Raw genomic sequence first — 1,150,548 nt, 5'->3', positions numbered from 1 at the left:
TATGCTAAATATATCAAGAAAATGCCACTTAAGACCTGGAGTGTCTCAAATTCAGAGTATTCTAACTTTTTTAACATTGTTCATATTGGTAAACTTCTCAATGATGCAAAGGCTGGTAAAGCTCCTGTATCCAATGGAATTTATCCTATATTCCTACACAATTGTACAAGAAATATGCACTTGTGACCAAGCTGGTTTACCACCAATATTTTTTCAAAGTAGTAAGCTACCTCACCTATCTAAACAAACAAGCGTTACTGCATATAGCAGTTGAGGTTTTTGCGGCCGGCGTTACAGATCATGCCAGTGTTTTCTGGGCTTGTAGGCCATGGTTCAGGAACATGTGATGGTCCCAACGTTTCACCAAAGACTGCCTTTGGCATTATCAAGGGTTCCGACTGACTTCGATAGCAGCGAAGTTCACAGTGGAATGGATCGGTGTTGCAATTCCACCTCATTATATAGTGCAGTCTACGGCACGCTGCTCGCCTATTGGTCCGCCATGCTGGAGGTGCGGTTGCTGATTGGCTGTTCTTCGGCTAATGATAGAAGCATTAAAGAGCCTAATGTACGCCGACCTGCCTTGACGGAGACAGGCAACTGATCACCCGTTGCTTTTTCTAGTCTGCTGCGGTTATTGTGTCCTCCAGGATTTAAGGTTTGCAGGACTGGAAACCAGGCTTTGTGTACTTGTTCAAATTCCTCCTTACGGTTCAAGCTGTTTGTGTGCTTCAGGATTTCAGTGGCTTCCCTTTGTAGCAGGACGTGATACGATACAGTAGTTGACAGTACTTTGGTGTTGCTGTATTGTAGGTCATGGCTTGCTAGCAGCGAGTGTTCAACAATTGATTACCTTTCTGCTTGTCCCAGCCGGCTATGTCTGTTATGTTCCTTCAGTCGTGGCGATGCTGGGTTTGATAGTTTCTATGTATACCTGGCCGCAGCTGCATGGGATCTTGTAGACACCTGCTGTGGAGAGAGGATGGCGCTTGTCTTTAGCAGACCTTAGTAGTTCCTGGATTTTCTTTGTTGGCCTGTAGATGGTTTTTACCTCATGGGACTCCAGTAGCCTCCCTATTCTGTCAGTTATCTTTTCAATATATGGCAGAAAGGCTTTAGCTGCCAGCCGCTCCTCTTCTTCCTCCCTGATTGTGGGACGTCTGGGATGGAGTGCTCGCTGGATATCTTTGTGGCTGTACCTGTTAGCGAGTAGGATCATATTGAGGTGGCTGAGCTCCTCGTTTAAGTGCTGACGTTGACAAATTCTCCTCGCACGGTCCGCTAGTATCTTATTCACTTTGTAATTTTGTCGTAGGTAGTGGTTGGACCCGTTAGCAAGCAGGGCTATATTGAGGTGGCTGAGCTCCTCATTTAAGTGCTGAGTTTGACAAATTCTCCGTGCACAGTTGGCTAATATCTTAATCACTTTGTATTTTTGTTGTGGGTGGTGGTTGGACATTTTCTGAAGATAGCGGTATGTGTGGGTTGGCTTGCGGTACACTGTGTGTCCCAAGTTTAAATCGGCCATCTTCATTATCAGAACATTGAGGAAAGGGAATTTTCCTTTGTTTTCTGTCTCCATAGTGAACTAAATATTGGTGGAAAACAATGGAAAACCACTTGTAAGATGGCCAAGAGTGGAATTTTAGCCCTCTTCTCTTCCCAGTTGTATTATCTGAAACCAGGTGCACTCTATTTGTTTCCCTCAGTCTAATCCTATATTCATGCCAGGGCCAGTAATGGAACATAGACCAACATATTATGATTGCACAGCAGTAAATCACATATGTATTTATTTATTTATTTATTTATTTATTTATTTATTTATTTTTTTTTTTTTTTTTTTTTTTTTTTTTTTGTGATATATGTATGACTTTTCAACGGTGCTTCACCATTGGAACTCTACATGTGTTATGAGAAGGGTAGCTGTACTGATATAGTTTAATCATATTATATTACTTCAGTGACTTATTTTCAGAAATTTATGTATTAAAATGTGCAACGTAAATTCCGGAGTGGATATTTGATTAAATACTTTAGTTATGACTACTGATTTATATTAATCTTCAAATAGTCATCTTTTAATGGACATATGTTAATGCCAGGTATGGAAGCATTCAAAAAATTTCTGATTTTTTTTTTTTTTTTTTAACAAAAGGAAAAGACAGGTATGGGGTCACCGAATTTGTTCATACTTTGGGAGGTAGATCTACTTAAAAAAAAAAAAAAAACAAGTATCAGTCAAGGACAATAGTATATGTGTTTATGATACAGTTTATGTTTAATCTGCACATTTTCTAAAATAAATATTTTTGGACAAAGGAAAATACCAATAAAAGAAACAGTAAAAATGAGGTGCTGGTGTACCTTGAATACAAGATGTCCAAGTATAAATCAGGGACACAGCCTACACCAGCTGTGCTACAAACACTCACAACCAAATTGCCAACGGGTATGCAGGCCATTTAACTAAGTGGTCATTTTTTCATTAAATGAGGGCCAATGGAACAAATCCTTGGACGTGTCTTTATTTTGGACGTAGAGCAATCTCCTGAAGTTTGAACAAAATCAGTGACCCATAGCTATGACCTTCCTTGTAATTGTAAATAAAAATGCATAAAGGCAAGTGAATTGAATGGAAATACATTAATAAACGTATATATCCTCTGTTTTTGGAAGTTCTGTGGTTTACTAGTTTTATCATGTTGCTAAGTTTTGTATGGTGTTGTCTTGTTTTTAATTATTATTATTATTATTATTATTATTATTATTATTATTATTATTATTATTATTATTGTTAGAGCTGCAAAAATATTAATACAGTAGAACCTCGATTAACTATTCCTTGGATTATCCTAATGTCTTTCCATTTTTAAAATACAGTACTACCCCTCTTTTACACTTTTCAAGGGACCCAAAGAATATTGATGTAAACAGGGGGAGGGTTGAGGGGGGAGGGGTGTAAATCATGAGAAACAATTTTATATTAAAAATACTTTGGAATGGGAGGGAAATGTTTCAAAACTGCATATTATTAATTTATGGAGTAGTTAAATCTTAATCCTATTACTTACCTCAAATAAAGGTCAAGTGTAAATTAACTGCTGAGATTACGCTGTCTTTGTAATTCTGCTCATCCACTGATCAGAAGGGTACCGGTAGGTGGTTAAAATATTGTGTAATACAGTATATTGTTTAATCTGGTTGTTTTTTTCTTAGAATAACTTAAAATGCAGTAAATTTTCTTTCTTCGGATGGAACATTTTAATTACTGCTCTTGTGCTTATTTACAACATTAACACTCATTTATTCCAGATGGAAAACTACACAATCACTGCTGGCTACAAAAATAGTTCAGTGTCTGTTTACACTTATTTCTAATGTCCTCTATTGGTTTTCAAGTTCATAAAGGTTGAAAAATTATTTTTCACCCCCACCCCTCCCTCTACAGATGACAGATTTCTACGTAGAATGTCCTCTGTTGCACTTGCCTCAGCATTGGTATGCTCATCTTCATTGTTACTGGTTACTGTTTTATTCCACAACCAACTCCTACACACTTCTTTCCTTTGCAGTTATCAAAGCATCGTCCATCCAAAGAAAGTCTTCAATAGTGCAGTTGACTGCAACATTCTCCATACATCAGGAAGCAGGCCGCCTTCTTCTTCTAGCAGCGGGGAGTTGGGATCATTCTTGAAGAATCCTGCTCTCAAGAAACAATTCGAGATGATAGTCTGCTAAAAGCCTTCCAAGACTTCACAGTGAAGAAGTGAAGCGCATCCAGGATTGAAACTTGAAATGATGGATCATTTACAGCATCTATTCTCTGCACCAGGCTCTTCCTATAAAGTGACTTAAAGGAGTGTATAGCCCCTAAGTTCATAGGCTGTAGCTTGTTTGTGCAGTTACCAGGCAGAAATTCTAACTGCATGTTCCTCAAATAAAGAACATGGGATGTGTAGGACAATGGTTGATAATGATCTTCCTATTTTGCACGTCTATTTTTGCATCCAGAGCAATCTACTACTTGCAAAAAAAAATCTGAGGTCATCCAAGTTTTACAATTGGCCTCATAGGTAGTTGCTAATGATCGCACATGCTTGAAACAATGAAGCTTTCTAGATTTCTCTCTCACGAAGGTGTAGAGCTTCTCAGAGCCATCATCAGCATTAGCTCCCAACATAACTGTAAGCCCCGTTTTGGCATGTTTCCCTCCATGGCATTAACCCCCTTTCAGTGGCAAAGTCCTGCTGGGCAACACACTGAAAAACAGTCCAGTTTCATGTTGGTTAAAAATGTTCCTGGGTGTGTATTTGTCAGTTAGATCCTGCTATTATCCATTTATCCACTCTTCCACAGTTTCATCAGTAATTGCATTCAGTTCCCCCAAAACAGTATTATAGGTTATGTTATGCCTTTTCGTAAATTGGTCGATCCAGCCATTAGACGCACTGAAATTTACAATGCCAAGAATGTTTGCCACATTACGCTCATATTTCCTTTAAGAGTACACCAGTTGCAATGCCTGCAGCTCTCAAAGGTTCAAACCAACCTTTTAAAACTATATTTTCCAATTCCTCGTATTTGTAATATGGCTCATATTTCCTTTTTACGTTTTTTTGTCTGCATTCTGAAACACTTGATGATATACTTCGTCTGTTTTTCGCCATTGTATTCAATGTGGATACAAAGAGCTCCAACTCACGTGCCAGTGCAATAAGTGGTCTGCAGAACGAATCAACTTTTTCCAAGATTTGAACATTCTCTTCCATAGTGAAAGTTTTCCTTTCTTCTTTTTTCACCCATTATTAGCCATAAAAGCAAACACCAACACCAACAATAAAGAAATTACATAGAAGGATAAATAAACAACACCAGAAGAAGATCACGGCAACTGACTTCGGCCGCTCGATTCGTATAAGAACAAAAACCGTAACAAATAACAAAAATACTGTATACATGCAAATAATACGTGCCATTGAATAATCCGTGCACCTTAATTTAAACAAAAAATTGGCTTTACTTTGTGTTTTATTTACAAGAAATTAATCCTATATAATTGATTAAAATATAAATTTGCTGGTTGGGCAACCTGCTTGTCAGAATTGTCGTGCGGTTTGTATAGCTCCTCCTGATCTTTTTAATCTGCTAGTTTCGCCCATGTTTTGTCCGGTTTGGTCATGCTGTGATTACTCAAAGCATTATAGGTTAGTTACAATGCAATTTTACTTTGATTTTTCCCATCTCGAACAGCCCAGGCAGGAAGCATAAAATGCCGCAAACATAAATTTGAGGATTTGAATATATTGAGAGCACAGGAAATCTGAGGGGACCAACAAAAAATATTGTAAACACTAGGAAAACGTTAAGTACGGGAACGTAAAAGTGAGGTAATACTGTAATCAATAACCCCTGGTAAAATTATATGTGCCTGCAAGAATATAATAAAGCGCAGCACTTCGTATAAAAGTAATGTATAAAGCGTCCAAGAAGAGAGCCTGTGCAACGCTACAGTTGCAATTCACGTGTGGTATTTCCATTTGTCAACTTTGTGGGAACCTTATTGCACTGCTGTTGAGATCAGCATACAAAACAAACCATCACTAATCGCCCACAAAAGTTTTAAAAGTTCAGTCACAATTTTGTATCTCATCAATTATTGTAGGTTTACTTTCACATCTCACTTCAAGTATAAAAGTTTTGTGTGACACAAAGTCTTCAAAACAAGTTGATCAGAGAAATCACAAAGTGGGCATTGAAACAAAAGTTGGAATTATTGAAAGATTCAAAATTGGTGGGTGTCATCCATTTTATGGAGCAAGATGGTGACACTTCATTCTCGGGCACTATTTTACTCCAGACAATAGAATGGACATCAGAAAAGAAATTGCTTGTCTTAAACTTCAGATTAAACTTGCAGACATTTTTTAAAGAATATAAAAATACGGTAAGATAAGACTAATAGATTATCAGTCTTTTCCGATCAGCCATTCCTCGCCTCACCTCCCCCACCCCTCCCCACCCCACCCATTTCACTGTTACGGATAATTAAGTTTCTACTGTATTTTATAAGAGATGGTGTGTTCTAGAACTTGCTTTACTCATTTTAGATAATTCTTCAAGTATTCAAAATGGTTAATAAACCCTACTAATGTGGAATGTTTAAATTTTAAGAGATTGTATTTTAAAAAATGATGTTGCTTATGCATGAGAAGTGATTGGTAGTTTTCTGAATGAACATGAAATTTTGAGATGGCTGGTTTTTACATATAGGAATAACATCTGCACATAGGAGAAGGTAACCATTGGTTTATGCTAGAATTGTTGACATATTATGAATGCGATATTTTCAGTCAATCCAATTGCACCAATTACACTAATTAAAAAATGCAAGTTTTGGAGTGGATCACCTTATATTTGAAGCATTGTGCCATATAGAACCTTTTTCTACAGTATTATTACATGATTTTCACACCAGTTCTGGGACAGAAGGAGTTTTGTATTTGTGATTTTTTATTTATAATTGATTGGATGTTTTGAATATGCATGTTCATTTTCTTTCTTCATATGCAGGAAGATGTATAGTGTATAATAGTTATTGTAGAGCATCGTTGGTTAGATTAAATAGATTGCAGAATTTTGTTTAAAATTGTAATAAGTAGCATTCATTTATTTATTAATTTGTATTTATGTATATTTATTTATTTATTTATATACGTATTTATTTCATTCATTCATTTAGTGCTGAAAACAAGGTCATCTGAAAGCATTGTGTGGATTGGACATTGACAAGCATGTGTTGTATCTGTAAGACATAGGTCAATAATTATGCAGGTTGACTCCATAACCCATTCAGGTGCAATTTTTCAGAGAAGAAACTGGCCATGCATTGCAATATAAATTTACATTGAAAACTATCACTACACTTGTAACAAGTTATCTCAACAATGTATGGAACTGCAGATGACAATAGTTCAACACAGTGTGGTAGAGTTTAAGCCAGTCATCAGTATGCGATGTCACCTTGCACTTATCACATTCACAGTGGGATTCACCCCATTCCTTCCCTCAGGATTTTTCGGCAACTATAGCAAATCTTGCACCTTCTGGATGGGCTCTGCTTGTTTGCAGTGGGTTCTATCTTCACAGGGAAGTTCCCCCAATGTTTAGCTTGCAATCTTAGGGATGTGCTTGCAGTACTTGGCCTACCCATGATCTGGTATACAGACAGAACAACCTGTTCCAAAAGTTGCTCTGCAATGTCAGTCTTGAAGCTTTAAAAAACTTCTCTTCTTGCTGGGATTCAGCATGTGATAAATAACACTAGCATTCAACATTGCCATATCAAGCACATAGAAATATATATTTTTATACCCTGTGGCATACAGTCTCATTTGTGGGTATGAAGCAAGGCGTTGATCATGTGCATCAACACCACCCATTCCAAAATTGTAATCCACAGCCGTATTTGGTTTTAGGACAAGTTACCCTCTTTTGTTTGTGGTCTCACCAAAATCTGGTTTTTCATGCACTGTTGACAGGAAATGGACATCCCTTTTATCAACCCATTTTGTGGCCAGAATTCTATTTGCTGAAGCAAAAGTCATTTCCCCTCTCTTTAGTTTTGTTGTTGTAAAGTGTGGTGGCATGAATTTTCTCTTTTTGCATACAGTTCCAACAGCATTAGTGTCATGCACAAGTAGTTCACTGAAAAGCATTGGAGAACTGTACCAATTGTCCATGTAAATGGTACGTCCTGATCTAAGCAGCTCGTTAGAAATTTCAAGCACAACGTTCTCACTACATGGCAATTTCTGGGCATTGCTTGCTCCAACAACATTCTCACCTTCCTTTCTAAAATACAACTTGAACTTTCAGCAGTATCCAGTTTCAGAACAACAAACTTTATAGAATTTTATGCCAAAACGTGCCTGATTTGAAAGATTGAATTGAACGAAGGACAACTGCCCTCGAAACTTAATTACACTTTCATCGGTACTGATTTCTTTTTCTTTCCCAGGTACAAACACCCTTTGAAATGTGTCCACCAATATTTGTAATACTGGCCCGACTTTCCTAAGTTTACCACTGGTGTTCTGTGGAGAATCTGGAGTAAAATGTAAAAATCTAGATATGCTCTTGAACCTTCTATCAGGCATCACTTCAGAAAAAATTGGCAATTGTTGAACCTGCCTCTTGGTCTAGTTTTCTTGAACTGAAAGCTTTTAGTCTGGGACATCAAAATACACAAAGGCACATAAGCCTTTAATTCGTCATTTGTAACAGGAAACCACTTTTCTTCACTATGAGTTTTGGTTTTATTAGGGTTATTATTGATTTCCTTAGCAGCATAAACTTTTGTTTCATTTGTAACAAGTTCCCAGAATTCTTGAGGTATAAATTCACCCAAAATGTCAACCTTCCCTGGATTCTTACCCTGTCTTTCTTATGCAAGCATTCAGTTCACCATTTGTATTGTAGAATATATTTTTTGTTAGATCACTGACCAGTTCCACTTTTGGGGGTTAGGCTCATTACCAACTGATGCAAATTGTCTAATATCACTCTCTAATTCACTTGAAGAACTTTCCCTAACATTTGCTGAAGATAATTCACCATTTAGCTCGGAGAAAGTGTCACTGTAGTTTCTGTCCTCTTAAAAAAGTACTATTTTATCACGTTCAACATCAGGCGAGTTAGTCATGATGTTTTGTTTACGTTCTCGCGCCAAGTGACATGACAAACTTTTGTAACTTATTTAAATAATGAAATAACAATCAAGCAGGCTGTGAACAAGTAGGAATGGAAGCATACAACAATCAGCATCTCTAAGGTACATTGTGAACATTATTGAAAGATAACATGTATCCATGTCAACCATGAAGAAGAATTTCTTCAGCATGACTGATATTTCCATCATATAAACACGGACCGAAGACCCATGATCGAAATTTCCGTCATTGCACTGGAATAGGTTAAATAATAATCATCACCATAATAAACTTTAGATTTTCTCTGACAGTTTATATCATAATGCAGGGCTGAGTAGCTTAGTCCAGTTGTATTTGAAGGTGCTCAAATACGTCAGCCTCATGTTGGTAGATTTACCGTCACATAAAATAACTCCCGTGGGACAAAATTCCAGCACATCGATGTCTCCAAAAATTGTAAAAGTAGTACAGTAAAAAAACAATACACTGTGCTGTGGCATGGCATTTTTTTTTAAATCATTCTGAGTTGCAAAATGACCTCTTAAGGGTAGATGATGGAGGACAAAGGTCTTAAATGGAATAAAATAAATTACATTAGAAATGTCAAGGTCACAGAATTTATGCCATTGGTGACAGTGGAAAAGTAAAATTAGGAGTGATTGTCTGGAGAAATTTAGGGCTTGAATATTACTACTAAGATTCTCTCCAAATATTCATAACAGAACTAGTCCCCTTGAAATAATAATTAAAAAATTATTATTATTGTTGTGATTAATAATACATATGTGCAAGTGGCCAAACTATGGTTAAAAGGACTAAGATTCAAGGTACAGTAAGCGAGAAGTATTAAACTCCCTGCATAGGTAGTATTGATCTGGAAATTTTCAGTCTCTGAAATTTTCAAGCACTTTCTCAGTTATAATATTACTGGCATTTTGCACTTGTGTGGTATTGTGTTCATTGCTTGGATTGCCACGCCTCTCTCGGAAGCTTGTGACTAGTGCGCTGTTGAGACACTATCACAAGTCTCTTTCTGAATCACATGTAGAGACAGCGCATTAGAGGAGATATTTCCCTTCACCTTTATAAATGCCTGCCTTTGGTTTTTTCCAAACACACTTGTCTCACTCCGCATATGGAAATTGTGTACTGCGACTATAGTTCCTTTGAAACGGTTACTTCACTGCTTCATAATATAAATAACAGCATTGAAATGTTTTGAAGATTTTCTTCCCCCATATAGTATTAGCTTGCTGAAAAAAACTGTGTCACATGCTAAATTAGGGACCCCATACATCCATATAATAAGTTGTTGGTGATATTGAAAATGCATTTGAATTGTAAAAGTGAACTCTCATGCAATTGTGTAGTTATGTCGTTCAGAATTGTTATATTTTCTGATTATAAGAAATAAATTAAGTGCAAATAACTTAAATACTGTATTTGATTTGAAATGTGAAGATATATTTTTAATTAATTTTGTATAAGTAATAATACTAAATCCTAACTGTACATAAATATTGTTTACCTATTTGCTGAATGTTTGTCACTATGAGTTGACTTTATTCATTTTAAGAAATCGTAAATATGTGGAAAGTTAGAAACAAATTTTTAGGCTTCCAAGGCTGCTACTGAGAACTGTTGAATAAGCTGACCATAATAATTCCAATCAGTGTCCCATGTAACTACTTTCTGTAAATAACCCTCAAGAAAAATTGTTCTGGTGTACTATAGGGGTGCAAAAATCAAAACACTTCTTAAAATTTATTGTCTAAGACTAGGTAAAGGTATTCCTTACCTAGACCCTGCCACATATACATAAATAATTTAATATGTAACATTCGCTTAATACTACAGAGTGTAACTGAACCATTTGTAACAAATGTCAGGGGAGGGAGAGGGGTGGCTGATTCCTGGGATCAAAACAAGGAAAAAGTGTGCTATAATGTGTTGTTTCTGAGTTACATTATACATTAGCCACATCACAAGAGATGCTCAAATTGTCCACTATGAGCTGCTTCAGCATGGACTGGCAAAGCCAGTCAAAGATACCTGGGCCCTGTCGAACAGCTGCGCATGCATTGCTGGTACGCTGTTCCAAGTTCTCAATCTCATTAAGTAGAGTAGCATATACCACACTTTTTGTATATCCCCACAGGTAAAAGTTTACTGGATTAAGGTCAGGAACCAGGCAGGCCAATGCACTGGACCTCACTGCCCAGTCCACTGTGGTGGGAAAGTGGTGTCTTAAAAACTGGCATACATGCAAAGTGAAGTGAGCTGGAGCCCCATCATGCATGAACCACAGAGTGTGGCAAACTGCAAGGGGGCACATTTTGGAGTAGTACATGTAGCATGCCCTGAAGGAGGTCAGATACGCTGGTTCATTCAGTCGTCAGTGTAGCATGTATGAGCTGGTCAGTTGATTGTGGGAAATAGCACACAATACATTGTGTCCAAAGCACTGCTGATGATCAGCAACAACCATATCCTGGGGATTTTCAACCGACTGTGTGTGTGTGTGTGTGTGGGGGGGGAAATGATCCAAGTTTATGATGCCATCTCTTCCAAATATACCCTTGTCAGTGAAGAAAACGGATAACAGATGACAAAGATGTCGGTGTGGTAGTGGCCATAAAAAATGCCTGTACCGCCAGTACAGATGCACCATAGGATATATGTTTGTAGGAACATTTTTTCTTGTTTTGAGCCCAGAAATCATCCCCTGACATTTGTAGGAACATTTTTTCTTGTTTTGACCCCAGAAATCATCCCCTGACATTTGTTACAAATGTTCAGATACACCCTGTACATTGTAATGCAAATTTAAAGACTTACATAGTACAGATTTACATAAAAACACTTTGTTTTTATCATGCTGCTCCCAGTTTAGCAACTAGTGAACACAATTGTTATTCTATCTAATTGTATGAATGCTTTAAATAAACTGCTTTGATTTTAGCTTGCTGAGACTTCAATAAACTCTCGTACACTGGCCATCTTTCTTTCCAAATGTCATTGGGATAGGTTACAGTGTAACATGTTGTTCATGTCAGGCACAATTCAACAATGTGGCTTCCAGTGTGGCAGAGATTGCATTGGTGAAATTTTGTTGGTTCGACAGATCCTACAAGAGTGGACAAGTTGCAGCAAAAGAACTGTTGCAGTATTTGTAGATTTCAAAAGAGCTTTGGATAGCGTTTACAGGAACTTGATGTAGAAGGTTGTGCTTGCAGTTTGCATACCAAACAAGATTGTAATTATCATCCGTGCCCACTATGAATGTACAGCCCTGGTATTTGCAGTGTCAAAGCTAACGGAAGCACATCAGAGCTTTATTCAATCCATACAGGAGTGTGATAAGGATCTGCTCTTTGACATTGTGATAGATTGTGTTATTTATTTATTTAGGATCAGCAACAGTATAGCGCCAAATTACAAAAAATACGTAATATATACAATACTTAATAATCTAAAATCAGAAATATACAAACATTTATGAATGGCACAAATATACACAAAATAAACTGTACAACCCCATATTTTACATATTTACATAAGTAATTATGAGAAAAAGCACAGAAGATAAAACAGGAGCAGCATGTGGCAGTAATGAGCTGTGGTTCAAAGATTTGAATTGTGCCGATGACATAGTTGTAATGAAATAATCAGAGTCATTAGTTCAGACCTAAAGGATATTAGCAACAAAGCACAAAATTTGGGCTTAATAATTGATACACAAAAGACCCAGTGCAGTTGTGGAGATGAGAGTAAGGTACAAGTGACTTTCAGTGGTGAACCTGTTGTACAAGTAGATGGTTTCAGATATCTGGGCCCTGAACTCTTAACTTACCAGCTTAAAGTGGTACTTGTGAAAAGAAAAGGAATCAGCCTGGAGATCCAAAATGAAGGTTTATTATGATGCTATTAATACAACTCTTCTATATGATTTCAAAACTTGGATATTGTTAGCTGCAGACATGCATAAGCTGGAAGTATTTCAAATGTGGTGGCATCTCACTTTTAGACCATTGGCAGAACTTGCAGATTAGAAAGACATGTTTTAATCAACCAACCATCAAAGATAAAATTAGTCTCCCGACTCGAATGGTTTGGACCCTCAGTAAAATGGAGCAACCTCCACTTCCAAAGCAACTATTGGACCATTGTCCACCTGGTTGGAAAATTGCACAGAGTGCTCCAAAGAAAACTTGGCAGCCAAATAGAAGCAGAAGCCAAGCAACTGAGGTCGGTGATGAAACAGTTGGAGGAAGCAACCCAAAATAGATTGAATTGGAAGAAGACCATCAAGGACGTGTTTGCAATGACCACCACAGAAACAGTGATTGGGGACTACCAGTTTAAGTCAAGATTTCCTGCTGGATTTAGAATTAATGACTGACTGACTGACTGACCGACCAACCATTCAACTATGAACTGCGTCATATAGCCTAGTGCTCTGGAGGTTATTTTTCCCCATGAGAATTTCTCCTAATTAGGGTGTGTGCAAATATCTACAGTCCTGTCCACATCTTAACTATCAAGTGAAACGTTCAGATCTCTGGGAATGAGAAAATGGTTATGACCACCTAGATCAACTCTATTTTCCTATTGAAGTTGAGTCTGATAGCTGTTAGACAGCTTTTTTCAACAGAAGATAATGAACGTTTAATACCTGAGCCTTATACATACAATGGGTCATATGAACTGCTCTTTACAAGCTGATTTGAATCATTACTTGCACAAAGAGAAGGTATGCTCCACTCTTCACCAAATGAGCTTAAATTTGTAAACTGGAAAAGTTAATACTTAGTAATCTTATGAAGATGTGCATCCTTAACGACTAACTCAAATTATCACACTGGGAGCATATGAGAGTAACAACATACCTCCCAGCACATGCACCGAATAAAAGCTATGTTTATTTCTAATGATCCACATAATAGCTCAAGCAAATGTAAACCATTCTCTGTACTTTGTAGGGTGTAGAAAAGTGTTTCTGAGAGTATTTTATGCAATCAGTCTGCTATGACCAATTAAGTAGCATTAAGTATTAAGCATTAAGTAGCCCACTTCAACTTACAAGACAGTTCTGCAAAGGCAAATCATATTACTTCCTTGAGACTTAGTGCCAATTGTCACTAGCTTCTTACCACTGTGGCCATATTTTGAGTCCCAGCAAATGCATGTGGGATTTTTAAAGTAAATGGGCATGTCCTTGTGGTTCGTCTTCCATGTAAAAGTACAAACTTGCTTGATTTTTACTGAAACCAATTGTGAAGATTATGCACACAAAGCAAACTCTATCTAGGTTTGAAAGGGAAAAAATGAACTGTAAAAAGGTCATGATTTTGTGAGTAGAGATTTGGCTATCAACTTTCGAGGCTACTATGAAGTGAGTGAATACCAAGAGGTAGTTCTCCTCATATCATTCTACAGTTTTCTTTTTCTCCTCATAACATCAACTGTTTTCTTATGTCCTCACTGAAATTTTAATTAACTTTTTTTTCCCCCCCAGAACTTAGTTCAGTTTAAAGCACACAAATATAACATTGACTAGTGGACGTTTTACCTGTATTCAGTCTTAGAGCCAAAGTAACTGCTCTGAATAAAATGCTTTTGATTTGTTCATTATGCAGCAATACATACACCATAAATCTGTAGCCTACCATTTCTGGCATTACAGGCCTTGAAAGTCTCAAAAGGTTTGTTCAAATTTTGGTCTGATATATGAATATTTTCGGTGAAGTATCTGCATGGGGAGTTGATGTTTCTCATTAAATATGTTGAAACCAATGCATGATTTTCTGATTTATTTTTCAGAATAAAAAAATATTGACCTCTTTGTCAAATCAGCATAGTGTACATGGTGCTATTAGGAAATAATTAATATTAGACTAGTAGATATAAGTGAATTGATGAGGTGAGAGAATTGTGGTAGGTTCTGATGTATTTTAAAGCACCTACTGTATATATTAATGTTGAGGATTTGCACTTATAGACTAAGGTTGGAACATGTTATGACACAGCCTGTGATTTTACATGTTGCTCATCTCATGACCGGTCTGTACTGAAATGTACATTAATTCTACAATGATACAAAAGTTTATGGAGATCCACCTATTCAATACACATTGGGTTCTTAAAAATTAAGATTTACATCTTGTCATTCTAATTTAATGGGACATGTTTCACCCATTGTATGGGCATCATAGCCGTAATCTCATGCCTAAAAGATAAAGATCAGGATCCTGATTACTCTAGTCAAAGTGTTACATAAAGAAATATATCTGTTATAAAAATGAGGAAAACTTGTTATAAATTCCCAAAATACAATTTACACAATTAAAACATGTTTAAAATATGTACGAGAAAAATGAGTAATGTTGGTGTAATTGTACAGTGAAATCCTTAAAACATTTTTAAAATAGCCAAACTGTCCTTATTTACTTAAACAATAAGAAAGTCTATGGCTAAAATTATGGCCTTGAGGTACAAAATCAAAATGAATGGAATCTGATTAAAGGCAACCCAAATTTGAAGTCGTAGAATGGTAACAATGATCCTTAAGTGCCTTAATCATTTAAAAAAGACATTAAATATTTTTGTAGGCCTATTATCATAGAAATAAAATAAAAAATACCTTATACGAGATTTTGCCCAATTTGTTACAATCACTAAATTTAAATCAAGATAAAATTCTTTAAAATCTTAAAATAACATCCACAAAAGCTCCCACCATTCCATTAAAGGTAAGTCCCTCCGTGTCCGCTCCTACTAACCTCCCACAGCCAACAGCGCATAAGCTTAACGCTCCGCCATCTCCTCCCCTGCACCATACCCCCTCCCTCAATTCCACACAGATACAATACAAGAAATGCAAGTGTCGCTCGTTCTGACGCTGCAAAATCAACTAGTTCATACCACAAAAATCGAGAGGGTAAGTAAATGTACAGACGTTTCCTGCCATAGCTAAAGCCAACATCAAGCATGAGCGTTCCCATTTGACTATTAGCACAACAAAGAAACAATCGTATCAGCTAGCAAAAAGACACAGCAACACTCAGTCGTGAACCTTTTATCATTTTTTTCAACAAAAAAGAAGACTGTGGACTCACCTCACAAATTTGGGTCTAATAACAATAACTCCATCAATCACACAGCTGTATACTCCATGATAATAGGCCCTACTATTAACTTTCTACAAAAATATTTAATGTCTTTTTTAAATGATTAAGCCACCATTCTAAGACTTCAAAATTGGGTTGCTTTTTTTGATTTTGTACCTCAAGGCCATAATTTTAGCTGTAGACTTTGTTATCGTTTATGTAAATAAGGAGAGTTTGGCTGTTTTAAAAATGTTTTAAGGATTTCAATGTAAGATTGCGCCAACATTACTCATTTTTCTCTTATATACTTTTAAACATGTTTTAATTGTGTAAATTGTATTTTGGGAACTTATAACAAGTTGTCCTCATTTTTATAACACATATATTTCTTTATGTAACACTGACTAGAGTAATCAGGATCCTGATCTTTATCTTTTAGGCATGAGATTACAGCTGATGATGTTACATACAATGGGCGAAACATGTCCCGTTAAATTAGAATGACACGATGTAAATCTTAATTTTTAAGAACCCAATGTGTATTGAATAGGTGGATCTCAAACTTTTGTATCATTGTTGAAATAACAGCCTTTGATGTCTAGTTCAGGTGGGATGTTGTGCCAAGAGAGTACAGAGATGGGTTTTTCAAATAATATTTTGCAAAAATATTCATAAATCTGAAAAAAATGCCACTTTATTTTCGTACTTTACTCCTTACTGTGTCCGTACTTTGTACATATGTTTATTTCCATGTATGACATCTGCATTGTTCTTATGACGGTTTTACCATGAACATGATACCGTAGAACCCCAGTCATCTGAAAGAAAGGGGTAGATGAATCTCGGGTTAATAAAATTTTATATGATACAAGAACCTTCAGTCGGAATAAAAATTGAACAACATGTAAAAAATTGCAATATATCACTATAAAATACAGTTTTGAAACAGTTTTATCCTATATCAGTTGGTTTAGCTGACATTGGGAAACAGTGTAAAATAAATATTTAATCCTGCAAAGAAAGATACACAATTTGCAGTTGTCAATGTGGATAAAATCATCACCACTGATACACAGTTGTAAGCTATTCTTCAAACCATTTAATGCTGTGGTTCTGGCCTATAGCATATTCTGTTTCTTTCCTGAAAGTTATGATGAAGCTACAGCATAATCTTGCTTTAAAAAGACAAAATTCATATTAATTGCATTGCAGAAATTGTATATCCAGTATTCCTCTTAATATTGCAGTACATGCAATGTACCAAATCTTGGAAGTGCAGACAAAATTTGGATAATCAGGGCTCTACTGTAATTGATTTTGTTAATTTTGTATGTCATATATACTGAGCATATTTTCTGCTTATTTCTTCCCTTAAAACTAATCAAAATAAAGTTTGAGAGTTTCATGGAATCATAATTTTTTCAGCTCTTATGATGATAATGACCAACACCCAGTAAACTTTTTGAATTATATATTTTAAGGGTCTTTTCAATGCAACAGATGTTTTAATTTATTTCTGTACAAAAATAAATGAAAGGCCACTGCTAATAGTGACAAGTGATATATGGAATATTTTAAATGTTTTTTTAAATATTTTAGTGATTTTCTCCATGAATATGTATTTATGAATGAAAAATAAAATCAGTTACATCCTATATATTTATGAGTTGTAGTATTGCTTAGTATAAAGTTGGAACTGAGAACGTATCCCCAGGCGGCGGCTTCTGATCCCAAAACATGGCCCGCCCTAGTAATAATGAAGGTTGTCTGTCACTTTCTTCCCTCTGGACACATTTGGCACGTGTCATATAAAAGGCAAGTGAGCATTCTCAAGATGGTTGTCATATTTTGCGTTGATTATTTAAACATGTTAGCATTTAATTTATTCTTAGACAAAATATAAATATTAAGAACTGATCATGAACTACAGCACAAACGAATATCACGGAATATTTTGTTTCATGCATAACTCGTGCAGTGGTTGCAGATCTTAAAAGGAAGGAAGAAAGACAGACAGAAGGAATTGGCAAATAAACTCAATAAAGAACTTTCAGATAGCCATAAATGATCGCCATGAGCTATTTGTACATACAAATAGCTGGTCTCCCAAAATACTAAACTGAAATTCATATCAAGATAGGCTTATTAAAATATTACTTCTATGTCGCTAGTATGTGTATTGTTCTCAGTAAAAGTAAAATCAGGAACTAGGGACTATGATGATGATGATGATGATGATGGTGATACTGTTATGGGTTGTACATCCCTTTTAACTAACTAATGCAGCTTGGACCAATGGCCAGCCATAAAGCTAGACATCATAATAATAATAATACCCATGTGGGGATTTACCGGTTACCTCCATCGGGCGCATCCCATTGGAATTGGGGAAGCTCGCTGGCTCTGCCGCCAGCAGAGTCAGAGGGTAGTAGGGAAATAAAATACCACCGTGAAAAAAAAATGGTCCCTTGCCAGGGTTACAGCGAAGACTGGTAAATGACCAGAAGCCAGAAAACATCTTGAGGCAACCTCTAGGGCTAACAACCCTAGTTGTAAAAGGATGGGTACCCGTCCAAAGCAAAGTCAAGTCAAAAAGCATGATGGCACAACATTTCAAGAAACATACCCCAGGGGGTAAATCTTCGGATAAATCCCTCGTCGTGAACGCCACGGTGCACGAGTCTCGTTCGGATTCTGGGGGAGACATGACATCATGCAAGAGACGAGTCTGAGCGTCTCGGTGTACCCCGAAGAGTCAAAAACTCAGGCCAAAATCTAAAACCTTTCTAGCAACTTTCAACATAAATTCACTTACACAAACTGGCAAGCTGAAAACCCTCACCAAAGCTCTTCACGAAAATCAGATATCCATAATGGCCCTACAGGAAACAAGGTACCCAGATGAAGAGATTTTTGAATCCGAAGGCTACCGATTTTCAAGAGCAAAGCCCAAAGAGGAATCCTCAATGGAGCTGTGATGCTTGGAACCGCGTTTGCTGTTAGAACCAAGATCCTTAAATCGGTTGCAAATTTCGAACCTGTGAATGACAGATTGTCTATACTCACAATTAAATGCGCGAACAAAACCTACGCCCTAGTTAACGCACATGCTCCTACAAACAAGTCTGATCCAGACGAAGTTGATAATTTCTGGGACCTACTGGATGAAAAATTAAACAAAATCCCCAAACACCATGTCAATCTTCTTTTGGGTGACTTCAATGCCCAACTAGGTCGTGAACAGAAGTACAAGAAAGTTATAGGAAATTACCCTGCTCACAAAAGAACCAATCCCAACGGCAAAAGACTGGTGTCCATTTGCGAAAATCACAACCTGCAGGTCATGTCGACCCACTTTCGCCATCTACCCAGAAAAAAAATGACTTAGCGTTCTCCCGTCCAAGCTCTCGGAGAGTTCCAAATTGATCATGTTGCAATCTCCAGGAGAAACAGCCCTGAGATAATGAATGTCAAGGTAAAGAAAGGCATCAGTGTGGCCTCAGATCATTATATGTCTCTTATCAAATTCAAACCAATTCCCGCAAACACAAGGAAGACAACCAAACAGATCACACGCTTCGACAATGATAAACTTCGGCAAAGGGTCGAGGAGTTCCAGGAGAAGGCTAGACCAAATGACTGTGACTTTAACAACGCCAAAAGTCTCCTTGTTGAGGCCGCCAAAGACGTTGCAGAAATCAAGAGAAGCAAAAAGCATGCCTGGTGGAATAGTACCTGCGAATCAATCCTCCGAGAAAGACTCAATGCGTGGAAACAGTACTACTCTACGAAATCAGAAAATGATTGAGAAACCTACAAAACCCAACGTGCCCAAGCAGCTAGGGTGTTCAGAACTGAGAAACGTAAATACACTGACTGACAGAGCAAATGCAACACCAAGAAGGAGTGGTCAGAACTTTATGCCAATTGCAGGGTAGACTGACGTCACTGAGGTATGCTCATGGTGTGAAATGCGCCGCTGTGCTGCGCACGTAGCGAACGATAAATGGGACACGGCGTTGGCGAATGGCCCACTTCGTACCGTGATTTCTTAGCCGACAGTCATTGTAGAACGTGTTGTCGTGTGCCACAGGACACGTGTATAGCTAAGAATGCCAGGCCGCCGTTAACGGAGGCATTTCCAGCAGACAGACGACTTTACGAGGGGTATGGTGATCGGGCTGAGAAAGGCAGGTTGGTCGCTTCGTCAAATCGCAGCCGATACCCATAGGGATGTGTCCACGGTGCAGCGCCTGTGGCGAAGATGGTTGGCGCAGGGACATGTGGCACGTGCGAGGGGTCCAGGCGCAGCCCGAGTGGCGTCAGCACGCGAGGATCGGCGCATCCGCCGCCAAGCGGTGGCAGCCCCGCACGCCACGTCAACCGCCATTCTTCAGCATGTGCAAGACACCCTGGCTGTTCCAATATCGACCAGAACAATTTCCCGTCGATTGGTTGAAGGAGGCCTGCACTCCCGGCGTCCGCTCAGAAGACTACCATTGACTCCACAGCATAGACGTGCACGCCTGGCATGGTGCCGGGCTAGAGCGACTTGGATGAGGGAATGGCGGAACGTCGTGTTCTCCGATGAGTCACGCTTCTGTTCTGTCAGTGATAGTCACCGCAGACGAGTGTGGCATCGGCGTGGAGAAAGGTCAAATCCGGCAGTAACTGTGGAGCGCCCTACCGCTAGACAACGCGGCATCATGGTTTGGGGCGCTATTGCGTATGATTCCACGTCACCTCTAGTGCGTATTCAAGGCACGTTAAATGCCCACCGCTACGTGCAGCATGTGCTGCGGCCGGTGGCACTCCCGTACCTTCAGGGGCTGCCCAATGCTCTGTTTCAGCAGGATAATGCCCGCCCACACACTGCTCGCATCTCCCAACAGGCTCTACGAGGTGTACAGATGCTTCCGTGGCCAGCGTACTCTCCGGATCTCTCACCAATCGAACACGTGTGGGATCTCATTGGACGCCGTTTGCAAACTCTGCCCCAGCCTCGTACGGACGACCAACTGTGGCAAATGGTTGACAGAGAATGGAGAACCATCCCTCAGGACACCATCCGCACTCTTATTGACTCTGTACCTCGACGTGTTTCTGCGTGCATCGCCGCTCGCGGTGGTCCTACATCCTACTGAGCCGATGCCGTGCGCATTGTGTAACCTGCATATCGGTTTGAAATAAACATCAATTATTCGTCCGTGCCGTCTCTGTTTTTTCCCCAACTTTCATCCCTTTCGAACCACTCCTTCTTGGTGTTGCATTTGCTCTGTCAGTCAATGTACGAAAAATCTCTTACTGAAAAGATAGAACAAAACTTTAGGAAGAATGAAAGCAGAGAGTACTACAGAGCCTTCAATCGCAAACTCACTGGCTATAAACCACCATCTCTATGCTTTGAGCGAAAGGACGGCACACTGGCGACGTCAAATGAAGAAAATTGCAGCATTCTGGCAGATTACTTCAAGAATTTACTTAATTGCTTTAAACCGCAAAGCCCCATCGAGACCATGGAACCCTTACTCAGGTACCCAGATTCCAGACCACCCGACAGAGACGAAATCAAGCGCCACATTGCCCGTCTCAAAAATAACAAAGCGCCGGGGGAAGACTCAGTAGTAGCAGAACTATGGAAATATGCCCCAGAGGAATCACTTGATATCTTGCAAAAGCAAATAGAAGAAATTTGGAACAAGGAGACCCTACCCGAAAATTGGAAAATAGCTTTGATCCATCCATTACACAAAAAAAGGCAGCATGAAGAACATCAACAACTACAGAGGAATATCTTTGCTACCCGTGACTTACAAAATTCTATCACTTGCCATCCTGGAGCGTTTGGAAGCACAAGTCGAACATCAAATATGTGAATACCAAGGAGGGTTCAGAAAAGGTCGCTCAACAGCTGAACAGATCCAAAATCTCAAAACGATCATCAGATATTGTACACCAAGGTCCAAGCAGGATGTGTCTGTCTTTGTGGACTTTAAGAGAGCGTACGACTCCATTGACCGTGAAGTCCTGCTAAACATCTTAAATGAACTTGGAATTGATTTGAAACTGCTGGCATTAATTAAAGCCACCCTGACCGATACAAAATCCAAGGTGAAGTTCCACGGACGTCTCTGGCATTCCTTTGACATCAAAACAGGAGTCCGACAAGGTGATGGGCTATCTCCGATACTCTTCAACTGTGTTCTTGAAAAGATCATCAGAACCTGGCGGGTGAGATTACAGGAAACAAACTACAGTCCATTGAGAATAGGAACCAAATCCAAGGGGATCGCAACAGACTGCGTAGCATTTGCCGATGATATTGCTGTTCTCTCAAACGACATAGAAACCGCTAGAGCTCAAGTTGAAATTTTAAAGGAAATTGCCGAACAAACTGGTTTGCAGGTATCATTTGAGAAAACCGAAGTAATGACTAACATCAAAGAGGCTCCACCCAAACTCCATACAAAATACGGGGACATCACCCGAGTAGACAAATTCAAATACCTGGGTGAGATGATCATGAAAAATGGACTGGATAAAGAAGCACTTATGACAGTCCACAAGTTGCTATACATGCCGTGTTTCATGTATATTTCTCCTCTATTTTAATGATGTCTCTTAAGAGGTGCATTGGCAACAGAGCTGTGAGGATTTCTGTTGCCCTCTACTGTCATAGGCTATTTGTTGGAAATAGCCTACCAAACATCCCGCACAATCTACAACAAAAAAAATGCCTTTCCCAAAACACCAAGATACGTCACTATGAAACAGTTCTGAAGCCAGTAGTTCTATATGCAGCCGAAACCCTGTCTCTAAATGCCAACAAAGGACTTGAACTGGAGAAAAGAGAACGCAAAATTGTGAGAGGAATCTTGGGATCAAAGTACAGAAATGGAATCCAACAAGGAAGTCTACAGCAAAATAGAGAATATTACCGACACAATCAGAAAAAGACGGGCACGATTTTACGGTCATCTGAAAAGAATGGACGGATGAAAGTTAACTAAAGAAATCTTTCACTTTTTTAATTCAAAGCACAATTCCCTGGTTTAGAAATACCAAAGAAGACCTGCAAATGTTACATATCTCAGCTGAAGACACCCTTAACAGAGATCTCTTCCGCAAGAAAATATTGACGAACGGGCTAAACCGAGACGAGCAACCGAAGAGAAGACACGGTGCTCCTTGGACAGAGGAGCGTAAGCAGGCCCACTCACAAAGAATGAGGGAAATTCGGGCTCTAAAGAAGGCCAAGTTCAGTGTCAAATGCAACAAGACTTAATGTGGTCCTTGATGGCCCCAGCGAATTATATCTATATATATAAAATAAGAGTTTTGTCTGTACATTGCTCAGGATTTGAAAAGAATGGCACTTCTGTATCGGCCATGTCCACAGTAACAAGGAAATGCACTTTTTACTTTTCCGTAATTTCTGTCTGTCTGTCTGTCTGTCTGTCTGTCTGTCTGTCTGTCTGTCTGTATGTATGTATGTATGTATGTATGTATGTATGTATGTATGTATGTATGTATGTATGTATGTATGTATGTATGTACACGCATCACTAGAAAACGGCTAAAGAGAATTTAATACAAATCGGTATGCAAAGTCGGGGAATAAGTCGCTACAATCTAAGCCATAAATAATTTTATTCACGCTGATAGAAATGGAAGTTTAGGGGAAGTCCTAAAATTTAATTTTCAAATATTTATGTTATTAGTGGTCCTATCTTAATAAAAATTGGTATGCAAAGTCGCAGAATAAGTCGCTACAATCTGGGTTATAAATAATTTTATATTTACGCTGAGTGAAATGGTAGTTTAGGGGAAGGCCTGAAATGCAATTCTTAAATATGTACGTCATTAGTAGTCCTATCTCAAAGAAAACTGGTATACAAAGACGGAGAATGAGCCACTACAATATAGGCTGTACATCATTTTATTCATGCTGAATTAAATGGTAGTTTAGGGGAAGGCCTGAAATTTAATTCTCAAATATTTGTGTTATTAGTGGTCCTATCGATAAATACTACATAACCAAAGTTATACAGAATGACATTTCCGGCCATTTATGTCTTATACATTTTTACCGTACCGGATATGATAACACAGATATTCATGAATTTGTATTTTAGTTGCTAAGTCCACATCGACGCCGAGCCACGAGAAAATAGGGTAACAGAATTTAATGAAAATCGGTAAATAGAGTCGGGGAATAAGAAACTACAGTTTAAGCTATAAACAATTTTATTCACCCTGGATGAAAATGTAGCTTACCGGGCGAGTTGGCCGTGCGGTTAGAGGCGCACGACTGCGAGCTTGCATTCGGGAGAGAGTGGGTTCGAATCCCACTGTCGGCAGCCCTGAAGATGGTTTTACGTGGTTTCCCATTTTCACACCAGTCAAATGCTGGGACTGTACCTTAATTAAGGCCACGGCCGCTTCCTTCCAACTCCAAGGCCTTTCCTATTACATCGCCGCCATAAGACCTCTCTGTGTCGGTGTGACGTAAAGCCACCAGCAAAAAAAAAAAGCAAGAAATTGTCATTTAGGGGAAGGCGCCTAAATTTTAATACCTATCTTTTTGGTCCTATCGAAAAGTACTACATAACAAAAGTTACAGAGAATACAATTTCCGATCATTTATGTTTTATTCAGGTTTACCGTACTGACTATGATGAGTGGTATTTCAGATTCGGAAGAAAACTAGATGTGAGGGCCTACAATATCGAAAGCGCATAACATTGATCAACAATAACATTTCATTGTGATGATATTTGTTTCTTATGCTGTGTCTCAACTCCGATAGATGGGATTACTGCTGCGTACCGAGGATAACAGCCTGACTGAATGTTGGCGGGAAATAGAAGGGGAGTTAGAAAACTTTCTTCTTTAGCATGTCATTTCTCTGGTCCATACATTTTCTGATACAGCTGGTACGTAACACACTGGTTCTTCATAGTATTCCAGTTATTCGATCCCTACTCTGACGCGCTGTTTTGAATGAGCAGTATGCATACTTAGGGCAGAGGCTGACTTAGTAGTAGTAGTATGGCCTGGTCTAGAATAACAATTTAGGCATATTCCGAATTATAAGCACCACAATCTATATATATAAAATAGGAGTTTTGTCTGTACATTGCTCAGAATTTAAAAAGGATGGTATTTCTGTATCAGTCGTGCCCACTGTAACAAGGAAATGCACTTTCTACTTCTCTGTAATTTCCGTCTGTCTGTCTTCTGTCTGTATGTATGTACACGCATCACGAGGAAACGGCTGAAGAGAATATTAAGTCGGGTAATAAGTCACTACTATCTAGGCCATAAATAATTTTATTCACGCTGACTGAAATGGTAGCTTAGGGGAGGGCCTAAAATTTAATTCTCAAATATTTGATATTAATAGTCGTATCTTAACGAAAATCGGTAGGGGGAGTCGAGGAATAAGTCGCTACAATCTAGGCCGTAATTAATTGTATTCACGCTGAGAAAAATTATAGTTTAGGGAAAGGCCTACAAAGGAATTCTCAAATATTTATGTTATTAGTGGTCCTATCTTAATGAAAATCGGTATGCAAAGTCGAGGAATAAGTCGCTATAATCTAGGCCATAAGTAATGTTATACACACTGAATGAAATGGTAGTTTAGGGGTAGGCCTAAAATTTTATTCCGAAATAATTGTTATTAGTGGTCGTATCGATAAAGACTACATAATATTTCAGTTATGTAGTATTGTATTTCCGATCATTTATGTATTATACATTGTTACCATAGCGGCTATGATCAGAGATATTCATGAATTTGGATTTTCGTTACCAAGTCCGTATCAGCGCCGAGTCACGAGAAAATGGGTAAACAGGATTTAATGAAAATCGGTATGTAAAGTCGGAGAATGAGGGATTACAGTCCACACTACAAATCATTTTATAAGACGCCCTAATATCACACAGTCGAAAGAAAACTAAGTGTGAAGGCCTACAATATAGAAAGCTCATAAAATTGATCAACAATAACATTACATTGACCATTGTTTGTTGTGATGTGCTTTGTTTTCTGTTGCCACTCATCTCCGATAGATAGGGTTACTGCTGCGTACCGAGTTTTTTTTTAATTTGCCTTACGTCGCACCGATACAGTTAGGTCTCAAGGCGATGATGGGATAGGAAAGAGCTATGAAAGTGAAGGAAGCGGCCTTGGCAGCATTTGCCAGGTGTGAAAATGGGAATCCACGGAATAACATCTTCAGGGCTACCGAGAGTGGGGTTCGAATCCACTATCTCCCGGATGCAAGCTCACAGCTGCGCGCCCCTAACCACACGGCCAACTCGCCCAGTCGTACGAGTGTAACAGTCTGCCTAAATATTGGCGAGAAGTAGTTGTGGAATTAGGTAACTTTCTTCTTTAGCATGCCATTCCTGTTTCGTAAATTTCCCGATACTACTGGCACGTAACACACTGGTTCATCATAGCATTAGAGCTATTCAATCCCTACTCTGAGGCACTGACTGGAATGAGAAGTGTGCATATGTAACGGAATATTGGCAGAGGAGTGTTTACGGCTGTCTGTGGCCTGGTCATTCCAGCACTGGAACTTTGGACTGTTAGATCGGCACCGTAGTACGGTTCGTTAAAAGTGAGAAAATGTGTAGTTTTTCATTTGATCGAGTATTTTATGTGATAACATTGCTTTTAATCGCTACATTCCTACTGACGTTTTTGTAATGACATATGTTGACTTCAGTTAGGAAAACCACAAAGTCAGTCTTTCTGAGAATCCCGTAGCGAAGCACGGGTACATCAGCTAGTATATATAGATATAATAATAATAAATGTCAGAAATGGGTAAAAAATAGCCAAGAAACTTAACTATTTTAAAAAATAAAATGCAGTGTTTGCCTTACCTCTATTCGTCATCCTCTTCATTTTCTGCTTGGTGAATCACAAATCTATCTTGGTTGCTACACATGCCGTGTTTCATGTATATTTCTCCTCTATTTTAATGATGTCTCTTAAGAGGTGCATTGGCAACAGAGCTGTGAGGATTTCTGTTGCCCTCTACTGTCATAAATCACCCTGTGCTGGGTAGGTGAAGGGCCAGGAGATCAAACATATGCCATTTTCTTTGCTGCCAATGGAGAATCAGTTGCCCATCCAAACTATAGGTACTATTCTCTTTATTGATACTAAAAAAATTCATGTTTCATTGCTGTCTCTGATGGCTACTTTCAAGAAAATTGCCTTCACACAAGAAGAAAGAGTTCATGTATACATGCATTTATATTATAATCATCATACTTTTCAGCATCAAGGTATCCAATGTGAACAAAGCAGATGTTTCGGTTATTTGTAAATGCATATACAGTAATTCAGTGAACCTTCACCCAATGTCCTAACTATGTGTGTAGGAGGGGAGTGTAAGGATGTTTTCGTCCCCATCTCTCGTTGGTCTGTATTTTTCAAGAAGCAATTGCATTCCCTTTGTGGCTAGGATAATAACTGTTCCAACATAATACTCTTTCCTCAGTAACTTTCTGATAAAAGATTTGCCACGAAAATGCTCTCGCAGAAGACAATGAAACATTAATTTTCTAATTAACAGTATGCAAGATATCAATGAGGATGAGAAGGTCCACCTATTCAATACTGAATATAACATGTTAATGTTATTTATTACATCGGGACTAGATTCAACCCTTGTATTGGGTCATCTTCAGCCTTAAATTATAAATGGAAAAGAACATTAAATGTAACTTGAAAACACCAACACCTAGGATAACACTATTGACATGTCTTGAAGCAGTGATGAAATATGTTGTGGTTATACATGCGTCCATTAAAATTGATGTCTCTTGCACATATGTGCAACACTTTTGTTTCACTTCTTCTTGTAAGGAAATCGTACTCTAAATATAAAACAGTATAATCATGGACATATGTCCAACACATTTGTGTCACTTTTTCTATTTTAATGAAATTATACTCTTAATATAAAACAGTACATTATGATGTCCATTTGGTGTAACCTTTATGTTGAATTATTGTTGGAGTTAAAAAGATGGTCTCTATGTGCTGGATGTCTTTGGTCTCCAGATCTAACTATTGCTAAGAGTGCATGAGGAGAAAGAGCCCTTACCATTCCATTATCCAAAAATGATCTAAGAATAGAATTAGACATCTTCAATCAATCACTACTGATCTGCATTTAAGGCAGTCGCCCAAGTGGCAGATTCCCTATCTGTTGTTTTCCTAGCCTTTTCTCAAATCTCCCTTGGTAAGTTATTCCAATCCCTGACTCCCCTTCCTATAACAAGTCATCATCATCATTATCCTAAACCATCTCCAGTTTCCCGGGTGTGGTACCTATAACAAGTATTTGCCCCAATTTGTCCTCTTGAATTCCAACTTTATCTTCATATTGTGATCTTGTGTATTTGCCCCAATTTGTCCTCTTGAATTCCAACTTTATCTTCATATTGTGATCTTTCCTATTTATAAAGACACCACTCAAACTTATTCATCTGCTGATGTCATTCCACGCCATTTCAGCACTGACAGCTCGGAACATACCCTTTCAGGTTCCATATGGGGGGAAGCAGTCTTTCGGTAGTTGCAAGGGCAGCAGTCTAGATGACTGACTGATACGGCCTTGTAATAATACTCAGCATGGCTTAGCTGTGTTGATACTGCTACACGGCTGAAAGCAACGGGAAACTACAGCCGTAACTACCTCCCGAGGACATGCAGCTCTCTCTGTATGAATGATGTACTGATGATGGCTTCCTCCCGGGTAAAATATTCTGGAGGTAAACTAGTCCCCCATTCGGATCTCCGGGTGGGGACTACACGAGATGGGGCGATCATCAGGAAGATGGATACTGACATTCTGCGAGTCGGAGCGTGGAATGTTAGAAGTTTGAATCGTTGTGGTAGGTTAGAGAATCTGAAAAGGGAGATGGATAGGCTAAAGTTAGATGTAGTTGGTATAAGTGAAGTACGTTGGTAGGAAGAACAAGATTTTTGGTCAGGCGACTACCGAATTATCAACACAAAATCAAACAAGGGAAATGCAGGAGTTGGTTTAATAATGAATAAGAAAATAGGGCAGCGGGTAAGCTACTACAACCAACATAGTGAAAGAATTATTGTCGTCAAGATAGACACCAAACCAATGCCCACCATAATAGTGCAGGTCTATATGCCGACTAACTCAGCGGATGATGAAAAAATTGAAAGAATATATGAGGAGATAGAAGATTTAATACAATATGTAAAAGGTGACGAGAATCTAATTGTGATGGGAGATTGGAATGCAGTCGCAGGCCAAGGAAGAGAAGGTAGTACAGTAGGAGAATTCGGATTGGGACAAAGGAACGAAAGAGGAAGTCGGCTGGTTGAATTCTGCACTGATCATAATTTAGTCCTTGCCAATACTTGGTTCAAACACCACAAATGACGGCTGTATACGTGGACGAGACCGGGAGACACTGGAATGTATTAAATAGACTTCATTATGATTAGGCAGAGATTCAGAAACCAGATGTTGGATTGCAAAACTTTCCCAGGAGCAGACGTGGACTCTGACCACAACTTGTTGGTCATGAAATGCCATTTGAAGTTGAAGAAATTGAAGAATGGAAAAGAACATTAAATGTAACTTGAAAACACCAACACCTAATATAACACTATCGGCGTGTCTTGAAGCATTGATTACATTATGGTTACATATGAGTCCATTAAAATTGATGCCTCTTGCACATACAGTATGTCCAACACTTTTGTGTCACTTTTACTTTTAAGATAATCGTAGTCTTAATATATAACAGTATATTGCACATATGTGCAACACTTTTGTGTCACTTTTTCTGTTTTAGGGCAATCGTACTCTTAATATAAAACAGTACATTATTATGATGTCCATTTGGAGTAACTTTTATCTTGCATTATTGTTGGATTTAAAAAGATGGTCTCTATGTGCTGGATGTCTTCAGATTTAACTATTGCTAAGAGTATGTAAACTGCCATTTTTATGGTATTAATAGGGACATTCACAGTATGAATCTGTGACCTGCTCTGGTAGAGTGATCTTTCAAATAAAGTGAATGTTGAGAAAATAAAAGTAAAGGAAAATTAAATGGGAAATGAAACAATATAAAGAAAATATATGATATACATATTTAGGTGCTTTATGAACTAGTGTGTAGATACATATTACCTACACTAGGCAGATTGGCTAGTGGGGTATAGAGGAACAGCTTATGGTGTTTGTGGGTGGGGAGGGTCAGGTGGTGGTGGATTGTGTATAGGTATAGAAATTGGAGGATTTAATGCTGTACTTTTATTTGGTTTTCTTTTGATATAAATAGAAAGAATTATGTCAAAAAGAATGTTAGGTTTCTCATTAATTTCATTGATATTGTAATTTGGATTGATGTACTGTTCAAGGGGTTTTCCAAAATGTTAAGCATCAGACCTTTCTTTTCTGGTTTTAGAACGCTTAGATCATGGTTAATAGACGTAAAATTTTGATTGGAGTCTGTCATATCTTGTCCTATTGCTGAAAACCGATTATACCTGACAGCATTAACATGTTCCATATATCTTATTGAGAAACTGCAATCTGTTGGACCAACATATGAAGTTTGGCATTCAAGACATCATAATTTATAGACTCCTGATTGAGAAGATTTGTTGCTTTGACTGACTGTGTGTATATTGTACAAAATAGAGGAACTATTATTATTATTAGTTTTAAAGGCTATTTTTGACGTGGAAAGGGCGCCTTTCAAAGCTGACCAATGAAAACGATTGTTCGTCCATTTCTAGGATCGTAGTATGTAAGTGCAAATGGTTTCTAGAGGACCCACTGCAATCGCTATTGATGATTAAGATGTCAGATACCATACCACCTGGACTACATTTAAGAAATAAAAAACATACGCCTCAACCCAGGATCGACCACTTGACCTCCTGCATGCTAAACCAAAACTCTATCCACTGCACCAACTGTACAGTACGACTAACGTCTGCTGACAGAGGTAGTGACCCTACATGTGGTTACAGTGTTGCCAGATTGCTACTCTCAACATCGTTTTTCTTCCGGATATACTCGCAAGACGAAAATTTGTAAGAGACATTTTTTTATTGCCGGCATGTGAGGAGTCGAGCTGCATCAAACCAATCTATGGACTGATGACTCAAACAAACAACAATTTCTTCAAGACCATTTCTCGATTTATTGGAACAATCCCACAAGCCTTGAAACCAGAAAGAATATTTGAGCTGTTGTTTGAGGTATGTCACTGTATATCTGTTTTTCTGTAGTTTTCAACTTTTGAATCTTACTGTAAATATCATTTTTGATATAGGTAAATTTCAAAACTTCTTTAGTATTAGTTACCTCCTCTATTTGGACATTATCCTTGTAACCTACAATCTTTGCATACTGCTGACTGAATACTTCTGCCTTTTGAAGATACTTGCATACACACTTCCCTTGTTCACTAATGATTCCTGGAATATCCTTCTTCGAACCTGTTTCTGCCTTAAAGTACCTATACATACTCTTCCATTTTTCGCTAAAATTTGTATGGCCGCCAATTATGCTTGCCATCATGTTATCCTTAAGGCCGGTCTCCACTGATTAACATTTAACAACAACATGTTAAATGTTAAAAGTTTTAAATGTTAACTGGTGACACCATCAACATGTTAAATGTTGAATACTGTTTCATTTAACATTGTGTCCACACCTAATAAACATGTTAAACTTAACTTTCTTTGTTTATATGTAGGTAGTTCATCATATCAGTTTGCGGTAAGAAATTTAGGTGGTGTCTAGTATTTTCAAACAAGGACAAAGGACTCAGATGAAAAAGATGTGGCCTTTGTTATTGCCACTGTTGCTTCTTGCTATGATTTACAAATGCAGTTTTATTAGACACACTTCCTCCCCTCATCCTGCTCATTGCTTCAAAAGCAAGACACTATGAAGTAGGTATAAACTTCGTCCGTTCCCGCCCCCCGCCCCACGACTTCAGACTTTTTCTGATCTTTTGCAATACTCGACTGTACTGGGAGCGGAGGTACGCTAGGTTTTTTCGATGCAATCGCGGGAATAATTATAATATAGAGTTCCTGGAAATTGTCGGCTTTCTTCGCTTTATCTCTGTATTCCTTTGATGGGACATCACACAAACAAGGCCTTTCTATTATATCATTAACTAAGTCCAAAGGAATCTTGCTCCACTCCATTTCTGACTATAAATTTTAGTATAGGCTAGTGCAGACAGAACGACACGCGTACGCGTACCGGTACTGGTACTGTATTTGTAGCTTATAACAAAGAGAATGAGTGTTGCGGAGTGTTGTAACTATAATCCTACTTCACGAGAAGCACGTCGTTTGCGCCGATTGGCTATCTGTTGACATGGAAACGGCAAGGAAGTTGCCGAAGCTGTGCCAACATCTCACGAAGAACGAATTGACTTGACATGTTTTCCACTTGGAGCGGAAAACACGCCAACATGTTAAAAGTATTAACCTCAACATTCTGAGTTAACATGCAAAGTCAATTGGAAGACACAAACACAATATACATGTCAATTGTAACATGTTAAATTTAACATGTTGGTGTTAAATGTTAATCAGTGGAGACCGGCCTTTAGCTGACTTCTTTGCTAGTTTCAGTTTCCTAGTAAGTTCCTTCAATTTCTCCTTGATTTGGATTTGATTTGATTTGATTTGATTTGATTTGATTTGATTTGATTTGATTTGATGTTATCCTTAGCTGACTTCTTTGCTAGATTCAGTTTCCTAGTAAGTTCCTTCAATTTCTCCTTGATTTGACTTGACTTGACTTGACTTGACTTGACTTGACTTGACTTGACTTGACTTGACAGACATCTATATATAAATATAAAATAAGAGTTTTGTCTGTACATTGCTCAGAATTTTAAAAGAATAGTTTTTCTTTATCAGTAGTGTCCATAGTAGCACGGAAATGCACTTTTCAATTTTCCGTAATTTCTGTATGTATGTATGTATATATGTATGTATGTATGTATGTATGTATGTATGTATGTATGTATGTATGTATGTATGTATGTATGTATGTATGTATGTATGTATGTACACGCATCACGAGAAAGCGGCTGAAGAGAATTTAATGAAAATCGGTACGTAAAGTAGGGAAATAAGTCGCTACAATCTAGGCCATAAATAATCTTATTCACGATGAGAGAAATGGTAGTTTAGGGGAACGCCTAAAATTTAATTCTCAAATATTTATGTTATTAGTGGTCCTATCTTAATGAAAATCAGTATGCAAAGTCGGGAAATAAGTCGCTACAATCTAGCCCATAAATATTATTCATGCTGAAAGAAATGGTAGTTTAGGGGAAAGGCTAAATTTAAATTCTCAAATTTTTATGTTAATAGTGTTCCTTTCAAAATCAGTATGCAAAATCAGAAAATAAGTTGCTATAATCTAGGCTTTAAATAAATAATTTTATTCACGCTGAGTAGAATGGTAGTTTAGGGGAAGTCCTAAAATTTAATTCTCAAATATTTGTGTTATTAGTGATCCTATCGACAAATACTACATTACTAAAGTTATATAGTATTAAATTTCCGATCATTTATGTCTTATGCATTTTTACCGTACCAGCTATGATAACAGAGATATTCATGAATTTAAATTTTTGTTGCTAAGTCCATATCAGCGCCAGGTGACAAGAAAATGGGTAGACAGAATTTAATGAAAATCGTTTCGTAAAGTCGGGGAATAGGGAACTAATGTCTACGCTATAATAATTTTGTATGATGCCCTAATATTACAGTCGAAAGAAAACTAAATGTGAAGGCCTACAATACAGAAAGCTCATAACATTGTACAACAATAACATTACATTGATCATTGTTTGTTGTGATGTGCTTTGTGTCTTCTGTTGCCAGTCATGTCCAATAGGTGTGATTACTGCTGTATACCGAGTATTTTTTAAAATTTGTTTTACGTCGCGCCGACACAGATAGGTATTATGGCGACGATAGGATAGGAAAGGGCTAGGATTGAAAAGGAAGCGGCCCTGGCATTAATTATGGTACAGTCCCAGCACTTGCCTGGTGTGAAAATGTGAGACCACAGGAAACCACCTTCAGGGCTGTCGACAGTGGTTTTCGAACCCACTACTTCCCGAATGCAAACTCACAGCTGCACGCCCCTAACCACACGGCCAACTCACCCGGTCATACCAAGTATAACAGCCTGCCTGAATATTGGCGGGAAGTAGCTGGGGAGTTAGGTAACTTTCTTCTTAAGCGTGCCATTCCTCTGGTTCATACATTTTCTGATATTACTGGTACGTAACAAACTGGTTCATCATAGCATTCGAGCTATTCAGTCCTTACCCTGAGGCACTGATTGGAATGAGCAGTGTGTATATTTAACAGAACAATGGCAGAGGAGTGTTCACGGCTGTCTGCGGCCTGGTCACACCAGCACTGGAACTTTAGACTGTCGTAGTACTGTATGTTAAAAGTGAGAAAACATACGGTTTTTCATTTGAGCGGGTCTTTTATATGATAACATTGCTTTTAATCCCTACGTTCCTACTGACGTTTTTGTAATGGCCTAAGTTAACTAACTGTAGTTAGGAAAACCACAAAGACAGTCTTTCTTAGAATACCGTAGCGAAACACGGGTACATCAGCTAGTTGTCTTATATGACAGGACTCTAAGCGTACACTCTAACCATACATTCACCCGTATTGTAACATGATACAAGCAACTTATTCTACTTTCAATTAAAACTACAACTAATTGATTTTTTAGCGTATGTCTTTTAGTGATAGGAGTGTCCAAGGGTATGTTCGGCTTGCCTGGTGGAGGTCTTCCTATATGACGCTCGTGGACATCTGGGTGTGAGATGAGGGAGAGGGTGAAATCTGGTGTCAGCACATAGCCTACTCCTGTCAAATAACACCAAAGGGTTTACTCAAGGCTTATACTTCCTGAATGAGCCATAGGTCACTCCTGACCAAACTCTAACCTAACCCTGTCATTAACAGTGCTTCCAGGATACCAGAATTTAACCAGTCACGGTTAGCAATTTTGTCACTAAGCATAATCTAACACTCTCCCCATCAATAATTTTTGACTCTGACAGTAATAATTTTTAGGTTGCTGTGTGGCCTAAATGAACTCAAATATAAACCTGTCAATAACAGTGCTTTCCAGTGAACAAGAATCTAACTTATCGCTAGCTCTTACCATAGGGAGTCTTAGGGAGGCCTACGGTGCTCCGTGGAGATGCATGCGTTTTATTTGCAGGCATGTACAACCTTTGTCCATCAGTGTACTGGGCAGAGAACAGTAAAGTGAGGGAAGATGGCATGACATCAATGATGTTACAACTGCCAACAATTTCAACATGGTTCATAATGTAATTTTTAAATAACTCTAGGGCTGAAGACTGAACATACACACACATTCTATATTAATTTACTGCTTAATTGCTAATGCACATCTATTCCACTACTAGCCATTGTACTTACAAACATCCATTTCCTTCATTGCTTCTTAAAATTTGATACAGTTGACATGCTCCTAATTTCAGCAGTTAGAAAATTCTAAGTGCAGTTTGCAGAGACGACAAATAACTTGCTGAAGCCAGCTGATCGGTGAATGGGCATACTTGGTATAGACCGAGATAAGGATCTTCTTTCAAGGCTGGTTGAAGTTGACAGGTAATGGAACTGTGAATCAAGGTATAATACTGTAGGATGTTAAGGGTCAGGATGCACGTAACACAGTGACAATGAAATTTCCAACGCTCCGCTTGTTTGGGGAGCATTAGGGGAGTATGGCAGACCAATGGTACACCAAAGATAAATGAAGAGTGGAAATGCTAAAGGATCTAGTGCCAAAAGTAAAATTTTTCAGGAAGTAAATAATACTGCACATCTTTGTGAGAAATGAATATTTATAAGCAATTAAACACAAATTAACTCTTTACATGATTATAAACATGTTGACAAAGGTTTGTTCGATTATTTTCAAACATGAAAAGAGATGTGTGGCCTTTTGAGCAGAAAGATCTAAGTACAAAAAATTTTGACACAGCTAATAGATCTAAGTGCCACGAGACAGCACTGACTTTATTGAGTTAACAGCTGTTGGAAAAAGTCCTTGTTCTTTTCATCCATGTAATCAATAATGGTGGAAAGATCTTTTTGCTTGTTTGGTGCCAACGGAACTGTAACTGGAAGTTTTTCCAATTCAACAGCTGCAATGTCTTTCATTGTCTTGCCTTTCCTCAGTACATGAAAATTCTCCCAGTCACACAGATCGGAAAAGGTTGTTTTGCAGGACACACTACCAGGCTGTTGTTTGCTCATTTTCAGCAAATAAACCTGAGTAGTGACACCAAGTTTTTTTGTATCAATGCACTCAGAAGCCTTTTTCTCAAAGTCGAAGAAGCTGTCACACGTGTTCAACACTCGGAAAGGTTTTGTAGGCCAAGCTTGCTTGATCACATTTTCAAGATCTTCCATTACTTGCATTTTTGCTGTCTTGCTGGGTTTCTCCATAAGAGCAAAATCGTGATCGGCAACTGAAAAACTGTGCCCACACAATAGAAATTTATGTTCTACTCACTTGAAAATAGCCCGTTCTACTATGTACATGTACAAAACTATTAACATTCGATTTTTTATTTGGCCTGAGCAATTGTCACTCCATACAACAATATTCGTTTTTCTGTTTGAAAGTAAACCAGAGTTTAGAGCCTGCAAAATACAAGAGGTCATCTCATTCCCTCCTCTACCTCCGTGCCCCCTCGTGCCACAACAACATTATGCCATCATTTGTATCGGTAATGTGAATGTTAAAGTTATAGCATGAGAGTTGACGCAAATAATACTTTTTCTAAATCCACAACAACGGTGCAATGTTGGCTGCGAGGTAATGTGCTTGATACTGTGTCATTTTTCAATACAGAAAGGACACTCAGATTTTCTATGGTGTAACTCGAGCGCCCTCCTCTGCGAACCATGTGACCTTGCCGCGGTGGGGAGGCTTGCGTGTCCCAATGATGCAGATAGCCGAGCCGCAGGTGCAACCATATCGGATGGGTATCTGTTGAGAGACCAGACTAACGAATGGTTCATCGAAAGGGGGGTAGCAGGCTTTCGGTAGTTACAAGGGCGGCAGTCTAGATGATTGACTGATACGGCCTTGTAATAATACTCAACATGGCTTAGCTGTGTTGATACTGCTACACGGCTGAAAGCAACGGGAAACTACAGCCGTAACTACCTCCCGAGGACATGCAGCTCTCTCTGTATGAATGATGTGCTGATGATGGCTTCCTCCCGGGTAAAATATTCCGGAAGTAAACTAGTCCCCCATTCTGATCTCCGGGTGGACACTACACGAGAGGGGGCGATCATCAGGAAGATGGATACTGACATTCTGTGAGTTGGAGCGTGGAATGTTAGAAGTTTGAATCGTTGTGGAAGGTTAGAGAATCTGAAAAGGGAGATGGATAGGCTAAAGTTAGATGTAGTTGGTATAAGTGAAGTACGTTGGCAGGAAGAACAAGATTTTTGGTCAGGCGACTACCGAATTATCAACATAAAATCAAACAGGGGAAATGCAGGAGTTGGTTTAATAATGAATAAGAAAATAGGGCAGCGGGTAAGCTACTACGACCAGCATAGTGAAAGAATTATTGTCGTCGAGATAGACACCAAACCAATTCTCACCACAATAGTGCAGGTCTATATGCCTACTAGTTCAGCGGATGATGAACAAATCGAAATAATACATGAGGAGATAGAAGACTTAATACAATATGTAAAAGGTGACGATAATCTGGAATGCAGTGGTAGGCCAAGGGAGAGAAGGTAGTACAGTAGGAGAATTTGGATTGGGACAAAGGAACGAAAGAGGAAGTCGGCTGGTTGAATTCTGCACTGATCATAATTTAGTCCTTGCCAATACTTGGTTGAAGCACCACAAATGACGGCTGTATACGTGGACGAGACCTGGAGACACTGGAAGGTATCAAATAGACTTCATTATGATTACGCAGGGATTCAGAAACCAGGTGTTGGTTTGCAAAACTTTCCCAGGAGCAGACGTGGACTCTGACCACAACTTGTTGGTCATGAAATGCCATTTGAAGTTGAAGAAATTGAAGAAAGGAAAGAATGCAAAAAGATGGGATCTAGACAAGTTGAAAGAAAAGAGTGTGAGGGATTGTTTCAAGGAACATGTTGCAAAAGGACTAAATGAAAAGGCTGAAGGAAACACTATAGAGGAAGAGTGGAGAGTCATGAAAAATGAAGTCAGTAGGGCTGCTGAAGAAATGTTAGGAAGGAAGAAACGATCAACTAAGAATCAGTGGATAACTCAGGAGATACTAGACCTGATTGATGAATGACGAAAATACAAGAATGCTAGAAATGAAGAGGGAAGAAAAGAATACAGGCGATTAAAGAATCAAGTGGATAGAAAGTGCAAAGTAGCTAAGGAAGAATGGCTGAAGGAGAAGTGCAAGGATGTCGAAGGCTGTATGGTTCTGGGAAAGGTAGATGCTGCATACAGGAAAATCAAGGAAACCTCTGGAGAAAGGAAATCTAGGTGTATGAATATTAAGAGTTCAGATGGAAAGCCACTTCTAGGGAAAGAAGACAAAGCAGAAAGATGGCAGGAGCATATCCAACAGTTGTATCAAGGTAAAGATGTAGATAATTTGGTTCTGGAACATGAAGAGGCTGTTGATGCTGATGAAATGGGAGACCCAATTTTGACGTCAGAGTTTGACAGAGCTGTGAGTGACCTAAATAGGAACAAGGCACCTGGAATTGATGACATTCCTTCTGAATTACTGACTGTCTTAGGAGAAACCAGCATGGCAAGGTTATTTCACTTAGTGTGCAAGATGTATGAGACAGGAGAAGTCCCATTCGATTTTTGGCAGAATGTTGTTATACCTATTCCCAAGAAAGCCGGTGCTGACAGGTGTGAAAACTACCGCACCACTAGTTTAGTATCTCATGCCTGCAAAATTTTAACATGTATTATTTACAGAAGAATGGAAAAAAAAAGTTGAAGCTCAGTTGGGAGAAGATCAATTTGGCTTCAACAGAAATGTAGGAACACGTGAAGCAATCCTGACTTGACGTCTGATCTTAGAGGATCGAATCAAGAAGGACAAGCCCATGTACATGGCATTCGTAGATCTAGAAAAGGCATTCGATAATGTTGATTGGACCAAGCTATTTATGATTCTGAATATGATAGGGATCAGATAGCGAGAACAAAGAATTATCTACAATCTGTATAAAAATCAGTCTGCAGTGATAAGAATCGAGGGCTTTGAAAAAGAAGCAGCAATCCAGAAAGGGGTGAGGCAAGGCTGCAGTTTGTCCCCTCTCCTTTTCAATGTTTACATAGAACAGGCAGTAAAGGAAATCAAAGAGAAATTTGGAAAGGGAATCACAGTCCAAGGAGAGGAAATCCAAACCTTGAGATTAGCCAATGATATTGTTATTTTATCTGAGACTGCAGAAGATCTCGAGAAGCTGCTGAATGGTACGGATGAAGTCTTGGGTAAGGAGTACAAGATGAAAATAAATAAGTCCAAAACAAAAGTAATGGAGTGCAGTCGAACGGAGGCAGGTGATGTAGGAAATATTAGATTAGGAAATGAAGTCTTAAAGGAAGTAGATGAATATTGTTACTTGGGTAGTAAAATAACTAAGGATGGCAGAAGTAAGGAGGACATAAAATGCAGACTAGCACAAGCAAGGAAGAGCTTTCTTAAGAAAAGAAATTTGCTCACTTCAAACATTGATATAGGAATTTATTATAAAAATGTTTTTGAAGACTTTCGTGTGGAGCGTGGCATTTCATGGAAGTGAAACATGGACGATAACTAGCTCAGAAAGAAAGAGAATAGAAGCTTTTGAAATGTGGTGTTACAGAATAATGCTGAAGGTGAGATGGATAGATCGAATCACGAATGAAGAGATACTGAATCGAATTGGTGAGAGGAGATCGATTTGGCTAAATTTGACGAGAAGAAGAGATAGGATGATAGGGCACATCTTAAGACACCCAGGACTTGTTCAGTTGGTTTTTGAAGGAAGTGTATGTGGTAAGAACGGTAGGGGTAGACCAAGGTATGAATATGACAAGCAGAGTAGAGCAGATGTAGGATGCAATAGTTACGTAGAAATGAAAAGTCTAGCACAGGATAGGGTGACATGGAGGGCTGCATCAAACCAGTCTATGGACTGATGACTCAAACAACAACAACAACTCAAGCGCGAGCTCGGCTAGCGGCAGGCGGCTGTGGCTCATAGATCCACTAGCACGGCAAGCCTGTGTGAACATACGACTAGCATTCTGTTAGGGACTGTAGCAACTCAAAGGAGCAAATGTAGCACATAAATCCCTTAGCACAGCACTGGCGCGAAGACATAGATTGGTTAGCAGTGAAAAAACCCGAAAGTTAAAACATGGCACTTAGATCTTTTAGCATTTCCACTCCTCAAATCTTAACAGATGCATTTATGAGGCCAACTTTGGGCTAAGAAGACTTGGAATTAAGGAGGTGATATACTCAACTAAGCAGCATATTCCAAGCTCAGTCGAGAGATGGCATGGAATGACATTAGCGATGACAATTATTATCAATCAAAGATCATTGATCTGCATTTAGGGATTGTCACATAGGTAGCTACAATGAATTTTAATGCACTGCTACCATAAATGTGACTTTTACTGTTTAGCATCAGTGTAACGTAATCGTTACCATAAGTATCATGTCCACAGTTCGCGATCAGTACAACAAGGTACACGAAGGGTGAACCTAACCTTGCCAGATTAAGCCTAAAGAGACTAGTTACATTATAATATAAAATCAATCTATTAAGAAAATCATCCAACTAACGGTTGACACAGATTAACAAAGATAATTAAGCAAAGCACGATGAAAGTCTATACATACTGAAACCTCCCAAAAGGTGAAATCCATGGAGTACCCAATGATAAGGAATTTAGGACAGAAATAGAAACAAAATGAGTGAAATGGACATGGGGGTGACTAGTATATTTAAGTTGAATATCTTGTTATAGTTACAAAATTCAACAAAATTATGGGATGGATAATTATTTGCCCAATTTAAATACAATATATATTGATAAAAACAGTCACTCGGTGACAGGGATTTTAAACTTTGGTATACCGTACGAGCTTTTACATAAACAATATTGAGAATATAACAAAAGTAATTAGATTAACTAAGGTTCAAATTTACACACAACGTCGAACTTTGTTCATGGTCCAGTGCATGGAGGAAAGTTAGTCTATTACAAACTGCTCTGAAAATACAAAACTTCAACAACTATAATTCATTCGTAAGATTTACAAACACGAGAAGTGAGATTAAGGTGGAGGAATATGAGAATTCTGGCTCGAAAATTTATAATTTGAAAGTAATGCACATAGACGTCATGCATCAAAACAAAACTTTCCCTCAACATTACACATATGTAAAATCAGAAAAGGCAACCCGGGGTGATAAAAAAAATTGGTAACGGGAGACAGAAAAGGCAACAAAAGAAATGCATAACATAGTGACAACATTGAAAAGAAGAAACAGTTAATTTCAACTGGAAAGTTTATGAGCCATTTGGTCTTCAAAACAAGCTGTAGCAACCTAGGAATAACTGCAGAGAATTCATTCTACTAGGCGTGAAACAAATGTGAGACAAAACTACAAGGCATAACAACTGGCCCAACCGAGTCCCGTTGAAGTTAAGGTAAGAGAAGATGGCTCTAAGGGCCAGGAAGATAAGTTCTATCAGGAAAGAGTCTGTTGCTCTCTCTCACCTCATATTGTAGAGTGCTGAAGCACGGAGGAGAACCAGCTCACTCGATATGCAGCATAATGCCCAAATCTGTAGGAACTGCCAGTCCTCTATGGGTAAGCGGCTTATATCAGGCAAAACAAAATTTTCCCTCAATATTATACATATGTAAGTAGTGTAAGTGGATGGTTCTAGCGCCTCCTCCTCCTCCCGCGGAAAATTTGAATTTTGGCGGGAGATTTGAATTTTTCCGCGAGATTTGAAATTGTAAACAAAGCCATGTGCTTTTGACAGCTATCATCCACCATCTTTAAACAACAACGCATCGCTAACCTCATTGCTGCCATCTTGACGGGGCTAAACCTCAGTGCTGCCATCTTTACGGCAATGGGCGGGAAATTTGAATCTTGGTGCGAGATTTGAATTTGTAAACAAAGTTGACAGCCACATGATTTTTTTGACAGCTGCCATCTTGCATCGCTAACCTCAGTGCTGTCATCTTAATGGCACAAAACCTCAACAACAATGCATCGCTAACCTCGGTGCTGCCATCTTATAGGCACGTGGTGGCGGGCAATTTGAAAAATTCTACTTGTTTTTTTGACAGCTGTCATCCGCCATCTTGCATCGCAAACCTCAGTGCTGCCCTCTTTATGGTACTACATTTGAAATGTTGTGGCGGTAATTTCCACATGCTTTTTTGACAAACGGCCATCTTTAATTAACAGAGCACCGTGCTGCCATCCTTAGGTACTACCTTTGAAATGTGGTGGCGGCAATTGCCACGTGATTTTTTGACAGCTGCCATCCGCCATCTTGCATCGCTTACCTTAGTGCTGCTATCTTTACGGTACTAAACTTTACAAGTTGATAATTTAACATGACGTGCTTTTTGACAGCTGTCATCCTCCATCTTGCATCGCAAACCTCAGTGCTGCCCTCTTTAGCTACTACCTTTGAAATGTGGTGGTGGGTAATTTGAAATCCACATGCTTTTTTGACAGCTGACATCGCCATCTTTAATCAAGAGAGCATCGTGCTGCTATCTTTATGGCACTGTGGGCAATTTACAAAATTCCACATGCTTTATTAACAGCTGTCATCCGCAATCTTTAATCAACAGAGCACCGTGCTACTATCTTTACAACACTGCGGGCAGTTCGAAAAATTCCGTCAGCTGTCTTCCGCCATCTTTAATTAACAGAGCATCGTACTGCTATCTTTATCGTAGTAGCCGGCAATTTAAAAAATTCTACATGCAGCTGCGACCATCTTTATTCAACAAAGCATCGTGCTGCTATCTTTAGCTACATACCTTCAACATGTGGTGGCGGCAATTTGAAATTCTATGTGCTTCTTTTTACAAGCTGCCATCTTTAATCAACAGAGCACCTTGCTGCTATCTTTAGCTACATACCTTTGAAATGTGGTGGCAGGTAATTTGAAAAATTCCGTTAGCTATCATCATTAAATAGTAAAACTTTAGTGCATACACGAACCTAACCTCTCATCTACCATCTTGAAGGAGACAATCGTTAGTTTATGACAAGATGTCCTTCCCGACGCTAATTAGCGCTTAGAGGCTACTACACAAGATGGCGGCGGCTGTTACAGCCTCCGCCTCCTCTGTCAAGGCATAGCTTTATCGAGCATGCATCGCCAAGGAATGAGTGTGCATGTTTAGACTTGCGGATTACAAAAGAAGTGGTTGAAACATAACAAGACTAAAATCGAACACTACTCTATGTTGTTAACTTCAACATGTGATTAGAACATTGATTGATGTGTTCAGAACACTAAATAAGTGATCAAAACTAGAATCGAACACTGTACTCAATACAACATGTGTTTAGAACATGTCAAGGAACACCTTTGTTCTAAGAAGATCAGATTAAAAAAGAAGTGATTAAAACATAAGAAGACTAGAATCGAACACTGCACTCGATGTCGTTAACTTCAACATAGGATCAGAACATTGATTGATGTGTTCAGAACACTAAATAAGTGATCAAGACTAGAATAGAACACGATACACGATAAAACATGTCTGGGGATACCTTTGTTCTCAGCGAAAAAAATAATAAGACTAGAATTCTGAACAGCTTGCGCGAGATAGCGACTGTTATAACTTCCTCTTCCTGTTCTGTCAAGGCATAGCTCTGTCAAACATACAACGCGATTTTATGCATAAGGCAGTGCACATATCGCGTAGCTAACTCGCTCAGTGAACGATAATATGTATATATATAGCAAAAGTACAACTTCAATGATTTCCCTAGTGCGAAAATAAAAAACTATGGAAACACACTGTGCACTTATCGCGTAGCTAAATCGCTCAATAAACGATAATATGAATATAGCAAAAAAGTACACCAATGATTTGCCTATTGTGAAAATCAAAAACTACAGAAACACACTGCACATATCGCGAAGCTAAATCGCTCAGTAAACGATAATATGAATATAGCAAAAGTACAACTTCAATGATTTTCTAGTGCGAAAATCAAAAACTACGGAAACACACTGAGCACATCTCGCGTAGCTATCTCGCTCAGTAAACGATAATATGTATATAGCAAAAGTACAACTTCAATGATTTACCTAGTGTAAAAATAAAATACTATAGAAACACACTGTGCACATATCGCGTAGCTAAATCGCTCAGTAAACGATAATATGAATATAGCAAACATACAACTTCAAATGATTTGCCTTGTCTTGTGCGAAAATTAAAAACTAGAAAAACTATACTGCGTGGCTATCTCGCTCGGTTATACATACCGCACTGCTAAGATGCTCAGTGATGGCGAATACACCGGTTATTGACTAGAACACTGATATACGTATACACGTCATGTGAAAATCAGAAAACCGTACTGCGTAGCTAACTAGCTCAGTCACACATACCACACAGCTAACACGCTTAGTAATTGCAAATACACGGGTTATCGTCCAGAACACTGATATACGTATACAGGTCACTCTTTTTCGAAACACATGGACAAGAATGTTGTGAGATACTACACCTAAGATACTTACATGTAAAAAAAAGGGAGAAGAGAAAGAATAAATCATACATTTTTTGTATGCATGATGTCTCTTCCAAGTTGTAACTGGGAGCAGCACTGGGAGTTTCTGCTACCGCTTGCGAAAACGTGAACGGAAGTGACATGTTATCTCAGCAAAAATACACATGACCTAGTTCCTGCATACACGCAAGTCAGACACTTACAGAAATAAAATAATAGATACTGCGATTTAAATCCTGGTACTAGCGTCAAGAAGGGCATCCGGCTATAAAACAGACCCTTAAGTTTCTTGTAATTGCACGTTGTCAGAAAGACTGACGATCGCGCAGGAAAGGGCTAGGAGCGGCTAACCACCCCCTAGCATTTGCTATTTTCAAGGCTGTTCAGAATTCTACATACATACATACATTATCATTATAGACTGTTATGCCTTTCAGCGTTCAATCTGCAAGCCTCTGAGAATTTACTAAACGTCGCCACAATCCTCGATTTGCAACTAGTGTTGTGGCCTCATTTAGCTCTATACCTCTTATCTTTAAATCGTTAGAAACCGAGTCTAACCATCGTCGTCTTGGTCTCCCTCTACTTCTCTTACCCTCCATAACAGAGTCCATTATTCTCCTAGGTAACCTATCCTCCTCCATTCGTCTCACATGACCCCACCACCGAAGCCGGTTTATGCGTACAGCTTCATCCATCGAGTTCATTCCTAAATTAGCCTTTATCTCCTCATTTCGAGTACCCTCCTGCCATTGTTCCCACCTGTTTGTACCAGCAATCATTCTTGCTACTGTCATGTCTGTTACTTCTAACTTATGAATAAGATATCCTGAGTCCACCCAGCTTTCGCTCCCGTAAAGCAAAGTTGGTCTGAAAACAGACCGATGTAAAGATAGTTTCGTCTGGGAGCTGACTTCCTTCTTACAGAATACTGCTGATCGCAACTGCGAGCTCACTGCATTAGCTTTACTACACCTAGATTCAATCTCACTTATTATATTACCATCCTGGGAGAACACACAACCTAAATACTTGAAATTATCGACCTGTTCTAGCTTTGTATCACCAATCTGACATTCAATTCTGTTGAATTTCTTACCTACTGACATCAATTTAGTCTTCGAGAGGCTAATTTTCATACCATACTCCTTGCACCTATTTTCAAGTTCCAAGATATTAGCCTGCAGGCTTTCGGCACAGTCTGCCATTAAGACCAAGTCATCAGCATAGGCCAAACTGCTTACTACATTTCCACCTAACTGAATCCCTCCCTGCCATTTTATACCTTTCAGCAGATGATCCATGTAAACTATGAACAGCAAAGGTGAAAGATTACAGCCTTGTCTAACTCCTGTAAGTACCCTGAACCAAGAACTCATTCTACCATCAATTCGCACTGAAGCCCAATTGTCAGCATAAATGCCTTTGATTGATTTTAATAATCTACCTTTAATTCCATAGTCCCCCAGTATGGCGAACATCTTTTCCCTCGGTACCCTGTCATATGCTTTCTCTAGATCTACGAAACATAAACACAACTGCCTATTCCTCTCGTAGCATTTTTCAATTACCTGGCGCATACTGAAAATCTGATCCTGACAGCCTCTCTGTGGTCTGAAACCACACTGATTTTCATCCAACTTCCTCTCAACGTCTGATCGTACCCTCCCTTCCAAGATGCCAGTGAATACTTTGCCTGGTATACTAATCAATGAGATACCTCGATAGTTGTTGCAATCCTTCCTGTTTCCTTGCTTGTAGATAGGTGCAACTACTGCTTTTGTCCAATCTGAAGGTACCTTACCAACACTCCACGCTAATTTTACTAGTCTATGAAGCCATTTCATCCCTGCCTTCCCACTATACTTCACCATTTCAGGTCTAATTTCATCTATTCCTGCTGCCTTATGACAATGGAGTTTTTTTTACTATCCTTTCCACTTCCTCAAGTATAATTTCACCAACATCATTTTCCTCCTCCCCATGAGCTTGGCTGTTTGCAACACCACCATGATGATTTCCTTTTACATTGAGAAGATGTTCAAAATATTCCCTCCACCTCTCCAGTGATTCCCTGGAGTCTATTATGAGTTCACCTGAATTACTCAAAACACTGTTCATTTCCTTTTTCCCACCCTTCCTAAGATTTTTTATTACTGTCCAGAAAGGTTTCCCTGCTGCTTGACCTAGCCTTTCCAGGTTATTACCAAAATCTTCCCATGACTTCTTTTTGGATTCAACAACTATTTGTTTCGCTCTGTTTCTTTCATCTACGTACAAATCCCTGTCTGCCTCAGCCCTTGTTTGGAGCCATTTCTGATAAGCCTTCTTTTTACGTTTACAGGCTGCTCTCACTTCATCATTTCACCAAGATGTTCGCCTTTTCCCATCTTTACACACAGTTGTTCCTAGGCATTCCCTTGCTGTTTCTATTACAGCATCCCTGTATGCCACCCATTCACTTTCTATATCCTGAACCTGCTTATTGTCTACTGTTCGAAACTTCTCACTAGTCATATCCATGAACTTCTGTCTAATTTCCTCGTCTTGGAGATTTTCTACCCTTATTCGTTTGCAGACAGATTTCACTTTCTCTACCCTAGGCCTAGAGATACTTAGTTCACTACAGATCAGATAGTGGTCTGTATCATCGAAAAATCACCGAAAAACTCGTACATTCCTAGAAGATTTCCTGAATTCAAAGTCTGTTAAGATATAGTCTATTATGGATCTGGTACCCCTAGCCTCCCATGTGTAGCGGTGAATAGCCTTATGCTTGAAGAATGTATTCGTAACAGCTAAACCCATACTAGCACAGAGTCCATCAAACGCTTCCCATTCCCATTAGCTTCCATATCTTCCCCACATTTACCAATCACCCTTTTGTATCCTTCAGTTCTATTCCCAACTCTCGCATTGAAATCGCCCATTAGCACTATTCTATCCTTGCTGTTGACCCTGACCACGATGTCACTCAATGCTTCATGAAACTTGTCAACTTCATCCTTATCTGCACCCTCACATGGTGAATACACGGACACAATTCTTGTCTTAATTCCTCCCACTGACAAATCTACCCACATCATTCGCTCATTTACGTGCCTAACAGAAACTATGTTGCGTGCAATGGTATTCCTGATAAGGAGCCCTACCCCAGACTCTGCCCTTCCCTTTCTAACACCCGTCAAGTACACCTTATAATCTCCTATCTCTTCCTCCTTATCTCCCCTTACCCGAATGTCACTTACTCCTAGCACATCCAGATGCATCCTCTTTGCTGACTCAGCCAGTTCTACCTTCTTTCTTCCATAAGCCCCATTAACATTGATAGTTCCCCATCGAATTCCATTTCGTTCGCCAAGTTGTTTCCAAGGTGTCCCTCGCCTGTCAAATGGGAGTGGGACTCCATTACTCCCATAGGTCCGAGGCTTGCTTAAAATGTTCTGAGCTCGGTAAATTCATGAAGCAGGATGCTGCCCTACTTGCACATAGTCCAAGTGAGTATCTCTCCTCTAACGGCTTATGGACCACCGGTGAATTGTATAGTCCTAGCCGCCTGAGCACAAGGAGGGCCACGACTCAGAATATGTCCAAGATGCCCACTCCCATTCCATAGCAACTGGTATCCCGACTCTCAGGACCACTTACTAGGCCACTCAGCCGTTGCCCATGGTTCACGAACTAGGACGTGACTACAGTAACCCACAAACATGAACCATTCAGAATTCTAGTCTTATTATTTTTTTCTCTGAGAATAAAGTATCCCCAGACATGTTTTATCGTGTATCGTGTTCTATTCTAGTCTTGATCACTTATTTAGTGTTCTGATCACATGTTGAAGTTAACGATAACGAGTACAGTGTTCGATTCTAGTCTTGTTATGTTACAATCACTTTTTTTGAAATCTGATCTTCTTAGAACAAAGATGTTCCTTGACATGTTCTAAACACATATTGTATCGAGTACAGTGTTCGATTCTAGTTTTGATCACTTATTTAGTTTTCTGAACACATCAATCAATGTGCTAATCACATGTTGAAGTTAACAACATCGAGTAGTGTTCGATTTTAGTCTTGTTATATTTCAACCACTTCTTTTGTAATCCGCAAGTCTAAACATGCACAATGATGTTATCGCATGCACACTCATTCCTTGGTGATGCATGCTCGATAAAGCTATGCCTTGACAGAGGAGGCGGAGGCTGTAACAGCCGCCGCCATCTTGTGTAGTAGCCTCTAAACGCTAATTAGCGTCGGGAAGGACATCTTGTCGTAAACTAAGGATTGTCTCCTTCAAGTTGGCAGATGAGAGGTTAGGTTTGCGTATGCACTAAAGTTTTACTGTTTAATGATGGTAGCTAATGGAATTTTTCAAATTACCCGCCACCACATTTCTGCTACTTGCTTTACGTCGCACCGACACAGATAGGTCTTATGGCGATGATTGGACAGGGAAGGGCTAGGAGTGGGAAGGAAGCGGCCGTGGCCTTAATTAAGGCACAGCCCCAGCATTTGCCTGGTGTGAAAATGGGAAACCACAGAAAACCATCTTCAGGGCTGCCGACAGTGGGATTCGAACCTGCTATCTCCTGAATACTGGATACTGGCCGCACTTAAGTGACTGCAGCTATTGAGCTTGGTCCACCACATTTCAAAGGTATGTAGCTAAAGATAGCAGCACGGTGCTCTGTTGATTAAAGATGGCAGCTTATAAAAACAGCACATAGGATTTCAAATTGCCGCCACCACATATTAAAGGTATGTAGCTAAAGATAGCAGCACGATGCTTTGTTGAATAAAGATGGTTGCAGCTGCACGTAGAATTTTTTTAATTGCCCGCTACTACGATAAAGATAGCAGCACGATGCTCTGTTAATTAAGGATGGCGGATGACAGCTGACGGAATTTTTCAAACTGCTCGCAGTGTCATAAAGATAGCAGCACGGTGCTCTGTTGATTAAAGATTGCGGATGACAGCTGTTAAAAAAGCACGTGGAATTTTTCAAATTGCCCGCAGGGCCATAAAGATAACAGCACGATACTCTGTTATTAAGAATGGAGGATATCAGCTGCCAAAAAAGCATGTGGATTTCAAATTACCCACCACCACATTCAAAGGTAGTAGCTAAAGAGGGCAGCACTGAGGTTTGCAATGCAAGATGGAGGATGACAGCTATCAAAAAGCACGTGGATTTTAAATTACCCGCTTGTAAAGTTTAGTACCGTAAAGATAGCAGCACTAAGGTAAGCGATGCAAGATGGCGGATGACAGCTGTCAAAAAAGTCATGTGGAAATTGCCGCCACCACATTTCAAAGGTAGTAGCTAAAGATGGCAGCACGGTGCTCTGTTAATTAAAGATGGTCACTTGTCAAGAAAGCACGTTGAAATTACCGCCACCACATTTCAAAGGTAGTACCATAAAGAGTGCAGCACTGAGGTTTGTGATGCAAGATGGCAGATGACAGCTGTCAAAAAAGCAGGTAGAATTTTTTAAATTGCCCGCCACCATGTGCCTATAAGGTTTAGTGCCGTTAAGATGGCAGCACTGAGGTTAGTGAAGCGTTGTTGTTGTTGTTGAGGTTTTGTGCCATTAAGATGTAAGCACTGAGGTTAGCGATGCAAGATGGCAGCTGTCAAAATAGCACGTGGCTTTGTTTACAAATTCAAATCTCATGCTAAGATTCAAATTTCCCACCCGTTGGCATAAAGATGCCAGCACCGAGGTTTAGCCCCGTCAAGATGGCAGCAATGAGGTTAGCGATGCGTTGTTGTTTGAAGATGGCGGATTACAGCTGTCAAAAAGCACGTGGCTTTGTTTACAAATTCAAATCTCGCGCCAAAATTAAAATTCCCCGCGGGAGGAGGAGGCCTCTGAGGAGGGCCTGAGGAGGTGCTAGAACCATCCACGTATACTACTCATATAAAATCAGAATAGGCAACCCGGGGTGATAAAAGATTGGTAACGGGAGACAGGAGAGGCAATAAAAGAAATGCATAACATAGAGACAAAAATGAAAAAGAGAAAGAGTTAGTTTCAACTGGAAAGTTTATGAGCCATTCGGTCTTCAAAACAAGCTGTAGGGACCTAGGAATAACTGCAGGAGTAGGAGTAGCACCAACAGACATGCTAACACTACTGTAATGGGAGGACGTGTATAACGTATAGATTTACATGTAAGTACCAGTTTTATTCCAGCCTTTAGCTCTTCCATGGGTTAAATTTTTTTCCTTTTCATTTCATTCCAGAGAAATGATGGTCCATTCAACCATCAAATGTTTTCTACAAAGGGCCTTACGTCCAATGTGACTGCATCATTACCTACAGTTCACCTTTATGATATTCTTAGCAGCAGTTCCAGCTAACGTCTTATTTTATAACTGTCTCTATTTACAAACATTACACATTCACCCATTATATTATTTACGACAGCACCAACTACGTATTTCACAACTCATGCAAAATTTTATATTCTTGGACAAATGTAATCATCTTTACTCAGTTTGAAGACACAAACTTTAACTTTGGGCAAGATCTTTTGTGACAATCTTGGAATTACATATTCGAGAATATACAAGTTCCACACGTTCTAGAAAGATGAAGATCTAGTTTTAGTATCAGATGCATGGTTTTAGACTTACGTTGAAATAGTTTTAAATCTATTATGTTCTCACAGATTTAATTTAGTGTTATCCATATTTTAAATGACTTTGTATACTAGTTTTAGCTTTACAATGTTAAATATCTAGCTTCTTGTTTCACATTTTTCTAGAAAGGGCGAAACATGTACCATGAAACTCTACAGCTGTATGTAGATGTAACCACATAACAGTGGATAGTATTGAATAGGTGGACCAATAAAATACCTTTGTTATTTTCTTGTATTATATCAGGCAGCCGAGAGTTTGAGAAATACCAGTATGCTAGATGAAGCAGCTGATTGGTGTTATGTCAAAATGATGGCAGAAAGACACGAGAATGGAGATAGAGAGAGGGTTTTGGGTTTTTTTTTTTTTTTTTTTTTTTTTTTTTTTGCTAGTGGCTTTAAATCGCACCGACACAGATAGGTCTTATGGTAATGGTGAGATAGGTAGTAGAATACAGGTTGTGTAGAAGATGGGAGTTGAGGATAGAAACTCGAGCACATTTTAACTGTAATGTTGTGGTGAAGACGGTCAAATATCCCAGTTAAGATAAAGTGCACATATACAATATCCCACTATCTAAAGAGCATTTTTAGCCTTTAGTCAATCTTAAAATGTTGAAATTAAATAAAAATGTGAAACAAGAAGCTAGATAATTAACATTGTAATGCTAAAACTAGTATACAAAGTCATTTAAAATATGGACAACACTAAATTAAAGTCTGACAGAACTTTCAACAGAACAGTCTTGGTATTCCAGTGGAGAAGATGGGCTTCATTCTTCGATCTAGCTTCTTCCTTGTTGATGATAGTAGGAGTGAGTGGAAGAGCAGCAACATGGATCTCATCGAGTCATGGTGATGCATCACAAGTGGTGCCAAACCAAGGATGACAGCACAGGGATCAAAAAAAAAAATTTAAAAAATGCGGCAATGGAAAAGAAGACTGAATGGAAAAACTTCATTGAAGACATCTTCCTTTCCCCCTGTGGGTGGGGGATTAGGGGGATGAAATCGAAGAATACACCCACGGTGTAAGAGGCGAATAAAAGGGGCGGCCAAGGGATGATCGAATTAGAACCACAAGACTAGTTGTAATTATTACCATCACACGGGGAACACCATGGGTCACCTTTACTTGCGAGTAGTACCACTATATTAGGTACACAATAGGTTTGTGATTAGTAGCAACAGAGTGTGAATAAGGATGGGGTTTACAGTACCCGTGATTAGTACCACTACATGGGAAACACCATGGGCTTACGTTGCCTGTAATTAGTACCATTATGTGAGAAACACCACGGGTCTGGGCATTGCCTGTGATTAGTACCACTGTATGAGCAACACCGTCGGTCTGCATTGTCTGTGATTAGTACCCACTATGTGAGGAACATCACGGGATAGTGCAAGTCCCTAAGATTAGTACAGCTATGTGAGGAACACCATAGGTTTGCGTTGCCTGTAAGTGGCACCGCAATGTGAGAAACACCATAGGTCTGCGTTACATGTGCATATTACATTACCTGTGAGTAGTGCCATAATGTGTGGAATACCGCTAGTCTACGCTACTGTTGATTAGTACCGCAACATAACAAATACCATGGTTCTACTTTACTAGCAATAAGTACCATTATGAGGGGCCGATGATCTGGATTTTGGACCCCTTTAGACAACAAGCATCATCGATTCAGGATTGTGCTTTAGAAGCAGTCCCTTGATCAGTTCTACTATTGTTTTAGTTTCTTGTTGTTTCTGGGAACGTGGGACACTGCGGATCGGATCCACTGTTTTAAATTCATATTCATCCATTCTTCATCATCACATTTTGAATTCTGGTCAGTGGATAATTTTGGACTTTCAAATTGTCAGTATATTTCGTCTCATTTCATACCATTAGGGGCTGATGACCTAGATGTTAGGTCCCTTTAAACAACAAGCATCATCATCATTATTATATCTTCCTTCTTAAATTATTCCACTACCTAATTCCTCTTCCTATAAATGAATATTTGCCCCAGTTTGTACTTTTGAATTGTCTCTTTATTTTCATATTATGATCTTTCTTCATTTTAAAAACTCCCACTTAAGCTTATTCACCTACTAACGTCACACAATCTATTCACTAACAGCTCTGAACATACAACTTACTCGAGAAGCTTGTCTTCTTACTCCGAAGTCTTCCCATCTCAAGATTTGCAATGTTTTCGAACACTACTCTTTCATTAGAAATTGTCCAGAATAAATCATGCTGCTTTTGTTTGGATCTTCTCATGTTTATTAACTCAACCATTGTGGTTTGATTTTGCTTCTCAAGTTCTCGAATCATGTCATCCTGGTGGGGGTCCCATATGCTGGAACCGTACTCTAATTGTGGTCTTTTCCAGTGACTTAATAGCCCTATTCTTTAAATTCTTACTACAATCCCTAAATACTCTCATAACCATATGAAGAGATCTGTAACCTTTATTTACAACCTCGTTCATGTGATTTCCTTATATTAATATGTAGGTATCACGGCGATACCTATGAGGTACTTACATTCCATCAACATAGTAATTAAAACTGAGAAGACATTACCTCTTGGTGAAACTTATAACCTGACTTTTCACCCCATTTACCATTATACCATTGTCTGCTGTCCATTTCACAACATTGTTGAGGTCCTTCCACATTTGTTTAAACATCTGTAACTTACGTATTACTCTACACAGTGTAATGACATCTGCAAAAAGTCTCATCTCTGCTTCTAGTTCTAAAATTCATTTAATTTATTTGTATATACACATAAGAGAATATTAATTTCCAATAATACTGTGTTGTAGAACCTCCTCTTAATCATTTTATTTTATTATTAGGTATTTACTTTATGTCACACCGATACAGATAGGTGTTATGGTGATGATAGGATAGGAAGGGCCTAGGAGTGGAAAGGAAGTGGCCATAGCCTTAATTAAGGTATAGCCCCAGCATTTGCCTGGTGTGAAAATGGGAAACCACAGAAAACATCTTCAGAGCTGCTGAAACTAGGGTTCAAACCCACTATCCACTGGATGCAAGCTCACAGCTGTGCGTCCCTTACTGCGCGGCTACTCGCCCGGTTTCTTAATCATTACAGGATTAGATAATGGTTCATCTATTCTATTTTTCTGATTTCTGTTTTCCAGAATAGAATTTATTGTCAGTAAACATTGTACATTGTAATAGACAAAAGTTCAACAATCCATGAAAAATATGTTCTTAAAAATCTTGGCTGTACTATTAAACATTGTTCATTCCCTTGGAATATATATACTGTACTAACTACACTCATCAATAAAAGTTTTGCATATTGCTGGCCAAGGCTGGCCAAGAGTAGTAATGGTCTTAAACTCAGTATTAGTTCTTGCGTGCATGTATATCTGCTGTGTATACAAGCCTGTTTCGATAAGGATAGCACAACATGGTTTTGCAACAGGCTACCAGGGGCGCTGTATGCTTGAGCACACTGTCAACTGGGTAAAGCCTGTATGTAGTGTGCTCAGTGTGCATCAGAATGCCAAGGATAACAGTAACTGTGCATGATCGCAATAGTATAGTGATACTGATGCAACATGGGATGCGGCAGATTGATGTTGCTGTTATCGTTCATCTGAACCAAAGTGACGTTTCCCAGATGAGGAACAAGTGCAGAGTAATCCATTCTGTCGCAGATATCCCTATTACCAACACAGGACGGGTAGGCCAAGAGGAATAACACAACAAGGTCAATATGTATGCTTAACGGCTCGGAGATATCCCTATTACCCAGCTAGTCAACAGAGGCAAGAACTCTGAACAGCAACGGGTGCCAATGTATCGACCCAGACTACAGTATCGGTAATTGTCTCCCTGAGGTAGGGTTACACTCCAGATTGCCCATTTGAGCGCCTTCACTTATACAACATCACAGAAACATCAGACTGCAATGGGCAAGACAGCAGCAGCCAAGGATCAGGGAGCAATGGGACCAAACATTGTTTACAGATGAGACCCGCATCTGTTTACAGTTCGGCGATAGATCTGTGCGAGTGAACGAATGCACGACCAATACATCAGAGAGGGAGACCAACAGGGAGGAGGTGGTGCAATGTTTTGGAGTGGCATCATGTATGGTCGCCGTACCCCTCTTGCGTACATCACTGGGTGTATGACAGGAATACTATCCCAGCACCTGTAGTGAAATGCTATGCTGACAATTTAGGCCCACCTTTCACGTTCGTGATAAATAACGCTTGTCTACACAGAGCTGGCGTTGTCAATGTCTTTCTTCAGGAATAGTATTCAAAGAATGGACTGGCCTGTCTAATCTCCCGATCTTAACTGTATAAAACAGGCGTCGGTACTGGTTAAAAGAGCAATCTGGAACTGCCCTCAAACTCCAGTGACTATTCCTGCCCTCATTGAGGCAGCGATTGTTGAATGGGACAATCTTTCTCAAGAAGTATTGAATGGCATAGTGAGAAGCATGCCAAACTGCATTAACAAATGTATTGGTGCCCATGGAGGTCATGTCAGGTATTGATTAACTCATGGCAAAATTTTGGAGTTTCATGTTTTTCTGTCAATATGCAAAAATGCTTTCAGTTTCATTGTACGTTGTTATATATAGCCAAAAACATCTTAATGTGTAGTTTTTCAGCTGCCCTATTGAATTATAAGTAATTACATCCTCATTTTCACCCCAACTGTGCTGCATAGCAAAATGCAAAACTTCTTTTGGTGTGTGTATTTTATGCTATACCTACAGTAATATGTTTACACATCTTTACCAATTTATATGGAGGTGCACCAGTTTTTCTTCAAATTCCTGTATACTGCAAATGGTTTTTCCATCAGTCAGCTTTTTAGAGTCTTTTGGAAGGATTTCACTGATATATGTCTCAATTCCCATGGGAGCTTTTTGTTCCTGTGTAGTTATATTTTTGCTTTTCCTTTAATCTAACATTAGGAGAGTCGATATCATTTTTTCTTCCTGTATTATGTTGATGTACCTCCTTCCTTAATGGGTAGTTAATCAGACTTTCTTTGATGTCCATTATGTGTTGGTAAGTACAGTATATATTGTTGGAAAGTCTCATTATTCCAGTTCTTGGAAAATGGCCCTACATATTGCTTGTCTGAAATTTTCTGTATGCACCTGATTGCTTTCTTTTGCCATATAATAAACATCCTGAGCCCTTGTGGAATTCCCCCACATTATTTGAGGTTTTGCTAACACATTTCTTCAATTTTTGCAATAAAAATATCACTTGGGACAGTTTCTTACATAGTTATGTATGAACATTGCAGCTCAGTTTTGAATCTAAATGGAATCCTAACACTGACTTGTTGCTGTCCTCCCTAGTTGTATTACTTAGTTAAAATTTAAAAAAATGCCATTAATTTAAGACCCTTTAACCATGCCAATGACTTCTGAAACCTCTCCCTGTTTTTTTTTTTTTTTTTAGTAACTACATTTTCTAATTCTTTTTCTGCTGTTGTGAGAGTAATGCCATCTGCATAGAGTACAGACTTGCCTGATAAGTTCCCATGAAAGTCATTAAAATATATAAGAAAAAGGAATGGCCCGACTACTGACCCTTGATCTACTCCTGTTGTTACTTGTAGTAGCTGTGTGTGTTGATTGTCAACCATTACCTTTTGTCTTCTATTTGTGAGGAAAGATTTAATTAATGATATTTCAATATCCTTAACACCATGGTGCTTGAATTTAGAAATTAGTGTCTCATGTGATACTGTATCAAAAGCTTTGCTAAGATCAATTGTGTGGTACTCAAAATTATTTATTATTTCAGAGATAACACATTCTACAGCTTTAGTGGTTGATTTTCCAGCCCAGAAACCATACTGGGAAGAATTCATTAAGTTGTTGTTCTCAAAGTAATTTGTACGTTGTATTTTCATACAATCTTCTATTATTATTTTTAAGATTGAAACAAGTGCTAGGGGCTGCCTGGCCGAGGCGCTAAGGGTGTGCTCAGTTTACCTGGAAAGGTGTGGGTTTAATTTCCTTTCAGGAGTCAAAAAAATTAAGAATCAAGATTTCCACTTCTGGAGGTGCATATGGTCCTGAGGTTCATTCAGCCTACACCATAAATTAGTACCAAGTTAATTCCTGGCGGCAAAGGCAGTTGGGAGTAGAGCCGGGGTTACGGATAGTGGAAGCTTTCATCTTCCACTCTTCCAAGGGACTTCATGGATTGTACAGAGAATATTTTGCTTTGCTTTGCTTTGCTTTGTTTTTGAAACAACAGGTCGGTAACTGTCATTCACTACTAATCTGCATTTAAGGGAGTCGCCCAGGTGGCAGATTCCCTATCTGTTGTTTTCCTAGCTTTCTCTTAAATGATTGCAAAGAAATTGAAAATTTATTGAACATCTCCCTTGGTAAGTTATTCCAATCCCTACCTCCCCTTCCTAAAAATGAATATTTGTCCCAATTTTGATGCCTTCACAGACAGATTTTACACTAGGTATGAGCTAGCGTCTAAAATGTTGAAACTGAAAGCCACATTAGAGGCAATGTAATGGTAAGCAGGAAAGGCTTACCTTCCCATGAGAAAAAAGAAGCAACAAAGGAAATGAAATGACATGGTTGCAGTAAGAAAGGATGACGTCTTGTGTGTGTGGTTATAATCAGTACGGGGGGGGGGTATGTTTCTGACAACTACATGAGCTCATAACATTTTAGGTATAAAACAATTTTTTTTTTTAATTTTTTTTTTTTTTGCTTCTGGACGTACCCATCGTGAATGCCTACCTACTCTTTCAGAAATTCAGCCCTAAAATGTTGCATCTGAAAAAAACTAGTAACCAACTTGTTGGGAACATATCCATAACACTCAGAATCAGAAAAGAGGCAAGACCACTAAAGACGACAAAGTGAGACTACATGGCAAACTGCATCTGCTTTATCCCCATCCCCATGGGAAAGTGAAAGACTGCAAGGTTTGGAGCAATAGGAAAATTGCACATGTGGGGGGGCCAAAAACGATCCATTTCTGCAAAAGCAGACAGAAGCAACCAGGACTGTGCTTTGAACAGCATCATACCCTCCAGAAATTCCGATTCCCTCCCCCCCACACATCCTATCTGTGTCTCTTTTTATGGCTTTGTGTACTATATTTTTGCATTTTGAACCAGTATGAAGTTGTTCTGCCTGGGCTATTTCCATCCCCCTTCTTAGGAACTGGAACTATCATTGTAATCTTCAGACAGTCTGGAAAAACCCCTTCCTTGAATACCCAGTTTATGAGTGCAATTACCAGGCGAGTTGGCCGTGCACGTAGAGGCACGCGGCTGTGAGCTTGCATTCGGGAGATCGTGGGTTTGAATCCCACTGTCGGCAGCCCTGAAGATGGTTTTTCCGTGGTTTCCCATTTTTTTTGCTAGTTGACGTCGCACCGACACAGATAGGTCTTATGGCGACGATGGGACAGGAAAGGGCTAGGAGTGGGAAGGAAGCGACCGTGGCCTTAATTAAGGTACAGCCCCAGCATTTGCCTGGTGTGAAAATGGGAAACCACGGAAAACCATTTTCAGGGCTGCCGACAGTGGGATTCAAACCTACTATCTCCCGAATACTGGATACTTGCCGCAATTAAGCGACTGCAGCTATCGAGCTCGGTATTTCCCATTTTCACACCAGGCAAATGCTGGGGCTGTACCTTAATTAAGGCTACGGCCACCTCCTTCCAACTCCTAGGCCTTTCCTATCCCATCGTCGCCATAAGACCTATCTGTGTCGGTGCGACGTAAAGCCCCTAGCAAAAAAAAAAAGAAAGAGTGTAGTTAGCGGGAGCACTATTAAATCAATAATTTTTTTAAAAGGGAGTTGGAGAAACCATAATAGTCTTCTGTTTTAGAATTACTAAGTTCTCTGTCTATTTTTTTAATATCACCGGGTGTAACTTCTTCCCATGTGAACTTTGATCTGTTAGTTAAATTACCTCTTTTTTTTTTTTTATTTTTTTTTTTTGCTAGTTGCTTAACGTCGCACCGACACAGATAGGTCTTATGGCGATGATGGGACAGGGAAGGGCTAGGAGTGGGAAGGAAGTGGCCATGGCCTTAATGAAGGTACAGCCCCAGCATTTGCCAGGTGTGAAAATGGGAAACCACGAAAAACCATTTTCACGGCTGCCGACAGTGGGGTTCGAACCTACTATCTCCTGAACACTGGATACTGGCTGGACTTAAGCGACTGCAGCTATCGAGCTCGGTTTAAATTACCTCATTGGTGCTGCGGGTTACCTAACATGTCCATGACTGTAGGCATAGTTGTAGGTTGAGTCTTGTCTCTGCCTATAGAATGATTACCAGGATAGGCAATATTTTATACCGAGTGTCCGGTGCCTGGCTCCATGACTAAATGGTTAGCGTGCTGGCCTTTGGTCACAGGGGTCCCGGGTTCGATTCCCGGCAGGGTCGGGAATTTTAACCATCATTGGTTAGTTTTGCTGGCATGGGGGCTGGGTGTATGTGTCGTCTTCATCATCCCACTGTCGGCAGCCCTGAAGATGGTTTTCCATGGTTTCCCATTTTCACAGCAGGCAAATGCTGGAGCTGTACCTTAATTAAGGCCACGGCCACTTCCTTCCCAGTCCTAGCCCTTTCATGTCCCATCATCGCCATAAGACCTATCTGTGTCGGTGCGACGTAAAGCCAATAGCAAAAAAAAAAAAAAAAATCATAATTTCATCCTCATCATGACGCGTAGGTCGCCTGCGGGCATAAAATCAAAAGACCTGCACCTGGCAAGCCGAATGTGTCCTCAGACACTCCCGGCACTAAAAGCCATATGCCATTTCAATCAATCAATACTGATCTGCATTTAGGGCAGTCGCCCAGGTGGCAGATTCCCTATCTGTTGTTTTCCTAGCCTTTTCCGAAATGATTTCAAAGAAATTGGAAATTTTTGTGTACTATATTTTTGCATTTTGAACCAGTATGAAGTTGTTCTGCCTGGGCTATTTCTATCCCCCATCTTAGGAACTGGAACTATCATTGTAATCTTCAGACAGTCTGGAAAAACCCCTTCCTTGAATACCCTTGAATACTCCCCTTCCTATAAATGAATATTTGCCCCAGTTTGTCCTCTTGAATTCCAACTTTATCTTCATATTGTGATCTTTCCTACTTTTATAAATGCCATTCAAACCTATTCGTCTACTAATGTCATTCCACGCCATCTCTCCGCTGACAGCTCGGAACATACCACTTAGTCGAGCACCTCTTCTTCTTTCTCTCAATTTTTCCCAACACAAACATTGCAACATTTTTGTAACGCTACTCTTTTGTCGGAAATCACCCAGAACAAATTGAGCTGCTCTTCTTTGGATTTTTTCCAATTCTTGAATCAGGTAATCCTGGTGAGGGTCCCATACACTGGAACCATACTCTAGTTGGGGTCTTACCAGAGACTTATATGCACTCTCCTTTACATCCTTACTACAACCCCTAAACACCCTCATAACCATGTGCAGAGATTGGTACCCTTTATTTACAATCCCATTTATGTGATTACCCCAGTGAAGATCTTTCCTTATATTAACACCTAGATACTTACAATGATCCCCAAAAGGAACTTTCACCCCATCAACGCAGTAATTAAAACTGAGAGGACTTTTCCTATTTGTGAAACTCACAACCTGACTTTTAGCCCCGTTTATCAACATACCATTGCCTGCTGTCCATCTCACAACATTTTCGAGGTCACGTTGCAGTTGCTCACAATCTTGTAACTTATTTATCACTCTATAGAGAATAACATCATCCGCAAAAAGCCTTACCTCCGATTCCACTCCTTTACTCATATTATTTATATATATAAGAAAACATAAAGGTCCGATAACACTGCCCTGAGGAACTCCCCTCTCAACTATTACAGGGTCAGACAAAGCTTCACCTACTCTAACTCTCTGAGATCTATTTTCTAGAAATATAGCAAACCCATTCAGTCACTCTTTTGTCTAGTCCAATTGCACTCATTTTTGCCAGTAGTCTCCCATGATCCACCCTATCAAATGCTTTAGACATGTCAATCGCGATACAGTCCATTTGACCTCCAGAATCCAAGATATCTGCTATATCTTGCTGGAATCCTACAAGTTGAGCTTCAGTGGAATAACCTTTCCTAAAACCGAATTGCCTTCTATCAAACCAGTTATTAATTTCACAAACATGTCTAATATAATCAGAAAGAATACCTTCCCAAAGCTTACATACAATGCATGTCAAACTGACTGGCCTGTAATTTTCAGCTTTATGTCTATCACCCTTTCCTTTATACACAGGGGCTACTATAGCAACTCTCCATTCATCTGGTATAGCTCCTTCGACCAAACAATAATCAAATAAGTACTTCAGATATGGTACTATATTCCAACCCATTGTCTTTAGTATATCCCCAGAAATCTGATCAATTCCAGCCGCTTTTCTAGTTTTCAACTTTTGTATCTTATTGTAAATGTCATTGTTATCATATGTAAATTTTATTACTTCTTTGGCCTTAGTCTCTTCCTCTATCTCGACATTATCCTTGTAACCAACAATCTTTACATACTGCTGACTGAATACTTCTGCCTTTTGAAGATCCTCACATACACACTCCCCTTGTTCATTAATTATTCCTGGAATGTCCTTCTTGGAACCTGTTTCTGCCTTAACCCTTTCAGACCGAGTACGCACAATTGTGCGGGTTCGTATTTTGTTTATCCCTGACCGTATTTGATGATTTTTCGGCGCCAGACCAGACTGCAGTGATTGTGCGGGACACGTGGCGTCTATTTCAATTGTTTTTAGTATGCGCTTGACCGCCAGGGCGAAGGAAGAAGAGTTTAAAAAGCCCAGTTGATCGGCGAGATGGTGAGAAGCAGTAGTGCCAAAAGTAAGTATTTATTTATTGCGTTTATATTAATCTAGAAGCTTTACTGAATACCAGAATATATTCAATGAAGTGTGTACATTGGTTAGTGCACGTAAATTTTTAAGATACATCATCGTATGTGATACAACGAGGTTTTGAATTTTGATACGCACAATTGTGTGGATCCTTTTTTTCGGATGTTAGTTTTTATTTTGTAAATTAAACTATCAATATGTGTATTGAGGAGCATTTTAGTCAGTTTTTACATACAAACAAAAATTCACGCCTCCAGTTTTCTTTCAGGTCTGAAAGGGTTAAAATACCTATACATACCCTTCCATTTTTCACTAAAATTTTTATGACTGCCAATTATGCTTGCCATCATGTTATCCTTAGCTGCCTTCTTTGCTAGATTCAATTTTCTAGTAAGTTCCTTCAATTTCACCTTACTTCCACAGCCATTTCTAACTCTATTTCTTTCCAGTCTGCACCTCCTTCTTAGTCTCTTTATTTCTCTATTATAATAAGGTGGGTCTTTACCATTCCTTACCACCCTTAAAGGTACAAACCTGTTTTCGCATTCCTCAACAATTTCTTTAAACCCATCCCAGAGTCTGTTTACATTTTTATTTACCGTTTTCTACCGATCATAGTTACTTTTTAGAAACTGCCTCATACCTGCTTTATCAGCCATATGGTACTGCCTAACAGTCCTACTTTTAAGACCTTCCTTTCTATCGCATTTATTTTTAACTACCACAAAAACAGCTTCATGATCACTAATACCATCCATTACTTCAGTTTCCCTATAGAGCTCATCTGGTTTTATCAGCACCACACCCAGGATATTTTTCCCTCTGGTTGGTTCCATCACTTTCTGAATCAGCTGTCCTTCCCATATTAACTTATTTGCCATTTGTTGGTCATGCTTCCTGTCGTTCGCATTTCCTTCCCAATTTACATCTGGCAAATTCAGATCTCCCGCTACAATCACATTTCTTTCCATGTCGTTTCCCACATAGATGACCAGGGTGTCCACCCGTATGGAAAACCTGGGAAACAGGGAAATGTCAGGGAATTTGATAAATAACTGGAAAACCTGGAAATGTCAGGGAATTCATGAAAAATTCTGGAAATTCATTCTTCTGCCAGATCCATGTAATATAAACACATTTTTCAGTTTTTATAACATTACTCTAGGGCATGTCTTTTATGCCAGGAATAAATCATAATGAAAAGTTAATAAAGTGTGATCTCGAATGTGAAGTAACCAATAATATCAATAGCTATATGATAGATTGATTGAATTTTCAATGTTTTGATCTGCTTACTATTGAATATTCTGTGTTGTTGAGGAATGGCGAGCTTGATGAATTTGGCCTTTTCTAATCTCTTAAATGCATGGCTTCCACAACAATACAATATGCATATAGACAAAATTCCACAACCCAACGTATGACTGTGTTTGTTTACTATGTAATGACTTGTGCGATAGGTATTTACCTCGTAAAATGTAAAAACAGACACAAAACACTGACTGAATGCAGAAAAGTGTGAAATTCTGTTAAACTTAATACTCATTCGAGTGCTCATGATCATTATTATTAAATGCGCTGACGTAGGTAAGCCTTATGTAAATGTGTAGTGCATCGCAACACCATTTGGGCTGCGCCACGTTGAGTTTCCAACCTGTCTTTCGTGTGAGAGGTTCGGAAGTTTTGAGGCACGACTAGTAGTAATATCATGTGTAATTCTGTGAATACAGAACAAGATTTAAAATAGTGACATCACATTGTGAGATGAAGGTTACCGGGCAAGTTGGCCGTACGGTTAGGAGCGCGCAGCTGTGAGCTCGCATTCAGGAGATAGTGGGTTGGAATCCCACTGTTGGCAGCCCTGAAGATGGTTTTCCGTGGTTTCTCATTTTCACTCCAGGCAAATGCGGGGGCTGTACCTTAATTAAGACCACAGCTGCTTCCTTCCCATTCCTAGGACTTTCCTGTCCCATCGTCGCCATAAGACCTATCTGTGTCGGTGCGACGTAAAAAAGAAAGGATGAAGGTTGTTTGTTGGTTAAGAGATTTTGAGTTTGTGAAGTATGTTTGGATGTATTTGGTCTTGATCCAGCCAATCCCAAGCTGCCATTCATATCGATTTATATTGGTTGAGTGCAATTTCGAAACCTAGCTGACAATTGTATTGTCTACATCACCATGCGGTTAAACTACCTCACTCTGTGTGTGTGGTATAGGTTTAATAGTGTTCATTGTAGATGGAATTGTATTTACACCCGTGTGTTGGTTAGTATATAGTTAGTCTGTGTATTATACCTCAGTATAGTTCATGAAAGCCAAGTGGCAAGAATGTGACTCGGCAAAAATTGGCACTGTGGTCTCGATCAGCCATATACCTATTCTTGTTTGTGTCGGATATTGTTAGGAAGTGCATGCACTATCTTAGAAGGATTTGCGAAGTTTTCACTTGTGATTCGCGTGTGATTTTTGTAGTACGGTATTACATTTTACGAGGGCTGTGTGCCGCAGTTATATTGCATCAGCTGTTATTGAAGCAGTAGAGTGCTGGCAGCATAGATAAGGCAATGCTCACAGGTTTTACGAACTGTCAATTTAGAAGAATGCTGTGCGGAATTTAGGACTATTTAAAAGATTTTTACAATATCCTTATCTTCTTTTTTCAGCTAACAATATCTTCATCAAAGCTAAGGAAAACTTTGTTTAATGAAAGGTGGCTGCTTGATGGTACTTTCAGAACATGGTTGAAACCCATGCCTCAAGACAAATTTTCAGCATATTGCATAATATTGTAATCTGCATAATATGTAAAACATCATTTACTGTTAGCAACATGGGGAACCAGGCATTAAAAAGTCACATGGCAGGAAAGATCATGCCAGTAGTGTCAAGTTCAGCCAGTTCTCATCATCCCTTTCAAGTTATTTTAAAAAGGAACATTCGAATAGTGAAGTAACAAGAGACAAACTCAGTAGAGAATACCTGGCTGCGCACAAGTTGCCTTCTGCCTGCCACGGCTACCACAACAAACTTTATCACATATGACTCCACTTCTTCTTCTTCCATTAAAGGAGGTTAACCAGAGACGAGATGTCTACAGAATTATCTTTCAAGAGAGCAAGTAACCAAAGCTAAGATTATATGGTGCATGCATACTGTCATGCAACACCATTCTTTACGTGCCAGTGAAGCTAGTGTACGTTTGTTTCCAGTAATGTTTCCAGACTCTGAAACAACTTCGAAAGTTCAACTGCACAGAACAAAAGTTGCGTATAGAATCACTCATGGTTTAGCTATTTCCATAAACAAGTTCTTGAGTAAGTGCACACATTTCACCGTTGGGTTTGACGAGTCACTGAATAAAGTTTCTCAGATGGATCAAATGGATCCTGTAGTTCATAGTTTCAATCCTGATACTAATGAAGTATGCACTTCTTATTTTGATTACATGTTTCTTGGTCACTCTACCTCCTCAGATTTGTTAAATGGTTTTTTTGCAAGCACAGCAAGGACTCTATCTAAAAAAACTTACAAATTTCAATGGATGGTCCAAATGTTAATAAAAAGTTCCTTCAGAATTTTGGTAATTTATTAAATGATGATCTAGATGCTCCTATTTTGTTGAACATTGGATCTTGTGGCTTGCATCTGTGCACAATTCATATAAAATGGCAGTAAAAGAAATCCTAAAAGTTTCAGACAGATCTTCCATTTGCATCACTCCTTTATGAATCTTTTATTGATGATAAATGTCATGACAAGGTTTGTTAAGTCTGAGTTGCTGCAGTCTTCAGAAAATGTCCTAAAACGAATTTAGACAGTAAAGAAAATCTTCTGCCTGCACCTAAAATTGACATAGGTTCTGCTGCTAAAGCAGCACTTCATGGCACTCCTGGATTGAATGATAGAGATATGTTAGTGTTTCGCACAGATTGTCTAAGAGGAATGGTAGCTTTATGCCAGAAGTTACTGGAAAGGTCACCGCTGGCATATAAACTGACTAAATTGATTTCTTGTTTCGATCTAAGTGTAGCCAAGAAGCCTGTAAGCAACAGGCTGCTAAGGATAGCTTTAAATGCCTTTGTTGAAAACAAATGGATCTCGGGTAATGAAGCCGATCATGTACATAGGGGGTTCACTTCTGTTTGTGAGAATGATACTTTGAAAGAAGAAGTGAATTCTTTGACTTCTAAAGACGAGAGGTTAGTTCGCTTTTGGCTTCACTGTTTTTCCAACAGTAAATTTGAAAACAGTAAAGTGGGCTTCATTTCTCAAAATGATACTAATATTGATTCATGAAAATGCTTCACTTGAACGTGGTTTTACTTTTATTTTAGTTATAAATCTTGCAAATGACCTAGATCCTATTGTCCCTCTGTTATACTAGAATTTTAATTATTATCTAAATGTTCATCAAGATTATTTAAACTGTGCTCCTTTACTACTGTTCGATTTATGGGCTTGGACTCCTTGATGCATTTCCTTGAGTTGCTAATTGATAAATAATTATCTACACCCTTGGATGGTTTTACCTTTCCCCTACAAAAATTGTTACCTGAGAGGTTATCTCTAAATTTGATCACCCATCGATCTAGCAATGTTGGTTTGCCCCATATCTGATTATGATTCTCTCTAATTCTTAGTGGCATATTCAAATTCTCAATCAACTTTCCTAGCCTGTCACACACTTAATTTTTCCCATGCCTGTTCATGTGAAGACCATGCCTTTTACAGAAGGTCATTCAGGATCACTGGTGATGAGTGTGAAGGCCACTGGCGGTGCTGTCGTCGACTTGAGCTCATCAAAACAGGGAGTGATGATTCATGTCAATACTGAAAATATGTGTGTAGAGTTTCATGACATTAGCTGTAACGATGCCGAAGCGGACTGACCCTTACTGGGAAGGTTACATAACAGCCCTTTCCGATGCTAAATACAAAGGGCACTAGGAAAGTTTTGCAATACGCAAAAACGGTTGGCTGGACACGCCCCTTATGATGAGGGATGAAAACCGGTCTAGAAGACAGCAAGACGCGACCTTCACACCAGTTGTTACCAAGCATAGGATTGAAAGCAAGTTACGATGTCAGTGCGGTGCAATTATCCGCTACATTTTTGCTCGTGGATTAACTGTTAACCAGTGCCTGGAGGAAATTACTCCTGTGCTGGGGAAAGACTGTCCATATCGGACAACAATTTTCCGCTGGTACAAAGAGTTCCAGAAGGGAAATTTTGGGGTTGAAGACGATCCTTGTTCCGATGCTTGATTGATGCTTTTTGTTTAAAGGGGCCTAACATCTAGGTATTCAGCCCATAATGGTATGAAATGAGACAAAATGAAATGACAAATTAAAAACCCAAAATCCTCCACTGACCACAATTCAAAATGTGAGGACGAAGAATGAATGGATGGATGGATATGAATTTAAAACGATCAGTGGAACCGACCCACAGTGCCTCACATGCACAAAAGCTGGCGTAAAACAATAGTATTACTGACCAAGGGACTGCTTCTATAGCACAATACTGTTTGTAGTCGAAAGGAGTCCAAAATCCAAGTCATCAGCCCCTCATAATCGTACTTATCACTATAAAAATAGAATCAAGGTATTTGTCATGTTGCGGTACTAATCAAGAGTAGCGTAGACTTGCAGTATTCCACACATTATGGTACTACTCACAGGTAATGAAATTCGCACATGTATTACAGACCTACTGTGTTTCGCACATTGCGGTGCCATTGACAGGCAACGCAAACCTATGGTGTTCATCACCTAAGTGTAATAACCACAGGGACTCATACTACTCCTGGTGTTCATCATACAGTGGGTACTAATCATAGGCAAGCCAGAACCATGGGTTCCGTCATCCCATGGTGTCGCTCATATAGTGCTACTAATCACAGGTGCTGTAAAACCTGTTGCACTCTTTTGCTACTAATCACAAACCTATTTGGTACCTAACATAGTGGTACTACGCACAAGTAAAAGCGACCCATGGTATTCCCCGTGTGGTGGTACTAATCAAAAGTAGTTTCATGGTTCTAATACAATCATCCCTTGGTCGCCCCTTTTAGTCGCCTCTCATGACAGGCAGGGGATACCGTGGGTGTATTTTTCGTTTGCATCCTCCACCCACAGGGGGTAGACAGAGAGAAAAAGAAGGGATCCGTCACTTCGTAAAATGAAGTAACAGACGAAGAAAGGCAAGGGCCACGAAGGGCGTGAAAATGAAAAGACTCCCAAGGCCTCGAATGCTCTAATACCACTGGGGTCAGAAAAGAACAAGAGTTGACCAAGGGAGGTTGGACAGGATAGACGAAAGTGAGAAGCCTGGCACAAGTAAGTGGAAGCAATGCCAGGATTCAGCTAAGGGCCCCGTAGTCGCCAAACCACACTCCCAAGGAGCCCCTTGGGCCCCTTTTAGTCACCTCTTACAACAGGCAGGGGATACCGTGGATGTATTCTTCATCTGTGTCCCCCACCCACAGGGTGGGCGATCGTTTGAATCAGTGACTGATGAAAACATTGAAGCTGTGAGGAAAATGTTGCAGCAAGAGAGGCAGTTGACATATTGGCAGGTAGAAGAGACCCTCCACACCCCTGCACCAGCTATTCATTCAATTCTTCATGACCATCTCCTTGTTAGAAAGCTTTGTTCCCTTTGGGTGCCCCATTCACTTTCAGAGGAATAAAGGGCACATCGAGTGAAATGGTGCCAAAAAATGCTAAAACAGTTTGAAAATGGGACTTCGCATAATGTCAGTAGCATCATTACAGGTGACAAAACTTGGCTTTATTATTACAATGTCCCAACAAAATCCCAGAACAAGGTATGGCTGTTTGAAGATGAGGGTACTCCTGTGACTGTGCGAAAGTCAAGGTCAGTGAAGAAAAGGATGATTGCAGTATTCTTCACTAAACAGGGCATCCTGACTTGGATAGTGCTAGAAACACAAAGGACAGTTACTGTGAAGTGGTACAGTGAGACCTGTCTGCCTCAGGTCATCCGGGCTTTGAAGCAGCTCCATCCAAGGTCACGGCTCTAACACTTGGCTCTTGCATCACGACAATGCTCCAGCACATCGTGCTAATGTAACAAGGGATTTTCTTGCCAGATCAGGGTCGACTGTGCTTGATTACTCTCCATACAGTCCTGATCTTGCCCCAAGTGACTTCGCACTCTTCCCAGAAGTGAAGATGAAGCTGAAAGGGCGGCATTTTGCATCCGACGAGGAGCTTCTGGCAGCATGGGATCAAGAGTGTGAAAATGTAACCGAAGAAAAGTGGCAGAGTTTGGTTCAGTGACTGGTTTCGATGCATGAAGTGTTATTGAGTTTGGTGGAAATTATTTTGAAAAAGTCTAAAACGTTCACTCACATTGCAAAACTTTCCTAGTGCCCTTTGTAATGTGCAGATTAACTCTACATACTATCAGCATGAGGTTTTAACACCTATTTACAACACAGATATCGCAGCACTGTGTGGGAGGGCAAAAAATCAGGTAATGGGTACATCAAGATAAAGCATCCTGCCACACCTCTTGTTCGACTCGTCTGTTCTTACAGAGAATGAAGATGGAAACTGGAATCAGTGCAGTTCCTTTTACTGACATTCTGTTGAAGGCACCCGATGGGTAACCTATGGACTTCTGTGCATTTGGACTCCTAAAAAGGGCCTTAGGAAATAGGCGTCACGCACTATCAATGGCCTCTGAAAAGCCTGTCAGGAGGAGTGGGATAAGATTGGACATGCTAGCTCTGTGAAAAAGTCTGCTGCGATGGAAATTACATTGTTGGGCTATAGCTGGAAATGCTCGCTTTCGAAATGAGCATGATCATTGGTAGAGACATGGCTTTTCATAACCCCTTCTGTAAAATGATCCCTAGGTAACCTCTCACTTTCAAAATTAATTGCCATTTTTTCCTTGCTTATAATTTCAGTTGCATTAACTAATCCTATCATATGTTTGTTTGCTCTCTCTCTATAACATGATTTAAGTTAGGCATATCATGCCTGTGTGGTATAACATGCAAATTACATTGGTTTTGTGTGTCAATTTTAGCAAATGTCTTATGGCATGGTCCAATTCCTCAGTAATTACATTTTCATTAAGTCCTACATCATTTGTTCCCCCCATTATCACTAGCTCGTCTTTCTCTCTGAAGTTTTCTGTCTTACTTTCAATGTTTTTCACTATTTCCCGTAAAGGTGCATTCAGTTTAACAATAATTCATTACCTGTGCCTAATTTGGAACGAATAATTCTATTACATTGCCGTCCATGATTGTCGCTGATCAGAGAGTTCTTTCTCAACTTGGTTGTATTTCTCACTTCCGTCGGCAGTTCCTTTGGTAGCGTTAATTTCCATCCTTTCGTTGTCAAAGTCGTCATTGTCCCAGTTTTCTTCTTCTTCTTCTCCTCCTCTGAAATGAAATGTCCATTTTCTGTTTCACTAAGGACCCCGAATATGCTCAAAAATGTCACTGTTGCTAGAGTTGTAGGCCTAATTTTCCTGCTCATCCTAGACCTAAATTCATTCTCTCTACAAAGTTCACTAATCTGTTGTGTAAGATTGTTCCAGCCCCATCAAACAAACAAATCAGCCACAGCTTGCACTATATGCAGTAGCATTGTCATGCAAAGTGATGGGTGGTTTCTACAGAAAGTGTTGCCGCTTCATTCTCAAGGCTGGTCGCAGGTTGTGTTCCAAAAATAAACAGTCATACTGCGCATTGACGGTCTGCTGTGGAGGAGGAATGTAATGTGCTAGGATAACACCATCACAGTCGTACATGACAATAACTATAACTTTCACATTGCTAGGGTTCTGACAAACTTACGGTCTTCGTGGTGACCCATAATGACACCATTCGTGAGATTGGCATTTCAATTGTGGCTCATACGATCTGGCCCATATCCCATCGGGTGTAATGACATGGCATAAGAGAACCTCATTTTCTTGGTCCATATTGAGCTGTCATATAATATTTATTCAAAACAATCTTTGAAGGTGTCCACCTTTTCAATACAATTCATTTTTCTTTATAAACAGAATCTTTACATTAACATCGATTCAGTTGTTGGGACATAATATTTCACCCACATTTAGGGCATCATCAGCCAGTTTCTCGACTCAAAATCTTCAATTACAACCAGAATTCTGATTATAATTTTTTTAAAAAATTTAAAACTATTTAGCTTTGCTTATGCATATAAGAGGATGCATCTGGATGTGCTAGGAGTAAGTGATATTCGGGTAAGGGGAGATAAGGAGGAAGAGATAGGAGATTATAAAGTGTACTTGACGGGTGTTAGAAAGGGAAGAGCAGAGTCTGGGGTAGGGCTCTTTATCAGGAATACCATTGCGCGCAACATAGTTTCGGTTAGGCACGTAAATGAGCGAATGATGTGGGTAGATTTGTCAGTGGGAGGAATTAGGACAAGAATTGTGTCTGTGTATTCACCATGTGAGGGTGCAGATGAGGATGAAGTTGACAAGTTTTATGAAGCATTGAGTGACATCGTGGTCAGGGTCAACAGCAAGGATAGAATAGTGCTAATGGGCGATTTCAATGCGAGAGTTGGGAATAGAACTGAAGGATACGAAAGGGTGATTGGTAAATGTGGGGAAGATATGGAAGCTAATGGGAATGGGAAGCGTTTGCTGGACTTCTGTGCTAGTATGGGTTTAGCTGTTATGAATACATTCTTCAAGCATAAGGCTATTCACCGCTACACATGGGAGGCTAGGGGTACCAGATCCATAATAGACTATATCTTAACAGACTTTGAATTCAGGAAATCTTTTAGGAATGTACGAGTTTTTCGGGGATTTTTCGATGATACAAACCACTATCTGATCTGTAGTGAACTAAGTATCTCTAGGCCTAGGGTAGAGAAAGTGAAATCTGTCTGCAAACGAATAAGGGTAGAAAATCTCCAGGACGAGGAAATTAGACAGAAGTACATGGATATGATTAGTGAGAAGTTTCGAACAGTAGACAGTAAGCAGGTTCAGGATATAGAAAGTGCATGGGTGGCGTATAGGGATGCTGTAGTAGAAACAGCAAGGGAATGCCTAGGAACAACTGTGTGTAAAGATGGGAAAAGGCGAACATCTTGGTGGAATGATGAAGTGAGAGCAGCCTGTAAATGTAAAAAGAAGGCTTATCAGAAATGGCTCCAAACAAGGGCCGAGGCAGACAGGGATTTGTACATAGATGAAAGAAACAGAGCGAAACAAATAGTTGTTGAATCCAAAAAGAAGTCATGGGAAGATTTTGGTAATAACCTGGAAAGGCTAGGTCAAGCAGCAGGGAAACCTTTCTGGACAGTAATAAAGAATCTTAGGAAGGGAGGGAAAACGGAAATGAACAGTGTTTTGAGTAATTCAGGTGAACTCATAATAGATCCTAGGGAATCACTGGAGAGGTGGAGGGAATATTTTGAACATCTTCTCAATGTAAAAGGAAATCATCATGGTGGTGTTGCAAACAGCCAAGCTCATGGGGAGGAGAAAAATGATGTTGGTGAAATTATGCTTGAGGAAGTGGAAAGGTTAGTAAATAAACTCCATTGACATAAGGCAGCAGGAATAGATGAAATTAGACCTGAAATGGTGAAGTATAGTGGGAAGGCAGGGATGAAATGGCTTCATAGAGTAGTCAAATTAGCGTGGAGTGTTGGTAAGGTACCTTCAGATTGGACAAAATCAGTAATTGCACCTATCTATAAGCAAGGGAACAGGAAGGATTGCAATAACTATCGAGGTATCTCATTGATTAGTATACCAGGCAAAGTATTCACTGGCATCTTGGAAGGGAGGGTGCAATCAGTCGTTGAGAGGAAGTTGGATGAAAACCAGTGTGGTTTCAGACCACAGAGAGGCTGTCAGGATCAGATTTTCAGTATGCGCCAGGTAACTGAAAAATGCTACGAGAGGAATAGGCAGTTGTGTTTATGTTTCGTAGATCTAGAGAAAGCATATGACAGGGTACCGAGGGAAAAGATGTTCGCTATACTGGGGGACTATGGAATTAAAGGTAGATTATTAAAATCAATCAAAGGAATTTATGTTGACAATTGGGCTTCAGTGCGAATTGATGGTAGAATGAGTTCTTGGTTCAGGGTACTTACAGGAGTTAGACAAGGCTGTAATCTTTCACCTTTGCTGTTTGTAGTTTACATGGATCATATGCTGAAAGATATAAAATGGCAGGGAGGGATTCAGTTAGGTGGAAATGTAGTAAGCAGTTTGGCCTATGCTGACGACTTGGTCTTAATGGCAGACTGTTCCGAAAGCCTGCAGTCTAACATCTTGGAACTTGAAAATAGGTGCAATGAGTATGGTATGAAAATTAGCCTCTCGAAGACTAAATTGATGTCAGTAGGTAAGAAATTCAACAGAATTGAATGTCAGATTGGTGATACAAAGCTAGAACAGGTTGATAATTTCAAGTATTTAGGTTGTGTGTTTTCCCAGGATGGTAATATAGTAAGTGAGATTGAATCAAGGTGTAGTAAAGCTAATGCAGTGAGCTCGCAGTTGCGATCAGCAGTATTCTGTAAGAAGGAAGTCAGCTCCCAGACGAAACTATCTTTACATCAGTCTGTTTTCAGACCAACTTTGCTTTACGGGAGCGAAAGCTGGGTGGACTCAGGATATCTTATTCATAAGTTAGAAGTAACAGACATGAAAGTAGCAAGAATGATTGCTGGTACAAACAGGTGGGAACAATGGCAGGAGGGAACTCGGAATGAGGAGATAAAGGTTAATTTAGGAATGAACTCGATGGATGAAGCTGTACGCATAAACCGGCTTCGGTGTTGGGGTCATGTGAGGCGAATGGAGGAGGATAGGTTACCTAGGAGAATAATGGACTCTGTTATGGAGGGTAAGAGAAGTAGAGGGAGACCAAGACGACGATGGTTAGACTCGGTTTCTAACGATTTAAAGATAAGAGATATAGAACTAAATGAGGCCACAACACTAGTTGCAAATCGAGGATTGTGGCGACGTTTAGTAAATTCTCAGAGGCTTGCAGACTGAACGCTGAAAGGCATAACAGTCTATAATGATAATGTATGTATGTATGTATGTATTTAGCTTATGTTATTTTAAAATTTCTTGTCTAACAATACATAAAAGTACCCATTTGACTAGAATAACTACTTGTGTGAAGAAGAATGCATTGAGACAATGTTAATCCTTAAATAAATGTTCTGGGATACACAAACTGACTATGAATTTAACACTGTTGAATCCCTTGGGTAGTTATTTAAATTCAGTCTTATTGTCTATTAATATGATGGTTCTTCCTTGGACATGTATCTTTGATGATACGCTTTAATGTTTATGTTCGAAAACTTTTTTATTAAGGTGTTCTAACTGCTCCACTTCTGTTAACTCTTATTGAGAGAAGATACTTAAAATGGATATCCTTATATATGCTGTCAGTTTGAATTTGTAAATAGTTGACTAAATTGACCTATTTGATACTGCATTCTCTGTTTAAAAGGGAAAGTTCGTAAGTTTTTTTAAAACCTTAGATTCACTGTTGATTTTAACTGTCATGTTGTTGATCCCATGTTACTTTTGTAAATTCAGATTCATGCAAGTAAAATGAGTACATAAACATTTTTTATCACGTTGTTTATAGATGTTTTGCTGTCAAAGTAGTGAGCCGCTTGTTGTTGGAGAGAGTCGAAAAGGGGACTACTCAATGTGTTCATATAAATGATGAATTCAGGAACTTCAATATGAAGAACGGAGTTGAATTGAGTGTCTGTAACGATAAGAAAGAAAGTATGTTTTACTATTGGGAATGAATGCTGTTAAATTAAAAGTGAATGGCATTGGAATCTATCACTTACCCCCTTGTCTCTCTTGTGGCTTGCTTGTCTCGGTGACACTACCAGATCGACTGGCTGTACTTGACTAAATTTTACAATATTTAAAATTCTTCCTCCGTTTTGATACTTTTTTTGCCTTTTGGCAAATTTATTTGTCAACAGTACATGTTTCGTTCCTTATTTAGGAACATCCTCAGCTGTTATTGTAGCTTAGGTGAATTGCTAAGATTTTAAACACGTTAATTTGCAGGTACATCGATTCACTTAAAAACTACTAAAAATACCAATTAAATTGAATGATATTAAAAACAATGTAGGGGTTAGTGTGTTAATGATATGAGAACGGATGATTACATAGTTGGTCAGCTTAAAAACTATGTCTATTCGTTTGAATAGTTGTTAAAAATCTCATTTTGTTACATTAAAATGTCTGTTTGCAGTTAAAAGTTTTAAAAATGTTTGACTTCGTAACACTGTTCAAATTATTGAATGTTTTATCTTCTGTTCCTTCCAGGTAAGTTGTAATATATTATGAGTTGATTGAGTCTAATGTGGAACTTTGAAGCTGATTGCTGATCAATTTTTGTGAAGGGAGCTTCGTTTCAATTTCTTGCTATTGTTAGACTCCAATTCTACTGTGACCCTGGAGGGACGTTTGTTGTTGCTTTGCGTCTTGTATAGTAATGGTGTGTGCGTTCCGTTGTATGCTCCTCCTTACGGGGAGGGGAGGGGGCGTGTCGGTTTTTTTTTTAGTAACCGACACGCCCCCTCCCCTCTCCGCAACCTTGCCTCCCCATAAGGAGGAGAATACAACGGAACGCACACACCATTACTATACAAGATGCAAAGCAGCAACAAACGTCCCTCCAGGGTCACAGTAGAATTGGAGTCTAACAATAGCAAGAAATTGAAACGAAGCTCCCTTCACAAAAATTGATCAGCAATCAGCTTCAAAGTTCCACATTAGACTCAATCAAAGGCACCATAAGCAAACTCATAATTTATAACAACTTACCTGGAAGGAACAGAAGATAAAACATTCAATAATTTGAACAGTGTTACGAAGTCAAACATTTTTAAAACTTTTAACCGCAAACAGACATTTTAATGTAACAAAATGAGATTTTTAACAACTATTCAAATGAATAGACATAGTTTTTAAGCTGACCAACTATGTAATCATCCGTTCTCATATCATTAACACACTAACCCCTACATTGTTTTTAATATCATTCAATTTAATTGGTATTTTTAGTAGTTTTTAAGTGAATCAATGTACCTGCAAATTAACGTGTTTAAAATCTTAGCAATTCACCTAAGCTACAATAACAGCTGAGGATGTTCCTAAATAAGGAACGAAACATGTACTGTTGACAAATAAATTTGCCAAAAGGCAAAAAAAGTATCAAAACGGTGGAAGAATTTTAAATATTGTAAAATTTAGTGATTAAATTTTGATACGGAAAATGAAGTTGATTACTTGCAATGGCTGTACTAGAGCCTACAATAATATTATTGTAATCCCACTTCAATACGGATCATGAAATTTCTAAATATTAATGTACTTGAGCCTGCTCGCCTTGTGTTGTATCTGTGTACTGTATGCGGGAGAGGGGTGGTAGGGGAAGGGGAAGGGCAGGCAGACGGTGCATTGGCTGGTCTTGGAGGAGTATTAATTGTGGGTGGGACTTTTTTATGAGAAGACTTATTAATGTTTATAAAAGTACTGTCCTTCATTTTCATTATCTTTAGTAATTGTGGAATTAAATCGTATAGAGGGGGTTTTCGTGTCTATTGCATCATTCAAATTAAGGTTTTTATTGAAGTATTGGTCAATAAAAATGTGGATATTTTAATATTCATTCATTAGTTTTCCGTTTCTTAAGTTTTTTAGTATTGTTAAATCCTGTTCTATTGTTGTGTAAGTTTGTCCTGTTTCTTTCATGTATACACTCATAGCTGAATATTTATTATGTTTATTAGCGTTGAAATGTTACAAATATCTTGTTGAAAAACTACGTCCAGTCTGTCTGATGTACGAGGTGAAACAATTAGAGCACGTTAGCTTATATATTCCTGAACCTGAATATTGATCTTTATTCAAATTAACACTGTTGTGGTTTAAAAACAAACTCTGATTGATGTTCTGTGTTTTAAATGCAATTTTTATATCGTGTTTATTAAATTAGTTTGATACCTGATATATATTAGTTATTATATGTAAATGTAGCATATGTAGTCTTTTTACCTTTATCTGGAATAAGATTTGGCATTAGTTTATTTTTTTACCTTACTGCTTATACGATTAACCATTTCCAAATTAAATTCATTAAACTTAGCTATACTCTTGACATATTGTGTTTCTTTGTTACATTCTTTGGGCGTGAGGGGTATTTTAAATGCTCTATAAATTAAGCGGCTTTTCAGGTGAAGTAGGTGAAGTGCCACTTCACCATTTATTTTTACCAGAATGATTTTTTTTTTTAAATTTACTTTTCTTATGACATTTGTTGGTTTTACGGAAAGAAAATGTTTTTTGTACGGCGTTTGGAGCACCAAGAGTTCGCATTACTTCATGAGGACCAGGGAAACTCACGAAAGCGCCGGCTGTTGGCCACCCACAGTACGGCGCGTGAGCTTGTGTGAAGACGAGAGATTCAGCAGCTGGCTTTACCTCCCAAGTGCCGCTTGGCCTTGGCGGTTGCCATGACAACCGTGACGTCACCCGCGTACTCAACTCACTGCGAAATGTACAAGTGAAGTTGCGGGAAGATCGGAATATTTTGTCTTCGCTGCGTCATCCTGTGTGAAGTACGAGTACTTACGCCTCGTGGTTCATTCGTAGTGTTGTGCTGTTTTATTTAAACATGTCTCCTGTTTATGACATAGTGTGTATTTTGTTAGAAACACCATTTTCACGTTGGAGAAACAAAGATCAGAATGAAGTTCTACGTTTTGATCGCCCTACTGAATCACTGCAAATTTGTGCTACAAAAGAAGTGAAACATTCCGGTAAATCTTACAATCTTAGTTTCAAACGATCATGGTTTAAGGAATTTCCATGGTTGTGCTCCTCTCCAGCTCTACAGAAGTTGTTTTGTTGGGCCTGCTTTCCTTTTATCAATAAAAATAACGTTTAGAATAATGACGGATTTTCAGCACTTTTGAACATAACACGTTCTTTACATAAGCACTCAGACTCTGCAGAACATAAAATACGGCAGCTAGATTTCAAGACATTGGAAACAAACCAAAATACGATCTCTGATGTCCTGAAGGGAAATGCCAGACTGTATATTGTAATTGTACAGTTCAGTGAAAATGTACATTTAAATAGGCTTTTCCTTCAGTTGGGAATTGATGCAGTGCTCTATTTAAGTAAGCAAGAACTAGCTTTTCGTGGTCATGACGAAACATTAAATTGAATAAATCGTGGTCACGTGCTGGACCCTCCGCCAGTCACAGGTACGAGATACGAGTACAAAACAACCAAAAACAACACGTAGTTCCTAAATCTTGTCCTCCTCTGTGGTGTAGTGGTTAGTGTGATTAGCTGCCACCCCGGAGGCCGGGGTTCGATTCCCGGCTCTGCCACGAAATTTGAAAACTGGTACGAGGGCTGGAACGGGGTCCACTCAGCCTCGGGAGATCAACTGAGTAGAGGTGGGCTCGATTCCCACCTCAGCCATCCTGGAAGTGGTTTTCCGTGGTTTCCCACTTCTCCTCCAGGCAAATGTCGGGATGGTACCTAACTTAAGGCCATGGCTGCTTCCTTCCCTCTTCCTTGTCTATCCCTTCCAATCTTCCCATCCCCCACCAAGGCTCCTGTTCAGCATAGCAGGTGAGGCCGCCTGGGCGAGGTACTGGTCATCCTCCCCAGTTTTATCCCCCGACCCAGAGTCTGAAGCTCCAGGACACTGTCCTTGAGGCGGTAGAGGTGGAATCCCTCGCTGAGTCCGACGGAAAACCAACCCTGGAGGGTAAGCAGATTAAGAAAGAAAGAAAGAAAGAAGTTCCTAAATCTGTCGCTCGAAACCGAACGGGTAATAGCTCTTCACCATACTTTACAGCCACGAGCCGCCACTGTTATGTTTTGATCTGTGCTGTTCAGGTATTCTAAAATATTGTCACTAATGTTAAGTTCTTGATCTCTTATTGTAAATGTGTCATCCACGTACCGTAACCATAAGTTTTTGCCTTGTATTTTAGATGATATTTTAGTGTGTTCTAGATGATCCATATAAATATCTGTTAAAATACTTGAAATTGGATCCCCCATGGATAATCCCTTCTGTTGATAAAAATTCCCATTAAATGTAAAAAAAAAAATTTGTCTAGCACAAAATTCAATATATTAATAAAGTTGTTTATCTCACGATTACTGAGATTACTATGCTTACTTAGATTTTATTGTTTGGGATGTTTGAGTACATGTTAGTTATATCGAATGAACACATGACATGATTAGGTTGTATTTTAAATTTTTGTAATTGTTCACAAAACTTTATTGAATTTCTTAATGGGGAAGGGTTGTTAAGTTTATAATGTTTTTTAAGGAAACTGTGTATGTATCTTGATGTCTCGTATGTTGGACTATTCTTACTATTGATGAAATGAAATGGCGTATGGCTTTTAGTGCCAGGAGATCCCAGGATGGGTTCGGCTCGCCAGGTGCAGGTCTTTTGATTTGACTCCCATAGGCGACCTGCACGTCATGATGAGGATGAAATGATGATGAAGACAACACATACACCCAGCCCCCGTGCCAGGGAAATTAACCAATGATGGTTAAACTTCCGGACCATGCCGGGAATTGAACCCGGGACCCCTGTGACCAAAGGCCAGCACGCTAACCATTTAGCCATGGAGCCGGACATTACTATTCATAATAGGTCTTTTAGGAATTTCAGCTTCATGAATTTTAGGCAAAGCACTTGCCTTAGGAATGTTCGGGTTCATATTAATTAACTTTTGTGTTTTATGTTCGGATAGTAAACAAGTCGAATTTTTAAGTAACATTTTGAGGTTGCGTTGAACACGCGCTGTTTTATCAATATAATCCTTCTTATTCATTATGACTGTGGCTCCTCCTTTTTTGGCTTTAGTGACTATAATGTAAATCAGTCACTACTGATCTGCATTTAGGGCAGTCGCCCAGGTGGCAGTTTCCCTATCTGTTGTTTTCCTAGCCTTTTCTTAAATGATTGCAAAGAAATTGGAAATTTATTGAACATCTCCCTTGTTAAGTTATTCCAATCCCTAACTCCCCTTCCTATAAATGAATATTTGCCCCAATTTGTCCTCTTGAATTCCAACTTTATCTTCATATTGTGATCTTTCCTACTTTTAAAGACACCATCCAAACTTATTTCGTCTACTGATGTCCTCCCACGCCATCTCTCCACTGACAGCTCGGAATATACCACTTATGTAATATAGATAAGAAAAGGTTCCACCTTATCAATACTAATTTTATTTATATAAGATTAACTTACAGGACCGGTTTCGACTTTTTGAATGGTCATCATCAGCTGTACATTGGTACCTTTACATAAGCCAATATTGGTTGAATTGCCTTTCCAAATGGAGAAGTTGTGGGAAAGCACTATATCCAAGCATTCAAATTGGGCATGTTTAAGAGTAAAAATTGGTTTATGGTACATTCTAGATGGTTGAAAGTGAGTTTGTTTTTTAGGCCTAAAATTTGTGTAAATTAGCTGATTTTTAAAAAGTACAGGTATACTAAACACTCTAAAATGCATGACACATGTTAAAATCACATATTAAAATATACAGTGCGTGTTAAAATCCTTTGTAATGGCTCAGATCACTTCAGTGGAATGGATTTATACGTCTTGCGTATGTCTATATTTTTGTTTGAGTCCAATGTAGATGAAGAATGTCAGTGCTTGCGTTCATGGGCAGTGCTCTCATGGGGGTTCTACTATATATTAAGATATATCCACTTGTATATTTGATAGGTTTATCATATTGTTAATAGCAATTCCAGTATATGAACGGAGGTAGATATGTGCAGCTGTGATTGATACATTGACTTTAAGTATTGAATGTAGTCTCTTCACAAACATTGCAAATGATATGAAAATATTAAATATAAACCACAAGGCCCCTTGCTCAATATAACAGAAGAATTGTACATACTACTAGATTCATACATCAATCCTAATTACAACATAAACAAAATTACAGTAAAAACCAACACCATATTTAATAATTCATCCCCACCTTAAAAAACCACTACTTCAAAATAATCAACAAACAGAGTTCAGCACGCGCTACAGCGCAGATGACCGACACGCCCAGCTCCACCCCTACCCCCACGAAAGTAACTCTCCTCACCCACCCCTCCATCCCCCTTACAGCAGCAGACACAAGCCCAAAGAGAGCGCGATAAAGTCAATGTACCAATCACAGCTGCACATATCTACCTCCGTTCATATACTGGAATTGCTATTAACAATATGATAAACCTATCAAATATACAAGTGGATATATCTTAATATATAGTAGAACCCCCACAAGAGCACTGCCCATGAACGCAAGCACTGACATTCTTCACCTACATTGGACTCAAACAAGAATATAGACATACGCAAGACGTAAAAATCCATTCCAATGAAGTGATCTGAGCCATCATAAAGGATTTTAACATGCACTGTCTATTTTAATATGTGATTTTAACATGTGTTATGCATTTTAGAGTGTTTAATATACCTGTACTTTTTAAAAATCAGCTAATTTACACAAATTTTAGGCCTAAAAAACAAACTCGCTTTCAACCATCTAGAATGTACCATGTAACCAATTTTTACTCTTAAACATGACCAATTTGAATGCTTGGACATAGTGCTTCCCCACAACTTCTCCATTTGGAAAGGCAATTCAACCAATATTTGACTTATGTAAAGGTACCAATGTACAGCTGATGATGACTGTTCAAAAAGTCGAAACCGGTCCTGTAAGTTAATCTTATATAAATAAAATTGGTATTGATAAGGTGGAACCTTTTCTTATCTATATTACATGTTAACTATCAATATGGAAAATGAAACTAATTAATCAAGACATACCACTTAGTCGAGCAGCTCGTCTCCTTTCTCCCAAGTCTTCTCAGCCCAAACATTGCAACATTTTTGTAACGCTACTCTTTTGTAGAAAATCGCCCAGAACAAATCGAGCTGCTTTTCTTTGGATTTTTTCCAGTTCCTGAATTAAGTAATCACGGTACGGGTCCCATACACTGGAACCATACTATAGTTGAGGTCTCACCAGAAACAAATATGCTCTCTCCTTTACATCCTTACACAACCTCTAAATACTCTCATAACCATGTGCAGAGATCTGTACCCTTTATTTACAATCATATTTATGTGATTACCCCAATGAAGATCTTTCCTTATATTAATACCTAGGTATTTACAATGATCCCCAAAGGGAACTTTCACCCCATCAACGCAGTAATTAAAACTGAGAGGACTTTTCCTATTTGTGAAACTCACAACCTAACTTTTATCCCCATTTATCATCATACCATTGCCTACTGTCCATCTCACAACATTATCGAGGTCATTTTGCAGTTGCTCACAATCGTGTGACTTATTTCTCTGTACAGAATAACATCATCTGCGAAAAGCCTTATCTCTGATTCCACTTCTTTACACATAAATACAAAGTCACCTCCGTACAGGCCATGAAGGCCCTTGGAGGGGTGGAAGGTAAAGGCTTCCACCATTGTTAACCTTGGCACGTGATGGGGTAGAGAGGTTAGCTCTATGCCCAGCCGCCTTTGCCCCCAGGAATTAACCTGGTACTCATTTTTGGTGTAGGCTGAGTGAACCTCAGGGCCATATGCACCACCGGAAGTGGACATCTCGTTTCTTAAATTTTATGACTTCCTGAAGGGGATTCGAACCCACGTCCTTCTGGGCAAACCGAGAACGCCTTTACCATCTCGGCCAGGCAGCCCCTCTTTACACATATCATTGATATATATAAGAAAACATAAAGGTCCAATAATACTGCCATCAGGAATTCCCCTCTTAATTTTTACAGGGACAGATAAAGCTTCACCTACTCTAATTCTCTGAGTTCTATTTTCTAGAAACAGAGCCACCCACTCAGTCACTCTTTTGTCTAGTCCAATTGCACTCATTTTTGCCAGTAGTCTCCCATGATCTACCCTATCAAATGCCTTAGACAGGTCAATCGCGATACAGTCCAATTGACCTCCTGAATCCAGGATATCTGCTATATCTTGCTGGAATCCTACAAGTTGGGCTTCAGTGGAATAACCTTTCCTAAACCCAAAGTGCCTTCTATCAAACCAGTTGTTAATTTTTCAAACATGTCTTATATAATCAGAAAGAATGCTTTCCCAAAGCTTACATACAATGCATGTCAAACTGACTGGCCTGTAATTTTCAGCTTTATGTCTATCACCCTTTCCTTTATATACAGGGTAAAGTAAAACTGGTAAAGTTCCTTCATGCAAACAATAATCAAACAAGAACTTCAGATATGGTACTATATCCCAACCCATTGTCTTCAGTATACCCCCCGAAACCTTATCTATTCCAGCTGGTTTTCTAGTTTTCAACTTTTGTATCTTATTGTAAATATCATTGCTGTCATAGGTAAATTTTAATACTTCTTTAGTATTAGTCACCTCCTCTATCTGGACATTATCCTTGTAACCAACAATCTTTACATACTGCTGACTGAATACTTCTGCCTTTTGAAGATCCTTGCATACACACTCCCCTTGTCATTCTGTTTTATTTTAATTTGTAGATCTTTGTTTAATTTGTGGTTCATGAGTTTAGAATGTGTATTTAGTTCATTAGCCAAATTGGTGAGATTTTTCTTTATTTCATGACTTGTGTCGTTTTGCTGTTCTTGTGATAAATTACTTTATTAAAATATTAAATTTTGTGACAATTTTTTCACTTTTAATGGGAAATTTTATCAACAGAAGGGATTATCCATGGGGATCTGATTTCAGGTATTTTAACAGATATTTATATGGATCATTTAGAATGAATTAGCTGGAAAATTTACAATGTCCAATAACGGACCATTAGATTAGTATTATAAATTTACTCATTCAGGACAAATATTTCATGTTCCCTATGGGAATCAACATATATATCATCTGATGGCCAGGCAGGCATCAATTTTTGGAAGTGAGACATAGTCTCCCATAGTGCATTGGCACTGCTGGTGGCTTCAAGTAGCCTATGCAGTGGCCTCTACGGTATGCACTAGCCTTGCGTCTTGGTAGGTGTGCTAAGTACCAACTGATGAACCCAACTTAGCTCACGAGAGCGAAACGCAGGCAACCAAGAATGAGTTAGCTGGAAAATTTATAATGTCCAATAACGGACCATTAGATTGGTATCATTTAGAATACACGAAAATACTGTCTAAAATACAAGGCCAAAATTTATGGTTACTGTACGTGGATGACACATTTGCAAGTCCAGAATTTAACAACATACATACATACATACATACATACATACATACATACATACATACATACATACATACATTATCATTATAGACTGTTATGCCTTTCAGCGTTCAGTCTGCAAGCCTCTGTGAATTTACTAAACGTCGCCACAATCCTCTATTTGCAACTAGCTCTAAACCTCTTATCTTTAATTTTATTATTATTAATTATATACAGTCGTATCAGCACACTCTTTATTGAAACATAACCGGTTTTCGGACACTAAGGTCCATCATCAGTGTTAAAATTTTAAATTTAATTTCACATAAGTGTGTCGTCAAAATTCGTTAAAATGAGTTTAAAATGTAGCCCTGTTGACATGAACTGTAAAAATAAGAAAAAGAAAAAAACAAGTGTAAAAGTATGAAAATAATACATATAAACTTACAATGTTGTTATAAAAGGTATGGATATACCATTGTGCTCAGGCTGTTGGTCGAGTACTTACAAACGTTCAGCTTTAAGTACGGAACCGCACTGCAAGCACATGATGTTACGTCACCTCAAGGTTTCGTTGGAAACGCCTGATGTTGTGTCAACTCAAGATTGTAAACAAAATGTTGTTTGTGACTGTTTCATTTAAAATTTTATCTGGTTCCCTTGTCTGCGCCAAAAATATCTCAATGTTTTCACATTATTTAATTCAAATCCATAATTACCCTTAAAAATTAACTTCATGTCCTTTTTGATCCCTAAAAAGCTGTGGTTATTGTTGTAAATGTGTTCCGCAAAAGCTGAATATTTGTTGTACTTTATTGCCTTGAAATGTTCATGATATCTTTCATTTAAGTTTCGCCCATTTCTTCCTATATAAAACATTTTACAGTCATCACAAGTGAGCCTGAATACTCCCAAGTTGGTATATGTATCTTTTTTATTGACATTATGTGCATTATATATATGTTCTGATATTTTATTTCTGGTTCAAAAAGCTGTTTTAAGTTGAAATTTCTTAAATATATTCGCAATTTTAAAAACTTGACTTCCAAAATATGTAAATGTTACAAATTGATTACGTTCATGGATTTTCTTTCTTTTCTCATAGTTTTTCTTTTTTTCTCCGTTTTCTTTTTTACGTATAATATTGTCTAACATTTCTGGGTTGTAGCCATTTGCTTTAGCAGTTTGTTTTATTATTCTAATTTCTTTCAGTTTGTTTTCATTACTCAGGAGAAGTTTTAATAATCTATTAATATAGCTGTTGTAAGCTGCTTGTTTGTGAGTTCCTGGGTGGTTGGAATTTTTATTGATGGTGGTGATGGCCTGTGTGGGTTTCCTAAAAATATCGAAATCTATCATATTGTTGGTTTTTGTTAATGTGAGCTCCAAGAAATTTAACTTTTTATCGATTTATTTCTCCATAGTGAATTTAATGTTGCTGTCAATCAAATTCAAACAACCCAGAAATGTTACAGGAGTAATGAGGTCTCCATTTAAAAATACTACCGTGTCGTCAACAAAACAGACTCATAATTTTATTTCTTTCTAATATGTGTTCAAGATGGTTTTCTCAAGATTATTTAAATAAATATTGGCTAAGAAACCTGATAGCGGACCCCCCATTGGTAAACCTGTGTTTTGCTGGTAGTGCTTCCCGTTGAATGTAAAGTAATTATTTTCTAATATCAGAGTTAATAAGTTTATCGTTTTGTTAATTTCTATGTGACTTAGTCTGTCTTGATTCTTTAAATTTTCTTCTATTAAGTCTATAGTCTCTTTGATAGGAATGTTGGAATACATGTTGGTTACGTCATATGATACCATTATAGTTTCTTCGTTTATTTCTGTTGATTGTATTTTGGAAACAGCTTCCAAAGAATTCAATATTGAATTGCTATTTTCTAATGTGATGTGGGTTTGTAGGTGTTTAAGTAAAAATTTAGATAATTGAAATGTGGAGCTGTTTCGACAATTAATTATAGGTCTAACAGGGTAATTCTCTTTGTGGATTTTTGGGAGAGACTTTTAAGTTGGGCACCTTGGGTTCATCGGGACTAATTTTTGTTTCTCTTTTTTGTTTATTATGAACTGTGTGTCCTTTAGGGTTTCTTTTATTTTTGTGTTTAAATTCCTGGGGGGTTCCTTCTTTATTCCCTTTATGTTGTTTGTTTCTATGAAATCAATTGTTTTTTCAATGTAGTCATCTTTATTTATGATAACTGTGATGTTACCCTTATCTGCTTTAGTTACAATCAAGTTATTATTTTTGATTTTAGATTAGTTATTGTTGTGTACTACTTTCTTTGTTTTCTTTGATTGGTTTGTTTTTGATGTTTTCCATTTCATTTGCTACTAAGTGTCTTACAGTTTCTTTTTTATTGTCAGGGACTTTTTGGATAGCTGATTCAGTCTCTGTTATTAGTTGTTTTAATGTGGCATTAATAAGGTTGTGCTTGTGACCTAGTTTTAATAGGTTGGTTTCATTTTGGGTTAAAGGTGTGTCCGAAATGTTGACAACAGGTTCACAAAATTTGCGCTCAATCAAATCATTAAAATTATCACATATGTATTTGTTCTTAAGTTTACTTAATTTGTTTTGAATTGTTTTTCGTTTTTTCTCAAGTCTATTTCTTATGTATTTGTGAATGTGTGTTGCGAGACATGTCCATACCAGTTTATTGTATGTGTTCATAAGTTGAAGTTGAAGGTGCAACGCTTCTTCATTTAACTCCTCCTTCTTTGCATGTAGGCTCTTGATTTCACTTTTTAACAATGTTGTCCGTGCTATTTTGACGGCTCGTTGACAAGATATTGATGTGTTGTTGCTTTTCAAATTAACAAAATTAGGTATTAATTTATGTTTTAAGCATTCGTGATTGAACTTAATATCCTCATTGATGGTTAATATTTTCAATTTTGTGTTCCTAAATTAAAAGGCTTTGGATGTTTCTCGACCAATGAATGATGAATTATAATTATTATAAAATATCAAAGCCATTTCTTATTAACAGTGCTGATGTAGTTATTTGATTATTATTAATTATATACAGTCGTATCAGCACACTCTTTATTAAAACATAACCTGTTTTCGGACACTAAGGTCCATCATCAGTGTTAAAATTTTAAATTTAATTTCACATAAGTGTGTCGTAAAAATTTGTTAAAATGAGTTTAATATGTAGCCCTGATGACATGAACTGTAAAAATAAGAAAAAGAAAAAACAAGTGTAAAAGTATGAAAATAATACAGAGAAAGAAAACGGAGAGAAAAAAAAAAAATGAGAAAAGAAAGAAAATCCATGAACGTAATCAATTTGTAACATTTACATACTTTGGAAGTCAAGTTTTTAAAATCGCGAATATATTTAAGAAATTTCAACTTAAAAAAGATTTTTGAAATAAAATATCAGAACGTATATATAATGCACATAGTGTCAATAAAAAGATACATATACCAATTCGGGAGTATAAAGGCTCACTTGTGACGACTGTAAAATGTTTTATATAGGAAGAACTGGGCGAAACTTAAATCAAAGATATCAAGAACATTTCAAGACAATAAAGTACAACAGATATTCAGCTTTTGCGGAACACATTTACAACAATAACCACAGCTTTTTAGGGATCGAAAAGGACATGAAGTTAATTTTTAAGGGTGATTATGGATTTGAATTAAATACACGTGAAAACATTGAGATATTTTTGGCGCAGACAAGGGAACCATATAAAATTTTAAATGAAACAGTCGCAAGCAACATTTTGTTTACAATCTTGAGTTGACGTAACATCAGGTGTTTCCAACGAAACCTTGAGGTGACGTAACATCATGTGCTTGCAGTGCGGTTCCGTACTTAAAGCTGAACGTTTGTCAGTACTCGACCAACAGCCTGAGCACGAGGAAAAGCCAGCCCTTCCTATGGTAACCTTTCACAACAACACTGTAAGTTTATATGTATTATTTTCATACTTTTACACTTGTTTTTTCTTTTTCTTATTTTTACAGTTCATGTCAACAGGGCTACATATTAAACTCATTTTAACGAATTTTGACGACACACTTATGTGAAATAAATTAAAATTTTTTACACTGATGATGGACCTCAGTGTCCGAAAACAGGTTATGTTTTAATAAAGAGTGTGCCGATACGACTGTACTGTATATAATTCATAATAATAAAATAACTACATCAGCACTATTAATAAGAAATGGCTTTGATATTTTATATTTATTATAATTTGTCTTATCTTGAAATCGTTAGAAACTGAGTCTAACAATCGTCGTCTTGGTCTACCTTTACTTCTCCTACCCTCTATAACAGAGTCCATTATTCTCCTAGATAACCCATCCTCCTCCATTCGCCTCACATGACCCCACCACCGAAGCCGGTATATGCATACAGCTTCATTCGAGTTCATTACTAAATGAGCCTTTATCTCCTCATTCTGAGCACTCTCCTGCCACTGTTCCCACCTGTTTGTACCAGCAATCATTCCCGTTACCTTTATGTCTGTTACTTCTAACTGATGAATAAGATATTCTGAGTCCACTCAGCTTTCACTCCCGTAAAGCAATGTTGGTCTGAAAACAGACCGATATAAAGATTATTTCGTCTGGGAGCTGACTTCCTTCTTACAGAATACTGTTGATCGCATTTGCGAGCTCACTGCATTAGCTTTACTACACTTGATTCAATCTCACATACTATATTACCATCCTGGAAGAACACACAACCTAAATACTTGAAATGATCTACCTATTCTAGCTCTGTATCACCAATCTGACATTCAATTCTGTTGAATTTCTTACCTACAGACATCAGTTTAGTCTTTGAAAGGCTAATTTTCATTCCATACTCATTGCACCTATTTTCAAGTTCCAAGATATTAAACTGCAGGCTTTCGGCACAATCTGTCATTATGACCAAGTCGTCAGCATAGGCCAGACCACTTACTACATTTCCACCTAACTGAATCCCTCCCTGCCATTTTATTCCTTTCAGCAGATGATCCATGTTAACTACAAACAGCAAAGGTGAAAGATTACAACCTTGTCTAACCCCTGTAAGTACCCTGAACCAATAACTTATTCTACCGTCAATTCTCAGTGAAGCCCAATAGTCAACATAAATGCCTTTGATTGATTTTAATAATCTACCCTTAATTCCATAGTCCCCCAGTATGGCGAACATCTTTTCTCTTGGTACCCTGTCACATGCTTTCTCTAGATCTATGAAACATAAACACAACTGCCTATTACTCACGTAGCATTTTTCAATTACCTGGCGCATACTGAAAATCTTATCCTGTTAGCCTCTCTGTGGTCTGAAACCACACTGGTTTTCATCCAACTTCCTCTCAACAATTAACCGCACCCTCCCTTCCAAGATGCCAGTGAATACTTTGCCTGGTATACTAATCAATGAGATACCTCGATAGTTATTGCAATCCTTCCTGTTCACTTGCTTATAGATAGGTGCAATTACTGCTTTTGTCCAATCTGAAGGTATCTTACCAACACTCCATGCTAATCTTACTACTCTATGAAGCCATTTTATCCCTGCCTTCCCACTATACTTCACCATTTCAGATCTAATTTCATCTATTCCTGCTGCTTTATGACAATGGATTTTATTTACCATCCTTTCCATTTCCTCAGGCGTGATTTCACCAACATCCTTTTCCTTCTCCTCATGAGCTTGGCTGTTCGCAACACCACCAGAAAGATTTCCTTTTACGTTGAGATGATGTTCAAAATATTCCTTCCACCTCTCCAGTGATTCCCTGGGATCTATTATGAGTTCACCTGAATTACTCAAAACACTGTTCATTTCCTTCTTCCCTCCCTTCCTAAGATTCTTTGTTACTGTCCAGAAAGATTTCCCTGCTGCGTGACCTAGCCTTTCCAGGTTAGTACCAAAATCTTCCCATGACTTCTTTTAAGGATTCACCAACTATTTGTTTCGCTCTGTTTCTTTCATCTACGTACAACTCCCTGTCTGCCTCGGCCCTTGTTTGGAGCCATTTCTGATAGGCCTTCTTTTTACTTTTACAAGCTGCTCTCACTTCATCATTCCACCAAGATGTTCACCTTTTCCCATCTTTACACACAGTTGTTCCTAAGCATTCCGTTGCTGTTTCTACTACAGCATCCCTGTACGCCACCCATTCTCTTTCTATATCCTGAACCTGCTTACAGTCTAATTTTCGAAACTTCTCACTAATCATATCCATGTACTTCTGTCTAATTTCCTCGTTCTGGAGATTTTCTACCCTTATTCGTTCGCAAACAGATTTCACTTTCTCTACCCTAGGCCTAGAGATTCTTAATTCACTACAGATCAGATAGTGGTCTGTATCATCAAAAAATCCCCAGAAAACTCGTACATTCATAACGGATTTCCTGAATTCGAAGTTGGTTAAGATATAATCTATTATAGATCTGGTACCCCTAGCCTCCCATGTGTAGCGGTGAATAGCCTTATGCTTGAAGAATGTATTGGTAACTGCTAAACCCATACTAGCACAGAAGTCCAGCAAACACTTCCCATTCCTATCAGCTTCCATATCTTCCCCACATTTACCAATCACCCTTTCGTATCCTTCAGTTCTATTTTCAACTCTCCCATTGAAATCGCCCATTAGCAATATTCTATCCTTGCTATTGACCCTGACCACGATGTCACTCAATGTTTCATAACACTTGTCAACTTCATCCTCATCTGCACCCTCACATGGTGAATACACTGAGACAATTCTCGTCCTAATTCCTCCAACTGACAAATCCACCCAAATCATTCGCTCATTTACGTGCCTAACAGAAACTATGTTGCGTGCAATGATATTCCTGATAAACAGCCCTACCCCATACTCTGCCCTTCCCTTTCTGACACCCGTCAAGTACACTTTATAATCTGCTATCTCTTCCTCGTTATCTCCCCTTACCCGAACATCACTTACTCCTAGCACATCCAGGTGCATCCTCTTTGCTGACTCAGCCAGTTCTACTTTCTTTCTTCCATAAGCCTCATTAATATTGATGGCTCCCCATTGAATTCCATTTTGTTTGCCAAGTTGTTTCCAAGCAGTCCCTCGCCTGTCAAATGGGAGTGGGACTCCGTTACTCCCATAGGTCTGAGGCTTGCTTAAAATATTCTGAGCTCGGTAAATTTATGAAGCAAGATGCTACATTACTTGTACATAGTCCAAGTGAGAAACTCTCCTCTAACGGGTTATGGACCACCGGTGAATTGTATAGTCCTAGCCGCCTGAGCACAAGGAGGGCCATGACTCAGAATATGTCCGAGATGCCCACTCCCATTCCACAGCAACTTGTATCCCGACTCACAGGACCACTTACTAGGCCATTCAGCCCTTGCCCATGGCTCACGAACTAGGACGTGACTACAGTAACCCACACCATGAGCCACACTTAACAACAGTGACAATATTTTAGAATACCTGAACAACTTAGATCAAATGATAAAGTTTACTAAAGAAGATGAGGTCAATAAATCTATAAACTTTTTAGATATCACTACTACACGTAGGAACAATGAATTTGAATACCAAATATACAGAAAACCAACTATTACAATTTAAAATATTTCATTACACCCTAACTCACACAAACGAGCAGCTTACTATAGCTTAGTTTATAGAGTATTTAAAATACCCCTCACCCCCAAAATATGTAATAAGGAAATCCAATATATCAAGAGCATAGGTAAGTTTAATGGATTTAATTTGGAAATGGTTAAGCGTTTAATCAGTAAAGTAAAAAATAAACCAATGTCAAACCTTATTCCAGATAAACAAAAATTAATACATATCAAGTATCAAACCAATTTAATAAACAAGATATATAAATCACATTTAAAACACAGAACACCAATCAAAGTTTGTTTTTAAACCACAACAGTGTTAATTTGAATACAGTTCAATTTTCAGGTCCAGGAATATATAAGCTAACGTACTCTAATTGTTTCGCCTTGTACATCGGACAGACTGGACGTAGTTTTTCAACAAGATATTTGGAACATTTCAACGCTAATAAACATAGTAAATATTCAGCTATGAGTGTACACATGAACGAAACAGGACACACATACACAACAATAGAACAGGATTTAACAATACTAAAAAACTTAAGAAAAGGAAAACTAATAAATGAATATTAAAATATCCACATTTTTATTGACCAATACTTCAATAAAAACTTTAATTTGAATGAAGCAATAGACACGAAAACCCCCTCTATACGATTTAATTCCACAATTACTAAAGATAATGAAAATAAAGGACAGTACTTTTATAAACATCAATAAGTCATCAATATGTCATCAACACCAACAGACTGTTCTTGTTCAAGAACTCTATCATCTAATTCTCTGGCAGCAAACCAAATCACGTAATATCAATTATTAGCCGGATACTGCCTAGTCGAATTAGTAGACTCTCAAATAATGATAACAAGGGCTCGGATTCTGATGACATGGCATCATTTAAATGTTTCACCAAAGACATTGCGAACTTATATACAAATCCTGTTCGTGGCCCCATATTACAAAAGTGCATATTCATTAAGTCATTTTTCATTATTTTTCTATTTCATTTTTAGGTCATTTTCTTGCTTTTTGCGTCATTACCATGTCATTTTATGGAATTCATTGTAATATTTTATACGTTTTGAGTAATTTTTTCACATTCTTAATGGTTTATGAAGCATTTTTGTGTATAGTACTGGATATTAACAGAACTGAAAGTGAGGATGAATATGAAGACATGAGAATGTTCACAACTTTGTACAACCCTTATTTCTTGGAATATCCACATTATAGGAGAGACACCTGTGCTTGCAGCTAATCCAGAAGCGATGTTTTTTTTTTTTTGCTATTGGCTTTACGTCGCACCAACACAGATATGTCTTATGGCGACGACGGGATAGGAAAGGCCTAGGAATGGGAAGGAAGCGGCCGTGGCCTTAATTAAGGTACAGCCCCGGCATTTGCCTGGTGTGAAAATGGGAAACCACGGAAAACCATCTTCAGGGCTGCCAACAGTGGGGCTCGAACCCACTATCTCCCAATTACTGGATACTGGCCGCACTTAAGCGACTGCAGCTATCGAGCTTGGTGGAAGCGATGTTGAAATCGAGGGGCTAGGAAGACAGACAACAGTAGGCCCATTAATACCAATCTGGTTAAGGACCTCAGTGCAACCATACGTGTGCTAAGTGGATTGTTTTTCAAGTGTATTTAAAATGCCAAAGTTAAAGCCATCTAGGGCTGTTCATTTCAAACAAACAATTTTGGAATTCGACGAGGATATTTTTACCACCGGTGAAATTCTTTTCTGCAAAATATGTGAAGTGAAAGTGGCAGGAGATAGGAGATTTACCATTCAGCAACATATCGGTCGAGAGAAGCACATACGAGGAGTCCAAAATAGTAGCAAACGAAAAGTTTCTCAAATGTCTTACTCTCAGTCATCCTCTGATGGTAGTACTTTCTCTGTGTTTTGTTAAGACTTGTGCGAAGCTTTGGTTTCTTCAAACATTCCACTCTGGAAATTGAACAATATTAAACCGAGAGATTTCTTAGAAATGTAAGCGGGCCGTGTAATTCCGAGGGAGTCTAGCTTGAGAAAGAACTATGTATTCCAATGCTATATCAGAGAAGAAGTCTGCAGAAACAAAATATTAGTTTCAATTGATGAAACCAGTGATGCAGAGGGCTGTTACATTGCCAATGTTATTGTGGGTACGTTAGAAGTAGATAAGCCTGGAAAAATATTTTTGCTCATGACCGAAATTTTGCAATCTGTGAACCTACATGTCGCCTCTTTGATAAATCAATGGGACTACTATGGGCTGAGGGTGTAAGGTATGATGATGTTCTGTTCTTTGCGACTGATGCAGCGCCTTACATAGTTACGGCTATCAATGCAATCAAAGCATTTCACTCAAAAGTTATACATGTAACCTGCCTAGCTCACGCTTTTCACAGAGTGGCCGATGAAGTCAGATAAAATTTCCCTGAAGTTGACAAGCTTGTGTCCCTAACTAAGAAGGTATTTACTAAGGCTCCATTACGCAGGGAATTTTTCAGATCCCAAGCACCCGACATTTCATTACCACCGCAGCCTTGCATCACACAGTGGGCTACGTGGGTCGATGCCTGTACGTAGGTGGTTTGAAAAGTTCTCGGAATGTACTAGAATTAAGTATCTTACCTCGGTGAACTGCTTTTATTTTTCAACATAGTCTCCCTGTAGACTAATGCATTTGGTCCAGCAATGTTCCAATGCCTTGATCCCATCTCGAAAATGAGATTCCTCTAGGCCTGCAAAATACCTCTCCAATTCGGCTGTCAGTTCTTCCCTTGTAGAAAATCTCCGTCCACCGAGGAAAATTTTCAGCTTGGGGAATAGATGAAAGTCTGATGGTGCCAAATCAGGTGAATAAGGTGGATGTGGCAACAATTCGTACCCCAGTTCATGAAGTTTTGCCATGGCAATAACACTTGTGTGCGGCGGAGCGTTGTCCTGATTAAAGATGACCTTTTTCCTTGCCAAACCAGGCCTTGTTTCGCTATCTTTTCCTGTAGTTGGTCTAGGAGTTTTGCATAGTATTGCCCCATAATTGTTTGGCCAGTAGGAAGATAATCTATCAGCAGAATGCCTTTTGCATCCATAAAACTGAGGCCATGACCTTTCCGGCCGAACGCACTGCCTTTGCTTTTTTTGGTGGTGGTGAATCAGCATGTTTCCACTGCTTTGACTGCTGTTTTGTCTCTGGGGTATAGTAGTGGACCCAAGTTTCATCTGTAGTCACAAACCGGCGCAAAACATCTTGTTGGTTGCACTGAAAACAGGCCAGACTTTGTTCGGACATTTCCAATCTGATGCGTTTATTGTGCAATGTCAAGAGCCGCGGCACCCATCTTGCAGAAAATTTTTTCATACCCTATTCTTCGGTTAAAATATAATATACCCATTCAGAAGACATCCCTACAGCTTCAGCAATCTCCCGCACTTTCAGTCGACGATCCTACATGACCATTTTATGCACTTTTGCGATAAATTCTGAGGTCGTAACATTTTTCCACTACACGGATCATCATCCAAGCACTCCCGACCAAATTTAAACTCGCTGGTCCACTTGGCAACAGTTGAAAATGAAGGAGCAGAGTCCCCCAGTGTGTTCTGAAAGTCGGCATGAATTTCCTTTGCTTTCATACCTTTCTTTACAAAGTATTTAATCACTGCTCGAATCTCAGTTTTTTCCATTGTCACAAATCACCACGCGGGAACAACAACAAAGAGTCGTCACTACCACACTCCTGCAGCTAGAGCACTGATGCGCCACATGTTCACTCACAAAGGATGTGTGATTATTGCGTGGGAACCTCGTTGCTCTAGCACTGACATCTAGCGGTGATTCCGAGAACTTTTCAAACCGTCCTCGTATTTACCATTGTGACCACTTTCAGACAGTGAAGCATGTAATAAATTCTTTCGATGTACAAAATGCTAAGGCCATTCAGATGGCTCAAGAATTGTTTACGGATATGCAAATGGAGGGAAAACTAGCGTGCATCAAAGCAAATTTCAGTTCGTCATCAATTATTACATGTCTTCAGGAGAGAGGCGTAGCTCTAGAAAAAATGATCAATTTAGTCAGAACAGCCACAGATGAATTAATGTATTCTTGGCAATTCTGGTGTGGCAGTGTCACACAAACTGAAATGTGTTCTTAACAAGAACTCTGGTTTTAATGTTTTCTGCTCCATCTCTCGGATTTTGGCGAGTGAAGATTTCAGCATTATTGGCATTGAAGAAGGACTTACATCCCATGATTTAGTGCACTCCAAGTATGCTCCAATAGCATCCATCAATACTGAAAGGAGCTTTTCAAAGTACATTATTACCTCTAATCTGATAAAGAATTCGAGTACCTAACGGTGAAATTCTCTCTTTTTTGTTCTTCAGATGTTGCAGCCTTAAAGTTCCACATACCATGAAGTGTAATTTTCCTTGAAGAAAAGAACACAGAACATGGAGTGCCAAACAATAGACTGAAATAATAGCCAGTATTTGTGTGCAAATAATTCGTATTTGTCAAATAATAATTAAATTATATTAGGTACCTATGAAAATCATTTCAACATACAATGACGTCTGTTTGCATTTTTTGTGTGATGAAATTCTTTTGGTTTCATTCAAATTTTTAGGTAATTTTTTTAAAGTTTTTGGGTCATTTTATGGAATATTTGCAGTTATTTTACAGGTCTTTTTTTCTTTAACTTTAGGTCATCAAAATCCGGGCCTTGAAGAGAATTAATGATAACATCAAGAGGATATCATGACAAGTGGACAACAGTGTGCACTGAAGATTTTAAGCCACGACCTTATAAGAGCATAAATTTTTCCTTAATAAAAGTATTTTAACATTCATAACATCATTCTTACTTCAGTTTTAAATGTTTTTAACTACAATATGTAATGTCAATTTTAGCAATCTACTGAAGATGATCCAATTAGGATCAAAACCTGTATAGATGTGATGAACGTGAAATTTAAGTTTTTTAAATTCATATACCATAAGGTATTGAATAAGGAGAATATTGTTCAACAATAAATCATTGTCATAGTCATTAAAAGAATATTTGTTCTGAATACTGTTCAGCAATAAATCATTGTTATAGTCATTTAAAGAATATTTGTTCTTCATCATCTGCTGAACTAGTAGGCATATAGACCTGCACTATTGTGGTGGGCATTGGTTTGGTGTCTTATCTTGACATCAATAATCCTTCACTATGCAGGTTGTAGTAGCTTACCCGCTGCCCTATTTTCTTATTCATTATTAAACCAACTCCTGTATTTCCCCAGTTTGATTTTGTGTTGATAATTCTGTAGTCACCTGACCAAAAATCTTGCTCTTCTTGTCAACATACTTCACTTATACCAACTACATCTAACTTTAGTCTATCCATCTCCCTTTTCAGATTCTCTAACCTACCACAACAATTCAAACTTGTAACATTCCCGCTCCAACTCACAGAATGTCAGCATCCATCTTCCTGTTGATTGCCTCCTCTCCACACCTGGAGATCCAAATGGGCGACTACTTTACCTCCAGAATACTTTACCCGGGAGGAAGGCATTATCAGTACATCATTCATACAGAGAGAGCTGCATGTCCTCGGGAGTTAGTTACAGCTGTATTTTCCTGCTGCTTTCAGCCATGTAGCAGTATCAACACAGCTAAGACATGTTGAGTATGATTACAAGGCTATATCAGTCAATTATCCAGACTGCCGCCCTTGCAACTTCCGAAAGGCTGCTACCCCATTTTGATGAATCATTCGTTAGTCTAATCTCTCGACAGATACCAAAAACGATATAGGAATCAACATCTATCTCATCATACAAATTATGCAAAGCCAGGACAAGGTATGTAACATGATCTGCCTCTGTGTGTATCATAATGAACAGCTATAAAAGACAAAACACTGTGAAGACAATAAATATTACCTGTAGTATAATATAGTCCTATGTGTCACCTATGAACACTAGGTATATAAACTGGATCCCTCAAAAGTGCTAACCAACAAAACAGAAAATTTCATGATTATTATAATTTATTCCATTCTAAATCTTTTAAGTATACGTAAACTTTGTAGATCTACAATTTACATGTACAAAATATGTATTTCCAAGCAGAGACTGAGGAAACGGCTTAAAATATTAAGGTATAAGCTACTGTATAAATGAAAACCAGAGCTTTCCTATTAGGAAGAAACAAGCTCGATATCACAGTGCGAAAGCACTTGGTATGTTCTTACACAAAGTATTGAAAAATTAAAATAACAGGATTTTTCAATTAAATACAATATACTGAAGTAAATGTTTCTTTTAGGGCCCTTCTCTAGTTCATTTTGTTCAAGATTATTTTTAAGCAAGTAATTAAATATTTTCTTCAATCAGGGAATTAGCTCCCCACCTGGGAGTAAGCCGGAGTGTACCAAGCTCCCTGCTTAAGGGGTTAAGCATTCTTCCATAACACCACATTTTTCAGGCCTCTATTATCTTTCTTTCCGCCAGCAGTTATCCAAGTTTCATTCTCATACAGTGCTATGTTCCAGGCAAACACTTTCAGATGTTTGGATCCTATAATTGCAGGAAGTATCTGACAGCCTAATTCAATCTCACATGGAAGGGATGATGATGGAAGGGATACTTATGGTAGTACTTCAGGATGCAAATACACATGCCGGAATATTCATGAGCACTGGGATATATTATGCAAAATTATTGGATCTTTATTATCCTTGCACTCTAAATTTATTATTCAATTATTTTATTAGAAATCAACTAGAATATGCATTACAAGGAAGTATTAACATTTTACATATAAAACCATTCACCATATTACAAAAAGTGCGTAAGCATATTTCAATATTAGTTAACTTGACCTTCTTACATAATTATAGAGTTTTAGCACCACAGAATTTGAGTCAACAGGATTGGATATCTACATTATACTAATTTTATAAATCTCTCTTGAAGAGTCTGGCTCTAATATTAGGTTGATGCATAAGTCCGTAACAATTGGATAGAAGTTGGCACCACTGAGGTAACTAGGAGCTTGGTTATTGTTTGACGATTGCCATTTGTGGTGCCATTGTTATGTTTGTGAATATCCTTTGAATTGTGCTACTCCGAGGAAGGTGAAGTATTAGAAGAACAGTCAGAATGAGTGCACAACAGCAAAATATAAACTTTTCCAACATATTTTTTGTTCGAGTTTAACAGAGGAGAAAAACCTGTTGAGGCAGCTTGAACCATTTGCATTCTGTATGAGAACGATGCTATCAGGGATAATATGACATAAAGATGGTTTAACTGTTTTGAATGGGGTGACTTTGACTTGAAAAACAATCTATTTTCAGGAATACCATCAGCCATTGATGATGGCCTACATCAGTCAACCCAAAAATGAGGAAATGTAATGAACTGTGAACAATTAACCACTGTGCAACATTTATACTCCATGAGAAACATTCAGTGCTGGGGCGGGAGTGGGTAACGTATGATTTAAGCAAAAACAACATACCACAATGTGTAATCACTTGTGCATTTTTGATTCTTATAGGTTAGCTCATGGACAGCATGAAACATTCTTTTCCAGGATTGTTATATGTGATGAGAAATAGTGCCTTTCTGTGAATATTAGAGAACATAAAACAAAAAGAATGGGTGAGCCCTTAAAAAAAAAAAAAAAAAAAGCAAGTCCCATCTGAGACACCTAGTGGTTGCAATGGAAAAAAAAAACAATCAGGACATCAATTGTTGCTATTGTTCAATAACACACGCCTGCATACTGATAAAATGACAAAAGAAGCTTGATTGGGAAGTTTTCCTACAACCTCTTCCACCTTTTCTGTTCTTTTTCTAACAATATGCAAGAATACTCTTTTCATAAAGAAAATAATCTTCAGACTTGGCTTGTCGACTTCTACTGGCATGGGATTGAAAACTTGTCCCAGCACTGGCAGAAATTCATTGATAATCCAAGACATGATATTACTACTGATGATGACATAATGACACTAGCATGTAGTTTGTATTGCCATTGTATCCTCTTACTCCAAATGTGCAACAATTAAATGTGTAATAATATTAATATGCCTTGTCACACCTAAAATGCTATGGACTTATGCATCAACCCAATACTTCGTAACACACAAATTGCACAACAAACTACCCACCATAGAAAATTCTATAGGGCTGCAGCTTTTTCTGAATGTTAACACTAACATTTATAGTAAAAATATTTTTCATTTTAATTTTATTATAAACCAACTTTATCATTTCTCCTTTGGCTATCTTGCTTCCATTATAACTGCATCAAAGCTTGTGAAATTTAAGATTAAGAATCAGATGGCTTGTATTTGTTTTTAACAATGAGCGCCAGTTATATCTGGGGACTGCCAACCCAAGGTAGGGAAATCATACTCACTTCACCTAAAAGGATGTAAGTTCAATTCCCTGCTGGGAAATCTAAAAATTTAGAAACAACTCTTTAACTTCTGGTATTTATTCAGCATACATAAAAATTATTTTTACTTGAGGACAATGGTGGCCAAGCATAGGGCAAACACTCTATCCCACTTAGTGCCATGGTGAAGGATAACTATCAAAGAGAGTCATTAACCTGTTTGCATCCGAAAGTGTACTGATACACGTGCAATACCTGGCCTATAATGGCAAAGCGTACTGGTATGCTAGCTATATGTGCACTCTAAAGGTGGCTTGTAAAGCTGTCTATTGTTTGCTCTGCATAACTAAATCATTCCCTTGCTACCACAGACTTGTGGTGGTATTTAACATTGGTGAATTCCAAACAACTTAATCGTCTTCGAGTAGTAGTAGAATACACTTTGGGCTCACAAAAAAATAACAATTATCACTGTATGGATTGAGCTACAATGATCTGATGCCATTTAGGCTGCCTGTGCATCAATTGCAATGTTCCACTTTATCTACCATATGGTAGAGTAAACTGGATCTCTCTTGGGAGATCTATGGCTGAGTTTTAATTAATTTTGTCATGTAAACATGAAATATCTCACCAAAAAATCTTTTAAATGCCAACATCGTATAACATGGAGTGTCGAATAGACTTCTTTCTGTCCTTCAAAAATCCGACTACCTCTGCCGATTTTGAACCCGCTATCTTGGTATTTTGAGGCCGACACTTTAACAGTGATTCATAGAGACAGCTAAAAGTGTACCTGTTAGGCGCGTAAGCAAAAAATCATCAGGACAGGGAGACACTTTTCCATGAATGTCACACCAACACGTGCCAAAGGAGCTAAGACAGCAAAATTGTGCATAATTTGTTTGGAGAAGATGAGGAAAGAGACGATGCAGCCATGTAACATGACTCTGTGCCTCGAATATTTCAGGCCATATCAGGTACTCGAGAATTATTAGGGGCATACAGCTTCTCCTAACAGTCACAACCATTGGAGGAAAGGAGAAAAACAAATTTTGCACAGTACATAAGTACCAGACATTTAATGTCAAATAAAACTTTTAGATCAATGTAAAATGGCCATTTCTTTTCAATATACTTCAAACCCTTCAAAATTACCATGGAATGTCAAAATTATAGTATTTTTAAGCTCTCAGGTCAGTTCGACGTACAAGCGCGGTTTTTATTTTTTATTAACTGCGTGGGAAGTGTCCATAAGTGTCCATAAGAATTATTTGTACAGTTTAAAACGTAGGGTGTGTCTCCTTGTTATTGTGGTATTGTATTGTTGGGCAGCACATGAAAGAAGTTATTTCATGAGTTCATTTTGCAGTTTATGTTCAGCTGACAGTGACTGTCATGGCAGGCACTTAGTGAAGTTTACACTTGTCTGAGACAAGATTAGTGAAGATATTAGTTGAAAGTATTGATGAGATTGAGACAAGTGATAATGATTGTATTAGTGAGGCTTATTATACACAACCTGGAAGCAGTTGTCTCATGAACAATGAAGACAGTAGTGAGGGTGTTAATAATGAACTTGGTGAATGTGGTCCAACTAAAGTGTCTTATATACTACACAGCACACACAATTCCCAACTGCTCCATCAGCTGGCAGACCGTCCATCAATCCACCACCAAACCAACTTGTGAAGAGGCACTTTATGAAAAAAAAAAAAATCCTTCCTACTGAGAAGACGACTACACCCCAGAAAAGATGTGTTGTTTGCACAAAGAATCAGAAGAGAAAGTAGAGCATCTCTTGGTGTCCATACTGCAACAAGGGCCTGGGTTTTGAAATTTTTTTCAAAACAATCCACACTCAACTGGATTCCTATTCAGTTAGATTGATTCATTTCTTAACCATTAAATATTTATAATATTGTGAATGCTTATTGGCACATTGCAAACACAAGAACTATGCAAAACTTGAACAAAATTGAACGATGTTGTAATGTCTGTGCTAACATGTAAAATTGTGGTAACTTGCTAGAATTAATTACTGCTGTAGGGGTACTACACAGTCATTGAATATTACTGGCTTGAGGGGTTAATAAATTAGTGAAATTGCAAATCATTATTTTTAAATCCCTTGGACATAGTAGCCATTTAAATGCCCAGCAAAGAGATGCAAATGAGTTAAGGATAAGAAGCTAAATAACCACTTACATTTTCAGACAGGTGTATGAGAATGTGACTGGTCAGGTTGTGTATTGTAGTTTTCAGTTAATAAAATAGAGTTATACTTTACCATCAATGTTCTGTTTTAAAATGTGCCTTTTCTGAAAATGAATTTTTTATTTTGGGGGTGGAGATGGACCAAATGACACAATGTTTGATGATGCACATGTCAGTGGCAAAAAATAACCTGAAATGCTGTAGAATAAAATAAGCGTTAGGAAATGTGTAAAAAAAAATTGGTGTAATATTTCAAATGACTTTACAAATAGATACTCAAAAAAACTTCAAAGAACCTGGATTAAAAACTAGGCATTAAATGGATCATTCTCTCACAGAACAGGCTTCAGAAAAGAATAGGTATTTCAAGGAGAAGTGTCCCAAAGATGATCTGGTAATAGAGATGAAATTACTTTTCAAAGTAAAATACCCTTGCAGGGCATCAAAATCCAAGAAAGCATCGCAGAAAAAATAGCTGGTTCCAATCCCATAGACACCAGAATGAGCACTATTAGCAAACAGACTGAATAAGCAACAATTTGTCATATAAGACATTCTTAATTAGACATTGTGACATTTACGTTCCTGGAATGAAATAGGAGATGCAAAGCTTATATGAAACTCACTAGCAGAACATAGCAACAAAACTTCAGGGAAAATAAAACTGTAAGACTTGATCATACTGTAAATCAATCATGGTCTCAGCAAAATAAAGTTTAAAAAATAGAACAGAAGAATCTGAAAATGAAACATTAGCTATGATTTTTAAAAATAGGACTACGATGGCACCAGAGGACTTAGTACAAGCAAAAATTTCAAAATCCTGATCATGAGTATTGCTATGAAAATTCATATAGCCGGGCTGAGTGGGTCAGACGGTTGAGGCGCTGGTCTTCTGACCCCAACTTGACAGGTTCGATCCTGGCTCAGTCCGGTGGTATTTGAAGGTGCTCAAATACGTCAGCCTCGTGTCGGTAGATTTACTGGCACGTTAAAGAACTCCTGCGGGACTAAATTCCGGCACCTCGGCGTCTCCGAAGACCTTAAAATAGTAGTTAGTGGGACGTAAAGCAAATAACATTATTATTATTAAAATTCATATATACTTCTAAGTCATGGGACCGGCCCCGCAGTGTAGGGGTAGCGTGCCTGCCTCTTACCTGGAGGTTCGAGGTTTGATTCCCACTCAGATCAGAGATTTTTATCTGGTTCTGAGGGCTAGTTTGAGGTCCATTCAGCCTATGTGATTACGACTTAACCCGCGAGTGGTCGCTATATGAGATTTTCTCTCACATTATTTTTTATTGTAATATTACTTCACAGTGATGAAAGGGAGGTGGCTGTTCCCTCTTCTAGCTGAGTTCATAACTGCCGCGAGTAGAGCGATTCACATTTGAAGGGTAAGCACCCCCTCCCCTAGTCGGAACAAAGGTTCATATGTGTCCGCGTGCGCTGCGTGAGAGTTTCTCTCATCGTGCGCCCAATGACGTTGGTGTTATTTTGAAGTGGAACGGGAAACTTACTCCTCTTGCACACGTTAGTATTTGTATTATGAGCACTTCTTTTTGAAAATGTTAATATGTTCAGAAACCTTGCTTTGTACGTAAATATTACTAGATATAATACATGTGTGAGATTTTATTTTTCACAACTTCAGGACGGAAGTTATTTTTATGTACATTGCATATGTTATTTTAAGTAGTAATTTGAGTCTTTAATAAACAACTAATCATGTCCAGCTCCATGACTAAATGGTTGGCGTGCTGGCCTTTGGTCACTGAAGTCCCGGGATCGATTCCTGGCGGGGTGGGGAATTTTAACCTTAATTGGTTAATTTCGCTGACACGGGGGCTGGGTGTATGCGTCGTCTTCGTCATCATTTCATCCTCATCATGACGCGCAGGTCGCCTAAGGGTGTCAAATAAAAAGACCTACATCTGGTGAGCCAAACTTTTCCTCGGACACTCCCGGCGCTAAAAGCCATACGCCATCTTTCTCTCTCTCACAGCTAATCATTTCATTTTTATCTAAAATATATAAGGTAGAACTTACGTTTCATTTCAGTAGTAAATTTCAACCTTATGCCCCACAAAACTGTGAAAAATGTCATATTTATTTTAATGTAAGTCTCACGTGCAACCACTCACGTTACATTTCAGTTAGCGACCACTCACGGGTTAAGAGCTATCTGATGGTCAGACGGTGACCCCCGTCTAGAAAGCCAAGAATAACAGCCAAGAGTATTTGTCATGCTGACCACACAACACTCGTAATCTACAGGCCTTCGGGCTAAGCAGTGGTCGCTTGGTAGTCCAATGCCCTTCAGGGCTGTTGTGCCATGGGGTTTGGGTTATAAATCATGAAAAGGAACAAACAAGTGACAAATCAAGTTATACGAGGGCTATTTTTTTTCAAGGTCCGATCGATCGCGACAGTCAAACGCCCGCGAATATATGATGAACCGCTGCGCAGATGTGTTGCGCAACGTCTCTGAAATGACCGTTATGCGCCTCACCTCAGTCCCGTCATAGTGAACGTGCAGCGCGCTCGTAAACATGGCTACAACGATCGCTTCGCCCGCCAAGTGTGAAGTGCGCGGTGTAATTCGATTTCTTCAGGCTGAGGGGTGCAATGCAGCCGAAATTCATCGCCGAATAAGTCGTGTGTATGGTGAAACGTGCATGAGCGACAGCAAAGTGCGACAATGGTGCAGGAACTTTACAGCAGGGCGTACAGACGTCCATGATGCAGGCGGCCAGGGAAGGAAGCGTGTGTCAACCGATGATCTTGTTCAGCGTGTGGATCAGGCAATTCGAGAAAATCGTCGGTTCACAATTTCTGTGTTGAGTGCTTCGTTTCCTGAAATTTCCAGGTCAGCTCTCTACACAATTGTGAGTGAGACACTTCAGTACCGCAAACTTTGTGCGAGATGGGTTCCGAAGATGCTGTCTGACCGTCACAAAACACAGCGAATGGGCGCCGCTTTAGCGTTTCTCCAGCGCTACCATGATGAAGGACCGGATTTTTGAACAAAATTGTCACAGGGGACGAGACATGGGTTCATTTTGAAACGGAAGAAACAAAAGAGCAATCCAAACAGAGGATGCATTCGCACTCCCCGAGTAAGCCAAAGAAATTCAAGCCAACATTCTCCAACAGAAAGTGTATGGCTACTGTGTTCTGGGACCGGAAAGGAGTTCTGTTGGTGGAATTCATGGAACGTGGTTCCACCATCACTGCAGCCGCATACTGTGCGACTATTCAACGTCTACGGCGGGCAATTCAGAATAAGCGGAGAGGGATGTTGTCATCAGCCATTGTCCTCCTCCATGACAATGCTCAGCCGCACACTGCAGCTGCCACCACGAACCTCCTGCAGCGTTTCCAGTGGGACGTTTTCGATCACCCAGCATACAGTCCGGCCCTGGCTCCATCAGATTTTCACCTCTTTGCTCACATGAAACGCTGGCTAGGAGAACAGCGTTTTGACACCGACGAGGCGCTGCAGACCGGCGTATAAAGATGGTTACAGGCGCAGGCGGCGACGTTCTATCAAGAGGGCATTGACAAGTTGGTACCACGCTACGACAAATGTCTCAATTGCGAGGCGACTATGTTGAAAAATAGCTGTGATGTATCAGTAAGTGTTATTAATAGAAAAGTGTCAAATTTGTACTGCTGTTTCATTTCGTGACCAATCGGACCTTGAAAAAAAATAGCCCTCGGATATAACCTCAAATATACAGTATTTCTAGTATCTTTGGTATGATTGCAGGTTTATTGCAAAAGCAATGGTAGGGTAAAATGCAAGGCATTCCTACATAAGGTTTTATAGTCCTGTGAAGTAGCTTTAAGTAAACAAAAATAACATAATTAGACAAATAAATAAAAAATATCATCAAATTTGTCTGGTGAGTTATGTATTCTTATTTTTTAATGGATTAGTTAGTAATTACTTAAACATTTAAAAAAATGACTGTTTCAGTCAGTTAATTCTTATTCTGCCAATAATAATTAATTAAATCATGAATGAAGATCCTATAGCATATATTTATATTAGTTTTGATGATGATGTTGATGCTTGTTGTTTAAAGGGGCCTAACATCGAGGTCATCGGCCCCGATATTAGTTTTAAGAAACAGACAATAAGATTCAGGGAGTAAATATAGGCTTCATTTTTCAACACCTTCTAACCAGCTAGACTTAAATTGTGGCCCACTATGCGAATGGTGCCTGGACAACATATAATAAGCCTTTGACTACAGCTAATAATGGAAGCTAAATTCTATGATACATCGTTATAAAAGTGACTGCTGTATACAGAACAATAATTAGGTACTTCCCCATCTGCTAAGGATGTTACTGAGTATGTTCAGGCATTTATACCACCTGAGTGATGTTTGGTGTTGTAACTGCATTGAATTTAAAAGTCAATTTTGAAAAGGTTTCATTGTTTGTAAATCTGATGACTTCAGTACGGAATACTTTCAGCTAAGGCTAAGATATAGAGGGAAACCAAGAATAGGTTAGACTTTTATTTCAAGGTAGAATGCGTAAAGGCAGAAGGGGCCACATACATGCACCGAGCAGGGGATATTGGAGGTATTTAATTCAATGGTGTACATCCTCTGGAGTTGGAAGTGCTTAGTGCTTGCAAGGATGAACTCTGAAAGGCATATTGATCCATAATGAAAACATTTATACAATACAGGAGGGGAGTGTGCCTGGAAGGCTCAATGCTGTTTACACAGCAGTCAAGATATAGTCATGCCTTGAAAATAATTACATAAGCCTGTTACTACAAACACATGTTCATTAAAAGTCAATTCAGAATTCATGATAACTCTGCCACAGTCATTCCCAAGCCTCTGTTGAGAAAGGATGAAGGTATCTGGCTTGCGCCTGAGGAAGGCAGGGACTATTGCTTGTCTCAGAAACTATCCACGATTAAGAGCTAGGCAGAGAAGAAGCCAAATGGCAAACCTGGAGGGCATACGGGAGCAGCCCTTCCACCAGGCAAGGAATCAGTGAGCCAGTACATGACTATTCCAAAACAAACCAAACTAAAAGTGAAAGTAGAGAGAAAGCCGTATCAATTAATAAGACGACGAACTGGTAAGGTCTATGAACAACGATTCTCAGCACATGGAGAGTTGGAGGTACAAGTGGGAAAGAAATCAAAATGGTGAAAGAAATACAGAAAACCAGTGAACATTACATTACTGTGACAGAAACAAAGGAACAAGGCCTAGGTTTTGAATACTCAGAGGATGGCTTCCTTATCTTTTATTGCAGTGTACCAAAGCATGAAAGAGCTAGCTAACGTTGGAGTAGGTGTGATCATAATCAAAAGTAAAGTTGAAATGAGAAGAGCTAGAAATTCGTAAATGAGAGAACAAAGGTTGTAGATACTGAAGAACAGCACAGGCATAATCACATATGCCCCAGATGACAATTTCCCTCTTTCTCCAGGCTAACCTTATCACTTTAGGGAATACACAAGGACACTCCAAAATTTAAAACAGGGAAGATGTTGCTTAGCATGTTGAAAGACACTTCCAGAAATGCTATGGGTACACAATACTTTTTTTTTTGCTAGTAGCTTTACGTCGCACCAACACGGGTAGGTCTTATGGCGATGATGGGAAAGGAAAGGTCTAGGAGTTGGAAGGAAGTGGCCGTGGCCTTAAGTAAGGTACAGCCCCAGCATTTGCCTGGTGTAAAAATGGGAAACCACGGAAAACCATCTTCAGGGCTGCCGACAGTGGGATTCAAACCCACTATCTCCCGGATGCAAGCTCACAGCTGCACGCCTCTAACCGCACGGAAAACTCACCCGGTGGGGTACACAATATGTGACCAATATTGTGTGATTAACTGAAGACAAATAGTTCAGTCATGAGCATTGTGCCATTAAATTCCACCAAGAATGATCTAGCATGGATGTTCTGATATATCAAAATTAATTTAAAAATACAGTAAAACCTCGTTATTTTGAAGTCGTTGGAATGCAGAAACCGGACTTCAAATTACGTGATCTCAAATTAACCATCAACTCGTAATTCACAAATGCCACCTCTTCATCACGAAATAGACCCGTTATTGCATGCAATTAACCTTGATTCACAGCTTACACCTTTCAAATTTCATGGGGAAAAAAAACTACTTCCAAAATGTATCCAGCAGGGTGCATTTATAGTATTCAAATAATGCACTTGAATAACTCACTGACAAGCATAACCTCATGCAACAAAATATATATAAAGCATGATTCAAAGACAAGGAAAAATCTATGTTTGCTCTAGTGTGCAGGTGCTTTATTTATTGGATAATTGTACTGTATGCATTTTATATGCCCTGTACTTGCAAGGAAAGTACCCGATGCCCTTAAAACATCATGGCTTATCGAACTTTCCTATGATGAAGGGATAGAGTTTCTCGCTTCCGTGTGCAATGCAATACAGTGCACTGACCCCAACCCCTGTACGATATCCCAGCTGGCACTTCTCTCCTTTAAAGTCATAAATCCGTTTGGACTCGGCATTAAAAAAAAAATGCAGTTTCATTGGCATTGACAATATTGTTCAGTGAGTATAAATTTCCGCTAACTGTCGGCATCGCCAGTGTTTGCGGATTCTGCTTCTCCGCACATTGCCTGCTACTTGATATTGCAGCATTCCTTAAAATGCTGAATACAAAATAAGTACGATTTCACTTGAACCTAGGAAATATGAAGCACACTGTAGACACACCGAAGTGAGTGAAAGTGCGGAAAGCTACCCTGCACATTCCGGAAGATGCGTTCTATCATGATGCAAATACATTTTGAATTTAAGTTACTCTGTGAAATATTATTTTTAAAATGCAAAGGCAGTTTTGAATTAAAAGTCTGAATTTCGGTAATGGGGCCGACATTGTTCTTTGAATTACGAATTATCCGTATTTCGAATTAAACAATTGAAATAACATGCAAAACCATACCCCATGTTTCCGGGAATGAGAGCTTCTTCGTATTAGGCAGGATTTAGAATTAACTAATTTTGAATTATCGAGGTTCTACTGTACTATGAAGCAAGCATTCTTCTATATTGACAGATCAAGTTACAACAAGTGTAGATAAAACTAATGAATAGGAAATTTATTTTCCAGCTTTGCCTTTTACATGTGTTTAGTAAAGGAACTTTCTAGTTTCTTTTCTCTTCATAAATGGCAAAACACAATATTTCAAGACAAACGATGTACACTTTTCGTCTTAGCAATATTTTTTGCAGTAAAATACAATGGGAAATACAGTAGTAGTAATAGCAGCAGCAGCAGCAGCAGCAGCAGCAGTAGTAGTAGTAGTAGTAGTAGTAGCAGCAGCAGCAGCAGCAGGAGGAGGAGGAGGAGGAGGAAGAAAAAAGGCAATTTGTACTACATTAATCACACATGGCTGTATGAAGTCATTGCACCAATATCACTCGATCTTCAAAACAAGGAATGGGATCACAACTAAACATGGTTCATTTACATTTAGGAACAAGACATCTCACAGTCTCTTTCTACTTGGAGCTGGAATGCCAGGAAATGTGTCCTGAGATTGTCTATACAACTCTCTACATGACTTGGGATGTTGATCCAGACTTATCACCTATGTTACATATCAACATTATCTGTGTAAAACACACGAAGGGCTTCCCATTGTTTAGATCTCAGTAGAATGTGAGGTCGCTTCCTCCTCATAAAATTCACAGCTTCTTCAGGTTTCCAACCATGTTTCTGGAGAAAGCAAAAGTAAAAGACATTAAACATGATATACTGCTATATTTCAGAAAGCAATTCAATTTAAAGGAATAAACTCAAATTTTACAACACTTAAAGGTAGTACAATGTAACAGTAAGATGACTCTTTCTTAAAGGTTAAGTTAAAAAAATACAAAGACCAATAACATTTCAAACTGCTGAAATAACAGTCGCTACTGTTTATAGGTTCAATCACACCAAACTGCTCCAATAAAAGTGGATATAAGTCCAAACCCGAACGGCCAGTTTCCCTAGTTCCTATTGGTCATTGGTTCCCAACCTTTCTTTGTTCATGGTACGCTATCCTTTGTAGTGAGTTCACACTGTACACTGATGTACAATTTTGCAACAAAGCAGGACACTTGATCGAGTGCACACACAGCTAGTTTTTGAGCAATCAGTAGTTTTTAGGCTTGCAGTCATTATACCATTTCATCTGAGTTCTGGCATGTATTGAGGCTGTTAGTTTGACAAGTGTTATATGCATCAATGTGATAATTTTACTTTTAAAAACTCTCAGTTCTACAGATATTTTCCTGGAGAGATTTTTGTTTTTTAAAATAAATACTGAGTAAAGTTTGTAACTGTACAAGTGTATGATCCCCACTTTTTAGGTTAGGAAATTTTTGTAAAATAATTCGTAATATTGAAGTCATGAAAATCCTGTCATTTTGTTCATTTATAATGTAAAAACATAATATTTTAAGAAGAATTTGTAGTAGGGAATTTTGTATCTGTGTAACTTTAATTTGTGTAAGAGTCTGCACATGGTACGGCAGTGAAGGTTGCTCAAGAATTGTGCAACACGGAAAACAGTGGCTATATCGGGAAAGACGGTTGAAGTCAGTTGGAAGTGTTTCAACATGTGGTTTAGAAACCCGGGCTTAGACCGGGAAGTGGATGCTGAAGATGATAATTCATCAATGTGGACAAACTTACAAGTTCACCATTTGCAGATCGGCAGCTTGGTAACCAATCTGAAAACTCCAATTTCGAATGAGGTTGCATTGACCAAGAGACGCTTGAAGATTTTGGTAGATGCTACTCCACATGGAGCGAGTCTATATATGTGTGCGTGTGCAACGAATTTCTGAGCTTGCTTGTTATGGAGTGATGGACAAAACATAGTGTGCGTGCGAGCTACAAGTTTATTTTTAATGTGCACGAGTTTGCGGTTACTGATCACTGATACTGAGGTTACTGTTGAAGACGATTGCCACTGCGAAGTCTTTGCTGTATGAGTTCTTCACGGATGCATTACTGCACAATTACCGAGTCATGACGAGTGCATTACTTGTTAATTCACATTCCCGGTGAGCGGTTAGTGGAAGATGCTACCTAGTGTTCTTTTGTGAGTAAGACTATGGATTCCTCACTGAGGAAATGCACATTGTGGGCAGCCTTTTATATGTGTAATATGGAGGTATTATGTTGTGCACAGAACTAATTACGACTTGATGGAAACGTAGCCAAAATGTTTATTACTTGCTCATTCTTTGAATAATACGACATGCTTGTCATTATTTATTAATCCCGCAGCAGGCATTTTACATTGTGGATGTGTATGGCTTAGTAACAGAGTATAGTGAGGTGGCTGGGTTTGTTTTTTGTAAAGTTATGACATGTGGTAAGATTCCACGGTGATGATGCCATTGTGCTAATGTGCTAATGTAGGATAATCAATTTGAAGCTTGGCCTGTAGAACTATGTACAGTTGTGGTATATAGTTTGTAGATATGGTTTATGTATGTTTATATTTTCTCATCACATGATGATAATTGTTGGTTTCTGTTTTGTTTTATTTGTTTTTGGGAGTAAATTGATGTAGTGAAACTTGTGGTAAATCTTTTATAAGTGTAGTGAGAAAAAACCTGGCATGCTACCTAAAGTTAATTTCAGGTGTAAATAGCAACAGGTAAGGTTATAAAGCAAGTTTGGAGCCTTGTCAGCCTGATGACCGTCGCCTTGGGAGAGGGAGTTGCTCGTTGCTCTCTGAGTTAATTCTTCCTTTTTTTTTTTTTTTTTTTTGCAGGTGGCGCCCAATTTTGGTTATTTATACTTATCTTAGTCACCATTTATCCATTTAATAATTTCAATAGCTTGTAGATGTAACAATTGGCGCCTCAACGTGAGGTCGAACGATATCCAGACTTGCTATATGACCTCGATAGGCACATTTGGGCCAGTGTTTTAGTGAGCTTGTGTTAGGAGTTGTGTATCGGTGTTGTCATGTTTTGAGTACAATGTTTATCAGTAGAGTATGAATACTAGTGAGAATAACAGTAATGTTATAAATTTGAAAAGGAGAATAGTGCATAAAGGAAGTATGTCTGTTAATAATCAGGAGAGCAGCTCTGACACAGGCACACGAAGTTTTGATGAAAGTCTGAGTGAAAATATGTCTATGGAAAAAGTGTATGGAATTGTAATGGGGGGTGAAGGGGAAGGTAGTGAGCAAAATCAAAGTAACATGGAGGAGTAATAATGAGTTTATGAAGTTAGTATTAGAGCAGTTGGCCAAATTGAGTGATCAAGGGAATAATTTCAACAGCTTGTAGATGTAACAAGTTATATTAATTACTTTTACTAGCAATAAAACAAAGGCTCAGAAGTGTCATGGCAAGGTACTGTAATGCGCTACATTCATTGAGAACCACTGCTCTAGGAAGTTGGTAAGACAGATGTCCCAATAAATAAGTACATACATATCGCTTGTTTTCGGTCATTACAGTATTAGGTTGTTTCTTTTTCCGGCGTAATCTTTTACCATACGTTTCCTCTTTCAGTTAGTTTATGAATTTATTTACTCAAAGGTAGTTTCAGCAGACTGCAGAGCCTAACAGTTATAAACTATAATGAGTACTAACGTTGTCACACATGATGTTGAAAGTGGTGTACTCTTACATTCAAACATTCCTGTTACCTCTCAATGAAATTTCCATCCATGCTCTTTAGTTCTGCTTCCATCATACACCCAATTTCAGTAGTTATATTGTTTTTAAGTTCTTCTACAGTCTGTACACTTTTTAGGTTTTCCACAAATGAAAGTCACACACGGTAAGGTCAGAAATGATACTGACACCAATTTAAAAAATGGTGCAAGTATATTTCTGCAGTTCCTCTCTGAATTTTCCGTATCATTAAAAAATACAGTCCCTATTTTGTGTTGTGCTGTTATAGTGCACCACCAACGTTAGCAACATGCAATGAAAATGAAAATGCACAGCCTGTTTCCAATCATCCGACTCGGTCAGGAATGGAACGAATGGAGCCCCCATCTAGCGGCAAGGATAGGAATTGTGCCGGCTGCCGAAGCCTGTCGCACTCCTCTGCGAACACGCAATTAAATTTGATTAATTAACCTTGAATTTTCTGTGCTCCAATTCTATTGTTTTGTGAAGCACCATGATCATTTAAGTGAAATCATGCTTCATCAGAATTTATTAAATGCGGATCAACAATGCTTTTAAAATTGCAATTACAAAAATGGACTTGTTTACAGTCGTCACGAGGTTATGAAGTTTAGTAGCCATATTGGACTGAGGTTTTTTGTGATGCGCAATATTTTTTTGGTGAGTGCTTGAATGATACGCTAATTTCAGCAAAGTTAGAAACGTCATTTACGTTTAGGAACAAGGCATCTCACAGTCTTCCTACTTGGAGCTAGACTGCCAGGAAATGTGTCCTGAAACTGTCTATAAAACTCACTACTACATGACACGGTTTTTACATATGTGTCACAAAAAACTCTTTACTCAAGCAAGAATATTTGGCTGGCATTTCCATGATCCTAATAATGTAATGTATGTAACATAAACACAGTTTTCAAAATGAACTCATCGCTCTTACATTTTACAAATAGATTGTTATTCAATGCACTACACTCAGTACAGGACATCGGCGGATGAATGCTAATTCAAGAATTGGAGCTAGGTCAACGATCATTTCACTTAGAGGAAAATTATGAAGGATGGTTTTCTAAATGGTGCCAAGTTGAAAGGTGGTCGTTAAGGCCACATATTATTATTATTATTATTATTATTATTATTTGGGTTCATGGTGTGGGTTACTGTAGTCACGTCCTAGTTCGTGAGCCATGGGCAACGGCTGAGTGGCCTAGTAAGTGGTCCTGAGAGTCGGGATACCAATTGCTATGGAATGGGATTGGGCATCTCGGACACATTCTGAGTCATGGCCCACCTCGTGCTCAGGCGGCTATACAATCCACCGTTGGTCCATAACGCGTTAGAAGAGAGATCCTCACCTGGACTATGTGTAAGTAGGCTAGCATCCTGCTTCATGAATTTACCAAGCTCAGAACATTTTAAGCAAGCCTCGGACCTATGGGAGTAACGGAGTCCCACTCCCATTTGACAGGCGAGGGACTCCTTGGAAACAAGTTGGCGAACAAAATGGAATTCCATGGGGAGCTATCAATATTAATGGGGCTTATGGAAGAAAGAAAGTAGAACTGGCTGAGTCAGCAAAGAGGATGCACCTGGATGTGCTAGGAGTAAGTGATGTTCGGGTAAGGGGAGATAACGAGGAAGAGATAGGAGATTATAAAGTGTACTTGACGGGTGTTAGAAAGGGAAGGGCAGAGTATGGGGTAGGGCAGTTTATCAGGAATACCACTGCATGCAACCTAGTTTCTGTTAGGCACGTAAATGAGAGAATGATGTGGGTAGATTTGGCAGCTGGAGGAATTAGGACGAGAATTGTCTCAGTGTATTCACCATGTGAGGGTGCAGATGAGGATGAAGTTGACAAGTTTTATGAAGCATTGAGCGACATCATGGTCAGCGTCAACAGCAAGGATAGAATAGTGCTATTGGGCGATTTCAATGCAAGAGTGGGAAATAGAACTGAAAGATATGAAAGGGTGACTGGAAAATGTGGGGAAGATATGGAAGCTAATGGGAATGGGAAGTGTTTGCTGGACTTCTGTGCTAGGATGGGTTTAGCAGTTACCAATACATTCTTCAAGCATAAGGCTATTCACCGCTACATATGGGAGGCCAGGGGTACCAGATCCATAATAGACTATACTGTATCTAAACTGACTTCGAATTCAGTAAATCTGTAAGGAATGTACAAGTTTTCCAAGGATTTTTCGATGATACAGATCACTATCTGATCTGCAGTGAACTAAGTATCTCTAGGCCTAGGGTGGAGAAAGTGAAATCTGTCTGCAAACGAATAAGGGTAGAAAATCTCCAGGATGAGGAAATTAGACAGAAATACACGGATATGATTAGTGAGAAGTTTCGAACAGTAGATAGTAAGCAGGTTCAAAATATAGAAACTGAATGGGTGGCATACAGGGATGCTGTAGTAGAAACAGTAAGGGAATGCCTAGGAACACCTGTGTGTAAAGATGGGAAAAGGCGAACATCTTGGTGGAGTGATGAAGTGAGAGCAACTTGTAAACGTAAAAAGGAGTCTTATCAGAAATGGCACCAAACAAGGACAGAGGCAGACTGGGATTTGTACGTAGTTGAAAGAAACAGAGTGAAACAAATAGTTGTTGAATCCAAAAAGAAGTCAAAGGAAGATTTTGGTAATAACCTGGAAAGGCTAGGTCAAGCAGCGGGGAAACCTTTCTTCTTTTTTTTTTCTTTCAAAATGGCGCCCGGTAATGACGACGTAGTGTTTTATTCTCCGAGTAAATTAACCGTAAAATGTGACGAAAAGTGCAGAAAATGTCGAAGATTAGTGAAAAATGGAATGTTGTGTGATTCATGTGATCGATAGTGGCATTATAAGTGCGGAAATTGCCCTAGAGACGTAAAAACTAATGAAAATATTGACTGGATTTGTGAGCAGTGTGTTCGGAATGTTGTTGTTGGGGACGGCGTTGACAAAGCACCGAAAACAGTCGATGTGGAATATAAAAGTGCATTAGAAATTATAAACATTCTAAAAAAGGACAATGAGACTCTTAAAGTTGAAAATCAAGAATTAAAAGAAAGACTGCGATCGCTAGAATTTGGGACTGACCATTCTTCGAGTGATATACCGGTACAAGTAACAAACTCGAGCACGTGGTGTCAAGTAGTTCGTGGATGGCCGGCCAAGAAGAAATCTACAACTGAATTTCCGGAAATAAACATCAGAAATAGGTTTTCTGCCCTAAATAATTTAATTCTGGAAGAAAGTGATCGCGCGCGTGAAACCAAATCATCGCGATCCGCTCCGTTGCCGTGCCGAGTTTAAAATTTAGGCCTAGAATTCAGATTCAAGACCCAGTTAGGCCTAAATCAGCGAAGATAGCTGTGTTTGGTGATAGCCAAGGAAGGGGAATAGCGGGAGTGATTAACGACGAGAATATAGCAGCAACCGGAGAAATATATCCAGGAGCTTCTATCAGCAGTGTTGTGGAAAATGTAGAAGCAGCAACTAGGAACTTCGGGAGCGGCGATGCAGTCCTTATCATCGGTGGGACGAACGACGTAGCTCACGACGACGCCAGGAATGTAAGATCACAACTTTAACATACACTAGGGAAGCTGACCCACACTAATGTTTTTGTAGTGAACGTGTCCCACAGGCATGATTTGAGTAGAGACTCATGTGTGAACATTGAAGTGGACAAGGTCAATACAGATATTGTTAAATTTTGTAAACATTTTCGGAATACTCAGGTTATTGAATGCAGCAGTTTTGAGATGTACTGTTATACAAAACATGTCCTCCATCTAAACAATTCAGGTAAATGAAAGATAGCAAATATTGTTCTAGATTTTATTACTCTTAAGATATGTACTGTAAAACAGGCAACTCCCTTGAGTTATAATACTGACCAGGAAAACTAGTAGAAAGAGCCAGCTGTACTTCAAGCTGGCTCAGTCAACTAGAAAAAGAAACTCAGGATAGTAAGGAATTTCAAGTTACCCAATTGCAACAGTCAAGTTTTAGGGAGGAAGGGGGTCTGAGATTGCTCTTGGTAAACTGTCAAAGTGTAGTAAATAAACAATTAAAATTCGGTACATTGATGGAATCTTATGAGACTGATGTGGTGATAGGAGTGGAATCGTGGTTGAAAGAAGGGGTGGGTAATAGAGAAGTATTTCCAGAAGGGTACACAGTCTATCGTAGAGACCGAGGAGATAAAAAGGGAGGGGGGGGGGGGTGTTTATTCTGGTGAAGGAAACTTATTGTTCACATGAATGGTTTACCGATGAAAGGGATGAAATATTAGGGATAAAATTAGTTTGTGATAATATGAAGGAGGTGGGAATTATAGGAACATACAGGCCTGGAAGAGAGGAAAGAGACATGGAAATCTTTGAGAAAATAATAGATTATACTCGTAAAAACAATAATAATGATGTGATAATAATTGGGGGAGATCTAAATTTGCCTGAAGTTGAATGGAATGGAGCTGCAAGTGAAGCCCATGAACAGAAACTGGCAAATAAGTTAATTTGGGAGGGAGGATTTACACAAGTAGTACAAGAACCGACTCGTCTCAATAACTTACTAGATGTATTCTTGGTTAAACCATGGGAAATTGTTGATAAACCTGAGGTAATTGAAGGAATAGGTGACCATAAGGCTGTAATAATGGATGTAGGACTTGTACCAAAAAGGCTTAATAAGAGGGTTACACGAGACAAGAAATTGTACAGAAAAACTGAAGTTGATGAATTTGGGACTTACCTTAAATCACAATTCAGTTGTTGGATAAGTGAAGGGAGTAACATGGATACACTTTGGGCTAAATTTAAAGGAATCATTTGCGAAGGAGAGAAGAGATTTGTACCTGTTAAGAAGGGTAAAATGACCTCAGACCCTGTTTATTATACAAGGGAAATAAGAAAATTAAATAGAAAATGTAGAATAGTAAACAGGAAAATCAAAGAGGGTAGGGAGAGTAGAGAAACTAGAAAACAGCTAATGAGGGAACTGAATAGAGTGAAAAAGGAAGCAAAAGAGAATTATATGAATAGCATACTTCAAGAGGGTAATGACCACAAAGGGAAATGGAAAAAGCTGTATTCATATATCAGGAATCAAAAAGGAAAAGGAATCCAAATTCCTACAATGGTGGGAGAAGGGGGTGAACACTATTTAACAGATACTGAGAAAGCAAACCTATTTAGTAGGGAATTTAGAGATTCAGTAGATGATTGTCAAGAGTTGGAAACCGAAACAGAAGATAGAGAGGGAGAGAGACAGAGGGAAACAAGAAGCTTCTCATTCACAAACGAAGATATTTTCAGAGAAATCCAACTGCTCCAGCAAGGAAAAGCAGCAGGAAGTGATCAAATTACTGGGGAGGTATTAAAGACAATGGGGTGGTACACAGTGCCTTATTTAAAATTTCCGTATGACTATGTCATAAATAATAGTGTAATACTAAAGGAATGGAAGGAATCTATAATAATACCAATTTATAAAGGAAAGGGTGATAAAAGGAAACCAGAGAACTACAGACCAATCAGCCTGACCAGTATAGTTTGTAAAATACTGGAGAGTTTAATATCAAAGTACATCAGAGGGATATGTGATGATAAAAATTGGTTCATGAGGAGCCAGTATGGATTTAGAAAGACATTTTCTTGTGAGGCACAACTGGTGGGATTTCAGCAGGACATATCAGATCAGTTGGATTCAGGAGGTCAGTTAGATTGCATAGCCATAGATCTTTCCAAAGCCTTTGATAGAGTGGAACATGGAATATTATTAAAGAAATTGGAGGGAATAGGATTGGACGTAAGGGTTACACGTTGGACAAAAACATTTCTAAATTCAAGGGTTCAGAAAGTCAAAGTAGGAAATAATGTATCTCAGGAAGAGAAAGTTTGGAAGGGAATTGCACAGGGTAGTATAATCGGTCCGTTACTTTTCTTAATATACGCAAATGATTTAGGGAACATTATAACATCAAAAATAAGATTGTATGCAGATGACATAATTGTTTATAGGGAAATAAACAACACTGAGGACTGTTCAGAATCACAAAGGGACCTTGAAAGTATCCAACAATGGGTTGAAGAAAATAATATGAAGGTTAATGGAGGTAAATCAACTGTTACAACTTTTACAAACAGGAGCTTTAAAACTGAATTTGAATATACTTTGGATGAGGTAGTTATCCCAAAAGATGGCAAGTGCAAATACTTAGGTGTGAGATTTGAAAGTAATTTGCACTGGAAGGGTCATATTGATGACATTGTTGGGAAAGCATACAGATCGTTACATGTCATAATGAGGCTACTTAAAGGATGCAACAAAGAATTAAAAGAAAAAAGTTACTTGAGTATGGTTCGTCCATTATTGGAATATGCAAACAGTGTTTGGGATCCTCACCAAGAATACCTAATAAAAGAAATAGATAGTGTGCAGAGGAAAGCAGCAAGATTTGTAACAGGGGATTTCAGGAGAAGAAGTAGTGTATCAGAAATGTTAAAGGAACTTGGGTGGGAAACTTTAATAAGTAAGAGAAGGGAGAAAACTAGACTTATAGGATTATATAGAGCCTATACAGGAGAAGAAGCATGGGGAGATATCCGTGAGAGGCTTCAGTTGGAAAATAATTATATCGGCAGGACTGACCACAAATATAAAATTAGATGGAATTTTAGCAGAAGCGATTGTGGTAAATTTTCATTCATTGGGAAGGGTGTGAAGGAGTGGAACAGTTTACCAGGGGTAGTGTTTGATCCTTTTCCAAAATCTGTACAGATATTCAAGAAGAGAATAAACAGCAACAGGGAAAATAAATGAAATGTTAGAGGGCATTCGACCAGTGCAGGCTATTGTAACTAAAAAATGTGTTAAAAAAAAAATTCCATCCCCTGGTCCATGGAGTTAGGACAGCCAAAGTAGGGGACTGCCTGTAGGGGTGAAGTACAGTGGGGACTTCGAGGGTCCTGGGACCGCTACGGTAGCTGTGAAGGCCCTTCAGGAACTCTGAAAAGTGGTGGCAAAAGGGGCTCTGGTTAAGACGCAGCAGGTCGTTATGCTACTTAGGATCCAGAACGGGTAAAAAAAAAAAGTAAATAAATAAATGCAATCTAAATATTAATCTTATACCAGTTGTATAGTATCATTTGAAGTAATTCCACATACTGTATATCAGTTGACTATATTTGTAAGTAGTACAGGAGATATTCAAAGTAGAATTTTGTAAACAATATAAATTTATTAAGGATGAGCTGTGTGTTTAATAGAAAACATTGTTAGCGTAAATTGTATAATATTGTATTATAGGAAAATTTTCTTCTCTTGTTAATTTAATATTAAGTGCTTGACAATAATGTATTTTAGTGTACCATTTGCCACCGAGGTAGACACCTCATTTGCAAATAAAGAGATTTTGATTTGATTTTGATAATAAAAAATCTTAGGGAGGGACGGACAAAGGGAATGAACAGTGTTTTGAGTAATTCAGGTGAACTCATAATAGATCCCAGGGAATCACTGAAGAGGTGGAAAGAATATTCTGAAAATCTTCTCAACGTTAAAGGAAATCTTCCTGGTGGTGTTGCGAACAGCCAAGCTCATGGGGAGGAAGATAATGATGTTGGTGAAATTACGCTTGAGGAAGTGGAAAGGATGGTAAATAAACTCCATTGTCATAAAGCAGCAGGAATAGATGAAATTAGACCTGAAATGGTGAAGTATAGTGGGAAGGCAGGGATAAAATGGCTTCATAGAGTAGTAAGATTAGCATGGAGTGTTGGTAAGGTACCTTCAGATTGGACAAAAGCGGTAATTGCACCTATCTATAAGCAAGGGAACAGGAAGAATTGCAACAACTATCGAGGTATTTCATTGATTAGTACACTAGGCAAAGTATTCACTGGCATCTTGGAAGGGAGGGTGCGATCAGTAGTTGAGAGGAAGTTGGATGAAAACCAGTGTGGTTTCAGACCACAGAGGGGCTGTCAGGATCAAATTTTCAGTATGCGACAGGTACCGGTAATTGAGAAATGCTACAAGAGGAATAGGCAGTTGTGTTTATGTTTCGTAGATCTCGAGAAAGCATATGACAGGGTACCAAGAGAAAAGATGTTCGCCATACTGGGGGACTATGGAATTAAGGGTAGATTATTAAAATCAATCAAAGGCATTTATGTTGACAATTGGGCTTCAGTGAGAATTGACGGTAGAATGAGTTATTGGTTCAGAGTACTTACAGGGGTTAGACAAGGCTGTAATCTTTCACCTGTGCTGTTCGTAGTTTACATGGATCATCTGCTGAAAGGTATAAAATGGCAGGGAGGGATTCAGTTAGGTGGAAATGTAGTAAGCAGTCTGGCCTATATCTTGAAACCTGAAAATAGGTGCAATGAGTACGGTATGAAAATTAGCCTTTTGAAGACTAAACTGATGTCAGTACGTAAGAAATTCAACAGAATTGAATGTCAGATTGGTGATACAAAGCTAGAACATGTCGATAATTTCAAGTATTTAGGTTGTGTGTTCTCCCAGGATGGTAATATAGTAAGTGAGACTGAATCAAGGTGTAGTAAAGCTAATGCAGTGAGCTCGTAATTGCGATCAACAGTATTCTGTAAGAAGGAGTCAGCTCCCAGACGAAACTATCTTTACATCGGTCTGTTTTCAGACCAACTTTGCTTTACGGGAGCGAAAGCTGGGTGGACTCAGGATATCTTATTCGTAAGTTAGAAGTAACAGGCATGAATGTAGCGAGAATGATTGCTGCTACAAACAGGTGGGAACAATAGCAGGAGGGTATTCAGAATGAGGAGATAATGACTAATTTGGGAATGAACTCGATGGATGAAGCTGTACGCATAAACCGGCTTCGGTGGTGGTGTCATATGAGGCGAATGGAGGAGGATAGGTTGCCTAGGAAAATAATGGACTCTGTTATGGAGGGTAAGAGAAGTAGAAGGAGACCAAGACGACGATGGTTAGACTCAGTTTCTAATGATTTAAAGATAAGAGGTTTAGAACTAAATGAGGCCACAGCACTAGTACCAAACAGACGATTGTGGCAACGTTTAGTAAATTCACAGAGGCTTGCAGACTGAACGCTGAAAGGCATAACAGTCTTTAATGATAATGTACACTGACTGAGCAAATGTCATGGGATAGCGGAGCACTGATGCGCAGGTGTGTTGTCTGCGCACCACACGCCCCCTGTGCCAGCGGCAGTTGTATAGGAGACCTTGTGAGCAGTGGCTGTGCATGTGACAGGTGTAACATGGAACGTCGTCGTGAGCTGACACCGTTCGAACGGGGTATGGTGGTCGGTGCCCGAAGGATGGGAAGTGCGATTTCGGAAGTGGTGCGGGAATTCGGCTTCACACGATCAACCGTGTCCAGGGTGTATCATGAATGGCTGAATGCGGGTGTCACCGTCCACAACACACGAACGACCGGCCGTCCAGCCACCCTCGATGACCGTGATCGGCGACATCCGAGGCGGATTGTCAATAGTGACAGACGGTCAACCGTGCAACAAATCACGGCTCTATTCAACACAGGCCATGCTTGACACGTCTCCCAGTGGACAATCTGTAGGAACATGGGTTCTATGGGTTATGGGAGCCGGCGCCGCACACGGGTGCCACTGTTAACCCAACATCATCGGGCACAACGACGCGCATTTGTCGCCAGTCACCAGGGATGGGCACTGGAACAATGGCGTAACGTGATATGGCCGGACAAATCACGATTTCAACTGCACCATGCTGATGGGAGGCACCATTTATAGCGCAGAAAACATGAAGCGATGGATCCTGCCTGCCTCGAAAATGTGGTCCAGGTCGCTGGTGTCTCTGTTATGGTCTGGGGTGCATTTTCCTGGTATGGAATGGGCCCCCTAGTTGTTCTGGAAGAGACTTTGAATGGTACGCGGTATGTTGAGCTGTTCGGAGACCACCTCCACCCATTTTTGGCCTTCCAGTGCCCAGATGGTTCTGTGGTGTTTCAAGATGATAACGCGCAGCCACATCGCTCCCATGTCGCCTGGGAATGATTCCAGGAACATGTAGCGGAGGTCCAACGACTGCCATGGCCACCCAGGAGCCCCGATATGAACCCTATCGAGCATATCTGGGATGTCCTGGAAAGCAGGCTCCGTGCCATGGATCCTGCACCCACGAACAGACCAGCATTGGCGGCCACTCTGCAAACGATTTGGTGTCAGCTGCGTTAGAGGACTACCAGGGACTTGTCGACTCACTTCCACGGCCTCTCACTGCAGTTTGCAGGACCGGGGGTTGCCCCACACGCTATTAGGTGACTATCCCATGACATTTGCTATGTCAGTGTATGTATGTTATTATTATTATTATTATTATTATTATTATTATTATTATTATTATTATTATTACTACTACTATTACTACCGGTATGGCACAGAAATTGCAAGTAATCAGCTTCATTTTCCGTCTCAAAATCTAATCACTAAATTTTACACTATTGAGATTCTTCCACCGTTTTGATACTTTATTTTGCCTTTTGGCAAATTTTTTATTTATATGTCAACAGTACATGTTTCGTTCCTTATTTAGGAACATCCTCAGCTGTTATAGTGGCTTAGGTGAATGGTTAAGATTTTAAACACATAGATTTACAAATACATTGATTCACTTAAAAACTAAATACGAATTAAGATAGACGATATTAAAAACAATGTGGGGTTAGTGTGTTACTGGTATGAGAGCAGATGATTACATGGTTGATTGACTTAAAACTATGTCTATTCATTAGAATAGTTGTTTAAAAAAAATTTCACTTTGTTACATAAAAAGTCTGCATGCAATTAAAAAATTTTTAAAAAAATGTTTAACTTCATAACATTGTTCAAATTGTTGAAAGTTTTTCTTCCTTTCCTTCCAGGTAAGTTGTTGTATGTTGTGTGCTTGCTTATAGTGCTTTTGATTGAGTCTGATGTGGAAACTTTGGAGCTGATTGCTGATCTATTAATGTGAAGGGAGCCTCGTTTCAAATTTCTGAAATGAAATAAAATACGGTAGTGGGAATTTGTTCGAAAGCATGTGTCTTTGCGTAATAATTGCATACAGACTTTTTATGTAACAAAGTGAAAAATTTTTTGAACAACTATTCTAATGAATAGACATAGTTTTAAGTCAATCAACCATGTAATCATCTGCTCTCATACCAGTAACACACTAACCCCACATTGTTTTTAATATCGTCTATCTTAATTCGTATTTAGTTTTTAAGTGAATCAATGTATTTGTAAATCTATGTGTTTAAAATCTTAACCATTCACCTAAGCCACTATAACAGCTGAGGATGTTCCTAAATAAGGAACGAAACATGTACTGTTGACATATAAATAAAAAATTTGCCAAAAGGCAAAATAAAGTATCAAAATGGTGGAAGAATCTCAATAGTGTAAAATTTAGTGATGGCACAGAAAGCCTGAGCGATGCCATTTTGTAATAACACTTGAGCGGAGCATGTCAGATCTAGAAAACCAAGAATAACGGCTGAGAGGATTCGTCGTGCTGACCACACGACACCTCAATCTGCAGGCCTTCCGGCTGAGCAGCGGTCACTTGGTAGGCCAAGGCCTTTCAGGGCTGTTGTGCCATGGGGTTTGGTTTTTTTCTTGGAGCATGTCAGCCTGGCTCCAACAGCGGGTGAATTCCTCAGTTGTGCTCCGCACCCTTGCGCCACAACAGACAACCCATCAGAGATGAGCTAATCACTGCTGCCAAGCCATATCCCCCCCCCCCCGGCAGTGCGGAAGAGACAGGAATTCTGAACCCAGATATTTCCGTATCCTGACTTCCAGAAGCCTCTCCTTATATGAAGGGTGTCAAAGGGTCAGCCTCCCTATAGAAGGTGACAGGCAAACTGGAATTCAGTTCAATGGTGGACTCAGCTAGACAGAAATACTGAGTGAAAACAGCAATGTCAGTGAGACAGTGCTGTAAGGTGTGTATGGCTGAATACTCGATCTAATGTGTTGTGTTGTTTGAGTCATGAGTCCATAGACTGGTTTGATACAGCTCTCCATGCCACTCTATCATGTGCTAACCTTTTCATTTCTATATAATTTTTTTTTTTTTTTTTGGCGTCGCACCGACACAGATAGGTCTTATGGACTACATAACTATTGCATCCTACATCTGCCTTAATCTGCTTGTCATATTCATACCTTGGTCTACCCCTACCGTTCTTACCACCTACACTTCCTTCAAAAACCAATTGAACAAATCCTGGGTGTCTTACGACGTGTCCTATCATTCTATCTCTTCTTCTGGTCAAATTTAGCCAAATCGATCTTCTCTCACCAATTCGATTTAGTATCTCTCCATTCGTGATTGAGTCTACCCATCTCACTTTCAGCAATTCTTCTGTAACACCACATTTCAAAAGCTTCTATTCTCTTTCTGAGCTAGTTATCGTCCATGTTTCACTTCCATACAATGACACACTCCAGAAGAAAGTCTTCAGAAACATATTTCTAATTCCTATATCAAGGTTTGAAGTGAGCAAATTTCTTTTGTTAGGAAAGCTCTTCCTTGCTTGTGCTAGTCTGCATTTTATGTCCTCCTTACTTCTGCTATCGTTAGTTATTTAACTACCCAAGAAACAATATCCATCTACTTCCTTTAAGACTTCATTTCCTAATCTAATATTTCCTTCATCGCCTGCCTTCGTTCGACTGCACTCCATTAATTTTGTTTTGGACTTATTTATTTTCATCTTGTACTCTTTACCCAAGATTTTGTCAAATCAAATCAAATCAAATCAAATCAAATCAAATCAAATCAAATCAAATCAAATCAAATCAAATCAAATCAAATCAAATCAAATCAAATCAAATCAAATCAAATCAAATCAAATCAAATCAAATCAAATCAAATCAAATCAAATCAAATCAAATCAAATCAAATCAAATCAAATCAAATCAAATCAAATCAAATCAAATCAAATCAAATCAAATCAAATCAAATCAAATCAAATCAAATCAAATCAAATCAAATCAAATCAAATCAAATCAAATCAAATCAAATCAAATCAAATCAAATCAAATCAAATCAAATCAAATCAAATCAAATCAAATCAAATCAAATCAAATCAAATCAAATCAAATCAAATCAAATCAAATCAAATCAAATCAAATCAAATCAAATCAAATCAAATCAAATCAAATCAAATCAAATCAAATCAAATCAAATCAAATCAAATCAAATCAAATCAAATCAAATCAAATCAAATCAAATCAAATCAAATCAAATCAAATCAAATCAAATCAAATCAAATCAAATCAAATCAAATCAAATCAAATCAAATCAAATCAAATCAAATCAAATCAAATCAAATCAAATCAAATCAAATCAAATCAAATCAAATCAAATCAAATCAAATCAAATCAAATCAAATCAAATCAAATCAAATCAAATCAAATCAAATCAAATCAAATCAAATCAAATCAAATCAAATCAAATCAAATCAAATCAAATCAAATCAAATCAAATCAAATCAAATCAAATCAAATCAAATCAAATCAAATCAAATCAAATCAAATCAAATCAAATCAAATCAAATCAAATCAAATTCAAAATCAAAATCAAAATCAAAATCAAATCAAATCAAATCAAAATCTCTTTATTTGCAAATGAGGTGTCTACCTCGGTGGCAAATGGTACACTAAAATACATTATTGTCGAGCACTAAATATTAAATTAACAAGAAGAAACTTTTCCTATAATACAATATTATACAATCTACGCTAACAATTTTTTCTATTAAACACACAGCTCATCCTTCATAAATTTATATTGTTTACAAAATTCTACTTATAATATCTCCTGTACTACTTAAAAAGATAGTCAACTGATATACAGTATGTGGAATTACTTAAAATTATACTATACAACTGGTATAAGATTAAAATTTACATTGCATTTATTTACCTTCTTTTTTACCCATTCTGGAACCTAAGTAGCATAACGACCTGCTGCGTCCCTTTTGCCACCAATTTTCAGAGTTCCTGAAGGGCCTTCACAGCTACCGTAGCAGTCCCAGGGCCCTCGAAGTCCCCACTGTACTTCACCCCTACAGGCAGTCCCCTACTTTGGCTGTCCTAACTCCATGGACCAGGGGATGGAATTTTTTTTTTAACACATTTTTTATTTACAATAGCCTGCACTGGTCGAATGCCCTCTAACATTTCATTTATTTTCCCTGTTGCTGTTTATTCTCTTCTTGAATATCTGTACAGATTTTGGAAAAGGATCAAACACTACCCCTGGTAAACTGTTCCACTCCTTCACACCCTTCCCAATGAATGAAAATTTACCACAATCGCTTCTGCTAAAATTCCTTCTAATTTTATATTTGTGGTCAGTCCTGCCGATATAATTATTTTCTAACTGAAGCCTCTCACGGATATCTCCCCATGCTTCTTCTCCTGTATAGGCTCTATATAATCCTATAAGTCTACTTTTCTCCCTTCTCTTACTTAAAGTTTCCCACCCAAGTTCCTTTAACATTTTTGATACACTACTTCTTCTCCTGAAATCCCCTGTTACAAATCTTGCTGCTTTCCTCTGCACACTATCTATTTCTTTTATTAGGTATTCTTGGTGAGGATCCCAAACACTGTTTGCATATTCCAATAATGGACGAACCATACTTAAGTAACCTTTCTCTTTTAATTCTTTGTTGCATCTTTTAAGTAGCCTCATTATGACATGTAAGGATCTGCATGCTTTCCTAACAATGTCATCCACACGACCCTTCCAGTGCAAATTACTTTCAAATCTCACACCTAAGTATTTGCACTTGCCATCTTTTGGGATAACTACCTCATCCAAAGTATATTCAAATTCAGTTTTAAAGCTCCTGTTTGTAAATGTTGTAACAGTTGATTTGCCTCCATTAACCTTCATATTATTCTCTTCAACCCATTGTTGGATACTCTCAAGGTCCCTTTGTAATTCTGAACAATCTTCAATGTTATTTATTTCCCTATAAACAATTATGTCATCTGCATACAATCTTATTTTTGTTGTTATGAAAGAAAGCCTACAACCTGTTTTCCAGTCTTTGACTGGGTCAGGGATGTAATGAATGAAACATATATAGGCTGTTATTACAATGGGGTCGCCACTCCCAAGGTGATTTATTAATGAGTGATAAATGCTATGAAATGATAATGGAGAGTGTTGCTGGAATGAAAGATGACAGGGAAAACCGGAGTACCCGGAGAAAAACCTGTCCCGCCTCCTCTTTGTCCAGCACAAATCTCACGTGGAGTCACCGGGATTTTTGATGTTATATTATTCCCTAAATTATTTACGCATATCAAGAAAAGTAACGGACCGATTATACTACCTTGTGCAATTCCCTTACAAACTTTCTCTTCCTGCGATACATTATTTCCTACTTTGACTTTCTGAACCCTTGAATTGATGATGATGATGATGATGATGTTTTAAGGGGCCTAACATCGAAAGTCATCGGCCCCTAATGGTATGAAATGAAATAACAAAAATTTCAAAGGCATCCACTGACCAAAATAAAAATAAAATATGTCATGAAGAATGAATGGATGGACAGGAACCCAACAAAACAAAACACACAAAAAAAAACCAGTGGATCAGACTCAAAACAGATTGAAAATAACATCATTACCGACCAAGGAACCACTCATAAAGCACAATGATGCTTGGTGTCTAGAGGGGTGCAAAATCCACGTTTAAGGCGCCACAGAATGGTACATGTCGCGAGTAAAATAGAACCATGGTATGCGTCATGTTGGGATATTAATCAGAAGTAGCGAAGACTCACGGTGTTCCACAAAAGATGGTACTACTCACAAGTATTGCAATACGTACAAGTAACGCAGACCTATGGTGTGTCTCACACAATGGTGCAACTAATAGCCAACGCAAACCAAGAAGGTTCCCCACCTAGGTGTACTAAACACGGGCGCCGGTATTCCCGTGGTGTTCGTCACATAGTGGGTACTAATCACAGGCAACGCAGACTCACAGTGCTGCTCATATAGTGGTACAACTCATAGGCTACGCCCAGACCCGCGGTGTGGCTCACATGGGTACGACGCACGGGTACTGGAATCCACCAGGCCAGGCTCTTACTGCTGCTAATCACAAACCTATCTCGTACCGAATTTAGTGGTACTACTCGCAAGTACAGGCAACCTATGGTGTTCCCCGCGTGATGGTACGATTCAAAATTAGTTTCATGGTTCTAATTCAGTCAGCCCTTGGTCGCCCCTTTTAGTCGCCTCTTACGACAGGCAGGGGATACCGCGGGTGTATTCTACATGTGCGTCCCCCACCCGTAGGGGGTAGTGTGTTTGGTCCGCGAGAGGTATTTGATTTCCCTCAAGTTCGCCAGCAAGCCAGTTAGGACCCCCCTATCCGCCACCTGGGATGTGCCACGTGGGAGTTTCACCTCTCCCCCTGCTACGCCAGCGTAGCAGGTTCGTGGAACCCTTGAATTTAGAAATGTTTTTATCCAACGTGTAACCCTTACATCCAATCCTATTTCCTCCAATTTCTTTGATAATATTCCATGTTCCACTCTATCAAAGGCTTTGGACAGATCTATGGCTATGCAATCTAACTGGCCTCCTGAATCCAAATGATCTGATATGTCCTGCTGAAATCCCACCAGTTGTGCCTCACAAGAAAATTTCTTTCTAAGTCCATACTGGCTCCTCATGAACCAATTTTTATCATCACATATTCCTCTGATGTACTTTGATATTAAAGTCTCCAGTATTTTACAAACTATACTGGTCAGGCTGATTGGTCTGTAGTTCTCTGGTTTCCTTTTATCACCCTTTCCTTTATAAATTGGTATTATTATAGATTCCTTCCATTCCTTTAGTATTACACTATTATTTATGAAATAGTCAAAGAGAAATTTTAAATAAGGCACTATGTACCACCCCATTGTCTTTAACACCTCCCCAGTAATTTGATCACTTCCTGCTGCTTTTCCTTGCTGAAGCTGTTGGATTTCTCTGAAAATATCTTCATTTGTGAATGTGAAGCTTCTTGCTTCCCTCTGTGTCTCTCCCTCTCTGTCTTCTTTTTCAGTTTCCAACTCCTGACAATCATCTACTGAACCTCTGATTCCCTACTAAATAGATTTGCTTTCTCAGTATCTGTTAAATAGTGTTCACCCCCTTCTCCCACCATTGTAGGAATTTGAATTCCTTTTCCTTTTTGATTCCTGATATATGAATACAGCTTTTTCCATTTCCCTTTGTGGTCATTACCCTCTTGAAGTATGCCATTCATATAATTCTCTTTTGCTTCCTTTTTCACTCTATTCAGTTTCCTCATTAGCTGTTTTCTAGTTTCTCTACTCTCCCTACCCTTTTTGATTTTCCTGTTTACTATTCTACATTTTCTTTTTAATTTTCTTATTTCCCTTGTATAATAAACAGGTTCTGAGGTCATTTTACCCTTCTTAACAGGTACAAATCTCTTCTCTCCTTCCCAAATGATTCCTCTAAATTTAGCCCAAAGTGTATCCACGTTACTCCCTTCACTTATCCAACAACTGAATTGTGATTTAAGGTAAGTCCCAAATTCATCAACTTTAGTTTTTCTGTACAATTTCTTGTCTCGCGTAACCCTCTTATTAAGCATTTTTGGTATGAGTCCTACATCTATTATTACAGCCTTATGGTCTCCTATTCCTTCAATTACCTCAGGTTTATCAACAATTTCCCATGGTTTAACCAAGAATACATCTAGTAAGTTATTGAGACGAGTCGGTTCTTGTACTACTTGTGTAAATCCTCCCTCCCAAATTAACTTATTTGCCAGTTTCTGTTCATGGGCTTCACTTGCAGCTCCATTCCATTCAACTTCAGACAAGTTTAGATCTGCCCCAATTATTACCATCTACCTATCTGTGTTGGTGCGACGTAAAGCAAAAAAAAAAAAATATATATATTACCATATCATGATTATTGTTTTTATGAGTATAATCTATTATTTTCTCAAATATTTCCATGTGTCTTTCCTCTCTTCCAGGCCTGTATGTTCCTATAATTCCCACCTCCTTCATATTATCACAAACTAATTTTATCCCTAATATTTCATCCCTTTCATCGGTAAACCATTCATGTGAACAATAAGTTTCCTTCACCAGAATAACCCCCCCCCCCTCTTTTTATCACCTCGGTCTCTACGATAGACTGTGTACCCTTCTGGAAATACTTCTCTATTACCCACCCCTTCTCTCAACCACGATTCCACTCATATCACCACATCAGTCTCATAAGATTCCATCAATGTACCAAATTTTAATTGTTTATTTACTACACTCTGACAGTTTACCAAGAACAATCTCAGACCCCTTTCTCCCTAAAACTTAACTGTTGCAATTGGGTAACTTGAAATTCCTTACTTTTCTGATTTTCATTTTCTAGTTGACTGAGCCAGCTTGAAGTACTAGTTTTCTACTTTCTACTAGTTTTCCTGGTCAGTATTATAACTCAAGGGAGTTGCCTTTTTTTACAGTACATATCTTAAGATTAATAAAATCTAGAACAATATTTGCTATTTTTTCTTTACCTGAATTGTTTAGATGAAGGTCATGCTTTGTGTAACAGTGTCTCTCGAAACTGCTGCTATCAATTACCTGTGTCTTACGAAAACGTTTAACCATATCTGTATTAACTTTGTCCACTTCAATGTTCACACAAGAGTCTCTTATCAAATCATGCCTGTGGGGCACGTTCACTACAAAGAGTGAGTGAGTCAGCTTACCTAGTGTACATTTAAGTTGAGAAATGACATTCTTAGCGTCGTTGTAAGCTACGTCGTTCGTCCCGCCGATGATCACTACTGCATCACGACTTCCGAGATTTCTTGTTGCCTGTTCGGTGTTTTCCAATACCTTCTTGATTGGGGCTCCAGGATAGATGACGGCTGATGCTGCAATATCTTCATTGTTCATTTTCTCCGCAATTCCCCTCGCCTGGCTATCACCAAATATAAGAATGTTCGAAACTTTCGCCAGTGCACTGTGTGGGATTTTAGGCCAAACTTTGCCGCTTCTCGTAACAGATTTTGCGCTATACGTTTGACTGCTTCCCATACGGATAAGTCCTTGCGTATCGCTTACTTCCCTCAGGGCTGAAAATCTATTTTTGGTGTCAATTACAAAGTTGTCCTTATTTAACTGTACACTTTTCCTCCTAGAATCTGAAGCAACTTGACACCACGCGCTAGAATACACGGAGCCACCTGTGTTCCGAGTGTGGTAACCGGTACTTTCGATTTCAGTAAACGTACCTTCTCCTTTAAAATCTCATTCTCTGCTTTTAATGCTTGTAAATCCTGTTACAATAAAGAGAGAATTACAAGTACATTATCATTACCTCCATCCTCCATACCATTCAGCAATTTCGAGATCTTCTGCAGTCTCAGGTAAAATAACAATATCATCGACAAATAGAAGGTTTTGATTTCCTCTCCTATGATTGTAATTCCCTTTCCAAATTCCTCTGATTTCCTTTACTGCCTGCTCTATGTGAACATTTAAAAGGAGAGGGAACAAACTGCAGCCTTTCCTCACTCTTTTCTGGATTGCTACTTCTTTTTCAAAGCCCTCTATTACGAAAAATTCTTCGTTCTCGGTATCTGATCCCAATCACCTTCGGAATCGTAAATAGCTTGGTCCAATCAACATTATCGAATGCCTTTTCTAGATCTACGAACGCCGTGAACGTGGGCTTGTCCTTCTTAATTCGATCCTCTAAGATCAGACGTAAAGTCAGGATTGCTTCACGTGTTCCTACATTTCTTCTGAAGCCAAATTGATCTTCTCCCAACACAACTTCAACTTGTCTTTCCATTCTTCTGTAAATAATATGTGTTAAAATTTTGCAGGCATGAGATACTAAACTAATGGTGCGGTAGTTTTCACACCTGTCAGCACCGGCTTTCTTGGGAATAGGTATAACAACATTCTGCCAAAAATTGGATGGCACTTCTCCTGTCAAATACATCTTACACACCAGATAGAATAACCTTGCCATGCTGGTTTCTCCTACGGCAGTCAGTAATTCAGAGGGAATGTCATCAATTCCCGGTGCCTTGTTCCTATGTAGGTCTCTCACAGCTCTGTCAAATTCTGACCTCAAAATTGGGTCCTCCATTTCATCAGCATCAACAGCCTCTTCTTGCTCCAGAACAAAATCATCTATATCTTTACCTTGTTACATCTGTTGGATATGTTCCTGCCATCTTTCTGCTTTGTCTTCTTTTCCTAGAGGTGGCTTTCCATCTGAGCTCTTAATATTCATACACCTAGGTTTCCTTTCTCCAAAGGTTTCCTTAATTTTCCTGCATGCAGAACTTACCTTTCCTAAGACCATACACCCTTCAGCATCATTGCATTTCTCCTTCAGCCATTCTTCCTTAGCTACCTTGCACTCTCTATCCACTTCATTCTTTAATTTCCTGTATTCATTTCTGGCCTCTTCATTTGTAGCATTCTTGTATTTTCGTCTTTCATCGATCAGGTCTAGTATCTCCTGAGTTATCCACTGATTCTCAGTTGATATTTTCTTCATTCCTAACATTTCTTCAGCAGCCCTACTGACTTCATTTTTCATGACTATCCACTCTTCCTCTATTGTGTTTCCTTCAGCCTTTTCATTTAGTCCTTGTGCAACATGTTCCTTGAAATAACCCCTCACATTCTTTTCTTTCAACTTATCTAGATCCCATCTCCTTACATTCCTTCCTTTCTTCAATTTCTTCAACTTCAGATGGCATTTCATGACCAACAAGTTGTGGTCAGTGTCCACGTCTGCTCCTGGGAATGTTTTGCAATCCAACACCTGCTTTGTGAATATCTGCCTAATCATAATGAAGTATATTTAATACATTCCAGTGTCTCCAGGTCTCGTCTATGTATACAGCCCTTGCTTGTGGTGTTTGAACCAAATATTGGCAAGGACTAAATTATGATCAGTGCAGAATTCAACCAGCCAACTTCCTCTTTCGTTCCTTTTGTCCCAATCCAAATTCTCCTACTGTATTACCTTCTCTTCCTTGGCCTACCACTGCATTCCAATCTCCCATCACAATTAGATTCTCATCAACTTTTACATATTGTATTAAATCTTCTATCTCTTCATATATTCTTCTAATGGTCCTCAAACTTCGCAATCCACAAAATAAATATTTAATAAGAATAATAATCATAGTATATATATTTTTTTAATGTATAATGATTTGATTTGATTTCCTCATCAGCCATTGAAATAGTAGGCATGGAGGGAATTAGATATTTTTGACATGCTCTATTGGTGAAAAATATCTAATTTCCTCCATGGGAACTCAGAATTTTCCATTTGGAATTGCTAGGCGGGCAATAATTCCATTGTGGAGATTTATCTCCAGTATGCAGTTATCAGACTGTGCCTCTTATAATGGGCTTCTGATAAGTTCACCTGCATACACCCCAGCGTCAGTGGGTAGGGTCTGACACATCCCACTCTGATAAGTCTAGTGTCTGACCTAAGACGAAATGCTGGTTAATAGAGCAAACGCCTGAAAAGCCTTACATCTGATCTGTTAGTGGGCATCCCTCCAGATATGAAGGGCAGCTGCGATATAAGTAGGGAAACCTGACGAATAAGCAGTCCCGAACCAACAGCGGCATTGCTACCAGGATGTGGTGGGACTATGGGTGGCACCAGAGTCTCTAAAAAATACCGCATAAATGCAGTGACGTCAGTGTGATAAGGCGAGTGAGTGCTGCCAGAAAAGCACTCTGCCAATGACAATCAACGGTCTCGAAGGCGGATGAAGGTCATGAGTCCCAACAGCAGAGAAGGCGAAAGAACTATCAATCAACAGCGTGGAGTGGTGGCAGGGGGCGCCTGTTCCCCATGTTAGGGGCCTGGACCTTCTTGGTCCAGCGAACCAAGTTGTAGCAGACAGAAATGCAAATTTCTACAAGCACTAGCTATGAACAAGTTTTTCTTCTTCTTTTCCTACTGTTTCTCCCGCATCTGTGGGGTCGCAGGTGCAAACTGCATTGCACATGTGGATTTGGCCCTGTTGTACGGCCGGATGCCCTTCCTGACACAACCCAATATGGAGGGATGTAATCACTATTGCGTAATACTCTGGTGGTTGGTAGTGTGGTATGTTGTCTAAATATGATGACAGTGTTGGGATGGACACATACACCCAGTTCCCGAGCCAGAAGAATTAATCAGAAGTGATTCAAATCTCCGACCCGGCCGGGAATCGAACCCGGGACCCTCTGAACCGAAGGCCAGGGTGCTGACCATTCAGCCAACGAGTCAGACCACTAGCTATAAACAAGTATCAATCAAGAAAGGTGCAATGATTAACTCAAATCCTTGTGGTGGCAAAGCCACCGAAGCTGGGCATTCGGATCCGGGGGCCCAGCAACACTGCGCAGCTCAAGACCAGTCAGAGTGTCCTGGAATCCCTAAGACAAGTTACGAATGTAGGCACAGAACATTCACAGGGACATTGAATGTAATTCGATGTTGAAAGTAGGAAAGCAATGGATGAACAACAACTGAGAATATTAGCTATACAGAAACAAGATACAGAGACGAGGACACAACACAAACGCACCACTATTGGATATATAAAGGTATACCAGCACAGAAAATACAAAACACTAAAGGTCTTTGGATGTTTGGAACAGCATTTGTAGTACACAATTCACTGGCAGACAAGATAACACACCAAGTCTACCACACCAAGGATGTCAACACTAACTCTCAAAAACAAGAATAAGAAATATACACTGATAAATGAACATGCAGCAATAAATAAGGACAACCAACAAAATACAGAGAAAGTAGAAAAATTCTAGGAAGGTCTGGAAGAAATCATAGAAAATGTTACAGATAAAAATTTAATTTTGCTAGGAGACTTCAATGCTCAAATTGGAAGGAACGAACCATCGAGAACCACAGGAAAATTCACGGCACATAACAAGACAAACATGAATGGTAAGAGGTTGATAGAGTCGTGTGAGAAATTCAACTTGAATATCATATCCACCAAGTTCCAGAAGAAGCCAAAGAAACAAACAACGTGGAGATCGCCTAACAAATTATTTGGTGAATTCCAGACTGCCCATGCTGCGATCAGCTATGACAATTTCAGGAAAATTCAAGATGTACATGTGGCCCGAGTGGCCAACTTCAACTCTTACCACTACCTAACAAAATTTAAGATGAAACTAACACCAGAAAGGAGAAAAAATGGTGGAACAAGAACTGCAAGGTACAGAATAAACAGGATTCAAAACCACAGTTGGTCTCACATGGCAACATCAATACAAGAAGCCACGGAACAAACAATCTTACGAAGTAAAATGAAGAAATATCTGTGGTGGAACGAAGTTTGTGAGGAAGCACTATAAAAAAGAGCTCAAACATGGAAGAAATGGAATGCAACAAAAAAGACAGAAGACTGGGAGGCATCAAAGTACAAAGAAAACAACTTCCAAAATCATAAGAGGCGAAAGGAAATAATACGATACACAACAACTAAAGAAAATACAAGAAAATTTCATGAAAAATAACACACGTAATTTCTACCAAACATTCAGGAGCCAATTAACAAAATACAAACCACCAACTCTATGCTTCAAAGATGACAAAGGAAATCTAATCAATGTAAATGAAAAGAATTATCAACACCGTGCAAATTATTTCCAGAAACTTCTGAACTGTAAAAAATCTGAAGAAACTCTGACATTTGAGAAACCTAAGAACAAAATACTGGACTCAAAACCACCCAACAAAGATGAAATCAGGGGAATAATAAAAGGAATGAAAAACAACAAGACGTCAGGTGATGATTCAACAGTTGCAGAGTTATTGAAGTATGCTGGAGAACACCTAAGGCCGACTGCAGAAACGATGACTAGTTTTAAGCCTTAGAAAACGTCTACCTAAACAACGTCTAAAATGAGCACGATCTTCCATTGTATAAACAATGTTCAGTCAATGTTTAACTAGACATCGCTTAAAGTTTCAATATTGGTTTGAAAATGGAGATAGAAGTATCTTTCATGCAACTCTTTGCTTGTCGCAATCAATGAAATTCGTTGGTGCGTGCACCGAACGTCTGTCAGCTGTTTGTCTTCCTTCCCATTACTCAAATATGGCTAAGCATCTTTCTAGCAGCGCCCCAGAAATTCCTAAGAAGAAGAAGAAGAAGAAGGGCTAAGCATGAGCATGACTTCCCCACAGATAAGAGTATCGCTTTCGGTGGAAATTAAATCTCATAATATTATCGACACTAAGCGACACGCCACCGTACGGGGAAGTGTAGCTTTATTATAGCGTTGTTACAGTGAGTGTAATCTACTCATAAATACGGTAGCTTCGACGAAGGGAAGATGAAGCAATAGTAATGTGTAACCGAGTGTGTTGTACGGGCCATATAGACGTGGCTTGCATTCTGGAGATCGTAGGTTCGAAACACATCATCGGCAGCCCGAAGACTGTTTTCCGTAGCTTCCCTATTTTTACACCAGGCAAATACTTGGGCTGTTATTATGGACACGCCACTGTACGGGGAAGTGTAGCTTTATTACAGCGTTGTTACAGTGAGTGTAATCTACTTATAAATACGGTAGCTTCGATGAAGGGAAGATGAAGCAATAGTAATGTGTAACCGAGTGTGTTGTACGGGCCATATAGACGTGGCTTGCATTCTGGAGATCGTAGGTTCGAAACACATCATCGGCAGCCCTGAAGACTGTTTTCCGTAGCTTCCCTATTTTTACACCAGGCAAATACTAGGGCTGTTATTATGGACACGGCTCTTCTTTCCCAGTCCTCTTTAAACAATAATCACCATAATCACCACCACTTGCCTTTTTTCTATCTGATAGTTGCCGAAAATTTATACACTAGAGTCCCGTTAATCCGAAAGTCTGGTTAATCTGAACTGAAATATTCAATTTTTTAAAAATTCTCTTTCTTGAAATGAAGGAACATATTATAGAATGAAGATTTACTGCATTTTATTAGTCATATTTTACTAGAATAACTTAATGTAAACATAATTACACATAATAAACCATCAATCACTGGTTGTTTACCTATACAAAATCTGTTAGTTTCTTTTGCCGTAGTGATTGGAACCTACTCGAAGATGCAGTGTTAAACCAGCATCTCATAAACATCACATCAGTGGGCGTAGGAGCAGAGTGTTGCTCGACGTAGCGTACAGCAAGTTCTAAGGCGGCCGTGGCATCTGAATGTGACACTAGTTGTTCATTGTGGTCTTCTTCGTCGTCACTCTGTTCTGATTTATAAATTTTATTTTTGTTCCATGTTGATAGCCACCAAATGTCATGAAAGAAAGAAAAGTTCCACCTGATCAATATGTATTTTTTATCACATGTATAATAGGACCGGTTTCGACCTCTTACAAGGTCATCCTCAGCTGCATTAGAATCTTATGTTTGCATTTTTTTGTATCATGCCTCATTCTTGAAAGCTTTATGACATACTCTGAAATTTAACAACATTATGTTGATTACACCTTTGCTAAGAGTTCTGTTACAACATAGCTAAAATTATAACATGTTAAGTACTCTTATTTACATAATATAATAACCTAATGTACACATATAATTATAATAAAATGAGTTCGTCTTTTTCTAATGCATAATGAGTATGTAGGAATAGTTTACCATAGGCGTTTGCCTATTCAGTTAAAATAAGCTCCGTTTAGTCATGTATGAGGCGAGCTTTGTTGATATTTGTGAAGTGATTAATGTTATAGCAGTAAAATAACAGTAAAATACACTGACCAAAGGGAATTATATACTGATAGTTCAATAAAACATATTATATATCTACATTAAAATATTAGCAAATATGGTTAAATGTGCCTGAATGCATTTTTTGAAAGTCTAAAACAGCTGATTACAATAAATCTTGTATTGTTTTGCAGTACGTATTACATTGAAATAATGGTGAAATTTGCCCATTATACAAATATATAAACACATTAAAATATTAAACATTGTACGATATGTTTCGACGCAAATGTCTGTCTGTAGTCTAAATTAACAGGTGATAGCACATTCTTATGTTGTTTTAAAAATAGACTGATGAACATGCGAGTTACAAGCCTGAATTTGTATAAGCTTAGCCAATACACTTTGTATATAACTCAACCACTTTATCTTTCTAATTTTGTTTATGTGACTTGAACATAATCCTGGCTTGTTTGACGTGGCTGATGTTCTGGAAATTGTTCAATTTGAATGACATAGTCGTAATTATTGGTGGCTCTTTCCTTTCTTATGATGTTGGTGTTGATGAATATCTGTAAGTCGAAATGAATGAATTAGAAATTTTTGTTGAATAAAGTTATTGTATGAGTTCTGTGATAATCTACTTACTGTTGTGTTGTGGTTGAGATGTATGCTGCTTGGCTGTCTGTCGCGTATTGTACCTCGTACTTCTGGTGTTGGTGTCGCCTGTTGTGAGGGGGGTGGAGGAGTGAGTGGGGGAAGCTTCGGCGTGTGTATGGGTGGAGCCAAGTATGTCCGCTGTCTGCGCTATAGCTTGCGTATGACATTGTTTGTTGACTAATCTGAGGTAATCATTCTTTATGATAGGGATAATCCTATTAAATAAAATATTAGTTTTCTCAGTTATTTCATTAATATTGTAATTGGGGTTTGTATATTGATCAAATGTTATGTATAATTCTTTGTTTATATTAAGCAAAGGACCTTTGGGATTTGTATTTAATATTATCAAATCATTACCTATATCCGTAAATTTATGCTTGTACTCGTGCATATGCTGACCTATTGCAGAAAAATGATTATGCTTGATGGCATTGACGTGTTCATTATATCCAATCGTGAAATTTCTACCAGTACGCCCTATGTAACGTGTTAAGCAGTTGTTACAACTAATTCGATAAACTCCTGACTGAAGATATTTATTGTTATTGTTGACTGACTAGGTATTATGTATGCTATTATGTGTAGTTCTGAAAGCTATTTTAAGATTATGTTTCTTAAAGATATTAGTTAGAGAATATATACACGTGTTATTAAAAGTGAAAGTTGCATAATCTTTCTTGGGTTGATCTAGTTTCACCAGTGTAGTGTTAGGTCGGGACTTGATCTTTCGAATAATGAAATTAACCATTTCTTTTTATATCCATTTTTTCTGGCTATTTCATGAATTAGTTGTAGCTCTTCGTTAAGGTCTGTTTTGATAACGGTATACTAAATGCTCTATGCATCATGCTATGGTATGCAAATTTTTTATGGGAATTAGGGTGAATGGAGTCCGTTTTTATAGCATTTATTGTATGAGTGGGTTTGCGGTAAATTCTGAAGGTCAGGTGTTTTTCGTGCCTAGTAATCGTCATATCAAGATAGTTTAGCTTACAGTTATTCTTGGATTCTTTAATAAATTGTATATGCGTGTCTATGGCATTTATTTTGTCCAATACAGTGTTATCATTAGCTGTTCTGTTGTCGATGATGACAAACCTGCACCATAAAAAAATTCCGTCTATTTTGCAAAATGAAGTGTATTCTAGGTTATCTATGTATATTTCTGCTAGTATGCCAGACGCGGGAGACCCCATCGGTAAACCTGCTTGCTGATAAATTGTATCATGAAACCTAAAAAAGTTGTTATTAACTACAAATTCGAGTAATGTCATGAATTCTTCAATTTCTAAGGTACTTAACCTGCCGTAAGTTTTGAGATTGGTTCTAATTATATTTAAGGTTTTTTAAGTGGGGATATTTGGATACATATTAGTTATATCGTAAGAGGCTATGGAGTGGTATTGTTCTAACTGTAAATCTTTTGTTTTATTGCAGAAGTCTATTGAGTTACGTATGCTTTTATTAGCTTGAAAAAAATATTGGTTTTTAAGAAATTTTTGAAAATATTTGGAAAGCTTATATGTAGGACTAGATCTGTAATTTATTATGGTTCTCATCGGTGTGTTTTCTTTATGAAAAGAACTCATTTTATTATAATTATATGTGTACATTGGGTTATTATATTATGTAAATATGAGTATTTAACATGTTATAATTTTAGCTATGTTGTAACATTAGAACTCTTAGCAAAGGTGTAATCAACATAATGTTGTTAAATTTCAGAGTATGTCATAAAGCTTTCAAGAATGAGGCATAATACAAAAAAATGCAAACATAAGATTCTAATGCAGCTGAGGATGACCTTGTAAGAGGTCGAAACCGGTCCTATTATACATGTGATATTCTTTCATACATGTGATAATAAATAAGTATTGATCAGGTGGAACTTTTCTTTCTTTCATGTCACTCTGTTCCTCATCAACTCCAGATTTTTCTCCACAATAGCTACAATTTCTTGGTCTGTTTGTAATTGATGACAGTCAGCTTCCATCCACTCGCTAATGGCATTTTCATTGTCGGTTTCTCCTCTACGGGTTTTTAACTACTGGTACCCTCCTGTAATTTATACAGTATTTTATTAATGTAACTGCTAAAGAATGGACATTTCAAGTTATAGTATGTACTGTACTGTATTGTAGAAACTATTTTCCTTAGACGGTTGAGGCGCTGGCCTTCTGACCCCAACTTGGCAGGTTCGATTCTGGCTCAGTCCGGTGGTATTTGAAGGTGCTCAAATACGTCAGCCTCGTGTAAGTAAATTTACTGGCACGTAAAAGAACTCCTGCGGGAGAAAATCCCGGCACCCAGGCGTCTCCGGAAACCGTAAAAGTAGTTAGCGGGATGTAAAAACAATAACATTATTATTAGAAAATATTTTCCGGTTAATCCAAAAATTTCGTAATCCGAACAGACTCCGGTGCCAATTATAGTAAATCCCTCCCGGTTGATGTATGTGACAGCCCTTTGACAATCAGGACACGTAATTCTGATATGTATGTATTCAAAGTGACCTATAATTCCATGGAAATTATCCCATGTATATAATAAAATATATCAGTTGCCAAGAATTGTATTCAAGTTGACAATTACTGGACTGTCCCTTTGTCAGTCTCAAGAAACAAGTCTCTCGAAAAGCAAAACATTATTTTAAGACCTATCTCCCCGTATATGTCAAACGAATTGCTGCGATTTAGCAGCGGGCGGCCCACAGAGAGGCTAACCATTCTTCCCAGAATCGTCTCAACATGATAATACAAATGACATGTTTCATGGTACATAACCTGTGATTGTGATTCAACCCTCTCATTTGAGGTTAAACAGTACTCTGGGCAGTGTTTAAACATAACCGGTTGAACATCGGTTGTAGAGAGTGTCAAAGTGATAAATAATGTCTCTGCAATGTGGCAGCTATACTTAGGCACTGTTTAATCGTAGACATTGTCTAAATACCGTTTCTGCAATCGGCCCCTAGTGACTCAACTAGAAGCACTGTTTGAGGAAATTTGGCGGACAGAGAGTATCCCGAAGAATGGAAAATGGCATTAATAGACACACTGCACAAAAAAAGAGACAGAACAAATGATAATAATTACAGAGGAATATCATTACCACCAGTTGCTTCTAAGATCTTACCTAAGGCATTACAAAATAGGATTGAAGTGATAATCGACAAAGAACTGGGTGAATACCAAGCAGGATTCCGGAAAGGAAGATCCTGCAGTGAATAAATTTTCAATTTGAACTCCTTAATACAACTGCGCGCACTCACAGCCAAGAACTTGGTGAATGAATTTGTTGACTTCAAGAAAGCATATGATTCAGTCGACAGAACAACCTTGATAAGCACTTTGGAGGAATTTGGGGTAGATGAAAAAAACTAAAAATTTAATCAAGAAATCCATCACTGACACTACATCACAAGAAGAGTTTATGGGTATGTTGTCAAAACCGTTTAAAATTGAAACAGGTGTCCGACAAGGGGACGGGATGTCACCACTCCTGTTCAATGTTATACTTGAAAAAGTGGTCAGAGAGTGGAGGAAGAGACCGACAGAATTAGGGGTGAAAAATGGAATAATACTGGGGAGATCAGGAATCAAAACTGACTGTCTAGCATTCGCAGATGATATGGCAATTCTGGCAGAAGATGCAGAAACTGCTGAGGTATAGATTGAAATGCTTCAAGAGATTGCTGTAAAGACAGGACTTCAGATATCGTTTGAAAAAACAGAACTAATGATTCAGAGCAAAAATGACCCGACAAAGACTATTGCCACTAAGTATGGAATAGTTAAAAGAGTGCAGAAGTTTAAATACTTAGGGGAGTGGATAACCCCAACAGGACTTCCAGGAATAGTGTTACAGAACAGGGCAAGAAAGATGGAAACAGCATACCATTTATGTCAAAATGTCTATAACAAAAAGTCAATCTCAATCACTGCGAAACTCAGACATTACAACACTGTGATAAAGCCAGAAAGTTTGTATGCAATCGAATGCATTCCATTGAACAGGAAATGATTACTAGAGAACATTGAGAAAAAAAGAGAGAAAAATCTTGAGGTAGATACTAGGACCTAGGAAAGTGGGACAAGAATTTAGACTACGACCAAATGAGGAACTACACAAAAGGGCCGAGAAAATCACATCATCTTTTAAAGAGAAAAGACTCTGCTTCCATGGACACATTAAAAGGATGCCAACACAGAGAACAGCCAAGAGAATTCTAGAGCACATGGAGAGCAGGAAGACGCAAACTAACTGGCTTAAAGGATTCAAGGAGGACCTGGAAGAAAAGAACATAACACAGGAGGCAATATACAATAGACAAGAATACAGGATGGTTATCAATAAAATTAAGGGATTCCAAGATTGAATGAGCAGAAAACGGACTGACAACACCTGGTCGCTAGAACGCAAAGCAGCCCATTACGAAAGGATGAAGAAGTACTGGGCTGATCGGAGGAAGAAGAACCGGAAATGAACGATGCTTAACGTGGTCCATAGTAGACCTATTTGAAGATAATAATAATAATAATAATAATAATAATAATAATAATAATAATAATAATAATAATAATAATAATAATAATAATAACTTAAAGAATTCAAAGAAAACTTAATAACTAGAGCCAGTAAAGCGAACACAATGGTCATCATGGACAGAAACAAATACATAAACAAAACTCAGCAATTCTTTTCAGATGATACATTACAAGATCCTACTAATAAAGTTCAGAATCTTAAAACAATGCTTAGAAACATTCATTTTCTACTCAACGAACAAGAAATCTCCAAACTAATCACAATGAACCCTAGACTCCTGACAACTAAAGCATACCCCAAGATTCACAAGGCTGACGTATCCATGAGACCCATAATAAACTTTAGACCCAGCCCCACCTAAAAGATTTCAGAGTTTATCCAAAGATTTTTGAAAAAAACACTATGTATTTTTTCTAAAAGAACAATAACAAATTGTGTAATATCACTAAAAGTTTAAAAATCCAACCTTCACATTCATTAATTTCATACAACATTACAAATACAGTATGTATCCCAGCATTCCAGTAAAAATAAACCATAACTTCAATAGAAACCAATTTGAAGCAAAATGGCAAACTATGTCTCATAGAGGTTGAAGAATTTCTAAATATATTAAATTTTGCCCTTAACAACAACTATTTTTGCTCAAAAACAAGATCTATCAATAACATGGACTTCCCATGGGTTCGCTGGCCTTGGGGATCTTAGCAGAGACCTATTTAGACCACTTAGAACACTTCAAAATCGGCAAAATGAACATATATATTTTTGGTCTAGATTTGTAGACGACGTTTTTGCTATAGTAGACAAACATTTCACTAATGGTAATTCTATTTTAGAACAACTGAATACCTTAGATCAACATATAAAATTCACGACAGAAACAGAAAACAAACCGCACATTAAATTACCTCGATATAACAGTTACCAACATGATGATCATTTATCATACAATATTTACAGGAAACCTTCCCAAACATCAAATACTATAAAGAAAGATTGCACCCACCCTAATGATAAAAAAAGAGTCACATCCTACAGTATGGACCATAGAGCTTTTAACATTCCATTATCTTCCGAATACCTCAACAAGGAAATAGATATTCACACAGTAGCTAAGAATATTGGTTACAATAGAATTTTTTAAAAAAATATTTCCGATGTAAAACACAAACCCAAGTCTAACCTAGTTAAAAGAGGACAAATCCAAAAATGGAATATGCCTCTTTCATTTCCAATAATACCAGCACTCACCATATTACCAATTTATTCAAGAAACGTAATCTCAAAATAGCATTTAGTACATCTAACAATAATTCTTTTATTTTTCATAATTACAAGCCAATGATATTGTTATTTTATCTGAGACTGCAGAATATCTCGAGAAACTACTGAATGGTATGAACGAAGTCTTGGGTAAGGAGTACAAGATAAAAATAATAAGTTCAAAACAGAAGTAATGGAGTGCAGTCGAACAAAGGCAGGTGATGCAGGAAATATTAAATTAGGAAATGAAGTCTTAAAGGAAGTAGATGAATATTGTTACTTGGGTAGTAAAATAACTAACGATGCCAGAAGTAAGAAGGACATAAAATGCAGACTAGCACAAGCAAGGAAGAGCTTTCTTAACAAAAGAAATTTGCTCACTTCAAACGTTGATATAAGAATCAGAAAGGTGTTTTTAAAGACTTTTGTGTGGAGCATGGCATTGTATGGAAGTGAAACATGGACGAGAACTAGATGAGAAAGAAAGAGAATAGAAGCTTTTAAAATGTGGTGTTACAGAAGAATACTGAAGGTGAGATGGATAGATCGAATCACAAATGAAGAGATACTGAATCAAATTGGTGAGAGGAGATTGATTTGGCTAAATTTGATGAGAAGGAGAGATAGAATGATAGGACACATCTTAAGACACCCAGGACTTGTTCAGTTGGTTTTTGAAGGAAGTGTAGGTGGTATGAATATGACAAACAGATTACAGCAGATGTAGGATGAAGTAGTTACGTAGAAATGAAAAGGTTAGCATAGGATAGGGTGGCTGCATCAAACCAGTCTATGGACTGATAAACAACAACAACAATTCCAAGTCCGTTAATAAATCCAACAAATATAACCATTCAAGTATTTACAGACTGAAGTGCATCAACTGTGAACACGTTTTCCATGTAGCCCAAAGAGGCAGAAGTTTCAACACACGTTATATTGAACATACAAATGCAATAAAACATCATATTTCCGCAATGGGCAGCATATGGCTGACATTAAATATAATATTTCTAATATTGAACAGGATTTAAAAATGGAAATATTACACCAAAACATACCCTGCTTAATATAATCCAAGAATGTTTTATACATTTAGACCAATATACTAATTCCAATTGTAACCGGAACCAAATAACAGCAAATTATCATCCATAATCTTTCATTTCACATTCGACACAGCATTCTTCAACACTATTCTTTCCTTTTTCAGACATCCAGTTTGCTCTGCCACCCAATCACAATAGATACTGCATGACAATAATTATCCAATACCCATTTCAACAAGCCACAAATAACCATCACCAGGACTATGGTGTTCCCTCCTAGTCAAATTATATACTGCAATAACACCTGCAAGTGGGTTGTCAAATACAACATTATACCACGAGGGTGAATCAAATATAAATAGGAATTTTTTTTTCAAACTTATTGCATCAACCAAAAAAATACACATATAAATATCACTTTTCTACATAGTGTCCTGACTTCGATAAACATTTCCTTCATCGTATTGGTAAGTTTTTGATGCCATCCTGATAAAAAGAAGAGGGATGTGTGTGAAACAATTTGCGCACAAACTTTTCTACACTTGCATCATCATCGAACCACTGTCTTAGATCTTGTTTGAGTGATCCAAACAAACGGTAGTTGCAGGGCACTAAATCTAGACTGTATGGAACGTGTTCAGAAGTGTACAGTGAAATTCCTCCAGTTTTTCCCACTTTATAGCGGCAGTATGCGGCCTTGCATTGTCATGGAGAAGAATGACGTTTTGGATCGGCTGCCGGCATCCCTTGTTGCAATACACAGCTTTTGCTTCATCCAAAAGGCGACAGTAATAGGCTGCATTAACTGTCCTTTGTTCGTGAAGAAAATCCACCAGCCAAACGCCCGTGTAGTCCCACAAAATGGTTGCAAGCACCTTTCCAGCAGATGGGCATGTTTTGGCCTTGACCAGACCAGCTGTCTCTTCGCCGCCACTCTATGCTTGCTTGCTTGCTTGCTTGCTTGATTTGACTCTGAGGTGTTATGATGTACTCAAGTTTCATTACAAGTCACAATACGACACAAGAAATCCTCTCCTTCCTCCTTGTAGCGACGCAGGAGTCTCTGACAAACTTCCTGGCATAAAGTTTTTGTTCCTGGTTGAGAAGACGAGGAAACCACCTGGCAGACAATTTTCTGAAATGGAGTTCATCTCGGATGATGGTTTGAACACTTCTGTAACTTATTCTTACGGCTAAAACAATTTGCAAAATTTTTATATTCACTTATCTTCACCAATAATGTTATGAATGGCAACAATGTTGTCTGCAGTGATGCTTGTCCACGGTCTTCTTACATGAGGTTCATTTTCCACAGCTTCTCTTCCTGCCACAAATATTTTAGCCCACTCATACACTCGAGTCTGTGAGAGTGCTTCTTCCCCAAACTGTGCACAGAACTGTCTCAAAATTTCGGAAGGTCTGGGTGCCCTCTCTTGCGAGAAATCTGATAATGATGCACTGCACAACAGACATGTGCACCTCTTGCTCACTCATGGCGTACTGAAGCAGCCCAGCTCTCCACTATCGTTTGCGGGTGCAAATTTCTTCTCCAGGCACCCCCACCAACATCCTGGCAAAGCCCTGCCTCAGAATTATTACTAACAGCAACGGTACATTCAAAGTCCTGTTTACATTTGATCCGCCTTCGTATATATCAATTCAGGACAACATACTTACATTTTACACGTAGATAACAAGTGCACAAGCCTTTTAAACGACCCCATTTTACCTAGAAAAAATATTTTAAGACAAAACAGTGACATTAAATAACAGTGAACTGTGCCATCTTAGAATTTAGCATTATAATTATATATTTAGGTGAAGATGACCCATAAAAAGGCCGAAACTAGTACTGTAATGTGACTTGAAATATAAATGCATGTTTTTATATGTATAATATATCGATTAGGTGGTATGACATAAAAATGTTAGTGCTCAACTGTAGAAGTATTGTAAACAAAGGAATCAAATTAAGTAATGTAATAGATATATACTTAGCAGATATTGTAACAGGAGTTGAATCATGGCTGAGAAAGGATATAATGGATGCAAAAATATTCTCACGGAACTGGAGTGTGTATCGTAGAGATAGGATAGGCATACTAGGAGGGGGAGTATTTATTCTGGTGAAAGAAGAATTTGTAGGCTAGGAAAAAGTTAAGGATGAAAAACATGAAATTCTAGGTGTAAGGCTCATCTTTTAAGATAATAGGCAACTTGATGTCTTTGGAGTGTACAGACCGAGAAAGAGTAGCGCTGATGCTGATTTAGAATTATTTGATAAGATAATCAGCTACGTTGGAAACGATATGGAAAGGAATGTGATAGTAGCAGGTGATCTCAACTTACCAAATGTCAATTGGGAAGGTAATGCGAATGACAGGAAACATGAACAACAAATGGCAAATAAGTTAATAAGGGATGGGCAGCTGATTCAGAAAGTGATGGAACAAACTAGAGGGAAGAATATTTTGGATGTGGTGCTGGAAAAACCAGATGAACTCTATAGACAAACCAAAGTAATAGATAGTAGTAGTGATCACGAAGCTGTTTTTGTCGTAGTTAAAAATGAATGTGAAAGAAAGGAAGGTATTAAAATTAGGACTTTTTTTTTTTTTTTGCTATTTGCTTTACGTTGCACCGACACAGATATGTCTTATGGCGACGATGGGATAGGAAAGGCCTAGGAAGTGGAAGGAAGCGGCCGTGGCCTTAATCAAGGTACAGCCCCGGCATTTGTCTTTGTGAAAATGGGAAACCACGGAAAACCATCTTCAGGGCTGCCAACAGTGGGGCTCGAACCCACTATCTCCTGATTACTGGATACTGACCGCACTTAAACGACTGCAGCTATCGAGCTCGGCATTAGGACTATTAGCCAGTACCATATGGCTGATAAAACAGGCATGAGAGAGTTTTTAAAATGTAACTATGATCGGTGGAAAACAGTAAATAAAAATGTAAACAGACTCTGGGATAGAATTAAAGCAATTCTTGAGAAATGTGAAAATAGGTTTGTACCTTTAAAGGTGGTAAGGAATGGTAAAGATCCACTATATTATAACAGAGAAGTAAAGAGACTAAGGAGGAGATGCAGGTTGGAAAGAAATAGAGTTAGAAATGGCTATGGAAGTAAGGAGAAATTGAAGGAACTTACCAGGAAATTGAATCTAGAAAAGAAGTCAGCTAAGGATAATATGATGGCAAGCATAATTGGGGGTAATACAAATTTTAGTAAAAAATGGAAGGGTATGTATAGGTACTTTAAGGCAGAAACAGGTTCCAAGAAGGACATTCCAGGAATCATTAATGAACAAGGGGAGTGTGTATGCGAGGTTCTTCAAAAGGCAGAAATATTCAGTCAGCAGTATGTAAAGATTGTTGGTTACAAGGATAATGTCCAGATAAGGGAGGCGAGTAATACTAGAGAAGTATTAAAATTTACCTATGATAACAGTGACATTTACAGTAAGATACAAAAGTTGAAGACTACAAAAGCAGCTGGAACTGATAGGATTTCTGGGGATATACTAAAGGCAATGGGTTGGGATATAGTACAATATCTGAAATACTTATTTGATTATTGTTTGGTTGAAGGAGCTAAACCAAATAAATGGAGAGTTACTATAGCAGCCCCTGTGTATAAATGAAAGGGTGATAGACATAAAGCTGAAAATTCCAGGCCAGTCAGTTTGACATGCTTTGGGAAAGCATTCTTTCCGATTATATTAGACATGTTCGGGAAATTAATAACTGGTTTGATAGAAGGCAGTTTGGGTTTAGGAGAGGTTATTCCACTGAAGCTCAGCTTGTAGGATTCCAGCAAGATATAGCAGATATCCTGGATTCAGGAGGTCAAATGGACTGTACTGCGATTGACCTATCTAAGGCATTTGATAGGGTAGATCATGGGAGACTACTGGCAAAAATGAGTGCTATTGGACTAGATAAAAGAGTGACTGATTGGTGGCTACATATCTAGAAAATAGAACTCAAAGAATTAGAGTAGGCGAAGCTTTATCTGACCCTGTAATACTTAAGAGGGGAATTCCCCAAGGCAGTATTATTGGACCTTTATGCTTTCTTATATATATTAATGATATGTGTAAAGAAGTGGAATCAGAGATAAGGCTGTTTGCAGATGATGTTCTTCTGTATAGAGTAATAAATAAGTTACAAGATTGTGAGCAACTGCAAAATGACCTCGATAATGTTGTGAGATGGACAGTAGGCAATGGTATCAAGATAAACGGGGTTAAAAGTCAGGTTGTGATTATTATTATTTTTTTTTTGCACTGACACAGATAGGTCTTATGGCGACGATGATAGAGGAAAGGTCTAGGAATTGGAAGGAAGCGGTGCTGGCCTTAATTAAGGTACAGCCCCGGCATTTGCCTGGTGTGAAAATGGGAAACCACAGGAAACCATCTTCAGGGCTGCCGATAGTGGGGCTTGAACCCACTATCTCCCGATTACTGGATACTGGCTGCACGTAAGCGACTGCAGCTATCGAGCTCGGTGGTTGTGTGTTTCACAAATAGGAAAAGCCCTCTCAGTTTTAATTGCTGGGTTGTTGGGGTGAAAGTTCCTTTTGGGAATCATTGTAATTACCTAGGTGTTAATATAAGAAAAGTTCTTCATTGGAGTAATCACATAAATATGATTATTAATAAAGGGTACAGATCTCTTCACATGGTTATGAGGGTATTTAGGGGTTGTAGTAAGGATGTAAAGCAGAGGGCATATAAGTCTCTGGTAAGACCCCAACTAGAGTATTGTTCCAGTGTACGGGACCCTCACCAGGATAACCTGATTCAAGAACTGGAAAAAATCCAAAGAATAGTAGTTCGATTTTTTCTGGGTGATTTCCGACAAGAGAGTAGCGTTACAAAAATGTTGCATAGTTTGGGCTGGGAAGACTTGGGAGAAAGGAGACGAGCTGCTTGATTAAGTGGTATGTTCTGAGCTGTCAGCAGAGAGGTGGCGTGGGAGGACATCAGTAGACAAATAAGTTTGAGTGGTGTCTTTAAAAGTAGGAAAGATCACAATATGAAGATAAAGTTGGAATTCAAGAGGACAAATTGGGGCAGATATTTGTTTATAGGAAGGGGAGTTAGGGATTGGAATAACTTACCAAGAGAGATGTTCAATAAATTTCCAATATCTTTGCTATCATTTAAGAAAAGACTAGGAAGACAACAGATACGGAACCTGCCACCTGGGCGACTGCCCTAAATGCAGATCAGTAGTGATCGATTGATTGATTGATTTGAATATCCCATCCTCATATCCTGTGGATTGAACACTGGATCAGCGTGCTACAGTGTCGATGAAACGCTGCAAGTGGACGAGTGTTGAAAAGCGATGAGAGATAACAAAATAAGACTGCCATGGTTGTGCGCGATCTCTGTACCACATACACAGTTGTGTGACCGTGTTGTGCACGTACTTAAACTGTAAATGTGCAGCCACTATAGTGAACTGTGCGGCTTATCGTGAACTCCTCTAGGACTCGAGTGACCATTTAAGAGTGTGCAGAGTGTAGTTGTTTGGATTATAAGTGTCCATGTGAATTAGTGTGACAGAACAATGAGAAGTGAGAGAATGTGCTAACTAATGTAACTGAATTATTTATTTCAGAAACCCACTAGGGGCACTTTTTAAATTTTTCGGTAAACCAAGAAAACCTTTATATCTTTTTCTATGAATGCCAATTATTGCCTAAACAAAATTCACATTAATACAGTACTTTATACATTTTACATACTGTATTAAATCTTGTATCGATTTCATCATCATCTATTGAACTAGCAGGCATATAGACCTGCACTATTGTGGTGGCCATTTGCTTGGTGTCTATCTTGACCACAATAATCCTTTCACTATGCTGATCATAGTAGCTTACCTGCTGCCCTATTTTCTTTTTCATTATTAAATCAACCCTGTATTTCCCCTGTTTGATTTTGTGTTGATAATTCTGTAGCCACCTGACCAGAAATCCTGCTCTTCCTGCCAACGTATTTCACTTATGCCAACTACATCTAACTTTAATCTCTCCATCTCCCTCCTCAGATTCTGTAACCTACCGCAGCGATTCAAACTTCTAACAATCCACACTCCGACTTGCAGAATGTCAGTATCCATCTTCCTGATGATTGCCCCCTCTCGGGTAGTCCCCACCCGGAGATTTGAATGGGGGAATATTTTACCTCCAGAATATTTTATCCAAGAGGAAGCTATCATCAGTACATCAGTACATCATTCATACAGGGAGAGCTGCACGTCCTCTGGAATTAGTTATGGTTGCAGTTTCCCGTTGCTTTCAGCCGTCTAGCAGTATCAAGACAGCTAAGCCATGTTAAGTACTATTACAAGACCATATCATTCAATCATCTAGACTGCCACCCTTGCAACTTCCGAAAGGCCGCTACCCCCCTTTCAATAAACCATTCGTTAGTCTGGTCTCTCGACAGATACCCATCCGATATGGATGCCCCTACGGCTTGGCTAACTGCTTCACTGGGACACGTAAGCCTCCCTACCACGGCAAGGTCACATGGTTCACACGGGAGGTTCTGCTTTTTATGAACATGAATGTACAATTACCAAATCGTCATCATCTTTCTGACAATTCCTACTAATGAACTTGATATTGGTAATGCATTTCAAACTTACTTCTAATTGCTTTCCAAACTTTTCAGTTTTCACAAACTTCACCTTTAAATTCATCAACAATCCATTCATGTATCTGGCCACTTTGTGTATGGAAGGAGAATCTACTTGCAATATGATGATGTACTTCGTGAAAGCAAGGAGTGTGTTGTTCTGAAGTAAGAAGTATAGTTTATTGGCATCATGTTTCATTGCTGCTTTCACTGCAAGAAATTTGCTATTGCTGATTTCTTCTGACTTGACTTTTTCACCAACATGGAAAACAATTTCAAAAGCTCCCACTCTTCTAATACAGTGTTTAATGAATCAGTGGGAGATAACCATCTTGTGCTGACGTTTCAAGATTTTGTGGCTTTTGAACTCAGTTCCGCTCATTTCCTGATACATCCTCAATTGTTTTTTTCTCTTGGAGCTTCTTTTAAGAAAGAAATATATGTCTATTAACAATGTCTGCACATTTGCACTTGCTTCCAATGTTTTAGTAGCCTTCTGGGTAGCTAAGTGACATAGGTGACAGATACAGCCTCGTATAACCACTGAAGGATTCTGCTGTTTCAAAAATGCTGACCTTAAATTTACCTACCAATGTATTTGCATTGTCACAACCAAATGATAGACAGTTTTCCCAATTCAGCATATTGATCTTAACCCAATGAACTGCAATTTTTCTTGAAAATAAATATAAATTTATTGCAATTTAATCTAGCCTAAAAGAGAACACCCTTGCTACATCAAGTTAACACACTGAAACACAGTTCACATTTTAACAATAGTTCAACGCAATGTGGTAGATCTTAAAACACTTGTCGACATGCAGTGCCACCTTATACTTATCACATTCATAACAGGATTCACCCCTGTGCCTTCCCTTGGGAATTTTTCCTCTGCAGTCATAGCAGACCTTGCACCTTCTGGATGGAGATGCCTTGCTTCCTGTTGCTGTTATTTTGACAGAGAAATTACTGCAATGTTTTGCTTGTAACCTCACTGGTGTACTTCCTGCACCGGGCCGGCCTCTGGTTGGATAATCAGACAGAACAATACCACTGGGCGAGTTGGCCGTGCGCGTAGAGGTGCGCGGCTGTGAGCTTGCATCCGGGAGATAGTAGGTTCGAATCCCACTATCGGCAGCCCTGAAGATGGTTTTCAGTGGTTTCCCATTTTTACACCAGGCAAATGCTGGGGCTGTACCTTAATTAAGGCCACAGCCGCTTCCTTCCAACTCCTAGGCCTTTCCTATCCCATCGTCGCCATAAGCCCTACCTGTGTCGGTGCGACGTAAAAGCCCCTAGCAAAAAAAAAAGAACAATACCCTCCAAAAATTGCCCCGCAACATCAACCCTGAAACTGGATTCAGGATTCAGCATGTGATGAATGACGCTAGCATTTTGCATTGCTACGTCGAGTACACAGAAGTATAATTTCTTATACCCTTTGGCATTTCGTCTCATGAGGGGGTATGATGCAATGCGATGGTCATGTGAATCAGCACCACCCATTCCAGAAATGTAGTCCACAACCATGTTTGGTTTCAGAACAATTTACCCCTTTTGTTCCTAGTTTCCACAAAATCTGATCTTTGATGCACTGTTGATGGAAGATGTACGTTCTTTTTATCCACCCATTTTGTGGCAAGGATCCCATTTGCTGAGGCAAAAGTCAGTTCTCCTTTCTTGAGGTTTGTTGCTGCAAAATGGGGTTGCATGAATTTCCGGTTCGGACATAACAGTTCCAATGGCATTGGTATTTTTCATTATCAGGTCCCTGAAAAGAGTAGGTGAACTATACCAATTGTCCATTTAAATAGTCCTGCATGATCCTAGCAATTCGTCACACAACTCAAGAACAATTGCCTCACTACATAGTAGTCTTCTGGCATCACCTGTCCCATCTACACACTGAGGTTCTTTACCAACATATATACGAAACTTCCAGCAATAGCTAGTGCCAGAGCAGCAGACTATAGAATTTTATACCAAAACGTGCTCTTTTTGAAGGGTTGAATTGAACGAATGCCAAACGCCCCCTGAACTTTATCAGACTTTCATCAATACTTATTCTTTTTCCAGGCACGTACACCTTCTGAAATTTGTCCAACAGTAGCTGTAAAACAGGTCTAACTTTCCGGAGCTTATCACACTGGGTTTCTGGAGAATCTGGGGCAAAATGCAAATATCTAGATATGATACTGAAACGTCTATGAAACATGGTTTCTGAAAATATTGGAGTTTCGCTAACCCTTCTCTTAGTCCAGTATTCTTGAACTGAAGACTTTTTAGTCTGAGACATCAACATACATAACGCAAAATGAGCCTTCAGTTCATCCTTTGTCACAGGAAACCAGTTCTCATCATCATAAGTTTTCTCTTTCGTAGGGTTACTTTCAATATCGCGAAGACATTTTGCCGCATTAGCATTAAGTTCATTCTTTACAAGTCGCCAGAATTCGTCAGTCAAAAACGAACCTAGCACTTCAGCCTTCCCTGGATTCTCGCCTAATCTTCTTGTTACCACAGAGTTCAGTTCTCCATCTATAATACACTACATATTATTTGTTTCATGTATTCATCCTGTCTCATTTCATCAACCCATTAACCCTCACATTGTTTTAACATCATTTTAATTTAATTTTATATTCAAATTAGTCTTTAAGAGGAACAACGTACCTGAAAATAATGTATTCAGAAACTTAGCGATTCACCTAAGCTTCGTAATCTATAATCTTCATTTCCGTATTGACGAACTACACAATTAGAAATAGGAAAGGATTTCCACCTATCAATACTTGTTTATTGCACTTATTATGCTACAGGACCAGTTTTGACCCTTTACATAATGTCATCCTCTGCTGAACCATGCATACATATCTATGTGATGAAGCTATGATTAAGATAGTATTGTCAAAGGAATGCCATACGATAATAAACATTAGGTCACATCCAAATGGGGCATGTCGTAACGTGAACTGGCATATATGTCACTATGTACAACAATGCATTGTATGTCTAAAATGTCTAAGGGTTGTGTGTGCTAATTTGAATATGTACTTACTGTTGTTGGTGTGGCTGAGATGTGTTTGATATGTGAGCTTGTTGTGTACTGCTTCATGTTCTTCTTGGGCTCATACTAGCTGCTGTGAGGAGAAGGGAAGGAGGGGTAGGGAGAGTTGCTGTTGTGGGGGTAGGGGTGGAGCTGGGTGTGTTGTTAGAGGTTTTCGTGTCGCGTTCTGTTTATCGATTATCTTAAGAGTTTTTTAGGGCGGGGATAACTGTATTGAAGACGATGTTAGTTTTTTTTCTGTGATTTCATTTATGTTGTAATTTGGATTGGTATACTGATCTAGAGTGATGTAAAATTCTTCTGTTATATTGAGCAGGGGGCCTTTGGGGTTTATGTTCAGGATTTGCATGTCGTTATCGATGTTTGTGAAACTGTGTTTATAGTCAGCGACATATTGTCCTATTGAGGAAAAATGATTGTGTTTTACCGCGTTTATGTGTTCATTATATCGGGTATAATGAATATATAATTCAAGAGGACAAACTGGGGCAAATATTCATTTATAGAAAGGGGAGTTAGGGATTGGAATAACTTACCAAGGGAGATGTTCAATAAATTTCCAATGTCATTGAAATCATATACGAAAAGGCAGAGATCGGGAATCTGCCACCTGGGCGACTGCCCTAAATGCAGATCAGTATCTATTGATTGATTGCATACTTTGTAGCAATTTCTGAGTTAGGAAATATGGTCTAGCATAGTCTGCTGTAGATAAGGGAAAGTTGTGTTCAACCAAAAAACATGTAAAATAGCATTCAGCATATATATCATCATGCCTTTGCTGGTAGGACCTAGTGTTTACAGTGCACTATGCCTTCTGGTATGGGCTAGAGCAATTTTGTTACTTTCATAGATCTGTCTCTGTCTTATCCTTGGCTTTGACAATATGAAGGTGACTGAGGTATGAGCGATGCTAGTAATGCCATTCCCTGTGCAGCGAGTCCCTGTTATGAATGGTGTGAACATGTTGTTCATACGGTCGGTTGGGGCATGCATTTCAGTGGGCTTGGCAGACTGATATGTAATAGCAAATTCTGGCTCGGTGAGGAAAGCAACGGGAAACAACAACACTCCTCATTTCCCCAGTATGCCTCTTCAGTGATGCCTAGGCCACCTTTGACAGCTGATGGCAGAGCTGATGAGGATCCCACAAGCGGCATCGCTGACGGACTGAACATACATACTGAAACAGGAACGCCCGTACTTCAGTTTTGCGGAGAGCATGGATAATGCCAAGGCGTGTACGGTTCATGCTTTAGAGAGTATGAGAAAAGGGTAGTGAAATGAGTTCATATTTAAAGTGGAACTTGCAGTTTATTAAAAAAAATGCATAGAAATTATATCACCTTTTACAGACGAATAGTTTGAATGTCCTTGAAGATGTGGAGAAGGCGTCGTCTCCCGTCGTCTGCGCCGGCGTCGTACCACGTTGTCGGTGCCGACCCACGGCCGTTGTCAGCCCTTGATGTTTAGGAGACTCGAACCTGGGGCGGTCGTCTGATGATAGTGCAGCGTAGAATAGTTGTTGAGTTTTGTATTCCACTAAGTCCCATGAAAGGAGCAGAGAAATGTAAAACTTTCGCACAGAATGTCAATGGAATCTGATACGACACTTCTCTACCGCACTGCACTGCAAATTAAGGTGAGACACTGTTTACTGGCCGAATAGGTTCCACTATAAATAGTGTTGGACGCACATTTGAGAAAAAAAAGAGCTGAATTCAAAGTCACAGTTCTGTGAGAATAATTAATATTGTTTGTGCAATAGTCACTATCGAACTTGAAGTGATAAGGAATGAAAATAATCTGGAACTTTCTGAGATACGATGGTTTACCACTTCACTCAATCTCAGTGCAAAAGAAAATAAATCAAGTCCTTTGGACACAGTCTCTGCACTGTTTGTAATGAGTACATGCAATGTCCTAGCACACACACTCATAGAAATAAATTAAAGTTTCTGCGAAGACAGAAGGAAACAGTTTATGACACAGTCTTGTGAAAGAGAACGAAGTTCTGTTATGACTCAGTCTTAACAAAAAACACGTAATTTCTCAGAGGTAAAATTTTCACTGAGGCACAATATTACATGCAAATTTAGACAGTCTTGATGAGGGGAATTAACATAGTCCCTTGAAAAGAAATAAAGGTACCGTATTCCACAAATCAGCACTGTCCTTGAAAGGGAATATAGGCACAGTTTTATGGAAGTAAATGTTAGCACAGTTCTGTGAAATGGATTGGCACAGTCTTTTAAAAATGAAGGTCGGCACAGTTTTATGAAAAGAAAATGTCGACACTGTCTTTCTCACGGAGTGATTGACACAGTCTTTGAAAGAAAAGTAGGCACTGTCCTTTACGAAACAAAGTGACTCTGTCCATAAAAGAATTGTTCTTTCACTAGGGCACAATTTTTATGAAATAGCCTAACACAGTCTCTTGAAGAGAAAAACAACTAAAGCACAGTCTTTATGCCCTAAGTCCTTTAAGCACAGCTTCAGAATATCAAGCGATTACTGTACAGTCCCTTGAATTACACAATTCACAAAACAAAATGATGTTACTCAGTTCGAAAGAGCGATGTTATCCTTGAATAAGCTTTCGCTTACATGCAAAGTTAGAGTCCACAGAGAAGGCTTTCAACACCAGTGTTACGTACTTTCGAACCCCGGTCCTAAGCCGGACAGAGTAAAAAACCGTATCACATAGCGAGGCGACTGGTTCACGATGATGTACTCGCTCGCACACAAACTGACACATTCAGTGACACACTGACACACTCTAGGCTGGCGACCTCCTCTTATTGCCCAAGGTCGGACAGCGAGACTTAAAATGTGAGCATCTTAAAAAATTCATATCTTGGCCATTCTTCCGCTGATTTTAATGAAACTTTGGGTAGTAGCATTTGTTTCCAGGCCTACAAGGTGACATTCTCAAAATTACGATTCAACCTTCCGTTCGTAATGAAATGCCATGGAATCGAACAGAACTTTCGGTGTGACGTCACTTGGCCTTGGCTGGCACTCTGTAGCAGCGCTTGCTTGCATGCTGTCCCCCCACAATGCCTGCGCGTTCGGCACTTGTTTTGAATCCATACAGCCGGGTGTTAGCGAGTTCTCCTCAAGAAATACATGAACGCGAATGCTCGCAGGGCATTCCCGTTTCAACTCCCCCCTGCTCAGGAAAAAGGAAAATTGCTGGACGATTTTCTTTTTGTTCACGTCCTGGTAAAATATTTCTTGAGGTTGGCATAGTTGAAAATTCCCTCTATATTACCATCTGCGCTTCCTGCCGTTCAATGATGACCCGAGCTTCTTCCAAGTACTTCATGGGTATCCGATAAGGCCGTTTCTTATAAGGTGAAGTGTCAGCAACATCTAAGTGGTGCTCAAAACCCTTGATAACTCCAGATTTATCAGAAAATACATCTGAAAACTTCTTGAAAAGCTCTTGGATCACCTCTGCTACTTCATCATCATCATCATCATCATCATAATCTGGGCTTTCAGCTACACTGGCATAAATCGTGAAGTTGTAGTGGTCCTCGTTGAACTCATCATCGATGATGGATGCCATCTGGTCCTCTACGAGTCCCACTTCTTCGGGTCTCCCCTCTTCGTGGACGCTTTCTTCGACAGGCGGAGCCTCGCTCATCTTGCCTTCTACTATATCCACCGGGGTCTCAAATTCTGGATGCTTCACATCATTACAAGCAACCAACTGTAGCTCTACAGATTCGACATGGAAAAATTTAATCATGTTAGCAGGATAATCAATGATTCCCCCATGTTGAATGAGGAAGTCCGATCCAAGGATTAAATCAAATTTCATTTGAGTTAAAATCAAAAATAGATGTTGGAACTTAACAGCACCAATTTCTAACTCAAGAAACACCTGGAATTTGCATTTGATAGCCTTGTTGGGAACTATGCCTTTAACCTTAACTTGGGCAACAGGCAGGATGGAAATGTTGGTCGTCTCTTGCGCCACGTCTATCAATTTTTGCGAAATTAGTGAGGCTTGTGATCCTGAGTCCACTAAAGAATTGACAATCATATTGCCTAACTTAGTAATAATGATCAGTAAGCCACGCTGTATCTGAGGCCGTCGTGGTGTTGAATCCTCATACAGTAAATCCGCATCCTCTAAATACCAATGGTTGATGACTGTGCTACATATTACTTCTCCTTCCTCCGGGTTTTCAGGCAATCTCTTTATTGCTTCGTCAAAGATTATTTTTTGCACCCGTAGCTTCGGGATCCATTTCTGTTCTCTCATTTCTTCTCTGAACCTCTGCCTGGTATTCCAAAGAAGCTGCTCCAGGTAAGCCTTCTTCCCTGTTCTTATTCTTCACGTATTCTCTAGTCTCTCTCCAACGTTTCTCTAATTCTTCCCGCTGTGAGTTCCTATTGTCATTGGGTTGGTTAGCCGTCTGCCTCCGCGAAAGTCCAGGTTGAAACGTAGCCCTCCCTTCGTAGGGACAATTTCTATATCTTCTATACCGGGACGGAATGTCTCGACGAGTTTCTCTTTATTCTCGCGGTTCTGGATTTACTTGAACCGTAGCCATCCCTTCCGCGGAGTTAGCTGTAGTTTCTTTGGTTCTACCTGCTTTTGTCACGTTCTGAGTGTGCACAGTATCGAGTTACCTCAGGATGTCATCGAGCTGCTCTAAGTCCTGGAAGTTTGCCGCTACCAATATCTCCTGAACATTTGGAGGGAATTGCAGTGTTATGACCTGAATAAGTTCTTGCTCCGACAAAGGAGAGTCAAAAAACTGCATCTTTTTAAGCTGAGATATGAGATCATCTGAGTATCGTGACGAATTGACAGAAGTGTTATACTTTCTGGAGTATAATTGGAGTTTTATCAAGTGCTGAACCTCAGAACTCCAAAATCGTAAAGTAAGGCTTCCTTAAATTCTTGATAAGTGCTGATAATAAATTTGAAAGCAGTGTACCACATTAACGCCCTGCCTTCTAACAATCGAGATGCTATACGTAATCGGCGGTCCATCTTAATGTGATTTTCCTGAAAATACTCTTCGAGGTTAAGGAGAAACTCTTTAGCAGTATACTCCTCCTTCCCCGAAAATTTGGCTGGTTTTTCTTCAGTCATTTTAAAAGCTGTGGAAATATTCAAGGATTCTCCACTAGTATTGTGAAGGCTAGATGATGAAACATCCTGTTCAATTTGGGATACTTTGCTGTTGAGAACTTCCATACCTCCTTGGAGTTCGAGTTTTAGGGTTTTAATTTTCCCCTGTACGGAATTCTCAATTTCCTTTTTTAAGTCGGTCTTAACTTCTGCTGCATCACGACAGATACGAGTAATCTGCGTGTGAGCACTATCTAGTTGTGTCTTGACACGTTTATCGGCCTCCTCTTGCTCAGTTTTCAGCAGAGTAATTTCGTTTCCTAACTGGACAAAATTATTTTTAACAGATTCATGAAGTTTGTCTTGAATAGAAGCCATTTTGGTTTGCACAAGTGATAGTTGAGCATGGGACTCTTCAAATTCTCCCTTTAAGTTTTCTACTTCTTTAAGGACCTCCTGAGAAGAAGGGAGAGCATTTTTTAAGTCCTCCGCTACTTGTGATTTGATGTCTTGTTTAATGGTCTCTATGTCATGTGTTAATTTTTCATTTATTTCCGCAAACTTAGAATCCATTCTTTTGTTAGACTCTTTAAATCTTTTCTCAATTTCAGCACTTGCATTATTGAGCCTACATTCCAAATTATTATTTACTTCTGTAAACTTTTTATCAACACACTCGGTTAATTTTACAATGTTAGCCTCATTAGCCTCCCTAAGCTGAGTGATATTGCGATTAGTTACTTCATTAGCCTCCCTAAGCTGACCTATACTAGCATTAGTGGCCTCATTAGCTTCTCTAAGTTGAGTCATATTGGCACCTAAAGTATTATTAGTGGCATCAATACGAATTCCTAATGCAGCATTAGATTTTGCAATCTTACGCCCTAAATTAGTGTTACTTTCTGTGATCCTGTCATTTAGACTGACTTTTAAAGCCTCAATAGCAGCTAGTATATTCTCCATATTAATGTCGTATTGTCACAAAATGCAGAAAATACAATCATTCAATTTATACTAAAATCACCATTATTGTCCAATGGTAAAGTTCAATAGTTTACTAACACAAATATTAAACACTTATATGAGACTGTGCATAAATCAAATATGGTGCTTGAAATGTTTAAGCACAACGAGAAAAAAAAAATCATCACTTGCGCCATAAAAAGTAGTCAGAGTTCTGTGCCATGAGTTCAAGATTTTATCAAAGTCATTGAACTGAACTTGGTAAAATTTAAAGTATTCACTGAACCGAAGTTAAAGTTTAAAGTATTCACTTCTATTTGAACTTAAAAGTAAAGATATCACTCATTTCATTAAAGTTAATTATTGTCACTTTGTACTCTCTTTAATCGGGCCCCGACGTAATGGGTGCCACTTTACTATTCACTACTTTCTCTCTGAAACATGAACGCCCGTACTTCAGTTTTGCGGAGAGCATGCCGAGGCGTGTACGGTTCATGCTTTAGAGAGTACGAGAGAAGGGTAGTGAAATGAGTTCATGTTTAAAGTAGAACTTGCAGTTTAAAAAAAAACAATGCATAGAAATTATATCACCTTTTACAGACGAATAGTTTGAATGTCCTTGAAGATGTGGAGAAGGCGTCGTTTCCCGTCGTCGGCGTCGTCCCACGTCGTTGAAGTCGTCCCACGTTATCGGTGTCGACCCACGGCTGTTGTCAGCCCTTGATGTTGAAGGAGACTCGAACCTGGGGCAGTTGTCTGATGATAGTGCAGCATGGAATAGTTGTTGAGTTTTGTATTCCACTAAGTCCCATGAAAGGAGCAGAGAAATGTAAAACTATCGCACAGAATGTCAATGGAATCTGATACAACACTTCTCTACCACACTGCACTGCAAATTACGGCGAGACACTGTTTACTGGCCGAATAGGTTCCACTATAAATGGTGTTGGACACACATTTGAGAAAAAAAAGAGATGAATTCAAAGTCACAGTTCTGTGAGAATAATTAATATTGTTTGTGCAATAGTCACTATCGAACTTGAAGTGATAAGGAATGAAAATAATCTGGAACTTTCTGAGATACGATGGTTTACCACTTCATTCAATCTCAGTGCAAAAGAAAATAAATTAAGTCCTTCGGACACAGTCTCTGCACTGTTTGTAATGAGTACATGCAATGTCCTAGCACACACACTCATAGAAATAAATTAAAGTTTCTGCGAAGACAGAAGGAAACAGTTTATGACACAGTCTTGTGAAAGAGAACGAAGTTCTGTTATGACTCAGTCTTAACAAAAAACACGTAATTTCTCAGAGGTAAAATTTTCACTGAGGCACAATATTACACGCAAATTTAGACAGTCTTGATGAGGGGAATTAACATAGTCCCTTGAAAAGAAATAAAGGTACTGTATTCCACGAATCAGCACTGTCCTTGAAAGGGAATATAGGCACAGTTTTATGGAAGTAAATGTTAGCACAGTTCTGTGAAATGGATTGACACAGTCTTTTAAAAATGAAGGTTGGCATAGTTTTATAAACAGAAAATGTCGACACTGTCTTTCTCACGGAGTGATTGACACAGTCTTTGAAAGAAAAGTAGGCACTGTCCTTTACGAAACAAAGTGACTCTGTCCATAAAAGAATTGTTCTTTCACTAGGGCACAATTTTTACGAAATAGCCTAACACAGTCTCTTGAAGAGGAAACAACTAAAGCACAGTCTTTATGCCGTAAGTCCTTTAAGCACAGCTTCAGAATATCAAGTGATTACTGTACAGTCCCTTGAATTACACAATTCACAAAACAAAATGATGTTACTCGGCTCGACAGAGCGATGTTATCCTTGAATAAGCTCACACACACACACACACACACACACACACACACACACACACTGACACATTCAGTGACACACTGACACACTCTAGGCTGGCAACCTCCTTTTATTGCCCAAGGTCGGACGGCGAGACTGAAAATGTGAGCATCTTAAAAAATTCATATCTCGGCAATCCTTCCGCTGATTTTAATGAAATTTTGGCTAGTAACATTTGTTTCCAGGCCTACAAGGTGACATTCTCGAAATTACAATTCAACCTTCCATTCGTGATGAAATGCCATAGAATCGAACAGAACTTTCGGTGTGACGTCACTTGGCCTTGGCTGGCACTCTGTAGCAGTGCTTGCTTGCATGTTGTCCCCCACAATGCCTACGCGCTCGATGCTTGTTTTGAATCCATACAGCCGGGTGTTAGCGAGTTCTCCTCAAGAAATACATGAACGCAAATGCTCGCAGGGCATTCCCGTTTCAATACATACATGTATATCATCATTACTGTCACTTTTTGTAGTAAAAAAAAAAATGAGAGGATCTTGCATCATTCTCTGATGTGCCTGCACTCTTCATTATTGCTCCATCTAATAATGGAGGCAATGGTATGTTGATAAACGGGGTTAAAATTCAGGTTATGAGTTTCACAAATAGGAAAAGTCCTCTCAGCTTTAATTACTGTGTTGATGGGGTGAAAGTTCCTTTTGGGGATCATTGTAAATATCTAGGTGTTAATATAAGGAAAGATCTTCATTGGGGTAATCACATAAATGGGATTGTAAATAAAAGGTACAGATCTCTGCACATGGTTATGAGGATGTTTAGGGGTTGTAGTAGGGATGTAAAGGAGAGGACATAAAAGTCTCTGGTAAGACCCCAACTAGAGTATGGTTCCAGTGTACGGGACCCTCACCAAGATTACCGGATTTAAGAACTGAAAAAAATCCAAAGAAAAGCAGCGAGATTTGTTCTGGGTGATTTCCGACAAAACAGTAGTGTTACAAAAAAGTTGCAAAGTTTGGGCTGGGAAGAATTGAGAGAAAGAAGACGAGCTGTTCGACTAAGTGGTATGTCAATAATTGAAATTAATAGGGGTTCTCCTATTCAATACAAAGACATTTATTAATGTGAATTAATCACATGTCGTTCACATCAGGTACTAGTTTCGGCACTAAACTTGTGCCATCATCAACCAATGAGTCAAATCAGGCAAACACAATACAACTTTAAAACACACTGTAACACCTGCATAGATGAATATTAAATAAAATATGGTACATGATGATATTGCACTTCAGTATAAAATCCTTTTAAAATGACGATGACTCCATTGTCGTATACACATGATGGTGTGCCCAGCTTGTATACATCTTTATTCTTTGATCTTGTTGAAATTACGCTGCAGAGTTTCATGTCATGTGAAATTAACAGTTTGTTTTATCTGTGGTTTGGTTCCAAAAAATAAACGTGCATGTGATTAACTTTCTCGTCATTTCTAGACATTTCTTTTTAGTTTTTCCTTCCAATCTTTTGCCTAATTTGGCTTTTAATTTCTTTTTCAGGTTCCAAAACCCCATATTGAAGTGAGAATTAATTCTTTGGGTCTAACCAAGTTCATCACACGTTTATTTTTCGAAACAACCACAGATCAAACAAAGTGTTAATTTCACATGCATTAAACTCTGCAGCGTAATTTCAACAAGATCAAAGAACTAAAGATATATACAAGCTGTACACACCACCATATGTATACAATGTGTCTTTTTGATGATAATAATAAATAAAATCATGAATAAAAATATATGAATAAAATTACTCAAAAACTTAATAAAATTAATAAGCATAATTAACCGAAATGTCCGTAGTATGGGCGCCAGAGTTCACCAGAATGGATCCCTCGAATTTAGATAAGAGCATGATAAACTGTATATCCCAGGGCGTGTACATAATGCTGCGTACTGGTACATCTGCTGCAGGCCTTACCTAACCTCCTGAAAACGACTAATTACGTAGGAACTGCACCTAGGTTCATCAATAACACTGATTCTAAAATAGCTAACTATATTCTTAACAAATTCCGTGCATGAGCACCTCATCAACATACAACATTATACATATAATACACACATAAAATACTGCTGGAAGACTCCATATTTACAACAACAACAATAATAATGAAAATCGTGGGAAAACGAAAGCGAGAACTAAGCTACCATTTGTAGATAGTCCGATGAACAATGTACATGTATGAAGATAAATACCCTCCACTGTCTCTATATCAATTCGACTTACCGATTCTCATAATCGGCAGTTATCACATCACACAGATACTGTACCTTGTACTACTGTGTTCACATATTTTAACACTTGTTGTAAAGATATATACACACGTCTGTCGATCCTCAACATATAAATTTATGGAAAGTCTGAGATAGCTTTCACCAACATATAATGCTAGGCCGCCACAAGTGCTACAATACTTAATGCGCAAGCACTCTCCACAATCAGCCACTTTCCACGAACATAACAAGACTACGCTCCACGAACGTTTGAAGTCCAGTCCATTGCTGCCGTGTCACTCCAGTACCGTGTATCAGCACTACTTCCTTCCCGTACAGTGCGTCAGTTGTAGTTCTCTTATACCATGTCACTGGTCGTAGTTATCTTCCTTCTCGTTCCTTTACCATCACCTCTACAATCACCCTTACAATGTTCCTGGTTGCCGCCGTATGATCAACCTTTATAGACATCAACATCCCCCTCCTCTCAGATGATACGTCTGGATTGGTGCTTGCCCACCAATCATGAGTGATCTCTAGTCAAGAGCAAGCCCTGAACTACTTCTTCCTCCCAAGACAATAACAAACTCTGGGGTTTGCCTCGGATGAGTCAACGAACTTTCCTAATACAGCAACAAGCTCATCTCATCAGGCTGGGATACATACATGACTCATGAATTTCCCGACACAAGTACATCACAACAAACACTGGGGTAGCCATATGACTCATTCAAATTACCAGAGTTATTAAAGCAATGTTTTCCCACTCGTGCAAAACAAATTACTCATACCTACATATGTGGATATCTTCCAGCTTACCAATATAAATGGCAAAATATACAAATGAAATACTGATAATAATAATGATGATAATAATAATAATAAATCGGACACTGACAATAACATCTCTAACTTCTACATATAATTCGGGGGTGTGATATATGTACTATCACAACAACAGCGGAGTCATCATTATTTTAAAAGGACTTTATATTGAAGTGCAATATCATCATGTACCATATTTTATTTAATATTCATCTATGCAGGTGTTACAGTGTATTTTAAAGTTGTTTTAAAGCTGTATTGTTTTAAAGTTGTATTGTGTTAGCCTGATTTGACTCGTTGGCTGATGACGGCATAAGTTTAGTGCCGAAACTAGTACCTCATGTGAACGACATGTGATTAATTCACATTAATAAATGTCTTTGTATTGAATAGGAGGACCCTTATTAATTTTAATTATTGTAATTCCACTTCAATACGGATCATGAAATTTCTAAATATCAATAAGTGGTATTGTCCGAGCTGTCAGCGGAGAGATGGCGTGGAATGACATTAGTAGACGAATAAGTTTGAGTGGCGTCTTTAAAAGTAGGAAAGATCACAATATGAAGATAAAGCTGGAATTCAAGAGGGCAAATTGGAGCAAATATTCATTTATAGGAAGGGGAGTTAGGAAGTGGAATAACTTACCAAGGGAGATGTTCAATAAATTTCCAATTTCTTTGAAATCATTTATAGGGAATCTGCCACCTGGGAGACTGCAGTAAATGACCATCAGTATTCATTGATTGATTGATTGACTGATTGATTGATTGATCGATTGATTGGAATTATGTTTTGTATTGAATTAGGAGGATACATTTAATTTTTTCCTTCGTAAAGGGTACTCCTCATGTCTTTCAGATTTCACATGGTGTCGGCAGTCATTCTGTCCTCCATGTTTAACCGAAAACTCACACTTGTTTGTTTCACAAAACACATGGTTTGGTGAAAGTTTAGATGATTCTAGGCATGGAAACTTTTCCGTATATTGCTTTTGGTAATATAAACTGTATAAACAAACTACAGGATCAGTGATGGTGCTTCAGACTCTGTCAAAGAAGTTCCACCCAGTATGTGGAGTTAGACAGGGTTATATACTGCCACCTCAACTCTTCAATATATATGGGGGAGGGGGGTGTGTATCATAAGGAACGCTCTGGATGGATGGGAAGGAGTTGTTTCAGTTAATTGTGCTTTGCTAATGATACAGCTTTATTAGCAAACATTCAAGAAAAATTATTTGAACTCATTCAGTTAATTGAAAAGAAGAGCCAAGAACTTGGTTTAGAACTGAGCACCTCGAAAATGAGAATAATGATAGTGGACATGCAGAATAACATCCGTGCAGAAATGAAGTGAGCTGATCGACTTGAAGTTGTCAATGAATACATCTATCTTAGATCTCTGATAAATTCTGGGTCATCAGGAGAAGAAATAAATTGAAGATGCAAACTGGCTAAAGTGGCAATGAAAAAATTAATAAGACTGTGGAAGGACCAACAGATTTCCAGGAACCTGAAAATAAGACTGGTAAACTCTCTAGTATTTCTTATACTAATGTATGGATGCAAGTTGTGGACATTAAGGAAAAAGGAGATGAATCAGATCGATGCAACTGAAATGTTTTGCTGAAGAAGAATGTTAAAAATTTCATGGACTAATCACCACTCAAATAACTCCATCCTAAAAGAGCTTATAATTGAAAGGAGGATCTCAGGCCAGGTTTGGCTTCATCAGTAGAAATACTTTGGCCGTGTAATGGGGAAAAGAATGGAAAATATAGAGAAGTTTATCATTCAGGGAAAAACCAAGTCCACAAGGAAGAGTACCGAAAAGGTGGATTAGCCAGATTACCAATGCATGTGAAGGAACAATACATCATCTAATAAAGAAAGGCAATGACAGTGAATCATGGAGAAAGATTATCAGTGATATCACAATGACAACCACATGTCCTACAGGTCAGGACTGAAGAGAGAGATCGAGTTAAGTCACTCTTGAGTGCAATTTTTTTTGCAAGTTGCTTTACACCGCACTGACACAGATAGGTCTTATGGCGACGATGGGATAGGAAAGGGCTAAGAGTAGAAAGGAAGCAACCGTGGCATTAAGTTACAGCCCCAGCATTTACCTGGTGTGAAAATGGGAAGCCAGGGAAAACCATCTTCAGGGCTGCCGCCGACAGTGGGGTTCGAACCCACTATCTCCTGAATACTGGATACTGTAAAAAGTATTGCAATGGTTGTTTTTAATAAATTTGTTTGAAACTTTTTACATTCTGTTCTCCAATACGTTTATCATAATGAGATTCATAACATGTAATACTGGATACTGGCCGCAGTCAAGCGACTGCAGCTATCGAGCTCGGTACTCTTGAGTGCACTAACAAGGCAACTGTTTAGGTTGGACCAGACAGACTTAAATGAAACTCAGGTGAATGATCAACCAACATATCCTAAATTTAATGGTATTAATCACATTTTGCCATAAAATTAATGCTAGTATTATAATAAATTACTGAAAATAGGTGGGCAGCTTGAAGCAATTAGCTGATGACCTTGCATAGCACACTTTTTTCTGAAATGAGATTTTTGACAACACGAGCAGGATTTCACGTTCAACAAACTTATTTTGCTATTTATTTTATGTTGCACCGATACAGACACGTCTTATGGCGACAATGGGAGGGGGACAGGGCTAGGACCGATAAACAAATGAGCATGACCTTAATTGAGGTACAGCCCTACTATTTGTCTGATGTAAAAGCGGGAAACCATGGAAAAACCATCTTCAAGGTTGCTGACAATGGGATTTGAACCCATTATCTCCCAAATGCAAGGTCACAACTATGTGACCCAAACCGTGTAGCCCACTCTTTTAGTACAAACCTATTATACTAACCTGTTCAGTATATGAATGTGTCAAAATATTAGAGTTTTAATACTTCTGCATCGTTCATAATTGAATCACTTGTAACGATCACTCACCTATTTTCAGCTACCGTCATCTGGAACTCCACCTATTTTCATATACTCGCCGCTACTTTACTCATCTAACCGGCCTTGGACTTTCATTGCTGCTTCGCCGTGCGTCCGTCCTGGTGAAGTGCTCACTACACACCGAGTCTCCACTGGATTACGTCACCCGCTGCGTCACTGTCCGATATTTCTCGACGTTTTGTGTACTTTTTTCCTGAACTTTCTGCAGCGGTATAAAGGCTTCCCCCACATACTCGGTCTTCAGTCCAGCGCTGACACCGAGTGTGGTTGGAGGGTCATCTGAGGACTTCCCAGTATTTTGCTGGGAAGCTCCACTGCTTTTATTTGCTGTATTGTGTGAGCAACAGAGTATTTATTTTATAATTACCACTATTATTCTTCTCCTATGGATTTTGGAGTTATCTTCATTGCTATGGCCAGTTTTCTTTTGAGCTTGATATGAGCGATATTTCTCCTTAACAAATGAACATCTAGTAATATGCAATTCCAAGAGTTAGTGAGTGATTGAACTTGTGGCCTGGATGGTACAACTTATCACATAAAACTGTTCCTGCACTTGGCAACGTTTATACTCAGGCGACTCCCATTATTGTGATCCCCGTCCTTGTTCCTTCCTGTGCCTTTCTTCTCCCTTTGTTCACCTTTTTGGAAATTTGTGTCATATTCTCCGAAGCTTATAGGTTACCATGTTCATTTGATTAGTCACACATTATAACTTGTAAATGGTCTAGGGATTCTATTCTAATGTACGTCATTCACGATGAGCGTTTTCTTTTATGTGCCAGATTACAAAATTTTGAGTTGTAATTTGAGATTGATTTCCTTGTAGAAACAATATACTGTTTTGATTAACCTTTTTCTTATTATTATTATGTCCACCAATCTCCAATTGGTCCCAGCCCTTTTCTCCTTGAACGTCTTGTCAAAGAATCTTAATCAACTACTACGTTGTTGCTTTGTTTTCTACGAATAGATAAATTTGTTTCTTTCTACATCCCCAACACGTAACACACTCATTTTATCCTGCTGTGAACAGCCTATGTAACAGGTGTGCAGTGAGGTATGGATGTTTTAATTTTAACCGAGCATCCTACCAAGTTTCATTGCAATTGTTGCCTTTGATACACCACATTATATTAAAAACAGCAGCAATAAAAGACTACTTATTATGTACATAAATATTATTTTACAGTAGAATGACAACAACCGATGACTAATAAGTTTATGATGTTTTAACGGCTCATTCTACCTACTTTCATTGCAATTGGTCTGGCCCGACCCAAACAGAGACAGTATCATTGCAGTGTTTAAGGTCTTTGGATTCAGTGTTCTTACCTTTTTTTAGACAGGTAATTTGTTAATTGCTTCAGATGGTAGTTACACCTTGGCACAAGAATTTGACATTTGAGACATCTATGTCAGTAGTGTCAGTAGTAAGTATTGAGTAACCCTCCAGTCAATGGAGATTTCATTTTCTTCCCAAATTCTATTTACATTTACAGTAAGATTCAAAAGTTGAAAACTACAAAAGCAGCTGGAATTGATAGGATTTCTGGGGATATACTAAAGGCAATGGGTTGGGATATAGTACAATATCTGAAATACTTATTTGATTATTGTTTGGTTGAAGGAGCTAAACCAAATAAATGGAGAGTTGCTATTGTGACTTTATCGGTCATGTACATATTTATTTATTCATTATTTGGCAGTGAAAAACCATTGTAAAGCTCCCTCGTACTTGTTACAAAAAGTTGCATTAGGTTGCACCTGCTTACACAACCTTTGTAGCCTGCTAAACACCACTCCGTCTTAACTAAAAGAATACACAGATAGAAAGAGAGAGAGAGAGAATGTCAAGCCAGGAAAATCGATAATGATCCCTTCACCCATTGAAAAAATGGCCGAAACACGATGTTGCCAGCTCGCAAGTTGCATTTGTATGATGAGAATTCGAGACATGCATAATATTTAATATGGGAAACCTCGGGATGTTATATGATTTCATTATAGACATCTGCCAAAATTCCAATTCTTTATAATATATTAATGTGTGGAAGAATATGCAATCGTTGCATTATATAACACACTAAGCGTCAGGACGCTTCCTTTGTACGCAGCACCCTCATGGAGGACATTGTAGGGGCATTATTTTGATAATTAATTTTAAATAAATGGCCGAACAATACAGGTTCCGCACATAACCAGACTACTTAAGAATCTGAGTCACATGTTTGAGTGTATTACCGATGTCATACGGCACGTGGAACTACTAATTTAAAAAAGTAGTGGGGATTTGCCACTGTCTCTTGCATGAGTGTGGGAAAGTTTCTTGACGCGAAGGATCCAAGGCAGAACCACGGTTTGATGGTGTTCAGATTTATTTAGTGTTTCAGACTGCAAATATACAGTTTACATCTTCGAGAATATTATATTTGTCTACAAACAATAGTATTTTAAAAAGTTGAAGTTATGTGACCGCAAGAACGGTATAATTGTAAAAAAATTTAAAGTGATGCAACAAGTGTTAATTTCATTAAAGAGTTATAATTGTATTTTTTTTTTGTGTTAAAGTGACGCAACAAGTGTTAATCTCATAAAAGCTGTTACAAGTGTAGAAGATAACCATTGGATTATGAACGCGCTCAGCGGGAGTAGCAATGGACATGAACCCGTGACCAACGTCAACACCATGGAAGTTTAAAAAGGAAAAATGAGGGTCTTTCCCATGACCCGAACCTTGGATTGTTACGACATGATGATAAGCACTAAAATGAAATAATTTTTTTTATAAATGCACGGTTATTCATTATGCAGATCACATAAATTAGGTTAGACATGTAAATTGCATGTATTTTTGAATTAGAGAGAGAACTTCTGAGTGGTCTTCATATTCATTTATGTTCATTTCATGGAATTAATAGTCTACTCCATGGGCTTAAATATATATATAATTAACGTAATGCATGTATTTGATGTGATGATAAAATATTAGTTAGTCTGAGAGTGCTTAGATTAGGGAAAAGTAATAGAATGTAGATTTGTTTTGGCACTGAGCCAAACCGTAATTTTGTATAATTTATTTACGTGATATCCAAGCTTATTATGATAATGCATGGTGATTAAGCTTTCAAAAATGGACTATCGGCTGTTAACATCAGGATAGGAAGGCACTCTTATTTTCACGTAATTTGCATGATAATATTTGTAGATGGCTATATTAATTATTTCCGTAACTTGTGACATGCCTGGACATCGAACAAACGCCCTCCTATTGAGATTAGCATTTTCCTTTAATGTCGAATATTTTCCCTTTCTATATATGAGAATAACATTATGGATATGTTTAAAATCCATATTTGATTTTATTGGTTTGAGTTTAAAATGTAGGAAAAACCTAGGCTGCATTCTGTAATCGGATGGAAGCGAACCTGGTCATTCTAATTCTGAGGATGTGAATATGATAAGATAAAAGGTGGCCTGATATTGAGTTAAAGAATTGTGATAAGGCACTGAACTAATAAGCCAGTGGAGCTTTAGAAATATGATATGAGAATACGTAATGAAATGAGATTATTTAACAAATATGTGTTCCAAGGGAAACGATTTGGTTTCGCCTTGAGATGTTGAAAATATATTTCTGCCACAACAGGCCATTATTTGCTAGGGCATTGACGTCCAGAGATTTACAACCTGAGGGGAGACGGAAAAGGGCTTGCCCCTTGTAGAGAATTACTGTATACTGTATTGTTCGAGCTATTCCACTTAGAATGAAGGCAGCGCGACACCGATTATAGTTTAAAGGATTCTTTTACTTTTCTATGTAAGATTTTACAATAATATTTAACTAACTGGAACGCCAGTATTATTATTTATTTGTTGACCCTATGATTAATTAAGAAAGGGAGTTTTTATAGACCTGTTTGTCGATGCCATCCTGGATATCATCGGTTCGAGTTCTGAGGCAACCATGGGTTTTTGTTGTCACAAAAAAATTTTTAATACAGCCAATTGCATGTGTATATTGTTTATTGTTTCTTTTCATATTATGTGTACATATTTACCTCTTTTATACGTTCTTTTAGTCATGTTTCACTCTTTATGTGGATGACAAATCGAGTTTTATTTTCATAATTTTTGTCAATGGATTCATTGGGATGTGGGTTCGATTTCTGGACCCGACATCAGTCATTTTATTTTGATTAGGATTTTATCGACTAGCATTCACTTATTCTTTGTTTACTTTTTGTAATATAATTAATTTAGTTAGGTGACCACTTCAAGTTATCTTCAATTTTTTTTGTTGTATAAATAATTGCTTCTTCTGATAGTGAAGAAAGTTCTTAATGATAACCGTCGCATTTATAAGGATATTTCTGAATTTTAAAAAAAGTATGTTATACAAATTATAATGTAATATTTATCATCATGTCGGGAAGAAGAAAGAGGTAAAGGAGAAATAAAATTTTGACATTTTACAATTTGTATTTAGTCCATTGGACATTGCATATTCAACTATGATAAACTATAAATATTCAGGGTCAACTTTTAATTAATTTGATTTATCAAGGCTCAATAAATAGGTATTTAAACTTTCGTCTGCCTGTCATTTTGCCAAATAACATTGTATCCCAAGTTTCCTTCCGTTCATTTATGCCTTTAAGCTAATTATGTGTTATTTTCTTTGAACTTTTGCCGCGAACGCACCATGGCCCTGGGAGGTCGGTGATTTTATTCTATGGAACGGAAGGGTGCAGTAGACCCTTGCACGGTCGGAAGAGCTTTTGCTCACCTATCATTCTGAAAAATTTTCTTTTTCGTTCCTTCCTGATGAGGTGGCATTTGACTCTAGACTAAAAAGGTCCCTTTCCATCCAGCGCCTTGGCGTATGGTGCTATATGGCGGTATCCCAACATTTTAGGGATTATCATGCAGTCATTTGGTTCTATGCGGCAAATGGCGTGGGGTGGAAAGGTCGCACTATATATATATGGCTGATATAACAATTATAGCCCAGGTTCACCAAATGTTTTCATCAAGTCCACAATGAGCTTTTGCAGTCCAGCAAACCTGTAGCTTTTCATTTTACATATTTAATATCCACTTCCAGCCAGGTCAAACTTTCTGCATTATTGTTTACAGGGTTTGGAGGATCATCTTGTGGGTCATCATTTGTATTACAGGTAAGTATAGAAAAATCTACTGGACTGCTGTAACATGTCATTTTCATTCATAACTACCTATCCATTTGGAAGCTGTATTGTGTTGATGTTATCATTATCATTTCTTTTATTTTTAACAATGGTATGCAGGAGGTTCTTGTGTTTGTCTTGCCCTATTCTGTGATGATGATGATGATCATGATGATGTTTGTTGTTTAAAGGGGCCTAACAGCTAGGTCATCAGCCCCTAATGGTATGAGGTGGGAAGCAATGGAACCAACTAGAGGGGAAAAAATCCTGGATGTGGTGCTGGTAAAACCAGATGAACTCTATATAGAGAAACCGAAGTAATAGATGGCATTAGTGATCATGAAGCTGTTTTTGTAGTAGTTAAAAATAAATGTGATAGAAAGGAAAGTCTTAAAAGTAGGACTATTAGATAGTACCATATGGCTGATAAAGCAGGCATGAGGCAGTTTTTAAAAAGTAACTACGATCGGTGGAAAACGGTAAATAAAAATGTAAACAGACTCTGGGATGGGTTTAAAGCAATTGTTGAGGAATATGAAAACAGGTTTGTACCTTTAAAGGTGGTAAGGAATGGTAAAGACCCACTATATTATAATAGAGAAATAAAGAGACTAAGAAGGAGGTGCAGATTGGAAAGAAATAGTGCTAGAAATGGCTGTGGAAGTAAAGAGAAATTGAAGGAACTTACTAGGAAATTGAATCTAGCAAAGAAGGCAGCTAAGGACAACATGATGGCAAGCATAATTGGGGGGTGATACAAATTTTAGTGAAAAATGGAAGGGTATGTATAGGTATTTTAAAGCAGAAACAGGTTTCAAGAAGGACATTCCAGGAATCATTAATGAACAAGGGGAGTGTGGATGCGAGGTTCTTCAAAAGACAGAAATATTCAGTCAGCAGTATGTAAAGATTGTTGGTTACAAGGATAATGTCCAGATAGGGGAAGCGAGTATTACTAAAGAAGTATTAAAATTTACCTATGATAACAATGTGGTGCTACAGAAGAATGCTGAAGGCGAGATGGATAGATCGAATCACGAATGAAGAGATACTGAATCAAATTGGTGAGAGGAGATCGATTTGGCTAAATTTGACGAGAAGAAGAGATAGAATGATAGGACACATCTTAAGACACCCAGGACTTGTTCAGTTGGTTTTGGAAGGAAGTGTAGGTGGTAAGAACGGTAGGGGTAGACCAAGGTTTGAATATGACAGGCAGATTAGAACAGATGTAGGATGCAGTAGTTACGTAGAGATGAAAAGCTTAGCACAGGATAGGGTGGCATGGAGGGCTGCATCAAACCAGTCTATGGACTGATGACTCAAACAACAACAATGACATTTACAATAAGATACAAAAGTTGAAAGCTACAAAAGCAGCTGGAATTGATAGGATTTCTGGGGATATACTAAAGGCAATGGGTTGGGATATAGTACAATATATGAAATACTTACTTTATTATTGTTTGGTTGAAGGAGCTAAACCAAATAAATGGAGAGTTGCTATAATAGCCCCTGTGTATAAAGGAAAAGGTGATAGATATAAAGCTGAAAATTACAGGCCAGTCAGTTTGACATGCTTTGGGAAAGCATTCTTTCTGATTATATTAGACATGTTTGGGAAATTAATAACTGGTTTGACAGAAGGCAGTTTGGGTTTAGGAAAGGTTATTCCACTGAAGCTCAACTTGTAGGATTCCAGCAAGATATAGCAGATACCTTGGATTCAGGAGGTCAAATGGACTGTATTGCGATTGACCTGTCTAAAGCATTTGATAGGGTGGACCATGGGAGACTACTGGAAAAAATTAGTGCAACTGGACTAGACAAAAGAGTGACTGAATGGGTTGCTATATTTCTAGAAAATAGATCTCAGAACATTAGAGTAGGCAAAGCTTTATCTGACCCTGTAATAATTAAGAGGGGAATTCCTCAAGGCAGTATTATTGGACCTTTACGTTTTCTTATATATATAAATGATATGAGTAAAGGGGGGTAGCAGCCTTTCGGAAGTTGCAAAGGCGACAGTCTAGATGATTGACTGATAGGGCCTTGTAATAATACTCAACATGGCTTAGCTGTGTTGATACCGCTACACGGCTGAAAGCAACGGGAAACTACAGCTGTAACTAACTCCCGAGGACATGCAGCGCTCTCTGTATGAATGATGTACTGATGATGGCTTCTTCCCGGGTAAAATACTCCGGAGGTAAACTAGTCCCCCATTCGGAACTCCGGGTGGGGACTACACGAGAGGGGGCGATCATCAGGAAGATGGATACTGACATTCTCAGAGTCGGAGTGTGGAATGTTAGAAGTTTGATACGTTCTGGTAGGTTAGAGAATCTGAAAAGAGAGATGGATAGATTAAAGTTAGATGTAGTTGGTATAAGAGAAGTACGTTGGCAGGAAGACAGGATTTTTGGTCAGATGACTACCGAATTATCAACACAAAATCAAACAGGGGTAATGCAGGAGTTGGTTTAATAATGAATTAGAAAATACTGCAGCGGGTAAGCTACTACAACCAGCATTGTGAAAGAATTATTGTTGTGAATATAGACACCAAACCAAAGCCCACCACAATAGTGCAGGACTATATGCCTACTAGTTCAGCGGATGATGAGGAAACTGAAAGAATATATGAGGAGATAAAAGATTTAATACAATATGTAAAAGGTGACGAGAATCTAATTGTGATGGAAGACTGGAATGCAGTGGTAGGCCAAGGAAGAGAAGGTAATACAGTAGGAGAATTCGGATTGTGACAAACGAACGAAAGAGGAAGTCAGCTGGTTGAATTTTGCACGATCATAATTTAGTCCTTGCCAATACTTGGTTCAAACACCACAAACGATGACTGTATACATGGACGAGACCTGGAGACAAGGGAAGGTATCAAATAGACTTCATTATGACTAGCCATAGATTCAGGAACCAGGTGTTGGATTCCAAAACTTCCCCAGGAGCAGACGTGGACTCTGACCACAACTTGTTTGTCATGAAGTGCCATCTGAAGTTGAAGAAATTGAAGAAAGGAAAGAATGCAAAAAGATGGTATCTAGACAAGTTGAAAGAAAAGAGAGTGAGGGATTGTTTCAAGGAACAAGTTGCATAAAGGCTAAATGAAAAGGCTGAAAGAAACACAATAGAAGAAGACTGGATAGTCATGAAAGATGAAGTCAGTAGGGCTGCTGAAGAAATGTTAGGAAGGAAGGAAATATCAACTAAGAATCAGTGGATAACTCAGGAGATACTAGACCTGATTGATGAACATGAAAATACAAAAAAGCTAGAAATGAAGAGTGCAGAAAAGAATACAGGTGATTAAAGAATCAAGTGGACAGAAAGTGCAAGGTAGCTAAGGGAGAATGGTTGAAGGAGAAGTGCAAGGATGTCGAAGGTTGTATGGTCCTGGGAAAGGTAGATGCTGTATACAGGAAAATCAAGGAAACCTTTGCAGAAAGGAAATCCAGGTGTATGAATATTAAGAGCTCAGATGGAAAGCCACTTCTAGGGAAAGAAGACAAAGCAGAAAGATGGCAGGAACATATCCAAAAGTTGTTTTAAGGTAAAGATGTAGATAATTTGGTTCTGGAACAAGAAGAGGATGCTGATGCTAATGAAATGGGAAACCCAATTTCGAGGTCAGAGTTTGACAGAGCTGTGAGTGACCTAAATAGGAACAAGGCACCTGGAATTGATGACATACCCTATGAATTACTGACTGCCTTAGGAGAAACCAGCATGGCAAGGTTATTCCATTTAGTGTGTAAGATGTACGAGACAGGAGAAGTCCCATCCAATTTTTGGCAGAATGTTCTTATAACTATTCCCAAGAAAGCTGGTGCTGACAGGTGTGAAAACTACCGCACCATTAGTTTAGTATCTCATGCCTGCAAAATTTTAACACGTATTATTTACAGAAGAATGGAAAGACAAGTTGAAGCTGAGTTAGGAGGAGATCAACTTGGCTTCAGAAGCAATCCTGACTTTACGTATGATCTTAGAGGATCAAGTCAAGGACAAGCTCACGTACATGGCATTCATAGATCTAGAAAAGGCATTCGATAATGTTGATTGAACCAAGCTATTTAAGATTTTGAAGATGATAGGGATCAGATACCGAGAACGAAGAATTATCTACAATCTGTATTAAAATCAGTCTGCAGTGGTAAGACAACATAAAAACAATTTAGAAGCCTCCACCTTATTAATACAATATTTATTTACTATAAAGCAGTAAATTCAGTCAGTACCGGTTTCGACCCCTATGGGGTCATCCTCAGCTGACACACATTAAATTGGTTTCAAAAACATCATATGTGAAATATTACACCTTCATATAGCTGACTCAATTAAACCAAACATTAAAAAAGATGCTTATTAAAATAGTAAATGGATCTTATTCTTTGGCTTGAAAGTACTTGTTATGTGAGGCATATCACCTCATGTACCTAATCTATTGAACATCAATATAGTTTACACTTATTTACACTAGTGTTTGTAAAATTGTTACATATTTACAGCATTTATCGTCTTCAAGATATATATACATAAAAAGTTTTAGACCCGATGTAACAGGCTGGTTAAAAATAGATGAAATGGTAAAAACAAGTAAAATGGGTCCAATTTTTGTTCTAATTTGTACTGTTTGTTATTGCTGCATTGCACTTGTAAATTGGTAAGTACACGGTGTATATATGCTAAAGTTGAGGTTTATAATTGTTTTCATTTGTTCCAATGTTCCTTAACAACTGCTAGTATGCAGGTGATGAAGTTGTCTTGATATACAGATGTTGTTATGAAAGATTGCGTGTGCCGTTATTAAGTTAAATAGTGCCTGTTATGAGCTGAATTTCATTTGATATGCATACCCAAAAATTCATAAAGATAATATTCCCATGAGGCCTATAATAAACTATAGACCTTGTCCCACCTATAAATTATAACAATTCATTCAAAGATTTCTTAAAAAACATTATGTGTTCCAAGCCAAGAATACCATAAAAAACTCAATAGAATTCTGCAACATTACCAAAAACATAAAAATAGAACAGCACCATAGATTAGCATCCTATGACATAATAAATATGTACCCCAACATACCTACACAAAAAACCATAAAAATCATAGAATCCAATCTTAATAATTATAGCAAGCTCAGTAAGTTAGAAATAGAGGAATTCATAAAATTATTACACTTTGCCATCAACAATAATTACTTTAAATTTCACGATAATATATCCCACCAAAAAGGATTACCCATGGGAACACCAAGAAATCCGAAAACTAGACAACATCCCCTTTTGGTGTAGATTTGTAGACGATGTATTTGTTATAATAGATAACAGGCATACCAACGAAAATAAAATCCTAGAACAACTAAATAAAATAGATCCTCATATAAAATTTACTATGGAAACCGAAAATAACAACACCATAAATTACCTAGATATATCCATAACTAGGCACAATAACCACTTAACATATAAAATATACAGAAAACCTACTCACACATCTAACACAATAAAAATAGACTCCACCCACCCACACACGCACAAGAAAGTCGCATCCTATAGTATGATATACAGAGCATACAATATACCACTCACGAAAAAAGACTTAAATAAAGAATTGAATCTAATCCATGAAATAGCCAGACAGAACGGATATAAACAAGAAATGATCAACAAGATCATTAACAAAATAAAAAAACAATCTAAAACCAAGCTAACTAGAATCGAAAAAGATAAAAAAGACTATGTACTATTCACCTACAATAATAGCCACATACATTCCATAACTAACATTTTTTAAAAACAAGGCCTGAAAATAGCCTACAAAACCACACGTAGCAATACCAACATCTTATATAATTCCAAATCAGTCAACAACATAAATCAATACAACCACTCAGGTGTCTACCGCCTGAAATGTAATGACTGCGAGGCCAGCTATATAGGGCATACCGGGAGAAACTTTCAGATACGATATAACGAACACATAAATGCAGTTAAACATAGACATTTTTCAGCCATGGGACAACATATTAATGACCAAAAACATAGATTCACAAACATTAACAATGACATGCAAATTCTGAATACCAACCCTAAGAGCCCCTTGCTCAGTATATTGGAAGAATTCTACATAAACTTAGACCAATACGTCAACCCAAATTTCAACTTAAATGAGATCACAGATCACAGAAAAAACCAACATTCTTTTCGATAAAGTCATTCCCCTTCTAAAAAATTATTATTTGAAAAGAATTAAGAAACAACAACTCACACATACAAATGAAGCGCTTGAAGACTTCCTCTTCTCTAATCCCGCTCCCTCCACAAGCGCTTCACCCATCCCTTCAAACCTCTCCTCCGCAGCCGCGAACTACAGCCCCAGAATAACACGCAACAGATCTCGACGTGCAGCCGTGCAGCACACACAGTGCCAACACTCAACGTAAGTACTTTAACACACAACTCACTTTTCACAACCTATAACACGCCGTTTCTTATATAAATCATTTCTACTTACAGATATCATATTCTACAACATAAAAGAAGCCCTCACACTTTCACCAGAACAAATGTACATTGACTAGCATCGATATAATTTAAACCTTACTTCAAGATGTACGGCATATCAAATGAAATTCAGCTCATAACAGGCACTATTTAACTTAATAACGGCACACGCAATCTTTCATAACAACATCTGTATATCAAGACAACTCCATCACCTGCATACTAGCAGTTGTTAAGGAACATTGGAACGAATGAAAACAATTATAAACCTCAACTTTAGCATATATACACCGTGTACTTACCAATTTACAAGTGCAATGCAGCAATAACAAACAGTACAAATTAGAACAAAAATTGGACCCATTTTACTTGTTTTTACCATTTCATCTATTTTTAACCAGCCTGTTACATCAGGTCTATAACTTTTTATGTATATATATATCTTGAAGACGATAAATGCTGTAAATATGTAACAATTTTACAAACACTAGTGTAAATAAGTGTAAACTATATTGATGTTCAATAGATTAGGTACATGAGGTGATATGCCTCACATAACAAGTACTTTTCAAGCCAAAGAATAAGATGCAGCAATAACAGTACAAATTAGAACCAAAAAATTGGACCCATTTTACTTGTTTTCACCATTTCATCTATTTTAACCGGCCTGTTACATCGGGTCTAAAACTTTTTATGTATGTATATCTTGAAGACGATAAATGCTGTAAATATGTAACAATTTTACAAACACTAGTGTAAACAAGTGTAAACTTCATTTGATGTTCAATAGATTAGGTACATGAGGTGATATGCCTGACATAACAAGTACTTTCAAGCCAAAGAATAAGATCCATTTACTATTTTAATAAGCATCTTTTTTAATGTTTGGTTTAATTGAGTCAGCTATATGAAGGTGTAATATTTCACATATGATGTTTTTGAAACCAATTTAATGTGTGTCAGCTGAGGATGACCCCAAAGGGGTCGAAACCGGTACTGACTGAATTTACTGCTTTATAGTAAATAAATATTGTATTGATAAGGTGGAGGCTTCTAAATTGTTTTTATGTTGTAATAGCAATCAATACGGAAATGAAGCTAATAGATTATGCAGTGGTAAGAATCGAGGGCTTTGGAAAAGAAGCAGCAATCCAGAAATGAGTGAGGCAAGGCTGCAGTTGGTCCCCCCTCCTTTCCAATGGTTACATAGAACAGGCAGTAAAGGAAATCTAAGAGGAATTTGGAAAGGGAATCATAATCCAAGGAGAGGAAATCAAAACCTTGAGATTTGCTAATGATATTGTTATTTTATCTGAGACTGCAGAATATCTCGAGAAGCTGCTGAATGGTATAGACGAAGTCTTGGGTAAGGAGTATAAGATGAAAATAAGTAAGTCCAAAACAAAAGTAATGGAGTGCAGTCGAACGAAGGCAGGTGATGCAGGAAATATTAGATTAGGAAATGAAGTTTTAAAGGAAGTAGATGAATATTGTTACCTGGGTAGTAAAATAACTAACGATGGCAGAAGTAAGGAGGACATAAGTTGCAGACTAGCACAAGCAAGGAAGAGCTTTCTTAAGAAAAGAAATTTGCTCACTTCAAACATTGATATAGGAATTAGAAAAAAACTTTCGTGTGGAGCGTGGCATTGCATGGATGTGAAACATGGACGATAACTAGCTCAGAAAGAAAGAGAATAGTAGCTTTTGAAATGTGGTGTTGCAGAAGAATGCTGAAGGTGAGATGGATAGATCGAATCACGAATGGAGAGATACTGAAACGAATTGGTGAGAGGAGACTGATTTGCCTAAATTGGATGAGAAGAAGAGATAGAATGATAGGGCACATCTTAAAACACCCAGGACTTGTTCAGTTGGTATTTGAAGGAAGTGTAGGTGGTAAGAATGGTAGGGGTCGAGCAAGATATGAATATAACAAGCAAATTACAGCAGATGTAGGATGCGATAGTTACGTAGAAATGAAAAGGTTAGCACAGTATAGGGTGGCATGGAGGGCTGCATCAAACCAGTCTATAGACTGATGACTCAAACAACAACATGAGTAAACAAGTGGAATCAGAGGTAAGGCTTTTTTCTAATGATGTTATTCTGTATAAAGTAATAAATAAGTTACAAGATTGTGAGCACCTGCAACGTGACCTTGATAATGTTGTGAGATGGGCAGCAGGCAATGGTATGTTGATAAATGGGATTAAAAATGCAGGTTGTGAGATTCACAAATAGGAAAAGTCCTCTCAGTTTTAATTACTCCATTGATGGGGTGAATGTTCCTTTCGGGGATCACTGTAAGTATCTAGGTGTTAATATAAGGAAATATCTTCATTGGGGTAATCACATAAATTAGATTGTAAATAAAGGGTACAGATCTCTGCACATGGTTATGAGGGTGTTTAATGGTTGTAGTAAGGATGTAAAGGAGAGGGCATATAAATCTCCGGTAAGGCCCCAACTAGAGTATGGTGCCAGTGTATGGGACCCTCACCCGGATTACCTGATTCAAGAACCGGAAAAAATTCAAAGAAAAGCAGTTCGAATCGTTCCGGGTGATTTCCGACAAAAGAGTAGCATTATTATTTATAAATTTCATTTTCCGTATTGACAGACTCAAAGTATAGATAAGAAATGTGTTTTTCCACCATTCAATACAAAATTTATTTTAATAGATTAAGCTAGTACCGGTTTCGGCTCTTTAACGGCCATCATCAGCTAGTACATGTTTTGTTTTAGCCATTAGACTATACACAAGTTGTTATTGTATTAGGCATCCGGATGTCTAATGGGGGATGGAATAATAGCATATAATTAAAATATCAGTGGTCAGGTTAAAAAGTTATAAATAGAGCATGAGTATGTAAAACACATTAAAAACACACAGGTCACAATATATAACATTTAAAAAGTTTCAACACATTAAAATTGTACGTATAGGTAGACACTTGTTAAAATGTTCAATTTATGTTATATGGATTCCATTCTTCTGTCTTCTGTGCAGATCCTTCTAAGTAATGTTGATTTTAGTTGCGTAGGGTAATCTTTGAGGACATTTTGAAACTAGTGTACGTCTTATTGATGTGGGCCTTTGTCATGATGAAATTTCGTTATGTTATATATCCCAACTTGTGATATACTATGGCAAGTTTCAATACAGTAAACAGCAGGTCTCGAGCATGTATTTAGAAGTAGTCGGTGGTAACACTTCTCTCGTCTATGTTTGTTCTTGTAGTTATAGTTGTTGTGGAAGTCTTGTGCTGATGTGTTTGAAAGCTTGTTGTGTTCTACTGCAGTAGAACACAACAAGCTTTCAAACACATCAGCACAAGACTTCCACAACAACTATAACTACAAGAACAAACATAGACGAGAGAAGTGTTACCACCGACTACTTCTAAATACATGCTCGAGACCTGCTGTTTACTGTATTGAAACTTGCCATAGTATATCACAAGTTGGGATATATAACATAACGAAATTTCATCATGACAAAGGCCCACATCAATAAGACGTACACTAGTTTCAAAATGTCCTCAAAGATTACCCTACGCAACTAAAATCAACATTACTTAGAAGGATCTGCACAGAAGACAGAAGAATGGAATCCATATAACATAAATTGAACATTTTAACAAGTGTCTACCTATACGTACAATTTTAATGTGTTGAAACTTTTTAAATGTTATATATTGTGACCTGTGTGTTTTTAATGTGTTTTACATACTCATGCTCTATTTATAACTTTTTAACCTGACCACTGATATTTTAATTATATGCTATTATTCCATCCCCCATTAGACATCCGGATGCCTAATACAATAACAACTTGTGTATAGTCTAATGGCTAAAACAAAACATGTACTAGCTGATGATGGCCGTTAAAGAGCCGAAACCGGTACTAGCTTAATCTATTAAAATAAATTTTGTATTGAATGGTGGAAAAACACATTTCTTATCTATACTAAAAGAGTAGCATTACAAAAATGTTGCAAAGTTTGGGCTGGGAAGAATTGGGAGAAAGAGTACGAGCTGCTCGACTAAGTGGTATGTTATAGATGTTGATTCCCATAGGGAACCTGAAATATTTGTCCCAAATGAACAAAAATTTATAATACCAATATAAATGGTCCACGGTATGCACTATGTCTTGGTGGGTGTGCTAGGTACTAACTGATGAGCCCAACCTAGCACATGGGGCGAAACGCTGGCAACCAGGAATGAGTTAGCTGGAAAATTTATAATGTCAATAACGGACCATTTATATCGGTATTATAAGTGGTATGTTCCGAGCTGTCAGCGGAGAGATGGCGTGGAATGACATTAGTAGACGAATAAGTTTGAGTGGCATCTTTAAAATTAGGAAACACAGATCTTTTTTCAATCAATGGTATAAGAAAATGTTTTTGACTGAAGTTCTTAACATTTGCACCATTTACTTCAAGACTCTGTGAATGTTCATCAAGAAGACTTTCATACAAATATTCTCATGAAAAAAAAAAAAAAGAAATATGGTGTTGGACTTTTAGAATAGTGATATATAAGTTATTGTCCTCAGCTCATTCTTAATGTAGTCACATACCATTCAAAATTTTTAAGATTCAGTTAACTCTTGTTAAGAGGACGTTTACACAAAACTTTAACATAATTGGTGCTATATTTTTAGAAGAGTGTACTTATAGGTTAATGTTGCAAGTTTATGTTCACGGCTCATGTTTTGTAATCAAGTCATTCCTCCTATCATTTATAAGATTTGTGTACAGTTATGCATTGTTTTTGCAACCTTAAGGTTTCATTGTACGTTTTTCTAAATTTGTGGCTGAAGATGGTGCACACCAGCATCAAAACCGGTCCCACGAATAATAAAATGTTATAATTCAATTTATAACATTGTTTCGTATTGAATAGGTGGACCCCACTTTTTTGTTCCCATTGGAGACTGGAGTGAGCTCAAGGAATCAGTACACACCACAAAGTGTCGGCGTTCATCAGACACTACGTACCGCAGAGCTTGACAGATAGCATAAAGCTCTGCTGTATACACATTACAGGTTTCTGGGAGAGCAAAAAGAAACCTATCATTACTGACAACGAACGGACAGCCCCCTTTTGTTTCTGCCCTTGAACCACTCGTGTAGATGACGACTGAACCTGGATACCGACCAACAACGGACAGAAAGAACCTCCGATAGGTCGAAGGGTCCGTGTTTTCTTTCGGGGCCAGTGTGCAGATCCGGGATTATTTCAGATTATCCACGGAGGTACCCTACTTGGTTGTCTGACAAGGCAGGGAACCAAAGGTACGTGAAACATTCTGTGACTGCTATCCAAGCGTCTTCCAACCGGCCGCGTTGCTCGAGGATGAGCATCGTACAGCGGACGGTTTCCATTGTGAAATACGCTAGGATAGCTTGGGCGAAGTGGCACCTGTCGCAAATTTGCAGCATAGGACAGAAGCATTTGCTGGCGCCTCAGGCGTAAAGGCGGCACACCAGATTCGGTGAGCAGGCCAGCAATGGGGCTTGTACGAAAAGCTACCGTCACCAACCTAACCCCCCTGTGGTGGATGCTATTCAGGTGCGCAAGGACGCTTTGCTTTGCTGATCCATATGCTGCACTGCCGTAGTTTAATCTGGATAATATATGTGCCCTATAAAGTCATAGGAGCACCGTGCAGTCTGCACCCCAATTAGTGCTGCTAAGAAACTTCATGATATTCAACTTCCTGGTGTATTGTAATTTCAACTGCCGTACATGTGGCTTCCATGATAATATGCTATCGAAAAGGAGCCCAAGAAATCGGTAAGTATCAATTACAGGCAGAGTAACATTCCCTAAGGAAAGCTCAGGATCCGCATGAAGAGTTCGCTTCCGGCAAAAGTGGACAACAGTGGTCTTCTCGCTTGAAAACTGAAAGCCATGTTCTAAAGGCCACCGTTCCACTCTCCTAATAGCTTGCTGTAATTGCCGCTCTGCGACTGCCATATTAAGCAAGCTATAATGCAGAGCAAAATTGTCCACATATAGCGACGGTATTACTGTTGAACCAGCAGCAGCGATAATATCGTTTATGGCAATCGCAAATAGAGTGCCCCTAAGAACCGATCCCTTTGGGACTCCATTTTCTTGAACGTGGTATCGCGAATATGCCCTCCCAACTCGGACAGGGAATAGACAGAGAGACAAAAAATTTGCAATAAATACCGGCAAGTTACCTCGGAATCTCCACTGATGCAGGACTGAAAGGATAGCATATCGCCATGTGGTGTCATAGGCCTTTTCTAAGTCGAAGAAAACAGCCACCAAATGCTGTTTGCGGAGAAATGCATCATGGATAGAACTCTTTAGGCATACCAAGTGGTCAGTGGTCGAGCGAGCGGCTCGAAAACCACATTGATACTCGGACAAAAGTCCTTGTTTTTCCAGACACCACACAAGTCGGCGATTTACCATCCTCTCAAATACCTTACACAAACATTTATTAAGACAAATAGGTCTGTAACTTCCTGCAAACTGAGGATATTTGTCAGACTTGAGGACAGGAATTACTATGCCCTTATGTGTATATGGATAAGAAAGAAACTCCACCTGTCAATACTGTTTATTGTAAATGTGGACTTACATCAGTACCGACAAATCATAGTATTACATCTATTAGGCATTGGTTTGTGTTACTTATCTAAAAATACGTCATCATCCATTAGCACATCCAGATGTCTAATGGGGATATGAGGATATGAGTTGGATATTATCGTCATTTCCTTCGTGATTCCATGAGATTAAAATTGTTTTTGAGATTAAAATATGGTAGTAAAAAACTTAACCTAAGTTTAAAACTAATTGTACGTGCACATTAAACACATTAAAAACACTGAAAACATGTATATAAAACACTTGGTGAATTTAAAAGTTCACCTCTTGCATATTCCTTCTTCAGACTTCCTCGTTAGGGTCTTGTGCGCCTATGTTTATGTTGATTGATTTTGAGCTAGTAACAGAGGTGTAGGTTCTTGAGAATGTCCTATTTGACTAAAAGATATCTTCATGTATGCTTATAATAAAACCCAAGTCATTAAATTGTCCAATATTGTGGATAGAGATAATATGTGGCTTCGCTGTAAACTTGTTTTCAAAAGTTAGAAGCAGATGATGAAGTCTTGGTTCTTGGATATGGTTGAATATAGATTATTGGTGGTAACTTCTTCCTTGTCTATATTTTTGTAGCAGTGCTGTAGTTATCTGTGAAAGATAAGCTGATACGAGTAAACTGTTGTAAGTTTGAAGGAATGCCTGAGGTTGTGTGCGAGAGTGAATTTGTACTTACTGCTGTTGTTGTTGTGGTTGGGTGACGTTCTGTTTGGAAGCTTATTGCGTACTGCTACGTATGCGCCTAGGACTTATGTTCGCTGTAGAGAGTGGTATGGATGGAGGGGTAGGGGGAGTGACCATTGTGGGGGTAGCGGTGGAGCTGGGTTTGTCGTTCGTTGGTTTATTGGAGCGTGCTATGTTCTGTTTATTTACTATTTTGAGGTGATCATTTTTTAGGGCGGGAATAACTTTGTTGAGGATGATATTGGTTTTCTCCTTAATGTCATTTATATTGTAGTTAGGATTAGTGTACTGGTCTAGAGAAATGTAGAAATCTTCAGTTAAAACCACCATTTAAAACCATGCACAACAGCACCAATATTATACATGATGCCAAGACAGTTAACAACAACAACAACAACAATATATACAACCAATCAGGAGTTTACCGTATTAAATGCAACAACTGTGAAACAAGCTATATTGGACGTACAGGCAGAAACTTCATAATCCGCTACAACGAACATTTAAATCGCAATAAAGCATAACCACTTTTCATCAATAGGTCGTCCGGCTCCATTGCTAAATGGTTAGCGTGCTGACCTTTGGTCACATGGGTCCCGGGTTCGATTTCCGGCAGGGTCGGGAATTTTAACCATCATTGGTTAATTTCGCTGGCACGGGGACTGGTTGTATGTGTCGTCTTCATCATCATTTCATCCTCATCACGACGCGCAGGTCACCTACGGGATCAAATCAAAAGACCTGCACATGGCGAGCCGAACTTGTCCTCGGACACTCTCGGCACTAAAAGCCATACGCCATTTCGTCAATAGGTCAGCATATCGAAGAATTCAAACACAGGTTTACGGACATCGAGAATGATATGAAAATATCAAACATAATTTCTAAGGGCCCCCTGCTTAACATAACTGAAGGCAGGCAATAATTCCATTGTGGAGATTTATCTCCTGTATGCAGTTATCAGACTGTGCCTCTTATAATGGGCTCCTGATAAGTTCACCTGCATACACCCCAGTGTTAGTGGGTAGGGTCTGACACATCCCACTCTGATGAGTCTAGTGTTAGACCTAAGATGAAACGCTGGTCAATAGAGCAAACGCCTGAACAGCCTTACATCTGACCTGTTTTTGACACGCTCTATTGGTGAAAAATATCTAATTCCCTTCATGGGAACTTAGAATTTTACATATCTCTCCCTCAAAACTTTCTTACTTTGTCGAATAAGTTTTTTTAAAGTTACCAAGTTGGCCACAGTAGCTGCCTACGACATCGTGTATGAGCACGACAGCGTTCTTTAATAGCTCCTGCAGTTTCTTTGTTCCACCAAGGAACGAGTTTTCGGCGAGGAGTCCCTGAAAAAGGATGGAATGGACTCCTCAGCAGCAGCAAGAATAACTAGTGTTATATAAGTTATTTCGCCGTCTACAGTCCGGCTAGTCATGTTGTTAAAGACAGCTAGTGATGTGAACTTTGACCAATCAGCATGTTTAAGAATCCATCAAAGAAGAGCCTTGACAAATTTTTGTTTCAACAAAGTAAGAATAATGGGAAAATGGTCACTGTCACAGAGATCGTGTGTATTCCACCGAAACAGCGGAACCAGCGTTCGGATGTATAGACTTACATCTATGCGAGGGTATGTGCTGTATTGTACACTGAAATGAGTTGGTTCACCTCTGTTCAAAATACATAAATCCAGCTCTTATACTAATGTTTCTAACTCTCCTCCCCTGGGGCAAAGCGTCTCAGAGCACCATATGGGGTGATGGGCGTTAAAATCTCCCAATAAGAGGAAGGGAGGTGGAAGCTGATCTATAAGATCAGTGACATCAATTATGTTAAGAGGCTGGACTGGTGGAAAATAAACATTACACATTGTTGCTATGACAGGCAGCGGTACCCGCTCCGCAACTGCTTCCAGTGGCGTGCTTAGAGGAACCTCTTCGCTACAGGTATCAGAATGAACAAAAATACCCATGCCACCGGACGCTCGGTGAGCATAATATCGTTCTGTCGAGTATAGTCTGAAATTTCTCAAGACCATATGATGACCTGGTCTGAAGTTTGTTTCCTGAATACAGACTATACTCGCCGCGAACTCACTAATGCGCTGGCGCAGCTCAGCAAGATGCCTATCACAACCGTTACAATTCGACTGTAACAGTGACATAGTGTGGACTAAAAGAGAGTGTGTTAGGTACTGAGCGACAAAATGCTCTTAAATCTAAACACTATCAATATCAACGCCTACATTCGTAGATGTAGACGACAGCTCGACGTCCTCCCCTCATCAGCAGATGGTGTGACTGACGCCCAGAACTTCGATGTATTGTGGGGGTGGGAAGCACGCAGGTTTTGGAGCAGGCGTACCTGCTGGCGCTGACTTTTACCCTCCAGATGGAGGGCATGATTTTCCCTTTGCAGGAGAAGTGCGGGAGCACCTGGTAAGAGCGCTCCATTTCTCCACCTTCGTTTCTTGTTTCGATGGGCTGGGAGATGTTTTCCCAACCCTGGTCGACATAGCCACCTCCGTCGGCGTGGGAGCAGCTTTTGCCGACCTCTTTGGGGGGAGAAGACTTGGGCTTCCCCCCTGCAGCACCGGCTTAGGAGTCCCAGCCAGCACAGACTTCTTTGTGGTCGAAAGTGGGGTGGCCCCCCTTCGAGCTTGAAGACTCTGTGCTATCTTCGTGTAGTCTAACGTCTTGGTGAGTGCACTGATAGAATTGAACTTACGGCGCGCTTCCTGGTAGTAAAAACCATCGTGGGTCTTAATTTCTTGGATCTTCTTCTCACCGAGATAACCAGACAATTCCGATCTTGGGGTGAATGAAGACCAGGGCAGTAAGTGCACAGGTAAGGAATTGTGCATTCTTCCGCACCATGAGCTCCTCTGCCACATGTACCACATTCAGACTGATTCGAGCAACGAGATACCATGTACCCAAACCTCTGGCATCGATAGCAACGCATGGGAGGCGGGATATATGGCCTCACATCACAGCAATAGGTTGTTACCTTGACTTTTTCTGGTAACATTGACAATTTGAAGAAGACAATGAACGCACCCGTGGCAACGTCCTCACCGTTGACGTTGCGTGTAATGTGCTGGCCGTGTGTCACGTCATGGTGCTTCATGTCTTCCAACAACTCATCGTCACTGTTCAAGATAAGATCGCGGTGGAAGACAACTCCACGAACCAGATTCAAGGTCTTGTGCTCTTCCACTTTGACTGGAATATCGCCAAAGTGGTAGTACTTAAGCAACCGATCAGCTTCCACGGCAGTGCACGTCTTTAACAACAAACTACCGTTGCGCATTTTCTTCAGATCTTCCAGTTCGCTGTAGACGCCTGCTATGTGCCTACTAAACAAAATAGACTTTACCAGCTTGAAGTCACTCCCATCAGTTCTGGTAGCAACCAGAAACCTAGGGAAACTGGATCCCATTCCTCCACACTGCGCTTATTCTCAGGGGGTTGAACCCCTCAAGGAATCACAAGCTAAAGACTTCGCTGAGGCACGCTGAAGATGTTTCAAAGCCATGCCCGAAATCATCTTCACCGAATGCCACCACTCCAATCAGGGGCCTCTGTAGCCGAACCAAGCAGCCAAGGCAATCCCACCTGGTCGTAGCCGGTATTGCCCGGGGTCCGATGTTGGACGATGCCTAATACGGCATGACTGACGCAATGGGCACTATGACTCCCTTCCTCCAATCACCTGCAATAGCATGTACCCCATAGCGTGTACAGAGTACTAAATATAGAGAAAAAATTAAAAAAACAATAATAATATGTCCTTCTGGCATTCAGCTGTGTGGAAACCTGTCTCTTCACGTGGATACTACTGCATGGGTACATGACGCTCCCACCCGCAAGATCCCTGGGTGGTCACAAGCAGGCTTCCGGGCGTAATCGCACACGTAAGAGCCCCATCTCTGAGCAGCACGCACATCATGAATTTTGAATCGGTCTACAATTAAACCTAAAAAAAAATAAAAAATAAAGAGGAATCAATGGCCACATGACCCTTTTAGTCACCTTCTAGGACAGGCAGGGATTACCTGAGAATGTATTCAGCCCCTCCCATCCACAAGGGGTCCAACACATTATACCAAACCACAATCCATGTGCACGCCTAGGTCACCCCTTTTAGTCACCTCTTACGACAGGCAGGGGATACTGCGGGTGTATTCCACATCTGCGTCTCCCACCCACAGGGGTGCCCTATTCTGTAATTTAAAAACTTTCCAGTCTGTCAAACACACAATTCGAATATAAATTATAACACTATAACGTATCTGTAAAAAATACATACTATTAAACAAAGAATGACATGTTTTGTTCTGTAAGAATATCCTCATATTCTATCAAATCACATAACTCGTGTGTGTATATATGTACAGTACTATTTACATTGCATAAACTTGTCAATGATTGAGAGTTTGGTGAAAATATGAACAAGTATTAACAAGTAATGATTTTATTAGTATTCAACCGTCACTGTATTAACTTAATGAAATGAAATCTGCAGATTAGTTAAGTACAGAAGTGCTCTTTTGTTTTGGACTTTAGGTGGTGTTCTCTCTGGTGATATTTGCAACTAATCTCCATCCAGATTACCACTAGAGATGACAGCCTATTTTACCAACATCATTTCCATATTTCAACAAGACTGTTCTTAGAGTTTTCTAATTCATAATTCATAATTCACGGAAGATAAAATAAATTAACTGAATGACAATACATACCATCATGAGGTAGCATCCTACAAGTGTTGCGCTGCGTGTCCGACCAGCCTTGCAGTGGACATATACTGAACCACCAGTACCATCAAATTTATTTATAAAAGCGACACCTTGCTTTAATTTCTCTTGACAAGGAGCCTCAAAGATATCCGTGGTGGTAAGTTGCAAAAATTCAACACCGTTTTTCTTCCAGTCCTAAAGGATTCAAACATAATGAAAATCAGATTTCAAAAGAATTTCAAAACCTTCATAAATTCTTATTAAATACTGAAGTTACAGATGAACTTAAGGCTTTAGTTTCATAATTATAACTGTCATTCACAAATACAGAAAGCTACATATGGTGTTTCTGAAGATCAGCACAATTGTTGTAAAGTGTTATTTAAAAACTAAACAAACTATTGAATCTACCTGATTATAGAAAGCCTAAAAGGAAATTTTAAAAATAGAAAGGAAGCCAAGTTGTCATTCTCACATACTAATTGCTAGGACGTCACTTCTGTATGCAACTCTCCTTGTATTAAATAAGTATGTCTAACGATCCCATTTTTACAGCAAACACTGTGCCATCTAAGCTTGATATAATTACATACTGAACATAGACAACAAATGTTACTTGTCAACTATTTCTGCAAGTCTCCTTATTCTTCATTAGTGTTCATATACTACTACTAGTTACTTGGTCATGAACTGTTATCACTGTTGTAGTCCCCCCTTTGGTATTTCGTGGAAGAAATGAGCGAGGCTGGAGAGTTCCTGGCCAGCCTGAGGACATGTGATGGCTTCTGTTTCAACTGTGATTTTTGTCTGACATCTCCAGGTATTTTATGGAAGGCAAAACTAGAGAACTCCTATTCTTGTTGCATCCTGAGGATACTAGATCTTCATCACCAGGTATATAAGAACAGGCGGCAGTTACTGAGTTATGTTATTGATGTGTTATTGCAGTGAATGTTGAGTTATCAGTTACAAGGCATGAGCTAAGAGTTCAATGTGTGGAGAGGTCATATGACATAACTCTGTGGGTTATCGGTCTTGCCTGGAGTTGAGTCAAGTGTACAGCAGTTTTACGTTGTGATAGCCAACACATGTGTATGCGAACCTCACTGTATGGAATGGCCGTGTGAATTAACTGTGCGCACAAAGCGAAGTGAAAAGTAAGACCTGTCAACTAAGATTATTGCTGTTCCAGGTGAACACCTGCTGTGAGGACAAAAGACTTTTGAAAATAACTAGTAATTAGTAAAGTGTGGTTATTCAGTGTCGAGTATAATTGTGTGTGTGCTGATTAGGTCACCTTCAATTAAATTAGTTCAATAAAACAACGTTTTATTTTTAATAAAAGTGGAATAGACCCCATGTGTGACACATCATTGTGACCATTGTGAATCAGTGGATTGGTTACTACAGGTTTCGACCACTATCAGGAGCAATCTGGAATATCTGTGTATAGTAAGAACACACACACAAATCTTTAGGTTTCTTCTTGTGGTAATTGACAGGATACCAATTGAAACTAGAAGCCATAGGAAAAAGGAGACTCAGTTAAACACGCTCTTCAAGATGAAGAAGAAGACTGAAGGTCAGAAGGTGATTGAGAAAAAGATGGAAAAAGTCCAGAATAAGAAGGAAGGAGGCCAGAAGATGATAAAGAGGATGAAAGAAGGCCAGAAGAAGATGGAAGAGGGTCAGAAGAAGAAAGGCAGAAGATGATGATGAAGATGAAAGAAAACATCCAGGAAAACAAGGAAGAAGGCCAGGGAATGATGACAAAGAAGATGGAATGGGGGCAGTAAAAGATGGAAGAAAGCCAGATGATGGAAGATGACCAGAAGATGATTATGAAGAAGGTGAAAGAAGGCCAGAAGATGGAGGTGAAGATAGAAGATCAGAAGAAGGTGGCAGGCGGATAGAGAAAGATCAAGGAGGGCCTCCACGAGATAAAGCATATATTCTGCAGATCAACACTCTGTCCCAAAGACCTTGATCACAAGATTGCAAGTTCTGTTCCAAGAGGGAGGGTGAAAATGAGGTTCTCTGCTGAAGGATCATTGTGGAGTTCAAGAGAGACTTGGAGCTGTGAAGTCTGGGTGGAAGCGCAGTGGGACTGGGATTGTCATCTTTCCCATTCCTCTTAGCATACCAGTCCGCAGTACACGACATCATGGAATGCACACCAGCAAGGATGCTGTTTGGAAGAGAACTGGATTTAGCATTTGGCTGGCCTGAGGACCATCCTGCCCCAACTGACCAGGACTACCTGGATCTGGCAAGGAAACTGCAGGATGTACATGTCTGGAAGAGATTGAGGATAGGAATGAAAAAACAATACGACCAATGAGCATACACAACTGGATATCATGAAAGCAACCTAGTATGGCTGTATAAACCCATAAGGAAGAGAAGCTTGTCTTTCAAGCTCCAGAAGGCATGGGAAGACCCTTACCACATTTTGAAGAGAATAAATATCATCTATTGCATACAACAGATCCAAGATGCAAGATGAAGGTGGTGCATCTGGACCGACTGGCGCTTTAACAAGGAACAGCTGAAGAAGATAACTGATTGGGACAATCAGCTCTAGAGGGGGGCCAATGTATGAGGGGAGTTCAATATATAATGCAACACATTTTATTTCTCGGTCAATTTTGGTTTTTAAAAAATAGAATTTTGTTTGGGACCTCTTTGCATATTCCCACTTCATCCCGTAGAGTTTCATTAATTTCCCATAAGTGGCAGCGCTATAACTAGCTTCCAAAATGACGTCTGAAACGGAGGTGCATACCAAACAAAAAGCTGTTATTGAGTTTCTTTCGGCATAAAACCAGGATATCACAGATATTGATAGGCACTTGCAGAATGTCTAGAGACACCTGGCAATGGACAAAAGCATGGTGAGCCTTCTCCATGACAAAGCAAGACCTCACACAAGTCTGCGCAGCCGACAGGAGCTCACAAAACTTCAGTGGAATGTCCTTCCTCATCCACCCTACAGCCCAGATCTCGCGCCTTCTGACTTCCATCTGTTTGGCCCAATGAAGGATGCATTCAGCGGGAAGCACTACGTGGATGATGGGGAAGTTACCGATGCAGCACGACGTTGGCTCCGACATCAATCAGTCGAGTGGTACCATGCAGGCATACAGGCCCTCACATAACGGTGGTGTAAGGCCGCAGCACTGAATGGACATTATGTTGGAAAATAGGGTATTGTAGCAAAAGGATTGGGGAATAACATGGTGTATTTGAATCCTCAATAAAACCAACCTGCTTTTAGAAAGAAAAAAAAAGTGTTGCATTATATATTGAACTCCCTTTGTACTTGTTGGCCGGCCCCGGGTTCGATTCCTGGCCAGGTCAGGGACTTTTCTCTTGACCTGAGGACTGGTTCGAGGTCCACTCAGCCTATGTGATTAGAATTGAGGAGCTAGCTGATGGTGAGATGGCAGCCCAGGTCTCGAAAGCCCAGAATGACGGCCGAGAGGACGCGTCGTGCTGACCACATGGCCCCTCGTAATCGGCAGGCCTTCGGGCTGAGCAGCGGTCTCTGGGTAGGCCAAAGCCCTTTCAAGGGCGTTAAGTGCCGTGGGGTTGGTTTTAGTTTGTTTTTTGTATTTGTTGATATGACTGCCAGCACTGTTGTAGCCTCACTTCAGTATTTCCTGGAAGGAGTGAGTGAGTCATGCTGGTTAACTCCCAGCTGACCTAAGGGTATGTGAATGTCACTTCTTCTATTGTGCATTTCATCTGGTGTTTCCATGGATTTTCTGGAAGGTGAAACTGGAACGCTCCTATTCTGGCTGCACACAGAAGGTAGTACAACTTCACTGCCAGGTGTATAAAAACAGGCTAGCTCCGAACAGGTGGCAGTTATTAAGTTATTGTTGCTGTTGCTGTGTTACTGTGGTGAGTGTTGAGTAGTCAGTTACGAGTTGTGAAGCAAGAGTTCAGTGTCTGGAAAGATCATGCAAGTTGATTATGCGAGTTATCGGTCTTGTCTGGAGTCAAGCCAAGTGTACAGCAGTTCTTCTATAAGGAGGAGGGCCAGCACACATGTATTCGAACCTGATTGCATGGAGCTGCCGTGTGAAGTGACTGGTGTGTGTGTGAAGCAAGTGAAACATAAGACCTGTCAATCAAGATTACTGCTGGTTGGCATAATTTTGTTTATGTGTGTGTACTGATTGGGTTATCCTCGATTAAATTAGTTCAATAAAACAGACGGTATTTTATTCATAGCATTATTTTTAAAAATACAGCCTCTTTATTCATTACAGTGTAGTCGATCCTAATAAAGGCTTCATCACATTCAGTATACCTTCCTTCCACTGTCCTAATTTGCTACTACAGTAGAGTCCCAGAAACTTGGCATTCCACAAAACTCAACATCCGCCAGAAGTTTCCTTTTTTGTCTACACCGGAAAAATAATGTCATTTATTATTTTATTTCTGCACTTACACTGGTGGAGTGGTATTACTAGGGCCAGTAATGTTTAGAATATGCTGTAATATAAAGGGCAGTCAAATTAAAACCAAACATCCGCCATAACACACATTCCGTGTGAAAGGTGGCAACATCGTTGTTATGTATTGATACTGCCATCGCTGTTGTACAAGAACTGCACAGTGACAACTCAGAGGTGCACGCAATTGTTGGGTTATGTCTTTGATGGTGCACAGACTGGTCCAGTGTGTTTGTTCAGCTGTAGAAATGGAGGCAAGCAAAGAAGAGCAGAGAAGTGTGGTTCGTTTCCTGGTGGCTGAGGGTGCTGGAGTACGCAAAACTCATCATCTCATTTTACAAAGGTAAAAAAATGAGTGTATCCTCCTAATTCAATGCATCATATATTCCATCATTAGACGGAGTAATCAAATTCAAACATGTTTCGGCTCATTTGAGCCATCTTCAGTGAAAATAAGGGGGCGGAGTTGAAATAATTTACATAATACAAGCTAAAAAATAGACATTATAGACATGTCAAACATTGTTAGAAGTTCTCACACTAGTTTTAAAACTATTGATTTTCTATAATGTAAATGCGATTCTTGGGGTACCATATACTACAAGGCCACTAGGTTCGGGGCCCTGACCTAACTTTAGGCTAAGATTTATTTGGGCTGATGATGCTTACGACAGTTAAGCGAAACATGTCTCAACTAACAACACCAGTTGTAATGTTTATATCCTAAATATAAGGAAAGATAAGTATTGGCAAGGTGGTGTAAATGATTATTTCTTATTTTAATGTTTATAATTTGATGGCCTTATCCAGGAAAACCGATGAATCACAGAGGAAGAAAGACATTCGTGGATGTCGGTTTCATTCAGGGCAGGAAGTGGATCTGTCAGTGACCTACCTCTTTCTACAAAACTAGAATTGATCGTCTCGTCTCCCAGTGGGATAAATGTATTAATAGTTTTGGTAATTACTTTGGAATAAAACCATTCCATGGTCACATTGTAGTGGGTGTTCAGTTTTCATTTGACTGCCCCTTATACATAACAGCACTTCTGGCAACAAATGACTTGTATAGAGAAATTCCTACTTTCATTCATTCATTTATTTAGCTTCCATAGACTGTACAATTACATATTTTGAAATATGCCAACAGACTGCAGATTTAGAAGGTAGGTCAGCTTGCATCAATTACTCATCAGTCATCACACACAGCATTCCTTCCTATGTTTTGGCGGTCATTATATGGGATGGATTTTCTATCGAAAAATGAATTGTAAATATTGAATGACATGCAGCACATGCATAAATTTCTCTCAGTTAAACTTTCCATAGATTGGACTTGCCATTGCTAAGTGAATCATTATTTTGAGAAGGAAGGATCATCTGCCACAAACAGGTTATTCCTCTGATGTCTGCATGATGAAGCTATGAAAAAAAAGCAGCAGGTGTGAGAGAAAAACTACCTTCACCAGATTCTTCTACAAAAGAAAGACTAAAACCGGACAAGTAGGCCATGCGATTGGGAGCGCGCAGCTGTGAGCTCGCCTCTGGGAGATAGTGGGTTTGAACCCCACTGTCGGCAGCCCTGAAGATGGTTTTCCGTGGTTTCCCATTTTTACACCAGGCAAATGCTGGGGCCCCAGCCAGTTCCTTCCCATTCCTAAGCCTTTCCTGTCCCATCGTCACCATAAGACCTATCTGTGTCAGTGCAACATAAAGTAATTACCAAAAAAAAAAAAAGGACTAAAAATTTCATGCACACGTAAGTTGTTTTATTATTTTTTTAAAAAACTGTTTTCGATTAGGTTTTATATCTTCTTACAATCTCTATATGTGAAAGGTTTTCAGCATTTTAATACAACCTGAAATGAGTTTTATATAAACCTTCCATGGGTCCATAAGACCTAACATATTCGTACCTCAACACCCGGTCAGTCTACAATGGGTTGAGTTTGTGAGAGACTACTGTATCAGCAATTATTCTCATTACTCTCATGCCTGATTTTTCCAACTTAACAAAATATCCTGATTTCACGTCTGAGTATGCTGAAAACGGGGAGATGTAAGGATTTTAGATCTACCTTCTATCAGAACTGGTGGAGTGGTATTATTAGCGTAAGCCATGTTTAGAACATACTGTAACTCACAGAGAACTGAACAAGACCATTTTAGTTGTTTAGTTGCTATGAAGCACTGGTATGGATTGCACAGGCAGGGGAAGAGGGATGATGGGTATACATATTCTGTCTGCCTTTGATTCTCTGCTAGGGACCGATGACCTAGATGTTAGGCCCCTTTAAACAACAAGCATCAATCAATTAATCATCATCATTGATTCTCTGCTAACTGGAGACAGTAGAGGAGAGTACTCTGCTGTCATTTAGGGTAATCCACTTGTGTTTGCGACGTGAAGGTACTTTTATTTATTATTTCTGATGTACGCTCTTCTTATACAATGGGCAGTAATTGTGAAACTGCTGGTGGATTTCCATGGTGCTTCTGAAGATATGTTATTTTTGAACAAATAAAAGAACAGAATTTTGAAGAAGAAGCTGTCATAAACGAGGTCAGTACACTTGTAACTAACAAGGCGGCATCAGATGATGAAAGTGGTAGTGACTTCGGGAATAAATCAATCTCACCAGTGACTGATACCCAGGAGACTAGCAGTTCTTCTCTATATGAACCATCACCTCCAAGAAAATCTAAAACAAAATTTTTCATAACTTGTCTCATGTTACAAGACCACGGCAAAGCAGCCAAGAAATTGGCAATCTTATATGAAACAAATATAAATGCATGAGGAATACAACTAAGAAATTCATCCATGAAGCATACAAAAACTATGTAAATTAGATAAGTAACAACAACAAAGATATGTGGAAATTCCTGAACAGAAACCATGGCAACTCAGCACCAAGTTCAATCTGCTCTAATGGGACAACAGTTACCTTACCTGAAGCCACTGCCACAGTGTTCACTGAGAAATTTGAAGGGAAATATAATGAGCCTGGGAAAAGTACAAATATATATCCAAACACCACTCTGCCACTACCTCTCTTCCCTCTCCAACCTTTACTACACAAAGATTGAGGTCATTAATAACCTTCAAAAGACTCGACCACATGCTACTCCCGGCCAAGACAACATACCTGCAATTATGTTTTTTAATTTGCCGTATGTCGCACCGACACAGATAGGTCTTATGGCGACGGAGGGATAGAAAAGGCCTAGAAGTGGGAAGGAAGCAGCCGTGGCCTTACTTAAGGTACAGCCCCAGCATCTGCCTGGTGTGAAAATGGGAAACCACGGAAAATCATCTCCAGGGCTGCCGACAGTGGGGTTCGAACCCATTATCTCCCGGATGCAAGCTCACAGCTGTGCACCCCTAACCGCACGGCCAACTCGCCTGGTGCAATTATTTTAGTGCAGTGTGCAGAAGCATTAGCACCCTCCTTGTGTGCCCTGTTCAACTTATCAATTAACAGAGGCTGTGTAACTGGTGAATGGAAATGTGCACACACAGCACCAATTTTCAAAATTGGAGAAAGAAATAAAATTGATAATTATAGTCCAGTGGCAATAAAATCTCTCATTTATAAGTGCATGGCGCAATTAGTAGCAAGGAATGTGTTGGAATTCTTATGAGAGGGAGACCTGCTTGGTTCTACTCAGCATTGATTCCTCCTAGAGAGTTCTTGCACAACCTTCTTAACCAAAGTCGTTGATGAATATCAGTGTTAGTTGGATCAACCAGATGTGATTCACGTGGACTGCCTATCACTTGACTGCAGCAAAGCCTTTGACCAACTGCTGCACGAACAACTTCTGTTCATTCATTCATTTAGCTTCCATAGACTGTACAATTACATATTTTGAAATATGCAAACAGTATAGGAGTTTTTGAAGCTGCAACAGCTCAGTATATGAGGCAGATTATTGACATGGATAAGGTCCTTCCTAGACGATCGAACTCAGTGTGTAGTATATGGAGGGGTTCGGTCACAACCTATCAAAGTGACATCAGGAGTAGTTCATGCTCCCCTGATGTACCTTGTATTTGTGTTCGATCTTCCTGGTTGTGTAACCGCATGCAAGGCACAATGTGGAGATAACGCCATCCTATATAAAAGCATTAAAAATATGGAAGATAGTCGAAAACTGCAATCAGACTTGCAAAATTTTATCTGTGTAATGCTTCATGAATGGTTTAGTCACAGATGTAAATAAATGTATTTGGATAAGTCAATCATGAAAGTGCCTAGAGGACAAGTATGAATTAAAATGAGAATGTAGTCCTGCAATGCTCAAATATTAAACTCTTGGGAATCATAGTTTCTAGCAATTAAAATGTAACCTGCAGACGGAGGAGGCAAGATGAAAAGCAGTGAAAATTATGGGATTTCTTAGCAGCAATCTAACAGGCTTCAAAACAAGGGCCCTACGAACAGCTTATCTCAGTATGACGAGACCCATATCAACCTATGGTTTTCGTGCATGGAGTCCCACTACAGTTAGAAACTTAAACAAGCTTCAGAGCATACAGCATTGTGTGGAAAGGCTAATAACTTACCACTCCCATCTTCATATGGCTTAACTCACCTCAACAGAAACTGTTGCCAAAAGAACTGTCTTGATCTTCCTTCGAAAATCCTTTGCTGGCTCCATTAACCTTGACCCTTTCCATCGCCTTTCTCTACCCTTTCACTCTGTTCGCAGAGAAGTTAATAGAGAGTGTAAGTGCTATCGGGTGAATGAATTACTGTACGAATGTAAATATGTGAATAATGTAATTATCATAAATACTACCTTAGTGGGTGTGTGAAGCATTTTATCCATAAATTCTGTAGGATGTGCAGTTAATAATAATAATAATAATAATAATAATAATAATAATAATAATAATAATAATAATAATAATAATAATAATAATAATAATAATAATAATAACAACAACAGTAATAATATTATGACATATTACTGGCTATCCTCCTGAAAATAATACATTCATCATCATCATCATCATCATAATTTCTTCGCTCCAACAAACCAGGTGTAGTTGTATACGAGCCTCCTCCCGTTTGTCCTGTCCATCCACAGAGGTTGTTCATAAATGCATTGCCAGTTTAGATCTCTGATTTCAAGGTCCTTGAAAAACTGCTTCTCCCTAATATCATGCAGTCTTCCTCTTGGTCTCTTTCCACAAACACTGTGGTCAAAGTATACTTAAAGAGTCCTACGGGGGTCCATTCTTTTCATTGCAATCTCTTCACTCTGAGGCTCTCCAGCAAGCTTATTTCCAATCCAAGCTGTTGTCGGATATCCACATTCCTTATTTTTTCCATTTTTGATTTTTGTACACAAGAATGCAGGAACTTAATTTCCGTTGCCTGAAGACAACTCTCTGTTGATTCAGTAAGTGTTGCTGCTTCCAGACCATACGTCAATGTAGGTACCAGATAGATCTTGTACAAGCTGATCTTGGAAATCAATGAAAATGTATCATCCCAAAGTCTTTGACGTACAGCACAATAAAATGTAGAATCTTTCTGTATTCTGTTGCTAATCTTTTGATGTATGGTATTGTCTGAGGTCAGAACACCACCTAAGTACTGGAAGTTTTCTACAATATCCACCTCATCTATAATTTTTAGATGATAATCCATTAATTTTTTAAAAATCCATGTTTCCTTTATATTGCATCCATTTCCATTCTAACTTTGAAGGCCTGTATGTCCAGTTGTTATGGTCCATAGTGCGACCTTACCACCCACGCCATTGCCCCATAGAACCACATGACAGCATCATTGTCCCCATAATTTCGGGCTACTGCCATATAGAACCATACGCCAAGGCATTCGATGGTATGGGACCTTTTTAGTCTAGAGTCAAATGCCACCTCATCTAGAAAAACGAAGAAAAATAAACTTCAAAATGATGGGTGAGCAAAAGCTCTTTTGACCGTGTAAGGATCGACTGCACTCCTCTGTTCCAAAGAATCAAACCAACAGCCTCCCAGGGGCATGGTGCGTTTGCGACAAAAGACCATAATATAACACTTAACTAACTTAAAGGCATAAATGAACAGAGGGAAATAGGATGCAATGTTTTCCGAAACAATGACAATCAAAGAAAAGTTTGTAAAACCTATTTATTAATCCTTGATAAAATCACGATTAATTGAAATTAACCCTGAATAATTTTAATATAATGGACTAAATACAAATACAAATAAATACAACTAAATACAAATTTGGAGATGTCACTCCTTTCATTGACAAAATTAATGAATTCAATTTTGTTAATATTTATCGATTAAATGTCGAAATTGTTTGTTCCATTCACTTTTTGACATGACAATAAGTATTACATGAAATAATCAGTAAAAAACTTTTTTAAGAACAGAAATATCCTTATAAATGTGACGGTTCTCATTACATTCCTTCTTCACTATTAGAAGAAACAATTATCTATGCGAAAATTGGAGACAACTTGAAGTGGTCACCTAATTAAATAATTATATTACTAAATAAGTAAACAAAAGAATAAGCAAACACTAGTGGATAAAATCATAATCATCAAAATAAAATTTGACTGATGTTGGGTCCAGAAATCGAACCCACATCACAATGAATCCGATGACAAATAACGAGACAGAACTCGTTTTGGAATCAAAAAAAAAAAAATTAAACACAACTCAAGGAGCATATTAAAAAAAATATGTACACATATTTTAAAACAAACTATAAATAATATATGCATGCAACTGACTGTATAACGTAAAAGAAATATTGTGTGACAAAGAAAATCCATGGTCTGCCTTGGAGTTCGAACCGATGATCACCAGGATGACATCGACAGACGGGTCTCTAAAAACTCCCTTTTTCAATTAATCATGAGGTCAACAAATCAATAATAATACTGGCGTTCCAGTTATTTAATTTCTTTATAGAAATAAACATGAAAGCATTAAAAGAATCCTTTAAATGTAATCGGGTTTATGCGAAACTCCCTGCATTCAGTCTTAGTGGACAGGCTTGAACAATACACTTAGCAGTGACCCTTCTCACAAGGGAAGTGCTGAAGTACCCCTTTCTAAGTCATATATCATACAACGTCTAACCACACCAAATAATGGTCGGCAGCAGAATATTTCTTGTCAACAACTCAAGGCGAGTCCAATTGTCTTCCTTAAAATACATCATGGTAAATAATGTCATTTCAACTGATATCCTCATATCATATTCCAAAGCTCCACTGGCTTATTAATTCACTGCCCTGTTACAGTTCTTTAATTCAATATCAAGCCACTATTCATCTTTTCAATTTCACATCCATAGACTTAGAATGTCCAGGTTCACATCCATCTGATTACATAGAATATCTCAGCCTATGTTTTCCTACAGTTTGAACTCAGAAAAAAAAATCAAATATGGATTTAAATGTATCCATAATGTTATTCTCGTATTACTGAAAAGCGAATACTTGACATAAAAGGGAAACACTTATCTAAATAGGAGGGCATTTGTTTGTTGTCCAGGCTTGTCACAAGTTGCGCATATAATTAATACAGCCATCTACATATTTTTATCATGCAAAATTACATCAAAACAAGAGTGCCTTCCTGTCTTCATGATATAAGCCGATAGTGCATTTTGAAGACACTGTCATCATGCATTACCAAAATAGGCTTGAATATCCCATAAAATAAAATATACATATCACGGTTTGAAATAATTAATAATACAAATCTACATTTTTCCCACCTAATCTAAAGCGCTCACAGACTTACTGATATTTTTCCATTAAATCACGTACATGCATTACATTAAATAATTTCAGGCCAGAAATTTTAGCCCATATAATAGAATTTCAATTCCCATCTAGACGAATATATAAACAATATGAAGACCACTCACAAGTTCTCTCTCTCTAATTCAAGAATACATGCAATTTACATTTCTAACCTAATTTATGTGATCTGTTGTGACGGATAATAGATTCAGTTTTTTTATCTCGAAAGTTGCCTTTATTGCTCTTACAGCTCTGTCTTCAATGTTCTTGGAAAAGGCATGTCCTGTCACTTGCAGTGTGAGTCCTAGGTACTTGTAGCTTTTGACTATTTCTAGTACTTCTTCCCCGCAAGTGAATCTATCAGTGTTTGCCAAATTTTCTCCTTTTCTGAATTTCATTATTTGTGTCTTTTCCCTATTTATAACTAGGTCATTTTCTTGGGACCACCCTTCCAATTTGTTTATGGCTTCTTGCAGGGGGGCTCTTCTTTCTGAGAGCAGGATCATGTCATCGGCGTACAACCACATCCTGACTTCTTCTGTTTGGGGCTGTACATTAATTAAGGCCACGGCCGCTTCCTTCACACTCCTAGCTCTTTTCTGTCCCATCGTCGCCACAAAACCTATCTGTGTCAGTGCGACGTAAAGCAAATAGCAAAAAAAAAAAACATACAAGGTGACAAGCCGATAAAAAAAAAAGAACTTTCCAATAAAACACTTTGCTTGTCAATATCAACCTGCAGTGACATATAAACTTAATTTATTTATCTTGCTTATATTGGGCATTGTACTAAAGTTCTTCTTCTGTTAAGTCCAAGTTGAAGCCCTATTAGAATATTCTACATTCTGTTGTGTATATACTCGTGAGGAACAACTTATGGCTGAGTGTTTGTTCAATTCTATTAACATGTCAAACATAGCTACAACGCCTCTTTAAAATTAATCAGACTGATCAACAGATTAACATATGACAGATCAAAAGCTGATCATTATATTTTACTGCAAGAAACCAAAATTTCTTTTAACATGTCATTCTTTTTAAATACACCACTATTGTATTAATGACTATCATCTATCATCTTATATTTGTAAATATTACTTTAGTTTTAATATGTATATTACTAATTTTACTATTATGATATTATTATAGGGTCACAATCAATGTATTTTATTATCTTTGTATAATTTATCCTAAGCTGATGATGACATATAGTTTTGTCAAAACCGGTACCAAAAGTTCATAAACATGATGATTTAACAGAAATGTAAAAAATTTCACGTAATATATAGTATTGAAAAGGTGGATCTTATTATTTGCTTTGTTTATTGTGAATCTTGATTCAATACGGAACCCGAAGAATGAAATTGATGATGATGATGATGATGATGATGATGCTAGTTGTTTAAAAGGGCCTAACACCGAGGTCATTGGCCCCTAATGGTACGAAATGAAATAAGAAAAAATTCAGATTCATCCACTGACCAAAATGAAATAAAAAATATCATGAAGAATGAATGGATGGACATGAACCCTACAAAAAACAAAAACAAACAAACAAGAACAGTGGATCAGACACAAAAAAGATCGTGAATAATAGTATTACTGACCAAGGGACCACTTATAAAGCACAATGATGCTTGATGTCAATAGGGGTGCAAAATCCACGACTAAGGCCCCACAGAATAGTACATGTCGCGAGTAAAGTAGAACCATGGTATCTGTCATTTTGGGGTACTAATCAAAAGTAGCGATGACTCACAGTGTTCCACACAAGATGGTACTACTCGCAAGTATTGTACTTCGTACAGGTAACGCAAACCTATGGTGTTTCGCACACAATGGCGCCACCTACAGCCAACGCAAACCGATGAGTTTCCTCACCTAGGTGTACTAGTCACGGGCGCCGGTCCCAAGGGCCCCATGGTGTTCCTCACATAGTGAGTACTAATCACAGGCAACGCAGATCCACGGTGTCGCTCATATAGTGGTACAACTCACAGGCTACGCCCAGACCCGCGGTGTTGCCCATATGAGTACAACGCATGGGTACTGGAATCCACCAGGCCAGGCTTTTTACTGCAACTAATCACAAACCTATTTCGTACCAAGTTAGTGATACTACTCGCAAGTACATGCAACCCATGGTGTTCCCCGCATGATGGTACGAATCAAGAGTAGTTTCATGGTTCTAATTCAAACATCCCTTGGTCGCCCCTTGTAGTCGCCTCTTACAACAGGCAGGAGATACCGCGGGTGTATTCTACATGTGCGTCCCCCACCCGCAGGGGGTAAGAATGAAATTCTTAACGTTAAATAACATAGCCTACCAGGCCAAAAGTAAAGCTCAGTATTATATGAGCCTAAGAATTAAAATAGGAAAATTAATCAAAGACATAGACTTTATTAAGAAGTGCATTGCTCACAATCTGACTCCTAATTTTTTTTAAAGAACAACAACAAAAGACATGTTTTATCACATCAATATAAAGTCTACCATAAAACTAACAAATTATGGCTTAAAAATGAACTAAAATTTCTACATAAGAAAAAAATCACTTTCAAACAACCGACTATATGAAACTCACCTCGAAGTTGCTACATTGCTATCAGACTCAAAGTGGAACATTTTCCAAGTGAAAGTCTACAGTAAACTATCCACTTTGCTTGCTCAAAAACAGTCCACCCTAAATAATAAGTTTCAAACCCTTCTCAACAAATCTACAACCAACAAACCACCCAATAACTCGATCAGTTCAAATACTGCTGGCCACCACCTAGCTCAATTTCATCCTCCATTCATCAACCTATCTAACGCAACGTTTGATGACGAGGAAATTGCTATTTTGTCAAAGGGCTCTAAGCATAACTGGCCAAACTATAACCCATCAAACGTTGCTAAAAGACTCATAATAGAAACAGAGATCAAGAAAATGCCTTACGACATACAGGATAAGCTCAGACACGAAGCTAATAAACAATTAAAGAAAACCTTCGTATCACCTACTCTGAACATTAACAAATCACAACTTGAAGATAGAAAAAAGATCATTCAACTCAAGAATAAAATTTTTAAAAAACACACCACTGTTACAAAAGCAGATAAAGGAAATACCACTGTAATAATGGATCAAACAGAATACGTATCTAGAACAAAAAATTTCTTCACAGATAACAGCTTTACAATAATCAATAAAGATCCAACCCAAGTTATCCAACGGCAGCTCAAACAGACACTTAAAAATACATCCTTTCTCCTAACTGACAGCAAAAAAAGTAAACTTATTAATATGAATCCAGGATTACCCACCGTCAAAGCATAACCAGAAATTCACAAAACTGATGTCCCGATACGCCCTATTGTAAATTATAGACCAAGTCCTGTAACTGCTCATTGTCAAAATTGAGAAATCACTTACATAATCTCCAAATTTGACTATTACTTTCCTGTGATTACTTGTAATATAACCTGTGTATATATCTGTACATACACTGACTGACAGAGCAAATGCAACACCAAGGAGGAGTGGTTCGAAAGGGATGAAAGTTGGGGAAAAAAACAGAGACGGCACGGACGAATAATTGATGTTTATTTCAAACCGATATGCAGGTTACACAATGCGCACGGCATCGACTCAGTAGGATGTAGGACCACCGCGAGCGGCGATGCACGCAGAAACACGTCGAGGTACAGAGTCAATAAGAGTGCGGATGGTGTCCTGAGGGATGGTTCTCCATTCTCTGTCAACCATTTGCCACAGTTGGTCGTCCGTACGAGGCTGGGGCAGAGTTTGCAAACGGCGTCCAATGAGATCCCACACGTGTTCGATTGGTGAGAGATCCGGAGAGTACGCTGGCCACGGAAGCATCTGTACACCTCGTAGAGCCTGTTGGGAGATGCGAGCAGTGTGTGGGCGGACATTATCCTGCTGAAACAGAGCATTGGGCAGCCCCTGAAGGTACGGGAGTGCCATCGGCCGCAGCACATGCTGCACGTAGCGGTGGGCATTTAACGTGCCTTTTATACGCACTAAAGGTGACGTGGAATCATACACAATAGCGCCCCAAACCATGATGCCGCGTTGTCTAGCGGTAGGGCGCTCCACAGTTACTGCCGGATTTGACCTTTCTCCACGCCGACGCCACACTCGTCTGCGGTGACTATCACTGACAGAACAGAAGCGTGACTCATTGGAGAACACGACGTTCCGCCATTCCCTCATCTAAGTCGCTCTAGCCCGGCACCATGCCAGGCGTGCACGTCTATGCTGTGGAGTCAATGGTAGTCTTCTGAACGGACGCCGGGAGTGCAGGCCTCCTTCAACCAATCGACGGGAAATTGTTCTGGTTGATACTGGAACAGCCAGGGTGTCTTGCACATGTTGAAGAATGGCGGTTGACGTGGCGTGCGGGGCTGCCACCACTTGGCGGCGGATGCTCCGATCCTCGCGTGCTGACGTCACTCGGGCTGCGCCTGGACCCCTCGCACGTGCCACATGTCCCTGCGCCAACCATCTTCGCCACAGGCGCTGCACCGTGGACACATCCCTGTGGGTATCGGCTGTGATTTGACGAAGCGACCAACCTGCCTTTCTCAGCCCGATCACCATACCCCTCGTAAAGTCGTCTGTCTGCTGGAAATGCCTCCGTTGACGGCGGCCTGGCATTCTTAGCTATACACGTGTCCTGTGGCACACGACAACACGTTCTACAATGACTGTCGGCTGAGAAATCATGGTACGAAGTGGGCCATTCGCCAACGCCGTGTCCCATTTATCGTTCGCTACGTGCGCAGCACAGCGGCGCATTTCACATCATGAGCATACCTCAGTGACGTCAGTCTACCCTGCAATTGGCATAAAGTTCTGACCACTCCTTCTTGGTGTTGCATTTGCTCTGTCAGTCAGTGTACATTCATCCTGGTTCAAGGCCAAAAGTCGAGTCCGGCAAGGCAGTGCACTATTCCCATTATTATTTATCACCATCATGGATGACATAATGTTCAATACGGAACCCGAAGAATGAAATTCTTAACGTTAAATACCCTACTCCAAAGAAGAAATTTCCTACTAGATGCTGCCATGTCTGCTCCAACACAACAACTGGCAAAAAGAAGAGGCTAGAAACCCGGTACAAGTGCATCTGGTTTTGATATGTATTATCTATTGACTTAGTACCGTATTGTTTTTACGCTCACAGAGGAACATCATCCACTTCTTTTAACGTATTTAACATTACTGCATCGCACTTAGCATACATTTGTCTACATATTTTGATGCCAATGCTGCACAAAGCATCCAAATCTAAAAATTTTAAGACTGTCAAAGTCTTCAAACTTATTTCTACGAGGCTTGTCAGCTTCCGTGTTTTATTTTATTCGTAACTAACAAGTTGTCAATCTTGTACTAATTACATATTCAAACCTGGACATTTAGCATAAATATGGCTTATATTTTAACTTGTTATAGACAGTTTTAATTATGAGGGTCAATTTTATGTGTTTTAACTTTAATGTGTATCTTTGTATAATGACCCTATTTGGCTGATGATGACGTCCATGGATGTTGAAACCGGTACCATTAAATAAATGATATAATTTTAATCAACAACATATCTTGTATTGAAAAGGTGGATCTTGTACAATTTAACTTATTGTTTTGTAATATGAAAATGACCAAGGTATGAGTGATGGTAGTAATACCATTCCCTATGCAGCCTGTTATGAATAGTGTGAAAATATCACTCATAGGGTCAGTTGGTGCATGCATTTCAGTGGGCTTGGCAGGCTGATATGTAATAGCAACTTCTGGCTCGGTGAGGAAAGCAACGGGAAACTACCTCACTCCTCATTTCCCTAGTACGCCTCGACAGTGATGCCTAGGCTATCTATGACAGCTGTTGTGGAACTGTGGAGGATCAAACCAGCCTTCAGGCTGAATACCCAACACAACATTTTGACAATTTATTATGAGAGTGGACAAATGGTTTTACATGTTTAAAAATATTAATCAATTCATAATTTAATTTAAAAAGTGTGATTTAACAGAATCTGATGATGTTCTTTCAGGAACAAAACATGTCATTCTATTTTAATTAAGTTCTTTCTTTTTCAGGTTTAACTTGTTGCTCAATATTTTCTTTTTCAGGTATTTTCTAAATTTTAAAAAATCATAAATTAGTTTCAACAAACCAAAGAACCTAACAGTTATAGATAAACTGAGTTCAAAGTGAAAAAATAATGGCTTCCACTATAACTAATAATTTCCTTAGCTCTGGAACTGAGTGTCTGTGCTGTACTCAACATTTTTACAACATATACCAGGTATATGCATAAGTTCTTGCCATTCTTTTTTAGTAAAGAAAACAAATAATTTTCAAGGGAAATTCATTTTTCATTTATTCAAAATATTGGCCACTGGCTTCTACACACTTCGCCCATCTTTCAGGTAAGTTATTAATACCATGCCAGAAAAACTGCTTGTCTTTTGTGGCAAACCATTCATCGAGCCATTTTCCACCTTGCTCGAAATTGCTGAAGTGCTGCTGTGTGAGCGCATGCCCCATTGATGCGAAGAGGTGATAGATGGCGCCAGGTTGGGGCAGTATGGCAGGTGCGGAAGGATATGCCATCCAAGCAATTTCAAAGTGTCTTTCATTGGTTTTGCTGTGTGAGACAGCGCATTGTTGTGTAACAAAATTACGTGGCCATGTCCTCTGGCCCATTCCGGTTGTCTTTTGATCAATACGTGATTTAAATTAATCATCTGTTGGAGATAGCGCTGTGCATTAACGGTTTCGCTGGGCAAATGCTTGTCTTCCCACTTTTGTAGTCTACCAGTGCACGTTGTCTTTCACATTGAAATCACCATGTTTAAATTGTCAAAACTATGTCTCACATGTTCTAATCGATGGAGCATGTTCACCATATGTTTCTGCCAGCAATCGATGACTTTCCACAGCCTTTTACTTTTGATTAAATAAGAAAAGCAATGCATGCCGCAAATGTTCTTTTTCAGGCTCAAACGTCGTCATGATCACTGAACGATACAACACAGATGCTAGTGTTTGGCGGACTCAACTTGTGTGTGTTGGTAGATGAACAAACTGACTTACGTGTCAAATTCATACACTGCGTGCTGTTCGCTGGCACCATCTCTTAGTGAAACCGGAAAAGACTTATGCATACACCTGGTATACTACACACAACACTACCCTCCACCACACAAAAAGCAATAGCCTTACAAGGGATGCACCAGGCTAGCAACACCATATGAAATTATTATTATTATTATTATTATTATTATTATTATTATTATTATTATTATTATTATTATTATTATTATTATTATTATTGACTGTTTGAAGATTATATTTTATTTAAGATAGCCCATACAATTTGCAATGAAGATCAACGATACATGAAATGCTGAAAACACGTTAGAAAATCAAATTATGAGGTTACCTTTAATTGTGCTTTACACAGTGGTATAGATTACCCTCTCCCCTGTGAACCTCGTAACCTTGCAGCAGTGAGCAGGCTTGTGTGTTCCAATGAAGAAGATAGTGAAACTGAAGGTGTAATCATACTGAATGGGTATCTGTTTAGAGTCAGACTAACAGATGCTTCATTAAAAACTCTTCAGACATTTCAGAGGCAGCGTTCATGGCAAATGACTTGAAATAAATCTTGTATTATTATTCTTTCCTTAATTAAGGTACAGCCCCAGCATTTGCCTGGTGTGAAAATGGGAAACCACGGAAAATCATCTTCAGGGCTGCCGACAGTGGGGTTCGAACCTACTATCTCCCGAATACTGGATACTGGCCGCACTTAAGCGACTGCAGCTATCGAGCTCAGTGTATTATTATTCAACATGTCTTAGTGATGTTGATACTGCACAGATTAAAGCAATGGGAAAATACAGTACGACCATATCTCTTGAGGACACGCGACTCTCTACAATTGTACAATTCTCCCATGAAGAAATTTGAAGGATAAATTAGTACTGAAGTCTGGATCATAGTGTAGGTTAGAAAATGGAAATGGTTAAGTTTATAGTTTGATGTAATTGGTATAAGTAAGGTATGATTTTATGATGACAGGAAGCAAAGGGTTTCTCGTCAGGTGCACAATTCCTCTTCTATTGCTTTTCCCACACCCTGGTGGGATCGTGCGTGGAAAATGTGACACGTGGATTTGGCCCTGATTTTCAGCTGGATGCCCTTCCTGACACAAACAGTACGTGGGACGTATTTATTATTGTGTATTTCTGTGATGATTGGCAGTGTGGTGTGCTGTGGGTATTTGAAGAGGCAAGTATAGGGGGCAAACACAAACACCTAGTCCCCGAGCCAGAAGAATTGATCAACTTCTTCTTCATTCCCCATTTCCAGTCTTCTGGATCGGGTTGCAAGTCAAGGACCTCCACCAGTCCCTTCCTTCCTTCAATATTTCTTCTACTTTTACTCCTCTCTTCTCTATATATTCTCCTTAACTATATCCATCTACCTCTTTCTGGACCTTCCCTGTTGTCTTCCTCCTATTATTTTCTCCATATATACTTGCTCTGGAACTCTATCCTCTTCCATTCTCATCATGTGTCCAAAACATTTCAGCTTACTGGTCTCTATCTTGTCTTGCAGTTTAGGGAATACAATTCTCTCTCTGATTTCTATGTTTTTGATTTTATCCCTTCGTGCCTTCCCAGTTATTCCTCTAAGGAATTTCATCTCAGCTGCTTGGATTCTGCTTTCATCACCCTTTGTTGCTGTCAATGTGCCCGCCGTGTATGTCAAAAGTGGTGCGTAATACATTGTCCCCTTATAAGTACCATATCGGTAATGCCCCAAGCTGCTCATTCCTAATTTAAATTACACCTCGCATATAAATGATGGGGAAAATATATTCATAATAGTATGGACAAGGCTATTTATTGTAGAGTACTATTATTACCACATGTAAGTTGGTAGACTGTCAATCAATCAATCAATCAATCAATCAATCAATCAATCAATCAATCAATCAATCAATCAATCAACCAACCAATCAATCACGAATGATCTGCATTTAGAGCAGTTGCCCAGGTGGCAGATTCCCTATCTGTTGTTTTCCTAGCCTTCTCTTAAATGATTGCAAAGAAATTGGAAATTTATTGAACATCTCCCTAGGTAAGTTATTCGAATGCTTAGGCCTAACTCCCCTTCCTATAAACAAATATTTGCCCCAATTTGTCCTCTTAAATTCCAACTTTATCTTCATATTGTGATCTTTTCTACTTACACAAGACAAGGACATTAATATTATAAAGGTCGATAGACAGACCAGGATATAGGATTGATAAAATTGTTTATTAACCAAGACATGTCATGAAATGAGCCTTTGAATCATCTCTTGATAAAGTCCTTTTGAAAACAAGCTCTTATGTACCGATACATGCACTTAACATTAAATTAACTGGACTTGAATAATAGTTTTTTACAACTGGCACTTCGTTTACATTACTTTTGACTTTAGAATGAGTGCTCGAGTTCCATATCCGCGCACGACATTGCAGTGGAAAAGGTAGCTTTGAACCTTACCTAATCACTTCGGGGAAAGTCCTACAAGTAAATATACACAACAACCTAAGCAGGGTGGTGAGCACAAATACAACTACAGTTGCAGTAACCAAACAGATATGAATCACTCGTGAATTGAAACTACATACAAAATATCACATATCAATATATCATCACCAGAAATAAACGCACACATATTGTCAAATTTTTCCACACAATAAAACATGCACTTTCACTCCAACAAAGATCTCAAATTTCCGTGGAAAGAAATAGAGTAGAATACAATCCCTGTAATAAAATACATGACACAACCTATATCCCACTGTGGACTTAATTTCAATCATAAACTGAATATCGTTTCCTGAAAGAGATGGCATGAAACATAACTAACATACTACATTCGAATCCTCATTGAAATGGGACGAATTAAAATCATGAATACCGCACGAATGAATTACCAAACAACAACATCTCCGAACATGGGGGAAATAATCGGCTGCTTAAACAAAAATAACTCTCCTTAGTAGACAAATATTACCCTCACCAGACAATTACAGCAGAATAACAGCTTGGAGATCCACTAAATAAATCTGGGATTCCAATCCCCCAGAAGAATAAATGATGCACTGGCCTCCTAGGTACAGCCTCATACAAATATGCTGCAAATCCAAACTCCCCAAGGCAGGTCTATCACAAACAACAATGCATACATTATGCTGGCCTTTAATGAAGAACTATCTTCCCCTTTAGTCACACAATCAAATAAACCCATATCCTGAATTAGTTTGTTTGATAACCAATAGATGATGCCTTACAACGTCCAAGTCTCCTAATAATGTATTTGAATATCTCATAAAGATCATACTCGTGTTTATTAAATATTATATAATCATGTCAATTAATCTTCATTAATTTAATTTAATCTTGATGACTGAAGCTTAACCGTCGTTAACTCAAACTGACATAATAATTATAAAGTCAGGTCCTCCTCTGCGAACCACGTGACCTTGCCGCGGTGGGGAGGCTTGCGTGTCCCAATGATGCAGATAGTCGAGCCGCAGGTGCAACCGTATCGGATGGGTATCTGTTGAGAGACCAGACTAACGAATGGTTCATCGAAAGGGGGGTAGCAGCCTTTCGGTAGTTGCAAGGGCGGCAGTCTAGATGACTGACTGATACGGCCTTGTAATAATACTCAACATGGCTTAGCTGTGTTGATACTACTACACGGCTGAAAGCAACGGGAAACTACAGCCATAACTAACTCCCGAGGACATGCAGCTCTCTCTGTATGAATGATGTACTGATGATGGTTTGCTCTCGGGTAAAATATTCCGGAGGTAAACTAGTCCCCCATTCGGATCTCCGGGTGGAGACTACACGAGAGGGGGCGAATCATCAGGTAGATGGATACTGACATTCTGCGAGTCGGAGCATGGAAAGTTAGAAGTTTGAATCGTTGTGGTAGGTTAGAGAATCTGAAAAGGGAGATGGATAGGCTAAAGTTAGGTGTAGTTGGTATAAGTGAAGTACATTGGCAGGAAGAACAGGATTTTTGGTCAGGCGACTACCGAATTATCAACACAAAATCAAACAGGGGAAATGCAGGAGTTGGTTTAATAATGAATAAGAAAATAGGGCAGCGGGTAAGCTACTACGACCAGCATAGTGAAACAATTATTGTCGTCAAGATAGACACCAAACCAATGCCCACCACAATAGTGCAGGTCTATATGCCTACTATTTCAGCGGATGATGAAGAAATCAAAAGAATATATGAGGAGATAGAAGATTTAATACAATATGTAAAAGGTGACGAGAATCTAATTGTGATGGGAGACTGGAATGCAGTTGTAGGCCAAGGAAGAGAAGGTAGTACAGTAGGAGAATTTGGATTGGGACAAAGGAACGAAAGAGGAAGTCGGCTGGTTGAATTCTGCACTGATCATAATTTAGTCCTTGCCAATACTTGGTTCAAACACCACAAATGACGGCTGTATACGTGGACGAGACCTAGAGACACTGGAAGGTATCAAATAGACTTCATTATAATTAGGCAGAGTTTCAAGAAACCAGGTGTTGGATTGCAAAACTTTCCCAGGAGCAGACGTGGACTCTGAACATAACTTGTTGGTCATGAAATGCCATCTGAAGTCGAAGAAATTGAAGAAAGGAAAGAATGCAAAAAGATGGGATCTAGACCAAGTTGAAAGAAAAGAGTGTGAGGGATTGTTTCAAGGAACATGTTGCACAAGGACTAAATGAAAAGGCTGAAGGAAACACTATAGAGGAAGAGTGGAGAGTCATGAAAATGAAGTCAGTAGGGCTGCTGAAGAAATGTTAGGACGGAAGAAAATATCAACTAAGAATCAGTGGAAAACTCAGGAGATACTAGACCTGACTGATGAACGACAAAAATACAAGAATGCTAGAAATGAAGAGGGCAAAAAGAATACAGGGGATTAAAGAATCAAGTGGATAGAAAGTGCATGGTGTAAGTCGTTCCTAACTCTCTTACTAAATTTACAAACATATAAAACTTCATTTATATTGAAAAATCTGAATATCTGCATTTAAAATGGAAATTATGAAAATTAACATTCATTAAATAAAATACACAATCGTCAAACCCTGGACTCACATTTACTTCTTACCTGCTTACTTACACATACGTTATTTGAAGGGCGCCAGCTACCACTCAGTGCAGCAATAATAGAATGAGAATCTTGACTGTCTCTAGGGTGTGGGGTAATAAGCTTACTTTCGACAACATACCATATAAATTCTGGGAAAAAGAGATTGGCGTTCGGTTTCCCCATTAATTTTGAGGTTAAGATATTTTACTGTCATTGAAATAAAACTACAAATTCGTTTGATAGAACAAAATATATTCTTTAAATAATATATAAAAAATAGTTAGTCTTGTTGCGATAAAACAGATGAGAATATGAAATTAAGACATTGCCACTGAAAGAAAATAGGCATGAATTTGAATTCTTCTTGACCGGACATTTAACAATTTATACAGAATATATCCCTCACTGTTTCACTCGACTGTACCTTCAACACTTTGAGTGTAATTACGACGTATTCCTTTGATCTGGTGTTTACTGTAGATGTGCCACGCCTAACTTGGTGATACATCCTTGTGACTGCTTCTTCTCCATATCAACTGACTTCTTTGTAAGTCAATATGGTATTACCTCATGGCAGGTGGTATCCCTCTCCGACTCCATGGTAAGCCCCTGCGTCCGTGTCTTTAACTAAGTGACCGACTAACTTTGGCCTCACTCTCTCAATGACCAATAATTAATGGCTCACTGAGTCTTCTCCATCTCTCGTTCACACTCATTGACTGACCGACTGAGGCCTCTTCATCTCGTAGACTTCTTCACTGTTCAGCTTCCGTTTAACTAATGACTGACGCTATAATATGCATCCACCTTTTATAGACGTTGGTTGACACAGCTACGTAATCTCCAGAAATAACAATGACATACTCCCACAACACCTCAAACTGTTGCATGCAATGGTGAAATTCCCTGGGGCAGCTGAGTCTCTGAGCGCATTGCTAAAAGCTCACGATGACGTAGCCATGACGTAGCAATGACTTGGCAGAATTGCCAGCAGTATAGCACAATATAACGATGCCATATCCAACATCTGATATAAAACAATTCTCACTGTACATGTACTGAGTGTTATTTTACACACACACATATATATGCATACCTCTAAGTATAATCCTGCAAACGACAAGCATTGCATAATGGAATTGAATAATAATTATAACAAAATAATAGTAATCTCACAGATAAAATAATAATAATACGGATATAATAATAATAATAATAATAATAATAATAATAATAATAATAATAATAATAATAATAATAAAGTAACAATAATAATAATAATAATAATAATAATAATAATATCACAGATGCAATAATAATAATAAAATACAGATATTACCTTGTAACGGGATTTGAACCGTTACAATTCGCCTCCCTCATAAATAAATCGAAGAACAAAGAATCGATTGATTTATGAACAAAATTATATATATAACACTGACACATATGAACACTTTAAATGAGTATACAACAATAATTTTCTTTTTCAACATCCATACATTTTATAAAATATCACAAATATGAGAATTTTTCTCGCACATTGTCATCGTAGATAACTGTCCAGTGTCCCATTCTCTGTCTCTCTCATACAATTCACAAGTGTATAGCACTTGATTTAACACATACAAATAATTCTAATTGATTATACTACATTCTTCTTTTTTTTTACATATCAAAACATTTTGTGAAAATTCACTTATATGAGAAATTTTCTTGCATTTTGTCATCACAGATAACTGTCCAATGTCTTGTTCTCCACTTTGTCACACAGTACATGACAATGTAACACTTATTCTTCCAATACACCAATACGACACTTGGTTCACACGCAAATTCATATATGTTAGTTTTATTTTGCCAGTTTCTCACAAAAATTAATCATCTTAATCTTATCTCAACAAATCTCACGTGAAGTACTTCTTTAAATTCTGAATGTTATAAGCACCGACAATCTTCCCTTCCTGATCTTGTAAAGAATATGCACACTTCCCGATACGGTTCACAATTGTAAAATACCCCTGATACAAGAGAAAGAATTTAGACATATTTCCCGCCTCTGCAGATGATGAAATGGAACGCTGAGTAGCACCTTGTCACTCAAACTGAATTCGTCCAATTTTGACCTTATGAACTTACATATCTCAATAAATCACATCCTTCTTGGCAACAATAATTAAAGGCTCAACACGATGGCTACAAGATGGTTCAATTATTCCGTAATCCAGCATAATGTTTATCTGTTCTTCAACGTCACTAGCATTTTTAAGTTGAATGGAGTACTTACCTCCCACAAATGATGAATGGTCATGTACTACAAATTTATGCTCAAATACGTGTTCTTCCTTACTTACCACTAAATACATCTCGATGCTTACCCAACATCGAACACAATTACTCCTCCTGTAATTCACTCAAATTACCTCACTTCACTGCCTCATACCGACGATCCCTCAGATCCTGGTCGTTATAGACACCTGACACACTTCAACACATTTCCTCTCACTAGGAACACCTTCACTTACCTCTCATATATCTTTAAAGAACACACGTCACCAAACACTTACCTCAGACCATCATAATTAACACGTACTTCTTTGCTAGATTTACTCCCAGAACAAACACACACTACCTAAATTAAAGTCTACTCTACTTCCATGATTTGCAACCAAGTCAGCTCCTAAAACAACTAAATACCCAAGATCTGGTACAACAAGGCATGGCTGAAACTTACAATTATCTTCAATTGACTGGTACCGCTATCATCTTATTTACTTTCTGTGACTTACCCAACGGCTGTTATAAAATCTGATAGTACCTTCGCTTACCTTCCTCGTATCACAATTTCTATTGTCGGAGTTATCACCTCACTACTTACATCACATTCTCAGTATCACAAGTACTTACATCACTTTAACAGAACACTTCTTACGTCGAACTTACTATTAATTACTTCATTATTTACGACTACGTCATTACTTAAATATCTCACTTAACATTACTTAGGTCACAATCACACTGTACTCTTAAATCTACTTTCACTACATAACTACTTATACTACATACCTATTCATCTTCTACCTTCGGCCCGTCCACTTAACTTACCCGATTCCCTGTGAATCTGGAATACTCTGGCTTGATAACGACACCTTGATACCATTCATATTAAGACAATCATAATCCCTCTGATAACTCAAATCCATACGCCTCCCATCTTCAGATTCTCTCTGGTTACTCTTCTGACCTCTATCACCATCAACATAACTCTTAATCCTTTGCTCATCATGATCAGCCCCTCTCTCTACTATACTACTTTCCCCAGACATCATGCGCTCTCTCTCTCTCTCTCTCTCTCTCTCTCTCTCTCTCTCTCTCTCTCTCTCTCTCGTGTGCCCTTGCACACATTCCTCCCTAAGCCTATCAATGAACTTTTCTTTAAATTTTCCTAAATTACACATATTATCCCAGTATACACGAAACCACATTTTACTTTAACCAATAAAAACATTCGACAAGATTTCCAGCACGTATTCCCATTCAATAACATTATTCCTCGACTTACTTGCAAACCTTTTCTCAACTATTTCTACAAATTCTATAGGACTGAACTGTCTTCCAGAAAACTTGGTTAAATCACGATCCCTATAGAACAAACCACTTGCTACTATCACCTCTACCGATGTCTCACCTGTAAATTCCTGCCGTATCACTTCCTGGCAACTCAAAATTTCTTCTTCCGCTCCTCTCTCAGCCTTCTCTTCCTCTATTCTCACGTCTTCCTTCAATTCTTCCTCTCTTTCTCTTACCTGCTGTGATAGCGTTTCCTGTTTGTTCCGTAGTTCAGTGACCTCCACAAGTTTGCTTTCAATTTGTTCATTTCTACTAATCTGCTCCCTCGTATCTTCCCCAACTGCATTGTAAATCTTGTCCAATCTTTCCTCGACTACCTCATGAATTTCTTCCCGATTACTAGATATTTCTGACAACTTAATACTTACCGGTACGATCTTGTTACTGTCCTTTGTACATATTTCTTTGTCTTGCTCAGTCTGAATATTAAGACTGCTCCAATTCAACTTCATTTCACCTTCAATTTCAACACACTCTTCATTTGACTTACTTTCTAACTTATATTCTGACTTAGATGTTTGATTATTTATCTCTAATATCTTAGAATCTATTTTACTAATGGTCACATTAAAATTTTCTTTATAACTGGCAATTAATTCTTCCATCTGTCTATTCCTATTTTCGATACTACTATTAATCATTTCTTCATTATCTTTATTATTATTATTTTCACTACTAGTATCAATCTTTTCTTCCATTTTGCTACAGCTACCAATCACTTATTCCATCTGTTTATTATTATTTTCATTACTAATACCAATCAATTCTTTCATCACTTTCTTATTGTTTTCACTAATGATCTTGGCAAATCTCGCCATCATCAAATTAATAGAATCTTGGTTCATTCCCCCTGCGATTTCCTTTTGAGTTTCAGTATGCTTCTCAATTTCTGCACTTTCCTGAATTACCTCAGAAGCTTCCATCATATTCACCTGCTCCCTATTCTGAATTTCACCTTGGATGTCCGCAGAAGCAATGACCTCGTCGTCACATGACTTGTCATTGTCTTCCTTGTCCATCTTTGGTTCACTAGTGATAGTACGCGATCTCAAATTAATTTCCCTCTTCAAATCCCTTGACATATCCCCAAAATACAAATATATATCACAAATTACACCCCTGACATTTAGCGGTAATACTTCCGTTGGCTTAAATGTGCATACTCTTCCCAAAATGAACCTATGATATGCTGTCATTCAGAACAGATTCTGAATTTATTCGTGCACCACGTTGCGTCGACACATTGTAAGTCATTCCTAACTCTCTTACTAAATTTACAAACATATAAAACTTCATTTATATTGAAAAATCTGAATATCTGCATTTAAAATGGAAATTATGAAAATTAACATTCATTAAATAAAATACACAATCGTCAAACCCTGGACTCACACTTACTTCTTACCTGCTTACTTACACATACATTATTTGAAGGGCGCCAGCTACCACTCAGTGCAGCAATAATAAAATGAGAATCTTGACTGTCTCTAGGGTGTGGGGTAATAAGCTTACTTTTGACAACATACCATATAAATTCTGGGAAAAAGAGATTGGCGTTCGGTTTCCCCATTAATTTTGAGGTTAAGATATTTTACTGTCATTGAAATAAAACTATGAATTCGTTTGATAGAACAAAATATATTCTTTAAATAATATATAAAAAATAGTGAGTCTTGTTGCGATAAAACAGATGAGAATATGAAATTTTGACATTGCCACTGAAAGAAAATAGGCATGAATTTGAATTCTTCTTGACCGGACATTTAACAATTTATACAGAATATATCCCTCACTGTTTCACTCGGCTGTACCTTCAACACTTTGAGTGTAATTATGACGTATTCCTTTGATCTGGTGTTTACTGTAGATGTGTCACGCCTAACTTGGTGATACATCCTTGTGACTGCTTCTTCTCCATATCAACTGACTTCTTTGTAAGTAAATATGGTATTACCTCATGGCAGGTGGTATCCCTCTCCGACTCCATGGTAAGCCCTTGCGTCCGTGTCTTTAACTAAGTGACCGACTAACTTTGGCCTCACTCTCTCAATGACCAATAATTAATGGCTCACTGAGTCTTCTCCATCTCTCATTCACACTCGCTGACTGACCGACTAAGGCCTCTTCATCTCGTAGACTTCTTCACTGTTCAGCTTCCGTTTAACTAATGACTGACGCTATAATATGCATCCACCTTTTATAGACGTTGGTTGACACAGCTACGTAATCTCCAGAAATAACAATGACATACTCCCACAACGCCTCAAACTGTTGCATGCAATGGTGAAATCCCCTGGGGCGGCTGAGTCTCTGAGCGCATTGCTAAAAGCTCACGATGACGTAGCCATGACGTAGCAAGGACTTGGCAGAATTGCCAGCAGTATAGCACAATATAACGATGCCATATCCAACATCTGATATATAACAATTCTCACTGTACATGTATTGAGTGTTATTTTACACACACATATATGCATACTTCTAAGTATAATCCTGCAAGCGACAAGCATTGCATAATGGAACTGAATAATAATTATAACAAAATAATAGTAATCTCACAGATAAAATAATAATAATATGGACATAATAATAATAATAATAAGAAGAAGAAGAAGAAGAAGAAGAAGAAGAAGAAGAAGAAGAATACCACAGATGCAATAATAATCATATTAATAATAATAATAATAATAATAATAATAATAATAATAATAATAATAATAATAATAATAATAATAATAATAAAATACAGATATTACCTTGTAATGGGATTTGAACCATTAAAAAGGTAGCTAAGGAAGAATAGCTGAAGGAGAAGTGCAAGGTTGTCGAAGGCTGTATGGTCCTGGGAAAGGTAAATGCTGCATACAGGAAAATCAAGGAAACCTTTGCAGAAAGGAAATCTAGGTGTATGAATATTAAGAGCTCAGATGGAAAGCCACTTCTAGGGAAAGAAGACAAAGCAGAAAGATGGCAGGAGCATATCCAACAGTTGTATAAAGGAAAAGATGTAGATAATTTGGTACTGGAACATGAAGAGGCTGTTGATGCTGATGAAATGGGAGACCCAATTTTGAGGTCAGAGTTTGACAGAGCTGTGAGTGACCTAAATAGGAACAAGGCACCGGGAATTGATGACATTACCTCTGAATTACTGACTGCCTTAGGAGAAACCAGCATGGCAAGGTTATTTCAATTAGTGTGCAAGATGTATGAGACAGGAGAAGTCCCATCCGATTTTCGGCAGATTGTTGCCATACCTATTCCCAAGAAAGCCGGTGCTGACAGGTGTGAAAACTACCATACCATTAGTTTAGTATCTCATGCATGCAAAATTTTAACACGTATTATTTACAGAAGAATGGAAAAACAAGTTGAAGCTCAGTTGGGAGAAGATCAATTTGGCTTCAGAAGAAATGTAGGAACACGTGAAGCAATCCTGACTTTACGTCTGATCTTAGAGGATCGAATCAAGAAGGGCAAGCCCACGTACATGGCATTCGTAGATCTAGAAAAGGCATTCGATAATGTTGATTGGACCAAGCTATTTATGATTCTGAAGATGATAGGGATCAGATACTAAGAACGAAGAATTATCTACAATCTGTATAAAAATCAGTCTGAAGTGATAAGAATCGAGGGCTTTGAAAAAGAAGCAGCGTTCCAGAAAGGAGTGAGGCAAGGCTGCAGTTTGTCCCCTCTCCTTTTCAATGTTTACATAGAACAGGCAGTAAAGGAAATCAAAGAGAAATTTGGAAAGGGAATCACAGTCCAAGGAGAGGAAATCAAAACCTTGAGATTTGCCGATGATATTGTTATTTTACCTGAGACTGCAGAAGATCTCGAGAAGTTGCTGAATGGTATGGATTAAGTCTTGGGTAAGGAGTACCAGATGAAAATAAGTAAGTCCAAAACAAAAGTAATGGAGTGCAGTCGAATGAAGGCAGGTGATGTAGCAAACATTAGTTTCGGAAATGAAGTCTTAAAGGAAGTAGATGAATATTGTTACTTGGGTAGTAAAATAACTAATGATGGCAGAAGTAAGGAGGACATAAAATGCAGACTAGCACAAGCAAGGAAGAGCTTTCTTAAGAAAAGAAATTTGCTCACTTCAAACATTAATATCGGAATCAGAAAGATGTTTTCGAAGACTTTCGTGTGGAGCATGGCATTGTATGGAAGTGAAACATGGACGATAACTAGCTCAGAAAGAAAGAGAATAGAAGCTTTTGAAATGTGGTGTTACTGAAGAATGTTGAAGGTGAGGTGGATAGATCGAATCACGAATGAAGAGATACTGAAGAATTGGTGAGAGGAGATCGATTTGGCTAAATTTGACGAGAAGAAGGTATAGAATGATAGGACACATCTTAAGACACCCAGGACTTGTTCAGTTGGTTTTTGAAGGAAGTGTAGGTGGTAAGAACGGTAGGGGTAGACCAAGGTATGAATATGACAAGCAGCTTAGAGCAGATGTAGGATGCAATAGTTATGTAGAAATGAAAAGGTTAGCACAGGATAGGGTGGCCTGGAGAGCTGCATCAAACCAGTTTATGGACTGATGACTCAAACACAATGTAAGGTAAGAGTTAAGGGTGTATTCTGCCCAAAGGCAGGTCTGAACCTCCGCAGAGGTGTGCCTGAGCCGGAGTTTACGTACGGTAGGGTGGCCAGTTCGTTTCCGCTCCTACATTCCCTTACCCCCCACCAACAGCGCGTGGCAACCCATCCAAATCTTGACCACACCCAATGTAGCTTAACTTCGGAGATCTCACGGGATCTGGTGTTTCAACACGGCTAGGGTCGTTGGTAATAATAATAATAATAATAATAATAATAATAATAATAATAATAATAATAATAATAATAATAATATCTATCCAACTGATGACTGAAAAATCCTATTTACTTCTGCATAATAATTCACTGTGAAACCAAGATCCTGCCAATTCATAATCTCTTCCTCCACTCAAAATTAACACAACACTATCACTACAATAATACAAAATACATATTTACATATGGAAATTTGGGCAAAGACTCTACCAATTTGTGAATCTTGAATACACACGAAACAAACATGCGTAATCATACAACATATTTACAGCAATCTCGAAAGCCCAGACCTGGTGTTGAACATGAGATCCCCTGAATCTATCACACTCACAAGCATGTATGGTAAAATCTGACCGCATGTTTAATAATAATAATGTTATTTGTTTTACGTCCCACTAACTACTCTTTTACGTTTTTGGAGACGCCGAGGTGCCGGAATTTTGTCCCGCAGGAGTTCTTTTTATGTGCCAGTAAATCTACCGACACAAGGCTGACGTATTTGAGCACCTTCAAATACAACCGGACTGAGCCAGGATCGAACCTGCCAAGTTGGGGTCAGAAGGCCAGCGCCTCATCCGTCTGAGCCACTCAGCCCAGTGACCGCATGTTTGCCCTTATAAGTTCCCTTATTAATGTACTGAATTTAATATAAAAGGGGATTGCTCAAATTATTCCTGTTACATTTACTTTATACCCGAGATGTGCAATGCATCTCTGTGATCAACGAGATAAAACAGAAAGGTAAGCAAAGATGATGAAACAAACGAAAATCACGCCGACCCCCTCAGTTTAAAATACGAAATTACAAACAAAATTACTTCCTGCAATAGTCATTATTTATTGTACAATACTTACAATTAACAGAAAGACAAATTACTCTACATTTTAAGTAAACATCTAGGACATTGTCTTATTAAATTAACCTATTCCCTTGCGATTAAGTAGGTTTCCATATCACAAAAATGTATTACATTGAGTACTCATCTATTTTGCTGCATCGCATCAGACCCGACTACCCTATGGATTTAGTGATTAGCCATCACACAGGTAGTAACGGACCGGGCGAGTTGGCCGTATGATTAGGGGCGCGCAGCTGTGAGCTTGCATCCGGAAGATAGTGGGTTCGAACCCTACTCTTGGCAGCCCTGAAGATCGTTTTCCGTCGTTTCCCATTTTCACACCAGGCAAATGAAGTGGCTGTACCTTAATCAAAGCCACGGCTGCTTCCTTCGCACTCCTACACCTTTCCTATCCCATCGTCGCAATAAGATCTGCCTGTGTCGGTGCGACGTAAAGCAAATTGTTAAAAGGAAAAAAGTATCAACACTTAAAATGACTGAATACTGCTGCAGCTTCATGGCTGCCAGTTGAATCTCCAACTACCATTCCGATGGCTTCTTGCTTGAACGTCTGTTGATGATGATGATGATGCTTGTTGTTTAAAGGGGCCTAACATCTAGGTCAATGGCCCCACCCTAATGGTATGAAATAAGACTAAATGTAATGCCAATTTAGAGGTCCTAAAATTCACCCACTGACCACAATTCAAAACATGATGATGAAGAATGAATGGACGAATATGAATTTAAAATAATCAGCGGATCCAACTCACAATACTAAAAGTTTTAAAAGTTTAAAAAATTAAAAACCCGTGGTATTCCCCACAGAGGTGTACTAATCAAGGGTGTCGGTATTCCCATGGTGTTCCTCACATAGTGGGTACTAATCACAGGCAACGCAGACCCACGGTGTCGCTCATATAGTGCTACTAATCACAGGCAATGCCCAGGCCCTTAGTGTTTCTCACATAATGGTACAAACCACAGGCAACGTAAGACCGCGGTGTTCCACATATAGTGGTACTAATCACGGGTACTGTAAACTCAAACTGATTCACCCTCTGTTGCTACTAATCACAAACCTATTGTGTACCTCACATAGTAGTACTACTTACAAGTAAAGGCGACCGATGGTGTTCCAAGCATGATTGTACTAATCACAAGTAGTTTCACAGTTCTAATTCAATCATCCCTTGGTCACCCCCTTTAGTCACCTCTTTTGGCAAGCAGGGGATACCGTGGGTGTATTCTTCATCTACATCCCCCACCCACAGGGGCTGAACATCTGTTAGCTCACACGAACGTTGGATAAGTTACTCATTCAACAGATAAGAAATTCCCAACCACATTTACTATCTAACCCGCCAATCATTCAACACATAAGAAATTCCCAACCACATTTACTATCTAACCCGCCAATCTTCTCCTGCTGTGCATGTGAAGTTGATCACCTGCTTACTACTCTGCTCCAGCCCTAGTGACCTACCTCATTCTTATCTTTCCAAACAAGTTTATTGTATATTGTGAGTCTAAGCTTCCTGTAAATAACTGTCTCGATGTATCTGGCTTCATTTCCAAGCTCAATGTATACTTGGACTTGACTCGGGCTCTCAGTGATTACAAAGGTCCACATTCATAAGACTATCTCGCTTCTTACTATACTTCCTCCTAAATCCTGGATATGCAAAGTTCGAAATTCTGTTAATCGCTGACTAGCTGCTCTCCTTTTGACAAAGACTTTACATGTGCTGTAATTCTGAACAAAGTTAATAGTTCCTATGTAATTACACTCTCCACTCCCAAGATAAATGTACATTAACTCCCATAATCATAACCTCTCTTGAGAACAAAGTTCCTGCATTTCACTAATGCCTACTGACATGAAGACTTAATATACAATAATAAAGTTTTATTATGAATCAACCTGTTCAATACATTATAATGTTATTACATTTAAAATAACTTCATTAGTTAAAAAGTTATATATGGGACATGTTTCGCTCCCTTATAGAGCATCATCAGCCAAATCTGAATCTCAAATAATTGTTATTTACGTAGATAAAGACTTAAGAACTATTAGAACATTTTTGACAAACTTAAAACTTATTCTATTAGAAAATCATAAAATATAAAATCTTTGTATTCATGGCTTAATTACATGTGCTTAATAGGAAGATACATTAAAATTATGGAAGAGGGAGTACTAAAATATAAAATAAATAATATATATCATGTCCAAAATCCTAGAAAGACGTGAAGATCAATCTTAGGACCTAAATTTGAGGATTTTCTTAGCAATGAGATCTGGTAAAAAAGTTATTTATCCCTTGTGGATAAGAGTCTATAAAGATTCAAATTTATCGTCAATTTGATGATTGAACTTATAACAGGATAAATGTTGGTCTTCAAGAAATTTAAATGCTTGTTGTCATGTGACCTCGGCGAATGCTGTTGAAAAGATATGTTCTTATAGATGTCAATGACCGTTCGTTGAACTAATGGATTTGATAAGGATGATTGAAAGGGACGTAAATCAACGTTTGTATTGAAAGCAGCTGCTTGGTTTATCTTGTTGAATGTCTGTAACAAGAAAGGAATCTTGTAAGTAATCGGAATTTGTGTTGCTAGTTAAGAGTGTGCCTCTCGAAACTTCACTTACCCCTCCAATTGCTGTTTGTCGGTTTGGTGTTGTCCGAGGTTATGTGGTGACTGTCTGTTCTGTGTCTACTCCTTGTGTTGTTAGAGTGAGGTGGTGGGGGTTGAGGGGAGGGAGTAGGGGTAGGAGGAGAAATGTTTGTGGGTGTGGTTTTGGAAGGGGAATATCTAGTAGGAGCGCAGGGAGGGGTTGAGTTCTTTAATGTTGGATGATTATTAGTTGTTTTGGGAATGAAAACTTTGGCAAAATTACTTTTTTCTAGATTAAGCGTCTTTAAGAGTTTCGGTAATTGTTCGTGTAACGGATTTCTTATTTCAATTTTGTCATTTAAATTTTTTTCCCTATTGAAATACTGGTCTAAGTGGATATAAATATTTTCTAATTCTGTCATTAGTTTACGGTACCTTTTTCTATCTTCTTTATAATTTTTAGGTCTTTCTCTATGGTTGTAAATTGGTGGCCTGACTCTCTGATGTGAGCACTCATCGCAGAATGTTTGTTGTGCTTTGTAGCATTAACGTGTTCTAAGTATCTTGTGAGAAAGTTACGGCCAGTTTGGCCAACATATGAACATTTACATTCTACACATGTTAATCTATAGATGCCAGAACTTAGATAAGGGTTCTTGTTGGAATTTATACTATTGTGGTTGAAAAAAAATGTTTCTGTTTGTATTTTGTGTTTTGAACGCTACATTCACATCTGGTTTTTTGATGGGATTAGTTATTTGAAAAATGGCTGGATTGGTGAATGTAAATTTTGCGAATTTGGACTGCTTAGTTTTTTCAGGAGTAAGATTAGTTACTAACTTTTGTTTTACTTTATTGATGATCCGATTGACTATATTTATTTTATATCCATTAATTGAGGCCAGATCTTTTTTAAGTTACTCTCTGAAAGGGGGATTTTGAAAGCTCTATAAACTAAACTGTAAAAAGCCGCCTGTTTATGTGATTTTGGGTGAAGAGAATCATTTTTTATCGTTAGAGGAGCGTATGATGGTTTTCTAAATATTTGAAATTCAAATCTATCTCTTATTCGTGTTACATTAATATCCAGGAAGTTTATTGAGTTGTTAGTTTCATCTTCTTTCGTGAATTTTATATTTGGGTCAATACTATTTAAGAAACTTAGGATTTTTTCACTATCATTTTTTCGGCTATCTATTATGACAAAGGTGTCGTCTACATATCTGATCCAAAGGCAAAGTCCATTTATTTTTGTGTTTATTTTGTTTTGCTCCAAATGATCTATATATATGTCTGCCAGTATGCCCGACGTGGGGTCTCCCATTGCTAGGCATGTTTGATGGTAAATCTTTTTATTAAATGTGAAGTAATTATTGTTTAATACAAATTTCAGTAGGTTTACGAATTCATCTATTTCACATCTACTTAATTTACTGTATGTAAGGAGATTGTGTTTGATGATATTGATGGTTTCTTTAACCGGTATATTTGGATACATGTTGGTTACGTCGAATGAAACCATTTTATGTTGTGGTTGTAAATTGAATGTTCTTAGTTTATTACAAAATTCTATTGAATTTTTGATTGTTGATTTGTTGTTAAATTTGTAATGTCGTTTGAGGAAATAGTGTATAAATTTGGATGTTTTATACGTGGGACTATTTCTACTGTTTATTATAGGACGTATGGGTACGTTGGGTTTATGTAATTTGGGCAATGCCCTAGCTGTTGGTAACTTTGGATTCATATTTATCATTTTTTGGTGTTCTTGTTCATTAAATAAAAAAGTAGAATTCTTGAGGATAATTTTTAGATTCCGTTGAATCTTATTTATGGGATCCTGGTTTACGACAGTGTAGGTTTTGTCTGAAAAGAATTCTTCTGTTTTTTCAATATAGTCATTTTTATTTAAGAGGACTGTGGTTTCACCTTTGTCTGCTTTGGTAACAACTACATTATTTTTTTTTTAGTTTTGTTTTTAGTGTCATTATTTCTGTTATGAGAGTGGGATTAGAACTTTTGTTTATTTCCCTTACGAAAGACGGGAGCTTCTTTTTAACTTCAAATCTGATATCGTTTTGTATATCTGGTGTTAATTTATTCAAGTTTGATTCAACTTCTGCTACTACATTGATTACGTCTTCTACTTTTTGAGAGTTAGGCCAATTAAATTTTGAACCTTTATCTAATAGGTTCATTTCATTATCAGTGAAGTTTGTGTTTGAGAGATTGATAGTGGTGGGAATGTTTTCAAGGTTAGAATTAGGATTATTTGCTCTATTGTTAGATTTGTTATGATTTGGTTTGTTTTCTTTTAAGAGCGTAAGTTTGTTATCTAGGGTTTTTTGTTTCTTGTCAAAAACGTCTGCAAGTTTCTCTGTTATATGATTTTGGATAGAGTTCCATTCTAAAGGAGATAATTCTTGTGCAATTTCCAAGTGTGTACGATATAATTGCAAGTTCAAAAATGATTTCTTCCTATATAGAGCTTTAATTTCACTTTTTAGCCAGATCTCATTTATTTTGTTTTGAGTATCTGCTACCTTTGAATTAGATACGTTTTTTCTTTGTATAGATTTTAAAAACCTAGGTACTAATTTACATTTTAAACATTCTTTCAAGAACCAAATATCTATGGATATCTTACTGATTTTCATTTTGAGATTCAGATATCTATTCTTTTTGTTTGTATTAGCCTGGTTGGCTATTTCATTGCAAGTGACTAATCTCATGTTTTAATCCGTATTGAAATCTGTTGATATACAATAATAAAGTTTTATTATGAATCCACCTGTTCAATACATTATAATGATATTACATTTAAAATAACTTCATTAGTTAAAAAGTTATATATGGGACATGTTTCGCTCCCTTATAGAGCATCATCAGCCAAATCTGAATCTCAAATAATTGTTATTTACGTAAATAAAGACTTAAGAACTATTAGAACATTTTTGACAAACTTAAAACTTATTCTATTAGAAAATCATAAAATATAAAATCTTTGTATTCATGGCTTAATTACATGTGCTTAATAGGGGAGATACATTAAAATTATGGAAGAGGGAGTACTAAAATATAAAATAAATAATATATATATCATGTCCAAAATCCTAGAAAGACGTGAAGATCAATCTTAGGACCTAAATTTGAGGACTTTCTTAGCAATGAGATCTGGTAAAAAAGTTATTTATCCCTTGTGGATAAGAGTCTATAAAGATTCAAATTTATCGTCAATTTGATGATTGAACTTATAACAGGATAAATGCTGGTCTTCAAGAAATTTAAATGCTTGTTGTCATGTGACCTCGGCGAATGCTGTTGAAAAGATATGTTCTTATAGATGTCAATGACCGTTCGTTGAACTAATGGATTTGATAAGGATGATTGAAAGGGACGTAAATCAACGTTTGTATTGAAAGCTGCTGCTTGGTTTATCTTGTTGAATGTCTGTAACAAGAAAGGAATCTTGTAAGTAATCGGAATTTGTGTTGCTAGTTAAGAGTGTGCTTCTAGAAACTTCACTTACCCCTCCAATTGCTGTTTGTCGGTTTGGTGTTGTCCGAGGTTATGTGGTGACTGTCTGTTCTGTGTCTACTCCTTGTGTTGTAAGAGTGAGGTGGTGGGGCTTGAGGGGAGGGAGTAGGGGTAGGAGGAGAAATGTTTGTGGGTGTGGTTTTGGAAGGGGAATATCTAGTAGGAGCGCAGGGAGGGGTTGAGTTCTTTAATGTTGGATGATTATTAGTTGTTTTGCGAATGAAAACTTTGGCAAAATTACTTTTTTCTAGAGTTCCATTATCTAAAAATTATCCTCAAGAATTCTACTTTTTTATTTAATGAACAAGAACACCAAAAAATGATAAATATGAATCCAAAGTTACCAACAGCTAGGGCATTGCCCAAATTACATAAACCCAACGTACCCATACGTCCTATAATAAACAGTAGAAATAGTCCCACGTATAAAACATCCAAATTTATACACTATTTCCTCAAACGACATTACAAATTTAACAACGAATCAACAATCAAAAATTCAATAGAATTTTGTAATAAACTAAGAACATTCAATTTACAACCACAACATAAAATGGTTTCATTCAACGTAACCAACATGTATCCAAATATACCGGTTAAAGAAACCATCAATATCATCAAACACAATCTCCTTACATACAGTAAATTAAGTAGATGTGAAATAGATGAATTCGTAAACCTACTGAAATTTGTATTAAACAATAATTACTTCACATTTAATAAAAAGATTTACCATCAAACATGCCTAGCAATGGGAGACCCCACGTCGGGCATACTGGCAGACATATATATGGATCATTTGGAGCAAAACAAAATAAACACAAAAATAAATGGACTTTGCCTTTGGATCAGGTATGTAGACGACACCTTTGTCATAATAGATAGCCAAAAAAATGATAGTGAAAAAATCCTAAGTTTCTTAAATAATATTGACCCAAATATAAAATTCACGAAATAAGATGAAACTAACAACTCAATAAGCTTCCTGGATATTAATGTAACACGAATAAGATATAGATTTGAATTTCAAATATTTAGAAAACCATCATACGCTCCTCTAACGATAAAAAATGATTCTCTTCACCCAAAATTACATAAACAGGCGGCTTTTTACAGTTTAGTTTATAGAGCTTTCAAAATCCCCCTTTCAGAGAGTAACTTAAAAAAGATCTGGCCTCAATTAATGGATATAAAATAAATATAGTCAATCGGATCATCAATAAAGTAAAACAAAAGTTAGTAACTAATCTTACTCCTGAAAAAACTAAGCAGTCCAAATTCGCAAAATTTACATTCACCAATCCAGCCATTTTTCAAATAACTAATCCCATCAAAAAACGAGATGTGAATGTAGCGTTCAAAACACAAAATACAAACAGAAACATTTTTTTCAACCACAATAGTATAAATTCCAACAAGAACCCTTATCTAAGTTCTGGCATCTATAGATTAACATGTGTAGAATGTAAATGTTCATATGTTGGCCAAACTGGCCGTAACTTTCTCACAAGATACTTAGAACACGTTAATGCTACAAAGCACAACAAACATTCTGCGATGAGTGCTCACATGAGAGAGTCAGGCCACCAATTTACAACCATAGAGAAAGACCTAAAAATTATAAAGAAGATAGAAAAAGGTAAACTAATGACAGAATTAGAAAATATTTATATCCACTTAGACCAGTATTTCAATAGGGAAAAAAATTTAAATGACGAAATTGAAATAAGAAATCCGTTACACGAACAATTACCGAAACTCTTAAAGACGCTTAATCTAGAAAAAAGTAATTTTGCCAAAGTTTTCATTCGCAAAACAACTAATAATCATCCAACATTAAAGAACTCAACCCCTCCCTGCGCTCCTACTAGATATTCCCCTTCCAAAACCACACCCACAAACATTTCTCCTCCTACCCCTACTCCCTCCCCTCAACCCCCACCACCTCACTCTTACAACACAAGGAGTAGACGCAGAACAGACAGTCACCACATAACCTCGGACAACACCAAACCGACAAACAGCAATTGGAGGGGTAAGTGAAGTTTCTAGAAGCACACTCTTAACTAGCAACACAAATTCCGATTACTTACAAGATTCCTTTCTTGTTACAGACATTCAACAAGATAAACCAAGCAGCAGCTTTCAATACAAACGTTGATTTACGTCCCTTTCAATCATCCTTATCAAATCCATTAGTTCAATGAACGGTCATTGACATCTATAAAAACATATCTTTTCAACAGCATTCGCCGAGGTCACATGACAACAAGCATTTAAATTTCTTGAAGACCAACATTTATCCTGTTATAAGTTCAATCATCAAATTGACGATAAATTTGAATCTTTATAGACTCTTATCCACAAGGGATAAATAACTTTTTTACCAGATCTCATTGCTAAGAAAATCCTCAAATTTAGGTCCTAAGATTGATCTTCACGTCTTTCTAGGATTTTGGACATGATATATATATTATTTATTTTATATTTTAGTACTCCCTCTTCCATAATTTTAATGTATCTTCCTATTAAGCACATGTAATTAAGCCATGAATACAAAGATTTTATATTTTATGATTTTCTAATAGAATAAGTTTTAAGTTTGTCAAAAATGTTCTAATAGTTCTTAAGTCTTTATTTACGTAAATAACAATTATTTGAGATTCAGATTTGGCTGATGATGCTCTATAAGGGAGCGAAACATGTCCCATATATAACTTTTTAACTAATGAAGTTATTTTAAATGTAATATCATTATAATGTATTGAACAGGTGGATTCATAATAAAACTTTATTATTGTATATCAACAGATTTCAATACGGATTAAAACATGAGATTAGTCACTTGCAATGAAATAGCCAACCAGGCTAATACAAACAAAAAGAATAGATATCTGAATCTCAAAATGAAAATCAGTAAGATATCCAAAGATATTTGGTTCTTGAAAGAATGTTTGAAATGTAAATTAGTACCTAGGTTTTTAAAATCTATACAAAGAAAAAAGTATCTAATTCAAAGGTAGCAGATACTCAAAACAAAATAAATGAGATCTGGCTAAAAAGTGAAATTAAAGCTCTATATAGGAAGAAATCATTTTTGAACTTGCAATTATATCGTACACACTTGGAAATTGCACAAGAATTATCTCCTTTAGAATGGAAATCTATCCAAAATCATATAACAGAGAAACTTGCAGACGTTTTAGACAAGAAACAAAAAACCCTAGATAACAAACTTACACTCTTAAAAGAAAACAAACCAAATCATAACAAATCTAACAATAGAGCAAATAATCCTAATTCTAACCTTAAAAACATTCCCACCACTATCAATCTCTCAAACACAAACTTCACTGATAATGAAATGAACCTATTAGATAAAGGTTCAAAATTTAATTGGCCTAACTCTCAAAAAGTAGAAGACGTAATCAATGTAGTAGCAGAAGTTGAATCAAACTTGAATAAATTAACACCAGATATACAAAACGATATCAGATTTGAAGTTAAAAAGAAGCTCCCGGCTTTCGCAAGGGAAATGAACAAAAGTTCTAATCCCACTCTCATAACAGAAATAATGACACTAAAAACAAAACTAAACAAAAATAATGTAGTTGTTACCAAAGCAGACAAAGGTGAAACCACAGTCCTCTTAAATAAAAATGACTATATTGAAAAAACAGAAGAATTCTTTTCAGACAAAACCTACACTGTCGTAAACCAGGATCCCATAAATAAGATTCAACGGAATCTAAAAATTATCCTCAAGAATTCTACTTTTTTATTTAATGAACAAGAACACCAAAAAATGATAAATATGAATCCAAAGTTACCAACAGCTAGGGCATTGCCCAAATTACATAAACCCAACGTACCCATACGTCCTATAATAAACAGTAGAAATAGTCCCACGTATAAAACATCCAAATTTATACACTATTTCCTCAAACGACATTACAAATTTAACAACGAATCAACAATCAAAAATTCAATAGAATTTTGTAATAAACTAAGAACATTCAATTTACAACCACAACATAAAATGGTTTCATTCGACGTAACCAACATGTATCCAAATATACCGGTTAAAGAAACCATCAATATCATCAAACACAATCTCCTTACATACAGTAAATTAAGTAGATGTGAAATAGATGAATTCTTAAACCTACTGAAATTTGTATTAAACAATAATTACTTCACATTTAATAAAAAGATTTACCATCAAACATGCCTAGCAATGGGAGACCCCACGTCGGGCATACTGGCAGACATATATATGGATCATTTGGAGCAAAACAAAATAAACATAAAAATAAATGGACTTTGCCTTTGGATCAGATATGTAGACGACACCTTTGTCATAATAGATAGCCAAAAAAATGATAGTGAAAAAATCCTAAGTTTCTTAAATAATATTGACCCAAATATAAAATTCACGAAAGAAGATGAAACTAACAACTCAATAAACTTCCTGGATATTAATGTAACACTAATAAGAGATAGATTTGAATTTCAAATATTTAGAAAACCATCATACGCTCCTCTAATGATACAAAATGATACTCTTCACCCAAAATCACATAAACAGGCGGCTTTTTACAGTTTAGTTTATAGAGCTTTCAAAATCCCCCTTTCAGAGAGTAACTTAAAAAAGATCTGGCCTCAATTAATGGATATAAAATAAATATAGTCAATCGGATCATCAATAAAGTAAAACAAAAGTTAGTAACTAACCTTACTCCTGAAAAACTAAGCAGTCCAAATTCGCAAAATTTACATTCACCAATCCAGCCATTTTTCAAATAACTAATCCCATCAAAAAACCAGATGTGAATGTAGCGTTCAAAACACAAAATACAAACGGAAACATTTTTTTTCAACCACAATAGTATAAATTCCAATAAGAACCCTTATCTAAGTTCTGGCATCTATAGATTAACATGTGTAGAATGTAAATGTTCATATGTTGGCCAAACTGGCCGTAACTTTCTCACAAGATACTTAGAACACGTTAATGCTACAAAGCACAACAAACATTCTGCGATGAGTGCTCACATGAGAGAGTCAGGCCACCAATTTACAACCATAGAGAAAGACCTAAAAATTATAAAGAAGATAGAAAAAGGTAAACTAATGACAGAATTAGAAAATATTTATATCCACTTAGACCAGTATTTCAATAGGGAAAAAAATTTAAATGACGAAATTGAAATAAGAAATCCGTTACACGAACAATTACCGAAACACTTAAAGACGCTTAATCTAGAAAAAAGTAATTTTGCCAAAGTTTTCATTCCCAAAACAACTAATAATCATCCAACATTAAAGAACTCAACCCCTCCCTGCGCTCCTACTAGATATTCCCCTTCCAAAACCACACCCACAAACATTTCTCCTCCTACCCCTACTCCCTCCCCTCAACCCCCACCACCTCACTCTTACAACACAAGGAGTAGACACAGAACAGACAGTCACCACATAACCTCGGACAACACCAAACCGACAAACAGCAATTGGAGGGGTAAGTGAAGTTTCTAGAAGCACACTCTTAACCGCAACACAAATTCCGATTACTTACAAGATTCCTTTCTTGTTACAGACATTCAACAAGATAAACCAAGCAGCAGCTTTCAATACAAACGTTGATTTACGTCCCTTTCAATCATCCTTATCAAATCCATTAGTTCAACGAACGGTCATTGACATCTATAAAAACATATCTTTTCAACAGCATTCGCCGAGGTCACACGACAACAAGCATTTAAATTTCTTGAAGACCAACATTTATCCTGTTATAAGTTCAATCATCAAATTGACGATAAATTTGAATCTTTATAGACTCTTATCCACAAGGGATAAATAACTTTTTTACCAGATCTCATTGCTAAGAAAATCCTCAAATTTAGGTCCTAAGATTGATCTTCACGTCTTTCTAGGATTTTGGACATGATATATATATTATTTATTTTATATTTTAGTACTCCCTCTTCCATAATTTTAATGTATCTCCCCTATTAAGCACATGTAATTAAGCCATGAATACAAAGATTTTATATTTTATGATTTTCTAATAGAATAAGTTTTAAGTTTGTCAAAAATGTTCTAATAGTTCTTAAGTCTTTATTTAAGTAAATAACAATTATTTGAGATTCAGATTTGGCTGATGATGCTCTATAAGGGAGCGAAACATGTCCCATATATAACTTTTTAACTAATGAAGTTATTTTAAATGTAATAACATTATAATGTATTGAACAGGTGGATTCATAATAAAACTTTATTATTGTATATCAACAGATTTCAATACGGATTAAAACATGAGATTAGTCACTTCCAATGAAGACTTAAGTCTTTCTAACACTGAACTGACTCTTACTAAAAGAATCAAGGAATAAAGAACACATATGATCTAAAGACTTATATTTACCATAACCCGTCAATGCAAAAGGTGTAGGACATAAGATGTTGTCTTACCTCATGCCAGAGCTTTTATTAATTCATCCTTGCACATCACCTAATGCTCATTTGAGGCGACAAATCCAACCTGCTCCAATCGTATTTGAACATTAGCATGATGCTATCATATGACTGGTTTCATTTAGAGCATCTGTCTCATTAACTTTGAAAATCTGAAATCCCCTGTCTGCACCAATCACATCAGGTACCTCTAACTGCTACCATCGCACTGGGTGTCATGGTAATCCATCTGTTAACTTCTCTATTGTTTGCTTGGAATCTTCTAGCTTCAAATATAGCTTCGGCAAGGTCACCCTTGATATTTAGAAATTTCATGTTCCGTATTGAAGTGGGATTACAAAAATTGAAATTAAGAGGGTTCCTCCTATTCAATACAAAAACATGTATTAACGTGAATGAATCACATACCGTTCACATAAGGTACTAGTTTCGGCACTAAACTTGTGCCATCATCAGCCAACAAGTCAAATCGGGTAAACGCAATATAACTTTAAAAACAACTTAAAAATACACTATGACACTTGCACAGATGAATATGAAATAAAATATGGTACATGATGATATTGCATTTCAGTTTAAAATCCATTAAAATGACGATGACTTCGTTGTTGTATGCCCATGGCGGTTTGTCCAGCTTGTATATGTCTTTAGTTTAATCCGTTAAAATTATGCTGCGGAGTTTAATATCACATGAAGTTAACACTATGTGTGTTCTGTAGTTTGGTTCCGAAAAGTAAACATGCATATGATGAACTTGGTTAGATCTAAAGAATTATTTCCCACTTCAATATGGGTGCTTTATGAAGTTACCAATTATTTCATTCTCAGTTCAATGCGGACCTGAAATAATATGAATATATTAACCTTCACTTTAACTGAAAAAGTGGAAACTTTACGTCTTATAACATGTGACTCACCTCGTGAGATCGCTGTCCTTGCAAAGCATCGTGTAGCTAAGTGAACATTGTTGTGTCAGCAATCCAGTGTCCAACATTGGTTTTGGGTCAAAGAGGGGAACTAGGGGAAGGAGGCAGGAGCAACTGAGGGGCGGCAACCTGTTGGAGCTCCGGAGGGCGTGATCGTGGAAGGCAGTATGTAAAGCTACTGCGCATAATATGAAAAACCGTCTTATTGTCCGGTATATGTATATTTTTAAAAAACTCAATAAGAAAATCAAAAAGAATATTTGGTTTTTCGGAAATTTCATTTAAATTAAAATTTGGAATAAAATACTGATCTAAATGTATATAACAGCCCTCCGTAACATCCAGCAAATTACCTTTCCCTAAGCTCTCCAAAATTTCAATGTCTTGTTCTATAGAAGTGAATTTATGTTTTAGATCATGTACATGCTTTTGAGTCCGCCTCTTTTCACGATCGCCACATTTCAACATTTTGAGGATTTCACAGAACAATTTGAATATGGTTTTAAAAGATTTTGAAGTGTCAAACAGTGTCAATGTCATTTAAGAAGATTGTTTAACCTTATTCTGCGACATTATGTTCACTACATGGCAATAGCCTGAGGACTTTATTGAATGGATTTTAATATATTTCTACAAAAACAATTTTTAGAAAATGTCAAACAAAGTGAATGTTTTTAAGAAGATGGTGATTTTATTATTAGTTTTGTTTAATTTTCATGATTTTTTAAACCAAATTGCATCAGATTTTAGCAATCCAAAGTTTAATAATTGCAAGTCTTGGACAATATGGAGTCGGAAATAGTATAATTATAATATGGTTTTTAAATCTTTATCATAGTTTTTATAATGTGTGTGACGTAGATAAACTTATATATGTTTGCCAATGTTTCCAGTGTATATCTGCTGATGATGACGCAATATAAAGCGTCAAAACTAGTCCTGATAAAATAAATATACATGTTGTAATTTCATCTTAACAACATTTTTGGTATTGAATAAGGTGGATACGAATTTTAATAAATTGTAATCTTGGTTCAATACGGACGAATAATGAAATTTATATACTTAACCGGATAATTGGTTCACAGACTTGAACCTGATAGTCGACTTGAAGAAGAAATTATCTTATGTCGGCACCATTAGAAAGAAAAAAAGATGTCTGCCAGCTGAGCTTACTAATGTGAAACAAAGGTCAGTAAAGTCATCAACATTCGGTTTCAATGAACATGACACTTTAGTCTCCTATGTTCCTAAGAAAAACAGAATTGTCCTGCTCATTTCCAATCATTTAGATGATGACTCAATTGATGATGAAACTGGAGAAAATGCCAAACCTATAATTATGACATGCTACAACGGGACAAACGATGGAGTAGATGTCATGGATAAAATGTGTGGGAGTTACAACATAGCCCGAAATATAACACGTTGGCCACTAGTTATTTTCATTGCTATGCTCAAGTAGTGGCTATTGGGAACGGAATGAATGTCGGTAGGAGGAGACTGTTTTTGAGAACACTATCTGAGCAGTTGGTGTCAGAAGAGATTTGGCAAAGGAGCATGAATCCAACAGGTCTTCATTTGACACTGTGTTTCCACATTCAAAAGTACCGACCTGTAGAGCAAGACAAAGAAGCAATAGCCACTGGAACTACCCTTCCTCCACTTGCTGAAAAGAAACGATGTGACACTTGCAAGCTTGCTAAACCGAGGAGGATCACTAGAATGACAAGGCACAGCTGCAAGAAGTGTAAGAAACATTTCTGCCTGGAACACGGAAGAATGATTTGTCATGAATGTTTCAAAAATCTGTAGTTGGGAAAATAAAAAGGAAAGGTGAACAGTTCATTCTATTTTTTTCTTTAGTTTTGTAATATATTGCATACTTTTCTGTTTTTACATCATTATTGCTTCAAATTCTGTGAACAAGGTTACGGTATAACATGCTATAGTTCTTTTTGTTGGGAATATTATTGTGTGTGAAATAAAGACTACCTAAGAGATATGACACTGAGTATTCTTGTAATATTTGAAACAAGATAAAACAACCGGCAGGACTTTATTGTTGCTGTTAACAATGGAAATAAGAGTAAAAGGAATGTAAACATTATTTAACTCAATAATATTCAAACATGTCTACAGGAGAAGTATTTTTAAAACGAAGAACACAATGGCGCCTCTTAGATACCGCACGACTTATCCTCCTCTCCATAGAGTAAGCTTCCTGGCACGCTGCGGCAAGGTGAGTTCTCACACTTTAACTTTCTATACCTTTGCCCTTTACAGAACTTCATATTAAAATCAGCTCTCCGCTTCCTCTAGGTTTCACGTTCCACTTGAACTGAGGAACCTTGGTCCTACATATCATCCTAGGACCTACGTGTACACTAAAAACCATCTTCCGACGCACACAGTACAACTTTAAGATAAGAAGACAATGCCACCAACAGTACTCAGATTATTCCTCAGTGCTGTATTCCTCTATGAATAAGATACTTATCAAGATTTTAACGTGTTCATAAAGTTTTATCATACCAAAGCACAACTTTACAGAAAGTGCCTCAACTCATGTACCAAAACAATACAAGACTATTATGCCGCCAACGTGTAGCAATCCTCAGATATTTTATATTTTATATGAACTATTTTAAATGTGTCATTATACGACTTTTGCCTAGTATGTGTGTATTGTTGCTATATGTGAATTTATTCTCTTGCTTGGTTTTACGTAAGGCTGATGATGATATTGAAAACATGTGGAAACCGGTACCTTTTTAATAATAAATAAATAAATAAATAAATAAATAAATGAATGAATAATAATTTTCTGCTTTATGTTTATCACACTTTCCTTTGTACAATGAGGCTACTGCAGCATATTGCAATAGCAATATTGATACAGCTCCTTCATGCAAACAGTAATCAAATCATGTAATCACAAATTCGCACAAAACCAAATATTAGAATACAAATTATTGTCATTAAAGAATGTACACTGCAATAGAAAAGTCAAGCAATCCATAAAAATGTCTTGAAAAATTCCATGAATGGACAAGGTTTCACGTTATACCTAACTATTAACCATGTTGATTTCCCTCTCAAGTAGGCTACAGTAGCGATAACATAATAAACTCATTTACACTTCATCTCCCTTGAAATATATCCTGTACTAAATATTTTATGTTATACCTACTGAACTGCTTCATGCAAAATAGTACTTTTTCGAAAAATATAAAAATAATATTTTGTAATAATAAATCACCTGAATCGCATTTAAAACAAGGGTATTAAGTAGGTTACAGCTCAGTTATGGATTGTGTAAGAACATGTCGAAGTTCAAGTATGTCATTTTCCACTTAGAGGCTGTAAAAGTCATTGGACTGAGGCCCCTTCTGCACAAATCACAAACATTTATAGGCAAACAGTGAAAATATTACAAAAACTGTCAAGGTTAACACAACCATGGAATTTAGAATGTTAATCAGATACATTAAATATGTTTCAGAGTTACTGTTATTAATGTAAGTTCTCAAACTTTTCTGAGTCTCTGGAATGAGGCCCCTTCTACACAAATCATCAACAGATAGCAGCACCTTGGTTTAATGGAGAAGATCCCAGAGTCTGTGAATGAGGGCCATTTTGCTTGAATAGTGTTGATCATCTTGTTTACTGACTACCATAAAGATTCCTTTCCAATATGAATATATGCATTTAGGAGTGGACAACATGCCGATATAAAAATGTCATTTTCGTAAAAAGTGGACTGAGACCCTTTCTGCATGAAGCAATTCATATGCATCTTTACTAATTTATAAGAAGATGCACCATTATATTTCAAATTCCTGTTTACTGTAAATGTTGTTTACCATTGGCCAGTTTCTTAGCCTGTTGAAAGGATTTCACCAACACTTCACATAATTCCAATGGGAGCTTGTTAAACAGTATCACTCCTGGTAATTATATTAATTAAGCAAGATTTCTTTGATGACCTTTATGCACTGGTTGGTGTATATTGAGCGAAGAGTCATTATTCCTAGTTCCTGGAAAATTGCCCTACACGACTTGTTTGAAATTCCCAGTATGCACCTGATTGCTTTATTCTGCCATAAACTGTACAAAAATGTCTTGAGCCTACATGGAATTTCTCCACATTATTGTTCCATACTGAATTAGAACTAAGATATAAGAAATAATAGAGACTCTACAGTAGATTATTAGGTTGTGTTGAACTTTCAAAAGTTACAAACATTTCCCCAGCTAGAGAGACTGTAGAGCTCAGACTGGCTGATCCATTCTTTCTGAATGAGTGATGTATAGCAGAAAAATTCTGATATGTAAAGTCCATGACACTTCCTGAGAAAATTCTAGCACATAAACCCAATGTTACTGTCACCCAACATCCCTTCAGATACAACAGATCACACATTCAGATCATGCCAGGAACACCTGCAGAGGATGTGTTAGTAAAAATTGAAAGAGTAAGATGGTCTAACAAACCAAAAACTCACTCCAGGAATTACATTGGTTGTTGTGAGAGCCTACGTTAGTGTATCAATTTCTTGTACCCTATAGGACTGAGGAACATACTGACTTGGGAGTCTTGTCAGCAAGGAAAGCAGCCATGGCGACCTTCAGCTAGGGATGAGCACAGAGACTGTGATGAAGGACTTAACACCCAGATGCAGGCACGTAAGCCTGGAGGACCTCTGGTGAAAAAAAGAAGGAAAAACAAATGAGGAAGTTTGTGATAGGGAAAGAGTTAACTCACTAGATGAGAGTCCTGCTGAACTGGGAATAACCAGGATTACTAAGAGTAGAATTGGCAGTCAGAGTGAAATGCAGAAAGAAAAGAAAAGAAAAGAAAAGAAAAGAAAAGAAAAGAAAAGAAAAGAAAAGAAAAGAAAAGAACAGAAAAGAAAAGAAGAAAAAACTAGATATGACAATAGATTGTATCAATATGGAAGATTTCATAAGTAAATTAGGGAATGAATCTTTTAAAGAATTGATGGGAAGCTTGCATGCCCTCGCTTGTGTAGAGAACTGGATTGCACTGGGAAGTAAGATACCAGTAGAAGAATTTACAGTCTACTCCACAGCAAAAGAAAGAAGAGTGCATAGAGGGAGATGTGTAAGCGGCGTAATGGCTCTGGTGATGGAGGAGGTGCAGGATAAAATATACCACATTGAATTGGAAATAGAGAAAATTACTTGGTTATCACTCAGATTACTGATGAGGGACATCAACACGAGGGTTGCAGACCAGATATAGTTTTACGACAAAAATGCACAGTTATATTCAAGTAAATCAAGGTATGGCATGTAAAAAGAAAATGGAAAAATATGTTTCAGTTGTGTCTTACTAAAGAAATATATATTTTGAATGTGTAGTGGTATGGGAATGAAATGGGGAACCTGACATATATGACAAAGGCAGGGGGTAGTGTTATAGATTTGGTGTTATGTTCATGGAATGCATTGCCTATGATTAAGAGTATACAGATCGAGGATTGGGGACAGTCGCATCATTTACAGATTATAATTAGAATAGATATAGAGAGAGTAGTACCTCAACAAAGAGCCTGAGGAAATTTAAGCCATTTTTAATGCCTTAAGATCAAGGTTTAGTTTTGCTTATAATTTCATTTCGTAAAAACATTCAAGTGATATATGATCCACTTGACAGACAATTATTCTGTAATCTGATCACAGGACAAGCTTTATAAACATTTGCCTGGTATAAAAGGTATGCAGTGACAATACAGTTAATTTGCTTGCTGGTAAAAAAATCCAATTGATAGCTTCATGTTTCAATAATGACTGATAAGAATAGAAAAATCCATACGTTACTCCATTAACGAAGAAAAAGTATGATAATAAGACAACTTACCTCCTCCTTGTTTGAGAAAAGCAATAATTCATACGACTCATTCATGGAGACAACACCTTTAACATTTTCACTTAGTATCTAGAAAAAGAAAGAATATGAAATAGTAAATTTAATACAAAGACATCATAGCATAAAGGTGTAGAATAACAACAGGTCCAATCTTAAAACATACATGAAGTCAACATATTCCAAAGAGGAAGAATATGTAGACAAAGATATTGAACATGTCATAAGGAAAGAAAGCTGCAAAGAAAAGAACTAATTAGCAAGAAGAATGTAAGACAGGCCTCTTGTTGATCTGCTGTGTTGTAAATTAATTTCTACAAAAGAAAACATGCCTATGCTAGAAGACATCACCTAGTCAGGTAACTAGACATTCAATAGTAAATGCATTGGATAAAGGAGGCTCATTCTAAGTTACGCACTGCTTGAGTGAAACACACCATTATTAAAATACTTGGATAGCACTGCCGAACATTGTTGCTGACAAGGTGTAAGCACACTCCTTTAATGGTGCCTAGAAATTTGATTCATAGGCATTTTGTACACAAGGTAAATTTATCTAATCCTTTACCCCTCACCCAACCTAATGTTTTTATGTCCAAGGACATTTTATCCACCAGTTGGATACGCAGTTTGTGTCATGTAGTAGTGAGCCTGCATTCGGGTGATGGCAGCTTCGAACCCCAGTGTGGGCAACGATGGTTTTTCCATTTTCACCCCAGGCAAATGCTGGGGCTATAGCTTAATTAAGGCTACGGTCGCTTCCTTCCCAGTCCTTCCTCAGCATCACCATAAGATCTGTGTCTGTATGACGTAAAACCCATAGCAAAAGAAGAAAAAAAAAAAAAAATACTGGGTACAATGCATTTCTATCCAAGTAATATAAAGTTCAGTACCTTCTTGTCCAAAATTATATCTCCAATGCAGTCATCATGAATAATCACTACAAAAATGTATGTGCACATGTTTAATTCTTGTTCTCATTTTCACTGTCTTCATCATTATGAAACAATTTCAGTTTAAAGTGTTTTTTGTTTTGTTTTTTACAACTGGCTTTACGTCGCACCGACACAGAAAGGCCTTATGGCGACGATGGGATAGGAAAGGGCTAGGAGTGGGAAGGAAGCAGTCCTAGCATTTTCCTGCTGTGAAAATAAGAACCCACAGAAAACCATCTTCAGGGCTGCCAACAGTGGGGTTCAAACTAACTATATCCCGGATGCGAGCTCACAGCTGCGCGCTCCCAACCGCACGCCCAACTCGCCCAGTCACAAGTCTCTGGTAAGACCGCAAATAGAATATGGTTCCAGTATATGGGACCCTCACCAGGATAACTTGATTCAAGAACTGGAAAAAATCCAAAGAAAAGCAGTTCGATTTGCTCTAGGTGATTTCCGACAAAAGAGTAGTGTTACAAAAATGCTGCAAAGTTTGGGGTGGGAAGACATGAGAGAAAGAAGACGAGCTGCTCGACTATGGGGTATGTTTTCACTTAAAACTTTTATTTGAAATATCCACCTTTTCAATACAACATAGTTTTTATTCTACATTTAAAATACATTGTTACTGTTTTTATTATGGGACATGTTTCGCCCATATTTTGGGCATCATCAACCATGTTTCTTAACTCAATGAATCGAAACATCCAGGATCTCGGGTGTTTTTATTTGAAATATCCATCTTTTCAATACAACACAGTTTTAATTCTACATTTAAAATACATTGTTACTGTTTTTATTATGGGACATGTTTCGCCCACATTTTGGGCATCATCAACCATGTTTCTTAACTCAATGAATCAAAACATCCAGGATCTCGGGTGTTTTTATCCTTCTAAAATCATTGAAAAAATTAAATGGTAACTTGGAAGTTGTTAAAAATATGTTTTGTATAACTTTATGTTTTATGACATCTGACTATTTTTTTTATCATTACGGCTAGTGGCGTATGCAAAACAATGATAATAAATACACTTATTTGTTAAAAATAAGCAAATTGGTATGTTTATAATTTGTTGAAGGACACTGGTTGGTTAAGTGCACAGTCTTTACTGTCCACTGGTGTGTTATTCCTTGGTTGATTGAATATGTAATCTTGAAGTCACAATTTTTGTGCTCCCATTGGAATATTGTCGAGCTTGGGTGTCACAATGAATTATACCTATAATTATTCGGTTAAAATCATAAGTTTACACTTGATAAAACATTAAATAAAACCAATTGTTATGTTTATATCTTATTAAAAGACATTGACTAGTTAAATTCTGCAGTCTTTATGTTCAAAGGGTGTATTATTTCAAAGTTGATTGAATACAAATTCTTGAAATGTCACTATTTTAATTCTCCCAATTAGAAATGTTGTCGAATCTGGGTGTCATCTTCTGAATTTAACTTTAGCAAGCATATTTGTAAAATATTGTTGAGTCTATTGAGTTGCCTATGTTGCTGAAATTATGGAGTAACATGCCGCTTGTCACTGTAGAGGTTCGAATAGGGGACTTGCTCAAGTTGTTAACGATAAATGTTGAAATTCGATGATGATGCTTGTTGTTTAAAGGGGCCTAACATCGAGGTCATCGGCCCCTAATGGTACGAAATGAAAGAACAAAAATTTCAAATTCATCCACTGACCAAAATAAAAAAATAATGTCATGAAGAATGAATGAATGGACATGAACCCAACAAGGAAAAATAATGTAAACAAACAAACAAAATACAATGGATCAGACTCAAACAAAGATCATAAATAATTGATTACTGACCAAGGGACCACTCAGAAAGCACAATGATGCTCGATGTCTAAAGGGGTGAAAAATCCATGTCTAAGGCCCCACAGAATGGTACATGTCGCGAGTAAAGTAGAACCATGGTATTTGTCATGTTGGGGTACTAATCAAAAGTAGTGAAACTCACGGTGTTCCACGCAAGATGGTACTACTCACAAGTATTGTACTTCGTACAGGTAACGCAGACATATGGTGTTTCTCACACAATGGCGCCACTCATAGCCAACGCAAACCAATGAGTTTCCTCACCTAGGTGTACTAGGCATGGGTGCCGGTCCCACGGGCCCTGTGGTGTTCCTCACATAGTGGATACTATTCAAAGGCAACGCAGACCCACGGTGTCGCTCATATAGTGGTACAACTCACAGGCTACGCCCCGACCCGCGGTGTTGCTCACATGGGTACGACGCACGGGTTCTGGAAACCCACAGGGGAACCAACTCTCTGCTGCTACTAATCACAAACCCATTTCGTACCGAACATAGTGGTACAACTCGCAAGTAGAGGCAATCCATGGTGTTCCCTGCGTGATGGCACGAATCAAAAGCAGTTTCATGGTTCCAATTTAAACATCCCTTGATCGCCCCTTTTAGTCGCCTCTCACGACAGGCAGGGGATACCGTGGGTGGATTATTCGTCTACGTCCCCCACCCACAGGGGGTAAAGAGAGAGAGAAAAGAAGAAGAAAGAAGGGATCCGTCACTTCGAACGATGAAGTAACGGACGAAGAAAGGCAAGGGCCACGAAGGGGGTGAAAATGAAAGACTCCCTAGGCCTCGAATACTCTAATACCGTCAGGGTCGGAAAAGAACAAGAGTTGACCCAGGCAGGTCGGACAGGATAGACGAAAGTGAGGAGCCCGGCACAAGTGGAAGCAATGCCAAGACTCAGCTAAGGGCCCCGTGGTCGCCAATCCACACTCCCAAGTTGAGAGCCCCTTGGGCCCCTTTTAGTCACCTCTTACGACAGGCAGGGGATACCGTGGGTGTATTCATCTGCGTCCCCCACCCACAGGGGGTAGTGTGTTTGGTCCGCGAGAGGTATATTATTTCCCTCAAGTCCGCCGGCAAGCCGGCACCTGGGACGCGCCACGTGGGAGTATCACCTCTCCCCCTGCTATGCCAGCGTAGTAGGTTCGTGGAAATGTTGGAATTCTGTGACTTCAATTAGAAGATTGAAGTTAGTTGACTGAACGTCTATAAAGAGAAAAAATGTATGTCTTAGTAATGGCGTGTGTATGAATAGGGAAATCGAGCTGGCTCTTACTCGCCCCCTCGCCTCTCATGCGGCTGGCTTGCCTTGGTGACACTATTGGTTCGACTAGCTATAGCTGACACTGTATGACTTGTATTGTATCTGTGTGTGGTATGCGGAGGGGGATGGGTAGGGGAAGGGCGGGCGGACAATGTATTGGTTGTTCTCGGAGAAGTTTTTCCTGTGGGTGGAGCTTTAATGTGTGGCGAATTGTTAAAGTTTTGAAAGGCAGTCTCTTTTATTTTTAATATTTTTAATAATTGCAGAATTTGATCATACAGAGGGTTTTTGGTATGTCCTGTGTCATTTAAATTAAGATTTTTATTAAAATACTGGTCTATAAAAATGAAGATGTTTTCGTACTCATTCATTAATTTGCCCTCCCTTGTTGTTGTTTGAGTCATCAGTCCATAGACTGGTTTGCTGCAGCTCTCCATGCCACCCTATCCTGTGCTAACCTTTTCATTTCTACGTAAATATTGCATAATACATCTGCTTGTCATATTCATACCTTGGTCTACCCCTACCGTTCTTACCACCTACACTTCCTTCAAAAACCAACTGAACAAGTCCTGGGTGTCTTAAGATGTGTCCTATCATTCTATCTCTTCTTCTCGTCAAATTTAGCCAAATCGATCTCCTCTCACCAATTCGATTCAGCATCTCTTCATTCGTGATTTGATCTATCCATCTCACCTTCAGCATTCTTCTGTAACACCACATTTCAAAAGCTTCTATTCTCTTTCTTTCTGAGCTAGTTATCGTCTATGTTTCACTTCCATACAATGCCATGCTCCACACGAAAGTCTTCAAAAACATCTTTCTAATTCCGATATCAATGTTTGAAGTGAGCAAATTTCTTTTCTTAAAAAAGCTCTTCCTTGCTTGTGCTAGTCTGCATTTTATTTCCTCCTTACTTCTGCCATCGTTAGTTATTTTACTACCCAAGTAACAATATTCATCTACTTCCTTTAAGACTTAATTTCCTAATCTAATATTTCCTACATCACCTGCCTTCGTTTGACTGCAATCCATTACTTTTGTTTTGGACTTATTCATTTTCATCTTGTACTCCTTACTCAAGACTTCATCCATACCATTCAGCAACTTCTCGAGATCTTCTGCAGTCTCAGATAAAACGACAATATCATCGTCAAATCTCAAGGTTTTGATTTCCTCTCCTTGGACTGTGATTCCTTTTCCAAATTTCTCTTTGATTTCCTTTACTGCCTGTTCTATGTAAACAATGAAAAGGTGAGGGGACAAACTGCAGCCTTGCCTCACTCCTTTCTGGATTGCTACTTCTTTTTCGAAGCCCTCGATTCTTATCACTGCAGACTGTTTTTTATACAGATTGTAGATCATTCTTCGTTCTCGGTATCTGATCCCTATCATCTTCAGAATCATAAATAGCTTGGTCCAATCAACATTATCGAATGCCTTTTCTAGATCTACGAATGCCATATACGTGGGCTTGTCCTTCTTGATTCGATCCTCTAAGATCAGACGTAAAGTCAGGATTGCTTCACGTGTTCCTACATTTCTTCTGAAGCCAAACTGATCTTCTCCCAACTCAGCTTCAACTTGCTTTTCCATTCTTCAGCACCGGCTTTCTTGGGAATAGGCATAACAACATTCTGCCGAAAATCGGATGGGACTTCTCCTGTCTCATACATCTTGCACACTAAATGAAATAACATTGCCATGCTGGTTTCTCCTAAGGCAGTCAGTAATTCAGAGGGAATGTCATCAATTCCAGGTGCCTTGTTCCTCTTTAGGTCACTCACAGCTCTGTCAAACTCTGACCTCAAAATTGGGTCTCCCATTTCATCAGCATCAACAGCCTCTTCATGTTGCAGAACCAAATTATCTACATCTTTACCTTGATACAACTGTTAGATATGCTCCTGCCATCTTTCTGTTTTGTCTTTCTTCCCCAGAAATGGCTATCCGTCTCAGCTCTTAATATTCATACACCTAGATTTCCTTTCTCCAAAGGTTTCCTTGATTTTCCTGTATGCAGCATCTACCTTTCCCAGGACCATACAGCCTTCGACATCCTTGCACTTCTCCTTCAGCCATTCTTCCTTAGTTACCTTGCACTTTCTATCCACTTGATTCTTTAATCGCCTGTATTCTTTTCTGCCCTCTTCATTACTAGCATTCTTGTATTTTCGTCATTCATCAATCAGGTCTAGTATCTCCTGAGTTATCCACTGATTCTTAGTTGATATTTTCTACTTTCCTAACATTTCTTCAGCAGCCCTACTGACTTCATTTTTCATGACTCTCCAATCTTCCTCTATAGTGTTTCCTTCAGCCTTTTCATTTAGTCCATGTGCAACATGTTCCTTGAAACAATCCCTCACACTCTCTTCTTTCAACTTGTCTAGATCCCATCTTTTTGCATTCTTTCCTTTCTTCAATTTCTTCAACTTCAGATGGCACTTCATGACCAACAAGTTGTGGTCATAGTCCACGTCTGCTCCTGGGAAAGTTTTGCAATCCAACATCTGGTTTCTGAATCTCTGCCTAATCATAATGAAACCTATTTGATACCTTCCAGTGTCTCCAGGTCTCGTCCATGTATACAGCCGTCGTGTGTGGTGTTTGAACCAAGTATTGGCAAGGACTAAATTATGATCAGTGCAGAATTCAACCAGCTGACTTCCTCTTTCGTTCCTTTGCCCCAATCCAAATTCTCTTTCTTTATTACCTTCTCTTCCTTGGCCTACCACTGCATTCCAGTCTCCCATCACAATTAGATTCTCGTCACCTTTTATATATTGTATTAAATGTTCTATCTCCTCATATATTATTTCGATTTCTTCATCATCCGCTGAACTAGTAGGCATATATACCTGCACTATTGTGGTGGGCACTGGTTTGGTGTCTACCTTGACGACAATAATTCTTTCACTATGCTGGTCGTAGTAGCTTACCCGCTGCCCTATTTTCTTATTCATTATTAAACTAACTCCTGCATTTCCCCTGTTTGATTTTGTGTTGATAATTCGGTAGTCGCCTGATCAAAAATCTTGTTCTTCCTGCCAACGTACTTCACTTATACCAACTACATCTAACTTTAGCCTATCCAACTCCCTTTTTAGATTCTCTAACCTACCACAACGATTCAAACTTCTAACATTCCACGCTCCGACTCACAGAATGTCAGTATCCATCTTCCTGATGATTGCCCCCTCTCGTGTAGTCCCCACCCGGATATCCGAATGGGGGACTAGTTTACCTCCGGAATATTTTACCCGGGGGGAAGCCATCATCAGTACATCATTCATACAGAGAGAGCTGCATGTCCTCAGGAGGTAGTTACGGCTGTAGTTTCCCGTTGCTTTCAGCCGTGTAGCAGTTTCAACACAGCTAAGCCATGATGAGTATTATTACAAGGCCGTATCAGTCAATCATCTAGACTGCCGCCCTTGCAACTACCGAAAGGCTGCTACCCCCCTTTCGATGAACCATTCGTTAGTCTGGTCTCTCAACAGATACCCATCCGATATGGTTGCACCTGCGGCTCGGCTATCTGCATCATTGGGACACGCAAACCTCCCCACCGCGGCAAGGTCACATGGTTCGCAGAGGAGGTGCCCTTTCTTATATTCTTAGAATTGTTAAGTCTTGTTCTTTGGTCATGTATGTGTGTCCAGTTTCCCTCCTATGTATGGTCATGGCTGAAAATTTGTTATGTTTATTTGCATTATAAGTTAGTGTTCTAAATATCTTGCTGAGAAACTTCGTCCTGTTTGTCCAATGTACGAGGCGAAACATTGAGAACACCTGAGCTTGTAAATTCCTAAACCTGAGTATTGGTCTTTAATGGAGTTACAACGTTGTTGTTTAGGAACATACTTTGTTTTCTGTTGTAAGCACGATTTTAAAATCATGTTTTTTGAATGGGTTCGAAACTTGATATATATTGGGATTATTGTATGTAAATGTGGCAAACGCAGACTTTTTTGTTTTTCTGGTATTAAATTTGACATTTGTCTATTCTTGACTTTTCTTATTATATGGTTAACCATATCTATAACAAATCCGTCAAACTTGTCTATATTTCCCATATATTGTGTGAGGGGTATTTTGAAGGCTCTATGTATTAAGCTATAGTACGCTGCCTGTTTTTGAGAGTTAGGGTATAATGAACTGTTTTTCATTGTGTTTGGTGAAAAGGTTGGTTTCCTATACATTTGATATTCGAATCTACCATCCTTACGTGTAATGGTGATGTCTAAAAAGTTTACGGACTTGCTGATTTAGTCTTCTACAGTGAATTTTATATTTCGATCTAGTGTATTAAGGTACTGTAAAATATTATCGCTGCTGTTGCACTTTTGGTCTATGATGGTAAATGTGTCATCGACATAGCGTAACTATAGGCTTAAACCTTGTATTTTGTGTGTTCTAAGTGATCCATGTAAATGTCTGCCAAGATGCCTGAAACATCTGCCATAGATCATCCCTTCTGATAATATATTTTCCCATTGAAGGTGAAGAAGTTAATGTCAAGCACAAAATTTAATATGTTGATAAATTCATCTATTTCCATTCTGCTGAGGTGACTGTGCTTGGTTAAATTGTCCCTAATGATGCTGTTTCTTTTGTTGGAATGTTTGAGTACATATCGGTTATATCGAACGAGCACATCACGTGATATGGTTGTACTTTCAATTTTTGTAACTTTTCACAAAAATCTATCAAATTTTTTAGTGGAGAATTATTATGAAATTTATGTTTTTTTAAGAAAACTGTGATGTCCCATATGTAGGACTATTTTGATTATTAATAATTGATCTTATAGGAATTTCTGTTTTATGTATTTTTGGTAGTGTTCTAGCCATAGGTATGTTCGGGTTCATGTATATTAATTTTTGTCATTCCTGTTCATTTAGTAAAAAAGATGAATTTTTAAGCAAAGTCTTGAGGTTGCATTGGTCTCGGGCTATGTGATCTTTGTTTATTACTTAAAAAGATTTATCCATGAAGGCTTCAGTCTTATTAATGAATTCATTTTTATTCATTATTACTGTGGTTCCTTCTTTGTTGGCCTTTGTGACAATGGCGTCATTCTGTTTTATTTTATCATGTAGCCTATATCTTTATTTAGTTTGTGATTGGTAAGTGCGGAATTTGTGTTTATTTCACACACCAAACTGGCAAGTTTCTTCTTAATTTCGTATCTCATATCATTTAGCTGTTCAATGGGAAGCTTGGATATGTTAGGCTCGACCTCGGCAATTGTCGTTATAATGTCTTTTTCTTTGTGGAAATTAGGCCAGTTAAATTTCAGTCCTTCGTCGAGCAAATTTAATTTGTCATATGAAAATTGTACGCTGGATAGGTTTACAGTAAGTGGAATGCTATTTAAAGGTGGGTTGAATTTGTTTTATATAAGTGTTTGGTTTATTACTTTAGGGTTTGCTTTGCTGAGGCACGTGAGTTTAGTGTCTAGTATTTTTTTTATGCTTAAAGTGGTTTCTAATTTATTTGATACATGCATTTGAAACGAGGCACATTCTATGGGAGCCAGCTGCTGGGAGGCGTTTAAATGCGTTCGGTAAAGTTGTGTGTTGAGGTACATTTTCTTTTTGTATAAAAGTTTTATTTCATTTTTTATCCAAATTTTATTTATTCTATTCTGGGTTTTATTTATGTTTGATGTTGAATTACCTTTGTGTGAATTTTATGAAACAGGGAACCAAATTGTGCTTCAAGCATTCTTTCAAGAAATTAAAGTCTTTTATTATTTTACTTATTTTGATTTTGAGATTAAGAAACTTGTTAGGAATTTTGTTGGCCTGATTGGCTGTAGTATTACAAGTTATGAATCTCATTATTGGTCCGTATTTAGCGACAATATATTATTACTTAAAAATTTCATTTGAAATATCTACCTTTTCAATATAACACAGTTTTTATTCAACATTAAAAAACTTTACAGTGTTACTGTTTTTATTATGGGACATGTTTCGCCCATATTTTGGTCATTATCAACAATGTTTCTTAACTCAAGGAATCAAAATATCCAAGATCCTGGGTGTTTTTATCTTCTAAAATCTTTAAAATTAAATGCTAACTTGGAAGTCGTTTAAAAATATGTTTTGTATAACTTTACGTTTTATGACATCTGACTATTTTTTTATCATTACGGCTGGTGGAGTATGCAAAACAATGATAATAAGTACACTTAACCTGTTAAACCACGAACCTACTATGCTGGCGTAGCAGGGGGAGAGGTGATACTCCCACGTGGCGCGTCCCAGGTGGCGGATAGGGGGGTCCTAACCGGCTTGCCGGCGGACTAGAGGGAAATAAAATACCTCTCGCGGACCAAACACACAACCCCCTGTGGGTGGGGGATGCAGACGAAGAACACAACCACGGTATCCCCTGCCTGTCGTAAGGGGCGACCAAGGGATGATTTAGTACGTTTACATGGGGATTGAGATCGATTTGAGTACAATTACCATATTGAATACGATCCCCGTTTACATGTAGTGTTTGAGTATCGGATTCAATCCGTCAGGCAACATCGACGTATACGAACGATGCACAATTGTAGTAAAATCGATATCACCTACATTCTTCGATCGATATAACTAATCGCGACGTGATCGATTGTAATGTTTATATTTTCCTGCTCACTGAAGTTGTGAAGTATAAAATCAAGGTTAACAATTAAGGATGGATGTAAAAAAAGCACTTCTGTGGATGACAATTTGTCATTTCTTCGTGATCTTAATCAAGTTTCATGAAAAATGGGAAGAAGAGAGAAGGGCACGGGAAAGAGAATCAATGTTTTTCTTTCAGCAATTGCAAGTTCAGAACTGTGCTTACTTGCAATCAACTCTTAAAACTAAAGCACGAAGAAAGAAATGCTGTTGGGTTAAAGAGAGGAGTCATGAGTGGTGGGAACGCGTTGTGAAGTACCACTTCACAGAACAGGACTGGCTGGAAAATTTTAGGATGAGTTGTGGAACATTTAAATATATATGTCAACGTCTTCAACCATACATTAAACCCAGCGAATTTTGTGTAAGGCAACCCATTTCTGTTGAAAAGAAAGTTGCCATTGCCTTATACAAACTTGCATCTTGTGCAGAATATCGTGTGGTTGCAAATCAGTTTGGGACACACAAGTCAGTTGTACACAAATGTGTGTATGATGTATGTGAAGCATTATTCTTAGAATTCAAAGACCGAGCTCGATAGCTGCAGTCGCTTAAGTGCGGCCAGTATCCAGTAATCGGGAGATCGTGGGTTCGAGCCCCACTGTCGGCAGCCCTGAAGATGGTTTTCCGTGGTTTCCCATTTTCACACCAGGCAAATGCCGGGGCTGTACCTTAATTAAGGCCACGGCCGCTTCCTTCCACTTCCTAGGCCTTTCCCATCCCATCGTCGCCATAAGACATCTGTGTCGGTGCGACGTAAAGAAAAAAAAAAAAGGAATTCAAAGACGACTATTTATCTTTACCAAATGCAGTAGAAGCCCAGGAGATAACATTCGGTTTTGAAAATATGTGTGGTATTCCAAACGTAATTGGTGCCATAGATGGAACGCACATTCCAGTTTTACCCCCAACAGAAGGTTATTGTGACTTTGTTAATCACAAGGGCTGGCCATCTTATAATATGATGGCAGTTGTTGATCATTTATACAGGTAAATATATCTACTGGCTTAGTGTATTTGTTATTAAGAAAACTGTAGGCTTAATGCCTTTATGTGCATGTTTCACTCTCAAAACAATCCTGCATTTTAATGTTTAAAAATTTTAAATAGTTTCATATGCACTGACCTAACAGCACCTTCTCTTTAACTTTACAGGTTCAGGTATGCTACCTGCCAACATGCAGGAAGTAGTCATGATGCGTCTGTATTGAAAGATTCGAATTTGTACAAGCATGCAGATACACTTTTACCTCAAAGTAGTATTATGATTGAGGGAACAGAAATACCCTGTATGCTATTAGGCGACCCAGCATATCCATTGTTGCCTTGGTTAATGAAAGGATACAGAAGCAATGCAACCCCATAAGAAGAATCCTTCAATGTTTATTTAAGTCGTGGTAGAGTCGTCGTCGAAAATGCATTTGGCAGACTGAAAGCACGCTTTAGGTGCTTATCGAAACGAGTAGATGTTAATTATAAATTTGTTCCTAATGTTGTTATGGTATGCTTAATATTGCATAATATAATAGAAACTAGAAAGGACAGTTTTATTCATAAATGGCTTGAAACCGTGGAACAAGCAGAATTGGAGTTTCCTCAACCCCGTCACACAGTTGCCAGGGACTATGACGATTTGAATGGATTACGAATTAGAGATGCTCTCAAAAATTATATGTCAATGTATCCACAGAGAAGATCCAGATTATTGTAATTTTTTTGCATTGAACGACCTGTTTTATTTATAATGTACAGTCTAAGTATAATAAGGTACAGTCTTTGACTGTTAGAACTTAATTTTTTTCTATTGTGTGTGGTAGGCCTAATAGAAACAGCATTAGCATATATGTAACATATTCCTTGGAGTGTGAACATTATTATTTAAACTTAAATGAAATATTTTTTTGGTAGAAATTCAGTATGATTTACCACACTTTTATAGCATGATAAGGATGCAATATGTTAGAAATCTTAACTGGAATACCTTGTAGAGGAGAGATGTGTTCACTGCAACAGCCAAGAACCCAACCCCTTCACCAGAAATAATTTTGCTTTTATAACCTAATACAATTTATCACGCGCCATAGTCCATCGCCTAACTACGTACCAGCATTTCCATTGGGTGAGACACAGTGGGATATGTCACTCTCAGCAATGAAGTAAAATGAATTCCGTTATCAACCTGCGCACAAGAAATACACAGCTGCACAATAAAAACACAAGTCCAATGGAGGTGTCACGCGGGACACTAGAGGCCTAGGCTTACGCCCCCAGACCCCCTTTTCTTGATCCAGACCAATGACCTAACCAATCCAGACCAATGGCTTTGTCACTAACCTACCCTAACCAATCCAGACCGATTCAAAAATAGAACCAATGGAGATCTCACGCGGGATACTAGAGGCCTAAGGGCTGCAACCTGGGGGCTTGCTAAATTTACGTTTTTTAACTTTATTTTTAATCAAATCAATATTATCAAGGCCTAAATCAAATTCAGGAAGAGCAAATTGGTTTGGTAACAGGAAGCTTTGGTGTTGTGGAAGGCCACTGTTTTGCTAAATTTAGTTTTTTTTAATGTATTTGTTGGTTATTGCGTACAAACAGCAATGTGCTATAAAAGTGTGGTAAGTTATACTGAATTTCTATGCATATTTTTTTTTAATGTACATTAGGTAATGACATGCCGTTTTAAAATTTATCTCAAAGAACCAGTAATTGACAGTTCATCTTCTCACGTGTTCCTTTAATTGACTTCTGCTGCACCAGTAATTGGCACTAGTATAATATATGTTAAATATAAGACGAATAACATGGTTCATAACTGTTGGTAATTCTGAATGTTAGTAAAATTAATGATTCATAAAATGGTTAATTTACAACCAAATAAATAAACAAAAAATCATAAAATAAGATCAGCAGATGTTCCGATATAATCAAATGTTATTTATAGCCTGACTAGCAATTTTAAACAAATCATGAGGTAGGCCTACCTGTAAACGAACAGTGAAACAAAATATGAGAACTAATACAGTGAGTGGTAACTCTGTCTCCTTTGGCTTGTAGAAAAGAAAAGCATTCTCATCGGAATTAAATATACGTCTGATCATTTGTGATGTGAAGGAGATTATTTTCAGTTGAATAAACCTTTACATGTGACATTTCCCTTTGAAGCAGTGAGATTTTGTGTTCTCTTAGTTCAGGGTGTGTTTTGAGAAAGGAAGAACACCACTTTCAGCCTGGCCTGCTATTGGTAAAAAGGTTAGATCTCTTCAGTTCTTTAATCAGATGTTCTATACTGCCCTGGAAGTTGCTCTTTCGTGACCAGATACTGTAATCTGGCAGTTGACAACAACCCTTCACCATAACTACTTTTTCTTTAGCAGTTAGAATGATGGTTGATCCGATTCTGCATGCTTCTGGGCTCTTACCAGATGTTGTATAGATAAGTGTTGTTCAAGAAACATTGAATTGTTTGGCTGCTGCTGTTACTGGCAAGCCTGCTTTCACTCGTTCAACGGCCTGTGCCATTAGACTGGCTGAGAAATTAAGTTCAGGCTCCTTGTCTGTAATTTCAAACAATGGTACTAATAGGCATGATACTGTATAGGCTATTGGGCTTATGCCGTGTCAAGAAAATAAGGTGAATTTATTTATGTTTCACAGGGAACTGTGCTCTGCGTCATCAGAAGAAAATCTCGACTGTCCACGAGAAAGGCTTCTGAAGTCAGCTGCAGACAGTCGAGATTTCCTTCTGGTGACACAGAGCACAGTTCTCTGCGAAACAAAGAATTTCACCTTATTTTCTTGACACGGCATAAGCTCAAAAGCCTATACAGTATCATGTCTATAAGTATGGGCCGTGGAAGCATCAATGGGAATGGTACTAATAATTGACAGCTGTTTGAGCCAATCATTGACATGGTGTCTAACACTGGAGAGAAATAACACTGAAATGTATTTTCACATATAGATAAAATACAATTAAAAGGCATTTCTGTTCATTGTTATGTCTATATCTTCTTTAAAAAGTCACGTCCCAGTGACTGATGGGGCATGTCAAAGAAGAACACAGTAATATGAATGACCCATTAATTGACACCCCCCTCAAGAAGCTTACAGTGGTTTCGATGTTCAGTTTTGATCATGGTATACTCTACTTGTAACCTTCTGATGCACTAACAATTTTGAACTTCTCAGTGATTCATTGCGATTTTGTCAGTAAAGCTATTTAATAGAAGTGCTTACCTTAACTTTTTTCTTTAGATGTACCGGTGTGCAGAATACTGCTCTTGATGTACCTTTACTATGACAATTTTCCCTCCATTATAAACATTGAAATGAATACATACATCATTGCAGCTGACTTCAGAAAGAATGAAACTTGAAATTTCCCTTGAATTCAATGTGGCCAAGGAGACTCTATGCTTACTATAGCTCAAAATACTAAAAAATGTCAATTTTTTTTTTCTAGTTGGTTTACGTCGCACCGACACAGATAGGTCTTATGGCTACGATGGGACAGGGAAGGGCTAGGAGTGGGAATTAAGCGGCCGTGGCCTTAATTAAGGTACAGCCCCAGCATTTGCCTGGTGTGAAAATGGGAAACCACGGAAAACCATTTTCAGGGCTGCCGACAGTGGGGTTCGAACCTACTATCTCCCGAATACTGGATACTGGCCGCACTTAAGCGACTGCAGCTATCGAGCTCGGTAAAATGTCAATTATTGGTACAGTGAAAAAGGCTGGCGTATATACCTCTTACTGTAGTATAATTTATGCTGTAACTAACTTGTTTAATTCTTTAGTTCTGAAGAAAAATTGAAGATTAAAATGTATGGTCTAATTATAATAATATTTAATGAAGCCAATAGATAAATTACAATGGATTAAGACAGAAAGCATTGAATAAATTTCCTTTCAACCAATACCAGTACATTACTGTATTTTCAGAAAACACGAAATGTTCTCATATATTGTCAGATTTTGTGTTCTCACAGTCTGTTGCTTCCTTGTCATCATGAGTTTGAGATGCGGAGGGGCCTGGATGATGGTCTGGAAAATGAGATGTTCTTGATGTAGAGGGGCCAGGTTGTTGGTCTGGGAAACTGAAGTGGGCAGCCTGTTGTGAAAAGAGAGGGTAGGGGTAGGGATAATGTGGTGGCATGGATGCAACTGAAGTTATTGCAGAGGTGAAAGCAGAAAGAATAGATTGGAGCTCTTCTGCTCTTCTTTTGCTAGCAGCTTCTTCTCTTTCTTCCTGTTTCTTGAAGAATGTTGCTTCTTTATGAACTCATCAATGTTACTTCCAGAGCTTCCAGAGTCCTTTGCCTTCCTTTTCAAAGGGCGGCGAGGCCTATCTTCACACATCTCACGTGATGGTGTTGATGACATGCTGCTTTCAGGAGAGTGAATGAATATATTCAACTCGTCTGGATTAACAGATGGATGTGCCTCAACCTCCACAGGCTGGGGACACTCTTCTTGCAAGAGGCCTAAACTATGATCTGCAGTGTCCGCAGTATCCAACCCCTCCAGAGAAGCACATGGACGGCACCCTAAAATTTCGTCCAGAATGTGAAAAAATTCACATTCCGTCCTGCCCGCACCACTTTTACTTCTGTCTTTCAAGCAGCTATTATAAGCTGACTTCAAGCTTTTCCACTTGTTTTTTTATCTGTTCAGCATTTTTTGTAGTGTAGCCTCTCCTTTCCATTTCTTATATATCTCACTGTTCTTAAACCTCTTACTATCGAAGAATTTATGGATTTCCTTTTCCGTGAAAATCTCCAGCATAACCTGGACTTCTTCAGTCGACCACACATTTCGGCTGATGGACATTTTTGAACGATGTTATTAAATAAAGATCAGAAGGGAATAATGATAATAAGGAGTATTTGAATGAAAATTCACTTTTTCTTCACTTTTAGCGCTCACGAAACTCTGAAACTCTGTTGATCACTAACCTCTGCTTATGACAACAACAACAACAACAACAACAACAACAACAAGAAGTATCGCAAGTGCACGCGCCCTTCAAAAAGAAACAACTGTCGGTCGAAGGCACAGAATCAATTTGAACATAATTTTCGACCGAATAAACATGGAGTGTGTGCGCAGTCGTTTTCAATACGATCTCAGTACGATCCGCGTTCACATGGTACTCAATTCGAACTGAGTAAGATACGATCCCAGATTTTACCGTATCAACCTTGAGACTCAATCCGAACTGAGTCCCCGTTTACATGGCGTTTTCAATACGGGAAGTGTACTCAGATCGATCTGAATCCTGCATGTAAACGCAGTAATTGTCTTAGAACCATGCAACTACCTGTGATTAGTACCACCACACGGAGAACACCATGGGTCGCTTTTACTTGCACATAGTACCATTGTATTAGGTACCAAATAGGTTTGTGATTAGTAGCACACAGGAGCACCGTGCGGTCGGCTTCAGGAGTACCTGTGATTAGTACCACTGTGTGAGCAAGACCATGGGATGATAGCTACCATGGTTCTGCTTTGCCTATGATTAGTACCCACTATATAAGGAACACCACGGGATAGTGCAGGTGCCTGTGGTTAGTACTCTTATGTGATGAACACCATAGGTTTGCGTTGCCTGTAAGTGGCACCGCAATGTGAGAAAAACCATAGGTCTGTATTATATGTGGAATATCATAACCTGTGAGTAGTACCATAATGTGTGGAATACCGTGAGACTCTGCTACTTTTGATTAGTAATGCAACATGACCAATACCATGGTTCTACTTTCCTAGCGATAAGTACCGTTCTGAGGGGCTGATAACTTGGATTTTGGACCTCCTTTAGACTGCAAGCATCATCGATTTAGTGTTATGCTACAGCAGCAGTCTCTTGGTCAGTAATACTATTGTTTTACGTCAGTTTCTGTGAATGGAAGGTATTGCGGGTCGTATCCACTGATTGTTTTAAATTCATATCCATCCATTCATTCGTTGTCCTCATGTTCTGAATTCTGGTCAGTAGAGGATTTTGGACTATTAATTTGTCATTCCATTTAGTCTCATTTCGTACCATTAGGGGCTGATGACCTCGATGTTAGGCCCCTTTAAACAACAAACATCATCATCATCACATGTGGAACACCGTGAGTCTACGCTACATTTGATTAGTATCCCAACATGACAAATACCATGGTTCTACTTTACTAGCGATAAGTACTATTATGAGGGGCCGTTGACTTGTATTATGTACCCCTTTAGACACCAAGCATCCTCGATTCAGGATTGTGCTATAGAAGTGGTCTCTGGTCAGTAATACTATTTTTTATGGGGTGTAACAGTCTTTCGGAAGTTGCAAGGGCGGCAGTCTAGATGACTGACTGATATGACCTTGTAGTAATACTCAACATGGCTTGGCTGTGTTGATACTGCTACATGGCTGAAAGCAACGGGAAACTACAGCTGTAACTAACTCCCGAGGACATGCAGCTCTCTCTGTATGAATGATGTACTGATGATGGCTTCCTCCCGGGTAAAATACTCCGGAGGTAAACTAGTCCCCCATTCAGATCTTCGGGTGGGGACTACACGAGAGGGGGCGATCATCAGGAAGATGGATACAGACATTCTGCGAGTCGAAGCTGGAATGTTAGAAGTTTGAATCGTTGTGGTAGATTAGAGAATCTGAAGATGGATAGACTAAAGTTAGATGTAGTTTGGTATAAGTGAAGAACGTTGGCAGGAAGAACAAGATTTTTGGTCAGGCGACTACCGAATTATCAACACAAAATCACACAGAGGAAATGCAGGAGTTGGTTTAATAATGAATAAAATAGGGCAGCGGGTAAGCTACTATGACCAGCATAGTGAAACAATTATTGCCGTCAAGATAGACACCAAACCAATGCCCACCACAATAGTGCAGGTCTATATGCCGACTAACTCAGCGGTTGATGAGGAAATCGAAAGAACATATGAAGAGACAGAAGATTTAATACAATATGTACAAGGTGACAAGAATCTAATTGTGATGGGAGACTGGAATGCAGTGGTAGGCCAAGGAAGAGAAGGTAATACAGTAGGAGAATTCGGATTGGGACAAAGGAACGAAGGAGGAAGTCGGCTGGTTGAATTCTGCACTGATCATAATTTAGTCCTTGCCAATACTTGGTTCAAACACCACAAACGACGGCTTTATACGTGGACGAGACCTGGAGACACTGGAAGGTATCAAATAGACTTCATTATGATTAGGCAGAGATTCAGAAACCAGGTGTTGGATTGCAACACTTTCCCAGGAGCAGACGTGGACTCTGACCACAACTTACGAAATGCCATATGAAGCTGAAGAAATTGAAGAAAGTAAAGAATGCAAAAAGATGGGATCTAGACAAGTTGAAAGAAAAGAGTGTGAGGGATTGTTTCAAGGAACATGTTGCAAAAGGATTAAATGAAAAGGCTGAAGGAAACACAATAGAGGAAGAGTGGATAGTCATGAAAAATGAAGTCAACAGGGCTGCTAAAGAAACGTTAGGAAGGAAGAAAATATCAACTAAGAATCAGTGGGTAACTCAGGAGATAATAGATCTGATTGATGAACGACAAAAATACAAGAATGCTAGAAATGAAGAGGGCAGAAAAGAATACAGGCGATTAAAGAATCAAGTGGATAGAAAGTGCAAGGTAGCTAAGGAAGAATGACTGAAGGAGAAGCGCAAGGATATCGAAGATTGTATGGTCCTAGGAAAGGTAGATGCTGCATACAGGAAAATCAAGGAAACCTTTGGAGAAAGGAAATCTAGGTGTATGAATATTAAGAGCTCAGATGGAAAGCCTCTTCTAGGGAAAGAAGACAAAACAGAAAGATGGCAGGAACATATCCAAAAGTTATATTAAGGTAAAGATATAGATAATTTGGTTCTGGAACAAGAAGAGGATGTTGATGCTGATGAAATGGGAGACCCAATTTTGAGGTCAGAGTTTGACAGAGCTGTGATAGACTTAAATAGGAACAAGGCACCTGGAATTTACGACACTCTCTGAATTACTGACTACCTTAGGAGAAACCATCATGGCAAGGCTATTCCATTTAGTGTTTAATATGTATAAGACCAGGCGAGTTGGCCGTGTGCGTAGAGGCGCGCGGCTGTGAGCTTGCATCCGGGAGATAGTAGGTTCGAATCCCACTATCGGCAGCCCTGAAGATGGTTTTCCGTGGTTTCCCATTTTCACACCAGGCAAATTCTGGGACTGTACCTTAATTAAGGCCACGGCCTCTTCCTTCCAACTCCTAGGCCTTTCCTATCCCATCGTCGCCATAAGACCTATCTGTGTCGGTGCGACGTAAAGCCCCTAGCAAAAAAAAAATATATATATATGTATAAGACAGGAGAAGTCCCATCCGATTTTTGGCAGAATGTTGTCATACCTATTCCCAAGAAAGCCGGTGCTGACAGGTGTGAAAACTATCGCACAATGCCTGCAAAATTTTTATAACGTATTATTTACAGAAGAATGGAAAAACAAGTTGAAGCTGAGTTGTGAGAAGATCAGTTTGGCTTCAGGAGAAATGTAGGAACACGTGAAGCAATCCTGACTTTACGTCTGCTCTTAGAGGATCGAATCAAGAAGGACAAGCCCACGTACATGGCATTCGTAGATCTAGAAAAGGCATTCGATAATGTTGATTGGACCAAACTATATAAGATTGGGATCAGATACCGAGAACGAAGAATTATCTACAATCTGTATAAAAATCACTTTGCAGTGATAAGAATTGAGGGCTTTGAAAAAGCAGCAGCAATCCAGAAAGGAGTGAGGCAAGGCTGCAGTTTGTCCTCCCTCCTTTTCAATGATTACATAGAACAGGCAGTAAAGGAAATCAAAGAGAAATTTGGAAAGGGAAGCACAATCCAAGGAGAGGAAATCAAAACCTTGAGATTTGCCGATGATATTGTTATTTTATCTGAGACAGCAGAAGATCTCGAGAAGCTGCTGAATGGTATGGACGAAGTCTTGGGTAAGGAGTTCAAGATGAAAATACATAAGTCCAAAACAAAAGTAATGGATTGCAGTCGAACAAAGGAAGGTGATGCAGGATATATTAAATTACGAGATGAAATCTTAAAGGAAGCAGATGAATATTGTTACTTGGGTAGTAAAATAACTAATGATGGCAGAAGTAAGGAGGACATAAAATGCAGATTAGCACAAGCAAGGAAGAGCTTTCTTAAGAAAAGAAATTTGCTCCCTTCAAACACTGATACCGGAATTAGAAAGATGTTTTTGAAGACTTTTGTGTGGAGCATGGCATTGTATGGATGTGAAACATGGATGATAACTAGCTCAGAAAGAAAGAGAATAGAAGCTTTTGAAATGTGGTGTTACAGAAGAATGCTGAAGGTGAGATGATAGATCGAATCACAAATGAAGAGATACTGAATCGAATTGGCAAGAGGAGATCGATTTGGCTAAATTTCACAAAAAGAAGAGATAGAATGATAGGACACATCTTAAGACACCCAGGTCTTGTTCAATTGGTTTTTGAAGGAAGTGTAGGCGGTAAGAACAGTAGGGGTAGACCAAGGTATGAATATGACAAGCAGATTAGAGCAGATGTAGGATGCAGTAGTTAGCACAGGATAGGGTGGCATGGAGAGCTACATCAAACCAGTCTATGGACTGATGACTCAATCAACAACATTCTGTTAAAAATAAGCATATATAAAACCAAACTGCTATGTTTATAATTTGTTAAAAGACTTTAGTTGGCTAATTGTGCAGTCTTTACTGTCCACGGTTGTGTTATACCTTGGTTGACTGAATGTGTAATTTTGAAGTTACAATGATTGTGCTCCCACTGGAATATTGTCGAACTTGGGTGTCACAATGGATTATACCTATAATTATTCTCTTAAAAATGTAAGTTTACACTGATAAAACATTGAATAAAACCAATTGTTATGTTTATTCTTATTAAAGGACATTGACTAGTTTCATTCCGCAGTCTTTAATGTTCAGAGGGTGTATTATTTCAAAGTTGATTGAATACTAATTCTTGAAATGTCACTATTTTAGTGCTCCCAATTAGAAATGTTGTCGAATCTGGGTGTCAGCTTCTGAATTGAACTTTAGCAAGCGTATTTGTAAAATATTGTCGAGTCTATTAAGTTGCCTGTGTTGCTGAAATTATGGAGTAACAAGCCGCTTGCCACTGTAGAGGTTCGAATAGGGAACTTGCTCAAGTTGTTAACGATAAATATTGGAATCCTGTGGCTTCAATTAGATGACTGAAGTTAGTTCATTGAACATCTGTAACGAGAAAAAATGTACGTCTTAGTAATGGAGTGTGTGTTAATTGAAGTATGAATGGGGAATCGAGCCGGCTCTTTAGGCGGAAACACACTGCTGTCACTTCACGTGAACTATCTCTGAGCTGAGTCAGCATGGAAGGGAGGTTGATGATGTCACCGAATGCGACGTGAAGACAGGAAACACACTGCCCTCACATTCACAGATCACAGTATACTTTGTCCGATGCCAAGCTACAATATTACATCCAGTTCATCAAATTCTGATGATCTTTTAATTGCCTGTGATGTATCTTTTGCCATGGGTACTGTGTGTCGCAAACGACTGTGGGTACATGAAAGTAATTTGCGGTGAATACCACAATTTAGTAAGGGAGCTAAATGGGCATCCAGAGAAATTTCAGATATACTTCAGGCTGGAAAAAATTAATTCAACTACTTACATAATCTCATCAAGGATGAAATTGTTGGCCAAAGAACGCTCTACACTTGCAACTTATTCAGAGGAATCCTACACAAGCTTTTCAGATACAAGAAAATTTCAAAAATTACTTCAACTAGCTTGAAGGCTCTGTGCCATGGTAATTATTACCAACAGTTCGTCACGGAAAAAGAAAATGAACAAAGAAGAAAAGAAGTGTGCGGTAGTAAATGAATCATACAATAAATATTTATTCACCGATCTCTAATTCAACAGGACAATTTGTATTTATAATTTGTGTAGGATTTAATTTTTTATTATTATTATGTACGGCTACATAGCTAAATGGTTAGCGTGCTGGTCTTTGGTCACAGGGTTCCCGGGTTCGATTCCCGGCAGGGTCGGGAATTTGAACCATCATTCGTTAATTTCGCTGGCACGGAGGCTGGGTGTATGTGCCTTCATCATAATTTCATCATCATAACGACATGCAGGTCGCCTACGGGGGTCAAATCAAAAGACCTGCACCTGGCGAGCCAAACTGGTCCTCGGACACTCCCGGCACTAAAAGCCATATGCTGTTTCATTTATTATTATTATTATTATTATTATTATTGGGATAATAATCATAAGCACAATTGTGGACTGTTTTCAACAAGTGAATGCCTATTAAAACCAGTACGTGTGATCTTTAATTTCTTTCCTATTTTGTACCATGCCTCATGCCACAATTGCTGATTTCTATAGTAAGTGGAACCTATGTCATAGAGATTCTCATGCTCCCGCACCAATTCAATTAACATTTCTTGAATATTGCTAAAAAAAAACTGCTTCTTTTCACACTTCACGTCGCCAGAATATGTGCTACAGCAGAAGAATGTGCTCCGCGCGAAGAGTGCTGTCACCAGATTCTATGTCACAAGGACATCAGTCGACGTCAACAGCCGTGACATGAGTGCAGTGTGATCACTATACATTTCACACAGTGTGGAAAAGGCACAGGACATCTTTCTTGACAGGTTCGATTGCGTCACGATACGCGCAAACTCACGTGAAGGGACAGTAGTGTTTTTCCGCCTTTACTTGCCCCCTTGCCACTCTTGCAGCTGGCTTGCCTTGGTGACACTATCGGTTCAACTGGCTGTAGCTGACCCTGTGTGTCTCGTATTGTATCTGTGTGTGGTGTGCGGAGGGGGATGGGTATGGGAAGGGCAGGCGGACAATGTATTGGTTGTTCTCGGAGGATTTTTTCCTGTGGGTGGAATTTTCATGTGTGGAGATTTGTTAAAGTTTTGAAAGGTAGTCTCTTTTATTCTTAATATTTTTAATAACTGTGGGATTTGATCATATAGAGGGTTTTTGGTATCTACTGTGTCATTTAAATTGAGGTTTTTAATAATGAGATTCATAACTTGTAATAAGTGGCATATTCCGAGCTGTCAGTGGAGAGATGGCGTAGTATGACATCAGTAGACGAATAAGTTTGAGTGGTGTCATTAAAAGTAGGAAAGATCACAATATGAAGATAAAGCTGGAATTCAAGAGGACATATTGGGGCAAATATTTGTTTATAAAGGGTAGTTAGGGATTGAAATAACTTACCAAGGGAGACGTTCAATAAATTTCCAATTTCTTTGCAATCGTTTAAGAAAAGGCTAGGAAAACAACAGATAAGGTATCTGCCACCTGGGCGACTGCCCTATGTGCAGATCAGTAGTGAATGATTAATTGATCCATATAAACTATGAACAACAAATGTTAATGATTGCAGCCTGGTCTAACCCCTGTAAGTACCTTGAACCAAGAACTCATTCTACCATCAATTCTCACTGCAGCCCAATTGTCAACATAAATGCCTTCGATGGATTTTAATAATCTACCCTTAATCCCATAGTCCTCCAGTAAATCGAACATCTTTTCCCTCGGTACACTGTCATATGCTTTCTCTAGATCCACGAAACAAACATAGCTGCCTATTCCTCTCGTAACATTTTTCAAATACCTGGCACATACTGAAAATCTTATCCTGACAGCCCCTCTGTGGTCTGAAACCACACTGGTTTTCATCCAACTTTCTCTCAACTACTGCTCGCACCCTCCCTACCAAGATGCCAGTATTTATTTATTTACTCCAGTCAGAAGCATACAATAGATATTTTTGATTTGGTTTTACATTACAATTTAGTAACAATATAACAGAAGGAATTTTACACATAAATGCCAAAATGGTATTAAATAGTCTTTGCCCAGAAGCGAGCAACTGCGACTGCATTTCCTTGTGCCTTGAGCAAATCCTCCTCACTGCAAGAATCAGGGCAACACGAACACTGACACAGATGCTTGGTAGTCTGCACCTCTCCGCATTCACATTGTGGTGACACATCCAGATATCTCCATTTCACTAAGTTGTCCTGAGACTTTCCAACACCTGTTCCTAACCTGTTCAGTGATCTCCATGTGATCCAGTCCAAGTTGTGTCCGGTTGGTACGTATTCAGCTGGTTTTGTCCATGTTTGAAGATGACTTGTTGTGGCTGCCCACAATTTTTCTCTGGCTTCCTTCGGAGATGTATTTAGTGGAGATGTTGACTGCAGGATGCCAGTGAACACTTTGCCTGGTATACTGATCAATGAGATACCTCGATAGTTGTTGCAATCCTTCCTGTTCCCTTGCTTATACGAGGCCGTTTTGTTTTAGACACTAGTAGTTCGCGCGCGCCTTGCAACGAGTGCGTGCGTAGTGTGCCGGCGTGCCTCAACAACAATGGTGCTTAGTTTCAGCTCTGTTGCTAACCTGTACGGTTCTGTTCTGTGCTGCTCAAATGTTCAAGATTATCGACTCACCCGCCCCGTTCGAGGTTCGGTCAGTGATACGGTTTTTGTCAGCAAGGAATCTGTCAGCTGCAGTCATTCACCAACATATTTGCAAAGTTTACGATGCTAATGCTATGAATGAAGGCAAAGTGTGTAAGTGGGTACCAGACTTCAAAGATGGCCGTGACAACGTCCATGATGAGGCCCGCTCCGGTCGCCCATCTATGATCAGAGACGATTTGGTGGCTTCAGTTGAAGCGAAGATTCGTGAGGACAGACACTTCACAATAACAGCTCTCTCAAACGCCTTTCCTGACGTGTCTACGTCAGTGCTTTACAAAATTGTTTCTAAAAACCTAAACTTTAGGAAACTGTGCTCCTGTTGGGTCCCTAAAACTCCTATCGGAGGACCACAAAAACAAAAGATTTGAGTGTTTGAGGAAGTTTTTAACTTGTTATGCCAAAGAAGGTGACGGCATGTTGGGTCAGATCGTAACGATAGACAAAACATGGGTTTCGCATATCACGCCCGAATCGAAGCAGCAGAGCATGGAATGGAGACACACACATTCGCCTGTAAAGGTGAAGGAAAAACTGACACTGTCCCAGTGCAAGATCAACTCTTGGTACTATTCATTTCATTTCCCCTCCCTTCCTAAGATTCTTTATTACTGTCCAGAAAGGTTTCCCTGCTGCTTGACCTAGCCTCTCCAGGTCTCCTATCTCTTCCTCCTTATCTCCCCTTACCCAAATATCACTTACTCCTAGCACATCCAGATGCATCCTCTTTGCTGCCTTAGCCAGTTCCACTTTTTTTCCTTCCATAAGCCCCATTAATATTGATAGCTCCCCACTGAATTCCATTTCATTCGCCAAGTTGTTTCCAAGGAGTCTCTCACCTGTCAAATGGGAGTGGGACTCCATTAATCCCATAGATCTGAGGCTTGCGTAAAATGTTCTGAGGGTGCTTGGTGAAAATTCTGTGAAACGGGATGCTATCCTTACTTACACATAGTCCAAGTGAGGACCTCTCCTCTAACGGGTTATGGACCACCGGTGGATTGTACAGTCCTAACCACCTGACCATAAGAAGGGCCATGACTCAGAATATGTCCGAGATGCCCACTCCCATATTATAACAAATGTCATCCTGACTTTCAGGACCCCTTACTAGGCCACTCAGCCGTTGCCCATGGATCACAAACTAGGACATGACTACAGTAACCCACACCATGAACCATGTTTGAACTTTCAAAGAAAAAAAGAAAAACCTGAAAGTAAATGGCTATGAACATAATTAATCTGGAATGAATTTTGGAATTATTTACTGTCTTCCAGGTACTTCTTCTCCTGTAAAGAGAGTGTTTTCTTGGATTCAAAATATTTAGACTCCTGAGAGAAACATGTTTCAGGCGAATAAGGTGAATTTGATCAATCGCTACTTATCTGCATTTAGGAGAGTCGCCCAGGTGGCAGATTCCCTATCTGTTGTTTTCTTAGAGTTTTCTTAAATAATTTCCAATTGGAATAACTTTTCAAGACGTAACAGAAAGTTAAATGCTTTTTTTTTTTGCTTTACATCGCACTGACACAGTATGTCTTATGGCGACGATGGGACAGGAAAGGGCTAGAAGTGGGAAGGAAGCGGCCGTGGCCTTATTTAAGGTACAGCCCCAGCATTTGCCTGGTGTGAAAATGGGAAACCACGGAAAACCATCTTCAGGACTGCTGACAGTGGGGCTCGAACCCACTATCTCCCGAATACTGGATATTGGCTGCACTTAGGCGACTGCAGCTATCGAGCTCGGTAGTTAAATGCCTAACTTGCCAGCTGGACTCATGCCAATTATGGAGTATTACACCACCTTGCATCTTGCATTTTATGTTAGACTGGAGAGAAGTGAGGACTTCATTAATATAAGTTCCAAATTTCAGATATTTAAAGATTTCAATAGAATTTAAACATAAAAGTCTATACATTTCTAAATATTTTCTACTGTGATTTAATAGAATCTGTTGATGTTCTTTGAAGTCCGGCTCCATGGCTACATTGTTAGCATGCTGGCCTTTGGCCACAGGAGTCCCAGGTTCAATTCCCAGCAGGGTCAGAAATTTTAACCATCATTGGTTAATTATTATTTATAAGTTTCATATTCCGTATTGATTGGATTCAATGTAATAGACATGAAAAATGTTCCACCGATCAATACATTTATTGTGAATGAATTATTGCACTAGTACCGGTTTCGACCTATCTTGGCCATCATCAGCTAGCACACAAATTTACAGTCATAGGACAAAACTACAAAAATGTTACGTAAGAGCATCCGGATGTCTAATGAAAAATGGAAGTAAAATATATTGCAGTATGTTGCGTTAAAATATCTCTGATTAAAGGTGGTGATGGTTAGAATAAACTAAAACCTATTGATTGAGCATGGACATGAGTACATAAACACATTAAAATATATATGCCACATCATAAGACACTAAAAAATATAGCACATTAAACACATTAAAACATGGTATATTTTAAAAGCGTCTATTCAAATTTGAGTTCATGTTGCGTTGCATTCATTCTTCAATCCTCTTGTAGTTCTTGTGTTGATTAAGTTATATAGGTGAATATCGAGAATGTTCTATGGCTGATACACTTTGTATTGGTATGTTATAAGAACTCTTGTCATTAAAATTTGAAAATTGAGTACTGTGCAATTCAACTGTTGATGTAGTCAGGTAAGATTTATATATACAGCAAGATAGGGTTTAATTTTAGAGCAGTTGGTGGTGACACTTCTCTCGTCTATGCACGTTATATAATTGTTATTGTTGTTGCTGTGGAGGTTGTGTACCGTTGTGCATAGACGAGAGAAGTGTCACCACCAACTGCTCTAAAATTAAACCCTATCTTGCTGTATATATAAATCTTACCTGACTACATCAACAGTTGAATTACACAGTACTCAATTTTCAAATTTTAATGACAAGAGTTCTTATAACATACCAATACAAAGTATATCAGCCATAGAACATTCTCGATATTCACCTATACAACTTAATCAACACAAGAACTACAAGAGGATTGAAGAATGAATGCAACGCAACATGAACTCAAATTTGAATAGACGTTTTTAAAATATACCATGTTTTAATGTGTTTAATGTGCTATATTTCATAGTGTCTTATGATGTGCCATATATATTTCAATGTGTTTATGTACTCATGTCCATGCTCAATCAATAGGTTTTAGTTCATTCTAACCATCACCACCTTTAATCAGAGATATTTTAACGCAACATACTGCAATATATTTTACTTCCATTTTTCATTAGTCATCCGGATGCTCTTACGTAACATTTTTGTAGTTTTGTCCTATGACTGTAAATTTGTGTGCTAGCTGATGATGGCCAAGATAGGTCGAAACCGGTACTAGTGCAATAATTCATTCACAATAAATGTATTGATCGGTGGAACATTTTTCTTGTCTATTACATCATTGGTTAATTTCGCTGGCACAGGGACTGGATGTATGCGTCATCTTCATCATTTCATACTCATCACGATGCGCAGGTCGCCCAGGGAGTCAAATCAAAAGACCTGCACCTGGCAAGTCGAACATGTCCTCGGACACTCCCGGCACTAAAAAGCCATATGCCATGCCATTTCATTTCATTTTTCATGTTCTTTGAAGAACGAAACATGTCATTCTGTCCTTAATTAAGTTGTTTCTTTTTCCTGGTAAAATTCTGTCCCAACTATGTCGCTGTGTCATTATATGTGAGTGAGTGAGTGAGTGAGAAGAGCAGAAGTGTTTAGTGACCAGTTGAATGAAACACAAAATGGTGCTCACGATAAAACAGCACGCGTTCATTGTCGAGTGTTATGCGGAGCACGATTCGTGGTAAACCTGTGTGGAACTGTTAGTGCTAGAGTTTAAAACTGGAAGTGTTTTGGTAAAACCTTCAACGAAGTCTACAATGCAGAAGTTGGTGCCAAAATGGCACGAAACCGGCTCTGTAGCGAAAAAAACGGAACTATCCGAAAAGAGTTTGAATACCAGAAAACACTGCCTGAGTGAAGGAAAGCCTGGAACAAAGTCCGACGAAATCCCAACGCCATTTATTTGTGCAAGTGGGACCAAAGAGATCATAGTGTTTAAACATTATCAAAAAGAACCTGCATCTTTATCCTTACAAATTTACTGTTTTGCATGCGTTACAACGTCCAAAGGAACCATCACATGCTGAACATCCGGGAGATGCGCATACGCAGACATTTGACAGCAACCGATTGGCACATTAAAATCACAGTTTCCACCATTTCCTTTGATGGGCAGTTCTCCTGTTCATTAACAAAGGTCAATTCCGTGTCAGTCTTACATACAGAGTGGGCCATTTTAATTTATTGGAGCAAACATCTCGAAAACTACACATTGGATCAAAAAGAATGGGTAATAAAAGTTGTTTGTTTCGGCAGGGGACATCCAATGATACCAAACTCCACCCCCTACCCACACCCCCTGTGGCTAGGGGAGGGAGGAGAAGGAAATCTTAAATAGGAACCGCCACTTTTTATTGCAGATTTGGATTCCCCAGAAAAAAATACCCCAATTTGACCTATAATTAAAGTCATTTTGGCTGACATTGGTTAAAAATCATAAAAAATGGGGATATTTAGAGAAAACACACGATATCAGAAAAATAAAAGTAAATGTAAACAATATTTTCAAAATTGATATCCTGGGGCACCATTATTCACCGTCAAAAGTAGTATTTAGTTATTGATAAACAAATAAATGAACTTTTTCATCTAAAAATAAATTTGCATCAATAATAAAATCAAAACGTTCGAATTTGTACTGGAAAACCAAAATTTGATTTAAAAATTGGTATCCCATTGAAGATTTTGAAATAATTTCCCCTCCCATAAGTGGGGATGGGGTGCGTCGGTTTGTCATATCATATAGTTAGTTTTTTGCACATTCATTTTTAATTTGTTTGTTTGAAGCCAAAAGCACAGTGCATTGAGATCTTCCTGCACATCTTTTAACAACCGAGTCTATATTACAACCAGTATAGAACATGTTCATGTCATCAGCATATAGCGTGATACGTCCTTTCAAGTGGCAAGCTTCAATGTCACCGATGTAGAGTAGAAACAGCATCAGACCTAATACAGACCCCTGTGCAACACCATGGGTTACACTAATTGCTGAGCTGCTACAGTTATTCAGCATTACATACTGATTTCTATCAGAAGGATAATTTTCAAACTATTTCAAAGTAACACCATGAACTCCAGTGCTCTCTAATTTAGCTAACAGTCTTTTATGGTCAACTGTATTGAAGGCTTTCTTTAGATCTATAAACAATTCACCAACAAAATTATTAAAATCTACTGTTTCTTGCAGTACATTTTGATACCTTTCTTTAGGTCTATAAACAATCCACCAGTAAAATCATTACAATCTATTGTTTCTTGAAGTCGATTTATATCTACGGTTCCTATTTCAGTGCTAGAGTTCTCAAATAAGTCATACTATGCACTGTAAAAGAAATTTTTTGTTTAAAAATGAGAGAAGTCTCTGTTTAACAATAGTTTCTAATATGGCGGACTTTGAGGTGACTCTGTGAGTGTGCTCCGTGTTTATCCTGCGATAAATGCATTTATAACAGCACATATAGTCCGTAAGTTGTGTAAAAAGTGGTGTTAAGTATTTAGTAACTAGTGTACGTTGGAAGATACCTTAAGTCAAAGGTGCAAACCAAAGACTGACAAATTTTGAAGTGACTCTGAACAGGTTCGAGGCACGCCTAGAAATAAACAGTCTTGAACATAAACTGGAGGAAAATCACGAGCTATTGGATGAAGCAGAGCAGTACAGTAGAAGAAACTGCTAGCTGATACGTCATATTGCCGAGGAGCCAAATGAAGGATGTGTTCTCCAAACACCTAGAGATGGAAGTGCCCATGGAAGGGTTCGACAGAATCCACCGAATTGGAAAGCCTCAGAGGACAGCAGCTGAGGTACTAACAGCGGGAAGCGGCTGATTATCATGAAGTTCGCTCCCTACTGGGAACGTGAACACGTGTGGGGTGCTAAGTGCCAACCCAAAGGCACGAAAATCCTGATCACTGAATCACTGACAAAGACACGTAAGGAAATTTTAAATTCTGCACGGGACCGATTCGGCATGAAAAATGTGTGGACACTGGATGGTAGTATTGTAGTTCTGCTTCCAAACGGCACTAACAGGGGAACATCGGCAATGGTTAAGTCGCCGATCGCGATGAAACTTGCTAAACACTTTGAGGTATACGTAACAAAGTTGTCAGCATCAATTCTGGGTGTCGACATGCATTAAGGCATTAACTAAGGGGCCTAAAATTTGCGACATTAGAGTTCCGTGCAATCAGCAATGAATACCTGCTGGCCATGCTAAGCCGGCACACTGCCTGCCTGGAGACACACCTCTGCACCTCCTCCCCTCCAACTGGTTCGCCTCAGCTCGTTCCCCTTCTACCCGCGTGTGCCGGCTGCTTAGCTGTTGAACGGGACAGGCGCTATATTTTATTTAAATTTTGCTTTCATTCCTGCTAATTCCGGTGAGTTGTCACATTCGTGGGTACAACCCCGATTTAAGCACCATCGGGCGTGGTCAAACGTGGGATGGGGTATCGCGTCCGACCCATGCCTAAATTATTATTAACTTCTAAAATGCCTTAAAGCTGTCGGTAGTTTCTTTAGAGTGGCCATACATATGAAATTAATTCAATTAAATCACGCACCATTAAATAAATCACCCACCTTTAAACAACGTTATATATTTTTATTTAAAGAAATTTCGTGCCCGGGTAGAGGATCTCAATGAATGTAATGAGATTCGGTACCTCGAGATATCAAAACCTGGTTACAGGTCCAGACCTTGTTTTTTTTATGCCCCCCCCCCACACACACACACACATTTTGTGTACGCTATTAGTTGTATCATTGGCCAGGCGAGTTGGCTGTGTGGTTAGGGGTGCGCAGCTGTGAGCTTGCATGCGGGAGATACTGGGTTCGAACCCCACTGTCGGCAGCCCTGAAGATGGTTTTCCGTGGTTTCCTATTTTCACACCAGGCAAATGCTGGGGTTGTATCTTAATTAAGGCCACGGCCGCTTCCTTCCCATTCCTAGACCTTTCCTATCCCATCGTCGCCATAAGACCTATTGGTGTCGGTGCGACGTAAAACAAATAGCAAGAACAACTTGTGTCATAATGAAACGAAATCACGGACAACAACAATTATAAACTCCAAGTTTGAAACTACTGGTATTTTCCGTATTGCGTACTCTGGTATAAGGAATATAGGTAGAATGTTTTTATTTGTGCTTGTAATGAACGATTTATTTATGTTCTGCAGTGACTGACACAACACATTTCAATTCCAGCAATGGTTGTCGAATATAAATCAATTTAATGTATAGACAACTTTGATATGAGTACGACATGGAACGTAGTAAATTTTGACGTAATAAGAAAAGCCTTGAAAAATAAAAAAGATGTGCATTTATATATGCAAAGTGTAGCACCGGTTCTGTCCGACAGCTAAGTAGATGGGCAGGCGCGGGGAGAAGGGAAATGTGCGGTGACAAGCCAGAAGGAGGGGCGGAGGGGAGGAGTTGCAGAGGTGTGGCATACGGCAGACAGTGTGCCGGCTAAGCATTGGCCAGCAGGTATTCATCGCTGTTTGCGCGGAATTTGAAATGTCACAAATTTTAGGCCCCTTAGTTAACTCCCTAATGAATGTCAACACCCAAAATTGATGCTGACATCTTTTTTACGTGTACCTCAATGTGTTTTCCAAGTTTCATCGCTATTGGCGACATAACCATTGCCGATGTTCCCTTGTAAGAAGATTATTACCACTTATGCGGATTTGAAATTTTCAAAGCTTTGGTGGGATAAACGATAACAACTATGTTTCTCGTAATTATTATTGTTGTTATTACTATTATAACAGTGTTCTTAAGTATCTGTGTGTAAGTGCCAGCAAGTGATAGTCAGCTGTGTCATTCTCCAGGAAGTTGAGGTATCTCTAATTCTTTTAAATAACATGTATTATTATCTGATAATCTGCTTGTTCGAATTCTCATAATTCAGCTAGACAGTTATTGTGCTCCTGGACCTGACCTTGGCAGTGGCGGTATCACTAATCCCTCCCTGCTGGGCTCTCCCTTCTCAGCAGGTACTGTGTTGAAACAAGCATTGTTATCCTCTTCTCACAGCCTGCAGTGTTGCCATGTAAATGCTCTTTCTCTTCCGGCGCATTACAACGAAATTCAAGTAATACTATCGGAAAATAATTTACATATACATTGCATTTCTGAAATCTGGCTGACTCGTAGCATTCCGTCCTCTATGGTTGATATCGATTGATATGATCTAACACGTTTCGATTGGTAGGATGGAAGGCGTGGAGGCAGGACAGCGATTTACTGTAGAAATAACCTAAAGAGCCGAGTTATATGTACATCTTCCCAGAGTATACAAACACAGCCGGAATTCACTATCATTGAAGTAAATATTAATAATGCTATTTGCTTTACGTCCCACTAACTACTTTTACGGTCTTCTGGGACGCCGAGGTGCCGGAATTTAGTCCCGCAGGAGTTCTTTTACGTGCCAGTAAATCTACCGACACGGGGCTGTCGTATTTGAGCACCTTCAAACACCACCGGACTGAGCCAGGATCGAACCTGCCAAGTTGGAGTTAGAAGGCCAGCGCCTTAACCGTCTGAGCCACTCAGCCCGGCGAAGTAAATATTAACAGACAATAGGTGATGATTTCTGTCATATACAAACCACCTGGTGTAACAGATATGACTGAATTCAAAACGTATTTACTAGACTTCCAGACTATTTATGAACACACAATCATTATGGGTGACTTTAACCTACTTAATACGACCCATGACAGTAATCGATTAGATTTGTTTACTACTTGTAACATGACTATTCTCCCGTTACAACCTACGAATCACATCTATGCAACTAATCGTTCACCGCACTTACTCGTCGATCTCATTACAACGAACAACCCAGGTAAAGTAATAATCCATCCCTGTACCATCCACTTCAACCCATGACCTTATATATTTATCCTATTCCCTCAAAGTACCTAAATACAAAAATAAGTACTAACTGTCAGAAATACGAAGGACATAAACTTGAATCACTTGAATTATGACACTTATCAACTACCGTGGGACAATATAGGGAGTCTAAATAACACTGACGGTAAAGTTAACTTGTTTAATACGATGGTAAAGAACTTACATGACAGACATGCCCCTAAACGTTGAATAAAGGTTTCTCGCCCTTCTTGCCCATGGCTAGATGATGAAATCAAAAGAATGATGGCCCATCGCAACTTGTTATTTCGACATTATAAACAAACCCTAGATGAGACAAGACTTTGAATCTCGCAGCATCTTAAGAAATCGCACAAAGCAGTTGATCAGACATAAAAAATGCAGACATTTCCGGAATTTAGCTAACAACTTAAATTCTAATCATGCATGGGACCAACTTAGAGCTCTGGGAATAGGAAAAAATCAACAGAGACAGACAAATCCTGACCTTCCACTTGACGAACTGAACGATTACTTTAGTAGAATAAATATTCAACCTACCCCAATTAACTGCGACTCACCTCTCTACCCTCCAGCCAATCCACCATTCACATTTCATAGCATCACAGAAAATCAGGGGAGCCTCTGTGGCTCAGACGGCAGCGCGTCGGCCACTCACCGCTGGATACCGTGGTTCAAATCCCGGTCACTCCATGTGAGATTTGTGCTGGACAAAGCAGAGGCAGGACAGGTTTTTCTCTGGGTACTCCGGTTTTCTCTGTCATCTTTCATTCCAGCAACACTCTCCATTCTCATTTCATGGCATCTATCAGTCATTAATAAAAATCACTTTGGGAGTGGCGATCCCATCGTAATAATAGCTTACATATGATTCATTCATAACATTCCTGACCCGGTCAAAGACTGGAAAACAGGTTCTAGGTTTTCAACAGAAAATTAGGTTAAAAACACTATACTCGATTAAATCAAAGGCTACAGGTTTAGATGATGTTCCTATTATTTTTATACATAACATTATGGGTGCTGTCCATCCTATACTGACGCACATACTTAATTACTGTTTAATAAACGGAACTTTCCCTACTGTCTGGATAACAGTAACAATTTTACAAATACTAGTGTAAACAAGTGTAAATTTCATTTGATGTTTAATAGGTTAGGTACATGAGGTCACATGCCTCACATAACAAGTACTTTTCAAGCCAAAGAATAAGATCCATTTACTATTTTAATAAGCAACTTTTTAATGTTTGGTTTAATTGAGTCAGTTATATGAAGGTGTAATGTTTTACATATGATTTTTTTGAAACCAATTTAATGTGTGTCAGCTGAGGATGACCCCATAGGGGTCGAAACCGGTACTGACCGAATTTACTGCTTTATAGTAAATAAATATTGTATTGATAAGGTGGAGCCAATACAATATCGGTACCTAAGAGTTTAGACCCACAATCACCCTCTGACTATCGTCCTGTGTCCATACTCCCTGCACTTTCTAAAACCTTTGAACGTTTAGTATACGAGCAAGTTCTGGAATATCTAAATAAAAATGTTCTTTTGGACCCTACGCAATCTGGATTTAAGAAGAGTCACAGTACCGCGACGGCACTTTCAAAGGTCACTGAAGACATTAGAAACGCTACAGACAAACGACTGCTCACTATACTTATCCTTGTTGACTCCTGTAGCGCCTTTGACACTATAGAAATTCAGACTATGATAAAGAAAATGGAACTGCTAAATTTCGACCTGGCTGCGCTTAAGTTTTTTAGTTCTTATTTGAGTAACCGTCAACAGCGTGTAACAGTAAATGACAAGGCCTCTAAATGGAGATTGAAAACTAGTGGTGCACCACAGGGCAATATTCTAGGGCCCTTACTTTTCTGTATTTATATCAATGACATACCATCTGTGATAGGAAAAAACACAACCACCTCTATGCTGATGATCTTCAAATTTATCGACACTGCAAGACTTCAGACTTAGGTGAAACAATACAAGATATCAACAATTTATTTATTTATATCGTGTCAGAAGCATACATTTTAAAATTAAATATGAGAAAAGAACATAAAACATAATATAAATTCTTCAGTGACGAAGAGCCACATTAAACTATGTGAGCCAAAACCTTGCAACATCAAGTGCATTTGGCTTTGCATTAACCAGGTCTTGTGTTGTGCAACTGAATGGGCATGAACTACATTGCAGCAAATGGGCTGTGGTCTGCTCTTCTCCACATACACACAAGGTACTGTCCACTTCGAACCCTGCACCACATAACACCAGAGCACAGACTATTCAGTGCTCTCCAATTCACCCAATCTGTAACATGACAGGAGGGAGTTCCTCTTTTGGGGTCATCCATTGACTGATACTCGTATGTTGACTCCTGGCACGCCATTCTTGAATTCTTGCTTGATGCGCTGTTCCTGCAAGTGTTTCAGTTACTCTCAAGATGCTTTTCCTAGACTTAAGGCGCTGGCGTGGTGGCTCATATCCAAACAAAGGTTGGGCTTCAGATGTCAACGTCTTTCTCTTTCCTTTCTTGGCTGACACTTCACGGCGGATATTGGGAGGTGCTATCCCTGCAAGGCAATACACTTTTTCCAAAGGTGTAGGTCTCAAACATCCAGTAATAATGTGGCAGGTCTCGTTGAGTGCTACATCAACTGCTTTTGCATGGCAAGATTTGTACCACACCGGGCATGCGTATTCAGCTGTGGAATAGCAGAGTGAAAGGGTAGATGTTCTCACTGTCTGGTTGTGCTCGCCAAGATGTTCCAGTTAGCTTCCGCACAATATTGTTTCTAGCAACCACTTTCTGCTTGATATTCAAACAATGTTTTCGATTACAATGCGTAAAAATTCAATGTTTTCTGTAGGTTAAAGCATGATCCAGTGTGACTCCAAGGTACTTTGGGGTAGGACAGTGTTGTAATGCTATGCCTTTCCAAATGACTTCCAGAGTTCAGGAAGCTTCTCTGTTGTTTAGATGGAAAACACAGGTTTACGTCTTAGGTGGGTTTGGTGTTAGTCGATTCTTCTTGTAATAGCCAGCAAGAGTGTACAGAGCTTTGGACAATATTTGTTCAATCGTCTCAAAGTTATCCCCCTGAGAAGTGATGACACAATCATCAGCATAGAAAAAACTATTCATCCCGGCGGGAAGAGGCTGATCATTGGTGCCAACGCGCTTCCCTGAGGTAGTCCATTCTGCTGTATACTCCACATGCTTCTTTTTCCCTGAAACTCAACAATGACCTCCGACGACTCAGTATATACACACAACGAAACTCTCTTATATTAAACTCCACAAAATCTCAGGCAATCATAATTTGATCACGTAAATTACTGAGCTGCTCAAACAATGTTGCAATCCCGCCTATCCTACTGAATGGTAACATAATTCCCTACAGTAAAACAAAAGAAACCCGTAAAAAGATTTTTGGAGTGCTTCAACCTCTTAAATGGCAGAGGGATGTATTTCCATTTGAGCTAAAGGCCAAACTAATATAGACGCTGCTTCTTCCTATTCTTGATTATAACCGAGCTCGATAGCTGCAGTCGCTTAAGCGCGGCCAGTATCCAGTATTCGGGAGATCGTGGGTTCGAGCCCCACTGTCGGCAGCCCTGAAGATGGTTTTCCGTGGTTTCCCATTTTCACACCAGGCAAATGCTGGGGCTGTACCTTAATTAAGGCCACGGCCGCTTCCTTCCCAGTCCTAGCCCTTTCCTGACCCATCGTCGCCATAAGACCCATCTGTGTCGGAGCGACATAAAGCCAATAGCAAAAAAAAAAATTCTTGATTATTGTGACGTTGTTTTAGTTGACATGACGAGAGAAGAAACACTTAAACTTCAACGAGAACTGAATTCCTGCCTGCGATTTACTTACAATATTGGGTACGATGTTCATGTTCATATAACTTCATACTATCAAGCTCTCTCATGGCTGAAGCCTGATAAACGTCGGCAGCTACACATTTTATCGATGGTGTTTAGTGTGTTAGCTGAAAATCAGCCACTGTATATTTCTTCTAAATTCACCTTTTTATCATCATTTCACAACTTAAATACGTGTTTGAGATCCTTTCTTTCTATTCCAGTTCACCGCACAAATAAAATTAATAGATCATTTGTAGTGACCAGCACCAGATTATTGAATTCCCTGCCAGCTCAGGTCAGATAAACTAGCTCTTTATCAAGATTTAAGGTCACCTGCCAAGACTACCTGCTGAGGACAGCTGACTGAATGGTTGAAAAAGTATGAATGTGTGCATGCCTGAGGATTAGTCAGTTTTAAGAGTTTTTAATATTAATTAGTTTTAATATTAATTTAGTTAGTAATTTATTCAAATTCATTTTCAATTATATTAATTTATGCAGTTTTAACTATTTTAAGTATTTTAGTACTTTATTTAAGATTTTGATTAGTATGTGGTTAAGTGTAAGAGGGGGCCTTGAGCCCTAACTTCACAAATAAATAAATAAATAAATAAATAAATAAATAAATAAATAAATAAATAAATAAATAAAATAATTTTGGAGATCACGAAAAGAGGTACATTCAGGGAAACAAGGTGGTCTAGGGAGCGGTCATACGGGTACAGGGATCTGGAAGTCAAGTAGGAATGACATAAAAATGTTAGTGCTGAACTGTAGAAGTATTGTAAAGAAAGGAATAGAACACTGATCTCTATACCTGGATGGCTGGTAGCTTGGGTAGCAGTAAGCCGAATAGAAGATGACTGGCGTCGTAAGATGGCAGCGAGCGTATGGTGCAATAGACCACGAGGAGCGCGCTTGCTTTGTTTATGCTTAGTTCAGTGACGCCAGGCCTCTTGATTGTAGTTTCACGAGTGTTCTGTGCTATGTTATTGCAAAGTAAATAGTAGTGTATTTTACGAATTTAGGTTCGTTGCCTTGTAGTATGCTTGTGAATTACAAGATTAAATTTAAATATGTATGTGTTTATCTGAAATATGAATGAAGAAACATTCTACGGGGTATTAACATACCGCAGTATTCAGCTTATGGATGTACAAACAGAACCGATCAGCAGAAGGAGAAATCATTTCATCGGGGAGTTTTAATAATAATGTTATTTGCTTTACGTCCCACTAACTACTTTTTTAAGGTCTTCGGAGACGCCGAGGTGCCGGAATTTAGTCCGCAGGAGTTCTTTTTACGTGCCAGTAAATCTACCGACACGGGGCTGTCGTATTTGAGCACCTTCAAATACCACCGGACTGAGCCAGGATCGAACCTGCCAAGTTGGGGTTAGAAGGCCAGCGCCTTAACCGTCTGAGGCACTCAGCCCGGCTCGGGGAGTTTTATACTGTACATAAGAATCTTCCTAGGGTAGTGTTTTGAGTTTTAGGTTTATTGTATCTTATTTCGCATATTCCGGGAGCAAAATGGCAATTAATTTTTGTAGGTTTCCTTTCTCGTGACCCGGACATCTAAGATCATCGATTAGGAGTATCAGGCGGGAGAATTGGGAGCCTTCTAAAACAGCTGTTCTCTGCTCGGATCACTTAGAGGAAGACTGTTTTGATAGAAATGGACAAACTGTACACCTTAGAAGTGATGTACAGCCAACTGTTTTCAATTTTACTGAACATTAACTGCAAGTAAAGATTTGCTTATTTTTTTTTATTTCTCATAATTAAACTGACGGTTTCGATGAAATAATTGATGTGACCTTATAACAATCTTAGAAAATGAAGTCTGGAGGAATTCTAGACCTTATTTACATCAGTAATAATTATGGGTTTCAGACACTGGAGTGGTGGGAGAAGGGAAAGTGTGGTGGGTGTTTGGGGCTATTCCATTATATTATTCGTGGTATTTGGGACTCTTAACTGGTGTTACATATTTCTGATGATGACTATCAATATCGCTTTGCTAGCTGAATTTAATTAAAGAGGTTTGTAATAGTACATTAAGCTGCAGGCAATGTGATATATTGACTAGTTTTGAATATTTTCTGGTTTTATAAATGTGTACATTTGCTTCAATGATATTTTAATTTGATAATATGCGCGTTATTTCTTGGAAACAGGAAACAGAAATTCATTATCAAGCACCGATTACGATATGTCGAATCTAGGCCTGTATATTGAGCTACATTGAGAATGCATAATTTCGTGGCATGCATGTATACAATTTACAGCAATGTTTCCAGAAACTGGTTTTCACTCGTATTGTGTTACCGATCGCTAATTGCATGTATTCAGCAGCTAAGTTAATATTTGCCGGCCGTTATTATACACTCATGTTTATTGCTATCCCGGAGATTTACTGACCTCGGAATGACGTGTCAGTGATCCCAATGTCCTTATGCTTTGAGTGAACATGTCTCTATATTTTTAATTATTCCAATGCGCCATTAATTGCGACTTAAAATTGACTATATTATCATTGCTTCCCCATAAGGAGAGCTCGAGGTTGGGTACGCCAACATGGCGAACCGCGCGTTCAACTTGGCGTACTTTCTCCTGCAGCGGAGACCTGCCATCAGCGATCCATGTATAGAGATCAGTGGAATAGAATGAAGTAATTTAATAGATATATACTTACCAGATAATGTAATAGGAGTTGAATAATGGCTGAGAAATGACTTAATGGATGCCGAAATATTCTCACGGAACTGGAATGCGATACCGTAGAGATAGAGATAGGAATGGTAGGAGCGGGAGTGTTCATTCTGGTGAAAGAAGAATTTGTAAGCTACGAAAAAGTTAAAGATGACAAACATGAAATTCTAGGGGTAAGGCTCATCTCTAAAGATAATAGGCAACTTGATGTCTTTGGAGTGTACAGACCAGGAAAGGGTGGCACCGACGCTGATTCAGACTTATTTGATAAGATAATCAGCAATGTGGGAAACAATATGGAAAAGAACATGACTGTAGCAGGTATTAGTGGTATTAGTGATCACGAAGCTATATTTGTCATAGTTAAAAATAAATATGATAGGAAGGTATTAAAATAGGACTATTAGACAGTACCATATGGCTAATAAAAGAGGCATGAAGGAGTTTTTAAAAAGTGACTATGATCTGTGGAAAACTGTAAATAAAAATGTAAACAGACTCTGGGATGGGTTTAAAGCAATTGTTGAGGAATGTGAAAATAGGATTGTACCTTTATAGGTGGTAAGGAATGGTAAAGATCCACTATATTATAACAAAGAAGTAAAGAGACTAAGGAGGAGGTGCAGGTTGGAAAGAAATAGACTTAGAAATGGCTGTGGAAGTTAGGAGAAATTGAAGGAACTTACTACAAAATTGAATCTAGCAAAGAAGTCAGCTAAGGATAACATGATGCCAAGCATAACTGGTGGTCATATAAATTTTAGTGAAAAATGGAAGGGTATGTATAGGTACTTTAAGGCAGAAACAGGTTCCAAGGACATTGCAAGAATCATTAATGAACAAGGGCAGTGTGTATGTGAGTTTTATTTATTATTACAGCTTCCCCCATGCGGAGGCTGCCACAAGGACAAAGTATGTCGACTACACAGTATTTTGTCTTCTAAGTTACTGTTGACTTTGCTAGTGTGCCAGGTAGAAAAATCACCACAAGGCTCAGGAATAAATTTGCAATACGGCTCTTCAGATGTTATATAGATGATTGCGGAGTATGGTCACTGAACCTCGTATTGCGGCGATAGCGATGTCGTGAAGTCGTGTCCGGCTGAGACCGAGAGAATCCCATAGCTGTACAATAAATTTAGGGATTGTGCCTCGAGCTCCGATCATGAGTCCATGGACAGAAATATTGCCTAGGTGATATTTATCTTTATAGTAGTTTACAGTTGGCTGGTAAACTGACTTCTTTTCGGCGTCCACCTCTTCGGCCTGGCCAACGTGCAACTCGAAGCGTATTGTGGGATCTAAAATAAGCCCTTGCTTGCTAGCTGGTTGAAAGGCTATCATGTCAATACGCCTGTTACACCCGTCAGTAGCTAGGTCAGAGACCTCTTCGTGCACTGTGAAACCGTGATCCCTCAGCGAGGTTGCAATCATGTGTCGTATTGTATGGGCAAGAGTTTCGTGCTCTCTGTGGCAATACCGACAGAGGGTGTTGTCCTGGGACCTTCCTGGCACGGAGCGAACGGCTCACACATTCGCTGTCATCTTGACGGCCTCTCTCCATTCCGTACAGGATAAGCCTCGGTGATCTCTTATCCATTTGTTCCCTGGCGTGTATTCCTGGAAGAGTCCAACGCCCTTTCCTTTGTGCGGCAACTTCGTCCATGACTGAACTTCTCTGTCTCGTAGTATCTGTCGGACCTTCCTTACATTGGGAAGATGGCTATTTTTGGACATAACTCGATCCTTCATTTCTATGCCTAGATCTTGCAAACAAATTGTACGTTCTTGTTCCAAGTTCCTAGTTGCATTAATGTAGCCGTTATTTGCAAGCGATAATTTATTACAGATGTTAATATGCTGTAGTTTGGCTTCCCAAGTAGCGCGAAACAAACCGAGGCCTTTAAACTCCCTTTCGGTATATATCATGTGCTCCAGAACGTCTGCTGGTAGTTGTAATAATTCTTTAGTTCCACTCTTTAATATTTTATCTGCATCTGATAGAAAAGTTTGAGGTATCTTGTTTACGGGAGTAACTTGGAGTGGGTAAATAAGAGTAGGTGATATTGAACTATTACAAAAGGCAGAAGTATTCAGTCAGCAGTATATAAAGATTGTTGGTTACAAGGATAATGTCCAGATAGAGGAGGTATCTAATATTAAAGAAGTATTAGAATTTACTTATGATAACAATGAACTTTACAGTAAGATACAAAAGTTGAAAACTGGAAAAGCAGCTGGAATTTTAAGGTTTCGGAGTATATACTAAAGACAATGGGTTGGGATATAATATCATATCTGAAGTACTTATTTGATTCTTGTATGTATGAAGGAGCTATACCAAATGAATGGAGAGTTATTAGAGTAGCCCCTGTGTATAAAAGAAAAGGTGACAGACATACAGCTGAAAATTACAGGCCAGTCAGGTTGACATGCATTGCATTCTTTCTGATTACATTAGAAATGTTTGCAAAATTAATAACTGGTTTGATACAGGGCAGTTCGGGTTTAGGAAAGGTTATTCCACTGAAGCTCAACTTGTAGGATTCCAGCAAGATATAGCAGACATCCTGGATTCACGAGGTCAAATAGACTTTATCATGATTGACCTATCTAAGGCAGATCATGGGAGACTACTGGCAAAGATGAGTGCAACTGGACTAGACAAAAGAGTGACTGAATGGGTGGCTATATTTCTAGAAAATAGAACTTGGAGAATTACAGTAGGTGAACCTTTATCTGACCCTGTAATAATTAAGAGGGGAATTCCTCAAGGCAGTATTATTGGTCCTTTATGTTTTCTTATATATCAATGTTATAAGTAAAGAAGTGGAATCAGAGATGAGGCTTTTTGCAGATGATGTTATTCTGTACAGAGTAATAAATAAGTTACAAGATTATGAGCAACTGCAAAATGACCTTGATAATGTTGTGAGTTTCACAAATAGGAAAAGTCCTCTGAGTTTTAATTACTGTGTTGATGGCATGAAAGTTCCTTTTAATAATGTTATTTGTTTTACGTCCCACTAACTACTCTTGTATGGTTTTCGGAGACGCCGAGGTGCCAGAATTTAGTCCCGCAGGAGTTCTTTTACGTGCCAGTAAATCTACCGACACGAGGCTGACGTATTTGAGCACCTTCAAATACCATCGGACTGAGCCAGGATCGAACGTGCCAAGTTGGGGTCAGAAGGCCAGCGCCTTAACCGTCTGAGCCATTCAGCCCGGCAAAGTTCCTTTTGGGGATCACTGTTAAGTACCTAGGTGTTAATATAAGGAAAGATCTTCATTGGGGTTATCACATAAGTATGATTGTAAATAAAGGGTACAGATCTCTGCACATGGTTACGAGGGTATTTAGGGTTGTAGTAAGAATATAAAGGAGAGGACATATAAGTCTCTGGTAGGACCCCAACTACAGTATGGTTTCTAGTGTATGGGACCCTCACCAGGATTACTTGATTCAAGAACTGGAAAATATCCAAAGAAAAGCAGCTCGATTTCTTCTGGGTGTTTTCAGACATAAGAGTAGCATTACAAAAATGTTGCAAAATTTGGGCTGGGAAGACTTGGGAGAAAGGAGACGAGATGCTCGACTAAGTGGTGTGTTGTTACAATTCTTGTTTTATTTTCCGCCTAATTCAATACATAAAAATGTTTATTGTCTCTAGAAGGATATTTTTTTACAATACAACACTAACAGGCACGTCTCGCTCGTTATATCGAGCATCTTCAGCCTCATTTGAACAAATATCTCAAGGTTAAGTCTTTACATTGAACTTTCTTATAATTAATTTGTTAGTTAAAATTGTTTTACACCAATAAAATATTACCACTAGTTAACACATAATTAAAAATAATTAACAAATTAAAATATAGCTGTGATGGACTACACATTGATCACAATTTACTGATGTCCAAGTCATAGTAATGTTCTAAACATCTGTAAGATTTGGCTAAAAATCTCATTAGTTCCCAGTTTTTACTAACACTATTTAGTGCTTAAATGTCCTATTTGAAATTAATGATGTTAGAGGATTAAACTTGCGATGTTTCTCTCCTTCATTGTACTTTCAGTTTAGTTGAGAAACCACTACATTATTAAAAGATTGTGCATTGAAGGTTTGTGGTCTGCTGGAAAGATCATACTAGTAGTCCTCACTGATCCTCACCTATTCTGTGTCAGCCTATTTTTACACTGATCTGTTTGTTATTGAAGCGTGGTTAAAAGGGACACCAATAAATGATCCTTAGTTGCTGGTGTATTGTTTTACTGCAACATTTGTGGATGAATGTGTCTGTAACAAAAGAATATTGTGAGTGTGTTGTTTGTGGTTGTTATGAGAAATTCTTGTGGTTGGAATTTCACTTACCCCTTTATTCACGCTTCAATACCTAGCTGTGCTTTTTGCAGTATTGAGTCTATTTGTTATCGTGTTCCTGCTTCTTGTGTTATATGCATCGGGCGGGTGTGGTGGAGGGCGAGTAGGAGGCGTATGGGAAGGAACTGTGTGCGGGGCATTAGGCACTGCTGTAACATGTGGAGGGCAAGTAGGGGGTGTAGGGGAAAGAACAGTGGGCAGGATGTTGGATACTGATCTAGCTTGTGGTGGGGTGTCTCTATGTGTTTTCGAGGTGGGATCTGTGTTTGTTAATGTGTTGGAACGTTTATAATTGAATATTTTGATGATTAACTATTTTCTGATTTGAGAACTTGTAGCAATTTTGGCAATTGCTCCATTAACGGGCTTTTTATTTTGATTGCATCGTTTAGGTTTTTCCCTTATTGAAATACTGATCCAAATGAATACTCAGTCATTAACTTCCCTTCCTCAATCCTTTTTATTTCTTTGAGATCCCTGTCTATTGTACTGAATTGATAGCCAGCCTGTTTCATGTGCTTGCCCATTGCAGAATACTTATTATGTTTTAATGCATTATAGTGTTGCATGTATCTTGTAATAAAGCTGCGCCCAGTTTGGTCAACATATGAGAAATCACACTGTGTGCATGTCAACCTATATATTCCAGATCCCTGATATTTATCATTATTTAAATTAACTGTATTATGGTGGAGGCCATGGACCATTTATATTGGTATTATAAATTTACTCATTCGGGACAAATATTTCAGGTTCCCTATGGGAATCAACATCTATATCATACATAGACCTAGTCGACAGTTGTGTAATTTGTGCATTTATTTTTTGTGGGTATGTGAGTATGTTTGAGCAATATTATTTCATATTGGTTAATGTACAGTATAGGCCTAATATTTTAACTCCATTATAAATGTGACAGTGATAGCATGTGTGTCAGCATAATGTAATTCTACTAAATTGTAACGTAATGTATCTGCACAAAAGTATTGTAAGTGTGGTTAAGTGTAAGAGAGGACCATGCGCCCAAACTTTGCCATTTGAAAGTAGATAGATAGATAGATATATAGATAGATAGATAGATAGATAGATAAATGAATGAATAAGTAAATAAATAAATAAATAGACAGCAAATTACAGAAAACTATCTTCAGGGTTTTCAAGAGTGGGATTCAAACCTCCAATCTTGTTAATGCAAGTTCACAGCTACATGACCAGTATCGCAGAGCCACCTCGTTTGGGGATCAGAAGCATTTGTAAGAAGTAGAAAATGTTGACAGTCACTGTGTAATATATATTATAATGTTTTAATCACTTTCCAATCAATCACTAATGTTCAAGCAGGTAGGGACCCCTCTTCAGAGGCAGCTCTGCCTATGTGAGTCCCAGAACACACTGGCCCAGTGTGTAGCATCTGGTAAGGGTCCCAGCTCAGGGTTAAAAGTGAAGACCTCAAAGGAATCTACAGTGGAGATCGCAGAAGAGACAGCCCCAGTACTAGGGGAATATGATGAGAACACTATTCATCAGCAGCATTTGTTTCCCATGTTAAGGGTGGCTACAAGGGCAGTACCTATAATATTCCTTTGGAAGTGGCGACCCCATCGTAACAATAGCCTAAAATGAGTGGTGATAATTATCAGCCTCAGAAAATGTTAGGGCATACCCTGTTAAAAGCAACACGCAGCTCTTGTGCTGGGGGAGCAGTGAGAAGTGGGCAACCAACATTTAATATTATGAAGGTGGGAATAATAAATGTTATGACCCTGTTGGGAAAATCAGAAGAGTTGGATGATTTTTTGGAGAGGGAGAATGTTGGAATGATGGGACTGAGTGAGGTCATGTGGAGGAGAAAGGGAGTGAAGAGAATGAGTAGAGGGTCCCCCTATACTGTAGTGGAAGAGGTGAGGTAATTAATGGAATAAGAGTGATTGTTAACAAAATCCTGGGTGAAAATGTGGGTAGGGTATACTATGTTAGTGATAGAATAATCAGAGTACAACTGAGGACGAAAGAAGGAATGAAAGATTTCGGCCAAGTTTATGCACCCCAAATTGGAAACAGTGAGGAAAATATAGAGGAATTCTTGGAGACACTCGAGGAAGTAATCACCGACGTGGAACTCATAGTCATACAGTGAGGGAAATAAAGGTGTAATAATACCCGTATTTAAGAAAGGTGACAGGAAGGTATGAGACAATTATTGAGGAATTCCATTGTTGTCACAACTAGCCAAATTATTGGAGAGAATAATAGAAAGGAGGATGAGAGGAAGGGTGGAAAGAAATTTAGAAGAAGAGCAGTATGCATTTTGACAGGGCAGGTCAATGATAAACCCTATATTTACCATGAGATTACTGATTGAAATACAATGGGAATAAGGAAACGATCTGGTGATGGTATTCTTTGATCTAGAGAAGGCATATGATAGTGTTAATGGAGAAAAGTTGTGGGAAACCCTGTAAAGAAAAGGATATGGAAGGCAATCAAGGGAACTAGTGAAAGCAATGTATAAGAATTGTTCAGTTGTGTCCAGACACCAGTGGGAGGGACAAATTGGTTTACAAAGAAAACTGGACTAAGACAGGGGAAGTGTATTGCCTCTACTCGTGTTTATAATGGTTATGGATGAAATTCTAAAGGAAACAAAGGCAGGATATGGAAGGGACATGAAAATATTGCTGTTTGCGGACGACATAGTGATCTGGGGATTCAACAATACAGAAGTGCAAATCCAACTAGAGGCTTTAAATGACAATATTGAGAAATGTGGTATGAAAATCAGTGTGCTGAAGAGCAAAACAGTGGTGATGACAACAGGAGAAACCAAAGGAAAGGGAGTCAGTAACAGGGGAAAAAACTCTGACGTTGTTGAATACTTCAAATATTTGGGAAGTGAAACAATGCAAGATGCAAGGTTGGATACGAAGGTCAGCAGAAGAGTACAAGCGTGAAATACGTTCTACCAGAATGTAAGTAACCTGGTGTGGAACACATAAGTTCCTATGAAAAGTAAAGAGATAATGTACAAGATGTACTATAGCCCCCAATAAGTTATATAGGAATGCATCACAGACTTGGATTTTGACTGCAAGAAATAAGAGTAAAACTCAGGCCAGTAAGATGAAGTTCCTGAGGAGTATGGTAGGGAAGACAAGGAAAGACAGAGTAAGAAATGTTGAGGTCAGAAAAGAGATAGGGATAGAAACATTGAGTGTTAGGATGGAGAAGAATAAACTGAGATGGTATGGACATGTTATGAGGATGGAGGAAGGAAGGATATCGAAACAAGTGTTTGAGGCTACGATAGAACAAAAGAGGGCAAGAGGGAGGCCCAGAACAAGATGGATGGACTCTGTCAAGAACAGCATAAGAAAAAGAAGACTGGAATGGAATGCAATTACTGAAGAGGAGTGGTGGAAGGAGAGGCAATGGTGGAGAACTGCCATCAACACCCCGACCTGGCAGGAGCTGGACAAGGGGAAATGAAAATGATGATTGTTCAATCAACTCTGTATCCTGTCAGGGAATACTGGTGACGACTGATAGATTGAGACAGTAAAGGTTACATATCAACATACTCTTTGGGATAACACATCCGGGCTGAGTAGCTCGAATGGTAAAGCACTAGCCGTTTGAGCCCAACTTGGCAGGTTCGATCCTGGCTCAGTCCAGTTGTATTTGAAGGTGCTCAAGTACAGCAGCCTTGTGTAGGTAGATTCACAGGCACACAAAAGAACTCCTGTGGGACAAAATTCCAGCACCTCGGCATCTCCGAAAACCGTGAACGTAGTTAATGGGATGTAAAAAACAATAGCATTATGGGATAACACACTAGTCTCAGACTATGAAAACAAGAATATGTACCTAGTTATAAGTTCACATGCTGAATGAACGCAACTTGCATATCCTATTTCGTAGCAGGTACTTCCATTGGCACAAAAATCTTCAGCTCTAATATTGTTTTGTATCAAAGATATCTCATTTCCACTGCATTTACAAATTAGGGAAAACATCCATGTCAATATACATTCATAATGGAAATATTTCTGTCAACAGACACTGTAGACTTATTGCTTTCTATCACGAATCAACTGACATTTCCAGTGATCCATTCTTGGAAATTTTCTGTCCTCGCATACCAGTTCTGGAAATCTTGCAGCCAAGTGGATTATGGATGTACAACGCCTGTGTATATTTCATGACAGGGGCTTAACGAAAGGGGGTAATTAAAGTAGGCTACACATAACTGAATTTTAATTGTATAGCTTTTCAACATTTAAAATTAAAAATTATAATGAATAAGCAAGGGAAGCGGTCAAAATTCTCTGTCCTTTGCCAGATGTTCCCAGGATTCATATCCGAGATGAAGCGACAATAGCATCGCTGCTCCGCTATGGACTTTTTCCAAGTTCCTTATTAATCTCTTTCGAATATCTGACAATTTACTTCAGTATAATTGTGTTGCTTTTATAGAGCAAAAATTTATATTGATACAGAAGTGTATGCATTGGCATGTAAGATATTTCAAGGTGAAGACCTATACAGTTTTATCTTTGGAGTAAGCTCGTTTAGTTCATATGGAGAATATCTGTATATATTTATGTATTATGACAAAAGGCTATTGCACTTGTTGTTTAATGCCAAAATAATGATTCAATGATAAAACCATTCATTAGCACGAATACGCTTGTGGAAACCAAATAAATGAGAATAACCCTAAGATTATTGCATTTAAGTAAAACATAGTTCAACTATTCCAAAAATAATATAACATGAAGAATCCTAACCTATTCGATAACACTGCGAAAAGAATTCTAACCTACCTGGGACGTCATTCCCTTAAAGGGCAATGCGCCTAATATAACCAAATGATCTATACGATCATACCACTGGCGTTTGGTAGCTTTCTCCATGAAAACATTGTACAACAACGTAGGATAAAAAGTAAAACGTGCAAACATGTTTAAAGAACGATCAGAAGTCTGTCCAAATCACCAGTTTCCATACACGACAGCGCTCTATCTTTGGCTCTAAATGACATACTTTCACAACAGTTTGGCTTCCACCACTAGTGAAAGTATCTACGCGTCTTATTTCAAACTGTTGCCATTTTTTCTCCCTGTCAATAACAAATTCAAGAATTCACTGACATTTTCTTTATAATTCACAAATAATGAACACTTAGCTCCGCAATGGACTAAAAGACAGATCGATTATAATAAACTCCGCAACACTAACCATTCCAACGTAATAAGCATTGACAATTAGAGGAGGGTCAACTCAAACAATGGATTTGCTACGAAGAGAATTTTGCATAGTATTAATGACAAGTTATCTCCGAAATTTAGCTTTTTCTTCTTCTTCTACTTTATTTTTGGGCTCTATAAACCTTCTCGGTAATTTATCGGATTTTGCTTTTAGCCAAGGAGTATGCAAGAGATAGCACCAATTTTACAAAGTGTGCTTATTTTATTTTATTATATTCCTACTAAATGAGGAGAGCAAAGAGTAAATGAAGGAGATTAGAAGTACTCGTTGTTTGAGTCATAGACCATAGACTGGTTTGATGCAGCTCTACATGCCACCCTATCATGTACAACCTCATCATTTCTACGTAACTACTGCATCCTACATCTGCTCTAATCTGCTTGTCATATTCATACATTGATCTACCCCTACCGTTCTTACCACATACAGTTCCTTCAAAAATCAACTGAAAAGTCCTCGGTGTCTTAAGATGTGTCCTATCATTCTATCTCTTCTTCTAGTCAAATTTAGCCAAATCGATCTCCTCTCGCCAATTCGATTCAGTATCGATTCATTTGTGATTTGATCTATCCATCTCAAATTCAGCATTCTTCTGTAACACCACATTATGAAGCTTCTATTCTCTTTCTTCTGAGCTACCGTAGTTATCGTCCATGTTTCACTTCCATACAATGCCACGCTCAACACGAAAGTCTTCAAAAACATCTAATTCCTATATCAATGTTTGAAGTGAGCAAATTTCCTTCCTTTAGAAAGCTCTTCCTTGCTTGTGCTAATCTGCATTTTATGTCCTCCTTACTTCGGTCATCGTTAGTTATTTTACTACCAAAAAAACAATATTCATCTACTTCCTTTAAGACTTCATTACCTAATTCAATATTTCCTGCATCACCTGCCTTAGTTCAACTGCACTCCATTACTTTTGTTTTGGACTTATTTAGTTTCATCTGGTACTCCTTACCCAAGACTTCGTCCATACCATTCAGCAGCTTCTCGAGATCTTCTGTAGTCTCAGATAAAATAACAATATCATCGGCAAATTTCAAGGTTTTGATTTTCTCTCCTTGGATTGTGATTCCCTTTCTAAATTTCTCTTTGATTTCCTTTACTGCCTGTTCTATGTAAACATTGAAAAGTATAGGGAACAAACTGCAGCCTTGCCTCAATCCTTTCTGGATTGCTGCTTCTTTTTCAAAGCCCTCGATTCTTATCACTGCAGACTGATTTTTATACAGATTGTAGATAATTCTACGTACTCGGTATCTGATCACAATCACCTTCAGAATCTTAAATACCTAGGTCCAATCAAAAATATCGAATGCTTTTTCTAGATCTATAAATGCCATGTACGTGGGCTTGTCCTTCTTGATTCGATTCTCTAAGATCAGACGCAAAGTCAGGATTGCATCACGTGTTCCTACATTTCTTCAGAAGCCAAATTGATCTTCTCCCAGCTCAGATTCAAATTGTTTTTCCATTCCTCTGTAAACAATACGTGTTAACATTTTGCAGGCATGAGATACTAAACTAATGGTGCGATAGTTTTCACAACTGTCAGCACCGGCTTTCTTGAGAATAGGTATAACAACATTCTACCGAAAATAGAATGCGACTCCTCCTGTCTCATACATCTTCCACACTAAATGGAATAACCGTGCCATCCTGGTTTCTCCTAAGGCAGTCAATAATTCAGAGGGAATGTCATAAGTTCCAGGTGCCTTGTTCCTATTTAGGTCGCTCACAACTCTGTCAAACTCTGACCTCTAAATTGGGTCTCCCATTTCATCAGCATCAACAGCCTCTTCTTGTTCCAGAACCAAATTATTTATATCTTCAACTTGATACAACTTTTGGATATATACCTGCCATCTTTCTGCTTCGCCTTCTTTCCCTAGAAGTGGCTTTCCATCTGAGCTCTTGATATTCATACACCTAGATTTCTTTTGTCCAAAGGTTTCCTTAATTTTCCTGTATGCAGCACCTACCTTTCCTAGAACCATACACCCTTCAGCATCCTTGCAGTTCTCCTTCAGCCATTCTTCCTTAACTACCTTGCAGTTTCTATCCACTTCATAATTTAATCGCCTGTATTCTTTTCTGCCCTCTTCATTTTTAGCATTCTTGTATTTTCGTCGTTCAATCAATGAGGTCTATTATCAACTGAGTTATCCACTGATTTTTAGTTGACCTTTTCTTCCTTCCTAACATTCCTTCAGCAGCCCTGCTGACTTCATTTTTCATGACTAGCCACTCTTCCTCTATGGTGTTTCCTTCAGACATGTTCCTTGAAACAATCCCTCAACTCTTTTCTTTCAACTTGTCTAGATCCCATCATTTTGCATTCTTTCCTTTCTTCAATTTCTTCAGCTTCAGATGGCATTTCATGACCAACAAGTAGTGGTCAGAGTCCACGTCTGCTCCTGGGAAAGTTTTTCAAGCCAACACCTGTTTTCTGAATCTCTGCCTAATCATAATGAAGTCTGTTTGATACCTTCCAGTGTCTCCAGGACTCGTCCACGGATAAAGCCGTCGTTTGTGACGCTGATGATGATGATGCTTGTTGTTTTAAGGGAACTAACATCGAAGGTCATCGGCCTACGTCGTTTGTGGTGTTTGAACGAAGTATTGGCAAGGACTAAATTATGATCAGTGCAGAATTCAACCAGCCGACTTCCTCTTTCTTTCCTTTGTCTTAATTCGAATTCTCCTACTGCATTACCTTCTCTTCCTTGGCCTACCACTGCATTCCAGTCTCCCATCACAATTAGATTCTCGTCACCATCGAAAGGGGGGTGGCAGCCGTTCGGAAGTTGCAAGAGCGGCAGTCTGGATGATTGACCGATATGGCCTTGTAATAATCCTCAACATGGCTTAGCTGTGTTTATATTGCTACACGGCTGAAACCAACCGGAATCTATAGCCGTAACTAACTCCCGAGGACATGCAGCTCTCTCTGTATGAATGATGTACTGATGATGGCTTCCTCCCGGGTAAAATATTCCGGAGGTAAACTAGTCCCCATTCGGATCTCCGAGTGGGGACTACACGAGAGGGGGCGATCATCAGAAAGATGGATACTGACATTCTGCGAGTCGGAGCGTGGAATCTTAGAAGTATGAATCGTTGTAGTAGAATAGAGAATCTGAAAATGAGGATGGATAGACTAAATTTAGATTTAGTTGGTATAAGTGAAGTACGTCGGCAGGAAGAACAGGACTTCTGGTCAGGCGACAACCGAATTATACACACAAATCAAACAGAGGAAATGCAGGAGTTGGTTTAATAATGAATAAGAAAAGAGGGCAGCGGGTAAGCTACTATGACCAGCAAAGTGAAAGAATTGTTGTCGTCAAGATAGACACGAAACCAATGCCCACCACAATAGTGCAGGTATATATGCCTACTAGCTCGGCGGATGATGAGGAAATCGAAAGAATATATGATGAGATAGAAGTACCTATAATGTTCATTTGTGAGGTTATGTACGTATTAAGGTCCTTCAGTCTGGTTCGCTACATCGTGTCGTGCGGTTGAAAGTGTGCGAGGTTTGGTGTATTGTGTCTCTGACGTTTCTAGAATTTGGTTTTAGTTTCGAGTTAACTTTATATGTAAGTAGTGCTGTGGTGTCATGAGTACTGACATTGGAGGCGATGAGGAGTCTAATCCTGCCTCAAATAGTAATGTTGGTCGCGAGTAGTGCATATGGATTTAACTCTGAACAATAGCTCTCTTAATAACTCTTCCTTGCAGAATACACCCCAACGTGATACTAGCCTTGCACCACCTGCTCATACTCCTCACAATGTTGCATGTAATACTTACTCATTTAATCATCAAGGCCCGTATATTGTCTTTGTTTACTCCAAAAGTAGCAATAATATTGAAAACCTTCACTCCATGGCTCTTGGTCGTATAATGTATGAAAGAAAATTTCCTGTCAGATCAATTCAGTATAAAGGTCGTAATAGGATACAGGTAACCTTTCACTCTGCTGCTCATGCTAATGTCACTTTGAAGAACCCGTTTCTTGATACGCACAAGCTACAGGCCTTTATACCCCACTCAAACATCTTTCGAGTCGGTATTATAAGAGGTGTAGATAAAGAGTTATCAGAAGCTGATGTCCTTACTCTCCTTAAGAGTTCACTCTGTTCAAAGATTAAGTCGCAAAACCATTCAGGATTGTCAAGTAGCTTACCTGCCTACCGGTTCGGTAAAGATTGTCTTTTGTTCTAAAATTCTACCCAAATATGGCTCAATATATCAGGTTAGTTTGGAAGTCACACCTTATATTTTCTACCCTATTATCTCAAAATCAAATCAAAACTTCTTTATTTGCAAATGAGGTGTCCACCTCGGTGGCAAATAGTACACTAAAATACATTATTGTCAAGCAGTAAAATTTAAATTAACAAGAGAAGAAGAAAATTTTCCTAGAAGACAATATTATACAATTTATGCTAACAATTTTTTTTATTAAACACACACCTCACTTCCTGTTTCTTTTCCTTCCTGAAGCAGTTGGATTTCTCTGAAAATATCTTCATTTGTGAATGAGAAGCTTCTTGTTTCCTTATGTGTCTCTCCCTCTCTATCTTCAGTTACGGTTTCCAAATCCTGACAATCATCTACTGAATATCTGAATTCCCTACTAAATAGATTTGCTTTCTCAGTATCTGTTAAATAGTGTTCACCCCCTTCTCCCACTCTACTGAATATCTGAATTCCCTACTAAATAGATTTGCTTTCTCAGTATCTGTTAAATAGTGTTCACCCCCTTCTCCCACTTTGTAGGAATTTGGATTCTTTTCCTTCTTGATTCCTAATATATGAATATAGATTTTTCCATTTCCCTTCGTGGTCATTACCCTCTTCAAGTATGCCATTCATATAATTCCCTTTTGCTTCCTTTTTCACTCTATTCAGTTCCCTCATTAGCTGTTTTCTAGTTTCGCAATTCTCCCTACCCTCTTTGATTTTCATATTTACTATTCTACATTTTCTTTTAATTGTCTTATTTCAGTTATATAATAAACAGGGTCTGAGGTCATTTTACCATTCTTAACAGGTACAAATCTTTTCCCGCCTTCCCAAATGATTCCTTTAAATTTAGCCCAAAGTGTATCCACATTACTCCCTTCACTTACCCAACAACTGAATTGTGATTTAAGGTAAGGCCCAAATTCATCAACTTTAGTTTTTCTGTATAATTTCTTGTCTTGTGTGACGCTCTTATTAAGCATTTTTGGTACGAGTCCTACATCCATTATTACAGCCTTATGGTCATTTCAAAATCTCTTTATTTGCAAATGAGGTGTCTACCTCGGTAACAAATGGTTCACTAAAATACGTTATTGTCAAGCACTAAATATTACATTAACAAGGGAAGAAAATTTTCCTATATTACGATATCATACAATTTACGCTAATAATTTTTCTATTAAACACATAGCTCATCCTTAATAAATTTATATTGTTTACAAAATTCTACATATAAGATCGCCTGTACTACTTACAAATATAGTCAACTGGTATACAGTATGTGGAATTACTTCAATTCCTTCAAATACCTCAGTTTCGTCAACAATTTCCCATGGTTTAACCAAGAATACATCTAGCAAGTTATTGAGACAAGTCGGTTCTTGTACTACTTTTGTAAATCCTCCCTCCCAAATTAACTTATTTGCCAGTTTCTTTTCATGGGCTACACTCGCAGCTCCATTCCATTCAACTTCGGGCAAGTTTAGATCACCCCCAATTATTACCATATATTTTTATGAGTATAATCTCAAATATTTCAATGTCTCTTTCCTCTCTTACAGGCCTATATTCCCATAATTCTCACCTCCTCCATATTATCACAAACAAATTTTATCGATAATATTTCATCCCTTTCATCGATAAACCATTCATGTGGACAATATGTTTCCTTCACCAGAATAAACACACCCCCCTCCCGTCTTATCTCCTCGATCTCTACGATTGACTGTATACCCTTTCGGAAATACTTCTCTATTACCCACCCATTCTCACAACCACGATTCCACTCCTATCACCACATGAGTCTCATAAGATTCCATCAATGTACCGAATTTTAATTGTTTATTTACTACATTCTGACAGGATATCAAGAGCAATCTCAGACCCCCTTCCTCCCTAAAACTTGACTGTTGCAATTGGGTAAAATTTGACTCATGAGTTGAGAACTTCCCTTGCTCAAATTGTCAACGTTATGGCCATACGATACGTAACTGTCAGTCTACTAAATTTCGGTGTCAAAACTGTGCCTTAAATCATGCCACCGCAGACTGCCTTGCCAATGTAAAACTATGTTTGCATTGTAATCGGGAGCATGCAACGGGCTCATCTGACTGTGCTGTCCACTAGAGACAGGTTGAAATTAATAAGCTCATGTGCATTGATAATATCTCATTTTCTGAAGCCTCCTCCAGATTATTTCCTCCTATTTATTCTGATTGTAGTAATCTTCAACAAATTTCTTCCCCTTCCCATTCAATCTTCTCCTCCCATGACAGAAACGCCGCGCAAACGTAAATTCACGCAAGTGATCGTAAAGGACTTGCCTTCCACGCCACCTCCCGGCTATGATAGAGCCGGCCATCTTCAGATCGTGCAACCCACTTCTTTGCCAAGTTCCATGCATACTCTGTCTCATCAATACCGCATACCCCCACTTAGCCACCTCCAACCACATCAAAACAAGTAACCCATATGCAACCTGCACAACACCCCGTAACAAGCAGGCAACACGCTAGCATAGCGGGAATACGCTCAACAGTGTGTTTTCAATTTACTAATGCATATTACTCAACTATTTGGAGATCAACCCACTATATTACCAGTGCTTAGTCAAATACGTTAAAGTTTAGAGTTGACCTTTCATAATGGGAATGACCATTCTACAATAGAATAAAAATTCTAATGAATAAAACATTTCCCCAAATAGTAGCCCTTCAAGACACTTGGTTGTCACCAGACACTAACTTCTACTTTCCCGGTTATCATATTGAACGGCTTGACGGACCTGGGTTTGATGGTGTAGCTCTTATGATGCATACCTCGCTATCATACACTCTGTTACAACTGCAGTATCTCATACCCCATACCTACGCACTTGGAATTCTCTATCACAACACATACTGATCAACACATATCTGCACCTATCAGAAAAGATAGGGCTAACCAGTAGGGGAGGGGATCAAATGAGGTGGGTAGGGTTGAAGCTCTGGTCATGGGGGATTCCATCTTTACACATGTGGGGAAAGTGTGTGGAGGTAAGGGAAACAGGGTAGAGTGTTATCCAGGAATTAGGTTGAGGCAGATGTTGAGGAAAGTAGAAGAGAAGGAGGAGGGGAAGGAGAATGTGCTAGTGTTTCACCTTGGTACCACGGTATAAGTACCAACATAGTTGGAGATGTGCGGGATCTGGTAAATGCAGCACGGGTGTAGTTTAAGGAAGCGGAGATTGTTATCAGCGGAATGGAGTGTAGGAGGGATACTGACTGGAAGGTGACTGGGGATTTAAATGAGACTATGGAGTGAGTATATGGGAAACTGGGAGTGAAAATTCTAGATCATAATGGGTGGGTAGGAGATAGGGATCTGCGTTCAGGTGGCCTTCACTTAAACCGCAGTGGTATGTATAAGTTAGGAAACTTTTTTGGAAGGGTTATAGGGAGGTACATTCAGGGAAACGAGGTGGTCAGGGGAGCGGTGATAAGGGTACAGAGGTATGGAAGTCAAGTAGGGATGACATTAAAATGTTAGTGTTGAACTGTAGAAGTATTGTAAAGAAAGGAATAAAATTAAGTAACTTAATACACGTATATATATTTACCAGATATTGTAATATGAGTTGAAACATGGCTGAGAAATGATATAATGGATGCAGAAATTTTCTCACGGAACTGGAGTGTGTATCGTAGAGATAGGATAGGAATGGTGGGAGGGGGAGTGTTCATTCTGGTGAAAGAAGTATTTGTAAGCTACGATGGCAAACAGAAATTCTAGGTGTAATGCTCATTTCTAAAGATAATAGGCAACTTGATATCTTTGGAGTGTACAGACAGGGAAAGGGTAGCGCTGGCACGGATTCAGAATTATTTGATAAGATAATCAGCTATGTGGGAAACGACATGGAAAGGAATGTGATTGTAGCGGGAGATCTGATTTACCAGATGTCAATTGGGAAGGAAAAACCAACGACAGGAAGCATGACCAACAAATGGCAAATAAGCTAATATGGGAAGGACAGCTGAGTCAGAAAGCGATGGAATCAACTAGAGGGAAAATATTCTGGATGTGCTGCTAGTAAAACCAGATAAGCTCTATAGAGAAACCGAAGTAATAGATGGTTTAGTGATCATGAAGCTGTTTTTGTCGTAGTTAAAAATAAATATGATAGAAAGGAAAGTCTTAAAAGTAGGACTATTAGCCAGTACCATAGGTTTGATAAAGCAAGCATGGGGCAGTTTAAAAAAAGTAAATATGATCGGTGAAAACGGTTAATAAAAAGGTAAACAGACTCTGGGATGGGTTTAAAGCAATGGTTGAGGAATGTGAAAACAGGTTCGTACCTTTAAAGGTGGTAGGAAATGGTAAAAACCCACCTTCTTATAATAGAGAATTAAAGAGACTAAGAAGGAGTTGTAGATTGGAAAGAAATGGAGTTAGTGGGTGTGGAAGAAAGGAATAATTGAAGGAACTTACTAGGAAATTGAACCTAGAAAAGAAGGCAGCTAAGGATACCATGATGACAAGCATATTTGGCAGTCATACGAATTTTAGTGAAAAATGGAAGGGTATGTATAGGTACTTTAAGGCAGAAACAGGTTCCATGAAGGACATTCCAGGAATAATTAATGAACAAGGGGAGTGTGTATGTGAGGACCTCCAAAGGCAGAAGTATTCAGTCAGCAGTATGTAAAGATTGTTGGTTACAAGGATAATGTCCAAATAGAGGAGGAGACCAATGCTAAAAAGGTATTAAAATTTACATATGATAACAATGACATTTACAATAAGATACAAAAGTTGAAAACTAGAAAAACAGTTGGAATTGATAAGATTTCTGGGAATATACTAAAGACAATCGGTTGGGATATAGTACCATATCTGAAGTACTTATTTGATTATTGTTTGTTCGAACGAGCTATACCAGTTGAATGGAGAGTTGCTATAGTAGCCCCTGTGTATAAAGGGAAAGGTGATAGACATAAAGCTGAAAATTACAGGCCAGTAAGTTTGACGTGCATTGTATGTAAGCTTTGGAAAGGCATTCTTTCTGATTATATTATACATGTTTGCAAAGTTAATAACTGGTTCGAGAGAAGGCAGTTCGGTTTTAGGATAGGTTATACCACTGAAGCTCAACTTGTAGGATTCCAGAAAGATATAGCAGCTATTTTTGATTCAGGAGGTCAAATGGACTGTATCGCGATTGACCTGTCTAAAGCATTTGATAGGGTAGATCATGGGAGACTACTGGCAAAAATGAGTGCAATTGGACTAGACAAAAGAGTGACTGAATGGGTTGCTATATTTTTAGTAAATAGAAAATTAGAGTAGGCTAAGCTTTATCTGACCCTCTAATAATTAAGAGGGGAATTCCTCAAGGCAGTATTATTGGACCTTTATGCTTTCTTATATATGTAAATGATTTTAGTAAAGGAGTGGAATCAGAGGTAAGGCATATGTTGGATGATGTTATTCTCTATAGAGTGATAAATAAGTTACAAGATTGTGAGCAACTGCAAGGTGACCTCGATAATGTTGTGAGATGGACAGCAGGCAATGGTATGTTGATAAACGGAGTTAAAAGTCAGATTGTGAGTTTCACAAATAGGAAAAGTCCTCTCAGTTTTAATTACTGAGGTGATTGGGCGAAAGTTCCTCATGGGGTTCATTGTAAGTATCAAGGTGTTATTATAAGGAAAGATCTTAATTGGGGTAATCACATAAATGGTATTGTAAATAAAGGGTACAGATCTCTTCACATAGTTATGAGGGCGTTTAGGGGTTGTAGTAAGGATGTAAAGGAGAGGGCATACAATTCTCTGGTAAGACCCCAACTAGAGTATGGTTCCAGTGTATGGGACCCTCACCAGGTTTACCTGATTCAAGAACTGGAAAAAATCCAAAGAAATGCAGCCCGATTTGTTCTGGGTGATTTCCGACAAACGAGTAGCGTTACAAAAATTTTGCAAAGTTTGGGCTGGGAAGAATTGGGAGAAAGAAAACGAGCTGCTCGACTATGTGGTATGTTCCGAGCTGTTCGCGAAGAGATGGCGTGGAATGACATTGGTAGACGAATAAGTTTGAGTGGCGTTTATAAAAGTAGCAAAGATCACAATGTGAAGATAAAGTTGGAAATCAAGAGGACAAACTGGGGCAAATATTCATTTATAGGAGGGGGAGTTAGGGATTGGAATAACTTACCAAGGGAGATGTTCAATAAATTTACAATTTCTTTGAAATCATTTAGGAAAAGGCTAGGAAAACAACAGATAGGGAATCTGCCACCTGGGCGACTGCCCTAAATGCAGATCAGTATGGACTGATTGATTGATTGTCATGGGATAGTCACCTAATAGCGTGTGGGGCCTCCTCTGGCCCTGCGAACTGTAGTGAGACGCCGTGGAAGTGAGTCCACAAATCCCTGGTAGTCCTCTGGACGCAGCTGACATCAAATCGTTTGCAGAGCGGCCGCCACTGCTGGTCTGTTCGTGGGTGCAGTATCCATGGCACGGAGCCTGCTTTCCTGGACATCCCAGATATGTTCGATAGGGTTCATATCGGCTCTCCTGGGTGGCCATGGCAGTCGTTGGACCTCCGCTGCATGTTCCTGGAACCATTCCCGGGCGACGTGGGTGCGATGTGGCGGCGCGTTATCATCTTGCAACAGAACCGTCTGGGCACTGGAAGGTCAAAAAATGGGTGGAGATGGTCTCCGAGCAGCTCAACATACCACGTACCATTCAAAGTCTCTTCCAGAACAACTTTTTTTTTGCTAGTTGCTTTACGTCGCACCGACACAGATAGGTCTTATGGCGACGATGGGACAGGGAAGGGCCAGGAATGGGAAGAAAGCGGCCGTGGCCTTAATTAAGGTACAGCCCCAGCATTTGCCTGGTGTGAAAATGGGAAACCACGGAAAACCATTTTCAGGGCTGCCGACAGTGGGGTTCGAACCTACTATCTCCCGAATACTGGATACTGGCCGCACTTAAGCGACTGCAGCTATCGAGCTCGGTCCCGGAACAACTAGGGGGCCCATTCCATACCAGAAAAATGCACCCCAGACCATAACAGGGACACCAGCCCCCTGGACCACACCTTCGAGGCAGGCGGGATCCATCGCTTCATGTGGTCTGCGCCATACACGGTGCCTCCCATCGGCATAGTGCAGTTGAAATCGTGATTCGTCCGACCATATCACGTTACGCCATTATCCAGTGTCCATTCCTGGTGACTGGCAACAAATGCGGGTCGTTGTGCCCGATGACGTTGGGTTAACAGTAGCACCCGGCGCCGGCTCCCATACCCCACAGAACCCATGTTCTTATGGATTGTCCACTGCGAGACGTGTCTAGCACGGCCTGTTTTGAATTGAGCCGTGATTTGTTGCACGGTTGCCCGTCTGTCACTATTGACAATCCGTCTCAGATGTCGCCGGTCACGGTCATCGAGGGTGGCTGGACGGCCGGTCGTTCGTCTGTTGTGGAAGGTGACACCCGCATTCAACCATTCACGATACTCCCTGGACACGGTTGATCGTGTGAAGCCGAATTCCCACACCTCTTCCGAAATCGCACTTCCCATCCGTCGGGCACCGACCACCATACCCGTTCGAACGGTGTCAGCTCACGGCGAAGCTCCATGTTACACCTGTCACATGCACAGCCACTGCTCACAAGGTGTCCTATACAACTGCCGCTGGCAAAGGGGGCGTGTGGTGCGCAGACAACACATCTGCGCATCAGTGCTCCGCTATCCCACGACATTTGCTCAGTCAGTGTATATTTAACCATTTCAGCTGCTCGTATTTATAATTCTTCATAGCAATACATCTTCGTAAATAACCAATCAGAGATTTATTCTTTCGAAACAACCTTTCATTTTTGCACCAGAAAACATTTTTTTAAATTTATAGGAAAAATTTAATTATTAAATTTCTTACCTTAAAAATACTGCTAGCTTTTCTACAGTTCCGACAGGTCTTGACGCATTACACCCTTCAACATCTCTTGTCTCCTTGGTGAATCTATACAATTCAGAAAGCTGCTCACGGGTTACTATATTTTACAAGAGAAAATTCGTCCTTAAAGATGAATTCTCCGTGGGTCTTCCGTTTCTTTAAATATCTGCTTTTCATGAAATAATGTAGCAGTTATTAGGTCTTCCAAATCATCATCGGAATCAGATTCTTAACTTAGTAAAGATTCACGCACATCATCTTTTATCATATTGATCACGCACATTATCGACACGAAGTCACTCGTTGTCGTGATAGATCTACGACCTCGACTTGCGCTCTCCGTGCGCACAGTTGAGTTCAAAGCGTGCTTCCCAGCGTCACGGTGAGTGAGTCACCTCACCAAACTGCGTTTCAGTGTGCGCCCGGCTTTTCTGTTCGCCGTAAAAGCGGTAGGTTTTTCAAACCCTCCGGCCTAGCATGGCGGAGTCAAATGGTGGTTTGAATGATGATGGAGAGGCTGTGCTGGTAGACAATGAGAGAGGAGAGGAGATTAATGCTAACCATAACCTGATCCCAAGCCCAGTCCAAATGGCCCTTTTTAACCACCTACGGTTTCGAAAGTACCTATACCATATGGCGAGAATCATATCGGGCCGTATTGAATCATTCTGTTCATTCATTCACAAGCGATATTTAACGCAGAACAAATATTGCGCAATATGACGCCAAGTGTAAGGGCACGATGCCGTATAGAATGCGGGAACTTGGAGGTGACTCCCTAGGCAGGGTGTGGCTATGCATGAGTGAAACAGAAGATATGTTGGAGAAGGAAAGAGATATAAGAATTTTGTTTTGGGAAGTACCGTACCACCCTTACAATATTTTAAGTGGGAGTAGTCAGGTTCACCACATTACGGGAATCGAGTGATATCTCCTCTATCTGAAGGTTTTCCAGTATAACAAAATGAAGAAAATTATCTCCAGAATTTTAAGAAGCCAATGATACGTTTAACGCTGTTAATAAGTAACGAGATTAATAACTTCGCAATATACGACCACCGTGGGAAACTGTTTAGTGGCTGCATACCAAACTCAAGAGTGTTTGGAGGGAGTTTCCCTGCCGTCGCTTCGCTTTTTGCTCCCTATAAAAGATGAGAGATGTGGAGGGAGTCTGTTCATCCGGCGATGAAATTGCTGCTAGTGCGTGTCGTGCGTCTGTCTTTATTTTGCGCCAGAAACCTTTGTCGGAACAAAGAGTGTAATTACTTCAATGCGGTCACGCTAATTTTATTCATCGGAGAAGTGATTTGTAAATTAGTTCAATAACTATTTTAACATGTGACTATATTAAGATTTTTTTGTTGCAGCGCAGTCGCGAATTAGCGAGCATTCAACTAAAAACATTGCCACATGTATAAACTTACTCGTAGAAGTGGCAAGGGCGAATGTAGCAATAGACGATCTTCGGCAATAGTATCAAAGTGGCTAACTGAAATTATACAGGCTTTTTTACGAGACACACATGTGTGGTGAAGTTGAGCTAATTGAAGTGACAATATACAATGACTGACAGAGCAAATGCAACACCAAGAAGGAGTGGTCAGAACTTTATGCCAATTGCAGGGTAGACTGACGTCACTGAGGTATGCTCATGGTGTGAAATGCGCCGCTGTGCTGCGCACGTAGCGAACGATAAATGGGACACGGCGTTGGCGAATGGCCCACTTCGTACCGTGATTTCTCAGCCGACAGTCATTGTAGAACGTGTTGTCGTGTGCCACAGGACACGTGTATAGCTAAGAATGCCAGGCCGCCGTCAACGGAGGCATTTCCAGCAGACAGACGACTTTACGAGGGGTATGGTGATCGGGCTGAGAAGGGCAGGTTGGTCGCTTCGTCAAATCGCAGCCAATACCCATAGGGATGTGTCCACGGTGCAGCGCCTGTGGCGAAGATGGTTGGCGCAAGGACATGTGGCACGTGCGAGGGGTCCAGGCGCAGCCCGAGTGACGTCAGCACGCGAGGATCGGCGCATCCGCCGCCAAGCGGTGGCAGCCCCGCACGCCACGTCAACCGCCATTCTTCAGCATGTGCAAGACACCCTGGCTGTTCCAATATCGACCAGAACAATTTCCCGTCGATTGGTTGAAGGAGGCCTGCACTCCCGACGTCCGCTCAGAAGACTACCATTGACTCCACAACATAGACGTGCACGCCTGGCATGGTGCCGGGCTAGAGCGACTTGGATGAGGGAATGGCGGAACGTCGTGTTCTCCGATGAGTCACGCTTCTGTTCTGTCAGTGATAGTCACCGCAGACGAGTGTGGCGTCGGCGTGGAGAAAGGTCAAATCCGGCAGTAACTGTGGAGCGCCCTACCGCTAGACAACGCGGCATCATGGTTTGGGGCGCTATTGCGTATTATTCCACGTCACCTCTAGTGCGTATTCAAGGCACGTTAAATGCCCACCGCTACGTGCAGCATGTGCTGCGGCCGGTGGCACTCCCGTACCTTCAGGGGCTGCCCAACGCTCTGTTTCAGCAGGATAATTCCCGCCCACACACTGCTCGCATCTCCCAACAGGCTCTACGAGGTGTACAGATGCTTCCGTGGCCAGCGTACTCTCCGGATCTCTCACCAATCGAACACGTGTGGGATCTCATTGGACGCCGTTTGCAAACTCTGCCCCAGCCTCGTACGGACGACCAACTGTGGCAAATGGTTGACAGAGAATGGAGAACCATCCCTCAGGACACCATCCGCACTCTTATTGACTCTGTACCTCGACGTGTTTCTGCGTGCATCGCCGCTCGCCGTGGTCCTACATCCTACTGAGTTGATGCCGTGCGCATTGTGTAACCTGCATATCGGTTTGAAATAAACATCAATTATTCGTCCGTGCCGTCTCTGTTTTTTTCCCAACTTTCATCCCTTTCGAACCACTCTTTCTTGTTGTTGCATTTGCTCTGTCAGTCAGTGTAGTTCAGCGGATAAGCCTACTCGTTTTGCATTTAGTAAAGTAGGCTTATACACATGTTAGGACGTAATTCCTTCCATTTACAGGACAATGACGTTAACGTCATGATATACCAGTCATTTATCTTACACCCATGAAAGTCAGTAGGAGAGATGGTAATGTTGTGCGGTTTATTAACTAAACATCTCATTCCAGTAAGTGTCGTAACGAGTTCAAGTCTGAGCGCACGAAGTCTTCAAGGTGGTCTTCGGAAGGATAACTTCAGAATGGAGCCACCTATGCTGCTGGGAGCAAGAGAATCGATCCAGGGTCACGTCGCTACCATGATGGGCTAAGAAGGCACAGCCTAACCCTGAAAGAGGGATAAGGAGGTCACCAAATGTTAGATCAGTGAACCATACTTGTAAGCATGTGATAAGATTGGCGACAGTTACGCAGAAATTTAGTATTAAAGTATGTAAATATTAGAATACGACTTGATCATAGCCCATCAGGCTATTTATTAAGATGGCTTTAAAATCCCTAAAGTTTTAATGTATAAATGTTGATGTTATGACCATACACGAATTACATTTATAATTAAACACGAACACCTTGCTTACAAAAATACTGTATTGAAAAAGTGTCTCGTGATACACTGACATAAAACAACCTCAACAAAGAATAACACAGTTTCTATATAAATGCTGTGGTCGACATGCGCGCATTCTACTGGGATATAACAGTCTCCCACGCTTATTTTGAAGAAGAGAACTTTGTGATCATTTAAGTAACATAGTCCTTAAGGTACTGCGGCGGACGGCGTGTCCTATGTGTTCTGCAGGTTAGGTTTGGGGATGGAGGTCCGTTTTCTTCTGCTTCAAGTCTTCGATTTTGCATGTCTTCTTCTGCCTCGAGTCCTTGATTACTCCCAGGGATTGGCTCATTCATCCGGTCAGTGAAGATAGATAGATAGATATGTATTTCAATAATTAATTCCAACGAGCCAAAGGCAGGTTGTTTATATTCAGGATATTCTTCTTGTTGAATTGGGCCTAATTTCTGATCAGTGATTGTTCCCGCCTTCTTCGGAACCTCCGTCCTAAGTATTTGGTCAATATGTCTTTTGAGGCTATAACCATCGTCTAGCTGAATCTGTTAATGTAAATGACCGAACTTTTCAATGACTACTCCATACTTCCATGATATTTTATTTCCTTCATAGAATTTCACTTGGACTCTGTCTCCCACCCTTAGATTGCGATCTCCATGAGTCTCCTCTTGATTTCCTTCCTGTCTGATTGGGCGAATAACGTCTAGTTTGATCCGTAATAGTCGGTTCAGGTACAGTTCAGCTGGTGATTTTCCACAATCTAGAGAGGTGGCACGATATTTCAGAAGGATCTCTTGCACTTTTCTGGATATAGACAAGGGCTCATTCGACATAGCTTTCAGTCGACGTTTTAGCGCCTGGATGTTTCGTTCAGCCATTCCGTTAGTTGCTGGATGTCCAGGAGCTGTGAATTTTTGGAATATACCGTGTTCCCTACAGAAGGATTTGAATAGGTCACTTACAAATATTGTAGCGTTATCAGAGACTATCGCTATTGGGAATCCATGAAATGAAAATATTTCTCTTAATAGCTCAATTGTCTTCGCAGATGTCGGAGCTTCTCGAATTACTTTGATTTCTGCCCACCTGGATTTTGCATCAACAATTAGAAGGAAGTAGAAACCTTGAAATGGACCTGCATAATCCAAGTGGACGCGGCTCCTGTTGTCTGTAGGGACGTCCCAATGGTGAATCGGTGCTTTCGCTGGGGAAGATCGAATGTCAGCGCAGGCCTGACAAGATGTCACCATTTTCTCAATATCCTTATCGATATTCTTCCAGTGGCAATAACGCCTTGCTAATTGTTTCATTTTTGTCATCCCTATGTGTGTGCAATGTAATTCCTTCAGGACTAATGGCTGGAGTTTTGACGGTATGACGATTCTTTGACCCTTGAATAAGATTCCATCATCTAGTGTGAATTCATTGTCTATGGATGCAGATGACATGAGCTCTGCTTTGATTTTTTTTATAACAATTCATCGTTTTCTGTTGAAACTCTAATACTGTCAGGATTTAATTCCGTGGTTGCTATTTCAGCGATAGTTTAATAACAGAGTTTATGAACTTCTTTATTGAACACTATATCTTTTGAAATCTGTGATTGAATGATTGCTGCTCTTGACAAGCAGTCAACGTTGGCATGTTCTGAATCTTTTTTTATACTCAACTTCATAGTCAATTCCCGAAAGAAATGATGCATATCTTAACAGTCTAACAGAAGTCATAGCTGGTAATCTGGAATTCTGATGGAAGATTCTGGTAAGTGGGCTATTGTCTGCTATCAACTTAAACTTGCGTCCACATAGATACATATAAAAATAGTTGACAGCGAACATAATTGCTAGAGCCTTACGATCCAGCTGGCTGTAGTTACGTTCAGCTGAAGACAAGGACCTTGAAGCAAATAAGATAAGCTTTTCAACATCTTCAACAATGTGTGAAAGGACTCCAGAAATACCTGCTGGACTGGCGTCACATGCTAGAACCAGTGGTAGATCTGCATTATAAGGTGTCAGCACTCGATCACTTGCAATCTCATCCTTGTCGCCAATTGTTATGACCATGCACGAATTACATTTATAACCTCTGTGTGAAATGAGGCAAGTCGTGACCAGGCTTTCAGTTCATGGTTTCCACCACAAGATTTGCTCCCGAAAAGTGTTTCATGATCCAGATGATAATTGCGTGTGTGAACTATGTAACAATACATGCGGAACTTACCACATAACCATGTGCTCAAACCGAACCAGGTCAATAGTAGAATATAGCAAGGAGTGACATGACTGCCCAGAACTAGGAAATACGCTGTATTACTATGTAGGCCAAATTTTAAAAATAATATGACATATATGTATCATTATGGCCATTCGGCCGCAATAAATTCTTTGTTATTAAACACGAACACCTTGCTTACACAAATACTGTATTGAAAAAGTGCCTCATGATACACTGACATAAAACAATCTCAACAAATAATAACACAGTTTCTATATAAATGCTGTGGTCGACATGCGCGCATTCTACTGGGATATAACAGTTTATATGTAGGGAATAGCGACGTGAGTTATTTTATGTGGTAGGGAGAAGAGAGTCAAGTGTTACTTAAGGTTGTTTAGTTGAATATTGGATCAGAATATTCCTTAGTATTTGTCTTCGGATCAAATTTTGTTGTAAGTAAGTAAGGATCCTTATCCTTTTTGTTAGTATATCATTCTCTCTTATTTGGAAGGATAGATAGATCTGCGTAACGTAGTGTTTGCATGCTGCCTGAGTATGATTCATATGCATGTATCTATTTGATCGAAACCTGGTGAGAATTAAAACCACGTCGTGTGCAGTGTCATCAATATCTTTGGCTCCGTTTCACTCTGCCAAACATGGTCTTAAACCTTGGACCTAGAGGTATCGGGCACGTCATATGTATAGACTGTCGTGATTTTATGAGCAATAGTACGATATTAGTACATTGTATGGAATGAATTAGGCCCGAGGTGGTCAGTTATTAGAGCCAGATATATAGAATGAGAATTGGCTCCTTACTTGTTATCAAAAGTTATGTTATGGCTTATAGGTTTGTCAAGAGAAGAAGAAAATGAAAGCCCTCTTGTGATGTTGAGTCCAGAATGCAGAGAAACCAGGTCACTGTCAGCCTTGTTTATGATTTTTCGTGCGATGGGGGAGACTTTACTGGCTAGACAACCAGGTCAATGGCCCAACGCTGCACTAGAGGAAGTCGCAGCCATTTTTAAACGCCGAGGGTTGTAAGGGATTCTTTCTTTCGGGCCGAGAGTTATTTGTGACAACGATTCTTTCTTTTTGTTTCTCTCTTCTTTTCCACTTACTTGTCAATGTTGATGTGTATTTGTATATATGATGTCTTGGTACTAGTGGATTCTGATTATTAGATTATCTAGTATGTATAAAGATCACCCAGAGGACATGAGTTCACATCCCTATGAATTTTTCTTACATGTAGTCGGGTAATATATAACTTCAATGTTTGATTTATTTTAGTCGTCGTTTGTAACATGCGGAGTTGCTGTTTATATGTGGATATTTCCCCAAAATGTGAGGGAACCTTAGTAGTAGCACTATTTCTGCAAAACGTCCCTAAACCTAGCATCATGTTTTTATTTTGTAGGTCCAATTGTGTTGTTCCCTAAAGGGGATGCATGTTTGGTTCACTGATCTACTCCTCCACACCGCATCATCACGTTATTTTATCTTTGTAAATTACAACAACGTCATTTATTTTATTTTTTGTAAATTACATGTGTAAGCTGTTTATGGCATTTATTCTTGCACCATGAGTACATCATATTATAAAATGTTTGTGGCAACAGAAATTCATAAATTGAATATGCTATGTCAACTATATAGTTGAATCATCCTTTAGTTCCTCATTACTGAAGGAGATTATTAGAGTAGTAACCCTATCCAATTATATTCTCGTCATAGAACCCGAAACGCCCATCTGCCGGTTGCAGCTAGGCTGGTTCAATTTATTTTATGGACAGGTAAGGAGGTAAGTATTGTAATCCATTTTCGCTTTAGGTATTTAGGCCCTCTAGGGTATAGTATATCGCTTTTGTTGAATCAACTTTAGAAAACTAAAATGTGTGTAGTATGCACCCGATAGGACTTGGGAAATTATTCCACGAAAGGAAAATTGATGGTATTCAACAAATTTCTAGAAGGGGTCGGAATAGAGTTCAAATAGTATTCATCTCTTGGGAACCAAGACCAAACTTTTCCTTTCCAACCAAATCTCACAGGAATAAAGCTCAAGGCCTTCATTCCATCTTCTTGTACACACAAAATTAGAGTTATTCGAGATGTCGATAGGGACTCCTCAGATGATATAATCCTTATATTTTCGGAATCTTCGGCCCCTATAGTGGCGGTAAAACGTATGAATAGGCGTTCTTATAAGGATGGGAAGGTCACATATTCCTACTGGAACTATCAAAATTACATTCAAATGTCAGAAATTACATTAATATATCTCCTTATTTCGTGTTCGGTTTGAGGTACAGCCCCTTGTCTTCAAAACTACAATCTGCAAAAAATGCCAGAGATACGTTCATTCTATAAACATTGTAGAGCAGTAAGTCCTCGGTGAGCCAATTGCACACAAACTCACGAGTCTAAGGAATGTGCTACCACCCGGTTACAATGCGTAAATTGTTCGGGTGAGCATCAAGTACAGTCAGAACATTGCCCTGAGCACAAAAGTAAACAAGAACTAAAAAGGAAGCTGCCTGTGCTGTTTCTAACATACATCCATTCTTCACCCCATTAGAAAATAGATATCTAACATTAATATCCACACAACTTTTTACCACCTACGCAGGACTACTTTACCAGCCCTGACTAATGACCGACCGAGGAAAAAGAAGTTTACCGCGGTAGTCAACTCCTCCCCACCCAAACGAGATAGAACACCCGGATTCGATTTACGGGGTACAAGAGATTTTGACTATGCATACGCCTATGCCTGGACTTACTCCCAGACCCACGCCCAGTAGCGGCGATTGGGAATTAAAAGTGGCGGGGGCAAACATGTACAGACAAAAAAAGTACATGGGTTAGTGGGATATAGCGGGCGGGAGCGCGGGCTGGGAGGGAGGAAGACGGCGTGGTGTATGCATGTAAACTGAAAAAAAACCCTCCAAAGTGGAAATTATTTATGCTCTCTGAGCTGATTTCCACAGAGAGGTAAATGTTTTACCAACTTAAGTGTGGCAATAATTTGAGATTATGATTCAATACTCGTAATGGACTATACAATAACAATTTCACCAAAGGAACAATATATACGTCAATTACAATTAAATAGAAATACGGCGTGATTATGGAATTAAAATCATTTAGTATTTGACTAGGCATATACACAAAGAAACTAATGGACAGTAAAGAGACTGCTAGACGGACGAATGTGCGCGGCAGTCGGTGAATCATAACTCAGTGTCCATGATCTTGGCAAAAATTATACCCCTGATACCCTTTACCACAGCATATGCAAAGTCCCCACTACTTGCTGTGGAGCTATGCAAATCAGTTAGCCGCGACGAGCGACATTTTGTGCGTATTTCCGCTAATAATTAAAGAAAATAAAGTAAAGAATTAGCTGATAAGAAAACAGGGCTTGTACAAAGTGCTTTTATAAAAAATTACTCCTATATTCCTAGTTTCAGACAGCTAAAATGGAATATTTTTTTCTCCACAAAGTGGTGGTGATTGCCCCCCTCGCCCCCTTTGTCACCACTCTTGCCCACGCCGTCTAAGGATTTACGACAAGACCTACCAACTATCTCTGACAAAGCCGCCCGGCATTTAGGAGAGAGCACATCTACCCCCATTCAGCGAAAAATGTCAAGATTTTTTGGCCAAAATAGCCTCTTATATTCAGGCAACCAAGCATAATTTCACATGGACTACAATGTTAACGAGTATCCAGGAGCAAGTCATGTCAATTCTTCACACTCTAGTACCGACCTTTGATGAGACATGGTTATCCTAGAGTGTAATGCACACAGTATCCTAAACAAGCTACATGACATTTAACTTCTCATCGATTCCCAGAAACCCTCTAATTTTGCTTAGTGAACCGTGGCTCTTCCGTCCATCCATCTCAACATTCCAAACTATAACAGTATCCGACATTATAACTACGGTTATGACGGAGCCTGCATTCTGTTTTCTAATCATTTCAAGTTTCGTTCAATACCCCCTGCCTTACAGAATTCCAGGTTTTCAAGCAGTAGCTATCCTGGATTTTACGTTTTAAACATTTTTATTCACAATATCTTACATATACATACAGAGGTAGAAAAATATATAATGTGAATCCCATATAAGGTAAACTTGTGTGTGGGCTTTAAAAATACAATAGCTATATTATATACATCATTGCATCTAGTGAATATCAGATACTCCATTATCATTTTGGTGATATTTGACTAAAGTAATTTTATGAACTGTTTTTTCTGCAGTTGGTGTAATAAACAGGAAGCTGGAAAGGAGGGACATGGGTTAAGGAGAAGGTTGGTTTCTTTGTAGAGAGGAATAGTGCGCTAGTTGACTTAAATGTTGTCTGTCTGTTAGGTCATCATCCCAGAGGCTGGTTGGATCCTCAAATAGCACCACCAAAGGTTATGCGGTTATAAGGAAACCGCAAAAACCAATGGCAGTACCATAATGAGGCGTACTAGGCAAGACGAGGAGTGAGGTAGTTCGTCATTGCTTTCCTCACTGGGTCAGAAAGTGCTATTGCAGCACGACTGGCCCTATGAGCAACACCTTTCATAACACTCAGATGCACTAGTCGTGTTCTGAACGCCGTTACTCAGCACCACCAATACCCCAGCAGCTTCCATATTGTCACAGCCATGGATGAGTCTGGAACTTCGGTGGAAGCTACACTTTACTCTGGCCTGTGCCAAGAGGTGGATACATAAGTACTGTATCCATCATGAAATGGCAGCAGGCAACATTTAAATGTTATAATGGAAATTTATAAGTTTATCTACATTGTAATAATTGTTAATGAGCCATGTGCATAGCCTTTCTTCAGGGTATTCTGATTGCCACTGATCACGTCCACCGGTAATGCATTGTATATCCGTGGCCCTAGACAACTTAGATTTCTATGTCCAAGTAAAGTGTTCCGGCATGGTATAATTATTCCAGTTCTGTCTTGAAGCCTAGTGCAAATTTTTGACTTGTGTTCTTTGCAGAAGAGCTTTAAATTTTTATGCATGTATAGGGTCAATGACTGCAAAAATAGCTGCTGTATGTTAAGTACCATGCTTTGCTGGAACACTTCATATGTTAGAAACATCAGTAGCTTTTTGTACATGACTTTCAGTATGTAGTTCTGGCATGTATTTACCTGAGACAAGTGTGAATCAAGTATTCCACCCCAACTGTTAATTCCATATTGCAGTTGGGACTGAACTAATGCAAAGCATACGGACTTCAAGGCTTTTGTTGAAATAACATTTCTAATTCTTTAAAATATATAAATAATTTTCTGAAAATTAATGATCAAATTTGATGCATGAAAATTCCATTTCAGATAACTATCTATAATTATCCCTAGGTATGAAACATTTATTGATTTCTGTAAAGTATAACAGTAGCAGCTTTCAGTATTTTTGAAAGTTGGTGTGTGGAGTTTTAGTGTTAGGTTGTCTGAGGTTTGCATTGTTTTATTATGCGAGAAGCGGAAGAATTTCGTTTTATTTTCATTTAAAGTATGTACGTGGTTTTTAAGCCATTTCTGAACAATGACTAGGGTTTCTTGAGTTCTGTTGAAGGTGTCCTCCCAAGTTTCACCAGTGACTGTGACTACCGTGTCATCAGCATATGAGTTAATTTTTGCATTACAGTTTAGCTCAAGCAGATCATTGATATATAACAGAAAACGAATTGGTCCTAACACTGTTACTTGAGGTACTCCGATTTTTACTTGAGCACTTTTACTTAGAGTATCCTTGATTCTTACCTTTTGTATTCTGTCAGAAAAATAGCTATTAATTTGATGTTGAGGAATTCCACGAATGCCTACTTTTCCAAGTTTTCTACGGAGTACATTGTGTTCTACGATGTAAAATGCCTTCGTTAAATCCAAAAATATAGAAATAGACGTTATGGAGCTATCAACTGTTTTATACAAACATTCTGTTAAAGAGAATATTGCATCTTGAGCGCTAATTTTTGGTCTAAAACCAAACTGATTTGGAGACAATATGTTGTACTTATTCAGGTAATTAAGTAGTCCGGTTTTAATGCATTTCTCTAGTAATTTTGAAAGATGGGTTGTGAGAGATATTAGGCGATACTTGTTTAACTCTCTCTCTTATCGCCTGTTTTATGGATTGGGACTATGATAGCAATTTTGAATGTGTCTGAAAATTGTCCCTTCATTGGTGAAAGAGTAAAAATATATTGCAGAGGCTGTAGAATATGTGAACTAATTGTTTTAAATCTTTTACTTGATATATTGCCATAGCCATTGGCTGAGTTATCTTCTAGTGCAGCTATGTGATTCATTATTTCTGTATATCTGTTATGGGAAGAAAAGGATTGATTGTGGTTGAGGTATTGCATGAATGCCATATGTACAGTTGTCATTAAGTTCTTTGCTGGTATTCATTATTTTGCCAGCAAGTTCTAAATGGGGTGTTTCTTGTGAGTCTGTCAGATTCATGCTGTCTATATCTGAATTTATTTCCTCCTTTCTACATGTTATATAATTTAATGCCTTTCTTAAGTTGTGATCTTACATTCTTGGCGTCGTCGTGAGCTACGTCGTTCGTCCCACCGATGATAAGCACTGCATCGCCGCTCCCGAAGTTCCTAGTTGCTGCTTCTACGTTTTCCAGAACACTGCTGATAGAAGCTCCTGGATATATTTCTCCGGTTGCTGCTATATTCTCGTCGTTAATCACTCCCGCAATTCCCCTTCATTGGCTATCACCAAACACAGCTACCTTCGCTGATTTAGGCCTAACTGGGTCTTGAATCTGAATTCTAGGCCTAAATTTTAAACTCGGCACGGCAACGGCAGCGGATCGCGATGATTTGGTTTCACGCGCGCGATCACTTTCTTCCAGAATTAAATTATTTAGGGCAGAAAACCTATTTCTGATGTTTATTTCCGGAAATTCAGTTGTAGATTTCTTCTTAGCCGGCCATCCACGAACTACTTGACACCACGTGCTCGAGTTTGTTACTGGTACCGGTATATCACTCGAAGAATGGTCAGTCCCAAATTCTAGCGATCGCAGTCTTTCTATTAATTCTTGATTTTCAATTTTAAGAGTCTCATTGTCCTTTTTTAGAATGTTTATAATTTCTAATGCACTTTTATATTCCTCATCGATTGTTTTCGGTGCTTCGTCAACGCCGTCGCCAACAACAACATTCCGAACACACTGCTCACAAATCCAGTCAACATTTTCATTAGTTTTTACGCCTCTAGGGCAATTTCCGCACTTATAATGCCACTATCGATCACATGAATCACACAACATTCCATTTTTCACTAATCTTCGACATTTTCCGCACTTTTCGTCACATTTTACAGTTAATTTACTCCGAGGATAAAACACTACGTCGTCATTACCGGGCGCCATTTTGAAAAAAATTCAGTCTGACCCAAGGATTAAAACCTGCATTCCACCAGTAGAGGAAATCTTGAAGGCATTGAAAGAGTTGCATACTGGTAAGACAGCAGGAGTTGACAACATTCCATCAGAAGTCATGAAGAATGATATGGACACCACTGCCAATATATTGCAGCCTCTATTCAAGAAGGTATGGGTTACTAGAGAAATGCCGGCAGACTGGAAATGTGGATTGTTGGTGAAGTTGCCAAACAAGGAGGATATGCCTATTTGTAACAACTGGAGGGGCATTATGCTTCTCTCAATCCCTAGCAAAGTCTTCACCGGGATTCTGTTGAACAGAATTAGAGTATGCCAACTTAAGGCTCCGACGAGAACAGGCAGGCTTTCGTCCGAATCGCTCATGCATCGACCAAATAAACAGCTTGAGGATAATTCTGGAGCAGTGTGCCGAATGGTCATCTCGCCCCTACGCAGTGTTCGTAGATTTTTAAAAACCTTTTGACTCGATCAACAGAAAAGCCATGTGGAAGGAAGTGAAGCGTTACGGAGTGCCAGTAAAAACTGTCAATCTCATTCAGGAAACTTACCGTGATTACACATGTAGAGTCAAATCAAATCAAAATCTCTTTATTTGCAAATGAGGTGTCTACCTCGGTGGCAAATGGTACACTAAAATACATTATTGTCAAGCACTAAATTTTAAATTAACAAGAGAAGAAAAAACAAATTTCTAGAATACAATAATATACAACTTATGCTAACAATTTTTTTCTATTAAACAAACAGATCATCCTTAATAAATTTATATTGTTTACAAAATTCTACTTATAATATCTCCTATACTTACAAACATAGTCAACTCATATACAGTATGTGGAATTACTTCAAATAATACTATGCAACTGGTATAAGATTAAAATTTACATTGCATTTATTTACTTTTTTACCCATTTTGGAACCTAAGTAGCATAACGACCTGCTGCGTCTTAATGGGGGCCGTATATCTCAGCCTACAACTGTACGTTCAGGAGTTTGTCAAGGGTGTATCCTGTCACCAACTATGTTCTTGGTTGTGATTGACGCAGCAATGCGGAACGTGACTCGAAATGTGAAACATGGTATCCAATGGGGATTAGTCAGTAGGCTTGAAGATCTGGACTTCGCTGATAATTTGTGTCTCCTGTCTGAGGCACATGGTGAAATGCAAGCAAAGGTCAAAGATTTGGTAGAGGAAGGGAAAAATGTGGGACTATTGATCAACTCAAAGAAGACCAAGGCCCTAAGGATTAACACCAACAAATCAGACCCATTTGTCTTCAATGGTGAATCTACCGAGGATGTGGATAGCTTCACTTACTTGGACAGTGTAGTTGCCAAAGATTGGGGAGCTGCATAAGATGTCTCGCAGCCCATTCAAAAAGCATACGGTGCCTTTGTTCAGCACTATTTGGTGTGGAAGAACAAGAGAATATCTATCAGGACCAAACTCTGCATCTTCCGGTGTAATGTAAAGTCTGTTCTATTATATGGGTCCGAGTCGTGGAAAGTGACTGGAGTAATTACATTCAAGTTGCAGACCTTTGTTAACTGCTGTTTGTGAAGAATTCTTAACATCTACTGGCCGGAAGTAATCTCCAACCATGAACTCTGGAGCAGGACGGGAGAGGATGAGATGGCCATACAGATAAAGCAGCGGAAATGGAGATGGATCGGGCGTACACTGAGGAAGGGGAACGAAGCAATTGAGAGAGAGGCGCTTGACTGGAACCCGCAGGGTAAAAGGAAGAGAGGGAGACCGAAGCAAACGTGGCGAAGATCTGTTCACATGGAAGCGAAGGAAGAAGGCAAGACCTGGATTGAGGTAAAGAGGCTGGCTATCAACAGGACCAGATGGAGATGCTTTGTTGATGCCCTATGTTTCACGAGGAACGACAGGAATTAAGTCAAGTAAGTCAATTCTTTGGATCAAAAAATAAAATTTACTCTAGAGGTTGAATTTAATGGCTCCATAAATTTTCCATAACACGAAAAGTAGACAGCTTTAGTTACCAAATTTTTATAAAGCTTACGTTTTCACCGGTTACAATAAAAACAATTCCTTTCACCCAGACGCGAAAAATAAAAGAGCGTCAAATTACAGCCTAATATACCGAGCCTTCAAACTCCGCCTTTCATGCAAGGACCGTAATAAAGTGTTCCAATTCATACGAAATATAGCTAAGTTTAACGGCCATAAAGCCATGGTCAACAAAATTATTAATAAAGTAGAACAAAAACAAGTTTCCTTCACTTATAAAAGGCCTAGCATACATCAAATTTCCAATGAATTTAAAAAATACGATTTTAGTGCTTTGTTTACCACTAACAACACAAACCAGAATTAATTTTTAAATTACAACACCGTTAAGCCCGTAAAAGATCGGTTTTCTGGATCAGGGATTTAAAAGCTTACTTATTCTCAGTGCTGAATTTCATATGTTGGACAGACTGGGAGAAGCTTCTCCACCAGATATTTAGAGCACTTTAATAAGTACCAAAGATTTTCGGCAATGAGTATCCACATGAGGGAACCAGGCCATACTTATACTACCATAGAGCAGTATTTAACTCTTTTAACCCTCTAAGCACCAATATCCTTTTTGAAAGCGCCTTTGGTTTTCATCTGAAAAATGCCAACGTCCTTTCAAAAGGACGTTCAGTATTTATTTTATATTATTAAAAGCAACAGTCATTTCCTTTCAGTATTTTCCAATATAGTTAGTTAAAGACTTAATATTTTTGCAATAAACAGCCTCGTTTATTTTCAAGGCCATTCTTTCAGTATATTAGTCCAATCAGCAGTCATATTTATTGGCGCGCTTTACTTGGCATGGCTGTGCACCTTGTCTGCTCTATGTCTAGTTGTTCTCGATCTTTTACTTGTTCATTTATTGCTGTGAAAGTGATTATATATCCATTGTGCTTGACAAAACACAAAACATAAGTGTGTTTGAGGGGTCTTGGAAAATATACTTGTACTGTATTATTATTATTATTATTATTATTATTATTATTATTATTATTATTATTATTATTATTATTATTATTATTATTATTTGTAGTACCGTATGTTATGTAAGTGTTATGTAAAAGATGTTTGTACCGTATTTAGTAAGTACCGATATATAAACAAAACGAGTGTAATTAGACTTGTATTTTTGGCTCATTTGGATATATAAATTATTTTTACTACTGATTTATTTTAGGCACAAAATGAATGAAATTTTCAATATAGCTTCAAAATAGGTTGTACTATTCAATAAATATGTTCGCAATGTATAAAATTTTTTTTGTTCTACCTAAATTTTATTGCTAAAATTTTGTTTTGTTTCATTTTTAATTAATATTTTTGGGTTTTGGCTGCCAAATGTTTACTAATGGTCATAAATGAACTGAGTAAGGCTTTATTCATATAGGCAATCATATTAGTAAAATAATAACAAAAATGTCAAGTTTCTAGCTACAATAACAGCTGAACTGTGAGCGATCAAACAAAAGGTTGCAAAAAACAGAAACTGGCCTTAGCACTCAGCAGTAGGAAAACCGTGATAGCACACGGCGCTCAAAGAGTTAAAGAGATTAAAAAAGGGTAGGTTAATGAATGAATACGAAAATATCTGTATTCACATCGATCGCCACAGCAACCGAGACCTTAACATGAACGATGTCACTGAGTTATGTAGTCCCCTCTACGGGCTGTGTCCACATTTTCTGAATAAATTAAAATTAAGAGGGATTTCTTCTCAAATCGCAGATAAACCCTCTCCGACATCAATCTCGCCCACCGATAGGCCTCCTCCCCCTACTACCATTGTTCCCTCCCTCCCCTTCTTCAGCCTACCTGTCCACATATAGCAGATACAATAATAGACACGCAGCCTTGGCCACGGAAAGATCAACACACTGCAGCACCTAGGCTGTCAGCAGCAAAGTGCAGACAACAAGTGGGTGAGCCTAATGCTAATTCTCAGTCCTCCATCATATTCCCATCCATATATATTCGCCTAGGGCTTATAACTAACGTATTTCCCCCTTTTTTCATTTCAGACTATTCTCCCACCATGTTGTTGAGTCATCAGTCCATAGACTGGTTTGATGCAGCTCTCCATGCCACCCTATCCTGTGCTAACCTTTTCATTTCTACGTAACTATTGCATCCTACATCTGCTCTAACCGATTAAAAAAAACTAAAACATATCCAGCCACAGAAAGAACTTTCTCTTGAAGTCCCCTCTTCTACTCTAGCCATATAAGGCTGCTCCATTTTCAAGATACACACAAGCCAAGCCCAGCTACCATAGCTCATAAGTTTACGATTTTAAATTGCCACAATCACGGCCTTAATCAGCAGAAGCACTTTTATCCTAGGAAGATACAAGTTTTAGGAATACAAATACAAGTGTACCTGAGTGCTTTCAAATATAAAGTGCCATACACGTGCAACGCTATTTTACCCACTCATCATCATCATTTCCCTTTATCCACCTGAGTGCTTTCAAATATAAAGTGCCATACACGACCAACGCTATTTTACCCACTCATCATCATAATTTCCCTTTATCCAGCTGTAGCTGGGTAGAGACAAATATGGTTCCTCTCCACTTTCTTCGGTCTTTCTATCTTTCTACCACTCCTCTTCCAACACTGTGTCCCAGTCCAGGTTTCTTTCTATAATACTGCGTTGGATTGTATCCTTCCATCTCAATCGTAGTCGTCCATGGCCTCTTCTTCCTTGCATTTGCATTTCCATCACCTTTATTGGCATTCTTTCGTCACTCATTCACTTTTATGTCCCCAAACCAGCTTAGTTGGCTCTTCTCTATTCTATCATTCATTTTTTTCTACTCCAATTTCTTCCCGGGTTTTCTCATTCATTATTTTGTCTCTTCTACTCTTCTGTATCATACTCCTCAGGAACTTAATTTCGGCTGCCTATATTCGACTGTCATTGTCCAAGTTTCTGCTCCGTAAGTTGTTATGGGTACGTAATACATCTTGTACATAGTTTCCTTTGCTTCCATTGGCGCATCTTTGTCCCAGAACATGTTTCTTACACTATGATAGAAACAACTTCCAACTTGAATCCTCTTACTAAGCTCAGCATCCAGTTGAACATTCTCCATTAATTCATTCCCCAGGTATCTGAACGTCTCCACTATTTCCAGGGGCTTGTCTGCAAGTCTAATCTGACCTTTCCCTTCTTTCTCCCCTCTAGTCATAACAAAAGTTTTTACTCTTTTCTACACTTATTTTCAATGCACATTCTTCGATCTTCCCATTAACCACATCCAACTGTTCTTGAACCTTCATGTCCTCTTCTCCCCAAATCACAATATCATCTGCAAATAACATGACGTTCATATCTCTTCCTCCATATGTTGCTTTTGCTGTTCTCATGATGTCATCCATTACTATTGTAAACAGGATTGGCGACTGAACCCTCCCCTGTCTCAGCCCACTAGTTATTTTGAACCAACTTGTCCTGCCAGCTTTGCAAATACAACATTTCTTGTACATTGCCACGATCATTTTTATTAATCCTGGTCCAATTCCTATTTACACCAGACTGTCCCAAAATTTAGTTCTGGAGACACTGTCATATGCCTTTTCAGTGTGAACGAATTTCATCACCATATTATTCCCGTACTCCCATTGCTTTTCCATTAGTTATCTCATAATGAAAATGGGTTCTATCGTTGAACTTCCACTTCTGAAACCAAACTGATTTTCCTGTATCTGATTCTCAACCCTCAACCTCATTGTACTTTCCAGTATCCTCTCCATTCTCTTAGCAACATGGGATATTAGAGTAATTCCCCTGTAGTTCTTCAATACTAACTTATTGCCTTTCTTGAAAATGGGGATTATTATTCCTTTTTGCCAATCCTCAGGGACCTCCTTATTCTCCCAGACAATCCTGAGAATTTGATATGTCCACTGCAGGCCTACAGCTCCAGCTGCCTTTATCTTCTCCACTGAAATTTCATCTATTCCAGAAGTTTTTCCATTCTTCATCTTTCTTACTGCCATTTCAATTTCATTCATTGTTATTTCTTTATCCATTTCTTCATCAACTAATTGCCTTTCCTGGTTGTCCATTGAATGACTGTCATCAGTTCTTATGTTCAGCAACATCTGAAATTAATCTCTCCAACTATTTCTTATTTCTTCTGGCTTTGTTAATATTATGCCATCTTCATCCTTAACAAATCTGTTGTTTACTTTATCTCCCTTTTTGTTTCTTAAGATACCATACAGTAATTTCTTGCTGCCCCACATATCATCTCTCAATTTCTGTGTGAATAAGGCTCAGCTTTTCCTATTTCTTCCTTCACTAATTTCTTGGTCAAATTCTTTGCCTGCACATATTTTCTTCTACTTTCTTCAGTCTTAGATGTTTTCCACGCCATTTTCTTTACCTTCACTTTAATCTTTACCCTATCTTTCCACCAGTGTGTCTCTTTGTCTTTCACATTTCCTGATGTTCTACCAAATACCTTTTCTGCACATCCAACCAGTGCTTCCTTAAATCTTTTCCATTCATCTTCAACATTCCCCACCTCTGTCCTGAGTACCAAGGGTATTATTTCCCTTTGAAATTCTTTTTGTATGCTTTTCTCCTTCAAATTCCATACTTTAATTCTTTTCTCTCCTCTTAATGGGGGTTATTCAATCTTTCCCACTTTCAATTTTCCTATCACAACTCTATGATCTCCACCAAAGGCTTCTTCAGGCATGGCTGTAACATCTAAAAGGTTCTTCCGGTGTTCTTTCTCTATGATTATATAATCAATCATGGTCTTTGTTCGTCTGTGGTCCAACCATACTTTGTAATCTTCTGACTGTTCTTCTGTCCGACTCGTTGGCTGAGCGGTCAGCGTGCTGGTCTTCGGTTCAGAGGGTCCTGGGTTCGATTCCCGGCCGGGTCGGGGATTTTAACCTTAATTGGTTAATTCCATTGGCATGGGGGCCGGGTGTATGTGTTGTCCTCATCATTTTCATCCTCATCACGACGTGCAGGTCGCCTACGGGAGTCAAATAGAAAGACCTGCACCTGGCGAGCTGAACCCATCCTGGGATATCCCGGCACTAAAAGCCATATGACATTTCAATTTCAATTTCAACTGTTCTTCTTCCTAAACTGGGTGTTTCCAACAATCAGTTGGTTCCTCATGCAAAAATCCACCAACAACTCACCTTCTGGATTTATATTTCCATATCCAAAGGGCCCTACAACATCTTCCTATCCTTGTCTTTGCAATCCAAATTGTGCATTTAGATCTCCCTTATCTTCTATCTGTCTCTCTACTTCCTCTAAAAAGTCCTCTAGATGTTCATCTGTGCAACCCGTTCGTGGGGCATACAACTGTAATAGATCTTACATGCCATTTTCAAACTGGAGTCTCATCACCATCATCCTATTGCTGACACATTTTGTATATTCTACATATTCTTGGATTTCTTTTCTAAGTGTGATGGCCACTCCATTTTTTTGCTTCAGGTCCACCGCTGTAATACAACCTGTATCCTTCTTTCAGAGGAATCTCTCTTGTACCTCTCCTCTTGGTCTCACACAGTCCAAGTATGGCTATAGCTTTTTCTTTCATGAAGTGAACCAGCTCTTCTGTCTTTCCTGTCAGTGTCAGGACATTTACCATTGCAATCCTGATGTAGTTTGGTGCTGGTTACCCACTTCTCACAGTTCTCCCAGCACCTGAAGAGCTGCACCACACCCAAAGGCATTTTATACCTACTGCCAGGTTCAAAATTAGGTCACCCCTAGCATGGAGACAGACACCTTTCTTAGCCGCTCCTTTGGAGTACAGACGCTACTGGTCTGATCCTTCCGCCATCTCCAAGGTACCGAAGTCCACCTTTTCCACCGTGTAGTAATCGCCACGTAAGGCAATACCACAGAAAGTAAACATCGCCGCCTGATGCTCTTCTTTTCTCTTTTTTGTAATGGCTGATCACTGCTGCCAACCTGCCTGGTTACATATTAAAATCACCAGACATAACCATAACAAAATAACCTCAATGTAAACACCAATAATGAATGTTTCCCTACCCTAGTAAATGATAAAAGTTAAGATGAAATAAATCAAGATATTCATAATTAAGTCGGTTTCCACGCTCAATGAGGAATTACGGAAATAAACACACTTTCTCACTCAAATTAATGTTACATATATCTGTCCTTATTTTGATATACAGTAGGCGTACTATAACCATATTCTTGAAAATAGGGGCGTGTTAAATGATGCAATTTATTTAATAAGTCTTTGCAGTGTGATTTTCGAAAGTTCCAGTCATCCAATGAATTCCCTTTCTTTTGCGCGAACATTTCCTTCTCTCTTCAATACCGGTAACCAGTAAGGAGAGAGATTATTGGGCATATTTTCAGCCTGCAGGCTGGTTATATCTTCAAGCTTATCAGGAAACATATAGGAATACTAATGTGCCAAGCTCCGTGAACGGAAATTAGGTCAGCTTTCAAGTTCACTGCGGATTTGAAAATAATAATGTAATAAGTTCTACTGCCAAAATTTCGTCCCGCAAGTGTTATTTCGTGTACCGGTAGATCTAGACATGAGACTGGCATATTTGAACTCTTTCAAATACCACCGGACTCGAACCCACCATATAGGAACACTAATGTGCCAAGCTACGTGAACGGAAATTAGGTCAGCTTTCAAGCTCACTGTAGAATTGAATATTAGTTCTACTATCTACTATCGTTTTCATATATGCCGAGGTGCCAGTATTTCGTCCCGCGAGAGTTCTTTATGTACTGGTAGATCTAGACATGAGGCTGGTGTATTTGAGCACTTTCAAATACCGCCAAACTCTAATCCGCCAACCTGAGCTAGTCATACATTCTCTCCTTCACTCGCTTAAATTAATTTTAAACATTTCCTGCCTTTATTTTGATGTACGCATTACTATAACTGCATTCTTAAAGGAAGGGGGGAGGGAATATAGATTGTATAATTCATTGCGATTTCTGCAAGTTCAAGGACTTACCACATAAGACATATCTGTCCTTCCTTTTAATAATAATGCTAACAGCTTTACATCCCACTAAGTACTTTTACAGTTTTCGGCATTTGGCATTTTAAACATATTTTCAGCTTACAAGTTGGTGTATCTCAAGCTTACAACATTACGGAAACCAATGTACATGAGCACTATGAGTCAAACAACATTACCAGATTTTTACATATATATTGGCTTAAATCATATGAAGACAGGTTGTGAGGCAAGAATGGGATAGGAAAGAGGGCTAGGATTTACATACATACATTACATTATCATTATAGACTGTTATGCCTTTCAGCGTTCAGTCTGCAAGCCTCAGAGAATTTACTAAACGTCGCCACAATCCTCGATTTGCAACTAGTGTTGTGGCCTCATTTAGTTCTATACCTCTTATCTTTAAATCGTTAGAAACAGAGTCTAACCATCGTCGTCTTGGTCTCCCTCTACTTCTCTTACCCTCCATAACAGAGTCCATTATTCTCCTAGGTAACCTATCCTCCTCCATTCGCCTCACATGACCCCACCACCGAAGCCGGTTTATGCGTACAGCTTCATCCATCGAGTTAATTCCTAAATTAGCCTTTATCTCCTCATTCCGAGTTCCCTCCTGCCATTGTTCCCACCTGTTTGTACCAGCAATCATTCTTGCTACTTTCATGTCTGTTACTTCTAACTTATGAATAAGATATCCTGAGTCCACCCAGCTTTCGCTCCCATAAAGCAAAGTTGGTCTGAAAACAGACCGATGTAAAGATAGTTTTGTCTGGGAGCTGACTTCCTTCTTACAGAATACTGCCGATCGCAACTGCGAGCTCACTGCATTAGCTTTACTACACCTTGATTCAATCTCACTTACTATATTACCATCCTGGGAAAACACACAACCTAAATACTTGAAATTATCGACCTGTTCTAGCTTTGTATCACCAATCTGACATTCAATTCTGTTGGATTTCTTACCTACTGACATCAATTTAGTCTTCGAGAGGCTAATTTTCATACCATACTCATTGCACCTATTTTCAAGTTCCAAGATGTTAGACTGCAGGCTTTCGGCACAGTCTGCCATTAAGACCAAGTCGTCAGCATAGGCCAGGCTGCTTACTACATTTCCACCTAACTGAATCCCTCCCTGCCATTTTATACCTTTCAGCATATGATCCATGTAAACTACAAACAGCAAAGGTGAAAGATTACAGCCTTGTCTAACTCCTGTAAGTACCCTGAACCAAGAACTCATTCTACCATCAATTCTCACTGAAGCCCAATTGTCAACATAAATGCCTTTGATTGATTTTAATAATCTACCTTTAATTCCATAGTCCCCCAGTATAGCGAACATATTTTCCCTCGGTACCCTGTCATATGCTTTCTCTAGATCTACGAAACATAAACACAACTGCCTATTCCTCTCGTAGCATTTTTCAATAACCTGGCGCATACTGAAAATCTGATCCTGACAGCCTCTCTGTGGTCTGAAACCACACTGGTTTTCATCCAACTTCCTCTCGACGACAGATCGCACCCTCCCTTCCAAGATGCCTGTGAATACTTTGCCTGGTATACTAATCAATGAGATACCTCGATAGTTGTTGCAATCCTTCCTGTTCCCTTGCTTATAGATAGGTGCAATTACTGCTTTTGTCCAATCTGAAGGTACCTTACCAACACTCCACGCTAATTTGACTACTCTATGAAGCCATTTCATCCCTGCCTTCCCACTATACTTCACCATTTCAGGTCTAATTTCATCTATTCCTGCTGCCTTATGACAATGGAGTTTATTTACTATCCTTTCCACTTCCTCAAGCATAATTTCACCAACATCATTTTCCTCCTCCCCATGAGCTTGACTGTTTGCAACACCACCATGATGATTTCCTTTTACATTGAGAAGATGTTCAAAATATTCCCTCCACCTCTCCAGTGATTCCCTGGGATCTGTTATGAGTTCACCTGAATTACTCAAAACACTGTTCATTTCCTTTTTCCCTCCCTTCCTAAGATTCTTTATTACTGTCCAGAAAGGTTTCCCTGCTGCTTGACCTAGCCTTTCCAGGTTATTACCAAAATTTTCCCATGACTTCTTTTTGGATTCAACAACTATTTGTTTCGCTCTGTTTCTTTCATCTACGTACAAATCCCTGTCTGCCTCGGCCCTTGTTTGGAGCCATTTCTGATAAGCCTTCTTTTTACGTTTACAGGCTGCTCTCACTTCATCATTCCACCAAGATGTTCGCCCTTTCCCATCTTTACACACAGTTGTTCCTAGGCATTCCCTTGCTGTTTCTACTACAGCATCCCTGTATGCCACCCATTCACTTTCTATATCCTGAACCTGCTTACTGTCTACTGTTCGAAACTTCTCACTAATCATATCCATGTACTTCTGTCTAATTTCCTCATCCTGGAGATTTTCTACCCTTATTCGTTTGCAGACAGATTTCACTTTCTCTACCCTAGGCCTAGAGATACTTAGTTCACTACAGATCAGATAATGGTCTGTATCATCGAAAAATCCCCGAAAAACTCGTACATTCCTAAAAGATTTCCTGAATTCAAAGTCTGTTAAGATATAGTCTATTATGGATCTGGTACCCCTAGCCTCCCATGTGTAGCGGTGAATAGCCTTATGCTTGAAGAATGTATTTGTAACAGCTAAACCCATACTAGCACAGAAGTCCAGCAAACGCTTCCCATTCCCATTAGCTTCCATATCTTCCCCACATTTACCAATCACCCTTTCGTATCCTTCAGTTCTATTCCCAACTCTCGCATTGAATTTAAAATGTTTAAAATGTAAATAAGCGTACAGACACAGCACTAGCCTGAAATGAAAATGACAGGCAAAAAAAACTTCAGACCTGCCGACTGTGGGGTTCGAATCCATCACCATCTCCTGAAACCAAGCTCACAGCAATGTGATCAAACTGCACAGCCAGTTCACTCAGTTTCCTATGACGCGTAATAGGCCTACCACATGGGCGACCCACTTACCTGTATATGGATCTTCAGTTCTTCAATTATACATGTATGCAAAAACATTATGCACCTTAGTAAAAGGAACTTCTCTAGTTGGTTCTCTCATTAGTGCAGGTATAACAAATATGTTTGGGAAGAAATACTTTTATTTTATATTTATTTATATCATAAAGAAGTCATGTTGTCATAGCAAAAAGAATATGCAACGAAAAAATGATTCCAAAGAGATAAGCATTATTTACTGTATTAAATATTAGTTTTATTTACATGTTAAGTGATATGTAGTAGTAAAAATAATAACAACAAACTTGTGCAATAAGGAAAAAGGAAATAAATACAAGTAAATATAAATATAATTTACAACATTTAGAGACATTCCATGGTCACTGAATTACAAAGCAAGGGTATGAATAAACAAACATAATAAACATGAATACTAATACAGTATTTAAAAAGCAAAAAGCAAGTCATCTCCGTACAAACCATGAAAGCCATTAGAAGGGTGGAAGGTGAAGGCTTCCACTATCCATAATGTTGGCACTTGGTGGGGTGGAGTGGTTAGCTTTACGCATGACCGCCTTTGCCCCACAGTAGTTAACCTGGTACTCATTTATCATACGCAAAACATTCCTTCCAAATTATGTTAAACCCCTGTCACTCATTATTATTATAAATAAATTGCAAATGGGAAATATCCCGGTGGCAATGGTCACTTACAGTAATGTAATAATAAAGTAAAGTTAACATAATTAAACAAACAAACAAACAAACAAACAAACAAACAAACAAACAAACAAACAAACAAACAAACAAACAAACAAACAAACACACACACAAACAAACAATCAAACAAACAAACAAACAAACAACAAGAGTACAAGAAGCAGATATATGGAAGGAAAATATAACAAGAATTACTGCTAGTTTAATATTCTAAATCAAGCAACATCATATACAAATTCACACACAACTTAAGTATTTACAGTGCTTAACAATATGGCTTACAACTAGCTTAACATTATAAGTGATAATAAAGTGAAGTTAAACCGTAATTACCCTACAACAACAACAACATTACAACAAGCAAGAAATACTACTAATTTCACTTTCTAAATCCAGTGTCATTATATACATATTCGTACACAATTTAAGTATTTCCAGTACTTAACACTACAAATTACAATACTATAGATTGAACTTACTACTAGCTTAACACTACAAGTGATAATAAAGTTAAAACATACTACCCAACAACTACAACAACTCAAGTACAAAAAGGAATTCCATGGAAAAAAAATATTACAAGAAATACTACTAGTCATTCTAAATCCAGCATCATGTACAGTTTCATACACAATTTAATTATTTCCAATACTTGACACTATGGCTTACAAAACTATAGATTGAGCTTACTACTAGCTTAACGTTACAAGTGATAATAAAATAAAGTTAAAAATATTGTTAATTAACCAAGAACAACAACAATTACAAAAACATAAGTACAGCAAGCAATTGCCTGGAAAGATAATACCACAAGAAAAAACCTCCCAGTTTCACAATCGAAACCCAGCAGAAAATCACAAATTCAGTGCCCGTAATTTACAACTTTTACTTTTCACTTTACACAAACACTAATGGTCTTCTTAAATGACTTCATACCAGAAGGGACTCTATCAAAGACTGCTGCAGGTAATTTATTCCAATCCCTTATGGTCCTGTTGACAAAGGAAAACTTGTCCACATCCGTATGCTGGTTTCTGGCCCTAATTTTATGCTTATGACAATTTCTCGATAAGTATGAGGGAGGTTCCAACCTATTCCTAATACTACTCCAAGCAGCCCTTCGCGTATAGCTCTTATAAAGACCACACAGGCGAGCTCTAGTTCTTCTAGATTCAAGACTTTCCCAATTAATGGAATTCCTCCTATTCCCAGTTACGAAACGCATCGCTCTTCTTTGTACTTTCTGTAGGGAATTTATTAAACCCATCCTGTACGCATACCAGCATGCAGATCCATATTCGAGAATGGGTCTTACGAAGCATTTATAAGGTTTATTTAAACCTACTAGGGTGGTGAACACATAAATAAGAATTCCAATGAAAGTATTTTCCTTCTGGACCTTCATGCCGGACAGATTTTGTTTTTTAAACAATTTTTTTTCACTATAATATGATTTATCTATGGAGCGAAACTGCTATGCGGTGTGCGTCTCATAGCCATCGAGATGGAATTGGTAATGTACTATATATCTGTAGAGCCTATATATAAGACTTTTTACAATTACCTCTAAAGTGACATTTCAGCTGTGTGACAACGCTAAAAAGACTATGGACTTCGAGATTGGCATTCCTGAAGAGGGCTTTCTGCACTTTCCCATTTTCACACACTGATTCAAGAGTCTGTATTGGCTTGTGACAAAACCACTGTATTCTTCCGAAAACCACTGATAGGGACAGGTTTGGTTGTGATCCACCGAAAACAAATTATAATGACCGGTTAGGTTGAATTCCACCGAAAACCACTGATTGTCGCAGGGTTAGCGACTGTTGTCATTGAAAGCAATGTCATGATGACTGAAGGCAATAAACATAAAACTGAATCCATTGGTCTACAAAGTTTTCATTCAGTAGATACGCTAAGAACTGGGGAACCAGCACCGTACATACAAAGTTTACAGGAATCAACAAAACAGGATATTAATTCGTGGTACTCACTGTTCTTTAAAGAGAAGAAATATCCAGTCAACAATAGCTGCAGTGAACATGGTTTTTCACTATTATTGTCCTGCCCCATGGCTAAATGGTTAGCGTGCTGGCCTTTGGTCACAGGGTGCGGGTTCGATTCGCGACAGGGTCGGGAATTTGAACCACCGTTGGTTAATTTCTCTGGCATGGGGGCTGGGTGTATGTTGTCTTCATCAACATTTCACTATTATTGTGTAAAATAGAAACTTACTAGTTTTGACAAGTACAGTATGTTCAACAGCGACTCATGAATGATGACGGGCAGGATGTCCAACCTCACTAATCTATGTTCCAGACTATTTCTACTTAAAAAATTGTATTTGTCCTCTAATGTGATTTTGCAATTTTTGCTGAATATTTATGTGGCTGAAATGAAGGTGGATAAGCTACATGGTCTCCTTTTTATAGGAGGAATGTATTGTGGAAATGAAACTCAATTTCGGTTTCATGTACATTACAGTTTTTCTAAGATATGTTGATAGTAATTCAGTCATGTACGACGACGATGTATTTCATGGTAAAGACAGCTGCCTCTGTGGATCAGTGGTAGAGTGACGGCCTCCGGATCCCAAGATAGCGGGTTCAAACCTGGCAGAGGTAGTCGGATTTTTGAAGGGTGGAAAAAGTCCATTCAACACTCCATGTCTTACGATGTCGGCATGTAAAGGATCTCTGGTGACACATTTGGTGTTTACCCAACAAAATTAATTAAATCTCAGCCATAGACGCCCAAGGGAGTTTCGGTTTATTCGGTCTGCCATCTAGTGGGCCTAGAGTAAAACGGAACGTCAAAATTGACGAGCAGACAGCCAGATGGCGTCAACTTGAAATGTCTGCACACGGTAGCTGAGGCCATATGATTATTATTATTATTATTATTATTATTATTATTATTATTATTATTATCGTAAAGACGAATTACTTCACAATGCTATCTGTCTTAATGGTAATGTACTATGTACCTGTACTAGTGTTGGCTACTGAGTGCATGATTCGAAGCAGTGTATCTATTCATTCAAGTGTCTGAGTGAATCGATTCACAGGAATGGCAAGCTCATAGCACACAAATCATGCACAATCACGGCTCAGTGAGCCACACGACACACACGGCTCCTTATCGGCACACTGGACACTGGTGGGGAGCCGAGCTTCCGCTGCAGCGGGGCACAGTGAATCATAGCACACTGAAAGAATCGTATGCAGTCACGGATCAGTGAGACACAACACACACACGGTTCATTATCAGTACACTGGACATTGGCGGGGAGCCGAACTTCCTCTGAAGCAATACATACAGAGTCATGGTACACTGAAAAAATCGTATGCTATAATGGACTCTCGAGCTCCTGCTCATTTGAAAATAATACCCACTCGCATTCACTGTCCTCTTCTTACAGAGAGTTTTAAATAATAGATGGATTTATTTGCGTGTTAAAAAGATAGTCAGAACATAATTCCAACGTACCTAGCTTGTAAGTAGGTAGGCAATTAGATTATTCTAATTACCGTATTAGTTTAATCAATCAGTATTTTTATAACTAGTTGACGTACGACAATTACTTAAACTCAGCTCTCTAGCCTCCACGCCTGGCTGAGCGGCTCAGACTGTTGAGGCGCTAGCCTTCTGAACCCAACTTGGCAGGGCCGAGCTCAGTGCGATGGTATTTGAAGGTGCTCAGGATCGTGTCAATAGAGTTACTGGCACATAAAAGAGCTCCTGCATAACTAAATTCCAGCATCGCGACGTCTCAAAAATCATAAAAGTTGTTAGTGGGACATAAAGCCAATAACATTATTATTTAGCCTACCCAATGACTATGAGTCATGCTCATGACCACTCGAAATTATCTGTTTTATATTCGGAAGAACCACTCGGTATTCTCTCAGTTTGTATGTCGCATCAGTGCACAATACTTCAATAATCGAATCACGAGGTTACCGGTGTACGTGGAAAGGGAGTATGTAAGTAGACTGATGCAATAGCTTAAATAAATGATGTTTAATCAGAAAACCAGTGGGCTACTGTACATCTCGTGTAGCCTATACAAAATATGACAATTTAAAGAAAGCCTCTGCTGATAGAAAAAGACATTTTCAAAGATGACCGAGTTAGCTGGCCATGCGTTTAGGGTCGCGAAGCTATGAGCTTGCATTCTGGGAATGGTGGGTTCGAATCCTACCGTCGGCAGCCGTTAAAATGGTTTTCGGTGGTTTCCCATTTACACACCAGACATACGCTTGTGCTGTACCTTAGAGACCACGGCCGCTTCCTAACCACTTCTAGCCCTTTACTATCTCTTCTATTCTCTTTGTCGCCATAAGATCTATCTGTGTTGGTGCGACGTAAAGCAAATTATTTGATTTATATTTAATATGTGGGCTATTTACTGTGGACACAGGTATTTTTATAAGTAATTCTCTCTCTATATATACAGTATATGTGAGTTGTGACTTTCAGAGAACTTTGGAAAACCATTAGATAGTGTATAAAATTTGAGTTATGTCAGTAATTATTATTATTATTATTATTATTATTATTATTATTATTAACTAAGTAAGTTTTGTGCTGTAATATAATAAGCAAGTGTAGTACTGAATCTGAAAGTTAGATGATGCATAGGAAAGCAGTTCATAGAATGATGACCAGATAGCAGCAGCAAGCATTGAATGTTCTTGCTGCTGTCTTATCAGTTCACACTACAAAGATGCAATAGGATCGATGACTCTAATGAGCCGGGAAGCGGCTCACTGTATCGATTCAGTAACGTGAACGGAATAAAATGAATCAATTCATTAGCTGAGTGACAATGCTAAAAAGACTATGGACTTAAGAGACTGGTGGTTCAACTCGACCCGTCGCCAGGAATTTATAACCGGTAAGTTAAATTCACGTAAGGTGCAAATACATATGGTGTAAATAAATGTAAGGCAAAAGAAGTATAAATTAATTCCAAGTTTGGTGATTACTGCGTTATGATTTAAAAGAAATGCATACGTATTTTAACAGGTGTACAATGTTTACATGGTGTATTGGTGTCACAGTGCTGTCTCCCTCTCTCTCTCTCTCTCTCCCCCCTCGCCCGCTCCTCCTCACATTGCGCCACAGCAGTTCTAGATAATTTCACTCCGATTGGACACTGATCCCCACTTGCACATCTATACCGCCCTGTAACTCATAGATACACAATTCCCACAATTTTCAAATGTAACTTTGTTATATCTGAAAGGACAGGGCAATCAGAAATGTATTATTTCCCAGCAAAGTTATAACATTCTTAATCTCATGGAATCGCTCTTACAATTGTACAGCTAACTCCTCGGCTTCTCCTCTTCTTTCTTCATCATCATCATCATCATCATCATCATCATCATCCTCTTCCTCCTCTGATTCACTGCTTCCATGATGAATGACTAGTTCCTCCACTTCAGGAAGACCTCTCACCTTATTATTGTAGAACTCGACAATCTTCTTCTCAGTGTGTTTCACTTCATTTCTCCATATCTCTACTGTCACCTATAGGATATATTGAAGTATCACAACCTGACAAGTATATTATAAACTCCACTAGCCTATATCCTATAAATAACATTTCCACTTGGCCTACCTGATCAAGAGATTCTTTCCACACAGCTGTAGCTCTGTCCAATCCGTGACCAGGTCTTGAAGCCACTGTTTTGTTATAATACTGTTTTGCCACAGACCATACAAATTCGATGGCATTGAAAAATGAGTGGTATGGACGAAGTCGTAGGACAGTATGGCCTTCACTGTGCAGCATCTCGTCAACAATGTACCTGGTTTTAAAGAAACAGAGAAATATTGTTATGCATACATGAAAGTCAACTACATGAGTGTAAATAACATTATCTAAACTTATGTTTAGGTGCTTCTGTACCTCTTTAAGTGACTTTGATTCATATTACACAACATTTGCAGCTCATCTTTTGTAGCATTTTCTGGTGGAGAAACTCCATTCTGCCTTAACCATGACTGTAAATTAAAGGAAAAATAAAAAATAATTTCTGTAACATCATTAAATATCATTCAGTAGAAGGAAATATTCAATGAAGTATAATTACCACTAATTGATCCTTCCTCCATTTCGTTGTTGGTTCATGTTCAACAAGCTTACAGTGATACGGTGCATTATCCATTACAATAACACAGGGTCCTATATTTCTTAATCCTATGATTAATTGCGTTTCCACACATATCTGGAATTTCTCACTGTTCATAGCACCATGATAATCTTGATTTCTCTTCAAGTTTGTAGCAAATATCAAATCAGCACCTGTAAGAATTTTAAGTTTTAGTATTGTCCCCGTTAAAATTGGCGATATTACGAAAATTTTAACAAGTGGAAAGTGAAAATTTTATTGTCTGCTCGTAACTGCAGCATATCATTTGGGGAGTTGTGGCGAGCTGAGAACGAGTTTTTTTCGTCGTTCAGAGGGGTGACACACCGGCAAGACTGTGCCAAGGTCAGAGCAAACCACGTGACTGCCTTCGCACGCGCGCAACCCAGCATGTTTCTGGAATAGTCTGAGCCAATTAAATGAGACCATCAGCCAATTACCGTTCTCGCTGAAGATCACACCTCCCTGGCTAATTAGATAAAAGGCCTTGTTTCGAGTAAATCGCTCTCTTGAAGCTCTTACTCTGAATATCCTTCGTCGTGTTGTGCTGCACCACGTTCTCAGACCACGTGGAGAAGTAATTTCAGTTCAAGTCGACGCCGTTCTGCTAGAATTTAGAGAAACCATTAGTGAATTCTATGGAATAAAGACGCCTAGGAACCAAGTTAAGTGTGACAGTGTAGACGAGCTATTTATATTCGGCGTGTGCTTGTGCAAAATACTTAATTTTGTCATCTCAGTTACAGCTTGTGACCGGCATTCTACGGAAGTCGTCTTAGAATTGAACATCTCAAGATGGATAATTCCGCAACCACCGACAACATCATTTCATCGAGGGACACCTGTTGCAGAGCCTCCATGGAGCTGTAAAATGTGAGGCGTATCTGGTAATTGGAAGGAGACTGACCGGAGGAGTATGCTGGAATAACTGACTCTCGACGAGAATCGAACCCCATCAAAAACTTGAGTACCTTTTTAATTTAATTTATCTGTCTTATCTTTTGTACAACTAGAGGTCTTTCTTCTTAAGTCGTAGATCTATTAGTTTGTTGTAGTTAGAAATATTTCATTTTTCCACTTCTTAAGGTGTCGTGGTAGACTAGGTACGTGTGAATGAAATTTTGGAATCTATTAGAGTAGACATGTAGGTTGTCTTTGAATGATTTCCCATGCTTAAGGAACTTTATATTTAATAATCACTGACCACACGATAAATCTACTTTCCTTGTAATGTTGAAAGTTACTGGATGGAAATTTACGTGTACATTTTGAGTGAATAGGGTCGAACCTAGTGTCTTTCAAGATCACTTGTTGCATTTATGATGAAGTCATCTAATTTTACGATATTCCAGGAGGATCAGTAGATGTAATAATCACTTAAATAATAATAATATTTACTAAAGATCGGGTAAAACAGAAGTATACGCTCGTGAGCCATAAAACTACTGTAGAGTCCTTATATGTGAGATTGAATGTGCTCTGTTCATGAAGGGTCTGGAATATGACCAATCCTGAGGGATACTTGTTGTATAATTGTGCAGTTGATGATTTAATGCAGATATTTGACTTATTCTTGTGTATTGGGAGCGCAAGATGGATTATAATTATTGGAGCACGTGTTGCGAGTGTATTTCACAGGTAGGAAATAAAAGTAATACAAGTAAGGCTCACGCTTGCGGTAATTTCAACCTGTAGCCCAAATGATGGTAGTGCTTATGGATTTTACTAGAATCTTCCATTATAATTTCATGAGTTAGATGAACTTACATTGATATGTGAAATGTGTTTCTACCAAGTGATACCCATGACTTCGATCACTAGCCACCATTAATGAAGGATAATTTCAGTACACGGATTATTTCTGCTAGACATTACGCGTCCCGACCACCAATAAAAATCATAAATAAACTTGCCAAAACAGGATTCGGTGTAAATAATGTACATAAAAACGTGTTTCCCTAGTGTGAATGTGTGTGTGTATGTAAATATGTATATTTCTCTTGTGTCATGTTGGTTTCATTTAATTTTGATCTGGTCACGCACTCGCTGTGACGCAGATTACACTCATCGTTGTGTGTTGCCTTAAGAAATAATTTTCATGCCCTTAAGGGAAAGTTTGATTAAGTTAAGTCGAGGAAGACTAGGAAGAATTTATTTTCTTAATTAGCGAGATTTAAAAGGAAAGATCATCTCGTTACTTTATGAAGGCACTCGATTTGTAAATATAATTTATTTAACTAGCTCACACGTTGGTAATGCAACTTTCTAAAATTTGAAATACTTTAAGATTAATTTGAATAGAAATGAAATACAAAGATCAGAGGTAGAAATTTGTTAGCCGCATGATTAATTGGAGTTATAGTGAAAATAAGTCATTAATAATTAATTCAAAATAATTATTCTGAGATGCTAATGACGATCATTAGGTAAATAATGCAGTGGAAAATTAATAAGAACACGATCGTGTGACAATGAAACATGGGCTAATTAAATGATGAGAAATTAATAATAATAATAATAATAATAATAATAATAATAATGAGAATAATAATTAATTAATTTTGAGAATTTTGAAATCAATTTTCATTTTCTACTGAAGTTCATGTTGGGGTCATTGACTATTATTAAATACTGTAAATGACAAATTCAGTTGAGTACATCTTAAGACCACGTGTTGAGACTACTTTGAATTGGTAAAGCTTTGAACACATTTATTGTAAAACCCTCGTTCGTAAGACAGCTGTTAATCATTTTCTTTTTCAAGTTCTATGTTAATTTATTTAATTCTTTCAGTCAAATATTTTGATTTGAAAAGGCAAGAGGCCTAATTTTTCTTTGGTTTCATTACAGCACAGTAAGGCTGGAGATTAAGAACACGTGTCACTCTAAATCGAGGAAGAAATGCAATATTATGAAAGTTCTATTTTTGTAAACACATCAGCAAGAGTATTTCATTTGTTTGTTTGCTTATGTGAATAAATGTCAGAGTGTTGTTTTAACATTTCTTTTTATCCTGCTTGGTCATCAATCCCTAACATCCCTTAAATGCCTCTAGAAAGTGATAGCCAACGATCGAACGGTCCACCTTAGGATCTCTCGCTCGATGGCTGGGCTTAGCTCGGGAAAAATGGGGGCAGTATGAAGTTATTTCTTCTAAAAAAAAGTATTTCCTAAAAATATGAGATCACCCCTCTTCAAAGATAGGCCTATTAATTTATAAAAAATGTGATTTCTCTTGAATGATACAAAAAGATGTCTGATTTTAAGTGAAACCAACTACTATGTAGCAGTCACCTGATTATGAAGTCAATGAATTACTACTTACACTACTTTATCCTAACATCTCTCATGAATGTATTTCCATTAGTAGGCCTATATCTGGATTAAAAGTCCACGATCACTTGCATTAAAGATATAAGTATAAACATCCATTTCAATACCTTAGAACAAATGTAATTGCTGCGAACACTGAACCTATATCAGGCAGTAAGAAATAAGAAGCTTGGAAGGTGTTCAACAGTCAGGTATAAAGCACTGATTCAGGTGGAGATTGCTGAATGCAGAATAAACATAATAAATAGGCCTACAATACAAGTAATTTACTGATACAAATATCCAGTAATATTATATGAAAATACACTGGGGAAGTTTTCATTGAAGTACCTCTCTAAGGTTAATCATTGGCCTAAAGTGAATACCCGCAAGTCTTTTTAATAACCAAGAGATCCCTTAACAGTGGAGAAGTCAAAATCAAAAACCACGTACAGAACCCAATGAGTGGTAAGTTATAATGCCACTTCCGATCTCGTGCCAGTCAATTTCAATCAATCAGTCACCACTGATCTGCACTTAGGACAGTCGCCCAGGTGGAAGATGTAGTTTCAGGGATAGGCCTAGTCTTTTCTTCAATAATTGCAAAGAATTTGGAAATTTATTGAACATTTCCCTTGGTAAATTAGTCCAATCCCTCCCTTCTTAAAAAAAAACAAATATTTGCCCCACTTTTCATCCTCAAATTTATCATTGTACTGTGATCTTACCTACTTTAAAAATACCACTGAAACGTATTCGTCTACCAATGTCATTCCACACCACCTCTCCACCGACAGCTCGGAACATACCACTTAGTCCAGCAACTCGTCTCCTTTCACCCAAGTCTTCCCAGCCCAAACTCGACAAAATTTTTATTACGCTACTCTTTTGTCAGAAATCACCCACAACAAATCGTGCTTCTTTCTTTTGAACTTTTCCAGTTCTCAAATCAAGTAATCCTAGTGAGGGTCTCATACACGGGAACTGTACTCAAGTTGGGGTCTTATCAGAGACTTATGTGCCTTCCCCCTTTACATCTGTACTACAAACCCTAAATACCCTCATAACTATGTAAAGAGAAATCACCTCACTATAATAAAATGAAGTAGAATAAAGTAAGAACATACCAGGTACAAAGCCATCTTTCGTTCCAGCATGAACAATAACCAGTCTTCCTCCCTCAGACACAGGTCGATGAATTACTCCTTGAACATCATGTCCAGATTTGTGTGGTTTATTCCAGGAGTATGTGGGTGACCCTGAAAGAGAAATGCACATTTGAAACCAAAGACACCTGATGAAGATAAATTATTCTAAGATTTTTATATAAAATATAATATATAACATATACATTCACCATTCATAAAAATCCAAGTCTCATCCAAGAAAACAACAGGTTTTGGTTTCTCACTGTCCTTATTATGCATGTATTCCCTCAGAAAACAGGATCTCTTAAAACAAATGTCTTCATTTTCTCTAACATATGCATACTCCACACAAATCCCATGGCCTTCAAAATTCTTCTTAATGATGTTTCTGAGCCCTTGTACAAATAAGTGTCATAATTTGCTTTCATGTGGTCGAAAACCTTTCTTACAGTTACAACTTCTCCTGTGGGAAGAAAAAAGAGAGTTACAAGGAGCTCAAAAGAGCTGTATGTCAATACATGAACAAAACATTTCTGGGAGGTTATCTCACCTGCGTGCCAATTTCTATAAATAATGTTGCGATAGATTCCTTGTGAAGTTACCTTACCTTTATGTAATTTATCATAAATAAACCTTGCTATCGCTTCCTTAGAAAAACTGTCTATGCCGTTCACTGGATGTTCAGGCTTCCGGCGTTTACCTGGTGTAGAAAATTCAACTCCCTTCTTGAAATTTCCTTTTATTTTTTGGACTAAACCAAAACTACACTGTAAGAATACACACACAGAAATATATTGCATACACATATACCGTAAGTCAACAGGAATACACAAAGGTTAAGACTACAAACCGTATTGAAGTCGACACAAGACATGGTATAGGCCTACATGGTTAGGTTAGGTTCAGAATGAAATACTGCTCCATTTCAACTGATTGTCATTATGTCAGAAACTTATCATTGAAACAAGATAAAAACGAACACTTACCCCAGTTAATAATGAAACTCTTGCCATTAGCTTCGTATCACTACGACTGTACCTTCTTCGTCGTCTTCCTGTTTCAATAATTGCTCGTAGCAATGTACAAGCATTTCTTGACCTGATGCTTGTAAAGGACGTAACCTTGCTTTCCTTTTCGGAGGAGTTCTTGCAGATTTTTCTTCCTTCTTAGACATTCCAATCGAATTCTGTTCGTATAAGTATGGGACGAAATAGGAACGTAATTAATAAAATGATGTGCTCATCATTTCACACAAACTATGTTATTAAATGCATTATCCGAACATGCCACAATTCTACTTACCTGGTATTAGTCAAATAGATTTACAATTCCACAGAAAAAGAAAATATGCTTTAAATATTCTCGCAAATGTATCACTAGTGACTTTAACAACAATGCGGAGGCAACACGCAATTCACGCTAGAACAGTGATTGAACGTTGCCAACGTGCCAGATTAACGTTAAATGTAAGACGTTGTATCGGCAAGTAGGGTCCCTAAACTGTATGGTTACCGACACTAAAAAAGACCCAACAGCAAGAAAAGTAACTATAAATCAATACCTTAATATTACAGGGGAGAAAGGGTAAGGTTGCACCCTTAGGGTACGTCCTTACACGGAGACGACTATAGATGCCGTTGAGGTCATTGCTCGTAACCCTGAACTGGGACCCATACCAGATGTTACAGACCGGGTCAGTATGCTCTGGGACTTACACAGGAAGGGGCGCCACTCCCTGGGTAGGGCTGCCTCCGAAGAGGGTCCCAACCTGCTACAACTATGATGTTTTAATGACACAACACAAATGTCAGTCTCACTCAAGTGCTCATTTTATCTAAATAAGTGTGTTCTTGTAATAGTTCTTTTAATGTTATAAGCCACTTTATGTAGCATTGTAAGTTTAGCCCTAAGTCTAGTCTACCACTTTCATTTTAATGTTAAGGACAATACGGCTGAAGATGCCTATTATATTATAGGCGAAACATGTCCCAATGTTTTAACATGTAACTTAGATTTTGAGTTTTAATATATCACAAAGTGTATTGGAAAGATGGACTTCTATGAGACAATTCTTTCATGAGTCAGCAGTATGTAAAGATTGTTGGTTACAAGGATAATGTCCAGATAAAGGAGGTGACTAATATTAAAGAAGTATTAAGATTTACCTATGATATAAATTCCATTAACAATAAGATACAAAAGTTGAAAACTAGAAAAGTGGCTGGAATTGATAAGATTTCTGGGGATATACTAAAGACAATGGGTTGGGATATAGTACCATATCTGAAGTACTTATTTGATTATTGATTGCATGAAGGAGCTATATCAAATGAATGGAGAGTTGCTATAGTAGAAAGGAAAGGGTGATAGACATAAAGCTGAAAATTTCAGGCCAGTCTGTTTGACATGCATTGCATGTAAGCTTCGTGAAAGCATTCTTTCTGATTATATTAGACATGTTTGCGAAATTAATACCTGGTTCGATAGAAGGCAGTTAGGTTTTAGGAAAGGTTATTCCACTGAAGCTCAACTTGTAGGATTCCAGCAAGATATAGCAGATATCATGGATTCAGGAGGTATTGTGATTTACCTTTTTAAGGCATTTCATAGAGTGCATCATGGGAGACTACTGACAGAAATGAGTGCAATTGGACTAGACAAAAGAGTGACTGAATGAGTTGCTATATTTCTAGAAAATAGAACTCAGAGAATTAGAGTAGGCAAAGCTTTATCAGACCCTGTAATAATTAAGAGGGTAATTCCTCAAGGCAGTATTCTTGGTCCCTCATGTTTTCTTATATATATAAATGACATGTGTAAAGAAGTGGAATCAGAGATAAGGCTTTTTGCGGATGATGTTATTCTGTATAGAGTAATAAATAAGCTACAAGATTGTCAGCAACTGCAAAATAATCTTGATAAACAGGGTTAAAAGTCAGGTTGTAAGTTTCAGAAATAGGAAAAGTCCTCTCAGTTTTAATTACTGCGTTGATGGGGTGAATGTTCCTTATGGGAATCACTATAAGGGCCAAGATATTAATATAAGGAAAGTCTGACTTGGTAGCTTAATGGTCAGCGTACTGGCCTTCGGTTCAGAGAGTCTTGAGTTTGATTCCTGGCCGGGTCAGGGATTTTAACCCTCATTGGTTAATTCCAATGGCCTGGGGCTGGGTGTTTGTACTGTCCCCAACATCCCTGGAACTCACACACCACACATAACACTATCCTCCATCACAATAACACGCAGTTACCTATACATGGCAGATGCCGCTCACCCTCATCGGAAGGTAAGGTACAAGGGCTGCACTCGGCTAGAAATAACCACCAAAAAAAAGAAAAAAAATCAGGTAAGGTCTTCATTGCGGTAATCACATAAATGGGATTGTAAATAAAGGGTGAAGATCTCTGCACATGGTTATGAGGGTGTTAGGTGTTGTAGTAAAGATGTAAATGAGAGGGCATATAAGTGCCTGGTAAGACCCCAACTAGGGTATGGTTCCAGTATATGGGACCCTCACCAGGATTACCTGATTCAAGAACTGGAAAAAATCCAAAGAAAAGCAGCTCGATTTGTTCTGGGTGATTTCCGACAAAAGAGTAGCGTTACAAAATTGTTGCAAAGTTTGAGCTGGGAAGATTTGGGAGAAAGGAGACGAGCTGCTCAACTAAGTGGAATGTTCCAAGCTGTCAGTGGAGAGATGGCATGGAATGACATTAGTAGACGAATAAGTTTCAGTAGTGTCTTTAAAAGTAGGAAAGATCACAATATGAAGATAAAGTTGGAATTCAAGAGGACAAATTGGAGCAAATATTCGTTTATAAGAAGGGGAGTTAGGGATTGGAATAACTTACCAAAGGAGATGTTCAATAAATTTCCAATTTCTTTGAAATCATTCAGAAAAAGGCTAGGAAAACAACAGATAGGGAATCTGCCTCCTGGGCGACTGCCCTAAATGCAAATTAGTAGTGATTTATTGAAAGAGCTTAAGTGGAATGTTTCAAGCTGTCAGCAGAGAGATGGCATGGAATGACATTAGTAGACGAATATGCTTGAGTGGACTATTTAAAAGTATTTAAAAGATCATAAAATGAAGATGAAGTTGGCATTGAAGAGAACAAATTGGACAAATACGGTACTCGTTTACAGGAAGAGGAATACATCATGGGAGACATGTGATAATTTTCTATCTTCTTTGTAACCATTTAAGATATTTTTTTGCTAGTTGCTTTACGTCGCACCGACACAGATAGGTCTTATGTCGACGATGGGATAGGGGAGGCCTAGGAGTGGGAAGGAGGCAGCCGTAGCCTTAATTAAGGTACTGGGACCTTTCCCACCGTTCCCCATGACTCATGGGACCATGTGATAACAAACCAACCCTTTCGGGTCACGAACACATGGGACCATGCTCCACGGAAGTCGATAGTCAAGGGATCTTTTCGGTCTGTGCCGATTTCTCCTCATTGGGATTGTATACTTAACCCACTCACATGAAGAGTTATCGACCATTTGACTCAGCTAGATCACAGCCACTCTCCCGTTCCTGAGGTCTGAACACGGACTCCTCAGGGCCGAAGAACGTTCGCGGCATAAAGAGGCTATCAAACATAAGCTATCTTAAAGGCCTACAATGAACGGAAGAGGATTCTGGATGCATGTTTTTCGGTATAGATAGGCATAAAATCGTTTGGAACAATTTACTACTCACTCGGTGAAATATACAAATTTACATACACTCTTGATACTTCTGACACAATTAACATGAGCAAATCACTTATTTTAGCAGCGGAAAAATCCGGGCTGCCATTGAGATCGGCTGTTACCTCCACATTCCACAGACAAAATCTATGTGAAAGGCAACGTTAGCTGTTATTTTCTCTACTCCAATAAATTTTCCTTTTTGACACAGACGTAGATATCCATATCCCTCTCTACCAAAACAGAGAATAACCGAGAGGTTGTTAATATGATTTCACTTTTTCACATACTATCACTTTGAATTGCCTGTGTCATATATTGCTTACATAATTACTACATTAGTTTGGATGTATGCTACACAAATTGTTTGTGTATTATCGCAATTGTTTTGTGCGCGTCATCACCCGGTTTAGCATAAACCACTGAGTACCCTATCATATTCACAAAAACAAACAAAACAAGCCATGTTCCCCCAATGCGAGTATTCCATGGGACTGAATCCCGTATTACACATTAGACTCTATTTACACAAAAGAAAAATATCCGCCTTTGAATGGTCGGCTAACGCTAGGAATCAATGAAGTAAAGATTAAAAAAAACATAATTAATCCGAACATTCCGACCATATCAGAAATCCGTCACTAAAACACGGAGAAGGAAAGAAAAAGGACTCAAGCCTTCCATATAAAATAAACACAGACTTGAACAACGAACTATCATTTGCAATCACTACCAGTGGACTTTCACGAAGTCTAGATTCAAATCGACATCGATTAAAAGTAACCAACAAAAACACATCCTGAAAAAGAAAATATATCAAACACATGTATCAATAAAGACGATGGCTGTAATTTAACCGTTGTAACCCGCTGTCTTAGCGAGCTGTTGATCGCTGCTGTGCCCACATGAGGTTCGAACCTGAGACTCTGGTCGTCTCCATCCAGGGTACTGTAATCAAGCCCTAATTAATCTAATCGTGTATCGAACTGTCATAACAAAAATAAACATCTATATTGCTCTGTAGGTCATGGTCTACGGGGTGGCAATTAAAGCACTTGCTGTCTTTATTCTCAAAGAAACCAGAATGTTGGTTCGGCCAACCTTTCTGCTTGTATATCTTCCTCCCTGTTCCAGATTCTCCCCTCTCAGCCATAAATTCAGCTGACACTTGTCCCACGGTCCGGAGACAAAAAAACACCATTCAGCCTGCTTCCCGCTAGGCCTTTTTTTCTCTCTGTGTCCATCAAATTAATTCATTAGAAAACTGGCACATTTTATTCAATGCTCGGACCAGCCCACATACATTCAGTACACGAGAATCATTTCTCAAATTCGACCGTTAATTCACATTTCATTCTCTCATATCTCTGGAGGTCTGGAGTTCGACTCGTGTCTTCTCTCCTTCCAAAGTGCACCATCCGTTAGCCCCTGACCATAGCAATACTCCTATTTCTCCGCCTCTGAGGCGAGTGTGTGTACCTATCAGATACTACCCTATCTATCGGTATAAATCATCAATCAAAATACCCTAGGTAAAATAATAACAATACTAATAATAATAATAATAATAATAATAATAATAATAATAATAATCTTCTAACCTTTTGCTTGAAATGTATAGTATCAAAACACTGCTCAAGTTACATTAAGAAAATAATAATAATAATAATAATAATAATAATAATAATAATAATAAAATTCAAATTAATTTAAATTATTAAATCCTTCCAAACCACTAACAGACCTTCTACATCTAACCTCAATAGTGTAGTGGAGGACAGGGGTTCAAACCTCGGCACGTCATTCCTTGAACATCACCAGTTACAGCCAAAACTTATACTACCATGCAACAACATGCTATTTCTGACTTTACGAACATAGTGCTGATTCTAGCCCAAGTTTTTCCTTTCTTACGGGCACTTGTTGATGACTCTGTCACCTCGCTAATCCCTACGTAACTTAGGCACTTGCTCAGATGAGATCTACATTATTAATCTACATATCATTCTATTCCTTTTCCCCCCTCAATTCCTTCTCAGCACTAAATAAACAAATTATAATAACATGCAAATATATCCACTAAAAGGGGTCCCCTATTCTATACACTAACACAGGATCACTCCCTTCCCATATCTAATTAATTAATTGAAACAAAAATGAATAAAAGGATTCCCGACCATTCTTGGGCGGATTAAACCTATTTATATATGTTATTTTAACCCTATACTTCATGACTATTATTTACAAAGGGAAATACTAGCATTGGTAATAAACATAACTTGGTACTCAACAGTTGACGTCTTCGGCCCTGTCCGGAGGATCCGGAGGCCTGCCCATGTTGGATTACTCCATGGCGCTGGATCCTGTAGTCCTGGAGTTCAGAAGTTCCATATCTTGTCTCGCGTAATCCATTTTAGTAACACACGGATCACTGAAATTAGATTGTAATTCACACAATTTATCAATTTCTTGCACACGTGTTACCGTTCACTCCTATTACTTCTTTGTCTACCCACTGCCAGTTACAAGGAGATGAATATATCGGCTACTTTCAGCTAGTCTCTTACACTGTTAAACCGGGCGTTCCCTGCATTCGTATGATGCAGAATTTTCTATCCCTATCTTCTGTATGGTTTAATAGTTCAGGAACACTCCTCACTAGATTGTTAATCAGTTAATAATCTGACCTACGCTCTGTTCAGAAACAGCGTGATTTTATACAGTTCTTTGTTCTGCTCGAGAAATTCTACGTACTATCAAGTAGTTGTTATGCAAAATCCTACTTCATCTTTCACGAAGTCTTAGTCTACTTTGCAACCGATATCTTAAGTATATCTCATTACCGTAATCGTCTGTTGCCTATCACAAATTATAATCACAAAAAAAAACTGAAAGATTTTCCCTGCCGCTTTGTTCACATAGTATACCAAGGAGCGGTAATCCGATAGCGAAGCGACCGTCGTTTCCCGTCGAAAGCTCCTCAACGACTACTCCAGTTCCCTGGAACTGCAAAAAACTTATAGCCTACTAGCCCCGGTGGTAGGGGCGGTTTAGTGACTTCATCCCCACTCTTATTTCGACTGCTCCTGGATAAACCAGCCTGTCGAAATTACCAATACGCTAGACTGTGTGACTTGGATATGCACAAGTACGCTATGCCATGCGGAATTGGATATGTTCGGCGGATCTGCCGTAATTAATTTATCATCTTGGAGGGGAAGTAGGGAATCCCCAAAGGCATCTGGCTTCAGCCATCGCGTCCGTACGCTATGGGTATTATGTAAGTTGTTTACCAACGCCTTTCGCTTGGAGAGTATTTTCTACCAGAACTCTTGACTTTATATTTCCACCAAAATTCAGCCCACTACTCTAACGGGTGGAGTATTGTTAATTAAGCCTTATTTATGCCGAAAATGCATTAAATTTTGCCCGATCGCTTTGGCATCGCTGTACGCTGGCAGATGTTTTCCAATATGGAGTCGCTAAATAGTGTTCTTCTCCTGCTTCTTCTATGACGTGTACCTCGTTCGGGGATTCTTTAAGCCACCCAGTGGGCGGATGAAGGCGCCTCTCTGGCGGGCTTCGTATTGCGCAACCTGACGATACCCCCAGCATCCACACAAAGAAAGCTTGCTGCCAGCTTCCTTACCAAGCATATCATTTGAAATAAATACTAATTGTGCCGGTACGGTCACATCTGCCCCTCCGTTGGTTTCAAGAAATTTGAAACGGAGTTGCGAATTTCTTGAAGAATTACTACTCAATCCGTCCTACGATCAATCTTCTTTAGCTGCTCTAAGTTTCTGTGATTCCAACCTCAACTGGGCATTTTCTCTCTGGAGCAAGAAACATACTCGTGCCATAATGTTGCGTCTCTGGTACAATTCTAGGCACTCCTCACAACTCTGGTCAGTCAAATCGTCATGTTTCTCTACCGTCATTACTTGGACTGCTGGATCATCTTCTCCATCTTCTTCTTCGTCCCCTGGATCCTCATCTTCGTCTCTCTCCAGATCCTCTTCCTCTTCTTCGGCGTTCTCGTCCACCTGATTGGCGTCTATTCTGCTGCTTCCTGGAGGATGGTACAATTTCAAATTGGCGGCATTGTACACTGTCTCAGTCGTGCCGTCCATGCTCTGGACCTTGTAGGAATTATTATCCAAATTTTCGATGATCCGATACGGCCCAATGTATAGCTCCGCAAACTTATGATAAATTTTATTTGCGGGATCGGAGATCGCTGGTCGTTTGACAAGGACAAGTTCTCCAACTCGCAGCGGACGATGGTACCTTTTTCCTCGCAATCGCCGTAATCGCTTCTCTGCCTGTTCTTTCAAATACTCCGCCGTCGTTTGTATGCAGAGTTCCACGGATAAGCGGGGGTCTTGAGGAAATTGGATTGCATTCACCCAGGGTCTCTTGGGAACTTCGTCGAAGTGAACGACGCTTGGGATCATCCCAGTTGACTCGTGGACCGTCCCATTCACACATTCCTCAATAATAGGAAGGACGTCCACCCATCGCCAATGTTGACGGGAACAGTAGATCCGGCAAAATTTGCCTATCTCCCGCATGATTCGCTCGGCTGGATTTGATTCGGGGTGGCGAATCGAACTCAGGTGATGCTTCACCCCCAGTCGTTCGATGTCCCTTTTAAAAGCTCCGGACGTGAATTGGGAACCGTGATCTGTCAAAATACACTCCGGTTTACCCATCCTCGGAATGATTTTATTCTTTATCTGATTGATGACAGCTCTGGTATTCGCTTTTTGTACGGGGCAAAGTTGGATAAACTTCGAAAAGACATCGACGCAAACCAAAATATGCTGCATCCCGCGTCGTGCCTTGAGTAAGGGACCGTAAAAATCTAGCGCGAAGAGCTCTTTGGGCTGTTTCGGCAACAAAGGCCGCGGCAGTTGTTTAAGCAAAAAGGTATTGTGCTTCACCCGCTGGCATATATCGCATGTCATCAATACACGGCGGACAATCTTCCTCATATTTGGCCAAATGAAGGTTTCCTTTAACGTTGATACAACCTTGTCGATCCCGGCGTGACCAATGGCTCGGTGTGCCACCCAGATTAAGTCCTCTTGTAAAACGGGCGGCACTACAATCCTGTATCGAGTATGATTATCATCGACAAACGTATGGAGAATCCCATTGAAGTAATTGTACCGTTCTGCCTTCTTCTCTATTTCTGAGTGCTCGGCGGTACCCGGTTGTAATTTCCGCTTGAAGAACTCAATCAATTTCCCTGTTTCCGGATATCTTTCCTGCTCCTCCCCTATAGTTTTCAACTTTTCTAGAGTGGCATGGTCTTCATCTTCCAGCTGGATGTGAAAAATGGAAGTTTCGCTGGAGTCCGGGTTTCGACTTAGGGCATCTGCAATAATGTTGTTTTTTCCCGCACAATGCTCAACCGTTAAGGCAAATTGTTGGACGAAAAGACACCAACGATTGACCCTTTCGCTCGTCATTGTTGACTTGAGCATGAAAGTTAGTGCCTTATGGTCTGTCCGAAGGACAATGGGGAAGCCATAGATATACTTCCGCCAGTGACCTAGGGCTGTGACGATAGCCAACATCTCGAGTTCAGTCACTGTGTATTTGAGCTCGTGAGTTCTCAATTTGCGGCTCATAAATGCCAGATATGTGATTTTTGGTTGTGCCTCCGGGTCTTCTTGGTACAATACAGCACCGACCCCAATTTTCGATGCGTCTGTTTGCACAATGAATTTCTTAGAATAATCTGGGTAACCTAATTTAATGCTGTTGGCGAGGAGTTCCTTCGTCTTATTGAAAGCGGCTTCGCATTCCTCGTCCCACTTCCAACGGTTATTTTTCTTTAGCAAATTTTGGAGGGGTGCTACGACTTCAGTATACCCAGGACAGTGATCAGAGAAGAAATTACAGATCCCTAAAAATTGCCGAACGTGCTTGACCCTAGTTGGTCTTGGAAAGTTTTGAATTGCTTGAATTTTGACGGGGTTTGGGATCACGCCATCGGAGTCAATCACGTGTCCCAAAAATAAAATACTCCTTTGACAGAACTGTGACTTTGGAAGGTTGACTTTAAAGTTGTTTCGATCCAGATCGAGCAAGAGCTTCTTGATCTTTTCGAGATGGTCCTCGACTGTCTCAGATGCCACCAAAATGTCATCGATGTACCTTACCGTAAATGCCTTTACCTCGTCGCTAAGGTTTCTATCGAGAGCTCGGATAAGAGCAGATCCCGCGTTCATAATGCCGAACGGAAGCCGATTGAAGACGTATGTCGTCTGGTCAAACATAAACCCAGTCAAAATTTTGGTCTTCGGGTCTAACTCTACGTGATGAAAAGAGGAAGTTAAGTCGACCCCAGAAAACAACTTCATATGCCGAAATTTCTTCAGGATGTCCTTGATACAAGGGGCTTGATCATACTCGGGGACTAAGCGTTTATTAATAGCCCTCGCGTCAAGGCAAACGCGAAGAGACCCGTTCGCTTTTTCAGCAATTACGAGTGGGTTCAGGAAAGGTGTTGGGGACTTCATAATTAAACCACTAGCCTCCATCTCGCCAATGATTTTACTGACTTTGTCATGATACTTTTCTGGTACCGGATACGGGCGTTGCCTAAAAGGTTCCCAACTGTTGACTACCAAGGTATATTGAAAGTTTGGGATCTTCCCCGGTCGCGAACCGAAAACTTCTTTACATTGTTCTAAAATTTTGAGTAATTGGTCCTTTTCATTTTCCCCAATTTTGGCTTCATGAATTTTCCCTTGAATGGTTGAATCCAACGATGGTTCCTCTTCTGTCTCCAATGCTGCGATTGTCATTCCAGATTCCTCAAAGACTTTGTGGCAGATTCCGTCCAATCCTATCCCGCTTTCTTCTCCCTCCGGGTTTCCTGAACAGATCTGTGTCGTCCAAATTCTTTCTTCGGTTTCTAAGTCCTCAAAATCATTTAACTTCATCTCGGTTTGGGCCGAATCAAATTTTAAACAAATTTCGTTCGTCTCCATATTAATGTGGGCTTTATATTCCCTTAAGAAATCTGAACCGATGATAATATTATATTCAATTTTGGATAAAACGATAAATGGATGGGAAACAATGTCCTTTCCAATCTCCAGGTCCAGATACGCTTGGCTATTGCAGATTGTGGTCCTGTCCGGGATTACTCCACGAACCTTGACATTTGATATTGGGATAACCGGGATATCATTTTTGGATTGAAGTTCTTGTAATAGAATTCTAGAGACAACGCTCACGCTGGCTCCCGTGTCCACAAGACAACGAACTCGAACCCCGTTAACCCTGATGTAAATAACGGGTAGTTCTCTTATGACCTTAATGTCTGTTTTCAACTGTTCCTCCAGTAAATCGTCAGCTTGCACCACCCAGGTGTCTATCGTAATGACCGTCCATGACGTCTCCTGAGGATCGATAGCTTCCGAAAATCCGGCTATCTCCCCGCTTAGTAGTTGGGCTTTTTTTTAAGGCGATTCCCCTCTGTGGCCTCATACTCTGGCGCACAGGGGTTCAACCTCCCTTGATTCGCGTTATGCTGCTGTAACGCAAGACTCTCTGCCCCTTGACACTCATTTGTTTGGGAGAGTTGCCTTATGGGCTGCTCCCATATGTCTCCATTACTTCGCGCCTCGCGCAGTTCTTTAACGTACCGTTGAGATTCTTTCTTGCGGTCGTTCTGGTCTCCCTGACGATAATCTCCCCGTGGTTGCGGATTCCTATCGTTTCTAGGTTGCCATTTCGGATAGGGTCGCCGGTCCTTACGGTAATTATCTCTCGTATAGGATTGCCGACCGTAACTCCGCCTATCCTCCTTCCACGGACGAGGATTCCACCTACTATCCCTTGAATGGTTATTTGTAGCGTACAACTCCCGCGTACTTGTCCCTTGGTCCTTTTGACCGACCGAATTAGCATTTCCTTGGCAGTTCACGATATTTACCATTTCAGTCTGCCTGGTCCGCATGTGTTGGCCACCTGACGTCTGGTCCAGATGCCGTAACACTTGCTCCATCTCAACAGCTGTTTTTACATCTGCCGCTATCAAAATACGCTGCACGTCAGCGGGAAATTGTTTTGTGAGCGCTGCTAATAGTTCGCCTTCTGCCGGAGGGTTGTCCAACTCCCTCATCTTCACTAGCTGTCCTGTGAAATACTCGCAGAAGCGCGTCGGTCCCGTCATCGAATACCGACGTGAGTACAGTTCGAGGCGCAAACCCTGCTGCGTTTGCATTCCCCAATATTTGTCTAGAAATGCCCTCTTAAAGCTTTCGTACCCGTCGAAGCAGTATCGAAATGCTTGGAACCATACAAGGGCCTGGTCCTCTAAAAATTTCTCGACAACCCGTAACTTTCGTTCAGACGAGATCCGGTTATCGCTCATGTAACCGTCCATCTCAATCAAAAATTTCTTTGGCGTCATATTCCCGCCAGGTTTGAAACGTTTTGGTTTGTCGTCCGCCATCTTCACCATGTTATAGATGGGGATAGGTTCGACAGGATGGAATGTTGAGTTATGCCCTGGTGTCCCCGCTATCTGGTCTTGACTCATATTCATTGTCTGGAAGAGTCCTGATCTTTCGGATTCGGGCTTTGTGTCGAACGGATTAAATTGATTTGGTTTCATTGGGCTAAATTCCTTCCCAACTTCCTGAAAATTCTTCCCTACTTTAATTTTCCCAAACTCTTCCTTTAATTCCTGAATTATGGCGTCGTGGATGTCTACTTTGAGCTTGACCTTCTGAGTTCTATGTGACCAATCCTCGATCCTGTCTGAAAGTTTATCGTCCCTCTTGTCGATTTCTTCCCGGATCGCGGTAATGTTTACGGACGTTAGCTCTCTTTCTTCTGCTACACGCAGTTCGATCGTGTCGGTAAACTCCTGTCGTAACGCTTCGGCTTTATGGCGTACGTCATTCAGCTTCATCTGGGTTTGGGATATTTCCCGAGTTATTGCCTCAGTTTCCCTACGCTGATTTTCCTGGTATTCAACTGTCGCCTTCATATGTTGGTCTAACTGCTCCGCGACACTTGTGCTTTGAGCCTCAACACAGTCAATGCGTTCAATTGCCGTATCCATGGTCTTACTGATCTCCTCCTGCTTTGCCTCAACGCTCCCTACTCGCTCTTCTAAACGTTCGGTTATCTTAATGCAGCGTTCCCGATCGACTCTCAATTGTTCGACCAATTCGTCCTGCCGCTCATCGATTCGCTCTAATCGCTGATTTATTTCCTCCCTTCCTACCTTACACTCTGTCTGTACCTGGTCTATCATTTCTTTGATGTTTTCCTGAACGGTTCCAATAGCCTGACTCAGTTTTTCCGTCAAATTACCCTGAATACTTTCACTCGTTTGAATCAATTTTTCCGTTAGATTATCCCGAATATCCTCACTATTCTTATTCAGTTTTGCCTGCATCTCCTCACTCATCTCCCGTAAGAGTTCCTTTAACGCCTCCATATCCATGATAATACAACTGTTTTCATTAAAATGAGACCCCCTTCACCTTCGGACCTTGGACCTCGGGTTGATAGACGCACAAAACAATGTTCATTCAAGAATGCGTTCCCCCCGTTCAACTTCGAAAAATTTTGAAAATCAAAACATTAATTCCAAAACACCGCCTCAAACACGGCTAACTCGAAGTTGCCTAACATGTACACCCCTGATTCACCGAGTGCATAAACAACTTTTAAAAACATAGCCTTTTTCATCAATAATCAATTTTGAATAAATTAATCACGCGCGCATTAAATTACCAACACTGGTGGTATATGCCAATAAAGCAGGTCATCCGTCAAGCATTGAGGCAGATATACCCGATACAATAGGTCATACCGTCCCAAGACTTTCCGTCTGAAACCTAATTTATTGCCATTTCATAATCAGCTCAAGGGCCTGAGGTTACCCTTGCTAAATCACGAGAAATCTACCTTAATATGTAAATAACATTCACTACTAGCAATGAGGCCTACATCAAACAGTACCTTCCGACTCATACCCGCGAATACGATTACCTGAAGGGTATCGATATTCATTTTTCCCCAGATTCTGGAAAATCATTTCATTGTTTCCTGGACTCGATTGAATCCTTATTTACCTTCCCGGTACGTCCATTGCTTTGAATGACCGTCATGGTTATTGCAATGATAATAATAATAATAATAACCACGACATACCGAAAAATTCCTCAAATTAACATTTATTTATGTACTTAGTCATTCAGATTTAACTACTGGTCCAATTACGTGCATCCAAGTATGAACTAAATCAGTTCCTTGTCATAATTGGCCATTCCTATCCATTTTAACTTAGGCATATGTGCCATGCGCCCAATAAAGAAAAAAAATTCAAATCCGAAAATACCTACCGAAAAATGCCGAAAATGCCTACACGCAAATGCCGAAAATGCCGAAAATGCCAACACGTTGGGCGCCATATGGGACCTTTCCCACCGTTCCCCATGACTCATGGGACCATGTGATAACAAACCAACCCTTTCGGGTCACGAACACATGGGACCATGCTCCACGGAAGTCGATAGTCAAGGGATCTTTTCGGTCTGTGCCGATTTCTCCTCATTGGGATTGTATACTTAACCCACTCACATGAAGAGTTATCGACCATTTGACTCAGCTAGATCACAGCCACTCTCCCGTTCCTGAGGTCTGAACACGGACTCCTCAGGGCCGAAGAACGTTCGCGGCATAAAGAGGCTATCAAACATAAGCTATCTTAAAGGCCTACAATGAACGGAAGAGGATTCTGGATGCATGTTTTTCGGTATAGATAGGCATAAAATCGTTTGGAACAATTTACTACTCACTCGGTGAAATATACAAATTTACATACACTCTTGATACTTCTGACACAATTAACATGAGCAAATCACTTATTTTAGCAGCGGAAAAATCCGGGCTGCCATTGAGATCGGCTGTTACCTCCACATTCCACAGACAAAATCTATGTGAAAGGCAACGTTAGCTGTTATTTTCTCTACTCCAATAAATTTTCCTTTTTGACACAGACGTAGATATCCATATCCCTCTCTACCAAAACAGAGAATAACCGAGAGGTTGTTAATATGATTTCACTTTTTCACATACTATCACTTTGAATTGCCTGTGTCATATATTGCTTACATAATTACTACATTAGTTTGGATGTATGCTACACAAATTGTTTGTGTATTATCGCAATTGTTTTGTGCGCGTCATCACCCGGTTTAGCATAAACCACTGAGTACCCTATCATATTCACAAAAACAAACAAAACAAGCCATGTTCCCTCAATGCGAGTATTCCATGGGACTGAATCCCGTATTACACATTAGACTCTATTTACACAAAAGAAAAATGTCCGCCTTTGAATGGTCGGCTAACGCTAGGAATCAATGAAGTAAAGATTTAAAAAAAACATAATTAATCCGAACATTCCGACCATATCAGAAATCCGTCACTAAAACACGGAGAAGGAAAGAAAAAGGACTCAAGCCTTCCATATAAAATAAACACAGACTTGAACAACGAACTATCATTTGCAATCACTACCAGTGGACTTTCACGAAGTCTAGATTCAAATCGACATCGATTAAAAGTAACCAACAAAAACACATCCTGAAAAAGAAAATATATCAAACACATGTATCAATAAAGACGATGGCTGTAATTTAACCGTTGTAACCCGCTGTCTTAGCGAGCTGTTGATCGCTGCTGTGCCCACATGAGGTTCGAACCTGAGACTCTGGTCGTCTCCATCCAGGGTACTGTAATCAAGCCCTAATTAATCTAATCGTGTATCGAACTGTCATAACAAAAATAAACATCTATATTGCTCTGTAGGTCATGGTCTACGGGGTGGCAATTAAAGCACTTGCTGTCTTTATTCTCAAAGAAACCAGAATGTTGGTTCGGCCAACCTTTCTGCTTGTATATCTTCCTCCCTGTTCTAGATTCTCCCCTCTCAGCCATAAATTCAGCTGACACTTGTCCCACGGTCCGGAGACAAAAAAAAACACCATTCAGCCTGCTTCCCGCTAGGCCTTTTTTTCTCTCTGTGTCCATCAAATTAATTCATTAGAAAACTGGCACATTTTATTCAATGCTCGGACCAGCCCACATACATTCAGTACACGAGAATCATTTCTCAAATTCGACCGTTAATTCACATTTCATTCTCTCATATCTCTGGAGGTCTGGAGTTCGACTCGTGTCTTCTCTCCTTCCAAAGTGCACCATCCGTTAGCCCCTGACCATAGCAATACTCCTATTTCTCCGCCTCTGAGGCGAGTGTGTGTACCTATCAGATACTACCCTATCTATCGGTATAAATCATCAATCAAAATACCCTAGGTAAAATAATAACAATACTAATAATAATAATAATAATAATAATAATAATAATCTTCTAACCTTTTGCTTGAAATGTATAGTATCAAAACACTGCTCAAGTTACATTAAGAAAATAATAATAATAATAATAATAATAATAATAATAATAATAATAATAATAATAATAATAATAATAATAATAAAATTCAAATTAATTTAAATTATTAAATCCTTCCAAACCACTAACAGACCTTCTACATCTAACCTCAATAGTGTAGTGGAGGACAGGGGTTCAAACCTCGGCACGTCATTCCTTGAACATCACCAGTTACAGCCAAAACTTATACTACCATGCAACAACATGCTATTTCTGACTTTACGAACATAGTGCTGATTCTAGCCCAAGTTTTTCCTTTCTTACGGGCACTTGTTGATGACTCTGTCACCTCGCTAATCCCTACGTAACTTAGGCACTTGCTCAGATGAGATCTACATTATTAATCTACATATCATTCTATTCCTTTTCCCCCCTCAATTCCTTCTCAGCACTAAATAAACAAATTATAATAACATGCAAATATATCCACTAAAAGGGGTCCCCTATTCTATACACTAACACAGGATCACTCCCTTCCCATATCTAATTAATTAATTGAAACAAAAATGAATAAAAGGATTCCCGACCATTCTTGGGCGGATTAAACCTATTTATATATGTTATTTTAACCCTATACTTCATGACTATTATTTACAAAGGGAAATACTAGCATTGGTAATAAACATAACTTGGTACTCAACAGTTGACGTCTTCGGCCCTGTCCGGAGGATCCGGAGGCCTGCCCATGTTGGATTACTCCATGGCGCTGGATCCTGTAGTCCTGGAGTTCAGAAGTTCCATATCTTGTCTCGCGTAATCCATTTTAGTAACACACGGATCACTGAAATTAGATTGTAATTCACACAATTTATCAATTTCTTGCACACGTGTTACCGTTCACTCCTATTACTTCTTTGTCTACCCACTGCCAGTTACAAGGAGATGAATATATCGGCTACTTTCAGCTAGTCTCTTACACTGTTAAACCGGGCGTTCCCTGCATTCGTATGATGCAGAATTTTCTATCCCTATCTTCTGTATGGTTTAATAGTTCAGGAACACTCCTCACTAGATTGTTAATCAGTTAATAATCTGACCTACGCTCTGTTCAGAAACAGCGTGATTTTATACAGTTCTTTGTTCTGCTCGAGAAATTCTACGTACTATCAAGTAGTTGTTATGCAAAATCCTACTTCATCTTTCACGAAGTCTTAGTCTACTTTGCAACCGATATCTTAAGTATATCTCATTACCGTAATCGTCTGTTGCCTATCACAAATTATAATCACAAAAAAAAAACTGAAAGATTTTCCCTGCCGCTTTGTTCACATAGTATACCAAGGAGCGGTAATCCGATAGCGAAGCGACCGTCGTTTCCCGTCGAAAGCTCCTCAACGACTACTCCAGTTCCCTGGAACTGCAAAAAACTTATAGCCTACTAGCCCCGGTGGTAGGGGCGGTTTAGTGACTTCATCCCCACTCTTATTTCGACTGCTCCTGGATAAACCAGCCTGTCGAAATTACCAATACGCTAGACTGTGTGACTTGGATATGCACAAGTACGCTATGCCATGCGGAATTGGATATGTTCGGCGGATCTGCCGTAATTAATTTATCATCTTGGAGGGGAAGTAGGGAATCCCCAAAGGCATCTGGCTTCAGCCATCGCGTCCGTACGCTATGGGTATTATGTAAGTTGTTTACCAACGCCTTTCGCTTGGAGAGTATTTTCTACCAGAACTCTTGACTTTATATTTCCACCAAAATTCAGCCCACTACTCTAACGGGTGGAGTATTGTTAATTAAGCCTTATTTATGCCGAAAATGCATTAAATTTTGCCCGATCGCTTTGGCATCGCTGTACGCTGGCAGATGTTTTCCAATATGGAGTCGCTAAATAGTGTTCTTCTCCTGCTTCTTCTATGACGTGTACCTCGTTCGGGGATTCTTTAAGCCACCCAGTGGGCGGATGAAGGCGCCTCTCTGGCGGGCTTCGTATTGCGCAACCTGACGATACCCCCAGCATCCACACAAAGAAAGCTTGCTGCCAGCTTCCTTACCAAGCATATCATTTGAAATAAATACTAATTGTGCCGGTACGGTCACAGTACAGCCCCAGCATTTGCTTGGTGTGAAAATGGGGAACCACGGAAAACCATCTTCAGGGCTGCTGACAGTGGGATTCGAACCCACTATCTCCCGTATGCAAGCTCACAGCCGCGCGACTCTAACCGGACGGCCAACTCACCCGGTCCATGTAAGGGAAAACTAGCTAGACAACTGATAGGGAATCTGCCACCTGGGTGACAGCCCCAAATGTAGATCAGTGGTGGAAAATGTATCACACATGCTAAATGTGAGAGTGTTTTAGTCCGTTTTTTCTTCTTCTTACAAGTTGCTTTACATCACATCTACACAGATAGGCTTATGGCAATCATGGGATAGGAAAGGGCTAAGAGTGGGAAGGAAGCAACCTTTGTTTAAATTAAGGTGCAGCCTCAGTATTTGCCTGGTGTGAAAATGGGAAACCATGGAAAACCATCTTCAGGGCTGCCAACAGTGGAGTCCAAACCCACTATCACCCGAATGTAACCTCAAAGCAAATCAGTCTGTAACAGAGTTGTAGTCATATTACAGTTCATAGTAAAATTTTAGGATACTACTGAAAACAAAGTATTTATGAAACTATTTTTCCTGTGTACAAGAAACTAAAACTAGAAGGGAGGAATAATATTTTATAACTTTGATTGTATTTGTGAGGAATAAACTTTGTGGTGACTAAAGCCTTTAGAATGGCTACTGCCTTCTAACTTCAAATTTTACAGCCTGAATTATGGGATCAAGGACAGATTATTGCAGGCAATCAAAGACATTTATGCTGACAGTGAAAATTTAAGGTAGAATGAGTTCTTGAAGCTGCAACCCTCCACTCTTAATTTTTCATAGCTTTCATGGTTCATTTACTGAAAGATGTAAAATAGCACCAAGGGATTCAGCAGGGTGGAGTTGATCATTATGACAAATTGCTAGACAGTGTTTTTGTGTTATGTAGATTAATTTACTAAAGTTCTTACAATGTCACAATCTTAGGACAGGCACATTCTGCAAACCCTCTGCAGATATCTGCTCATTCTATATATCTATGATGCTCAGTACACTGGAGGAATTCTGTCCACGCTGGTCAAGTAGATGTGGTACTTCACCAGATAGTTATGGGCTACTTACGACCTACACCAGTGATTAAGATCTTTCCTGGGCATGGTGCCACCATATATGAAAAGACAAGTAACAGTAGAAACTGAAAAGAAGAAACCCAAGGCATCTGACTACACCATGGAGACATGTCAGAAATATCTACGGGAATAGGACTACAAAAGCTTGAGGATAGATTTTTAAACGTTAAATTTTGAGCAAAATAAGGCCCATTGGCAGAAACACTTGAACAGGTCTAAAATATTCTTTAATGAAGGGCAAATCCTCAAAATTTTAACACTTTTCTAGAAAACCACATGGCAACCTCCCCTTGTTAGTTCTATCTGACCCACAATTTTTGAGTTTGAGGAATTCCTAGATCATAGAAAATGTTGAGCTACCATAAGACTGAAATCATCTATGAATGTATTTCCTATCAGATTGGTCTCTGTGCCCATTCTCCTCACATTATGTGTACCCCTGGTGGGGATGTAGGCTGCGTCATTCAATTGTTTATTAAGGAACATATTAGAGATACGCTAAGCATAAAATATTATACATTGTGCAGGCCAGTCCGTACGGAGTTGGGACATGCATTCAGACTACTGTTGCCACTGGGATTAAGATATGGTCAGGAAACACAATAGCAAGCAGAAATGGTGTACTAAGAAGTCTTATCAAGATGGAATGAGAATACTATACACATTTCCGAACCAAAGGGAAACTTTACATGGCCTCAGGGCTGGGCTATACACAGAACAAGGAAGGCATCACGCAGGAGTTCTTGGAAATGACGTCACGGAAATTCCAACGGTTGGAGACGTGTTTGAAGGCTGCAGTTGGCAACGAGAGGAAATAAAGCGAGATTTCGAATTCCCACCCAGCATTGGGCCAATGACAAAATTTGCCATGATGAGGCAATCATGCCAACGTTACATTATGAGAGGTGATACACAGATCAGCTTCGCAAATAATATTAATAAATGAAGACTGAGTACAGATTCAGAATGAGGTAGAACTTAGAAGCATGACCTGATATTAAAAATTGGTAATTTATGTGGATTTACAGTGGTAACTCTCAGAAATCAGTGAGGTTATTCTCTGATTGGCTAAAAGCAAGGGACACTACAAATGGCACAAACTTGCCCTCCACCAAAACAGGAGCTAAATTTGTGATTATTGTAATTATATGTGATGGATCTGAATTCATATTTCGCACAGAGGCAAGAAATGATTAATCACACATGTGGACCACGAAGTGAACCCACAGGCAGATCTGCGTGTTGCCAAATGGGAAAGTTGGAGTTTCTCACTCTAAGGTAACCTGCCAGGAACCCGGAAAAGGAGTGAAAATATTATAAATAGAGGGGTGCACAGCACAGAAGGACCACTCTGGAAAGTTTATTCGGGTCGTCACTATGCTCGCCAGCACGGTGATCCAGTACAAGAAGTAGGTAGTATGCGTTACGGACTTGAACATTCAACAGTATCATGAGTTTGGATACCGGAGAAAGTTTACTAGTAGTTGCCTACCGACCAAGCAATAGAAATGTATAAACATTTACGGAAGTAATTGAATATAAACCTATGGGTAGGAGTGATTTAGTATATCTTAGGAACAATGCATTTTCACAAGAACTGTCGTGGTTGTTCGGCAGTATTAGACGCCAGTGAACAGTCAATTTCAAACTGATACGTGGTCAGCCAAGTGAACGTAAGCCGGCAGGAATGCGAACATTCACGGAAGTGCCGGGTTCAAAACTCGAGTGTACGCTGAGCCGTTGAAGGTGATACTCTTGTATCACAAGTTCCTTAGTGCCGGGAAGGAATGAAGAATGTATGTTTACATTATGTAGACCAGATAAAAGGCCAGAAGTGTAAAAATTTCCTTGTTAATATTAGAGTGTAAAATTATCCAATTGTTATTTTTTTGACAAATTTAAATGTGTAAAGTTGAAAAGTGTAAAGGATTACCTCCACATGCTGGCATGGAGACCAGCAGGATGACGTGCTAAACTGGACGGGCCATATGCTCCTCGTCTAGTTTAGCAAACTACAGGCAGGCATGAGTATCATATCAATTTAATTATCTAGATTTGCTAACGTTAACAGGGGGAATAATATTCTTTAATTATGGTAACTTAGCGTTAAGCGAGCCGCTTCCTGGCTCGTCCAATTCAAATATAGGTAGACAAAGGGACAAATTAACATGTAAATATATTTTTTTTTTTTTGCTAGGGGCTTTACGTCGCACCGACACAGATAGGTCTTATGGCAACGATGGAATAGGAAAGGCCTAGGAGTTGGAAGGAAGCGGCCGTGGCCTTAATTAAGGTACAGCCCTAGCATTTGCCTGGTGTGAAAATGGGAAACCACGGAAAACCATCTTCAGGGCTGCCGATAGTGGGATTCGAACCTACTATCTCCCGGATGCAAGCTCACAGCCGCGCGCCTCTACGCGCACGGCCAACTCGCCCGGTATGTAAATAATTATATACAGCACTCTCTATATTCTTGTTTGTTTTACTAAAGTCATGTAGGATTTGTTTTGTTTTTCAAGTGCTTGATTTTGTTCACTCATTTATTGGGTTATTGTGAAGGAGCATGATTCATTTAAGATAATTTGAGGTTCAGGTTAGGACTGCTCCAAATATGTTTGACTGACTTATGTCAGGTTCTCATAATTTTATATATATATTAAGGCATGTTGTATGATAATGCAAAGATACCGGGTTGCCAGTAAGTTTTGATGTTGTATAGGATTGCTGTCCAGTTGTGTTAATGTAAATATATCAGCGATTATGTGTGCTGTGAAGTTTTGCCAGTGGATTTCAGTAATAATAATCATTCAAAATATTGTAAATGGACATGGGTTACATCTAAATGAGTGTGTAATAACAATAACTTGTGAAAAAGTCACGGACCTGATTTCTTAGAATGATTTAAAGTAAATTAAATATGGATATAACATGTGACACGTGGAAGCCTTTAATTCATGCAGTAAAATTAATTTAAGTAATGTTTGATTTAATGGTTTTGGATTCGATAATAATCAAACTAATGTGTTCAAAAGTGATAGAGAAATTAGGATATGATGGTCACACCATTTTGAAGGCCCGGAGTGGGTTAAGCCCATTTTTGTTTCTGGAAGTCGTGCGGGACAAAAATCTGGCATGAGAGAAAATGGAGTTGTACTGATTTTGATGAAAAAAATAGATGAATCCCGAGGCCTACATCGATGTTATATGCCGATTCTGGTGTTATGAGCGGCGGAGAAGTCCACACACTGAGGATTAATGAATAAAATAATTTGAAGAGTTCCAGAGAAAGAAGTGGACTTCAAATGAGAAGGAAGGAATAATTTAGCACTTGCAGGGACTGGATGGAGATGCCCAGCTGCGGGGTGCCATGGAATTTGAGGAGAACATGGTGTCCTCATAAATTAATTTCAGTATGAATTGAAGAAAAATTGCGGTTCGATTACCGTTATTGTGTCCCAAACGATGTGAAGTTGGATCTTGGTTGAACATCTGGGATTTTTTTTTTTTTTTTTTTGCTAGTTGCTTTACATCGCACCAACACAGATAGGTCTTATGGCGACGATGGGACAGGGAGGGGCTAGGAGTGGGAAGGAAGTGGCCGTGGCCTTAATTAAGGTACAGCCCCAGCATTTTCCTGGTGTGAAAATGGGAAACCACAGAAAACCATCTTCAGGGCTGCCGACAGTGGGGTTTGAACCTACTATCTCCCGAATACTGGATACTGGCCGCACTTAAGCGACTGCAGCTATTGAGCTCGGTCATCTGGGATTTAACATGTGTGACTAAATTCTATAGATTGAACATTTTCTTGTTACTGAACATGCCAAAATTGATGAGTACAACACATAACCCCATGGCACATCAGCCCTGATTTTATCAGCTGCTGAAGTTAGGCAATCAGATTGCTTTGCAGGTGAATTCAAATGGGCTTTACGAGGCGGCATTGTTAAACTTGCATGTGGCTTAAGACCAGCTTGAGAACCACGCCGAGCAATCAGCATCAAACACAAACACACTATGGGTTTCAGCCAGTGCCTCTGTAACGTACTTGCTGTGGCACAATCCTGTTAGTTGGAAGTTCTATATTCAAATCCCTGCCCTGGTGAAATCATTTCTTCGTTTGGTGTTCTCAAGTCAGACTTAAATCACATGCAGAATTAGCAATACCACCTCGCAAACCCCGTTTGAATCATTTGAAATTTCCCAAGAAGCGATCTGATTGACTAACTTCAGCAGCTGATAAAATGACATCAGTGCAGGATATCGAATATATTTTTTTCAAATTACTTATCAGTATGGCCAATCCTCTAATGCCCATATACCCAGTTCACGTTGTTTCCAACCACGCTGTATATATGTGGTATCCAGAAGATACACGATTTAATAATAATTTGTTTTGCGTACCACTATACATTTTTCTTGTGGTTTCAGACACACAGAGGTGCTCGAATTTCATCCTGCAGAAGTTCTTTTAATTTTTTTCTTGCTTATGGTTTAACATTGCACTAATACTCAAAAGGTTTTCAGCAATGCAATGATGGGAAACGGCTAGGATTGGGAAGGTATCAGGCCTGGTCTTAATTAGGATACAGCCCCAGCATTTGCCTGGTGTGAAAACGAGAAACCACAGAATAACATCTTTAGGGCTGCTGATGGTGGAATTTGAACCCACCATCTCCCGAAAGCAAGTTCACAGCTACGCAATCCTAACTGCATGGCCAACTTCCTCAGTAGTTCTTTTGTGTGTCGATAAATCAACCAACATCAGGCTGATGTATTTGAGCACCTTCAAATAACTCTGGACCAAGCTGGGATCAAACCCACTAACTTGAGCGCAGAAGGCCAACGCACGACTGCTTAGCCCGGCAATACAAGATTTCACAGAATAATAAGGTACATGTGGTTTACTCATTCATAGCTTATTTGGTATATGATACCAAGAAATAGGATGCTGCTATTGGCATGACAGCTTATTGAGGAGTTTCTTATTGGTGGGGAAAGGCCAGATCCATAATGCAATTTCCCAACTGTAGAGTCACCGTCCCTCACAAGTTGGTTGAATTCACTAAATGGCCGACTATAATATCTGCGTCTCACGAGAAGTCGCGGCAGCTTGTAGGTACGGCACAAGTAATGGATACTACACTAAGCTACAAACATTAGTCGTTATAAACAGTACAAGCTCTCTGAAAGTGATGCGTGTTCATTATTAAACTGTTCATTATGTAGTACTTACAGTAAATGTGTATCTAAACTACAGTTGCACTACCAATCTGAAACTTCACAGCAGGACCTTAGTTCACAAGAATCAATGCGGATGGAGCCGATGTTTCTTGTCAGGCCTTGAGACTTGAGACTGGCGCTTGCACAGGAGCCATGCTTACCATACGCACACGACTTCTCGTCAGACGACCATAGTGGATTATAAACTGACTTAAATACCAACAACGGCAAACTATTGTGAAGAAACTTTCACAAATGTGACAGGTATAAATGTAACCAAGTTTTAATCTGACAAAACTATAACAATACTACATGAACAAGTACATGTGTTTGTGTCAGTTTACACACTACAGTTTTTAAAATCAATTGAAATTTACAGCCAAAAACAATGTTTATAATGACATTAAGTGGTAGACGGAGTACTTTTGCAACCACTTATGGGAAATTCCGTGTTACATCAAGGCTGTATTACTGTTACAGACAGCACAAGAACTCTTTGAGAACACAACAGATTATAACACTAATTGAGAAAGCAACACATGTAGAATGTTTAACCCTTATGTCCTGCAAAAGTGGTCTTTTCCTGCACGTAACTTTAGAAATACATGATGAGGTGGCTACAACAAAGAAATTCCAATTTTAAGTAGTTTTAATTATATTTAACATTATTACGTACACAAACATGAGTTAATATGATCATCACAGACATGTCTTAAAATACACCGAGCTTGCAGGTAGAGAAGTGACCTGGCAAACTGAATGATTCATTCTGGCTTTTATTTGCTTCAGAGGTGGCATGTTCTGGTTTACATACAAGGAAACATCCATATCAACATGTTACATAATTTTACATTTCTGTTATTTGGAACCAACTATAATTTTTCAAACAGAAATAAATATGTGAGCAAGAGCTAAAAACAGGAATTACAATGCTTGGCATCACCACAGGATGTTAAAATATAGAGTAAATCATTTAAAACACCACGTTCTCATAAAGTACACTGATGGAAGATGAACAATAGTCCATGCTGCAATCAAATTCTTGGAAGTCTTTCAAAACTTGCAATGAGAACAGCTTCAACTGCTTTCATTATGCAACCCCTGATGTTAAAGAACAGACAAAGCTTGCAAGTGTTCAATTTTATCCTGAGTAAAATTCAGAGCTTGATTTACATAGTCTTGTTTTTTTTAAAAAGGCAAACTTTATGTCACATTTATCTTAACAAAAATCCATTCTTTACTTTAAGAGAAAGTCAGGTGACCATTTTAAGATGAACTGCCTTTATTTACATTGGACATTCTTCTTCTTTCCAAATGGTGTGATACTCATTATCATTTATTCTCACTAGAATCTTTCTTAATTTTACTTTTCTTATCCATTCTCTTCAATTACTTATCATCCTTCCTTGCATTCTAGACTGCAACTTTCCATCCCGTATCTCACAAACTATTCCCTTGACTCTAAGTCGGCAGCTTATGCCCATTCAACAGTGAAAGTGCTGGCTGAATCTATATTAAAGAGAACTATGGAACTTAAGATTAATGAAGAGTAGGATAACCAGATTGTTTTCTTCTCCTTTCAAATATAGGATACTTGTGAATATAGGAGCTAGCTTTAATTCCAGCTTGATATGTGAAGTCTAACCATTAATCTGCATCAACATCCTCCACACAACATTCTTTTCATTGACTATCCCAATTTTGAGTAAACCATGTTTCTTGCTTACTACAGAGAATTAATTACAATAATAATAATATGATCCTTCAATTACGAACTATTTTAAGAGATGCCCGAGTGCCAGAAATCGCACTGAAAAAAAAGCTATTTTTAAGGGGGAGCAATGCTTTCTCGCACTTCAGAATCCTTAAATACCAATCAGCTACCAGGAGACAATAATGCAACCCTGAGCACAGAAAGCAAGTACTTGACCAATCGTTTAGAAGTCAATTTGACAGAAAATTAAGGGAAATAAATGCTTTTCTTATCAACTTCATCGGTCATAAGAAAACATCTGCATTTTAAGGCTAAGCTAGCATATATATCATGCAGATTGAGCACAAAAATCTCTAGGAATAAAGCAGTCGTAAAACAAAATCAGGAAGTCAATAATTTTTAATTTTTTTACAATTTGCTTTACGTCGCACCGACGCATATCGGTCTTATGGCGAAGATGGGATAGGAAGGGCCCAGGAATGGAAAGAAAGCAGTCATGGCCTTAATTAAGGTACACCCTCAGCATTTCACTGGTGTGAAAATGGGAAACCATGGAAAACCATCTTCAGGGCTACTGACAGTGGGGTTTGAACCCACTATCTCCCGGTTGCAAGCTCACAGCTGCATGCCCCTGACCATACAGCCAATTCACCTGATCAAAATATTTTTGTAGACCTTAAACAAAACAAACAAAACAACAAACTGGCAGTGAAACAGCCCATTAGGGCCTTGGCCTGCCAAGATGACTGCACTATCGGTTCGAGTGCACCAAGGCAAACCAGTTGCAAGAGAGGCAAGGGGACGCTCAATCAACTAACTTCAATCTTCAAATTGAAGCTACAGGATTCCAACATTTATTGTTAACAAATTTGAGAAGTCCCCTATTCAAACCTCTACAGTGACAAGCAGCACGTTACTCCACAATTTCAGCAATACAGGCAACTCAATAGACTCAACAATATTGAACTAATACGCTTGCTAAAGTTAAATCCAAAAGGTGACACCCAGATTCGACAACATTACTGATGGGAGTACAAAAAATAGTGACATTTCAAGAATTCGTATTCAATCAACTTTGAAATAATACGACCTTTGAACAATAAAGACTGTAGAATTAAACTTGTCAATGGCTTTTAACAAGATATAAACATAACAATTGGTTTTATTTAATATTTATCATGTGTAAACTTACGTATTTAACAGAATTATTAGGGATTATTCACTGCAACACCCAAGTTCAACAATATTCCAATGAGAGCACAAAAATTGTGACTTCAAGATTACATATTCAATCAACCAAGGAATAACACACCAGTGGACTGTAGAGACTGAGCAATTAAACCTGTCAAAGTCTTTCAACAAATTATAAACATAGCTATTCAGTTCTGACCAATGCTTACTTTTTAACAGAATAAGTGTACTTATTATCATTGTTTTGCATACTCCACCAGTCGTCAAAAAAAAAAAAGTAGTCAGATGTCTACCTTAATCATTTAGTTATACAAAAACATATTTTTTAAACACCTTCCCAGATAGCATTAATTTTTTAAAGATTTTTATAAGGATAAAAATACCCAGGATCCTGGATATTTTGATTCATTGAGTTAAGAAACATGGCTGACGATGCCCAAAATATGAGCGAAACATGCCCTATGATAACACAATAACTAATTTCAAATAGAAGTTTTTAGCAAATAATATACTGTCGCTCAATACAGATCAATAATGAGATTCATAACTTGTAATGAGTGGTATGTTCCGAGTTGTCAGTGGAGAGATGGCGTGGAATGACAGCAGTAGACGAATAAGTCTGAGTGATGTCTTTAAAAGTAGGAAAGATCACAATATGAAGATAAAGCTGGAATTCAAGAGGACGAATTGGGGCAAATACAGTTGAACCTGACTTATACGTATATCAAGGGGAAGAGAAAAAACTACTTGTAACTCAGAATTACTTAGAAATCAGACTTATACAATACAAAACATATTTACTGAAAAACCAATGGAATAGACCTACATGTGCAAATCCTTGCAAATAATAAATACATTAAGACAGAAAATATTATTTTGAACTTGGCCCAGCCTTAAAGAAATCAGATAGTTTGGCTTGTTTCACTTTTCTTGCATTAAGAGTATAAACGTCCTTTAGCAAACTTAGTAATGAATTCAAAGCATTTTCACTACAACTTTTCGCACTGATGTAACGCCTACACATATTGATTGCACTGAACACTTCACTCAGTTCAGGTGTCAATATTTAAGCCATTATCTCCATCTCCAATGTCACTATCGCTTGTAGCTGCTCCATCATACATCAGCAATAATTTCTTCATCCGGTAGTTCTCCACATACAGCGAGATTGTCATCGAAATGCACAAAAGTATCGAACTCTACACCCTCCGGTAGCGTTATCTCATTGCCAGACAAAACTTCGTCCCCATAATCATCATTAGAGGCAGCCGCTTCTATTAAGACACCAGCTTTGTGGAAACAGTTGCTGATTGTGGAGGATGACACCTGCTTCCAGGCAGCCAAAATAAAGTTCATGGCTTGTAGCAAATTAATGGAGAGAGGTTCATTTCCTGCATCACTCAGTGTTATTGAATGCTGAACCAGCATTTTTCTATAATGCACTTTGAAATTTGCAATGATGCCAAAATCAAGCGGTTGTAGAACACTGGTACAGTTAGGAGGGAAAAATTCCACTCGGACATTCTCCAGAACGATTTGAGGTGGATGTGCTGCACATCGATCCATAAGAAGAAGGATCTTCTTCTGTTTCTTTTTCATGTTAATGTCCAGTTTCCTCAACCACTGTTCCATTGGATTCATATTCCTTAGGTTTTGTTTTTGCACCCTTAAAACACCTTGGATTTTTTGATTTTCCTATCACAAGTGGAGGAAGTTTGTCAGATCCATCTGCATTGGTGGCGAGAAGTACTGTTACACGAATTTTACTTTTCTTCCCTCCATGGCATGAGTCACCTTTTCCAGCTAATGTTTTATTAGGAAGGAGATTGTAGAATAGGCCGGTCTCATCACAGTTGTAGATGTTTGGAGGCTGATAATCGCTTACGATACCCGGCAGAACCTCTTCTTTCCAGTGTTGCACCGTGACGTCGTCCGCAGATTTTGAGTCACCACAAATTGTTTTCCCTGTGATTCCATGACAATCTTTAAATACATGCAGCCATCCTGGTGAAGCCTTGAAAGCAGCAGTGATACTCATCATTTTAGCTAAATCTATTGCCTTTGTGTTCAGCATGTCCCCACTAATTGGTAGAGCTGCAGCCCGCTTTTGCTGGAACCATGTGAAAATTGTTTTCTCCAAATCTACATACCTTCCTTCTTGCTGACGGCTGCACTTTGCTGATTTTGAACCCACTTTTAAGAACTCGGTAAAAGCAATCCCTAAGTCTGAAGCAATTTCAGTTTTTGTTTTGTGTGGATTAGCGTTCATTTCTCGTATAACTTTTCCTTTTTCTGTTCTCCATGGCTAATCAAAAGCAACTGAATGACAAAAGTACTGTTCAACAGTAAACACCAGATACTGGCATCGTGGACATTTTACTTCTCCGTTGTTCCCACGAAAGAAATTCTCATATTCAAACAAATTTACTGTATTTTCTTTTGTTTCCGCACCGAAACCGCCCACTTTGCTTATAATGTATCTGAATCTTTGGCGGCATGTCAAAAACGACAAAGGTAGAGGAGGAGCGAAGCGGACTCACCTTTGTTAAGGCACCAGTAAGTAAGGGTCAACAATGTCACTCGGTGAAACTCTGTGTTCTGTTTCAGCACCAAAACCCGATCGCTCTACTTCCGCCTACACCGACAAAGAGAAAACTTCGTAAATACAGCAGTTTCTCTTTAAAAAGCACAACTCAGTTATATTTCACTGGGACTTAATACGTATAACAGCGAATTACATATAAACGGATTATGTATAAATAAGGTTTAATTAACACGCTTTTAAATTATATTTTGCCGGGACCTAAAGGAAATTACGTACAAATATGAATTATGTAGAACAGAGTTACGTATAAAGCAGGTTCAACTTTATTCATTTATAGGAAGGGGAGTTAGGGATTGGAATAACTTACCAAGGGAGATGTTCAATAAATTTCCAATTTCTTTGCAAGCAATCATTTAAGAAAAGGCTACGAAAACAAGAGAAAGGGAATCTGCCACGTGGGCACTGCCTAAATGCAGATCAGTAGTGATTGATTGCATGCTATAATGATTTTAGAGACATGGCTAATTTAGTCTATACCTTCAGCACTAGTTAAAATGAGTGGGTACACTTTAGTTAGGAATGACAAGGAGGGAAAACACGGAGGTGGAATTGGAGTATTCATACATGATGATCTGAAATATAAGCAAATATTAAAATCACCAAGGGAACACTTTCACAGTCTGGAGTTCTTGTTTGCAGAAATTGAAGTTCGTGGTACGAAGTGTTTACTCGGTGTAATATATCGTCCACCAAAGGCTGGAAACATCACAGATCTGTCCGGCTCCATGGCTAAATGGTTAGCGTGCTGGCCTTTGGTCACAGGGTTCCCGGGTTTGATTCCCGGCAGGGTCGAGAATTTTAACCATCACTGGTTAATTTCACTGGCACGGGGGCTGGGTGTAGGTGTTGTCTTCATCATCATCATCATCATCATGATGCGCAGGTCACCTACAGGAGTCAAATCAAGAGACCTGCACCTGGCAAGCTGAACATGTCCTTGGACACTCCCGGCACTAAAAGTCATACGCCATTTCATTTCATCACAGATCTGGATGAAATGCTATAGGATTTAATATAGCAGGTATGGATATATGAAACTTTAATGGGAAACTGAAGTGCCAAATGAAACTACTGAAACTAAGCAACTAATATACATGTTTGAAATCATTAATATGATGGCAATCCTGCCCTTAGAAAAAAAAAAAAAAAAACCTTCATCTAAATCATCATTAACAGATGTCTGTGCCAGGTCTTTCCTGCCATGATATAATTTACGCTGCATACTCTTCAAAGTGTCCAAAATACAAGCCTAAGATTATCACATGCAGGGATATAAAAAATTTGAATGAAGAAGCCTTATTAAGGACGCTCTGAGCACACACAATGGCACACAATTCAGTATGTAAAGGACAATGATGACAAAGTATATCTCATTTTAATGAACTTCTCTTAACTTTATATGACAGACATGCGCCATTACGTACTGCTCCAGTAAAGCGACCCTCAACCCTTGGCTCAATCAAGAAACTTAAGATCAAATAAAAGACAGAGACGCAGCCTATAATTATTATGTGAAACATCCAACACAGGACAATTTTGAGAAATACAAAAGACTCCAAAATTAAACAACTCAGATGATAAGAAACATTAAAATATGCTACTTGTACGAAATTCTAAATACACATTACTTTACTATTGTACAGAAGACTCTCTGCGATATGGGTTTATGTAAAACAAAGGCAAAGGATAGTAACTGTAATGTACCTTTGGACGATCTGAATTATCATTTTAGCTGTCCGGCTCCATGGCTAAATGGTTAGCGTGTTGGCCTTTGGTCACAGGGGCGCGGGTTCGACACCCGGCAGGGTCAGGAATTTTAACCATAATTGCCACTATTGACAGAATATCTTCCAAGGGAAAGCATGGCAGAGAAACATTATACTTCTCTTATGTGACTCCAGGTGATGTAAAGAGCGCCCTCAATGACATAAAATCAGGGTCTACTGGACACAAAGGAATAAACCTGTCCCTTTTAAGAAAAATTCTACACATCATTCTTCCTACAATAACATGCATTATTATCAACACCTCTCTGATGGGAATTGTTCCTGAGAACTGGAGAAATGACATCATCCAACCCCTGCTGAAAAATAGTACCCCGTACTACCCTTGAAAATTACTGCCCTGTTAGTATCCTCCCTGTACTAGGAAAGGTACAGGAGAAACTAGTACACAAACAAATGTCAGACTATCTTCTACATCATAATTTACTTGACAGATATCAATCAGGGTTTAGATCAAATTACATTACTGCAACAGCATTAGTAAAAGTAATGATATTCAGCTAGCAATGGATCACAGAGACAAATTACTATTCTAATTCTTCTCGACCTTAGAAAGGCATTTAATTAGCCAAATTTGAAATGATGAAATTTTCTAATAACGTATTATGCTGGGTACGTTCTTATCTCAGTGAATGTAAAAAGTGTGTGTCAGTGGGAGATAATATTTATGTCTACATGGTGAAATGCTGAGATGGGGGTAGCACAGGATAGGGTTTCATTAACCCCTCTGTTCTCCCTATACATGAATATCTCATCAGAACAACTGATGAACTGTAAATATCACTTACATGCAGGCGACATCCAATCGTACATTCATACCAAGTCGCACGACATACAAGAAGCAAACATGAATTTAAATGAAGACCTATAGAATATTAGCTAATGGACTGGTAGCCACTGCCTGCAGGTAAACCCATTAAAACTGCAAGCCATCATAATAGGATCTAACAAAGCGCATACCAAATTAGAACCAATATACCAGTTATCAAGATCAATAAAACACCTATAACACTGAAAGACTCCGTTAAGAACCTTTTAATAATTTTTGATAAGTATTTAAGTTGGTCAGACCACGTAAGAAAAATTTGTCATTCATTACACTCACTATATGAAATGAGGGACTTACTACCTGCCAACACCAGGAAATTGCTAGTTCAAGGACTAATACTACCAATATTTGAATGGTGATGTAGTCTACAATAACACACGTTGTTCACTTGGTTCTAAAGTTCAACGGGTGCATAATACCTGCATTCGATTCATTCTAAATGTGCCACTCTATTCCCACATCAGCTCATTCCTCCATCAGCTGTCTTGGTTAAAATTATGTGACAGATGTAAGTATCATGCTGTTTCCCTTCTGCACAAAATACTGTGAACAGGTAAACCAGATTACCTCAGAATAGATTTCAACAACCTCTCCTCCTCAGTTAGAACACTCTAAAGGTTATCGACACTATCATTGCAGTTCATCCCCACTCATTACAGGAGTACCTACCTATAGGAACTCATTTGTACCAGGGGGCATACATTCCTGGAATTCTATCTCGGCTGAAATTAAAGATATAAATAGCTTAAAGCTATTCAGAAGAAAGTGGTGGAAATTATACCTACATTGAGATTAATGAAACTAAGAAGCATTCTCAAAAGTGAGATTAATAAACAAATATTATGTATTGTAGGTTTAGTAACATTATAGTTTCATAAGATTCATAGATTCATAAGATTCATAAGATTCATAAATTTTTCAAGATTCAATTTTCAATCATAATAAATACTGTACATTCAATTAATAATTTTAAAATGAGATTTTATAACAATTTAAATTTCAGTTAAATTACATTTTATGTCAACTTTAAATTATATTAAATTTAATTTAAGTAGTTATAATGTTCAAAATTTTATGTTCATGCAGGTGTACAATTATATGGCTTGACATAATAGCAGGCTTCATAGCCTGAACCCTACCATGTAATTAAATAAATAAATAAATAAATAAATAAATAAATAAATAAATAAATAAATAAATAAATAAATAAACAAACAAACAAACAAACAAACAAACTATCCTGCTCACCAGGCAATGTGTGTGGAGAGAAACAGATTGATCATGTAGCAATATCAAGGAGAGCGATTAAGGAAATAATGAACATTAAAGTGCAGGGAGGTGCCCAGTTTGATTCAGATCATTACCTCTCCAAGATCAAAATTAATTTCATTCCTCTCAATAAGGCCCTGAAACCAGGAAACAGAATTTATAAATACGACCTTGGAAAGTTAAAAATCAATCAAAATGTCTTAGAACAATACCACCAGCAACTGACATTTGAATCTCATGAATGGACGAACATCGCCTCCAAGATCCAACAAGCAGCTAATACTGCAATCCTGACAGCTAAGAAGAGAAAGCATAGGTGGTGGAATGAGGTCTGTGATGAAGTGCTGACCCAAAGAACAAATGCCTGGAAAAAGTGGAACTTGACCTGAAGATCTGAAGATTTCAATGTGTTCCGTGAAGCTCGAAAAGAAGCAGCCAGAACTTTCTGAAGGGCCTAGCGACTATATGAGAAACAGCAGTTAGAACAGATCGATCAGGATTTCCGGAAAAAAACAAATCCAGAGACTTCTATCAAACATTCAAGACTAATTTGAGAGGGGTACCAAGCCCCCAGCCTTTGTTTTAGAGATGAAAATGGAAAGCTGGGCATGACCAACAAAGAAAACTGTACGATCTTATCTCGGTATTTTGAAAACCTTCTTAATTGTGATGAACCAAAAGAAAGATTCCCTGTGTGCGACCCAATCAACAAACTACCCAACTCAACCCCTCCTTGTAAAGATGAGATCAAACAGATTATAAACAGCTTAAAGAATAATAAGGCAGCTGGTGAAGATTCGATAGTGGCAGAACTACGGAAGCTGGCAAATGATGAAATTCTAGATGTACTAGTCAACCTTTTTGAAGATATCTGGAGAACTGGGATGATACCAACTGAATGGCTGTCAGCACTAATCCACCCTTTGTACAAGAAAGGTGATAAAAGGAATGTCAACAACTATAGGGGCATCTCATTAGTATCTGTTCCCTATAAGATTTTCTCCAAAGCAGTTCAGAACAGAATAGAAGCTCACCTTGACCAACAGATTGGCGAACATCAGGCTGGCTTCAGAAAAAGCCGTTTGTGCCCAGAACAGGTATTTAACCTGAAGAGCATCATCAGGTACAAGAAGACAGGAGGACAAAGCTACGTGGTTGTGTTTGTTGACTTTCAGAAAGCATATGACTCCATTGACCGCGAGTCAATAATGAATATTTTGGAAGAGTTTGGAGTGGACGATACATCAAGAAATTTGATCAAACAAACTCTAACCAACACAGTGTCGAAAGTAAAATTTATGGGTGAGATCTCAGAACCATTTACAATCAGAACAGGTGTCAGACAGGGAGATGGACTATCCCCACTCCTCTTCAACTGTGTTTTGGAAAAAGTCATTCGAGAGTGGAGGAAGTTGTTAGTCCAAGAGGAAACAAAGGGAGATCAGTTCAGATTTGGTCCTAAGCACAAAGGGGTGTACGCTGACTGCCTGGCCTTTGCGGATGATCTGGCCATTTTTGCTAACAACATAGATTCAGCAGTCAACAAGATCAATAGGCTGTCAGAAGTTGCCAAAAAGGTAGGACTCCAGATTTCCGAAGACAAAATATATGACAAACATCTGTGATGGACCTGAATGGATGATCACTAATTTTGGAAATATAGGTCGTGTCAAGAATTTCAGATATCTTGGTGAAGTCATCCAGCAGAATGGATTAGAGAGGAAGCAATTAATGTCAGGATGAGGAAGTTAGACCAGGCATACCAAATGACAAAGAATATCTATAACAAAATGTCTATGAGTATAGGGGCCAAGTTCCCACACTATAACACAGTTGTAAAACCTGAGGGATTATATGCGTCTGAAACTTTGACCTTAAGTAGTAAAGGTCAAGCTGACCGGCTGGAAAAAAGAGAGCGCAGGATACTAAGAAAAATCCTAGGTAATAGGTGGGTTGATGGACAGTGGCGAATGAGACCAAATGAGGATTTGTACAGCAAGACAGAACCTCTCACAGCGTCAATTAAGAAGAGACGGCTACTATTTTACAGTCATCTCTTGAGGATGACTGATGATCGACTAACGAAAAGAATATGGAATTTCATTCAATCTAAGACAACAAGGCCGAGATGGTTCCAGGAATGCGAAAAAGATCTGAGGCAGATTGGTATTTCAGACCAAGAAATTCATGACAGGAATGCATTCAGAAAATTGGTGAACAACTACCAAGGTTTCCAAATGGCATCAACTTCCAGAAGACGGAAAGGACATTTGTCTGAAGAGCATAAACAGGCACTCGTCGCTGGGCTCAGAAGATACTGGCTGGAAGTCAAAGCCGGAACAAGAACAAGACCTAGACACTGACATGAAGTTGGTTGTTACCACGCAGTCCATAGAGGCTCAACTCGATGTATTAAAAAAATATAAATATAAATAAATGAATAAATAATACAACAGCATGTAGTGCTGACAATGCTAATATGAATTTTGACAGGAAACATACTGTTTATTAATTGTTGCTTCCCAAGAATCCAAACCTGCAGAAAGTCAGTTAAAAACCACATGGTTCATAATGCAATGAAGCATGCCATGGAAGAGCTGGAAATTTATGTAAAGAATCTTGTTTTGAAGATCTGTAATCATTTCTCTGTATCAGCTCACAGGCATCAGGAACTGAAATAGTTTTTTAAATATACGTATTTTGAGTGTTCTGAAATCTTAAGGCATATTTACAGATTGAGTATTGGCCAGCAATAAAAAGCATTCATGCCTGTCCAAAATAACTTGCATCAGTATTTTTCACCGAAGACCCAGAGAAAGAAATTATTCTTGAAATCTATTTGCATCTTGTATTAAATATTGGTGGTCAAATGCAACAAGTATCAAAATACTTGGAAAAAAGGGAGCTTAGTATTATTGAATCACATAACAGTCTGTGCACGATCCATAACAAGATCACACAAAGAAGGAATGATACATTCTATTGGAGTGAAATCAAGAAATTAATGAGAGAGGTTTCATTAACATCCCTTAAGATGATTTCATGTGACCTCGAAATCCATTAAGACTTCTCAGCTTGTAATATGTATGAAAGGTTGGAACCTCTTTCTTTGAATAAAATATTGTGACTTTGAACTTGCAGCTGAAATAATCTAAAAGATCAATTCAACCTGTACCAGCTATACGAAGAATTTTGTGAGGTGAAAGATAATTTTACTGACTGTATCACTAAACATGGTGGGGTTGTGTGTGAAATTCTTCACATTAGTGCCTCAACAAAAAGTGACAAATATCTAACAACTTACACGTTTTAGATGATGATGAACAAGTGGACTGACACAGATAGGTCTTATGGCAACGATGGGATAGGAAAGTGCTAGGAGTGGGAAGGAAGCAGCCGTGGCCTTAATTAAGGTACAGCCCCAGCATTTGCCTGGTGTGAAAATGGGAAACCATGGAAAACCATCTTCAGGGCTGCCGACAGTGGGGTTCAAACCCACTATCTCCCGGATGCAAGCTCACAGCTGCGCATCCCTAACCGCACGGCCAACTCGCCTGGTGACTGATAAAGTAGCAAATACACTGCCTGACAATAAAACAATTAAGCACCCAGAAGGAGTGGTTGAAAGTGAATGAAACTACATATGCTGAAAGACCACGTGAATTTATTCAACTGATTACAATACGGGATGAAAGAGACAAAGCCGTTGGCACTTACAGATGGAATGTTGGTGCCAGGTCAGTAGGGTGTAGCAGCCCCCCGGCCGGAAAGCATGCCCTTATGCGGTTCGGAATGGTGTCAAACAGCCTTTGGATACTCTCTGGAGGCAAGTTCGCCTACAGTTGTTGCAGTGTCCCTCCAGATCACACAGGTTGATGCTGGGGTGGAGTTCTCTTCCAATGTCATCCCACACGTGTTCAAAGATGGAGATGTCTGGGGATCTTGCTGGCCACGGGAGGACCTCAACATATTCTAGGCCAGAGCTGTCCCAGTGCGGCCGGGTTGGCGTGACGTAACTCGGGCAGTTTACATAATATGCAAACGTCACGGTAAAGGAAGGGAGCGAACACACTTTGCAGGAAAGCGAGGGAGCATTGATGTTTGATTGTGATTATGAAGCTCTCCTCCACTACTCAGCAAAGTGCTGATTGGAATACATTATTTAAAATAAAACTCTATAATCGCAACAAAAAACTGACCTTTTCAAGATATTCCGGTTTGATTTATACTGCATTCGATATAAACAGCCAGTTTTATTTTCTTGTATTTATTCATTCAAAGATAACTGACACATTATTATTTTTGTGTTTCTTTCTTTCTTAATCTGTTTACCATCCGGGGTTGGCTTTTACCTCGGACTCAGCGAGGGATCCCACTTCTACCATCTCAAGGGCAGTGTCCTGGAGTGTGAGACTTTGGGTCGGGGGATTAAAATGGGGGGAGGACCAGTACCTCGCCCAGGCGGCCTCACCTGCTGTGCTGAACAAAGGTTTTGTGTGTGTGTGTGGGGGGGGGGGGGGGGCAGGGGGGATTGGAAGGGATAGACAAGGAAGAGGGACGAAGTGGCCATGGCCTTAGTTAGGTACCATTCCGGCATTTGCTTGGAGGAGAAGCGGGAAACCACTTCGAGTGTGGCTGTGGTGGGAATCAAACCCACCTCTACTCAGTTGACCTCCCGAGGCGAAGTGGACCTCGTACCAGCTCTCGGACCACTTTTCAAATTTCATGGCGGAGCCGGGAATCTAACCCGGGTCTCCGGGGATGGCAGCTAATAACGCTAACCACTACACCACAGAGGCGGACATTTTTGTATTACAATGTACAAAAGTACAGGGTTTAAGCGTACAACCTACGAATTACAATTCCTTGAATGGGAATGACAGTATTTTCATAAAATAAAGTGAAATTCCTGTTATTCATTAAGCAAAAAGTAATATATTTACATAATGCAACAATAATTTTGCACAGTATTGTAGTGTTGTGTGACTTTCGCTGTTCACTGAATTTTTGTAAATAGTATTTAAAATTTAACAGGCATCCGGTGATATTAGCTTGCATCTAAATGGCGAGAGGGAGTTTCATTACGAGTGAGGACATAGATATTTACTATACAAGATTAGAGAACAATAACAACAACAACAATGTAAATGTATCTACCAAATAGATATACAATACGCCTTCAAATAAATAACCTCAGTGATTTTATACCCGGTAAGCATGATTGGATTGTTCGTGAGTTTATCAGATAATTTAAACCCAAACAACCACAAGCCACAACTTATCCACCTTAACTCCATATTATATTAGAACTGTTTCTAAACCACCTCTTAAGATGTAATAGTGAAAACTGTAATTTATTACGTACATTATAAGAACATTTGATGTTTTAGGCCTAACTCTTTATTGTATCCGGTCAAAATACATAAACTGCAATGAATGTAGATAACTTATTCCTCACAACATAAACTGAAAATGACATTGAATTCTGCCCTCCTTCATTATTTTCTGCCTCCATTTCAAACTCGGGCATCACAGTAGTGATCGAGAGTGACTGGAGAACTTCGCCCAACCTTCACGGCCTGTGACGTAGCCACAACGTCACTGTGGTTGAATACCATACGCTGTGCTCATCACCTGCCTGCCCGCCCACTTACAATGCTGGGCGCCCGCGGGACAGAATGCCCAGAGTGAGCACCTCTGCACATGCTGTGTGTGGATGTGCATTATCTTCTTGGAACAGTCCGAGAGTGCTGTGCTGTAAGCGCTAGGACGTGCGTAAGCAGAATGTCTGTGACATATCGCTGTGCCGTCAAAGTCTGCTGAAGCAGTATTAGAGGTGACCTGAATGCATATGCTATGGCTCCCCACACAATGATGCCAGGGATTACGCATGTGTGTCTTTCCAAAATATGGGCAGGATCTGCCCTTAACGCTGCTAAACCTGCACACGATGGTCATCAGAGGTATAGAGAAGCGGGACTCATCACTGAACATGATGCGACGCCAGTCGTCCTCTGTCCATGCCTCCCGCACAAGACACCACTCCAAACGCAGGCGTTGGTGTTCTGGTGTCAATGGCAACCGACGCATGGGGTGGCAGGACCCATATCTGGCGGATGTGAGTTGTCGAGACACTGCGGGAACTCGCACGATGTTGTAGAGTCTCCAATACATGTTTACGGATGCGGGTGCCGAGGTTATGGGATCCTGCGATGCTTGGTGCACCATACGACGGTCTTCCCTCAGGGTGGTATTTCTTGGTCGACCTGAACCTGCATGAGGTGACTGAGTGCCATCGTGTACCCAATGAGTCCAACATAAGGCCGCTGTGACATCTGAACGGCCTATATGCCTGACAATTGCACGATACAGCCAACTAGCCTCATGCAGTCCCACAATGTGGCCTCTGTCAAATGCTGTCAATTGGTGATAGGCTGTCTAATGCATCTGTGAGGCATCGCGGGTGCTTCGTACTCTACGTAGTCCTCTCTGCACGTTTTGCTTAACTGCCTGACTCACAGCAGTTGACTGGTAACAACTGATCAACAACAGGACGGTGCCATCACGAATGCACTCTGCTGGGCGTTCTACACATTACAGATCCTTGTCAATCTGATCATTTACTCACACATCAATGGTATGCATGTATACTGAAATGGGATAATACTGGATCACTCCTTCTGTGTGCAACTTTTTTTTGTCAGGCAGTGTATTTAAGAATATTGTATTTAAACGGTCCGCCTAGTCAATATGGATTTTTTAAAAATGAAGCTGATAAAGCTTGTTACTTGTTACAAAGCAACGGGGTTTAAGGCATAAATGTGAAAGAGTTTTGATCGAAAATAGCATTTAATAAAAACTATGAAAGCAAGAGTTATTAAAAAATTTGTCAATGAAAGATCTTCCTTTTTTATTTAAAAAAAGTGGCACTCCTACCCAGGAGTGTGATGAGACACTGAGCAGATTCAAGCATTACCGAAGTTCCAATTGAATAAAATGAAAGTGGAAATATTTCCTTCCATGAGCAATGGAAAATATATTTTAGTCATGGTTTCAAAAGTAAATTTATAGGATTGAAGTATTCCAAGAGAAAAAAAAAAAAGAAAGGCACATAGTTTAATGAACTTTCAAAGAAACGCATAGGTTCAGTAATCACCGACAGAATACAGTGATATTTGCATTTGAATGCTGAAATGATCTTGTATGAGCCTGTGTATATTGAGTGATAAATAAGACTTATAATGTGTGATGAATTAATGCTTAAGCCATTGCATTGCTGCTGTGAACGAAAATGAGACATAATCCAATCGATGTTACAAAATTGCCTCAAGAAGTTTTTGAATCATTAAACACAGACAAATCCAATTAATGAGTATGAAACTGAATTGAAGATATTTTATTACACGTGAAGATGTAAAGGAAAACGTGTATTGGGGACTTTCAAGAATATAATGATGTGGAACTTAGAAGAGTTGCTATTTGCTTTACGTCGCACCGACAGGTAGGTCTTATGGCGACGAAAAGAATAGTTGAAGATGGACCAGAGTAGATACCAAAAGTCCTGGAAATGTTGAAGAAGAAAAAAAAGTACTGTTCAAGAGACAAAGAAGGATTGTCTTATGAATAAGAAGCACAGGCAATAAATTATTGGAAAAATGGAAAGAAAAAGAATTTGAGTGGGGTTACTGAAAGTGGGGTTACCACCAAGGAAACATGCATTAGTGATTACATCCATCCATACAGGGTTGGCAGCAGGAAGGGCATTCGGCCATAAATCAGGGCCAAATCTACATATGCGACGCAATTTGCACCCGCGACCCCACACGTGTGTGAAAAGCAGTAGGAAGAAAAAAGACAAAGTTTGAAGTATAAGTAAAAAAATGGGCACAATTTTAAACAAAGGAAGAATGTAAACTATAAAAGTTGGCATGAATTAAAACATTACATATAAATAAATTTATAACCACATTTGAGATTGTGTTCATTGCTCAATATGTACATCTTCAAGTGGGAAAGTAACCCCAAAAGCCATAGGAAATGGAAGACTTAAAGCATCAAGCGTTGGTTGGTAAAATTTCAATAAACACACAAATAATAATCAGTGTCATCAATATGAACTGATTCCAGTGTTTGATAATTCAAAAACTGCTTGAAGCAATTTTTGAACATTTTCGTTAACAGCAACAACACAATGGGAAGTCAGCCCTCCTCACTTTCTTCTACCCAGATTAACTTCTTCCTCCTGGACCTGCTTCCATTCGAACACCCATGCGTAAAAGCTTTTGTTTCGCTTAGTTCATCCCTTACCCACAAGCTCCTTTTCCAACCACTCATTGGCTGTTCTCCGATTGGCCATCATCTTCACATTAACAATTTTTATCTAGCATCACCTATAATATTTCAGAGAAAGGTTGACTTATTTGCACTTAGTGTCAGGTCACTTCATTTTAGAATTTATATTTTCTATTTTTCTGGACCACTGTTCTCAAAATTCATCTCTAAAGGAGGGGGGGTTATAGCCACGTAGCATAGTCACTGGCTTCTCACCAAGATAAGTGCAGTTCAAATGTCAGTCAATGCATGTGAAAGTTTTGAAATTAAAAATCACATCACTGTGGTTTGGATTCCAAGTAAAACTGGAGGTTCCAGGCTGTGATCACATCAAGTCAGTTAAAGCAACAAGCTTGCTTGATCTCCACAGCTTGGAGGCTAATGACCTAGATGTTAGGCCCCATAAAACAACAATCAACAACAACATTCACAGTTTGGAGCTTACTGATATATCTGTTAGTCAGAGTGCAGATTTCAAGAAAGTTTTAATGCATGCATTTTGATTTTAAGGAGACTTGCTCATCCTAAAAGAGTTTTCTGACTAGGTGAAACTTAGAATAGTTGAAGATGGACCAGAGTAGATACCAAAAGTCCTGGAAATGTTGAAAAAAAAAAAAAAAAAAAGTACTGTTCAAGAGACAAAGAAGGATTGTCTTATGAATGAAAAGCACAGGCAATAAATTATTAGTGAAATGGAAAAAAAAAAAAAAAAAAAGAATTTGAGTGGGGTTACTGAAAGTTCAAAGTATAAGTACAAAAATGGGCACAATTTGTGATTTCAGTAGAGGATTGATTATTTTCTGTTACATGCTACTGAAATACCAAGAATATAATAATAAGTACATTTTATTACCCAAAAAATGTTAGAAAATAGTGATAATTTATGGAAAGGGACTGCAAAGTTTACTTACAAGGTCAAACTGTTAATTTGACTTTTGTGTTTAAATTACTTGTGTATTTCAGATTGAAGTTGTTTGCAGTAAGAAATATATTAACGAGAACTTTTGTAGAAGGGGGCACACACCAAATACTGAAGTCTAATACAATCAGTATCTTATACTACTTCTAGTTATATAACAAACCAACCATATCTGCAGATAAGTCTTCATCTCACCAATGTTTTTTTGCTTTAAAAGAAGCTATGCACAGTTTGGTCCCATAGTGGAATAAAACTTATTTTGTCAGAGAATGTGTGCATCATGACATCTATACTTAAGACAGGCCTTCTCTGTTGGTCATTTCAGAAGTACTGTATGTATTTGCTGCTGCTTCATCATCACAGATTTCCCTTTTCCTGCTCCAACTGAGTTGGCATGTTAATACACCTTTACATCTTCCTTTCTCCAACCACCATTGCTTTTCCTCAACTGTGTTCCAATGCATGATCCTTCTCATTAAGCTGTTCTTGGTCAATTCAGACCACCTTAGACTAGGTCTATCTATTGTTCTCCTTCTTTCAATCTTAGCGTCCATCATCCGCTTAAGTAACCTTCCTTCCTTGATCCTGTTAACATGTTCATACCATGTTAGTTTATTTTTCTCAATTCTGTCAGAGAGCTTATCTGTACAGATTTCCTTCCTGACATAATTTCTCACTCTTGACGTCTTTCACATTATACCAATTGGACATCTGTCTCAAAACATGGTCGAAAGAAGGGTTCTTCCCAACTGCAGGACAAAATAGCTTGTTTATAATACGCTCTTGGGGTGGCTACTGTCCTGCTGCAGTGCTCGATGATAGGTAGACCAAACATTTTACCTCAAGGAACAAGAAGTAGACTATTTCCAACCATTAGAAATAAATAAATAAATAAATAAATAAATAAATAAATAAATAAATAAATAAATAAATAAATAAATAAATAAATAAATAAATAAATAAATCAATCAATCAATCAATCAATCAATCAATCAATACTGTTCTGCATTTAGGGCAGTCGCCCAGGAGGCAGATTCCCTATCTGTTGTTTTCCTAGCCTTTTCTTAAATGATCTCAAAGAAATTAGAAATTTATTGAACATCTCCCTTGGTAAGTTATTCCAATCCCTAACTCCCCTTCCCATAAACAAATATTTGCCCCAATTTGTCCTCTTGAATTCCAACTTTATCTTCATACTGTGATTTTTCCCACTTTTAAAGACACCACTCAAACTTATTCGTCTACTAATGTCATTCCACGCCATCTCTCCACTGACAGTTCGGAACATACCACTCAGGGCCGGTTCTACCACCTACGGGTCCACTCCTGGGTAGCACTATTGGCAGCATAAATCGTAGTTACCCGGCGCGTAATTTATCAGCCACTTCTAGTGTCCGATAAGACTTTACCTGCCGGGCAAGTTTTGGGAGCTGAACATTATTAGCTGTATTTTTGGTGACATACAGCTTAAATTAGCTTAGTATGTTCATAAAAGTATGATACCGTAATAGTGATTGGTATTTTCTTGCAGGATTTTGAACATAAATGCTACCCTTGAGTTGCAACAGTCACACTAGCCTCTCGCATCTATGTCGGGGACACACATCCTATGTCAAGCTTTTGCAAAGAAACTTTACAAGAATACAAAATCAAAACCTAACTGGAATTCATCTCAAACAAGCTTTAATTTTCTAATTTTTATCTGTCAGTTTTCAGACACCAGGTATAAGCTATTATATGTATCCGAGTTACCCCAAGCGTTCTCGTAGTGTAGTGGGTAATGCACTCGCTTCGTATTAGGAGGTACGAAGGTCTGGGTCCTCATTATGCCAATTTTTTCTTTTCCTAATTAGCTGTTGTTTTCATCTGCATGCATCTTTTCGTATGTTCTTGATAATATATTTCAATGAAATGTTTAATCACAATATTACGTAAAGTACTGCGTGAAGGATCGTGGAGGTACTTAATTCACAGAAGCCTGCAGATAGAACGCTACAAGGCAATAAGTCCATAAGGAAGATGTGTGTATTTACATATATCGAAGCACATAAAAGAGAGTTAAGAACAACGGCAGGGAATGAAAATAAATTTGAATTTAAATTACAAAGATAAGGAGAATCTGCATATCTTGTACTTTGGAGCGATTGCTTTGACTACTCTACTACGAGAATACTTTCCAAAATGCAGCCTTACATGACAGCTTATAACTGACATAAGAAAACATTAAAATCTTGAGATTTAAACCCAATTAGGTATTGATTTGAACCTCATAGATTAACCTCACGAAAGCTTGACATAAATCATTGTTCATAACTCTACATACTCTCATTATTATTAATAATATAATTATTTAATAGACTTGGTGATAATTAGCAGATCCAAATAAAGGAAAATAAGACAGTCGAAATGAGCTTCATACATCTAAGATAGATAGTACCACATTCGAAAGCGAGAAGTCGCTGAAAAACAATCTAGCCAACCCACATATTGGTGTCTAGCTCTGGGTAGTACCTGCCATTTAGTTTACCAGTCAAGCAGCTTGTCTCCTTTCTCCCAAGCCTCCCAGCCAAAACTATGCAACATTTTTGTAACGCTACTCTTTTGTCGGAAATCACCCAGAACAAATCGAGCTGCTTTTCTTTGGATTTTTTCCAGTTCTTGAATCAAGTAATCCTGGTGAGGGTCCCATACACTGGAACCATACTCCAGTTGGGGTCTTACCAGAGACTTATATGCCTTCTCCTTTACATCCTTACTACAACCCCTAAATACCCTCATAATCACGTTACACTAAAACATCAATTTTACAATAATGAAAAAAATATAAATTGCCATATTCAAATATCACCCCACAATAATATTCATGGTTCAAAAGAGGATGTACTAATGTGCACCCAGACAAATATGAAAATTCAGAAGAGCTCAGGTTTGGATAGTCATCCTTAACACAGTAGGAAATAGATGAATGCAATAATGTTGCAGTGATTCGCACATCCTGCAAAAAATGGTTTCAGAAACTTGCTCCAGACTTATTGTACTACTCCCAACACAAAAAATACAAGTAAAACAAGAAACTATGTACAGAAAAGAACCCCTTAAATTCATACTGCAGATAGTTATAAGGCTTTAATGTCACATCTTATGTAATATGTATGTCGTATAATGTTACACAGCGTTACAATATTATTTTTTTTACAAAATAACAAAAGTAATCTTCAAGAAAATTCTTTATGTATAAATAGACTGAGTGACTGCCTAAAAAAAAAATCGAGAAGGTAGGTACATACATTTTACTCGGAACGGATCACGGTTAATAATACCAGTATAAATGGTCCGTTATTGGACGTTATAAATTTTCCAGCTAACTCATTCCTGGTTGCCAGCGTTTCGCCCCCGTGTGCTAGGTTGGGCTCATCAGTTGGTACCTAGCACATCTACCAAGATGCATGGTTAGTGCATACCGTAGAGGCCACTGCGTAGGCTACTTGGGGCCACTGGCAGTGCCATTGCACTATGAGAGACTTCGTCTCATTATCAAAAATTGATGCCTGCTTGGCCATCAGATGATACAGATGTAGATTCCCATAGGGAATCTGAAATATTTGTCCCGAATACCAATATAAATGGTCCGTTATTGGACATTATAAATTTTCCAGCTAACTCATTCCTGGTTGCCAGTGTTTCGCCCCCGTGTGCTAGGGTGGGCTCATCAGTTGGTACCTACTACACCTACGAAGACGCATGGCTAGTGCATACCGTGGACCATTTACATTGGAATTATAAATTTACTCATTCGGGACAAATATTTCAGATTCTCTATGGGAATCAAGATCTATATCATCTGATGGCCAAGCAGGCATCAATGTTTGGTAATGAGACAAAGTCTCTCATAATGCATTGGGACTGCTGGTGGCTCCAAGTAGCCTACGCAGTGGCCTCCCACATTCTCTCGGAAATAGATCTACAACCCTTTTATTACAGCTGGGGAACGCCTCAACTCTATTGCCGGACCCCGCCGTGCCAATAAACATAATAGGCCGACACCAAACTAGAAGTCGGCCTCCCACCATGCCCAACTGCATTATCCGCGGCGTAGATCTCGCACATAATGATGGAGAGCTCCTTCCCTACCTCAAGAATAAAGGCGTGCCAGTCCTAAACCTGTCCAGGATATTAGAAAATCTAATTCCTACTGACCGGGTCCTGATCCAACTAACAACAGAAGAGGAAGTACAGTACGCTATGAACTGGGAAATATACATTGACGGATTGCCACACTTAGCTGAACCGTGTCCTCAGCACATGGAAGCAGATTTTTCGCCGAACCCAGGAACCCAGCCACCTCCATACACCCCTTTACAGTCTCCGAAACCCGGAACCAAGCCATCTCCATATACCCCATCACCACAGCCTCCATACTATGTATACACTACCCCCAGTACCACTATTACCACCACCATTGCCATTACCCCCGCCCGCACTCCCATAATCACAACAGTTATGTTCCATCCCTCCCCTATCATGATGTCACCCATTACCCCCACTCCCCCAGCTCACAAAATGCAACACCCCGGTCACCGGCTGAGGAAGAAACCACCAACATGAACAGAGACAGCAAGACTAACGCCACCACCAGCGCCCGAGTCCAACACCAACACTTGGAGCGTCATACGTGGTGTGAACCCCACGATACCAATAGAACTCATCATCCACGAAGTACGACAAACAGGACTACACCTGAAAAGAGCGTCCCGGATCCACAACGCAGCTGTTCAGCGCCTCATCCGCCAGGGGATACAGCTCTTCGGCAGACATCGAATGGAACCATCTTGCTCTCCCCCACAACCTCCCACCCGCCCTACCGCATCTCGTAACCTTGCCCGTCTCTCCCCCCCCAGCACCTACCTAATCCACATAACCACACCCACCTTCTCCACCTGTTACTCACATCCCTGGCCAACATATCTTCCTTCTACCAGCAAGTTCTTCACTTCCTTCTCCCTAGCACCCAAATCTAAATATAGGCAACAGAATTGTAACAATCTAACCCAACTCAAATAATTGTACTTATATACTTGTAACTTGTAACCATGTCTGTAACAAAAGTCAAATAAAAAGCACAAGAGCAGATCTACACCCCTTAGCCAAGAGGCTACATCACCACACCTCCACAATAATATCTCCTTCTTTTTCCATCTCCCAACTCCTTCAAAGCTCCACAACCTCGTCACTTCTCCTGGCCAGAGAGAGGGCATTACCCTCTAGGTGGCCCACCCCTTCCCTTCGGGAAAGGGAATGAAAACATCCAACTAGGTTCTAGGCCTCCACGGTATGCATAGCCATGCGTCTTGGTAGGTGTGCTAGGTACCAACTGATGAGCCCAACATAGCACACGGGGGCGAAACGCTGGCAACCAGGAATGAGTTAGCTGGAAAATTTATAATGTCCGGACCATTTATATTGTTATTATCAATTTACTAATTCGGGACAAATATTTCAGATATCATCTGATGGCCAAGCAGGCATCAATTTTTGGTAATGAGACAAACTCTCTCATAGTGCATTGGCACTGCCGGTGGCTCCAAGTAGCCTACGCAGTGGCCTCCACGGTAAGTTGAAAATGAGAAGCTGGCAACACTGTCACATCCTGCAGCGCATCGGAATGTAATAGAGAAACGTGCATCATTCCGCTCTACTGTACCCTCCGTTGCAGCTCACTGAGTAGACAGATGGGTTATCAAGCCCACATGTACCATGGAGCTACGGCTCGAATCTACGTCAGGTTTTTTTTTTCCTTCTGTGTGTGTGACGTCAGTTCCCTAGTTCCCGTCGTGTAAATGCGTTTGAAAGCATGACATCCTGTTGTCACATGACAATAGTCGAACACATGACTGTGCGATCCATTCAACGGAATGCATGAGTTGACTAACCACGCAGTGCACAACCATAACTGGTCCTTGCAAGTTCATGTAGGGCGGCTTCCTGATGGAGTATGCAAACGGCAAATACGTCAATATGCTTTTAGTGTTGGGTGCATCCAATAACCAAGCTTCTGCTGCTACACGTGAATATGCAGCACAGTACCCTCAAAGGCGCCATCAAATAAGAATGTTTTTCATCGCCTTGAGCAACGCTTGCGGGAAACCGGTAATCTTCGTCCACAAGTAGTGGACAGAGGTTGTACAAGGACTAGATGTACTCCACAAACAGAGGACGACATTCTTGAAGCCATTCACCAATTACCTCGGCGAAGTACTCGTTATATGGCAAGGCGGTTTCAGGTATCTCAAACACTGGTTGTTGAAGTGTTGCACGACAAAAAACTGCATACACGTTAACTCAACACCAGCGGCCAGAAGACCGCATTCAACGAGTACAGTTCTGTGAATGGCTTTTGCAACAAGTTGAAGATGACAAACATTTTATAAAGAATGTGATATGGAGGGAAAGGTATTTTCAACCATTACAACAGCCATTATTGGTCTGACCACAACCCACATCACCCGTAACATGGCTTTCAGGCATGCTTTGGCATAAACCTGTGGGCTGGAATCCTGGGAGGAGTGCTTTTAGGCCCTTACCTATTGCCGGACAAGTTGAATGTGGCCTGCTATCGTACGTTTCTGGGCAATACTTTGCCTGACACTTTAGAAAACCTTCCACTTGGTGTTTGGTGACAGCTATGGTTTCAGCATGATGGTGCACTGCCACACTTTGGAATAATTGTGCGTAACTGGTTAAATGAAGCATTTCCAGAGAAATGGATTGGTTGTGGAGGTCCAATGTTCTGGCCTCCACGTTCCCCGGACCTTAATCCACTAGATTTTTATTTGTGGGGACACTTAAAGGAACATGTTTATAGTACTCCACCCATGGATGTTCAAGACCTAATAGCTCGCGTGCATGCTGCATCGGTAATGGTGGATGCAGTTGTGTTGCATAGGGTCCGGCAAAGTATGCTCCAGCGAGTGGCGAAGTGTTTGCAAATGCAAGGTGGTCACTTTGAACATTGCTGTGAAGTGAACGTTGCTTGTAAGTGTACGTACCGGCTCTGTGAAGATAAAACTGGACGTCACACGTACACTATGGAATTATTGTGCATAGCATAATGGGCAATCCGGTGTAGCCTACCTACTGTACTGTATTGTGTTTCCTTGTACCGCATTGGATAGAGACGATGTTACTGTATCCACTAATATGTTCTATGTATTGGCTTTATCTGTGCCATGGATGAAACATAGTGGTCGTTTACGTCTGTAACAAGTTCATGTTTGAATGTTTAAGTAAAGATAACTGTAACGGTAAGACAGAACATAATGTATTGCATAGTGGAGGTGTACATTGGATAATATTTGATACATTAACTGAAAAAACTTGGCGTGAATGCAACTCGAACATTGGCGCGTCCGCACAACCGGCATTTATGGCATTACTTCATCTCACTGAGCTAATGAGACAGCTCTGGCAGAGCGCCGAGTTCATGCGACCTGTGCTTGGCCACGCTGCACGCCGTTACAGCATTGCCAGAGTCTCGTTTCTTAACTCGCATTTCTATTGAACCTATTGGTGGGACTAGGTTTAGCAAGACAAACTTTTGTTGTGAATTTTGACAAGGAACCACATGCCGACCTCCCGTGTGGCATGTTTTGTTCACCCTGTATACAGCTTTTCACTGTCAATATTGGCACATAGGCAAACAAAATGGCCCAATTCAAAATGCATCCACACGACAACTGACGCCATATTATTATTATTATTATTATTATTATTATTATTATTATGGGGGGTCAGTCCGACTCGATGGCTGAATGGTCAGCGTCCTGACCTTCGGTTCAGAGGGTCCCGGGTTCGATTCCCGGCCGGGTCGGGGATTTTAATCGCTTCTGATTAATTCTTCTGGCTCGGGGACTGGGTGTTTGTGTCCGTCCCAACACTCTCCTCTTCATATTCACACAACACACTACACTACCAACCACCACAGCAACACGCAATAGTGATAACATCCCTCCATATAGGGTTGGCGTCAGGAAGGGCATCCGGCCGTAAAACAGGGCCAAATCCACATGTGCGACACAGATCACACCCGCGACCCCACAGGTGTGGGAAAAGCGGTAGGAAAAGAAAGATTATTATGGGGGGTCAGATAGCGAAGTGTCTGGCTCCATGACTAAATGGTTAGCGTGCTGGGCTTTGATCACAGGGGTCCCAGGTTCGATTCCCGGAAGGGTCGGGAATTTGAACCTTAATTGGTTAATTTCACTGGCAAGGGTGTATGTGTCGACTTCATCATCATTTCATCCTCATCACAACGTGCAGGTTGCCTACGGGAATCAAATAAAAAAACCTGCATCTGGCGAGCCGATCTTGTCCTCTGATACTCCTGGCACTAAAAGCCATACGCCATTTCAATTCAAATAGCCAAGTAATATAGTTGCTGCCTTCTCACCGAGGTGGCTGCAGTTCGATTCCCAGTCAATGCAAGTGGATTTCTTGAAATGACTCACCATGTTCATGTGGTTCGGATTTCACATATAAAACTGGAGATGGACATAGTATACAGCACACAATATTGCTCCGTACGTGGCCTCTCGCCCACCATTTTCAACCTCTGATGTTGGGTGGGACCAGAGCACGTAAGCTATGTGACTTCACCGAGCCAAAGCCGCCTGAGAGAGGGCTGGCACGCATTGGTCAGACACACTGCAAGTGCAGTCATTGGCTGCTATGTCGTCTGAGGCCTCAGAAATGACTAGGCTCACACGCCAAGAGCCTTCTATACCTGGAGGTTTCCACGAGCTTCGAGAGGCCGATATATCTTGAAAGGGCAGCCCCTTATATAAGGCGACGGACAACTATGGGAGATAGTTCAGTGAGTGGACACAGTAAGTTACCGAGGAGCTCAGTTGGAGCTCAGAGAGCGAAGGAGATCTACCGTCACAGAGTCAGTACGAGTAACTTCATTGTGTGGACTCAGTAAATGAACGAAGAGTGCAGTCAGTCTGTGTGTGAGACAGTCGGAGCTGAGGACTCATTCTGACGCCATCATCATGTGTGTGTCTCTTGGACCGGCTGCTATGGGCGAAAATCGCGTGTTACGGTGCAGCACAGAAGAAGACTGGGTGCCGACCTGGGGCTGTGAACTGAGTTCTACCAGAGTATGAACAGTGAACATCTTCCTGAACTGGGAGACTGTCATGCGCAGGCTGCGAACTGTGACAGTGCTAACGACTGTGACTGTGTGAGACTGTAGTGTTAGTGATCATAGTCTGTGTATATTAGTGTACATAAACAGTGAAAACTAAGAGAGGGAGCGCGAACTAATTGTGTAACATGTATAGTACGCAAACTTTTTCTTGAGCCCTGAGCTCCATAGTACTGAATGGGAACTAGGGCTCAAGAAAAGGTTAGTGTACTACTATGAGTTTAAGTTGTGAGCTCAGTGTGCCTGCAAGTGTTATTGTCTAGATTAAGTAATTAGTTAATAAATTGTAGAAGTAGAACACTACCAAGTTCTGTACTCATTTATTTACCCTGCCAACATGTAACAATACATACATCAAAGCAATGCTATAACTGGTAGAAAAACAAAACAAAAGCAGTTCATCTGACAAATTGATAGTGTCCCTCAACATAATAACAGATTGTTTAGCAATAATATTTTTACTGAACAATTTATTGGCATCATACCTAGTGTTTACTAAAAATTACTTTCAGTTTTAAGAATAGCATCCTTTGTACTCTACCATGTGTAGGCATGTATAGTTTTATAAGAACTTAATTTCAGAATATCTTTTAAGGGATGTGAAAGATCTTAGCAACAATATTTTAAAAAATACCCACATACAGTACACATGCATTTTTGTAACTGAAAGGAGCTCAAATACTGTTACAAATATGTGGATCAATTTTACCACCACCATTGATTTCATTCCACTTCTAATTAGCCTTCTTCTGATGCAGGAAATATAAATGGCAACATTTCACCATGTAGGTGATTTAAATAATGTACAAGAAACTTGTAGGGCCATGCTATGCACAGAGGCCAACACTGAAAATATGATGGCTTAAGGACTGCTTACTAACATTGTTTACTGGAATAAATTTTACGAATAAAGGTTAATTCCCTAAATGAACATATTCCATGAGAGATAACTCTTGCTTTGTTGGGAAAGATAAGTGGGGAAATGCAGTTACAGGTGTGCCAACTTTCAAAAGTCAAAAATCAGGAGACATATTACAAAACATAATTAAATATTTGACACATTATAGGCCTACTACTTTATTATGAAATTTCTCTTATTTATTTTGTTCTATAAATATCAATGCTGCATATATCTGAGCTTTAGAACATGACTAACTTCATCGTAACTGCTTTAGACCTTTCCAGAAATTCTGAACTAAATTTATGCTCAAGGCACTTGCCTAACAGAACACATTTCAAAGTTAAAAGTTCATTTACCAGATGTTTTCCCACAAGTATTGATCTGAACTGTATTATTGTCTTTGTAAATATGCTAAAAATATGTTGCCATTGATGCTTTCACGGCCCGTACTTATAGACATGATATAGGCTATTGGGCTTATGCCATGTCAAGAAAATAAGGTGAAATTCTTTACATTTTACAGAGAACTTTGCTCTGGGTCATCAGAAGAAAATCTCGACTGTCCACGAGAAAGGCTTCTATAAACAATGATGTTTGAATTTAGACGTTACCCAATAGAAGTGGAAATGGTACATTCATTTGTCACCAGATGGCTCCTCGGGTGCGGTACAGCACTAGCGTTCGAAGCAGAAGCTGACGGAACCATCAGAATCAGTCCAAGACTGTCACATAAGCACATATGAAGGTATGACATAGACACAAACTTGGAATGAAACATCTCGCGATAAGGAATGTACGAATTTGGAAAACAGCGAAAAGAAATAACAGTAGTGAAGGGACAGGTAAGGCAACTATCTACGTAAATCATTAATGGCTGGCAACTAGGTATTACTTAACTGATAGCCAGTGTCCCAGTTGAAATTGTTAGGATTTCTACGCATTTCCACAGCTTCTCGTATAATCCTGAACCTGTAGTGTCTAGTGTGAGTAAGAGCTCGAGCATCTTGGAACATGACATCATGACCCGGCGATAGAGCGTGCTCAGCTATTGCTGATTTGTCTGGCTAGTTGAGACGAATATTACGTTCATGTTTCTTGATACGACTACCAATGGACCGGCATTTTTGGCCAATGTATACCTTGCCGCAAGTACAGGGAATTTCGTATACCCCAGGATGTAAAAGTGGGGACAATTTGTCCTTAGTTCTACCCAGACTGTGAGCAATTTTAGTGACTGTGCCGAACACGGTTTTTATACTGTGTTTGCGGAGGACCTTGGCAATTCGATCTGTGGTGTTATGAATGTAAGGTAGGTAGGCACATTAATGTATTGAATAAGTGATATTATTAATAAACTAATTAGCATCCTACAGTATAGTATCTTCAATACAGTTCCATAATGATATTTATCACTTGCAAGGTATACATTGGCTAAACATGCTGGTCCATTGGTACTTGTATCAAGGAACATGAACATAATATTTGTCTCAACCAGCCAGACAAATCATCCATAGCTGAGCACGCTCTATTGTCGGGTCATGATGTCATGGTCCATTATGCTCAAGCTCTTACTCACACTAGACACTACAGGTCCAGGATTATACGGGAAGCTGTGGAAATACGTAGAAATCCTAACAATTTCAGCTGGGACACTGGCTATCAATTAAGTAACACCTGGTTGCCAGCCATTAAGGATTTACGTAGGTACAGGGTCTTTTTTATGGCCTACTCCGTGTGTCAGGAGAACACGCACGGAAGGCGATAGCGCGGCCGGGTGACTCATTTGCTGAGAGATATATTGCTTCATGACCGGCTAAGATGATCTAATGCAGTACGGTAGTGATAAACATTGCTTCACACACAGCAATAGTTCAGTTCATCTGCAGCATTGGTAGCGTATTCAGTGTGTTCGCTTTAAAATAGCGTAGTTTCTGTAGGAATACTAATCGTGTGTTTAACGAGTGATTTGTACAGTAGAACAGCGTGTATTCATTGTGTTGTGCTATGTGAAGCATTCTTCTTATACAGAATGCCCCTTTCGATTCATTCGCAAATTTCCCGGAATCCTCCCTCCCCATAGGAGTACGGTACATAGATTAGTAAAGAAGTTCCGCACCACCGGGTCCATTCTTAACAAGAAATCACGCAGGAGACGAACCGTTTTAACAGAGGAAAAGCTTGACGAAATAGGAGCTCTCTTGGAAAGAACTCCAACAAAATCCCTGTTGCGTCTCACCGTACAAGCTAATGTGTCATTATCTTCTGCCCACAAAGCAACAAAACTGTTGAAAGCAAAACTGTACAAACTCACCCCTGCCCAATATTTAAGAGGACCTGATAGTTTCGCTAGGGTTCAGTATTGTAACTGGTTGTTTCAGTCAGTTCACGATGGGCATGTTGACCCAGAACTTTTATTTTATAGTGATGAAGCATGGCTACACTTAAGTGGATATACGATGGGCATGTTGACCCAGAACTTTTATTTTATAGTGATGAAGCATGGCTACACTTAAGTGGATATGTAAATGTGCAGAAAATCCCCACCAGCTGCATGTCCGTCCACTTCATGATGTAAAAATAGGAGTTTGGTGCGCATTAAGTGCTTGCAGAATTATAGGGCCTATATTTTTCTGCAAAACAACAAATGCTGATCGATATATAGACCTCATTCTCAGACCATTCTTTCAAGAGCTGACGGAAGAAGAAAGGAGTAATGGTTACTTTATGCAAGATAATGCGACGGTACACACTGCTATCAATCAATCAATCAATCAATACTGATCTGCATTTAGGGCAGTCGCCCAGGTGGCAGATTCCCTATTTGTTGTTTTCCTAGCCTTTTCCTAAATGATTTCAAAGAAATTGGAAATTTATTGCTAATCGGTCTATGGAGCTAATACGGGAAGTTTTCAAAGATCATGTGGTTAATTATCCCCCTAGATCTCCTGATTTAAATCCCTGTGATTATTACCTGAGGGGGATGCTGAAGGGAAAAGTGTATGTGAACAATCCTCACACAAGAGAAGAACTACAAGAGAACATTACACAAGTTATTTCGAACATCACACGAGCTGAGATTTGTTGAGTGTCTGCAAACCTATTTATGAGGTGTCAGGCGCGTTTGACAGCTGAGGGACAACATTTTGAACATCAAATGTAATGCCAGGTAGGTTTTAGACTAATAGTTTCACTAGAAATGGATTTCTATAAGTGTGAATTGCCGTGAGTAGTGGGGAGGAAAAGCGTGAATTATACAAGCTAGTGAGTGAGTGTCATTGTGCCAGCCATGCCGTGCTTTGAGTGGTGCTGCCAAACATGCTAAAGAAAAGACCCTGTAGTTCCCTTCCCTGTCCCTTCACTACTTTCATTTTGGTGTTTTCCAAATTTTTACGTTCCTCATCGCCAGATGTTTCATTCCAGGCTTGTGTCTATGTCATACCTTCATATGTGCATGTGACACTCTCAGACTAATTCTGATGGTTCCGTCAGTTTCTGCTCGAATGCTAGCGCTGTACCGCGTCCGAGGAGCCATTGGTGATGAATGAATGTACCATTTCCACTTCTATTGGTTAACGTCTAAATTCAAACATCATTGTTTTAGAAGCCTTTCTCGTGGACAGTAGAGATTTTCCCCTGATGACACAGAGCAAAGTTCTCTACAAAACGTAAAGAATTTCATCTTATTTTCTTGACACGGCATAAGCCTATATCATGTCTATGCTAAAAATAGTCTCACAGTCCAAATTGCTATGTGGAAATCATAAAATAAAAAGCATTACATGATATAATCTGTCATATTTAAGATCACCACCAGCTGGTTGTATCTGCCCTGTCAGTGCGCGCTGAACAACTCTCTTCAGGTATTTAAAGAACAAGTAAAAACGTGGGATTTTCAAGTACAGGAATACTAAATCTGCTCTGAAAATTGGGAGATAAGTCTCTGGGATCAGGAGAGAGGGAGGAAGGACCAAAAATCAGGAGTCTTACGCTTAAATCGGGGGACTTGGCACTTCTGCAGTTATATCCAATGGAAGTGCAAATACAGTGAGATGTGGGAATCATCATAAATATTTTCAGTTTCTAGTTTATTCATTTTGACTATTTTTCTCTTGCATATAAATCAACACAGGTTTTTTTTTATGCACAATAATACTGGATTCATGTGATTACGGCACACCTTACATGGATCATTTACTGAAAGGTAAGAAATGGCAGGGAGGGATTCAGCTGGGGAGAAATACAGTTTGGCCTATGCTGATGACCTATTGTTAAAGACAGACTATGATGAAAACCAGCGATCTAATATCTTAGAGTTTGAAAAGAGGTGCAGTGAATACGATATGAAAATCAGCATTTCTAAGACTGAAGTGGTGTTAGTTGCGAAGTAACCGAAGAGGATTGAATGTTAGGCAGGAAATACAAAACTATAGCAGGTGGATTATTTCAAGTACATAGGATGCGATTTTTCTTGGAATGGTGATCCCGCATTTGCGATCAACAGTATTCTGTAAGCTGGAAGTGTGTTCTAGGCCGAAATTATCTGTACATCACACCAACACACATACGTCTTATGGTGACGAAGAGATACGAAAGGGCCAGGAGTGGGAAGAAAGTGACCGTGGCCTTAATAAAAGTATAGCCCCAGCATTTGACTGGTGCGAAAATGGAAAACCACGAAAAAACTGCTTCAGGGCTGCCAACAGTGAGGCCTGAACCCACTATCTCCCGAGTAAAAGCTGATGGCAACATGACCCAAACCATGCAGCCATTCGCTTGGTGTACTCATCTATATATATAAAATAGCTTGTCCTGACTGACTGACTGATTCATCATCGCCGAGCCAAAACTACTGGACATAAAGAAATGAAATTTTGGGCATAGATTCACATTAAGATGTAGGTGCTCGCTAAGAAAGGATTTTTGGATATTCCTTCGCTAAGGGGGTGAAAAGGGGGTTGGAATTTTAAAATGAGTGTATCTATATCTCAAAACTTTGAAAGTTTACAGATGTAAAAATTGGTATTTAGAATCTCCTTTAAAAATAAGGAAATACGTATTTTTTTGTTTTCAGAAAATCCCAATAGGAGGGGTGAAAAACGGTAAAAAAGGGGGTTGGATGCCTTTAATCAGAATACCGGTACTTATATCTCAGTAACTGAAGATATTACAGACCTGAAAATTGGTACTTTTGATCTCTTTTAAAAATAAAGAAACACGTATTTTTTTGTTTTTGAAAAATCCAATTAATGGGAGGGTGAAAAGGGGGGTGAATTTTTAAAAACAGTGCATCTATATCTCAAAACTTTTAAAGTTTACAGATGTAAAAATAGGTATTTAGAATCTTCATTAAAAATAAAGAAACACGTATTTTTTTGTTTTCGGAAAATCCCAATAGGAGGGGTGAAAATGGATTGAATGCCTTTAATGAGGATACTTATATCTCAGAAACTGAAGATATTACAGACCTGAAAATTGGTACCTTTGATCTCTTTTTTAAAATAAAGAAACACGTATTTTTTGTTTTTGGAAAATCCAAATAATGGGGGTGAAAAGGGGGGTGAATTTTAAAAATGAGTGTATCTATATCTCAAAACTTTTAAAGTTTATAGATGTAAAATATGGTATTTAGAATCTCCTTTAAAAATAAAGAAACACGTTTTTTTTGTTTTCGGAAAATCCCGATCAGAAGGGTGGAAAAGGGTGAAAAAGAGGTTGAATGCCTTTAACGAGGCTACTTATATTTCAGAACCTGAAGATATTACAGACCTGAAAATTGGTATTGGGGATCCACTTTAAAAATAAGGAAACACGTATATTTTCGTTTTTGAAAAATCCGGATAATGGGGGGGGGGGGGGTGAAAAGGGGGGTGAATTTTTAAAATGATTGTGTCTATATCTTAAAACTTTAAAAGTTTACAGATGTAAAAATTGGTATTTAGAATCTCCTTTAAAAGTAAAGGAATAAGTATTTTTTCGTTTTCTGTAAATCCCAATAAGAGGGGTGTAAAAGGGTGAATAGTGTGTTGAATGCCTTTAATGAGGATACATATATCTCAGAAACTGAATATATTACAGAACTAAAAATTTGTATATGGGATCTCCTTTAAAAATAAAGAAACGCGTATTCTCGGAAAATCCAATGAAGGGGGGGGGGGGGAAGAATTCTAAAATTAATTGACTTAATTGTATGAGAATACATACATACAGTATAATAAAAACTAAAGTTGTTACGGACGTGAAAATTGGTATTTTGATCTCCTTTAAAAACAAAGAAATACGCGTTTTGTGGGGGAAACCATCTTGGGGGGCGGGAGTGGAAAGGAGTTGAATTCCTTTCATGAGGACACATAAATCAAAAACTGAAGAAGTTAGAGTCGTGATAATTGCTATTTAGAAGATCCTTTACTATTAAAGAAACAAGTATTTTTTGCCAGAAAATTCACTTAAGGGGGGTGGGGAGAAGTGTGAAAGGAAGTAAAAAAAGCGAATTATTTTTATGGGGATACTTATATCTCAAAACTCAAGGTAATAGACGTGAACATTGGGGTTTGGAATCTCCTTTAAACATAAAGAAACACTCCTTCTTTTAATTTTTTTTTTGGGGGGGGGGTAAATAAACTTAACGGCGGTGGGGTGTAAAAGGAGGTGAGACCAATTGATTTTGCTGTTCATAATGTACTTATAAGGAGCCTCCGTTGCTCAGGCGGCAGCGCGCCGGCCTCTCACAGCTGGGTTCCGTGGTTCAAATCCCGGTCACTCCATGTGACATTCGTGCTGGACAAAACGGAGGCGGGACAGGTTTTTCTCCGGATACTTCGCTTTTCCCTGTCATCATTCATTCCAGCAACACTGTCCAATATTTCATTTCATTTGTCATTCATCGATCATTGCCCCAGAGGAGTGCTTCGGCAGCCGGCACAATTCCTACTGTCGCCGCTAGATGGGGCTTTATTCATTCCATTCCTGACCCTGTCGAATGACTGGAAACAGGCTGTATATTTTCGATGTACTTATTCTGATCATAAACCGATCTTTTTAATCTTTCCTGGGTTCGTTTTCAACAGCTAACTTTTCCTTCGGAGAACGTTCTTATATTACAGTAGATTCTCCTGGCATATAAATAAAAATTTAAACACATTTGAAATAAACGATAGGAATGAGATTGACCGTCCAATTGTTCACCTCTATAATAAGGTCAATAATGCACGGAAGTATGTCATTCGTATCGCCAGAAATCCCGCACACTTGCCTACGCGCGACATTGGTGCTGGTCACATTCTCAACAATAACAATGGCAGCAGATGTAATTTACCGCCAAGTAGCGGTCTTGCATCTTGCTGTGGGGTCCAGAACATCTATAATAATAATAATAATAATAATAATAATAATAATAATAATAATAATAATAATAATAGTCTAATAATAATAATGTTCTGGACCGTCGTCAAATGTGCGGACCGCGGTGGAAACGGGTCCTGGACGGGTAATGACTAAGAATGCAGTCTGGCCGCGGGTTCAGTACCGCCAAGGCACCCAAGACGACACCACGCCGGATCTCCTGAAGGATTTGTTCCATATTAAAAATGCTTATAAGAAAAGATGGCAAAGATTTAGGGACCCAACTGACAGGGTGGAATACCTGGACCTAGCCTGGGAAGTACGAAATCGATTGCTGGAAATAAAGATTGAAAAATGGGAGGAAACTTGCCATAATCTATTAGAAAACGAGTCAGATCGCGAATTTTGGCAGATTCTCGCAGAAAACGATTCAGATCGCGAATTTTGGCTGATTATATATCTAAAACAACATTCAATTATACATTTCAGTATAATACCGTAGCGAAGCACGGGTATCTTGCTAGTTTTCCTATAAAGGAGTGAAAGCTAGGTGGACTCAGGATATGTTATTTATATGTCAGAAGTAACCGACTTGAAGGTAGCGAGAGTGAATGCTGCACCAACATGTGGGAACAATGGCAGGTTTATACTTAGAATGAGGAGATAAAAGCTAAATTAGGAATGAACTCAATGGATGAGGCTGTGTGTACAAATCACTTTCAGTGGTGCGGTCTTACGAGGCAAATGGAGGATAGTTTAGTTAGGAGAATAATGGATTTAACTATGGAGGGTAAGAGAAGCTGAGGGAGACCAAGATGACTGTTTTCAATGAGTTAATGATAAGAGGTGTGGAATTAATCAAGACCACAGAGCTAGTTGCAAATAAAGGATTGTGGAGAAGCATAGTTAATTCAGAGATGCTTGCAAACTGAACAATGAAAGGCATTACAAACTGTAACGAAGATATAGATATGCATGTAAAAAAAAAAAAAGAGAGATAGATGTTATTCAAAACAGACCTTAGCTGTTATAGAGATTACATATAACCAAACATTCACGGCACTGCAAAGTGAACAGAATTATTTCTAAGGATGTGAAGATTAGGAATGAAAACAGAAACTCTGCTCGAGAGCTTTCTCTTTAGTAGACATGATCATCTTTTGGGAATTTGCGATATCAAAGAAAACAACGGAAAATTCCTTATGTTTCTCAGAGACTTTGCTCCCTGTCTTCAGACAAGAAACACGTCTGTTTAGTAAACATGATAATCTTTCTATTCTGAAGACATGAAGCAAAATCTCTGAGAAACATGAATAATGTTTGTTTCCTTTGACATGGTAAAATCCCAAGAAAGAGTACCACAGCTATATCAATATGGGCAGTGAAAGAATCAATTTAAAACTTTCTCTTTGTAAACAATAACAGAGTTTACCACAGGATTAAGAAATGGCCACAGATTATCTGCCTCCCATGTGACCTTGCCATGGTGGGGTAGCTTGTGCATCCCAGTGAAGCAGACAGCCACGCCGAAGGTGCAACCACATCGGATGGGTATCTGTTGAGAGACCAGACTAACGAATGGTTCTTCAAAAGTGGGGTACCAAGCTCGATAGCTGCAGTCGCTTAAGTGCGGCCAGCATCCAGTATTCGGGAGATAGTAGGTTCGAACCCCACTGTCGGCAGCCCTGAAAATGGTTTTCCGTGGTTTCCCATTTTCACACCAGGCAAATGCTGGGGCTGTACCTTAATTAAGGCCACGGCCGCTTCCTTCCCACTCCTAGCCCTTTCCTGTCCCATCATCGCCGTAAGACCTATCTGTGTCAGTGCAACGTAAAACAACTAGCAAAAAAAAAAAAAAAAAAAAAAAGTGGGGTAGTAACCATTCGGAAGTTGCAAGGGCGGCAGTCTGGACGATTTGACTGATATGGCCTTTTAATAATATTTAACATGGCCATGTTGATACTGCTACACCCCTGAAAGCAAACTACTGTCATATCTAACTCCCATGCTCTCTCTGTATGAATGATGTAATAATGATGGCTTCCTCCCGGGTAAAATATTCCAAAGGTAAAATAGTCCCCCACTCGGATCACCGGGTGGGGACTTCACGAGAGAGGGCAAGTATCAAGGAAAATGGTTACTCAAATTCTGCGAGCTGAAGGTTGTGGTAGATTAGAGAATTTGAAAAGGGAAATGGATAGACTAAAGTTTGATGCAGTTGGTATAAATTAAGTACGTTGGCAGGAAGACCAGGATTTTTGGTCAGGCGACTACAGATTTATCAACACAAAATCAAACAGGGGAAATCCAGGAGTTGACTTAATAACAATCAAGCAAATAGGGCAGCGAGTGAACTTTTATGACCAGCATCGTGAAAGGATTACTGTTGTTAAGAAACACACTAAGCAAATACCCACTACAATAGTGCAGGTCTATATGCCTAGTTCAGCAGATGGTGAAGAAATCAAAAGAATATATGAAGAGATAGAAGATTTAATAAATTATGTAAAAGGTGACAAGAATCTAATTGTGATGGGAGACTGGAATGCAGAGGTAGATCAAGGAAGACGTAATGCAGTAGGAGATTTTGACTGGGACAAAGGAATGAAATGGGAAGTCGGCTGATTGAATTCTGCACTGACCAATACTTAGTCCTTGCACAAACACCACAAACGATGGCTGTACATGTGGATGAAACCTGGAGACACTAGAAGATAACAAATAGACTTTATTATGATTAGGCAGAGATTCTGAAACCAGGTGTTTAATTGCAAGACTTTTCCACGAGCAGACGTGGACTCTCAAAACAAATTGTTGGTCATGGAAAGCCATCTGAAGTTGAAGAAATTGAAGAAAGGAAGGAATGCAAGGAGACAGGATCTAGACAAGTTAAAATATAATAATAATGATAATGCTATATTATGGTTTTTGGAGACGCCTAGGTGCTGGAATATGGTCCCAAACAAGTTCTTTTAAAAATAATGTGCCAGTAAATCTACCAACATGACGCTGACGTATGTGAGCACCCTGAAATACCACCGGACTGAACCAGGATTGAACCGCCAAATTGGAGTTAGAAGGCCAGTGCCTCAACCAGCTGACCCATTTGGCCCAGCTGAAAGAAAAGAGTGTGAAGGATAGTCTCAAGGAACATGTACATGGTCTAAATGAAACGATGGAAGGAAACACAACAGATGAAGAACAAGATCAGTAGGGCTGCTGAAGAGAGATTAGGAAGAAAGGAGAGATCAAGTAAGAATCAATGGATAACTCAGGACATATTAGAACACATTTTGGAAAACCATCACATTGAGACAGGATGAATGCTGGTGCTGACCTTTGCTCAGAGCATTGCTAGTGAAGATATTCTCTATCTATCTTGAAAGGACTTAGTGGAGTCTGTGCCCGGTGGCACATGTCCAGGGAGAAATAAATGTGGAAGCACAAATCAGGCACAAAAATGTTATACAAATGCTGAAAATATCACCCTAGCTTCAAATTTTAAATCTGACCATTTGGCCGTAGCGGTGCTAGTGAAGATATTCTCCTATCTATCGTGTGAGGAATTAGTGGAGTCTGGGCAGTTAGTCTGCACTTGGTGGAAGCAGGTGTCCTGGGAGAAACAACTATGGAAGTACAACATACACCCTGCAGTGGCCATGAACAATAATGTTTTAAATGCTGAAAATATCACACCAGTTATGAATTTTAAATATGGCATATGTAACCGTAGACATTGATCTCATTCAGTTTATTAGCGTGTCATATCCTAACCTTGAAGAACTTCACATATATTGGGATTCAATTTTCAATAAACCTGATGTTACAATCACCCAACTTCAAAGCCAGTTCAAGATGCAGAGTCTCACCCCATGTTCCAAGCTTGATTTTCTATACCTTGACAGCACTTTCCTAAATTTTAAAAGTCTAAAATTTAATATTGTTCAGCTGAGATATAATAGGAAGAATATTGAGCCTTACCCAGATAAAAAGTAGGATTCTCGGCACAAATTGTATATTTCTTGTTGTACAGCTGATGATAGCTGCCATATATATCTGTGTGCACAAAGTTGAGAAACTTGTCTCTGCACAAGATGTGTGATTCAGTGTTGTTGTATAAAGAAGCCGGATGCTTACTAAATATGTTGCATCTGACACTTAAAATTACGATTGCAGTAATGTGGATGACAGTTCCCAATTTTCTATTCTCACCTTAATATCACGGCACTGGTGCTGGCTACTTGTGAAGCAAATGAAAATGTTTTCTCTATAATTGCCCTAAATGCCTTCAGGTTCAGCAGTCCAAGTTGTCTGACTGTGACTGGACGTTTGTACACATCTATCCATACACCATGTTATAAATCTTACTGATGAAGTCAAATACATCTTCCAGCTTATGCGAAAGTCATATCAACTACTTTTACGGATTTTGGAGATGCCGATGAGAAGGATTTTTGTCCTGAAGGAGTTCTTTTACATGCCAGTAAATCTACGGACATAAGGCTGATGAATTTAACCACCTTCAAATACCACCGGACTAAGCCAGTATCGAACCTACATACTTGGGGTTAGAAGGCCAGTGTCTCAACTGCCTGAACCACTCAGCCGGCTGAAATAAAGGTGTGTGAGGGATTCTTTCAAGGAACATGATTTAAAAGGATTAAATAAAGAGATGGAAAGAAACATAATATTTGAAGAATGAGATGAGTAAGGCTGCTGAAGAGAGATTGAGAGAAAAAAAAAAGTAAAGATCAAGTAACAGTCAATGGGTAGTTAACGAGATACAGGGCCTGACTGATAAATAGCGAAAGTGCAAAAAAATCAAAAACCAAACCCCATGGCATTACGGCCCTCGAAGGAACTTGGTCTACCAAGCAACTGCTGCTCAGCTCGAGGCCCTAGAGATTACGAGGTGTCATATGGTCAGCATGACGAATCCTCCCAGAGGTTATTCTTGGCTTTCTAGAACGGGGCCGCTATCTCACTGTCAGATAGCTCCTCAATTCTAATCACATAGGCTGAGTGGACCTCGAACCAGCAGTCAGGTCCAGGTGAAAATCCATGATCTGGGCACGAATCGTACCCGAGGCCTCCGGGTAAGAGGCACGCACGCTACCCCTACATCACGGGGCTGGCTCTAGCGAAAGTAAAAGCATGCAAAAAATGAGGAGGGCAGAAAAGAATAGAGGTGATTAAAGAGTGAAGTCGATAGAAACTGCAGCGGAGCTAAGGAAGAATGGATGAAAGAGAGATGCAAGGATACTGAAGGTTATATATTTTTAGGAAAGGTATATTCCACATACAGAAAAATAAAGAAAACCTTTGGAGAAAGGAAAACAAGGGTACAATTATAAGAGCATGAATGGAAAACCATCACGATGAGTTAGGATGAACACCGACGCTGGCCATTTGTCCAGAGCACTGCTAGTGAAGATAAATTCCTATCTATCATATGAGGACTTAATGGAGTCTGTGCAGTCATCCTGCACTTGGTGACAGCATGTGTCCTGGGAGAAACAACTATGGAAGTACATGTACAATGCAGGTGCCAGGAACAAAAATGTTACACAAATGGTGAAACGATCACACCCAGTTGCAAATTTAAATCTCATCATTTGCCTATAGAGGTCCAAGTGAAGATACCCTCCTATATATCATGTGAGCACCTTAGTGTAGCCTGTGCAGTCAATTTGCACTTGCTGGAAGCAGGTGTCCTGGGAGAAACAACTACGGAAGTACAACATATACCATGCTAAAAAGATCCCCCCCAGTTGCAAATTTTAAATCTGACAATTTGCCCATAGAGGTGCTATTAAAGATATTCTCCTATCTGTTGTGTGAGGAGTTAGTGGAGTCTGTGCAGTTAGTCTGCACTTTGTTGAAGAAGGTGTCCTGGGAGAAACAACTATGGAAGTACAACATATACCACGCTCAAAAGATCCCCCTAGTTGTATACTATAGATCTGACCATGTGCCCATAGAGGTGGTAGTAAAGATATTCTCCTGTCTGTCGTGTGAGGACTTAGTGGAGTCTGTGCAGTCAGTCTGAACTTGGTGGTAGCAGGTGTCCTGTGAGAAATCCCTCTGAAATTACAATATATACCATGCTAAAACGTTCCCCCTCAGTTGCAAATTTTAAATCTGATCATTTGCTCGTAGAGGTGCTTGTACAGATGTTCTCCTATCTGTCGCGTGAGGATTTAGTGGAGTCTGTGCAGTTAGTCCCGACTTGATGGAAGAAGGTGTACTGGGAAAAAAAAACACTATAGAAATACAACATGTACAATGCAGGTGTCAGGAACAAAAAAGCTACACAAATGCTGAAAATTCCCCCCAGGTTGCAAGTTTTAAAATCTGAACATTTGCCCTTAGATGTTCTGGTAGAAATATTCTCTTGTCTATCGTGTGAGGACTTAGTAGAGTCTGTGCAGTTAGTCTGCACTTGGTGGAAGCAGGTGTCCTGGGAGGAACGTTTTAAATGCTGAAAATATCATCCAATTTATGAATTTTAAATATGACACATGTCACTGTAGACATTGATCTCATCCAGTTTATTAGTCATTCATATCCTAACCTTGAGGAACTTCACTTACATTGGGATTCAATTTTCAATAACACTGATGTTATAATCACCCAACTTCTGAGTCAGTTCAAGATGCCGAATCTGACCCAAAATTTCAAGCTGGATTTTCCATACCTTGACAGTAAATTCCCAAATTTTAAGTCTAAATACTGTTCAGCTGACATATAATAAGAAGGATATTTTGCCTTATCCAGAGAAAAAGTAAGATTCTCTGCATAAATTGAACATTTCTTGTTGTACCGTTGATGATAGCTGCCGTGTTTATCTGTACGCACAAAGTTGATAAACTTGTCTCTGCACAAGATGTGCGATAACGTGTTGTCATGTAAAGAAGTTCGATGCTTACTAAATATTTCACATCTGACACTTTAAATTACGATTGCTGTAATGTGGATGATTGTTCCCCAATGTTCTATTCTTTAATTAATAACACGGCACTGGCTGTTTGTGAAGCAAGTGAAAATGATTTCTCTATAATTGCCCTAAATGCCTTCAGCTTCAGAAGCTCAAGTTTTCTGACTGCGGCTGGACGTTCGTGTTTGTACACGTCTATCCCTACACCATATTACTAATCTTACTGATGAAGTGAAATACATCCTACAGATTATGGCGAAGTCATATCAATTACTTTTACGGATTTTGGAGATGGCGATTAGAAGGAATTTTGTCCCGAATAAGTTCTTTTACATGCCAGTAAATCGACAGATATAAGGTTGACGAATTTAACCACCTTCAAATACGACCAGACCAAGCCAGTATCGAACCTGCAAAGTTGGGTTTAGATGGCCAGCGCCTCAACTGCCTGAGACACTCAGCCAGCTGAAATAAAGGAGTGTGAGGGATTTTTTCAAGGAACATGTTGAACAAGGATTAAAATAAAAGATGGAAGGAAACATAATAGATGAAGAATGAGATGAGTAAGGCTGCTGAAGAGAGATTGAAAAAAAAAAAGATCAAGTAACAGTCTATGGGCAGCTGAGGAGATACTGGGATACTGGACTTGACTGATGAATAGTGAAGGTAAAATACTGCAAAAAATGAGGAGGACAGGAAAGAATAGAGGTGATTATCAAGACTCAAGTAGACAAAAAGTGTAGGTGAGATAAGGAAGAATGGATGAAAAAAGAGATGCAAGGATATTGAAGGGTGCACACTTTTAGGAAAGGTATATTCCACATACAGGAAAATCAAGAGGACTTTTGAATAAAGGAAAACAAGTGTACAAGTATTAAGAGTTCAGATGGAAAACCATCAGGATAAGTTAGGATGAACCCTGATGCTGACCAATTACCCAAAGCATTGCTAGTGAAGATATATTCCTATCTATCATGTGAGGACCTTAGTGTAGCCTGTGCAGTCAGTCTGCACATGGTGGAAGCAGGTGTACTCCGAAAAACTAATACGGAAGTACAACATATAAAATGCTGAAAAGATCCCCCCAGTTGCTCATTCTAAATCTGACCATTTGCCCGTAGAGGTGCTAGTAAAGAAATTCTCCAATCTGTCGTGTGAAGACTTAGTGGAGTCTGTGCAGTTAGTCTGCACTTGGTGGAAGAAGGTGTCCTGGGAAGGACAACTACTGATGTACATGTACCATGCAGGTGCCAGAAACAAGAATGTTATACAAATGCAGAAAGTTCCCCCAGGTTGCAAATTTTAAGTCTGACCATTTGCCCTTAGAGGTGTTGGTAGAAATATTATCTATCATGTAAGGACTTAGTGTAGTATGTGCAGTTAGTCTGCACTTGGTGGAAGCAGGTGTCCTGGGAGAAAAAAATATGCAAGTACAACACGTACCATGCAGGTGCCAGGAACAAGAATGTTAGCCTTTGGTGACAGAATGAGTCCTGGGAGAAATAACTATGGAAGTACAAAATATACCATGCTGAAAAGATCTCCCCCATTTGCAAATTATAAATCTGAACTTTTGCCAGTAGAGGTGGTAGTAAAGATATTTTCCCGTCTGTCGTGTGAGAACTTAGTGGAGTTTGTGCAGTCAGTCCGAACTTGTTGGAAGCAGGTGTCCTGTGAGAAATACCTCTGAAAGTACAACATATACCATGATGAAAAATACCCACTCCCCCAGTTGCAAATTTTAAATCTGACCACTTCCCCATAGAGGTTCAAGTGAAGATATTCTCCTACCTATTGTGTGAACATATAGTGGAGTCTGAGCAGTCAGCCTGCACTTGGTGACAGCATGTGTCCTGGGAGAAACAAGTATGGAAGTACAACTTGTACAGTGCAGGTGCCAGGAATAAACACATTTGCCTATAGAGGTTCAAGTGACGATATTCTCGTACCTATCATGTGAGCACCTTAGTGTAGCCTATGCAGTCAGTCTGCACATTGTGGAAGCAGGTGTCCTCCGAGAAACAACTATGGAAGTACAATGTATACCATGCTGAAAAGATCCCCCCAGTTACAATTTCAAAAATCTCACCATTTGCCCATAGAGGTGCTAGTAAAGATGTTCTCCTATCTGTCGTGTGAGGACGTAGTGTAGTCTGTGCAGTTCGTCTGCACTTGGTGGAAGGTGTCGTCCTGGGAGAAACAACTATGGAAGTACAACATATACCATGCTGAAAAGATCCCCCAGTTGCTAATTCTAAATCTGACCATTTGCCCATAAAGCTGCTAGTAAAGATGTTCTCCTATCTGTCATGTGAAGACTTAGTGGAATCTTTGCATTTAGTCTGCAATTGGTGGAAGAAGATGTCCTGGGAGAGACAACTACTGACGTACATGTACCATGCAGGTGCCAGGAACAAGAATGTTATACAAATGGTGAAACGATCACACCCAGTTGCAAATTTAAATCTCATCATTTGCCTATAGAGGTCCAAGTGAAGATACCCTCCTATATATCATGTGAGCACCTTAGTGTAGCCTGTGCAGTCAATTTGCACTTGCTGGAAGCAGGTGTCCTGGGAGAAACAACTACGGAAGTACAACATATACCATGCTGAAAAGATCCCCCCCAGTTGCAAATTTTAAATCTGACAATTTGCCCATAGAGGTCGTGTGAGGAGTTGTGGAGTCTGTGCAGTTAGTCTGCACTTGGTTGAAGAAGGTGTCCTGGGAGAAACAAATATGGAAGTACAACATATACCATGCTGAAAAGATCCCCCTAGTTGTATACTGTAGATCTGACCATGTGCCCATAGAGGTGCTAGTGAAGATATTCTCCTATCTGTCGTGTGAGGACTGTGCAGTTCGTCTGCACTTGGTGGAAGCAGGTGTCCTGGGAGAAAAAAATATGCAAGTACAACACGTACCATGCAGGTGCCAGGAACAAGAATGTTAGCCTTTGGTGACAGAATGAGTCCTGGGAGAAATAACTATGGAAGTACAAAATATACCATGCTGAAAAGATCTCCCCCATTTGCAAATTATAAATCTGACCATTTGCCAGTAGAGGTGGTAGTAAAGATATTTTCCCGTCTGTCGTGTGAGAACTTAGTGGAGTTTGTGCAGTCAGTCCGAACTTGTTGGAAGCAGGTGTCCTGTGAGAAATACCTCTGAAAGTACAATATATACCATGATGAAAAATACCCACTCCCCCAGTTGCAAATTTTAAATCTGACCATTTCCCCATAGAGGTTCAAGTGAAGATATTCTCCTACCTATTGTTTGAACATATAGTGGAGTCTGAGCAGTCAGCCTGCACTTGGTGACAGCATGTGTCCTGGGAGAAACAAGTATGGAAGTACAACTTGTACAGTGCAGGTGCCAGGAATAAACACATTTTCCCATAGAGGTTAAAGTGACGACATTCTCGTACCTATCATGTGAGCACCTTAGTGTAGCCTATGCAGTCAGCCTGCACATTGTGGAAGCAGGTGTCCTCCGAGAAACAACTATGGAAGTACAATGTATACCGTGCTGAAAAGATCCCCCCAGTTGCTAATTCAAAAATCTCACCATTTGCCCATAGAGGTGCTAGTAAAGATGTTCTCCTATCTGTCGTGTGAGGACGTAGTGTAGTATGTGCAGTTCGTCTGCACTTGCTGGAAGGTGTCGTCCTGGGAGAAACAACTATGGAAGTACAACATATACCAAGCTGAAAAGATCCCCCAGTTGCTAATTCTAAATCTGACCATTTGCCCATAAAGCTGCTAGTAAACTTATTCTCCTATCTATCATGTGAAGACTTAGTGGAATCTTTGCATTTAGTCTGCAATTGGTGGAAGAAGATGTCCTGGGAGAGACAACTACTGACGTACATGTACCATGCAGGTGCCAGGAACAAGAATGTTATACAAATGGTGAAACGATCACACCCAGTTGCAAATTTAAATCTCATCATTTGCCTATAGAGGTCCAAGTGAAGATACCCTCCTATATATCATGTGAGCACCTTAGTGTAGCCTGTGCAGTCAATTTGCACTTGCTGGAAGCAGGTGTCCTGGGAGAAACAACTACGGAAGTACAACATATACCATGCTGAAAAGATCCCCCCCAGTTGCAAATTTTAAATCTGACAACTTGCCCATAGAGGTGCTATTAAAGATATTCTCCTATCTGTCGTGTGAGGAGTTAGTGGAGTCTGTGCAGTTAGTCTGCGCTTGGTTGAAGAAGGTGTCCTGTAGAAACAACTAAGGAATACAACATATACCATGCTGAAAAGATCCCCCTGGTTGTATACTATAGATCTGACCATGTGCCCATAGAGGTGCTAGTGAAGATATTCTCCTATCTGTCGTGTGAGAACTGTGCAGTTCGTCTGCACTTGGTGGAAGAAGGTGTCCTGGGAAGGACAACTATTGACGTACATTTACCATGCAGGTGCTGGGAACAAGAATGTTATACAAATGCTGAAAGTACCCCCAGGTTGCAAATTTTAAATCTGACCATTTGTCCTTAGAGGTGCTGGTAGAAATATTCTCTTATCTATCATGTAAGGACTTAGTGTAATATGTGCAGTTAGTCTGCACTTGATGGAAGCAGGTGCCTTGGGAGAAACAACTATGGAAGTACAACATATACCATGCTGAAAAGATCCCACCAGTTGCAAATTTTATGTATGACTATTTGCCCATAAAGATATTCTCCTATCTATCATGTGAGGACTTAGTGGAATCTGTGCAGTTAGTCAGCATTGGTGGAAGAAGGTGTCCTGGTAGAAACAACCATGGAAGTACATGTAAATTGCAGGTGCCGGGAACAAGAAAGTTGTACAAATGCTTAAAGGATCATCCCAGTTGCAAATTTTAAATTTGACCATTTCCACATAGAGGTTCAAGAGAAGATATTCTCCTACATATTGTGTGAACACTTAGTGGAGTCTGTGCAATCAGCCTGCACTTGGTGACAGCATGTGTCCTGGGAGAAAGAACTATGGAAATACAACGTATACCATGCTCAAAAGATCACCCAGATGCTAAATCTAAATCTGACCATTTGCCCGTAGAGATGCTAGTAAAGATATTCTCCTATCTGTCGAGTGAAGACTTATTGGAGTCTGTGCAGTTTGTCTGCACTTGGTGGAAGAGGTCCTGGGAAGGACAACTATTGACGTACATGTACCATGCAGGTGCCAGGAACAAGAAAGCTATACAAATGCTGGAAGTTCCCCCAGGTTGAAAATTTTAAATCTGACCATTTGCCCTTGGAGGTGCTGGTAGAATTATTCTCGTATCTATCATGTAAGGACTTAGTGTAGTATGTGCAGTTAGTCTGCACATGGTGGAAGGAGGTGTCCTAGGAGAAACAACTATTGACGTACATGTACCATGCAGGTGCCAGAAACAAGATTGTTATACAAATGCTGAAAGTTCCCCAGGTTGCAAATTTTAAATCTGACCATTTGCCCTTAGAGGTGCTAGTGAAGATATTCTCCTATCTGTCGTGTGAAGACTTAGGGGAGTCTGTGCAGTTCGTCTGCACTTGGTCGAAGAAGGAGTCCTGGGAAGGACAATTATTGACGTACATGTACCATGCAGGTGCCAGGAACAAGAATGTTATACAAATGCTGAAAGTTCCCCAGGTTGCGTATTTTAAATCTGACCATTTGCCCTTAGAGGTGCTAGTGAAGATCTTCTCCTATCTGTCGTGTGAAGACTTAGGGGAGTCTGTGCAGTTCGTCTGCACTTCGTGGAAGGTGTCCTGGGAAGGACAACTATTGACGTACATGTACCAAGCACGTGCCAGGAACAAGAATGTTATACAAATGCTAAAGATTCCACTAGTTCTAAATTTTAAATACGATCATTTGCCCGTAGAGGTGCTAGTAAAGATATTCTCCTATCTGTCGTGGGAACACTTAGTGGAGTCTGTGCAGTCAGCCTGCACTTGGTGACAGCATGTGTCGTGGGAGAAAGAACTATGGAAATACAACATATACCCTGCTCAAAAGATCCCCCAGTTGCTAATTCTAAATCTGACCATTTGCTCGTAGAGCTGCTAAAAAAGATATTCTCCTATCTGTCGAGTGAGGACTTATTGGAGTCTGTGCAGTTTGTCTGCACATGGTGGAAGATGTCCTGGGAAGGACAACTATTGACGTACATGTACCATGCAGGTGCCAGGAACAAGAATGTTATACAAATGCTAAAGATTCCGCTAGTTCTAAATTTTAAATCCGATCATTTGCCCACAGAGGTGCTAGTGAAGATATTCTCCTATCTGTCGTGCGAAGACTTACTGGCCTGTGCAGTCAGCCTGCACTTGGTGACAGCATGTGTCCCGGGAGAAAGAACTATGGAAATACAACATATACCATGCTGAAAAGATCCCCCAGTTGTTAATTCTAAATCTGACCATTTGCCCGTAGAGCTGCTAGTAAAGATATTCTCCTATCTGTCGTGCGAAGACTTACTGGAGTCTGTGCAGTCAGCCTGCACTTGGTGGCAGCATGTGTCCTGGGAGAAAGAACTATGGAAAAACAACATATACCATGCTGAAAAGATCCCCCATTTGTTAATTCTAAATCTGACCATTTGCCCGTAGAGCTGCTAGTAAAGATAGTCTCCCATCTGTCGAGTGAGGACTTAGCAGAGTCTGTGCAGTTCGTCTGCACTTGGTGGAAGATGTCCTGGGAAGGACAACCATTGACGTACATGTACCATGCAGGTGCCAGGAACAACAATGTTATACAAATATGCTGAAAGTTCCCCCAGTTTGCAAATTTTAAATCTGACCTTTTGCGCTTAGAGGTGCTAGTGAAGATATTCTCCTATCTGTCATGTGAAGAGTTAGTGGAGTCTGTGCAGTTCGACTGCACTTGGTCGAAGAAGGTGCCCAGGTAGCAACAACCATGGAAGTACATGTACAAGGCAGATGCCAGGAACAAGAATGTTGAACAAATGCTTAAAGGGTCACCCAAGTTGGAAATATTAAGTATGACCAATTGCCCATTAAGGTGCTAGTAAAGATGTTCTGCTATCTGTCGTGTGAAGACTTAGTTGAGTCTGGGCAGTTAGTGTGCACTTGGTGACAGCATGTGTCCTGGGAGAAAGAACTATGGAAATACAACATATACCATGCTGAAAAGATCCCCCAGTTGCTAATTCTAAATCTGACCATTTGCTCATAGAGCTGCTAAAAAAGATATTCTCCTATCTGTCGACTGAGGACTAATTGGAGGTTGTGCAGTTCATCTGCACTTGGTGGAAGATGTCCTGGGAAGGACAACTATTGACGTACATATACCATGCAGGTGCCAGGAACAAGAATGTTATACAAATGCTAAAGATTCCGCTAGTTCTAAATTTTAAATCCGATCATTTGCCCACAGAGGTGCTAGTGAAGATATTCTCCTATCTGTCGTGCGAAGACTTACTGGAGTCTCTACAGTCAGCCTGCACTTGAAGACAGCATGTGTCCTGGGAGAAAGAACTATGGAAATACAACATATACCATGCTGAAAAGATCCCCCAGTTGTTAATTCTAAATCTGACCATTTGCCCGTAGAGCTGCTAGTAAAGATATTCTCCTATCTGTCGTGCGAAGACTTACTGGAGTCTGTGCAGTCAGCCTGAACTTGGTGACAGCATGTGTCGTGGGAGAAAGAACTATGGAAATACAACATATACCATGCTGAAAAGATCCCCCAGTTGCTAATTCTAAATCTGACCATTTGCTCATAGACCTGCTAAAAAAGATATTCTCCTATCTGTCGATTGAGGACTAATTGGAGGTTGTGCAGTTCGTCTGCACTTGGTGGAAGATGTCCTGGGAAGGACAACTATTGACGTACATGTACCGTGCAGGTGCCAGGAACAAGAATGTTATACGAATATTCTGAAAGTTCCCCCCAGGTTGCAAATTTTAAATCTGACCATTTGCCCTTAGAGGTGCTGGTAGAAATATTCTCTTATCTATCATGTAAGGACTTACTGTAGTCTGTGCAGTTAGTCTGCACTTGGTGGAAGAAGGTGTACTGGGAGAAATACCTATGGAAGTACAACATATACCAAGCTGAAAAGATCCCCCAGTTGCTGTTTCTAAATCTGGCCATTTGCCCATAGAAATGCAGTAAAGATATTCTCCTATCTATCGTGTGAGGATTTAGTGGGGTCTGTGCAGTTCGTCTGCACTTGGTGGAAGAAGGTGTCCTGGGAGAAACAACAATGGAAGTACAACATATACCATGCTGAAAAGATCCCCCTAGTTGCATACTATAGATCTGACCATGTGCCCATAGAGGTGCTAGTGAAGATATTCTCCTATCTGTCGAGTGAGGACTTATTGGAGTCTGTGCAGTTTGTCTGCACTTGATGGAAGATGTCCTGGGAAGGACAATTATTGACGTACATGTACCATGCAGGTGCCAGGAACAAGAATGTTATACAAATGCTAAAGATTCCGCTAGTTCTAAATTTTAAATCCGATCATTTGCCCACAGAGGTGCTAGTGAAGATATTTTCCTACCTGTCGTGCGAAGACTTACTGGAGTCTGTGTAGTCAGCCTGCACTTGGTGACAGCATGTGTCCTGGGAGAAAGAACTATGGAAAAACAACATATACCATGCTGAAAAGATCCCCCAGTTGTTAATTCTAAATCTGACCATTTGCCCGTAGAGCTGCTAGTAAAGATAGTCTCCCATCTGTCGAGTGAGGACTTAGCAGAGTCTGTGCAGTTCGTCTGCACTTGGTCGAAGAAGGTGCCCTGGTAGCAACAACCACGGAAGTACATGTAAAAGGCAGATGCCAGGAACAGGAATGTTGAACAAATGCTTAAAGGATCACCCAAGTTGCAAATATTAAGTATGACCAATTGCCCATTAAGGTGCTATCTGTCGTGTGAAGACTTAGTTGAGTCTGGGCAGTTAGTGTGCACTTGGTGACAGCATGTGTCCTGGGAGAAAGAACTATGGAAATACAACATATACCATGCTGAAAAGATCCCCCAGTTGCTAATTCTAAATCTGACCATTTGCTCGTAGAGCTGCTAAAAAAGATATTCTCCTATCTGTCGAGTGAGGACTTATTGGAGTCTGTGCAGTTTGTCTGCACTTGGTGGAAGATGTCCTGGGAAGGACAACTATTGACGTACATGTACCATGCAGGTGCCAGGAACAAGAATGTTATACAAATGCTAAAGATTCCGCTAGTTCTAAATTTTAAATCCGATCATTTGCCCACAGAGGTGCTAGTGAAGATATTCTCCTATCTGTCGTGCGAAGACTTACTGGCCTGTGCAGTCAGCCTGCACTTGGTGACAGCATGTGTCCCGGGAGAAAGAACTATGGAAATACAACATATACCATGCTGAAAAGATCCCCCAGTTGTTAATTCTAAATCTGACCATTTGCCCGTAGAGCTGCTAGTAAAGATATTCTCCTATCTGTCGTGCGAAGACTTACTGGAGTCTGTGCAGTCAGCCTGCACTTGGTGGCAGCATGTGTCCTGGGAGAAAGAACTATGGAAAAACAACATATACCATGCTGAAAAGATCCCCCATTTGTTAATTCTAAATCTGACCATTTGCCCGTAGAGCTGCTAGTAAAGATAGTCTCCCATCTGTCGAGTGAGGACTTAGCAGAGTCTGTGCAGTTCGTCTGCACTTGGTGGAAGATGTCCTGGGAAGGACAACCATTGACGTTCATGTACCATGCAGGTGCCAGGAACAACAATGTTATACAAATATGCTGAAAGTTCCCCCAGTTTGCAAATTTTAAATCTGACCTTTTGCGCTTAGAGGTGCTAGTGAAGATATTCTCCTATCTGTCATGTGAAGAGTTAGTGGAGTCTGTGCAGTTCGACTGCACTTGGTCGAAGAAGGTGCCCAGGTAGCAACAACCATGGAAGTACATGTACAAGGCAGATGCCAGGAACAAGAATGTTGAACAAATGCTTAAAGGGTCACCCAAGTTGGAAATATTAAGTATGACCAATTGCCCATTAAGGTGCTAGTAAAGATGTTCTGCTATCTGTCGTGTGAAGACTTAGTTGAGTCTGGGCAGTTAGTGTGCACTTGGTGACAGCATGTGTCCTGGGAGAAAGAACTATGGAAATACAACATATACCATGCTGAAAAGATCCCCCAGTTGCTAATTCTAAATCTGACCATTTGCTCATAGAGCTGCTAAAAAAGATATTCTCCTATCTGTCGACTGAGGACTAATTGGAGGTTGTGCAGTTCATCTGCACTTGGTGGAAGATGTCCTGGGAAGGACAACTATTGACGTACATATACCATGCAGGTGCCAGGAACAAGAATGTTATACAAATGCTAAAGATTCCGCTAGTTCTAAATTTTAAATCCGATCATTTGCCCACAGAGGTGCTAGTGAAGATATTCTCCTATCTGTCGTGCGAAGACTTACTGGAGTCTCTACAGTCAGCCTGCACTTGAAGACAGCATGTGTCCTGGGAGAAAGAACTATGGAAATACAACATATACCATGCTGAAAAGATCCCCCAGTTGTTAATTCTAAATCTGACCATTTGCCCGTAGAGCTGCTAGTAAAGATATTCTCCTATCTGTCGTGCGAAGACTTACTGGAGTCTGTGCAGTCAGCCTGAACTTGGTGACAGCATGTGACGTGGGAGAAAGAACTATGGAAATACAACATATACCATGCTGAAAAGATCCCCCAGTTGCTAATTCTAAATCTGACCATTTGCTCATAGACCTGCTAAAAAAGATATTCTCCTATCTGTCGATTGAGGACTAATTGGAGGTTGTGCAGTTCGTCTGCACTTGGTGGAAGATGTCCTGGGAAGGACAACTATTGACGTACATGTACCGTGCAGGTGCCAGGAACAAGAATGTTATACGAATATTCTGAAAGTTCCCCCCAGGTTGCAAATTTTAAATCTGACCATTTGCCCTTAGAGGTGCTGGTAGAAATATTCTCTTATCTATCATGTAAGGACTTACTGTAGTCTGTGCAGTTAGTCTGCACTTGGTGGAAGAAGGTGTACTGGGAGAAATACCTATGGAAGTACAACATATACCAAGCTGAAAAGATCCCCCAGTTGCTGTTTCTAAATCTGGCCATTTGCCCATAGAAATGCAGTAAAGATATTCTCCTATCTATCGTGTGAGGATTTAGTGGGGTCTGTGCAGTTCGTCTGCACTTGGTGGAAGAAGGTGTCCTGGGAGAAACAACAATGGAAGTACAACATATACCATGCTGAAAAGATCCCCCTAGTTGCATACTATAGATCTGACCATGTGCCCATAGAGGTGCTAGTGAAGATATTCTCCTATCTGTCGAGTGAGGACTTATTGGAGTCTGTGCAGTTTGTCTGCACTTGATGGAAGATGTCCTGGGAAGGACAATTATTGACGTACATGTACCATGCAGGTGCCAGGAACAAGAATGTTATACAAATGCTAAAGATTCCGCTAGTTCTAAATTTTAAATCCGATCATTTGCCCACAGAGGTGCTAGTGAAGATATTTTCCTACCTGTCGTGCGAAGACTTACTGGAGTCTGTGTAGTCAGCCTGCACTTGGTGACAGCATGTGTCCTGGGAGAAAGAACTATGGAAAAACAACATATACCATGCTGAAAAGATCCCCCAGTTGTTAATTCTAAATCTGACCATTTGCCCGTAGAGCTGCTAGTAAAGATAGTCTCCCATCTGTCGAGTGAGGACTTAGCAGAGTCTGTGCAGTTCGTCTGCACTTGGTCGAAGAAGGTGCCCTGGTAGCAACAACCACGGAAGTACATGTAAAAGGCAGATGCCAGGAACAGGAATGTTGAACAAATGCTTAAAGGATCACCCAAGTTGCAAATATTAAGTATGACCAATTGCCCATTAAGGTGCTATCTGTCGTGTGAAGACTTAGTTGAGTCTGGGCAGTTAGTGTGCACTTGGTGACAGCATGTGTCCTGGGAGAAAGAACTATGGAAATACAACATATACCATGCTGAAAAGATCCCCCAGTTGCTAATTCTAAATCTGACCATTTGCTCGTAGAGCTGCTAAAAAAGATATTCTCCTATCTGTCGAGTGAGGACTTATTGGAGTCTGTGCAGTTTGTCTGCACTTGGTGGAAGATGTCCTGGGAAGGACAACTATTGACGTACATGTACCATGCAGGTGCCAGGAACAAGAATGTTATACAAATGCTAAAGATTCCGCTAGTTCTAAATTTTAAATCCGATCATTTGCCCACAGAGGTGCTAGTGAAGATATTCTCCTATCTGTCGTGCGAAGACTTACTGGCCTGTGCAGTCAGCCTGCACTTGGTGACAGCATGTGTCCCGGGAGAAAGAACTATGGAAATACAACATATACCATGCTGAAAAGATCCCCCAGTTGTTAATTCTAAATCTGACCATTTGCCCGTAGAGCTGCTAGTAAAGATATTCTCCTATCTGTCGTGCGAAGACTTACTGGAGTCTGTGCAGTCAGCCTGCACTTGGTGGCAGCATGTGTCCTGGGAGAAAGAACTATGGAAAAACAACATATACCATGCTGAAAAGATCCCCCATTTGTTAATTCTAAATCTGACCATTTGCCCGTAGAGCTGCTAGTAAAGATAGTCTCCCATCTGTCGAGTGAGGACTTAGCAGAGTCTGTGCAGTTCGTCTGCACTTGGTGGAAGATGTCCTGGGAAGGACAACCATTGACGTACATGTACCATGCAGGTGCCAGGAACAACAATGTTATACAAATATGCTGAAAGTTCCCCCAGTTTGCAAATTTTAAATCTGACCTTTTGCGCTTAGAGGTGCTAGTGAAGATATTCTCCTATCTGTCATGTGAAGAGTTAGTGGAGTCTGTGCAGTTCGACTGCACTTGGTCGAAGAAGGTGCCCAGGTAGCAACAACCATGGAAGTACATGTACAAGGCAGATGCCAGGAACAAGAATGTTGAACAAATGCTTAAAGGGTCACCCAAGTTGGAAACATTAAGTATGACCAATTGCCCATTAAGGTGCTAGTAAAGATGTTCTGCTATCTGTCGTGTGAAGACTTAGTTGAGTCTGGGCAGTTAGTGTGCACTTGGTGACAGCATGTGTCCTGGGAGAAAGAACTATGGAAATACAACATATACCATGCTGAAAAGATCCCCCAGTTGCTAATTCTAAATCTGACCATTTGCTCATAGAGCTGCTAAAAAAGATATTCTCCTATCTGTCGACTGAGGACTAATTGGAGGTTGTGCAGTTCATCTGCACTTGGTGGAAGATGTCCTGGGAAGGACAACTATTGACGTACATATACCATGCAGGTGCCAGGAACAAGAATGTTATACAAATGCTAAAGATTCCGCTAGTTCTAAATTTTAAATCCGATCATTTGCCCACAGAGGTGCTAGTGAAGATATTCTCCTATCTGTCGTGCGAAGACTTACTGGAGTCTCTACAGTCAGCCTGCACTTGAAGACAGCATGTGTCCTGGGAGAAAGAACTATGGAAATACAACATATACCATGCTGAAAAGATCCCCCAGTTGTTAATTCTAAATCTGACCATTTGCCCGTAGCGCTGCTAGTAAAGATATTCTCCTATCTGTCGTGCGAAGACTTACTGGAGTCTGTGCAGTCAGCCTGAACTTGGTGACAGCATGTGTCGTGGGAGAAAGAACTATGGAAATACAACATATACCATGCTGAAAAGATCCCCCAGTTGCTAATTCTAAATCTGACCATTTGCTCATAGACCTGCTAAAAAAGATATTCTCCTATCTGTCGATTGAGGACTAATTGGAGGTTGTGCAGTTCGTCTGCACTTGGTGGAAGATGTCCTGGGAAGGACAACTATTGACGTACATGTACCGTGCAGGTGCCAGGAACAAGAATGTTATACGAATATTCTGAAAGTTCCCCCCAGGTTGCAAATTTTAAATCTGACCATTTGCCCTTAGAGGTGCTGGTAGAAATATTCTCTTATCTATCATGTAAGGACTTACTGTAGTCTGTGCAGTTAGTCTGCACTTGGTGGAAGAAGGTGTCCTGGGAGAAATACCTATGGAAGTACAACATATACCATGCTGAAAAGATCCCCCAGTTGCTGTTTCTAAATCTGGCCATTTGCCCATAGAAATGCAGTAAAGATATTCTCCTATCTATCGTGTGAGGATTTAGTGGGGTCTGTGCAGTTCGTCTGCACTTGGTGGAAGAAGGTGTCCTGGGAGAAACAACAATGGAAGTACAACATATACCATGCTGAAAAGATCCCCCTAGTTGCATACTATAGATCTGACCATGTGCCCATAGAGGTGCTAGTGAAGATATTCTCCTATCTGTCGAGTGAGGACTTATTGGAGTCTGTGCAGTTTGTCTGCACTTGATGGAAGATGTCCTGGGAAGGACAATTATTGACGTACATGTACCATGCAGGTGCCAGGAACAAGAATGTTATACAAATGCTAAAGATTCCGCTAGTTCTAAATTTTAAATCCGATCATTTGCCCACAGAGGTGCTAGTGAAGATATTTTCCTACCTGTCGTGCGAAGACTTACTGGAGTCTGTGTAGTCAGCCTGCACTTGGTGACAGCATGTGTCCTGGGAGAAAGAACTATGGAAAAACAACATATACCATGCTGAAAAGATCCCCCAGTTGTTAATTCTAAATCTGACCATTTGCCCGTAGAGCTGCTAGTAAAGATAGTCTCCCATCTGTCGAGTGAGGACTTAGCAGAGTCTGTGCAGTTCGTCTGCACTTGGTCGAAGAAGGTGCCCTGGTAGCAACAACCACGGAAGTACATGTAAAAGGCAGATGCCAGGAACAGGAATGTTGAACAAATGCTTAAAGGATCACCCAAGTTGCAAATATTAAGTATGACCAATTGCCCATTAAGGTGCTATCTGTCGTGTGAAGACTTAGTTGAGTCTGGGCAGTTAGTGTGCACTTGGTGACAGCATGTGTCCTGGGAGAAAGAACTATGGAAATACAACATATACCATGCTGAAAAGATCCCCCAGTTGCTAATTCTAAATCTGACCATTTGCTCGTAGAGCTGCTAAAAAAGATATTCTCCTATCTGTCGATTGAGGACTAATTGGAGGTTGTGCAGTTCATCTGCACTTGGTGGAAGATGTCCTGGGAAGGACAACTATTGACGTACATGTACCGTGCAGGTGCCAGGAACAAGAATGTTATACAAATATTCTGAAAGTTCCCCCCAGGTTGCAAATTTTAAATCTGACCATTTGCCCTTAGAGGTGCTGGTAGAAATATTCTCTTATCTATCATGTAAGGACTTACTGTAGTCTGTGCAGTTAGTCTGCACTTGGTGGAAGAAGGTGTCCTGGGAGAAATACCTATGGAAGTACAACATATACCATGCTGAAAAGATCCCCCAGTTGCTGTTTCTAAATCTGGCCATTTGCCCATAGAAATGCAGTAAATATATTCTCCTATCTATCGCGTGAGGATTTAGTGGGGTCTGTGCAGTTCGTCTGCACTTGGTGGAAGAAGGTGTCCTGGGAGAAACAACTACGGAAGTACAACATATACCATGCTGAAAAGATCCCCCTAGTTGTATACTATAGATCTGACCATGTGCCCATAGAGGTGCTAGTAAAGATATTCTCCTATCTGTCGTGTGAAGACGTAGTGGAGTCTGTGCAGTCAGCCTGCACTTGGTGACAACATGTGTCCTGGGAGAAAGAACTATGGAAATACAATATATACCATGCTGAAAAGATCCCCCAATTGCTAATTCTAAATCTGACCATTTGCTCGTAGAGCTGCTAAAAAAGATATTCTCCTATCTGTCGAGTGAGGACTAATTGGAGGTTGTGCAGTTCGTCTGCACTTGGTGGAAGATGTCCTGGGAAGGACAACTATTGACGTACATGTACCATGCAGGTCCCAGGAACAAAAATGTTACACAAATGCTAAAGATTCCGCTAGTTCTAAATTTTAAATCCGATCATTTGCCCATAGAGGTACTAGTAAAGATATTCTCCTATCTGTCGTGTGAAGACTTAGTGGAGTCTGTGCAGTCAGCCTGCACTTGGTGACAGCATGTGTCCTTGGAGAAAGAACTATGGAAATACAACATATACCATGCTGAAAAAATCCCCCAGTTGTTAATTCTAAATCTGACCATTTGCCCGTAGAGCTGCTAGTAAAGATATTCTCCTATCTGTCGAGTGAGGACTTAGTAGTCTGTGCAGTTCGTCTGCACTTGGTAGAAGATGTCCTGGGTAGGACAACTATTGACGTACATGTACCACGCAGGTGCCAGGAACAAGAATTTTATACAAATGCTGAAAGTACCCCCAGGTTGCAAATTTTAAATCTGACCATTTGCCCTTAGAGGTGCTGGTAGAAATATTCTCGTATCTATCATGTAAGGACTTAGTGTAGTATGTGCAGTTAGTCTGCACTTGGTGAAAGGAGGTGTCTTGGGAAAAACAACTATGGAAGTACAACATATACCATGCTGAAAAGATCCCACCAGTTGCAAATATTATGTATGACCATTTGCCCATAAAGGTATTCTCCTACCTATCATGTGAGGACTTAGTGGAATCTGAGCAGTTAGTCAGCATTGGTGGAAGAAGGTGTCCTGGTAGAAACAACCATGGAAGTACATGCAAATTGCAGGTGCCAGGAACAAGAATGTTGTACGAATGCTTGAAGGATCACCCAAGTTGGAAATATTAAGTATGACCAATTGCCCATTAAGGTGCTAGTAAAGATATTCTCCTATCTGTCATGTGAAGACTAAGTTGAGTCTGTGCAGTTCGTCTGCACTTGGTGGAAGATGTCCTGGGAAGGACAACTACTGACGTACATGTACCATGCAGATGCCCGGAACAAGAATGTTATACAAATGCTGAAAGTTCCCCCCAGGTTGCAAATTTTTAGTCTGAACATTTGCCCTTAGAGTTGCTGGTAGAAATATTCTCTTGTCTATCATGTGAGGACTGAGTGTAGTCTGTGCAGTTAGTGTGCAATTTGTGAAAGAAGTGTCCTGGGAAGAACAACTATGGAAATATAACGTGTACAATGCAGGTGCCAGGAACAAGAATGTTATACAAATGCTGAAAATTCCCCCCAGGTTGCAAACTTAAAAATCTGATTATTAGCCCTTAGATGTTCTGGTAGAAATATTCTCTTATGTATCATGTGAGGACTTAGTGGAGTCTGTGCAGTTAGTCTGCACTTGTTGGAAGAAAGTGTCCTGGGCCCTGTTTCATAAAACTAACTAATAATATTAGAACTCATTCTGTTTCATAAAGATTTGCACATGACTAATAAAATCTCTTCACTAATAATATTAGTTCATTAGTCAGCAGATACAAATGGAGGTTAGAATCGGTCTGTTGCATATGTTCTTGGTTTGGGTTTGTTCCTAGCAGTAGGCTAATGCTTGACTACAACCGGCTATTAATCCACATGTTCAAAAGGCTCACTTGATATTTTCGTTATTGTGACTTCAATACATATGAAAATGGATAAAAGAAGTGAAAATAATGTGAGAGAAGAAAATTTCTTTGTTGAAAGTGATTGAGTTAAGTGTCAACTATTCGCAGCCTTTTGCACACTATAACCCTCCTTGTTCCTTTTACTTTTTTATTTCATGTGCTCTTAAGTATCTCTGAGATGAACTAGCAAAATCTTTGTTTACTACCCCTGTTGGTGGGGGCGATAAAATAATAGCCACTGTATCCCCTGCCTGTCGTAAGAGGCGACCAAAAAGGGTCCCAGGGCTCTCAACTCGGGAGCGTGTGTTGGCGAACATGGGGCACTGAGATGAGTCCTGCCATTGCTTCAAATTGCTTCTGCCAGGCTCGTTTTCATCTACCCTTCTGACCTCCCTTGTTCTTTTCCGACCCTGACGGTATTAGGTTACGAGGCCGAGAGTCTTTAATTTTCACGCCTTAGTGGCCCTTCTCTTTCTTTAGCCGATACCTTCATTTTTCAAAATGTCGGATCCTTTCCATTTTTCTATCTGATTAGTGTTGTTATAGATGATGGTTGCCTAGTTGTAGCCTACTTCCTCTTAAAACAATAATCATCACCAGCATCATCTTGGTTTACTGGTGATATAAGCCAAGATTTTAAAAGATACTTGGAGTGTCCTAGCAGAACTGCACTGGAGAAACACGATACTGTGTATCACTACCAACCGGTGGAGTGTAATGCGAAGCTGTTAATTTAAGGTTATGCTTCATTCCTTGCAGTGGAATGTTCTATTACCTACAAATCCTATCAAGCAAATACTCAAAAGTTATGTAATCTAACCTAAATCTCCCATTGTACAGGTATTCCCATGTTTGTTACAAGTTTGTTACATGTCGGTACAGACTGTTTTTAACGTAACATTTATTGAACGGTGAATACCTAGACTCGTCCCTTATCACTATTTGAATGAGAGTCGACCATTTCAGTGATCTTCATGATTTTATGCCAAAATATTAAAATACCGCTCACTTTGGTTTCGCTAATAATATGAATTATGAGTCAAAATGTACTCATGGAAATAATCCTAATAATATGAGTAACTTTTATTAGTCATGTTGTCTATGAAACAATTTACTAATATTGTTAGGAACATCTACTAATAATTTTGACTCAAACTAATAACTAATATTATTAACTAATAATTTTATGAAACATAATACAAATATTATTGGTTTCTTACTAATAATATTAGTGAAGGATGTTTTATGAAAAAGGGCCCTGGGAGAAACAACTATGCAAGTTCAACATGCACCATGCAGGTCCCAGGAAAAGGAATGTTATACAAATGCTTAGTAAGAGTCTGAGCAATCAGTCTGCACTTTGTGGCAGCATGTGTCCTGGGAGAAACAACTAGGGAAGTACAACTTATACCCTGCAGGTGCCAGGAACAATAATGTTTTAAATGCTGAAAATATCACCGCAGTGTCTGGCTCCATGGCTAAATGTTTAGCGTGCTGACATTTGGCCCCTGGTCCCTGGTGTGATTCCCAGAAGGGTTGGGATTTTTAACCCTCATTGGTTAATTTCGCTGGCACGAGGGCTGGGTGTTTGTGTCGTCTTCATCATCATTTCACTTCATCACGACACGCAGGTCGCCTACGGGTGTCAAATCAAAAGACCTGCACGTGGCGAGCCGAACATGTCCTCGGACACTCCCGGCACTAAAAGCCATACGCCATTTCATCACCCCAGTTACTTATTTTCAATATGGCATATGTAACCGTAGATATTGATCTCATTCAGTTAATTAGTCATTCATATCCTAAGCTTGAGAATCTTCACATATGTTGGGATTAAATTTTCAATAACACTGATGTTTCAATCACCCAACTTCTGAGTCAGTTCAGAATGCCGAGTCTCACCCCACAATCAAAGCTGGATTTTCGATTCCCTGACAGTAATCAACCAAATTTTACAAGTCAAAATACTGTTCACCTGAGATATAATAGCAATGATCTTGAGCCTTACTCAGAGAAAAAGTAGGATTCTCTGGGCACGTTGAACATTTCTTGTTGTACAGCTGATGACAGCTGCCGTGTTTATCTGTGTGCACAAAGTTGAGAAACTTGTCTCTGCACAAGGTGTGGGTGATAAAGTGTTGTTGTGTAAAGAAGTTCGATGCTTACTAAATATTTCAAATCTGACACTTCAAAATTACGACTGCAGTAATGTGGATGACAGTTCCCTAATGTTCTATTCTTTCTTGAATATCATGGCACTAGCGCTGGCTATTTGTGAAGCAAATGAAAATGTTTTCTCTATAATTGCCCAATTGCCTTCAGCTTCAGAAGCTCAAGTTTTCTGATTGTGACTGGACGTTTGTGCTTGTACATACCTATCCATACACCATATTACAAATCATACTCACAAAGTCAAATACATTCTCCAGCTTATGTCCAAGTCCTATTAACTACTTTTATGGATTTTGGAGATGCCGATGAGAAGGAAATTTTGTCCCGAAGGACTTCTTTTACATGCCAGTAAATCGACAGACATGACGTTGACGTACTTTACAACTTTCAAAAACCACCGGACTGAGCCAGGATCAATCCTGCAAAGCTGGGGTTAGAAGACCAGCGCCTCAACCGCCTGAGCCACTCAGCCCGGCTGAAATAAAGGCGGGTAAGGCATTGTTTCAAGGAGCATGTTGTACAAGGATTAAATGAAAAGGCGGAAGGAAACATAATAGATTTCGAATGAGATCAGTAAGGCTGCTGAAGAGAGAGGTGGGGGAAAAAAAAAAAAAGTAAAAAACAATGGGTAGTTCAGGAGATACTGGACTTGACTGATGAACGGCAAAAGTACAAGAATGCAACACACGAGGAGGGCAGAAAAGAATAGAGGTGATTAAAGGTTGAAGTAGATAGAAAGTGCAGGGCAGTTAAGGAAGAATGGATTAAAGAGAGATGCAAGGATATTGAAGGCTGTATATTTGTAGGAAAGGTATATTCCACATAAAGGAAAATCAAGAAAACCTTTGGAGAAAGGAAAATAAGTGTATAAATTTTAAGAGCTCTGATGGAAAACCATCAGGATGAGTCAGGATGGTGCTGACCATTTGCCCAGAGCACTGCTAGTAAAGATATATTCCAATCTATCATGTGAGGACTAAGTGGAGTCTGTGCAGTCAGCCTGCACTTGGGGACAGCTTGTGTCCTGGGAGAAACAACTATGGAAGCACAAAATGTACAATGCAGGTGCCAGGAACAAAAATGTTACACAAATGCTGAAAGGATTCCCCCCTGTTGCAAATTTTAAATCTCACGATCTGCCCGTAGAGGTTCAAGTGAAGATATTCTCTTATCTTTCATGTCAGCACTTAGTGGAGTCTGTGCAGTCAGCCTGCACTTGGAGGAAGCAGGTGTCCTGCGAGAAACAACTATAGAATTACAACATATAGCATTCTGAAAAGATCCCCCCAGTTGCAAATATTTAACATGACCATTTGCCCGCACAGGTGCTAGTAAAGATTTTCTCCTATCTTGGTGGAAGAAGGTGTCCTGGTAGAAACAACTATGAAAGTACATCTACCACGCAGGTGCCAGGAACAAGTACAAAAGTTATAGAAATAATGAAAATATCACGCCAGTTGCGAATTTTTAGATCCGACACGTGCTACCGTCAACAGTGTATTACTGATTCGTGTCCTAACCGTGAAGTAGTGCACATATCTTGGAACACAACCGTCAATAACACTGGTGTCACAATCACCCGATATCTAAGCCAGATCAAGATGCCGAGTCTCACCCGGCGTTCCAATCTGGATTTTCCATACCGCGACATTACTTTCCCAAATTTTGAAAGTCTAAATACTGTTCATCTGAATTATAATAGGGAGGATCCTGAGGATTGTTCAGAGAAAAAGAATGTTTCTCTGCACACATTGTACATTTCTTGGGGGTACAGCGGATTACAGCTGCCATGCTTATCTGTGTACACAAATTTGAGAAATTTGTCTCTGTACAAGGTGTGTGATAAAGCATTGTCTTGTAAAGAAGTTGGATACTTACTAATTATTTTTCACCTGACACTTCAAAACTACAATTTGAGTAATGTGGATGACAGTTCTCCAACATTCTACTCTTTCCCTAATATCACTGCACTGGTGAAGCAAATTTTTTTTCTGTATAATTGCTCCCAGTTCAGAAGCTTAAGGACGTTTGTGTTTCTACACATTATCCATACACCATATTACAAATCTTACTGACGAAAATGACAAACACATCCTCCAGCTGATACGAGAGTTGATACACCTCAACTCGTATGAGAGTGACGCACTGTCTACAGGATGCCTTAAATTGATTTGTAGATTTAGTAAGTTGGAGGTGTTAAAGTTTGATCTAAGATTCAAGCAGTTCCCAGTTATCTTAAGAGCTAGTGATGTGAAGAATAAAAATCTTTAACTTATGTTCTACAACTGTCAAGTTGTTTCATCTTTGAATTCCCTGAGACAACAACATTTAAGGGTGTGTCTGGCAACGTACAGCAGTTGTGGGTGAAATATGATTGTTTAAGTGAGCGTCGGGCAGCGTATTGCACTTGCTGGATCAAAAATTCAAGCGCGAGGTGTCAAGTTGTTTTGGATTCTAGGAGGAAAAGTGTACAGTTAGACAAAGAAAACTTTTTAATTGATACCAAAAGTAGATTTTCAGCTCTGAGGGAAGTAAGCGAGACGCAAGGACCTATCCGTAGAGGAAACAGCCAAACAGATAGCCCGCTACAAGATGCGGCAAAGTTAGGCCTAAAATCCCACAACAGTGCACTGGCGAATGTGTTGAGCATTCTTATATTTGGTGATAGCCAGGCAAGAGGAATTGTGAAGGAAAAGAAGAATGAAGATATTGCATCATCAGCAGTCATTTATCCTGGGGCCCCAATCAAGAAGGTACTGGAAAACACAGAGCAGGCAGCAAGAAATCTCTGAAGTCATGATGTAGTAGTGATTATTGGCGGGATGAATGACGTAGCTCATGACAACGCCAGGAATGTAAGTTCTCAACTTAATGTATGCTAGGTAAGCTGACTTACACTAACATCCTTGTAGTGGGCATGCCCCACAGACATGATTTGAGTAGACTCTCGTGTGCGAACATTGAAGTGGACAAAGTTAACATAGATATGATTAAAATTCGTAAATATTTTTGTCAGGCAATTGAATGCAGCAGTTTTGAGAGACACTGTTACACAAAACATGGCCTTCATTTGAACAATTCATGTAAACGAAAGATTGCAAATATTGTTCTCGATTTTATTAATCATCAGATATGTACTGTAAAAAAAAGGCAACTCCCTTGTGTTGTAATACCAATCAGGAAATCTAGTAGAAAGAGCAAGCTGTACTTCAAGCTGGCTCAGTCAACTAGAAAATGAAATCAGGAAACAAACCAGGAAAGTAAAAAATTGCAAGTTACACAATCGCAACAGTGTCAAAATGATGATCTTGTGAGTAATGAAACTTCCGTTAAGAGGGTTGAGAGCAACAGTGTTAATAAGTGGGAGCTGATCTGAAAGGTGAGGAAGAGTAACTGTGAGGGAATCTAGTAGTAATGATGGGGATCTCAAAGTGAATCATTGTAGTAATTTCAATAATAGGACAAGTGTCAGTGAGGGAACATGGGAGAAGAGTTGAGCGAAGGAGCTGGTATGCTGGATGAGTGGGCTGTTACTATTTTGTGTGAAAGCCTGTGTGAAGAGTATTACAGGTCACATTGTATGTATAATGGGATTTGTAGGAGGGGTGGTAATTTTATGGGGATTCAGGGTTTTAAGGTTTTTTTGAGGAAAAATTGTGATGGAGATCATTTGGGTATGTAGGTCAAGTTTAAGGAAAGTGAGTGTGGCAATGTGTATGAGATAACAGGAAGTTGATTCAAATGTATGTTTAGTGGAATACCTGATACTGAAAATATGAGATTTGGATGATGTGTGGAACAGTTTTGATGTAAGATGTGAGGTTCGTATGTTTTCACAAGAGGGTTGTTTTGAACATGAAACTTATATATGCTCCGAATGACAGTCTATACAAGTCGTGCATGAATGAATGGGAAGGCAATGTTTGTGTGAGGGATGCAACCATGGTTGGTTTGTCCTCTGCAGAGGAGGGCACCTCTAAGGTGGTCATTCAGTTGATGAACACCAATTCATGTAAGGCGGATGAGATAAAGAGGGAAAACCAGCAGCAGGAAGGGGATACTTTTAAGGTACGGGAGGAGATCCAGTTGTGAGCACCTCATCTATCCTTTGCAGACCAGAGGCAGGTCCACAAGTGCTTCAGGTTCTATGAGGACCCACTTTATTGAAAGCAAGATAGGTGAATGTGCATACTGCCTGGCGAATGATCAGAGGGAGGTGGTTGGCACCTACAATATACTTAATCTCAAACCTTATGTCAGATGATGAGTATTGTGTCGCAGGGAATAAAAGTAATGTGTTGTAAATATTTTTCTTTTTTCTGACAAGGCTGAGTTGTAGGATATGCCTATTATCATTGTGATTTGCTCAATTATCACAAATCAAGGGGAGGTATTGTAACCGTATGATTACGAACCTCTGCGGTGGTGATTCCTTACCCAGTTTGGGGTTCGAAAAAATATAAAAGTTATGTTTTAGAGTACCTGAAGTAGTAGAGAGGAGAGATCTTTCCTCAATGCTTGTGACCATTCCACCCGCCCTATGAAGTGCTAATGGTATGGTACGATTGGTACTGATAGGTGGAGCCTCCTCTACCCTTTGATAGTACTAAAAGTACTTTTACTTAAATAGTAAAATTAAAACCAGGACCACCTAAACCTGGAGATTGCTGCCATTTTCTCTGATCATATTGTCTTCACAAGAGGGATGTTTTGAATATGAAACGTATGTTCTGAAAGACAGTCTGTACAAGTCGTGTGTGAAAGAACGGGAAAATGTTTGTGTGAGGTGTGCAAACATGGTGAACAGCTGTGAAAAGCTTTGGTGAACGCAATGTTCTTATTCTCTCCATAGCCACAGGGTTACCACATTCGGTGAAAGAAAGCAAGAACGATTATCTGAAAATAAACATGGTGTGTGCTGGATGTGATTCTGATGTGTGCTGTACATCGATCATCAGAAATTGAAGGATTTTTATTTATTTAAATATTTCCACCCCCAGGAAGAACAGATCCACCAGTCCTATTCGCAGCCAGCACCTTATAACCCCACGCCAATGAAGGTAAGTGAGCATGCCACGTATCGTTACTTTTTGTTGTTTTATAATTTTTTCAGGGAACTGTCTTGTCACTAGCCAGACCTAACCTATCCACACCAATGCTCTTGCCATTAGCAAGACCTAACCTATCCAGACCAATGGTATTATCACGCAAGATACTAGAGGCCTAAGGGCCGCTTTGCGGCTCTAATCTGGGGCTTACACCCTCGGTTGAACTGTCTTGTCACTAGTCGGACCTAACCTATCGAGACCAATGGTTTTGCCACAAGCCAGACCCAACCTATCCAGACCAATGGTCTTGTCACTAGCTGAATCTAACTTATCCAGACCAATGGTCTTGCCACTAGCTGGACATAACCTAACCAGACCAATGGTTTTGTCACCAGCCAGACCTAAGGATTCAGACCAATAGTCTTGTTACGCAGGATACTGGACGTCCAAGGGCAGCTTCATGGTTCTTTGCTTGCTCCCTATCCAATGGTCTTGCCACTAGCCGGACGTAACCTATCCAGACCAATGGTCTTGTCACGCGGTATACTTGAGGCCTAAGGGCCACTTCATGGCTCTAACCTGGGGGCTTGCTCCCTCAGTTCAATGGTCATGTCACTAGCCAGAACTAACCTTTTCAGATCAATGCTCTTTTCACTAGCCGAACCTAACCTACCTTGCCACTAGCCAGATCTCGCATATCCAGACCAATGGTTTTTTCACTAGCCAGACCTAACCTTTCCAGACCAATGGTCTTGTCACGTTGGATACTAGAGACCTAACGGCCACTTCACAGCACTAACCTGGGGGCTTATGCCCTCAGTTCAATGGTCATGTTACTAGCTGGATCTAACATATTCCGACCAACAGTTTTGTAACGCGGGATACTACATCTCCTAGGTTGGCAGCCTTGTGTAGCTCGCAGTGACACCATCCGAGCTGTGCCAGGTTGTTTACGGGGATCGGTACAGTAAACCACCTTCAAAAATTTGATTTTTCAAAGTATTTTTTAATGTTTAACTGCACTCCTCTAGTTCATTTTGGTGAAAGAATTATTTAAATATCTGCATTAGTTTAGGAGTTACGACTTAAAATGTTAGACATTGCATACTCTATTTAGAGAACTGAAGGTTCTGGGATAACATACGGCGTCCAGTACATAACATATATTGGTGATGGTGACACAGAGTCATTCACAGCTGTGCCAGGTATGCAAGCGTATGGTCCTAGTGTATCAGTCACCAAGCCTGAATGTGTTGGACATGTTCAGAAACGTATGGGCAAACGATTGAGAAATCTTAAGAAAGAATTCCAGGGAAAAAACATTCAGATGGCAAATTTCAGTCTGAAAAAAACAGACTGACAGATTCTGCAATATATACTCTGATGACCTACTGTGGAAATGCCAGAAGAAGTAATTCAACATCAGTAAATGATATGAGAACTGCTGTCTGGACTAGTTGGTACTGTAAAACCTCATCTGATGAAAATCCCTTCATTACTTCTGCCCAAGTGGAGATAACTCCTGGTGCCCGTACCAGCAGTTCAAGAGTACAAACTCTAAAACACCTTACCTTCAGCTGTTATGGATATGATTAAGCCTGTTTTCAAAGATTTAGTTGCTACTGAACTGTTGAAAAGGTGCTTCGGATGTTATACTCATAATGCTAATGAGTCTCTCAATGCTCAGATTTGGAAAGTGTGCCCAAAAACTGGAATCTGTGGAAATACAATTGTGCAGATTGCCACAAATGATGCAGTTATGACATTTAATGGAGTGAAGAGTAGGTTGGCTGTACTGCAAAAAATGGGCATGAATCTTGGTGTCTTTTGTGAACGTGTAATGCTACAAGAGGACATGATGCGTATAAATTCTGCTGAAGAAAGGGTACAAGAACCCACAAAAGAGGTCAGAAAAAGCAGAAGATTAAGACTGGAAAATGAAGCTGAGAAGTCTGCTTTAGAGGGAACATCTTATGCCCCAGGAGCATTTTAGCAGCCACTGGAAGACTGCTGTGTCTTTACAGGCGTCATAACTTTGCAGCTCATTTTCTCAAAACTGTATTTTTCAAAACCATTTCCCTTGTTACTCCTAAATTATATGGTGTATAACAACGCCACTTTTCTCTCATGATCTTAGTGATAGTGTCTACAAAACTGACCAAATTCATGTGCCTAGGGTTGATATTTGTTTGGAAAAAATATATTTACATGCAAGAAAACTGACCAAAATATGCAATATTTAAGTAACACGAAATTAAGAATACTAATTTTGCAAATATAGTTCTGGAAGTGGTCAGTTTTGTAGCTGTAACTTCAATCAGTACATTTAAAAAAGCAGAACACTAATATATTGACAAATGGCCCAGCTGTGAAGGAAACTGTGAGCACAGACTCACAAAGAGCCGCCATTTTGAATAATTAATTGGCAAGTTTGATAATGCCAAAATCGATTCCTAGATGTGTGTTTGCATAGTAAATATGTAGTATGCTTCATTTATAAAGTTTCGTTATTGTACATACAGTAGAAGTTGTTATAAAAATTATTTTAAATATCCAAATTTTGAAGCTTGTTTACTGTACCAATCCCCGTAAGTAACAGCAGTGACATCATCCGAGCCACGCTATGTTGTCCTGCTAATGTTCGTGACATTGTCGGAGCTGTCCCATCTTGGATGTCACGAAACTTGCTTGTAACATTTACAACCTCCGATTATAGGTTAGGTAATGTTTGTAAATAATTTGTAATATAAGATAGTGAAAATCATGTGATTTTGTTGGATTAAGATGTAAAAACATAGTATTATAAGAAGGATTTATAATTAGGTAACATTTTGTATATCTTTTAACTTTGCATAAGAATCTGTACTTACGAAAAGTAGGGTAGATTGCTCAAGATTGTGAAACATGGGAAACTATATAGGGAAAGGCAGTTGAAAGCATTGCGACAAATGCCTTGAAAACCCGGGCTTCAGTCGGGACATACAAGTCGAAGATTGTGAAGTATCAATGTAAATGAACAAGTAATAGCGCTAATTTTATGTATCAGCTGCTCAATAGCCAATACAAAGGTTTTGATTCTGAACAAGATTTTGTTGACTAGTAGATACTAGGAGATATGTCAGGGAGAGCGTTGCTCCCATTCAACTAAAGGTGACGCTATCGCCACGTGGAGTGAGGCTTTATAAACTTGTGCAAGCATAACTGAATTCATTTGCTCATTCTCTCTTCGGTCGAGTAGTCGTTCATTACTGGGTTCATTCCTCTCTGAGATAATGTACGGTTTATTTGTGTAATTTGGAGCTAATGTGGTGTTTGCACTGAACTGATTATTGCTAGATGAAATAGTAGGCTGAGTGTTCATTGCTTGATCATTCTTTGCTTGAAACAACATGACATTTGTAATTCATTGTTTCCACAGTAATTATTTTACATTGTGAAGTTGTACAGAGAGACGACTTATTTTTCACCTCGTACAGTTATAGTACGTGGTAAATCTATTCCATGGTGATGGTGTTATTTTGTTCATGGAAAGGAAGTTAAGAATGGGACAGTAATCTCATCTGTATGAAATCATCAAACTGAGGCTTGGCCTTCAAAATTGTGTACATACGTATCAAATAGGGAGGCAATTCACGTATATTATCGGTAATGTCTTGGAGTGATGCAAGGAGCCAGACCAACCTTTGTAAATAGTTATTGGAACCTAGAATGAATTAAGGCATCATTCTGGAGAGGAAGTATTTGTGTAATTAGGGTTAGGGATGACCTTAGCAAATAAGGGGCATCCAAGTGTAAGGAAGGCCATCACACCTGTCCTTACTAGACAAAAAGTAGAAATCTAGTAGTATCAGGCAGTGCCTAATGGAATATTACCTTCGAGGTATGCAGTTTAATTGTATAAATGTATATCAGAACTGAATGTAACTAATTTGTGGGAATCAAACATCTGTTGTTTGTCAATTTTGGAGACATAATTTTGAGTTGGGTTAAGCAGCATGACTAGTTGGTATCATCAGATGATGATTGTTGTGGTTCTTTTGTTTTATTTCTGGAGTAAATTCATGGTAAATTTATGGTAAATTTTCTTATTGGTGGAGTGAAAACCTGGCATGCTACCCAGATTCATTTTCAGGGCTTAAATAGTGGCAGGTAATATAAGGAAGCAAATTTGAGCCCTCATCAGCCAGCGAGCTTTGCCTCGGGAGGAGTTCTTTCATGCTCAACCAAGAGTTATTTATTTCTGTAAGTATTTTGCAGATGGCACCCAAAAGAGAGCCAATTTATCTATTTATGTCTCGTTTATATTTTATTAACATTACAATTTAACAACCTTACATATTCCCAAAGCTGGGGTAAATAGGCCTACCTTAGGATTCCTCTCCAAAAATGATGAGTAAAGCTTAAAATACCGGAAGCACATAAGTTCAAAATTAATTTGTACATCTGTACAATAACAATGAAACTAAATAAGTTAATAGTAAAATAGATCATTCACTTATCTTTGAAGTCACACTATCAGAGGTGACATTTTAATTTAAAATATACACAGAAAATTACACCTTCTTCCATAACGTAGATGTCAGGTCAGGATCATCCTGCTACAGTATGTGACAGTAGACTGTCCGGCAGAAAGTCAAGCAGCCATTACCAAACTTGACACCCAAAGGAGGAACCAGTGGCTACAGGCGGAAGAGCCCTCCCTTTGGAAGACAGGTGAAGCCTTTGTTTATGAAATGAGACACAAATTCACAAAAAAGAACAATTTCAACGGTTTAGATGGCGCAAGAGGGCTCCAGTCCCAACGGCAGATAAACCAGAAGAACTTTCTCCTATCAGCAACATCTGTACTTCAGTAAAGCGGTTGCAAAAGGCGCCTATACTCTGTGGAGCAGCCTAAAGTTACACCTGGCAGTAGGTATAAATGCCTATGGGTGTGGCGACCCCACTGTAATAATAGCCAATATTTGATACGATACTTCGGAACTTGTCTTGGAAAAGGTTAGAGCATACCCTGCAAGCAATGTGCAGTTCCTTGGGCACTGGAGAAACTGTGAAAAATTGGCGACCAGTAGTCAGCATCATGAAGGTGGGCATAATCAACCTTATGATCCTGACAGGAAAGGCAGAAGAAGTGGCAGATTTTATGGAGAAAAAGGGTATAGAAATAATGGGGTTGGGTGCAGTTAAATGGAAGTGGAAAGGATATATACTATACTGAATTGGTGGTTGAAAGGTGAAAAATGGAGTGGGCCTGATATATTCAAAACAGCTGGAGGAGTACGTGGATATGACAGAGTACATCACTGACAAGATAATGAAAATTAGACGGAGAATGAGGAACATTTTGCTAGGGGCTTTACGTCGCACCGACACAGATAGGTCTTATGGCGACGATGGGATAGGAAAGGCCTAGGAGTTGGAAGGAAGCGGCCGTGGCCTTAATTAAGGTACAGCCCCAGCATTTGTCTGGTGTGAAAATGGGAAACCACGGAAAACCATCTTCAGGGCTGCCGATAGTGGGATTCGAACCTACTATCTCCCGGATGCAAGCTCACAGCCGCGCGCCTCTACGCGCACGGCCAACTCGCCCGGTAGAATGAGGAACAAAGTGACGGACTTCATACAAGTGTATGCACCAGAGACAGGGAACAAAAAGGAGAATATTGAGGAATTCTTGAAAAAACTAGAGAAGTAGATAATGATGTGGAAGTGATTAGAAAAGATAACTGATGTGGAAATGATTAGAATGGGAGACTTTAATGCAGAGGTGGAAAGTGAAAAACAAGGAAAGGAAGTAGTAATCAGACCATATGGATATGGGAAAAGGAATGAAGGAAGAGTAACTACAGGAGTTTTGTGAGAGGAATTGAGTAATTGTAAGCAACATATGGTTTTGGAAGAAAAACAGCAGGAAAATTACACATATGTCTGGGGTGACAGATGAATAAAATCAGAAATTGATTACTTTCTGGTGAGAAGGACAAATTGCAGACAGTTGATGGATGTAACAGCTTTACCAGGAGAAGCATTCGATAGAGATCAGAGAGTTGTGACAGCAAAAAAAGAAAGTGCAGAAAATGGAAAAATTAAAGGAGACAAGAGACAGTAAAATTAAAGTGTGGAAATTAGAAGATAAGAATGTACAGGAAGAATTTCTGGAGAAACTGAAAAGAAAGAAAGAAATCCAGGTAGTGAAGCAAGAAATGTGATAGACGAATAGTCCAATTTCAAAAGGGCATTTTTAAATACAGCAGAGTGTGCCTGTGGCAGAACATCAACAAGAGTGAAAGAAAGGAGACACGGAATGGGAAGGTGAAACTGGCAGATAAAGAAAAGAAGAAAGCATGGCAAGAATGGAATAAAGATAAAAAAGAAGTATCCTGATAACAAAAGGAAATTTAAGAAATTGGGAACAGAAGAAAAGCTGGGTAGAATTTACACAAAAGATGGAAGCAGATGAAGCTGGCAGTAAAAGAATGCTGTATGGAATCATAGAGAATAGGGAATAAAGAGTTTATACAAAGCTGATGAAAGAGGAAGGTGAGAAGTTGATAACATACCCAGAAGAAAATAAAAGGAAGGACATACATACATACATAATCATTATAGACTGTTATGCCTTTCAGCGTTCAGTCTGCAAGCCTCTGAGAATTTACTAAACGTCGCCACAATCCTCGATTTGCAACTAGTGTTGTGGCCTCATTTCATTCTATACCTCTTATCTTTAAATCGTTAGAAACCGAGTCTAACCATCGTCGTCTTGGTCTCCCTCTACTTCTCTTACCCTCCATAACAGAGTCCATTATTCTCCTAGGTAACCTATCCTCCTCCATTCGCCTCACATGACCCCACCACCGAAGCCGGTTTATGCATACAGCTTCATCCATGGAGTTCATTCCTAAACTAGCCTTTATCTCCTCATTCCGAGTACCATCCTGCCATTGTTCCCACCTGTTTGTACCAACAATCATTCTTGCTACTTTCATGTCTGTTACTTCTAACTTATGAATAAGATATCCCGAGTCCACCCAGCTTTCGCTCCCGTAAAGCAAAGTTGGTCTGAAAACAGACCGATGTAAAGATAGTTTTGTCTGGGAGCTGACTTCCTTCTTACGGAATACTGTTGATCGCAACTGTGAGCTCACTGCATTAGCTTTACTACACCTTGATTCAATCTCACTTACTATATTACCATCCTGGGAGAACACACAACCTAAATACTTGAAATTATCGACCTGTTCTAGCTTTGTATTTTGATAAAATGCTGAATGTGAGAAATTGTGCACAGGAGACTGTAGTAATATTGTGTGAGGAGTCAACAGTAGAAGACGATATAATCATGTTAGAAGTGGAATTACCAGTTTGAAAAATAAAAATTGGGAAGGCACTGGGAATGGATGAAATTAGTATGGAAATGAAAGCTGCTGGACCTGTTGTCTACAATGTTAAAGTGCATATGGAAGCAGAAACATGTGCCAGAAGACTGGAGAAAGGGAATAATAATTCCAGTCTCAAAGAAGGGGACAAAAATGTGTATGATAACTATAGAGGAATCACACTGTTATCACAAGTGGCAAAAGTACTGGAAGGAATATTAGAGAGGAGAATAAGAAGAAAGATAGAATGAGAGTTGCAAGAAGATGTACGGTAGACCCAATATGCAGCATGAGGCAATTCTTGGAAAAGAATTGGGAGTATGGAAAGGATCTGGTCATAATATTCACAGATCTAGCAAGGGCATAAGATAGTGTTCCTAGTGAGATGGTTTGGGAAACCATGGTCGAAAACAGACTGGGTACACAAACTGTTGAAATGGTGCAAGCAAGGTACAAAAACTGTCCGCAGTGTGCAGACTCCGTTTGGTAAGACAGAAGGGTTTAGAAATTAAACTGGACTAAGACAGGAGAGTGTGCTGTCGCCTCTTTTGTTTCTTATGGTTATGAACGAAATTGTAAAGGAGACAAAGCAAGCATATGAGAATAGGGAGACAAAGTTATAACTATTTGCAGACTATATTGTGGTCTGGAGAACAACAAAAAAACTACAACAACAATCTGATGCACTGAAGAAGAAAACTGAATAGTATGGTACGAAAGTCAGTGCAGAGAAAAGCAAGACCGTGGTGATATCAAGAACTGATAGACAAGGGAAATGTACTGTGCAAATTGGGGGGTTAAAGTCTTGATATTGTTTACAGCTTCAAATACTCATGTATTGTGCGTCTGTTTTTGCAGTTTGTTCATTTAATATATTAGTTTTGGTACCACATTCAGTTATGTCAGCTTCTAATAGAGTAGCATTTATATTATATCAATTCCAACGAAATATATAGGCCGCACTGAAATTTTCTTTTCCTGATCGGTGGCCTGCTGTGCTCTCTTGGTTAGGTTATATGGCCTGCACACCAGTTTGAGTTTGAAACCCGTATTCTGAACGACTGTTCTCTTTTTCTTAATCTTGAGGTTAGATTCTAGTCACTGTTTGAACTTTAGACAGGAGTACATTTATTACTTCAAGTTTCTAACTAATTTTGTGATAACTTTAACACCAATGGCAATTTTCTTCCTTTCCGCAATGTATCATTTCATAGAAGTAAGAAGTAATCAAAATTGCTTAGCTATTTGGCAAACGACAGCTTTCTACAATGTTGGTTGACAGTTTCTCATATGTAGTGAAAGTCTGCCTGGTGGCCATAATCATTTAAGACATGAAGGCTATATAGTCTGGTCTGACACCATCGTAAGGTGGTTCGACTCCCGTTGGAAGAACCTATCACCATCAGAATGTTAGCCGGCAGGGTAGGAGAAGTGGTGCTATACAATTTCTAATCATTAGATAGCGTGCCAAAAGCCTGGATTCAATCTCCGAGTTGTTCATATGGAGTGAGGGAATAGGACGCTGTTGATGGTGACTTGTCCATCAGATGGCAACGTTAAGCCTTGAACAGACATCTTGGTGATATTCGATAGAAGTAGGTTATGTGCTGACATCAGATTGCACCCTCTCCCTACCTCATTATCGTCATCATCCCACACCACATGTGCAGGTCGCTCATGGGTGTCAAACAGAAAGATCTGCACCATGCGAGCAGAATGTGTCCTCTGACACTACGCTCTAAAAGCCACGCTTAATAAATAATATGTACAAGGGATAGGTTCAACAACAGAAGAAGTATTTGTAAATCTCAGATATTGCCATTCTTGATTTCCATTTTCTGAAGGATGTCACGAGAAAACTATCACCCTATAGGTACTTTAGGTACTTCTTTTTTATTTTCTGTGTCTTTAAAACAAATATGGAATATATTAATAGATTTAATATTAAATACGATTAGTCATAAAAAGCCAGGCACACATATAGGTATTCCATCATCAGCACTCTATTTTTGTTAGATTTCAAACTAAAAATACCCACCACACTATTTCCCACTTTCAGAATTCAATTGGAATGACTTGAACTAGGGTTTCTCCTATCATTCGTGAAGGTAGCCCTTACATGCACGCAAAGGAAGCTGGCCACCCTACCTCAAGAGCATTATTACTTTTAGCTAATTTTTGGCATCCTCAGTGTCTTAAAATGAATTGTTTTTCTAATTCCAGGTCAATAGCCTGAGTCACAGTTTTCAACAAGTCAGATTTTCCTTAATTTTTCCCTTACAATAACACTGAAGAAACCAGCAATATAGCCATAACTCAGAATTCATCTTCAGTTTTGTAATGATCTACTAGTCCTTTTAAAATACAATGAGATCTTAACTAGTTCTTATTAATGCAGAACACACATCCACACATGCAGTAGAAACTTACAATTTTTCACTTGGTTTGTAGTTAAAATTATGGCAATTGAGGGGCTTGTTTCCAAAGTGACGCATCTTCAAGAATAACATTTTTCAGGAGACTCCATTGTTTAATAATCCATTTCCTAATAAGATATAACCTTAATTTCATCTATGTAGCCACATCACACCAAACAAAATTTGTGTCTCATGGTGGCTAAAATCCTAGTAAAGGAATACCATCAAAAGAGGGGGTAGTCTTTGATTTACACCACTTTGCAACTAAAGAGGGGCTCAAACTGCAAATTATGCAGAACGGTGTACGCTAGGTTACCTTCTAGGTGTTCAAACATTCAAATATAATGCTTAATGATATACTTAATACAATTCTTCACATATGCTGTATTTATGCACAATTTACGAATTTCAAAATGCAAATAATATGAATAGAATATAAAAATGCCAACAATGCAAAAGAACAAATTTAATTTAGCAAAACCTATCATATGACTGGAAACAAACAAAGTTTGATTGTCTTGAGTTTCATCACATATTTCTGAACACACATATTTTTTGGGGAAAATGTTTTGGAAGTACCAACTGGTCCATACACTTCTCATGTTCAACTAAAACAAAACAAAAAAAAAACCACATTATTACATTTGAGTTGAAGGATGTGATGTTTTTCTTTGCGGGTTTCAATATGCAGCAGTTGAAATAGAAGGAAGCATTCTATCATAAAATGCCATAGCAAGATGCCCTTCATGTACACCCAGTTTATCGAGGTGGCCGTTAATATCCTTTAATTTGTCTTCTTTCAATAGCTTGCCAAATGGTACTTTTTTCCACTTCAAGAAATCCACAAGCAAAAGAGCCAAGCGCCGCTACAACCGGTAAGTGGTCATATGATATGCGCGTGCTGGGCTATTTGTCATGTGGAGCTGTAGCACTATGGAGATAAAAACAGCTAGGAGTTTCATTACATTGGAAACAAATACAACTTTTGAATGCCATTTTAACCATGATATACTCTGCGTTGGAAATAAATAAGTTTACACATGATAAAAGTACTATTGTGGAAACACATTTGCACGTTCAGTTTGAAATCCGAAAAAAGTGGATTTCATCACTTTTGAAATAAGCCCTTCAATTATGTCATGAAACCAACTGAGGGATTGAAATTTAACACAGAAACATTTTGTACGAAAGAGGTATGTAACTTATACAGAGAAGTACAATTATTTCTGTAAACACTTTACATAAGAAAGGGTTTGTCCATAAGCATATTCCTTATTCTATACATTTCTAACATAATTTAATTAACCTTTATTGCACAAACTTCACAGGGACTCCAAACGAATCTAACCAAATCTTACAAAAAAAGTTAAGGTATTCAACCAATATTTCTCCAGGAACATAGATATGGTCCAAGAAATACGTAAAAAATATAATTTACAAGAAAGGATACAAAGGTAAAATATGGGAAAAAGTCAATAAGTTGGATTACAGGTGTAACAGCTAAGAGATCTAGTATTGCCATAAACAATATTCCTGGGCCGATGACCTAGATATTAGGCCCTCCCCTTTAAACAACAAGCATCATCAAACAATATTCCACCATTGGCTGTATCACTGCAATGTACACAATGTTGCTAATGACAGGATTGTATACCCTGTGTACATTTTGAATAACAAGTGGCTAGGCCACACAGAAATCACAGTAGGATTACATACAATTTAAACACCAACCCTGTCCTTATTTAGTGCAGATTACGTACAAACAACTTTGCATAGACCTGCACCACAGAGCCACTCAAATGTAAGAAAAAGTTATTATGATCACAAAGTCTCTCTCATATAAAGTGTCCCTAACCATTTAGTTTCTATCCCCAACCAACAGTGCTGTAGTATGTCTTGAATCCAGAGGCACACTGTGAAGGCAGGCATGGAACAATCTTGTTCATATTACGATGTAGGACTGGAATTAGGCTTTCTTCCTTTCACCACCAAAGGTTTGTTTTTGATGGACCCTTTCTTGCGTTTATTTGTCTGGAACATTATTAAAAAGGAGGAATAAGACCAAGCGAGCATTTTCACGTCTATTACAAGAACATATCTGACCAGAAACACATAAATTTTACCTTTTTAGAGATGAAGATCTTGCTACGCTTTATTTTTCGTTCAGAAACTGGTATTCTTGGGCGGTTAAATTCATTTGGTTTTTTAACCCTGAAAGATAAAATTTAAGATGATGAGTCAGTCAGACTATGGTAAGCCATAAGTAATCTCCACACAATTGCAAAGAGCTCTTCTTAAAGGATCATTTAAAAATTTTTTTTGCACTGGGAGAAAAAATTAAGAAAATCAGTCACAGTACACTTCAGAACAGTTAATGACATTGATTGTACAGTCTCAAACACTACATCCACAAAGTTACCACAAGCTAAAATAAATTATATATCTAAACATTACATACATTATACATACATTATCATTATAGACTGTTATGCCTTTCAGCGTTCAGTCTGCAAGCCTCTAAGAATTTACTAAACGTCGCCACAATCCTCGATTTGCAACTAGTGTTGTGGCCTAATTTAGTTCTATACCTCTTATCTTTAAATCGTTAGAAACCGAGTCTAACCATCGTCGTCTTGGTCTCCCTCTACTTCTCTTACCCTCCATAACAGAGTCCATTATTCTCCTAGGTAACCTATCCTCCTCCATTCGCCTCACATGACCCCACCACCGAAGCCGGTTTATGCGTACAGCTTCATCCATCGAGTTCATTCCTAAATTAGCCTTTATCTCCTCATTCCGAGTTCCCTCCTGCCATTGCTCCCACCTGTTTGTACCAGCAATCATTCTTGCTACTTTCATGTCTGTTACTTCTAACTTATGAATAAGATATCCTGAGTCCACCCAGCTTTCGCTCCCATAAAGCAAAGTTGGTCTGAAAACAGACCGACGTAAAGACAGTTTCGTCTGGGAGCTGACTTCCTTCTTACAGAATACTGCAGATCGCAACTGCGAGCTCACTGCATTAGCTTTACTACACCTTGATTCAATCTCACTTACTATATTACCATCCTGGGAAAACACACAACCTAAATACTTGAAATTATCGACCTGTTCTAGCTTTGTATCACCAATCTGACATTCAATTCTGTTGGATTTCTTACCTACTGACATCAATTTAGTCTTCGAGAGGCTAATTTTCATACCATACTCATTGCACCTATTTTCAAGTTCCAAGATGTTAGACTGCAGGCTTTCGGAACAGTCTGCCATTAAGACCAAGTCGTCAGCATAGGCCAAACTGCTTACTACATTTCCACCTAACTGAATCCCTCCCTGCCATTTTATACCTTTCAGCAGATGATCCATATAAACTACAAACAGCAAAGGTGAAAGATTACAGCCTTGTCTAACTCCTGTAAGTACCCTGAACCATGAACTCATTCTACCATCAATTCTCACTGAAGCCCAATTGTCAACATAAATGCCTTTGATTGATTTTAATAATCTACCTTTAATTCCATAGTCCCCCAGTATAGCGAACATCTTTTCCCTCGGTACCCTCTCATATGCTTTCTCTAGATCTACGAAACATAAACACAACTGCCTATTCCTCTCGTAGCATTTTTCAATTACTTGGCGCATACTGAAAATCTGATCCTGACAGCCTCTCTGTGGTCTGAAACCACACTGGTTTTCATCCAACTTCCTCTCAACGACTGATCGCACCCTCCCTTCCAAGATGCCTGTGAATACTTTGCCTGGTATACTAATCAATGAGATACCTCGATAGTTGTTGCAATCCTTCCTGTTCCCTTGCTTATAGATAGGTGCAATTACTGCTTTTGTCCAATCTGAAGGTACCTTACCAACACTCCACGCTAATTTGACTACTCTATGAAGCCATTTCATCCCTGCCTTCCCACTGTACTTCACCATTTCAGGTCTAATTTCATCTATTCCTGCTGCCTTATGACAATGGAGTTTATTTACTATCCTTTCCACTTCCTCAAGCATAATTTCACCAACATCATTTTCCTCCTCCCCATGAGCTTGACTGTTTGCAACATCACCATGATGATTTCCTTTTACATTGAGAAGATGTTCAAAATATTCCCTCCACCTCTCCAGTGATTCCCTGGGATCAGTTATGAGTTCACCTGAATTACTCAAAACACTGATCATTTCCTTTTTCCCTCCCTTCCTAAGATTCTTTATTACTGTCCAGAAAGGTTTCCCTGCTGCTTGACCTAGCCTTTCCAGGTTATTACCAAAATCTTCCCATGACTTCTTTTTGGATTCTACAACTATTTGTTTCGCTCTGTTTCTTTCATCTACGTACAAATCCCTGTCTGCCTCGGCCCTTGTTTGGAGCCATTTCTGATAAGCCTTCTTTTTACGTTTACAGGCTGCTCTCACCTCATCATTCCACCAAGATGTTCGCCTTTTCCCATCTTTACACACAGTTGTTCCTAGGCATTCCCTTGCTGTTTCTACTACAGCATCCCTGTATGCCACCCATTCACTTTCTATATCCTGAACCTGCTTACTGTCTACTGTTCAAAACTTCTCACTAATCATATCCATGTACTTCTGTCTAATTTCCTCGTCCTGGAGATTTTCTACCCTTATTCGTTTGCAGACAGATTTCACTTTCTCTACCCTAGGCCTAGAGATACTTAGTTCACTACAGATCAGATAATGGTCTGTGTCATCGAAAAATCCCCGAAAAACTCGTACATTCCTAAACGATTTCCTGAATTCAAAGTCTGTTAAGATATAGTCTATTATGGATCTGGTACCCCTAGCCTCCTATGTGTAGCGGTGAATAGCCTTATGCTTGAAGAATGTATTCGTAACAGCTAAACCCATACTAGCACAGAAGTCAAGCAAACGCTTCCCATTCCCATTAGCTTCCATATCTTCCCCACATTTACCAATCACCCTTTCGTATCCTTCAGTTCTATTCCCAACTCTCGCATTGAAATCGCCCATTAGCACTATTCTATCCTTGCTGCTGTTCCTCACCACGATGTCACTCAATGCTTCATAAAACTTGTCAACTTCATCCTCATCTGCACCCTCACATGGTGAATACACGGACACAATTCTTGTCCTAATTCCTCCCACTGACAAATCTACCCACATCATTCGCTCACTTACGTGCCTAACAGAAACTATGTTGCGTGCAATGGTATTCCTGATAAAGAGCCCTACCCCAGACTCTGCCCTTCCCTTTCTAACACCCGTCAAGTACACTTTATAATCTCCTATCTCTTCCTCCTTATCTCCCCTTACCCGAATATCACTTACTGCTAGCACATCCAGATGCATCCTCTTTGCTGACTCAGCAAGTTCTACCTTCTTTCTTCCATAAGCCCCATTAATATTGATAGCTCCCCATCGAATTCCATTTCGTTCGCCAAGTTGTTTCCAAGGAGTCCCTCGCCTGTCAAATGGGAGTGGGACTCCATTACTCCCATAGGTCCGAGGCTTGCTTAAAGTGTTCTGAGCTCGGCAAATTCATGAAGCAGGATGCTGCTCTACTTGCACATAGTCCAAGTGAGGATCTCTCCTCTAACGGGTTATGGACCACCGGTGAATTGTGTAGTCCTAGCCGCCTGAGCACAAGGAGGGCCAAGACTCAGAATATGTCCGAGATGCCCACTCCCATTCCATAGCAACTGGTATCCCGACTCTCAGGACCACTTACTAGGCCACTCAGCCGTTGCCCATGGTTCACGAACTAGGATGTGACTACAGTAACCCACAAACATGAACTACAAAAATCATTGAACGTCTTTTCCATCATTTTTGCACAGATCATAATCTTCTTAGTGTTTGCCCCGCAATGGAGCAGGGTCTGCTGTTTAGTAAGCCAACCTCCACTGGGCTCTACTGAGTGCATTGTTTTGAACATGAACATAGCGACATAGAGCACGTCATCTTGAAGATGATCAGGCCAGCGTTTCTTGGACAAACCAGTGGTGTGATGCGAAGTGCTGTCTTTACAAGAGATGCACCTTCTCTATGCATTACGCGGCCATACCACCAAAGTCTTGTCTACAACTGAGGCAACTCCCATGTGTAAAGATGTCTATGTTGGTGACATGACCTAGCTGGGTCAGGCAAAGTGACTAGCAAAGGATATGCAACTCCATGACATTAAGGGCTTGTTCATGTTTAACTGTCGCTGGCCACCATTCAGAGCCATTGATCGACAAAAGTCCTGTAAACCTTGGACTTCAAGTGGATTGGTATCTGACAATCGCACAGAACAGCAGCCGATTGCTGCCACTTCATCCAGGCCACATTTAATCATACACGGGCGTCTGGAATAGTGCCACACTCACACAGACAAAGGAACCAAAATACTTAAAATTATTACACTTTAAGATCTTGGCCATCTATCTGAAAGGTTCCATCAGTCTGTGGACCGCAGTCCATGTACTCAGTTTTCTTGGTATTCAGTCGAAGTGCACTTTCTGCTAAGTCTTTCATTCCACTTTTGAACCGGCTCTTGAATCTATTGATGCTCTTCAGCAGCCAGTAGGATATCGTCAGTATACAGGAGTGACTACAGGGGTGATGACTGGATATCAGAGGTGACTTTGTCTATACACAATAATGAAGAGAAATGGTGACAAGTCCGATCTCCAGTGGACACCAATCCGAATGAGGAATGGTGGCAAAATTCTAGCAGAGCATCGGACAGCACTGGTATAGCATTGATAAAATAAATTCATCCAGCAGACATACCCCTCATGGATGCTGTGCGATCTAAGTGCAGGCCAAATCCGTTAATGAGTAACATGGTCAGAGGCCTTTTCCAGGTCCAGGAAGGCAATGTGGAGTGGCCTATCATTCTTTTCCCAGTGTCTCCATAAGCAACCCAGCTGTATGAATGGAATCAATTGTCCCCATATCCTTTCACAAATCCATACTGGTTTGGAGTGACGTTGACAATACTCCGTAGGTGCATCTGCACTTAGTACGGTGTTGGACCACCAAACCTTGCGCGACTGTTACTCTAAATCTGCCGTAGTTGCCGCTGGCTGAAGTTGTCATCAAACCTGGTCCCAAACATTCTCAATGCCTGAGAGGTCTGGAAATATTGCTGGCCAAGCAAGCATGTTGGCATCACAAAGGCAGGCAACAATACTAGTGCTGTGAGAGGCCGGGCATTATCCTGCTGGAAAATGGGGTTGCTGAGCTGCACCAGGAAGGGAAACACACAGTCCCAGAATCTCCTGGATGTATTGTTGTGCTGTGAGAGTTCTGTGAGAGTTCTGCGAGTTCACCATCAATGGGGAGCGAGAATCTTACAAGATAGCACTTGCCCACAATAACACATCTCACTGGGTCTGTGTGCTGTTCTACAATGAAGTGTGAATCATCGCGCTCGCCAGGACGTCTCCAGACTCAAATATGGCGGTTGTCTGTATTCAGACAGAACCGTGATTCTGTCGCTGACCACCACCTGTCGCCAATCTGCAAGCCGCCTTTTTTTTTTTGCACAAGTTCAAATATGCTCGTCAATTCTCAGCTAAGAGTAATAATGGTAGACTTTGTAAGGGAAGCCACGACAACAAATCTTGTTCTGCTAGCCGCCTTGATATGGTACTGGTGGACACAGGTGTATCTCCAGCTGCAGCGTCATGTATTCAGATGGTCTGCAGTGACACCTGTGGAGTGCTCACAGCCTGTCATACGATGAAACGATCCTACCTTCTGGTGGTCTGCCGGGATCGACCTGCGCCTTCTTGGTGCATGTGTACCCTTACATTTCCACTGCTTCCCAAACACAGATGCACAGTTTTATCAGAATGGTCCAACCTGCCTCTCCTTGTTGGATGATGGGGTCTCTCTCAAATTCATCTAGCTGGTCAAACATGCACCCTTGGCCCAAAAGCCGATAATCCACCCCTTTTTACCACTCGGATAAATCGCCCCTTTTACTTGAAACAGCAACAAGTGATTCGAGTACAAACATCAAGCGTTGAGCATCATGTGCAATGTGCTGTCAACTGCAAATGTAGAGTCATAATAATATGATGTGGTTGTGTACTTCCTCTTTACCAGGAGTAAAAATACATTAATACAATGCTTATACACAATCTAGAAAGGCTCTGTGCATAGAATAAAGTTGGTAAAACATTATAGGTACATTTTTTAAAATAGTAGTTGAACGTTACAACGTTGGTGATATAATGATTTGAAAGGGCTAGGTTTGGGACGGCAGTGACTTATGGCCTTATCTAACAAGAAAACTATCGGTAAGTTCGTTTTAAAACCAACAATACAATTTCTCTGCCAGGATGAGATCATAAAATAACTATGTACAAAAAATTAGGTGCCATTTTGAATGGGAAGGTGTTGAAATCTTGGTTCAATATCTGTGTGACAACTCAACTACTGGACAACCCTTGCATCTTGCTGGCTGGTGCAGCACACAGCAGAGTTGCAGTTGTGCTAGAGAGAGAACGAACTGGCAGGTTACCGCACGCCAAGGTCATTTCATATTGTTAGGGAACAAATGTGAAACATAAATGAGGCGCGTTAATTGTATGATAAAAACAGAAGTCCTTTGGCACCATGCACAACAAATATGTACTTAACCCTTTGAGGGTCAGGTTTTGGAAGCACTGACATACCCCACAATTTCGGTTCTTGCATGCTTATAAAGAAACCCCATTATAAATGAATGCATAGGCACATAATACATTATATTTAAAAAATGGCTAAATCATACATTAAAAAAGTGAAAAATCAGAAAATCTTCATGATTAACAAAAATTTTTGCATGGTATTTTACAAAATATGGCGGTGGACACAGAAGTTATTACAATCTGTGCAATAATATATGGTCTTTTGGTTCTCCTTTTGAGCTGATTTTGTCATCTTGAGGTAGGAAACCGTTATCATTGAAATGAAGGAACTATAGAACAGATTTATAATGATTACCGAGCATGAGCCGAGAAAATATAGGAGTGTGGTTGTAACCGTACAGAATTCTAACTCCATGTGAAGAAGTAAATTTTTGTTTTTACGCCAAGTTATAGGTCATGTATTTATTTAAATATTATGAGCAATATTTATTTCATTGTAAGAATACCATATGTATTTATTAATGTATTATTAGCATTATTGATTACATCGTAAGAACACTTTGTCAAATGGGTGGCATGCTGTAGCACCAAAAGTTGGGAATTTTTGTTAAGCAAGAGAACTATATATAAAGAAAGTTTTGTAAAAAGTTGGCTTGTCTAACATGACACATACCCCAAGATTTTTCAGGGCGACTCCAAAACCCCAGAAAGAGTACGGTAGTTAGTGGGTCATAAAACCAACAACATTATTATTATTATTATTATAATTATAATATATAATTCACTGGGGCCATCAAGGACTACGTTAAGTCTTGTTGCATTTGACTCTGAACTTTGCCTTCTTTAGAGCCCAAATTTCCCTCATTCTTTGTGAGTGGGCCTGCTTACGCTCCTCTGTCCAAGGGGCACCGTGTCTTCTCTTCAGTTGCTCGTCTCGGTTTAGCCCGTTCGTCAATATTTTCTTGCGGAAGAGATCTCTGTTAAGGGCGTCTTCAGCTGAGATATGTAGTATTTGCATGTCTTCTTTGGTATTTCTAAACCAGGGAATTGTGGTTTAGGGGTTTGAATCAAAAAGTGAAATATTTCTTTAGTTAACTTTCTTCCGTCCATTCTTTTCAGATGACCGTAAAATCGTGCCCATCTTTTTCTGATTGTGTCGGTAATTTTCTCTATTTCGCTGTAGACTTCCTTGTTGGATCTCTTTTGATGGATTCCATTTCTGTACTTTGATCCCAAGATTCCTCTCACAATTTTGCGTTCTCTTTTCTCCATTTCTTCAAGGAGTCCTTTGTTGGCATTTAGAGACAGGGTTTCGGCTGCATATAGAACTACTGGCTTCAGAACTGTTTCATAGTGACGTATCTTGGTGTTTTGGGAAAGGCATTTATTGTTGTAGATTGTGCGGGATGTTTGGTAGGCTATTTCCAGTTTGCGTACTTGCTCCTGCAGTGCTTCTTTGTCCAATCCATTTTTCATGATGATCTCACCCAGGTATTTGAATCTGTCTACTCGGGTGTGTCCCCGTGTTTTGTATGGAGTTTTGGTGGAGCCTCTTTGATGTTAGTCATTACTTCTGTTTTCTCAAACGATATCTGCAAACCAGTTTGTTCGGCAATTTCCTTTAAAATTTCAACTTGAGCTCTAGCGGTTTCTACGTCGTTTGAGAGAACAGCAATATCATCGGCAAATGCTAAGCAGTCTGTTGCGATCCCCTTGGATTTGGTTCCTATTCTCAATGGACTGTAGTTGGTTTCCTGTAATCTCACCCGCCAGGTTCTGATGATCTTTTCAAGAACACAGTTGAAGAGTATCGGGGATAGCCCATCACCTTGTCGGACTCCTGTTATGATGTCAAAGGAATGCGAGAGACATCCGTGGAACTTCACCTTGGATTTTGTATCGGTCAGGGTGGCTCCAATTAATGCCAGCAGTTTCAAATCTACTCCAAATTTATTTAAGATATTTAGCAGGACTTCCCGGTCAATGGAGTCATACGCTTTCTTAAAGTCCACAAAGACAGACACATACTGCTTGGACCTTAGTGTACAATATCTGATGATCGTTTTGAGATTTTGGATCTGTTCAGCTGTTGAGCGACCTTTTCTGAACCCTCCTTGGTATTCACCTATTTGATGTTCGACTTGTGCTTCCAAACGCTCCAGAATGGCAAGTGATAGAATTTTGTAAGTCACGGGTAGCAAAGATATTCCTCTGTAGTTGTTGATGTTCTTCATGCTGCCTTTTTTGTGTAATGGATGGATCAAAGCTATTTTCCAATCTTCGGGTAGGGTCTCCTTGTTCCAAATTTCTTCTATTTGCTTTTGCAAGATATCAAGTGATTCCTCTGGGGCATATTTCCATAGTTCTGCTACTACTGAGTCTTCCCTCGGCGCTTTGTTATTTTTGAGACGACCGGGCGAGTTGGCCGTGCGCGTAGAGGCGCGCGGCTGTTAGCTTGCATCCGGGAGATAGTAGGTTCGAATCCCACTATTGGCAGCCCTGAAAATGGTTTTCCGTGGTTTCCCATTTTCACACCAGGCAAATGCTGGGGCTGTACCTTAATTAAGGCCACGGCCGCTTCCTTCCAACTCCTAGGCCTTTCCTGTCCCATCGTCGCCATAAGACCTATCTGTGTCGGTGCGACGTAAAACCGCTAGCAAAAAAAAAAAAAAAAAAATTTTTTTTGAGACGGGCAATGTGGCGCTTGATTTCATCTCTGTCGGGTGGTCTGGAATCTGGGTACCTGAGTAAGGGTTCCTTGGTCTCAATAGCGCTTTGCGGTTTAGAGCAATTAAGTAAATTCTTGAAGTAATCTGTCAGAATACTGCAATTTTCATCATTTGACGTCGCCAGTGTGCCGTCCTTTCGCTCAAAGCATAGAGATGGTGGTTTATAGCCAGTGAGTTTGCGTTTGAAGGCTCTGTAGTACTCTCTGCTTTCATTCCTCCTAAAGTTTTGTTCTATCTTTTCAATGAGAGATTTTTCGTATTTACGTTTCTCAGTTCTGAACATCCTAGCTGCTTGGGCACGTTGGGTTTTGTAGGTTTCTCAATCATTTTCTGATTTCGTAGAGTAGTACTGTTTCCACGCATTGAGTCTTTCTTGGAGGACTGATTCGCAGGTACCATTCCACCAGGCATGCTTTTTGCTTCTCTTGATTTCTGCAACGTCATTGGCGGCCTCAACAAGGAGACTTTTGGCGTTGTTAAAGTCACAGTCATTTGGTCTAGCCTTCTCCTGGAACTCCTTGACCCTTTGCTGAAGTTTATCATTGTCGAAGCGTGTGATCTGTTTGGTTGTCTTCCTTGTGTTTGCGGGAATTGGTTTGAATTTGATAAGAGACATATAATGATCTGAGGCCACATTGATGCCTTTCTTTACCTTCACATTCATAATCTCAGGGCTGTTTCTCCTGGAGATTGCAACATGATCAATTTGGAACTCTCCGAGAGCTTGGACAGGAGAACGCCAAGTCATTTGCTTTCTGGGTAAATGGCGAAAGTGGGTCGACATGACCTGCAGGTTGTGATTTTCGCAAATGGATACCAGTCTTTTGCAGTTGGGATTGGTTCTTTTGTGAGCGGGGTAATTTCCTATAACTTTCTTGTACTTCTGTTCACGACCTAGTTGGGCATTGAAGTCACCCAAAAGAAGCTTGACATGGTGTTTGGGGATTTTGTTTAATTTTTCATCCAGTAGGTCCCAGAAATTATCAACTTCGTCTGGATCAGACTTGTTCTTATCGTTTGTAGGAGCATTATTATTATTATTATTATTATTATTATTATTGATATCAACAGTACACTCATTTAGTTTTGGAGTGGTTGTACATTGCTTTTAAAAACCAAAGATTATTTTTTTAGGCGATGGATAATCTGCACGACGGTTAATCAAGGTTTTGCTGTAGTTTGATCACATAAGTTACTGTATTTCACAGGAAGAAGAGAAACCTTTTTCACGGAAACAACATAATTCATACCCTAGAACATTAACCAGATTCATGACTGCTCTCTCAAAGGAACATGTGTTAACTGCCTGGCTCAAGCTAAAAGGCTTGCTTCAGCTGGTCACCAGGGCTGTCTACGTCTAGCAATATGCTTACGCGTCCTATCTTATTTTGTAAAGAAGGCAAATTACGAAGTCAAAAACTCATATCACTTAAAATCAAAATCATGAACATTGACAAATCAATTACATTTAATAAGAAATGTTTAGAATTAAAGCTCGTTCCTAAGTACATAACCCTAATAGCTAAACTCACAACAACTTTGACTAAAAAATCAATATCCCAATCACAATTATTATGGATCAGAAACAAAATTAAATTTACTTATATAAAGAAACAGGAAATCAACAAATTCTACACATCCATTTAAACCTAAGGAACTTCTGGCACCACACTCAATGGAATCCTACTCAAACTTTTACACGATTACATTAAAACCTAATGAATAAACAGAAAAATCTAGAAAACAATAACCATGACAAACTCTCTAATTTTCACCCTAGATTAATTAGCAGATCAGACACTACCTTTTCAAGGAATGAAATAAATCTGCTAAAGAAGGGACTCTAATTCAACTGTGAGGAAAGTCATAACGTAAACAACAAAAAACAGCTCATCACTGACATAGGAATTGCTCGCGACAAAATCCCCTCTCTGCAAAGAGAAATAATGTAGCCATCAACGAAGCCCTAAAAATAATCGCACAAGAAAATTCCACCAAACAACCGAATTGTGCCACTCATTACTCAGTATTAAAAACAAAATGAGAAAACAACAACCTAATAGTCACGAAAGCAGGAAACTGGAACAAAACAGTCATAATGAAGAAAGAAGAGTACATAGATAAAACAATAAGAATTCATCAACAACAACGGAATTCAAGAACTACAACGCGACCCTACAAATAAATTTCAAAAAACATAAAACAAGCTATCAAGGAAATAGACTTTATTCTCACAAAATAAGAAAAAGAAAGCCTCACTATCAAAAATCCCAAACTCTCCACACTAAGAGCCCTCCCCAAAATACATAAAAACTGATGTCCTTTTAGACCAATAGTAAATTTTAAAGATGTGCCAAGTTAAAATTTAAGCAAACAACTCAACAAAACTCTAAAGGAGAAAATCTCACTTAAAGAAGACAGATCAATTAAAAACAGCCTGGAACTAATTAAAGAACTAAATAAACTTAAAAAAACAGAGCACACGTATGATATCCTTGGACATCACTAGGCATTTCGAAAATGTCCAAATGAAGTCATGCCAAATATTGTCCTTCCCGTCAGCAAAGTTGACCATGAAGTTTCACTTCCATATATAAAGAGTACGTATAATATATATCCAAGTACTGCCAATGTCCATACCTCTCAAGATCTTCCAGAATCACAGCATAACTGTACACACATAAAGGTAAAAGTCTCTCCAGCAAAAAATCATGCACTTCCTCTCACAAAACAGACCAGTGGTTCATCTCCCCAGAATGAGTAAAAGCAGGCCAATTTATACATCATTAGAGAGGGGAAAACAAGGGGAGATTAAGTCACAAGAGCACATGAGAGAACGTCAAGAAGATACCGGAATATTGACATAGAGAGTCAACTGGTAGTGACGTCACCCGGCTCAAAGCTCAGATGAATGAAGAGCATTACGTAGAGGGTTGGCATGAGAAGCAGATGATAGCTGAGCAGCATAAAGTGGAGATGCAGCAGAGATAATAAGAAATCCTTTCAGTTGTCATGCAACATGATAGGGCAATCGTCTCACAATAAGCGTGGACGTTTGAACCGCATAGCCGCACGCAGATGCCACCCCAGAAATTGGCAAAAGTAATCACTGTTTACAGTTTGTCCATCAGGCAAAGCATGCGTAAAAATAACACCCTTGTACTTGTATGCCACAATCAGCATAAGCGTCACCCGATTGAGTTCCTGTCAAAATTTCTGTGGACAGGGTGAAACTGGGCGATGCCATTCGTTCGACTGATGCTTTAATTTAAGTTTGTAGGCTCATGCCCACGGCTTATCAATGGCAACAATAAGCTGAAGAAATGTGTCTCCTTTGTTGCGGTATCTGTTCAGGTGGATGCCAGCCAGTGCATACCGGTGCAATTTTTGTACGTCAGCGAGTTGATGTGGAACCCAAGGGAATGCAATTTTCCACAAGACATTTCATCAGTATGTGCCCCACCGTTTGATGACCGAGACCAACTCTATGAATAATTCCCAGAGTGTCCACTGATGGTCTATGGAAATTAGATCATTCACAATGTCAATCTGATCTTGAAGATGGGATGTCCGACCTGTGCAGCGCAAATTCGCAGTCTCATTCCGACTCGCATGAAACGCCTTGACCAATCGTGCAACCGTTATTCTCGCCACAGGCTTCATGTAATCCTCAATAAAATTCTGATGCATTTTTACCACAGGCACCCTTGATTTTAATCGAACCTTTTGAAAACATGCTTTTCAGCAGTGAAATAGACACTCTTCACTTCAAAGCCACACAGCAACAACACTACCAACTGCACGTCCATTAAACGCACACTACACATCGACAAAAGCGCCGCCTGACCCCTCCCATATCCTATCTGTGCATGCCCGATCTCCTGGGAGTGTCTGCTACATTGTTACTGCTTTATTTACAGCCCTCTCATATTGCACTCTCTGTGTAAGGCTCACTTCTAAAGATAATAGGCAACTTGAAGTCTTTGGAGTGTACAGACCGGGAAGGGTAGCGCTGATGCTGATTCAGAATTATTTGATAAGATAATTAGCTATGTGGGAAACAATAAGGAAAGGAACGTGATTGTAGCGGGTGATCTCAATTTACCAAATGTCAATTCGGAAGGTAATGCGAATGACAGGAAGCATGACAAACAAATGGCGAATAAGTTAATATGGGAAGGGCATCCGATTCAGAAAGTGATGGAACCAACTAGAGGGAAGAAAATTCTGGATGTGGTGCTGGTAAAACCAGCCTTGCACCCTTGCTTACCGATTGTCAACGTCTGCCTCTGGCTCTTGTCAATTTGACTCTTCTGGTCTCAGGGGAGTTCCAGGTTCTTCAGTCACTTGTTGACATAGATCGGTGGGTGGCATAAGGAAATCTAATTATTACTTGAAATAATTACTTAAGAAGTGGGCTAAGATGGATTTATTTATCTCACAATGTAACTGAATTTACTAGATGTGAAGCATCGAATAGTTAAAGAAGACTGGCATTAACAAACAGATGACAGAAATTTAACATAAATGTAGGTTAAGATGAAGAATTCATATAATAGTTTATTGTTACTATAAATTTATTTTAATGTAAATTGCCAGTGCTAGAAATAAAAATCTATGAAAGCACTGGAAAAAGGAAAAACCTGAAAATCATTATCAGATTGTAAGTAACACCATTGGTTGATTCACTTTAACTGTGAACATTCAGTTTCTGTGACTGGATTACAATTTTTTCTTAACTAAGGTTATCCACCGATATAAAATACCACACAGGATATCATCAGCCACTCAACGGACCCTTAATTGAACCAAAATAACCTCTGGTTATACTTGAATCGATTAATATATAAATGCATCTATGTCACAGGTTAACTTGCTCTTGGCAAGGCATGGTACTCCAAATTCAATATTAGCATTTCTGATCTCTTAATAAAATAAATGATCGCACCATGTTGTGTCACAACCAGACAACGAACAAATGAAATTACTTTAACAGTTATTTAAATTAATTGTAAGAAAGACTGTTCCACTGAACCACAATATTCATTAATAAAAAAGAATTTACATTTGAGTTAACACACAAAATAACTTTCAGGTTATGTTTATAATAAATAATTTTGAATGAATAAACCAAAAAGCATAGATAGCTGAAATTAATCTTATAAACTCCTTGAATAATTAAATTTATTTAATCCGACCGCTTACGAACAGTACCAACAAAAGAAAATAAACTAAGAACGTAGCGTTGATGACTAGTGTCATAATAAAATATCGCTACACTAACAAAAGCAACTAACATGAAAAGGATTTTAAACAAAGGGTCTTGATTGAAATTGGACAAAACACTGTTCATTACAATAATCATTACTACCACTGTAGTGAGAAACAAATTTAAGACATCTCACTCATATGAAAGATAGATTTGTATATTATGGGCTCAGTGATTATTACCATCATCATGACCACTGGAGAAAAGTGCTACTCGATAACTATGATCAAAACTCTCCTAAACAGAACTTACATCCTGAACACTTAACTTCAATAATAAACACCATAAAAAATTACCTAAAGCACGATCATTGCAGACTGAACTGAATTTGTAACAATTATCAATAAGATTTACCCAAAACACTGTCATTGAAAACTGAACTGAATTTGTAATGATCATTAAAATTTTGCCAAAGCAGTATCAATGTACACTGGGTTTTTAACATAAATACTGCACAAAAACTTCTCACTACTGACCATACGAAAAGCATCTTTGTGCCACACAGCACTTAATATTTACACAAAAGCAAAGAAAAACAGCAAGCTTGGGCCTGAAATTTTGACCCTTATTTACACAGAACATAACAATGCAGAATACACTTTATGCACATAAATCATGTCACCCACCTGGTATTTAATGGAATGATGAAATGCCATAAGACATTCCTACCTGCAGAGTGCTCAATTAATTAATTTTTTAAATTACTTATATTACTTATATTCTAATTTAATAATAATGTTACTTGCTTTACGTCCCACTAACTACTTTTTCGGTTTTTGGAGACGCCACATATTCTACACACTGATATTTTATACTTAATATTACACACGTGTTCTCTCATTCACATTTATAGGATGTCAAAATAACACAGTATACACTTAAAACATATAATTCACTTGTTATTCACATTTTAATATCCACATCATCGGACACATTTAACAGGCACAAAGAACCGAGTTATACCGTTAACTAGCACAATTTTATCGTGGTCAAACACATGACAAATTTACGTTCTCACAAATACATGCATTTTTCACACTCCACAATTTGTTTGCAAAACAGTTTTGGTTTTGACTGGAAGAAATCTGTTAGCCATTGATCAAGAGAAGCTTCGTCAGGAAACACTTGCCCCTGAATAAGGCTAGAAAGAGAGTGGAAAAGATGGAAATCTGAGGGGGAAAGGTCAGGGTGATACGGAGGATAAGGAAGAGGTTCTCAGCCAAGTTCAGCAATCACACATTTCGCCAAAATGCGCTGTATGCGTACGAGCGTTATCATGGAGCAATAATACTGGTTTTTGTCTTTGTCTTTTTTTTTGTCAATAGCAATGGCAAGCCATCTTAGCTGGTCACTATACACAGCAAAGGTAATCGTTACGTTTTTCGGAAGAAGTTCATGGTGAAGAATGCCATTTTTTTGTCCACCAAACACACAACATGATTTTCAGTGGATGGGCACTATCCTTGGCACGGAGAGTTGCTTTTTTTTTGATGGGCTGAGCCACTCTTTCCTCTTCTTCATGTTGACATACAGGCACCATTTCTCATCACCGGCGACACTGTTCGAAAGGAATGCTTCGTGCCTATCACAAGCCAACCGGTGCCGGGCAAGCAATGACGAACAGATGTTTACTCAATTTTTGTTACCGACACTTAGAACACGTGGTACCCATGTAACCAATTTATGTACTTTACCCATCGAATGCGAATTGCGTACAATAGTTGACTGATCACATTAAAAAACTTGCTCCATTTCCCGCGTTGTTTGACAAGGATTCCCATGAAGCAACTCATTCAAGCAATTTTGGTAAAAATTTGAAGGTCTTCCAGAACGTGGATCATTAGACAAGCCAAACCGTCCTGCTCAGAAGCAGAAAAATCATGTTTGTGCTGTTCTTTTAGCAACTGCTTTATTCCTGTACATTTCACGAATTGTTTTCGCAGCTCCTGCTGCACTGGATCCTCGGTTAAACTCAAAGAGTAAAATGTGTTTGAAATGCTCCCTTTTCTCAACTTGACATTCCATATCCGTTTGTCTGAAATATGCAAAAAAATACGTTCACAATCAAGAAAACCTGTGTTTCACAAAACACAAACTCCAAACTCAGTTAAAACAACGGAATAACTATAAGCTATCCCTTCACACCGCATTGTTGCCAACCCAAAAGAATACTGCACGAACTTATGCATCGACCCAATATGTCTATATTGGTATTTGTTCATACTATGACCGATCTTGAGTTAATCAACACAATCCGCACATAAATAATGGACCAAGACAAAACACAGGTCTTCACTCGCGACATGCCAATTTCAAAATGACTTCCTTGCTTCATCCATTCGAGCATATCTTCGTGATTTTGAAGCGACGAACTGATGCAGTTGTTACACCACATTAACCAACTCTGTTATCCCATGGGTCTCATATTATATAACCGATATCCATAACATTCCGAAACATTCGGGTATCACAAATTTTCTGGTCCGGTAATTTTAATTTACCTCTAACACGTCTTAAATACTGTACGTACAAGTGGCTTTACGTCGCACCGACACAGATAGGTCTTATGGTGACGATGGGATAGGATGGGGCTAGGAGTGGGAAGGAAGCGGTCGTGGCTTTAATAAAGGTACAGTCCCAGCATTTGCCTGGTGTGAAAATGGGAAACCACGGAAAACCATTCTCAGGACTGCCGACAGTGGGGTTCACCCACTATTTCCCAAATACTGGCCGTTCTTAAGCGACTGCAGCTATTGAGCTCGGTGTCTTAAATACTAAAGAATGGGTTGAATAGTTAAGTTCTCCCACTCCTGGCAGACATGTGCACTTGGCGTTCTCTGATATGAAATCTTCCCACGGTTTGTCCGGCTCCATGGCTAAATAGTTAGCGTGCTGGCCTTTGGTCACAGGGGTCCTGCATTCGATTCCCAGCAGGGTCAGGAATTTTAACCTTAATTGGTTAATTTCGCTGGCAGGGGAGCTGGGTGTACACGTCATCTTCATCATAATTTCATCTTCATCATAATTTCATCCTCATCACGACGCGCAGGTCGCCTACGAGAGTCAAATCAAACGACCTGCATCTGGCGAGCCGAACTTGTCCTCGGACACTCCCAGCACTAAAAGCCATACGCCATTTCATTCTTTCCCACGGTTCCATGAAATCTATCTTTGGCCTGAAGACAATTGTTAATTTAGTAATTACTTATAATTCAATAGATGTTCCACTTTGCCAATTGACATTTTAATTTCGGCCTAAATTGTCATCGTAATTTGTCTAATGACCATGAATATTTTCTAATACATACGAACTTCTCCCCTAGGATCTTGCAAATCCGGATTCATTACCTGCCCAAAGAGATTGCAATCTTGCCTCAAAGCTCTCGCCTGGTGGATATGAAGAAGACATAGGTGGTTCGTTGAGTGATTATACAAAACGGATGCTCTGTCTCCAATGACATACCTCGCGGCTATGGTGGCTGGTAAGTTTAGGAGTTCTTTGGATGACTATGAATGATGGGTTCAGTACGTACAGTTCCTCTGGTATGCTAGACATTTCTTTCACCGCCCCTTGCCTTACGCCTTAACATTCTCTTACTGAGTGAACACCCTAATTCACCCAGCTGTACAATGCTCGATATGTGAACCCTCTGTGCAGCGTGTATAATTACTTGGCGAACTGTTGTAATTAAGATGAAAATGCATGTGGACATTTTTTGTCAAATTTTTTTCCTTTTCTTATGATACTGACAATAATGTATCTCTTATTTCCATTTTCACAGATTAAAACATTCATAAAAAATATAGAAAAGCATTTTCTTGGAAGAAGTTAGGAAGAAAATACATATAAACATTTTTGCAGGAAATTTAATTCCAAATCCTGTATGTGCACTCTCTCTTTTTTTTTTTTTTTGTGATACAGTGTCTATTATTTTGGATTATATGGGATAAAGCATGCACCAAATCACACAAAGGTATTTTATTTTCCTTGAAAACTGTTAGGAAGGAAATGAACTTCCCCTTGTAGAAAAGTACATGTTCCCCCCCCCTACTTGTTCTATATCTTTTAAAACCTACCAGTTCTCCTGAGAAGATAGCAAAATTATACATAGTTTATAATAATCTGGAAGAAATAAGCTTTCAAATGATGAAATAACAACTGAAAATGGCTCAGTGGCAAGCATAATTGGCAGTCATACAAATTTTAGTGAAAAATGGAAAGGTATGTATAGGTACTTTAAGGCAGAAAGAGGTTCCAAGGAGGACATTCCAGGAATCATTATTGAACAAGGGGAGTGTGTATGTGAGGATCTTCCAAAGGCAGAAGTATTCAGTCAGCAGAATGTAAAGAGTGTTGGTTACAAGGATAATGTCCAGATAGAGGAGGTGATTAATGCTAAAGAAGTACAGTGGAACCTTGGATTGCGAGCATAATTTGTTCCGGCAACATGCTTGTAATCAAAAGCGCTCGTATATCAAAGCAAGTTTTACCATAAGAAACAATTGAATCGCAGATGATTAGTCTTCAACACAAAAATATTTATTCACATGCCATTTCTAAAACAAAATATAACGTAAAATAAATTAAAGTGCACTTTAACCTTACAATAGAATCATTGTTGGTGTGATGCGACGGGAGACGACATGAGAAGAGTTACTGTGTAGCGCGAATTTCACTCACGGAATCTCTGTTATCTGTTGGCTCACTGGAATTTTCTTTTCGTGCAACTTTAATGAGGAACCTGTCCAATGACTTACTTTTGCCTGTTTTGAGGATTTCACAAAAATGTGACATTGCATTGTCATTGAACTGATTCATCGCTCGCAATGCTGCAGCCTTATTCGGGTGGCGTTTTTCTACAAAATTTTGCACCATTTCCCACATTTTGCACTTCTCCCGAATCTCAGTTGAAGTGAGAGATTCCACTGACTTTTCATCCTCCTCTTCCTCGGACGAGACCTCCGTAACTTCCTCCTGTTGTTTGCGATGCAGGTTCATCTGTTCATTGGTGGTCAGTTCCTGGCTATGTTCTTCCACCAGCCCTTGAATGTCCACATCATTCACCTCCAGCCCCATAGTCTTCCCTAAGGACACAATTTCATCGACAATCGGTGGCTCATTGTCACCAACAATCCCCTCAAAGTCACGTCCAAGAACACAGTCAAGCCACAGCTTTCCCCGAGCGGAAGTGAGAATTCTCTTGGTGACTCCATCCCAGGCTTCATCGATGATCTTCAGGCAGTTCACGATGTGGAAATGATTTCTTCCAAACTCACGGAGGGTAACGTTAGTCTCTTCGGTCACTTCGAAGCACCGCTGAATTAGTGCTTTAGTGTATAGCTTCTTTAAGTTCGAAATGACTTGCTGATCCATAGGCTGGAGTAGTGTTGGGAGGAAGGAACTTAACTTTAACGAACTTGAATTCGTCCAGCAAGTCGTCCTCAAGGCCTGGAGGATGAGCAGGAACATTGTCCATAACCAGCAAGACTTCGAGCAGCAGATTATGTTCTGAAAGATATTTCTTCACTACAAGACCAAAGACTACGTTCATCCATTCAAGAAAAGAACAGGGGAGGGGAAAACGTAGGCACACGTGATGCTTGTATTGCGGAATCTCACTCGTTTATCTTGTTAAAAAATTTTAAAAATGTTTGCTCGTCTTGAAAAACACTCGTAGACCAAGTTACTCGCATTCCGAGGTTTCATTGTATTAAAATTTACATATGATAACGACACTTATAAGATACAAAAGTTGAAAACTAGAAAATAGGCTGGAATTGATAACATTTCTGGGGATGTACTAAAGACAATGGGTTGGGATATTGTACCATATCCAAAGTACTTAATTGATTATTGTTTGCATGAAGGAACTATACCAAATGAATGGAGAGTCGCTATAGTAGCCCCTGTGTATTAAGGAAAGGATGATAGACATAAAGCTGAAAATTACAGGCCAGTAAGTTTGACATGCGTTGCATGTAAGCTTTGGGAAAGCATTCTTTCGGATTATATTAGATATGTTTGCGAAATTAATAATTGGTTCGATAGAAGGCAGTTCGGGTTTAGGAAAAGTTATTCCACTGAAGCTCAACTTGTGGGATTCCAGCAGATATAGCAGATATCTTGGATTTAGGTCGAATGTGCTGTATCGCGACTCACCTATCTAAAGCATTTGATAGGGTGGATCATGGGAGACTACTGGCAAAAATGAGTGCAAGTGGACTAGACAAAAGAGTGACTGATGGGTTGCTATATTTCTAGAAAATAGATCTCAGAGAATTAGAATAGGCGAGGCTTTATCTGACCCTGTAATAATTAGGAGGGGAATTCCTCAAGGCAATATTGTTATTGGACCTTTATGTTTTCTTATATACAGTATATATAAATTAAATGGGTAAAAAAAGTAGAATCAGAGATGAGGCTTTCTGTTGATGTTATTCTGTATAGTGTAATAAATAAGTTACAAGATTGTGAGCAACTGCAAAATGACCTCAATAATGTTTTGAGATGGACAGCAGGCAATGGTATGATGATAAACGGGGTTGAAAGTCAGGTTGTGAGTTTCAGAAATAGGAAAAGTCCTCTCTGTTTTAATTACTGCGTTGATGGGGTGAAAAGTTCCTTTTAGGGATCATTGTAAGTATCTAGGTGTTAATATAAGGAAATATCTTCATTGGGGTAATCACATAAATGGGATTGTAAATAAAGGGTACAGATCTCTGCACATGGTTATGAGGGTGTTTAGGGGTTGTAGTAAGGATGTAAAGGAGAGGGCATGTAAGTCTCTGGTAAGACCACAACTAGAGTATGGTTCCAGGATTACTTGATTCATGAACTGGAAAAAACCCAAAGAAAAGCAGCTTGATTTGTTCTAGGTGATATCCGACAAATGAGTAGCGTTACAAAAAAGTTGCAATTTTTGGGCTGGGAAGACTTGGGAGAATTAACTATTTGCAACTTTTTAATATGAGTGGCATGTTTCGAGCTGTCAGCGGAGAGATTGTGTGGGATGACATTAGTAGACGAATAAGTCTGAGTGGTGTCTTTAAAAGTAGGAAAAATCATCATATGAAGATAAAAGTTGGAATTCAAGATGACAAATTGGGGCAAATACTAGTGAAGGGGCGTTAGGGTTTGGAATAACTTTCCAAGGAAGATGTTCAGTAAATTTCCAATTTCTTTGAAAAAAAAAAAAAAAGCTAGGAAACAACAAACAGGGAATCTGCCACCTGGGAGACTGCCTTAAATGTAGATCAAATCAAATCAAAATCAAATCAAAATCTCTTTATTTGCAAATGAGGTGTCTACCTCGGTGGCAAATGGTACACTAAAATACATTATTGTCAAGCACTAAATATTAAATTAACAAGAGAAGAAAATTTTTCCTATAATACAATATTATACAATTTACGCTAACAATGTTTTCTATTAACACACAGCTCATCCTTAATAAATTTATATTGTTTACAAAATTCTAATTATAATATCTCCTGTACTACTTACAAATATAGTCAACTGATATACAGTATGTGCAATTGCTTCAAATGATACTATAAAACTGGTATAACATTAATATTTACATTGCATTTATTTATTTACTATTTTTTTTTTTTTTTACCCGTTCTGGATCCTAAGTAGCATAAAGACCTGCTGCGTCTTAACCAGAGCCCCTTTTGCTACCACTTTTCAGAGTTCCTGAAGGGCCTTCACAGCTACCGTAGCGGTCCCAGGGCCCTCGAAGTCCCCACTGTACTTCACCCCTACAGGCAGTCTCCTACTTTGGCTGTCCAAACTCCTTAGACCAGGGGATGGAATTAATTTATTCACACACATTTTTTTTTATTTACAATAACCTGCACCGGTCGAATGCCTTCTAACACTTCATTTATTTTCTCTGTTGCTGTTTATTCTCTTCTTGAATATCTGTACAGATTTTGGAAAAGGATCAAACACTACCGCTGGTAAACTGTTCCACTCCTTCACACCCTTCCCAATGAATGAAAATTTACCCCAATCGCTTCTGCTAAAATTCCTTCTAATTTTATATTTGTGGTCAGTCCTGCCGATATAATTATTTTCCAACTGAAGCCTCTCACGGATATCTCCCCATACTTCTTCTCCTGTATAGGCTCTATATAATCCTGTAAGTCTAGTTTTCTCCCTTCTCTTACTTAAAGTTTCCCACCCAAGTTCCTTTAACATTTCTGATACACTACTCTTTCTCCTGAAATCCCCTGTTACAAATCTTGCTGCTTTCCTCTGCACACTATCTATTTCTTTTATTAGGTATTCTTGGTGAGGATCCCAAACACTGTTTGCATATTCCAATAATGGACAAACCATACTCAAGTAACTTTTTTCTTTTAATTCTTTGTTGCATCCTTTAAGTAGCCTCATTATGACATGTAATGATCTGTATGCTTTCCCAACAATGTCATCAATATGACCCTTCCAGTGCAAATTACTTTCAAATCTCACACCTAAGTATTTGCACTTGCCTTCTTTTGGGATAACTACCTCATCCAAAGTATATTCAAATTCAGTTTTAAAGCTCCTGTTTGTAAAAGTTGTAACAGTTGATTTGCCTCCATTAACCTTCATATTATTTTCTTCAACCCATTGTTGGATACTTTCAAGGTCCCTTTGTAATTCTGAACAATCCTCAATGTTGTTTATTTCTCTATAAACAATTATGTCATCTGCATACAATCTTATTTTTGATGTTATATTGTTCCCTAAATCATTTGCGTATATTAAGAAAAGTAACGGACCGATTATACTACCCTGTGCAATTCCCTTCCAAACTTTCTCTTCCTGCGATACATTATTTCCTACTTTGACTTTCTGAACCCTTGAATTTAGAAATGCTTTTATCCAACGTGTAACCCTTACGTCCAATCCTATTCCCTCCAATTTCTTTAATAATATTCCATGTTCCACTCTATCAAAGGCTTTGGAAAGATCTATGGCTATGCAATCTAACTGACCTCCTGAATCCAACTGATCTGATATGTCCTGCTGAAATCCCACCAGTTGTGCCTCACAAGAAAATTTCTTTCTAAATCCATACTGGCTCCTCATGAACCAATTTTTATCATCACATATCCCTCTGATGTACTTTGATATTAAACTCTCCAGAATTTTACAAACTATACTGGTCAGGCTGATTGGTCTGTAGTTCTCTGGTTTCCTTTTATCACCCTTTCCTTTATAAATTGGTATTATTATAGATTCCTTCCATTCCTTTGGTATTACACTATTATTTATGACATAGTCAAAGAGAAATTTTAAATAAGGCACTATGTACCACCCCATTGTCTTTAATACCTCCCCAGTAATTTGATCACTTCCTGCAGCTTTTCCTTGCTGAAGCAGTTGGATTTCTCTGAAAATATCTTCGTTTGTGAATGAGAAGCTTCTTGTTTCCCTCTGTCTCTCTCCCTCTCTATCTTCTGTTTCGGTTTCCAACTCTTGACAATCATCTACTGAATCTCTAAATTCCCTACTAAATAGGTTTGCTTTCTCAGTATCTGTTAAATAGTGTTCACCCCCTTCTCCCACCATTGTAGGAATTTGGACTCCTTTTCCTTTTTGATTCCTGATATATGAATACAGCTTTTTCCATTTCCCTTTGTGGTCATTACCCTCTTGAAGTATGCCATTCATATAATTCTCTTTTGCTTCCTTTTTCACTCTATTCAGTTCCCTCATTAGCTGTTTTCTAGTTTCTCTACTCTCCCTACCCTCTTTGATTTTCCTGTTTACTATTCTACATTTTCTTTTTAATTTTCTTATTTCCCTTGTATAATAAACAGGGTCTGAGGTCATTTTACCCTTCTTAACAGGTACAAATCTCTTCTCTCCTTCCCAAATAATTCCTTTAAATTTAGCCCAAAGTGTATCCACGTTACTCCCTTCACTTATCCAACAACTGAATTGTGATTTAAGGTAAGTCCCAAATTCATCAACTTTAGTATTTCTGTACAATTTCTTGTCTTGTGTAACCCTCTTATTAAGCCTTTTTGGTACGAGTCCTACATCCATTATTACAGCCTTATGGTCTCCTATTCCTTCAATTACCTCAGTTTTATCAACAATTTCCCATGGTTTAACCAAGAATACATCTAGTAAGTTATTGAGACGAGTCGGTTCTTGTACTACTTGTGTAAATCCTCCCTCCCAAATTAACTTATTTGCCAGTTTCTGTTCATGGGCTTCACTTGCAGCTCCTTTCCATTCAACTTCAGGCAGATCAGTATTGACTGAATGATTTTTTTTTATTGTGGGTCCTAAGATTATTCCCTAGTTACAAATATTCTAACCTTTTCTCTTTATAATATTTAGATGAATAATTGGCGTCCAAACATTTCTAATTACTTGCATTATTGTTTCAGCACTTACGGAGCATAAACAAGTCAGTGCTAATTACCAAGCGTTTTTCTGTTTTTTAATTTAAGATTTTTACACTTAGTTTTCTTTCAAATTTCCCAATTTCTTGACAACTTTTATTACTTCCACTATTTTTTTTATTACAAATTTAAAGTGAAAGAAGAACTCCTTCAGGAGCATACCGAGCTTGCTGAATCAAGAAAGTAGGTTTTTTAAAGAAGAGATAATTCCATGCATATCTGATGTAATCAGTACATTTAATGGTTTGCTTATTTCAAACAGCAATTAAAACTAGTTTGCACATGCAACTCTTGACTTCACTTATTGGGCATACTGATGGATCACAAGGACAAATAAACAAAAGTGAAATAGTGTCACACACATATGAATCTTGCCCATAATATTTGAACAGTACTGCTTGATTTAATAAATCACAAATTTTAATAAGCACCTGGGTGGGGGTAGATTACTACCTGATGGCACAAACCTGTGTGGAGCCATGAGCTTGGAGGGAAAGGAGGGGAAGGAAGGTAGTGGAGGTGGTATCTACTGCTGTGCTGCTCACTAGAGATCTTAACTCATACTGAGCAAGTGGCGACGTGGTTTGGGTCACGTAGCTATCAATCAATCAATACTGATCTGCATTTAGGGTAGTCGCCCAGGTGGCAGATTCCCTATCTGTTGCTTTCCTAGCCTTTTCCTAAATGATTTCAAAGAAACTGGAAATTTATTTCATTCGGGAGACAGTGGGTTCGAGCCCCAGTTGGCAGCCCTGAAGAAGATTTTCCATGGTTTCCCATTTTCACACCAGGCAAATGCTGGGGATGTACCTTAATTAAGGCTACGGTCGCTTCATTCTCATTCTAACCCCCAACGTCGCCATAAGACCTGTCTGTGTTGGTGCATAAAAAGAAACTTAACCCACAATACAGTTAAAATTACGAGGAGCCAACATGAACATTTCTGTAGCAACTGACAAAGTGAAATATCGTCTCCCCTCTTTCATGCTGCAGCATATGGACTCGTCCACATACAAAACTAATTTTGTGCCATTAGATAGTAATCTACCTCTACATTACAGAGCCACAACCTCTTTAAAAAGACAACTCTTTAAAAAGGATTTGAGCTATGTACTTACTTGTATATCCTAACCAACCAATGTTCTGTTGTGTAGGCTTCTTCCAGGTAAGTTAGTTCAAAATTTTTATTTCCAATAATGGCATTACGAGTTCTGTCGAATCCAGCAGGGCTTCTGTAATCCAGCTATAACAAATGATTTACACAATAAGGAAATCATATTGAACATATTGAACAGTGCCATGGTAACAATTTTAAATATTGAGGAAAGAGGGGACATTTTCTCATAAAAGAAACTGAGCCATGATTAATATGCAGGACATCACCTGTGCTTCAAGGTAATAATATTTCATTCTAAAGCAAGCAGAACTGTAATTGGTTCACAACAAAACATACCTCATTAAATCATTCAGTGAACATCAATGAAAGGAAGTAAGTATACGAGGCTTAAGATCTGAAGACTTACAAGAGGCGAATAGCAAACTACAGTGGAAAGACAGGAATGAAATAGGGGTACTGTATATTATACACAGACATACAGTATAATTCCGGGAAAGTACTCACGGAGAGCATGAATTTACAAAGAAAGCAATGAAGAAAGATTGTAACACTTAAGAGTTCCTCCCTAGTAAGACAAAGTGCTTACAGTCAGAGAAGAAAGACACAATTGTATGATCGCAGTATTTTAATGTGATGTCATCTATGTTGCCTGTATGTCAATTTTGATATTCTATTATACTAAGCCAGATGGCAGAGAAAAGGGACCGCTGTTGGGTGGATCAATAACTGAGTTTTAATTAATTTTGTTGGGTAATACTTCTGTGTGGCTACTATAATCCTGGTGCAGATCTTTCCTCTGAAGAGCGTGGGCAGAATCTGCTGATATTAAAAAAACTGTGTGTTACTGTGGAGAAGAATACAGTCGTTTGTGATGTGTGTGTTGCGAGGGATGATTGGTACAGCACAAACACCCAGTCCCCAAGCAAAGGGAATGAACCACTGAAGTTTAAAATCCCCGACCTGGACAGGAATCGAACCTGGGGCCCTCTGAACTGAAGGCCACTACGCTGACAATTCAGCCAAGGAGCTGGATTTTGTTGGGTAAATACCAAATGTGTCACCAGAGATCTTTTACATGACATACCATATGGAGTGTCAAATGGACATTTTCAACCCTTCAAAAATAAGACTACCTTTACCGGAGTCGAACCTGGAATCTTTGGATCCAGAGGCTGGCACACACTACCACAGACTCGCAGAGCGAGCTAACGATCCAATAAAACAGCTTTCCTCTCTTCAAAACAAATACTAATAGTTAGAATTTTGAATGAAATAGCGACATTTAGGGTTTGTACTATGTCAGATAAACATACAGATACGAAGGCTGCAGTTTTGCAAATTGGAAGTTAAATATTTTCCTGAGGGCCTGTACAACAACAGCCAGATAAAAGTGTGGTTTAAATTTATGTGGCAGTCGGCATATTTATCTGGAATTTCGGTTGAAAATGTGTACTACGACTTTCATTTATGTGCAATCTGGAAGAATATTCTCGAGTTTAGCTATGCCGAAGTTGGAGAGACAGTTAACGTTCTTATCTGGGACATTTCTCCTATCTCCTATCAAGATGGCTACATATTAAGATGAATCTATACCTGCATGAAGTCATGCGAAAAGTAAGTTATTATGTAATATATGTATATATTTATAAAATATCTAGCTTCCTGTCCAGCTATCACAGAATTTTTAATGATTTCCCAAACTAGCAAGTTGTTGCTACTGTCTATATGAGTTGTATGCAAGGAACTCTGTAACAAGCTTCCCAGGAAGCCATAATCGTTACAGCAACATTGTTTGATGCTGCCACACAGTTATTCATGGGTTTGAGTTCCACTACTCCAACATTTTTTTTTTTTACACCTTCTAAATGTTAGTCGGTAGGGTACTAGAGGTGATAGTACACATTTTCTAATCATTAGAGTGTGTGTCAAAAGTTTGGGTTCTAATGTAAATCTATCAGCGAAGCACATATGGAGTAAGAGGTATACGATGTTGTTCATGGTGATTCGTTCGTAGAATGACGTTAAGGAAGTTTTATTTGACTTCATAACAACTTGCTACTAAAGTGAGATAAATGCTTGCCAATTACTATTCCAACATGGTCTTGGAAAAAAGAAACTAACTATTAAATCAGCAACAATAAATTGCATTAATAATCCTACGCCGCATACAGTGGCATCAATTAAGAATATAAACTTTTATTTTGCCGTAATGCACATTCACGCAAATAACATTACATTAAAAAAAAATTACACCATGTGGTAGGAATTATTTAATAAGTTGTTGTTGTTTGAGTCATCAAACCATAGACTGGTTTGATGCTAACCTTTTCATTTCTACGTAACTACTGCATCCTACATCTGCTCTATTCTGCTTGTCATATTCAAACCTTGGTCTACCCCTACTGTTCTTACTGTTCTTACCACCTACACTTCCTTCAAAAACCAAATGCACAAGTCCTGGGTGTCTTAGGATGTGTCCTATCATTCTATCTCTTTCTTGTCAAATTTAGCCAAATCGATCTCCTCTCACCAATTCGATTCAGTATCTCTTCATTCGTGATTCAATCTATCCATCTCGCCTTCAGCATTCTTCTGTAGCACCACATTTCAAAAGCTTCTATTCTCTTTCTTTCTGAGCTAGTTATCATCCATGTTTCACTTCCATACAATGCCACGCTCCACACAAAAGTCTTCAAAAACATCTTTCTAATTCCTATATCAATGTTTGAAGCGAGCAAATTTCTTTTCTTAAGAAAGCTCTTCCTTGCTTGTGCTAGTCTGCATTTTATGTCCTCCTTACTACTGCCATTGTTAGTTATTTTACCACCCAAGTAACAATATTCATCTACTTCCTTTAAGACTTCATTTCCTAATCTAACATTTCCTGCATCACCTTCCTTCGTTAGACTGCACTCCATTACTTTTGTTTTGGACTTATTTATTTTCATTTTGTACTCCTTACCCAAGACTTTGTCCATACCATTCAGCAACTTCTCATGATCTTCTGCATTCTCAGATAAAATAACAGTATCATTGGCAAATCTCAAGGTTTTGATTTCCTCTCCTTGGATTGTGATTCCCTTTCCAAATTCCTCTTTGATTTCCTCTACTCCTTGTTCTATGTGAACAATGAAGAGGAGGGGGGGGGGGAACAAACTGCAGCCTTGCCTCACTCCTTTCTGGATTGCTACTTCTTTTTCAAAACCCTCGATTCTTATCACTGCAGACCGATTTTTATATAGATAGTAGATTATTCTTCGTTCTCTGTATCTGATCCCAATCACCTTCAGAATCTCAAATAGCTTGGTCCAATCAACATTATCGAATGCGTTTTCTAGATCTACGAATGCCATGTATGTGGGTTTGTCCTCCTTGATTCGTGTTCCTACATTTCTCCTGAAGCCAAACTGATCTTCTCCCAACTCAGCTTCAACTTGTTTCTTCATTCTTCTGTAAATAATACGTGTTAAAATTTTGCAGGCATGAGATACTAAACTAATGGTGCGGTAGTTTTCACACCTGTCAGCAACGGCTTTCTGCTGAAAATAGGATGGGACTTCTCCTGTCTCATACATCTTACACACTAAATGGAAAAACCTTGCCATGCTGCTTTCTTCTAAGGCAGTCAGTAATTCAGAAGGAATGTCATCAATTCCAGGTGCCTTGTTCCTATTTAGGTCTGTCACAGCTCTGACAAACTCTGACCTCAAAATTGGGTCTCCCATTTCATCAGCATCAACAGCCTCTTCTTGTTCCAGAACAAAATTATCTACATCTTTACCTTGATACAACTGTTGGATATGTCCTTGCCATCTTTCTGCTTTGTCTTCTTTCCCTAGAAGTTGCTTTCCATCTGAGCTCTTAATATTCATACACCTAGATTTTCTTTCTCCAAGGTTTCCTTGATTTTCCTGTATGCAGAATATACCTTTCCCAGGACCATACAACCTTCAACATCCTTGAACTTGATATAGATGTTGATTCCCAATTGGTATTATCCTTGAACTTGTCAAAAACATATCAGATGTAAGGCTTTTCAGGTGCTTGCTCTATTAACCAGCATTTCGTTTTAGGTCTGACACTAGACTCATCAGAGTGGGATGTGTCAGACCCTACCCATTGATGCTTTGAAATGCTCTATTGGTGAAAAATATCTAATTCCCTCCACGGGAATTTAGAATTTTCCATCCTTGAACTTCTCCTTCAGCCTCTTAGAAGTGAAGCTTCCACGGTGTGAAGAATTATTTAATTTATTTTCCGGGTTGAACCATGTTGTACTTGTACGCATATCACGTACAGTTTGCCGACGTTTCGAATACATTGCAGTATTCTTTGTCAAGGCGACTGAAATACCCACACTCGATCCGAGGTAATCAGTCTCCCAGTGTATCACATTGAATGTAGCTGCGGAGCTTGTTATGTAGGTGAGACAAAACGTCTGATCTCCACCCGCCTAAAAGAACATATCCGTCACACCAAGAACGAAAACACAGATATTTCAGCAGTAGCCAAGCATTCCTACGAAACTAGGCACGGAATATCATTTGACAAGACCAAGATCCTAGCAGCTATCCCTTGGAATCTGGAAAGAAAAATCCGCGAGGCTATCGAAATCAAGAAACATCCGAATAACATAAATTTAGAAGAAGGATACAAAATCAGTACTTCTTGGATGCCCATCATTCATAGTTTAAGACATACAGACCACAACTTAAACACACGGGCCGCAACCCCATTACATAACAGCGCGGGCAAGCCCCCACTACCTGGCTGTGACAAACTTTCCAGAAGCCTCGCGAGACAGCCAGGGCTTACGTCAGCCAGATAGGCTAGGATATAAAAGGCCAAGATCAAGGCCACTCTAGTAGGTAATTCTGCCTGGGAGACTGATTACCTCGGATCGAGTAGGGGTATTTCAGTCGCCTTGACAAAGAATACTGCAATGTATTCGAAACGTCGGCAAACTGTACGTGATATGCGTACAAGTACAACACGGTTCAACCCGGAAAATAAATTAAATAATTCTCCTTCAGCCATTCTTCCTTAGCTACCTTGCACTTTCTATCCACTTGATTCTTTAATGGCCCGTATTCTTTTCTGCCCTCTTCATCTCTAGTATTCTTGTATTTTTGTCGTTCATCAATCACGTCTAATATATCCTGAGTTATCAACTGATTTTTAGGTGATGTTTTCTCCCTTTCTAACATCTCTTCAGCAGCCCTACCGACTTCATTTTTCATGACTATCCACTCTTCCTCTATTGTGTTTCCTTCGGCCTTTTCATTTAGCCCTTGTGCCACATGTTCCTTGAAACAATCCTTAACACTTTTTTTTTTTTCAACTTGTCTAGATCCCAATTTCTTCAACTTCACATGGCGTTTCATGACCAACAAGTTGCGGTCAGAGCCCACGTCAGCTCCTGGGAAAGTTTTGCAATCCAACACCTGGTTTCTGAATCTCTGCCTAATCATAATGAAGTCTATTTGATACCTTCCATTGTCTCCAGGTCTCGTCTACGTATATAGCCGTCGTTTGTGGTGTTTGAATTAAGTATTGGCAAGGACTAAATTCTGATCAGTGTAGAATTCAACCAGCCGACTTCCTCTTTCGTTCCTTTGTCCGAATCCTAATTCTCCTACTGTATTACCTTCTCCTCTTTGGCCTACCACTGCATTCCAGTCTCCCATCACAATTAGATTCTCATCAACTTTTACATATTGTATTATATCTTCTCTCTCTTCATATATTCTTTCCATTTCCTCATTATCCCCTGAAATAGTATGCATATAGACCTGCACTATTGTGGTGGGCACTGGTTTGGTGTCTATCTTGACTACAATAATTCTTTCACTATGCTGGTCGTAGTAGCTTACCCGCTGCCCTATTTTCTTATTCATTATTGATGATGATGCTTGTTGTTCAAAGGGGCCTAACATCGGAGTCATCAGCCCCTAATGGTACAAAATTATATGACAAACAAAAAGTCCAAAATCATCCACTGACCAAAATAAAAAATGTCATGAAGAATGAATGGACATGAACCCCCCCCCAAAAAAAGAAGCCAAAAAAACAACAGTGGACGACTCAAAAAAGATCATGAATAATAGTATTACTGACCAAGGGACCACTCATAAAGCACAATCTTGAATCGAGGATGCTTGATGTCTAAAGGGGTCCAAAATCCAGGTCAAAGACCCCTCAGAATGGTACTTACCCCTAGTAAAGTAGAACCATGGTATTTGTCATGTTGGGGTACTAATCAAAAATAGAGAAGACTCACTGTGTTCCACACGTGATGGTACTACTCACAAGTATTGTACATCGCACAGGTAACGCAGACCCATGGTTTTCTCACACAATGGCGCCACAAATAGCCAATACAAACCAATGGGGTTCCTCACCTAGGTGTACTAATCACGGGCGCCGGTATTCCTGTGGTGTTCCTCACAGAGTGGGTACCAATCACAGGCAACGCAGACTTACGGTGTCGCTCATATAGTATTACTAATCACAGGCAACGCCCAGACCCGTGGTGTTGCTCACGTGGGTACGACTCACGGGTACTGGAAATCACAGTGACCCTCTCTCTGCAGCTACTAAGCACAAACCTATTGTGTACCTAATATAGTGGTACTACTCGCAAGTAAAGGCGACCCACGGTGTTCCCCGCGTGATGGTACTAATCAAAATTAGTTTCATGGTTCTCATACAATACTGTGGGTGTATTCTTCATCTGCGTTCCCCACCCACAGGGGGTAGTGTGTTTGGTCCGCAAGAGGTATTTTATTCCCTCAAGTCCGCAGGCAAGTCGGTTAGGACCCCCCTATCCGCCACCTGGGATGCGCCACGTGAGAGTATCACCTCTCCCCCTGCTACGCCAGCATAGTAGGTTTGTGGTTATTCATTATTAAACCAACCCCTGCATTTCCCCTGTTTGATTTTGTGTTGATAATTCGGTAGTTGCCTGACCAAAAATCCTGTTCTTCCTGCAACGTACTTCACTTATATCAACTTCATCTAACTTTAGTCTAACATCTCCCTTTTCAGATTCTCTAACCTACCACAACGATTCAAACTTCCATGTTCCGACTCGCAGAATGTCAGTATCCATCTTCCCGATGATCGCCCCCTCTCGTGTAGTCCCCACCCGGAGATCCGAACGGGGGACTAGTTTACCTCTGGATTATTTTACCCAGGAGGAAGCCATCATCAGTACATCATTCATACAGAGAGAGCTGCATGTCCTCGGGAGTTAGTTACGGCTGTATTTCCCGTTGCTTTCAGCCGTGTAGCAGTATCAACACAGCTAAGCCATTTTGAGTATTATTACAAGGTCATATCAGTCAATCATCTAGACTGCCGCCCTTGCAACTTCCGAAAGGCTGCTCTACCCCCCTTTCGATGAACCATTTGTTAGTCTGGTCTCTCAACAGATACCGATCAGATACGGTTGCACTTGCGGCTCGGCTATCTGCACCATTGGGACACTTAAACCTCCCGACCGCGGCAAGGTCACATGGTTCACAGAGGAGAATGCAAAAAGATACATAACCTGAATCTTAACTTTTGCGTCCAAGTTACATTTTCAGTCCTTTTATTTTCTACAACAATCAGTTTCGTTGTATAGTTCATTAATTTTAACATTTCTTCGCATGTGTAGATTTCAGTCCTAATTCTGTTTCTAACCTGAACTTCCACATTACAGCTTAAGCATCTGATATTGGGCTCTAGTAATACAATTTCAAAAGGAGTAGTGCTAAACAAACTGAAACACCAGGGAACACAAACCACCGCGCTAAATTTCACTATATTTTCGGTAACCTTATTACCAGCGCAATAAAAATGTTACTACATCTTCCGCATAACAATACAGTCGTTAAAATCCGCTGGTAGTACGCACAAAAATGTTCAACTTCTAGTTTGAAAAACTGCAGCCTACGTATCTGGCTGTTTATCTGACAGTCTTAGTACAGGCCCCGAGTACTACTGATGGATTTTAACTAGGGTATTGTTATGGAGGAGATGTAACATTGTTATTGCGTTGACAATGAAGTGCCTGAAAATGTAGTGAAATTTCGTGCAGTGGAGTATCTATTTCCGTGTGTTTCGTTTGTTCAGCGCCATTTTGTCAGATGATGTGTTTCACAAGTACAAAATAATAATAATAATAATAATAATAATAACAACACATTCACGCCCGTATCCGAGTTACTGCCTATAGCGCGTGACCATGCTGTGGACCGTATCCGAGTTAGCCCGGATAAGCCCAACCTTGAACTGGAGCCATTCCTATGCAGCTGGGATCTATCTATTTTGGTCACAAATATGTGTGAGAGATATGAAAGTAATACCCTTATGAATGCTTCTACTCACCCGAAACCACATGGCCACGGAGATTTTCCCTCCCAATGCAATTACTTTGTTTTGTTTCTGAAGGTAGCCTAGCGCTGGCACAACTAGCTGCGTAGTTGGTTTCTGATTGCACAAGCGTGTATAATCGCGTTCTGAAATGTAACCATGGCAAGTAGGGACAATAGAAATGATGCAAGTGATGCGAATTTACAAAGCACAGTTTTTCAGCTGCTTGAAAATTATCTTTGCCAGGGGTATACAGTCTATATGGACAATTATTACAAATAGCGTTGGACTCACGAAACAATTATGGGAACAGAACACTGCCATATGTGGAACAATACGGTCAAATAGGGGTGTACCAAAAGATCTAAAGGAACACCAGGTAATTCTCATACGAGGGGGGAAAAGTGAACCCAACATACAAGTACAGTCACCTCTCTCTGAAATCTCAGCTCCATCTACTTCATCAGCTCCAAGTCAACGTCCTGCTATTTTGCCACCAAAAAGTGCACCAGCCAAGGATCCATCATTTAGGTTAGATGGGAAGAGAAAAGATCATATTCTCTTAAAGTTTCCACCATCAAATTTAGTCAAGTTCCCCTGAAGAAGGTGCAAAGTGTGCTTCAAAAATAAAATTATTAGTGAAACATGCTATTTTTATGGAAAGTGTGGTGTTCCCATTCACCCAGGAAAGTGTGACATTACTTACCACACCCTACAGAGATACTAGAGGACTTCATTAAGGTATGTGAAAAATGTTGTTTCCATATGTTGTTCAGTTTAGAACTTATTGTGAAAAGAATTTGTTGTTGTTTGCTCTGCCACTCACAGCTGGAATAGCTGGGCCAGCCCTTTAAATAGCCGCTCAGATGATGGGCATGAATGTGATAATAATAATAATAATAATAATAATAATAATAATAATAATAATAATAATATGGAAGTTCCTGCCAAGAAAAGAAGCAGGACGGGAAACTAAAACTTGAAGAAATGTTCAAGTTAACTGAATGTGTATCCAAATATAAAACTATAGTCTAAAATAAGAAGACTGATGGTGTTACGTCAAAGCAAAAGGTAGAATTCAGGTTAAATTTTTTATCAAATAATTCCTACCGCACAAAATGTTGCTTTTTCTCCAAAATAGTTAACTTTGCATTCTGCAAAAAATGAAGTCTGTCTTCGTAATCAGCGCCACCAGTTGTGGTAAGATGTAACAGTAATTGGGAAATTCGGATATCATTAGCAGGCCTAAAAGAATAGCCTGCTGGCATTCATGCACTGGAGAAATGTTAATTTTATTATTAATTTCAGTATTTAATTATTATTGTTCAAATTAATAATGCCATATTTTATTTCTTCCAAGACAATGTTAGAATCTGCAGAGTAAATACTTTTTCCTGTTAGCAATAAGTTTTTTAATGGAATATAACCTTTCATTTCAGTAATGAAGGATAAAGCATGGAACAGCATTGTGAAGGGTTCAACAGTACCAGTATAAATGGGAGGAGTCCTAAATAACTTGGGTGTGTATGAAGCCTTGAAAAAGGAAACTAAGGAAAAGTGTTGCTGCGGAGAGACAGTGCAGGATGCAGACATATTTTAACTTTTACGAAATCAAAAATTTTAACTTACGAGGGTTATCCAACAAATAAAAACATATTTTATAAAAAAATATTATTAAACGCTATTGCTTGTACACAAATACTTAAAAATAAACTATTGTACATTATAATAAATGATTGTACAAAAAACTACATTAAATTACCTACGAAAATCTGTACGTTATTACAGCAACAGCGCCCACCGCACTCGCAGCCTTTTTAATGGTTGTAAAACCAAATCCAATTCTGGACAAAGTCTGTGAAATTATTCAGTTTTCAACAGAGGGTCTTCCCAGTGTCTTTGATTCTAATAATAATAATAATAATAATAATAATAATAATAATAATAATAATAATAATAATAATAATAATTATTATTATTATTATTATTATCTTACATCCCACTAACTACATTTTTACATTTTCTTGGAGATGCAGAGGTACTGGAATTTAGTCCCACTGTAGTTCCTGTACTGCCAGTGAATATACTGACACAAGGCTGACGTATATGAGCACCTTCAAATATGACAGGACTAAGCCAGAATTGAACCTGCCAAGTTCGGGTTAAAAGGTCAGCGCCTCAACTGTCTGAGCCTCTCAGCCCGGCATCTTTGATTCTAATTTGCAAGTTCATTATATAGTATATACTGTACTGGTAATAACATTTTAAAGCTAAGGAATGTGTGTAACTTTGCTGTTATTGACCTGAATTTTTCTCTTTTGTTACAGATGTGGTACGAGTAGTGAATGAAATCCTTGGGGGAATAAATAACATAAATGAGGTCAGTAAGTTGAAATTTTATATTATTTATTTATTTGTCTTTAATAGTGGCGAAGTTATGCGCTTAATGAGAATATTAAACTAGGCTTTTGCTTCAGTGGTTTATAAAACAGTTAGGTACCACATTTATTATTGTATCATTGTACACGAACAGCTAACAGAATTCTTAATCAGTCATTCTCTTTTGGACACATTGCAATCTGTTTTCAGAAAGGGACACAGTACTGTGACTGCCCTTCCTCGGGTAACAGGCGAAACAAGACTAGCAATGGACATGGCATGTGACGTTACTGACACTCCTCAACTTCAGCAGTGCTTTTGACATGGTAAACATAGGCATACTGCTATCCAAGCTCCACTCTCTGCACACCAGATCGCCCTGAACTTTTAAAAGTTGTACCTCACAAATCGTCGCAAGTGCATAATTGTAAAACACAAAGTATTATCATAGGCAACTCTAAATTATTAACATATGAATTATAACACAGTAGAGTTTTCCACCTATTCAATACTAAGATGTATTTGCAATATTTAAATTACACGGGACTAGTTTCAACCCTCCTCGGGGTCATCATCAGACATATTAAAACACACACAATTTATGGAGAAATCCTAAAACATGTTATTTAACGGTAAGAATCTTATGGATATATAATTTACAATGCGAAGTGTGGTTGAAATGTTATAAATGAAAATGAGAGATACAGGTGAGTAATAGTTAATACAAGTAAATAATACATACTAAGAAGTCTGGAACAAAAGTACAAATAAGATGCTCTGTGTTGTAAAAATTATACACTCATGGAATTCAGTAGGTCCTCGTATCTGGGGAGTAAAAGGTGATACTTTTTAGATGCAGAGTCGACTTTACACTGATCAGCTTAAGCAGAGAAATTTGGCAGTTGATGTATTAAGTGACCAAGCCATTTTGATGGGCAGCATTGTTAATTGTTGGAGTTGTGCAGAATGTGAAGTTATTTTTGAATTCTTGTTAAGAAGAAAGTAGACACTGCGCGTGGAGATATTAATTGGTGGAATTCTCAGTTCATAGCGGAATCCAAATTGGACCTCGCGCTGCGGTGTGTGTAGTTTAGCTGATAGTGTGCGACTCTCATTTTCATTTACAACATTTCAACTACACTTCACATTGTAAATTATATATCCATAAGATTCTTACCGTTAAATAACATGTTTTAGGATTTCGCCATAAATTGTGTATGTTTTAATATGTCTAATGATGACCCCGAGGAGGGTTGAAACTAGTCCCATGTAATTTAAATATTGTAAATACATCTTAGTATTGAATAGGTGGAAACCTCTACTGTGTTGTAATTCATGTTATTCTCAGTTCGATACGGACCAACAACATGAAATTCATAACCCTTGATCTAAATTATTACACGTAATAAGCAATATCAATCCTCCTTCAATCATCAATGGCATTGCTGTAATGTATCTTAAGAATGTAATTAATCTTGGAATCATCATCAATGAGAATTTAACCTGAAATAATGAACACGTAACTAACATATACAGAACGGTTCATGCAGCACTATATCCCCTGAAATGTCACAAGAATGTTTTCCTCAAATACTTAAATTACAATTAATCCAAGCACTCCTATTCCCAATTTTAGACTATTGCGATAAGGTACTAGTCAATCTAAGTGCTGAACAAGCTGAGCGACTTCAATGAACACAAAACTCTTGGATATGATATGCCTTGCAACTGCGGCATGACGGTCATGTTACACCATATTTCAAAACAATGGGATGGGTACGCATAAACAAAGGAAGTTTCACACAATGACGCTTGTTTTCCCGCTACTTTCAACAAACGCTCCTACTTGCCTATCTTCTAATTTTAGTTTTCTTTCCTCTTTCAATAAAATTAGTACCCATTCTGGTTCCATACTTGAAATTCCACTAAAGCAAACAAATTCCTACTATCATTATTTTCTAGTTACTGCATCGAGATTCTGGAATGCACTCCCAAAAGGCATTCTGCAATTGACTTTCTCTCATACGTTTAAATCTTCCTGCCAAAAGTTTTCCCTGGGTACATAATAACCGAGTTGTTGAAGTCAGTATGTGTATGTTGTGTGAATGGGTTTTCTTTCAACTGTTATGCACTTCAGTCATTATTATTATTATTATTATTATTATTATTATTATTTGTAGCATTACTACTCTTCTGACCTTACTAATTTGTAACACAATCTTAATTGTTTATAATTTCATCGGTATGTAACTGCTACAACTGTAGTTTAAATTTCTTGCTATCAATTATAAGAATATTATTATAAATTAATTTCACTTGAGGTTTTTGTGCAGGTATTTAGACATTATATATACAGTATTAAGCATTTAATTTTAATTGTATTTATCTTGTATCAAAAGTATTGCGTATCTGTCCCTTGTATTTAGTTTTTGTAGAATTACTATGTTGGAGGGGCCCTCTTCAGAGGCAGCCCTTACCAGGGAGTGGCGCCTATGCGATTCCCAGTGCGTAAGGTCTGGTAAGGGTCCCAGCTCAGGGTTATGAGTAGGGCTCGGAAGTTCATGCATTTGCATGTTTTCTTTTAGGGGTTAAAAATGAATGCTTATATATTATGTGCATGAATTATGGAATTTTCAGTCATTTGAGCAGGCTTTTATGGTGCATATAACTGCATATTTTTGTGATTTTGATAACTGCATCATATTTTAATATTTTAGCATCTATATGGCATATTTTAATCAGTTTACCGGTTTTTATAGTATTTTTAATCAGCTTTTTTTCATCTGGATGATGTTAGCAGTAATGTTGCGCATGATGACGCAACTTGTCATGTGGTGAGGAGTTATGTCATGCAATGAATCCTCTGTTTCATCATCTACCCTCATGTTTTGTGCTTAGCGGTCGACTGGCTGTCCATTGAGTCGTGTAATGGTGTTGTGAACTGGTTGTGACCAAACAACGTTTCGTGTATAAAGTGTCCATTAAAAAGTTCTTTAAATGCAGAAAATAAGAGCAACTTTGAGTTGTAGATTAACTAATTTACAGGGGTAGTTTTCAGGTGACTTAATATCTAGAGATAATACGGTACTGTTCTGTGGAGCGTGTGAGAAAACTATATGGAGTGAGAAAAGATTTCAAATAGTTCAACACATAAACACAGCAAAACATAAGGAGAATTTAACTAGCAAACTCGCAAATAAAGAGCCTGTTCAAAAACAACTATTGGAGTGTTTAGAAAGTAGGATTAGTGAATTTTCTTAAGACTTGTGCCAAGCATTTTTAGATGCTGATATTCTCTCATATAAAATTAATAACCCCACATTTTCTTGCCAAACACACTCGACAACATGTGCCTGAAGCAAGTACATTGCGCAAGGCTTACATAGGACGTTACAATAACGTATTGTCAAATTTACAAATTGAATTAACAGATCAGTTTGTGTCATTGTGTATCCATGAAACCACCGATTCTGAGGGCCGATTTACTGCTAATGTAATTGTGGGCACCTTAAATAAGGAACAAAAGACGATGCCGTATCTTCTTAATGTGTGCGATTTGCCGGCCACTAACAATGTAACTGTAACGCAGTGTGTGATGGACTCACTGAAATTATTACAGCCATTTGGAATCAAATACAACCGGCTACTTTTATTTGTTACAGACGCAGGTACCTATATGGTAAAATTAGGACAAACACTGAAAGGCATTTTTCCTAACCTAATTCATATAACTTGTTTAGCACATGCTCTTAATCGCATTGCTGAGACAATACACAATTCTTACCCATTGGTAGATCGATTTGTGGCCTGTTCAAAGAAAATTTTTGTTAAATCTCCTTCAAGAGTCAAGTTGTTTAGATCAACAGCACCCAATATCCCATTTCCTCCCACACCAGTGTTAACATGATTGGGAACATGGCTGGATGCATCTTTGTATTATGCTCAGCACATAGAAGTATTCAAAGAGGCTGTTAATTCATTGGACTCTAATGAAGCTGCATCAATACAAACAGTACAAAATAATCTGTCAGGCATTGAGTTAGAAGAGAATTTTGTTTTTATAAATGCCCATTTTTCTTTTTTGCCAACCGCCATAACGTCACTGGAAGCTGTAGGATATATCCCTTAATACTTACTGTTTTCGAAAAAACAATATCCAATCTAAATTCTGTTCCTGGTAGTATAGGACAAGAAGTGAAAGAAAAAATAAATTATGTAACTTCAAAAAAGCCTGGTTATAAACAGTTGTGCGATATTCGAGACATTCTCGAAGGAAAACAGTCTGTCACACCAAGAGACTTGCCTCTTTCTGTGGAGCAGTTATCATTTAAATATGCCCCAATAACATCTTGTGGTGTGGAAAGAAGTTTTTCACGTTACAAAAGTGTTTTGCGAGAAAACAGACAGTTTTTCAGTTGAAAATTTGTGCAAAGTGATGGTTGTGAACTGCAATTCATCACTCAGCATTGACAGCGGGACCATTTCTGCTTCAACCTCCAAGGAATAAATGTAAGTTTATTATTATCAATACTAACCTGACTTGTCTACTGCCATTTTTTCATTTTAATAATGCATATTTACTGGCATATTTTCAAGTTTTTAAGAGCATATTTGCATGCATATTTCTTATTTCTTTTACTGCATGAACTTCCGAGCCTTAGTTATGAGTGAAGACCTCAATGGCATCTACGGTAGAGAAGGTGGATTTTGGTACGGTGGAGACAGCGGAAGAGGCAGGCCTGGACTTGGGGATAAATACTAGTACAATCTAAAGAGGCCAATGGCTTTGGGCAGATGAGGCTCTTAGGAGGGCTGATGGTCCGCTGGTGGAGGTAATACCACACAGTCCATCTAGCCGCATCTGCACTCTGTGTTAGGGAAGGCTGCAAACTGCGTGTTTCCCCATGTTAGGAGCGGCCTACAAAAACCTAGCAGTAGGTATAAAATGCCTTTGGATGTGGCAGGCCCACTGTACTAATAGCCTATAAAATGAACGAGAAAGAGTCAAGGCCTTGGAAACGGTAAGGGCTTCCCAGAAACGTGAGAGGCAGTTTCTGGTTTTCTCATCCCGGGGAACTGTGAAAAATAGAAAATTGTGGAGGACCTTGATTCACAACCTGACCCAGAAGACTAGAAATGAAGAAGAGGAAGAAGAAGAAGAAGAAGAAGAAGAAGAAGAAGAAGAAGAAGAAGAAGAAGAAGAAGAAGAAGGAGAATTAGAAGAAGAATGACTATGTCTTGCTTTTATTTGTGTGTTTCAATTTTTAATTATTAGTACTGAAAGTGATTAAGTGTATGAGGGGATTGTGAGCCCTAACTTACATGGGAATGAGTTTCAGTGTAAAATTCTATCTGGTTGAAATTCAGTACACAATATTGTAGTGTTGGTGTTGGCAGTACGGAAAAAGACAAACAAGGATGAAAAAACAAGAAGATGATGGTGATATAGACTCACTGGATGATGTGTTTGTGTCGATTTTGTTAATGTCAATTTGTTATTTTGGTATTATTCTTCTATCCAAATATACCTATGTAATTTCGTACAAACTTTGGGTACTTGCCCAGGATGGATGGAGAATAATGCAAAATACGGAAGACTGAGAAACTTAAAGAGGCTGATTACTGAATATACGACGCAGTTGTAAAGACGCGAACAAAAAGAAGACTAATTACGCCGCAGATATTTCAAGATGTACGGTAAGACATGGATAGTGAAGAAATCTCAAATCGTGAGTACAATATAATTCTCTATGATAAGACGTGAATATTCAAGTCGGATGCATGCTGCTAATTTGTGATGAGGCGCATCATAGCCTATTACAATGTCAACCTTAGGCGAGATAGAAAGGATTACAAGAAATATTTTGACACCATAATTAGGACCCTGCATAAGTTTGTGTATAGAAACGAAGGGGATAGGCAGAATAGACGACGTTTAAGAGCATTTTGAGGTTTTCAGTTCTCGCATGGTGACGCAGAATACAAACAAAAGGTTAGGTTCGTACAGGATAATTTTGGTGAATGCGATTTGATCGCTGTGAGTAATGTTTTGTGCTTAAGCTCTTAAGGAGATAAAAATCAATATCATAAATCATTACCCATCTGAGTGACTTAACAAAGCTTGTGAAGAATGAAGTAGAAGAAGAAAACGATCATGAGGAGGATGACGACGTCTATGATGGCGATAAGTTAGAATGTTTTAAAAACAGACTTGAAACCAAAGAGGCGCACAAACTGACGGAAGAATCACAAGGTTACGTGCATAGATATTCATCTACAGTGAGCGAGAATGACTGCAGTGGACTTGGATGAACCTCTGAGTTTTAGGCCTACCCGATCTTACTTGAGTCAGATGGAGCGTTCCCCTTACAAGATGCTGAAAGCTGCATACACTCATTTAATGGCAGTGGAAGATATCCTGTTGAGAAGTGGATTGCAGAAATTGAAGACACAACCTCACTCTCCAATTGGAACGAGGTCCAGAAGTTTGTATTTGCAAATAAATTCCTATCAGGTCTCGCAAAGCTGTTCGTTCAAGGAGAACTAAAGATATCTTTGTGGGGGAAATTAGCTTCTGCACTCAAGAAGAATTCTCGACTGAAGTTAGAACCAAAGACATCCATGAGATACTCACAAAGAGGATAATGAAGAAGGAAGAGTCATGTCAAGAGTACTTACTAGTGATGAAAGAAATAGCTAGTAGAGGTTCTGTTGAACAGTCGCCGATCCAATATGTGATTGATGGCATACAGGATAAAGTGAACAACAAAGTTATCTTATATGGCTCAAGGAACATAAAGGAATTCAAGGAAAAGCTGAAGATCTACCAGGACATGAAACGAGCAAGAAGCATCATTAAGGAATCCCCTGTAAGAGATGCTCCAACATTGTCATCCAGGAAGACTGAATCGACGCCAAAAAACAAAACAAAACAGACAACAAACATCTGGTGCTATAATGGTGGAACATTACAAAAGGGCATAAATCATCTGAATGCCACTTGAAGAATTTAGGAACAAAATACTTCAAATGTAACAGGTTCAGAGCTTCCTTGGACTAACAAGATATTTCAGAAAATTTGTTCCATTCTATTCACTTATAGCAATACCACCGAGTGATCTACTGAAAGATGAAAGAAACTTCAAGTTTGAAGCAGAAGAGAAAAATGCCTTCATGAAGCTAAAACAGGCCTTGTCGGAGGAACCAGTTCTGAGCATATACAAACAAGGATGCGAAACAGAACTGCATACATATGCCAGCCAGGAGGGATGTGGCGCCATACTACTACAAAGGTCAAGCGAGGATAATCATCTTCACCCTACCTACTATGCCAGCTGAAAAACTACAGATGCTGAGAAGAAATATACAAGTTACGAATTGGAAGTACTGGCGATTATTAAGGCTCCAAAGAAGTTCGATGTGTATGCAAGAGGCAACAAACTAAAAATTGTCACAAACTGCCAGGCTTTCCAGAAGACAATGCAGGAAAAGGACCTCAATACTAGTTGCAAGATGGGCTCTTCTCTCGGAAAACTATGACTACGCAATCGAACATCGCAGGAATTCAAGAATGCGGCATGTGGATGAGCTAAGCCGGTATCCTGTCATGATTGTCATCGCTGACAGTTTGAACCAGCAGCTAAAGAATGCTCAGCATGGAGACAGAAAGCTAGCAGCAATCATGGAAGTACTGAAAAGAAAACCCTATGAAAATTATTTGTTAAAGAATGATCTGTTCTATAAGTTAGATGACAACAATCAAGAACTGTTGGTCATTCCAAGCACAATGCAAGGGGAGATAACACATGAAAGGGACACTTTACTGTAAAGAAACAGAAGAATTACTCAAGAGGGACTACTTCATTGAAGATATGAGGAATAAAACTGAAAGATGCATACAAAACTGTGTGCCCTGTATCCCAGTCAACAGAAAGAGGAAAGAAAGAAAGCTACCTGCATCCTCTACAGAAACAAGATACTCCACTACACAAGTACCACATCGACCATGTGGGTCTTTTAGAGAGTACGTCCAAAAACTATTAACACGTTCTCGTTATTGTAGATGCCTTTACAAAGTTCACAACGCTCTATTCAACAAATCAACCACTTCGAGAGAAGTTATTGGGAAACTCTGAAAGCAGCAGGATATATTTGGAAACCTGACAGTCATTGTGAGCAATAGGGGAACGGCATTTACCTCCTAGGAGTTTGAAGAATTCTGCCAAGAAGAGAAATCAAGCACTTTAAAATAACAACTGGACTACCTAGAGCAAATGGTCTAGTGGGGAGGATAAATTCAGTCATCTTCCCAGTCCTACTGAAGTTATCAGTTGCCAATCCAGCCCAGTGGTACAAACATGTTGGTAAATTACAGCAGATCTTTAATTCCACCTGCCAAAGAGCTTCTGATGGCAGTGAAAGTGAAGACAAAAGAGGAAGCAGAAATCCGAGAATTATTAGAGGAAGAGGTGAGATCTCAGTTCTATGCTTCTTGTGATGATCTACGTCATCAGGCGAAACAGAATATCCTTAAAGTACAACAAGAGAGCAAGAAGAGTTTCAATTCCAACAGACATGAACCACTGAAATACAGGGTCGGTGACCTTGTAGCAGTGAAGATGACGCAGATGGGACCAGGGCTTAAGCTTAAGCATCTTGGACCGTACAAAACTATCAAAGCAAAAGGCAATGACACCTATGATGTTACCAAAGAGGGGTACCATGAGGGACCAGCGCGAACCTCCAGCTGTGCAGAGATGAAGCCGTGGACCAGCTTCAGTAACGATGATTCATCTGGGGCAGATGAATAATAGGATGGCCGAGTGAGTAGTAGTGTTGGTGTTGGCAGCCAGGAAAAAGACAACAGAAAAGCGAGGACAAAAAAAAAGATGGTGATATAGAATCACTGGATGATGTGTTCTGTGTCTGTATTTTGTTAATATTAATTTGTTATTTTTGTATTACTCTCTTATCCAAATATATCTGTATAATTTCCTACAATACTCTTACAAAGTTGTACAATGATGTAGTGAAAACTGTACGGGCCACTTTCAATTTCGAACGCCAATATTGAACGCTGAAAACGTGCCCGGCGACGGCATTAGTGAGGAGGCGAGGAGAGGTAAAGCTGACCTTTAATCCTAGCAGAAAGATGTGATTCACGGCCACCAGACAGCAACCTGCAACGCTGCATTGCATTCCCCACTTTAAACTTTCCCCTCATTCTTCTACCCTCTCGATTAGAGTATACAGCATGCAACATAATTTGACGTTTTGCACTTGGCCATACTGTACATAAATGAACCGACCTTTCTATTCCCCCCCGCCCCCCTTTTACTGTTTGTAATCTTTGCAATAGTGGATGATTACAAAAAACGGGTCATTGCAAAGAGATTACTACTAGCACCACGCCCACCTTGCAACACTTACTTTTGTACTCATATCGCAAGTATTTCGGATAGCACCATCCTTGAAACAAAACTGGACGGGGTTCACAAAGTAAGCGGGTTGTGTTCAACATAATCGGATTTGTAACAACTATACATCCACATGTTACGAAACCGTGGAGAAGATAGTTGGTTGTTGGTCAATGATTGGATTTTTAAAATGTTGTGCAAATGAATGTTCATATGAAAATTGCATAATATAATCAGGTCATAAAAAACCTAGCAAGCTGTTTCCATACCCGGAAACCAAGCACCTCTAATGGCTGTATCATTTTAGTAGTTCCCTGTGGAATAGTTTTAACAATAATAGTTTTGGTGGGTTTTGATGCTAATATATTTACGTAGGCAAGTCAATAAGTATCTGGAATTTTGCTTAAATTGTCTTCAGGTTGGCTCTATGGTATTGTGTGCTCATCAGCCGCTAGATGGCACCGTTGTCTATGTCTGTGGTAGGTTTCAGCGATACCAGATCAGTACAGATTGCGCCGTTGCAACCTAAAGATTGCCGCGCCACTTTCTGTTTGCACCAAGAAAGAACAGCGTTCCGTAATCCGTTTTTTGTGGTCTGATGGTGTACCAGAAGCGGAAATTCATTGAAGACTTTCAGCACAATATGGAGACAATGTTTTGCCACAGCGAAGTGTTTACCAGTGGATTGAACAGTTCAAAAGGGGGTCGCACGAGCGTAAGGATGAGGAAAGATCCAGGCGCCCATCTGCAGCTGTAACTGATGCCAATACTGAACAAGTGCATGATATGATCCTGAATAACAAATGAGTGACTTGATGACATAAACCATAGGCACATTAGCCATGGTTCTGCTGTTAAAAACACAATTTGGAAAGTGAGCGTTTATTAAATCGGATACCTGCGTTCGATGCAAGGTCAAGCTGATCGGCTGTGTGACTTTCCGTTACAAATTTCGTAACCTTCCGGGAACCAATATTGAACTTATTTTTAAACTCTTATACAGAGAATGTTGAGGCGTGGAAGGTATCGTAATGAACATGCCGAGCATTCTTCAGGGCCCATTTTCTAATGAATACATCTTGGACATTTTTGCTGTTGTTCAGCCTCGCTTTTTAAATTCTTCAAATGTTTCTTTGGTGAAAAATTCTGGTTTATCAGCCTTTGTGCCATCTTATTCTACTTGTAGCTTTCATCTAGAAAGGTCCGACTGGTGCCGTAGCTTTTTAAATCAGTGCTGAATGACTTTAAATGACCTTGTTTTCCCCCCTCTTTTGTTCAGCCAATAATCAAAGGCTTTTTTTTGTATGTGATACTTATTGCAGGTGTTGTGGTAGCATCTTTTTTCACTGTCAGTGTCGGATATTGCAAAATAACCGTTTTTAATAACTAGAGCCCGGATTTCCATGCAAATGCATGTTTTTAAATAAGCTAGCTACACTTCTCAAACTTCGCAAATATTCGTTTTACGGCTTAAAAATTCCAAATAACCGTTCTTTTTCCGTGCATGTTTGCATGTTTTGGCATTTTTTGGAGAAAATTCATGCATAATGCATATTTGGCAGATTTTGGATTCAATAGCGCACATTTTGACGTTTAATATTGCATGATATGACTTTTATTCTGACTTTGACGCATATATATTGTTAACTTGCATCATACTGCATTTTCTGAATGTTAGTTTGCAGAATTTGGGACAATTTTTCACGTTGTAGGCTACAGTATGTCTATTACTGAGAGACGGAGAGAATGTATTCCTGGCATCCTATGTGACAACCATAGTTAGTAGCCTACATACGGTACAGGTCCTACAGTATAATGCAGTTAACCAAACACTTTCTTATCTGTTGCTTGAGTAAACAATGACGTAAGTCGGAAGGCCCCACGTCGAAATCTAATTCTTAGGAATAAGGTGTCCCAGTTTTACAGTTGTACATTGCTATAAACTGAACCGTAAATTGTGCATTAATCATTGACGGCTCATTTTTCGTCTGCTAGACGAACAAAAGAAACCTTGTATCGCACTTCTGTGGTGCCGCATTACTGGGACAGCAGCTTACAAATTCTGGTTTTTCATTGAACCCTCTACCATTGTTATCCTCGAATGTCCTACCCGGAACTCTCAATCGTCACATGTCTGTTATCGCAGCAAGCAATCGTTACCACTTATTGAGGACATTCAAATGTGTCTGCAATCATCGCATGGAGAAGCACATGCCGCAGATAAGTTGAACAAACTAATTCGTTCAAATCCTGATTTTGAATTCGTCAAGCTTATAAAAGACATATTGTGGTGAAAATGCAAAAGACGTACAATTTGACCTCACTTTGTCCAAATGTCTTCATTGAATTATGCATCTATCACTTCTCGTGACGTAAAAAGATAATTTTCTGTGCTTAAGTATGTGCTGAATGATAAACGGATGAGCTTAAATCAAGACAATTTGGAGAAATTAGGGTAGTTTTTGTTCATGTTTCAAAAGGAACTGAATTTCGATAGTGCATATTTTCCAGTTTATTGTGCATATTTTGCCATATGATAGAGCATTGATGCATGCATATTTTGCGATTTGATAGTGCATGGAAATCCGGGCTCTATTAATAACGTTATTATCATGCAAAACTAACGTCTCCGCAGTCCGGCCCTGGGGTGTAGGGGCAACGCGTCTGACTGCCACCCGGCGGCTCGGGTTCGATTCCCGGCTGGGTCAGCGGTTTTTTTATTGTAAATGATTAATATCCCTGGCCTGGGGACTGGGTGTTTGTGTCATCCTTAACGTTCCTTTCCTCACATTGAACACTACACTTCCTCCATTCCAATTACGCGCAGGTTCATATTACATGGTGCAAGTAGGGGCAAAAGATCTCTATAGGTCGACACCCTGAACAAATGGCATAAAAAAAAGTCTCCACATGTTCATTGGCAACTTGCACACCACCAACCTTTTCTGCAATAAGGCCTGTAAACAAGGATCATGATTCAGTCTTGGCGCATGTCTACTTTTGCCATGAGAAAAAAGAAACTAAATTTTTACTTACGATACAGTTCAAAACCCAATTCTCTTTCACCAGGTGTTATTTGGCTTTCATAGCTATCACTTTCAGCAAAGCAGCTTTGTAGACAAACTACCCCATTCTAATATTAAAATTTGGAAGGTGCTCCAACTGGACATCTTCATTGTCAACTTCTGACATTTGTAAATAATGTGACTGTAAATTAAAGTTTTTAAAATTAATTTTGTCCGTACCAGAAAAATTAAAAAACAGACAAAATAAAAATAAGGAACGATTTGGGAACTGTTCATCTCAAAAAAGCACATTTGTTTTGCATACCCCTACCAAACTGATAAGAGAGTGAAGGGATGAAGGGAAGGTGGGGAATGAAACGCGGCATGGCAGGTTGCTGCTTGGTGGCCCGCGAGTCATCACGTGCTGCTAGGATTCAAGGTCAGCTTTACAACTCTCCACGTCCTCGCAAATGCTGTCGCCCGGCACGATTTCAGCATTCAAAATTGAAAGTGCCCGTGCGGTTTTCACTTTGTAGGAATATTGTGTACTAAATTTCAACCAGATTAGAATTTTACACCAAAAGTTGTTCCCTTGTTAGCCACAAGTTTAAATCAACAGTTAATAAATAAATCAATTACATTATAATAACTGCTATGTTTGTATTATGTATATATATATATATATGCACATAAACATGCCAAGGAAAAAATCGAGGATGATAATTCTGCCACCTTCGTAGGAGCTGTTAATTCCGGTAAATGATCGATACCTAGAATGATAACTCCAAAGATAACCTCAGAAGAAGGAAAGCTGGCACGTAATTTACAACAAAGAATGTCCAATCACACAAATTCAAGGTAATGTGTAAAGAATCCATATAAGATTGGAAGCAAATACATTCCTAACCATTCTGGGCCCTTACCCAAGAGGAGTCCGTGAATAAAAATGAAACAAATATTCCAAGGAATAATTTATTCTTTAACAGTAATATAGGGGGTTTGATATGAAGTAAAAGTAATAAATTGACTAGCATACCCACACAAGATTAAAGATATACTTTTAACAATTTCGTGTGCTGACAAGAAAAATAACCCCACAGAGAGTATGTAAGCTGTTTGCACATTTCATTATCACAGTACAGAGGAAACATCATTAATATCCGAATACAACATACATTTTAAAAGACAATTCTAAATAGAATATGTTTTAACAAACTAATCACAATTAAAAAAGGGGAGTTACAAAACTAGAACAGAAAAGTTAATTTGGGAGAGACAGATAGAGTACAAATAATTCATAAGGAAATGAGAGCATCAATTTCCTTCTTCGAATTGCAGAGTGACAAAGAATATTAATACTTGCATATTAAAAACATACATATACATCATCATTATAGAAAGTTATGCCTTTCAGCTTTCAGTCTGCAAGCCCCAGGGCATTTACTAAATGTCGCCACAATCCTGTATTTGCAACTAGTGCTGTGGCCTCATTGGGTTCTATACCTCTTATCATTAAATCATTAGAAACTGAGTCTAACCATCATTGTCTTGGTCTTCTCCTACTTTTCTTATTCTCCATAACAGAGTCCATTATTCTCCTAGGTAACCTATCCTCCTCCATTCGCCTCGCATGACCCCTCCATCGAAGCCAGTTTATGGGTACAGCTTCATCTATCAGGTTCATTCCTAACTTAGCCTTTATCTCCTCAATCTGAGTACCCTCCTGCCACTGTTCCCACCTGTTTGTACCAGCAATCGTTCTTGCTATTTTCATGTCTGTCACTTTTAACTTAAGAATAAGATATCCTGAGTCCACCCAGCTTTCACTCCCATAAAGCAAAATTTGTCTGAAAACAGACTGATGTAAAGATAGTTTCGTCCGGGAGCTGACTTCCTTCTTACAGAATACTGTTGATCGCAACTGTGAGCTCACTGCATTAGCTTTACTGCACCTTGATTCAATCTCACTTACTATATTAGTATCCTGGGAGAATACATATGCTACATACTTGAAATTATCTACCTATTCCAGCTTTGTATCACCAAATACAGTAGAGACAATATGCGACACTCAGCGAGATATTGAGGGACAGTTATTAGAGCTCTCTCTAGCGGGTAGACCTGAGAACTACTGATTCTGTCATAAGAGCACGTGTATTTGTGTGTGAAGTTTTTGGTGTTATTTATGCATTTTCAGTGAGCTGACAATTAAATAGTAGCGTGTGTCATTCCTTGATATCTCCTCTAAACATGAGGGGAAAGGTATGTGCTGTGTTTGGCTGCAGTAACTATGAAGTAGAGAAGAATGCACAGTCTTTCTTTTGCTACCCTCTTGAGAAGAAAATGTAAGTAATATTGTGTTTGCATATATTCTTCCAGTGACAAAGAGATTTTTATAGTACTTCATAATCTTCTGACCTGCTCGACCCATATTTTAACTGGCTTAAAATATAATACGCATATTTTATTGTATAGTGTAGCAGTCAGCCTTCAATACCGATGTGCTGTTGTAGGTTTTGAAATGACACAGAAGTGATTTGGATAAGGTGTACAAGAGAGAAGGGATGTTACGCTTGTATAAGAATTATAAGATCAGTTCAGATCATTTCCAGGCCAGCGACTTAAAATCCTCGACTATACAGCCAAGGGTATGTTACATTTTTACTCTAATTGCAGGTAAATATTCCTCAAAGCATCACTATCGACAACATTTTCATACTTCTATTTCTATCATCCCTTTTCTCAGATTAAAGCCGTGATTTTGTAGATTTTCTTTCTGTTAGTAGGTTTCATGTTTAGAGGAAAATTGTCCAGCTTTCAAATGTTAATTCATTGTATCATGTGTGTAAGGAATGTGCTGATATTTTTATTGACAAGTGTCTTAATGTGATGATACAATATACAATGTTTTTTAAATGAGAAAAAAGACAAATCTAACCGTAAAAGTTCTGGCAGGCATGCTAAAGCAAAAAAAGTAATGCATAAATGAAAGATCAAGCCATTTCACATCTTGTTTATATGTCTAATTTCAGTCTTTAAACAATAACCACCGAGCTCGATAGCTGCAGTCGCTTAAGTGCGGCCAGTATCCAGTATTCGGGAGATAGTAGGTTCGAACCCCACTGTCGGCAGCCCTGCAAATGGTTTTCCATGGTTTCCCATTTTCACACCAGGCCAATACTGGGGCTGTACCTTAATTAAGGCCACGGCCGATTCCATTCCACTCCTAGGCCTTTCTTATCCCATCGTCGCCATAAGACCTATTTGTGTCTGTGCGACGTAAAGCCACTAGCAAAAAAAATAAAAATAAACAACCTTTTAAATAATGCTTCACTCATTTATCCAGAGTTGCTTTAGCAACTTCAAAGTTAATATCTCAATAATACTTTCTTTCTAGACGTAATTTATTTATCCATTTTCGTAAATGCATTCCCATCGATATTTGAATTTAGCGCGACTTTTCAGGTCAAGTCACTAGGAGCGCCACCGTCGAATTGTCTCCCATTTTAACAAGGCTAAATCCGTAAGTGTCGCGTATTGTCTCTACTGTATTTGGTATCACCAATCTTTGAGATTCAATTCTGTTGAATTTCTTACCTACTGACATCAATTTAGTCTTCATACCATACTTACTGCACCTATTTTCAAGTTCCAAGATATTAGACTGCAGGCATTCAGCACAATCTGCCATTGAGACCAAGTCGTCAGTATAGATCAGACTGCTTACTACATTTCCACCTAACTGAATTCCTGCCTGCCACTTTATACCTTTCAGCAGATGATCCATGTAAACTACTGAGCCATTCCCTGAATGCCTCAATATATTTAATATGGCAATTATATCAACACATTGATTAATCGCATGCAAGAAGCAGGGTACGAACTCTGAAGTTTTGTTATAGGCAAGCTAGGAGCGGTAGGGAGTGGAATTTTCCAGAGGGTAGCTCTCCAGTTTGAATTCAAAGCGAGTCGTTGCCGTGGTTACTAGGCACGCTACCCGCGCTCAAACTTTCAAATTTAACTGATTTGTGTGTGGGAGTGGTTAGATTCAAACGAAGGGAACTCCACAACAAGATGCCAGGATGACCAACTTCGAATTCGCAGTAACGAATTCACAGTAATGCATCTTGAGGTTTTCAGCGATCGTTTCCTCACTAAGCTAGAATTCCACAGTTCCAAACTAAATATCACCTGTAGTTATAATTATCATTCACTCTTGGATCCCAATAATGTCCTCTTGAGTCTTTATTTAATAATTTCATTTGAATGAAAAGTTGTTGAGAAAGGAGAAAGCCAGTCAACCGTCACCCAGCCGCTGTTAGCCAGGTATGCACCTCGTGATACAAAGAGACAGGCAGTTATTTAAGGAACCCTGGTGGGGAATGTGTCCCCACTCTTCTGAACTTGGTGGTGCTGATAGCACGTAGTGCGCGAACAGGAAACTCTCTTTGTATTAAGAAAGGACCGGTATACGCCTGTGCGCGTTTATATTTAACTTTATATTCATCTCGAGCAAGACAATGTCATGTTCTCTCACTGCTACAGCATTGGATTTGAGACTTTACTTTTCTTCGCCTACCTTACTTGTTTCGTCATCCTGTGCTGCTGCATTCTACGAGCCGCCGGCTGCTATGTGTCGCTTCTGATCAGCTGTGCATCTACTCCTTGCCCAGCCCGGCTCTTCGTCTACTGGGCATGGTATTGCCCCCCCACTCCTCCCTCCGCTCACATCACATCTGCCTTCTCGCATGTTCTGTGTTTGCTACTCTCTGCCTATATAAGCTCATGCTGATCTTCTTTGTGACGAGTTAGGATATGAAATGATTCTAGCGTGGAGGGCTTCATTTGTCCTTGTACAGCTAGTCTGTACTTCTGCTGTTCTACGAACTGGCTTTTCTACGACAAGGGGGGTGAGCAAAGGACATGCACACAAACTTTTAAATATTTCAGCTATTGGTCTTGCCCTTCTGGGTTGACATACTGCACCCGCTCACCTCCTGAGTCCCAGACTAGCCTTAATCTCAGAGGTGATCAGTTCATAAAATATAAAAAATTTAATCCAAAAAAATCAAAATATATATCGGCGCACCAAATGAACACAGGGATGAACGGGGTATGCAAATTAAGGTAACGGGGGACGGCTCATTCATGGATACAAATTTTAGACTCCACAATAGGACTGGGAAGTGACAACTTAAATTCCATGGGCATACTGGACTAACTACAATAAAAAGATATGGAAACTGTTTCCTATTGAAATTGCAATTAGGAGCAATTTATTAACTTATTTTGTAAACTACACATGATGACAATTTTTACATTGGGACACTTCCATCCTGAAAAATAAATGACATACTACTTGGATTTACCTCACTACTCTGGTAGTGTAAAACATTTGGTGAATTCGCCCCAATTGGTTACTGGGGGTCGAATTCACATCCGTATGAGTGGACGTTTCCCTGCTGGAGATCTTTTGGAGACGAAGGCATGACAGTAACTTTTTACTATCATCTCCTCGTTCCGTTTGGACATGAGACACTTCCGGTATGTACATTCTGGTGAGCCGGACACCCACTGTGGAATTGTTATAGTATCGAAAACGGGAATTTATAGTATTGACAAACTCTAGCCTATTATTTCCAGATTCACAAACATGCCAGGTAGAGCTCATTAACTCAAAGCCTATTTCAATATTTACACTTGTCAATACGACAAGACGTACGGAAAGGTTCATTACTACGCTCTGACAACGTAGACGTGCCGTCCGTGGGTTATCGCATTTACCGCTAACAATCTCCCCCGTGAAAACCCAACATCTGGTTCTGAGCAGTTCGACACATGACGACTGTCCCTATCATATCCTCCTATGATTATTAAATAATTATCATTATCATTCTTTACCTATCATCATATTCTGTGATTACCATCAATTATTTTATTATTATCATTAATTTCAATTATAATCCTATATTTGATTATTATCATTTGTCATCTGGGATGATTATATGCCAACCCTTGCCGACGTTTCAAACGAAGGGTCGTTCTTCCTCGTAATTTATCCGCACAATTCAATGATGTTTCCTAATAAAATATTATTATTATTATTATTATTATTCTTACAATGAATCATCGTCCAAAAAAATCTTAATTTCCTTTCATCAATTATTATTATTCTCAAAATACTATTGCAAGTTCTTCATCTTCTGCTTCAACTTTTCATTATTATTATTATTATTATTATTATTATTATTATTATTGTTGTTATGGTAACTTAATTGCACGAGTTACACTACCGTTAGCGATATTTATGGTTAAATGCATAAGCTTTTACAATTTCGGTCTACTTTGGCACTAAGCAATTGATATAAGACAAGATTCACTTGGATTATTATTCTTATTATTAAAATGGGAAGTGTGATATTTTAATCTCCACTCATTAGAATTCAGTCACATATGTTAAATCCCGTTATGAACCATCAAGATCTGCTTTATATCGGTTGGGACAACACGGTATTCGGTACCGCAACCTTCAGTTTCGTACTGCCGTTAATTTTATGGGGACACATGTCCTCCCAAGACACATCTCACAACCTACGGCACGTCGCGGCTGGGCAAATACCTCCAATGCCGGCGATTGCTAACTATTCCTTCCTACTCATTTGAAATCCAACTTTTTTTTATTGGAACTCTTCAAACATTTAATTCGTAAATTAATCCTCGGTGCGTGGATTCTGCCACTCATAACACCGGAATATGCATTTTATATAATCTTAGGCCTTGAGATTCATCTATTTCATCATTACAAACAGTACGGCTCAATTTTATTTCATGCCGGATTCTCGTCCATCATGACTCCATGGGCTCAAACCACTCGGGGCTTTTAACATATCGTGACCATTCTATTCACGTACCTTTATTGCTTTTAAACAAATTTTAATGGTTAAGATAAAGTCCAAAAACGTGAAATCAACAATTTACGCAAAATCAAACTGATTACCCGAATTAAATTCTTTAACGCTACATGTCATCTCCACATTGATTATTATTTGCACTAGCCAACTCATGAAGCGCTGTCATTATTTTACTTTAACTTGCAAACGCACAAAATATTATTATTATTATTATTATTATAATATAACTTGCGAACACCCAAAGCAGATAGAACAGTATCATTATTATTTTTATGACCTTCCATACGCAACACAAATTTTACATACTCTGGCACTTTCATAATCTGGCTGTCTGGTAGCAAATATTCCTAACTAAAATACAAATAATCACCGCAGTGATTGAAAATCAAATAAATGGGTTAGTACAAAAAAATTTAACACTTGAAATGAACTTAAATCAAAGTATTACAAAGAAGCATGCATTAATTGAACGAAATATATCCCATATTTACATTATATACAACAAACAAATACTCAATTAATCTAACCCATTATTACGTTAATATACATTAGTTCGTCCATCTATCTTAAAATTCATGGATTCGTGAGGCAGACCATGTTAAGTAACCATGATTAATCTACACTGAACCCCGTTTAGTCGCGATAACATCCCCAAATATTAAATTTGTGTACTCATTCCTATGTAGAATTCCATTGTCTCATAGCGGATGAGGAGCCTCATGGCCCCATGGTAATTTTACTCGTACTTCATATCGCACTTTATAAATTTAACACAATAAAACACTTCTGGGCGACTACCCATGATTAATACCTTACTAGAGAATTTACACTAATTTATACAAGAATAAAAAAACACTTATACGTGCCTCTAGACCCATTACATTTGCACAATTATTCTTCCTAGAGCCCGAATCACACGTCGTGGCACATTACGACGAAGTGTCGTTTCATTCCAACCGGCGCGTATCGTGTTCTTTATCCCGCACTTCCTGAAGTATACGATGCCGTCTTGTGATCGCCTCGCTCCTACAGTTCCCTGCTACAGTAATTGTTACACCGTCTATCATGAAATATTTATTTCAGGCTCTGAACACTGCCTTCAAAAAGTATTATCGGCGTTCCTGTCGATTCTTTAAATTCCAACACATGAAATGTTGAGAAATGTATTAATTTCACATACAGTGATACTGATCATTTACACTCGATATACTGAATAATTATCACTGTTCGTCTTCACCTTCATGACTACTAACGTACTTTCAACTCTAACAGAATCTATAATGCGTTTTCTGGTACTGAGTTACGGAGTCACCGTGTCAGCGTATCAAATTATTTCAAACGACTGGTTGATGTGAAGCTCGACTGGCAACAACTGGTGATGTGAGGTCCCACTGTTGATTATTTATGGACGATATGGTTTCCCGCCGGGGTCATCCGTGGTCATACCAGGGAGAGGGGGTTGGTTATCCTAAATCGGCATATGCAGGTGGATTTGGATCTCTTAATTTATCCCGCTTATTAAACTGGCGATACACATTCATATGTCGTATTCTGAACTCATATCGTTCGGTGATCATGGAAATATCACTTGATTTCTGTCCTCCACCTTTCGTGCGCTAAGTCGGCGTCCCTGATGGCATGCTCATCTTGACCAATGGCGAGATAGCGTGGGGCATTTCCAACAACTCATTACTTTAATTTATTACAATTACCATTAATCAACATGGGAATGATATTACAAAAATCCCCTCTATTCAAATCTGTGGTTGGAATAATTTAATTATTGTTATCGGAGAAGCTAACTGGAGTTCACTCTGAGTTTCTCTTATGTTGGTTTATCTGCAAGCCTCTGATAAATTTTGCCATTGGTCAACACCGCATCGGTTAGTTTAAAATCTCTTCGTTGCAACTTGACAACACAAAATGCCTCGAGGCGTTGGAAATACTGGTACGTCATATTCTTCGTATCGGTGATGCACCTGGCTTCGCCCTTGTTCAGAAATAAATGCTCTTTCACTTCCTTGTAGTCATTACTTTGTTGTTGTGAGCTCTAGATTTAATCCTCTTAACTTTTGACCAAGAATATTCTCCCCATAATGACAGGCTTAACTGTGGCGACGGATTGTCGTGACCATGTCTGGCAATGTCGAAATTCTTCTTTCCACACTAAACTGACACTGTACATAATGTAATATTCTGCATTTATCTTATAAAATTAAAATCATGAAAACTAGGGCCTATCTCATCCGGGTACAATACCAAACTCCATTTTCAGTCAATCTTCTTTGAAACATGGACTTACTATTTTCAATTTATTTCAAGTCCTGAAAGTTCTATAAAATTTTCAAAGTGTTGCGGAAGTATCTTCAGCTAAGGACATATAATTTGGAATTTGATAATGGGTGTCACGTAGATCGTTGGAATATTGTATCTATTTTCTGGGAACTGTCTAGGACTTTGAGTGTGTGGGCTTTCCTTTCTCCTTCCCCTTCCACTCTGTTTTTCCATTTTTCTGATCCTTAAAGAAAGAAGTGAAGGACCAAAAGTTAGAAATGGATAATGTTTGTTACTGATCTGTCATTGATTAGTCATGTCCTTTTTAACACCGATTTTTATACGATTGAGTAGATTCTAATTGAGATTGTATTATGAGATTCATAAAAAAAAAAAAAAAATTGTGGCTTACAAATCCTCAATTTCTTTTAACTTTTGTCGTTTTACCAATTTTTTAAAAACATTGGTGCTGATCTAGTCGTAGTCTCAAAAAAAAAAAAAAAGTATACAAATGTTCATTTTGCTTCGGTCCCTTCTTTTAATTGGGCGATGTGCACAGTTATTCTATTTTTTTAAATTGTGAGGATCCATATTGTCGTTCCTCAATAATCTTGGTACAATTTTGAGATGATATTTCACACCGTATGTGTACTCCAGGTATTATTGTCAGTGTTCTTCCCTCAAAATAATGTACTTTCCTTAGAGATTCTGATCTTTGATCTATTCGTGCATTTCTCTGGTGTGATGCAGGCATCCATGTATCATGTATACAATTTTATGTTATGTACCCTGCCCACTTTGCGATTTCTAGCTGATGATGACGCCATTAAGCGTCAAAACCGGTACTAGTAATAATAAATAACATGTTGTGAACACCTTGTACAACACACTTTGTATTGAATAGGTTGAACCTTCTTTAATTCTAATTGTGAATCTCAGTTCAATACGGGAAAATGAAGTTCTTAACTTATGTTATTTCCTATCGTGGAGAAAAAAATCGTGATAATAATATAAAGGCTCGTGGAAATTCTAGTCAGGATCACTATTGTGCTTAAACATTAGTTGGAATTCACATTGAACTGGTTTGTTGGTCTTGTATCTTGTACAAAATTTCTGCTTCTTTTGAGTATCACAAAAATTACCTTTATCTTGTCGACAGTTTTGAAAATACATATGTTCAACAACCCTTTGGTTATTTTCAAAAGAAGCGGGGATGTTTTATTTTCCCTGCTCTTTCCAATGTCCATGTACCTACTACGACTTTGCCTTCTGGGTTTGCCTCACAGAACGGCCCGCTGTGCGTGATTAACTCTGCTGTCTTGCTCTATAGTGGAGGGTTGGGCACCTTATTCGGAAAGTAACTGGCATATTAACCACTATTATCGCTTGCTACGAAATAACACACCTGACATGGTAGCAGAACATCTCTCAACATCAGCTATTATATTACTAATTGGTGACTATGGCATGTTTTTCAGATAATTTCCCTTAGGAGATGACCATACCAGTTCCCCTCCTCCATCCTACAGGAATTTTTCCTTGCCCCTTTTACATCCTGTGTACTTAATTTCCTTCTCTAACACACCTACCTCATCTAGTTCTGTTTCATCTTCCCTACAATATCTGATTCATCATCTGGTGATGATGATATTAAACCACCATCTTTTGCTTACCAGCATTCTATGTCTCCACATCCACCACCTCTGCTTAATTCAGTTGATAGCTCCCTGAATGTTCAAATTGTAAAACAATCATTACTTCAGGTTCCTCAGTTGTTAGCTACAGACCCTCGTAACCTTACTATTTGGCTTTTTTTTTGCCCGAAAATTTTTGAATTTAAACATAGCACCTTTTCCTCAGTTGATTGGTCTTTTGTCTTGTAAAACTACATTTTTTTTTTCTTTCTTTCAAAATTTTGGACAGATCATGTCTTATTTCTCTACATGGTATGAATTGCATAATGCAATACATAATTACTTTCTCCCCTATGAAATTCGATACAAGCTTAGTGTCGAGTTCATTCGACGTCACCAACTTCCGAATGAACCAGCACCATGATTACTTGGATTCCATTATTACATACAGTGAAGTGTTTAATATTGCTCACACTACCACTGAATTAATACCTATTGTGCAATTTTATGCCACTCCTTCCTTTCGACAATTACTTAATGTTTTAAATCCCCCCACTACTCTACTCCAGTTATATTCCATGGCACAATCTCATGTAATTTATGCTTTAGGATATGTTTCCTGGCATACCTCTGTCCCACCTCCTCTTTCTTTTCCCTCTCAACCAGCCACATCAGTATTGCCGTCATCCCGTCCTCCTGATGTTATTCGTCCACCTATGATTTGCTTTCGTTGTAAGGGTGTTGGTCACATTTCTCGAAATTGCCCTACTCCTCACTCGGAAAACTCCCGTTACCCTAGTCCTTAGGCAGTGGATGTAATAATAGGGAAAATCTGCCAATTCATAATGAAGTTTCTACCGCTCCTTTGCACAGCGCGTCTTTACCTTCACCAATCTCTCAAATTTCTTCTCCTTTTATCAACTCTTCTCCTAGTGCCTCCCATGTATTGGTAACCATTAATGGACTACCTAATCTTGCTTTATTAGATTTTGGAGCTGTGGTTTCGCTTATTAGTTGAGCTTTTTTTTTGTCTTTAAAAAACATTTTTCCTTATAAAACCTTTTTACCATCTAGAACCCAGCCCTGCTTCTAAACATATGATCCAAGTCCTTGGTTCTATTTCTTTAAATGTGAAAATGCAATTCTTTTCTTGACCATTTTCCTTTTTAGTGGTTTCACATTTGTCTTCCCCTCTCATTTTAGGTTATGATTTCTTTTCTCATGTTGGCCTTGTTTTGGATTCTGCTCATTCTACTGTTTCTTATCATCTTTCTTCTAAATGCTTTCCCTTGGTTAATACAGCTTTCTATCCTTCTTCCGATCATTTCACTTCCTCCAATATTAGTTCTATTCACTCTGATCAAGTACAATCTTTACTTACCGAATTTTCGGATGTTAATACTCCCACTTTAGGAACCATAAAAAAAATTTCTGCTCATACTGATTTGACCGATACTACTCCCGTGCATTCCTCTCCATATTTTTTGAGCCCACCAAGGATGAAAATTCTCAATCAATTGGTTGACAAGATGCTTCTTGATAACACCATCATTCCCTCATCATCTAATTACGCCTCGCCCGCCTTTATTGTTGATAAACCTGATGGTTCATCAAGATTTATTGTGGATTATCGAAAATTAAATTCCCGAATACTATATGATGTCTATCCTATGCCTAAACTACAGTCAGCTTTTCAACATTTTTCTAATTCAAAATTTTTCAGTATTTTGGATTTTAATTCCGCCTATAACCAGATACCTCTTGACAAGATTAGTTCTCGATACACTGCTTTTATTACTCCAAATGGGTTGTATCAGTTCACCAAAATCCAGTTTGGTTTAAACTTGGGTTCGCAAATTATGCAACGTTTTGTTGACTCTTTGTTTTCCGATATTAAATATAAGTTTGTGTTCCCCTTTATTGATGATATTTTGATTTATTCTCCCCATTTTTCTTCTCACATCCAACGTGTTCATGAAGTTCTAACCTGTTTATGCTCCATTGGGTTGACCGTCAATCCCTCCAAGGTTCTAATCGCTCAAACATCTATAAAGTTTTTAGGTCACATTCTCAGTGCTCAGGGTGTTGCTATTGACCCTGACAGAGTATCAGTTATACATAAAATACCTCCACCCAAGAATCTAAAACAACTTTGATCCTTCCTCGGCATGATCGGCTTTTATGGCAAATATATCCCTAAATTTTCACAAATTGCTGAACCTTTACACTTCTTAAAAAGAAAAGGTGTAAAATTTCACTGGGCTGAGCCTCAATAAACCGCATTTTGCACTCTGAAATATAAATTATCCCAGGCCCCTCTCTTAGAGATTCCCGATTTTAATCTCACATTTGAACAGGCTACTGATGCCTCGGATGTTGCAATTTGAGCGGTCTTGCAACAAACCTTTAATGGTCAGACACTCCCGATCGCCTACTTTAGCCGTATTCTATCCCCCGTAGAACGCAAATACTCTGTGTATGAAAAGGAAGCTCTTGCTTTGATCTTATCCACTGAACACTTCTGAGTACCTTGACCATCGTGAATTTTTGGTTAGTTAGTACCGATAATCAGGCTCTTTCGTGGTTACTCAACAACGCCCCTAAAATTGAGCGAACTGGTCGGTGGTTACTTTGCCTTTTTCGCCTTAAATTTATGTTAAAATTAGTTTCTGGATTTCAAAACTCAGTCGCTGATGCCTTATCTTGTCTTTTTGACGATCAACCCTCCCATTATTCTGAAATTTATCAACTTCCCGTAAACTCTGTTGCACCCATTTTGTCTTTGACGAATTTTCCCCTTTCCTTTCAGGCTTGCGCAGATCACCAAAATCGTGACTCCTATTGTCAACACATTATTAAAGATCTTTCTACCCATGGTTATTCCGGTCCCTTTCGTCTACAAAATCAATTACTTATTTTTAAACCTACTCCTAAGGCTACGCCTCGCCTGGTTCTTCCTTCTGATTTACAATCTAGGGTCTTTAAATACTTTCATAATTCACCTGTCGGGGGGCATTTAGGGATAGCAAAAACCTATTCCCGCTTGGCTTCTCAATTTTTTTTGCCTTGTATGAGGAGAGATGTAACACCTGAGCACGCTCTTGTGAGCTTTGTCACAAGCATAAGCCTGTTAAGCACCAACCTTTCGGCACTTGTGCTGCTTCTCCGGCTACCTTTCCTTCTGAAAAGTTTTATATCGACATTGTCGGACCTTTAGTTTAGTCCTCACAATGTAATTCCTACATTTTCACTCTACTTGATGGCTTTTCCAAATTTCTTATCGTCCATCCCTTGCGCAGTATATCTTCTCAAATTATTATTAATCTTTTGCAAAATAAAATTTTCCCCATAACAGGTCTTCCTAAAGTTTCGATTTCAGACAACGCTACTATTTTTACATCAAAGACCTTTTTTTATTATTGTTTTTCTAATGGCATAAAAAAATCTGCATTTCACCTTATCACCCCCAAGCAAATATCGTTGAGCGATACCATCAAAATCTGAAATCTTTCCTATCTATCTTTCATTCTCACGATCATAAATCTTGGGATAAGGAATTACCTCAATTTGTCCTTGCCCTAAATGCAACGAAGAATAGCTCTACATCTTATACTCCTGCAAAGTTGTTTCTCGGTCGTGAATTGCACACACCATTGGCTTTAACTTGGAACTTGTCATCTTTGCTTGAAACCCATCCTCATTTACTTAAGCTCAATTGAACGATGCCTTTCAAAAACTGCTTCAGGCTAGAGATTTGGATTAAAAAACTTTTAACTCTCGTGTTAGGGCCAATACTTTCAACCGTTTTGATCTCGTGTTGCTTAAGAATCATCCTGTTAGCTCTGCTTCTCACAACATTTCTGCCAAGCTCTCTCCCCGATGGCTTGGTCCACTTTGGATTCTTTCTTTTCCTTCCCGTACTACTGCTCTTTTGCAATCTGTCTCTAACCCTCAAGATATTAAGAAGGCTCATTTTTCTCTTTTAAAAAAGTTTTCTCAATAATTATGTGTTGGGGGAGGGGGTGATTCTGTGCTTCTCGCCCTTAGTCCTTAACCCAAGTTCCCCCCCACCACTTATTCTTTTTTTTTTCTTTTGTCTATATTTGAGGGTACTTGCCGCACTGGCATTTTGGTTTCTGGAATATGTCTTTGCTTGCTCACCCACCTCCCTTCCCTCCACCTATCACTTTGATGCCTGGCTCCCCCCTGATAATCCCCCCTTTATGTGTTTATTTGGGAATTTTCATGGGATTTAAATTGCTTTTTTGTGAAGCCACTAATATATTGTACTGTTGTACTTGGTCCTAACCTTATTTATTAATACTCCTTTTTTTTCTTTCTTCTCCCTCCTTTTCCCATCCCTTTATCTTAACATTTTTTGTTCTCATTCATTCTTTTTCTTGTTTCTGTTCCTTGCTACAATCGACGACCATCATCATCGTGCTCCGAGGAAGATGCCTCTCTGCAAGATCATCATGGATCTTTTACCTTCTACGAGGACCCATCCTTCGGATTACTTCTGGAGGCGGGAGTATATGTCACGTACTCTCACAGCTACATCGTTGGATTTGAGACTTTACTTTTCTTCGCCTACCTTACTTGTTTCGTCATCCTGTGCTGCTGCATTCTACGAGCCGCCTGCTGCTATGTGTCGCTTTTTATCAGCTGTGCATCTACTCGCCCGGCCCGGCTCTTCGTCTACTGGGCATGGTTTTGCCCCCCCACTCCTCCCTCTGCTCACATCACATCTGCCTTCTCGCATGTTCTGTGTTTGCTACTCTCTGCCTATATAAGCTCATGCTGATCTTCTTTGTGACGAGTTAGGATATGAAGTGATTCTAGTGTGGAGGGCTTCATTTGTCCTTGTACAGCTGGTCTGTACTTCTGCTGTTCTACGAACTGGATTTTCTACGACAAGGTGAGTGAGCAAAGGACATGCACACAAACTTTTAAATATTTCAGCTATTGGTCTTGCCCTTGTGGGTTGACATACCAAACTCCATTTTCAGTCAATCTTCTTTGAAACATGGACTTACTATTTTTGATTTATTTCAAGTCCTGAAAGTTCTATAAAATTTTCAAAGTGTTGCGGAAGTATCTTCAGCTAAGGACATATAATTTGGAATTTGATAATGGGCATCTCGTAGATCATTGGAATATTGTATCTCTTTCCTGGGAACTGTCTAGGACTTTGAGTGTGCGGACTTTGTCATCCTTTCTCCTTCCCCTTCCACCCTGTTTTTCCTTTTTTTTTTGATCCTTAAAGAAAGAAGTGAAGGACCAAAAGTTAGAAATGGATAATGTTTGTTACTGATCTGTCATTAATTAGTCATGTCCTTTTTAACACCGATTTTTTTTACGATTGAGTAGATTCTAATTGAGATTGTATTATGGGATTCATAAAAAAAAATTGTGGCTCACAAATCCCGAATTTCTTTTAACTTTTGTCGTTTTACCAATTTTTTTTTTTTAAAACATTGGTGCTCATCTAGTCGTCGTTTCAAAAAAAAAAAAATGTATACGAATGTTCAGTTTGCGTCGGTCCCTTCTTTTAATTGGGCGATGTGCACAGTTACTCTATTGTTTTTTTTGAATTGTGAGGATCCATATTGTCGTTCCTTGATAATCTTACTACAATTTTGAGATATTATTTCACTCTGTATGTGTATTCCAGGTATTATTGTCGGTGTTCTTCCCTCAAAATTATGTACTTTCCTTGGAGATTCCGATCTTTGATCTATTCGTGCATTTCTCTGGTGTGATGCAAGCATGTTATTTCCTATTGTGAAAAAAATCATGATAATAATAGCAATAATGATGATGATGATAATAATAATAATAATAATAATAATAATAATATAAAGGCTCATGGAAATTCTAGTCAGGATCATTATTGTGCTTAAACATCAGTTGGAATTCCCATTGAATGGGCTTGTTGGTCTTGTATCTTGTACAAAATTTCTGCTTCTTTTGAGTAACACACACTCTCTCTCTCTCTCTCTTTAACCTTTATCTTGTTGTCAGTTTTGAAGATACATATGTTCAACCCTTTGGTTATTTCCAAAAGAAAAGGGGATGTTTTATTTTCCCTGCTCTTTCCAATGTCCATGTACCTACCACGACTTTGCCTTCTGGGTTTGCCCCACAGTACAGCCCGCTGCACGTGATTGACTCTGCTGTCTTGCTGTATAGTGGAGGGTTGGGCACCTTATTCGGAAAGTAACTGGCATATTAACCACTATTATAGCTTGCTACGAAAAAACACACCTGACAATTACAGGGCAGGTATAATGCCCTAAATTATTATTCGCCGTGTTGATAGACCACGATCTGGTCACGCGAATATTAGACTTATAAAGGCAAATTAATTAAAGCTCAAGCGCCGCACGTGAGATTGATGATCACACAAACTATGACCGGTATCTCACGACGGATCGCGTACGGGTTATATGCGTATCGTGTGCGTCTCATATGTATTTAGCCGCTACAGAAACTGGAGTCGATTGGGTTGAACCCTTAATCTGATGATACACATTTCTGAACTAAGATCTGTGTATAGGTTGAGCAAATTACAGCCTAACATCAGGATTGACTGTGTGTAAATCGTACACATTAAGCGGTGAAGAAATTGGTGTTAATCTACTTGTTTACTGCAGTAACCCAGGGGACAATTATGGATGAACGTGGTATCAATGCCAGGACCTGCCAACCAATGTACATCAGTGACATCATGAGCAGCTAAACAGCCTAGACATGTGGCTGTGGAAACCAGAATGAACGCCAAATGACTGCGAAAGGTAAGTACCTAAATTCAATATTAAATGGCATGAATTAAGTGTAGGGAAGATACATTCAGGTTAGGGAAATTAGTTACTATTTCTTTAATGTTAAATGTCAGCTATTATGGCTGTAGTTTTGTGTTTTCATGTAACGTTAAATGTTTGCCAGAGGGGTGTGTATGCTTTATGCCCAGGCCACTTGTACATATTTATTTTACTTAGAATGGAGAGAGAGTCACACCTGAGGATTATTTAGTCTGTTTGTTTATTATTTTGCTTGTGTGTATGTTATGTTATTCCACGTTTGCTATAGTTATTTGGGGAAGAGAGTCATTGCTATGAACAAAGGCACACGCCATCACCGTTGGGTTATTCACGTACTTAGCATAATGTTAGTCGGGTATTTCTATGCATGCTATATTAATATTATTTCAGCTGTCTCGGGAATTGCCGAGGGAGCCTGTCCTTCGTAGAGAAAGTTTAGTTTCATTTTACATTGCGAGAAGGCAAGTCAGGGATACAATTTGGTGATGAACCCAGGATATTTGAAATGAGAGGCTTGATATGCCAGCGGGTTGACATGAGGCCTAATATTTGTGTTAAGGCAAGATATGCCATTGATAACTGAGGGAGCCTTATATATGTTAGTGCTAATTGGTCAGCACAGAGATGTAAAGAATGCATCGGCTGAGTAGAGAATTTGTTCATTTGTTTTGCCCCGAGAATGTTTTGTGAAGCAGGCAAAGACTGACTACTTGCAATACCGTTAGTCAAGTGAACCACTGGCAGAGAATATGTCTCCCCTTCTGTGTGAAAGTTGCCTTGAGGATGCCTTCCCTCGCCAACCCAGTATGTTTTTCTTAACAGCTGACAGTTAAAGAGGCAAAAATACTGACAACTTCGTGTCCGTAAGACGCAAAATCTGATGCCGTCTGCATACGAGTTCGACTCCCCAGATGTCGTCATTAGTGTATATACTGTATATACCGTGTATATATGTATTTGTGTGTTTCTTTCCAGAGGTGTGATCTATTATATGTGTCTTTGTATATTCTATGTATTGTGTAATTTGGGGCATGTCAGCTCGCCAGCTGATTTTGTTGTTATCTAGTTCTGTCTGAACTGTGTTTGTGAGAGTCCATGAGCTGTGTTAGTATATAAGTGTATATTAGGGAACCACCCAATGCCACAGTGTTTTTATATGTTTGTATCCACAATTAGATGGACTGTAAATATTTGTATTAGCTATTTAACGAATGTATTAGTCCTACCGATTCATTATAGAGATGTTGTTTTACGACGATGTCTATGGGCAATAATATTAGATTTATGGTTCTCGCCTGGAGTAGTCAACTATTCAAATACGGTAGGTCAATTATTTTAGTCGTCAATTATTTCAGTCGTCAAATTTATGTTAATTGGTAATTTTTGTCGTCAGATGTTTTACTCGTTAAGCGCTTTACGCAGTGTAATTAATCTTATTTACGACAGATTTGAGGTCGATTTTAGTTAAGTTTATACTACTCCATTTAGCATGGATCATTTATGTTTTTCTCGGGATTAATAAATCTATTTTACCCCATAAACGTTTCTCATTTAAAGATATATGTCAATTATTCCTGTCAATATACTCATTAGAATAAGTTTAGATTAGTTTTGAGTCTCACAAAATTCATCGAACAGGACCACCGCTTTACCGAACCCTGAGTCTAATCGGCAACAAAGACAGGAAATGGCACACTACGAACAACAGAGGTGAAAGATTACAGCCCCATCTAACCCCTGTACGTACCCTGAACCAAGAACTCATTCTACCATCAATTCTCACTGCAGCCCAATTGTCAACATTAATTAATGCCTTTGATGAATTTTAATAATCTACCCTCGATCTCATAGTCCCCCAGTATGGCAAACATCTTTTCCCTCGGTGCCCTGCCATATGCTTTCTCTAGATCTACAGAACAAACACAACTGTCTATTCTTCTCGTAGCACTTTTCAATTATCTGGGCACATACAAAAAATTGGATCCTGTTTCTGTGGTCTGAAACTACACTGGTTTTCATCCAACTTCCTCTCAACCACTGATCTCACCCTTCCCTTCCAAGATGCCAGTGGATGCTTTGCCTGGTATACTGATCAATGAGATACCTCAATAGTTGTTGCAATCCTTCCCCGTTCCCTTGCTTATAGATAGATGCAATTACTGCTTTCGTCCAATCTGAAGGTACCTTACCAACACTCCATGCTAATATTATTCTACAAAGCCATTTCATCCCTGCCTTCCCACTATACTTCACCATTTCAGGTCTAATTTCATCTATTCCTGCCACTTTACGACAATGGAGTTTATTTACCATCCTTTCCACTTCCTCAAGCGTAATTTCACCGACATCATTTTACTCCTCCCCATAAGCCACGTTGTTTGCAACACCACCATGAAGATTTCCTTTTACGTTGAGAAGATTTTCAAAATATTCCCTCCACCTGTTCAGTGATTCCCTGGGATCTATTATGAGTTCACCTGAATTACCCAAAACACTGGTCATTTTCTTTTTTCCTCCCTTCCTATGATTCTTTATTACTGTCTTGGCCAAGATAACAGAAGAAGCAAGAGTGAAAGTAAGGTTAGGAACATGTGCTTTCAGAAGAAGGTGGCAAAAGGTAAGAGAACATTACATATCTTTATTATTTACAGCACCATGCAAATGCACAGTGCAATTCTTTAAATTCTGAAATGGATGTTCCTGTCATATCTCTAGATAAGTTTGCGTAATAGTTTCTTTCCCCCCCACATTCAAACTTGTCAACCTGAAATAGTTATGGAATGTATCAGTTTTATGTATGGCTTTTCAGAAGACCTGCTGAACTACAAGCCTACCGCCAGGTTGAAAGTAATTTAGAGGATCTTTCTTGAATGAAAACCTACAACCAGTTTCCCAGTCTTTGACCGGGTCAGGGATGTAACGAATGAATTATATACAGGCTATCAGTACGATGGGGTCGCCACTTCCAAAGTGATTTATTAATTACTGATAGATGCTATGAAATGATAATGGAGTGTGTTGCTGGAATGAAAGATGACAACAAAAACCGGAGTACCTGGAGAAAAACCTGTCCTGCCTCTGCTTTGTCCAGCACAAATCTCACATGATTTGACTGGGATTTGAACCATAGTATCCAGTGGTGAGATGTTGACGCGCTGCCATCTGAGCCATGGAGGCTAGAGGAACGTTCTTACACAGGTAAAATATCTTCATTCTTATGTTAACGTACGGTTATTTCAGAAAGTTATATAGCAACACACAGTAGAAGGATACTGGGATACAGATTTATTTCTTTTCATCACTGAATGTTAAATTTTACAGTGAAATATTTCATTCATTTTTAAGAACATCCACAAACTGAAAATACAGCTTACTCAACAATAAGTTTCTTGGAATCTTCAAGGTACACTGATGAATATCAAACATTCATATTACAGCACATTAATACTGAGAGGAGTTTCGCTGGCTACATTGAACATTTTATTATCACCTCAACACCAAGTACACGGTAGGCAAAATAAAACTGGCCTGGAAGATATTTATAAGACCGATTCAGAACTGACCTTTGTTAATGAACAAAACTGCCCATCACAGAAAATGCTCAGTGATTTCGATGCCCCAATCGGTTGCTGTCACCTGTCTATGCGTGCACATCTCCCACATGCTCTGTCCCGAGTATGTCGCTGTGTCATTATGTGCGAGTGAGAGGAGCAGACGTGTTTAGTGACTAGTTGAATGCAACAACATAATGGTGCTCACTATAAAACAGTGCTCATTCATTGCCGAGTGTTATATGAAGCACGATTCATAGAAAATAAATGCGGAACTGTTGGCAAAAGAGTTTAAGTCTGGAAATGTTTTGGCAAAACCTGCAGCAAAGACTACAATGCAAAACTTGGTGGCAAAATGGCGTGAAATGGCTCTGTAGAGAATAAAAACCGTAACTATCCGAAAAGAGTTCAAACACCAGACAAAGCCTGGAACGAAGTTCGATGAAATCTCAATGCCGTATATCTGTGCAAGTGGGAATTAAGAAATCGTTGTGTTGAAACATTATCAAAAAGGACCTGCATCTGTATCCTTACAAATTTACTGTTGTGCATGTGTTAACAAGATTTTACAAGACAAAATTAAATTTTCATAAAAATTAAAATTAAGTCTGATAAAATATTAAGTGTATGAGGAACATACAGTACCATATGCTCATTCTTTTTTTGAGCAACTGTATGGAGTGGAGCATCCTAAACTGGGGATTACACTGTGAGAAAAATAGTATATTAATCTTTTCTGACCATTAATTTGTATTATCTGCATTCATCTACTGTATAGTATTTTATATCAATCATTTAAAAAATAACATTGGTTGAAAGCTGCATGCCCACACTGTAACTAAATAATAATTACTACAAAAAAGAAGTCATGCCATCACGTTAAAAAATGGGGTTTGCATCTCCCCAACACCAGCTGTGGCCTTTAAAATTTGCATTTTTTCTACTTATCTAGTAGATCAACCATCTATGTGGGCATCCTCAGTTATTGGCCAAAAGCTCAGTCCGTGAGTTATGGAGCCACCCTACAAAAGGAGCTCCTAAAAAAACAGCTTGAACAGAGGGAGCAAGAATTCTATGCCACAGAAATGGAAATAAGAAGAAACTGATCATCAAAAAAGTGCAATTTCAAAAAATTTCTTTTTGTGTGCAAGTTGCTTTACGTCGCACCGACACAGATAGGTCTTATGGCGACGATGGGACAGGAAAGGATTAGTAATGGGAAGGAAGCATCTGTAGCTTAAGGTACAGCCCCAGCATTTGCCTGGTGTGAAAATGGGAAACCATGGAAAACGATCTTCACGGCTGCCATCAGTGGGGCTCGAATCCACTATCTCCCGAATACTGGCCGCACTTAAGCAACAGCAGCTATCCAGCTCGGTGATTTCAAAATTAAGAATGAACTTTCAGATTAAAAGGAAAACTATAAATAATATCCCAGACCTTTAAATGGAAATATATATGTCAGTCCAACAATTTTTTCTACAACTGTGAGGTTTTCCAGTCTTTTGAAACTATTTCAGGATAAATAAATACCCGAAAAGCATACATAATAACAGATTATCCCTGTTACATTTTAATTAATTTATATCTTTTTTCAGGTATAATCTGTTATTAAATGTTTTATTTTTTAGGTATATTCTAATTTGTTTACCATGAATTAGTTTTGACAAACTGAAAAAACCACACAGTTTTGGATTTCCTAACAAGGGTTTGTGATTAGTTAAATAAAACACTCCTTGAAACACATTGTTATATGCTTCCACTGTTTTATGAAGAATACTCCTGCAATAACTGCTTATTCTATTGTGTACATGTCTCTTTATTACATACCATTCATAATATGTTAGTGGGCACTACGAACTAGGGTGGTCGCTCTCTTGTGTAATTCATTGCAAACGACGAATAATTTATCATACCCCGAAATCTGCAGTTAAGGATTTCCTCCCTGTGGTGAACATCAACTTTATCATCACTACGCAAAGTTACAATTTCTGATAATCGGCGGTAAATTTTTTTTACACAATCGTCTTACTATAAGAAGATAGCGTGCGGAGAATCGGCCCCCAGTTTTAATGGCAATGCTCCGAAATCGTACCTGGAATTCTGGTATGTGAGCATGACTGGTGGCGCAGCTGGACATCCTTGAGCCAGCTCGGAGTTGTGGTGTGGCAGGACATATATACATGCTGACTCTCAACCTGCTCTGAAGCTGTATTGTTTCATTCACTTGTCAGTCACTCACAAAAGCATAGCAGAAATGACTACCATTAATTGCATGATGGCAACACAAGATTTTTGTACACCAAATACAAAGAATTAGAACTTCATTGTCGCACTGTTCTTCATTCCTTTCTTTCTTCTCCAAACAATAATTAGTGGGCACTACAAACTTGGGAGGTCGCTCTCTTGTGTAATTAATTGCAAACGAATATTTTATCATATCCTGAACTCGTGGAGATGAAAACTGAAATTGTATGAAGGACTGCAGTTTAAGGACTGTCTCTCTGGGGTGAACCTCAACTATAAAATCACAACACAAAGTTAGAATTTCCGTTAATCGGCGGTGAGAAGTTTCCACTGCCGCAGTCCAATGGTTGAATTATGCCAGAGGTACCTCGAGGCATCTGAAGCAGTTTGATTGTTTTGCGTGGAGGGATGTCTTCATGACAAGTTGTACCACAGTATGTGGTCCACAAATCAAAAAGCAGGGCACAGTTGTCTTCAGAGAATGGAAAAAAAAAAAAGCTTTCCTAAAACATATTTTCAGTTGTTTTCCCCACTTTTCCTGATTTTTAGGCAGTGACAATGATGTAATCTGCTTTAAGCACATTTTTTTTGAAATCAGAGAACCAAAGGTTCCTGTCGGCTCCTGCAGTACAACAGATAATTTAGCATACCTGCCAACTTTCGAAAAGGGCTATGAGTAAAACTCACACGCGACAAAAAATGTAACGATTTTTGACGTATCCTGGCTTGACGAAAATAATAATACTTCTCGGCTACAAAATACAAGAATTCATGCTTTAAACAGGATACTTCAAAGAAATCATATCTACTTACATCATAGGCCAATGATTTGTAGATGAATATAACAGTCAAGAAGAAATCCATGTTAAACAGCATCAGGCGTGGTGAGTATTAGTTTGGAGCATACATAACAGGACTTCCTTGATAAATTAAGCACATATGCGATAATTCAAAAAGGCTTTACAGAATAAAACTACCATAACACAGGCAATAATACACCGCAAATCAAACGCTAGTTCGACTTGAAAGTCGAAGTTGTGGCCTTTATAGCTTCCTGCAAAATGTCTTGAGAAAATGTTTAGTCATAACAAGGACCAGAACTCCTGGTCTTCAAAATAGAAATAGACTCCAGAGATTCGTTGGACATGGATGATCTGAACTCTGTTCTATTTTCCTTCACAAGGCTGAAATCAGGTTCACATTCTGCATTGCTATGGGGTATGGTGAGAATAGACAGCATTACTCTAGAAATTTGGTTATACTTAAGAAGTCCATCGGCTCCACGAATTCTTGATATTTGTGCCCAACTGGAAGCACATTCAGCATCGTGATTTGCAACCAAGTGTCATCAACCTGAACTCATTCACCACCTGATCTGCAGTTTCATTCTCTTCCTTGCATAACATGATAGGAAACCTTTCCAAGAATAAAACGAATGGAAGAAAACTGTGCATCTTAAATTTTGTCTAACCTGGCAACTTGAGCATGCTTTAACACATCATCCTTGAATGGAAACTTGTTGATGATGTAGTCAGAGGCAGTACAAAAATAGTTTCTCACCGATGAAAAGAAAAGGGATTTATCTGTATCCTGGAGATGATTCACTATGTTGGAAGTCTGAAAGCCAAAAACTAACTCACCATCACTTTAATCGTTGCGTCCACCATGTGCAATATTAATATCACCCCCACATACCATGCAAAAGGCAAATTTTTCTCCCTTCATTTTAGAATGCACGTAAAATCAACAGAATATGATTCTTTAATGTCTGGAAGTACTGTTACTGTTACAGTTTCTTCTTTTTTTTGCTAGTGGCTTTAAGTCGCACCGACACAGATAGGTCTTATTGTGACGATGGGAGAGGAAAGCGCTAGGACTGGGAAGGAAGCGGCCGTGACCTTAATTAAGGTACAGCCCCAGCATTTGCCTGGTGTGAAAATGGGAAGCCACGGAAAACCATCTTCAGGGCTGCCGACAGTGGGGTTCGAACCCACTATCTCCTGAATACTGGATACTGGCCACACTTAAGTGACTGCAGCTATCGAGCTCAGTAGTATTGTTTCTTGCTGGATTTATTCATGATAATCTACAATAGGAATATAGCGTATGAAAATGTCCGAGAACAAACTGAAACATCGAAAGGAACCTGGGCCACTGAACGTCTCATAAAATGATAAACACTCAAAGCAGTAAAACACTTCATTAAAACTGTCAAAGCACACAAAGTCTTAAACAATTAAATTAACACGATGCCAACCTCATGAACAAGGAATATACACATGGTAAAAAAGTACACACACACACACGCACGCACACACACACACACACACACACGGAACGAATGTAATTCTTCTTATTCTTTATAACTTAATGGGTTTCGCTAACAGCGGTATACCCAGTCACTGGAACGAATGTAATTAGTCCAACGAATACAGAAAACTGTGAAGCATGAAGTTATAACACAAAAACTAAAACACTTCAAAAAAATATCATTACCTTAAAAGACCAAAACATTTTTGATTTTAGTATTCACGGAAAATCAACAGAATATGATTCTTTAAATGTCTGGAAGTACTGTTCGTAAACGAACAACAACACTAACGTGGTCAAAGATTATAGGTTAAATCACAAGCGAACAGAGAGGAACAAAGAATTTGCAGAGCAGAGCCTGTCGACACCTAAGATTCACATGGAAGAACTATTATCCCGGCTTTAAATTCAATTCCAATAATGACACAAACATCACACGGTTGAAAAATACCAATCTATCAAAGAATGAGTTATCGACTATCGTGGACTTGCCTTCGACCAAGACCGAGCGTGATTCGACCCACGCAAACAATTGAATGTACGGAAGTGGAGCGATTATCGAATGTTGTTTCAAATTTTTGTCCGCGAAGTCGTAAAATGACACCGTCCATCCATAAAACCGTAAAATGCTGCAATTTCCATGAATTTTATGGATAAACCGTAAAAGTTGGCAGGTATGATTTAGGGAACAAAGAACTATCCATACTGATTGTTGAAATTATGGTGTATGAAAGTATGAGTCAACTGACCGATTAAGCTATCGTGTGCATGATTTTTTCACATACAAAAGATAGATTTTTCTATCGCATTTCGTGCTCGAACCCGCTTTGATCAGTGTAAATAGAGGACGGGTTGTAATGGAGAATTGTTTTCGAACAGTCTCTAGAAATTCTCCTGCAACCTTATTTTTTTTCGTCCTGAATATGCAGACGGGATACACATTTTGTAATTTTTCTACTCCCAATTCTATGTTGTTTCTTGAAACGGCTGATTCAGGCACGAATATTTTGTATTGATATAAGGTGGATCATCTGTTCTCTACTGTATGTTACTCTCCTTTCAATACGGACCAAAGATGAAATTTTTAATAAAAAATTTTAAATACTAAATCAGGCACGAAAGGCGGAGAAATTACTTTTTCCGATAGATAGTTCACGTGCAATTTCCAAAGCCTGAAGTCATAAATCTTCATTACTTACATTTGGCCTACCCCTTCTTGCCTCCTGGAAACAGGAAGAGAGATTTTAATACATAATATTTTTTTTTTTTTGTTCAATCGGACTTGCTGACATACTCATATTTTCCAACTGCTTCTTCCACAAGTCGAGATATCGCTTTGACTTCACTAAACCACAATATTTGTGGACGTGTGAAATTGCTTTTTACCACCTTCGTTAAGCCAGAATTTTACAGCCCTCCTCTTTTACTCCATACTGATGTTCCCGGCACACATTTTATGTGACTAGGAACATAACTAGAACTCAACGATTTGCATGGCAGTGAACTTGGAGCATCACTAGATACCGTGGAGTCATATTCTAGTTTTGAACTGGGACTTGGAGCTTCACTAGCGATTGGCAGAAAGTTTTAACAAACGGAATCACGTGAGTCGCTTTCACTGTCTCCACTGCGGAGAAACCTCCTCAATACGTTGCACTCCTCTCAGATTATTTTCCGTCAAATCAATCAGGTCCCATTTCCTCTTCCTTGGAGCTTTTTATTCTGAAAATGAAAAAGCCTTTTTGTGGAAATAACTCATTACAAACTCCGCTACGTTAACAGGATTAAAAATGGCATCCGCCGAGGAACCCATTTTCAATGCTTTGCTTTCTTTAAAAGAAACCATCAAATTCATTATGTTACAGCCGGATACAGTGAAGCACTCCACAGCTAGCGCGTGTGGCTCTGCTTATCACTGGTCTTGTGAATATATCGACCACCAGGGCTGTCCACTCCAACCAACATGTACATGTGCCACATCCCATTGATCTGTATGAGATATTCACCACATGATTTTGGAGACTTTCAGTTAAAACTGGACGCTGATTTTCCGCACATTGTCCTCTGAGAGAACAATGAATGTGTCAAAAAACTTTCAAGGTAGGTTTCGACCTGTCTTACCTGATACTTCCCTTGTAAGTCAAAACTGAGGAGACATGGCTTCCACTATAACAAACTTTTGTTTTTATTGACTGATCAATCAATCACCACTAATCCGCATTTAGGCTGTTGCCCAGGAAGCAGATTCATGATCAATTTTTACACAGTCAATCCTTAAAATTATTTCAAAGTAGGACATTTTTCCAACATCTCCTTATGTTAATTATTCTGATCCACAATTCCTCTTTCTATAAAATATTTGCCTCCATTTGTCCTACTGAATTCAAACTTGATCTTGATGGTATTATCCTTCCTACTTTTAAAAACTCCATTAAAGATTATTCATCTACTAATGTTATTCCACTGACAGCTTGGAACATGCTGCTTGGTTTAGCATCTCGTCTCCTTCCTTCCGCCCTACTCTTCCCAACCAAAGTTTGCAACACTATTCTTCTGTCAGAAATCACCCAGAACAAACTGTGCTGAATTTCATTAGACTTTTCCAGTTCTCAAATCAAGTAATAACAGTGAGCAGGGATGCAGTGGTGGCGGAATACACCAGAATGGAGTCTGAAACCTATTTCTCTTTTAACTGGCTTAAGGTTTTTAATATGTTAATATTTTAAACCTCCCGCATTATTTCAAGGGTCCAATGTGAAGAACTTCAATTTCTAATTTACCTACACTGCTTTATAAATTTCTGGAATGTATGATACTAATTGTTGCTTCAAACTTCAGTGCGACAGTATTTTCAAATTAACGGAAAAAATTACTAGCTGTTTTCAATATTGTGAAAAGAATCACAATTATATCTTGAGAGCCAAGAGGTTTTTCTTATACATAACACAACTCATCATCATCATCATCATTATTTCCCTTTATCCAGCTGTAGCCGGGTAGGGGCAAATATGGTTCCTCTCCACTTTCTTCGGTCTTTCCACCACTCCTCCTCCAACACTGTGTCCCAGTCCAGGTTTCTTTCTATAATGCTGCGTTGGATGGTATCCTTCCATCTCAATAGTGGTCGTCTACGGCCTCTCCTTCCTTGGATTTGCATTTCCATCACCTTTTTTGGCATTCTTTCGTCGCTCATTCGCTTTATGTGTCCAAACCATCTTAGTCGTCTCTTCTCTACTCTATCATTCATTTTTTCCACTCCAATTTCTTCCCGGATTTTCTCATTCCTTATTTTGTCTCGTCTACTCTTCTGTATCATACTCCTCAAGAATTTCATTTCAGCTGCCTGTATTAGACTCTCATCCTTCTTTGTCATTGTCCAAGTTTCTGCTCCGTAAGTTGTTATGGGTACGTAATACATCTTGTACATAGTATCCTTTGCTTCCATTGGCACATCTTTGTCCCATATTTCTTACACTATGATAGAAACAACTTCCATCTTGAATCCTTTTACTAATCTCAGCATCCAGTCGAGCATTCCCCATTAATTCACTCCCCAGGTATTTAAACGTTTCCACTACTTCCAGGGGCTTGTCTGCAAGTCTTATCTGACCTTTCCCTTCTTTCTCCCCTCTAGTCATAACAAGAGTTTTACTCTTTTCTACGCTTATTTTCAATCCACATTCTTCAATCTTCCCATTCACCACATTCAACTGTTCTTGAACCTTCCTGTTGTCTTCTCCCCAAATCACAATATCATCTGCAAATAACATCATGTTCATTTCTCTTCCATATGCTGCTTTTGCTGTTCTCATGATGTCATCCATTACTATTGTAAACAGGATTGGTGATAGAACACTTCCCTGTCTCAGTCCACTAGTTATTTTGAACCAACTTGTCCTGCCAACTTGTGTTTGCACACAACTACAACATTCCTTATACAGTGCCATGATCATATTTATTAATCCCTGTCCAATTCCTTTTTGCACCAGACTGTCCCAAACTTTCGTCCTAGGGACACTGTCATATGCCTTTTCAATATCAATGAATGTCATCACCATATCATTCCCGTACTCCCAATGCTTTTCCATTAGTTGTCTCATAATGAAAATGGGCTCTATTGTTGACCTTCCACTTCTGAAACCAAACTGATTTTCCTGTATCTGCTTCTCAACCCTCAACCTTATTCTACTTTCCAGTATCCTTTCCATTATCTTAGCAACATGGGATATTAGAGTAATTCCCCTGTAGTTCTTCAAAACTTTCTTATCACCTTTCTTGAAAATTGGGATGATTATTCCTTTTTGCCAATCCTCAGGGACCTCCTTATTCTCCCAGATGTTCCTGAGAACCCGATATGTCCACTGCAGGCCTACAGCTCCAGCTGCCTTTATCATCTCCACTGAAATTTCATCTATTCCAGCAGTTTTTCCATTCTTCATCTTTCTTACTGCCATTTCAATTTCATTCATTGTAATTTCTTTATCCATTTCTTCGTCAACTAATTGCCTTTCCTGGTCGTCCATTGAATGACTGTCATCCATTCTTATGTTCAGCAGCTTCTGAAAATACTCTCTCCATCTATTTCTTATTTCTTCTGGCTTTGTTAAAATTATGCCACCTTCATCCTTCACAAATCTGGTGTTTACTTGATCTCTCTTTTTGTTTCTTAAGATACCATACAGTAATTTCTTGCTGCCCTGCGTATCATCTCTCAATTTCTGCATAACTGATACTCAATAATAGATAGCAGGCAAGGAATAGTTAATTATAACTAACAACATCAAACTGTATAGAGCTGTTAGAGCACAGCCTTGGTGATGATGCATCTGAAAATCTAAGAATATTATACTAATTGATTAAGAAGATAATACTACAAGTTGTAAAGTTTTCTTCTTTCTTTTTGGTCTATACGTTGGTCCTGCTGCGTCGGTTTCTTTCATGGAAAATTTTGAGTGTTAATCAAGTTTATAAAATGTTAAGTTTAATAAACAGTGAATGTCCAATTTATGAAGATGAAATTATTTAAATTATTTTAACAAACGGATGGACTGTGTAGAATCTGGATGATCTAATCACAAAAGAATAGTTGGTGATGATGACCACGTGGTTAATATTCAGGTTCAGATGCTAGTGCTAGTTCTATGAATTTAATTATTCAGCATCTGTAAGTGAAAGTTTGTCTTCATATCCAAAATGCTGGACACCACAACAATCAGAAAATTTCTTGAATGCATAGCCTTGGGTAGCTATAGAAGCCCAGAAAATTGGTCGAAAGATATGTTCAAAGGCACTGGTAATTGGTTTGGACATAGAAAAAGAATCAGGGCTCTATATTTCAAAAGACTGGGCCAACACAGAGGTTAGATATTAAGGAAGCACAAAAGCAGAACAGGAGGATCGAGGTGGCAGTGAATGAGTACAAACATGTTATTGATGTGTGCCAGTTTTCATCCAAATAAACATACTTCAAGCCCTTTCTCAATACAAATACTGGACTAAGTGTGAGTATTACGGCTCAGTGTAAACTTCAAGGACTGGACTCGACATCATTTTGTTTAATTAGAATGAAATCGACTATTTTCTGTTCTACGTGTAGAAAACCGTTAGGATATCAATAACCAACAGTTGAACATCGTAATCCAGGTAGGTTTCAAAGCCTTCCACCCTCAAAGAAATGGCTTCTTACCAAGGAAATCAGTCCGTATATAACCTTACCGACAGTTCTACCCCTAATGTACCTAAACAGTCTCAGATAAGTTATGCTTCTGTAATGCAGTTAACACCAAAAGAAGAACAGGCTATTGTTATTGATGCTCACGATGGAATCCCATTAAGAGACTACGTTCTTGCTGTAGCAAAAATAACAGATCCAGCTAACATACGTTATATATCTCGTATTTCAAACTCAAGAATTTGCATATTCATATTGAACACAAAAATTGTTCAGTAATTGCCACTCAGTCACCCTGTAATTAGAATCAATAATATCGATCTCACTTTCAGACCGTTAATTGTCGCAAACAAGAGAGTGATATTATCCAATGTATGTCCTATTTTACCCAGCACAGTAATTGAAGAACACAACTGGGTATCAAACCAATGTCATCTATATCAAGCCTAAAAGCTGGAATTAATATTCCGGAATTCACACACATTCTTAGCTTCCGCCGACAACTATATGTTAAACCTGATGATTTAAATAAACTACCGAATGCACTACAAATATGTTTTGAAGGAACCAGTTATTGGATCTACACCTCGTCCGACGTTCCCACCTGTTTTATTTGCAAAGAAGGAAGCCACCTGGCCCGAGTATGTCCCTCACTGCCTGAGACTCTAGAAGAAAACAACCAGCCACCTAATCAACATTCAATTTCCTCCAAGGAGGACACCTCCAACCCAGCAAATGCAACTATGAATCCTCAGCTAAGTACTGACCCTCAGCAAATTATTGAACCTCCCCTAATGACATATCATCTTCCTCTAGAAACCTCCCTTAACAGGATGTCCCAATATATGAAGCAAATAAAGAATCATTCATAACTAAATCTCAAGGAATAAAACAGCACTTCCTTTCAAGTGACTCTTCAAATAACACTTCCAAGGCTGATAATTCCTTCTTAGATAATTCTCCTATCTCGGGAGATGATAAAACAGATGATGAATTTCCTGCTCTAGGATCACATAAAACCCAAGACATTAAACGGCCTAAGAAGAAACTAATGTTATTAAATCCCCTCAGTCTTGAAGAACAACTACTTCCTGTTAAGGAAGTAATAGAAGCTAATCCCTCTATTTTTATTCTTAATTTCATACTACTCAAAAGTTTATTTGAAAATACTAAAGGAACATCAGCAACAAATATCTTACCTATTGCATTATCTTACACTTCCCTTGTTGAAGATCTCATTGAGACCCTGCATAAACTATACCCCTACTATCAGGACAAAAAAATTAAAAACCAGAGTACCAGACTTGTTAAGAAACTACCTGTTGCTATAAACGGAGAAAGCTATAGGGCTGCCCCAGATCAGACAATCCCAATAACTGATAAGGATCAGATCTAGTAAATACACCTCTAAAAAGCCATCATGAATTCTTGGATACTGCAGTGGAATATGAACAGATTTTACCCTCAATACGAATATCTACAACAACTTATTAATGAACACCAACCCGAAATAATTTGCTTACAAGAAACCAATTTTTGAGATAACTAGATAGCTAATATGAGACAATTCACAACATATCACAAAAACCGCAACAATCCCATTCATGCTACTTAAATACGTGACAATGTTCCTCAAAAAAGAAATACCACAAAAAACCAATTTGGAAGCAGTAGCTGACTTTCTAACATTTTCCCTATGCATCTGTAATATTTATTTGCCTAGCAGCCAGAACATGGATTTAAATGAATTAGTACATCTGATAAATCAACTTCCTAAACCATTCCTCCTCTTAGGAGATTTGAACTCCCATGCTAGCAAAACCCTTTTCGGAAGTTATCATTTTCCTATCATAATAAATGGAAATAACAAGCCCCACCCAAGTGTATACCCAAATAAATGGAATACTAAACATGCTAATTGGCAAGAATACAAAGAAAATATTAACACATGGATGACGGGCCCCAAGAAATCTCGTAGTACGCTTGCTGGCGGTAGGTGACGGGCCCCAAGAAAACTCGGTTTTATTCACGACATTGTTTTCGGTCTTCCTGTGACATCTCTTGACCATATATTGAACTATTTCGGACTTGCACATTTATTAGAATAAATAGTAGATGTACATCTGCCACTTTTCTTTTATTCACGGCCTCTTTTATTCTTTGATTTAGTTTCGAAACGTCGACTTTCTTTCTGCCGGTTCAGTCAATGACAAGATGGAGCACCCGTGGAATATGGTGTTAGCTGACGACGATATTTTAGAAGAATTATATGGCAATGATCGTTCAAATGGATATAGTGATAATGAATTAGTGGAAATTGAATGTGAGGGCGATAGTGGAAGTGATATTCAAGCCTCTACACACTGTAATTTACCTAGTGTGCTTATTTATTCAAGTGGCTCCGACGACGACAACGATGTAAACATTAATGATGTCTTAGGAATTGACGCTGAAGATGGTTTTGTAAAGGCAGATCCACTACTACTAGGGGCATTGGAGAGTGCTCATACCAACTTTAAAGATAAGATCTTGACTGGTTTAATATTTATGTACATTTTTATAATGAAGTGCACCCTAGTATGCTTAGTAGGAAAATGTCTGATCCACAGGGTATGTGACAAGCTCAAGCATCTGGTCAGCAATGTGTTAAGGCCGAGTTATACAGATTACCACCACCTACCCATTTCAAAAATTACAACATTGACTATATTGTAGGAGAATTCACGAATATCATACTTAAAGGCAGAAAATTCTGTTCCTAAGACCAACAATGCAACTTACAGAAAATCAGTTCCTAGGTGGAATGATTCCTGTAAAGTTGCAATTAAAGAGAAAAACCAAGCATTCTACAAGTATAAACGCCATCCCACATTACAAAACAAATTAAGGTTCCAAGAAAGTCGTGCTGCAGCCCGAAAAGTCATTAAAGAGAGTAAACGAGCATCTTGGCTGAAGTATGTGTCATCACTTTCTCATCAGACCCCACAAAACACAATTTGGGAACACCTACAAAAATAAGAGGGCTTAGCCCTCAATTAAATGACTGGATCAGTTACAACTACACATCATGATATTGCAAATACATTAGCACAGAACTTTGCAAAAATTTCAAGTGATTCCAACTATGAACAAGAATTTTTATCCTCTCATGAAGATTGTCCTGATTTACAGTCGCACATCCACGTAAGTGCTGACCAATGCTACAATGATAATATCAGTATTACTGAAGTACTTCTTGAACTTAGTAGCTGTCGAAGTACAAGCACAGGTCCTGACGATATTATATGTGACTTCTTGAAAGAACTTCCTCCTGAAGGCCTAGCATTCCTCACTGAAATATTTAATTTTGTTTGGTCACAGAACGTCTTTCTTGTAGCTTGGAGGAAAGCTATAGTAATTCCAATACCCAAGCCTGGCTGCGACCACATGTTACCATAACTATCGACCAATAGCTCTAACCTGCACTATGTGCAAATTAATGGAAAAAATAATAAATAAAAGACTAAAATTGGTTCTAGAACAACAGAATTTCTTCACTGCGGAACAGTGTGGCTTCCGACAGTTTCACTCAACAGCTGGCACCTTAGTAGTATTAGAGTCACAAATCCTGGATGCCTTTCATTACGGATAACAACTCCTTGCAGTCTGCCTAGATATTCATAAAGCATATGATATGGTGTGGAAAACTCATGTTATGAAAACTCTACTGCAACATAATATTAAGGGAAACATGATAAGTTTTATCTTTAACTTCCTGCAAGACTGACGCATTCAAGTTCGAGCTAATGGTGTCCTGTCCCAAGAAGTCAGTTTAGATAATGGTGTCCCACAAGGCTCAGTTCTGAGTGTAACACTATTCTTATTAGCTATAAATGGCATCACGTCATGCGTTAACCCTCCTGTAAAGACCTGCCTCTTTGCTGATGACATGACTATCTTTTGTAGAGGTCACAACCTGTCAACCACCCAAAAAAAATTATACAAAATTCTCTTTAAGATATTGCCAAATAAAACACACAGGCTTTTCCTTTTCTTCAACCAAAACTAAATGCATCTTATTTTCCAAACAAAAGAGTGATAGTAACTGTCCAGAATTGTACCTCAAGGGAAATAAAACTGAGATAGTAAATGAAATAAAAATACTAGGAATGACCTTTGACAGAAAATTAACATGGAACTCTCATCTAAAAACTGTAAAAAAAAAAGATTGCCTACGTTGTATTGGCTGGTCTTGGAGGAGTATTCATTGTGGGTGGGACTTTTTTATGAGAAGATTTATTGATGTTTATCAAAGTTCTCTCCTTTATTTTCATGATTTTTAGTAATTATGGAATTAAATCGTATAGAGGGGTTTTTGTGCATTGTGTCAGTCAAATTAAGGTTTTTATTGAAGTATTGGTCAATAAAAATGTAGATATTTTCATATTCATTCATTAGTTTGCCTTTCCTTAAGTTCTTTTAGTAGTGTTAAATCTTGTTCTGCGTGTGTCCTGTTTCTTTCATGTATACACTCATAGCTGAATATTTATTATGTTTATTAGTGTTGAAAATGTTCCAAATATCTTGTTGAAAAACTACGGCCAGTCTGTCCGATGTGTACTCGTTTTAATTGCATGAATCTGAATTTACAGAGGCGACACGATATTGACAACATGTCAGTTAAAATCAATTAGTGATTTTTGAAGTTTTTAAAAAAACTTATGCAGTTGCCATTTTAAACAGAGAATGCAGTATCAAATAGGTCAACTTAGTCAACTATTTACAAATTTAAACTGATGGTCCATATAAGGATATCCTTTTTAAGTATGTTCTCTCAATAGGAGTTAACACAAGTGGAACAGTTAGAACACCCTAATAAAAGAGTTTTCGAACATAAACATTAAAGTGTATCATCAAGAATACGTGTTCAACGATGAAGCAGCGAAAACAATCGAGGAATACAAAAGTGCATTAGAAATTATAAACATTCTACAAAAGGACAATGAAGCTCTTAAAGTTGAAAATCAAGAATTAAAAGAAAGACTGCGATCGCTAAGAAGAAATGTACAACTGAATTTCCGGAAATAAACGTCAGAAATAGGTTTTCTGCCCTAAATAATTTAATTCTGGAAGAAAGTGATCGTGCGCGTGAAACCAAATCATCGCGATCCGCTGAGGTTGCCGTGCCGAGGTTAAAATTTAGGCCTAGATTTCAGATTAAAGACACAGTTAGGCCTAAATCAGCAAAGGTAGCTGTGTTTGGCGATAGCCAAGGAAGGGGAATTGCGGGAGTGATAAACGACGAGAATGAAGCAGCAACCGGAGAAATATATCCAGGAGCTTCGGGAGCGGCGATGCAGTGCATATCATCGGTGGGACGAACGACGTAGCTCACGACGACGCCAAGAATGTAAGATCACAACTTAAACATACACTAGGGAAGCTGACCCACACTAACGTCTTTGTAGTGAACGTGCCCCACAGGCATGATTTGAGTAGAGACTCGTGTGTGAACAGTGAAGTGGACAAGGTCAATACAGATATTGTTAAAATTTGTAAACATTTTCGGAATACTCAGGTTATTGACTGCAGCAGTTCTGAGAGATACTGTTATACAAAACATGGCCCCCATCCAAACAATTCAAGTAAACGAAAGATAGCAAATATTGTTCTAGATTTTATTAATCTTAAGATATGTACTGTAAAACAGGCAACTCCCTTGAGTTATAATACTGACCAGGAAAACTAGTAGAAAGAGCCATCTGTACTTCAAGCTGGCTCAGTCAACTAGAAAATGAAACTCAGGAAAGTAAGGAATTTCAAGTTACCCAATTGCAACAGTCAACTTTTAGGGAGGAAGGGGGTCTGAGATTGTCTTGGTAAACTGTCAAAGTGTAGTAAATAAACAATTAAAATTCAGTACATTGATGAAATCTTATGAGACTGATGGGGTTGATAGGAGTGGAATCGTGGTTGAGAGAAGGGGTGGGTAATAGAGAAGTATTTCCAGAAGGGTACACAGTCTATCGTAGAGACCGAGGAGATAGAAAGTGAGGGGGGGTGGGTGTTTATTCTGGTGAAGGAAACTTATTGTTCACATGAATGGTTTACTGATGAAAGGGATGAAATATTAGGGATAAAATTAGTTTGTCATAATATGAAGGAGGTGGGAATTATAGGAACATACAGGCCTGGATGAGAGGAAAGAGACATGGAAATATTTGAGAAAATAATAGATTATACTCATAAAAACAATAATAATGATATGGTAATAATTGGGGGAGATCTAAATTTGCCTGAAGATGAATGGAATGGAGCTGCAAGTGAAGCCCAGGAACAGAAACTGGCAAATAAGTTAATCTTGGAGGGAGGATTTACACAAGTAGTACAAGAACCAACTCGTCTCAATAACTTACTAGATGTATTCTTGGTTAAACCATGGGAAATTGTTGATAAAACTGAGGTAATTGAAGGAATAGGAGACCATAAGGCTGTAATAATGGATGTAGGACTCTTACCAAAAAGGCTTAATAAGAGGGTCACACAAGACAAGAAATTGTACAGAAAAACTAAAGTTGATGAATTTGGGACTTGCCTTAAATCACAATTCAGTTGTTGGATAAGTGAAGGGAGTAATGTGGATACACTTTGGGCTAAATTTAAAGGAATCATTTGGGAAGGAGAGAAGAGATTTGTACCTGTTAAGAATGGTAAATTGACCTCGACCCTGTTTATTATACAAGGGAAATTAAAAAGAAAATGTAGAATAGTAAACAGGAAAATCAAAGAGGGTAGGGAGAATAGAGAAACTAGAAAACAGCAAATGAGGAAACTGAATAGAGTGAAAAAGGAAGTAAAAGAGAATTATATGAATGGCATACTTCAAGAGGGTAATGACCACAAAGGGAAATGGAAAAAGCTATATTCATATACCAGGAATCAAAAAGGAAAAGGAATCCAAATTCCTACAATGGTGGGAGAAGGGGGTGGACACTATTTAACAGATACTGAAAAAGCAAACCTATTTAGTAGGGAATTCAGAGATTCAGTAGATGATTGTCAGGAGCTGGAAACAGGAACAGAAGATAGAGAGGGAGAGACACAGAGGGAAACGAGAAGCTTCTCATTCACAAATGAAGATATTTTCAGAGAAATCCAACTGCTTCAGCAAGGAAAAGCAGCAGGAAGTGATCAAATTACTGGGGAGGTATTAAAGACAATGGGGTGGTTCATAGTACCTTATTTAAAATTTCTCTTTGACTATGTCATAAATAATAGTGTAATACCAAAGGAATGGAAGGAATCTATAATAATACCAATTTACAAAGTAAAGGGTGATAAAAGGAAACCAGAGAACTACAGACCAATCAGCCTGACCAGTACAGTTTGTAAAATACTGGAGAGTTTAATATCAAAGTACATCAAAGGGATATGTGATGATAAAAATTGGTTCATGAGGAGCCAGTATGGATTTAGAAAGAAATTTTCTTGTGAGGAACAATTGGTGGGATTTCAGCAGGACATATCAGATCAGGTCAGTTAGATTGCATAGCCATAGATCTTTCCAAAGCCTTTGATAGAGTGGAACATGGAATATTATTAAAGAAATTGGAGGGAATAGGATTGGACATAAGGGTTACACGTTGGATAAAAACATTTCTAAATTCAAGGGTTCAGAAAGTCAAAGTAGGAAATAATGTATCGCAGGAAGAGAAAGTTTGGAAGGGAATTGCACAGGGTAGTATAATCGGTCCGTTACTTTTCTTAATATACGAAAATGATTTAGGGAACAATATAACATCAAAAATAAGATTGTATGCAGATGACATAATTGTTTATAGGGAAATAAATAACATTGAGGATTGTTCAGAATTACAAAGGGACCTTGAAAGTATCCAACAATGGGTTGAAGAAAATAATATGAAGGTTAATGGAGGCAAATCAACTGTTACAACTTTTACAAACAGGAGCTTTAAAACTAAATTTGAATATACTTTGGATGTGGTAGTTATCCCAAAAGATGGCAAGTGCAAATACTTAGGTGTGAGATTTGAAAGTAATTTGCACTGGAAGGGTCATGTTGACATTGTTGGGAAACCATACAAATCGTTACATGACATTATGAGGCTACTTAAAAGATGCAATAAAGAATTAAAAGAAAGTTACTTAAGTATGGTTCGTCCATTATTGGAATATGCAAACAGTGTTTGGAATCCTCACCAAGAATACCTAATAAAAGAAATAGATAGTGTGCAGAGGAAAGCAGCAAGATTTGTAACAGGGGATTTCAGGAGAAAGAGTAGTGTATCAGAAATGTTAAAGGAACTTGGGTGGGAAACTAAGTAAGAGAAGGGAGAAAACTAGACTTATAGGACTATATAGAGCCTATACAAGAGAAGAAGCATGGGGAGATATCCGTGAGAGGCTTCAGTTGGAAAATAATTATATCGGCAGGACAGACCACAAATATAAAATTAGAAGGAATTTTAGCAGAAGCGATTGGGGTAAATTTTCATTCATTGGGAAGGGTGTGAAGGAGTGGAACAGTTTACCAGGGGTAGTGTTTGATCCTTTTCCAAAATCTGTACAGATATTCAAGAAGAGAATAAACGGCAACAGAGAAAATAAATGAAATGTTAGAGGGCATTCGACCAGTGCAGGTTATTGTAAATAAAAAAATGTGTGAATAAATTAATTCCATCCCCTGGTCTAAGGAGTTTGGACAGCCAAAGTACGGGACTACCTGTAGGGGTGAAGTACAGCGGGGACTTCAAGGGCCCTGGGACTGCTATGGTAGCTGTGAAGGCCCTTCAGGAACTCTGAAAAGTGGTGGCAAAAGGGGCTCTGGTTAAGACGCAGCAGGCCGTTATGCTACTTAGGTTCCAGAATGTGTAAAAAAAAAGAAAGGTAAATGCAATGTAAAGTTTAATCTTATACCAGTTGTATATTATCATTTGAAGTAATTCCACATCTTGTGTATCAGTTGACTATATTTGTAAGTAGTACAGGAGATATTATAAGCAGAATTTTGTAAACAATATAAATTTATTAAGGATGAACTGTGTGTTTAATAGAAAAAATTGTTAGCGTAAATTGTATGATATTGTATTATAGGAAAATTTTCTTCTCTTGTTAATTTAATATTTAGTGCTTGACAATAATGTATTTTAGTGTACCATTTGCCACCGAGGTAGACACCTCATTTGCAAATAAAGAGATTGATTTGATTTGATTTGAAGGAAGAACCATCATATTTATTTATTTATTTATTTACATTTTATGGCCTTCATTGGACCACTCTAGCCAACTTGATACAAATAATTTTTTAGTTTCCTGTCAGCCCAGTACTTCTTTATTCTCGATGATCTTATCCTTCTTTCTTCATCGGAAATCACCCTTCCAATTGTCTGTCTGTTGATTCTGATTTGCAGTCTGGTTTTTTTGTCTGCGAGTTTCTTGATTTTCTTGGTTTTGTTTCTTAGGTCCTCCACTGTAATTTGTAGTTCATCCATATCTTCCTTGATTTCTGTAATCCACTTAATGTTGCACTTACTACTCCATAATTTTTCTATTATTCTCCTGATGATCCTGTTCTCTGGTGTCCTGATTAGATGTCCAAAAAATGAAATGCATTTCTTCCTGATTGACCTCATTACTGGTTCTATTTCCTTGTAGACTGTTTCATTAAAAGCTACTCTCCAGTGTCCATCTTTTTGGTATGATTTGTTAATGCATGTTGTAATGATTCTTCTATCTTGAGTATTTTGTCTATTTGTGCAGTGTTAGTTGTTTTGAAGATGGTTTTGCTTGCGTATGTTATTTCTGGTTGAATGACGGTTTTGTAATGTTTAAATTTTGTCGCTATTGACAGGCCTTTTTTGTTGTAGGTATTCTTGGTGACATATTGTGCTCTGGTCAGTTTGTTTGTTCTGTTATGCCATGCTGGCTTTTCACTGAGGTTATATGTTATGATTTCTCCCAGATTTTTAAATTTATCTACAATTTTGATTTCTTGGTTTCCTATGGCAATTTTGTTTATGAGTGGTGGGTCAGTAAACATGATTACCGTCTTTTCAAAATATATTCCAAGACCAATTTTCTGTGCTATTTCCTGTATGATATAACTTCTTGTCTGGTTTCATATTAATAGACAATAAGAATAATTTTTTTTTTTTGCTAGGGGCTTTACGTCGCACCGACACAGATAGGTCTTATGGCGACGATGGAACAGGAAAGGGCTAGGAGTGGGAAGGAAGCGGCCATGGCCTTAATTAAGGCACAGCCCCAGCATTTGCCTGGTGTGAAAATGGGAAACCACGGAAAACCATTTTCAGGGCTGCCGATAGTGGGATTCGAACCTACTATCTCCCGGATGCAAACTAGCAAAAATGATGCAACAGTGTTAAATTCATAGTCAGTTTGTGTACCCCAGAACTTTTATTTAATGTTTACCATTCTCTTGATGCATTCTACTTCAGTCAAATGAGTACTTTTATGTATTGTTAAACAAGAAATTTTAAAATAACAAACTAAATAGTTTAAAATAATAAAAAAAAATTATTACAATCAGAATTCTGGTTGTAATTAAAGATTTTGAGTTGAGAAACTGGCTGATGATGCCCTAAATGAGGGCAAAACATGTCCCAGCAACTAAATCAATGTTAATATAAAGATTCTACTTGTAAAGAAATATGAATTGTATTGAAAAGGTGGACACCATCAAAACTTGTTTTGAATAAATACTTTTGCCAAATATCGGGAAGCCACACGGGACTGTTGACAAGGTGTTCTCTGTTGATGACAGCGATGGAGCACTCTACTGAGCGGAGTACAGATGCTATGTCAGGAAGTCTGGCGGCCTATTGGGGGGGGGTCATTCACCTTCAGAAACAAGTCAAAGTCACAAGGATTCATGTCTCGTGAGAACGGAGGATGTTACAAGACCTCATTCCAATCCGCATGAAACACTTCGACCCATCGAGCAACTGTCCTATATGGTAATTCATTCTTGCCACCATGTAAATCCTTGACAACATTCTGATGTCTTTTTGCAATGAGTAACCAAAATTTTAATCCACTAAAGCTGATAACATAAAAAAAAAAAAGCCTTAGAGCGGTGTAATCGACACTCATCATTTCAACAACACTCCCAACTGTATGCCCATCAACAACAGCACCACCTGACAGCTCCCATATCCTATCTGTGCAAGCGCGATCTCCTGCGAGGTTTTTTTTTTTTTTTTTTTTTTTTTTTTTACAGCCCTTGCATAACAAATAGCCTGATTTGGCAGCCAATGGAATCAATATCAATACAGGACTCCAGAGTCATTCATCAGCTGCCAGTGTATATAATTGTATCAGTTCAAAAATGAAGAATTATTCGAAGAATAGTTAAGCAGATTCTAAATTGTCAGTTTTTATAGATGAATCCACAACAATATCTTCAAAAACAGTTTTTTTTTTTGCTAGGGGCTTTAATTGATGTAGATGTTGATTCCCATAGGGAATCAGAAATAATTGTTCCGAATGAGTAAATTTATAATACCAATATAAATGGTCCGTTATTGGACATTATAAATTTTCCAGCTAACTCATTCCTGGTTGCCAGCGTTTCACCCCCGTGTGCTAGGCTGGGCTCATCAGTTGGTACCTAGCACACCTACCAAGACGCTGGATAATGCATACCGTGGAGGCCACTGCCAGTGGCTACAATTAGCCTACGCAGTGGCCTCCACGGTATGCATTATCCAGCGTCTTGGTAGGTGTGCTAGGTACCAACTGATGAGCCCAGCCTAGCACACGGGGGTGAAACGCTGGCAACCAGGAATGAGTTAGCTGGAAAATTTATAATGTCCAATAACGGACCATTTATAGGGGCTTTAAGTCGCACCGACACAGACAGGTCTTATGACGACGATGGGATAGGAAAGGCCTAGGAGTTGGAAAGAAGCGTTCATGGCCTTAATTGAGGTACAGCCCCAGCATTTGCCTGGTGTGAAAATGGGAAACCACGGAAAACCCATCTTCAGTGATGCCGACAGTGGGATTCGAACCCACTATCTCCCGCATGCAAGCTTACAGCTGTGCGCCTCTACGCGCACGGCCAACTCGCCCGGCCATAACCAGTTTTAATAGCATATATCCATGCATCTCTGTGACGTACCAATAACATTTTTCTTTACATTGTTGGAATTGGAGTCTGCTTCTTCTGAGAGTATAATGGATACCCTCCTTACCTGCTCATATTCTACTGGTCTCTCATATTAATATTTCACAAAAAGTTTGTTTGGTGTATGTAGTGATGGTGCGAGTTCTGTGACGGGTAGGAAATTTGGTGCGCTGAAATTACTGAGAGTGAAGTATCCTAATATTATGAAGTGGCATTGTGTCATAGAATAGAACTGGGTTTTGGCAATACTGTGCTCTCAGTGTCTGGACTGAATGCATTTGAGATTTTCATGGATGCAATCTATTCATTGTACCTTAGATACCCCAAACAATCTGCATCAACTAGAGACCTGTGCAAAAGAGGACTACAAATAACAAAAGTAGAGAGAATTTTGGCAGCGTGCTGGGTAGCTACATCTCACTGAGCTGGTGAGGCAACTGTATAGAGTTACAAAGCTCTGAATGAATATTTTCTAATGGCATTAGATGATCAGTTTTTTTTTTAAAAGTTGTTTTACGTCGCACCGACACAGATAGGTCTTACGGCGACGATGGGACAGGAAAGGGCTAGGAGTGGGAAGGAAGCGGCCGTGGCCTTAAGTAAGGTACAGCCCCAGCATTTGCCTGGTGTGAAAATGGAAAACCACGGAAAACCATCTTCAGGGCTGCCGATAGTGGGATTCGAACCTACTATCTCCCGGATGCAAGCTCACAGCCGCGCGCCTCTACGCGCACGGCCAACTCGCCCGGTCAGATGATCAGAATTGAGTTCTAAATAGCATTCAATGTATAAAGGTCTCTGTTCTTATATTTGTTCACAAGAATTTAGGTTTAATCTAGGACTACTAACTGATGTTTTAAATGAAGTTAGAACAATTTCAGAGTATTTGCAGAAAGATTCTACTAGTCTAAAACTGATGTCTACACAATAATTCTTAAAAGCATTTGTGCTATTGAAAGAATGTGAGAATGTCCTGGAAACTATTTGAGGAAGCAGAAATTGCCATACAGAATGAAAATTTTCATAATGTTCCACTTTAAAAAAAGGTCCATCTTCTGTGGTGAAAATAAATCAGGATATATTTCTCCACAGATAGTCTGAGAATCTGAAATCTACATTGCTGACAACTATTTCCTCCAACTGTAATTCTGTAAGTGTTGCTGCCAATACAGCAGAGTTCAAAGCACTGACTGAACAAATCCAAGTACTGGAACCTTCTACATGACCGATAGATGTAGATACTCCATGGCTTGAGGGAGAGAACAAATTTGCAGAACTATATGAAAGGTTCTGAATACCATTCAACACTGTTCGTGAACACTTCACGGTTTCCATAGATAGTAATGTCTGACTCGGCTGAATGGTCAGCATACTGGCCTTTGGTTCGGAGGATCCCGGGTTGGGGATTTTAATCTTTATTGCTTAACCCTCACGGAGGCGTTTACTCATTTGAATCGTTAGTAGTCCCGCGGGTGTTGACAACACCCCAACTATAACTTCACAGTACAACCTACATAAAGACATTTTTTTCCAAAAAGTACCTTTTGTGTAACATAGATTTACAAATGAGACTAGTGTATGAAAATCATAAAATGCAAAATATTCTCCTACAAAAATCCAAGCATACGAAAATATTGAAATTATTACTCAATTTCTGCATTTCAGTAAAAAAATTAATACAAGAATAATTTTTAATTACACTCAATGTTTCTGTTATCACACTGAAGTAAAGACATGTAAGAATGCATTCAACATAACACAAGGTCAGAAACTTGGTCTGTATCACTTTGTTGTTCACCTGAATCTTGGTAAAATTTTCCACACACATTCCTCGTACGTTTTACAAACATCACTCTACAACAGCGATCACAGTACGAGTTAATCTTTACATCTTTGTTTCTAGGGCATACTGTGCACCGTGATTTTATCGGAGCTCGTTCTTGGACGTTTGTAGTCTCACCTGATGTCCAGAGTGATAAACACCTGCTAGTATCAGAATACCAATCACACACTTTATTTCGGATTCATCGGTATGCTTAGCATCGCGGTCTCTCGAATAATTTGCGACAATAGTGTCTATGTAAATGTTTGTACAATTAGCAATAGTCCTGACAATTACATCAGCCACAAATAGCAAAAAGCACTTGCGCACTGATTGAGCACTTTTAGCACAGACCTTAACACCAGGGAGATGTAGTACTATGTTTTGTTGACGCGTCCTAACGTACCTTGGAGGGGGAACTTTCTTCCACTTAGCCTCTTTATCTTTAAACAAGTACCGATTTCCTTCTTCATGGTGAACTGAATCATTATCACTGTCCGTCGTTATCTTCTTCACTATCAGCCTCTGTATCACTGTCTTGGTTAAGCTCCTCACAATTGTCACTTTCTTCTGGATCTGACTAATCGGAATCTTCTTCACAACTTTCATCTTCTTCTAAAAGTTTGCGTATTCTAGCCTCCTGTCGTTCACAGCAACACATTTTCACTGAAAATGAGACTTTCACCACTCAAGCGAGAACTGAGTTGGAAATGTTACGATAGTGGTTGTGCGGGGGTATGACGACACCCCACACGTGAGGAAAGAGTGCTAACACCTGTCACAGCAATTTAATTATAAGCACTCGCTCAAAACTTAATGGTCAAAGTCATTTAGAAAGGTATAAAAGATTACAGCAAGCTAAATGAACTCTATCGCAAGATTTAGCCCAAAAAATGAACGTGGGGTGTTGCCAACACCCCGTACAATTTTTTGAGGGTTAATTCTAGTGGCAAGGGGGCTGGGTGTTTGTGCTGTCCCCAACATCCCTGCAACTCACACACCACACACAACACTACCCTCCACCACAATAACAACAGTTACCTAAAAATGGTATATGCCGCCCACCCTCATCAGAGCCTTGAATATAAGGATAGGAAGCTTCCACCTAATCAATACTTTATTTTGTCTTATTAATGTTCAGGACTGGTTTTGACCTTTTCAGAGATCATCCTCAGCTGGTAATATATTTTAATGTTAACGAAACATAATAATTAAAACATCACTAAATTGAATGAAGAGTGTCACATGATATGAATAAAAGTGTAATAGTATCAATATTACAGTTTCTTCCTCATGGGTTTAAAATAATCGAGTTAATGGACCTGAATATGAGACTTAAAATTCTACTATTCTATACATGGATAAGATATTTTTGGTTAAAATACAATGTTCTTGTGCTTGGAATGTTCACTGTGTACTTGCAGTCTACACTAAAACTTTAGAGATGTTGATAAAACATTTGTGATTACACAGGTAGGTTCATACGAAGTTCTTGTATTTTTATACTTATGCTACTAGATTACCGTATTGTCTACTATTAACATGACCGAGTATAAAACATTGCTGAATCCAGTGATAAAAGTTATATAATATGATTATTGGTGTTTACACTTATGTTTAAAATGTCCAAAGTTCATTGTCTGCATTTGTTATATAAAACATCATTCTACATGTGAATAAATCTTAATCTATCAGGTAAAATATTCTTCAGTTTAGAATTGTTCCAAGGCATTCATGCAATCCACAATGAGGCTTATATCTTTGCTGGGAAACATTATGTAGATACTCAGTTATATTTATGTAAAATTATAGCGTGAGTTGTTAATCTTGCAACATGCTTTCCGGAGTTTTGTGCTAACTGTTTTCGTTAAAATATCGTAACATTAACATTTAGACTTTCACGGCCCGTGTAACTATTCATGAGTTCTGTTTTTGGGCTTATGTCGTGTAAATAATTATAAAACACACTCAACGTTTCAAAAGGAACCTTGCCTTTCTTCATCAGGAGACAAAAGAGAAGAGAAACGACGTATTGATGGTTGCTAGGAGAAAGCAACAAGGAAGCTACAAATGGTGCCCAAAGATGTAAAGGGGACGCCATTTTAGCCCAATGCTAGAGACAATGAATAGTGGCAGCAAAGCATTACTCTCTAATGGTTCTGATTATAGGTAGCCATGATTCACTGAGGTTGTAACCTGTATCGCGGTTGAAATTATCTGGATGTTTACGTATTTCAACCGCCTCCCTGATAATTCTTGGGCGATATTGCTTTATACGGGCAAGAACATCCACTTCTTGGAACAAGACATCATGACCAGGTGTTAGGGCATGGTCAGCAACAGCTGATTTATCAGGTTGGTTGAGTCTGATACATCTGGTATGTTCTTTGATGCGAGTACACACCGTTCTCGAAGTCTGCCCAATATAAACCTTGCCACAAGTACAGGGAACTCTGTAGATACCAGGTTGTTGTAATTTAGGTAAACTATCCTTAGTTGGTCGCAGGAGTTGCCTAATCTTAACCGATGTTCCAAAAACAGTTCGTACATGGTACCTACGTAAGATTTTAGCAATACGATCCGTCGTGTTATGTATGTAAGGTAGGTAAGCAGTTCCTTTTACATCTTTTTTCTTAACAGACGTCCGATTATGTGCCGATTTCAGAACCCTTGAGATCAAAGCTCTGCTGTAACCGTTGCTCTTAAAGGTGGTTCTCAAGGTGTTAATTTCCTCTTGTAGATCTGACGCTTCACAAATCCTCCTGGCCCTGGTAGTCAGAGTTGTAAGGATACCATGTTTTTGGGCAGGGTGATGGTGAGAATCTGCGTGGAGATATCTATTGGTGTGTGTGGGCTTACGATACACGCTGTGTCCTAGAGATCCATCCTCTTTCTTGGTGACGAGAACATCCAAAAAAGGTATCTTGCCGTCAGATTCCATTTCCAGGGTGAAACAAATGGAAGGGTGCTGGCGATTAAGGTGATCCAGAAAGTGACCAAGATTGTCTTCACCTTCCGTCCATACGATGAACGTATCATCCATAAATCGCCACCAGATCTTCGGTTTGCAAGGTGCCGACGACAAAGCTTTCTCTTCGAAGTTTTCCATGAAGAAATTGGCCACAACAGGAGAGAGAGGACTTCCCATGGCCACACCATCTGTCTGTTCATAATATTTCCCATTCCATAGAAAGTAGGAGGAGGTCATGCAGTGATAGAAAAGCCTTGCGATCTCTTCAGTAAAAATATCATTAATGAGAGACATAACACCATCAACAGGTACTCTCGTAAACAGAGACACCACATCGAGACTCACCAAGATATCGCCTGGCTGAAGTGATATAGTTTTTAACTTCTCAATGAAGTGTGTGGAATCCTTAATATATGAAGGGGTGTTACCCAGGTGTGGTTGAAGAAGACTACCTAAATATTTCGAAAGGGCATATGTCGGGGAACCAATCGTACTGACAATAGGCCTAAGAGGAACACCCTCCTTATGTATTTTGGGGAGGCCATACAGTCTCGGAGGAATAGCATCCCCTGGAAGGAGACTCTTTGCTGTATCTTCTGGAATAGAAGATTGCTTGACCAATTTGACGGTCATATTTGAGTAGCGAGTTGTGGGATCACGACTGTTAATTCTGTATATAGGATCAGCTAACAAGGACGAGATCTTGTTGTCATATTCATCTTTATCCATCACCACCGTCGCGTTACCCTTGTCAGCGGGGAGAACGATTACATCAGAATTGTCCCTTAGATCTTTTAGCGCCCGGATTTCACCTTGTTTTAAGTTGGATGGTGTGGCCATGGGTAGTCCTCTCTTTCCTGTTGTGGCCAATTTCTTCATGGAAAACTTCGAAGAGAAAGCTTTGTCGTCGGCACCTTGCAAACCGAAGATCTGGTGGCGATTTATGGATGATACGTTCATCGTATGGACGGAAGGTGAAGACAATCTTGGTCACTTTCTGGATCACCTTAATCGCCAGCACCCTTCCATTTGTTTCACCCTGGAAATGGAATCTGACGGCAAGATACCTTTTTTGGATGTTCTCGTCACCAAGAAAGAGGATGGATCTCTAGGACACAGCGTGTATCGTAAGCCCACACACACCAATAGATATCTCCACGCAGATTCTCACCATCACCCTGCCCAAAAACATGGTATCCTTACAACTCTGACTACCAGGGCCAGGAGGATTTGTGAAGCGTCAGATCTACAAGAGGAAATTAACACCTTGAGAACCACCTTTAAGAGCAACGGTTACAGCAGAGCTTTGATCTCAAGGGTTCTGAAATCGGCACATAATCGGACGTCTGTTAAGAAAAAAGATGTAAAAGGAACTGCTTACCTACCTTACATACATAACACGACGGATCGTATTGCTAAAATCTTACGTAGGTACCATGTACGAACTGTTTTTGGAACATCGGTTAAGATTAGGCAACTCCTGCGACCAACTAAGGATAGTTTACCTAAATTACAACAACCTGGTATCTACAGAGTTCCCTGTACTTGTGGCAAGGTTTATATTGGGCAGACTTCGAGAACGGTGTGTACTCGCATCAAAGAACATACCAGATGTATCAGACTCAACCAACCTGATAAATCAGCTGTTGCTGACCATGCCCTAACACCTGGTCATGATGTCTTGTTCCAAGAAGTGGATGTTCTTGCCCGTATAAAGCAATATCGCCCAAGAATTATCAGGGAGGCGGTTGAAATACGTAAACATCCAGATAATTTCAACCGCGATACAGGTTACAACCTCAGTGAATCATGGCTACCTATAATCAGAACCATTAGAGAGTAATGCTTTGCTGCCACTATTCATTGTCTCTAGCATTGGGCTAAAATGGCGTCCCCTTTACATCTTTGGGCACCATTTGTAGCTTCCTTGTTGCTTTCTCCTAGCAACCATCAATACGTCGTTTCTCTTCTCTTTTGTCTCCTGATGAAGAAAGGCAAGGTTCCTTTTGAAACGTTGAGTGTGTTTTATAATTATTTACACGGCATAAGCCCAAAAACAGAACTCATGAATATCGTAACATGTTATCTTACTCCATTTTTGTGACACACTGTACTGCATTTAATTAGTGCGAAAGCTCCCTCTTCATAGTTATGTTGATGGACATGTCAACGATCTGTAAGAACAGAAAGAGTGAAGTGTAAGAAATTTTTTGTCTGCCAATCTGAAATGTCTGTTAAACGTGGAATGAGTGTATGTGTACTTACTGCCACTGTTGACTTCTCGATGTGTGTTACTCGGAAGCACGTCGTGCACTGCTTCATGCAAGTCTGAGGCTCGTGCTTGTGGCTATGGAGGGGCGGGAGGAGCGGCTGTTAAGGGGGTTGGGGTAGAGTGGGGTGTGTCTTCTGGCGGTTCCTTAATGTGTATTGGGTTCTGTTTTTTTACTTTTTAGGTAACTGTTTTTTAGGGGAGGGATGACTGTATTGAAGAGGATATTGACTTTATCTGTGATTTCATTTAGGTTGAAATTTGGATTGGTGTATTGATCTAAACTGATATAAAATTCTTCCATTATATTGAGTAATGGGCCCTTGGGGTTTACACTTAGAATCTGCATGTCATTTTCAATATTTGTAAATTTATGTTGTAATCTTCAATATTTTGACCTGTGGATGAAAAGTGATTATGTTTTATGGTATTAATGTGCTCATTATAGCGGATTTGAAAGTTTCCTCCAGTACGTCTGATATAACTGGCTTCACAACTGTTACATTTTATACAATACACTCCTGAATGATTGTATTTATTGTTGCTATTGATAGATTTGGTATTATGTAAAATGTTGGCATTGTTGTGTGTGGTTCTGAAGGCTATTTTTAGGTTTCGTCTTTAAAAAATGTTGGTTATGGGATATATATGGGTGTTAAAAGTGAAGAGTACGGAATCTTTCTTGGATTTGTTGACTCTGGTCAGTTTTGATTTAGGTTGATGTTTTATCTTTTGAATCACTTTATTGATAATTTCTTTCTTGTATCCATTTTGTTTGGCTATTTCGTGGATCAGATTTAGTTCTTTGTTTTGTTGTTCTTGTGGTAGTGGTATGTTGAACGCTCTGTAGATCATGCTATGATATGCTGCTTTTTTGTGTGCATTAGGGTGGATAGAATCTATATGTATTAGATGTATGTGTAGGTTTTCTATATATTTTGTATGTTAGGTGACTTTCGTGCTTGGTTATAGATATGTCTAGGTAATTTATGGTATGATTATTTTCTGTTTCCATTGTAAATTTTATGTGTGGGTCTATTGTTCTAATAAATTGATTTCATTGATGAATCTATTGTCTATTATAACAAAAATGTCTTCTATGAATCTGCACCAGAAGATGTCCATTTTGCTGATTTCTTGATACTCTAGGTGATCTATGTAAATTTCAGCTAATATACTTGGTGCTGGGGATCCCATTGGTAAACCTTGTTGTTGGTAGATGGTGTCATGAAATTTGAAATAGTTACTGTTGATGGCAAATTCAAGAAATTTTATGAATTATTCTATTTCAAGAGTGCTTAATTTACTGTGATTTTTTAACTTGGTTTCTATTAATTTTATTGTTTTTTGTGTAGGTATATTACAGTATATATTTGTTATATCATATGATGCTAAGTTATGGTGTTGCTCGATTTTTAGGTCTTTTGTAATATTGCAAAATTCTACTGAGTTCCATACTATTTTTTTGGCTGAAGATACATCATGTTTTTTAAGAAATGTTTGAATGAATTGTGACAATTTGTAAGTTGGACTCGATCTGTAGTTTATGATGGGTCTCATCGGTATGTTTTCTTTATGAAATTTCGGATAAGCTATCGCGGTCGGTAATTTAGGGTCGTATTCATGAACGAGACTTTGACTTAGACTTAGAAGGCGGTAAGTCGCCATTTCCATTTCATAATCGCTACTTAGATGGCGACTTCACTTCCAAGTCGCCGATGTTCCGTACTTAAGTAGACTCTGCGATCAGAAAAATAATAAAATGGCAGATATTGTTGGTGTAGTTAATTTTGTAGACGAAATTGAAGAGATCCAGGAAATTATTCGGTACGTTGTGCCTACTCCTCGGCGTGTTATAAAGAGATGCACGGAACCCAGTTGAATTTAATACAGATAATGAGTTCAGAAAACGATATAGATTCGACAAACCTACAGTATTAGATGTACTAACCATGTTTGAAAATGAATTACAGAAATATAATAATCGAGGATCACCCATACCTCCAATAATACAGTTGCTAATTTTGTTAAGATTATATTTTAACTTTACGTCACATCGACACAGATAGGTCTTATGGCGACGATGGGATAGGAAAGACCAAGGAATGGGAAAAAAGCGGCTGTGGCCTTAATTAAGGTACAGCCCCCACCAGCATTTGCCTGGTGTGAAAATGGGAAACCACGGAAAACCATCTTCAGGGCTGCCGACAGTGGGGTTTGAACCCACTATCTCCCGGATGCAAGCTCACAGCCGCGCGTCCCTAACCACACTGACAAATCGCCCTGTCATTAAGATATTATGCTACAGGTAAAATTATTGTTACTATAGCGCAAAGTTTTTGTACTTTCTATTCATCGTGTTATCTATTTAGGTTAAGGGATGATCAGCACAGATTAATGCATTCTTATGGTAAATACAACAGTCTTTCACACTTCCATGGTTTTCAGGTAACTTCCAAATTGATTCCCCTCATTCACGAGGAGTAAGCCAGCCCTCAGTATGTAGAATAATCAAAAGAATATCGAATATCGATCCTGACTGCCCGAAAGAGACCACAGTTTGTTTCGTTTGTCGAAATGATGCGCGACGTGTGTATGAAAGATCCCGATTCCCTGGAGTGGTTGGAGCTATGTACCAATAAGTCCAGGTGGCAACCTGCTGAGGTTTTCCGTGATAGGAAAGGGATTTTTAGTTTCAATTATCAGGGCATAGCCAACCAAGAGATGAAGTTTATTGATTTCGTTTTCAGTCATATCTTTCTTCTCTTTCATAGTTCTAGTAACACCTCCCTTTCATAGTTGTTGAAGGCATTTTTTTCTTTCCATCCATCGCCGAGAAATAAAAATGAACTGTATTAACTGGATCTATAACGCAGGAAACAGCTGAATTTCTTCTTTTTCTACCTCTTTATTAAGAAAAAGCATTGAATGATGGGAGATGCTACACTGCTCTTCCATTGTTTTCATTGCCAACTTCATATCTAATTCTTCACATCGTAACTTACCAAAGTCTACTTACGCCAGAGTCGAGTTTGTAAAAGTTGCGTTTATGAAACAGACTTCCACGAAACTCAACTAAGCGAACTTACGTAAGTCGAAGTCAAAGTCACGTTCATGAATACGACCCCTAGGGTTCATTATGATGAGTTTTTGCGGTTTCTTGTTCATTCAGAAGAATGCAAGTGTTTTTCAATAAAACTTTAAAATTTCTACAGATGTTTGTAGTTGGGTCTTTATGTTTAATTTGGAATGTATTATCTAGGAAACATTGTTTAGTTTTTGCTATGTATTAGTTTTTGTCAATAACAGTGGTATTGCTTTATCTGCTTTTGTTATTATTAAGTTCTGCTTGATTTTATCTTTGAGTCTTTTTATCTGTGTGTTGTTAATGAAGTTTCCATTGTTGCTATTGCTGCTAATTCTGTTAATGTATTGTGGTAGTCTTTTTAATTTTGTGTCTGACTTCATCATGTTGTTCGTAAGGAATTTTGTTTAGGGCGTTTTCAGTTTCTGTAATAACAGTAGTAATGTTCTGGAAGGTCGAAGTATTTCCCTAATTATGTTTGGGTCCCTTACTCAGTAAAATGGATTCTGTTTCATCAAAATTCATGCCTGTTAGATTTTTCATGGGTGGATGAAGTAATGGGGAAGTTACTGTTGGGAACTTTGTCTTCTGTACTTTGGTTTTGTAACTGTCTAAGTGTGTTTAATTTCCTACTTAGTGTATTCTGTCTTTGAACGGCTATGTCTGTTAGTTTTTCTCTGGTCATTTGTTGGGCGTTGTCCCAGTAAATATGTGGTAGATCATGAGAAGCTCTTACATGTGTCTCATAAAGATTAGTGTTAAGGTGGTGTTTTTTTCTATAGAGAAACTTTATTTCTTCTCTTAACCAAATTCCCCATTAGACCTAGCAAAAGCAACAAACACATATTTCATCCACCAATGAAAAATCTAACAGACATGAATTTTGATGAAACAGAATCCATTATACTGAGTAAGGGACCCAAACATAGCTGTGGTGTGCAGTTTTCTCAACAGACAGCCATACAGAGCACACGATCCCAACAGCCAACATATATTAATTTACAACACGTCTCCACGATACAACCAACGTACAACCTAATTTAGATATACGACATCCAATATGCACTTCATCTCTTAATGGTGACCTACTCAACCTGTATTCGACACGCGACAAGATGAGAACATTTTCTCAATGATATTCAAGATTTCCAACTACAACAGCAGTATCCTACAAAATTACCAGTTATTACTATAATATATTATGCAATTTCACTCGTAACGCGTACAGCATGTGATCGATCCTATTCAAGTAAACATATATATTTTTAATGGACCAGCCATTAACTACAACACAACAACCTACAGTACTGTCACCAATTTATATTTATATTTCATTTAGATTTTTTGAATATGCACATAGCACCACATATCAATACCATTATCTAATGTATTTTAAATAGGTATTTCATACCGGTTTTAGCCCCAAAGTTTTATTTTAACAAGACTTTTATATGTCTAACAAAATAAAGTGTCAAGACACAATTCTATTTTAAGACTGAAAACGGGAATAAGAGGTGCTACAAACTTATATATTAATATTAAGGATTCATGTTAACTAGGTATTACATACCAATATTTTAATCATAAGAATTCAAACCAACAAGGTCATTATGTATTTAACTGAACTAAACAAGTGAATCAGTAAACCTTACAACCACTACATGAAATGTAATCAGGATACTGAAAATTCAAATAGTACATCTTTAACACCCTACATTGTACCTAATATCACCATATATGTGCAAATGTAATAATTTTACCCCATATTATGTAAAACAAAAATTGTAAAATAGAATAGCATGTACCTCTCAGCAAATGTACATATTCAATCCACTAGCATTTTGTCAAATGGATGAACCACATCCAATACAATACTTTTGATACTGTTTACAAAGAAACAGAAAATCTACATAATAGCTCTAATAGAACAAACTTATAAATTCCATAATACATGCATATGTACTTACCAGTATACTAACGACACATCAATTTTAAACTTTAACTATTATATGTGATGTTTTTATAGATATTTATGTGTCAACTGAGGATGACCCCTTAGGGGTCGAAACCGGTATTGACCCTATTTACCAGTTTGGTAGTAAATAAAATAGTGTATTGATAAGGTGGTGATTCATATTATTTCTATATAGTGATACCAATCAATACGGACATGAAGCTTATAAATAATAATAGGTGAAGTAACCGAACGTGTTGTTGGTCATCATGATACCATATTATCATGAAATATGCAGCCAATATGAGTTATTCTTTGTCAATGTAGAAACAGAGAGGAGTATTATAATGTACTAGGAGGTTAGATGTCATTGTGGGAAATGAGATGTGATCCAGTGAAGTGAAGATTTTTTCAATGGAATTGAATACATCGTGGGAAATGTGTTTACGAGCAAAGGTTATGAGATTTAAGAGGAATGGCTATATTAAGAAGGTGTTATGAATGAATTAAATGATACGCAGGTTATAATGAAAGAGAAAAATTTATAATAAAAGGCACAAAAGTGATAGAATATGAGGGATACATATATTTAAGTCTGGATCGTATACAAGGAGCATTGGCATGAAAAGACATCTCATCGTGGGAGTAGAGAAATATAATGAAGGCATAGCTAACCAAGACAGATAAATGTTAAGTCAAATAAGTCTCACTATATCCATATGTTAAAAATAAAGATATGTCAGGAAATACCTTCAATAATTATCCCATGTTGGTGTTGCACAAGGTAATATGTGGTGTATGATGTTGTAATGATTAATTTTAACATCTCTATCCAATCGATTGAAAGGAGTGAATCAATTTAAGAGGCGAATGTCATTTCATTGAAGGTAGAACTTAGAATCTTAAATGAGAATTGTTATTAATTAAAAACTAAAAACTTAGAATTCAGTCATAGATAATGATTTCATGAGGTTATATAATGCTATTTAGATTAAATGCTCTATGGTTAGGCCAGTAGGTGCCAGGATTATGCATGGCAGTAGAAAATAGCAAGCTTAGCGAGACATTCAACAGTAATTAAAATAAGTGACAGTGGCAGAAGAACAATTTAGTTGGTCACAAACAATGTTAAAAGCTTAAAGACAGAAAATATGAGTTTCTTTAGAAATTATTTTAATTATTTTCAATATAAATATCTGCGAACATGTTATGATGAGAGAAAAGAGTTCAATCATCAGTTCGATGAATGGAAATGCAGAGTTAGCCCATGTCAAGACTGCAGGTGATCATTATTAGAGAATTGATATGTACATAAAGACACACTTATGATATTTATTTGGAATTTTGAAGAATGAAACAAAACATTAATATGATTTTCTCCTTCCTAAGCTTATTATTATATTAATAAACTAGTTGGTTAAGATTAAATATGTGTAATATATTTATTTATAGGTGAAATGGTAGAATAGTTTATCGATAAATGTGTGTTGCTACTCTAGCCTTTCTAAAGCGATAAATTAGGTGCGAAAGGATGGAGATGTCCATTCGAAATATTGGAACACGAATTATAGGCAGTTGCACCACTCTTCGGGATTCACTTTAAGCAAATTTTACAGTAAATACACCTTGAGATAATCTGAGTAGTCAGAGAATTTTATTTACGCCATCATTGGACGCAGTAAGGGCACAGTATGAAATCATCACTTTGAAGAGTGGCCTTCAGAACTATGCAGAGGTGCCAACCTTTGAAGTGGATTATCAGTAATCGACCTCCACCCCCGATATAAATTTTGAGTCAAGTCCAAAGCATGCTCCTTCCTTCTCAATAAGAGCTCCTTCATATTCACAATGAATTTTACAACACTTACGGGTAGCAAAATAAGTATAGTTGCCAACTCACAAGCATTGAAACAAGGATGATTTTAAGAAAACGGCTCGAAAGGATTGAACGTTTTCCTTCTTTTCTGCTTTTTCCGTGGAACATTATTTTTTCGTAATAATGTCAGCTTTTCCGTAATAATTTCCCCTTTAACCATAATTCCAAAATAGTCAGGTGAAATCCGTAATAATTACGGAAATCCGTAATAGTTGGCACCTCTGAACTATGTATAGTTGTTGTGCACTGCTTGTAGATATTTGTTTGTGGATGTATAGTAAATGGCAAAACAAGTTGGTCTCATCATGTGACGATTATTGACGGTGTTTGTTTTGTTTTATTTTGTTTCGGGATTACATTCTTGTAGTGAAACTTACGGTAAATCTTTTATTGGTGGAGTAAGGAAGCGTGTTTATATGCAGCTGAATGTATCCCATACGGTTCCCGTCGCTTGCTTGGAGGTAGTAGTTTATCTAGTGTCCACTAGAATGCAGCCGTTATCAGGAAGTTCAAACTGAAATGATAAATAAGGTCGTTTCTCCTTGCAGCGACCTCTAATGAAACAAGCGGTGTGCTGCGCATGCCAAATCTGTCATGCTGTGAGCTTTGTTACTGTATAAACACGTCCTCATGCTGGCTCAGTGATAGTGATATTTTAAATATGTTATTGTCAGAAGCAGATTCAGAAATAGATGACAGTGATGGAGACTGCTTATGAACCAGATAACATACCAAGTGATAGTTTAGGCAAGATTTTTAATTTTTATGTCACTTTCAAATGCAAGTTTTTAGCTGCATTATTTTACTCCAAATACAAATGATAGAAATACTTCACCTCTACAGAAATTTGGGTTTATTTTTTGCCGTAACAGAAACGGCTCCAAATAGGACTGATGAAGACAAGGAATTGTACATAGATGAAACATACCAAAACAAATAGTGGTTGAATCCAAAAAGAAGTTGTGGGAAGATTTTGGTAATAACCAGGAAAGGCTATGTCAAGCAGCAGGGAACCATTCTGGACACTAATGAAGAATATTAGGAAGGGAGGGAAAAAGGAAATGAATAGTGTTTTGGGTAAATCATGTGAGCTCATAGCAGATCCCAGGGAATCACTGGAGAGGTGGAAGGATTTTGAAAATCTTCTCAATGTAAAAGGAAATCTTCCTGGTGACGTTGCCTACAACCAAGCCCACGGGGAGGAGGACAATGATGTTCGTAAAATTACGCTTGATGAAGTGGAAATGATGGTAAATAAATTCCACTGTCATACAGCAGCAGGAAAAGATGAAATTAGACCTGAAATGGTGAAATATAGTGGGAAGGCAGGGTTGAAATGGCTTCAGAGAGTAGTAAGATTAGCATGGAGTGTTAGTAAGGTACGTTCTGATTGGACAAAAGCAGTAATTGCAGCTATCTATAAGGGAACAGGAAAGACTGCAACAACTATCGAGGTATCTCGATCAGTATACCAGTCAAGGTGTTCATTGGCATCTTCGAAGGGAGGGTGCGATCAGTTGTTGAGAGGAAGTTGGATGTAAACCAGTGTAGTTTCAGACCACAGAGGGGCTGTCAGGACCAGATTTTCAGTATGCGCTAGGTAACTGAAAAATGCTACTAGAGGAACAGACAGTTATGTTTATGTTTCGTAAACCTAGAGAAGGCTTATGAAGAGTACCGTACTGAGGGAAAAGATCTTTACCATATTAGGAGACCCTGGGATTAAGGGTAAATTATTAAAATAAATCAAAGGCAATGATGTTGACAATTGGGCTGCAGTGAGAATGGATGGTAGAACGAGACCTTTGTTCAAAGTATTTATAGGGTTAGGATAGGCTGTAATCTTTCACTTTTGTTGTTCATACTGTACATGGATCATCTGCTGAAAGGTAAAAAGTGGCAGGGAGGGATTCAGTTAGGCAGAAATGTAGTAAGCAGTTCGGACTAGGCCGACGATTTGGTCTTAATGCCAGATTAACCATTTGCTTTACGTCATTCTGACAGGAAAGGCCTAGGAGTGGGAAGGAAGCAGCCGTGGCCTTAATTTAGGTACAGTCCCAGCATTTGCCGGTGTGAAAATGGGAAACCACGGAAAACCATCTTCAGGGCTGCCGACAGTGGGGTTCGAATCCACTATCTCCCAGATGCGAGCTCACAGCACTGCACGGCCAACTCGCCTGGTAATGGCAGATTATGCTGAAAGCCTGCAGTCTAATATCTTGGAACTTGAAAATGAGTGCAATGAGTATGATACAAAAGCCTTTCCAAGACTAAACTGATGTCAGTAGGTAAGGAATAAGAAACGTAAGATAACTGAATGTAAGATTGGGAATACAAAGATGGAAGAGGCATAGAACTTCAAGTACTTACGACGTGTATTCTCTCAGGATGGCAGTATGATCAGCGAGTTTGAATCAAGGTGTAGGAAAGCTAATGCAATGAGTTTGCAGTTGCGATTAATAGTATTCTGTAAGAAAGGAGTCAGCTCCCAGACGGAACTATCTTTACACCGGTCCGTTTTCAGACCAACTCTGCTTTACATAAGTGAGAGATGGACACAGGATATCTTATTTATAAGATAGAAGTAACAGGCATGAAGGTAGCAAGGATGATCGCTGGTACAAAAAGGTAGGAACAATATCAGGAGGGTACTGGAAGTGAGGAGATAATGGCTATGTTAGGAGTGAACTCAACTGATGAAAATGTACGCATAGAGCAGCTTTGGTGGTGGGGCCATGTGAGGCGTATGGGGCAGGATAGGTTACCTAACAGAACAGTAGACTCAGCTATGGAGGGTAAGAGAAGTAGAGGGAGACCAAGACAACGATGGCTTGACTCTCTGACAATTTAAAGATACTAGGTATCGAACTAAATGAGGCGAGGCCACAAACTAGTTGAAAATAGAGGATTGTGGCAACGTTTATAAATTCACAGAGGTTTTCAGACTGAACACTGAAAGACATAACAGTCTACAACGAAGATGTACGAATATATACTTTTAAAAATAAATAGGGGGAATAAACAACAAAACTGTGAGCCTGGTACTGTGTAGGACCTCAAAACCAAAGAAACAGACCACTCGAAGCATTCATGTTCGAGCATGATACCTGCATGCCCCTTGAAATTTCAACAGGTGGCTTTCAAAAACGTTGTCACTCTCGAGCTGAATGTTATTTCTCCTTCCACCAACCTAAAGGACTGGATGTACAATATAACTATCGTACAAATATATTTGAATAACAATTTTAAAAAATAATTCAGATCTAAATTGCCACTTAATTTCAGAACCACCCTTGCACATACAGTTCACAAAGTTCAACAATTAAATTTACAGTAGCCACTCAGAGTGTTGGATGAATGCACATGACAGCTTCTGCACCATTATTTTCATTTCCACCTTGAATTTCACATTCCCCTAAGGCCTGTCTAACTCTAACCTCAACTTCTGGATCAAGAGGTGGTTGGTGGTCATTGTTGATGGCCAGGTTATGCAGAACTGTCAAAGTTGCCTAGCTCCAACCTTGCCCTCAACACGTAATTGTTAAAGATGGTCGAATTGTGGCTTGAACCCAGCCACCTTGCCACAATGTCCTTAATCCTCAACTTCGTATCACATAGTCACCACAATCACAGAAAAGTACCTTTTTCTGTTCCTGAAGTCTTCAGGGGCATCTCCACCTAGAGATTTAATGCCAATATGAGTGCAGCCTAATGATCCTGTTGTACGGGGAAATGTTTCCAACCTATAAAATCATTCTGAAAGGTATGAATTTCTCTTGCGCCTTGAGGAGGCATCTTGATATATGTTCTTCGAAGTGAAGCAATAGCACTGATTCAATTGACAACAGTTCCAGCAGTAACTTTGTGAACACCACAAAAATCACCTGCTGTTGTCAGCATTCTTCCAGTGGCATAGAACCTCAATGCCAGTAACAATGGCTCACTGAAGGTAAGACATAATTTCTGAAATAGGAAAATGACGCTTGGTTAAGATTCCACCAAACAAATTTATATCTGATATGTAGGCTAGTGTCTGCCATAATTCAATATCAAAAATGCATAGTTTGTTGTGATATAGGCTAATATGTAATACAGGCCTACAGTGAGACAATACTAATAATACGGCCTCCATGTTAACTTCAGGCCTTGCATTTTATGACAGGCCTTATATTATATCATAGGTCTACTTATAAACCGATTTTATGGAAAATAAACTATTATCTTATTAAGGTTATAAAACATAAATACAGAAATGAATAACGAGAATGTGCAAAATCCACAAAACACTTGCAGAAATAAATAAATAACTTCGTAGAGCATGAACGAACTACTCCTCCCAAGGGGGCGGTCATCCAGCTGATGATGCTTCAAACCTGCTTCATTACCTTACATGCTACTATTTAACTCAAATTGAATCTGGATAGCATGCCAGGTTCTTCTCTACTCCACCAATAAGCAAAATTTATCAGAAGTTTCATTATCTGAATTAACTTCAGAAAAAACAAAACTACAACAATATCATAAAGTGATGTGACCAACTTGTTTCGCCACTTACGAAAACTCATAAATCAACAATCTACAAACCAAAAATGTTGAATATACCAACAATTTGGTCACACTCAGTTTTGATACACATCTTTACTTGTAACATACCTCAAGGTAACAGTTCGATAAGCACTGCCTGATGCTACTAGATTTCCACTTTATCTACTAAGGATAGATGCGACAACCTTCCTTACACTTGGATACCCCTTACTTTGTGAAGGTCATTCCTAAACTGAATTACACACTTCCTCTTCACTCATGCCTTGAGTCCCCAAATATACATGAACTGCCTCCTTGGTTCACAGATGTATGTACATAGTTTTGATGGGCAACTTTCTGAGTGAATATCTCGTGTAGATGCGACTGCTGTCTTCTTCCTAACCTCTGCACTATACTATGTAAATCTATCCACACAACATTTCCTCAAGACAGTATTATTGGACCTTTATGTTTTCTTATATACATAAATGATATGAGTAAAGAAGTGGAATCAGAGATAAGGCTTTTTGTGGATAATATTATTCTGCATAGTGTATAAATAAGTTAAAAGATTGTGAGCAACTGCAAAATGACCTCGATAATGTTGTGAGATGGACAGTAGGCAATGGTATATGATAAACGGGGTTAAAAGTCAGGTTGTGAGTCTCACTAATAGGAAAAGTCCTCTCACTTTTAATTACTGCATGGTGGGGTGAAAGTTCCTTATGGGGATCATTTTTGGCAATGAGACAAAGTCTCTCATAGTGCACTGACACTGCCGGTGGCTCCAAGTAGCTTTAGCAGTGGCCTCCACGGTATGCACTAGCCATGCGTCTTGGTGGGTGTGCTATGTACCAATTGATGAGCCCAACTTAGCACACAGGGGCGAAAAACTGGCAACCAGGAATGAGTAAGCTGGAAAATTTATCATGTCCAATAATGGACAATTTATGTTAGTGTTAGTATGAGCATATCTGGCTCCATGGCAAATGGTTAGCAGGTGTTTGCCTTCAGTTCAAGACGTCACGATTGGGTCGGGGATTTAAGCTTTCATTGGTTAATTCCAACAGTTCGGGGGCAGTGTGTGTGTGTGTGTGTGTGTGCGCGCGCGCGCGCACGCACACCGACTTACGCATTAAGATTCATCTTAGGTAGAGCCGGATTTTCATGAGCACGTAGACCGCGTATCACGTGACAATTCAAAAGATCTGCACCCGGCTTCGGAGGCCATACACCATCATCATCATTATTATTATTATTATTACTATTATTATTATTATTATTATTATTATTAGTGGTTCGTGTTTGTGGGTTACTGTAGTCACGTCCTAGTTCGTGAACCATGGGCAACGGCTGAGTGGCCTAGTAAGTGGTCCTGAGAGTCGAGATACCAGTTGCTATGGAATGGGAGTGGACATCTCGGACATATTCTGAGTCGTGGCCCTCCTTGTGCTCAGGTGGCTAGGACTATACAATTCACCGGTGGTCCATAACCCGTTAGAGGAGAGATCCTCACTTGGACTATGTGCAAGTAGGGCAGCATCCGGCTTCATGAATTTACCGAGCTCAGAACACTTTAAGCAAGCCTCGGACCTATGGGAGTAATGGAGTCCCACTCCCATTTGACAGGCGATGGACTCCTTGGAAACAACTTGGCGAACGAAATGGAATTCGATGGGGAGCTATCGATATTAATGGGGCTTATGGAAGAAAGAAGGTAGAACTGGCTGAGTCAGCAAAGAGGATGCATCTGGATGTGCTAGGAGTAAGTGATATTCGGGTAAGGGGAGATAATGAGGAATGGATAGGAGATTATAACGTGTACTTGACGGGTGTTAGAAACGGAAGGGCAGAGTCTGGGGTAGGGCTCTTTATCAGGAATACCATTGCACGCAACACAGTTTCTGTTAGGCACGTAAATCAGCGAATGATGTGGGTAGATTTGTCAGTGGGAGGAATTAGGACAAGAATTGTGTTTGTGTATTCACCATGTGAGGGTGCAGATGAGGATGAAGTTGACAAGTTTTATGAAGCATTGAGTGACATCGTGGTCAGGGTCAACAGCAAGGATAGAATAGTGCTAATGGGCGATTTCAATGCGAGAGTTGGGAATAGAACTGAAGGATACGAAAGGGTGATTGGTAAATGTGGGGAAGATATGGAAGCTAATGGGAATGGGAAGCGTTTGCTGGACTTCTGTGGTAGTATGGGTTTAGCTGTTACGAATACATTCTTCGAGCATAAGGCTATTCACCGCTACACATGGGAGGCTAGGGGAACCAGATCCATAATAGACTATCTTAACAGACTTTGAATTCAGGAAATCTGTTAGGAATGTACGAGTTTTTCGCGGATTTTTCGATGATACAGACCACTATCTGATCTGTAGTGAACTAAGTATCTCTAAGCCTAGGGTAGAGAAAGTGAAATCTGTCTGCAAACGAATAAGGGTAGAAAGTCTCCAGGACGAGGAAATTAGACAGAAGTACATGGATATGATTAGTGAGAAGTTTCGAACAGTAGACAGTAAGCAGGTTCAGGATATAGAAAGTGAATGGGTGGCATACAGGGATGCTGTAATAGAAACAGCAAGGGAATGCCTAGGAACAACTGTGTGTAAAGATGGGAAAAGGCGAACATCTTGGTGGAATGATGAAGTGAGAGCAGCCTGTAAACGTAAAAAGGCTTATCAGAAATGGCTCCAAACAAGGGCCAAGGCAGACAGGGATTGGTACGTAGATGAAAGAAACAGAGCGAAACAAATAGTTGTTGAATCCAAAAAGAAGTCATGGGAAGATTTTGGTAATAACCTGGAAAGGCTAGGTCAAGTAGCAGGGAAACCTTTCTGGACAGTAATAAAGAATCTTAGGAAGGGAGGGAAAAAGGAAATGAACATTGTTTTGAGTAATTCAGGTGAACTCATAATAGATCCCAGGAAATCACTGGAGAGGTGGAGGGAATATTTTGAACATCTTCTCAATGTAAAAGGAAATCATCATGGTGGTGTTGCAAACAGTCAAGCTCATGGGGAGGAGGAAAATGATGTTGGTGAAATTATGCTTGAGGAAGTGGAAAGGATAGTAAATAAACTCCATTGTCATAAGGCAGCAGGAATAGATGAAATTAGACCTGAAATGGTGAAGTACAGTGGGAAGGTAGGGATGAAATGGCTTCACAGAGTAGTAAAATTAGCGTGGAGTGTTGGTAAGGTACCTTCAGATTGGACAAAAGCAGTAATTGCACCTATCTATAAGCATGGGAACAGGAAGGATTGCAACAACTATCGAGGTATCTCATTGATTAGTATACCAGGCAAAGTATTCACCGGCATCCTGGAAGGGAGGGTGCGATCAGTCATTGAGAGGAAGTTGGATGAAAACCAGTGTGGTTTCAGACCACAGAGAGGCTGTCAGGATCAGATTTTCAGTATGCGCCAGGTAATTAAAAAATGCTACGAGAGGAACAGGCAGTTGTGTTTATGTTTCGTAGATCTAGAGAAAGCATATGACAGGTTACCGAGGGAAAAGATGTTCACCATACTGGGGGACTATGGAATTAAAGGTAGATTATTAAAATCAATCAAAGGCATTTATGTTGACAATTGGGCTTCAGTGAGAATTGATGGTAAAATGAGTTCTTGGTTCAGGGTACTTACAGGAGTTAGACAAGGCTGTAATCTTTCACCTTTACTGTTCGTAGTTTACATGGATCATCTGCTGAAAGGTATAAAATGGCAGGGAGGGATTCAGTTAGGTGGAAATGTAGTAAGCAGTTTGGCCTATGCTGACGACTTGGTTTTAATGGCAGATTGTGCCGAAAGCCTGCAGTCTAATATCTTGGAACTTGAAAATAGGTGCAATGAGTATGGTATGAAAATTAGCCTCTCGAAGACTAAATTGATGTCAGTAGGTAAGAAATTCAACAGAATCGAATGTCAGACTGGTGATACAAAGCTAGAACAAGTCGATAATTTCAAGTATTTAGGTTGTGTGTTCTCCCAGGATGGTAATATAGTAAGTGAGATTGAATCAAGGTGTAGTAAAGCTAATGCAGTGAGCTCGCAGTTGCGATCAGCAGTATTCTGTAAGAAGGAAGTCAGCTCCCAGACAAAACTATCTTTACATCGGTCTGTTTTCAGACAACTTTGCTTTATGGGAGCGAAAGCTGGGTGGACTCAGGATATCTTATTCATAAGTTAGAAGTAACAGACATGAACGTAGCAAGAATGATTGCTGGTACAAACTGGTGGAAGAATGGCAGGAGGGAACTCGGAATGAGGAGATAAAGGCTAATTTAGGAATGAACTGGATGGATGAAGCTGTACGCATAAACCGGCTTCGGTGGTGGGGTCATGTGAGGCGAATGGAGGAGGATAGGTTACCTAGGAGAATAATGGACTCTGTTATGGAGGGTAAGAGAAGTAGAGGGAGACCAAGATGATGATGGTTAGGCTCGGTTTCTAACGATTTAAAGATAAGAGGTATAGAACTAAATGAGGCCACAACACTAGTTGCAAATCGAGGATTCAATCAATCAATCAATCAATCAATCAATCAATCAATCAATCAATCAATACTGATCTGCATTTAGGGCAGTCGCCCAGGTGGCAGATTCCCTATCTGTTGCTTTCCTAGCCTTTTCCTAAATGATTTCAAAGAAATTGGAAATTTATTGAATGTCTCCCTTGGTAATTTATTCCAATCCCTAACTCCCCTTCGGCGACGTTTAGTAAATTCTCAGAGGCTTGCAGACTGAACGCTGAAAGGCATAACAGTCTATAATGATAATGTATGTAATTATTATTATTATTATATTAACATGACAAAAATGCCCAAATACAGTAACCATATTGCATTATTTTGTTTCCCCCTATTTTATGTCACCCGTTATCATTTTCCCGCATCTATTGTCATTCTCCCCCTCCCTCAAAAAACGATGCATCGAGGTTTTACTGTATACATATATTTTCAATATTCCCTAACTACATATTCCTCTTACAATATTATGTTCTTACATCTTAACAGAATCACATGATTTTCACCACTACTGTATTTTATTACAAATTAAGAACATTTCCTAACCTAAAATCAGTAGCTCATACTTGCGTATGGCTACAATCTTAATCACCTAACACATTCACAACAGCAGAGGAGCACGGCATCTTTTCCTTGAATAAAGAAAATAATCCAGCCTATTGTTCTGCATAAATCTTATTCAAAAGGCCAAGGCTCACAAAGGGCTGTCGCACCGGTGGTGATGATGGTTTTGCATAACATATCTTTTATCAAACAAAATAATTATTCATTCTGAAGAGTGAACTACAATAGTTTACCTTGCATATATGACAAATAACGTCATCAATACTGTATGCTAGTCTTTGGTTGCATATGTTTTAATATAAGCTTACATTTATACATGCCAAGAAACCCACCTGAAGAGATGTTCTAGCCTTGCTTCTGGTACAGGTATATTACATGTTACATTTCACATTCAATGCAATTACAGCCCTAGTTATATATTATTATTATTATCATCATCATCGTTATTGCACAAACAATATACGGCATATGTGGCATGCTCCAGTTGATCGCTGATTTCATTTAGTACCGAGTGTAGTAAGGTTTGTTAACCTGAAATGCTTTACTATATCTCATTATCCCATTCTTCAAAATTATTTGGATGTAGCCTAATCCTCTTTGCTTTTCTGACCCAATGAAGCATCTGCTCCATAAGTTCATGATCAGAATAAGACTCAAAATCAAACCGATTCAGCAAACCATCATCACAACGTGTAGCCATCTTTATTTCTACAGCTGACTTCCAGATAAGAGCGTTAACTGCCTCGCCAACTTTGGCATAGCTAAAATAGAGAACATACTCACAGTTTGCATATGAACGAAAGTCATAGTACGCGTTTTCAACCAAACTTCCAGATAAATATTTGAACTGAGTTTTTATCTGGCTGTCGTAATACAGGTCCTTAGCCAGATATAAAATCTGAAATTCTGAATCTAAGATGAATATGATAAGAATGTATACAAATACTACTTGAACTACTATACATGGGCCATCAGGAAAAGATACTCATTTTTGAAATTTTTTTAAAAAAATTTGTTTTACGTCGCACCGACACAGATAGGTCTCATGGCGATGATGGGATAGCAAAGGCCTAGGAGTGGGAAGGAAGCGGCCATGGCCTTAAGGTACTGCCCCAGCATTTACCTGGTGCGAAAATGGGAAACCATGAAAAACCATCTTCAGGGCTGCCGACAGTGGGGCTCGAACTTTCTGAAATCTCTTCAGTTCAAGACTAGCATGTTACCTCATAAGAGAAACATAAAACTCCAGTTGAAACTTACTTTGATAAAATGTAATTTGAAGTACAATGTAACACGATATTAAAAAGAAATAACAAAAGATCTGAGTGATTCATCACTTACTCTGAGTTCTCCAAATCTATAATAGCTTAACTTATACATCAAGCTATTCAAGAGAGTAGGTGTCCCTTCTGCATCAACTCTGAATTCTCCACGATCTGTAAAATAATCACTTTCCTGAAACAGAAAAATAAATTAAAAGATTACTGGTCACAAAATATCTGTCAAACTATTTTACAACAAAAATATAAAAGATCTACAAAAATAATACATTGCTTAGAACGGCTTTTTCGCTATCTGTTTTATGCTGCACTGACACAGACAGGTCTTATGGCTATGATGGGATAGGAAAGGACTAGGACTGAGAAAGAAGCTGCCATAGTCTTAATTAAGATAATGCTCCAGCATTTGCCTAGTGTGAAATGGGACACCACGAACAACCATTTTCAAGGCCGCTGACAGAGTGGCTTGAACCCATTATACCCTGAATGCAAGCTAACAAGCTAGTGATCCCAACCGCTCAGCCAACTCGCTCAGCTGGAAAAGTTAACAAGAAATAAAAATCATCCTATGGTCAATATTGACTGTGTAACAATTTAAAAGCAGGTTTTATTCCACCTAGTTCAATACACTACTATTCAATCTTTAGCACTGATACAAAATATTATGTACTAATGTGTAGTAGTGGGCCATCACTCATCAACATCGTGTACGCCACTCCACCAGACCATGAGGCTTCACCTTACGGAACACTGCCTCTCAATGCGTTTAGAAGAGTGGCAACCACATAGCTATGGGCTGCATTTGGCAGTAGCATAAAGAGCAGTAGCCACACAAAAGAACAACTTCTACCATCAGATTTCGATAATATTCATCACAATAATCCAAGCAACACCATGCTCAAATTTTATGACTTAATCAATGAACGATTTTAAATTCATCCTATGTATTTTAACAAGACAAAGCAAGAACTTTTACAACGTAAGATTATAAACTATAATTCTCTATGGAGATTTTTCTTAACTAAGTTTGTAAAATTTTAAAAATTTCATTGGCTTACTAGCTGAGTACTGATTATGAGCCAAATGGGTCGAAACATGCGTACTATTAGATAATATTTTGTATCAATTCTAAAGATTGAATAATAGTGTATTGAACTAGGTAGAATAAAACCCACTTTTTAATTGTGAAAAAAAAAAAAAAGTTTTGCATATTACGATTTCCTCGGTATATCAAGGTACCTCAAAGATGTATGCAATATGCACTGTAAGCCAATGTCTGAGAGACAGTGATGCTACAACAATATCAGGTTTGATATTTGTCTGAAAGGAGGGATTTGTTATGTCTGTCAGTTTAACTTAACCACTTGCAAGGCAGGTGGTGTGTAGATAGCTTGTACAAAATGAGTATTTGACAGTATTTGAATTGTGCCACTGCTGCATGCAAGATGGAAGGCAAAAAGTGAACAATGCTGCTTGTATTCGAGCGAGTCAGAGTGATGCCTCCCGAGTTTGGATGAAGTACTGAATAGGTGGAAACCTTTAGCTTTTGTTTCACACTATAGAAGTTCAGGGTTGCTGATTGACAATGGCCAGGATGCCCTCCCAAACAAACTTGCAGGGAGGATAGGTATTTCTGCTTTCAGCATGTTGTAGGCCCACTGTTACTGCCACCTTGTTCATTCGGGATATCTGCAGGCCACAGGAGGTACTGTGTCAGGTCAGACATTACAAAATCAGCTGCATGATAGAGGACTGATATCATGGGGGTTCTCGTCGATAGCTCCTTCTAAAGCACACCATAGAGCAGCTTATGTGAGGTGGCCAAAAATTCACAGCCCATGTCATCAGGAAAAGTGGAAGCATATGCTCTTTTCTGACTGGGTATCATGAGCTTTCACCCCGACAACAGGAACAGGAAAGTCTGGAGGCAATCCAATGAGAGATGGAACGAGTCCTTCATCCTGGTGCTGAAACTCTTTCCAACGGATGTCAAGGGCAATGCACTAAATTTTAAATAGAACAAGTGAAAGAGTTTCAGATTTGGGTGCCAAAATAATCGTCCATTTGCAAATACAGTGGAACCTTGGATTGCGAGCATAATTCGTTCCGGCAACATGCTTGTAATCCAAAGCGCTCTTATATCAAAGCAAATTCTCCCATAAGAAACAATTGAAATGCGGATGATTCGTCCACAACACAAAAATATTTATTCGCATACCATTTCTTAAACAAAATATAACGTAAAACGAATTAAAGTGCACTTTACCTTAGAATCATTGTTGGTGTGAGGGAGATGAGAGATGACATGAGAAGAGTTACTGTGTATCACGAATTTCACAAACGGAATCACTGCTATCTGTTGGCTCACTGGAATTGTTTTGTTTTCCTGCGACTTTAACGAGGAACCTGTCCAATGACTGTTGCTTTTGCTCTTTCTGAGGATTTCACAAAAACGTGACATTGCATTGTCGTTGAACCGATTCATTGTGCTACAGCCTTATTCGGGTGGATGGTTCTCTACAAAATTTTGCACCGTTTCCCACATTTTGCACTTCTCCTGAATCTCAGTTGAAGTGAGAGATTCCACTGACTTTTCCTCCTCCTCTTCCCCGGACGAGATCTCGATAACTTCCTCCTGTTGTCAGTGATGCAGATCCATCAGTTCATTGGTGGTCAGTTACTGGCTATGTTCTTCCACCAGCTCTTGAATGTTCACGTCATTCACCTTCAGCCCCACAGTCTTCCCCAAGAACACAATTTCATCAACAATAGGCAGCTCATTGTCACCAACAATCCCCTCAAAGTCACGTCCAAGAATACAGTCAGGCCACAGCTTTCCCCAAGCGGAAGTGCGAGTTCTCTTGGTGCCTCCATCCCCGGGTTTATCGATGATCTTCAGGCATTTCACGATGGGGAAATGATTTCTCCCCAACTCACGGAGGGTAATGTTTCTTCCTTCGGTCACTTCAAAGCATCCCTGAAATAGTGCTTTGGTGTATAGCTTCATGAGGTTCGAAATGACTTGCTGATCCATAGGCTGGAGTAGTGTTGGGAGGAAGGAACTTAGCCTTAACGAACTTGAATTCCTCCAATAAGTCGCCCTAAAGGCCTGGAGGATGAGCAGGGGCATCGTCCATAACCAGCAGGACTTTGAGCGGCAGATTATTTTCTGAAAGGTATTTCTTCACAAAAGTACCAAAGACCACGTTCATCCATTCAACAAAGGCACAGGGGAGGGGAAAACGTAGGCACACGTGATGCTCGTATTGCAGAACCTCACTCGCTTATCAAGTTACAATTTATTTAAAACGTTTGCTCGTCTTGCAAAACACTCGTAGACCAAGTTACTCGCATTCCGAGGTTTCACTGTAGAGGAGAAAGATAACGGTGTTCTGCTGACAGGCATGTTACCCGATGCTAAGGTCAAGCCAATGTGTTTATGTATAATAACAGCGTATTGTACCAGGAAATGATTGTGGGTTTTGGGCATGAGAAGGATGTCAGGTAGTGTTCAGTGTTTTTGGAGCTGATACAGAGGATAGAATCGCAGGGCAAATAATAGATGGTTATGTTTTTTTTTTTCTATAAAATTTATTAATAATATCAAAGGATGTATCACCCTGCAATCTTAGTGTAGAACTCAAATCTGTCACCAATATTTGTCAAAATCAAAGATTTATATTGTGATCTCCTTGAAGTCAGTTTGAAAATGCCAAAATAAATATCACTCCTTCATGGGACATTAATATCCTACAGTCTTTCTAAATCTCGTGAAAACACAAAATATCAATTTTGCACCTACAGTCTTTCTAAGTTTTAAATCACACAAAATGAATACACACACTTATCATGAAAAAAATTGAATAAAATATTTAAACTCTTGTTGAGAGTCTCTCAGTTTGTTTGGATTGAAAGAAATGATAATAAAGCACTTAAAAACCCTAAAGTTTGTCTAGGTTACGTAAATTTGAAATTTGAAAACAAATTTATCACAAAATGTGAACTTCTTTGATATGACGAGAAAATTATGGAATACTATTCACACGAAGCACTGATAATATCACTGTATTGGATTAACTGTTTGGTAAAAGTCAGTCAGTTTGTAATTACTCACTCTGAATAGAAATATCTGCTTACGAATGTTGAAATAGGAGACTTGGTGTCTGGAACATTCCGCGGAGTGCGGATGAAGACTAGAACTCGGCGATGTTCTGTGAAGAGACCACGTCGACGTTCCTCGATGGGTACCGTATATGAAGAAATGATGTTCGATGTAGCAGAATGTAGTATTTCGCCAAGATTTCAGTCACTCTTGGAGGTAATAATAATAATAATAATAATAATAATAATAATAATAATAATAATAATAATAATAATAATAATAATAATAATAATAATCGTATGGCCTCAGCTACCATGTGCAGACATTTCAATTTGACGCCATCTGGCTGTCTGCTCATCAATTTCGACGTTCCGTTTTACTCTATGACCACTAGATGGCAGACCGAGTAAACAGAAACTCTCTTGGGCGTCTATGGCTGAGATTTAATGAATTTTGTCGGGTACACACCGAATGTGTCACCAGAGATCTTTTACATACCGACATCGTATGACATGGAGTGTCGAATGGACTTTTTCCCACCCTTCAAAAATACGACTACCTTGGAGGTGATATTAGCACACGGAAATTATTACCACTCACTGTCGTGATACACAGTTCTGTTCTAACTCTAATTTTACGATATTAGATTAATATTTACAGTCCTTGCTACACAAAACACAGTTCATAATTGTCACTGATTATGTCTGAAAATATGATTGTGAAGTAATAAGCACAGTTCAAACACTTTAAAATGTAATTTGCAATAGTTTTTATCACAGTCTCTGAACAATTGTTGTTGGCAGATTAAGGTGATTTTATGATCGTGTTTATATAACACTAGTCTGAATTATTTAATATAACTATAAAAAGTTCTTAATGTTCTAAGTTTATTATAGTGTTGACCGAAAGATCGAGAAAGTTCACTGGGAAAAATAGCAAAGTCTTGTCCTATTATGGAACAAATGTTGAAAAAATAATTACACACAGTTCACTGTTATACTGTCTTAAAAGAATGTGTCCTAGAATGATTTCTGTTTGCCACACACGATAATTTAAGATATCGTCATAGTTCACAATTACACGAAATTAGTAATGTGTATCAGTCCGTAAAATACCAGATACTTGAATTCTCACTCCAAATTATGGTCTTATTCAGTTAATAATTTCACAAATGGTATATTACGGAAACGTCTAGAATTTTACCGTTGTCGCGGCGTGTTGGAGATTTCACGTACGGTACTAGTTCAACGGCGTTTGATCATGGCCATAACTACGTCCTCGCGAATCGCGACGGAGCATACTTTCTTCACTGACGAGACTGCACTGACAGACTGCTCTCTCTCCATGGCCTTGGCCCAGTGGCCTATATATACACGCCAGACGGCGGCGCTATGAATCAGGTGACGAAGAGGGCTCATTCTTCCCAAACTTTAAATCGTTGAATTTTGAAAACTACTGGACGGATTTACTTGAAATTTGCAGGGTTTTACTTCTATAATATTAGCTACAGTTTAGCATTGGTCTCATTTCAATCAGTCCAGGCTTTGAAGATTTCATGAAACAGTCTAGAAACGTCTGTAGGGGAAGTAAGCTGTAAGTGGCGGTGACGTCACTTGACCTTGCTTGACTTGCTCGTGAAGTGTGGTAGGTACTAGAACATTCTTTCACACAGCTGTTCACGTATCTGAATGGAATTGTATGCTGGAAATAAAGTTTTTAATTTATATGTGCCAGGACCTAGGCCTTCCTGGTTCAGTATTCAAGTTGGAAAGCGCTAGAACTCTAGGGATTTTCAAGGAAAGACGGAAATACCAGCAATATTTAACTGACATGATCTCTGAATTGGAAAATTTTAGAAAATTTTTTATGAGGGGCTAATTTTTTTTTGCTAGGGGCTTTACGTCGCACCGACACAGATAGGTCTTATGGCGACGATGGGATAGGAAAGGCCTAGGAGTTGGAAGGAAGTGGCCGTGGCTTTAATTAAGGAACAGCCCCAGCATTTGCCTGGTGTGAAAATGGGAAACTACGGAAAACCATTTTCAGGGCTGCCGATAGTGGGATTCGAACCTACTATCTCCCGGATGCAAGCTCACAGCTGCGCGCCTCTACGCGCACGGCCAACTCGCCCGGGGGGCTAATTTTAATACATCGATTGTATTCTTAGATAATAGACAAGGATGACATTTCAGGAAAATTGTAAATAGAATAGTGTAGTTTTAGTGTTCTTTTATGACATTTAGGATAGATTTTATTTTAATTATGACACATAATAGATTTCCATTAAGAGATGTTTAAAACTTTGGTGTTTGATGTGTAAAAATAACTAAAGAGGTCCAAAGAGATAATTGGTCGTGAGAAAAAAAAAAAAAACCCTGAGGAAGAGGACAATAAGGTCCTCAAAACATGTAGCGTGTATGAGGTGATAAAAGACAAACAACTCTTAAGTATTGACAAGGCTGCATTTTTAGTTATCAAAGGTATATTTATTGGAGTTCACTGGAATCAATCAATCACTACTGTTCTGCATTTAGGGCAGTCGACCAGGTGGCAGATTCCCTATCTGTTGTTTTCCTAGCCTTTTCTTAAATGATTGCAAAGAAATTGGAAAATTATTGAACATTTCCCTTGGTAAGTTATTCCAATCCCTAACTCCCCTTCCTATAAACGAATATTTGCAACAATTTGTCCTCTTGAATTCCAACCTTATCTTCATATTGCGATCCTTCCTACTTTTAAAGACATCACTCAAACTTATTCGTCTACTGATGTCCTCCCACGCCATCTCTCCTCTGACAGCTCGGAACATACCATTTACATGTTACAAATTTCATATTTGGTCCGTATTGAAATGTTCATCAATTTAAGATATTAACAAAATTTATTAGGATCAACCTATTCAATACAATTGAATTTACAAAGTTAGGACTTACATCCTATTAAACTAAAATTTGAAGGGACATGTTTTGCCCTTTAAAAGGGCATCATCAGCCTTTTTACAATCATACTCAAAGATAAAAATCAGGATCCTGATTGTCATGGTAAAAATATAAAATAAGAATATAAGATTAGAGTGAAATTATACAATGTGAGAAATTGTTATGAGATCTTATATAATAATTTACAATTAACACTTCATTTAAAAATGTTTGCAAAGAAAAAGTTGAAGTTGGTATGATATTACACTAGTAATTTTAAAATGATTTTACAAAATAGACAAACTAGGCCTTAACCACATAATAACAAGAAGGTCTATGGCTAAAGTTGCCGTATCAAAGTTCGAGTGAAATTCGGCTGGAAGTAACTTGATTTTCATGTTGAAGAGAAGGTTAATGGAACTTAGTAACCACTTAAGATGACATTGAAACTTTCTTGTTGAAAAGTCGTAATATTAAACTGTAGTATGGCGCTATGTAGATTATAAAGTTGTATCGAACTAATCCATTAATCTCGTTATTTACGAAGTGGGTTCGCGGTCTCCGTAATTTTGTTGAAGGAGTTATGAAGAGTTCATAATTGAATGTTGCCGTATAGATCTTCGTTAACTCGTAACTATTGAAGGATATATGGAGAAAAATATTCTCGATTTTTGCGGTATGAACTGGTTGTCTGTATGGTCTTGGAACGAGTAAGATTTGAATGTCATAATTTCACTCTAATCTTATATTCTCATTTTATATTTTTACCATGACAATCAGGATCCTGATTTTTATCTTTGAGTATGAGTGTAAAAAGGCTGATGATGCCCTTTTAAAGGGCGAAACATGTCCCTTCAAATTTTAATTTAATAGGATGTAAGTCCTAACTTTGTAAATTCAATTGTATTGAATAGGTTGATCCTAATAAATTTTGTTAATATCTTAAATTGACATACCATTTAATCGAGTAGCTCGTCTCCTTTCTCCCAAATCTTCCCAGCCCAAACTTTGCAACATTTTTGTAACGCTACTCTCTTGTTGGAAATCACCCAGAACAAATCGAGCTGCATTTCTTTGGATTTTTTCCAGTTCTTGAATTAAGTAATCCTGGTGAGGGTCCCATACACTGGAAACATACTCTAGTTGGGGTCTTACCAGAGACTTATATGCCATCTCCTTTACATGCTTACTACAACCCCTAAATACCCTCATAACCATGTGCAGAGATCTGTACCCTTAATCATTTATGTGATTACCCCAATGAAGGTCTTTTCTTATATTAACACCTAGGTATTTACAATGATCCCCAAAAGGAACTTTCACCCCATCAACATAGTAATTAAAACTGAAAGGACTTTTCCTATTTGCGAAACTCACAACCTGACTTTTAACCCCGTTTATCATCATACTATTGCCCACCGTCCATCTCACAACACTATCGAGGTCACCCTGCAGCCGCTCACAATCTTGTAACTTATTTATTACTCTGTATAGAATAACATCATCTGCAAACAGCCTGATTTCTGATTCCACTTCTTTACACATATCATTGATATATATATATATAAGAAAATATAAAGGTCCAATAATTCAGCCTTGAGGAATTCCCCTCTTAATTATTACAGGGTCAGATAAAGCTTCGCCTACTTTAATTCTCTGAGTTCTATTTTCTAGAAATATAGCCACCCATTCAGTCACTCTTTTTTCTAGTTCAATTGCACTCATTTTTGCCAGTAGTCTTCCATGATCTACCTTATCAAATGCCTTAGATAGGTCAATTGCAATACAGTCCATTTGGCCTCCTGAATCCAGGATATCTGCTATATCTTGCTGAAATCCTACAAGCTGAGCTTCAGTCGAATAACCTTTCCCAAACCCAAACTGCCTTCTGTCAAACCAGTTATTAATTTCGCAAACATGTCTAATATAATCAGAAAGAATGCTTTCCCAAAGCTTACATACAATGCATGTCAAACTGACTGGCCTGTAACTTTCAGCTTTATGTCTATCACCCTTTTCTTTATACACAGGAGCTACTATAGCAAATCTCCATTCATTTGGTATAGCTCCTTCAACCAAACAATAATCAAATAAGTATTTCAGATATGGTACTATATCCCAACCCATTGCCTTTAGTATATTCCCAGAAATCTTGTCAATTCCAGCTGCTTTTCTAGTTTTCAACTTTTGTATCTTACTGTAAATGTCATTGTTATCATAGGTAAATTTGAATACTTCTTTAGTGTTACTCACATCCCTTATCTGGACATTATCCTTGTAACTAACAATCTTTACATACTGCTGACTGAACACTTCTGCCTTTTGAAGATCCTCACATACACACTCCCCTTGTTCATTAATGATTCCTGAAATGTCCTCCTTTGAACCTGTTTCTGCCTTGAAGTACCTATACATACTCTTCCATTTTTCACTGGTATGACCACAAATTATGCTTGCCATCATGTTATCCTAAGCTGACTTCTTTGCTAGATTCAATTTCCTAGTAAGTTCCTTCAATTTCTCCTTACTTCCATAACCATTTCTAACTATTTCTTTCCAGTCTGCACCTCCTTCTTAGTCTCTTTACTTCTGTTATAATATAGTGGATCCTTACCATTCCTTACCACATTTAAAGGAGCAAAGCTATTTTCACATTCCTCAACAATTGCTTAAACCCCATCCCAGAGTCTGTTTACATTTTTATTTATCATTTTCCAGCGATCATAGTTACTTTTTAAAAACTCCCTCATGCCTGTTTTATCAGCCATATGGTACTGCCTAATAGTCCTAATTTTAATACCTTCCTTTCTTTCACGTTTATTTTTAACTACGACAAAAACAGCTTCGTGATCACTAATACCATCTATTACTTCGGTTTCTCTACAGAGCTCACCTGGTTTTATCAGCACCACATCCAAAATATTCTTCCCTTTAGTTGGTTCCATCACTTTCTGAATCAGGTGCCCTTCCCATATTAACATATTTCCCATTTGTTCGTCATGCTTCCCGTCATTCGCATTACCTTCCCAATTGACATTTGGTAAATCACCGACAATGAACGCACAGTCTACATTCGCTTCTGCCCTCGAACTGTCCGTGTATTGAACCTGGATACTGGCTAACAAAGGACAGGAAGAGCCTCCTATAAATGGAGGGAAATGGGTTCACTTTTGGGCCAGTGTGCAGGTCCAGGACGATCTCAGGTTGCCGTATTAACCGTGGAGGTATTTTACTTTGTCATCTAACAAGATAAGGAACTGAATGTATATCAAAAAATCTGTAAACACTATCTAAGCATATACCAACCAGCTGCGTATTTTGTGGGTATGCAGCGTACAGCCAACTGTTCCCAGTGACTGTGGAATACGCAGGGATAGCTTCGGTGATGTGGCATCTGTCACAAATTTACGGCACAGGACAACAGCGTTTGCTGGTGCCTAAAATATAATGGCAGCACATCAGATTTACCATGCAGGCTAGCAATGGGGCTCCTATGAAATGTTCCCATTACTAACCTAACTCTGCTGTGGTGGATGCTATTCAGTTCCATAAGAATGTTTCACCTTGCTGATCCATATGCTTCATTACCATAGCCTAATCTAGACAAAATGTGTGCCCTATAAAATCACAGAAGCATCAGTTCTTCAAATTATTCTGTTTCTTACCTCATTTGACTTATGCATGTGACGCTCCCAAGATAATGTGCTATTGTAATGGAGCCCAAGAAATCGGTACGCGTCAACTACAGGAAGAGCGACCCACCTAAATAAAGCTCAGGATGGGGATGAAGAGTGTGCTTCTGACAGAAATGAACAACAGAGGTCTTTGCAAAAGCCACGATTTAAGGTCCACTGTTTCACTCTCCTAATAGATTGCTATAAATACTGCTCTGCAAAGGCCATATTTTGAGAGCTATAATGCAGAGCAAAATCATCTATATATAGCAAGAGTACTACTGCATCAGGAACAATAACACTTATGGCATCACGAAGAGAGTAACAATGAGAACCGATCCCTGGAGACGCCATTTTCCTAGACGAGATACTGCGAATATGCCCTTCCTACTCGGACACAGAGTAGATGGAGGGACAAAAAATTTACAATGAAAACAGGCAAGTTACTTCAGAATTTCCATTGATGCAGGGCTGAAAGGACGCCGTATCACCATGTGGTGTCATAGGCCTCTTCTAAATCGTAGATAACAGCCACCCAAATGCTGGTTTCGGAGAAACAGATCCTGGACAGAACTCTCCAGGCGCACCAAGTGGTCAGTGGTGGAGTGGGCAGCTTAAAAACCACACTGATATTCGGATAAAAGTCCTATTTTCTCCGAATACCACACAAGTCGGCGATTCACCATCCTCTCATATAGTTTACACAGACAGTGAGATAAACAGGTCTGTAACTTCTTGAATACTTAGGATCTTTGTCAGGCTTGAGGAGAAGAATTACTATTACCACTCACCACTGTGACAGAAACTCACCCTCAATCCAGATTTAGTTGAAAGCCTTAAGAAGATATAATAAGCCATACTCGCTGAGGTGTTTTAACATCGGTTATGGACATTATCAGGTCCGGAAGCCGTGTCCTTGCAATGCGCCAAGGCGCTGCAGGGTTCCCACTCCATAAAGGGCAAGCTATAATCCTCTGAAGCATGCATGGCAAAAGATAGATGATAACGTTCTGCCTTCCGCTTCAGAGCGAGGAAATTAGGATGGTAATTCTTGGAACCAGACACATCTGCAAAATGACTTGTTGGATGATTCGCAACAGTGGGTGGATCAGTGACAATACAGCCTGGAATGGAAATTCCCGGTACTAAGGAGGGTCCTTGTACTTCCCAAATGTTACGTTGTCAAATAAGAACTTACCCCATTGCGTGAAGTTTTTTAAAGGTTACAAAGTTGACTACAGTAGGCTGCCTACGATAATGTTTATGAGTGCAACGTCATTCTTTCATAGCTGCTGCAATTTCTTCGTTCCACCAAGGAATGAGTTTTCGTAAAGGAGTCCCAAAAAAAAAAAAAGATGGAATGGTCTCATCAACAGCAAACATAACTGATGATGATGCTTGTTGTTTAAAGGGGCCTAACATTGTCGTCATCGGCCCCTAATGGTACGAAATGAAATGACAAAGTTCAAAATCATCCACTGACCAAAATAAAAAATCTCATGAAGAATGAATGGATGGACATGAATTTAAATCAATCAGTGGATCCGTCTCAAAAAAAAAAAAAAACTATCATAAATAATAGTATTACTGACCAAGGGACCACTTCTAAAGCACAATACTGAATCGAGGATACTTGATGTCGAAAGGGGTCCAAAATCCAGGTCAAAGGCCCCTGAGAATGGTACTTATCGCTAATGAAGTAGAACCATGGTATGTGTCATGTTGGGGTACTAATCAAAAGGAGCGAAGACTCACGGTGTTCCACACACGATGGTACTACTCGCAAGTATTGTACGTCGTACAGGTAACGCTGACCTATGGTGTTTCTCACACAATGGCACCACTCATAGCCAACGCAAACCGATGGGGTTCCTCACCTAGGTGTACTAATCACGGGCGCCGGTATTCCCGTGGTATTCCTTACGTAGTGGATACTAATCACAGGCTATGCAGACCCACGGTGTCGCTTACATAGTTGTACTAATCACAGACAACACCCAGACCCGTGGTGTTGCTCACATGGGTACGACTCACAGGTACTGGAAACCTACAGTCCACACCCACCGCTGCTACTAAGCACAAACCTATTTCGTACCTAATATAGTGGTACTACTCGCAAGTAAATGCGACCCATGGAGTTCCCCGCGTGATGGTACTAATCAAAAGTAGTTTCATGGTTCTACTACAATCATCCCCTGGTCGCCCCTTTTAGTTGCCTCTCACGACAGGCAGGGGATACCATGGGTGTATTTTCCTTCTGCGTCCCCCACCCACAGGGGGTAGAGAGAGAGAGAGAGAGAGAGAGAAGAAAAAGATGGGATCTGTCACTTTGAAAAATGAAGTAACGGACGAAGAAAGGCAAGGGCCACGAAGGGTGTGAAAATGAAATTCTCCGTACGCCTCGAATGCTCTAATGCCGTCGGGGTTGGAAAAGAACAAGAGTTGACCAAGGGAGGTCGGACAGGATAGACGAAAGTGAGGAGCCTGGCACAAGTAAGTGGAAGCAATGCCAAGACTAAGCTAAGGGCCCCGTGGTCGCTAATCCACTCTCGCAAGTTGAGAGCCCCTTGAGCCCCTTTTAGTCGCCTCTTACGACAGACAGGGGATGCCGCGGGTGTAATCTACATGTGCGTCCCCCACCCGCAGGGGGTCAACAATAACTTGTATGATACATCATGTTCTACGCTCCGGCTATTCACGCTGTTAAAGATAACTAGTTATGTGAACTTTGGCCAACAAGCACTTTTAACAAACCACAGGAGGAGAGCCTCGATGGATTTCTGTTTCAAGAAAGTAAGAATAATGAGGTAATGGTAACTTTCACAGAGGTCATTGTATACGTCCCACCGAAGCAGGGGAACGACCGCATGGCTGCACAGCACAACATCAATGCAGGAGATGGTACCCTGTATTCAAAATGCCTATTTCCAGCCCTCCTATCAACTGTTCCACCGAACAGATTCACTGTGTCACATACCTGCCTACTTTTAGAAATAAAAAATTGAAGATTTTTTAATTCTTGGATTTTATAAAATATATTGCGCCACGGTCTCGGTAAAAAAGGACAAGATAAAGGGCATACATATCTACAGTTACAATGCGAACTGACCATTAAATTTAAAATCTTAAACTATGAAAACACAAAAATGGTTACAAGAAAATGTACCTAATCATTCTCATTACGACACACACATACGAATAGTAATATTTAGACAGATAAGTCAAGAACTGACTACAAATACCAAATTATGAAAAAAATATACACATGTAGGTGACAGAGACTGCTGTGTTTACTTCTATAGCATTGAACTGGCAGCTAACATTGCCCTCTTCAAAAATGCACTGCCATACTGCAGCTCATAACACTTTCCACTCAGATTTGATTTGACCACCAATAGTTTACCGAGATTTTCGTTATTAGGAGATGATCGGAATTGTGTCCTCGTTGTCTTTACCTTGCTGACCAATCTGTCACATTCGGCACTGATGTGTAGTATTGTCAATATCGAGCGCATTACTTTTGCTATTCTATCATATTTGAAACACCAATCTCTACCTCATATATCCCCTATAGGCACCGTGCGTGTCGCTCTAGCGGCCAGGCAGAGAACAACACGTGAGGTAGACTCCAGACTCGCAGTAGCTGTTCTGTTATGACTGAGCGTGTAGTTACTCTGATGATAATGGCAGAGAAAAGGAGATCAAGTAAACCCAATTGTGTTGTCGGATGTTCCAATACTTACGCAAATACGGGAAGTGAAGTACAATTATATTGTTTTTCAAAACGAGCGATAGAAGTGGACCAAAGGAGGTGATGGATACAAGCAGTTAACCGAACGAAGTTAAGTAGGCCTACACATACGTACTGCACATGTTTGCAATAAGTTCAACTGATCCGATTTATTTTAATTTTGGTTTTAATTTTTAGCACTGATGGATCGCTTTGGCAACCTTCGACTTACTCAAGAATATGTTGTGCACATTTAATCGGAAACAGAGGATCTGGACACCCACTAAGTCCAGCCAATGTTCCGACAATATTTCCGGATGAATACAAGAAGAGGAATGTGTCGCCGGGGCCCAGCTTACAGCGCTTTAACAGTCAACCCAAGCGATTGAAAAAGGAAGAATCAGATGGATCAAGTACAGTTTGCCCAAGCAACATAACCAAGGATGCATCCATGGAACAGATGCATCTGATTTTCATTATTCAGACTTCATGTTTTCTTGTTCAATAAATTAAAATGACGTAAATACACAAGCATGTATTCCACTTAATTTCGGTCTGGGAGGGGACATTACGAAACATGATAAAATGTGTGGAACAGAAGACGATCAACCAGATATCAAGGGTCCAGGTTTCCAAGGCTACAGTACCATAAGGAACAATACACAAATTAGTGATTTAACAGGTGTGAACTTCAACGTCTTTGCCTTGCTGCTTGCGTTATTACCAAACTGTAACATTTTGAAATTATGTAAAGAAACCAGATTACTGATCTTCCTACTGAAAATGAAAACTGGACTGCCCTATTCTGCTTTGAGAGTGCTGTTCGGTGTTCACAGGACAACAATTTCACGTATTTTTACTACCTTGCTTATGCAACTGACACTGCGTACGAAACATTTCATATTCTGGCCTAGTATGGAAAGTGTTCAAGAAACAATGCCTCCAGCATTTAAGAGAAATTACGGTAATTGTCGAGTCATTATTGACTGCACGGAATTTAGGGTTGAACTCCTTCCCCAAGTAGATTAGGGAGTGTATTTCTATTCTCAATACAAGGGTTGCTACACTGCAAAGGTTTGAATTACAATCACGCCTAGTGGTATGATCGCCTTTAAATCTAAATGTTACGGTGGAAAAACTTTCCTTACCATGGCTGATAAAGGATTTCCTGGCATCAGAACTAACTTATCTGGCTGCGGTATCGTAATCGTGACACCACCGTTCTCACATGACGGGAGATTAACAGCTGAGAAAGTTGAGATTACTTACAATATTGCGAATGTTAGAATTCACGTAGAAAGGTGTATTTAACCCCTCAGCGTCGCAGCCATTTAAAGAGCTTCCTACCCCGCGGCCGGATGAGATTTCAACTACGCGCGACCGAAATACATTGATTCACTTAAAACGTTACTACAAGTATAAGAGTAGCCCGATATTCACAAAATTTGGAATTCCTTATGACAGAACTAAGTACGTGCAGATAATGAAATAATAGTTTCACATTTCCTTAGTAATTTAGTTCCGTGTGATAGAGTTCGAAGCACTCTTTGAGACAGGGACCCAAGTCACACTCCTGGCAGCAGTACACTGATGTCTTCCTTTCGCCGTGTTTTGAACGTACGATAATAATAATAATAATATTATTATTATTATTATTAGGAATACCGCTAACTTTGGCAAGTAATTATTGAAATAGAACTTTGTCATTTTGATGAGACATTCTTTGACATATATATTGTCCTGATAAATAGGTACTGCCAACTGTTGTGCTTTGGTGTGTGTGTGTGTGTGTGTGTGTGTGTGTAGATCACATTTTCTCAAGCCAGTTACATCCATTAGTATTTGTGTATTATACATATGACTTGTCTTTAACTGTATGTTTTGCTCGTCAAGGTAAAGATAACGTACTCTCACATTTCCTGACTCATCTACTATTGGTTTATCTTTACAGGAAGATGGACACTTAACTTCTAACACTCTGTCGGCTACATTTCCTTTGAGAACTATGCCATCTGGAGATCCACAAATCTAAGGTTGTTTCTTGTGGATTATTAACCCACATCGAATAACACGAACACCAAACAAACTTCCATAGCATTCTATTGCTTCATTTTCTATTTCACTTCCGTAAGAAAGATTGTTCAAAGCAGCTCTCCCAATTGGAGATTCAGTTACAAATGCAAGAGCTAAAGTATCAAAGTTATGTCGCCTAGTTTTCTATCTGATGTGCTTTCGTGCTAGCAGCTATTCTTATCTTTCTTTCTTAAAACCATCGAGGGCTTCCTGACTGAGATAGTGTGTCCAAGGAGATTTTAATTATATGATCTGTATCAGCCTGCACTTTGCTGGTAAAAAACATTTCGTCACTCACAGTGCAAAATGTGTATTTGTCTGACAAGTGCACGTCATTAGAGACTTGTATATGTAATAGCTGTGTCACAATTTCCTCACATTCTTCTCTCTCCACATCATTCACTACCCTGTCTATCAATGAGGTGACTGTTCGATTTCAGCACTTGCTTCTGCTCGAAGCACTGTATGAAGACTGCAAGGGATGTGTTTTAAAATATCCTCAGTCAATTCAAAGGGGAGAAGAGATGTCTCCAAAGTCCTTTTACCGAACAGTTCTTCTATGCATTTGGTTTTGCTATATTTTTCTGTTGACATTGTATTTGGACTGGGTTTTCCCCATTGTTGCGGATGGTCTGTTTTGGAGACAACACTTTCATTATTTGTATAATACACTACCGCAGCTACGTGTTTGCAAGGTCCTCCTGCGCCGGCAGGACAGGAACATTCGCTGGTAGACACATTACGATTCTGGTCAACCTGAACACAAAATAAAAAAGCGTACAACTCAGCAAACATGCATTAAGTAATCCTTACTAAATAAACTTTATAAATTGTTACGTAACTACACCTTGCCTACCTCAAGTTCACGATATAAGGCGGCAAAGTGACAGACATTTGTCGGGTGACTTTTTCTGTGATGTATCCGAAACGATTCAAAATTAACTCTTCAACGCCGTTCACGTGGCCACTGAAAACAAGGTTTCTTTCTTTATTGCATGATGATTCACTTAGATCCCTGAATTGAATTGCTTTAAGCCCACAATTTGTTTGAATGTCACATGTTGTACTGCGACTCTCGCTCTATGCCTCACCTCTTGTTTCAGAACGGGCCACTATGTAGCGCTAGTAGTAGCATTTAGATCTATCTGCACAGTGCCTGTAGCAGACCAAGAACAATCTAATCTTTCTTCTTGCACAACAGACTATGGTAAAACCTCCACTTGGAGAGCACAAAACTGGCACTGAAATGCATCCATAGCTTCTTGGTCATTTTCACCATCTTCCACTAACAACATTACAGGAAACTTGAAAGCTAAATACTTTATGGCATTGAAGGAAGACGTCTGCACAGAATTTATCAGCTATTTGGGCATTAACAGAAACTTCACTATTCAAATTGAAGGAAATAGTCTCTCCTCTCGTGAAATATTAGCTCTGCAACTAGGCTCCTTTATTTCTTCACACATGGAGATAAACTAATCTCTGCCTTCCTTTCTCCACAAATAACAGAAGCATGGTCTTGTATTCTACTGACATAAGGACAACATTTTATTTTATAATCTTCATGTGCCCTTAGCTTGGGAATTTGAAAATACTTCAGAGATGAGTCTGTGCCACTGGACCGTTTTACCTCATTATTTAACAAACTCTGCAGTAGCTCCCCCTGTGAAATACATTTTTTCCAAATACTTCCCCAAGGATAACCAGCATGTACACACATTTTAATATTTTTCTAACATATGTTTGGTACAAAGCTTGATACATTTTGAGATCTTTTCTCTTTGAGCTTTTGTCTAAATAATAATAAATATCAATTAGTATCTCATCAATTTTGACAGGAAGGGAGTCTGCACCCTTGATGGCAGCCAAATGAATCAAATCAAATCAAATCAAATCAATTAATACTGATCTGCATTTAGGCAGTCGCCCATGTGGCAGATTCCCTATCTGTTGTTTTCCTAGCCTTTTCTTGAATGACTGCAAAGAAATTGGAAATTTATTGAACATCTCCCATGGTAAGTTATTCCAATCCCTAACTCCCCTTCTTATAAAGGAATATTTGCCCCAGTTTGTCCTCTTGAATTCCAACTATACCTTCATATTGTGATCTTCCCTACTTTTAAAGATGCAACTCAAACTTATTCGTCTACTAATGTCATTCTACGCCATCTCTCCGCTGACAGCTCGGAACATACCACTTATCAGATAAAAAATTAGATGTATGTCTTTTCAGGCGTTTGCTCTATTAACCAGCTCTACTGGTGGAAAAATATCTAATTCCCTCCAAGGGAACTTAGAATTTACATACCACTTAGTCGAACAGATCGTCTTCTTTCTCCAAATTCTTCCCAGCCCAAACTTTGCAAATGGCAGGGTCATATAATAATAATAATAATAATAATAATAATAATAATAATAATAATAATAATAATAATAATAATAATAACAACAACAATAAATGTTTTTGCACTTCTCTCTAGTTTAGCAGCAACACCATTTTTTTCTTTGCATTATAACGGAAGCATTATCCGCACTGAAATCTATATAGTTTGCTATCGGAAAGTCATATCTTTTCAGAACATCCAGGAGCAAATTAGCAACAACAGTAGAGTTCCCTTCCAAATTTTCCATGGATAGCAAACGATTTTCAATATTCTTCAATTCTTTGTTGAAAAACGAGACGACGACAGGATAGAGCTTACTATCTTTATCATTGCTACCATCAGTTGAAATCGCAAAAGTTTCAGTCTTTAAAGTTTGAATCACCTTACTATCTGCATCATGGGCCATTTCATTAATTATAGTAGATGTTTCTGTTCTAGCATACACATACTTTTTCGCAATGTCTGAATCTGTGGACATCTTTCTGAAGAACTGTCCTGCGTGATCAGAACAAGACAATAAAAAAATAAAAAAAAGCTTAAATTTTTGTTCCTCTCGAGATACTGTGATACTGTGAGCTGCGATATCAGGCTTCCCTCCATGCAAGATATTTATCACACCGACACACAGAACAAAATGCATAATAGTTTCCTTTATTAGGCTGTAAAATGAACAGAAATTCAATGTTATAGGTATCTCTGAGATTATGTTCAAGATGGCGGACAGTATGGCAGTGTGAATCGAATGTGCTCTAAGAAGTTTAGTTAACATCTCAGAAGCAGGAGGCTACCTACGGAAAGACGTAAAGGAAAACATACATCAAGCGGTGAGTGTCATCAGGGAATGTTTTATAGCAATGAAGTGTGCTGTGGGCGATAAGAACGAGGATAAGGAAATGCCACAAAATGAGGTTAACCCTTTGGCACTCAGCTTATATTCAGGGGTTTGCTCGAAGACACTCAAACTAATTTCTGTGATTTTCCAAACCAAATTACAAAAAATCAACACGTAAACAATTTACCACACATTAAACTAAAATAAATCACACTAATACAGGAAACTATGAGCATTTCAGAAATGAATATACCTGGGACGTATTGTTATTGGTAAAGCCAAAAAAAATTATTAAGTTTTGAAAATAAATTTAAAAAAATAAATTATGGTTTTTAATGACAGAAAAATCAGACATCATTGCACCATCCTTCTTTATTCTTAGCTGAGAAAGAAAGAACATTTATTTCTGAATAAGTTGATATCAATATGATGTGTGTGCTGCAATTAACTCATGAAGCATGGCACAAAGTTATTCACTGTACATGTAACGGTCATCGATCTCAGGTCCTCGCGGTCCGATGCACGGTGAACAGCTGTGACTGTCATTTCCCACATAATGGGAATCCCTTTCGACAAAAGAGGGTCATTATTACTGTCTAAATCATCTGAAAATTCAAGGATATCGGCCTCATTTGGCCTTGAATATGGCCTAGCCATTACGACAAAAAGATGACGCAAGCACGTGCAACAACGGAGTTATGAAAAGGAGTAAAATTATAGTTTGCGAAGTACAGCGAACACGCGATACACCAAAGAAACGAAACAAACTCTAAACTAAACTCATAGCAAGATGAAATTGTTGTATTCATAAGCTAACTAAAACAGATCCACGCAATAACAACTTCAAATAACCACAACATAAACCTTCATGTTATAAGTTAAATACTTCATTTTCCGGTATTGAACTGAGATTCACAATTAGAATTAAGGAAGGTTCAACCTTTTCAATACAAAACGTGTTGTATAAGATGTTCACAACATATTTATTATATTATTAGAACCGGTTTCGATGCTTATTGCGTCATCATCTAAAAAAAAAAAAATCACAAATGGGCAAAGTACATATCATAAAAATTACATAAATAACTCTTGCATGGCTAAATACAAATGATGGACTGCTTTTCTCCTTAAAGGCTAGAAGAAAATTAGTAAAATATGATGATGTGATGTGACACATAAAAGCGTAGAAGTTTGATGAGTGAATATTGTACATAAAATTGGTCTGATGCTTTGAACATAAAAGTCTGAATGTGATAATAAAACGATGTAGTAAAATTGTCCACTCTTCTGTTGTTGTTCAATTAAGACACATAAGTCCAGGTCCGATGTTATATGAGGTTGGCAAGACCAACAAAAAGATTTTGTCAAGGCCGGGACACCTGATGTTAAGCGATTGAATAAGGTTGATCTTCAAATTTGTCTCAGCTCAACAAGGGTGGTGAATCTTAAAAGAAAGGAAAGAAAAACTAAGTTAGTGAAATGGAAATCTAAATGGAGTCGCGGCCAAGGATGATAGGATATGAGACTCACCTTGTTCAGCGTGCTGTGTGTGTAGTGTGAGAAGAGTTGTGGACAAGCGAGATGGGTGTGACTGAGTAACGAAGGTAGAGTGAGTAGGGTGGAAAGGGGAGGGGGGGGAAGGGGAGAGGAGAGGGGTAGGGAGGCAGAGTTTAAGGCGGGTCAGGAGGCCGGAGGGGTAGTGGTGTGGGTCGTAAAAGATTTTTTTCAAACATTTAGAGTTTTACAATGTTAAAGTTTATATTTATAATTGTATTTTTAATCCCCCTATGTTTTTTTATTGATTATTGATGGGTGGTTCAGTCTTTAATATATTTTATAACTTTTATATTTTTTACGGGTTGTATCTTATCTGGCGATTTCGGTAATTTAAGTTATTGCTTTGGGGGTGATATTTTATCTTATGGACATATTTTATTAAGTTTTTGAATTTGTGCATTAATGATTACGGCAAGAGAGTCAATTTATCAAGTTAAATTTTATAATCAATTATTTCAAATCTACGTTTCGTTTTTGCTGTTAATATTATATTGTACTTTTAGAAGAATGAGCATATTTTCTTTTTATTTATCCCCCATCCTCCTACCTTTTATTCCCTTAACAACGGATACAAAAAATCTTATATCAACAGAAGCTTCTCTAAAATACTTCTTAGTGCAAGCTTTAGCTTCCGCTGCACTACTTTTCTCTATTATTCTAATGTTCACATTCTCTAATAATCCTTTTTTATAAATACCGACATCTTTTCAACCCTAATATGTTCAGCATTGTTACTAAAAATGGGAGCCGCCCCCTTCCATTTTTGGTTTCCAGCAACAATAGAGGGTTTAAGATGAAAGAACTGTTTTATTTTAATAACCTGACAAAAGATTGCCCCTCTAATACTATTAGCATACATTATTGAAATGAACATTTTCATTAGAATAATTATTCTTACCTCAGTACTAATTGGATCTTTAGGTGGATTAAACCAAAGTTCCTTACGAAAACTAATAGCCTATTCTTCTATTAACCATATTGGTTGGATAATTGCCACCATAGTAGTAGGAAAAAACCTATGAGAGTTATATTTCACTATTTATTCATTCCTCACCTTATCTATCATTTTAATATATAATGTGCATCGCATTTACCATATTAATCAAAACTTCTTAACAATAACTAATAATCAAATTACAAATCTTGCTTATTCCTCCTCCTACTTTCTCTTGGTGGATTGCCACCTTTTCTAGGGTTCCTACCTAAATGATTGATTACTCTAACCTTAGGTGACCTAAATTATCAATTCATCGTAACCATTATAGTGGTCATAACCCTCGTGACACTGTTTTATTACCTTCGATTAACATTCCTTGCATTCCTATCCTCCTATACTGAATTAAAACCAACCTTAGTTGGTTCTTTTAATCACACTTTTTTCCCTCTTGTATTAACCCTTACCGGAATTTCAACATTAGGATTACCCTTTAGTTCCGTCATCTATTTTATGCTTTAAGGCTTTAAGTTAACGAAACTGATAGCCTTCAAAGCTATAAATAAAGACAAAAATCTTTAAGCCTTAATAGTTTACCTACTCCTTTAGAATTGCAGTCTAATTGACTATAAAGCCTGCTAGGGGAGAAAAATTCTCCTAAATAAATTTACAGTTTACCGCCTATAATCTCAGCCACCCTACCGCAACAATGACTTTTTTCAACTAATCATAAGGATACTGGAACATTATACTTCATTTTTGGTGCTTGAGCAGGAATGGTAGGTACATCTCTCAGCTTATTAATTCGAGCAGAATTGGGGCAGCCAGGTTATTTGATTGGTGATGACCAAATTTATAATGTAATTGTCACTGCCCACGCATTTGTAATAATTTTCTTCATGGTAATGCCTATAATAATTGGGGGGTTTGGAAATTGGTTAGTCCCACTAATACTTGGGGCTCCCGATATGGCCTTCCCTCGAATAAACAACATAAGTTTTTGGTTACTTCCTCCTTCACTAACCCTATTACTTAGAAGTAGTTTAGTGGAAAGCGGTGCAGGTACTGGTTGAACGGTGTATCCCCCTCTCTCTTCAGGAATCGCTCACGCTGGTGCTTCTGTTGATTTAGCAATTTTCTCCCTCCACTTAGCAGGGGTATCATCAATCCTAGGAGCCGTTAATCTTATTATCACAACTATTAATATGCGAGCTCCTGGAATATCACTAGATCAAACACCTTTATTTGTATGAGCTGTAGCTATTACTGCTCTTCTCCTCCTCTCCTTACCTGTATTAGCAGGTGCTATTACTATACTACTCACTGACCGAAACTTAAATACCTCATTCTTTGATCCTGCTGGTGGTGGTGGGGGGATGAGTGATGAGAGTGGACGACAGTGATGAGAGGAAGAAATGGACCCAGGAGTGGGCGAGTATCAGAGGGTGAAGGAGAAAAGGAAACAAGAGAACGAACAAGGGGCACAAGACAAGGGGAAAGCAAGTTGAAGGCAGTACAAGGAGACGCATGGCTATATCTGAGAAATCTGACCCTGGAAACCATGGAAGAAGACAAAGGAGAATGAATACCTAAGGGAAAATGGAGAGTCTGGAACAATAAATTGTAGAATGGTTAGTGACACCAATACCAGGAGAGCGTTCAAAATAGGCATCAGAATGAAAGAACATGACAAAGTAGGACTATATGAGGTGGCATTTTGGCCAAAGGACATCATATGCCGGCTCTTTCGAGATTCCTGGAGGTACAGGAAAAGATCATAAGATGGAACTGGATGAAATGAAAGTTCTCAACTGGAACGTAGAAACACTAGGAGGCGTATTAAGACAGATGCCGAGGGACATTTTCAGTGAGTTCGATATCTGTATACTGACAGAGACATTTATTGCCGCAGAATCAAAGTTTGAAGTGAAAGGATTCTATAACATTCACGCATTTGCGAGGAAAGGCGATACAGGAAGGCCGTCAGGTGGAATAACATGCCTAATCAACTCGAAATTTACCCCCTTTGAAACAATTCTCATGGAGGAGAATCAACTGGTGATTAAAACAAAAATAGGAACATTAGTAGGCGTATACTACAGACCAGAGTACAGCGCAATAGACATAGTAGACGGTAAACAGAGAGCATTAGGCACACTACAGGTGAATGAAAGAGCGATTATTGCAGGCGACCTGAATTGCCCAATAAATAAAGCAAATAAAGCGGAAATAGTACTGGACTATCTGCTACGGGAAGGGCTTACATTGGTGAACAAAAAAAGGCACTCGCATACATATGACAACAGAGGAAGCGCCATAGGCCTCACATTCATTAGAGGCTTTGATGCATTGGAACATAACATCCTAATAAGAAATGAGGCAGCGTTAATCAGGAAACATATACCAGTAAGAACGACACTCAAGACGAACACACACATGAATAAACAAATAAAAACACAAAGGATACAGAGATGGTTGGACCCACATACTGTATGCTCCAGGAGAACACTGGGAAGATACCACGCCTACTACAAGATATCAGCGAGGGAAATCAGGACGAGGCCGTGGCAGGAACAACGAAATTCATCGCAGAAGGAAATGCAGCAAGGGAGGACACCAGGAAAGCGCAACAATGGTTTGGCAAGGAGTATCACCTTGAAATACGAATTACACTAGAAAAATCGCACATAGTTAGAAGAATGAAAAACAAAAGAGACCTGGAATGCTACCAGAGAGTGAAGAAATTCAAGGCCTTACTAAAGCTGAAAAAGTGGGAATTTAGGGCAAAGGAAGATGAAAAGCTTGTCAAGGATGCCGAGAAGAACCCTTATAAGGCACTTAGTTCACGGCAGCCACGATTTCCTGCAGACAAACCCATGGAGGCCTGGGAGAATCATATGAGAGGTATGTTAGTCCGTAAGGAAACCGGACTGAAGGTAGAGGAGAGGAAAGTGATAGAATCACAATCTTCACAAGTGAGGAGGTGAGAAAGGCCATCTCAACAAGCAAGGTAAACAAGGCACCGGCAATAGACGAACTTTGCACAGAACATCTAAAAGGTACACTACCCTACCAAGAACCAGTGTGGACAATGCTAATGAACAAGTGCGTGGAAACCGGTAACATACCTAATGCATGGCGGAAGGCAGTCATAAAGCTGCTATATAAAGGACTAGGGGACACGAGCAAACCACAATCTTACAGAGGTATAGCCCTGGAATCGGTTGCATTTAAAATACTCACCAAACTATTAGCACAGAAAATGAGTAACCTGATGGAACCGCTGTTACCTGATAAACATGGCCCGGATTTCAATGACATGTCATCTTTTGATTGGTGCATCATAGAAGTTGCTAAGTAAAATATACAAATCCTGTTCATGGACCCCAGATTACAGAAATGCGTATTTATTAAGTCATTTTTGAAGTATTTGATTTTTACGTCTTTTTTTTTTGCTTTCTGCATCATTATTTTGTAATTTTTAATTATTTAATTTTTCTTATTGGTTATTTTTAAATAAGAATCCACATTTTATGTCATCAACCAACCAGTTCCTAATCTTGACGTACTTGAAGGTTTACGTGAAGGTTCATCTTCAAAAGTTTCTGCACTCAGTTGTGAGCTGAGTACGTAGTTTTGTACATCCCTCACCTTTGTGTCTTTAACAGGAGGTGAGAGCTAAGCTATTAACGGGTGACCTTTAGACGAGGGCTAAGCCTTTATCAGTTCACCAAAGAAGTGTGTTCACAGTGTGACGTCAGCAGTGAGGTATTTCTGCCAGTATACCCTATTTCCTTGTTCCTTCAGGTCAGTTTTAGTTGTACAGTTTGTATATGTCAGTTGTGTGCAACCATTTCGAGTGCATGTTAAAATGCTAAAGGTAAAACCATCCAAGGCAGGTCATTAGAGACAAATTGTCTCTGAATTCGGGGAAGATACTTTTTCTACAGAAGGTGAAATACTATTCTGTAAAGTGTGTGAACTGAAAGTGGCAGCAGCAAAAAGATTCACTGCTCAGGAGCACATCAGTCGCGACAAACATGTGCGTGGTATTCAGAATATCAGCAGAAAGAAAAGTACTCAACAGTACTCATAAAAAAAGTCATCAAGCAGAGGTACAACCTCAGCCTTTTTCAATGAACTGTGTGAAGTTTTTGTCATAGTAAATATTCCTCTTCATAAACTAACTATTCCTAAATTAAGGCAGTTCCTAGCATGGTATACAGGTTATTCCATTCCGGACGAATCTACGCTGAAAAAATTACATACCGCTCTCCTATGAAAAAACACTTCAAAGAATACAGGAAAGAACAAGCAGAAAGAAGATTTTTGTCTCAGTAGACGAAACTACCGATATTGAAGGTCGTTACATAGCTAATGTAATTGTAAGAACCCTGGAAATAGATAATCCCGGAGAAATATTTTTGCTAACTTCTGAAGTCCTGGAATCTGTCAATCATTCTACAATATGTCGAATGTTTGACAGGGCCACGGTTCTGCTGTGGCCTGACGGTGTGAGGTACGATGGCATTTTACTTTTCGTGGCCGAAGCCGCGCCTTACACAGTTAAAGCTGGTAAAGCTATCCAAGCTTTTTATTCAAGAATGGTGCACGTAACTTGTCTAGCTCATGCTTTTCACAGAGTGGCAAAAGATGTGAGGGAGAATTTTCCTGACATTGACAGACTTGTGTCGTAGGTAAAAAAAGGTATTTATCAAGGCTCCATCGCGCAAGAAACTCTAAGTCACTAGCTCCCGATATCCCACTACCTCCGCAGCCTGTAGTCACACGTTGGGGTATGTGGATCAATGTGTGCGAGTACTACAGCGACAACTTTTTGGCAGTGAAGAGTGTGATAAACTCTCTAGAAGCCCAAGACGCCAGGGCTATCGAAATCGCCCAAGAGATGTTTTTAGCTGACGATGTGCACGGTAAGTTGGCATACATTAAAGCAAATTTTAGCTCCCTGCCGTCAGCTATTAAGACGACTTCGGGAGAGAGGTGTGACAAACAAGCAACAGCTTTGGTGAGAGCAACGCAGGAAGCTTTGGAAAATGTGCGTGGTGAAGTTGGCGAGTCGGTCGGTATTTCGGAAACTAAAATCTGTTCTTGATAAAAACACAGGATACAAGGTTTTGTGCTCAGTCGTCCGCGTACTCACTGAGGAAGATTTCAGTGTAGTGGATATTGAAGAAGAGCTGTCACCAAGTGATTTAGCGCACTTCAAGTACACACCCCTCGCATCTGTGGACATCGAAAAGAGCTTTTCAATGTACACGAACGTTTTGGCCGACAATCGATGTTCTTTTACCTTCGAGAATCTACGGATAGTCACAGTTATCTACTGCAACACAGTCTGAGGTAAATATTAAAAACCTACATAATATGGCATTATATAGAGCTTTACAGTTAAATCTGCAACTGAGGGCAATTACGATTGTCTTTATAGGAACTTTGTTTTCCTTTTCAATTCATTTCTAGTTACGGAGTACCTGGTGTCAGAAGATCTTCGTACTGGTACTTTTTGTTTCTAAGGAAAACAGAGATTCCAAAACAAAGAACTGACATATTGCTATGTAAGAATTAGAGAAAATATCAATTATCAATATTGTTCATATCTAGAAATGTATATAATTTAGTTTCAAACAATTTCGTGGGATGTTTAGGTCATTTTTTGTTTGTTTTTAGGACATTATTTGATAATTATAAGGTCAATTTAAAAATCATTTTTTAGCATTTTTAGGTCAACAAAATCCGGGCCTTGCTGATAAACAATATGGATTCTGGAAAGCGAGATCCACCCTGATATCGGCGAGCTGTCTGCTAAAGGACATACAAGAAAGAACACAAGCCCATAGGAAGAAGTATGTAATCTTCATTGATTACACCAAAGCCTTTGACACTGTCAATAGAAGGAAATTAATCGAGAAACTGGAAAGCCTCGTTGGACGCTCAGATATAACTAATTTAATAGCTAACATACTAGCGGCAAAATCAGTGACGGGATAACCCAATCAGACTGGACAGATCAAACCACACTGGAGTGCTACAAGGGGACCCATTGAGCCCTTTATTGTTCAATGCTGTGACTAAATGTTCTGAATATCTTAAGTTTATAGGCATATAACCCTTCAAATATGCAGGTATTCATACTGTAATATGAAAACAAAACGGTGCTAATAAAAGGCAAAACATTGTAGACAATAACAACTTGGACTGGAGTGTAAATAATAGAGTGATAGTGCAATATTTATTTAAAAAAATTAAAATTAAGCAAATCTCACCAAAATAAAAAAATCTTTTATTTTTCAGTATATTTTTTATCTATACTCATCGAGAAACAGACAATGATGGCACAGTCTTTTAGGTTAAATTGAATTGTTTTATTTTCCAAATTATCGATTTCATAATAGTTTTGATTTAATGGGTTGAATTTTCGAAAAACTATATATGCTGTTTAAATGTATCAAGTAATTTTTTATTTTGGGGGTTGAGGGGAAGGCACGGTGTGTTTCAACCCCCCCCCCCCCCAACACCAAAAATTTCCCGCCAACACCATCATCATCATCATCATCCATTTCCATCGTCCAGTTCTCTCAGAGTTAGGATGATTATGGCACCTATCCATCTTCCTCTATCTGACCACCATTGTTCCTCTGTGTTCCAATCCAGCTTGCTTTTAATTATGTTATTCTTGATCGTTTTCACACCCTAGTAAGTTATAATTTTCATTACTCATGGTGAAAATTCCTCTCAGCTGTAAGTACGTAGGTGTTAATATAACAATAGATCTTCTCTTCATAGGGATGATCATATAAATGGGATCGTAATTAAAGGTTAAAGATACAGTATCTTCATATGGTTGGGTGGGTTGTAGTAACGATGTAATGGAGAGGGCATATAATTCACCGGGAGACCACAATTAAAGTATGGTTCCAGTGTATGGGACCCCCACCAGGATTACTTGATTAGAGAACTGGAAAAAATCCAAAGAAAAGCATCATGATTTGTTCTGGGCAATTTCTGAGAAAAGAATAGTGCTAAGAAAATGTTGCAAACTTAAGCTGGGAAGACTTAGGAGTAGAGAGACAAGCTGCTCGACTAAGCAGTATGTTACATGAAAAAAATTGTTTAACAGATACCCTGATATTCCACCTATTCAATACAACTTATAACCTTACAGATTACGTCATATGTTTTATTTTCTTAATATTAAAACATGGGACATGTTTCGTCTCGTCTTTGAGACATCCTTACCCTTACAAGAATAGTTAAGATTAAAATATAATACCACACTGGCTGGTATTTTTAACCTTCCTTGTCAAGTTTTCCTCTCTGGAAAAAGTCCTTCTCACTTACTAGCACCTTAAAAACAATGTTAACTATACATACACATTTTAATTTAAAACGCCTATAAAAACACACTTAGTATGTCTTGCTAAAAACTGGACTTGAGTTTACGTTAAATTAGACATGTTTTTTGTATGCAACTCTTCAATAATTTACTGAATGCACAACTAATGTTTTTGCTGTAGTCTTATTGCAAGCTGCAGGGTGTGTTGTGAACCAACACGGACCTAGTATACCATCATTTAAGAATCTCAGTGGATAAATGATGTTTTTTTTTTTTTTTGCTAGGGGCTTTACGTCGCACCGACACAGATAGGTCTTATGGCGACGATGGGATAGGAAAGGCCTAGGAGTTGGAAGGAAGCGGCCGTGGCCTTAATTATGGTACAGCCCCAGCATTCGCCTGGTGTGAAAATGGGAAACCACGGAAAACCATCTTCAGGGCTGCCGATAGTGGGATTCGAACCTACTATCTCCCGGATGCAAGCTCACAGCCGCACGCCTCTACGCGCACGGCCAACTCGCCCGGTATAAATGATGTTGGGATTTTATAAAAGTTTGGAAGATGAAGAAGAACTTTAGGAAACTTGAAATAGTATGGGTGGTATGTTATTATGAGAAAAGAAACTGGACTATCCCTTTCCTCCTCTACACAGCTGACTACATTAAGTAACTTCACCCACCCTGTTGGCTGCTGCTGTTTGTCTCGTGTAATATCTGTGTTTTTCTATTGCGTAGCAGAACCTGGCTGCTAGGAGGTGAAGGAGGGGCAATGGAGGGGGAAGGGGAAGAAATCTTAAAAATTCCACCTCTATTTTGAATATATATAATATATATAAGTAAACACAGTGATGAATGTTAAGTTGTTCTTAAATCAACTGTTCCCTCAGAGTGCAAATTAATCTTGTGACTTATTTTACGGACTGCTGTTAAGTTATTTAACTAGTGATCGTACAATGAGAATTGCGAATCAACTGAATTCATAGCATGTCACGCAACCACTCAGCTATGTAAGAGTAAATATGAATATTCTGAACTTATTTATAGACAACAATGAACCAAAATAAGATCACCGGGCGTTGGCCGTGCAGTTAAGGGAGCGTGGCTGTGAGCTTTCATATAAGAAATAACTAAGGTATTTTTACTGTTCCACCTATTCAATACAACCCACTGTTCTGTGGTTACATTTATAAACAGCTATATAAATTAATGGTACATGTTTTGCCCTTTCTAGAGGGCATCTTCAGCCTTTAGTCAAACTTAAAACGCTAAACTGAAATATTAAATCAAAATGTGAAACAATAAAGTAGACAATTAACATTGTAAAGCTAAAACTAGAATACAAAGTCATTGGAAATATGACAACATGTGACGATAAAATAGATTAAAAATCAACGTTAGTCTAAAACTATGCTTCTGAAGCTAAAACTCGATCTTCATCTTTCTATGACGTGTGTGGTACTTGTATATTTTCAGGCATGTAACTTCAATATCGTCACCAAAGATTTTGCCCATAGTTAAAATTTGTGTCCAAACTGAATAAAAATGAGCATTTGTACAAAATATAATTTTGTGAGAGTCGTGAAATCCGTATTTGGTGCGTCGTAAAAAATAATGGCTGAGAATGCAGAGTTTGTCATAAGAGACATATAAAATAAGACAATAGCTGGAATTGCTGCTAAAAATATCTAAAAGGTGAAATGTAGATGACGAGGTAGCTACATTGGACATAAGGCCCTATAGAAAAACTGAAGTAATAGATGGTATTAGTGATCATGAAGCTGTTATTGTGGTAGTTATAAATAAATGTGAAAGGAAGGAAGATATTAAAATCAGGACTATTAGGCAGTACCATGTGGCTAATAAAACAGGCACAAGGGAGTTTTTAATAAGTACCTATGATCAGTGGAAAACTGTCCCTGGGATGACTCTGGGATGCGTTGAAAGCAATTGTTGAGGAATGTGAAAATAGGTTTGTACCTTTAAAGGTGGTAAGGAATGGTAAAGACCTTATTATAATAGAGAAATAAAGGGACTAAGGAGGAGGTGCAGACTGGAAAGAAATAGAGTTAGAAATGGCTGTGGAAGTAAGGAGAAATTGAAGGAACTTACTAAGAAATTGAATCTAGCAAAGAAGGCAGTTAAGGATAACATGATAAGCATAATTGGCAGTCATACAAATTTTAGTGAAAAATGGAAGAGTAATTATAGGTACTTTAAGGCAGAAACAGGTTCCAAGGAGGATATTCCAGGAATCATTAATGAATAAGGGGAGTGTGTATGTGAGGATGTTCAAAACGCAGAAGTATTCAGCAAATACAGTAGAGACAATAGACGACACTTCTGGATTTAGCCTTGTTAAAATGGGAGACAAGTCGCAATTGGCGCTCCTAATGGCTTGACCTGAAAAGTCGCGCTAAATTCATATATCAATGGAAATGTACATACAGAATGGGTAAATAAATTACGTCTAGAAAGAAAGTGTTACTAAGATATTAACTTCAAAGTTGCTAAAGCAATTCTGGATAAATGAATGAAGAATTATTTAACAGGTTATTATTTACAGACTGAAATTAGACACATAATCAAGCTGTGAAATGGACTGCTGTGAAAGGGCTTGATCTTTCATTTATGCATTACTTTTTTTGGCTTTAGAATTCCTGCCTGAACGTTCACAGCTAGATTTTTCTTTTTTCCTCATTTAAAAGCATTGTATCATATTAAAAACACTTGTCAGCAAAAATATCGGCACATTCCTTACACACGATTCAATGAATTTACATTTAAGAGCTGGACAAGTTTCCTTTTAACTTGAAGCCTACTAACAGAAAGAAAATCAATAAATTTAGCCTAAAAAACTTTCAAACTTTCCCTATAAGCAATACTTGCCATAATGCCATTACATCAGGGTAAAGCAAATTTGCATCATATTGTTTCTACAAAATATGTACATTTCTTCAATCACCAATATTTTCTTCAGTGCTTGACAACGCATTACGGCATTCCAAATGGGGTAACTTGGAACACAACCAGCCACACACATATGCCTGTGTATTTTCCTGAATTAAATCAAACCCACAGATCACACCTACGACAACACATCAGTATTGAAGGTTAACTGCTGCATTATACAATAAAATGTGTGTATTATATTTTAAGACAGTTAAAATATGGGTCGAGCAGGTCAGAAGATTATGAAGTACTATAAAATTCTCTTTGTCATTGGAAGAATATATATGCAAACACAATATTACTTTCATTTTCTTGTCACGAGGGTAACTGAAGAAAGACCGCGCATTCTTCTCTACTTCATAGTTGCTGCAGCCAAACACAGCATATACCTTTCCTCTCATATTGAGAGGAGAGATCAAGGAATGACACACACTACTATTTAATTATGTCAACTCACTGAAAACGCATAAATAACACCAAAAACTTCGCACACAAATACACGTGCCCTTATGACACAATCAGTAGTTCTCAGGTAATCCGCTAGAGAGATCTCTAATAGCTGACCCTTGATATCTCACTTTTGTACTGTACTATGAAGCGCGGTTCTCTTGCTTATCACTTTTCTAAGTGGAAAGGATGTGTCCGCTGTTCGTTGAATTAAACAATTTTTGTATTCTTAAACTTGTCAAGTTGGATAGCTTGTTGTATGATCCCTGTCCAATTTACTTCCTTTACTTCCCGTAATTACATTTTACAGGAGGCAATGCTGCATCAGATGCAATGGGAGGAGGGGATCATTTTTAAAACTAGTTTAACGCAGTAGATTGCGTGCCGTGGTAGGATGAAATCATTAATCGAGGTAGCCTCAACATTCCTTTTTACTATTTTCTTTTTTACAATTTGCTTTACGTCGCACCGACACAGATAGGTCTTATGGCGACGATGGGATAGGAAAGGGCTATGACCGTGGCCTTAATTAAGGTACAGACCCAGCATTTGCCTGGTGTGAAAATAGGGAAACTACGGAAAACCATATTCAGGGCTGCTGACAGTGGGTTTCGAACTCACTATCTCCCGAATGAAAACTCACACCTACGCAAGCCTAACCGCACAGCACACATACGACAGTTTGAAACCTAGGGAATGCCACTTACAAAATTGTTCGCTGAAAATATAATAAACACTTAAAGATACATCCTATGTGAGATGTCAATTATCGTACTTATTATTATTATTATTATTATTATTATTATTATTATTATTATTATTATTGTTACAACTTCCCCCATGCAGAGGCTGCCACAAGGACGAAGTATGTCTACTACACAGTATTTTGTCTTCTAAGTTACTGTTGACTTTGCTAGTGGGCCAGGTAGAAAAATCACCACAAGGCTCAGGAATACATTTGCAATACGGTTCTTCAGATGTTATATAGATGATTACGGAGTATGGTCACTGAACCTCGTATTGCGGCGATAGCGATGTCGTGAAGTCGTGTCCGGCTGAGACCGAGAGAATCCCATAGCTGTACAATAAATTTAGGGATTGTGCCTCGAGCTCCGATCATGAGTCCATGGACGGAAATATTGTCTAGGTGATATTTATCTTTATAGTAGTTTACAGTTGGCTGGTAAATTGACTTCTTTTCGGCGTCCACCTCTTCAGCCTGGCCAACGTGCGACTCGAAGCGTATCGTGGGATCTAAGATTAGTCCTTGCTTGCTAGCTGGTCGAAAGGCTATCATGTCAATACGCCTGTTACTCCCGTCGGTAGCTAGGCCAGAGACCTCTTCGTGCATCGTGAAACCGTGATCCCTCAGCGAGGTCGCGATCATGTGTCGTATTGTATGATGCCGGGAATTTCTCAATACCTCCCCGTGAGGGCAGGCTCCCAGGACATGGGCAAGAGTTTCATGCTCTCTGTGGCAACGCAGACAGAGGGTGTTGTCCTGGGACCTTCCTGGCATGGAGCGAACGGCGCACACATTTGCTGTCATCTTGATGGCCTTCTCCATTCCGCATAGGATAAGCCTCGGGGATCTCTTATCCATTTGTTCCCTGGTGTGTGTTCCCCATACTGTATGTGGACTCCAACATAACATGATTTTGTGACGGAGTCAACAAAAATTATGAAATAAATTGTATACAGACTATAGTAACCTACCACAAAATCGAATATTCTAATAAGTTGGTTTTCCATAGCCTTGCTTATATCCTCCCAGGCATTTTTTATGTTGTTGCAGTAATGCTCGTGGGTCTTGTAGTAGAGGAAATTATATTTTTAAAATAAACTAATATGTTTTTCCGTGTCTAGTATTAATAAGTTAAACAAACGATCACAAAACAGACTCTCATAGAAACTTACCAGAGAAACATTATTCATAGAAGATTTAAGGATAATTCACGCTTTGCCTTCTACCGTGAACTATGAAAAATTAATTAAAGACAGACAATGAAAAAGATCTGAAATATGGAGCGAGTTTTATTCCACAACCAATGATTGGAAGCAAGCTAACTTTAACCTCGGACATATTATAACGTTTGCTACTCATGGGTTCCACTACAAGATATGCGCGAACAAACGATTTCACGAACCCACACAAACGTGTGTGTGAAAGATGTAACCTCCATTGCGATAGGTATCATGCTATGTCCTGTGTACTTAGAACAGAATCTTTGACAAAATTCTGTTCTTCCATGTAAATTTTTGCAAATTGTCCGCATTTTCTATTAATAATAAAAACAGAACATTTCCGACCGTATCCAAGAAACAGCTGAGTCTCCACCTGAAGCTGATACACATTTGCCGGCTTGCCGCCAAATGGTCGTCCTAAAGATCTCGACTCGACCCGACCGTCTACGACATTGCATGAATCTTGAAAATTCTGTTCAATTCCGCTCCGCTAGTCGAAAAATATTCTTGGCAGGGAATCCTGTTCCGTTCGGTTCGATTCGACTTGTGGCGATCACCATTTCTATCTCCCATTAAACACATGTTAGAAACAAGTTCTGTTCGGTTCGATTCCATTCCATTCCACTAGGTGGGAGCGGGCCTTAAGGGACCAGTTAGTGATCGCAATTTTATATAGCTGACACTGATGCAGTTCTTGTCATAGTCATAGATTATGGCATCAGTGGTAAAAGCATCAATAATCACAAGGCCTAGATACTTTAATCTATACTATTACATACAATAAAGTTCATATTCGATTGTATTGATGCCGTCTACTAATTTGTATACTTTAATCTGACAGTCATCATTAGTGGTTTGCTGGCTACAAAGACAAAGCTGTGTGGACCATGCAGCTGCAAAGTTGCAGAGCATGTACTCTGCCTTATTACGGCTGATCCCGAGCCCGTCTCTCCAGCGACGCTCTCTTTCATTTTCAGGTAATCTCCATCTCTTCTCTTCACTGAACACAACAATATAATTTGCATTTAGCAGGCTGATTGGAAGATCTGACATCCACTGCTCTGTCAAGTAGTTAATGATAGTACTCAATAAAATTGGACTCCGTGCTGATTCCTGATGCACTCCAACTTTAACATGAAGCAATACTGATAACATTTACATGATACTATTTTATTAATGGAGAGATAAGCTCACTTGAGAAAAAATTTGTCGTCCTAGTGGGCACACACAAATGGATGATTAAGCCTGCAAAGATGGCGCAGCGAATGAGTCCCATGCTCAAAACAAATGCACACTGCCTCTATGTGAGCACAAGGCAGTAGCGATCGGTGAGACGATGATTCAAGCGGTCAGTGTACATCAGCATGGTAAATTTATGGATGTGACAGTGGCAAATAGGGGCAATCGTGTTTGGCTGTGTCCAGGCCATATGGTGCGTGTTGCTGGAATTGCTGGCGTTTCATTGCGGACTGCTCAACATGTCTACAAGCAGTGGCATACTACACATGGCCAAGAAACACGTTTCACACCTTGCGAATCAAAATCGCTTCCAAACATAACAGGAATTGCCGCAGTTAGTGAATGAAGGCCCATCCCGACCTGTTAGTGAGAGAACATTGTGAAGGCAACTGCATGGAATTAACATATGGAGTGGGTCACTTCGCAAGAGGCCATTGCTCACACGGGCACATAAAACTGCGCGTCTTCAACGAGCTAGAAATCATCAAACGTGAACAGTAGCTGAGTGATGGAATGTAATGTGGTCTGACCAATCACGTTTTTGCCCATTTTCCAGTGATGCACATCACAGAGTGCACCGAAGACCAAATGAAGCATTTCATCCCTGATGTGTGGAAAGTCATGTTGAAGCCAGAGGTGGGTCTGTGATGTTTTGGGGGTGATTTTCATATCATGGATTGGGCCCATTCACTGAGGTGATCACTAACATGAACCAGCATACTTATTTCAACATTCTGGATGATCACGTGTTGGCTTTGAGTATGTTATTGATACCCTGATGTTTCAAGATGACAAGAGCAAAGTTCACTGAGCTGGACACATATGTGACTGGTTTTATGAACATTCCCCACCCTATAACAACTCGATTGGCCTCCAAAATCACTTGACTTGAACCCCATTGAAAATCGTTGGGCAATGTTGGAACAGCGGGTAAAACACCGATAACAGCATCTCCACAATTTGGTGGAACTGCGCATTCAAATTCATAGTGAAGGGCTTAACCTGGATGTGATGTACCTGCACAACCTTGTGGACTCTCTTCCTAACTGAATCCAGGCGGTTCTGAAGTCCAGAGGCGTACTTACACGGTATTAAATGATGCTTGTAATGATTTCTCCAAGGGTGACTAATTTTTCTGTCTGGTGAGCTTAAATCCACTGTATCACAATTCTCAGAAGAAGAAAGCTACCTGAAATGGCCGGTTGTATGTTATCATACAGGATGGATGGATTCCAAGTTAAAGCCATAATGGGTGCTGACTGGTGGAGGACTGTTGTTTTAACAAGGAAAAAATGATTATATGGTGTGGGTTACTGTAGTCACGCCTTAGTTCGTAAACCATGCGCAATGGCTGAATGGCCTCGTAAGTGGTCCTGATAGTCAGGATAACAGTTGCTATGGAATGGGAGTGAGCATCTAGGACATATTCTGAGTCGCGGCCCTCCTTGTGCTCAGGAGGCCAGGACTATACAATCCACCGGTGGTCCCTAACTCGTTAGAGGAGAGATCCTAAATTGGACTATGTGTAAGTAGGGTAGCATCCCGCTTCATGAATTTACCAAGCTCAGAACATTTTAACATACCTGCCGACTTTTAGAAACCAAAAATAGGAAGATTTTTTTAAATTCTTGGGTTTCATCATATATAATCCACCACGGTCTGGGAGAAAAAAGGTCAGGATAAGAGGCATATACTACATATCCTACAGATGCAATGCGAATTGACCATTAAATTTAAAATCTTAAACTAAGAAAACATAAAAATGGTTACAAGAAAATGTACCTAATCATTCTCATTTATGACGCTTACATACGAATAATATTTGTCACACCGACACACACAGCAAAATGCATAATACCATATTTTCTCGCGTAATTAACGCTTTTTTGACGAAAAATACAGGCGAAAACTTCGAATGCGTAAATTATTCAAGGAATTCAGATATTTACTAATTATTAACAATTCATTTACATTTTAAAGATAGGCTACATAAAATATGGTCATCGAAGGGGGGACCCTGCTACATTACCCCAAACCGTTCGTATCCAATCTTGTACGAGTGATGTGACCATCCACCCTTTTTCTTGAATACGAACGTGGATCACTCTCGGAAATTTTACTTTAGGCATTGTTTTTCGTTTTAGAACAATGTAAGTAGTAAGATTTCTGCTATCAGCTGTTACAGCAAGCATTGCAGTACATCTTTTTTTTTTCTTTTTTTTTTTCTTACAGTAGCGCGTACGATAACACTATATGTTCCTTTCTTATCGATTGTTCGACTTTGACGCATATGGAAACTGACTGGCGTCTGACCTGCGGTTCTTATACGGGAGATCAAATATTCCTTCACTTTACGCTTCTCAATCACAAAGCAATGAAAATGATTAAAATCATTCGTCATTTTTTGGCACAATGTTGCTCTTCGTCGAAGAGAAAGTCCATATCTCTTCATAAAATTAATCAAGCCTCGGCTAACCTTCATATCAGAGACAATGATTCCATGTGCAGCGGCTATTTCTCATTCTTTAAAATACAGTACAGCATTGCGTGAGAAACGGCTTATACAACGTTGCGTAACAAAATCATATAATTAAACAGATCCTCCTCTACATGCGGAAACTTGCCGCTTTTTGGTCCGCGAAATGCTTTGCGAGAGTTGTAGGGCGCTTGAAGTGCACTTCTGTTACCGCGGTAACGCATGTTTCATTTGGACACTGAAGACTTGCAGCCCGCTGCCCTATTCCCGCATGTTTCGGCGTAACTGATAACCGCGAGTTTGGATGATCCAGTATTACTTGAATACACGGGTGGCCCAGATTGGCTGCGCAGTAGATGTTAGTTTTCTCTCGTCCTGCGCGTGACGTCATCAAAGGAGCACCGTGACTGTGTAGCATACAACCGCACGTGTATCTTATTTCGTTGTTTATCGCTGTCTGCCTTATAAAGAAAAGATTTCCAAGTAATATCTATACTTAGTTTCTTTCCGTATATTGCTATTGGTTTCTATAGTGGCCTACTGTATTTTCGTGCAGTTATTTTCTTTTCGTCAGTTGCGTGAAGAGTGAAATAGTAGCTGGAATGAAATTTCTGTGTTCATAGTATAATTGTAGTGTATATATCTGCGTGGGAAATTTCTGTGTTGGTAAATCGAGTCAATTGCTTCCATTTCAGAAAGGTTTTATGACGACCATCCGTTCATTATTTGGCCTTTTTAGTGACCTCCAATATCTCAACATAAAGTACATTTTGACTGCTCGATTAAACCAAGACTGTCTGGAAAATTTATTTTCTCAGATAAGAGGACTCGGGCATTTCTATGAACATCCGCTACCAACCGAGGTGAAATTTAGATTGAGACTGTTACTTCTGGGCGCGAACTCAGAAAATATTCCGTTATCCAATAAAGTTGCAGTGATTTCAGAAACTGATAATGTGATACTGACATCTAAACTTGTAGATTTACTGCCGGATATGTCTGAAGCATTACGCATGATTGAAGGTGAGACAGAAATTCGGGACATTGCGATAGAAAATCGTGCCGTTAATGATTCACCGCAATCTACAGCGACACCTGATTGTTCAGCAGAGGGATTTTGGTACCTCGCCGGCTGCATCGCCTACCGTGGAAGAAAATATGATAGGTCAATGGGAAATCCCACTGGGGAAATGCTTTCCATATCTTCTGGTACAGCCCCTGTGGGATGGATAGAAGTGTTATCTCGGGGAGGTCTACTCGTTCCACCGGAAGAATGGCTAAACCAAGTAAAGAAATTTGAGTTAATTTTCACGGACGTGCTGAACTGTCACGCATACCTAATATTATACGCAAAGTGTGTCAAATAATTAGCAGTAAATTCCCCGCTGTACCACCAGAAATAGTAAAAATGTATGTTAGGACGAGAACATTTATACGCATACGACAAATGAACATTCGGGCAAGGACTGAAAAATCCATAGCAGCTCATCGGCGAAAGGCACGGCAGTGGATTTTATCTTCAAAAGCAACCACTTCATGACATCTGATCTCACAGGGAGGACTGTGTTCTAATTAAGTGTTTTTCCTGTTCTTTCTTATTTAATTTTAAAAAGTAGGAATATCTATGCAAGGTTTCAAACATGAACTTACTTCTGCTGCTGTTATAATATGTGTTAAGTTTTAAACTCGATATCTGCGGAAGTGAGTCATATATCGTGTGTTAACATGCGGTAGTTACATTACGGAAGTTCTGCTGTCAACATTTAATATTACAAACATTTCGTATCTCTAAATATTTATGTTGACAGATTTGAGAGCACGTAGCCTTCCTCAAACTAAATAGAGGAACTTGGATTTGTTAATAAATTTCGAGCGTTGGTCAGTGTGCCGTCACGTTACATTTACGTCTTATTCGTAACAGAAATAATGAAACTTACTATGCTGTACTTTCTTTCAATCTTATAACAGCAGTAAACTTTGTGTCTGGTGTGCAATTAGTTCTTAGAAACTGTAATGTTTGCTGGTATTATGAGATTCCTACTGAACTGCGCGCTATGGGCTTGGCTGCTTTGCTCCTTCTGTGACGTCATTTCGTTAACCAATAGCAGCTCGTCTCGCGTTGGGCCCAACCTTTAGTAGTGTTTAAGAACCTTGACTTGAATACTGTGGATTGACAAACAAGTTTGAGATCACAATGTCCTTACCCGAAACACTCCTAAAACTAGGGCAGTGGGATTTCCTAACGACTAATAACAGCACGTTGCCCTGTATTCGGAATGCCTGCTTTCGCAATAGGAAGCCTGCTACTTGAGTAGTTGACATATTTATTTCGAAAAGCATCCGGAGCTGCGTGATGGATGTCTGAAGTTGTGGGTGCGTCAAATAAGTGACCATTTCTTTTTCCCCACTTTGGACCCAAAAATATTGGGATGCGTAAATTGTGAAAGGGCGTTAATTACGTGAGAAAATACGGTAGTTTCCTTTATCAGACGGTAACATGAACGGAAATTTATAGGTATCTCTGAACACTTGGAGATAACGTTTGTTATATTTTTTCGCCATTACGAAAAAAGAAAATACCACAAACTGTCACCGACACAACACCCTTAAAAACATTCAACTCATTAAAATTATGCACTTAAATACGCTAAACTACCACATACTAAACAATTCAATATGTCCCATACAGTATTAACATACAACTTTGACAGAGGGGGAAAGCATAGAGATGCAAGAAAAAACACGTGGCCTACAACTCCGACGAAACTACGCACAGAAACGAAGTTTACAGCGTGCGAACAACACAATAACAAACTCTTTCTTTCGTCCCGATTAACTGAGTCGCCAGCGCGCGCTAGCCTCTCTTGCTTGCAGGACGATTGCCGCCCCCGAATCCCCAGCTGTATTAAGTCACAACGCTGCTGTGGCGAGCGGGAAACACTCAAGAAATAAAGCATGAAATAAATACGCTTAAAAATGAGGTTTCGTAAATTAAACAAGCACATAAGAATTTATCGTTTATCCGAGGGGAAGAGTATTGGCCGTACTAAGAGGTAATATTGGTCAAAAATAGGAAGACGTGAAAATAAATCGGAAGATCGGAAGACGAGTTAAAAACCGGAAAGTTTCCGGGTAAATCGGAAGGGTTGGCAGGTATGTTTTAAGTAAGCCTCAGACCTATGGAGGATGGTTGCCTAGCTGTACTTCCTCTTAAAACAATCACCACCACCTCAGACCTATGGGAGAAACGGAGTTCCACTCTCATTTGACAGGCGACGGATCCTTAGAAACAACTTGGCGAACGAAATGGAATTCGGTGGGGAGCTATCAATATTAAAGGGGCTTATGGAAGAAAGTAGAACTGGCTGAGTCAGCAAAGAGGATGAAACTGGATGTACTGGGAGTAAGTCATATTCGGGTAAGGGGAGATAACAAGAGAAAGGAGATAATAACGTGTACTTGACGGGCGTTAGAAAGGGAAAGGCAAATAGTGGTGCAGGGCTGCTTTTAAGGAATACTATTGCACGCAACATAGTTTCTGTTAGGCACGTAAATGAGCGAATGATGCGGGTAGATTTGGCAGTTGGAGGAATTAGGTCGAGAACTGTCTCATTGTATTCACCACATGAGGGTGCAGATGAGGATGAAGTTGATAAGTTTTATGAAGCATTGAGTGACATCGTGATCAGACTCAACAGCAAGGATAAGATAGTGCTGATGGGCGATTTCATTGCAAGAGTTGGAAATAGAACTAAAGAATACGAAAGGGTGATTGGTAAATGTGGGGAAGATATGGAAGCCAATGGGAATGGGAAGCGTTCGCAGGACATTTGTGCTAGTATGTGTTTAGCAGTTATGCATACATTCTTCAAGCATAAAGCTATTCACCGCTACACATGGGAGGCTAGGGGTACCAGATCCATAATAGACTATACCTTAACCGACTTTGAATTCAGGTAGTCTGCTAGGAAAGTACGGGTTTTTCGAAGATACAGACCACTATCTGATCTGCAGTGAACTAAGTATCTCTAGGCCTCCATGATGAGGAAATTAGAAGTACATGGATATGATTAGTGAGAAGTTTCGAACAGCGGACAGTAAGCAGGTTCAAGATATAGAAAGAGAATGGGTGGCATACAGGGATGCAATAGTAGAAACAGCGAGGAACAGCCTAGGAACGACCGTGTGTAAAGATGGGGAAAAGCGAACATCTTGGTGGAATGATGAAGTGAGAGCAGCATGTAAACATAAAAAGAAGGCTTATCAGAAATGGCTCCAAACAAGTGCTGATGCAGACAGGGAATTGTACGTAGATGAAAGAAACAGAGCAAGACAAATAGTTGTTGAATCCAAACAGAAGTTGTGGGAATATTTTGGTAATAACCTGGAAAGGCTAGGTCAGACAGCAGGGAAACTTTTCTGGACAGTAATAATCTTAGGAAGGGAGGTAAAAAGGAAATAAACAGTGTTTTGAGTTAATTTTGTGTGGCTATTTCTAACCGGGTGCAGCCCTTATAAGGCAGACCCTCCGATGAGGGTGGGTGGCATCTGCCATGTGTAGATAACTGCGTGTTATTGTGGTGGAGGGTAGTGTTGTGTGTGGTGAGAGAGTTGCAGGATTGTTGGGGACAGCACAAACACCCAGCCCCCGGGACATTGGAATTAACCAATTAAGGTGAAAATCCCCAACCCGGCCGAGAATCGAACCCGGGACACTCTGAACCGAAGGCCAGTACGCTGACCATTCAGCCAACGAGTCGGACAGTGTTTTGAGTAATTCAGGTGAACTCATAATAGATCCCAGGGAATCACTGGAGAGGTGGAGGGAATATTTTGAACATCATCTCAATGTAAAAGGAAATCATCATGGTGGTGTTGTGAAAAGCCGAGCTCATGGGGAGGAGGAAAATGATGTTGGTGAAATTACGCTTGAGGGAGTGGAAAGGATGGTAAATAAACTTTACTGTCATAAGACAGCTGGAATAGATGAAATTAGACCTGAAATGGTGAAGTATAGTGGGAAGGCAGGGATGAAATGGCTTCATAGAGTAGTAAACTTAGCATGGAGTGTTGGTAAGGTACCTTCAGATTGGACAAAAGCAGTAATTGCACCTATCTATAAGCATGGGAACAGGAAGGATTGCAACAACTATCGAGGTATCTCATTGATTAGTATACCAGGCAAAGTATTCACTGGCATCTTGGAAGGGAGGGGAAGGGAGGGTGCGATCAGTCATTGAGAGGAAGTTGGATGAAAACCAGTGTGGTTTCAGACCACAGAGAGGCTGTCAGGATCAGATTTTCAGTATGCGCCAGGTAATTGAAAAATGCTACGAGAGGAATAGGCAGTTGTGTTTATGTTTCGTAGATCTAGAAAAAGCATATGACAGGGTACCGAGGGAAAAGATGTTCGCCATACTGGGGGACTATGGAATTAAAGGTAGATTATTAAAATCAATCAAAGGCATTTATGTTGACAATTGGGCTTCAGTGAGAATTGATGGTAGAATGAGTTCTTGGTTCAGGGTACTTACAGGGGTTAGACAAGGTTGTAATCTTTCACCTTTGCTGTTCGTAGTTTACATGGATCATCTGCTGAAAGGTATAAAATGGCAGGGAGGGATTCAGTTAGGTGGAAATGTAGTAAGCAGTCTGGCCTATGCTGACGACTTGGTCTTAATGGCAGATTGTGCCGAAAGCCTGCAGTCTAATATCTTGGAACTTGAAAATAGGTGCAATGAGTATGGTATGAAAATTAGCCTCTCGAAGACTAAATTGATGTCAGTAGGTAAGAAATTCAACAGAATTGAATGTCAGATTGGTGATATAAAGCTAGAACAGGTCGATAATTTCAAGTATTTAGGCTGTGTGTTCTCCCCCTGGATGATAATATAGTAAGTGAGAATGAATCAAGGTGTCGTAAAGCTAATGCAGTGAGCTTGCAGTTGCGATCAACAGTATTCTGTAAGAAGGAAGTCAGCTCCCAGACGAAACTATCTTTACATTGGTCTGTTTTCAGACCAACTTTGCTTTACGGGAGTGACAGCTGAGTGGACTCGGGATATCTTCTCCATAAGTTAGAAGTAACAGGCATGAAAGTAGCAAGAACGATTGCTGGTACAAACAGGTGGAAACAATGGGAGGAGGGTACTCGGACTGAGGAGATAAAGGCTAAGTTAGGAATGAACTCAATGGATGAAGCTGTATGGATAAACCGGCTTCGGTGGTGGGGTCATGTGAGGCGAATGGAGGATGATAGGTTACCTAGGAGAATAATGGACTCTGTTACGGATGGTAAGAGGAGTAAAGGGAGACAGAAATGATGATGGTTAGACTCAGTTTCTAACGATTTAAGAATAAGAGGTATAGAACAAAATGAGGCCACAACACTAGTTGCAAACAGAGGATTGTGGCGACATTTAGTAAATTCACAGAGGCATGCAGACTGAACGCTGAAAGGCATAACGGTCTATAATGATAATGTATGTATGTATGTATGTATGTATGTATGTATGTATGTATGTATGTATGTATGTATGTATGTATGTATGTATGTATGTATGTATGTAATAATTTACCCCCCTTCCCCTCCAAGATAAACCAAAATCCTTTTTGCTCCTGTTCAATATGCCCGTCCGCCAAGTGCAAAGAGCTTGTAACACGTCTCGACGGATAAACCTCAAAAACCTGATCCACATGGAACTTAACTGGGGGATACAGGATATGGTTTATTCTCCTTCGCATAGTGGATTACATCCAATTAAGAAAGGATTATCTAGAGAGAAAAGAGTAAAAAATTCTTATGATTGTAATCCCAGAGGCATTAAGGCATTAATATGAGGCCTGTTCCATGAACAAACTTTGCAACTTTTCACCGTTCAATTCTTGCAAAATGTAAAGTTTTTCTGTTCCACCATGATCTAGGTAGTACTTTTCAAATTCTTCGCAAAGTGAAAAGTCTATGTGTAAGAGTGATCTGATCAAGTTTATTCAACGAACAAACTGTATAATATTCCATGATTTTGATGCTTATTGTTCGCGGTGAACTTGGCGATATAATTGTGGTACCAGTAATTTTAAAGCTCTGATTTTTGATAATGGGGAAAAAAAGGATAATTATAAGAAGCTGGCTGAGTTAGAACATCCCTTTTTGGCAACTTAAAAAGTAATCTCTTGCATGATGACATGCGATCCGCGTGGACTGAATTCCTGAAGAAAGCTCAGTCCTTGCAGTTAGCTGGAGCTGAGAAATCTTGGTTGTACGCGAGGGACAGTCTATTCGGATTATGGAAATGTCATGCATTGTTTAGTAAAGTTTCCATTACATGCTTTCATCAAGAATATATCACTTGGTGTAAAATTCTCCACGTCCTTCTACTAATAGCCAAGAAGAGACTACGACGACAAAACTGAGGCAGGAACTTCTCTGTGTGGAAATATATCAGAGAAAGTTGAAAACTCTTAAGTTGGAAAGAGAATTAGGGCTACCACCTTCCGAATTTACAAGTGACATTTCAGCTCCTGTTTCTCAGGAGATTATATATACCGCAGAAGAATTTTTACAATACATAACCAACTGAAGTGATTGATCAGTGTTAAATTTATTTATTTTAATGTGAATTACATAGTGACATGTTTACTGTATGTAGATCACTAGAAATACAGCCTAGTAAATAAAAATAAATGTTACCATTGATGCTTTCACAGCCCATACTTGTAAACATGATAGAGGCTTTTGGGCTTATGCCGCATCAAGAAAGCAAGGTTAAACTCTTTACGTTTAGCAGAGAACTTTGCTCCGCCTGAAAACTGTGTCATACACTTGGAGCAGTATTTCAATTCTAATTTCAATTTAAACAAAATCTCTGAGAAAACCTAATATATGATTCAATATTATTATTCCTACATATGATGCACACAGAACAAATAGAAATCGTAATCCCCATCAATACAATAATTTCCGTTTACCCTCCCTGAAACTTCCCACTCCCTTACACCCAACTCCACCATAAGTATATATATGCACCTCCCCTCTCCTTCCTTCTATTTGCACTCACTCTCACTAAGACAGCTGTGATTCATGTTAGAGCAACAGTTACATCTGGTTGGTTGTGTTTTATTAGAGATGAATCTCATAAAACAATATTATATTTTTAAGTTGTTGTTGTTGTTGTTCTTCTTCTTCTTCTTCTTCTTCTTCTTCTTCTTCAAACCATTTGTTCACAAGTCTTATTACATTTTTCCTTTTACATTCTTTCAGGTGCTTCAGTTTCTTAACAAGAGCCGAAATGAGTACACTAACAACTTTAATGAAAAATATTTCTCAAGATTCAACTAAAATATTACCTGATGCGATAAATCACAAACACTCATTACAATTTTAACATATTATGAGAAGTCATATGGATGTAATTTTAATATGGAAGAATTGAATTTTAATTTATGTTTCTTATGGAATAACCCAGAAAGTTTTAATACAACATGTACCATTAGATTTTAAGACTAATGCCCGGTTTCACCAACCTTCGTCAAGGGAGATGACGATCGTCAAATATTTGATGGTCCGTCAAATCCACTTTTTACGTTTCTCCAACATCCATTTTCACTGATGATCATCAAATCCTTCCTCAACTTTGAAGAATGGTTTTTCGTTCGTCAACTCACTTGACGATCCTCAAGTTAATTAAAATGGCTACCATGCTGTAAACATATGGTAATGTTCATTGCAATTTAGACATATCTACTCCTGTCAAACTGACGAACGGTCACAGACTTGATGTACTGTAAATTCAAGGAAGTGTGATCAGGCGAAATAAATAACTAACAACATTGCTGTCGTTAAGTCGAGGTGAGCTACCACAAGTGAAGTCAAGAAAAGGCCCGCTGCATATCGCATATCTCAACAGCAAACTTTATGACTACAGCTCCAACGGAGGATGATTATTACTTCGGTATTGCGCATCGGCAATACAAGCAGTGCTAGTGTACGATGAATTGAAGTGCAGTGCAATGGCTTCGTGATAACAGGTTTGCTCTACATATGAAGTGAGAATAGTCGTCATTTGGAGTGTTGTTAAATAGTGCCTTGTAAAGTGGAGGAATACGATAGTTTTATTCTGGACATTGATATTGTACTGTATCTACTCCTTAATTATTTGTCGTTCTATGTTTTTCCTCTCTTAATTTTACTTGAGAACGTGAGTGCACTAAGTGAAAAACCGGTTTTCTTTTCAATTATTATTGTGCTCATTTATATGTTAAAACTCGTAGTGCAAAATGGGAGAGAATTTCGACGCTGAGATTATGTATATAGAACTGTTGGAGAATCTTGGACCTGAAAGAGTAATTATGGAACGAAATGACCATTTCCACACGATGGACGATTCGAAATTTGTTATGAGGTACAGGCTTTCTAAACAAGTGACTTTGAAATTATTAGAACAAATTGAAGCAAGGCTTGCATATCCCACTAATAGGAATAGACCACTCACTCCTATCCAGCAACTGCTTCTGACACTCCGTTTTTATGCTACTGGCTCTTTTCAAATAGTAATTGGAGATACAAATGGAGTTTCGAAAGCTACAATAAGTAGATATATCAAGAATGTGTCTGAAGCAATCGCCTATTTAAGACATCACTATGTTTGTTTTCCTAGCGCAGATGAAGTACGTGCTGTTATTCAGGAATTTTATGGTATATGTAATTTTCCGGGTGTAATAGGGACAATTGACTGTACACATGTACCAATACAGTCTCCTGGCGGTCATAATGCGGAAATGTTTCGCAACAGAAAACAATATTTTTCCATTAACGTTCAGACCATTTCTGACGCGAATCTACTGATTAGAAATGTAGTAGCACGATGGCCCGGCTCGGTACACGATAGCTTCATTTTTGATAACTCAGAAATCAGAATGATGTTCGAAACAGGAAGAATACCAGAAGGGCATTTATTGGGTGATAATGGTTACCGTTTAGCCCCCTATCTTCTAACTCCCTTTTTGAATCCAAGGACTGAAGGTCAAGAAAACTACAACAAAGCTCATGTGGAGACAAGAAACACTGTGGAGAGACAGTATGGGGTGTGGAAAAGGAGGTTTCCTGTTCTATCTTTAGGATTAAGAACAAAAGTAAGAACTGCATTAACCATCATAGTAGCCACTGCTGTTCTTCACAATATTGCAATACAAACTAGAGAGGAGGATCCCCCCGATGATCAAGAGCTTCGTGAGTATTTGCAAGAGAAAAGAGCTCATGACAGAAATTATCTTATATTTGATGCGGTACCTGTCCCCGCCGTAGATGTTCTTCGTGACGGTGCGCCTGCTGCTGTTCGTGAAAGGATTGTCGAAACTCATTTCCTCTAAGAAAGTAGTCAAGTTAAACAAACAAATTCACGAGCATTTTAATGAAATGTTCTTACACAATGATATGAACTTATTTTTATTACATTTTAACTAATTTGCTTTCAATTTACTGGCAATTTAAATTGTGTCTACATCAATGTAATTTTTGTTAATTCACTTTCACCGATATGTATTTTGTCACATAATGCAGAGATGCAAATTATTGTTCTCTAGCACTCCCTTGTATTGGACGAGAGAAAAATAAAAAAAATAGTTTAAATACTACCGATACTACATTACTAATAAATAATTACTTGTTCAAATACTTGGCAAGTTTTCCTTGCAACACAGATGTTTTAAGCTTTTCATTTTCTTGTTTCATGTGTTCAGTTTCTTTCTGCATTTCAAGAAGCCGCATTTCTGAATCATGTTTTTCTTTTAAGTTCTTCAACTCTAGGTTGCACAGTTTTCGTCTTTCTTCAGACAGTTCGGAAAGTTTCTCACGGGCTCTGGCAGCTTCTGTCTTTTTCACTTTATTTAATTTGGGCCTATTCCTTGCACTCCACGGATTCTTCGAAGTAGTTTACACTGGTGTCAGCTGCGATATCAGTACTTGCTCGGTAGAAACAGGAATCGGAGAAACAGCTGACGTCACTGATTCTTCATGAGGTGTGATCTCCGACATAGCAGAGAGGTTATGTGTCGCACTTGTTTCATCTCCACAGCATCCTTCGCGACCGGTGTTATCTATTTTATCTATATAGAAAGCGTCGCAGTCAAACTCGTTAGGAATGGGCTCCACTTGCTCACAGATAATAGATAATAGTTGAGAAGAGGTTTCATCTAATGATGAGGTTTCAGCTGCTCCACCTCCCGTTTTATGCATGTTGATCTTATCCTGGACCTTCTGTTGTTTCGACCTGCGCTTAAAATTGTCATAAAATGACTTCAGCTGCTTCGTAGATCTTTTTTTAACAAAATCTCTAGCATTAAACACGTCTGTTAATTGTTCCCAAGCTCTTTCCTTCTCTTTTACAGTCACACCATCAGTTCGCTTATTTTCTATTACATCCTTCTTTTCAGCAACTAACCTTACCATTAATGCCTTCTCTTCTTTGGAGAAATTCTCTCCCCTTTTCTTAAAAGTTTCTTTCTTGTCCATTTCTTCTTAGTAGTTATCAAAACAATATTAAATAACTAACTTTTAGATATGAGTTAATTCAATAGAGAAACATAACATAACTCGCGGGAACTGAATTATATTGCTTCCTAACCCTCTTTTGTTTTACGAGCGAATCAGAAAGGCCAACATACATTAATTTGTCATGGAAACCGAAATATTATTCTGACGAAGCGTCATATTTGACGAAGCCTCAAATAAAGCCAATCTGCGTTGGTGAAACGCTTCTCATTTTAACGAATCGTCAAACCTTGATCGACCGTCATATTTGATGATCATCAAGACATTTTGACGAAGGTTGGTGAAACCGGGCATAAGTTTCATAATTGTTTTAAGGACAATGTCTGTCTGTTAGGTCATCAGCCCAGAGGCTGGTTGGATCCTCAAATAGCACCACCAAAGGTTATGCAGTTATAAGGAAACCCCAAAACCAATGGCAGCACCAAAATGAGCGTACTAGGCAAGATCAGGAGTGAGGTAGTTTGCCATTGTTTTCCTCACTGGGTCAGAAAGTACTATTGCAGCACAACTGATCCTATGAGCAGCAACTTTCATAATACTCAGATGCACTAGTCGTGCTCTGAATGCCATTACTCAGCACTACCCATACCCCAGCAGCTTCCATATTGTCACAGCCATGGATGCTGACTGGGACTTCGGTGGAAGCTACACTTTACTCTGGCCTATGCCAAGAGATGGATGCAAAAGTACTGTATTAATCAAGAAATGAATATATTTGTCAATTTTAGGTATGTGGCTGAAAATCACCTAGGTCTAAGGTCAAAAAGAGTGCCACAAAGTGTGATGTTTGTATGGTCACATCAATAAAATATGTAAATATGTAGCTGCCTCTGTGGATGAGCGGTAGAGTGTCGGCCTCCGGACCCCAAGATAGCACGTTCAAACCCGGCAGAGGTAGTCTGATTTTTGAAGGGCGTAAAAAAGTCAATTCGACTCTCCCTGTCGTATGATGTCGGCATGTAAAAGATCTCTGGTGACACATTTGGTGTTTACCCGACAAAATAAATTAAATCTCAGCTATAGACGCCCAAGAGAGTTTCGGTTTACTCGGTCTGCCATCTAGTGGGCGTAGAGTAAAACGGAACGTCGAAATTGACGAGCAGACAGCCAGATGGTGTCAAATTGAAAAGTCTGTACACGGTAGCTGAGGCCATACGATTATTATTTTTAATAAAATATGTGCTGATTAGGTGGATATTCTTGTTCATCCTATTGCAATTCTAACTGTAATAATGAAAAGTCCAACTTAATAAATGGCAAACTGCCCTCATTGTTTGGTTCAGAGAGAATATCTCGAGCAATATGTAAAGAAGCAGCTTCTTCGCAGTGAAAACCCACTGCTATTTCTTTCACTATCTGGGGCCCCCGCGGTGTAGGGGCAGCATGCCTTACCCAGTGGCCCCGGGTTCGATTCCTGGCCAGGTCAGGCAGGGATCTTTACCTGCATCTGAGGGCTAGTTTGAGGTCCACTCAGCCTATGCGATTACAACTGAGGAGCTATTTGACGGTGAGATAGCGGCCCCGGTCTAGAAAGCCAAGAATAATGGCCGAGAGGATCCGTCGTGCTGACCACATGACCCGTCGTAATCTGTAGGCCTTCGGGCTGAGCAGCGGTTACTTGGTAGGCCATGACGCTTCGGGGCTGCTGTGCCATGGGGTTTGTTTTTTTTGTGGAAATTTTCACAATACAAGCATGCATTTAGCCACGTGCCCCAGTATTTGATTGTAGGTTGTGGTGGTAACGCAATATTGAGAGCTTCTGCTTTGAATTGTGTAACTCGTGAGGGGGCTTTTAAGGAAATAATTTGCTTACACTTCTTTACAAACCCTATATAAGCCATGTGCTAAGCACGTGACATGTATCATTACAGAGAAAAATGGCTTCAATAAAAGCACATTATCATGTTTTATGGCATCAGGCCACAGAAAAAAACATAGTAGCACCAAACAATTTGGATATTGTCAAGTAACTGACCTTTCAATATAAATATTTCACTTGGTCTATCAAATTCCAATGCTCCAATCACAACATTGGCCACATAGTGCCCCACAGTATAAGTTTTCTCACAGGTAGTAACCCACAACTTTTTCCAATGAGTACCATACCTTATTTTATTTAATGTTTCTTCATAGCACTGCAGTAAATAATTCTTATGTAAAGTCAACTCGTCTGGTATTTCTTGGTTCAATGTATTTTTCAAAAATTGCATATAATTTTTGATTGAATAGTTTATATAATGGAATTCTTGCTTACTAAACCGAGAGGACTTGGTGGTGTTACGGCCTCTCTACTACATCTATATTTTCTCTTCTTACCGTCTGCCATCCGTCGCATTCTACTGCTGCCATTTTCTCTCCGTCTGCTTGCTCACCCAGCTGTTCACAAAACTGGCCTGTTCCTCTGCACTCCTGCTGCTCCGCTGCGACGTCACGCTTACGTATTTTTCGTCGAGTAACTTCTGGACTCGTTTCACCACCTATATAAGCGTGCTATTGCTTCGTTTTGCCGGTCAGACATCAGGTGAAAATATCCCTACGTGGAGAGAGCGGAACATTTCGCAGGGGGCTGGCCCGTTGCGATGTTTTACATTTTTATCCTGTGAAAAGCTGCATTGAAAATCTTCAGACTGGGTGAGCAAATGTTATAACTTTTTCATCTTTCGTGTTTTCCATCGAGACTTAAACACCAAACGATTGATTATTCTGTGCCTCTATGGCTTTCATTCTAACAGAGTCCTTCAGACTGATATCTTAATTAATCTTCTACTGTACATGAAACTGTATCTGGACAAATGTTAGAAGTGTTGCCACTTCCTGAACTTTTCTTGAGGCCGGAGCGGTCGCTCATAATACGAACTTACAGGGTTTAAGCAGCCTGGAAAAATCCCCTCCCTTTCCTTCCCTTCTCAGTCTGTCTCCTTTTTTCTTTTTTTTTTTCACGGTATTAAATCGTATATTTTTGTCTTGTAACGTGCTCTAACTCTCTTACCCCCTTTTGGGTTTGATGTTTGATGGTAAGTGTGGCCTTGAATCACTATTGTCAAATGGTATTAATACCTCCCACTTCTTTCTTAATTAGTGTCCTTTTTTAACAAAAATATATGTAAATAAAATATATACTAATTGTGGTTTTCTGCCGAAAATGGGTCTTGGGCTTTTGCAGAAACTTATTGGTGTTATTCGCAAGAATTTTTTAAAATCAAGATCTGTCTCAATTGCGTTTTGTTGTTAAAAGGGCAGAGCCCTTACTAAAATCTTTGCGATTCCTATTCTTGGATTGTTGCACTTTGCCTGTTCTAGTCATTTATGGTTGAAATATAACTTCTTTAAATTGATTCCCTTTTCTTTAATTTTGTTTGTTGTATGCTCCCTCCCCTCTGTTCTCTCTCTTTTTTTTTGACTCTGCACTTACCACGGACGGCCCTCTTGGTCGGCCCGCCAAAGTTCCACCGACCTTGCTGATTATAAATGTCATGTTTAACACATCAGTTTGTGTGTTGCCGTAACCTAACGAGATTTATGGTTTGGGGTATCAAACATACGCCTTTCCATGGTCTGACAAGTTCCCACCAGTGAAATGATACCTGCCTGCCTTGGGCGCTGAGCAGCTCAAAACGTATGTTGTTAGATGATCCTTTGTGTCGTGGGTCGATCATTTTTCATTACCTGTGCTGTGATTTACATCGTTTTCGTCATTCCTATAAATATATCATTTATTGATACCACATACTATTTCATTCGCCACAGTGGATGTCGAAGCAACAGTTGGTAGAAAGCATTGAACTGCAGCTTTCGTTGATGAACGCTCAAGAGCACGCAAATGCTTCTCACAAACAATATGCTGCATCGTGGTAAACCTTCTTTTAGCTGATATATTGGTTTCACACAGCTTACAATATACTATAGTATGCTTCCATTAGTAAAAAAAACACTATCACCAACCTCTGCTACTGTATCTTTTAAATGAACTGAAACATATGATTTAATTTACAGTTTTCAGAGGGTTTAATATAAAGTATTTTCAAATTGGTACTTGAATGCCTCCAAGTACTGCAAGATATAAACTATGTGAAACTAAGAGAATACTGTTTAAGGAAAATCCATACCTTCCCCTTCCACCCTAACCTTTATAGCTGAAGGTGTCAGAGAGGTCTTGGTAACTCCTAACATCCCAGTCCCCAATACCTTGTTTTCTGGAAAATCAAATGTATAAAGTTTGTATTATAAAAGAATAACGGTGACAGCTGTCATCCGCTCGTGGGTGCAAAATGATTGCTTCGATCACCTCATCGCCACACCAGACATTTTAGGCCCATATTTGTACAGTCATCTACTGTACCCTTCTGCACCGTAAAACATTTCCACAGACAGTTTCTGTGTTAGCACATAATATGATACTGAAATAAAAAGACTAATTAAGGCTTTCGGATGTACACTCATTTTCATAAAAATCAGAACACCTTGAAAGACTAGAGATAGGAAGTTTATATTCACAGGACAAGTGCATTTGTATGTTCTGAAGAAATGATTAGCATTTGAACCATGTCGACTCTCAGGTTCAAGGTCCACATCGATATCTCGGAGCATCATCACCAACTGATAAAATGTGCCTGCAGTTTTCGTTGTCACTATAAACTGAAGGTAATGGATCAGTGTGACTTGAGCAGATGTGCAGGATGCTTTGAAGACATGTGTGAGAACCGTATGGTCAAATGAGTTTGAAAGACGGCGCATTACTGGCATGAGAGAACGTGATGCATCCATCCGGGAAACTGCTGCTCGAGTGGGACAAAGTGCGCTGGCAGTGCAACGGGCGTGTGCAGAACAGTTCACAGAAGGCCACAGAACAAGACGAGATGGGTCTGGTCGCACCACCCGACCACCCCCAGAGAAGATAGACACCTCATCTCAATGGCATTGCAGGACAGATCTGTGTCCTCCTCGGCTCTGGTGCAACAGTGGAACAGTGTTAACACATCGTACACTACCAGGAGCGACAGTCTATTGCCGTTTATTATGGTCTGGGTTACCAACGCATCGTCCGTTTCTCCGCCTTCCTTTGACTAATGAGCATAAACATGCTAGACTGCTATGGTGTATGGAATGATGTCACTGGGGACAGGAATGGCAGCAGATAGTGTGTTCAGACTAATCCAGATTCTTTTTGTTTGAACATGATGGCCGCATTTTGGTTCGCCACAGACAGGGGAGAGAGCCATCACAATGACTGCATTACCACAAGACGTAGAGTGCCACCTCAAGGCCTTATGGTGTGGGGTACTATTGGGTACAACCACAAATCACAGTTGGTGCGTGTCCAGGGCACTGTGACCAGTTTGACCTACGTGAATGACGTCCTGCGACCCGTAGCTATACCCTTTCTGCACGACACCCCAGATGCCATATTTTAGCAGGACAATGGCGCAACCACGTGTTGCTGCATGAATACGTACCTTCCTGTTGTCACAGGATGTCAGACTGTTGCCCTGGCCCGCCCGATCACCGGACTTGTGGCCAGTCGAAAATGTGTGGGATATGGTGAAATGACGGGTGCAACGCTGTAACCCAATACCAACCAACGAACATGTACTGTGGAACCCGGTGAATGCAGCATGGATGGCTATACCCCAGGATGCCATTCGCACCTTATACGCATCAATGCCATCACGTACGGAACAAGTTATCAGTGCCCATGGAGGACCCAGAGCCTGCTAGGCAACAGGACAAATGCTGAAGCTAGGTGAATGAAATGCTAATCGTTTCTGCAGAACATACTAATGACTATGTCCTGTGAATATGAACTTCCCATCTAGTCTTCCGAAGTGTTCTGTTTTTTATGAATGTAAGTAATTTCATGAAACATATCAACAGGACAGAAAGGACAAAATGACCTAAAAAGAAACACTTCTTCAAAATATGACCAAATAGATCTACTAAATCAAAGAAAACACTGTTAAAATTAAAAAAAAAAAAATGCAAAAGGAAATAATGCAAAATGAAAAGAAAAATTTGTATTCTAGGTGCCATAAACAGAGTTTGCATATTTATTGGAGTACTGCACCTGACCACTCAATAACAAGATGTCATCAAAGTCCAGACCCAATACATTGCACAAGGTAATACTCTCAGTGAAACAAATCAAAAGACAATCATTACACTTTGCAGCTATGATTCAATTAATAAGAGAGTCTTATCATACTTATAAAATTTAAAAAATAAACAGATGGCAGTTCTGATTGTTATACATACCCTGATGTCCTTCGGGTGTTCTCCCTCAGCTATTCTCACCATCCATAAGAATTTGTTGATATCATCTCCGGAGTAGCCGATTACGCCTCCAAATATAACTAACACATAGTCTACATCTAAGGATACCATGATCTTGTAAGCTTCACTTTCATTAGAGGACATTGCTTTACCAACCTGAAAAAAATTGACCATTATTTTTAAATGAAATCTGGTAAAGCATCAGAAGTAATTACAAAATCTAAAACAAAACAAGTTGTAAAATACTGTTGAGGGATGGCTGCCATGTTGTTTTGAGGCGGGAGGGATGAATTAGTTTGGCCTCGCCCATAAACCAAACTACTGGCCCGCCGTACGCAATGTCCCTCACTCAGGAAGGATGAGCCAGTAGTTGAAGTGCCCGCCCTCTCCTTGTCACCCTACAAGCCTATAGAGACTAGAACTCAGCGTGCTCCAAACGTGTCTCCCTTATTACTCTCGTGTCAGAAACGTGTAGAATATACAGTTAAAATTATACTCAGTAACATTACACACATTTAGACCAAAACTCTGCTACATCAAGTTCATTCTTTGTGCCATGAAAGAGTTTGTCTTCTGCACAGGGAGGGTGGGCGCAGTGGACAATGAAGCATGTGCTTTAGAGTAGTGTTTTTTTTTTTTTGTTGCTAGTGGCTTTACGTCGCACCGACACAGATAGGTCTTATGGCGACGATGGGATAGGAAAGGCCTAGGAGTTGGAAGGAAGCGGCCGTGGCCTTAAGGTACAGCCCCAGCCTTTGCCTGGTGTGAAAATGGGAAACCACGGAAAACCATCTTCAGGGCTGCCGACAGTGGGATTTGAACCCACTATATCCTGGATGCAAGCGCACAGCCGCGCGCCCCCAACCGCACGACCAACTCGCCTGGTGTTTTGGAGAAGGGTCTACCCCATATTCTAACTTGATCTTGTTAGCACTGATGTAACCTCATCTCGCTAAAGTCACTTTGGATCTACCCACACCAAATCTCAACCTATTCAAGGATTTCCATATTCTCTCGTTCTCTATGTAGCCAGATGGTAAGTATTCAGCTACTACTTTCTCATTCAAACCCAACAACTTGACCCTGAGCTAAGCTTAAGAAGAGTTTGAATTTATTGTTCAAAGCACGTGACTCGATCCTACCACATCGCACAAGCTTATCAAGATACAGCATTATTTATTACCAAACCTCCTACTGATGCGGATTTTGTAAAATACAGTACTATGTAACTCAGCATTTAGATATTCTAAATTTAAAATAAGTGTGTCAACATTGTAACAATGGACTGAATGAATGAATGAGTACATGTGTGAACATCAAGATCAGTGTCAAAACGAATTGTTGAACATTTTAGACTTTCGAAGCTACTCTTTTAAGTATATTTTATTACATCATTGTAATTTAGCATTAGTCATTCGTAATTAGTATAAGTATTGTTTTATATTATATGTTGCTTTTTATTAAGACTAAGGTTCTTCAGCAAATGAAGATGACCTACAAATAGGGTCGAAACTGGTACCGTTATGTAAAAATATTTTAAGTAGGCCTACCTTATAAGAAATAAATGTATTAAGTGGAAAGTTTCTATCTTTTATATTTGCAATCATTAGAATAATCAACAGAGATAATGAAGCTAATAGATTATAATACCCCACTTTGATCCAGCCAGTTTGCGTAACAGGTTACTCCGGCTGGAGACTTTCAGTTTATAGTTCATATAGTGCTTCTTGAAAGTGAGAACTCAGTCAAGCATTACTCCCAGATATTTTGGAGTTTCACGGGACTATAGCTCGATATATGACCAAATTACTTTCAGCTTCCGATGTGTTTGTTTTTGAAATGAATGGCAAAAACGTGTGTCTTTGCAGGTTTAGGTCTAAGCCAGTTTGCATGATAATAGCTGGATCAGGTTTTTATGGCAGTATTGAGATTTATTTCCACTGTTTCAAAACTGGTATACACCGAGCAAGTTAGCCGTATAATTAGAGTTGCACAGCAGTGAGCTTGCATTCAGGAGGTACTGGATTCGAACCCCATAGTCGGCAGCCCTGAAGATGGTTTTCGGTGGTTTCCCATTTTCACGCCAGGCTGTACCTAATTAAGGCCAAAGTCACTTCCTTCCCACTCCTACCCTTTCCTATCCCATCGCCACCAGAGGACCTATTTGTGTCTGTGCAATGTAAAAAAAAAAAACCCACCCTGGTGCTTTGTGCACCGAGAGCAAGGCGATCAGCATACAATAAACTTGTGGTATATGGACTTAATGGCTGGTCATTTGTATGTATGTTGAAAAATATTGGAGACAATCTTAAGCATTCTCCATCAGCTGTGCTGCCCTTGGAAGTCTACGATAAATCTGCGATTTATGAGAAGAATGGCAATAAGCCTCGTAAGCCCACAGACCTTTGTCAAATCTAAGAATATGGCCAGAAGTTGCTGATCACTGACAGTATCATATCAAAATCAAATCAAAATCTCTTTATTTGCAAATGAGGTGTCTACCTCGGTGGCAAATGGTACACTAAAATACATTATTGTCAAGCACTAAATATTAAATTAACAAGAGAAGAAAATTTTTCCTATAATACAATATTATACAATTTACGCTAACAATGTTTTCTAATAAACACACAGCTCGTCCTTAATAAATTTATATTGTTTACAAAATTCTACTTATAATATCTCCTGTACTACTTACAAATATAGTCAACTGATATACAGTATGTGGAATTACTTCAAATGATACTATACAACTGGTATAAGATAGATATTTACATTGCATTTATTTATTTACTTTTTTTTTTTACCCGTTCTGGATCCTAAGTAGCATAACGACCAGCTGCGTCTTAACCAGAGCCCCTTTTGCCACCACTTTTCAGAGTTCCTGAAGGGCCTTCACAGCTACCGTAGCGGTCCCAGGGCCCTCGAAGTCCCCACTGTACTTCACCCCTACAGGCAGTCCCCTACTTTGGCTGTCCAAACTCCTTAGACCAGGGGATGGAATTAATTTATTCACACACATTTTTTTTTATTTACAATAACCTGCACTGGTCGAATGCCCTCTAACACTTCATTTATTTTCTCTGTTGCTGTTTATTCTCTTCTGGAATATCTGTACAGATTTTGGAAAAGGATCAAACACTACCCCTGGTAAACTGTTCCACTCCTTCACACCCTTCCCAATGAATGAAAATTTACCCCAATCGCTTCTGCTAAAATTCCTTCTAATTTTATATTTGTGGTCAGTCCTGCCGATATAATTATTTTCCAACTGAAGCCTCTCACGGATATCTCCCCATGCTTCTTCTCCTGTATAGGCTCTATATAATCCTGTAAGTCTAGTTTTCTCCCTTCTCTTACTTAAAGTTTCCCACCCAAGTTCCTTTAACATTTCTGATACACTACTCTTTCTCCTGAAATCCCCTGTTACAAATCTTGCTGCTTTCCTCTGCACACTATCTATTTCTTTTATTAGGTATTCATGGTGAGGATCCCAAACACTGTTTGCATATTCCAATAATGGACGAACCATACTCAAGTAACTTTTTTCTTTTAATTCTTTGTTGCATCCTTTAAGTAGCCTCATTATGACATGTAATGATCTGTATGCTTTCCCAACAATGTCATCAATATGATCCTTCCAGTGCAAATTACTTTCAAATCTCACACCTAAGTATTTGCACTTGCCATCTTTTGGGATAACTACCTCATCCAAAGTATATTCAAATTCAGTTTTAAAGCTCCTGTTTGTAAAAGTTGTAACAGTTGATTTGCCTCCATTAACCTTCATATTATTTTCTTCAACCCATTGTTGGATACTTTCAAGGTCCCTTTGCAATTCTGAACAATCCTCAATGTTATTTATTTCTCTATAAACAATTATGTCATCTGCATACAATCTTATTTTTGATGTTATATTGTTCCCTAAATCATTTGCATATGCTGCCAACAAGTCCAGAAAGTCCACAGCTGTGATCTTGTGGGATTTAAATTCCTCCTCTACAAAGTGTGTGAGATTTGGAAATTGCCAGTGCAGCTTTTACCTGGACAGAACCCGGCCTGCTGTGGTACATATACGTAATGGGCCAATCACAGGTAAAATGCAATTTTAAGTAATTCTTTCCAGTCAGTTGGAGAGGTGACACATAAGTGCTATGTGTTTAAAATCATTTGGATGGTTCCCTTCCTTGCCAGGTTTCAGTAGAGCAATTACTCTGCTCATTTTTCATGCCTTCAGTATCTGATTTCTACTCATACAACTGTTAAAGTGCTGTAGGAACTCATTCCTTGGTTTTTTTTGTACCCCTTCTGGATTAAAATTTAAATGCTAGTCCACCTATATAAGATGAATAGCCGATCAGCGAAGCAGTTCTGTCATGAAATTGAGTCTCTCAAGACTGCCTTCGAGGGTTGTGTTGAGTCTTTGGTGTGCAGCATAGGAGCCCAACAGAGATTAGCAAATGGCATTGAACGAAGACTGTTGGAGTGTATGACCGACGAATGAGTGCTTGTTGTGACAGACGTGCAAGATGTGCATAACTGAAACTGTGTAGTGTGTGAACTGTGAAAATGGGTGACAGTGTTAAGGTGTAAGTACCAGAGTGGGAATTGATTCGATATTTATTATTTTATTGTATTAATTATTTTTTTGTAGAAGATTTTATCCTGTTTGGACTTTTGAACTTGAAGGAATTGTTTCGATCTCATAAACCTGGACCTATCCGGATCATTTTAAATCTGTTTAAAAAAATTATTTATGGGTTGTATAAAAATTATCATTAATCTGTGAATTTCAATATGTTCGTTTTTGGTCAAAATGATGAAATATACTATACTACAAGCGCAGTTCTGGAAGCAGGTTTCCTGTTGCGTAAACCAAGACTTTTCTCAAACATTTATTACCACTGAGTCAGCAAGGAAGAGGAGACATTTTATTGAAGAAAATAGAAAATGTAATTAGTGAACGTGAAAGTCGAAGGTGAATTCTGCATTCTGATTGGTTCTCTTTGGTGACTGCACCTTTTCCTATTTCTCGATCTTACCCCACTCCTTCGGTGGGAGCGAGGTAGCATCTGTGCTTTTAATCTTCAGTCCATCTTAGGGAGTGGATGCGCTCATCTTTTGGTCCCCTCGTGGGGAAACCCGATCTCAGGGTCAGCACTGTTTCTACCTTAATTTCAGTTTTTAAATTCATTCAGATGTGATAATTTATCTTTTTCTTACGCAGGAGTTTGCCCTCGAGTTTCATGTTCACCGCTAAATATGTTGAAATAACCTAGCTTCTCAGCTATGATCATATACCGTTTGTTTTGAGGCGATACCCTTATTCTTAACCTTTGTATTATGTTGTAATTTTGTTGTAATTATCCCTCGGGGTTGCCTCCCAGCATTTTTGTGTCACCTTGCATACGTGCAGAAAATCTATGCACATAATCTGAAGTGTTTTAGATAATAATGTAAGTTCACTATACCTCTGTGTTTGGTTTTATTTCTATATTTGTGTACAATGGGACTGGCTCTCAGTTTAGCCGACATGCATTATCAGATTAGGGTTTCTATATGTTTTAATTTAGTGACCAAAATTGTTTTTTAAGCACTCTGCGCATGTCTGCAATTACATCTTATAATACATAATTTCCCTTGAACTGTGTGTCTAAGGTCTTTCAATTTTGAGTTTCTGATTTTGTCTCCCTTTAAAAAAAATTGTAATTGAAGGGAAATTACCCTCTCTGTTTTCTTTCACAGCAAAAGGCTACGTTCCATCACCTCTCAGGGTTCCATGCCGCTTTCCACATCCATTCCGTAGTTGTCATGTTTCCTAACCTGTTTGTTTACATTGTGTTGCGATGCTTTTGAATCTAAGTTTTTTATTAAAGTTAAAATTTCGGTCTTCATTATTCACTATTATTATTATTATTATTATTATTATTATTTGTGTAATCAGCCAAAATACGGTTACAAAATGATTAGCCTTAAGTTAAATGCTACCAGTTGTGTTTTTATTCACATTATTGGCCCATTGTTTGCAATACGAGCTTATCATATCTGAACTATTATTATACTCGAGATGTGACAATGCATGGATTATCTTTGTAGAATCATAAATCCAAAACAATGTGGAAATGCCCACCCTTCACTTTATGAGAGACATGTAAAGAATCAACAGTCGCTTAAATGCGGCCAGTATCCAGTAATCGGGAGATAGTGGGTTCGAGCCCCACTGTCGGCAGCCCTGAAGATGGTTTTCCGTGGTTTCCCATTTTCACACCAGGCAAATGCCGGGGCTGTACCTTAATTAAGGCCACGGCCGCTTCCTTCCACTTCCTAGGCCTTTCCTCTCCCATCGTCGCCATAAGACATATCTGTGTCGGTGCGACGTAAAACAAAATAGCCAGCCAAAGATACAAAGATGAAATTCATCACATGTAAAGATACATCAATCAGATGCTGAGCCACAATACAGCTGCAAGAGAAGAATGCCACGACAACGGTAAAGAAATGTTAAGAGAGTTGTCAATACTACAGAGATGTATTTCCCAAACAGGTTTTTTTTTTCTAGTGGCTTTACATCGCACCGACACAGATAGGTCTTATGGCGACGATGGGATAGGCCTAGGACTTGGCAGGAAGTGGCCGTGGCCTTAATTAAAGTACAGCCCCAGCATTTGCCTGGTGTGAAAATGGGAAACCACGGAAAACCATCTTCGGGGCTGCCGACAGTGGGATTCAAACCCACTATCTATTGGATGCAACCTCACAGCCGCACGCGCCCCTAATCGCATGTCCAACTCACCCGGTCCAAACAGTTTCTAGAATTAAATATTTGCCCTTTATATTGAAAGTGCTTAGTAATGCTAATTATATTTTAGAATTGCAGGATATCTAAAATTTATATACATTTAGAAAGTATTTTACAGGAAAAAACTACTGTAAAAAAATAATGCCCTTTAACCAGAAAATAAGATAGTCTTATCCCTCCACTCATTCTGAAAGTTAATAGTAAAAGTAACATTTGAATAACTCTGTGTTGCAAGGAACTAAGTTCAACATTTTAGTTTTATTTTTTACAACTGGCTTTAAGTCGCATCAACACACAGGAGTCTTATGGCGATAATGGGATAGGAAAGGGCTAGGAGTGAGAAGGAATTGACCATGGTCTTAATGTACAGGCCTAGTGTGAAAATGAGAAACCATGGAAAACCATCTTCAGGGCTGCCGACAGTGGGGTACGAACCCACTATCTCCTGATGCAAGCTACCCAAACTGCACAGCCAACTCGCTCTGTTTAAAATTTTCTTTTTCTTTAATCGATTCACTGTATAGAAAGCAAGCTGCATCTGTAGGTATTGAAAGGAACCAATTATTCATATTCCTTGTGGTTCAAAGGTTTCACGATTGTCATTCTGTGTTGAAAGGAACCAGACTATTAGATAGTGCTTTTCAACATAGAACCAGAAAGCCACTAGGTTGGCAGACTTGTACCGATGCTGTTTATTTCGTCGGCAACATTGTGCTCATCTTTCATGAGAACAGAACATAAATGTCTAGTTCTAAACATTATTACATTTTGTAGCAGTACAAAATAATACTGAAGATGAAACACACAAGGACATATGTAGAAGGAAGTCCCAACAGCATGATCAGACTTATCTCGCAACAGAAGGGCGCATATTGGGGGATTGCCGATCTTATGCAAATTTTGCACACACACTGAGCCAAGAATAACACAATAGTCTAAATACTTCTTTTGGAAATTAATTCGTGAAAACTACAGAAAACATTAAAATTGGTATGTTTGAACTGGTGCACTCGGCTACGCAGTACTGCACAGCATGCTGGGTTCACTTGTTGGGAGACCGCTACTCCATACCCTACCCGCAACTCACAGTGTCCAATGGCCGATTTGAGGCCATGCTGACATACGCTTAAAAAGGAAGGCTGTTCAATATTGGAGAAGTGGTAAGCAGAGCCCGTTTTCATTTTCGTCGGTGAAACAACAGTTCCATCGTGTCAAAAATACAAAACCTGTATTTGTGGGAAAAGCACGTACTGCGAGGAAAAAAAATTTGCCTATCGAAATAATGAAATAATTCACGATGTGGGCCATGAAAGATATTCATGAAGAAAAATGCATGGGTTTACAGCATGCCACACATGGGTACGTAACTTTAAGAAGCGCAATGGTATTGTGTCACGGAAAATAACATCTGAAACGATGAAAAAGCAGACCAACAGAAAGTAGAAACCATGGCAGCAGCAGAAAAACTCATAACAGTTAAATCTGTTATAGAAATCTACGACCTCGAAAACGTGTGTATAAGCGATCAGAGTGGGTTCAGCTTGGAGACGTGTATGGGAAGGACATTGGCTTTAAAAGGGGAAAAATCAGTTACCGCCAAAGTGCAATCTGTGGTGTTCACCACACACAGATACACCATAATGTTGAGAGTTGCCCCAAGTGGCGAACTTATGAGGCTTTTATGCATCGCTTTAATAGAGTCGAAAGGTGTGTTTCATAAGACTGTGAAAAAGAACATGTTTTTGCATGAAAATATTCATGTTATTTGCACTAAATCCAGAAAAATGTGATCTATACAAGTGAACAATTGGTTTAATGGCGTCTAGTAAAGTTGCACTCATTCTGGATTCCTTTTCTGGATGTAAGTCTATACAAAATAAAGATACTGTACAGCTGATGATGATCCCTCCTCGTGCCACAGCTTACTGTCAACCACTCTATGTATATGGGTGTAGAGTATGGAAAGGTTTTGTACGTAGATTATCTGAAGGTTCAATTATTGAATTTGGATATAGTTTTACTGTAGAGGAACATCATATTGAAAATTCAATCTGTGCCATACCACCAACTATTACAAGATATTAGAATCATTCCGTATTGACGGTTTTCACTTTACAATGGCGAAAAATGAAAGTATCCTCCAAATCAATACATCATATATTCCATCATTAGACGGAGTAAACAAGATCAGACATGTTTCGGCTCGTTTGAGCCATCTTCAGTGAAAAAAAAATTAGGGGGGTTGGAATAATTTACATAATATGATTTGAAAAAATGCTAAAAAACATAATGAAAGCGCAAATGAAAAAACAAACAAAAGAGAGCCTATACGGAAGCAAAATTAGCACAAATATACAATATTTACATCAATATGCAGAGCAAAAAACAACTTATTGTGACAAAATTCAGTGAAACAGGTGTTAATTTGAAATAATAATAATAGATACTAAAAACTGCGTTAACCTAAGAAACAAGGGAATGAGAAAACAAATGATGTAGATGGAAATGAATAATAGTAGCACATGGTGAGGTTGTGGACCTCATAGTTTACAAACTATTGGTTTATAAAAATCACAAAACAGTTTGAAATCGCTGTCAAAATCATCTTAGTGGAAACCCATCACATCAAATTGGTCAGGAGGAGAGCGGGAGCAAACATTTTGAGAGAAACCAAGCCTGAATTAACTTGCAGGCGAAAAGCCTGTGATAAGGAGAAAAAAACACCATGAAATTTAAGGCTTTAGAAATAGCAGCATTCTCAATATCTTCTCAATCTAGCGGTCCCTTTCCTCATTATTGTTTCATAATGTTGGCTGGTGTTTTGCCTTATTATAGAGGGGTCGGAAGAGCCGCATATAAAAATATGAGAAGCTGTGTTAGGTGGAAGACAGATGCATAGTAAATTGTAGTAATCTAGTGGAAACCGTCAATGAAGTTCTAATCTGTAATGGAAAAAATGAGGTTGTATGAGAAACATGGGTTGATAAGTAAAAAGTGTGGAATGGTTGTGAAGAATGCTTAAACTTACGGTGTGCAGTAGGTGGTTATTTGCACTAAATCCAGAAAAATGTGATCTATACAAGTGAACAATTGGTTTAATGGCGTCCAGTAAAGTTGCACTCATTCTGGATTCCTTTTCTGGATGTAAGTCTATACAAAATAAAGATACTGTACAGCTGATGATGATCCCTCCTCGTGCCACAGCTTACTGTCAACCACTCTATGTATATGGGTGTAGAGTATGGAAAGGTTTTGTAAGTAGATTATCTGAAGGTTCAATTATTGAATTTGGATATAGTTTTACTGTACTTTGAGAAAGCCAGGCCACTAGAGAGGACACCACCTACTGCACACCGTAAGTTTAAGCATTCTTCACAACCATTCCACACTTTTTACTTATCAACCCATGTTTCTCATACAACCTCATTTTTTCCATTACAGATTAGAACTTCATTGACGGTTTCCACTAGATTACTATAATTTACTATGCATCTGTCTTCCACCTAACACAGCTTCTCATATTTTTATATGCGGCTCTTCCGACCCCTCTATAAAAAGGCAAAACACCAGCCAACATTATGAAACAATAATGAAGAAAGGGACCACTAGATTGAGAAGATATTGAGAATGCTGCTATTTCTAAAGCCTTAAATTTCATGGTGTTTTTTTCTCCTTATCACAGGCTTTTCGCCTGCAGGTTAATTCAGGCTTGGTTTCTCTCAAAATGTTTGCTCCCGCTCTCCTCCTGACCAATTTGATGTGATGGGTTTCCACTAAGATGATTTTGACAGCGATTTCAAACTGTTTTGTGATTTTTATAAACCAATAGTTTGTAAACTATGAGGTCCACAACCTCACCATGTGCTACTATTATTCATTTCCATCTACATCATTTGTTTTCTCATTCCCTTGTTTCTTAGGTTAACGCAGTTTTTAGTATCTATTATTATTATTTCAAATTAACACCTGTTTCACTGAATTTTGTCACAATAAGTTGTTTTTTGCTCTGCATATTGATGTAAATATTGTATATTTGTGCTAATTTTGTTTCCGTATAGGCTCTCTTTTGTTTGTTTTTTCATTTGCGCTTTCATTATGTTTTTTAGCATTTTTTCAAATCATATTATGTAAATTATTCCAACCCCCCTAATTTTTTTTTTTTTTTTTTTCACTGAAGATGGCTCAAACGAGCCGAAACATGTCTGATCTTGTTTACTCCGTCTAATGACGGAATATATGATGTATTGATTTGGAGGATACTTTCATTTTTCGCCATTGTAAAGTGATACCACCAACTGTCGTCTCCTCATTTTTGTCCCATGCGGAAATATGCCTAGTACCAAAGTCGGTACTTGCCCAAAAATCTGGGAACCTTAGGTCATCCTCTTAAATACTGTTTTGACAGCAGTGACTTAAAATCTTCCACTTGCCCCTATCCTTGCTTCGTTAGGTATGATTGGTGTATAACAGTTTCATGCTTTCAACATTTGTCATTTGCATCATGAACATCATTGTTGCAGAAACTATAAGGAGTAAATTGCTTTCGTGTGCAACATCTCTTGTTACAGTGATTAGCCTTTATTTTCACCATAACAATCTTATATTGTCTTCATACACCCACAATCAATGTGGAAATTAAATTATTTCTCCTAATGCCGCTACCTCATCTTCGTGATGTGCTATGCAATTACTAACAAAATAAGAAAGAAGATCCGTGGCATGGTCCCACGGCGAGTGAAACCACCATGCGCCACAGTCCTGCATAGCCAAGGGTGGCAATTCAAACATGCAAACTTTCGAGAGTCAGTATACACAATCAATCCCTGCAGAAATTATTGGACCTCCATGCAGGTTAAGAAAAAAAGCAATTTTTTTTTGCCATTATTCTGCCATTTGATTTTTAATTTGTTTCTACCACATCAGTTTTATAACATATTTAACAATGTTTTTTAATACCTATGTTATGCTATAGTGTCAATAAGGATGAAGATCATACTGAATGGGGAAAGAGTGAGGGGAAAGCTCACCTACCATACATACCCAGATTTCAATACAGGTACAATTCAGACATCTGTCTGAGAGAACAGAGGAAACCATGAAAGAGTACAGAGAGTGCACAAAGTCTGTATACCCCTACTCATTATTTATTTATTTATTTCTATTGTCAGATACGCATTGTTGTCAACTTTGATTGTTGACAGCAGTTGGTGCCGAGATACTGAATGAATGGCAGATACAAGTGATTATACGATTGAGAAACGCTTGCTGGCCGTAGTGTGGATTCGCAAGCGTAAAATTAGTTGCAAGTAATTAAAAATATGAGGGACGTTTTTGTTGCATGGTTTGTGAACGTAGCACCAACAAAGATGATGTTAGCGTGGGAAAAGAAGGTCTTAAATCAAGGAATAGGTGGGGAAGCAGCGGTATGTTGGATATGATCATCTGAAAAATGCAGTGCATGAAGCTTTCCAGACAGTGACCCCAAGGATGTTTCTTAATATGAGGATCAGAACATGGCAGCTCATTCAGCTGTGCAGAGACCCTGGAGGGACACATATGGATGTTCTAGATTCCTAGTACATACATCACACCCTTGCACTGTATTCAGAAGCGAGAGAGATTGTCAATATTTGTAGTATTATTGTTTCATTGGTATATTTATTCTTAATATTTTAAGCTGGAAGGTCTCTATATGTGATATTAGTAATTTGTTTTGTACAAATGGATGGTAAAACAGTGCTATTTTAACTCTGAAAGTTCTGTGAGTCATATGGAACGACCCAGAGTCTGATGACGCGGCCTGGTTGTTATTGTCATGGGATCCGGAAGAGGTTCAGAGCGTGGTCTTAACCAAGGGATCATTTACTCGTGATTGGAAGGCATTATTAACATTATTAACAAGTTATATGACTAGAGGCACCTGTTTTTTTTTGCAAAGTGTCATTTTTACAAATTTAGCCCAAAAGCAAAATTATTAACCTTTAAGCAAAATTACAAAATAATTGACAAAATTATGTGGAATCACTCTTTGATCCAAGATGCATAATGAAAGGTGGTTTAGAACATGAAGAAGTACATATCTCTACTAATAAAGCAAATTCACATCATACAAGAACTTTCAATATTAGAATATCTTGAACCAAAGACAGTATTTACAGATCTTGTTAGTAGTTCATGTAGAGCAGGTAAAGATGTTGACATGATTGCCATTCATCTTTTCCTGAAATCAGCATATGGGCATTTTGTGGAAGCTGCAGGGAAGGCTTTATGGATCCTAGTTGGTAATATTGATAGTGAGAAGTAATTTTAAATGTAATGTAATATCTGACAAGAGAACAGCTCTAACTCATGGTAGCAGTCTCTATACAACTGGTGTGTAAATTATGTACGCAGGCCAGGACCTACTTGTTAATGTGTATCCTCAGCAGAAGCTTAACTCTCATGTTTCTGGTACTTAATGTAAGAATAAAATATGTCCAATTTTCAGAGATCTCAAGGCGCTGGAATTTCGTCCCATGGGAGTTTTCTTACCTGCCAGTAAATCTACTGACACTGGGCTGACGTATTTGAACACCTTCAATTACTACTGGACTAAGCCAGGATCGAACCTGCCAACTTGAGCTCAGATAGCCAGCACCTTAAATGTCTGAGCCATGTAGCCCAACAATATGTTTCATATTTTCTGTTCTTTTGTAATAAGTGTATTAGATATTTAATTAAGGGCACAATTTGCTGTCATCAACTGAAAATTTATTTATGATGTTCTATGCAGCCCTGTTCCATGTTGAACGAAACTAAGACCACTGACATTTCCTAAGTTATGAAGATGCTAATGGTGGTATTAATAAGATTATGAGTACATACCTACCTACCCCGGAGAGTATGAGTTCTCTCTCAGGTCCTAACACATCTCATATGTCAAGCTTTTAAAATTTATCTCGCGTACTGTGTTTGAATTCAGTCTATTATGCTTCATTTGTGGAATATTTTCAACTCATTTTCAGCAATGCTTGGAAGAAGTTAAATTTTCATAACTAGTTCTTGCTATAGTCATTAATCTGTAAAGTATTCCACCCTCTGATTGCTGTGTTTGAAAAGTATTTGTACCATTACCTGTGCTCTTTAAACCTGTATCCTTGTATAGAACAATACTGTGTCTGTTTGCTAGGCCCTACTACTCCTTTCTCTAATCAGAGACATCTAGTTTCCATAGGCATCCCAAAGTCAACATCATTATTATAAGAACAATGATTCAATCACTAGAACTGTCTTACTGAGAAGGTGCAAGCAGGGCGGCAGTAAAATGTGGGAAACTTAAGGTTTTGGAGAAATAGTTGAATGCCTTCATCAGGCATACCCGGTATACTTTGTATATCTGTTATACTGTACGCACAGTTCGTTTATTCTCTGCTTAATATGCAGTCCTGGTTAATACATGATTACAGCAATTATAATAAGAAGTATTTCTTATCCACCCATTCAATACAAATCACCTTTATTGGTGTTTACATTTTTATACAATTAATTCTTCTAAGGGACATGTTTCACTCTTATAAAGAGCATCTTTAGCCATTAATTTTAATCTTAATTTTAATTCGTGGACAGTTGTAAACATATCCCTTAGAAGAATTAATTATATAAAAATGTAAACACCAATAAAGGTGATTTGTATTGTGTGATGTGAAAATGGGAACTAATATTTATTTGGCATAATGGAATTACAACTTGAAAGCATCTAAGAGTATTTATTTATTTATCTGGCATGTCTGCTTGTGTATTGAGACGTAATCTACATTATCGGCCATTGTTGGAACTGTTGCCTAACTGTGGAATTTACCAGGCGAATTTAATTCAAATACCTTATTCCGATTGTTACGCATTTGCTGGACCAATATGATTCGCGGGATTATCGTTCTGATTGCTGCGCGCCTTATGCGGTGGGCGCTTTGAATGTTGGGAATTTGCTACTTCCTCCTGCTCAGTGTGAGCTCGGACAGTGTGTTCACTGCTACGATCCAAGATGGCTATGTTAAGTGTAGCTCGTAAGAGGACAGCATGGCGCAAAGGGAAAGCGATTGTAATGGAACCTGACTCTGGTGGTTAAGTGAAGATGTTAGGGCTATGCCCTTTGTTCCTTTTTATATTAATGTGAGCTCCAACCATATTATTATTATTATTATTATTATTATTATTATTATTATTATTATTACTACTACTTGAAGAAGAAAACTTTGTATTGCGTTACCCGTTACCGGTATGGAAGGTTTTAAATGTGTTGTAAGTTGGATACCCGAACTCCAAGTAAGTACTGGAAATTATAATTAATGAAGGGATTTCGTACGACCAGACATTAAAAGCGAGTAATTTCATTGTGGATTTGACCAACATCATAAACGAACTCTTTCGGTATTGCGTAACCCTTGTAAACAAGATCTGGTATCACCTTTGGACTGAATCAGTAGGAAAAACAAAAGTAATGTAGGGAGTTCGGGATCGCTAGTTATGCGTCTATGAGGTGGTATTTGGGGTAAATTGTTTAATCTTATTGTTTTGTCGTCGTGCATTATTGCCAACTGTTCTTCATGATGTGGATTTTTTTTATTTTTTTATTTTATTTTTTAACAAGTGAATGGACCACTAAGGATCACGCTACAACTTCATTTCTTTCTCTTCGTGTGGAGTTTTCTCTGTGTCCAATACTCCTTCATGTGTTCGCTGGCCTGCTTCCGTTGTTCATCTGTCCAGGCTCTTCCGGTCTTCCTAGTTCTTCCTGCGGCTTGAACACCTTCCAAATTCTTTAATGTGTTCCTAAACGTATTCCTTTCTAACAGCTGGTCTTCCAAGATGCTTAACCTTTCCATATCCTTCTTTGTTTCCTTAATCCATGCTGTAGTGGTCTTTTTTCTCCAGAAGTAATCAAATATCTGTTTGGTAAGTCTGTTTGCGTTCATTCTGTATAGATGTCCAAGAAAAGCCAGCCTCCTTTTCTTCATGGCCTCTGAGATTCTTTCCACCTTCTGGTAAACTTCTTTGTTACTCCGAAGTTTCCATCCGCTTTCGGTTTGGACAGCTCCCATAATTTTTCTGAGGATTCTTCTTTCCAGGACCTCTAGCTTCTCCAGCTTGTAGTTCATGGACAGGCATTATGTTTTGACCACGGTGTTGTAATGTTTTAATTTGGAATTCCAAGATAAGCACTTCTTATTGTAGATGTTTTTTTGTCAAGCCATATGCTCTCTCCATTTTTGAGATCCGATCTTCCACTGCAGCTTTTTCTAGTCCATTCTCCTGTATCGTCTCACCAAGGTACTTGAACTTCTTGACCCTTTCTATCCGTCCTATCTCTGTTTCCAAGAATTTTGGTCCATCTTTGATGTTCGTCATGAACTTTGGTCTTTTCTGCTGAGATCCTCAGTCCTGTTTGGCTGGCAATTCTTTCCAAGGGGTTAATCTGAATGGTCGCGACCTCTGGACTTTCTGATAGTATAGCAAAGTCGTCAGCAAAAGCCAAGCAGTTGACTTTAATCCCACCTGATTTTCTCCCTAGACAGATCGGGATTATCCCTTGATGTTCAAGTTCTGAGTTCCATATTCTCACTATCTTTTCTAGGACACAGTTGAATAGGAGTGGGGATAGTCCATCCCCTTGCCTCACGCCTGTCTTGATTTCAAATGATTGTGAGAGATGCCCGAAGAATTTTACCTTGGAGGTTGTGCCTGTTAGGGTCTCTTTGATTATATTTGCCAGTTTGGTTTTGACTCCAAATTCCCTAATGATCTTATCCAAAGTATCTCTGTCCACCGAATCAAAGGCTTTTTTTAAGTCTATAAACGACACCACAATTTTCTTACCACTCAACATTCTGTGGCGGAGTATTGACTTCAGGTTGAATATTTGTTCGATACAGTAGCGGCCTTTCCTAAACCCTGCTTGGTATTCCCCTAGTTGCTGGTCCAGATTACCTTCTATTCTATTAAGAAGCAGTTTTGATAGAATTTTATAGGCGATCGGGAGGAGGGACATGCCTCTATAGTTGTTGACATCCTGCTTGTCCCCTTTCTTATGCAGCGGATGGATAAGTGCTCTTTTCCATTCTTCTGGGATTGTCTCCTTCTCCCAGATTTCCTTGATGATTTGGTGAAGATCATCTAAGATTTCCGGTTCTGCCCATTTCAACATTTCTGCCATTATTGAGTCCTCTCCACTTGCCCTGTTGTTTTTGAGGTTTTCAAGAACTTCCTTGACTTCATCCTTTGTTGGTGGTTCGTCATCTTCTGAGTTCTCTGGTATGTCTGGAAATTCTAGTTTAGAGGTTGGGGAAGGACAATTCAAGAGAGTATGGAAGTATCTGGCTAATATCTCACAGTTTTCTTGGTTGTTCAGTCCGATTTTACCCTGTTCGTTTCTGAAGCTCAAACTTGGCGCTTGGTATCCTTTGAGTTTCTCTTGAAGGTCTGATAAAAGTCTCTGGAATTGTTCTTGACAAAGTCGGTCTGGATCTCTTCCAGTTGAGCTCTTTCAAATGATCGTTTAGTCCTTCGAAATATCCTGGATGTTTCTTTCCTCTGTTGCCTGAATTGTTCCATTTGTTCCTTTCCTCTGGAGCATTTCCATTTTCTCCATTTCTCGGACCTCTCCCCGAGAGCTTCCTCGCACTCTTCATTCCACCATATTTCTCTTTTCCTTCTAGCTTGTCCGAGTGTTTTCTTTGCGGCTTCATTGATTCCTGTGCATAGTTCTTGCCAGTTCCCCTTTCTGCTGGTCCGGATTTCGTCCCTGAAGTTTCTAATGATGTCCTCAGTGATGTTCATTTTGTTTGTGTTGTATCTGATTACTTTAGGTGGGTCTCTCTTTTGTCCTATTGGGAGAAAAGGGATTTTAACTTTGGAGAGATAGTGGTCTGAATCGAATTCACCGTTCCTAATCACTTTGACGTTCATCACCTCCTTTGAGTTTTTCCTTGTCATCGCTACGTGATCCAATTGGAATTCCCCTAGTTTGGGATTCGGAGATACCCATGTCTTTGATTTTCTCTGGAGTTTCCTTAAGTGTGTTGACGTAAGTTTCAACTGAAAAGCTTTGCAGAGTCCAATGAGCTTTTCCCCATTCTTGTTTGTCCTCTTATGTGCTGGATATTCCCCTACGACGTCTCTGTACTTTCGTTCCTTCCCAATCTGTGCGTTGAAGTCTCCCAGCAGGATTTTTACGTTGCTCTTGGGTATCCGGGTGATTTCAGTTTCCAGAAGATCCCAGAAGTCATCAACTTTCTGTGGGTTCTTCTTGTTGTCTTCGTTGATCGGGGCGTGACAGTTGATGAGAGTGTACCTCTTATTCTTGCATTTAATAGTTAGTAGAGACAATCTTTCAGATTTTGATGTGAAGTCTGTGACATTGTTTACTATTATTCTTATTATTATTATTATTTTGATGTGTGTTTTTCTCCCTAATTTTCCTTCGCTGCTTGTATTTGCCGTCTGATTGTACTCCTATTGCCTTCGTGGCTGATTATTTGTATGTGACCATTATTTGCATTGTTCGGGGCGTTAATGACACCATGTACGCATTGTAACGCAATCTAAAGCCCCCTCAGTTCTAAAGTATGTAAGGCGTAGGCAAACTGATTAACTAAAGCTAATGTAAATTGGTACTATCACCTCTTGCATAAATTACTATTATAATTTTTAATTGCGTCAAATCTTAAAATTGAAATTTGCTGGTCGATATTATACTTAAATTATGCCGATCTACTTACGTTTTTCTACCACATTCTACTAATTTTTTGGGCCCCCTGCCTTTGTTTTTATTACGTATTGTCATCCCTTTTTATCTAATCTGATGGACACCTCTAATTTTGGTGGCTTTGATGACTATTACGGGATTTTGGCTTGGCGTCGGTAACTGGTAGCTCCTATGATGTGCTTCCGTGTTCTATTATTATTATTATGGGCGAAACGTTAATTGTAAATTTCCTCTAATATACTTCATTTTGTTGGGATTGCTGTCCACTATAATTTTTATTGTGTTTTCATCTTGTTCGGTTATTTTGTGTAATTTTTATTTGCGGTTGGAGCCACTATTTTTCCTTATTCGTGTGTCCTTGTGTGCGACTTGTAATTAACTATTTTAGTAGTGTAGCAAATTTCAATTTTTAGCTATATTTGTAGTTGCGGGCCCGTATACTGATGATCATCAATCTAAAATAATAATGAATTTCCATATACTGATTTCCTATTGTTTATCGTTTAAATTATATGAAAAGGTTGCAACCTATTTTAATTTTAATGTTTTATCTTCCCATATCTTAATTAAATGTTATTGAGAACTTTATTAAATGATATCTGTTTTGAGTATTTCAGTATTTATTTGAGGAAGCTTATCTTGCTAGCAGTTTCATTTTACCTTAATTTAAAATTCATTATTAAATGGTGTTTCACCTTTGAGTTTTAATTGCGTTATGGGATTAAAAAAAAGAATATAGGTAAATTTAACTGTTCTTAAGCCATCTTAAATTTTCGTATTTATTTATTTATTTAGTAAAATTTCTTCATTTTAAATTTATCTGGTCTCTTATTTGGTAGTTGGTAGTATTGACCAGGCAACCTGTCAACCGTTAATGATAAGATCCTGGCCTTTTCATTCATGCTTTTGCCCTCCACACTTCATATTTTGTGCTACTGCCCTTATGGTAAGTATTGCGTTTGTTTTCATTTTGATGTTTTGTGCTCTTCTTTGTAAGGTTGCAAATTGTATAGGTGGATAAGAAATACTTCTTATTATAATTGCTGTGATCAACATCATTCAATACGGAATAAAAATGAGGATAATGACCTGTAATAATACATGATTATCACACGATCGCCTGAAGAGAGTTTTATGAATATTTTACTGTCTTTTATACATACATTTTTTTTTGCCACAAAATTTAAAAGTGGAGTTACAAGGAAGAATGGTTCATTTGTGTGTGGGTTAATTTGTGTGTGTATTTTTCTAAGAATTTACCAAGAGATTTTCAGCTATTAATATACCTGCCAACTTTACAAAACCAAAAATCAGAAGATTTTGATATGAAAATCAGGAAAAAGAAGGAGAAATAAGGAGTAATCAGGAGATACAATTGGTCAAAACTGCTTATTCTGCATGTCTTGCGCAATACAGTACTATGATATATTTATAACACTTATTGTCTCAAAGCCAGACTGTTGCTATAACGAGGCTACAAGGCTAAAAATCACACATTTCTATTACCTCACAGGAAGTATGTGAGTGAGATGATCGGTCTCTGATAAGCCTTCTGAAAATAGTATGAACTCACGCTCCACATGTGTAAATCAGTCATGCACTTACTTAAATGCCATTACTTAGCACAGGGATGGCGAACCTATGCCACGCGTGTCACTAGGTGACACGCGAACACGATTTCGGTGGCACGTCACATGAACATAATAATAATAATAATAATAATAATAATAATAATAATAATAATAATAATAATAATAATAATAATAATAAAATACGTCTTGACTACAGAAAATACATATATCTTATAGTGTTTCATGTGTAAGAAATAAATATAGAAAATCTAAATACTAGTTCCATTCGGACGTGCAATATGGCAACACTGCTACACTGATAGGCAGGCCCCGATTTACAAATGGGCAGACTGGGCATTTGCCCAGGGCGCCAGTTTTTGAGGGGCAGTGGCCGGCGGATCAAGTAATTATGGCCTGCGTGAATTCGTTTTAAATTCATTACACTCAAATTACTTTTACTTTCCGCAAATTATTTCAATTATTTTATTAGCCTGTATAAAACACGTTTAACTATTCTAGTTTTAAAACCTGAATTTAATCTATATATTTACATTTTATGAAAAAATTAAATGCATTATTTAACTCGTGCGGGTGACGGGTGGGCAGTTGCAGTTGGTGGCTTAGCAACCGTGTTGTTCTAGAAAGCCACTGCCCTGTTTATCAGTGGCTCGTGACAGTTCGTGTGTGTATTGTTTACATCTGCTCACCATCAACCTGATAATCTCACCTAGCCAACTTATTGTCTCGTGTAATTATTACATGTTTTTCAGTACTTGACCAAGAGTAAAAAGTTAAATGGTGCTGAATACAAAAAATGCGCTGTTAAAAAGCAGAGTGATGAACTTGAACTTCTAAAAGTGCCTAAAATGGAAAATTTCTTTACTTTGACTTGTTCAACGCCAACCTCGGAATTGGAATGCCAAGATGACTTAATAAAACCTTCGACTTCGTCATCGGTTCCATTTAACTTTACACAAGAAGACTTACAAGGCCTAGATATACAGACTGATCAGCCCTGTGTTAATATTAAATTGAACGATGAGGCTGAAGTTGTCCATCAGCCATTTGGAACTATTTCACAATCACAACCTGAGGTAACCTTACCTAATTCATTTTCTATAGATGATCCTGCTACTTGGAATGTCAAATTAAATTCAGTAGTTGGCGTAATGGTGGATTTTTGAAATCTCTGCGAACTTACAATGATGGTAAAAGAACATTGTCTCGAAATATGTTTAAGAGTACTCTTCCTAAGGGAGACGTTGTTTTAAGAGATTGGTTATTGTATTCACAGTCAAGTGGGAAAGTATTCTGTATTCAATGCTGTTTATTTCAACCAGACAGTGAAAAATACATTTTTCTACCGGTTTTAATGACTGGAAACACAGCTACGAACTACTGAAACATTATGAACATTCTCATGATCACAGGCGTAATGTTCCTACGTACATAACCAGACAAAAACAGTTAATGCAGGTTGATAAAATTCTGTTTACACTGTATGAAGAAGAGGTAAACTACTGGCGAAGTGTACCGTATTCTCAAGAATAGTTTCTCTTGTACGATTTTTGGCAGTTAGGTGTTTACCATTCCAAGGAGACAATGAGCATTTAAGATCAACTTCAAATGGTTTGTATCTTGGACGCCTCGAGTTGATCAGTGAATATGACCCTTTCCTTGCCCAGCATATTGGAAAATATGGTAACAGAGGTCAAGGGCACATCTCATACCTGTCTTCTCAAATATGTACTGAATTTAAGTTATGGGGTGTTGTGTGCTTAAAACTGTAGTTGATGAAGTAAAAGAAGATAGGTACTACTCTACCATCGTAGATTCGACGCCTAATTGCTCTCACACTGAAGAGTTTGCTATTGTTTTACGATATGTACCTCAAACAGAGCCAAGGCCTCTAGAACGACTTACTAAGCTTCTGTCTGAAATATCACATACATCTGCTGGACTAGAAAAAGCTGTAGTTGACTGTTTTGAGAGTTTCGAAATCAACATCAAGGATTGTAGGGGCCAATGTTATGATAATGCTTCCGATATGTCAGGAGCTTACTCAGGTCTTCAGTCCCGAATAAAGCAGCAAAGTCCCCTTCCTGAATACATACCGTGTGCAGCACATTCATTAAATCTTGTTGGTTCGGCTGCCGCAGAATGCTGCACTGCCACGGTGGTTTTCTTTGCCTTCGTCCAGTTGTACAATTACTTTTCTGTGTCAACGTACAGGAGGAATATTTTGAAGCAATTCTTGGCAAAACACGGTACGCCAGTGGTAAAATCTTTATCAGAAACCAGATGGTCTGCAAGAGCAGATTCTATCAGAGCTTTGTTAAAAGGTTATGAAGAAATACGACAATCGTTGAGGCTTGATTTATGAATTTCATTTTCCGTATTGACATTTACCAATCTTCATAAAAGGAAAGAAAAATTCCACCTAATCAATACATTTATTTTCTTTCCGGTGTAAAATCTGCTTGTAGACTTGACGCACAAAACATTGAAACTAAATTTCCGAATTTCTAGACCACTTTTCTGTTAGTTGTATGGAATGACATTTTGGAATGTGTTGACAAGTCTTCTAAAAACTTGCAGTATGAAAATCTTAATCTTGAAGGAGGAGTAAAAGAATGAAAACCCTGGAAGGATTCATCAACGCGAAAAGGGATGAGTTTGACATTTATGAGCAATCTGCTTTGAAAATAGGTGGATGTGATGATCCAAGCTACTCAAGAGTTTTTTTTTTTGCTAATTGCTTTACGTCGCACCGACACAGATAGGTCTTATGGCGACGATGGGACAGGAAAGAGCTAGGAGTGGGAAGAAAGCGGCCGTGGCCTTAATTAAGGTACAGCCCCAGCATTTTCCTGGTGTGAAAATGGGAAAACACGGAAAACCATTTTCAGGGCTGCCGACAGTGGGGTTCGAACCTACTATCTCCCGAATACTGCATACTGGCCGCACTTAAGCGACTGCAGCTATCGAGCTCGGTGCTCAAGAGTAAGAGAACGGAACATTCGTATCTGCAGGTGAAACACGTGGGATTGAAGGAGATCTAGATGCAAGAACAAATTTCAAAAATAATGTGTTCCTTAAAATAATGGACATACTTATAGGAAACTTAGCAAGAAGGAAAGAAGCATATGAAATCGTAGCTTCTCTACTACTGACTTGCTCATCCGAATCATCAGAAGTGAAGAACGCTGCTTTGAAACTTAGTTCACTGTACCCTGAAGACATCGGTCAACATTTTGTAAAAGAGTGTGTACACTTTCAAATATATGTTGAAATTGAGGGATTCCAAAACTTGCCTAAAGTGTATTCTTACATTAAATAAAACAATTTATCAAGTACTTTTCCCAACCTTGAAATTGCAGTTAGGATGTTATTGACCTTACCAATAACCGACTGTACTGCAGAAAGGGATTTTTTTAGTTTTAAGCAGAGTAAAAAATGCCAAGAGGGCAACTCTTTTTAATGAAAACTTAAGCTCATTAGTCTTTATGTGCACTGAAAAGATTTAACTTTGAAAACCAGCTTTGATGAAATTGTTCAAGAGTTTGCCAGGAAAAAATTAAGTAAAAAATTTTTTATGTAAAGTAGTACTATATACAAGGGGCTGGCCGAGGCGGTAAAGGCGTGCTCAGAATACCCGGAAGGACGTGGGTTCGATTCCCCGTCAGGAAGTCGTAACATTTAAGAAACGAGATTTCCACTTCTGGAGGTGCACATAGCCCTGAGGTTCACTCAGCTTACACCAGAAATGAGTACCAGGTTAATTCCTGGGGGCAAAGGCGGCCGGGCGTTGAGCTAACCACTCTACCCCATCAAACCGAGTATTATATACAAGTAGCATATAAACAAAACTTATATTTTTAAATGTGATCGAAATAAACTACAATAAATTAATGATAATGTATATGTGTCTTATTTCTAAAGTTATTTACATACACACAAACTATCAAACTGAACCAACAGCTTTTTAAATAAAAATAAAAACAGCCCGATTCTTTTTTTTTTTTACTAGTTGCTTTACGTCGCACCGACACAGATAGGTCTTATGGCGACGATGGGATAGGAATGACCTAGGAATTGGAAAGAAGCAGCCGTGGCCTTAAGGTACAGCCCCGGCATTTGCCTGGTGTGAAAATGGGAAACCACGGAAAACCATCTTCAGGGCTGCCGACAGTGGGGCTCGAACCCACTATATTCCGATTACTGGGTACTGGCCGCACTTAAGCGACTGCAGCTATCGAGCCTGATTCTTATTTGGCTGTTGACTATTTAGCTTGATAAATTTAATTATGAGAATTAACTTTATTTGCATAATGTGCTGTTTTAAAAGTCATCTTGAAAACTGTAATCTTTAATTTGTAAATAATATTTTTTTTGAGGAACAGAAAAACGAGCGGGAGGGGGGCTAAATATTGTTTGCCCAGGGCACTAACTACTTGAAATCGGGGCCTGCTGATAGGTCCGAAAGTGAAGTGAGATAGTTTCGTTTTCTCATGGTTTTTTATACGGACATCGCAAACATGTTTTCGGTGCCGAAAAGAACAGAAACTTAACACAGGTATTTTTCAAGAATTCGGACTGATAAAAAGATGTATTGCCTGTGTTCGAAAACAATCATATCCCCCCCCCCCCACATTTAATGTAAAGCCCAATTTCGAGACTGGTCATTCAAATGTTTGTTCCATTTCAAATGAAGAAAGAAGAGAGTTCGTTTCACAAAATATGGAACATTACACAAAACAAACTAGTTCTTTCGTATCATCTTTACGGCTAAGGAATAATATCAGTGCGGCTGTTTCCATCTGTCTCGCTGCATGGCACAGCATGCATGGGAAACCGATTTCTGACGAGTTGTTGAAAGGAAGTTTCTTATTGACGTCCGACACATTATTTAAAAACTTCCCTAACAAACAACTAGTAATGAACAGAATAAAAGGAATGCTAGCCAGCTGAACTGCTGTTAAGGGTAGAATAATAAAAATGAGTGAAGAAGTTTCGGAGCAGTTGAAAGCTAATTTGGATAACTCCCACATGTATGCGGTATGTTTTGATGAACGCATGAATGTGACCTTACAAACAAGGATAGCTGGTTTTTTTTCTAGATTTCCTTATGGAAATGTGATGAGGGAGAAATTAGTTTAATTGTTGAGGGTACAAACTACAACATGGAAAGATAATGAAGCTAAAGGAAGAAGTGAAGTCCATAGGCAATATTAGTACTTTTGATTGTTATATCTAATAACGACTTTTTTTACAATTTGCTTTACGTCGCACCGACACAGATAGGTCTTGTGGCGACGATGGGATAGGCCTAGGTGTGGGAAGGAAGCGGCCGTGGCCATAATTGAGGTACAACCCCACGGAACATGCAATCAAATGTATTTACAAGATATATGTATAATAAATAAATAAATAAATAAATAAATAAATAAATAAATAAATAAATAAATCAGTAAATGAATGAATAACATATTATGAAACATAATCGGGAATTTAGAAAGGAAGTCGCAGGGGGGGGGGGGGGGAGGAGGAGGTGGTGTAGGTAGTAGACATCCCTTAACGGAAAACAACAAGTGGCACAGTCAACAGATGAGAATAATAAACCAGACTTAAAATGGCACACTAGTTGGAAAAGGTTCGCCATCCCTGACTTAGCAAATGCATAGATTAATATATTGCATCAAACGCTCACGCGATTATGTGAAGCGCAATGCTATTTGTATCAAATAGCTAGCTGTTGTACCCGTGCTTCGCTACGGAATTCTCAGAAATACTGTCCTTATAGTTTTCTCAACTGAAGTCAACATATGTCATTACAATGAAGTCAGTACAAATGTCACGATTAAAAGTAATGCCATCATATGAAATATTCGATAAAATGAAAAACAGCACAATTTCTCACTTTTAAAGAATAGTACTACAGTGTCGATCTAGCAGTTCAAAGTTCTAGAGCTAGAATGGCCAGGCCTCAGACAGCTGCAAACACTCTTCCTGTGTCGTCATTCCATTTAAGATGATGCTTGTTGTTTAAAGGGACCTAACATCTAGTCATCGGACCCTAATGGTACAAAATGAGACGAAATCCAATGATAATTTAAAAGTCCAAAATCGTTCACTGACCAGAATTCAAAATGTGATGACGAAGAATGAATGGATGGATATAAATTTAAAACAATCAGTGGATCTGACCTGCAATGCCCCACATTCCCAGAAACTAGTGTTAATCAATAGTATTAGTGACCAAGAGACTGCTTCTAGAGCACAATCCTGAATCGATGATGGCTGTAGTCTAAAGGGGTCCAAAATCCATGTCATCGGCCCCTCATGATACTTATCGCTAGGAAAGTAGAACCATGGTATTTGTCATGTTGCGGTACTAATCAAAAGTAGTGTAGACTCGCGACATTCCACACATGGTACTACTCACAGGCGTTTCTCACACTGCGGCACCATTTACAGGCAACACAAACCTATGGTGTTCCTCACATAGTGGGTACTAATCATAGGCAAGGCAGACCCATGGTGTCACTCATAGAGTGGCACTAATCACAGGTACTATAAAACTCACCTTGATTCAAACATTGCTGCTACTAATCACAAACCTATTGTGTACCTAACATAGTGGTACTACGCGCAAGTAAAAGTGACCCAAGGAAATCTGGGAGAAGGAGACAATCCCAGAAGAATGGAAAACAGCACTTATCCATCCGCTGCATAAGAAAGGGGACAAGCAGGATGTCAACAACTATAGAGGCGTGTCCCTCCTCCCGATCGCCTATAAAATTCTATCAAAACTGCTTCTTAATAGAATAGAAGGTAATCTGGACCAACAACTAGGGGAATACCAAGCAGGGTTTAGGAAAGGCCGCTCCTGTATCGAACAAATATTCAACCTGAAGTCAATACTCCGCCACAGAATGTTGAGTGGTAAGAAAATTGTGGTGTCGTTTATAGACTTAAAAAAAAGCCTTCGATTCGGTGGACAGAGATACTTTGGATAAGATCATTAGGGAATTTGGAGTCAAAACCAAACTGGCAAATATAATCAAAGAGACCCTAACAGGCACAACCTCCAAGGTAAAATTCTTCGTGCATCTCTCACAATCATTTGAAATCAAGACAGGCAAAACGATAGTCCTAATAAATAAAAATGAGTAGATTAAAAAACCGAAGAGTTTTTCTCCGATAAGTCCTATACTGTGGTGAACAAAGATCCAATCGCCAGAATCCAAGAGAGTTTTAAATCTATCCTTAAAAATTCTATTTTTTTAAATTTTAAGAACAAGAACAACAGAAACTGATAAACATGAACCTGAAAATACCAAAGGCAAAGGCTCTACCCCAAATACATAAAAACAATACAACCATCTGACCAATCATAAACAGCAGGAATAGCCCCACTTATAACAGATCAAAATTTATACACCAATTTCTTAAAAAAACATTACAAGTTTAATAATACTTCAACAAAAAATTTGATAGAATTCTGTGAAATATTAAAAAAGTTTAACCTGCAGCCCCATCACAAAATAATCTTGTTCGATATCACTAACATGTATTCAAACATACCTATTAATTAAACAGTCGAAATAATAAAATCCAATTTATCGAAGTATAGCAATTTAAGTAAGCTAGAAATAGAAGAATTTACTAAATTACTCAAATTTGTATTGAATAACTACTTCTCTTTCAATAATAACATTTATCACCAATTAAGCTTGGCTATGGGAGACCCCAGCTAAGGGATTCTGGCAGATATATAACTTGGAAGAATCTAAAATTAAACCAAATGTAGAGTGGCTATGCCTTAGGATGAGGTATGTGGATGACACGTTAGTAATAATAGACCATGAAGAAATAATAGTACAAAAATTCTAGAATTTTTAAGTAAGGTAGACAGTTGTATAAAATTTACTAAGGAAGACTAAAACAATGGTACATTAAATTTTCTAGATGCGAGTGTAATGCATACAGATTTAGGATTTGATTTCCAGATATACAGAAAAACGTCACACACCCTTTTTACAATAAAAAATTATTCCCTTCATCCCAAATCCCATTAACAGGCATCCTTTCTCAGCCTGGTCTATAGAGGTTTCAAAATACCTCTATATCCTGTTAACTTACGGAAAGAACTTAGATTCATAAAAGAACTAGCACTGACTAATGGTTACAAAACAGAGACGGTAAATCAAATCATTAACAAAGTAAAACTTCAGTTGGCCACTAATCTTACTCTAGAAAAGACTAAAAAATTGAAATATGCAACTTTCACCCACACCAATCCTGTGATTCACCAAATTACAAATTCCTTGAAAAAATGAGATATACAAGTAGCCTTCAAGACACATAACACAAATAAAAACATTTTCTTCAACCACAATATAGTTAAAGCCGGCCCCGTGTTAGGGGTAGTGTGCCTGCCTCTTACCCAGACGCCCCGGGTTTGATTCCCGGCCAGGTCAGGTCAGGTCAGGGATTTTTACCTAGACCTCAAGGCTGGTTCGAGGTCCACTCAGCCTACGTGATTAAAATTGAGGAGCTATCTGACAGCGAGATAGCGGCCCCGGTCCAAACAGCCAAGAATAACGGCCGAGAGGATTTGTCGTGCTGACCACACGACACCTCGCAATCTGCAGGCCTTCAGGTTGAGCAGCGGTTGCTTGGTAGGCCAAGGCCCTTCAAGGGATGTAGTGCCATTGGTTATATATAATTAATTCATTTTTTTTTTTGCTAGTGGTTTTATGTTGCACCGACACAGAAAGGTCTTATGGTGACGATTAATTCAAATTATTAATATCAGGGACCTGGCATATATAGGTTAACATGCACACAGTGTAATTTCTCATATGTTGGCCAAACGGGGCGCAGCTTTATTATTAGATACATGGAACACTATAACGCATCAAAACATAGTAAATATTCTGCAATAGGCAACCACATGAAAAAGACCGGCCACCAATTTAGTACGAAAGACAGGGATCTCAAAATAATAAAAAGGATCGAGAAAGGGAAGTTGATGACTGAGTATGAGAACATTTATATTAATTTGGATCAGTACTTCAATAAAGAAAAAACTTAAATGATGCAATCGAAATAAAAAGCCTGTTAACAGAGCAATTGCCAAAATTGCTACAAGTGCTCAAATCAGAAAATAGTAAAATCTTCAAAATATTCAATTATAAACCTTCCAACACGTTAACAAACACAAATCCCACCTCGAAAACACATAGAGACGCCCCACCACAAGCTAGGTCAGTATCCAACATCTTGCCCACAGTTCCTTCCTCGACGCCCCCTACTCGCCCTCCACACGTTACACCAGTGCTTATTGCTCCGCCCACAGTTCCTCCCCCTACGCCTCCTACTTGCCCTCCACCACACCCCCCCCATGAATAAAACACAAGCAGAAACACAATAACAAATAGTCTCAGTACTGCAAAAAACACAGCCAAGCATTAAAGCGTGAATAATGGGGTAAGTGAAATTCCAACCATAAGAATTTCTCATAACTACAAACAACACACTCATAATATTCTTTTGTCACAGACGCATTCAACCACAAATGTTGCAGTAAAACAACACACCAGCAACTAAGCATCATCTATTGGTGTCCCTCTTAACCACGCTTCAATAACAAACAGATCAGTGTAAAAATAGGCTGACTCAGACCATGGTAAGGATCGGTGAAGACTACTAGTGTGATGATTCCAGTACATCACAAACAATCAATACACAATCTTTTAATAAATTATTGGAAGTCTCAACTAAACTGAAAGTAAAACAAAGAAGAAAAACATTGCAAATTTAGACCTCCAACATCATTAATTTTAAATAGGACATTTAAATTTAGAAAAATAACTTAGCACTAAATAGTGTTACTAAAATCTGGGAACTAATGAGATTTTTAGCCAAATCTTACAGATGTTTAGAACATTACTATGACTTGAACGTCAGCAAATTGTGATCAATGTCTAGTCCATCACAGCTATATATTTTAATTTGTTAATTCCTTTTAATTATGTGACTAGTGGTAACTTTTTGTGTAAAATAATTTTAACAAACAAATTATTTATATGAAAGTTCAATGTAAAGACTTAACCTTGAGATATTTGTTCAAATGAGCCTGAAGATGCTCGATATAACGAGCAAAACATGTCCCTGTTAGTGTTGTATTGTAATAAAATGATCTCCTAGAGACAAACATTTTTATGTGTTAAATTAGGTGGAAAATAAAACAGGAATTGTAACAATTAGGACACACTCGATCGGCTACCCGGAACGTGCCACGTGGGAGTATCGCCTCTCCCCCTGCCACACCAGCATAGTAGGTTCATGGTTATTCCATGTAAGTGTGCACACTGCTCATTCCAATCACTGCCTCGGAGTAGGGATTGAATAGCTGGAATACTATGATCCAGTGTGTTACGTTCCAGTAGTATCAGAAAATTTATGAACCAGAGGAATGGCATGCTAAAGAAGAGAGATCGAACTCCCCAGCTACTTCCCACCAATATTCAGGCAGGCTGTTATACTAGGTACACAGCAATAATCCCATCTATCGGAGAGAAATGTCAAGAGAATACACAAAAAGCACAATACAACAAACAATGGTTAGTGTAATGTTACTGTTGATCAATTTTATGAGCTGTCTATATTGCAGGCCTTCACATTTAGTTTTCTTCTGACTCTTAACATTGAAGCATCTAATGTAAAGTGAGTGAGTCCTCCTTTCTTTTATGACTCCCTCTTGTGTTATTATTCAAGCGATCGTTCCGTCATGATTTTTTTTCTCATTCTTATAATTATCTTCACAAAATTATTATAGTTGGTATGGTAAAATTGAGTAAGACATAAATAATCAGAAATTGTACACTCTATAACTTTTGTGATGTAGTACTTTTTGATATGACCAGTTAGATAGGTAATTAAAAATTAAATTTTGCCACCTTTCGCTGAACTACCATTTGGAACAGGGTGAATAAAATTATTCCCCGACTTAACATACCAATTTTCATTAAATTCTGTTCAACCATTTTCTCGTACCTCGGCGCTGATATTGACTTAGCAACAAAATCCAAATTCATGAATATCATAGCCAGCACGGTAAAAATACGTAAGACATAAATGATAGGAAATTTAATAATAAATAACTTTAAATATGTAGTATTTATCAATAAGGCCAATAATAACACACATGAGAATTCAATTTTAGGCCTTCTCCTACACTACCATTTCACTCAGTGAGAACACAATTATTTATGGCCTAGATTGTAGAGACTTATTCCCCGACTTTCATTAAATTATCTTCAGCCGTTGTTACTGTGGCCACGACTGGTACAGAAATATCATCCTTTTAAAATTCTAGCAATGCAGACACTCATTTTATTTATATTGAGATAAATTAAAATTAGTCAGAATTGTCTCCAAATGGCTCCTAAAATCTCTAGATAAGTCACTACATGTTATCATTGAAATTCTGTCACTAAATTACTACAAAGACTCCATATCTAGCGACTAGTCTCTAGAATCAACTAGACTGATGTGCTATAATCTATCAGCTTCATGTACGTATTGTTAATTTAAGCACACAAGTATGAAGGATGAGTTTTCCACCTAATCAATACTTTATTTTACAAATGTTTAGAATTATTTACATTAAAGTACCGGTTTCGACCTGTAAATAGGTCACCATCAGCTGTTGGTGAACCAGCTTAATAGCGATTGTACATAACAAAACATTACTAAAAACTAGTTAGTTCATACTTGCAGACTGATGTGAACGAACAATAACATAGCACGCGAGAACAAGAAATTGACGATCGATATACGCGTCACGACATACAGGTTTCAATAAACATCGCACATTAGTGCACATTTCTTGCATTAATAAACGTAGATATTTTGTATGAAAGCGGCCAATGAGCAAAGGACTTCCAGCCACTGGCGTAAAAAGATGAAACGGAATATTTGAAAACAAATGTTTGAAGTTCACCAAAAAATAATAGAATAATCGGGAGGTGGGAAAAACTGTCCAAAATCGGGAGTCTCCCGCCTAAATCGGGAAAGTTGGTAGGTATATATTAATATTCACTGGCGCTGTCATCACCGTGGCAACAGGAGATTTGAAAGGTTCCTTCTGTTGAACATCACTTTCACTAATACGGTCATTCACTGTGTCGTAAGAATATTCTCTAGGTTCCCTCCAAATTAAGTCATCCTCTGTACCATCAAGGGCATTTGTAATATTTCTTAAACCATGTAACAGCAAGCCTCTGCTGGCCTCAGCTAACTGCTTAACAGCTTCTAGATCTTTCTTTTTGTGGAACTTCTCCTTTCCTCTGCGTTTTGTAACAGAAAGTCTCTGCTGTCCTTGACCGTCTGCTCCTCCTCATCACAGAAAAATTGAGGTGTGTAGAAGGGTGAGAGGGGAGCAGCCATAGCCTATGAAAGGAACTGTTAGACAGCTGACTGTAGGACCAGCTAACCACCATCCAGAATAAGAGCTCTGTTTCAAGCCATAGCTCCTTGGTGATGTGTAACCACTACTAAAAGCTCTCAGTCCACACCCTGATGGGGTTCGGTGGGCTTCCTAGAGTGTAATACCCTCTCAGGCCAGAAGATGTATTGGAATGATTTGAAGTGTGGAGAAGCTGAGAGGGGAGCAGCCGTGGCCTACACTGTCCCGGAATTTGCCTAAGTGAGGAGAATAGAAAGCCGTCGAAAACCATTCTCCGGGATGAGCCCATCACCTCCTGAATGCAGAATTCTGTTTCAAGCCATAGCTGCTCGGTGTGATGTGTAACTGTGAACTTCAAATTTTGTGAAGCCAAGTTGTTTCACTGATTGCAAGTGCGAAGTGCAACAATCTAATGATATCTCCAATAGAGTTGTGTTAACCGATGGTGGATATATCAACTATTTTTAAATTAATTTCAGCTAACAAACATACATAATATTTTGCTACCCTCTCAACATTTGTGCCATGCTGGGAACAGTTCAGTTTTGAACTACTTGTGATATGTGGCAAACTTTTGAAGAGTTATACTGTTGCGCTTAAACTCACATAATAATTCTTCACGGACTTAATTCTACTTAAAAGCCCTGAATGTGTTGAACTTAGTCTTTCTTCGAGTTGATCTATTGTTACTTTTTAATGTTGTGTATGCCATCATGTTGAAGATTCATGGTTTAAATTCTGAAGGGTATCTCGAAACTTATTCTCAAGGTGGACATTATCCTACTTTGCTGCGACTGTCATCATCATCATGCTGCAGGCTCAGTTATATTCTGCCCTATGTGTAATTTGGTTCGCTTGCCCTCCTTCATATTCTTGTTATCTGTGAGTTGTATCCAAACACTCAAGTCAATTTCTAGTTTCTACTTCATTTAAAAAGTATTTATTGGTGTGACCCTTTTTCTTAAACATGGTGCAATTTATGAACATTGTAGTAGTGAACAAAATTACATTTCATTTTAAACATTTATTTTATGCTTGTGCCTACATTGGCTGCTTTATTTCTTTACTTTTTTTTGGAGGGGGCACACTTTATAAAACTCTGAAGCTTCGCAGCTTTTTTGTGTCCTCATCTGCCATTATATTTTCCTATTGCACACTCATTACCTTAATATGTTTATATTATATACTATGCAGCCCCCCATTTCACTTACAATTTTACGAGAGTTCAGATTGTTAATTTCTTTGACATGGTCATAAGTAATTGATGTCTCCTTTTATTTGTTCAATATAGTACATATCAAGTACGAGTAGTCTTGCCCAGTTCAGTCCCTTTTTCCATGCCCTATTGCTTTTGCTTACTATGAATCACAGTTATGCCAGCCTGTTCCCCTTTGCAAGCATACTGTTAATGTTGATGAATTGTACGAGTTTGTGAATTGTATCCTGACGCTATATATTTACTGGGTGTCATGCCTAAGAGTTGTCAATTGCCATTTCTCTGGCGTTTCAAAAGATAATTTCAATTTCACTTTTGTAATGTGTATGTAGGCAGTCAGAGCCAGCTCAAACAAGGAAGGCTCATAAGGTACGTCATGCATCCGCCAGTGCCAACGGAAAATGTAGTTTTGTTTCATGCTGAAAACAAAATGTTACTTAAAGTGAAATTTTATGTGCACAATCAATAGAGTGGTCTCAAATTAGCCTAGTGTGATATACCGTTTAAGGATACTTATTGACGGTGACAGTACAACAGGAGAAACAATTAGTTTTTCCAGTAGTGGCTGAGTGAGGCTGCTGTACAACAACAGTGTGTAGGTAGCACAGTGTGCCGTAAGGCAGCGCAACCATGCAAGGATGATGTAGTGAGCATGTGTACAGATATGTGGAACTGAGGAAGACGGGAAAGGCAATTTGGCATGGATCATTCAGTGTGCCTGTTGTTTTCTACTGCTTTGAACATTGGTTGAAAGCAAACTTCTAAGCCATTTTATTCAAACAGCCCAGTACAGAATACCAGTCATGACTTTTGAATAGAATGGTTTAATATTTCAGTTTCCTAATCAATAAGCCAACAATACCTACCATATTTGCCTCGGACAGTAATTATGAGACAGGATTGAGTGAAAATAATCCTAGCAGAAAATGCAGAACGTACCTTTACTTGAACTCGTTTATTGTATTTAATGAGGTGACAAAGAAAAAGCACACACTCTAAGTCTCAAACAAAAAATAATTTTTTTTTGCTAGGGGCTTTACGTCGCACCGACACAGATAGGTCTTATGGCGACAATGGGATAGGAAAGGCTTAGGAGTTGGAAGGAAGCGGCCGTGGCCTTAATTAAGGTACAGCCCCAGCATTTGCCTGGTGTGAAAATGGGAAACCACGGAAAACCATTTTCAGGGCTGCCGACAGTGGGATTCGAACCTACTATCTCCCAGATGCAAGCTCACAGCCGCGCGCCTCTACGCGCACGGCCAACTCGCCTGGTAACAAAAAAAATATAAATATTAACAACTTATCATTGCCAAAGCATATTTCATGTAACAGATTTATGTCATCAATACAGATTGTACTGAAGTCAATGGCACTATCAGCTTGTGTTGTTGCACTGTGTCACCAGGCACAGTAGCATAGATGTTACAGCGCTGGCATTCTGAGCTCAAGCTGACGGATTCGATCCCGGTTCAGTCCAGTGGTATTTGAAGGCATTCATATGTCAGCCTCATGCTGGTAGATTTACTGGCACGTAAAATAACTCCTGTGGAACAAATTCCGGCACCTCAATGTCTCCAAAAACCATTAAAAGTAGTTAGCAGATGTGAAAGCAATATCATTATTACTGTGTTTGTCAGTTCATTAGGTGTTTGAAAAAACAAAAAAAACAAAACCTGTCTCTTCTTGACGGCCTACCAGCCTAGAATAGATGTAAATGCTACTTGCGGAGTGTCTTGGGACTTACAGAGAAAGCCTGCCTGATTTGGTTTTTCATTTCCTCATGGGTTTCATATGTTACTGTGTAGACCATGATCCTTTATTATCACCCAAAAGTAGTCCGCCTCCATAGTGTAACGGTAAATGCTTATTAGCTACCGTCCATTGCGGGTGAGCCCGAAAAAGCTGCACCACCTCGGAACAAGGATACAAGTTTACTTTACTTTACTTTACTTTACTTCACCCAAAAATAAATGTCTAGGACAGTGTTTTTTAAAAAAAAGGGATAACTGTATTGAAAAGGATGTTTACTTTGTAATTTCGTTCAGGTTTAATTTTGGGTTGGTATACTGGTCCATACTGATGTAAAATTCTTCCAGTATATTGAGCAATCGGTCCTTGGGATTCATACTTAAAATTTTTATATCATTTTCAATACTGATGTTTATAATCCTTGACATGTTGCCGTATGGATGAAAAGTGGTAATGTTTTATGGTATTAATGTGCTCATTGTAGCAGATATGAACATTTCTTCCGGTATGTCCGACGTAACTGGCTTCACAATTATCACATTTCATTCGATATACTTCTGAATGACTATATTTATTGTTTTCATTGATGGATTTACTGTTGTGTAAAATGTTGGCATTGTTGTGTGTGGTTCTGTAGGCTATTTTTAAGTTGCGTCTTTTCAAAATGTCAGTTGTGGGATGGATATAGGTGTCATTGAAAGTGAAAAGTGCGTAGTCTTTATTGGATTCGTTGTCTCTGGTTAATTTTGATTTAGGTTCGTGTTTTATTTTATGGACGATTTTATTGACGACATCTTTGTTGTATTACATGTTATAAACCTCATTTTAGGTCCGTATTGAAAATTTAACAGTTCAACAATGATAAAGGTGTTTTAATTTATTCCACCTATTCAATACTTATATTATCACGTATAGTTGTTACATAATTAAATTCTTAGTTACATGGGACATGTTTCGCCCTCAATTAAGGGCATCTTCAGCCTAAATACAATAATCAAAAATACAACTAAATTAAAAGTGGACGTTAAATACAATCATCAAAAATACAACTAAAATAAAAAGTGGAAGTTAAAAGTTTAGTCTGTTCTTAAAATTCAGAACAATAAAATTGTGAAAAATGATAAAATAAAAAGATGCTAATGGAAAACTGTCTTATGATTAAACTATAATCTTGTCAGAGACTAAAACTTCTATTAAAATTCGAATTAAAACAGTTCATATAAAATATTGGAAAATCAAAGTGGTAGTAATAAAAAGCCAACGACATGAGGGCGTGTACACAAGCATAAACTTGATTGTCATGAATACAATCTTTTCAAGGCCGTTGATGAAATTCGTAGTAAGTAAGGCAGAAGCATCTATTGAAAAATTGTAAGAGGCCGTTAGCACCGGTAGGTAATAAAATGGCTGAATCCTTGCCAGAAAATGTCAACAGATGCAGAAATAAGTTTTCTGTAAGAAAAGGAAAAGAAGAAATAAGAAATTGAACGTAAGGAGAGAATTCAGTCTTACATAATTTTGAAACAGATGAGGACTTACATGTAAGTGGAAGTTGTTATTTCTTAACTACTGTTGAGTTGGTTGCTGCCCGTCTGTTGGCTCTAAGTCTGGTGTTATAACTGTGCTGCAGAGGCGGTAGCGAACTCGGAGGGGAAGGAATAGGGGAGTGCGGAAGGGAGGAGAGGATGGGTGGAGTCAAATGTGACGAGGCTGACAAAGGGGCGGAGTCAACTGCATTGCTGGAAGTAGGCCTAATATCTGTAGGTATGGGAGGAGTATTAGGGTTTGAAGAATTAAATATATTAGGTATCCTAAATTTATTCGAACTAACTGACTTTAATAATTTCGGCATTAATTCATGTAACATACTTTTATTGTCCGTGGTTTCATTGAGATTCTTTTGCTTATTGTACGTCTGATCTAAATAGATGTATAAACTTTCTAATTCATTCAGCATTCTTCCTTTTTGTATGTTTCTAATTATCATTAAGTCTTTCTCTATGGATTCAAATCTGTGGCCAGTCTCCCTCATATGCAAACTCATCGCTGAGTATTTCCTATGTTTTTCCGCGTTAACATGTTCCATGTATCTTGTCATAAAATTTCTCCCAGTCTGTCCAACATATGAAAAATTACACTGAGTACATTTAAGTCTGTATACTCCCGATCCTAAATAACGATTCTTATCATAATTAACTTTTTTATGATTAAAGAATATGGACTGGTTAGTATTAGTAGTTTTAAAAACTATATTAAAATTATGTTTCTTGAATACGCTAGTAATCTGGTGTATAGCTGGATTATTAAAAGTGAATGTAGCATACTCAGTTTTTTTGGTCTTTTCTGGTATCAGATTCGTAGATAATTTGTTCTTAATTTTATTGATTAATTTGTTGATCATTTCTATTTTGAAACCATTTTGTTTAGCGAGGTATCTAATATAATTCAATTCTTTCTTCAAATTCATGGGAGATAGAGGGATTCTAAATGCTCTATAAATTAGACTGTGAAAAGATGCTTGTTTATGTGAACTCGGGTGTAAAGAGGAATTGTTTATAGTTGTAGATGATTGTGTCGGTTTTCTAAATATTTGGAAATCAAAAGTGTTAACCTTACGCGTAACTGTTATATCTAGAAAATTCAATGAGTTATCGACTTCGTCCTCTTTCGTGAATTTCAAATTAGGTTCGATTTCATTTAATTTATTTAAGATTTCTTGACTATTAGTGACATCTTTGTTTATGATTACAAATGTATCATCTACATATCTCAACCATAAATCTATTCCTTTAATTTTTGCTATTATTTCATTGTGTTCGATTGAATCCATAAATATGTCGGCAAGGATGCCCGATATTGGGTCACCCATTGCTAATCCATTCTGTTTATAAATATTATTGTTAAATGTGAAGTAGTTATTGTCTAATACGAACTTTAACAATCTAGTGAATTCTTCTACTTCCATTTTACTAAGATTACTGTGTTTACAAATATTATCATGAATGATATTAACAGTTTTATCTGTCGGAATATTCGGGAACATATTCACTACGTCATACGAACACATCATCTGGTTTGGAAGTACGCCAAATCCAAGCAAAATGTCACACAAGTCAATGGAATTTCTTAATGGTTGTTTATTATTAAAAGTGTAATGTCTTTTCAAAAAATTGTGAATGTATTTGGAGACTTTATACGTGGGAGAATTACGGCAATTGATAATCGGACGAATCGGAATATCTTTTTTATGTATTTTGGGCATAGCTCTAGTTTCCGGGAGCCTAGGATTCATATTGACAAGTTTTAATTGTTCTTGTTCAGTAAAGAGAGATGTGGATCTTTTAAGTAAGGCTTTTAAGTTGCGTTGAATTTTAGTTAGCGGATTTTTTATTACTAAAACTGTTAATATCATTCATGATAATATTTGTAAACACAGTAATCTTAGTAAAATGGAAGTAGAAGTATTCACTAGATTGTTAAAGTTCGTATTAGACAATAACTACTTCACATTTAACAATAATATTTATAAACAGAATGGATTAGCAATGGGTGACCCAATATCGGGCATCCTTGCCGACATATTTATGGATTCAATCGAACACAATGAAATAATAGCAAAAATTAAAGGAATAGATTTATGGTTGAGATATGTAGATGATACATTTGTAATCATAAACAAAGATGTCACTAATAGTCAAGAAATCTTAAATAAATTAAATGAAATCGAACCTAATTTGAAATTCACGAAAGAGGACGAAGTCGATAACTCATTGAATTTTCTAGATATAACAGTTACGCGTAAGGTTAACACTTTTGATTTCCAAATATTTAGAAAACCGACACAATCATCTACAACTATAAACAATTCCTCTTTACACCCGAGTTCACATAAACAAGCATCTTTTCACAGTCTAATTTATAGAGCATTTAGAATCCCTCTATCTCCCATGAATTTGAAGAAAGAATTGAATTATATTAGATACCTCGCTAAACAAAATGGTTTCAAAATAGAAATGATCAACAAATTAATCAATAAAATTAAGAACAAATTATCTACGAATCTGATACCAGAAAAGACCAAAAAAACTGAGTATGCTACATTCACTTTTAATAATCCAGCTATACACCAGATTACTAGCGTATTCAAGAAACATAATTTTAATATAGTTTTTAAAACTATTAATACTAACCAGTCCATATTCTTTAATCATAAAAAAGTTAATTATGATAAGAATCGTTATTTAGGATCGGGAGTATACAGACTTAAATGTACTCAGTGTAATTTTTCATATGTTGGACAGACTGGGAGAAATTTTATGACAAGATACATGGAACATGTTAACGCGGAAAAACATAGGAAATACTCAGCGATGAGTTTGCATATGAGGGAGACTGGCCACAGATTTGAATCCATAGAGAAAGACTTAATGATAATTAGAAACATACAAAAAGGAAGAATGCTGAATGAATTAGAAAGTTTATACATCTATTTAGATCAGACGTACAATAAGCAAAAGAATCTCAATGAAACCACGGACAATAAAAGTATGTTACATGAATTAATGCCGAAATTATTAAAGTCAGTTAGTTCGAATAAATTTAGGATACCTAATATATTTAATTCTTCAAACCCTAATACTCCTCCCATACCTACAGATATTAGGCCTACTTCCAGCAATGCAGTTGACTCCGCCCCTTTGTCAGCCTCGTCACATTTGACTCCACCCATCCTCTCCTCCCTTCCGCACTCCCCTATTCCTTCCCCTCCGAGTTCGCTACCGCCTCTGCAGCACAGTTATAACACCAGACTTAGAGCCAACAGACGGGCAGCAACCAACTCAACAGTAGTTAAGAAATAACAACTTCCACTTACATGTAAGTCCTCATCTGTTTCAAAATTATGTAAGACTGAATTCTCTCCTTACGTTCAATTTCTTATTTCTTCTTTTCCTTTTCTTACAGAAAACTTATTTCTGCATCTGTTGACATTTTCTGGCAAGGATTCAGCCATTTTATTACCTACCGGTGCTAACGGCCTCTTACAATTTTTCAATAGATGCTTCTGCCTTACTTACTACGAATTTTATCAACGGCCTTGAAAAGATTGTATTCATGACAATCAAGTTTATGCTTGTGTACACGCCCTCATGTCGTTGGCTTTTTATTACTACCACTTTGATTTTCCAATATTTTATATGAACTGTTTTAATTCGAATTTTAATAGAAGTTTTAGTCTCTGACAAGATTATAGTTTAATCATAAGACAGTTTTCCATTAGCATCTTTTTATTTTATCATTTTTCACAATTTTATTGTTCTGAATTTTAAGAACAGACTAAACTTTTAACTTCCACTTTTTATTTTAGTTGTATTTTTGATGATTGTATTTAACGTCCACTTTTAATTTAGTTGTATTTTTGATTATTGTATTTAGGCTGAAGATGCCCTTAATTGAGGGCGAAACATGTCCCATGTAACTAAGAATTTAATTATGTAACAACTATACGTGATAATATAAGTATTGAATAGGTGGAATAAATTAAAACACCTTTATCATTGTTGAAATCTTTGTTGTATCCGTTTTTCTTTGCTATTTTGTGGATCAAGTTTAATTTTTTTTTTTCAGTTCTTCTTGAGATAGGGAGGGGTGTGTTGAATGCTTCGTATATCATGCTATGGTAAGCAGCTTTTTTGTGGGAGTTGGGGTGAATGGAATCTATTTTATTGTTTTGTGTGTAGGTATGTTAGGGAACGTGTTTGTTATATCATGATACTAAGTTGTGGTGTTGTTCAATTTTCAGTTCTTTTGTAATGTTGCAAAATTCTATTAAGTTCTGTATTGTTTCCTGGCTAAAAATTTGTAATGTTTTAAACGAGATGTTTGAATAAAATGTGATAATTTGTAATAATAGGTCTCATCAGTACATTTTCCTTATAGATTTTCGGGCAAGCTTTCGTAGTTGGTAGTTTGGGGTTCATCATGGTCAGCTTAGAAATGAAGAGGGCAGAAAAGAATACAGGCGATTAAAGAATGAAGTGGATAGAAATTGCAAGGTAGCTAAGGAAGAATGGCTGAAGGAGAAGTGCAAGGATGTCGAAGGCTGTATGGTCCTGGGAAAGGTAGATGCTGCATACAGGAAAATCAAGGAAACCTTTGGAGAAAGGAAATCTAGGTGTATGAATATTAAGAGCTCAGATGGAAAGCCACTTCTAGGGAAAGAAGACACAGCAGAAACATGGCAGGAGCATATCCAACAGTTGTATGAAGGTAAAGATGTAGATAATTTGGTTGTGGAAACTAATCAAAAAAAAAAAAACAACACAGCAACCTTAGCATTCTTGAAATAGAGGAATTCATAAATGTACTTGAATTTTCTATTAACAACTACTATTTCAAATTTCATGATACCATTTATAAACAACAAGGCCTTCTCATGGGATCCCCAGCATCAGGTATACTAGCAGAGATTTACATAGATTACCTAGAGTATCAAGAAATTAGTAAAATCGACAACATTTTCTTTTGGTGCAGATTCGTAGACTACATTTTTGTTATTTTAGACAGTAGACTCACCCATTTTATTGTATTGGATGTTTGTGGAGGTTTCCTGTATATTTTGTATGTTAGGCGATTCTCGTGCTTAGTAACAGAGATGTCTAAGTAATTTAGAGTGCGGTTAATTTCTATTTCCATTGTAAATTTTATGTGTGGGTCTATTTTGTTTAGTTGTTCGAATAAGTTATTCTCATGGACGATAACTAGCTCAGAAAGAAAGAGAATAGAAGCTTTTGAAATGTGGTGTTACAGAAGAATGCTGAAGGTGAGATGGATAGATTGAATCACGAATGAAGAGATACTGAATCGAATTGGTGAGAGGAGATCGATTTGGCTAAATTTGACGAGAAGAAGAGATAGAATGATAGGACACATCTTAAGACACCCAGGACTTGTTCAGTTGGTTTTTGAAGGAAGTGTAGGTGGTAAGAACAGTAGGGGTAGACCAAGGTATGAATATGACAAGCAGATTAGAGCAGATGTAGGATGCAATAGTTACGTAGAAATGAAAAGGTTAGCACAGGATAGGGTGGCATGGAGGACTGCATGAAAACAGTCTATGGACTGATGACTCAAACAACAACATGGTCAGTTTTGTGATCTCTTGTTCATTTAAAAGAAAATGAGTGTTTTTTAGTAATGATCTAAGATTTTTTTGGATGTTGGTGGTGGGATCTTTGTGTTTGATTTGAACAGTATTGTCTAGGAAACATTGTTTAGTTTTTGTTATGTATTCATTTTTGTCAATAATGACAGTGGTGTTACCTTTATCTGCTTTTGTTATTAATAGGTTATTGCACTTAATTTGTCTTGAAGTTTTTTAATAGTGTATTGTTAACGATATTTCTGTTGTTACTGTTGTTGCCAATTCTGATGTATTGTGGTAGTCTTTTCTTAATTTCATATCTAATAACGTCACGTAGGTCGCCAGGAAATTTATTTAAAGCATTTTCAGTTTCTGTGATAATAGTAGTGATATTTTGGAAGGTTGAGGTATTCTCCCAACTGTGCTTGGGCCCCTTGCTCAATATATTGGATTCTTTTTCATCAAAGTTTGTGTGTTAGGTTTTTATAGGCGGATTAAATATGTTTTTATTGTCTTCATTAGGTTTAATGGGGATGTTTCTGTTGGGAACATTATCTGGTGTACCTTGATTTTGTGACTGTCAAAGTGCGTTTAACTTTCTGTCTAATGTGATCTGTCTGTGAGTTGCTAAATTTGTTACTTTTTTGGGTCATTTTTTGAAAATTGTCCCAGTAGCTTTGGGGTAAATCACGGAATGCTTCTAGATGATTTTCATAAAGTTTGGTGTAGAGATATTGTTTTTTTCTGTAGAGGAATTTGATTTCTTCTCTTAAGTAGAGGAATTTGATTTCTTCTCCTAACCATGTTTTACAAGCCCTTTTCTGTGTGTTGCATGGCTTGGTAATATTCCTGTGTTTGTTATTGTATTTTATCATCTTCAACTGATCATAGGCAAGTGTTAAAAAAAAATAAAAAATAATAAACTGTATTGAAAAGGATGTTTACTTTGTAATTTTGTTCAGGTTGAAGTTTTTGCTATTTGCTTTACGTCGCACCGACACAGATAGGTCTTATGGCGACGATCAGGTTGAAGTTTGGGTTGGCACACTGGTCCATACTGATGAAAAATTCTTCCAATCCTTCTTTCAATACAGTTATCCTTTCTTTAAAAAAAAAAAACACCTAAAAAGAGTTAATAAACAAAACCCAATACACATTAAGGAACCTCCGCCTCCCCTACAAGCCGCTCTTCTTGTCCCTCCACCCCTCCCCTGCTCTACCGCAAGAACTAGCCCCTACCGAGCTCGATAGCTGCAGTCGCTTAAGTGCGGCCAGTATCCAGTATTTGGGAGATAGTAGGTTCGAACCCTACTGTCGGCAGCCCTGAAAATGGTTTTCCATGTTTTCCCATTTTCACACCAGGCAAATGCTGGGGCTGTACCTTAATTAAGGCCACGGCCGCTTCCTTCCCACTCCTAGCCCTTTCCAGTCCCATCGTCGCCGTAAGACCTATCTGTGTCGGTGCGACGTAAAACAACTAGCAAAAAAAAAAAAAAAAAAAAAAAAAAAGAATTAGCACCAGACGTACATGGAGCAGTGCACGACGTGCTCCCAAACAACACATACCAACAAGCTAAGAACGGCACATAAGCGCGCGCGCACACACACACACACACACACCACGTTCAATAGACATTCTTAACTGGCAAAGTGAAAATTTTTACACTCCGCTTTCCTCTTTCTGTTCACACACATCAATTGACATGTCCAATGGAACATAACTATGAAGAGGGAGCACTTGCGCTTATTAAACCAATGAGGCTGACACCATAAAATGAAATAACATATTATGATGTTTTAATGTAAATTAAGTAGCATAAGAACAAATATTGAACGTGTGTACTCAAGATCAAGAGCCCACACCAGTGAACATACTAGAATATTCTGCAAACTACAAATTAATGAAATGTTTTATCAACACAGATCAAAATGTTTTAATGTGTACTATAAGAATGCTATAGAACAATTTTTATCTAGAAGAACATTATACATCAATATTTTAATGAATTATGTGGTATTTAGGAATAGATTAAGTGGAGTTTTAGAGATGCACATTGCAAGTCATATGAACAATTATGAACATTTTACACCAAGAGAAAAACCAACACTACAATATTATTTGCATTATGTAATAATCATTACTGGAATTGCTATGAATTGTAGATTATATTAATATTAGGTTCTATGATCAGCTGAAGATGACCTGAATAGGGGTCGAAACCGGTCCTGTATATTAATGTGATGAAGATATTTTTAAAAGCTATATGCCAATAAAGTATTGATTAGGTGGAAGATTCCCATCTTGATAATTGTGTATATAAACATCAAGTAAGAAATATGGTTTGTGAAAGTGAATTGGCACAATTTGGTGTTGCTAATGACAGTAAAAATGAGGGTGAGAGGGACCTTGTAGCAAACACTGATCTTGCTGCTGATCCAGGAGTATTGGGAAAAGAGCTGGAAGAGGTCAACGTGCACCTGTGCCGAGTTATATTGAAAAGGATAACTGCACAGAGTGCGACATCCATTGTGTACCCAGCATGTCAAAGACAAGACACGTCAACCTAATTTGTAAGATACTAGGCATGAAAGAAAATCACCACTTGCGTCCTGGAATTTATTCTTTTATTGTTATTTGCTTTACGTCACGCCGACACAGAGAGGTCTTATGGCGACGATAAGGCAGGAAGGGGCTAGGAGTGGGAAGGAAGCGGCCGTGGCCTTAATTAAGGTACAGCCCCAGCATTTGCCTGGCGTGAAAATGGGAAACCACGGAAAACCATCTTCAGGGCTGCCGACAGTGGGGCTCGAACCCACGATCTCCCGAATACTGGATACTGGCCGCACTTAAGCGACTGCAGCTATCGAGCTCGGTATTTATTCTTTTACTCTGAAATTTTACAAGAGAGTGTTTCTATGACAAATATTAAAATGGCACAGATAAGGGGCGAATAAAACGAGAAAGAGATGTCAAGGGCACTGATAAGGAAGAACTATTTTTGTCTTTTGTCTTTTTTACTTACTGCAATTTAGAAAGGCACATATACAAATTAAGGGGATTTTTGAGCAACAGACGGTACTACACCTGAAAGTTTCTGTGAAACTATGCCCCTGAGGCAGTTTCTTCTTCTTATTCTTGCCCGCCGCCTTGATAAATGTACTTTTCTTAAATAGTTGCTTTACGTCACATCGACGCAGATTGGTCTTATGACGACGATGGGATAGGCAAGGGCTAGGAGTGGGAAGGAAGTGGTCGTGGTTTTAATTAAGGTAAGGCCCCGGCATTTGCCTGGTGTGAAAATGGGAAACCATGGACAATCTTCTTCAGGATTGCCTACAGTGGGATTCAAACCCACCATATCCCGAATGCAAGCTCCCACCTACGTGACCCAAACTGCATGCATACCTGCCAACTTTACAAAAACCAAAAATAAAGAGATTTTAATATGAAAATCAGGAAAAATCAGGAGATACAATTGGTAAAAACTGCTTATTCTACATGTTTTGCGCAATACAGTACTATGATATATTTATAACACTTATTGTCTCAAAGTCCGACTGTTGCTATATGAGGCTACAAGGCTAAAAATTACACATCTCTATTCCCTCACAGGAAGTATGTGAGTGAGATGATTGGTCTCTGATAAGCCTACTGAAAATAGTATGAACTCATGCTCCACATGAGTGAATCAGTCATGCACTTAGATGCCATTACTTAGGAAATGCATAGATTAATATAGTATTGCATCAAGCGCCCGCGCGATTATGCAAAGCACAATGCTATTTGGAGCAAATAACTAGCTGATGTACCCGTGCTTCGCTACGGAATTCTCAGAAAGACTGCCCGTATAGTTTTCCCAACTGAAGTCAACATAGGTCATAACAATGATGCCAGTATGAATGTCGCGATTAAAAGCAATGCTATCATATAATATATTAGTTAAAATGAAAAACTGCACATTTTCTCTCCTTAGCGAAAAGTACTACAGCATCGATCTAACAGTTCAAAGTTTCAGAGCTAGAATGACCAGGCTGCAGACAGCCGCTAACACTCCTGTGTAATTATTCCGTGTGCACACTGATCATTCCAATCACTGCCTCAGAATAGGGATCAAATAGCTGGAATACTATGATGATCCAGTGTGTTACGGACCAATAGTATCAGAAAATTTATGAACCAGAGGAATGGCATGCTAAAGAAGAGAGAGATCTAACTCCCTACTCCCCAGCAGAATACAGAAAGCATATCACAACAAACAATGGTCAATGTATAGTTCGCGAACCTTTTCTTGATCCCAAGTCGTGTGTTATTATTCAAGCGATCGTTCCTTCACGACTTTATTCTCATTCTTACAATCATCTTCAAAATTTAATCACCATCACCACCAATATTACTATAGTTGGTACAGTAAAACTGAATAAGACATAAATAATCTGAAATTGTATTCTCCATAACTTTTATCAAATACAGTAGAGACAATATGCAACACTCTGTGAGATATCGAGAGACAGCGATTAGAGCTCTATCTGATGATGTTGATTCCCACAGGGAACTTAAAATATTTGTCCTCTTCGAAGTTCTTTTCAACTTGCCCAAACGGTACTTGTTCGCTATCGGTCTCGTGGTCATATTTAGCCTTAGATGGGAGTTTACCACCCACTTAGGGCTGCACTCTCAAGCAACCCGACTCTAAGGAGAGATCCTCCCGGAAGCCGCAGCGGTCTCACGGGCCTGGCACCCTCTGCGGAGCGTGGCCCCATTCAAGGAGGACTTGAACTTCCAGCAGGTTCCCGGGATAAGTGGACCCTCCCAAACGCCACATTTCTCGGCAGGGTGAACCTGCGAGATTCGGTGCTGGGCTCTTAACTGTTCGCTCGCTGCTACTAAGGGAATCCTTGTTAGTTTCTTTTCCTCCGCTTAATAATATGGTTAAATTTAGCGGGTAGTCTTGCCTGCTCTGAGGTCGTGTTTGGTTTGTGTGTGTCACACAAAATGTTCGGTCGCTGCACACACAACAGACACTTTCGAGCTTGGTTTCGGGGCAGGGGCGGCGAACCGGCGCCAGCAGACACAAAGACGCTGTGCGGACCAACCCTCCCAGCGGAGGCCCCCTTCGAACGCAATGTCGTGTTCAGTTTTAGCAACCGACCCTCAGCCAGGCGTGGTCCGGGAACGGAATCCATGTACCGCAATATGCGTTCGAAAAGTCGAAATACCAATATAATGGTCCGTTACTGGACATTATAAATTTTCCAGCTAACTCATTCTTGGTTGCCTGCATTTCGCCCCCGTGTGCTAAGTTGGGCTCGTCAGTTGGGACTTAGCACACCTCCCAAGACGCAAGGCTAGTGCATACCGTGCAGGCCACTGCATAGGCTACCTGAAGCCACCAGCAGTGCCAATGCACTATAAGAGCTATGTTTCATTTCCAAAAATTGATGCCTGCCTGGCCATCAGATGATAAAGATGTTGATTCCCATAGGGAACTTAAAATATTTGTCCTAAATGAGTAAATTTATAATACCAATATAATGGTCCGTTATTGGACATTATAAATTTTTCAGTTAACTCAGCTAATGGACCATTATATAGGTATTAGAGCTCTATATAGCGGAGTGACTTGAGAGTTACTGATTCTGTCATAAGAGCACATGTATTTGTTTGTGAATTTTTTGGCGTTATTTATGCGTTTGCATTAAGTTGACATAAGTAAATAGTAGCATGTGTCATTCCTTTATATCTCCTCTCAATATGAGTGGAAGGATATGTGCTGTGTTTGGTTGCAATAACTATGAAGGTCGTACGGTCCTGGTAAAGGTAGATGCTGCATGCAGGAAAATCAAGGAAACCTTTGGAGAAAGGAAATCTAGGTGTATGAATATTAAGAGCTTAGATGGAAAGCCACTTCTAGGGAAAGAAGACAAAGCAGAAAGATGGCAAGAACATATCCAACAGTTGTATCAAGCTAAAGATGTAGATAATTTGGTTTTGGAACAAGAAGAGGCTGTTGATGCTGATGAAATGGGAGACCCAATTTTGAGGTCAGAGTTTGACGGAGCTGTGAGAGACCTAAATAGGAACAAGGCACCTGGAATTGATTACATTCCTTCTGAATTACTGACTGCCTTAGGAGAATGCAGCATGGCAATGTTATTCCATTTAGTGTGTAAGATGTATGAGATTTTTGGCAGAATGTTGTGATACCTATTCCCAAGAAAGCTGGTGCTGACAGGTGTGAAAACTACCGCACCATTAGTTAAGTATCTCATGCCTCCAAGATTTTAACACGTATTATTTACAGAAGAATGGAAAAACAAGTTGAAGCTGAGTTGGGAGAAGATCAATTTGGCTTCAGAAGAAATGTAGGAACACGTGAAGCAATCCAGACTTTACGTCTGATCTTAGAGGATCGAATCAAGAAGGACAAGCCCACATACATGGCATTCATAGATCTAGAAAAGGCATTCGATAATGTTGATTGGACCAAGCGATTTACGATTCTGAAGGTGATTGGGATCAGATACCAACAACAAAGTATTATCTACAATCTGTATGAAAATCAGTCTGCAGTGATCAGAATCGAGGGCTTTGAAAAAAAAAAAAAAAAAAAAAAAGAGCAGCAATCCAGAAAGGAGTGAGGCAAGGCTGCAGTTTGTCCCCCCCTCCCCTACAATGTTTACATAGAGCAGGCAGTAAAGGAAATCAAAGAGTAATTTGGAAAGGGAATCACAATCCAAGGAGAGGAAATCAAAACCTTGAGATTTGCCGATGATATTGTTATTTTATCTGAGACTGCAGAAGATCTCGAGAAGCTGCTGAATGGTATGGACGAAGTCTTGGGTAAGGAGTACAAGATGAAAATAAATAAGTCCAAAACAAAAGTAATGGAGTGCAGATGAACGAAGGCAGGTGATGCAGGAAATATTAGATTAGGAAATGAAGTCTTAAAGGAAGTAGATGAATATTGTTACTTGGGTAGTAAAATAACAATGGCAGAAAGAAGTAAGGAGGACATAAAATGCAGACTAGCACAAGCAAGGAAGAGCTTTCTTAAGAAAAGAAATTTGCTCACTTCAAACATTGATATCGGAATTAGAAAGATGTTTTTGAAGACTTTCGTGTGGAGCGTGGCATTGTATGGAAGTGAAACATGGACGATAACTAGCTCAGAAAGAAAGAGAATAGAAGCTTTTGAAATGTAGTGTTACAGAAGAATGCTGAAGGTGAGATGGATAGATCAAATCACGAATGAAGAGATACTGAATCGAATTTGTGAGAGGAGATCGATTTGGCTAAATTTGACGAGAAGAAGAGATAGAATGATAGGACACATCTTAAGACACCCAGGACTTGTGCAGTTGGTTTTTGAAGGAAGTGTAGGTGGTAAGAACAATAGGGGTAGACCAACGTTTGAGTATGACAAGCAAATTAGAGCAGATGTAGGATGCAGTAGTTATGGAGAAATGAAAAGGTTAGCACAGGATAGGGTGGCATGGAGTGCTGCATCAAACCAGTCTAAGGACGATGACTCCAACAACAACAACAACAACTATGAAGTGCAGAAGGATTCGCGGTCGTCCGTTTCCCCCGTGATAAGAAAATGTAAGTAAATATTGTTTTTGCATATATATTCTTCCAGTGACGAAGAGATTTTTGTAGTACTTCCTAAACTTCTGACCTACGTGACCCACATTTTAACTGGCTTAAAATAAGCTAATTTTATTGTATAGTGCAGCAGTTAACCTTCAATACAGATGTGTTGTAGGTGTGATCTGTGGGTTTGATTTAATTCAGAAAAATATACAGGCATATGTGTGTGACTGGTTGTGTTCCAAGTTACTCCATTTGGAATGCCGTAATGCGTTGTCAAGCACTGAAGAAAATATGGGTGATTGAAGAAATGTACATATTTTGTAGAAACAATATGATACAAATTTGCTTTACCCTAATGTAATGGCATTATGGTAAGTATTGCTTACAGGGAAAGTTTGAATGTTTTTTAGGCTAAATTTATTGATTTTCTTTCTGTTAGTAGGCTTCAAGTTAAAAGGAAACTTGTCCAGCTCTTAAATGTAAATTCATTGAATCGTGTGTAAGGAATGTGCCGATATTTTTGTTGACAAGTGTTTTTAATATGATACAATGCTTTTAAATGAGAAAAAAGAAAAATCTAGCTGTGAACGTTCAGGCAGGAATTCTAAAGCTAAAAAAGTAATGCATAAATGAAAGATCAAGCCCTTTCACAGCAGTCCATTTCACAGCTCGATTATATGTCTAATTTCAGTCTGTAAATAATAACCTGTTAAATAATTCTTCATTCATTTATCCAGAATTGTTTTAACAAACTTTGAAGTTAATATCTTTAGTAACACTTTCTTTCTAGACGTAATTTATTTATCCATTTCCGTATATACATTGCCGTTGATATTTGAATTTAGCGCGAATTTTCAGGTCACACCTCTAGGAGCGCCACTTGCGACTTGTCTCCCACTTTAACAAGGCTAAATCTGGAAGTGTCGCGTATTGTCTCTACTGTATTTGCTTTCATTATGTAATACTTAAATAATTAAAAATTAAATTTTTGGCATTTTCCCCTAAACTACCATTTCGAACAGAGTGAATAAAATTATTTATAGCGTAGACTGTAGTTTCTTATTCCCCGACTTTATATAAAATTCTGTTCACCCATTTTCTCGTACCTCGACGCTGATATGGACTTAGCAGAAAATATCCAAATTCATGAATACTTCTGTTATCATAGCCGGTACGGCAAAAATGTATAATACGTAAATGATAGAAACGTAATAATATATAACTTTACTTATGTATTATTTATCGATAGGGCCAATAACAACAAATATTTGAGAATACATTTTTTTTTATTTTTTTTTGCTAGTTGCTTTACGTCGCACTGACACAGATAGGTATTATGGTGACGATGGGACAGGAAAGTGCTAGGAGTGGGAAGGAAGCAGCCGTGGCCTTAATTAAGGCACAGCCCCAGCATTTGACTGGTGTGAAAATGGGAAACCACAGAAAACCATCTTCAGGACTGCAGACAGTGGGGTTCGAACCTACTATCTCCCAAATACTGGGTACTGGAATACAATTTTAGGCCTTCCGCTAAAGTACCACTTCACTCAGCGTGAATAAAATTATTTTATGACCTAGATTGTAGCGACTTATCCCTGACCCTATATACCAATTTTCATTAAATTCTCTTCAGCCGTTTTCTCGCGATGAACGCGCGTACATACATACAGACCGAAATTACGGAAAATTAAAACGTGCATTTCCCCTTGTTACTATGGTCACGACTGGTATGGAAATATCATTCTTTTTAAATTCTGAGCAATGTACGGGCAATACTCTTATTTTATTTATATTGAGAAATTAAAATTAGTCAGAATTGTCTCCAAATGGCTACTAAAATCTCTAGAAAAGTTACTAGTCGTTATCATTGAAATTCTGTCACTAAATTACTAAGTAAGACTCAATATCTAGCGACTAGTCTCTGGAATTGACCAAAGAGAATGGAATCGACTGGACTGATGTGAACGAACACGAACATATTACACGAGAACGAGAGATTGACAATCGATATACGCGTCGCGATATACAGGTCTCAATAAATATCGCACATTCGCACACACTTCTCGCATTAATAAACATCGATATTTCGTTTGAAAGTGGCCAATAAGCGAAGGACTTGCGGCCACTGGCATAAAAAAGCTGAAATTGCGGGATTTGAAACTAATATCTGCAGTTCACCGAAAAAGGCTAAAATCGGGAGAAATAATAAAATAATCGGGAGGCGGGAAGAAATATCGAAAATCGGGAGTCTCCCACCTAAATCGGGAAAGTTGGCCACTTGCTAGGTTGATTAAGTACATACCACAGATGAAAGAGTAAAACGGGACAAATTGGTCCCGATCTGTACAGTGTTTGATGAATTTATAGTTCAATGCCAGGAGCACTACACATATCATGAATACCTAAACGGTTGAGGAGATGCTAGAGTCATTGCGAGAAAAGTGTGGGATTCGACAATTCATGCAAAAAACACCAGCCAAATATGGCCTGAAAAGGTTCTCTTTAGCCAATGCTCAGATATTCTACACTTACAACATGATCTGTGTGTTGGACAACTCGTTGGTCCTTACCAAATGAAGAACTCTACCACTGCAATCATTAAATGTTTGGTTCAACCGAATGAACATACTGGAAGGAACACCACAACTAACAATTACTTCACATCAGTGTCTTGCGGTGTACACTTGAAACAGAAAGGGTTAATTCTAGTGGGAACTCCCAGGAAAAATAAGGCAGAGATACCTCCTGTCTCTCTTGACCACAAACAGCTTTTATATAACAACATGTCTGGCCATGGACGGGTCGTGCTACCAGTATATTATGTTTCTAAGAAAGTGCCCGTCTAGAAAATGTTCTTATGCTTTCAAGATGCATCATGGTGAGTTAATCGACGAGACTACAGATGAAAAGCTTAAGCCTTTTACACCTTAACAAAAGATGGTGTTGATGTTGTAGATGGCTCAGCCTATATTTTTTTAAAGGTACAGTCAAACGTTCCTTCTTTGCAATACTAAACATTTTTTGTTTAATTAGCAATTAACAAATGTCAGGAGATGTTTCATCCTTCTTGGTGGACATCATCAGCCGAAATACTAGCAAGATAAGTAAAATAGGCAAAGACATGTATACATTAAAATACGATTCTAGTTACCGAACACATGAAGTTAAAATGCACAACAACATTTGGAGAACATTCTTAAAATGCCAGAGCACAATTGCTTTTGTAGTTCTGTTAAATATAAGAAAAAATTGTTTAACACACGTTATAGTTCCATTAGAGTTCGATGATCAAGCTCTTCTTGTTGGTGTGATGACGTATTGTTGATTCTTGGTTAGGTTATGAGGCAGGCGGAATATTTGACCGAGTGCACACATGGAGAAAAATTGTGTTGTGGTTTAATATTCCAAGAATGATAACAACAGCTATTAGCAATGTTAAAAGTAGACAAGTTTGAAGCACTTTAAATTTACAAGTGGAATTGAATTAATGTGACTACTTACGTCCTAGTCTTCCCTAGGGTTGGGCAGACCGGAACATTCACTTGTTCCGCAACATTAGGAACTTGAGGCGGAGTGTTTCGGTACAGAGTGCCGAGACATGGGACACAGGACTGTAACTGCGTCCTAGAGAGAACTTCGAGAGGCAACAGGACATGCTCTCCTTCAGCTGGAATGTGCCTGAACCGAACGTGCTGTGCCAAGGCCGCACTAGATAAATTAGTTGGCCTTGGCTGTCTGCCTGTCGATACCGGCTGTGTTGGAGTGTCAACATTTTTTCATCCAGTTATTTCTTTAATTCCAAAGCGATGACCCGTATTTTTCTTCGGCTTAAAAGTTTCCTTAAAGTCCAAATTAATTTTTAACGTCAATCCCCGAGAAAGTGTTGAGGGAAATTTGAGATATTGAAGAAAGTAAATGGAAGTTGAGAGGGAAGGAATTCAAAGTGCAGAGAGCATAAGGCGCACATTGGGACGCAGAAGAAGCAGCTAAAGCAGTGCAGCGCAGAGCAGATTTTTGTAATCCACACAAATCATTGTACCATCGCAAGTTGACAGACAGGGCAGGACAGAGCAGAGCAGGCCGGTTCTGCACCTACTTCCACCTACCACCCGCAGTCTTCGAAATACAGTTTCCTGCGCACGTGTCACGCAGTAGTTAAGAAATGGAGGAGAAAATTACCACAGCCATTCAGTCTCACCATGTTTTGTAGGTACTATGTGAATCATGTGGTCTGCAATGCAGTATGTACGTATGTATGTATGTATGTATGTATGTATGTATGTATGTATGTATGTATGTATGTTCGTGAGAAAATGGCTGAACAGAATTTAATGGAAATCGGTAAATTCGGGGAATAACGCACTACAGTCTAGGCTATAAATAATTTTATTCACGCTGCGTAACAAGGTAGTTTAGAGAAAGGCCTAAAATGTAATCCACCGTGCAAGTGGCCGTGCGGTTAGGGTCGCCCCTCTGTGAGCTTGCATTCGGGAGATAGTGGGTTCGAACCCCACTGTCGGCAGCCCTGAAGATGGTTTTCCGTGGTTTCCTATTTTCACACTAGGCAAATGCTGGGGCTGTACCTTAATTAAGGCCACGCCCGCTACCTTCCCAATCTTCCACCCTTCTTCCATCGCCGAAAACCTTCGATGTGTTAGTGCGACGTTAAACAAACAGCAAACAAAAGAATGTAATCCTCATATATCTATGAAACAATCCGTGACCCAAGTTCTCGCAACATATAGAATTTAAGACAAAGATCTAATGCTGATTATGGAGAGCATCATCGCCGACTCCGTCGCCGTCATCCATCATCACATTTATGTGAAGAGATAAATACGGAAAACCATTTATCATGTCTTGTCAAATATAAATGCAAACGCGTTCGCAACAGATTGTCAATGTTGATTGATTTTAGTATCTTGTGTCTTGTGACAACTAGATGAAAATCTAGCAGTACATTTGTAAATACATATTTTTCCCTCTCCCCCACTGTGATCCTATTAATGAATTTACCATGCAAGTTGGTCGTGCGGTTAGGATCGCCTTGCTATGAGCTTGCATTCGGGAGATAGGGGGTTCGAACCCCACTGTCGGCAACCGTGAAGATAGTTTTCCGTGGTTTCCCATTTTCACACCAGGCTAATGCTGGGGGGGCTGTACCTTAATTAAGGCCTCGGTCGCTTCCTTCCCATTCCTAGCCCTTTCCTAGTCCATCGTTGCCATAAGACCTATCTGTGTCGGTGCGACGTAAAAAATATAAAAAATAATCATGAATTAAATTCTTTGCTTAGTCCATATGAACGCCGAACATCGGTAACATAGAAATATTGTTCAGTCTTGTTATCTGGCGAAGATGGTTGTTTTTATTGCGATTGTCTTAAGCTGAATAACCGCGTTGCCATCAGCACAAGGGAAATTGTGAAGATGACTAACAAAATGAGAAAAATCACGAATGCTTGAAGAAAAAGGAAAAAAGAGCCTCTTTATACTGGATGCCCCAGTATCACAGAGTCTAAAGAAAACATGTTATTTCTGAAAACCGACGAGACCCTGCGTGGCAATGTGCGCTCACGTCCACTTCGCAATTTCGTAAGCTTCGCGCTGTTCTGCTCTGCTCTTCCCTGCTCTGTGGCCAACTGCTTCTCAATGTGCGCCCGGCCTAACAGCACGAAAGTACAACAATGTATTCATCCAGTTATATTTTTAATTCCAAAGCGACGACCCATGTTTTTCTTGGGCTTAAAAGTTTCCTTAAAGTCCACATTAATGTTTAACGTCAATCCCCGAGAAAGTGTTGAGGGAAATTTTCGAGATATTAATTACTCACTAATTACTCACAATACAGGCCAATACATTCAACTGGTGAAAATATTCTTGAATTGGTTACTTTTAAACACCTGCACTGCCACTGTAACCGTATTATGTGTATTTTATATTGACCGGAAAAATCTTAACCTAAAAGCAGCCTTTAACGTGATTATTGGGCGCGAATTTCAGTGTTCCGACAGTTCGTTCACATTCCCTGCAGCTTTATGCTGGACCATGGCCATAACTACACACAGGCACACACCACACAGCACGTTCCGTACAGGCACACTCCCAGTTCCCACTGGCGCGGAGCATGTAATGTTGCCTCCCGAAGTTCTCTCTACACTGCGCAGTTACAGTCCCGCATCCCGTGCGTCCGCTGCACAGTTCAGCTAGTAGGCTGAAGGGCAGTGCATAGTGGCGCTTCTGATGGGACAGCGAGTCAGTGTCTCCGGCTAGCTTGAGAATGTTTCGGAACAATTGACACTCGGTGTTCTGGAACAGCGGAACATAACTGTGCACCGGCACCTTGTGCCGAAACAAGGACATTGTGCCCAACCCTAGTCTTCCCAAGAGAGGTTAGGCTCGATATGTGTTACGGTTTGACGGCTGACTGAAGGTAAATGGAGGCCGTGTGGGATGAAAGCTAGTCTGGAGGGAGAGTAGGGGAGGGTTGAATCCAGTAGGCCGGGATGAGTGCGTAAAAGTTTGTTATTAGGCTTGTTCATTGAGAAATTGTTGAATAATGCCTCGAAAAGCACATTGACATTGCCAGTTTTATGAAAATTGTGAGCAGGATTGCATTTTTGGTCTATGTTAATGAAAACTGTTGCAATTTTGATGTAGTTTAGTGCTGGTTGCCCATTTTTCACAGTTCCCCCAGCACCTGAAGAGCTGCGCGTCGCTTTTAGCAGGGGACACCCTAACCTTTTCCGAGGCACCATATCTGCTTTGTGAATTAATGGAGAATGCTCGACTGGATGCTGTGATTAGTAAAAGGATTCAAGCTGGAAGTTGTTTCTATCATAGTGTAAGAAACATGTTATGGGACAAAGATGTGCCAACGGAAGCAAAGGACATTATGTACAAGATGTATTACGTACCCTGACAAAGAAGGATGAGAGTCGAATACAGGCAGCCGAAATGAAGTTCTTGAGGAGTATGATACAGAAGAGTAGAAGAGACAAAATAAGGAATGAGAAAATTCAGGAAGAAATTGGAGTGGAAAAAATGAATGATAGAATAGAGAAGAGTCGACTAAGATGGTTTGGGCACATAAAGCGAATGAGCAACGAAAGAATGCCAAAAAAGGTGATGGAAATGCAAATCCAAGAAAGGAGAGGCCGTGGACGACCACGATTGAGATGGAAGGATACCATCCAACGTAGCATTATAGAAAGAAACCTGGACTGGGACACAGTGTTGGAGGAGGAGTGGTGGAAAGACCGAAGAAAGTGGAGAGGAACCATATTTGCCCCTACCCGGCTACAGCTGGATAAAGGGAAATGATGATGATGTTAATGAAAATGTTTTCCAAGATGCTAAGTAAATTGCCCTTATTATTGAAGCAAAGAATTTTTTTAAGTCCTGCTTTATGGAAGTGAAGGGGTGGTTGTATTCTGTTACGTGAGTACTCATGGCGGAATGTTTGTTGCATTTGGAGGTGTTGACGTGTTCTTTATATCTAATAAAAAGTTTCTTCCAGTTTGATCAACGTAACTCGCAGGACATTGGTTACAATTTAATATGGATGCACCTGATTTGTGGTAAGTGTATTTGTTATTAGCAATGTTATTGATTGATTGATTGATTGATTGATTGATTGATTGATAAGCAATGTTGACGTTATGTTCCTAAGAATGTTTGTGATTTCATAAATATTTCTGTTGGTGGAAGTGAAGGTAGCATAGTTGTCTGCTTTCATTTTAGTCTCTTTGAGCAGAGTTCATGTGGACTTTATTACAATTTTCAGTAATCGAGAGATAGTGGGTTCGAGTCCCACTGTCAGCAGCCTTGAAGATGGTTTTCTGTGGTTTCCCATTTTCACACCAGGCAAATGCCGGGGCTGTACCATAATTAAGGCCACGGCCGCTTCCTTCCAACTCCTAGGCCTTTCCTATCCCATCGTCACCATAAGACCTATCTGTGTCAGTGCGACGTGAAGCAAATTGCAAAAATACAATTTTACTGACGATCCTATCTATGAAATGTCTACCAAAACTATTTTTACTCACAATAAAGCAGATGGTATTGAATCTTTTCCATCGATTCGCGTCAGATTAAGGGACATTAAAAGCTCTATTAATTAGAATATAAAATGTTGCTCTTTTTTGAGAGTTTGGGTGTACTGAATCTTAACAAATGGTGTTTACAGTTTGGATAGGCTTTCTATAGATATAAGAAAGTTTATTATTATTTATAAATTTCATTTTCCGTATTGACAGACTCAAAGTATAGATAAGAAATGTGTTTTTCCATCATTCAATACACAATTTATTTTAATAGATTAAGCTAGTACCGGTTTCGGCTGTTTAACGGCCATCATCAGCTAGTACATGTTTTGTTTTAGCCATTAGACAATACACAAGTTGTTACTGTATTAGGCATCCGGATGTCTAATGGGGGATGGAATAATAGCATATAATTAAAATATCAGTGGTCAGGTTAAAAAGTTATAAATAGAGCATGAGTATGTAAAACACATTAAAAACACACAGGTCACAATATATAACATTTAAAAGGTTTCAACACATTAAAATTGTACGTATAGGTAGACACTTGTTAAAATTTTCAATTTATGTTATATGGATTCCATTCTTCTGTCCTCTGTGCAGATCCTTCTAAGTAATGTTGATTTTAGTTGTGTAGGGTAATCTTCGAGGACATTTTGAAACTAGTGTACGTCTTATTGATGTGGGCCTTTGTCATGATGAAATTTCGTTATGTTATATATCCCAACTTGTGATATACTATGGCAAGTTTCAATACAGCAAATAGCAGGTCTCGAGCATGTATTTAGAAGTCGTCGGTGGTAACACTTCTCTCGTCTGTGTTTGTTCTTGTAGTCTGTAAAGATAAAGTGATATAAGTATGCCGGTAGTGTATGCATGAAGGAATGCCTAGTGTGTGTATGGAAAGAGTACTTACTATAGTTGTTGTGGAAGTCTTGTGCTGATGTGTTTGAAGGCTTGTTGTGTTCTACTGCGAGTGAGTCTGGGGCTCATATTAGCTGTGGAGGGGAATGTAGGTGGAGGGGAAGAAGGAGTGGCCGTTGGAGAAGTAGGGGCGGGGTCAGGCTTGTGATTCGTTGGTTTGTTAGAGCGTGTGTTTACTATTTTGAGATAATCATTCTTTAATATCGGAATGGCTTTGTCAAAAATAATGCTGGTTTTTTCATTAATATCATTAATGTTATGATTGGGGTTGGCGTATTGGTCTAAAGAAATGTAGAAATCTTCGGTTATGTTGAGCAGGGGGCCCTTGGAGTTTATATTTAGCATCGTCATGTCGTTATTGATGTTTGTGAAACTATGCTTGGATTCTTCTACATGTTGGCCTATTGATGAGAAATGGTTATGTTTTACTGCATTTATATGTTCATTGTAGCGGATGGTGAAGTTTCTGCCTGTACGTCCTATGTAACTTATGTCACAGTTGTTACATTTGATACGGTAGACACCTGATTGGTTGTATTTATTGTTATTATTGACTGTTTTAGTGTTATGTATAATGTTGGTACTATTGTGTGTGGTTTTGAATACTGTTTTTATGTTGTGCTTCTTGAAAATATTAGTTATAGTATATATGTGGGTGTTGTTGAAGGTAAATAGAGCATAGTCTTTTTTGGGTTTGGCTGTTTTTGCTAATTTAGTTTTAGGTTGTGATTTTATTTTGTGAATGATTTTGTTGACCATTTCTTTGCTGTATCCGTTGTGTTTAGCTATGTCGTGGATTAACTTCAATTCATTATTTTGGTCTTCTGTTGTCATTGGGATGTTAAAGGCTCCATAAATCATACTATAGTAGGCTGCTCTTTTATGTGTATTGGGATGAATGGAGTCATTTTTTATGGTATTTGAGGTATGTGTGGGTTTCCTGTAGATCTTGTAAGATAAGTGGTTGTCGTGTCTAGACTATGCTCTATTTACCTTCAACAACACCCACATATATACTATAACTAATATTTTCAAGAAGCACAACATAAAAACAGTATTCAAAACCACACACAATAGTACCAACATTATACATAACACTAAAACAGTCAATAATAACAATAAATACAACCAATCAGGTGTCTACCGTATCAAATGTAACAACTGTGACATAAGTTACATAGGACGTACAGGCAGAAACTTCACCATCCGCTACAATGAACATATAAATGCAGTAAAACATAACCATTTCTCATCAATAGGCCAACATGTAGAAGAATCCAAGCATAGTTTCACAAACATCAATAACGACATGACGATACTAAATATAAACTCCAAGGGCCCCCTGCTCAACATAACCGAAGATTTCTACATTTCTTTAGACCAATACGCCAACCCCAATCATAACATTAATGATATTAATGAAAAAACCAGCATTATTTTTGACAAAGCCATTCCGATATTAAAGAATGATTATCTCAAAATAGTAAACACACGCTCTAACAAACCAACGAATCACAAGCCTGACCCCGCCCCTACTTCTCCAACGGCCACTCCTTCTTCCCCTCCACCTACATTCCCCTCCACAGCTAATATGAGCCCCAGACTCACTCGCAGTAGAACACAACAAGCCTTCAAACACATCAGCACAAGACTTCCACAACAACTATAGTAAGTACTCTTTCCATACACACACTAGGCATTCCTTCATGCATACACTACCGGCATACTTATATCACTTTATCTTTACAGACTACAAGAACAAACATAGACGAGAGAAGTGTTACCACCGACTACTTCTAAATACATGCTCGAGACCTGCTGTTTGCTGTATTGAAACTTGCCATAGTATATCACAAGTTGGGATATATAACATAACGAAATTTCATCATGACAAAGGCCCACATCAATAAGACGTACACTAGTTTCAAAATGTCCTCGAAGATTACCCTACACAACTAAAATCAACATTACTTAGAAGGATCTGCACAGAGGACAGAAGAATGGAATCCATATAACATAAATTGAAAATTTTAACAAGTGTCTACCTATACGTACAATTTTAATGTGTTGAAACCTTTTAAATGTTATATATTGTGACCTGTGTGTTTTTAATATGTTTTACATACTCATGCTCTATTTATAACTTTTTAACCTGACCACTGATATTTTAATTATATGCTATTATTCCATCCCCCATTAGACATCCGGATGCCTAATACAGTAACAACTTGTGTATTGTCTAATGGCTAAAACAAAACATGTACTAGCTGATGATGGCCGTTAAACAGCCGAAACCGGTACTAGCTTAATCTATTAAAATAAATTGTGTATTGAATGGTGGAAAAACACATTTCTTATCCATACTTTAAGAAAGTTTATTCGAGCAGCTATTAATGGTGTGATAAAAAGTTTAAAGAGTTATTAATTTCAACTTAGGAAGTGAACGTAATCCATGGGTCAACTGCATTTAATTGTTCAAGGATGATATCGCCGTTGGTGATGTGATCTATTAAACCAAAAGTATCGCCAACATAACGCGTACAGAACACAATTCCTTTGATTTTTTTATGAATCTTTGTACTTTCCAAATGGTCCAAATAAATTTCTGCCATTATCTCCGAAGCTGCACCCATATGAGGACTATCTTGTTTATAGAATTTACCATTAAAAGTGAAGTAATTGTTAGAAGTTACAAATTCTAAAATATTTAAGAACTCTTCAATTTCCTGCGTGCTGAATTTACCGGGCAAGTTGGCCGTGTGGTTGGTGGCGCGCAGCTGTGAGCTTGCATCCAGGAGATAGTGGGTTCGAATCCCACTGTCGGCAGCCCTGAAGATGGTTTCCGTGGTTTCCCATTTTCACACAAGGCAAATGCTAGGACTGTACCTTAAGACGATAGTTGCTTCCTTCCAACTCCTAGCCCTTTCCTAGATGTGTCGGTGTGACGTAAAGCCACTAGCAAAAAAAAAAAGAGTGCTTAATTTGCTAAGCTTCCAAAAATTATCCTTGATTATCTTTAAGGTTTTTGTGGCCTATATGTTGGAATACATGTTTTTTATGTCAAAACAATATATTTTATGATGTGGTTGTAAAACTAAGTTTTTGGTCAATTTTCAAAATTTTATAGAATTTCTAACAGAGGTGGGGTTCTCGAATTTGTAATATTTTTTAAAATGTTGTGAATAAATTTGGAAGTTTTGTAAGTCAGGCTGTTCCTATAGTCAACTATGCATCTTATGGGAATGTCTGCTTTATGGACCTTCATTGACCAAAAACTTAGTTTTACAACCACATCATAAAATGCGTTCTTTTGAAATAAAAACATGTATTCCAACATGCCGAGGATAATTTTTGGAAAAACAGCAAATTAAGCACACAGGAAATTGAAGAGTTATTCAGTATTTTAGATTTTGTAAGTTCTAACAATGACTTCACTTTTAATGGTAAATTCTATAAGCAAGATAGTCTTCTCATGGGACGCTCGTTAAAGGATTTAAAGTGTACTCATTTTGATCACGGGGCATCGGATGAGTCCCGTATCGTTATTTTTCGTCACTACCTCCCCGTGCCGGGAATGGGTAATTTGCACGCCTGCTGCCTTCCTTGGATGTGGTAGCCGTTTCTCAGGCTCCCTCTCCGGAATCGAACCCTGATTCCCTGTTACAACCATGGTAGGCGCAGAACCTACCATCGACAGTTGATAAGGCAGACATTTGAAAGATGCGTTGCTGGTACGAGGACCGTGCGATCAGCCCAAAGATATTCAGTCACCAAGGCAAACGGACTGGACGAGCCGACCGATTGATTTCGATCTAATAAAAGCGTTCCTTCCACTTCTGGTCGGGACTCTGTTTGCATGTATTAGCTCTAGAATTACCACAGTTATCCAAGTAAAGTGGTATGATCTAAGGAACCATAACTGATTTAATGAGCCATTCGCGGTTTCACCTTAATTTTGCTCAGAGAGACTTAAAGCTGACAACTACCGTATGCCACCTTCACATACACCAACAGAAATATTTATGAAATCACAAACATTCTTAAGAAACAATATCAACATTGCCTATAAAACAATCAATAACAATGCTAATCTCTTCTATAACTAGTATAAAATCAATAACACCAGTAACAAATACCACAAATCAGGTGAATACATATTAAATTATAACAAATGTCTAGCAAGTTACGTTGGTCAAACTGGAAGAAACATTTTTATTAGATATAAAGAACACAGGGGAATCTCACTCCTAGACATAACATACAAAATATATTCAATAATCACCCTTAATAGGATAAGTTTACAACTTAAGAAAGAACTAGGAGAATATCAAGGAGGTTTCAGACCCTGCAGGAGCTGTCCTGATCAGATCATGAGTCTTAAGTTGATAATGGACTATAACGGGAGAAGAAACTGATATACGGTGATATTCGTAGATTTCAAGAAAGCTTATGATTGCATCCATAGAGAATCTCTGTTTAAAATTTTAAAACACCTTGGACTACACACCAAATTAATAAACCTGATAAAATTGACTCACTAACACCAAATCAAAAGTGAAGTTTAGGGGTGAAACATCAGAGTCATTTGAAATTAAAACTGGACTACGGGAGGAAGATAGGCTCAGACCACTATTATTTAATTGTGCTCTAGAAATGGTAATGAGGGAATGGTTTAGGAAATGTCCCCCAAAAATAAAGATTGGCCGAAAAATCCGAACAAATTGCCCAGGATTGGCCGACATTTATGTATTACTAGCAGTGGACATAAAAGAAGCAAAAACCCAGATATCAGACTTCAAAACATTGCAAATAAAATTGGCCTGAAAATATCATTTGAAAAAACAGAAATTATGCTCCAAAAACCAACACAACTAAAAGAAGTTACCATAAATGGTAATAAAAATCACAATAGTAACTCAACTTAAATATCTTGGAGAAGTAATAACACATAACCTAAACGAAAAAAATGTCAAACCAAACAAGAACAAACAGATTAGCTAAAGCACAAAAATTAACATGGGATATCAACAAAAAGGAATGTCTATCAATAAATGCAAAAATAAAACACTACAACACAGTTATAAAACGAGGAGACTGGGATTCTTTGGACATATCATGAGGATGCAGAATTCAAGACTTTTGAAACAACTAGTACAACACAATCTCGTCTCAAAAATACCACAGCAGGATGTAAATGGATCAGATAAGTAAGAGAGGATCTGAAGGAAATAGACCTTACAACAGAAGATACCACAAATAATATAAAATTGAATAGAAAACTCAAGAATACAAATCTCCGCTTTATCCTTATACGAAACAAACCAACACCACGCATATTTTCAACCGAGGAAAGGGCATGAAGATCGAAGCGCCTGAAGAAGTACTAGGAGGACCGCAAAGCCTGAACAGATTAAAGTGATCGTATGCGGTCATAAAAGAATAAGAAGAACACGTCAACGCCTCCAGACACAACAAATATTCTGCCATGAGTACCCATGGAAAAAAATCCGACCACCCCTTTACTTCCATAGAGCAGGACTTAACCAAAAATGCAATCCTGCTCACAATTTACATGAAATTTCGGAAACTGTGAATGTGCTTTTCAAGGCATCATTCAACAATTTCTCCATGAACAAGCCTCATAATGAACTTTTATTCAATGGCCCCCAGCCCGCTGAATCCAACCCTCCCCTACTCTCCCTCAAAACTAGCTTTCATCACACACGACCTCCATAGTTCACCTTCAGTCAGCTGTCAACTGTAACACATGTATTGAGCCTAACCTCTCTTGGGCAGACTAAAACGTAAGTAGTCATATTAATTCAATTCCACTTGTAATTTTAAGGTGCTTCAACCTTGCCTACTTTTAACGTTGCTAATAGCCGTCATTTTCGTTCTAGGAATATTCAACCACAACACAATTTTTCTCCATGTGTGCACAGTCAAATATTCTACCTGCATCACAACCTAATCAAGAATCATTAACAACACATCATCACACCAACAAGAAGAGCTCAATCATCAAACTCTCATTTTAAGAACATTCTTCAAATTTTATTATGCATTTTAACTTGATGTATTCAGTAACCCAAATCGTATTTTAATGTATATTTGTCTTTGTCTATTTTACTTATCTTACAAGTATTTTGGCTGATGATGTCCACCAGGAAGGATAAAGCAAATCCCAACATTTGTTAATTGCTAATTAAACAAAAAATCTCGTATTGTAAAGGTGGAACCTTTGATTGTACCTTTACTTTGCAATAAAATTCATTTTATATACTACTGAGTGAAGAAAAATAGGTGGCCACTTAGGCTGTTTTACACCTTATTAGATATTGGAGCCTTCAACAGTTATTTGATACTTAGGTTCAACTTGGGTGATGTAGGCTCAAGAAGAGCTTACCTGAAGACTCTCAGCATTGAGCTCTCTGAACCACATATGGTCAAAAGAGCAACAATGGATTACTTGCCAGTTTCATTACGGCAGCAAATAAAGAGAATGTGTGAGCTGCTACAGGAAGAAACTTCACAGGGAACAGATAGCTTTATTGGAAGTTAAAAAGTGTTACTCGTGCACCAAAAAAGAAAAATCGATACACAGTCACAAAGTGTACAACATTTAACCATCCAACTTGTAAGGAACACACCCTACAAGTTTGTATCAACCGTGTCATTGAACAGCCCGGAGACAACTATGATGTAGGAACTATTCTCGTCAAAAAAATAATGATTATAGGGATGAAACAGGAACTGAAACCTTTAATTTTTTTACTGTATGTTATAATATGCATAATTTTTATGGGTTAGTTTTGTTTATAATTTGTACAGTGCATTAGTTTATAAACAAATCTTTACATTGTATGGCTTGATATTAGATTTCTATATTACAAATTTGTGAGGTAAATACCAAAAGTTCACTTCAGGACAAAAAAATATAAAACAAACAAAATGAAAAACAATAAAACAAACAGAACTGGTTGTGAAGGGAATGAAATGCTCGCTACGCAACTGCTAACATAACTGAACAAGTGAGCGAAATGTTCATGACGCGACCACTTTTGTACCGGAATGATACATCATAATTTTCAGACCTGAAAGTTATGCTGGAAAATAAAGCTGTAATAATTGGTGAACTATTTGCGTTCATATTACATGATTGCGCACATGTCCAGGAACGCTTCCATATCATAAACAGATGCATGTAAGTAAACTACTTATTACAAAATTATAAAATTTTCCAGGTGAGGGAAACCCTCAGATGTGATCATTTATGTGACAACAATCACGCGACCACTGCCAGGTTAGGTTGATATCCTTGAGCAGAATGGGTAGAATGTTCCAAAGGAAGTCAGTGTACGTTCTCCCATTTCGCCTGCCTTCAAAGAAATGAGGACTGATTATACACCCCAGCAATTTATGGTCAATTGGTGTTGATTGTCTGGTTCACACAACCAATGGGGGTTGACGCAGGCTCAGTAGCGGCGGTGGGTACAATTCGGCACGCCTGTGCTGTAAAAGTTGTCCACAAACTATGTGTGTAAAAATGTTGATGGGTTGGTTCAGTTGCCATTTGCAAAGGGCGAGTCGATTAGCCTTTTCCTCCTCCGGAAGCTCTTGCTGCACGTGCCTGCAGAACAGATGCATTTTCGACTCTTTCAAAAGAAATGCACAATGCTATGCGACATCCTTAATCATCTACCGGTACACATCCTACTTACGTCATCCTCACTGGACTTGTCTGGTCATGCTGCCTTGCGGCACACTGTGTTGCATCCACACTACTGTCATACAGCAGCCCTCACTCGCTTGCTACTGGAATTATAACTATTTCTCTTGTTGTACTGTCACAGTCAATAAACATCCTTGGATAGAATATCATGCTAGAGTAATCTGAAGCTGCTCTATTGACTACGCATACAAAAATTACACTTTAAACAACATTTAATTTTCAGTGATAACCAAAACTAAGTTTTCTGTTGAAAGTGAACGTAGAATTGCATTCCTGATGAGCATTCCTTGTTTGGTCTGACTACCTACACATTATAAAAATGAAACTGAAAATATCTCCCAAAACATCACATACACGGCACCTCAAGTCTCATAGGTAAGACAACTGGTATATTGGGGTTACCAACTCAACATTCACATATACATACATTGCGACTAGCATCTTGATGAAACTCTGCTTTCTATTGAATTTGATTACCCCGCTGTTTGGTAACCATATTGACTACCTATAATATATTTATTTGAACACGACATAACACGATAAACTGTAACAGAGCAGAATAAATATATTTCTACAATTTGCTTTACATCATACCAACACAGGTAAGTCTTTCGGTAATGATGGGATATTGAAAATAATAAGTTATTTTATTAATTTGGCCACCTAATCAATACAATAAATCTTGTCTTTGTTGAATTACATTGACATGTTAATTAAAATGGTACATCTTTCGCCTTACATATAGGCATCTTGAAATAAAATCAGGCACCTGATTTACATATAAATAAAATAAAACTAATTTAAAAAGCCTTGAAGAGACTTGAGAGAAAATAAACATATGGTAAAAGACTAGTACAATGTTGGTTCTAAAGACTATGCTCTGAGTGAGAAGTTTACGTTTGGTGTAAGTATTTGCAATAGTGACATTGGAAGATTACTATTTTAAGTAAAATGAATAAAGCAACAGTATGTTATAGACAAGTGGTAAAAATTGCTATAAAATGATGATGTCTGTAACAAACTGTTGCTTTATTCATTTTACTTATGATAGCAGTCTTCCAACGTCACTATTGTACATACTTTCACCAAATGTAAATTTCTCACTCATAGCATAGTCTTTAAAACCAACATTGTACTAGTCTTTTACCATTTGTTAATTTTCTCTCGAGTCTCTTCAAGGCTTTTTATAAATTAGTTTTATTTTATTTACATGTGAATCAGGTGCCTGATTTTATTTCAAGGTTAAAGCCATGGCTGATGCCTATATGTAAGGCAAAACACGTACCACTTTAATTAACATGTCAATGTTGGCAATGGTTGGCTAAGGTTGTGTGTGAATAGTGCTCCAGTAAATGTGAGTTATTTTATAATAAGTATGTAAGTTCAGTGATTAGAACCTGGACCCACAGATTCTGTAAGTGTTATGGATGCTATGAAACTATAAATATTGGAACTAATCCTTCTCTAAGAGTTACATTTGTGATCATTATTGTCAGGGTTAAGGCCAAGTGTATGTAAACAAAGACATCAAGGTAGTTTAATGTGCTTTTGAAGGGTCACAACACTTTTATATATTATCTTTGGTTTCGATTCGATATATCGAGTCAAGGTAACTTGAATGTGTGGTACCCGGGACACAACACACTACTCACATCACATCACTTGCCCATCGGTTAATATTATATTAAGGAATAGATATGAGTACCTGTGCGAAGTGTGGGATAGCAGTACCTAGGCAGGACATAGCATCTAAAATTGAGTGTAACACCTGTAGCAGTTGGTTTCACAGTAAGTGTGTGAACCTTAACAATCAAGATGTGGAATATTTGAAGTCCCAGGATCAAACATGGAGGTGTGACCAGTGCAACTCACAGCGGCGTAGGAGCATGCAAGAAGCAGCACAGTCACTTGCGTCGGCACCATCAGTTGGGGACGTTTATAAACTGCTGCAAATTTTAACTGAAGGTATGGCTACATTGAAGAAAACAACTAGTGAAATAGAAAAACAGTTAGGTAAGTCCATTGATGTGTGTCATGAAAGGCTGGACGAGCACAAACGAATTCTAGATAATCAGCAGGCAATAATTAATAGACAGCAAAATATTATTGATAACTTATTATCCGAAAACAATCGGCTTGCAAAAGCATTCAGTGAACTCAAAATCAAGTGTGATGACAATGAGCAGTATTCTAGGATTAACACACTTGAGATATACGGTGTTCCGGAAGTACCGAATGAAAATGTCCGTCAGACTGTCATCAGTGTCGCCAAGGCGCTAGATGTAGAAATAAAAGATTACATGATTGATGCGTGTCACAGGCTGGAAAAAGTAAATAATCGTCCAACTCGTGGCATTATTGTAAAATTCGTTAGATGATGTTACAAGGAACAGATTTTAGAAAAACGTAAGATCAAAAGGAATTTGTCCACAACTCACCTTGGTCTTTCCGTCCCTAGTCCCATATATATATTAATCAGTCTTTAGCTCCTAACAGGCGAATTTTATTTGCTAAAGCTAAACAATTGCAACGAGATAGGGAATATAAGTATCTGTGGGTGAACAGGAGTGGCAAAATTTTGATGAGAAAGACTGATGGAAGTCAAATGCATGCTATACGTTGCGAGGGAGATTTGGATAAATTGTAATTGTTTAATCGTAATGTTGTTACTCTTTCAACTTTGATTTTTGATGAGCAATGAAATGGAGTTTTTCGTTTATTATCAAAATGTAAGAGGACTTAGAACTAAGGTTAATATATTTATCCCAAATCTCCTGTGCTCTTCATACGATATTGTTGTACTTACTGAGACTTCTCTGTCAAATAGTATATATGATAGTGAATTATTTGATAGTAGATATTTAGTGTTCAGAAATGACAGAGATCCTTTAGTATCAGGTAAGGAGCGGGGTGGGGGAGTTTTGATAGCCGTCAAAAAGAGTTTCAAGTACTCTAAACAGTATTGTGAATCACTATTTGCATCTCAAATAATAACAGGAAGTTATTTATAAATGTTGTATACATTACTCCAGCATTATCTTTAACAGTTTATCAGGACTACTTTGGTTATTTAGAAAGCACTGATAATCTTATGATTTCGGATTGCGTTATCGTGGGTAATTTCAATCTTCCTGAAATTAATGGTACTGGTTATTCATTTACAGAAGGAAATGTGACTAGTAAAAGATTGGGTCAATTGATATCATATTTAGGTCTAACGTCATACAATAATATTCTTAATTACAATTTTAGGACGCTGGATCTTGTACTGGCCAATTTCATAGTTGATGTGAAACATGAGGAATTTGCTCTTGTGTCTGAAGATTTACATCATCCCCCACTCTGTTTATCATTACCTCCAGTAAAGAGGTGTTCATTACCAAAAAATATAAATGAGAATACTATGATTTCAAGAAAGCGGATTTTCTACAACTGTAAATTTTCTACAACTAAAGAGACATTGATTGCAACCCGTTGTATACGTATCAGAATGTGGATGAGGCTGTGGATTTCCTTTACTCGTCAATATATAGATGCTTTGATAATTGCATACCTAAGGGTCAAGTCATAAAAAACAAAAAAAAATTAAAAAAATAAAAATAAAAAATTAAAAAATCAAAATTTCCAGTCTGGTTTAATCACGATATTATTCAGATAATCAAAAAGAAAAGGAAGTGTGCCAAAAAGAGAAAATTCTCCAGGTACTATGACGAACGATTCAAACAACTCAGATCTGAATTGAAAGTAAAAATAAATAACGCATATCAAAATTACATCAGTGAATTAGAGGTTACTTTAAAATGTGATACAACTCATTTCAGGAGGCACATTAAAAATAAGCGACTCACGAGATCAGGAGGAACTACGTTTGAGTATAATGGTGAGAGCTACGAGGGCGATAATGTTGTTCATGGCTTTGCACGATACTTTTCGTCAGTTTACGTCAAATCAGATTTTAATTACATATTCGATGATTTGGCTTTGGATGACATTCCTCTATTTCCCTCTGTTGATATATTATATGTCAGCGAGATATCTGTTGAAGAGGTGAAAAAAACTATAACTAAAGCCTAAAATATCGAGTGGCCCTGATGGCATACCTCCATATATAATTAGGGCTTGTGCCGATTTATTGGCTAATCAATTAACTTTCATTTTTAACCTTTCTATTCGCACTTCGCCCTTTCCTGAAAAATGGAAAGTCGCTAAGGTTACGCCCATTTTTAAGACAGGCAGTTTTGTAACTATATCTAATTATCGTCCAGTGTGTATTATCAATACCGTAGCTAAGGTATATGAGCATATATTGCACCATACGATTTATAACCATGTTAAGACTGCTGTCAGAATTTCAACATGGATTTGTACCCAACAGATCAGTTATCACCAATCTTTTGGGCTATACTCAAAGTTTGTATGATACCATAAATACCAACGGAAGGACTGATGTTTATATGGATTTGGAAAAAATATTTGATAAAGTCGACCATAGAATTTTAATTACAAAAATGTATAAATTTGGTTTTTGTAAACAGTTTTTGCAGTTAATGTGTTCATATTTAAAAACCGACAGTAGTTTGTTTATTTTAACAATGGAATTTCAGATAATTTTATCAGTCCTTCTGGTGTTTTGCAAGGTTCAAAACTTGGACCTCTCTTGTTTTTAATTCTAATTAATGATTTACCAGACAATATTTGCAACTCTGTTTACTTTTTGCAGATGATTTGAAACTTTATAAATTCATTAGCGACCACCACGACCAAGACGAGTTGCAAATGGACATTAATAATGTCATTTCTTGGTGTGAAATTAATAATTTGTCTTTGAATGTTAGTAAATGTAAATAAACGACGTTTACCAGGAGGAAGGAATTTGAAGTCTCAGCCTATTATATACGGGGGGGGGAAATTGGATAGGGTTTTAACGTTTAAGGATGTTGGTATAATTCTTAACGGTAAGCTAATGTTCAACAATCATATCAATACAATAACAAAGAATGCTAACCGAATGCTAGGATTTTTGATAAGAACATCAAGACCATTTACTCAGCCCTCTGTACTGAATAAATTATATATTACCTTTGTACGAAGCATACTGGAATATTCTGTAATAATCTGGAGCCCGTACACAAAACAAGTGAATGCTATTGAAATTATACAAAACAAATTCCTACGTTACCTCTATTTCAAAACTTTTAAGACTTTTTGCCCTTTCGACACATCAACCCAGTTATTAAGGAATATTTTTCAATTTACTTTATTGAAAACCAGACGGTCCCTAATTTCTATACAAATACTAAGAAAAATTGTAGGAGGACCGCCGGGCTGAGTGGCTCAGACGGTTAAGGCGCTGTCCTTCTGAACCCAACTGGCTCAGTCCGGTGGTATTTGAAGGTGCTCAAATATGTCAGCCTCGTGTCGGTAGATTTACGGGCACGTAAAAGAATTCCTGCAGGACTAAATTCCGGCACCTCGGCATCTCTGAAAACCTTATAAGAGTAGTTAGTGGGACGTAAAACAAATAATATTATTATTGTAATAGGACGATTTGATTCCTTGGACCTGTCAAGAAGCATTTCATTCCATGTTCCGCAGAAAAGATCACGTCAGCACCAATTATTTTGATTGATAAAATCTTGATTGATAAATATAGGAATATCAGAATCAAATTAATGAACAAAACTAAGAATATTGCATTTTTAAAAGAATGCCTCGCTTATGACTTAACTCCAAAGTTTTTAAATAAATACAACAATAAACACAGAAACACTTATCAAACACGCGAATCTTTGAGAAAAACTAATAGAATTTGGTTAAAAACCGAAATAAAATTTTTCTATCGTAAAAAGCAGTACCTGAATAATATACTATACCCCCTACACCTGAAAGTGTCCCAGGAACTGCCACACAGCTTTTAGGATCACTTCCAGCACGTCACAAACGAAAAAATAGAAAATCTAGCCATAAAAAACAGAATACCTTAGGTAAAAAACTTGAGACCTTAAGACGGACACAGAAAGCAAAACAAGTCACTCACTTAACAAAAACAGACAGCTTAAATCAATCTACAGGAAACAAAATGCACCTTTTCTATCTACCTGTAAAAATTCTTACGAACACAATATTCAACCAAGCAGAAAATGAAATTTTAAGCAAAGGACCTAAACATAATTGGGGTAACACCTCAATACTACAGGATATCACAACCGCGGTAACTGAAACAGAATTAGCTATACAAAGGATTCCACATGAAATACGAGAAGAAGTCAAGACACGAAATAGCAAAAAAACTACCACAATACGTCAATAAAATACAAGCTAACATCTCTGATAACAATAGAGCAAATATAACTCATTTAAATAATCTCAAGAACAAAATCAAGTAGAATAATCCCCTTATAACAATAGCCGACAAAGGAAACAACGGTAATTATCAATAAAGATGAATACATTCTCAAAACAAAAGAATGTTTCAACAATGACATGTTTCGCATTATACGTATAGATCCCACAAATACAGTACAAAGAAATCTAAAGAATCTACTCAAAAACACAAATTTCTTGCTAACTGAAACAGAAGCAAATAATCTTATAACAATGAACCCCCAGCTACCTACTGCAAAAGCCCTTCCAAAAATTCATAAAGAAAACACACCTATGAGAACCATTATAAATTACAGAACTAGTTCCACATATAAACTTTCTAAATATATTCAGAAATTTCTTAGAAACCATTATTTTTTTTCAAGCAAATATGTCCATACGAAACTAAATAGACTTTTGTAATAAAACTAAAGATTTACAATTAGAACAGTACCACTGCATAGCTTCTTACGATATAAATAACATGTACCCAAACATCCCCACTAAAGAAACTATAAGTATAATCAGAACTAATCTAAAAACTTACATTAAGTTAAGTACTTTTGAAATGGAAGAATTCATGACATTACTCGAATTTGCAGTCAGTAACAACTTTTTTAAGTTTCGCGACACTATATATCAACAAACAGGTTTACCGATGGGATCTCCCGCTTCTGGCATAATAGCAGAAATATACATAGACCACCTAGAATATAATTCTATTTGCAAAATAGAAGGAATATTCTTCTGGTGTAGATTTGTCGATGATGTATTCGTCCTCATCGACAACAGAATAACCAACGATAATATTATACTAGACAAAATAAATGCCATAGACATGCATATACAATTCACTAAAGAATTTGAGAATAATTGTAAGCTAAACTATCTTGATCTAACGATTACTAGGAATGAGAAACACCTGACCTTCAAAATTTACCGTAAACCCACTCGCACAATAAATACTATAAAGACTGACTCCGTTCATCCTGACTCCCATAAGAAAGCAGCATACCAAAGTATGATTTACAGAGCCTTTAATTTACTGTTATAAAAAACAGACCTCAACGAAGAGTTACAATTAATTCATGAAATAGCCAGAAAAAATGGTTATAAAAAAGAGATGATAAATTCCATTATTCGTAAGATCGAATCCCGTCCCAAAACTACACTGCTGAAACCAGATAAACCTAGAAAGGATTACGCAACTTTCACTTTTAATAACACGTGCATATATTCTCTATCTAATGTCTTTAAGAAGCATAATCTTAAAATAGCTTTCAGAACTACACATAACAGCAGGCATATTATACATAATACCAAATCAGTCAACAATAACAAAAAATATTTTCAATCAGGAGTATATCGAATTAGATGTAACAACTGCCTAACAAGTTACATAGGGCGTACTGGAAGAAATTTTGCGATAAGGTATAAGGAACATGTCAACGCTATTAAGCATAACCATTTCTCTGCAATAGGACAGCACATGCACGATTACAAACATAATTTTACGGATATAGATAATGATATGAAAATATTAAATACAAATACGAAAGGCCCTTTGCATTTGATCAATATACAAATCCCAATTATAATATCAACGAACTAACTGAGAAGAGTAACATTTTATTTAATAAAATTATCCCAATTGTAAAGAATGACTACATCAAATTAGTTAACAAACAGCGTCATACGCAAGCCATAGCGCAGACAGCGGACACGCCTGGCCCCACCCATACACACAACAAGGCTTCCCACACACCACTCCACAACAGCCGACAACATTATCAGAAGTACAAGGTACAATACGCGACAGACAGCCAAGCAGCGAACATCGCAACCACCCCACAGCAGTAAGTAAATTTTCAGAGAACTCACACTAGTATTCAACTTTTATTTCAAACAGAATTTCTAATTCAATCATTTCGACTTGCAGATATTCACCATCATAAGAAAGGAAAGAGCCACCATTAACGACCTTGGATTCAAAAAGTGAACAATTTCTAGAACATTAGTCAACGTCAAACAAGTAGACTATCCACAAGTTACAAATATTAAATTGGAAAGTGGTTGAGTAATGTTCAATACATATTGGCAATGATTACAATAATTTTAGCTCAAAACTTGCAAACAACATAAGATGTCTGTCTCTTATTAATTTGGACTGTCAACTGAAGTTTACATCCAACACACATTACAGTGACTTTAATGTTTTAATGTGTTTAAGAGTTTTGCTTATGAGCTATTTCACATCATTCTAACATAATACGCACTGCAACAACGCAAGAACTACTATCATTTGCCGCTTTAGACATTCAACAGTGCAATTAAGTTAAACCATGTTTACTAATTTTTATTGTGACTATTATTGTTTTTTTGTGTTTAAGTGTTTGTTTATGTGCTAACTTCTTATTATTCTAATATAACACAAACTGTACAACGCAAGAACCACTGTTACCTGCAGCATTAGACAATCAACAGTGCAGTCAAGCACGTTAAACTATATTTACTAATGTTTTATTTTGGCTAGTCATTTGTTTTATTGAACTATCAACATGTATATCTCTACATTTAGTGTAAATTATTGTTAAAACGACTATAACACTGATTATTTCACAATTGTTCAACTAAGTTCATTTCATACAGGACTAAATATTCATAAGATTGGAGATCAATTAAACTGACTAGGCAAATGCCTATGTTAAAAATACTCCGACTTACTCATCACATTAAAGAAAAGACGAACTCATTAGTTTCTTACATATGTACATTGAGTGTAATAAGAGCAATTAATTTTTGTAATTGTATAATATTGAATTCTCAGCATGGGGATAACCACTTTAAAATTGTTGAATTCTTGAGTATGTCATCAGCTCTCAATATGAGGCATAATATGTAAATGCAATTCTAGTGTAGCTGAGGATGACCTTCTGAGAGGTCGAAACCGGTCCTACATGTGATAATAAAATAGTATTGATTAGGTGGAACTTTTCTTTCATTTATGACTCATAGCACCAATTATTTCACGTTCAAACGTCAAGAACATTGCATCAGTCAAATTCACCTTTCATAAAAATGGCAACGCTTTACAACACCGTAACAAAAGAAGTCAATATATTCACCAAATCGGATAAAGAATTCAGTAAGAAACTAGAAGCCTGCCTTTACAATTTGTAAATTGTTGATAATTCCTTCTTTCTGGTATTCTTCATATTTCCCAGTGTACTCATTCATGTTGAAAGTTTCTTTGTTTTTGTATTGTGTTTTGCTTTGTATTTCCGTGTGATTTCTTAGTGAATTTCTCATTTAATATCAACTGTAAATGACATCATATCATGTAAATTTTGTTCTATTTTGTTTTTTGTTCATTTTTAACTTTGTTTTTGTTAAACTTTAACTTCGTAGATACAGATTGTTACTGAATGTAAAGAAGGTACTTAATTGGGTGTAAAACCTGTGTACTTTCAAATAAATAAATAAATAAATAAATAAATAAATAAATAAATAAATAAATAAATAAATAAATAAATAAATAAATAAATAAATAAATAAATAAATAAATAAATAAATAAATAAATAAATAAATATAATTCAACAAAGACAAGATTTATTGTACTGATTAGGTGGTCAAATTAATAAAATAACTTATTGTTGTCATTTTCAATCACATATCATCAATACAGACCAAAAATGATATTTATCACATGTAATGATGGGATAGGGAAGAACTAGGAGAGGGAAGGAAACAGCTGTGGCCTTAAGGTACAACCTGGTGTGAAAATGAGAAACTTGCGGAAAACCATTTTCAGAGTTGGCAACCCACTATCTCCCGAATGCAAGCTGACAGTTTCGTAGCTCAAACCACGCACCTATTCGCTTGGTGTTCTTTCACACACTCTCTCTATGTACTATGCAGTGAAACATCTGACAGCCAAGCAGGCATCAATTTTTGAAAAAGAGAAAGTCTCTCATAGTGCCGGTGGCTTTAAGTAATCTAGAAAGTGGCCTCCATGGTGTGCACTAGCCATGCATCTTGGCAGGTGTGCTATTTACCAATTGATGAGCCCAAATTGGCACACTGGAGCAAAGCTGGCAACATTAATGAGTTAGTGGAAAATTTATAATGTCCAACAACGGACCAATTACATTGGTATTACAAAATTTAGTAGGTAGGAGGTAGGGACCGTCTTCGGAGGCAGCCCTACCCATGGAGTGGCGCCCCTGCCTATGCGAGTCCCACAGCACCTTGACCCGGTGTATAACATGTGGCATGGGTCCCAACTCAGTGTTACGAGTGAAGACCTCAACGTCATCTACGGCAGAGAAGATGGAATTCGGTATGGTGGGGATGGCGGAAGGGGCAAACCTGTAGCGTCTGTACTCAAGAGGAGCGGCTACGAAAGGCATCTCTCTCCATGTTAGGGGCAGCCTATTTTGAACCTGGCAGTAGGTATAAAATGCCTTTGGGTGTGGCAAGCCCACTGTAACAACAGCCTATATGGACAAAGCAGATAAAGGTGCCTCCAAAAAGATTAGGGCGTCCCCTGCTAAAAGCGACGCGCAGCTCTTCGGGTGTTGGGGGAACTGCAAGAAGTGGGCAACAAGCACCAAACTTCATCAAGATTGCAACAGCAAATGTCCTGACACTGACGGGAAAGACAGAAGAACGGGTTGACTTCATGAAAGAAAAAGATACAGCCATACTTGGACTGTGTGAGACCAAGAAGAGGGGTACAGGAGAGATTCCTCTGAAAGAAGGATCCAGGCTGTAGTGCAGCGGAGAACCTGAGGCAAAAAATGAGTGGAATATACAAAATGCATAGGATGGTGGTGATGAGACTCCAGTTTGAACATAGCATGAAAGATCATTTCAGTTGTATGCCCCACAACCGGGTTGCATAGATGAACATCTAGAGGACTTTTTAGAGAAAGTGGAGAGACAGACAGAAGATAAGTGCTATTGATGGGAGATCTAAATGCACAAGTTGGAATGGAAAGACAATGGAAGGAAGATGTTGTACGGTCCTTTGGATATGGAAATGTAAATCCAGAAAGCGAGTTGTTGTTGGATTTTTGCACAAGGAACCAAACAATTGTTGGAAACACCTGGTTGAGGAAGAAGAACAGTCAGAAGATTAAATCGCATGGTTGGGGACAAAGACGAACAAAAGACCATGACTGATTATATAATCATAGAGAAAGAACACCAGAAGAACCTTTTAGATGTTACAGCCATGCCTGAAGAAGCCTTTGGTTGAGATCATAGAGTTGTGATAGGAAAATTGAAAGTGGGAAAGATTGAAAAACCCCCATTAAGATGAGAGAGAAAAGACTTAAAGAATGGAAATTGAAGGAGAAAAGCATAAAAGAAGAATTTCAACAGGAAATCATACCCTTAGTACCCAGGACAGAGATGGGAAATGTTGAAGATGAATGGAAAAGATTTAAGGAAGCACTGGTTGGCTGTGCAGAAAAAGTATGTGGTAGAACATCAGGAAATGTGAAAGACAGAGAGACACGCTGGTGGAATGATAGGGTAAAGATTAAAGTGAAGGAAAAGAAAATGGCACGGAAAGCATGGAAAATATCTACGACTGAAGTAGAAGAAAATATGTGGAGGCAAAGAATTTGACCAAGAAAGTAGTGGAAGAAAAGAGGAAAAACTGGGCCTTATTCACACAGAAATTGAAAGATGATATGGAGGGCAGCAATAAATTACTGTACGGTATTTTAAGAAACAAAAAGAGAGATCAAGTAAACACCAGATTTGTGAAGGATGAAGGTGGCATAATATTAACAAAGCCAGAAGAAATAAGAAATAGATGGAGAGAGTATTTTCAGAAGTTGCTGAACATAAGAACTAATGACAGTCATTCAATGGACAGCCAGGAAAGGCAATTAGTTGATGAAGAAATGGATAAAGTAATTACAATGAATGAAATTGAAATGGCAGTAAGAAAGATGAAGAATGGAAAAACTGTTGGAACAGATGAAATGCAGTGGACATATGGAGTTCTCAAGGATTGTCTAGGGGTATAAGGAGGTTCCTGAGGATTGGCAAAAGGGAATATTCATCACTATTTTTCAAGAAAGGCGATAAGAAGGTATTGAACTACAGGGGAATTACTCCGATATTCCATGTTGCTAAGATAATGGAAAGGATACTGGGAAGTACAAGGTGTACAACTTTGCTTCCGCCGTTTGCCAATGGATAGCGACAATGGTATGTAGCGGCCGAACGAAACAGATCGCAGACTTCAGGCAGTTAGCTTGCACCTCGGTCAACATAACCCCATTCAAACTTAGTCGATGTGTGTCTGCATCATAAAGTTGTTCTCGATTGAGCATGGCAGTGTACGAGCCAAATTCTCGGCATTTGCGGGAGGCGTTACTGTTTTGTTTCAATATGAAGAAAACAGCAGCTGAGTCTCATCGAATGCTCTCGCATACGTATGGTGAGGACGCTATTAGTGGAAGAACGTGTCGTGAGTGGTTTCAACGCTTCAAGAACGGTGATTTTAACGTCTAAGACCGGCATAGTGGTGGAAGAGAGAAGTTTTCGAAGATGCAGAATTGGAGACATTGCTGAGTGAAGACTCGCGTCAAACTAAAGAAGAATTGGCACGATCAGTGGGAGTGACACAGCAAGCCATTTAAAAACGTCTCAAGACCATGGGCATGATTCAGAAAGAAGGAACATGGGTCCCGTATTAGTTGAAAACAAGAGACGAATGGGGAAGAAAAATGGGTTCATTATGATAACCGTAAACACAAAAAGTCATGGGGATATCCCGGCCATGCTTCAACGTTGACGGTAAAGCCGAATATTCACGGCTCCAAGATCATGCTCTGCACTTGGTGGGACCAACTCGGCGTCCGTGTACTACGAGGTGTTAAAACCCGGTGAAACAATTAGAGGTGCTTGTTATTGAACGCAGTTAATGCGTTTGAGCAGAGCATTGAAAGAAAAACTGCCGCAATACAGCGAGAGGCACGATACAAGTGATTTTGCAACACGACAACGCTCGACCCCATGTTACAAAAGAGGTCAAAACATACCTGGGCATGTTAAAATGGGACGTCCTACCCCACCCACTGTATACTCCAGACGTTGCTCCCTCTGATTATCACCTGTTTCGATCAATGGCGCATGGCCTGGCTGACCGACACTTCCAATCTCATGAAGAAGTCATAAATTGGATCGATTCGTGGATCGCTTCAAAAGATGAACAATTTTTTCGACACGGAATTCGAACACTGCCCGAAAGATGGGAGAAAGTCGTGGCCAGCGATGGACACTACTTTGAATGATACATGTGTAAGTAATCTGTTTCATTAAAGCCTCCAATGCTGGGGACAAAACGGCGAAAGCGAAGTTGTACACCTTGTAGGATAAGTGACATCAGATACAGAAAAATCAGTTTGGTTTCAGAAGTGGAAGGTCAACAATTGAGCCCATTTTCATTGAGGCAAGTAATGGAAAAGCAATGGGAGTATGGGAATGATATGGTGATGACATTCATTCGCACTGAAAAAGCATTATGACAGTGTCCCCAGGACTAAAGTTTGGGATAGCCAGGTGCAAAAAGGAATTGGACAGGGATTAATAAAAATGATCATGGCAATGTACAAGGAATATTGTAGTTGCATTCAAACACAAGTTGCCAGGACAAGTTGGTTCAAAATCACTAGTGGGCTGAGACAGGGAAGTGTTCTATCACCAATCCAGTTTACAATAGTAATGGATGACATCATGAGAACAGCAAAAGCAACATATGGAGGAAGAGAAATGAACATCATGTTATTTGCAGATGGAGAGAAGAGGACATAAAGGTTGAAGAACAGTCGGATGTGGTGAATGGGAAGATCGAAGAATGTGGATTGAAAACAAGTGTAGAAAAGAGTTAACATATCCACAATGACGCACACAAAATGCTGTCAGTTGGTACATTTATTTATTCACATCTATTTACAAATTAAACACACACATAACCATAACAGTTTGAAGACTATGTCGCCCCTTATGGGGTGACGGACGCTCATACAAAAGTCACCCCTCATGGAGCTTCATTGTTCTAAGGAAAGTTAAAATTACAAAAAACAACACAGATGATAATATATCATGCTAGTCATTGAATTTATGCCATAGTATAAATGATATGAAAGGATAACAGTTTTTACAAGATACACATCACTTGTGAATCAACTCATACTGAGGTTTGCATAAGAATGCTTTGTCTGGGCAATGTTTACAATATGTTACTTTTTTCGCTTCCCTTGCAGCCTGTCGACCTCCAGTTTCGTTAGCCTCTTTGTAGTATATGCTGTAGTATTTCCTTCTCTTCCATGCAGAATTTCCAGCCTTTTCAGTTTCTTCCGTCTCCACAAGGAGATGGATACCACGATTGTGACTAGGGGTTTCTACTTCATCCGAGAAGCACATCAGTTCAAGAGCACATTTCTCCTTGAAGGTAGTGACGGACATTTTCTGAAGCTTTGACACTGTTTGATAGTTTCTGTATGCAATCCACGAATTCACAAAGCTCGTTCCAATTAGTAGTTCCGTCGCTACCTCTGATACCATCTGACAGTTTTCCGAACAGATGTATTATAGGGCAATAGCTGGTCAGATACATCAATGCCAGGCTTTGCTTTGTTATAGTCAATAACTACGGATGGTTTGAAAATTTCCGTGTAACTCTTATCATGTTTTCCTGAAGTTACAAAATTCTAACGGGTGCTTAGCTGAGAGCATATAAACCTCTCGCTTGTCCATCCATTGCAATGCTAGGATACCATTCTATGACTCCTTAGCAACCATTTTTCTTTTCATGACTCTTTCTTTTAGACCTGGCGGAAGCCCAACTCTATTCTTCTGCAAGGTACCAACCAGATGAGTGCGTCTAGCTAGAAGTTTATTCGCCAGATCAACTGACGTGTAGAAATTGTCTGTGAACAAAGTTGATCCACTGTCTAAATAAGGATCCATAAGTTCCATCACAACAGCTGTAGCATGTGGTAGTCCAGGGTTAGCAGTTGTCCCTTTGCCGCATTACACTTTTGTGGTGTAGGTATAGTCGCCTGTATCACAGTTTGAATACCTTCACCCTGTATTTATGAGCCTTATTTGGAATAAACTGGTGAAATAGTAGTCTTCCCCTGAAGGGGATCATAGATTCGTAAATGACTAATGTTTCTTGTGGCTCATTTAGTTCTTTGAAATTCTTATTGAGCTTTAGAACAAGAGGTGCGATTTTATACAACCTGTCATGACCTCGGTTTGCTTCACTGCTGAAATGCCAGAAACGTCAAATCAGTAAGAACTTGTCCCGCTTCATTACATGACCCCAATATAGTTTTTATACAGTCTGTTCTTTCTTGACCAATAATTATGTAGTTTGGGAAACTGTGCTAAGCCCATCCATATCAATAAGCCTAAGAACTTTTTCACGTCAGCAAAATTGATATCAGTCCACTGAGTGAATCTACTCTGCCTACTTGCACGTTTCCCTTGCAACACATTCCTAGCATTTTCATTGGGTTCATGCACCATCATATTGATGATATCGTCATTAACTATAGCATGATAGAAATCAACTGGTTGAGATTTAACACTCAGAGGAAATTTTAAACCTGGGCTATGTGTGAATAAAAAAATGTTTTTGCAAACCTGAGAATGTTCCCCAGTAATTGTCACTGGGTGGTGATATGGTTGAATCATTGTACGATGCAGCACCGGAATCTTTGCTAGTGTCCTCACTACACAAACTACTGTCCAATTCCAACTTGGAAAAGGTGGCATCACACTGCAAATCCGAAATGTACAATCACTTGATTCAGCACTCGAACCCTTTTCAAGTTCTTCTTCTATCTCTCTATCGGTAAGGGGCTTACTCGACACAGAAACACATATAACATGAATTAAAATCTTGTCACAAAACTATAAATTACAAGGAACTCTTTGAAAAGCGTGTAAACCAACAGTTCACAACACAGAGCACAGTGTTCCACAACAACAAACGTAACGCGCACTTTCTCCGTTGCATTGCCAACCTAATAACCATGTCACCCCAATACGGGGACCCAAACATAGTAACTTTGAACATAAATTATGTCCTTGCTTATCATCTACGAATGAAATTACGCACATCCGTAGCCCACAACAACCTGAAATATGTATTTATTTATTTATTTATTTGGGAAACCAAAACAGCGAGAAGCCGAATTACAGAGTTCCGCAATGAAATACATATTTACAATAGAGTAGCACAAGGCAAGCATAAAGAAAAGTGGAAGAATGACGAAAAAACATCTAACGATAAAAATAGAGGAGAAAATTAAAAACTAACAAAATTAGAGACACAACATATAAAAACAAAAAATAAAGGCTAGAGAAACGAGAAAAATTGTTGGACGTAAAACGAAGAGAAGAACTTACAGCTAGGCACAGTAAGATAAATACAGATATAACACTTAAGTAATTGTATACTACAGTAAAAAAAAAATAAAAAAATTAAAAAAAAATATTATGTACAAAAGAGAGGACAGCAATGAGAAGAGAAAAAAGGAATATGAAGAAAATTAACTAGGTTAAGTTAAGGAAGAATCGATTAAAGGAGGGTTGGTATGCGGATAAATAAACTTCTTTGAACGAGAGAGAGGCGGGAATACGGAATATGAAGGGGCGGAGTAATCCTGGTTTTGCGAGTTGGAACATGTAAGGAAAAGAAGGATGCAGGTTCAGGAGAACGAAATAAACCGTTAACAGCGTTATATAGGAATCTAAGGTCGGCTACATTCCTGCGACTAGATAACGGGTGAGGGTTTAACTTGTCTAGTATCTGATTACTGCTCAAGTTTCGACAATCAGATACTCTGGCTCTAACAATGGCACAGAAGAATGACTGCACGCGGTCAATATGATTCAGATTAGTGGGTGAAGAGGTAGACCAAATGGGAGACGCGAATTCAGTAATCGGTAGGATGCAAGATACATAGTAGGCTCGGAGGGCGCGGATATCGGTGATGTCAGAAAATCTATACAACAAACCGAGAAGTGACATTGCTCGCGCGGTTATCTTTTGTATATGGGGGACAAATAACAATTTACTGTCAAACATCACTCCTAAGTCATTTTGTTCTGTTAGAGTTGGGAACGGGTTACCGAGGAGGGAGTATTTACTGAGAATAGGGGATTTACGAAGCGTGATCGATATAGAGGAACACTTGGCAGGATTAGGCTTAAGACGCCATGTGGAGCACCATTCGGAGAGTGAATTAAGCCCACTCTGTAAGGAGTTTACGTCAGATAAAGAATCGATTTGTTTGAATATTTTACAGTCATCTGCAAATAGTAGAATTTCACAAGAAACGGAGGATATAGAATTAATGAGATCGTCAATAAATAAGACAAAAAGAAGCGGACCTAGGACACTGCCCTGTGGGACGCCAGAATGTACCATAACAAGAGTCGAACTGAACCCATCAAGAACCACACGCTGAGTTCTGGTATTGAGAAAGCTCTGCAGGAGAGTTAGCAAGCGACCATGGATATTAAAACTTTCTGAGAGTTTATAGGAAAGAAGTGCGTGGTCTACGGTATCAAAAGCCTTAGCAATATCAATGTAGCACACGTCCAGTTGAGAACCGGCGTTAAGAGCAGATGTTGCACGATGGAGAAGAACAGCCAGATTAGTTAGGCAGGAGCTACCAGGAAGAAAACCATGCTGCTGGGACGATATATAAGGAAGTGTGAAAGAAAGAAGGCACTGGTGGACAATCTTTTCACAGATGAGCGACAGAGTGGGTAATATAGAAATCGGACGATAGTTTCTGACATCAGACCTCTTTCCACTTTTAAAAACCGGAGTGATGTTAGCGATTTTCCAGTCGTCAGGAAAGTAGCCGGCTGAGAAGCAACGGTTAAATATAACAGCAATAGGATGGGCAAGAGTCGTAGCGGTATTCGTAAGGAAGACAGGACTGAGACCATCCGGACCAGTAGGTTTATTTTCTGGCAGGGAGGAAAGTAACGAATAGACTTCTGACTCAGAGGTGGAAAGATTACTGAGACTATGAGAAGGAACAGACTCAACAGACGGAAAATCAGGGAACTGAACAGGTGCAACAAAGTTAGACGCAAAGTAATCGTTGAAAATTTCCGGTCTATTACTACCACTGGCTAAATTATCACCCCAAGTCACTGTGTCTGGCACATGCTTTGTATTTCGGCAGTTTACCACGAAAAAAGCAAATGTACGCATCAACGTTAATGTGTTAATCACTGCTGTCACTAGCAAAATACACACATCAACAAGCAACCATTTGTAACAATTAACTATCACCGCACATGGAGACTGCAACCTTGAAACAGATGACTGCTCGCAAGCATGTCACAACACGTGGTCACAAGTATAACCTGTTAATCCATGAATCCACTGAACAATAACTCTTCTCTACCGTCAAGATCGCCTCCTTATATATGTCCCGGCCAGGCTTCTAGAAAGATACGTAAAAAAAAAAAAAAAAAAAAAAAAACCTTCTCGTAAATTCTCAAGTGCTTAACAACATAGATATAGTGTACAGAACATTCTCCATCGTTCTCGTCTACCCAGTACCACTCTGGACGTTACAGTGTGTTTCACAATTTTGTAGTGGATGACAAATCATGAATACTGGTAATAATAAATTATATACAGGTTCTTACATTAAGTGAACTCATATAAATATCTATATGCAGCAAATGTTTCATGACATAAACTCACAACCTCATAACCTCGTAAACTAATAATGATACTAATAAGTGGATGTACATCACAAGTAATAATAATAATAATAATAATAATAATAATAATAATAATAATAATAATAATAATAATAATAATAAGAGCTCGCTACTTGCATTATTTACCAATGGGTGAGAGAAGATGTTTTTCAAGTTGTATCAGTTTATCACACTTGCGTCAGAGTAAAACTCTTGTTATGACTAGAGGGGATAAAGAAGGGAAAGGTTGGATTAGACTTGCAGACAAGCCCCTGGAAGTAGTGGAGAGGTTAAAAGGCCTCGGGAGTGAATTAATGGAGAATGTTCGAGTGGATGCAGAGATTAGTAAGAGGATTCAAGCTAGAAGTTGCTTCTATCAAAGTGTAAGAAACATGTTTGGGACAAAGATGTGCCAATGGAAGCAAAGGAAACTATGTACAAGATGTATTATGTACCCATAACAACTTAGAGAGCAGACTTGGACAATGACAAAGAAGGATGAGAGTCAAATAGAGGTAGCCAAAATGAAGTTCTTGAACAGTATGATACAGAAGAGTAGAAAAGACAAAATAAGGAATGAGAATATCCAGGAAGAAATTGGAGTGGAAAAAATGAATGATAGAAGAGAGAATAGCCAACTAAGATGGTTTGGGCACATAAAGCGAATAAGTGATGGAAAGAATGCCAAAAAAGGTGATGGAAATGCAAATGCAAGGAAGGAGAGGCTGTGGACGACCACAATTGAGAGGGAAGGACACAATCCAACGCAGTATTATAGAAAGAAACCTGGACTGGGAACCATATTTGCCCCCACCTGGCTACAGCTGGATAAAGGGAAATAATGATGATATAAATTTACTCATTCAGGACAAATATTTCAGGTTTCCTATGGGAAACCTATGATGGCCTGGGCCTAGGAAACATCCATTTTTGAACAAGATAAAGTCCCTCATAGTGCATAGGCACTGCCATTGGCTGTAAGTAGCCTACACAGTTGTCTCTACGGTACGCACTAGCCATACATCTTGGTAGGTGTGCTAGCTACCAATTGATGAGCCCAAATTGCCACGCTGGCAACATGGAGTTGACTTATACGGTTGTTATCCATACCTTAGTGTTGCGCGTATGTTCACAGAACTGATGTTGCACCCCTTTGAAGCATCTTGGCTTCCCTAACTTCCCAATTATAACAGGCTTCAGTTTGTTCATCTCCATGGAGTTTGCACACAGAAGAGCAGTTACCTATTCTTTTGAACTTTTGCCCACAAACCCCTTATTTCCCTTGAATTCCAGGGTTTTGTTTGGCATTAATTTGTAGAATAATACAGATGAGGCTGCATTATGAATGTCCCCTGAAGAATATTCTTTCAAGGTAGCTGATAATTATCTTCAGCCGCCATCAAGACTAAACTTCCTTCGGACATCATTAGCTTCTCGATTTATAATCTTGTCGAATGCCACAACTTTCCCAGAACCTACGAAGCCAACCAGTACTCCCCATGAATTCTGGAAACCCAAGCTAACGTGTGAAGGACCTCGCATGTTCACGTAACAGTGGGTCATTGACAAGGATGTTACTGGCCAGCATTTCAACAGACATCTTTGTCCACCTCCTCACTGTCTGCTGTCCTTATCTTTCGCTGTGGACAAAGGGCATTGGCATCAAAATCCTTTCCTAGTTCTGTTTTAGAAAATTAGATAGCGTTGAAGGACTAATGGCATACTTATTTGCTAACACTCCTTTCTTTTAAAGAAAACTGCTGTCGCTTCTTACAATTAATAGACGATGTTATGAAGTTAACAGGCACACTAATACACATGTTGCTTTACAAGTGGAAGACATTCATTGAATGTATCATGAGTTGTGAATAAACAAAATGCAGTAGTACAGCAGAAATGAAACTGTAATGTTCATTGGTTGCTTTACACTCCTACCCAGAAAATGGTGCGACTTCTTGCACTGGAAGATTTGCAAAGCTTACTGACAATTCTAAATGTATATTCTGCTTGACCAATCATGTACATGTATATAAAATGGCTACCACATTGCCTCAATAATAATGCGCCGTATACACGCAAATAACCCCGTAATCCATACATCCTATTTTAGGAGAGAATTCTTTTAAATATAAAAACTTGGCTTTAATTTGTGTTTTATTTACAACAAATTAATCCTACACAATTATGTACTCCAAAACAGAATAAAATATGTGTTTTAAGAAACCCATCATAATCTTCACATTGTGCTGGGTAGGCAACCTGCTTGTTCAGAACTGTACATGGTTTCCGTATCTTAACCCGATATTTTTTTTTGCTAGTGGCTTTACGTTGCACCGACATAGATAGGTCTTACGGCGACGATGGGACAGGAAAGGGCTAGGAGTTGGACGGAAGCGGCCATGGCCTTAATTAAGGTACAGCCCCAGCATTTGCCTGGTGTGAAAATTGGAAACCACAGCAAACCATCTTCAGGGCCGCCGACAGTGGGATTCGAACCCACTATCTCCAGGATGAAAGCTCACAGCTGCGCGCTCTTAACCGCATGGCCAACTTGCCCGGTCGATATTTTTGTAATCTGCTAGTTTCACCTATGCATTGTCGTAATGAGTGTGTTGTCTGTTACTAGCTGTATAAGAATATTTTGCGTGAAATGTCCAGTGATTAAAACAGGGTGAATTTCAATTACATTTTGAAAAAATAAAGTGAAATTTAGCCAAAAAAGTTAAATTTTAATGTGTTATAATGAAATGGCTTAAACAGTGTACCCAGAGTAAAGGTATGGAAAGAAATGCAAACAGAAAGGATGTGGAAAACAAACGACAGAATATGTGCAAACAATGTACAAAAATTGTTGCACCTGTGTCCAGACTCAAGTGGAGAGGAGAGAGAGTGGTTTTTGGAAAGAAAGTAGACTACGACAAGGAAGTGTGCTGTCACCGCTATTATTCATAATGGTTATGGACGAAATTGTGAAGGAGACAAAGGTAAAATATAAGGAGAGGAAGTACAAAGGCAACTCGACATGTTGAGTGAGATTATTGAAAAATACAGAATAAAAATCAGTGTCGAAAAGAGGAAGACAATGGTGTTGGCTAGAGGAGAAAGGGAAAGCAAATTGATGCAGGACTGGACATGCAGGTCAGTAAAAGGATTCACCAGAGAAATGTATTGTGGTGTAGAAGAAGTATCAATTTAAGTACAAGAAATGATGTACAAGATTTACTACTGCCCAATCCTGACGTATGCCATGGAGACCTGGACACCCCACAACAAGACAGGAGAATAAAATCCCCAACAGTGAAATGAAATATTTAAGTACGATAGGACATAAAAGAAAGGCCAGAGTAAGATATGAGGACATCAGGAAGGAAATCAGAGTGGAAAAGCAGACAGAATTGGGAGGGATAAACTTAGATGTTGTGAATATGTTAAGAGGAGGGAAGAGGGTTGGATGCCAAAGTGGATGATTGTGAGACAGATAGGAAGAGGGAGGGCAAGAGGGAGGCAAGGTGGTGGAAAACAATCAAGAATAGTACAATTAGAAGAAACCTGGATTGGAACACAGTTGAGGAGGAACAATGGTGGTGGGATAGAGAAAGGTGCCATAAACATTATGGGAACAGGACGAGGGAGATGATGACAAACATATAATGAACGTCGAAATTCATTAAAATGAAATATTTTAAATGCATACTAATGGGGAACGGAAAGAGGCCTACAGATCAGTTTGCAATTCTGAAAATTTTGTTATACTGGCATATTTTAAGAGCGAAATTTCACTGTACTTGTAACTGGTTATCTATTATGTGCTGTGGAATGAATAAGACCACTTTTAGTACCATTATTACAGTAAAACCTCGTTAATTCGAAGTCGTTGGGACTCAAAAATCGGACTTTGAATTACGTGATTTCGAATTAACCGCCAATTCGCAATTCAGAAGTACCAACCCTTGCTGCGTTACAAAATATTCTAAGGCCCGTTACTGCATGCAGTTAACCTTGATTCACAGTTTATACCTTTCAAATGCCATGAAAAAAGAACTGTTTCCAAAATGTATCCAAAAAGGTGCATTTACAGTATTCAAATAATGCACTTGCATATCTCACTGGCAAATATAACCTCACGCAATGAAAGAAAGAAAGAAAGAAAGAAAGAAAGAAAAACAAAAAAAAAAAAAGCACGATTCAAAGACGAGGAGAAATCTATGCTGGCTCCCATGTGCAAGTGCTTTATTCATTGGAGTACTATACTGTATGCATTTTAGATACCTTGTATTTACACAGAAAGTACCCGATGCCCTTAAAATCAAACTTTCCTATGACTCTATCCTTGTACGATTTCCCGCCATGGCACTTTTCTCGTACTTCAGAAATGTAAACACTTGCCGCGTCAGTATTCTAAGACCCATTAATACATGCAATCACCTTGATTCACAGTTTAAACCTTTCCAATGCCATGGAAAAACTATTTCCGAAATGTATCCAACAAGATGCATTTACAATGTTCAAATAATGCACTTGGATAAATCACTGACGAACATAACCTCACGCAACGAAAGAAAAAATCACACAATTCAAAGACGAGGATAAATTATGCTGGTTCCCCTGTGCAAATGCATTATTATTTGGATATCTGTACTGCTTGCATTTTTAGATGCTTTGTACTGGCATGGAAAGTGCCCGACGCCTTTAAAACATTGTAGCTTATCGAACTTTTCTATGACGAGGGGATAAAGTTTCTCGCTTCCATGTGCATTGCAATTGCAACGCATTACAATGACCCCCACCCTTGTACGATTTCCCAGTTGGCACTTTCTCCTTTAAAACCATAAGACCGTTTGGGCTCGCATTAAAATAAAGCAATGCAGTTTCATTGGCAATTGCAGTATTGTTCGGTGCCTACGAATTTATTATATGAGCCACGCTTTTTCGTCAACTGTCAGCATCGCCAGCGTTCGCGCATTCTGTTTTCCCGCACACTGCCTGTTGCGTGATATTACGGCGTTCCTTTAAAAGGTTGAATACAAAAGAATTCCGATTTCATTCAACTTGGCAACCATGAAGCGCACTGTGGACCCACCAAAGTGAGTGTAAGTGCGGAAAGCTACCCCTCCACGTTCCGGAACACGTGTTCTATTATGACGCGGATAAATTTCTAGTTGAAATTACTCTGTAACATACTATTGTTTTAAAATGTAAAGGCAGTTTCGAATTAAAAGTCTGAATTTCGGTAATGGGGCCGACATTGTACTTCGAATTACAAATTATCCGTTTCGAATTAAACAATTTAAATAACATGCAAAACTGCATCTCATGTTTCCGGGAACGAGAGCTTCTTCGAATTACGTGGGATTTTGAATTAACTGATTTCGAATTATCGAGGTTCTACTGTATCTACTGTAATAGGTCAGGATATGTCAAACTACCCAGATTTTGTCAGCATAACCAATCTGTTTACATAATTTTTACAACTAGCTTCATGTCACACCGATGCAGTAGGTCTTATGGCGACGATGGGATAGGGAATGTCTAGGATTGGGAAGGATGTAGCCATGGCTTCAAAATTAATGTACAGCCCCAGCATTTGCCTGGTGTGAAAATAGGTAACCACAGAAAATCACCTTTAGGGCTGCCGACACAGATTCGAACCCACAATCTCCCAAATGCAAGCTCACAGCTGTGTGGCCCTAACTGCAGGGCCAACTGTTTACAGTAAGTAGGCATCCTCTTTCTGAAATCTGATGTAGTGCTGATATTCAAAGTGCGAAGAAATCTACCACCGCACTCAAAATGCCTACCACTGTACTGAACTATGGTTATGTAACTCTGAGCACAAGACAAAAATAGCCCATGTAATGCACTAACTATTTTCTGAAGTAAGCATGCAAATGATTTGAGCATCATTTAACCCAAGACACTTAATGCAAGAAAAGGAGAACATATTCAAAAAGTTCATCAAAACAGAATCTTAAAAGTTTTGGGTGTACATTACCAAAGCAATGTGGCTGTTGTTCCAAGTATTATTGTCCACTAGAGTTGTACGATTAGCCATTCCAGCAATCTGATACCCGTAGTCCCACCAACTCATTACTCTGGCATCATGAGGTGTGTTTTGCGAGAGCCAGTAGTATGCTTCTCTAAAATCATCTAATATTTGACGAGATCTAGAACAAAAAGTGACAGTTCATATATAAAATCTAAAATAAATACATATTCATTAAAATGACGGTAATGGGCATAAACAACTGTTAAGACAGGAAAGGAAGGGATCTTATGAAATTATTCAGAAATTATGGAAAGGAGCAATCAAATGGCAATTCAGGTCATATGAATCGTCTAGATTCAAACCCCTCTATGGCAAGCTTTACAAATTTTACAGGAGAAGGCAAAACATGTTACACTATGATATAATACATTTATAAACACAAAACTTATGAAAACTTTACGTCATCCTAAACTAAATTGATTGAGCCATAGTATTCGTAAGTAGTAATCATATTTTGAACATAATAATTAATGATAAAATCATATAGGGGGTTTTGCAACTAATTTTCTTGCATAGTGGGTTTTGAACTTAGTAATGGCGAATGTTGCATAAAATAGTGGATTTTGTACCTAACCAGAAAATGATCACACACCTAAGTTTTGCAGAACTTCTAGTGCGTGTATTGATCCTTCATTTTGCAAACAACTCATAAAATTATTTTATCACAGAAATAGTAACATTTTCACTGAATATTTGCACAAAATAATAGTACTGGTAAACAAATTTTGAATTTGGAAACAAAGTTTAAATATGCAGAGCTTCCTCTTCCAGTGGTTCACATACTAAGTCCTCTTCCTGAAGATCAACCTCTGGAGCTTCAAATAGATAAAACTGGAGGTTTTCTAACTCTTTCCACTGCGGTCCATAATGTTTCGATAGAAGTTGGTGGATGTCATTTATCTTTGCAGCACTTAAATATCTTCCTGATGTCACAGTCGTAGGAAGGATGTCGGAAGTCTTGAGTCCATTCTTAGTAATGTACTTTCTTACACCTATATTAACTCGGTAATTCGATTCTCCTTGTAATTTAATGTTTCCTTTGGTTTTGAATAGTATAAACCTCTTGCACGAGTTGAAGCTGACATGCCAAGTTCCAACACTCTTGAATACTCGCTTTGCTTCTATTTTCCAGTCATAAACACATACGCCATTATCACCAAACTTGTGAAGCTTTCCATGATTCTGTACAATTTCTTCATAGTCCTTTGGTTCCACAATGACTTCTTTTTTCCTCACTTCCTTCTCCACTCTTGCAAACACCCTGTCGGGAGGAATGAACGAATGTCCAACTACAGGAAATATGAATTGTACACTTTGTACTGAAGCAGGAGCATCGCAGGACAGCCACTTACTTGCCATACAAATCATAGTGCAATTTTTGTTCTGTCCACTGCAACCATCTGCGACGAGCCTTACAGTGTGTACGCCATTCATAGATGTGCTGCACAAAGTGTGAAAAACAGCACTTGCTATTTCATTTGAGCTTTTGGGGTACTCATTCTCTGTCCAGCAGTATGAGTGTACATTGTCATCGTGAAGTTTTGTTTTGGAATGACCCCGTACTACCGCAAAATGATAGAAATTCAGCTGTCTACTAAAATAGGCAGACTGGTCTGGAACCTTTGGCAGAGGAAAATTTTTCTCACAGTCATATGAAAAAGTAAGAACATTAAGTTCATCCTGTCTTAAAATATAAAAAAATGCTTTGTATTTCAGTCGAACTCGTTTTTCAGTTATTAATTGCTACCTGATTTTAAAGTTCTTTTCCACCTTCAATCGTTCTCCTATTTCAATGCACTTTGAGCAAGCATCTACCCTTGGGGTACCAAATCTGATATTATAATTAGTGTTAAAAATATTTCTAAAAAAGCATTCCTTTACTTTAAGCACACTTTGTTGATTGTAAATCCGCCACAGTTTCTTTATGTTCAGTTCTGGACGAAAGTACACCCAGATGCTCTTTGATCTACAATAATGACTTTCTTCTGCTCTGATTGACTCTATAAATGTCCTTACAGCTTTTCTTTTTCTGAATTAATTTTACTTCTATCTCCACCTCTATTCTCCACAGGAATTTTACCACCCGAAATGTGTGATCTTTTCAGTACACCCTGTACTCTGTCTTTCTTCAGACCTAGGCATTTTAAAAATGTTTCTCTGCAAACAGGAATTAGGGATCCAGTTACTGAATCGCGTATGTGGTAATTGTAGGTTACATTTCTCCTCGTTCCTTTGGTTTTCCTTGCTTTGACCACTGTACAGTGTTTGAGAATGAAATAATCCTGTTGAATTTTATTTCGGGAACTGTAATATACCTCGTGAAATTTATTCATGTCATGCATTCGTACCTGAGTGCACTTGAGCTTTGTCGAACTGTGTCCACAAGTTGGCGGTTCGAGAAGACCCTTGGCAGAATACATTTCTCTCTTCTTTACGTTCCGCTTCCACGTTTCTGGCTGCCTAACGCGTTTCCTTGATTCATGAGGAGCCACTTTAGAAGGATACTGATTGTGGTCTGACATTATATACATCAAAAACTCACTCACAAACTCACTTTAAAATCCTTCAGCTTAATCTTATCAACACAAAACCAGCTTTGTAGATGAACAAGATGCCAATTATTGGCTCTAATCGCTTCCGTCACAAACCTCGTGACTACTTTTATACTCTCTCATTGGCTAACTATCCATAGCGGTTGTTGAACCTAAGTGTATATATTAATAGTGGGTTTTGAACCTCACTCCAATTTTTAAATGTGTAAAACTAGTGGAAAACAGTGGATTTTGCTCCTAAGGGTACTCAATTCATAATCTCATGAGAAAAACAAACCGGGATGTGCAATAAATGCAATATCGAAAAAACGTTGCCGTAGAGGGTTTTGAATCTAGACGATTCATATATAAAAAGGCATTTGCATGATCAAAACACCAATAGGAAAAATACAATGAGAGGTCATTTATAGAAGACAGAGCAACAGAGAGAGAGGAGATAAGGACAAGCATGAAAATGCAAAAGGATGAGGAGAGTCTCTACATCTTCATATATTGTCTTCAAATAAAAAGGCTCTCGCCCAATCAATCCCAGTTGTCGAATATTAATTTATTTTCAACCACTGATTAGCTCATTACTGCTTTCCAGTTTCACCATGGGGGCAGGCTTCAACACTCATTGAGCAGTCATCTTGACTTCAATAAATAAACCTTAGATAATTTAAAGTTAGCCTCGTCAATACTTAGAGTTGTTTACTTAATTTATTTTTTAATTACCTCGTACACCGTACATGTTTCGAGAATTTTACTGTCCTCTTCCTCAGAGGCTTTTTTCTCACTGCCAATTATCTCTTGGATCTCCCTACTTAATATTACACATCAACACCAAAGTTCTAAACATCTCTTAATAGAAATCTAATATGTATCATAATTAAAATAAAATAAATCCTATATGTCATAAAAGAAGACTAAAACTACACTATTCTATTTGCAATTTTCTTACAATGTCATCCTCGTCTATTATATAAAAATACAATCAATTTATTAAAATTCAAACTTTTACAAAATCTTCCACTTCAGAGATCATGTCGTTTAAATTTTGCGGGTATTTCCATTTGTCCTCGAAAAAAACCTAGAGTTCTAGCAGTGGTGGTTGGCTGTCAGGAGCACACGAGCACGTGAACACCCAGTTTTTTTTTGTTTTTTTTTCTACTTGCTTGTTGTTTCGTAGATCTGGAGAAAGTATACGACAGGGTACCGAGGGAAAAGATGTTCACTAGACTGGGGGACTATGGAATTAAAGGTAGATTATTAAAATCAAAGGCATTTATGTTGACAATTGGGCTTCAGTGAGAATTGATGGTAGAATGATTTCTTGGTTCAGGGTACTTACAGGGGTTAGACAAGGCTGTAATCTTTCACCTTTGCTGTTCGTAGTTTACATGGATCATCTGCTGAAAGGTATAAAATGGCAGGGAGGGATTCAGTTAGGTGGAAATGTAGTAAGCAGTCTGGCCTATGCTGACGACTTGGTCTTAATGGCAGATTGTGCCGAAAGCCTGCAGTCTAATATCTTGGAACTTGAAAATAGGTGCAATGAGTAAGGTATGAAAATTAGCCTCTCAAAGACTAAATTGATGTCAGTAGGTAAGAAATTCAACAGAATTGAATGTCAGATTGGTGATATAAAGCTAGAACAGGTCGATAATTTCAAGTATTTAGGCTGTGTGTTCTCCCCCTGGATGATAATATAGTAAGTGAGATTGAATCAAGGTGTCGTAAAGCTAATGCAGTGAGCTCGCAGTTGCGATCAACAGTATTCTGTAAGAAGGAAGTCGGCTCCCAGACGAAACTATCCTTACATCGGTCTGTTTTCAGACCAACTTTGCTTTACGGGAGCGAAAGCTGGGTGGACTCAGGATATCTTATTCATAAGTTAGAAGTAACAGACATGAAAGTAGCCAGAACGATTGCTGGTACAAACAGGTGGGAACAATGGAAGGAGGGTACTCAGAATGAGGAGATAAAGGCTAATTTAGGAATGAACTCGATGGATGAAGCTGTACGCATAAACCAGCTTCGGTGGTGGGGTCATGTGAGGCGAATGGAGGAGGATAGGTTACCTAGGAGAATAATGGACTCTGCTATGGAAGGTAAGAGAAGTAGAGGTAGACCAAGACGACGATGGTTAGACTCAGTTTCTAACGATTTTTTTGCTAGGGGCTTTACGTCGCACCGACACATATAGGTCTTATGGCGACGATGTGATAGGAAAGGCTTAGGAGTTGGAAGGAAGCGGCCGTGGCCTTAATTAAGGTACAGCCCCAGCATTTGCCTGGTGTGAAAATGGAAACCCACGGAAAACCATTTTCAGGGCAGCCGATAGTGGGATTCGAACCTACTATCTCCCGGATGCAAGCTCACAGCCGCGCGCCTCTACGCGCATGGCCAACTCGCCCGGTAGGTATAGAACTAAAATGAGGCCACAACACTAGTTGCAAATCGAGGATCGTGGCGACGTTTAATAAATTCACAGAGGTTTGCAGACTGAACGCTGAAAGGCATAACAGTCTATAATGATAATGTATGTATGTATGTATGTATGTATCAATGTTCAAGATTTAAAACAACAAAATTTGAATTCATTTCATTACGTTTCAAAATTTTTTACCAGGCACCAAAATACATTAACAATGCTGATATTAGTGTGTAGAATTCAGTGAAAAAAAGGAAAAAAACGAAATGCTTTATCATGCACCATTTACAAAATATTAAAAAATCCTAAAATTCTTACTGTATTATGCAAATTTACAGAAATATGAAAACAATTGTATCAATATAAAAATAAAATTGCAGTCATAAAAATTGGCAGAATACAGTACATAATATTACTTACTCTCTGGAAAAAAAAAAGTACTACGGAGGTAAGACACCCCCAGCACCCCTAGGTGAAAATAAAATACAACCTCAACGTTATATTGTATTGGATTTATTGAATGCTCTGGAAACTTTATAATGTACTGCATAACAAATAGAAAGAAAGCAAACCTAGGCAGAGAATATTTTCATGAAACAAAACACCCATTTCACCATTAGTTCTTTATCTTTGGCCGGCCATGTGTTTAAAATTCTCGGAGGGTTGGGAGCTTTGACAATGCAAGACAAACATAGTGAAGGGAAGTAATACATCTGTCAGCACTGATAGCAGTGAAGAGAAGAGTGCCAAAACATGTTAGATATTTGAGGAAAGAAAATGTAAGATAAACACAGCTCTTAGATGAATGTATTTATACGAGGCCCTTAGAACAGCAGAGGCGTATGCGCCAAAGTACGCTTTCTTGTTTTTTTATTGCAACATATAGTATGAAGTGTACTATTTCATGCTTGCTCAGTGTGAATGGTCGATACGGCTTGGATATGAAGGAATTCGCCGTTTGACTATAGCCTGACCGGCCGGACTGCAGTTGAATCTCAAGAATAGCAAAGGCGTATGAGCCAGCCTACCAACCGGGGCCGGGTATCTGTCGAGTTCAGTCTGTTGCATGTGAAGACAGCTGTAACACGCTATCTGGTGGCTTGTACCTCTCAAAGTAAGAATTATTGAGTGCATGTAGTGTTTGGTATCGACGATACCATTCAACAAACCTTTAGTGCATTTAGCGTAATGATGTACGTTTATTGCTGTTGCCATAGACATGCAACAGGCACTTCCCACACCCAAAATCAATTCTAGAATCCAATTTCACAAGAGGAAAATATGGACTTATAATTTTGGTATCCACAATATAAAGGACAGAACAGCTTCGATGTATCTTTGGGAAGAAAGTACTGGAAAACAAGGCTCTGCTGAAATTGCATGTTGCCTCATGCACTATATCGAAAGTAAAATACCACCAGAAGTGAAGACATGTAATTTCAGTGATAATTGCAGTGGACAGAATAAAAACATGACCTGTCTCAGGTACATCCAAATATTGAACACGTCTTCACGATTCCTGGCTACTCTTATCTTCTTTGTAATCGTGATTTTGGGAATATAGAATTCTATCTTAGGAGAAGAGAAGTGTTTACTGGGATTCAGTATGGCCAACAAATAAGAATTTGCAGAAGGAAGAACCCTTCTGATGTCATTATGGTGACGAGAGACTAGTTTAAAGATGTAGGAATTTTGCAACAGCACAGAACGAAGTGGCAAGTTCCGGGCTCCAAGTTTTCAGAGGGAATACTTTTTGTTTTCTCCAGCACTACAAAATGGGATTTGGCATTAAACCTATTTACAGCGAAGAATCTTATCAAGTGCATCCGCAAAAAGGACGTTGTAAGGGCTACGATTATCATCTCAATCTTTTGACAGTCAGTCTACTGAATAACTATGCTAAACCTGTAGTTATTTCACCAGAAGAACTTTCAGATCTTCGCTCACTTCTTCCGTACATTCTCACGCATCATCATGCAAACTTCACAAGTGATCAAGAAAACATGTATCACACAGCAGTGGGAGAAATAGAGGCAGCAGTAGATGACAACACTTTACATTACTGACATATGCATGGTTCCTCCCAGCACAACCCAACCTGGACCAGCGCTTAGGCATCTTTGGTTCTCTACACTTTATACTTGATGGTTATGTATTTCTTTATATAAATTATGTGTTATTGTGTATTCTTTACTATTTATATTAATTTCACAAAGGAAAGATTTAGTGTATCCTCCTATTCAATACATATTAATTGTATTAATGATTAATATTAGAACAATTCTTGCAAAATGTTAACATTTCACAGGAAAAACCTGCTTCGGCTATCACTTGCATGAATGCATACCGTATTTAAATAACATTGTCGACAAAAAATAGCGTTCAGAAACCTTGAATATATGTCAAACAGCATTTTTACAATCATACTTTACAATATTAATACATTATGTTCACTTCTGAACACTTCTTAATGTCTTTTATCGATTCTTTTAATAAAGTGCTGTAAACCTTTTATCACACTGTTCCCCAAAACTAGTTTTGGCGCATACGCGCCTTAGTAAAACGTTAATCACATTTCTCTCAAAACTACCTTTTTGCGCATAAGCCTTTGCTATTCTATGGGCCTCATATTAGCAGAGTGCCACCAGTCTTCAGTTGACTTTCTTTTGTCGTTGTTGGAGTGTAATATTCACTAATTTTTAAGTGTTTCTTAGTGTTGTGTATGGTGATATGTAAATATGACTTCAGTGTCTGCAGCATCAAGAAGGCAGTGTGTGAACAACCCAAACAATTTCAGTTATATAAGTGGTTTATACTTGTTACTGAGACAGGAACATAATATTACACCCTTGATTCAGATAGTGTACCTTACAGATTTCAAAGTTAAGCTGGGAGATCAAGATAAAAAGTGGACACCACATACTATATTTAAAACATGTTGTGAAGGACTATGATTGTTGTTTAGTGGAAAACAGAAATCCATGCTGTTTGGAATTACCACGATTTGGCATGAACCAAAATATCATTATAATGTTTGCTACATTTGTATCTGCTATGTATCGAGGTACAACAAACATAATATATCAAAAATAAAATATACCAAAAGCTTACAATCAGCTACTAAGCCTGTGTCACACAGTCCAGATATTCCCGTTCCAGTGCCACGAAAGCAACTAGAACAGAACATTTTGAAGCAGGTGAGGATTTCTCTCCACTCACTTCAGAAGACATACCACGACAAACAAAAGCTTTTTACTCAGGGAGAGCTAACCGATTTCGTGCAGGACTTAAGTGTTACCAAGGAAAAGAATGAGACTGAAAGAAAAGAAAATGCTGGCACCAGGAGTGGTCGTTAGTTGATACAGGAACTGAAATAATTCCATAAGTTTTTCAAAATGGATAAACAGGTAGTTTATTGCTGAGACATATCAGGTTTAATTCTTCTGTATGGTAGTGAAAAGTATGATTGAAGCGAATTTCCTTCAATTCCCATTGGATATTCTGTTTTTCTCAAAGAAACTTACAAACATTTTCAGCTGATTCTAGAAAAAATATTAACAACCAGGAACATCACTGGCTACTCTGTGGAGACCTAAAGGTAACTGCTATCTTGCTAGGCCAACAAGCAGGTCACACAAAATTTCCTTGTTTTTGTATCCTTAAGATATCACAAGTAGAGGTAAACACTGGAAAACAAAAGAGTGGCCCAAGAGTGAAAGTGGAGAAAAAAAAATAATTCGTGCGAATCTGGTCAATCCTAAAACAATACTACTTCCCCATGTAATTCAAGCTAGTCTGGTTGAACCTAAAAAAAAAAAAAAAACCACTACTTCCCCTTCGCATATCAAGCTAGAGATCATTAAGCAGTCTGTAAAGGCCCGTTTTCACATGTAGGACTGTGCTTCGACCGTGCTACGGCGGTGTCGCCTACTCCGTCTTTTCACATGTAGGACTGTGCTGCGACTGTGCTGTGGGCATGTGGTCCTTGTTCATTGCATTTGTGCTCACAGGTTGGAGACATGGATCCGAATGAAGAAGACGTAGTTATCGCCTGTGCAGCGTACATTGTTTTACAACAAAAGAAGAATAAGTATAAAGGCATTCATGTTGTTGAACTAAACTTATCACTTGTTCGTCCATCTTTAAGGAAGACAACTGCGCCACAACTACTACTGAAAACTATCACACAATGTATCTAAACCAACGAACACAGTACTCAGACAGCGCATTGCGCACTCTATGTTATTCTGTGCTCGTTGGTCACTGGATCACGTACGACCGAGTGCTTCCGATTACCACCGAAATAAGACGGAAGTCCGGCTTGGCGACACTAGGGCGACCATTTCTAATTTTCACATGTGGTACTGTGCTGAGACCAGGCGACGACTGTGTGGGCTGTAATCGCTCTGCTTGGCGATCCATGACAGCACGGTACCAACACGGTAGGGACACAGTCCTACATGTGAAAATACTCAACTGCTGTTCAATGCAAATGGAATGGTTTATACTGTTTGGCGATTGCAGACGACACAGCACGGTCGAAGCACAGTCGCAGCACAGTCCTACATGTGAAAACGGGCCTTAAAAGTACTGGAGAAGTGATACGGGCCTTGAGCATTTCAACCAAAGATTTCCACCCTTGTCAGAAGCTAAGATGAAAGAGGGAGTACTCGATGGACAGCAGATTAGGCTCCTTATGAAGGACACTGCATTTTGGGCTACATGAATGATGCTAAACATCAGGCATGTTGTGCTTTCACGGAAGGAATTTATAATTTTTTGGGAAATGTAAAAGACGTGAACTATAAGACAATTGTGAACGAAGTCAGGCTCACTGATGAAACATTTCTTGAACAATCATCTGTACTATTTCCCTGACAATTTGGGAAACCTAAGTGATGAGCAAGGTGAAAGATTCCACCAACAAATAAAGGAAATGGAAAGATGATACCAGGGATGGTGGAACGTAGCAATGTTGGCCGACTACTGCCGGTGCTTGAAGACGGGAACTACACAACACTACTATAAATGTCAGTCAACACGAAGGGTTTTTCATTATGTGGTACTTTGTAAAGGCATGTAGGTAGTCTATTTTATGTTTTACAAGGTTTTTCTTCTATTTTACAGTGCACTTTATTAGGTGAAAGCTAACATTTATGACAGTTTTGTATACTGTAAGAAAACCAGACTGGAACACTGAATCCAGTGTATTAAAATTATTTACAATCAACTATAACAACAAAGACATCAGAAAAAAAGTTTATTTTGCCTGCAAGTTCTTTGCGGTCATCAATTAAATTTATTTTTCTGCAGATCTTTACAGGGTGTCAAAACTGAGTGAAATGTGATCAAAATCGTAATATTAAAGGAAATGATGAGGATACTGTGAAAAATCCTTACATGATACGGAGAGAAGATTTAAACTCGGCACACCTAAGTTAAGTAAGATCACCCATAAACCTATTACTGGAGGAAAACAATATTTTGCAGGCTAGTGTAATCCATAAAAATTGACATCAGTTACAGGAAATGGCACTGTATTCATAGATACAGCAGTGCACATTACAATCTCTGGCAGTGCAAGTTCGCTATTGATGAAACTTCATCGGCAAATGTCCACCACTTAAGTGTAAAAATGCCAAAAACTTATGTTACAAGAGTTTTCTTGAGGGCCAAGGAATACAGTAGTATGTTTCTACGTATTTGATGCTGCACGAAAGATTCTAATTTGTAAAACACTGTAATGTTCGTATTAAGGGATCAAAAAGATGCATTCAATAGGAAAGGCTTAGGAGTGGGAAGGAAGCGGCCGTGGCCTTCATTTACGTACAGTCCCAGCATTTGGCTGGTGTGAAAATGGGAAACCATGGAAAACCATCTTCAGGGCTGCCAACAGTGGGGTTCGGACCCACTATCTCCCAGATGCAAGCTCACAGCCGCGCGCCCCTAACCGCATGGCCAACTCGCCCGGTGTATTGATTCAAGATGCATGTGTGTAGAATTTGTGTAAATAACTTGTAAATAAAACAGTGTACACAATTGACAGCATTTCGTGTGCGCGTCTTTGTGGCTACATCACACTAAGGAAGCATTCAAAAATATCCAGAAGCACAACGTGGATATTTGAATTTTTTCGGAAATACTATCACAGTGAATAGACTGTCAAACTTTTCCCAATACCTGTATCAACCCACTGGGGTTCCTGGCATGATTCATCTGTCTTAACCCACACACTCACACTACCTTCGTTAAAATCCGCCACCACGCGAGGTTTATGGTCAGAAGATACTACAAAACACACGTAGACACAGTCACTGAAAATGTCCGCAGCAATCCGAAGCGCTACTGGAGTCTCATCAACACACGGAGAAAGACGGAGCGGATTCCTGTCAGCGTGAACCACAACGATGCAACAGCAGATGGCGCCGATTGCAATGAACTGTTCAACAGGTATTTCTTCTCCAACTTCTCCCCTCCCTTACAAAAGCAACCGCTCCCTCCCGTTGGTACAGCTTCAAACAGAACCCTATCAAGCATAACTACCACACCAAGTGAAGTTCATAACCTTCTTCAAACTCTTCGTACCAACAAAGCTACCGGTGCCGACACTATAGGTCCTCTTTTCCTAAAAAATACTGCCAGCACTCTTTGCGTCCCTCTCCCTAAATTATTTAACAGATGTTTTACCGCGGGCTATTTTTCTATTACCTGGAAACAGGCAAATATTGTTCCACTTCTCAAATCAGGCAACAAATTTAATGTTTCATCTTACCGACCAATCTCTATTCTCCCCACACTATCCTTTACCTTTGAAAAAATTATACACCAACGTCTCCTCGCATTCACTTTGCCGTATATCTCAACCAAGCAGCATGGTTTTCTACCAGGAGGCTCTTGTCTAACAAACCTGGCCACCCTGCATAGCTTTGCATCATACGCCATTGCAGCTAAATCACAGCTGGATATCTGCTACGTAGACATTTCAAAAGCTTTCGATTCTGTAGACCATACTCTGTTGCTCCATAAACTCTCCGAACGATTTAATATACATGGCAGTCTTCTGACCCTTCTTGCTGGCTTCCTACATAACCGTTGGCAAAGAGTGGTAATATCAGGCACTTCATCCTCATTGTTACCAGTCACCTCCGGTGTCCCACAAGGCAGTACTCTTGGCCCCTTGCTGTTTTCTTTGTTTATGGACGATCTGCCGTCTGAACTCAACGAAACAGCGAACACCCTACTCTTTGCTGACAACTGCAAGGTATTTAGGGAGATCAGGAATCCAGCAGATGCAGCTCTGCTACAGTCCTCACTTAATGCCCTCTTGAACTGGTGCCGTACTTGGAAACTTATCCCCAATCCACAAAAATTAAGCCACATGACCATAACACTACGTAAATCTCCTCTACCGACATAATATTACCTACTCGACAAGCCCATCACCGTGGTTAGGCAACAGCATGACCTAGGTGTAATATTTGATACAAAATTACAATTTAAGACCCATGTAGAAACATATACAACCAAGGCTATGAAATTACTAGGCATTCTCTATCGCTTCACAGAAATTTCTGGCCCCATTGCTCTTCGTCACTTCTTCCTCACGATCATTCAACCTCTCTTAAACTACTGCTCTCCGATTTGGACAACAGCCACCCCCTCCAATACTAAGCAGGTAGACAGAGCAGTGTAATTCTTTGCTGCAATTGTAAGGAACAGAAACCCCAAGCTCAGAAATTTGTCTACACAGCAGGTATTAATGGCAATGTGTCACCGCTGCACATCAGGCGACAGGTAGCTGACCTGAGTTTCCTCCACGGGATCTTAAATGGACACTACCGCTCGGAAAATCTTGTCTCACTCTTCTCTCTCCGCGTTCCCTCCCGCTCCACCAGAACCAAAGACCTTCTCCACAATCCCCCACACTCAGCACTCAATACTTCAACGATCTTTCCTAATCTGCCTCCCAATACTCTTTAACAATATTAACAGGAGACAAGAGCTTGATATAGCATCAAATAAAAGTGTATTCGAGAGGTGTGTAAATAGTATCTTAAAGATGAGTTGATGTGATGGGATTATACCGTCATCTTGACCCACGACGACTTGGTTATGAACATGGACATTCTCATGGTTTTCGATTTGGACAGTTATCAGTAGGATGTGTACCAGATCTTGTTATATTTTGTTATGTTTGTTATATTTTATTATGAAAGTTTACGTTTGTTAAATAGTCTGCTGACAGTGCAAGTGAAATTTGCTCAGTGTAGCAGTATCTTGTGCTTCGTAAATAAATAAACAAATAAACAAATATATAAAATAAATAAATAAATAAATAAATAAATAAATAAATAAATAAATAAATAAATAAATAAATAAATAAATAAATAAATATCTTTGTGATCTAACTTAAAAGAGTTAGATGATGTGAGCGACACTGTGAAATATAAAAAAAAACTCAACTAATAGGTTAAAAAATTCCACCTTTCCGTGCGTCGTCGTGAGGTACACAGACTACTGCGGTCATTCGAGCACGCTGTATGTCAACCAGCACATCCCATGAGACATCTTAACGAGGTTCAAGTCGCAAGGGCAGTCACTTAGATCCAGGAAGGATGGACTTTTCGTCGTGTTGCTGTGGATCTCAATGACTCTCCGTCAGTTATTCACCGCTTGTGGAATCGCTACAATGATACAGGCCAGTTCACAAGGAGGGTTGGACAAGGTCGTGGACGCATGACAACCCCACAGCATGACCAATATCTGACCATCTATGCGTTGCAGCGTCGTTCAAAACTGACAGAGAACTGCAACAAGACCTCAGGAGGGTTACTGGCGTCACGGTGTCTGACCAGACAGTAAGGAACAGGTTAGGAGAAGTGTCCTTACGACCCAGACTTTCTCTTCGAGTGCCCCGTTTAACGCAGCAACATCGCGCAGCTCGCCTTCTGTTTGCCCGTACTCACGTCAACTGGCAACTTCGCCAATGGAGACCTGTGTTGTTCACAGACGAGTCGATTTCCCCTGACACCTTCAATTACTCTTACCTTAAAAAAAAACATTAATTTGTTTAAAAACAGTACATGTTTAGTTTTCTTTTGAAAACTTCTCCAGCTGTGTTCATAGTTCAAGATTAAAATACACACAATGTACAGGTTTCATAGATACACAAAATTAACAACACATCATTAAGAATATCTTGTCCTAATTCTGGAAAATACCTTAATAAACTGCAAGTCTTGAGTCTTGGAGCATGTGACATATCTTGTTCATGAAGTCACGTTACACGTAAAAACCACTTTATCTTTTTTTTTGCTAGTGGCTTTACTTTGATTGAAATAATAACATTAAGTTATTTATTAGACCACCTAATCAATACAAAATCGTCTTGGATGATTTACATAAATTTGTTAGCTAATAGTGGTACATGTTTCGCCTTCTCTGAAGGCATCATCAGCCATAGTCTTAACCTTAAATTAAAAATAAGCGTCTAAATAACATGTAGTAATGAAATGAATTTTAAAATCTTGAAGAGATTTGAAGTAAAATAACATTAAAAATAACAATGATGGTTTGAAAATACAATGTGATGAGATATAATAGTGGAAGTATTAACAAAATTAACATTAGAAGGCTGCTAAAATAAGTACAATGGATAAAACAACAGATTGTTATACAACAAGTAGTAAGATTGCATAAAAGTAAAGTTGATAGTCTGGCGGTTATAATTAGACGATGGCGAAAAATCATATATAATCAAAGAAAGAAGAGAGAATAAAAGTCAAAGTTAGTCGAGAGATCCGAAGTTAATCATGATCTTGAAGATAAAAGACGAAAGTCAGATGCATATGATGAAGTTGTAGAACACGTTGAGGATATGAAGTTGGTGAATAGAAGTTGAAGAACAGTTTCAAATAGGATCACTATGGACCATCTCAAAATTTGAAGTGATGTTCAAATGTTGTAAATTGTGAGTTTGTAGATATTCTAGTTGAAAAAACATATAAAAGTGGAATCTGTAAAAGGAAGCAAGAAACGTAGAGTTAATTGTGTGAAAAGATATTTGAAAAATATTGAAGTAGAATCGTGTGCACTTACCATTTGATGGTGACAAAGATAGCTTGTAACATTATGAGTTAGAAGTATTTGCAACAGTAGACTTCTTGCTACGTGTGTTATAACTGAAGTTTTGTGCTGGAGGGGGATCTGTTTGCGTTGACGTAACTATTGGAGGGGGGCTGCTATTGTTGGGAGGGAAGGAAGAGAGTGTATTACTGCGCGTGTTGTAACGGTGTAAGGCTATTGGAGGGAGCGATGTTACGGTGGGTGTAGCTATGGGTTTATTGATAAACAAATCAACAACAGCAATAACATACTATCATTTCTCAACAACTTAGATAATAATATTAAATTCACTAAAGAAGATGAGTTCAATAACTCTTTGAACTTCTTAGATAGCAAAATCACACGAGTATTGAACAAATTCGACTTCCAAATATACAGAAAACCCACCTTTTCTCCAACAACCATAAAAAATGATTCTTTACATCCCAACTCACATAAAAAAGCCACTTATCACAGTTTAATATATAGAGCATTAAAGATCCCTATGTCCTCTATTAATTTAAAGAAAGAATTACTATTCATCAAGGAAATAGCTAAATTCAATGGATTTAACACGAGTATGATTGATAAAATCATCAATAAAACCAAACTGAAACTAGCTACCAATTTAACTCCATTGAAACCCGTCAAACCAAAATATGCTAAATTCACGTTCACTAACCATAGCATTTACCCGATAACCAATTCATTAATGAAGCACGAAATAAAAATGGCCTACACAACAAAAAACACTAATCGTAATTTATTCTTCAATCACAACTCTATTAACATCACAGACAATAGTTACTCTGGATCAGGAATATACAGATTGAAATGCTCTACATGTAATTTTTCTTATGTTGGCCAAACTGGCCGCAGCTTCTCTACCAGATACGCCGAGCATTACAATGCCCAAAGACACAACAAATTCTCCGCAATGGCCAACCATATGAGGGACACCGGGCATAAATTCACCACAATAGAACAAGACCTCCATATCCTAAAAAGAGTCGATAAAAGCAAACTCATGACAGAATATGAAAACTTATTTATTTTCCTCGACCAACATTTTAATAAAGATAAGAATCTAAATGACACTATTGATAAAAAAAAAGCCCCTTGTATGAACAGATTCTTATTTTATTACGAGAATCAACTTCCCTCACCAACAAATTCTTAAAAATCTTCAACCTCACATCAATTAGAGTTCCCACCTCCCCTACAGCTAATATACCCCCCTCCCTTCCCCCCGCCGCTAGTACCTCTAATTCAAATACAACCAATAAACCCATAGCCACACCCACCGTAACATCGCTCCCTCCAATAGCCTTACACCGTTACAACACGCGCAGTAATACACTCTCTTCCTTCCCTCCCACCAATAGCAGCCCCCCTCCAATAGTTACGTCAACGCAAACAGATCCCCCTCCAGCACAAAACTTCAGTTATAACACACGTAGCAAGAAGTCTACTGTTGCAAATACTTCTAACTCATAATGTTACAAGCTATCTTTGTCACCATCAAATGGTAAGTGCACACGATTCTACTTCAATATTTTTCAAATATCTTTTCACACAATTAACTCTACGTTTCTTGCTTCCTTTTACAGATTCCACTTTTATATGCTTTTTCAACTAGAATATCTACAAACTCACAATTTACAACATTTGAACATCACTTCAAATTTTGAGATGGTCCATAGTGATCCTATTTGAAACTGTTCTTCAACTTCTATTCACCAACTTCATATCCTCAACGTGTTCTACAACTTCATCATATGCATCTGACTTTCGTCTTTTATCTTCAAGATCATGATTAACTTCGGATCTCTCGACTAACTTTGACTTTTATTCTCTCTTCTTTCTTTGATTATATACGATTTTTCTCCATCGTCTAATTATAACCGCCAGACTATCAACTTTACTTTTATGCAATCTTACTACTTGTTGTATAACAATCTGTTGTTTTATCCATTGTACTTATTTTAGCAGCCTTCTAATGTTAATTTTGTTAATACTTCCACTATTATATCTCATCACATTGTATTTTCAAACCATCATTGTTATTTTTAATGTTATTTTACTTCAAATCTCTTCAAGATTTTAAAATTCATTTCATTACTACATGTTATTTAGACGCTTATTTTTAATTTAAGGTTAAGACTATGGCTGATGATGCCTTCAGAAGGCGAAACATGTACCACTATTAGCTAACAAATTTATGTAAATCATCCAAGACGATTTTGTATTGATTAGGTGGTCTAATAAATAACTTAATGTTATTATTTCAATCAAATATCATCAATACGGACCAAAAATGATATATATTACATGTAGTGGCTTTACGTCGCACCAACACAGATAGGTCTTATGGCAACAATTACTTGATCTTTTGTCTTAAAATTTATTTATCTTAATAACCTTCTGAATAATGAAGATGGACAACTATATACAATTATTCAGGGAAAGAGCATTCAGCAGGTCACTTGCTGTGAGTGAAAGGAAAAATTATTTTTCGACGGAATGGACCAATTGAATTTCAATTAAAAGAGCAATTCCATGTGCAGCTGTTGTATCCAAATCCCGTGTAACCCCCTCAACAGCTGACTCACACCTGATTACCTGCTGCACTCACAGCTGAATGTTGATTCGCACACGGAGTTGCTATTATTTTTTAAATATAAGAATGATCAACGATCATTAAAGTGGTGGAAAGATAGAATTTTTTAACTTGCTAGTTGAATTTTTTTTTTACATACTAAAATTCCACCACGGACCAATAAAAAAATAAAATATTTCCAAGATCTAAGCGGTAATGAGCAGAAGGCTATACTGTGTGAAGCTACCTGTGCTATGGAACAGTACTACAGGGTGGCGCACGAATAGTTGACACATTTGAAAAGCAAATATAAAATGCAACTTACGTGCTATGTTGTTAAAATATCGCGCACACCTTCCCTGTTTCATGGAAATATCTGTAGAGGTGACACTACTGCTTTATTCCAAATTCCTGCATTCCAGTGAGCTTTCTGCCATGGCCGACCACGGTCGCCTCTCCGTTCAGCAGCGCGCCAAAACAGTTATCTTTTAATGCTAATCAAAAAGTGTTATGGCGACAAAAAAAATATTTCGAACTGTATTTCAGACTAGGTGGGCACCAGCAAGGAACACCATCCTTCGCTTATACAGAAACTTTGAAGAACAAGGCAGTGTGCTGGATGAAAAGCAACCATGTGCACCAGGAGTTCGGTCTCCTGAAAACATCGCTGCGCTGAGGGTCACCATGCAGCACAGCCCACACAAGTCAACACGGGGGGCGACCTTCAATATTGTACCCGTACAAAATATCTGTACTACACAAGCTAACAGATCTACGCAGGCAGAAGCGTTTGTAGTACGCCTTATGGACTCAAGATAAGATGAAGTACTGTTCAACACTTCGTTCTCTGACGAAGCCTATTTTCATCTCAAAGGGGCAGTTAACAAACGAAATGTACGGTTTTGGGCTACAGAAACCAGACTTTATTCACGGAAAAGCATGTATGGAGAAAAAGTGAGTCTGTGGGTAGCCCTGTCAAGTCACGGGTTAATTGAACCATTTTTCTTCAGTCAGACAGTTAATGCACAGTGATACAAGGACATGCTGGAGAATGAATTCGTGCCTCAAATTCTCGCCGTACCTATTCATACGCAGTGGTTTATGCAAGATGGTGCAACACCTCACACAGCTAACGATGTTCTTGAGTTTTAGAGGGGAGTCTGTGTTGATTGTGTAATGTCTCATCGTTACCCACAGTACAACAATTATGGCGGATTCTTCTGGCCTCCTTAAAGTCCAGATTTAAATCCTTGTGATTTCTTTTTATGGGGCTATTTGATAGAAAAACTCTTCGCTTTAAGACCTCAAAGCCGCATGGAAATGCATGCTCGGTTTGTGCTGCTCTCCAGTGAAATTCATGAAGACCTGTACCGCAAAGTAGTCAGAAACATGCGTACTCGTCTCGAAGAGGTTATCCGCCAAAGTGGAGGCCAGATTGAACATGTGATATCGTGAAATGTATTTCCAGGGTCCAAGCTGCCTGTGTCTAAAATTTCATTAGTGTTCTGTGAAAAATAAAGTTGTTATTCTAAAATTAAATGTGTCAACTATTTGTGTGCCACCCTGTAGAAGAATTGCACTACCCAACTGCTCACAAACTCACCTCTAAATTAGAGTCTGATTTAAACAGAAAGTTAGTTTTAAGATAAGGGACAACTGTTGCCCTGAACCAGCTTGCAGGAGAAAGCAAAGATAGGAAAGAGAGAAAAATCAATAATCTGAGAAGAAAATCCAGAGAAAAGCTTAAAAAAAACATTTCAAGCAACTGCAGCACTATTTAATCTTCTGAAAGTGCTCTGCAATGATGTAACTAGACTCTCTTGGACAGTATGAAGAGCATACCTATTCCTACCAGCGTCCCCACAAACAAATTCTTCCATGGCAATATGACATTGCAAAATGCAGTTAAAGCACATCTGCGAGAGAGAGAAAAACACAGAAGACATTGATAGTGGTGTTTTAAGAGGTTTTATAGAAGACCACAGTGGTCCAACTCATTGGCTGAATGGTCAGCGTTGAGGCCTTCGGCTCAGACGGTCCCGGGTTCAATTCCCGGCCTGGTCGGGGATTTTAATCATGTTTTATTAATTCTTCTGACTCGGGGACTGGGTATCTGTGTTTGTTCCAACACTTTCCTCTTCATATTCAGACAACACACTACCAACCACCGCAGAAACACGCAATAGTGATTACATCCTTCCATATAAGGTTGGCGTCAGGAAGAGCATGCAGCCGTGAAACAGGGCCAAATCCACATGTGCGACACAGTTCGCACCCGCGACCCCAAAGGTGTGGGAAAATCGGTAGAAGAGGAGGAAGAAGATAGAGGACCACTGTGAATTTTTATCCAAGTGTTTGCAAGAATTTTGATTTCCGAATTCTAATGTGGACAGCGAGAGAGTCTTCCCTGCTTACATAAAGCTACTTTCTGACTGTCGCACAATTCTGCAAGCTGATAATATTTAAACTGTGCTTAGTTGTATTTTGGAGACATGTAATTCAAAATGTTAAAAATGTAACCTATTCACATTACAGGGCAGATCACCTAACATCATTTTGAGGTATCAGTGATTTATATTTTTACAACATTTTGTATGTTTGGTTGTTTTAGGTTTTAATAATTAGAATACTGTACATTATAAGAGTTCTCTTTGAAACCCCTTATCACAAAATTAGATTTACCCTGTACTATACGGAAGATTTCACAAGAAACATCGATCAGTACGACAATTTATTTCACAAAATACCTACCAAATTAGTGTGTTCTAACACTGAAATAAATTGTTTTATTTCACCAAAGAATAAGGCCCCTAATCATAACACCGAAATAAACTCTTATTTCACCAAAGAATAATGCCCCCGATCATGACAGACCTAATTCTTTAAAATTTTAATCAAATGGGCATCAAGAAAGCACATGATTCTCATTTACATGGTATATATGGTTATTATCCAATCACCATCATTGGTTTACAATGTTAAGACTGATCAGTTACCATAAAAAACTTCCAGATCATCCTGTCAATGCAGCTTCCTTCATAGAAAGCTAATTCTATAAGAGGACTTTGTTTAAACCTTTTAGTACCAGTTGCTTATTTGTGGTATATGTGTAGAATAATGGGCTTCTTTTTACGAAATAGCAATGTTTCAGTAAAATCATTATAAATTTCTAATTATTAAAGATTTGCCTCTAAACTTTTTATTTATCATAGAACAGGAATTGCTTTATATGTTTAAAAAGGAATATACTACATTACATTAACACTATAACATAGAAAAAAATATTAGTTTAATCATTGTGTATGTATGTTCAGTCTTCAGCCCTAAGGCTGGTTGGATCCACAACAGCTCTGCCATCAGCTGTCATAGATGGCCTAGGCATCACTGAAGAGGTGTACTAGGGAAATGAGGAGAGAGGTAGTTTCCCGTTGCTTTCCTCTCCGAGCCAGAAGTTGCTATTACATATCAGTCTGCCAAGCCCACTGAAATGCATGTACCAACCGACCCTTTGAGCAACGTTTTCACACCATTCATAGCAGGGACTGGCTGCACAAGGAATAGCATTACTAGCATCGCCCATACTTCAGTCACTTTCATATTGTCAAAGCCAAGGACAAGACAGAGACAGATCAATGAAAGTAACAAAATTGCTCTAGCCCATACCAGAAGACATAGTGCACTGTAAACACTAGGTCCTGCCAGCAAAGGCATAGTTTAATGATTATAAAAAATAAAAATTGAGAAGTAAAAACTGAGAGAAACAAATATAAATCAAAATTAAAAACTAATGAATATTATTGTCTGCATCTACATGCTCTTGGTTTAATAGTTGGAAAATTCAATATCTTAGACAGTATAGTTTCTAATTTTAAGAATATTGTATTTCACTATACATAACGACCTGGTGTTACGAGATACAGTGGGAAGGGCTCAAACCGGATGACAATGCTGACAAACTTCACTAAACCCTATATTGTGCATACATGCGTTGTTGTCATTACTGCCTACATCACAGCCTACACTGTCTTCATTTCCATTACACTCTGAATCAGTACAACTGTCACTTTCACTAAAGCCAATACTACGAGGTTTACGGTACAGTGTAATGTCATTGCTACACTCACTTCCTCTCTCTGAAGTAACATCACCAACATTATTATATGACCCTGATACAGCTGCATCTTCATCAGACTCAATCCAGTCATCAGCACAGACTCTATTGACACATTAGGCTAAATCATCATCATTCTGGAACACGCCTGTGCGGCAGAGACCAATTTCCTATGCACAACCTTGCATGGTTTACAAAATGTGGGGTGCTCTGAAAAAAGAATCATATCTCAGTAAATAAAGCAATTAGCACAATAATTGTGGTATATTTGGAAACCACAGGCTTTGCTGATTTTAGATCATCTGCTTTGTGCTGCTATCTGTCAGTAAACTGAGAACTACAAGCATATACAAAACTGCTAGTGTGAGCTCTACTGCATTCCAGGCAATTTTAGCTCGCTCGCTGAAGAATGCTTTTGCGCTCTCTGCTAGCTGCTTTACGTCGCACCGACACAGACAGGTCTTATGGTGACGATGGGATAGAAAAGGCCTAGGAGTTGGAAGGAAGCAGCCGTGGCCTTAATTAAGGTACAGTCCCAGGATTTGCCTGGTGTGAAAATGGAAAACCATCTTCAGGGCTGCCGACAGTGGGGCTCGAACCCACAATCTCTCGGATGCAAGCTCACAGCCACGCGCCTCTGCGCGCATGGCCAAATCGCCCGGTTTTTGCGCTCTCTGGTATTCTGAGAGTTAAGGAAGGTGTTTCTAGGTCTTCCTCATGGATGATACCCTTCAATGAAACTTCCTGCCACATTAAACTGGTAAGGTGCATTGTTTGACCCCATCATGCAGGATGAAGGTTATGTATTGTGTGAAGGATTGATCAAACCTCGTTATGGAGTTGTATCACAAGATCGTTACAATAAGAAATCAATTTTCTGTGCCTACTGTTACCAGTGGAGTTCCTCAAGGACCAAACCTTACTCCCTTACTTTTTACTGTCTACATAAACAACATTAAAAATATATTTAAGAATTCAGAATTGCTACTGTATGCTGACGATACAAATTTTTAAAATGAAAGTTAATTGCCCAATTGACTGCTTAAAACTTCAAGACGATTTACATTGTCTGAAAAAAGTACTGAATGCAAAATGGGTTGAAACTTTATCATGATAAATATAAAATAATATATTTTTTAAATTAACAAGAAAATAGCATTTCAGTACAAATTCAGTAATAACATTCTATCTCCTGTTTCACATGTTAACAACCTTAGTGTTTTATTCATTTTCAATCTGTCGTTTAACCCTAGAACACAAACCCTCGTAATTTTTACGACGCTTACTTGGCAACACTGCTTTACCTGCTAGGCTTTCCACGCCACGATGCTGTCCTACTCAATAGCTTCCTACAATACCGCGAGCTTTGTCAGTGTGCGTGCATTATTAGAGTGTTTATTTCCAATTAAAGACTGTTGCGTCATAAAATTTACGACAATTTGTGACTGTATGCTAAACTTAGCAAGGTAAGCTCTGGAACTAAGTTTCATTACAGCACTATTCTGAATGAAATAAGTATTTAGAACCACAGAACTTGTCATACACATACTGGTAAGTAACGCGTGCCGTTATTGTTATTGCAGACGAGTATTATACGAGGAGACGGCCCGAATTTCAGAGAAAAAATTGTGTCATTGATTTTTGAAAAAGAGGAAGAGTGTGGTTCGTGTAATGATTCTAGTTCTAATGAAGAGGAGGTTAATGTACAGACTGATGACATAACGCTGACAGATACAGATGAAGAAGATATACCAACACGGAATACAGAAATAATCCCAAGCAGTCATGATGACTCCCCTGTCACTGTGCAACGAGGCCATAAGTGCAGAAGACTGGAATCTGAGAAGTCCACAATTTCAACATCTGAAAATAAAGACTACCGAGATGTTTACTCCCCACCGAGAAATGTAAATATCGTGACTGCCCCTAGGAAGATTCTAAAAGGAAGGAATAATCATCGCTGGTCTGCAAAACCTGCTAGTCGGTCACAAAGTCGCACTTCAAGCAGAAATATAACACATTTTGTTCAGACCCCTATTGGAAACGCCAAGGAAGCAACGACTCCTCAGGATTCATTTTCTTTGTTCTTCACAGATGGTATGATAAACACAATAGTAGTCCATACAAATGAAGAAATAATTAGGAAGAGGTTGAGGTACAAGTCACCAACACACACACAAAACCATACTTGCATGGAAGAAATAAGGGCACTCCTTGGAATCTTTGTACTTACCAAGTGCAGCTTTGAAAAATAATCACCAGTCAGTCCGAGAAATGTTCAATACAGATTTGTGTGGTATTAGATACAAAGTCACCATGAGTTCAGAGAGGTTTGAATTCCTAGTATCGTGCTTGCAGTTTGACGACAAGGAAACTCGTCAGGTAAGGAGGGAAAGTGACTATTTTGCAACAATACGTGAAATTTGGGAACAGTTTGTTCACAATTGCAGAACATGCTACAAAGCAGGCCCATTTGTAACAGTGGATGAGCAACTGTTAGGTTTTTGTGGAAGATGCCCTTTCTGCATGTATATCCTGAGTAAGCCCAACAAATATGGCATCAAAATAGCAATGGCCTGTGACACAAAGACCAGGTACGTGATAGATGCTATGCCTTACCTAGGCAAATGTACAAAGACAGATGGAATGTCTCTCGGGGAATTCTATGTCAAGGAACTGACCAAGACTCAACGAGGATCAAATAGAAATGTCACAGTAGGTAACTGGTTTACCTCAGTAAAGCTTGCAGATGATCTTTGAAAGGACAAACTGGTTAATTGGTGCTATTCACATCAATAAACCTGATATACCACCAGAACTACTGTCGACACGAAACAGAAATGTTGGCACATCTATGTTTTGCTTTGACGGTTAAAAAACTCGTTTCATTCAAAGCAAAGCCAAACAAAGCAGTCGTTTTATTGTCCACTGCTCATGACCAACCTACTGTCAGCGACACTAGTCATAAACTACACATTGTGGAGGACTACAATGCAACAAATATGGAGCGGATGCTCACGATCAAATGTGCAATTGCTATTGTAGCCGGAAAACCAGGCGGTGGCCACTGTGTGTATTTTATGGAATGCTGAATAGCACATGTGTGAATTTGTGGTTTATCTAGTGTAACAATAATGAGCGTCAAGATGGCCGCAAGTTGCCGAGAAAAGACTCTCATACGTCTAAGTGAAGAACTCACCAAGCCATGGATGGCGAAGAGACTGGGAACACCGAGCTTACAAACACATCTACGAGAAATTACACAGGATGTTCTAAGTTATAGTTCATCTACCCAACATAAAGGATTGGTTATTACTGGCAAGAGAACTATTTGTCACATCTGTCCTGCTCAGAAAAGGCGAACGACGACAACATACTGCAGCGAATGTCGCCGCGCATTTTACAAGGAACATAGATCAAATCTTAGCACCAAGTGCTGTAAATGAGACACCAGGGACTTGAAAAACTAGGAGTTAACACTCTAAAATAACTTGCATGTTAATACATGCTTCTTATATTACATTTTGTGTACAATTACATTTTATCATCATGGAAACAAACGGTCGTAAATTTTACGAGGGTCTGTTTATGTATTACCAAATTAGGGTTTAAATATTTGTAAGAAATCATTATGAAGAATGGATTGCATTACTAGATATTCCCGAGAATTTTCAAACTTAGCTACCTATCGCTTACTGTATGCATCCAAGGTATGTCCTATAACCCTTTCAGACCGAGTACGCACAATTGTGCGGGATCGTATTTTAGTTATCCCTGACCGTATTTGATGTTTTTTCGGCGCTACACCAGACTGCAGTGATTGTGCAGGACACGTGGCGTGTATTTCAATTGATTTTAGTATGCGCTTGACCGCCAGGGCGAAGGAAGAAGAGTTTAAAAAGCACAGTTGATCGGCGAGATGGCAGGAAGCAGTAGTGCCGAAAGTAAGTATTTATTTACTGCGTTTATATTAATCTAGAAGCTTTACTGAATACCGGAATATATTCAATGAAGTGTGTACATTGGTTAGTAAACGTAAATTTTGAAGCTACACCATCGTACGTGATACGAGGTTTTGAATTTTGATACGCACAATTGTGTGGGTCCTGTTTTTCGGATGTTAGTTTTTATTTTGTAAAATAAACTATCAATATGTGTATTGAGGAGCATTTTAGTCAGTTTTTGACATACAAACAAAAATTCACACCTCCAGTTTTCTTTCAGGTCTGAAAGGGATAAGGAATACTGTACACCAGTATGGAACCCTTCTCATCGGACCATTATCCATAGACTCGATTCAGTACAACAAACATTTCTTTGTTTATACAGGGTGAAGCCAAACTCTGACAAGCATTCAGAGGTTGTTCAGGGATACCTTCCAAGTATATTGGTATAAGGGACCCATGGTCTCCGGTGGCTCGTTGGAGGGTAATAATATAATTACGATTTATTCGGTTTGTTACCCCAATCATTCTTGTTTCTTCATAAAAGCTTGTAATACGCAATAACCAAAACATACAACAAAAAAGAAAGAGTAATGCAACAACCCTCACATGAAACATGTACACTTTTGTCACAATGTGTTCAATATGTTCTGTCAGTACACTGTACAGTACAGTACATAACAAATGCAGAACTGCTCCCCTCTGGGTTTAATTGAAAATGTCGACCACCACGACCACAGCATCACTGGCTTTCGGCACGTTAAAAAACTCCTGTGGGACAGAATTCCAACACCTCAGTGTTTGTCAAAAACTAGCAAGTATTATTCTCAGTGCAATACAGGTACGAAGCTAACTGGGGCAACAAACCAAATTACTCTGTAACGAGCCACCAGAGACCATGGATCCCTTATACCAATATACTCAGAAGGTATCCCTAAACAACCTCCAAGAGTTTGTCGGAGTTCAACTTCACCACTATAGCCCTACAACAGTCATTACATTTGCAGAGTCTGTCACAATGCCAAACATTCCTGGGTACATTTTTCATTTTTAAATTGCTACAATCCTTGGTTAATTGCCCACATCTCCTAGAAAACAAACTTCCATGTACCAGGCAGGAGCATAAGGTTTACTCATACACTGTCCACAAATTGGCATAGAACTAACTATGCATTCCATGGCCCAATTGAATGAATGTCAAGATTGCTAAACAAACTGGATATTGATGTATTTAATAGCTTATTGTCAAATTTAAAAAAATCACTTTTACAATCTCTAGGAGTGATTATTACTATCCTGTGCTTACTTGTACTACAACCTATGTATATATTTGTTCATTTTTTCTTATGCTCCATTGACTATTTTTAGTTTGTTGTTTGTTTTCTTCTTCTCTATTGTGTTGTAAAAAATGGTATTACTGTTAATGAAGTATTACTACAAACTTGCAGTTTTTTTTAAAATCTTATTAAATCTATCTACAAAGCAAGAATGTTCTAAGATATCAGCATTCATTCCTTTGTTGTTATAGGACCACTAACTGGAACCTAGATAGGTTGTACCAACTTTTCTCTTAAGAGTTTTCACCAATGTACAAAAGAGATATCCCATAATAATCGATCTGAATACAACTCAAGATAATTTGAGCACAATGTCTGGTTTCATATTAGCCAGGAAATTACATTAATCATTAAGAAACAACCCAAACAAAGGGTACCTCCTTCAGAATTTGACCAATTTATGATGAATTTTAAACATTCTGTTAGATCAACATTCCATACGAAGTCTATTAGTCAGGGTTCAAAATGTTCAATTTTGGCATGAGGATTCTGTGCTCTGACAGTCATACATTTTGCAAAGCTACCAAATTAAAATTATGAATAAGTGAATCTAGAGAAAATAGAAAAAAATAGAAGTGGATAGGGAATGGCATCCGAGAAAGGCAAACACATTCAAAGTACAATACAATTCGTACTTGAATTCATGCTGAACCTCCTACAGCTGCGTACAATACTACGCGAGTATGCACAATTTGGTCAACAAGAGCGGAACAATATTTTGTTACATACAGTATGTGGGGAAGGAAGGATCACAGTAAGGTGACTACATTCACTTTAAACTTTCTGACAGTTATATTCATTTAGTTAGCCAGTTAATGTAGCACTAGCACATGTAGGTTGTCAATAACATGGGTAGGATAGGGCTATGACTGTAAAGTAGCCATCATAGCGCTAATAAAGTTACAGTCCAGGTGTAAAAACACGATCAGAGTTGCCGATGGTGGAGTTACACATGGTTTAATTAGTATATTGTCCTGTCTATATTTTGAGGATTTTTGAAGAAAATCACTTACATTTTCCCAGCAAGAGCTAACAGTTCCTCACTTTTGCCAAAAAATTATTTTTTTGAAATCAAACTGTGGGACAATTCCACATAGAAAGGCTACAGCATGTCTTTAGCCTTTCCATTTAAATTCAATGCAGTCAAATAGATTCTATTTAACATATAAAAATTACTACAGAGCCAACAAAACTTGCAGGCTTCTTAAATTCTGAAAGTTCAGAATGCTCTAGGTCAGAGCCACTAGTTATAAACCAATAGTTATCAACAAGACAGTTCACGGGCCTCAGAATAGTATACTTTTAATTATTATTTACCTCGCTATTGTTGTTCGAGTCATCAGTCCATAGACTAAGTTGATGCAGCTCTCCAAGCCACCTGTGCTGTGCTAACCTTTTCATTTCTACGTAACTGCTACATCCTACATCTGCTTGTCATATTCATACTTTAATCTACCCCTACCGTTTATACCACCTACACTTTCCTCAAAAACCAACTGCACAAGTCCTGGTTTGTCTTAAGATAAGTCCTATCATTCTATCTCTTCTTCTCATAAAATTTAGCCAAATCAATCTCTTTTCACCAATTTGATTCAGTATCTCTTCATTCATGATTCGATCTATCCATCTCACATTCAGCATTCTTCTGTAATACTTATATTTCGAAAGCTTCTCTTTCTTTTTGAGGTAGTTACCGTCCATGTCTCACTTCCATACAATGCCACGCTCCAGACGAAAGTCTTCAAAAACATCTAATTCTTATATCAAAGTTCAAAGTAAGCAAATTTCTTTTCATAAGAAAGGTCTTCTTTGTTTGTGCTAGTCTGCATTTTGTGTCCTCCTTACTTCTGCCATCGTTACTTATTTTACTACCCAAGTAATAATATTAATCTATTTCCTTGAAGACTTCATTTCCTAACCTAATATTTCCTCAGTCACCTGACTTCGTGCAACTGTTCTCCATTAATTTTTCTTCGACTTAATTTATTTTCATCCTGTACACCTTACCCACGACCCTGTCCATTCCATTCAGCAATTTCTCCAGATCTTTTGCAGTTTCAGGTAAAATAACAATATCATCGGCAAATCACAAAGTTTTGATTTCCTCTCCTTGGATTGTGATTCCCTTCCCCAATTGCTCCTTGATTTCCTTTACTGCCTGTTCTATATAACCACTGAAAAGGAGAGGGGACAAACTGCAACCTTGCCTCACTCCTTTCTGGATTGCTGTTTCTTTTTCAAAGCCCTTGATTCTTATCACTGCAGACTGATTTTTTATACAGATTGCAGATAATTCTTCGTTCTTGGTATCGGATGCCTATCACCTTCAGAATCTCAAATTGGTTGGTCCAATCAACATTATCAAATGCCTTTTCTAGAGCTATGAATGCCATGTACATGGGTTTGACCTAATTCGATCCATCAATATCAGATGTAAAGTCAGCACTGCTTCACATGTTCCTAGATTTCTTCTGAAGCCAAACTGATCTTCTCCAAACTCAGTTTCAACTTGTCTTCTATTCATCTGTAAATAATACGTCTTAAAATTTTGCAGGCATGAGATATTAAACTAAGGGTGCAGTAGTTTTCACACGTGTCAGCACTGGCTTTCTTAGGAATAGATATAACAACATTCTCTCAAAAATCGGATAGCATTTCTCCTGTATCATACTCCTTATACACTAAATTGAATAGCCTTGCCATGCTGGTTTCTCCTAAGGAAGTCAGTAATACATATGGAATGTCTTCAATTCCAGGTGCCTTGTTCCTATTTAGGTCTCAATGCTCTGTTGAATTCTGTGAATTCTGACCTCAGAGTAGAATACCCCATTTTATCACCATGAACAGCCTCTTCCTGTTCCAGAACCATATCATCTATGTCTTTACCTTGATAGAACTTTTGGGTAGGTTCGTGCTATCATTCTGCCTTGTTTTCTTTCCCTAGAAGTGGTTTTCCATCTAAGCTTTTAATATTCATACCTAATTTACCTTTCTCTGTGTTTCCTTGATTTTCCTGTATGCTGCATCTACCTTTCCTAGGACCATACAACCTTCAATGACCTTGCACTTTTCTTTCAGCCATTCTTCATTAGCTGTCCTGCACATTTTTACACTTCATTCTTAATCGCCTATATTCTTTTTTGCCCTCCTCACTTTTTTGCATTCTTATACTTCCGTGTTTCAATCAGGTATAGTATTTCCTGAGTTATCCAGTGTTTCTTACTTGACCTCTCCTTTCATCCCACCCTTTCTTCAGCAGCCCTACTGACCTTATTCTTCATAACTATCCTTTCTTCATCTATTGTATTTCCTTCAGCCTTTTCATTTAGTCCTTGTGCAACATGTTCCTTGAAACTCTCTCTCACACCCTTTCCTTTCAACCTGTCTAGATCCCATCTCCTTGCATTCCTTCCTTTCTTCAATTTCTTCAACATCAGATGGCATTTCATGACCAACAAGTTGTGGTCAGCGTCCATGTTTGACCCTGGGGAAGTCTTGCAATCCAACACCTGGTTTCTGAATCTCTACGTAATCATAGTGAAGTCTATTTGATACTCTCCTGTGTCTCCAGGTCTTGTCCATGTACACAGCCATCATTTGTGGTGTTTGAACCAAGTATTAGCAAGGACTAATTTTTTTTTTTTTTGCTAAGTTGCTTTACGTCGCACCGACACAGATAGGTCTTATGGCGACGGATGGGACAGGGAAGGGCTAGGAGTGGGAAGGAAGCGGCCGTGGCCTTAATTAAGGTACAGCCCCAGCATTTGTCTGGTGTGAAAATGGGAAACCACAGAAAACCCTTTTTAGGGCTGCCGACAGTGGGGTTCGAACCTACTATCTCCCGAATACTGGACGCACTTAAGCGACTGCAGCTATCGAGCTCGGTGACTAAATTATTATTGGTGCAGAATCAAACCAGGCAACTTCCGCTTTCATTCCTCTGTCCCAATCTGAATTTTCCTACTGCATTACCTTCTCATGCTTGGCCTTCCACTGCATTCCAGTCTCCCATTAAAATTATATAACCACATTTTACATATTGTATTAAATCTTCTATCTCTTCATATATTCTTCCGATTTCTTCATCACCCTCACTATTAGTAAACATATAAAAACTTTATATGTTGTTTCCTTTATTATTAGTGATATTATACTAATCCAATTTCCAAAATTATGTAAATACATGCATGCAGTAAATGACTACTGAGAACTGTGGGACTGGTTTTTGAAGATAAAGTACTGATATCCAGTTTATGTTCAGTGGTGTTGAGTAGTAACATGTCTTGTAGATGACCATCACTCAGCATTAATCTCAATCTTGATTCCTGGATTTTCTATGTGAAGAATGTTTGCTCATATAATGCCGGGCTACTATCTTCAGAGTTGGATACTTTTCTTTTGCCAACAACTTATAAAATTTAAGATCATTAGGATCTAAGACCTCTTTCATTGTCTCATCGTATTGCAAGTCCAGTATTTCTAACTGTAGTTCGTCTGGCACTTTGTCAGCTTCAAAGTAAATTGTGAAGAAAGCAAAGAAACTTCCAAATCCATTTGTACACTATCAGCAAATCTAGAAGAAGCAAATTGTTCTTCAATGCCCTGAATTGCTTCTACGAAAGAATCATTCTTGAAAGTTATGTCAGGGTACTGGTTTTTTAGGTCATCACTGTTGGAAATTGTATCCAGTTTCTGGAAGGAATTTGTTTCCTGAATAATTTCAACTTCTACTGAAATGATTTTACTGCACTGTAGGCAGAATTGATTAGCTTATCTTTCCCCTGTATTCAAGGTGTTGGAATGTTTCGTCGTATCGACAAGGAATGCTAGGCAGGATAGCCAATCATTTAATGAATCACACGCATCTCCTTTTTCTTTAAGAAATTGCTGGATATCCTGTCAAAGTGCATAAAAATCAAGCCAATGTTTATCTGCGGATCAGCCATCTTAATTGCATATGATAAATTACATCACCATATTCACTGTTGAGTTCATCCCAGAATGTTTTAAAACTTAGGTGTGTCAGGGCACTACTTTAAATTATATTGATTAATTTTGTGACAGTCTGTACAAATCCAGCGAGATCTAACGCTTTACAACAATAACAAAAATTATGTTGGAAATGGTCCATGATTTCAATACTATATGATGTAAGGTTTACATTACATTTTTAGTCTAGTAACTAGTTTCGGCCTTGGCTGGCCATCATCGGCCATAATACATATCTGTACAAACACATCTAATAACTAAAACAAATGTACAAACGCACACAAATGATGTTAAAAGGTATTAAAGCCATCTGAAGATCCTGAAATGAACAATGTACACAACACGTAAAATATGAAATGGAATTAAAATAAGGCTCTTAGTGAGATTAAAATCCTTGGATGCATTGTATCGCGTTAAAAACATGTATCATTAATGTGAAATGAGACGAAATGCAATGACAATTTAAAAGTACAAAATTCATCCAATGACCAGAATTCAAAACGTGATGAAGAATGAATGGGTGAATATGAATTTTAAAAAATCAGTGGATCCGACCTGAAATGCCTCATCTTCCCAGAAACTATATAACTGATCATGGGACGGCTTCCAAAGCACAATCCTGAATTGATGATGTTTGTTGTCTAAAGGGGTTCAAAATCCAGGTCAACAGCATCTCATAATCGCTAGTAAACTAGAACGATGGTATTTTTCAAGTTGCGGTGCTAATCAAAAGTAGCATAAACTCACGGTGTTCCAAACATCACGGTACTAATCACAAGTATTGTACGTCGCACAGGTAACACAGACCTATAGTGTTTCTCACATAATGGCACCACTTGTAGGCAAGGCAAACCCATGGTATACCTCACACAGGTGTACTAATTACAGGGACTCGTACTATCCCGCTGTGTTCCTCACATAATGGGCACAAATCACAGGCAATGGAGACCCACGGTGTCGCTCATATAGTGGTACTAATCACAGGCAACGCCCAGACCCATGGGGTTCTGCATATAGTGGTACTAATCACAGGTACAGGAAAACCATAATGAACCACCCTCTGCTGCTACTATCACAAACCTATTGTGTATCTAACACAGTGGTACTACTTGCAAGTAATGACAACACACGGTGTTCCTCACGTGATGGTAATAATCACAAGTAGTTTTGTGGTTCTAATTCAATCATCCCTTTGTCACCCCTTTTAGTCGCCTCTACCAAACAGACAGGGGATTGAAATAATAACATTAAGTTATTTATTAGAGCACCTAATCAATACGGACCAAAAATGATATTTATTACATGTAATACAGACAGGGGATGCCGTGGGGGAATTCTTCATCTGCGTCCTCACCCTCGAAGCTAACAGGGATAGAAAGCATTTGCTGGACTTCTGTGCCAGTATGAGTTTAGTAGTTGCAAATACATATTTGAGGCATAAAGCTACTCACCGCTACACATAGAAGGGTAGGGGCACCAGATCCATAACAGACTATATCTTAACTGACAATGAATTCAGGAAATCTGTTAGGAATATGCGGGGTTTCCAGAGATTTATCGATGATACAGACCGCTATCTGATCTGTAGTGAAGTAAGTGTGTCTAGGCCTAGGATAGAGAAAGTAAAATCTGTCTGCAGACAAATAGGGATAGAAAATCACCAGGATGAAGAAATTAGAAGTACTTGGATATGATAAGTTAAAAGTTCAAAACAATGGACAGTAAGCAGTTTCAGGACATAGGAGAATGAATGGCATACAGGGATGCTGTAGTAGAAACAACAAGAGGATGTATAGGAACAACTGTGTGTAAAAAAGGGAAAAAGCGAACAGCTTGGTGGAATGATAAAATGAAACCAGCTTGTAAACGTAAAAAGAAGGCGTATCAGAAATGGTTCAAACAAGGACGGAAGCAGACAGGGAATTGTACAAAGATAAAAGAAATAAAATTTTAAAAAACAGAGCGCAACAAATAGTTGTTGAATCCAAAAAGAAGTCATGGGAAGATTTTAGTAATAACCAAGAAAGGCTAGGTCAAGCAGCAAGGAAACTTATCTTCTTTTTTTTGTTGCCATTTTGCTTTACGTCGCACCGACACAGATAGGTCTTATGGCAACGACGGGACAGGATAGGCCTAGGAATGGGAAGGAAGCGGCTGAGACCTCAATCAAGGTACAGCCCCAGCATTTGCCTGGTGTGAAAATGGGAAACCATCTTCAGGGCTGCCGACAGTGGGATTCGAACCCACTATCTCCCAGATGTGAGCTCACATCTGTGCGCTCCTAACCACTTGGCCAACTCACCCGGTTGGAAACTTTTCTGGACTGTAATAAAGAATCTTAGGGAGGGAAAAAGGAAATTAATGGCGTTTTGGGTAATACAGGTGAACTAACAGATCCCAGGGAATCACTGGATCGGTGGAAAGAATATGTTGAAAATTTTTTCAATGTAAAAGGAAATCTTCCTGGTGAAATAGCAAACAACTGAGCTCACAATGTGGAATTACACTTGATGAAGTGGAAAGGATGGTAAATAAACTATTGTTATAAAGCAGCACAAATAGTTGAAATTGGACCTGAAATGATGAAATATAGTGGGAAGGCAGGGACGAAATGGCTTCATAGAGTAATAAGATTAACATGGAGTGCTAGTAGGATATATTCTGATTGGACAAAAGCAGTAATTGTACCTATTTATAAGCAAGGGAACAGGAAGGATTGCAACAACTATTGAGGTACCTCACTGATCAGTATACTAGGCAAAGTGTTCACTGGCATCTTGGAAAGGAGGGTGCAATCAGTGGTTGAGGGGAAGCTGTATGAAAACCAGTGTGGTTTCAGACCACAAACGGGACGCCAGGATCAGATTTTCAGTTTGCGCCAGGTAACTGAAAAATGCTACAAGAGGAATAGCCAGTTATGTTCATGACTTGTAGAGCTAGAGAAAGCATATGACGGAGTACTGAGGGAAAATATGTTTGCTGTACTGGAAGTCTATGGGTTTAAGGGAAGATTATTAAAATATCAAAGACAATTATGATGTCAACTGGGCTGCAGTGAGAAATGATGGTAGAATGAGTTATTGGTTCAGGGTATTTATAGGGGTTAGACAAGGCTGCAATCTTGCATCTTTGTTGTTCATACTGTTCATGGATCATCTGCAGAAAGGTATAAAATGGCAAGGTGCGATTCAGTTAGGTGGAAATGTAGTAAGTAGTCTGGTCTATGCTGACGACTTCCGCTTAATGGCAGATTGTGCTGAAAGCCTGCAGTCTAATATATTGGAACTTTAAAATAGGTGCACTGAGTATGGTATGAAAATTAGCCTTTTCAAGACTGAATTGATGTAAGTAGGGAATACAAGAGAACTGAAATGTCAGATTGGGGATACAAAGATTGACAGGTGCATAATTTCAAGTATTTAGGATTATGTTCTCTCAGTACGGTAGCAGAGTAAGCAAGATTGAATCAAGGTGCAGCAATGCTAATACAGTGAGCTTGCAGTTGCAATCAACAGTATTCTGTAAGAAGGAAGTCAGCTCCCGGACCAAACTATCTTTACATTGGTCTGTTTTCAGACCAATTTAGCTGTATGGAAGTGAAAGTTGGCTGGAATCAGGATATCTTATACTTAAGTTAGAAGTAACAGACACAAAAGTAGCGAGAACGACTGCTGGTACCAACAGGTGGGAACAATGGCAGTAGGGTACTCAGTATGTGGAGATAATGGCTAAGATAGGAATGAGCTCTATGGATGAAGCTGTACGCATAAATTGGCTTTGGTGGTGGGGTCATGTGAGGAGAAAGGAGAAGGATGGATTATGCTGGAGAAGAATAGACTGTTGTGGAGGGTAAGAGAAGTAGAGGGAGACAAACATATGATGGTTAGACTCAGTTTCTAACGATTTAAAGGTATGAGGAATAGAACTGAACGAGGCCAAAGAACAAGTTACAAATTTATGATTGTGGCAGCATTTAATAAATTCACAGAGGCTTGCAGACTGAGCGCTGAAAGGCATAATGAAGATGTATATATGTATATATGAATGTATGTACCCCTAGGGCTCCTATCATTCAAAGAAAAAATTGGCCCCAACACTTTTTAAGTGGGGATGTAACTTATTTTGTCAAAAATCAAATCTAAAGAAAGCCTCAAAACTGTTCTTTTTCTGCTTTCTCACAATATGATAAGGATCAGCTGTTTCCTGATTCACTGCCACTTTATGTCTCAGCTAGACACTGTATTTAACAAATCAACATTACAATGGACATGAACTGCACTGTTGTCAGATTCATCTCCACCTTACATCTTCAATTAGTAAATCAGAGCAAGTTGGGTGGGAGTTAGGTTTTCTGCAACACACTCAGAAATCTAAATTTATTGGCCATCAACTGATTTGTCCTGAAGGTCTGATTTGATGGACCTTTCTGCAACTGGGCATAAAATTAATAACTTTGGAGTTGGTGTTTTTGCAAGTAGGTTTGTTACTACTGTTTAGTATTGTTAAGTTAGAAGAGTTGAAAAAGTAACAAAAAAAATCTGCCTTGTGCATCCTCAACGGGACTGCTCAAAGTCCTCGGTGATTAGGAGTGATTTCCCATCTAACTTGTTGCATACCTGTTGATCTAACTTGTCAGATATCTGTTGAAGGCTGTTCATATCCGTGTCAATATCTAATTTTGAGTCAAAGTGAACATTGCAGATGTTGAATCCTGTTGATTAAACGTGGAAGTAGTAACAATGATGACTGTTAAATTATAATGAATATTAACAAAAGGCATAACTCCAGTCAATAATATCTGAAATGGTGATATGAAACTCAAATGCCTCATTGTTGCTGAATAACACAGTTTGTGCGAACTGCACATTTTATTGCATGAAGAGAAAAAAAATTTTGACCTTAAAAAACAAAAAGCAAGAAAACAGGACACTAGGATTAAAGGAATGTGTCGCCATCCCAAAATCATTGAAGAAACGGTTATCAGGACGCTATTCTCTTACTCACCAAACGTGAGCCTGAGTGTGCAATCATTGTGTTGAAATCTGTTACACTCCTTAGGATCTACGAAAACTGTTCAACAAGAAGTAAAATTCTTTCAAGAATAAAATTTACTGTGTCCACCTATTCAATACAATTATATTCTGTAGTGATTAAATCCCACATGAATTACAAACACTAATTAGGAACATGTTTCACACTTGTTTTGGGCATCTTCAACCTAATAATAATTTTAAGGTCACATCTTTAAACCTATTAAACATGAGAACTTAAAACTAAATACAATGGTTTTATGCTAAATTTTTTTTACAAAAAGCTGTGCTTTAGGTGATATTTACATAGTTTACAATGTGTAAAAGGAAGCAAATGAAATTGTCTTACAATGACTAGAAATTGTCCAAAGCATAAAGCATCCTACTCTACGGATGAAAGTTTATGCAAATGTGTTCACATTGACTAGAAATTCACCACAGCGTAAATTGGAACTTCTTTAACTGTATGGATGAAACATTAGGTTGAAGGTTTATACAGTTGTGTTCGTTCGAAGGTGGTTACTGTCACAAAACAGGAACCGTGGTATAATGCTGATCTTGTTGGGTTTGAATATTCCTTTAGAAAGAAGCATGGTTGGATGGTAATATTTTATAGGTTAAAACGCGTATGTTGGAACATATTGTTAATATCATTCATTAGTCAGGTGCTCATCTGTCTAAATTCCTTTTTTCTTCTCTTATTCACTTACACCGAGCTCGATAGCTGCAGTCGCTTAAGTGCGGCCAGTATCCAGTATTCGGGAGATAGTAGGTTCGAACCCCACTGTCGGCAGCCCCGAAAATGGTTTTCCGTGGCTTCCCATTTTCACGCCAGGCAAATGCTGGGGCTGTACCTTAATTAAGGCCACGGCCGCTTAATTCCCACTCCTAGCCCTTCCCTGTCCCATCGTCACCATAAGACCTATCTGTGTCCTCCGTTAAACCCATCTTGAAGCAGAAAAACACCTTTCAATGTCTCCATTCCCATGAGTTAGAGAGAATGTAGCCTTGATAACTTTTATTAATTCCTGATACTGATTTTGGGTTGCTGCATTAGTCTTCTTTAGAGTTTTATCTCAATAACTATCAATTCTTAATTTGAAAGCTGGTCCTGTCTCCATCAGCAACATCTTCCGTTCATCAACGATCAGATCCTCTTTTTATTTCTATACGTAGTTCTCTGGAGTTTGAAACTGTATCTTGCGATTTTTCACTAGAGTGGTTTAAGCATCCCAGAGCTTTAATCAAATCCTAACCTTCCACTTCCTTTTCAATAAAATATTTGCATCTGACAACATAACTTTACCACTACTCATGGAAACCAAGAGTTCATTTTATAGACAATGTGAAAGTTCATTTTTAATTTCCTGTAAAACAATGTCTTTCAGGGGCAACATGTTTTTGAGAACCAAATAACTCATTTATATCAAAGTTACCAACAAAAGTAAACTTGCGAACATGTCTAGTCAATTTTCTTCCAGCCTGGCTGACCACCTATCAAAAAAGTGGTAAACAGCAACAGCTAATTCATACGCAACTTCACTGAGAGTCTGTAAGGCTTTCAGATGTGCACTGTGAATGATGTGACTGGGACAAGTCCTGACATCAAAAATCTGCAAAATCTCATTTCAATTAAATCTTAATTGAAAAATCTGTGAATATTCTTATTCACATTTTGTCCATCTGAACCAATAACAGAAGTGGTACAGCACTTCAGAGAATGAAGATATCTGCAAAAGAAACTGAAGGGCCCCAAGGGATGGAAATGAAAGACTCCCTAGGCCTCTGAAACCTAATACCATCGGGGTTGGAAGGGAACAAGAGTTGACCAGGGGAGCTCAGATAGAAATGATGAAGACGAGCAGCCTGACGCAAGTAAGTTGAAGCAATGTCAGACCCAGCTAAGGGAAGTGTAATCACAAATTCAAACTCTCAAGCTGAGAACCCCTGATCCAAGTGCAGCTTCATAATATAACCTGTAGAGCCCCAACAGAATGAAAGATACAATATACAGTGATGAGCAATCCCATCTTTCATATTATGTGTTGTTATTGAGCGAAAGATCTATACCCATTCAGCTACTGGTGATCTGGCAAATTTGCTCGGATCTGAACCACAGACCATTAGGTTGAAGGCATGAGAACACACTTAACTACAGCTTTCTCCACTAGGTGGTTAAGAGTCACCCATTAGGTTCTGTATGAACTGCACGTCTTGCAGTACGGCTGGCTTAGTCGTGTTTATTGGAGGAGCTGTGTCGCCGAGACATCTAGGCTCCCCAAGCATAGCTGTAAATCACACTCTCTCCCCTCTAGGACTGCCCCCCCTCTTTGAGACAACCTTTCCTAGTTGGATGTGAAAGGAAGGAAAGGCATACAGACCTGGCTTAATGAACCGTTTTGAAATTTCACTGCTTACGGTTGGTAGGTACCTTGCTAATAGGTACCACTGTGGCAGAGAATTATTTCAACAGATCTAGTTCTCACAAATGTTTTAATAGGTAGTCTTTCAGTCTTCATAATACAGCTGGCAAGATGAGACAAGTCATAAAATTAATTACATCAAAACCTAAATGAACATTCCAAAGGTAATCATGAATATGAAAATGGTAGAGAAATTTTCGAAGTTAGGTATTCATAAAACTGAAAGCAGGAAAGTTAGTAATATCACATGACGTTCCCTCTCCATTAAGAAAGCCAGCTCCCAAAATTGTACACAGGTCTCAGAACCTATGTAAATATGAGTGTAATGATACTAGATCAACATTTTTTCAATCAGCAGAGGAAAGGTATTTGAATTCTTTCAATCAACCAATCACTACTGATCTGCATTTAGGGCAGTCGCCCAGGTGGCAGATTCCGTATCTGTTGTTTTCCTAGCCTTTTCTTAACTGATTGCAAAGAAATTGGAAATTTATTGAACATCACCATTGGTAAGTTATTCTAATCCCGAACTCCCCTTCCTATAAACTAATATTTGCCCCAATTTGTCCTCTTGAATTCCAACTTTACCTTCATATTGTAATCTTTCCTACTTTTAAAGACACCACTCAAATTATTCATCTACTGATATTATTCCACGCCATCTCTCCACTGACAGCTCAGAACATACCACTCAGTTGAGCACCTTGTCTCCTTTCTCCCAAGTCTTCCCAGCCCAAACCTTTGCAACATCTTTGTAACGCTACTCTTTTGTCGGAAATCACCCAGAACAAATCAAGCTGCTTTTCTTTGGATTTTTTCCAGTTCTTAGTAATCCTGGCGAGGGTCCCATACACTGGAACCATACTCTAGTTGGGGTCTTACCAGAGACATGTTGGCAGAATTAATGTGTTACTCATCGTATATTTCATATCTCTGACTTAATTATACAGATAACAGAGTGCTGGCATTTCACTCCTGTTTGCTTCTACATTCTTGTAGGAAGAGCTGTTGTAGGAGTAATACAGTTTTCCTTTTATAGCTAGATCTGCTAAAAATGAAATGCATTCTTTCAGATTCAGTGTTCTCTTTTGTTGGTTGGAATCAAACCCTAACCATGGGTCGGGCACCACCAATGTTCTCCCGAGGAAGCTAATTTACCAGTGAACGATGGGTACGACTACTGTGAAATTCAAAATTTTATTTAATAATAATAATAATAATAATAATAATAATAATAATAATAATAATAATAATAATAATAATAATAATAATGGTGCATGGCATCTGTATAAGCTTGGTGGTGACCTAATGAGGATGAAATGAATGGCGGAGACGTCATAAACACCTAGTCCCCAAGCCAGGGGAATTAACAGTATGACGGGGCCGATTATGTTAATTGAACCGGGGTCATCGGACCAAAGGCAAGCATTCTACCCATTTAGCCACAAAGCCGGACTTCAATTTGCTAAACCTTAGGCTACCATCTCCACTGATCAGATGCTGAGTACTGGCAGTGGTAGAGGCCAGGGCAGTAGCTTGTGAAGCAGCATTGACAACACAACAGGCTTCTCTGGTGGCTATTTGGCTGCAGCTCAAAACATTGAAGGCTTGACGTTCACTAAACCAACCATCGAAAAGGGGAAAACTAAGCCTAGTGGTAGCCCTTGTCTTGATCCCAGCATACGCCACTGATACTCTTCCATTTTTCATTAAAATTTGTATGAGCGCCAATTATGCTTGCCATCATGTTATCCTTAGCTGACTTCTTTGCTAGATTCAATTTCCTAGCAAGTTCCTTTAATTTCTCCTCACTTCCACAGCTATTTCTCCATATTTCTTTCCAACCTGTACCTCCTCCTTAGTTTTACTTCTCTGTTATAATATAGTGGATCTGTACCATTACTTACCATCTTTAAAGGTACAAACCTATTCTCACATTCCTCAACAAATTGCTTTAAACCCACCCCAGAGTCTCTTTACATTTTTATTTACCATTTTCCAGCGATCATAGTTACTTTTTAAAAACTCCCACATGCCTGTTTTATCAGCCATATGGTACTGCTTTAATAGTCCTAATTTCAATATCTTCCTTTCTTTCACATTTATTTTTAACTACCACAATAACAGCTTTGTGATTACTAATACCATCTATTACTTTGGTTTCTCTACAGAGCTCATCTGGTTTTACCAGCACCATATCCAGAATATTCTTCCCTCTAGTTGGTTCCATCACTTAATCAGGTGCACTTCCCAAATTAACTTATTTGCCATTTGTTGGTCATGCTTCCTGTTGTTCGCATTACCTTCCCAAATGACATTTGGTAAATTGAGATCACCCGCTACAATCACGTTCCCTTCCTTATTGTTCCTCACATAGATGATTATCTTATCAAATAATTCTGAATCAGCGTCTGCGCTACCCTTTCCTGGTCTGTACACTCCAAAGACATCAAGTTGCCTATTATCTTTAGAGATGAGCCTTACAACTACAGTTTCATGTTTGTCATCTTTAACTTTTTCGTAGCATACAAATTCTTCTTTCCCCCTCCTACCATTTCTATCCTATCTCTGCGTTACACACTCCAGTAAATTACAACAAACAATGTTTTATTATAAACCACCTATTCAGTACATTAAAATGTTATTACATTTAGAGTTTCACCGTTAATATAAAGTTATAAGCGGGACATATTTCGCTCCCTTATAGACATCATCAGCCAATCTAGAATCTCAAAGGTTTATGTTTATAACTAATGACAAAAACAATATGTACATTTTACAATCTTAAACTTATTTTACTAATATCACAGAAGGTAGAATCATTGGTAGCGTGCCTGATTAACTAGAACTTAATAGAATAAGTTTGCTCTCAAATATTTACGAACATTTGTTATGTTCAAAGATATAAGCTTCGTTGTTTCCGTATTGAATTGAGATCACAGAGATGAGTTATGTATAAGGTTCAACCTATTCAATACCAATTACGTGTTGTATAGATGTTATTTACAACATTTATTTAACATGGAACCGATTTTGACATTTAAATGTTATCATCAGTCAGAAACAAATCACAAACAAATGAGCAAGGACACAATAATTAAAACTGGCGTAGTGACACATTGAAATATGTACATTCCAACATTAAGGGCCGGTTGCATAAAAATCGCTAACTGTAGTTCAGTTTTGATCGAAAATCGGAAATGAACTTCGTTCTTTCCTCTGTGTGAGTTGTATAACACTTATCTGAGATCACTGAACCAAGTTCAGTTTTGATCTAAGGTCGACGAAACAGAGTTGACAACATCGCTAAACAAGAGAGAGAATTGCGATTGTATCGAATCGAGTTGTATCGAACATGCGATTCAGATAGAAACGATCTATAATTCTCGACACCATTCGACATTCATTTGTCTGCGATACGTAAACAAAACCGCAAAATGGAGAAGAAAGATGAGTAACAAGAAGACGCGTACTGCAAATTTTAAGAAAGAGGAAAAAGATATTTCCTTCCTACTTCACCCTCCTCAGCAGGCATCTTGATGAATTGAGGTTTTAGAGCTGCAATCTCTCTAGTGACTGTGTATAGTCCTACTTGCAGTTCTTTTATTTACATTGAATACATCTCCAATTACTATTTGGAAGCTTCCAGTTGCGTAAAATCTTTAGTGTGAGAAGGATCATGAACATTGGATTCAGTGCATGATTTCGTTTAGTTTGTGTCCTTAATTGTAGATGTAATCTTTGTTCTAGTTCTTGAACTACACGTTTTCCTAATCGAAACCGTATTTTAAATTGTCGATCATTTAGTTCTAACGAGGGATTCCTTCTATGTTGAAACACGCGAGGAGCTCTTTGGAGTTCAAACTCTCCATTCTCGGATGAAACGTCAGAGTAATCTGAAATCTGAAAATAGCATAACCTATAGGCCCTAAGCATAAAACAGTGGAGAACAAACAACTTGTTACTAGTAGGATTATTGTTCAAATAATTACAATTAGCATTAGGCCTACTTATCATTTTACTTTAATCAACAGTAGGCCTATTTATTATTTTTCTTTGGTATTATGTCATAGAAACCTAAACAGATTTATTTCTCACAGAAATAATAATTATATTCCTTCTGCTGAACTTAGTTCAACCAGGTTAATCTGAGAAAATTCACCAGTCAGATTTGATCTTACATCAAGAAGACATGATCTTGGATTAATGTTTATACAACCAAAATTCTAAGTTCAGCTTGACTGGAGATCAGTTTCGGGTGGTTGAACTCAGATTAACTTTTATGCAACCGGCCCTAAGAGAAGGTTTTGAAATGTTATCACATCACAAAAGTCTTTATATGCCCATTCATACCTTATGTTAATACTGGCGTAGTGACACATTGAGATATGTACAACGTTTTCTTACTAATCAAGGATTAATACAAGGTTCTGACATATTATCAGAGTATAAAAGTCTTTAACTGCCTATTTACACCGTGTGTTAAACAAACCGTCAAACAAATGAGCAATGGCATAATAATTAAAACTGGTGTAGTGACACATTGAAGTATGCACATAGTTTTTTACTATTCAAAAATCAAAAGGTTTTCTTGATGTTATCAAAGCATAAGTCTTTATACGTCCATTCACATCTTGTGTTAATAAAATAACAATAATTAGAACAGGCGTAGTGACTACTGAGATATGTACATGGTTTTCTTACCAATCAAAGTTAATTGAAGGTTCTGACATATTTTCGAAGCCGAAAGTCATTAAAACGCCTATATACACCATGTGTCAAATACAACGTCAAGAACTTATTGGAATCACTTGGTGTACAGCTCTGGCTGGTCCGTCCACCCTATAAATAACACATTTGGTATGTCTAAAATCTTGAAGAACTTATCATTAGGTCATAGATATTTAAAGTTTAAAACATGAGATCAGGCTAAAAGTCTCTTATCCTTTGAGGATAAGAGTCTATAAATTCTAAGATTTTGCCATCTTGTTGATTGTAACATGTGACAGGTTAAACTTCAGTCTTTACGAAGTTTGAACTTTTGTTGTCATTTGACATCGGTGATGATGTTTATTGAGTATGTATTTGTCGACATCAATGACCAAAGCTTAGAAGCAATGAATTAAAATGGAGCGTAGCTAAAAGGGACGTGATTCGACGAACAATGCAGCTAACAACTTGTAGTTCAAACTTTGTAAAGACTAAAGTATAACCTGTCACATGTTACAATCAACAAGATGACAAAATCTGAGAATTTTGTAGACTCATCCTCAAAGGATAACAAACTTTTAGCCTGATCTCATGTTTTAAACTTTAAATATCTATGACCTAATCACAAGCTCTTAAGATTGAATCACAAGTCATTCTTCAAGATTTTGGACATACCCAATGTTTGTAAATATTTGAGAGCAAACTTATTCTATCATAATTTTAAACGAATGTAATTTTATCAACTTTTCCACTATTAAGTTCTAGTAAATAAGGCACACGACCAATGATCCTGCCTTCTATGATATTAGTAAAAAAAGTTTAAGATTATAAAATGAACAAATATTTTTTAAGTCATTAGTTGTAAACATAAACCAACCTTTGAGATTCTAGATTGGCTGATGATGCTCTATAAGGGAGCGAAACATGTCCTGCTTAAAACTTTATATTAATGGTGAAAATAAATGTAATAACATTTTAATGTTTTGAATAGGTGGTTTATAATAAAACATTGTTTATTGTAAGTAAACAGACTTTCAATACGGATTAAAACATGAGGTTAGCTACTTGTGACACACTCCAGTTCCACGAGAAAATTTCTGCATCCATTATCGTATCTCAGCCATGATTCAACTCCTATGTATTACAATATCTGGTAAGTATATATCTATTAAATTACTTAATTCTATTCCTATCTTTACAGTACTTCTACAGTTCAGCACTAATATTTTTATGTCATCCCTACTTGATTTCCAGTTCCCTGTTCCCTTATCACTGCTCCCTAGGCCATCCCGGTTCCCTGAATGTACCTCCTTATAAACCTTCTAAACAAATTCCCTAACTTATATGTACCACTGCAGTCTAAGTGAAGGCCATTTGAGCACAGATCCCTGTCTCCTACCCACCCATTAGGATCTAGAAATCTCACTCCCAGTTTCCTGCATACTCTCTCCTTAGTCTCATTTAAATCCCCAATCACTTTCCAGTCAGTATACCTCCTACACACTATTCCACTTATAAAAATCTCCGCTTCCTTAAACTCCAACCGTGCTGCATTTACCAGGTCCCACACATCCCCAACTATGTTGGTACTTATACCTGCTTGTCTTATGTTGTTAGTACCAACGTGAAACACCACCACCTTTTCCTTTCCCTCCTCCTCTTCTTCTTCTCCCTTCCTCAACATCTGCCTTAACCTAATTCCTGGATAATACCCTATCCTGGTACCGTTTCCTCCACACACTTTCCCGACATGTCTAACAGTGGAATCCCCCCATGACCAGAGCCTCAACCCTACCCAACTCATTTGATCCCCTCCCCTCCTGGTCAGTCCTATCTTTCCTGACAGCTGCAGAAGCTACTTCCTCCTCCCTTTTCTCCATCCCATGACCCTCTTCCACCTGTCTTTTCCTATCCACTACTCCACACTTCCCTTTCCTACCTTTTCCTTTCCTCTTACTTCCACACTTCTCAGCAACAGTTCCTTGTTCCTCATCTTCCCTCGGTTGTTCTACCGGCAGTGACTCTTACCATTTTCTCACAGACACCTGTCCTGAATTCTGATCCTGACTGGAACCCTTAGCCTGCAATCTCCTTCAACTTAAAACACTACACCACCTGTCCTCTACAATTCGCCCCTCTTTCCTTCCCATCCCTCTTTTACACCTACTGTTTCCTGTACAATGTTTGCGGGAGGCCTACCTTCCTTCCTGTCCTCTCCTCTGAGAGAATCCTAGTTATCTCCCTCAAACTCTCCAACTCCTCCCTCATACTCCTTAATGCCTGGCCACACCCACAGTTCCTACACTTGCACTCATTTATTTATTTATTTATTTATTTATTTATTTATTTATTTATTTATTTATTGGATACAGCCTATGGAGGGCCATTTTACACTAATAATAATAATAATAATAATAATAATAATAATAATAATAATAATAATAATAATAATAATAATGATAATAATAATAATAATAAGTTTAAATAAGTAAAAAGATGGTAAAGGTGTAAACAATAATATTAAATAACAATAAATTAACAATTTTAACGGTATCAATGTAACAACAATGACAACGATAACTGGCCTGTGTCGGTTACAAAAATTAGGAAGAAGAAAGATAGAGGGTTGAAGGGATGGAAGAAAATGAAAACCTGGAGAGGACCTCAAAGGAATGTTTTAATTTTTTGTTTGAAGAATGCGAAAGGTGTGAATATGTCGATATCCGGTAGTGAGTTACCAAGAGTAGGGAGACGGTGGAATATAGAGCGTTGTTGTAAGGTTAATTTTTTAAGATATTATCAAAATTTATTAGGATCAACCTATTCAATACAATAGAATTTACAAAGTTAGGACTTACATCCTAGCACCATACTACTGTTAAATATTACGACTTTTCAACAAGAAAGTTTCAATGTCATCTCAAGCGGCTACTAAGTTCCATTAACCTTCTCTTCAACATGTAAATCAAGTTGCTTCCAGCCGAATTTCACTCGAACTTTGATACGGCAACTTTAGCCATAGACCTTCTTGTTATTATGTGGTTAAGGCCTAGTTTGTCTAATTTATAAAATCATTTTAAAATTACTAGTGTAATATCATACCAACTTCAACTTTTTCTTCGCAAATATTTTAAATGAAGTTTTTAATTGTAAATTATTATTTAAGAACTCTTAACAATTTCTCACATTGTATAATTTCACTCTAATCTTATATTCTCATGTTATATTTCTTTTACCATGACAATCAGGATCCTGATTTTTATCTTTGAGTTGAGTGTAAAAAGGCTGATGATGCCCTTTTAAAGGGCGAAACATGTCCCTTCAAATTTCAGTTTAATAGGATGTAAGTCCTAACTTTGTAAATTCTATTGTATTGAATAGGTTGATCCTAATAAATTTTGATATCATCTTAAATTGAGGTACATTTCAATACGGACCAAATATGAAATTTGTAACATGTAATGTTGTAAGGTTAGGCGCGGACATGACACATGATGAGAGCGCCAGTTGTGTGTAGGGCAGGGAGGAACGTATATAGGGAAGTACGCCGGTAGAGTGTTACATTTGGTGTAGCCATTGATTATTTTGTGAAGGTAACATAGATCAGAGAACTGAAAACGGCTTCTCAGGTCAAGTATACCCAGGTAGTCCACAATGTCAGATTTAATTTTATTTAGGTGAGACATGTTTGTGATAGCAGATGAGGACCAAATAGGGGAACAAAAATCAATAATGGGGTGAACATACAAGACAAAGAATAAAGGCGTTAAGATCATTAATTTCAGGGAACCTGTAAAGAATGCCAAGGGTACGCATAGCACGGGATTTTATAAACTGAATGTGAGCAGAGAAGGTTAGTTTATAGTCTATTATAATACCTAGGTCTCTTACCTGAGAAGCCGATTGCAATGCATTTCCCTGGATGGTATATGCAGCGTTCATTCCTTGCTTTAGCAATGAACAGGAGATTGTACTGCACTTCATAACACTGGGAGAAAGATTCCATTTCTTGAACAGTCACCACACGAATTGAGAACAGTGTATAATTCATCACAGTCATCAGGCGTAGACACTTCTCTTAGGATTTTCAGGTCATCAGCGTACAGGAGGAGGGAACACCGACTATTTTGGGTCCAAAGAATTGTCATCGATATAGAGAGAGTAGGGGCCCCAGAATTCTGCCCTGAGATGATGATGTGATTGAGAACAGTAAGGTTAGTGAGGCATGATTTTCCAGGAGCGAATCTGGGTTGTTCTTCAGATAGGTGCCGCTGTGTGAAAAAGAGGAGTCGGGGTGGATTATTCTTTCAAGGACAGAGGATGGTATTGGAACGATAGATATTGGGCGGTATGATGAGATCATGTTCGTTGCTAAATTTGAAAATAGGTGTGATATCAGCTTGTTTCCAGCTGTCGGGGAAAGTACCAGTAGCCATACACAGGTTTAAAATTGTAGATAAGGGTGCAGAGAGAGATGAGAAGTATTTTTGAGGAATATAGGGCTAATATCATTGGGTCCGGTGGAGCGGTTTGTTGGGAGACTATTAAGAATACCGTATTTACTTGTGTATTAGACCCCTCGCGTATTAGATCCCCCCTGGCTTTTCGAGATGAAGAAAATGAAAAAAAGAAATCTTGCATATAAGACCACCCAACGTAATTTGTCAGAGAACAACGACGATTCCGCTTCGAAGCGGGTACAAGTCTTATTGCAGCTCTGATGGCATCGCACAAATTTGTGAATAGTTTCGTCCGTACGACCTACGCAATGAAAACGCGTCGAATCCATGCGATACATCTATGTTTCGTAGTTAAGAAATGTCCGCCTCTGTAGTGTAGGTCTACTGCAACTCTGATGACATCGCACAAATAGATGAATAGGCCTAGCTTCGTGTCCAACCCACGCATTGCAAGCATGCATCAATCATGCTATATGTCTGTGTTTTGTAGTTAATAATGTCCGCAAGCATAATGATTAGCACAATTAGTTGCTGTTTTCAGAGGTCCGACTTCGATTCCCGGTACCGTACGGCTAGAGATTTTCGAATGGCAGGACGGTTGGTATGCGGTAAAAGCGGTACATGTAACTCCCCTCCACTGGGGGTGTGTCTAAAAAGAGCTGTACCACCTCGGGATGAGGAAACGAGTTTACTTTAGTTGAGAAATATTCGTGGTGGTTGTTATTTATACAGCAGGCGAGATCATTAACAAAGTGGTCGTTTAATATCTCGTAACTCGGGCCAATATAGGTATATATTTGGAGAGAAGTAAGTTTAAAATGTGATAAAAGCTATCTAATTAAAACGATTTTTTTACTTGCCAACGTACCTAACAAATAATAATAATTTTATGTTCCCACGTACTTTAAACGATTTTTGGAGACGCCAAACAAAACACACTAGGGTACGAGTTAATAAAAAAAGAGGGAACAAATGTATGAAATTAAATATTATGATAATAAAAAGGCATAAATGCGGTATAATTTCCTGTTATTTATTTTTTCCGTCAAACTTTCGGCACCATCAGGGCGATAATATACCTAACCTAAACATTGTGGTCTGTCTTATCTCATGGACAGCTGTTTACGCAAATCCTGATGTGATAAATGTAGAGAACAAGCATGAAATGAACTTAAAAATAAGGGTCTGTGTTTCAACAGCCGCAGTTTTTTGAGTTACTATGTATCTAATGTTAAAAACTTCATATTTGGTCCATATTGAAAGGAGATTCACAGACAATAGAAGAGAGTATAAATGATCCACCTTATATCAATAAAATTATGTTGTTAATACAAAATCACAACATTTTTATTAGGGACTGGTTTCGATGTCTTTGGACATCATCCTCAGCCATAATAGGTTAAATAAACAAAGATATATATCCTACAATACAGAATATAAACCATTAATAATGAGATAATATAAAATGGGAGAAATATACAACATGATACTCAAGAATCATTCAAGAATGTTAACATTTTCATTCCTATTTTATTGTCTGACCATCAAGTTTTAACTTTTACATTTCGTAAAAATGATTGAGCATCATGTTGTATATTTCTCCCATTTTATATGATCTCATTATTAATGGTTTATATTCTGTATTGTAAGATATATATCTTTGTTCATTTAACCTGGTATGGCTGAGGATGATGTCCAAAGACATCGAAACCGGTCCCTAATAAAAATGTTGTGATTTTGTATTAACAACATAATTTGTATTGATATCATCATTATCATCCTAAACCATCTCCAGTTTCCCGGGTGTGGTATATGAGCCTCCTCCATCTCATCCTGTCCTTGTACCATTCTTCCTCCACCAACTTGTCCCAATCATGACCTCTCGGCAGTACATCGCTTTTAACTAAATCTATCCATTTCCTTCGTGGCCTTCCCACGGGTCGTCTTCCTTCTACCTTTCTGTCAGATTCCTTCCTTGCAGTTTGTTTATTGGCATCCTCTTCATGTGACCAAACCACTTCAGTCTTGATATCTGAATCTTATTGAGGAGAGAATCATCTATTCCTACTTCTTCTCTAATTTTCTCATTCCTAATCTTGTCTTTCCTAGTTTTCTGGATCATAGTGCGTAGGAATTTCATTTCAGCTGCCTGAAGTTTGGAATTATCTCTATTGGTCAGTGTTGTGGTTTCGAGACTGTATGTAAGAATTGGTGTATAATAGGACTTGTACAATGTCATTTTTGTTTTCATGGGTATTTGCTCATCCCACAGCAGGTGTCTTACCTGGTGGTAAAATTGTGTTGCCTTATTGATTCGATTGTTCACCTCGTGTTTTGCTAGGTTGTCATTTGTATTGATATAAGGTGGATCATTTATACTATCTTACTATGTATTACATTCGGAAGTACAACTCGTAATATACGCTAGTTATCAGCTGATGGTTTGGCATGCCTTCTACAGCACGGCTCTATTCGGAAGGAGTGGCTTCTGCTACATATACACCAATTGGGAATATCAGAGACCATGTGGGAATAGATTTACACTGTTTAAGATTCTATAGTCTGGAACGAAATTATTTTTAAAAGGTTCAAACAGACGGGACCTCGTATGCTCTTGGTTGCAGTGCATGGCTCTAAGAGAATGAAGCATGGCTGACGTGACTGACGAGAGGTAGCAGTAAAGATGACGTCACTTAGAATGCCGACACACCAGTATCAAGGCGGGGAAGTTGGCGGCACAAGGCGATAATTCAAATGAAAGCAGTGATCAGGTTTACTGTGTGGTAGGCCTACTGCTGAACTGACAATATTTAATTATATGATAACACGACACCCTTATCCCTTTCTTCTTTCTACGGGATTGAGTATAAAGCGAGACGAATCTTCGTAGCGAGTTTATACGGCCACATGCCCTTCCTTACGTCAACCTCGCCAGAGGAATTAATGAGATGTAACGAATCACGTGATATGAGTAACTAAAATGGACTTTTATATGTACCGTAGGCCTAAAAGTCGTATTCACCATTTATTGTCTTTCTAGGTTTAGAAATACTGCCTTCCGATGAAAATTGCCAGTATAACTTAAATACATTCTAAGTTTGTTAAATAATAGTATAGAAAGTTTACACATACAATTTATAGCTCTTTATAACCTAGAAGTCATGTGTTCGCTGCACAAATTTTGAGGTTAACGCATATTGGACCCCCCTTTACTATTTTTGGCTGTAAAAGTGGGAAAAAAGGGGTCTAATAGTGGGTAAATATGGTATTTTGAACTTTATTAGGGGTTGTTGATATTTGTGACAGTGAGCAACTGTAAACACTTTTCATCTGTGGTAGTTCTGCGATAGGTGCAGGAGGGTTAAAGGTGGAGTGAAAGTACTCATTGAATTTTTGAGACCTTTATTATTCAGTTGGGACATCATTACTATGTAGTTTAAGATTCAGTGGTATCCAGGGTGACTATCTACATGATGAAATGAGGGTACAAAATTTTTTAGGTTTTTTTTTTTTAAGGTTTCCAGTTATAGAAGTGATGTGCCGGTTTTAGTCATTCTTAAGGTGTGATTTTGAAATTTTCCTGAGCATGGCGAAGCACAGGGAGATCAGAGACGGACAAAGCAGAGAAAATGTAATGCCGTTCAGCGATGCACCACTGTAGTATTGAATCACACGACACTTCACTTGCTTCAGGGATGGTTGTAGAAACAAAAGCACAAAACGACACACTTCTATACACAAGAAAGACTAAGAAAAGAAAGTAATATGTTGGAGGTACAAAAACACAACTGTTCCCAGTTGCTGCCATCTTTACTGAATAATGAAAAGAAAAGGAAAAATAAGATAACTTATTCTGTGCAAAATAAAAATGAAAGGAAAAAAATATTGTCTAGGATAGTTCACAAAGATCACACGACAATAAGGTAATTAATATATAATATTTTTTGTAACTTCTTAATTTTGTTTTACAAGGCAGTTATTTATAACATCAAAGTCCCTTGAAATCGGGGTCTTACAAATTGACATGAATGTTTATACCTGTAATTTTTCTGTACATTTTCAGGAACTTCAATAATTATTGGACTATGAGCAAGGAGTTTCCATGGATTTAGAGGATGGGTGTACACGAGCTCGGCTGGCACTTCCCGTATGCAATATGAATTTAGATTTGTCTATTGAACTCACTGGAATGGACTGGGCGTCACAGTGCAGAACAACCAAAATAATTCAGCACGAGCCGCCACTGCCCTGATCCCGCTTTTAGTTGCCTCTTATTACTACCGTGGATGTTATTCCACCCCCCCCCCACGTATAGCGGGAGATGTGCAAGATTTGCCATGGTGTCAATGTCTTAACTTGTCCAAGCTGGTAAAGATAGCCTAAAACAGTATATTAAAGTTTGGTAATGGATGTAGATTTTTACTCGTCAAACTACTACACTGCTTTAGTAACATTAATAACTGCACTAAGATTATTCGTTAGTACCACAAAGGTTTCATAATACACAAAATATTTTCTACAATATATTGTAAATTTAAAAAAACAAGGCCTATTGAAAACATATTTTTACCAATGTTTGAAAATGAATTTAACACACTATTTATATGATTTATATTATAATAACTTAACGTATGTTTGGTGAGACATCTAGAATTTTTTCCTTCTTGTTTTACTTCCAATCTGCTTTAAAATGTGCATGAATATCTTGCCAACTCTTTGTATCATGAGCGAAATGAACTCTCATATACTATAGAGAATCGGGCCTCGGCTCTGAAGAATAGCAATTCAAAACTGCTTTAGAAGTTGAAGATGAGGTACAACACAGATATAGTTTAAAAAAGAAGAGAGCACTGAAAGATTGGGTACATTTTCTGATGCTGGAATGAAGCTTTACATAATTCATACTGATAAAACTGATCATTTTCAAAATAATAAATCGTTGTTTGTAGGACTGTATTAATTAATGCAATGTCAACTTACCCATCATGACTATAAGATGCTAATACTATGCTTGGACTAGAATAGGCATTACTTGTCACCCAAGTACAGTGAACAGCAAACATCATAAGCATCATTAAAATTGCGACAATGATGATGCTGCGGATGTTCACTCCAAGACCATCAGAATCCTTTTGCTGTTCATGCTTCATTTTACGCAATTTTCCAGCCTGTGAATCAATGGGTAAAGATAAGTCACGGAATACATTTCAGTGGAAAGTAATTCTGTGACTCCATATGCCAACAAGAAAATCTATAATACACAGAGCCATGTGTTCCTTTAGGTTTAATTTAAAATTGTTTAATAATAATAATAATAATAATAATAATAATAATGTCAGTGAATCTATAATACTTCACATATAAAGAAGAGTGTTTATCCTTAATTTATGAGTAATATATAACTCGGCTGCCAACAAGACCAACGAAAGTCAAATGTGAAACACAAAGGAAAAATTTACATACTGTTATTACTTCTTAATTATTTTGAAAGGCATACCAGTCTATAATGAAGATGTATGTATGTATGTATGTATGTATGTATGTATGTATGTATGTATGTATGTGTTTTCCATTTATTTTTAGAGATAAAGGTGTATTCGAACATTTTTGAAATTATGCCACTTTCATAACATTGCTTAACCCATTCCAGTCTGGGCCTTAATATCCCTAACAAACGTTCTGGACTAGGCATTTTTAAGGACTTTTAAAACATTATATCTCAGTACCCGTAGGAGAAATTTGAATGATTCTTTTTTTCTTTGTGCTTGTTTGAGCATCTAATTTTGAAAAACAGTGTTTGTATCATGTTAACTATCACTTGAGATTTTAAAATTGTTTATATATAACACCATGTTTTGTGAATGGAGGAAAGGTCTGACAGATGCAAGTACAGTTTTCTGAAATACTGTTATATTTACCCTATTTTGCTAATATAAAATATGCATTGCAACTACAAAACAAAAATAATACTTTTTCAATAGTAATAATTACAATAATGAAAATGGGAGCTCTTATGAAATTTTATTTTAATTGATAAATTTTGTCAAAAGTTACTCAAATGTAAAATTATTGTTCCATTTACCACAAAAGACTTCTGAGAAAGAGAAAATACAGTCTTCTAAACAAACAATTTCACTAATATGTAGGCAATCTTACGTATTCACGCAAATTTGAAATACGCGGGAACATGTGCTAGACCGTAAAACTAACTCCAATCATCATGAAATGTAAGAAGTTGTTTCGAATTCACATGTCATTTGCGTGTAAACTTATAAATATATCATAAAATATCGAAAATATCACTTTCGTCAAGCACATGTTTGCCGTGAGAAGCCATGTCTTCGAGCTCACTGAGTGACAACATCTACTGATGCATGCTGATCAAAAATATAACTTCTCTGACTTAGACATATAATACTGCCATCTGCTTAAATACTCTCGTAACTAATACAGGAAGAAACACGACGTAACCACCAGAATGCATGTATAGCTCGTTCTCGATTTTTAGTGAATTGTCAAACCTTACTAAGGGCTATACTTGCAGTGCGGCCTGAATGTAATTTCGGCCGCTGCGAGCATAGCTCGCAGTTAGACCGGAAAGAGTTAAACATCAACAGAAGTACGGTTAATTGCCATGCAGTTCTTGCAGCTTTGCAACTACCTTAGCATAACTTAGATATTGTCTGGCTCTATAGCTAAAGGGTTAGCGCGCTGGCCTTTGGTCACAGAGTCCCAGGTTCGATTCCCAGCAGGGTCGGGAATTTTAATCATCATGGGTTAATTTCGCTGGCACGGGTGCTGGGTGCATGTGTTGTCTTCATCATCACTTCATCCTCATCACAACGCGTAGGTCGCCTACGGCCGTCAAATCAAAAGACCTGCACGTGATGAGCCAAACTTGTCCTTGGATACTCCCGACACTAGAAGCCATACGCCATGTTTTCTACTTAGATATTATAGAAACAACTTGAAACACTCTCCAATATAATTTCATTTCATCTGTCAGTCATTAATCATTGCCCCAGAGGAGTGCGACAGGCTTCGGCAGCCGGCACAACTCCTTTCCTCGCTGCAAGATGGGGGCTTCATTCATTCCATCCCTGACCTGGTCACTGACTGGAAAACAGGTTGTAGGTTTTCATTCAATAATGATGACGGCTTTAACAAGTCGAATATCTATGTCTTCAGCCCCCAGTAATGTGAAATAAATGAAAATTTCTGTTATCTACAGTTTGGAAGAAGGAAAAAAAAAGCACTTATCAAGAGTACTTAATCATTAGAGACAGTCAAAATTCCTGAATAAAAATGGCTACAATTTTTAGTTAAAAAGGATGAAAATTTCTTGAGTAAACTTGAAATTTTTAAATTATATATTCAAAATTTTATGTTGGCAACAATTCTAAGATACTTAACATTATTTGACATTCAAAGATGTATGCAGACAACAGTTCTAAGTTTGTCATTGTACGGTTTTTGTTCTATATTTTAGCACACTTGAGAACTGAGGAAACAAAACAAAAAACAAAATCACAGTCAACATTAGAAGCTGCAACCCATTTAGCTTGAAGTGTTCTGTCCACAAAATCACTGATTTTCACGTAACAACAGCAAACCTTATCGCACTGAAAGTACAGGACTATTTTTAACTATGTCCTTCAGTTCAATGTATGCATGTATTGCTACATAAAGTGATAGATTTTTTTAAGTTTAGCAGCTTATCAAAGAGAGGTTTCTTACTGCTTTCAGTTTCACCAATGCTTAAATTCTGTTTGTAAAACAGTCTGATACCAGTTGAAGTTTACAAACAGGACCTCCTTGCATTAATTTGTCTAGTATAACCATCATTTGCCTTCCAGCACTCTTCATTTCAATGACAGTCTCCTCTTTGTGTTGACTTTTGAACTGACTTAAGTTCTGATTTTGCACATCACTAAAAGTACTCTCCGAAACCATTGCTAGTCGTTTCTTGAAGTTTACAGCTTAGGGTAAACTTCCCCAGCAATGGGTTTAGAGTTTGTCTCAAAATAAGTGAACATTGGCTTGAGGAGAGAAGACAGTGACTTAACAAAAATAGCATCTGTATGAACGATTTTCCGTTCATCTTCATTCAAGGTATGGATGTGCATAGAAGCAGCACTGAAAGCTTCTCCTTGGTCTGACTGAAGGAATTCAAAGAGAACTTTCCGGTTGTCTGCCAACCATTCTACTGATTCCAGCCAAGTGTTCCACCTAGTTGGAACAGGGAGAGGGAACAGACCTGTCTCTGAGCCTTTCAGCTGAAGAAAGTGCCAAAAGGAATGCCTCTTCCTTCTTGCATGAAGAAAAATTCCCTTTACTGACACCACATTCTCATTTAAAGATGGAAGACTGTTTTTGAGAACTACGCCAACCAAATTTAGTTTGTGCACCGAACATTGAACATGGACTGCACTTTCTGGCAAAAGCATAGAGAAACCCTGAAAGCATGAGATCATGTACATTTCGAAGTTACATGAAAGCTACAACATCTACGTATCTTGCAGGGCCTCTGTAATAGTGCGGCACAAATTTGACAGTTCACTTCATCGAGACAGGTCATTGCTTCTACATACTGTTGCGTGCTATAGGGTTTGACAGTGGCCAAAAGTATTACAAAAACAGCTCTACCTAACTTGTCAGCTGTTTCATCAGACAACATTGCCAACCTTTTGTCCTTCAAAGCTACTCTTGTCGCTTTCTTCCTCCTCATTGCAAGGGAGGGCAGATATTCTCTTCTTGGAATGCTGCTTCCAGTAAGGTCTCCTCCACTAACCATGTTTTATTTTATCCGTGCTTTAAATGCTGGGTGGTCGACTTTTCCCAGAGGAATATTAGTGGAAACCCACTTATGCTTCCTAGAAATCAAGATACCAAACATAAAGTAAAGTAAAATAACTTTAAATGCACTGCAAATATTGCTAACTCAAAATAAAATATGATACTTTTATGCTAAGGTTGCACCTCTACTGAACACAACATACTGGATATAAATAAAATAACTAAAATCTTTGATGTTGTATTTAATGTTGAAAAAGGATTGCAGAACATAACCTAAAACAGCATACTGTAATTGCCTTTTGCTCCTTCCGCAGTTTCAAACATTGTGTGTTGTCATTTATGCGCGCTCGCTGCAGCACAGTGGTTTTTACCAGCAATATGCTTCTTCATGCCATCTGATGTGTCCCATGCTACCCATTTGTTAAAGTAAGCACAGTACACAACATCAAATTTCTTGTCCGGCTCCATGGCTAAATGGTTAGCATGCTAGCCTTTGGTCACAGGGGTCCCGGGTTCGATTCCTGGCAGGGTCGGAAATTTTAACCTTAATTGGTTAATTTCGCTGGCGCGGGGGCTGGGTGTATGTCGTCTTCATCATCATTTCATCCCCATCACGATGCGCAGGTCGCCTACAAACGTTAAGTCGAAAGACCTGCATCTTGATTTACTAGTTTCATTTCAGTATTGATTGTTTACATATGTATACACAAGAAAGGGTTCCACCTTATCAATACAGTTTTTATTGTAAGAATTAGCTTACAGGACCGGTTTTGACTTTAAATAGTCATCACCAGCTGAACATGAGTACTTTTACATATTATGTGTCAAGCATTAATTGGTATTGCCCTTTCTAAAGGGAGATGCCATAGGAAAGCATCATGTCTGAGTGTCCAAATTGGGCATATTAAGTGTAAAATGATTATACATTATAATTTTGGCATTCAGGTAATTGGGTATAAAGCTACCTTCTTCAGGACTAGAATTTGTCTATGAAACCTAACCTAAGCTTAAATCTAAATTACAAATACATTAAACACATTAAAATACACAGTACATGTTAAAATCCATTAAAATAATGAGTATAAAACATTTCATGGAATTGAATGTGTGTGTCTTGTGTCTGTCTTCATTCTCATTTTTTGAGTCCAATGTTGTACATAATTTGGTACTTGCGTTTGTAGGCAATGCTGTAGTTCTCTTAGGAAGTCTTATTATTTACTTAATGATGTCTTCACTTGTATGTGTGGTGAAAAGCTTCTATTGTTAACAAAATCTGATTGTATAGACAGAGGTATGTGCAGCTGTGAGTGAAATCTTATTCTTTAAGTATTGGAAGCAGATGTGGTCATGGTCATACGTATTTCTTGATGCAGAGTTGTAGTGGTGGCTCCGTCCTCATCTACAGGGTGGCGCACGAATAGTTGACACATTTAATTTTAGAATAACAACTTTATTTTTCACAGAACACTAATGAAATTTTAGACGCAGGCAGCTTGGACCCTGGAAATACATTTCACGATATCACGTTCAATGTGGCCTCCACTTTGGCGGATATACTCTTAGAGACGAGTACGCATGTTTCTGACTACTTTGCGGTACAGGTCTTCATGAATTTCACTGGAGAGCAGCACAAACCGAGCACGCATTTAAATGCGGCTTTGAGGTCTTAAAGCGATAAGTTTTTCTATCAAATAGCCCCATAAAAAGAAATCACAAGGATTTAAATCCGGGCTTTAAGGAGGCCAGAAGAATCCACCATAATTGTTGTACTGTGGGTGACGAGACATTACACGATCAACACATACTCCCCTCAAAAACTCAACAACATCGTTAGCTGTGTGAGGTGTTGCACCGTCTTGCATAAAGCACCGCGTATGAATAGGTACAGCGAGAATTTGAGGCACGAATTCATTCGCCAGTATGTCCTTGTATTGCTGTGCATTAACTGTCTGACTGGAGAAAAATGGTGCAATTAACCCGTGACATGACAGAGCTACCCACAGACTCACTTTTTCCCCATACGTGTTTTTCCGTGAATAAAGTCTGGTTTTCTGTAGCCCAAAACCGCACATTTCGTTTATTAACTGCCCCTTTGAGATGAAAATAGGCTTCGTCAGAGAACCAAGTGTTGAACAGTACTTCATCTTTATCTTGAGTCCATAAGGCGTACTGCAAACGCTTCTGCCTGTGAAGATCTGTTAGCTTGTGTAGCACAGACATTTTGTACGGGTACAATTGAAGGTCGCCGTGTAATATTTTTTGAACTGAATGGTGCAATATTCCACTTTCTCATGAAGCCCCCTGTGTTGACTTGTGTGGGCTGCACTGCATGGCGACCCTCAGCGCAGCGATGTTTTCAGGAGACCGAACTCCTGGTGCACGTGGTCGCTTTTCTCCCAGCACACTGCCTTGTTCTTCAAAGTTTCTGTAAAAGCGAAGGGTGGTGTTCCTTGCTGGTACCCACCTAGTCTGAAATACAGCTCGAAATATTTTTTGTGTCACCGTAATACTTTTTGATTCACATTAAAAGATAACTGTTTTGGCGCGCTCCTGAACGGAAAGTCGGCCCTGGTCGGTCATGGCAGAAAGCTCACTGGAATGCAGGAATTTGGAGACAAAGCAGCAGTGTCACCTCTACAGGTATTTCCATGAAACAGGGAAGGTGTGCGCGAAATTTGAAAATCATAGCACATAAGTTGCATTTTATATTTGCTTTTCAAATATGTCAACTATTCGTGCGCCACCCTGTATATCTGTGTGCTGATATATATTATTATTGCTGGGTTGCGTTTGATCACCCAGCCACGATAACAATAATAACATATATCAGCACACAGATATAGATGAGGAAGAAGCCACCACTACAACTCTGCATCAAGAAATACTTACGTATGACCAAGACCACATCTGCTTCCTATACTTAAAGAATAAGATTTCACTCACAGGTGCACATACTTACCTTTGTCTATACAATCGGATTTTGTTAACAATAGAAGCTTTTCACCACACATACAAGTGAAGACATCATTAAGTAAATAAGACTTCCTAAGAGAACTGCAGCATTGCCTACAAACGCAAGTACCGAATTATTTGCAACATTGGACTCAAAAACGAGAATGAAGACAGACGCAAGACACACACATTCAATTCCATGAAATGTTTTATTCTCATTATTTTAATGGATTTTAACATGTACTGTGTATTTTAATGTGTTTAATGTATTTGTAACTTAGATTTTTTTTTTTTTTGCTAGGGGCTTTACGTCGCACCGACACAGATAGGTCTTATGGCGACGATGGGATAGGAAAGGCCTAGGAGTTGGAAGGAAGCGGCCGTGGCCTTAATTAAGGTACAGCCCCAGCTAACTTAGATTTAAGCTTAGGTTAGGTTTCATAGACAAATTCTAGTCCTGAAGAAAGTAGCTTTACACCAAGTACCTGAATGCCAAAATTATAATATATAATCATTTTACACTTAATATGCCCAATCCTTTCTTGTCTATACACAGACCTGCATCTGGCAAGCCGAACTTGTCCTCGGACACTCCCGGCACTAAAAGCCATACGCCATTTCATTTCATAAAATTTCTTAACTTTGTCATGCCATTCAGTTGTTCTTCCAAACTTACATTTGGTGGATCACATAAGGCACAAAAGAAAACTGACTACAGCAATGCAAGCCAGGATACAGCAAGAACGCAGCTAAACAAGTAACTACATATATCGACTGATGATCGATAGCCTTCGATAGCGTCTGCCACCTATCATACCATTTAAGAACCATGTCAACTTACACCATCTAGTGCCAGCATTCCAACCTAGTACATTTTTCAAACAGAGCTTCTAAAATTCCCAAATATAGATAATGAATTTATTAATTACTGAAAAATTGTGTCTTTTCGCAAATAATGACAAGAAAAACTAAATTCACACATCATAGGATTTTTGCAATTTTTTGGGAGTGTTCACGAGTTGAAACGTCTAATTACATGATATTTTTTATGTGAACCATGTATATTTGGTTTTGAGGATTTTCACGATTTTGCGAGTCACAAAATTTGACTGTCTTTACTAATCGTCAATATCAAATGATGATAAAATGGATAATAAGACAAGTAGCATAAGGGAGTGTAGCCAGGCTGTATGAGCAAGATATATATAACAATAACCTTCTACCTAGGTGAGAAACCAGTTACCATGTTCAGCACTACAGTGAAACTTCTCTGATATGGACGCTAATCCGTTGCAAAAATTTGTCCGCACGTGGGAGGTGTGCATTAACGGGAAGGGATTCTTACATAAGCAAAATTTATCCCTTGCAATTTATACACATAACATCTAAGATAAATCTTAAGAGATAACTCAGTACTGTATGTAGTTTTACTGTATAGTAAACAATCAATCACTACTGATCTACATTTAGGGCAATTGCCCAGGTGGCAGATTCCCTATCTGTTGTTTTCCTACACTTTTCTTAAATGATTTCAAAGAAATTGGAGATTGGTTGAACATCTCCCTTGGAAAGTTATTCCAATCCCTAACTCCCCTTCCTATAAACAAATATTTACCCCAATTTGTGCTCTTGAATTCCAACTTTATCTTCATATTGTGATCTTTCCTACTTTTAACAACACCACTCAAACTTATCATTCCCTTATATACTGGGGAATCATTCCCCACCGCCTCTGCCGCATAGATACAACACGAGGAACACCCCAACAGACAAGTGAATGCTGTTGTAACGAAAGGTCACGTGTAACATTTCACAGCAAACACAGAACGAATGATCCAGTAGGCTTTGAAATGTTATCTACAAGGGATGATATACTGCATTTCTTACGATCGTGTACAGAGGCTCCAGTTCTCACCTCATTTACAACTACCCTAGGAGAGTTTAAATTACCTTCACATTTAATGACAACAGTAGCAGCACTGACCACGTCTTTCATAAGACATAGTTCCTGTGCTTATGATATCACTTTTATTTTGTTCGAATATATGTTTTTACCATTGCATTCGGAGAAATAGGAGACAATTCAATGAGACATTTTATAAGGACTTCAAAAGTTTGTATAAGAAGATGATCTAGTTTTAGTCTCAGAACACATGGTTTTAGAATGACCAAGTCCTAGTGCTCCAATGATATTTTATCACAATTTTTATTTAGTGTAGTCCATTTATTGCACTTAGTGTACCAGAATTTTAAGTATATAAGGTTACAAGGCTAATTTTCTAGCTTCTTGTTTTAATATTTAAGAGTAATATTTTACGATTGATTTAAGGCTGAAGATGCCCTACAGCAAGGGCAAAACATGTCCCGAATGTGTATGTAATCGTATGTATTTGTAACCAGTTATAAGTGGACAGTATTGAATGGGTGGACTAATAAAATACCTTTATTGGATTTTAAGTTATAACAACTTTCAATACGGAATAATCATGAAGTTTACAACATGTAACATTGAAATAATAACAATAAGTTAATTTATTAATTAGTCCACCAAAACAATACAATAAATCTTGTCTTTGTTAAACTACATTGACATGTTAATTTAAATGGTACATGTTTCGCCTTACATGTAGGCTTATAAATCTCAATTTTTATCCCGTATTGGCTCAACACAACTAAGGTTAAGTTATAAGTAGGCTCCCACCTTCGAATACTTATCAATTTCTATATAATAGTTTTATTAATTACATAATATAAACCAGCTTACGTTCCAATTATGGAACATCTTCAGCTAAAAGATTTGACAAAACAAAATATGTCCTAGAGATTAAGCTGGTTTATATTGTGTAATTAATAAAACTATAATATAGAAATTGATAAGTATTGGAAGGTGGGAACCTACTTAACCTTAGTTACATATAGGCATCATCAGCCATGGGTTTAAACTTGAAATAAAATCAGGCATCTGATTTACATATAAATAAGATAAAACTGATTTATGAAAAGCCTTGAAGAGACTTGAAAGAAAAGTAACATATAGTAAAAGACTAGTACAATACTGGTTTTAAAGACAACGCTACGAGTGAGAAGTTTATAAACGGGGAAAGTATTTACAATATTAACACTGAAAGACTATTAATATGAGTAAAATGAATAAAACGATAGTTTGTTATAGACTAGTAGTAAAATTGCTGTAAAATGATGTTGATCGACTAGCGGTTGGAACAAGATAATAATGAGAATGACGATTGGAATCTTATTTTTAAAACATAATGTTGAATAAAATAAAGTTGAGTGATGGCCAAGTGACCTGTGATAATTTGTTTACGTAGGTTAAAAGTCAAAAGTCAGGAGCATGTGGTGATGATGTGGTTCACTTTGATGCAGAAGTACGAGGTGGTTGTTGAAGGTCTATTCCTTTCCAACCTGTACCTCCTCCTTAGTCTCTATACTTCTCTGTTATATCTGGCTCCATGGCTAAACGGTTAGCGTGCTGGCCTTAGGTCACAGAGCTCCTGGGTTCGATTCCTGGCAGGGCTAGGAATTTTAACCATCACTGGTTAACTCTGCTGGCATGGGGGCTGGGTGTTTGTGTCGTCTCCATCATCATTACTGCATCAGGTCGCCTACGGGAGTCGAGTCAAATCAAAGACCTGCTCTTGGCGAGCTGAACATGTCCCCTGAAACTCCTGGCACTAAAAGCCCATATGCTATTTCATTTCTGTTATAATATGGTAAATGCAGCACGGGTAAAGTTTTAAGGAAACTGAGATTGTTGTCAGTGGAATACTGACTGGAAGGTGATTGGGGATTTAAATGTGTCTATGGAGTGGGTATGTGGGAAACTGGGAGTGAGATTTCTAGATCCTAATGGGTAGGTAGGAGATAGGGATCTGCGATCAGATGGCCTTCACTTAAACTGCAGTGGTACATATAAGTTAGAAAATTTGTTTAGAAGGGTTATAGGGAGGTACATTCAGGGAAAGGGGGTGGCCTAGGGAGCAGTGATGAGGGAACAGGGAACTGAAAGTCAAGAAGGGATGACATAAAAATGTCGGTGCTCAACTGCAGAAGTATTGTAAAGAAAGGAATAAAGTAATTTAATAGATATATACTTACCAGATATTGTAATAGGAGTAGAATCATGGCTGAGAAATGATATAATGGATGCAGAAATTTTCTCACGGAACCGGTGTTATAATAGTCGTAAATACTTGCCTCTACACACATATGCAGTTTCAGGCGTGATTAATTCTGTGATGTGAACTATTGTGAACTGGGACCCTCACCAGGATTACCTGATTCAAGAACTGGAAAAAATCCAAAGAAAAGCAGCTTGATTTGTTCTGGGTGATTTCCGACAAAAGAGTAGCGTTACAAAAATGTTGCAAAGTTTGGGTTGGGAAGAATTGAGAGAAAGAAGAAGAGCTGCTCAACTACCGTATTTCACGGCATAATCGTCGCCACCGCGTAATCGTCGCATCCTTTATTTTCAATACAAAAATCGGACTTTAAACCTTTAATTACATAATCGTCGCACGTCCAAATTTTGTTCACTAATCTGGTTAAAAGGTAAATGGAACTGCAACGTAAGTTGCACATGAATGCGCAATTTAAATACGTGTATGGTTTATGGGCAATTTGGCAACACAGTCACGTTTGCGACATGTTGCACAACGTATAAATAAATAATACCGCTATATGTACGACGCATGGCTTACCGGTAGACTATCGGCAGTTTGACAACGTGGTCGCGAGACAGTGTACTATTTATTCACCACCTACATATTATGAGTTACCATTTGAAATACGTAAGGCTGTAAGTTATCGCTTATCGGCAACGTCGCCAGGAAATACCGGCTAGGTAGGTTGAATGGACCTCGAACCAGCCCTCAGATACAGGTAAAATTCCCTGACCCGGCCGTGAATTGAACCCGAGGCCTCCGTGTAAGAGGCAAGCACGCTACCCCTACACCATGGGGCCGGCTCCTGTGTTATTGCGCACGAAGTGAAATCCAAGACGATAACGCAGATTTCCACGGAATTATTCAGCCGAATTATTTACGATGTCTCAGTTGTCATCGCTAGACTCTTATCTTACTACTACGTCATAAGTGTCCGGGCATGGGATGAAAACTTTTATCCAAGCAGTCAAGATAATTATTATCCAATGCTATTAAAGTTTTATTTTATAAACTCGTCAGTAATGTAATGTAAAATCATCAATAACTGGGAAGAAATATTAACCTAATTACCGTATGTTTAAAAGAAATTGAAAAAAATGAATGTTTGTTACTGACGTCTCGGAATACAGTCAACTATACAGTAGATCTACACCGCGCTAGCTAGAGCTCCGGTTTGCGAGCTTTGCGCAAGCGCAGTAGTGTGTCGCAACCAACGAGCTAAACTGATAAATTGTTGCATGCTTCCTTGCTGCCTAACAGTATTGGCTGCTCTGGAATGGACAGATCACAGATGCATTTATTTGTTTCAGATTTACGTGATTACTGTAGACATGTGTGCGTGAGAATTTAAGTTTTTAATTTGTGTTTTGGGTGTTTGCAGAAATAATTTGTTTTAATAGTGAACAATTACGGAAAGTCATTTATACCGCAAAACATTAACGTGTGAAGCATTTATAAGCGATTATGGGTAAATATAGAAACTATTCTGCGGGCTTCAAGCTAAGCGTAATTGCCTTCGCTGAACAGCACGGGAACAGAGCTGCAGAAAGAAAATTTTCTGTGAGTGAAAAGTTGGTGCGTGACTGGCGGAAAGTAAAAAACAAGCTAAAAAGCACAAACCCTTCTAGACGCGCGTTTAGAGGTCCTAAAACAGGGAAGTTTCCTATAATTGACGAAGAAGTGTTTAGGTACGTCAGTGAAATACGTAACAATGGCTGCAGTGCATCATATGAAATGTTACAAATTAAGGGACAGGAGGTAGCGCGCAAACACAACATACCGGTAACTCGGTTTAAGGCGACTCGTGGGTGGATTAAGGGGTTCATGCGACGACACAATCTGTCAGTGCGAAGGAGAACAACACTAAGCCAAAAGTTGCCTGCTGATTACACAGACAAGATTGTAAATTTTCACCGATTTGTCATACGTTTGCGCAAGGAAACTTCGTACTTGCTTTCTCAAATCGGTAATGCCGACCAGACTCCAATCTTTTTTGATATGCCTCGCAACAGCACTATTGCGCTAAAAGGATCACGGAGTGTATTAATGAAAACCAGCGGTAGTGAGAAGTTGCGATGCACGGCAATGCTAGCCATTACAGCTGACGGGAGAAAGTTGCCGCCTTACATCATTTTCAAGAGGAAAACGATTCCTAAGAATATACAGTTTCTCCGTGGAATTCATGTACGAGTGCAACCAAAGGGTTGGATGGACGTAGAACTCATGCTGGACTGGGTTAAAACTGTGTGGAATAGAAGACCTGGTGCACTACTAAAACAACCAGATCTGCTTGTTTTAGATAGTTTCCGAGATCACCTCGTGAACGAAGTGAAGCAAATTCTCACTACAAATAAGACACGACAGATAGTCATTCCTGGTGGCCTAACATCTGCTTTGCAGCCACTAGACGTATGTGTTAATAAACCCTTTAAAGACCACTTACGTCGATTTTACAACGAGTGGATGATGAGCGGCGATCAGCAATTGACGCCCGCCGGAAATATCAGGCGTCCACCCTTGGACTTGGTATGCTCGTGGGTGAAGAAGAGTTGGGATCTTACACCACCTGAACTAGTCTCCAAGAGCTTCAAAAGGACTGGGATTTCGAATGCACTAGACGGTTCCGAAGATGACGCAGTGTGGCAGGGAGACGAATAATCTGATACTGGTATTAACAGAGGCGAGGACGGCGCATCAGATAGCGAAACCTGCGATAGCGACACCGAAGATTTGGAATAAATTGCGTACCGGTAAGTCCGTATTTCACAACAAAGCGATAATTTTTTGCAAGTGTAATATTTTAACTTTAATACTCAAATTAATGACAAATTAACTTAATACGTTCATTTTTATTTTCAGGTTGGAAAAACGTTCGCCGAATTGTTGCGAAAAATTATGAATTTTGTTTTAGACTATTTTAATTATTTTGATGTATAAACGCGAGTATTACGTGCATCGTAAATTTGTATCAAATACAATTTAGTTATAAATACATTTTTTGAGTAATACAAATACTGGTATTAAATATTCATCGTATAATGGTCGCACCCTACAATTTTGTTCGAAAATTTTGGTATAAAAAGTGCGACGATTATGCCGTGAAATACGGTAAGTGGTATGTCACATTCAATTTTACAAAGTATATATTTATTATTCACCTATTCAATACCTACAATACCAAGTTTTGTGGTTACATAATAATAAAAGATTAAAAAGTTGTGGACATGTTTCGCCCTTCTCATTGGGCATCATCAGCACTTAAGTTAATCCTAAAACAAACAATCTTTTTAAGTTTTAAGTTGAGATGAGATATGTTGTGATATTAAATCTTTTTTCTTTGAATCAGTAGTTAAGAAATTTGACATGGGAAGTATGAGCAGATGATAAAATTATTGTAGTATATTTTACAATATTGTCTAAAAAATTATTTGTAATAAGACGTTCTTAAAATCGGCATGTGCCTGGAACTGAAATGGATCCATTTCTTAGTAAAAGTCAGTAATATTTGCCGCGGTCACTGCTAAGTAGATCAGAGGATGAATTTTGTTTTAAATTATACATTCCAACTGTTGACAGACACAAGAATGTTTTAAGATTAACTAAATTGCTGATGATGCCCAATAAGAAGGGCGAAACATGTCCACAACTTTTTAATCCTTTATGATTATGTAACCACAAAACGTGGTATTGTAGGTATTGAATAGGAGAATAATAAATGTATACTTTGTAAAATTGAATGTGAACACTGTTGTCAATACGGACCAAAAAATGAGATTAATGACTTGTAAGTGGTATGTTTCGAGCTGTCAGCGGAGAGATGGCGTGGATTGACATTCATAGACCAATAAGTTTGAGTGATGTTTACAAAAGTAGGAAAGATCACAATATGAAGATAAAGTTAGAATTAAAGAGGACAAACTGGGGCAGGGGAAGGGGAGTTAGGGATTGGAATAACTTACCAAGGGAGACGTTCAATAAATTTCCAATTTCTTTGAAATAATTTAGGAAAAGGCTAGGAAAACAACAGATAGGGAATCTGCCACCTGGGCGACTGCCCTAAATGCAGATCAGTATTGAATGATTGATTGATTCTACTAATCAAGTAACTATTAAGTGATTTTTCATACCTGACTCATTTTCTATGCAATAGACTGAGATTTAACTTGTGACTATTTTAATTTTACTTTATACTTCATTCAACGAAAATAAAAATGATTTTTAGAACTATTGTAAAACGGTTTTCTAGTGACTGACTGATTGCAATGTAAAATCTAATATGATTATTTCCTTCATTATCAGCTAATGTAATTTGATTTATTTTAACCTCTGTCAATATGAATGTAGTGTTATTATCTTAATTATGTGAAATCTTTAAAAGGTTATACACTAATTATACAGTTATTGTTTGTCACTAATGAGGACATTAGTTCTTAGAGAACTATTATACTTTAAGTCACTAGGTTCGGGGCCCTGCCTAAACTTTACGTTAAGTTTATTATGGCTGAAGATGCTTACGACAGTTGAGCGAAACACGTACCAACTTATAACACCAGTTATAATGATTGTATCCTAAATATAAAGATTAAGATTTATAAGTATTGGAAAGGTGGTTTATCTTATTGCTTTTTTCATTTACAACTATTATAATGTATATCAAATACGGTTTACAATCAGATTTATAACATGTAATATAACATGTAACTGGAGTGTGTATCATAGAGCTAGGATAGGGATGGTAGGAGGGGGAGTACATTCTGATGAAAGAAGAATTTGTAAGCTACGAAAACGTTAAGGATAACAAATATGAAATTCCTGGTGTAAGGTTCATCTCTAAAGATAATGGGCAACTTGATGTCTTTGGAGTGTACAGACTGGGAAAGGGTATAGTACAGATGCTGATTCAGAATTATTTGATAAGATAATCAGCTATGTGGGAAACGATAAGGAAAGGAATGTGATTGTAGCGGCTCAATTTACCAATTGTCAATAGGGAAGGTAATGCGAACGACAGGAAGCATGACCAACAAATGGCAAATAAGTTAATATGGGACGGGCAGCTGATTCAGATAGTGATGGAACCAACTACAGGGAAGAATGTTCTGGATGTGGTGCTGGTAAAACCAGATGAGCTCTATAGAACAACCGAAGTAATAGATGGTACTAGTGATCACGAAGCCGTTTCTGTGGTAGTTCAAAATAAATGTGAAAGAAACGAAAATATTAAAATTAGGATTATTAGGCAGTACCATATGGCTGATAAAACAGACATGAGGGAGTTTTTAAAAAGTAACTGATCGGTGGAAAATGGTAAACAAAAATTTAATCAGATTGTCGGATGGGTTTTTAAAGCAATTGTTCAGCAATGTGGAAATAGGTACAAACCTTTAAATGTGGTAAGGAATGGTAAAGACCCACTATATTTTAACACAGAAGTAAAGAGACTAAGAAGGAGGTGCAGGTTTGAAGGAAACAGAGTTGGAAATGGCTGTGGAAGTAAGGAGAAATTGAAGGAATTTACTAGGAAATGGAATCTAGCAAAGAAGTCAGCTAAGGATAACATGATGGCAAGCATAATTGGCGGTCATACAAATTTTAGTGAAAAATAGAAGAGTATGTATAGGTACTTTAGGGCAGAAACAGGTTCCAAGAAGGATATTCCAGGAATCATTAATGAACAAGAGGAGTGTGTACGCAAGGATGTATATCTTCACATTGTATAAAATAAAATAAAAAATTGTTCTACGTAAATTTTATTGCTAAACTTTTGTTTTTTGTTTTGTTTTTAATTAATATTTTTGGGTTTTGGCTGCCAAATATTTACCAATGGTCAAAAATGAATTGAGTAAGGCTTTATTTGTATAGGCAATCATATTAGTAAAATAATAACAAAAATTTCAAGTTTCTACCTACAATAACAGCTGAACTGTGAGTGATCAAACAAAAGCTTACAAAAAAACGGAAACTAGCCCTGGCACTCAGCGGTAGGAAAACCGTAATAGCACGCGGCGCTCAAAGGGTTAATTCCTTCAAGCTATACTTCAGTTTTTTCCTACATTTTCACTGCGTGTCCAATGGTACAGTCACTTCTGAGGGTTACATCAAGAGCCAGTGCTACTGGTTTTAAGATATATGAAACTTCTTCAGCATTTTGCTTTATTTGAAGGTCACTGACCTGCCTGTTAATAGGATCTTGTCTATCTTTTTTCACACATCTGTCACAAATCTTCACAATAGTGGCCAGTTTTTAATGTAAGATTGAAGACAGTCAAAAAAGGTAGTCCATCAAACTTCTTGAGACAGGATTAATGATTGCCCTCCTTCACACCTAACTTTTGCATTGGCAAAATGATTATTGCAGAAGTATTTCACAATTTCCACTACATGTTTCTTTATGTTAGAGGTGTCCTTCATAAGAACATGGGAGAGAAGATTCAAAATAAGAACAAAAGAGCCATTATGTAATTACATCAATATCTTCTGTTTCTTGAGAGCACTCCTCATATTCGACAAACTGCTTGAATTGTCTGTAACAAAGCTTCTCACATTACACCTTCATTTGCTCTCATAAATCTTCACTGAATTTATTGCAAGTTCAATTAAGTGGTTTTGTGCACGTGTGTGTGTGTGTGTGTGTGTGTGTGTGTGTGTGTCCAGATGTATTGACTTGTGTTTAACAGATGTATGGTCATTGCAATATAAATAATGGACTCATTATGCACATCTGACCATCCAGCTAAGCTCATACAAATTGTATACTCAAATCCCTGAAACACTTCTCTCTTATTTTGATAAATTTCTTGAAGACTTACAAGTCTTCTGAATTCTGGATGATTAATGGAGCAGAAGGAAAGGTTTGTAGCATAACAGAATTTTGCAACCTGCTTATCTGAGTCCTCTTCTTATTTTTCACTAGTTCAAACAAAAAAGTGACTGACTTTGCTTAACTTTTAGAGATGGTCCCTCAGTGGATAGCTGATATGTAACCAATGATCTCTTTTGTTTTGATGCTGAAGATGAAACTACTGGATTTGTCTCTGTATTTTGATCTTCATTGCCAGATGTTGCAGTATCATTTTTTGCTTCATTATCTGTTGTGCTGTTACACATCTGAATATCCAACTTCATTCTAGCAACTAATTCTTGCATTTCTAAACTGCATGATTTGCATTTAGCTTTCATGCCTTTTCAACTTGAAGTGGCAAGTTCTATAAATTCTCCCCATACCAGATTGAGTTTTCAGCCTGGATTACTCATTTTAAGTTGACAACAAATTTCTTGCTTCACTTTTACAAGTACAATACAACACACTAAAAGCGAATCTTCTGTTACAAAAATTATGATTTTACTATCTCAAATGAACTGGAAGACAAATGCATGGGAAATGAGTTGGAACAGCCTACCTTCTCTGAAAGCACTACAAATACTTTACATGTGTAAATTAACATTATTCCTATAGAAACGTTCACATACGTCATCTAATGGCGTTTGGCTTCACTTTTCACTTCAAAAGCAGTTAAGTTTCAATTCTTAATCGATATTCATGCATTAAAGTCAACCACAGGTACAACCATGGGCATGTTCATCTAGCTAACATCCGATCCACGTCCGGGAAGAACTGTGCGTTTATTGCTGTGTAACAGTGTTCTTGCCATGCTAGTGAATTTGCTTATTATTATGAGTTTCTTTCTGGTTAATATTTAGTAATTTTGCACTGTTAATTAAGTAGTGTTCAGTCTTTGTTTTGGTGTTCAGGAATGACTTAACTGTTGTAGGTGAAGAGTTTCATATGATTTTACTTTAAATTTCAAATTTTATGTCGCGTAGTTGTCAACCAGTGCAAAAGAGATATTTACTGTACTTGCCACTTGGGGGGGAAGGAGGGTAACAACACAACCTCAACTTTCATTCTCAGTTCACTCAATCTTAACATAAAAAAACTTTCCCACGTGAGTTAGACAATGACATGTAAATATTAGGACTACAACTATTGTCATCACTTGATATGTGACCCGTTGCATGGAAAGGGTTCCAACGTCAGCAATGGAAATTTTACAGCAGAGTTGAACAAACGTGTCTGGGGTGCAAATATTGCATTTCTATGTTTTGACTTTTTGCACCAACTAAGATAGGTCTTACGGCGATGATGGGATAAGAAAGGCCTGGGAGTGGGAAGGACGTGGCCTTAATTAAGGTACAGCCCCAGCATTTGCCTGGTGTGAAAATGGGAAACCACGGAAAACCAACTTCAGGGCTGCCAACAGTGGGATTCAAACCCACTATCTCCCGGATGCAAGCTCGGATTACCGCATGGCCAACTCGCCTAGTATGGGTCTTCTTAAACTATGTTATGCACTACTTGCTGTCAGGAAAACTTTGTACAACTGGTAAGAAAATTAATAAAAGCTGTAATGGAGTTTTTCTCCAAATACAGTTTTATTAATAGCAACAGTCAATAACTAACATCATCTGAAGTATAGCACCTAGAAGCATGAACTCTTTTTTTAAAATGCTCAGTATATTATGCCAATTTTAGAGCCACAAAAATCTCAAAAATGAAAAATCAGACTAAGTCCCTTATTTCAATGAAAAGAAGAATATTCGTTGAAGATCCACCTATTCAATACAACGTACACTGGGTGACCAAAAGTCACAGAAAGCGGTGTCCAATTAGAAAATGGGCCGTGTATGACCCCTAAATGTTGCAGCTAGCTGCAGTGCAGCTCAGCAGTCTGTCACATACACCAGTGTCGTCAAGATGGCAACACGCTGTAAGTCAACCGACTTTGAATGTGGGATGATCATCGGCGGACGGATCATAGCATTGCAGAGATTACACGCAAATTCAGGTTCCAAGGTCAACAGTGTCGAGGGTGGATGTTCAACATCGCAGAGAGAACGTTATCATCCACGTAAACTGCCACAGCACAGGAAGACCGCAGGTCTTTAACGAACAGACATAACGCTGCCTCTGCAGAACCATACTGGGCGCTCGATGGGCTACTGTGTGTCAGATCACCACCCAGGTGAATGTTGGGAGACAGGAACCCATTTCTACCAGGACTGTAAGGAGGCAACTGCACCATATGGGCTTCACCAGCCGATGATCAACACATGTTCCTTTTGCTGACATCAACACAGAGCTCAACGACATGCATGGGCCCGCAAACATCGGCAACGGACCATGGAACAGTGGCGGCATGTGGTATGGTGTTGAATCCCGGTTCTAGTTGTATTGAGCTGATGGGCGCGTGATAGTGTGGTGTATGCCCCATGAAGCTATGGATCCTGCATGTCAACAAGGTTGACTCCAGGCGGGAGGTGGCTCAGTTCTGGTCTGGGCAGCTGATCTTAATCCAATAGAGCATTTATGGGATGCTGTCGATGCTGGTGTACGCTCCATGAACCCCGCACCAATTACACTAGAGCAGTTGTGGGTAGCAGTGCAAGATGCGTGGGTCCAGATCCCTCCAGAACATTCCAACACCTTCTAGAGGTGACGCCTCACTGCACTGCTGCCGTTTTGAGGGCTTGCGGAGGAGCAACCTGTTATGAATATCACATTCAGTGTCTTCCCATTACTTTTGTCCACTCAGTGTAACTCACTTTATTACATATACATTTTAAAATATCAAACTGTGGGACACGTTTCGCCTCAATTTGATGGTGATGATGCTTGTTGTTTAAAGGGGCCTAATATCGCTTTGACTTAGGCATCTTCAGCTGCATATAATTGTTTTTCAGATTAAAATTACTAACATATTTTCTTAGGCTATTACCAATGTTCTGTCCCTTATAAAAAGTTTTTAAACAATTTGCATTGTCCTTGTCTGTAAAACACAATAATTATAATACAATACAAAAAAAAAAAAACATACATACATACATTATCATTATAGACTGTTATGCCTTTCAGCGTTCAGTCTGCAAGCCTCTGAGAATTTACTAAACGTTGCCACAATCCTCGATTTGTAACTAGTGTTGTGGCCTCATTTAGTTCTATACCTCTTATCTTTAAATCGTTAGAAACAGAGTCTAACCATTGTCATCTTGGTCTCCCTCTACTTCTCTTACCCACCACAGCAGAGTCCATTATTCTCCTAGGTAACCTATCCTCCTCCATTCGCCTCACATGACCCCGCCACCGAAGCCGGTTTATGCGTACAGCTTCATCCATCGAGTTCATTCCTAAATTAGCCTTTATCTCCTCATTCTGAGTACCCTCCTATCATTGTTCCCACCTGTTTGTACCAGCAATCATTCATGCTACTTTCATGTCTGTTACTTCTAACTAATGAATCAGATATGCTTTCGCTCCGTAAAGCAAAGTTGGTCTGAAAACAGACTGATGTAAAGATAGTTTCGTCTCGAAGCTGACTTCCTTCTTACAAAATACTGCTGATTGCAACTGCGAGCTCACTGCATTAGCTTTACTACACCTTAATTTAATCTCGCTTACTATATTACCATCCTGGGAGAACACACAACCTATATACTTGAAATTATCGAGCTGTTCTAGCTTTGTATCACCAATCCGACATTCAATTCTGTTGAATTTCTTACCTACTGACATCAATTTAGTCTTCGAGAGGCTAATTTTCATACCATACTCATTGCACCTATTTTCAAGTTCCAAGATATTATACTGCAGGCCTTCGGCACAATCTGCCATTAAGACCAAATCGTCAGCATAGACCAAACTGCTTACTACATTTCCACCTAACTGAATCCCTCCCTGCCATTTTATACCTTTCAGCAGATGATCCATGTAAACTACGAACAGCAAAGGTAAAGATTACAGCCCTGTCTAACCCCTGTAAGTACCCTGAACCAAGAACTCATTCTACCATCAATTCTCACTGAAGCCCAATTGTCAACATAAATGCCTTTGATTGATTTTAATAATCTACCTTTAATTCCATAGTCCCACAGTATGGCGAACATCTTTTCCCTTGGTACCCTGTCATATACTTTCTCTAGATCGACGAAACTTAAACACAACTGCCTATTCCTCTCGTAGCATTTTTCAGTTACCTGGCGCATACTGAAAATCTGATCCTGACAGCCTCTCTGTGGTCTGAAACCACACTGGTTTTCATCCAACTTCCTCTCAACGACTGATCGCACCCTCCCTTCCCCTCCCTTCCAAGATGCCAGTGAATACTTTGCCTGGTATACTAATCAATGAGATACCTCGATAGTTATTGCAATCCTTCCTGTTCCCTTGCTTATAGATAGGTGCAATTACTGCTTTTGTCCAATCTGAAGGTACCTTACCAACACTCCACGCTAATTTTACTACTCTATGAAGCCATTTCATCCCTGCCTTCCCACTATACTTCACCATTTCAGGTCTAATTTCATCTATTCCTGCTGCCTTATGACAATGGAGTTTATTTACTATCCTTTCCACTTCCTCAAGCATAATTTCATCAACATCATTTCCTCCTCCCCATGAGCTTGGCTGTTTGCAACACCACCATGATGATTTCCTTTTACATTGAGAAGATGTTCAAAATATTCCCTCCACCTCTCCAGTGATTCCCTGGGATCTATTATGAGTTCACCTGAACTACTCAAAACACTGTTCATTTCCTTTTTCCCTCCCTTCCTAAGATTCTTTATTACTGTCCAGAAAGGTTTCCCTGCTGCTTGACCTAGCCTTTCCAGGTTATTACCAAAATCTTCCAATGACTTCTTTTTGGATTCAACAACTATTTGTTTCGCTCTGTTTCTATCATCTACGTACCAATCCCTGTCTGCCTCGGCCCTTGTTTGGAGCCATTTCTGATAAGCCTTCTTTTTACGTTTACAGGCTGCTCTCACTTCATCATTCCACCAAGATGTTCGCCTTTTCCCATCTTTACACACAGTTGTTCCTAGGCATTCCCTTGCTGTTTCTACTACAGCATCCCTGTATGCCACCTATTCACTTTCTATATCCTGAACCTGCTTACTGTCTACTGTTCAAAACTTCTCACTAATTATATCCATGTACTTCTGTCTAATTTCCTCATCCTGGAGATTTTCTACCCTTATTCGTTTGCAGACAGATTTCTCTTTCTCTACCCTAGGCCTAGAGATACTTAGTTCACTACAGATCAGATAGTGGTCTGTATCATCGAAAAATCCGCGGAAAACTCGTACATTCCTAACAGATTTCCTGAATTCAAAGTCTGTTAAGATATAGTCTATTATGGATCTGGTACCCCTAACCTCCCATGTGTAGCGGTGAATAGCCTTATGCTTGAAGAATGTATTCGTAACAGCTAAACCCATACTAGCACAGAAGTCCAGCAAACGCTTCCCATTCCCATTAGCTTCCATATCTTACCCACATTTACCAATCACCCTTTCGTATCCTGCAGTTCTATTCCCAACTCTCGCATTGAAATCGCCCATTAACACTATTCTATCCTTGCTGTTGACCCCGACCACGATGTCACTCAATGCTTCATAAAACTTGTCAACTTCATCCTCATCTGCACCCTCACATGGTGAATACACGGACACAACTCTTGTCCTAATTCCTCCAACTGACAAATCTACCCACATCATTCACTCATTTACGTGCCTAACCGAAACTATGTTGCATGCAATGGTATTCCTGATAAAGAGCCCTACCCCAGACTCTGCCCTTCCCTATCTCTCTTCCTCCTTATCTCCCCTTACCCGAATATCACTTACTCCTAGCACATCCAGATGCATCCTCCTTGCTGGCTCAGCCAGTTCTACTTTCTTTCTTCCATAAGCCCCATTAATATTGATAGCTCCCTATCGAATTCCATTTCGTTCGCCAAGTTGTTTCCAAGGAGTCCGTCGCCTGTCAAATGGGAGTGGGACTCCATTACTCCCATAGGTCCGAGGCTTGCTTAAAGTGTTCTGAGCTCGGTAAATTCATGAAGCCGGATGCTGCCCTACTTGCACATAGTCCAAGTGAGGATCTCTCCTCTAACGGGTTATGGACCACCGGTGAATTGTATAGTCCTAGCCGCCTGAGCACAAGGAGGGCCACGACTCAGAATATGTCCGAGATGCCCACTCCTATTCCATAGCAACTGGTATCCCGACTCTCAGGACCACTTTCTAGGTAGGCCACTCAGCTGTTGCCCATGGTTCATGAACTAGGACGTGACTACAGTAATCCACAAACATGAACCATGGCTGAATGGTATTCCAAATTAAAATCTATTTGTAAACTTCCTGATTTTTGTTCGACTTCAGTTCCATATGTTTTGGCAAATTTTAGGTTTTCTGTATGCCAAAATTCGTATATCTAAATTTACTTGGAAATCTAAACTGTTTGTGGCCAAGCACTTGTCTTGCCCCATTATATTGGGAGCTGATTTCATGTCTCACACCGGTGTAGTGCTCGACCTTCAGAGCAAGTCGTGCACTTTCAAATTTGATAGTAATTCCAAAATCCCTTTGTTAAAATGTAGTTCTGTATCATGTTCATCTATTTCGCCTACCCAGGATGAAATGTTAGATCTTAGACATCTACCCGAGGAGCAGGCTGAGAGTATTCGTAAGTTGTGTCAGTCGTTTCCAGAGGTTTTATCGGATACTCTTGGTGTTACTGACCTTATTGAATACAAGATTGAGGTAACGGATTCGATCCCGATTAGATTCCCGCCTTATAGGCTATCTAGTTACAAGTAACTATTCTCATAGGCTATCTCCGCCTAAAATGAAGGCCCTGAAGGAGATCATTGATCAGATGCTAAAAGATGGTATTATTCGCCCCTCTAAGTCGGCGTATTCTTCGCCTATTTTTCTAGTCCCGAAACCCCGAGGTGAAGCCTGTGATTGATTATAGGGCTCTCAATCGGAAGGTGGTGTTACAATCCGTGCCCCTTCCAGACCTTCATTCTTGTTTTTCATGGTTTCGAAAGGCTAAATTCTTCACCATCTTAGACCTTAATCAGGCTTATAATCAGATACCGTTAGCAGAGGAATCTAAACACCTGACAGCGTTTGCCACGGATTGGAACTTGTATGAGTACAACCGCGTGCTTTTCGGGCTCCCCACGGGGGCAGCTGTGCTTACGAGACTGCTAGATAGGGTCTTCTCGGACATCAAATTTGAATACTTGTATCATTATCTTGATGATGTAGTCGTGTTTTCTGAGATCTTTGAAGAACATCTTGATCATCTGAAAGAGGTCCTAAGTCGTTTTCGTAAGGCAGGGTTAACGGTGAAGTTGTCCAAGGTTGCATTCGCTAAGCCCTTTATGTCATTTCTAGGGCATACTGTGTCGCCCGATGGTGTCGCAGTCGATCATTCTAGAACACAGGCCATCCGTGATTTCAAACCTCCCAAGGACATCAAAGGTATTGCCAGGTTCATTGGTATGGTGAATTTCTTCAGGAAATTTATTCCAAATTTTGCTAATAGAGCGGCGCCCTTGAACGTACTTCTTAGGAAAGGGGTCAAATTTGAGTGGGGACCTTCGCAACAAGCCGCTTTTGAAGATCTCAAATTAGCTCTGTGTAATGCCCCTGTTCTTGCCATGCCTGATTTCTCTAAGAAATTCATCGTCCAAATCGACGCGTCGTCGGCGGCGGTAGCTGCAGTCCTCCTTCAAGAGACTGAACTAGAGGAGAACCATTGCCTATGCCTCTAGGACATTATCGGCCCAAGAATCCAAGTATTCCATCTACGAACTTGAAGGTTTAGCAGTTTTGTCTGCTATAGAAAAGTTCCGCCTCTATCTGGAACATGTCAAGTTCAACTTGGAGACAGATAACCAAGCCTTAAGTTGGGTCTTAGGTAGGCCGCGTCGTACCGGTCGCATAGCCCGCTGGGCCATAAGAATTTCGGCCTTCCAATTTGATGTTAGGCATATTAGAGGTACTGAAAATGTTGTGGCAGACTGACTAAGCCGTATGTTTTCTAATGAGGTAGAGACCCCTGAACAGGTTGATAGTTCTTCACCTCCCGAGTCCATACTACCTGAGGTTAATGCCATTCTAACAGATGCTCCCATGCTCTTTGGGGATATTGAAAAATATCAACGTGAAGATCCGACGCTGGCTCCGATAATGGAAACCCTTTCTTCTGGGGAACACATTGTCTCTTATGTACTGAGGAATGGTGTTTTATGTTGCCCTTCGAGGCATGATAAGACGATGAAAGTTGTAGTTCCAGCTGTTCTTGTACCTATGATCTTCAAGTACTACCATGAGACCCCACTAGGGGGGCATTTAGGCATCTTCAAAACCCGTGAAATGTTCATCTGGAAGGGTATGGACGGAAAAATCCGTGAATTAGTAAAATCTTGTAAATCTTGTTGGCTTAGTAAACCCACCATGTCCACTAAGCAAGGGCTTTTGTCTTCTCATCAAGCGCCGCGCCCCATGGAACGTCTTTACATCGACTACGTACGACCCTTACCCCAGTCAAAGGGGAATGCCAACAAGTTCATCCTTGTATGTGTAGATGGCTTTACAAGATTTTCCTGGTTATTTCCGACTAAGCTGGCTACCGTTCAGTCCACTATTTCTTGTTTAAATTCTATTTTTGCTTCTTTTGGTCCGTGTCAATATATTGCGTCTGATAATGCTAAAGCTTTCACATCCAATCTCTTTCGTAAATTCTGTTTTGATTTGTCCATCTCTCATGTGACTACTTCTGCTTATTATCCTCAATCATCTTTGGCTGAACGGGTCAATCGTAATCTCCGATCGGCGCTAATTGCCTATCATCACGACGATACTTCTAGGTGGGACACATCCCTTCATTGGTTAGCCTTCGCTTTGAAGTCGGCGGTTCATGAATCTCATAAGTTTATTCCAGCTTCTTTGATGTTCAAGTTCGTACCCAACACGCCGCTCGCTAACCTTTGGTCTCTTAGTGATATTCTACCAGAGGCAATAGATCCAGATAATATTAGAGATCTTTGGAAGAAGGCCAATGCTAATCTGAAAATTTCTCATGAAAAGGTTAGGGAAAGATATGATCGTGGACGGAGGCCCACCAACTTAAAGGTAGGCGACCAAGTTACGGTCAAGAATTTTGTTCCCGCGGGCAAACTTTCCCCCAGATTTCATGGGCCGTGTACAGTCTTGGATTTTTTAACGCCGGTGACATTGTTACTAAGCAATCCAGCAACCGAGAGGATATTTAGGGCTCATCTGTCGCAGGTGAAACCTGTGTAATTTCCGTGCTAATTTTGTCTTTATAATTTTGTAAGAATCCTGAAGGTTATATTTTTAGTTTCATTTTAAGGCCTTCTGTCCATTATATTTTTACATTTGGTTGAATCTGCTTTGTATAAATGTTGTAAAACCCCCTCCGAGGGTACTCTGCTGTCCTCTCCATTCGGCCATTACCACACTCCCGTCTCCTGCTAAAACACACCTGTGGCAAAATTATATACAAGTTTCCACACCGCTGGCCCCTCAGCCTCAACTCCTAGACAGTACCCTAAAAACATTATATTTCAAACAAAATTCTGCCGCTGAGATCTTACTGTTTCAGTGCCCCCACAGCCGTGCGGCGCTGTACCGCCACTGAGGTGGGGTACGGGCCCACTCCACTCCAGTGAGGACAGAGGACAACCTGTGTACGGCGCGCCGGAGCCCTCCTTCCAGCCAAGGCTGATGTGCGGCGCACCACCCGCAAGCTACTTGTGGACTGTAAACAAATTTCGCATCTGCGGCGTGCAGCACGACTACCCCTCTCATAGTGCGGGAGAGCGGTATCTCAGGGTACTTGAGGGGTCCGAGCGGCCTCCTCTGGACATAGGCAGCGGCGGCAGGTCTTGCCGTCAAAAGTAATCGGCAACTAATGTACTCCTTCTGCTACATGGACTCTCTATTCGGCAATTAAATTCTCCTTCAAATCAACATTTGGTGGACTTAGAAATTTTTTTTTCAAGAATTAAAGTTTTTTTTTCCCTTCTGATTTCAACTACTACAACATAGAGACCATTTATCAAAATCTACTACAAATGGTTTAAAACTGCACTTAACCTAGTCGCACCCTCCTATATCAAACAACTTCCGAGACCTCCGACTACTGAAAAGTTATATTTTTCTCTTCTAAATTCTTCAACTCCTCAGCAAAAACTTGGACTTTTTATTAAAAACAAATTTTTTTGTTTTCTTCTGTGTCACCCCTTGGAAGGACTTTGGGGGGGGGGGGGGGGGGGAGGTCTGTACCGGGCGGTACACCTCCACGCCGCTAGTTCAAATGTTGCGCCAGTTGAAACTACAGGAGAAAGCCTGAACTTTAACAAACTGTATTAACTCAACGGTTTCTCGGAAGATATCACTACTGTAAATTTGGGATTTTGAAGTGTTCTGAACTGTGTCTATTTCGATTTGTGTTTGTTTTCTCCATATCAAGAAGTTTGGACATTCTCTAACAGATGTCTCTACTAAAACTATGATAACGCACTCTGGTGTAAAGGAATGTACTCTCCTGAAGAGATTTTGTATTCCTAAGTTTTGTTTTTACTAAATTTTGTTCTGTGGTTTGTGGGTTGGCAATATAAATCCTTTCTTTCCACCTGTTTTGAATGTAGCCAATCAAGAATTTCTGTAATTAATTTTCCACCAATAAGGTGTTTCTTCCTCGTCTTGTGTATTAGTTTTTGCTGTTATCCAATAAAAGTTTGTGGGCGGGTTATCATTCATGAAAGGTCTCAAACTTTCCACGAGGGTATAAAAACTGCTGATTTTCTGGTCTCGGGGCCACTTCAGTAACATCTCTCTTAGTATGGGAATATGTAGCAGGGGGCGGGAAGCGCCTCTTTCTTCTAGAAGTTCTTCAACAAGGTAATGGCCTGTTAACATCTTTATTTCTTGCTAGCTCAGCAGTTTAACTCTCGGAGAAGGTTCGAAACCTTTAAAATGTAATCCATCTTCCTTAAAATGTAATTCCCTTTTTCTATCTATGTAAAAACTACTATTTCTTGAACTGTAAAGCGGGGATAGAGAGTGCTTCACCCTCTCGAACTCCCCTTCATTTTGAAAAGGAGGTGACTACGTTTTCATAACCGTTCTTCTCTTCTTTAATGTAGTAAGTTTTCTCATACATGTCACCTCCCTAGCTTGGGATTAGCCCCTGTATGATCGGCCTAGTGCCACATAGGTTTTAGACAAAAACCTTGTGTAGGAGTGCAAGTTATCGCCTCCATTCAATTTTGTATTTTGGGCCATTTATTTAACCCGTTTGTTTTCCTTCCTGCGAAGGCCCCGTAGATTGGGTATTAGATACCCCTGTTTCACTGTATGTGTGCCTTGAGGGCAGTTAGTGTAAAGTCAGTTTATGGCCTCTTAAATAGGCTTGAAGACTTGGAGAGCGTATCTGCTCTTTGTGTGTGAAACGTGCCTCTAGGAGGCTTAACATGGTAATTGGGAGCAAGTGCTCCTTGGCATGATTGGGGTTTTCTGCCCCTTTTTATGAACTGGGTACATTGGTAAAGTTGGGCTCATAGCTCAAGGATTGTAATTGAGGGGCTCAAAGCCCAAAACTTGTAACGAACTGTAATCTGTAATTTCTTAATTTGTTGATCTGCTACTTGGTACCTGTTATACTTTGTTATTTGTTGATTTTGAAAAGAAAATATAACCTTTGTTAAAATTTTAAATTATCTTTAATTTGGTAGTTGAGACCTATTCCAGCCCGCACCTTCTTTCACCTCTGCTGTTCCACAGATACCTCGGAACAAAACCAATTATCCCCTGCATGCAAGCTGACTGTTATGAGACCCAAACAACATGGCCACTCTTTCAGTTGATAATTTTTGTTTAGACAAGGATTCCTTTGTTGAAAGCTCTTATAATTCAAAGAATTCTGTCAACAGCAATTCTATAACAGCTACATTGGAATAAAATGAAATATGATGGAAAAAATTGCATGCCAGTGTATGGTGCACTGATTATAATTAATCAAATGAAAAGCTTTATTTCAAGAGTGAAGAAAAATATTCCTGGTCCAGTATTAATTGCTTCAAGAAACTTTTGAAGGAGAAAAAAAAAAAAATTATTTTCCACCCTAAGGAGCATAATTCACTTTAGATGGTTACAACTGTTGGTTAGTTTAAAAATAGACATCTTGAAATTATGTCGTACTCTTCTCGACACTCTGGTCCTTCAGACCGAAATTCACACTGGTTGTCCAAAGGAAAGTTACTTTTCAGGTTGTATGAACTGAAAAATGAATCATCATAATTTGCCACAGAGAAATGTGAGTTTGTTGCCCTCATTAAAATGAAATACAGTGTTCAAAAACACGCATACCTAGTTAATAATTTAGGACATTTTAATAATCCTAATGCTAGATTACATTGGAGAAAAAAATATTCCAGTGCAGGATTTCATGGCTAGTGTCAACTCACAATTAAAGTGTCTACCTTCTGGGATATCACATCTCGTTTGCATTGTGAATATGTTAACATTTCAACTACATTTTCATAACAAGTCAGTAGTTCTTAATGGTTGGATAATTTCACCTTTTCAATACTACACAATTTTTATTCCTTCCTCTATTTAAAAAGGGGCATGTTTCGTCTCTCTTATATGAGACATCCTCAGCCTTGTACAATTATAGTAAAAACACATAATATCCCTGATAATCTAAAAGAATGACTTATCCATAAATCTGAAAGCAGTTCATATTCCTTTGGTAAATGTTAATGAAGATGTTCTTGTGTATGTTTAAGAGGATGCCTTTCTTTAAAACTATTTTAAAGATAGATTGATCTTGTTCAATAGTAGAGAAGGAGTTATTATAATCGGATTAGATTAATTCTCACAATCCTCAATATATGGAATAAGAGATATGAAACGTGTCCCTTTTTAAATAGGAAAAAAGAAAAGGAAATAAAAATTCTATGGTATATCAAGGTGGAATTACCCAGCCATTAAGAACTCCTACTTGTTAAGGTTGACAATACGGACTAACTATGAAATTAATTTCTTGTGGTACTTTTTTCATAGTTGAAGTCAGGATGAAATGACATGAGCAGGATAAGTACTTATAGTTTTATAGCAGAGAGAAGGCCATGTGTAATTAGCTTGCCTCACTCTGAAGTTGGGGTTGTGAAGACTAGCGCAATGTGATCCAGTGCAATCATTCTGTATTGTGTTGCAACAAGAATAGGTTGTCAAACTCCGCTTATGTGCAGCTTTCATTTCTTTCTTTCTTTCTTTTAAAAAAAGTGCTACACATTTCAACATTTCAAAGTATTTTTTTGTCATTAATCCACTACTACAAACTGGATCAGCAAAGTTCTTTAATGGAACAGGATAAATACTATCTTTTCTACCATTATATATATTTTAAAAAATTGATGCAACCGAGGAGTCACAAGGCTAAAGTGTACGACGTACACAGCATATAAAAACAACGAAGAACAGTAATAACATCAGTCTAAAGGATCATAAAAACAAATAACACCCCAAAGAAATCTACTGTAGCTGAACATGTACTTAACCATTTAGACAAAGAAATTAAATGTGATGTATTCTGGCTAATGTTCACCAATATTATGACCGTTTAACTCAGAGTTCAATAAACAGAAAAGCATCCCAACAATTAAAATACCATGGAATATGACTTATCAATACAAACCAAGCCATAGTACTCAGAAACACCAAGCAAACTGCACAGTAAATAAGAATGACAACACTGACAGAGTTCCTTAGAAATGCATACTATATGGAGAGTTAAACCGAGACACTCCTCAAATTTGCAACCACAATGTAACAGCCCAGAACATTAACCATATCCTTTCTTTTAAAATTATTTTAACACTATGACATATTCTACACTAGTACTCACTTTATCATACATATTACGACTAGGTTTATCACCAGCTGCATCTTCTTCACTGTCACTACAGGAAGTACGAGGATTCTCTTCCTCCTTTAAGAAAAACTCCAGAAGAAGAGAGAAAGCAATTCCACTTAGCACGCACACAACAGGTGTTAGTGTAAGCATGAGACGTACCATCACACCGGCAAAGTACACAGCACTTAACGCGTACAACACCACTGAAATTGGATAAGATGAAGAGACATATGAATCATGTGAATATAAGAGCCATTACATAAAAACAGAGAAATACAGAGATTTTTAAGAGGCGTACTCTAGGTTAGAACACAACAGAGTTGGGAATGGTAACAGAAGTGGGGCGAGATGGAAGGAACTTATTAGGAAATTGAATTTAGCAAAGAAATCAGCTAACTATAACACTATGGCAAGTATAATTACAGTCATGAATTTTTTAGCAAAAAAAAAAAAAAAACGGTATATGTATTTATTTTTATTTACATTTTACGGCCTTCATTGGACCACTCTAGCCAACTTTATACAAAGAATTTTTTAGTTTCCTGTCAGCCCAGTACTTCATTCTCTCTGATCTTATCCTTTCTTCATCGGAAATCACCCTTTCTATTGCCTGTTTGTTGATTCTGATTTGTAGTGTGGTTTGTTTGCCTGCGAGTTTCTTGATTTTGTCAGTTTCGTTTCTTAGGTCTTCCACTATAATTTGTAGTTCATCCATATCTTCCTTGATTTCTGTAATCCACTTAATGTTGCACTTACTATTCCATAATTTTTCTATTATTCTCTTGATGATCCTGTTCTCTAGTGTCCTGATTAGATGTCCAAAAAATGAAGTGCATTTCTTCCTGATTGAGCTCATTACTGGTTCTATTTCCTTGTAGACTGTTTCATTAGAAGCTACTCTCCAGTGTCCATCTTCTTGGTATGATTTGTTGATGCATGTTCGAATGATTCCTCTGTCTATCTTGAGTATTTTGTCTATTTGTGCAGTGTTAGTTGTTTTCAAGACGGTTTCGCTTGCATTATGTTATTTCTGGTTGAATGACTGTTTTGTAATGTTTTAATTTAGTAGCTACTGACAGGCCTTTCTTGTTGTAGGTATTCTTGGTGACATATTGTGCTCTGGTCAGTTTATTTCTGTTATGCCATGATGGCTTTTCATTGGGGTTATATGTTACGATTTCTCCCAGATATTTAAATTTATCTACAATTTTGATTTCTTGGTTTCCTATGGCAATTTTGTTTATGAGTGGTGGGTCAGTAAACATGATTACTGTCTTTTCAAAAGATATTCCAAGATCAATTTTCTGTGCCATTTCCTGTAGTGATATAACTTCTTGTGTGGTTTCCTGAATATTGTTGGACAAGAGAGCAAGGTCATCGGCAAAACCTAGGCAATTTAAACTTATGTTGTCTTTCGGTCTTCCAATTCGGATGTTCTTTGGGTTAGTCTTGTACAATTCCCTCATTATATATTCCAAGGCACAGTTTAACAGCAGTGGTGACAAGCAATCTCCTTGTATACTGGGTAGATATAGGAACCTTAAGGCAGAAACAGGTTCCAGGAAAGACATTCCAGGAATCGTTAATGAACAGGGGATTGTACATGTCAAAATTTACAGAGGGCAGAATTATTAAGTCAGAATTATGTAAAGATAGTTGGATATAAATATAATGTTCAGGTAGAGGGGGTGACTAATAATAATACCAAACAATAAACCAAACCTATCAAAACCCCATGGCACTACTGCCCTGATAGGACTAGGTAAACAACTGTAGGGAATCTGTCATCTGGGTGACCGCTGTAAATGCAGATCAGTGGTTACTAACTGACTGATCTGTAAATTTCTACAGGATAATGTACCAGTCTTGATCTTCCCACTTCCCAGAACTGATCAAACTGCTCAGATATTACGGATAAATATTAACAGCAGTGAATATTTTAACTGTTCAGTGTTACACTGACTCGTGGAGGTGAATAAGATGACTAATATTAATAATACGAAGGCCATCCGGAAAGTGGTACCCATTTGCGCAATAAAGACACAAGAGTAAATATTAACAATTATACAGATTTTTATTGGAAAGAGCATACCTTACACTACTTCTCCACATAATCTCCAAGGAAATTTAGACATTTGTCATAACATGGGACGAGTTTTTCTATTCCAGCATCATAGTCCTCCGCCGCCAGCGTATTGAGATACGTAGTCACGGCTTGTTTAAATTCTTTATGAGATACGTAGTCACGGCTTGTTTAAGACCTTCATCGCTGTCAACCCGCCAGAAAGTCTTTAAGCTTCGTAAAGAGATGGAAATCAAAAGGGGCCAAGTCCGGGCTATATGAGGGGATGGTCGAAGGTTTCCCACTTGAATTGTTGCAAACGTTGTTGTGTTATCGCAGCTGCACGAGGCCTGGCTTTGTCATTAAAGGAGAATGACGCCTGTAGACTTCGCCGTCGATTTTGTATTGCCCGCCATAATTTCTTTAATGTTTCACAACATGCATTAGCATTAATTGTGTCTCCATGGGCCATAAAATCAATGAGCAGTACACCTCGGCAATCGCAGAAAACTGTTGCCATGAGTTTCCTGGTGGACAGAACTGTCTTGAATTTTTTTTGGTTTGGTTGGTGAATGAGCATGATGCCACTCCATTGACTGTCGTTTACTCTCAGGTGATGCATAACAAACCCCTGTTTCGTCCCCAGTAATGTTGCGAGTCAGGAAAGAGTCTCCATCGGAATAACATCCCAGAAACGTCAGTGCTGCAACCATACGCTTGGTTTTGTGCTCCTCTGTAAAAATGCGAGGGACCCACCATGCACAAATTTTTGAATAATGCAGATGGTCTTTGACAATTTCATGAACAATTGTTCGAGACACATTAGGAAAATGTTCAAAGAGTTCATCAATTGTGACATGCCGATCGTTCCTCACGCATTCGTCTTCTGCGCTCAGCAGTTGGTCTGTAATGACAGATGGTCTCCCTGAACGCTCCTCGTCGTGTGTATTCCCCCTCCCCAGGTTGAAGTTGCGACAACAGCGCCAAACAGATGACTCGTCCATCACATTGTCTCCATACACCTCCGTTAATTGGCGATGAATATCGCAAGGTCGGATGTTTCGTGCATTAAGAACTTTAATCACGGCCCTCACTTCACAACTGGCAGGGTTCTCAATTTGTTTAAACATTTTAAACGATCACAGACACAACACAGGCAATGCTAGTGTCACACAACCTCGCACAGAGCAGGCAGACAAGCCACTGATGCGGTCTGACCTTGCCCAGCCGCTACCCGAGTCGTCAGCGCTTCATGCGGCACTAACGGGTACTACTTTCCGGATGGCCCTCGTATATCAAGGATATTAATACAATAGTTTATGAAGTTATTCAGCATGTCACTTTGTATGCACTCATCTGTAAATTACTTTGGAGATTTTGCATGGGATAGTGCAATCCTTTCTACTGCTGCCTAAACAAGCACGTGCACAGAGAGAGAGAGATTGTTTTATTTATGACTGGGATTTTCACTTGCCCAGTAACCCACTCTGCAGGCTTGCTCCAGCCAAGCACTTTGCCACTTCTTGGCACCACAAGTTCCCCCTCCTTTGCACTCTGCTGAGATCTTTATCAGTGTATGGTTCAGTTCAGTCAATTGTTCACATGTTTAGTGTTCAGTTTGTTGTTCCACTGCCATTTTCATTACGTGAGCATGTGTGTGTGTGTGTACGAGGGTAATCCCAAAAATAAGGTCTATTTTTTAATAAATACAGAACTCTATTCGTGTGGCTGTTGGTTGCAATATTACAAAGAGTGCTTCCCGCGCTCGAATATAAACATGCGCATGCCGCACCGAGGCACTCAGTCTTGGCTTGGCAGCCATTGAGAATGGAGCTCCTGTTGGATGTTACCGCCAAGTGCATGGATGTCAAAAATGTTCTTAAGTGGTGTAGAGAGTTTGAAGCCGGTCGGACTGAAATTCACGACTAACAAAGGAGCGGGAGACAGTCAATTTTCGTCGAGACAGTCGCGAAGGTTGAGCAAATCATCCATGAAGATCGGCGGATCACCCTGGATGATCTCTGCACTTTGGTTCCTGAGGTTTCCCAAAGAGCCACTCACAGAATTTTAACGGAAAAGTTGAAATACCGGAAGGTGTGCGCAAGATAGGTGCCACACGTGCTGACTGAAGACCACATGTCGAGTTGATTCTTCCTGCACATTTCTTCGACACTTAGCAGGCAAACAGGACAACTTGTTGGACTCAATTGTCACAGGTAATGAAACCTGGGCATTCCACTTTACACCTGAGACCACGCAACAATCACGCCAGTGGCCGCATCCCTCTTCGCCAAAGCCGTGGAAATTCAAACAAACACACTCTGCCGGTAAAGTTATGATAACTGTATTTTGGGATCGAAAAAGGGAATTGTTGGTCGACTTTATGCCCACTGGAATCACAATTAATGCTGACAGGTACTGTGAGACCCTGAGAAAAACTCAAGACAGGCAATTCAGAACTGAAGAAGAGGAACGGTGAGCAAGGGGGGTAAACGCACTCCATGACAACGCTCGCCTGCACGTTGCCCGGTAAACCGTTGCACTCCTGCAACAGTTTCAGTGGAACATCATTATCCACCCACCCTATAGTCCCGACTTGGCACCCAGAGACTATCACTTGTTCCCTAAGTTGAAAGAACATTTGGCTGGAAAGCGATTCAGCACCGATGACGAGGTAAAAGATGAGGTACACAACTTCCTGAACAGCATGGCAGCGAGCTGGTATAACATGGGAATACAAAAACTGTTACACCATCTACAAAAATGCTTTGACCGAAATTGTGATTTTTTTCTATTGGCTTTACGTCGCACCGACACAGATAGGTCTTATGGCGACGGTGGGACAGGAAAGGGCTAGGACTGGGAAGGAAGCGGCCATGGCCTTAAGGTACAGCCCCAGCATTTGCCTGGTGTGAAAATGGGAAACCACGGAAAACCATTTTCAGGGCTGCCGACAGTGGGGTTCGAACCTACTATCTCCCGAACACTGGCCGCACTTAAGCGACTGCAGCTATCGAGCTATGTAGAAAAATAGCTAAATGTTCAAGCTGTAAAATGATGCAAACCATTGTAGAAATAAACAGGCCTATGTATCTATAAAAAATTAGGAGACCTTATTTTAGGGATTACCTTCGTATAAAATCATGAAGTACACGAAATCTTGTGTGAAAATACGACGGAAATTCTGTAAGAAATATACAAAGACCCGTGTCCAGCGTCAATACAATATAAAAATTCTACCCAAAATGTTCACACAGACAGGTTCAGTAAGTGAGACGTAGAAGGAGACATGTTCTTACAGAAGAGAAATTAGATGGGAATGCAGACTAGAGCACACTCTGCAAAAATCTCTTAGGCATTTGGTGCAAGAAATTGGAGTGAGTAGGAGTTCTGCTAATAAAGCAGTAAAATTACTTAAATTAAAGCCATACAAAATTCAAACGGTACAAAAGTTAGGGGCGATATGACCCCTATGTGAGGTTAGTAACATATACTCTTCCATTTACCTCACTTGACCCCACTACAAAAGCTGGTTCATATGCACAGCTTCATCCAATGTTTGTTCCTCATTGTGAGTGGCCTGATTTCCACCTGTTTGTACCAGCAATTGTTCATGTTACTTTAGTGTCTCTTACTTCCAGCCTATACCCTCTTCAGTCATGAACCTGTTTTCGCATTCAGTGTGTTATATTTTGCTAAAATAACTAACATGTTCAACAAAGGAAGAGGCAAATTTGCTATCTTTTAATGACTTGTAGCATATATGCTATATCAGGACTCATGAGTTGATTTTTCTACCATTATTAATCTCTTCCTTATATTTTATTGTATTACTGCAAGTAATTAAAATGACATGTAGAGTATATGCTACATACAGACTGAGGAGGATGCATAAGACATCCTGATTCCACATAGTTTTCATTCCCAATACCATGGTCAATCTGGAAACAGAGCAAAGGTAGGGATAATTTTTTTCTGAGAGGTAATTTCTTGCAGAATACGATGGATCACAATATTGCAACCTCACTGCATTAATTAATATTCCTACACCTTGATTTCATTTCACTTCTTATAACACAATTCAGATGGAATACACATCGTAAGTACTTGAAGTGTCTAGCTCCATAGCTAAATGGTTAGTATGCTGACCTTCGGGCCATAGTTCAAATCCTGTTTGGGTCAGGGATTTTACTCTTCCCTGGTTAATTTTGATGGCCCGGGCCTCAGTGTGTGTACCGTTTTCATCATTAGAATTCATCACAGGAGCAAGAGCAAGGTTGCCTATACGACATCAACTTGAATGACCTGCATCAGGCCTCTACGGAAGCCACACACCATTCAATTTGTACTTGAAATGGCCCATGTCATAGCAGTGTTCTCCCTAGGACCATTTTAGTGGGTGCACCACCCTGCCGTTTCTACAGACCGCCCGGCTAACATAACCTAGATACACGCTAATTACGTAATATTAATACATATTTAAATCATTGTGTGCTTCAAATTTAACTGTAAATACTGTAAAACTTTTTATTTAAATGACAAATATTCATTATTATTAGCATAATTGCATCATTTACATCAGAGTATTAATGTTTAGCTTGACTATATCGTAGTGTTGTGCGCGAGCGGTGTTTGGATTAATGTGGATTCGCACGAGAGCACTCGATTCCTCACGACATCAAACCCGTATTGCACTCCACATGGCCCGGTGTTTGATTATGAACGAGCAGTAGAATGCTAGAACATCTTGTTCGAGATAATAACACTAAAATAGTTTACCTGTCTGATATTACTGTTAATGCCCTCTGTCGATCAGTAGTAGAGATACCGGGTTCGAACCCGGCAGAGATCATTGGATTTTTGAAGGGCGACACTCCATGTCGTACGATGTCAGCCTGTAGAAGATATCTGGTGACATATTTGGTATTTACCAGACAAAATTCACTAAAATTCGGCCTAGATGCCCAAGAGAGATGCGGTTTACTCTGGCATGTAGTAGGCCTAAAGTAAAACGGAACGTCAAAATTGAAGAGCAAGCAGCCATATGGCGTCGAATTAAGAAGTTTGCACACTGTATCCAAGCTCGTATTATTATTATTATTATTATTATTATTATTATTATTATTATTAGGGGCTGCATGGCCAAGGCGGTAAAGGCGTGCTCGGTTCGCCCGGAAGGACGAGGGTTCGAATCCCCATCAGGAAGTCGTAAAATTTAAGAAACAAGATTTCCACTTCCGAGGGTGCATATGGCCCTGGAGAGTTGCTATAGTAGCCCCTGTATATATAGGAAAGGGTGATAGGCATAAAACTGAAAATTACAGGCCAGTCAGTTTGACATGCATTGTATGTAAGCTTTGGGAAAGCATTCTTTCTGATTATATAAGACATGTCTGCAAAATTAATAATTGGTTTGACAGAAGGCAGTTTGGGTTTAGGAAAGGTTATTCCACCCAACTTGTAGGATTCCAGCAAGATATAGCAGATATCCTGGATTCAGGAGGTCAGTTGGACTGTATTGCAATTGACTTATCTAAGGCATTTGATAGGGTAGATCATGGGAAACTACTGGCAAAAATGAGTGCAACTGGACTTGACAAAAGAGTGACTGAATGGGTGGCTCTGTTTCTAGAAAATAGAACTCAAGAGAATTAGAGTAGGTGAAGCTTTATCTGTCCCTGTAAAAATTAAGAGGGGAATTCCTCAAGGCAGTATTACTGGACCTTTATGTTTTCTTTATATATATATATATATATATTATACTGTGAGCAACTGCAAAATGACCTCGATAATGTTGTGCGATGGACAGTAGGCAATGGTATGATGATAAATGGGGATAAAAGTCAGGTTGTGAGTTTCACAAATAGGAAAAGTCCTCTCAGTTTTAATTACTGCGTTGATGGGGTGAAAGTTCCCTTTGGGGTTCATTGTAAATACCTAGGTATAAATATAAGGAAAGATCTTCATTGGGGTAATCACATAAATATGATTGTAAATAAAGGGTACAGATCTCTGCACATGGTTATGAGAGTATTTAGGGGTTGTAGTAAGGATGTAAAGGAGAGAGCATATTTGTCTCTGGTGAGACCTCAACTTGAGTATGGTTCCAGTGTATGGGACCCTTACCAGGATTACTTGATTAAGGAACTGGAAAAAATCCAAAGAAAAGCAGCTCGATTTGTTCTGGGCAATTTCCGACAAAAGAGCAGCGTTACAAAAATGTTGCAAAGTTTGGGCTGGGAAGACTTGGTAGAAAGGAGACGAGCTGCTCGACACTAAGTGGTATGTTCCGAGCTGTCAATGGAGAGATGGCGTGGGAGGACATCAGTAGACGAATAAGTCTGGATGGTCTCTTTAAAAGTAGGAAAGATCACAATATGAAGATAAAGTTGGAATGCAAGAGGACGAATTGGGGTAAGTATTCGTTTATAGGAAGGGGAGTTAGGGATTGGAATAACTTACCAAGGGAGATGTTCAATAAATTTCCAATTTCTTTGCAATCATTTAAGAAAAGGCTAGGAAAACAACAGATAGGGAATCTGCCACCTGGGCGACTGCCCTAAATGCAGATCAGTAGTGATTGATTGACAAAGCCTACACCAAAAATGAGTACCAGGTTAATTCCGGGGGGCAAAGGCGGCCGGGCATACAGCTAATCACTCTACCCCTTCACGTGCCACGGTTAACAATGGTGGATGCCTTTACCTTCCGCTCCTCCAAGGGCCTTCATGGCCTGTACAGAGGTGACTTTGTCTTCTTTATTATTATCATCATCATCATCATCATCATTAATGCCCTGAGAGGAATTATAACGAAATGTTTTCTTATTCATTTTTTAATTAGTTTCCCCCGCCCGTCTACTTATTCCTGCCACCCGGCTGACAAAAATTTCTGGGGAGAACACTGCATAGGTTATGAATTTCATTATTGTCCATATTGACAATTGATCACTATCAAAGGGTAGAGAAGGGTCCACCTATTCAATACCATTAATGGTCCATGTGTTACAGGTTTGTATTCTCAGTGTGAAATATAATCCTCTCAGGTATTGTTCTGAACCAATACCACTTAAGTTACTGTCATCTCATTAAAGACTAATTAAACAGGAGGTTAGAATTTGACTTCAAGTTGAATACCTCTGCTACTCTCTTAATGGTACCTAAAGAATGTACTAATGAAATAAGGGTCATTGCTGAGGGTAATGACTAAAAATGACACACAGTAAAACTGAATAAAAAAACAAGGTCTTCTTTTTCTCTAAATGATGAAAAATACATACAGGTAATCTTCAAAACTTAAAGATGCGCAGGTCTGTCAATTGTTCAGTAGTAGTAGTAGTTTTTTTTTTTTGCTAGGGGCTTTACGTCGCACCGACACAGATAGGTCTTATGGCGACGATGGGATAGGAAAGGCCTAGGAGTTGGAAGGAAGCGGCCGTGGCCTTAATTAAGGTACAGCCCCAGCATTTGCCTGGTGTGAAAATGGGAAACCACGGAAAACCATTTTCAGGGCTGCCGATAGTGGGATTCGAACCTACTATCTCCCGGATGCAAGCTCACAGCCGCGCGCCTCTACGCGCACGGCCAACTCGCCCGGTAGTAGTAGTAGTAGTAGCAGTAGTAGTAGTAGTAGTAACTAACAGGTATCCGACACAGCGGTAAGGTCTGTCAATCTGCATAATCATTTGGCACTGGGACTAGAAGAGGTGCCCCAGTACCTGTGCCCTAGGTCATAAATAGGGCCCAGATGTTTATGACATATCATTTAATTTCTTTATATTAAATCCATGGAAAATACAAGTCAAGCATGATTTCATCTCTGCTGCCTAATATTATGCAATTTCATGGGTCATATAAAGTAATATTTTGGCTTGTTCAACGTTTTTCGTCATTTTCCGGTAATTGTTCATATTATGGTTATATTTTCCCGTTAATTTTCACGTTTTTGTCTATTTTTTTTTGCAAGGGGCTTTACGTCGCGCCGACACAGATAGGTCTTATGGCGACGATGGGATAGGAAAGGCCTAGGAGTTGGAAGGAAGCGGCCGTGGCCTTAATTAAGGTACAGCCCCAGCATTTGCCTGGAGTGAAAATGGGAAACCACGGAAAACCATTTTCAGGGCTGCCGATAGTGGGATTCGAACCTACTATCTCCCGGATGCAAGCTCACAGCCGCGCGCCTCTACGCGCACGGCCAACTCGCCCGGTTTGTCTATTTTTACTTAATTCCATTTTTGCATACCTGCTTCCCGTCGTCTCAAAGACGGATTTTTCATGTCTCCTAATTGTTGTCTGCAATTTCTTACAATTATCTTCCTTAGAAATATATATTTATGTGAACTAGGAGGGCAAGATGTATAGAAAGAGACAGATGCGTATAAAGCGACAGAATAGCGAGCCTCAATTAAACTCTAATGATTCGATGTATTTCAAATATGGTCCAATAACATCCTGTGACGATGAGCGGTCTTTTTCCCATTACAAGTCAATATTGCGTAAAAAACGAAGATAGTTCCTATTTGAAAACTTTAAAATGTATGTAATTTGCTACTGTAAATCTTTCTGATCGCCCATCAAAATGTGACATTTCATTCTGTCCAGTCAAGAGTTACTCTGGAATGGGTAAACAAATAAATTCAAAATATAATAAAATTAATATTATTACTTATGTACTATTACCGAATGTTCTGGAATTTAAAAGTATACTTTCAACATAATGTTAATTTAAACAATGGCAAGATTTTGAAGATTTCAAAAATGTGACCAAACCATTTTTAAGTAATATTTATTGTCATTTTTTAATACATTTTTAGGTCATAAATGCTTGCATATTTCTAACATCATTAGGTCTTCAACATCAACGCTCTAATATCTTGATATCTGTCTGGAACAAGCAAGGAAAAATTCAAAGGGAAACTCACTCAGGATAGCTGTAGACAGTCTTGGGATTTTAATACCAGATCTCAAAGCTGACAAACTTCTTAGTACTATCATGGAATGGACTTTTGTTCTGCTATAAATATGGATTGAATTTGGTTAACAAGATACTTCTCTGTTATAATTAAGTTCAAAAGTTAATGACAATTTAAATATTAGATAAATGCAAGTGTTTTAAGTAAACGGTCCTGAAAGTCAGGATACAGCTGCTATAGAATAGGAACAGGCAGCCTGCTCATATCCTCAGTTGTCGTCCTCCTTATACTCTTGCAGCTACAACTATCCAATCCACCGAGGAAGAGGAATGCTCACAGGGAGTGAGAGTGAGCAATGCTAGCACCCTACTTCACAAAAATTTCCAAGCTCACGGACCGTTGCAGACTAAATGCTGAAAAGGCTTTCTGTATTTTAAAAAACGCCTTTTTGATACAAGTTGCTTTACGTTGCAGCGACACAGACAGGTCTTATGGCAACGATGGGACAGGACACGGCTAGGAGTGGGAAGGAAGCGGCTATGGCCTTAACGTACAGCTCCAGCATTTACCTGCTGTGAAAATGAGATACCACGGGAAACTATCTTCAGAGCTGCAGACAGTGGGGTTTGAGCCCACTACTTCTCGAATACAGGATACTGGCCGTACTTCAACGACAGCAGCTATTGAGTTTGATCGCTTTCTGTATGTCAGTCTATAATGAATATAATCTCATCAATAACGACACTCCATCAACCCATGAGGCGAGCAGATAAATAATTCATATCCTATTCCACTATACCATATGTTCAATACAGATTAAAGAGAACTTACATTTCCATAATCTTTTCTTTTCATTCTTAGGTGTGATTAAAATTAAATACAATGCAGAATAACTGCCATGTAACTTAAAAGCTTTTCAGTCTGTCAAACACACAAGTTCAATAGAATATATAAAACTATAACATGCTTGTAAAAAAGTACACACTATTATCACTTTTAATCATGTATTTAGATACATACATACATAATGATTATAGACTGTTATGCCTTTCAGCGTTCAGTCTGCAAGCCTCTGTGAATTTACTAAACGTCGCCACAATCCTCAATTTGCAACTAGTGTTCTGGCCTCATTTAGTTCTATACCACTTATCTTTAAATCGTTAGAAACTGAGTCTAACCATTGTCGCCTTGGTCTACCTCTACTTCTCTTACCCTCCATAGCAGAGTCCATTATTCTCCTAGGTAACCTATCCTCCTCCATTCGCCTCACATTACCCCACCACCGAAGCTGGTTTATGCGAACAGCTTCATCCACCGAGTTCCTTCCTAAATTAGCCTTTATCTCCTCATTCCGAGTACCCTACTGCCATTGTTCCCACCTGTTTGTACCAACAATTATTCTTGCTACTTTCATGTCTGTTACTTCTAACTTATGAATAAGATATCCTGAGTCCACCCAGCTTTCGCTCCTGTAAAGCAAATTTGGTCTGAAAACAGACCTATGTAAAGACAGTTTCGTCTGGGAGCTTGCTTCCTTCTTGCAGAATACTGTTGATCACAAATGCGAGCTCACTGCATTAGCTTTACGACACCATGATTCAATCTCACCATATTGCCATCCTGGGAGAACACACAACCTAAATACTTGAAATTATCAACCTGTTCTAGCTTTGTATCACCAATCTAACATTCAATTCTGTTGAATTTCTTACCTACTGACATCAATTTCGTCTTCGAGAGGCTAATTTTCATACCATACTCATTGCACCTACTTTCAAGTTCCAAGATATTAGATTGCAGGCTTTCGGCACAATCTGCCATTACGACCAAGTCCTCAGCATAGGCCAGACTGCTTACTACATTTCCACCTAACTGAACCCCTCCCTGCCATTTTATACCTTTCAGCAGATGATCCATGTAAACTACGAACAGCAAAGGTGAAAGATTACAGCCTTGTCTAACCCCTGTAAGTACCCTGAACCAAGAACGCATTCTACCATCAATTCTCACAGAAGCCCAATTGTCAACATAAATGCCTTTGATTGATTTTAATAATCTACCTTTAATTCCATAGTCCCCCAGTATGGCGAACACCTTTTCCTTCGGTACCCTGTCATATGCTTTCTCTAGATCTACGAAACATAAACACAACCTCCTATTCCTCTCATAGCATTTTTCAATTACCTGGCGCATACTGAAAATCTGATCCTGACAGCCTCTCTGTGGTCTGAAACCACACTGGTTTTCATCCAACTTCCCCTCAACGACTGACCGCACCCTCCCTTCTAAGATGCCAGTGAATACTTTGCCTGGTATACTCATAAATGAGATACCTCTATAGTTGTTGCAAACCTTCCTCTTCCCTTGCTTATAGATAGGTGCAATTACTGCTTTTGCCCGTCCGGCTCCATGGCTAAATGGTTAGCGTGCTGGCCTTTGGTCACAGGGGTCCCGGGTTCGATTCCCGGCAGGGTCGGGAATTTTTACCATCATTGGTTAATTTAGCCGGCACCGGGGCTGGGTGTATGTGTTGACTTCATTATCATTTCATCCTCATCACGACGCGCAGGTCGCCTATGGGAGTCAAATAGTAAAACCTGCGCCTGGCGAGCCGAACTTGTCCTCAGTTCACTCCCGGCACTAAAAGCCATACGCCATTTCATTTCATTACTGCTTTTACCCAATCTGAACGTACCTTACCAACACTCCATGCTAATTTTACTACTCTATGAAGCTATTTCATCCCTGCCTTCCCACTATACTTCACCATTTCAGGTCTAATTTCATCTATTCCTGCTGCCTTATGACAACGGAGTTTGTTCACCATCCTTTCCACTTCCTCAAGTATAATGTCACCAACATCATTTTCCTCCTCCCTATGAGCTTGGCTGTTCACAACACCACCAGGATGATTTCCTTTTACATTGAGAAGATGTTCAAAATATTCCCTCCACCTCTCCAGTGATTCCCTGGGATCTATTATGAGTTCACCTGAATTACTGAAAACACTGTTCATTTCCTTTTTCCGTCCCTTCCTAAGATTCTTTATTATTGTCCAGAAAGGATTCCCTGCTGCTTGACGTAGGCCTTCCAGGTTGTTACCAAAATCTTCCCACGACTTCTTTTTGGATTCACCAACTATTTGTTTCGCTCCGTTTCTTTCATCTACATACAAATCCCTGTCTGCCTCGGCCCTTGTTTGGAGCCATTTCTGATAAGCCTTCTTTTTACGTTTACAAGCTCCTCTGACTTCATCATTCCACCAAGATGTTTGCCTTTTCCCATCTTTACACACAGTTGTTCCTAGGCATTCCCTTGCTGTTTCTACTACAGCATCCCTGTATGCCACCTATTCACTTTCTATATCCTGAACCTGCTTACTGTCTACTGTTCGAAACTTCTCACTAATCATATCCATGTACTTCTGTCTAATTTCCTCGTCCTGGAGATTTTCTACCCGTATTCGTTTGCAAACAGATTTCACTTTCTCTACCCTAGGCCTAGAGATACTTACTTCACTACAGATCAGATAGTGGTCTGTATCATCGAAAAATTCCCAGAAAACTTGTACATTCCTAACAGATTTCCTGAATTCAAAGTCTGTTAAGATATAGTCTATTATGGATCTGGTACCCCTAGCCTCCCATGTGTAGCGGTGAATAGCCTTATGCTTGAAGAATGTATTCTTAACAGCTAAACCCATACTAGCACAGAAGTCCAGCAAATGCTTCCCATTCCCATTAGCTTCCATATCTTACCCACATTTACCAATCACCCTTTCGTATCCTTCAGTTCTATTTCCAACTCTCGCATTGAAATCGCCCATTAGCACTATTCTATCTTTGCTGTTGACCCTGACCACGATGGCACTCAATGCTTCATAGAACTTGTCAACTTCATACTCCTCTGCACCCTCACATGGTGAATACATGGACAATTCTAGTCCTAATTCCTCCAACTGACAAATCTACCCCCATCATTCGCTCATTTACATTCTTAAACTATGTTGTGTGCAATGGTATTCCTGATAAAGAGCCCTACCTCAGACTCTGCCCTTCCCTTTCTAACACCCGTCAAGTACAATTTATAATCTCCTATCTCTTCCTCGTTATCTCCCTTTACTCAAATATCACTTACTCCTAGCACATCCAGATGCATCCTCTTTGCTGACTCAGCCAGTTCTACTTTCTTTCTTCCATATGCCCCATTAATATTGATAGCTCCCCATCGTATTCCATTTTGTTCGCCAAGTTGTTTCCAAGGAGTCCCTCGCCTGTCAAATGGGAGTGGGACTCCGTAACTCCCATAGGTCTGAGGCTTGCTTAAATATATTTATATTTACAATATTGTTTACGTTGCATAAACATGTCAAGGACTGAAAGTTTGGTCATAATATGAACAAGTATTAACAAATAATGATTGTATTAGTATTCAACCCCTCACCGTATTAACTACTGAAAAGTTTCTGAACTTATCTAAGCTGCTAAAATGTAGTCTGTTGCCTTAAATCACTGTTTCTGGACTGAGGTCATGGAGGAGCTGAATGGAAAGCTTTTGTGGGCGTTGCACTCTGTTCATGGAGAAGGGGGGGGAAGTATGGAAGCTAGGGAAGTGTAATGGATCCTGCTTTTGTCCACTGGAGAAGGGGGAGGGGGGTGAATTATTGTTTCTTCATGTTATGAAGTATCTTATGAATTATGGCGTAAATGTAAGTTAAAGACTTTGGTTAAATAAACTACGGAATTGAATAAGAGTATTTTTTTTTCATTTTTGCTTTACATCACACCAACAAAGACAGGTCTTATGGCGATGACAGAATATGTTTTAAGACTTTATTTTCAGTGATAAATGGTAATTTAGACGATCACTTCAAGTGGCAAAAGACTGCATAAATTCAAGTTGCAGATAAGATCCTGGCTCAGACAAGTGGTATTTGAAGTTGCTAAAATAAGTCAGCCTCGTGTAGGTAAATTTGCTGGCATGTTAACCAGCAAGGGGTCGCATCACAAAAGTTGCATAATGGGTCGTGTACAGTCGATTTGAGAGGAAAATATAAAATACCAGTTTGGAGGCAAAAGGTATTTTATAGGGACAGGGTTTTATCTATGACAGGGACTGTCACTCGCCCAGTCGCCAGCATTATGAGCTTATCTCCCTCCAAGCACTCTGCCGTAACATGCTTCTCAGAGTCACAAGTTACCCTCTTTTGCAATCTGCTGAGAGCTTTATCAGTGTAAGGTTCAGTTTAGTGAATTCTTCAAAGGTTTAGAGCTCAGTGTGTTGTTCCAACGCCATTTCCATTACATGAGCAAGTGTGTGTGTGTGTATATAAATATATATAAAACGAGCAATTACCCGCAGGTCCGCTCATGTGGATTTCGTAGTACGATCAAAGTAACATTCATCGGCATTGTACTAAGACATTATCTGAAAATTCCTAAGGTATAAAAACTCGCCATAAAACAGAGTTTCATTTACCCCAGAAATTCTTTACAAACCATGATTGTGGTATTACCTTTCAGGACTAAGATGGCCATGCGACAGAACTGTACATGTGAGAAACAGTCTTCTCTCACGTCGATAAAATAAATACATATTTCTTTATTTTTTTAAAGCAGATTCCAAATACCTATTCCCACATCTGTAACACATTCAATTTTTTATATATACAGTAGAACCTCGATAATTCGAAATCAGTTAATTCAAAATCTCGCCTAATTCGAAGCAGATCTCGTTCCCGGAAACATGAGGTCCGGTTTTGCATGTTATTTAAATCGTTTAATTCGAAATATGGATAATTCGTAATTCGAAGAACATGTCGGTCCTGTTACTGAAATTCAGGCTTTTAATTCTAAACTGCCTTTACGTTTTGAAAAAAATAGTATTTTACAGAGTAACTTAAATTCAAAATTTCTCCGCGTTATGAAAGAACGCATCTTTCGGAACGTGAAGGGGTAACTTTGCGCACTTTCACCTGCTTCGGCGTGTCTACAGTGTGCTTCGTATCTGCTATGTTCGAGCGGAATCGTAATCATTTTGTATTCGGCATTTTTAGGAATGCCACAATTCACAATATCACGTAGCAGGCAGTGTGCGGAGAGGCAGAATCCGCAAACACTGGCTTATAGCCTATAATCAATTTGTACGCACCAAACAATGTTGTCAGTGCCAATGAGACTGCATTTTCTTTTTTTTTTTTAAATGCTGAGGCCAAACAGACTTATGGTTTTAAAGGAGAAAATTGCCAGCCAGCAAATGTACTGTGTTGCTATGCAGTGCACACTGCACACGGAAGCGAGAGACTTCATTCCCCTGTCATAGGAAAGTTTGAAAAACCACGATGTTTTAAGGGCGCCTGGCACTTTCCATACCAGTACAAGGCATCTAAAAATGCAGACAGTACATTAGTCCAAATGATGAAGCATTTGCACAGGGGAGCCAGCATAATTTTTCCTTGTCTTTGAATCATATTTTTCTTCCTTTCGTTGTGTGAGGTTACATTTGCCATTGTTTTATACAAGATAATTATTTGAATAATGTAAATGCACCTTGTTGGATACATTTGGAAATAGTTTTTTTCCATGACATTTGAGAGCTTTAAACTGTGAATCAAGGTTAATTGCATTCAGTAATGGGTCTTAGAATATATTGTGAGGCCTCAAGTGTTGGCATTTCCAAAGTAGGTGTTGGCGGTTAATTCAAAATCATGTAATTCGAAGTCCGAAGTAGTTACAGCATCTTCTTTGCATAATAATTTAATGATGCCACGTTGTATTTGTTTGGAAGTAACCATCAAACACGAATGTTGCTTCAGTTTCTAACTCTACTTAGCGTACGTGTGTCTCAGGCTGACCACGTTCTGTGCTGTTTTTACAATCGTGCATTGCTACCACCTACTGACCGTACCATCAGTTATTAGCAGTCTATAGTAAAGAATAACAGGAAATGGCGGACGATGCGGAAGGTCGTGTAGAAGATACTTTACAATACCTAACAGATATAGCGGGAACAGGAGGTCATATGAAGAAATAAAAGGAGGAAATTCTAGAAGCGGTGAGTGTACCGAAAAATTACTTCACTGTGCAGGAAAAGGCCCAAAAATCGAAAGACAATGATGAAAACATGCCTTTAATGGAGGTTAAGGAAACACAGAGAGCTTACAAGAGAAGAACGACAGCTTTGTAGCAGGACAAGTGGCGCCATCTAGCAACCGAGAACAGGAGTAACAACAGGCACCCAGCACACGCTGCCACCTACTGGAAAAAAGGCAGATGATCTGAACCCCGAGCTATTCGAACACTAGAATACAAAATTAACGAAAAAATCAACAATCAAATGAGAACAATGATAGAAGACATCACACACAATATAAAAAATATGATTAAAGAGGAAATGGCAGCTATAAAGCAGCAGAACCCTGTACCACCGGAATTTGTAAGAATAAATAAGTCCAACATCACACGAGACAGAATCAACCGTCTCACGGACAAGAGTAGTGGAAGAGGAAACCACTCCACCTGGGAGCAAGAAGTATCGCATCAACACCAAGAATATAATCAAACAGATGATGAAGAAGAGGAAAAATGGACAAGACAAACGCACAAAAGGCACAGACGCCCGGAAAGACAGCAACAAACCATGAAAGGTACAGGAGCGAAGGACGATGACTTACAAGCAGAAGAAAAGAGGACCTGGCTGTATGTGGGAAGACTAAAACAGAAGACAACGAAACACGCCATAAAAAGATTCCTAGCCAAAAAGGGAATCACTTGCGAAGAGAGAGAAACAAGAGACAGCACCAAAGCTTTCAAGGTAGGAATACCTTTCAACTTCCTTGAAAGTGCAAACAAGATGGAATTCTGGCCAACAGGAGTAACAGATGCTACCGTTTCATTAGGTCTTTTAGAAGGGATACGGACATCACTTGAACAAAACAACTCAGAAGCTCTCGGAAATTACAAGACTTGAAGAAATCGATGGGAGAAGAAGCATAAAAATAATGTTATGGAACGTAGAAGGATTAAAGAGCGCAGCATGCATAGCTCCACCAGACTTTCTTGAAGGATATGACGCAGCTATATTCACGGAAACCTTTCTCACAGACCATTGGCAGCACCCGGAATACTAAAGCATACACCTGCTAGTGAAACAAGGAGAGAGAGAAAGACCCCAAGGAGGAATAACAGTCCTCCTTAAACCGTGGATAACACAAACTGTATCAACATAAGAGCAGAACCACTCCATTCTAACAGAGTAATACTCTACCTCAAGCCTCTCCTCTTACATCAAACTCCCCTCAACCTCCCCTCACAGTCAGTCCTCAACGACCTTCGAGGACGTCACTCAGCTTTAGCACTTGAGGTGGAGTGGTAGACGTAAAACGGGCAAGGAGGTGAGTGACTGGATGGGCACTTAGTTCATATTTTAATTGAACTTGTTCCTTAATTCTTTCATATTTTCCTTTTTCTTTTTAGGCCCCTATTGTCAACACATAATCAAGTTCAACTTGCATCATCAGTATAACTCCACCTCTTAATCAAGAAAGCTATTTTAATGTGGCATCATCACCACACTGTTTCATGTACAATATGCATATAATTTTATTCGCACAGCCACTCACGTTTTATAATTGAAAATTCGTTGTTTTGAACAACAATTCAATCTGTGATTTTAATTGGACTTCATGCTTCATATCATGTTCACGTCGCACCATTTTAACATAGAAGACTGACAAGACGCCATCACGCCGTGTCACAGGATACAAAGACTTTTTATTCACTTATTTCAACGTGTCCTTGCCTTATTTTTAATGTTTTGTATTTGTGACTGAAGATGTCGCATAAGAGGACGAAACATGTTTCAAGAGTATAATGTAATGTAATCTTTTAATAAAGACAATTACAGTATTGTAAAGGAGGAATTATAAATTCAAATTTTAACAAGTTGATTCTAACAGACAAAATACATCACAATATTAGCAACCTACTTTTAGCCAAATGCAACGGCTACAGTTATAATAGACGAATTGGGAGAACAAATAACACAGAGCAAGAAAGCAAGAAAGACATCCCTCTAGTTATTTCAGGGGATTTAAATTGTTGGACATACCAAATCACAAAACAAAATTAGTAATAGATTCACTGCAAGAAGGAGGTTTCAACCTGCTAAACGACACCAGTGTCCCTACATATATTTGCTGCAATGGCAAAAGTACTATAGACATCGCCCTCATAAGAGGAGAAATAAAAGGGGATATCAATCCACTTTGGAGCACGTACCACACACCAATAAGAAAACACATTCCAATGAGCATCGACATACAAGGTGAATGGAAGACAAAGAAAAAACAAGAAAGGAGACCACTCTCAAGGAGATTGCATGTTAAGAAAAGTGGAAGAATGCCAAGAACAGATGGAACAAATCAAAACACTAATCGACAACTCAAATGTAGAGGAAGCAGTGCATGAACTGGAGAAACTCTTAACACAAGCAGCCAGCCCCAGGGAAGTGCGAAAAACAAAAACATGGTTCGATCAAGAGTGCTTCTTATTAAGGAAAGAGGTGCTTCAAGCTCTACACCGACTAAAAATCGGACATCAAGAATCATACACTCCTTCAGATATACACCAGGAAAAGAAGATGCTACAAAACACTAACACAGGAGAAAAAAAGGCATACAGGGAAGAAGAATAGTTGAAGAAGCCAGGAGAGACCCATTCATAGCAATCCGCCCTCGAAAGCGGGCATAGACCCACTACATCAACATGGAGGAATGGACGAGACATTTCAAAAACACCCTCAACAAAGAAGGAAGAGAAGGAACACAGGAAACCAACCAAGTGCATACAATGCACGAGACGGCAGCATGGTCCCCACTTACTACAACGGAGGTTCAAAACATTATTGAATCCACAAAAAAGAAAAAAGCTGCAGGATCGGATATACTATACAATGAATACCTTAAAGACACAGAACATCTACTAGCACCAATTTGGACTAAACTTTATAATAAGTGCATAGAAACAGCCAAAATCCCAGATCAGTGGAGACAATCAATAGCAAAGGTAATTTTCAAAGGGAAAGGAGACTCTAAGGACACCAATAAATACAGATGAATAGCCCTGGAAAGCAATCCTTTTAAGGTATTCACAAAACTAATCACAGAAAGAATAAGGGACACAGTGGAAGAGCACCTCCCAAAATCTCAATTCGGGTTTAGGAGAGGAAGATCCACTGTCGCAGCGGTGGAATTACTGCTAAATAATATATAGGGAAGCCATCGAAAGGAAGGAAAAATACTATACAATCTTTATTGACTTCACAAATGCTTTTGATCTCCTGGACCGAGCATTAGTACAAAGGAAACTCGAGGAAACTCTGGGAAGAGACAGCGTCTGGACAAGAATCAAACTCCATAAATGAATGGAACAAGATAAGGATCTCCGACAGCCTAGACCTTTCAGAACCAATAATTCAGACAAATGGTGTACTCCAAGGGGACCCACTAAGCCCTCCGCTGTTCATCCTGACAGCGAAGGACATTATGGGAATTGCACAAAGTGAAGATGTAGCAGCATACGCCTATGCGGATGATATTGTGATTGGCTCAAGAAGCTTAAAGAAACTGCAGAACACTATAGACAAAGTGGGAAAATGGTGTATTGAACACAAGTTCATAATTAACACTGAGAAGATGGAAATGATTGTGTTCAGATCAGGAGGGCAAATACCAAAATTGACAAAAATCAACTTAGAATGGAAAATAATATCATCAAATAATACAAATATCTAGGGATAACACTCCATCTGCAAAAAGGTTCACTAAGCACACAATAGAGAAAGAGAGACAAGCAATTAGAGCGATAAACAAAATAAGCTTCATCAGAACACTAAGTCTTGACATAGCAATGGCGCTCTTCAAATCGAAAATCGTTCCAATACTTACATATGGGATTGAAATTATATGGACACAACTGAATGAAAAGAACTTAGCAACACCGGAAGGAGTTAAAGCAACATACATCAAAAGAGCAATCGGAGTGGCAAAAACAACAAGATCCAGATTAGTCTACCTTCTCGCGTGGGAAACTTTCATCATAAGAGGATTTAAGGACAATGTACCCCCTACCTAACACAATGGCATCGGGGAACCTACTAAGGACACTAATAAGGAAAAGAGAAGAAGTACCCATGGAATTCTATGGAACTGGGGCCATAATCAATCGTACTTGGAGAGCAGCAAACTTTGAGACGAGGCATGTGTTTACAAGACTTGCAGTACATGGATTACACCATGTCATTTGCGAAAACCCAACATACCACGAACCGTCAAACTCGTGCAAGTGTACATTATGTGGACAGTTATGTGAATGATATCACTTAGAATTCTGCAATAAGAGGACTAGATCAATCACAGACTATGCGACCAATGGTGCAAGTGTTAAATTGTTATAACACCTTTCAGTAATGTATGGCTATTTTGCTGCAATAAATGTTCTATAGTAATTTGAAGTCCGATTTTTGCGTCCCAACGACTTTGAATTACTACAGAACATTTATTGCAGCAAAATACTGTACATAAGTATCCCCATAAAAAAGAGTTCAACCCCTTGATCAGTCTTTCCCCCACCACCATCTAAGTGTATTTACCCAAAACAAAAATACACGTCTCATTTTTAAAGGAGATTCCAAATACCAATTTTCATATCTGTAACACCTTCAGCTTTTGAGATATAAGTATCCTCATACAAAGAATTCAACTATTTTTTTCAATTCATTCACCCCTTTAAGTAGATTTTCTGAAGACAAAAGAACATGTGTTTCTTTACTTTGAAAGAAGATTCCAAATACAAATGTTCATGCCTCTAACATCTTCACTTTTTGAGATATAAGTATCCTCATAAAAATAATTCAACTCCTTTTTCATCCCAGCTCATTAAGTTGATTAACCCCCCCTCCAAAAAAGTGCATCTTCCATTATTTTTAAAGGAGATTCCAAATACAAATTTTCACACGTGTAACCTTAATTTTTGAAATATAAGTTTCTCAATAAAAAGATGTTTCTCCATAAAAAGAATTACATGTTTTTACTTCCTTTTACCCTCAATCCCTAAGTGAATTTTCCAAAAACCAAAAATACTTGTTTATTTATGAAGGAGCTTCCAAATATCAATTATCACGACCGTGACATCTTCAATTTTGAGATATATCCTCATAAAAAGAATTAAACTCATTTTTCACTCCACCTCCGCCTGCTAAGTTGGTTTTCCCCACCCCAAAAAGCGTGCATTTCTTTATTTTTAAAGGAGATTCCAAATACCAATTTTCACATCTGTAACCTTCAGTTTTGAGATATAACTTTCTCCATAAAAAGAATTCAATTTTTTTAATCCCTTTCACACTCCCCACTTACATGAATTTTCCAAAAACAATACACGTTTCTTTCCAAAAGAGCTTCTACATACCAGTTATCACGAGTGTAACATCTTCAGTTTTTGAGATATATGTATCCTCATAAAAGGAATTCATCTTGGTTTTCATCCCCCCCCTGCAAACATGCATATTTATTTTTAAAGGAGATTCCAAATACCAGTTTCCACATTTGTAACATATTTAGATTTTTTGGGTATATATTCTCAGGCAAATAATTCAGCTAATTTTTCAATTCTTTCACCCCTTTCCCCCCGTTAAGGGTTTTTTCCAAAAACAAAAGAATACATGTTTCCTTATTTTTAAAGGAGATTCAAAATACCTGTTTTCACATCTACAACATGTTCAGTTTTTGATATATACTGTAGATATGCTAATTATAAAACTTCACTGCCTTTTTCAGTTCCCCTAATGAAAAAAAAAAGTTTCTTTACTTTTACAGGAAATTCCAAATACAAATTTTCAAATCTGTAATATGTTACGTGTCTGAGGTATGTTGTCATTGATGCTTTCACAGCCCGTACTTGTAAGACATGATAGAAGCTTTTGGGCTTATGCCGTGTCAAGAAATTAAGGTGAAATTCTTTACGTTTCACATAGAACTGTACTCTGCGTCATTAGAAGAAAATCTCGACAGTCGAGATCTTCTTATTTTCTTGACATGGCACAAGCCCAAAATCCTATATTGTGCCGGAGATAATTTGCAGATACAGTCTTTTTAAAAATTCATCCCGCTTGTCACTCCTGTTCACCCCTTATTCATCAGAGTATCCAAAAACAAAAAATATGCATTTCTGTATTTTCAAAGGAGATTACAAATACCAATTTTCATGTCTGTAACATCTTCAGTTTCTGGGATATACGTCTCCTCATAAAAGGTATTCAACCACTTTTCCCCCTTTTATCACCCCCCTGACTGTGATTCCCCCCCCCCCCCCAAAAAAAATATGTGTATTTTTAAAGGAGATTCCGAATACCAATTTTTAAGTCTGAAAACTCTCTAAGTTTTTGAGATATAGATGTCCTCATTTTAAAAATTCATCTCCCTTTTCACCCCCTTAGCGACGGAATATCCAAAAATCCTCTCTTAGTGAGCACCTACACTGTAATATAAATGTATCCCCAAAATTTCATTTCTTTATGTCCAGTAGTTTTGGCTCGGCAATGATGAATCAGTCAGTCAGGATATGTTATATATATAGCTGCAATTAAAGACTTCGTACCTGCACAACGGGCTACTACCAGCAAATATCAACACTGGATATCACAAGAGACCACACTGATACAAGTTAACAAGAAGAGAGCTTGGCGCCTGTGGAAAGACTTCCCTAACCCACACACTCACAATGCCTTCGTTAAAATCCGCCGCCACGCGAGGTTTATGGTCAGAAGAGACTACAAAACACACGTAGACACTGTCACTGAAAACGTCCACAGCAATCCCAGGCGCTACTGGAGTCTCATCAACACACGGAGAAGGACGGGGCGGATTCCTGTCAGCGTGACCCACAACGATGCAATAGCAGGCGGCGCCCATCACAATGAACTATTCAACAGGTATTTCTTCTTCAACTTCTCCCCTCTCTTACAAAACCAACTGCTCCCTCCCGTTGGTACAGCTTCAAACAGAACCCTATCAAGCATAACTACCACACCAAGTGAAGTTCATAACCTTCTTCAAACTCTTCGTACCAACAAAGCTACCGGAGCCCATGCTATAGGTCCTCTTTTCCTAAAAAATACTGCCAGCACTCTTTGCATCCCTCTCTCTAAATTATTTAACAGATGTTTTGCCGCGGGCTATTGTCCTATTACCTGGAAACAGGCAAATATTGTTCCACTTCTCAAATCAGGCAACAAATTTAATGTTTCATCTTACCGACCAACCTCTATTCTCCCCACACTATCCTTTATCTTTGAAAAAATTATACACCAGCATCTCCTCGCATTCACTTTGCCGTATATCTCAACCAAGCAGCATGGTTTACGTAGACATTTCAAAAGCTTTCGATTCTGTAGACCATACTCCGTTGCTCCATGAACTCTCCGAACGATTTAATATACATGGCAGTCTTCTGACCCTTCTTGCTGGCTTCCTACATAACCGTTGGCAGAGAGTGGTAACATCAGGCACTTCATCCTCATGGTTACCAGTCACCTCCGGTGTCCCACAAGACAGTACTCTTGGCCCCTTGCTGTTTTCTTTGTTTATGACGATCTGCCATCCAAACTCAACGAAACAGCCAAAACCCTACTCTTTGCTGACTGCAAGATATTTAGGGAGATCAGGAATCCAGCAGATGCAGCCCTGCTACAGTCCTCACTTAATGCCCTCTCGAACTGGTGCCGTACTTGGAAACTTATCCCCAATCCACAAAAATGCAGCCACATGACCATAACACTACGAAAATCTCCTCTACCGACATCATATTACCTACTCGACAAGCCCATCACCGTAGTTACGCAACAGCATGACCTAGGTGTAATATTCGATACAAAATTACAATTTAAGACCCACACAGAAATATATACAATTAAGGCTATGAAATTACTAGGCATTCTCTATAGCTTCACAGAAATTTCTGACCCCATTGCTCTTCATCACGATCATTCAACCTATCTTAAACTACTGCTCTCCTATTTGGACAACAGCTTCCCCCTCCAATACTAAGCAGTTATACAGAGCAGTGTTCGCCGTTGCTACAATTGTAAGGAACAGAAACCCCCAGCTCAGATTTCTGTCTACACAGCAGTTATTAATGGCAATTAATATGTCACCGCTGCACATCAGGCGACAGGTAGCTGACCTGAGTTTCCTCCACGGGATCTTAAATTGGCATTACCGCTCGGAACATCTTTTCTCACTCTTCTCTCTCCGTGTTCCTTCCCGCTCCACCAGAACGAAAGACCTTCTCCACATTCCCCACACTCAGCACTCAATACTTCAACGATCTTTCCTAATCTGCCTCCCAATACTCTTTAACAATATTAATAGGAGACAAGAGCTTGATATAGCATCAAATAAAAGTATTTGAGAGGTGTGTAAATAGTCTCTTAAAGATAAGTTGATGTGAAGGGATTATACCGCCATCTTGACCCACTGCAAGTGACTAATCTCATGTTTTAATCTGTATTGAAATCTGTTGATATACAATAATAATAAAGTTTTATTATGAATCCACCTGTTCAATACATTATAATGTTGTCACATTTAAAATAACTTCATTAGTTAAAAAGTTATATATGGGACATGTTTCGCTCCTTTATAGAGCATCATCAGCCAAATCTGAATCTCGAATAATTGTTATTTACGTAAATAATGACTTAAGAACTATTAGAACATTTTTGACAAACTTAAAACTTATTCTATTAGAATATCATAAAATATAAAATCTTTGTATACATGGCTTAATTACATGTGTTTAATTATGGAAGAGAGAGTACTAAAATATAAAATAAAATAAAAATATATATATCATGTTCAAAATCTTAGAGAGACGTGAAAATCAATCTTAGGAGCTAAATTTGAGGATTTTCTTGGCAATGAGATCTGGTAAAAAAGTTATTTATCCCTTGTGGATAAGAGTCTATAAAGATTCAAATTTATCGTCAATTTGATGATTGCACTTGTAACAGGATAAATGTTGGTCTTCAAGAAATTTAAATGCTTGTTGTCATATGACCTCGGCGAATGCTGTTGAAAAGATATGTTCTTATAGATGTCAATGACCATTCGTTGAACTAATGGATTTGATAAGGATGATTGAAAGGGACGTAAATCAACTTTTGGTATTGAAAGCTGCTGGTTGGTTTATCTTGTTGAATGTCCCTCCAAATGCTGTTTGTCGGTTTGGAGTTTTCCGAGGTTATGTGGTGACTGTCTGTTCTGTGTCTACCTGTCTACATAACGGAAATTCCGTAAGAATTTTCCAAACAGACCTGTGCCCAGCGTAGATACATTAAAAAGTCAAGCTAAAAAGTTCGAACAGATGGTTCCATGAAAAGTGGGCAATGAAACTTCCACTCAAACCCTGCCTGCGGGCTTTCCCATATTATGGTCCTACAGCGTACCTACGTATGAGCAAATTCTATTTGTTCCATTCTATTTCTGCAATGAATTTTTATATTGCACTCTGGAGTTTCTTACCAACACAAAGAGTACGCCGCGCGTGAACGATGAAGGCTGCGTGTACTGCCAGTACAGGAGAAAAACAAACGGCCTTATCACTTAGCGATGTCTTAAGGAGCATTCGGAGAAGTGTTCTGGGATTCTGAAAAGTAGGGACAGCCAAGTGATAAGTATCTGAACATTCATGTGGAGTCCCGGATAAAGCGCGCCTCAAAGGAGAGAAGGGTTTACATCAAGCAGCATTTGTTATGTTGAGGAATGAATTATCACAAGGAATATGTACATTATCAATCTATGTATGTGATACTATAATGAAATTAAGGTGGTGCCCACCTGTCTGAGTCACCACTCGCAATTTTTCACATTATAACATGTTTTAAAAATGCTTAGTTTGATTATAGCCAGGCTGAGTGGCTCAGACGTTTGAGGTGCTGGCCTTCTGACCTCAACTGGGCAGGTTCAATCCAGGCTCAGTCCGGTGGTATTTGAAGGTGCTCAAATGTGTCAACCTTCAGTCAGTAGATTTACTGGCACATAAAAGAACTCCTGCGGGACAGTATTCCGGCACCTAGGCGTCTCCAAAAACCGTCAAAAAGTAGTTAGTGGGACGTAAAGCAAATAACATATTAATTTGATTACAGGCAAAGAAAAGAGCTAGAGAAGTCACCCCCATAAATGCCAAGGCAGTCTGCTGCCAGGAGGATCCTATACCAGCATACGAGTACAGCACAAGGAAACCAGAAGGAACAGAAGACTGGAGAAGAAATCGTATTTGACGAAGAACTGTTAAAAATGACAGATGGAAACATTTCTTTTAAAAGACAATATTTCAGGCAAAAGAATTACTATTTTCTGTCGTGAAACGGCAAGGGAGATCTTACAGATAAATGACAACTTTTTCATGGATGGAACATTTAAAAGTTCAAGCATACAGTTCTGCCAAATTTACAAAATTCACACTGCTTTTGAGAGCTGCAACAAAGCGACAAATAGACATCTGATCACGTTTGCTTCATTGCCGAACAAAAAGAAAGATACTTATGAAAGATTTTTTCAGGACATCATAGAAGCTATGCCAGGATGGAAGCCCAAGAGAGTTAATACAGATTTTGAAGGTGTGGCAATTTCAGGTCACAAAGAAGCAGCTCTCGAAGAAGTGTTTCCTTCTGTCATATGAATCGCTGCTACTTCCACATGGAGAAATGCCTATGGCAGAAATTCCAAGAGCTCGACTTAACAAGAGAATAAATGGTCCGTTATTGGACATTATAAATCTTTCAGGTAACTCATTCCTGGTTGCCAGCATTTCACCCCCCGTGTGCTTGCCGGTTGCTCCAAGTAGCCTATGCAGTGGCCTCCACGGTATGCACCAGCCGTGCGTCTTGGTGGGTGTGCTACGTATCAACTGATGAGCCCAACTTAGCACACGGGGGCAAAATGTACATATTGTAAACTATGTAAATATCACCTAAAACACAACTTTGTAATGAGCATAAGACCATTGTATTTAGTATTTGATATTAATTTAAGTTTAGTATTAAGTTCCAATGTTAATAGATTTAAAATTTGACCTTAAGATTAGTATTAGGCTGAAGATGCCCAAAACTAGGGCGAAACATGTCCCTAACTACCGTTTATATTTCATGTAGAATTTAATCACTACAAAATATAATTGTATTGAATAGGTGGACACAGTAATTTTATTCAAGAAAGAATTTTACTTAGTGTATCTTCAATACGAAACAAAATGAGATTAGTTACTTGTAAATTTCCACAGCTTCCCATATAATCCTGGATGTGTAGTGTCTAGTGTGAATAAGAGCTCGAGCATCTTGGAACATGACACCATGACCCGATGACAGAGCGTGCTCAGCTATTGCCGATTTGTCTGGTTGGTCGAGACAAATATTACGTTCATGTTCCTTGATACGGGTACCAATGGACCGGCATGTTTGGCCGATGTATACCTTACCGCAAGTACAAGGAATTTCGTATACCACAGGATGTAAAAGTGGGGATAATTTGTCCTTGGTTTTTACTCAGACTGTGAGCAATTTTAGTGGTGGTGCCAAACACGGTTTTCATATTGTGTTTGCGGAGGACCTTGGCAATTCAATCTGTGGTGTTGTGAATGTAAGGCAAGTAAGCAGTTCCCTTCACTTCTTCCTTCTGTGAGCTTTGCTTGGTCGTTTCTCTGGGATGCAGGGCTCTATGAATCAGAAAATCGCTGTAACCATTACCCTTGAACGCGACTTTAAGCGTGTCCATCTCTACCTGGATATTTGATGGCTCACAAATTCGTCTCACCTTGTTTTCGTGCTGGATGTTAGTGAGAATCTGCATGAAGATAGCTATTTGTGTGGGTAGGCTTTTTATTTTGTGAAATCAACTATGAGTATATGTATTTATGAGCATTTTAGTCAGGTTTTGACGTACAAACAAAATTTCACACCTCCAGTTTTCTTTCAGGTCTGGAAATGTTATAGTCATCATTATGTTATTTTCCTTCTATTTATTTATGTTGTTAGTTGTAATAAAGGCACACTGATTGGTAGATAACCTTGTTTTACAACTTGTGTCATGTTGGTGAGGGACTCCGCTGGTTGTGTTTGTATGCTTGCATTGTCTCGAAATGGTATGTGTAATTTTCCATGCTCTACATTATCACTGTAATTTTCCGAGTAGGTTGAAGAATGATTTGTTATGACATTATGGCTCATCGGAGATGTCTGTCTTTTATTGCAATTTTTATGTGTTAATGTCGGGTTGTATGGTCTGTTTCCCTAACCGGTAATTGCTAATCCATATCTAATAATCAACATATTACCCTAGTACTATACTGCACATTATTCACGTTATTGTCCTCATCCGGTCTTCATGATACACTTAACGATTTTTGATCCACTCAAGATGGCATAGTATACTTGAACTTTTAATTAGTTTTGTTCAGGAAATTGGGTCAACAGTTTGCCCTTGTGTGCATTGATGGATTCTCCCATTTTTGCTGGATCTTTCCAACTAGACTTGCAAATCCTTGGACAACAGAACTGAATTATATCTTCCCTCGTTTAGCCCATGTAAATTCATTGCATCCTATAATGCTAAATTTTGTTTTGATCCATCAATCTACCATGTTACTACAACCGCCTATTACCCTTGCCCTTCCCTCGCTGAAAGGTATAACCAAAATTTAAGGTCTGTGTTAATCGCTTATTATCATACTAATCAATGTAGCAGGATTCCTTTTTGTTTTGCTAGTGGTTTACGCCGCACTAACAAATCAAAGGTTTTTGGTGATGCAAGGATAGGAAAGGACTAGGATTGGGAAGGTAGCGTCCATGATCTTAACTAAGGTACTGCCCCAGCATTTGCCTCATATGAAAATGGGATATCACAGAAAGCCATCTTCAGGGCTGCTGCCGGTCACATTTGAAACCACTATCTCCCAAAATGAAGTCTTCATTGGTTACAATATGCATTTAACATCGCTGTCCACAAGTTTCAAATACAATCCTCCTATATCTTTAATTTTGGGCTTTGTGCCATATTCTCCTTTGTCTAATGCCTTGAAATTCAATGAAATTCTTCCTGAGAGTTTGAGTGCTCATGATGTACGCAAGGTGTGGGATCCAGTACAAGGCGACTGGAAGTGTGTTATGAGAAAGTTCGGAACCATTATATTAAAGGTCGTAAACATCCCAGGCTATCTGTAGGGGATCAGGTCTTTCATAGCATATAAACTTCATGGTTTTGATCTGTAATGAATTATGATCACAATAATAACTAAATTTATGTCACAATGGTCCACTTTTTCAATACTATATTATGCAATGTTTACTTTATTTTTTAATCTAGAAACAAGCTTCAGCCTTGGCTGGCCATCATCAGCCTTTATGCAAAACTGTACAAGCACAGCCAATAACTATAACAAATGTACAAACACACACACATCACATTAAAAAGTGTTAAAAACATCTAGGATGAAGTATGTGCACATGTAAAATATGACTAAATTAAAATCAGGCTCTAATTAGATGCAGTGAATTATGATAAAATGTTCCATTCGTGCTTGTTAAAATATCATGAAAATGCTCGAAAGTTCCTCTGTTGGAAATTGTCATTGGTGGAATCAAGGACAGCATATGAAGATGTGATTAAATAAATGGCACATTCTTTTTTTTTTTTGCTATGGGCTTTACGTCGCACCGACACAGATAGGTCTTATGGCGACGATGGGACAGGAAAGAGCTAGGACTGGGAAGGAAGCGGCCGTGGCCTTAATTAAGGTACAGCCCCAGCATTTGCCTGGTGTGAAAATGGGAAACCACGGAAAACCATCTTCAAGGCTGCCGACAGTGGGGTTTGAACCACCTATCTCCCGAATACTGGATACTGGCCGCACTTAAGCGACTGCAGCTATCGAGCTCGGTAGGCACGTTCTTAGACTGCAGCTGGAAGAGATTCACAATTCAATGTGGTGCCCACGGAGTTAACCTGAATAAAAGATAGTAAAAATTAATGAAGTAAAGGAGAGATTGTGCTAATCAAATGGCACAGATTACATGCGACTTACCTTTCGTTATGACATGTGGTGTGTGGCCTACTGTTGTGTGCCTCACACTAACGGGGAGGAGTTGAGATTGAGAGATTTAAAGAAAAGGGAGAGGGCGGGCCAAGGAGAGAGGAGAGGGCAGAGAAAGAAAAGGGGAGAGAAGGGAAGGGGATTAAGGTGGGGCGAAAGGATGTGGGAAGACAGGTGGCTGCTGAAGAAAGGTGCTGTGAATAGTATGAATAACTGAATTACAACTTCTTGGTTTGAAGTTTCTAAAAATGGGAATTAGAAGGTCAAACAGGATACTTGGCTTTTCTGGAATTTCATTAAGATTATAATTCGGGTTTAACTACTGATCTATATGTATGAAGCAGCTCTCTAATGTTGTTGATTTTGAGAATTTCCATTTTTCTTTTTTAACCCTTTCCCGCCCGCATTTTCACTCCGCTTATCCCCAGGTTTCAACCTATTATTTAGCAAAAACTGAAACAGACCGGATTGTTTCAGAAAAAGTTAAATACAGTAAAAACTATTGGTCACAATGAATTCAAAGTTTCAATAACATTAGAAAATATACCATCACATCCATTTCTCTGTTTATTGAGTCATAATATGTTCCCCCCCCCCCACTCCTCGTGATACTCGACACAGAGACAGTCTGCATTTGTCACATTCCCATGTTGTCTGAATCCCTCAAAACCAATAATCACGTGATTTTGGAAGTGGAATGATGCCCATGTATATAAGATTTTATTTCATCTTGGCAAGGGTCTTCCTATTCTGTTTTTATCTTACCGGAATGCGACTGTTTGAAGGCTGCATTGTTATATGCTCAATAGGCTATGTCACTGAATAGTTTTTCTCCTCCTAACATACGTAAAAACAATCTCTTCCCCCTAATACTCTTTCCGAATTGTGCGCAGGTTCAACATCATCCATTTAATCATTCGGAGCAACGAAACGTAATATTTGTGTTACCTGAATTGCCGTGTCATCGCCATCAGGTCCGATTTATCGATATTAGTTTTAATTCATATCACTGTTATCACTAAAATTATCTTCATTGATACATTATTCACTCATTAAAAATTCACCTGCTCCCCTACTCAAGGATTCTGCGTCACTTTTTTCGCCCATATTCAGCTCAGTTTCAATATACGCGATATTCAATCGCGCCATGTTTACGGACAAAACAGCTGACCCGAACTCGCGGAAGTTCAAGACCGTTGCCTAGGCAACGTCAAGACAGATTATCTCTCTTCCTTTATTCCCTAAGACTTGTAGATTGCACTGCGTGTTCATAAATGCCTTATAAACACTTCACTGATGAGAAAAATAAAAAACTATCGCACAGATCGCAGACGAATGCAGATAATGCAGCCGGGCGCTTTCGGGCGCTAAGGACCGGAAGGCTAAATGAACAGTCGGGCGCTTTCGGGCGCTAAGGGCCGGAAAGGGTTAATGTCTGAGAATTTGTTATTATAGCCATGCATATGCTGTCCCACAGCCGAAAATTTGTTGTACTACAGGGCATTAACATGTTCCGAGTACCTTATATTAAAGCTCCTCCCAGTCTGTCCAACGTAAGAAGAATTACAACTGTTGCAAATAATCCTGTACACTCCTGATTTTGAAAAGGTATTGAACTTCTTTATGGATGTGGCATTATGTAAGTCTTCTGCATTCCTATTATTGGTTTTGAAAACTACTTTTACATCGTGCTTTTTAAAGATGTTGGTGACTTTGTAAATTTGCTCGTTGAACGTAAAGGTAGAAAACGAAGAGTTATTTTATCTTTTTTTTTTTCAAAGTGGTTGAGGGGCAATATTTATTTTTAATGATTATTCTTTCAATAAAGAAACTGTTGTATCCATTAGATTTAGCAATATTACGAAGTGTTCAACTTGTTTATGAGGTCTCTTTTTGACAATGAAACATTGAAGGCTCAGTACACCATGCTGTTGTACACTGCTCGTTTGTGAATTTGAGGGTGTGAAGAATCTTGATGGATTGTAGTGTCCGTTTGGGTAGGTTTTCTGAAAATCTTAAGGAGCCTGGGTGCCTGATAATAGTTAAGTCTAAAAAATTAATTTCCCATCCAAGTTTGGATTGAAGTGTGAATATATGCGGATCAATGTTATTTAGATTAATGAGAGAGGTAGCAGCATCTAATGCTCTCATTCATAATTACTATGGTGTCATCAACGTATCTTGCCCTGAAAAGGATGTTGTCAAGGTTATTATTATCTATTTTGGTGTGTTTCAAAAAATCCAAGTAAATCTCAGCCAAGATACCTGAGGCCAGCGATCCCATAGCTAATCCTTCTAGTTGATAAATAATGTTATCGAAAGTGACAATTGTTGTTTATAACTAGAGCCCGGATTTCCATGCACTATCAAATCTCAAAAAATGCATGCATTCATGCACTATCATGTGGCAAAACATGCACAATAAACTGGAAAATACGCGCCATCAAAATTCAGTTCATTTCGAAACATTGTACAGAAACTACCCTAATTTCTCCGAATTGTCTTGATTTAAGCCCATCCATTTATCTGTCAGCACATTCTTAAGCACAGGAAGTGATAGATGCATACTTCAATGAAGACATTTGGACAAAATGAGGTCAAATTGTACATCTTTTGCATTTTCACCACAATACGTCTTCTATAAGCTTGACGAATTCAAAATCAGGATTTGAACTAATTAATTTGTTCAAATTTGTTCAGCTACTTCTCCATGCGCTGATTGCAGACACATTTGAATGTCCTCAATAACTGGTAACGATTGCCTGCTGCGAAAACAAAGACGTGTGACGGACGAGTGAGAGTTCCGGGTAGGACATTCTAGGATAACAACGGTAGAGGGTTCAATGAAAAACCAGAGTTTGTAAGCTGCTATCCCAGTAACGCGGCGCCACACAAGTGCGATACAAGTTTTCTTTTGTTCATCTAACAGACGAAAAATGAGCCGTCAATGATTAAAGCACAATTTACGTTTCAATTTATAGCAATGTACAACTGTAAAACTGGGACACCTTATTCCTAAGAATTAGATATCGACGTGGGGACTTCCGAAATACGTCATTATTTACTCAAGCAACAGATAAGAAAGTATTTGGTTAATTGGATTATAGGACTTGTACTGGTAGGCTACTAACTTGGATTGTCACATAGGATGCCAAGAATACATTCTCTCCGTCTCTCAGTAATAGACATACTATAGCCTATAACGTGGAAAAATTGTCCCAAATTCTGCACACTAACATTCAGAAATGGCACTATCATGCATGTTAACAATTTATATGCGTCAAAGTCAGAATAAAAGTCATATTATGCAATATTAAACGTCCAAATATTCGTTATTAAATCCAAAATCTTCCAAATATGCATTATGCATGAATTTTCTCCTAAAATGGCCAAAACATGCAAACATGCACAGAAAAAGGATGGTTATTTGGCATTGTTAAGTCGTAAAACGAATATTTGCAAAGTTTGAGAAGTGTAGCTAGCTTATTGAAAAACATGCATTTGCATGGAAATCCTGGCTCTATTTATAACTAATGTAAGCATAGACATAAAATCCTGTATTTCTAATATACATAGGCTGCTGTATTTATTTAAATGGTTTTGAATGATGGGTTATACCTTGGAAATTTGTATACTAGGGTACGTTTACAATATCGAATTAAGAAAATGATTGGACTGAATATGGAACTTTTAATTTATCAGATTTAACAGATTTTTTAGACAAAATTTTATAGTTCCTTCTTAAAAACCTTTGAATGAATTGCAACACTTTTTATAACGGACTCTGTCTATATTCAATGATCGGGCGAATGGTGATGCTGGTTTTGTGTATCTTGGGGGAGGGCTTTGGCAGTGTGTAGACCTGGGTTCATACTAATTAGTTTAGTTTTTTCTTGATCTGTCAATAAATGTGAAGTATTCTTGAGGGTATGCTTAAGGTGATGTTGGATTCTGGGGGTAGGGTCCTTCTTTACTGTACGGAATGAGCTATCTTTAAAAAAATGATTTGTTTTGCTTATATATTAATTTTTATCCATTATGACAGCAGTGTTACCCTTATCCCCTTTTGTAATAAGATTATCCCCACTGATAATCTTTTTGAGAGCTGTATTTGTTTTTGTATAAGAATCTAATCCTTCACCCCTTACTGCACATAACAGCTACAATCTGATTTATTGCGAATATATGTTTATTTCTGTGAATATGTAGGGAAAGGAAAAATAATTGTGTTAATTTATGAAAATATAGCCTGGGAAAACAAAATTTTATTATTTTTATTTTAAAGGACAATTTTAAAAAAACTTTCACTCAAATTTATTTACAATATTTGCTAAAGAGGAAGAATGTCATTTCACTGCGTATGTTTCACGAATTTAAAATAGTTTCACACAGTTTTTTAAGTGTCCATGAAATAATACCCTATAATATTTAAAACACACACAGAAAAAGTTATTAATCACAGAACGATAGTCAACACTTCATTAATCATCAAAAATATGAACTTCAGAGCTCTCACTATCACTTTGACCATAACTTTCCCACACATCATCGTCTTTGCTACCATCCATGTCATTAGAAATACTGCACTTCCGGAAACTTTTCTGGATGAGGTCACCAGAGATACGATTCCACGAACAAAGCAGTAGAACTTCCAGGAACTTAATACGACCAGCTAGAGTCAGCGCATGATTATCAGTCGCCACCCACTCTGTATACAGCTGTTTCAAGTCTGCTCTGAATAGATGGTTTACACAGACATCCAATGGCTGGAACAGACATCAATCCACCTGGAATGATTGCCATGTCGGTTTTTGCGTCCTTGGTTTGCTTCTTCACAGCTACTGTTATGTAACAGTAGTAGCTGTCCATAGCAAGCAAGCTTACAGTCCAAGCAATGCACCAGGGCAACGTTGCGTAACACATTTCAGTCGTCTTCCACTAGTAGACTGTCCATCCAACCAGAGTCCCGAGTTCTGACAACGGCACCAGAAGATAGATTTTCTTTTGGAAACATCTTTCTCTTCAAGACAACGTACGGTGGAAGTTTAGTACCATCAGAAAGTATACATAGCATTACTTACTGTACATCTCTGTTTTTCATTACACCCGTTCTGATGGTAACACTTTTTCACCCCTTGCCCAATGGCATTTCAAAATAGACGCACATCTGATATGCATTTCCAATTTGGGAAAGCAGATATGAATTATCTTTCGCAACCAAATTATATGGCGCTGGAAGGAGAACCATTTTTCTTCGTAGGCAGTAGGAACAAGCTGTGAAATTGTGGTATGCCTTCTAATGCTCAATCCATTCCTCTTACAGACATTTCTGATCCACCCTCTGCTTGCTTTAAACTCTAGTGTAGAAAGTTCTTTTGTGATTTCTAATGCTTTTAATTGGCACACTTCGGTAGGCATGCTTTATCCCAATTCTTGCCTTTCTGTTACGTACTTGTACAGAATCCTTTCAATTTCAGGAGACTGCACTGCCTGCAGAAAGCTCTACGATCACCTCTACTATTTAAAAGAAAATCTTTTTCTTTCTCCAACCCTAATACAAGATTAATCTATATCTTATTTCCAACCAGTGGCAAGGTTTTCGATAATTTCAGCTTCCTTTATAACTTTCAGTTTTTCACCTTCAGTAAAAGACCTCAAAACACTTTGTTGAATTCACGTTTATACATGGCACTCTAAGAACGTGAGACTGTAAACTGTCACCGAGCACTTACGGTAAAAGAAAAGTGAAAGTGTGTTTGGGGTTGGGGGAGCGAACACTGAGAAGCTCGGTTGCCAAGTCACGGCGACCATGAGTGTGCCGATGTTTGATTTCAGGGTTGATTCATACCTAGAAATAATTTTACTGAGCTTATAAACTACAGCCAACTTTTAGGAAAGTTTTACACACACTTATATTATAGATCAAATATCCATTATCACATGAAACACGTACGAGAACAATACTGTACACACATCTCCACTTATTTTCAAACAAACGCTGCCGGAAGATGTGGTTGAATCCAGTGCCAACCCTTAAAACTAATATACACTAAAAAACTTAACATTCCCTAAGACGCGTGAAGTACCGAGCTCGATAGGTGCAGTCGCTTAAGTGCGGCCAGTATCCAGTAATCGGGAGATAGTGGGTTCGAGCCCCACTGTCGGCAGCCCTGAAGATGGTTTTCCGTGGTTTCCCATTTTCACACCAGGCAAATGCTGGGGCTGTACCTTAATTAAGGCCACGGTCGCTTCCTTCCCATTCCTAGGCCTTTCCTATCACATCGCCGCCATAAGACATATCTGTGTCGGTGCGACGCCAAAAAAAAAAACTCCAAGACGCATGAAGTATCGTGCCACGAAATTAAAGGCTTCAATAAAACCCACGCCCAGTTTTTAGAAGCGATATTTTGGAAAAATAAGTGCAGGTGTTATTCGGGACTGTATGGTAATTAACCCTACAGAATCGGTATTAAATTAAGTATATTACTCTTAGGTAATAATAATAATAATAATAATAATAATAATAATAATAATAATAATAATAATAATAATAATCGTATGGCCTCAGCTACCATGTGCAGATACTTTTAATTCGACGCCATCTGGCTGGCTGCTCGTCAATTTAGACGTTCCGTTTTTCCCTAGGCCCACTATATGCCAGAGTAAACCGGATCCCGCTTGGGCATCTATGGCTTAGATTTTTTATGAATTTTGTCGGGTAAAAACCAAATATGTCACCAGAGATCTTTTACATGGCGACATCATATGACATGGAGTATCGAATGGACTTTTTTCTGCCCTTCAAATCTCCGACTACCTCTGCCGGGTTTGAACCCGCTATCTCGGGATCCGGCGGCCGACACACTACCACTGATCCACATAGGCAGCTTTAATTGTATGTATCACATCATTGTACCTGGAAGATAAAAATTTATTTTTGAGAAAATTAGGTTAATCTTGCAGAAGTAAATCAACAGTCGCAAACAATATTGCAATGGCACAGAAGAGTTATGGATCTCAAACTAGTGCAAGTAACGTGGAGTTTCGTTATTGTGCTCTCATTCATTCTTAATTGTTGCAGCTCTGTGTCGGCAACTACCTCGTCATTAATGCTGGACTCAAAGAATTAACAAGAATGTAGTGCAAGAAACCTCTACTATGCTGTGGGCCTCATCGTTTGTGTACCTATTGACCTCTCCAAATGATAACTACATCTCAATGGCATTACAAAGATAGTGCTGGCCATAGTGTCTTTGTCGCTCCTCTGCCCATCATACCTTCTGTCGGTGATCACTGACTTTGTACAATTATGCCTACCCCATAATGCAAGTCAGAGCATCGCAATAAGTTCAGTCTTCATGTAAACCTTTGATTGGATGATCCTACCAAATCACCATTGACTATACGTGTGAAGCTGTTGTAGACTGACAACACTATCATCTATCCATAAATATGTCAGCAGCATTCCCCATGGTGTTTTTCTTTCAGTGGTGGAGCAATGTAATGTGAATTTTATTTTAGACTGTCCGCAGTGACATGCCACTGTAGCATCAAGTGTTTATTCCCCTTTCATAACCTTGTGATTCAATAATGTCCCTGGAACAGTTGAACTGTCATTACATTATTGGCCACGAGTTTTACTGTTCAGTGTAGTGTGCCTATTGGTCAGCGCATTTTGCCTTACCATAGCGCACTCTGGGACTTGTTTGTAAATTAAGCGTTGAGTCGTTCTGTGATTGTCTTGTGTGAAGAATTGCTGCTACAGTTCCCAGATTAAGAATGGGTGATCTCAGCCCAGGTTAGTGGAGTAATCCACTGTAGAGGGGTAATTAACAAACTTTAAATTAATTGGGTATTGAAATATTTTATGTTATAATGCCTTTCGTGGTGTGTGTGTGTTCTTTTGGTGCTTAAAAGGAAGGCAAGAAAGTATTACATCATGAGGCCTCATTTATTATTATTATTATTATTATTATTATTATTATTATTATTATTATTCATTTGAATCACTATGTAAGTATGTAAATATTCAACTACACAATTTTGGCAAGTGAAAACTTTGACTTTTTATGCATGACCAGTGGAATTCAACTAATCTGCAAGGGATAAATTTTATTCCAGGATCACAACTTCAAAATGTGAGAAACATATCCTTTAAAGTCAACTGTCAAGCGAGTACCATTTCAAAGAGTAAAACACGAAGAAACAAATCTCAATGGTTTCCTCCATGAAATTTTCATTTAGAAGTATTTTTTAATTGTTCCAACCTAAATATTAATGTACAGTATTTCCATTGTAATTAATTTCGTGTCAGTCACCGTTCAACGTCTTTTAATTGCCGTGTGAAACCCGATTTTATCTTAATTTCGTTATTTTCTCATTGTTAACATGTAATTTTACTGTTTTTCCTTAAAGGCCCAGGCAACTTATTTTGGAGTTTTATTTTCTTAACTCATTGAATGCAAGAATAAATTTTAATCAACCTGCTGAAAACACTATTGCATTATTTTATCTGGTTCAGGAGATACAGGGTCTTTATTTATGCTTGGCAGGGACTTTCTCACTCGAACTTGGCCGCCGATGACAGGCCGCTACTGGCCGCTGGTGCGCGCAGTTTCCGGCACTTCTGCAGTTGTTGAGAGCTGAGCTCCGATATAGTAGGGTGTTTAATGAAGCTACTGCGTACTGTATGTTGTATTGTATAGTGTTTTATTGTGATTGTGTATAGTGCTGTAATGTATGCGACATATTAGTTACATGAACGTGTATATCTGCACAATACTTACATTAAGTGCAGAAAATCGTGCGCTAGCACAAGACAAAGGTTTCAAGCGAAATTTCCAGGGAGACCCTTCCCATCAATTGGACAATAAAACAACTGGCCAAGATATTCAAACTTACAGGTTCAGTAAACAATAAAAATAGACGTAAAGGTCGTAATCTCCTTACTGAAGCGCGTTTCGTACGAGGATCATAAGTAAAAATCTGTGGCCCCCTCATAGCCCAGATTTAACGGCATGTGATTTTTATTTGTAGGGAATGTTAAAAAATGTAGTTTATGGGAACAACCCTCGCACACTAGATGAACTTAAAGACAATATAAGAGTTGCAATTGCATCCATCAGTGCTGAAGAACTTGGAAGAGTAACCGAAAACTTCATTAGGAGATGCCGATTATTTTGGCAGCACAAGGGGAACATTTTCAGCACAAACTGTAAAAATGGTGAGTAAAATGCATGATAAGTGCATGATAATGCATGATAATGATTTTGAGCACTTTATTCTGCCGTACATACGCACGCGTGGTAGCCGGCAACTGGACCGTCACTGGCAGCCAAGGTCGAACAAGAAAGTCCCTGCCAAGCATAAATAAAGACCCTGTATAAGTGGAAAATGGCCACAGCGCGAGTGAGTGAAGTCACTGTCGGCGAGCCGCCTCCTGTGCGTCATTACTAGGTTTAGCAAAATCAGACAGAGCAACTGTTGGTTCGGTATATTTAATTCCTGTAAATGATACTTAGATGAAACCATGGTTTACTGTGTTGTATTTGGTTGCAACCTTGCAAGCACTTCGAAAACATCGAAGGAAGAAGGTGTACAAGTTATAAATCTCATTTTTGTCCTGTATTGGCATCCACTCAACTAAGGTTAGGTTGAAGGAAGAATCCCACCTTCCAATACTTGTTTGTTTCTTTACTGCTAGTCTATATAATTATGAAACATATTCCACCTTAAAATCTAATTACATTATTTAAAAATGTACAAGTTTCATTCCTAACATGAAACATCTTCAGTTAGAGAAAGGATACAAAAATGGGCATAAATGAAATAAAAACACTTTACGATGATGATAAAATGTTCCTTCATGTTGAGTTAAAACATTCAACAAGTCAATGCTCAAGTATGAGAAAAATCTGATGTAAGGGATCTTCCTTCTTCAAAATGCTGGACAAGTATGTACAGTATTTTAAATACTTTTTTTTTTTTTTTGCTAGTTGCTTTACGTTGCACCGACACAGATAGGTCTTATGGCAACAATGGGACAGGGAAGGGCTAGGAGTGGGAAGGAACCATTTTCAGGGCTGCCGACAGTGGGGTTCGAACCTACTATCTCCCGAATCCTGGATACTGGCTGCACTTAAGCGACTGCAGCTATCAAGCTCGGTTTTTAAATATCTTGATGATAGACTTAAGTTTTAAAATGTAACATTTTTAAAATAAAATGACCGGGGGAAACTCCTTAAGAATAACTAAAGTTGAGGTTACATTATTGTTATAAAGTTTTAAGATGTTTAAGGGAGTCTGTAACAAAAGGAATGAAAACTGTTTTAGAAACAAGGAATAGATTCATTTCCTAGTGAGATACCAGGAACATCTACATGCCGAAAAATACAAAAGATATTCAGTCATGATCTTACACATGACCGAATATAATCATAGTTTTACTACAATGGAAAGAGACTTAACCATTTTGCAAACTTTAAATAAGGGTAAATTGATGATTTTAGAAAACATTTATTCTGAGACTGATAAAAAACAAAACCCTAGTCAGAATGTAAATGAAATAACCGACAATATATTTTTATTTAGAAATGCATTTATTTCTGCTTCCTCCATTCGGAGGCTGCCAAAAAGACAAAGCTTACATAAAAATTTTGATTAGTAATTGCAAGGGCCGTTTAAAATGTGTCTATAAATAGGTATACTACAGTAAAGCCTAAATAATAATATACTGTTAGAAAAGGCTTCCAATCTAGTTTTATGGAGGAAGGCCATCAAAAACGATCCGGAGAAACATCCTATACATCTTCCTCCCGACGACATTTTACCTACTTTCTCCTCAGTTTCTCCCAACGTTTTTCATACTTCACCCCCCTGTTTCCCCTCACGATACTCTCACAGCCATACACATACACACTCAGTCAGCTGATGATGTAATGGGAGAAGTAAACACAGCAGGACCGGCCAGGAGATATGCATTTTGATTGTTCCTTTGACACTTCACCACCCTATCTTTGAAAGGTGTTTTCCCCCTATTTCTTTTTTCTAAAACAATTTTTATTCCTTTTGTTACAGACTCCCTTCAACATCTTAAAACTTAATAACAAAAACTTAACCTCAACTTTGGTTATTCTTGCACTTAATTTTTAAGTCTGCCCTCAAGATATTTAAAATACATACTTCTCCAGCATTTGGAAGAAAAAAGATCCTTTGCATCAGATTTTTATCTCAAACTTGAACATTAACTCAACATGAAGGAACATTTTATATCATCATCATCATCTCATTTTATATCATCGTCTTAGTTATCATCACCACAAGTGTTTAATTTCATTTATGCCAATTTTTGTATCCTTTCTTTAGCTGAAGGCATAGTGTAATTAGATTTTAAACTGGAATATGTTTCACAATTATATAGACTAGCAGTAAAAAACAAACAAGTATTGGAAGGTGGGATTCTGCCTTCAATCTAACCTTAGTTGGGAAGAAGGTGTAGGTTTTCAGATTCCTCGGTCAAGAGAAATCTCCAGAGAGATATAGAGCTTGGCTAAAAAAATATTAGTCGCGCTAATTTCTCATGAACTCTACATAGTTTTGTATGCCTACACACTTCAGAGAGCAGGACTGTGATCTATCAAATATAAAGCTAAACTCCTAGGACAAAATAGAAAATGTGTTAAAAACGGTTCTATACCTGTGCTAAATATGAGGGAAATGACACCTGTTCCTGTTGCAAAGCACGCATCTTCATATGTTACGAAGTAATCTGAAATATTCTAACTATAAAATTTGTTGTTAACACGTAACACTATGCCTGTATGGGATATGGGTAAACTGCTTTCCTGGTTGTGGACAGTGGCCGTGCGCCATACCTGCACAATTTTCGCGCGTTTATGGGCAGCTGCACGTATCCCACATGGTTCCTGTCCCTTGCCTGGGGGTAGTAGTTTACGTAGTATCCACTAGAATGCAGCAGTTATCGGGAAATTCAAACTGAAACAATAAAAAGGGTAGTTTCTCCTTGCTGTGACCTCTACCGAAGCACTTAATCACCATATACTGCTTCGTAAAGTGCACAGTATAACTAAGGACTATAAACTCACCCAAATAATTGAGTGCTTTCTACACAAGGTTTTTTGTTGAATTCCAAGGCCAGAGGAGTAGTTGGAGGAACTTAAAGAATGGCCTTCCACAACATCTACACCAATGATCAGCCTTGCCCACAAGGGACAAAGATCTTTCTTTATGCAGATGATGTCACTCTGGCAGCTCAAGAGGAAACGTCTGAACTTTCTGAAAAGAAGCTCCCCATGCTCTACAAATTCTAAGTGGTTATTACCAAGAGAACAAACTAAAGCCAAACCCATCAAAAACACCAGTCTGTGCCTTCCACCTGAAAAATCAACAGACAGCAAGAGAATTGCAAAACTCCCAAATATCTAGGAGTAACTCTTGACCGAGCACTAACCTATAGAACACACTGTCTGAACACCCAAAGGAAGGTATTTGCAAGGAACAATATTATCCGGAAATTATCGGGTTCAACCTGGAGGGGGGGGCGCATCCTCTCCTTTTAAAAACTTCAGCAATAGCTCTCTGTTATTCAGCAGCAGTATACGCCTGCCCTGTCTGGTGCAGATCTAGTCATGCTAATCAAGTGGATGTTGCCTTAAATGAGACCTGCAGACTCATTACAGGATGTTTGAAATCAACACCACTTGATGAAGTTTATTGTCTAGCAGGTATCCCACCTCCAGATATTCGCCATGAGTGTGCATCCAGACTGGAGAAATCTTAAGCACTGAACCTGACGACCCATACTTTATATGGGTTCCAACCAGCAACCCAACGGCTCAAGTCAAGGAAAAGCTTTCTCCATACAACTGAAAGCCTCACTGGACCACCATCGAACTTCAGAGTGAATTCCTGGCGTTCCAGATCCAGCCACCTTGCAGAATGGATGACGCCTTCCGAAAGACTTCCTTCAGGCCACGAGCAGAGCTGGTCAACATGGAAGACGCCCAACAGGTTGCGTTCAGGAGTGGGAAGAACAAAGACCAACATGAGAAAGTGGGGTTTTGTCTGTGACTCCACTCTATGTGAATGTGGTGAAGAACAGACAATGAGCCATCTTCTTGTTTGTAACTTGTGTCCAACTACTTGCTCTCTCCAGAATGTGATCGACGCTACCAAGGAAGCATGTGAATTAGCCGCATACTGGTCACACCACATTTAATTAAACTTGTATTTATGTAGAGCTTAATCACATTGTTACCTGCCATCATCAGAAATAATTAATGGTTATAGTACCAGATTTGTTATTGTCCTGATATTATTGTAAGATATAATTTATGTTTCTGACACGATTAAATACCGAAGCACTTGATGTGCCGGCTGCTGAACGTGCCAAATATGTTGTGCTGTCTGTCAGCTGTGTTACTGTACAAACGTGCTCATGCCAACTCAATGATAGTGACGTTTTGGCTATTTTATCATAAGAAGCGGGTTCAGAAATACAGTAAATGACAATGACGAAGACTGTGCTTATGAATCAGATCACACATCAAGTGATAGTTCGGGCAAGATTTTCATATGTTACGTCACTTTCGAATGCAAGATTTTGGATGCATTACACTAGCCAACGTGATTTTGCGGTAAAATAGAAAATGTCATTTTTATGGAAATTGCTGCCCTGATTCCGAAAATGATGCTTTTTTTTCCTATCACGTCTAGTTTTGATGCAATTTGGTGTTTAGTATCTGCATGAATTCGTAAGATGCAATGTTGAGAGATGTTCTCGTGCAACTTTTCTTTAGAATACAATTATGTGATTTGATTTGTTACCGTTTGCATTTTATTATAGGTATATTGCTGTCTAAATTTTCATTTTGTAGTTGGGGGTTTCCTGATAAATTCATAAACTCCCCCAGATACGCAATAGACCGCGAGGTATGTAGGATTGGAGATAAGACAGTTGAGCGTTTGTCTTTCATCTTAGAGCACTTGAACAGACGTGTTAAAAGCCCCAGCCCTTATGCAATGTTTATGATGGACTGATAAAGCAGTTTCCTTTCAAAGATAACAGTCCAAAAGTATTATACTCACGAAGATGAACTTTTATTTTGTACGGATGTTTCAATCTTCTACGTCAATTAGGAGAGAAAGAGTATGATCCTAGTAACTGGCGTGTTTTTATTGACACTTTGCTTCATAATACAAATGTTCTGGCATCCATACCACTTGCACACTCCACAAAAATGTCTGAAAAATACGAGACCTTAAAGTTGGTGCTTGAAAAAATTAAATATCACGAGCATGGGTGGCAAATTTGCGGTGATTTGAAGATCATTGGATTGTTGCTGGGACAACAAAAAGGCTATACGAAATTTCCCCGTTTCCTATGCAAATGGGATAGCAGGGCACGAGATAAACACTGGGATATAGTGAATTGGCCAGAAAGGAAGCAACTACAACCAGGATCCAAAAATGACTTGAATGTGGAAGTCTTATTGACTGTGAAAAAATTCTACTTCCACCCTTGCACATCAAATTAGGATTGAAACAGTCTGTCAAGGCATTAGATAAAAGTAGCCTATGCTTCCAATATTTATCCACTAAATTTCCCTCATCAGATGCACAAATCAAAGAAGGTGTATTTGATGGACCACAGATTCATAAACTGATGGACAACAATTTCACAGACACGATGACCAAAATTGAGAAAGAGGCATGAAATGCATTCAAACGTGTAGTGACTAAATTCCTTGGCAACATTAAGAACCCTCAATACAAAGAAACTGTAAGGAAAATTTTGGTAAAGTTTAAGGAACTCGGTTGTAATATGAGCCTTAAGCTTCATTTCTTAGCTTCACATCTGGATTATTTCCCTCCAAATTTAGGAGCTGTCAGTGAAGAACAAGATGAAAGGTTTCACCAGGATCTCAAAGATGCAGAACGACGCTATCAGGGACGTTGGGATGTGAATATGAAGGCCGCTTACTGTTGGTCGATTGCACGAGACGACCCTTCTAGAGATCATTCAAGTACTTCAAAAACCCGGAAATTCCACAGAAAACGGGAAAAGACGGAGGTGTGAATCTAACCTGCACATAATGTAAGTAAAAAAACTATGTATGTTTAACCATGTAATTTTTATTCAAGGTATGGTTATATTAATTTAAAAGCAACTGTACAGCCGAAACTAAATAGGCGCTTTATGCTTCAGTTTCACAGATTTCAATATATATTAAAAATATAATACAAACCATCTACTTGCTTACAAAGCAGCATTTATGTGTATTTAATGCATGCAAAATATGATTACGTTTTGCAAGCTGAAATTTACATTAATATATCATATTTAATCAATACTAAGTATCAACAATTATACGTCAGAAAAAAATAACATTTTGTAAAATTCCCAGTAAACCAAACGTGATACGCCAAAACGAATTTTTTTCTCGAATTCTGAGTTTTCATTTTCATTTTTACCGCACAAAAAAATTTTTTTGCAGGCTAGTGTTAATTTTTTTTTTGCTATTGGCTTTACGTCGCACCAACACAGATAGGTCTTATGGTGACGATGGGACAGGAAAGGGCTAGGACTGGGAAGAAAGCGGCCGTGGCCTTAATTAAGATACAGCCCCAGCATTTGCCTGGTGTGAAAACGGAAAACCATCTTCAGGGCTGCCGACAGTGGGGTTCGAACCCACTATCTTCCGAATACTGGATACTGGCTGCACTTAAGTGACTGCAGCTATCGAGCTCGGTGATATTATTTTACTTATAATACACAATAACTAACATGGCAGAAGTAAGGAGGACATAAAATGCAGACTGGCACAAGCAAGGAAGAGCTTTCTTAAGAAAAGAAATTTGCTCACTTCAAACATTAATATCGGAATCAAAGATGTTTTTGAAGACTTTCGTGTAGAGCGTGGCATTGTATGGAAGTGAAACATGGACGATAACTAGCTCAGAAAGAAAGAATATAAGCTTTTGAAATGTGGTGTTACAGAAGAATGTTGAAGGCGAGATGGATAGATCGAATCACGAATGAAGAGATACTGAATCGAATTTGTGAGAGGAGATCGATTTGGCTAAATTTGACGAGAAGAAGAGATAGAATAATAGGACACATCTTAAGACATCCAGGACTTGTTCAGTTTGTTCTTTTTTTTTCCTAGGGGCTTCACGTCGCACCGACACAGATAGGTCTTATGGCGACGATGGGATAGGAAAGGCTTAGGAGTTGGAAGGAAGTGGCCGTGGCCTTACGGTACAGCCCCAGCATTTGCCTGGTGTGAAAATGGGAAACCACGGAAAACCATCTTCAGGGCTGCCGATAGTGGGATTCGAACCTACTATCTCCCGGATGCAAGCTCACAGCCGCGCGCCTCTACGCACATGGCCAACTCGCCCGGTCAGTTGGTTCTTGAAGGAAGTGTAGGTGGTAAGAATGGTAGGGGTAGACCAAGGTATGAATATGACAAGCAGATTAGAGCAGATGTAGGATGCAATAGTTACGTAGAAATGAAAAGGTTAGCACAGGATAGGGTGGCATGGAGAGCTGCATCAAACCAGTCTATGGACTGATGACTCAAACACACAACAACAACAACAACAACAACAAACAAACGATAGAAATACTTCACATCTCCAGAAATTTGGACTTATTTTTTTGTTTAGACGAAGAAATGCTGGCTGATGATTCACCTGCACCGCAAAAAGAAAGTACAGGGTGGTGCAAGGAGTGCAAGGTTGGACTGTGCACTGCCGAATGTTTTCAGGGCTACTATACCAAAACAAATTATTCATAACTAGGTAAATTTTGTATTTCAAATGTAATTGTGTTTATTTGTGGCTTAAGTAGCCACAGTAAATAATTCATTTTTATAGTTTGAGCAGGGGTATTGGTATAACTTGAATGTAAAAGATTTTTCTGCAAATTTGTTATGTTTTTCATAAGACTAGTATACTGTAATAAAATTACATTAGATATGGACTTCCTGATTAACATCATTTTGGATGGCTAACACCTTCATATGATACAAAAATAAGGTATGTACTATGTTCCGCTGTTGTGTAATGTATTCAAGTTCAGGAAAAAGACCCAGTTCACAGTCAGGGTACATGTTAAAATGTAGTGCTGAAAGTGTTAAAAAAGTATTCCAGTTCTGGCCCCTCAGTAGCCTGGAATCCTACGTATGTACTGTACCACCTCCTTGAGAATTGCCTTCACTACATAAGATGATGGAACTTTTATCTTCTCTCTTCCTACAGTAGTCTATGAACTGACCCAGTACACAAACTGGTGAAAGGCTATGGTCCGACAGGTAGCGTCAGTTTTCACAGCCAGTTTTTCCCTCACATAGGGAATATTTGTTGTGCCCATGTGAAGACAACGTGCAGTATTTAACACACTAAGTCCTCATGCCAAACAAAAGACGTCACACTTCAGTGCATTTCATTTGAATCGTGTAGTTTCAAAAAACCCTATCTCCAATTTTCACGAAAATGGAGATAAAGATTGATTTGATTTTGCTGTGGGCATGTCCACCGCTGTATACTATTAGTACGCATCAAAACCCGCTCTAACAGTTCGAAATTCAATGTCAAAGTTCGGGGTTATTTTCATATTCCGCTATCTCCAACGCCTTGCGCTCGGCGATAGATAACATAACCCGCCATCTCCGCCGGCCAATAGGAAGGCAATACGTAACCATGTGTTAGGTGCGTGAGGAGCTCTTGGCGCGACAGTGAGGAAGCATTTGTGTTGACACAGTGTCGTGTATTGTCTATTACTAATGGATTCACCTCATAAATGTATTTAGAAGTGTAGCCCTGGCAAGGGTAGGAAGAAATTACCTAATGAACAGCAGTGGAAATGCAAGGAAGCAAAAATATCAAGGTATGTTTTCTTATAGTAACATTATGTTATTACGTTCCTCTCTTGTGAGCATAATTGTAGAACTGTATCAGAAACTGCACTTTTAGAATAAGCTTTAGAAAACATGTATTGCTGCATGAAGTCGGCGCGCGGTGTTGTGTCGGATCGGTCGTTCTCCTGTCACAAAAATGGCCGCAGTTCGAATCTCGGCCAGTGCATGTTCGATTCCTGAAAGCCCGTACCATTGTGGCTTTGTGCAGCTTCTGATATTACATTCTATGGTCACGTTGAGAAGCGAACTTCCCTTTCATTTTCGATGCAGGCCATTCATAAATACCTATGATATTTTAGTAAACATACATATTCTCGTAAGTGAAAAGGGTGTTTATTACACAGGTACTCGTCGGCTGGACCTACTGTCACACCAATGTGCGGCCATAAATCCAAGGCCTACCAGTGCGGAGATATTTCTTTGTTGGATGTGAAGAAGTTTCATTCGGTATTCTACTCTACAGCATCAAAACTGCAGCAGGATAGTTTCATTATCAAGCATGTTTCTTGCATACCAGTGGCGAGACGCAGGCCGGGTAACAGTATCAGGTCCGGAAAAGCTCACACATCCAAGTACACTATTCGGAAACGGGATGGAACGATGGCACCAGTTTGCCGAGAAGCATTTATGGGAGCTCTCCTGTTGAAGAAGGACAGAATTCAAGGGGTACTAAAGCGTCATTTTGAATCTGTGGGAATGCCTGTGGAGAGAAGAGGGGGAGACAGAAGAAGCTATGCCAGTAAACTAAAACGTGAGCCCATCTGTAAATTTATTGAATCGTTTCGTGCTAAAGAGCCGCACTACTGCCGTACCAAGTCAGCGGCTCGTATGTACCTGCCATGTGAACTAAATATCAAAGAAATGTGGAGACAATACAATACCACTGTTGAACCTGAATTGCAGGCAAAGCACGCCTTCTTCAGAAAGATCTTGAATCGTAACTATAATATTGGTTTTGGAAGTCCGAAGACTGATGATTGCTCAACTTGCTCACAACTAGACGAGGAACTAAAAAATTGCACATCAGAACATGCAAAAGTTGCCCTGCAGACCAAGAAATGAGTCCACAAGTTAAAATACAGTGCATTCTACGAATATTTAAGAGAAGAAGATGAGTCTATTCAGTCTGTTTCCTTTGATTGTCAGAAGAACATGCTATTGCCCAAGCTAAATGACCAAAGTGCTTACTTCAGCAGGCAAATAAATGTGTACAACTTCACTGTAGTGTTTGGAAGCTCTAAGACGTCACTGACGCAGAAAATGTGATGATCTGTTCATGGAATGAAGCTGACTTTCGTAGAGGTGCAAATTAAATTGCAAGTTGTTTGTTTCATGCTCTCAACAGCATTGATCTGTCACAAAAAAAAAAACTGTACGCCTATTTGCAGATGGATGCGGCGGACAAAATAAAAACAGTATTCTTGTGGGTGTGGTTAGTAAGTGGCTTCTATCTGCACCAGTGAATATGAAAGAAGTTGAAATTTACTTTCCTGTAGTTGGTCATTCGTTTTTACCACCCGACAGGGTGTTTGCACGTATAGAGAAAGTTGTTCGAACAAGAGAAGTTATCCTTAAGCCAGAGGTATACAACAATATTTTCAGTGGACATGGGAAGCTTCTCCAGCCTGGTTGTGAAGTAACAATATTTGACTGGAAGACTGCTGTTCGACATGTTTTGAAACCTGTCGGCTCGTGGCATTTTCAGTTCAGTCCTGCGAAAAGAATTTGTCTAAAAAGGAAGAAAAGCAATATATTGGTACAAGGGGAAGTTGCTTATCGTTGCACATTTGGCCAGCCAAAGAGTGTGTTAAAGAGAGGCAAAACCTTTTCTTGACTGGTTCCACAGTTAATCGAAAAAGGCAATGTTCCATTAAACAATGCAAAAGTGAAGGATGTGTGCAGATTGGTTGAGAAACATTATGGGGCTAGATGGAGGGAGTTTGCAGATCTCCAGTTTTATGTTTCGCTGGAAACACGACAGGATGAACATCGTTGCAGTATGACAGAAGAGCAAGAGGAAGAATAATACTGTGAATCAAGAGATGATTCCGTATCCTTGTTGTATTAGATTGCAATAATATGATTATGTTTTTATTCTTCAGAGACAAAACCATTCCATCTCAATGAACATTTAAACATTTAAACATTTTATACTGTATGTCATGTTTTCAATTCGTTTTCCATCTCAGTGTGCTACATAGATGTTAGTAAGTGAAGTAAACAAAGTTTCTTTGAGCATTAGACAGTAAGGGTATGTTTGCAATATCCATGTTTACTTTCAAACCCCGCCATGTCCACCTGTGACTTTCAAAACCCCCTATGTTCTAGATAAATACTGCCCTAGTACAAAAATGTAGAGATGAAATTGCATACATTTTGTGTATTTTGTTCAATATGAGCTAATTAAAGCAAAAGTAAAGAAAATGTTAAAAAGGAGTGTAAAATGCAGTCATGGCAGTTTTTTGCCCTTCCTGAAAAAATTATTTTCTTGGAGATAGGGGTTTTTGAAACTACACGACTCATTTATTGTTTCACTTTTTACAGCAGAAACATTCAGCGCCAGTGAGCATCGCTTCACAATGTTCACACTTACACCAGTCGGTGTTTCCCTGTCTCTTTCTGAAGTAACAGACGCTGGTGGTTCCTTTTCTAGTCGAGATGATGTGCACTTTGGTTCAAACTGATTAGGTTTCACTTTTCTGGCCATGATTATTCATTCCAAACGATGTGCTAACAGTGAGAAACACTCGGAGACAGACAGAAGTGGTGCGCGATATCCTGTTGTAAGACAACATTGACATCATGCTATCCCCTACCTAAAACTTAGGATCTTCATATCTCGCAATTTAATGGAAATTTTTAAGTTCCATTTTGGAATTCCTCTCTTCTTCACAAAATTTAACTGAATTATAAGCAAAAATCAATTTTAATGAATTTACTGGGCCTCTAAGGTGATTGTTATGCTTTGATCACCTTAGTTGAGTTTTCTTCAGGATTGAGTTTATGGTTCATTCCTGGGACTTCGTCATGTGTGTTATTGTTTCTCTTGGTACCTGGATTTGTTTTCTTCATCAAAGTTTTGGTAATTGAAGTTTTTCTTCTTGCTTGATGTTAGCTGGGTTTGGAGTTTATTTCTTTAATTTAAAGGTGTTTAATGAAGGAGTTATGTAGAGTTGCAAGGAGCTGACAGCATCGTTGTTCATTAAAAAATGTACAAAACTTATTTAATGTAATGGTTAATTGTCTGAACTTCCAATTTTACAGTTAAATAAAAAGTACGGGGGGGGGGGGGGGGGGGCAATATGTGATAACCTCCAATATTGTGCATTGAACACATGATTTCTAGGCTATAAATTGTACATAGAAACATTCTAAACGCCGGGCTGAGTGGCTCAGACGGTTGAGGCACTGGCTTTCTGACCCCAAATTGGCAGGTTCGATCCTGGCTCAGTACAGTGGTATTTGAAGTTGCTCAAATACGTCAGCCTCATGTCGGTACATTTACTGGCACGTACAACAACTCCTGCTGGACTAAATTCCGGCACCTTGGCATCTCCGAAAACTGTGTAAGTAGTTAGCGGGGCATAAATCTAATAACATTATTAAACATTCCACACTATTTAACAAACTTATGAATGTATTCTCAGTTTTAGTGGCTATTTTTGTTGGAAGGCAGTATTTCTGAATTTAAAATGGTGAACACATGACTTTTAGGCATATATATACAGTAAATTTAGTCCATTTCAGTTACTCTTACATCACGTTATTCGATTAATCTCACTAATTCCTCTGAAGAGGTTGATGTCAGGAAAGGCAACCAGTCCTAAAAACTCTCCACGAAGATTCATCTCAATTCTTACTCAACCCGTAGAGAAAAGGGATAAGGGTATCATATTACAGTATTATGCAATATTAATCAAAAGAACTGAATGGCCAGTCATTTATCTCCGTCAGTTGAGCAGTAGGCATACCACACAGTAAACCTGATCACTGCTTTCACTTGAATTATCGTCGTCTTGTGCCACCAACTTCCCTGCTACCGGCGTGTCATCATTCCAAATGATGTCATCTTCACTACCATCTCATCAGCCATACACTGTCATCGAGAGCAATCAAGATCTAGTCGTTTTGGAACCATTAAAAATAGTTTCAATCCTGACTATAGGGTCCAAAAAGTGACAATCTATTCGTAAACGGTTCTGGAGATGGTATCTGTTATTCCCAGTTGGTGTATGTGTAGCAGAAGCCACCCCTTCCAAACAAAGTCGTGCAGTAGAAAGCGTACCAACCCACCAACTGATAACTAGTATATGTTACGAGCTGTACTTCCGAATGTAATACACAGTGACCGGAAGCATTCTTTGAATAATTTGAATATTTCAGGCTTGTTCTCTACATTTATCACATCAGGATTTACCTGAACAGCTGCAACTGAGATAAGAGAGTCAGCATTGTGTAGGTTAGGCACGCTATCAAGTGCCCGAATAGTGATAAAAGTTCCACGATTGAAAGAATAAAAGTAAAAATAAGGAAAGCTTGGCGTATTTATGGACATCTACAGGTGTGGCGGTAATGCATTTTATGATCATGATGTTTAATTTTGTACGACTGATGCTTTTATTAACACATAGTATGTTTTGTTTGGCCTCTCCGAAAATTGTGGAAGTACTTAATGGGGCGCAAAATCAGTAACATTATTATTTGTTAGGTACGTTGGCGAATGAAACAATCGTTATGATTGGATTGTTTTTATCACATTTTAAACCTACTTCTCTCCTAAAATTATGCAAATTAGCCTGAGTTACGAGATACTAAATGATCACTTTGTTAATGATCTTGCCTGCTATATTAATAGCAACAACCATAAATATTTCTTAACTAAAGTAAACTCGTTTCCTCATTCCGAGGTGGTGCAACTCTTTCTAGGCACCCCCCATGGAGGGGAGCTGAATGTACCATTTATACCGCATATCAACCTTCCCGCCATTCTTAAATCTCTGGCAGTAAGGTACCGGGAATCGAACTCAGGCCCCCAAGAATGGCAGATAATTGTGCTAACCATTACGTTGGTGGACTTTCTTAATTACTAAAAACAGTCCTTACAGCAAGACAGATGCGTGCTTGCAATGCATGGGTTAGACATGAAACTATTCACCTATTTGTGCAACATCATCAGAGCTGCAGTAGGCCTATGCTGCGGAGGCGAACATTTCTTAACTACAAAACACAGATGTACCGCATGACTGACGCATTTGCATTGCACAGGTAGTAGAGATGAAACTATTCACAAATTTGTGCGATGTCACAGGAGCTGCAGTAAAGCTTGTACCCGCTCCGAAGTGGAATAATTGTTCTTCTCTGACTAATTATGCTGGAGGGGGGAGGGTCTTTAATGCAAGATTTAATCTTTTCATTTCCTTTGTCTCAAAAAACGCAAGGGGGTCTAATACATTAGTAAATATGGTAGTTACAATTTTAATTGTACATTCTTGTAAACTTCCTGGTGAAGCTTCTTCATGGAAACCAAAGAGATTTGTGTTTTAACAATCCAATTTTCCTTTGCCTTTGGTTAGTTTGTAATTTCTATTTATTTAGATCAACCATGTCACCTTTGTTCCTTAGTTTTTCTTTTGTCTTTCCTTCCAACACGTACCACTGATGTTGGTTCTGTAAGAGATTACATAATCTTATGATGGGCATCTCATAGTTCATGAAATTTAATTATCCTGGGGAAGTGAATTCATATGTTCATGGGAAACATCTGTTAATGTATTTTATTCTAAACTAATTATTTGGGATTTTTCTGGTGCTAATTAATTTTTTGGGTTAATTACTTAATTTTTTCTGGTGTTATCACTTTAAAAATGTATTTTAACCCTTTCTCACGGAATATCTTTGACTCACTGTCGGGCAAAACCTAGAGTAATAATTTGCTTGTCAGGTATAGTTGTGGAGTACCTTCACTAAGTAATTTATTCTGTAAAAACTACTTAAGATAATACTTTCAAATTTTGTAACAATGGAAAATACACTATAGTTATTCTAAAATGATACAATGAGAGCACCTAATTACACGCAAGACACCCCCTCCCCTGTTCAGAATGATACATCAGGAAGCATCCAATATGGTGCATAATGTTAAATTGCTTGTTCTTGAAGTCAGTCTAAATTGCTGGACATGATGGGGCTCCTATTTTCTTGGTAATGCAGAGAATGCAGGTATTCACCCTGAATCTCCCAATTTATTTCATGTTCGGGATCAGTCGGATGAAGGTATTTAGATTGCAAATCGTACTTCCTCTTGGATATTTGAACTATAAACAATTTTTGACTGAATGGGATTGGAAGATAAAGTGACATTAGCTGGAATAGGCTATTATGTAATTAAGTAGAGGCTCATAGTCCGAAACAGAATTAACTGAAGAATTAAAACTGATAATTATGTTTTTACAAGTAGGCCTAATATTTTAAAAGGAGACGGTACCTGAATGAACACTTCCTGTCCGGTGCCGTATTTCGATTTCCCTCAGATTCATATCCTGTCCCAAATGCTTCCCATACAATTTTTATTATCATACCTACAACTTCAAACTCATTACCATTCCATTTGTCAACATATTGATCTAATTTGTAACAAATATTCTCTGCATTCAATGGGTTGTGAGCAGCCATGTTGCTGCAATGTGTTTACAGTCAGTCAGCTGTCTGTTATATCTAAGAAAACGTATAAAAGAACACTTTTAGGATTCCGTGCATGCCAGTAGTATCTCGGAAGCGTAGGGAATTCACTGGTTCCAAAAAGTTATATGTTTAGCAGACAGATGGGAGAGGAAGACGGTTTGAAAGTCGAGTACGCTTTACAACGCAACCCGCGGGAGACAATGTGCGACTCCAGTACGCTTTACTACGCAATCCGCAGGAAAGAGTTAACTTAAATTAATCTTATTCATTGTTAAGTATTAGTTACCTTCTGTTTTCCTGAAGTTCTGGAAGTTTTTCAAGATCCTCCCTATACATTTCTGTTTTCACTGCGATTATTATTAATCGCAAATTACCAGTAATTGAAGGTGTAATGGTTAGTGACTAAACAATAACAAACATACATCATAATTATAGACCGTTATGCCTTTCACCAGTCTGCAAGCCTCTGTCAATTTACTACACGTCGCCACAATCCTCCATTTGCAACTAGTGCTGTGGCCTCATTTAGTTCTATACCCCTTATCTTTAAATCGTTAGAAACTGAGTCTAACCATCATCGTCTTGGTCTCCCTCTATTTCTCTTACCCTGCATGACAGAGTCCATTATTCTCCTAAGTACCCTATCTTCCTCCATTCGCCTCACATGACATCATCAAAGCCAGTTTATGTTTACAGCTTCATCCATTGAGTTCATTCCTAACTTGGCCTTAATCACCTCATTCCGAGAGCCCTCCTGCCACTGTTCCCACCTGTTTGTACCAGCAATCATTCTTCCTACTTTCGTGTCTGTTCCTTCTAACTTATGAATAAGATATCCTGAGCTCACCCAGCTTTCGTTCCCTTAAAGCAAAGTTGGTCTAAAAACAGACCAATGTAAAGATTGCTCCCAGACGAAACTAACTTCCTTCTTACAGAATACTGTTGATCACAACTGCGAACTCACTGCATTAGCTTTACTGCATCTTGATTCAATCTCACTATATTACCATCCTGGGAGAGCACACATCCTAAATACTTGAAATTATCTACCTGTTCCAGCTTTGTATCACCAATCTGGCATTCAATTCTCCTGGATTTCTTACCTACTGATAACAATTTAGTCTTCTAAAGCCTAATTTTCATACCATATTCATTGCACCTATTTCAAGTTCCAAGCAAGCTTTCGGTACAATCTGCCATTAAGACAAAGTCGTCAGCATAGGAGAGACTGCTTATATTTTCACCTAACTGAATCCCTTCCTGCCACTTTATAACTTTCAGCAGATGATCCATGTAAACTATGGGCAACAAAGATGAATGATTACAGACTTGTCTAACCCCTGTAAGTACCCCGAACCAAGAACTCTTTCTACCATCAATTCTCACTGCAGCCCGACTGTCAACATAAATGCCTTGGATTGATTTTAATAATCTACCCTTAATCCCATAGTCCCCCAGTTTGGCGAACATCTTCTCAACGGTACCCTCTCATATGCTTTCTATAGATCAACGAAACAAACATCTATTCCTCTTGTAGCATTTTTCAGTTACCTGGAGCATACTAAAATTCGGAACCTGACAGCCCCTCTGTGGTCTGGAACCACACTGGTTTTCACCTAACTTCCTCTCAACCACTGATCGCAACCTCCCTTCCAAGATGCTACTTTGCCTGGTATACTAATCAATGAGATACCTCTATGTTGTTGCTGTTTGAGTCATCAGTCCATAGACTTGTTTGATGCAGCTCTCCATGCCACCCTATCCTGTGCTAACCTTTTCATTTCTACGTAACTATTGCATCCTACATCTGCTCTAATCTGCTTGTCATATTCATACCTTGGTCTACCCCTACCGTTCTTACCCACTACACTTCCTTCAAAAACCAACTGAACAAGCCCTGGGTGTCTTAAGATGTGTCCTATCATTCTATCTCTTCTTCTCGTCAAATTTAGCCAAATTGATCTCCTCTCACCAATTCGATTCAGTATCTCTTCATTCGTGATTCGATCTATCCATCTCACCTTCAGCATTCTTCTGTAACACCACATTTCAAAAGCTTCTATTCTCTTTCTTTCTGAGCCAGTTATCGTCCATGTTTCACTTCCATACAATGCCAACTCCACACGAAAGTCTTCAAAAACATCTTTCTAATTCCGATATCAATGTTTGAAGTGAGCAAATTTCTTTTCTTAAGAAAGCTCTTCCTTGCTTGTGCTAGTCTGCATTTTATGTCCTCCTTACTTCTGCCATCGTTAGTTATTTTACTACCCAAGTAACAATATTCATCTACTTCCTTTAAGACTTCATTTCCTAATCTAATATTTCCTGCATCACCTGCCTTCGTTCGACTGCACTCCATTACTTTTGTTTTGGACTTATTTATTTTCATCTTGTACTCCTTACCCAAGACTTCATCCATACCATTCAGCAACTTCGAGATCTTCTGCAGTCTCAGATAAAATAACAATATCATCGGCAAATCTCAAGGTTTTGATTTCTTCTCCTTGGACTGCGATTCCCTTTCCAAATTTCTCTTTGATTTCCTTTACTGCCTGTTCTATGTAAACATTGAAAAGGAGAGGGGACAAACTGCAGCCTTGCCTCACTCCTTTCTGGATTGCTGCTTCTTTTTCAAAGCCCTCGATTCTTATCAGTGCAGACTGATTTTTATACAGATTGTAGATAATTCTTCGTTCTCGGTATCTGATCCCTATCATCTTCAGAATCATAAATAGCTTGGTCCAATCAACATTATCGAATGCCTTTTCTAGATCTACGAATGCCATGTATGTGGGCTTGTCCTTCTTGATTCGATCCTCTAAGATCAGACGTAAAGTCAGGATTGCTTCACGTGTTCCTACATTTCTTCTGAAGCCAAATTGATCTTCTCCCAACTCAGCTTCAGCTTGTTTTTCCATTCTTCTGTAAATAATACGTGTTAAAATTTTGCAAGCATGAGACACTAAACTAATGGTGCGGTAGTTTTCACACCTGTCAGCACCGGCTTTCTTGGGAATAGGTATAACAACATTCTTCCGAAAATCGGATGGGACTTCTCCTGTCTCATACATCTTGCACACTAAATGAAATAACCTTGCCATGCTGGTTTCGCCTAAGGCAGTCAGTAATTCAGAGGGAATGTCATCAATTCCAGGTGCCTTGTTCCTATTGAGGTCTCTCACAGCTCTGTCAAACTCTGACCTCAAAATTGGGTCTCCCATTTCATCAGCATCAACAGCCTCTTCATGTTCCAGAACCAAATTATCTACATCTTTACCGTGATACAACTGTTGGATATGCTCCTGCCATCTTTCTGCTTTGTCTTCTTTCCCTAGAAGTGGTTTTCCATCTGAGCTCTTAATATTCATACACCTAGATTTCCTTTCTCCAAAGGTTTCCTTGATTCTCCTGTATGCAGCATCTACCTTTCCCAGGACCATATAGCCTTCGACATCCTTGCATTTCTCCTTCAGCCATTCTTCCTTAGCTACCTTGCACTTTCTATCCACTTCATTCTTTAATCGCCTGTATTCTTTTCTGCCCTCTTCATTTCTAGCATTCTTGTATTTTCGTCGTTCATCAATCAGGTCTAGTATCTCCTCAGTTATCCACTGATTCTTAGTTGATCTTTTCTTCCTTCCTAACATTTCTTCAGCAGCCCTACTGACCTCATTTTTCATGACTCTCCACTCTTCCTCTATAGTGTTTCCTTTAGCCTTTTCATTTAGTCGTTGTGCAACATTTTCCTTAAAACAATCCCTCACACTCTTTTCTTTCAACTTGTCTAGATCCCATCTTTTTGCATTCTTTCCTTTCTTCAATTTCTTCAACTTCAGATGGCATTTCATGACCAACAAGTTGTGGTCAGAGTCCACGTCTGCTCCTGGGAAAGTTTTGCAATCCAACACCTGGTTTCTGAATCTCTGCCTAATCATAATGAAGTCTATTTGATACCTTCCAGTGTCTCCAGGTCTCGTCCACGTATACAGCCGTCGTTTTTGGTGTTTGAACCAAGTATTGGTAAGGACTAAATTATGATCAGTGCAGAATTCAACCAGCCGACTTCCTCTTTCGTTCCTTTGTTCCAATCCAAATTCTCCTACTGTACTACCTTCTCTTCCTTGGCCTACCACTGCATTCCAGTCTCCCATCACAATTAGATTCTCGTCACCTTTTACATATTGTATTAAATCTTCTATCTCCTCATATATTCATTCGATTTCTTCATCATCCGCTGAACTAGTAGGCATATAGACCTGCACTATTGTGGTGGGCATTGGTCTGGTGTCTATCTTGACGACAATAATTCTTTCACTATGCTGGTCGTAGTAGCTTACCCGCTGCCCTATTTTCTTACTCATTATTAAACCAACTCCTGCATTTCCTCTGTTTGATTTCGTGTTGATAATTCGGTAGTCACCTCTATACCTGTTGCAATCCTTCCTGTTCCCTTGCTTATAGAAAGGTGCAATTACTGCTTTTGTCCAATCAGAAGGTATCCTAACACTCCATGCTAATCTTATTAATCTATGAAGCCATTTCATCCCTGCCTTCCCACTATACTTCACCATTTCAGGTCTGATTTCATCTCTTCGTGCTGCTTTATGACAATGGAATTTATTTTGCACCTTTTCCACTTCCTCAAACGTAATTTCACCAACAAAATTTTCCTCCTCACCATGGGCTTGGTTGTTTGCGACACCACCAGGAAGATTTTCAAAGTATTCCCTCCACCTCTCCAGCAATTCCCTGGGATCTACGACGAGTTCACCGGAATTACCCTAAACACTATTTATTTCCTTTTTTACCTCCCTTTGTAAGATTCTTTATTCCTGCAGATTGTTACCAAAATCCTGCTAAGACTTCTTTTTGGATTCAACAAGTATTTGTTTTGCTCTGTTTCCTTCATCTACGCACAATTTCCCGTCTGCATCAGCCCTTGCTTTGAGCCATTTCTGATAAGCCTTCTTTTTAAGTTTACAAGCTGCTCTTACTTCATAAATCCACCAAGATATTCTCTTTTTCCCATCTTTACACATGGTTGCTCCTATGCATTCCCTTGCTGTTTCTACTACAGCATACTTGTATGCCACCCATTCTCTTTCTATATCCAGAACCTGATTACTGTCCACTGTTCGGAACTTCTCACTAATCATATCCATGTACTTCTGTCTAATGCCCTCGTCCTGGAGATTTTCTACACTTATTGTTTGCAGAAAGATTTCACTTTCTCTATCCTAGGCCTAGAGATACTTAGTTCACTACAGATCAGATAGAGGTCTGTATCATCGAAAAATCCCCGGAAAACCTGTACATTCCTAATAGATTTTGTGAATTTGAAGCCTGTTAAGATATAATCTATTACGAATTTGGTACCCCTAGCCTCCCATGTGCAGCGGTGAATAGCCTTATGCTTGAAGAATGTATTCATAACTGCTAAACCCATACTAGCACAGAAGTCCAGCAAACTCTTCCCATTCCCATTAGCTTCCATATCTTACCCATATTTACCAATCACCCTTTCGTATCCTTCAGTTCTATATCCAACTCTCGAATTGAAATCGCTCATTAGCACTATTCTATCCTTGCTGTTGACCCTGACTATGGTGTCACTCAATACTTCATAAATCTTGTCAACTTCATCCTCATGCGCACCCTCGCACGGTGAATACGCTGAGACAATTCTCGTCCTAATTCCTCGAACTGCCAAATCCACTCACATCATTCGCGTGCCTAACAGGAACTATGTTGCGTGGAATAGTATTCCTGATGAACAGCCCTACCCTACACTCTGTCCTTCCCTTTTTAACACCTGTCAAATACACTTTATAATCTCCAATCCCTTCTTTGTTAACTCCCCATCAAATTCCATTTCGTTCTCCAAGTTGTTTCCAAGGAGTCCCTCGCCTGTCAAATGGGAGTGGGACTTGGCTACTCTCATAGGTCCGAGGCTTGCTTAAAATGTTCTGAGCTTTGTAAATTCGTAAAGCAGGATGTTACCCTACTTACACAGTTCAAGTGAGGATCTCTCTTCTAACGGGTTAAGGACCATGACTGGATTGTATAGTCCTAGCCGCCTGAGCAAGAGCAGGGCCATGACTCAGAATATGTCCATATGCTGGGGCTGTACCTTAATTAAGGCCACGGCCGCTTCCTTCCAACTCCTAGGCCTTTCCTATCCCATCGTCGCCATAAGACCTATCTGTGTCGGCGCGACGTAAAGCCCCTAGCAAAAAAAAAAAAATAAAAAAAAATAAAAAAAAATAAAATAAAAATATGTCCGGGATGCCCGCTCTCATTTTGCAGCAACTGGTATCCCGACTTTTGCCCACGTTCACAAACTAGGACGTGACACAGTAACCCACGCCATGAACCATTCTAAATAATAATAATAATAATAATAATAATAATAATAATAATAATAATAATAATAATAATAATAATAATAATTCCAAATTGGTTTTAACAATGAACAAGAGGTTTTATTGGACTGAAAAGTGTAATCATTAAGATAAACCTGTGGATAAGTTGGTTTCTATACCAAAAGTGTCCAGGCGTGCAGGCCTTTGATTCAGTGGGGTCCCAGGTTCGATACCCGGCCTAGTTGGGGACTTGAACCCTTTGGGTGCCAGCCAAAATTTAAGATTCCCATACATAAATTGCCTAAAATTCACCTGAAAATGCATTCTTTACCCAGCTGACATTTTAAAAAATGTGATGTATCTGCTTGTTCCTTTTCTATATTAAAGATGAAGTTTTATTTAAGAAAAGAGTGAACACTTTTACACTTTTTTAAAATAGCAAACGTTTCTAACTAAAATACTGTACTTTTGATTTTCAAAAGCTACGAGTTGCTTTTCAGTTTGTGCGCCTTTTAAGCAGAATACATTTTACAGCATCACATTCCATCAAAAACTCTGTGCTTCTTCCTCACGTTACTTACTAATCGACACCATTTATTGTTCATATTTGTCATGGATAGTTCTTCAGAAAATATACATTTGTCTAATTCCATGGCCGACATAACCCACATGGTTGAGAAAAGGTACACGAATCCTCTAATTGGCCATGACATACTTACAATATTCCGTGAATTATAACAAGAGAGCAATCTTAAGGAAATTGATGGCACGATTAGATCGTATTTGGCACTACAGTTTAACCTTCGTAAGTTAATTCCGATGGTTCAGGGACAGGGTGTGTGTGTGCAGACTTCACCACTAGAATTCATCATTGATAGGGCCCCATCCTCACAGATGCGCAAGTCTCCTATATGGCGTCAACTCAAAAGATCTTCACCAGGCCTCTACGGAGGCCACACGCCATTATTATTATTATTATTATTATTATTATTATTATTATAATACCAAAAGTGTGTGAAAATTTATGGTAATATAGTAAGCAGTTAAAAACTTTATTACTGTTAAGGTTTCTTACTACACCAAGGAGTGTGGCGAATTTAGCGGCATTTCTTTAACTTAAAAAGAGTTTGGACAATTAATATGCCTGATCAAGGATGAAAAACATGGATCTTGCAAGTTTCATTTTTCTACAAATGAAGTTTCAACAATCAATTTTCTTTAAAATCTTTCTCCAATATCCTATATTATTACTTTACCACACAGTTTTAAATTAATTAAACAAGTTTTCAATTTGTTCATTGAGATTTTCAATGGAACCGTATTTTCCTGAGTGTAATGTAAAACCGCATCCACCCTCCACTCTCCTTTCCTTTGTTAGAGTCCTTTCCACATCTTTCTTCCAATTCTTTTTTTTTTGTTTGGTTTTTTTTGTTGCATTGTTGAGTATTATGGGTTACAGAAATCATCACCATCATTACTGGAAGCAACCAGGAGCCTGAGGAAGCTGGAATGCATTTTTTGAAGGTGCACATGTTCTGAAAGAATTGTGCTTTGTAAGACCATGGTTTCTTTGCATCGTGTGGAATCACAGAAAGTTTCAAGATTTTTGTAATTTTATACTCTGTTTCAAGGTAATGTGATGAAAAGCATATTATAACAGGATGGTAAATACTGCTCCATGTCTGTAATCTGAATCTTAAGATAATTATTATGTGACAAAATATTAATAATTCTTTAAAGTGTTCCACGAGTAGTAAGGCATAAAATACCTTTTTAGGTTAAAACTTATGGTTTGCATGAACACATTTCAGTAATTATCTCTCTCATATACGAATAACTAGTTCTACTAAATAGTAAAATTACTATACAAGCTACACTGTCCTATTAATACACAATCTGGCTCGAAGGCTGAATGATCAGAGCTTAGGCCTTCAGTCTGTGGATTACATTCCTGCCTGGGTTGAAGGATCTTTATCTTGAATTGTTAATTTCCTTGGCTTGCACACTGGATATTTTTGCTGTCGTTAACATTTCAGCAACATTTCAGTTCCCTATGGGAATCAACATCTGTATCATTTCAGCAACTTGCACACCAGTTGTACTACTATCCTCCACCACAACAACATGCAGTTTACCACACACAGCAGAAGCCACCCACTCTCGTTACACGGTCTACACAGGGCTGGCAATACTCTCACAAAATTATGATTATTTATTTATTTACGAAGGAGAAAGAAAAGTGAATCAGCAGTTTTATATGACTGCTGATATTGTCATCATATGTAACTTAAAAGCTCTTCAGTCTGCTGAACACACAGATATCAGAGAAGGTTGTGAGCAACTGCAAAATGACTTGGATAATGCTGTGAGATGGACAGCAAGCAATGGTATGATGATAAACGGGGTCAAAAGTCAGGTTGAGAGTTTCACAAATAAAAGTTCTCTCAGTTTTTATTACTGCATTTATGGCATGAAAGTTCCTTTTGGGGATCATTGTAACTACCTAGGTGTTAATATAAGTGAAGATCTTCATTGGGATGATCACATAAATATGATTTTTAATAAAGGGTACAGATCTCTGCACATGGTTATGAGGGTATTCAGGGGTTGTAGTAAGGTTGTAAAGGAGAGGCCATAGAAGTCTCTGGCAAGACCACAACTACAGTATGGTTTCATTGTATGGTACCCTCACCAGGATTACATGATTCAAGAACTGGAAAAAATCCAAAGAAAAGCAGCTCGATTTGTTCTGGGTGATTTTCGACAAGAGAGTAGCGTTACAAAAATGTTGCAAAGTTTGGGCTGGGAAGACTTGGGAGAAAGGAGACGAGCTGCTCGACTAAGTGGTATGTTGATATAGATGTTGATTACCATAGGGATCATAAGTTATGAATATCATTATGGTCCGTATTGACAATTGATCACTATCAAAGGGTAGGAAGGGTCCACCTATTCAATACTATTAGTTTGTATATTGTCTTATAAAACAGAGACTAGTTTCGACTTCATATATATTGGGTCATCTTCAGCCACATTGGAAGACATAAGCAGCATATATAACCAATAATGATATAATCACTGATGACAATTTATAGTCTTAATTTAAACTACTGATGAAGTCTATGAAGTCTGAAATAACATATCTACACTTTAAACTAAATAACACATCAAAAATGTTGTGGTTGATGGTGAACTATTTTGTCGTTTCTACAGCAGCTATCGTTTTTTAGTTGATCTGGGAGTTGGTATCTTTTTCTGTGTAAACACTGATATAATTTAAACATCAACATCTATATCATCTGATGGCCAAGCAGGCATCAATTTTTGGTAATGAGACAATGTCTCCCATAATGCATTGGTAGTGCCGGTGGCCCCAACTAGCCTTCGCAGTGGCCTCCACGGTATGCACTAGCCATGTGTCTTGGTGGGTGTGCTAAGTACCAACTGATGAGCCCAACTTAGCACACGGGGGTGAAACGCTGGCAACCACGAATGAGTTAGACAGAAAATTTATAATGATCACGAAGTTTATACAAGGAGTAATTTGTCCTGTGACACCTTATTTTTGATATTCTGTTTTCCAAATGTAATATATATTTTTCCAGCTTTTTATCAAAAAGATCCATTTCAGTGTCAGACATAGATTAATTTTTAAAAAACAATGTGTGACAATTACTTTTAGACAAACGTTTCAATTTCTGAAAGTGATTTTAGCATAAGTTCTGTTTTATTCAATATTTTTGTACTGTAAACATTTAGCATCCACAGTATTAACACTTGTAAATACAGTAGAAGTCCGTTATTTTGAAATAATAACATTAAGTTATTATGTTATTATGTTATTATTTCAATCTAATATCATCAATACGGACCAAAAATGATATTTATTACATGTGAAGTCCGTTATAGCGAGAATCCATAACAGCGAATAATTTAGTCGCTATAACGGATAGTCGTTATATCCGATTTTTGTATAAAAGTCGGAAAACCCTTCATGCACATTAAAATCGGCATGAAACGGCAATCAGTTTGTTCAAAACTTGCGTTTCTGCAGATGATATACACACTACGGCTTACTTGTTTGTTATTTTTTGTAATCCGATACTACGTTAAAAAGTGTTTAATTTCATTCTGAAAAAAAAAAAAATAGTACCGTATTTCTCCGAATCCTTCAAAAAATTTATATCAGGCTCAACAAGAAGTTTGTAAAATCATATGAATGCCTTGTTTTACAGTAGGCCTACGCATTTTTAGACGCCGAACATTGACTTTCGTCAAGCCGTATTTCTTTCCTTTTTTTTTTGTGGCTGCTCAATTATTCTTTATTTCCACGGGTTTGAGGACCATTAACTTAACATTGGCATCATAATACCGAAAAGAACTTGTTGAAAATTTTCCGGTAATACCTATTCCATGCGTCTCTACAGTACAACGATCCATCAGGAAATTATTCCTGCTGTCTATAAAACTGTTACTTTTATTACGCAGCGTCAGATATAACCGGCTACCGCTACACGCACGTCTCGCTTGTCGGGTTCGGCCAAATTCAGCGGCTAGCGATGTATTGGCCTAATCGCGAACGTTGAAAGTCAACAAACGGGTTTATTGCGCCACGGTATGGCCATTCCGCCCTTGCGTTTTTCGTGCACATACCTCACAATTTCATCTTCCACTTCTTTAAAGCGTCCTTGTTGCGGACCACTGAATGCATTTTTTGTACAGTACGCATTTTTTTAGCTCTTTGTCTTCACGCTAACGCCAAATATTGACTTTAGTTAGGCCTATGCCGTATTTTCTTGCAGCTGCACAATTACTCTACATTTCCGAGTGTTTAATAAACATTAACTTAAAATTGGCACTATAATATCGACTAGAACCCGTTGACAAATTGCCGGCAATACCTTTTCCACTATCTTTACAGTACGACTATCTATTACGAAAATATTCCTGCTGTCTATAAACCTTAATTTTACTAAGCGTCATGTACAATAGACGCGTTATGACACTGTCACTGAGTAGCCATGGCTTTTCTAAGAATTCGAAGGGTCGCATGTTTTGACGCCATTCTGCAGATTCGAGAAACACACAGGCACTGTACAACCGGTTGTTGCGGCTAGCGATGTGTAGTAAAGAGGCGGTCGTTCATTGTCAATGAGTTCTGTGCGAGTGTGAAAAGAAGCAGTGTGGTTACCGCGGTAGTTGCCAGTGGTATCCATTAACTTACTGTTAGGCCACGAATGCAACAACCCTTGAGTTTTCGCATGAGATTCTGAGAAGAAAGAAAAAAAAAAGTCTTTGATTCGGAGAAATGCGGTATCACTCCAGAGATTTCTGTGGCAAACACCTCAGCTTTCTTCTTCAAACAGCGTCACCTAACCTAACCGTATATGTAGCCTATCATGAAAACATATTTGAAACTTATATAGAGAAATAACCTCCTCGCGAAAAAATTACAATAAATAGCCGTAACTAGACGCCAGAAGATACGAAATATCCTCTGAAATCAGTGATGTACCCTGCCATATCTTGAGGTGCATCACATTCTTACTTAATTCCCATATATAACATTAAAATTAAGATATCGTTTATTTCAGTCTTTAATTTTAGCGAGTTAACAACTGCTATCGGCCACCTTATTTACGCATTTATTATTAAAACGTGTTATCCTCTTTCATTTCGAATTTTCTTTAGAGAACAGCAGTCGATGGGTATTACTAATCGACTCCAACATCGCCTTTGAATGTCAACGAGAGAGCTCGCAAATGCACAAAGTGAGAAAACTATACTGTACCGAAGATGATCGATCGCATTTTGTTGCAAACGTTTCAGTTTTCTTATTCAAACAGCGTCACGTATCCTAACTTAACCGTACTATACATATGATGAAAACACACTTAAAGCGCCAATAGAGAAAGTATAACTTTCTCGCTATAAATTTTCATAATAGCCTTACCGTAATTTAACCAGACGCGACAAAATATAAACTAACCTCTGAAATCAATTAAGCACTCTGCCATATCTCGAGGTGTATCCCACTCTTAATTGCAGTATTTAGCCTCAAAATTAAGCGGTCGTTTAGTCGGCCTTAATTTTTAACGAGTTAACAACCGTTAGCGGACACATTATTTACGCATTTATTACGAAAATATGTTCTTCATTTCGAATTTACTTTACGGAACAGCTGTCGACGGGTATTACTAATCGACTCCGACATCTGCTTCAAATGTTGACGAGAGAAATCGCTAGTGCACATAGCGAGAAAACGATGCCGAAGGTAATCGATCGCATGCAATATAATCGCTGGGGTGCATAAATATCGGTAACGGAAAAAATCGCAAGCGCTTAATCGCTCGTAATAACGGATGCGCCAGTGATAGGGTTCTCGCTGTAACCGAAGGACGATACACAGTTTAATGTAGGAATTTTGAAGGGACAGAAAAAAAGTCGTCGCTATAACGGAGTTCTCGTTATATGCCGTACTTGCTATATCGGACTACTTCTGTATTCTTCAATACGTTTTATGTAAATTATTATAACACCTTAGACCATGTGTGTTTTAAGATTGATTGAGGCTGATGATGCCCAATAAACAGTGGGCAAAACATGTACCCTTCAAATTTCTGGTAATTTCCATGTGTATTTAACCACACAATAGTGGAATAAATTGTATTGAATAGGTGGTATTAAAATTACTCCTTGTATAAACCTTGTGATTAGCTATTCTTCAATACGGAATAATGACGAGAATAATGGTTTGTAGTAAATTTATAATGTCCAATAACGGATCATTTATATTGGTATTAAAAGTGGTATGCTCCAAGCTGTCAGTGGAGAGATTGCCTGGAATGACATCAGTAGACGAATAAGTTTGAGTGTAGTCTTGAAAGGTAGGGAAGATCAGAATATGAAGATAAAGCTGGAATTCAAGGGGACAAATTGGGACAAATATTTGTTTATAGGAATGAAGTTAGGGATTGAAATAACTTACCAAGAGAGATGTTCAATAAATTTCTGATTTCTTTGCAATCATTTAAGAGAAAGGCTAGGAAAACAACAGACAGGGAATCTGCCACCTGGCCGACTGTCCTAAATGCTGATCAGTAGTGATTGATTGAAGGTAAAATATAAATATTATACAACATACCTGTAAAAGAAAGAAAGAAAAAAAAAAACATTAAACAAGGGGTTAAAATACACACTAATAGACAAAGAATCCCTTGTTTAATAATGTGTACTTTATACCGGTATGTTTTAGTACGATATATACAGTAGAAGTCCGTTCTAGCGAGAATTCATAACAGCGAAAAATTTACTCGCTATAACGGATTGTCGTATCCGATTTTTTATAAAAGTCGAAAAACCCTTCATGCACTTTAAAATCGGTATGAAATGGCAATCAGTTTGTTCAAAACTTGCGTTTCCGTATATGATATCCACACTACGGCTTACTTATTTGTTATTTTTCGTAATCCGATAATACGTGAAAGTGTATGTTTAATTTCATTCTGAAAAAAATATAGTACCGTATATCTCCGAATCCAAGATGAACCCCACTTTTTCCTTCAAAAAATTTAAATCAGGCTCAAAAAGAAGTTTGTAAAATCATATGAATGCCTTGTCTTACAGTAGGCCTACGCATTTTTAGACGCCGAACATTTACTTTCGTCACGCCGTAGTTCTTTATTTATGGCGGCTGCACAATTATTTATTTCCGCTGGTTTAAGGACCATTAACTCAACATTGGCATCATAATACCGAAGAGAACTCGTTGAAAATTTTCCGGCAATGGCTATTCCATGCGTCTCTACAATACAACGATCCATCAGGAAATTATTCTTGCTGTCTAAAAAACTGTTACTTTTACGCAGCGTCAGATATAACCGGCTGCCGCTACACGCACGTCTCGCTTGCCGGGTTCGGCCAAATTCAGCGGCTAGCGATGTATAGGCCTAATCGCGAACGCTGAAAGTCAACGAACGAGTTTATTGCGCCACGGTATGGCCATTCCGCCCTTGCGTTTTTCGTGCACATACCTCACAATTTCATCTTCGACTTCTTTACAGCGTTCTTGTTGCGGACCACTAAATGCATTTTTTGTACAATACGCATTTTTTTAGCTCTTTGTCTTCACGCTAACACCAAATATTGACTTTAGTTAGGCCTATGCCGTATTTTCTTGCGGCTGCACAATTATTCTACATTTCCGTGTGTTTAATAAACATTAACTTATAATTGGCATCATAATATCGACTAGAACCCGTTGAAAATTTGCCGGCAATACCTTTTCCACGTATCTTTACAATACGACTATCCATCACGAAAATATTCCTGCTGTCTATAAACCTTAATTTCACTAAGCATCAAGTACAACAGACGTGTTATGACTCTGCCACTGAGTAGCCATGGCTTTTCTAAGAATTCGAAGGGTCGCATGCTTTGATGTCATTCTGCAGATTTGAGAAACACACAGGCTCTGTACAACCGGTTGTCGCGGCTAGCGATGTGTAGTAAAGAGGCGGTCGTTTATTGTCAACGAGTTCTGTGCGCGAGTGAAAAGAAGCAGTGTGGTTACCACGGTAGTTGCCAGGGGTATCCATTAGCTTACTGTTAGGCCGCGAATGCAACAACCCTTGAGTTTTCGCATGAGATTCTGAGAAGAAAGAAAAAAAAAAAGTCTTGGATTCGGAGAAATACGGCATCACTCCAGAGATTTCTGTGGCAAACACCTCAGCTTTCTTCTTCAAACAGCCTCACCTAACCTAACCGTATATGTAGCCTATCATGAAAACATATTTGAAACGCATGTAGAGAAATAACCTCCTCGCGAAAAATTTACATGTAAATAGCCGTAACTAGACGCCAGAAGATATGAAATATCCTCTGAAATCAGTGATGTACCCTGCCATATCTTGATGTGTATCACATTCTTACTTAATTTCCATATATAATATTAAAATTAAGATACCGTTTACTTCAGTCTTTATTTTTAACGAGTTAACAACTGCTATCGGCCACGTTATTTACGCATTTATTACGAAAACGTGTTTTCCTCTTTCATTTCGAATTTTCCTTAGAGAACAGCAGTCACTGGGTATTACTAATAAACTCCAACATCGCCTTTGAATGTCAACGAGAGAGCTCGCAAATGCACAAAGTGAGAAAACTATACCGTACCGAAGATGATCGATAGCATTTTGTTGCAAATGTTTGTTTTCTTATTCAAACAGAGTAAAGTATCCGAACTTAACTGTAATATACGTATGATGAAAACACACTTCAAGCGCCAGTAGAGAAATTATACCTTTCTCGCTATACATTTTCATAATAGCCTTTCTATAATTTAACCAGATGTGACAAAATATAAACTACCGTAACCTCTGAAATCAATTAAGCACTCCGCCATATCTCAAGGTGCATCCCACTCTTAATTGCAGTATTTAGCCTCAAAATTAAGCGGTCGTTTAGTCAGCCTTAATTTTAACGAGTTAACAACCGTTATCGGACACATTATTTACGCATTTATTACGAAAATATGTTCTCTTTCATTTCGAATTTTCTTTACGGAACAACTGTCGACGGATATTACTGATCGACTCCGACATCGCCTTCGAATGTCGGCGAGAGAAATAGCTAGTGCACATAGCGACGAAACGACTCCGAAGGTAATCGATCGCATGCAATATCATCGATGGGGTGCATAAATATCGGTAACGGAAAAAATCGCTCGCGCTTAATCGCTCATAATAACGGATGCGCCAGTGATAGGGTTCTCGCTGTAACCAAAGAACGATACACAGTTTAATATAGGAATTTTGAAGGGACAGAAAAAAGTCGTCGCTATAACGGAGTTCTCGTTATATGCCGTACTCGCTATAGCGGACTTCTACTGTATATTTAACCTGTGTTCGACAGACTGAACAGCTTTTAAGTTACATTTAACTGAATTGACACTTGAAAGTATGGCTTCCTTCTTAAAAACCTCCAGTTTTATGTGAAATCTGAACCACAGGGATGTGACTTTTCTTTTCTAAAATCCCACATGTATAGGCCAGGATTGGAACTGCTGCAAGCTTGGAGAGAAGTCAGTAATACTGTTATTTGTTTTACGTCCCACTAACTACATTTACGGTTTTCGGAGACACCGAGGTGCCGGAATTTAGTCCCGCAGGAGTTCTTTTACGTGCCCGTAAACCTATACCGACATGAGGCCGGCGTATTTGAGCACCTTTAAATACCAATGGACTGAGCCAGGATAGAACCTACCAAGTTGGGATCAGAAGGCCAGCGTCTCAGCCGTATGAGCCACTCAGCCTGGCAGAGAAGTCAGTACTATGCTACTCTGTTATCATGGCCCCAAACATTACAAAGGTAAAAGAATCATTCTGTATAGTTATGAGGCTATACTGATTATTAGTTGCTGTGCGAACGAACAGAACAAGGAAATGTAATGCCTACCTGTAGCTTATTGTGCTCATTGTAAATCATTCAAGTTAGGAAGCTAAGGAGGATAGGAGGAATAAACACAAGCAAAAACATGACAGACTTGTGTTTTCAAAGTAAACAACATGAAGGAGGGACAAGGACAAAAAGGGGAAACACAAGGAGAAGGACAAATTCCATATACACTCTGCTCAACTCATAGATGAGCTCTCCTTTCATCCATTCTGCAAAACACCTCAACTAGACTGTAAAAATAGCAAGTTTAACAATGCTCCCAACAACTCCTCTTTCTTTTCCCGCTTGGTTTCTTCAACGACTTAAAAAAAATTCCCATAGGATCTCGAAGAAATGGGATGAATAAGAGAAGTTGGGACTGTGTGAAGATATGACTAAAGCTTTTTAGTTAACACTGGAAAATATGGCTTTCTTGTTAAACTATGTGAAGAGATGGCATTTATCCTTGTCCTTTTGTGTATTTATGTCTGTTCTTGCTCCTTTCTCTTGCTTCCTCTCGTCATACTGGCCTATCATTTGTGTTCTTCCTTTTGTATATGTATTCTTCTTGCCTTCCTATATCTTATGGCACATATTCGCATAATAGTTTTCACCATTTTCTTTACTTATTATAGTCAGTTGATTCTTTCCAAGGAGCAGGGTAAAAGCCATATTAATGATTTTCATCGTTACCACGCTCACTGCTGTTGTGGAACACAATATAGTTGTGGGTGAAAAATTCCATGACAAAAATTTTTTTTTTCTATTTGTTTTAAGTCGCACCGACACAGATAGGTCTTATGGTGATGATGGGACAGGAAATGCCTAGGAATAAGACGGAAGCGGCCGTGGCCTTAAGTCAGGTACAGCCCCAGCATTTGCCTAGTGTGAAAATGGGAAACCTCAGAAAACCATCTTCAGGGCTGCCGACAGTGTGGTTTGAATCCACTATTTCCCTGAATGCAAGGTCACAATTGTGCGCCCCTAACCTCACGGCCAACTCGCACAGTTAACCCACTATCTCCTGGATGCAATCTCACAGCTGCGTGCCCCTAAGCGAACAGCCAACTCACCCGGTATTTGTTTCTTTTACAAATATTGCTTTATATCACACTGACCCAGATAGGTCTTATGGTGACAGTAGGATAGGAAAGCGCTAGGAGTGGGAATTATGCGGCAGTGGCTTTAATTAAGGTTCAACCCCAATATTTGTCTGGTGTGGAAATGGGAAACTGCAGAAAACAATCTTCAAGGCTGCCAACAGTGTGGTTTGAATCCACTATTTCCCCGAATGCAAGCTCACAATTGTGCGCCCCTAACCGCACGGCCAACTCGCACAGTTATGACAGAGTTATGCATTATTTATGTACAGTTACATTTACAGCCTAAAAACAGCAGGGTTATAAGTCCTCGCAATTTCATTGTCTGCACAATGTCCAATATTCTGAATTATGAAGCGTGTTCATGAAGTATACAGCAATAATGACTGGTAAAATAATGAAAAGTGCCTTGGGACTTGAAATAAGTTATCAAATCAGTACCTGCTAAGGGTGAATGTGACAAAATACACTCAGGATGCCCTCCGAGTAACCATGGTTAGATACTCTTTGAGGACCAGTTATTCTTCTAAACAATTAAGATTGGTTCGGTATGATAAGCTATGAAGGATAAATTGTATACTTATTTCTATGACATGACCACTTCTCTGGTATGGAAGTACAAAGTAAACTAACCAAAAGATTTAATATCATGTTCTACAATGCCATGGAGCGTTCATCATCCACCCAACATGTTTAGTAAGACTTAAAAACAGATGGAACATGGACTTACCAAATACTCTCTCATCGTTGATGCTTTTAATGCAATACCATAAGCCAACAGGAAATGTACACACTAAGATGTGTAGATCAAAGAAGAACGAGAACCAAGTAGTAGGCTGATGTTCTGAAACTGAAGCAATTATGGGAATATGTATTTTGGCATATCCCGTATCCCACAGGGAGTAAAACCTGAAAATGTGTAAAAATATGTAATTATCATTCTTATCAAGTATAGAACAAAATCAGAAAAATGCAAAGGATAAATGTTCTTGCCTTCCACTCCATGGAGCTATAATTCCAGCGTATGTTAGTGCTACGACTGTGAAGAACACAAGTGCAGCAGCTAGTAATGCTGACACAGCAAAAAAATACTTGAATTCATCCTTGGAAAGAACTGTCTGGATATATCTCAATATTGCCATTGCCATTAACAAAGCAAATACACCTGAAATGGTAAAGAAATTAAATTAAAAGACAAGGAAATACGTAACAAACTGAAAACTACACAATTGTGCTGTTTATGAAGTGTGTGGTGTTAATATTGACAGAAAAATAAAACTTATAACCAAGGAGGCCAAAGATTCTTTATGGCTCAATGATGCCTGAAAGAGCTTTTATTTTGAGTGTTCGGGTAAAGGCCAGAGTGTGAGGAAATTTTCTTAAAAATAAACACCAACATGTTCCGCAAGCTAAGGTTTAATTTGTCTGGAAGAAATATCTGAACGTTAAAAAATATTGAGGGTGCACATTTGCATATCACGCTTAAAAATGGTGCACATTCATATTCATCAGGAATGGGGCACTTCTCAGCAACTGTTCAAGAGACAAAGGCTGTACTTCAACAAAATATCCTGGATTTCATTTAAACTAGTATTTAATGGAATGTAAACCATTAGTGTAATGAAGATTTAATTCAAGAAAACACAGTACACATTACATCACAAGGTTTAGATATCTAGTAAACTGGTTTGAAGTGTAATTATTTTGGTGTTATGAACAATATATTTCTAAAAATAATCAGGAAATTAGTAACGTTCTGTTATTCACAGTACTTCCAAAATGATGTAGTTAACATTTTGACCAACCTGTTGCAGCCATGTGCTCACTCGTACGAATGGGCTGAAAACCCACAAATGGTATTTGCATGCTAAGAAGCAACCCTAGAATATAGAAAGTTGTATAGCTGGTGAAGAGTCTATCTGAGTAACGTCCCATCAACAATAGAGTAAACACGTGAAGAGGAATGAGGTTGATTATGAAGACATAACCACCCCAAGCTGAAACCTGAAAAATACAAAAAAATTGTTATAAGACAGCATAACGCAATCCAAAGTAATGAATAACAACATACTAACACAGTTTCAACATTAACAATAAGAAAATATGTAAAAGTTTTCTCTAAACAATGTTAATGACTTTACGTCCAACTAACAACTTTCAAAGTTTTCGGAGACAATGATACAACGTAACCCCACATTTCAGCCATGGCACAACACTCGCCAAACGCCACAGGTATTACGAGAAAGAAGGATGGACAGGGTAAACAAACAAGATATAGACATGATACTGTATAGGCTTTTGGGCTTGTGCCTCTTCAAGAAAATAGGGCGACATTCTTTACGTTTCGCAGAGAACTGTGCTCTGCGTCATCAGAAGAAAATCTCGACTGTCCACGAGAAAGGCTTCTTAAACAAGCCTTTCTTGTGGGCAAGAAGCCTTTACAAGTGATGAAAATGCATACAACACACGGAGTAAAAACGTTAGTGACCACTAGTATCCCGACAACGATTCACACAAGTCAAACGGGCCAGCAACACCATAGGTAAGCACCAACATCCTCTCTCCATCAACACTTGAACATAACCTTCCCAAGTTTCTTTCATTCTCGTCAAAATTAACTGTTTTTTCTTCATTTCAGAACCAACTAATCAACAACATTATTTCAACAGCACCATCAAACTCGCACAACATTAGTCTATAATACAAAATTTTCCAATATCAACGTTTTAAAATATATTGTCAATCAGTTATCAAAACAACAGCCATTCAACCTTCGTGTCAAAATCTTATCAACATAGAGAATAACTGCTCATCCTCATTTCTACAAACATACTCAGATGACTCAAAATAAATTTAAGCCAACTCTAAACTTCGTGTCAACACAATCTCGCTGAACAACCTATGAACTGTTGACCATTAAACATTACGGGCAATTATACGCTGATGTCAATAACAATTGCCCAGCATTTGGAATCTTTTTCCTTTACATTTTATATTCATTAATGTAATCTTTTTCATATTCATTTACCATATATTAACATGTTATTTTACCTATGCTTCAAACTCTGACTACGGCCTTAAGCCATCAACTGTCACTTATAATTATATGATACCTCCATTTTTAAATGTAACACCTAAGAACATACTATTTTAGTATCATTTAAATGTATTGCATATTTTCAATGAAATGATTTTATATACTTTCCACTATGTCAATCTAATATTGACTAAGGCTTCAAGCCATCATCTGTACTATTGTGCCATCTAATGACGCCCTATTCATCAAGAGATCTACACATGAGTACATCATTATATTAGATTTTTAGTTGTTTCATGAACATTTTTATAATAGATGTAGAATGTTTGAAACGTTATCTGACAAAAGTTATAAGGTTTTGATTAGTGACTGAAGATGCCTCACAGTAAGAGGCGAAACATATCTCACATTTGAAAAATGTTTTAACATAAATGCCAACATCTTGTATTGTATTGAATAGGTGGAAATAAAATTTTAAATATTTTCCTATATACTTCAAGAAGCCTTTCTCGTGGACAGTCACGATTTTCTTCTTATGATGCAGAGCACAGTTCTCTGCGAAACGTAAGGAATTTCACCTTATTTTCTTGACACGGCATAAGCCCAAAAGCTTATACAATATCATGTCTATAAGTATGGGCCGTGAGAGCATCAATGGAAACAAGATGTAACATGTGCCAAAACACAGAAATGAACTTACCCAGAAAGAAATAAGTCCGTCAGGAAGAGAACTGAAACCTACCCACATAAGAAAAAAATGGGACTGAAATCGTACAAAATTCCATCCCCACGTTAAGTCAATTTTTGTATTTACGACAATATTTATGCCAGTTATAGGTTATGTATTTTTTTGTATTGTCGGTATAATTTATTTAATTGTAGGAATACTATATGAATTTATTAATGTATCAAACATTTAGTCATTAGGAGAACTCTGTGTTAAATGGGTGGCATTCTGTAGCCAAAAGTGGGAAATCTTTTTTAAGCAAGAGAACTAAATATAGAGAAAGTTGGGTAAGATGTTGGTTTGTCCAACATGGCGTGTCTCCTAACAGTTTTCAAGGTGTCAGTACGCCAGTGTTGAGCATCACAATTTTGAAAATGGCATGCCATATGTGATGGAAATGGAAGATGCTGATTAGATAGGACAGAGAAAATCATGTGACTTGAAGAGTTTAGTTTATGGTTGGTTTGCTGGAACGTTGGTTTTAGTGGAAATGTTGTGACTGGCTGGTTGTCCTATTTTAAGTATGCAATGTTTAGGATTAGTCCCAACGAATAATGCTTGTGTCTGTCTCTTGGAGATTTGTCTCGTCGATGGACGTCCGGTTGGAACATACTACAGTACAGGCTTAGGTATCATTATATGTTATATAAGTCTGCTATGAAGTGCTAAGCCATTATACCTAGCTGAATATAACGTGAGTATGGTTACAATGTATAATAACAAACAATGAACTTGTCACCAAAGTTATCAGCGAGTTTGGCGAGGTATAGTGGTATTTAACTTCAAATTCAATCAATCACTACAAATCACTTTGAGATGGTGTAACGGGTTATACAGCATATATTCAAGCTAATAAGATATTGTGTATATATGTACATTTGAGTTTAGCGTGTGCCAAGGGACAGAGAAAGTATGAATGTTATGTTTCATAGTAAGGTCGTTGTACCAACTAATTTACTTCAGTAATTATGTCATGTAAATTCAGTGCTGATTGTGAATAAGATAAAACTGTGTATTTCTGATATTGTACTTTGTGTTGTGTTATGGAGGTGGTATGCTATAGATATCTTGATGTGGCCAAATTTAAGTGTGTATTTCTTGCAATGTTTTGTTGTCATCTGTTATGAAGAATATTGAGGTGGTAAAGTTTGTAAGTACATTTATATATTCTAATGGACTGTGTGTCATTTTACAAAAGATTATAACCTAACCAGTAGATCCTCATGCCTTTTTGAGTTCAACAAGTCATCAGATTAAGTAAGCAAGTCAGGATATTGTCAGCCTATGACCGTGCCCTGGATAATATTCTCATGCTAATTTCATAGTTTGTATCAAGTACACTGGCACCCAAGTAGTTTTCTTTTTTGTTAGGTGTGTTCCACAACATTGTATTAATTAAATGTAAATGTACTGGGGAGTCCAGAAAGCTGTATAAGCCACTTGGGTGCTACAGCAGTTTAGTTTTAATAATAATAATAATAATAATAATAATAATAATAATAATAATAATAATAATAATAATAATAATATCTGCTTTGCGTCGCACCGACACAGATAGGTCTTACAGCGACTATGGGATAGGAAAGGCTTAGGAATGGGAAGGAAGCGGCCGCGGCCTTAAGGTACAGCTCCAGCGTTTGCCTGGTGTGAAAATGGCAAACCACAGAAAACCATCTTCAGGACTACCGACAGTGGGGTTCGAATCCACTATCTCCTAGATGCAAGCTCGCAGCTGTGCGCCCCTAACCGCACGACCAACTTGCCCAGTAATAATAATAATAATAATAATAATAGATTTATGATAAATACCCTATGTAGTGCAAGTTTAAAAGTGAATGTTATCAGTTTGAGTCCTAGTAAGCTTGTGATCACGTTGTGGAGCTAGTGTTTGGTTGGTACTACTGCAAGACCCACTGGGGAGAAGTGCAGAATTAACTACCGACTGATACACATGTACATTTTAAACTAAAAATTATAGTTCATTTAGGAATGAGCAAAAAAAAGAAAATTGGTTTAGATAAAATCTGTTAATAAAAGGAAATGTGTTTAACAATAACTTAAATTGGTAAAGATTTGGTCAACAGACTTATCAACAATTAATTTGTTTTTAAAATGTTAGTGATTTCATGAATTTAAATCTCTAAGAAAAATAATATTTTGGGGGAATCAATGTAAAAGTTTGTCATAGTCCCTAGTGGAGGGATAAACACACGAGTAAAACATCATATTAATCATAGATCAAATGAAAATGCACAATGAAATAAGAGGGTACGGTACTACCCCAAAAATAAAATATCAACTCACGAAAACCCACCAAGAAAGATCAATCACAATTCAATAAAACAAAACACAAAGCAAAAATATTAAATAAGAATGATCCGTAAAAAGGCAAATACTATCACATGGATAGAGAAATAAATAGTATTTATTCATGTACCAACTCAGCAATGTCCGACTTGTTGACTGAATGGCCAGCATACTGGCCTTCGGTTCAGAGGGTCCCGGGTTCGATTCCCAGCTGGGCGGGGATTTTAGCCTTCATTGGTTAATTCCAATGGCCCGGGGGTTGGGTGTGTGTGCTGTCCCCAACATCCCTGCAACTCACACCACACATAACACTATCCTCCACCACAATAACACGCAGTTACTTACACATGGCAGATGCCGCCCACCCTCATCGGAGGGTCTGCCTTACAAGGGCAGCACCCGCCTAGAAACAGCCACACGAAATTACAAAACAATTAACTCTGCAATCCACCCTTCAATAGCACAGAACATCAACACCAATAATGCCCACGAAAAACAGAAACAAAACGGCATCCCCACATGAGAAAAAAACGAAAGTTCAAGGTATAAACCCAGAACTACGCAAACAAGCAACATGAAGGGGGGGGGGGGGGGGGGGTACCATAACAATGCAAGATCAAAGAAAGAAATTAAACGTGTGAAATACTCCACCAGAAACATGACAAATCCCCATGTAATTACAAACATTAAAGAAAAATTTCACCCTCTTCTGAATCATACTGGTTAAAATGTGTGTGTGTTAGAATTTGTATGTAGAATGACAATGTTTAATAAGTTAAGACCTCAAATAAATTGAACACATTCACATTAAATTATATATTGGATAATAATTTTTATTATAATTATGCTTATGTAACCCAAATAAATTAAAAAATGGACTCAAAACAGGGATAAGAAACATCAAAAGTTTTAATACCCTAGAGATATTAAAAATAAATAATGATCATAATAAATCCTAAACTTAAGGACAAAGCAAATGGGGACTACACAGCGCATTGCAAACAACATAAGGCAAGTCACAGTCCCAAAAATAAGGAAAGAATTACCAATAAAACCAAAATGGGGAAGGAAAGAAAGATAAAAACCAAAGTGTACGAGGACAAGGAAAGCCATCTCCCAAAAACATACATATATAAAATAGTTAAACCTGAGCCCAAAACAAATAATTTAAGGAAACATGGATAAACAAGGGAAAAGAGAACAAGGCAGAAAAGGAAAATTTAGGTAAGTGGAATAAATTTCAAATTTCAGTCCACAATAACGGACATAGGGATTTAAAAACCAACAAAATGGCGCTCAAACAGCGTCACAGAGAGGAACACAGGAAAATGAATTAAAAGGATACATAATAAGATAAAATTAATTCATTTCGATGCATATGCAAAGATGTGTGGAAAGGAAATACCTGTAATATAAGTGCATCTCAATTGTATTTAGATTAGTAACATTGAATGAAACCTCTAAAACTAGAAAACTCTCAGGCAAAACTGTGTGCAGTTGTCCTCTTCTGATCCATCACCTACTTTACCAATGATGTAAGTGATAGTGTAATACAGAATAGTGATGGAACATTCGATTCATTTTACTGAATCGATTCATTTGATTCCGTTCATGTTACTGAATCGACACAGTGATCCGATTCACAGCACATTAGAGTCACCGATCCTACTGCATCTGTGTAGTATGTACTGGTAAGACAGCAGCAACAGCATTCATTGTTCGCTGCTGCCATATGGTCTTCATACTATGAACTCCTTTCTTAGAAAAAATGCTAGTCACTCTAATACATCGAAGGTTTCCGGCGACGCAGGATGGGAAAGGTCCTGGATTAGGAAGGTAGCAGCCATGGTTCTTAATTAAGGTACAGTCCCAGGATTTCCTGGTGTAAAAATGGGTAAACTACGGAAAACCATCTTAACGGCTGCCGACGGTGGGATTAGAACACACCATTCCCCAAATGCAAGCATATAGCTACGCGATACTAACCGCACGTCCAACTCGCTAAGTCATTTTTAAATATGTATTTTATTTTTCTATCAGCAGAAGATTTTTTAAATCGTCATATTTTGTATAGGCTACCCGAGATGTACAGTAGCCCACTGGTTTTCTGATTCAACATACTGTCGGTTAAGTTATTGCGTCAGTCGGCTCCCTTTCAGTCCACATATTATTGAAGTCTTGTGCAACGATGTGACGTACGAACTGAGACAATACTGAGCCATTCTTCCCAATATAAAACAGGTACTTTTGAGTGGCCATGAGCATGACTCAGTCATAGGCCAGGCTAGTCAAGTTTAATTAATTGTCAAATGTCAACTAAGTTATAATACTAAGATTCATTAAACTAATAAATAGTATAACCTAATAGCCTACCTACTTACTAGCTACTTTAGAATTATGTTTTGACTACCTTTTTAACACTGAAAATAAATCCATCTATTATTTAAACCTCCCTGTAAGAAGACGACAGTATTATTTTGAAATGAGCTGAGCTCGGGAGTCCATTTAGCGTACGATATTGCTTCAGAGAAAGCCCGGCTCTCCGCCAGTGTCCACTGTCCAGTGAGCCGATAAGGAGCCGTGTATATCTTGTGTCTCACTGAGTCGTGCTCGTTCACGATTCTTTCGGTGTGCCATGGCTCACTGTATGTCTCGCTGCAGCGGAAGCTCGGCTCTCCGCCACCCGCCAGTGTCCAGTGAGCCGATAAGGAGCCGCGCTCGTTCATGATTCTTTCGATGTGCCATGATTCACTGTCCCCGTCAACGTCCAGTGAGTGCACCACTCAGCACTGTCCGCTGGGAGTAAGCTGAATCGTGTGCCGTGAGCTCGCCGTTCCTGTGAATCGATTCACTCGGACACTTGAATGAATCGATACGCTGCTTCGAATCATGCATTCAGTAGCCAACACTAATAGAGAATATCTTGATTTATTGTCTAGATTTTGAGAGCTACTCCTCTCTTCTTCAGCGGTGCCAAAACATCAAATTAAATCCTTGGACTTGATATATTTGTACAATACAGTCATCAACAGAATAAATTATACATAAATCTTGAAATCGTTAAAATATTTCTTTGTGTTTAAACTGTTCACTTACACTTGCTATATCATTTAGTAAACACTTTACTGTTTCTAACGATTTAAAGATAAGAGGTATAGAACTAAATGAGGCCACAACACTAGTTGCAAATCGAGGATTGTGGCGACGTTTAGTAAATTCTCAGAGGCTTGCAGACTGAACGCTGAAAGGCATAACAGTCTATAATGATAATGTATGTATGTTTAAAAATAGAATAATTTTCAATTCATAGAATGAATAAAACCTATTAAGTTAGTCACTATATCCTAAAATTTAAAATACTTCCTGTTCTGTTCTTGAAATTTCTCCTTTCCGTAAGTCCTTATTTACACCTAAAATAAGAAAACATTTAAATTTCCAATCTGTAATTCAAATATCTTATTCATTCCAATAACTGTCAAGTAACTTACTGCTATAGTACTGAGACCGTTCTTATAAATTGGAATTTCCCTTTTTAATCCCGGTCAACCATGCAAGCCATTTTTAACCGTCAAGTTCCTTTAAAATAAACATCCAACAAATCAACTTTAGTGGCTTTCTTTTTTTTGTTTTCTTTTTTTTTTTTTAACAAAGAAAAAGACAACTCAGATGACTAGAGAATTTTATTTTACTTCAGTTTCAGTACCAAATTTGACAAAATTAAAACAACATTACACTTGTCTGAACCAAACAAACATGTCCTTGCTCCTCTGCTTGCTGCCAATGACCTTACGAGGCGAGCTGCTACTTGTCGCTATGCTACTGGTTACGTAATGTAGGGGAGAGAGGGAGCGTGTCAATGACAAATTATTTCTTTCGCTCTCTCTCTCGTTCCTTGTGTGATTGTACACAAATTTGTACATCACATTATTTTCATTCAGCAGTTCATTTAAATTATTCTCATTATTGCTTCTCTGGTCTATATATACATATTTTCTCTAAAGCATCCATTCATTTTTCTTTCATTGTCGTGTGCAGTATTTCCATATCTTTATCTCCATCAAGTTATGATTGTACTCACCCACTGCTGAGAACCTTTTGTGTCTTACTGCTTTCACTTGCTCCTTGTACACCGTCTCCCAATTCCTACCTGATTGTCCTATATACTTCTTTCCACAACATTGGCACTTGATGCAATATACTCCCGATTTATTGAACTTACTGGACCTAATTAACCTTACGTGAATTGAATAAAATTCACTTATTATTGTTGTTTGTCTTAAACGCAATGCCAATGCCCATTTTGTTAAAAAAAAAATTTTTATTCTATACAAGAGTCTGTGTGGAGAATGTTATTACTGCCACATTCTTCTTTCTTTTGTTTTATCCAAAGTTGATCTTGTAACCGTCCAGGCTTCTCCAGCCCTACTAATTTAATATAATATTTTACGCAATATCATTTGATATCAAGTTTATCCGCCATCGGCAATTATTTGTAATAACATATTTATTCAACGTCAATCATTTGTAATCAAGACTTTTTGGAAGCATATTGTATATATGATAACATCGTTTTATTATTTAAATTATTATATTATGTAGGATAAGAATTCATTATGTTGGAAATACGGTCAATATGTTGAGACATAGTTGTTTTCATTTCATCTCATGTTTGTGTATACGGAGGGTTATTCTTGAAGCTTGGGATTTTGCGTTAGTCATGGGTTTATTTTATGACTAAGGCTAGTAAACAGCGACCCGTGTGCAAGGCTTGCAAGAGGGTCAGCTATATCTTCGCCACGCCTTCTGGACTTGTCGAGGAGGAAGAGAAGGGGAGTTGATGCTTCAATCTATCGAATCAGATACTTCGTTGTATATGAGTTTTGAGATTGAGCTGTTACCAAGAGTGGGGGTGAGCCCGGATATATACTGATTCTCAACACGAGAACGGCACCTAACTAAGTACAACTTCTGCCGTGAAGCTAACATCCTAACGAGAACTCCTTCACTAGTACTTCTACTGTGAACATATACTTTGAACGACGTGATGTGATTTTTGAAACAGTGTGTGGTCGCTCCGCGACATCGTTATTTTTGTACAATGTGTTATCGTTTCGATACAATACTCAGCTGCGGTAATGTTATCGGATCTACGAGAAACGAAACAAGCTTATGGCTTGTGTGATATTCAGTAAATATTGTGGACGAAGAACTATGTTTAGTTCAAGTCTACGGAATTTTGGTACAAGTCTGTACCGTATAAATAGTATAGCTCAGTTGGATTGAGATTTCTACTAATATGGAAAAATTCACATCTCTGAATTTTCTCCTCATACGATCAACGCTGATCAGTTATTACAAGTATAGGGCCAATGTCTAATTTAAAGACTAGGCAAATAGGGAGTGTTAGTCCAGATAGCCCGTACCATATCAAAGAAGGAAGGAAGGATGTCCATGGAGCAAAGTCTACATCGAGAAGGAGAGAACGAGTAACCACGGAAACCAGATGACTTCAACGGAAGCTGCAATTGGTGAGCTTCAATTAGATAAAGCAAGCAATTAGTAAATTCAGTAAATTATAAATTCCTCCACGCTTTAAGGAAACTTTTCCGATTCATCTCATTTTTTTTGTATAATAAATTCATTTGTATTTAATATTGCGTTAATTTTCTTTCTTAAGCGATACTTAATGGTTAATTATTTAAAATCCTACCCCTGTGTTTTAAGTATAAGTCTCTATGCTAGCAAATATAAATTTTGGTATACAGTTTTATTTAAAACTGTAACCATGGCACCCAAACATTACATAGAGAAATGGGGAACCATGGAATGTTAATTGTTTCTGTTTGCGTGGCAATTTGCGGGCAAGCCACAAATAGTTTATTTAATATTCATGTGTCCCAAGATAATAACTTTCATCTCCCCAAGTGTTTTGACAAGGTGGAACAGTTACATTCAATGCCCATTTTGTTAAAAAATCTTTTTTATTCTATACAAGAGTCTGTGTGGAGAATGTTATTACTGCCACATTCTTCTTTCTTTTGTTTTATCCAAAGTTGATCTGTGTTTATTTACTTGCTCTTTATATTGTCTACATATTTCTTTGAATATATATTTCTATTCGTGATCTCATATATGGTATTCATTTCTTTCAAAAAGGACATTGGCAATGCGATTAAGACCAACAATAATAAGAGAATTTTATTCAATTAACATAAGGATAATAGGTCAACTAAGTTCAATAAATCATGAGTATATTGCATCAAGTGCAAATGCTGTGGAAAGAAATATATAGGACAAACAGGTAGGAATTAGGAGACGGGATACAAGGAGCACGTGAAAGCAGTAAGACACAAAAGGTTCTCAGCAATGGGTGAACACGATTACAATCATAATTTTACGGAAATAGATAAAGATATGGAAATACTGCACATGACAACGAAAGGAAAATTAATGGACGCTCTAGAGAAAATATGTATATATAAACCAGAGAAGCAATAATGAGAATAATTTAAATGAACTGCTGAATGAAAAAAATGCTACGTACAAATTAGCGTACAATCACATAAGGAAGGGGAGAAAGAGAGAGCGAAAGAAATAGTTCCGGTCATTAACATGCTTCCCCTCCCCTCCCCTACATTATGTAACCGGTAGCATAGCGACAAGTAGCAACTCTCCTCGTGAGGTCAATGGCAGCAAGCAGAGGAGCAAGGACATGTTTGTTTGGCTCAGACAAGTGTAATTTGGCACCAGCTGAAACTGAAGTAAAATAAAATTCTCTAGTCATCTGAGTTGTCATCTTTTTTGTAAAAAAAAAAAAAAAAAAGTCTCTAAAGTTGACTTGTATGTAATGTTTATTTTAAAGGAACTTGACTGTTAAAAATGGCTCGCAAGGTCAAACTGAATTAAAAGAGGAAATTCCGATTTTTATGAAAGGTCTCTGTACCATAGCAGTAAGTTACTTGACATTTATTGGAATGAATAAGATATTTGAATTACAGATTAGAAATTTAAATGTTTTCTTTCTTTTTTAGGTGTAAATAAGGTCTTAAGGAAAGAAGTAATTTCAAGAACAGGGCAGGAAGTATTTTAAATTTTAGCATATAGTGACTAACTTAATAGGTTTTGTTCATTTCATGAATTGAAAATTATTTTATTTTTAAAGTGTTTACTAAATGACATAGTAAGTGAACACACACACACACACACACACACACACACATTTAGGTGCAAATTAAAGACTTAAGGAAAGGATAAGTTTCAAGAGCAGAGCAGATTTTAAACGATAGTATACAGTGGCTAACTTAATAGGCTTTATTCATTTTATGGTTTGAAAATTATTCTGTTTTTAAAGTTTTTGCAAAATGACATAGTATGTGTAAGTGAACAGTTTGAACGCAAAGAAATATTTTAACAAATTCAAGATTTATGTATAATTTATTTTGTTGATGACTTTATTGTACAAATGTATCAAGTTCAAGGAATTAATCTGATGTTTTGGCACCCCTGAAGATGAGAGTAGTAGCTCTCGAAACATGTACAGTACATGATTATAATAAAATGTAAAGTATTGACAAGGTGGAAAAGTGTTTCATAGAAACTGAATATAAGTCAATACGGACAAGACTGAACCAACATGGTTAAAATAAATCAATTCTTTGTCTGGTCATGTTGTAATGGATGGGAAGGGAAGACATGCAATCTGATAAGTCACTGTGACCACAGTACCTGTTGTAATGGTGGGATTTGTCAAGATCTGGGTGATACTTATGTGTGTCATTGTCCTCTTGGTTGGGAGGGTACCACTTGCCATGTTGATGTCAATGATTGCCAAGTGAACCCATGTCTGAATGGAGGTACATGTGTGGAAGAATGCTAAGTATTTCGTATACATGAATGTGGAAACTATACTATGGTGATTTACTCATGTGTTTATCCCTCCACTGGGGACTATGACAAATTTTTACGTTGATTCCCCTAAAAGTATATTTTTCTTGGAGATTTAAATTCATGAAATCAATATAACATTTTTAAAACAAATTAATTCTTGATTATTTATTTATTTATTCAAGATCAGCAACAGCATAGCGCCGAATTATAAAGATCCGAGCTATGTACAATAGATATGAATCTAAAATGAAAGATATATAAATATTTGCAAAGAACACAAATACACACAATAAAAACAGTACAATCATATATAATACATATTTACATAAACAACAATATTAACAAAGAAAAATACATTTACACTAAATACAGGAGCAGAACTGGAAAGAACAAGAAGGAAAATTAAGTTATATTAGAAATATCATGACAGAAGGAAGGAAACGTTACAAAGATGTCTAGGTTCTTGTTGATAGATAATGTATTAAACATTGCTGGAATACGTACAGAAAGGGACCTTTGGGTGAGAGAAAGCCGGGAGTAAGGAATATGGAATAGGGTCTTCATTCTGGTACTACGGGATGGGACGTGGAGGGGGAATAAGGAAGCTAAATCTGGAGACCTAAATAGACCATTAGCTGCTTTGTATAGCAGCTTTAGGTCGGCTACTTTCCTCCGAGCAGAAAGAGTCTTGAGGTTCAGTTTCCCAAGCACTTGGATAGTGCTTAGGTTCTGACATGCAGGGACCCTGGCTCTGACGATAGCACAGAAAAAAGATTGTACACGGTCAAGGTGGCAGAGGTTTGAAGAAGCAGAAATGGACCAGACTGGAGAGGTGTATTCAACAATAGGTAAGATACAGGAAACGTAGAATGCTCGGAGGGCATTTACATCTGTGATGTCAGAAAACCTGTAGAGTAAAACGAGGAGTGACATAGCACTGTGAGGTAACCCTGTTTATGTGCGAGACAAACAACAATTTACTGTCAACCAAATATTTATTTACCAATTTAAGTTTTTGTTAAACACATTTCCTTTTATTTACTCATTTTATTAATATTCTTACCTTTTTTCAAGGCTGTAGCTTGGTTCATGTTATTTTATGCACTGGGAATCGACATTTGCTTTATCACTCTTAAGTTTAGGATTTATTATTAAGATTATTACCATTGTTACTTTGAATTTCTCTAGGATGTTAAAACTTTTCATTTTTCTTATCCCTGCTTTGAGTCTATTTTTTAAAATTTGGGTTATGTAGCCATAATTATAATCCAATGTTTTTAATGTCAACATGTTCAATTTATTTGAGGTCTTAACTTATTAAACACTGTCATTCTACATAATATTTTTAACACAAATTATTACTAGTACGATTCAGGTAAGAGTGAAATTTTCCTTTAATGATTGTAATTACGTGGGGATCTGTAATGGTTCCAGTGGAGTGTTTCACACGTTTAATTTCTTTATTTGATCTTAGATTGATCCCCCCCTTCATGTTGCTTGTTCACGTGGTTCTCAGTTTTGTGCCTTGCCCTTGAGCTCCTCTTTTTTTCTTGTGTGGGGATGCTAATTTGTGTTTGTTTTTCATGGGCATTATTTTTGTTGATGTTCTGTGCTATGGATGGATTGCTGAGTTGGTACAAGGATAAATACTATTTATTTCTCTATCCATGTGATATTATTTTGCCTGTTTACATATCCTTCCGATTTAATATTTTTCTTTGTGTTTGTTTTATTGATCTGTGATTGACCTTTCTTGCTGGGTTTTCTTGAGTTGCTATTTTATTTTAGGGGTAGTACCTACTCTCTTATTTAATTGTGCCATTTCATTTGATTTATGCTTAATATGTTGTTTTACTCGTGTGTTTATCCCTCCACGGAGGACTATGACAAATTTTTACGTTGATTCCCCAAAATTATTTTTTTCTTGGGGATTTAAAATCATGAAATCACTATTATGTTTTTAAAACAAATTAATTCTTGATTAAGTCTGTTAACGAAATGTTTATTTACCAAGTTTTAGTCAAACATATTTCATTTTATTTACTGATTTTATTCTTTTTATAACCCCTAAACCAATTTTCTTGTATGCACATTCCTAAATTAATTATAAATGTAATTTTAAAATGTACATTTGTATCATTCAGTAGTTAATTCAGCACTTCCCCGTGGGTCCCGTTCCTTTTTTATGTTGGTGGGTTTCAGTTCTCTTCCCAACGGACTTATTTCTTACTGGGTAAGTTTATTTCTGTGTTTGGTTGGGCACGTTCTCATACCCTGATTGTTTACACTGTCCATCCTTCTTTCGTGTAATCCCTATGGCGTTTGGTGAGCGTTGTGCCATGGTTGAAATGTCAGAATGAGGTGCAAAAACTTTGTCCCGCAGTAAATCTACAGACAAGAGGCCGACGTATTTCAGCACTTTGAAATGCCACCAGACTGAACCAGGATCGAACCTGCCAAGCTGGGCACAGAAGGCCAGGGTTCTACCGTCTGAGTTAATCAGCCCAGCTTAAAGTTTTCTCTTTATTAGTATAACTTCCTCTCAGGTTTTTCCACGGAGTTCCCTCAAGATAGAACAAATCAGTTAATTCTGTTTTTTTCCAACTCATTTCCTGACCTCTCTAAGGCTATGGAATTTATTTTGTTACAGAAAAAATTTCATTCCTCCTGATCCAATTGGATCTAGTCATCTACTGAGCCCTTTCTTACAAAATCTCTGATCAGCTGTACCATCTTCCTAAAGATAAAAGAGAGCAAATTTCAAACATGTTTATGTTACTTTTTTTGCAATTGTTTTACGTTGCACCAACAAAGATAGGTCTTATGGCGGCAACAGGACAGGAAACGGCTAAGAGCAAGACTCGGACCTATGGGAGTAACGGAGTCCTACTCAAATTTCACAGGCGAGAGACTCCTTGGAAACAACTTGGCGAACGAAATGGAATTCAATGGGGAGCTATCAATATTAATGGGGCTTATGGAAGAAAGAAAGTAGAACTGGCTGAGTCAGCAAAGAGGATGCATCTGGATGTGCTAGGAGTAAGTGATATTCAGGTAACAGGAGATAACAAGGACGAGATAGGAGATTAAAAAGTGTACTTGACAGGTGTTAGAAAGGGAAGGGCAAATAGTGGTGCAGGGCTGTTTATCAGGAATACCATTGCAAGCAACACAGGTTCTGTTAGGCATGTAAATGAGCGAATGAAGTGGGTAGATTTGGCAGTTGGAGGAATTAGGACGAGAATTGTCTTCGTGTATTCACCATGTGAGGGGGTACAGATGAGGTCGAAGTTGACAAGTTTTACGAAGCCTTGAGAGCATTGAGTGACATCGCACTCAGGATCAACAGCAAACACAGGATAGTGCTAATAGGCGATTTCAATGCGAGAGTTGGAAATAGAACTGAAAGATACGAAAGGGCGATTCGTAAATGTGGGGAAGATATGGAAGCTAATGGGAATGGGAAGCGTTTGATGGACTTCTGTGATAGTATGGGTTTAGCAGTTACAAAAACATTCTTCAAGCATAAGGCTATTCACCACTACGTATCGGAGTGTAGGGCGACCAGATCCATAATAGACTATATCTTAACCGACTTTGAATTCAGGAAGTCTGTTAGGAATGTACGATTTTTTTTTGAGATTAGTACGAGATTTCGATGATACAGACCACTATCTGATCTGTAGTGAACTAAGTATCTCTAGGCCTAGGGTAGGGAAAGTGAAATCTGCCTGTAAACGAATAAGGGTAGAAAATCTCCAGGACGAGGAAATTAGCAGTACATGGATGTGATTAGCGAGAAGTTTCGAACAGACAGTAAGCAGATTCAGGACATACAAAGTGAATGGGTGGCAAACAGGGATGCTGGAGTAGACACAGCAAGGGAATGCCTAGGAACAACTGTGTGTAAAGATGCCAGCAGTCTAACATCTTGGAACTTGAAAATATGTGCAATAAAGTATGGTATGAAAATTAGTCCTTCAAAGACTAAATTGATGCCAGTAGGTAAGAAATTCAACAGAATTGAAAGTCAGATTTTTGATACAAGTCTGGAACAGGTAGATAATTTCAAGTATTTAGGTTGTGTGTTCTCCCAGGATTGTAATATAGCGAGATTGAATCAAGGTGTAGTAAAGCTAATGCAGTGAGCTCGCAGTTGCCATCAAGAGTATTCTGTAAGAAAGAAGTCAGCTCCCGGATGAAACTATCTTTACATCACTCTGTTTTCAGATCAACTTTGCTTTATGGGAGCGATAGCTGGGTGGACTCAGGATATCTTATTCATAAGTTAGAAGTAACAAACATGAAAGTAGTGAGAATGATTGCTGGAACAACCAGGTGGGACCAATGGCAGGAGGGTACTTTGAACGAGGAGATACAGGCTAAGTTAGGAATGAACTCAATGAATGAAGCTGTACACAAAAACCAGCTATGGTGGTGGGGTCATGTGAGGCAAATGGAGGATAGGTTACCTAGGAGAATAATGGACTCTGTTATGGAGGCAAAGTAGAGGGAGACTAAGACGACGACGGTTAGACTCAGTTTTGAATGATTTAAAGATAAGGGGTATAGAACTAAATGAGGCCACAGCACTAGTTGCAAATAGAGGATTGTGGCATCGTTTAGAAAATTTACAGAGGCATGCAGACTGAATGCTGAAAGGCATAATGGTCTATAACGATAATGTATGTATGTATGTATGTATGTATTAGGTATGTGTAAAGAAATAACTCTGAAGATATGTACACTCATGTTCATAAAAACCAGAACACCTTGAAAGACTAGAGATTGTTCATATTCACTGGACATGTGCACGAGTATGTTCTGAAGAAATGATTTGCATTTGAACCATGTCGGCCATCAGGTTCAACGTCCACATCGATATCTCGGCGCACCACCACTGACTGGTAAAGTATGCCTGCGGCTCTCATTGTTGCTATAAACCGAAGGTCATGGATCAGTATGACTTGAGCAGATGGGCAGGATGATTCACAGACATATGCGAGAACCGTACTGTCAAATGAGTGAGTTTGAAAGGGGCCACATTATTGGCATAAGAGAATGCGATGCATCTATCCGGGAAACTGCTGCTCGTGTGGGACGAAGTGTGCTGGCAGTGCAACGGGTGTGTACAGAATGGTTCACAGAAGGCCGTAAAACATGAAGAGATGTGTCTGGTCGCACCACCCAGACCACCCCGAGAAAATCAACACCTCATCCGAATGGCATTACAGGATAGATTTGAGTCCTCCTTGGCTCTGGCACAACAGTGGAACAGTGTAACACATTGTACAGTCAGGAGTGACAGTCTGTCGCTGTTTATTACAGTCTGGATTACCGGCGTGTCGTCCACTTCTCCGCCTACCCTTCACTAATATGCATAAACATGCTAGACTGCAATGGTGTATGGAACGTCGTCAACGGGGACAGGAATGGCAGCAGATAGTGCTTTCAGATGAATCCAGGTTCTGTTTGTTTGAAAATGATGGCCACATTTTGGTTTTCTGCAGACAGGGGTAGAGGAATCACAGTGACTGCATTCGCACAAGGCATACAGCGCCAACCCAAGGCCTTATGGTGTGGGGTGCTATTGGGTACAACCACAAGTCACAGTTGGTGTGAATCCAGGGCACTGTGGCCTGCGATCCATAGCCATACCCTTTCTGCACAACACCCCAGACGCCATATTTCAGCAAGATAATGCGCGACCACATGCTTCTGCATGAACACGTGCCTTCTTGTTGTCACAGGATGTCAGACTGTTGCCCTGGCCTGCCCGAACACCGGACTTGTTGCCAATCGAAAATGTGTGAGATAATGTTGAAACGACTGGTGCGGCGCTGTGACCCAATGCCAACCACCAAGGATGAACCGTGGAACGAGGTGAATGCAGCATGGATGGCTATATGCCAGGATGCCATTCGCGCCTCATACGTCATTACGCATAGAACACATTATCAGTGCCCATGGAGGACCCAGTGCCTACTAGGCAACGAGACACATGCTGAACCTAGGTGACTGAAATGCTACTTGTTTCTGCAGAACATTACTAATGAACATGTCCTGTGAATATGAACTTATCTCTAGTCTTTCAAGGTGTTCTGTTTTTTAAGTACATAGTTGTACTTTGACACAGAAAATCTCCATCTGGAAATAATTACTTTAGATCGACATATGTTTTGAAACTTCCCCATAATAGAACACTGAAAAGGTATATTGGATGCACAAATAGTGAAACTGGACTAACCTCTCTAGTTAAGCTGTGTCTTCAATATGAAATAAACGAACTTTATATTCCCAGGAATTTCATGAGAAAACCTATACCCGTAAGCATTTGAAAATGTAATCACCTCCAGGGATATTTTAAGAGGTAAGCAATAATCACACAACTTCTGAAAATATTTTCTAGTGGTATTAAAAAAAGTAAATTATGTACCTATTCATAAAATATTCTTCGCGCATAACCTGCGAGACCAAGGTCTATATATACAGGTCTAGTCATGCTACCAGAATTCTTTGCGGCAGCAGCCATTTTGAAAGCAAAGCTCTCTACTTGCAGTCGTCTGCGTGTTATCCAATGCAATGAGATTATAGTTATTGTACCGGTTGGTACACCTATACACCGCACATTTGAATTTTCCGCCTTAAAGAATTCCTCTACAGCTGAAACTCTGAACTTTAAAACTGAATTAATTCAACCATTTATCAGAAGATGTCACTGTGTTCATTTCGAATTGTTTTTGTTTACTATTATCAAGAAGTTTGGACATTCTCTCACAGATGTCTCTACCAAAAGACTATGATCATGCACCCTGGTGCAAAGTGATGGAACTTTTCTTGAAGATATTTTCTACTCATAAGTTTTCCTATAACTAAATTTCTTTCTTTCATTTGTGGGTTGGCAATATAAATCTTTTCTTTCCGCCAGTTTTGAAATTAGCCAATCGTAAATTTCTGTAATTACTTTTCAGCCAATGGCGTCTTTCTTTACCAATGTCGATGTGTAAGTGTAAGCTACCCAATAAACGACTGTGGGTGTGTCTTAATCATTCATGAAAGGTCTCGAATCTTCCCAGAGAGTATAAAAACTGCTGATTTTCCTGGCACGCCGCCACTCGTACAACATCTAGCTTAGTGTATGGAAGAATAGCAGGAGGCGGGAAGCGCCTCTCATCAGTCAGCAGCCCTTCAAAAAGGTAATGGCCGTGTAACATCTTTATTTTCTTGCTAGCTCAGCAGTTTAATCCTCGGGGAAGGTCCGAAACCGTTTTTGATGTAACCTATACCATTTCAATGTAAAATTTTCATGTTACTTTAACTGTAAATCGGGGTTAGAGAGTGCTTTACCCTCTCGAGCTCCCCTGCATTTTGATCTGAGGCGACTACGTTTTCACACAAGTAACTATTCTCATTTTGGTTCCGTATTGAAGATGACGTATGTCTCGAATATTACTACAATATTTTTTTTTAAGTCCACCTGTTCAATACAATATAAACCACTATTTCATATGGTTAAAATTTTATACATAATACATAAAAGTCAATGGTACATGTTTCACCCTCCTTTACGGGCATCATCAGCCATATCAATCTTAAAAATAATACATATGGAGTCTTTCTAATCTTATGAATTATGAATAATGATTTTGTAAAACATTATACATCTAAAACAACGATAATGCACCACAGTGTGTTAAAAAAAAAATTAACAGTTTTTTGAAGATTAAAACGTGGTTAAACATGAATATTTGAGTTTAAAACTAAAATGGATCCTTTTGTTATATATCATTAAGACTGTGACGGCCTGACAGTGATTTTACCATCTTGTATTCATACTATGGGAATTGAAGAAACATCCCCCTTTGATTGTGTTTACACTCAAGGATTTTAATTTTAGGCATTCCCCTAAACTACCATTTCACTCAGCGTGAACACAATTCTCCTTGTTGCTGGGGTCACGACCGGTATAGAAATATCATTCTTTCTAAATTCTGAGCAATGTACAGACACATTTATTTTGTTTATATTGAGATAAATTAAAATTAGTCAGAATTATCTCCAAATGGCTCCTAAAATCTCGAGAAAAATCACTAGTCTTTTTCATTGAAATTCTGTCACTAAATTACTAAAAAAAGATTCCATATCTAGCGACTAGTTTCTAGAATCAACTAGACTGATGTGAACAAACTACGTCCCGTCAGGGGCTAACGTCGAGTAACGAACGAACACGAACATAGCACGCGAGAACGAAAGATTGACAATCAATATACGCGTCGCGATATACAGGTTTCAATAAACATCGCACATTTCTCGCATTAATAAATGTAGATATTTCGTTTGAAAGCAGCCAATGAGCAAAGGACTTCCGGCCACTGGCGTAAAAAAGCTGAAATGGCAGGATTTGAAAACAAATGTTTGAAGTTCACAAAAAAGTCTGGAGAGACAATAGTATAATCGGGAGGCGGGAATAACTGTCGAGAATCGGGATTCTCCTGCCTAAATCAGGAAAGTTGGCAGGTATGCGAATGATTAGTGAATGACAGATGAAATGATATTGGAGAGTGTTGCTGGAATGAAATATTACAGGGAAAACTGGAGTACCCAGAGAAAAACCTGTACCGCCTCTGCTTTGTCCAGCACAAATCTCACATGAGGTGACCGGGACTTGAACCATGGAACCGAGTGGTGAGAGGCCGGCGCACTGCTGCCTGAGCCACGGAGGCTCTAATTATTGTAATAATTTTAATAATTTTGTAAATTCATGTAATTCAATTATTTAACAATTACACACAGTTTTCTTGATAATAGTAATGTAAAATTTGCATAAGTCATTCAATTATATTATTATTATATACAATTTATATCACTCTATTATAATAAACAACTCGCATCCTCATCCCGAGGTGGTGCAGCTCTTTTTTCAAGCAGACCTCCAATGGAGGTGAGCTGTATCATTTCAACCACATGCCAACCCTCCTGCCATTCTTAAATTTCTGGAAATCGAACCCAGACCCCAAAGACGGCATCTAATAACACTAACCGTTACGCTACGGAGGCGGACACTTTTGTAATGTATAGCAGTATTCAAATATTTGCATGTTTTCTTGTTACTAGGAATGTAGCTTATACTGCTGGTTGTAATATTTATTGTAATAATGATGTTTAATGTCACCAAACGGGCTATCAACTGAGGCGATTTCTTATCAGCAGTGTACGGCCAGATTCCATACCCTTTTATTTTTTTCCCCTCCTATGTACCTACTGTATGTTATTTAATTTTAACTGTCCACCCTTTTATGATCATTATATTATTTTATTCATGGTCAGGTACCCTAAATTAGGTCCACTAGCTCAACAAATATTACGATAATTTTGTGACAGTCTGGTTTTAATTCCATTGCAACAGTTCACAGTTTATAAAGTTGGATTTCTTATAGATGGCAAAATTGATATCTTATCATTAATCACAATTTGTGTGTTATAGGAAATCTATAAATTGTACGTAGTCTGAGGCAAATAAAACTAATTTTAACAGCTTTTGTGTTCGTAATACATTTTTTAAACACAAAGCTTGCCTATATGCAACATGGAAATGCTGTAGGGATTGCCCACATTGAGTCGCAAACTGGCGGCTCCATAAGTAATATTCGTGTTCCTGACCTGTGTATGTAGACCTTGTGCGAGACAGATCATACGAGTGCTGCCTAGAGGATAATAGAAGAACTCATACGGTCCACGCTTGAACTTGCCCTTGTCACGGCCGTTAGTATAACGTAGGCAACAGTCCATCTTGAGCGAGCCAGAGCTCTCCTCATAACTCCGAATGGTGTAAACAAACATCGGGAGAACATGTTTTCACAATAAGTGCAATGACAGCAGTTAACTCCTTAGAAATAAAGGCTGAAGTAAACAATTGCTTAATTTTAATACTATGTACTGAAGTAAAATAAGAATGTGATACTTGTCATTCAAGATACAGTGGTGTGCATAACTAATATCAGAGGTTGGGTTATGTACTTTTGCGTCTTGTTAAATTTCAGAAAGGCTGTTCCTATGTAAATTTATAGTGAAAATGTTATTGTACAGGGAGCTTGAAATATGTTTTCATGACACATGCGTGGTAAACCTAGGTTAGGTGACACCGTTTGAAGTAAGAAAATGTTTGCCACAAGCCTCTGGAGTTATGCTATTACAGTTTTTAAGAATGAAACTGCATATGCGTGTTCAGACTACTGGATTTACAAAATACATGCTAATGAGTAAGCTGCTGCTTGGAAAACATCAGCGAAAATGTTAAAACAAACTGATTGTTGTTTCATATGATTTTAATGTGTTTTTGTGCCAGTTTGATATCTTTCCCGAATTTTATGGAAAATCCTGTATAACGTTATAAATACAACCTTAAACCGAACCAGTTTCGCATTCAGCGACAAAACACTGTCAAAGGGACGGGTTAACCATGGGCTCAGCATTATCAGGAATAATTGCGAACACATTTCTTAATATCACTGAAAACAATTTCTTGACCAACAAAGAGACTCAGCGGGAGACAACGTTTTAAGAGGTATGCAACGACAATGACCGGCAAAAGAATGTATCACTTGAATTTTCTAAGGAAAAAGCATGCTGAATATTTTCAGGTCCCTAAATGTAGGATTTATAGTGATTTTATGGGTAATGTTGGTAATAATTACTCATAATGAAGTAGGAGAATGTATTTATCATAGCCATCTTTGTTTCCAGAAGTGTTATGGGATAGACTGGTCACTTTGACTTTAGAGCAAAGCATAGAACTTACAGTAGATGAGGAAAGCATGAATGTTACAGCACAAATCATGGAAGTCACAAGTGTTGTTTATGTTATTGATAGGTGTTAGTTCAGCTCGTGAGCCACCATATTTCTAATGTTACAAGCAAGTGAAATTAGTGCAACATTACTTGGAGAGCATCTCAGAGGAACCCATGATCCCGCCCCAAGAAGCACATTCACTTTTATAACCTAATTAAGATTATTACAGGCCATTTTCATTTCTGAAGTAGCTACTTGTATTCCTATTGGCCATTGTAAAGTGGCATGTGACCTCCTTCCCATGAAGAATGTTGATCAAAATCCGTTACCAATCGCAGCACAATAAAAGCGCCAGATCCTATCCTAACCACATAAAATAAATACAAAATTTAATCCTCCTTCTCAATACTTAACAATCATGCGATGTTTGTAAAAACATTACAAAATACTATTACACGGTACTAGTTTCGGTCCTATTAGGGCCATCATCAGCCTAGCCAAGATACATATGTGTATACCATAGTCCTAAAACAGAGTTGTGCGGTGAGATGAAAGATGAAAGAATGGACTACGGGATGTGGTGAAATGATATACATATAAAATGGTGAATATATGAACTGTTGTAGATGTAGCAATGTTATGTTGATCAGTGACAAATAAAATCTTTTGATATATGTCTCAAAATTACATATTAATCAACAATTATCTCAAAATTGAGTAAAATAAGCTCTATTTGATGAAAAAATCTAAGGTTGCACATTTAAAAATTTGGGTTATGCTGGATTTTAAACAATGTCCAATGTTTCTATTGAGTTCTAGAAGATATGAAGTTCAACATTGACGCAGAGGGAATTATTTTGCGTGATGTCCAATAAATCCACAACAGAGGTTAAATGTTGATAAAACTGTTGGACATATCTTGTGATATATTGAAATCTTGCTGTGTTACAAAGGAATATTCCCAATTCAATAGGAACCAAATGAACCTTGCGCGCAATGTGAAACAAGCTTGCCGGTGGAGTGCAACTAACAGACCGTCTTGTATTTATTTTATGTGTAATCTTAATTCAATACGGGACCAACTATGAAGTTATCGTAATATTTGTTGAGCTAGTAGACCTAATTTAGGGTACCTGACCATGAATAAAATAATATAATGATCATAAAAGGGTGGACAGTTAAAATTAAATAACATACAGTAGGTACATAGAAGGAAAAAAAATAAAAGGGTATGGAATCTGGCCGTACACTGCTGATAAGAAATCACCTCAGTTGATAGCCCGTTTGGTGACAAACATGAACACATGCGAGTAACCATCCAGACCAATCGTGTTTCCTCACAAAACCAGGGGGCCTAGGGTCGCTTCGCAGCTTCTAACCGTCCAGGCCAATGGGCTTATCTGCAGCAAGAATCCTAACCGTCCAGACCAATCGTCTTATCTAGATGCTATCCTAACCGCCCGCATGGCAAGAATGGGGAACAATCGAAGCATACTTCCTAAGTACAGATGTTGGTAGCACTGAGCACTGCAGCAGAACATCCTTTCCGAGAAGAAGCGAGCGAGTAAACATATGACAGTCATTACGTGTCTGAGTAAATGATGGCCCACGGGCTGATCTAATGATCTCTATCCCGGGGGGCTTACGCACCCAGACCCCCCCTTCCTTGTCCCTAGATCATTCTTCTTCTCAACATAATACCATAACCTATGAAAATATATTGCCTTATATCAATAACATAAACAAAACTTTTAACATTCTGGTTTTAACAGCAGGAACAGAAGTAAGATTGTGAATCCAAGCAATATTTCATCCGCAATTCTACCCATTTCTCTTCGCTCTATATACCAGTACCGCAGCATCAGGAACAATATTAAAAGATTGTTTCTCTTCTGAAGATGAGGCAGAAATGGATGGTGCTACCTTCCACTGCAATTTCTCACCAGAAGATTCTGGGAAAGAATCCAAACTTTGAGCAAAGTTGGTTATATAACTTAGGTGGAGATCTTAAGTCTTACGAAGGAATCTGTCAAGGTACTCGAGTCTAGACTCCATGAAAGGAACATTTTTGGAATCAGGGAAGACGTACCATTGGTACAGACACTCAAAGAAGAATTTCTTCCCTTTTTTCTGACGAGGGAATTTTGGTTTACTCCAACAACGTTCCAGAGGTTATGCTGAAACTAGGAGTACCACATTATGACCCCATTCACTGGAGACTTTTTATCGATGCCTGCAAGCGTAGTTTGAAGCATGCTCCCCACAATGAAAACTAACTTGCATGAGCTCCCATTGCTCATTTGGTTATTATGCGAGAAACATATGAAAACCTTGAGACGATGTGAATAGTAAAGTATCATGAACACAGATGGCAAGCGTGTGGCAACTTTGAAGTGAGAGGTATTCTGACAAGTCTACAAGCAGGTTCCACAGACCAACCCTGTTTCTTGTATGAGTGGGACAGTTGAGAAAGGTCATAAAACTGGATTTGAAAGGAATAGACATCCCGTAACAGTGAAATGTTGGCTTGAAAAATATATAACAAGAAAGTTTTGTTGACAAGTCCAACATACTGTTACCTCCACTTCACATCAAACTAGGATTTATGAAGCAATTCGTTAAGGCTATGAACAATGAAGGTGAATGCTTCCAGTATCTACGTCTTCAATGCCCAGGCATCAGTAATGCCAAATCATAGAGGGCACCTTCACAGGTCCAGATATAAAATTTCTGATACTGATTTTGATGACTGTTGCACATTCTGGGATGAATGTCAAAAGGTTTCTTGATAAAGGATCCAGACTACAAACAAATAGTGGACATAATGTTCATTTCTTTCCAAGATTTAGGCTGCAACATGAGCTTATAAGTGCACATGTTACATTCACATCCAGACTATTTCTCTGAGAATCTAGGAATACTGAGCAAAGAGCATGGAGAAAGATTCCATGAGGATCTAAAGCAAATTAAACACAAAGAGAAATGGAACCAAAACATCTGACAGATTACTGTTGGTTACTGAAGACACTCCAACTACACCTCACAGAAGAAAAGCAACAAAACAAAGTTTCTTAAAAATAAGTCAAGATATACAATTCAAACTGTGGCATTCCAATTCTACAACACGTTACCAGGCTTATGAATGATTAATTCCGTACCCAGTGTTTTCCCTAGGATCTTTTTAATGGGTGCACCGCCCTGCTGTATTTACAGATCGTCCGGCTAACAATCTAGATATGTGCTAGTTACATAATATTAATGTCCAAATTAAAATGTAAATACCGGTACTGTAAAATGTTTATTAAAATGAAAGATCTTCATTATTGTCAGGATAACTGCATCAATTACATCGAACTTTGGCTTCACCATCGCGAAGTGTCACACGCAAGTAGTGACTGGATAAGTGAGAAATTATATGCGAACACAGATTCCGTATGACATCACAGACCTGTCAGGCACTCTACAGCAACCAAGTGGTAAGCACCAGTTGTGCATGATTATGAACAAGCAGGAGAACACTACAAGTTAAAAAATATTCTGTTATGTTTGTTTGTTTTTTTGTGACAAGAGTGAAATAGTACAATTTTGCACATAGGTCTAATGTTTACCTGTCTGATATTATTGTTATTGCCCTGAGGGGAATATACTGAAATGTTATATTAGTTTTTTATGTATTTCCCGTATGGCTGCTCATTCCTGCCACCCGGCTGACGAAAATTTCTGGGGAGAACACTGCGTACGATTTGGCACTTTATAAGTTATGAATTTCACTAGGGTCTGTATTGAAAATTGATCACTATCAAAGGGTAGAGAAAGGTACATCTATTCAATACCATTAGATTAATATTATATCTTATACACCCTTTGCCAGTAAAGTTCCAGGATAAGTGTTGTATTTCTGAGGTTGCAACGCGAACAAAGGAACAAATGTTGGTTTTATGTTACCTGGAATGCGTACGTTCTGAGATGACCATAGCCATATTTCCACATACACGAACTACGTGACAGGACTGTGCTTAGCAACATTCTGTTAGGTTTAGTGACAGTGGCACAATGGACGCTCATTGTGAACAAGAAGTGAACAAAGTTTTGCGTTAAGCTCGGAAAAACCCCTAGTGAAATGTGGACAATGATTACACAAGCATATGGAGCAGATGCACTGTCACGAAGTCGTGTTCGAGTGGCAAAAAAGGTTCTGGGAAGGCAGAGATTCAGTGCAAGAGGATCCAAGAACTGGCCGCCCGTCTAAAGCACATTCTGATGCCAATGTGGAGCGTGTAAGGCAGTTATTGCAAGAAGACCATTGTGTAACTGTGCATACGATGTCAAAAGAACTTAATTTGAATTGTAACATTTGTTATAGGATTTTAAGAGACGATTTAGAGAAACTGAATACAAAACTCATCCCGCACACCCTAACAGAAGACCAGAAAGAGGAAAGACTAAGAATCTCTGCGGAACTACTGGATAGAGCCTGACGTGATCCCACATTTCCAACAAAGATTATTGCTGGGGATGAAAGTTGGCGTTACCAGTATGACCCCCACACGAAGCGCCAAAGTGTAGAATGGTGGACTCGGGATCACCAGCCTCGAAAAAAGCCAAACGTCAACCTTCGAAAACAAAGACAATGTTGATCGCATTCTTTGAAAGTAACGGGTTAGTTCACCATGAGTACCAGGTGAAACAGTGAACCAAACTCTTCACATCGAAGTCTTGAAACGTTCGCGACAAGCAATTCGATGTCGCTGCCCTAATTTGTGGCAGTCACAGGACTGGTTCTTACTGACGACAATGCAAGACCTCGCACTGCTTATCTGTTACCGAGTATCTGGCCAAACATTCTGTGACTGTCGTCCCACATCCACCATATTCGCCTGACTTCTCAACTAGCAATTTTTCTTGTTTCCTGAAAGGAAACCTTCATCAAGATATTGCGGACATCAAACTGTGACACATGAGCTTACAAGCTTTGCAGTTGACAATTTCCTGCCTGGTTCCAAAACCTCCAGAAATGTGGCAATTGTGTATAGATAGCCAAGGTGACTACGACCTCAGTCCTGGAACTTTTCTGACATAGATTGTATTATTAGTACTAGTTTTGACATTGCTATATTAGGTCATCTTCACCCATGATCAAAATTGGAAATACTGTACATGAATATATATATATTACCAGGAAGAGTCATAGGAGAAGGGGGCATGAGACTGGTCTCAGGAAGTGTTCAGTTCTTTGGAGATGGTACAGAGAAAGGTGTTCGCAGTGCAAAATAATAGATGTTATTTTTAAAATGTTAAGTTTATGTAACTTGTACATGGCATAAATAACTCCATTATTTTGCATTTGAAAATAGAAATTAAATTTAAATTTCTTCTGTTAGATTTACTTTTGCTCGATTTCAGCAATATTATGAATTTTTGTAAGTGTTTGCAACAAATTACAATCATTCTCTCCATTAAATTAATAGAGTTCACAAAATAAATATCACTTCACTTGGAAAAGTAATTCTCCTTAACTTTTTCTAGAATATTCTCACTTAGAAGTCCTAAAGTCTTTCTAGAATGTTAGCACTTTAAATTCCTATAATATTTCTAAAGTTGACACTTGAAATTCCTACAGTCTTTCTAAAGTTGACATGTGAGAAAAAAAAAGTAAAGTTACTCTTCATGCAAGATTCTTGGGAATGACATCATGGAAAATCCACGGCTGGAGACGGGTTTGAAGCTTGCAGTTGGTAGAAATAAGAATTAGATGAGATTTCAAATTCCTGCTTAACTATGGACCAATAGTAAAATTTGTCGGGGCGAAGCAGTCAAGCTAACGTTGTATTATAGGAAGTAGTATAAAAAGAAACTTCACGGATTAAATTTATAAAGGAAAACTGAATACAAATTCATAAAGAAAATTTAAAAACATGACCATATATTAAAAGTTATTAATTAATGAAAATTTAATGTCATAATTCTTAGAAATTAGCGACGCTATTCACTGATTGGTTGAAGGCAAGGGACGCGACATATAGCCCCAAATTGCCTGCCAAGTATACAGGAGCAAAAATCTTAAAGTATTATAATTACCAGCAATCGAAACGAGTTGAGATTTGACACAGAGGCAAGAATCATATAATCACATTAGTTGAACCAAAGTTCAAGCCACCAGCAGGTCTGCATATAGTCAGATGGAGAAATTGAAACTGCTCACTCCAACGTGACCTCTCGTGAACTCAGAGATGGGATGAAACTCACATAAATACCAGTTCAGGCAACTGATAAAATACTTGTAAAAATTTGGTTGAGCCACCACAATGTCAGTGCATGTAACAAATACACTTGTAAGAGTTTGTTAGAGCAGTCACTACGGTCTTTTAGGGTAGTGATCCAGTACGTGTAAAGACACTTGGTAAAAGTTCGTCGAGCAGTAACTACGTTCAAATACGTGTATAACACTTTGTGAAAGTAAAACATATTGTGTTAGGAGTGAGGAAAGGCGATTCTGGAACCATGAAGTTTCGCCTGTACACTTTCAAATATGGAAGATACCCGGTCGTCTTGTGTACGTAGACATTACTAAAGTGCCTTGTTCGGACGAGTGCGTGTCGCGCCCATAATGCCACTGCGAAATATCACCGGTTCCTAAAGTGCCGGGAGGAACGAAGAATGAATGTGTAAATTAAGTGGGTATGGTAAAAGGCTAGAAGTGTAAATTGTTATGTAAAATAGTTCTGAGTGTAAATTGTCAAAATGTTAAATGTTTAGTAAGTGTAAAAAATGTGTATATTTCAAAAAAGCACTGGATTACTACTTCAAGCTAACATGAAAGCTACCAGGATGCAGGGCTAAGCCAGAAAGGGCCATGAGGCTCTTCATCCGGCATAGCAAACAGGCAGAGATGAGTAGCAATCCCAATTTATTTATGTAGATTTGTTAGTGTTAGCAGGGGAAATCATATAATTTAATATGGTAACTTGAGTGTCACGCAAGCCACTTCATGGCTCGTATAATTCAAATAGATAGACAAAGGGACAAATTAATATGTAAATAATTATATCAAGCACTTGTAATATTCTTGATTTGAGTAGAGTAAATTAGGGTTGATTTTGTTTTCTTCAAGTGCTTGAAGTGTTTATTATTGATTGTATAGAAGCATGTTTCACTTAAGGGGGGACGTATGCGATTTTGGGTTGAAAATGCAATTTTTTTAAAGCAGTATTATTATTTAGTTAGATTTATTGACAATATATTCCCAAAGTTTTGTGAAGGTACTCAGTCTACCAGTGTGTCAAAACTAATATTTTGTTTCGATGTGCATAAGGCAGTCATGGCAGTCATCATGATATAAACTGAAGTATTTTGTCCATTCGGACGGGCAAAAGTTGAGACAAGTCTTGCTGCACTATCAAGAAGGCTGTGACAAGTTCCGCTGTATGGCCCCGTAGGCACAGAACTCTTCGACTGTAAACAAAGGTGCAAATTCTTGTTGTTGCTGGGTTAATATAAACACATTTCTGAAGAGAACTGAGTGAACTGAAAGGCAAGAAGCTTAAAGATGTTAAACCACTTCAATCAATCACTACTGATCTGCATTTAGGGCAGTCGCCCAGGTGGCAGATTCCCTATCTGTTGTTTTCCTAGCCTTCTCTTAAACGATTGCGAAGAAATTGGAAATTTATTGAACAACACCCTTGATAAGTTATTCCAATCCCTAACTCCCCTTCCTATAAATGAATATTTGCCCCAATTGAATTCCAACTTTATCTTCATATTGTGATCTTTCCTACTTTTAAAGACATCACTCAAACTTATTCGTCTACTGATGTCATTCCGAGGCCATCTCTCCACTGACAGCTCGGAACATACCATTTATAATACCAATATAAATGGTCCGTTATTGGACATTATAAATTTTCCACCTAACTCATTCCCGGTTGGCAGCGTTTCGCCCCAGTGTGCTAAGTTGGGCTAATTAGTTGGTAAATAGTACACCCACCAAGACGCATGGCTAGTGCATACCGTGGAGGCCACTGCGTAGGTTATTTGGAGCCAATAGCAGGGCCAATGCACCATGAGAGACTTTGTTGCATTACCAAATATTGATGCCTCCCTGGGCATCAGATGATATAGATGTTGATTCCCATAGCCCTTTCAGACCGAGTACGCACAATTGTGCGGGTTCATATTTTATTCATCTCTGAGCTTATTTGAAGTTTTCTTGGCGCTAGACTGGACTACAGTGCTTGTGCGGGACACGTAGCATGTACTTCAGTTTTTATTTAGCGCTTGACCACCAGGGGGCAGGTAGAAGATTTTAAAATACAGTTCATCGGCAAGATGGCGGGAAGCAGTAATGCCTAAAGTAAGTATTTATTTATTTATTTCATTCATATTAATCTAGAAGCTTTACTATATATCAGAATATAATCAACGAAGTGTGCAAATTGTTTAGCGAACATAAATTGTGAACTTACATCGTATGTAATACCATGAGGTTTTCAATGTTGGTACGCACAATTGTGCGGGCTAGATTTCCCAACAGGCAATGCATGCGAGAGTGCTGGGTGCTGACATCAAAGGACTGTGAAAGCAGAACTCTTACTCTACGTGAGAAATGTAATGTATAATATTTTAATTGTTTAAAATCGTTCCACACTGTAAAACAGAACATTTGATCATGTTCATGTGTATATTCACATGTACTGAGCTGAATTTTTTAATTTTTTATAAGTAGTGAATTAAGCCCTGACACGCACAATTGTGTCGATTCTGTTTTTCAGCCGACAGACGTAATTTTGTAAAAGCATGTATTTGATAACATTTTAGTAAGTTTTTGATGTACAAACAAAACTTCACACCTTCAGTTTTCTTTCAGGTCTCACGACAAGGTGCTACCACCAAAAGTTCAGTAAAAGCAAAACTCGTCCTTTGTAGAAAATATAATGTTCACTTATGTTTGAACGAAGCTTTTAAATGTTTTAAATTATTCCTCACTGTAAAATAGAACATTTGATCATGTACATATGTATATTCACATACATTGAGGTAATTTTTCTTTTTTGTAAGCAGTGAAATAAGTCCTGACACGCACAACTGTGCGGGTGCTTTTTTTTTTTTTTTTTCTCAGATGTTAGACCTAGGTACTTACGATCCCCAAAGGGAACTTTCACCCCATCAATGCAGTAATTAAAACCGAGAGGACTTTTCCTATTTGTGAAACTCACAACCTGACTTTTAACCCCGATTATCATCATACCATTGCCTACTGGCCATCTCACAACATTATCAAGGTCATTTTGCAGTTGGTTACAATCTTGTAACTTATTTATTACTCTGTACAAATAACATCGTCTGCAAAAAGCATTATCTCTTGATTCCACTTCTTTACACATATCACAGATATATATTTATAAGAAAACAAAGGTCCAATAATACTGCCTTGAGGAAATCCCCTCTTAATTATTACTGGGACAGATAAAGTTTTGCCTACTCTTATTCTCTGAGTTCTATTTTCTAGAAACATAGTCACCGAGATCGATAGCTGCAGTCGCTTAAGTGCGGCCAGTATCCAGTAATCGGGAGATTGTGGGTTCAAGCCCCACTGTCGGCAGCCCTGAAGATGGTTTTCCGTGGTTTCCCATTTTCACACCAGGCAAATGCCGGGGCTGTACCTTACTTAAGGCCACGGCCGCTTCCTTCCAATTCCTAGGCCTTTCCTATCCCATCGTCACCGTAAGACATATCTGTCGGTGCGACGTAAAGCAAATAGCAAAAAAAAAAAAACACAGCCACCCATTCAGTCACTCTTTTGACAAGTCCAATTGCACTCATTTTTGCCAGTAGTCTCCCATGATCTACTTGGTGGGTTACACAGGGTCACAGATAAAGAAATATACAGTCTGCAGGTTTTCTACGGCAAGGCCATAAGAGACAATGCTGCAGATGTCAAAGTTATGCAAAAAGCAGTGTGGGCAATATTTTTCCACAAGCTCCCCACTGATGAACATGCAATGCACACTCTTTGCAGCATGAACTGGTGTAAATAAAAAACAAGCACAGGGAGGCGGAAGATTATATAAACATAAACACAGTCTTCCTGAAGCTGTGATGAATGTTATCAAGCCCATATTCTGGATTCTAGCACAACCCAACAGTTAAAAAAATGCACTCATGATAAAACTCAAAACGTGAAAGAGTTACGACCAATTAATATGGAAAAGGTGTTCAAAAACGACATTTGCTGCTTTTGATGTTGAAATTGCTGCATATGCTGCATGTTTGGTGTTCAATGATGGAAATAACAGAAGAATCAAGGTCCTTGAAAGGCTTGGTTTTGTTGCTGGTGCTTACACATAGACAGTTCTGAGAAAGATAGACGACCGACATATTGATGCTTCAGAACTATCAGAGGAAATGCTCATCAAAAAGTCCAGGGAAAAGAAACAGCTGAAAAGGAGAGGTTTAGAAGAGTCACAAGAAGAAGAGGAATATCGTTATGGGCAGCATTAGTTGTTTGTTGTTAGTAAATCACATTCCAAATATTCTTTTTTAATTTCCCATAAATGACATATTTCAAAATATATAGGGTACATTTTCTCCTAAACTACTAGAGCTATTCTACTGAAATTTGGCACAGTTGTTTTAAATTGGTTGTGGCATCATACACAACCATTAACCCGGCTCAAGGGAGATAAGGTCATCTTCCCTATCCTTCATTTGAGTAATTCTTGTCTGGCGCATCCACGTTGTGGGGGTGGGTATCCTCCACATCAGTAGGCCGGTGTGAAGGAGAGCAAAGTTCAGACAGGGAACCAGTCTCACCGGGATACCGTGGAACCCATGCCCTGGGTTACGGGTGAAGACCTTAACAGCAACTTAGGCAGAGGAGACCTTCGGAATGGCGAAGATGGTGGATGAGGCAACCCATCCTTTCTGGGGAAAATTAGAAGAGGAAACCACTGCCTTGTGGAGAAGAGGGATCTTCAAAGGCTAAGGGAGTAAACCCCGAAAGAAAATCCTCAGATGCGTTAGGCTTAGCAGGTCAGCAGATGAGTAAATTTGTACTTGATTTCAACTATAATACAAGCCTCAGATGGAAGTTTAAAAATGGAAATAGAATTGAGAAGTCTCTGACTACAGTTGCACAGTATGATGGTAATGCTGATGTTCGTGCAAGTGTTAGAACAGAGAAAAAAAATCCTGATTTGGAACAATAAATATTTTAACAATGAATGGGAAGCAAAATGAATCGATTGACCTAATGGAGAGACAAAAACTCGACATCCTGGGATTCAGTGAAGTGAAAGGGAAAGGAATGAAGGAACTAAGAAAGGGGAACACCTTGTACTGCATGGTTAACAGTAAAGAGAAAAGAAATGGAGTGGGATTTATAGTGAATCATTATGTCGAACCAATAGCTGAAGTTGAGTATGTAAATGAAAGAATTATAATAATGCACATACATGTAATCAAGGAACTACTGAAGATAATACAGGTGTATGCTCCACAGACACGATGTAGTGTGGAAGAAAAAGAGGAGTTCCTCAATGAACTGGAAACACATATTGTTGGAGATGGGATCATGATAATTGGAGATCTGAATGCTCATCTGGGAACTGATAGAACGGGATATGAGAATGTTTTGGGCCAACATGGTATGGCGATAGAAATGAAGATGGGGAGAAACTGTTGGACTTTTGTATCAGAAATAACCTGATGATAAAGAACACATGGTTTATGAAGAGGAATAGTCATAAGATCAGCCGATACAGTTGGGATGGAACACTCATCGATTTTACAATAACAGGCCGAGAATGGGGAAGATAAGTCATGAATACGAAGATAATCCCTAGTGGAAGTATGGAAGGTGATCATAGATTGATTGTGGAATTAAAATTGTATTGAAGAAACCAAAGATCAGGATTTGGGAACTGGAGGATAAAAGAATGACATTCCATGATTGTATAAAAAGCAAGTTGCCTAACAAGGATATACGAAGTGGAGTGGGACAATTTAAGACAGACATTTGTGGAAGCAGCAATTGAGGTATGCAGGAAAACAAAAGCAAAGGTTAAGGGAAAGGAGACACGGTGGTGGACAGACGAAATAAAAACAGAAATAAAAGAAAGGAACAAGGTGAAGAAAGAAATGGATAAGGAAAAGCAAAAAACGTATCAGAGGGATAGGAATAAGATAGAAAGGTTACATATGGAATACAAGAAGATTGAAACTACAAGTAAAGAGGAGTATCAAGGAAGAAAAGGAGAAATGTTGGGGAGAGTTTACCAACAAAATTGAGCAAGATGGTCGAGGAAATCAGAAACTATTATACAGAGTAATAAAATCGAAAAGAATCAAGAAAAAATCAAGGCATTAGAGAGGGAAGATGGATCCATAGTACATGACGAAAAGGGTCTTCAGACGGTGATAGCAAAGTATTTTGAAAAACTTTTAATGAGGATGACTGCTCGGAGGAAGGAGATAAGAAAATGGAAATAATAAATGGTGAAAAAGAAGCGAACCCGATAACATGGTTGGAAGTTGAAAGAGCAGTGAAAGCAATGACAAAAGGCAAAGCAAGTGGAAAGCACAAATTCAATGCTGATATGATTAAGGCAGCAGAAAGCATTGGACTACAGTGGCTATACATAGCCCTCAATGCCATATGGAAGGATGAAAGGATACCTGAAGATTGTCAACAAGGAAGCATTGTACCACTGTTTAAGAAAGGAAATAGGAAGAAATGTGAAAATTACAGAGGTATAACTATTATCACGTGGGCTAAAAAATAATGGAGAAAGTCATAGAAAAAAGACTGGAGGATATAATAGAAACACAGTTACAGGAAGAACAATATGGACTTCGACCGAATAGATCAACAATAGGCTTGATATTTACAGTGCAAACGATAACGGAAAGACATCTGGAAAGGAACAAGGAAATCATCTTCGTGTTTTGGGATCTGGAAAAAGCTTATGATACAGTTAAGAGAAAACATGTATGGGAATGCCTACCAAAAAGGAATGTACCCAAATCATTAATTAACATGATAAAAATGTTATATCATGAGAGTAAAAGCAGTGTACAAGTGGGGAGTGGTGACTCAAACATTTTACAATATACAAAAACAGGTCTCAAGCAAGGAAGTGCACTGTCGCCATTATTGTTTATTATATTGATGGATGAAGTCATAAAACATGTAAAACAGTGCATCAGTAGTGATGAAGTGAATGCTTTGGTATTTGCAGATGATGTGGTGATTTGGGGAAAGGGAGAAAAGGAAGTACAAAGGAGACTGAACATGTGGAATGAAAATTTGAAGGAGTTCGGAATGGTAATTAGTAAAAAGAAAACCGTAGTCATGCACAGTAACAAAAAAAATTCTGAAATTGAAAATTTTAATTTCTTAAAAATAAAAATATTTAGACAAATTGTTTGACAATGTTTCAACTGCTTTCTTACAGTCTATATACAAAAATTCAAGTTGATAGCAAAAGCAGTTTGAGTAAACATTCCTTACATAATGACAGAATTTTCAAAATTTGACTTTTCATAATTTGAAGAAAATGAAAAATTATCTATTTATATTTAACTATAAAGCAGCCTGAGTTATGATGAAAATACCAATATACGACAATACTAAATGACCAAAAGACAGATCCACTCTTCACCGATTTCACCTAAAAAGAGAGTATTAAGAACTTAAAATTTATTAATTTAACTCTATATTTATACCATTTGTAGGTCATATTTCCATCAAAGCCTATATAGAGGAAGAGAAATTGAGATATTAGAATTTCTTCAGAGGTGTTTGACTTAGGTCAGTTTCTCATAAATTTTGTAGATATTAAGGCATGTTGTACCATTATCCAGAGGTAGAGGGTTGGCAGTGAATTTTAATATTGTGGGACTGGAATGATGTCCGATTGTTTTGAATGTAAATAACAATGATTATGTGTGCCGCAAAGTTTCTCCAATGGAGAGCAATAATAATAATCATTAGAAGTTTCAGAGTGATAAATGGATGATGGGTTATGTCTAAATGACTGTTTAATAATAATACTTTGTGAATAAGCCATGGTCCTGATTTTACAGAATGACTAAATTAAAGTTAAATGTGGAGATAACATGTGGCACACGGATGCCTTTAATCTGAGCAGTAAATTTGATTTTCACATTGATTGTTGATTTAACATTTTTGGACTCCATAATTATCAAAATCATCAAAATCAAAGTGATCATGTTTACAAGAGAGGGTGAATTCTGTGGTTTATTTCTAAGAATAGGAATAAATTCTTACCATATAGAAGTAAGAAAGTGCAGTCATACATGACCAAAAGACAGATCCAGTCTTCACTGATTTCACCTAAAAAAGAATATTAAAAACTTAATAAAATATTTATTAGGTAATTTAACTGTATACCATTTGTATGTCATATTTACATCAAAGCCTATATAGAGGAAGACAGACACTGACAGCACAGTGAATTAGAATTTTAAAATTTTCAATTTATCGTAACTAGCAATACTGTTATACAAAATAAATCTCACCCAAAGGTAGTATGTAAGCTGTAAAGCAAAGATGGCAATTCCTTCATTGTCATAACTTCCAGCGACTGACCGACTTATATAGCCAGGCACTATAGCAATGAAACATGCTGCAAACAAACCAGCTCCAGGAGACCATAATTCTTTTGTCAAGAGGTATGTTGCAATTGCAGTTAAACCACTGAAAATAGAAAAAAATAGCAATTTATAGCATTGGCCAACAAAGATTTTGTAACAAATGGGGATGAACGTGTTGTGAACATTCCCTGTTAAATCTACACCTATTCTATATTAATATGAAAGTTAAATTATCACAGTAGAGAAGGGTCAAGCAGCAATTTAATTAACTTTTAATTAATGAGAGAATATTTGCAACATAAGGGCAATATTTCTTCTTCGATTTTGAGTGTAACTTTTGAGTTTAACCAATAAAACTCTGTGGGTGTGTCTTGATTATTCATGAAAGGTCTCGAACTTTCCCAGAGGGTTTATAAACTGCAGATTTTCACGTCTCCTGGCCATTTGATCAACATCTAAGTGTGTGTGTCACGCAGGGGGCGGGAGGCGCCTCTTTCATCCGTCAGCAGTTCTTCAGCAAGGTATGGCCACTTAACATCTTCTCTTTTGCTTGCTCCGCAGTTTTGCAGTTTAACCCAAGGGAAAGGTTCAAAACTTTATTATGTAACCAACTTCCTTAAAATGTAATTCTCCGTTCGGCTCATGTAAAATTTCATAAATCTTTAACTGTAATCCGGGGATAGAGAGTGATATACCCTCTTGAGCTCCCCCTCATCTTGCGTTGAGGTACCGCATTTGTTTCTGCAATGTATTAAAGTGATTTCCATCCGAGCTACCTCAGTAGATTGGGATTAGCCCCTGCTTCGTTGGCCACCAAGTGCCCTATAGGTCTTTAAAGTTTTTTGTGAAGCTTAATCTCCAACTCCATTCCTGTTGTACTTGGGCCGTTTGTTGAACCTGTTCTTTTTCACTGAGGCCCCGCAGGTTGGGTACTAGATACCTCTGTGTAATTAGATTGCCGTTTGTAAATAGTGCCTTGTAAGGCCAGCGATTATTTGACTTTCGCATTGTGTTGCCTTGAGTAGGCTGGGAGCACTGAGAGAACGTCAGCTCTTTTAGAGTAAGTTATTGTAAGAATGCCTCTGGGAGGCTTGATATTGAAAATTGGGAGCAAGTGCTTCATGTATTAGGGGATTTCTGCCCTTTGTGTAAAATTGTAATCTTTTTAAAGTTGAGCTAGGAGCTCAATTGTAAAACCAGGGGCTTGTAGCCCAAGAGTGTTTAAATTCTGAATCCTTCTAAATCTTGGTTCTAATTTGCTATGTTATTGTTATTTCTCTAAGTGAAAGGTTAAGATTTTGTTGTTTTTAAGAAAATATAACCTTTGTTAAAATTTTTAATTAATTTTGACCTTGTAGTTAGACCTATTCATTCTGGCACCACCTTTCACCTCTGCTGATCCATGGGTAACCCCGTATCAGATACATAAGTGTAATGAATTGGAATGTTGAAGGGCTAAGGGATGTAATGTATAATATGCCAACAAATGTATCTATGTTGACAAAGACTTTTATAACTTCAGATTCAAGAACTGACATTGAAGGATCAATCAATCACTACTGATCTGTATTTCGGGCAGTCATCCAGGTGGCAGATTCCCTATCTGTTGTTTTCCTAGCCTTTTCTTAAATGATCGCAAAGAAATTGGAAAATGATTGAACATTTCCCTTGGTAAGTTATTCCAATCCCTAACTCCCCTTCTTATAAACGAATATTTGCCCCAATATGTCCTCTTGAGTCCCAACTTTATCTTCATATTGTGATCTTTCCTACTTTTAAAGACACCGCCCAAACTTATTCGTCTACTGATGTCCTCCCACGCCACCTCTCCACTGACAGCTCGGAACATACCACTTAATCGAGCAGCTCGTCTCCTTTCTCCCAGTTCTTCCCAGCCCAAAGCTTTGCAACATTTTTGTAACGCTACTCTTTTGTCGGAAATCACCCAGAACAAATCGAGCTGCTTTTCTTTGGATTTTTTCCAGTTCTCAAATCAAGTAATCCTGACGAGGGTCCCATACACTGGAACTATACTGTAGTTGGGGTCTTACCAGATGATGATGATGATGATGATGATTGTTGTTTAAAGGGGCCTAACATGTCTAATATAATCAGAAAGAATGCTTTCCCAAAGCTTACATGCAATGCATGTCCAACTGACTGGCCTGAAATTTTCAGCTTTATGTCATCACCCTTTCCTTTATACACCAGGGCTACTATAGCAACTCTCCATTCATTTGGTATAGCCCCTTCAACCAAACAACAATCAAATAAATACTTCAGGTATGGTACTATATCCCAACCCATTGCCTTTAGTATATCCCCAGAAATCTTATCAATTCCTTCTGCTTTTCTAGTCTTTAACCTTTGTATCTTACTGTAAATGTCATTGTCATCAAAGGTAAATTTTAATACTTCTTTAGTATTACTCATCACCCCTCTCTGGACATTATCCTTGTAACCAACAATCTTTACATACTGCTGACTGAATACTTCCGCCTTTTGAAGATCCTCGCATACACGCTCTCCTTGTTCATTAATGATTCCTGGAAAGTCCTCCTTTGAACCTGTTTCTGCCTTAAAATACCTATACATATCCTTCCAATTTCCACTAAAACTTGTATGACCACCAGTTATGCTTGCCATCATATTATCCTTAGCTGATTTCTTTGCTAGATTCAATTTCCTTGTAAGTTCCTTCAATTTCTCCTTACTTCCACAGCCATTTCTAACTATTTCGTTCCAACCTGCACCTCCTTCTTAATCTCTTTACTTCTCTGTTATAATATAGTGGATCTTTACCATTCCTTACCACTTTTAAAGGTACAAACCTATTTTCACATTCCTCAACAATTTCTTTAAACCCATCCCAGAGTCTGTTTACATTTTTATTTACCATTTTCCAGCGATCAAAGCTACTTTTTTTAAACTCCCTCATGCCTGTTTTGTCAGCCATATGGTACTGCCTAATAGTCCTAGTTTTAATACCTTCCTTTCTTTCACATTTATTTTTAACTACAACAAAAACAGCTCTATAGAGCTCATCTGGTTTTATCAGCACCACATCCAAAATATTCTTCCCTCTAGTTGGTTCTATCAATTTCTGAATCAGCTGCCCTTCCCATATTAACTTATTTGCCATTTGTTGTTCACGCTTCCTGTCATTCGCATTACCTTCCGAATTGACATTTGGTAAATTGAGATCACCGGCTACTATCACAATCCTTTCCGACATAGCTGATTATGTTATCAAATAATTCTGAATCAGCATCAGCGCTACCCTTTTTCGGTCTGCACACTCCAAAGACATCATGTTACCTATTATCTTTAGAGATGAGCCTTACACCCCGAATTTCATGTTTTTCATCCTTAACTTTTTCGTAGCTTACAAATTCTTCTTTCACCTGAATGAATACTCCCCCTCCTACCATTCCTATCCTATCTCTACAATACACTCCAGTTCCGTGAGAATACTTCTGCATCCATTATATCATTTCTCAGCCATGATTCAAGTCCTATTACAATATCTGGTAAGTATATATCTATTAAATTACTTAATTCTATTCCTTTGTTTACAATGCTTCTACAGTTGAGCACTAACATTTTTATGTCATCCCTACTTGATTTCCAGTTCCCTGTTCGGTTAACACCGCTCCCTAGGTCACCCTGTTTCCCTGAATGTACATTCCTATAACCCTTCTAAGTAAGTTTCCTAACTTATATGTACCACTGCGGTTTAAGTAAAGGCCTTCTGAGCGCAGATCCCTGTCTCCTACCCACCCATTAGGATCTAGAAATCTCACTCCCAGTTTCCCACATACCCACTCCATAGTCTCATTTAAATCCCCAATCATCTTCCAGTCAATATCCCTCCTACACAGTATTCCACTGATAATCTCCGTTTCCTGAAACTTCATCCGTGCTGCATTTACCAGATCCCACATATCCCCAACTATGTTGGTACTTACACCTGCTTGAACTTGTGTTGTTAGTACCAACATGAAACACTACCACCTTCTCCTTTCCCCTCTTCTCTTCTACTTTCCTCAACATCTGCCTCAACCTAATTCCTGGATAACACTCTACCCTGGTTCCCTTTCCTCCACACACTTTCTCCACATGTCTAACGATGGAATCTCCCATGACCAGAGCCTCAACCCTACCCAACTCAGTTGATCCCCTCCCCTCCTGGTCAGCCCTTTTTTTCCTGATAGCTGCAGAAGCTACTTCCTCCTCCCTTTTCTCCTTCCCATGACCCTGTTCCACCTGTCTTTTCCTTTTCACTACACTACATTTCCCTTTCCTACCTTTTCCCCTCCTCCTACCTCCACACATCTCAGCAACAGTTCTCTGTTCCTCATCTTCCCTCGGTTGTTCTACCTGCAGTGACTCGTACAGATTTCTCACAAGACACCTGTCCTGAATTCTGTTCCTGAACAGAGCCATTAGCCTCCAATCCCCTTAAAACATTAGACCACCTGTCTTCTACAATTCCTCCATTTCCCTCCCATCCCTCCTTTACACCTACTGTATCCTGTACATTATTTGAGGGAGGCATAGTTTCCTTCCTGTCCTCTGAGAGAATCCTAATTATCTCCTTCAAACTCTCCAACTCCTCCCTCATACTCCTTAATGCCTGGCCACACCCACAGTTTCTACACTTGCACTGCATAGCCATTATTTACAGAATAATGGGAAGAAAAGGAAAAATAAAATATCTTATTCTGTGCAAATAAAAATGAAAGGAAAGAAATATTGTCTAGGATAGTTCACAAAGATCACACAACAACAAGGTAATTAATATAAGCTACTACTACACTACAATACTACTTAGTTGTACAAATTTTTTTTCTTCTACAACACCCTAACAGAACAGCAGTTGACGGGTTTTACTAATCAACTCCGACATATCTTTCGAATGTCGATGAGAGACCTTGCTAGGGGACATAATCAGGAAACGATACCAAGATCACCGATTGCGTGCAATATAATGGCAGGGTGCTTAAATATAAGTAAAGGAAAAAAAAATCGCACACGCTTAATTGCTCGTAATAACGGATGCATCAGTGATAGTGCTCTCGCTCTAACTGAAGGTTAATACACAGTTTAATGTAGGAATTTTGAAGGGACAGAAAAAACTAACGTTATGACGGGGCTCTCGTTATATCCCATACTCGCTATAGCAGACTTCTACTGTATTTATTACACTTAAGAAATTGGAAATTGCAACACCATGAAGGCATTGGTTGTTTCTGTTGATTTTCAAGATATGGAACAATGCCATGTAGGTATGTAAACGATCGAAGTTTCAGACCCATTGGATTGTTGCTACAGGTCTCCCCACGTGATTGGTCGCGGAGGAATCAACTCCAGTATACGGACTCTGGTGTAGCGTAGTTGACTTGCAGTCTGTGCAGTGAAGTGTTCCCCGTCAAACATGCCTCGACGACAGAAGAGCATGCTATCAACAACTGTCGGCGTTTGAGAGGGCTCGGATAATTGAGCTGTGTGAAGCAGGATTTTTTTTTTTTCAAAATGGCGCCCGGTAATGACGACGTAGTATTTTATTCTCCGAGTAAATTAACCGTAAAATGTGACGAAAAGTGCGGAAAATGTCGAAAATTAGTGAAAAATGGAATGTTGTGTGATTCATGTGATCGATGGTGGCATTATAAGTGCGGAAATTGCCCTAGAGACGTAAAAACTAATGAAAATGTTGACTGGATTTGTGAGCAGTGTGTTCGGAATGTTGTTGTTGGGGACGGCGTTGACGAAGCACCGAAAACAGTCGATGAGGAATATAAAAGTGCATTAGAAATTATAAACATTCTAAAAAAGGACAATGAGACTCTTAAAGTTGAAAATCAAGAATTAAAAGAAAGACTGCGATCGCTAGAATTTGGGACTGACCATTCTTCGAGTGATATACCGGTACAAGTAACAAACTCGAGCACGTGGTGTCAAGTAGTTCGTGGATAGCCGGCTAAGAAGAAATCTACAACTGAATTTCCGGAAATAAACATTAGAAATAGGTTTTCTGCCCTAAATAATTTAATCCTGGAAGAAAGTGATCGCGCGCGTGAAACCAAATCATCGCGATCCGTTGCCGTGCCGAGTTTGAAATTTAGGCCTAGAATTCAGATTCAAGACCCAGGTAGGCCTAAATCAGCGAAGGTAGCTGTGTTTGGTGATAGCCAAGGAAGGGGAATTGCGGGAGTGATTAACGACGAGAATATAGCAGCAACCGGAGAAATATATCCAGGAGCTTCTATCAGCAGGGTTGTGGAAAACGTAGAAGCAGCAACTAGGAACTTCGGGAGCGGCGATGCAGTGCTTATCATCGGTGGGACGAACGACGTAGCTCGCGACGACGCCAAGAATGTAAGATCACAACTTAAACATACACTAGGGAAGCTGACCCACACTAACGTTTTTGTAGTGAACGTGCCCCACAGGCATGATTTGAGTAGAGATTCGTGTGTGAACATTGAAGTGGACAAGGTCAATACAGATATTGTTAAAATTTGTAAACATTTTCGGAATACTCAGGTTATTGAATGCAGCAGCTTTGAGAGATACTGTTATACAAAACATGGCCTCCATCTAAACAATTCAGGTAAACGAAAGATAGGAAATATTGTTCTAGATTTTATTAATCTTAAGATATGTACCGGTACTGTAAAACAGGCAACTCCCTTGAGTTATAATACTGACCAGGAAAACTAGTAGAAAGAGCCAGCTATACTTTAAGCTGGCTCAGTCAACTAGAAAAAGAAACTCAGGATAGTAAGGAATTTCAAGTTACCCAATTGCAACAGTCAAGTTTTAGGGAGGAAGGGGGTCTGAGATTGCTCTTGGTAAACTGTCAAAGTGTAGTAAATAAACAATTAAAATTCGGTACATTGATGGAATCTTATGAGACTGATGTGGTGATAGGAGTGGAATCGTGGTTGAAAGAAGGGGTGGGTAATAGAGAAGTATTTCCAGAAGGGTACACAGTCTATCGTAGAGACCGAGGAGATAAAAAGGGAGGGGGGGTGTTTATTCTGGTGAAGGAAACTTACTGTTCACATGAATGGTTTACCGATGAAAGGGATGAAATATTAGGGATAAAATTAGTTTGTGATAATATGAAGGAGGTGGGAATTATAGGAACATACAGGCCTGGAAGAGAGGCAAGAGACATGGAAATCTTTGAAAAAATAATAGATTATACTTGTAAAAACAATAATAATGATATGGTAATAATTGGGGGAGATCTAAATTTGCCTGAAGTTGAATGGAAAGGAGCTGCAAGTGAAGCCCATGAACAGAAACTGGCAAATAAGTTAATTTGGGAGGGAGGATTTACACAAGTAGTACAAGAACCGACTCGTCTCAATAACTTACTAGATGTATTCTTGGTTAAACCATGGGAAATTGTTGATAAAACTGAGGTAATTGAAGGAATAGGAGACCATAAGGCTGTAATAATGGATGTAGGACTCGTACCAAAAAGGCTTAATAAGAGGGTTACACAAGACAAGAAATTGTACAGAAAAACTAAAGTTGATGAATTTGGGACTTACCTTAACTCACAATTCAGTTGTTGGATAAGTGAAGGGAGTAACGTGGATACACTTTGGGCTAAATTTAAAGGAATTATTTGGGAAGGAGAGAAGAGATTTGTACCTGTTAAGAAGGGTAAAATGACCTCAGACCCTGTTTATTATACAAGGGAAATAAGAAAATTAAAAAGAAAATGTAGAATAGTAAACAGGAAAATCAAAGAGGGTAGGGAGAGTAGAGAAACTAGAAAACAGCTAATGAGAGAACTGAATAGAGTGAAAAAGGAAGCAAAAGAGAATTATATGAATGGCATACTTCAAGAGGGTAATGACCACAAAGGGAAATGGAAAAAGCTGTATTCATATATCAGGAATCAAAAAGGAAAAGGAATCCAAATTCCTACAATGGTGGGAGAAGGGGGTGAACACTATTTAACAGATACTGAGAAAGTAAACCTATTTAGTAGGGAATTTAGAGATTCAGTAGATGATTGTCAAGAGTTGGAAACCGAAACAGAAGATTGAGAGGGAGAGAGACAGAGGGAAACAAGAAGCTTCTCATTCACAAATGAAGATATTTTCAGAGAAATCCAACTGCTTCAGCAAGGAAAAGCAGCAGGGAGTGATCAAATTACTGGGGAGGTATTAAAGACAATGGGGTGGTACATAGTGCCTTATTTAAAATTTCTCTTTGACTATGTCATAAATAATAGTGTAATACCAAAGGAATGGAAGGAATCTATAATAATACCAATTTATAAAGGAAAGGGTGATAAAAGGAAACCAGAGAACTACAGACCAATCAGCCTGACCAGTATAGTTTGTAAAATTCTGGAGAGTTTAATATCGAAGTACATCAGAGGGATATGTGATGATAAAAATTGGTTCATGAGGAGCCAGTATGGATTTAGAAAGAAATTTTCTTGTGAGGCACAACTGGTGGGATTTCAGCAGGACATATCAGATCAGTTGGATTCAGGAGGTCAGTTAGATTGCATAGCCATAGATCTTTCCAAAGCCTTTGATAGAGTGGAACATGGAATATTATTAAAGAAATTGGAGGGAATAGGATTGGACGTAAGGGTTACACGTTGGATAAAAGCATTTCTAAATTCAAGGGTTCAGAAAGTCAAAGTAGGAAATAATGTATCTCAGGAAGAGAAAGTTTGGAAGGGAATTGCACAGGGTAGTATAATCGGTCCGTTACTTTTCTTAATATACGCAAATGATTTAGGGAACAATATAACATCAAAAATAAGATTGTATGCAGATGACATAATTGTTTATAGAGAAATAAACAACATTGAGGATTGTTCAGAATTACAAAGGGACCTTGAAAGTATCCAACAATGGGTTGAAGAAAATAATATGAAGGTTAATGGAGGCAAATCAACTGTTACAACTTTTACAAACAGGAGCTTTAAAACTGAATTTGAATATACTTTGGATGAGGTAGTTATCCCAAAAGATGGCAAGTGCAAATACTTAGGTGTGAGATTTGAAAGTAATTTGCACTGGAAGGGTCATATTGATGACATTGTTGGGAAAGCATACAGATCATTACATGTCATAATGAGGCTACTTAAAGGATGCAACAAAGAATTAAAAGAAAAAAGTTACTTGAGTATGGTTCGTCCATTATTGGAATATGCAAACAGTGTTTGGGATCCTCACCAAGAATACCTAATAAAAGAAATAGATAGTGTGCAGAGGAAAGCAGCAAGATTTGTAACAGGGGATTTCAGGAGAAAGAGTAGTGTATCAGAAATGTTAAAGGAACTTGGGTGGGAAACTTTAAGTAAGAGAAGGGAGAAAACTAGACTTACAGGATTATATAGAGCCTATACAGGAGAAGAAGCATGGGGAGATATCCGTGAGAGGCTTCAGTTGGAAAATAATTATATCGGCAGGACTGACCACAAATATAAAATTAGAAGGAATTTTAGCAGAAGCGATTGGGGTAAATTTTCATTCATTGGGAAGGGTGTGAAGGAGTGGAACAGTTTACCAGGGGTAGTGTTTGATCCTTTTCCAAAATCTGTACAGATATTCAAGAAGAGAATAAACAGCAACAGAGAAAATAAATGAAATGTTAGAGGGCATTCGACCAGTGCAGGTTATTGTATATAAAAAAAATGTGTGTGAATAAATTAATTCCATCCCCTGGTCTAAGGAGTTTGGACAGCCAAAGTAGGGGACTGCCTGTAGGGGTGAAGTACAGTGGGGACTTAGAGGGCCCTGGGACCGCTACGGTAGCTGTGAAGGCCCTTCAGGAACTCTGAAAAGTGGTGGCAAAAGGGTTAAGACGCAGCAGGTCATTATGCTACTTAGGATCCAGAACGGGTAAAAAAAAAAAAAAAGTAAATAAATAAATGCAATGTAAATATTAATGTTATACCAGTTTTATAGTATCATTTGAAGCAATTCCACATACTGTATATCAGTTGACTATATTTGTAAGTAGGACAGGATATATTATAAGTAGAATTTTGTAAACAATATAAATTTATTAAGGATGAGCTGTGTGTTTAATAGAAAACATTGTTAGCTTAAATTGTATAATATTGTATTATAGGAAAAATTTTCTTCTCTTGTTAATTTAATATTTAGTGCTTGACAATAATGTATTTTAGTGTACCATTTGCCACCGAGGTAGACACCTCATTTGCAAATAAAGAGATTTTGATTTGATTTGATTATCGCTAAGGACTGTCGCTGCACGTGTTGGCCGACAGGCATCTACAGTACAACGTGTATGGCAGCAGTGGTCAAATGAAGGTACCCACACTCGTAAACCTGGCACAGGCCCAGCATGACGGACAACTGTGAGAGAGGATCGCTGCTTCATTCGGATGGCCTGGATGGAACCCCATGCAACAGCAGCGCAAATTCGAGCAGCTGTGGCACCCCACGTTACACAGCAAACAGTTGGTAATCGCCTGCGTGCAGCTGGCTTACGAGCCCGTGTCCCTGCAGAAGGTGTTCCATTGACCCCACAACAGCGACGTGTAAGGCTGGCCTGGTGTCGAGAAAGATCGACGTGGGTCAACGAATGGCATAGGGTCATCTTTAGTGATGAATAGCGCTTCTGTCTTGCCCGCAGTGATTGCCGGAATCGTGTGCGCCGACGTACCAGGGAATGGGGCCATCCAGATCTTATTGTCGAAAGGCACACAGTGCCAACACCAAGCATTATGGTCTGGGGAGCTATTGGCTTTAATGTGAAATCATAATTAGTGCTTGTTGAGGGCACTATGACTGCTCGACAGTACGTTGGTAAGGTCCTCAATCCAGTGGTTGTCCCTATGATGGCAAACATTGCTAATGGGATGTTTCAGCAGGACTATGCCCAGGTTCATACTGTATGCATCTCCAGAGCAGCTCTCCACAACATCACAACCTTAGAATGGCCCGCCAGATCACCGGACCTCAGTCCTATTGAGCATGTGTGGGACATGATGGGTCGACAACTGGGCAACCGTCCTCAGCCACCTACAACTCTGGAACAACTGACCCGTGCAGTGCAGCAAGCGTGGGTCACAATTCCTCAGGAAGCGATCGAGGGCCTTATTGACTCCATGCCTCGACGAATTCATCAATGTATTGCAGCTCGTGGTGGGCACATCCTGTACTGATTATTGTCCAAACTTGCAGTCAGAAGGACCTGAAAGTGTTATCATCGAATCACAACGGAACACTCGTCCTGCATGTTCAATTGCAGCGATGTAGCACCATCCTTCTGGGTGTTGCAATTTCCATTTTCTTCAGTGTATCTTATATTCGCATGTAACTAACCCTAATACAAAAAAGCAATCAGCAATTGATATACAAAAGGATACATCAAAAGATTATCAAACAAAATAAAAATTAAACCTTTAACACACCTTAAAAAAGTTCAAACAAATAATGGAAAGAACTTTGCCACTTTTACTTGTAACAACAACAACAACATCCATCACATCAACATTTCTAAGGGTCTTAACTCCAAAATAGTGTTCCACACGAAAAAAAACAAAAAAAAAAAAACATTAACGGATAATTACTTTTCAACCACCATAGCATTATGCAAAATAACAGATACTTGAATTCCGGTGTATACAGGCTAAAATGTGCATAATGTGAAAAATCATACATCGGACAAACGGGGAGAATATTTTCAATCTGATACCAGGAACACACAAAAGCAGAAAAGCACAATAGATATTCAGCCATGAGTTCATAGATGATACTCAAACCATAAATTCACTACAACAGACAAAGACCTAACAATTTTATATACCATAAAAAAGAAGATTAATGAACATCTTTGAATTAAATTTAGATAGAAATAGAGCAGGAAAAAACCTGGATTTCAACATCAATGAGAACAGATAAAGACAACCCCTAGAATAAATTTCAAAACTGTTTCACAAAAAAAAGTGCAGCTAAAAAAATTAAAACACACAAACCCCTCACGTAACACAAGTTCCATCCACCACAATACCATCCCTACTATCCCCTCTATTCATCTTATCTTGCCTAACAGTGAGCTGCTCGATGCAAACGACACTCATTTAGCAGACAGCACACAAGCAACAAGATCCAACGGAATCAGCGGGGAGGTTGGTACGTGAATATTCTACGTTTCTTAGACTTAATGTAATGCCCTTTTTTCTTCAGAATCCTCAATACAATTAATATCGACAGATAATACAACAGATTATACCTAAGTCAACTAAGGTATAGAGGAGTTCCCCACCGCCCAAACAGAAATTAGACTGTTCCAATTAGAACTCAAATACAAAATCACGTATTAAAAGCATTGAATTAAGACTGAACATCTTATTACAGATGATGTGGTGATTTGGGGAAAGGGAGAAAAGTTCAAAGGAGACTGGGCATTTGGAATGAAAATCTGAAGGAGTTTGGAATGGTAATTAGTAAAAATAAAACTGTAGTCATGCATTGTGGAAAAAAGAAAAAGAGGAGCCAAGTGAACATACACGGAGAACGGTTAGAGAATGTAGAACAGTTTACATATCTGGGTAGCATTATTACTGGAAGTAATGAAATCAACCCTGAAGTTAATAACAGATTCAGTACAGGTACAACATTTTATAAAGTCAGAGAGCTTTTATGGGATGACAAAGTACCCAAGAGAACAAAATTAACATTATATAAACAGTATTTCATACCAATTGTAACTTACGGATTAGAAACGCTGGTAACTAATAAGAGAAAATATAGTAAGATCCAAGCAGTAGAAATGAAATTTTTAAGAACATCAGTTAAAAAGACAAGAGATAGGATCCAAAATATTAAAATCAGAGAAGAGCTAAGTATAGAACCGTTAGTACAGAACATACAGAAACCAAGACTGATATGGTTCGGACATGTAAAAAGAATGGGAAAGGAACGAGTAGCAAGAAGGAAGTTAGAAAGAGAAGTTAAGGGAAAGAGACCAGTTGCAAGATAGTGAAGAAAGTGGATGGATCAGATTTGGAAAGACATTAGAGAAGCTGGATTGGATGTGGCGAATGTAAAGGAGCAGGAAAAGTGGAAGGACAGAAAGGAATGGAGAAGGCTTGTTAACCACATCCGGGCAACTGGAGTGGAACATTGATGATGATGATGATATTACATCAGTGTTTAACAACTTCTTGCTTGTTTGCTGTTCTAAGGGGCCTAACGTCGAAGGTCATTGGCCCCTAACAACTTCTCAAGGATTTTAAATTTGCTTAAATTAATTTTTGTATTGTGTGACAGTTTTTGTATATCCATTGAATGCTTTTAGCTTAAGATGCTTCCAAAAAGAGATAAAATATACATCTTAGGACATGTTTCAAGTGTCAGAGTTAAAATGTGAATATATGATAAGCAAGTAATGAAAGGCAGAAACTACCAGTAAATCAAAGTTGAATATGTGCGATTGGGGAATTTGTAAACTGATGGGTATTCATTGGTACTGAATTCATATTTAAGTCAATAGTAGTAATTACTTTTGGCATTCTACCCAGTTTAATTTCAGGGAAATAACAGGTTGCTAGTAAGATTAGGAGGCAAATTTGGATTTTTTTGTCATCACATGACTTGCCCTGGGGGAAGAGGATTGCTCGAGTGATACAAAGTTGACTGTTTATTCATTTCTGTAATTACATTACAGTGGAGCCCAATTTAAATTTCATGTTTTGGCTTTTCTCTAATATGTTTATTTTATAGTGAAAGAGGAAATAATTTTTATGTGCGCCCCAGCAAATTTATATTTATCAGTCCTTATGGTAGTAAAGTTACAAATGCCACTCAACAATGGAGATATTAAATTTAAGGCGTTTGTAGGAACTTACAAATGGCATGACAACATGTGGCTTAAATGAGGTCCAAATTTGCTTATTATCTTGGTATGCACAGGCGAACTAGGTACACGTGTTGAAGTTATTGCATTTATATGTTACGAGAAGGAACTGTAGTGAATCTGATATTTTGAAATTAGGAAGTAGAATGATACAGCAGAGAATAATATCTGAGACTGGAAATAGTGGTAGTAATAGCTTAAACGAAAGTCTACAGAGTGAAGATAATAAGAGCAAATCATTTGAGGAAACTACTTCTGAATCTAGAGTGATGGAGGGATGAAAAGGAACTACTAGGCAGGTGGAAAATATGTCTTACAGAAGAGTGTACAGTATCGTTATGGGAGAAGATAATGAAAATACACTGCCTGACAAAATTTGAAGCACCCCATAGAGGAAGGAGGAAACAAAATGACATTTATTGCACATTGAACATAGTAGGCTTTTGCCCAAATACAAGTTCACAATACCCAAAAGCCAAGTATACTATTCCTCCTACCACCTCCTACTAAATGTGATTACTAATTTACATCTAACCCAATACATATAAAACTAATAAAACAGAAATGTTCAGCTCCTATTCGGAGACCTTGGCAGAACGGCAACATTGAATACAGAAGAAAAACAAAAATAATGCCTTTCGGCGATATAAAACAGTAAAATAAATAAAAACACATCGGCACTGTGGTGGTACACGACCTGCCCCCATCCTTTGTGTCAGCAACACTCGTCTATTCACTTCCTCCTCACAAGCAGACATCTTAGCAAGCAGCCACTGTCCTTGAACCATGTTCCATATGGTTGGACCTGTCTGCTTGCTCTTTGTCATCCTCTATTGTTCCATTTTGCTGCACACACACAAGGTTTATTCAGCCTGCTAAGTTATGCATTAACTACTTTCAGCTTGAAATCTCCTAAACCCTGACTCACTATTTGAGAGCAGCATTTAAATCACACTCACCAAGTCGTCTTTTTACATTTTAAAAAAATATATTTGACCAATTCCTTCTTCTATTTTGACCACACACAATTTTTTAACAGCACATAAGTATTTATTTAAATTTCCGGCCCTGGTCCATTCATTTACCACCCATTTAGTAATTTTCCGTTCATCCCCGTTTGAGTAGGGCTTGATCCTTTGGATTCAATAATTTACTTCTTAATTTTTCTAATGCAGCACATTCTTTCACCAAGTGAAGGTCATTAGAAACTTTCTCGCACAATAAACACTGTGACTTATCTGTCTTAGTGCACCCCTTATTCTTATACAGTCCCATAAACCACCATAACAGACCTCTTCTGTCTGCTCTGTTTACACTGATAATGCTTATTCTTGCACCTTTGGTGATTTTATTGTACAGGCTAAGGGAATTCTTCTCCTTACCTTCCTCTATCAGGCGCTGCCTTTGAATGTCACTCTCTGTCTACTGTTCTCCTTCCTGTACCACACTACCTTCCAAATATACCCCATACCGATCCTAACCAAATACACTTTAACTTTCGTGAGCCAACACCGCTTATACTATGCTTCAACTGTTGGAGGTACGCTGCTTGCAAAACAACACCCCCTGCTCCTATTTTAAGTCTCATCCAGTATTATAGTACTCTTAACACAACGTGCTTCGATACACTCCCCACACATTAGTAATGCACTGATATTAGCCGTGCACTGTGGTAATTGCATTATTGTTTTGCTGAATCTGGATATAATCTGCTCCAGCATATCTTTTTTGCCCTCTAAACCCCATAGTTCCACCCCGTACAGTACTCTGCCTAGCACCAATGTTTTTAAAACCAGTCTCTGCAAACTGTCGTTTATACCAGGGAATTTTTATTCTAGGATGTTGACCACCGAGTGTGCTGCGGCCCCCTTCCATTTCGCCCTCTTAATTTGGTTCTCCCAGCCTCCTCTCCTGTTTAAAATTACTCCCAAATATTTTAGTTGGCTTACCTCTTCAATCTTCACACCCTGTACCACCCATATCCTTTCATTCTTTTTTCTCCTAGTTTTACTTACTGCCATCACCAACTTCCATTCATTTTCAGGGACCATTTCCTTGCAAACTCCTCAACCATGTTGAGGCTTTTATGTAAACCTCCCCCTGTCAGGGCTAGAAGGATCACATCTCCAGCCCATTTACCACTGGCACTGCCCAGTTATTTCCACCGTGATCCTGGAGGATGTCGTTAATGAACAGAAGAAATAATATGGGCGATAACTTACAGCCCTGCTTCAGTCCTACCTTACATTCTATTTGGCTGCTCATCAGATTTTCCTACAATCTAACCCCATAATATACCTTCCTATATAACACTTGAATCGCTTTGATCATTTTCCTAGATACACCCACCTTCCCTAATTTTTCAATCAGTGCTCTTCTACTAACCGTGTCAAATGTTTTCTCAAGATCTATTGTGGCTAAGTACACTTTACCCCCTTTCCTATCCAGATATTTTTCTATGAGCATCTTGACGGTCATTATACTATCTGTTGTCCTACATCTTCTAACCCTCCCCCCCCCGATAGATTGACAATATCGACTGTCTCTCAGCCTAATCACTTTACTTGTTCGCCAATACCCCTGTGTAGACCTTACTCAGCGAGTCCAGAAGTGTTATTTCTCTATAGTTCTTTGGTAGATTTCTGTAACCTTCCTTTTTATAAATAGGGCATTTTACACCAACTTCCCACTCTTTTGGGTAATTCCCTCCTTCAAAAATCCTGTTGAAAAGTTTAACCTCTTAACATACCAATTATTTACAAAATTGTGATCTTTTTTTACCTAATTTTTTAAATGTTAAAATGGGCTATTTATTGAAAACTAATGGCAGTGGTAACAATGAAAATATATTTTTCGAACTTAACAATGAAATATAAGCCACCGAAAAGTTCTTGTTTTAAAATCCCGAGTATACTCATATTTTTTACGGGTTCTAAAATAAATGACTCAGCACTAAACAGATGGCAAGTAATACAACATGACACTCAATACTGTTCATATATTTGTGGCTGTGTGAAATGCCCTAAAACAAGGATCAACACACAATGCTACATCGGGCGGGAAAGCCACGAAAACGAACTGCCTGAGTCACCAACATCCACTACGGTTGAGTCAGAGACATCTGTTTGCAAAAATAGGACCCTGAAGTAATAACTTCATAAACATTTGGCAGAAATATTGAGAAACAAAAAGAAACGAGTATATTCAGGCTTTTAAATTAGGTACCGAGTATACTCTGGATTTTATTTTATATAAATATATAAAACCCCGAGTATACTCGGGCTTTCATGTTAAGAGGTTAACTACACTTTCTACTATCTGTTCATGTTTGCCCATTTCCTTCTATTTTTCCCTAGCTTCTTTCTATCATTACCCATACTGGTGCAAGATGGGACTTAGCCCAGTCTCCAACCTGTATTTTTTTTATATACTCTAGCATGTCCTCTGAACACAATATTAAATCAATCACACTCCCCCCCTGGTCCTGTAATGAATGTCAGCTTACCCCCCCCCCCCCCCCACACACACCTCCTTCCTACCATCCATTCAAAATATAAAGTTTCCCTGTGGCACATAGCTCCAACAGTTTTGATCCATACCCATTCCTTTCTTTATATGCACTTCGCCTTCTTACCCTCATCATCAGCTTGTCTTCTTTACTGTAAACAGTGCACAGTTCTCCTATTCTGGCATTCCAGTCCCCAAATAACATTCCTTCTTCATCAAATTTCCCTCTGATGGTACTCGTTTCCAGTACTAATTCCTCATAACTTTCGTTCACGTAGGCAGAGTTCCGTGGGTGGCAGTAAGCAAAGGCCAAACATATCTTCCTATCCCTCCCTTGTCCCTTCCCCCTACTAAGCCTGGCCCAAATTACTTCTCCATCTGGTTTTCAATAACTTCTACTAGCTCACTAATCTCTTCTTTTATCAATAGCACTATTCCTCCTGGAAATCTCCCCTTTCCACTCATTTTCCTTCTGGATTTATACTTCACCTCATATCCTTTCCATTTTCTCTCTTTCCCGAATTCAAGCCACGTCTCTAGTAGTGCCGCAATGTCAAAGCTTTCTATCGTTTTAATAACTGCCTCACTACCTAGCTTATTTAGTAACCCTTCAATATTTATAAACCCTATATTCCAGTCTAGCTATGACTTACCCTCCCGGTTATCTCCCTTCTTTTTGCTTCTTGTTCTTATGGCCCTATCCTCTTCTATTCCCATTCCATCTTTTTGTCCTTTGGAGCACATCCTGTCCTTTTCTTCTGCAAGTCTACTTTTCTTGCCCCTTAAGTCTTTTAGACTAACTTCTCCCTCTATTCAGGACGTCTCGACCTTTTATTTCCTCGCGTGCTCGTTCTTTATTGAACACTTGCCTACTTACGTTTGAACTTCCCGGATCTTGTGAGTAAACTTCTGTCGGCGCTTGCCGACTCCCCATTTCAGCTTCGCACTGCTCGCTGGACTGCTCGGTACGTTGAACCCTTCAACAATGATAAAGGTGTTTTAATTTATTCCACCTATTCAATACTTATATTATCATGTATAGTTGTTACATAATTAAATTCTTAGTTACATGGGACATGTTTCGCCCTCAATTAAGGGCATCTTCAGCCTAAATACAATAATCAAAAATACAACTAAATTAAAAGTGGACGTTAAATACAATCATCAAAAATACAACTAAAATAAAAAGTGGAAGTTAAAAGTTTAGTCTGTTCTTAAAATTCAGAACAATAAAATTGTGAAAAATGATAAAATAAAAAGATGCTAATGGAAAACTGTCTTATGATTAAACTATAATCTTGTCAGAGACTAAAACTTCTATTAAAATTCGAATTAAAACAGTTCATATAAAATATTGGAAAATCAAAGTGGTAGTAATAAAAAGCCAATGACATGAGGGCATGTACACCAGCATAAACTTGATTGTCATGAATACAATCTTTTCAAGGCCGTTGATGAAATTCGTAGTAAGTAAGGCAGAAGCATCTATTGAAAAATTGTAAGAGGCCGTTAGCACCGGTAGGTAATAAAATGGCTGAATCCTTGCCAGAAAATGTCAACAGATGCAGAAATAAGTTTTATGTAAGTGGAAGTTGTTATTTCTTAACTACTGTTGAGTTGGTTGCTGCCCGTCTGTTGGCTCTAAGTCTGGTGTTATAACTGTTATAACTGTTATAACTGCCCGTCTGTTGGCTCTAAGTCTGGTGTTATAACTGTCAGTTATAACACCAGACTTAGAGCCAACAGACGGGCAGCAACCAACTCAACAGTAGTTAAGAAATAACAACTTCCACTTACATAAAACTTATTTCTGCATCTGTTGACATTTTCTGGCAAGGATTCAGCCATTTTATTACCTACCGGTGCTAACGGCCTCTTACAATTTTTCAATAGATGCTTCTGCCTTACTTACTACGAATTTCATCAACGGCCTTGAAAAGATTGTATTCATGACAATCAAGTTTATGCTGGTGTACATGCCCTCATGTCATTGGCTTTTTATTACTACCACTTTGATTTTCCAATATTTTATATGAACTGTTTTAATTCGAATTTTAATAGAAGTTTTAGTCTCTGACAAGATTATAGTTTAATCATAAGACAGTTTTCCATTAGCATCTTTTTATTTTATCATTTTTCACAATTTTATTGTTCTGAATTTTAAGAACAGACTAAACTTTTAACTTCCACTTTTTATTTTAGTTGTATTTTTGATGATTGTATTTAACGTCCACTTTTAATTTAGTTGTATTTTTGATTATTGTATTTAGGCTGAAGATGCCCTTAATTGAGGGCGAAACATGTCCCATGTAACTAAGAATTTAATTATGTAACAACTATACATGATAATATAAGTATTGAATAGGTGGAATAAATTAAAACACCTTTATCATTGTTGAACTGTTAAATTTTCAATACGGACCTAAAATGAGGTTTATAACATGTAACGTTGAACCCTGACGTGCATTCCTTACTTGCCTCGTCCCGTGCTACTTCCTCTTCTGTCTTCCAGTCGGCTAGCCTGTTTTCTTCTCGTTTTAGGTTTTCGTCAATCATCTGCAACTTCTCCACCGGCCAACGCCTTACCCACTTTCTGCTTGAAACTATCAACTGCTGTACCCTGATATGCGCTCTGAATCCTTGACTTCTTCCTCTAAATAGATAAGCTCTTACAGTATTTAAGCATTTACTGCCTTCACTTCCCAAATCTCTACTCACCCATAATTTCTCACCTTGAAGATTGTTCCATAATTTCTCACCTTGAAGATTGTTCGCATTTTTTACGATAATCTCCGCCATCAGAGTTGATATCAATTTCACTCTGTTAGGCCTACTCTCTTATTTTTCCAACTCTTTCCACATCGTCTATATCCACTTCACTAAAGGTGATCATCTTAGTCTGAATTACTTCGACCACCTTGTATACGGGTTCAACTTTAGCGTCTTTTACCTCTTCCTTCACTCCGTATATAAAAATACATTTCTTCACACATTCCTGACCACAGATCGCCTCTACTTTCTTCAGTTTCGTTACCTCTTCTTCCAGATTTTTTACTCTTTCTTTCAGTTTCCTTATTTCTTCTTCATTATTTCCCATCTTTGCTGCTACCTCTTCAGTTTTGGCCTTTATCCATCTCTCCAGCTCTTCGAATTTCTTTGACTGGTTCTGGAACATCTGCCTTAGTTCTGTTCTACAAACATCCTTCACCTCCTCTCTGACCATTCCTTTAATAGCCTCCATGTTGTCCCAGCTCATATTGCCGTTAGCACTCGGGCCGGGATTAAATTCCACGCCCCCAATAACCAACAACGTCGTAACCACCACAGCCACCAGCACCATCTCTCCTCTCTTCCATAAGTCACTCTTGTGCTCTCTCTTCTCAGTTTTTTCTCATTTCATTCTCCATAACCACCTTCCTATCACTGCTCCACTCCAACCATTGTGCTGCACACTCCACTCAGCACATCCACTTCCTTCGCTAGTTTGAGTTAAACTGAGGAAACAAAATGAAATTTTGTGTGTTGAGAGGGTATGTGATGTTATGTCAGTGATTAAGAAATCGAGTCAGGTTTACCAAGAACTTGGCTGTATCAGTATGATGTTGCACCCTGCCTGGCCTGTATGCATGCACGGATTCAGTTGGGAAGGATATCATAGAGCCGTTGTATCCTCCCCTGAGGCAAGCTGGCCCACAACTGTTGTAACTTGTCTTTGATATACTGGATACTGGCACTGGGATGAGTTGACGTCCAAGATGGTCCCTCATGTTCTCTTGGGGACAGATCTGGGTACCTGCAGACCACAGGAGTACCTCAACAACATGCAGACAGCTAACACAGACACATGCCGCATGTGGACAAGCATTGTCCTGTTGAAAAACGGTACCACGATACTGTTGCAAGAGAGGCTACACGTGAGGATGCAGGATGGTCATGACGTACCATTGTGCCAATAGAGTTCCCTCAATCACTATCAGCAGTGACTGGAAGTCATACCCGATGGCTAGCCATACCATGACACCAGGAGCAATACTGCTGTGCCTCTCCACAACATTGGAAGAATGGGACATATCTCTCTAGGTCGCCGCCACTCACTGGCGATGGCCATCCGAGGAAGTACAGAAACATGATTCACTGCTGAACACAATGCGAGGGCATTCATCAGCAGTCCGTGCTTCCCGGTCATGGCATCACTTCAAATATAGCCATTTGTGTTGTGGTGTTAGCAGCAGCCTACACATGGGACGGTAATTTCCTAATCTGCCTGCCGCTGGTTTCTGATGTGCTTGGTACAAAATACGGCAGTCCTGTAGTGGTCTGACATGGTTGAACGGACCCTGACAACGAGCATGCCTCCCCTCACGGTCCCACGCAGTCCACAACGGGCCACTATCACATCTGAATGCCCCAAAAGTCTCGATATTGCACAACTCGATCAGCTGGCCAAATGGAGAGACTGTCAGATGCTGAGAAAGGCCATCTCACACGAGTACGTGGCATCTCTGCATCCTTCAGTCATCACTCAACATCTGATGTTCACACCCCTTAACCCTACCAGGCCTGGTAACAACACTGAACACTAACAACACTAATGAAGTTTGATAGCCGTTCTGTCACAGAGAACAGCAACTCTAATCATTTACACACCCGCCAGTGGTATGTACATGTACAAAATTAAACTGACACCGAATAATTTCTGGGTGCTTCAATTATCTTTTGTCAGGCAGTGTAGTAGTGAAGAAGACCAAAGCAGTATAACGGATGCACGGTAATAATGATCTTATGAGACTATTAGAACAGATGAAGGAATTGGGGAAGGATTTAGGCAATAAAATTAGTGATCAAGGGAAGGAATTAAGGGAAGAATTATTAAGTAAAAAAATTAGTAGTATCAGTATTCAAACTGGGGATTTAAATGGGAAAATTAAGTAAAGGAAATTAGTAACCAAGGGAAGAATCAGCAGAAGGAGTTGCATAATTTTGGAGAATTGCTAACAGAGAAAATAGATGACTGAGTTATGAGTTATAGAATCACAAGGCTGACACTGAAGGGAGGTTGGGCGATATAGAAGAAATGTTTGAGAAAGTTCATGAAATGAGTGAGAAGAAAGTAGAATTGCAAACAACATCACTGTATACTGATGATAAATGATAAAAGTTGAGTTGATTTTGTTTGAGTCATCAATCCATAGACTGATTTGATTCAGCTCTCCATGCCACCATATCTTCTGCTAACCTTTTAATTTCTATGTAACTACAGTAGAACCTCGATAATTCGGAATCGGTTAATTAAATATCCCGTCTAATTCGAAGAAGCTCTCGTTCCCGGAAACATGAGATACAGTTTTGCAAGTTATTTAAATTGTTGAATTCAAAATACGGATAACTCGTAATTCGAAGTACAATGTCGGCCCCATGAACAAAATTCAGAGTTTTAATTCAAAACTGTCTTTCCATTTTAAAACAATAGTATGTTACGGAGTAATTTCAACTCTATATTTATCCGCGTTATAATAGAACACGTGTTCCGGAACGTGGAGGGGTACCTCTCCGCACTTACACTCACTTCGGTGAGTCTACAGTGCGCTTCATGCTTGCTAAGTTGAATGAAATCGGAATTCTTTTGTATTCAACCTTTTAAAGAGGCAGTGCACGGAAAAACAGTCTGCAAACACTGGCGATGCCGACAGTTGACAAAAACACGTGGCTCATATAATAAATTAGTAGGCACCGAACAATATGTCATTGCCGATGAAACTGCATCGCTTTATTTTAATGCGAGCCCAAACGGTCTTATGGTTTTAAAGGAGAAAGTTCCAGCCAGGGAATCGTACAAGGGTGGTGGATGGGGGTCATTGTAGTGCGTTGTAATGCACATGGAAACTAGAAATTTTATCCCCTCATCATAGGAAAGTTCGATAAGCGGGCGTAGGGTACTTCCCATGCCAGCACAAAGCATCTAAAAATGCAAACAGTACAGAAATCCAAAAAAATAATGCATTTGCACAGGGGAACCAGCATAATTTATCCTCGTGTTTGAATTGTGTGAATTTTTTTCTTTCATTGCGTGAGGTTATGGTTTTCAGTGATTTATCCAAGTGCATTATCTGAACAATGTAAATGCACCTTTCTGGATACATTTTGGAAATAGTGTTTTCCATGGCATTTGAAAGGTTTAAACTGTGAATCAAGGAGATTGCATGTATTAATGGGTCTTAGAATACTTTGTGATGCAGCAAGTATTTACATTTCTTGAAGTAAGAGAGAAGTGCCATGGCGGGAAATCATACAAGGATAGAGTCATAGGAAACTTCGATTTTAAGGGCATCGGGTACTTTCTGTGTAAATAAAAGGCATCTAAAATGCATACAGTATAGCAATCCAATGAATAAAGCACTTGCACATGGGAGCCAGCATAGATTTCTCCTCGTCTTTGAATCATGCTTTTTTTCTTTCTTTCGTTGCGTGAGGTTATGTTTGCCAGTGAGATATCCAAGTGCATTACTTGAATACTGTAAATGCACCTTCTTGGATACATTTTGGAAATGAGGTGCATATTTCCAAAACGTCCTTTCTCCAGCAGCTTTTACAGAACTGAGAAAAATCAAATAGAAAATGTAATTTTGAGTATGACACTCTCAAACATTCTTCTAGTTAATTGTTATACATTCCATAATACCCCACAATCAAAGTAAGCATTTAATACCATACCGTTAATTAGATATTAATACAAATGAATTGGAGAAGGGACATTTTGGAAATACAGAAAGCATACCTGCCAACTTTCGAAAAGAGAAATCCGGAAGATCCTTAAGCGGAAATTTTTTAACACGCGCATGCGTAACAGTAACGGTACGTCGATTCATCGTTCCTGGAAATGTCGTTTTCCCGTATTCATCGTTGAATTTATTCGGTCCAAAAATAAAACATATAAACCAATGTTAAATTTCCCCGCATCCATTGTTTCTCGAACTATCGTTTTACCGCATCGATCGTCGAAAAATTATTTGTCCTCGGTCACAATTTTCCCGCATTGATCGATCGTGCGTAAGAAAAATATACGCAACATTTCTTTGAATTTAGAGAGACTGCTCAATACTCTTAGCATATAATAGCGACAACCTGTTGCGAGAATGTACGAGCGATTCGGAGTTGCTAGTCTTGAACAAAGATCTTGTAGGCTGGAGTGCTGTGCGCAGGTTATTCACGCGCAACCTCACTATGAGCCTCGTTGTGCCAACGCTTCTCCTCGACCCACTAACCGACCCCTAGAAATATTCTTATTTACAAGAATTAAAACGTAGACACCGTAGGCCCCATTCACAATGCAAACGTAACCGTAAACTTAACGACGTAACGTAACCGTAAAATTAACGTAAAATTTGTGGTATTCACAATGGAGGAACGTAACATCAACGTAAAGAGTACACAGCAGCCAATCAAAACACTGCCATGTTATTTAGCACGGAAGTCAGGTTTTGGGCTATCTCACAGTTTTATATTTCAATACCTCGATGGAATCAAACAACGTGATAGCGGAATCCATATTACTTCAAACATCTATTGCTTTGTTCCTGGGAGCTGTGTAGGCCTACGGTACCTGAAAAGGCGATCTAAACAACGGTGCAGAAAATGGGTTCATCCCTTGAATCAAAGAAGGTAGACTGGAAGTTGCTGGTTGTGTCAGAAACAACTGTCTCTGCTTGGAATCTCATTGTTTGTTAGCCTGGTGTTTACTGGTTAAAACGTGCTGTTGCACAAGGAACCTTTGAGTAGATGTCACTGTACAATAACACAGATGACAAAATATCTTACTGTCAGTTGGTAAACCTTCTTCTTTAAATTCTGATACGTGACTTTTCAATTTTAAACTGGTTGACTGCGCTACTTTAGGCATATTGTAACAACGTTAATGTCTTCAATGAATATCAATATACACCAGCACACACTGAACGTACAAGAACACTATGATCCATCCCACTGCTAATTCAAACTGTGAATGACTGGTAGTGAACTAGAGTTATGAAGCAATCAAAGGGAATGCCCGAATTACGAACTAATCCGGAAACCACTAGCACATCGCCGATTAATGAGATTTCCCTAGTTACGAAATTATGGCACAGACAGAGTCAATGTTATGCAGTGCAGCTTATCGGTGCTGTAAGTGTGATTCAGATAGTCACGGTACTGACCGGCTGATCTCCACCACTTCCGGGCTCAACCTCTCTCTTTCTTCGCACTGCTTATCAGCTTATTTTATCAGCCCAGACGTAGACAGGCATGATAATGACCTGCACACCAGGTAAAATATTAATTTTTCGAATATAGATTTTTAATTTATTTCACCATTGTTGAGAGGACTGCTAATTTAATATAATTTAATACTTTTTAGCTGAAATATGGACTATATGATTTTAATGACGAAGAATATGGAACATATGTGCTAAACTCCAAAATATGGAAAAATATGCAAAATAAATACTGCATGTTTCAACTCTACACGTCATGATTCGTAAAGATAATGCAAAATATAATTAATTTTACTTCCTAAAGAGAGATGTATTTACATATAAATCCTTTCCCTGGTTATGATCAACCCTGAATTATTTAACAGATTATTATTTAAAGACTGAAATTAGACATATAATCAAGATGTGAAATGGACTGCTGTGAAAAGGTTGATCTTTCATTTATGCATTACTTTTTTAGTTTTAGCATACCTGCCTGAACATTCACGGCTAGATTTGTACATCACGTTAGGACCCTAGTCAATAATAAAAACGGCGCATTCCTTACACACATGATTCAATGAATTTACATTTAAGAGCTGGACAATTTTCCTTTTAACATGAAGGCTACTAACAGAAAGAAAATCTATAAATTTAGATGCAAAAACATTCAAAATTTCCCTATAAGCAATACTTGTCATTACATTAGGATAAAGCAAATTTGCATCATTACATTTCCTAAATCACCCATATTTTCTTCAGTGCTTGACAACGCATTACAGCATTTGAAATGGGGTAACTTGAAACACAACCAGCCACACACATATATATTTCCCTGAATTAAATCAAAACCCACATATCACACCTACAACACATCGGTATTGAAGGTTAACTGCTGGACTAATACAATAAAATAAGCTTATTATATTTTAAGACATTTAAAATATGAGTCGCGCAGGTCAGAAGTTAAGAAGTAGGCCTTCTATGAAAATATCTTTGGTAACTGGAAGAATATACAGTAGAACCTCAAGGTGTGTCTCATATAGTTTATTGTTCACAAAAGATTTTTTCTTGTATAAGAATCTTATTTCATTCTTAAGCCAAATTTTATTTACTTTGATTTGGGTTTTCGAGTGTTGAGGGGATTTACGTTGTATTTTTTTCAAGTTGGTTGTGAGAAAATTCGGAGTTAAATTGTATGATAAACATTGTTTCAAGAAGTGAATGTCCTTCCCCAATTTTGCAATCTTTATTTTTAGGCCCATGTATTGGTGGGCTTTAAATTTTGCTTGGTTAGCTGTGTCGTCATAAGTTAAGAACTTCATTTTCCTGTATTGAACCGAGATTCACAATTAGAATTAACGAAGGTTCAACCTATTCAATACAAAGTGTGTTGTACAAGGTGTTCACAACATGTTATTTGTTATTACTAGTACCGGTTTCAACGCTTAATGGCTTAATGGCGTCATCACCTAGAAATCACAAAGTGGGCAGGGTACATAACATAAAATTGTATAAATGATACATGCATTCCAAAGTACAAATGATCGACTGTTTTTACATTAAGAGCTAGATGAATAATGAGTAAAATATGATGGCATAATATAACACAGATGGTTATAGTCTAATGAGGCAGGTAGGTATTGTACAATAAAATTGGTCTGATGAATGAGAATAAAAGTCTTAGTATAATAATAAAACGATGCAGAAAAATTGTCCACTCTTCTGTTGTTATCAACAGAGATATATAAGTCCAGGTCCAGTGTTGTGTGTGGTTGGCAAGACCATCAAATATTTGTTTAAGGCCGGTACACCTGACGTTGAGTGGTTGAATAAGGTTGAATTTTGAGGTCGTCTCAGCTCAACATAGGTGATGAAGCTTAAAAGGAAGAAAAGCTAAGTTAATGAAATGGTTAGCTAAAAATAAGTTCGCGGCCGAATGTGATGGAATGTGGGACTCACCTTGTTCAGCGTGCTGGTTGTGTATAGTGAGAAGGGTTGCGGACGAGTGAGATGGATGTAAGTTGAGTGTGAGTGGAGGTGAGGTTGGAGGGGCAGGAAAAGAAGGGGGGGGGGGGGGGGGAAGGAGAGAGGAAGGGATGGGAAGGCGGAGTTTAAGGCGGGTCAGGGGGATGGAGTGGTGGTAGTGTGTGACATAGGAGAGTGTTGTGCAGAGCGTAAAAGATAGATTTCTTCTTCGTGGATTTGATGCCTCTAAAGACTTTGATTAGGAAGTCGAAAAGAATATTAGGTTTTCCTGTAATTTCATTGAGGTTTAGACTGGGATTGAAAAATTGGTCTAAATGAATAAAACAGTTTTCCGTAACATCAAGTAAAGGGCCTTCCTTTATGCTCTTGAGAATTTCTAGGTCTTGTTCCATGGTAGTGAAATTATGCTTTGAGTCATGTATGTGTTGGCCTATTGCAGAAAACCTATTATACTTAATGGCATTGACGTGTTCTAGGTATCTAACTTTGAAAGTTCTTCCGGTCTGTCCGATGTATGAGGAAAAACAGTTATTGCATTTGAAACGATAAACACCTGACTTTGCGTGAATGTCTATTTGTTTATTGACTTGGAATTGTGCACTATTTCTATATTTCTATTGTTGGTTCTGTACGAAATTTTAATATTACGTTTTTTGAGGATGTTAGTTACACTGTGTATGTTTTCATTGAAAGTGAAGGTGGCGTATAGGGCGGGGTTAGGTATCATTTATAGAATTTTATAATATGTTATGCCCACTTTGTGATTTCCAGCTGATGACGCCATTAAGCGTCGAAACCGGTACTAGTAATAACAAATAACATGTTGTGAACACCTTGTACAACACACTTTGTATTGAATAGGTTGAACCTTCTTTAATTGTAATTGTGAATCTCAGTTCAATACAGGAAAATGAAGTTCTTAACTTATGACACAGCTAACCAAGCAAAATTTAAAGCCCACCAATACATGGGCCTAAAAATAAAGATTGCAAAATTGGGGACGGACATTCACTTCTTGAAACAATGTTTATCATACAATTTAACTCCGAATTTTCTCACAACCAACTTGAAAAAAATACAACGTAAATCCCCTCAACACTCAAAAACCCAAATCAAAGTAAATAAAATTTGGCTTAAGAATGAAATAAGATTCTTATACAAGAAAAAAATCTTTCTTGAACAATAAACTATATGAGACACACCTTGATACAGCGCACTTACTTTCCAAAGCTCAATGGGACATATTTCAAACAAAACTCGCGGGAAAAACTATTCAACATACTGGCACAAAAACAAGCAACACACGAGAAGAAACTTAACAATCTCAAAAATAACGCAAGGATAAACAGACCAACCACAAAATTTTGTAATAAACTGAGTACCCATAACCAAGAGTCTTTAATAGAACATTTTCACCCCCCCAGTAGTTAACTTGACAAAAATAAAACTATCAGACAAGGAAAACGAGATTCTTGAAAAAGGACCAAAACACAATTGGCCAAATCCAAATAAAGTTAATATCGCTACCACAGTAGTCATAGAATCAGAAACAGCCATAAACAAAATGCCTTCAGACTTACAAGATGAGGTCAGATTGGACGTTAAACGGAAATTAAACAAAATCCATAACCTAAAAAACAAAACAACACCCACTAATAGTAGCATATACAATGAAACCTTCACAGAACGAGAACATATCACTAAACTCGCGAAGAAAATTAAAGATCACGACCTTATTATTACAAAAGCTGATAAGGGCAATACGACCGTTGTCTCATGGATAAAACCAATTATATTGAAAAAACAAAAATTTTTTTCAATAATGGCTCCTTCTCCATAGTTAAAAAAGATCCGACTCAGCAAATCCAACGTCTCCTAAAACTTCTTTTTTTTTTTTGCTAGTTGCTTTACGTCGCACCGACACAGATAGGTCTTTTGGCGACGATGGGACAGGAAAGGGCTAGGAGTGGGAAGGAAGCAGCCGTGGCCTTAATTAAGATGCCTGGTGTGAAAATGGGAAACCACGGAAAACCATTTTCAGGGCTGCCGACAGTGGGATTCGAACCTACTATCTCCCGAATACTGGATACTGGCCGCACTTAAGCGACTGCAGCTATCGAGCTCGCTATCTCCTAAAACAAACTTAAAAAAAATAAAAATACATCATTCCTTTTTACAGAACAAGAAAAAACGCAATTACTTAATATGAATCCCGGTCTGCCTACCACCAAAGCTTTCCCCAAAAGCCATAAGACCGGCGTCCCCATACGCCCCATCATTAACTACAGACCTAGCCCATTATACAAATTGGCCCAATTCATTCAGAAATTCCTTAGTAAAAATTATAAATTTCAGTCGAAAAATCCGTAAAAAACACTATTGAATTAATCGAAAAACTGAACAAATTTAACCCTTTTAGTACCAGTCGCTTATAGGTGGAGTATGCGAAGAATAACAGGCTTATTTTTAGAAATTGCAATGTTTCAGTAAAATCATTATAACTTTCTTATTATTGAAGATAAGCCTCCGACATTTGAACTTATCATAGAAAAGGAGGTTCTTTACATGTTTTTAAAGTCACAACGTATGTTATATTAACGCTATAACATAAAATTATTAGTTTAACAATTATCAAAATGAAAATTGAAAAAAAAATTGAGATAAAGAAACACAAATCAAAATCAAAATTATGCACTGAAAAATATTGTCTGCAGATACATGCTCTTGGTTCACTATTTGTAAAATTTCAATAACCTAGGCACTAAAATTTCTAATTTAAAAAAATATTTTATGACCAGGTGTTTCGAGATACAGCGGGGAGGGCTCGAACCGTGTGTCATTTCCAACTGAAACTTCACTGAACATTGTGTTATGCAGGTAGGCATTGTTGTCATTACTGCCTGCATCACGGCCTACACTGTCTTCATTTCCATCACTTTCCGAATCAGCATCACTGTCACTTTCAATAATAACAATACCACGAGGTTTATTGTACTGTTGTCATACATCGGACAGACCGGAAGAAGTTTCAAAGTTAGATACCTAGAACACGTCAATGCCATTAAGTATAATAGGTTTTCTGCAATAGGCCAACACATACATGACTCAAAGCATAATTTCACTACCATAGAACAAGACCTAGAAATTCTCAAGAACATAAAGAAAGGCCCTTTACTCGTTGTTACGGAAAACTGTTTTATTCATTTAGACCAATTTTTCAATCCCAATCTAAACCTCAATGAAATTACAGGAAAACCTAATATTCTTTTTGACTTCCTAATCAAAGTCTTTAGAGGCATCAAATCCACGAAGAAGAAATCTATCTTTTACGCTCTGCACAACACTCTCCTATGTCACACACTACCACCACTCCATCCCCCTGACCCGCCTTAAACTCCGCCTTCCCCCCCTTCTTTTCCTGCCCCTCCAACCTCACCTCCACTCACACTCAACTTACTCACATCCATCTCACTTGTCCACAACACTTCTCACTATACACAACCAGCACGCTGAACAAGGCGAGTCCCATATTCCATCACATTCGGCCGCGAACCTATTTATAGCTATCCATTTCATTAACTTAGCTTTTCTTCCTTTTAAGCTTCATCACCTATGTTGAGCTGAGACGACCTCAAAATTCAACCTTATTCAACCACTCAACGTCAGGTGTACCGGCCTTAAACAAATATTTGATGGTCTTGCCAACCACACACAACAATGGACCTGGACTTAAATATCTCCGTTGATAACAGAAGAGTGGACAATTTTACCGCATCATTTTATTATTATACTAAGACTTTTATTCTCATTCATCAGACCAATTTTATTGTACAATACCTACCTGCCTCATTAGACTATAATGCCTCTATGTGTTATATTACGCCATCATATTTTACTCGTTATTCATCTAGCTCTTAATGTAAAAACAGTCGATCATTTGTACTTTGGAATGCATGTATCATTTATACAATTTTATGTTATGTACCCTGCCCACTTTGTGATTTCTAGGTGATGATGACGCCATTAAGCGTCAAAACCGGTACTAGTAATAATAAATAACATGTTGTGAACACCTTGTACAACACACTTTGTACTGAATAGGTTGAACCTTCTTTTCAATTCTAATTGTGATACTTTATCGCCTCGTCATAGGAAAGTTCGATAAGCTAAAATGTTTTAAGGGCTTCGGGCGCTTTCCATGCCAGTACAAAGCATCTAAAAATGCAAACAGTACAGAAATCCAAAAAATAATGCATTTGCACAGGGGAACCGGCATAATTTATCCTCGTCTTTGAATTGTGCTATTTTTTTCTTTTGTTGCGTGAGGTTATGTTTGTCAGTGATTTATCCAAGTGCATTATTTGAACATTGTAAATGCACCTTGTTGGGTACATTTTGGAAATAGTTTTTTCCATGGCATTTGAAAGGTTTAAACTGTGAATCGAGGTGATTGCATGTATTAATGGGTTTTAGATTACTTTGTGACGTGGCAAGTGTGTACATTTTTGAAGTACGAGAGAAGTGCCATGGCGGGATATCGTACAAGGATAGAGTCATTGGAAAGTTCTATTTTAAGGGCATCGGGTACTTTTTGTGTAAATACAAGGCATCTAAAATGCATACAGTATAGTAATCCAATTAATAAAGCGAGCCAGCATAGATTTCTCCTCATCTTTGAAATGTGCTTTTTTCTTTCTTTCATTGCGTGAGGTTATGTTTACCAGTGAGATATCCGAGTGCATTATTTGAATACTGTAAATGCACCTTCTTGGATACATTTTTGAAATAGTTGTTTTATCATGGCATTTGAAAGGTATAAACTGTGAATCAAGGTTAACTGCATGCAGTAACGGGCCTTAGAATATTTTGTAACGCAGCAAGGGTTGGTACTTCTGAATTGCGAATTGGCGGTTAATTCGAAATCATGTAATTCGAAGTCCAATTTTTGCATCCCAACGACTTCGAATTAACGAGGTTTTACTGTATATGCAAACACAGTATTTACTTACATTTTCTTGTCACGAGGGAAACTGAAGAAAGACCGCGAATCCTTCTGCACTTCATAGTTATTGCAGCCGAACACAGCACATATCTTTCCACTCATACTGACAGGAGATATAAAGGAATGACACATGCTACTATTTACTTATGTCAACTTAATGCAAACGCATAAATAATCCCCAAAATTTCACGAACAAATACACGTGCTCTTATGACAGAATCAGTAACTCTCAGGTCACTCCGCTAAACAGCTCTAATCGCTGTCCCTCAATATCTCGCAGTGTCGCGTATTGTCTCCACTGTATTTGTCCCCACCCAAAGATCTGAATCTGGGACTATTTTGCCTCTGGAACATTTTACCCAATAGGAAGCCATTATCAGTACAGCATTCATACAGGGAGAGCTGCATGTGCTTGGGAGTTAGTTACGACTGTAGTTTCCTGTTGCTTTCAGGCATGTACCAGTATCAACATAGCTAAGCAATGTTAAGTATTATTAGAGGGCCCATCTCAGCAAATTATCTAGACTGCCGCCCTTGCAACACCTGAAAGGCTGCTACCCCCGTTCCGATAAACCACCCGTTATTCTGGTCTTTCAACAGATACCCATCCGATGTGGCTGCACCAGCAGCTCGGCTAACTGCTTCACTGCGAGGCACATGCCTCCCCACCGTGGGAAGTTTACATGGTTTGCAGGGGGAGGAAAGTTTAATTAAATATAATCGAAGAGAAAGTAAAGAATTTAGAATTCAGAATAGAAAAGACAATTCAAGATGGGGTTAAAAACTTATGTTGATCATAAAATAAGGCAAACTATGAAAATATAATACGCTTGAAGGGAAAGTGAAAAAATTAATGTCAGCTTTGTTGACATGGCTCAACAAATAGAACTGGTTAAAGAAGTTGAACTTCCTAAATTTAGAAACAAGTCATATGGTCCAGTGGAGTTCCTTAAAGTAATCAAAGAAAGATTTGATTTTAGCAGTGGCAAAGTTAGGGCCCATGGCCCTCTCTTACATTTAACCACGAAAAATTACAAGATAATACATATATTAAACAAATGTACTACTCTATTATAAAATCAAAGATAGCTATGATATATAATAGATTTGGGGAACAAATAATGAAGAAAGAAAGCATAGCTCTACAAATAAAATAAAATGAAATCCAGAGGATAAGTGAAAAAGGAAGAGAAGAGGTTATCAATAAGATTGAAATGAGTCACAGTTTTATATTATGTTAGCCCGAAGGTGGGAAAATATAAGCAATGGTCTAAAAAAGTCATTTTTCATGGGGAAAGAATGAAACGAAAATAAAAAATGTCAATGATCCGCTAAAATGTGTCAAACCAATACATTAATTTTGTTAAGTGCTCACAGTATAACTAAACTTCAACATATTTTCACTTGTATCCCATTATTTGCCGACTCATTTACTAAGGAGCAGCTTGTATATGGCTCATTGACAGAATGGATCATGGTGGGGAAAAGAATACGCCTGCACATGCCTAAGCCAGACACCTTCCCATGTTGTGGCCACTGTACAGAGAACTAAAAAAGTAGAATGAAACTAACCTGAATGTTGGTGCAAGGAAAACACATATGTCCCGTATATGGACTGGAATATTGAGAGAATGAAGAATGTAGTGAATGCCTCCAGAGGTAATCATTAACCCTGGATACACAGTACCACCGACAATTCGACCGAGAGGGTACCATGCTCTCTCATCAAACCAATTCAAGAAGTTGTAGAATCCATGTTGCACCATATAAGCCGTAGATCTATAGTTGAACCTGAAATGAGAATATTACGTCTTACTTAGCATTCCTTTCAGTGCAAATGATACATATTTTTCATCAAGTCATTATCACTTTCCTGTAGCATCCCACACTTCCAATCAGTTTTATACTGGACGATTTATCAAGTTGTCAAATGAGTTGTATCATTCTTACAATTATACCATAACGATAACAAGATTAATAAACAAATAGTGATGGAAGAGAAAAATGTTAACTAGTTGACAAAATACATGTGGATGACATTTAAAAACTGTAACGGCAGTCAATGGGATGTTTAGCCAATAACATCATTATTAATATTATTAATAAGTACGTGATTTACCATCTGACAATGACGGCTGCACTGTTCAATTATCATGGAAATTAAAACCCACCATCTCCTGAATATAAGCTCACAACTGCATTACCCAAACGACATAGCCAACTAACTCGGTATAGAGTCCGGCCCCGCGGTGTAGGGGGCAACGCGTACGCCTGTCACCCAGCGGGGTCGGATTCGATTCCCAGCCGGGTAAGGGGTTTTAGTTGTAAATATCCCTGGCCTGGGTGTTTGTGTTGTCTTTAACGTTCCTCTCCTCACATTCAACACTTCCGCAATTCCACTTACATAGGGTTCCTATTATATGGTGAAAGTAGTGGCAAAAGATCTACAGAGGTTGACGCCACAAACAAATATTATTTTGTATTTAAAAAAATAAAATAAAATAAAGCTTGATACAGAAGAATTGTGAAGCTTAGGAAAGGTATTTAGGAGTTCAGGGCAGATCTCTCTTCCCCACCCCCCGTACTCTTATCAGGGCATGGTAACATGTGAAGAATAGTTGGAGAGGTTTCTACCATGCTTCTCGATCCAAAGTCAGCTACAAAACCTCATATAGGGACTTCCTTACATGCATTCTTATGTGGTCGACTGTCCGTCTCCATGACTAAATGGTTAGCATGCTGGCCTTTCGTCCAAAGGATTTTGGGTTCAATTTCCAACCAACTCAGAGATTTTAACTTTAATTGGTTAATTCCTCAGGCTTGTGGACTGGGTACTTGTGCTGCCTTCAACATTAGAATTCACCATAGGCAGAGTCCCAACCTCAAACACCTATAAGCGTCAATTTGAAAGATCTGCACCAGGCCTCTCGAGGCCACACATATTATTACAGGGAAATATCTCCACCTCTACGATGCGGACACTCCCCTGATTACACCTATAAAGTGTCAAAATTCATCCATGGTTTTTCGAAGAAACATTAAGTACTCAACAATAAATACCCTTTAAAAAATTAAATTACTTTCTGCAAAATTTTGAAAAGAGTTTCATCTGCAACCTAACCATATTATCTGTTCATATGATATTGCAAACATGTTCCCAAACTTTCGTACGAAACAAACCGTTAGAATTATCCATGACATCAATAAACACAGCGGCCTTATTAAAATGGAAATCGCCGGGCTGAGTGGCTCAGACGGTTAAGGCGCTGGCCTTCTAACCCCAACTTGGCAGGTTCGATCCTGGCTCAGTCCGGTGGTATTTGAAGGTGCTCAAATACGACAGCCCCGTGTCGGTAGATTTACTGGCACGTTAAAGAACTCCTGCGGGACTAAATTCCGGCACCTCGGCGTCTCCGAAGACCTTAAAAAGTAGTTAGTGGGACGTAAAACAAATAACATTATTATTAAAATGGAAATCGAAGAATTCATTGAGATATTAAATTTCGTTCTAAACAAAAATCACTTCTCTTTTAATGGGAAGCATTATCAGCAAAAAGGCTCAGGCCCTTTCTGGCATTCTAGCTGATATTTACATGGATTCAATAGAACATACAAAAGTTATTCCACAAATAAAGGGTATTTGTTTACGGCTTAGATTTGTGACGATACTTTTATGGTTATCAACAAAGATATGACTAAGAGTGACTAGAAATTGGATTCATTAAGCAACATAGACCCCAATATTGAATTTACCAAAGAAGATGACGTCAAAAATTCTTTAAATCTAATGATTACGCGTATGCATAACACCTATGAATTTGAAATTTATAGGAAACCTATTCATTCACCCATAACTATTAAAAATTCATCCCTGCACCCCAAGACTCAAAAACAAGCCGCTTTTCATAGTTTAACATATAGGGCTCTAAAAATTCCTCTTTCTCCAGACAATTTAGAAACAGAACAAAAATATTTAAGACAATTAGCTCAATTCAAAGGTTTTAAAATAAATATGGTCAATCGGTTAATTAATAAAATCAAAATTAAACTGTCATCCAATCTAGTACCAGATAAATCCAAGAAAAATAGCTACGCCACATTTACATATAATAATCCGGCTATCCATCAGATCACAAATGTTCTAAAAATTTTTTAAAATGTCAGTATAGAATATAGGACAGTAAATAATAACAAAAACATATTTTTCAAAAACAATAAGGTCAATAATAACAACAACAGTTACTCAAGATCTGGGGTTTATACACTAAAGTGTACACAGTGTGGATTCTCGTATCTGGGTGAAACTGGGAGGAGCTTTTATACAAGAACACTACAATGCTTTCAAACACAAGTATTCAGCCATGAGCCAGCATATGAGTGAAACGGGACAAATTTACTTCAATAGAGAAAGATCTAACCATCGTTAAACTTAGGCGAGGGGAAATTATTGAATGAAATGGAAAATTTATACATTTTTTTTGGACCAAACCTATAAGGATAATAATCTTAACGATGTCAATGACAACAAAAATCTCTTATATAACTCCAAGGTTGATCCATACTGTAAATCAGAATAAGGTAACTACTATTTTTCAATCACAGCACTCCAATGTTCCATTTACCATGCCCAATGTTAGGCCCATCAATACCAATTCGGGTAACACCTCTTTAGCAATAACACAGGCGCACAAAGTACAACCCACTCCCCTTCCCCCTCTACGCTCCACCACTCCGTTACCGCATCACTACTACACTAGAAGTAGAAAGGTTAGTCAGACGCAACTGGAACAGGTGGATCCAACAACAGACTGGATGAGTAAGTATGACCACAATTAAGGGGTATTATACCATTATCTTTATAATTATCAACGCGGGCTCTAACATTCATCTTCTAAATTTCTTTTACTTTTTATTCAATTACAGACAATATTCATAAACCATTCCAAGGTCGAACAATGAATCAACGAGAAAAACAGTCTAATAAGAACAGCATAAACAACCCATGAAGCATTTTGTTAGAGAAACAGCTGCCTATGAAGGATATTTGACAACATAATTCTAACTTACATGATGTTTAACCCACAATTATATTAAATTATTATTATATAGAAAATAGTATCATTGAACTTTGCTTCTTTGCACATGGGATATTCAAGCTTTGCATGACAACATACCACAGTTCCGGTTTTGTTGCTACCAAATATACGACATAGTTGATTATAAAGCACCTTGGGATGAACGTACTTTTTACCATTAACCCAATGATTCATCCAATAATTCGATGAAGATCCAATTTTCGCTTTGGACAATTTTAGTTAAGTATGAGATTATTATTGTATTCAGGTCATAAATTTTGGTTTTATTTAATGTACACATTTTAAACCCATGTACAAATCATCTTAAGAAAAACTTTTTTACAAAAAAATTAGAATAAGATCATTTTGTATTGTATTAAGTTCAAATTTTTTAGTCAAATAAGGGCTCGGGCTTGACCTTACGATTGTAAACAGGCTGAAGATGCCCAAAAAGGGCTAAACTTGTACCTGAAAAGTGTGTGTAATTCATGTAGAATTTAATCACTGTAAACTGTGAATAGTATTGAATACGTGGATACAGTAAATTTTATTCTTGAAATAATTTTACACTCCCCTGTTTTGGACAAAATTTTATGTCTCGACAAAAATGTACATATTTTATTCACTAAGGCACAACTTATTGGAACAAAAAAGTTCTTTACATACATATTGACCAACTGACATCAAGATAAATCAAAACACAAGAAATTAAAAGGACAACTGCCATAATTTGTCAGTGCAAAAAAAAAAATTATTTCCAAGTCATATATTTCTGCTAAGATCCCAGAAGCCATAGCACTCATTGGGAGTCCTTTTCAATGGTTAATTTTATTACTGACAGAAAATTAGCTGAGGGTAAATTCTAGAAATAGTCAAATTCCTGTACCTCTTGTTTACTTAAGGTGTTGCTTTTCTGACAGGTTCTACTGATTAAATTGAAGGGGTTAAAGGTATAGTGGTGTAAGTCACTTTATCATCGTTTTTAGGAAATGAGCATAATGCGAAAGGTATTGTAGTTAATTCAGTAGACAAGTTTTTGTGATGGTATTGTTTTAGAGGTACTACGTAGGTCCAAACTTAGGGATTAGGCTTGATTTGAAATTTTTTTTGCTCAAAAGTTGTACCTCACGCACTAACCAAAGTCACTTGCACCACTGTGCCTTACCAAAGCCTGTGACATACACCACTGTATGACCTAAAACCAAAGACTTACACCACTATGGACATCAACAAAATGATGTAAAGTTGACTTGCACTTCTCAAACACATTTTTATTGAACATTACACAAAGTATAAGAATAATACAAACAATTTAATTTTTTATCACGAATGGAGTCTTAATGTTTTTAACATGGCAATACGGATTCAGTCTATTTCATCAGGATATGTGGTTTCCACAATTTCCAGAGGTCCAACATCTACAAGCTCCTCACCTTCTTCAATAGTGGTTCGCAGGGAAACGAAGAATTCATGTTTCACTGGTGGAATGTATGGCAGAAGATCAAGCATATCTTTCTTTTTAGCCTCGGTAACAGGCCTTCCCCTTGGGTACAAAACATCTTGAGAAACGTTGGCCAGAGAATGTCGCCTACCGGGCTTTGCTGCCTTTAGATTTAGTTTAGAAAATGGGATATCCTCATTCACAGTTTCTTTGTAGAAGAGAGTGTAAGGTTGATCTTTCAAAATTCGTATCCATTGAATTTTCAACCAATTAACAGCAATGTTGTTCTCATTTTTCTTTCGTCGCGTGATACAACTTTCCAACTTTGCAACAGATTTGAAATCCTCTCGGCTCATTTTCGTCACCATGAATGGATTGTTCCTTCGGCACTTCATTATGATACTGTACCAGTCGTCTGCAGTATAAATGGACTTGTTCTTTGCGTACGATTCAATTGATCCAAATTCAGCGTCGTTGGGTAGAAAAGAGTGGCCACTTACCATAAATTTGTGATCGATAATTTCTGCATTGCTTTGAGGGCCCTGTATGTACTTCATGAGGTACAAGGAAAACTTAATATTACGGTTTTGGCCCGTGCATGCGTCACTGTACAACACTATGTGCCTAGCAGATGACGCTCTTGCTGCAAGATGTTTGACGATACAGGAACCAATCTCTTGAGACCCACGAGAAGCGATCGTTTCATCCCAGCAGAACATGAAGCCTAAACCTGTTCCAAGTTCATGGCAACCAAGGTTATAACAATACATATTCCGCTTATAGTAAGCCACGGACGTCGTCAAAACAGGAAATGGCAAAGCCTTTTCGAGGTCGAATGTCAGACCATAGAAAGATTCGTCTTCCCGTGCTTTCACTTTGTCCCGATCTCTAGCCTCTCTCACCTTTTCGGCATTTCTGAGGTGTAATTCTTTTTCAGCCTTCAGCTTTGTAGATTCGTCTTCATCTTCACACACTTCAATCTTCTTGTCAAGCACATCGCATCTGGTGCACGTATCTTTAAGAGGCCGGTGGAAATGCAAGTTGAACTCATTGCTAAAGGTTCGACGGTAGATGGCTTCAGAAACAGGAATATCACCTTTTTCCGTGCACTTTTCTTTGTACAGTTCATACATTGTACGTACATTCATGTCAGGAGGAAGGTATTTCCTGTTAAGGTTCTCTGATCTACTGTAGTGCGATTGATACGATGGGAAAGATGCTATGTGGTCACGCACACCATTCATGGCAGCCTCCGGTGTTTTATTTTTGGGGGGATGGCGTCCTCGGCCATCACTTCCTGGTTGTTGACCCTCTCGTACTTTTTGTATTGCCCTTGTCATTCGCCCATCCGAAACTTGGAGTGTTTGTAAGAAAAAACGCTTGCACACAGTAACGCTATTGCCTCTGACTTGGAATCTGAAGCTGTTTGAAACAGACTTTGCATTTCTCGTTGAATTTCGTGGGCGTCTTACATTAGGTTTCTGTTGCACAATCAAACCACATAAAAATACGTTTTGTTCAGAAAAACTGCTTAGCTTCCAAAAGGTGTCGAAAATTTCTCGCCTCGCCACTTCAGGTACGTTCTCCACACACTTTTTTTTACATTTACAAAGTTCTGATACAGCTTACCGGCCACTTCTTTTCCTCTAGAGGACACGTACGGGAGCCCTGAATTTCGTGCTCGCTTTCGCTTTTGAGCTTTACTTTCGTGTTTTTGTCTTTTCCTCGTTCTCGGGTGAGCGTTTTCTCGATTCTCAGAAGTTCCAGCAGTAGGAAATTCGCTGGAATGGTTGCGCTGGCGTCCGCCGTCTACCTCTTCATCTCCTTCTGATTCTGAAACAACAAACATCTTGTTACACTTACTACCGAAATAAAAAACTGCAGGGGAAGCTTCGATTCAGCATTCAAAATTACGTGAAAAACGATACTCAACACGACCATTTTCAATAATCACAGAAAATTCACTAAAAACATCACTCTTCGTGCATTTTTCTCCATTTTTCCTTTCTTTTTTTCCGAACCGATTACAAAGGTGTATTATTCAGGGAATAGTAGACCAAAAGGACCTAAGGCATAATCTAATGTAAGTACTTGCTAAAAACGTTGCAACAAAATAGGTTAGTAGGTGAGTAACTGAGAGGTTAGAAGGTGAATAGTACTTACCATCATCTGTTTCTGATGTGTTTTCTCCTTGTTCACGCTCCCATTCATCACTGGACTCCAGCTCATCCAACGGATCACTTAAACTTATTTCAGAATCCATCGTTTCTTTGAGTATTCACGCATGCATTCAACACTCGATGAACATCGCGGAACAATTACAACCACACTGGTGTAAGTCTGACTCACACCACTTCAGTTATCAGCAAAACAGATGATCCATTACCAGTCTAACTTGTGCTGCCATCTAACGACGAAATGAGTGAAGCTCTGACTTACTCCACTTTTTCTATGAACAGTTTTTTATTTCTACATCGCCTTTCTGTGCCTAAGTCAACTTCTACCGAAAATTGACTTACACCACTTTGACTTTAACCCCTTCAATTGATTCTATCTTTAACAGAATTTTAGAGTACAGAGGGTTACCCCAGTTAAGTTTGGACGATTTTGACGTACATTTTATCCTAGGCGACTCCTTCTCTCCAGAACCGGTCGTGCTCGATGTGATGGCCACGAGCATGGACTATTCCCCTACATCTCAATTTCCACTGAAGAAGACTTGGGATGGAGTACAGGCAGAAGAATATTGTCCCATACTTCCTTGCACACTTCCCAAAGATCCTCAACAGTGGCAGGATGTCTAGAAGAAAGCCCTCTTTTCAGGAGACCAAATACACAGAAATCCATCGGTGAGGCATCCGGGAATTAGACAGGGGTGGCACTAAATGGTATGACACGGGCACCCGTCTCTACTTTTCTCTCGAAGTAGGTGACATGATCTGGCAGTATGACTGGATGCTTTATCCCTGTGGATCCAGACATTTAAAGCATCCTCACTGTACAGCCGGGGGATATCTTTGTGGAAATATGGGTCCATGACATTCTTCTGGAAATATGCAGTATTCATCTTCACATTTCTCAGCACTCTGAGGATTCTGAGTTTACCCTGGGCACAATACTCTGCAACTACCATGAACCCCCTGGCAAACTTTTCTTTGTTTTCCTTGACGAAGTTTGAGTGCCTCTTTTGCCCTTTTGAGTGACAGCAAATTGCCCGGGGCTTGTTGGTGTCATCCACATACACCAAAGCTTCATCCAGAGTAACAACAGACTGCCATTCATCCCCTGCTAAGTAGTTTTTTAATAATTTTCTGGCAATAGTGAGCCATTCTTTAATGTGCTTTGCATTCAATGCATCTCCAAGTACCGTATGCCGCTTTACCAGGTTCAGATCCTCTTTAATTATACAGTAGATTGTACCTTTAGAAGTGCTTGTGTAGCTGACAAGGTGTCTTAGTAAATTTTCCTTGAGGACAGCAGCCTTTATAACTTTTTAATGATGTCCGGAGACCTGGAGAATCTAACTCACTTCCGCAGCAGTTTTTTCAAAGTAGTTGTTTCTGGCAGGAAACCATTCTGATGTAATTGCATCACCCTGCCTACAGAGGACTTACTAGAGTTGAGATCTTTCATTTTACATTGTTGTACAAGCCTTGATAATGGGAAATTAGCGTCTGAAAGGCCAACAATGTACCCTTGCCATATATCTGCAATTCAGCAGGCCATGAGGCAACAAAGGTATATGACTGTACACGGCACTTCTCTACATCACACTGACCAGACAAAACAGAACGACACGCAGCTGCTTCCAAGAGCAACACATGCGCTCAAGTTCGCATCCTGCATTAACTGGAGCAACCCTCCATACATGTTTGCAATATCAAATGAATTAATGGCATATGAAAACTGTAATTTGATCATTTGTAGTAGGATTACAGAATTCTATAGAATTTTTCATTGATGTCTTGCTCTGAAAGGTATAGTATTTTCTTTAAAAAATTGTAGATGAATTGGTATATTTTGTATGTAAAGCTATTTTTAAATTAATAATCGGTCTAATGGGAATTCTGTCTTCGTGTATTTATGACTGAGCTCTTTCTACTCTGGGGTTCATGTTAATTAGCTGATATTCTGTAGTCATGAAACTATGATTTTTAATACCTGTTTCAGAGTTTTCTGGATTGTGTTCGTGGGGTCCTTATTAATTTTGATGGAAAATTAAACTAAATTTTCTAAACCTTACAGTGATAAGAAAAAAAGAACAGCTATCATATAAAACCCACAGAAAACTTACCCAAACCCTTAACACCATAAAAAAAGTTCACAACATCTAGAAATTCACACACACACACACACACACACACACACACACACACACACACACACAAAGCCACATTTCATAGTATGATTAATAGAGCCTACAATATCCTTCTGTCATGAGAAGATCTAAGTAAAGAAATTAACAGTATTTACAAAATAGCAACTAGTAATGGATACACTAACGATTACATTGATAAAATAACCAACAAAATAAAAAATTAACCTCAAACAACTTAAAAAGAATGAAAGAATAATAAGAACTTTGCCCCTTCACCTTTAATAATGACAATATTTAACAATTTTAAGCTCATTTGTTCCCCATTGACCTTACAGTTAAGAAAAATATGTATTTAGTCCACCTTGATCGATACATAAATATTACATAGAAACACATTAAAGGTACTTGTTTCGGCCCTGTTGGGCCTTCTTCAGCCTTGAAAAAGATATACAAAGTTGATAGAATACTCTAAAACACCACCACTCATTCTTGATAAGTTTCAATATCTAAGCATCAAAATGATTGCCCTGTAGAAAAGTTTAGAAACTTTCTTTAACAATAATTGTAAAGCAAATTTTTGGCTTTACATTGCGCTGACAGAGATTGGTCTTATGGCAACAATGGGACAGGAAAAGGCTAGGTGTTGGAACGAAGTGGCCGTGGCCTTAAGGTACAGCCCCATCATCTGCCTGGTGTGAAAATGGGAAATACGGAAAATATCTTCAGGGCTGCCAGTGATGGGGTTCGAACCCACTATTTCCCGAATGCAAGCTCACAGATGTGCTCCCCTAACCGCACGGCCAACCCACTTGGTAGTTTAGAAACTGACAATTAGTAAAAAAATGAAATGAAATATGTTGTCAATATGAAAAACAGAAACATAACCAAAACACGAAACTGATAGACTGTCAAGCAGGTCCGCTGTTGATCGTGGCAATGGCGGAGGAAGAGGAAATTGTGGGGGTGGGGGGGGAAACTTTTATGAAATGATGGGACAAGTTGTGACTATGTTTTTTAATATTATTATTATCATCAGCATCATATATATAAAGTAACTTGTCCTGACTGATTGATTCATCATTGCCGGGCCAAAAACTACTGGACATAATGAAATGAAATATTGGGGATACATTCTTATTAACATGCAAGTGCTCGCTAAGGGAGGATTTTTGGATATTCCGTCGCTAAGGGGGTAAATTTTAAAACTGAGGATATCTATAGGCCTATCTCAAAAACTTAAAAGTTTACTGACGTAAAAATTGGTATTTGAAATCTCCTTCAAAAATTAAGGAACACTTTTTTTTTTTTTTGTTTTAAGAAAAATCCCATTAAGGGGGATGAAAAATGGGGGAAGATGGTTTGAACACCTTTTATAAGGAGACTTAAATCTCGAAAACTGAAGATGTTACAGACATGAAAATTGAAATTTGGAATCTCTTTGAATATAAAGAAACATGTATTTTTGCGTATTTGGATAATGCGATGAATAGGGGGTGATCAGGAGTGACAAACGGGGTGAATTTCAAAAATGACTATCTCAGACGTAAATTACAGATCTGAAAACTGATATTTCGAATTTCCTGTAAAAGTAAAGAAACAAATACTTTTTTTTTTTTTTTTTTTTGGAAAATCTACTTAAGGGGAACTGAAAGAGGGGTGAATTTTTAAAATTAGCATATCTACAGTATACCTCAAAAACTTAACATGTTGCAGACGTGAAAACTGGTATTTGGAATCTCCTTTAAAAATAAGGAAACGCGTATTCTTTGGTTTTCAGGAAAAAACCTTAACGGGAGGAAGGGGGGTGAAGGAATTGAAAAATTAGTTGTATTATTTGTATGAAAACTGGTATCTGGAATCTTCTTTAAAAATAAAAACATGCATTTTAGGGAGGGGACGGGGAGGGGATCAACTTCGTAGGGGGGGTATGAAAATGGAGTGAATTCCTTTTACGAGGATACACACATCTCAAAAACTGAATATGTTACAGTCGTGATAATTGGTATTTGGAAGCTGTTTTAAAGAAATGGGTACTGTTTGTTTTTGGAAAATTCACTTGAGTAGGGAGTGTGAAAGGAAGTAAAAAAATTGAATTCTTTTTCTGGAGAAACTTCTTAACTCCCCTGCGACCTTGCCGCGGTGGCGAGGCTTAGGCGTCCCAATGAAGCAGATAGCCGAGCCGCAGGTGCAACCATATCGGATGGGTATCTGTCGAGAGACCAGACTAACGAATGGTTCGTTGAAAGGGGGGCAGCAAGCTTTCGGAAGTTACAAGGGCAGCAGTCTAGATGATCTGACCTTGTAATAATACTCGACATGTCATAACTGTGTTGATACTGCTACAAGACTGAAAGCAACTGAAAACTACAGCCCTAACTAACTCCCGAGGACATGCAGCTCTCTCTATATGAATGGCTTCCTCCTGGGTAAAATATTCTGGAGGTAAAATAGTCTACCATTCGGATCACCAGGTGGGGAATACACAAGAGGGGGGCAGTCATCAGGAAGATGGATACTGACATTCTAAGAGTCGGAGCGTGGAATGTTAAAAGTTTGAATTTTTGTGGTAGGTTAAAGACTCTGAAAAGGGAGATGGATTGAAGTTAGATGTAGTTGGTTTAAGTGAAGTATGCTGGCAGGAAGAGCAGGAATTTTGGTCAGGCGACTACAGAATTATCAACATAAAATCAAATGGAGTACATGCAGGAGTTGCTTTAATAATAAATAAGAAAATAAGGCACTGGGTAAGCTACTACGACCTGCATAATGAAAGGATTATTGTTGTCAAGACAGACACCAAACCAATGCCCACCGCAATAATTTAGCAGATGATGAAGAAATCTAAAGTATTATATGAAGAGAGAGGAAATTTAATACAATATGTAAAAGGTGACGACAATCTAATTGTGATGGGAGACTGGAATGGAGTGGTAGGGCAAGGATGAGGGGTTTTTTTTTTTTTTTTTGCTATTGGCTTTACGTCGCACCGACACAGATAGGTCTTATGGTGATGATGGGATAGGAAAAGGCTAGAACTGAGAAGGAAGTGGCCGTGGTCTTAATTAAGGTACAGCCCCAGCATTTGCCTGGTGTGAAAAGGGGAAACCACGGAAAACCATCTTCAGGGCTGCCGACAGTGGGGTTCGAACCCACTATATCCCGAATACTGGATACTGGCCACAATTAAGCGACTGCAGCTATCGAGCTCAGTGCCAAGGAAGAGAACGTAATGCAGTAGGAGAATTTGTATTGGGACAAAGGAATGAAAGAGGAAGTCGGATGTTGAATTCTGCACCAATCATAATTAAGTCCTTGCTAAGACGTGGTTCAAACGACACAAAAGACGAGAAAGATTCCATCAGGATCTACAGGAAATGGAACGCAGATATCAAGGGACATGGAACAAAAACATACTGGCAGATTACTGCTGGTTACTAAAGAGAGAAGGTCCAACTACTCCCCACACAAGAAAAGCAAGGCGAAGACGTTTCTTATATTAAGGTAGGACATTATAAAATTGAAACCGTAGACTTATCATTCTCAGTACGTTATGAGGCTTAATGTGTGGTAAATTTTTGTCCATTTCGCTGTGTTTTTCTACAGATCTGTTAACATAATATACTACACATCTTTATATTATGTTCATAAGTATACGAGTGTAAGATAGGAGTGTTCAGATGGGTGAAAAATAAGAAAGAAGCATTCTTCACATGTGATAATAGTAATCTTGCACGTGCTCGTGCTGCATATTTATCAAATTCTTATTTTGAATTTGCACAAAAACCTGATGTGATAGGGGAAAACTAACTTCAGTTCCGGAATCAGTATGCCCGAAATATAAAAGATCACTATGCAAACTTCATGCAATGATTATAAAGTTTGAATTCTTAGGTCAGTGTAATTAAATCAGTCTTCAAACACCTGTTAACTCGGAACTGATGTAGCCGTTATGGAAAGGCATTTCCTGGATAAAGCACACAGTATGGAATATCAGCTCTCGTTTTGGCACCAGTATTCTACGCTGTATTCTGCACGCTGAAAATAGGCTTCTCCTGTCACATCGTTGCCATAAGACCCATCTGCATCGGTGCGACGTAAAGCAACTTTTAAAAAATCATCATAAGAGGCAAAATACAAAAGAATCTGTTCTGGATTTCCTGTTTAACTAACGTCCGTTCAACTACTGTCGTAACAGATTTGGATGTCCTGATAAATGAACTAATTATCATGAAACAAGCAGTCTCAGTTTTATGCCATGGAGGATTTTAGGGATTGGAATAATTTACCAAGGGAGATATTCAATAAATTTCCAAATTCTTTGCAATCATTTAAGAAAAGGCTAGGAAAACAACAGATAGGGAATCTGCCACCTGGGCAACTGCCCTAAATGCAGATCAATGTTGACTGATTGATTGAAACATGCAGGCAGACCTGTGAGTAATGAAACAGGTTCTGCCACAAGCTGCTAACGACGACATCCGAGACTGTCCGACACAGGCCGTTGTCCGATACTGCCGATCCCCCCCTACATTCATTATTTGTTCATAAGGCCACCAATTCATAACAAGTTTATGCACTGTAAACAATATTGTACATACATGGGCATGACAAACCAATTTGACAGAATCTGAAGATGTTCTTGTAGAACAAAACATGTCCTTCTCTGTTTAATAGTATTTATTTTTTACAGGTAGGCCTATATTATAGTGTTATTTGCTTTGAACTAGTGTGTTCGACAGACTGAAAAACTTTTTTAAGTTACATTATATTCAAATTAATCACTTATTATAAAATTATTGAAGTTCCTGCTAGCACTATCCAAATCAGATCTTTTAATCTTCTAGGAAGCACTGCTTAAAGTTCCTGCAGATAATAAAGTGAAAAAGTAGGCTACCTGCCACTGCGAACACTAAAACCTATGTAAAATATGTTCTTACTGGCACTGTTCAACTTTGAATTAGATACAGCAGAAATATAAATGCATGAAGAATTAACAAACCTAGAACACAATCTTCATTTCCAGAAACTAAAGTACACTTGTAGGACTTGAGACTTTCACAATATGGCAGGGCCACCTCACTGCTTAAACAAAACATACACTGGTTTACTGTAAGGTACCACTCTGTACTGCATTTCAATAATGCCTGGCAAATAAGCCTATGTATTCACAAAAGAAAAAGAAAAAAATCACCTGTCTAAAAGACAATTCAAGAGGAAAGACCAATAGACTCAAATCCCAAGAAATAATTTATAATACAGGACAATCATTCTGAGTTACAGAAAAAGAGAGACAAAGAAAGATTAATTTCTACAAAAACTATAAAACTGAAAACTTGAAATCCAGCTTTTATATAAACCTACAAAAACTACTTAGGCAAGTAAAACTGTAGCTCAAAAAACATTTGCAGTCACTATGCTATGAAAAATTTACCCTATAACTTGATTTTCAATGGACACATGGTTGTTATCATGTGGCAATCAAGCCAAGTGGGAGGTATAGTGCAAACTAGGCTGTAGGCCTACATTGAATTTCCTTCGTGTGAATGTAAATCTAGTCACTCTACAAAGTAGGGCGAGTCTCACTTCTACAGACATCAAGTGGCAGAAAAACGCATGAGAAAATACACGGGATCGGTAAAGGGGACAAAATCCTTTCCCCCCGATTTTGTCAGCAAAGTGGTCCGTCACCAGGGAGGAATTTACTCTTCTTCAAACCCCAAACAGTTGGGAAAAACAAAAAGTCTACAAAACTGAAATTATTCAAAACAGCCATGCAAGCAACCATCCAGAAGTTATAAAGGCAAGATATAAAAGCTAATTCATTCCAGGGGATCATCTGACCATTCCTAACCTATATTACCCAACAAACCTAAACACACAACTCGCACATGGAGCATGTGAGAATAAACAGATATACACTCTAGAACTTTATAATGCTTACATTTTCACATTAAGTTGATCCCACTACGACAATGTACTGGTAAACAGCAAAAACATGAGCTACGCTACACAAATCTAGGGTGTACACTCATATATTGAGCATATATTTATCAAACAAGCTTCCATTATCCCTGCAGAACCACAACACACACTGACCCGAGACAATTACTGTTTCTGTACAATGACAATCCTCATTTCCTTACCAACCGGCATTTTTTCTCTACACCAGTTCCAAAATCAGTACTCACCAAGGATCAAATTCATGAATGATGCTTTCAAAGCGAATCACTGCAAACAGACGAGAAGAAAACCCCGATATCCATGCTAGCAGCAGCACAGTAAATGTTATTAAACTTTGCCATCCTGTAGCGTTTGAAATCGTAATTCGAACATCCCGACCTGGAGACTGTACCACCATTTTTCAACAGCAGTGAACCAAGGGACACGTATTAGTCCACAGGCTACTTTCATCAACATCAAATCGGCACTCTCGCACGAAGCGAGAGCAACGAGGTAGAATAACATAGAGAGGCGGAAGCGCTGCCTGGGTGAACCTAATAAAACGAACGTCCGCCATGTTTCCTGTTGTCACACAAGCAAGGGGGCATGGCCTTTTAATGACGAAAAGTGTAGAAAGTGCGCATTTTAGAATCGCTGGGGGAGAATTAAAGTCTGTTGCCGAAAGCTTGAAGCATGAAAGCGAATACCGCCTCTTCATCATATTGCGGCACGAGGCCAACATCACGATCAGTTGATTGTAGGATAGTTCGAAATCATCGCACAGTGACATACGAATAGGTCTCGAAATCGGAACAAGACCGTTACCCTGCTTGGCTGTTGTGGTTAAGCGTAAATTAGAATAAAAACGATGGACATAAATATTTATGACAGGAAACCTTAAAATCATAGGACCTATAATAGATTACAACCTCATTTTGTTCATATTTTTAAAATTATTGCATCCTCATGAGTACTGTGTTCCTTTCTTAATCTGTTTACCCTCCAGGGTTGGTTTTTCCCACGGACTCAGCGACGGATACCACCTCTACCACCTCAAGGGCAGTGTTCTGGAGCGTGAGACATTGGGTCGGGGGACACACCTGTGAGGGAGGGCTGCACTTGCTATGCTGAACAGGGGCCTTGTGGGGGGGGGGGGAGAAGGAAGCGGCCGTGGCCTTAAGTTAGGTACCATCCCGGCATTTACCTGGAGGAGAAGTGGGAAACCACGGAAAATCACTTCGAGGATGACCTCCCCAGGCTGATAGAATCCCGTTACAGCCCTCGTGCCCCTTTTGAAATTTCGTGGCGGAGCTGGGAATCGAACCCGGGCTTCCAGGGGTGGCAGCTGCTCACGCTAACCAGTGCACCACAGAAGCGGCCCATGAATACTTTACCACAATAATCGTTTAGTGTAATTATTTATTATAATATAGGCGGGATATCATGTTTCTCCCATTACCATATCATACTGGGATTACTACCTTGAAAGTTGTCCATTATGAAGTGTGGCAACAGACATCTATAATAAAGGCTGTATACATTTCAAAAATAGCAGTAAAATGCTGTATTTATCATACTTAGTGTACGTTTGAACGAAATAAGTGATTTTTTGTGGTTACGTTTTCTTGGTGGTGGGCGTTCCATTTCCTTTATTTGTAAATGTGAATGAAAATTAAATAGGGCTGGAAATGTACAGAGCACAAGCAACTGAATTGAGTGGGATACCATTTATCTCTTTTCGCCCTCGGTTAATTCCTTGTTCTTTAAACGAAATCTGAAACAAAATTCGACAAATAATTACTGTAAGCTATACGTACTTTCGCTAAGTAAACAATAAAATGGATTTAATTACAAACAGAAATTACAAAAAGGAATATCGGCTATACTTCAGTAATACTTACTTAAAGTACGATATATCCTTGGTTTTATTACTCCGATTAGTACAACCATATGCTGAGCTTACGGCTGGCATTCCTAAAAGCGAGAATCTATCTTTTCACTTCGTAAAACTAAGGGAATTAAATTGGCATGCACGATCTCCCTGTCACCTCAACATACGCTCTCGCGCCAATTCGCTTTGTTTTGACAACAGTTAACATGGCTGCCTTTTATCAACTTGCTTCAAGCAGGGAGCGCTGATGTCAGGTATACAGCCAAGACAAACTACAACATATCAGACCTTAATGCAGCTATCGATATTAGCTAAAATGGCGGTCCGATCGGCTTGTTCAAATGTAATCATGAGCATGTGCGAAGCATCAGTTTAGTTCTTTCTGTTGGTTTGGTTTGATTAAGAAACGTTAGTGCAGTGATATTTTTATTGAAATTTGGTTTAAAAACTATTTTGATACATTAGGACGTGTTGATCGTATTGCATGCCTGGATGTAATTTATATTACAGCAGATGCTCTTACATTCAGATCAAGTGTACTTTTCATCATGACGATTTCGCAGTTACAAGTAGTTTATTAGGGTGCATTAAACATTCGGGGATAAATTTGTCAATAGAGAGGATGTGTTCCGTGTACTTAATGAGCTGTGGGTTTTTTTTCGGATAAGGGCAAAACTCTGTGTTGGTGTCAATCCTAGTAAATCCTTTTGAGGATTTTTAAAGTGAGCCTATAAAAAGTGATAAAGCTATTTATTTTATCTGTGAATGAAGATTACATTCTCTTTGATAAATAGGAGGACAAGGTATCAACTGATATACTGTCACTTACAGTACGTATTTACGTTGCCAACGATTTGGGTGTTAAGTGCTTTATACGAAAATGCATACGCTAACAGAGAATTTCAAATTGATGCTCCTAGTGATTATCTGAAGAGAAACATATGTAGCAGTTTGGTGGATCATTATCAGAATCATTGTTATGAGAGAATTGAAAATCGTGACAAGGTTTCGCTTCTAACAAATTTCATGAACGAGGTAGGCTATTATATTTAAAAGCGTATGGTAATAGCAATGTCATTCAAATTAATGTATTTCTAAAACAAGTACTGATTTATAGGAAGAAGAATTACGGTCTGGAATAATTTGCCAAGGTGCCCCCTACTAATCTACACCAATTAGATAAATTTCCAACTTTTTTGAAATCACTTAAGAAAAGACTACCGTAGGTAGAGAGTTGATACGTAATTGCCACTTTGACGACAGCCCTAAATTCGGTTCATTGGTGGTCGATTAATTAATTAATTAATTAATTGACTGACCTGAAACGCATAAAATATTCCCCCAGGACTGTTATTTTAGAATGCAGTCCTATGTTACCTATTTCCTTTACCATACTATTTCACAGAAAATATTTAAATTTTGAATTATCCACATACTGCTTATCTTAAATTAGGGTATTTCTAGATAGAATTGGTCTATTACCCAAAGTTAAGTGTTCTGTTCGTTATTATTGACAGCTTAGCAACTCAATACGATAATTAAAAGGTTATGTTTATGTATCATAGGCGTATTTACATGGAACCGATGCGTCGGCCATGTTGTTTTTGTATTAAGGTCTGATATTATTGTAGATGGTCTTGATACAGCCCCTCTATGTTATTCTAGCTCGTTGAGCGAGAGTAATAGAGACAATTTATTCAGTTCCGAAGATGTTCCACAGAGTAAGTATAACAGTAGTGAGCAATAACTCTAAAGTCATACATCAGAACGGTGCTTTACGACAGCCTCTAACTCCAGAGAGGTGTTGTTTAGGAACAATTAATTTCTATTTGAGTTAATATAAAAACAACTGAGAACTTTAATCAACATGTGATAAATTTTAAATTTAACCGGGTGGGTGTCAATTAAATTAACGTAAAGACATCCACAAGAAATGAATTAAAGACATGAATTCCAATAAGCTAGATAAGGTCGATTCACACATCTCCGGGACGTGACGACACCATCTGTGACGTGACGGCACTTTATACAAAGTACATTATCGTCGCCTTGACGGCATTATTCGCCGGGACGTTGTCCGGCTCCATGGCTAAATGGTTAGCGTGCCGGCCTTTGGTCACAGGGGTCCCCGGTTCGATTCCCAGCAGGGTCGGGAATTTTGATTTCCCTGGCACGGGGCTGGGTGTATGTGTTGTCTTCATCATCATTCCATCCTCAACACGACACGCAGGTCGCCTACGGGAGTCAAATCAAAAGACCTGCACCTAGCGAGCCGAACCCGTCCTAGGATTTCCCGGCACTAAATGCCATACGCTATTTCATTTTGACGGGACGTTCAGCGATTCTCCATATCCCATGCCGGCAAAATTCATCTCTTCGCTAACGATGTTTTCTTCTTTCCACGGACGTGTTTTCTCCGTGGCCGAGCTAAACTATAAAGGCCTGTCTCCACTGATTAACATTTAACACCAACATGTTAAATTTAACATGTTACAATTGACATGTATATTGTGATTGTGTCTTCCAATTGACTTTGCATGTTAACTCAGAATGTTGAGGTTAACACTTTTAACATTTTGGCGTGTTTTCCGCTTCAAGTGGAAAACATGTCAAGTCAATTCGTTGTTCGTGAGATGTAGACACAACTTCGACAACTTCCTTGCCGTTTCCATGTAGCCAGACGACGCAAACGACGTGCTTCTCGTGAAGCAGGATTATAGTTACAACACTCCGCAACACTCATTCTCTTTGTTATAAGCTACAAATACAGTACCGGTACCGGTACGCGCACGTGTGTCATTCTCTCTGCACTATACTAAAATATATAGTCAGAAATGGAGTGGAGCAAGATAATTTTGGAATAGACATAATAGAAAGGCCTTGTTTTGGGGATGTTTCATCAAAGGAATACAGAGATAAAGCGAACAAAACCGACAGTTTCCAGGAACTCTAAATTATCTATAATTTTTCCTGCGAGTGCATAAAAAAAACTAGCGTCCCTCCGCTCCCAGTACAGTGAAGTATTGCAAAAAATAAAAATCAGAAAAAGTCGGAAGTCGGGGGGCGGGAGCGGACGAAGTTTATACTTCAAAGAGGTTTGCTTTTGAAGCAATGATCAGGATGAGGGGAGAAAATGTATCTAATAACTGCATTTCTAAATCACAACAAGAAGCAACAGTGGTAATAACAAAGGCCAAATCCTCTTCATCTGAGTCCATTTTCCTTGTTTGAAAATAGTAGACACCACCTAAATGTATTACCGCAAATTGATATGATGAACTATCTATATATAAACAAAGAAAGTCAAGTTTAACATGTTTATTAAGTGTGGACACAATGTTAATTGAAACAGTATTCAACATTTAACATTTATCATGTTGATGGTGTCACCAGTTAACATTCGACACTTTTAACATTTAACATGTTGTTGTTAAATGTTAATCAGTGGAGACCGGCCTTAAGGCCATGAGAGTGGAGATCCGACCACGTCAATCAATCAATCAATCAATCAATCAATCAATCAATCAATCAATCAATCAATCAATCAATCAATCAATCAATCAATAATGATCTGCATTTAGGGCTGTCGCCTAGGTGGCATATTACCTATATGTTGTTATTCTAGGATTTTCTTAAATGATTTTAAAGAAATTAGATATTTATTGAATAACTCCCTTGGTAAGTTATTCCAATCCCTAATTCTCCTTGCCATAAACGAATATTTGAACCCAATTTGTCATCTTAAATTCCTCCTTTATCTTCATATTGTGATCTTTCCTACCTTTAAAGACACCGCCCAAACGTATTCGACTACTAATGTTATTCCATGCCATCTCTTCGCTGACAGCACGGAACATACCAGTTAGTCGAGCGGCTCGTCTTCTTCAGTCACTATTGATTTGCATTTAGGGCAGTCGCCCTGGGTGGCAGATTCCCTATCTGTTGTTCTCTTAGCCTTTTCTTAAATAACTTGGTAAGTTATTCCAATAACTAACTACCCTTCCTATAAACGAATATTTGTCTCGATTTGTCCTTTTGAACTTCAGCTTAATCTTCATATTGTGATCTTCTCAACTTTTAAAGACACCACTCAAACTTTTTCGCCTACTGATGTCATTCCACGCGATCTCTCCACTGACAGTTCGGAACATACCACTTAGACGAGCAGCTCGTCTCCTTTCTCCCGAGTCCTCCCAGCGCAAACTTTGCAGCATTTTTGTAACGGTACCCAGAACCAATCGAGCTGCTTTTCTTAGGATTTTTCCAGTTCTTGAATCATGTTATCCTGGTGAGGGTCCCATACGCTTGAACCATACCCTAGTTGGGTTCTTACCGGAGACTTATATGCCCTCTCCTTTACATCCTTACCACAACCCCTAAATACCTAAATACCCTAAATACCTACCCTAAATAACATATGCATAGATCTGTATCCTTTATTTACACTCATATTTATGTGATTACTCCAATGAAGGTCTTTCCTTATATGAACATCTAAGTACTTATAACGCTTGATATCAAGTCTGTGACTTGTGTGTTCATAATTTGTAAACAAGTCTGAAGTGGTCTATCAGTATATTTTGTGTTTTGCGTGAATTGAATTGGCATTATTTTAAATTCAGAGTATACTGAAGATATTTTCTGTGTTATAGTTTAAGAAACTAATCTACACCCGATTCGGTATCCTGGAACGCACAACTTGAGCAAGCAACCAGAGTGGATGTGTTGTAAGGTGCGTGCGGTGTAAGATGATTGGCATTGAGCAATATCGAGCGGCGATCGGGAGCTGGCAGCGAAGGCAGAAGAAGACGACAGGGCATGGGGCGAACAAGATAGAGCTGGAGAAGATTGGCGAGGCTGTCTTGGCAGTGACGGTGATAACCATGCTACTAATTATAGGGGACGTGGAGATGAATCCAGGCCCTGACATGAGCTGTTTTGACTGGGAGGAAATCAGGGGACTGATAGGAGACTCTGTGAAAGCACATACTGGAAATGTACTGGTAAAGGAAATGAGAGAGAAACAAGCTAAAGGATTTGAAGGTATGAAAGCATGGTTCAAGAAGCAGTGGGCAGTCACGAAAAGAATGAAGGAGAATGAGAGAGTAACGGGAGTGTTAAAAGAGCAGGTGAAAATCTGGAAAAGTATGTGGCGTCTCTGAAGAATGAGTTCGGGCTCGTTAACGAAGAAAGGATGAGGAAATGCATATACATCTATGGGTTACAGGAAGAGCGGAGTGAAGATAAAGTGAAGCTTATATATAAAGTGGTAGACCTCGAAAAAGCAAGCTGAAACGTAACTGAAAGTGAAGTTGATGTCAAACATAATTGCGGAAATAGTGTTAAGACGCAAGGAACTTACAAGGTGAAAGGATTTGGATAAACAAAGACTTGGGAAGAGAAGGGATTGAGAATATGAAAATCTTAAGAAAGCATTTATGTAGAGCTAGACACCAAGGACTTAAAGCATTTATTAAGGACCAAAGGTTGGTGATGTCAAACGGTGTCTGGCGGCGTGTTTGGTCTGTAACAAAACTAAAAGGCATGGAGGAAGAGCTAAAACAGGGAGAGGAAGGATCGAAGCGGCCAAGAGATAGGCAGGAGAACGCCCAAGATGAGGGAGGAAACGCGGTAACGATGGCTAAAGCGATGGTGCAGTAGTGATCATCGGCGGGACGAACGACGTAGCCCACAATGACGCTAGGAATGTCATTTCTCAACTTAAATGTACACTAGGTAAGCTGACTCACACTAACATAGTTGTAGTGAACGTGCCCCACAGGCATGATTTGATTAGAGACTCGTGTGTGAACATTGAAGTGGACAAAGTTAATACAGATATAGTTAATATTTGTAAACATTTTCTTAATACACAGGTAATTGATAGCAGCAGTTTCGAGAGAACCAGTTACACAAAGCATGGCCTTCATCTAAACAATTCAGGTAAACGAAAGACAGCAAATATTGTTCTAGATTTTATTAATCTTAAGATATGTGCTGTAAAAAGGTAACTCCCTTGAGTTATGATACTGACCAGGAAAACTGGTAGAAAGAGCCAGCTGTACTTCAAGCTGGCTCAGCCAACTAGAAAATGAAACTCAGGAAAGTAAGGAATTTCAAGTTACCCAATTGCAACAGTCAAGTTTTAGGGAGGAAGGGGGTCTGAGATTGCTCTTTATTGACCAACTACCGCTTAGTACACAAAGACAGAAAGCACAAAGTCATCGAACACAGTAGAGTATAAAAGGGGATTCTGGACCACCGCAGCCTCTGTGCTAGCGCGCGGGCTCCCACTCCGCGGCCTCTCACTTGCCAGGGCGGGTGTGGAATGTTAACTACACATACCCGGGGTCTTTATATAAGAGGTAATTATTTCTCCAGAGGTTACTGGTGTGGGCGAGGTGCAGTGACCCTGGGGCAGTGACTGGATTTGTTTTAAAAGTCACTTGCTGGAGTGCCTCTCACTGGTCAAGGATGCTAGGCACATGTGAAATGATAACTACACACTCAGAGGTCTTTATGTAAGAGGCAATCATTTCTTGAAGGTTACTGTTGTGGGCGAAGTACAGTGACTATGTGGCAACTGGAATTGCTTAAAAAGGTCACTTGCTGGCGATAGGTGAACAGGATATTAGTTTATGTAAAAGTACCCCCTCCTCCTCCTCCTCCGCTACTGTGGGTGAGGGGAAAACTAAGGAGTGGTGCAGTGCAGCTGTTACTAGGCAATATCTGCTTTGCAGCTTGTTGAAGGTTATCTCCATCACAAAATGTGAACAGGATGTTTATGGCAGGTTGTAATTTTGAGTGAAGGTGAACCAGCGACAACTCCAGCCCACTGGTGAGGAGTGAAGGTGGTGGCAGGGAGTATTTAAGTAGCAGGGCACGACATGAAAACTATCATTTAGTTGGAAGAGAACTTCTCTACTACTACTACTACTACTATTACTACTACTACTTTTCTTTCCCCTTCAGTAGAGTGAGTTTAAGTTTATTTAGGCCTAGTTTGTTAATTTAAAAGACATACCAGTTTCAACAGAATGGATATGCTATTGAAATTAAATAAGATAGCGAAGGCACCACAGTTTCATAACAGAAAACTAAGCGAGTTGCAAATTAACCATCAATTAAGGCTAAAGAGCTGAGAGCAGTGGAAATCCTTTTCGGAAAGAAAATAATAGCCGATGTTGAAGGGGAAGATGAGGAGACCGTGAGGGTTTTCCTGCCGGCGCAATTCGCGAAACTTTCTGGAGAAGAAATAGAAGAACAAAAAATTATTAAAAAACAACTTGAAAATGATGTACAAAGGCATGGAGAGGGGCTGCCATCAAGTGTGCCTCCTACAGTAGAATGCCGACAGTTACGATACTTATTTTACAGTAGGTAAGTAAGTATGCAGAAGGTCTTTTCGTTCTTATATGTAACTTTTTTCACCGTATTTGTATAATTGTTTTGTTAATTGAAAATAGTAAGTGCTGCTTCTTTTCAGGTCCGTGTTGCTATGATGAAGTGGAATAAATAGGAGGTTAAGGCTGGATCCGAAAATCAAGCATATCCAATTATACAGAGGTCGAAGCTTGCAAGAACATCGAGAGGAGGAAGTCGTCGCCAGTGCACAGCCTGTTCAAGATGAAGCGGGAAAACTGAGCGCAGAACAACAACAAGAACTGAGTGGTAATTGTATTGAACTATGGAACAGAGTGTGTGCACTCTTTAATTTTACAGTATATATGACGCACCTGAGTAAAGCATATGAAAGCCAGCAGGAGGTGACAGCTGCTGTAGTGCGATTCCTCTTGATCGAATTTTCAAGTAAGGAAGTAAGAAAGTAAATACCGTTCTCTGCACACAACATGTTCTTCACGATAAAATCGATAACAATAATTTTCATTCAAGGAATGCAGAAATTACCAAAGTTACTAATTTAAGAGAATGGTACAACGACCATGTAACTAAGCCGATTCTGAAAAAATTGACAGATTTCGAGGCTCGTGATTCGGGTTGGTCTCTGCTACGATTTGTTGGGTATAACATTTACGAAGGAATTTACAAGATTGAATTTTCCTTTTCTTCACAAAAATCGAATAAAATTTCCTATTACCGGAATACATTGTTAGGGAAGCTTCAGGACGAGTTTCCAAGCGAAGCTGTTCACTGTTCACTAGATGTAGTAGGGATGGTTATACTGTGTGATGACGGATTGTACATTCTTGATAAGTCGTTGCTACAGCGACTGCTGGACTTGTCTTGAGAACGCATAAAAATTTAGCACCAGAACGTAATTTGTGGCCACATTTTTTAGACATGGAGTTTCCTTCGAGAAAAATTAGAAAATTAGACATTAATTTACAGACGGATGAAGGTGAGGGAAGAATGCAAGCTCATTTTGATAGAGCGTTTGAACGCATTCGTGAGTTTATGAGGGAGGCAAATGGATCAATAGTAATTTCATATAAGTAGAAATAAGTTCGAACCTAGCGAGGAGGGAGAAGCAGAAGTTCAGTTCGAGCTGATTGAAAATCTTAACGAGCTAGAGGAAATGCGTAATCGGATGTTAGAAATTTATTTACACGCTCGCGCTGTTAATAGGCTAACTTTTCAGATAGAAGATCTGTCTGCTTTCCAGTGTAAGCAAATCGAGGAAGCTTTTCGTCGCAGTGTGTACACACTAGCGGTGGTAAATGTTAAAAATGATTTCTTACTTCCCGAAGAGTTCCTAGATAAATCTTACGTGTGGTTTAATAAATATGTGAAGAAAGCACATAACACACAAGCATTAAAAGTAAATACCGTTCTATGCACACAACATGTTCTTCACGATAAAATCGATAACAATAATTTTCATTCAAGGAATGCAGAAATTACCGAAGTTACTAATTTAAGAGAATGGTACAACGACCATGTAACTAAGCCGATTCTGAAAAAATTGACAGAGTTCGAGGCTCGTGATTCGGGTTGGTCTCTGCTACGAATTAGTGAATTGCGGATGTTGTTGTTGTTGAGTCATCAGTCCATAAACTGGTTTGATGCAGCCCTCCATGCCAACCTATCCTGTGCTAACCTTTTCATTTCTACGTAACTATTGCATCCTACATCTGCACTAATCTGCTTGTCATATTCATACCTTGATCTACCCCTACCGTTCTTACCACCTACACTTCCTTCAAGAACCAACTGAACAAGTCCTGGTTTTCTTAAGATGTGTCCTATCATTCTATCTCTTCTTCTCGTCAAATTTAGCCAAATCGATCTCCTCTCACCAATTCTATTCAGTATCTCTTCATTCGTGTTTCGATCTATCCATCTCACCTTCAGCATTCTTCTGTAACACCACATTTCAAAAGCTTCTATTCTCTTTCTTTCTGAGCTAGTTATCGTCCATGTTTCACTTCCATACAATGCAACGCTCCTCACGAAAGTCTTCAAAAACATCTTTCTAATTCCGATATCAATGTTTGAAGTGAGCAAATTTCTTTTCTTAAAAAAGCTCTTCCTTGCTTGTGCTAGTCTGCATTTTATGTCCTCCTTACTTCTGCCATCGTTAGTTATTTTACTACCCAAGTAACAATATTCATCTACTTCCTTTAAGACTTCCTTTCCTAATCTAATATTTCCTACATCACCTGCCTTCGTTCGACTGCACTCCATTACTTTTGTTTTGGACTTATTTATTTTCATCTTGTACGCCTTACCCAAGACTTCATTCATACCATTCAGAAAATTCTCGAGATCTACTGCAATCTCAGATAAAATAACAATATCATCGGCAAATCTCAAGGTTTTGATTTCCTCTCCTTGGACTGCGATTCCCTTTCCAAACTTCTCTTTGATTTCTTTTACTGCCTGTTCTATTTAAACATTGAAAAGGAGAGGGGACAAACTGCAGCCTTGCCTCACTCCTTTCTGGATTGCTGCTTCTTTTTCAAAGCCCTCGATTCTTATCACTGCAGACTGATTTTTATACAGATTGTAGATAATTCTTCGTTCTCGGTATCTGATCCCTATCATCTTCAGAATCATAAATAGCTTGGTCCAATCAACATTATCGAATGCCTTTTCTAGATCTACGAATGCCATGTACGTGGGCTTGTTCTACTTGATTCGATCCTCTAAGATCAGACGTAAAGTCTGGATTGCTTCACGTGTTCCTACATTTCTTCTGAAGCCAAATTGATCTTCTCCCAACTCAGCTTCAACTTGTTTTTCCATTCTTCTGTAAATAATACGTGTTAAAATTTGGCAGGCATGAGATACTAAACTAATGGTGCGGTAGTTTTCACACCTGTCAGCACCGGCTTTCTTGGGAATAGGTATAACAACATTCTGCCGAAGATCAGATGGGAGTTCTCCTGTCTCATACATCTTGCACACTAAATGAAATAATCTTGCCATGCTGGTTTCTCCTAAGGCAGTCAGTAATTCAGAGGGAATGTCATCAATTCCAGGTGCCTTGTTCCTATTTAGGTCACTCACAGCTCTGTCAAACTCTGACCTCAAAACTGGGTCTCCCATTTCATCAGCATCAACAGCTTCTTCATGCTCCAGAGCCAAATTATCTACATCTTTACCTTGATACAACTGTTGGATATGCTCCTGCCGTCTTTCTGCTTTGTCTTCTTTCCCTAGAAGTGGCTTTCCATCTGAGCTCTTAATATTCATACACCTAAATTTCCTTTCTCCAAAGGTTTCCTGGATTTTCCTGTATGCAGCATCTACCTTTCCCAGGACCATACAGCCTTCGACATCCTTGCATTTCTCCTTCAGCCATTCTTCCTTAGCTACCTTGCACTTTCTATCCACATGATTTTTTAATCGCCTGTATTCTTTTTTGCCCTCTTCATTTCGAGCATTCTTGTATTTTCGTCGTTCATCAGCCAGGTCTAGTATCTCCTGAGTTATCCACTGATTCTTAGTTGATGTTTTCTTCCTTCCTAACATCTCTTCAGTTGCCCTACTGACTTCATTTTTCATGACTCTCCACTCTTCCTCTATGGTGTTTCCTTCAGCCTTTCTATTTAGTCCTTTTGCAACATCTTCCTTGAAACAATCCCTCACACTCTTTTCTTTCAACTTGTCTAGATCCCATCATTTTGCATTCTTTCCTTTCTTCAATTTCTTCAACTTCAGATGGCATTTCATGACCAACAAGTTGTGGTCAGAGTCCACGTCTGCTCCTGGGAAAGTTTTTCAATCCAACACCTGGTTTCTGAATCTCTGCGTAATCATAATGAAGTCTATTTGATACCTTCCAGTGTCTCCAGGTCTCGTCCACGTATACAGCCGTCGTTTGTGGTGTTTGAACCAAGTATTGGCAAGGACTAAATTATGATCAGTGCAGAATTCAACCAGCCGACTTCCTCTTTCGTTTCTTTGTCCCAATCCAAATTCTCCTACTGTACTACCTTCTCTTCCTTGGCCTACCACTGCATTCCAGTCTCCCATCACAATTAGATTCTCGTCACCTTTTACATATTGTATTAAATCTTCTATCTCCTCATATATTCTTTCGGTTTCTTCATCATCCGCTGAACTAGTAGGCATATAAATCTGCACAATTGTGGTGGGCATTGGTTTGGTGTCTATCTTGACGACAATAATTCTTTCACTATGCTGGTCGTAGTAGTTTACCCGCTGCCCTATTTTCTTATTCATTATTAAACCAACTCCTGCATTTCCCCTGTTTGATTTTGTGTTGATAATTCGGTAGACGCCTGACCAAAAATCCTGTTCTTCCAGCCAACGTACTTCACTTATACCAACTACATCTAACTTTAGTCTATCCATCTCCCTTTTCAGATTCTCTAATCTACCACAACGATTCAAACTTCTAACATTCCACGCTCCGACTCGCAATATGTCAGTATCTCCATCTTCCTGATGATCGCCCCCTCTCGTGTAGTCCCCACCCGGAGATCCGAATGGGGGACTAGTTTACCTCCGGAATAGTTTACCGGGAGAAAGCCATCATCAGTACATCATTCATAAAGAGAGAGCTGCATGTCCTCGGGAGGTAGTTACGGCTGTAGTTTCCCGTTGCTTTCAGCCGTGTAGCAGTATCAACACAGCTAAGCCATGTTGAGTATTATTACAAGGCCGTATCAGTAAATCATCTAGACTGCCGCCCTTGCAACTACCGAAAGGCTGCTACCCCCCTTTCGATGAACCATTCGTTAGTCAGGTCTCTCAACAGATACCCATCCGATATCGTTGCACCTGCGGCTCGGCTATCTGCATCATTGGGACACGCAAGCCTCCCCACCGCGGCAAGGTTACATGGTTCGCAGAGGAGGTAATTGCGGATAAACGTTAATAAAAATTTTGGTTTCACGTGGGCAAGTCGCTGAGTAGTCTAACGTTGCCTTCAGCAGTTAGAAACAAGAAAGCAGTTATTAATCTGCAGAACACACGGGATGAAAATGAGATTCATGAGAAAATTTGAAAAACAAAACGAAATCTCCGTGAATGTATTCGGAGCGCAGTATGACGAGAACAACTGGGTGTGCATAGGACAGAAATATGTCAATAAAGAGTTTACTCTTGTACATTTGTACGTTTCACATAAAACGTGTGAAAAGAAAGTAGAGCTTCTAATCCTTCAGATTGGCGACAGTGAGAAGTATCACTTCTGTTTAATTGAGAAACTTTCACGTCTTGTGCTTTCATCTCTTACGAAGAGCCGAAATAGAATTTATATTTGCAGACGATGTTTGTCTCACTTCAAAATGTGGAAAAATTAGCTTTGCACAGTAATGACTGTATACAATTTCCGGTGGCAAAATATATAATGCCTCCGGATAGGGAACGGCTAGTGTACTTTGCAGAGTATAAGGTTAAAGGGACAGTGCCTTTTATTGTGTATGGTGACATAGAATGCATACTGAAACCTGTGTCTACTTGTTTTCCAAATGGTAACACGTCGCATTCAACTCCAATTCACGAACATGTGCCATACAGCGTAGCATATTATTTACACTGTAGTTTTGACAGAGATTTGTGCTCTTTCAAACTCTGTCGAGGTAGTGATTGTGTTAAATGGTTCGTAGATGTGATGTATAACTTAGTGGACATGCTTGCGCCGTATTATTTTGAAACGTACCGATATTACCATTGACTGTTGAGCAAGAAAATAAATTCCTCTCGTCTATATTATGTCACATATGTGAGAAGGAAATCGCAGATAATGAAATTAAAGTTCGCGATCATTGTCATTTAACGGGTGTCCACAGGGGATCAGCACATCAATCGAGTAACTTACAGTATCGTAAAATTTCTACCTTGCCGGTAGCATTCCATAATTTGACAGCCTATGATGGTCATTTTATAATTAGAGAACTGCATAGGAAGGGAGGGAATGTTGTAACAAATCTCAGAGCGAACATTAAACTATTAGCAGTGAACATGGAGCGATACAAGGGATTTTCAAACTTTATACGTTATAACCAAAGACAATGTGTTGAACTAAGATTTATAGACAACTTCATTCCTTTTTCGCTGGACAAAATGGCACTATTACTTAGTGAGGAGTCAAAGCTTGTAACGAGACGGCATTTCACCGATGATTTACAGTTTAAACTCGCTTCTCGGAAAAGGATATTTCCATACGAATATGGCACTAGTATGGAGGTGTTAGACGACATTAGTTTACCGCCAAGGAGTTCATTCTTTGGCTCTTTAAAGGGTAAAACTGTGTCGGAAGAAAACTATGCGTTTGCTCGCCTTATTTGGAATAAATTTAACTGTAAATCGTTGGGTGAATATTCTGATCTTTACTTGAAAATCGATACTTTACTCTTGGCTGATGTATTTGAAAACTTTAGATTGAGTGGAAAAGAGACGTATGGTATTGATGCCGCTCATTTATACACGGCACCGTCTATGGCCTGGAGTGATATGAAAAAAATAACATCTGTCCAGCTAGAATTACTTCAAGATGTTGACATGCTGCAGTTTTTCGAACGCTCCATACGCGATGGTAATGTGCAATGCGTTACGCGGCATGCAGTAGCAGATAACAAGTACATGTTAACATACGATGAGTCCAAGCCGGAATCATACATAATGTACTTTGACGTGAACAATTTGTATGGATTCACTATGCAACAGTTTCTTCCAACGGGCGGCTTTCAATGGGTAAAGAACGTCGAGAATTTAGACATTATGAATGTAGGAGATGAAGCAGATGTTGGGTTTATGGTAGAGGCTGATTTAATATATCCCCCAGATTTTCATGATAGACATGCCGATTATCCTTTGTGCCCTGAAAAATCTACGAAACTAATGAGCACTCTTTACAACAAGGAACGGTATGTTCTTCATTATAGGCTATTAAAACAGTGTGTAGAATTAGGTATGAAAGTAGCTCGCATTTACAGAGCGATTCAGTTTAATCAGAGCGCATGGTTAAAATGCTACATTGATTTGGACACAGAGAAACGAAAGTTAGCAAAAATGAGTTCGAGACAAGTTTCTATAAATTAATGAATAACGCAATTTTTGGTCGTTCATTAATGAACGTAAGGAAGCTGCGCGACATCAAATGGGTCACACAGTTGGAGGGTCGTAGTGGTGCACGTACGTTGATCTCTAGAGCATACTTCAAACGTCGTGTTATAGTGGACGAACAGTGTATAATTATCGAAATGATGAAACTTCAAATTCTTCACAATCAACCTGTTTACCTCGGTGCTACAATTTTAGATTTGTCAAAAATGAAAATGAACGATTTTTACTACTGCGTTATTTTGAGAAACACTTATTCAAACTCACAACTACTATACACTGACACCGACAGTTTGATATACAATTTTTCATTTGATATATACGAGTTTGTGAAGGAAAATTCAGTTTTGTTTGACACAGGAAATTATGACCAAAATAATTATTTCCAATTTGAAAGAGAAAATTCAGGCGAAATAGGTTTAATGAAGGATGAAAACGATAGAAGTATCGTTGAAGAATTTGTAGGTTTGCGACCAAAGATGCATGCTATTAAGTTGTGTGAAAAAGGGAAACCTATTTGTAAAGCTAAATGTGTCAAAAATGTTGTCGATCACCTTACAGTTGAACAGTATAGAGGTTGTCTGTATGAAGGTGAGCGAGTGACCAAACTACAAGTGTGCATCACTTAATTTTCTCATTCTGTGTTCACGGTTCGTCAATATAAACTAGCACTCACAGCTAATGATGACAAAGGTACATCACAGACAACAAAATTAATACATTACCATTTGGGCATTACAGTCTTGCAAAGCAAATTATAAGCAATGTATAGCTATCTTGCATAGTTGGCTCCCTTTTTTTTTGTTAGCACATCCTCCACTTCCTCATCGGTTTACCCTTCCGTATGTAAAATTAATCTAATTTACTCTGTAGGTGATTATTAATTGATAGCAGGAGAAGCTCTTGTTTCTTCTGTGTTTACTATAATCTTTTTATTTTAGAAACTTTTGTTTCTTCTGTATTTGATTTATCAATCTTTTTTAATTTTAGAAAAAAATTGCGTGGTTATAGAATTTTAAACTAGATAAATATTTTACTTGCTGTTTCTTTTATTCAATGTATTGTACTGTTTTTATACTTTCTCTTTTAAAGTGCACTGTAAACTATTGTACTGTATGTCTACTTTCATTATATATTAAAGTGCACTGTAAACCTTTATTTAATATTTTTCTTTTTTCGAAAAAATAAAAGCCAAACTAGATGATCGAAAGTTGTTAAAAAGTATTCCTTCAACTATCCTGCGCTACCTCTCTTCTATTTCTTGTACTGTAACTAATGTAGGAGTAGGAGAATGAAACATATTTCTTTTCACATTACATTCAAATTTATTGAATGAGAAACTACAGAGTTTTTATATAAAATGTTGATTGAATCTTTGACTGCCACCACGAGGAAAGACCTGCAGAGGAAAAATTAGTTGATGGCAGAATAAAACAGAAAAAGCAAGCAAGAAAAAGGAAACTATTATATATTTTTTCTTCACCTTAATAATTGTTGAATTAGTAACTGATATCAAGCTCGGACGTTGTTGACGATGTTACCACCATGAGAAGAGACCTGAAGAGGAGAAAGAAATAAGTTGATAGCAGAATAAAACCGAAAAAGCAAGCAAGAAAAAGGATACCATCATATCTATTTTTCTTCACCTTAATAATTGTTGAATTAGTAGCTGATATCAAGCTCGGATGTTGTTGACGATGTTGCCACCATGAGGAGAGACCTGCAGAGGAGAAAGAAATAAGTTGATAGCAGAATAAAACCGAAAAAGCAAGCAAGAAAAAGGATACCATCATATCTATTTTTCTTCACTTTAATAATTGTTGAATTAGTAGCTGATATCAAGCTCGGACGTTGTTGTCGTTGTTAGCTCCTGAATCCTGACAATCATGTGTAAGTTCGCCTTCAGATGATCTGGTAGATACATTCGGTGTTCGGCTGTTGTGCAGTGCACACGTCTCTCTCCGGTCACTGGTGCAGCGGCTTTTTCACGTCTGTAGATAAGTAGAGTGTTTTGTGTTTGTGTTTGTATCCTAGTAATTCTTCTCTTGTAGTTGTTTCGGTGCTAGTATAGTGTAATCACCTTTCGGAGTACTACGTCTGTAGATAGTGGCGGTGGCCCTTTAGGAAGACCTCCTGATATTGGCAATGATGCCATGAGTGAGGACTTACACATGGACGCTAGTAATACTGATACCCAACGAGACAGTTCTCAAGATACAATACGTGACAGCGCCAGCACGTTCCTGTATCTATATATTCTAACACTCATCTTGGCCCCTACATAGTATATGTAGAATCGACCGAATCTCAAAATAAAATAGGACATATTCACCCTATGACTCTGGGTCGGATTTTCTATTAGAGGCAAATTGGTGAAGTCAAGGCCATCCATAGGAAGGGAAGAAATAGGATACAAATTACTTTCATGTCTAGTAAGGCTGCAAACGCCTTTCTTTCTCATCCCATTCTTAAGGAAAAGAAATTGAAAGCTTTTATTCCGCCCTCGAATATTCATCGAGTAGGGGTAGTACGGGGAGTAGACACTACTATTTCCGAATCCGACATTCTCACCTATTTAGAATCGCCATATCCTGTAGTGAAAGTACAACGTCTAAATAGACGATCATCCAAAGAGGGAAAAACTGAATATATCCCTACAGGCAGTGATGTAGTTGGAACAAAATATTTACAGGAACTTACCTTATTAATTCAGCAATTTCCAAATGGACTCGTATTAGGTGTCAAAATCAGCGGCCTTATGTTTCCGACAAGTTGTTTCGTCACCTGAACGTTTCCCCTTTCGTAGCCATGACTTGACATATGGTTGTGGGTTAAATATATGCACAGAGGGTCCAACGCTGCTTATGAAAATAAGTCCGCTTGATCTTGCAACCAGCAGCCTATTTCTCTTTTCGGCGTGGATCTCATTGTACACCCATGACGTTTCAGTGCTATGTATAGATTATAAAATATTCTTACTGAATGTAAAAATGTTACGTCACTATAAAGCGGCAAAATATTTTCCGGAACGGCGTTCCGGCCCGTTCCGGTCCAACTATACCACTGCCTACAGGTACTGTGAAGGTTGTATTTGAAAGGAAAGTCAACAACTTCCGAAAAGTGTGTCCATTTTTAAGGTCATTTTAGAGGTTCAGGCCTTTATATTCTCTCCTTTATTATGCAAACGATGTCAGCGGTATGGACATACCGCTACTAATTGTCGTTCAAGGGAGCCGAGATGTGGAAAATGTTCCCTTAATCACTCTACCGAAGATTGCACTCACCAACTAGTTAAATGCGCTAATTGTGCAGAAAATCATCCTGCGGGGGCTGAATGTTGTGAAATCCACAAGCAACAGAAAGAAATCAAACGTATTATGAGTGTTGAAAACAAATCATATTTAGAAGTTAAAAACAATTTTGCCCCATTAGAGTCCATATCCAACCCTCTTATGATGCCACAACATTTCCCTCCTTTACCCAATAGACCTTCCCAATCGGAAGAAACTCTCCCTCGAAAGCGTAAATTTACTATGGTGGTTAGTAACCCTCCCCGCCCACCCGTTAAACCAGGTTATGACAGGGCATCATATCTGAATTTGATAAGTAATCCGAAGACGGTTCCAGAACATTCTGGCACTCCAGTAGTGCGTTTGATACCTGCTACTCCTAACGAGCCTGCATCTACATCATGGAAGTCAAGTCACCAAGGGCAACCTTCGGATCCCCACGCACAAATATCAGCATCTCCCTCTGTCATGGCTTTACATTGTAATTCAAATGTTAATTCTAATGAAAAATCTTGAAACGTCTCAAAAAAATTCGAAGATTTAATGGAACACATGGGACAAAACGTCCAATGGAAGCATCTGTTAAAGTCATTACATGATGAGGTTCTTCTTTTATTGGGACATTCCACTACTTCCAAGTAAAACATGCGGTTATTGCAATGGAATTGTAGGAGCATAATAGCCCTTTCAGACCTGAAAGAAAACTGGAGGTGTGAATTTTTGTTTGTACGTCAAGAACTGACTAAAATGCTCCTCAATACACATATTAATAGTTTATTTTACAAAATAAAAACTAACATCCGAAAAACAGGACCCACACAATTGTGCGTTTCAAAATTCAAAACCTCGTTGTATCACGTACGATGGTGTAGCTTCAAAATTTACGTTCACTAACCAATGTACACACTTCATTGAATATATTCCGGTATTCAGTAAAGCTTCTAGATTAATATAAACGCAGTAAATAAATACTTACTTTCGGCACTACTGCTTCCTGCCATCTCGCCGATCAACTGTGCTTTTTAAACTCTTCGTCCTTCGCCCTGGCGGTCAAGCGCATACTAAAATCAATTGAAATACACGCCACGTGTCCTGCACAATCACTGCAGTCCGGTGTAGCGCCGAAAAAACATCAAATACGGTCAGGGATAACTAAAATACGAACCCGCACAATTGTGCGTACTCGGTCTGAAAGGGCTAAATAAGAAACATGAATTAGTGAGTTTGTTAAATTCTCTTGATCCTGCGGTAATTTTATTGAGCGAAACTTGGTTGAAATCTCATTTTCATTTTCGTATGAAAGGTTTTACGGTCCTACGGCATGATGCACCCATCTCTGGAGGTACATGAATTTTACTCAAACAAGACATCTACTTTCAGGAAGCCCCATTAAACTATATTATACCGGGAACTCAAGCCCTTGCAGTAAAAATTCAAGATTGGTACGTGGTTTCAATATACTTCCCGCCGTGGTTAAAAGGTAATTATGCCCAATGGGACATCTTTTTATCGCAATTTTCACAAAAAACACTCTCATAGCTGGTAATTTTAATGCCCACAATCCTCTTTGGGGGAGCATGTCTAGCTGCCCCAAACGGAGGAATATTGAAAAAATCACCGTAAAACAGGAACTGGTTATCCTCAACGACGGTTCTCCTACTCGTCTAACATTTCCTAACATTAATAAAAGTGCAGTAGATCTCACTATTTGCACAGTTGATTTGGCACACAAAACAAATTGGAGAGTAATTTATGATACCCATCAAAGCGTTTCCCCATTCTAATAGATATAGGCCCACAGGTTCACAGGAATGTCTCTCACTTTACTGCATCTCGTAATCTCCGCTCGTTTGATTCTACAACTATTCACGACCTTTCTCGCAGATAAAATACGCTCTACAATTCCAGATCCACATATTCTTTACTATGATCTACTATTATCCTTTATTCATTTTTATTTAGATACCTATCACCCCATTGAACACAAGCAGCATTTTAAAATGCAGAGCAATTCTATTCGTTGGTGGGATTACGAATGTGCTTCTTTAGTTCGTCGAAGACAAGCTGCCTTAAAAGCTTATAGAACATATGGCACCTATGATCACTATAGCCGATATAAAAAAATAGTCGCTCCTATACAGACTATTTTTAATGAAAAACGACGAACAGCGTGGAAGGTATTTATCACATCTATCAATCGACAAACTCCTATCAAAGATATATGGGCAGCCATCAAACATTTAAGTAATGCTCACACAAATTTTGTTTCTCAATCGCACCCTAACGGAATTGCCCAATTTTACCACCAACTAACACCAGATTACGTGGAACCTTCTTATGAATATAGTTTAATACCTGCCTCCGCGAAATTTTCTAGTTTATTACAGAATATCTCCCTGCAGGAACTAGATATGGCACTCGAACATCGAAAAGATACTAGTCCGGGCACATATTCTATAACTTATAAAATGTTGAAATATCTACCGTCCCACGCTAAGCAAACGCTGCTAAATACATTTAACGCCATACTCGATAGCTATCCAATTCCTGTCGATTGGAACGATTTTCAAATTATACCTCTATTAAAAAAGGTAAACATCCTCAAGACGCAAACGGGTATAGAGGGATCGCTTTGGGTTCATGCCTTCGTAAAACTTTTCAACGAATCCTCTTACACCGTCTTGTATGGTGTTTAGAATATTATAATATACTTCCAGTGTATCAGTTTGGGGTTTTGAAAGACCGAAGTACGGCAGACGCTCTTAATATATTTTTTACAGACTTATTACTCGCTCGAAGTCGAGGTGACGTTTTGACGGCTATATTTCTCGATATAAAAGGAGCATATGATAATGTGGACATCGGAGTACTTCTTGCCAAATTACATAAGTGGCAATTTCCTCTTCCGTTTATTAATATTATACGGCAATTATTCACTAATCGTCACTTTTTATAAAGAACAATGGCCAGAGTCTCGATTCTAGGTACACTTCCAAAGGTCTCCCACAAGGTGATATTTTGAGCCCTATCTTATATCTGTTATATAACCTTTGACTTAGAGCGGGTGATTTCTGAACAGGCTAGAATCCTATAATATGCTGACGATATAGTCATTTATTCCATTAAAGAATCGGCAACTGAATCCCGTACTACCATTGTACGTACACTAACGATCCTCCATAGATGGCTTCTACATCATAATTTAGAAATAGAATATCAAAAATCCTCTGCAATGATTTTTACGAGGAAACGAAATTATGATCATACGCCAATTACCTTTGGCTCCCATGAGCTTAGATCAAAACTTCGATCAAATATTTAGGAATTAAAATTGATAACAAATTACTCTGGAAAGAACATATCGAATATATTATTTCCAAATTAGAAACTAAATATCATATAATTAAATCTCTCACTAAACGCACCTGGGGATCGGATCCATAAGTCCTTCTTACGGTATATAAAAATATCATCCGGCCAGTATTCGAATATGGCTGTCACTTTCTTGATATAGCATCTACTAGCCACCTACGCAAACTTGATACCTTTCACTTTAAAGTACTCCGCTTAATCATGGGGGCTATGTCTTCGTCCCCAACGAACGCACTTTTAGCTGAAGCATCGGAACCGCCATTAAAGTTTCGACGACGACTACTCGCCAGCAAATATCTTCTAAACAAATTAAATAAATATCGCCACCCAATCCTCCCGAAACTACAGCTGTTACACGAATAATATCAAAACCGGAATGTTAATGAAGAACATCAACCGGCTCTATTATGGGCATTTAACCAATTCGGTCACTTTCGTACTAGCATGGTACAAACATTAAACCACCCGAAATACTCTATACCTTTTCGAGCTAGTACATTTAAACCCGACATTCTTCACACTATCTTCGAAAATAGTCCTCCAATACTATGAACAAATAGTCATGTCACGAACCGTCTATTTCAATTTGCGTTAAGTAGGCCTAACCACGAGCAATATATCACTTTCTACACTGATGGTTCAAAGAATCTATCCCCAACTGGTGTAGGTGCTGCATTTTACTCCCCCCAACTGGCTGTGAACAAAAAATACACTCTCCCACACCTAGCTTCTTCTTTCACGGTCGAAATATTTGCAATACGCCAGGCTTTATTGTACATAAAATATTCCGGAATATTAAAAGCTCTAATTTGTACTGACTCCTTAAGCACTTTGATGGCTTTAGACAATCCCGAACATACAAATAATTGGTACATTCAAAATTTACGCAAATTAAGTTATGACTTGTCACTCCGTAATGTTAATGTATTATTCGCGTGGATTCCGGGCCGTTCTGGAACACAAGGTAACATCACAGCAGATAACCTAGCTAAAGAGGCAGCCAGGGTACCGGATTAGACTACTACATCGCAGTTCTACACACAGACTTATGGGAACACTGTCGTCACTTCATCCACGATCAGTGGAGTGCAGAATGGCGCCGAACTTCCCAGTTTAAAGGGAATCACTTATTCACGCTTATGCCTGACATTCCTAACAAACCGTGGTTCGCTTTTGGTAACTACACTCGGCGTCATATTACTACAATCATACGGCTCCGTCTAAATCATGTCTGTACGCCTGCACATCTCTATCGCCTTAATCTTATCGACGAGCAGTCGGTACTGTAAATCATATCTTTTTTCAGTGTCAGACATACGAACATCAACATCGCGAATTCATAGCTAAGCTTCTTAACGCGGGTTACCAACTGCCGTTAAATGTTTCGTGTTTAGTGTTCCAACCGACTTTTCGCGTTGTAGACTTAATACTCAAATTTTTAGCTACCTGCAACATCCAGTTGTAACCTTTTCCTTTCCTCTAGGTATGGACTTTCACATCCCAACCCCTATTTGTGGTCCGGTCTTGTTTGTTTGTAGTAAGACGTCGTGACAGACCACACAGACGTGAAGAATTAGAACCTTGTCTCCCAGTGTTTTTGTGTTATGCCCTGATAGTTTAGCGTAAATAAAATTGGTATTTTCCTAATTTTCATCATTACCTGCTGTAATTAGCTTCATTACATAGCTAACCCTACTTTTTCGTAGTGTACTTATTTCTTCTAACGTTGGCACCTCTCCCAGACATTAATTAACCCGCAAACCAGTGACTGGACGTAGCGTCTTACGACGAAGTCCAACAACTAACCAAGAAGAAGAAGAAGATCTGGTAGATACTGCCAGAGCGCACTTAACTGATGTTGTTCGTAAATGGATAATATGTTTTCAGGGAAGAAAGCCCACTCAAATTTATTGAATCTGCTCACACCTTCTTTCTTAAATTTGTTTATTACTGAACACACTATTCTCATCACACCATCTGATGATTTAACCAACTATGAACTGCGTGAACGTTGAACATAGCACAGCTGCCTGAATGTCTTGCAACATGTGGTAAATGGCGTGGACAGTCAACAGGGAAACACTCGTTGCGCATTGTTCTTAAATCGGGCACACCTTCTATAGTGTTCAAGTCAATTATGCTCGTACGAGGATACTCTCGCAGTGCTAATAGACGTAGTTCATTAACACAGTTGCACGCAACCAGATATTGGTATTGTTGATCACTGAGAAGATTGAAGAACGACGTAAGCGTGAAATCTAAATTAGGTACATTCATACATAATATAGCTGTAGATAACACATTTGTAGACGAATCTATATTACAACAGGCTATCTCGTAACCTTCAGTAGGTAACTTCTGAATGTCAGCTATCACTCCTCTGGGTTTTGCACTCATGGTGTGTTCGATATCGAAGAACTGAAGCAGAGAATTCTCTCTCTCTCTCTCTCTCTCTCTCTCTCTCTCTCTCGTTTATATACACAGTTAGAAAAAAGGAAGAAAACCTCGCGCAAGATTACTGGAAGAAAAATACTTCATTCGTTAGAGGTTTATAATTTATTATGCGAATAATGAATAATAAAGCAATGCAGAGTAGTGTTGGCTGGAATAGGTTCGTTTGTTTCAATTTCAATGCGAACATCTACAGAGGAAGATTTTATCGATTCTAGCTGTTCCATGCAATTAATAACAAAAATAGGACAATGCGATTGAAATTCACTTCGTGATATATTCGGTTCGGAACGATTATCATCAAGCTGATAGTACGCGTTACGAAACTTGATGAGCATATCATACAATTCACTGCAGTCACCATTGTTAAAATTAGCCACAGCCTTTTCATAGGGATAAACGTTTGAATTTAAAAATACGGCAACGGATCGAATATTACAGTGATCGAACTGAGAAGAAGAAGCATTCATTTTCTTTCTATCGGTTTGGAAAGCAAGCATGAAAACTCTCGGTTTTTCTATTTGTGACGTAGTCATAACAGCCCAATTAATTTTCATTGAATTTGGAATAGTAGGTAACTCGTGATAACTCCACGATCGAAATGCTACAGGAATTGAAGGATTTTTTGGACCACCTTTATGCGTTTAACTTCTTCCTCGTCGGACAATATTAGAGTTGGTAACTTTATATACATTTTGCGTACTTTAACCTTAGCTGTATCATCCGCGTTGGCTGAAAACAGTGCACATTTGTCATCTCTAGAACGAGTAAAGATAAATTCAAATTTACAGTTTATAAATGGTTTCCTGTAGTCTTCAAATAAACCGCAAAAACACGCAGTGGGGTGATTGTATGGAACAGCTTTGTAGTTGCGTGAGCAATATTAACTTCGTTTGGTGGTGTATAAATTGAGGGAAAATAACCGGCATTTTGCAGCGCTAGCATTTCATTTTTAGAAAAAGAGGCGAAAGTTTTTATAGCACTAGTCGTACCTACACGTCGAGTTCTTTCAATCCCCTTCCCATTCAATTCAATACGAATTTCATCGAAGAGATTTGCTGCAAAGTTTTGATCGGGCGCGGCTGTAGCTGAAGGTGTATTATTTGCGCTTGATCTAACTATTTCACCTTCGATGTGCACTCGATCGTTGAAAATTATTATCACCGAAAGAGAGTGATGGTAAAGGCAATAAAACAATCGTTAACTTTACCTGTGACGAATCTGAACGATACAAAACGTTGAGTAAGAAAGAAAAATAAACATAGTAGACCGTTTCCGGACACAATACGCGGTATCATATACGGTCCATCGAATGCAGCGAAGACTAATGTTATGATTAATTTGTTATTGCAACCAAACTGGTTACGATTTGAGAATGTGTATATTTACTAAAAATCTTTGCCGCAGAAGAAATATATTGAACTAGAGGAGCTTTAAAGTCTATTAAAGAAATAAAATGCGAGTTTTACTCTGATCATGAGCAAGTAATACCGCCAGAAAAAGCTCTAAGAAATCCCGTTTTTATTTTTGACGATGTAGCAAGCGGCAAACAGCAGCACATGAAAGACTACTTTAGTAGAGGTCGACACCATATCGTGGATGTTTTTTACTTAGTTCAAACCTATTCCTGCATTCCCAAACATCTTATTAGAGACAACGCTAATCTCATTATACTGTTTAAACAAGATAAAAGAAATCTTCGTCGTGTTTACGATGATCACGTGAACACCGATATGAATTACAACCAGTTCACTGATTTATGTTGTCGTTGTTGGTCGTAGTCGAAATTCAGCCAGGACGAATAGAAATGAATAGTGTGACGACTCCCTCTGAATCACATGTTAACAGACACGGTGTACATGGTCCCCGCCACCTGCAGCGCTGCTGTCGTTAAAAGGGCCAAGTACGCGCTCTTTTTGTCGTCTTTATGTAGATGTGTGTAAACAGTTTGTGGTCCTTTTCGGTAGTTTTATACGTTTTCCTGTTTTATACGTGCAAAATATCTGTGGTTAACTTTTCGTGAACTAAAAAGTTAAAAATATTTAGGCATTTGAGAAGTAGGACGTATACTTGGGCATATGCTTCAATTTACTGCCGCATCTGAATATGCCTACAACTTGCCATGACCCGGGTTGCAAGTCGGGTTACGATAAAAAATCGAATGAAAAACGGCATTTTTTTCACCCCCAAAAGATCCCACTCCGTTCTCGAAGTGGTCGAAAGCTATCCCAGGTCAAGATCTGCCTTTAAGTGATAAAAATCGTGTCTGTGATCTGCATTTTGCGGCCGAACTTATCCAAAAATGTGACAGTTTCATTATTAATGGTGAAAAAGTGGAAATTCCAAGACAGAGATGGGAACTGGATCCTACAGCAGTCCCACATATTCTTCCTAATCTTCCGAAATATTTATCACGAAACATCACAGTAAGAAGATCTCCATATCAACGCCAGTCTACCAAATTAGATGTTCCTTCCACAGGTGATTATTCCACACTAGCCTCCCCTAGCTCTGTATGCTCTAGTGCTGGTAATAAATCACAGGTTAGTGCTGATAACAAGAGGGTATTTATCTTAAAAAAGAGAATTAAACATCTCCAGAGGAAAGTTACTTTTTTAGCAGAAGATTAAAAGAAGGAAAGAAAAAGAATGCTGAACTAGAAAGGGAGCTTGAAGAAATTAAATCACCCGAAAACAGGTAAATACCCCTAATGAAAGACTAAGTGGGAAACAGAAGATAATAATTGAAACCATACTGAAGAAGAGCGATACCAGAAGTTCAAAAGGCATGCGTTATGATCAGGAACTTCTACTGGAAGCACTCCTGTTGAAAATTAAGTCCCTGAAAGGTTACAGGCATTGTAGACAGCATGACCTTCTGCCACTTCCATCACCATCATATCTTCGCAGTCTGTTGAAAGGCCTGAAGTGGTCATACGGTATCAATCATCATTCAGTCAGTGCCATTTCTCAAGCCTTGAACACTTATGATGATGATGACAACAACAGGTTAGGAATATTAATATTCGATGCAGTTAAACTAAAAGAAGAAATACAGTTTAATGGCACTTCTTTAAAAATAGATGGGTACGTGGACTTCGATGATCTCACACCAGAAGATCAACAAGCAAATATTGCAAATCATGCCCTAGTGTTTATGTTTGTTCCACTCTTTAAGCACTGGGTGCAACCTATTGCAATATATGCAAGTCGCAATTCCACACCTGGTGACATACTGTCAAAAATAATAATCCAAGTTATTATTCAACTGGAAAATGCTGGGATTCAGATTGTTGGATTTGTGTGCGATGGGAGTCAGACAAACAAGAAAGCTTGGCAAAATCTTGATATAAGTGGTAAACTAAATAACTTAAATGTAAGCATTCCCAATCCTGTGAGCTCCTCCAGAAAGATTTGGGCATTTTCAGATGCAGTTCATATCCTGAAATGCATTAGAAACTATTTTCTTGCCACAGAAAAACCTATAAAGGCCACAATATTAGCTTCAACTATTACAGGCTAGTTTATGAAAATGACACCCTCCAGGATTCTGCAGGTTTGCGAGTATGTCTAAAAATAACCTCATCACATATCAACCCTAACGGTTTTCAGAAAATGAATGCTCGTTTGGCGTTTCAGTTATTCAGCACGGCTATGGCAAATGCAATTCATTTTTAGAGACAGTCACACCAATGGTTTTGAAGGAAGTGAAGCCACAGAAATTTTAACAAGGGACCTAAATGATGTTTTTGATGCATTGAATGCCAAAACTCCTGACAAAGCATTATTTCCTGATTGTGAGAAATTTTATCGTTTGTGTGAAATGAGTGAGATCTTAAAAGCACCAAACAATACATTCGCTTCTGAGAGAACTCTTGAGTCCATGCGTGTGACACTTAAAAGCACAATAGAACTTACACAGTATTTGTGGAGCCGCGGTTTTTCTTATGTGCTTACAGGCAAATTCAACCAAGATCCCTTGGAAATGCACTTTGGTATCCTACGATCCATAAGCTGTGATGATCACCCTTCTACAGTGGACTTTTTGCATCTGCACATGTTACAATCAGTGTATGTCCCACTAAGCAATGCTATACCTAAAGGAGGTAATTGCCAGTCTGAAGTTGAAGTACCCTTAACATCATTTTCAATCAGGTTAGAGCCATGGCAAAATCGTTGCCAAAGACAATGCCAAAATCATAAGTACAGCTCAGGAGAAAATTTACAGCAAGCTTACCTTTGATCAGCCATCCTTATCAAGTTGGGAAGATGAACAAATAGTTCCTTTCACCAGTTCAAAAATGAATGTTATTCATCACTTCTGTGGGTATATTGTTAAACATGCAAGCAAAGTGACAGACTGTACAGCATGTATTGGGTCTCTGCAAAACAATACCGAGGAGGCAAAGGGTAGCCCGTTTTCAGCTTTAACAAGTCTACAGGAATATTGTAACTCATCCAACTATCTCATTTACCCATCAAGTGAATTATTATTAATGTTTTCTCATGTAGAGGAAGTTGTTGTGAGAAATATTAGTGTACAAGAAGCATTATGGGGCGAAATATTTCAAGAATGCCTGGATAGTTTACCTTCAATTACTGTTTCTCATAGACTTGGGTGCTGTACTGAACATGCTCAGGACTTGGTACCAAAATTAATTTTTCATTACATACGATGCCGATTTTAATTCCGTATAAAAGAAGTACGGAAAGAAATGCAAGCTTGTACGACCGCAAAACATACCCGGAAAATGTCCAAGGTGTCCAGTTAACTGACTGATGTGGTGAACTGCTGGTGAGATTCATTAATATGAGCATATTAACATTTAATTTAACTTAAATAGTTATGTAGGAATTACATATGTATGACATAACGGTACGTAACATCATTTGGGTGTCTGCAGAGTTTTAATATGCTTACTATCTGCGCACTTTTTAGTGATAGATTTACACCCTAGTGCTGAAGTGGTCGACTTCGGTTATCTTCGAGATTCGTATTGGCAACCTTTGAAACACAAACTAAGAATCGCTTATCATCGCTGTGCGACATCTGGCGTACACTTTAAGTACTCGTACTGTTGTTGTTTACACAGCAAAGCCAAACTATATAATTCATGCTAGGAACACGTTTCGCAACGCGAAATGTTATATAGTATTATATATTGTGTGTGTGATACAGTTGTTTGCTTAAAATAATAAAGGTTTATAAAATTCATATCGATCGATCATATTATCGATTCAATTCAGATTTCATTTCCATTCAGTTGGTAGTATTAACGGAACCCTTCTTACTTCTCCAACGAGTACAACAATCTATCACTAAAAAGTGCGCATACTATATATTACGTAGCATGTACACTAAGGCCCCATTCACAATGCAAACGTAACCGTAAACTTAACGACGTAACGTAACCGTAAAATTAACGTAAAATTTGTGGTATTCACAATGGAGGAACGTAACATTAACGTAAAGAGTACACAGCAGCCATCAAAACACTGCCATGTTATTTAGTACGGAAGTCAGGTTTTGGGCTATCTCGCAGTTTTATATTTCAATGCCTCGATGGAATCAAACAACGTGGTAGCGGAATTCCTATTACTTCAAACATCTATTGCTTTGCTCCTGGGAGCTGTGTAGGCCTACGGTACCTGAAAAAGCGATCTAAACAACGGTGTAGAAAATGGGTTCATCCCTTGAATCAAAGAAGGTTATCTCAGGGCGATTTCGGTAATCTACTGTAAGAAATGACCCTCATCAGTTCGTTTTGGACATGCGGATGAAACTTGAACTGTTTGCCTTTCTTACGATTTGCTTCCCCTTTTGTAATAAAAAGAAATGTAAGGTCTCCTTTACCGACATCTATGATCCTACTATCACAACCCGATAAGATGTTAGGATCTATTTGTTTGGATGATATCGTTTTCGTAAACTAGTAGTCCGTCATAACGTTAAGAAATATACAGGGACACTGTTTTATTTATGACAGGGATTGTCTCTCGTTCGTTTGCCAGCGCTGCGAGCTTGTCCCCCGCCATTTATTGTCAGATTTCATTACTAGAGGATATTAATTTCCACCTATTATTTTTCGGTACAGCGTATTTGTATTTCTTTTTCCTTCCACCGTACATAGCCTATACACAAAGACTATTTTGAAAGAGAATTACAAGTGTTTCGTCGAAAGAAGTCATTATATCGTGCACAACACACAATGTTTACCTCTGCTCTGATTGGCTGGTTTTTAAAGTTAACGTAAAATTAACCGCAAGAGCTTGGAGTTTGCAATCCCTTAACTTTACGGACTCGCAGTTAAGTTTACGTCGGCGCATTGTGAATGGATCCATTAGATAAGATGGCCGCTAACTTCTAAGTTAACGTTAATTTTAAGTTTACGTTACGTTTGCATTGTGAATGGGGCTTAACAGTTGAACATGTGTATTTTTAAGGTTATAATTAATAATTGCAACTGAGTTTGATTTCGTGGTGAATTCATGAAATATGACTTAGCTCTGTGCACACATACCCGTTTGAGATATTCGTTAAGACACTGACGAACCAATTTCAGAAGTAATGTCATTAAATCATTACTAAATGTAAAATATTTCCTCCCAAATTGTCACATATTACTTTCAAAACAAGGAACTCTTTATCTTAATTTGCACGAAATACAGATCGCACATAAACACAGTCATCGATCAGCAAAGAGAATGCACATTCCTGAAATATAACAATAATAAACCCACGGTTTTAAATAATTTATTTAAAAGATAAATTCCGAATTAAGTCACGTCAGATCTCATTTAAAATCACATGTTCATTGACAGCTGATCCATCTTTACCACTCTTTACCTTCACCAGCGCTGCGTAGTGTAGGAACATATCAAACAGCAGAAGTCGTCACACTATGTACTTCTATTCGTCCTGATTCAGCTTTCTCTTTATCGATAAGGATAGCGAAGTAAGCAAGGGTCGATATCGATTAACGAACTCATTTTCGAATTGTTGAGTAGAGAAAGAACATCACGATGGCATCAAGCAACAGAACTAGTAACGTGTATGTAATGCGACCATCATCACGACATGATATTGCCACTAAATCATATGTGGATGAAAAAATGTTACTTAATACAAATTACGTAACATCAACATTCGACGGAAACTTAAGTATTCAAGGTAAACGATTAAAAAACGTCGGCAATCCTATAAACATGGAAGATGCTTGTAATAAAAATTATGTGTTAAAAACGTTAAGGACAGTATTAATAAAGAAGAAATACAACGTGACATTTTAGATCTTAAAAATGAAATACGTGACATATGTGAACTAGAAGAGGATACAGTTGTTTTTAAGAACAAAAGGCTGAAAGGAATAGCTCCAGCGATGAATGGAAACGAAGCACTTTCGCTTGACACAATGCGAACACAGACTAACAATGTGTAGAGAAATTTGGAGAAACGAGTTAACGATGTTTCAGCACGAATAGAATATGTTGACTCACTTATACGTGATATCGTGGAAGATCACCTTCCTTCGACTGACAATAACCTCAACATGAACAACAAGGGAATATCGGGTGTAGCAGATCCTGAAGAGGAACAAGATGCAATATCACTTTTATTTTTGGAAAAGCATACGAAATGTAGGCTACTACAACTGAATGACGATGAATCGATAGATATGCAAAATAAACGAGTAACAAACATCGGCAAACCTATTCATTCTACGGATGCGATTAATAAAGCATACCTGGAAAAAAACATTCAGAAACGCGAGAAGAACTCGAAAAACTGAAGAATGAAATAAGCAATCAACAGAAACTAAACGTTGATGTGGGTGGCACGTTGAGTATGGAAAATAAGCGAATTACTAACGTCCATAATCCGTTAAATGAGAAAGATGTTGCAAACAAAATCTTTGTAGAACAGTATGCGGCTGCGCGGAGAGAAGTTGTCGAGTTAAAACTTGACATATCTAAACTTCAGAAAAATTATCTACCAGTAGAATCTAACGGAGAATTAAATATGAAAAATAAACGAATTACAAATGTTGATTCTCCTATCCACGAGCAAGATGTTGTTAACAAACAGTATTTACATACGTTTGCTCCTGCAAAAGAAGAGTTTGAAGTGATGAAAAAGGAACTGCACATTTTCAAATTAACAGTCTACCATCAAATCAGTCACCAGTATGTATGCTACAAAATTGCCGTCTTATATATAAGCTTCCCTACACGGGCACACTAACACCGTTAACAGTTTCACGTAGTTCTGTGGTATATGCGATGATTAATCATGAGAAAAATCCAATCGAATTAGAAGTAGGTGCACAATTGCTGTAAAGGAAGGTGATGGAATTCAATTCCGCCTAAAATCCAGAACAATGCAATACTAACGATCTTCCGCTGCATATACTCTTTGGCTATACTATATATGAGTAGAACAATAGACGTTACACTTCAGTTTGAAAAATGCAGGCGAACATAATGGTAAACAGTCGTGTAAAGAATAAACTAGCAAAATTAAGAAAAGATGTAAAAAAAGAAAACTCTCTTAAAGCAGATATGGCTTTAAACCAACTAAAGTTAGAAGAAACATTTAAACCAATAACTGAACCTTTAAATAAACTGCAGCAGCTTACAGTTAACTCGAATGGATTAAATGCAAAGAAAAATCGAATATTAAATAGTTATATAAGTGATGAAGAAGAATCAGAAGAAGAAGCTCTCGACAGAAAGGTTACGACTCTCCTGCAAAATTATCTTAACCCACAATTAAGACACAAAGTTGGTAGAATATTTGGGGTTCGAGTATTTCATGGAGAACACTATTTAGGGCGTAAAAAGTACTGTTTCGCTATAACAATCTCATAATAGACAATTTTAACTATCCTTTAACCGGAGGTCTCCTTGAATTACTATTTCAGAAAGATCCAGACGCACACTTGTATGATGATAATGATCTGTCAGCTTACAGTCATATATTAAATTACACTAACGTGCACAGGAAACAGTATGACGCAGGCAAGCAAATGAGAGGCACGAAATCGCTCAAATTTCAAAAAAATATCAAGCCATTAGTAGAAGATGCAAAAGTGAAAAAAGGAAGGGGCACACCAAAATTTGTAAGTGTACACAAATACAAACGTACAGGAAGGGGAACAAAAGTAGCTAAGTGGAAAAGTGAAGAAAGAAACAAGATAGAATTAGTTCATTGGAATGATCCAAACAATCTAGTGGAGAGACTGAAAAGTTAATAGCATCCATAAGTGCAGGTCATTCGTCGCACGAAAACGAAATCTTGTCAATCGAAGTAGAACTTCGAAAATCGGGGTTTATCGAATAAATGAACACTGCGCGCTGGGACGAACTTCCGTTCGCAAATATATTTAAAGCGGTTAGATTCTCTAAGGATATTTGAGTAATCTATGAAATTGAATGTGAAGACAGAAGAAGCAACTGGTAACAACTGGCTATAGACCGACTCCGATTCAAGAAAAGAATGGACGACAGAGAACGAATTCTTTTACCCTTACTTTATGAACAAAATCAGAGAAGGAATAGCGAAATAACTCCACGCTCCAGTGCGAAAGAATTCTGAAAGACGGAGCGTCATTAGCTGGGCAAAGGATGATTTGCATCAGGCTGATCTTATTGATATGTCTCTGTTTTCGAAAGTTAATAGTGGATATAAATACATGTTACCTGTAATTGATATTTATTCAAAATATGCATGGGCAGTTCCACTTAAAACAAAAAGAGGAAACGAAGTAGTAGAAAATATGGAACGCATCTATTCAAAAGGTAAACGCTATCCAAAACATCTTCAAACTGACAGGGGAAAATAATTTTATAATAAGATTTTTCAACAAATAGAAAAATGAAACCCTATTCGACAGGGAGCAGCTTGAAGGCTAGCGTAGTTGAACACTTCAATGGAACGCTGAAGCAGTGGATGTGGAGGAAATTTTCTGCATGTGGATCTTACCACTGACTTCGTATGCTACCAAAACTTTTAGACGAATGTAATAATCGAAAACATCGTACGATTGGTATGAAACCTATAGAAGTCACAAATGATCCACACCAATTTGCAACTGTGTACAAATTACGAGAAATGAAGAGAAAGAAGTCGTCTTATCCACCAAAATTTAAAGTAGGTGACATAGCACGAATAAGTAAAATTAAGCGATATTTTACAAAGGGCTATACTCCTAATTGGAGTAATGTATTATTTACTGTAAGAAAAGTAAAAGAAACATTACCGAGAACTTACTTGCTTCACGACTATCAAAATAAACCAATATACGGAGCGTTTATGAACAAGAACTGCAGAAGACAAACATCCTAAAATATACCTCATTGATAAAATTTTACGCAGAAAGGACAACAAGGTATTAGTCTCTTGGCTATGTTTCGACAACAGTCATAATTCTTGGATTCCGAAGGAATATGTATTCTAATATAATCAATGGTAAGTACGCTAGTATAATATATATACATTTTTAATTTTTACTCTAATGTCTAATAGATTTACCATCTTATAGTGACCTCTCTCTATTGTTGCAGACTTCCCTTGCTCAAGAAGCAGTGCTGTTTGTTTTGTTGATAACAACGTTGGACATTACCTCAAGCAAGAAAATATTTTCGCCTCAACTATGCATAATTTATTCGAAACATTTATGTAACATATATCTTAATAAATTATATTAAACAAAATTTAACTGAAGGTAACCTTATATTTTTCCCTAAAATTAAACTCCCTTCCTTCTTTCTTTCCTAAGAAGAAAGAAACATATATATATACAGCTACGGTTCTTTTCTTCCTACTCCTTTACGTATCTGTGTTAGTGCGACGTAAAAATCTCCTAGATTAGTTTGTCTTCCTAAGAGCAGAAAAAAAGAAAGCAAGAACATAAAAGATATATACACTCGCCTATAACGGTTGGAATAAATTAAATTCTCCTCCTCCTCCAGGCTCTCCCACTTCTTCTTCCACTATATTGAATGGAAAATTTAATGTAGAATTAAATCTTTCCCGATCCTACAATAGAAGTTTTCTTGAAATTAAAAAAGTTAAAACTCACCAATTAGGTATTCGTCACTTCTGTAAGAATCTATTATTTCCCCTAGCTTTATTATTATAGCGCTACAAGAAAAGTAGCAGAAGCCGTGGAGAAAGAAGAGCTGGAATTGCGGACTCTCGCGCTGAGAAATAATGTAAAAGTATAAACTAACGAACAGCCGAAACTCTTCGTTAGTAAAATCTCTAATTCTACTTGCTACAGCGCGTTCAAAGGCGCCCTCCACTTCCCTAATACTATTCAGCTCACAGTGCTCTTTTAATCTGATAATATCCTGCAGCGCTACAAGTTTATTAAAGAGACTACGTTGCACAGTTGACATGGTGAATGCTCTGTAACTTTGGAAACTTTGTCGTACTTTCAGCAAGTGAATCGCACTATATATATATATCCGTTCTAACGGGGACATGTAATTTAAAAACTACTTTCTAAAAAAACCTGCTTGGGTTCAACATCTGCTAGTAACCTGCGTGCCCCACTTCAGTTCATATTTCCTTATTCGTAGCCTGAGGGGATGAAACCGCGGTCAAAGCACGACCATGACCATCAATGGCCGGGAACGAGGTAGGCCTTTGACCGGTTTAGGGGAAAGCTGCTTCCAGAAAACATCCGCGTTTGATATTCACTAAGAAGCGAAAATTTCTGCCCGTTCTATTTAAAATATACGTGTAAGAAATAACATTTTTACACACAATAAAGTCGTGTCTGGTAATATTATGTAAGTTTATCTTACACCTACCATTAATTTTTAATAAAACAAGTGAATTCGCTCACATCTTTAGTTAGCTACCAAGAAGAGAGTAAGTTCGATCCCCCCTTGCCAGTCATAAAATAATTCTCTGTAGTTCGCTATTTTCACACTAGGCAACTGCTAAGGGAGGTGTACCTTAAAGCTATCTGCACTATACGACATGTCAGTGTGACGTAATGTCAATTGCAGCATACTACTAAAAAGTGTGTGAATAAATAGTAAAGTATTGTCACCGTTGGCATCAGTGTGTGTCAATGATCATGGAGCGACAAGTAAAGAATGAGTTTGGCGAGAAGAAAAACCCTGAAGCTAACAGTAATATCCAGTGTAAATGTGAAGTTTGTAAACCAAATATTAAACCTGGCGCGTTACATACTATATATTTCTCACTAGTAAGTGAGGCTATTACATCATACTATACACATGGCAGTTTACTTCGAATGCCACATCTAATTAACTATTTACCATCTGGGTTTCTCTCAACATATGCCGCTAAACATTTAGATGAGGAATGGGAGAAACTTCCCTTCTACACAAAAGCATGCTTTATTTCACGGATTTTCCACCAGTATTTATGCTACTTGGCAGCGCGTTCGCCTTTTGTTTTGTCGAACACTGTCGTGTTTGATGTCTTTGTTCACCGAAGTTCTTTGGTGTCGTTTTATTGCATTTTTCTTATTCTATGTTATTTGACTCGCGGTCACTTCATGTGATTCATTAAACGATTTATTATTTCGTCTTCCATGCTAAACATTTGTATATTCGATATAATTTTTGATAACATAGCACTTCATGTGCCCCCTAACTGATTCCTTAGTTCAGAGACGTTGCATTTTTTCAATAAAATACTCGTGCTAGACATCTTGGACAAAGATAATAAGAAATCACAGACATGGCACTCCCCTGTTTGGGTGTTTGACCTCGAAGAGTTCAAACAGTTGACTACGTATGCAGCGAACTGTAACAAAATGGCGACCTGTTTTCATTCCGTATGTAAAAATACGTACTAGTATACCTATTTCGCGCTCGTAACAACGGAATTTCTTAATTAACCTCCGATTTCAGGCTTTATCTGAGTACAATAATTATCTATTAGTGTTAACTAGTACGGTGCAGTGATATTTCATGGATGTCATTTATTCATGTAAGGTATTTATAAGTAAGTTAGTATGGGAGAAAAATATAAATTTAGTATAAAATGCGATTATCTAATGTGAAGATTTACGGCTGGATGTCCTTCCTGTCACCAACATGAACGATTTGAGAGCTAATCAAGATCATAAATGATTATAGGTAAGTAGGTTAGAAATTTTTTTGATTAAACTATACACTTAATTACACTCAATAGAGTTTTTTATACCTACTAGGAGAGTAGGGTTAGTAAAACATAGTTAGCATGCTTGCTCTCACATTGCCCTTCAGTAAAGGATAGTCAATCATTACCATAACAAGTGTCGTTACCATCACACACACACACACACACACACGCACACACACACACACACACACACACACACCTAGGCTTAGCAGTAGAAAGCTGCCGCAAGGAGAATCATTCCACACTCGTGTGTGTAGCCTTGACAGCAAGAGGCCTCGTACAGGGAGGTACATTCCACACGCGCCCTGGCAAGTGAGTGGCCCCGCAAGGGGAGCCCGCCAGCTAGCGCAGAGGCTGCGGTTGTCCAGAATCCACTTTTGTACTCTACTGAACACAAAGGACTGGTAGCTCGCCATGGATATCTTCTGAACTTCTCAGCCTTATTGAGCGACGTGACATTTTACATGCGAAACTTAAAAATCCCACCCTAAAGAATAACATAAATCTCAGTCAGGAATATCGCAGGTGTAGAAACAATGTAACAAATCTAAAACGGAGCTTAAAACAAATATTGCTCTGAATAATTTAGAATTCATAACAAGAAACGTGGAAAATAATCAATGAAATTATACATAACAGAAAAAACCACTAAAGGCGATAATTGTACATCTCTAGAAATAGATAACTAGATAATTACAGACAGTCAGGAAATATGTAAATCATTAAATTTATATTTTTCAAATATTGCTAAAACCCTGGCTTCAGCAATCCCTACCCAGAGCACTGAAACACGTGGGGTTCCTAGTTACTTGAACTCATTTTACCTATATGCAACTGATGAAACAGAAGTAAGATCTATAATATCAAATCTAAAAAGCAAGAATAGCTGTGGGCAGGATGGTATAACTGCCAACTTTCTAAAGGAATTCCAGGATTCTTTAAGCGGGATGCTAACAGAGATCATTAACGAATCCTTGGCATCTGGTACATTACCTAGTGACTTAAAAGTAGCTAAAGTAGTTCCTGCCTTCAAGTGTGGGGATGGGAGAATCCTAGTAACTATAGGCCTATCTGCATTCTCTCCATAATCTCCAAATTTTAGAAACTACTGTTAAAAAGAGACTTCTCACTTTTAAACAAAAATAATTTATCTTACAAAGCACAATATGGCTTTCGTGAGAACTCTAACACTGAAATAGCAACCGTAGATCTCATAAATCTGCTGCAAGAGTAAATAGATTTTAATAATTTTGCTGGTGGGTTGTTTATAGATCTAAAGAAGGCCTTTGATACAGAGGACCATGAAAGACTGTTTGCTAAATTAGAGAGAGCAGGAGTTCGTGGTGTTGCTTTGAAGTGTTTTGATAAATATCTGTCTGATAGAAAACAGTATATAGTGCTGAATAACTGTAGGAGCTCAGCAATTAGGGAAGATAGGATAGGTGGTTCTGGCGGCTGTGATGGTTACGACGCTATTAGTTATTGGGGGTGTCGAACTTAATCCCGGCCCGAATGCTAACGGCAATATGAGTTGGGACGTCATGGAGGTTATCAAAGGAATAGTCAGAGAAGAGGTGAAGGATATTTGTACAACAGAACAACTACAGCAGATGTGCCAGAACTAGTCAAGTAAATTCGAAGAGCTGGAGAGATGGATAAAGGAGAAAACTGAAGAGGTAGCTGTAAAGACGGGAAATAATGAAGAAGAAATCAAAAAACTAAAGGAAAAAGTAAAAAACCTGGAAGAAGAAGTAACGAAATTGAAGATTGTAGAGGCGAACAGTGGACAGGAACGCGTAAATAAATGTATTTGTATACGGTGTGAATGAAGAGGTAAAAGAAGCTATAGCTGAACTCATATACACGGTGGTCGATGTAATTCAGTCGATGAAGATCAACTTTAGCGAAGTGGATATCAACTATGTGGAAAAGGTTAGAAAAGTGAGGGGGAACAGGCCTATCAGAGTGAAAGTGATATCAACTCTGATCTCGGAAATTATCGTAAGAAATGCGAACAATCTTGAAGGCGAGAAATTATGGGTGAGAAGAGACATGGGAAGTGAAGGCAGTAAGTGCTTAAATACTTTAACAGCCCATCTATTTAGATCAAGAAGTCAAGGGCTCAGAGCACATATCAGGCGACAGCAGTTGATAGTCTCAAACGGAAAGTGGTTAAGGCGATGGACGATGGAGAATTTGCAGATGATTGACGAAAACCTAAACTGAGAAGAAAACAGGCAATCATACAGGAAGACAGAAGAGGAAACAGCACGGGACAGCGAAGCAAATAAGGAACGCACGTCAGGGGTCAGTGCATCGAGCAGTCCAGTAAGCAGTGCGGAAGCCCAATCGGGGAGTCAGCAAATGCCGGCAGAATTTGACTCACAGGATCCGGGAAGTTTAAATGTAAGTAGGCAAGTGTCCAACAAAGAACAAGGAGCACGTGAGGAATCAAAAGGTCGAGATGCCCTGAATAGAGGAAGAAGTTCAAGCCTAAAAGACTTATGGGGGTAAGAAAAGTAGACTTACGGAAGAAAAGGATGACAGGCTGCGCTCCAAAGGGGAAAAGAAAGATGGAATGGGAACAGAAGGGGAAAGGGCCATAATAACAAGAAGCAAAAATAAGGCTAATAACCGGGAGGGACGGGAGGGGAAGTCATTGCTAGACTGGAGGATAGGGATTATAAATATTGAGGGGCTATTGAATAAATTAGGTAACGAGGCAGTTATTAAAACGATTGAAAGCTTTGACATTGTGGCGCTACTAGAGAACTGGCTTGAATTTGGGAAAGAGGTAAAATGGAAAGGGTATGAGGTAATGTATAAATCTAGGACAAAAAGAGCGGGAAAGGGAGAATTCCGGGAGGAACAGCGCTATTGATAAGAGAGGAGATCAGTGTGCTAGTAGAAGTGATTGACAACCAGTAATTTGGGCCAGGTTTAGTACGGGGAGGGAAAGGAAGATATGTTTGGCCTTTGCTTATTGCCACGCACATAACTCTGCCTACGCGAACGAAAATTTCTATAAGGAATAAGTTATAGAAGCGAGTACCATAAGAGGGAAATTTGATGAAGATGAATTTTTGCTATTCGGGGTTTGGAATGCCAGAATAAGAGAATTGTGCCCTGTTTATAGTAAAGAAGGCGAGATGACGAGGAGGGTAAGAAGGCGAAGTGCAAATAAAGAAAGGAATGGGTATGGATCAAAACTGTCGGAGCTATGTGCCATAGGCCAATTTTATATTTTGAATCGATGGTGGGAAGGAGATAGGGGGGTAAGCTAACTTTCATTACGGAACAGGGAGGGAGTGTGATTGATTTAATATTGTGTACAGAGGACGTGCTAGAGTATATAAAAAGATGCAGGTGGGAGACTGGGCTAACTCCCATCATGCACCAGAATGGGTAATGTTAGAAAGAAGCGTGGGGAACATAGAGGGGGAGGAGGTAAGGGGATGCATGGGATAGGGCACTAGTTACACTAAATACAGATGGACGGAAAACACAACACAGGAGCTAAATGCCCTTTTAGAGAAGGAGCTGGATGTAATTAGGTGGGGATGGGAAGAGGCATTGAGAGAAGGTAATATTGATAGAGCACTTGAGTTAATCGAATACCCAATTAAAGTTGTGGCAAAGGCTAATAGAGTCCCTAGCAGGTCGAAGAAGAATGAAGAGGGCTGGTACAACAATGAATGTAAAGGAAATTAGTGATGGTGGCGCTAAAAGTGTTTAGGAAGAAGGGAGGGTGCCAAGAAAGTATAGCGTTCAGTAACCTAAGAAAAGAATACAAATTAAAAATCACAGAGAGAAAGAGAATTTGGATGAAAGAGCAAACAGATCTAAGAAATAAGGAGTGAAAAATGAAACAAGTGGATAGAGTATGGGACAGAATTATTAAAATTAAGAAGGGAGGGAAAAGGTTTGGCAAACCGAATATAGCTTAGATCAATGGTTTGATTATTTTCGGGAGCTGTTAGGAGGTGAAGACAAATGGAAAAAGGTAGAAATGGAAATGACAAGGGGGAGAAATCTAGTTCACATTCAAGAACTGGATAAAGAGATCTCGAGGGATGAAGTGATAAAGGTGCTAAGCAATATTAAGAGTAAATCAGCGGGAGGATGTAATGGTATAAGTAACGTTTTTTTGGAAGGAAATAGGTAAACAAGATCAGATAGTAGAAGGTATAGTTAAACTTTTCAACAGGATTTTCTAAGGAGGGAACTACCCAAAAGAATGGGAAGTTGGTGTAATATGTCATATTTACAAAAAAGAAAGGCCACAGAAATCAACCAAAGAATTATAGAGGAATAACACTGCTAGACTCGCTGAGTAAGGTTTACACAGGGGCACTGGCGAGCTGGCTAAGTGATTGGGCTGAGAGACAGTCGATATTGTCAATCTACCGAGGGGGGTTCAGGAGACGACACAGAACAACAGATAGCATAATGACCGTCAAGTTGATCATAGAAAAATATCTGGATTAGGAAAGGGGGTAAAGTGTACCTAGCTGCAATAGACTTTGAGAAAGCATTTGACACGGTTAGTAGAAGAGCTCTGTTAGAAAATTTGGGGAAAGTGGGGGTATCTGCGAAAATGATCAAAGCGATTGAAGCTATATATAGGAAGGTATATTGTAGGCTTAGATTGGAGGATAATCGGTTGATCAGCCAAATAGAATGTAAGGTAGATCTGAAACAGGGCTGTAAGTTATCGCCCATATTATTTCTCCTGTTCATTAATGACATCCTCGAGGGCCATGGTGGAGATAGCTGGGCGGTTCCAGCTGTAAATTGGTTAGAGTTACCAGGTTTAATATTTGCCGATGATGTGATCCCACTAGCTCTGACAGGGGGAGGTTTACAGAAAAGCCTCAACAAGGTTGATGAGTTTGCAAGTTTCCCTGACAATTAATGGAAGTAAGTCGAAGGTGATGGTAGTAAGTAAAACTAAGAGAGGGAGGAATTAAAGGACATGGGTGGTACAGAGAGTGAAGATTGAAGAGGTAAGAAAACTAGAATATCTGGGGGTAATTATAAACAGGAGAGGGAACTGGAATGACCAAGTGAGGACAGCGAAATGGAAGGGGGCCGCAGCACTTTCGGTGGTTAACATCCTAGAATAAAAATTCCCTGGTATAAATTACAGCCTGCAGAGACTGGTTTTTAAAACGCTGGTGCTAGGCAGAGTACTGCACGGGGTCGAACAAATTATATCCAGATTCAGTAAAATAATAATGCAATTACCACAATGCACGGCTAATGCCGGGGCATTACTAATGTGTGGGGAGTATATCGAAGCTAACTGTGTCAAAAGAGTACTAACATATTGAATGAGACTTAAAATAGGAGAAGGGGGTGTTGCTTTGCAAGCAGCGTATCTCCAACAGTCGAAGCATGTGTATAAGGGGTGTTGGCTTACGAAAGTTAAAGCGTATTTGAATAGGATCGGTATGGGGTATATCTGGAAGACAGTGTGGTACGGGAAAGGGAACAGTCGACTGGGATAGACAGTAGGGAGAGTTAAAGACATTCAAAGGCAGCGTCTGTTAGAGGAAGGTAGGGGGAAGTGTTCCCTTACCTGTATAATGAAATCACCAAAGAAGCAAGAATAAGCATTACCAATGTAAACAGAGCAGAGAGAATAGGTATGTTATGGTGGTTAATGGGACTGCATAAAAATAAGGGATGGACCAGAAGGGCTGATAAGTCACGTTGTTTATTATGCGAGAAAGTACCTAATGAGCTTCACTCGGTGAAAGAATGTGTTGCTTTAGAAAAAGTGAGAAATAAATTGTTGAATCCAGAGGAGCAATCCCAACTTAAGCAGGGGGATGAACGGAAAATTACTAAATGGGTAGTGAATGAATGGTCCAGGACCGGTAACATAAATAAATACTTAGATGCTGCAAAAATTATGTCTGGCAAAATAGAAGAAGGAATTGGTCAAATATCTTAGTGATTAAATGCCGCTCTTAAATAATGAGTCAGGGTTTAGGAGACTCCGATTTGGAAGTAGTTAGTGTATAACTCAGCAGACTATAGAAGTTATGTGTGTGCAGCGAAATGGAACAATATAAGAAATCTAAGAGCAAGCAGACATGTCCAACGATATTGAACAGGGTTCAAGGACAGTGCTTGCTAAGATGCCTGAATGTGAGGAGGAAGTGAATGGACAATTGTTGCTGACACTAAGGATGAAGGCAGGTCATGTACCCCCGTAGAGTGCCGATATGTTTTATTTATTTTAATGTTTTTCTCCGTTTTTATCGCCGAAAAGCATTACTTTTTTATACATTCAATGTTGCTGTTCTGCCAAGGTCTCCGATAAGGAACCAATAATTTCTCTGTTTTATCACTTCTATATAATGTACATTGGGTTAGATGAAAATTAGTAATCATATTTAGTAGGAGGTGGTAAGAGGAATAGTATATTTGGTTTTTATGGGTATGATGAACATGTATCTGGGCGGAAGCCTGCTATGTTCAATGGTCAATATAAAAACGAATTATTATTATCATTATGCACTGAAGCCCTGAACAGGTGGAGTATTTATTTACAATTTTTACACTGGGTAGTTCCGTAGGCGTTCGCTAGATTACAAGCTGTAATTTAGGACTGCGTGAAATATTATTATTAAAATATCAGTAGGTTTATTGATAAAATACTTAAAATGACGGGATATTAAATACAGTCGTAACTTCGGCAGTGGTTATATTATTGCAGGTAATTGACAGGGTATTTCAAATAGCAGTTCAACAGTCTCGCCTATCACGAAAGTAATAACTTCTTTAACTAACGCGATAGTTGTAAATTTTGTTTAAAGAAAGGTTTTCTACAGCATATACAGTATTTCACTGGCGAAATATTTAACAGTCGTTGTATTGTTATTGATTATTGTCGCTCTTCATATTCAAATATTGCATTGTTGGCTACGGTCGTGAACAAAGTGTGTAGTGCAGTCAGGTAAATGTAAATAAAAATCAGCTGACCTTGTATTCCGATCATTTGTAGTTCTGTGTAGGTAGTTAAAGTTTCCGTAATTTATATTTCGCTCCCTCGATCATTCAGTATTTATGAGCGGTTAGCTAATAATAATAAAGTTCCTATATCCCAATAATTGCAATTCAACTCCCTGGAGTAGTAGGAGTACAGTAGTTCTGACAGAAATACTTCTGGGAAATTATTGTATACAACCTCGTATTTTTCAGTAATTAAGGACACCTTCATTCTCCGTCTAGTGAAGTAGGGAAAGTAATAGTAATCCACCAGCTGTAATAATCACATAACCACATTTCAGTTGAGAATTGTAGTGAAGATATGATATATTAGATAGTATCTTGCCTGTTATATTCGTGTTTTTCTTTGTGTACGGTAAGCCATTCGATACTTTAGGTTTTAAACAAACGCAGGGTTTCAGTTCTATTGGAGTATAGTAGGATAAAGTAGTACTAATATAATCTTCTGTGTACGCGTTTAACTTTGTTGGTAATCCTTGAGTAGTTTTTGCGAATTTCAAACTTTAATCCTAATTAGAATTTTAATTTCTATTTGTGCTTAGTAATCACCTATTGTAATTAGGATACGTCTGAACCTAGTTTAAACATTATTGTAGTGTATTACAGTACCTTATTAGAAATTAGAGTTTTTATTCTATAATTTTGAGTAGTCTTGCCAATTTCAAACTTTAATTGTAAATTCCATTCCAGTTTTTGTTTATAACTTGTTGTAATTAGGATACGTCTGAACGTAGTTTAAAATTATTGCAGTGTATTATAGTAGGTATCTTATTATAAATTCGTTTTATCTATTACTGTGAAATATTTGTGTAGTATAGTATCTGTAGTATATATAGTATTTGTGGTATCTGTATTAACTCTCTTACTAGAATTCTGTTGCAGTAAATATGGTAGACGTAACTGCAGTTTAGAATTGTGTAGGCCTTACACTTTCGGTTTTCAGTAATTAACAGCAATTTTCATTCTGTTAGGGTGTTGTAGAAAAATAAATTCGCACAACTAAGTAGTATTGTTGTGAAGTAGTAGCTTATATTAATCACCTTGTTGATGTGTGATCTTTGTAAACTATCCTTGACAATACTTCTTTCCTTTCATTTTTGTAGACATTTCTTTCTTTGCATTTTTATTTTGCACAGAATAAGATATCTTTTCTTCTCATTATTCCGTAAAGACTGACTAAGGAGTGCAAGTGTAGGAACTGTGGGTGTGAACAGGCATTAAGAATTAGGAGGGAGAAGTTGGAGAGTTTGAGGGAGATAATTAGGATTTCTCAGAGGACAGGAAGGAAAGCAGGCCCCCCTCAAAAATGTACAAGTTACAGTAGGTGAAAATAGTGTTGAGACGTAAAAGAGGAAATTGTAAAAGACATGTGGTCTAATGTTTTAATGGGAAGGAGATTGCACGCTAAGAGCTCTATTCAGGATCAGAATTGAGAACAGGTGTCTGAGAAATCGGTAGTAGTCACTCCAGGTAGAACAATCGAGGGAAGATGAGGAACAGGGAACAGTTGCTGCGATGTATGGGAGACGGGGGGAGGGAAAAGGTAGGAAAGGGAAATGTAGAGTAGTGGATAGGGAAACGGTCATGTGAGGAAGAGAAGTGAGAAGGAAGTAGCTTCTGCAGCATTGAGAGGAGATAGGGTTGACTAGGAGGGGAGGGGATCAAATGAGGTGGGTAGGGTTGAGTCTCGGGTCATGGGGAATTCCGTGGTGAGACATGTTGGGAAAGTGTGCGGAGGAAGGGAAACCATGCTAGGATGTAGTCCAGGAAATAGCTTGAGGGAGATGTTGTGTAAAATAGAAGAGAAGGAAGAGGAAAAGGAGAAAGTGGTAGTGTTTCACGTTGGAACTAACAACGTAAGGCAAGCTGATATATAAGTACCGGTACCAACAGAGTTGGGGATGTGTGGGATCTGGTAAATGCAGCACTGGTGAAGTTTAAGGAAGCAGAGATTGTCATCATTGGAATACTGTGTCGGAGGGATACTGACTGGAAGGTGATTGGGGATTTAAATGAGACGATGGAGTGAGTATGTGGGAAACTGGGAGTAAGATTTCTAGATCCTAATGGGTGAGTAGGAGATAGGAATCAGTCCTCAGATGGGCTTCACTTAAACTGCAGTGTTACATATAAGTAAGGAAATTTGTTTAGAAGGGTTATAGAGATGTACATTCAGGGAAACCGGGTGTCCTAGGGAGCGGTAATAAGGGGACAGGGAACTGGAAATCAAGTAGCGATGACATAAAAAATGTTAGTGCTCAACTGTAGAAGTATTGTGAAGAAAGGAATCGAATGAAGTAAATTAATAGTGTACCCGCTCAAAGCCTGAGTCCCAACCAGCATTTATCTCAGGGAGTGTTACGGTCCGAATCTATCGCAACTAGTAAACAATAAAAAAAATTATATTGAAATATAAGATCTCAAACTAAATGTAAGGGCGCCATCCAATCAGTACTACAGTGTTGAACGGGACACTCTAATCTTTAACTTTAAGGCTCATCATAAAACACACAAATTATATATATATTCAGATCAAAGGGAACTTATGAAGGCTCCGTCCTAGGAATGGGGACGGACATTTAAACGGTCACCAAGGGTTTACTATTCTACAAGAACAAGAACCTGGAACTCTTTCCTTGTAAATGCTAAAGGAGCATTTTATTTAAGTAAACAGAAATAGATTTTTACACACAATCAAAATCTGTTGACCCTTGATTTGCCGGTAATTTGGCAAATTATTCCTGAAAAATGATTACATAATATTTATCACTTTTGACCACCCTTCCATTTTGGTGGTAGAATCGTTGATATCTGAAGGTATCAGATTTACCTTCGTTAACACCATGACCATAATTGGTCATGGACCAGTTACCTGTTGGCTATGTGTTGCGATCATATGGACCATGTTATCGCCTCCACTTTGATTGAGATGAGACCAACCCGGGAAACTACAAACTCTCTCCGGGTTCCTAACCAAGATATGCTAATCGTTAGTTGAAGGAAACAACAAAGGGACTCTCACCTAATGGTCCAGATGTAGGGATTTGCCTTCATTTTACAACTATTAACTTAACTCATTATTCACAACACTTGACATTATTACGTTAATTCGCCAGCTGACTTCCCTAGTATCATTCATCATCAGCATCCGAAATAATAAAATAAAATAAAAATAATAAAAAATATTATTATTATCAACATTATTATTAATAGTGGAGATCGTGATTATCGTAACCCGTAATCATCCTCGCTATATTACTTCAACTTCTCGCTCTTCTTATTCTCATCTGAAATAAAAAAGTAGCTTCCTTTTTCTTATACTTCAAATATTATTATTAAAGTGCTTTGAAAATTTCAACATTTTCAATTCAATTCCCACCATCATCATTGTGTTCATAAATAAAAAATTTAAAACAAAATTCTTCTTCTGATTCTTCAAATATTATTATAATTATTAATTAAAGAAATTTAATTTCGCTTGTTACACGGTAGTCCACTCTATATATGTTTAACGCATAACCCCTTTTACAATTCCGATTTATTTTGGCACTAATCAATCCAGACATGATTTACTTGGAATATTATTATTATTATTAATATCATTATTCTCTCGAGAAATTTTATTTTTACTCCCCATCTTTATAATTTAGTCACATACGTTCTCTCCCAAACAGAAATCACCAAGATCCGAATTCACATCGGTCGGGACATAATAGTGTTCGAACCCGCAACCTTATTTTCGTACTGTCGTTAATTCATGGAGACCATATGCTCCTAAGACAATTCTCAAATCCCATAACACCTCGCAGATGGGCAAATACCTCCAATCTCTGCAAGTGTTAAATTATTCCTTCCTTTTCCATTTTTGAAGTCCATTTATCCATCGGAACTCTTCAAAACATTTTCATTAATTAACCCTCGGTGTGTGGACTCTCTTCTGCCACTGATATCACCGGTATAGAAATACAACCTCTATGTAGGCCTTAAGATCCACCTATTTCTTCATCAACATCACTACAATTCGCTTTCATTTCGGGCCGGATTTCTGTCCCACAAAACTCCAAATCTCATCTTTTGGCTCAAATCACTCTGGGCCTCAAACATAGCATGACCATATTATCAAAATGCCTATCTCGTTTCTACCAAAATTATTTATGATTATTATGGGGTCCAAAAACGTTAAATCCACATTTAGTGTTAAAATCGGATTCAATGCCCAAATTAAATATTCATGCCACATATTATCTCCACATTTAAATTACTTTAATTTGCAATCATTCTATCCAATTAGGCCCGTGCCTTTATTCTCAAAGATTATTATTAAACACGCCTTTACACATTACCCAATATTAACTTATTACTCCGACACTTCTACCGATTATTATTATTTTGTCCACTGGCGAACTTCGCGATATTTACAAACAAATCAATGGACTTCATTCCGTCCCATAACAATTTATATCACTTGGCAACCCTACCTCTGGATTATCTTAACCACATGCCTTAATATCTATAAAATTTTCGATACAGGAAAAACACTTTGGAAGCACTTCTAAATGAATATTAACATTATCTTTAAGTGAAACGTGCTCTATATCATATCAAACAACTCAAGCACTTGAATGAACAAATAAACCCTACTCTACTCTATTTAATAATCAAAATTATGATGAGTGCTTGGTCTAATTATGTGCATATTAATTTGTCCCTTTGTCTATCTATATTTGAATTTATACGAGCCGGAAACGGCTCGTTTCACAATTAAGTTACATGATAAATTAATATGATTTCCTCCCCCTAACGATATCAATCTACAAATATTTTAAAAGGTTACCCATCTCTGCCTTGTAGTCTGCTAAAACCGGACAAGGAGCCTAGCCCCTCCGGTTTTTAGCACTGCATTCTACTGGATTTCATACCAGCTTGAAGAATTAATCCTTGACCCTTTTGAACTTTACACATTTTGAATAAAAACAAATAAAATAACTGTTGCACTCTGGAATAATTTCCACCCTAAATTCTACTCACAAATTTTACACTCTCGGCCTTGTATCTAGCCCACTTAATGTAGATATACATTCTTCATTCCTTTCCCGGACACCAGGAACATGGGATACCTCGGGATCCGCTTTACAACGGCGCGTGCACGCATTTGAATTTCCGTCACAAGTTCACACAGCTGACCAGGTATCAGTTTATAATCGACTGTTTACTAGGTGAAATACATCAAACACTCGTGATCGTTCTCACTCCACGTACTCCCTAATTTATTTTGTAGAATCTCACACTCCTATTCGTAGGTTTTAATTTAGCGAGTTCTGAAAATTGGAACTCTTCCTGCTAGTAGACTGTTCAAGACTGTAATATGAACCACTACACGTCACGAATTACTGTGCTACGTAACATTATAACACTTCGAACACTTCTCCACGAGTACATATACACATGCTCCCTAGCGTAGTAACGGCACGGAATATTCACAAGTAAGTTACGCACCCCTGGCGTGGTGACAGCTCCGACACTTTGTCAAAAGTAATTGTCAGTCCTTGTCCACGACCTCATATTTATACTTGTATCCCCTCTCTTCCGAGTTCACGGGAGGTCATCTTAGGACGCGCAGTCCCGATATCCTCGTATGACTATTTGCGCCTCTGCCAGTGGCCTAAATATGGGATTCAATGATGTAATTATGTTCTCAAAGGCTCTATACCAATTCTCAACTAATATCGTTCGCTGGTAAGTGATATATTTGCGAATTTAGGTGCCGTATCCCGGCCTGAGATTTCGCGCTATATTGTGGCGTCCTTTGCCTCCAGCCAATCAGCGGATAGCATTCATTAATTCTCAGAATTTCGCCAATCAATCTCCCTCAGTTAGTGATTTTTAATAACTTTTATTACTTGGTTAGGCTTATAAATTCCACCTTATTCCGAATGTATAACTCACGTTTATAAATTTAATCCGTGGAGTTCAGGTTTCTCGTGCTTCTTACAATACGAAGTTGGCGTACCTGCGACTGGTCGATGAATTTTGCTATTGGTCCACATAAACCACGGGAACGGAAAAGCTCATATTTTTTTCTTCGAGTGCCAACCTCGCGTTCAACTCCCGCTAGTACATGGAGATACCCTGCCATCATTTCTGAGAAATCTGCACCCGGCCCTTTGCGCTGTTGCCACTACCTATTCTGCCCGGGGCTATGAAAACTTTGGCAACAAATTGTCCTCTCTCTTTCCTCGTCGTCACAATTTCTGAGAATTCTAATTCAGTCACTCATTGTGTTTCTTAATCTTATTGGAGACAACAGTCTGTGGCATGTTTCACCATACCATCTCGGCCTGGCCTGCTCTTACTGTATGTACAGTAAGATATTCTTTATTCTGAAAATGAAATATATATTCCTCAATAATTCATCATAATTGCATGACGCTGATCACACCCCCACCAGGGCGCAATAGATGTATACTTACTAAGTATTGTAATAGGACTTGAATCATGGTTGAGAAATGATATAATGGTGCAGAAATATTCTCACGGAAATGGAGTGTGTATCGTAGAGATAGGATATGAATGGTAGGAGGGGAGTATTCATTCTGGTGAAAGAATAATTTGTAAGTTACGGAAAAGTTGAAGATGACTAACATGAAATTCTACGTGTAAGGCTCATCTCTAAAGATAACAGGCAACTCGATGTCCTTAGAGTGTACAAACCTGGAATGGGTAGCGCTGACGTTGATTCAGAATTATTTGGTAAGATATTCAGGTATGTTGGAAACGATATGGAAAGGAATGTGATAGTAGCAGTGGATCTCAATTTACCAAAAGTCAATTGGGAAAGTAATGCTAACGACAGGAAGCATGTTCAACAAATGGCAAATAACTTCATGTGGGAAATGCAGTTGATTCAGAAAGTGATGGAACCAACTAGAGGGAAGAATATTTTTGATGTGGTGCTGGTAAAACCAGATGAGCTCTATAGAGAAACTAAGTAATAGATTGTATTAGTGATCACGATGCAGTTTTGTGGTAGTTAAAGTAAATGTGATAGAAAGGATGTTATTAAAATTAGGAATATTAGGCAGTACCATATGGCTGATAAGACAGGCATGGCGGTGTTTTAAAAAAGTAACTATGATCGGTGGAAAACGGTGAATAAAAATGTAAACAGACTCTGGGATGGGTTTGAAGCAATTGTTGAGGAATGTGAAAATAGATTTATACCTTAAGAGTGGTAAGGAATTGTAAAGATCCACTATATGATAACAGAGAATTAAAGAGACTGAGACGGAGGTGCAGGTTGGAACGAAATAGAGTTAGAAATGGTTATGGAAGTAAGGAGAAATTGAAGGAACTTACTGGGAAATTGAATCTAGAAAAGAATTCAGGTAACGATAACATGATGGCAAGCGTAATTCTTGGTCGTACTTGATTTTAGTGAAGAATGGAAGAGTATGTATAAGTACATTAAGGCAGAAACAGGTTCCAAGAAGGACATTCCACGAATCATTAATGAACCAGGGGAGTGTGTATGCGAGGATCTTCAAAAGGCAGAAGTATTCAGTCAGCAGTATGTAAAGATTGCTGATTACAAGGTTAATGTCGAAATAAAGGGTGACTATTACCAAAGAAGTATTAAAATTTGCCCATGATAGCAATGACATTTACAGTAAGATGCAAAAGTTGAAAACTAGAAAAGCGGCTGGAATTGATAAGATTTCTGGGGATATACCAAAGGCAATGGGTTGGGATATAGTACCATATCTGAAGTGCTTATTTGATTATTGTTTGCATGAAGGAGCTATATGAAATGAATGGAGAGTTGTTATAGTAGCCCCTGTGTATAAAGAAAAGGGTGACATATATAAAGTTGAAAGTTACAGGCCGGTCAGTTTGACATGCATTGCATGTAAGCTTTGGGAAGCTATTCTTTCTGATTATATTAGACATGTTTGCGTAATTATTAGCTGGTTTGACAGAAGGCAGTTTGGGTTTAGGAAAGGTTATTACACTGAAGCTGAACTTGTAGGATTCCAGCAAGGTACAGCAGATATATTGGATCCATGAGGTCAAATGAACTGTATAGCGATTGACCTATCTAAGGCATATGATAGGGTAGATCATGGGAGACTACTGGAAAATGAGTGCATTTGGACTAAAAAAGAGTGACTGAATGGGTGGCTCTATTTATAGGAAATAGAACTCAGTGATTTAGTGTAGGTGAAGCTTTATCTGACTCAGTAATAATTGAGAGGGGAATTCCTAAAGGCAATATTATTGGACCTCTATGTTTTTATATATATGTATATATATCAATGATATGTGTAAAGAAGTGTAATCAGTGATAAGGCTGTTTGTAGGAATGATGTTATTCTCTACAGAGTAATAAATAAATTACAAGATTGTGAGCAGCTGCAACATGACCTCGGTAATATTGTGAGATGGACAGTAGGCAATGGTATGATGATATATGGAGTCAAAAGTCTGGTTGTGTGTTTCACAAATAGTAAGCGTCCTCTCTGTTTTAGTTACTGCGTTGATGGGGGTGAAAGTTCCTTATGGCGATCATAGTAACTACCTAGGTGTTAATATAAGTAAAGCAGTGGATCTCAATTTACCAAAAGTCAACTGGGAAAGTAATGCTAACGACAGGAAGCATGTAGTCGTACCGCTGGCACCGCTCACATAGAATATTCTGTGGCGGCGCCGAAAGAGAAGGTTCCACTCGATGACGGGCCCGATAGATGAAGGCGCCGTCTCGTAGGAGGGCGTCCAGGATGGCGACGTCACGCGCAAGGATCCGAATTAGAGAAGCTGGACCCTCTGCATTCCGGATCCGTACCAGCTTGAAGATTTGGTGGCCCTCCATCTGTAACTGGCACGTATCTTCCACTAGATGAGTATTGAAGGTTCCAGAAATACCTGAAAATTTCCACGTAAATGTCCACTAACCGACAGCATGTACAGTGTAGAGGGCTCCGATGATGATGGTGAAGATGATGATGATGAAGTTTTCATTTCACACCCTGAACGGGTGGGGAAGGCCACCTAGATGGATTTTTAAAATCGACAGATGTAATGTCACTAGCTGTTTTGTGTTTCCTGAAAAACCAAGGTCGAAATTGTTACAGCTTGACACATTCCTATATATTGATGTACGTTAAACTGTACTTCCTGCGCCCGGTAATTAGTACGTCCTATTTCGGACAACATACCCAGTTTTCAAAACCGACGCACGCCATTGCAGCATATATACTTTAAAGCAGAAACATGTTTCAGGAAGGATATTCCGGGATCATTTATGAACAAGTTGAGTGTGTATATGAGGACTTCCCAAAGGCAGAAATATTCAGTTAACAGAATGTAAAGGTAGTTGAATATAACGGGATAATATCTAGATAAAGGAGGCGTCTAATACTGGCGAATTATTGAAATTTACCTATGATAGTCAAGACATTTGCAAAAAAGTCACAAATTTGAAAGCCAGAAAATGAGCTGGGAATGATAAGATTTCGGGAGATATTATAATGAATGTAATGGATTCGGATATATTGCCATATGTAAAATAATTATTTGAATCTATATATTTAATAAAATCAACAGGTGGTGGGGTGCGGGCCGGTAAATAAACGGTGACATTGAAGGGATTCGAGTTATTAGGAAGGAACTTTTCAACTATAAGGTATTCAGAAAAATTATATGGTAAAATTATAATAATGGAGTTTACTAGTAATGAGCCGTTTGATACCGATAGCCACGCCTCCACGAGCTTCACTATATCGATCAGCTTGGTAGAGTCGATACCTAGATAATCGTGTCTGTTGGAGAGGTGTTAACATGTTTCTTTTAATACGAAATTATCTGGGTCATACGGATCCAAGGAAACGTTCAGGAGATCCTGGTTGGAATTTACAGATCGAATGTTAGTAAAGTGTAATGTCAAAATTTTAACCTATCAACGGGACGTCATTTAGGGGGGAAAATTTAAAGTGCATTTTATTCTCCGAATATGCGGCGTCGAGGTGCGTATTAATAACCAACCGGGAGGCTAACAGAATCTGGTAGAGGAGGTGAGGGCGGTGAAATGAAAGGATGTTTTGAAGAACCATGGTCAAGAAACGAATAATGATTTCTGAATATGCGGCCGAGAGGTAAGAGGAAAGGGGGGGGTGGACGTCCCGAGAAATTACAGGGATGACGGATTATGGGTGATTAGATTCGGGTGCTGGACGTGATTTACACTTATAGGAAAATGAAGGATGCGCCTGGGAACAGTTAACACACTTGGATGTGGACTTACTAGGGCAACTAGCAGTCAGATGCTCGCGGCTACAGATAGCACATACCTGCGCTTGGAGACATGACGTTCCGGGAGCGTAGTCGTACCGCTGGCACCGCTCACATAGAATATTCTGTGGCGGCGCCGAAAGAGAAGGTTCCACTCGATGACGGGCCCGATAGATGAAGGCGCCGTCTCGTAGGAGGGCGTCCAGGATGGCGACGTCACGCGCAAGGATCCGAATTAGAGAAGCTGGACCCTCTGCATTCCGGATCCGTACCAGCTTGAAGATTTGGTGGCCCTCCATCTGTAACTGGGCAGCCACCTCATCCTCAGTCCAGCCCCAGTCGACCCGGTGGGCCACTACAGTTTGGATGGGCGTGGATCTAGAGGTTGGAGCCAGTCGCCCTGCTGGATTCAGTTGGGTGACATTCACTACTTTAGCGTGCTTACCGAAGTGCTCCAAACCGATCGTGGTAATGAGATGAGCGTGAAATGGTTGGGAATATTTTAATAGAAGGAGCCACCTCTGGTGCGTTGAATCTCAAGGTTGTAGTCCGAATAGTTGCTGGTGAAGCGGATTAGAATCTGATAAATGGACCTGGGATTTGTCTTGTCTGCATCAAATTGTATGAGCATGGTGATGAAGAATGGAACTGGTGGTAGCGGAAGTGGATGAATGATGCAGCGTTGCCGGATGTTCGGACCAATGCTGGATTCTTCGCTGCTTGGGCGGAACTACGTACGTTTGATGGCATGAACGTCACAGTGGGAGTTGGGGACTGTGGAGGCAGATGAAAAGGGGCTACCACGCTAGCTTCATCCAGATAGTTGGAGGGTTGAATACTCGGAGAAGCAAGTGCTGATGAGAGATTAGGTGTGGAATTAGGCGAGGTGTACGTAGAGCCAGCCGAGGAGAAGCCAGCAGCATCTCCATAGCGCTTTTTCCGGTCAACATCCAGTTCCGGAGAGACTTTCCAGGGTTGTTTTACTTGTTCCGCATCCATATTTGGAGAACCACACGGTGCAGGATTGGCAGCCATCGAAAGTTCTAGAACGAGAAGGTGACATAGGAAGTTCTCGAACCGTCGTGAAGAAGGCACGTATCTTCCACTAGATGAGTATTGAAGGTTCCAGAAATACCTGAAAATTTCCACGTAAATATCCACTAACCGACAGCATGTACAGTGTAGAGGGCTCCGATGATGATGGTGAAGATGATGATGATGAAGTTTTCATTTCACACCCTGAACGGGTGGGGCAGGCCACCTAGATGGTAACGCCCTCTCTCAGGCCAACTGATGCTGGCGGGTTGGGGAGATGTGCGGGAAGAGGTAGTCAGGTAAAGGATGTGAGAAGTGAAGGAGATGGAAGGGGAATTTATGGCCATTGGGCTAAGTTTTATTGAATTTCATGATGATTACAATATTGATTAGACAAAGATACATATGTAAATATATAGAACTAGATAAATAAATTCAACATGCGCATAGTGTTTCAGGTATAACTTTTTCTCTCTTTTATATTTTTCGTAATTATCCTACGCTTGTTATATATGACAATATTACGTTATGAATACATATACAATACAGGTAATTGCGTGGTTATGATTGCCCTTACACCCCTATTTTATTCTTGATTTGGTTGTCCTTAGTGCATGGCAATGTAACATGGAAACATATGTTGTTACTGAATATGCGTCTGAGGCTGAAAATTCATGAAAAGTGTTATAAATGAGTTTCTGAAGGTGTAAAGTTGAAATGTGTATTTAAACCGGAATGTGTTGTGCGGAAGTGTAAATTGAGCGTCTGATATGCTGCAGCCTTGAGATTGTTGAGAACTAGCGATCTATTGTATGGGTGGATATTGAGCAATGGAACTGTTACAAAACTGATCAGTTCTTCAAATATATAATGGGGAAATATTGAACGATTTGGCGTGGTTGGTGGGTCGATAGTGCGAACGGGGGCTATTAATTCAGGGTGGTATGGGAGAGGTTCAGGACGGCCTCTACATCGGCGAGAATAAACTGTATGATTGCCGCCTTGGTGTTACACGCGTTGGGGGGGATATTGAAGGGTGTTGGGGCACTTGTTGGTGAATTGTTTTTGGGTGCTATAACCGCAGATGGGATGATTTGCTTTGCACTGGCCAGTTGTGTATTGATTATATCTTTGACATTTTTACATATGATAGACTGTGGAGGTGGAGTGCGGGGTGGCTCGACTTTGTGATGATGACGATGGATTGAGACACCACTGGCAAGTAGTCTGTTCACATCGGCTGGTGTTGGCAGGAGGATCCGCACCATTAATATTGACCCCGCCGCATTCCTTATGCGAAAGGGAGGGCTCCGTTATCATCGTCATCATTAAATGCTGTCATTCCACACCCTGAAAGGGTGGGGGCGGGACACCTAGACCGCAACACTCTCTCTGGCCTGGAGAGATGTTGTGGTATCGAAGGAATGGTGGATAGGTGAGGTGGATAGAAAAGTATTGTAATTTCTGGGGTAGTTTTGATGGGCTTCGTGGTTGAATGGAACGTGATATCGGGATACATTTTTACAGGTATGTGGGGGGGGGGCATTTAATTTTTTGTAAGATAGAGTACACATTTTTTTCTGATAGTTGAGAGTGAACTAATTGAATAAATAAATATACAATGATATATGATGAAATTTTCAATAACAGGATGAGAATGATAATCATATACATAGTCACAGATGACTGAATTACATGTGCATGTGTAGTTATGAATGAAAATGTGATGTCACATAATTCAATGTTATTTGAAGGATGAAGTGTAAATGGTGACACTGTAAGGTTAATGGTGAGTTGAGCCTATGGTGGACAGAGAACTGTAGTGGCCTGAGAATGACTCTTGGGGAAGTGTAGTGTAGAAGGTGGGGTTGGATTGAAGGTAAGGGTTTACCTCATTACAGTCTGTTCCCATGGAGGTGCAGGTGGCCGGTCTGTGGGTAGAGTGAGTATGCGGTGGTAGTAGAGTGGGGATAAGGTATAACAGGGGGGTGTTAGGTTGGTCTGTAGGGATTGGAATGTGACCAGATTGTTGAGATCAAGGGCCTTGTCGAGGTATCTCTGGAAGGGTACGGAGACGTGAGTATCAAGTTTAGGGAAAGGGAAGATGTCATACAGGTCCTTGGTATGAAATAAGGGAGGGAACCGTGGGGAAGTACGGACAATTCGGCGTTCTAGGGACAGGAGGGCACGATATAGGTTGGGTTTGGTGTAGGCTACGGCTGCCCAGGCGGAGTGACCGTAGGTAATGGCAGAGCGGATAAAGGTTTTGAAGGTGAGGAGGCGGAGTTTGGTGTTAAGACCCCAGCTGATGCCGGCGAGCCGACGTACCAGATGAGGTCTCTTAGAGGATTTGGATTTAAGGTTGAGTAATTGAGAGCGGAGAGTGAGGTGCTGGTTTATGGTGATGCCTACGTATTTGAGGGATGGCTGGGTACGGATTGGGGACTCATCGATTGTGAGTCGGAGGTTGGCCGGATTGCGGGATATGGAAAAGCGCCTTTTGGGAGGTCAGATTAGGATAGAGTGAGTTTTGGAATGATTGAGACGGAGGAACCATCGATCGAACCAGGAGGAGGAGATGTTCAGGAAGGGCTGAAGCGATTTCCTGATGCTCTGGACAGACAGGAGTGGGGCTAGGATGGTGGTGTCATTGGCGAATTGGAGGATTTATATGGGTAGTGTTTGAGGGATGTCAGCAACGAAAATGATAAATAGCAGCGGGGATAGGGGAGAACCTTGGGGGTACTCCTGCTGTCGTGGGAAGGGTGGGAAGTAAGGGCCATTGAGTGGTATACAGGTGATACGGTTGTGAGATAGGCAGCGAAGAACAGGTTGTAGGAGTCAGGGATCGTGAAGAAGTGGAGCTTGAAAATTAGAATCGAAAGCCAGGTTAAAATCGAAGGTAATTAGAAGGGACGGACGGGCTAGGTTGAAGTTATTGGCTATTGATTGGATTAGGTGGAGAAGCTGGTGAGAGGAGGAGAGACCGGGACGGAATCCACATTGGGTTTAGGGTAGAAGGTGGAGTGATTGCAGATAGGAGTGTATTCGACGGAGTAGGTTTTTATCCAAGATTTTGACAAGGATTGTAGTGAGGCAGATGAGGCGATATGAAGCTACGTCGGAGGGGTCTTTTCCGGGTTTGGGGGACAGGAGCATAGTGGATCTTTTCCAGGAGGAGGGATAGAAGCCTGAGATTAAGATGAATGTACACTGGGATTCTAGTATCACGAGGAGTTCAATTGTTGCTTGACGGATATAGCAGTATCGTATTTGGTCAGGACTAGGGCAGTGTCACGTGTGCGGGTTAAGGCGATGGTTATGTCTGCGGCCGTTATGGAAGTGTTTAGGGGGGAAAGGTATGAGTGTGTGTAGGAGAAGGTTGAAATGAGGGGGAAGAGAGAATGTTCTGGTAGAGGGTGCTATCTGACGGCCATAAATAGTGTTAGGGCGAAGGGCTGAAGCGCTTGCGGAAGTGGGAAGAGAATATCTCCAACTTCTCCTGGGTGTTGGTTGGAGCTTGTCGGGTGTGAATGATGGGGGTACGAAGGGTTGCTGTGTTGTCCGAGGAGAAAGGATAACTTGCGCCAGAATTAAGAGGGTATAGCATGTAGGGAGTTGAGTGTCGTGCAGGTCTGGGACCAAGTTTTCCGATGATGAGCTTTTAGGTAATGGGAAACGGTTCTCATAATCTGACGATGGAGGCGAAGGAAGTAGGGGTCACGTGTGTGGGAATATTCAGATAGGTAAGACTGGGAGAGTTTCTGGAGATGAAGGAGCCTGGGAGGGAGGCGGGGTTTTGATGACGCGTGAAGTGAGGTGGGATTTGTGTGTCTGAGGCATGGGTTATGGTGGTTTGGATGAATTTGGCTAGGATGTCTACGGATTGGTCATCAGTGGGAGTGGGGGTAATTTTGAGAGGGACTTGGTGATGTGTTCGCGGTAGCCTGAATAATTGGCTCATGCAAAGTTTGGTATGAGGCGAGGGGGAGGTGTATTTGATATGGGAGAATGTGAGGGAATCTGGAGGAGGATGGGGAGATGGTCACTGCCGATCCTGGGGAGGTAGGAGGCATGTGGCAGGTGGATGCGGGCGTTGTGGGAAATGACGGCGTTGGGGTAGTTTGGCTGCAGGTGCTGCAGGGTCCTGGTGGTAGGATTAGGGACGAGTCAATATGGTTGAGAAGGATGTGAAAGTGTTGAATCTCGTTATGTGAACGGCTATGGAGGTTGAGGTCAGCTAGGATGAGATGGTGCTGGAATGTGACGCGAGGGTAAGTAATGAAGTCCATGAGAAAGGGGAAGCGCTGGCGGATGTAGATTGTGGCAAGGTGAAGGATCCCGGCTGGGAATTACACGGTAGCTATCATGGATTCGCGGAAAGAGTGGGGATGTGGGCAATGTGGATCCAGGTGGGGAGGGAAGGGCTTACGGCATAGACTGCACCCACGCGTACGAAGTCCAGTGGATGATCAGCTCCTTGGCGAGTGTAGCTGGTAAGTTGGCGAATTGGTGAGGACGGGACATGGTCTCGTTTAAGAGAAGGAAGTGGCAGGATATTGCTTGAGGAAGGTTAGGAGGTGAAGGTGTATTTTGGAAAAATGACTGTATGTTGAGGAATATGGTAGAGGTGAGTGGGGAAGTTCTGGTTCTATTGGGTCTACTAGCTCTAATTAAACAAGGTTCTCTAGGCGGTGGAATTAAAAATGTTTGTTGAGGCCGAAGTGTGTTGCCTGAAAGTGGAGGTTTAAGGCTTGGTTTGCTGCTGCTTGGAGGCGGGTGACAACAAGTTGACGGTGATACGGGAAGATATTGAGAAGTGATTGGGTGAATAACCTGACGATGTCCTCTGTGGAGTGTGGGACGAAGATGGTGTTTGTAAGAGTGGTTGGAGGGTCAATGGTTTTGAATGGTTCTACAAGATAAGGGCGGTTTTCGGGAGGAGGAGGACGGCCCTTGCAGAGTCGGGAATATATTGGATGGGTATCTGTCGTGAGACAAGACTAGCGAATTGTTCACGGGAAGGAGGATTGCAGTGTTTCGAAAGTTTCAAGGGCGGAAATCTAGATAGTTGACTGATGTGGTTTTATAATAGTACTTAAGATGGCTTGGCTGTGTTTATACTGCTACACGGCTGAAGGAAATGGGAAACTAGAGCTGTAACTGACTCCCGAGGTCATGCAGCTCTAACTGTAAGAATGATGTACTGATGACTGGATTCTTCCCGGGTAAAATATTCTTTGTGGAAAACGGTGCCAAGTTCGGATCTCCGCGTGGGGACTGCACAGGATGGGGCAATCATCAGTGCTATGAATACTGACATTCTGCGTGTTGGACTCTGGAAGGTTAGAAGTTTCAGCCGTTGTGGCAGGTCAGAGAATGTGAAAAGGGAACCGATAGACTAAAGTTAGATATAAGTGATATAAATGAAGTACGTTGGCAGGAAAAGCAGGATTTTCGGTCAGGTGCCTTCAGAATTATCAACACAAAATCAAACATGGGAAATTCATGAGTTAGATTAATGATTAATAAGAACATAGGGAGGAATTATTGTTGCCAAAATAGACACCAAGTCATTGCCCTTCACAACAGTGCAAGTATATATAAATACTAGTTCAGCAGATGATGAAGAAATGGAAAGAATATACGAGGAGATAGAAGATGTAATACAGTATGTAAAAGGACACGAGAACCTAAATGTGATGGGAGACTTGAATGCAGTGGCAGACCAAATAATGGAAGGCGATGCCATAGGAGAATTCGGACTGGGATGAAGAAATGAAAGAGGAAGTCGTCTGGATGAATTCCGCACTGATTATAATTTTGTCCTTGCTAATACTTGGTTCGAACTCCGCAAATGACGGCTGTAGACGTGGCCAAGGCCTAGAGACACTGGAAGGAATCAAATAGACGTCATAATGATTAGGTAGAGATACAGCAATAAGGTGCCGTATTGCAAGACATTCTTAGGAGCAGATGTTGAGATTACAACTTGTTGGTTATGACATGTTATCTGAAGGTGAAGAGATTAAGGATGGGAAGGTATACAAGAAGATGGGATCTAGATAACTTGAAAGAAAAGGGTGTGTAGGATAGTTTCAAGGAATATGTTTCACGAGGACTAAATGAAAAGGATGAAGGAAACATAATGGGTGAAATGTGGACAGTCATGAAGAATCAAATCAGTAGGGATGCTGAAGAAAAGTTAGGATGAAAAGTAAAATCAAGCAAGAATCGATAGATAACTTTGGATATTGGATATTTGGATTTGACCTGTTCGACGAACGGCGAAAATACAATAACACAAAAATAAATGAGGCGGACAGAAAAGAATACTGGCAATTAAAGAATTAAGTAAATAGAAAGTGCAGGACAACTAAGGAAGAATGGCTGAAAGAGAAGTCGAAGGATATTGATGGTTGCATGGTTTAAGGAAAGGTAGGTACAGAACAGGAAAATGAAGGAATTATTTGGAGAAAGGAAAACTAGGTGTGTGAATATTAAGAGCTTTGATGGAAAAACCACTCCTAGGGAAGGAAGACAAGGCATAAAGATGGAAGGAACATATTCAACAATTGTATCAAGGAAAAGAAGTAGAATATAAAATTCTGGAACTAGAAGAAGCTGTTGATGCAGAGGAAATGTGATACCAAATTTTGATGTCAGAATGCGACAGAGCTTTGAGAGACATAAATAGGAAGAAGGCACCTAGAATTGATGGCATACCCTCAAAATTACTGACTGCCTTAAGAGAAACCAGCAAGGCGAAGTTATTACATTTAGTGTGTAAGATGTATGACACAGGAGAAGTGCCATCTGATTTTCGACAGATTGCTGTTATAACTATTCTCAAAAATCGAGGTGCTGACAAGTTTGAAAACCACCGCACCATTAGTTTAGAATCGCACGGTTGATGTGTTGTGCGCGCGTGCATGAGTGTCATTGAAGGACAATATGTAAGTAAATTATGTTGATATTCATATTGCAGTACTGGTACACTACAAAACCTTACATTAAAATACAGGACAAGAACAATATGATCAAGGTGGATCGTTTTACGGCGAATGGTATGTTCAGATTACAATCAAAAATCGAACTTTCGAGGCTGCTTAGGGAATAGGTTCAAGAGATCTGTTGGTTTTACGATTATGTCTCCGTGAATGTTCGAAGGAGCTAAAATATTCTGTCGATATTCACTTGTTTATTGTCAGTTTCTGTTTATTTTATTTTGCGAAAATTCGTGGGGGTAGGGCTCTAACCCCCACTAACCCCCCTTGGCTGCGCCCCTGTCCCCGACATATCGTGTTTAGCTGCGTAATCAGTGGAGTGGACCGAAAAATATTCGATGACACTTATGGAGTGGAACTGAACGTCGAGCGCGTTCCCATCAGAAAAGCCTTCCGCAACCGGCCCAACTTGATGGTATCGATCCTTCGCCCCACAACCGGGGTCGCTGATTGGTTTCTTGCTAGTGATATTTCGACTTTCCGCCATCACCATCGGGAGGGAACATTCTCAAAACATCGCTGCGAAGGATATTTGGCCTACAACAAACACCCCACCGCACACTGCACCGTAGAACATCAGAGGTGTAGGCATTATTCGCAGACCCAGCCCAAATTCCACTGACCGAACGCCTAGCTCCGTATAAATGTAACACCTCCGTATAAATGTAACACCTGTAGCGATGCCCACTCCACGAACCGAACCCCACTGCTGACTGTCCCTACCTCCCAAAATAGAAAACATCGTTCGCTTCACAACATTTTACCTCCTATACATGCGACCTCTAAAGGTCTCCCAACTTCAAGAAACAGCTAAACAAACACTCTATCTCCACTTTGTCACCATCCACTGCGGCGAGAACATCCATTTAATACATTCGCGTAGAATCAATTGTCTGAAATGGATTGTCGTCCTAAGGAGCTTAGATTCTTCCCTCTCACATCCGCTCTATTTCTGAATATTCTGTCCTTTTCTTCCAAACGCTTCCACATAAAGACTCCCATTCATTGGCACCCAGTCAACACCATTCTTCTCAGTGATGCCACGCTACACCATCACCTACCTGTAGTTTCTCTAGATAGATACTAGATAGGGCGAATCATCCACAAGACTGCAGAAAAGGGCGACCAGCTATCGCCGTCAAACATCAACTTTCCACATGCATCTACGTCAGTAGAGGGGCTAGTCCGTTACAACTACTAATTTCACGTACGTCACAGCTTGTTTTCGGCCAAGTCAGCATTTTTCGCTGGTGCAGGAAAGATCAGTAACCTCTGGCAAGGGTATGACGTTATTATTAACTTTAAACACACATCTACGTTAATAGAGTGGCTAGGCCGATTCAACGCCAAAATACACGCACGCCACTGCTAGTTTCTTGATGAGTCAGCATTTTCGCCTTTTGCAGAAATGGTCAATGGCATCTGGCAAGAACATGACGTCATAACATACACTGACCCAACAGCGCCTACCTAATCTCACAGACTCCTCGTTGAAGTGCCCTATCGGTCAGGTGAGAGACCGAATTTGGGATGAGAGGGTTCTGCCTCCTGGGCCGACCCCCGGTATAACCAGGAAATGGGGGAGAGTGTTCTCCCCATGAACATGCCCTCGTCCACCCCAAATATTAGCGGCTACAGAAGAATGCTGAAGGCGAGGTGGGCAGATCGTATCACGAATGAAGAAATACCGAATCTAAATGGTGATAGAAGATCGATTTGGCTGAATTTAACCAGAAGAAGGAATACAATGATAGGACGCATCGTAAAACTCAGGATTTCTTCAGCTGATTCTTGAGGGAAGTGTAAGCGGTAAAAATGGCAGGGGCAATCCAATGTATGAATATGACAAACAGATTGTAGTAGTTACGTAGAAAGGAAAAGGCTAGCACAGGACATGGAGGGCTACGCAATCCAGTCAAGAACGCAATCAGGGCAAAACAAGAGCGCAAGTCAAGGAAGCCTTCTATAAGAAAAGATGTTTGCTGATATCTAAGGCAAATAGCATAGACGTTCGCAAGGAATACATTAGAATATTTGTATGGAGTGATGGACTGTATGAGTCAGAAAGCTAGACTTTCATGGACAGGGATAAAAATAAAATCCAGGCCTTCGAAATATTCTAATGGCGTCGCATGCTAAAGTACCATGAATCAGTAGGATGAGCAATGGAAAAGTGGTGAAAGTTCGAGTGAAATATGCCATCTGGTAAAAAGATTAGAAAATAGACGAATAGATTCATAGATCACCTGCTAAGGCATTCAGCCTGGTGCACGAATCTGATCGAGGGAAGGATGGAGATCAAAAGGAGAAGAAGAAGACCAAGAAAATATTTTATGACGAACACCAAGAATGAACAACCCTACAGAACAGTACGAAGTTAGCACTGGAGAGAATACCTCTATTAAGAGGATGACAGTGCTGCCCACCGACCATGTAATACGGAGGAGATAAATAAGATGAAGTAATGATGTAAAGGAGAAAGCGAATTAGTCTCTGACAAGACCCCAATTAGAGTATGGTTCCAATGTGTGCGTCTCATATCAGTAATACTTGATACGAGAAGAGTAAAATATCCTAAGGAAAGTGGCACAAATTGTTATGGGTGATTTCCGACAAAGGTGTAGTGTTACGAAAATGTTGTAATCTTCGGGCTGGGAAGACTTGGGAGTAAGGAGAGGAGATGCACTACTAAGTGGTATATTTCGAGCTGTCAGTTGAGAGATGGCGTACCGAGCTCGATAGCTGCAGTCGCTTAATTGCGGCCAGTGTCCAGTATTCGGGAGATAGTAGGTTCGAACCCCACTATCGGCAGCCCTGAAAATGGTTTTCCGTGGTTTCCCATTTTCACACCAGGCATATGCTGGGGCTGTACCTTAATTAAGACCACGGCCGATTCCTTCCCACTCCTAGCCATTTCCTGTCCCATCGTCGCCATAAGACCTATCTGAGTCGGTGCGACGTAAAGCAACTAGCAAAAAAAAAAGAGATGGCGTGGAATGATATTAGTGTGAACCCTCGTTTCCCTTATTCAATTTATGATATAGTGACTGCGCTTTTTCTAATTAAAATTAATCCTTCTTGCTTTCGACCATTAATTTCCGCACTTAGTCATAATGTAGTACCCTTTGTTTCATCGGGCCTTCTGCCCCATTAAGTTTAATTAAATTTCATGTAACGGAATTGCGTGAGTGGGTTCATCATAGCAGTCTATTTTCCCACGACTTATTCTATTAACCTAATGATACTGTTTCTTCTTGATTCTTCCAATCCATATGTTATATTGTTGCTTCCCTCTTAATTAAGGACATCGAGCGTCAAACGTTGTAATGACGCTGATATGTTTGTAAGTGCAATAAAATGTACTTCGAAGTTGATATTACCCCTTAAGGTCTTGAAGGTTGGGAGTTCGATCTCCCTTTGGAGTGCAAAAATTAAGTATCTGAAGCTACAAACCAAATATTGTCATTCCATGGTTAAGGCTAATAAGTCTTGTGAATTGGGGGGTCTGTTCTCCCTGATTATTACGAAGCCCTAAAATTTGAGTTGTTTAATCCTTGTTATTACCTTCTGGAACAATTATTGAAGCTCTTATTTTTGTTGTTCACCGAGCTCGATAGCTGCAGTCGCTTAAGTGCGGCCAGTGTCCAGTATTCGGGAGAGAGTATGTTCGAACCCCACTGTCGGCAGCCCTGAAAATGTTTTTCCGTGGTTTCCCATTTTCACACCAGGCAAATGCTGGGGCTGTACCTTAATTAAGGCCACGGCCGCTTCCTTCCCACTCCTACCCCTTTCCTGTCCCATCGTCGCCATAAGACCTGTCTGTGTCGGTGCGACGTAAAGCAACTAGCAAAAAAATCGTTGTTGTTTTTGGGGGTGAAAGCATACGAAAAGGAAAGAACAAAGAATTTCTTTAGGAAATACATTCAAAATTTGAATTATCCTAGGCTTTGCTACTTCTTCCCCTCCACTGTTCTTGTGCCCTTAACAAAGAGGACAAATTGGGGCGAATATTCATTTGTAAGAAAATAAGTTAGGGACTGTGATAATTTAAGAAGTTAAATATTCGATAAATTTCCAAGTTCGTGAAATCTTTTAAGAAAACGTTAAGAACCGATAGGGAATCTGCCACCTGCATGACAGTCCTAAATGCCGATCAATGATGATTGATTGATTGATTGTATGCAGAAATGCAACAAGGGTGAAGATGTTCAACACCGAGCATCATTTCCGTAAGTCTTCTTTTTGTATACGCTAAATAATTGGATCATGGTGTTATATAAATAGGATTTTTTAATTAATGCTATTATTTTTACGCCCCACTAACTACTTTTATTACGGTTTTCGGAGACATCGAGGTGCCAGAAGTTTGTCCCGCAGGAGTTCTTTTACGTGCTAGTAAATATACCGGCTCGAGGCTGACATATTTGATTACATTCAAATGCCACCGGGCTGAGCCAGGATCCAACAATTATAATAATTTTATTATTATTATTATTATTATTATTATTATTATTATTATTATTATTATTATTATTATTATTATTATTATTACGTAGGTCGAGTCATAAGTCATAGTAACTATTTTTTTTCTCGCGAACAGGAGACAACACTGAAAATCTAAGATATGCATTTGGAAACGTTCGGTATGTACTTGCACATGATGCCACCAGATGGTGAATGTAAACAACAGTGTGGGTCTAAGCATGCCCCCAAGTTCAGTGTGTGAGAGTGAGCGTCACAAAATGGAAGTCAACAAGCAGGAGCAACGATCGTATGAACCCGAACTGAAGAGACAGTCAAGTGAATGGCGTCGTCAGGGATCATCACGGAGACACAAGTGAAGCGTTATTTAACAAAATACGCTAGTTATGTCATATACTTTGACAATCAACTGTCTATGCGACATATATTTAAATTGTGTCTCTCATCGGCACTTGTAATTTTGGCGAATTATTTCATTCCACTATGGACCTCGTGTTCACGGCCTAGTTATTGTACGGAGCTGTGATATACCACGATTATATGAGACTGGAATTCTACTATATTTGAAGTATTGAATTAATAAAAACTTCGTATCTCGTGGATTCTGATAAATTCTACCTTAGCACCTTGAACTCTTGGCCTACTGGGCATCTACTCTGTCTATACGAGGAGAAGTGAACCTTTCGTCACATAGTTATGCTGTGTCAAGACCAACTACAATATCTCAGACCTTAACCGACCTATCGAAACTATCCATAATGGCGGCAGCTGGAGTGCTAGCATGCGTTTGTTTTGATTTGTGAAAGTCGTGTTGTTACCAAATATTTACGGAAATTTGAATATTATTAATCGTACATTATATATTTTATTTATAGTCTTAAGAAGGTTATAGATCCTCTTGCAGTGCCGTAAGAAGTTGTTTGTTCTCAAAGAGGTTATTTATTCCAACAATATCGGTAGTGATTAGGTTAATGCTCATTCTCGTGTTGTTCTCTGAAAGTATTTTCTTCATTTTTAGTTACCTATGCAATATGTGTATCGATGTGTATAGTTTATTGTGCTGTATGCCTGGATGTAAGTATAAGAGTTTCAGTGTTCCCGTTCCCAAAAGACCTAGTATTGAGGCAAAGTTGGGTTAAGAGCATTCGTAAGGAAAACTTCGAACCAAATCATAGGCCTAATAATGTTCTGTGCATTAATCATTTTATCATTTTTGAAATCAAATGTATTGTTAGGGAAGACATTATATACCCATAGAAGGTGATGATCTAATTCGAGTGCCGCGCAAACTTCCGAAGTTTAAACTAATGATGCCCTATCAGCCAACGTACCTTACTACAAAGAAAATTAAATCGGTCCCAGAAAGATCCGGAAAATCATGATCAAGATTTATGACTTACAGACGAAATTAATCTTAAACGGTGGTGCAAGAATGATGTAATTAATTTTCAACGTTTTACAATGAACGTGCGTAAACTAAACCTAACCCCATTTCCCGTGAGTGAACATGAGGATTATGTTCTTTTTTATATAATATACAATTATGCCATCAATTCTGGTGAGTTTTGAGGTGACGAGTGCTTTAGATGGTCAAGTGTATCATACAAATATCGCTTGTACCTACTCAACAATACAGGTGGATTTTGGAGGGTTGAAATATTGTTGGAGAAATTTGTTTGCGTGTTTTACATAATGGGCTGTGGTTAATGGTGGTGTCATAGTATTTCATGTAAGGATAATAATGCTTTGTTGACATCTATATATCGTATTTGCTGACCGGAGATTCATATGTGAAATATTTTTATACAGTAGGCCCTACTCTGTGTCTTTTTCAACCTGACGTTGATACAATAATTCTCCCTTCGTTATTATTTTCCCCTTTGAAATTACATTTAGACTTACAATACGCATTACGCTACCTTTGGTGTTTAATTATTCATATTTCGAGTTAATGAGTTGCATTTTATGACGTTCGACTTGTGATCTTTTCTTTAGGTGACTCTGAATAAACATGCATAACCTTACTCTCAACCTCTCATATCGCCCACCGATGTCCGCCATTTTTTCCTGGATTACGGTCTGATGTAATTGTAGTTGGTCTTGGCTGTGTGTTATTATTTCTAAGAGTATAATTGCACTGCGGACAGCTACACGTACTCTTACGCCATCTATGAGACTACAGTTGCTACTACAGTGTGTGTTTTGACATTGCCCACCAGGGCGAGTATCCGGTCTATTCCGTGTCGCTGGTAGCGGGGAACTTGAAAGTGGTTCATTCTGCGCTTGAAGGTTTGGAGAGAAGACGCTGTCTAGAACATGGCTTACGTTCCCGCTGCAAAAAATATGCATTTGCAGACTGGCATAGGGTGATAACCTTACCCCTTCCCATCTGGGGAATTATATTTTGTTAAGGTGTAAATTTATTCTATAGTACTTTTGTGTAAATATGTGGTTGTAAGAATGTGAATATCTTAAGTTTATTTCTTACTGGTGAGTTGTAGTGATAGTTGGAATACGGTCGCCTTACCTAGGCATACATGGATTAAAGTAAAGGCGAGGCTCCAGATTCATACTTGTGTGTGTAGACGGATATTCTCGTTTTCTTGGACCTTCTAGACTCGTTCAGCTAACGCCCCTACGGTTATTAAATGTTTGAACTCCATCTTTAGTTCTTTTGACCCTCCTGAATGCTAAGTACTTCTCATGTAATCTGTTCAAGAAATTCTGTTTCGACCTGTCTATATCCCATGTCACTACATCTCCCTATCATCCTGCCCCATCATATGCTGAGAGAGTGAATCGGAAACTTAAGTCTGCGTTGATTGTATTCCATCATACGAATCATCAAAATTGGGATTCCCCTCTACATTGGCTAACACATGCATTAAATTCCGCTGTGCATGAGTCTCACATGCAAACCCCTATGCCACTTATGTTCACCTTCACCCCTTTTTCCCCGATTTCTAATTTGCTGCGGATTGATGAACTACTTCCTGAGAAAAAAAGATCCTGAGGAGATTAAAAGAGTGTGGAAGAAAGCCAAAGATAGATTAAAAGTTTCATATGCTAAAGTGGAGAAACAATATAACAAGGACCGTCGACCTACTGACCTGGCTGTTGGTGACGAAGTCTTTATCAAGACTCATTACCAAAGTAAGGCGGTATATAAATTCACTCGTAAGCTTGCTCCCCGTTTTCATTGTCCTTGTACTATCCTCGAGTTTTGACCCCTGTTTCTGTGTTGGTGAATGACCCTCACGCTAAAAGAATACGTTGTGTGCATATCAGCCACGTAAAAACAGTTTAAATTGTTAAATTATATCAGGTGTAAATTTTTTTGCTCTAGTTGTAGGATCGAATATGTACAGGCCTTTAATGTATTATTTTATGTGTATGACCTTAATGGCTTAAGTAATTCAATGTAACCAGTGATGGTTAGGTACTCCTTATCACTCCTTGTAATAATTTTGTGGGTTGGTACCTGTTATGGTAGCCCTTGGCAAATTGTAATACTGTTTTCCGTGCTGTGTGCACGTATTTTCACATTAAAACATTCTGAGATGAAATCTCATGTCACTGTAAGTGTTGGTACTTACTATTGCCCTGTGATTTTTCTAAAACCTTATTGTTACTTCGGGTCGTGAGAACCCAGTTTGTATTAAATGTACTCCCAAAATCTATGTGACCAGACCACGTTGCATTCCTTATTATATGTGTGGTGTACTTGTTCCCTCGTTGTCTGGATTCTCGTTCATGTTGCAGCTTGTGTGCATATTCTCCATCCTGAAGCTGCTGTTTCCTGAAGCACCCGAGGACTGGTACATCGCAGGATGTCATTGGACCTCAACCTTTGGTGCTACTGATTGCAAGTCATGTGTCTGTTTTCCACCTGGTGCGTTGTACGCTGTCCTTACTGGCCATTTGAACACCGTCTTCTTGCACACTGAACAGTCCGTGCTCTTCCCTGTGTTGATCCTTCGATGCCATCTAATCCCAAGTAAGACTGTTCCTAAAGTTATTCTCTATGCATGGATGGAAACATACTCGACGTCGAGAAACTCTGATACTAAACTTGTGACACCTAAATTATTATGGACTTAACGTGTGAAGTTATGCCAAACTCTTTGAACGCTCCAGTACTCTGTGACTGAGTGGTACCTTTTCAAGTGCATATGACTGAACGCTACCTGCCTTACCTCGGCCCCCATGGTCCCCTTTCAGGGGGGGGGGGGTGACTGAAGCGTTATTTAAAAAATACGCTAGTTATGTCATATAATTTGACAATCAACTGTCTATGCGACATATATTTAAATTGTGTCTCTCATCGGCACTTGTAATTTTGGCGAATTATTTCATTCCACTATGGACCTCGAGTTCACGGCCTAGTTATTGTATGGAGCTGTGATATACCACGATTATATGAGACTGGAATTCTACTATATTTGAAGTATTTAATTAATAAAAACTTCGTATCTCGTGGACTCTGATAGATTCTACCTTAGCACCTTGAACTCTTGGCCTACTGGGCATCTACTCTGTCTATACGAGGAGAAGTGAACCTTTCGTCACATAGTTATACTGTGTGTTATTATTTCTGAGAGTATAATTGCACTGCCGACAGCTACACGTACTCTTACGCCATCTATGAGACTACATTTTCTACTACAGTGTGTGTTTTGACATTGCCCACCAGGGCGAGTATCCGGTCTATTCCGTGTCGCTCCTAGCGGGGAACTTGAAAGTGGTTCATTCTGCGCTTGAAGGTTAGCAGAGAAGACGCGGTCTAGAACATGGCTTACGTTCCCGCTGCAAAAACTATGCATTCGCAGACTGGTATACGGTGATAACGTTACCCCTTCCTATCTGGGGAATTAAATTTTGTTAAGGTGTAAATTTGTTCTATAGTACTTTTATGTAAATATGTGGTTGTAAGAATGTGAATATCTTAAGTTTATTTCTTACTGGTGAGTTGTAGTGATAGTTGGAACACGTTCGCCTTAACTAGGCATACATGGATTAAAGTATGTACGCCGTTATCATTTCCTTGTCCTCAAATTTTGTGTTAGTCTGTTATATGATCGTGCGTGTGTCTTTTGTGATTTTAATATATATCTTAGTTTGGTGGTAAGGCGTCATGTTTCAGTGTGTTCTGTGTTTGTAACGTAGTTGGCCATTATTGCCTAGGTAATTTCTAAATTCTCCTCCGCCTTGATTGAAAAGTTGATTTTCCCTTGGGTTTATGTGTTTCTGTATTTTGCGAGTGATTATGGCCATGGTTTGTTGCGTGTGCCGTTTCTTTGGTGAATTCTTTTAAATTTTGCTGACGTGGTGTGTGTGGTTACACATTCCTACGTGTGATCTTGGTCGTTATTCTCATCTAAAGTTTCAGTATATCTTTCCGTGTGTTTTGGCATTTCATTGGCCCGTGTTCGAACTAACACTACGCTTACACAAGTTTCTAAAGTTTTTTAGTTATTATTATTATTTTCGTCAATTTGAAAATTTTTCTCTCTCTGAGAATTTTTATTTAGGCTTAATGAGTTTATTTTCATCCCTATTGCGGGCTTTTAATGAGATCCTTGTTCTAATTATTTTAGTAACCCCGCATTTACGTTAACGTTTGTCAACAATGCCATTGTAACGTTTTCATTTTAATCGAGGGCTTAGACAACCCGAGTGCGAATGATATGGAGCCTGGTCCTTATCTTATCGCTCCTGATTTGTATTGTTGTGTTATCTGTTCTGGCCTGACGGTTACGTAAATTATTATTGCCATTAGTGGGGAGATTGTGAGTTGTCGCCGGCGCGATAAGTGCATCGTGTGGATTGCTCCGTGAATATTATTACGACTGTTTCCTTCTGAAACTGCAATTTTATTATTTTTGGTTCACGGTGACGTTATGTGAACTGGTTCTATCCTGTAAATTATGTGTCGGTATTTTTATTTATTATCTCTCCTTAACATGACGCTGTGGTCTTAAATTTTGGTTTTATTTGGTCGTATATTTATTTTCTGGGCGTGTCTCCTGAGGGGACATTATGTCTGTATTTGCCGTGTTCTGTGTTAATGGTGATATGTCGGGATTCTTCATTAATATGTGGTTTGGTGGGATCTTATTTTCCACTGGGGTGCTGTCAAAAGCTCTCGATTTTCAGTTCAAATATTTCTATTTTCTGTATTAAATTTTAAATTAATTTAATATTAACAGACTTCAGACATGTGTCTATTAATAATAATTATTAAGTTAAGCTGAAGCATCAGTATATGTATATATATATATATAAATATTTTTTTAAGCAGAAAGGTACTATTTATTAGAAATTTTATTTATTTACATGAATTTTCATTTTACTTCTTAATGCTGTGTTTTTTTGCAAGTTTAATGCTTCCTCCTAGTTGTTTAATGTTTTTAAAATTTGATGTATAATGGTAACTATTATTTTTTAATTTTATGAAAATTTTGGTGTTATTTTGATGTTGCTTTGTCCCGTAGTCCCTTGATCCTCTCCTCTCTCGTTCCATTTTGGGTTGGTTCCAGTACTCTTCCTTGTTTGATGTGTTTTATCCTGGGTTGTTATGAGTTATTGCTCTTTCAATATTGTTGTTGTGTGCACACGTCCCTATGGCGCACGTCATTCAGTTATTTGATAAAGGGGGTGTTGCGCAAGGTTCGACAAAATCAGTCGCCCAATAAGGTTATGGCATACGATGTTCATGGTGTTCTTGTGTGTCATCCAGTGCGTGAGGTGGCACACTGTCAATGCAGTTTATTACCATTCTTTTTTTGTTGTACCAGTTGCGTCGTTCAGTGCGAACCAAACCTCCAAATCTTTTGAACAGCGCCATATACTACACGATAACGCGAAAGGCCATCGTTCAGCGTCGCTTACAACGGTGGGGATGGGAGGTTCTTCCACACTCGCCTTATTCGTCTGATCTGAGCCCATGTGACTATGATCTAATCCCCAAAGTCAAGAAGCCAGTACGTGGACAACGGTTTGCTAACAAAGAGGAGATCGTAACAGCATTTCGGAGAGAGGTGTCACACGTTAGCGATACATATGCAGCGAATGGTATTCAGCGACTGCCCCACGGCTGGCGACGCACAGTGGAACCCTTGGGTGATTTTGAAGGTCTGTAACCAGTGGAAACCTGTCCTTTGTACGTAGTCTTGTGCATTTGCTGTCTATACCATAATAGAACAAAGTTTACCAATGTCCTGTGTTCTGTCACTTTCCTTCGAGAATCTCCTGAAGTCAGAACTTGTCTTCAGGCACTATGCAATAAGTACATGCCCTAATTACTTAATGCATATCTTATATTTTAGGTGTTGTCTCCTTCGCGAGAAAAAAATAGTTGCCATGACTTACGATTCGACCCTCGTCTTATTATTATTATTATTATTATTATTATTATTATTATTATTATTATTATTATTATTATTATAGTAAGAAGCAATATTATTAAAACCATTATTATTTGCTTTCACGTATTGAAGTTGTGTTATTAATGATTACATGAATTCATGTGCTTCTGGCTGGTAGCCCCCATGGCACTACAACCCCTGAAGCGCCTTGGCCTACAAAGCGACCGCTGCACAGCCCGAAGATTTGCAGATTACGAGGTGCCGTGTGGTCAGCACGACGAATCCTCTCGGCCTTTATTCTTGGTTTTCGAGACCGGGGCCGCTATCTCACCGTCAGATAGCTCCTCAATTCTAATCACGCAGGTTGAGTGAACCCCGAACCATCCCTCAGGTCCAGGTAAAAATCACCGACCTGGCCGGGAATCGAACCCGGGGCCTCCGGGTTAGAGGCAGGCACGCTACCCCTACACCACGGGGCCGGCTCTGGCTGGTAGAAGTTGTTTCTTATTTAAGGTAAATCAATCAATCAATCAATCAATCAATCAATCAATCAATCAATCAATCAATCAATCAATCAATCAATCAATCAATCAATCAATCAATCAATCAATCAATCAATCAATCAACACTGATCTGCATTAGGGCCGCAGCCAAGGTGGCATGTTCCCTATCTGTTGTTTACCTAGTCTTTCCATAATTAATTGCAAATAATTTGGAACATTACTGAACATCTCTCTTGGTAAATTATTCCAATCCCTAACTCCTCTTCCTATAACCGAATATTCGCCCCAATTTGTCCTTTTTAATTCCAACTTAATCTATATATTATGAACACACCACACATACTGAACAGAGTCCAAATACCACTATTACACCATTGTGGACTGTGCATCGTAGTAGGAGGGGTATATTGAACATCTACTGTAATCACACCATTGGGCGTATTGTTTCCTTCGTTTAGTATTTCATCCCATGTATAATGTTGTGAGTGAAGGAATACAATCAATCAAGCAATCAATCATAATTTATCGTGGTAGACGCAGGAAAGTGTCCTACGCCACTGCCTTTGACTCCATGTGGTAATAGCATCCTTTCAACCCTGCGTCAGTGGAAATTCCTTGGGAATATAAAGGTTCATACAACGGTTTTTTTCCTCCTCCGTCTACTTTGTGTTCAAGTTGGAAAGGTATATTTACAAGATCATGTTCAGGAAAGTGGAGTTCTTCAGGGAACTGCTGTGAGTGTAACTCTGTTCGCGATTGTCATAAACGGTATTGTCGCTGCTGCTGGTTCAGCACAGATACCACCGCGTTGTGTAGATGACTTCTCCCTTCATTAAAGTGCTCAGAATGTTGCAGTAGTGACCTTCGACGTGGGGTAATCATCGATTGGCACTTAAGCAAGAAATCTGTAAGGAACATTTCTAACCTTACGAATGTACCAAGAACCACTCTCAGTGATGTAATTTTAAAGTGAAAACATAAAAGTACGACCACAGCACAACAACTATCTGATCAGTGGCCACATATGCTGTCATTGAGAGGCCAATGAATATTACAGAGGATTGTGCGAGAAAATCGTCGGTTGTCTGTAGAAGAAATTACCAGGGAATTTTAAAGTGCTACGCAAAGTAAAGCCAGTCCCATGACTATGCATTTGAAATAAAAAAGAACAGAGTTTCATGGTTGAGCTGCCCATAAACCAAATATTTCCCCTCTTATCAGAAAGCGCTGCCTGGCTTCGTGTAAAGAGTGACTCCACTGGCCACTAGAACAGTGGACACAAGTAATTTGGACTGATCGATCACATATTAATTTGTGACAATCTGATGAGATAATTTGGGTTTGGATAAAGATTGGGGAACACTCTCTAACTGAATGCTTAGTAGCAACAGTGAAGTTTTGAGGAGGTGGTAATATTGTGTGGGGATACTTCTCATTGCACGTACTTGAAACTTTTGTAGGAATGCATGGCACTATACACACAAAAGGATATCAACACATTTTGAATGGCTTCGTACTGCCTATCGTGGAAAATCAGTTCGGTGATACCATTGTTTATAGGCCTATCAACGATAACGCTCCGAATCATAAAGCAGGTTCTGTAAGGAAGATAATATTCCATAACTGGACTGGCCCGCCCAGGATCCTGACCCAAACCCAATAGATGACATATGGAATGAGTTAGAAGGGCGACTACTAGTGTTTATTCAAGAGGTCTGCTACTACCACCACCACCACCCGGCCCCTGGACGAGGCCTCCGCATCATTGACTGTGCTGACTAAGAGCACATGACCTCACTAGAGCGGTTTGTTAAGAGCGCGCTCGTAACCTTACATGACCTTACGCTGGCTATATGTCCAGCCTTAACCTTACATACATCGGGTTCGTCGCTAGGCTGAAGGGCCTTAACATTACAATCCCAAAGTCGCTACCAAAAAGTGCTAGCTTACCCTAACAGCCAACGTGATTATGGCTAAGATGGTAAGCTTAACCTAAGAGGCATGAGGTGTCTAGACTTAACCTCGCAGATCCCGGATTCGACCCCAAGCCTAAGGGCGTTAATATTACAGTCCTGTTTTCGATGCCGAGGCTAACAGGATAACAGCTTAGGCTTACCTTTACATAATGTTAAAGGGCGTAACCGCAGAGACCCTAGTTCGAAGCAAGTGTTCAAGCTTATCCTCACAGATCCTGGGTTCGACCCTAGACCTAAGGGCGTTAACCTTACAGACCTAAGTTCGATGCCGAGGCTAACAGCATAACAGTGTAGGCATCCCACGCTGACCAGGCGTGAACCTCACCGTTTGCCCTTCCCTACGCCAGCTCGGGCATAACATTACAACCTAGCTAATTGTACAGGCTTAGCCTCACGCTGACGAGGCGTTAACCTAACCGGTTTTCCTTCCTTACACCAGCTCGGATATAACATTACACCCTAGGTAATTGTGCAGGCTTAAGCTCACGCTGATTAGGCGTTAACCTAACTTAACCTCGCAGGACTTCGAGCTGAACTTGTAAAAAGATGGCGGCTATAAGGCTTAATACGCATGCATTATTCATAGGGGCGTAACATTGTAAAGCGACTTACGGTAGCTTGGAGCTGAACTTGGAATAAGATGGTGGCTATAGGGCTCAATACGTATGCTTTATTCATAGGAGGTAACATTGAAAAGTGACTTATGGGAGCTTGGAGCTGAATTGGAACAATATGGCGGGTATAAGACTTAATGCATATGCTTTATTCATAGAAGCGTAACGTTGGAAATTGCCCTAAGGAAGCTTGGAGCTGAACTTTGAACAAGATGGCCGTTATAAGGCTCAATACGTGTGCTTTATTCATAGGAGCGTAATATCGGAAGGTGACTTCGGGGGTGTAGAGGTCAACTAGAAACAAGATGACAGTTGCACATGGGACCCGGGAGATGGTGTAAGGCTTAATACATGTACTTTATTGATAGGGGGTGTAACAATGGGAAGCACGTTTGGGGATCGAATCTGAGCGACTGCAAAGTTATTCCTCCTCTTCCTCATAGACGTAGACCTCCTCCTCCTCATAGACGTAGACTTCCTACTCCTCCTCATCATTATAGGCTTAACAGCGTATGACTACCTCCTCCTCCTAGGTGCAAACGTAACCTAACTGGGCTGAGCATGTAACTAATGAGGCCACACTGTTTTCGACACGCAGTGATCATGTGTTATGAATATGCATGTTTAGACTTGTTCGCTATTAGGCTCTCTGTCTTGTAGATTCAAGTCTTTATACATGCTATGAATAGACATTGTTTTACTTAGTCGATAAGAAACTGTAAGAGAGAGTCGCTCGCTTTGTAGTTCATCATGACCAGGACATTAATAGTTGATGTTCAAGGCTGTAAAGTGATCGGAAACAAATTCGTGTTCAGACAGGTACCGGTAGCTGTGTTCTGGGCACCAAAATTCGTGAGTTTAGTATTTGGCCCAATTTTTCCTTACTGCTTGCAAACGAATGAAGATAAAAGGCAGGCACAATGTGTGAAAAACATTTAGGACTTCGGTGAGCAGGAAAAGGAATTCCATATCGCTTTCTAGCTATGATCTTGAACGCGCATTTCTCAAGAGCAGATTGCGTGTTTGTAAAGGGTTGTGAAAAGAAGGAATGGCTGCGCGAGTATCTACCATCAACATATGAAGTTTTCGATCTGCATTAAAAACTCTTCTGAAGGAGCATAGTGCGGAAAAGTGGAAACAGTCATTACGTCATGTGTGTATACTCTTTGATTTGTTGTGTGGCAATGCATGCCGAGAAGTGAGCCTCATATGTAAAGTGCAGTGTTCAAATATCGACAGTGAGAAAGAAGCATTTGTAAAGCCATCATGTCATTTCTATCTGATACTCCGTGTAACGCAGTTGAATAGGCAGTCGTAAAGTTTGCTGAGACATCAAACAACATGTTCCTTGTTTTAGCATTTAGCTTAGTATGCACATATCATAAAAAATTGACTGCACGTGCAAATTGATTAGGCTTGGAAGTATTTGCTGGCACACGAAATACCAAGTTCACTGTTTTTTCATTTAGCCTAGCATGCACATATCAGCAAAAAATGACTGCACTAGCAAGTCGACTAGCCTTGGAATTAACTTATTTGCTGAGACAGGGAATACACGTTTCATTGCTACCACTAATTCGTGACTTATACACAACCACGCAAGAGGACCCAACCTATCTTCGTACTGAATACTCAACAAACATGCACAATAAGAAAAAATAATGTGGCGCCAGAATTTAGCCCCGCAGATTGCGCGTATTATCACAATTCCCCAATAAAAAATAAAATCCCGGACCTACCCTTCAAGTTCGATACCCGGGCTAACTGCAGGCCTAACGTTACGCTGACTTCGCATTAACCTAACTTAACCTCCCAGGACTTGATATGGTATTTGGGAGATTGTGTAAGACGTAATACATATACTGTATTCATAGAGGCGTAACGCTGAAAGGCGGCCGTACGTCTTGCAGCTGAGCGACCGCACACTCCTCCTCCTCATTCGCATGGCAAAAGGGCAAAATTGCTTCTCCTCCTCATAGACTTAGCAGCGTATGATTACTCCTTCTCTTCCTCCTGAGTGCAATCTTAGCCTAACAGGCACGGAGTCGACTCCAAGCGTAACCTCACATGTCCTGGATTCGACCCAAGGCTTAACCTTACAATACGCTTTAATGCTGAGCTTGGTGGAAGCTGAAGATGAAACAAGATGGCGGCTACACATTGTACTGATATGAGTAGTGAGATTTGCTTTATTCACTGGGACATAACTTTAGAAAGCTACTTCATGTTCTTGAAGCTGAATGGCTGCAGAGTCAAAGATGCTAGTGTGTGAGCTGATGCGTAACGCGCTATTGGTTTTTGGTGTTTGGAAAACTGAAATTTGATTGTAATATTTCTAGCTTATAAATTCGAACTCTAGAGACTTTCAATTGTCTGCTGTAATGTTCAAACCACTTAGAGATTAAAACTTTGTGCTCGGAACCGAAACAAAATTTGCGCTACATACGACTGGGAATGGAGCCCAGAGCCCTTCCCTTTGGTCTGCTCAGTATCATGCTAAGTAAATGACTGCGCATTGAAAGCGTGCGTTAAATTCAAAGACACCCAACGTTCGAGCTACATGAAATTTTAAAATTGTCCGGTCTGCGTGTAGAAAAATTATGCATACGCGTGTACTTTGCCAGGCTTGCAACCGCATTGAAAGCGTGTGTTAAATTCAAAGACACCCAACTTGCGAATGTAGCTTTTTGTGCATTTAGCCAGGTTCTCGTACGGGTCATTGTCTGGTCTGCGTGTGGAAAAAAGATGCATACATTTGTACTTTGGATTGCTATTTAAAGTCGGGGTCTATCAAGAGTGTGTCTGTTATTGATCATCAAGATCATCAAGAATCTCGTCGTTATTCACAGAGGCTTAACGTTGGAAGCTGAACTCAGAACAAGATGTCGGCTATACATAGGAATAAGGAGATGGTGTAAGACTTAATGCATATGCTTTATTCATAGGGGCGTAATGCTGATCTCGTCCTGGAGGAATAGCGTATGACTATTTGCATGCTTGAGGAGGAGGAGAAACAGGTAGTCGAGATGCAAATAGCTTATGTGCGATATGCTGATATCGAAGGTTTAATCCCTGTTTTTATTTCTTGTTTTTGCATGGATGAAATTAAATGTATTGGTCGTTCTGCAGCAGTTAAAACTCTACGCCTTAGTGAGTTGCCTGTCAACGAAGGATTCAGTATTAATTCAGTGCGAAGAATATCTACAAGATATGAAAGTCGCATACTACGTACTTGCGAAAATTTTAAAATGTTTCTACTGCTAGGTTCAATGCAATTTCAGATTATCAACTAGAGCATTTAAACAATTGTAGCACATGTATGCCTTATTAAGGTATGCCAAATAAAACGTGTATTGTCAGCTTTAAGGAAATGTAGCATCTACTAATTCGAACATTGAATTTTAGTATACTTATTAAAATTTAGCAAAAATATGTTGTTTTTTTTACATGTAATGTACACTATTTAATTGAAAAATAAAAACTATACTGTTTATTTCTTTCCTTCAATAACACTTTCCTATAACTCCCTTACTCCTTAGTGCCTATATCAAAGTTGATACAAAAATAAAAAATGTTTTCATTCTAGAAAAGCAAAAAAGTTGTTGATATAAAAAATAAAACTATTTTCATTCTGGGAAAGAAAATATATGAGCGCTGGGAGGTTAGGTTAACGAGTGGTCAGAGTAACGTTAGACCTGCACTTTTGTGTAGTTAGGCCGGGTATCGAACTTCAAGTCTGTTAGGTTAAGCTTCCACTCTTATACGCTTAGCCCGGCTGTTGAACATTGAGTCTCTTATGTTAAGCTAATAGTCTTAGGCTTCAAACTATTGTCTGTATGATTAACGTCCTTTGGCCTGCGGTCGAACCCGAGGTCTGTAAGTTTATGCCTGGACACATAGCCAGAGTAAGTTTATGTTATGTGAGGTTAAGAGTGCTAAGGTTAAGCCTGGACACGTAGCCAGCTGTTAAGTGAGACTGTTTCCGCGTTTCCGCACTATGCCTCTTTGAAGAGCTTTTAATGATGGGCATTATAATTCATGCAGATCGGAAACTATACATGCTGACGGTAGATAATCGCGCAGCCATTCCTTCTTTCACAACCTTTCACAAACAATCGATCTGCTCTTGAGAAATGAGCGTTCAAGGCCATAGCTAGAAAGCTATATGGAATTCCTTTTTTTCTCACCGGAGTCCTATATGATTTTTTCACCCATTGCGTCCGTCTTTTATCTTCATCCATTTGCAAGCAAGCAGTAAGAAAAAGGTGGACTAAATAGTAAACTCACGACTTTTGGTGCCCACAACACAGTGCAGTCCAACACTGCTACCTGTTTGAACATGAATTTATTTCCGTTCACTTTAAATCTTTGAACATCAACTAATAATGTGCTTGTCATGATGAACTACAAAGCGAGCAACTCTCTGTTATAGTATCTTATCGACTAAGTGTCCGGCTCGTTGGCTGAACGGTCAGCGTACTGGCCTTCGGTTCAGAGGTTCGCGGGTTCGATTCCCGGCCGGGTCGGGGATTTTAACCTAATTGGTTAATTCCTACGGCACGGAGGCTGGGCGTATGTGTTGTCTTCATCATTTCATCCTCATCATGAAGAGCAGGTCGCCTATGGGTGTCAAATAGAAAGACCTGCACCTGGCGAGCCGAACCCGTCCTAGGATATCCCGGCACTAAAAGCCATACGACCTTTCATTTCATCGACTAAGTAAAACAACGTCTGCTCATAGCATATATACGGCTCAGACTTTTGATCGGTTGTAATACTTTGTGTGCCTTTATTTTGCAGACGTAGATCATACAGAACCTAAACATGTTTCCTTATTTGTACAGAAACTAAAAATGAACTAAAAATACACACACATTTACACTTGATTGTCCCAGAAGGATTGGGACACAGTAGTCCAAAACTGGAAGTAGCGGCACTTGAATGCAAGTGAAAACGAAGTCAAACTTAGTCTTAACACTATTCAGTGTTCCCACTTCTGGCTCGTAGCACAGCAGCACACCGGCGTTGCATACTTCGGATAAACATTCTGATTGCATCCTGGGGGATGGCTCCCCATTCTTCAAATAATGCTGCTGTCAGCTCCTGGAGTGTGCGGCGTTGGTGTGTGTGATTCTGGATACGCTTAAGAAGTTGATCACACAGATGCTCGATACAATTTAGGTTGCGGCTACACGGGGGTCAAGCCATTACTTGAATTCCAGCAGCTGCAATGAAGTCGCTGGTGGCCCTAGAAGAATATTCAGTGGCTTCATCATGCATTAACATGAAATGTCGCCCAATATTTTCTGCGATGGGTAGCACAAGGTTCTCCAGAACCTCCTCAATGTAGCGCACATATGTCAATTGCCCCTGAATTACTACGAGGTCACTGCTATGGTTCAAGGAAATTCCTCCCCAAACCATCACTGATCCGCCAATGTGAGCGACAGTTTCCAGCACGTTGCAAGGCAAATTTTGTTCTACTTGACGTCGCCAGACTCGAATACGACCATCTGAGCAAGAAAGCTGGAATCTGGGTTAATCGGGAACGAATACTGGAGTCAAGTGTCAGAACTGCCAGTTGACGCGCTGTTGTGCAAACTGCAGGTGGCATCTTCGGTGATGACGGGTCAAACGGGGCACTTTAAGCGGTCTCCGAGAATTGACCTGTCCTTCCCTTAGTCTATTACGGACTGTTTGTGTACTGACGATAGTCCCATGTGCATTAATTAGCTCACCTCGTAGGTTCCTTGCTGTACTGCGGCGATTTCTGAGGGTCTGTAAACGAAGAAATCGGTCCTCAGTGGCGATATTTTCCTTTTTCTGCCTGAACCAGGTCGGCTTTTGACAGTGTGTAGCTCTTGATATCGCTGCCACAACCTGCAGATGACTGGTTGGGACATTACGAGCCGCTCTGCCACATAACGCCGAGTTCGTGCTTCCTGCAGGAGGGTTACTGCAACCCTGACTTGTTGTGATGGTAAATGCCTTCCCACATCTTGTGCTCTAACCTACCTGTGCTGCTTACCAGTACGACAATTCACACAGCACGGACAGACATTGCCGTACGTCACGAACCCCTCCTGTTTGGTGTGTGGTCACAAAGAGGACTCCTACGACTGTTGGGTTATATACTTGACATCAAAATTTTCCACCACATTAATGTCGCCAAGGGAAAAAACTGCAGGGCACCATGGGTGTTAAATAGCATGTGTGCGCGCTGGTTCATAGCAATGTTGCGATACGTTTTTTCGTGAGCAGTGTATAAAGTCGTGAATTTACGCGAGAGAGAGCCTAATAGCGAACAAGTCTAATTATGCATATCCATGACTACGTGATCACTGCGTGTCAAAAAGAGTGTGGCCTCATTATGTTACATGCTCATCCCAGTAAGGTTAAGCTTGCACTCAGGAGGAGGAGTATGTTGAGGAGGAGGAGATATTCGTACGCTATTAAGTAAATGATGATGAGGAGGAACAGTAAATCTATGAGGAGGAGGAAATATTCGTCTATGAGGAGGGGGAGGTCTATGAGGAAGAGGAGGAGGAATAACTCTACAGTCGCTCAGCTTCGAGTCCCAAAAGGTGTTTCCCATTGTTACACCCCCTATCAATAAAGTAAATGTATTTAGCCCAACACCATCTCTCTAGTCCCATGTGCAGCTGTCATATTGTTCCTAGTTCAGCTCTAAGCCCCGAAGGCACCTTCCGAAATTACGCACCTAAGAATAAAGCATACGCATTGAGCCATATAGCCGACATATTGTTCAAAGTTCATATCCAAGTGACGTTAAGTCGCTTTCCAATTTTACGCCCCTATAAATAAAGCATACGTATTAAGCCTTATAGCCGTCATCTTTTTCCAAGCTCAGCTCGAAGTCCTGAGAGCTTAAGTTAGGTTAATGCCTATTCAGAGTGAGCTTAAGCCTCCACAATTAGCTAGAGTGTAATGTTATGCGCGAGCTGGTGTAAGGAAGGGCAAAAGTTTAGATTAACGCCTGGTCAGCGTGAGGATAAGCCTGTACAATTAGCTAGGGTGTAATGTTATGTCCGAGCTGGTGTAAGGAAGGGAAACCGGTTAGGTTAACGCCTGGTCAGCGTAAGGCTAGGCTTGTACAATTAGCTGGGATGTAATGTTATGCCCGAGCTGGTATAAGGAAGGGCAACCGGTTAGGTTAACGCCTCATCAGAGTGAGCTTAAGCCTATACTGATTGCTGTTAGCCTCGGCATCGGACTTAGGTCTGTAAGGTTAACGCCGTTAGGTCTAGTGTCGAACCCGGAATCTGTGAGATTATGTTTGGGCATGTGCTTCGAACTAGGGTCTCTATGGTTAACGCCCTTTATCATCATGTAACGTTAAGTTTACAGTGTTATGCGGTTAGCCTCGACATCGAACTTAGGTCAGTAAGGTTAACGCCCTTAAGGATGGGGTCGAACCCGGGATCTGCGAAGTTAAGTCTGGACACGTCATGCCTGTTAAATTTACCTTCTTAGCCGTAATCACTTTGGCTGTTAGGGTAATCTTGCACTTTTCGGCATCGAACTTGGGACTGTAAAGTTAAGGCCATTAAGCCTAGGGTCGAACCTGAGGTCTGTAAGGTTAAGCCTGGACACGTGGCCAGCGTAAGGTCATGTAAGGTTACGAGCGCGCTCTTACGTAACCACTCTAGTGAGGTCATGAGAGGTTAAGCATGTACTCTTATTCAGCACAGTCAATGAGGCGGAGGCCTCGTCCAGGGGCCGGGTGGTGGTGGTGGTAATCGAACTCTCCAAAAACCACTACTGCTACTTGGTTCCAAACCCCACCGTCCAAAAACAACTTTCTCTGGCTACGGCTCCTCGGGAAGAATGGGATGTCATTTCTATGGAAACGTTTCGACATCTGGTGGAAAGTCTTCCAACAGACTCATGCCTGTGATAAAGGCAAGCCCTGTCTTCAGTATGAGGTTGTTTTTCCAGATACACTTGATCAGATAGAGGATGCTGAAAATTCACGGCAGATGCCACTTCTTCCGATCCTTTCGCATTCCATGACCAGATTCGTCGTCTGAATGCCGCTTCCCCACGAGCAAGGCAGCCAGTTGGAGTACGCCTAGATGGGCTTTATAGAATGTTTGAACTGCCTTCGGTTCCTTGTCTTGCCAGGGAGATAATAAGGTATCTCCGTGGACAGTAATTCAACCTGATATTATTCTTGATTTACACACCGGCCCAAAAGCTAACATGGACGTCTCCATTCATGGGACGCTTTTCAGATCCGCTGTTAGCCTGTATTCAGGATCAAATGAACTGTACACGAATGGCTCGAGGGCACAAGGGAAGGTGGATTGTTCGTTCATTGTGAACGATAAATAGAGTTCTCTTTTTTCTACCTGAAAATTGCAGGGTTTAAACAGGAGAGCTCTATGATATCTTGGATGTTCTGCGGTACGCGCTGTCCAAGAAATGCCTACCTAGTGGGCACTGACCCTTTGAGCTCGTTGCAGTCTATCGGTACGTGCTTCCCGCAATACTCCTTGGTGCAACGTTCTGGGGGTGGCATGGTGGAAAGTAAGCACTGGAATATTTTTGTATGGCTTCCAAGTCACATGCATGTAGCGGAAAATGAATTAGCTGATAAGTCTGCCAAGGAGGAGGAACGTCCTCAACTTAGACGTTTGTTAAATTCCTACTGAGAGGAGGACTGAAAGGCGTTTTCTCATTCCAATAAGGAACAACGAAGGCATGGAAGATTTCCTTTCGGATATCTCGAACAGATGCAGTGGCATTGCGCCGTGTTCAGATCAGCCATAGTATAGCGACGTCCTCCTAATTACTGAAGAGAGAAGATCACCCAGAGTGTGCTTACATCATCATCGGACCGTACTACAAACCCTTGCATAATACGAAGACCTGGCAGATCTCCACCGTAGTCGAAACTCCTCATTCCAAGGGATGACGAGTAGACTGCAGACATCGCCATCCGTTTTATGATGGACTGTGGTTTATTTACCGCTTTTAACTGTTATTTAAAATGTTATTTCTTTTTACTGCAAATGAATTAATATTTTTAGTAACACTCTTAGTGTAAGTAGGGTAGCATCCTGCTTCATGAATTTACCGAGCTCAGAACATTTTAAACAAGCCTCTGACCTATGGGAGTAATGGGGTCCCACACCCATTTGACAGGCGAGGGACTCCTTGGAAACAATTTGGCGAGCGAAATGGAATTCGATGGGGAGATATCAATATTAATGGGGCTTATGGAAGAAAGAAAGTAGAACTGGCTGAGTCAGCAAAGAGGATGTATCTGGATGTGCTATGAGTAAGAAATATTCGGGTAAGGGGAGATAACGAGGAAAAGATAGGAGATTATAAAGTGTACTTGACGGGTGTTAGAAAGGGAAGGGCAGAGTCTGGGTTAGGGCTCTTTATCAGGAATACCATTGCACGTAACATAATTTCTGTTAGGCACGTAAATGAGCGAATGATGTGGGTAGATTTGTCAGTTGGAGGAATTAGGACTAGAATTGTCTCCGTGTATTCACCATGTGAGGGTGCAGATGAAGATGAAGTTGACAAGTTTTATGAAGCATTGAGTGACATCGTGGTCAGGGTCAACAGCAAGGATAGAATAGTGCTACTGGGCGATTTCAATGCGAGGGTTGGGAATATAACAGAAGGATACGAAAGGGTGATTGGTAAATGTGGGGAAGATATGGAAGCTAGTGGGAATGGGAAGCGTTTGCTGGACTTCTGTGCTAGTATGGGTTTAGCTGTTACGAATACATTCTTCAAGCATAAGGTTATTCACCGCTACACATGGGAGGTTAGGGGTACCAGGTCCATAATAGACTATATCTTAACCGACTTCGAATTCAGGAAATCTGTTAGGAATGTACGAGTTTTCCGGGGATTTTTCGATGATACAGACCACTATCTGATCTGTAGTGAACTAAGTATCTCTAGGCCTAGGGTAGAGAAAGTGAAATCTGTCTGCAAACGAATAAGGGTAGAAAATCTCCAGGACGAGGAAATTAGACAGAAGTACATGGATATGATTAATGAGAAGTTTCGAACAGTAGACAGTAAGCAGGTTCAGGATATCAAAAGTGAATGGGTGGCATACAGGGATGCTGTAGTAGAAACAGCAAGGGAATGCTTAGGAACAACGGTGTGTAAAGATGGGAAAAGGCGAACATCTTGGTGGAATGATGAAGTGAGAGAAGCTTGTAAACGTAAAAAGAAAGCTTATCAGAAATGGCTCCAAACAAGGGCCGAGGCAGACAGGGATTTGTATGTAGATGAAAGAAACAGAGCGAAACAAATAGTTGTTGAATCCAAAAAGGAGTCATGGGAAGATTTTGGTAACAACCTGGAAAGGCTAGGTCAAGCAGCAGGGAAACCTTTCTGGACAGTAATAAAGAATCTTAGGAAGGGAGGGAAAAATGAAATGAACAGTGTTTTGAGTAATTCAGGTGAACTCATAATAGATCCCAGGGAATCACTGGAGAGGTGGAGGGAATATTTTGAACATCTTCTCAATGTAAAAGGAAATTATCCTGGTGGTGTTGTGGACAGCCAATCTCATGGGGAGGAGGAAAATTATGTTGGTGAAATTATGCTTGAGGAAGTGGAAGGGATGGTAAATAAACTCCATTGTCATAAGGCAGCAGGAATAGATGAAATTAGACCTGAAATGGTTAAGTATAGTGGGAAGGCAGGGATGAAATGGCTTCATAGAGTAGTAAAATTAGCATGGAGTGTAGGTAAGGTACCTTCAGTTTGGACAAAAGCAGTAATTGCACCTATCTATAAGCAAGGGAACAGGAAGGATTGCAACAACTATCGAGGTATGTCATTGATTAGTATACCAGCTACCGGGCGAGTTGGCCGTGCGCGTAGAGGCGCGCGGCTGTGAGCCTGCATCCGGGAGATAGTAGGTTCGAATCCCACTATCGGCAGCCCTGAAAATGGTTTTCCGTGGTTTCCCATTTTCACACCAGGCAAATGCTGGGGCTGTACCTTAATTAAGGCCACGGCCGCTTCCTTCCAACTCCTAGGCCTTTCCTATCCCATCGTCGCCATAAGACCTATCTGTATCGGTGCGACGTAAAGCCCCTAGCAAAAAAAAAAGTATACCGGCTAAAGTATTCACTGGCATCTTGGAAGGGAGGGTGCGATCAGTCGTTGAGAGGAAGTTGGATGAAAATCAGTGTGGTTTCAGACCACATAGAGGCTGTCAGGATCAGATTTTCAGTATGCGCCAGGTAATTGAAAAATGCTATGAGAGGAATAGGCAGTTGTGTTTATGTTTCGTAGATCTAGAGAAAGCATATGACAGGGTACCGAGGGAAATGATGTTCGCCATACTGGGGGACTATGGAATTAAAGGTAGATTATTAAAAGCAATCAAAGGTATTTATGTTGATAATTGGGCTTCAGTGAGAATTGATGGTAGAATGAGTTCTTGGTTCAGGGTACTTACAGGGGTTAGACAAGACTGTAATATTTCACCTTTGCTGTTCGTAGTTTACATGGATCATCTGCTGAAAGGTATAAAATGGCAGGGAGGGATTCAGTTAGGTGAAAATATAGTAAGCAGCCTGGCCTATGCTGACGACTTGGTCTTAATGGCAGATTGTCCCGAAAGCCTGCAGTCTAATATCTTGGAACTTGAAAAACAGGTGCAATGAGTATGGTATGAAAATTAGCCCCTCGAAGACCAAATTGATGTCAGTAGGTAAGAAATTCAACAGAATTGAAAGTCAGATTGGTGATACAAAGCTAGAACAGGTCGATAATTTCAAGTATTTAGGTTGTGTGTTCTCCCAGGATGGTAATATCGTAAGTGAGATTGAATCAAGGTGTCGTAAAGCTAATGCAGTGAGCTCGCAGTTGCGATCAACAGTATTCTGTAAGAAGGAAGTGACCTCCCAGACGAAACTATCTTTACATCGGTCTGTTTTCAGACCAACTTTGCTTTACGGGAGCGAAAGCTGGGTGGCCTCAGGATATCTTATTCATAAGTTAGAAGTAACAGACATGAAAGTAGCAAGAATGATTGCTGGTACAAACAGGTGGGAACAATGTCAGGAGGGTTCTCGGAATGAGGAGATAAAGGCTAATTTAGGAATGAACTCGATGGATGAAGCTGTAGGCATAAACCGGCTTCGGTGGTGGTTTCATGTGAGGCGAATGGAGGAGGATAGGTTACCTAGGAGAATAATGGACTCTGCTGTGGAGGGTAAGACAAGTAGAGGTAGACCAAGACGACGATGGTTAGACTCGGTTTCTAGCGATTTAAGGATAAGAGGTATAGAACTAAATGAGGCCACAACACTAGTTGCAAATCCAGGATTGTGGCGACGTTTAGTAAATTCACGGAGGCTTGCAGACTGAACGATGAAAGGCATAACAGTCTATAATGTTAATGTATGTATGTATGTACACTCTTAGTATTTTAATCTTTTAAAATTCAGGTTGTTGAGTCGTAAGTATACCAGTGTTTCGCCCCGGTGCGGCTTGGGCTGGTCAGTTGGAAACCGCACCTCTCCAAGATAATGGCTGGCTTAACACAGCGTTGTGACAGCACTGCAAAATGTCCTGTAATGATCACAATGCAGGGCTAGTGTACTAGGGAATAAATGTCTCCACTTGGCATATTTGCCCTCCTAGGCTTGTATGACGATGTACTCAATAGGAAGCAGGAAATTAATTTTTTTATGGTAGCTTAATTTTTGATCATACTCCTTTTTTGTTTAAAATTTCATTTTTGCTTTTAAGTCGTTATATTGCTTATGAACTCAATTTCAAAGCAATACGCTACTGAATGTTCTTATGTCTTATTCTCGTTTAAATCATTTTATAGCAAATGAGGCATTGCGAATCAGATCCACGTCTTCAACCACAATTTCCCCACAACTTCGTGGGATCACGGATGCGAACTGTGCCATAAATGTGGACTTGACCCTGTTTTATGGACTAATGCCCTTTCTGACGCCAATCCTTAGGTGAGTCAGATCCAGAGATTATTTGCATTTCATATACCATACACATTCAAATATGTAAAATTTAAATTAGAATTTCACATCATGCCATCAATGACCGATTACCTGCATGATAGGCCCATTTGAATAGCAAACATCATCATCGCCATCATCACCATCATCACCATCATCATCATTCCTCATTGCTACTATCAGTAAAAGAGGCAATTAGTCCGAGCTACAGAAAGAAATGATTATCCTCTTACGGGAAAAGAGTGTTTGTATTTCTGAAACAGTGCAATTTGTATACTTTCACGAGTTGTTGTAGCGAAATTATCTCGTGAGAGGACAAATGAGAACATTGTGAATAACGTAAGTGGAAACTATGCAGCACCACGTGCCATCTGTATAGAAGAGGTGAACGTTGACCAGAAAGTTTTGTGAGGGCCAACCGTCACGGGGCAGTGGAGAAGCTCTTCGGCAAGATGAACAAGGTGTCTAATTGACGTGTGTTTAAAAGGACAGTTCAGCGAACCTTGTTGCATATGGGACCACGAAGCAACTGGATGATCACTGCACCAACGCTAACAAACGTTCATCGGTGGAAGAGCCTTCAATTTACACGGCAGTATCGGATTTGGACCTCCGCTGATTGACTAAGGTTGCTTTCTATGCTGAGTACAGTTTTCTGCTTCATTGAAGGAATGGACCTTGACGTGCTAGAAGATAAACAGTGGACACCGAACAATTCCCCGTCTTACATGGAAGAACCCAAGGTAGAAGTAGCAGCGTTACGGTCAGGGAGATTTTTCCGCGTCACTATCGGGAACCGCAAAACTATGTGGAAGCCTCCTCAGCCAATTTATTTATGAATCAATTCTTGTATATCCCTACAACCCATACACGCTGATTGTCTTTTCAGGGACGAGTGGAATCATCCAGCAAGACAATACGACATTTTACACTACAGAAAATTAGTTCATTTTTGTTCTGTATTGAAGCGCAATCATAAGAAATAAATGTCAATACAATATATCAAGTAAATAATATCAGTAAATAATATGTCAGTCATTGGACCAGTTTCAGCCACTTAGTGGCCATCTTAAGCCAAATCAAAATTAAACAGATTATGTGATAACTAAAACAAATGTATACCAGACAAACACAATGTTGCAGTAAATCTTCTCTCCTCCTCCCCTCCTCTCCCTATCTACTCCTTTGTTTACATTGCCTGCTTCCTCCAGCAAGTCAGTGCTTGTTCTACATCAGATATTAGATATACTGTTCATTTCACTATAGAGGTAAGTCTCATAAATATTTTTTCTCCTTATTCTTTTCTATATACGTATTCATTCCTTATTCTGGCTATCATTTCCAGATTTCCTTCTTTGCCTGAGGTCCTAAATCAACTTAAAGACATCATATTATGACAAAAAGATCATAACCATAAATGTTGTTATTATATGCATTTTAATTTTATAATTATTCCTGCAACGTTGTCTTTGTCTGGTATACAAATGTTTTAGTTGCCATATAATCTGTAAAATTTTTATTTGGCTTAAGATGGCCACAAAGTGGCTAAAACTAGTCCCAAAACTGATGTAATATTATTTACTTGATATAGTGAATTGAAAAGGTCTACACATATTTCCTATAACCATATAAAATGTCGAACAGTGACTGGAGAAGCAGGACCAAGTCTTCCAAATTACCTTATTCCCATCCCTTGTACCCAAATGATCATCCATGGCTCGACCTCGATATGCTCACTCTGGATCATTTCCAGATTTACTTCTTTGCCTGAGGTCTTAAGTCAACTTAAAGGCTCATATTATGACAAAAATGTTTTAAACCAGAAATTTTGTTATTATATGTATTTTAATGTTTCTTTTCCGCACTCTGTTCTACCAGGACTCTTGCTAACACTAACAGTGTTACTGTTATGAAGATCCTCAACCACGCAACTTCAAGGAGTTGTGTGATGCAGTGCAGACATCATGTCTCCAGTTACTTGTGACATTATATCAGCACCTCATCGCTCGTCACACTGCTGCCCACGCTGCGCATTGTGGTTATACTGAACATCAGCTGATGGTCACAATAATATTACTCGTCTGCACATGAGAAAATCTCTTTAGTGAAATACTTATCGGTATATTGAATAATCTTCTGATATAACAGGGAAAGAGAATTAAGGAAAGAAAATCGAAACTCTTCTTAACTGATGAATTGTTTGATAATCTTACGCACACCCCGCGGGGAAATATTTAAGTTGCTACTATTAAAATGGGAGTTTTATATTCTGGCGGCATTAATTTTCTGACCTTTTTGTGGGCGTTAAATGATAGATCAAACTGAAAGATATTATGGGAGCATATTTTTCTTTTGCGCACCATGTTCCACCAATACTCTTGCTAATACTAACAGTGTTACTGTTTGTGATCTAGGATGAGTGAGTGGTAAAGTATTACTTTTGTGGTCAAAGATTGCACATGAGGATGTTCTTACAACGTATTTTCAATGAGTGCCAATTGCAAAATTTAAACTTTTACATTGTGATCCAGAGAGATTTTACAGATTGGTTTAGGTAAAGGAGAGTTCTTCAGAGGTTTTAGATTAAAAAGTAATTTTAACAACATTTCTCATGTATTCAAATCCAAATTACAAAATACTATATTTATTGAAAATAAATTCTGTTATTAATACAAAGTTTTCTTACATCTCGCCAGGTTGGTTGCTTGATCTGGAAGAATTACAAACGCCAAGAAACACCAAGCTCTTAAAGTTATTACATATATCGTATTTCCAAGTCATACGGTCAGTATTTGCTTGAGATTTTGATTTGTAACATACATACACAGAGTAATTCTGTGAACAATTGCCTTAGTTTAAGACTTATATTTTTATAACAGAACCGTCACGCCTTTCATTGATACACCAGCATTGAGCCCTGATGCAAACCACTGACGATACTAGTAGGAGCGTGAAGTATGGGATCCTATTGACCTACTGAACTTACATCCCTCAGGTAGTCATATTTAATGGCAAGTAACGCGGCCGCGCGGATAATGTAATTTGGCGATAGAGAGATTCATTACAGGATTCGTCAGATCGAGCGCTTTGGATTTCGTGCATTGTTTCAAATTACGGCAGAATTGTGCATGTCTTTTTCATGTGCAGAGTTTGTACCTTATATAAGAAATATACCTGACCGAAATACTGGGCTTGTATGCCGTATTTATCAAGGAAGGTAGGCCATGAGACGAGACTCTCCATCGAGGAAATCTTGAAGCCATTGATCGACGTCTCAAACGAGCGGGTTACCTGAATATTCTCAGCATTAGTAGTCAGAACATTGTAGACAACTCAAAGAGAAGCAAAAAGAATCATAGTCACAGGTGGAGTGAGGCCAGTTTTAATATTTGCTTACAATCGGATAGCATGGCACCTTTAGTAATATTCTCCGGTAAACAATTTTGTTGCGTCTTAAATATGTAACAAATTTTCATCAGTTTTTTCTATTTACATCTTATTTGATGCGAAGAAAGAATGGTTTTGTGCAGGTGACGGATTTTACCTGGATCTAAGGGCTGTTTCGTGGTCTACTCAGCCTACGTAATTACAATCGAGGAGCTATCTGACGGTGAGATGGCGGACCCGGTCTAGAAAGCCGAGAATAACGGCCGAGAGGATTCGTCGTGCTGACCACACGACACCTTCTGGGTGAGCAGTGGTCGCTTGGTAGACAACGGTCCTTTGGAGCTCTAGTGCCATGGATTTTTCTTTTTACTTTTTGCAACAAATGCAATAATTTTTAACAATGAACACAGGGATGACTGGGTTCGGTGTCGAGCACCTGACTCGAACTAGCAGGCTTTTTCGGATTTTACAGTATTTCTACTGAAAAGTGTTATTCATATACTGCCGCACCGTAGCCCTTTTATTCGGGGACGTAAATGATGTATATTTTTGTCTCTATTCTGAGAAGGGCATGCGATCTTAAACTAAGGCCATGTCGTAGGATTACCCTCTATATTACATCTGAGTTAATCTCTACTTAGAACATATTTAAATTACTAGAAAAATATTAGAAATCTACTTATCTTTTCCCTCCAGGCACAGTAGAAAATATTGGTTATATACTGTATATTGAAGAACTAAAATACATTCTGTGATATAACACACATTTCAGGTACTCAACGAATGCCATTTTTCATTAACAAGTCATAATACAGTATATTTTCTCACATAATATTATGTATTTGCAAAGTTTGGTCCATTATATGTAGCACATAGAAGAATTAACAGACTAACGTACGTACGTTAAGCTGCAATGACTTTTTTCAGGAATGGGTATAAAATGTTAAGTGCAGTCTAGATTTATAAATGGCAAACGCCGAGGAAATTATGCCTATATAAATCACCTTCAGTTTAAAAAATATTAAAAAGCATTTATTATAGCACCCGAAACACCCCTGGAAAGAAAGGACTCTGGACATATAATTTTCAGCGTTTACTCTGCTGATAATTAGTAGTTTCCTTTCCTTCCCAAAGCGGTAATTTAGAGGATGAATTAATCTCAAAACCAGTTGCATTTACAATTTGTCTTCGCAGTTCTAAAAGGTGCATCATGTATGCTCGAGGACTCGAGCATTGATGACTTAAACGCTCTGCTTTAGCCATTTCACTACAAAATGAGTCTTTCATACCCATTCTTAATAACGGCAGTTCCGTAGGTAAAAGAGGTCCTGTTTTCCGTTGCTTCCTTGAGTCTGATTTACTTGATTCATTCTGTGAAGTGTTTGGTAACGTCTTCACATATCCACAGACGTGACACGGTTTTCGTGCGTTAACATATGCTTTGCAGTAGTACGTCATCTTATTGCATGGACTTGACTTGCAATGAAAAAATGTACGATATCTACCATTCCCCGGCTCACAGTCTAATCGATGTGAAAACTGACACCCTCTTCTACTAGAGATCTCACTTTTAGTCTGCAACGCTCGTTGTTTAAGATCTGTGGAACATGACTTAATACGAGACGCCAGTCTGGCCGAACTGCTTCTATTTACCAACTCAGAATTCATCCACTTAGTACAGGTGTCTCCAATATTATCTGGAGAATAGGGTGAAATGCCGCCGCTTGTAACAACATTATCAAGCGAAACGCTATCATTTTCTTGCAGATAATTAGGTGGAATAGTTAACGTTTCTAATGAGATCTTCTTGTCTGGAGGCAAGATTTTTATAGGATTGTTGTAATGCTTGTAATTCTTTCCGGAGTAATGGTTTAACGAACGCAAGTCGTTCGATCTTGCAAGATTAGGAGGAGCATTTTGTGCTATGAAACGGTGTGGAGCACCATTTGTGCTCTTATGCGTCGCTCTGTTCGGAATAAGATTGTCATAAATGCGTCCACGTAAGCTTTCTGCCTTCTTGTTGGGAAATAAATCAGTTCTGTCAACAAGTGGAGGATCGTTGCTACTCTGCGGGTAATTAAGTGATATATTGCGTTGGTCGCAGTAACCATCATCATCTTGGAACATGGTCAAGTTACGTTCTGCAATATTTCCCATTCCACTGTTCCTCATGCTAAGTCCATATCTTGGCCAGGGAGCTTGAGTATCGCTATCAGCACACTGTGATCCTACAGTAGAAGGTTTCTCAGTGGATTTCTCTCTATTCTGATTACCATCAGTTTTATTGCACAGTAGTTGGTTATTTGTGTGATATTCATTGGCCTTGTGATTCTGGAAATAAAATGTATCGCTTGTCACTGTTTTCTTACCACTATTATCACTTCGAATACATTTGTATTTTGGATCCATCAAAGACAAGTCTCTTTTATATTTAAATAGCTTGTAACTTGAGTTACTAAATTTCCCATGATCTTGCTCGTGGATACCGTCGTGGATACTTGATACCGTCGGATAACATTCATTCTCCAATGGCCCATTTCTGTTTTGTTTAGGAGAGGTAATACTCTTCTGCATATTAATTCCTTCGGAGTTTGCAATTTGTGGGGGAAGGATATGTTTTTGTTCATTTTCCTTGACTGTTCCGCTAGATATTCTGCCGCTATCTACATTCAGATCAGAATTAAAGTTCTCATTTTGTGTACTGGAAATGCTATTAATACTATCATATACAGCCCTTTCCTCTTTCTTATTTTCATCCATTAATCTGGTAACTTCATTCAAACTCTTAAGAAGTGCATTTGCCTTCCTGATAAAAGCAGACAGAGAGAACCACGCCCCTTGTTCACTGGAATTCGGTGAACATTGCATATCTGATTTTACTGAAGGTACTAAACATAATGGGGAAAATGAAAGGCCACATCTTCGTTTTCTTCTTAAATATTTACTCTTCACTTTCACAGCCTCATCATCATTTGAAGAAAACAAGACTCTATTTCTTACATTGCGTTTCGGTTTTCTCCCCAAACTACTGTTTTCATCTGAAACACATTCTTCCTTCAGGATAGGCGTACTACTGACAAGATGCTGAGTAGTTGATGAGGACTTGTCGTGTTTCTCAGGTGACAGGTGTTCTAAGCATAAATGAGTAGCCCTATATTTAGCCGACCGAAATAATGCAGATTCTGTCAGATGCACTAACGATCCTGGTAACGATTCAGGAGAATAATCTATCCTAGCGCAGAGATCTCCGCAGCCCTTAGTATCTGGCCAAGAAACATGCTTTTCTACATTTATAACATCTCTATCATTACATGGTCGGCGAATGAGATTGGAACTTCTATTCATTTTCGAGGATTTTAACTCCTCCAAATTACAATTATTTGAACCTTCATAGCAATTCAGTTCTGAACTGTGGTCTTCAAGTAGCATAAACTGGTTGTGAACATCAAGAGTTGCGGATTTTATGCTCTGATCAGTTTTTGCTCCCTGACTTTTTCTCTCCCGTACATTCATTCTTAAAGGAGATGTCACGGTTAAGGGAAGGTATTGTAAGACACTTCTTCTCGTTATTTCTGTTAGAAGAGGCTGATATTCTGGATCCTGGAAAAGGAAAGTAATTCTGATATTTGCAAATCCCTTAGAATTTATTCCCCCTACACCCCGCAGAATGAAATGCAGCAAAGCGTCAAATCGTGCACTGTGAACTTGATTTAATATTTCATATTTATGAAATATAATTGTTTTGTCTGGTTGACCCATGTCGAGAAATAATAACCCAGTACCAGGACATTTACCATTTCGCTTTCCCAGCACTACGCTGACGCATTGAGCGAAAACATGGTTACTATTCAACAACTCAACTTTAGGAACTATGGTCAATGACATGGCATAGTTGACTTTTTCTTCAGAGTTAGAATGACTCGTTCTGCATGACGGCTTACCACTGCTACCACAAGCGTCAATTGCTTGTTCTTCAAAATGGTCAGAAGAAACACCGGGAAACCATGTCTGTGGATGATTCTCTGGTTCCTTACTGTCATACGTTGCCAATATGTCAAATCCCGGAGACTGAAACCCTTTTAATAAAGAAGAAATACTGCTATCGAAAATATTTGACATTGGAGATTCTTCCTTACAAGATACATACGAAGAATTGTGTGAAAGATTGCCATCAAGTATTCCATAATAGTATTTACACAGAAACAGCTCAATTCTATGTATATAATTCATTGCCCTTTCGTCAAGCGATTTTGAGGTAATATCCTCGAATTTGTTGAAATCATTCACAACATTGTTGACTGAGTCTGTATGTTCTTCGGGCTTACAATATATCTCTGTATGATCTTCCTTTAGCATTCCTTCACTGGTATGAGTGCACTCTTCGGTTATCCTATGGGTAAAATCTGATTGCTTTTCGTTAATAACCATAGGAGCAATATTTATGTCACATGAAGAATTTAATTCATGTTTCCTAAGGTGATTATAATCCATTGACGGAGATGAAGGAAGCAGAACGGGGAGAGAAACAGAAGGAAGTTGAAAAAGGGGTAGTGAACTATCCGTTACTGGGTTTTCTTCAACAGCCTGCACTGTGCCGCATTTGTGATCAGGAAATTTTGCCAAATGGCATCCGTTAGTTTGAAGAGGTTTATTGACTAGGTTTTCATCGTCTATGTTAAATCCACGAGCTACTTGGTCAACTTTATCATCAACCCCTTCCTTACATTTCCTGTCACTTGGAATTTGCTCGTACTTAGTATGTGAGTTGTATGAGTAATGAGAATTAACCATACTCTTACAGTGTTCAGGATGGTTGTCCGGGAAAAGCTGCGCTTTGTGAACATTCGGATTTGTAACGAAGCGTTTTTCAGAAACGTCTCTGTTCTCTTTGCCAACGATAGAATCAATTTCATGCGAATATTTAAAGGATATATCCGTTGGGTTCAAGTTTACAGGGATAAAATTTGCTGGATGATATTCATTCTCTTTAATTTCTGGTTGGTTTGAATTGTAGTGATCTACACATTCATTTATTGGGTATAAATCCCTTCTGCTGGAAACTGTGTTCGTTTTGGGGAAAGATTCTATACAATCATAGGGCTGAGCGTTACTTTTGTGTACATTTGTGTTTCGCCCTATGTATGTGTTTCGGGGAAACTCGTGTACAGTATCATTTACTTTTCTGAGAAAATTATCTACTAGTATATGTTCTCCTTCGTTCACAGGTAACGAGATTCTGCTGGGTATACGTAATTCTCCTTCAGGTCTAGGACGAGGCCGTTGTTGTCTGGACGTTTCGGAATGGAACTTGAGGCCACAGAAGTGATCGGGAACTGTGAAATGCGAGGGAACATAATCAGACAACCAATTATTTTCTGTAAATGATCCATTCATCGTTTGATTAACTTTTACAGTAGGTAGTGTGATTTCGGAGCGAAGATTAAAAGGGTCTTTTTCACAACCTAATTTCGAGCAATAATACTGTATCGTGTGTGGTGAAATGATCCCCTCTGTTCCATTATATCGCTCTGATCCTATCTCTGGAAATAAATCTGATACTCTGCCATCGATCTGGGATTTGCGTGACGAAGCATTAGAACGCTCATTTCCTTCGTTTCCTGCAGATGAGTCTAAACTGTCATCCGAGAAACATTCGTCCAGTGGAACTGGCTCAAGGACATTTTCACTCTTTTGTTTAATAACATTTCCGTTATTGACTATTTTAGAAAATATCCTCTGGCGTGAAAAACGTGAGGAGAGTCCAGCTAAGAAGCTGTCTTTAACATTCTCACAGGTTGTCCCTATTCCAATTGTGTTGCGAATTACGTAAGAACTGCAATTAGATGAATTTACAAGAAATTCATTTCGGACAGGCCGTGGAATAGGAAACTTAGCATAATAATTCGGACATTCATTAGAATGTGAAAAAGTTCTGTGATTAAGTCGTCGTGCACTATTCGAGGATCCATTATTCAATTGTTTTTTCTGGCATTCATGAAAATAACCACAATCATCACCGCAACTGGTAACGCTTTCACAATTATGAAAATCCGTGTCTGTGTTTATGGCCACTTCATTGAGTTTACATGGGTTAGCACAAGTCGATGAATGTTGGAAACAATCGTTCAAAATATCCTGCTCTGGTTCAGTGAATATGTTCTTACTACCTCGTTTTCTCATTTCAACAGTCTCAGCTGATGTATCTTTATAGTTCCGCCTTCGGTCACAAGAGCATGTTTGCTGCTCGTTTCCAGTCATCAAGCAGTTTGCTTGAAAATGGTCTTGGTGATGCATTATACAATGGCCATTACGTGAATCATTCATCGGAACTCTTTCCTGACAAAAATGCCAACAGTTGTGGTGGCATGGTCTGTTTCTTCCTCTATATTCTTGTTCTGAATTTTGACCTATTCCTTTACTTTCAAAACTATCTGCATTTACACGATCTTCACGAAAACCGCTACAATTCCTTTCTCTTCTTCCATCGATTAATGATCTTCGACAATGCTGAATTGTGCTGCAGTGAATATTCTTAAATCCATGCCACTTCTTGTTTTCATTGAGACAAGCACATTGAGCATGGCATGTTATAAAGTGATCATCTGTTTCTATAGCTGCATGCTTTATCATCTTAACATGCCCACTATCAGTAGCAACAGATATTTCGGCTACTTCAGTCCCCACACATTTCTCCTTTACTCTCTGGACACGACGGTCAAAGTCTGTTTGTGTCTCTACCTCAGTACCAGTCAACTTCGCTCTTCGACTATTATTTACGTTTAGTGCCTTTCTGCTAAGTTCTTGAAGCTTTGCTCGTGCTCTAGAACACAACTTGAGCTCTTCAGGTTCTTCATCTGCCCGTTCTTCTTTTTGTTCAGGTGGAGGATCTTCTGTCTCTGTTTTCGTTTCAACTTTCTTTCTGGTTGTATAGAGCCTTTTAGTAACCGCAGCTACGATTTCTGCCCTCCTTACATCCTTCTTAGGCTTCTTTATTTGTACTCTGTCCTTAGTTAGCAAACTTGAGTCCTGGAGACTTGATTTTCTCTCCATTGGTAAAGTTGTTCTCATGTGCGGCCCATCTTGGCCGACAGGCAACGAAGCGCTCTTGAGGATTTTAGTTTGAATACCTTTGGCTAACTGAATGTGTTGATCTTTTTTCAGTCGACTAGTATTCGAGTTTGGGTATACCTGAAGCTTTGAGTCTGTACTTTCGGCGGAATTTAAGGAGTTCTTTGAACTGCTTTCTGTGCATCCTGAAGACTCCGTGGAACTTCCAGTTGATGAAAGCATTTCACACAGGGAAGATGCTGTTGTATTTCTAATGTATGTGCACTTGGGATACACAACTGTGATATGAAGGATACCGTCTGAGATGAATCTCAAATTGCTGAAAAGTAAAGTCTTATTGTCAAACCATCGGTTAATTTTGACGTAATTAATCTTTACGTCTATATTCATTACACATACTCCAGTAACAATATTTTGCCACGATGTAACTTCAGCAGATAGATATTGCTCATCTGTGTTCTCGGCTTTGTCCTGAGTTTCAATTCTGCACAACAATTTTCCCATTTTGAAGAAAATCGTGGAGTTCCATAACTAGCTGATCAGTTAACAAGAGGTCCATGATTCTGAAACAAAACAAAAATACGTTAGTATTAAAAGAAAGCAAAAGCAATTAGTAGTCTACATAATATATTTATCTTACGCAAGGTATTGTTATTTTTAGGAATGGAATTCTTGGCTAATTTTGGCTATCTAAATGAACAATTACTGATGATGTGATCGGTCACACTTATAGGCCTAATGGCAGTATAGTTTAATCATCAACAAATATCGCATAGCTTTCCCTCACTTATTATTTTTTGGTGTTTATCTTTAAAAATAGATTTTTGGGATTGTACCGTTACAAGGCCTGGGAAAAGGGGGGAATCCTACAAAAAAATTCTTCCACCATTCGTTTTCTAGAAATGTACCGGTGTTTAATGAGAAAGTTTTCCCTTATTTGACATAAAGAATGAAAAAAATAGAATATGTTAAATGGCTCGTAACTAATTATTTGGGTGTGAACACAAAATAACAACACATTACATTGCGGTTAATTTGTAATACAAATGGAGCAATTTATATGAAAAAGACTCAGTAAGATGATCCATTTATTGTTTCTGTCAGGTCATACTATATCTCAACATTACGAGTTTTGTTTCTACTTTTTCATCAACAAATTCAAGTATGGAACCTGCTGGCCTACCACAGCAATAGAAACACGCTCTGCGGGACCCATATAGTCAGCACAGAGCGAATTGCAACTGCAAAAGCGACTGTTTGTCGCTCACGATTTTTTAAAATTTATCCCACGTGATTGTGTGGGTCAAGTGGCAAAGGGATAGACTACATATCAGATTGCATAGCTTTTTATTAAGTAGGGATTCGCACAGTATGTAGAGTATCTAAGTGAATACATACGTACATACATACACACACACATACATACATTATCAATATAGACCGTTATGCCTTTCAGCGTTCAGTCTGCAAGCCTCCCTGAATTTAATTAACGTCGCCACAATCCTTTATTTGCAACTAGTGCTGTGGCCTCATTTAGTTCTATACCTCGTTAGAAACTGAGTCTAACCATCGTCGTCTTGGCCTCGCTCTACTTCTCATACCTCCATAACAGAGTCCAATATCCCCCTAGGTAACCCATCCTTCTCCATTCATCTCATATGACCCCACCACCGAAACCAGTATATGCGTACAGCTTCATCCATCGAGTTCATTCCTAAATTAGCCTTTATCTCCTAATTCTGAGTACCCTCGTGCCATTGTTTCCACCTGTTTATACCAGCAATCATTCTCCCTACTTTCATGTCGCTATTTCTAACTTAGAGAATAAGATATCCTGAGTCCACTCAGCTTTCGCTCCCGTAAAGGAAAATTGGTTTGAAAACAGACGATGAAAATATAGTTTCGTCCAGGAGCTGACTTCCTTCTTATAGAACACTGTTGATCGCAACTGTGAACTCACTGCATTAGCTTCACTACACCTTGATTCAATCTCACATACTATATTACCATCCTGGGAGAATACACAACCAAAATGCATATTTCATAATGTTTATTCCTCTTAAGGTAATTTAGTTTTGCAATAAAGACATTTGCTCTGTTACCAAGGTAAAATGTAGTCATTTCTAACGGTTTTTGGTACTGAAATGCATTTAGTCTATGTGGTTTCTCCTAATTATTACCATGTTTGCTGTTACAACCTTATCAGGTTGCCGAAGTATTCTTCAACATACTACTTAAACACCGTGAAATACCTTGAATGAAAATGCATTTATTCCGAGAAATACAAGATTGAAGTTTTTGGTGGGAAATAATGAATTGTTTGTTCCTACTGGTTTACTGAACTTTAAGACTGAGAGGCAGAAGAATTAGATTGCGATTCATTTAGGTAAACGTTGCTCAGCCAGTTAATTAAACCGAGCTGATATTTCGACTGCACTATTAAAATTAATTGGCACTTCCCTGGGCTCAGTTTTAAGTGAGCAGCTCCTTATCTCTGGAACACTTTCCGGTGGTTTTCCAGGTGGTCCTGGAATGTGTGTTATCTCGTTAGACCAGGCGAGTGTCATTTGAGAGCCCTCTCAGAGCCCTGTCAAGCAACAGATAGGAAATCTGCCACCTGGGCGACTGCCCTAAATGCAGATCAGTATTGATTGATTGATTGATTGATTGATTGATTGATTGATTGATTGATTGATTGACTCCTCCAGTCTCGCAAAAATCACAGGAACATTACAGTCCAAAGGGCATGGCAGTTAAATAACACATACCATGGCCGGTGGAGAACTCCGTTTAGTCCTTATCCTCGGGGTGCAGGTCCACCTGCAAATATCCCGAATTGAAATCGAGGATTGAGAACCATCGACTCCGAATTTGACCAAGGTGCCGACGGTTCGGAGAAATGGAAACAGTCCTTCTTGGTGACGTGATCCAGCTTCCGATAACCGACGCCGAAGCGAAATTCGCTGATTCTTCTTTGCCAGTACTATAGGAGAAGACACCAGACTGTTGGATTCTTCGATTACCCCACGCTACTTGATGTCGCTCAGCATCTGGCCAATCTCTGTCTTCTTATCCAGAGGTACCAGACGGTGCGGTTGACGGATATGGAACGCGGCGCCGGTGTTAATGCGACGAAACACACTCACGGTCCTTCCGCTGTCACACATCGTTATCGTGAAGATATTCCGGAACTCTAAGGTCAGCCTCCTGAGCTCCTCGAACTTGTTTGGCTCTAGGCACCGTCCGGCGTCCAATACCACCCTGTGGAGTTTGTCGTCCACCACCCTAGTTTCAGACACTTGTGTCTTGTGTGGCAACGTCGAATGCTAGTAGGGCGCAATGGACTGATCCGCACGTTCATAACTTGGTCCCGCTAGATACCCGTAGGTCCTGCGACGTTGCATTGAGTATTCTTATCAGTGTGAATGTCTAAGCCAGGTAAATTCCACATTCGGTAGCCATCAGCCTGTGTTGCTCCACTCCACTCTCTTCCTCGAGAGGCCCCTCTGATCGTGTCATCATAACTATTTCACTTCGGGCCGGTATCACTTCCTCATTATCCGCCTCTGAAGCGTAACGGTTAGTACTATTAGCTGCCGTCCTCGGAGGCTTGGGTTCGATTTCTGGTACTGCCAGAGATTTAAGGAAGGCAGGAGCAGGGGGATGGTATGTGGTTGAAATAGTGCATGCGGCTCACCTCCACTGGGGGTGTGCTTAGAAAGAGCCGTACCACTTCGGTATGAGGACACAAGTTACCTTTACTTCCTCGTTGCGTAGCGTTACACCTCGATATTCTGGGGCGTGTTGCGGGGCATCGTACTAACTTACTAACAACCGAGTCATAGCAAACGTTGTCTCACGTCAGCCGTCAATTCAGTCCCGGAGTTCGTCGAGTCCTATGATGACCTATTCGGTTATTTCCGAGGAGGCCAATCCGTAGGCTACTCCGCCCTAACGTCAAGTCCATTAGTGCCTCCTTCAGGACAGAAATAGTGTCTCCTGAAGCCTTCCATAGCACGAAAATGCGGTTTGGCCCCTTTCCTCTCTAACCTTGGCGATGTCGGACCTAGCGACGGAGAGAGCCCCCCATGTGTCTATCGTGACCTGACACCATCCTTCTCTGAGCACCCGTCCGTGATCAGGCTGTCGTCACTGTTCACGGTGACTACGTTCGGTGCGAAGCGAAGGTATAGTTATGGCGGCGCAGACGATTCTCCTTTCTTATTGTCTCCTAATCGTTTCCCTGGTTGAAGCCTGCCGTAAGTCCTTCCTTAAATGGCCGCACTCCTCGCATTGCTGGCAGATGATTCCTCTGAATCTTCGGCATCTCGGTGGTGGCAATCGTCACTCCGGTGGTGACGAGTGGATCTCCGGGTTCTCTTCACTCCTGGAGGCTCGTACCCCACATCGATGACGTCGAAACTGCTGTCATCTTCGCCACTTCCATCCTCAAGACAATGCTCCCCATCGTGCAACAGGTGTTGACGGAGGTCGGCGTCATGAAGTTCACCGATGAATATTTCTCAGGCTGTATATACTCTAATGATAAGCCTTGAGAGCCAACTGTTGTACCTCTGCGGCAAGTACTGCAGAAATATCCCCGTGCGCTGTATCTTCTTCAAATATATTTGGCAGATGTCTGCCAGTTGGTGGTCATTGCAGCTTCCCTTCAGCGCCCTCATGATATCTTCTTGCACAGCACTCGGCCGGACTCAGTGTAGCACCTTCGTCGCTCGTGCATGCGGCCCGGTGATGAGTTGCAACTCCTTATTTTCCTGCGTCCACATATTATGGTTGGCCACGGCCTCGAACTGGGTCCGGAATATCACCCAAGATATAGATATTGTTGGCACTGCTGGTAGGCCACGAACTGCTTTCTAGGGATTTCATTCTTTCCTGCAGATAACTCGTCTCAAGTCTCGAACACCGGACTCAATTTGAGGTATTGCTTCTTGCCTCAAGTCTCGAAATTTGGACTCCATAATCTGAGATATAGCCTTCAACAGTTTTTCTACCATTTCACTATGTCCGACATGATGCTGCATTTTATGTGATATCTGAAGCCATCTCGTTTTAGTTTAGACTCAGTTAATTTATGACCGTTAGATTCTTCAGCCTGTCGAAACTAAATACAGTAATTACGTTGTTTCTCTTTCAGGTATAATTTTGTTACTCTTCCAGGTAGTTTATAAATTTATTTCATGTGCAGGCCTTTGGGTTTAGCAGCGGGAAGTAGGCCATGGCCTTTCGAACTGTTACACCATGCGGTTGGATTTGATTTATAAATGTATTTATTTAAAATTACTTTCAGCAGACTGAAGAACCTAACATTTAAAAAAATGATGCCCCTTTCCCATTTTAATTCCAGAGCGTGTACTTCCTCATCTTGTACTGTCCCACCTTAAGTTTGTTTAGATTTTCTTTGAATTCAACCTGGTAGAATTTAAATTATATCTTAAATTCATCCCAAATTGCTTAAGACTCTGCTTTATGTTAGTCCTAACTGGATGAAAGTTGCGACATATGTTCATCCCGACTGGCTTTGAAATCTGTTTTAAGTTCGTCCTGAAATTCTCAGAGTTTATCAAAGAGGATCTGGAAGCCGAACTCTATCTTGCCAATTATTCTAAAATCATGTCCTCGTTCCAAACGTGCTATTTTTAATGCCGATTCTCACACTAGTAGTGGGGGGTTTTCAAGGTCCTTAAAACCAAAGTTTCTACATAGAGAGGTAGCGTGTCTTACTATCCACTGGATTTATTGAAGTACTATTTACAGTTAACAGTCATGTTCACTCCGTTTGAATTTCCCACTCGACACAGTTTTTACTCACAATCGTAGCACACATTCGGGCGATCACAAACGAGCACACAGCTCGGTGGTGCGTCAAAATCTTGATTTCCAATACAGCCTCTACAGTGCAATGTTGTTCCAGGACAGTTCACTTCACAAGTGGCAAGGCTTGTTGAACTCCGCGTAGCCGTCTGACGACTCACTCCCCATGAATGACTCATCACGCACTTACGAATGTCTCGTAACTGCTTACGTTCACTCGCGATGACTCACAGTAGACTGGCTCACTGGAGACTAACTAAACATCGACGGGCTCGCTCTTTATATAGGCTCACAGAAAATGTTCTATTTCCCGCTTCCAGATCATTTTGGGTACATTCATCATTGCTAATCAGCTTCCAGCTTCTTCCAGGAGTTTCCTTATCGCACGTGTCAACAATTCTCCGGCACTCTTGTTTTCCTTTCAGTAGACCCAGGCATATTATCGCTAAAAAGCAAAAGCAAAGTCATCTCCGCACAGGCCATGAAGGCCCTTGGAGGGGTGGAAGGTAAAGGCTTCCACTATCCGTAACCTCGGCACTTGATGGGGTAGAGTGGTTAGCTCTACGCCCGGCCGCCTTTGCCCCCAGGAATTACCCTGGTACTCATTTTTGGTGTAGGCTGAGTGAACCTCAGGGCCATATGCACCTCCGGAAGTGGAAATCTCATTTCTTAAATTTTACGACTTCCTGACGGGGATTCGAACCCACGTCCTTCCGGGCGAGCCGAGCACGCCTTTACCGCCTCGGCCAGGCAGCCCCTATATTATCGCTACTCCACCAAAATTGTTATCATCCGTCGGGTCCACCCTCTCTCGAACATCATTCTCACAATACATATAATTAAACTATAAGTGGGAGCGATGTTTGTCCGCAGGTTTGTTCCGCCGAAACTCGGGACGCCTAGAGGTATTAAAAAATTGGTATAGGTTTAGATACATTCCTTTCCATTTTCTCACCAGTCCAATGCTGGCGCTGCTCCTTAATTATGACCACGGATGCTTCCTTCCCATTCCTACTCCTTTCCTATCACTATCTGTGTCAGCGCGACGTAAATCAAACTGTAGATACATTATTAACATAAATACCAGGCTATGTAATGAAAAAAGCTTCTTGAACCTTAAGGTAATCCATGAGTGAATTTTCGAGAATATCGGTAAAAATGTTCTAATCTTGATTTTAATGATATGAAGTACTGTATTTCATCTATAGAAACACCTCATCGCCTATCCACTGATGCCACACCCTTCTTGCACTCCATGCAACAATGAGGGTCGTATTCATGAACGAGACTCTGACTTAGACTTAGAAGGCGGTAAGTCGCCATTTCAATTTCAAAATCACTGCTTCGAGGCAAGTAAACTTTGAAGGCGACTTTAATTCCAAGTCGCCGATGTTCCGTACTTAAGTAGACTCTGAGATTAATAATAAAATGGCAGTTAGAACCTTGTGGTGATCATGAATGTGTAACAAGTATGTGTCTGTGGGAGAAGATTATTCTTTCCAGGGAGTTTTACCACTGGAAACGACCACAGAAAAGAGAAGAAGGCTGCTAAAGCAGAAACCTAAGAGAACTGCACTTCAGGTAGAAAGTACAAATCTGGAACAGGTGGATCATTTCAGGTCCTACAGATGTTTATTCTCCCAATATGATATTATATTAAATTAAGACGAATCAAGGCGTATCAAAGTTGACGCTGTGATCTTGCTGTTGCAGTCAGTGGTTTTTCGTAAGAAAGAAGCGAACTCTCGGACAAAAACCGATTGGTTTCCAGATCGAGTCTGCTGTAAGGGAGTGAATACTGTGTGGAGTCAGGATATCACCATATGTTGGAAGTAACGGACATGAAAGTAGCGAGATGTGAAGAAATGCACACCCATTATCAAAGTAGGGAACCGGAAGAGACGGAACTTCCATATTTAAAACAAAATTGGACGGCGATGATCACATTCACAAGGCCCGTTAAAGAGCAGAGAAAATCCGTCGTAACGGGTGTCACACTTGCCAACAGCAAAATTTGTGATAATTGTTAAGAAATTATAACTAATTTTCAAGAGCCTCCGTGGCTCAGACGGCTCAGCGCTGGATACCGTGGTTCAAATCCCGGTCATTCAATGTGAGATTTGTGCTGGAGAAAGCGGAGGCGGGATAGGTTTTTCTCCGGGTACTCCGGTTTTCCCTGTCATCTTTCATTCCAGCAACACTCTCCATTATCATTTCATAGCATCTAGCAGTCATTAATAAATCACTTTGGGAGTGGCGACCCATCTTACTAATAGCCTATATGATTCATTCATTCATTACATCCCTGACCCGGTAAATGACTGGAAAACAGGTTGTAGGTTTTCATTTTTCAACAAATTTTCACTAACCTAAAAAAAATACAGTCACTTGCTCAATATCCTAACCGATTAAATTGCTTCTTACAACTGATTTAATAACAGTAAAAAATGAACTACACGTCGTTACGGGTCTGACAGGAAAAGGACATCACTTTTATGTCTGCCAGGTTCAATGCTTGATTTCTGTGAATTTTTCCACTTGAAAGACATCATTATCTTTATACACGTACCCAAGGTCCTACCAGTACAGATATCAACAGCAGTTAGTCAGTAATGAGTAAATCATCTGATACATTAACTATGAAGTCAATGGTTAACGGTGTGACATATATCTCAACTACACGTTGTTTTCTAACCAATGTAAGTTTATTTTCAATATATTCTGAAAAGCAATGCTAGATTGGGTTCCTCCAATTACATTTTATTTGAATGTTATGCTTTGCCTGCAGTTCAGGATTCTTGGTTGAGGTTATTTGCATACGACTTTACATCGTGACTACTAAGATATTTAATCTGAATATATATAAACTTTTCTAGACCTATTCAAGTATTTTAGTTGCGATGAATCATTTTCCCTATCCATGACAAGTCTAACGTCCTATTAATGTTTCCAAGAAATATTTTTAGAAAATAAATATTGTGTAAAAACATTCTGCATCAAATATCAACTGCGGAACTTAATTAACTGTTAGGTCCCGAAACCAAGGTTGGAAATATCTCATGATATTGCGGCTTGCCAGCTGCAATGAACACTCCTAGCAACTTGGAAACTTGTGACGGTGCGGTCGAGGGGAAAGAGGTCTGCTCTTTACTCTCCGTTGTTTCTTCAGAGGTGAGAGGACAAAGAGGTGACGATTACGGCGATTCACGCGGCTACTCCGTCATGTGCGCATAATCTATTGCACACCATTGTTCCCTTACAGGGGCTGCGCAAACCGACTGATACAACTGATACTTTTTACTCTGCGTTATTCCACACATTTTGATTTCGATTTCGAAACTTCATTTAACATTCACAGCTAACATTTTGTAGCGGACCATTTCAAGTTACGTAGATTATATCAGCAAAATTTTAGTTAAGTTGCCATATGATCTCACTAAAGCAACACTTGTCAGGTCATATTCGGTTATTCAAGAATGCAATTCTGATAATATGCCTTATCTCACTATCTCATGGAAACGAGCTTTGGACGGCAGGTGAATTGGTCGGCTGTACTGATGACTGAGCAATCAGAAAGACAGAAAAACCTAATATACACTTTATATAACACATAGCATTAAATAAAAATTTTATTCACTGATTTTACTACCATGTTACTAGTGTACTTGTGGCTTGTAATGAATATTTACAAACATAGACAAACTGAATTGATTTACAGTGAAAATAACACAAGTCCCGCACAAATAGGAACATTCCTTTTAAATCCTAGAGGATGACATTAAGAGTTTCAGTAGAAGTGTACCTTATCTTACAGGTTAGTTGTTGTTTTTCTCCTTGACAACCTATTGCAAAGACAATGCATGATTCGTTCAACACACGTATTTTCAGATGGGGAACGTCTGCTCATTAACACAGAACACGAAAATTTTAATGAACTAAATTTGAAAGCAAGTATTTCCTAAACTTGGGACAGGCACATAAGTAGTCGTTATATTTGTGTGACCCACTTACTTGGGGCTTCCCCGAAAAGATGCATTAAGTTACAGGAATGTACTCCAGTTAAGAACCGGTAATCGTGACTCAATTCATAAGTTCGGCCTCATGTTGACATCATGTTTGTATGATTGGGGAGAAGCGTACAAACGACAGCACCTTATGAAGCGTAAAGAGAGGCCACATCGTCTTCCAAATGATGCTACGCCAAAATAACTCCAAATATACGATTGAATTACATCCCAATATACTCTATTGCCTCAGACAGGACGTTTATACACTCCAACCACTTTTACTCGTTATTTCCAACACTATGAGGCTATTGCCCTCCCTCAGTACTCTTTGTTCTTATCCATCGCAACCTATCAAGCTGCTAACAACATCGCAATATCGCAGTATCTCAATAAGTACAGTAAATTCTACATACAAATTATCAAAATAAATGACAATTGTGAATTTATACAAGCCTAAATACTGTGTGCATTTAATACGTGTTAATGGTAGTTAAGGAATATCGTGTCATTACAAGCAGCAGGTCACAACCTGTTGTTTGTTGTTGCAAGCTGCTTTACGTCGCACCGACACAGATAGGTATTATGGCGACCATGGGACAGGAAAGGGCTAGGAATGTGAAAGAAGCGTCCGTGGCCTTAATTAAGGTACAGCCTCAGCATTTGCCTGGTGTGAAAATGGGAAACCACGGAAAACCATCTTCCGGACTGCCGATAATGGTGTTGGAACCCACTATCTCCCGAATACTGGATACTGGCCGCACTTAGGCGACTGCAGCTATCGACTTCGGTAGGTCACAACCAGATTACCACTAGATGATAGAAACTGTGAGATTAGCTGGTGCAAAGCTTCTAGATAGTCGATTATAGAAACGAATAAAGCATCAGAAGGAACAACCACCATGTGTATTTTTCAACAAGGAAGAATCTGTCTCTTCGTTTTATTTCAGATAATGAAGAAGGCCATAGAATAAGATTACGAAAATCGAGTCCAATACATCGATTTTGAAAGTGCTTTTGATAGAGGTACCTGGAAGGTCTTGTGGCATTTTACAGAAAATGAAAGGTGTGGAGACAGCGGCAGTCCTAGCATGAGTAATTTGGGTGGAGCCAAATTATAACTACTTACATGATAATTTTCGTGAAATTCAAAAAAAGCACAATTTTCAAAATGTCATTAATGCATTCACGTTATCATAATATTAAATATTCAAATTGTTTCCAAAATATCCATTTTCTATTTTTCTAAAAAACTTATACAAATAAATGTGATTATGCTGTATTATAAACATGCAGGATGCAATAACCGACATCAATCACTACTGTTCTGGAAATTTATTGAACATCCCCCTTGGTAAGTTATTGCAATCACTACCCCCCCTTCCTATAAATGAATATTAGCCCCAATTTGCCCTCTTCAGTTCCAAATATGTCTTCATATTGTGAACTTTCCTACTTTTAAAGACACCACTCAATCTTATTCGTCTATCAATGTAAATCCACTCCATCTCCCCAAGTCTTCCCAGACCAAATTTGCAATATTTTTGTAACGCTACTCTTTCGTCGGAAATCATTCGGAACAAATCGAGCTGCCTTTCATTCGATTTTTTCGAGTCCTTGAATCAAGTAACCTTGGTGAGGGTCTCATACACTGGAAACTTACTCAATTTGGGGTCTTAGCAGAGACTTATGCTATCTCTTTTACATACTTACTACAATCCCTAAATACCCTCAAAACCAAGTGCAAGTATGTGTACCCTTTATGTCCAATCAATCAATCAATCAATCAATCAATCAATCAATCAATCAATCAATCAATCAATCAATCAATCAATCAATCAATCAATCAATCAATCAATCAATCAATCAATCAATCAATCAATCAATCAATCAATCAATCAATCAATCAATCAATCAATCAATACTGATCTGCATTTAGGGCAGATTCCTCTTCTGTTGCTTTCCTAGCCTTTTCCTAAATGATTTCAAAGAAATTGGAAATTTATTGAACATCTCCCTTGGTAAGTTATTCCAATCCCTAACTCCCCTTCCTATAAATGAATATTTGCCCCAGTTTGTCCTCTTGAATTCCAACTTTATCTTCATATTGTGATCTTTCCTACTTTTATAAACGCCACTCAAGCTTATTCGTCTACTAATGTCATTCCACGCCATCTCTCCACTGACAGCCGGAACATACCACTTAGTCGAGCAGCTCTCCTTCTTTTACTCAATTCTTCCCAGCCCAAACTTTGCAACATTTTTGTAACGCTACTCTTTTGTCGGAAATCACCCAGAACAAATCGAGCTGCTTTACTTTCGATTTTTTCCAGTTCTTGAATCAGGTAATTCTGGTGAGGGTCCCATACACTGGAACCATACTCTAGTTGGGGTCTTACCAGAGATTTATATGCCCTATCCTTTGCATCCTTACTACAACCCCTAAACACACTCATAAAAATGTGCAGAGATCTGTACCCTTTATTTAAAATCTCATTTATGTGATTACCCCAATGAAGATCTTTCCTTATATTAACACCTAGATACTTACAATGATTCCCAAAAGGAACTTTCACCCCATCAACGCAGTACTTAAAACTGAGAGTACTTTTCCTATTTGTGAAACTCACAACCTGACTTTTAACCCCGTTTATCAACATACCATTGCCTGTTGTCCATCTCACAACATTTTCGAGGTCACGTTGTAGTTGCTCACAATGTTGTAACTTATTTATTACTCTATACAGAATAACATCATCCACAAAAAGCCTTACCTCTGATTCCACTCCTTTACCCGTATCATTTATATATATAAGAAAACATAAATGTCCGATAATACTGCCTTGAGGAATTCCCCTCTTAATTATTGCTGGGTCAGATAAAGCTTAACCTACTCTAATTCTCTGAGATCTATTTTCTAGAAATATAGTAACACATTCAGTCACTCTTTTGTCTAGTCCAATATTGCACTCATTTTTGCCAGTAGTCTCCCATGACCTACCCTATCAAATGCTTTAGACAGGTCAATCGCGATACAGTCCATTTGACCTCCTGAATCGAAAGATATCTGCGCTATCTTGCTGGAACCCTACAAGTTGAGCTTCAGTGGAATAACCTTTCCTAAAACCGAACTGCCTTCTATCGAACCAGTTATTAATTTCACAAACATGTCTAATATAATCAGAAAGAATGCATTCCCAAAGCTTACATTCAATGCATGTCAAACTTACTGGCCTGTAATTTTCAGCTTTATGTCCATCACCCTTTCCTTTATACACGGGGGCTACTATAGCAACTCTCCATTCATCTGGTATAGCTCCTCCGACCAAACAATAATCAAATAAGTATCCGTTATACACGGGGGCTACTATAGCAACTCTCCATTCATCTGGTATAGCTCTTCCGACCAAACAATAATCAAATAAGTACCTCAGATATGGTACTATGTCCCAACCCATTCTCTTTAGTATATCCCCAGAAATCTTATCAATTCCAGACGCTTTTCTAATGTTCAACTTTTGTATCTTATTGTAAATGTCATTGTTATCATACGTAAATTTTATTACTTCTTTGGCCTTAGTCTCCTCCTCTATCTCGACATCATCCTTGTAACCAACAATCTTTACATACTGCTGACTGAATACTTCTGCCTTTTGAAGATCATCACATACACACTCCCCTTGTTCATTAATTATTCCTGGAATGTCCTTCTTGGAACCTGTTTCTGCCTTAAAATACCTATACATACCCTTCCATTTTTCACTAAAATTTGTATGACTGCCAATTATGCTTGCCATCATGTTATCCTTAGCTGCCTTCTTTGCTAGATTCAATTTTCTAGTAAGTTCCTTCAATTTCTCCTTACTTCCACAGCTATTTCTACTCTATTTCTTTCCAGTCTGCACCTCCTTCTCGGCCTCTTTATTTCTCTATTATAATAAGGTGGGTCTTTACCGTTCCTTACCTCCCTTAAAGGTACAAACCTGTTTTCGCATTCCTCAGCAATTTCTTTAAAACCATCCCAGAGTCTGTTTACACTTTATTTACCGTTTTCCACCGATCATAGTTACTTTTTAGAAACTCCCTCATGTCTGCTTTATCAGCCATATGGTACTGCCTAATAGTCCTACTTTTAAGACCTTCCTTTCTATCACATGTATTTTTAACTACGACAAAACAGCTTCATGATCACTAATGCCATCTATTACATCAGTTTCTCTACAGAGCTCATCTGGTTTTATCAGCACCACATCCAGGATATTTTTCCCTCTGGTTGGTTTCATAACTTTCTGAATCAGCTGTCCTTCCCATATTAACTTATTTGCCATTTGTTGGACATGCTTCCTGTCGTTCGCATTTCCTTCCCAATTGACATTTGGTAAATTCAGATCCCCCGCTACAATCGCATTCCTTTCCATGTCTTTTCCCACATAGCTGATTATCTTATCAAATAATTCCGAATCCGCGTCAGCGCTACCCTTTCCCGGTCTGTAAACTCCAAAGACATCAAGTTGCCTATTATGTTTAGAAATGAGCCTTACACCTAGAACTTCATGTTTGTCATCTTTAACTTTTTCGTAGCTTACAAATTCTTCTTTCACCAGAATGAATACTCCCCCTCCTACCATTCATATCCTATCTCTACGATACACACTGCTGTTCCGTGAGAAAATTTCTGGATCCATTATATAATTTCTCAGCCATGTTTCAACTCCTATTACAATATCTGGTAAATATATATCTATTAAATTACTCAATCTATTCCTTTCATTACAATACTTATACAGTTCAACACTAACAATTTTTCGTCATCCCTACTTGATTTCCAGTTCCCTCTTCCCTTATCACCGCTCCCTAGGCCACCCCGTTTCCCTGAATATACCTCCCTATTACCCTTCCAAACAAATTTCCTAACTTATACGTACCAATGCGGTTTAAGTGAAGGCCATCTGAGCGCAGATAACTATCTCCTACCCACCCATTAGGATCTAGAAATTTCACTCCCAGTTTCCCACATACCCACTCCATAGTCTCATTTAATTCCCCAATCATTTTCCAGTCAGTATCCCTCCTGCACAGTATTCCACTAATAACAATCTCCGCTTTCTTAATCTTCATCCGTGCTGCATTTACCAGATCCCACACATCTCCAACTATGTTGGTACTTATATCAGCTTGCCTTACGTTGTTGGTACTAACGTGAAACACTACCACCTTCTCCTTCCCCTCCTCCCTCTCTTCTACTTTCCTCAAGATCTGCCTCAAACTAATTCGTGGATAACTTTCTATCCTGGTTCCCTTTCCTCCACACACTTTCCCCACGTGTCTAACGATGGAATCCCCCATGACCAGAGCCTCAACCCTACCCACCTCATTTGATCCCCTCCCCTCCTGGTTAGTCCTATCTTTCCTGATAGCTGCAGAAGCTACTTCCTCCTCCCTTTTCTCCTTCCCATCACCCTGTTCCACTTGTCTTTTCCTATCCTCTACTCTACATTTCCCTTTCCTACCTTTTCCCTTCCTCCTACTTCCATACATCTCAGTAACAGTTCCCTGTCCATCACCTTCCCTCTGTTGTTCTACCTGGAGTGACTCGTACCAATTCCGCACAGACACCTCTCCTGAATTCTGATCCTGAATAGAGCCCTTAGCCTGCAATCTCCTTCCCTTTAGAACATTAGACCACCTGTCCTCTACAAATCCCCCCTTTCCTTCCCCTCCCTCTTGTACACCTACTGTAACCTGTACATTGTTTGAGGGAGTCCTGTCTTCCTTCCTATCTTCTGTAAGATTCCTAATTATCTCCCTCAAACTCTCCAACCCCGATGAAGATATTCTTTTTTTTTGTATTAACACATAGGTACTTACAATGATTCCCATAAGGAACGTACAACGCATCAACGCAGTAATTAAAACTGAGAGGACTTTTCTTATTCGTGAAACTCACAACCTGATTTTAACCCCGCTTATCATAATATCATTGCCTAGTGTCCTTCTCACAACATTATCGAGGTCATTTTGCAGTTTCGCACATTCTTGTAACTTATTAATTACACCACAGAGAACAACACAATCCGCAAAAAGCCTTATCTCTGATTCCAGTTCTTTACTCATATCATTTACATGTAATAAGGAAACATAAAAGTCCAATAATACTCTCTTGAAGAATTTCCCTCTTAATTAATACAGGGTCAGATGAAGTTTCGCCTACCCTAATTTTCTGAGATCTATTTTCTAGAAGTATATCCACCCATTCAGTCAATCTTTTGTCTAGAAAAATTGCACTAATTTTTGCCAGTAGTCTCGCATGATACAAACTATCAAATGTCTTAAACAGGTCCATCGCAATAGAGTCTATTTGATCTCCTGAATCTAAGATATCTGCTATAACTTTCTCGAATACCACAAGTTGAGCTTCAGTGGAATAACCTTTCCTAAACCAGAACTGCCTTCTATCGAACCAGTTATTAATTTCGCAAGCATGTGTAATATAATCAGAAAGAATGCTTTTCTAAAGCTTACATGCAATGCATGTCAAACTGACGGGCCTGTAATTTTCAGCTGTATATCACCCTTTCCTTTATACACAGGGGCTACTATAGCAACTATCCATTCATTTGGTATATCTCCTTCAAACAATAATCAAATAAGTACTTCAGATATGGTACTATGTCCCAACCCATTGTCTTTAGTGTATCCCCAGATATCATATCAACTCCAGCTGCTTTCCTAATTTACAACGTTTGTGTCATTTTGTAAATGTCCTTGTTATCATAGGTATATTTTAATACTTCTTTAGTATTAACCACCTCCTCTGTCTGGGCTTTATCCTTGTAACCATCAAACTTTACATACTGTGCTGCTGACTGCATACTACTGCCTTTTGAAGATCCTCGCATACACACTCCCCTTCTTCATTAATGATTCCTGGAATGTCCTCCTTGGAACCTGCTTCTGCCTGTACATATCCTTCCAATTCTCAATAAAATTTGTATGACTACCAGTTGTGCTTGATATCATTTTATCCTCAGCTGACTTCTTTGCTAGATTCAATTTCCTAGTAAGATCCTTCCATTTCTCCTTACTGCCACAGCCACTTCTAAATCTATATCTTTCCAACCTGCACCTCCTCCTTAGTCTCTTTAATTCTCTGTTACAGTATACTGGATCTTTACCATTTTTTATCACCTTTAAATGCACAAACCTGTTTACACATGCCTCAACATTTGCCTTAAACCCATCCCAGAGTATGTTTACCTTTTTTAACCGTTTTCCACCGATCGTAGTTACTTTTAAAAACCTCCCTCATGCCTCTTTTTTCAGCCGTATGGTACTGCCTAATAGTCCTACTTTTAAGACCTTCCTATCTATTACATTTATTTTTAACTACGACAAAAACAGCTTCGTGATCACTAATACCATCTATAACGTCGGTTTCTTAATATAGAGCTCATCTGGTTTTACCAGCACCACGTCCAGAATATTCTTCCCTCTAGTTGGTTCCATCACGTTCTGTACCAGATGTCTTTCCCATACTAACTTATTTTCCATTTGTTGAGCATGCTTCCTGTCGTTCGCATTACCTTCCCAATTGACATTTGGTAAATGGAGATCACCCGCTACAATCACATTCCTTTCCATATCGTTTGCCACATAGCTGGTTATCTTACCCAATATTTCATTATCAGCGTCAGCGCTACCCTTTCCCGGTCTGTACACTCCAAAGACATCAAGTTGCCTATTATCTTTAGAGATGAGCCTTACACGTACAATTTCATGTTTGTCATCTTTAACTTTTTCGTAGCTTACAAATTCTTTTGTCACCAGAATGAATACTCCCCCCTCCGACCACTCCTATTCTATCTCTGCGATACACAATCTAGTTCCATGAGAAAACTTCTGCATCCATTATAGCATGGGGAGATATCCGTGAGAGGCTTCGGTTGGAAAATAATTATATTGGTAGAACTGACCACAAGTACAAAATTAGAAGGAATTTTAGCAGAAGCGTTTGGGGTAAATTTTCTTTCATTGGGAAGGGCGTGAAGGAGTGGAACAGTTTACCAGGGGTAGTGTTTGATCCTTTTCCAAAATCTGTACAGATATTCAAGAAGAGAATAAACAACAACAGAGATAATAAATTAAATGTTAGAGGGCATTCGACCAGTGCAGGATATTGTAAATAATAAATGTGTGTGATTAAATTAATTCCATCCCCTGGTCTAAGGAGTTTGGACAGCCCAAGTAGGGGACTGCCTGTAGGGGTGAAGTACAGTGGGGACTTCGAGGGCCCTGGGACCGCTACGGTAGCTGTGAAGGCCCTTCAGGAACTCTGAAAAGTGGTGGCAAAAGGGGCTCTGGTTAAGACGCAGCAGGTCGTTATGCTACTTAGGTTCCAAAATGGGTAAAATATAAATATGTGAATAAATTCAGTGTTAATTTTAATCTTATACCAGTTGTATAGTATTATTAGAAGTAATTTCACATACCGTACTGTATATGAGTTGACTATGTTTGTAAGATATTATAAGTAGATTTTTGTAAACAATATAAATTTATTAAGGATGATGTGTGTGTTTAATAGAAAAAATTATTAGCGTAAATTGTATAATATTGTATTCTAGGAAAATTTTCTTCGTCTCCTGTTAATTTAAAATTTAGTGCTTGACAATAATGTATTTTAGTGTACCATTTGCCACCGAGGTAGACACCTCATTTGCAAATAAAGAGATTTTGATTTTGATATCATTTTAAGCCATGATTCAACAATATACACTAGTGAATTACTTAATTCTATTCCTTTATCTACAATACTTCTACAGTTCTACAGTTCAACACTAACATTTTTATGTCATCCCTACTAGACTTCCAGATGTCTGTACCCTTATCATCGCCCCCAAGGCCACCCCGTGTCCCTGAATGTACCTCCCTATAACACTTATAAACAAATTTATTAACTTATACGTACCACTGCGGTTTAAGTGGAGGCCGTTTGAGCGCAAATCCCTATCTACTACCCACCCATTAGGATCTACAAATCTCAATCACAGTTTCCCACATACCCATTGCATAGTCTCATCTAAATCTCCGATCACCTTCCAGTCAGTTTCACTCCTACACGGTATTCCACTGATATCAATCTCCGCTTCCTTAAACTTAACCCGTGCTGCATTTACCAGATCCCACACATCCTCAGCTATGCTGGTACTTATAAATAAATGCTTGCCTTACATTGTTGGTGCCAACGTGAAACACTACCACCTTTTCTTTTCCCTCCTCCTTCTCTTCTACTTTCCTCAATATCTTCCTTAACCTAATCCCTGGATAACACTCTACCCTTGTTCCTTTTCCTCCGCACACTTTCCGCCACATATCTAACAATGGAATGGGAGGTCATCACCTTTCTAAAGGAAAGTAACCTACGTAGTATCCGGTTATCCGGAAAAAAGTAAGCTACTCATCTACAACATAATCATCTGCTCAAAAATTTACGCTACATATTTTTGGGTCCTCAGAAAAGGCAAGCCAAAACGGTGACGTCATCCCATTGCCACAGGTTATCAGAGGTGGTTGAGCGCGGCTGCCATCTTGCGCATTAAGTACCCGTGTCAGCTTCACCTATGTTACTCTGCTAGTACCCTCCTACTCTAATCAACAGCACAGATCCTCAGTCTCCAGAATCAGCCCAGTGCGGCAAATTGCAAGCTGTAGTTGCAGTGATGAATATGCAAAGGAAAGGAATGTGGGACGCTCCAGATGTTACGTACTTGGATCTACACATACCAGGCAGGTTCAACAGATGCAACTACGCTAGTGAGTGAGTGAGTGAGTGAGTTGTCTAATATAGGTATTTAATTGCATTTTGGTTTGTAATCATTGGACAACTTACACACATCTCCTTGTTCGATGTAGTTTCTAGGTTGGGTCTCGTATTGAATTCTGTTCGTTGTTCTGAATGACTCGAGAAAGAAGGAGAAGAGTAATTTATAGCTGCAATAGAGAAAGTCATTTACATAAAGTAATTGTCTTATCATACCAAGCATTCTTTAAACTACAGGCCATCTCTGTGCTAAACAATGTACAGTTAGACTTTTCAGCCCCGATGGTGCAGTTTTTACACAAGAAAGGGGTTCTATATTATTTCATGCTGAAAGAAAGAATGACAGATTACAGGGAAAATATGAAGAAATACTTAACACAATCCCCTCTTTTACACAAATATCTGATCAACGCATTTGTGTGATGTGGGTGAAAATCGTAAATTTTTCTTAAATTCCTTGCCTTTATAATAAGTTAATTTTAACTGTAATTACACAATAATATAACAAAATTGAATTACACATACCTGTAACAAAAAGACAGGCCAAACTTTCAGGACATATTGATCATACGTAGAAGAAGAAAATATGATATATAGACATGGGTCCAGAAAAGTTTTACTTCCAGGTTAGAACTCATTTTATACAGCTTTAGATAGTACATCAATCATGGGAAACATACATGAACATAACCACACGAAACTCTTTCTCACATGAAATATTCAAAATGGCCTCCATTGGCATCAGCCCGCCGTAAATTTGAATCACGGAAGCGCTAATGTTGTTGTTCGAAACGTCAGTCCATAGACTGGTTTGATGCAGCTCTCCATGCTACCTTTACCTGTGCTGGGAGATAGTAGGTTCGAATCCCACTATCGGCAGCCCTGAAGATGGTTTTCCGTGGTTTCCCATTTTCACACCAGGCAAATGCTGGGGCTGTACCTTAATTAAGGCCACGGCCGCTTCCTTCCAACTCCTAGGCCTTTCCTATCCCATAGTCGCCATAAGACCTATCTGTGTCGGTGCGACGTAAAGCCTCTAGCAAAAAAAATTACCTGTGCTAAACGTTTCATTTTCTACATAACTGCTGCATCCTACATCTGCTCTAATCTGATTGTCATATTCATACCGTGGTCTACCCCTACCGTTTTTACCGCCTACAGTTCCCTCAAAAACTAACTGAACAAGTCCTGGGTGACTTAGATATCTCCTATAATTCTATCACTTCTTCTGGTCAAATTTAGCCAAATCTGTCTCCTCTCATCAATTCGATTTAGTATCTCTTCATTCGTGATTCGATCCATCCATATCACCTTCAGAATTCTTCATTAACACCACATTTCAAAAGCTTCTATCCTATTTCCTTCCGGCTAGTTATCGTCGATGTTTCACTTTCATATAACGCAACACTCCAGACGAAAGTCTTTAAAAACATCTTTCTAATTCCTGTGTCAATGTTCGAAGTAAACAAATTTATTTTCTTAAGAATGGCCTTCCTTGCTTGTGCTACTCTGCATTTTATGTTCTTACTTCTGCCATCGTTAGTTATTTTACTACCCAAGTAACTATACTCATCTACATCCGATAGGACTTCATTCCCTAATCTAATGTTACCTGCATCACTTGACTTCTTTCGACTGCACTTCATTGCATTTGTTTTGGACACATTTATTTTCATTTTGTACTCCTTACCCAAGACTTTGTCCATACCATTCAGCAATTTCTCCAGATATTCTGCAGTCTCAGATAGAATAACAGTATCATCAGCAAATCTCAGGGTTTTTATTTCCTCTCCTTGACTTGTGATTCGCTTCCCAAATTCCTCTTTGATTTTCTTTACTGCCTGCTCTATATAAACATTGAACAGGAGGGGGTACAAACTGAAACCTTGCCTCACTTTTTTCTGGAGTGCTGCTTCTCTTACAAAGCCCTCGGTTCTTATCTCTGCAGACAGATATTTATATAGAGACGGTAGTATATAATTCTTCGTACTCGGTATCTGATACCGATCACCTTCAGAATCTAAAATAGCTAGGTCCAGTCAACATTACCGAATGCCCTTTCAAGATCTACGAACAACATGTATGTGGGCTTGTCCTTCTTAATTCGATTCTCTATGATCAGACGTAAATACAGGATTGTTTTCACGTGTTCCTACATTGGTTCTGAAGCCAAATTCATCTACTCCCAAATCAGTTTCCACGTGTCTTAGCATTATTCTATAAATAATACGTGTTACAATTTTTCAGGCGTGAGATATTAAGTAATGGTGCAGTAGTTTTCACACTTGTCAGCACCGACTTTCTCGGGAATAGGTATAACAACATTCTGCCGAAAATCGGATGGCACTTCTCCTGTCACATACATATTGCGCACTAAATGGAATAACCTCGTTATGCTAGTTTCTCCTAAGGCAGTCAGTAATTCAGAGGAACGCCATCAATACCAGGTGCCTTGTTCCTATTTAGGTCTCTCAAAGCTCTGCAAAATTCAGACCTCAAAATTGGTTCTCCCATCTCATCAGCATTAACAGCCTCTACTTGTTCCGGAAACATATCATCTACGTCTTTACATTCATACAACTGTTGGATATGTTCCTGCAATCATTCTGCCTTGTCTTCTTTCCCTAGAAGTGGTTTTCCATCCGAGCCCTTAATATTCATACACCTAGTTTTCATCTCTCCAAAAGTTTCCTTGATTTTCCTGTATGCAGCATCTACCTTTCATAGGGCCATACAACCTTCAACATCCTTGCACTTCTCCTTCAGCCATTCTTCCTTAGCTGTCCTGCACTTCCTGTTCACTTCATTCTTTAATCGCCTCTACTCCTTTCTTCCCTCTTCATTTTTTGCATTCTTGTAAGCCTACTTTCGTCGTTCATCAATCAGTTGTAGTATCTCCTGAGTTATCCATTGATTCTTAGTTCATCTTTCCTTTCTGCCTAATGTTTCTTCAGCAGTACTAGAGACCTCATTCTTCACGACTGTCCATTCTTCCTTTATTGTGTTTTCTTCAGCCTTTTTACTTAGTCTTTGTGCAACAAATTCCTTGAAACAGTCCCCCGCACTCTTTTCTTTCAACTTGTCAAGATCCAATCTTCTTGCATTCCTTCCTCCCTGCAATTTATTCAACTTCAGATGGCATTTCATGACCAACAAGTTGTGGTCATAGTCCACATCTGATCCTGTGAAAGTTTTGCAATCCGATACATGGTTTCGGAATCTCTGCCTAATAATAATGAAGTTCATTTGATACCCTACAGTGCCTCCAAGTCTCGTCCACGTATACAGGCGTTCTTTGTGGTGTTCGAACCAAGTATTAGCAAGGACTAAGTAATGATCGGTGCAGAATTCAACCAGCCGGCTTCCTCGTTCATTCTTTTGTCCCAATCCGAATTCTCCTACTGTATTACCTTCTCTTCCTTGGCCTACCACTGCATTCCAGTCTCCCATCACAATTAGATTTTTCTCACCTTTTACATATTGTATTAGATCTTCCACCTCTTCATATATTCTTTCGATTTCTTCATCATCTACTGAACTAGTAGGTATATAGACCTGGTGGGCATTGGTTTGGTGTCTATCTTGACAGCAATAATTCTCTCACTATATTGTCCATAGTAGCTTACCCGCTGCCCTATTTTCTTATTCATTATTTTTTTTTTTTGCTATTTGCTTTACGTCGCACCGACACAGATAGGTCTTATAGCGACGATGGGATGGGAAATGCCTAGGAAGTGGAAGGATGCGGTCGTGGCCTTAATTAAGGTACAGCCCCGGCATTTGCCTGGTGTGAAAATGGGAAACCACGGAAAACCATCTTCAGGGCTGCCGACAGTGGGGCTCGAACCCACGATCTCCCGATTACTGGATACTGGCCGCACTTAAGCGACTGCAGCTATCGAGCTTCGTTTATTCATTATTAAACAAACTCCTGTACTTCCCCTGTTTGATTGTGTGTTGGTAATTCTGTAGTCACCTGACCAAACATCTTGCTCTTCCTGCCAACGTACTTCACTTATACCAACTACATCCAACTCTAGACAATCCATCTCTTTTCAGATTCTCTGACCTACCACAACGATTAAAACTTCTAACATTCCACCCTCCAACTCGCAGAATGTCATTATCCATCTTTCTGATGATTTCCCCGTCTCGTGTAGTCCCCACCCGCAGATCCGAATATTTTTCCTCCGGAATATTTTAACCGGGAGGAAGACATCATCAGCACATCATTGATACAGATGGAGCTGAATGTCTACGTGAGTTAGTTACGGCTGTAGATTCCCGATGCTTTCAGCCGTGTAGCAGTATGAACACAGCTACTTCATCTTGAATACTATTACAAGGTCATATCAGTCAATCATCTAGACTGCCGCCTTTGCAACTTCCGAAAGGCTGCTACCCCTCTTTCGATGAACCATTCGCTAATCACGGCTCTCGACAGATTCCCATTGGATATGGTTGCAGCTGCGGCTCGGCTATTTGCTTCAATGGGACACGCAAGCCTCCCCACCGCGGCATCAGGGGCGTATATAAGGGGGGCCCAGGGGGCTTGGGCCCCCCCGAAAAAATGTATAAGTCTTGAACAACCGGACCCAAATGATGGGAATTTTCGATCGTTGTTGAGATACCGAGCCAACAGTGGAGATAATATTCTTAAAGACCAATTAACAACTAGTGGTGGGAAGACGATGTACACAAGTTCTTTCATTCAAAACGAAGTTATTAACACATTCGGTCACTTAATGCAATCAAAATGTTAGAAAGTCTGTTTTTATTCGATTTTAGGAGATGAAACCACTAACATCAGCCAAATCAAACAGATTTCTCTCTGTGTACGTTATGTAGAGGAACAAACTTTCAAAATCAGAGAAGATTTTCTGTCATTCGTCCCCGTTTATGACATCACTGGAGCTGGTTTGGCCAACACAATATTGGAGACCTTGTCAACATTAGGGCTTGACCTAAACAAAATGAGAGACCAAGGGTACGATGGTGCTGCCACGATGAGCGGGCAATTCGGGCTACCGTTGGCCCTGTATACACATTGTTCTTCACACACTCTAAATGTATGTTTGTCAGATGCGAAAAAAGTACCGTCTATAAGAAACTCTATGGGTGTCATAAAAGAAGTATGTGGATTCTTTCATATATCAGCCAAAAGAAACGAAATATTGAAATCAATGATTTCTGAATGTTGTCCAGAACAAAAGAAACAGAAACTTATTTCATTATGCGAAACCCGATGGGTAGAAAGGCACGACTCTGTTTTGAGCTGGATGCTATCAACCATGCATAACTTATCTGAGCAGTTTCAAAACAACAACATAGATCTTCCACAGGCCTTGACTAACGTCATGAGTGTCTTCCACATTCGCTGCCAAACTTGACATTAAAGAAGAGATTCCAAGAATTTGCTGCCTTCAAACAGCAAGTAGCAACGTCCCTTACACCACAGACGAAGAATACTATTGAGTAGCTGTTTATGTGCCGTACCTGGACGATTTTTGTAACTCACTAAAAGAACGCTTTGAATCTCACAAAGGAAATAGTTGCATCCTTACAAAACATCCTTCCACAATTGTGTATCGTAACAGATTTCGGTTCACTGGAGGCTGCTTTTAGTTTCTACGAAGAAGATCTGTCACATAAAGAGATTGTGCAAAGTGAGTTTATGTTGTGGAAAGAAAGGTGAAGTCAGGAAAATCCTTCAAATCTTCCCAAAATGGCTGTAAGTTCTCTAGAAAAATGTGATAAGACTTTCTTCCCCAACATTTATACCCTTCTCAAATTACTCTGCGTTCTTCCTGTTTCTATCGCAACCGTAGAAAGAACTTTCTCTAGCCTAAGGAGACTGAAGACTTACTTAAGGAACAGCACATCTGAAAGTAGGCTTAACGGGCTTGCTTTACTCTCTATCCACAGAGACATTATACTTAGTGACGAAGACGTTCCTGAAAAGTTTGCAAGTGTACCAAGAAACCTGGACTTCGTTTTTTTTTGTTTTGCTAGGGGCTTTACGTCGCACCGACACAGATAGGTCTTATGGCGACGATAGTACTTCGTTTTGTAACCATTGGTGTACTGTATGTATGTATGTATGTATGTATGTATGTATGTATGTATGTATGTATGTATGTATGTATGTATGTATGTATGTATGTATGTATGTATGTATGTATCAGCCCAAATCAATGTTTCCTTTTTCCTTTCTAAACTGTTTGAAACCGTCTGACCTCTTAAAATTACTTAACCTAACCTTACATCAATCTTGGCCCCCCCAAAAATATATTCTATATTCGCCACTGGCGGCAATATCACATGGTTCTCAGGGGATGAGCGCTGATGTATTCCTGTGTATTCCGGATGCTCTGATGTAGTCTAGCCCTGTGACGGCAAGTTGATGCATGTATCAGTTTTAAGGGAGGATGTGGTATGCTGATGCGACATGTTCATGTGTGTTCCCATGATTGGCGTCTGACATGGAAATAAGACGTTTCCGAACTCATGTCCATGCAGCATGTTTTCTTCCTCTACGCGTGAGGAATGCCCTCTGAAAGTTTGATCTATCTTATTGTTACACACAGTATTGCTGCAATCCCCCAGTTTCAAGGGTGGCACGTAACTTTATTTCACTTCATGAGATTTTATAAACCAGTCTGCATTCTTTTAAAGACTCAAATACACGCTAATTGTACAGTTTTTAACAGTTAAACGATATCTTGCATATACTGCTTTACTTCGTGGAGATTTCTGAAACCGTTTGCATAACAGAAACACATCAACAACTTACAAGCAATCGTTGAAACGCCTTGGCAATTATTGGTCAACGAACCAGTTGAAACACACAGAGAAAAGACTGCACAAGGTGTGGTACCTGCTTTAACTAGGATTCCAGCAAAATACAGCAGATACTTCAGCTTAAGGGGGTCAAATGGACTGTATGGCGATTGATTGATTTGTCTAAGGCGTTGACAGGGTAGATAATGGGAGACTACTGGCAAGAAAAGTGTGAAATTGGACTAGACAAACGAGTGGCTACATTTATAGAAAATACATCTCAGAGAACTGGTGTAGGTGAAGCATTATCTGATCGTGTAACCATTAAAAAAGGAATTACTCAAAACAGTATTATGGGACCGTTATATTTTCTTATGTATATAAGCGATATAGGTAAAAAATGGAAACAGAGATAAGGATTTCCGTGGATGATGTTATACTCTACAGAGTAATGAATAAGCTACAAGATTGTGAGTGACTACAAAAAGACCTAGACAATGTTGTGAGATGAACGGCAACTAATTTTATGATGTTAAATGGGATGAAAAGTCAGGCTGTGAGTTTCACAAATACGAACATTACTCTCTGCTTTAATTACTGAGTTGATGGGGGTGAAAGTTCATTATGGAGATCAATGCAAGTACCTAGGTGTTAGTATACGACAAGAATTTTCATTGGGGTTATCACATAAACGGGATTGTAAATAATGGTTACAGCTATTTCATCTGGTTACGAGGGTATTTAGGGGTTGTAGTAAGGGTGTAAAAGATAGGGCATATTGATGACCGAGAACGAAACGGTTACAATTCAAAATCCATTACTTTTCAGGAGAAGAGTTTAATGTTTTAGCAGTTTACATCATCGGCTCTCAAATATATACTTGTTACGCAATTTTTATGAAAATGTATAGTTCTTACACTATTTATTATAATAGAGGTTCAATTCATAATGTAACCCTTTCAAATGAAGAAAAGCGACTAATGTGAAAACATTGAAAACTGGTAGAAGTGATTCCTGGCATGAAACATTAGACTTTGTGTTTTAATATTTTCGGAGGTTGCAGAGGTAGAAATAAGATTACTTCCTTTTTTACAAGTTGCTTTACGTCACACCAACACAGGTATGTCTAATGGCAATAATGAGAGAGGAATGTTCTAGGAGTAAGTGTAATAGGGAGGTACATTCAGGGAAACGGGATGGCCTAGGGAGCGGTGATAAGGGAACAGGGAACTGGAAATCAAGTAGGGATGACATAAAATTGTTAGTGTTGAACTGTAGAAGTATTGTAAGGAAAGGAATAGAATTAAGTAATTAGTAGATATATATATTTACCAGATATTGTAATAGGAGTTGAATCATGGCTGAGAAATGATATAATGGATGCAGAAATTTTCTCACGGCACTGGAGTGTGTATCGTAGAGATAGGATAGGAAGGGTGGGAGGGGGAGTGTTCATTATGGTGAAAGAAGAATTTGTAAGCTACGAAAAAGTTAAAGATGAGACACATGAAATTCTAGGTGTAAGGCTCATTTCTAAAGATATTAGGCAACTTGATATATTTGGAGTGTACAGATCGGGAAAGGGTAGCACTGACGCGGATTCGGAATTATTTGATAGGATAGTCAGCTATGTGGGAAACGACATGGAAAGAAATGTGATTGTAGCGGGAGATCTGAATTTGCCAAATGCCAATTGGGAAGGAAATGCGAACGACAGGAAGCATGACCAACAAATGGCAAATAAGTTAATATGGGAAGGACAGCTGATTCAGAAAGTGATGGAACCAACCAGAGGGAAAAATATCCTGGATGTGGTGCTGATAAAACCAGATGAGCTCTATAGGAAAACTGAAGTAATAGATGGTATTAGTGATCATGAAGCTGTTTTTGTGGTAGTTAAAAATAAATGTGATAGAAAGGAAGGTCTTAAAAGTAGGACTGTTAGGCAGTACCATATGGCTGATAAAGCAGGCATGAGGCAGTTTCTAAAAAGTAGCTATGATCGGTGGAGAACGGTAAATAAAAATGTAAACAGACTCTGGCATGGGTTTAAAGAAATTGTTGAGGAATGCGAAAACAGGTTTGTACAATTAAGGGTGGTAGGGAATGGTAAAGACCCACCTTATTATAATAGAGAAATAAAGAGACTAAGAAGGAGGTGCAGACTGGAAAGAAATAGAGTTAGAAATGGCTGTGGAAGTAAGGAGAAATTGAAGGAACTTACTAGAAAATTGAATCTAGCAAAGAAGGCAGCTAAGGATAACATGATGGCAAGCATAATTGGCAGTCATACAAATTTTAGTGAAAAATGGAAGGGTATGTATAGGTATTTTAAGGCAGAAACAGGTTCCAAGAAGGACATTCCAGGAATAATTAATGAACAAGGGGAGTGTGTATGTGATGATCTTCAAAAGGCAGAAGTATTCAGTCAGCAGTATGTAAAGATTGTTGGTTACAAGGATGATGTCGAGATAGAGGAGGAGACTAAGGCCAAAGAAGTAATAAAATTTACGTATGATAACAATGACATTTACAATAAGATACAAAAGTTGAAAACTAGAAAAGCGGCTGGAATTGATCAGATTTCTGGGGATATACTAAAGACAATGGGTTGGGATATAGTACCATATCTGAAGTACTTATTTGGTTATTGTTTGGTCGGAGGAGCTATACCAGATGAATGGAGAGTTGCTATAGTAGCCCCTGTGTATAAAGGAAAGGGTGATAGACATAAAGCTGAAAATTACAGGCCAGTAAGTTTGACATGTATTGTATGTAAGCTTTGGGAAGGCATTCTTTCTGATTATATTAGACATGTTTGTGAAATTAGTAACTGGTTCGATAGAAGGAAATTCGGTTTTAGGAAGGGTTATTCCACTGAAGCTCAACTTGTAGGATTCCAGCAAGATATAGCAGATATCTTGGATTCTGGAGGTCGAATGGACTGTATCGCGATTGACCTGTCTAAAGCATTTGATAGGGTGGATCATGGGAGACTACTGGCAAAAATGAGTGCAATTGGACTAGACAAAAGAGTGACTGAATGGGTTGCTATATTTCTAGAAAATAGATCTCAGAAAATTAGAGTAAGCAAAGCTTTATCTGACCCTGTAATAATTAAGAGGGGAATTCCTCAAGGCAGTATTATTGGACCTTTATGTTTTCTTATATATATAAATGATATGAGTAAAGGAGTGGAATCGGAGGTAAGGCTTTTTGCGCATGATGTTATTCTCTATAGAGTGATAAATAAGTTACAAGATTGTGAGCAACTGCAACGTTACCTCGAAAATATTGTGAGATGGACAGCAGGCAATGGTTGTTGATAAACGGGGTTAAAAATCAGGTTGTGAGTTTCACAAATAGGAAAAGTCCTCTCAGTTTTAATTACTGCGTTGATGGGGTGAAAGTTCCTTTTGGGGATCATTGTATGTATCTAGGTGTTAATACAAGGAAAGATCTTCATTGGGGTAATCACACAAATGAGATTGTAAATAAAGGGTACAGATCTCTGCACATGGTTATGAAGGTGTTTAGGGGTTGTAGTAAGGATGTAAAGGAGAGTGCATATAAGTCTCTGGTAATACCCCAACTAGAGTATGGTTCCAGTGTATGGGACCCTCACCAGGATTACCTGATTCAAGAACTGGAAAAAATCCAAAGAAAAGCAGCTCGATTTGTTCTGGGTGATTTCCGACAAAAGAGTAGCGTTACAAAAATGTTGCAATGTTTGGGTTGGGAAGAATTGAGAGAAAGAAGGAGAGCTGCTCGACTAAGTGGTATGTTCCGAGCTGTCAGCGGAGAGATGCGTGGAATGACATTAGTAGACGAATACGTTTGAATGGCGTTTATAAAAGTACGAAAGATCACAATATGAAGATAAAGTTGGAATTCAAGAGGACAAACTGGGGCAAATATTCATTTATAGGAAGGGGAGTTAGGGATTGGAATAACTTACCAAGGGAGATGTTCAATAAATTTCGAATTTCTTTGAAATCATTTAGGAAATGGCTAGGAAAGCAACAGATAGGGAATCTGCCACCTGGGCGACTGCCCTAAATGCAGATCAGTATTGATTGATTGATTGATTGATTGATTGATTGATTGATTGATTGATTGATTGATTGATTGATTGATTGATTGATTGATTGATTGATTGATTGATTGATTGATTGATTGACTGAGTGGAAAGGAAGCCTTCGTGGCCTCAATTGACGCACTGAGATAAAAAAACGGCAGTAGTCACAATTTTGGTAGAGTTATTATTACGGTTCTTATCTTTATATGATTCCGCGTCTGTTGATGCTGAAATGGGACTTGTTCAGTAACTCATTCACTGTCTAAATCAGTGTTGAAATTTTGTGTCGTGGAGAAGTGAAGTTTGGGACGGTGATCAGGAGTGAAATCTGGCGTCCAAATGAAATATGAACATAGTGGTCTGACTAAATAACCTGAGTTGTTTAATAAGAAACTCCATTTGTAGTATCCTTTCTATTTTACAAGCCAAGATACTGATAGGTTATTGACTTGTCTTTCCATGACAGCGTCGATTTTGATATGTATGTTTTGTTATACAGCCCATGTTTATACACTTATTTGGAAACCCAGCTCGATAGCTGCAGTCGGTTAAGTGCGGCCAGTATCCAGTATTCGGGAGACAGTAGTTTCGAACCCCACTGTCGACAACCCTGAAAATGGTTTTTCCGTGGTTTCCCATTTTCACACCAGGCAAATGCTGGGGCTGTACCTTAATGAAGCCAACGGCCGGTTCCTTCCCACTCCTAGCCCTTCCCTATCCCATCGTCGCCATAAGACCTATCTGTGTCGGTGCGACGTAAAGCAACTAGCAAAAAAAGACTTATTTGGAATGCGTATTAATATGCTTAAATGATTAAGAACACATTTTGCTATGAAACTGTGCGAATGTTTGAGTTAAATTTTATTTTTGGTAAAATGGGTGTTGTTTAAATCAAAAAGGGTACTTGTCAGTGATTTTCTATATTAATTTCCTAGTATGAGTCTTTATTGCATGATTACATATTTTGATACATGAATTCAAACTTCCTAATGAGCATGTAGAGTTAATTATGAGATGTAATATTAGTATTATTCAGATTTATATATCTCAAAACTACTATTCATTGACATGTCCCGTTTATGATCTCAGCATCTCAGTTAAGGAACAGCCTCCAGCATTTACCTGGTGTGAAAATAGGAAACCGCGGAAAACCATCTTCAGAGGTTCCGACAGTGGGTTCCGCACCCACTATCCCCTGAATGCAAGCTCACACCTGCGTGCCCCTAATCGCACGGCCAACTTACTCGGGGAAATTAGCCATGCATTTATGGTAACATGTCAAAAATGCGTTTTTTAACATTTGTAAACCATTCGTTCTCAATCATCGATATAATTCACAGGTAAGGACTCAATCAGAGTATGGTTCCAGTGTATGGGACTCTTACCAGGATTATTTGATTCGAAAACTGGAAAAATCGAAGGAAAATAGCTCGATTTATTCCGGGTGATATTCGACAAAAAAGAGTATGGTTAGTGAAAATGTTGGAAACTTTGGTTTGGAATCTACTCGACTAAGTGGTATTTTCCGAACTGTCAGTGGAGAAATGGCATGGAATGAAGTTAGTAGACGAAACCATTTTACCAAGAGTTACCCATTTCTGGGGGTTCACTGAACCACTGACCATATACAGGGAGTATAATTTAAGACTTCGTATTGGCGTACCCAGGCATAGGAGCGCAGAGCGCAGAGAAGCCGCGACAGGGAGCGCCGGCACACTAGCGAGAGGACGTAATTGTATGAAGGAAGCGGCATTCTGACGGCTGTAGAAACTAAACGAAACTGAACTCGCCAGCCATACAGAGTGTTAGGGGTATACGTGCAGTTATTAAGCTAGTCGGCAAAGAAAAATACATCCCACAATAAATGCTATGTACTTTTTACCTTGTCCTATTAGTTTGCGCATAACTGAGACAAATATTTCAGGACCTAATATGTTTTGAACGGCCGTAGCAGGATGCGCCGGTCATGTCATTCTGTCCACGCGTAGTGGAAGTACAGTAACAGAGTATAGGGCTTGTTGAAACTGTTTCTGATCGCAGGCCAACACATGTTGTTGTGCACTTCCCCTAAAGGCTTGGCAAGTAGGAGGTGTTGACTCACGTCCCAGGCCACTTGCTGCACTCGAAAACCGGTCTAGGGTACTCTGTGTGAAATGTATACAGAATCCTTACAGTGACGTCAAAGATCCGTACCAGCACATACATGTGAATCAAGCGTTGTGTAGTTGTGTGTGATTTATAAGACGTCAGTGGCATTATTCAGTGATCCAAGCTGACAAAATGAAAGGAAATAGTTAATAAGTAAATGAAAAATGGGTGCAACATTTCTGTGCTGTTATTCCGACAGACTACGATGAATTTCTGACAATAGACAATGCGAGATGTCTATGCTTATTCATAAACTATTCAGGTCAATGAAAGGACGGTGGACACTGAAAGAAGAGGCTATAAGTATTCAGTGAAATTGTTTTTAATGAGACAAATTTCAAAAACCGTAGTTGCGTCCATGCGTGAACATTGCTCAAAGGATAAAGAGCTACTGTGGAATTGCCGCCGGGCATTTGTAATAGAAGGCTTATTCTTCTTTTTCCAAATATGTTTACCCTCCAGGGTTGGTTTTCCCTCGGACTCAGCGAGGGATCCCACTTCTACCGCCTCAAGGGCAGTGTCCTGGAACATGAGACATTGGTTCGGGGATACAACTGGGGAGAATGACCAGTACCTAGCCCAGACGGCCTCACCTGCTATGCTGAACAGGGGCCTTGCGGGGAGCTGGGGAGATTGGAAAGGATAGACAAGGAAGAGGGAAAGAAGCGGCCGTGGCATTAAGTTAGGTACCATCCTGGCATTTGCCTGGAGAAGTGGGAAACTATGGGAAACCACTTTCAGGATGGCTGAGGTGGGATTCGAACCACCTCTACTCATTAGGCTTAGTGGACCCAGTTCCGGCCATCGTAACACTTTTCAAATTTCGTGGCAGAGCTGGGAATCGAACCCGGGCTTCCGGGGGTGGCAGCTAATCACACCAACCACTACACCACAGAGGCAGACAGAAGGCTTATTTCTGGACAGCAAGTGCCGATAGGTAAAATGATGACTGTAATGGACCCGTTTAAATAAAACTTCCGTAAAAATAATGTTACTACTACTACTAGTACTACTACTACTACTAATAATAATAATAATAATGTCTTTAAGTTCCACTAACTAATTTTTCACGGTTTCCGGAGACGCTGAAGTGCCAGAATTTTGTACCGCAGTCTTTTTTTAAATGCAAGTAAATCTACAGACACGAGACTGGCGTAATTGAGCAACTTCAAATACCACCGAACTGAGCCGCCTTCGAACCTGCCAAGGTGGGATCAGAAGACCAGCGCACTATCGTCCGAGCTACTCAGACCGGCATTAGAGCTTAGAGTAAGTTGGTCGTGCGGTTAGGGGCACGCTGCTGTGAGCTTGCATTCTGGTGATTGTGGGTTCTAACTCCACAGTCGACAACCGGGAAGATGGTTTTACGTAGTTTTCCATTTTCGCATCAGGGAAATGCTGGGACTGTACCTTTATTAAGGCCTCGAACGCTTCCTTCCCACTTGTATCCCTTTTCTCTCCCATCGTCGCCGAAAGACCTATTTGTGTTGGTGCGACGTAAAACAATTTGTAAGTACTTGCTTCGGTTATTTCGGAGACATGTCTGCAATTATAATATTAATAATAATTCAGACTTGTTAAAATCACTATTTTCTTTAGTGTTTTCTGACAGATTACGATATACGAAGTTTGAGTGGGGCGATTAACTTTTATTTTCATAATAGTTAGTAATAATAGACTAACCCAGTTATTATAATAATATTGCTAGTGGCTTTACGATGGATGCAAGCTGACAGCCGCGCGCTCATAATTGCACGCCAACTCGCCCAGTAATAATAATAATAATAATATTAATAATAATAATAATAATAATAATAATAATAATAATAATAATAATAATAATAATAATAAATGTTTACGTGCCAATCGAGGCGCGCGGTGTCGGAATTTTGCCCACAGGTATTCTTTAACGTGCCTGTAAATCTACCGATCAGAAGCGGACGTATTTGAGCACCTTCAAATACCAGCGGACTGAGCCAGGATCGAACCTGCTAAGTTCATGAAACCAGTGCTTGAACCGTCCGAGCCACTCAGCCAGGCAACGTTTATTTTGATACGTTTAATAGGCATTGCAAAAGAAGCAGTGACATAGAATGCTTTAATTTAACATTAAACATGTTCTTTTCGTTTGGAACCACGAAAGGAAGGTACGTTTAATTTATTTATTTTTATATCATGTCCATTATTGGTATGAAGCAAAACGTTCGATGTGCTATGACAATTCAATTCCGATACTACTCGTTTGGAAATCCTATCCATGCATTCCTTCGTTGAGGTAAGAAACTTTATTTAGGTACACGTCAACACGGGGTGTTTCTGCATACGGCGAGATGGGCTCCCAAAAATCCGTGATACTGAAATCACACTGTGGGAGAATATTCCACGTAAGCAGTTCGACAAAAGCACTAGACCTGTCACGTGCCGGTTCGGTTGTCTGCTGTTCCTAGCGACAGGGATATGGTTGGACTGCTTCCCGCCCCTACATGAAACCGGACTGGAGGTATGAGCTCTCTGTCTGAGCTTGACCTGAATAACAGCTGTCAGAGATGAGAATTATCGACCGTACTACTACGCGAGTCTCTTCGTAGTAGTAGAGTCAGTGGTTGTAGTAGAATTTGAATAAAGCCAGTGTATGAATACAACGAATACCATGATATGGTGCTAGTGTATCGTGTGGCAGAACAGAGCACGGGTCGCTCTCCGTGAATCTATCGGGAAAGGCTTCCCAACAGACGAGTGCCGAACCCAGCAACGATACTTGCTGTACTGCAGCGTATTCGCGATACAGGCTGTGTTATATCACGCTTTGAAAAAAGGGCTGAACGGCCACGTGTAATCTAGACGCGGAAGAAGACATCCTGACAATAGTAAACGATGATCCGGGGCGCCGTACGCGTAGTATAACACGAGCCGTTGGTGTACCAACTTGGACCATACGTAGGACACTGCATGAAGAGCGAGTTCATCCTGACCACTTTCAACGGGTGCAGTGTCTTTCGCAGATGATTACCTTTTTTACGAGGGCCACGACACAGATAGAACTTACGGCGACGACGAGACGGGAAAGGGCTAGGATCGTGATGAAGCAACCGTGGCCTTAATTAAGGAAAGCCCCAGCATTTGCCTGGTGTGAACATGGCAAATCACGGAAAACCATCTTTAGGGCTGCCAACAGAGAGGTTCGAACCCACTATATCCCACTCGTGGGCTGTGGAACATCCCTATTCCAGCACCGGTTATGAATTAATACCGGGATGGGTGTAGTAGGAGGTCGGTTACGTGGACTAATAATCTTTTTATTAATGTTACCTTGCTCCTGTAGATAGAGTGCGTTACTGGAGCTTTCAGAGGACGTGTCACTTCGACTACGCAGAACCACGTGCATTTTACACAATAAAAAAGCAAAGCAAAGTCATCTCTGTACAGGCCATGAAGGCCATTGGAGGGGTGGAAGTTAAAGGCTTCCACCATTCGTAACCTCGGCATGTAATCCGGTAGAGTGGTTAGCTCTACGCCCGGCCGCCTTTGCCCCAGGAATTACCTGGTACTCATTTATGGTGTAGGCTGAGTGAACTTCAGGGCCATATGCACCTCCGGAATTGGAAATCTCGGTGCTTAAATTTTAAGACTTCCTGACGAGGATTCGTACCCACGTCCTGCCGAGCGAAACGAGCACGCCTTTACCGCCTCGGCGAGGCAGCCCCTGGATTTTACACGATGGTGCAGACATTTAAAGTCTGTATTAACATATGGTGCTGAGACCTGGACACTCTCAAAATTTGATAAAAGACAGCTCGTTATATTTGAAAGAAGGATTTTGAGGCAAATGTTTGGGCCAGTGGAAGAAAATGGTTTCTGGAGAAGAAGATATAATCATGAATTGTATAATTTATATAACGAACCAAACATTGTTAATTGTATAAAGATCAGAAAGTTGGAGTGGGCAGGACATATGCTGCGTGCTAATGACAGAATGATAGAGAAGATATTTAATGCAGTACCAGAAGGAACCAGGAAATTTGGCAAACCAAAGTTAAGGTGGGAAGAAGGGGTGAGAGAGGATGTAAAGATAATTGAAGTCAAGAATTGGAGGAGCTCTGCGCTTAACAGGAAATAATGGGGAAAACTTCTTCAGAAGGCCAAAGCCCACAAAGGGCTGTCGTGCCAGTGATGATGATGATGCAGACATTTCCTCAACGGTGAACAGGACGATGTGGAACAATCAATTGGCCAGCCAAATCTCCAGACCTTATTCCAATGGATTTTTATGTCTGGGGGATCATGAAACACAAAGTATATTGAACTGAAGTAAGCACTTCGGATGACTTCCGTGAACGTATTGTTTAAGCAGCAGAGGATATTCTGAACAACCCTGGTGTCTTGGCTCGAATGCGTCGCAACTGGATTCGGAGAAGTGAAGCCTGCAGGGAAGCCCACGGTGAGCACTTTGAACAATTGCTAAGAGTTTTCCTTTGCTATGTCAGATGTTACGCCATTTCTGCCACGTAATGGCTTGGGAGTACAGTACAGTATCAATATAGTGTTTTGAGTCTCGATAGTTCGATATTCTCATAAATCCGGGCAGGGAAATTGACGTACCGGTAACAAAAATTATAAACCGAGAGTTTCAGTGCGCGAGTGCCTTGTACGTGCCGAAAGCTGAACACAACACACGGAAGACGTGCTTGTTAAAACGCTAGACATTGACCTTGAACGCATTTCGGCAGTTCCTCAATCCTACCCAGCATGTGGTTTTGGTTCTTTACGTGTGTTCGAGCAATTTCTATTTTGTTTCTTATTCACTACGAGTGAAAACAGAAGACACTTTGCGTTTTAAATAGCCGATGACCTTAAAACAACAATCATCATCATTATCATTAACAGTATAAAAATTGAATAAAATGCTTGTTTTATATTCATCACTACTGAAATAGGAAAAATTCAATCAAATTAGTTATTTCATTCCCACACCTCGTAGTGGGGTGGGTGGGTCGTCAGCTATACGTGTAGCTCTTGGGCCATGGAGTAATGAAGTAAAGTTGTGAGGATGAAATAATTCAAGTTGGACGTATGTCTTGTACATACAATAAATTGAATTGAATATGTTAGTAAATACCTGACCGCGCAGAGAGATAACCGCAGCAACAACACGACCCCAGAGGAGGCCCGCAGAGCACCCCACCCATGACAGACCCCCCTCAAACACCCCGTTTATTGAGTAAATTTTCATGGTACGATGTTGACATAGTACAATGTTGACATACACACATGTGTAAATAAGCAAACAAACAATCACAGAGAAGTTTCTTTTGCTATGGGCTTTACGTCGCACCGACACAGATAGGTCTTATGGCGACGATGGGATATGAAAGGCCTAGGAGTTGGAAGGAAGCGGCCGTGGCCTTAATTAAGGTACAGCCCCAGCATTTGCCTGGTGTGAAAATGGGAAACCACGGAAAACCATTTTCAGGGCTGCCGATAGTGGGAATCGAACCTACTATCTCCCGGATGCAAGCTCACAGCCGCGCGCCTCTACGCGCACGACCAATTCGCCCGGTACACAGAGAAGTGGTTGGCCTTGAACATGCTGGGCCGAGTGAGATGAGTTCTTAGTCCAGATATGTGAACAAAGCCAACGACCGTGTTGAAACACCGGATCCCGTGAGATCTCCGAAGTTAAGCGACATTGGGCGTGGTCAGGAGTTGGATGGGTTGCCACGCGCTGTTGGTGGGGGTAAGGGAATGGAGGAGCGGAAAGGAACTGGCCACCCCACCGCACGTAAACTCCTGCTCAGGAACACCTCTGCGGAGGTTCGGACCTGCCTTCGGGCAGAATAACCCTTACCATGTGAACAAAACAAGCCCTGAGGTCATTGACCATGCTACACTCTTAAAGGCTACAGAGCAGATTAAAGGCGATGTATCACTGGGCCAAACTTAAACATGTAACAGAACGTAAGATGTAACTGTGACACATGAGAAAGGAAACACAACCCGGGTTGGGGAAACAAACACAGATCTTGCAGCACTGTCTTGAAGCACAGGACAGAAACATAGAAGTACACCGGCACACGACACAAAAGGCGAATTAAAGACGGAAAAAGTATTCTGTCACATGAAGCTAAAGAGGAGTTATAAATAAACGGAGGTCTCACAATGGGACGTCTTAACTTAAAAGAGGAACTAAATCTAAATAATAAAAATAATAATAATAAGATAAAAATAACAATATTAATAACAAAATATCAAATATGAATAACAAGTATACGACTTGAAAGGAGAGTAAAAAGAGGAATAAGACGAAAGACGAAAATATGAACAGGTGAATAATAATAATAATAATAATAATAATAATAATAATAATAATAATAATAATAATAATAATAATTGTACCGGGCGGTACACCTCCACAATGCAAATGCTAATATTGCGCCAGTTTAAACTCCTCTACTGGAGAACGCCTGAACTTTAACAAACTATATTAATCCGATGGTTTCTCGAAAGATGTCACCACAGTAAATTTGGTAATTTTGAAGTGTCTGAACGGTGTCTGTTTCGACTTGTGTTTGCTTCCTCCGGATCAAGAAATCTGGATGTTCTCTAACAGATGTCTTTACAAAACCATAATAACGCACTCTGGTGTTAAGGAATGAACTGTCCTGAAGAAATTTAACATTCATAAGTTTTGTTTTTGCTAAATTTTGTTCTGTGGTTTGAGAGTTGGCAATGTTAATCCTTTCTTTCCGCCAGTTTCGAAATTAGCCAATCCCGAATTTCTTAAATTAATTGTCGGCCAATCGGGGCTTTCTTCCCCAACCTGCTCTGTAACTGTGTTCTGTAACCAATAAACTGCTGGGGGTGTGTCTTATCATTCATGAAAGGTCTCGAATGTTCCACGAGGGTATATAAACTGCTGATTTTCTTCTCTCGGGGCCACTTCAGTAACATCTCTCCTAGTGTGATTATGTAGCAGGGGGCGGGAAGCGCCTCTTTCTTCGGGCAGCAGTTCATCCATAAGGTAATGGCCATTTAATAACTTCATTTCTCGCTAGCTCAGCAGTTTAACCCTCGGGGCAGGATCGAAATTTTCTCATGTAACCTATCTTTAAAATGTAATAGACACTTGGTAAAACTTCGTCTCTTTAACTATAAATTGGGATAGAGAGTGCTAAACCCTCTCGAGCTCCCACTCCTATTGTTTTGAGGTGACTTTGTTTTCACAACCGTTTCTTCCTTTCTTAATGTAATTAAGTCTTCTTATACAAGTCACCTCTTTAGTATGGGATTAGCCCTTGTGTATGCGGCCTAGTGCCAAGTAGGTTTTAAAAGTGTATTAGGAGTGCAAGTTACGCCTCCAGTCAAGTTGGTATTTTGGGCCATGTAATTTACCTGCTTCTTTACTGAATAGGCCCAGTAGGTTGGGTATTTATTACCCCTGTTCTTGGTATGCCTTGAGGGCAGTTTGAAGTATTGTTTGTTGTGGCCTTTGATGGGCTTGAATCTTGAGAGCGGGTTTGCTCTTTCTTAAATTTGGTTTCTGTGTGCCTCGAGGAGGCTTAACATGGTAATCAGGAGCCAGTGCTCCTTGGCATGATTGGGGTTTTCTGCCCCTTTGTTTGAACTTGGTATGTAGGTAAAGTTGGGCTTATAGCTCAAGGTTCGTGAGTGTCGGGCTCAAAGCCCAAATTTTGTAATGAACTAAAATTGTACTTTCTTAATTTGTTGATATGCTACTTGATACCTGTTATATTATCTTATTTATTTATCTTGAAAAGAAAATATAACCTTTGTTAAAGTTTTAAATTAACTTTAATTTCGTAAGTTGAGACCTATTCCCGCCCGCACCTTCCTTCACCTCTGCTGTTTCACAGATACCTCGGAATAATAATAATAATAATAATAATAATAATAATAATAATAATAATAATAATAATAATAATAATAATAATAATAATAATAATAATAATAATCAGACGAGGGAAAACAGTAATAATAAGAAGTTCAATATGAGTAGTAGCAATAATAACAAGACTGAAAATAATAATAATAATAATAATAATAATAATAATAATAATAATAATAATAATAATAATAATAATAATAATAATAATACCGGTAATGTTATCTGCTTTACGTCCCACTAACTACTCGTACTGTTTCTGGAGGCGCTGTAATTTAGTCCCGCAGGAGTTCTTTTTACGTGCCAGTAAATCTACTGAACGAGGCTGACGTATTTGAGCACCTTCGAATACCACCCGACTGACCAAAGATCGAACCTGCTAAGTTGGAACCAATAAACCAGTGCTTTAACCGTTTGAGGAACTCAGACTGGACACTTTTATTTTGATAAATTTGTTAAGCACTGCAAAGGCACCAGTAAATTATAATGCTTTATTTTACCATTACATATATGCTTTTCGTTTGCAAGCACGAAATAATAATGTAATTTTTTACGTCCCAGTAACTACTTCGACGGGTTTTAGAGACGCCGAGGTGCCGTAATGTTGTACCGCAGGACTTTTTTAATTCAAGTAAATTTACAGACACGAAACTGGCGTATTTCAGCACCTCCAAATACCCCCGAACTGAGCCTCCATCGAACCTGCCAAGATGGGATCAGAATACAGGCGCTCTATCGTCCGAGGTACTCAGCCCGGCATTAGAGCTTGGTGTAAGTTGGTCGTGCGGTTAGGGGCGTGAAATTGTGAACTTTCATTGGGGAGATACTGGGTTCGAACTCCACTGTCGACAGCCCTGAAGATGGTTCTCCGTGGTTTCCCATTTTCACATCAGGAAAATGCTGGAGCTGAACCTTTATTAAGGCCACGAACGATTCCTTCTCACTTCTAGCCCTTTTCTATCCCATCGTCGCCATAAGACCTATCCGTGTCGGTGCGACGTAAAGCCAATTTTGAAAATCATCATATTATGACATTATACAATTGTCGAGATCCATAGTTATAAACGATGAGAAGTATTTTGTGGGCTGACATTATTGGTGAGTAGTCAATAATAATAATAATAATAATAATAATAATAATAATAATAATAATAATAATAATAATAATAATAATAATAATCATGATAATGGTATTTGCGTTACGTTTACGGTTTTCGGAGACGATGAGGTGCCGAAATTTAGTCCCGCAGGAGTTCTTTTTACGTGCCACTGAATCTACCGGCACGAGTGTGACGTATTTGAGCACATTCCAATACCACCGGACTGGGCAAGTTTCGAACCTGCGATGTTGGAGTAAAAAGGCCAGCACCTCAACCGTCTGAGCCACACAGCCCGACAGGAAGCACGAAATGTAGGTACGTTTAATTAATGTATTTGTATAACATGTCCATCATTCGTTTGAAGTAAAACGTTGGCTGTGCTTCGCTAATTCAATTCAATCCCATGCTCGCTTTCGTTCTCGTAAGGGACTGCCTTCTTTCTTCTACCTTTACGCAATGCACAACGGGGATCGTACCGTATTTTATGTGGCGGCGCACCTATCCCAGACAAGAATGATATCACACGCTCGTACAGGTCCCGCACCAACAGAGGTTTTCAGGTCATTTCCATACTCACTAGACCACGGGGCTGACGACCACAAATATCCCAATCCCCTAAAGGACGTAACAGCAAATGAACCAGTATTAACGCTGACAATTCAATACATCTCCAGGGTCTGAAACCGATAACTAGGGTTGTCTGAAGCCCCTAAGACGGAAACTAAATACTAACAAGAACAAAACCAGTCTGGCGAGAATGTAACGTAACATGGTGTGCACTGGTAGTAGCCTTCAGCTGTTATCGTAGTTCAGTTGCTCGTAAACATAAAACCAGTTTGGCAAGTATATTACGTAATATCTCGTGGCATTGCATAGGTAGCGTTCAGCTGTTACGGTAGTGCATTTGCTCTTAAACATAAACAGAAACCAGTCTGGCATGGATGGCGCGTGACTTGCCTGTTATCAACGGAAAGCTATTCATTCACAGAATAAGGCATACTACCTATTCTAAAAACATCGTATCCCTTTGGCCTCGAAAATAACTTCCGCGGATTACTAAAAGTTTGATATATAGTGGTTCGTCACATCGTTCTCTATTGCTACAAGAAATGTCTGCACGTATACCCAAAAACTCTGTATACATGCTCACAATAAATAAATAAATAAATAAATAAATAAACTAGTAAATGAAACTGAATACACCACTGAGAGAATCCCGTAAATTCGTAAATTTAAAAATTTTCCCAAGTGACTTATATGGACTGACTTTCACTTTTGGCTGTATATCTTCTAACCTCACGTGTGTGCGAGCTGTTCTCCTTCGCTGTATTTTCTTATAAGTTACCGAACCAGTACTACGCCACTTGTGATCGAGTTGTTGCACGTAACGTTTTGATGGTACCGTAGAATAGGGAAACAGTGTACGGAATTTTCGAAGGCACCTTTTCACTAGTTCCTTCTACTTGTGCAAATGACACTCGACCAGAGACATTCTCTGTATTATAGTGTACTGTGATAGTACATATATCACACCCCCGAATTATATGTAGAAGTTAGAGATATTATTGTCAGTATTCGATTTATTATTATTATTATTATTATTATTATTATTATTATTATTATTATTATTATTATTATCAGTATTTCATTTGTATATTTTGCCATTTATATTGGTAAGCTGGAAGATATCCACATGTGTAGGTATGAGTAATTTGTTTTGCACGAGTGGGAAAACATTGCTTTAATAACTCTGGTAATTTGAATGAGTCATATGGCTACCCCAGTGTTTGTTGTGATGTACTTGTGTCGGGAAATTCATGAGTCATGTATATATCCCAGCCTGATGAGATGAGCTTGTTGTTGTATTAGGAAAATTTGGTGACTCATGGAATATACCCCAGAGTTTGTTATTGTCTTGGGAGGAAGAAGTAGTTCAGGGCTTGGTCTTGACTTGAGATCACTCATGATTGGTGGGCAAGCACCAATCCAGACGTATCATCTGAGAGGAGGGGGGTGTTGATGTCTATAAAGGTTGATCATACGGCGGCAACCGGAGACATTGTATGGGTGATTGTAAAGGAACGAGAAGGAAGACAACTACTACAACTACAAGCAGTAACACTGTATGAAGGAACGACAACTGACACACTGTACGAGAAGGAAGTAGTGCTGATACACGGTACTGGAGTGACACGGCAGCAATGGACTGGACTTCAAACGTTCGTGGAGCGTAGTCTTGTTATGTTCATGGAAAGTGGCTGATTGTGGAGAGTGCTTGCGCATTAAGTATTGTAGCACTTGTGGCGGCCTAGCATTATATGTTGGTGAAAGCTATCTCAGACTTTCCATAATTTATGTTGAGGATCGACAGACGTGTGTATATATCTTTACAACAAGTGTTAAAATATGTGAACACAGTAGTACAAGGTACAGTATCTGTGTGATGTGATAACTGCCGATTATGAGAATCGGTAAGTCGAATTGATATAGAGACAGTGAAGGGTATTTATCTTCATACATGTACATTGTTCATCGGACTATCTACAAATGGTAGCTTAGTTCTCGCTTTCGTTTTCCCACGATTTTCATTATTATTGTTGTTGTTGTAAATATGGAGTCTTCCAGCAATATTTTATGTGTGTATTATATGTATAATGTTGTACGTTGATGAGGTGCTCATGCACGGAATTTGTTAAGAATATAGTTAGCTATTTTAGAATCAGTGTTATTGATGAACCTAGGTGCAGTTACTACCTATTTAGTCATTTTCAGGAGGTTAGGTAAGGCCTGCAGCAGATGTACCAGTACGCAGCATTATGTACACGCCCTGGGAAATACAGTTTATCATGCTCTTATCTAAATTCGAGGGATCCATTCTGGTGAACTCTGGTGCCCATACTACGGACATTTCGGTTAATTATGCTTATTCATTTTATTAAGTTTTTGAGTAATTTTATTTATATATTTTTATTCATGATTTTATTTATTATTATCATCAAAAAAGTTACAGTACTTAATATCTCTACACTAACCTCAGAACACACCTTAAAGTCTAATAGTTACTAGCGAACGGCTGTCAAGCCTTATTATCACGCCAAACTTGACACAAGACATATGGTGCTCGTTTGGGGATTCGCGCGGCCTCTGAACAATAGAGCGAAGTCTTAAATTATACCACCTCTGTACAGGATGTACAGGATATCTTTATAATGCGGGTAATCGTTAGACCAGTGGCGTGCGGTGACTGCCTTGACGGATGAAGCACTGAATTCAAGTAGCAAATAACAAAGAAGTGCTCTTTCTAAAATATCCTTTATGCAGCACAATCTCATAACAGTTTAAAGATATCAGTTAAGAAATTTGATAAAGATACAAGTTATGAAACCAATTGTTCCCTGTAATGGGAAAATAATTCATTCAGATCTGAAGAAATAAGTTATAAGCTTGTAATATTATTTTGATGATAATAATAAATAATATTAATAATAAAATAAATCATGAATAAAAATATATAAATAAAATTCCTCAAAAACTTAATAAAATTAATAAGCATAATTAACCGAAATATCCGTAGTATGGGCGCCAGAGTTCACCAGAATGGATCCCTCGAATTTAGATAAGAGCATGATAAACTGTATATCCCAGGGCGTGTACATAATGCTGCGTACTGGTACATCTGCTGCAGGCCTTACCTAACCTCCTGAAAATGACTAAATAAGTAGGAACTGCACCTAGGTTTATCAATAACACTGATTCTAAAATAGCTAACTATATTCTGAACAAATTCCGTGCATGAGCACCTCATCAACATACAACATTATACATATAATACACACATAAAATATTGCTGGAAGACTCCATATTTACAACAACAATAATAATGAAAACCGTGGGAAAACGAAAGCGAGAACTAAGCTACCATTTATAGATGGTTCGATGAACAATGTACATGTATGAAGATAAACACCCTTCACTGTCTCTATATCCATTCGATTTACCGATTCTCATAATCGGCAGTTATCACATCACACAGATACTGTACCTTGTACTACTGTGTTCACATATTTTAACACTTGTTGTAAAGATATATACACACGTCTGTCGATCCTCAACATATAAATTTATGGAAAGTCTGAGATAGCTTTCACCAACATATAATGCTAGGCCGCCAAAAGTGCTACAATACTTAATGCGCAAGCACTCTCCACAATCATCCACTTTCCACAAACATAACAAGACTACGCTCCACGAACGTTTGAAGTCCAGTCCATTGCAGCCGTGTCACTCCAGTACCGTGTATCAGCACCACTTCCTTCCCGTACAGTGCGTCAGTTGTAGTTGTAGTAGTTGTCTTCCTTCTCGTTCCTTTACAATCACCTCTACAATCACCCTTACAATGTTTTTCGTTGCCGCCGTATCATCAACCTTTATAGACATCAACATCTCCCTCCTCTCAGATGATACGTCTGGATTGGTGCTTGCCAGCCAATCATGAGTGAACCTCTTCTTTCTCCCAAGTTATAAACAAACACTCGGGAGTTTTACATGAATCATCAAATTTCCCTGGTACAACAACAAGCTCATCTCATCAGGCTGGGATATATACATGACTAATGGAATTTCCTGACACAAGTACATCACAACAGACACTGGGGTAGCCATATGACTCATTCAAATTACCAGAGTTATTACAGCAATGTTTTCCCACTCGTGCAAAACAAATTATTCATACCTACATATGTGGATATTTTTCAGCTTACCAATATAAATGGCAAAGTATACAAATGAAATAATAATAATAATAATAATAATAATAATAATAATAATAATAATAATAATAATAATAATAATAATAAAAATAGAATACTGACAATAATATCTCTAACTTCTACATATAATTCTGGGGTGTGATATATTGAAACGGGAACGCCCTACGAGCATTCACGTTTCATTCTTTTATTAAGAGGAGCTCGCTAACACCCGGCCGTAAGCATTTAAAAATTTCGCCGAGCGCACAGGCATAGTGGGAACTGCAAGCAAGCTCGCGATGTTCTAGAACACCGGCCAAGGACAAGCGACGTCACGCAGAAGGTTCCTTCGTGTTCCATAGCATTGCTGCATGAACGAAATATAATCTCAATATTTCAATAACGTCACCTTGCAGGCAGGAATAATGAACGCTGCTAGCCGAAATTTCGTGTCAATCGGTGTGAAGATGGCCAAGATATAAAATTTTCTTGGGGCCCACGTGTGTAGCCACGCCCACCGGCCTTCGGCAATATAAGCGAGTCGCCAGCCTGGGGTAAGGCAGAATGTGTGCAGTGTGCTGTAGGCAGAGAGTGAGGGGAGTCGGCAGTATGCCGTGAGTTCAGTGAGTGTGTGCAAGTAAGCACGTCGCGACATAACTCGTCACTCGGTCCGGCTGTATACTTCAGTTCAGAACGTTCGTGTTAAAAGCTTTCTCCGTGGGCTTGACTTCATTTAAAGACTGTGTTCTCGCGTAAACTATGCCAGCCTTGATTTCATTTAAAGACTGTGTTCTCGCATAAACTGTGCCAGCCTTGATTTCATTTAAAGACTGTGTGAGAACAGCGACAGTGTTTCTAGCATAGACTGTGCCGACCTTCATTTCATTTAAAGACTGTGTCTATCCGTTGGACTGTGTTCATAATAAACTGTGCCAACATTCCCTCTTAAAGACAGTGGAATGCAGTATCGTGATTTCTTTCCGAGGAACCATGCCAATTCCCATCATAACCTGTTCAGAATCACGTATGGTCTTAAGTGCCAGTGATGATTTTCTAAAAATTACGACGTAATAGAACTTGGACTGTCATTTATTTCAACAAGTGTATTGTGCTCATGGAGTACAGTGCAGAGACTGTGCCCGGTAAATTTAATTTTCTTTATGAAGTGCTTAATCACTGCACCTCGGAAGGTCCTAGATTGTTTTCGTTTGTTTATTATTCCAAATACGATAATTCCTTCCATCTTATCCTCGTGGAACTGTGACTCTAACTTTATCCTTGCTGCTAAAGTGCGTTCAACATCATTGACTGTGGGAACTATTTCGGCGTGCTTCGCCTTAGAGAAGTGTCACACCAGTGTCCCATGACGTCCAATGTGGAAGCTCCACATTTCCCCGTTCCTGCCTCAGGTTCGAGTCATCAACACTAATACAGAGAAAACACCAACGAGGGAAGACAACGCCGACGCCGACCGCAAGACGACGCAGCCGCCGCAGGACGACGTCCTCTCCACGCCCTCAGGGACAACTCCACGATTCAGCTGTAAAAGGTGACATAACTCTTTGCATATCTATTGAATAAACTGAAGGATCCACTTAATCATGAAATTTTTTTCACTACCCTTCTCTCTCACTCTCTTAGCATGGGCCGTACACGCCTTGTCGTTCCTCATGATCTCCGATAAACTGAAGTACGGGCGTTCCTGTTACAATATGTACTATCACAAGCTATAGAGTGTGTATTAATTTTATATATTCATTCTATATATTCGACTATTAATATATTTCACAGCCTGTTGCTGCTGTGTCCGTCATTGTCCACTGCTGGCTTAGTATCAGCACAATCCGAGTACAAAGTGAAAGTTCCTCTTCTCCCCCCCCTCGACCCCCACCCTAACGAACACTCTTTCAAATAAGTTTTATTGATCTCAACTCCACGCACAGGGATGAATATTCATATGACTGTAAATTGCCGCTAGTGGGGACAGTAGGAATTGCGGCACAGTCAGCTGATGAATGGCTTCAGTTCGAAATGTAGCGTGCTTACCGGGTGTCAGGAATGCTTTTAGGTGTAGGACGTTGTAGGAGCAAACTCCGATAGCTTCACTGTGTAACATTGAGCCCTAATTAAAGAAGAGATTTCACTCACGGGCGAAAGGAAATCGGAGCATTCAAACAAGATAAAACCAAGGACAAATTGTCCCCACTTTTACATCCTGGGGTACATGGAATTCCCTGTACTTGCGGTAAGGTATATATTGGCTAAACATACGTATCCATTGGTTCACGTATCAAGGAACATGAAAGGAATTTTCGTGTCAAGCAGCCAGACAAATCAGCTATAGCTGAGCGCGTTCTATCGTCGGGTCGTGATGTCGTGTTCCAAGGTGCTCGAGCTCATACCACACTAGACCGCGTCAGGTGGAACATCTGATGACAAATGAACGTACCATTTTCACTCGTATTATAACGTCTAAATTCAAACCTCATTGTTTGAGAAGCCTTTCTCATGAACAGCCGAGATTTTATTCTGAATTATACGGGTAGCTGTGGAAATACGTAGAAATCCTAACAATTTCAACAGGGACATTGGCTATCAATTAAGTAATAAGTAGTTGCCAGTCATTAAGGATTTACGTAGGTAGTTTCCTTCCCTGTCCTCTCACTATTGTTATTCTGTTTCGGTGTTTTCCAAATTCGTACGTTCCTCATCGCCAGATGTTTCATTCTACGCTTGTGTTAATGTCATACTTTCATATGTGTGTACACCTGTTATATTATGTGACCTTCTCAGACTGATTCTGATGCTTCCGTCAGCTTCCGCTTTGAACTCTAGCGCTGTACCGCGTCCGTCAAGCCATCTGGTGACGAATGAGCGTACCACTTTCACTTGTATTATAACGTCTAAATTCAAACCTCATTGTTTGAGAAGCCTTTTCTCTTGAACAGTCGAGATTTTCTTCTGAAGACGCAGAGCAAAATTCTGTGAGAAATGTAAAGAATTTCACCGTATTTTATTGATATGGCATAAGCCCAAAAACATATATCATGTCTATAAGATAAAATAGAGAAATCGTACTTCAATTTAAAGGACTTTTGAAACTAATCTGAGTGCTGTTTTTACTTAAGCTTTTAGGACTTCTCCGATTTGGACGACTCTGATCTCCGCATCACCTCAATATTATTTTTTCTCAGCCGGAAGGCTCTTCATCTATAATCAAGCTAACTGCCGTACCGACCTGAATGAAGCACATGGCTGACTCCGCACTGGACGTCAGCCTCCTCAGACTACACATCGCTCTACCCATTATGGCTAATACCACCACCACCACCACCACCACCACCACCACCACCACCACCACCACCACCACCACCACCACCACCACCACCACAACCAAGACGACCTCTGCCTACGCCTATCCTTACGTTCCTATCACCACTGTTACATTTTCTCATCCAACACCGATTTTTACAATGCCACGACCTTTGCCACCACAATCTGCTTCGCCCCTTACCTTCCCATCCCTCCCCGCTACTCCAACGGTTGCCAATCAACAAAGACGACTCTGCAACACCATCGGTCACGCCGCCATCCACCTCAGCAGACATCGCAAGAGAACCATCATCACCACCGCCACCTCCAGATCGCACCACTACGGAAGCTGTTCGTGAACCGTCATCTTCATCATCGCCGCCAGATCGTACCACATTGTACAGTTATGTCCTTCGCGGTGTAGATCCTGATATCTCGGATCAAGACACCCTCCATGAATTGAATCTGGCAGAAATTCCTGTCCGTCGAGCCTTTCGTATTTTGAATACGTTGGGACCGACCTATTTATTTCGCCTCCACCTGCCCACTGAGGACGACGTACACTTATAGCCAGCGGAGCACGTCTTTACGGTCAACGCCTGAAAGTAGAACCTTCCCGCTCTCCTCCTCAACCATTCAATAGTCCACGTCATCAACCCCGGCCAGCCCCTCCCTATCGACCTCCACCACACGTCCGTCCACAACCTCCTACAACTTGTTCCTTCGTCCCACCACCCCCGCAAGCTGAACTCCTCCGACTTCTTACCACCTTCCTTTGTAACATCTCCGCTACACTTCACCTCCTCCTCATACACCCTGGAACTTCGCCCGGCCAGAGAGAGGGCGTCACCGTTTGAGTGGCCCGCCTCGCCCGGGGAGTGAAAACTTATTCGACCACGACGTAAGCCTTTAGTACACCATCACATTTTTGTAAAATTCAAGACTTTACAAGAATTTTCAGTACTTCAAAAGTTTACTTGTCAAATCACTTGCAGTACTTGAGAAGTCTTCAAAATTCTTGAAAGTGAATTAGAGCATGTCTAATCGGTCAAACAATTTCCAAGTTTTTGACGGAATTGACCAATGGAATTCGAGTATTAACGGTACGCACTAGGTAGCTAGACATGGAGGGAATCAAAACAACATAAATGGCTTCGTATTCACGTCCGAGGGATGTTGTGTGTGTATTAATAGGGACCTTGCTGCCTATAATCAGTGGGCTCAGTAGAATACCACAATAAAATGAAGAAAACGGCAGCGTAGGATGAGATTGCGAGAGAAATGTCTCAAGGAAGTGGACAGCTTTTATGTTTATTACAGTACGATAGCCTATAAGTAAACACTGTCAGCAATGTTCGATTTATGACGATCTTCGGTTATTATATATATATTGCGAATGAGCCCATTAGGACTACGCAAAGTACTTAGAGACAGGCATTTGCCTTTCTTTGTGCCCACACTTCCTTCATTCGTTTGCTGTGTGCTTCTTTTCTCTCTTGAGACCATGTTGTTCCGGTCTTCTTCTTTGGTTTTTCCTCTTGGTCAACTTGCCACTTATGAACTTTGGTTCTGAAGATAACCCGGCTTTGGATGTCTTCAGGTGTAATTCCTGCCAGTTTGAGATCTGTTTTAATTTCGCCAATCCATTTTATTGTGTCCGTTTTATCTTTACTTCGGTTTTCATAAAATTCAACTATTTGCTTGGTAAGTCTATCTGGGTTCATCCTTTTTATATGTCCAAAGAATCTTAATCTGCGTTTTCTGATGTCGCTGTGAATGTTAGAAAATTGTTTGATTTCCTGTTTCCCTCTAAGGCGGTACTGTTCATCTACGAGTTTTGGGCCTAAAATTTTTCTAATGATCTTGCGTTCCTTTTTCTGAATATTTTCTAGATCAGTTTTCCTGTTCAAAATTAGTGTCTCTGATCCATAGAGGCATTCTGGTTTTATAACTGTATTATAGTGTCTTAGTTTAGCATGCTTGGAGAGACACTTTTTGTTATAGATATTTTGGGTGAGTCTATACGCAGTTTCCATTTTTTGGCATCTAACTTCATTGGCTTTTGTTTCCATTCCATTCTCCTGAATTATTTCACCGAGATATTTGAATTGCTGGACCCGTTTTATTTTGCCATATTTTGTCTCCATGAATTTAGGGGCTTCTTTGCTGCAGGTCATGTATTCAGTTTTTTCAAACGATATTTGGAGGCCGACTTTTTCCGCTGTTTCTTTCAGGAGTTCGATCTGGTTTATGGCTGTTGAAATGTCACGAGTTAAGATTGCCAGATCGTCCGCAAATGCCAGGCAGTCTACTGCTAATTTGCCCCTACCAAGAGTGATTGGTTGGTCAATCTTGAGGGCAGACTTCTGTTTGCGCCATTCCTGTATTACCTTTTCAAGGACGCAGTTGAAGAGTAGTGGAGAGAGCCCATCTCCCTGTCTTACTCCTGTTTTGATCGGAAAAGGGTCTGAGATTTCCCCCATGAATTTAACCTTAGATTTTGTGTCTGTCAATGTCTCTTTTACAATTGCGAGTGTTTTCCGGTCTAGACCCTGTTCTTTTAATATCTGAAACAGTGATTGACGATCAACTGAATCATAGGCCTTTTTGAAATCAACAAAAGTACAAACTACATTTTTGCTACAAATTCTCTGATGCCTTAGGATTAACTTTAGGTTCAAAATTTGCTCTGGACATGAACGGCCTGGTCTGAAACCTGCTTGATATTCTCCAATTTTTGGTTCTAGTTGCTGTTGGGCTCTATCGAGAAGGCACTGAGATAAAATTTTGTAGGCAACAGATACCAATGAGATTCCTCTGTAGTTATTTACATCTGTTCTGTCTCCTTTCTTATGTAAAGGATGAATTAGTGCACTTTTCCAATCTTCTGGAATTTGTTCTGTTTCCCAAATCTCTTGGATGATACCGGTGAATTCTTTTATAGTATTTGGGCCTGCTGATTTGAGAATTTCTGCTATGATCCCATCCTCACCTGCAGCTTTATTCATTTTAAGTCGTTTTATCTGTCTGGTAATTTCTTCTTCATCCGGTGGTACTGAATTTGGGTTTGTGAAGTCAGGTTCCTGCGGTGGAAATCTTTGTGTTGGCTCTGGGCAGTTAAGCAGTTCTTCAAAATACCTTGCAAGTTCGGTGCAGTTTTCTTGATTGTTCAGTGCAAATTGCCCATTTACTTTCTTAAAGCAAAGGTTTTGTGGCTGATACCCTGTTAGCTTTGTTTTGAAGTTATTATTATTATTATTAATAATATTATTATTATTATTATTATTATTATTATTATTATTATTATTATTATTATTATTATGGAATTCCTAATATGTTTTCTTATAATAAGATATGAATTTCCGTTGTATTGCTATAATTTTCAGTAAATTCATTTGAGTACATGCAACATAACATCTTCAAATGACGTTATGGCAGTGAATACATTGCAAAACTTCTATTGAAGGTAACCACATTAAACTTTTCCCATGTAAATTATGCTGTATTGCACATTTCTCTTCGTTTTAAGAATCCATCGCTCTACTAGTCCAAGAACGACAACTGCTGCTTGCTTTTCCTCCATTTTTAAAGAAAATGCTTCCAATCCTTGCCCAATCTTTCAAAATCATCAAGAATATTGAACAAATTCTCAAATCTTGTCAAAGATTTCTTGTAAAATATTGAACAGAAAGAAAAAAATGATGGGGTACAACAGGCATTAGCGAAGTAGTGCTTCATTTGCTTCGGCTCAGTGCACGCCACTGTGTACATGATAATTGGACGTCATACATTGGGCATAGACGTAAGTACTAATTAGACCAAATTTCGTTAGACTTACTTTACTATACATGCTATCACTGGACACTGACCTACTGACTGTGGATCCACCAGCGATCTTTAACATGCCAACAACAATGACATGAACTGCCAAGATTATTTACTGTCCTTCCAAAAACATTAAATGCTCCAGCCGGGATCGAACTCGCGAACTTGGTATCATTGATCCACTAACCCTACTTTCGAATTCTGCATTCTCAATCCGAGACAAAGACGAAGTAGGAGGTAAACATTTGAATGTATAGATAACATTATAATTTTCTTTCTTTGTATTTCAAGTCTTGGCGAAGCATTACCAAACCTAAACACAATTAGCGTAGCCTAATGCAGTTAGGCAAATACAAGTGAATCCCCGCAAGAAATGCGAACTTCGAATAACTCTCTCGTATCCTTCTGCCCCAGTCATGCAAGATCAATAGATTTCTAACATCAGTTACTTCTGCTGTTATCCTAGATTTCCAAAACTCAGACAATACCATTATCTCGGATAACACTCGCTTCTGTATTCACCACAGAATTTATTGTCTCTGTTTACCAAAACTAATTTTTCGTTTCAATCTGAATTTGAACCTTAAATCTTTCATATTGACACACGGAAAACAAGTAACTACTTGCTACCGCCACTACCGAAATATAAACAAGTTTTTAATTACATTCGGTGTTTGCAAATTATTGATAGTAAATTACGGTATGTCCACTATTAACCAGAAACGAAGCCAGAAGCCTAATACGACGCTCCAAGTGAACGAATCGTTATTGAGGTTGGTTGTTGGTTGTAGTGATAAAGTAGTTAAAACCTACTGAAACTGTTTAAATTTTATGTATGTGTGTGTTCCATTTAGTGCTATTTATATATTGGTGTTTAGTGCTTGTTGGTAGAAACTGGGAGTAGTGATATTGATTTGAATTTTATAATAAGTAACTCATTTGGTGTTTAGTAGATTACGTTTTCTAGGTTAAGTAGGCTAGCTAGGTGTACGTTGTTCGAATTTAGGTTTAGGAAATACTTTAGGTAATAATATAAACTTTTAAAACAATATTTTTAAATATCTGTAGGTTCGTTGGTATAATACTTACAAAGGCAGATTATCATAAGGAGTTGTAACTCATTGTAACTTCCGCCGCAACTTTACGATATTTCGTAAAAATATCCGTTCAAACTATCACGAAGGTAATAATTTATTAAATTAAATAACATGATTCGCCTGTAAACTTCGATTTAAAAAGAAGTTAAAGAGAATACACGGTAATTTCACTGGATAAGTACGGTACTTAACAGTTTTTGGATTGTTGACGATTCTATTGGAATTTTTGACGATAGTTGCTACATGCACATGGTAGTTGTGTAAATAAATAAAAAATCAGCTGATTACTATATTTCGATAATTTGAAGTCTTAGTTCCCTGGATACTTTGTACTTTCCACCTTTGTTTATTCATCGAGTAAAAGTTAATCAATTTTTCTATATCCCAATAATATTGAGTCCAAGCCCCGGCGTAGTTTTGACAGAAATTATTGTAGACAACCTATAATTATTCAGCATTTAAGGACACTTTTATTCTCCATCCCGCGGAGTAGGGAAAACAACAGTAATCCACGAGCAGTAAAAGTTCATATAACCACATTTCTGCTGAGAATTGTAATGTAGATATAGTATATTTAGATAGTACCGTATCTTGCCTGCTATATCTGCGTGTATCTTTCGTGTGTATCTATTAGAGCATAGTACTAATAATAATCTATCTAAGCATTTACCTTTGTCGGTAATCTTTGAGTACAGTAGTTATTGCAAATTTCAAACTTGCAATTTCCATTTCGGTTTGTGCTTAGTAGTGATATACGGTACCGGTATTGTAATTAAGATACGTCTGAACTTAGTTTAAAATTACTGTAGTGTACTGTACAGTAGTATGAGTAATATCTTATTGGAATTTAGCGTGCTTATTTTATTATTGTAAAATATTTGTGTAGTACCGGTATAGTAGAGGTATCGGTAGAAACTCTCTTACTACAATTCTGCTGTTGTAATCTGGATAGGCTTAATTGCAGTTTAGAATTGTGTAATTCTTGTGTATTCCTTTTCGTATTCAGTAATTAACAGCAGTTTTTATCCTGTTAGGGTGTTGTAGGATAAACATAGAGTACGACTAAGTAGTACTGTAGTGTATTCGTATATTAATTACCTTATTGCCGTATGATCTCTGAGTACTATCTCAGACAATATATCCCTCCGTTCATTTTTTGCACATGAGTTATTTTATTTTTATTTTTCCCGTAAAGAATGGCTAAGGAGTGCAAGTGTAGGAACTGTGGGTGTGATGAGGCATTGAGGGGTATGCGCGAGGGGTTTGAGAGTTTGAGGGAGATAATTAGGATTCTCACAAAAGACAGGAAGGAAGACAGGCCTCCCTTAAACATTGTACAGGTTACAGTAGATGTACAAGAGGGAGGGGAAGGAAAGGCGGAGTTGTAGAAGACAGGTGGTGTAATGTTCTAAGGAGAAGGAGATTGCAGACTAAGGGTTCTATTCATGATCAGAATTCAGGACACAGGGGCTGTGCGAAATCGGTACGAGTCACTGCAGGTAGAGCAACAGAGGGAAGACGAGGAACAGGGAACTGTTGCTGAGATGTATGGAAGTAGGAGGACGGGAAAAGGTAGGAAAGGGAAATGTAGAGTAGAGGATAGGAAAAGTCAGGTGGAACAGGGTCATGGGAAGGAGAAACGGGAAGAGGAAGTAGCTTCTGCAGCTATGAGGAACGACAGTGCTGAACAGGAGGGGATGGGATCAAATGAGGTGGTAAGGGTAAGGCTCTGGTCATTGGGGATTCCATCGTTAGACATGTGGTGAAAGTGTGTCGAGGAAGGGGAACCAGGGTAAAGTGTTATCCAGGAATTAGTTTGAGGCAGATGTTGAGGAAAGTAGAAGAGAGGGAGGAGGGGAAGGTAAAGGTGGTAGTGTTTCACTTTCAATCAATCACTTCTGATCTGCATTTAGAGCAGTCGCCCAGGTGGCAGATTCCATATCTGTTGTTTTCCTAGCCTTTTCTTAAATGATTTCAAAGAAATTTTTTGAACATCTCCCTTGGTAAGTTATTGTAATACCTAAGTCCCCTTCCTATAAATGAATATTTGCCCCTACTTGTCCCCTTGATTTCCAACTTTATCTTCACATTGTGAGCTTTCCTACTTTTAAAGACGCCACTCAAACTTGTTCGTCTACTAATGTCATTCCACGCCACCCCTCCGCTGAGAGTACTTTTCCTATTTGTGACACTCACAACCTGACTTTTAACCCCGTTTATTGTTTATCAACAACCATATTTATGTGATTACCCCAACGAAGTACTTTTCTTATATTAACACCTAGGTACATACAATGATCTCCAAAAGGAACTTTCACCCCATCAACACAGTAATTAAAACTGAGAGGACTTTTCCTATTTGTGAAACTCACAATCTGACTTTTAACCGCGTTTATCATCATACCATTGTCCACCGTCCATCTCACAACACTATCGAGGTCACCCTGCAGCCGCTCACAATCTTGTAACTTATTTATTACTCTGTACAAAATAACATCACCTGCAAACAGCCTTATCTCTGATTCAACTTCTTTACACCCATCATTGATATACATAAGAACACATAAAGGTCCAACAATACGGCCTTGAGGAATTCCCCTCTTAATTATTACAGGGTCAGATAAAGATTCGCCTACTCTAATTCCCTGAGTTAAATTTTGTAGAAATATAGCCACCCAGTCACTATTTTTTCCAGTCCAATGGCACTTGTCTTTGCCAGTAGTCTTCCATCATCTACCCTATCAAATGCCTTAGGTAGGTCAATCACAATACAGTCTATTTGGCCTCCTGAATCCAGGATATCTGCTATATCTTGCTGAAATCCTACAAGCTCAGCTTCAGTGGAATATCCTTTCCTAAGCCCAAACTGCCTTCTGTCAAACCAGTTATTAATTTCGCAAACAGGTCTAATATAATCAGAAAGAATGCGTTCCCAAAGCTTACATGCAATGCATGTCAGACTGGCCTGTAATTTTCAGCTTTATGTCTATCACCCTTTCCTTTATACACAGGGGCTACTATAGAAACTCTCAATTCATTTGGTATAGCTCCTTCAACCAAACAATAATCAAATAAGTATTTCAGACATGGTACTATATCCCAACCCATTGCCTTTAGTATATGCCCAGACATCGTATCAATTCCAGCTGCTTTTCTAGTTTTCAAATTTTGTATCTTACTGTAAATATCATTGTTATCATAGATAAATTTTAATACTTCTTTAGTATTACTCACATCCCCTATCTGGACATTATCCTTGTAACCAACAATTTTTACATACTGCTAACTGTATATTTCTGTCTTTTGAAGATCCTCGCATACACGCTCCCATTGTTCAGCGGAATAGCCTTTCCTAAACCCAAACTGCCTCCTGTCAAACCACTTATTAATTTCACAAACATGCCTAATATAAACAAGAAAGAATGCTTTCCCAAAGCTTACAAGCAATGCATATCAAACTGACTGGCCAGTAAATTTTCAACTTTATGTCTATCACCCTTTCTTTTTACACAGGGGCTAATATAGCAACTCTCCATTCATTTGGTACAGCTCCTTCAACCAAACAATTATCAAATAAGTATTTCAGATATGGTACTATATTCCAACCCATTGCCTTTTGTATATCCCCAGAAATCTTATCTATTCCAGCTGCTTTTCTAGTTTTCAACTTTTGTATCTTAGTGTAAATGTCATTGTTATCATAGACAAATTTTAATACTACTTTAGTATTACTCACCTCTCCTATCTGGGGATTATCCTTATAACCAACAATCTTTACATACTGCCGACAGAATACTTCTGCCTTTTGATGACCCTCGTATACACACTCCGCTTGTTCATTAATTATTCCTGGAATGTCCTTCTTGGAACCTGTTTATGACTTAAAGTACCTTTACATGCCTTTCCATTTTTCACTAAAATTTGTATGACCACCAATTATGCTTGCCATCATGTTATCCTTAGCTGACTTCTCTGCTAGATTCAATTTCCTAGTAAGTTCCTTCAATTTCTCCTTACTTCCATAACCATTTCTAACTCTATTTCTTTCCAACCTGCACCTCCTTTTTAGTCTCTTTACTTCTGTGTTAGAACATAGTGGACCTTTACAATTCCTTACCACCTTTAAAGTTACAAACCTATTTTCACATTCCTCAATAATTGCTTTAAACCCATCACAGAGTCTGTTTACATTTTTATTTAACATTTTTCAGCGATCATAGTTACTTTTTAAGAACTTCCTCTTGCCTGATTTATCAGACATACTGTATTGCCTAATAGTCCTAATTTTAATACCTTCCTTTCTTTCACATTTATTTTTAACTACGACAAAAACACCTTCGTGATCACTAATACCATCTATTACTTCGGTTTCTCTATAGAGCTCATCTGGTTTTATCAGCGCCACATCCAAAATATTCTTCCCTCTAGTTGGTTCCATCACTTTCAGAATCAGATGCCTTTTCCATATTAACTTATTTGCCATTTGTTGTTCATGCTTCCTGTCGTTCGCATTACCTTCCTAATTGAGATTTGGTAAAATTAGATAACCTGCTACTTTCACATTCCTTTCCATATCATTTCCAACATAGCTGATTATCATATCAAATAATTCTGAATCAGGGTCAGCGCTACCCTGTCCCGGTCTTTACACTCCAAAGACATCAAATTGCCTATTATCTTTAGACATGAGCCTTACACCTAGAATTTCATGTTTTTCATCCTTAAGTTTTTCGTAGCTTACAAATTCTTCTTTCATCAGAATGAATACTCCCCTCCTACCATTCCTATTCCATCTCTATGATACACACTCCAGTTCCGTATGAATATTTTTTCATCCAGTATATCATTTCTCAGCCATGATTCAACTCCCGTTACAATATCTGGTAAATATAGATCTATTAATTACTTAATTTGATTCCTTTGTTTACCATGCTTCTGCAGTTGAGCACTAACCTTTTAATATTATCCCTACTTATTTCCCGTTCCCTGTTCGCGTAACACCGTTCCCTAGGCCACCCCGTTTCCCTGAATGTACCAGCTTATAAACTTTCGAAACAAGTTTCCTAACTTATATGTACCACTGCGGCTTAAGTGAAGGCCATCTGTGCGCAGGTCTCTGTCTCCTACCCACCCATTAGGATCTAGAAATCTCATTCCCAGTTTCCCACATACCCACTCCATAGTCTCATTTAAATCCCCAATCACCTTCCAGTCAGTATCCCTCCTACAGAGTATTCCACTGATAACAACCTCCGCTTCCTTAAACTTCAACCGTGCTGCATTTACAAGATCCCACACATCTCCAAGTATGTTGGTACTTATACCTGCTTGTCTTACTTTGTTAGTACCAACGTGAAACACTACCACCTTCTCCTTCCCCTCTTCCTTCTTTTATACTTTCCTCAACATCTGCATCAACCTAATTCCTGGATAACACTCTACCCTGGTTCCCTTTCCTCCACACACTTTCCCCACATGTCTAACGATGGAATCCCCCATGACCAGAGCATCAACCCTACCCACCTCTTTCGATCCCCTCCCTTCCTTGTCAGCCCTGTCTTCTCTCACTGCTGCAGAAGCTATTTCCTCCTCCCTTTTCTCTCTCCCATGACCCTGTTCCACCTGTCTTCCACGTTGGTACCAACAATGTAAGGCAAGTTGATATAAGTACCAACATAGTTGGGGATGTGTGGGATCTGGCAAATGCGGCACGGGTGAAGTTTAAGGAAGCGGAGATTGTTATAAGTGGAATTCTGTGTAGGAGGGATATTGACTGGAGGCTGATTAGAGATTTAAATGAGACTATGGAGTGGGTATGTGGGAAAATGGGAGTGAAATTTCTAGATCCTAAAGGCTGGGTAGGAGATAGGGATCTGCGCTCTGATGGCCTTCACTTAAACCGCAGTGGTAGGTATAAGTTAGGAAATTTGTTTGGAAGGGTAATAGGGAGATACATTCAGGGAAACGTGGTTGTCTTGGGAGCGGTGATAAAGGTACAGAGATCTAGAAGTCAAGTAGGGATGACATAAAAATGTTAGTGTTGTACTGTAGAAGTATTATAAAGAAAGGAATAGAATTAAGTAATTTAATAGATATATATTTACCAGATATTGTAATAGGAGTTGAATCATGGCTGAGAAATGATATAATGGATGCAGAAATTTTCTCACGGAACTGGAGAGTGTATCGTAGAGGTAGGATAGGAATGGTGAGAGGGGGAGTATTCATTCTGGTGAAAGAAGGATTTGTAAGCTACGAAAAATTTAAGGATGACAAACATGAAATTCTAGGTGTAAAGCTCATTTCTGAACATAATAGGCAACTTGATGTCTTTGGAGTGTACAGACCGGGAAAGGGTAGCACTGACACGGATTCAGAATTATGTAATCAGCTATGTGGGAAACGACATGGAAAGGAATGTGATTGTAGCGGGGGATCTGAATTTACCAAATGTTAATTGGGAAGGAAATGCGAACGACAGGAAATATGACCAACAAATGGCAAATAAGCTAATATGGGAAGGACAGCTGATTCAGAAAGTGATGGAACCAACTAGAGGGAGAAATATCCTGGATGTGGTGCTGATAAAACCAGATGAGCTCTATAGAGAAACCGAAGTAATAGATGGCATTAGTGATCATGAAGCTGTTTTTGTCATAGTTAAAAATAAATGTGTTAGAAAGGAAAGTCTTAAAAGTAGGACTATTAGGCAGTACCATATGGCTGATAGCGCTGGCATGAGGCAGCTTCTAAAAAGTAACTATGGTCGGTGGAAAACGGTAAATAAAAATGTAAACAGACTCTGGGATGGGTTTAAAGCAACGAGCTAGAATAACATAGAGAGGCGGAAGCGCTGCCTGAGTGAACCTAATAGAACGAACGTCCGCCATGTTTCCTGTTGTCACACAAGCAAGGGGGCATGGCCTTTAAATGAAGAAAAGTGTAGAAAATGCGCATTTTAGAATCGCTGGGGGAGAATTAAAGACCTTTGCCGAAAGCTTGAAGCATGAAAGCGAATACCACCACTTCATCATATTGCGGCACGAGGCCAACATCACGATCAGTTGATTGTAGGGTAGTTCGAAATCATCGCACAGTGACATACGAATAGGCCTTGAAATCGGAACAAGAGCGTTACCCTGCTTGGCTGTTGTGGTTAAGCGTAAATTAGAATAAAAACGATGGACATAAATATTTATGACAGGAAATCTTAAAATCATAGGGACCTACAATAGGTTACAACCTCATTCTGTTCATATTTTTAAAATTATTGCACCCTCATGAGTACTGTGTTCCTTTCTTAACCTGTTTACCCCCCCCCCGGGTTGGCTTTTCCCACGGACTCAGCGACGGATCCCACCTCTACCACCTCAAGGACAGTGATCTGGAGCGTGAGACATTGGGTCTGGGGATACAATTGTGAGGGAGGGCTGCACCTGCTATGCTGAACAGGGGCCTTGTGGGGGGGAGAAGGAAGCGGCCGTGGCCTTAAGTTAGGTACCATCCCGGCATTTTCCTGGAGGAGAAGTGGGAAACCACGGAAAATCACTTCGAGGATGGCTGAGATTGGAGTCGAACCCACATCTACTCAGTTGACCTCCCCAGGCTGATAGAATCCCGTTACAGCCCTCGTGCCCCTTTTCAAATTTCGTGGCGGATCTGGGAATCGAACCCGGGCTTCCACCCCTGGTGGCAGCTGCTCACGCTAACCAGTGCACCACAGAGGCGGCCCATGAATACTTTACCACAATAATCGTTTAGTGTAATTATTTATTATAATATAGGGGGATATCATGTTTCTCCCATTACCATATCATACTGGGATTACTAGCTGAAAGGTAAGCTTGAAAGTTGTCCATTATGAAGTGTGGCATAGTTTTAAAAACTAAGGCAACATACATCTACAATAAAGGCTGTACCGTATACATTTCAAAAATAGCAGTAAAATGCTGTATTTATCATACTTAGTGTACGTTTGAACGAAATGAGTGTTTTTCTTTTGTGGTTACGTTTTCTTGGTGGTGGGCGCTCCATTTCCTTTATTTGTAAATGTGAATGAAAATTAAATAGGGCTGGAAATGTACAGAGCATAAGCAACTGAATTGAGTGGGATACCATTTATCTCTTTTCGCCCTCACAACGCAATGTTCGGTTAATTCCTTGTTCTATAAACGAAATCGGAAACAAAATTCGACAAATAATTACCGTGGCTATCCGTACTTTCGCTAAGTAAACAATAAAATGGATTTAATTACAAACAGAAATACAAAAAGGAATCTCGGCTATAATTCAGTAATACTTACTTAAAGTACGATATATCCTTGGTTTTATTACTCCGATTAGTACAACCATACGCTGAGCTTACGGCTGGCATTCTTGAAAGCGAGAATCTATGTTTTCACTTCTTAAAACTTAGGGAATTAAATTGGCATGCACGATCTCCCTGTCACCTCAACATAATATGCTTTCGCGCCAATTCGCTTTGTTTTGACAACCGTTAACATGGCTGCCCCTTATCAACTTGCTTCAAGCAGGGAGAGCTGATGTCAGGTATACAGCCCCTCTATGTTATTCTAGCTCGTTGGTTTAAAGAAATTGTTGAGGAATGCGAAAACCGGTTTGTACCATTAAGGGTGGTAAGGAATGGTAAAGACCCACCTTATTATAATAGAGAAATAAAGAGACTAAGAAGGAGGTGCAGACTGGAAAGAAATAGAGTTAGAAATGGCTGTTGAAGTAAGGAAAAATTGAAGGAACTTACTAGAAAATTGAATCTAGCAAAGAAGGCAGCTAAGGATAACATGATGGCAAGCATAATTGGCAGTCATACGAATTTTAGTGAAAAATGGAAGGGAATGTATAGGTATTTTAAGGCAGAAACAGGTTCCAAGAAGGACATTCCAGGAATAATTAATGAACAAGGAGAGTGTGTATGTGAGGATCTTCAAAAGGCAGAAGTATTCAGTCAGCAGTATGTAAAGATTGTTAGTTACAAGGATAATGTCGAGATAGAGGAGGAGACTAAGGCCAAAGAAGTAATAAAATGTACATATGATAACAATGATATCTACAATAAGATATAAAAGTTGAAATCTAGAAAAGCGGCTGGAATTGATAAGATTTCTGGGGATATACTATAGACAATGGGTTAGGATATAGTACCATATCTAAAGTACTTATTTGATTATTGCATGAAGGAATGGCAAGTTGCTATAGTAGTCCCTGTGTATAAAAGTAAGGGCGATAGCCATAAAGCTGAAAATTACAGGCCAGTCAGTTTTACATGCATTGCATGTAAGTTTTGGGAAGGCAATTTCTGATTATATTAGACATGTTTGTGAAATTAATAACTGGTTCGATAGAGGGCAGTTCTGTTTTAGGAAAGGTTATTCCACTGAAGCTCAACTTGTAGGATTCCAGCAAGATATAGCAGATATCTTGGATTCAGGAGGTCAAATGGACTGTATCGTAATTGACCTGTCTAAAGTATTTGATAGGGTGGATCATGGGAGACTACTAGCAAAAATGAGTGCAATTGGACTAGACAAAAGAGTGACTGAATGGGTTGCTATATTTCTAGAAAATACATCTCAGAAAATTAGAGTAGGCGAAGCTTTATCTGACCCTGTAATAATTAAGAGGGGAATTCCTCAGGGTAGTATTATTGGCCCTTTTTATTTTCTTATATATGTAAATGATATGAGTAAAGGATTGGAATCAGAGGTAAGGCTTTTTGCAGATGATGTTATTCTTATAGAGTAATAAATAAGTTACAAGGTTGTGAGCAAATTCAAAGTGACCTCGAAAATGTTGTGAGATGGACAGCAGGCAATGGTATGTTGATAAACGGGGTTAAAAGTCAGGTTGTGAGTTTTACAAACAGAAAAAGTACTCTCAGTTTTAATTACTGAGTTGATGGGGTGGAAGTTCCTTTCGGGGATTATTGTAAGTATCTAGATGTTAATATAAGGAAAAGTCTTCATTGAGGTAATCACCTAAATGGGATTGTGAATAAAGGGTACAGGACTCTGCACATGGTTATGAGATTGTTTTGGGGTTGTAGTAAGGATGTAAGGGAGAGGGCATATAATTCTCTTGTAAGACCCCAACTAGAGTATGATTCCAGTGTATGGGACCCTCACCAGGACTACCTGCTTCAAGAACTGAAAAATCCAAAGAAAAGCAGCTCGATTTGTTCTGGGTGATTTCCGACAAAAGAGTAGGGTTACAAAAATTTTGCAAAATTTGGGCTGGGAAGACTTGGGAGAAAGAAGACGAGCTGCTCGACTAAATGGTATGTTCCGAGCTGTCAGCGGAGAGATGGCGTGGAATGACATTAGTGGACGTACAAGTTTGAGTGGCGTCTTTAAAAGTAGGAAAGATCACAATATGAAGATAAAGTTGGGGTTCAAGGGGACAAATTGGGGCAAATATTCATTTATAGGAAGGGGAGTTAGGGATTGGAATAACTTACCAAGGGAGATGTTCAATAAATTTCCAATTTCTTTGAAATCATTTTAGAAAAGGCTAGGAAAACAACAGATAGTGAATCTGCTCTTAGTCTGCCCTAAATGCAGATCAGTATTGATTGATTGATTGATTGATTGACTGAATTAGGTGACAGAAAGCATTAACATCATACAAAATAAGAAAACAAATTATAGGCTACACATTGTATATTTCACTCAAAATGTAAGGCATATTCTTCAGCTGTTCATTCAAAAATCACTCAGTCGTGTACCGTACAAGATATAAACTACAATCGAGAAGGTATTTTAGGCCTATCTACTGTATGTGTTGGGAATTCCAGGTTATGTTCGATCATGGATAACAATGACAGTGTCTAAGCTTTAGATAACCTAAAACGTGTTTCAAAATTAGTGTCATTGTAGTCCTCGAAGTATGTAAGCGCGTTCTTTTTTATGCATCTAAGACGTTTTATTGCATAATCTTCGTTACAGTCCTCGTCGTTTTGATTTCCTCTTTCAGTTAAATATTCCAGCCATCTACGAGCTGCCACCTTGAAAATCTTAGATTTCCTGTTTTACCGGCCGACCTATCTCCGGTAAAACTTTAAATCGAGATAATACCCGTTATCCGAGATAGTGTTTTTGGTGAATACATATGTAACTGTTATCTCGGTTTTCTTAGCTTTTCTTAGCTTCTACTCGCTTTGGTGAATACGGGCCTAACCTGTCCCGTGACGAGCCAATCGCCCAATGTTGCCGAATAGTGACCGCAGGGCAGTGCTCTCCTAGCTCTCACGGGAGACATTTCCGAACTCTAGCTCCGTGCTTTGTATCTCGCTGCGCACATCTTGGTAGCAGCGAGGTGCTGCCGGCTCTCGTACGCTGAGTGTTGCACTATATTGTGTAAACACCTCCCCCCCCCCCGGAAAAATATACATGCTACTTCATTTACCTTTGTCGCCGCCACATGACCAACACCTCGTACCGCTGCCTGTCACACTACTGAACGCCGCATACTTCTATCTCTTCGCTCACCGCGTCATCGTCACGTCACGAATACGTCATTTTCTGCCGATTTTCTCGAATAGTTCGTATGTCTTCAGAATATTCCACATGTCCTATATATAGACTACTGAGAGTTTCCGTCCCTTCCTACGTGCAGTCTTGACAGTGGTGTGTGTGGAGGGCTCAACATCTCGCTGTGCTGCGTACTGGTCACGCCTTACTATCATCCTGCACCCGGGCATTTTATTTCGAGACAATTGTTCAGCAAAGACATTGAATTATTTGGTGGAACTTAGTTTCCCGTAACCTTTCAGGATTTGTCACTAGGGATGGGCGCGACTGAAGCCTGGATTCGAGAGTGTCGACTCCATCGACTCCGATCACCGGGCTCGGTTCACACGAAGCCTCGCGACTCCAAGCTAGCTTGACTCTCGTTGCGGGACCACTAGCATGTCGAAGCGCGGAAAATAACATGAAACATCATGCACGTTTCTGCTCATTTTCCCATTTTCTCATTTTCCAGTGAACTGGTTTTATATTCGTTATAGATATGTCGTTTAGATCCAAATTTTAAGAGTATTGTAGAATGAAGTACAGTATCGTTAACGAAGACGACGAGCGTAATGGTGTAGTTGAAATAAAATACAACGTGTCAAGTCGGAAAGTATCGGCATAGTAGACCACGGGAATTTAATTTCACGTCTTTATTTGTCGTAATCAGTTAATTGGTAAACAGATATCGATGGTAAATCATTATGAATTGCACATGAAAGATGAAAACAAATCTAATATGGATAAAGCCACTAACGTAATTCGAACATAGATGAAACCATTAAAAATAAACACTCTATGCACTCTCCGGTTTTTCTTTCTCGTGTATATTATTTATAGGGTATTCATTTTCACTGTGAGTGCGATATTACCTGGAAGGGTTTTCCAGTGAACTGGTTTTATGTTCGTCATAGATATGTCATGTAAATCCAAATTTGCGACTATTTAAAGAGTTTTGTCTTTATATTGTATAATTACTGTTATTAACAATAATGGGTACACAATTGTGCTGTTGCACTTTACGCAGGATATATTATCATTATTATTATTATTATTATTATAAACAATAACTGATAAGAAACTGTTGTCATATTATACGTAATACGCTCGCCGGTGTTTTGTTATTATGTAATTGAAGTTCATATTGGCGAATACTTATGATTCGGTCACAATACATTATTAATATTATAAACAATTATTGATGAAAAATTTGTTGTAATATTCCATTAGTAAATGAAAGTTGTTTGTATTATGTTGTTCAAGTTCACGCTGGCGATTACTGAAGATTATTCTATCAGAATATATTGTTATTATTCACACAAAAAAGACCCTTTTCGCGACAGCTCTGGTAGGTCTTGGCCTACCAAGTGACCTCTGCCCAGCTCGAAGGCCAGTAGATTACGAGATGACGTGTGGTCAATATTTGCTGGCTAATAATCATCTTGTATTCATCATATCACAAGGGAGGAACGTGGAATCTCTATAATTCCAAGCAGTTCCGAAAATAGTTGTCAGATGGCGTTAGTGCATCAGTGGAATCAACACTGAAGTCGAGAGTATCGGTTCCAGAGGCAGCAGTCTCGACTCTTTGCGACTCAGTTCGCAACCCATCCCTATCTGTCGCTTCTCGCCTCTTCTTCTTCAATACGTCATTTCATTCCTGCCCGTAGGGGGCAGGTGGGCCACCAGCTAAACACGTGCGGGTAGCTCTTTGGCCGGTGTGTTGAGTAAATAATTTTAAATTTGTGTAGCGTTTGTGGGAGTATGTATTGTACATACTGAATGGGATAAGGTAGGTGGAAATGTGGCGTAGAGGTGACTACAAACGCACAGGATGGACCCCAGGGAGTGCCCGCAAGGCAGTCGTCATAATCGACCCCCGCTATGCCCCGTTTATTGTCAAAAAGCAAATACAGAACTGGAATACATAAAATGACAAATATATACTGAAAAATACAAGATTATAGACGTTGCTGTTTCTTCTTGATCAGTCCATGATTCACTGAAATTGAACGTATGCACTGAATTGTATAATATAATAGTAGAAGACACTTGTATTGTACGCTGTGGGAACACAAAAATAAACACAGTCTCGTGCCTAGAACTGCGACACTTGTAACTCAAACAAAATATTAACAAGATAATACAGAACAAAGTAAAATAATAGTAATGATGATAATAATAATAATAATAATAATAATTCATTCGTTATCATCGCCTTTCAGGGTTAATAATAAGAATAAGATTAAGAATAATAAAACGAGGTAAAGTACTATGGTGGATAATAATTAATAATATTTGTAATGGACAATAGTAATAAAAAATAGAAATAACAATATAAAGGGATAATAAAATATAAATTCAAAATACAAAATATTGCGTACGTGAAGTAGAGAGTCTGCAGTTCGTCTTGAAATGCGATGTGATAGCACTTTGGTGAATGATGAATGAAATGAATGAACACTGGAGAAGCGATGATTACGTGGAAAGAAAATAATAAGTGAAAATGAACACTTATGGAGATGACACTTTTAGTGTCGTAAAACACTCAGATACAGATATTGGGGAGGCCGGTACCACTGCCGCAAGGAGCATCGTGTACTTATTAAATATAAAGTGGAACAAAAAGAGAGGGCAGTGGGACAGAGGAGGGGAAGTTACGTGATAGGTTTAGGAAAGAGATGTGAGGAGTACGGTCATTATTAAGGATTTCAGTGGCTAGGGGAGATAAAGTGAGGGCTTCTTTAATTGATGGATTATTATCGGCCTGATCTGTTTGCAAGTAATTAAGGGGGAGGACATGGAGATGTGTAAGAATGGTGGGGAAGGAATGGAGAGGTTGGAAGTCAGCGTAAGGGGTATCAAGGGGAAGATGGTATGCAATACGCACAGCATGTCGGTCAAGTTTGTGCAAGGTTACGTACTGTCGTCTGTCAGTTGTTAGCCAGGTCAGTGAACTGTAGGCTACGAGAGGTCGGATGAACGATTTAATACTGTGAGGATTTGAGAAAGACGGAGGCCCCACGTATTACCTGTGAGAATACGTAGGACGCGGAATCTTTGGAGAGCACGTTTATAAACTTGTGTTAAATGATGTGTCCATTGAAAGTTATTCTGAAACCGAATGTCAAGGTAGATTAGTGTGTTAGTTTCTGTTAGTGAAGTGCTGTACTTCGTTAAAGGAACTCGGTGGCGGGGTCTGCAGAATCGGGATTTTGGATAGGTCGACGGCAGTATGCCAGGTGTCTAACCAGGTTTCGAGAGTGGATAGGTAAGTCTGTAAGTAACGGGTGAGGGTGACAGTGGTAGGGGTAAGCGCAAGAATGACCAGGTCATCTGCGTAAGGGGGTATTGGAATGAGGAATATCGTGGGTATATAGGATATATAGAAGCGGAGAAAGAGGCGAACCTTGGGCTACGGCCGCAGTCATAGATAAAGAGTAGGAACGGGTACCATGGATTAATATTTCTCGCCTCTACTACTACTAAAAATGTTTTCATTCCTCCCCTGAAGGGGGAGGCGGGCCTCTTAGACGGTGACGCCGTCTCTCAGACCGGGAGATTTGTTACGGTAAAGGAGATGCTCGGAGAAGGTAAGGAGGTTGGCGGCCGTGGCCTATACCAGGAACTGTCCCGGTATTCGCCATAGTGCAGGAGAATGGAAAACCACGGAAGACCATTCTCGGCACAGCCGACGGTTGGGGCCAGCAGTGAGGTCCATCCCTGTCCCGTCTCCCGAATGCAGAGTAGATCCACGGTAGAGACGTGGCCACTTCTCCTCTGCTCGGTTGACCGGTCAGAGTGCAGGGCTGTTGGACCACGGACCAGCCGTGGCCTCTTGAGAGCCGAGACCCACTCTGCATCTACAGACTCTCTCGCCCCATCATCATCAAATGCTTTCATTCCCCACCCTGAAGGGGCACCTAGAGGGCAACATCCTCTCTCTGGCCAGGAGAGATGGTGTGGTATGGAAGGAGTGATGGGTAGGCGAGGTGGATAGAATGGTATTGTAATTTCCGGGGTAGTGATAGCGGGATAACTTGATTACAGTATATGGCGGGGGGAGGGGAGGACGGGCATCCTTTTTTACATGTACCGGTACATTGATATATAAATACGTTCTACAGTTTGACAGTAAAATTCTCGCCTCTATTCAAGCCATCATATATTCTCGTCACTTTGTGCATTTAGTGCGCGTGCTATGCTTGATTAGTTCATATAACTAGTTTTGGAATTGAAACACTACTATGTCTGACTGTTGGAACATTAAGTGCAGTATTGTCGGTCAATGCGTTACAGACTCTTCCTTTATGTGGTGATACTTTTCTAAATATTCCGTCTTTTTACTTTGCTGAGAATTTCGCGGACGTCTTTGTTGGTATATGATATTTTATCGTATCTGAAGTATATTATATCCGTGTTTTAAGTACCTAACGGCAAGTGCTGAAAACAAAGTGGTTCATAGCGAAGGGAGAGACATAACAATAGCGCGTTCATTGTCTACTCTCTCACACACTACCCCTGTTCTCTATGTCACACCAGGTGACGAAACTAGCGGCCGCCTCCTTCGCCTTTACCATTTTAAATCACACTCCCTCTCTTCTTACATCTCCACTACTCTCCAACAAGCCGAATCTCCTGCCCAGGGTGATGGTCCACCCCTCCCCCTCAGGAAGGGGAATGAAAACTTTTCCCAAGTCAAGCTTATATCGCTTGGTTCCCACGGTCTTTTTTCAGCTTGTCGAGTCATCTTATATAATATATTCTAAACCTGATATCACAATCGCGTAGGCAGTTGGACTGTTTATTTATTTATTTATTTATTTATTTATTTATTTATTTATTTATTTATTTATTTATTTATTCATTTATTTATTGAATGATCATTATCATCCACTATGTAGTATGCGAGGGGGTACCATGTCGTATTTAACTTATAAAGCTACGACAACCACAAACTTTCACTCTTGTCTTTCGAGATACCACCAACAGAGTTGAGAGAGTAGCCTCCAGCTCCATGCTGCAAAATATTGGGTAATCAGGATAACGATTGGCTTGTGAAATCATTGAGGTAAGTCGTGTTGTGTTGTAATTCCGATGTGATATTCACGCAAACCTTCATTCAGCCGGAAGATTTATTGCTTTTATTCCCGCGAACTATTTTCAACCCGGTTGGCACAGAGGAAAATATTGTTTCTCTCACATTGTAACAGGTGTAACAGATCTCAGTATCACAGTCTATTGAGGCTCACAGATCAAATGGAGAAATATACCTTGAAGTGATCCGCGTTGGTAAGGGTGTAAGAAGGCACCAATCTGGGATCTCAAGTTCTCAACCTGATCGTCTCTTGAATTTACAAATTTGAATATACGAGGACTGTAAATAAAGTAATCGCAACGTTGTCTAGACACTCGCAGGAGATCGGGCATGCGCAAATAGGATATGGGAGCGGTCGGTGTGTTGTGTGCATTTGACGGGCATCCAGTTGGGAGTGTTGTTGCTGTGTGGCGTTGAAGTGAATACTGTCGATTTTACCACTCTAAATCATGTTTACAAAAGGTGATCAGCGTTCGTGGATCAAAGAGTTTGCCTCTTTAAAAATTCATTAGAATATTATCGAAGATTACGTGAAGCCCGTGGCAAGAATGCATTACCGTATAGGACGGTTGCACGATGGGTCAAGGCATCTCGTGCGAGCTGGAATAAGACTGCGGATTTGCACCCGCACAGGTCGGCCGTCCATTCCTCAAGATCAGATTGACATCGTGAGTGGTCTCGTTTCCGTAGACCGTCGATGTACTGTCCGGCTCCATGGCTAAATGGTTACCATGCTGGCCTTTGGTCACAGTGGCACCGGGTTCGATTCCCGGTAGGGTCTGGAATTTTAACCATCATTGGTCAATTCCGCTTCAGCGTCTCTGAAAGGTGTAGCCGTCCAACTGACCAGCCCACTGCTACACTGGTGCGAAACGCTAGTTTTATTGATCCCACATTAGTTTCGACAGGTGGGCCTAGTATCTCAAGTGGTAGAGTGCTGGGTGTATGCGTCGTCTTCACCATAATTTCATCCTCATCAAGACGTGCAGGTCGCCTACGGGGGTCAAATCAAAAGGCCTGTATTTGGCGAGCGGAAAATGTCCTCGGACACTCCCGGCACTAAAAGCTATACGCCATTTCATACTGTCCGGGAATTATCCCTAGAGGCTGGTCTCTGTCACCAAACGGTGTAACACATTGTAACGAAATATCTTAACCTGAGGATAATTGCGTCCCTTTGTGGTCCACATCAACTCACCGACGTACAGAAATGGCAACGGTATGCACTGGCTGGCATCCACCTGGACAGATACTGCAAGGTAGGAGAAGCATTGTTGAGACGTGGGAAAGAGCCTGCGAGCCTGAATTAAAGCGTCAATCGAATAAGTGACGTCACCCAGGTTCACCACGTTCACAGACATTCCGATAGGAAGGTTATGTTGATTGTGGCATACGACTAGGAGGGTGTTATACTGTGCCGTCAACAGTGACTACTATTGCCGATTTCTGGAGCGAAATCTGCGTCCAGCTATACGGCGTAAACGTCCACGATTATTGCGAGACGATCGCTTTATCGTGTTGCATGACAATACACGTTGTCATGTCATAAACCGTGTCAAGATCTTATTGCAAAGGTGGCTTTGGGAGGTCTTGGAACACCCTCCGTACTCACCAGACATGAGTCCTTGTGACTTCGACCTACTTTCGAAGTTAAAGGAACTCCCCCGTGGCCGCCGATCTTCTGACGTGGCATCTGCACTCCGCGCAGTAGGACGCTCCGTCGCTGTCGTCAACAGAGAACGCCTTGTCAACGGTCCCCAACGGCTTCCCGACATTTGGCAATAGGTAATAGACTTTTGCGGGTGACTATATTGAAGGAGTGTCATGCAATTGTACTTATTAGTTCATTAAACATTGTGTTCTATCAATATTGCTACCACTTTATTTACTGCTCTCGTATTTACATGATCATCGATAAGTGGACAATAGGAGAATGAGGAAAATGAGAAGCGTGTTGAACGGCATGTTATTTTATTCCAGATAAGAGGCATAAGAAACGTGTACGTTTCCATCGATGTCCGACAGGAAAATTAAGTCATCACTCTTATTTCTTTACCGCTTGATATCGTTCGGTAGATGGTGGTAGTTGTTTGTCCAAGAAAAGTAAATGTGTTACTGGACCGAGCAAGTTTGCCGTGCGGTTAGGGGCGTGCAGCTGCGAGCTTGCATTTGGAAGATAGTGGGTTCGAGCCCCACTGCCGGCAGCTGTAAAGATGGGTTTCCGTGGTTTCCCATCTTCACACCAGCAAACGCTGGAGTTGCACCTCAATTAACGCTTTTTCACTCCTAACTCATCGTCGCCAGTAAGACCTATCTGTGTCGGTGCAAAAACAAATTATTAAAATGTTGTGTTACTTGACGTGCACCGTCATTACATTTTCCTCCATAGAAGTCATGCAGTGCGGTCACAACGGCGCACTAGCCGCCAGCGCCACTGAAGGTGTAGCATTCAACTGACGAGCCCACTCTTCTGACCTCAAGTTGGCAGGTTCGATCCCGGCTCAGTCCGCTGGTATTTGAATATGCTCAAATACGTTAGCCTCGTGTCGATAGATTTATTGGCACGTTAAAGAAATCCTCCGCGAATACATTTCTGCACCTCGGCGTCTCTGAAAACCGTAAAAAGTAGTCAGTGGGACGTAAAACCAATAACATTATTATTAACTCTTCCGCTGCCACTCATCTCCGCTAGATAGCATGCTGCTGCAAGAATACAACAATTAACCCGTCAACGATGGGTACGTCAGCTAATTATTATTATTATTAATCCGCCTTTGTGGTCTAGTGGTTAGTGTGATTAGCTGCCACCCTCGGAGGCCCGGGTTCGATTTCCGGCTCTGCCACGAAATTTGAAAAGTGGTATGAGGGCTGGAACTGGGTCCACTCACCCTTGAGCAGAGGGGTGTCTGATTCCCTCCTCAACCATCCTCGAAGTAGATTTCCGTGTTTTCCCATTTCTCCTTCAAGTAAATGCCGGAATGGTTCCTAACTTAAGGCCACGGCCGCCTCCTTCCCTCTTCCTTTTCTATCCCTCTCAATTTCCCATTCCCCTACAAGGCCCCTGTTCTGCATAGCAGGTGAAGCTGGTTGGGCGAGGCACTGGTCCTCTTCACAGTTGTTTCCCCGACCCAAAGGACACTACCCTTGAAGCGGTAGAGGTGGGATCCCTCGCTGAGTCCGAGGAAAAATCAATCCTGGAGGGTAAACGGATTTAAGAAAGAAAAAACATTTTTTTTTGTTATTTGCTTTACGTCGCACCGACACAGATAGGTCTTATAGCGACGATGAGGCAGGAAGGGGCTAGGAGTGGGAAGGAAGCGGCCGTGGCCTTAATTAAGGTACAGCCCCAGCATTTGCCTGGTGTGAAAATGGGAAACCACGGAAAACCATCTTCAGGGCTGCCGACAGTGGGGTTCGAACCCACGATCTCCCGAATACTGGATACTGGGCGCAATTAAGCGACTGCAGCTATCGAGCTCGGTCAAAGAAAGAACAAAGACACAAAAGTAATTGACACTAAGACACGAAAATACTTCAAAACAGACCGAGAAAGTGGCTGCGCGATTTGGGCCACACAGCTATCTGCTTGCATTCGGGAGATAGTGGGTTTGAACCCCACTCTTGGCAACCCAGAATACGGTGTTCCGTGGTTTCCATTTTTACACCAGGCAAATGCTGGGACTGTACCTTAATTAAGTCCACGGCCGCTGCCTTCCCCCTCCTAGCCCTTTCCTATCCCATCGTCGCCATATGAGCAATCTGTGTCATTGCGACGTAACACAGATTGTAAAAAGAAAAACTTCAAAATAGGCAGGCACAAAGACACAAAGCCTTGAAAATAGGCAGGCAGTAAGACAAAAAAAACTTGAAAATAGGCAAGCACAAAGACACAAATAATTTGAAAATAGGAAGGCACGAAGACACAAAACCTTGAAAATAGGCAGGTACTCAGACAAAAGTAACTTCAAAATAGGCAGGTATTAAGACAAAAGTCTTGAAAACAGGCAGACACAGAGACTCAGAAAAGTTTAAGGCACAACGACAGAAAAATTAGAAAAATGCAGACACAAAGACACAAATAGTTGAAAAAAGCCACTAAATTCTTTAAAATGAGCATTAGTGATAAGTACTATACTTATAGTTAAAAGTCTGATTGGCGCTAGGATATTGCGAACGAGGACATCAGAGTTACTTCTGGCCATGCTACTTTCCTTACACAGAGAGCAGACTGATGTTTCGCGGTATCTGCATGCTGCAGGATATGGCAATTTACAGAATAGACGCGCCGGTAGAAAACATATCACCACCGAATACTTTAACGAATTTGGATTTTAATGTTGCCGGTTCCTTAGGCATGATCAAAGGCCTGTAAATAATAAAGAAGAAACTACTGAACACTATCGCACCAGCTTTCAATGGATGAAGAAAGCTAACTAAAAGTGGTGACAGCACTGCTTTCCTTGGTTAGAGCGAAGAGGGAAAACATTTTTACATGTATTTTCAAAAATTCTTAAAGGTTGTTTAAAACTTCTTCCGTGTTTCCTGACAAGTGGGGAAAGGCGTAGATTCTGAGTACCTCTTTCTCTAATAGGGATTATCGATCAACGACACCTGGCCATCCTCTTGACTAGCAAAGGCGGATCCGGACTCTCAGGGACAGCGTAGTCACATAATTTTGCAGTGAGGGTGTGTCGTGTAATTTCGAAAATTAAAATGCACCATTTCAATGAAATACCATGTTAATTTCGTAAAAAGGAGGGAAATAGGCATTTATGGGTATTATACACTGAATGGCCAAAAGTCACAGGAACGGGTATCCCATTAGAAAATGTGCCATGTATGACCCCTGAGCGTTGCGGTTAGTTGCGGCGTGGCTCAGCAGTCTGTCAAGACACCATTGTCGTGAAGATGGCAGGCAACACGTCGCGAGTTAACCGAATTTGAACGTGGGATGCCCATCCGCGCACGGCATATGGGTCATAGCATTGCGGAGATTACACGCGAATTTGGGTTTCTGAGGTCAACAGTTCCGAGGGTGGATTTTCAATATCGCAGAGAGAATGTTACCACCCACAATATCGCAGAGAGAATGTTACCACCCACGTAAACCGTCGTACGGGAAGACCACAGGTGTTTAATGAACGGATATCACGTCGCATCCGCAGAACCATACTGGGCGCTCGACGGGCTACTGTGAGTCAGATCACCGCCCAATTGAACGTTGGGAGACAGGAACACATTTCTACCAGGACTGTAAGGAGACAACTGTACTGCATAGGCTTCACCAGCCGACGACCAACTCATGTCCCTTTGCAGACACCTTGACACAGAGCTCAATGAAGTGCATGAGCCCCCGAACATGGAACAGTGGCATGGTCCGATGAATCCCGGTTCCAGTTGTATCGAGCTGATGGGCCCGTGAGAGTGTGGCGTATACCCCATGAAGCTATGGATCCTGCGTGTCAACAAGATTGTGTCCAGGCGGGAGGTGGCTCAGTTCTGGTCTGAGCGGCGTTCTCATGTTGGCAATTAGGTCCCATTGTCCGGCTGTAGGACGCGCTGACAGGTGCACTTTATGTGGACATTCTTTCAGACCAACTGCATTCCTTTCTGGCTCTAGAGTGCCCTGATGGAGATGCTATGTTTCAACAGGAAAATGTGCCATGTAACCGCGCACACTCCAGTGAAATTGCGACCTTGGATTGGCCCTCCAGATCCCCCGATCTTAATCCAATCGAACGTTTATAGGATGGTGTCGATGCCGATGTACGCTCCACGAACCCCGCACCAACTACACAAGACCAGTTGTGGGTCCAGATCCCTCCAGAACGACTCCAACACCTTGCAGAGTCGATGCCCCGCCGTATTGCTGCCGTTTTGAGGGCTCGCGGAGGAGCAACTCGTTATTAACATCACATTCAGCGTCTTCCCATGACTTTTGGCCACTCAGTGTATATTAAAATAAGGAAAACAATATCTTTGCAGCGTACAATCCTAAGACCCCGGAATGAACTTCTATTAAAGTTTATCAACGATGCTGTAAGTTCTTACTTGAAAGTATTCATCAACTTATATTAGAGTAACCGGGTGAGTTGGGCGTGAGTTTAGGGGCGCGCAGCTTTGAGCTTGCATCCGAGAGATAGTGGGTTCGAACCCCACTGTAGGTAGCCCTGAGAATGGTTCTCCGTGGTTCCCGTGGGACTGTACCTTAATTACGACCACGGCCGATTCCTTTCCACTCCTAGCCCTTTCCTATCCCATCGTCGCAATAAGACCTATCTGTGCCAGTGCGACATAAAACAAAATCTAAAAATAATCTGATATATTAGAGTATATAATACTTTAACCGGCTATATCGAGTACTGGAAATTTGTTTGGTTTTTTGGTTTCTCCGTTTTTGAAATTAAATTAATGAAGGCCTCCTTTAAAATGGCCCGGACACCAACGATTATAGAGGTGGACATATAATTGTTGTTCTAGTTCAGCCGCTCTCACAGGCTATTGTGTTCACTTGTCACAATATATACAACAACACAAACCAATACATGAATAAAATTCAACACCATGATGATAATCTATGTGGCAAGAACATTTTCTAAAAATTGCCTTGTTCTAGGTTGCAATGGAGAATGGGAATGCTACAGTCTGTGTCGAATGGGAAGCTGTTGCCTTTGCGGTCATTTCTTACTTACTTACTTACTTACTTACTTACTTACTTGCTTATTTGCTTGCTTACTCCATGGCCCTACGATCCTCTGAGGTCCTTGGATTCCTTTATCACTGTTTTCCAGTAGACTCGATCTTCTGCACACCTACGCCATTTCCTCACTCCAGTAGCTCACATGTCCGATTCCACCTAATCCAGCGGTCTCACACGGGGTCGACCTTTTATTCTTTTGCCACAAGGAGGTCCCATTAGAGCCTTCTTTGCATATCTTTCCACCCATTGCACATACCCTGACCATCTTATCGATGGCCTAGTTCTAATACCACGTCTCTGACAATGGTCTTCCTATCTGTTATTTTCCTTAAGACCGAGCTCGATAGCTGCAGTCGCTTAAATGCGGCCAGTATCCAGTATTCGGGAGATAGTAGGTTCGAACCCCACTGTCGGCAGCCCTGAAAATGGTTTTCCGTGGTTTCCCATTTTCACACCAGGCAAATGCTGGGGCTGTACCTTAATTAAGGCCACGGCCGCTTCCTTCCCACTCCTAGCCCTTTCCTGTTCCATCGTCGCCGTAAGACCTATCTGTGTCGGTGCGACGTAAAACAACTAGCAAAAAAAAAAAAAAAAAAATTTCCTTAAGAATGGTGACGCCTCCCTGCCACAAATGGATATGCAGACCATCAGAACCGCGCCGTACTGTAGAAATGTATGTCTGCATGACGTATTTACGCACTCGCACAGAATACTGCATTGAAGGTTCATTTTCCTTTACACATCAGCATTGGAAAATAAACACAACGAAAACCGTTCCGATGGTTTGCTTATCCATATGTGGCTGGGAGGCTTGACCAGTCTTGAGTAAAGTAATGGGTAGGAAGAACATTGTCAAATACGTGGTATTAGAACCAGGCCAGGCTTTTCTTCCCATTTTGACCGAGGTCACCATGTCGGACTCTTTATATAAGACTTTTATTTCTTCGTTGGTTCTAATACTCCATGTCTCTCCTTCTTTCACGGGGCTAAATATTTTCCTCAACATTTTCCTTTCCCAGACATTCAGCTTCATCTTCATAGTCTCAGTCACCGGGCGAGTTGGCCGTGCGCGTAGAGGCGCGCGGCTGTGAGCTTGCATCCGGGAGATAGTAGGTTCGAATCCCACTATCGGCAGCCCTGAAGATGGTTTTCCGTGGTTTCCCATTTTCACACCAGGCAAATGCTGGGGCTGTACCTTAATTAAGGCCACGGCCGCTTCCTTCCAACTCCTAGGCCTTTCCCATCCCATCGTCGCCATAAGACCTATCTGTGTCGGTGCGACGTAAAGCCACTAGCAAAAAAAAAAATAGTCTCAGTCAGTACCCATGCCTCATTGTCGTACATTAGGACTGGTTTGATCATTGTTTTATAGAGTCAGTTTTAGTTCCATGCTTAGATTCTTACTGGCAGTCATAATGTGATTCATTATATTATATTTCAGGGAAAGGGTGTTGAGCAGTGGCGTATGCTGGGATCAAGACTTGGTCTGGCACTAGACTTTTTTTTTACAACTTGTTTTACGTCGCACCGACACAGATAGGTCTTATGGCGACGATGGGATAGGAAAGGCCTAGGGGTGGGAAGAGATCGGCCGTGGCCTTAATTACGACAGCCCCAGCATTTGCCTGGCGTGAAAATAGGAAACCACGGAAAACCATCTTCAAGGCTGCCGACAGTGGGGCTCGAACCCACCATCTCCCGGATGCAAGCTCACAGCCGCGCACTAGACTTAGGTTACCCCTTTTCGATAGTTGGTTTAGTGAACCTTAAGCGTTTTGAGCTACAGCCAATAGCCAATAAAGTAGCCTGCTGTGTTGCCAAGACAGTTTCACAAGCTACTGCCTATACTCAACCTCTGAGCAGTGGGGATGGTAGCCTACTGTTTACCAAGTTACAGTCTGGCTTAATGGTAATATTTTGTGAAATGGCGTATGGCTTTCAGTGCCGGGGGTATCCGAGGACATGTTTGGCTCGCCAGGTGCAGGTCTTTTGATTTGACTCCCGTAGGAGACATGCGCGTCGTGGTGAGTATGAAATGATGATGAAGACGACACATACACCCAGCCCCCATGCCAGCGAAATTAACCATTGAAGGTTAAAATTCACAACCCGACCGGGAATAGAACCCGGGACCCCTGTGACGAAAGTCCAGCATGCTGACTATTTAGCCATGGAGCTTTGTGGTTAAATGGATAGAATGCTTGCCTCTGGTCCAATGGCCTCGGTTCAATTCTCAGAATAAACCCCATTGTACTCTTAATTACCCTGGCTTAGGGAGTGTGTTTTTATGACGTCTTCGCCATTCATTTAATCCTAATCAGGTCACAACTATACCTATACAGATGCCATGCACTATTATCATTATTATTATTATTATTATTATTATTATTATTATTATTATTAAAATTTTAAATTATACAGCATTATCAGCGGTTGTACCCATCGATCACTGGTTTATTAGCTTCCTCGGTAGATCAGTGGTGGTGTCCGACCCGTGATCGCGGGTTCGATTCCAACCAACCGGAGAGAACACTAAACCTGAAAGATTATTTTAGCAGATCTACCTATAAAAACAAAACTCTATTACTCCTACAACAGCAGCCCTGAATTGTCTTCCTACAAGGATGCAGAAGCAAAAGGGAGAGAAATACCAGCACTCTGTTATATGTATAACAGTCGGAAGAATGAGGTACGGAAGTACACACGGCGAGGAACACAAGTGTCAATTCAGAAACTTACGGAGAACGTCGAGTCTTTGAGCTATCTCTGCTTCGCCAGCAGTGGCGATCTGATGTAGCGAAGCCTAGCACGCCTATCTCCTGATCCCCGCACCTGTGGGACATTCAGCAGGAAGTCCCGCGAGGGGAGTGGAGGGGAGGGGGACGCAGTATCTGGGCTGCAAGATCATTCTCCGATGCCTG

The 1,150,548-nt window shown here is 38.9% G+C and overlaps 2 protein-coding genes across 3 annotated transcripts; both read right to left on the bottom strand.

Moving 5' to 3' along the window:
- Nucleotides 1-110,242: 110,242 nt before the first annotated feature.
- PTPMT1 (protein tyrosine phosphatase, mitochondrial 1) lies at nt 110,243-298,199 on the bottom strand. 2 transcript variants are annotated; one of them, XM_067142317.2, is made up of 4 exons: nt 297,807-298,199; nt 247,613-247,690; nt 194,420-194,611; nt 110,243-110,593 (listed from the first exon to the last, which is right to left on the bottom strand). In XM_067142317.2, the coding sequence occupies exons 1-4, from the start codon at nt 297,942-297,944 to the stop codon at nt 110,471-110,473; spliced, it is 531 nt and encodes a 176-aa protein (XP_066998418.1). In that variant the 5' UTR covers nt 297,945-298,199; the 3' UTR covers nt 110,243-110,470. The 2 variants fall into 2 exon arrangements, with proteins under 2 accessions (XP_066998418.1, XP_068082576.1); XM_068226475.1 differs by lacking the exon at nt 110,243-110,593 and adding an exon at nt 157,710-157,801.
- Nucleotides 298,200-449,650: 151,451 nt separating this feature from the next.
- On the bottom strand, nt 449,651-967,725 carry Stt3B (catalytic subunit 3B of the oligosaccharyltransferase complex). The gene is made up of 15 exons (XM_067140186.2): nt 967,516-967,725; nt 952,066-952,284; nt 917,815-917,992; nt 917,564-917,629; nt 880,332-880,530; nt 879,520-879,691; nt 879,257-879,435; nt 803,886-804,097; nt 772,146-772,333; nt 718,440-718,611; nt 626,315-626,488; nt 569,946-570,059; nt 478,278-478,402; nt 452,269-452,356; nt 449,651-452,176 (listed from the first exon to the last, which is right to left on the bottom strand). Exons 1-15 carry the CDS (start codon nt 967,683-967,685, stop codon nt 452,093-452,095), a joined length of 2,340 nt encoding a protein of 779 aa, XP_066996287.1. The 5' UTR covers nt 967,686-967,725; the 3' UTR covers nt 449,651-452,092.
- Between the last annotated feature and the right edge of the window lie 182,823 nt (nt 967,726-1,150,548).

This window comes from Anabrus simplex, chromosome 2 (genome assembly GCF_040414725.1).
Source record: "Anabrus simplex isolate iqAnaSimp1 chromosome 2, ASM4041472v1, whole genome shotgun sequence".
Classification (NCBI taxonomy): Eukaryota; Metazoa; Arthropoda; class Insecta; order Orthoptera; family Tettigoniidae; genus Anabrus; species Anabrus simplex.
This window is presented reverse-complemented; position numbering and strand designations above follow the sequence as displayed.

Coding starts and splice junctions, on each gene's coding strand:
- PTPMT1 (XM_067142317.2), bottom strand. CDS start 297,944: ATGTTTGCACGTTTTACTTTTTATCCTACGTTGTTGTACAATGTTTTC. Junction 194,612..247,612: donor TTTTCTCAAACAAGGAGGAG/GTAAGTTGTCTT, acceptor TGAATCCTTTAG/GACTGGAAGAAAAACGGTGT. Junction 110,594..194,419: donor TAGGATGCTACCTCATGATG/GTATGTATTGTC, acceptor TGCTTTCTCCAG/AAACATGGTTGGAAACCTGA.
- Stt3B (XM_067140186.2), bottom strand. CDS start 967,685: ATGGTGGTACAGTCTCCAGGTCGGGATGTTCGAATTACGATTTCAAAC. Junction 626,489..718,439: donor ACAACAGCCACATTGCTTTG/GTAATGTACACC, acceptor AATTTTTTTCAG/GTTGGTAAAGCAATGTCCTC. Junction 570,060..626,314: donor AACACCCGAAGGACATCAGG/GTATGTATAACA, acceptor TTTCTGTTTCAG/GAAAGTGATTATTTTACAGA.